This window comes from Ranitomeya imitator, chromosome 8, assembly GCF_032444005.1.
Source record: "Ranitomeya imitator isolate aRanImi1 chromosome 8, aRanImi1.pri, whole genome shotgun sequence".
Lineage (NCBI taxonomy): Eukaryota > Metazoa > Chordata > Amphibia > Anura > Dendrobatidae > Ranitomeya > Ranitomeya imitator.
Window position 1 is genome coordinate 82,379,886 of NC_091289.1, and position 1,153,433 is coordinate 83,533,318.

Here is a 1,153,433-nt window from a genome sequence, read left to right on the forward strand (position 1 = left end):
TGTCTGCAGCGAAAGCTGTGGTAGCACCAGTAGGAACTGGTTAGGTGCCGAAAAAGACATTGCTGGACCAGGTCGTGCAGACTCTTAAAGGGCCAGTGCTGACCTAAAGTGACATATACTGTGGAACTGTTGGGGCCTGCGAGTACCGTGGGGAAGTCCACGGGGTGTACCCCAGAGTGGAGTGGTGTACCTAAAAGGAGGTGGAGTCCCAAAAACAGCGGTGACCCAAATAATTATGGTTGGCAAAAAAGGGGCCGGGCATCCCAAAAATGGGGCGTCATCCCAAAAGGGGGTAATTGCCCAGAAAGGGGTGGAGTTTCTAAAGGGGGTGGTGGCCCTAAAGGAGAAAATGGCCCACAAGGGGGTGGTGACCCAAAAAGGGGTGGGGTGTTCTAAATGGGCGGTACTGGTTACCTCAGTAGACATGTCTAGGGAACAGCAGTGTTTGTGTTTTGCGTATTCCGAGTGCGGCATAGACTTACCATTTGATGACAGGCCGCTGGTGTGTACTGTTATGTTATACACTGTGAAGGAGTATCTGGACTGCTGGACTCAAAGAGTCAGGTGATTCTGACAGGGTCCTCTCGTCTTCTATTTAACTAAGAAAAAGGTCAATGTTCGCTGCATCCATGGGGTCACTGTTGACTATACTGTAGACAGAGTGACCATTGATATGTCCAAAAGTGTCGAGTGCCAAGATGGCGGTATAACACCAAACTTATTCTACCCATTTGAAAGGGGCCGGGACTTTGTGATCTTTGAAGATGTATTGGAAGTTGACAAAGTGTGGGGTTGCTCAGGGGAACGGTCATATTGAAGCCCCACTACAGCAACAGGCTGTGGGGATTCCTGTTAATGGGATGCATAAAAAGGAGGTAGCGCCACCTAAGGTCAATAGTCCAGAGTTACGGGTGACCGGAAGAAAGTGTGGGTCTGACACCTGTTTAAGTGGGGACTTGTTGTTCCAGAATGACAGGGTGAAAGGGGGTGACTCCTATTCAGACTTTGACTCAAACGCAAGGGGAAAAGAGTGCAGTAAGGGGGAGCCGAGTAAAAATGACACATCTTCACCTCGTCGTGGGGGTGGCGGAAAGATGGGGTCACGTGCAGATCACGTTATCGTCCTTGATGAGGGGGTCACTTTATCTTTGACAAACCCTAGCACTGAGGTAGTTAGTGACGAGCTGGGGTTAGAACAGACCTGTAGTAGACCCACATCTGCAATGCCCAGAAAGAGTGAAGTGGCTCAGTATGATGAAGTACCTGATGCTGAAGAGATGGAGAACTCTGAAGTTACCAAGAGTCGAGGTACCTAGGAGTAAACAGACGGAGAGACCATTGAGGTGGATGCAGAAACAGATGGAACTCTGAAGAGGCAGAGTGTGGGTGGGCAAGAGACCCTATCTGAAAATCTAATTAAAGAAGTGTTAGGAGTCGAGTTTCCTCTGCTGCACAGGGGGAATCTCGATCCGTGTCTGCTGCGGTCTCCCATTCGGTATCGGCCACAGTGGGCTCTGCTCAGCGGAGACGTCGCTCCCAGCGTCTCGCTGAGGCTGATTCGGTGCATAGGGTCACTACTGCCTTTTCTGGCTTTCCTATGGTACCCTGCACTGATCTGCGGCGAGCGAGCCTCTCTGGGACTAAGTCCTTGTTTACTCACACTGAGCATGCCCAGGGCAGGGTCTCCCATTGGAGATCGAGGGCCACATGTTCGCTCACATGCTCAGGTGCTGCAGTACATTCCATTGGTCCTCCTGGAAGGTCCTGAAAGGGCAAAACATGCTCAGGTACTGCAGCACTTTCCATTGGTCCTTCTGGAAGGTCCTGAAAGGGCAAAAACTTCAGTGGCAGCTTCCTGTGCTGCAACTATATAAACTGCGCATGACCGCACGGCCATGCGCTAGTATTGTCTTGAAAATATGTGTGTGTAGATGGATGTATGTCGAAGGATGAAAGCTCCTAAATATCCCTCCCTAGTGTTGTTGACTGTTTGCGGATGATGGTAGCTATCTAGCGCCCGACTAGCCATCAGCACAAAACACATAACAGCGTCTAGTTGCTGTGACTGCCTGTACGGCGCCGTGCGCTTTCCTTACCCAAGCCTGGGTGGTTAGCGGCGTCCGTTTGTGCGGCACCGCACGCACTCTCGTGCCTTTATTTACTATTTCTATAGTTTCCTTACACACCCAGTTGCGGTGTTGTGCCAGCAGTGGTCTAATCGGACTTCAATCCTAGTTGGGGTTGTGTTCGCTGACTTATTGCTCGCGCTCTATGTGCGGTACCGCGGTCCTGTGACGCAACAGGATCGCTTCCTTCACGCAGGGTGAAGTTAACCCTTGTATGTATACTTATAGTACCGCCATATAGTCCGTCTTACTTAGCAGCAGGTACTTTCCTGCACGGTGGATCCCGGGTTGCGAACGCACCAATTCCATCTAATAAACTATATATTTGGTGCGTTCCGCCAACCCTAACAAGAAGTGACGGTGCGACATGTGCTGGCCAAAAGAGAGCAGGACCATGAGATAGAGCTGCTTAAAGAAATAGTCAAGCGAGAAAGGGTCCTGAGAGAAGTGGTTGAGCACAGAGTGGATGAGCTGGAGAAGGAAGTATCTGAGCTCAGAGGTCATCTGTCAGCATGTCAAACTATGAATAAGGCCGTATTGAAAGATATGGCAGTGCTCAGAGAGGCCTAAGAGAAGAGAAGAATCAGCAAGTGCTTCTCCAGAGAGGATGAGCGTCGCTGTTTGGTTGAGGAGCAAGATAAAGTTCTCTGAGAGCTCAAGATAAATGAGACTAATCAACAGCTCCAGAAATCCGCGGATGACCGGGAAATCGAACTGTTGCGCTCTTCCGATCTGATCGCTATGAAGGAGAGTGAGCTGAAGAGGCTGACCAAAGAATGGGCCTCCACGGACAAAGGACATCGAGGTCTTGGAAAACTGCACTGATGCTAAGAACGAGGAGGTCCAACGATATGACCAAGAAGGTGAGACTTCGATTTTCAAGTGCGTAATAGATGTACCCAAAGACATTCAAGAAGCGTGTGCCAGTGAGGAGGTGCATGAAGCTTTTAAAAAGGCGGTCGAAGCGTATAGGGTGCACTGGGCACCTGAGACTCATCAACTGGTCATACTGTCGACTAGGGAAGTCACAGTGAAGCAGGTGGCTGTCATGACAGAGATGCATCTACAATGCCTCCGCACAGATCAAATGATCACGTTGAAGAATGAGGAAGCCGCTCGACATCTAGCGAGAGAAGCTCAAAATCGTCTCGGCTTGGTGGAAGACATCATTCTGGTACCCAGAAATTTGGTGGGAAAAGTCATCGGAAGGCTTGGGCGAGCGATGCAGGAGATTGTAAATAGATCCGGTGTGAAGAGACTAAGGGTTCTAGGTGATGACAAGGCCCAGGTCGTGGGTGAAGATGGGATGTCGGATCCATGGAGAGTCTTCAGAATATCCGGATGCTCCTGGGGTATCGCGTGGGTTACCTAAAAGAAGTTGAGCAGCTAAGAAGTGAGAGGGAGCAGATCAATGTAGAACTGCAGGAAATGGCAAATAGATTGCCACAACCTTCATCTCGCATAAGACTGGAAGTCCTCAAGCTGAAGCTAACAGAGGATATAGAGAAAAATGGATGGATTGCTCTCCAGGCAATAAAGACCATGGGAGAAGTGGCCAGCAGAGACATAACAGAAGGTGGCCTGATGGAACAGGTAGAAGTAGTGATGCCTCAGTTAGCTCAGGGCTAAGTGACCTAAGTGGGGGGAGACCCTGTAGTGGACGAAATGACATGAGGACGTATGGGTACAAGGGGATTATGCCTACGTACTGACCAATGGAGGCGGGGAAGGCCTAATAGATTGTTGACGCTGAAACATGAGGTGACCAAATCGGATATCACATTGTTCACAGACCGATGTGGTGACAGTGGCGGACTATGTCTCAGGAGCTGACGCTCAAAACCAATTGGGAAAGCCCTCTCGACGGATAGAGCAAGGCTATGTGGGTGCCCTGTGGGTGCCCTGTCTCGAGGCCCTCGGTTTAGGACATGTGTTCAACCCTACAGGTTTGAACAGAGGGGGGGAATATGTGGTGTGACTGGTGGTCACGTGGTTAATGGGAGGTATGTATCACAGGGATGGATGCTCCCTGCGATGCAACCCGGAGCATTTTGTCTTTAGTGCACATTAGTACTAAAGATGTCGTTTAGTGCACCTGGGTCCGGGTTGCAGGTAACTATGAGAGATGGGAGGGTCTGGCTACCCATATACCTCACCTCTGAGTGGGGGCACTAACTGTACGCTTTTCCCTGCAGGAGTTTGAAAACATGCAATGATGTCATGATCACGTGACAGTGCATGTGATGTTACCTCACCAATGGGTGTGGTTTCAGGCTACCTAATGGAGTTGTGTTTGGCACATGGTAGTGAGTGTTTGAAGAGTCTGCCGGCGTGGACAGACTTCCATGTGTCCTGGCTGGACACTACAGAGAGACCGTGTTTAGGCTGTAGAGCCTGCGTGCTGGACATAGCACAGCCTGTGTGCCCACAGACCAGAGAGAGTGGAGCTCTACTATGACATTGAGGATTTATCTATCTGATGTAAGACTGTTTACCATTTGTTCTTGTTTCTATGGTATATGAAGAGAATAAACCAAACAAACTGCTTTAAGTGGAAAAACCGTGCCAAAGTGCTTGAATCCCGTGCCAAGCGAGTGTCCCCCAAGACACGTAGTATGCGAAATGCTACAATATATATACAGTGGGGCAAAAAAGTATTTAGTCAGTCAGCAATAGTGCAAGTTCCACCACTTAAAAAGATGAGAGGCGTCTGCAATTTACATCATAGGTAGACCTCAACTATGGGAGACAAACTAAGAAATAAAAATCCAGAAAATCACATTGTCTGTTTTTTTAACATTTTATTTGCATATTATGGTGGAAAATAAGTATTTGGTCAGAAACAAAATTTCATCTCAATACTTTGTAATATATCCTTTGTTGGCAATGACAGAGGTCAAACATTTTCTGTAAGTCTTCACAAGGTTTCCACACACTGTTGTTGGTATGTTGGCCCATTCCTCCATGCAGATCTCCTCTAGAGCAGTGATGTTTTTGGCTTTTCGCTTGGCAACACGGACTTTCAACTCCCTCCAAAGGTTTTCTATAGGGTTGAGATCTGGAGACTGGCTAGGCCACTCCAGGACCTTGAAATGCTTCTTACGAAGCCACTCCTTCGTTGCCCTGGCGGTGTGCTTTGGATCATTGTCATGTTGAAAGACCCAGCCACGTTTCATCTTCAATGCCCTTGCTGATGGAAGGAGGTTTGCACTCAAAATCTCACGATACATGGCCCCATTCATTCTTTCATGTACCCGAATCAGTCGTCCTGGCCCTTTTGCAGAGAAACAGCCCCAAAGCATGATGTTTCCACCACCATGCTTTACAGTAGGTATGGTGTTTGATGGATGCAACTCAGTATTCTTTTTCCTCCAAACACGACAAGTTGTGTTTCTACCAAACAGTTCCAGTTTGGTTTCATCAGACCATAGGACATTCTCCCAAAACTCCTCTGGATCATCCAAATGCTCTCTAGCAAACTTCAGACGGGCCCGGACATGTACTGGCTTAAGCAGTGGGACACGTCTGGCACTGCAGGATCTGAGTCCATGGTGGCGTAGTGTGTTATTTATGGTAGGCCTTGTTACATTGGTCCCAGCTCTCTGCAGTTCATTCACTAGGTCCCCCCCGCGTGGTTCTGGGATTTTTGCTCACCGTTCTTGTGATCATTCTGACCCCACGGGGTGGGATTTTGCGTGGAGCCCCAGATCGAGGGAGATTATCAGTGGTCTTGTATGTCTTCCATTTTCTAATTATTGCTCCCACTGTTGATTTCTTCACTCCAAGCTGGTTGGCTATTGCAGATTCAGTCTTCCCAGCCTGGTGCAGGGCTACAATTTTGTTTCTGGTGTCCTTTGACAGCTCTTTGGTCTTCACCATAGTGGAGTTTGGAGTCAGACTGTTTGAGGGTGTGCACAGGTGTCTTTTTATACTGATAACAAGTTTAAACAGGTGCCATTACTACAGGTAATGAGTGGAGGAAAGAGGAGACTCTTAAAGAAGAAGTTACAGGTCTGTGAGCCAGAAATCTTCATTGTTTGTTTCTGACCAAATACTTATTTTCCACCATAATATGCAAATAAAATGATAAAAAAACAGACAATGTGGTTTTCGGGATTTTTTTTTCTCAGTTTGTCTCCCATAGTTGAGGTCTACCTATGATGTAAATTACAGACGCCTCTCATCTTTTTAAGTGGTGGAACTTGCACTATTGCTGACTGACTAAATACTTTTTTGCCCCACTGTATATACACATATATGTGTAAAAATTGGAACAGCATCTACAAAGTACCTGATAAAGTGCAAAGCTTCCCCAGTCAGTAGTCCAATGACTTCCAGCAATATGAAGAAAAAAAGTGAAGCAGCACAAAAAATAAAGAGAAATGTGGACTTTATTGCCTGGATGGCGTGGCGACGTTTCGGATGCAAGATCCTGTTTCAAGCAATGAACACCAGGGTGAAGCAGTCATTTATACAAAACCCATAACAATCTCATTATAAAATCTATTACATGCAATATCATAAATATAAACGAATTACATTAAATAACAGTCCATAGAAAAAGTGACTCAATATACAAAGAAGTACTATCATAAAATCCATATTCAGTGTACATCCAACAGTGATGTGACTAGTGATATAGTAAAAAATATCTTAATAACCAATTACTAATCAATAAAATCAGATTAACTCAGGTGTGTCCATTCCATACGCTCTGATCGTATAATTAATATATGCATATTACCTAAGAACTGCACGCCACGACTCTCGGCGTCTACCCGCGCACACTGCGCATGTCCGTGACGTCAGAGCCAAACAAAGCCCATAATGCCACAGCTCGCAGTTGCGCAAAGCAGCGCCGAAGGTCCGGCCGCCATCTTTAAACAGGGAGAACTTCGCCCATAGGGAACACCGGCTTCACAACTATTAGAACTCTTACATTATACAAATATCTTACTATAACGTGTAGAAATGGACTCATATTTGTGGGCCAAACCTATTATGGCCATATTAGGCTCAAAATTGTACCAAGCCTTAATGTCGAGCACCACCACACAGACCAACATGCAGAAGATACACTTCATATAAAGGAATGGAATGTGCCAAACTCCAAAAGGACCAGGACATAAGTCCAATATGAGGTCACACGGACTCAGGTGCTCACACTGACAAGTGTAGCATTTCGTTCTAGCGCCGGACATGGAGAACTTAGGGAGCAAACACCTCCCGCATCTCTCCTATCTAGTCGCTACGAAACCCATAGTCCACATAAACTGGCCACATATACAAATTCCTAAACAACTATGCAAACATATCGTGGTAGCTCCTGATGTTTATCATTTGTTCTTTATTACAATGCATAGGTCTTTATACCCAATGAGTCCACTACTACCACGTTAAAAAAAGAGTTCTTTTAAGAAAAATTTTTTTAATGCTTTAATTTTTTATTTTTTCACAACTGTGTTTTTAAAGAGGAAAAGAAATTTTCTATATTACAAAATTCTTTATATACTAAATACCGACGTCCCCATAGCCGAAGAATAACCCCATTTCTTTATATTTCCACTAGATCGCAGCACAGGGTGGACCACCTGAGATAAAAGAAAAAGAATAAATGTTATTACTCCATTATTTAAAGTAAAATAGTATAACCCAAATCGTAGGTAGAGAAAGAATAGACCAACATCGTATTCCGCATTTTTTCACATAATTTGACTATATTTGAAGTCTACATTGAGACCAAATGGCTTCAGAGTCCTTAATCTCATTATCCACTCCATTTCTCTTTTCTTCAACATTTGAACCCGATCACCTCCCCTCCTTTGAGCCGGTATTGTATCAATAATACGAAACCGAAGCTCCCTTTCCGTGTGTGAATTTTCCGTGAAGTGTTTGGACACGGGTAAATCCATGCGTTTTTTCCTTATGGTATGTCGGTGTTGGTTGATTCTTGTTTTGAATTCACACGTTGTCTCACCGACATACCATAATGAACAAGGACATTGCAGCAAATAAATAACGTAGTCTGAATCGCATGTCAAGAAATGCCGAATCTTGAACTCCTCATTAGTCTTGGGATGAGAAAATTTTTCTCCCTTCAGCATCAAACAACAATTAACGCATGATAAACAAGGGTAACATCCCCTCCTTCCAATACCGGCCAATGTAGTTTGGCCTTGCTTTTTGAAGGTACCTATATCAGATTTAATTACGGTGGAGCCAACGGTACGGTTCCGTTTATACGAAAAAATCGGGGGTTTGGAGAATTCCCTCACCTGAGGGATACATTTATGTAACATTCCCCAGTGTTTCCGTATAATATCTGCAACCATGTTGCTCTCTTCACAGTAGGTGGTTACAAAAGGAATACGGCTGACTTCATCAGAACGTGGTTTAATTTGGAGTAAATTTTCTCTATGTAGTGCATCTACTTTATTTTTTTGTCTCTGTAACAAATTTTTTGAGTAGCCTCTCTCCGAAAATTTCCTAAGTGTCTCATTCATAGATTTTTTTAAGGAGTGTTCTTCACTTTCAATTCTTTTTATCCGTATTAATTGGCTATATGGGATGGACTCTTTTGATTTTTTCGGATGTTGGCTACTAAAAAGCAACAAATTGTTCTTGTCTGTAGCCTTCGTATACAACTGAGTGATCAGCCTACCATTTTTTATCAGGACATTAACGTCCAGAAATTGTATATTGGTTTCCGAGCATACCAGGGTAAACTTGATTGTATCGTCAATCGTGTTTAAATATTCATGAAATTCCAATAATGCATCTTTAGTGCCAGTCCAAATGAGGAAGACATCATCTATGTATCGCCACCACGCCGCTACATAGCTGAAGTGGTGGGAAACATAGACGAGGTCCTCCTCAAGGACACTCATAACAATATTTGCATACGCGGGCGCCATGTTCGCGCCCATGGCGGTCCCGCGTAATTGCAAATAAAAAGAATCCCCAAATAAAAAATAATTTTTGGTCAACACTAATTTCAATAGCTGGAGTACAAATTCTCTTGTTTCCATAGAGTACTGTGTAAGTGACAACTTTTTACGGACTGCATCCAACCCTCGATCATGATCGATAGAGGTGTAGAGTGCTGTGACATCAAAGGATGCCAACAGCACCTCACCAACTATCTCTATACCACCCACCTTCTCTAAGAAATCAGCCGTATCCCTAACAAAGGATTCTGCGCAACTGGCAATCGGATTAAGAACTTTGTCCAAAAGGATTCCAATATTCGACAAAATAGAGTTACAACCTGAGACAATTGGCCTACCCGGTGGGTGCACGAGAGACTTATGGATCTTCGGCAGTGTGTATAGCCCGGGAGTAACTGGAAACTTAATAGTCAGAAAATCGTGTAAATCTTGATCAATAATTTTATTCTCCAAAGCCCGATCCAGGACCGTCTTAATTTCTCTGGCAATAGCAAATTTCGGATCACTTGCTAGTCTCTCGTACACCCCCGGGTCCCCCAACTGTCCCATAATTTCATCAACATACTCATTTTTGTTGTGTATAACTACCGCTCCTCCCTTGTCCGCTTTTTTAATTATAACTTCATCATCCTTCATCAAATCTTGTAGGGCCAAAATTTCGCCCCTTGTCATATTAGGATGTTTAAATTCCCTTGGACAGTTATTCTGTAATATCTCAATATCCTTATTCACAGCAGATACAAATGCATCAACAGCTGAAGAGTTCTCAGGTGGAATAAAGTTACTTTTTTTCTTTAGGGCTAGTTGTTTTGCACTCAGTTCACTTAAAGAGATTTTTTCGCAACTCTGGTTGAGAGTAAACCACTCCTTTAATTTGATCCGCCTGAAGAAGTGTTGTAGATCTAAGTTCAATTGAAACCAGCTTTCATGTGAACTGAGACAAAAGGACAAACCCCTGTTCAGAACCGATACCTGGTCTTTAGACAGTGTTTTGTTCGAGATGTTAACAATCAAGCCTGATCCCTGCTCCTCGTTGCCATCTGTTTTTCCACTGGTGACTTGTTTTTCCCTTTTTTCTCTTTTTTGTTGTCTCCGGTGCTTCTTTCCTCCTCTCTTTCTGCCATTTTGGGCTTCTCCTTTGTAGATTCCAAACCTGGAAAACTCATGATTAAAAAACAAGGTATTATCACCACATTTATATGAAGAATCCCTATATGGGAACAAACCTTTTTTTCTCCAATTTCCTGTATTGTCCTTCTGCCAGTTATAAATATTTCCTTCCTTATAATCGTCCATATCACGGTTCCACTTCCGTCGTTTAACATCCTCCAACTCCAACCGCAATTTATCAAACTTGATTTTTAAATTTTCTTTCCAGCTGTTCCATTCATCATCCTTCATAAGGCATTTTATCTCTGATTCCAAACCAGGTGTTTCAAGGTTGTTTTTCTTTAATTCTTGTTGCAAAAATTCAATATTTAGCAGGATTATATCGAGACCATATTTATTTGATATCATACTGAACTTTGCACAGAAAAAAGAGTCATTCATCATTAGATTGGGGCGGATGTTAGAGCGAAGCCCCCTTGGGATTTTTTTAGCCGTGTAGTACTCACTGAGTGTGGTGAGATGCAGCTGTAAGGTCACAGATTTTTTTAAAATGTTCTCAAATTTAAACTTTAAATCATACAATGAAGGTGTGCTCAGGAAGGTAGCATTAGTTTCCACCTCCCCAATAATTCTCTCCCCATCCTCACTAGTGTATGCAAATACGCCAGGTTCAGGCATTTTATGCTCCATAGTCCACAGCACAAAATGTGCAAAAAATAAAGAAAAAATAAAAATAAAAGTAACACTGGATGCAAATTTCCACGGAATAGACAATATGTGTAAAAATTGGAACAGCATCTACAAAGTACCTGATAAAGTGCAAAGCTTCCCCAGTCAGTAGTCCAATCACTTCCAGCAATATGAAGAAAAAAAGTGAAGCAGCACAAAAAATAAAGAGAAATGTGGACTTTATTGCCTGGATGGCGTGGCGACGTTTCGGATGCAAGATCCTTTTTCAAGCAATGAACACCATATATATATTTGAAGTCTGGATGGAATGGACACACCTGAGTTAATCTGATTTTATTGATTAGTAATTGGTTATTAACCCCTTCCCGACCCATGACGCCACGTAGGCGTCATGAAAGTCGGTGCCAATCCGACCCATGACGCCTATGTGGCGTCATGGAAAGATCGCGTCCCTGCAGGCCGGGTGAAAGGGTTAACTCCCATTTCACCCGATCTGCAGGGACAGGGGGAGTGGTATTTTAGCCCAGGGGCTACGATCGCTCTGATTGGCTGTTGAAAGTGAAACTGCCAATCAGAGCGATTTGTAATATTTCACCCATTATAACGGGTGAAATATTACAATCCAGCCATGGCCAATGCTGCAATATCATTGGCCATGGCTGGAAATACTAGTGTGCCGCCACCCCACCCCACCGATCGCCCCCCCAGCCCCCTGATCTGGCCGGTACACAGCTCCGGCTCCCCTCCGTCCAGTGCTCCGCTCCCCCCCGTGCTCTTGTCCGCTCCCCCCGTGCTCCAATCACCCCCCCTGCACTCCGATCCACCCCCCCGTGCTCCGTTCCACCCCCCCGTGCTCCGTTCCAGCCCCCCCGTGCTCCGTTCCAGCCCCCCGTGCTCCGTTCCACGCCTGCCGCGCTCCGATTCCCCCCCCGTGCTCCGATCCCCCCCCCCGTGGTCCCCCCCCACCCCATCATACTTACCGATCCTGCCGGGGTCCCGTCCGTCTTCTCCCTGGGCGCCGCCATCTTCCAAAATGGCGGGCGCATGCGCAGTACGCCCGCCGAATCTGCCGGCCGGCAGATTCGTTCCAAAGTGCATTTTGATCACTGAGATAGATTATATCTCAGTGATCAAAATAAAAAAAATAATAAATGACCCCCCCCCCCTTTGTCACCCCCATAGGTAGGGACAATAAAAAAATAAAGAAAATTTTTTTTTTCCACTAATGTTGGGTTAGGGGTAGGGGTAGGGTTAGGGCTAGGGTTAGGGGTAGAGTTAGGGTTAGGGCTAGGGTTAGGGTTTCGGTATGTGCACACGTATTCTGGTCCTCTGCGGATTTTTCCGCTGCGGATTTGATAAATCCGCAGTGCTAAACCGCTGCGGATTTATGGCGGATTTACCGCGTTTTTTCTGCACATTTCACTGCGGTTTTACAATTGCGATTTTCTATTGGAGCAGTTGTAAAACCGCTGCGGAATCCGCACAAAGAAGTGACATGCTGAGGAATGTAAACTGCTGCGTTTCCGTGCAATTTTTCCGCAGCATGTGTGCAGCGATTTTTGTTTCCCGTAGGTTTACATTGAACTGTAAGCTCATGGGAAACTGCTGCTTTTCCGCAGCATGTGCACATACCTTTAGAATTAGGCCATGTGCACACGGTGCGGATTTGGCTGCGGATTGGCCGCTGCGGATTCGCAGCAGTGTTCCATCAGGTGTACAGTACCATGTAAACATATGAAAAACCAAATCCGCTGTGCCCATGGTGCGGAAAATACCGCGCGGAAACGCTGCGTTGTATTTTCCGCAGCATGTCAATTCTTTGTGCGGATTCCGCAGCGTTTTACACCTGTTCCTCAATAGGAATCCGCAGGTGAAATCTGCACAAAAAACACTGGAAATCCGCGGAAAATCCGCAGGTAAAACGCAGTGCCTTTTACCCGCGGATTTTTCAAAAATGGTGCGGAAATATCTCACACGAATCCGCAACGTGGGCACATAGCCTTAGGGTTAGGGTTGGAATTAGGGTTGTGATTAGGGTTGTGATTAGGGTTATGGCTACAGTTGGGATTAGAGTTAGGGGTGTGGGGGGGTTAGTGTTGGAGGTAGAATTGAGGGGTTACCACTGTTTAGGCACATCAGGGGTCTCCAAACGCAACATGGCGCCACCATTGATTCCAGCCAATCTCGTATTCAAAAAGTCAAATGGTGCTCCCTCACTTCCGAGCCCTGACGTGTGCCCAAACAGTGGTTTACCCCCACATATGGGGTACCAGCATACTCAGGATAAACTGCGCAACAATTACTGGGGTCCAATTTCTCCTGTTACCCTTGTGAATCTAAAAAAATGCTTGCTAAAACAAAATTTTTGAGGAAAGAAAAATGATTTTTTATTTTCACGGCTCTGCGTTGTAAACGTCTGTGAAGCACTTGGGGGTTCAAAGTGCTCACCACATATCTAGATAAGTTCCTTGGGGGGTCTAGTTTCTAAAATGGGGTCACTTGTGGGGGATTCTACTGTTTAGGCACACCAGGGGCTCTGCAAACGCAATGTGACGCCCGCAGACCATTCCATCAAAGTCTGCATTTCAAAACGTCACTACTTCAATTCCAAGCCCCGGCATGTGCCCAAACAGTAGTTTACCCCCACATATGGGGTATCACCGTACTCAGGAGAAACTCGACAACAAATATTGGGGTCAATTTTCTCCTGTTACCCTTGGGAAAATTAAAAAATTCTGGGCTAAATAATTATTTTTGAGGAAAGAAAACGTATTTATCATTTTCACGGCTCTGCATTATAAACTTCTATGAAGCACTTGGGGGTTCAAAGTGCTCACCACACATCTAGATAAGTTCCTTTCGGGGTCTAGTTTCCAAAATGGGGTCACTTGTGGGGGGTTTCTACTGTTAAGCCACATCAGGGGCTCTGCAAACACAACGTGACGCCCACAGAGCATTCCATCAAAGTCTGCATTTCAAAACGTCACTACTTCCCTTCTGAGCCCCGACGTGTGCCCAAACAGTGGTTTACCCCCACACATGGGGTATCAGCGTACTCAGGAGAAACTGGACAACAACTTTTGGGGTCCAATTTTTCCTGTAACCCTTGGGAAAATAAAAAATTCTGGGCTAAATAATTATTTTTGAGGAAAGAAAACGTATTTATTATTTTCACGGCTCTGCATTATAAACTTCTATGAAGTACTTGGGAGTTCAAAGTGCTTACCACACATCTAGATAAGTTCCTTTGGGGGTCTAGTTTCCAAAATGGGGTCACTTGTGGGGGGTTTCTACTGTTAAGCCACATCAGGGGCTCTGTAAACGCAACGTGACGCCCACAGAGCATTCCATAGTAACATAGTAAGGCCGAAAAAAGACATTTGTCCATCCAGTTCAGCCTATATTCCATCATAATAAATCCCCAGATCTACGTCCTTCTACAGAACCTAATAATTGTATGATACAATATTGTTCTGCTCCAGGAAGACATCCAGGCCTCTCTTGAACCCCTCGACTGAGTTCGCCATCACCACCTCCTCAGGCAAGCAATTCCAGATTCTCACTGCCCTAACAGTAAAGAATCCAGTTATGACTTGTATTGTTCAAGATTACTGCACCTGTCTTCACCATGTTATAAACTTCTGTGAAGCACTTGGGGGTTCAAAGTCCTCACCACACATCTAGATTAGTTCCTTTGGGGGTCTAGTTTCCAAAATGGGGTCATTTCTGGGGGATCTCCAATGTTTAGGCACACAGGGGCTCTCCAAACGTGACATGGTGTCCGCTAATGATTGGAGCTAATTTTCCATTTAAAAATCCAAATGGCGTGCCATCCCTTCCGAGCCCTGCCGTGCGCCCAAACAGTGGTTTACCCCCACATATGGGGTATCAGCCTACTCAGGACAAACTGGACAACAATATTTGGCGTCCAATTTCTCCTATTATCCTTGGCAAAATAGGAAATTCCAGGCTAAAAAATCATTTTTGAGGAAAGAAAAATTATTTTTTATTTTCATGGCTCTGCATTATAAACTTCTGTGAAGCACCTGGGGGTTTAAAGTGCTCAATATGCATTTAGATAAGTTCCTTGGGGGGTCTAGTTTCCAAAATGGGGTCACTTGTGGGGGAGCGCCAATGTTTAGACACACAGAAGCTATCCAAACGCGACATGGTGTCCGCTAACGATGGAAATAATTTTTCATTCAAAAAGTCAAATGGCGCTCCTTCCCTTCCGAGCCTTACCATGTGCCCAAACAGTGGTTTACCCCCACATGTGAGGTATTGGTGTACTCCGGAGAAATTGCCCAACACATTTTAGGATCCATTTTATCCTGTTGCCCATGTGAAAATGAAAGAATTGAGGCTAAAAGAATTTTTTTGTGAAAAAAAAAGTACTTTTTCATTTTTACGGATCAATTTGTGAAGCACCTGGGGGTTCAAAGTGCTCACTATGCATCTAGATAAGTTCCTTGGGGCGTCTTGTTTCCAAAATGGGGTCACTTGTGGGGGAGCTCCAATTTTTAGGCACACGGGGGCTCTCCAAACGTGACATGGTGTCCGCTAAAGAGTGGAGCCAATTTTTGATTCAAAAAGTCAAATGGCGCTCCTTCCCTTCCAAGCCCTGCCGTGTGCCCAAACAGTGGTTTACCCCCACATATGAGGTATCAGCGTACTCAGGACAAATTGGACAACAACTTTCGTGGTTCAGTTTCCTTTTACCATTGGGAAAATAAAAAAATTGTTGCTAAAAGATAATTTTTGTGACTAAAAAGTTAAATGTTCATTTTTTCCTTCCATGTTGCTTCTGCTGCTGTGAAGCACCTGAAGGGTTAATAAACTTCTTGAATGTGGTTTTGAGTACCTTGAGGGGTGCAGTTTTTAGAATGGTGTCACTTTTGGGTATTTTCAGCCATATAGACCCCTCAAACTGACTTCAAATGTGAGGTGGTCACTAAAAAAAATGGTTTTGTAAATTTCGTTGTAAAAATGAGAAATCGCTGGTCAAATTTTAACCCTTATAACTTCCTAACAAAAAAAAATTTTGTTTCCAAAATTGTGCTGATGTAAAGTAAACATGTGGGAAATGTTATTTATTAACTATTTTGTGTCACATATCTCTCTGGTTTAACAGAATAAAAATTCAAAATGTGAAAATTGCAAAATTTTCAAAATTTTCGCCAAATTTCCATTTTTATCACAAATAAACGCATAATTTATTGACCTAAATTTACCACTAACATGAAGCCCAATATGTCACGAAAAAAAATCTCAGAACCGCTAGGATCCGTTGAAGCGTTCCTGAGTTATTACCTCATAAAGGGACACTGGTCAGAATTGCAAAAAACGGCAAGGTCTTTAAGGTCAAAATAGGCTGGGTCATGAAGGGGTTAAGATATTTTTTACTATATCACTAGTCACATCACTGTTGGATGTATACTGAATATGGATTTTATGATAGTACTTCTTTGTATATTGAGTCACTTTTTCTATGGACTGTTATTTAATGTAATTCGTTTATATTTATGATATTGCATATAATAGATTTTATAATGAGATTGTTATGGGTTTTGTATAAATGACTGCTTCACCCTGGTGTTCATTGCTTGAAAAAGGATCTTGCATCTGAAACGTCGCCACGCCATCCAGGCAATAAAGTCCACATTTCTCTTTATTTTTTTGTGCTGCTTCACCTTTTTTCTTCATATATACATATATATATATATATATATATATATATATATATATATATATATATATATATATATATATATATATATATATAATTTTAATGGTGATAAACCCAAGGAGATCAGGGGCAGAACAAGAGCCACAGGGGGATGGACAGGAGTTGACTCACCTATAGCGACATTGTGTCAGCGGGTCTGTAAAATAAGGGAAGAATATTGTTAGAAGGTAATAGTTATCTTAGAAGCCAGTCCATTGCTCTATTGAGGCCTTTGGGAGTCAGGGTGTCTAATGTGTGTATCCAATAGGTTTCTCTTAGCTTGAGGAGCTTAACATGATTACCCCCCTTCTAGGACTGGGGACCTATTCGAATACCTGAAACTACAATGTGCCACAGAGTGCCTTTGCTTAGAAAAGTGGTCTGGTAAGGAGAGCCAGGTTTTGCCGCACCGTATAGTGGACTTATGATTAGCTCTCTGATCTTTTACGTGCTGGGTGGTTTCTCCCACATAGAAGCGACCACAAGGGCATTTGACTACATAGACCACAAAATTGGAGTCGCAAATGTAGTAGCCACGAATAGGGTAGAATTTGCCTGTACTAGGGTGAGTAATGCTATCGGATCTAATGACAAAGCAGGCAGCACAGTTGAGGCAAGGGAATGTGCCATGTCAGCGAGTACTGAGTAGATAGTCTTTGTGTAATGGTGGGATGCGTACCTCCCATATCTGCCCGCTCAAGTCTATCTCTGATGTTTGTGGGTTTTTTAGTGCAAATTAATGTGGGTATGCTGAAGGATTCAATGTTAGGATAAGCTCTGGAAAAAAGTGTCCAATGTTTTTTAATGATTGAGTAGACCTTTGGCATTAGCTTGTGATAGGTGTGTACAAAAGGCACCCTTTCCCTGGTGCGATTGGGTGGGGGAGAAGACTTGGGGGTCAGCATTCGGGTTCCTTCCTTTTCATGTAGTCTCTGTGGATAATGTCTGTCCTTGAATTTTTGTGTCCTAGTATCCAATCTAATGTTGAGTATCTCAGGGTCTCACAGGACCCTGTTGAATTGGGAGCATTGCAGACAATTCTTGATGGTTGTGAGATGACAGCTAGTGTAGTTCAGTAGACTGTTGAAATCCGTGGGTTTACACAATAAGTCGGTTGAGAGGTATCCCTCGGCACTTTTTTAGTATGGTGGTGTCTAAGAAAGGTACTTGTTCAGTACTATGATGTATTTTGAATTGTAGCTCCGTTAGGATGGAATTGAGGTATAGGTGGAAGCATTGTAGAGAGTTAAGCATCCCTGTCCAAATGAAAAATATATCATCAATATAGCAATGATAACTGGTAGCATGATGTAAAAACAATTCATTTAAGAATAAGTGATTGGCCTAATGAAAAATATATCATCAATATAACAATTATAACTGGTAGCATGATGTAAAAACAATTCATTTGAGAATACGTGATTGACCTAAAACAAAATTCATAAACGCGTTAGTTTAAGCGATACATTAGAGCCCATTGCTGTACCCTGCTTCTGGACATAGAACTGGGAAAGGCGAAGAGTCTCCCTAAGCTAGAAGATCGTTGGGTACAGCCGGGACCAGCTGCTTGGAAAGAATCACCAAACCAGGGATTCAAGCTTGAGGAGGCTAATTTGCATATTCCAGGTGCCTTCTGGGAAAAGCGAAGAGTCTCCCTAAGCTAGAAGATCGTTGGGTACAGCCGGGACCAGCTGCTTGGAAAGAATCACCAAACCAGGGATTCAAGCTTGAGGAGGCTAATTTGCATATTCCAGGTGCCTTCTGGGAAAAGCAAAGAGTCTCCCTAAGCTAGAAGATCGTTGGGTACAGCCGGGACCAGCTGCTTGGAAAGAACCACCAAACCAGGGATTCAAGCTTGAGGAGGCAAATTTGCATATTCCAGGTGCCTTCTGGGAAAAGCGAAGAGTCTCCCTAAGCTAGAAGATCGTTGGGTACAGCCGGGACCAGCTGCTTGGAAAGAATCACCAAACGGCGCGCAAATTTTTGCCTGTAGGACATTAATGCAAGAGAGCTTGGCTGAGTAGATTACACAAGAAGGAAAACACACAGCAAGTCAGCAGGATCTAGGAGCAACATGGCAGATGTGACAACCTACATGGTGAGCTGCAGCATGTGCTACATGTTCACAGATCGACCAGAAGAAGAATTAAATTTCACCTGTCAGAAGTGTAGACTAGTGGCCCTTTTAGAAGAAAAGGTGCGGGGTCTGGAAGAAAGAATAGCAACTTTGAAACTCATCAAAGAGAATGAAGACTTTCTAGACAGAACAGAAGCATCTCTACTGGTCACAGAAGGTGAAAAAAGTGTCAGAGAACCTCCAAAAGCAGATGAGTGGAAGCATGTGACCAAAAGAAGCAAGAAGACCATGGAGAAATCACCAACCACACAACTGAAGAACCGATATCAAATCTTTGTAGAGGATGAAGATGGCACACCTAAGGATGAAGCAATACCAGCAAGCAAAAAAGAAAAGGGCACACAGCAACAAGTGACAGCAAAAAGTACAGCCAAGAAGCAACGAAGAGTGGTGGTGGTGGGAGACTCACTACTGAGAGGCACAGAAGCAGCCATCTGCAGACCGGACAAAACTGCAAGAGAAGTATGCTGCCTTCCAGGTGCGATGATCAAGGATGTGACCGATAGGATACCAAAGCTCTTCAACTCCAAGGACGTCCACCCATTTCTTCTGATACATGTTGGCACCAATGACACGGCAAGGAAGGACCTACCGACAATCTGCAAAGACTTTGAAGAGTTGGGGAAGAAAGTAAAGGAACTGGATGCACAGGTAGTTTTTTCTTCTATCCTTCCAGTAGACGGGCATGGCACCAGGAGATGGAACAGGATCCTTGATGCAAACAACTGGCTAAGACGATGGTGCAGACAACAAGGATTCGGATTCCTGGACCACGGTGTGAATTACTTGTACGATGGACTCCTCGCCAGAGACGGACTACACCTCAACAAACCTGGGAAACACACATTCGCCAGAAGACTCGCTACACTCATCAGGAGGGCGTTAAACTAGAAGAAGAGGGGACGGGAAGAAAAACATTAGACTTGAACAAAGAAGATCCAGGAAAACATACTCAGAAGGGAGGTAAGAACATTTCTAAAACAATCCACAGCGAGGAGATTGGAACAAAACAAAGTCCTCTAAACTGCATGCTCGCAAACGCCAGAAGCCTGACAAACAAGATGGAAGAACTAGAAGCAGAAATATCTACAGGTAACTTTGACATAGTGGGAATAACCGAGACATGGTTAGATGAAAGCTATGACTGGGCAGTTAACTTACAGGGTTACAGTCTGTTTAGAAAGGATCGTAAAAATCGGAGAGGAGGAGGGGTTTGTCTCTATGTAAAGTCTTGTCTAAAGTCCACTTTAAGGGAGGATATTAGCGAAGGAAATGAGGATGTCGAGTCCATATGGGTCGAAATTCATGGAGGGAAAAATGGTAACAAAATTCTCATTGGGGTCTGTTACAAACCCCCAAATATAACAGAAACCATGGAAAGTCTACTTCTAAAGCAGATAGATGAAGCTGCAACCCATAATGAGGTCCTGGTTATGGGGGACTTTAACTACCCGGATATTAACTGGGAAACAGAAACCTGTGAAACCCATAAAGGCAACAGATTTCTGCTAATAACCAAGAAAAATTATCTTTCACAATTGGTGCAGAATCCAACCAGAGGAGCAGCACTTTTAGACCTAATACTATCTAATAGACCTGACAGAATAACAAATCTGCAGGTGGTCGGGCATCTAGGAAATAGCGACCACAATATTGTACAGTTTCACCTGTCTTTCACTAGGGGGACTTGTCAGGGAGTCACAAAAACACTGAACTTTAGGAAGGCAAAGTTTGACCAGCTTAGAGATGCCCTTAATCTGGTAGACTGGGACAATATCCTCAGAAATAAGAATACAGATAATAAATGGGAAATGTTTAAGAACATCCTAAATAGGCAGTGTAAGCGGTTTATACCTTGTGGCAATAAAAGGACTAGAAATAGGAAAAACCCAATGTGGCTAAACAAAGAAGTAAGACAGGCAATTAACAGTAAAAAGAAAGCATTTGCACTACTAAAGCAGGATGGCACCATTGAAGCTCTAAAAAACTATAGGGAGAAAAATACTTTATCTAAAAAACTAATTAAAGCTGCCAAAAAGGAAACAGAGAAGCACATTGCTAAGGAGAGTAAAACTAATCCCAAACTGTTCTTCAACTATATCAATAGTAAAAGAATAAAAACTGAAAATGTAGGCCCCTTAAAAAATAGTGAGGAAAGAATGGTTGTAGATGACGAGGAAAAAGCTAACATATTAAACGCCTTCTTCTCCACGGTATTCACGGTGGAAAATGAAATGCTAGGTGAAATCCCAAGAAACAATGAAAACCCTATATTAAGGGTCACCAATCTAACCCAAGAAGAGGTGCGAAACCTGCTAAATAAGATTAAAATAGATAAATCTCCGGGTCCGGATGGCATACACCCACGAGTACTAAGAGAACTAAGTAATGTAATAGATAAACCATTATTTCTTATTTTTAGGGACTCTATAGCGACAGGGTCTGTTCCGCAGGATTGGCGCATAGCAAATGTGGTGCCAATATTCAAAAAGGGCTCTAAAAGTGAACCTGGAAATTATAGGCCAGTAAGTCTAACCTCTATTGTTGGTAAAATATTTGAAGGGTTTCTGAGGGATGTTATTCTGGATTATCTCAATGAGAATAACTGTTTAACTCCATATCAGCATGGGTTTATGAGAAATCGCTCCTGTCAAACCAATCTAATCAGTTTTTATGAAGAGGTAAGCTATAGGCTGGACCACGGTGAGTCATTGGACGTGGTATATCTCGATTTTTCCAAAGCGTTTGATACCGTGCCGCACAAGAGGTTGGTACACAAAATGAGAATGCTTGGTCTGGGGGAAATTGTGTGTAAATGGGTTAGTAACTGGCTTGGTGATAGAAAGCAGAGGGTGGTTATAAATGGTATAGTCTCTTACCTGGAGCAGCCAGTGCCAGGCAGCAGCTGCCAAGGCAAACAGGATCATGGGGTGCATTAAAAGAGGTCTGGATACACATGATGAGAGCATTATACTGCCTCTGTACAAATCCCTAGCTAGACCGCACATGGAGTACTGTGTCCAGTTTTGGGCACCGGTGCTCAGGAAGGATATAATGGAACTAGAGAGAGTACAAAGGAGGGCAACAAAATTAATAAAGGGGATGGGAGAACTACAATACCCAGATAGATTAGCGAAATTAGGATTATTTAGTCTAGAAAAAAGACGACTGAGGGGCGATCTAATAACCATGTATAAGTATATAAGGGGACAATACAAATATCTCGCTGAGGATCTGTTTATACCAAGGAAGGTGACGAGCACAAGGGGGCATTCTTTGCGTCTGGAGGAGAGAAGGTTTTTCCACCAACATAGAAGAGGATTCTTTACTGTTAGGGCAGTGAGAATCTGGAATTGCTTGCCTGAGGAGGTGGTGATGGCGAACTCAGTCGAGGGGTTCAAGAGAGGCCTGGATGTCTTCCTGGAGCAGAACAATATTGTATCATACAATTAGGTTCTGTAGAAGGACGTAGATCTGGGGATTTATTATGATGGAATATAGGCTGAACTGGATGGACAAATGTCTTTTTTCGGCCTTACTAACTATGTTACTATGTTACTATGTATGTGTCTTCAAAAAGAAAAAAGTTTTCATATAGGACCAAGCCAAGGAGGTCTTTCATAGTTGTATCGAGTCAGCCGAAATGTTAGATGAATTTTGAAGGAATTTCGTAACTTCTATTCCTTTGTCGTGTGAAATTGAAGTATAAAGGCTATTGACATCTAATGTAACAAGGAGACTGTCTGAGGGCACTGAGCCAAGTTGTCTAATGACCTCTAAGAAGTGTTCCATATCCAATAAAAATGATTTGGTTGTCCTCACCAGTGGCTTCAGAATTTTCTCCAGGAAAATTGAAAGTGGCAAAAAGATGGAGTCTGTGGATGCGACAATCGGTCTACCAGGGGGATTGTTAAGTAATTTGTGTATTTTGGGTAGAACATAGAAAACAGGCATAATGGGATGGGGTATACAAGAAAGGTAGCTGTTTTTTGGTCAATGATTTGCCTATCAAGGTATGTTATGAGTTTCCGAATCTTGGTACTGATATCAGTGGTGGGGTCTCTAGGGATTATCCTATAGGTATCGGGGTCAGATAGCTGCCGATGAATCTCATTTGAGTATAGAGTCCGATCCATAACCACGATTGAGCCTTCTTTGTCTGCTGGCTTTATGATTGTTTTTTTTTATTATGAATGGACATAAGTGCTTGTTTATCAGAAAGGGAAAGATTAGAGTGTGTAGGAAAGGAGCCAAGTTGCTGTTGGTGGGAAAGAAGTTTGACCTCACTGTCCTCTAGTATTATAAAAGTTTTCGTGGCATGGTGAGTAAAAGGTGGACAGAAATTACTAGGTAGGAAAGAAAGGTTTGTCAGCTAACCAGTTATGTGGATCTCTCTTCACTCCTTCCCGCATGGAAAAGGTTGAGTAACCGGTCCAATGTAGAAAAACATGAATTCCAGCTGGAAAATTTCTTAAAAATTCTAACATTTATTTGCACATATTTAAAGATATTGTCCTCTATAGTACCCCACCAAATTTTTTTTATAAGAACTGTATTGATACAGTGCTGTGCACAATCGAGCGTTAATCGCAGCATTTACCAATGCGTTTTGACGTAAATCTGCCTGCTTGCCAGCTGATTTCACCAAAGTTAATTGGTCAACTCTGGGGCAAGTAATATTGCTGTATAAACAAACTGACAACAAAATTAAATAAAACCAACAAAATATTTAAAAAAAATCAAATGCTCACACACAAATCAAGTGAACATGCTGACAACAATAACACAATATAATTTTTTAAAAAAAATAATATGAATATATGAAAGTGGACTATATATTGTAAGGAGTGTACTCAGGTGCATAGGAGGAAACAGAAGGCACATTCTCGAACGTCCATGTGGGTTTATTTGCTTCATTAACCATCAACATAGTATCATAGTTATTAAGGTTGAAGGAAGACTTTAAGTCCATCTAGCTCAACCCATGGCCTAACCTAACATGCCCTAACATGTTTGTCCAGAGGAAGTAAAAAAAAACCCATGTGGCAAACAGTAAGCTCCAGATTGGGGAAAAAAATTCCTTCCCGACTCCACATACGGCAATCAGACTAGTTCCCTGGATCAGTACCCCATCAAGGAATCTAGTATATATAACCTGCAGCATTATACTTTTCAAGAAAGTCATCCAGTCCCCTCTTAAATTTTAGTAGGGAGTCACTCATTACCACATCATATGGCAGAGAGGTCCATAGTCTCGCTGCTCTTACAGTAAAGAATCTGCGTCTGTCATTATGCTTAACCCTTCTTTCATCCAGATGTAGAGGATGCCCCCTTGTCCCTGTCTCAGGTCTATAAATAAAAAGATAATTAGAAAGGTCTTTGTACTGTCCCCTCATATATTTATACATTAAAATAAGATCACCCCTTAGCCTTCGTTTATCCAAACTAAATAGCCCCCAGTGTAATAACCTGTCTTGGTATTGCAGACCCCCCAGTCCTCTAATAACCTTGGTCGCTCTTCTCTACACCCGCTCTAGTTCAGCTATGTCTTTCTTGTACACCGGAGACTAGTACTGTATACAGTATTCTAACTGTGGTCTAACTAGTGACTTGTATAGAGGTAAAATTATATTCTCCTCATGAGCATCTATGCCTCTTTTAATGCATTCCATTATTTTATTTGCCTTTGTAGCAGCTTCCTGACACTGGCCACTAAATGTGAGTTTGTCGTCCACCCATACACCCAGGTCTTTTTCATTGATGGTTTTGCCCAGAGTTTTAGAATTAAGCACACAGTTATACATCTTATTACTTCTACCCAAGTGCATGACCTTACATTTATCCCCATTAAAGCTCATTTGCCATTTATCAGCCCAAGCTTCTAGCTTACATAAATCATCCTGTAATATAAAATTGTCCTCCTCTGTATTGATTACCCTGCAGAGTTTAGTGTCATCTGCAAATATTGAAATTCTACTCTGAATGCCCCCAACAAGGTCATTAATAAATATGTTAAAAAGAAGAGGGCCCAATACTGACCCCTGTGGTACCCCACTGCTAACCGCTACCCAGTCCGAGTGTGCTCCATTATTAACCACCCTTTGTTTCCCATCCCTGAGCCAGCTCTTAACCCACTTACACATATTTTCCCCTATCCCCATTGTTCTCATTTTATGTATCAACCTTTTGTGTGGCACCGTATCAAAAGCTTTTGAAAAGTCCATATACACTACGTCCACTGCATTCCAGTCCGGAACTCACCTCTTCATAGAAGCTTATCAGATTAGTCTGACCGGAACGGTCCCTAGTAAACCCATGTTGATATTGGGTCATGAGGTTATTACTCTTCAGATACTCCAGTAGAGCATCCCTTAGAATACCCTCCAGGATTTTACACACAGTTGAGGTTAAGCTTACTGGCCTATAATTTCCTAGTTCAGTTTTTGTCCCCTTTTTGAATATTGGCACCACATTTGCTATACGCCAGTCCTGTGGTACAGACCCTGTTATTATGGAATCTTTAAATATTAAAAATAATGGTCTATCAATGACTGTACTTAATTCCTGCAGTACTCGGGGGTGTATCCCATCCGGGCCCGGAGATTTGTCAATTTTAGTGATTTTTACACATCGCCGAACTTCCTTCTGGGTTAAGCAGGTGACATTTAATGGGAATTTTTGTCATTTTGTCTGCCATGGGATTTTCATGTGTAAATACTGATGAAAAAAAGTCATTTAGCATATTGGCTTTTTCCTCATCCACCATTTCACCCAGACTATTTTTAAGGGGGTGTCATGATATGTACTTTTGCCCTGTCCTGTATTTGAATAATATGCCATTTGATGTATGTAACTGTCTCTGGTTTCTATTAGCGGTAATTTATGTATTTTCTTGTGCTGGGAGTTCACCTGTAACAATATGTCTCCTTCCCCCAATACTTGCAGCTCTCAGCTCTAATGTAATTAAGCTTTGTCAACATCACTAGTGGAGGAATAGCCATTCTTCCTCACAGCAGGTGGCTAGTCAAATGTACATACTACATAGACTACGTGGAGCCCACCAGTCTAGAATCTTCTGGTGGACCCAACCATTGAATAGAAGGTGTGACCCCTACCCCCCTTCATGGGCGGATCCCAGGAGACAATCCATTCTTATTTTGAGATCAGATGTGAGTTGATCCTTGAAGGAGAAGGAGTGGGGATTCTTAGCTGAGGCAAGACCCCATGTCCATCTGTGAATGCGGAAGCGAATGGGGCGAGACTTGAGCTGAGGACATATCTCGTCGCTCGTGGGATTGTTTTGGGATCCCTTGGACTCGTGTGGACTATTGCTTTGTTAGCTGGCACAAGGATTATAGGGAGGTGCCCCCGAACCTGTTCTGTTGGACTAATTGTGGACTCTGTAGATCTACCTGCATGTGTTGTTCCAGCGTTCTTGATAATAAATCTGTTGAATCATCCCTCGGCCTGTTGTCCCTTCTTGCTCTGCCGTACACCCCGTCACAGGGGGGCAACACTATCATTTTTTAGTTTCTTACTATTTATGTAGTTAAAGAATATTTTGGAATTATTTTTACTCTCTCTGGCAATGAGTCTCTCTGTCTCAATTTTTCCTGCCTTGATTTGCTTTTTACAGAATTTCTTTAAATTTCTGTATTCGTCATCATTACCTACTATGCCTCATCACTACCTACTTTAGTCAGAAGGAATATAGACCAGCTCACCCGTGATGCATAAACCAAGCCTCAGGAGCACGGACCCGCTGTGTCCAGGCGTGTAAAGTCCAAAAAAGAAGAGAATGTCCAGCTTCACCGAATCCGTAAAAAAGAGTTTTCTTTATTCACAAACTTTAAACATGGAGGATACAAACTTCAGCACGAACCATATGGGTAAGAATCTCAATGCGTTTCTGGAGACTAAGCTCCCTTAATCATTACCTACTTTAGTGCCTACTATTTATGCCTCATCACTACCTACTTCCTTTAATTCTCTAAATGCTTTCTTTTTGTCACTTATTGCGCCCCTTACAGCTCTATTTAGCCATATTGGTTTCCTCCTATTCCTAGTATGTTTATTCCCATACAATGTATATTTTGCACAGGTCCTATTCAGGATGCTAATAATAATATAATAATAATTTTTATTTATATAGCGCCAACATATTCCGCAGCGCTTTACAAATTATAGAGGGGACTTGTACAGACAATAGACATTACAGCATAACAGAAATACAGTTCAAAACAGATACCAGGAGGAGTGAGGGCCCTGCTCGCAAGCTTACAAACTATGGGGAAAAGGGGAGATACGAGAGGTGGATGGTAACAATTGCTTTAGTTATTCGGACCAGCTATAGTGTAAGGCTCAGGTGTTCATGTAAAGCTGCATGAACCAGTATGTAGCAGTACAGACACAGAGGGCTAATACTGCATAAAGTGTATGAGAACATGATGCGAGGAACTTTTTTTTTTATTATAAATAGGCCACACAGGGATCGTTAGGTTAATGCATTGAGGCGGTAGGCCAGTCTGAACAAATGAGTTTTTAGGGTACGCTTAAAACTGTGGGGATTGGGGATTAATCGTATTAACCTAGGTAGTGCATTCCAAAGAATCGGCGCAGCACGTGTAAAGTCTTGGAGACGGGAGTGGGAGGTTCTGATTATTGAGGATGCTAACCTGAGGTCATTAGCGGAGCGGAGGGCACGGGTAGGGTGGTAGACTGAGACCAGAGAGGAGATGTAGGGTGGTGCTGAGCCATGGAGTGCTTTGTGGATGAGGGTAGTAGTTTTGTACTGGATTCTGGAGTGGATGGGTAGCCAGTGTAATGACTGGCACAGGGTAGAGGCATCGGTGTAACGGTTGGTGAGGAATATGATCCTGGCTGCAGCATTCAGGACAGATTGGAGCGGGGAGAGTTTGGTAAGAGGGAGGCCGATTAGTAGAGAGTTACAATAGTCCAGACAAGAATGAATAAGTGAAACAGTCAGAGTTTTTGCAGAGCCGAAAGTAAGAAAAGGGCGAATTCTAGAAATGTTTTTGAGATGCAGGTAAGAAGAGCGAGCCAGTGATCGGATGTAGGGGGTGAATGAAAGGTCAGAATCAAGGATGACCCCAAGGCAGCGGGCATGTTGCTTTGGAGTAATGGTGGAACCGCACACGGAGATGGCAATGTCAGGCAAAGGTAGGTTAGTAGAGGGAGAGAACACGAGGAGTTCAGTTTTTGACAGGTTTAGTTTCAGATAGAGGGAGGACATGATGTTAGAGACAGCGGTAAGACAATCACTGGTGTTTTCTAAAAAGGTTGGTGTGATATCAGGAGCAGAAGTGTATAATTGGGTGTCGTCAGCATAGAGATGGTACTGGAAACCAAATCTACTGATTGTTTGTCCAGTAGGGGCAGTATACAAAGAGAAGAGAAGGGGGCCTAGGACTGATCCTTGAGGAACCCCAACAGTAAGGGGAAGGTGAGAGGAGGAGGAACCAGCAAAACATACAGTGAAGGATCGGTCAGAGAGATAGGAGGAGAACCAGGAGAGAACGGTGTCCTTGAGGCCGATGGAGCAGAGCATAGTGAGGAGGAGCTGATGATCCACAGTATCGAATGCTGCAGAGAGATCCAAGAGAATTAGCATGGAGTAGAGACCATTAGATTTAGCTGTAAGTAGGTCATTAGAGACTTTAGTGAGGGCAGTTTCAGTAAAGTGTAAAGAGCGGAAGCCAGATTGAAGAGGGTCGAGAAGAGAGTTATCTGAGAGATAGCGGGTAAGACGGGAGTGGACCAGGCGTTCGAGGAGTTTAGAGATGAAGGGAAGATTAGAGACAGGTCTATAATTAGCGGCACAGTTTTAATAAACGTCTCCTATTTTCTTTGTGTATTTTTATGTCTCAGGATATCGTCCCAGTTAAATGCACCAAGATTATCTCTCATCCATTGGAAATTTGCCTTCCTGAAGTTTAGTTTCCTTGTAACCCCCTACTACAAATCTTGTTAAAGGGACTCTGTCAACCCCTCCAGCCGTTAGAAACTAAAAGAGCCACTTTGTGCAGCAGTAATGCAGCATTCTGACAAGGTGGCTCTTTTAGTTATTGGTGCAGTTAAAGCCAAAATAAAGCGTTTTATAATTTCGCTAAAATACCTGTCTTTAGACAGGGAGGCAGGTCTTAACCCCCCTGCTGCAAACGCCACACTTCAGTCACTCACATCTTCTTCGGCGCCGGGCGCCGCCCCCTCCGCGCTGTTTTCCAGTCAAATCCGGCGCCTGCGCTGTTTAGTACTGGCTGGGGCAGGCGCAGTGATCTCTGGCCGTCTGACCTCAGATGCGGTCTTGCAGACTGCGCCTGTGCGGCCGCCCTGCCTGTGAATCCCAGCCCCGCAGTGTGTTATACATTATGCACAGTGCGGGGCTGGGATTCACAGGCAGGGCGGCCGCACAGGCGCAGTCTGCAAGACTGCATCTGAGGTCAGACGGCCAGAGCTCACTGCGCCTGCCAAAGCCAGTACTAAACAGCGCAGGCGCCGGATTTGATTGGAAAACAGCGTGGAGGGGGCGGCGCCTGGCACCGAAGAAGATTTGAGTGACTGAAGTGTGGCGTTTGCAGCAGGGGGGTTAAGACCTGCCTCCCTGTCTAAACACAGGTATTTTAGCGAAATTATAAAACACTTTATTTTGGCTTTAACTGCACCAATAACTAAAAGAGCCACCTTGTCAGAATGCTGCATTACTGCTGCACAAGGTGGCTCTTTTAGTTTCTAACGGCTGGAGGGGGTGACAGAGTCCCTTTAAAGGATACATCAAAACTTATTATTTTGTGATCACTATTACCCAAGTTACCCCCAACCCTTATATTTGATATGCGGTCTGGCCTGTTGGTTAATATTAGGTCTAGCAGTGCCCCCCTTCTTGTTGGGTCCTGAACCAGTTGTGAAACGTAATTGTCTCTCATAGTTGTCAAAAACCTACTACCTTTGCTGGAACTGCAGGTTCTGTTCCCCAATCTATTTCAGGGTAGTTGAAGTCCCCTATAATGACTTCTCTTTGAGTCGCAGCTTCATCTCTTTGCTTTACGAGGATATTCTCTGTTGCTTCCATTATTTTTGGAGACTTATAACAAACCCCTATCAGTAATTCATTATTATTCCACCTCCCCTTATTTCCACCCACAGGGACTCTACATTTTCATTAGATTCACCTATATTATCACGCAGGATGGGTTTTAAGGATGATTTTACATATAGACTCCCACCTTCCCTTCGCTTGTCTGTTCAGTCATTTCTGAACAGACTATAGCCCTGTAAGTTAACAGCCCAGTCATGGCTCTCATCCAGCCATGTTTCAGATATCCCCACCGTGTCATAATTATGCTCCAACAAAATTAATTCTAATTCGTCCATTTTGTTGGTGAGGCTTCTGGCATTAGTATACATGCCTTTTATGTATCTCTTTGTACATCTATTCTTTCTTAAATTATTAACTGTTCTAACCCCACCCCTTATGCCACCGCCACCCCCAACTTCTTTATTTGTGCCCAGGTCACTATCTGCATTATCTTCCCCTAGTATAAAAAGAATACCCTCCCCTAATCCCTAGTTTAAACACTTCTCCAACCTTCTAGCCATTTTCTCCCCCAGCACAGCTGCACCTTCCCCATTGAGATGCAGCCCGTCCCTAGCGTAGAACCTGTAGCCAACTGAGAATTCGGCCCAGTTCTCCAGGAACCCGAACCCCCTCCTTCCTACACCAATTGTTGAGCCACTTATTAACCTTCCTAATCTCCCGTTGCCTCTCTAGTGTGGTACAGGCAGTATTTCGGAAAATACCACCCTGGAGGTGGTATTTTCAGCAACAAAAGGGTAAACAGTCTTTACATCAGGCCGACGCAGTATCAATGTCGACAGCAGAGCTCTGCTCTCAGGCCTGTAGGTACACTGGCTGTGCAATGTCCAGCACTCGGGCTCTATCTTGAGCCATGGACACAGAAAGGCTTCTCCCTCTCAAGACACAGACCACTCTGTAATGTCCAGAGTTGGGGATTAGTCTCCCTTACCTTGAGCTCTCTGAGAACTTTAATTTATTGTGCCATCCAAGTTAGGACAAAAAGACCGGGGGTGTGGGCAAGATCTTAAAAAAAATGTGGGCTAAAAAAACGCAATTTCCATTTAAAAGGACAAAAGGACACAAAATCTCACTGATTTGTTAGAGCATAATCGGCTTGTGATACCTCGAGAAAATTGGATCACTGAAAGTTCTCCTAATGGCAATTTTAACTGCAGAAACTGTAATTTTTGACATCTGCATGCAGTTATTAATCCCCTGAAAATAGATTCCATCGCACATCAGGTACGAGATTTTATCACTTGCAAAACCAAATTTGCCGTATATATATTGTTTTGCCCTTGTCATTTTTTTTATATTGGCAAAACTATAAGACCATTAGGTCTTCGTTAGGTTCCGTGAACATTTTCGATCCATAACTACAGGAAAAGGATCTTTGAGGTTAATAAACCATATGCAAGAGAAACACAATTCCAATCCCCATTTGCTGCAATTTGCAGGTCTGGAAAGGGTTAAATATCCACCGCACGGTGGACATCACAACAAAATATTGTTGAGACATGAAGCTAAATGGATTATTAGATCCAAAGCGCAAGGTCCCATAGGATTGAATGATAGATTGGACTTTTCGGTGTTTCTGTAAATTAACAAATATCATTTTGCAATCAGCTTTTTGTAAGTAATTATGATTTTATTCATGTATTTTCACTGTTTTCACTTATGTAAATTTTTTATAATTTTGTCAGTAACCTTTAAAAGGAAATTACATCACATAATTATACACCTGGACCCATTGAAGCATCAAGCACGCGAAATAGCCGTCGTCCGTCTGTGTTCCCCACATTCCTCTGCACTCATGCCCACACCCCCGGTCTTTTTGTCCTAACTTGAATGGCACAATAAAGGACTCTGGTTGACAAGTTATCCGGTGAGTGCGGCACATTCTTTTCCTGCAAATTTTCACACATGTATTTGTTTTTTCATGCGAGCACCATAAAACCGGTTGAAGGTAGAACCGACTTGTTTCAGCTTTTAAGGATCGTATGTGGACACATTCAGAGTTAAACATTGGTGCCGTTCTTTTGTGATTTCTTTCTTCTTGGATCTCTGAGAACTTTATCTTTATCCTCTGTCAGGAAGCGACGCTCATCCTCTCTCTGGAGAAGCTCCTGCTGATGCTTCTCTTGGGCCTCTCTGAACACCTCCATATCGTTCAATATGGCCTTGTTCATGGTTTGACACGCTGATAGGTGATCTCAGAGCTCAGACTTCCTTTTCCAGGTCATCCACTCTGTGCTCAATCACCTGTCTAAGGACCCTTTCTCGCTCGACTGTCTCTTTAAGTAGCTCTCATGATCCTACTCTCTTTTGGCCAGCACATGTCGCACCATCAGTTCTTTAATTAGATTTTCAAATGGGCTCTCTTGTCCACCCATACTCTGCCTCTTCATAGTTCCACCTGTTCCTGCATCCACCTCTATGGTCTCTGCGGGGCTCTCTGTCTGTTCACTCTTACATACCTTTCGACTCTTGGTAACTTCAGAGATGTCCATCTCTTCAGCATTAGGTACTCGGGAACCTTCATCATACTGAGCCACTTCACCCTTTCCGGGCATTGCAGATGTAAGTCTACTACAGGTCTGTTTTAATTCCATCACTACCTCTTCTGGGATTTGTCAGAGACAAAATTACCTCCTTATCAAGGACAGTAACCTGATCTGTACCTGACCCTGACTCTTTCCTCGTCATCTCTCTTCTCAGAGGGTGTAGCCTGTCCTGCCTTTCCGTGGCCTCACGATGATACGAAGATCTGTCATTTTTACTCGGCTCCCGTTACTGCACTTTTTTTCCCTTGCGTTCAAGTCACAGTCTGAATAAGAGTCACCCCCTCTCACCCTGTCATCCTGGAACAGCAAGTCCTTATGTAAACAGGTGTCGGACCCACACTTTCTTCCGGTCACCCAGAACTCTGGACTATTGCTTTTAGGTGGTGCTACCTCCTCCTCCTTATACATCCCATTAACAAGAATCCTAACAGCTTGCTGCTGTAGTGGGGCTTCCATACGACCATTCAGTCTCTCCTCTGAGCAACCCCACACTTCATCAACTTCCCATAGATCTTCAAAGAACACAAAGTCATGGCCCCTCTCAAAGGGGTACAATAAGTTCGGTGTTATACCGCCAACTTGGCACTCGACACTTTTGGACATATTAATCATCACTCTGTCCACAGTATAGTCTACAGTGACCCCATGGATGCAGCGAACCTTGACCTTTTTCTTGATCAGAGAACAAGAGGAGTTCCCATCAACAGGATTGTGGACATTGTAATTCCAGCTTTTACATGGGGCCACTTTATGAGGAGAAATCTTTACTCTGAGACCGCCCTAAGGGACTTTTTCTGTAAATCCAGCTATTGCTTGGGGCCACCTTGTGGAGAAATCTTTTAACAATGAGCCAGAATTCTTCTAAATCCAAATTTTTAAACATGGCTTCTTCTATACTTCAAAGACCTCAAAAGTACAAAAGGTCTGGTCGCAATCCATCAGAGGACTTGGTAAATACAATAAGTCCCAGTAGATCCAGGTCACCGTTAAAAGATAATGAGGATATAGAGTATGATAAACCCCTCAATTCAAATAGAGTAAAAAAGAACCTCTCAAACATAGTGGAAGAGATGGACTCATCTTCATCTTTAAAGAGGAAGGTTCCAGGGGTGGTAGGAGAGAAATATGTCACTCCAAACGGATCATCTGACGATGACTCAGAGATCTTCACGCCTAACATTAGCCCGGCTAAGTCAAAACCAAAAATAAGTAACCCAACCCGACGACACTCACAGATTTGATCTGAATTCTGTTGAAAAACTTTTGTCTAACCTGACAGAAAAGTTTGAAAACAGCATGAACGAGAGGTTTGACAATCAAGATAAAATGTATAAAGAATCAATAACCCTTGTCAGCAATAGGCTAACACAAATAGAGAATTAAAAAGGTAGAGGAAAGGTCAGACAACGTCTCAAAAGTAAATAGCGACATCATCAGAGAGATGCACAAACTAAAGCTTAATGTAGCAAGCCTGGAAGACAGGAACCGGAGAAACAATGTCAAAATCGGGGATCCCTGAGAATATCACCCCAAACAAATTGGAAGAGTATACCAAGAAGCTATTCAAAAAACTAATCCCTACTCTGACCGTACAGGAGCTAGAAATAGACAGGATCCACGGGCTGCGAAAACCGCCCAATATCTCTAAAGAACTTCCTAGAGATACAATATTGAGAATTCACTTTTTTCAAACCAAAGAAAAAATTCAAAACTACTTTAAAGAGAATGGAGGTTTCCCTGAGCCATATGAAAACCTTAGATTATATGCCGACCTCTCTAAAGATACAATCGAAGGGAGGAAAGCCTTCTGGAACAGCACTATTCCCCTTAGGGACAACAAGGTCCTTTACAAGTGGGGTTTCCCGCTCAAATTACTGGTAAACTATAGAGGTAATATTGTTGCCCTAAATTCCCCAGAGGAGAGTCAGGATTTTTTAAAATCCATCAACATCCCACTACACTCAATACACAGAGCCCACCCAGATTCTGAAAACAAGACATGAAGAGGCTCCGATATTTGAGATTGAGTGCTCTTGAAATTGAAGACATCCAGATACAACGTTAGACCTTTTTAGGACATTTAAATATTCTTAATTTGTTACTGTTGATAACGAGTTCAGGTCTTTAAAAATATAACAGTTCTATATCTAGTTTTGTTCATCAACTTAGGAGGATGCCGCTCAGAAGCGAGCAACACAGACTTTTGTTTTCCCCCAACAGGTGAAGTTAGGTTCACTGAAATGAACCCCTTCAAGTGGACATTCAAGTTTGGAAATTGTCAGTATTGTAACTTGTATTAACTGCTTATAGGTTCGTTAAAGTTATAAGTAAAGTTCTCTTCGCGGGTCTACAAGCAGAAATTCTATTAAACACTACTGTCTTTGCCTCATACTCCTGGTTACTTTCTCCACCCATTTAATCCAGCCCATAATGAGTCTAAAATTGCTATCCTACAATGTCAGAGGGCTCAATAGCCCGCATAAAAGATTCACACTTTGGATAGAAATTAGTAAAAGCTAAGCTGAAATAATCTGTATACAAGAATCAAAATTCAAAGATAAGGCCAACCCGAAATTCTCTCATAAAAGTTTTCCACATATTTTTAAATCTGATAATGTGAAAAAGAAAGCGGGTGTGATCACAATCATTAAAGACACACTCTCATTTGAATTCATAGATGAGTTTAAAGATGTCAAATGGATATTCCACATTCTAATTTGTTCATTAAATAATCAGGTATGCACCATTGTAAACAATTATGCCCCCAATTCGCCAAATAAGTGCTCTGTACTACCAGGCGGCACATATATCAAGAACGATTCACTGGATCAGAAAGTCCAAAGATAAACAATGGTTAAACATTGAAGAAGCAATCTCCCCTATACCTCTGCATTCTTTGTTGCTTGGTCATACCAACGATTTGATCCCACCTAAACTAAAAAATATCCACACTTTAGCTACATTTAAAATATGGAAAAAAGTTCACCTCACCCTAGCACCTCCTCTCTCACCACTGACTAAAGTCACTGATGTTTTGTATTCACTTCCCATCTGCGCGACTAATATCCCACTTGAACAACTAATCGAAGATGGGGCACTCCTCCCCCTACAAGACTTGCTCAAAATCCCTGGACTATCGGGCCCAACTTTTTTGCAATACGGTAAACTCACCCATTTCTTACACCAATATGGCCTGTCAGCTGATCTCAGTAGACCATTAACCCCTTATGAAACATGTGCCAGTTTGAAAACACTCACTGAGTGCCTTTCGACAATATATCATTCTTTGCTCAAAATAAACACTTCTCTGAAACGAGCATATCTGTCTAGTTGGGAAAAGGATTTAGGTACTACCTTCTCAGATTCCCAGATCAACAATATATATAGAAATACACATGGCCCTTCTACCTGTGTACGAATCCAGGAAAACTCATTTAAAATTATTTCCAGATGGTACTTAACCTCTAACCGAATCCAGAAATGGTATCATTCAACGAACTCTAATTGTTGGAGGTGTGATGCCGATGATGGTAACTTCATACATATATGGTGGTCCTGCCCTTCCCTAATTCCCTTATTGGAGGGTGATTGCCTCCACCATCCACAAACTACTGGAAATTAATGTCACTCTGAAACCGGAAAATGTCTTTTTGAACATACCGCTATGGCCAAGGGATGAAAATGCTTCCAAATTGTCACAATTCATTATGGCGGCAGGGAAATCCTTAATCCCTTCAAATTGGAACACTAAAACCATACCCACAGCTAGACAAATTTTCCTCAAGGTGGATCAACTATACCGCATAGAGGAACTAGCTGCGAGAGTTAACCATTCTACTACTAAATTCCAAAATATCTCGAAACCTTGGACTCGATTCAGGTCTCAACCCACTTTTCATTCGACGACATTACCATTAAATTAGTGTACTCACTCCAAGGTGTCTATACTCTCCCCCCTCCTTTCCCCTCCCATCCTTCCCTCCTTCACTCTTTCCTTTCTAACTTTCCTGCACTTTCTCTCTTCCTTTTTATTGCATTGATAATTGTTTAATATAATTCCTCTGCTCAGAGAGGAAATGATGTCACCCTTTTATTATTGATACTCATACTTTTGAAGGTTTAATTTCAGAGCTTATTGTTCTAGCTCTTTGTACTTCATTTGTATACTGTTATGACCATATTATATCTTACCTCTGTTTTAAAGCTGTTTGTTAAACTTAATTCTCTTAATAAAAAGAACATTGAAAGAGAGGTGCTCTGATTTGGCTGGGAGATGTCAATTTGGCCCCAAATGCAACATGGACTCTTCCACCCCAAACAGATATAGACCAAATAGTTTAGACAACTGGATCCACCACAACGAACTTTTTGATATCTTTAGGTGTTTTAACACTACATCAATCGAATTGTCTCACTTTTCCGTTCCCCACCAATCTGCGTCTTGCATCGACCTGATTTTATCAGATTTTTTTACACTTCCCAAGTTTCATAAAATTATCATAGGGAAAAAAAAATTCTCGAATCATTCTCCAGTATCAGCTGAAGTACAAATAGGCCACACAATTAACAAAAACCCATTATGGAAATGTGACTCAAATTAGCTACGCCACCCTGAATATAGATCATCAATAGAAAAGTCATTAGTCAACTATATTACTGAAAATTCCCCAATAGACACAACCTCATTTGTAAATTGGTGCGCCCATAAGGTGGTTATAGGAGGTACCATGATACAGCTATCTTCCAAAAAGAAAAGATTATTTAGGACTCAGATCGAAGACCTTCAGAACAAAATTAAGGACAAGGAAAATTAACAAATAAAATTAGTCACCCCATCTCCACAAATCAAATTAGGCTTACTTAAGCTCAGGCAAGATCTCAAAGGAATCATATTTTCATCCTTCAACACCATGATCAAAAATTCAAAACTTAAGCAATACTCTTTAATAAACAAGCCAACACGGTACATGGTTAATAGAATAAGAAAAACAAGACAATCAAATAGGATCAACAAAGTAAAGAACCAAAATGGAACCTTAGTATCTCATCCTCAAGACATAGCTAACGCCTTCGCTGCTTTTTACAGTAAATTTACATTCACATCTACATTCACAAACTTCTACTCCAAAACCCAATACTTCTGACATTGAAAAATTCTTGGCCACAATCGAACTTCCCAAACTAACTCATGATGATGTTGTAAACCTAACTTCTCCATTCACCCAAGAGAAAATTGAAAAAACCATTCTTCAATTCAAAGACTTTAAGTCACCAGGCCCGGACGGTTTCGGGAATGAATACTACAAAACCTTTATCAAAATACTTTCCCCACATTTACTAAATAGCTTTAATACAGCAAGTTCTTCAAGAAAATTTCCAGAAGAAATGTTAGAGTCAACAATAATACTGATCCCCAAACACAATTCCGTCCTGACTCTTGTAAACAATTACAGACCAATTTCCTTAATCAATGCAGATATAAAGATATATTCCAAACTATTAGCAAGCAGGCTTAAATGTTACCTACCTTCATTGATAAATGGGGACCAGTTGTGCTTTATCAGTGGCCGTCAAGCGTCTGACGGGACAAGAAGATTAATTCCATCAAGCTGATCCACTCTTCTAAATTACCAACCTTAATCATAACTTTAGACGCCGAAAAGGCATTCGACCGCCTAAATTGGCTCTATTTAACATCAGTTCTTGGCAAATTTGGTTTCAATGAAAATTGTTAGCAGCGTCAGGGCACTTTACTCTAGGCCAAAAGCCAAAATATATTTCAATAACCATTCTTCCACACCTTTTGAAATTTCAAATGGTACCAGAAAAGGCTGCCCTTTTTCTCCACTTCTCTTCATATTGGCAATTGAACCATTGGCCCAATCAATCAGACAAAACGATAAAATCAAAGGATTAAAAACTCAAACTTGTCAGTATATAAGATTGGCCTCTTTGCCGACGACTTGATTATTACCCTAACTGATCCTTACATATCAATTGCAGAACTACAGAAAACCCTCAATACTTTCTCAAATATTTCTTTTTTCAAGATTAATGAGAAGAAATCAAAAATCTTGCCATTTTATCTGGATAACTCAGAAAAAAGAAAGAGCGCATTTTGCCACTTATCTGGTCAGAGGATGTAGTAGAATATCTAGGCATGACCATCACAAAAAACCTGGATGTAATCATGAAAAAAAATCTTGCTAAACTCTTAGAGACATTTAACAAAGACCTTAATTTCTTTGGTACAAAAGACTTATCATGGTGGGGTAGAATACTGGTTATCAAAATTTTCATCATCCCTAAAATCTTATACTTACTCAGAACTCTCCCTCTAAAAATTAACACATCTTACCTTACTAGTACACAATCCACAATCAACCTGTTCATTTGGAACAAAAAAAGGACTTGAATACCCACTAATCTATATATATATAATTGTCTAAGGGTTTTTCCGTCTGTCTGTCTGTCTTTCTGTCTGTCTGTCCTGGAAATCCCGCGTATCTGATTAGTCGAGGCCGCCAGGCTTCGACCAATCAGTGACGGGCACAGTATCGACGTAGAAATCCCGCGCCTCAATCAGCGATGGGCACAGCGACGATGATGTCATAATTAGTGTTGAGCATTCCGATACCGCAAGTATCGGGTATCGGCCGATATTTGCGGTATCGGAATTCCGATACCGAATTCCGATACTTCCCGCGTATCGGATACCGGAATCGGAAGTTCCCAGAATTCAAATTGAACGCAGCAGCCAATGAGGAATGAATGAAAGTGTGGGCACATCCTGTTTAGCATGGTGGGCATGTAAGTACTGGCAAGGCTGGGATTGGCTGCTGAAATGATGTCACTCTGCACTATAAAAAAGCGCTGCCGCCATTTTGCGCTCACTCTGCTGTGATTTCAGTTAGGGACAGGACGCTGTGTTCTAACTGAGGGCCAGTTGAGCTTGCTAATTGCTTTATTTTCCTTTCCAAAGGCTAATTTAGCAAAACGCTGTGTGTTCTTCACTGTTCACCTTGCTCTTGCCTTGCAGCGCTGTTTTAACAGCGTTCTGCAAGGTCTCTGTGTGTGTGTGTGTGTGCAGCTCACTCTGTAGTCTGTGTGCAGCCATATACCCGGTTGTATTCAGCTCAGGGGGGGTTCACACTGCCTCACACAGTTGTTCTTTTTTGCTCTTAGTGCAGCCTGCTGCACATTTTTTCTCAAATTTCCTATTAGTGTTTTTCCACCAGTCTCCAGCTCTATTGTGGAAAAACACTACATAGGATAACCTAGAGGGGGGTTTTTGGGCCTTGCAGCGCCGTTTACAGCTGTCTGCACGGTCTCCGTGTGAGCCCAGCTCGCCCTGTAGTCTGTGTGCAGCTATAGCCGGTTGGATTCAGCTCAGGGTTCGTTACTGGCTCATACCTTGAGAAAAATTTTCCTTTTTTTTCAAATAGTGCAGCCTGTTTAAAATTTGAAAAAAAAAAAAATCCTATTAGTGTCTTTCCACCAGTCTCCAGCTCAATTGTGGAAAAACACTACATAGGATAACCTAGAGGGTTTTTTTGGGGCCTTGCAGCGCCGTTTACGGCTGTCTGCACGGTCTCTGTGTGAGCGCAGCTCGCCCTGTAGTCTGTGTGCAGCCATAGCCGGTTGGATTCAGCTCAGGGTGCGTTACTGCCTCATACCTTGAAAAACAATTTCCTTTTTTTCAAATAGTGCAGCCAGTTTAAAATTTGAAAAAAAAAATTCCTATTAGTGTCTTTCCACTTGTATCCAGCTAAATAGTGGAAAAACACTATATAGGATAACCTAGAGGAGGGTTTTTTGGCCTTGCAGCGCCGTTTACGGCTGTCTGCACGGTCTCCGTGTGATTTAAACTAGCTCTGTAGCCCGATCTGCACCAAAAAAAAAGTTAAGTTCACCAAACACAACTTAACACTTGTGTAGGCCACATTTGAAAAATAATAAAGTTTAGTCCACAATTTACAACATTAGTGTTTCTTACACCTGTTAGGAGGAGCATTACAGGAATAAGCACACTAAGGCCTTAGTACTTTTCTGCTTATCTTTATCTGTCAACCAAGATGAAGAGGGCAGGGAGTAAGGCACGTGGGCGTGGGCGCGGAGCAGGGAGAGGAGCAGGGAGAGGACGTGGTGATTCTGTGCCTGCTGCAGGCGCCGGTGACTCGTCGTCACTCAGTTTCAGCAGGGAACAGTCCTTCATGCGCAGCTTTGTCGGAGAGCGCCGTGCACCGCTGCTGCGTGAAGACCAAATTGAAGCCGTTGTCGGGTGGATGGCAGCTAACGCCTCGGCATCGACTTCAGTTAGTGCCACATCCTCTCAGGCACAGAGCACTGGAGAGCAGCCATCTGTCTCTTCACCACCTGCCAAATTGGCCAGGCAGTCAGAGAGCCCAGGACAGGAGCCGTCTCTACTTCTGTTCTCTGAATCTCTTGGCTTGGAAACAGGGGGCCAGCCAAGCAGCATTGGAGAAATGGAAGAAGAGGCAGTGTGCAGTGATGCCCAACACCTTTTTCTCTCTGACTCTGAAGAGGCAGGTGGGCCAGTGCCTCCGGTGACCACAGCGCAGTACGCATCTGATGATGAAACTCAGGTGCCGCTTTCTCGTGCGTACTGTGCTGCTGAGACTACCCAGGAGGAGCAGTTGGTGGCAGAGGGTAGTGGAGATGATGAGGTCCTTGACCCATCGTGGCGTGAGGAACAGGAAGGTGGTGGGAGCAGCTCAGAGGAAGAGCTTCCTCTTACGGGCCAAAGAGGGAGAGGGAGGGGGAAGACTGCGGAGCCTGTAGCCTCCACTTTGGCACCCGTTAGGAGCCTGTCTCTTTCCAAAGCCAAAAAGGGCGCTCCCAAGACTTGCAGTGCCTGGTCCTTTTTTGACACAGTTGCAGATGACATTTGTTTTGTCAAATGCAAGCTGTGTCATCATAAAGTAAAAAGAGGGAAAAATGTCAGCAACCTCAATACCACAAATATGTGGAAACATGTGCGGACCAGGCACGCGGTGGAGTTACAGAAACACACTGAAGATGTAGGCCAACCAACAGCGGCAGCTACCACCTCTTCAGCTCGTGTTGCCTCTTCCTCCAGCTCACGCACAGCTGGTTTGGCTTCCTCCCAGAGACCTTGTGTAATTCCACCCACAGCACCACCTTCCCAGTCATCCTCACACTCCCAGTCTACTCTACAGCCATCGGTAGTACAGGCATGGGAGAAAAGGCGGGCATTCTCGGCCAACCACCCCCGAGCACAGGCTCTGAATGCAGGCATTGCCAAACTGTTGTCCCTGGAAATGCTCTCGTTCAGGCTGGTGGAGACTGACAGCTTCCGTGACTTGATGGCATTGGCAGTCCCACAGTACAAGGTGCCCAGCCGCTTTTACTTCAGCAGGCAGGCTGTCCCTGCCCTGCACAGGCATGTTGAGGCAAACATAAAACATGCGCTACTGAACGCCGTCAGTAGCAAGGTCCACCTCACCACCGATGCGTGGACCAGTCAGCATGGACAGGGGCGATATGTTTCCCTCACTGCCCATTGGGTTAATGTTGTTGAGCCAGGTACAGATCGTGCGAGTGGCGCAGGACGTGTCCTGCCCACTCCAAGGATTGCAGGAATCCAGTCTGTACGCATCGACTCCTCCTCTTACACCAGTTCCTCTGATTCCTCTCTGCAGGATCCGTCACAGTTCACCCCCACATGGACCCGTGAACGTTTACCTATGACCGACATGAGCACAGCCGTGGCCAAACGTCAGCAGGCCGTCTTGAAACTAGTTTCATTGGGGCATCGAAGCTACACAGCGCAGGAGCTCTGGAATGCCATAAAGCAGGAGAGCGATGTGTGGTTACTGCCAGCGAATCTCCAGCCAGGCATGGTAGTGTGTGACAATGGCCGAAATCTGGTGGCAGCTTTGGCCCTTGGCAACCTCACTCACATCCCATGTCTGGCACATGTGCTCAATTTGGTTGTGCAGAGTTTTCTGAGGGACTATCCGGATCTTGATGCCCTGCTGCACAAGTTCCGCCTAGAGTGTGCTCACTTGCGGCATTCCAGCTTGGCCAGATCCCGCATTGCTGCTCTGCAGCGCCGATTCCGCCTTCCGGAACACCGCATCATATGTGACCTACCTACCCGGTGGAATTCCACGTTACATATGTTGGAGCGGTTGTGTGAGCAGCAGCAAGCAGTTATGGAGTACCAGCTGCATCAGGCGCAAAGAAGTCGCAGTCAGCGCCGATCAGACTTCACAACCACAGAGTGGGCCACTATGAAGGACGTCTGCCAGGTTTTGCGTCCTTTTGATTATTCCACGCGGATGGCAAGTGCAGATGATGCACTAGTCAGCATGACTGTCCCCCTTATCTGCCTGCTTCAGCAAACTTTGCAAGGGTTAAGGGATGATGTGGTGGAAGAGGTGGAGGATGAGGAGTCACCTTTTCCATCAGCTTCTGGAGAGTCAGCGCCACGTGGTTCCTCACAAAGGGGTACGCAGGGGCCAATTTGTGAGGAGGATAAGGAGGAGTCAATGGAGGAGGAAGAGCTCCGTCCAGAGGAGGGAGCGACACAATTGTCCAGTGGTCAGTGTGTACAGCGAGGGTGGGGTGATGACGAGCGGGCAGAGATCATGTCTCAAGCAGGGGACAGCGTTTCTGGGCCAGATGGCACTCTGCAGCACATGGTGGATTTCATGCTGCAGTGCCTGAGAAACGACCGCCGCATCGACCACATTCTCAACATGCCTGATTATTGGGTGGTCACCCTCCTCGATCCTCGCTACCGGGACAACGTCCAAAACCTCATCCCTGCGTTGACCCGGGAGCGTAAATTGCGGGAGTACCACGACACACTGGTGAATTCCATCATCTTCTCCTGTCCAACTGAGAGGAGTGCTGCTAGTGCTTTACAAAGCAGCTCAGTGCGTCGAGGCAGTGGGGGAGGCTCTGCCCAAAGAGGGAGCAGAAGCAGTGCCTCTGCCCAAGGCAAGCCCAGTATGGCACAACTCTGGCACACTTTTGTGTGCCCGCCCCAAATGTCTACACCATCACCGGCGGCTCCAGTCAGCAGGAGGCAACGGTTCCGTCAGATGGTGACAGACTACATGGCTTGCCCTCTTACTGTACTCCCAGACGGCTCTTCCCCGTTCAAGTTTTGGGTCTCTAAGCTGGATACATGGCCAGAGCTAAGCCAGTATGCATTGGAGGTGCTGGCTTGCCCTGCGGCTAGTGTCTTATCGGAACGTGTCTTTAGTGCCGCAGGTGGTGTACTAACAGACCGTCGCATGCGACTATCCTCCGATAACGTTGACCGGCTTACTTTCCTGAAAATGAACCAGGCCTGGATCTCGCAGGAATTTGCCACTCCTCTGCCTGATTAAGTAATTGGGTGTCATCCAGGTCTCCTGCTGTGTTCATCTTTCTACCACCTGAACTGCTATTCCTGGGCTCCAACACCGCCAGTTGCGGCTCAGAAGTGCAGGCTGCACAGTAAAAACATACGACCCAGTGTTATTGGGTTTCAGTAACGTCAGCTGATCCCCAGCTGTGTAGCCGGCAATGTGTCCTGCGACCGCCACGCTGGCACAACAACCTAAATGTAAGGGAACCTGTCCCCCCCCCCCCCGTCGTTTGTTACTGAAAGAGCCATCTTGTGCAGCAGTAATGCTGCACAAGGAAAAGGTAGCTCTTTTTTTTTAGCTCTTTGCACACGCAGAACTTAACACTTATAAAATGTGTTCACTGATACCGTTATACCGTCCCGGAGCTGGGACTTTCCTTCGTAATGTGACGCAGCACAGCCGTCATTCCTACCCCCTTGGTGCCATGCGCTGCCTCCTCAGCATTGTTTTAAGCTGTCACGGAGCCTGCGCTGTTCTGTTATCCCTTGGGCATGCCCTATTTGCGCTGCCTGTCTTCTGACATAATTTGGTGTCAGGCTGGCTGCGCCTGTGCGGCCGCGGTGCCCGAGATCCCGCCTCGCAGTGTCTTCTGATTGAGTCACACTGCGGGCCTGGGATCCATGGGCATGCGCAGTGCATATCTTCCCCTCGGGCTCTCGCTCATTTCCCTCCGCCTTCTTTAGACTGTGCGCCGTCAGCTGATCTCTAGCATGCCACGGCCGTGACACCGCACAGTCTGAAGAAGAGGGAAGGAGGGGAGTGAGAGTCGAGGTTATGCACTGTGCATGCCCATGGTTCCAAGGCCCGCAGTGAGATTACGTTAGATGAGACTGCGAGGTGGGATCTGGAGCAGCGTGGACGCACAGGCACTGACAGCCTGACACCAAATTATGTCAGAAGACAGGCAGCGCTAATTGGGCATGGCCAAGGGCTAACAGAACAGCGCAGGCTCCGTGACAGCTTAAAACAACGCTGAGGAGGCAGCGCATGGCATCAAGGGGATAGGAATGACAGCTGTGCTGTGTCCCATTACGAAGGAAATTCGCACCTCCGGAACGGTTTAACGGTATAAAGGGACACATTTTTAGTGTTTACTTCGGTGTTTGCAAGGAGCATAATTAAAAGAGCAACCTTTTCCTTTTGCATCCTTAGTGCTGCACAAGATGGCTCTTTCAGCTACAAACGTCTTGGGGGGGGGGGGTTAAAGGTTTCCTTTCAACTTGCTCCAATCAGGCTTCGGCCTACACTCTGTTCCTCTGCTCCTCCTGCTGTCCCTGGGCTCTAACACCGCCAGTTGGTGCCTGGAAGTGCTGTGTGCACAGTCAACAGTCGCTCCTCTGTTATTGGGGTTCAGTAACGTCAGCTGATCCCCAGCTGTGTGTGCGGCAATACCTCCAATCTGCTCCTCCTGCTGTCCCTGGGCTCTAACACCGCCAGTTGGTGCCTGGAAGTGCTGTGTGCACAGTCAACAGTCGCTCCTCTGTTATTGGGGTTCAATAACGTCAGCTGATCCCCAGCTGTGTGTGCGGCAATACCTCCAATCTGCTCCTCCTGCTGTCCCTGGGCTCTAACACCGCCAGTTGGTGCCTGGAAGTGCTGTGTGCACAGTCAACAGTCGCTCCTCTGTTATTGGGGTTCAGTAACGTCAGCTGATCCCCAGCTGTGTATCCGGCAATGTGTCATGCGACCGCCACGCTGGCACAACTAAAATGTAAGGGGACCTGTCCCCCCCCCCCTAGGCGTTTGTTACTGAAAGAGCCACCATGTGCAGCACTAATACTGCACAAGGGAAAGGTCGCTCTTGAAATTATGCTCCTTGCAAACGCTGAACTACACACTCATGTAATGTGTCCCCTCACACCGTCCAACCGTCCCGGAGGTGGGACTTTCCTTTGTAATGTGACGCAGCACAGCCGTCATTGCTACCCCCTTGGCACCGTGCGCTGCCTCCTTAGCGTTGTTTGATTCCGTCATGGACCCTGCGCTGTTATGTTATCCCTTGGCCATGCACAGTTTGCGCTGCCCGTCCTCTGACATCATTTGTTGTCGTCCTGGCTGCGCCTGTGCGTCCACGCTGCCCGAAATCACACCTCGCAGTGTCGTCTAATGTGATCCCACAGTGGGCCTGGTATCCATGGCCATGCGCAGTGCATATACTAGCCTCTCACTCCCCTTCTTCACGCTTCTTCAGACTAGGCGGCGTCAGCTGATCCCTAATAGCATGCCACGGCCGTGACGCCGCACAGTCTGAAGAAGCAGGAAGGAGGTGAGTGAGAGGCGATGATATGCACTGCGCATGCCCATGGATCCCTGGCCCGCAGTGGGACTACATTAGATGACACTGCAAGGTTGGATCTCGGGCAGCTTGGACGCACAGGCACTGCCAGCCTGACACCTACATGATGTCAGAAGACGGGCACCGCTAACTGTGCATGGCCAAGGGATAACATTACAGCGCGGGCTCCGTGACAGAACCAAACAACGTTGAGGAGGTGGCGCCCGGCACCAAGGGGGTTGGAATGACGGCTGTGCTGTGTCACATTACAAAGGAAAGTCCCACTTCCGGGATGGTTTGACGGTGTGAGGGGACACATTATATGAGTGTGTACTTCAGCGTTTGCAAGGAGCATAATTTTCGGAGCCACCATTTTCCATGTGCAGTATTACTGCTGTACAAGATGGCTCTTTCAGCAACAAATGCCTGGGGGGGGGGGTTAAAGGTTCCCTTTCAACTTGCTCCACTGCAGGCTTCGGCCTACACTCTGCTCCTCTTTGATTCCCTGGGTTTCAACACTGTCAGTTGCCACCTGGAAGTGTTGTCTACACAGAAAAAACACTAGGTGATGTGTCAGTGGGGTTCAGCACCGCCAGCTGTTCCCCTGCTGTGTAGTCGGCAACGTGTCCAGCACAAGCCACGCTGGCACAACCGACCAAAAGCTGCCACCAGTGCAGGCTTCGGCCTACACTCTGCTCCTCTCCTCCTCCTGCTGACCCTGGGCTCAAACACCGCTAGTTTTTGCCCGGAAGTGCTAGCTGCACAGAGAAAAACACCAGCCAATGTGTTAGTGGGGTTCAGCAACGCCAGCTGTTCCCCTGCTGTGTAGCCGGCAACGTGACCTGCAAACGCCATGCAGGCACAGGAACTGAAATTAAAGGGAACCTGGCCCCACCCCCCCAGGTGTTTCTATGTATAACAGCCACCTAGTACAGCAGTACTGCTGCATTTGTACAAGGTGGCTGACTTTTTCTCCTTGCCCACGTGGAACTCAACACGTACAAAATGTGTCTCATTGAGACCATTCCACTGTCCCTGAGGTGTGACTTTCCTTTGTAATGATACGCAGCACCCCCCTTGGTAGCGTTTCCCGTCTTTTGTCATCATGGTTAGCTGGCTGCGCCTGTGCATCCGCCCTGCTAGAAACAACGCCCCTCGTTGTCATATTTATTTTGTCAGCGAGGGTGTGGTTTATGGGCATGAGCAGTGCATATGTTCGCCTGTCTTAACTCATCTCCTTCCGCCTTCTTCAGACTGTGCGGCCTCCTGGCCGTGGTAGGCGATAAGGGATCAGCTGAGGCCGCCCAGTCTGGAGCAGGTGTAAGGACATGTGTAAGCGGCAAACCTATTTACTGCACAAGGCCACGAATCCCAGCCACGCAGTGTGATTTTTTGAAAACACACTGTGGGTCTGGGATTCATGTCCATCGCTAACCGCAACGGCCGACATGAAATGAGGTCAGAAGACAGGAAGCGCTCACAGCGCATGGCCAAGGGATCACAATAGCGCAGACTCCTGTACAGCAAATAACAACGCTCAGGAATCTGCGCCCAGTACCTAGGTGCAAATTTTGACACCTGTGCTGCGTCTCGTTAAAAAGACAAGTCACGCCTCCACAACTGTTTGACAGTATAATGGGCTAAATAGTGTACGTGTTTTAGTCAGCGTGTGCAAGGAGCAAAACAAATAGAGCAACCTTTTACTTGTGCAGCATTAATGCTGCACAAGGTGTGGCTCTTGTACCTTGCAACACCTGAGGGGGGTTAAAGGTAACCTTTGAAATTGGTTCAACTAGGCTTCGGCCTACACTCTGCTCCTCTCCTGCTGACCCTGGGCTCAAACACCGCCAGTTTCTGCCCGGACATGCTAGCTGCACAGAGAGAAACACCAACCAATGTGTTAGTGGGGTTCAGCACCACCAGCTGTTCCCCTGCTGTGTAGTCGGCATCATGTCCAGCACAAGCCACGCTGGCACAACTGACCAAAAGCTGCCACCAGTGCAGGCTTCGGCCTACACTTTGCTCCTCTCCTCCTCCTGCTGACCCTGGGCTCAAACAACGCCAGTTTCTGCCCGGACATGCTAGCTGCACAGAGAAAAACACCAGCCAATGTGTTAGTGGGGTTCAGCACCGCCAGCTGTTCCCCTGCTGTGTAGCTGGCAACGTGTCCTGCAAACGCCACGCAGGCACATGAACTGAAATTGAAGGGAGCCTGCCCCCCACCCCCCCAGGTGTTTCTATGTATAACAGCCACCTTGTACAGCAGTACTGCTGTATTTGTACAAGGTGGCTGACTTTTTCTCCTTGCACACGTGGAACTCAACAAGTACAAAATGTGTCTCATTACAGACCATTACAATGTCCCTGAGGTGTGACTTTCCTTTTTAATGACACGCAGCACCCCCATTGTTAGCGCTGCCCGTCTCCTGACATCATTGGTTGGCTGGCTGTGCCTGTGCATCCCCCCTGCCCGACACAACGCCCCCCGTTGTCTCATATATTTTGACTGCGAGGGTGTGATTGATGGGCACGAGCAGTGCATATGTTCCCCTGTCTTCACTCCCCTCCTTCCGCCTTCTTCTGACTGTGCGGCCTCATGGCCGCGGCATGAGATAAGGGATCAGCTGAGGCCGCCCAGTCTGAAGCAGGTGTAAGGACATGTGTGAGCGGCGAACATATTTACTGCACAAGGCCACGAATCCCAGCACCGCAGTGTGACTTTAGGAAAAGCCACTGTGGGTCTGGGATTTATGGCCATCGTTAACCGCACCGGCCAACATGAAATGAGGTCATGAGACGGCCTGCACTAACAGGGTATTGCCAAGGGATAACACAAGAGCGCAGTTTCCTGTACTGCAAATAACAACGGTAAGGAATCTGCGCACAGCACCTAGGTGTAAATTTGTACACCTGTGCTGCGTCTCCTTAAAAAGACTAGTAGTCACGCCTCCACTACTGTTTGACAGTATAATGGGCTAAATAGTGTACGTGTTTAATTCAGCGTGTGCAAGGAGCAAAATTAAATAGAGCAACCTTTGACTTGTGCATCATTAATGCTGTTCAAGGTGTGGCTCTTGTACCTTGCAACACCTGAGGGGGGGGTTAAAGGTAACCTTTGAAATTGGTTCAACTAGGCTTCGGCCTACACTCTGCTCCTCTACTCCTCCTGCTGACCCTGGGCTCAAACACCGCTAGTTTTTGCCCGGAACTGCTAGCTGCACAGAGAAAAACACCAGCCAATGTGTTAGTGGGGTTCAGCAACGCCAGCTGTTCCCCTGCTGTGTAGTCGGCAACGTGTCCAGCACAAGCCACGCTGGCACAACAGAACAAAAGCTGCCACCAGTGCAGGCTTCGGCCTACACTTTGCTCCTCTCCTCCTCCTGCTGACCCTGGGCTCAAACAACGCCAGTTTCTGCCCGGACATGCTAGCTGCACAGAGAAAAACACCAGCCAATGTGTTAGTGGGGTTCAGCACCGCCAGCTGTTCCTCTGCTGTGTAGTCGGCATCGTGTCCAGCACAAGCCACGCTGGCACAACTGACCAAAAGCTGCCACCAGTGCAGGCTTCGGCCTACACTTTGCTCCTCTCCTCCTCCTGCTGACCCTGGGCTCAAACAACGCCAGTTTCTGCCCGGACATGCTAGCTGCACAGAGAAAAACACCAGCCAATGTGTTAGTGGGGTTCAGCACCGCCAGCTGTTCCCCTGCTGTGTAGCTGACAACGTGTCCTGCAAACGCCACGCAGGCACATGAACTGAAATTGAAGGGAGCCTGCCCCCCACCCCCCCAGGTGTTTCTATGTATAACAGCCACCTTGTACAGCAGTACTGCTGCATTTGTACAAGGTGGCTGACTTTTTCTCCTTGCCCACGTGGAACTCAACACGTACAAAATGTGTCTCATTAGAGACCATTACAATGTCCCTGAGGTGTGACTTTCCTTTGTAATGACACACAGCACCACCCTTGTTAGCGCTGCCCGTCTTTTGACATCATTGGTTAGCTGGCTGCGCCTGTGCATCTCCCCTGCTCGAAACAACGCCCCTCGGTGTCTTATTTTTTTGGACAGCGAGGGTGTGATTGATGGGCATGTGCAGTGCATGTGTTTGCCTGTGTTCACTCATCTCCTTCCGCCTTCTTCAGACTGGGTGTCCTCATGGCCGCGGCAGGCGATAAGGGATCAGATGAGGCCGCCCAGTCTGAAGCAGGTGTAAGGACGTGTGAGCGGCAAACATATTTAGTGCACCAGGGCACGAATCCCAGCACCGCAGTGTGATTTTTTAAAAACACACTGTGGGTCTGGGATTCATGTCCATCGCTAACCGCAACGGCCAACATGAAATGAGGTCATAAGACAGGAAGCGCTCACAGCGCATGGCCAAAGGATCACAAGAGCGCAGACTCCTGTACAGCAACTAACAACGCTCAGGAAGCTGCGCCCATGCAAAAAGGTGTTGTTTTCGACACCTGTGCTGCTTTTCTTTAAAAAGACAAGTCACGCCTCCACTACTGTTTAACAGTATAATGGGCTAAATAGTCTACGTGTTGCATTCAGCTTGTGCAAGTAGACAAATTAATAGAGCAACCTTTTACTTGTGCAGCATTAATGCTGCAGAAGGAGTGGCTCTTGTACTTTGTAACACCTGAGGGGGGGTTAAAGGTAACCTTTGAAATTGGTTCAACTAGGCTTCGGCCTACACTCTGCTCCTCTCCTCCTCCTGCTGACCCTGGGCTCTAACAACGCTAGTTTTTGCCCGGAAATGCTAGCTGCACAGAGAAAAACACCAGCCAATGTGTTAGTGGGGTTCAGCACCGCCAGCTGTTCCCCCGCTGTGTAGCCGGCATCGTGTCCAGCACAAGCCACGCTGGCACAACCGACCAAAAGCTGCCACCAGTGCAGGCTTCGGCCTACACTTTGCTCCTCTCCTCCTCCTGCTGACCCTGGGCTCAAACACCGCCAGTTTTTGCCCGGACATGCGATCTGCACAGAGAAAAACACCAGCCAATGTGTTAGTGGGGTTCAGCAACGCCAGCTGTTCCCCTGCTGTGCAGCTTGCAACGTGACCTGCAAACGCCACGCAGGCACATGAACTGAAATTGAAGGGAGCCTGGCCCCCACCCCCAGGTGTTTCTATGTATAACAGCCACCTTGTACAGCAGTACTGCTGCATTTGTACAAGGTGGCTGATGTTTTCTCCTTGCCCACGTGGAACTCAACACGTACAAAATGTGTCTCTTTGAGACCATTCCACTGTCCCTGAGGTGTGACTTTCCTTTCTAATGATACGCAGCACCCCCCTTGGTAGCGCTTCCCGTCTTCTGACATCATTGGTTGGCTACTTGCGCCTGTTCGTCCGCCCTGCCTGAATAAAATGCTCCTCGTTGTCTTAATTATTTTGACTGTGAGGGTGTGATTGATGGGCACGAGCAGTGCATATCTTCGCCTGTCTTAACTCATCTCCTTCCGCCTTCTTCAGACTGTGCAGCCTCATGGCCGCGGCATGCGAGAAGGGATCAGCAGAGGCCGCCCAGTCTGAAGCAGGTGTAAGGACGTGTGTGAGCGGCCAAAATATTTACTGCTCAAGGCCACGAATCCCAGCACCGCAGTGTGGCTTTATGAAAAGACACTGTGGGTCTGGGATTTATGGCCATCGTTAACCGCACCGGCCAACATGAAATGATGTCATAAGATGGGCAGCGCTAACAGGGCATTGCCAAGGGATAACACAAGAGCGCAGACTCCTGTACAGCAAATAACAACGCTCAGGAAGCTGCGCCAAGCACCAAGGCGTTATTTTGGACACCTGTGCTGCGTCTCATCAAAAAACCAAGTCACGCATCCACTACAGTTTGACTGTAGAATGGGGTAAATTGTGTATGTCTTTCATTCAGCGTGTGCAAGTAGACAAATTAATAGAGCAACCTTTCACTTGTGCAGCATTAATACTGCACAAGGTGTGTCTCTTGTACTTTGTAACACCTGAGGGGGGGGTTAAAGGTTTCCTTTGAAATTGGTTCAACTAGGCTTCGGCCTACACTCTGCTCCTCTCCTCCTCCTCCTGCTTCAACACGGGCTCTAACATCGCTAGTTTTTGCCCGCAAGTGCTAGCTGCACAGAGAAAAACACACGCCATTGTGTTAGTGGGGTTCAGCAACGCCAGCTGTTCCCCCAGTGTGTAGCCGGCAAAGTGTCCTGCAAACGCAACGCAGACACAAAGCTGCCTCCAGTGCAGGCTTCGGCCTACACTCATCTCCCCCTGCTTACCCTTTGCTCCAACACCGCTAGTTGGGGCTCTAGGAAGACAATCTTTAATAGGCAAGGCAACGCATCTGGGTTCCAGCACCACCAGCTGGTTCTCGGCAGTGTTCTTGTCACAGGTACTCCCTTGTGCCAAGCCTGGTTTCAGCACCGTCAGCTGTTTCCGGGTTGTGTCAACTTCACTGAGACGCCTATGCTTGCCCCGTCGTGTTGCGGTCGGGTTAGCCAACTCCAGGGTGCCTCCAGTTTAGGAGCTTCCTATGTGGGCTGCGTGAACTGGTAGTCAAGGCTGGTTCTGTAGTGCCAGTAGGCCCAGCTCCCCCTGTAGGACTGTTGGGGTTCGGTAACTGCGGCTGCCTCGCGGCCTAGCTGTTCTCTCCTCTCCTGTGGGCCTTGGGGTCCACCACCTGGTTCCAGCACCGTCAGCTGGTTCCGGGCCGAGCCTTTGGCTTAGGTGCCTCCTCCTGGGTATCCGAGTTCCGCCAACGCCAGGCGGTCCTTGGTAGTGCTTTTAAGCGCGGGCACCTACAGCTTAGTAACCGGGTTCCAGCACCGTCAGCTGGTCCTCGGTCGTGCCATTGGCTCTTGCACACTGGGGCAACGCATCCGGGTTCCAGCACCGCCAGCTGGTTCTCGGCAGTGTTCTTGTCACAGGTACTCCCTCGTGCCAAGCCTGGTTTCAGCACCGTCAGCTGTTTCCGGGTTGTGTCAACTTCACTGAGACGCCTATGCTTGCCCCGTCGTGGTGCGGTCGAGTTAGCCAACTCCAGGGTGCCTCCAGTTTAGGAGCTTCCTATGTGGGCTGCGTGAACTGGTAGTCAAGGCTGGTTCTGTAGTGCCAGTAGGCCCAGCTCCCCCTGTAGGACTGTTGGGGTTCGGTAACTGCGGCTGCCTCGCGGCCTAGCTGTTCTCTCCTCTCCTGTGGACCTTCGGGTCCACCACCTGGTTCCAGCACCGTCAGCTGGTTCCGGGCCGAGCCTTTGGCTTAGGTGCCTCCTCCTGGGTATCCGAGTTCCGCCAACGCCAGGCGGTCCTTGGTAGTGCTTTTAAGTGCGGGCACCTACAGCTTAGTAACCGGGTTCCAGCACCGTCAGCTGGTCCTCGGTCGTGCCATTGGCTCTTGCACACTGGGGCAACGCATCCGGGTTCCAGCACCGCCAGCTGGTTCTCGGCAGTGTTCTTGTCACAGGTACTCCCTCGTGCCAAGCCTGGTTTCAGCACCGTCAGCTGTTTCCGGGTTGTGTCAACTTCACTGAGACGCCTATGCTTGCCCCGTCGTGGTGCGGTCGAGTTAGCCAACTCCAGGGTGCCTCCAGTTTAGGAGCTTCCTATGTGGGCTGCGTGAACTGGTAGTCAAGGCTGGTTCTGTAGTGCCAGTAGGCCCAGCTCCCCCTGTAGGACTGTTGGGGTTCGGTAACTGCGGCTGCCTCGCGGCCTAGCTGTTCTCTCCTCTCCTGTGGACCTTCGGGTCCACCACCTGGTTCCAGCACCGTCAGCTGGTTCCGGGCCGAGCCTTTGGCTTAGGTGCCTCCTCCTGGGTATCCGAGTTCCGCCAACGCCAGGCGGTCCTTGGTAGTGCTTTTAAGCGCGGGCACCTACAGCTTAGTAACCGGGTTCCAGCACCGTCAGCTGGTCCTCGGTCGTGCCATTGGCTCTTGCACACTGGGGCAACGCATCTGGGTTCCAGCACCGCCAGCTGGTTCTCGGCAGTGTTCTTGTCACAGGTACTCCCTCGTGCCAAGCCTGGTTTCAGCACCGTCAGCTGTTTCCGGGTTGTGTCAACTTCACTGAGACGCCTATGCTTGCCCCGTCGTGGTGCGGTCGAGTTAGCCAACTCCAGGGTGCCTCCAGTTTAGGAGCTTCCTATGTGGGCTGCGTGAACTGGTAGTCAAGGCTGGTTCTGTAGTGCCAGTAGGCCCAGCTCCCCCTGTAGGACTGTTGGGGTTCGGTAACTGCGGCTGCCTCGCGGCCTAGCTGTTCTCTCCTCTCCTGTGGACCTTCGGGTCCACCACCTGGTTCCAGCACCGTCAGCTGGTTCCGGGCCGAGCCTTTGGCTTAGGTGCCTCCTCCTGGGTAACCGAGTTCCGCCAACGCCAGGCGGTCCTTGGTAGTGCTTTTAAGCGCGGGCACCTACAGCTTAGTAACCGGGTTCCAGCACCGTCAGCTGGTCCTCGGTCGTGCCATTGGCTCTTGCACACTGGGGCAACGCATCCGGGTTCCAGCACCGCCAGCTGGTTCTCGGCAGTGTTCTTGTCACAGGTACTCCCTCGTGCCAAGCCTGGTTTCAGCACCGTCAGCTGTTTCCGGGTTGTGTCAACTTCACTGAGACGCCTATGCTTGCCCCGTCGTGGTGCGGTCGAGTTAGCCAACTCCAGGGTGCCTCCAGTTTAGGAGCTTCCTATGTGGGCTGCGTGAACTGGTAGTCAAGGCTGGTTCTGTAGTGCCAGTAGGCCCAGCTCCCCCTGTAGGACTGTTGGGGTTCGGTAACTGCGGCTGCCTCGCGGCCTAGCTGTTCTCTCCTCTCCTGTGGGCCTTCGGGTCCACCACCTGGTTCCAGCACCGTCAGCTGGTTCTAGGCAGTGTCTTTTGCTCTTGTACCTTCTGCTCCCCATCCTGATTCCAGTAACGTCAGCTGGTTCCGGGCAGAGCCTTTGGCTTAGGTGCCTCCTTCTGGGTATCCAAGTTCCACCAACGTCAGGTGGTCCTTGGTAGTGCTTTCAGGCACGGGTACCTCCTGCTTAGTAACCGGGTTCCAGTAACGTCAGCTGGTCCTCGGTAGTTCCATTGGCTCTTGGACCTTCGGCTACCCATCCGGGTTCCAGTACCGTCAGCTGGTTCTCGGCAGTGTCTTTTGCTCTTGTACCTTCTGCTCCCCATCCTGGTTCCAGTAATGTCAGCTGGTTCCGGGCAGAGCCTTTGGCTTAGGTGCCTCCTTCTGGGTATCCGAGTTCCGCCAACGTCAGGCGGTCCTTGGTAGTGCTTTTTAGCACGGGTACCTCCTGCTTAGTAACCGGGTTCCAGTAACATCAGCTGGTCCTCGGTAGTTCCATAGGCTCTTGAACCTTCGGGTAGCCATCCGAGTTCCAGTTCCATCAGCTGGTTCTTGGCATTTTCTCAGCCTTCTTGTACCTTCTGCTACATTTCCAAGTTGAAGACCCTAAAGTCGACGACCCGGAAGACCACCCCGATGACGACGACGACGACCCGGAAGACCACCCCGATGACGACGACGACGACGGCGGAGACGACGACGGAGACAACGACGGCGGAGACGACGACGGCGGAGATGACGACACTGAAGACGACGACCCTGGAGACGACGACATGGAAGACCGAGAAGCAGAAGAACAAGAGGCTGCAGAACAAAGAGCAGAAGAACATTAAGCATAACACTTAATATCAGAGCAAAAGATATTATCTAAATTATATGCAGAAGAAGACTAAGCAGTGTATGGGGGTGAGTCCGTTCCTCCTCGTGGTGCCCCTGGATAAAGCCTGATGCTGCAGGCCAAACTGAACGCGGACAAATGTAACTTTTGTGACTGGCAGAACGGAAGGTGTAATCTTCCAACTTTTATAGATAACAACTACGGAATGCCTGTCACAAATGAGAATATGATGAAGAAGTAGAATAGGAAGAATAATAACAGTGGAATAAAAAGAATATGTAGAATAGGAAAAATAATAATAGTTGAAGAAAATGAATATGAAGAATGTAATAAAAAAAAAAAATAGGTAGAAGATGAAGAAGAAGATGAATAAGGTGAAGAAGTTGATGTCAAAGATGCTGATGATGATGAAGATGAAAGTGTGGGAAAAGGAAAAAAAAGAAGGGGAAGGTCGTGGAATAGTGAAACATCAATATCTGACAAAATAAAAAAAAATTTACATAGTCAATATCTTTTTCAATCCGAACGTCTTTAAAAAAAAAAAAAATCATGCTATTCTATTTGATTGGACTAATCCTCATTGCCTTTAATGTCACCGCCACCTCCCCCATACATCCTACATTATTCTTAGTTGTTTTCCTTCATGTAGAATGAACCTACAAGGAAAGAAAGGGTTTATTTTAATTCCGATATTTTGGTCCCATTGACTTGCATTGGGATCGGGTATCGGTATCGGCGATATCCGATATTTTTTGAATATCGGCCGATCCAAACCGATACCGATACTTTCCGATATCGGAAGGTATCGCTCAACACTAGTCATAATGGTTGCCATGGCGACGATGATGTCATAAAGGTTGCCTCGACCAATCAGCGACGGGCACAGTCTGCCGCGAATTCTGGAATCATCATTGTCCATATACTACGGGGACATGCATATTCTAGAATACCCGATGCGTTAGAATCGGGCCACAATCTAGTATTCTATATAAATGCAAACATTTTGGGGGTATCGGCCGTCCCAATAAAACCGCCCTATACTTATCAAACCTTATCAAACAGTCAATATTGGTTCATACAAGATAATTATCCAAAATGGCTTGAGCTGGAAACCTCTCAAAATCATAACAATCCTCCTAAAGAATTAGTCTTCAACCATATCTTAGGCCGGTTTCACATTAGCGTTGTGGACGGCTAGTTTCACACTAGCGTTTTGAGCTGTAGAGGGCTGCGGACTTCCTCCGTGAAGCCCCACCCTCGGCCGCACCTCCGCCGCTAGCTCTGCCTCCTGCATGCGTCCGACATGCGGCCTGCATACCTATCTGTAACATTAGGTATGCAGGTTCCGCATGCGTCGTTTTGACGATGCGGCGACGAGCGTAGAACGCAGCTTGTAGCAATTTTTTTTCTCCGCATCGTCAAAACGACGCATGCGGAAGCACCCGCATACAGCGGCACGACCTGCGTACCTAATGTTAAAGATAGGTACGCAGGCCTCATGCCTGCCGCATGCAGAAGTAAGGGGAGCTAGCGGCCGAGGGCGGGGCTTCACGGAGGAAGCCTTAAACAGATCTAACAATATCCACTCTAAACACCCTATTTTTTCTTCCATCATTTACGCATGGGACAAACTCTCTAAAAGGAAAAGAGGTTCTAAAAAGGAGAAACTTCTCTACAATACTCCTATAGATGTCAGTATGCTAACCAAAAACATCAATCCCTTTCCCATGTGGCGAGAGAAAGGGATTCTAAAATTAAGCGACTTTCACGATGGGTATAAATTTATCAGTTTCAGCCACCTGAAAGAAAAATTTAAAATTCCCTCCTCAGCTTTTCTTCATTTTATAACACTAAAAGAACAAGCTCAAAATGTCATCAATAAAAAACAAACATCTCTGAAGCTACGCAGAAATCAAAGAAAAAAAGTCAGACGCACAATCAGCTCCGAAACACCTGTGCTCCACCTCCAGACAGCTGAGCGTTGTATTTGCCACTACAGAATTGGGTGCTCGTAGAAAACAGAAAAAGATATCTCCAATCCCTACCATTTAGTAGGTAAACTAATCCACATTGGTCCTATCCAACATATGGTTAAGGACTTTATATCCTGTAGAACCACGCATGTTGTGTATGTCCTGTTTTGCCCGTGCGGCACCCCCTGACGAAGGAAAAGTTTCCGAAACGCGCGTCGGGGTGCGCGATCGTAGGACTAGGTGACCCCCTCCTAAGGTATTATATATTTTTTTGGATAACATTGCCTCATTTTTGGTCGTAATCACTGCACATTGCACGTTATGGGTGTTTGCACACTGACCTGTCTGTGGCATGCAGTGTGCCCTGCGGGCGTTTTTTATACAGTTTCTTTCAATTATTGCACTTTATTTGTGTACATTATTATAATTTGTGAACATTACTAGCCCCCCCCTTGTATTTCTGTGCCCTGTGTTGGTACACACATATTTGATTCTTTTGTTGCACTAGGTTCAACATTATTAATTATTTATATATTTTTATCTACATGTTTTATTGGCTTGTGCACCGTGGCATTACACTTTTTACTATTTGGTTGTTTTAAAAAATTTTTCAATTTTTTATTATTATTTATATCGACCATGAATTTGGCAAAATATATATAAGATTTTCCTGTGTGGTTACCTATCTACTACCCTAGTGGTTTTTATATAAATATTTATATTCTTTTATTATCTTGTCCTAGCTCGCGTACTGTTTTTTGATTATTTATTGTACCATTTGTCACCGTAAATAAAGTATATTTGAGTAATATTTTCTGCGTGGGTACACTTTCTCGGCTGTTCATGCTCTAGTTGTGGTTGATTTTTTATCCCTGGTGTTTAGTCACTACCTTCTCACAATACACCATCAGTATTTTATTATTAATTACCTGCACATATATTTATATATAATTTACTTTATTTTGTTGGTGTACTGTGTTCCCTTTAAACATTTTATTATGTAGGTAAAACTATACGCCCCCTCTTTATCAGATTTAGGGAACACTTTAAATCTATCAGCATGGGCAAGGGTGTCCCCAGACTCATAAATCACATACGTACTCATCATGCAGGAGACGCGGCTTGTCTGCGGTTTGCAGGTCTTGAAAGGGTCACGCTGCCAGAACAGGGAGGCGATCTCCACAGGCTGTTATTAAGGAAAGAGGGGAGGTGGATATTGAAAGTGAATGCAACAGGCCCTCTAGCAGGGCCGGCGTCAGCACCCGGCGCACCGGGCAAATGCCGGGGCCCTGGGGAGAGAGGGGGGCCCACTCATGCTGTCATCATAGATACAGCTGGGAGAGCAGAGCAGGAGATAACGTGCTCTCTCCGCCCACAAAGTCACTGCTGGCTGCGTTCTCTTAACCCCTATGTGCCAGCTCTGACACAAGCATCTTCTCACTCAGTGAGTGCAGCCAGGCAGGCACACATAGGGGTTAAGAGAAGGCAGCCAGTGTGACATTGTTTGTGGGAGGAGAGAGCACGTTCTCTGCTCTGCTCTCCGCCCCTGGCTGGCTGCCATGCTGCTGAACTTATGAGGCAGATTCAGGAGGAGCTCCTAGTCCTACCAGTGCCTGAGTGAGTGGCGCTGCTATATACTACGTGGGCTGCGCTGCTATATACTACGTGGGCTGCGCTGCTATATACTACGTGGGCTCGGCTGCGCTGCTATATACTACGTGGGCTGCGCTGCTATATACTACGTGGGCTGCGCTGCTATATACTACGTGGGCTGCGCTGCTATATACTACGTGGGCTGCACTGCTATATACTATGTGGGCTGCGCTGCTATATACTACGTGGGCTGCGCTGCTATATACTACGTGGGCTGCGCTGCTATATACTATGTGGGCTGCGCTGCTATATACTACGTGGGCTGTGCTATATACTACGTGGGCTGTGCTATATACTACATGGGCTGCTATATACTACGTGGGCAGTGTTATATACTACATGGCTGTGTTTATATGCGATCATGAATCGGGGTATGTGTTAAAGGGGGGCCCCACTGAGACTCTTTCGCCCGGGGCCCTCAAAAACCTGGAGCCGGCCCTGCCCTCTAGGGTTAAATGACCGGACAGACATGTCAGTTTTTTTGTAGGTATCTTGGTAATCTGTCACTGTACTCATTGTTTTGAATATATATTTGTAGTTTTATATGCTTGTTAAGTCATTTTGTTCCACTTCACTTTGTTTTTAAAGTTTCACTAAGTAGGAGTTACTTACTTTGGTGACGTTTACTGGGGAGGGAGTGCCGCTTGGACGGATATGCTTGATAAGCTCTCCCACCTGACGTTACCATCAGACCCGTAGAAGCTCACTAGAGCGAAACGATCGTCGTCATAGGAACCTCAGGTTCTCCCTGCTGTATCCTGCTTTTTTAACATGAAGCCTCAATAAAGGAAAGACTTTTCGCACAGATGGTGAGTGCTCGTCTTCTTGTTTATTGCACTATCTCTGAAGCTACTATTAACTTAATAAAAAAAACCAAACATTACTTATTCTGGAGCAATAAACAAATTTCCAAGTGGTTCAACAAAGACACAGAATTTGACAAGCTACCCTACATGAGTAAATGGGAAAAAGATTTTGTTACGTGTTACGGAACTACTCAGCACCCAGAATATGTTGTGCAGTTATATGTATGTATAATAGGTTCCATGTGAGATGCATGTCCCTAATGCATCAACCCACATCCTGCGCCCCTGGGCAGAGGGGACACGATATTCCCCTTTTGACCGCCCCACCTTTGTAATTCCCACAGTAAATATAGGCAGGCTCCGGCCACCTACGGCTATTGTAATGTATGTCTGGCCTGCCGCTTTTCTATTGGCCTGCCCTCTGTATCTGTGTGATATATTCTGTGTCCTGTGAGTAAAGTGTTGCCAGACTGGAAATACGTGGAGAAGCAGTGATCTTTTATATGCGCCCATGTAACCAAGCAATTCCGGCCAGCGTCCTTCATTCAGACTCCAGCCAAAGCAGAGTGGACATCCTGAAACACAGGGTGGTACTGAAAGAGGTACCCCAGCTTGGTAGACCCCGTTACAGATTTGAACATGACTTTTATCCCAGATCAATGGGAAAACGCAATTCATTTTACTTACTCATCAAATATTTGCATGACACTGCAAGAAGCATATTTTAAAATCCTCACAAGATGGTACTTCACACCGACTCGCCTTTCCCATTTACCTTCTGGAGGGTCTCCCTTGTGCTGGAGAGAGTGCGGAGAATACGGGAGCTTGTTACATATGTTTTGGAAGTATGGAAACAGGAACACATGGGCTACTTGCAAGTCTGTAGAAACATGTTCACACACCACCAAGAAACTTGAAGACACAAAAGAGCATAGTAAAACTAAAAACACTCAGTTTCAAAAAATCACATTAATCCGCAAGTGCTAGTAAAAAGATGTAAAAAACAGGGTATTTGGTTGATACGTTTTTTGCAAAAAATGTATACTAAGCTGCACCACCAAACGTTAAGGTATACCCATATCAGAGCAGTCCTAACTGATGTATGCAATCCCTATCTGATGTTTAACCTATTTAACCTTTGATATGGTGGGTTTATACGTTTAATACCAACCACCTAAGTGGTTACTATTGTCTGCAGATATCAAGTATCTATAACACCGGTCATTGGCCTTATTGTGTTCATTTTGTTTTTGTCTTTTTGGGTTCTAGTTTTTCCTTAGAACAGCACTTCCTATGTCTAGCGGTAGGGGTCCTGTAGTCTGTGGGTAAAGGATCTCACTAGTGGCTGCAGGGTCTAGTAGGGCCCCTAAGGTCAGTCATCATGGAGCGGGGGCGCCATAATGCTCCCCCCTAGGGTGTCAACCTCCGCTGACAGGTAGGGCTTATCTAGGTGCTTATCCAGGATCCAGGGATTTCTAGTACTACCCATTAGATTTTAATTGGGTTGAACACTTTTTGTTTGTTTGGTCACTATTGGTGGTACGGTTTGCCTTTGTTTTAACAATAAAGATATTTTTAGTTATTGGGTATTTACATGATTGTTGCTTTTGAAAACCCTGTATAGTTAATCTTAGTCTTAATATTTTACACCCTTCACTCTACACCCAACACTCTACACCTTACTCCCTTCACTCTACACCCTACCCTCTACATCCTACACTCTACACCCTACACTCTGCACCCTACACTCTACACCCTACACTCTACACCCTACTCCCTACACTCTACACCCAATACTCTACACCTTACTCCCTACACTCTACATCCTACACTCTACACCCAACACTCTACACCCAACACCCTATGCTTTACACCCTACATTCTACACTTCACCCTACACTCTACACCCTACACTCTACACCCAACACTCTACACCCAACACCCTATGCTTTACACTCTACACTTCACCCTACACTCTACACTACACACTCACACTCTACACCCTACACTCTACAACCTATACCCTACACTCTACACCCTACACTCTACTTCCTACACCCTCTACTCTACACCCTACACTCTACAACCTACACCCAATACCCTACACTCTACACCCTACACTCTACTTCCTACACCCTCTACTCTACACCCTACACTCAACACCCTACACTTTAAACCCTACACTCTACACTTCACCCTACACTCTACACCCAACACTCTACATCCTACAATCTACACTACACCCTACACTTTACACCCTTCACTCTACACCCAACATTATACACCTTACTCCCTACACTCTGCACCCCACACTCTACACACTAAATTCTACATCTTACTCCCTACACTCTACACCCTACACTCTACACCCTACTCCCTACACTCTACTCCCTACACTCTACACCCTACCCCCTACACTCTACACCCAATACTTTACACCTTACTCCCTACACTCTACACCCTGCTCCCTACACTCTACATCCTACTCCATACACTCTACACCTGTTGTGAATTCCGCTCTTGGGCTCCCTCCGGTGGTTGTAAGTGGCACTTTTGTGAGTTCTGCTCTTGGGCTCCCTCCGGTGGTTTTAAGTGGAATGGCTGCTCCTTGGATTTAGCAGTCAGCAGCTGCTTCCACTAATTGTCTATTCTGCTCGGCTATTTAGCCTGGCTCTTCCTTTCAGCTTGTGCACTTGTCAATGGTTCCTGGTTGGATTCACATCTCTGCTTGGATTTCCCTGATATCCTGACCAGTTCAGCAAAGATAAGTCCTTGCTTTGCTCTTTTCTGTCCACATGTTGTGGACTTCATTGTTCGGTACATTCTATGTTTTTGTCCAGCTTGTCAGTATGGATTAATTCTGTTAAGCTGGAAGCTCTGGGAAGCAGATTTACCCTCCGGACACCTTTAGTCAGGTGTGGAGATTTTTGTAAACTCTGTGGTGGATTTTTCTAGTTTTTAATACTGACCGCACAGTATTCTGTCCTGTCCTATCTATCTAGCTAGACTGGCCTCCTTTGCTACATCCTGGTTTCATTCTACGTATGTCTTTTCCCTCTCCACTCACAGTCATTATTTGTGGGGGGCTATCTATTCTTTGGGGATTTTCTCTGAGGCAAGATAGCTTTCCTGTTTCTATCTTTAGGGGTAGTTAATTCTCAGGCTGTGACGAGGTGTCTAGGGAGTGACAGGAACATCCCATGGCTGCTTCTAGTGTGGTGTTGAGCTTAGGAACTGCGGTCAGTACAGGTACCACCTCCTTCAGAGCTTGTCCCATGTTGCTCCTAAACCACCAGTTCATAACAACACCCTACTCCCTACACTCTACACCCAATACTCTACACCTTACTCCCTACACTCTACACCCTACACTCTACAACATACACTCTACATTCTACACCCTACAATCTACACCCTCCTCTCAACACCCTACACTCTACACCCAACACTCTACACCTTACTCCCTACAATCTACACTCTACACCCAACACCCTACCGTTTACACCCTACACTCTACACTTAATTCTACACTACGCCCTACACTCTACACCCAAAACCTTACACTATACACTCTACACCCTGAACTCTACACCCAACATTCTACACCTTACTCCCTACACTCTAGCAGTACAGACACAGAGGGCTAATAACTGCATAAGGTGTATGAGAACATGTTGCCAGGAACCTGGTTATGTTTTTTTTCCGAATGGGCCACACAAGGATAGATAGGATAATGCATTGATGTTGTAGGCCAATCTGAACAAATGAGTTTTTAGGGCACGCTTAAAACTGTGGGGATTGGGGATTAATCGTATTAACCTAGGTAGTGCATTCCAAAGAATCAGCGCAGCACGTGTAAAGTCTTGGAGACGGGAATGGGAGGTTCTGATTATTGAGGATGCTAACCTGAGGTCATTAGCGGAGCAGAGGGCACGGGTAGGGTGGTAGACTGAGACCAGAGAGGAGATGTAGGGTGGTGCTGAGCCATGGAGTGCTTTGTGGATGAGGGTAGTAGTTTTGTACTGGATTCTTGAGTGGATGGGTAACCAGTGTAATGACTGGCACAAGGTAGAGGCATCGGTGTAACGGTTGGTGAGGAATATGATCCTGGCTGCAGCATTCAGGACAGATTGGAGCGGGGAGAGTTTTGTAAGAGGGAGGCCAATTAGTAGAGCGTTACAATAGTCCAGACGAGAATGAATAAGTGAAACGGTAAGAGCTTTTGCAGAGTCGAAAGTAAGAAAAGGGCGAATTCTAGAAATGTTTTTGAGATGCAGATAAGAGCAGCGAGCCAGTGATCGCATGTGGGGGGTGAATGAAAGCTCAGAATCAAGTATGACCCCAAGGCAGCAGGCATGTTGCTTTGGAGTAATGGTGGAACCACACACGGAGATGGCAAAGTCAGGCAAAGTGTTATGATCCGGTGACCTTGGAGTAGCATGAAAACTTTCACTGGAGTAGGTGGTCACTATACTGACCGCAAATCCTGATCTTAACACCGCAACTAGAAGTAGCTGTGGAGTGTACCTAACCAATCCTAGACACCTCGTCACAGCCGGAGGACTAAATACCCCTAAAGATGGAAATAGGAATACTATCTTGCCTCAGAGCAGAACCCCAAAGGATAGACAGCCCCCCACAAATATTGGCGGTGAGTCGGAGAGGAAAAAACATACACAGGCAGAAAAACAGGATTTAGCACAGGAGGCCACTCTAGCTAAAATAGGACAGAATAGGGCAGAGTTCTGTGCGGTCAGTATTAAAACCCTTCAAAAATATCCACAGCAGAATATACAAAAACTTCCTCCATCTAACTAAAGACGTAGGAGCGTATATCTGCAACTCCAGCGAATCCTACATTCAAAGCAGGAATACAATAAAAAACAAGCACACAGCCTGTGTGCCACAGAAAAAGAAACAGACACTTATCTTTGCTGAAATGGCAGCCAAGTAGGAGAAGCCAGACAGAGATCCATCATATCCCAAAAAACATTGACAACTGGCAAGGACTAATGAGTCCTGCAAGCCTAAATACCCCAGTCAGAACTGCAATTAGCAGATACACCTGTCCAAGACTGCAGCCCAGGAACAACTGCATCATCATCTACTACCACCAGAGGGAGCTCAAAAGCAGAATTCACAACAGTACCCCCCCTTGAGGAGGGGTCACCGAACCCTCACCAGAGCCCCCAGCGGCTCGTTTTTTGCGGGACAAGATGACGCTTTCAGCGGTACCATGGTTATTTATATCCGTCTTTTTGTTCGGCGGTATGATAATAAAGCGTTGTTTTTTGCCTCGTTTTTTTTTTTTTTTTTTTTTCTTACGGTGTTTACTGAAGGGGTTAACTAATGGGACAGTTTTATAGGTCGGGTCGTTACGGATGCGGCGATACTATATATGTGTACTTTTATTGTTTTTTTTTTATTTAGATAAAGAAATGTATTTATGGGAATAATATATATATTTTTTTTCATAATTTAGGATTTTTTTTTTTTTTACACACTTGTAAAAATTTTTTTTAACTTTTTTACTTTGTCCCGGGGGGGACAATACAGATTGGTGATCTGACAGTTTGCACAGCACTCTGACAGATCACCGATCTGTCAAAGAGCGCTGCAGCGTTACCAAGTGCCTGCTCTGAGCAGGCACTTGGTAAGCCACCTCCCTCCCTGCAGGACCCGGATCCGCGGCCATCTTGGATCCGGGACTTGCTGCAGGGAGGAAGGTAGGAGACCCTCGCAGCAACGCGATCACATCGCGTTGCTGCGGGGGTCTCAGGGAAGCCCGCAGGGAGCCCCCTCCCTGCGCGATGCTTCCCTGCACCGCCGGCACATCGCAATCATGTTTGATCGTGGTGTGCCGGGGGTTAATGTGCCGGGGGCGGTCCGTGACCGCTCCTGGCACATAGTGCCGGATGTCAGCTGCGATAAGCAGCTGATACCCGGCCGCGATCGACCGCGCTCCCCCCGTGAGCGCGGCCGATCGCCTATGATGTACTATTCCGTCCTTGGGAAGTAGGGCCCACCCCACATGGACGGAATAGTACGTCTAATGGCAGAAAGGGGTTAATAGAGGGAGAAAACACGAGGAGTTCAGTTTTTGACAGGTTCAGTTTCAGATAGAGGGAGGACATGATGTTAAAGACAGCGGTAAGACAATCACTGGTGTTTACTAAAAAGGTCGGCGTGATAACAGGAGCAGAAGTGTATAATTGGGTGTCATCAGCATAGAGATGGTACTGGAAACCAAATCTACTGATTGTTTGTCCAATAGGGGCAGTATACAAAGAGAAGAGGAGGGGGCCTAGGACTGATCCTTGAGGAACCCCAACAGTAAGGGGAAGGTGAGAGGAGGAGGAACCAGCAAAAGATACAGTGAAGGATCGGTCAGAGAGATAGGAGGAGAACCAGGAGAGAACGGTGTCCTTGAGGCCGATGGAGTGGAGCATAGTGAGGAGGAGCTGATGATCCACAGTGTCGAATGTTGCAGAGAGATCCAAGAGAATTAGCATGGAGTAGTGACCATTAGATTTAGCTGTTAGTAGGTCATTAGAGACTTTAGTGAGGGCAGTTTCAGTAGAGTGTAAAGAGCAGAAACCAGATTGAAGAGGGTCGAGAAGAGAGTTATCTGAGAGATAGCGGGTAAGATGGGAATGGACCAGGCGTTCGAGAAGTTTAGAGATGAAGGGAAGATTAGAGACAGGTCTATAATTAGCGGCACAGTTTTGATCAAGAGATGGTTTTTTAAGTAATGGATGTATGATGGCATGCTTAAATGAGGATGGAAAAATACCGGAAGTGAGAGAAAGGTTGAATATTTTTGTTAGGTGAGAGGTGACAGCCGGGGAAAGGGACTGGAGGAGATGTGACGTAATGGGGTCACTGGTGCAAGTGGTTGGGCGAGAAGAGAGAAGATGCAAGGAGCCTGATTACTTCTTCTTCTGTAACTGGTTGAAAGTCAGAGAGTGAACTAGATGCAGTAGGGGAGGGAGGACAGTGAATGGTATGAAGAGATTGGGAGATGATTTCCTGTCGAATGTGGTCATTTTGTTTGTATTAATATTTTACTGCTGTTCATGTTGTTCTCTTGTAGGTTGACTTATTTGCTAATTGATGAATGGTTGGGGTTGCCATCTGATATCAGCCCCCCACAGTATTGTACTGTTATCTTTCCACAGGGTGAGTGAATAATGCTGTGTTTCCTAATATGCTAATGACATATTGAACTAGCTTGTTGAAACAATGAAGCCCTGTAGTGTCTTATTCCCTGAGGCACATTTGTCAGGTCTGGGAGGCCTGAAAACCACCCCAACCTGTCTGACTATGCCTGGACATAAGGAGGGAGCTGGGGAGGACATGAGCTGAGAAATCAGTCCTGTGTGGAATGATGATGTGAACACAGCACGTCAGAGAGAAGGAAGAATATATGGACTATGTGATCCTCTGTCTGCTGGATTGTTGGACTTTTATCCTGTTACTGAACTGCATTCGTGTTCTCGACTATTTTATCCTTTGTGTGGTGGATCGTATATGGACCTTTTGTATTTTTGCCTAAATAAAGGTCTTGGAATTGGTCCAGACGAAAAGAAAAAATGATGGTGCACTCACCAGTCCTGTGATTCAACAATCGTTTATTACGGCATATGCAGGGAACACCAGGGGAGAACGTGGATGAGAAGGACAACAGCTGTTTCGCGCGGCTGCACTTCAACAGGTACTAATAGTAAAAGGAAGTGGGCAGGCACCCTTAAACTGCCGAAATCCAAGGGACCGCCCATCTCCTGACGTCATGACTAGGGTTGAGCGACTTTTACTTTTTTAGGGTCAAGGCGGGTTTCGCGAAACCCGACTATGTCAAAAGTCGAGTCGAGTGAAATCGGCCGATTATCGCGAAAAGTCGGGGATCGACCGAAACACGAAACCCAATGCAAGTCAATGTGGGAGCATAGTCGGCAGTGAGTGGAGGCCAGAAAAACACCTATAGTGCCCATTTTAATGCCAAAAACATCCATTCTTGGTACTGAAGCTTGTCAATCTTAATTTACCTTATAATAATAGTTAGGCATTGGACATTGGGGGTAATTTGGCTAAAGTTGTGGGGGGTATGGCTGGTTCAAGTATTTAGTGGGCCCAGGAAACGTGGACCACGTCACGGCAGTGGAGCAGGGAGACGTAAGTATTTCAACTTTGCAAGTGCTGTGATACTGAGCAAGCAGGGGTGGCCCACTCGTTTGCATTGGCACTGGCACAGGGCCCCTCAAAGTATTGCGGTGTGTTTGCACGGCGGGGATGCCTCCCACCGGCAGCGACACTTTTGCGTACTATGAGGGGCCCTGTGCCAGTGACATCGCCAACGAGTATTCCCCCCCACCTGATGAAGGAACCTGCACTTTCATCTGCACCTTCCTCTTTGTCCCTGTGTAAGGTGGTATAGAATGTGGGAAGGGGAACCTCACTTTCAGCAGGGTCAGAATCTGGCTGTGTAGCGTGCAAGGGGAATGTAGCGGTCTGGGTCAATGTACCAGCAGAGTCATCTAGCACTGGCTGGGCAATGGGCAGGAGGAGGAGGAAACACAGATATAGGCCCAAATAATAAAGTGGGTAAATGCATTTCAAAATTGGTAACAGGACTAACCAGGCGGCATTGCTTTGTTCAGTGGAGGACAACTGTAATGAGAGGCTGACACAGTGAGTAGGCCCAAATCAGTAAGTAGTCTAAATGCAGTTCAAAATTGGTAACAGTAGTAAACAGGCGGCACTGCTTTGTTCAGTGGAGAACAGCAAGGAGCGGCAGACACCGTTAGTAGGCCCCAACCCAACTAGTAGGCCAAATCCAGTGTTATATTAACAACTACTTAATGAGAGCCTGAAGATTGAAGCTCAGGACAGGAAACCAGGAGAACAGCAAGGAGCGGCAGACACCGTTTGTAGGCCCCAACCAAACTACTAGGCAAATGCAGTGTTATATTAACAACTACTTAATGAGAGCCTGAAGATCGAAGCTCAGGACAGGAAACCAGGAGAACAGCAACAAGCGGCAGACACCGTTTGTAGGCCCCAACCAAACTAGTAGGCAAATTCAGTGTTATATTAACAACTATTTAATGAGCGCCTGAAGATTGAAGCTCAGGACAGGAAACCAGGAGAACAGCAAGGAGCGGCAGACACCGTTTGTAGGCCCCAACCAAACTAGTAGGCAAATGCAGTGTTATATTAACAACTACTTAATGAGAGCCTGAAGATCGAAGTTCAGGACAGGAAAGCAGGAGAACAGCAAGGAGCGGCATACACCGTTAGTAGGCCCCAACCAAACTTGTAGCCCCACTGCATTTGTTCCATTTAACAACTATTTAACAAGAGCCTGAAGATCGAAGCTCAGGAAAGGCAACCAGGAGAACACCTTGGAGCGGCAGACACTGTTAGTAGGCCCCAACCAAACTTGTAGCCCCACTGCAGTTTTAAAATTCCGATAGGCTGAAAACCTGACAATTGCAGGTCATTTTTTTTAAGAGGACAGCTGTATTGAGTGGTGCAGACAGATACTGCTAGTAGGCCTTACACCACAAAGTTGGCTCGATGCAGGTTTAAAAAAGGTTACATGGGTACACGGTCAGCATTGGTGTGGTCAGTGGAGGACTATTGGAAGGAGGGACCGCAGACAGACTTAGTAGGCCTAACATAAAAAAAGTAGGCTCAATGCAGTTTCAATTATCTTGCAGGGGTACACAGGCAGCATTGTTGTGGTCAGCGGAGGACTATTGGAAGAAGGGACTGCAGACAGACTTAGTAGGCCTAGCATAAAAAAGTAGGCTCAATGCAGTTTCAATTATCTTGCAGGGGTACACAGGCAGCATTGGTGTGGTCAGCGGAGGACTATTGGAAGGAGGGACCGCAGACAGACTTAAAAGGCCTAACATAAAAAAAGTAGGCTCAATGCAGTTTCAATTATCTTGCAGGGGTACACAGGCAGCATTGGTGTGGTCAGTGGAGGACTATTGAAAGGAGGGTCCGCAGACAGACTTAGTAGGCCTAAAATAAAAAAAATAGGCTCAATGCACTTTTAATTAGGTTCCAGGGGTACACAGGCAGCATTGGTGTGGTCAGCGGAGGACAATTGGAAGGAGTGTCTGACACAGTTAGTACTCCAAAATAATACATAGATGTTAATGTCTCACAAAAAAACAAAACAAAAAAAAAAGGGTGGCATACTTAGGTACAGGGGTGGGCTCCTCTGCTGACTTTCAGACATTGTTATTTGGCGCAAAGTATTTACTGGTGTAAATGTAGGACAGGGCCACTGAATATTTTAACTAGCATCATACATGTCAACGAATTGGTATTGTCAGTGCCAGGCATTGAAGGATTTCACCGCATAGACTAAACAGCGGTGGAGCAGTGAGTGATAATTTTGCAAGTGGTAGAGCACAGTTTGAGCTGGGGGAAGACACTCTCTCATGCCCGGTGGTACTGGCCCAAGGCCCCTCATGTTACAACGGTGTGTCTAACGTTGGGTGCGCGCCACCACCGCCAAAGACACTTCATTGTACTATGATGGCCCCAGTGCCAGTGCCGTCGACCAAAAGTGGGCACACCCACATCTTCAGACAAACGGCACTCTCACGGGTGCTTGCACCAAGTGGCGAGACCACGGCACCATGGGAGGAGTCAACCCATTTAGGGAGGTGTAAACATATCGTATGATGGACATACAGCAGCTGCAAATTAAGAGATTGGAACAGCCCGTAAGACCAGTCCAAAAGCAAGACCTTTTTACAGGAAAGCTAGGTGTCAGCCGGGAAAGATGGGGCAAAATAATTAGAAATCCATGAGTGGTTCATTTTAATGAAGGTTAGATCATCAACATTTTGGGTAGCCAGACGAGTCCTTTTTTCGGTCAGTATTGAACCAGCAGCACTGAATACTCTTTCTGATAGCACATTAGCTGCTGGGCAAGCGAGCTCCTGCAATGCATATTCGGACAATTCAGGCCAGGTGTCTATTTTGGATGCCCAGTAATCAAATGGGAATGACGGGTGAGGGAGAACATCGATAGGGGAGGAAAAATAGTTAGTAACCATACTGGACAAATGTTGTCTTCTGTCACTTTGAATTGATGCTGCAGTACCTGTCCTGTCTGCGGTCATTGCGAAATCACTCCACAACCTGGTCAGAAAACCTCTCTGTCCAATGCCACTTCTGATTTGTGCACCTCTAACACCTCTGCCCTGTTGCCCCCTGCAGCTCGTGTGAGAACCATCACCGGCGCTGTGTGCTGGGAATGCCTGAATCAAACAAGAGTTGCTTGTTTGGTTGCCAATATTTGTTCAAGGTTCTCATGTGGCATGATATTTTGCAGTTTCCCCTTATAACGTGGATCCAGGAGGCAGGCCAACCAGTAATCGTCATCGGTCATCATTTTTATAATGCGGGGGTCCCTTTTCAGGATACGCAAGGCATAATCCGCCATGTGGGCCAATGTTCCAGTTGTCAATTCACTGCTTGTGCTGGGTTGAGGAGCACTTTCGGGCAAATCAACGTCACTTTTCTCCCTCAAAAACCCTGAACCTGGCCTTGCAACGCCACCAGTTTCTATTGCCTCCTGAGAAGCTCTCTCATCCAAAAAATACTCATCCCCATCATCCTCCTCCTCGTCGCCCGCCACCTCATCCAGTAGACTTCCCTGACCAGACAATGGCTGACTGTCATCAAGGCTTCCCTCGTCCTCGGCTGCAGACGCCTGCTCCTTTATGTGCATCAAACTTTGCATCAGCAAACGCATTAGGGGATGCTCATGCTTATTATGTCATTATCTGCACTAACCAGCCGAGTGCATTCCTCAAAACACTGAAGGACTTGACACAGGTCTTGTAGCTTCGACCACTGCACACCTGACAACTCCATGTCTGCCATCCAACTGCCTGCCCGTGTATGTGTATCCTCCCACAAATACATGACAGCATGCCTCTGTTCGCACAGTCTCTGGAGCATGTGCAGTGTGGAGTTCCACCTTGTTGCAACGTCGATGATTAGGCGATGCTGGGGAAGGTTCAAAGATCGCTGATGGTTCTGCATACGGCTGGAGTGTACGGGCGAACGGCGGATGTGCGAGCAAAGTCTGCGCACCTTCAGGAGCAGGTCTGGTAACCCCGGATAACTTTTCAGGAAGCACTGCACCACCAGGTTTAAGGTGTGAGCCAGGCAAGGAATGTGTTTCAGTTGTGAAAGGGCTATGGCAGCCATAAAATTCCTTCCGTTATCCCTCACTACCTTGCCTGCCTCAAGATGTACACTGCCCAGCCATTATTATTATTATTATTATTTATTGTTATAGCGCCATTTATTCCATGGCGCTTTACATGTGAGGAGGGGTATACATAATAAAAACAAGTACAATAATCTTAAACAATACAAGTCATAACTGGTACAGGAGGAATGAGGACCCTGCCCGCGAAGGCTCACAATCTACAAAGGATGGGTGAGAATACAGTAGGTGAGGGTAGAGATGGTCATGCAGTGGTTTGGTCGATCGGTGGTTACTGCAGGTTGCAGGCTTGTCTGAAGAGGTGGGTCTTCAGGTTCTTTTTGAAGGATGCCATGACTGAGTTTCTTGCTGCAAGAACTCAGACAGAACTTCCGCGGTGTGTCTGTTGTCACCCAAACACTTCATTGCCAATACAGCCTGCTGATGCTTGCCACTAGCTGTTCCATAATGGGACACCTCGTGTGCAACAGTGGAAACTGCGGATGGAGTGGTCATGCGACTGCGGTCTGTGGACGAGCTCTCGCTTCTGCTGGAGGAGGAGGGGGGGGCGAATGCCTACAGCCAACTGTTTCCTAGACCGTGGGCTAGGCAGAACTGTCCCAATATTGCTGTCCCCTGTGGACCCTGCATCCACCACATTAACTCAGTGTGCTGTGATGGACACGTAACGCCCCTGGCCATGCCTACTGGTCCATGCATCTGTTGTCAGGTGCACCTTTCTACTGACAGATTGCCTGAGTGCATGGACAATGCGGTCTTTTACATGCTGATGGAGGGCTGGGATGACTTTTCTCGAAAAGAAGTGTCGACTGGGTAGCTCGTAGCGTGGTACAGCGTAATCCATCAGGGCATTGAAAGCTTCACTTTAAACTAACCGGTAGGGCATCATCTCTAATGAGATTAGTCTAGCAATGTGGGTGTTCAAACCCTGTGTACGCGGATGAGAGGATGAGTACTTCCTTTTCCTAACGAGAGTCTCTTGTAGGGTGAGCTGGACTGGAGAGCTGCATATGGTGGAACTAGCGGGGGTGCCGGTGGACATGGCAGACTGAGAGAGGGTTGGTGATGGTATTCTTGCTGTTGGCCTACATACAGTGTTTCCTACCAAGAACCTGGTGATTCCCTGACTGCTTTGGCCTTGCGACGAAACCTCCATATTTGCTGCAGGTGGTGTGGTAAATGGTGGGCTTACAATGAGGGAAGGGATGTAGCGTTGCTGACTAGCTTCATTGTGAGAGGGTGCAACAACATTAAGGGACGTTTGGTAGTTAGTCCAGGCTTGCAAGTGCATGGTGGTTAAATGTCTATGCATGCAACTTGTATTTAGATTTTTAACATTCTGACCTCTGCTGAAGGTCCTTGAGCATTTCTTACAGATGACTTTGCACTGATCATTTGGATCTTGGTTAAAGAAATGCCAGACTGCACTCTTCCTACTATCGGATACCTTTTCAGGCATTGCACACTGAGCTACTTTAACCGGATGGCCACGCTGTCCTACAACTGGTTTTGGTTTTGCCACACGTTTTTGGCCTGATACGCGCCTGCCAGATGAAACCTGTTGTGATGTTGATGCCTGCTGCGGCTCCTCCTCCTCCGCTTCAGAGCTACTGCCGGCTGCACCCTGTTCCCCCAATGGCTTCCAATCGGGGTCAACAACTGGGTCATCTATGACCTCCTCTTCTATGTCCTGTGCACCTTCCTCTGTGTCACCGTGTAAGCCGGTGCTATAGCGTTCGTGACGGGGCTCCATAGTCTCATCAGGGTCAGATTCTGGATCAGTACACTGCGAGGGCAATGTTGTGATCTGAGTCAAAGGAACAGCATAATAATCTGGCTGTGGCTGTGCATCTGTGCTCTCCATGTCCGATTCATCTTGTAATGGGCATGGCCTGTTAACAATTTCCCTTTCTAACCCAGGCACGGTATGTGTAAAGAGCTCCATGGAGTAACCCGTTGTGTTGCCTGACGCATCCTTCTCTGTTGTTCTGGGTGAAGAACATAAGGAAGCGACTTGTCCCTGACCGGGAACATCCACTGACGACGCGCTGCTTTTACATTTTGCACTTTCCGAAGAGGAGGCAAAAGAGCTAGAGGAGTCAGCAAGGAAAGCCAAAACTTGTTCCTGCTGCTCCGGCTTTAAAAGCGGTTTTCCTACTCCCAGAAAAGGGAGCGTTCGAGGCCTTGTGTAGCCAGACGATGACGGTGGCTGAACAACTTGAGACTAAGGTGCTATATTGCTTTTCCCACGACCACCTGATGCTCCACCACCACTACCATCATTACCAGCTGGCAATGACCGCCCACGGCCACAACCTCTTCCACCAGACTTCCTCATTCTTGGAAATATGTAACCAAACTAACAAACGGTATTTGGTACTGTAAAACCAGTTACAAGGTGGGCGCAAACTTGTTGTGAATTTAAATCTCCCTTTATAGGTGTGTGAGACTGCTGGGAAAATCAGGCCCACTGTATTACAGTACACAGCTACAGTGGCTGACAGATATGCCACTAACAGGACTGACGCAGGTGCACACACTGGAAATAAAAATCTCCCCTTCTTTTTTTCATGGGAGACTAGTGAATAAATCTGGCCCACTGTTTTGCAGTATAGTTTCTGTGGCAGAAAATGACTGAAAGATACCACAGACTGGACTGGCACAGATGCACAGATTTGCCAATATTAATCTCCCCTTTGTTTATGGGAGAGGGGTGAGAGGAGTGACTAAATCTGGCCCACTGTTTTACAGTATAGTTTCTGTGGTAGAAAATGACTGACAGATAACACAGACTGGACTGGCACAGATGCACAGATTAGCCAATTTTAATCTCCCCCTTTTTTATTTTTTATGGGAGACTAGTGAATAATTCTGGCCCACTGTTTTACAGTATAGTTTCTGTGGCAGAAAATGACTGAAAGATATCACAGACTGGACTGGCACAGATGCTCAGATTTGCCAATATTAATCTCCCCTTTTTTTTTTATTGGAGACGAGTGAATAATTCTGGCCCACTGTTTTACAGTATAGTTTCTGTGGCAGAAAATGACTGAAAGATAACACAGACTGGACTGGCACAGATGCACAGATTTGCCAATATTAATCTCGCCTTTTTTTTATGGGAGACGAGTGAATAAATCTGACCCACTGTTTTACAGTATAGTTTCTGTGGCAGAAAATGACTGAAAGATAACACAGACTGGACTGGCACAGATTTGCCAATATTAATCTCCCCTTTTTTTTTTATGGGAGACGAGTGAATAAATCTGGCCCACTGTTTTACAGTATAGTTTCTGTGGCAGAAAATGACTGACAGATGACACAGACTGGACTGGCACAGATGCACAGATTAGCCAATATTAATCTCCCCCTTTTTTATTTTTTATGGGAGACTAGTGAATAATTCTGGCCCACTGTGTTAGGGGTCGAGTTCCTGCCTCTGCACAGGGGGAATCTCGGACCATCTCCGCTGCGGTCTCCCATTCTTCTCCTGCTGTAGTGGAGCCTGCTCAGCGGAGACGTCGATCCCAGCGTCTCGCTCAGTCTGACTCTGTGCTAAGAGTTACTGCTGCGTTTCCTTCTTCTGCCATTGAAGTCAGTGCTGGGCAGCGGCGAGCTGACGCTTCTGGGGCTAAGTCCTGCTTTTCACATTCTGAGCATGCCCAGAGTAAGATCTCTCAGTGAAGATCGAGGGTCACATGATCAGATACTGCAGCTAAGGTCCTTGTAGGTGCTAGGACTAAATCCTGCTTTGCACTCTGAGCATGCCCAGGGCGAGATCTCCCACTGGAGATCTAGGGTCACATGCTCAGGTGCTGCAGCACTCCATTGGTCCTTCTTTGAAAGGTCCTAAACGTGCTGCAACTATTTAAGGCTCGCATGGCCGCACGGCCATGCGCTAGTATCAACTCTAATATGTGCTTTGCGCCAGTGTGGTTATGCATGTATGTGTTCAGGGACCCGGCTGAAATAAGCTCCTAGAATGCTGGCACCTCCGGCGAGGAGATTGTGTGAACGTGATTCAGGGACCCGGCTGAAATAAGCCCCTAGAATACCGGCACCTCCGGTGAGGAGATTGCGTGTGTGCATAACCACTGACTGCTATCAGTTCGGCAGTAAGCTTTGCTCCTGTAAGGCTAACAGGGCGCAGTGCTTTCCTCTCACGGCTGCTCTGTGAGGTAACAGAGCTAGTCTATATCGCCAAACAGTGCCACCATTCACTAGCAGCAGGTTCTTCCTGCACGGTGGACCCCGGGCTGCGAACGCACCATTTATAATAAACATCTATTTCTACTCAGTGCGTTCCGCTAGCCCTTACATAATACTGGCTAGTAAATGGTGGACGATCAGCGTCTACAGCGGTACATCCAGCAGCTGGAGGGTAGGTTGGCGGCTCTAGAGCGTGCAACCTCAGCTGTGGACGTTACTGCTGTCGCTGTTTAGGCTGCAAGTGTAGCTGCAGCCAGTTTGTCCGCTGCCACCCCTGCTCCGACTTTATCCCGTCTCCCGCTTCCAGACAAGTTTGCTGGTGACAGTAAGCTATGTCGGGGATTCGTGAGCCAGTGCTCCATACATCTCGAGCTGCTGGCTGCACATTTTCCTACGGAACGGGCGAAAGTGGGATTCATTTTATCTCTTTTGTCGGGCAGGGCGTTGGAGTGGGCAACGCCGCTTTGGGAACGTGATGATCGTGTGGTACAGAGTGCTCCTATCTTCCTGGACGCTCTGAGGCAGGTTTTTTTGGGACCCCGTGTCACCCACGATACCGCGCTCCAATTGTTGGCAATTACTCAGGGTTCGTCCATGGTCAGCCAGTTCTCCATCCATCCGGACTCTAGCTTCTGAGCTGGAATGGCCGGATAAAGTCCTTATTCCCGTGTTCTGGAAAGGACTGGCAGATCATGTAAAGGACGCCTTGGCCACCAGGGAGATTCCTGCCATACTGGAGGAGCTCATTACTATATCTACCCGCATCGATCTCCGTTTTAACGAGCGGAGGTTGGAGCGGACCCAGTGTAGGCAGAGGTTTCGGCTGGCTCCCACCTTTGCCAAAACTCTAGAATCTCCTGTTATGGCGTCCGACTCCCATGAGGCCATGGAGGTTTCTCGAGCGGGACCTAGGTCTCAGACCGCTCGAGTACCTGTGGTGTGTAAAAATTGCCAGCAACTGGGACATTACGCTAATAAATGTCCACGGCAGTCGGGAAACTATCGAGTCTAGTGACCATTGGAGGAGGTTCACTGGACACAGCGGCATTTTCCTCCAAATTGTCCTTTAAAGGGACAATCCTGTTAGGCACATCCACTCATACAGTAGAGCTTTGTGTGGATTCAGGAGCAGAGGGAAATTTTATGTCTTCTGCTTTTGCTCTGCGCCACGCAATACCTCTGGTTATGCTTGCCAAACAAGTAACTGTTAGAGTGGTGAATGGGTCGACACTTCCGTTACAGATCACACATCAGACTGTCCCTTTCACGTTAGCCATGTCCCCATCCCACCAGGAGATTATTTCCCTTCTTGTCCTTCCCGAAGGAATGGATGAGATTCTGCTGGGAATACCCTGGCTCCGTTTCCACTCCCCACATATTGAGTGGACCTCTGGGAGGATATTGGGTTGGAGTGAATACTGTAATGGCAGATGTGTGAAAGAGTGCGTTCAGGTTTCCACCACTGAGATACCCGCAGATCTCTCTTCTCTCCCCAAATACTATTGGTCCTATACAGACGTCTTCTCCAAAAAGGTCGCAGAGACCCTTCCTCCTCACCATCCCTATGACTGTCCTATAGATCTCTTGCCTGGAGCAGAACCTCCTCGGGGACGTGTCTATCCCCTCTCTCTCCCGGAAACAGAGGCTATGTCCCAATACATCCAGGAGAATTTGGCAAGAGGGTTTATTAGGAAGTCAGTGTCACCAGCAGGGGCAGGGTTCTTCTTCGTGCAGAAGAAGAATGGAGAATTGCGTCCTTGCATAGATTTCAGGGGTCTTAACGCCATCACCGTTAAGAATAAGTACCCGCTGCCCCTGATTTCTGATCTTTTTGATAGGCTACGGGGAGCTAAGGTATTTACCAAATTAGAACTGTGGGGAGCTTATAACCTGATTCGCATCCGTGAGGGGGACGAATGGAAGACGGCGTTTAACACCAGAGATGGGCACTATGAGTATCTGGTGATGCCCTTCGGGCTCTGTAATGCCCCAGCCGTTTTCCAAGACTTTGTCAACGACATCTTCCGGGATATGCTTTCCACCTCGGTCATAGTCTATCTGGATGATATTCTCATCTTCTCTCCAGATATTGACTCCCACCGGAGAGATGTTGGCAGAGTCTTTGACCTCTTACGGGCAAACTCTCTTTACGCAAAGTTGGAGAAGTGTGTGTTTGAGCAGGAGTCTTTACCTTTCCTGGGCTATATCATCTCCGCCCAGGGATTGGCTATGGATCCTGCCAAACTACAGGCTGTGATGGACTGGTAAGAACCCCATTCACTTAAAGCGGTGCAGCGCTTTATGGGGTTCATTAATTATTACCGCCAGTTCATTCCCCACTTCTCAACTTTGGTAGCTCCCTTGGTAGCCCTCACAAAGAAGGGAGCAAAGTGTGGTCTGAAGAGGTCTCCAGGGCCTTTTCTTCTACTAAGTCTCATTTTGCTAGCGCTCCCATCCTACATCGTCCCGATGTCGATAAGCCGTTTATAATGGAGGTGGATGCCTCTTCCGTTGGTGCTGGAGCAGTCCTCTTCCAAAAGGATGCTCAAGGTCGGAAGCATCCGTGCTTCTTCTTCTCCAAGACCTTCACACCAGCGGAGAGGAATTATTCCATCGGGGACAGGGAGTTGCTAGCGATGAAGTTGGTTTTCTCAGAGTGGAGACATCTCTTGGAGGGGGCTCGTTTTCCCTTTCAAGTTTTCACAGACCACAAAAATTTGCTATATTTGCAAACAGCCCAGCGGCTAAATTCTCGCCAGGCCAGATGGTCCTTATTCTTCTCCCGATTCCACTTCACCCTCCATTATCTCGCTGGGGAGAAGAACATTCGAGCTGACGCTCTTTCTCGCTCTGTTGTGTCATCTGAGGAGGAGGAAGGAGAGCCTCGGCTTATTGTCCCTTCTGAGAGCTTGAGAACCGTGGCTCCGGTGTCACTTGAGTCTGTGCCTCCGGGCAAGACTTTTGTGCCCATAAATTTGCGACCAGAGGTTCTCTCTTGGGCTCATTCCTCCCGGGTGGGTGGACACTTTGGGACAAAAAGGACATCTGAGCTGCTGGCGAGGACGTACTGGTGGCTGCATATGCTCCAAGATGTCAGATTACGTTCTGGCGTGTGTCTCATGCGCCAAAAATAAGTCTCCTTGACAACGGCTGGCTAACTCTATCCCTTGCCGGTGGCAGACAGGCCCTGGGAGATGGTCGGGATGGACTTTGTAGTGGGTTTGCCCTAGTCTCGCGGCTGTACCGTCATTTGGGTTATTACCGATCATTTCTCGAAAATGGTGCATTTGATGCCGCTCCCACGGTTACCTTCTGCATGGGCCTTGGCAGCGTTGTTCATAAGACACATCTTCCGCCTACACGGCATGCCAGACAAAATTGTCAGTGACCGGGGTCACCAGTTTGCGTCTCGGTTCTGGAGAGAGCTTTGTCGTCTTCTCAGCATTGAGTTAAATCTCTCTTCCGCATATCATCCCGCGACGAATGGGTTGGTAGAGAGGGCCAATCAGACTCTGGTCACATATCTACGACATTTTGTTTCTGCCAGGCAGGATGACTGGGCATCTTTATTACCATGGGCAGAGTTTGCCCTTAATAACGCTGTTGCCGACTCCACCGGTCAGACTCCTTTCCTCCTTAATTACGGCCGGCATCCGCGGGTTTCTGTGCCTATGCCCGTGTCCTCTGCTGACTCCAGGGTGGCAGACTGGGCAGTGGAGGCACGGGACATTTGGGATCGCACTCAGGATGCCATTCGGGCCTCGAAGGAAAGAATGAGGTCCTCCGCCGATGCACATCGGCGCCCTGCCCCGACCTTTGCTCCTGGCGATTTTAGTGTGGCTCTCCGCCCGTAACATCAGGCTGCGTTTAGAGTCCGCTAAGTTTGCACCTCACTACTTGGGTCCCTTCAAGGTCCTCGAACAGGTTAATCCTGTGGTCTGCCGTCTGGCCCTTCCTCCACGCCTTGGTATCATCGACACATTTCATGTGTCCCTCCTTAAGCCCGTATACATGTTCCAGTTTTCTGAGTCATCTGCCGGGACATCGGGTTCGTCTACGGACGATTTCGAGGTGAATGCTATTTTGGGGTGTAAGGTGGTACGTGGCAAAAAATTTTATTTGGAAGACTGGAAGCAGAAATATCTACAGGTAATTTTGACATAGTGGGAATAACCGAGACATGGTTAGATGAAAGCTATGACTGGGCAGTTAACTTACAGGGTTACAGTCTGTTTAGAAAGGATCGTAAAAATCGGAGAGGAGGAGGGGTTTGTCTCTATGTAAAGTCTTGTCTAAAGTCCACTTTAAGGGAGGATATTAGCGAAGGAAATGAGGATGTCGAGTCCATATGGGTCGAAATTCACGGAGGGAAAAATGGTAACAAAATTCTCATTGGGGTCTGTTACAAACCCCCAAATATAACAGAAACCATGGAAAGTCTACTTCTAAAGCAGATAGATGAAGCTGCAACCCATAATGAGGTCCTGGTTATGGGGGACTTTAACTACCCGGATATTAACTGGGAAACAGAAACCTGTGAAACCCATAAAGGCAACAGGTTTCTGCTAATAACCAAGAAAAATTATCTTTCACAATTGGTGCAGAATCCAACCAGAGGAGCAGCACTTTTAGACCTAATACTATCTAATAGACCTGACAGAATAGCAAATCTGCAGGTGGTCGGGCATTTTGGAAATAGCGACCACAATATTGTACAGTTTCACCTCTCTTACACTAGGGGGACTTGTCAGGGAGTCACAAAAACACTGAACTTTAGGAAGGCAAAGTTTGACCAGCTTAGAGATGCCCTTAATCTGGTAGACTGGGACAATATCCTCAGAAATAAGAATACAGATAATAAATGGGAAATGTTTAAGAACATCCTAAATAGGCAGTGTAAGTGGTTTATACCTTGTGGGAATAAAAGGACTAGAAATAGGAAAAACCCAATGTGGCTAAACAAAGAAGTAAGACAGGCAATTAACAGTAAAAAGAAAGCATTTGCACTACTAAAGCAGGATGGCACTATTGAAGCTCTAAAAAACTATAGGGAGAAAAATACTTTATCTAAAAAACTAATTAAAGCTGCCAAAAAGGAAACAGAGAAGCACATTGCTAAGGAGAGTAAAACTAATCCCAAACTGTTCTTCAACTATATCAATAGTAAAAGAATAAAAACTGAAAATGTAGGCCCCTTAAAAAATAGTGAGGAAAGAATGGTTGTAGATGACGAGGAAAAAGCTAACATATTAAACACCTTCTTCTCCACGGTATTCACGGTGGAAAATGAAATGCTAGGTGAAATCCCAAGAAACAATGTAAACCCTATATTAAGGGTCACCAATCTAACCCAAGAAGAGGTGCGAAACCGGCTAAATAAGATTAAAATAGATAAATCTCTGGGTCCGGATGACATACACCCACGAGTACTAAGAGAACTAAGTAATGTAATAGATAAACCATTATTTCTTATTTTTAGGGACTCTATAGCGACAGGGTCTGTTCCGCAGGATTGGCGCATAGCAAATGTGGTGCCAATATTCAAAAAGGGCTCTAAAAGTGAACCTGGAAATTATAGGCCAGTAAGTCTAACCTCTATTGTTGGTAAAATATTTGAAGGGTTTCTGAGGGATGTTATTCTGGATTATCTCAATGAGAATAACTGTTTAACTCCATATCAGCATGGGTTTATGAGAAATCGCTCCTGTCAAACCAATCTAATCAGTTTTTATGAAGAGGTAAGCTATAGGCTGGACCACGGTGAGTCATTGGACGTGGTATATCTCGATTTTTCCAAAGCGTTTGATACCGTGCCGCACAAGAGGTTGGTACACAAAATGAGAATGCTTGGTCTGGGGGAAAATGTGTGTAAATGGGTTAGTAACTGGCTTAGTGATAGAAAGCAGAGGGTGGTTATAAATGGTATAGTCTCTAACTGGGTCGCTGTGACCAGTGGGGTACCGCAGGGGTCAGTATTGGGACCTGTTCTCTTCAACATATTCATTAATGATCTGGTAGGAGGTTTACACAGTAAAATATCGATATTTGCAGATGATACAAAACTATGTAAAGCAGTTAATACAAGAGAAGATAGTATTCTGCTACAGATGGATCTGGATAAGTTGGAAACTTGGGCTGAAAGGTGGCAGATGAGGTTTAACAATGATAAATGTAAGGTTATACACATGGGAAGAAGGAATCAATATCACCATTACACACTGAATGGGAAACCACTGGGTAAATCTGACAGGGAGAAGGACTTGGGGATCCTAGTTAATGACAAACTTACCTGGAGCAGCCAGTGCCAGGCAGCAGCTGCCAAGGCAAACAGGATCATGGGGTGCATTAAAAGAGGTCTGGATACACATGATGAGAGCATTATACTGCCTGTGTACAAATCCCTAGTTAGACCGCACATGGAGTACTGTGTACAGTTTTGGGCACCGGTGCTCAGGAAGGATATAATGGAACTAGAGAGAGTACAAAGGAGGGCAACAAAATTAATAAAGGGGATGGGAGAACTTCAATACCCAGAAAGATTAGCGAAATTAGGATTATTTAGTCTAGAAAAAAGACGACTGAGGGGCGATCTAATAACCATATATAAGTATATAAGGGGACAATACAAATATCTCGCTGAGGATCTGTTTATACCAAGGAAGGTGACGGGCACAAGGGGGCATTCTTTGCGTCTGGAGGAGAGAAGGTTTTTCCACCAACATAGAAGAGGATTCTTTACTGTTAGGGCAGTGAGAATCTGGAATTGCTTGCCTGAGGAGGTGGTGATGGCGAACTCAGTCGAGGGGTTCAAGAGAGGCCTGGATGTCTTCCTGGAGCAGAACAATATTGTATCATACAATTAGGTTCTGTAGAAGGACGTAGATCTGGGGATTTATTATGATGGAATATAGGCTGAACTGGATGGACAAATGTCTTTTTTCGGCCTTACTAACTATGTTACTATGTTACTATGTTACTATGACTGGAAGGGTTACGGCCCTGAGTATAGGTCCTGGGAGCCTGCTGAGAACATTTGGGCTCCGCAGCTTATTGCTGCCTTCGAACGTAGCGAGGCCCGAGGAGGGGGGGCCCTAGGAGGGGGGGTAATGTTAGGGGTCGAGTTCCTGCCTCTGCACAGGGGGAATCTCGGGCCATCTCTGCTGCGGTCTCCCATTCTTCTCCTGCCGCAGTGGAGCCTGCTCAGCGGAGACGTCGATCCCAGCAGCTCGCTCAGTCTGACTCTGTACTAAGAGTTACTGCTGCGTTTCCTGCTTCTGCCATTGAAGTCAGTGCTGGGCAGCGGCGAGCGGATGTTTCTGGGGCTAAGTCCTGCTTTTTACATTCTGAGCATGCCCAGAGTAAGATCTCTCAGTGGAGATCGAGGGTCACATGATCAGATACTGCAGCTAAGGTCCTTGTAGGTGCTAGGACTAAATCCTGCTTTGCACTTTGAGCATGCCCAGGGCGAGATCTCCCACTGGAGATCTAGGGTCACATGCTCAGGTGCTGCAGCACTCCATTGGTGCTTCTTTGAAAGGTCCTAAACGTGCTGCAACTATTTAATGCTCGCATGGCCGCACGGCCATGCGCTAGTATCAACTCTAATATGTGCTTTGCGCCATTGTGGTTATGCATGCATGTGTTCAGGGACCCGGCTGAAATAAGCCCCTAGAATGCTGGCACCTCCGGTGAGGAGATTGTGTGAACGTGATTCAGGGACCCGGCTGAAATAAGCCCCTAGAATACCAGCACCTCCGGTGAGGAGATTGCGTGTGTGCATAACCACTGACTGCTATCAGTTCGACAGTAAGCTTGTGCTCCTGTGAGGCTAACAGGGCGCAGTGCTTTCCTCTCGCGGCTGCTCTGTGAGGTAACAGAGCTAGTCTATACCACCAAACAGTGCCACCATTCACTAGCAGTAGGTTCTTCCTGCACGGTGGACCCCGGGCTGCGAATGCACCATTTATAATAAACATCTATTTCTACTCGGTGCGTTCCGCTAGCCCTAACACACTGTTTAGCAGTATAGTTTCTGTGGCAGAAAATGACTGACAGATAACACAGACTGGACTGGCACAGATGCACAGATTAGCCAATATTAATCTCCCCCTTTTTTATTTTTTATGGGAGACTAGTGAATAATTCTGGCCCACTGTTTAGCAGTATAGTTTCTGTGGCAGAAAATGACTGACAGATACAACAGACTGGACTGGCACAGATGCACTGATTGGCAATATAAATCTCACTTTTTAGGTGTGGGACAGTGCAGAAAAATACAGGCTCACTGTTTCACACTACACAGTTTCAGGGCCAGAAAGTGGCTTGAAGATATATATATATATATATATATAAAGGCACTGTACTACAATTACTATCCCCATACAGTAATCTCAGCAAAGTGTGGCAGGCAGCAATAAAAAGGACTGCTGCACACAAAAGTGTGGACAAACAAACAAGTTAGCTGTGCAGAAAGGAAGGAGCAAGAGGATTTGCCTTATAAGGCATCCTAATAAGCTACAGAGCTGATGCACAGAAATCTAGCCTCCACTGTCCCTGCAAGGAAAAGGTGGTGTTGGACAGTGGAAATCGCTCCAGCACAAGCGGTTTGTGGGTTTATATTCCCTGCCTAACGCTATCCCTGCTTCTGATGAAGCGGCAGCAACCTCTCCCTATGCTCAGATCAGCAGCAGTAAGATGGCAGTCGGCGTGCACGCCCCTTTATAGCCCCTGTGACGCCGCAGAAAGCAAGCCAATCACTGCCATGCCCTTCTCTAAGATGGTGGGGACCGAGAACTATGTCATGACGCTGCCCACACTCTGCGTCCTCCTTCATTGGAGAAATGGCACTGAATGCGTCATATGAAACGCGACTTTGGAGCGAAGGTCGCCGACCGCGTGGCCGACCCCACATAGGGATCGGGTCAGGTTTCATGAAACACGACTTTGCCAAAAGTCGGCGACTTATGAAAATGACCGATCCGTTTCGCTCAACCCTAGTCATGACAATACGAAAAAATCGATATGGCAGTTTTTTATAAACATTTTCCTCCGTATATTTACCTGTTGTGAATCCTTTTGTCACGCCGTAAGCGGCGATAAAGGGGCAGGATGGCGTACTGGGACCCGCACCTGTCCTACCACTATAATGGGGCCCTGGCTTTTCCTTATCTCTTGGTACCTGTGATGGTTAGGAGACCTGAGCCGCCAGCGTATCCCTGTCTCCTGTGCAGGCCCTATCAGTGGCCCCCTCTCCCCCCAAAGGAGGTGGACTGCACCAGTGTAATAATACAACAAATAACAGGGTATACAGGCAAGCTAACTAAAAATCTCAAACTCACCAAATGCTCACACAACCACAGAGGGTACACATAGAAGGGAAGAGAAGGAGAAAACTGGGAAGGAAAACAGGTTTAACATGCAACCAAAACAGCAGACACCAATCTCTGTAAATAAACCTCCAACACCAACACTACGCTCCTTCAACCTGCAAGCCAGGCAGTAGAACTGATCACTGACAATAGCTGAAGTCAGGACTGGGTCTATATAGAGGATCAGATGACAAAATCCACTTCAGCTGAGAGAGACCCAGCTCTCAGCAATATGGTTAACTCCTGCACTGCTGGCATAAAGCAGCCAGGTCAGAATACAGGTGAAGAGCTTCTGTTCACTGTGTGAACGAGGCCCAGAGCGCTGCGGTCCTCTGGAACCTCTCTGTCGCGGTAGCCCCATGACACCTTTTCATTAATCATGTTTTGTTCATTTTAGGTGCTCTAAGTTTAATTATATTTAACTGTTTTTATTTGTTTTCTATTTCATTGGTTGTTTAGTCACATGTTGGTAGGTGAGTTATCGTATTGTTATGATGTCAGGAGATGGGCGGTCCCTTGGATTTCGGCAGTTTAAGGGTGCCTGCTGTTGTGAATTCCGTTCTTGGTTGTAAGTAGTATTTTTGTGAGTTCTGCTCTTGGGCTTCTCCTGTGGTCTTTAGTGGTATTGCTGCTTCTTGGATTTAGCTTCTCAGCTGTTTCCTTTGATTGTCCTTTGGGCTCGGCTATATTAGTCTGGCCTTAGCCCTCAATCAATGCCAGTTGTCAATTGTCTCTGCCTGGAGTCATTGCTCTTTGGATTGTCCTGACTCTCTGACCAAGTTCTGCAAAGCTAAGTCCTTCTATGTCCTTTGCGGTTCACTTATTGTGGACTTGTTGTTTTGTACTGTCTTGTTTTTTGCTCATTTGTCCAGTTTATCAGTATGGATCTATTTAGCTAAACTGGAAGCTCTGGGCAGCAGAGTTTGCCCTCCACACCTTTAGTTAGGTGTGGAGATTTTTGCATTTCTCTGCGGTGGACTTTTTCTAGTTTTTTCTACTGACCGCACAGAGCTCTTTTCTGTACTTTCCTTTTTAGCTAGAAGTGGCCTCCTGTGCTCAATCTTGTTTCATACTACGTATGTCATTTCACTCTCCTCTCACAGTCATTACATGTGGGGGGCTGTCTTTCCTTTGGGGATTTTCTCTGAGGCAAGATAGTTTTCCTGCTTCTATCTTTAGGGGAAGTTAGCTCTTAGGCTGTGACGAGTTGCCTAGGGAGCGTTAGGAGAAATCCACGGCTGCTTCTATTTGTGTGTTGAGCTTAGGGTCTGCGGTCAGTATAGATACCACCTGCTCAGAGCTAGTCTCATGTTGCTCCATAATCACCAGACCATAACAGTACAACTGGCCAAAATTGAACTGAATGCCTCTCAAAAGAAGGAAAAGAAAAGGAGTTTTGAGTCATTTTTTTTTCTTGGGCTTGTTTTGTCTTTTTTTTTTCCTCTTGATTTCTGGGTGATTCTGGATTTGGATGCAGGCATGGATGTTCAAGGGTTATTTTCTCGTGTGGATCAGCTTGCTGCAAGAGTACAGAATATCCAAGATTTTGTTGTTCAGACTCCGGCCTTAGAGCCTAGAATTCCTACTCTGGATTTGTTTTACGGGGATAGACCTAAGTTTCTGAACTTTAAAAATAATTGCAAATTGTTTTTTGCTCTGAAACCCCGTTCCTCTGGTGATCCCATTCAGCAAGTAAAGATTGTTATTTCTCTGCTACGTGGCGATCCTCAGGACTGGGCCTTCTCTCTTGAGTCAGGGAATCCGGCATTGCTTAATGTAGATGCATTTTTTCAATCGCTCGGATTATTGTATGACGAACCTAACTCTGTAGAGCATGCTGAGAAAACACTGTTGGCCCTGTGTCAGGGTCAGGAAGCAGCAGAGTTATACTGCCAGAAATTTAGAAAATGGTCTATGCTCACTGGATGGAATGAGGACGCTCTGGCAGCCATTTTCAGGAAGGGTCTTTCTGAAGCCCTTAAAGATGTTATGGTGGGGTTTCCCACGCCTATTGGTTTGAGCGAATCTATGTCTCTAGCCATTCAGATTGATCGTCGCCTGCGTGAACGCAGGGTGGTGCACCATATGGCAGTGTCCTCTGAGCAGAGTCCTGAGTCCATGCAATGTGATAGGATTTTGACTAGAGCGGAACAGAGGGGATACAGACGTCAGAATGGGTTGTGTTTTTACTGTGGTGATTCAGCTCATGCTATTTCTGATTGCCCTAAGCGTATTAAGAAGGTCGCCAGATCTGTTACCATTAGTGCTGTGCACCCTAAATTTCTCCTGTCTGTAACCCTGATTTGCTCATTGTCATCTTTTTCTGTCATGGCATTTGTGGATTCAGGCGCTGCTCTGAACTTAATGGACTTAGAATTCGCTAGGCGCTGTGGTTTTTTTTTGCAGCCTTTGCAGAGTCCCATACCCTTGAGGAGTATTGATGCTACACCATTGGCCAAGAATAAACCTCAGTATTGGACTCAGCTGACTATGTGCATGACTCCTGCACATCAGGAAGATTGCCGTTTTCTGGTGTTGCATAATTTACATGATGATGTTGTACTGGGTTTTCCATGGTTACAAGTACACAATCCAGTGCTGGATTGGAAATCAATGTCTGTGACTAGTTGGGGTTGTCAAGGGGTACATAGTGACGTTCCTCTGATGTCTATTTCCTCTTCCCCCTCTTCTGATGTTCCTGAATTTTTGTCGGATTTCCAAGATGTATTCGTTGAGCCCAAGTCCAGTTCCCTTCCTCCACACAGGGACTATGATTGTGCTATTGACTTAATTCCTGGTTGTAACTTCCCTAAGGGCCGACTTTTCAATCTGTCTGTACCAGAGCATGCCGCCATGCGGAGCTATGTTAAGGAGTCTTTAGAGAAGGGGCATATTCGGCCGTCTTCGTCACCATTGGGAGCGGGATTCTTTTTTGTTGCCAAGAAGGATGGCTCCTTAAGACCCTCTATTGATTATCGCCTTCTTAATAAGATCACTGTCAAATTCCAATATCCTTTACCTTTGCTCTCTGATTTATTTGCTAGGATTAAGGGGGCTAGTTGGTTTACCAAGATTGACCTTCGAGGGGCATATAATCTTGTTCGTATTAGAAAGGGTGACGAATGGAAAACTGCATTCAATACGCCCGAAGGCCATTTTGAATACCTGGTGATGCCTTTCGGGCTTTCTAATGCTCCTTCTGTGTTTCAGTCCTTTATGCATGATATTTTCCGCAATTATCTTGACCAATTCTTGATTTTGTATTTGGATGATATTTTGATTTTTTCTGATGATTGGGAGTCTCATGTGAGGCAGGTCAGGATGGTGTTCCAGATCCTTCGTGATAATGCTCTATTTGTGAAGGGGTCTAAGTGCCTATTTGGAGTTCAGAAGGTTTCATTTTGGGGGTTTATTTTTTCCCCTTCGTCTATAGAAATGGATCCTGTTAAGGTACAAGCCATTCATGACTGGATTCAACCCACATCTGTGAAGAGCCTTCAGAAATTTTTGGGCTTTGCTAATTTTTATCGTCGTTTCATTGCTAACTTCTCTAGTGTGGTTAAACCCCTGACCGATTTGACTAAGAAAGGCGCTGATGTGACTAACTGGTCCTCTCAGGCTGTTGAGGCTTTTCAGGAACTTAAACGCCGATTTACTTCTGCCCCTGTCTTGTGTCAGCCGGATGTTTCTCTTCCTTTTCAGGTTGAGGTTGACGCTTCCGAGATTGGGGCAGGGGCCGTTTTGTCACAGAGGAATTCTGATGGTTCCTTGATGAAGCCATGTGCCTTCTTTTCTCAGAAGTTTTCGCCTGCGGAACGCAATTATGATGTCGGCAATCTGGAGTTGGCTATGAAGTGGGCATTTGAGGAGTGGCGTCATTGGCTTGAGGGAGCCAAGCACCGCATTGTGGTCTTGACCGATCATAAGAATCTGATTTACCTTGAGTCGGCCAAGCGGCTGAACCCTAGACAGGCGCGGTGGTCCCTGTTTTTCTCCCATTTTGATTTTGTGGTCTCGTATCTTCCGGGATCTAAGAATGTTAAGGCGGATGCTGTTGTGAATTCTGTTGTCGGGCTCCCTCCTGTGGTCATGAATGGTACCTCGGCTGGTTCTGTCCATGGACTTCCTCTGGTGGGTGTTTCTGAGTTTCCTTCCACAGGTGACGAGGTTAATTCGTTAGCTGGCTGCTCTATTTAACTCCACTTAGACCTTTGCTCCATGCCACCTGTCAATGTTCCAGTATTGGTCTTGTTCACTCCTGGATCGTTCTTGTGACCTGTCTCCCCAGCAGAAGCTAAGTTCCTGCTTGTATTTTCTTTGGTTTGCTATTTTTCTGTCCAGCTTGCTATTTTTATTGTTGTCTTGCTTGCTGGAAGCTCTGGGACGCAGAGGGAGCGCCTCCGCACCGTGAGTCGGTGCGGAGGGTCTTTTTGCGCCCTCTGCGTGGTCTTTTGTAGGTTTTTGTGCTGACCGCAAAGCAACCTTTCCTATCCTCTGTCTGTTCAGTAAGTCGGGCCTCACTTTGCTAATTCTATTTCATCTCTGTGTTTGTATTTTCATCTTTACTCACAGTCATTATATGTGGGGGGCTGCCTTTTCCTTTGGGGAATTTCTCTGAGGCAAGGTAGGCTTTATTTTTCTATCTTCAAGGCTAGCTAGTTCCTTAGGCTGTGCCGAGTTGCATAGGGAGCGTTAGGAGCAATCCACGGCTATTTCTAGTGTGTTTGATAGGATTAGGGATTGTGGTCAGCAGAGTTCCCACGTCCCAGAGCTCGTCCTTTATTATCAGTAACTATCAGGTCATTCCGTGTGCTCTTAACCACCAGGTTCATTATTGTCCTGACCACCAGGTCATAACAGTACAGGTGGCCCAAAGTACTAATGCATCTCAATAGAGGGATAAGAGAAGTTCTGAGACCATTTTTTTTTCCTTTGCAGTGTGTTTTGTCTCTCTTTTCCCCTTTACCTCTGGGTGGTTCAGGACACAGGTGTAAACATGGACATTCAAGGTCTGTCCTCTTGGATGGATAATCTCACTACAAGGGTACAAAACATTCAAGATTTTGTGGTTCAGAATCCGATGTCAGAGCCTAGGATTCCAATTCCTGATTTGTTTTTTGGTGATAGATCTAAGTTCTTGAATTTCAAAAATAATTGTAAATTGTTTCTTGCCTTGAAACCTCGCTCCTCAGGTGACCCTGTTCAACAAGTAAAGATCATTATTTTTTTGTTACGTGGTGACCCTCAAGACTGGGCATTTTCCCTTGCGCCAGGAGATCCGGCATTGCGTGATGTTGATGCGTTTTTCCTGGCGCTTGGATTGCTTTATGACGAACCTAATTCAGTGGATCAGGCAGAGAAAATCTTGCTGGCTCTGTGTCAGGGTCAGGATGAAGCGGAGATATATTGTCAGAAGTTTAGAAAGTGGTCTGTGCTCACTCAGTGGAATGAATGTGCCCTGGCAGCAATCTTCAGAAAGGGTCTCTCTGAAGCCCGTAAGGATGTCATGGTGGGATTTCCCATGCCTGCTGGTCTGAATGAGTCTATGTCTTTGGCCATTCAGATCGATCGACGCTTGCGTGAGCGTAACGTTGTGCACCATTTGGCAGTACTATCTGAGCATGGGCCTGAGCCTATGCAATGTGATAGGACTTTGACCAGAGCTGAACGGCAAGAACACAGATGTCGGAATGGGCTATGTTTTTACTGTGGTGATTCCACTCATGTTATCTCCGATTGTCCTAAGCGCACTAAGCGGTTCGCTAGGTCTGCCACCATTGGTACGGTACAGTCTAAATTTCTATTGTCCGTTACTCTGATTTGCTCTTTGTCATCCTATTCTGTTATGGCATTTGTGGATTCAGGCGCTGCTCTGAATTTGATGGACTTGGAGTATGCTAGGCGCTGTGGTTTTTTCTTGGAGCCCTTGCAGTATCCTATTCCATTGAGAGGAATTGATGCTACGCCTTTGGCCAAGAATAAGCCTCAGTACTGGACCCAATTGACCATGTGCATGGCTCCTGCACATCAGGAGGATATCCGCTTTCTGGTGTTGCATAATCTGCATGATGTGGTCGTTTTGGGGTTGCCATGGCTACAGGTTCATAATCCAAAACCACCGAAAGAAAGAACGAGCAGCAAATAGTCCAGGGTAATGAAAATATAGAAAACTTTTATTACATACTACCAGATAAAAACATGACAGAGGGATAGAGTAATCCCTGCACTACACAAAGCATGTAAACCATGGACAGGTGATAGGTATCTACATAATAACAGTACACATAGACTACCCTCAGAGCACAGCTCATATATAATGAAAGCCATGCAGAAATGGCCCATTGTCAAGAGTAACCAAAGAAAACCACATGGTATAAATAATTATAGCCGCATCTATGCATGGAAAAGTATATACATACCAGGTAGACAATGTAGATCTTATATAGGAGCAGACACCGCACACCTGCGCAGACGCGGCCTCCTTCCTTCTATTTGGCCACTAGTGCACGATCCATCGGACTTCTTAAAGATGGCCGATTGATATGATCTGCGCATGCGCGGATGACGTAGGACGCTCTGGCGATCCGGAAGTATCGGCTCTGCCCAGTCATGCTGGCGCCATCGCTGTGTGAGTACATGGGGCCCCATGTGACTGCCGCAGTGTGGCGTCCAGGTGCCTTGGTAGCAGATCCATTAGGCCTTGCATCGTCATCAGGTACTTTGCGTCTCTACTGGTCAGTTACTTTGACTCTGCCCTATCATTGTGCGTCCCCTCCCTTATATACTTCACCCACCTGTCACTAACATACCCCTTGAGAAAGGCAGAAGCCGAAACGCGCGTCAAAAAAGGGGGGGACAGGTGTGCGGTGTCTGCTCCTACATAAGATCTACATTGTCTACCTGGTATGTATATACTTTTCCATGCATAGATGTGGCTATAATTATTTATACCATGTGGTTTTCTTTGGTTACTCTTGACAATGGGCCATTTCTGCATGGCTTTCATTATATATGAGCTGTGCTCTGAGGGTAGTCTATGTGTACTGTTATTATGTAGATACCTATCACCTGTCCATGGTTTACATGCTTTGTGTAGTGCAGGGATTACTCTATCCCTCTGTCATGTTTTTATCTGGTAGTATGTAATAAAAGTTTTCTATATTTTCATTACCCTGGACTATTTGCTGCTCGTTCTTTCTTTCGGTGGTTTTTGGTCATATTTTTGCAGTTGTCCACGATGGTCCTTATTGTTGTCCAGCTTCACTAGAGATATAGAGATACCCTTAGTTGGTTCATTTAATTATGCTGGTGACTGCATTTTTATCCACATTTGTGTTGTACCTAGGTTCATAATCCAGTATTGGACTGGAAATCTATGTCTGTGTCCAGCTGGGGTTGCCAGGGGGTACATGGTGATGTTCCATTTTTGTCTATTTCGTCTTCCACTCCTTCTGAAGTTCCAGAGTTTTTGTCGGATTATCGGGATGTATTTGATGAGCCCAAAGCCAGTGCCCTACCTCCTCATAGGGATTGCGATTGTGCAATTAATTTGATTCCTGGTAGTAAGTTTCCTAAGGGCCGATTGTTCAATTTATCTGTGCCAGAACACGCCGCTATGCGGAGTTATATAAAGGAATCCTTGGAGAAAGGCCATATTCGACCGTCGTCATCACCGTTAGGAGCAGGGTTCTTTTTTGTGGCCAAGAAGGATGGTTCTTTGAGACCTTGTATTGATTACCGCCTTCTTAATAAAATTACAGTCAAATTTCGGTATCCTTTGCCGTTGCTGTCTGATTTGTTTGCTCGTATTAAAGGGGCTAGTTGGTTCACCAAGATAGATCTTTGAGGGGCGTATAATCTTGTGCGTATTAAACAAGGCGATGAATGGAAAACAGCATTTAATACGCCCGAGGGCCATTTTGAGTACCTGGTTATGCCATTCGGACTTTCCAATGCTCCATCAGTATTTCAGTCCTTTATGCATGACATCTTCCGAGAGTACCTGGATAAATTCCTGATTGTGTATTTGGATGATTGAGAGTCTCATGTGAAGCAGGTCAGAATGGTGTTCCAGGTCCTTCGTGCGAATTCCTTGTTTGTGAAGGGGTCAAAGTGTCTCTTTGGAGTTCAGAAGGTTTCATTTTTGGGGTTCATTTTTTTCCCCTTCTACTATCGAGATGGACCCTGTTAAAGTCCAGGCCATTTACGATTGGACTCAGCCGACATCTGTGAAGAGCCTGCAAAACTTCCTGGGCTTTGCTAATTTTTATCGGCGCTTCATCGCTAATTTTTCTAGTGTTGCTAAACCGTTGACTGATTTGACCAAGAAGGGTGCTGATGTGGTCAATTGGTCTTCTGCAGCTGTAGAGGCTTTTCAGGAGTTGAAGCATCGTTTTTCTTCTGCCCCTGTGTTGTGCCAGCCAGATGTTTCGCTCCCGTTTCAGGTTGAGGTTGATGCTTCTGAGATTGGAGCAGGGGCTGTTTTGTTGCAAAGAAGTTCTGATGGCTCGGTGATGAAGCCATGTGCTTTCTTTTCTAGAAAGTTTTCGCCTGCTGAGCGTAATTATGATGTTGGTAATCGAGAGTTGTTGGCCATGAAGTGGGCATTCGAGGAGTGGCGTCATTGGCTTGAAGGAGCCAAGCATCGCGTGGTGGTCTTGACAGATCACAAGAATTTGACTTATCTTGAGTCTGCCAAACAGTTGAATCCGAGACAGGCTCGATGGTCGTTATTTTTCTCCCGTTTTGATTTTGTGGTTTCGCACCTTCCGGGCTCTAAGAATGTGAAGGCTGATGCCCTGTCAAGGAGTTTTGTGCCTGACTCTCCGGGTGTTCCTGAGCCGGCGGGTATTCTCAAAGAGGGGGTAATTTTGTCTGCCATCTCCCCTGATTTGCGGCGGGTGCTGCAAAAATTTCAGGCTGATAGACCTGACCGTTGCCCAGCGGAGAAACTGTTTGTCCCTGATAGATGGACTAGTAGAGTTATCTCTGAGATTCATTGTTCAGTGTTGGCTGGGCATCCTGGAATCTTTGGTACCAGAGATTTGGTGGCTAGATCCTTTTGGTGGCCGTCTTTGTCACGGGATGTGCGTTCTTTTGTGCAGTCCTGTGGGACTTGTGCTCGGGCTAAGCCCTGCTGTTCTCGTGCCAGTGGGTTGCTTTTGCCCTTGCCGGTCCCGAAGAGGCCCTGGACGCATACTTCTATGGATTTTATTTCGGATCTCCCCGTCTCTCAAAAGATGTCGGTCATTTGGGTGGTTTGTGATCGCTTTTCTAAGATGGTCCATTTGGTACCTTTGTCTAAATTGCCTTCCTCCTCTCATTTGGTGCCATTATTTTTCCAGCATGTGGTTCGTTTACATGGTATCCCGGAGAACATCGTTTCTGACAGAGGTTCCCAGTTTGTTTCGAGGTTTTGGCGATCCTTTTGTGCTAGGATGGGCATTGATTTTTTCTTTTTCCTTGGCTTTCCATCCTCAGACAAATGGCCAAACCGAACGAACTAATCAAACTTTGGAAACATATCTGAGATGCTTTGTTTCTGCTGATCAGGATGATTGGGTGTCCTTTTTGCCGTTGGCAGAGTTCGCCCTTAATAATCGGGCCAGCTCGGCTACTTTGGTTTCGCCGTTTTTCTGCAATTCTGGTTTCCATCCTCGTTTCTCTTCAGGGCAGGTTGAGTCTTCGGACTGTCCTGGTGTAGATACTGTGGTGGATAGGTTGCAGCAGATTTGGACTCATGTGGTGGACAATTTGACATTGTCCCAGGAGAAGGCTCAACGTTTCGCTAACCGCCGGCGCTGTGTGGGTCCCCGACTTCGTGTTGGGGATTTGGTTTGGTTGTCGTCTCGTTATGTTCCTATGAAGGTTTCCTCTCCTAAGTTTAAGCCTCGTTTTATTGGTCCGTATAAGATTTCTGAGGTTATCAATCCTGTGTCATTTTGTTTGGCCCTTCCTGCTTCTTTTGCCATCCATAATGTGTTCCATAGGTCGTTATTGCGGAAATACATGGCGCCTGTGGTTCCATCCGTTGATCCTCCCGCCCCGGTGTTGGTTGAGGGGGAGTTGGAGTATGTGGTGGAGAAGATTTTGGATTCTCGTATTTCGAGACGGAAACTCCAGTACCTGGTCAAGTGGAAGGGTTATGGTCAGGAAGATAATTCCTGGGTTTTTGCCTCTGATGTTCATGCTGCCGATCTGGTTTGTGCCTTTCATTTGGCTCATCCTGGTCGACCTGGGGGCTCTGGTGAGGGTTCGGTGACCCCTCCTCAAGGGGGGGTACTGTTGTGAATTCTGTTGTCGGGCTCCCTCCTGTGGTCATGAATGGTACTTCGGCTGGTTCTGTCCATGGACTTCCTCTGGTGGGTGTTTCTGAGTTTCCTTCCACAGGTGACGAGGTTAATTCGTTAGCTGGCTGCTCTATTTAACTCCACTTAGATCTTTGCTCCATGCCACCTGTCAATGTTCCAGTATTGGTCTTGTTCACTCCTGGATCGTTCTTGTGACCTGTCTTCCCAGCAGAAGCTAAGTTCCTGCTTGTATTTTCTTTGGTTTGCTATTTTTCTGTCCAGCTTGCTATTTTTATTGTTGTCTTGCTTGCTGGAAGCTCTGGGACGCAGAGGGAGCGCCTCCGCACCGTGAGTCGGTGCGGAGGGTCTTTTTGCGCCCTCTGCGTGGTCTTTTGTAGGTTTTTGTGCTGACCGCAAAGCAACCTTTCCTATCCTCTGTCTGTTCAGTAAGTCGGGCCTCACTTTGCTAATTCTATTTCATCTCTGTGTTTGTATTTTCATCTTTGCTCACAGTCATTATATGTGGGGGGCTGCCTTTTCCTTTGGGGAGTTTCTCTGAGGCAAGGTAGGCTTTATTTTTCTATCTTCAGGGCTAGCTAGTCCCTTAGGCTGTGCCGAGTTGCATAGGGAGCATTAGGAGCAATCCACGGCTATTTCTAGTGTGTTTGATAGGATTAGGGATTGCGGTCAGCAGAGTTCCCACGTCCCAGAGCTCGTCCTTTATTATCAGTAATATCAGGTCATTCCGTGTGCTCTTAACCACCAGGTCCATTATTGTCCTGACCACCAGGTCATAACAGGATGCCCTCTCTAGGAGTTTTTTGCCTGATTCCCCTGGAGTCCTTGAGCCGGTTGGCATTCTTAGGGAAGGGGTGATTTTATCTGCCATCTCCCCTGATTTACGGCGGGCGCTTCAGGAGTTTCAGGCTGATAAGCCTGACCGCTGTCCTGTGGGGAAGCTGTTTGTCCCTGATAGATGGACAAGTAAGGTAATTTCTGAGGTCCATTGTTCTGTGTTGGCCGGTCATCCTGGAATTTTTGGTACCAGAGATTTGGTTGCTAGGTCCTTTTGGTGGCCTTCCATGTCGCGGGATGTGCGTGCTTTTGTGCAGTCCTGTGGGACCTGTGCCCGGGCTAAGCCTTGCTGTTCCCGTGCTAGTGGGTTGCTTACACCTTTGCCCATTCCGGAGAGGCCTTGGACGCATATTTCCATGGATTTTATTTCAGATCTTCCTGTGTCCCAGAGGATGTCTGTTATCTGGGTGGTTTGTGACCGGTTCTCTAAAATGGTCCATTTGGTACCTTTGCCTAAATTGCCTTCCTCCTCTGATTTGGTTCCATTGTTTTTTCAACATGTGGTTCGTTTGCATGGCATTCCGGAGAATATTGTGTCTGATAGAGGTTCCCAGTTTGTTTCCAGGTTTTGGCGGGCCTTTTGTGCTAGGATGGGTATTGATTTGTCTTTTTCTTCAGCGTTCCATCCTCAGACAAATGGCCAAACTGAGCGAACTAATCAAACCTTGGAAACCTATTTGAGATGCTTTGTGTCTGCTGATCAGGATGATTGTGTGACTTTTTTGCCGTTGGCCGAGTTTGCCCTTAATAATCGGGCCAGTTTGGCTACTTTGGTTTCGCCTTTCTTTTGTAATTTTGGTTTCCATCCTCGTTTTTCTTCAGGGCAGGTTGAGTCTTCTGATTGTCCTGGTGTGGATTCTGTGGTGGACAGGTTGCAGCGGATTTGGGCTCATGTGGTGAACAATTTGACGTTGTCCCAGGAAAGGGCTCAGCGTTTTGCTAACCGCCGTCGGTGTGTTGGTCCTCGGCTTCGTGTGGGGGATTTGGTCTGGTTATCCTCTCGTCATGTCCCTATGAAGGTTTCTTCCCCTAAGTTCAAGCCTCAGTTTATTGGTCCTTATAAGATTTCTGAGATTATCAATCCTGTGTCTTTTCGTTTGGCCCTTCCAGCTTCTTTTTCCATCCACAATGTTTTCCATAGATCTTTGTTGCGGAGATATGTGAAGCCCGTTGTTCCATCTGTTGATCCTCCTGCCCCGGTGTTGGTTGAGGGGGAGTTGGAATATGTGGTTGAGAAAATTTTGGATTCTCGTTTTTCAAGGCGGAAGCTTCAGTATCTTGTCAAGTGGAAGGGTTATGGCCAGGAAGATAATTCTTGGGTTGTTGCCTCCGATGTTCATGCTGCCGAGTTGGTTCGTGCTTTTCATTTGGCTCGTCCTGATAGGCCGGGGGGCTCTGGTGAGGGTTCGGTGACCCCTCCTCAAGGGGGGGGTACTGTTGTGAATTCCGTTCTTGGTTGTAAGTAGTATTTTTGTGAGTTCTGCTCTTGGGCTTCTCCTGTGGTCTTTAGTGGTATTGCTGCTTCTTGGATTTAGCTTCTCAGCTGTTTCCTTTGATTGTCCTTTGGGCTCGGCTATATTAGTCTGGCCTTAGCTCTCAATCAATGCCAGTTGTCAATTGTCTCTGCCTGGAGTCATTGCTCTTTGGATTGTCCTGACTCTCTGACCAAGTTCTGCAAAGCTAAGTCCTTCTATGTCCTTTGCGGTTCACTTATTGTGGACTTGTTGTTTTGTACTGTCTTGTTTTTTGCTCATTTGTCCAGTTTATCAGTATGGATCTATTTAGCTAAACTGGAAGCTCTGGGCAGCAGAGTTTGCCCTCCACACCTTTAGTTAGGTGTGGAGATTTTTGCATTTCTCTGCGGTGGACTTTTTCTAGTTTTTTCTACTGACCGCACAGAGCTCTTTTCTGTACTTTCCTTTTTAGCTAGAAGTGGCCTCCTGTGCTCAATCTTGTTTCATACTACGTATGTCATTTCATTCTCCTCTCACAGTCATTACATGTGGGGGGCTGTCTTTCCTTTGGGGATTTTCTCTGAGGCAAGATAATTTTCCTGCTTCTATCTTTAGGGGAAGTTAGCTCTTAGGCTGTGACGAGTTGCCTAGGGAGCGTTAGGAGCAATCCACGGCTGCTTCTATTTGTGTGTTGAGCTTAGGGTCTGCGGTCAGTATAGATACCACCTGCTCAGAGCTAGTCTCATGTCGCTCCATAATCACCAGACCATAACAGCCTGCCCACTTCCTTTCACTATTTGGACCCGTAGAAGCGCAGCCGCGCAAAGCGGCCATCGTCCTTCTCATCCACGTTCTCCCCTGTTGTTCCCTGCGTATGCCGTAATAAACGATTGTTGAATCACAGGAGCAGTGAGTGCACCATATTTTTTTCTTTTCGTCTGGAGCATTTGTATACTACTGCATGAAGTGCACCTGAGAGTCTGCAGAGCTAGTTTTGGCAGCATTGGCATAGCAGCAGCTTACAGTCGCGGGTACATTGGATAGGTGGGTGAAGCAGTGCCATGTTATTTCTCTTTTTTCTTGCATTTAAAGGTCTTGGAATTGTTTACTATACTCTAGCTCTGTTGATTGTGTGCTATTGGAGAAGGACCCTGTGACATGCTGCATAGTCAGTCATATGCACCCCATTACACCTTGGAACCCACATACTGGATGGGCCCATGAAAATCCACTTCACAATACTCATTTTGTACTCTTGTACTCCTTTGTTTTACACAGTGACAGCAATGTCTGCCCTGCTGCATAGTCATATGCACCCCATTACACCTTGGAACCCATTAAAATCCACTTCACAATATTCATTTTGTTCTCCGGTACTCCTTTGTTTTACACATTGGCAGCAAGGCCAGCCCTGCTGCATAGTCAGTGATATGCACCCCATTACACATTGGAACCCACATACGGGATGGGCCCATGAAAAACCACTTCACAAAATGCATTTTGTATATCCAGAAGTCGCCAATAATAGACATAAAAGGTCTAACTTAATCTACCCAAGTGATTATTAATGGGGCTTCAGTGCAAGATTTCCAACATATAAAAGTAAATGGCATTTCCACGCCCAAAAAATTAATTACACCTCCATGCAAAGTGTGCATTATCTCCACAGAAACACTTGACAATCATGACATTTTTTTACTTTTATTGTATCAGATAAAGAAAATAATGTTGCTTCCCTGAAATCGTCTTCTGATGGAAAAGATCAGCATTCAGTGAACTGTTAAACTGTAGGCACAGATCTTACATTGCAAGACGGTGGACGTTAACCCCTTAGCGACCGCCGATACGCCTTTTAACGGCGGCCGCTAAGGGTACTTAAATCACAACGCCGTTAATTAACGGCGCTGTGGAAAAAGTAAATAGCGCCCCCCAGAGTCGGATTTTCTCCGGGGTCTCGGCTGCCGGGGGTAGCCGAGACCCCAGAGAACATGATTCGGGGTTTTTTTAACCCACCCCGCATTTGCGATCGCCGGTAATTAACCGTTTACCGGCGATCGCAAAAAAAAACAAAAACGCAATCTCTTTTTAATTTCTCTATCCTCCGATGTGATCGCACATCGGAGGATAGAGAAAAGGGGTCCCAGGTAGCCCCCCAATACTTGCCTATCTCCCCCGATGCTCCTCGTGGCTCCCGGTGGGCGCCACCATCTTGAAAATGGCGGGCGCATGCGCAGTGCGCCCGCCGGCTGGCCCCGCGAGAATCTTTGGGGTCTCGACTGCCGGGGTAGCCGAGACCCCAAAGAGCATGATCGGGGGTCGGTTTTAGCGACCCCTGTTTTGCGATCGCCGGTAATTAACTGTTTACTGGCGACCGCAAAAAAAAAAAAAGCTAAGTGTAATTCTCTGTCCTCTGATGTGATCGCACATCAGAGGACAGAGAAATAGGGGGATTCGGGGACCCTATCATACTCACCTGTGTCCCTGGATCCTCCTGCTGCTCCTCCTGGCCGCCGTCATCTTCTGGGCAAAAGAAAATGGCGGGCGCATGTGCAGTGCGCCCGCCATCTGTCTCCATCTGCCGGCCAGCAGGAGAAGAGCAGTTGGGGCTAAAATTAGGGTTAGGGGTAGGGTTAGGGGTAGGGTTAGGGCTAGGGTTAGGGGTAGGGTTAGGGGTAGGGTTAGGGTTAGGGCTAGGGGTAGGGTTAGGGCTAGTGTTAGGGGTAGGGTTAGGGCTAGGGTTAGGGTTAGGGCTAAATTTAGGGTTAGGGTTGGGGCTAAAATTAGAGTTAGGGTTGGCGCTAAATTTAGGGTTAGGCTTCTTTCACACTTACGTCGGTACGGGGCCGTCGCAATGCATCGGCCTGACATACCGACGCACGTTGTGAAAATTGTGCACAACGTGGGCAGCGGATGTAGTTTTTCAACGCATCCGCTGCCCAATCTATGTCCTGGGGAGGCGGGGGCGGAGTTATGGCCACGCATGTGCGGTCAGAAATGGCGGATGCGACGTACAAAAAAACGTTACATTGAACGTTTTTTTGGGCTGACGGTCTGCCAAAACACTGATCCAGTGCACTACGGACGCGACGTGTGGCCATCCGTCACGATCCGTCGGCAATACAAGTCTATGGGCAAAAAACGCATCCTGCGGGCACATTTGCAGGATCTGTTTCTTGTCCAAAATGACGGATTGCGACGGATGCCAAACGACGCAAGTGTGAAAGTAGCCTTAGGGTTAGGGTTGGGGCTAAAGTTAGGGTTAGAGTTGGGATTAGGGTTAGGGTTTGGATTAGGGTTGGTATTAGGGTTAGGGTTGGCATTAGGGTTACGCTTGGGATTAGGGTTAGGTTTGGGATTAGGGTTAAGGTTAGGGTTGTGATTAGGGGTGTATTGGGATTAGGGTTAGGTTTGAGGTTAGTGTTGAGATTAGGATTAGGGGTGTGTTGGATTTAGGGTTTTGATTAGGATTATGGTTAGGGTTGACATTAGGGTTGTTTTGGGGTAAGGGTTAGGATTATCGTTAGGGTTAGTGATTAGGATTATGGATCGGGTTGGGATTAGGGTTAGGGGTGTGTTGGAGTTGGGTTGGAGCTAGAATTGGGGGGTTTCCACTGTTTAGGTACATCCGGGGGTCTCCAAACACGACAGCCAATTTTGCGCTCAAAAAGTCAAATGGTGCTCCCTCCCTTCTGAGCTCTGCCGTGCGCCCAAACAGTGGGTTACCCCCACATATTTGGCATCAGCATACTCGGGATAAATTGGACAACAACTTCTGGGGTCCAATTTCTCTTGTTACCCTTGTGAAAATAAAAACTTGGGGGCTACAAAATCCTTTTTGTGGAAAAATATATATATATTTTTTTATGACTCTGCATTATAAAGTTCTGTGAAGCACTTGGGCATTCAAAGTTCTCACCACACATCTATGTAAGTTCCTTGGGGGGACTAGTTTCCAAAACGGGGTCACTTGTGGGGGGTTACTACTGATTAGGTACATCAGGGGCTCTGCAAACGCAACATAATGCCCACAGACCATTCTATCTAAGTCTGCATTCCAAAACGGCGCTCCTTCCCTTCCGAGCTCTGCCGTGCGCCCAAACAGTGGTTTACACACCCACATATGGGGCATCAGCATACTCAGGATAAATTGGACAACAACTTTAGTGATCCAATTTCTCCTGTTACCCTTGTGAAAATAAAAACTTGGGGGCTACAATATCTTTTTTGTGAAAAAAAAAATATTTTTTTATTTTCACGACTCTGCATTCTAAACTTCTGTGAAGCACTTGGGCATTCAAAGTTCTCACCACACATCTAGATAAGTTCCTTGGGGGGTCTAGTTTCCAAAATGGGGTCACTTGTGGGGGGTTACTACAGTTTAGGTACATCAGGGGCTCTGCAATCGCAACATAATGCCCACAGACCATTCTATCAAAGTCTGCATTCCAAAAAGGCGCTCCTTCCCTTCCGAGCTCTGCCGTGCGCCCAAACAGTGGTTTACCCCCACATATGGTGCATCAGCGTACTCGGGATAAATTGTGCAACAACGATTGCAGTCCAATTTCTCCTGTTACCCTTGAGAAAATAAAAACTTGGGGGCTACAATATCTTTTTTGTGGAAAAAAAAATATTTTTTATTTTCACGACTCTGCATTCTAAACTTCTGTGAAGCACTTGGGCATTCAAAGTTCTCACCAAACATCTAGATAAGTTCCTTGGGGGGTCTAGTTTCCAAACTGGGGTCACTTGTGGGGGGTTTCCACTGTTTAGGCACATCAGGGGCTCTCTAAACGTGACATGGTGTCCGATCTCAATTCCAGCCAATTCTGCATTGAAAAAGTCAAACGGCGCTCCTTCACTTCTAAGTTCTGCGGTGCGCCCAAAAAGTAGTTTACCCCCACATATGTGGTATTGGCGTATTCAGGAGAAATTGCATAACAAAATTTATGGTTACATTTCTGTTTTTACACTTGTGAAAAAAAAAAATGGTTCTGAATTAAGATGTTTGCAAAAAAAAGTTAAATGTTCATTTTTTCCTTCCACATTGTTTCAGTTCCTGTGAAGCACGTAAAGGGTTAATAAACTTCTTGAATGTGGTTTTGAGAACCTTGAGGGGTGTAGTTTTTAGAATGGTGTCACACTTCATTATTTTCTATCATATAGACCCCTCAAAATGACTTCAAATGTGATGTGGTCCCTAAAAAAAAAATGGTGTTGTAAAAATGAGAAATTGCTGGTCAACTTTTAACCCTTATAACTCCCTAACAAAAAAAAATTTTGTTTCCAAAATTGTGCTGATGTAAAGTAGACATGTGGGAAATGTTATTTATTAACTATTTTTCGTGACATATCTCTCTGATTTAAGGGCATAACGAAATTTGAAAATTGCAAAATTTTAAACATTTTCGCCATATTTCCGTTTTTTTTTATAAATAATCGCAAGTAATATCGAAGAAATGTTACCACTAACATGAAGTACAATATGTCATGAAAAAACAGTCTCAGAATCAGCGGGATCCATTGAAGCGTTCCAGAGTTATAACCTCATAAAGTGACAGTGGTCAGAATTGCAAAAATTGGCCCGGTCATTAAGTACCAAATTGGCTCTGTCACTAAGGGGTTAAACAAGGCATGGTTCCAAAGTTTTTTTCAATGTCGGAAAAGTGCGTTCTTCCTCTACCAAATCCATTTCTCAATGTTCAAAGAAAAAAAATCACATATAAAATCACACAGAGTTAGGGAGAACTGACTGCAAGGAAAGAAAAAGGAAAAGATTTTTTTTCTCTTCCACCAAAACTTGCTACCTTCAGAGTTGTGGCTGATACAAATATCACCAATAAGCGAGTGAAACATATTGCTTTAAATCCTTGCAAGACTATAAAGTTTACTAATGTGACACAAAATTATGTCTGTTTTCAGTTAAGCTTTAGAGAATACCCAACAATGCAGTCTGAATGACGTGATTGGAGACAGGAGACTGTTACTTTGAAAAAAACAAAAATTGTGTACCATTTAACCTCAAGCTGTCAAATCCTTTCTTGTTTTTTAAATGGTAATGGAATCCCGACAATATGTTGAGAGCAGGATGCTCTACATTGAAGGGTGATCAACTTTTTGTCTTTTTTAATGGTATAATGGTTCCCTCTTTGCAGAATGATTTACAGGAGAATTTCTCAATTATATTTGACAAGTTGTTAACACTAAGGTTCAGATACGACTTTAAAGAAGGCTAATATTTGCAATACAACGCAATTTTATTTCAAAGTACAAAATTCAAAGAATAGTATGAGTGCGTACACTTTTGTATATGTTAACATACAAAGATTAAGTACATATTTGGATTAAATACATGTAATGATTAAGTATATATAAAGATTAACTGCTTACAGTATACTTACATCATCACCAAGAAGCTTTTAAACATCATCCGTCTGGAATATCAGAGAAGCAACATCAAGACAGAGAACCCCTGTGAGATTACCTACATTGCATGGGTGTCCCCAATTGAGCAGGTATGAGCACATCGTACATGTACAGGTACCCCAGATATCATGGAGTCATCAGATGAGGGGCCATAAACCATTAGAATATAAAAGCCACAAGGATTCAGATAAAACCATCACAGGTAGAGGTTCAGTAAACCTTAATGTTTACAATGCCAAACAACAGACACATAGAAGCATAGAACTGTTTGTGAAGTGAAGAAACAAACATTTCTCAGGATTGTGTCGCTATGAGTATTGTCTGTCACATCTGTAAATGTTTTACAAGGAATGCAGCTATGTAACTGTCTGAATGCATTCGGTATATTTCAATCTGGATTCCAAGTCGCCATTTGTATATTCGCACTACACTATTAACAGCAATCATATCTATATTGAGCTTTTCTAGAAAAACGTTGTTAGGTGTCGAGTTCCCGCTTCTGCACAAGGGGAATCTCGAGCCATCTCCGCTGCGGTCTCCCATTCTTCTCCAGCCGCAGTGGAGTCTGCTCAGCGGAGACGTCGGTCCCAGCGTCTTGCTCAGTCTCACTCTGTACAAAGAGTTACTGCTGCTTTTCCTGCTTCTGCCATTGAAGTCAGTGTTGGGCAGCGGCGAGTAGATGCTTTTGGGACTAAGTCCTGCTTTTCTCTTTCTGAGCATGCCCAGGGCAAGATCTCCCGTTGGAGATCGAGGGTCACATGCTCCGGTACTGCAGCACATCTCATTGGTCCTCCAGGAATGTCCTGAAAGGGCAAAACTTTGGTCCTTTATTGGAAGGTCCTGAATGTGCTGCAACTATATAAGCTGCGCATGACCGCACGGCCATGCGCTAGTATAGACTTGATAATCGTGTGTGTGTTGTGAGTGAAAGTCGTTCATTAAAATCCCCTCCCTATTGGATGTCTGTTCGCGGAAGGTGGGTGATTGCTATCTAGCGCCCGACTCAGCTACCAGCACGTTACACACTATTCAGCGTCTATTGCTGTGACCGCCAGTGTGGCACCGTGCATTTTCACAGCGCTTTCCTGACTCAAGCCTGGGTGGTTAGTGGCGTCCGCCAGTGCGGCACCGCATTCACTCTCGTGCATATTGTATTATTACTTTGGTTACGCTGATACCCCATTAGCGGTGTCGAGCGCAATTAGTCTAGTCGGACTCGGATCCCAAGTCTTGGGTCTGAGTTTGGTGACTCCTTGCTTGCGCTCTTGTGTGCGGTACCGCGGCCCTGTGACTTAACAGGGTTCGCTTCCTTCACACAGGGTGAAGTTAACCCGTGTGTGTATTCACATTGTACCGCCATATAGTCCGTCATTACTTGGCAGCAGGTTCCATCTCTGCACGGTGGACCCCGGGTTGCGAACGCACCTTAATCTATCTTATTATTTGGTGCGTTCCGCTAACCCTAACATTATACTAGCGCCAGGGTCTGGATAGTAATGACGGACAAACAGCAATCCTTGCGGTGTATCCAGCAGCTGGAGGGTAGGTTGGCGGCTCTCGAGAGCTCAACCTCAGCTGTGGATGTTACCGCAGTTGCTGTACAGGCTGCTAGCATGGCTGCAGCAACCTTGTCCATTGCCACCCCTGTTCCGACATTATCTCGCCTCCCGCTGCCAGAAAAATTTTCTGGTGATAGCAAATTTTGTAGGGGATTCGTGAGTCAGTGCTCTATTCACCTCGAGCTCCTGGCTGCACGTTTTCCCACAGAGCAGGCTAAGGTGGGATTTATAGTGTCTCTCTTGTCAGACAGGGCGTTGGAATGGGCTACGCCGCTGTGAGAGCGTGGCGATCATGTGGTGCAGAGTGCTCCGCTGTTCCTGAGCACTCTGAAACAGGTCTTTTTAGGACCTCAAGTCACCCATGATAATGCGCTCCAACTGCTGGCATTAACTCAGGGTGAGTCCTTGGTCAGTCATTTTGCCGTCCAATTCTGCACTTTAGCTTCTGAGCTGGAGTGGTCGGATAAAGCCCTTATCCCCATATTTTGGAGGGGCCTGGCTGATCACGTTAAGGACGCTCTGGCCACTAGGGAGATTCCTGCCACACTGGAGGAGTTAATAACTGTCTCTACTCGAATTGACCTCCGTTTTAACGAGCGGAGGTTAGAGCGAGCCCAGTGTAGGCAGAGGTTTCGGCTGGCTCCTACCTTTGCCAAACCTCTGGAATCTCCGGTCCTGGTTCCTGAGTCACATGAGGCCATGGAAGTGTCACGAGCGGGATCTAAGTCCCGGACCTCTTGTGCACTCAAGGTCTGTCATGTTTGCCAGCAGTCAGGACATCTAGCCACCAGATGTCCTCAGCGGTCGAGGAAACGTCAGCGTCTAGTGGTAGTAGGTGGAGGTACACTAGACACGGCGACGTTTGCCTCCAAATTGTCCTTTAAGGGGACAATTATTATAGGTTCATTTTCCCACTCGGTAGAGCTCTGCATGGATTCTGGGGCGGAGGGCAATTTTATGTCTTCTGCCTTCGCCCAACGTCAAGCAATACCCCTGGTTATGCTAGCTCAACCAGTAACGGTACGAGTGGTGAATGGGTCGACACTGCCCTCACAGATAACACACCAGACCATCCCTTTTACTCTGTCCATGTCGCCATCTCATCAGGAGATTATATCTCTGCTCATCATTCCTGAGGGCATTGATGAGGTCCTGTTGGGAATACCTTGGCTACGGTACCACTCTCCTCATATCGAGTGGTCCTCAGGCAGAATTCTGGGATGGGGCGAATCTTGTGGGGGTAGGTGTCAGAGGAGTGCATTCAGGTTGCTACTACAGAGTTACCCGCAGATCTATCCTCTCTCCCCAAGCAGTATTGGTCTTATGCAGACGTGTTCTCCAAAAAGGCGGCGGAGACCCTTCCGCCCCATCGCCCCTATGACTGTCCTATTGATCTCTTGCCTGGTGCTGAGCCTCCCCGGGGGCGAGTTTATCCGTTATCTCTCCCGGAGACAGAGGCAATGTCACAGTACATCCAGGAAAATCTGGCAAGAGGATTCATTAGGAAGTCAGTGTCACCTGCTGGGGCAGGGTTCTTCTTCGTGCAGAAGAAGAATGGGGAATTGCGTCCATGCATGGACTACAGGGGTCTTAACTCCATCACCGTTAAGAATAAGTATCCTTTGCCCTTGATATCTGAGCTCTTCGATAGGCTTCGGGGAGCAAGGGTATTTACTAAATTAGATCTGCGGGGTGCTTACAACCTGATTCGCATCCATGAGGGGGACGAATGGAAGACGGCTTTTAACACCAGAGATGGGCACTATGAATATCTGGTGATGCCCTTCGGGCTCTGTAATGCCCCAGCCGTTTTCCAAGACTTTGTGAATGACATCTTCCGGGATATGCTTTCCACCTCGGTCATAGTCTATCTGGATGATATTCTCATCTACTCTCCAGATATTGACTCCCACCGGAGAGATGTTTGCAAAGTCTTCGACCTCCTACGGGCAAACTCCCTGTATGCCAAGTTGGAGAAGTGTATGTTCGAGCAGGAGTCCTTACCTTTCCTAGGCTATATCATCTCTGCCCAGGGATTGGCTATGGATCCTGCCAAACTACAGGCTGTGATGGACTGGCAGGAACCCCATTATCTTAAAGTGGTGCAGCGCTTTATGGGGTTCATTAATTATTATCGCCAGTTCATTCCACACTTCTCAACATTGGTAGCTCCCTTGGCTGCCCTCACCAAGAAGGGGGCAAATCCCAAATTGTGGTCTGAGGAGGTCTGCAAGGCCTTTAACTCCATAAAGTCACACTTCGCTAGCGCTCCCATCCTACATCGCCCCGATGTAGATAAGCCATTTATCATGGAGGTAGATGCCTCTTCTGTTGGTGCTGGAGCAGTCTTCTTCCAAAAGGATGCTCAAGGTCGGAAGCATCCTTGCTTCTTCTTTTCTAAGACCTTCTCACCAGCAGGGAGGAATTATTCTATCAGGGACAGGGAGTTGCTAGCCATGAAGTTGGCTTTCTCGGAGTGGAGACATCTCTTGGAGGGAGCTTGTTTTCCCTTCCAAGTCTTCACAGATCATAAAAATTTGGTGTACCTGCAGACAGCCCAGCGGTTGAATTCTCGCCAGGCCAGATGGTCCTTATTCTTCTCCCGGTTTCATTTCACCCTCCATTTTCTTTCTGGGGAGAAGAACATTCGGGCCGACGCTCTCTCTCGCTCCGTTGTGTCATCTGTGGAGGAGGAAGAGGAGCCTCGGCTTATTGTCCCCACCGAGAGCTTGAGAACTGTGGCCCCGGTTTCGCTAGAGTCTGTGCCTCCGGGCAAGACTTTTGTACCATCCAGTTTGCGACCGGAGGTTCTCTCTTGGGCACACTCATCCAGGGTGGGTGGACATTTTGGTTCCAAAAGGACATCTGAGTTACTGGCGAGGACATACTGGTGGCCGCATATGGCTCGTGATGTCGCAGAATATGTTCGGGCGTGTGTCTCTTGTGCCAAGAACAAATCTCGGCAACGGCCAGCTGGTTTGCTTTAACCTCTGCCGGTGGCGGACAGGCCCTGGGAGATGGTCGGGATGGACTTTGTGGTGGGCTTACCCAAGTCTCGTAACTGCACCATTATCTGGGCGATCACCGACCATTTTTCCAAAATGGTGCACTTGGTGCCTCTTCCACGGCTACCTTCTGCACGGGCTTTGGCTGTCCTGTTCATCAAACATATCTTTCGCCTATACGGTATGCCAGACAAAATTGTTAGTGACCGGGGTCCCCAGTTTGCGTCTCGATTCTGGAGAGAGCTTTGTCGTCTACTCAGTATTGAGTTGAATCTCTCTTCGCCATATCCCGAGACGAATGGGTTGGTAGAGAGGGCCAACCAGACCTTGGTTACATATTTACGACATTTTGTTTCTGCCAGGCAGAATGACTGGGCATCCTTGCTACCATGGGCAGAGTTTGCGCTTAACAACGGCGTAGCTGACTCCACCGGTCAGACTCCATTCCTCCTAAATTACGGTCAGCACCCGCGTGTCCCTGTGCCCATACATGTGTCTTCCGCTGACTCCAGGGTGGCAGACTGGGCTGTGGAGGCACGGGACATTTGGGATCGCACTCAGGATGCCATTCGGGCCTCCAAGGAGAGAATGAGGTCCTCCGCCGATGCTCATCGGCGCCCCGCTCCGACCTTTGCTCCTGGCGACTTAGTGTGGCTCTCCGCCCGTAACATCAGGCTGCGTGTTGAGTCCACTAAGTTTGCACCTCGCTACTTGGGTCCCTTCAAGGTCCTCGAACAGGTTAACCCTGTGGTCTACCGTCTGGCCCTTCCTCCACGCTTGGGTATCACCGACACCTTTCATGTGTCCCTCTTGAAACCCGTATACATGTCCCGGTTTTCCGAGTCATCTGCCGGGACATCGGGTTCGTCTACGGACGATTATGAGGTGAACGCTATTTTGGGGTGCAATGTGGTACGTGGCAAAAGTTCTATCTGGTGGATTGGAAGGGTTATGGCCCAGAGGACAAATCCTGGGAGCCTGCTGAAAACATTCGGGCCCCACAGCTCATTGCTGCCTTCGAGCGTAGCGAGGTCCAAGGAGGGGGGGTCATGTAAGGTGTCGAGTTCCCGCTTCTGCACAAGGGGAATCTCGAGCCATCTCCGCTGCGGTCTCCCATTCTTCTCCAGCCGCAGTGGAGTCTGCTCAGCGGAGACGTCGGTCCCAGCGTCTTGCTCAGTCTCACTCTGTACAAAGAGTTACTGCTGCTTTTCCTGCTTCTGCCATTGAAGTCAGTGTTGGACAGCGGCGAGTAGATGCTTTTCGGACTAAGTCTTGCTTTTCTCTTTCTGAGCATGCCCAGGGCAAGATCTCCCGTTCGAGATCGAGGGTCACATGCTCAGGTACTGCAGCACATCCCATTGGTCCTCCAGGAAGGTCCTGAAAGGGCAAAACTTCGGTAGCAGCTTCCCATTGGTCCTTTATTGGAAGGTCCTGAATGTGCTGCAACTATATAAGCTGCGCATGACCGCACAGCCATGCGCTAGTATAGACTTGATAATCGTGTGTGTGTTGTGAGTGAAAGTCGTTCATTAAAATCCCCTCCCTATTGGATGTCTGTTCGCGGAAGGTGGGTGATTGCTATCTAGCGCCCGACTCAGCTACCAGCACATTACACACTATTCAGCGTCTATTGCTGTGACCGCCAGTGTGGCGCCGTGCGTTTTCACAGCGCTTTCCTGTCCCAAGCCTGGGTGGTTAGTGGTGTCCGCCAGTGCGGCACCACATGCACTCTCGTGCATATTGTATTATTACTTTGGTTATGCTGACACCCCATTAGCGATGTCGAGCGCAATTAGTCTAGTCGGACTCGGATCCCAAGTCTTGGGTCTGAGTTTGGTGACTCCTTGCTTGCGCTCTGTGACTTAACAGGGTTCGCTTCCTTCACACAGGGTGAAGTTAACCCGTGTGTGTATTCACATTGTACCGCCATATAGTCCGTCATTACTTGGCAGCAGGTTCCATCTCTGCACGGTGGACCCCAGGCTGCGAACGCACCTTAATCTATCTTATTATTTGGTGCGTTCCGCTAGCCCTAACAAACGTAAGCTTAAACAATTGAGTATTCTGGATTAAAGTTGAGCGACTTTTACTTTTTTAGGATCGAGTCGGGTTTACCGAAACCCGACTTTGTCAAAAGTCGGGTCGGGTGAAATCGGCCGATTATTGCGAAAAGTCGTGGATCGACCGAAACACGAAACCCAATGCAAGTCAATGGGGAATCAAAGTCGGCAGTGACTGGAGGACAGGAAAACACCTACAGTGCCCATTTTTATGCCAAAAACATCAATTCTTATTTCTTAAGCTTGTCAATCTTAATTTACTTAATAATAATGGTTAGGCATTGAAAACAGGGGGTCATTTGGCTAAAGTTGAGGGGGTAGGGCTGGCTCAAGATTTTCGTGGGCCCAGGAAACGCGGACTACGTCACGGCGGTGGAGCAGGGAGAGGTAAGTATTTAAACTTTGCAAGTGCTGTGATCCCGAGCAAGCAGGGGGGCCCACTCGTTCACATTGGCACTGGCACAGGGCCCCTCAAAGTACGGCGGTGTGTTTGACGGCGGGGGCGCCTCCCACCGGCAGAGACACTTTTGCGTACTATGAGGGGCCTGTGCCAGTGACATCTCCAACGAGTATGCCCCCGCACCTGATGAAGGAACCTGCACTTTCATCTGCACCTTCCTCTTTGTCCCCGTGTAATGTGGTATAGTATGCGGGAAGGGGAACCTGACTTTCAGCAGGGTCAGACTCTGGCTGTGTAGAGTGCAAGGGGAATGTAGTGGTCTGGGTCAATGTACCAGCAGACTCATGTAGCAGTGGCTGGCCAATGGGCAGGATGAGGGGGAAACACAGATATAGTCCCAAAGAATAAAGTAGGCTAAATGCAGTTAAAAATTAGTAACAGGACTAAACAGGCGGCTTAGCTTTGTTCAGTGGCGAAAAACTGTAATGAGTGGCAGACATAGTTAGTAGGCCCAAGTAATAAAGTGGGCCAAATGAAGTTCAAAATTGGTAACAGGATTAAACAGGCGGCACAGCTTTGTTCAGTGGAGGAGAACAACAAGCAGCGGCAGACACCGTTAGTACGCCCAACCAAACCAGTAGCCCAAATGCAGTGTAATATGTGATGTATGCCAAAAGACTGAAGATTGAAGCTCAGCTTTGTAAAGCGGAGGAGAACACCAAGCAGCCGCAGACACCGTTAGTACGCTCAACCAAACCAGTAGCCCAAATGCAGTGTAATATGTGATGTAGGCCGAAAGCCTGAAGATTGAAGCTCAGCTTTGTAAAGTGGAGGAGAACACCAAGCAGCCGCAGACACCATTAGTACGCCCAACCAAACCAGTAGCCCAAATGCAGTGTAACGTGATGTAAGCCGAAAGCCTGAAGATTGAAGCTCAGCTTTGTAAAGTGGAGGAGAAAACCAAGCAGCGGCAGACAACGTTAGTACGCCCAACCAAACAAGTAGGCCAAATGCAGTTTAATATTTGATATAGGCTGAAAGCCTGTGAATTTAAGCTCAGCTTTATTCAGTGGAGAACACCAAGCTGCGGCACACACCATTTGTAGGCCCAACCAAAGAAGTAGGCCAAATGCAGTTTAATATCTGACAACGGATGAAAATTGAGGCTCAACTTTGTTCAGTCGAGGACAACAATAATGGGAGGCAGACACAGTTAGTAGGCCGTAATAAGTAAGTAGGCAAAATTCAGTTCAAAATTGGTAAGTGGAGTACACAGGCGGCATAGCTTTGTTCAGCGGAGGACAACTGTAATAAGTGGCTCAGAGAGACAGAGTAGGCCCACAATTAAAAAAGGTGGCTAATTGCAGTTCAGAGTTGGTACGAGGAGTACACAGACGGCATAGCATGGTTAAGCGGAGGAGGACAAGTGTAATTAGTGGCTTTGACACACAGAGTAGGCCTAAAATAAAAAATAAGGCTATAGTCTGTTCACAATTGCTTAGAGGACTACAGAGGCGGCATTGCTGGGTTTAGTGGTGGAGGACAACTGTTGTGAGAGTCTGACACAGTTACTAGGCCCAAATAATTAAGTAGGCTAAATGCTGTTCTAAATTGGTATGAGGAGTACACAGTCGGCATAGCTTGGTTCAGCGGAGGAGGGCAACTGTAATAAGTGGCTCAGACAGACAGAGTAGGCCTAAAATAAAAAAGTAGGGTAATGTCTGTTCAAAATTAGTTTGAGTAGTACACAGGCGGCATAGCTTTGTTAAGCGGAGGACAGTTGTAATGTGTGGCACAGACAGACATACAGACAGACAGAGGCCTAAAATAAAAAAGGTGGCTAAATGCAGTTCAAAACTGCTACCAGGACTAACCAGGCGGCCTAGCTTGTTTCAGGGGGGGGGAGAGTTGTAATGTGTGGCGCAGACAGACAGACGGACAGAGGCCTAAAATAAAAAAAGTGGCTAAATGCAGTTCAAAACTGCTACCAGGACTAACCAGGCGGCCTAGCTTGTTTCGGGGGGGGGGGGGGGGGGGAAAGTTGTAATGTGTGGCGCAGACAGACAGACGGACAGAGGCCTAAAATAAAAAAAGTGGCTAAAAGCAGTTCAAAACTGTTACCAGGACTAACCAGGCGGCCTAGCTTGTTTCAGAGGGGTACAGTTGTAATGTGTGGCGCAGACAGACGCCTAAAATAAAAAAAGGTGGCTAAATGCAGTTCAAAACTGCTACCAGGACTAAGCAGGCTGCCTAGCTTGTTTCATGGGGGGACAGTTGTAATGTGTGGCGCAGACAGACAGACAGACAGAGGCCTAAAATAAAAAAAAGGTGGCTAAATGCAGTTCAAAACTGCTACCAGGAACAACCAGGTGGCCTAGCTTGGTTCTGCTTGGGAGGACAATTATTATTTGTGCCTAGTTAATGTGTCAGCCTCTCATAAGTAAGTAGGTTACATGCAGTTCACAATTGGTAACCAGATTACTCAGGTGGCATAGCTTTGTTCAGCGGAGGACAACAGTTATAAGTGGCTGACACAGTTAGTAGGCAAAAAAACTAAATTGGGCTAAATGTCTGCCAAAGAATTGTTCATAAATAAACTGGTGGCATAGCGAGGTACAGGGGTGGGCTCCTCTGCAGAGTTGCAGACAGTGGTATTTGCCACAAAGTATTAAGGGGTCTAAATGGAGGCCAGGGCCCCTGTATATTTTTACTATCATCTATCATTGCAACAAATTTATAATGGCAGTGCCATTCAAGGATTCAACAGCACAGACTACACAGTGGTGGAGCAGGGAGAGGTAAGTATTGCAAGTGGTAGAGCACTGTTCGAGCTGGGGAGGAACACTCTCTTGTGGGCGGCGGTACTGGCACAGGACCCCTCATATTACGATGGTGTGTCTGACGTTGGTTGTGCAACACCACCGTCAGAGACACTTCATTGTACTATGTGGGACCCTGTGCCAGTGCCGTCGCCCAAGAGTGGGCATACACACCTGTCCAAGCAAACGGCACTCGCACGGGTGCTTGCGCCAAGTTGTAACCACCGACCTGTGGGAGGAGTCAGCCCATTTAGGGAGGTATAAAAATGGCCTATGGTGGACATTCGGCACCTGCAAATGGCGGAATTGGAGCAGTCAGTAAGAGGAGGCCAAATACAAGCAATTTTTCTGGCAAGCTACGTGTCAGCAGGGGAAGGTGGGGCAAAATAATTTGAAATCCATGATTGGTTCATTTTAATGAAGGTTAGATCATCAACATTTCGGGGAGCCAGACGTGTCCTTTTATCGGTCAGTATTGAACCAGAAGCACTGAAGCTCTGAGAGCACACTAGCAGCTGGGCAAGCGAGCTCCTGTAATGCATATTCTGCCAATTCGGGCCAGGTGTCTAGTCTAGATGCCCAGTAATCAAAGGGGAATGACCTGGTCATAAATCCCCTCTGTCCAATGCCACTTCGGCTTTGTGCACCTCTAACACCTCTGCCATATTGCCCCCTACAGCTCGTGTGAGAACCATCAGCGCCTCTGTGTGCTGGGAATGCCAGAACCAAACGGTCTACAAGAGTTGCTTGTTTGGTAGCCAATATTTGCTCATGGTTCTCATGTAGCATGATACTTTGTAATTTGCCTTTGTATCATGGATCCAGGAGGCATGCTAACCAGTAATCGTCATCGGTCATCATTTTGATAATGCGGGGGTCCCGTTTTAGGATACGCAAGGCATACGCTGCCATGTGGGTCAAAGTTCCAGTTGTCAATTCACTGCTTGAGCTGGGTTGAGGAGCACTTTCTTGAAAATCTACATCACTTGTGGCCCGCAAAAACTCTGTACCTGACCTTGCTGTCACGGGGCTGCCAAGAGAGACTAAGGCTCGTTTCCCGGGCCCCTGCGTTATCCCTCAGACTAGGGGAAACCCTGTCTGTCTCTCTCCCAGAATTTACACTGATGGTGTGCTTGTCTGGGCCGCCAGGCCTGGCCCTAACTCCTGTTTCAGCCCTATGCTGAAACCACCACCCGCCACCTTGTGAAGAGACCACACACCAATCCCCCACAGAAAACACAGACAGGGAAAACTAAAAACGCACCAGGCCGCAAGCACACAGGAAAATACGATAATGTGCACAGGGCAACACAAATACAAATAGAGGAAGGAGAAATATAACAACGGATAATACACCACCAGATACGATATTTCTACTCCAAAACCACCACTCCAGACCGGAATCACTAGGCACGAGGCACAAGCTATAATCGGCGACGCCCAAAGTCCAGCAAGACTATTTAAAGGCCATGGGCGTAACCCAACCTCCAAGCCGATTACCAACTAAATTAACCCCGAGAAACCTGGATAAAGTCTAGCCGGCGCCACTGAGCGTATAGTGGACGTAAATGGAATTACCGCTGTCTGTCGGACGCCCTAGTGTGAATAGCATCTGACATGACACTTGCAATGCCACCAGTTTCTATTGCCCCCAGTGAAGCATCCTCCTCCCATAAATATTCAGCCCCATCATCGTCCTCCTCCTCTTCGTCCACCACCTCGTCCAGGAAAGTTCCCTGAGCAGGCAATGGCTGGCTGTCATCAAGGCTTCCCTCCTCCTCAGCCGCAGACACCTGCTCCTTGAAGTGCGTCAAACTTTGCATCAGCAGACGCATTAGTGGGATGCTCATGCTTATGATGGCGTCGTCCGCACTGACCAGCCGTGTGCATTCCTCAAAACACTGAAGGACTTGACAGAGGTCTTGGAGCTTTGACCACTGCACACCAGACAACTCCATGTCTGCCATCCAACTGCCTGCCCGTGTATGTGTATCCTCCCACAAATACATGACAGCACGCCTCTGTTCGCACAGCCTCTGAAGCATGTGCAGTGTGGAGTTCCACCTTGTTGTCACGTCGATTATTAGGCAGTGCTGGGGAAGATTCAGCGATCGCTGATGGTTCAGCATACGGCTGGAGTGTACGGGCAACCGGCGGATGTGCGAACAAAGTCTTCGCACCTTCAAGAGCAGGGCTGGTATATCAGGGTAATTCTTGAGGAAGCACTGCACCACCAGGTTCAATGTGTGAGCCAGGCAAGGTATGTGTCTCAGTTCTGAAAGGGCTATGGCAGCCATAAAATTCCTTCTGTTATCATTGATTACCTTGCTTGCCTCAAGATGTACACTGCCCAGCCATGACTGAGTTTCTTGCTGCAAGTACTCGGCCAGTACTTCCGCGGTGTGTCTGTTGTCGCCTAAATACTTCAATTGCAGCACAGCCTGCTGATGCTTCCCACTAGCTGTTCCATAATGGAACACCACGGGTGCAACACTGACAGCTGTGGATGGAGTGGTCGTGTGACTGCGCTCTGTGGACGAGTTTTCGCTTCTGGAGGAGGAGGAGGAGCAAACACCTACAGCCAACTGTTTCCTAGACCGTGGGCTAGGCAGAACTGTGCCACTATGGCTGTCCCCTGTGGACCCTGCATCCACCACATTAACTCAGTGCACCGTGATGGACACGTAACGTCCCTGGCCATGCCTACTGGTCCATGCATCTGTTGTGAGGTGCACCTTTCTACTGACTGATTGCCTGAGTGCATGGACAATGCGGTCTTTGACATGCTGGTGGAGGGCTGGGATGGCTTTTCTCGCAAAGAAGTGTCGACTGGGTAGGTCATAGCGTGGTACTGCGTAGGCCATCAGGGCTTTGAAAGCTTCGCTTTCAACCAACCGGTAGGGTATCTTCTCTAACGAGTCGAGCAATGTAGCCGTTCAAACCCTGTGTACGCGGATGAGAGGAAGAGTACTTTCTTTTCCTATCAAGAGTCTCTTTTAGGCTGAGCTGGACTGGAGAGCTGCATATGGTGGAATTAGTGGGGGTGGTGGTGGACATGGCAGATTGAAAGAGGCTTGGCGATGGTATTCTTGCTGTGGGCCTACCTACAGTGTTTCCAACCCAGAACCTTGCGATTCCCTGACTGCTTTGGCCTTGCGACAATACCTCCACATTTGCTAGTGGTGGTGTCATAACCGGTGGGCTTCCAGTTAGGGAAGCAATGTTGCGTTGCTGACTAGCTTCAATATGAGCAGGTGCACCAATGGTACGGGACGTTTGGTAGTTAGTCCATGCTTCCAAGTGCCTGCTGGTTAGATGTCTACGCATGCACGTTGTATTTAAATTTTGAACATTCTTTCCTCTGCTAAAGGTCTTGGAGCATTTCTTACATATAACTTTGGACTGATCATTCGGATCTTGGTTAAAAAATTGCCACACTGCACTCGTCCTACTATGGAATACCTTTTCAGGCTTTGCACGCCGTGCTACTGTCACTGAATTGCAACGCTGTCCTACACCTGTTGTCGTTTTTGACACACGTTTTGGGCCTAATGCGGGCCTGCCAGTACTAGCTGGCAACGACCGCCCACGGCCTCTTCCACCAGACTTCCTTATTTTTGCGGAAATGTTACTAAAATAACAACCGTTATATGCTACTGTTAAACAAGGTAGAAGGTGTATATTAACTATTGGAGAATTTATATCTCCCTTTTTTTGGCGGGAAGACAGCAGGAAAAAAACAGGCCCTGTGTATTACACCACACAATGGACAAGGGAGAACGTGGCTGGCAGATATACGCCAAACAGAACTCACGTAGATCCACTTAGTGGCAATTTAAAGCTTCCTTTTTTGGGGGGCGGGAGACTGCAGGAAAAAACAGGCCCCGTGTATTACACCCCACAATGGACAAGGCAGAACGTGGCTGGCAGATATATCACAAAAAAACAAGGGCTGTAGTAGAATTTCAATCTCCCTACAATGATCAAAGGACTAGTATGGCAGCAATAAAAAGGACTGCTGCACAGTGCACACAAAAGACTGTGGACAAAGAAACAACAGAACTGTGCAGAAAGAAGCAACATGATTTTTGCTTTGAAAAAAGCAGTTGATTTGAACAGCGGCGTACACACAGCAATGCAGCTATCAGGGAGCCTTAGAATGCAGCCTAAGAAGCTACAGAGCTGATGCAACCCCCCAAAAAAACCACTGTCCCTGCAAAGAAAAGGTGGTGTTGGACAGTGGAAATTGCTACAGCATAAGCGGTTTGGGGGTTAATCTTCCCTCCCTAACTATATCCCTGCTTCTGACGAAGCTGCAGCAACCTCTCCCTATGCTCAGATCGGCAGAAGTAAGATGGCGGTCGGTGTGCATGCCCCTTTATAGCCCCTGTGATGCCGCAGAAAGCAAGCCAATCACTGTAATGCCCTTCTCTAAGATGGTGGGGACCGAGACCTATGTCATCACGCTGCCCACACTCTGCGTGCACCTTCATTGGCTGAGAAATGGCGCTTAAAGCGTCATACGAAACGTGACTTTGGCGCGCAGATCGCCGACTTCATGGCCAATCCCACAGTGGGATCAGGTCGGGTTTCACGAAACCCGACTTTGCCAAAAGTCGTCGATTTCTGAAATTGACCGATCCGTTTCACTCAACCCTACTCTGGATAATCATGACAATCTTCTTGACCAGTATCTATAGGTAAGTAGTGTTTAAAATAGCTGCTACTTTGCAGTCCGGAAATAAAAGTGAGAACTGTAAGAATGTGAAGATGTTCTAAAAAATAACTGTGACCATGCCCAATTTTCCATAACTGTTCCGTTCGGCTGTGTAGTAAATATTGGAAACACAATAGATGATCTGACATCCTTTAAAATAATTACTTTACAGTTAAAAAGAGCATTTATTATTATTCCTGTTTATTATCCTAGAAAGAAAGAAGGAACATGAAGTCTCCCTCATACAAGTTACCTCAGCCAAAATTAAGTCCTTCACCCATCAGTTTTTTTGTATTGAACTCTTACCATTTCATGGAGCCAAAGTTATGGCTCTCGAGGAGAGAAACTAATATAGTGGACAAAGAAATATTTGGCTCAGTAGTTCATTACAAACTAACAGCATTGCTTTATCAAATTTATATGAAGAGTATTGTGTCCAATGTGAGCAACCAGGCAACAAAAAAAGGAGCTTTTCATGTGAGCTCTTTAATGTACACAAATGTTACTAAATCTTTGACAACAAGGATGTGGTTTCACCACTGGGGGTACCTTTTTTAAAAACATACTATTGCTATCACAGCCCCCCTTCCCAAAATTCGCCAGCCTATAACAGTACAGAGAACGTTAACCCTGGTTATCTAGTGGCAGGTAAGGAAGAGACGTTGCAGGAGACTGAGTTAAGAAGTAGGCCCAATGTAGGGGTGTGGGTCTCTCAGACTTGTAATGGAGTGCATGAGCTGATAAATAAATAAACTAGTGCCATCACAACCCCTTGCCCAAAATTCAGTGGCCTATAACAGTACAGAACATGTTAACCCTGTCCAGGACAGTCGAGCGATAGGGAAAATGGAAAATATAAAAATAAATGGGAATAATAGACGTACATCTCTTTTTTATGCCTTTTCCCCCTGTGGGAGTAACAATTGTTTTGGTTTCCAATTCGTAATGGGCATCATAAAAACACCCTTGCACAAAAAAATGTGTGACGTTGGCATAACGGAATCCATTCACACTGGTGTTCTACTGGTTGTGGATGATGAGGATGAGGATAAGTAGGAAGATAACAACAAACAGACAAAATCTGAACGCGTATACCCATGTGTGGTTGTGAAGAGGAGCAAAAAAAAATAGAGAATGTATTAGAAGTAGTGATGAGTGAATGTGCTCGCCACTACTCATTACTCGCCCAAGTATCACTATGCTCGATGTACTCGGCGAGCACCGAGCATTTTCGGTATTATTCGGTGGTAACTGGTGTCTCCACCCAGCATTTTTAGCAGACTTAGACCCAATCACGCTGCAGGGATTGTCTGCCAGGCCATCAAACGTTGCAGCCATCTTTGTTGTGGTCGTGCAGTGATTGGCTTGGCCGCACAGCATCATCCCGAGTATAAGAGACGTGGCGCCGCCCTGCTCGCGGCATTCTGCTCCGGATTCAGCGAGAGTAGGGAGAGCTGCTGCCGAGAGAGGGTCAGAATCGTGGGTTTTTTGAGTTAGTGTGGGTCTGCAACTCCTAAATCCACAACTCCTGAGAAACCAACAGTCCTTTTTAGGGCTAATTCGTGGGTCCCGATATTGCAGCGCTAGGTAGGCAGGGTATAGCATATCCACATCAGTGCAAGACCTGCAGGCACTGTATGTGCATACCTAGCTCCCACTGCATCCCTCCCAAAGCTCCATAACTGTCTGCTGCTGCAGCTTCTTTACTATATACCTAGTTGCATTTTTTTTTCAAAAAAATTAACCCCCCCACCCCAAAAAAAATATACAGTGTGTTCTGTCAGACTGAGGCCTGTGGAAAAATTATAGTTTGTCAGGCATATGTAGCATAGTTGGGTGTGCTAGCCTTGTGCCACTTTTTTTTGTGTGTTTTAAATTCACCAAAAAAAGCCTCATATATCTGCGTGCTCCAAGTTTCGGCATATTAGGCCATTTTGACACTGTTTTTGCTGTCTGTTACTCTAATTATATGCAGCGCTATTTGGCATTTAAAATAAAAAACAGGCCACATATATGCCAGTGTGGTATTTCCATGACAGCCCTCAGATATCTGCGTGCTCTAAGTTTGGTCATTGTAGGCCGGTGTACCACTTTTTTTGATGTCTGATACTCTAACTATATACAGCACTATTTAGCATAGCAAATATAAAAAGGCCACATATTTGCCAGTGTGGTATTTCCGTGACAGCTGTCATGTGTCTGCGTGTTCCAAGTTTGGGCATTATACTGTAAGTCGGTGGACCACTTTTTTTGCTGTCTGTTACTCTACTTATAAACAGCGCTATTTTGCATAAATTAACTTCACAACAAAAAGCCCCCACAATTGAATACAGTCTGTTATGTCAGACTGAGGCCTGCCTGGTGTTTGGTTTTGAAAAATCGTAGATTTGCAGGCATACTGATCAGATATTATTTTGCTACTAATAAATTTATTTGTGTTGTGCATTTGAAATAGTGCAGTACTCCATTTAAAATGGGCAAGGGGCAAGGGACAGGGAAGTGGACGTGATGATGGTGCATGCAGAGGACGAGGCCAAGGTGAAAGTGGGCAACAACAAAGACCCTCATCTTCTCGCATGACCTTCATTTCCCAGTTTCTAGGGGACCGCAGCACACCACTATTGAAGCCAGAGCAGTGTGAAATGGTTATTGGTTGGATAGCGGATAAAGCTTCCTGTCACTTAGCCAGCACCACCACCACCATGTCTTCCACACGGTGAAGTCCGAGTAGTCATGAGTGTGGCCCGGATATTCCTCACCCTGATCCTCCTTCCTCCGACCATGCCGAGTGCCCTGAGACAACTGATCCCACACTTGGACACTCTGAAGAGCTGTTCAGTTTTCCATTTGAAGATTCAGAACTCTCGGCCCATCAACTTGAAGTGGGGACAGATGAGATCGCATGTAGAGATGTCCAAAGCTTTGACCAGCCCCGATCACATGAAGGTGATGGTGTGAAAGTGTCAGAAGAGGTGGACGATGATGAGACACAATTGCCAGAAAGTCAGGAGGAGGAGCAGGGTGCGGATGTGGAAAACGAGGTGGTGGATGACTATGTGACTCACCCAACCTGGCAGGAGGACATGCAGAGCAATGGCAGCAGCACACATGGGGAAGGAGGCATATCACTACTACAGGCAGGAAGAAGCAGTGTGGTGGCCACAGACAAAAGGCGTGCATCCATTCCCTGTAACACCACCATGGAGGAAGTTGCCATTCCAACTGTTAGATCTTCCCGAGTCTGGTTATTTTTTAAAGACGCTGCCGATAACCCCAAACAGGCCATTTGCAGCACCTGCCATGCCTGCATCAGAAGGGTTAGCAAAACAACCAGCCTGACCACCACCAGTATGATCAGGCATATGGCAGCAAAGCTCCCGACTTTGTGGGCTGAACCCCAGGCTCCAGGACCACTGTCTGCAGGTCACACCACTACTTCTTCCACTATTTTGCATAGAAGCCAATAACCAGTACACCATGCATGTGAAGATGCCTCTAGCCCTGCACCTGTTGTGGCCCACAGTCAAGCAGCACCATCAGCACGCGCGTCCTTGTCCGAGCACAGCGTGAATTCAGAGTAGCCGTGAGTGTGGCCAGGATATTCCTCACCCTGATATTCCTCCCACCATGCCGAGAGCCGAGCTGTTCAGTTTTCCATTTCAAGATTCAGAAATCTCTGCCAGTCAACTTGAAGTGGGGAAAGATGAGATGGCATGTAGAGCTGCCCAAAGCTTTTACCGGCCCCAGTCACATGAAGGCGATGGTGGGAAGGTGTCACAAGAGGTGGACGATGATGAAACTCTATTGCCAGAAAGTCAGGAGGAGGAGCAGGGTGTGGATGTGGATGACATAGTGAGTGACCTAACCTGGCAGGAGCACATGAATAGCGAGGACACAAATGGGGAAGGAGGCATATCCCCCCCAACAGGCAGGAAGAAGCAGTGTGCTGGCCACAGACAGAAGGCGTGCATCCGATCCCCGTAACACCAACATGAGTGAAGTTGCCATTCCACCTGTGAGATCTTCCCGAGTCTGGCTATTTTTAATAGACTCTGCCGATAACCAAAAACAGGCCATTAGCAGCACCTGCCATGCCCGCACCAGCAGGGGTAGCAAAACAACCAGCCTGACCACCACCAGCATGATCAGGCACATGCAAGCAAAGAACCTGACTTTGTGGGCCAAACCCCAGGCTCCAGGACCACTGCCTGTAGGTCACACCAATGCTTCTTCCACTATTTTGCATAAAAGCCAATCCCCAGTACACCATGCATGTGAAGATGCCTCTAGCCCTACACCTGTTGTGGCCCACAGTCAAGCAGCACCATCAGCACGCGCGTCCACGTCCTTGTCCAAGCACAGCGTTCATTTGTCTATTACCCAGTCTTTGGAATGCAAGCAGAAATATCTCGCCAATGCCCCTCAGGCCACAGTCCTCAATTCTAATATTTCTCTTCTGCTTGCGCTAGAAATGCTGCCTTTTAGGCTTGCTGAGACGGAAACTTTCCGCAACCTGATTGCGGCGGCCGTCCCAAGGTACTCGGTCCCCAGTCACCACTATTTCTCCTGGTGTGCCGTACCGGCATTACACCAGCATGTGTCCCACAACATTAGCGCTCAACAATGCTGTTACCGGGAAAGTCCACCTAACCACGGACACGTGCTTGTGGGCAGGGACGATACATCTCAATGACGGCACACTGGCACTGGGTTAACATAGTGGAAGCCGGGACCCAGTCGGACCTTGGGATGCAACACATCCTCCCCACGCCGAGGATTGCTGGCTCTACGTCAATCAGGGTTGCCCCACAGTCTACAGCTCCTGCACCACCTCCTCTTCATCCTCCATGTCTGGAATCAACACATCAGTCAGAAGCTGAAAGCACTGCAGCACTGCCTCAGCCAAGCAGCAACTGGCTGTGCGGAAGCTAATCTGCATAGGTGACAAACCGCACAATGCAGAAGAGTTGCGGACAGCGCTGAAGGACCAGTCAGATGTTTGGATGACACCTCTGAACCTACAGCCAGGCATGGTTGTGTGTGACAATGGCCATTACCTGGTGGCGGCTCTGAGGCAAGGTGAGCTCACACACAACTTGCTTGGCCCATGTGCTTAACCTCGTGATTCAACGTTTTCTGAAAAGCTATACGGAGCTGCCGAATCTGCTAGTGAAAGTACGCTGTCTGTGAGCCAATTTTACAAAGTCAATTACAGCTTCAGCCGCCCTTGCCGTGCTACAGCAGCGGTTTCAGCTTCCAGCTCATTGACTGTTGTGTGATGTCCGCACGCGCTGGAACTCTACGCTGTATAAGTTGGAAAGGATTTGTGAGCAGAAGAGGGCCATTGTTGACTACCAACCTCAACAAGGCCGTCGAATTTCAGGTCAGACTTCACACATAAGACCTCAGGAGTGGACGTGGATGTCAGACATATGTAACATCCTCCTAAACTTTGAGGACTGCACCAAGATGGTGAGCGGCGATGACGCCATAATTAGCATCCCCATCCTGCTGCTCAGCATTCTGAAACACTCTCTGCTCACAATCAAAGAGGATGCATTGCAGGTGGAGCACGAGGACATGGAGCAAGGAAACATACAGGGGGATTACACTCAGCCCAGCCTCATGTCTTCTCAACGTGGATTGGTAGGCAATGAGGAGGAGGAGGAAGAACAGGAGCTACTTTCATGCACTATAGATGGTACTACAAACACATCTGTATTAGTGTCTTTTCAGCAGGGATGGCCTGAGGACAGGGAGGATGAGGAGGAGGAGGACAGCATGGTCAGTCATCCTGTTGGTGAGGACACGAAAGTCTTGCCTTTTGGCAGTCTGGCACGCATGGCTGACTTTATGTTGTGCTGCATTTCACGTGATCCTCTGATTATCAAAATTTTGGGTGACACTCATTACTGGTTGGTGACCCTTCTAGACCCACGCTACAAGGAGAACTTTCAATCTCTTCTTCCTGAGGCAGAGAGGTGTACTGTGGTCCCTCATAGAAGGCGGGGTACTGTCATGTTGGACGCTATTCACACTAGGGCGTCTGACAGACAGCGGTAATTCTGCATTCGTCCACTATGCGCTCAGTGGTGCCGGCTAGATTTTATCTAGGTTGTTCCGGATTAATCTAGCTGGTAATCGGATTGGAGGCTGGGGCACGCCCATGGCCTTTAAATAGTTCTTCTGAACTTTGGGCATCGCCAATTATAGCTTGTGTCTTGTGCCTGGTGATCTCGGTTCAGAGTGGTGGTCTTGGAGTGGAAATATCATATCTGGTGGTGTATGGTCCTTGTCAAATTTCTCCTTCCTATATTCGTGTTTTGTTTTGCCCTGTGCACATTATAGTGTTTTCCGGAGTGTGTTTGCGGCGTGGTGCGTTTTTGGTTTTCCCTGTCTGTGCTTTCTGTAAGGGTTGGTGTGAAGATTATCACTGGGTGGATGGTGGAGGTTTCAGTTTAGTACTGAATCAGGAGTCAGGGTCAGGCCTGGCGGCCCAGACAAGCACACCATCAGTGTAATCTCTGGGAGAGGGACAGACAGGGTTTCCCTAGTCTTAGGGAAATCGCAGGGGCCCGGATTATTAGCTTTAGCCTACCTAGGCTCCCCGTGACATTATAATCGGCCCATATTTTTGTATTCCATGGATCCCACGACTTCCATAACCCTGCAGTTGGAGGCGCTGTCCCTACAGGTCACTGAGTTGAAGGGGGCAGTGCAACAACAGGGTCTAGTAGTAGCTAATGTGCAAGCTGAATCTGCAGGTAGAGTTGCTGAGTCTAAGTTTCCTTTACCTGAAAGGTTTGCTGGGGAACGCAGTAAGTTTGTTACTTTTCGTGAAGCTTGCAAACTTTATTTTCGTATGCGCCCGATCTCCTCAGGTAATGAGGCTCAGCGTGTGGGCCTGGTGTTGTCATTACTCAACGGGGACCCCCAAGCATGGGCGTTTTCATTACCATCTGATTCAGCTGCATTTAACTCAGTGGAGAGTTTTTTTTTTCTGCTCTTGGACTCATTTATGATGATCCTGACAGAATGGCTCTAGCAGAGTCTAAAATTCGCTCTATCCGCCAAGGGGAGCGCATGGCGGAGGATTACTGTTCGGAATTTGGTCGACACACAATGGAATGATCCCGCGCTACGGAGTCAGTTTGTTCATGGGGTCTCAGCAAGGGTTAAAAAAGCCCTCCTGATGTACGAGACTCCTGATTCTCTAGAGTACGCTATGAGTCTTGTTGCCCGCATTGATCGCCGTTTGCGTCAGGGGGCGCAAGAGACGCCGTTTATGGGGAAGGGCGTAGGTGCACGTGAGGTTGCGGCAGGTGAGCCCATGGAGCCTATGCAAATCGCAGGGGTGTCACATGTTAAACATCGAGCCCCTTTGCTCAGGAAGCAGGGTGCCTGTTTTTGCTGTGGTAAAACTGGTCATTATGTAAATACTTGTCCTCTGCTATCTAAGAAAAGCGCAACGGCGGAAAACTACTCAGCGCAGAGGGTGTGGAGGAGGCCAATCTGAGCTTATGCATATCCTCCATGGTGATTTCTCAATGCATGCTCCCTGCCAAAGTTATGATCGCTGGCAGAGAACTGCCAATCACTGTTTTTGTGGATAGTGGTTCTGCCACTAATCTGTTATGACCTGGTGGTTAAGAGGCCACACTGAAATGACCTGGTGGCTAAAACGCAACATGGAACGAGCTATGAGACGGTGGTATCTCTACTGACCGCAGTCCCTAATCCTAACAACACAACTAGAAATAGCCGTGGGATGTTCCTGACACTCCCTAGACACCTCGTCACAGACTCAGATATAACTACCCCTAAAGAAGGAAATAGAAAGCTATCTTGCCTCAGAGAAACCCCCAAAAGGAAAGACAGCCCCCACAAATATTGACTGTGAAAGGAGAGGGAAATGACGAACACAGAAATGAAATTAGATTTCAGCAAAGGGAGGCCAAAACTAAACTAGATAGACAGAGAGCAAAGGATACTGTGCGGTCAGTATTAAAAACTACAAAATCCACGCAGAGTTTACAAAAATTAACTCCACACCGACTCACGGTGTGGAGGGGCAAATCTGCTTTCCCAGAGCTTCCAGCTAGCCTGAATTAGACATAGTGACAAGCTGGACAAAAGAGACAAAATGCAAAGCAATAGAGTCCAAGCAAATGGACAAACAAAACTAGCAAAACTTATCTTTTGCAGACAAGGACTGGCCATATGAGAAATCCAAGGGAAGAATCAAATCCAACCAAGAACATTGACAGCAGGCATGGACTAAGGCCCAGAGCAGGTTTAAATAACAAACCCAGGCAAGGCGATTAGTGAAGGCAGCTGCCACAGCTACCTAACGGAGCAGCAGTTCCACTTGAAACCACCAGAGGGAGCCCAAGGGCAGAACTCGCAAAAATACCATTAGCAACCACAGGAGGGAGCTCGAGAACGGAACTCACAACACTAATCTAATTGATGAGGAGTTTGCGCGCACAGCCGGTTTCAGGATCGAAAAACTGCCTCATACTATGCGGGTGGTCACCATCAATGCTACTCCACTCCCACAGGGGGAGATTACCGATTTTGTGGCTGAGATGAAACTCCACATCGGGGTCATACATTCTGAGCAAGTTACATGTAGGGTGCTCAGTAATCTTCCTGCACAAATGGTTTTGGGTTTTCCATGGTTATCTATGCACAACCTGGTGATTGACTGGAAAACTCAGGACATAATTCAGTGGAGCGAATTCTGCCAGGAGAATTGCGTGGCCACTTGTGTGTCCGCTGTGACTCCTAGCATTCCTGAGTCACTGCTGGATTTCGCGGATGTGTTCTCAGAGAAGGGTTGCTCTGAATTGCCACCACATGGCCCCTATGACTGTACTCTCAGGTTTAAACCAGGCGCCAAATTGCCGAAAGCTAGGATGTTTAACATCTCTGGTCCCGAGAGGCAAGCATTAAAGGACTACATTGCTGAAAGTTTGAGCAAAGGGCACATCAGGCCTTCGTCCTCGCCGGTGGCAGCAGGGTTCTTCTTCGTTAAGAAGAAAGATGGCGGACTACGCCCGTGTCTGGATTTTAGGGAGTTACACCAGATTACGGTTCGTGATCCCTACCCTATGCCACTGATACCGGATTTGTTCAACCAGGTGGCAGGTGCTAAGTGGTTTACCAAGCTTGACCTCAGGGGGGCGTACAACCTCATAAGAGTCCGTCAAGGTGATGAGTGGAAGACGGCTTTTAATACCCCAGATGGTCATTTTGAAAATTTGGTGATGCCATTTGGGTTGACAAACGCGCCTGCAGTATTTCAACATTTCATAAATGATGTGTTCTCGCATGTACTGGGGAAATTCGTTATTGTGTACCTAGGTGATATTCTCATATATTCCTGCGACCGTGATACTCATTTAGAGCATGTCAGGCAGGTGTTACAGCTTCTCAGAGAGAATAAGCTTTATGCAAAACTTGAGAAATGTGTATTTTCGGTTCAGGAGTTGCCTTTCTTGGGTTATATTGTGTCCGCTTCTGGGTTTAAAATGGACGCCGCTAAGGTGCAAGCGGTACTGCGTTGGGAACAGCCTGATAACCTAAAAGCACTCCAGCGGTTCCTTGGGTTTTCTAACTACTATAGGAAATGTATCAAGGATTTTTCGACCATTGCTAAACCGCTTACTGACATGACGAAAAAGGGTACCAATTTCTCCGTCTGGCCTGAGGCTACTGTGTGCGCATTTGAATTTCTTAAGAACAGTTTTGCTTCGGCCCCCATTCTGGTGTAGCCGGATGTATCGAAACCATTTACTGTGGAAGTCGATTCTTCTGAGGTTGATGTGGGGGCGGTGCTGTCACAAGGCTCATCCTTGAGCGAGTTGCGTCCTTGCGCCTATTTCTCCAAGAAACTGTCACCCGCCGAACGTAACTACGATATCGGCAACAGGGAGTTGTTGGCTATCAAGTTGGCCTTTGAGGAATGGCGGCACTTTTTGGAGGGGTCGGTTCACCAGGTTACTGTTATTACCGACCATAAGAATTTGCTTTATTTGGAGTCTGCCAAGCGTCTGTCCCCCAGGCAGGCTCGCTGGGCATTATTTTTCTCGCAGTTCAACTTTTTTGTTACTTACCGACCTGGGTCTAAGAACACTAAGGCGGATGCTGTGTCCAGGTGTTTTCCGGGGGAAGAACCTCGGGAAGAACCCATACCCATCCTCCAAAAGGGTGTAGTAGTCTCGGCTCTCACGACCGAGGTTGAGGCTGAGATTGCCAAGGCTCAGGAGGAGGTACCACCTGAGCTTCCCAGTAACAAATCATTTGTACGGCTCCATCTTCGCCTAAGGATATTAGCGGAGCATCATGATGATGTCCTGGCTGGCCACCCAGGGGTTAGGGGTACCTTGGAGTTGGTGTCGCGTTGGTTTTGGTGGCCCAAAATCCTACAGGGCGTGGTCTCGTATGTGTCAGCATGCACCACGTGCGCCAGGGCTAAGACACCCCGCTCTCTTCCTGCTGGCACACTACTTCCTCTCCAGGTACCCAGTAGGCCGTGGACGGAGATCTCAATGGATTTTATCACAGACTTGCCCTCCTCAGCTGGAAACACGGTCATCTTGGTGATTGTTGATTGGTTCTCAAAGATGTCGCACTTTGTGTCCTGACCTTCATTGCCTAATGCTAAGACTCTGGCTCAGGTATTTGTGCAGGAGGTGGTCAGACTTCATGGGGTCCCGTCTAACATCGTGTCTGATAGGGGTTCTCAATTTGTGGCAACATTTTGGAAAGCATTTTGCTCACGGCTGGGGATCAAGTTGTCACATTCTTCGACATTTCATCCTCAGTCAAATGGCCAGACCGAGCGGATGAACCAAAATTTGGAGCAGTACTTACTCTGCTTTGTTTCTGACAACCAGGAGGAGTGGTCGATGTTCCTTCCTTTGGCTGAGTCTGCCATAAATAATCACCGCCAGGAATCTTCTGGGGAGTCTCCGTTTTTTTGTGTTTACGGGCACCATCCTCAATTTTGTACTTTGAGTCAGGGGGGCTCTTCCGGCATCCTCGAGGATGACCAGTTAGGAGCACAACTGGCTGTCATCAGTCTGGAGGAGGGTGAAACAGCGCCTGTTGAGCGTGGGGACAAGGTACAAACCAGTGGCTGACTGTAGACGTGTGCCGGGTCCGGACCTGAGTGTGGGTGACTGGGTGTGGTTGTCCACAAAAAACATAAGACTCAAAATACCATCGCTTAAATTGGGTCCTAGGTTTATTGGTCCGTTTAGGGTCACTGCCATCATTAACCCGGTAGCCTACCGATTAGAGCTCCCTACAGTATATAAGATCCACAATGTGTTCCACAGGTCTTTATTAAAAAAGGTGGTGGGTTCAGTGGACTCAGCGCCGATGCCCACCTCCAGTTTTGGTGGATGGCAATTTAGAGTTTGAAGTCTCCAAGGTGGTTGACTCTCGAGTGGTGCGCCGTACTTTACAATACCTGGTACACTGGCGTGGTTATGGGCCTGAGGAGAAGTCTTGGGTACCAGCCTCAGATATTCATGCAGACCGGCTGGTCAGTATGTTTCACCACCGCCATCCGGACAAGCCAGGTCCTATAAGTCGTGAGGGCCCTGGGGTCCCTCATAGAAGGCGGGGTACTGTCATGTCGGACACTATTCACACTAGGGCGTCTGACAGACAGCGGTAATTCTGCATTCGTCCACTATGCGCTCAGTGGCGCCGGCTAGATTTTATCTAGGTTGTTCGGGGTTAATCTAGCTGGTACTCGGATTGGAGGCTGGGGCACGCCCACGGCCTTTAAATAGTTCTTCAGAACTTTGGGCGTCGCCGATTATAGCTTGTGTCTTGTGCCTGGTGATCTCGGTTCGGAGTGGTGGTCTTGGAGTAGAAATATCATATCTGGTGGTGTATGATCCTTGTCATATTTCTCCTTCCTATATTCGTGTTTTGTTTTGCCCTGTGCACATTATAGTGTTTTCCTGAGTGTGTTTGCGGCGTGGTGCGTTTTTGGTTTTCCCTGTCTGTGCTTTCTGTAAGGGTTGGTGTGAAGATTATCACTGGGTGGAGGGTGGAGGTTTCAGTTTAGTACTGAATCAGGAGTCAGGGTCAGGCCTGGCGGCCCAGACAAGCACACCATCAGTGTAATCTCTGGGAGAGGGACAGACAGGGTTTCCCTAGTCTTAGGGAAATCGCAGGGGCCCGGGTTATTAGCTTCAGCCTACCTAGGCTCCCCGTGACAACAGGGCCCTTGTAGAGGAATTAGTTAGAAAATTCCCATGTGAGAATGCTGGCAGCAGACGTCAGAGTTTGTTGTACAACCAAGGACTCTAAGCGAGAGAGACAGAAGTACAATCCAGCTCAAGCAGGGGAACCATGGCCAAGCTCTGGGACAGTCTTCTCAGACCCTCCCATCGTGGCGGCAAAGAGGCAAGGGGTGCTGTCACAAGAAGTGCAATGTTTGGGAAGATGGTGAGGGAATACCTGGCAGATCATACAAACGTCCTCAGTGATTCCTCTGTGCCTTTTAATTATTGGGTATCTAAGCTGGAAACGTGGCATGAACTGGCTCTCTATGCCTTGGAGGTCCTGGCCTGCCCTGCTGCTAGCGTTCTGTCAGAGCGGGTTTTTTGTGCCACTGGTGGAATTATGACAGATAAGAGTCAGCCTGTAAGCATTTTCAGTTGACAGGCGGATGCGCTTATCAAAATGAACAAGGCCTTGATTGGGAAAGACTTCTGTACATCACCAAGTGAAAGCAGCAAGACATAACCTCAAATACATTCTCTGTTTTGGGGAGGTGTATTCTCATGCACCTGTTCACAACCACATATGGGTATGCGCTTCCAGATTTGGTCTTTTTTTATCCTCCTCCTTATCCTCATCCTCCTCATCCAGAATCACTATATCACCAGGGTAAACGTGGTCTGTACTGTGCATGTTGGCCAAGGGGTCTTTGGTGGCACTCTTTTCTTTAAAAAAAAAATAATTTTACATTGGGGAATTGGGCATGACATTTCTTTGGGCCTACTTCTTAACTCGGTCTCCTGCAATCTGTCCTGTACCTGCCAGGAGATCACCAGGGTGAACATGCTCTGTACGGTGCATGTTGGCCACGGGGTCTGTGATGTCACTCTTTTCTTTTTCTTTTTTTTTTTTTAAAGGATTTTACATTGGGGAATTGGGCATGACATGACATTGGGCCGACTTCTTAACTCGGTATCCTGAAATCCAAAATGTACCTGCCACTAGATCACCAGGGTGAACGTGCTCAGTATTATTATAGGCCGTTGAAATTTGGGCTAGGGGCATGCGGTGGCACTAGTGTATTTTTAAAAAAGGTACCCCCATTGGGGAATTGTTTGGCAAATCTTGCACAGCATTAAAAGTCTCAGAGACCCACACCACTACATTAGCCCTAATTCTTAACTCTGTCTCCTGCAATGTCTCTTCCTTATCTTCGACGACATGACCAGGGTGCACGTGCTCAGTACTGTTATAGGCCGGTGATTTGGGGGCACAGGGGCTGTGAAGGCACTATTTCATTTTGTAAAAACAGGATCCCACATTGGGGAATTGGGCATTACATTACATTGGGCCTACTTCGTAAGTCTGTCTCCTGCAATGTGTCCTTTAACTGCCACTAGATGACCAGGGTGAACGTGGTCTGTACGGGGCACTTAGGTGTAGGGCCTGTGATGGCACTATTTTCAGGGCTGCCACTAGAAATTTCGGGGCCCCATACTGGCAAAATTTTCGGGGCCCCCTTGAAACTCCGCCCAGGCTCCACCCCAGCCCCGCCTCCAGGCTCCACCCCACGAACTGTCCACAGTCCCACCACTCTCTCTTGGAAAATCTCCACTTCTCACCTATCACACATTAACAGTTCCCATCACCAGATCACACATATAGCAGGCAGCTTTTGTTTTGGCCAAAAGATTTTTTAAGCCGCCACCACAACAAGGTAGACACTTTTGGCCGGGCCCTACTCTACTGTAACCTACTAAATATTTGTTAAAATATGCAATACAATTTAGGTATATTTTTATTTATTTTTCAATTTTTAAAATGACCTATAATACTACATACAAGGAACAAATACCACAGCACTATGACCAGATGACATATTACCACCACAGTGATCGAATAATATAAAATACAAGGAACAAATACCGCTACACCATGACCAGACCGCATATTACCTCCACATCATGACCAGACCACATATTACCAACAATGACTGAATACTACAATACTGATCAGTAATACAAAAAAAACCCACAATACTATCACCATCAGTGCCATTATGCACAGGAGATCTGTAATTAGTAAGCAGTGTCTGTGTACAGGTAATACAGTGATCACTGGTGACATTACACACAGGAGCTCTGTATATAATGTATAGATAATACAGTGATCACTGGTGACATTGTACACAGGACCTCTGTATATAGTATACAGTGTATAGTGTAAGTGTATAGGTAACACTGACTCACCAGTGACGTCTCTAGGTGAAGTCCTTCATCTTTCATCCAGCACAGACCGCCATCACTTTATCCAGCCAGGACTCGTCTCTGCAGGAAATAAAACAGTTATCTCGAGTTCCGCTTGTAGAACACATTACTTAATTTTCCCAACTTCTACATTACACCACATGAAGAAGGCAACATAGTATCACTCTACACAGTAACAGGACCGCCCCCCCATTTAAAACAGTATACTCAAAAAATAAAATAAATACATCACTGCAATAATAATATCCCTTAATTAGCCCCTATGGTAATATTCGCCATCCTGGCCACCGTGTGTCTCATTTCAGGCTCCAGCCATATGTTCTCTCATCCTGCCCTCATGAGTATCCATTCTACCCCATATGATCTCCCCATCCTGCCCCATCTGTCTCCATCGTATCCATCCTGCCCCATCTGTTTCCAATCCTGCACCATCTCTGTCCAGCACTCTGCCCCATCTCTGTCCAGCACTCTGCCCCATCTCTGTCCAGCACTCTGCCCCGTGTCCAGCTTTCTGCCCCCAATGTGTCCAGCTTTCTGCCCCCCATGTGTCCAGCTTTCTGCCCCGCCCCCCACCCCTGTCCAGCTTTCTGCCCCCCCCCCGTGTCCAGCATTCTGCCCCCCCCCGTGTCCAGCTTTCTGCCCCCCCCGTGTCCAGATTTACTGCCCCCTCTGTGTCCAGATTTACTGCCCCCTCTGTGTCCAGATTTACTGCCCCCTCTGTGTCCAGATTTACTGCCCCCTCTGTGTCCAGATTTACTGCCCCCTCTGTGTCCAGATTTACTGCCCCCTCTGTGTCCAGATTTACTGCCCCCTCTGTGTCCAGATTTACTGCCCCCTCTGTGTCCAGATTTACTGCCCCCTCTGTGTCCAGATTTACTGCCCCCTCTGTGTCCAGATTTACTGCCCCCTCTGTGTCCAGATTTACTGCCCCCTCTGTGTCCAGATTTACTGCCCCCTCTGTGTCCAGATTTACTGCCCCCTCTGTGTCCAGATTTACTGCCCCTCTCTGTGTCCAGATTTACTGCCCCCTCTGTGTCCAGATTTACTGCCCCCTCTGTGTCCAGATTTACTGCCCCCTCTGTGTCCAGATTTACTGCCCCCTCTGTGTCCAGATTTACTGCCCCGTGTCCAGCTTTACTGCCCCCTGTGTCCAGCTTTACTGCCCCCTGTGTCCAGCTTTACTGCCCCCTCTGTGTCCAGCCTTCTGCCCCCCTGTGTCCAGCCTTCTGCCCCCCATGTCCAGCTGCCTTCTGCCCCCTCTGTGTCCAGCTGCCTTCTGCCCCCCTGTGTCCAGCTGCCTTCTGCCCCCCTGTGTCCAGCTGCCTTCTGCCCCCTCTGTGTCCAGCTGCCTTCTGCCCCCCTGTGTCCAGCTGCCTTCTGCCCCCCTGTGTCCAGCTGCCTTCTGCTCCCTCTGTGTCCAGCTGCCTTCTGCCCCCTCTGTGTCCAGCTGCCTTCTGCCCCCTCTGTGTCCAGCTGCCTTCTGCCCCCTCTGTGTCCAGCTGCCTTCTGCCCCCTCTGTGTCCAGCTGCCTTCTGCCCCCTCTGTGTCCAGCTGCCTTCTGCCCCCCTGTGTCCAGCTGCCTTCTGCCCCCTCTGTGTCCAGCTGCCTTCTGCCCCCTCTGTGTCCAGCTGCCTTCTGCCCCCCTGTGTCCAGCTGCCTTCTGCCCCCTCTGTGTCCAGCTGCCTTCTGCCCCCCTGTGTCCAGCTGCCTTCTGCCCCCTCTGTGTCCAGCTGCCTTCTGCCCCCCTGTGTCCAGCTGCCTTCTGCCCCCTCTGTGTCCAGCTGCCTTCTGCCCCCCTGTGTCCAGCTGCCTTCTGCCCCCTCTGTGTCCAGCTGCCTTCTGCCCCCTCTGTGTCCAGCTGCCTTCTGCCCCCTCTGTGTCCAGCTGCCTTCTGCCCCCTCTGTGTCCAGCTGCCTTCTGCCCCCCTGTGTCCAGCTGCCTTCTGCCCCCCTGTGTCCAGCTGCCTTCTGCCCCCTCTGTGTCCAGCTGCCTTCTGCCCCCTGTGTCCAGCTGCCTTCTGCCCCCTCTGTGTCCAGCTGCCTTCTGCCCCCTCTGTGTCCAGCTGCCTTCTGCCCCCCTGTGTCCAGCTGCCTTCTGCCCCCTCTGTGTCCAGCTGCCTTCTGCCCCCTCTGTGTCCAGCTGCCTTCTGCCCCCTCTGTGTCCAGCTGCCTTCTGCCCCCTCTGTGTCCAGCTGCCTTCTGCCCCCTCTGTGTCCAGCTGCCTTCTGCCCCCCTGTGTCCAGCTGCCTTCTGCCCCCTCTGTGTCCAGCTGCCTTCTGCCCCCTCTGTGTCCAGCTGCCTTCTGCCCCCTCTGTGTCCAGCTGCCTTCTGCCCCCTCTGTGTCCAGCTGCCTTCTGCCCCCCTGTGTCCAGCTGCCTTCTGCCCCCTCTGTGTCCAGCTGCCTTCTGCCCCCTCTGTGTCCAGCTGCCTTCTGCCCCCTCTGTGTCCAGCTGCCTTCTGCCCCCCTGTGTCCAGCTGCCTTCTGCCCCCTCTGTGTCCAGCTGCCTTCTGCCCCCCTGTGTCCAGCTGCCTTCTGCCCCCTCTGTGTCCAGCCTTCTGCCCAAACCTCCCCCCCCCCGATCGCCGCTCTCCGCTCTCCGCTCTCCGCTCTTAATAGAAAAAAAAAAAGTTCTACTTACCTGCCGCGCTCCTGATCTCTCCACGCAGCTGCACTGTGCACTCGCCGGCGACTGACAATGACGTCAGACGCCGGCGACCTGCACGCTGCGGCTGGCGGCTGTGTTAACTATTGACGTGCGGGCGCGGGCCCGCATGTCAATAGCGTACAGCTGCAGCGCCGGCCGCCGCTAAGGGCCCGGTTCAGCCTGCGGCTGCCGGTAGGGGCCCGGTGAGCAGGTAAGAGGGGGCCCGATGCGGGCCCCCTCTGCTCACCGGGCCCCTTACGCCAGTCACGGCTGTAATGCCCTGATGGCGGCCCTGACTATTTTAATCAGTCCAAAATGGACCCCACAATGGGGAATTGGGCACGGCATTCCATTTGACTTCTTAACTCTGACTCCTGCAAGGTCTCTTGGTTAACTGCCACTAGATCACCAGGGTGAACGTGCTTTATACTGTTATAGGCCGGTGAAGTTTGGTACAGGAGGGCTGTCATGGCACTAGTCTATTTTTGCAAAAGGTACCCCCCATTGTTGAAACCACATCCTTGTTGGAAAACACTTCATAACATTTGTGTACCTTAAAGAGCTCACTTGAAAAGCTCCTTTTTGTGTTGCCTGGTTGCCATTGGACACAATACACTTCATACAAATTTGATAAAGCAATGCTGTTTATTTTGCCTCAGTAGTTCATTAAAATTACAGCTTTGTCCACTATATTAGTTTCTCTCCTTGCGAGCCTTAACTTTGTCTGCCTCAAATGTACAAATGGAGAATATACAAATGGCGATTTGTAAAAAAGATTGAAAAACTGTAATACTGCATACCAAATGCATTCAGACAATCACATAGCTGCATTTCTTGTAAAACATTTAGAAATGTGACAGACAATGCTCATAGTGACACAATCTTGATAAATGTTTGTTTATTCACTTCACAAACAGTTTTAAGCCTCTATATGTTTGCTGTTTGTCACTGTAAAACATTAAGGTTTACTGAAACTATGCCAGTCGTGGTTTGATCTAAATCCTTGTGGCTTTTATTTTCTAGGGGTTTATGGCCCCTCGTCTGATGACTCCATGATATCTGTTTCATCCAACCTTGAAAAGTGGCCACTTGAAGGTTTGGGTGAAACTTGAGTTACTACATAGTGTTATCTAATATATAAAGCTGAATGTGTGTGTGTGTGTGTGTGTGTGTGTGTATGTGTGTGTGTGTGTGTGTGTGTGTGTGTGTGTGTGTGTATGTCTGGGATTGGTATCTGCACCGTCACAGCTACAGCCACAAAATTTTGCACAGTCACACGTCTGGACCCCGAGAGCATCATAGGCTATGTTGTGAGGTGAAATTTTAACCCCGCGCTTTCCAATTCACCAAACAATTTTGCCCCTATCTACATAATGGGGAAAAAGTGAAAGGAAAAGTGTTGGAGGCGTCGCAGCTACAGCCACAAAATTTTGCACAGTCACACGTCTGGACCACGAGAACATCATAGGCTATGTTGTGAGGTGAAATTTTAACCCCGTGCTTTCCAATTCACCAAACAATTTTGCCCCTATCTACATAATGGGCAAAAAGTGAAAGGAAAAGTGTTGGAGGCAAATTGACAGCTGCCAGATGTGAACAAGGGGGACTTAAAGAGTGAGAGCGATGGCACCAAAGAGTATATACCGTACAGTGTTGTGAATTCTGTTGTCGAACTCCCTCCTGTGGTCGTGAATGGTACTTCGGTGAGTTCTGTCCATGGATTCCCTCTGGTGGCTGTGAGTGGAGCTGCTGCTTCTGAGGTTCCTTACACAGGTGACGTGGTTTATCCTTTGGCTGGCTGCTCTATTTAACTCCACTTAGATCGTTACTCCATGCCAGCTGTCAATGTTTCTGCATTGGTTCAGTTCGCTCTTGGATCTTTCTGGTGACCTGTTTACTCCAGCAGAAGCTAAGATCCTGATAGTATCTAATTTGTTCATTGTTTTCTTGTCCAGCTGGATATCATGATTTTGTCTTGCTAGCTGGAAGCTCTGGGATGCAGAGTGGCATCTCCGCACCGTTAGTCGGTGCGGACGTCTTTTTTGCACACTCTGCGTGGTCTTTTGTAGTTTTTTGTGCTGATCGCAAAGCTACCTTTCCTATCCTCTGTCTATTTAGTAAGTCTGGCCTCCCTTTGCTGAAACTTGTTTCATTTCTGCGTTTGTGACTTTCATCTTTACTCACAATCAATATATGTGGGGGGCTTCCTTTACCTTTGGGGAATTTCTCTGAGGCAAGGTAGGCTTTATTTTCTATCTCTAGGGCTAGCTAGCTCTTAGGCTGTGACGAGGTACCTAGGTAGAGTCAGGAGCGCTCCACGGCTATTTCTAGTGTGTGTGATAGGATTAGGGATTGCAGTCAGCAGAGCTCCCACATCCCAGAGCTTGTCTTGTGTGAGTTTTACCTATCAGGTCATTCCGGGTGCTCCTAACCACCAGGTCATAACAGTACAGCTGGCACAAAGTATTAATGCATCTCAATAGAGGGATAAGAGAATAAGAGAAATTCTGAGACCATTTTTTTTTTCTTTGCACTGTGTTTTGTCTTTCTTTTCCCCTAAACCTTTGGGTGGTTCAGGACACAGGTGTAGATATGGACATTCAAGGTCTGTCCTCTTGTATGGATCATCTCACTGCAAGGGTACAAAACATTCAAGATTTTGTGGTTCAGAATCCGATGTTAGAGCCTAAAATTCCTATTCCTGATTTATTTTCTGGGAATAGATCTAAGTTTCTGAATTTCAAAAATAATTGTAAACTGTTTCTAGCTTTGAAACCCCGCTCCTCTGGTGACCCCGCTCAACAAGTAAAAATCATTATTTCTTTGTTGCGTGGTGACCCTCAAGACTGGGCATTTTCCCTTGCGCCAGGAGATCCTGCATTGCGTGATGTTGATGCGTTTTTTCTGGCGCTTGGATTGCTTTATGATGAACCAAATTCAGTGGATCAGGCAGAGAAAATCTTGCTGGCTTTGTGTCAGGGTCAGGATGAAGCGGAGGTGTACTGTCAGAAGTTTAGAAAGTGGTCTGTGCTTACTCAGTGGAATGAATGTGCCCTGGCGGCAATTTTCAGAAAGGGTCTTTCTGAAGCCCTTAAGGATGTCATGGTGGGATTTCCCACGCCTGCTGGTCTGAATGAGTCTATGTCCTTGGCCATTCAGATCGATCGGCGCTTGCGTGAGCGCAAAGCTGTGCACCATTTGGCGGTGTTCTCTGAGAATAGGCCTGAGCCTATGCAGTGTGATAGAGCTGAACGGCAAGAACACAGACGTCGGAATGGACTGTGTTTTTACTGTGGTGAATCCACTCATGCTATCTCCGATTGTCCTAAGCGCACTAAGCGGTTCGCTAGGTCTGCCACCATTGGTACAGTACAGTCTAAATTTCTTTTGTCCGTTACTCTGATTTGCTCTCTGTCATCCTATTCTGCTATGGCATTTGTGGATTCAGGCGCTGCCCTGAATTTGATGGACTTGGAGTTTGCCAGGCGCTGTGGTTTTTCCTTGGAGCCCTTGCAGTATCCTATTCCATTGAGAGGAATTGATGCTACGCCTTTGGCCAAGAATAAACCTCAGTACTGGACGCAATTGACCATGTGCATGGCTCCTGCACATCAGGAGGATATTCGCTTTTTGGTGTTGCATAATCTGCATGATGTGGTCGTTTTGGGGTTGCCATGGCTACAGGTCCATAATCCAGTATTGGATTGGAAATCTATGTCTGTGTCCAGCTGGGGTTGCCAAGGGGTACATGGTGATGCTCCATTGTTGTCAATTTCGCCTTCCACTCCTTCTGAAGTCCCTGAGTTTTTGTCAGATTACCGGGATGTATTTGAGGAGCCCAAATCCGGTGCCCTACCTCCTCATAGGGATTGCGATTGTGCTATTAATTTGATTCCCGGTAGTAAGTTTCCTAAGGGCCGACTGTTTAATTTATCTGTGCCAGAGCACGCTGCTATGCGGAGTTATATAAAGGAATCCTTGGAGAAGGGTCATATTCGCCCGTCGTCGTCACCATTGGGAGCAGGGTTCTTTTTTGTGGCCAAGAAGGATGGCTCTTTAAGACCTTGTATTGATTACCGCCTTCTTAATAAGATCACAGTCAAATTTCAGTATTCTTTGCCGCTGCTGTCTGATTTGTTTGCTCGGATTAAGGGGGCTAGTTGGTTCACCAAGATAGATCTTCGAGGGGCGTATAATCTTGTGCAAATTAAACAGGGCGATGAATGGAAAACAGCATTTAATACGCCCGAGGGCCATTTTGAGTACCTGGTTATGCCATTCGGGCTTTCTAATGCTCCATCTGTGTTTCAGTCCTTTATGCATGACATCTTCCGAGAGTACCTGGATAGATTCATGATTGTATATTTGGATGACATTTTGGTCTTTTCGGATGATTGGGAGTCTCCTGTGAAGCAGGTCAGAATGGTGTTCCAGGTCCTTCGTGCAAATTCCTTGTTTGTGAAGGGGTCAAAGTGTCTCTTTGGAATTCAGAAGGTTTCATTTTTGCGTTTCATTTTTTCCCCTTCTACTATCGAGATGGACCCTGTTAGGGTCCAGGCCATTTATGATTGGACTCAGCCGACATCTGTGAAGAGCCTACAGAAGTTCCTGGGCTTTGCTAATTTTTACCGTCACTTCATCGCTAATTTTTCTAGTATTGCTAAACCGTTGATTGATTTGACCAAGAAAGATGCTGATGTGGTCAATTGGTCCTCTGCGGCTGTAGAGGCTTTTCAGGAGTTGAAGCGTCGTTTTTCTTCTGCCCCTGTGCTGTGCCAGCCAGATGTTTCGCTCCCGTTTCAGGTCGAGGTTGATGCTCCTGAGATTGGAGCAGGGGCTGTTTTGTCGCAAAGAAGTTCTGATGGCTCGGTGATGAAAACCTGTGCCTTCTTTTCTAGAAAATTCTCGCCTGCTGAGCGCAATTATGATGTTGGCAATCGAGAGTTGTTGGCCATGAAGTGGGCATTCGAGGAGTGGCGACATTGGCTTGAAGGAGCTAAACATCGCGTGGTGGTCTTGACGGATCACAAGAATTTGACTTATCTCGAGTCTGCCAAACGTTTGAATCCTAGACAGGCTCGATGGTCGCTCTTTTTCTCCCGTTTTGATTTTGTGGTTTCTTACCTTCCGGGATCTAAGAATGTGAAGGCTGATGCCCTGTCAAGGAGTTTTGTGCCTGACTCTCCGGGTGTTCCGGAGCCGGCGGGTATTCTTAAAGAGGGGGTAATTTTGTCTGCCATCTCCCCTGATTTGCGGCGCGTGCTGCAGAAGTTTCAGGCTGATAGACCTGACCGTTGTCCAACGGAGAAACTGTTTGTCCCTGATAGATGGACTAGTAGAGTTATCTCTGAGGTTCATTGTTCGGTGTTGGCTGGTCATCCTGGAATCTTTGGTACCAGAGATTTGGTGGCTAGATCCTTTTGGTGGCCTTCATTGTCACGGGATGTGCGTTCTTTTGTGCAGTCCTGTGGGACTTGTGTTTGGGCTAAGCCCTGCTGTTCTCGTGCCAGTGGGTTGCTTTTGCCCTTGCCGGTCCCGAAGAGGCCCTGGACGCATATTTCCATGGATTTTATTTCTGATCTCCCTGTTTCTCAAAGGATGTCGGTCATTTGGGTGGTTTGTGATCGCTTCTCTAAGATGGTCCATTTGGTACCCTTGTCTAAATTGCCTTCCTCCTCTGATTTGGTGCCATTGTTTTTCCAGCATGTGGTTCGTTTGCATGGCATTCCGGAGGACATAGTCTCGGACAGAGGTTCCCAGTTTGTTTCAATGTTTTGGCGGTCCTTTTGTGCTAAGATGGGCATTGATTTGTCTTTTTCTTCGGCTTTCCATCCTCAGACTAATGGCCGAACCGAACGAACTAATCAGACTTTGGAAACATATCTGACATGCTTTGTTTCTGCTGATCAGGATGATTGGGTGTCCTTCTTGCCTTTGGCTGAGTTCGCCCTTAATAATCGGGCCAGCTCGGCTACTTTGGTTTCTCCTTTTTTCTGCAATTCTGGTTTCCATCCTCGTTTCTCTTCAGGGCAGGTTGAGCCTTCGGACTGTCCTGGTGTGGATACTGTGGTGGACAGGTTGCAGCAGATTTGGACTCATGTGGTGGGCAATTTGACATTGTCCCAGGAGAAGGCTCAACGTTTTGCTAACAGCCGGCGCTGTGTTGGTCCCCGACTTCGGGTTGGGGATTTGGTTTGGTTGCCATCTCGTCATGTTCCTATGAAGGTTTCCTCTCCTAAGTTTAAGCCTCGTTTCATTGGGCCATATAGGATTTCTGAGGTTCTTAATCCTGTGTCATTTCGTTTGGACCTTCCAGCTTCTTTTGCCATCCATAATGTGTTCCATAGGTCGTTGTTGCGGAGATACGTGGCGCCTATGGTTCCCTCCGTTGATCCTCCTGCCCCGGTGTTGGTCGAGGGGGAATTGGAGTATGTGGTGAAGATTTTGGATTCTTGTGTTTCAAGACGGAAATTCCAGTACCTGGTCAAGTGGAAGGGTTATTGATAGGAAGATAATTCCTGGGTTTTTGCCTCTGATGTTCATGCTGCCAATCTAGTTTGTGCCTTTCATTTGGCTCATCCTGATCGGCCTGGGGGCTCTGGTGAGGGTTCGGTGACCCCTCCTCAAGGGGGGGGGGGTACTGTTGTGAATTCTGTTGTCGAACTCCCTCCTGTGGTCGTGAATGGTACTTCGGTGAGTTCTGTCCATGGACTCCCTCTGGTGGCTGTGAGTGGAGCTGCTGCTTCTGAGGTTCCTTACACAGGTGACGTGGTTTATCCTTTGGCTGCCTGCTCTATTTAACTCCACTTAGATCGTTACTCCATGCCAGCTGTCAATGTTTCTGCATTGGTTCAGTTCGCTCTTGGATCTTTCTGGTGACCTGTCTACTCCAGCAGAAGCTAAGTTCCTGATAGTATCTAATTTGTTCATTGTTTTCTTGTCCAGCTGGATATCATGATTTTGTCTTGTTAGCTGGAAGCTCTGGGATGCAGAGTGGCATCTCCGCACCGTTAGTCGGTGCGGAGGTCTTTTTTGCACACTCTGCGTGTACTTTTGTAGTTTTTTGTGCTGATCGCAAAGCTACCTTTCCTATCCTCTGTCTATTTAGTAAGTCTGGCCTCCCTTTGCTGAAACTTGTTTCATTTCTGCGTTAGTGACTTTCATCTTTACTCACGGTCAATATATGTGGGGGGCTTCCTTTACCTTTGGGGAATTTCTCTGAGGCAAGGTAGGCTTTATTTTCTATCTCTAGGGCTAGCTAGCTCTTAGGCTGTGACGAGGCGCCTAGGTAGAGTCAGGAGCGCTCCACGGCTATTTCTAGTGTGTGTGATAGGATTAGGGATTGCGGTCAGCAGAGCTCCCACATCCCAGAGCTTGTCTTGTGTGAGTTTTACCTATCAGGTCATTCCGGGTGCTCCTAATCACCAGGTCATAACAGTACAGATGATAAAGTGGGGCCCCGACATGGGATACTGACCACACACAGGGATATGAACACACACACAAAATGTGCCACACACTTCCACGTGCTTGAACACATATACCACCCTCAGCACACATTTCACCACACATACACCAACCTCGCCACATAAAAGTCGAAACACAAAAGTCGCCGCTCAAAACTCGCCACGCGCAAAACTCACCACATGCAAAACTAGGGTCACGCAAAACTCGCCACACGTGCAAAACTCACCTCATGGGAAAACTCACCACACGCAAAACTTGCACCCGCGGAAAAATTGCCACATGCACAAAAGTTGCAACACATGCTAAAGTTGCCTCACACAAAACTTGCACATACTCAAAAGGCACCACACATAAAACTCGCCACGCGCAAAACTCGCCATGCGCAAAACTTGCTGCACACAACTTGCTACACTAACCTGTCACATGCAACTCGACACACAAAAAGTTGCTACACGCATGTCGCCACACAAAACTCATCTCACAAAAATCGCTACATGCATGTCACCACACGCAACTCAACACACACAACTTGACACACGAAACTCGCCCTAAAACACACACAAGTCTGGTATTATCCTTCAAAAATAAAAATCTGATTAATAAGCAGGCAAACTACAAGAGCAACAAATGTACCATATAGGAAATCCGGCAGCTGTCAGTCACATGACCTGTCTATTATGTGTATGTGTGAGCTAATATATACTGCCAGGGGGGAGGGCTTCCTGTTGGCTGGGGATTTATCAGGCTGCCAATTTAGCTTACAAATACTGAGGTAAAAATATTGACCAAATAATGTGTGAACGAGGTCTAATACAGGAGGAAATGACATACAGATATATACTATGTACAAGGGAGATAACACACGTATATACTATATACAGGAGAGATGACACACAGGTATATACTATATAGGGGAGGAGATGACATACAGGTACATACTATATACAGGAGGAGATGACATACAGGCATATACTATATACAGGAGGAGATGACACACAGGTATATACTATATACAGGAGCAGATGACCTACAGGTATATACTATATACAGGAGGAGATGACATACAGGTATATACTATATACAGGAGGAGATGACACACAGATATATACTATATATAAGGGAGATGACACACAGGTATATACTATATACAGGAGATGACATACAGGTATATACTATATATAGGAGGAGATGACATACAGGTATATACAACAGGGGAGATGACACACAGCAGGTATATACTATATACAGGGGAGATGACATACAGGTATATACTATATACAGGAGATGACATACAAGTGAATACTATATATAAGGGAGATGACAAACATGTATATACTGATGTGAAAATGAGAGGTGTGAGGTGAAAATGAAAAGGTGTGAGTGCAAAATGAGAGGAGTGAGGGAAAATAGTGGAGTGATCGGAAAATGACAGATGTGAGGTCGAAATGACAAGTGTTAGGGGGGAATGAGAGGAGTGAGGGGGAAAATAAGAGGAGTGAGGGGGAAAATGAGAGTTGTGAGGGAGAAAATGAGAGATGTGAGAGGGAAAATGAAAGATGTTATGGGGAAAATGAGAGGCGTGATGGGAAAATAAGAGAAGTGAGGTGCTATAACTAACCACAGATATTTACTATGCCCAGGCAATGCTGGGCTCTTCAGCTAGTTCACTATATAACATCAGAGAAACATGACTTAACCCTGCTGTTCTGTTCGGTCTGGGGAGACCTATTTTGAACTTTGGTATTTTTTGGGGTGTTCAAGATGCGGTTCTGAAACTTGTGGTTGATTGACTTAAATGAGGATGGGTCGGTCAGCCACGGGTTTCAGAGCCGCATCTTGAATATTTTAAAGAATATTGAAGTTCAAAGTCGGTCATTTTTGACCAACAGAACAGCAGGGTTAAGACAGATGCCAAAACTGGGGTACCTGTACATGTACAGTGTGCTGATATCTGCATAATTGGGGACGCCCATGCAGTGTAGGTAATCTCCCAGGGGTTCTCTGTCTTGGTGTTGCTTCTCTGATATTCCAGACGGATGATGTTTAAAAGCCACATATTTGAGTGTGTTATCACTGTCAGACGTCTGATGTATTTCTGGCCTACAAAATGTGGAATTCAGGCCTACATTCAGCTTTATTTGCTGTCTGTTACCCTAGTTCGCTACACTATTTTACTTTAAAAAATTAACAAATGCAGGCCACATATCAAACAGTGTGGTATCTCGTTAAAAATACTTCTCTTTCAAGTTATTAAGGCTGCTTCATGACTGTGTTAAATGCTCCAAACACTACTACCACCATCATTATCTTCTGCCTAGAGCCAGTCACTGCGCACATGGAAAGTCTGAGGAGTAGAGTGTGAAGGCTTGGGCGGTGCTGTACTCTGTCTCTGTATTACAAAGGCGTGAGCTCCCACCAATAAAAGCGCTACTGCCAGAACGCAAGGAGTCATGTTTGCAGTGACCTCCAGAGAGCAAGGCACCATGCGCTCCTTGACTGTGAGTACAGCGCACGTTCACAGTAGAAAGAGACAGTTCGTACTCCATGTTCAGCTTTGCAAAACAATAATGAAAGGGCACAGAGGAATGACAGAGGACGTTGGTACGGTCAGCAAGGTACTCATTCAGGATTTTCCCAAACAAAGCACTCCTTGTGAGAGTCCCCCACGCCTCAGGGCCAGGGCGATAAGAGGGTCTGAGAAAACTCTCCCTGAACTTTGTCAGTGTTCCACTGCCTCTGCTGGATTGGAGTTGTGTCTGTCTCACCTGTACTCCTTGCTTGGCCAACGAACTGTGACCTCTTCTGCCAGCGTTTTCAGATGGGAATTTTTTTAATTCCTCCAACGTAATCACTATTTTCACTTAATCCTTATATGTACTATTAACCTTTGTATATTAACATATACAAAAGTGTACGCACTCACACTATTCAATCATACTATTCCTTGAATTTTGTAGTTTGCAATAAAATTGCAAGTTATTAGCCTTTTTCAAAGCCGCATCTGAACCTTAGTGTTTAAAACATTGCAAATAAAATTGCCAAATTCTCCTGTAAATAATTGTGCAAAGAGGGAACCATCATACCATTAAAAAATACGGAGTGGATTTTCATGGGCCCATCCAGTATGTGGGTTCAGTGGCGTAATGGGGTTCATATGACTGACTATGCAGCAGGGCTGGCCTTGCTGCCAATGTGTAAAAGAAAGGAGTACGGGAGTACAAAATTCATATTGTGAAGTGGATTTTCCTGGGCCCATCCAGTATGTGGGTTCAGTGGCGTAATGGGTGCATATGACTGACTATGCAGCACGGCTGGCCTTGCTGCCAATGTATAAAACAAAGGAGTACGGGAGTACAAAATGCCTATTGTGAAGTGTATTTTCCTGGGCCCAGAATGTATGTGGGTTCAAAGGCGTAATGGGGTGCATATGACTGACTATGCAGCAGGGCTGGCCTTGCTGCCAATGTGTAAAACAAAGGAGTATGGGAGTACAAAATGCATATTGTGAAGTGGATTTTCCAGGGCTCAGCATGAATGTGGGTTCAAAGGCATAATGGGGTGCATATGACTGACTATGCAGCAGGGCTGGCTTTGCTGCTTGAGCGCCCCCATGGGGCCGTGGGGTACTCGGTACCGGGTCCTACGGTTCACAGGGAGATGTCATGGTGTCTGTCCCGGTCTATGGCCCTGGGACGCCCGTGTAAAAGGGAAAGGTCTTTAAAGGGATAAAGTTTGTGTTCGTGATGCCACCTGTGGTATTCGGTCAGGGTGACCGACGCTGCTTTAAGAGGTCCGCTGGGGTGATGTTATGGCAGCTAGATGGTATACCTTCCCACAGGTGAAGTATATCCCCAGGGCTTCCCAGTGTGTACATGGTGGATGGTGAGAGGCGCAGAGAAGAACGAGGACACAAGGTTGCAGTCTCTTTACCTTTACTGAAGACTTCAGTATCCACAGTCCAGGGCACCAGACCACAGGGCAGGCAGAGTCTGGCCGGTTTGGAGGCAAGTCCAAAGTCCCCTTGTCCAGGTGGAAATCACTAGCCTTCCCTTGCGCTGCACTGTTGTAGTTCCTTACTGCCTAAGGCTTCACATAAGGTCCTCACAGATGTAATTTCTTTCTCTCTGTCCCCCATATAGGATAGGACAAACCCGTATGACTGGTGGCTTGAGGTGGTTTATAGGGACTCTATCATGCCCCAACCTCTAAGGGGTGCCACCATGTCTCCGGGGTGTAGGCCGGCAGGCAACGTGAAATTAGCTGTCCTGCCGGTCTCTAGAGCAAGGCATAAAGTTTGTTACTCCCTCGGTGTTCCAGCTACCAGGATTCTGCGCCTCAGAAGGAGGCAGCCTGTGTAGGGCTGGTCACCTTCTGGTATCCTCTCCTTTGCTACTACTTCCTTGCACGCTCGCTGCAATACAGTTCTGCCTTTGATGTCTCTTCCTAGGAGCTGCAGCTCTGAGGGCATGCACAGCTCCATGTCCTTTCCCTTCGTTCACTGACAGGATTCCACCCCTGTCAGGGACCAACTAACTAAGCTGAGATCAGCCAGCAACTAACTAACTTTCCTTACAGGCGACCAGTTTTACCTATGTGGGGAGTGACCTAATAAATAGGAGCAGGAGCTCCCCCTGGTGGCCTGGAGTGTGAAAATGTGTTGCATGCTTTTGATACCTGGATGCAGTTATCCTTCTTTGCCTCCAAATGTAGCATCAATCTCCCCGAGAGGGAAGCAATACCACTGCGACGACCAGGACCCTGGAGCACCACAATGCCAATGTGTAAAACAAAGGAGTACGGGAGTACAACATGCATATTGTGAAGTGGATTTTCATGAGCCCATCCAGTATGTGGGTTCCAAGGCGTAATGGGGTGCATATGACTGACTATGCAGCAGGGCTGGCCTTGCTGCCAATGTGTAAAACAAAGGAGTACAGGAATACAACATGCATATTGTGAAGTGGATTTTCATGGGCCCATCCAGTATGTGGGTTCCAAGGCGTTATGGGGTGCATATGAATTGCTAGCAGAGCAGGCCTTGAATTCAATGCAACACTTTTTCAGGAGTTCCCCCTGTACATCTTATGAAAGGGGTATTGTGGTGCGCTGTAATTCTTGGCAGCCCATCCACTCACAGCCTAGGCTACAACAGCTTAGGAGCCCCACTGTTTAATAATGGCCCTTTAAGAAGATTAATGCCCCCTGATGCACCTGTAAAAATAGGCTCTGTGATTTTGAGTCCCTCCTTCATAAATGAAACAAGATGGGTCTGCTTATGTGTCACACACCGTATGGCCAGCTAGGGTTGTTAAATGTTACAATGACATTTCCCAGTGAATGCAATTGAAGTGGTTGAAAGCAATATTAAAGTTGAAAAACGCTTCAAAAACGCTGCGTCTGAACTAAGCCTAAGTGGGGGAGGAAATTTTCAGTCTGGGGTTAAATATTTGGGGTGCGCGGTATCAAGACCTTGGCGGCATTAAGGTATATTCCCCCACCTCATTGTATAATGTCCTCTTTGAGCACTTGCATATGGCACTTTAATCTACATGCACCTTATATATAGCTGCACTCCCTACAAGTCATTTGACCCTGCTTGCACTCTGTCAGATATTACATGATTTGTATGCACATTATATGCACTTTATGGACACTTAATTATATAATTTTAATACAATTATTTATTATTGGCACGTGCTATGCATAGTCTCTTTTGATGACTAATTCTTGGGGATATATTATATTATATAATACTAGCTATTGAACCCGTTCTATGCCCGGGTGGCGAGCATTTATATTGGTATATGGTCTCCATCCTGGTATGTGCTGCTCCATCCTGCGTCCTCATCCTGTCATGTGCTGCTCCCATCCTGCGTCCCCATCCTGTCATGTGCTGCTCCCATCCTGCGCCTCCATTCTGACATGTGCTGCACCCATCCTGCGCCTCCATTCTGACATGTGCTGCACCCATCCTGCGCCTCCATTCTGTCATTTGCTGCTCCCATCCTGCGCCCCATCCTGCCATGTGCTGCTCCCATCCTGTGCCCTCGTTCTGTCATGTGCTGCTTCCATCCTGCACCCCCGTTCTGTCATGAGCTGCTGCCATCCTGCGCCCCCGTTCTGTCATGTGCTGCTCCCATCCTGCGCCCCCGTTCTGTCATGTGCTGTTGCCATCCTGCGCCCCTGTTCTGTCATGTGCTGTTGCCATGCTGCACCCCCGTTCTGTCATGTGCTGCTCCCATCCTGCGCCCCGTTCTGTCATGTGCTGTTGCCATCCTGCGCCCCCGTTCTGTCATGTGCTGCTCCCATCCTGCACCCCCGTTCTGTCATGTGCTGTTGCCATCCTGCGCCCCCGTTCTGTCATGTGCTGTTGCCATCCTGCGCCCCCGTTCTGTCATGTGCTGTTGCCATGCTGCACCCCCGTTCTGTCATGTGCTGCTCCCATCCTGCGCCCCTGTTCTGTCATGTGCTGCTCCCATCCTGCGCCCCTGTTCTGTCATGTGCTGTTGCCATCCTGCGCCCCCGTTCTGTCATGTGCTGTTGCCATCCTGCACCCCCATTCTGTCATGTGCTGCTCCCATCCTGCGCCCCCGTTCTGTCATGTGCTGTTGCCATCCTGCGCCCCCGTTCTGTCATGTGCTGCTCCCATCCTGCGCCCCCGTTCTGTCATGTGCTGTTGCCATCCTGCACCCCCGTTCTGTCGTGCTGCTGCCATCCTGCACCCCCGTTCTGTCATGTGCTGCCCTATTCTGTCATGTGCTGCCCTATTCTGTCATGTGCTGCTCCCATCCTGCGCCCCCGTTCTGTCATGTGCTGCTCCCATCCTGCGCCACCGTTCTTTAATTTGCTGCTCCCATCCATATGCCCCATACGCTGCTCCATAAAGGTTTATGGCCCCCATAAGATGCTCCATGGTATATGCCCCGTCAGGAATCCCTGACCGCTGCCACCAATTTGTCACGATTCACAACGTGACCGTCACCCCTACGTCACGGGTCGGGGTGACTTTGGGCCAACAGACGGCTATCACATGTGCAGGGGGGCTTATCTTAGTTATCCCTCCACTGCTAACAATGTGATGAGAAAACACACACAAGGCTATTGACCTCTTAGTTTACAGCAGGGGCTTATTCTAGGTATCCCACTGCTTTTCAGTATACCACAAACTGCAGGGATTTATGTATATCCCGCTTACAGTTCCACTTAACACTTGCAGCTCTCTGGCGCCCCCTTACTCTCAGGTCAGATTAGGTACTGCACCCTGGGTAATTAGTTGCCAGGAAGGCTGCCTGCTATGTACTGGCTATTGGGCATGCTGCAGCGACGCGATAACTACACCCACTCAGGCAGGAACAATAATTATCAACGCCGCAGCCACTACAGCATCACTCAACAGTCTGCACACTATCGCTGCCACCAGCTTCGATTAAACGGGTCCGAAGCTAACACAACAGTAACAGTTTCCCTTCAGAAAACTTAGGGTACGGTTTAGAACAGGAGAACGAACTAATATTAAATATTATATCCCATAAAAATTAGGCAGTGCTTTATCAAAAATATTTTATAAAGATGTTACAAATGAGACAATTTCAAATATGTACAAGGGTAATTATGAAATAAACAGGTATTAAATGAGAAAATGTAACACTCACATGTTCAAAGCATGGCAGGCAACCAGGCTAGTGGAGTTTTTTCCATACGTCCCAGCTCATTGGATGTGCTGCTGGCTTCAGGAGAAGACAAGAAGTCAAGAAAAAAGTGACTCCTCAGAGCCTGCCAGACACTTAAAACCTTAAGGCTGTGACATCACAGAAATGCTGGTTTATCCAGACCCTCCTCTCTCTACATTCTGAGTAAACTTTAAACTATTTTCTCTGATTTCTATAACTTCACTACAAAACATGTCAGAGTCATAACAAACCCATCATTCATCTCGGATTAACGTGAGCATTCTAATGAGATCAAATATGTCCTATCTGGGATACATATTTACAGAGAAATCCCTACTTCTTTACCAGATGGAGTTAGAAGCCCGAGTTTCAAGGGATGGGTAGATACACCGAGTGGGAATACGAATATATATTTTCGTGTTCTTAACGTAATCATTGTGCATAATATCGTACAAAAACCAAACAAAGAATCTTTCATGAATTTTGGAGCCATTTTTCCAGTTCCAGCTGGAGGAAGATTCTAACCTGGTCGTAAATACCTTTCGGCCATAAAACTCCCCCCAGTACATTGGCAAAGCAGCTCTTGGCTGAGTGAAAGGGAAGGGGGGGTGGGGGCTTTATAGACCCCAGCCTGCTGCAAGAGAAACTACTTATATGATATTTCATACCATATCGTGACACCCCCGTACACTGCTCCATAAAGGTTTATGGCCCCTATAAGATGCTCCATAGTATATGCCCCCGTACACTGCTCCATTATGGTTTATGGCCCCTATAAGATGCTCCATTGTATATGCCCCCGTACACTGCTCCATTATGGTTTATGGCCCCTATAAGATGCTCCATTGTATATGCCCCCATATACTGCTCCATTATGGTTTATGGCCCCTATAAGATGCTCCATACTATATGCCCTGTATGCTGCTGCGATATATATAAAAAAAAATACCATACTCACCTATCGTCGCTGGGCGCCGAGTGCTGGGGGGCCTGAGTAGGCGGGGACACCGGCGCGCTGTGGGGGTCAGGTGCCGGTATCGCCGCTAGCTCAGGCCCCCCAGCACTTGCTATATTCACCTGGCCGTGATCCAGCGCTGCATGCCGCTCCGTGTTCCGGCTCCTCTGGCTGTGACTGTTCAGTAAGAGGGCGGCGCGCATTAAGCGCGTCATCGCGCCCTCTGAACATCACAGGCAGAGGAGACGGAGTCGCACGCAGCGCTGGAACGGGGGACAGGTGAATATGGCTGATACTTACCCTCCTGGCGGTCCCTGCCTCTCTGTTGGAGATCGCGGTGTGCGTTCAGTGTTTACGCATACCGCGATCTCCTGGGAGCGTCACTCTGTGGGGTCCAGACTGCGCCGGCGATCCCCATGAGGTCCCTGTGTCATTTGAGCAGTGCTTCCATCATTTTCAGATGGTTTTAGACCTTAAAAGGACCCCCGGGGGGGATCGCGGTAAAAATACTTGGGTCTCCGAGTGCTTGCTCATCTCTAGTAGTAAGGCTTGGCTCACATTTATCCAGTTCTCTGTACTCAGCGCTTATGGAGCGCCCGCTAGAGCCGTGGGGTACTCGGGCCTGGTCAGATGGTCCTTATGGGTAATGTCACAGCAGCAGTGACCCTGGGTGTCCAATAAAAGTCAATTAAATTACAGGGGAATAAAGTTTATGGGGAGATTGTTTGTGATGCTGCCCATGGTGTTCAGCAATGGATGGCTGACGCTGCTGTTCAGGTCCACTGGGTCAGGTAGTGATGTAGCAGGGTTGGTACAGCTCTTCACAGGTAGAGCTAGGCCCCAGGGCAGTTATGGTGTTTAAGTCAATGATGGTGAATGTTGTGATACAGGTCAGGTGATGCAGTAATAATTCAGAGGACACAGCAGGGTGCAGTTTCCACACTTTAGTCACAGTTCTTTTAGGCAGTCCCCAACCAGGTGCTATGTCCTCCGGGTCTGTGGTCCAGTCAGCTCTCAGGTAATTTGGGGTACACTTTGCCAGGACCCCATTTTTGTGTTCCTTTCCTGTTGGTCTCACTGCAATTGCTTCCACCTCTCCTGCCCTGCAAATTCACACACAGTGTCCCAGCCAGCAGCCTCAGACCTTGTCGGGTGATATCCTCTTGGTCCCCTTGATCCGATATGGCTGCCTTTTCAGTGAATGTGTGTGGCTGTGGCACGTACAGTTACCACAACCTCGGCTTGCTAGCTGAGCCTTCTAGTTCTCCACTAGTCTGGAGGCCGGCTCCCCCACTGCGACCTGATCCCTCCACCCAACTATGGTCAGCGTGGATTCAGGCCTCACGGGTGGATTCCTCACTACCGGTGCGCATAGGACCCGTTCTTCCTCTCTCACTCTCTGGAACTTCTCTTTATCCTCCTTATTCTCTCTCTTTCTCTCCTCTGGTGCTGGGACAAGCTCCTCACTGCTCAAGTCCCCAGCTCCAACTGTCTGACTAACTAACTCCTCCCTCCTGTTTCCATGACAACTCTACTGTCTCCACCCACACCCTCTACCCAGTCCCTCCCTGCAACTTAGAGGACCCCCTGACGAAGGACTCGTTCCGAAACGCGCGTCGGGGCGCATGTACCACTGGACCTATTAACCCCTGGAAGGGGTGCCCTTGTATTAAAATTCGGCCTATATTGATGTAGTTGGCACGTTTTCTTGGTCCAGCATACGTGCGTAGTTTGTGTATTAATTATGTGATATATATATATTTTTAATATTGTATATTTTATATTCTTGTGGATTATTGCTTACCATATCTGTATTAAAATAAACTTTACATTTTAAACATCACCTATTTGCTTGATTGGGTCCCTTGTTTATCCATTGCTCACATTCTGGTGGTATTAATATATGTTGAGTGGGTTCCACTTTTTTCTTTTCTCTCTTTGGCACAATAGAAGAGATAGATGTGAATATATACGGATATATATATGTATATATTTAGGTATATATATATACTTTAATTTTTTTAATATAAATAAATGTTTACTGTGCCTTGTTGAGTGTCCTTATAATTGGGGTTTTCATGTAAATCTCTGAAATGCATGATTCTGACAGAATCTCCAGTGTAAGATTTCCTGTATTGAGACAGGACACTGTGGACATTGCCTGGCCTCTAATCCGGCAATGTCTGCATTTTTAGGCTTGCATAAAAGTGTGGTCCACCACAGTTTTGTGCACTCCTGAAGAGAAGGAAATCACTGAACAGAGTCCAGACAAAGTACAGAGTAACGTTACTGCATCATTATAGTGAATGGTTACCTCAGGGGTTTCATCTGAATCGTGTCTCTTGGAGATTGAGATAGTTTGGGGTTTCCAAGTGCTCAGCAAAGGGCGCAGGATAAATTAAATTACAAATGTTAGCAAAATGTTATCAGTAAAAGCTTCAATTTCATCCACAAGAAAGAAGCAAAACTCCATTCAGGTCTGTCACCTGTCAATGGAAATATAAGTGGCTTCCATATTACTAGTAGTACAAAGGCTCTGGAAAAGTGCTATGGCTCCTTGCACTCTAAAATAAATCCAATTAATTTTGCACTCCCACATTCAAATGCTCCCTCCCTTCTGAGCCCCAGTGTTCCTAAACCACATTTAGCATCCACATGTTTGGCATTTCTGTAGTGAAGAGAGCCCGCCTAATTTACGAATGCATGTCTCCAGAAGGATGAGCTGGGCACAATGTACTAGTCACTATAATGTACTGGTCACCAAAACATACTGGTCACTACAACAGCAGTTTGCAATTTACTCAATAGCATCCACTGCTGCTTGTTTCTGGAAAACACTCATGGAGTGAAAATCGTCACTACACCTGTAGATAAATTCCCAAAGAGGTATAATTTAAGAAATGGTGTCACTTGAGGGAGGGATTCTGCTCTTCTAGCACATAGAGTCTCTGTAGATGGAGTCTGCAAATTATTCTAGCAAAATATGCGCTCCAAGAGGCAAATAGAGCTACGTCCCTCTCAAGTCAAGCTGCATGGCTAATCAGTACTGTACAGCCACATATAGGGTGTTTCTATATTCAGCAAAAATTGATGGACAAATCTGGTGACATTTTTATCCATTTCTAATTGTGAACATTTAAATTCAGGGGCTAAAACCAACATTTTTATGGTAAAAATATAATTATTTTTTCTTCACTGGCCAATGGTATCAAATTCTGTGACACACATGTGGTGTCAATATGATCACTGCAACCCTGGATGAATTAATCAAGAGCTGTAGTTTATATAATGGCATCTCTTATGAGGAGTCCTGCTGTCCTGCTGTTCTCCTAGTGGGTCATGGCATCAGCAAATCATAACAGTAAATTCAGCACTGTAATATGGACCTTCTCTCCTTCTGAGCTTTGCACTGTGCCTGAAAAGTATTTCCTGTTAACGTATAGGGCATTGGTGCAAATTTTTAAAACAGATGGAGGGCCATTTTCTATTAGCCCTTAGAAAAATTAAAAAACTTGGGGACAAAACATTTCAGTGGTAAAAATGTAATTATTCTTTCTTCACTGCCCATTAGTATAACATTCTGTGAGGCACATGTGGTGTCAATTTGATCATAGCACCCCTAGATTAATTGGCACCTCAGGGGCGCTGCCAATGTAACTTAGTATCTTCAAACCACTCCGGCAAAATCTGAACACCAATATGGTGCTTCCCTTCTGAGCTTTGCACTATGCCTGAAAGTAGTTTTTGACCACATAAGGGGTATCGGTGTACTCAGGAGAAATTGCTCAACAAATTTTGGGGTCCAGTTTCTCCAATTATACTGGTGAAAATGAAAACGTTTGGGGCTAAAAAAAAATACAGTTTTGTGAGAAACAATTTTTTTTTATTTTCACAGATCAACATAAAAATCTGTGAAGCACCTGGGGGTTCAAGGTGCTCACCATATGCCTAGATAAATTCCTTGAGGGGTTCAGTATCCAAAATGGGGTCACTTGTGGGAGTTTTCCACTGTTTAGGCACACCAGGGGCTCTCCAAACTTTTGTGTGACATAACTTTGTGATTTAAGGGCATAAACAATAAAAGATTGAAAATTGCAAAATTTTCACCAAATTTCAATTTTTTCACAAATAATCACAAGTCATATCGAAGAAATTTTACCAAATAAAGCACCATAAATCATGAAAACAACATGAGGAGCACAGCAAGCTCCAGGGAGTGGAGGATGGGGGAAAAACCAAAGTAGTAGAAGGAGAGAATTTGCACACAGCCAAAACCAAAACAACAGACTTGGATAAATCCATCAAACACCCTTTCAAACAACTCTCCACCAACTCCTGAACAACCATGTAGCAATGAAGCTAGTTCTGTCAATGGCTACTTGCCAGAGTCCAGTTTCTATGGGAGAGATTGTCCAACAGTGGACAGCTGAGAGCCTTAATGCAGGTAAGCTTGTAAGCTTCCAAGAGCTCACAATTGAGCCGAATAACAACTACACTGTTAGGGTACTGTCACACTATACGATTTACCTACGATCACGACCAGCGATATGACCTGGCCGTGATCGTAGGTAAATCGTAGTGTGGTCGCTGGGGAGCTGTCACACAGACAGCTCTCCAGCGACCAACGATGCCGTGGTCCCTGGGTAACCAGGGTAAACATCGGGTAACTAAGCGCAGGACCGCGCTTAGTTACCCGATGTTTACCCTGGTTACAAGCGTTAAACTAAAAAAAAACAAACAGTACATACTTACATTCTGGTGTCCGTCAGGTCCCTTGCAGTCTGCTTCCCGCACTGTGACTGCCGGCCGTAAAGTGAAAGTGAAAGCACAGCCGCTGTGCTCTGCTTTCACTTTACGGCCGGCAGTCACAGTGCGGGAAGCAGACGGCAAGGGACCTGACGGACACCAGAATGTAAGTATGTGCTGTTTTTTTTTTTTTAGTTTAACACTTGTAACCAGGGTAAACATCGGGTAACTAAGCGCGGTCCTGCGCTTAATTACCCGATGTTTACCCTGGTTACAAGCGAACGCATCGCTGGATCGCATCGCTAGATCGCTAGATCGGTGTCACACACACCGATCTAGCGATGACAGCGGGAGATCCAGCGATGAAAGAAAGTTCTAAACGATCTGCTACGACGTACGATTCTCAGCAGGATCCCTGATCGCTGCTGCGTGTCAGACACAGCGATATCGTAACGATATCGCTGGAACGTCACGAATCGTACCGTCGTAGCGATCGAAATGTTATAGTGTGACGGTACCCTTAGAGGAATCCTTCACTGTTTAATATGAAGGAGAAGTGCTTCTAGTCAGTGCATGAGAAGGAGAAATCAGAGGGCGCGGTCTTCTGGCTCCTCTGTCACAGTAAACACGTGACACTGGTACTCTGATTTCCTCCCACACTCCAAAGACAAACTAATAGGGAATCTGGATTGTGAGCCCCACTGCAGACAGCAATGATAAAGTCTGCAAAGCACTATGGAATCAATGGCGCTATATAAGTCAGTAAAATAAATACATGAAATCTGCAGGTAAATAATATAGAAATATTGCTAAGCTGCCTGAATCAGTCGCAGCAGGAAGAAAATTAATTTATATTCTCACTGTAACCACTTCAATCTAGTCCCACCGTAACTGCATGAAGAATAAAACTTAATTTTCTCCCTGTAGCCGCTGCACCAGTAAGGCAACTTAACAGGATTTTACTTGATGATTAACGCTATATCTATAAACTAATAGCTTTTCTGGACATGGCAGGTTCCCTTTAATTTACTTATTTTAACCCCTTAGTGACAGAGCCAATTTGGTACTTAATGACCGAGCCAATTTTTACAATTCTGACCACTGTCACTTTATGAGGTTATAACTCTGGAACGCTTTAACAGATTCCGCTGATTCAGAGACTGTTTTTTCATGACATATTGTACTTCATGTTAGTGGTAACATTTCTTCGATATTTCTTGCGATTATTTATTAAAAAAATTGAAATATGGCGAAAATGTTTAAAATTTTGCAATTTTCAAACTTTGTATTTTTATGCCCTAAATCAGAGAGATATGTCACAAAAAAAGTTAATAAATAACATTTCCCACATGTCTACTTTACATCAGAACAATTTTGGAAACAAATTTTTTTTGTTAGGGAGTTATAAGGGTTAAAATTTGACCAGCAATTTCTCATTTTTACAACACCATTTTTTTTAGGGACCACATCACATTTGAAGTCATTTTGAGGGGTCTATATGATGGAAAATAACCAAGTGTGACACCATTCTAAAAACTGCACCCCTCAAGGTGCTCAACACCACATTCAAGAAGTTTATTAACCCTTTACGTGCTTCACAGGAACTGAAACAATGTGGAAGTAAAAAATGAACATTTAACTTTTTTTTGCAAATATTTTACTTCAGAACCAATTTTTTTATTTTCACAAGTGTAAAAAAAGAAAATCAACCACAAAATTTGTTGGGCAATTTCTCCTGAATACGTCGATACCCCATATGTGAGGGTAAACCACTGTTTGGGCACACGGCAGAGCTTGAAAGAGAAGGAGGGCCGTTTGACTTTTTCAATGCAGAATTGGCTGGAATTGAGATAGGATGCCATGTCACGTTTAGAGAGCCCCTGATGTGCCTAAACAGTGGAAACACTCCACAAGGACACCATGTTGGAAACTAGACCCCTTAAGCAACTTATCTAGATGTCTGGTGAGCACTTTGAACCCCCGAGTGCTTCACAGAAGTTTATAACGTAGAGCGGTGAAAATAAAAAATCGCATTTGTTTACACAAAAATGATCTTTTTGCCCACAAATTCTTATTTTCACAAGAATAACAGGAGAAATTAGACCACAAAAGTTGTTGTGAAATTTCTCCTCAGCACGTCGATACCCCATATGTGGGGGTAAACCACTGTTTTGGCGCACCGCAGAGCTTGGAAGAGTAGGAGTGCCGTTTTACTTTTTCAATGTAGAATTGGCTGGAATTGAGATCGGACGCCATGTCGCGTTTGGAGAGCCCCTAATGTGCCTAAACAGTGGAAACCCCCCACAAGTGACCCCATTTGGGAAACTAGACCCTTAAGGAACTTATCTAGATGTGTGGTGAGCACTTTGAACCCCCACGTGCTTCACAGAAGTTTATAACGTAGAGCCGTGAAAATAAAAAAAATCACATTTTTTCTACAAAAATGATCTTTTTGCCCCCCCCAAATTTTTATTTTCACAAGGTTAGCAGGAGAAATTAGACAACAAAATTTGTTGTGCAATGTCTCCTGAGTTCGTCGATACCCCATATGTGGGGATAAACCACTGTTTGGGCACACCGCAGAGCTTGGAAAAGAAGGAGTGCCTTTTGACTTTTTCAATGCAGAATTGGCTGGAATTGAGATCGGATACCATGTCACGTTTAGAGAGCCCTTGATGTGCCTAAACAGTGGAAACGCTCCACAAGTGACACCATTTTGGAAACTGGACCCCTTAAGGAACTTATCTAGGTGTGTGGTGAGCACTTTGAACCCCCAAGTGCTTCACAGAAGTTTATAACGTAGAGCCGTGAAAATAAAAAATCGCATTTGTTTACACAAAAATGATCTTTTTGCCTCCAAATTTTTATTTTCTCAAGGGTAACAGGAGACATTGGACCCCAAAATCTGTTGACAAGTTTGTCCTGAGTATGCTGATACCCCATATGTTGGGGGGCACTGTTTAGGCACCCATCGGGGCTCAGAAGGGAAGGAGCGCCGCTTGGAATGCAGACTTTGATGGGATGGTCTGCGGGCATCATGTTGCTTTTGCAGAGCTCCTGATGTGCCTAAACAGTGGAAACCCCCCACAAGTGACCTCATTTTGGAAACTAGACCCCCCAAGTAGCTTATCTAGATATGTGGTGAGCACTATGAACCCCAACTGCTTCACAGAAGTTTATAATGTAGAGCCATGAAAATAAAAAAAATCATATTTTTTCCACAAAAAATGATGTTTAAAAATTTGGGGGTGAACTTTCACAAGGGTAACAGGAAAAATTTGACCCCAAAATTTATTGTGCAATTTATGCTGAGTACGCTGATACCCCATATGTGGGGGGGGGGGACCACTCTTTGGGTGCATGTCAGAGCTTGGAAAGGAAGGAGCACCATTTTGGAATGCAGACTTTGAAAGAATGGTCTGCGGGCGTTATGTTGCATTTGCAGAGCCCCTGATGTACCTAAACAGTAAAAAAAAAAAAACAATTGACACAATTTTGGAAACTAGACCCCCAAAGGAACTTATCTAGATGTGTGGTGAGAACTTTGAATGCCCAAGTGCTTCACAGAAGTTTAGAATGCAGAATCGTGAAAATAAAAAATATTTTTTTCCACAAAAAAGATATTTTAGCCCCCAAGTTTTTATTTTCACAAGGGTAACAAGAGAAATTGGACCCCAAAAGTTGTTGGCCAACTTGTCCTGCGTATGCTGGTACCCCATGTGTGGGGGGACCACTGTTTGGGCGCACGGCAGAGCTCGGAAGGGAAGGAGCGCCGTTTTGGAATGCAGACTTTGATAGAATGGTCTGCGGGCATTATGTTGCGTTTGCAAGATCCCGTGATGTACCTAAACAGTAGAAACCCCCCACAAATGACCCCATTTTGGAAACTAGGCACCCCAAGGAACTTATCTAGATGTGTGGTGAGAACTTTGAATGCCCACGTGCTTCACAGAATTTTATAATGCAGAGTCGTGGAAATAAAAAAATTTTTTTTTCCACAAAAAAAGATTTTTTTAGCCCCCAAGTTTTTATTTTTACAAGGGTAACAGGAGTAATTGGATGCCAAAAGTTGTTGTCCAACTAATCCTATTCTCAACCCTAAACTCAAACCTAACCTTAATCCCGATACACCCCTAATCCTAATCCCAACCCTAACCTTAACCCTAATCCCAAACCTAACCCTAATCCCAAACGTAACCATAATGCCAACCCTAACCCTAATACCAACCATCATCCAAACCCTAACCCAAATCTCAACTCTAACCCTATCTTTAGCCGCAACCCTAGCCCTAACTTTAGCCCCAACCCTAGCCCTAACTTTAGCCCCAACCCTAACCCTAGCCCAACCCTAACCCTAGCCCTAACTTTAGCCCCAACCCTAACCCTAGCCCTAAGGCTACTTTCACACTTGCGTTGTGTGGCATCCGTCGCAATCCGTCGTTTTGGACAAAAAACGGATTCTGCAAATGTGCCCGCAGGATGCGTTTTTGTCAATAGATTTGTATTACTGACGGATCGCAACGGATGGCCACACATCGTGTCCGTTGTGCACTGGATCCGTTGTGTTTTTTGTACGCTGCGTCTGCCATTTCCAACCGCGCATGCATGGCCATAACTCCGCCCTCTCCTCCTTAGGACATAGACTGGGCAGTGGATGCGTTGAAAAACTACATCCGCTGCCCACATTGTGCACAAATTTCACAACGTGCGTCGGTACGTCGGGCCGACACATTGCAACGGTCCCGTACCGACGCAAGTGTGAAAGAAGCCTAACCCTAGCCCTAACCCAAAATTTAGCCCCAATCCTAACCCTAACCCTAAATTTAGCCCCAACCCTAACATTAACCCCAACCCTAAATTTAGCCCCAACCCTAACCCTAACCCTAAATTTAGCCCCAACCCTAACCCTAAATTGAGCCCCAACCCTAACCCTAAATTTAACCCTAGCCATAAATTTAGCCCCAAACCTAACCCTAAATTTAGCCCCAACCCTAACCCTAAATTTAGCCCCAACCCTAACCCTAAATTTAGCCCCAACCCTAACCCTAAATTTAGCCCCAACTCCTCTCCTGCCAGCTGGCAGATCATGGCGGGCGCACTGCGCATGCGCCCGCCATTTTCTTACCAGACGAAGAAGCCAGCGGGCAGGAGAGAACGCAGGAGGACCCAGGCACACCGGTAAGTATGATAAGGACCCCGAATCCCCCTATTTCTCTGTCCTCTGATGTGCGATCACATCGGAGGACAGAGAAATTAAATGGGATTTTTTTAAAGTTAATTACCTGCGATCGCAAAACAAGGGTCGGTAAAAACAGACCCCGATCATGTTCTTTGGGGTCTCGGCTGCTGAGACCCCAAAGATTTTCCCTGGTGCCGGCCGGCGGGCGCACTGCGCATGCGCCTGCCATTTTTTGGCTGGAGCAAGATGGCGGCGCCCATCGGGAGCCACGAGGAGCACCAGGGGAGACAGGTGAGTATCGGTGGGCTATCGGGGACCCCATTTCTCTGTCCTTTGATGTGCGATCACATCGGAGGACAGAGAAATTAAATGGGATTTTTTTTTTTTGCGATCGCCGGTAAACGGTCAGTAACAAAAACCCCGAATCATGTTCTCTGGGGTCTCGGCTACACCCGGCAACTGAGACCCCAGAGAAAATCCGTCTCTGGGGGGCGCTATTCACTTTTTCCACAGCGCCGTTAATTAAGTACCCTTAACTGCTGCCATTAAAAGGCGTATCGGCGGTCGTTAAGGGGTTAAGGAAACATGTGTCAAAGCATAGGTCATCATTATTGTAAGCCTGAACAACCCCTTTATCAATATGGTAATTTATAGCATTCTAATTAATTTACAGTATATAGCTTCCTTCATCACGTGGCATTTACTGGTAAGCAAATTATTCTAATTAGTATTAAATACATTTATTAATATGTTATATTGAAGCCTAAGATATTAGTACATTGTCCCTGATTCATCATTGCCTTTTTGTCTAATTTGTCTAATTTTTTTTCGTTTGCACCCAGTTCGTTATTCTTTTTGCACCTTTTTTGAAGTCTATTTAATATGTGCCGAGCTGCTTTTTTCTTCTTGGTGGGCAGAGTTTAGGGATTGCAGATATTTTGGTTTTATTCCTCAATTTCAACTGTTATAAAATATTTGCTACATTTTTCACAGCATTACTCTGGTTCGCCCTGGTGTATTTTTGAGTACTCCAAATGTTTTGCAATTTGTGCAGCTTTTGGCAATAAAAGTCACAAACATTTTTTTGTTAACACAGAAAGAATGCTAATTTTTTAATTTGTGCCATATTAATGATCTGCTCATGTCATTTTCATGAATTTGGAACATTTGGAACCAAAAACAGCAACTAATACCACAAGACAAAAAAGGAAAGTGACTTAAATAAAAATGTAAATGATGAATCCAGGTCATAGAGTTTTCCTATTTTTCTATTTTCATCTAATGAATTACTTCTATGAAGCCCGAAGAAGAATGAACAACTACTGTATAGCAATCATCCAAATAGGAACACATAGATCTGGGAAACCTTGTTGTCTTTCTTCTGCAATAATTGACATTCCACTCTTCTCAATGATGTTTCTTAATATATGAATGTCTCTGATCACGCTGCTATCAATGGGATCAAGCCTGCATCCTTCCCTTGCCACATTATCTTTCAAAACAATAATTCCATTTTCTTTTAAAGCGTTTTTGCAACGTAGCAGAAACACTAGTAGATCCTTGTCTGTCAGGTAACCTTAAAAAAATGAGAGAAAAAAACAAAAGCAAAATGTTTAAAGTAATTAAACAGAAGATCTTTAATAAGGACAATACTATAATTAAACTGTTGACAGTGGTTATCCCACAGTTCACTGTAAAATACTATACTATATGGTATCAGAGGACTTGGTTATCCTGGTTACATGTAAGATAAGACGGAACCCCCAAGTTACTTGGTCAATCCCTTCTTAAATGCCCATGTCACCAAAGTAAAATAAGAAAAGCTTATACTAGCCTCCCACATTGCTGGTATTCTACTAATGTCAGCACTCACAAGAAATTATCATGTGAGCACTGCAGTCAGTTAGCGACTTCTGATGAGATGCAGTTCTCACACTTCCCTTGGACATTTGAGCTTTGTCTGAAGGAAGTGTGAGTGGAAGTGTGGAGTCTGAAGTCTGGAAAGCTTGCAATTTGTTACCATCTTTTCAGTTAGCCATTAAAAGGTATCAACCACTGAGGACTCTCAATTCTAAATATTGAGTGGATTAGAACATTTATATGAATGGAACAGGGAATGGGATGGTCAGCTCACCGTTTGAAGCCTCTTTGGAGATGTAGAATCCATACATGGAGCAGCACCGATTCTGGGCATGTGGAGATTCCCCTTTCTTATATTGCTTTCTGCAGAGTGGTGAAATAAAACTCCAGGTTTATTGGAAACACATTGAAAAGGCATGTTGTGAACACACAGAAGAATCCCAGAGAATTTCAGACTGACATGTTTCAGCTGTGAGGTCTTAATTACGATCTACGTAAAAAATCAACCATGGGGGTTTAAATACATTTCTCAAGTCAGACAGGTGTATCTCATTCAGCTAGTTACAACTAGATGGAAGGGGAAACGTAACCAATACCTATAGTCCCTTCTGCACATAGAAAAAAATAACATATAAACATATTAAAAACAATGCAAATATGGAGAAATTAGGAAAAAACACACAATAATGACATTAGCTATATTGAAGTATCAGATCTTGTTGTCGTATATTGAGTCCTTGTGGTATTCTCGTTTGTAAGTGACTGGAAACCACAGAAATGTTGTGAGCCGTTGTGCTACTCACATTAGAGAGATGCCTTTTGATGCGCTTTTTCAATTGCCCTGTAGTGCATACATATTGCAACTTGCACATGGTGCATTCTATCAGGTATACTAATCGTTCTGCGGTTTCCAGACACTGTAAATATTTGCATGGAGGTAGTGCCAGCTCAATTATAGTTACAGGGATTGAAAAAGTTTTCAAGCTGGGGGGCGTGGCCTGAACACTGGCAGTGTAGGAAGCTAATGCGTTAAGCTCCTACCAGGACTTACAAAAAAAGCGACCCAAAGTTGACCAGAGACCTGGAATATTGCGTTTTTCTAGTTTTTAAAGCCTCCAGGAGGGAACTGAGACTCCCCTGACGCCGGTTAACAGTGCTCCAACCATCTAAAGAAGCTATTTCGCTCCTGAGCTGAGGACGGCAAGGGTGTAGAGGCGGAGGGATACCACCTCACAACGTTAATCAAGTCCGGGATATAAAGAAGCTGTGTTGCCTGCACGGACTACAGAGCCACTTTTAAATAACTCCCACAGCCCCAGGAGAGCCTCCTTCTCCATCTTAGTGGTGACACAGCAGTGGATTTAACTCCTGCGGTGAACCGGAGACAAGATCAGCAGCGGCGGAAGGATACCATCTCACAGTGGCTGCGGCATGGAAGGAAAAGAAGTGCCACTCTCCCAACGATTAAAAACTCTCCCAAACAAAACCCCTCCAATCTACTTGCAGTAGCACAGAGCCAGAATCGTCGGCATCGTGGACCCGGGAGGGGAGCAGCAGCAGAGGTGAGGCGGAAGGGTACCTCCTGTCAGCGATGTCTATACGGCAGGAATAAGCAGCGTGCCACTTCCTTGGCACAACCAGGTACCCTTGGGCACTTACCCTATCTTCTGGGGACCCTCTCATAACCGATCCAAGGTGGCACAAGCCCAGGATCACCGGCAATAGCATCCGAACTGAGGCGCGGATACCGGGCTGAGGGATCTACATAGACCCGGCCGGTTCAGGCTCCACAAGCTCTCCTCGTGTTTCCCCTGGTGTAACGAGCAGCAGAGCCGTGCGTACGGGGCGGTGGGACAGGAGAGGTGTCCCCCCCCCCCCTGATTCCTTTAGAATTCCTTTAGAGCACAAATCAAAGGGGCACAGCAAATCAAAGGGGTTAAGGTGCTGATAAAGCTTCCCCTGCACACTTAGAAGGAAAAAAAAGAGTCCCTGCAAAGACATATACGCTTCATAGGGGAAGCAGGTGCTACTGACACCCAAACACAAGGGCCAAACCTAAGAGACTCTCTATGACACATTCCAGCGCTACTCAAATATATTTTTCATAACTGGACATTACTTCCACATCAAGCGATACCCTTTCTTTTATCCTCCCATCCCTTATAAGATGTAACTACCATTAAGGGGGAACCGGAGGAGAAACGGGAGTTCTTTTTATTTGCTGCACACCATATTCATGATGGTTAAGTCCTCACAAAAATTGACAAGATCAGGGTTAAAATCCACCAGCTCTAGATCACAGGCAGATATGGAAAAATTCCTGAAAAAACAAGGCAATTCAACTAACACTGCTAAATCCTCTCACTCAATGGGGCAAGATCCAGAGGCCTATACAGAGTCTGAGCGAGAGAGCGATGGAGATACCGATGACCAGGATAAAGGAGAACAGGTCACGAGATCATTTATCAAAAGGATCCTAGGCAAAACATTAGAACCCATAGGCAGAGACCTATCAACCATCAAACAAGACCTCAGCCAACTAGGTCACAGAATCGAAGCGATAGAGGCCTCTCATTCAGAAATAGTCCAACGCTCCAACTCCTCTTTATCATGTCATAAACAACATGAGGATCATATTAATAAGATATATACTATACTGGAGGGCCATGAAAACAGGGAAAGAAGGAACAACCTAAGGCTCAAAGGTGTCCCTGAATCTATCCTTCCAGATGCTTTGATTCCCACTGTCACTGAAATCTTCCGTTCGATCCTTACTTCTTCAGATCCCTCGGAACTCGATATGGTGAGAGTACACAGAGCACTGAGGCCCAAACCGAAACCTGATGAAGCCCCGCGAGATATTCTCTGTCATTTTCTCGACTTCAGAACAAAAGACCTAATTCTAAAAAGAGCTAGAGAGGCAGACTCGATCACCTTCAGAGGAACCCCAATTCAAATCTTCCAAGATCTCTCAGCCTCCACACTATATAAAAGACGCCTATTAAGACCTCTCACCTCGATTCTTCAACAAAGGCATTATCCATATCGCTGGTTGTTCCCCTTTGGTATCTCCATATCTGCTAAGGATCGGAAATTCCTAATCAAGTCTACTGCCGACATTAAATCGGTCTGTAAAGAATTGGGGATCCAGCTTGACCAACCTCTTGTCCTAGAGACTACCTGTGAGACCTGTTATGATCCGGTGACCTTGGAGCAGCATGAAAACTTTCACTGGAGTAGGTGGTAACTGTACTGACCCTAAATCCTGATGTTAACACCGCAACTAGAAGTAGCCATGGGGTGTACCTAACAAACCCTAGACACCTCGTCACAGCCGGAGGACTAAATACCCCTAAAGATGGAAATAGGAATTCTACCTTGCCTCAGAGCAGAACCCCAAAGGATAGGCAGCCCCCCACAAATATTGGCTGTGAGTAGGAGAGGAAAGACACACACAGGCAGAAAATAGGATTTAGCACAAGAGGCCACTCTAGCTAAAATAGGAAAGGGTAGGACAGAGTACTGTGCGGTCAGTATTAAAACTCTTCCAAAAATATCCACAGCAGATTATACAAAAATTCCTCCATCTAACTAAAGACGTGGAACGTATATCTGCAACTCCAGAGAATCCTACACTCAGAGCAGGAATACAATCAAAAAACAAGCACACAGCAAGTGTGCCATAGAAAAAAAACCAGACACTTATCTTTGCTGAATTGGCAGCTAAGCAGGAGAAGCCAGACACGTTCCAAGAAACATTGACAACTGGCAAGGACTAATGAGTCCTGCAAACCTAAATACCCCAGTCAGAATTGCAATCAGCAGATACACCTGTCCAGGACTGCAGCCCAGGGACAACTGCATTACCACCTACAACCACCGGAGGGAGCCCAAAAGCAGAATTCACAACAGAGACCCTCCGATTGAAACCTCTTCCTGTCCTACCTCCTTGGCAAGACGCATCTACCTTGAAACCCTCAAGATCAAAACGTCGCTCCTCAAAGAGTACGCCACCAAGGGATGAGGAAGATGACCCAGGATAAAGAGTAGAGAATTTTAAATGTTTTTCGTATATCTCTCTCTCTCCTATTTTTTGGTCCTAAGGGCTTGTCGAGACTTATCATTAGCACACAAAACTAAATAACTGTGCAGCGCTGTTGTCGCAAATATTGGAGTCCTAACCTCCAATTCCATGATGTTTACTTATAACTCCCTTAATTTGATTCTCCTCTTCTCCCCCCCCCAGATGTCACAATTTCAATGTGTTTTCCCCCTTCTAAAGTTAATTCCTTATATGTATTACCTCAATGGTTAATTTCCTACTATGTATTTATCACTCTAACCACTTCTTTTTCTTTCTCTCTCTACATTCCCGCCCCCTTTTCCCTTCCTTTGATCCGATGGTCAAGCCTCCTCTCATCCAATTTGTCCTCAACCACTCCCACCATGGCGGTAAACCGTAAGTCTTTCCAGGTTATCTCACATAATCTACACGGTCTAAACTCTCCAATCCCCAGGTCACAAACACTAGATTTTTTCAAAAAATCAGGATATGATATCCTACTCGTGCAGGAAACCCATTTTACTCCCGACAAAACCCCTTCCTTTGAAAAATGTTTTTTTGATCGATGGTATCATGCCAATTCCCCCCAAAAAGGATCCAGAGGCGTCTCGATCGCCTTTGCTCGGGATGTCCCTTTCCTTCTTCTAGATAGCTTGATTGACCCCGAGGGTCGTTATATTTTCATGAAAGGCCTCATAGCCGGTAATATGGTAACTCTGGGCAGTTTGTATACCCCCAATAAACGTCATCTGAAATGGATACGTAAAACCTTATCCCACCTGCGAACTTTTCAAGAAGGAGTAGTCATCTTAGGTGGTGATTTAAATGTTGCATTGGATCCTGCCCTAGACACATCAACAAAAAAAGCTCTATGTCCTTGAGAGACCTGGCCCGTCTTAAATCACTTATACATTCTCTAGAGTTAGTCGATGCTTGGAGGTACCTACACCCATCAGATATCGATTTTACATACTACTCTCATCCCCATAACTCTTATCATCGTCTCGATTACATCCTGATCTCCAGATCTATCTTACCCTCCACACTGAAAGCCAATATAATCCCTGCTATACACTCTGACCACTCTGTGGTGCTGATTAATTTAGAATTTCACAAACCCTACTCTAGCTTCAAATCTTGGAGGCTTAACGAATCCATATTACATAGCAAGGAATTCAAAAAGCGTATCCATGAATCTCTCCAAGAATTTTTTAAAATAAACGCCTCCCCAGACATTGCCCCTCCTGTGCTATGGGAGGCACACAAAGCCACGATTCGAGGTGTTTTTATTTCAACAGCCTCTTTCTTAAATAAACAGAGGAAATCAGAAATCCTTTATATAGCGACATCATGGCTTTAGATGCCGAACACAAAAAAGAATTATCACAAACCACGCTCACCCAACTTACCAATAAACGCCAATCTCTCAAGGATCTTCTCAACACACGCACTTCCAAACACTACCTATCTTGGAAAAATAAGATCTTTGCACATGGAGACAAAGCCTCCAAACTCATGATCTCATTGATCAAGAAACGCCAATCCCGAACATTTATCCACAGAATCAAATCCAAGGGGGGTCAAACTCTCCAGCATTATAATCAGATTACCGACTCCTTCCTATCTTTCTACAAAGACCTGTACCAACTCCGACACTCCAATACAATTGAAGAAAAAAACCAGAGGAAATCTCATGTCCAAGCTTTCTTATCCTCCTTATACCTTCCCAAATTAACATAGTTAACATAGTTAACTATGTTAATTTGGGAAGGTATAAGGAGGATAAGAAAGCTTGGACATGAGATTTCCTCTGGTTTTTTTCTTCAATTGTATTGGAGTGTCGGAGTTGGTACAGGTCTTTGTAGAAAGATAGGAAGGAGTCGGTAATCTGATTATAATGCTCTGATTATAATGCTGATTACAAAGCCTCCAAACTCATGATCTCATTGATCAAGAAACGCCAATCCCGAACATTTATCCACAGAATCAAATCCAAGGGGGGTCAAACTCTCCAGCATTATAATCAGATTACCGACTCCTTCCTATCTTTCTACAAAGACCTGTACCAACTCCGACACTCCAATACAATTGAAGAAAAAAACCAGAGGAAATCTCATGTCCAAGCTTTCTTATCCTCCTTATACCTTCCCAAATTATCCAACCATCAAAAAGATTGTTTACTAAGACCCTTTGATCTCTCTGAACTCCAGTCCACCCTGTCTGGGGGAGGAAAGGGGAAATCCCCTGGCCCTGACGGATTCCCCAAAATTTATTATAAGACTTTTTGATGTCTTAGGCCCACACCTATTGAAAGTTTGCAATGCAGTTCTGGGTGGGGGGTCCTTTCCCTCTCAATCACTAGAAGCCCACATCTCCCTTCTTCATAAAGAGGGTAAGGATCCGGAGTGTTGTGGGAGCTATAGGCCTATCTCCCTGCTGTTGATTTAATAATTTATGCAAGTCTTATTGCAGGGAGGTTGACAGAGCTCATGCCGCAACTCATTTCTCTTAACCAATCAGGTTTCGTGGTGGGACGAGAGGGGAGGGATAACACATCAAGAATTCTTCACCTGATTCAACATGTAAAAACCTGAAAAATTCCACTCGTTTTATTGGGTACAGATGCCGAGAAGGCTTTTGACAGGGTGGACTGGATATTCCTGCGCGAAACTCTCCTTGCATTTCATTTCCCTACTCAACTGGTCGATGCAATCTTCCAAATGTACACTACCCCCTCTGCCCGACTAAAAATTAATAACCTACTGTCTGACCCTTTTCATATCCAAAACGGCACAAGGCAGGGATGCGCTCTCTCCCCGATTCTATATGTGTTGGTCATGGAGCCTCTCATTCAGAGCATTCAACAAGATCCAGAAATTAAGGGAGTCCAAGTGGGTGGATTCCACCACAAATCTGCAGCATTCGCTGACGATCTCTTGGTGTTCCTATCTGAGCCTGAGGAGGGCATCCCTGCCTTCGTTCGCATATTAGATTTATACTTGGAATTATCTAATTTTAAAATCAACACCACAAAATGGGAAGCACTTAGCATAAATATCTCCAAACCCACTGTAGATAAACTAAAAAAACTATATCCCTTCAAGTGGCCCTCCAGGTTTATCACCAACTTGGGTATTAAGATCGGGAGGTCAACTGGGGAGCTTCTGGAACTTAATATCATCCCTTTGCTGAAGCAAGCTATCTCCACCGTACACTCCTGGAGAGCCCCCTTCCTATCCTGGATGAGTAGAAAAAATCTCCTGAAAAGCATTATCCTACCCAAATTTCTATATTTATTTCAGATGCTCCCCATCTACATTCCAAAGCACTATTTATCAAGAATCAATTCTTTCTTTATCGATTATATCTGGAATGGTAAACGTCCCCGAATCAACGCCAACACACTTGCACTACCGAAATCGAAGGGAGGAATGGGAGTTCCAGATATTTTCAAATATTACAGAGCAGCTATGCTCACCAGAGTAGTAGATTGGATCAGAAACCCCCCGGAAAAATTATGGATACCTATCGAGGAGCAGCTAGCCCCCATCCCTTTAAGGACTATGTCCCTTTTGTATAACCACTCCAATCAAAACCAATTACTTTGCAATGATATCACAACCGCCATCCTCAAAGTTTGGAGATCAGAGTTCCCTAAACTAACCCCACCTATTTCCCCAATTTTGACGATACAAGATATCGCGGGACCCATCCCCCTTAAATTGCCCAATGACCCCTCCAGCCCCATTAGTGATCTGTATAAGGCTGGTTTCACACTTGCGTTTTTGTCTGCTGCGTTTTTTTTTCAAAAAAACGCATGCGTTTTTTTTTCCTATATTTAACATTGAAAACGCATGCGTTTTTTTGTGTATGCGTTTGGTCGCGTTTTACAACGCATGCGTTTTTTTACTGCATGCGTTTTTTTTCTAAAATGCTACTTGTAGTATTTTTATCAGCGTTTTTTGGACCAAAAAAAAACGCATGCGTTTTCATGCGTTTTTTTTGTGTCAAAAAATGCATTGGAGTCAATGGGGACGCATGCGTTTTTTGGTGCATGCGTTTTTTGCGTTAAAAAACGCATGCGTTTTTTTATTAAAAACACTGAAAACACACTAATATGCCACCACCCAACGTAAAGGTGATAAAGGGATCCTAACCCTACCCCTAACCCTAACCCTACCCCTAACCCTAACCCTAAGGGATCCTAACCCTACCCCTAACCCTAACCCTACCCCTACCCCTAAGGGATCCTAACCCTAACCCTAACCCTACCCCTAACCCTAACCCTAAGGGATCCTAACCCTACCCCTAACCCTAACCCTACCCCTAACCCCTTTATGGTTAGGGGTAGGATTAGGGTTAGGGGTAGGGTTAGGATCCCTTAGGGTTAGGGTTAGGGGTAGGGTTAGGGGTAGGGTTAGGGTTAGGGGTAGGGTTAGGATCCCTTAGGGTTAGGGGTAGGGTTAGGGTTAGGGGTAGGGTTAGGATCCCTTTAGGGTTAGGGTTATGATCCCTACCCCTAACCCTACCCCTACCCCTAACCCTAACTATTTCTGTTTATAGTGGGTTTTTTACTTTTTTTTAATGATTGGCAGCTGTCACACATTTCTCAGCATGCGTTTAAAAAACGCAAACGCATGAAAAAACGCATGTAAACGCGGTAAAACGCCGCGTTTTTTACACCACATGCAAAAACGCATGCGTCAAAAAAACGCAGCGTTTGCATGCGTTTACATGCGTTTTTTCACCATGCGTTTTTTTGCGTTTTTTACCGCAAAAACGCACCCAAAAAAACGCAAATGTGAAACCAGCCTAACCCACCACTACCAATTGACAACTTTTTCATTGACGGCTCCCTGATGAGCCTCACTGAATTCCAGGCCTCAAGACCACAACTAAATATTTATTTTCTTCACTATAAAAGAGTGAAAGACTACTGTCGCAAATACAAATGCCAATTAGACTTACTTCGTCCACTTACCCCCTTTGAACAACTTTGTGCCCACAAAAATCCCCCTAAAAAAGTATTATCAAAAATTTACAACTTTCTGATTATGGACGGAGCCAATGTCAGGAGAGCTTTTATAGGTCTATGGGAAAGAGACCTCAATATTTCTTTCACAGACGACCAGACTGCTTCCATCTATACTAAATCACATGGACCCTCTCAGTGTGTAAAAATACAGGAAAATTCCTACAAGGTGCTATCTAGATGGTATCGCACCCCACCCAATTACATCAATGGCACTTCTCCACCTCTGAACTGTGTTGGAGATGCGGCACTGATTTAGGTTCCTACCTACACATCTGGTGGTCATGCTCAAAAATCACTCCCTTTTGGCAGATGATTTCGGACATAATCTCTGCGATGTTAGGCCAAACATCTCTCTTGCAACCTCAATTTACCCTGCTCAACCAGCCTTTGTGGCCTGAAAATCCCTCGGCCTCAAAGCTGGCCTGCAACATAATTGCAGCCGGGAAGTACCTGATCCCCACTTTCTGGAAATCTACCCTTATCCCTACTAAAAAACAAGTATTAGATAAAATTGATCTACTATATCACACTGCTGACTTAGTAGCTAATACACAAGAATCTCTCACTACTTTCCGGACTATCTGGGAACCGTGGATCCAATTCCGCTCCAGTCCCGATTTCCTATCAATAATATCAGACGTTTCATGAGATCACAAAAATTCATACATCCGGTTGCTTCCCTCTCCTTGTTATCTTCTTCCGAGGTTTTCTCCTCCATCGTATCTCTTCTCCCCTTCACATCCTCCTCTTCCTCTTCTATTTCCTCTCCCTTCTTTCTTTCTCTGCCCCTTGCCCCCTTTCCGCTCATCTCTACAGTTCTTGTATTCCTATGTTATCAATTTAATTTAGTTTTCTTTGATTCCTCTAGATTTACTACATCTAGGTATGTTACTACTCCTTTACTGAGGATCGTTCCTGAAATCCTACTCAGATTGTCTTATTCAACATAACTCCAAATACTGTTAGAACTCACATTGTTATTCTCATATCTGTTTCAATGTCTTTGAAATTTCTACAGTTTTTCATTTCCTGTTCAAGTGTTATTCTTTTTCATTAATAAAAAGAAAGTTGAAAGAAAAGAAAAAGTTTTCAAGCCAACCAGAGGAGGTGGCTTGAGAATAAAAATGTTAAATCAAGAGTCATATTGGATTTTTAAATTACAAGCAAGAATACCGCAAGGACTCAATGTTAGGACTGGCGGAATGCACCAAGTATAAGGTGAAACGATATTAGGTGCGTTCGCAGTCTGGGGTCCACCGGGCAGGTGAAAACCTGCTGCTAGTAAATGGCAGCGCTATATGGCGGTGGAAGCGAACCCTGTTAAGCCACAGGACCGCAATACCGCACTGAAGAGCGCAAGCTAAGAGTCACCGAACTCAATCCCAAGACTCGGGGTTGAAGTCCGTTAAGACTAATAGCGCACAACACCGCAACTGGGTGTATTATTTAGAGCACCGAAGTGCGTACTGTGCCGTGCTGGCAGACACCACCAAGCACCCAGACGTGGGTTAAGAAGCGCTCCACTGGCGCGTGGCGCCACACTGGCGGTCACAGCAATGAACGCTGATTCATGTGTAACACGTTGTGAGGATAGTCAGGCACTAGATAGCAGCCATACACCTTATGTGAGCAATCAAACAATAGGGTGGGTTATTTAAAGGACGAATTGCACTCATCAACATACACACGTATACAATTGTACACTAGCGCATGGCCGTGTGGTCATGCGAAGCTTATGTAGCTGCAGTACGTATAGGACCTTCCAAAAAAGGACCAATGGGAAGCTGCCACAGAAGTTTAGCACCTTCAGGAACTTCCAGGAGGACCAATGGGAACCGCTGCAGCATCTGAACATGTGACCCTCGATCTCCAATGAGAGATCTCACCCTGGACATGCTCAGAAGGGAAAAAGCAGGACTTAGTTCCAAAAGCGTCCGCTCGCCGCTGCCCAGCACTGGCTTTAAAGGCAAAAGCTGGAAAAGCAACAGCAAGCCTAAGCACAGAGTGAGACTGAGCCAGACGCAAGGACCGACGTCTCCGCTGAGCAGGAGAAGAATAGGAGACTGCAGACTCTACTGCGACAGGAGAAGAATAGGAGACCGCAGCAGAAACGGCCTGAGATTCCCCCTGTGCAGAAGCGGGAACTCGACCCCTAACACTCAATATATGACAAAAGCTGATACTTCAATATAACTAATGTCAGTATTGTGGTTTTTTTCATAATTTCTCCATATTTGCATTGTTTTTAATATGTTTATATGTTATATCTTTCTATGTGCAGACTGGACTATAGGCATAGGTTACTTTTCCCCTATCATCTGGTTGTAACTATCTGAATGAGATTTACCTGTCTGACTTAAGAAATTTATTCAAACCCCCACGGTTGATATTTGACATTGACCATGATTAAGACCTCACAGTCAAAACATGTCAGTCTGTAATCTTCTGGGATTCTTCTGTGTGTTTCCAACATGCCATTTTAATGCGTTACCGATAAAACTTCACATTTACAGTTAGGGCCAGAAATATTTGGACAGTGACACAAGTTTTGTTATTTTAGCTGTTTACAAAAACATGTTCAGAAATACAATTATATATATAATATGGGCTGAAAGTGCACACTCCCAGCTGCAATATGATAGTTTCCACATCCAAATCGGAGAAAGGGTTTAGGAATCATAGCTCTGTAATGCATAGCGTCCTCTTTTTCAAGGGACCAAAAGTAATTGGACAATGGACTCTAAGGGCTGCAATTAACTCTGAAGGCATCTCCCTCGTTAACCTGTAATCAATGAAGTAGTTAAAAGGTCAGGGGTGGATTCCAGGTGTGTGGTTTTGCATTTGGAAGCTGTTGCTGTGAGCAGACAACATGCGGTCAAAGGAACTCTCAATTGAGGTGAAGCAGAACATCCTGAGGCTGAAAAAAAAGAAAAAATCCATCAGAGAGATAGCAGACATGCTTGGAGTAGCAAAATCAACAGTTGGGTACATTCTGAGAAAAAAGGAATTGACTGGTGAGCTTGGGAACTCAAAAAGGCCTGGGCGTCCACGGATGACAACAGTGGTGGATGATCGCCGCATACTTAATTTGGTGAAGAAGAACCCGTTCACAACATCAACTGAAGTCCAGAACACTCTCAGTGAAGTAGGTGTATCTGTCTCTAAGTCAACAGTAAAGAGAAGACTCCATGACAGTAAATACAAAGGGTTCACATCTAGATGCAAACCATTCATCAATACCAAAAATAGACAGGCCAGAGTTAAATTTGCAGAAAAACACCTCAAGAAGCCAGCTCAGTTCTGGAAAAGTATTCTATGGACAGATGAGACAAAGATCAACCTGTACCAGAATGATGGGAAGAAAAAAGTTTGGAGAAGAAAGGGAACGGCACATGAAGCAAGGCACACCACATCCTCTGTAAAACATGGTGGAGGCAACGTGATGGCATGGGCATGCATGGCTTTCAATGGCACTGGGTCACTTGTGTTTATTGATGAAATAAGAGCAGACAAGAGTAGCCGGATGAATTCTGAAGTGTACCGGGATATACTTTCAGCCCAGATTCAGCCAAATGCTGCAAAGTTGATTGAACGGCGCTTCATAGTACAGATGGACAATGACCCCAAGCATACATCCAAAGCTACCCAGGAGTTCATGAGTGCCAAAAAGTGGAACATTCTGCAATGGCCAAGTCAATCTCCAGATCTAAACCCAATTGAGCATGCATTTCACTTGCTCAAATCCAGACTTAAGACGGAAAGACCCACAAACAAGCAAGACCTGAAGGCTGCGGCTGTAAAGGCCTGGCAAAGCATTAAGAAGGAGGAAACCCAGCGTTTGGTGATGTCCATGGGTTCCAGACTTAAGGCAGTGATTGCCTCCAAAGGATTTGCAACAAAATATTGAAAATAAAAATATTTTGTTTGGGTTATGTTTATTTGTCCAATTACTTTTGACCTCCTAAAATGTGGAGTGTTTGTAAAGAAATGTTTACAATTCCTACATTTTCTATCAGATATTTTTGTTCAACCCTTCAAATTAAACGTTACAATCTGCACTTGAATTCTGTTGTAGAGGTTTCATTTCAAATCCAATGTGGTGGCATGCAGAGCCCAACTCGCGAAAATTGTGTCACTGTCCAAATATTTCTGGCCCTAACTGTATTTCACCATGCTGGAGATTCTCCTTTCTATATGGATCAGAACATTAGTGCCTGCTGATTAACTGCAGAAATCACATGATATATCAACATTGGGTAAGTGTCGAAAGTCCGATGAGGGAGGTGATTATAAGCTAAAGCTATATTACTCTGGGGACTTGGGCATGTAAAGGGAGTCTGTCACACCCGAGATGTAAATTAAGCTAATTAAACAGTTTATATGGAACGTCGCCCCTATAAAAATCATACAGGCAATATATATTTCATAGATATAATTACTTTTAAAACTCGTTACATTCCATGACAAATTAGGAGGCTTCAGCGCAACCTTGGCATGCCCAAGTGCTCAGTACACCTTTATCACCCCTCCATTTGCATACTGAGTAATTTTCATGATTTTGATTGACAGCACGAACTTGGTCAGAGCAAGCACTGCCTGAACATTGATCACAGTGCTGCGCGTTCACACTGACTATAAAGTAGTCTTTTGCAAACTGCTGAGTCATAAAACATCAATGCAGTCTAACTAGCTTTCATTAGATTGTAAAGGTACCGTTACACTAAACGACTGGCCGTGATCGTTGGTAAGTCGTTGTGTGGTTGCTGGGGAGCTGTCACACAGACAGCTCTCTCCAGCGACCAACGATCATGGGAAAGACTTCGGCATAGTTGAAACTGTCTTCAACGATGCCGAAGTCCCCCTGCAGCACCCGGGTAACCAGGGTAAACATCGGGTGCAGGTCCGCGCTTAGTAACCCGATATTTACCCTGGTTACCATTGTAAAAGTAAAAAAAAAAAACACTACATACTCACATTCCGATGTCTGTCACGTACCCCAGCGTCCACAGGGTTAAAACTGCTTTCGGCAAGAGCACTGCTAATGCACGCGCTGCTGCCGAGAAGCTTCCCTGCACTGACCGGCAGTAACAGCAGTGACGTCATCACTGTGCTCTGCTTTCCGGCCGGCACTGACAGTCAGTGCAGGGAAGCTCTCGGCCGGAGCGCGTGCATTAGCAGCGCTCCTGCCGAAAGCAGTTTTAACCCTGTGGACGCCGGGGGACGTGACAGACATCGGAATGTGAGTATGTAGTGTTTTTTTTTGTTTTTTTTTTTACAATGGTAACCAGGGTAAATATCGGGTTACTAAACGCGGCCCTGCGCTTAGTAACCCGATATTTACCCTGGTTACAAGTGAACACATCGCTGGATCGGCGTCACACATGCCGATCCAGCGATGACAGCGGGTGATCAGCGACCAAAAAAAGGTCCTGATCATTCCCCAGCGACCAACGATTTCCCAGCAGGGGCCTGATCGTTGGTCGCTGTCACACATAACGAGATCGTTAGCGGGATCGTTGCTACGTCACAAAAAGCGTGACGTTGCAACGATATCCTTAACGATATCGTTATGTGTGAAGGTACCTTAAGGCTGTGGCAGATGAAAGCTGGTTGTCTGACACAATTAGATTTTCTAGAGAATAGACAAACATGATTTATTACCATGTTGATGTCTCAATCTCTGTATACACTGCACCAAACTAGTTCTCTGTATATAAATTAGGAAGCACTTGCCATGCTTTCATCTCCGAACCCAGTGAACATCTGCTCACTAGGTGTGGGGAGGCAACCGAAGCTGCGGAGTCGTAGGAAACAGAGACAGCTCTGATATGTTGTTTGTAGGCTGAAATTCCTTTGTACCTGCGGCTAAGGCTACTTTCACACTCCCGTCGGTACGAGGCCGTCGCAAACCGTCGGCCCGACATACCGACGGACGGTGTGCTAAATGTAGCACAATGTGGGCAGCGGATGCAGTTTTACAACGCATCCGCTGCCCATTGTGATGACCGGGGAGGAGGGGGTGGAGTTCCGGCCACGCATGCGCGGTCGGAAATGGCGGACTCGACGCACAAAAAAAGGTTACATGGAATGTTTTTTTGTGCCGACGGACCGCCAAAACACGACCATCCGTCGCACGACGGATGCGACGTGTGGCCATAAGTCGCAATGCGTCGCTAATGCAAGTCTATGGAGAAAAACCGTATCCTGCGGGCAACAATGCAGGATGCGTTTTTTCTCCAAAACGACGCATTGCGACGTCCGTCAGAAGACGCAAGTGTGAAAGTAGCCTTATATAACAGCTCTAGTTAAAAGTGAAGTCAGTAAAAAAACAACAAAACAATGTATTGTTATGTTAAAAAGACTCATCCCCTTCACCAAAGATACTTTAAGACCTCATGGAGGGGCAATAATATATGAAATAAATGGAAAGCATAAATAATTAGAAACAGCAAAAAAATATTTAAAAAAAAGCATATGTACAATATACAAAAATAATTTTCCACAGAAAGAGGAAAGTAATTTAAAATGTTTTAGCAGTATTTTGTGGTCATAAAAAATTATAAATTAAAAATTGTGAAAAATAAACACGTATTTCTTATTTTTCTTACCATTTGCCACTGATATCCAAAAACAAAAAACAGGAAAATAAACATGACGTAAAAAACAGGCAAAAATTATTTGAATAAACAAATGAGAAAAAATATAGAGCCATTAAAAAAGCTATACGATGAAATCTAAAAATGTGATTCGTGAGAAAGGGGGGGGGGGTAATAGCATGGTCATTAACTGGTGAAGAATCATTATACCAACCTGAAACCCACTGCATCCAGATTACATCGTACTTCCCAACAGTGGGAGTAAAGTCTTGCAGACAGTAACAGTAGAGTGTTTCTACATGATCTGCTTCAGCTTCCAAATAGTTTTGGGCTTCTTCTAAGAAGGGCTCTGTCATGTCCACCAGCTCGATGTTATTAAAAAAATGTAAGAGAACATGTTTGCTCACTCTTCCAATGCCTGAACCACAATCAAGGGCAAAGTCAGTGCCAGCTTTTCCAGGACCCTAGATGGAAGGAAAAAGAATACACTTAATTATATAATTAGTGATTAGCAAGCACTAAAATGCTCGGGTGGTCGCTACTTGTGTCGAGCAGATTGGTATACTCGGATACCTGACCCGAGCAATGGGCCCAATGTAAGTCTACGGGAGACCCGAGTATTTTAAGCGCGATCCCCCCCCGGGAGATTACCTGCACTGCATGGGCATCCCCAATTATGCAGGTATGAGCATACTGTACATGTACCCCAGTTTTTACATCTGTCTTAGTCGTGTAACTCTGGTCTTTTATATAGTGATTTACACTATGTAGTAACTCTAGTTTCAACCAGCCCTTCAAGTGGCCACCTTTGAAGGTTGGATGAAACTGAGATATCATGGATTTATCAGACGAGGAGCCATAAACCCCTAGAATATAAAAGCCACAAGGACTTAGATCAAACCACCACAGGCAGAGTTTCAGTAAACCTTAATGTTTTACAATGACAAACAGCAAACATATATATTCTTAGAACTGTTTGTGAAGTGAATAAACAAACATTTCTCAAGATTGTGTAACTATGAGCATTGTCTGACACATCTGTAAATGTTTTACTGGAAATGCAGCTATGTAATTGTCTGAATGCATTCGGTATAACGTATTTTAATCTGGATTCCAAATCGCCATTTGAAAATTTGTCATTTGTACATTTGATGCAGCCAAAGTTCTTGCTCTCAAGGAGAGAAAGTAATATAGTGGACAAAGAAATAATTGTAATGAACTACAGAGCCAAACTAACAGCATTGCTTTATCAAATTTAAATGAAGTGTATTGTGTCCAATGTGAGCAACCAGGCAACACAAAAATGAGCTTTTTAAGTGAGCTCTTTAAGGTACACAAATGTTATGAAGTCTTTGCCAACAAGGATGTCATTTCAACAATAATAATAATCTTTATTTTTATATAGCGCTAACATATTACGCAGCGCTTTACAGTTTTGAACACATTATCATCACTGTCTCCTATGGGGCTCACAATCTAGAATCCCTATCAGTATGTTTTGGGAATGTGGGAGGAAACCGGAGTGCCCAGAGGAAATCCACGCAAACATGGAGATAACATACAAACTCTTTGCAGATGTTGTCCTGGGTGGGATTAGAACTCAGGACCCCAGCACTGCAAGGCTGCAGTGCTAACCACTGCGCCACCATGCTGCCCTTTGTGGGGTACCTTTTTTAAAAATATTCTATTGCAATCACAGCACCCCTTGTTCAAAATTCACCGGCCTATAACAGTACAGAGCACGTTCACCCTGGTCATATAGTGTCAGGTAAACAAGAGATATTGCAGGAGACAGAATTAAGAAGTAGGCCCAATGTAGGAGTGTGGGTCTCTGAGACTTGTAATGGAGTGCATGGCCTGACAAGCATTTGCTAATGGGGGGGGGGTAAATATTTCAGAAATATTTCATGGGGATAATAGATAGAATCTCATGGCTTTCAGTTTCACCTCTATGCTGATGACACACAGATCTACATCTCTGGAGCAGATATCACCTCCCTACTAACCAGAATCCCTCAATGTCTGTCCACTATTTCATCCTTCTTCGCTAGATTTCTGAAACTTAACATGGACAAAACAGAATTCATCATCTTTCCCCCATCTTACGCGACCTCCCCAATGAACCTATCCATTACAGTAAATGGCTGCCCACTCTCCCCAGTCCCACAAGCTCGCTGCCTCGGGGTAATCCTTGATGCTGATCTCTCCTTCAAACCACATATCCAAGCCTTTTCCACTTCCTGCCGCCTTCAACTCAAAAATATTGCACAAATCCGTTCATTCCTCAACCAAGAATCTGCAAAAACCCTAGTCCATGCCCTCATCATCTCTCGCCTTGACTACTGCAATCTCCTGCTCTGCGGCCTCCCCACTAACACTCTCGCACCCCTCCAACCTATTCTAAACTCTGCTGCCCGACTAATCCACCTGTCCCCCCGCTATTCCCCGGCCTCTCCCCTCTGTCAATCCCTTTACTGGCTCCCCATTTCCCAGAGACTCCACTACAAAACCCTAACCATGATGTACAGAGCCATCAACAACCTGTCTCCTCCATACATCTGTGACCTCGTCTCCCGGTACTTACCTACACGCAACCTCCGATCCTCACAAGATCTCCTTCTCTACTCCCCTCTTATCTCCTCTTCCCACAATCATATACAAGATTTCTCTCGCGTATCACCCCTACTCTGGAACCCTCTACCACAACACATCAGACTCTCGCCTACCATCGAAACCTTCAAAAAGAACCTGAAGACCCACCTCTTCCGACAAGCCTACAACCTGCAGTAACCACCGATCGACCAAACCGCTGCATGACCAGCTCTATCCTCGCCTACTGTATTCTCTCCCATCCCTTGCAGATTGTGGGCCTTCGCAGGCAGGGTCCTCACTCCTCCTGTACCAGTTATGACTTGTATTGTTTAAGATTATTGTACTTGTTTTTATTATGTATACCCCTCCTCACATGTAAAGCGCCATGGCGCTATAACAATAAATAATAATAATAATACCCTTGGCAAAAAATTGACTGTCTGAAGCAGCACGGAACACATGAATCCTGGTGATCTAGTGGTGGAAAATGATGAGAGGTGTAAGAAGGCTTCATTAAAACCTAGACCCAATTGAAAGGAGCGTTTCTCCAACATTTGTAATGCCCATACACTAAGTGCTTATGGGCTGACAAACATTTCCCCAGGGGGGATACATTGATTAAAAACATATTATGAGCATCCTAGACACCCTTGCCAAAAAATTGACTGCCTCTAGTGATACACAAGCCGAAAAGCCTGGTGATCTAGTGGTGGAGAATGAGGAGACATAAAGCTAAATCATAATGAAATAAAACAAATAAATAAAAAATGTGAATCCACCCATGAAAGTAAATAACAAAAGGATGGGGCGAACACAGGTTCATAGATTTGAAGCCTGAATGTGTCCAACGAGATATGTTTGTCCCTAGCCACTGCTCAGAGACAGGGCTAAAAATAAAAATATAATATAAAAGTTTTGGAATAATTTTCTATTGTAGAGGTATACACTACCTCATTAGAGGACTGTCCAGAGATTGGGAAAATGGAAAATATAAGAATAAATGGGAATAATATACTTACATCTCTTTTTTATGACATTTTCCCCTGTGTAACATTTGTTTTGGTTTCCAGTTAGTTACGGGCATAATAGTTACACCCTTGCCAAAAAAAAATTGTGACTTTGGCATTACGGAATCCGTTCACTCTGGTGCTCTACTGGGTGTAGCTGATAAGGAGGAGGATAACAACAAACAGACCAAATCTGGAAGCGTATTTCTATGTGTGGTTTTGAAGAGGTGCATGAGAGTACACCTCTCCAAATCAGAGAATGTATTTGAGGTTATGTTTCGCTGTTTTCACTTGGTGGTGTACAGAAGTTTTTCCCAATCCAGCCCTTATTCATTTTTATAAGAGTCAGCCTGGCGGCATTTTCAGTTGACAGGCGGATGCGCTTATCTGTTATAATTCCACCAGTGGCACTATAAACCCGCTCTGACAGAACACTAGCAGCAAGGCAGGCCAGGACCTCCAAGGCGTAGAGAGCCAGTTCATGCCAAGTGTCCAGCTTGGATACCCAATAATTAAAAGGCACAGAGGAATCCCGGAGGACGTTTGTACGATCTGCAAGGTACTCCCTCAGCATCTTCCCAAGCATTGCACTTCTTGTGACAGCACCCCTTGCCTCTGACAGGGACGAAGGGAGGGTCTGAGAAAACTGTCCCAAAGCTTTGCCATTGTTACCTTGCCTGAGCTGGATTGTACTTCTGTCTCTCTCGCTTGGACTCCTTGGTTGTACAACAAACTGACATCTGCTGCCAGCGTTCTCACATGGGAATTTTCTAACTAATTCCGCTACAAGGGCCCTCTGGTACTGCAACATTTTATTACACCTCTCTGCCTCTGGCAGAAGAGATTGAAAGTTCTCCTTGTAGCGTGGGTCTAGAAGTGTCACCAACCAGTAATGAGTGTCACCCAAAATTTTAATAATGCGAGGTTCAGGGGAAACGCAGCGCAACATAAAGTCAACCATGCGTGCCAGACTGCTAACAGGCAAGACTTCCGTGTCCTCACCAACAGGATGATTGACTATGCTGTCCTCCTCCTCATCCTCCCCCTCCCTGTACTCAGGCCATCCCCGCTGAATAGATGGTATGACAGCTGTGTTTGTATTACCCTCTATAGCGCATGAATGTAGCTCCTGTTCTTCCTCCTCCTCCTCCTCATTGACTACCAATCCACGTTGAAAAGACATGAGGCTGAGCTGAGTGTAATCCCCCTGTATGGTTCCTTGCTCCATGTCCTCATGCTCTGCCTGCAATGCATCCTCTTTAATTGTGAGCAGAGAGGTTTTCAGAATGCTGAGAAGCGGGATGGTGATGCTAATTATGGAGTCATCGCCGCTCAACATCTTGGTGCAGTCCTCAAAGTTTTGGAGGATGGTACATACTGTGTGTCAGACATCCGTATCAACTCCTGAGGTCTTATGTGTGGAGTCTGAACTGAATATCGACGGCCTTGTTGATGTTGGTAGTCAACAACTGCCCTCTTTTGCTCAAAAATCCTTTCCAACATATGCAGCGTACAGTTCCAGTGCGTGGGGACATCACACACCAGTTTGTGAGCAGAAAGCTGCAAACGCTGCTGAAGCATGGCAAGGGCGGCTGAAGCTGTAGCTGACTTTCTAAAATGGGCAGACAGACAGTGTACTTTCACTAGCAGGTCCGGCAGCTCCGGGTAGCTATTCAGAAAACGTTGAACCATGAGGTTAAGCACATGGGCCAAGCAAGGTACGTGTGTGAGCTCACCTTGCCTCAGAGCCGCTACCAGGTTACGGTCATTGTCACACATGACCATGCCTGGCTGTAGGTTCAGCGGTGTCATCCAAATATCTGACTGCTCTTTCAGCACTGTCCACAACTCTTCTGCATTGTGCGGTTTGTCACCTATGCAGATTAGCTTCAGCACAGCCTATTGCAGCTTGGCTGAGGCAGTGCTGCAGTGCTTCCAGCTTCTGACTGATGTGTTGATTTCAGAGATGGAGGATGAAGAGGAGGAGGCGCAGGAGCTGTATACTGGGGGGCAAGCCTGATTGATGTAGAGCCACCAATCCTTGGCGTGGGGAGGATGTGTTCCATCCCAAGGTCCAACTGGGTCCTGGCTTCCACTATGTTAACCCAGTGTGCCTTCAATGAGATGTACCGTCTCTGCCCACATGCATTTGTCCACGTGACTGTGGTTAGGTGGAATTTCCCTGTAACAAAATTGTTGAGGGCACCGGTAATGTTGTGGGACACATGGTGGTGTAATGCCGGTACGGCACTCCGGGAGAAATAGTGGCTACTGGCGACCGAGTACCTTGGGATGGCTGGAACGTTGTTAGGTTGTGGAAAGCTTCCGTCTCAACGAGCCTAAAAGGCAACATTTCTATCACAAGCAGAAGAGAAATATTAGAATTTAGGACTGTGGCCTGTGGGGCGTTGGCTGGGTATTTCCGCTTGCGTTCGAAAGACTGGGATAAAGACAACTGAAGGTTGTGCTGGGACAAGGACGTAAACAGGCTTGATGATGGTACTGCTTGACTGTGGGCAACAACAGGTGCAGGGCTAGAGGCATCTTCACATGCACGGTGTACTGGGGATAGGCATCTACGCAAAACAGTGGAAGAAGCAGTGGTGTCACCTGCAGACAGTGGTCCTGGAGCCTAGGGTTCGGACCACAAAGTCGGGTGCTTTGGTGCCATGTGCCTGATCATGCTGGTGGTGGTCAGGCTGGTTGTATTGCTACCTCTGCTGATGCGGGCATGGCAGGTGCTGCAAATGGCCTGTTTGGGGTTATCGGCAGAGTCTTTAAAAAATAACTTGACTCAGAAAGATCTAACAGTTGTAATGGCAACATCACTCATGTTGGTGTTACGGGGAATGGATGCACGCCTTCTATCTGTGGCCACCAAACTGCTTCTTCCTGCCTGTGGGGTGATATGCCTCTTTCCGCATGTATGCTGCTGCCCTCGCTCTGTATGTCCTCCTGCCTGGTTGGTTCAGTCATATTCATCCACCACCTCGTCTTCCACACCCTGCTCGTCCTCCTGATTTTCTGGCAATTGTGTCTCACAATCGTCCACCTCCTCTGACACTTTCTCACCATCGCCTTCGTGTGACCGGGGCTGGTCAAAGCTATGGGCATCTCTACATGCGATCTCATCTGTCCCCACTTCAAGTTGACCGGCCGAGAGTCCAGAATCTTGGTATGGAAAACTGAACAGCTCTGCAGAGAGTCCTAGTGTGAGATCAGTTGTCTCAGAGCACTCGGCATGGTGGGAGGAAGGAGGATCAGGGTGAGAAATATCCGTGCCACACTTACAGCTACTTAGACTTGACCGTGTGGAAGACGTGGTGGTGGCTAATTGACTGGAAGCATTATCCGCTATCCAACCAACAACTATTTCACAATGCTTTGGCTTCAATAGTGGTGTGCTGCGGTCCCCTAGAAACTGGGACAGGAAGGTCGAGTGAGAAGATGTGGGTCTTTGTTGTGGCCCACTTTCACCTTGGCCATCGCCTCATCCTCTGCATGCACCATCAGCATCACGTCCACTTCCCCTTCCCTTGTCCCTTGCCTTGCCCATTTTAAATGGACTATTTCAAAAACTCAACACAAATGTATTTATTTGGAACGAAATAATATCTAATCAGTATGCCTACAAATCTACGATTTTTCAAACACAAACACCAGGGCTCAGCCTGACATAGCAGACTGTATGCAATTTTTTGTTTTTTTTGTGAATTTAAATTATGCAAAATAGTGCTGTATATAATTAGAGTAACAGACAGCAAAAACAGTTGAAAAATGGCCTAAAATGCCCAAACCTGGAGCATGCAGATATATAAGGCCTGTCACTGAAATACCACACTGCCAAATATGTGGCCTGTATTTTCTTAATGCAAATTTGTGCTGTATATCATTTGAGGAACAGACAGCAAAAAAAGTGGTAAACCGGACTACAATGTCCAAACTTGGAGCACACAGAAATATGAGGCCTGTCACGGAAATACCACACTACCAAATATGTGACCTGTATTTTCTTTCAGGCAAAATACTGCTGTATATAATTAGAGTAACAGACAGCAAAAACAGTTGAAAAATGGCCTAAAATGCCCAAACTTGGAGCACGCAGATATATGAGGCCTGTGACGGAAATATCACACTGCCAAATATGTGGACTGTATATTTATTTTAATGCAAAAGAGTGCTGTATATTAATTGAGTAACAGACAGGACAAAAAGTTGGAAACCGACCTACAATGCCCAAACTTGCAGCACGCAGATATATGAGGCCTGTCACTGAAATACCACACTGCCAAATATGTGACCTGTATTTTCTTAATGCAAATTAGTGCTGTATATCAGTAGAGTAACCAGGGACGGATTATAATGAGGTCAATCTGGGTGGTAGCCCAGGGCCCAGTGGTGTGGGGGGGCCCTGGGCTACCGCTCAGATTGACCGCCGCCATCAGGGCATTACTTCCCTGACTGGCGTATTGGCCCGGTGGGCAGAGGGGGCACACATCGGGCCCCGTCTCATCTGCTCACCGGGCCCCTACCGGCGCTGCGGAAGTTTAACGCTATTGACGTGCGGGCCAGCTGCCAGCCAATCGGAGGTGTGAAGAACTGTTGGACACATTGGGGGCAGAGATGCTGGACACATTGGGGCAGAGATGCTGGACATTGGGGGCAGAATGCTGGACACATTGGGGGCAGAGATGATGGACACACTGGGGGCAGAGTTGCTGGGCACATTGGGGCAGAGATGCTGGACACATTGGGGTCAGAGATGCTTGACACATTGGGGGCAGAGATGCTGGACACATTGTTGGCAGAGATGCTAGACACATTTGGGCAGTGATGCTGGACACATTGGTGGCAGAGATGCTAGACACATTTGGGGCAGAGATGCTGGACACATTGGGGCAGAGATGCTAGACACTTTGGGGCAGAGATGCTGGATATTGGGGGCAGAGATGCTAGACATTGGGGGCTGAGATGCTGGACACATTGGGGGCAGAGATGCTGGACACATTGAGGGCAGAGATGCTGGACATATTGGGGGCAGAGATGCTGGACACACTGGGGCAGAGATGCTGGACACACTGGGGGCAGAAAGCTGGACACACTGGGGGCAGAGATGCTGGACACAATGGGGGCAGGACTGGAGACAGATGGGGAAGGATTGGAGACATAGGCAGAATGTAGATACGGGGCATGATTGGAGACACGGGGCAGAATGAAAGACATGGGGCAGGATTGGAGACAGATAGTGCAGGATCATGGGGCAGGATGGATACGATGGAGACTGATGGGGCAGGATGGGGAGATCATATGGGTCATAATGGATACTCATGAGGGCAGGATGTGAGAACATATGGCTGGAGCAAGGAATGAGATGCACGGGGCCAGGATGGGGGATATTATTATTACCATAGGGGCTAATTATGGGATATTATTACTGCAGTGATGTATTTATTTTATTTTTCGAGTATACTGTTTTAAATGGGGGGCGGTCCTGTTACTGTGCAGAGTGACACTATGTCGCCATTTTTTCTTCATGTGGTGTAATGCAGAAGTTGGGAAAAATTAAGTAATGCGTTCTGCAAGCGGAGCTCAAGATAATTGTGTTATTTCCTGCAGAGACGAGTCCTGGCTGGATGAAGTGATGGCGGTATGCGCTGGATGAAAGATGAAGGACTTCACCTAGAGATGTCACTGGTGAGTCAGTGTGTTACCTATACACTGACACTATACACTGTATACTATATACAGAGGTCCTGTGTATAATGCCACCAGTGATCACTGTATAACCTCTACACAGACACTGCATACTAAGTACAGACCTCCTGTGAATACTGGCACTTATCACAACAGATTGTGATATTGATTGTCAATCAGTGTTGCTTCCTAAAGGTACCGTTACACTTTAGCGACGATGCAGCGATATAGACAACGAGCCGATCACTGCAGCGTCGCTGTTTAGGTCGCTAGGAGACGTCAAACACGGCAACAGCAGAACGATGCAGGAGCGATCCAGTGACGTACTTATCGTTCTCGCTGGTTGTTAGCTCCATGAAAAAACATTGCTGGCATCGTTGCTTTTGCTGTCAAACATGACGAATCACGCCGACCTGACGACCAAATAAAGTTCCGGACTTCTAGCTACGACCAGCGATGTCACAGTGGGATCCTGATCGCTGCTGCATGTCAAACACAACGAGATCGCTATCCAGGACGCTGCAACGTCACGGATCGCTGTCGTTCTTGTTCTAAAGTTGCTCAGTGTGAAGGTACCTTTAGTGGACAGTTTGATTTCACAGAAGTTTGCTTTACTTAGAGTTAGATTCTGTTGTTTAAGTGTTCCCTTTATTTTTTTGAGCAGTGTGTATACAGTGTGGAAAAAAAAGGATTTAGTCAGTGACAAATTGTGCAAGTTCTCCCACTTAAAAAGATGAGAGAGGCCTGTAATTGACATCATAGGTAGACCACAACTATGAGAGTCAAAATGAGAAAACAAATCCAAAAAATCACCTTATTTGATTTGGCAAGATTTATTTTGCAAAATATGGTGGAAAATAAGTATTTGGTCATTAACCCCTTTCTGACCTCGGATGGGATAGTATGTCCGAGGTCAGATCCCCTACTTTGATGCGGGCTCCGGCGGTGAGCCCTCATCAGAGCCTATTTTGAACAGCTGACATGTGCCCTCAATAGCGACTGGTGGAATCACGATCCACCCGCAGCTGTTAACTAGTTAAATGCTGCTGTCAAACGAATCGGGCCAGAAATGAGTGCATCGCCGACCCCAGTCACATAATCGGGGGTCAGCGATCTCCTTGAGACCACTATGGTTGCTGATGCCGGCTTGCTGTGAGCGCCACCCTGTGGTCGGCGCTCATAGCAAGCCTGTAATTCAGCTACATAGCAGCGATTTGATGATTGCTCCTATGTAGCTGAGCCGATTGAGTTGTGCCAGCTTCTAAAATGGAGGCTACTGAAGCATGGTAAAAGTAAAAAAAAATGTTTAAAAAAAATATGAAAAAAATAAAAAAATGTAAAAGTTTAAATCGCCCCATTCAAAATAAAACAATAAATGAAAATCAAACCTACACATATTTGGTATTGCCGCATTCAGAATTGCTCGATCTATCAATAAAAAAAAAGGATTAACTTGATTGCTAAACGTCGTAGCGAGAAAAAAATTAAAAACGCCTGAATTACGTTTTTTTGGTCGCTGCGACATTGCATTAAAATGCAATAACAGGCGGTTAAAAGAATATATCTGCACTAGTGATGAGGGAGTATACTCATTGCTCGGGTTTTCCGAGTATTTGTTAGTGTTCGGAAATTTAGTTTTCATTACCTCAGCTGAATGATTTACAGCTACTATCCAGCCTGAGTACATGTGGGGGTTGCCTAGATGCTAGGGAATTCCCACATGTAATCAAACTGTCTAACAGTCGCAAATCATCCAGCTGCTGTGAGGAAAACTAAATCTCCGAGCAGTCATAAATACTCGGAGACCACCCGAGCGTGCTCAGGAAAACCCGAGCTACGAGTACACCCGCTCATCAGTAATCTGCACCAAAATGGGATAATTAAAAACGACAGCTCAGCACACAAAAAATAAGCCCTCACCCGACCCCAGACCACGAAAAATGGAGACGCTACGGGTATTGGAAAATGGTGCAATTTTTTTTATTTTTTTTTAGCAAAGTTTGGAATTTTTTTTCACCACTTAGATAAAAAATAAACTAGACATGTTTGGTGTCTATGAACTAGTAATGACCTGGAAAATCATAATGGCATGTCAGTTTTACCATTTAGGGAACCTAGTAAAAAAGCCAAACAAAAAACAAGTGTGGGATTGCACTTTTTTTGCAATTAAACACACTTAGAATTTTTTTCCCGTTTTCTAGTACAAAAAATATGCCCTCACATGGCCATATTGATGGAAAAATAAAAAAGTTATGGCTCTGGGAAGGAGGGGAGAGAAAAACGAACACCGAAAAATGGAAAATCCCAAGGTCATGAAGGGGTTAACAAAAGTTCATCTCAATATTTTGTTATATATCCTTTGTTGGCAATGACAGTGATCAAATGTTTTCTGTAAGTCTTCACAAGTTTGGCACACTTTGTTGGTGGTATGTTGGCCCATTCCTCTATGCACATCTCCTCTAGAGCAGTAATGTTTGGGGCCTGTCGCTGGGCAACTTTCAACAGACTTTCAACTCCTTCCAAAGGATTGCTATGGGGGTTGAGATCTGGAGACTGGCTAGGCCCCTCTAAGACCTTTATATGCTTCTTACGAAGCCACTCCTTCATTGCCCTGGTGGTGTGCTTGGGATCATTATCATGCTGAAAGACCCATCCATGTTTCATGTTCAATGCCCTTGCTGGTGGAAGGAGGTTTGCACTCCAAATCTCACTATACATGGCCCCATTCATTATTTTATGTACATGGCTCAGTTGTCCTGGTCCTTTTGTAGAGAAATTGCCCCAAAGCATGATGTTGCCACTCCCATGCTTCACAGTAGGAATGGTGTTCTTTGTATGCAACTCAGCTGTCATAACTCTGGATGGGCTGGTTCTGGCTCCATCCTGGTCAGGTCTGGGTTAAAATAGTCTGCCTCTCTTTGGTTCTGGGGCAGCTATTTAATGCTGGTGGTTCCTGGGATCTGAGTCGGTTATACTTCTGTTTAGAGTTGAGCGACTTTTACTATTTTCTGATCGAGTCGGGTTTCACGAAACCCGACTTTGTCAAAAGTCGGGTCGGGTGAAATCGGCCAATTATTGCGAAAAGTCAGGGGCCGACTGAAACACGAAACCCAATGCAAGTCAATGGGGAATCAAAGTCGGCAGTGAGTGGAGGACAGGAAAACACCTACAGTGCCCATTTTAATGCCAAAAACATCAATTCTTATTACTTAAGCTTGTCAGTCTTAATTTACTTTATACTAATAGTTAGGCATTGAAAACAGGAGGTCATTTGGCTAAAGTTATGGGGGGGGTAGGGCTGGCTCAAGATTTTCGTGAGCCCAGGAAATGCGGAATACGTCACGGCGGTGGAGCAGGGAGAGGTAAGTATTTCAACTTTGCAAGTGCTGTGATCCTGAGCAAACGGGGGGGCACTTTTTGGCACTGGCACAGGGCCCCTCATAGTACGGCGGTGTCTTTGACGGCAGGTGGCACCTCCCACTGGCAGAGACACTTTTGCGTACTATGAGGGGCCCTGTGCCAGTGACATCGCCAATGAATATGCCCCTCACCTGATGAAGGAACCTGCACTTTCATCTGCATCTTCCTCTTTGTCCCCATGTAAGGTGGTATAGTATGCAGGAAGGGGAACCTGACTTTCAGCAGGGTCAGATTCTGGCTGTGTAGAGTGCAAGGGGAATGTAGTGGTCTGGGTCAATGTACCAGCAGGCTCATCTAGCAGTGGCTGGCCAATGGGCAGGATGAGGAGGAAACACAGATATAGGCCCAAATAATAAAGTAAGCTAAATGCAGTTCAAAATTGGTAACAGGACTAAACAGGCGGCATTGCTGTATTCAGTGGAGGAAAACTGTAATAATAAATAATAATAATTTTATTTATATAGCGCCAACATATTCCGCAGCGCTTTACAAATTATAGAGGGGACTTGTACAGACAATAGACATTACAGCATAACAGAAATACAGTTCAAAACAGATACCAGGAGGAGTGAGGGCCTTGCTCGCAAGCTTACAAACTATGGGGAAAAGGGGAGACACGAGAGGTGGATGGTAACAATTGCTTTAGTTATTCGGACCAGCTATAGTGTAAGGCTCAGGTGTTCATGTAAAGCTGCATGAACCAGTTACCTGCCTAAGTATGTAGCAGTACAGACACAGAGGGCTAATACTGCATAAAGTGTATGAGAACATGATGCGAGGAACCTTTTTTTTTTTTTTTTTTTTTTTTTATTATAAATAGGCCACACAGGGATCGTTAGGTTAATGCATTGAGGCGGTAGGCCAGTCTGAACAAATGAGTTTTTAGGGCACGCTTAAAACTGTGGGGATTGGGGATTAATCGTATTAACCTAGGTAGTGCATTCCAAAGAGTCGGCGCAGCACGTGTAAAGTCTTGGAGACGGGAGTGGGAGGTTCTGATTATTGAGGATGCTAACCTGAGGTCATTAGCGGAGCGGAGGGCACGGGTAGGGTGGTAGACTGATACCAGGGAGGAGATGTAGGGTGGTGCTGAGCCATGGAGTGCTTTGTGGATGAGGGTAGTAGTTTTGTACTGGATTCTGGAGTGGATGGGTAGCCAGTGTAATGACTGGCACAGGGTAGAGGCATCGGTGTAACGGTTGGTGAGGAATATGATCCTGGCTGCAGCATTCAGGACAGATTGGAGCGGGGAGAGTTTTGCAAGAGGGAGACCGATTAGTAGAGAGTTACAATAGTCCAGACGAGAATGAATAAGTGAAACAGTCAGAGTTTTTGCAGAGTCGAAATTAAGAAAAGGGCGAATTCTAGAAATGTTTTTGAGATGCAGGTAAGAAGAGCGAGCCAGTGATCGGATGTAGGGGGTGAATGAAAGGTCAGAATCAAGGATGACCCCAAGGCAGCGGGCATGTTGCTTTGGAGTAATGGTGGAACTGCACATGGAGATGGCAATGAGTGGCAGACACAGTTAGTAGGCCCAAATAATAAAGTGGGCAAAATGCAGTTCAAAATTGGTAACAGGGCTAAACAGGCGGCATTGCTTTGTTCAGTGGAGGAAAACTGTAATGAGTGGCAGACAGTTAGAAGGCCCAAAGAATAAAGTAGGCTAAATGCAGTTCAAAATTGGTAACAGGACTAAACAGGCGGCATTGCTTTGTTTAGTGGAGGAAAACTGTAATGAGTGGCAGACACAGTTAGTAGGCCCAAATGATAAAGTAGGCTAAATGCAGTTCAAAATTGTCAACAGGACAAAACAGGCGGCATTGCTCTGTTCAGTGGAGGAAAACTGTAATGAGTGGCAGACACAGTTAGTAGGCCCAAATAATAAAGTAGGCTAAATGCAGTTCAAAATTAGTAACAGGGCTAAACAGGCAACATTGCTTTGTTCAGTGGAGGAAAACTGTAATGAGTGGCAGACACAGTTAGTAGGCCCAAATAATAAAGTAGGCTAAATGCAGTTCAAAATTGGTAACAGGACTAAACAGGCGGCATTGCTTTGTTCAGTGGAGGAAAACTGTAATGAGTGGCAGACACAGTTAATAGGCCCAAATAATAAAGTGGGCTAAATGTCTGCCAAAAAATTGTTCATAAATAAACAGGTGGCATAGCTAGGTACAGGGGTGTGCTCCTCTGCTGAGTAGAAGACAGTGGTAGTAGGAGCCAAGTATTAACTGGTCTAAATGGAGGCCAGGGCCCCTGTATATTTTAACTATCATTTATCATTTCAACAAATTTGTATTGGCAGTACCATTGAAGGATTTAACAACACAGACTACACAGTGGTGGAGCATGGAGAGGTAAGTATTGCAAGTGGTAGAGCACTGTTCGAGCTGGGGGGGAACACTCTCTCGTGGGCGGCGGCACTGACACAGGGCCCCTCATATTGCGACAGTGTGTCTGACGTTGGTTGTGCACCACCACCATCAGAGACCCTTCATTATACTATGAGGGACCCTGTGCCAGTGCCGTCGCCCAAGAGTGGGCCCACCCCCCTGTCCAGGCAAACGGCACTCGCACGGGTGCTTGCGCCAGGTGGTGACCCCGGCACTGTGGGGGGAGTCAGCCCATTTAGGTATAAAATGGCCTATGGTGGACATTCAGCAGCTGCAAATGGAGGAATTGTAGAAGTCAGTAAGAGGAGGCCAAAAGCAAGACATTTTTCAGGCAAGCTACGTGTCAGCAGGGGAAGGTGGGGCAAAATAATTTGAAATCCATGATTGGTTCATTTTTAATGACGGTTAGATCATCAACATTCTGGCTATGTTCTTTTTTCGGTCAGTATTGAACCAGCAGCACTGAAGACTCTTTCTGATAGCACACTAGCAGCAGGGCAAGCAAGCTCCTGTAATGCCATAAATTCATAGCCATGAGTCTGACCAGACGTGTCTGACCATCTTAGAAATTGCATTTTTAAATTGCAGTTTTTTAATTGCTATGAATTAGACTAGAATTCCATGGGGCATTTGAGCATTCATCACTGCTGTACTTTCATCATCCTCATCACCACCTGTATCCTCTAATCAAGCTGTTTTGTCTACCCACAGGTATGCTGCTGTCCATCTACTCTGCCTTTCCTGCAATGTGTGTTTATGTGAACTGCATATAATTCCCACCTGGTATGCTGCTGTCCATCTACTCTGCCTTTCCTGCAATGTGTGTTTATGTGAACTGCATATAATTCCCACCTGGTATGCTGCTGTCCATCTACTCTGCCTTTCCTGCAATGTGTGTTTATGTGAACTGCATATAATTCCCACCTGGTATGCTGCTGTCCATCTACTCTGCCTTTCCTGCAATGTGTGTTTATGTGAACTGCATATAATTCCCACCTGGTATGCTGCTGTCCATCTACTCTGCCTTTCCTGCAATGTGTGTTTATGTGAACTGCATATAATTCCCACCTGGTATGCTGCTGTCCATCTACTCTGCCTTTCCTGCAATGTGTGTTTATGTGAACTGCATATAATTCCCACCTGGTATGCTTTGCTTACCCATTGTTTTCTATCCATTCGTATTTCACTTCCCTTGCTTCTTGCTTGCATACCTGAGTGGCCATCTACCCCACCCCCTCTTTATGACCTGGCTTAACTGTGAACATGTGCTCTAGACACACACGCCCACATCCTCCCTCTCAGCTGTGAGCCCTTAGGTGCCCATAAATTCATAGCCATGAGTCTGACCAGACGTGTCTGACCATCTTAGAAATTGCATTTTTAAATTGCAGTTTTTTAATTGCTATGAATTAGACTAGAATTGGACTGGAATTGACTGGAAGGTAAAGGAATAGAAAACCACTATAATGTTTCGGTTTCTTTTCACATTCACCCCCATACTACTCTATTTCTTCCTATCTCCTGTAGTCCCTCCACCCAGTAAAGAACTAGTCATTTCTCCCTCCATCCTCCCCAGTCATCTCACCTCCTCCACAGAACTATTCCTCCACATACAATCCTTTCTCGCCAGGCACACACGGCCACATCATGACCTATCCAGCTCACACCTTCTAACGCTCTGTCTGCTGCTCCTCATTGCTGGCGACATATCCCCAAATCCTGGCCCTCCTCATCACATCCCCACACTTATTTCTAATCCCCTGCCACGATCCTCTACACGTCCTCGCAACCACAGTAACCTCATACCCATTCATCCTGCCCCCACTCCCCCAATTTCCCTATCTGGAGCACTATGGAACGCACGCTCTGTCTGCAATAAACTTCCATTTATCCATGACCTCTTTATCAATAACAAACTCTCCTTCCTCGGCATCACTGAAACCTGGCTCACCCCTTCTGACACAGCCTCCCCTGCGGCACTCTCTTACGGTGGCTTCCACCTTTCTCACACACCCCGCCCCAGCAGCAAGCATGGCGGAGGAGTTGGTTTTCTCCTGTCAGATAACTGCTCCTTCACCCCAATCCCACTGCCACCCTCTGTTATCCTCCCTTCCTTTGAGGTGCACTCTGTGCGCATCTACTCCCCCTCCAACCTCCAACTGGCTGTCATCTACCGTCCCCCAGGGCCAGCCACCACCTTCTTCGACCACTTCACCACCTGGCTACTCCACTTCCTCGCCGCTGACATCCCCACTATCATCATGGGCGACTTCAACATCCCCATTGACACTTCCCTCTCAGCTGCCACTAAACTTCTATCTCTCACTTCCTCCTTTGGCCTCACTCAATGGTCTTCTACAGCCACCCACAAAGATGGTCACACACTGGACCTCATTCTCACCCGCCTCTGCTCCCTATCTAACCTCTCAAACTCACCTCTTCCTCTTTCTGACCACAACCTACTTACATTCTCTTCCCTTTCCACTCCTTGTCTACAACCCCCACCCCACAAACTCTCACACCCTCGCAGAAATCTTAAACACCTTGATCTTCACTCACTCTCTGAATCCCTCCTCCCTCTCACAGACATAAGCTCCCTACACAATGCGGATGATGCTGCCACTCTATATAACACCACAATAGCTGCAGCTTTGGAATCTCTTGCCCCTCTCACACATACCAAAGCTCGCAAAATCAACAGACAACCCTGGCACACCAGCATGACAAAAGAACTGAGGCGAGCTTCCAGAGCTGCTGAGCGCAGATGGAAAAGATCCCACTCCATCGAGCACTTCATCGCATTCAAACAGTCCCTCACTGCTTTCAAAACCATGCTCGCCACAGCAAAACAAACCTACTTCTCATCTCTCATATCCTCCCTGTCTCACAACCCCAAACAGTTATTCAACACCTTCAACTCTCTCCTCCGTCCCCCAGCACCTCCTCCCTCCCCACTCATCTCAGCTGAAGACTTCGCCTCATTTTTCAAGCAGAAAATTGAGAACATCAGAGACAATTTTAGTAAACAACCCCCAGAACCCTTCCTCCCAACTACCCAGCCCTCCACCTCCAAAACCAACTTCTCCACCATTACAGAAGACGGACTCTCCACTCTACTCTCAAGATCGCATCTCACCACCTGTGCACTTGACCCACTCCCATCCCACTTCATCCCAAACCTCACCACAGTCTTCATCCCAACCCTAACCCATCTATTCAACCTATCACTAACAACTGGCATTTTCCCCTCAAGCTTTAAACATGCCACAATCACACCTATCCTCAAAAAGCCCTCTCTTGACCCATCCTCTGTATCTAGCTATCGCCCTATATCACTTCTCCCCTTTGCCTCAAAACTACTGGAACAACATGTCCATATTGAACTGTCCTCCCATCTATCTTCCTGCTCCTTCTTCGACCGCTTTCAATCAGGCTTCCGGTCACACCACTCCACTGAAACTGCCCTAACTAAGGTCACCAATGACCTATTAACCGCCAAGAGCAAGCGACACTACTCTGTCCTCCTCCTCCTGGACCTGTCCTCTGCCTTTGACACAGTGGACCATTCCCTGCTGCTGCAGACCCTCTCATCCCTTGGCATCACAGAATTGGCCCTATCCTGGATCTCATCATACCTAACTGACCGTACATTCAGCGTCTCCCACTCACACACCACCTCCTCACCTCGCCCCCTATCTGTCGGAGTCCCGCAAGGTTCAGTTCTAGGACCCCTGCTCTTCTCCATCTACACCTTTGGCCTGGGACAGCTCATAGAATCTCACGGCTTTCAGTATCATCTCTATGCTGACGACACACAGATCTACATCTCTGGACCAGATATCACCTCCCTACTAACCAGAATCCCTCAATGTCTGTCTGCTATTTCATCCTTCTTCTCCACTAGAAATTCTAAAACTTAACATGGACAAAACAGAATTCATCATCTTTCCCCCATCTCACGCGATCTCCCCAACGAACCTATCCATTACAGTAAACGGCTGCCCACTCTCCCCAGTCCCACAAGCCCGCTGTCTTGGGGTAATCCTTGACACTGATCTCTCCTTTAAACCACATATCCAAACCCTTTCCACTTCCTGCCGCCTCCAACTCAAAAATATTTCACGGATCCGCACATTCCTAAACCAAGAATCTGCAAAAACCCTAGTCCATGCCCTCATCATCTCCCGCCTTGACTACTGTAACCTCCTGCTCTGTGGCCTCCCCTCTAACACTCTTGCACCCCTCCAATCTATTCTAAACTCTGCTGCCCGACTAATCCACCTGTCCCCCCGCTATTCCCCGGCCTCTCCCCTCTGTCAATCCCTGCACTGGCTCCCCATCACCCAGAGACTCCAGTACAAAAGCCTAACCATGACATATAAAGCCATCCACAACCTGTCTCCTCCATACATCTGTGACCTCGTCTCCCGGTACTTTCCTGCACGCAACCTCCGATCCTCACAAGATCTCCTTCTCTACTCCCCTATTATCTCCTCTTCCCACAATCGCATACAAGATTTCTCTCGTGCATCCCCCCTACTCTGGAATGCTCTACCACAACATATCAGACTCTCGCCTACCATCGAAACCTTCAAAAAGAACCTGAAGACCCACCTCTTCCGACAAGCCTACAACCTGCAGTAACCACCGATTGACCAAACCGCTGCACGGCCAGCTCTACCCTCACCTACTGTATCCTCACCCATCCCTTGTAGATTGTGAGCCCTCGCGGGCAGGGTCCTCTCTCCTCCTGTACCAGTTGTGACTTGTATTTTTCAAGATTATTGTACTTGTTTTATTATGTATACCCCTCCTCACATGTAAAGCGCCATGGAATAAATGGCGCTATAATAATAAATAATAATAATAATAATAATAATAATGCATATTCTGCCAATTCAGGCCAGGTGTCTAGTTTAGATGCCCAGTAATCAAAGGGGAATGACCTGTGAGGGAGAACATCGATAAGGGAGGAAAAGTAGTTCGTAACCATACTGGACAAATGCTGTCTCCTGTCACTTTGAATCGATGCAGCAGTACCTGTTGTGTCAGTGGTCATTGCGAAATCACTCCACAACCTGGCCATAAAACCCCCCTGTCCAACGCCACTTCGGATTTGTGAACCCCTAACACCTCTATGAGAATAATGGGGATAGGGGAAAATATGTGCAAGTGGGTTGAGAGCTGGCTCAGGGATAGGAAACAAAGGGGGGTTATTAATGGAGCACACTCGGACTGGGTAGCGGTTAGCAGTGGGGTACCACAGGGGTCAGTATTGGGCCCTCTTCTTTTTAACATATTTATTAATGACCTTGTAGGGGGCATTCAGAGAAGAATTTCAATATTTGCAGATGACACTAAACTCTGCAGGGTAATTAATACAGAGGAGGACAATTTTATATTACAGGATGATTTATGTAAACTAGAAGCTTGGGCTGATAAATGGCAAATGAGCTTTAATGGGGATAAATGTAAGGTCATGCACTTGGGTAGAAGTAATAAGATGTATAATTATGTGCTTAATTCTAAAACTCTGGGCAAAACCGTCAATGAAAAAGACTTGGGTGTATGGGTGGATGACAAACTCATATTCAGTGGCCAGTGTCAGGCAGCTGCTACAAAGGCAAATAAAATAATGGGATGCATTAAAAGAGGCATAGATGCTCATGAGGAGAACATAATTTTACCTCTATACAAGTCACTAGTTCGGCCACACTTAGAATACTGTGCACAGTTCTGGTCTCCGGGGTATAAGAAAGACATAGCTGAACTAGAGCGGGTGCAGAGAAGAACGACCAAGGTTATTAGAGGACTGGGGGGTCTGCAATACCAAGAGAGGTTATTACACTTGGGGCTATTTAGTTTGGAAAAACGAAGACTAAGGGGTGATCTTATTTTAATGTATAAATATATGAGGGGACAGTACAAAGACCTTTCTGATGATCTTTTTAATCATAGACCTGAAACAGGGACAAGGGGGCATCCTCTGCGTTTGGAGGAAAAAAGGTTTAAGCATAATAACAGACGCGGATTCTTTACTGTAAGAGCAGTGAGACTATGGAACTCTCTGCCGTATTATGTTGTAATGAGTGATGCATTACTTAAATTTAAGAGGGGACTGGATACCTTTCTGGAAAAGTATAATGTTACAGGGTATATACACTGGATTCCTTGATAGGGCGTTGATCCAGGGAACTAGTCTGATTGCCATATGTGGAGTCGGGAAGGACTTTTTTTCCCCAATGTGGAGCTTACTCTTTGCCACATGGGTTTTTTTTTCCTTCCTCTGGATCAACATGTTAGGGTATGTTAGGTTAGGCTATGGGTTGAACTAGATGGACTTATAGTCTTCCTTCAACCTTAATAACTATGTAACTATGTAACTATCTAACCTCTGCCATGTTGCCCCCTACGGCTCGTGTGAGAACCATCACCTCCGCTGTGTGCTGGTAATGCCTGAACCAAACGTTCTACAAGAGTTGCTTGTTTGGTAGCCAATATTTGCTCAAGGTTCTCATGTGGCATGATATTTTGTAATTTTCCTTTATGTCGTGGATCCAGGAGGCAGGCCAACCAGTAATCGTCATCGGTCATCATTTTGATAATGTGGGGGTTCCTTTTTAGGATACGCAAGGCATACTCAGCCATGTGGGCCAATGTTCCAGGTGTCAATTCACTGCTTGTGCTGGATTGAGGAGCAATATCAACATCACTGTGGCCTGCAAAAACCCTGTACCTGACCAAAGCCACCAGTTTCTATTGCCCCCTGAGAAGCATCCTCCTCCAATAAATATTCATCCCCATCATCCTCCTCCTCTTCGTCCGCCACCTCGTCCAGGAGAGTTCCCTGAGCCGACAATGGCTGACTGTCATCAAGGCAGCACGGTGGCGCAGTGGTTAGCACAGCAGCCTTGCAGCGCTGGAGTCCTGGGTTCTAATCCCACCCAGGACAACATCTGCAAAGAGTTTGTATGTTCTCTCCGTGTTTGCGTGGGTTTCCTCCGGGCACTCCGGTTTCCTCCCACATTCCAAAGACATACTGATAGGGATTCTAGATTGTGAGCCCCATTGGGGACAGTGATGATAATGTGTGCAAAACTGTAAAGCGCTGCGGAATATGTTAGCGCTATATAAAAATAAAGATTATTATTATTATTATTATCAAGGCTTCCCTCTTCCTCGGCTGCAGATGCCTGCTCCTTAATTTGCGTCAAACTTTGCATCAGCAGATGCATTAGTGGGATGCTCATGCTTATGATGGTATTGTCTGCACTGACCAGCCGTGTGCATTCCTCAAAACACTGAAGGACTTTACAGAGGTCTTGTAGCTTCGACCACTGCACACCTGACAACTCCATGTCTGCCATCCAACTGCCTGCCCGTGTATGTGTATCCTCCCACAAATAAATGACAGCACGCCTCTGTAAACACAGCCTCTGAAGCATGTGCAGTGTGGAGTTCCACCTTGTTCCAACGTCGATTATTAGGCGGTGCTGGGGAAGATGGTTAAGCATACGGCTGGAGTGTACGGGTGACCGGCGGATGTGCGAGCAAAGTCTTCACACCTTCAGGATCAGGGCTGGTAACTCCGGATAATTTTTCAGGAAGCACTGCACCACCAGGTTCAAGGTGTGAGCAAGGCAAGGTATGTGTTTCAGTTCTGAAAGGGCTATGGCAGCCATAAAATTCCTTCCATTATCACTGACTTCCCCTGCCTGCCTCAAGATGTACACTGCCCAGCCATGACTGAGTTTCTTGCTGCAAGTACTCGGCCAGTACTTCCGCGGTGTGTCTGTTGTCACCCAAACACTTCATTTGTAGTACAGCCTGCTGACGCTTACCACTAGCTGTTCGATAATGGGACACCTCGTGTGCAACACTGGCAGCTGCGGATGGAGTGGTCATGCGACTGCGCTCTGTGAACGAGCTTTCGCTTCTGGAGGAGGAGGAGGGGTGGCGAACGCCTACAGCCAACTGTTTCCTAGACCGTGGGCTAGGCAGAACTGTCCCACTTTGGCTGTCCCCTGTGGACCCTGCATCCACCACATTAACCCAGTGCGCTGTGATGGACACGTAACGTCCCTGGCCATGCTTACTGGTCCATGCATCTGTTGTAAGGTGCACCTTTCTACTGACTGATTGCCTCAGTGCATGGACAATGCGGTCTTTGACATGCTGGTGGAGGGCTGGGATGGCTTTTCTCGCAAAGAAGTGTCGACTGGGTAGGTCATAGCGTGGTACTGCGTAGGCTATCAGGGTTTTGAAAGTTTCGCTTTCAACCAACTGGTAGGGCATCATCTCTAACGAGATTAGTCTAGCTATGTGGGCGTTCAAACGCTGTGTACGCGAATGAGAGGATGAGTACTTTCTTTTCCTAATGAGAGTCTCTTGTAGGGTGAGCTGGACTGGAGAGCTGCATATGGTGGAACTAGCGGGGGTGGTGGTGGACATGGCAGATTGAGAGAGGGTTGGTGATGGTATTCTTGATGTTGGCCTACATACAGTGTTTCTTACCAAGAACCTTGTGATTCCTTGACTGCTTTGGCCTTGCGACGATACCTCCACATTTGCTGCTGGTGTTGTCCTAACCGGTGGGCTTACAGTGAGGGAAGCAATGTAGCGTTACTGACTACCTTCATTCTGAGCATGTGCACCAACGGTACGGGACGATGGTAGTTAGTCCAGGCTTGCAAGTGCATGCTGGTTAAATGTCTAAGCATGCACGTTGTATTTAAATTTTGGAGATTCTTCCCTCTGCTAAAGGTCTTTGAGCATTTCTTACAGATAACTTTGCACTGATCATTCGGATCTTGGTTAAAAAATTCCCACACTGCACTCTTCCTACTATGGAATACCTTTTCAGGCATTGCACGCTGTGCTACTTTCACTGGATGGCCACGCTGTCCTAAAACTGTTTTTGGTTTTGACAAACATTTTTGGCCAGATTTGGGCCTGCCAGATGAAAGCTGTTGCGATGTAGATGGCTGCTGCGAATCATCCTCCTCTGCTTCTGAGCTACTGGCAGTGGCACCCTCTTCCCCCAATGGCTGCCAATCTGGGTCAACAACTGGGTCATCTATCACCTCCTCTTCAATGACATGTGCACCTTCCTCTGTGTCACCGTGTAAGGTGCTATAGCGTTCGGGACAGGGCCCAATATTCTCATCAGGGCCTGATTCTGGGTCAGTACACTGCGAGGGCAATGTAGTGATCTGAGTCAATGGAACAGCATAATAATCTAGCTGTGGCTGTGTATCTGTGCACTCCATGTCATCTTGTAATGGGCTTTTAACAATTTCCCTCTCTAACCCAGGCACGGTATGTGTAAAGAGCTCTATGGAGTAAACAGTGGTGTCGCCTGCCGCATCCTTCACTTTTGGTTTGGGTGAAGGACACAAGAAAGCGACTTGTTCCTGACTGGGAGCATCCACTGATGACTTGCTGCTTTTATATTTAGAACTTCCTGAAGAGGAGGCGAAAGAGCTAGAGGCTGAGTCAGAAAGGAAAGCCAAAACGTTTTCCTGCTGCTCCGGCTTTAAAAGCTGTTTTCCTACTCCCAGATAAGGGAGCCTTCAAGGCCTTTTGTAGCCAGACAATGATGCTGGCTCAACACCTCGAGCCTTTGGTGCTATTTTGCTTTTCCCACTACCACCAGATGCTCCACCACCACCATCAGTACCAGCTGGCAACGACCGCCCACGGCCTCTTCCACCAGACTTCCTCATTTTTTGAAAAATCTAACCAAAATAACAAGTTATATGGTACTGTAAAACAAGTTAGAAGGTGTATATAAACTTGTTGAGAATTTAAATCTCCCTTTTTGGGGGGGGGGGGACTGCAACAAAACTCAGGCCCAGTGTACTACACTACACAATGTAAGTGGCAGAACATGGCTGGGAGATATACGACAAACTAACAGAACTGATGTAGATCCACTTAGTGCCAATTTAAATCTCCCTTTTTTTGGGGGGGAGACTGCAACAAAACTCAGGCCCCGTGTATTACACTACACAATGTACCGTATATACTCGAGTATAAGCCGAGATTTTCAGCCCAAATTTTTGGGCTGAAAGTGCCCCTCTCGGCTTATACTCGAGTCAAGGTGGGTGGCAGGGTCGGCGGGTGAGGGGGTGAGGGCGCTGAGGCATACTTACCTAGTTCCAGTGATCCTGGCGCTCCCCGCCTGTCCCACGGTCTTCGGTGCTGCAGTTCTTCCCCTCTTCAGCGGTCACGTGGGACCGATCATTAGAGAAATGAATATGCGGCTCCACCTCCCATAGGGGTGGAGCCACATATTCATTTCTCTATCAGCGGTAATGGTGACGACCGCTGATAGAGAAAGAAGCTGCGGCACCGAAGACCAGCTGTGCGGGAGAAGGAGCCGGACACTGGGAGCAGGTAAGTATCGCATATTTACCTGTCCCCGTTCCAGCCACCAGGCGCCGCTCCATCTTCCCGGCGTCTCTGCGCTCTGACTGTTCAGGTCAGAGGGCACGATGACGCATATAGTGTGCGCGGCGCCCTCTGCCTGATCAGTCAGTGTGGAGAGACATCGGGACCGGACGCTGGGTGCTGCAAGCAAGAGAGGTGAGTATGTGTTTGTTTTTTTTATTGCAGCAGCAGCAGCAGCAGCAATGGCAGAGATTTATGTGGAGCATCTATGGGGAAATATGAACGGTGCAGAGCATATATGGGGCACAGCAATGGGGAAATATGAACGGTGCAGAGCATATATAGGGCACAGCTATGGGGAAATATGAACGGTGCAGAGCATATATGGGGCACAGCTATGGGGAAATATGAACGGTGCAGAGCACTATATGGCACAGCTATTGGGAAATAATGAACGGTGCAGAGCACTATATGGCACAGCTATGGGGAAATAATGAACGGTGCAGAGCACTATATGGCACAGCTATGGGGCAATAATGAACGGTGCAGAGCACTGTATGGGGCACAGCTATGGCGCAATAATGAACGGTGCAGAGCACTATATGGCACAGCTATGGGGAAATAATGAACGGTGCAGAGCACTATATGGCACAGCTATGGGGAAATAATGAACGGTGCAGAGCACTATATGGCACAGCTATGGGGAAATAATGAACGGTGCAGAGCACTATATGGCACAGCTATGGGGAAATAATGAACGGTGCAGAGCACTATATGGCACAGCTATGGGGAAATAATGAACGGTGCAGAGCACTATATGGCACAGTTATGGGGCAATAATGAACGGTGCAGAGCACTGTATGGGGCACAGCTATGGGGCAATAATGAACGGTGCAGAGCACTATATCGCACAGCTATGGGAAAATAATGAATGGTGCAGAGCACTATATGGCACAGCTATGGGGAAATGATCTATTTTTATTTTTGAAATTCACCGGTAAATGCTACATTTCCACCCTAGGCTTATACTCGAGTCAATAAGTTTTCCGTTTTTTTGTGGCAAAATTAGGGGGGTCGGCTTATTCTCGGGTCGGCTTATACTCAAGTATATACGGTAAGTGGCAGAACGTGGCTTGAAGATATACGACAAACTAACAGAACTGACGAAGATCCACTTAGTGCCAATTTAAATCTCCCTTTTTTGGGGGGAGAGTGCACCAAATCCCAGGCCTAGTGTATTACACTACACAATGTAAGTGGCAGAACGTGGCTGGAAGATATACAACAAACCAAGTTATCCCTAACAGGACCTCACCAATTCCCTCGGGAATGACAACTAAAGAGATAATCTCTTGATGGGATGGCGATAGAAAGAGTAAATGAGATGGTCTGGTGTTATATGTGAGGGCAGTGTCGACCCATTCACCACTTGTACGGTCACTGGTTTGGGGAGCATCACCAGGGTTATTGTGTGCTGTTGGGCGAAGGCAGAAGACATAAAGTTCCCCTTTGCCCCAGAATCCACGCAAAGCTCTACCATATGAGTGGATGGGCTTATGGTAATTGTCCCCTTAAAGGACAATTTGGAGGAAAATGTCACCGTGTCTAGTGTACCTCCTCCTACAACCACTAGAAGCTGACGTTTTCCCAACTGCTGGGGACATTTTCTGGCATAATGTCCCAACTGCTGGCAGACAGGACAGATCTTGAGTGCACGAGCGGTCTGGGACTTACACCCCGCTCGTGTCACCTCCATGGTCTCATGTGGCTCAGATGCCTGGACGGGGGATTCCAGTTTTGGTTAAGGTGGGAGCCAGCCGAAATCTCTGCCTATACTGGGCTTGCTCCAACCTTCGCTCGTTAAAACGAAGATTGATGTGGGTAGATATTGCTATTAGCTCCTCCAGTGTGGCAGGAATCTCCCTAGTGGCCAAGGCATCCTTCACATGGTCAGCTAGTCCCCTTCAGAATACAGGGATGAGGACTTTATCTGACCACTCCAGCTCAGATGCTAAAATCCGGAAGTGGACAGCAAAATGGCTGACCATGGACGAACCCTGTGTCAATCCCAGCAATTGGAGCGCCTTATCATGGGTGACACGAGGTCCCAAAAAGACCTGTTTCAGAGTGCTCAAGAACTGCGGAGCACTCTGCACCCCATGATCGCCGTGCTCCCACAGCGGCATAGTCCACTCCAACGCCCTGTCCGACAAGCGGGATATAATAAATCCCACCTTAACCTGCTCCAGGGGAAAATGTGCAGCCAGGAGCTCAAGATGTATAGCACACTGGCTCACGAATCCCCGACACAGCTTACTGTCACCAGCAAACTTGTCTGGCAACAGGATAATGTCGGACCAGGGGTGGCAGTGGACAAACTAGCTGCAGCCACGCTAGCAGCCTGAACAGCTACTGCGGTAACATCCACAGCTGAGGTTGTGCGCTCGAGAGCTGCCAACCTGCCCTCCAGCTGCTGGATGTACCGCTGCAGTCGCTGTTCGTCCGCAATTACTAGCCAGACCCTGGCGCTAGTATAATGTTAGGGCTGGCGTAACGCACCTAATAAATCTAAAAATAGTAATAAGGTGCTTTTGCAGCCTGGGGTCCACCGTGCAGAGATGGAACCTGCTGCTAGGTAATGGCGGCACTATATAGCGGTACTACGCCGGAATAAACATGGGTTCAATCACCCGGTATAAACTGATGCGAACTCTGTTGCTTCACAGAGTCGCAGGGAAATGCTGTGCCCTGTTAGCAGTCACAGGGTGCAGCAGATGGCGCTAGTGGCATCCCTGACATTCACCCCCACTATGCTGGTGATTGATCTCACTCTGACACTCGGTGGCTTTTGAGCCCACGCCTGAGGACACCCTGAGTCAGATGCTGAGATCAAGTGGGAGTTCCCACACTACACTGACCAGTTGTCAGGATTAATTAAAGATATACTGCACAGAGTGTGTACAGCGCAGTTCTGGCAGACGCCACTAACCACCCTAACTAGGGCTAGGAAAACGAACTAGTTGCGCATGGCGCCACACTGGCGGTCGCTGAAAATTGACGCAGTAAACTCGTGCCTGGTGCTGGATGCCACAATCTGGCGCTTTGAAGCTCAATCACTCAAGAACATTCAACAACACTAGGAATGGGTATGATTAGGAGCTTTCATCAGATTCAGGCATACACTCACACACACAAGATTACAGATTTATACTAGCGCATGCCGAGCAGCCATGCAAGCCTTTTATAGAAGTAGCTGTTAGGGGTCGAGTTCCTGCCTCTGCACAGGGGGAATCTAGGGCCATCTCTGCTGCGGTCTCCCATTCTTCTCCTGCCGCAGTGGAGCTTGCTCAGTGGAGACGTCGATCCCAGCGTCTCGCTCAGTCTGACTCTGTGCTAAGAGTTACTGCTGCGTTTCCTGCTTCTGCCATTGAAGTCAGTGCTGGGCAGCGGCGAGCATGCCCAGAGTAAGATCTCTCCGTGGAGATCGAGGGTCACATGATCAGATACTGCAGCTAAGGTCCTTGTAGGTGCTAGGACTAAATCCTGCTTTGCACTCTGAGCATGCCCAGGGCGAGATCTCTCACTGGAGATCTAGGGTCACATGCTCAGGTGCTGCAGCACTCCATTGGTCCTTCTTTGAAAGTTCCTAAATGTGCTGCAACTATTTAAGGCTCGCATGGCCGCACGGCCATGCGCTAGTATCAACTCTAATATGTGCTTTGCGCCAGTGTGGTTATGCATATATGTGTTCAGGGACCCAGCTGAAATAAGCCCCTAGAATGCTGGCACCTCCGGCGAGGAGATTGTGTGAACGTGATTCAGGGACCCGGCTAAAATAAGCCCCTAGAATACCGGCACCTCCGGTGAGGAGATTGCGTGTGTGCATAACCACTGACTGCTATCAGTTCGGCAGTAAGCTTGTGCTCCTGTGAGGCTAACAGGGCGCAGTGCTTTCCTCTCGCGGCTGCTCTGTGAGGTAACAGAGCTAGTCTATACCGCCAAACAGTGCCACCATTCACTAGCAGCAAGTTCCTCCTGCACGGTGGACCCCGGGCTGCGAACGCACCATCTATATATATAATTGCCTAAGGGTTTTTCCGCCTGTCTGTCTGTCTTTCTGTCTGTCTGTCTGTCCTGGAAATCCCGCGTCTCTGATTGGTCGAGGCCGCCAGGCCTCGACCAATTAGCGACGGGCACAGTATCGACGTAGAAATCCTGCGTCTCTGATTGGTCGAGGCCGCCAGGCCTCGACCAATCAGCGACGGGCACAGCGACGATGATGTCATAAAGGACGTAGACATCCCGCGTCTGATTGGTCGAGGCTGCCAGGCCTCGACCAATCAGCGACGGGCACAGTGACGATGATGTCATAAAGGACGTAGAAATCCCGCGTTTCTGATTCAGCTACGGGCACAGTATCGACGTAGATGTCATAATGGTTGCCATGGCGATGATGATGTCATAAAGGTTGCCTCAACAAATCAGCGACGGGCACAGTCTGCCGCGAATTCTGCAATCATCATTGTCCATATACTACGGGGACATGCATATTCTAGAATACCCGATGCATTAGAATCGGGCCACAATCTAGTTTATAATAAACATCTATTTCTACTCGGTGCGTTCCGCTAGCCCTAACAGTAGCCTTCCAGGACCTTCCTAGTGGTCCAATCGGAGCCACTACAGGACCTGAGCATGTGACCTCTGACCTCCAATGAGAGGTCGTCCAACGGGTATGCTCAGTAGATGAAAAGCAGGACTTAGTCCCTGGATCGTCTGTGCTTACCGCTGATCAATGCTGGTTACAAAGGCTGAACCTGGGGCGGCAACCGTAACCAGCCGCACAGTATCAGCTTGAGTCAGATGCTGGGACCGACGTCTCTGCTGAGCAGACTCTACTGCAGCTGGGGAAGAATGGGAGACCGCAGATGACATGGTTCGAGATTCCCCCTGTGCAGCAGTGGGAACTCGACACCTAACACACCCTTGCTCAAAAATTGACTGTAGCAGCACAAAAGACATTCAGCCTGGTGATCTAGTGGTGGAGAATGAAGAGACATTGCTGAAGGACTTATTGAAAAGTAGGCCAAATTTAAATGAGCTGGTCTCCTAGACTTATAATGTCCACACACTAAGTGTGTGGGCTGACACACATTTCCTCAATGGGGATACATTTTTTAAAAACATACTACGGGCATCATAGACACCCTTGCAAAAAATTGACTGCCTGTAGCGGCACAGAAGACGTTAAGCCTGGTGATCTAGTGGTGGAGAATGAGTAGACATTGCTGAAAGCCTTATTGAAAAGTAGGCCCAATTAAATGAGCTTGTCTCATAGACTTGTAATGCCCATACACTAAGTATATGGCCTGACAAACATTTCCCCATGGGGGGTAAATTGTTTAAAAATATACTATGGGCATCATAGACACCCTTGACCAAAAATTGACTGTCTGTAGCAGCACATAAGACGTTCAGCCTGGTGATCTAGTGGTGGAGAATGAGGAGACATTGCTGAAGGCAAATATATAAAGAGAAAGAATACGCTGAAAGGGAGATCACCAGATAAATAAATAAATAAATAAATATTGTTTATTTATCTGGTGATCTCCCTTTCAGCGTATTCTTTCTCTTTATATATTTGTCCATTGCCTCTGTATGCTGTGGGATTGATCCCAGTGTTTATATATACATAGTTTCATGGTGCCCTCCGCTTTATATACATTTAGACATTGCTGAAGGCCTCATTGAAAAGTAGGCCCAATCTAAATGAGCTGGTCTCCTAGTCTTGTAATGCCCATATGCTAAGTGTATGGGCTGACAAACATTTCCTCATGGGGGGATATATTTTTTTAAAACATACTATGGGCATCATAGACACCCTTGCCAAAAATTTGCCTGTAGCGGCACAGAAGACGTTAAGCCTGGTGATCTAGTGGTAGAGAATGAGGAGACTTAAAGATAAATTATAATTAAATCAAACAAATAAATAAATAATGTGAATCCACCTATGAAAGTAAATAACAAAAGGGAGGGGTGACATAGGTTCATAGATTTGAAGCCAGAATGTGTCCAACGAGATAATGTTTGTCCTCAGGAACAGCTCAGAGACAGGGCTATAAATAAAAATCTACTATATAAAGCTGAATGTGTGTATGTGTGTGTGTGTGTATGTGTGTGTGTGTGTGTGTATGTCCGGGATTGGCATCTGCACCGTCGCAGCTACAGCCACAAAATTTTGCACAGTCACACGTCTGGACCCCGAGAGCGTCATAGGCTATATTGTGAGGCGAAATTTTAACCCCGCGCGTTCCAATTCACCAAACAATTTTGCCCCTATCTACATAATGGGGAAAAAAGTGAAAGGAAAAGTGTTGGAAGCGTCGCAGCTACAGCAACAAAATTTTGCACAGTCACACGTCTGGACCCTGAGAGCGTCATAGGCTACGTTGTGAGGTGAAATTTTAACCCCGTGCGTTCCAATTCACCAAACAATTTTGCCCCTATCTACATAATGGGGAAAAAAGTGAAAGGAAAAGTGTTGGAAGCGTCGCAGCTACAGCCACAAAATTTTGCACAGTCACACGTCTGGACCCTGAGAGCGTCATAGGCTACGTTGTGAGGTGAAATTTTAACCCCGCGCTTTCCAATTCACCAAACAATTTTGCCCCTATCTACATAATGGGGAAAAAAGTGAAAAGTGTTGGAGGCGTCGCAGCTACAGAAACAAAATGTTGCACAGTCACACGTCTGGACCCTGAGAGCGTCATAGGCTATGTTGTGAGGTGAAATTTTAACCCCGTGCGTTCCAATTCACCAAACAATTTTGCCCCTATCTACATAATGGGGAAAAAAGTGAAAGGAAAAGTGTTGGAAGCGTCGCAGCTACAGCAACAAAATTTTGCACAGTCACACGTCTGGACCCCGAGAGCGTCATAGGCTATGTTGTGAGGTGAAATTTTAACCCCGCGCGTTCCAATTCACCAAACAATTTTTCCCCTATCTACATAATGGGGAAAAAAGTGAAAGGAAAAGTGTTGGAGGCAAATTGACAGCTGCCAGATGTTAACAAGGGGGACTTAAAGAATGAGAGCGATGGCGCCAAAGAGTATATACCGATCAGTTGCTAAGGTGGGGCCCCGACATGAGATACTCACCACACATGGGGATATGAACACACACACAAAATGCGCCACACACTACCACGTGCTTGAACACATATACCACCCTCAGCACACATTTCACCACATACACCAACCTCGCCACATAAAAGTCGAAACACAAAAGTCGCCGCTCAAAACTCACCACGCGCAAAACTCGCCACATGCAAAAACTAGGCTCACGCAAAACTCGCCACAAGTGCAAAACTCACCTCATGGAAAACTCGCCACACGCAAAACTTGCACACGCGGAAAAATTGCCAGATGCACAAAATTTGCAACACATGCAAAAGTTCCCTCACACAAAACTTCCACATACTCAAAAGGCACCAGACATAAAACTCACCACGCGCAAAACTCGCCATGCGCAAAACTTGCTGCACACAACTTGCTACACTAACCTGTCACATGCAAATCGACACACAAAAAGTTGCTACACGCATGTTGCCACACAAAACTCATCTCACAAAAGTCGCTACATGCATGTCGCTACACACAACTCAACACACACAACTTGACAGACGAAACTCGCCCTAAAACACACACAAGTCTGGTATTAGCCTTCAAAAATAAAAATCTGATTAATAAGCAGACAAACTACAAGAGCAACAAATGTACCATATAGGAAATACAGCAGCTGTCAGTCACATGACCTGTCTATTATGTGTATGTGTGAGCTAATATATACTGCCAGGGGGAGGGCTTCCTGTTGGCTGGGGATTTATCAGGCTGCCAATTTATCTTACAAATACTGAGCAAATAACGTGTTAACAAGGTCTAATACAGGAGATCACACAGGTATATACTATATACAGGGGAGATGACACACAGATATATACTATATACAGGAGAGATGACACACAGGTATATACTATATAGAGGAGGAGATGACATACAGGTACATACTATATACAGGAGGAGATGACATACAGGTATATACTATATACAGGAAGAGATGACACACAGGTATATACTATATACAGGAGCAGATTACCTACAGGTATATACTATATACAGGAGGAGATGACATACAGGTATATGCTATATATAGAAGATGACATACAGGTATATACTATATACCGGAGGAGATGACACACAGATATATACTATATACAGGGGAGATGACACACAGGTATATACTATATACAGGAGGAAATGACATACAGGTATATACTATATATAGAAGGAGATGACATACAGGTATATACTATATATAGGAGGAGATGACATACAGGTATATACTATATATAGGAGGAGATGACATACAGGTATATACTATATATAGGAGGAGATGACATACAGGTATATACTATATACAGGGGAGATGACACACAGCAGGTATATACTATATACAGGGGAGATGACATACAGGTATATACTATATACAGGAGATGACATACAGGTGTATACTATATATAAGGGAGATGACAAACATGTATATACTGAGGTGAAAATGAGAGGTGTGAGGTGAAAATGAAAAGGTGTGAGTGCAAAATGAGAGGAGTGAGGGAAAATAGTGTAGTGATCGGAAAATGACAGATGTGAGGTCGAAATGACAAGTGTTAGGCGGGAATGAGAGGAGTGAGGGAGAAAATGAGAGGTGTGAGGGAGAAAATGAGAGATGTGAGGGGGAAAATTTAAGATGTGATTGGGAAAATGAGAGGCGTGATGGGAAAATAAGAGAAGTGACGTGCTATAACTTACGACAGATATTTACTATGCCCAGGCAACGCCGGGCTCTTCAGCTAGTATAATATAAAAGTCTTTGAATAATTTTCTATTGTAGAGGTATCCACTACCTCATTAGAGGACTCTCCAGAGATAGGGAAAATGGAATATATAAGAATAAATGGGAATAATAGACGTACATGTCTTTTTTATGACATTTCTCCCTGTGGGAGTAACATTTGCTTTGGTTTCCAATTAGTTACGGGCATTATATCTACACCCTTGCAAAAAAAAAAATTGAGACTTTGACATCACGAAATACGTTCACCCTTGTGTTCTACTGGTTGTGGATGATGAGGATGAGGATAAGGAGGATAATAACAGCAAACAGACCTAAAATGGAAGTATATACCCATGTGTGGTTGTGAAGAGGTGCATAAGAATATACTTCCCCAAAACAGAGAATGTATTTGAGGTTATGTTTCGCTGTTTTCACTTAGTGGTGTACAGAAGTCTTTCCCAATCCAGCCCTTGTTCATTTTTATAAGAGTCAGCCTGTCAGCATTTTCAGTTGACAGGCGGATGCGCTTATCTGTTATAATTCCAACAGTGGCACTAAAAACCCACTCTGACAGAACGCTAGCAGCAGGGCAGGCCAGGACCTCCAAGGTGTAGAGAGACAGTTCATGCCACATGTCCAGCTTGGATACCCAATAATTAAAAGGCACAGAGGAATCACAGAGGATGGTTGTACGATCTGCAAGGTACTCTCTCACCATCTTCCTAAACATTGCACTTCTTGTGACAGCACCCCTTGCCTCTGTGCCATCACGATGGGAGGGTCTGAGAAAACTGTCCCAGAACTTCGCCATTGTTCCCCTGCCTGAGCTGGATTGTTGTTCTGTCTCTCTTGCTTGGACTCCTTGGTTGCACAACAAACTCTGACGTCTGCTGCCAGCGTTCTCACATGGGAATTTTCCGCTACAAGGGCCCTCTGGTACTGCAACATTTTAGTACACCTCTCTGCTTCTGGCAGAAGAGATTGAAAGTTCTCCTTGTAGCGTGGGCCAGTAATGAGTGTCACCCAAAATTTTTATAATGCGAGGGTCACGTGAAACTCAGCGCAACATAAAGCCAGCCATGCATGCCAGACTGTTAACAGGCAAGACTTCCGTGTCCTCACCAACAGGACGACTGACCATGCTGTCTTCCTCATCCTCCTCCTCCCTGTCCTCAGGCCATCCCTGCTGAACAGACGGTAGGACAGCTGTGCTTGTAGTACCATCTATAGAGCATTAAAGTAGTTCCTGTTCTTCCTCCTCCTCCTCCTCATTGCCAACCAAACCACATTGAGAAGACATGAGGCTGGGCTGAGTTTAATCCCCCTGTATGGTTCCTTGCTCCATGTCCTCGTGCTCTACCTGCAATGCATCCTCTTTAATTGTGAGCAGAGAGGTTTTCAGAATGCTGAGAAGTGGGATGTTGATGCTAATTATGGCGTCATCGCCGCTCACCATCTTGGTGCCGTCCTCAAAGTTTTGGAGGATGGTACATATGTCTGACATCCATGTTCACTCCTGAGCTCTTATGTGTGGATTCTGAACTGAATATCCACGGCCTTGTTGATGTTGGTAGTCAACAACTCCACTCTTCTGCTCACAAATCCTTTCCAACATATGCAGCGTAGAGTTCCAGCGCGTGGGGACATCACACACCAGTCTGTGAGCTGGAAGCTGCAAACCATGCTGAAGCACGGCAAGGGCTGAAGCTGTAGCTGACTTTCTAAAATGGGCAGACAGACGGCGTACATTCACTTGCAGATCTGGCAGCTCCGGGTAGCTTTTCAGAAAACGTTGAACCATGAGGTTAAGCACATGGGCCAAGCAAGGTATGTTTGTGAGCTCACCTTGCCTCAGAGCTGCCACCAGGTTCTGGCCATTATCACACACGACCATGCCTGGCTGTAGGTTCAGAGGTGTCATCCAAATATCTGACTTCTCTTTCAGCACTGTCCACCACTTTTCTGCATTGTGCGGTTTGTCACCTATGCAGATTAGCTTCAGCACAGCCTGTTGCCGCTTTGCTGAGGCAGTGCTGCAGTGCTTCCAGCTTCTGACTGATGTGTTGATTTCAGAGATGGAGGATGAAGAGGAAGTGGTGCAGGAGCTGTAGACTGTGGGGACAACCCTGATTGACATAGGGCCTGCAATCCTCGGCATGGTGAGTATGTGTTTCATCCCACGTTCTGACTGGGTCCCGGCTTCCACTATGTTAACCCAGTGTGCCATCAGTGAGATGTACCATCCCTGCCCACAAGCAATTGTCCACTTGTCTCTGGTTAGGTGGACTTTCCTTGTAACAGCATTGCTAAGGGCATGGGTAATGTTGTGGGACACATGCTGGTGTAATGCCGGTACGTCACACCGGGAGAAATAGTGGCGACTGGGGACTGAGTACCTTGGGACAGCCGCCGCCATAAGGTTGCGGAAAGCTTCCGTCTCAACGAGCCTAAAAGACAACATTTCGAGCGCAAGCAGAAGATAAATGTGTTTTTAGAACTGTGGCCTTTGGGGCATTGGCTGGGTATTTCAGCTTGCGTTCCAAAGACTGGGGTATAGACAACTGAAGGCAGTGCTGGGACAAGGATGTAGACGGGCATGATGATGGTGCTGCTTGACTGTGGACAACAACAGGTGCAAGGCATCTTCACATGCACGGTGTACTGGGGATTGGCTTCTGCGCAAAACAGTGGAAGAAACAGTGGTGTCACTTGCAGACAGTGTTCCTAGAGCCTGGGGTTCTTTTGTGAATTCTGCTTTTGGGCTCCCTCCGGTGGTTGTAGGTAGTAATGCAGTTGTCCCTGGGCTGCAGTCCTGGTCAGGTGTATCTGCTGATTGCAGTTCTGACTGGGGTATTTAGGTGTGCAGGATTCATTAGTCGTTGCCAGTTGTCCATGGTTGTTGGGAGGTGTTGGACCTCTGTCTGGTTCCTCCTGCCTTGCTGCCAAATCAGCAAAGATAAGTGTCTGGTTTTGTTTCTGTGGCACACATGCTGTGTGCTTGATAATTCAGTGCAATTCATTTGTTTTTTCTTGTCCAGCTTTGATTGTGTCAGTATTTACTCAGTCTAGTTGGATTCTCAGGAGTTGCAGATATACGTTCCACGTCTTTAGTTAGATGGTGGAATTTTTGTATTATCTGCTGTGGATATTTTTGGAAGGGTTTTAATACTGACCGCTTAGTATTCTGTCCTATCCTTTCCTATTTAGCTAGAGTGGCCTCTTTTGCTAAATCCTGTTTTCTGCCTGCGTGTGTCTTTCCTCTCCTACTCACAGTCAATATTCGTGGGGGGATGCCTATCCTTTGGGGTTCTGCTCTGAGGCAAGGTAGAATTCCTATTTCCATCTATAGGGGTATTTAGTCCTCCGGCTGTGTCGAGGTGTCTATGGTTTGTTAGGCACACCCCACGGCTACTTCTAGTTGCGGTGTTAGTTCAGGATTTGCGGTCAGTACAGTTACCACCTACTCCAGAAAAAGTTTCATGCGGCTCCAAGGTCACCGGATCATAACAGTACAACTGGCCAATAATGAGTTAAATGCATCTCAGAAGAAGGGAAGAAAGGTGTTGAGCCATTTTTTTTCTGCAGTCTGCTTTGTCTTCTCTTCCCTCTTTTTCTCTGGGTGGCTGAGGAGTCTTGTGCTAGCATGGATGTTCAGGAATTAGCTTCTCGTGTAGACCAGCTTGCTGCTAGGGTACAGGGTATTTCTGATTATATTGTTTAGACTCCTGTTTTAGAGCCAAAGATTCCTACTCCTGATTTGTTTTTTGGTGACAGGTCCAAATTTTTGAGTTTTAAAAACAACTGTAAACTGTTTTTTGCTCTGAGACCTCGGTCCTCCGGTGATTCCATTCAGCAGGTTAAAATCGTCATCTCCCTGCTGCATGGCGATCCACAGGATTGGGCATTTTCCCTGGAATCTGGGAATCCGGCTTTGCTTAATGTAGACTCCTTTTTTCAGGCTTTAGGATTATTATATGATGAACCGAATTCTGTGGATCAAGTGGAGAAAACGTTGTTGGCCCTGTCTCAGGGTCAAGAGGCGGCAGAATTGTATTGTCAGAAATTTAGAAAATGGTCAGTGTTGACTAAATGGAATGATGATGCTTTGGCGGCAATTTTCAGAAAGGGTCTTTCTGAATCCGTTAAAGATGTTATGGTGGGGTTTCCCACGCCTTTCGGTCTGAGTGATTCTATGTCTCTGGCCATTCAGATTGACCGGCGCTTGCGGGAGCGCAGAACTGTGCGTGCTGTGGCATTGTCCTCAGAGCAGATTCCTGAGCCAATGCAGTGTGATAGGATTCTGTCTAGAAGGGAACGACAAGGATTCAGACGTCAGAATAGGTTGTGTTATTATTGTGGCGACTAGGGTTGAGCGAAACGGGTTGTTCATTTTCAAAAGTCGCCGACTTTTGGCAAAGTCGGGTTTCATGAAACCCGATCCGACCCCTGTGCGGGGTCGGCTATGCGGTGCGCGACTTTCGCGCCAAAGTCGCGTTTCAATGACGCGAAAAGCGCCATTTCTCAGCCAATGAAGGTGAACGCAGAGTGTGGGCAGCGTGATGACATAGGTCCTGGTCCCCACCATCTTAGAGAAGGGCATTGCAGTGTAAGACTCATGCTGGTGTGGTAGATGGAGGCAGGTATATCTCGCCCAGGTGTTTTGTCCTATGTGAATTAGGCCACTCAGTATCTTCAGGGTGCTAATGGGTTAATGATTGCAGGAATAAAAGATGACCAGCTGGGTGTTTCCAGTGTCTGCCTGGGGCACACAGATTGCCTGCCTGTGTGAGACAAACGTGAGTGAAGAGCTCTGCTCAAGATCTGTATGATGTTAGCTGGGTGGGAGAAGCCCCTCCAGTTGTTGAGATAGCAACGTATTTGTTTAGTTAGTGCCGGACAGGCTAGGGTTTATTTTTATGTTTTGTTTTTTGTGTTGCTTTCACGTTAATAAATCTGACCTGAGGTCAGCCTGCTCAGAAACCTGCTGTACGCCTCAGATTCAATGCACAAACCACGTGTCCTTTGACCCCAGCAAAGGCGATCCCAGAGTGTTTTGTCACATTGTGGTGGAGAACGCGGGCATACCGTGGCACAGGCGACAGCATGGAAGACGTGGTGAAAGCCTTAGTACAGTCCACTGCCGTACAGCAGCAGGCCACTGCCGCACAGCACGAAGCTAATCGCTTGATGGCCGCACAGCTGAAGGAGTTACTGGACATGACGGTTGCAGACCGCCAACTTCTCCAACAGGTGGCGCAGCGCCTGGTGAGCATGCCTGACGCTGACCCGGAAGCAGAGTCCAGAAGGATCCATGTGAGTCGATACTGGCAAAAGCTGACTGCAGAAGATGACGTCGAGGCATATCTGACAACTTTTGAGCGGACGGCATTGAGAGAGAAGTGGCCGAAGGCACGATGGGCCGATTTGATTGCCCCGTTTCTCTCCGGCGAGGCCCAAAAAGCTTACCATGATTTGGACCCGGAGGTCGCTCAGGACTTTGAGAAGCTGAAAGCTGAGATCCTGGCCCGGCTGGGTGTGACGACGGCTGTCCGTGCACAGAGGGTACATCAGTGGACATACCAGCAAGATAAACCAGCGCGGTCTCAGATGTTCGACCTGATCTACTTGACAAAGAAATGGCTGCAACCCGAGGTACTGACAATACCCGAAATAATCCAGCGGGTTGTCCTGGACAAGTACCTGAGAGTACTACCCCCAGCGCTGAAAAGGTGGGTAAGCCAAGGAAATCCCACGACAGCGGATCAACTTGTGGAGTTGGTCGAGCGTTATTCCGTGGCAGAAGGACTTCCCAACGACACCGCCAAACCCCGGACTGTGCCTCCTCCTCGTGGAACCGGTAAGACTGTTCCAGGGACCACGGGTGAAGGAAAATCGCTTAAAACTGTGGGGGAGGAGTCCGGGACTGCTCGCACTCCGAGACCAAGAGTATTGGACGGTGGTCTCAGTAGGGGACCTGTTAGGTGTTTCCGCTGCCATGAGAAGGGTCATGTTTCTGCGAACTGTCCTGTTACCGCTGAACCCATGCAGTGCGACGTTATAGACTCTAGAAAACGCATGTCTTTGGTTACACAGCTAGTGAGTGTGAATGCGGGTCAAAATGATACAGTGAAACACCTGTGTGAATTATCTGTTGATGGGAAAAATGTTGTGGCATTACTAGACTCTGGAAGTGTGGTGACTCTGGTGAAAGCTAGTCTGGTGGCACTTCCGTCTGGTCCGTCTGACAAGTTTTCTGTGACGTGTGTGCATGGTGACACCCGCTCGTACTTAACAGCGGTCATATGGATTTCTACTCCCTATGGGTCAGTGCAGCACAAAGTGGGACTCGTTCCCGCATTGTTACATGATGTAATCCTGGGCAGGGATTTTCCCTATTTCTGGCAGTTGTGGGAGAATCAGTTACTCCTTCACGGTAGCTGTACCCGTGAATCTTCTCCCATGCCATCTGGAGGACCCGAGTCCCTAGAGGAGACCCCACAGGAAGATGTTGCTGGGGAGGTTAGTGAATCTAACCTTCAGTACCCCTTCTCCGTCATGGCGGGGGAAACAGAGGAAACTGAGGAACCTCAGCGAGAGGCGGAGGCAGACAGCCATCCGGCACCCTGCCTGCCAGATTTGGGAGTCCAGGTGGATGACTTCCACAGCGAGCAAATGAAAGATCCTACCCTGACTCCGGCTAGGAAAAATGTAAAAATGATAGATGGGGTACCCGTAGAACCTGACACTAGGCTAGCGTACCCGTATATGGTTCTTGAAAATGATTTGCTCTACCAGGTAGAAAAAAAAGGGGAAGACACAGTGCAACGGTTAGTGGTACCCAAACCTTATCGGCGGAAGGTACTGGATTTGGCCCACGGACATATAATGGGGGGACATCTGGGGGTACAGAAAACCACAGAAAGGATATTGCATTGTTTTGTGTGGCCTGGAATACATTGTGATGTGCGTAACTATTGTGAGTCCTGTCCAGAGTGCCAAATCGCGGCCCCTAAATCTCAGTTCCGTAGCCCTTTGGTACCCCTTCCTATCATCGGGGTCCCTTTTGAGAGAATTGGGATGGATTTGGTTGGGCCCCTTCCCCGATCCGCACGTGGGCACCAACATATCCTCGTCATCGTGGACTATGCCACTCGTTACCCGGAAGCCGTCCCTTTGCGTAACACAGCTACCAAGACGATCGCCAAGGAATTGGTACAAGTGTTTAGTCGGGTGGGAATTCCAAAACAGATACTCACCGACCAGGGGACTCCCTTTATGTCGAGGGTAATGAAGGAGCTCTGCAGGCTCTTACAAATAGACCCGTTGCGTACGTCTGTCTATCACCCTCAAACAGATGGCCTGGTTGAGCGCTTCAACAAAACCTTAAAACAGATGCTCCGGAAGGCGATAGACAAAGATGGGAAGAACTGGGATTACTTGTTACCCTATTTGCTGTTTGCCATTAGGGAAGTTCCCCAGTCTTCCACAGGATTTTCGCCTTTCGAACTGTTGTACGCCCGTCGTCCCCGGGGACTGCTGGACGTCGCAAAAGAAACCTGGGAAGGTCAAGTCACTCCCTTTAAAACGGTGATCGACCATGTAACACAAATGCAGGATCGTATTGCCGCTGCCATGCCCATTGTTAGGGACCATATGTTACAGGCCCAGGGAGCCCAGAGGCAAAGTTATGATAGAGGCGCTAAGGTCCGTACATTTGCACCCGGCGATAGGGTGTTGGTCCTAATCCCTACGGTGGATAGTAAATTCCTGGCGAAATGGCAGGGCCCATTTGAGGTCCGAGAAAGAGTTGGTGAAGTGAACTATAAAGTGTACCAGCCGGGTAAGAGAAAACCGGAACAGATTTATCATGTGAATCTGATAAAATCCTGGAAAGACCGCTCTGCCCTAACGGCGGATCTGCCCCGTCCGGTTTGTTCACCTACTGTACCAGAGGTGCAGGTTGCTGAGACTCTCTCAGAACGACAAAAATCTGAGGTTAAGCAATTTTTGTTACAGAACCGACAGTTTTTCTCCGAAAAACCTGGCCGGTCGAAGTTGGTGAAACATGAGATTGTCACAGAGCCTGGCGTCACTGTTCATGTGAAGCCCTACCGGATTGCGGAAGCCCGCCGTGAAGCCGTCTCCCGGGAAGTGATGGCAATGTTGGACTTAGGAGTCATTGAGGAGTCACACAGCGCCTGGTCCAGTCCAATTGTGTTGATACCTAAACCGGATGGCTCCATCCGGTTTTGTAATGACTTTAGGAAACTGAATGCAGTTTCTAAATTTGATGCGTACCCTATGCCCCGGGTCGATGAGTTGATCGACCGGCTTGGTAAAGCCCGATACATTACGACCCTGGATTTTATCAAAGGGGTACTGGCAGATTCCTCTGGCCGAGGCGGCCAGAGAGAAGACGGCATTTGCTACACCGGAAGGTCTGTTCCAGTATGTCTATATGCCGTTTGGACTTCACGGAGCTCCCGCAACGTTCCAGAGATTGATGGATCGAGTCTTGAGGCCTCACAGACAGTACGCTTCTGCCTACCTGGATGACATCGTAATTTACAGCATGGACTGGGAAACTCATCTCCAGAAGGTACAAGCCGAGATTGATGACCTGCGAGATGCAGGTTTAACGGCAAACCCCAAGAAATGCCACATCGGGCTTGAAGAAGCCCGATACTTGGGCTACGTGATTGGCCGAGGAGTGGTTAAACCCCAGATCGACAAAATACAGGCAATTCAGGGCTGGCCACAACCAGTGAACAAGAAACAAGTGCAGGCTTTCCTGGGGATTGCCGGCTATTATCGCCGGCAGGGCCGTATTTAGAGTTTCTGCTGCCCTAGGCACTTTTAGCGCTGCCTCCCCCTCTGGTGAGTATGACACTATCGGCAGTGACTTTGGGAAGAATCACTGATGTGAAAGTTGCCGTTTGCAGCAGATCAGGCAGTTTTTCTGCATCTGCCACGTAACGGATCACTTACGGCAACACTGCGTTTGGTTTCATTCATTCCTTATGGGATTTGCGGTACTTGATGTGATCTGGGAAATGCGGTGCCATACCTCCTAACTTTTGAAGGGAAAAAGGTCTAAAGGTTGCGGCGCACTTAGTGCGCCGCGGCAAATTTTAGGCCACGCCTCTGACCACACCCATTTCACAACTAATCACACCCATATCCAAGTCCCAACCACACCCATTTAGCACTGCTGATCACAGTTTCATATACATTAAAACAAAAAAAAAAATATGGCCACGCAGTGCTTCATACTGTACAATGGCTATGCAGTGCTCCACATACTGTATAATGGCCCTACATGATGTTCCATACTGTATAATGGCCACACAGTGCTCCATACTGTATAATGGCCACGTCTGTCCTGTGTCCTTGTGTGTACCACATTGAGAATGGAGAAAAGAAAGAAGACCAAAGAACTGTCTGAGGACTTGAGAAACCAAATTGTGAGGAAGCATGAGCAATCTCAAGGCTACAAGTCCATCTCCAAAGACCTGAATGTTCCTGTGTCTACCGTGCGCAGTGTCATCAAGAAGTGTAAAGCCCATGGCACTGTGGCTAACCTCCCTAGATATTGACGGAAAAGAAAAATTGACAAGAGATTTCAACGCAAGATTGTGCGGATGTTGGATAAAGAACCTCGACTAACATCCAAACAAGTTCTAGCTGCCCTGCAGTCCGAGGGTACAACAGTGTCAACCCGTACTATCCGTCGGCGTCTGAATGAAAAGGGACTGTATGGTAGGAGACCCAGGAAGACCCCACTTCTTACCCCGAGACATAAAAAAGCCAGGCTGGAGTTTGCCAAAACTTACCTAAAAAAGCCTAAAACGTTTTGGAAGAATGTTCTCTGGTCAGATGAGACAAAAGTAGAGCTTTTTGGGCAAAGGCATCAACATAGAGTTTACAGGAGAAAAAAAAGAGGCATTCAAAGAGAAGAACACGGTCCCTACAGTCAAACATGGCGGAAGTTCCCTGATGTTTTGGGGTTGCTTTGCTGCCTCTGGCACTGGACTGCTTGACCGTGTGCATGGCATTATGAAGTCTGAAGACTACCAACAAATTTTGCAGCAGAATGTAGGGCCCAGTGTGAGAAAGCTGGGTCTCCCTCAAAGGTCATGGGTCTTCCAGCAGGACAATGACCCAAAACACACTTCAAAAAGCACTAGAAAATGGTTTGAGAGAAAGCACTGGAGACTTCTAAGGTGGCCAGCAATGAGTCCAGACCTGAATCCCATAGGACACCTGCGGAGAGATCTAAAAATGGCAGTTTGGAGAAGGCACCTTCAAATATCAGGGACCTGGAGCAGTTTGCCAAAGAAGAATGGTCTAAAATTCCAGCAGAGCATTGTAAGAAACTCATTGATGGTTACCGGAAGCGGTTGGTCGCAGTTATTTTGGCTAAAGGTTGTGCAACCAAGTATTAGGCTGAGGGTGCCAATACTTTTGTCTGGCCCAATTTTGGAGTTTTGTGTGAAATGATCAATGTTTTGCTTTTTGCTTCATTCTCTTTTGTGTTTCTTCATTTAAGACAAATTAAATGAAGATAATAATACCAAAGAATTTGTGTTTGCAATCATTTTCAGGAAGAAACTGAGTATTATCTGACAGAATTGCAGGGGTGTCAATACTTTTGACCATGACTGTACTGAGCCCGAGTGACGGGCGAGACACCACATGTACTGAGCCCGGGTGACACTGTAATATGTAAGTAACATCAGACTGTATTGTGGGGACCATTCACTTCTATGGGAGGGTGTTAAAGGGAACCTGTCACCCCCAAAATCGCGGGAGAGGTAAGCCCACCGGCATCAGGGGCTTATCTACAGCATTCTGGAATGCTGTAGATAAGCCCCCGATGTAACCTAAAAGATGAGAAAAAGACGTTATATTATACTCACCCAGGGGCGTTCCCGCTGTTGGTCCGGGTCTGGCGCCTCCCATCTTCATCAGATGACGTCCTCTTCTGGTCTTCACACCGCAGCTCCGGCGCAGGCGTACTTTGCCTGCCCTGTTGAGGGCAGAGCAAAGTACAGCATTGTGCAGGCGCCGGGCCTCTCTGACCTTTCCCGGCACCTGCGCAATGCAGTACTTTACTCTGCCCTCAACAGGGCAGGCAAAGTACGCCTGCGCCGGAGCTGCGGCGTGAAGACCAGAAGAGGACGTCATCTGATGAAGATGGGAGGCGCCAGACCCGGACCAACAGCGGGACCGCCCCTGGGTGAGTATAATATAACGTCTTTTTCTCATGTTTTAGGATACATCAGGGGCTTATCTACAGCATTCCAGAATGCTGTAGATAAGCCCCTGATGCCGATGTGCCTACCTCACCCGCGATTTTGGCGGTGACAGGTTCCCTTTAAGGAGGAGGTGAGCTGTGACATCTCCTATTGTGACTGTTGGATCTGGTTGCCGGGGTCTACCTTCCTGTGGTTGTTACAAGTATCCTCCGCTCACCTTTCGGGGTGTTGCGCTCCTCGTCCACTTGTCTCAGGAGATTCGGTTGAACGCTCGGTCCGGCGCTGACATCCTGCAATATAATGGAAATGGCGGCTGAAGCTGCAGCACAAGGAGACACCGGAGAACGGCGGGGACAGAGCGCTCTGTAGCCGTGGACACGTGAAGTATAGCACGCGGCTGCCGGTCATGTGACGCCTGCACTCACTTTCACCAGAGGGGCGGCGCTATAGGTGATAATATCAGAGTAGAAGCCTCGCTGTCTGATCACCGGATATTTCCGCGGGAGGACGGCGCTGATCCGCGCGGGTGACACCGGCACAAGCGACTGCGGACGCGGGATCTCCCAGTGTGGACGGGACTCCGCGGAGGATGGGGGTCGTCTGCCGTTATCTGCTCCATCTGCGCCCAACAGAGAAGACAAACATGTCTGATAACTCTACAGGACCGCGACAGCTGCAGAACATCGCCCCCCCCTCCCTCCCTCCCTGCAGAGCTTCATCGCCCCCCCTCCCTCCCTGCAGAGCTTCATCGCCCCCCCTCCCTCCCTGCAGAGCTTCATCATCGCCCCCCCTCCCTCCCTGCAGAGCTTCATCATCGCCCCCCCTCCCTCCCTGCAGAGCTTCATCATCGCCCCCCCTCCCTCCCTGCAGAGCTTCATCATCGCCCCCCCCTCCCTCCCTGCAGAGCTTCATCATCGCCCCTCCTCCCTCCCTGCAGAGCTTCATCACCGCCCCCCTCCCTCCCTGCAGAGCTTCATCATCGCCCCCCCTCCCTCCCTGCAGAGCTTCATCATCGCCCCCCCTCCCTCCCTGCAGAGCTTCATCGCCCCCCCCCTCCCTCCCTGCAGAGCTTCATCGCCCCCCCCTCCCTCCCTCCCTGCAGAGCTTCATCATCGCCCCCCCTCCCTCCCTGCAGAGCTTCATCATCGCCCCCCCTCCCTCCCTCCCTGCAGAGCTTCATCGCCCCCCCTCCCTGCAGAACATCGCCCCCGTCCGTCCTCATACTCACCTCCTGTCACTCAGCTCAGCTGCCTGTCCCACACACTGCGCGCGCCGCAGCCGCCGACATCCCTCTGGCGCTCTGTCCCGCCGCCTTCTTCCTGACTGAGTGAGCGGTCATGCTCAATAAGGTAATGAATATGCGCATATTCATGACCTTAATGACCGGTACCATGTGACCGCTCACTCAGGACGCGCTACAGACGGTGAGAACAGGCATCGCTGGAGGCTGGAGCAGGAGGTGAGTATCGTCTCTCTTCATGGAGGGTGGGTGGGATGCGGAGGCGGGGAGGGGCGCGGGGAGGCAGGCGGGGGGGCGGGGTTTTGCGTCGGTCGCGTTTGTGACTTAAAAAAAAAAAAATCCTTGCCCAGGTGCCGCCCCCCCGCAATGTCGCCGCCCTAGGCACGTGCCCTCGAGTGCCTAGTGGCAAATACGGCCCTGATCGCCGGTTCATACCCAATTTTGCAGCCATGGCTACTCCCTTGACGGATCTTACCAAGGGGAAGGGTTCCGTCATGGTAAAATGGACCTCAGCTGCTGAAGAGGCCTTCCACAGCCTGAAACGGGCTTTGTGCTCTCAGCCCGTACTAGTGACTCCTGATTTTAGCAGCGAGTTTGTGGTACAAACTGATGCCTCTGATACTGGTGTCGGAGCTGTACTTTCCCAGGTGAGGGACGGAGTCGAACACCCGGTCCTCTATCTCAGTCGGAAACTGAATGTACATGAGCAGAGGTATGCCGTGGTTGAAAAAGAGTGCCTAGCCATTAAATGGGCTCTCGACTCCCTCAAGTATTACCTGGCTGGTAGGAAGTTTAGGCTGGTCACAGACCATGCCCCTCTCAAGTGGATGCACCTCCACAAGGACCGTAATAGTCGGGTAACCAGGTGGTTCCTTGCCCTGCAGGCTTACTCTTTTACGGTGGAGCACCGACCTGGGGTGCAGATGGGGAACGCCGATGCCCTATCCCGAGTGCACTGTTTCAAAAGTGTTCTTGCTCGACCGGAGTGGTCTGAGCAAGGGGGGGGGATATGTAAGACTCATGCTGGTGTGGTAGATGGAGGCAGGTATATCTCGCCCAGGTGTTTGTCCTATGTGAATTAGGCCACTCAGTATCTTCAGGGTGCTAATGGGTTAATGATTGCAGGAATAAAAGATGACCAGCTGGGTGTTTCCAGTGTCTGCCTGGGGCACACAGATTGCCTGCCTGTGTGAGACAAACGTGAGAGAAGAGCTCTGCTCAAGATCTGTATGATGTTAGCTGGGTGGGAGAAGCCCCCCCAGTTGTTGAGATAGCAACGTATTTGTTTAGTTAGTGCCGGACAGGCTAGGGTTTATTTTTATGTTTTGTTTTTTGTGTTGCTTTCACGTTAATAAATCTGACCTGAGGTCAGCCTGCTCAGAAACCTGCTGTACGCCTCAGATTCAATGCACAAACCACGTGTCCTTTGACCCCAGCAAAGGCGATCCCAGAGTGTTTTGTCACAGCAGTGATTGGCTTGCTGTCTGCGGCGTCACAGGGGCTATAAAGGGGCGTTCCCGCCGACCGCCATCTTACTGCTGCTGATCTGAGCTTAGGGAGAGGTTGCTGCCGCTTCGTCAGAAGCAGGGATAGCGTTAGGCAGGGTCCATTAACCACCAAACTGCTTGTGCTGTAGCGATTTCCACTGTCCAACACCACCTTCGGTGTGCAGGGACAGTGGAAGCTACATTTTTTTTTTCTCAGCGCTGTAGCTCATTGGGCTGCCCTAGAAGGCTCCCTGATAGCTGCATTGCTGTGTGTACGCCGCTGTGCAAACCAACTGCTTTTTTCAAAGCACAAATCCTCTTGTTCCTTCCTTTCTGCACAGCTATCTTTTTTGTTTGTCCACACTTTTTATTTAATTTGTGCATCAGTCCACTCCTTATTGCTGCCTGCCATACCTGGCTGAGATTACTGCAGGGAGATAGTAATTGTAGGACAGTCCCTGTTTTTTCTTTTTGTGGGAGATTAAGATTGGCATTTCTGCTAGAGTGCCATCCCTGTGTGTGCCATCTCTCACTCAGTGGGCCATAGAAAGGCTATTCATTTTTTTGCTTGATTTGGGTTCTAAAATCTACCTGAAAAAATCACTACATCAATCAGTGGGAGAAAAATATTGGCCTCAGGGCTTGTGTGCCACTCCTGACTCCTGCGTGTGCCATCTCTCACTCAGTGGGCCATAGAAAGCCTATTTATTTTTTTGCTTGATTTGGGTTCTAAAATCTACCTGAAAAAATCACTACATCAATCAGTGGGAGAAAAATATTGGCCTCAGGGCTTGTGTGCCACTCCTGACTCCTGTGTGTGCCATCTCTCACTCAGTGGGCCATAGAAAGCCTATTTATTTTTTTGCTTGATTTGGGTTCTAAAATCTACCTGAAAAAATCACTACATCAATCAGTGGGAGAAAAATATTGGCCTCTGGGCTTGTGTGCCACTCCTGACTCCTGTGTGTGCCATCTCTCACTCAGTGGGCCATAGAAAGCCTATTTATTTTTTTGCTTGATTTGGGTTCTAAAATCTACCTGAAAAAATCACTACATCAATCAGTGGGAGAAAAATATTGGCCTCAGGGCTTGTGTGCCACTCCTGACTCCTGTGTGTGCCATCTCTCACTCAGTGGGCCATAGAAAGCCTATTTATTTTTTTGCTTGATTTGGGTTCTAAATCCTACCTGAAAAAATCAATAAATCAATCAGTGGGAGAAAAATATTGGCCTCTGGGCTTGTGTGCCACTCCTGACTCCTGTGTGTGCCATCTCTCACTCAGTGGGCCATAGAAAGCCTATTTATTTTTTTGCTTGATTTGGGTTCTAAAATCTACCTGAAAAAATCACTACATCAATCAGTGGGAGAAAAATATTGGCCTCAGGGCTTGTGTGCCACTCCTGACTCCTGTGTGTGCCATCTCTCACTCAGTGGGCCATAGAAAGCCTATTTATTTTTTTGCTTGATTTGGGTTCTAAATCCTACCTGAAAAAATCAATAAATCAATCAGTGGGAGAAAAATATTGGCCTCTGGGCTTGTGTGCCACTCCTGACTCCTGTGTGTGCCATCTCTCACTCAGTGGGCCATAGAAAGCCTATTTATTTTTTTGCTTGATTTGGGTTCTAAAATCTACCTGAAAAAATCACTACATCAATCAGTGGGAGAAAAATATTGGCCTCAGGGCTTGTGTGCCACTCCTGACTCCTGAGTGTGCCATCTCTCATTCAGTGGGCCATAGAAAGCCTATTTATTTTTTTGCTTGATTTGGGTTCTAAAATCTACCTGAAAAAATCACTACATCAATCAGTGGGAGAAAAATATTGGCCTCAGGGCTTGTGTGCCACTCCTGACTCCTGCGTGTGCCATCTCTCACTCAGTGGGCCATAGAAAGCCTATTTATTTTTTTGCTTGATTTGGGTTCTAAAATCTACCTGAAAAAATCACTACATCAATCAGTGGGAGAAAAATATTGGCCTCAGGGCTTGTGTGCCACTCCTGACTCCCGTGTGTGCCATCTCTCACTCAGTGGGCCATAGAAAGCCTATTTATTTTTTTGCTTGATTTGGGTTCTAAAATCTACCTGAAAAAATCACTACATCAATCAGTGGGAGAAAACTATTGGCCTCAGGGCTTGTGTGCCACTCCTGACTCCTGTGTGTGCCATCTCTCACTCAGTGGGCCATAGAAAGCCTATTTATTTTTTTGCTTGATTTGGGTTCTAAATCCTACCTGAAAAAATCACTACATCAATCAGTGGGAGAAAAATATTGGCCTCTGGGCTTTTGTGCCACTCCTGACTCCTGTGTGTGCCATCTCTCACTCAGTGGGCCATAGAAAGCCTATTTATTTTTTTGCTTGATTTGGGTTCTAAATCCTACCTGAAAAAATCACTACATCAATCAGTGGGAGAAAAATATTGGCCTCAGGGCTTGTGTGCCACTCCTGACTCCTGTGTGTGCAATCTCTCACTCAGTGGGCCATAGAAAGCCTATTTATTTTTTTGTTTGATTTGGGTTCTAAAATCTACCTGAAAAAATCACTACATCAATCAGTGGGAGAAAAATATTGGCCTCTGGGCTTGTGTGCCACTCCTGACTCCTGTGTGTGCCATCTCTCACTCAGTGGGGCATAGAAAGCCTTTTTTTATTTTTATTTTGTTTCTAAAGTGTTTCGGAAAAAATAAATAAATAAATAAAACAGTGGGAGATTAATATTGCCCTTTCTGCTTGTGTGCCAGTCTTGACTCCTGGGTGTGGCATCTCTCTCTCTCTCTCAAATTGTGGGCCATAGAAAGCCTATTTATTTTTTTGCTTGATTTGGGTTCCAAAATCTACCTGAAAAAATCAGTACATCAATCAGTGGGAGAAAAATATTGGCCTCTGGGCTTGTGTGCCACTCCTGACTCCTGTGTGTGCCATCTCTCACTCAGTGGGGCATAGAAAGCCTTTTTTTATTTTTTTTATTTGGTTTCTAAATTGTCATTGAAAAAACCATTTTATTTTATTTGGTTTCTAAATTCTTCCTGAAAAAATCATTTTATTTTATTTTGTTTCTAAAGTCTCCCTGAAAAAAAATAAATAAATAAAACAGTGGGAGATTAATATTGCCCTTTCTGCTTGTGTGCCAGTCTTGACTCCTGGGTGTGCCATCTCTCTCTCTCTCTCAAATTGTGGGCCATAGAAAGCCTATTTATTTTTTTGCTTGATTTGGGTTCCAAAATCTACCTGAAAAAATCACTACATCAATCAGTGGGAGAAAAATATTGGCCTCTGGGCTTGTGTGCCACTCCTGACTCCTGTGTGTGCCATCTCTCACTCAGTGGGCCATAGAAAGCCTTTTTTTTATTATTTGGTTTCTAAATTGTCCCTGAAAAAATCATTTTATTTTATTTGGTTTCTAAATTCTTCCTGAAAAAATCATTTTATTTTATTTTGTTTCTAAAGTCTCCCTGAAAAAAAAAAAAAAAAATAGGTGGGAGATTAATATTGACGTTTGTGCTTGAGTGACAGTCCTGCGTGTGTGGCATCTCTGTGATTTGGTGCCACAGAAAACAGAGTGTGTAACATTGTGCCTGATTTTCCTTGTGGTCTCACCAACCTGTAAAGGGATATTGAAATCATACTGAAGTTATAGGTCACCGTGTAAGTTGTTTGACAGCAACAAATAAAGTTACTTTGGTTAAGTTTTTAAAACAATCAGGAAGTCTGGTGCAAGAGGTCGTGGCCGTGGGCGTTCATTGTCAGCTGGTAATGATGGTAGTGGTAGTGGAGCATCAGGTGGTCGTGGGAAAAAAAATATTACACCTAAGTCTGGAGCTGTGGAGCCAGGTTCGTCGTCTGGCTACACAAGGCCTCGAACGCTCTCTTTTCTGGGAGTAGGAAAACCGCTTTTAAAGCCGGAGCAGCAACAGCAAGTTTTGGCTTACCTTGCAGACTCAGCCTCTAGCTCTTTTGCCTCCTCTTCTGAAACTGGTAAATGTAAAAGCAGCGCGTCGCTTGTGGATGTTCACGGTCAGGGACAAGTCGCTTCCTTGTCCTCTTCAGCAAAAACAACAACAAGAGAGAAGGATGCAGCAGGCGACACAACGGGTTACTCCATGGAGCTCTTTACACATACCGTCCCTGGCTTAGAAAGTGAAACACTTAACAGGCTATGCCCATTACAAGTAGATTCTGACATGGAGTGCACTGATTCACAGCCACAGCCAGACTACTATGCTGGTCCTTTGACTCAGACCACAACATTGCCCTCTCAGGGTACTGATCCACAATCAGACCCTGATGAGACTATGTTGCCCCGTTACGAACGCTATACCACCGACCGACACGGTGACACAGACGAAGTTGCACACGAGCTAGAAGAGGAGGTAATAGATGACCCAGTTGTTGACCCCGATTGGCAGCCATTGGGGGAACAGGGTGCAGGCGGCAGTAGTTCAGAAGCGGAGGTGGAGGAGGGGCCGCCGCAGGCATCAACATCGCAACAGGTTCCATCTGCCGGGCCCGTATCTGGCCCAAAACGCGTGTCAAAGCCAAAACCTGTTGGAGGACAGCGTGGCCATCCGGTTAAAGCTCAGTCTGCAATCCCTGAAAAGGGATCCGATGCTAGGAAGAGTGCAGTCTGGCATTTTTTTAAACAACATCCAATTGATCAGCGCAAAGTCATCTGTCAAAAATGTTCAACTAGCTTAAGCAGAGGTCAGAATCTGAAAAGTCTCAATACAAGTTGCATGCATTGACATTTAACCACCATGCATTTTCAAGCCTGGACTAACTACCAAACGTCCCTTAAGGTTGTAGCACCCTCGGCCAATGAAGCTAGTCAGCAACGCAACATCCCTTCCGTCACTGTAAGGCCACCATTTTCCGCACCACCGGCAGTATCTGTGCAGGTTTCTTTGCCAGCCAAAAGCAGTCAGGGTCAGGGAATCACCAGTTTTGTAGGAGGAAATATTGCATCTAGGGCACCGGCGGAAACAATACCGTCTCCAACCGTCTCTGAGTCTGCCATGTCCACCGGCACACCCACAAGTTCCACGATCTCCAGCTCTCCAGTCCAGCTCACCCTACATGAGACTCTGGTTAGAAAAAGGAAGCACTTATCCTCGCATCTGCGTACACAGGGTTTGAATGCCCACATAGCTAGACTAATCTCGTTAGAGATGATGCCCTACCGGTTAGGTTAAAAGCGAAGCTTTCAAAGCCCTGATGGACTACGCTGAACCACGCTACGAGCTACCCAGTCGACACTTCTTTTCGAGAAAAGCCATCCCAGCCCTCCACCAGCATGTTAAAGAGCGCATCGTCCATGCACTCAGGCAATCTGTGAGTACAAAGGTGCACCTGACAACAGATGCATGGACCAGTAGGCATGGCCAGGGACATTACGTGTCCATCATGGCACACTGGGTGAATGTGGTGGATGCAGGGTCCACAGGGGACATCAATTTCGGGACAGTTCTGCCTAGCCCACGGTCTAGGAAACAGTTGGCTGTAGGTGTTCGCACCCCCTCCTCCTCCTCCTCTTCGTCCTTCTGCAGAAGCGAGAGCTCGTCCACAGACCGCAGTCAGCAAACCACTCCATCCGCAGCTGCCACTGTTGCACACCAGTTGTCCCATTATGGGCCAGATACTGGCAAGCGTCAGCAGGCTGTATTGGCTATGAAGTGTTTGGGCGACAACAGACACACCGCGGAAGTTCTGTCCGAGTTCTTGCAGAGAGAAACGCAGTCGTGGCTGGGCACAGTAGATCTTGAGGCAGGCAAGGTAGTGAGTGATAACGGAAGGAATTTCATGGCTGCCATCTCCCTTTCCCAACTGAAACACATTCCTTGCCTGGCTCACACCTTAAACCTGGTGGTGCAGTGCTTCCTGAAAAGTTATCCGGGGTTATCCGACCTGCTCCTCAAAGTGCGCGGACTTTGCTTTCATATCCGCCGTTCGCCCGTACACTCCAGCCGTATGCAGACCTATCAGCGGTCTTTGAACCTTCCCCAGCATCGCTTAATCATAGACGTTGCAACAAGGTGGAACTCAACACTGCACATGCTTCAGAGACTGTGCGAACAGAGGCGGGCTGTTATGTTTTTGTGGGAGGATACACATACACGGGCAGGCAGTAGGATGGCAGACATGGAGTTGTCAGGTGTGCAGTGGTCGAAGATACAAGACATGTGTCAAGTCCTTCAGTGTTTTGAGGAATGCACACGGCTGGTTAGTGCAGACAACGCCATAATAAGCATGAGCATCCCCCTAATGTGTCTGCTGATGCAAAGTTTGACGCACATAAAGGATCAGGCGTCTGCACCAGAGGAAGAGGAAAGCCTTGATGACAGTCAGCCATTGTCTGGTCAGGGTAGTGTACAGGACGAGGTAGCGGGCGAAGAGGAGGTGGAGGACGAGGAGGATGATGGGGATGAGTATATTTTTAATGAGGAAGCTTTCCCGGGGGCACTGGAAATTGGTTGCGTGGCAAGGTCGGGTTCTGGTTTTTTGAGGGACACAAGTGACGTAGATTTGCCTGAAACTGCCCCTCAACCAATCACAACCGCAGATTTGACAACTGGAACTTTGGCCCACATGGCGGATTATGCCTTACGTATCCTCAAAAGGGACACACGCATAACAAAAATGATGAACGATGACGATTACTGGTTGGCCTGCCTCCTTGATCCACGCTATAAAGGCAAATTGCAAAATATTATGCCACATGAGAACTTGGAACTAATATTAGCAACCAAACAATCAACTCTTGTTGACCGTTTGCTTCAGGCATTCCCAGCACACAGCGCACGTGATCGTTCTCACACGAGCTCCAGGGGGCAGCAGACCAGGAGTGTTAGGGGTGCACACATCAGAAGTGGCGTTGGACAGAGGGGTTTTCTGACCAGGTTGTGGAGTGATTTTGCTATGACCGCAGACAGGACAGGTACTGCTGCATCAATTGAAAGTGACAGGAGACAACATTTGTCCAGTATGGTTACTAACTATTTTTCATCCCTTATCGATGTTCTCCCTCAACCGTCATTCCCATTTGATTACTGGGCATCAAAATTAGACACCTGGCCAGAATTGGCAGAATATGCATTGCAGGAGCTTGCTTGCCCGGCAGCTAGTGTCCTATCAGAAAGAGTATTCAGTGCTGCAGGTTCAATATTAACCGAAAAAAGGACTCGTCTGGCTACCCAAAATGTTGATGATCTAACATTCATTAAAATGAACCACAACTGGATTTCGAAATCTTTTGCCCCACCTTGCCCGGCAGACACCTAGCTTTCCTATGAAAAGCTCTTGCCTGTGGACTACTGTGAATTACTTTTCGAATATCTAATTTGCTGCAGCTGATTGTCCAGCATACGACATGTTTACACCTCCCTAAATGGCCAAACTCCCCACACGGGGCCGTGGTATCGCGACTTGGCGCAAGCACCCGTGAGAGTGCTGTTTGTCTGAAGAGGTGGGTGTGCCCGCTTTTGGTCGACGGCACTGCCACTGGGTCCCTCATAGTACAATAAAGTGTCTCTGGCGGTGGTGGTGCGCACCCAACGTCAGACACACTGTTGTAACATGAGGGGCCCTGGGCCTGTACCGCCAGCCACAAGAGAGTTCACCCAACCCCAGGTCAAACATTGCTCTACCACTTCCACAGTTATCTCTCACACTTCCACCAATGTTTAGTCTATGCGCTGACATCCTTCCATTCCTGCCACTGACAATACCATTGTGTTGACATGTATGATGGTATTTAACATAGTCAGGGGCAGTGTCCTCTATTTACCACAGTAAATACTTTGCGCTAAATTAGTAGGTCTGAAACTACGCAGAGGATCCCACCCCTGAACCTAATGATTGCACCCTTTAGTGTTTTCGTTTTGTTTTAATGCGAGACATTCACATTTATTTATTGTTTTGGACTACTAACTGGCAGACACTCATTACAATCGGCCTCCGCTGACCAGACCACTGCTGCCCGTCTACCCCTGGAACCAATTTTAAATTGCCTACAGCCAGCCCATTTTATTATGTTAGGCCTTCGAAGCCTGTCTGCGGCCCGTTCTTTCTACTACTACACTGACCAGTCTACTGCTGCCTGTGTACCCCTGGAACCTATTTAAAAGTGCCTACAGCCCAACATCTTTTTTTGTTAGGCCTTCGAAGCCTGTCTGCGGTCCCTCCTTCCACTAGGCCTCCACTGACCTGTCTACTGCTGCCCGTGTACCCCTGGAACCAATTTTAAATTGCCTACAGCCAGCCCATTTTATTATGTTAGGCCTTCGAAGCCTGTCTGCGGTCCGTTCTTTCAACTACTACTACACTGACCGGTCTCCTGCTGCCCGTGTACTCCTGGAACCAATTATAAAGTGCCTACAGCCTGTCCAATTTTATTATGTTAGGCCTTCGAAGCCTGTCTGCGGTCCCTCCTTCCACTAGGCCTCCACTGACCTGTCTCCTGCTGCCCGTGTACCCCTGGAACCAATTATAAAGTGCCTACAGCCTGTCCAATTTTATTATGTTAGGCCTTCTAAGCCTGTCTGCGGTCCCTCCTTCCACTAGGCCTCCAATGACCTGTCTACTGCTCCCCTTGTACCCCTGGAACCAATTTTAAATTGCCTACAGCCAGCCCATTTTATTATGTTAGGCCTTCGAAGCCTGTCTGCGGTCCCTCCTTCCACTAGGCCTCCACTGACCTGTCTCCTGCTGCCCGTGTACCCCTGGAACCAATTATAAAGTGCCTACAGCCTGTCCAATTTATTATGTTAGGCCTTCGAAGCCTGTCTGCGGTCCCTCCTTCCACTAGGCCTCCACTGACCTGTCTACTGCTGCCCGTGTACCCCTGGAACCAATTTTAAATTGCCTACAGCCAGCCCATTTTATTATGTTAGGCCTTCGAAGCCTGTCTGCGGCCCGTTCTTTCAACTACTACTACACTGACCTGTCTACTGCTGCCCGTGTACTCCTGGAACCAATTATAAAGTGCCTACAGCCTGTCCAATTTTATTATGTTAGGCCTTCGAAGCCTGTCTGCGGTCCCTCCTTCCACTAGGCCTCCAATGACCTGTCTACTGCTGCCCGTGTACCCCTGGAACCAATTTTAAATTGCCTACAGCCAGCCCATTTTATTATGTTAGGCCTTCGAAGCCTGTCTGCGGTCCCTCCTTCCACTAGGCCTCCACTGACCTGTCTCCTGCTGCCCGTGTACCCCTGGAACCAATTATAAAGTGCCTACAGCCTGTCCAATTTTATTATGTTAGGCCTTCGAAGCCTGTCTGCGGTCCCTCCTTCCACTAGGCCTCCACGGACCTGTCTACTGCTGCCGTGTACCCCTGGAACCAATTTTAAATTGCCTACAGCCAGCCCATTTTATTATGTTAGGCCTTCGAAGCCTGTCTGCGGCCCGTTCTTTCAACTACTACAACACTGACCTGTCTACTGCTGCCCGTGTACTCCTGAAACCAATTGTAAATTGCCTACAGCCAGCCCATTTTATTATGTTAGGCCTTCGAAGCCTGTCTGCGGTCACTCCTTCCACTAGGCCTCCACTGACCTGTCTCCTGCTGCCCGTGTACCCCTGGAATCAATTATAAAGTGCCTACAGCGTGTCCAATTTTATTATGTTAGGCCTTCGAAGCCTGTCTGCGGTCCCTCCTTCCACTAGGCCTCCACTGACCTGTCTACTGCTGCCCGTGTACCCCTGGAACCAATTTTAAATTGCCTACAGCCAGCCCATTTTATTATGTTAGGCCTTCGAAGCCTGTCTGCGGCCCGTTCTTTCAACTACTACTACACTGACCTGTCTACTGCTGCCCGTGTACTCCTGGAACCAATTATAAAGTGCCTACAGCCTGTCCAATTTTATTATGTTAGGCCTTCGAAGCCTGTCTGCGGTCCCTCCTTCCACTAGGCCTCCAATGACATGTCTACTGCTGCCCGTGTACCCCTGGAATCAATTATAAAGTGCCTACAGCCTGTCCAATTTTATTATGTTAGGCCTTCAAAGCCTGTCTGCGGTCCCTCCTTCCACTAGGCCTCCACTGACCTGTCTACTGCTGCCCGTGTACCCCTGGAACCAATTTTAAATTGCCTACAGCCAGCCCATTTTATTATGTTAGGCCTTCGAAGCCTGTCTGCGGCCCGTTCTTTCAACTACTACTACACTGACCTGTCTACTGCTGCCCGTGTACTCCTGGAACCAATTGTAAATTGACTACAGCCAGCCCATTTTATTATGTTAGGCCTTCGAAGCCTGTCTGCGGTCCCTCCTTCCACTAGGCCTCCACTGACCTGTCTCCTGCTGCCCGTGTACCCCTGGAACCAATTATAAAGTGCCTACAGCCTGTCCAATTTTATTATGTTAGGCCTTCGAAGCCTGTCTGCGGTCCCTCCTTCCACTAGGCCTCCACTGACCTGTCTACTGCTGCCCGTGTACCCCTGGAACCAATTTTAAATTGCCTACAGCCAGCCCATTTTATTATGTTAGGCCTTCGAAGCCTGTCTGCGGCCCGTTCTTTCAACTACTACTACACTGACCTGTCTACTGCTGCCCGTGTACTCCTGGAACCAATTATAAAGTGCCTACAGCCTGTCGAATTTTACTATGTTAGGCCTTCGAAGCCTGTCTGCGGTCCCTCCTTCCACTAGGCCTCCACTGACCTGTCTACTGCTGCCCGTGTACCCCTGGAACCAATTTTAAATTGCCTACAGCCAGCCCATTTTATTATGTTAGGCCTTCGAAGCCTGTCTGCGGCCCGTTCTTTCAACTACTACTACACTGACCTGTCTACTGCTGCCCGTGTACTCCTGGAACCAATTATAAAGTGCCTACAGCCTGTCCAATTTTATTATGTTAGGCCTTCGAAGCCTGTCTGCGGTCCCTCCTTCCACTAGGCCTCCAATGACCTGTCTACTGCTGCCCGTGTACCCCTGGAACCAATTTTAAATTGCCTACAGCCAGCCCATTTTATTATGTTAGGCCTTCGAAGCCTGTCTGCGGTCCCTCCTTCCACTAGGCCTCCACTGACCTGTCTCCTGCTGCCCGTGTACCCCTGGAACCAATTATAAAGTGCCTACAGCCTGTCCAATTTTATTATGTTAGGCCTTCGAAGCCTGTCTGCGGTCCCTCCTTCCACTAGGCCTCCACTGACCTGTCTACTGCTGCCCGTGTACTCCTGGAACCAATTATAAAGTGCCTACAGCCTGTCCAATTTTATTATGTTAGGCCTTCGAAGCCTGTCTGCGGTCCCTCCTTCCACTAGGCCTCCAATGACCTGTCTACTGCTGCCCGTGTACCCCTGGAACCAATTTTAAATTGCCTACAGCCAGCCCATTTTATTATGTTAGGCCTTCGAAGCCTGTCTGCGGACCGTTCTTTCTACTACTACTACACTGACCAGTCTACTGCTGCCCGTGTACCCCTGGAACCAATGTTAAAGTGCCTACAGTCCAATATTTTTTTATGTTAGGCCTTCGAAGCCTGTCTGCGGCCCGTTCTTTCTACTACTCCTACACTGACCAGACCACTGCTGCCCGTGTACCCCTGGAACCTATTTTTTATTGCATAGAGCATCCTTTTTTTAATAGTAGGCGTACAAAGTCTGTCTGCGGTCCACTATTGAAATTGTCCTCCACTGCCCAGAGCAATGCTGCCTGTGTACCCCTGTAACCTTTTTTAAGCTGCAGTGAGCCACATTTTTGGTTTAAGGCCTACTACCTGTGTCTGTCTGCGCCACTCAATTCAGCTGTGTTCCTTTGAAAAAAGCTGAGCGTCAATAGTCTTGTTTTCAGCCTCTAGGAATTTTAAAACTGCATTGGGGGTACAACTTTGGTAGGGCCTACTAACGGTGTCTGCCGCCCCAAGGTGTGCCCCGGGTTTCGTCCACATTGCTTCGGTCTTCCGACTCTCGTTTAGTAGTTGTAGAAAACTACACTGCATTAGGCCTACAAATTGGGTATGGGGTGTAGAGAGATGGTGTGTTACACTCCAAGGTGTTCCCCAGGCTTCGTACACATTGCTTCGGTCTTCCGACTCTCGTTTAGTAGTTGTAGAAAACTACACTGCATTAGGCCTACAAATTGGGTATGGGGTGTAGAGAGATGGTGTGTTCCACTCCAAGGTGTTGCCCAGGTTTCCTCGCCATTGCTTCGATCTTAATGCTCTCGTTTAGTAGTTGTTGGAAACTACACTGCATTAGGCCTACAAATTGGGTATGGGGTGTAGAGATGGTGTGTTCCACTCCAAGGTGTTCCCCAGGTTTCCTCGCCATTGCTTCGATCTTAATGCTCTCGTTTAGTAGCTGTTGGAAACTACACTGCATTAGGCCTACAAATTGGGTATGGGGTGTAGAGACGGTGTGTTCCACTCCAAGGTGTTCTCCAGGTTGCCTTTCCTGAGCTTCTATCTTCAGGCTCTCGTTTAGTAGTTGTTGGAAACTACACTGCATTAGGCCTACAAAATGGGTATGGGGTGTAGAGAGATGGTGTGTTCCACTCCAAGGTGTTCCCCAGGTTTCCTCGCCATTGCTTCGATCTTAATGCTCTCGTTTAGTAGTTGTTGGAAACTACACTGCATTAGGCCTACAAATTGGGTATGGGGTGTAGAGACGGTGTGTTCCACTCCAAGGTGTTCTCCAGGTTGCCTTTCCTGAGCTTCTATCTTCAGGCTCTCGTTTAGTAGTTGTTGGAAACTACACTGCATTAGGCCTACAAAATGGGTATGGGGTGTAGAGAGATGGTGTGTTCCACTCCAAGGTGTTCCCCAGGTTTCCTCGCCAATGCTTCGATCTTAATGCTCTCGTTTAGTAGTTGCTGGAAACTACACTGCATTAGGCCTACAAAATGGGTATGGGGTGTAGAGAGATGGTGTGTTCCACTCCAAGGTGTTCCCCAGGTTTCCTCGCCAGTGCTTCGATCTTAATGCTCTCGTTTAGTAGTTGTTGGAAACTACACTGCATTACGCCTACAAATTGGGTATGGGGTGTAGAGAGATGGTGTGTTACACTCCAAGGTGTTCCCCAGGTTTCGTCCACATTGCTTCGGTCTTCCGACTCTCGTTTAGTAGTTGTAGAAAACTACACTGCATTAGGCCTACAAATTGGGTATGGGGTGTAGAGAGATGGTGTGTTCCACTCCAAGGTGTTCCCCAGGTTTTCTCGCCATTGCTTCGATCTTAATGCTCTCGTTTAGTAGTTGTTGGAAACTACACTGCATTAGGCCTACAAATTGGGTATGGGGTGTAGAGACGGTGTGTTCCACTCCAAGGTGTTCCCCAGGTTTCCTCGCCATTGCTTCGATCTTAATGCTCTCGTTTAGTAGTTGTTGGAAACTACACTGCATTAGGCCTACAAATTGGGTATGGGGTGTAGAGACGGTGTGTTCCACTCCAAGGTGTTCTCCAGGTTGCCTTTCCTGAGCTTCTATCTTCAGGCTCTCGTTTAGTAGTTGTTGGAAACTACACTGCATTAGGCCTACAAAATGGGTATGGGATGTAGAGAGATGGTGTGTTCCACTCGAAGGTGTTCCCCAGGTTTCCTCGCCATTGCTTCGATCTTAATGCTCTCGTTTAGTAGTTGTTGGAAACTACACTGCATTAGGCCTACAAATTGGGTACGGGGTGTAGAGACGGTGTGTTCCACTCCAAGGTGTTCTCCAGGTTGCCTTTCCTGAGCTTCTATCTTCAGGCTCTCGTTTAGTAGTTGTTGGAAACTACACTGCATTAGGCCTACAAAATGGGTATGGGGTGTAGAGAGATGGTGTGTTCCACTCCAAGGTGTTCCCCAGGTTTCCTCGCCATTGCTTCGATCTTAATGCTCTCGTTTAGTAGTTGTTGGAAACTACACTGCATTAGGCCTACAAAATGGGTATGGGGTGTAGAGAGATGGTGTGTTCCACTCCAAGGTGTTCCCCAGGTTTCCTCGCCATTGCTTCGATCTTAATGCTCTCGTTTAGTAGTTGTTGGAAACTACACTGCATTAGGCCTACAAATTGGGTATGGGGTGTAGAGACGGTGTGTTCCAATCCATGGTGTTCTCCAGGTTGCCTTTCCTGAGCTTCTATCTTCAGGCTCTCGTTTAGTAGTTGTTGGAAACTACACTGCATTAGGCCTACAAAATGGGTATGGGGTGTAGAGAGATGGTGTGTTCCACTCCAAGGTGTTCCCCAGGTTTCCTCGCCATTGCTTCGATCTTAATGCTCTCGTTTAGTAGTTGTTGGAAACTACACTGCATTAGGCCTACAAAATGGGTATGGGGTGTAGAGAGATGGTGTGTTCCACTCCAAGGTGTTCCCCAGGTTTCCTCACCATTGCTTCGATCTTAAAGCTCTCGTTTAGTAGTTGTTGGAAACTACGCTGCATTAGACCTACAAAATGGGTATGGGGTGTAGAGAGATGGTGTGTTCCACTCCAAGGTGTTCCCCAGGTTTCCTCGCCATTGCTTCGATCTTAATGCTCTCGTTTAGTAGTTGTTGGAAACTACACTGCATTAGGCCTACAAATTGGGTATGGGGTGTAGAGACGGTGTGTTCCACTCCAAGGTGTTCTCCAGGTTGCCTTTCCTGAGCTTCTATCTTCAGGCTCTCGTTTAGTAGTTGTTGGAAACTACACTGCATTAGGCCTACAAAATGGGTATGGGGTGTAGAGAGATGGTGTGTTCCACTCCAAGGTGTTCCCCAGGTTTCCTCGCCATTGCTTCGATCTTAATGCTCTCGTTTAGTAGTTGTTGGAAACTACACTGCATTAGGCCTACAAATTGGGTATGGGGTGTAGAGACGGTGTGTTCCACTCCAAGGTGTTCTCCAGGTTGCCTTTCCTGAGCTTCTATCTTCAGGCTCTCGTTTAGTAGTTGTTGGAAACTACACTGCATTAGGCCTACAAAATGGGTATGGGGTGTAGAGAGATGGTGTGTTCCACTCCAAGGTGTTCCCCAGGTTTCCTCGCCATTGCTTCGATCTTAATGCTCTCGTTTAGTAGTTGTTGGAAACTACACTGCATTAGGCCTACAAATTGGGTATGGGGTGTAGAGACGGTGTGTTCCACTCCAAGGTGTTCTCCAGGTTGCCTTTCCTGAGCTTCTATCTTCAGGCTCTCGTTTAGTAGTTGTTGGAAACTACACTGCATTAGGCCTACAAAATGGGTATGGGGTGTAGAGAGATGGTGTGTTCCACTCCAAGGTGTTCCCCAGGTTTCCTCGCCATTGCTTCGATCTTAATGCTCTCGTTTAGTAGTTGTTGGAAACTACACTGCATTAGGCCTACAAAATGGGTATGGGGTGTAGAGAGATGGTGTGTTCCACTCCAAGGTGTTCCCCAGGTTTCCTCGCCATTGCTTCGATCTTAATGCTCTCGTTTAGTAGTTGTTGGAAACTACACTGCATTAGGCCTACAAATTGGGTATGGGGTGTAGAGACGGTGTGTTCCACTCCAAGGTGTTCTCCAGGTTGCCTTTCCTGAGCTTCTATCTTCAGGCTCTCGTTTAGTAGTTGTTGGAAAATACACTGCATTAGGCCTACAAAATGGGTATGGGGTGTAGAGAGATGGTGTGTTCCACTCCAAGGTGTTCCCCAGGTTTCCTCGCCATTGCTTCGATCTTAATGCTCTCGTTTAGTAGTTGTTGGAAACTACACTGCATTAGGCCTACAAATTGGGTATGGGGTGTAGAGACGGTGTGTTCCACTCCAAGGTGTTCTCCAGGTTGCCTTTCCTGAGCTTCTATCTTCAGGCTCTCGTTTAGTAGTTGTTGGAAACTACACTGCATTAGGCCTACAAAATGGGTATGGGGTGTAGAGAGATGGTGTGTTCCACTCCAAGGTGTTCCCCAGGTTTCCTCACCATTGCTTCGATCTTAATGCTCTCGTTTAGTAGTTGTTGGAAACTACACTGCATTAGGCCTACAAATTGGGTATGGGGTGTAGAGACGGTGTGTTCCACTCCAAGGTGTTCTCCAGGTTGCCTTTCCTGAGCTTCTATCTTCAGGCTCTCGTTTAGTAGTTGTTGGAAACTACACTGCATTAGGCCTACAAAATGGGTATGGGGTGTAGAGAGATGGTGTGTTCCACTCCAAGGTGTTCCCAAGGTTTCCTCGCCATTGCTTCGATCTTAATGCTCTCGTTTAGTAGTTGTTGGAAACTACACTGCATTAGGCCTACAAAATGGGTATGGGGTGTAGAGAGATGGTGTGTTCCACTCCAAGGTGTTCCCCAGGTTTCCTCGCCATTGCTTCGATCTTAATGCTCTCGTTTAGTAGTTGTTGGAAACTACACTGCATTAGGCCTACAAATTGGGTATGGGGTATAGAGACGGTGTGTTCCAATCCAAGGTGTTCTCCAGGTTGCCTTTCCTGAGCTTCTATCTTCAGGCTCTCGTTTAGTAGTTGTTGGAAACTACACTGCATTAGGCCTACAAAATGGGTATGGGGTGTAGAGAGATGGTGTGTTCCACTCCAAGGTGTTCCCCAGGTTTCCTCACCATTGCTTCGATCTTAATGCTCTCGTTTAGTAGTTGTTGGAAACTACGCTGCATTAGGCCTACAAAATGGGTATGGGGTGTAGAGAGATGGTGTGTTCCACTCCAAGGTGTTCCCCAGGTTTCCTCGCCATTGCTTTGATCTTAATGCTCTCGTTTAGTAGTTGTTGGAAACTACACTGCATTAGGCCTACAAATTGGGTATGGGGTGTAGAGACGGTGTGTTCCACTCCAAGGTGTTCTCCAGGTTGCCTTTCCTGAGCTTCTATCTTCAGGCTCTCGTTTAGTAGTTGTTGGAAACTACACTGCATTAGGCCTACAAAATGGGTATGGGGTGTAGAGAGATGGTGTGTTCCACTCCAAGGTGTTCCCCAGGTTTCCTCGCCATTGCTTCGATCTTAATGCTCTCGTTTAGTAGTTGTTGGAAACTACACTGCATTAGGCCTACAAATTGGGTATGGGGTGTAGAGACGGTGTGTTCCACTCCAAGGTGTTCTCCAGGTTGCCTTTCCTGAGCTTCTATCTTCAGGCTCTCGTTTAGTAGTTGTTGGAAACTACACTGCATTAGGCCTACAAAATGGGTATGGGGTGTAGAGAAATGGTGTGTTCCACTCCAAGGTGTTCCCCAGGTTTCCTCGCCATTGCTTCGATCTTAATGCTCTCGTTTAGTAGTTGTTGGAAACTACACTGCATTAGGCCTACAAAATGGGTATGGGGTGTAGAGAGATGGTGTGTTCCACTCCAAGGTGTTCCCCAGGTTTCCTCACCATTGCTTCGATCTTAATGCTCTCGTTTAGTAGTTGTTGGAAACTACACTGCATTACGCCTACAAATTGGGTATGGGGTGTAGAGAGATGGTGTGTTACACTCCAAGGTGTTCCCCAGGTTTCGTCCACATTGCTTCGGTCTTCCGACTCTCGTTTAGTAGTTGTAGAAAACTACACTGCATTAGGCCTACAAATTGGGTATGGGGTGTAGAGAGAGGGTGTGTTACACTCCAAGGTGTTCCCCGGGTTTCGTCCACATTGCTTCGGTCTTCCGACTCTCGTTTAGTAGTTGTAGAAAACTACACTGCATTAGGCCTACAAATTGGGTATGGGGTGTAGAGAGATGGTGTGTTCCACTCCAAGGTGTTCCCCAGGTTTTCTCGCCATTGCTTCGATCTTAATGCTCTCGTTTAGTAGTTGTTGGAAACTACACTGCATTAGGCCTACAAATTGGGTATGGGGTGTAGAGACGGTGTGTTCCACTCCAAGGTGTTCCCCAGGTTTCCTCGCCATTGCTTCGATCTTAATGCTCTCGTTTAGTAGTTGTTGGAAACTACACTGCATTAGGCCTACAAATTGGGTATGGGGTGTAGAGACGGTGTGTTCCACTCCAAGGTGTTCTCCAGGTTGCCTTTCCTGAGCTTCTATCTTCAGGCTCTCGTTTAGTAGTTGTTGGAAACTACACTGCATTAGGCCTACAAAATGGGTATGGGGTGTAGAGAGATGGTGTGTTCCACTCCAAGGTGTTCCCCAGGTTTCCTCGCCATTGCTTCGATCTTAATGCTCTCGTTTAGTAGTTGTTGGAAACTACACTGCATTAGGCCTACAAATTGGGTATGGGGTGTAGAGACGGTGTGTTCCACTCCAAGGTGTTCTCCAGGTTGCCTTTCCTGAGCTTCTATCTTCAGGCTCTCGTTTAGTAGTTGTTGGAAACTACACTGCATTAGGCCTACAAAATGGGTATGGGGTGTAGAGAGATGGTGTGTTCCACTCCAAGGTGTTCCCCAGGTTTCCTCGCCATTGCTTCGATCTTAATGCTCTCGTTTAGTAGTTTTTGGAAACTACACTGCATTAGGCCTACAAATTGGGTATGGGGTGTAGAGACGATGTGTGCCACTCCAAGGTGTTCCCCAGGTTTCCTCGCCATTGCTTCGATCTTAATGCTCTCGTTTAGTAGTTGTTGGAAACTACACTGCATTAGGCCTACAAATTGGGTATGGGGTGTAGAGACGGTGTGTTCCACTCCAAGGTGTTCTCCAGGTTGCCTTTCCTGAGCTTCTATCTTCAGGCTCTCGTTTAGTAGTTGTTGGAAACTACACTGCATTAGGCCTACAAAATGGGTATGGGATGTAGAGAGATGGTGTGTTCCACTCCAAGGTGTTCCCCAGGTTTCCTCGCCATTGCTTCGATCTTAATGCTCTCGTTTAGTAGTTGTTGGAAACTACACTGCATTAGGCCTACAAAATGGGTATGGGGTGTAGAGAGATGGTGTGTTCCACTCCAAGGTGTTCCCCAGGTTTCCTCGCCATTGCTTCGATCTTAATGCTCTCGTTTAGTAGTTGTTGGAAACTACACTGCATTAGGCCTACAAATTGGGTATGGGGTGTAGAGACGGTGTGTTCCAATCCAAGGTGTTCTCCAGGTTGCCTTTCCTGAGCTTCTATCTTCAGGCTCTCGTTTAGTAGTTGTTGGAAACTACACTGCATTAGGCCTACAAAATGGGTATGGGGTGTAGAGAGATGGTGTGTTCCACTCCAAGGTGTTCCCCAGGTTTCCTCGCCATTGCTTCGATCTTAATGCTCTCGTTTAGTAGTTGTTGGAAACTACACTGCATTAGGCCTACAAAATGGGTATGGGGTGTAGAGAGATGGTGTGTTCCACTCCAAGGTGTTCCCCAGGTTTCCTCGCCATTGCTTCGATCTTAATGCTCTCGTTTAGTAGTTGTTGGAAACTACGCTGCATTAGGCCTACAAAATGGGTATGGGGTGTAGAGAGATGGTGTGTTCCACTCCAAGGTGTTCCCCAGGTTTCCTCGCCATTGCTTCGATCTTAATGCTCTCGTTTAGTAGTTGTTGGAAACTACACTGCATTAGGCCTACAAATTGGGTATGGGGTATAGAGACGGTGTGTTCCACTCCAAGGTGTTCTCCAGGTTGCCTTTCCTGAGCTTCTATCTTCAGGCTCTTGTTAAATAGTGGTTAAATGGAACAACTGCATTTGGCGTACTAGTTGGTTTGGTGCCTACTAACAGTGTCTGCCGCTCCTTGCTGTTCTCCTGGTTTCCTGTCCTGAAATTCCATTTTCAGGCTCTCGTTAAGTAGTTGTTAATGTTAGACTGCATTTGGCCTACTAGTTGGGTTGGGGCCTACTATCGGTGTCTGCCACTCCTTGCTGTTCTCCTCCACTGAACAAAGCTGTGCCGCCTGTTTACTTCGGTTGCCCATTTTGAACTGCATTTCGACTACTTACTGATTTGGGCCTACTCTCTGTGTCAGCCTCTCATTCCAGTTGTCCTCCACTGCAATGCCCCCTGGTTAGTCCTGTGTTACCAATTTTGAACTGCATTTAGCCAACTTTATTCTTTGGGCCTATATCTGTGTTTCCTCCTCATCCTGCCCATTGCCCAGCCAATGATAGATGAGTCTGCTGGTACATTGACCCATAACGCAAAATTCCCCGTGCACGCTACACAGCAAGATTGTGACCCTGCTGAAAGTCAGGTTCCTCTTCCCGCATACCATACCACCTTACACGGGGACAAAGAGGAAGGTGCAGATGAAAGTGCAGGTTCCTTCATCAGGTAGGGGGAGGAATACTAGTTGGCGACGTCACTGGCACAGGGCCTCTCATAGTACGCAAAAGTGTTGCTGCCGGTGGGAGGCGCCCCCGCCGTGCAAACACACCGCTGTACTTTGAGGGACCCTGTGCCAGTGCCAATGCCAACTAGTGGGCCCCCCCTGCTTGCTCAGGATCACAGCACTTGCAAAGTTTAAATGCTTACCTCTCCCTGCTCCACTGCCGTGACGTGTTCCAGATTTCCTGGGCCCACTAATTACTTGAACCAGCCCTACCCCCCACAACTTTAGCCAAATGACCCTCAATTTCAAATGCCTTCCAATTATTATAAGCTAAATTACGATTGACAAGCTTCAGTAACAAGAATGGATGTTTTTGCCATTAAAATGGGCAGTGTAGGTGTTTTCCTGGCCTCCACTCACTGCCGACTATGCTCCCCCATTGACTTGCATTGGGTTTCGTGTTTCGGGCGATACCCGACTTTTCGCGATAATCGGCCGATTCCACTCGACTCGACTTCTAAGATAGTCGGGTTTCGCGAAACACGACTCGACACTAAAAAGGTCAAGGTCGCTCAACCCTAGTGGCGACGCTTCTCATGTCATTTCAGTCTGCCCTAAGCGGACAAAGAGGATCGCTAGTTCATTTACCATCAGTACTGTACAACCTAAATTTCTGTTATCTGTGTCCTTGATCTGCTCATTTTTATCATTTTCTGTCATGGCGTTTGTGGATTCAGGCGCCGCCTTGAACTTAATGGACTTTGAGTTTGCCAGGCGTTGTGGTTTTCCCTTGCAGCCTTTGCAGAACCCTATTCCTTTAAGGGGCATTGATGCTACACCCTTGGCTAAAAATAAGCCCCAGTTTTGGACACAGGTGACCATGCGCATGGCGCCAGCCCATCAGGAAGATTGTCGATTTCTGGTGTTGCATAATTTGCATGATGCTATCATGCTGGGTTTTCCGTGGTTGCAGGTACATAATCCTGTGTTGGATTGGAAGTCTATGTCTGTGACTAGTTGGGGTTGTCAGGGGGTTCATAATGATGTTCCTTTGATGTCAATCTCCTCTTCTTCCTCTTCTGAAATTCCAGAGATTTTGTCTGATTTTCAGGATGTATTCGATGAGCCCAAGTCCAGTTCCCTTCCACCGCACAGGGACTGTGATTGTGCGATTGACTTGATTCCAGGCTGTAAGTTTCCTAAGGGTCGACTTTTCAACCTGTCTATGCCTGAACATACCGCCATGCGGAGTTATGTTAAGGAGTCTTTGGAGAAAGGGCATATTCGGCCATCTTCTTCACCGTTGGGAGCAGGATTTTTTTTTGTTGCCAAGAAGGATGGCTCCTTGAGACCCTGTATTGATTATCGCCTCTTGAATAAGATCACGGTCAAGTTTCAATACCCTTTACCTTTGCTTTCCGATTTGTTTGCTAGGATTAAGGGGGCTAGTTGGTTTACGAAGATTGATCTTCGGGGGGCATATAATCTTGTTCGTATTAAGCAGGGTGATGAATGGAAAACTGCGTTTAATACGCCCGAAGGCCATTTTGAATACCTTGTGATGCCATTCGGGCTTACTAATGCTCCATCTGTTTTTCAGTCCTTCATGCATGATATCTTCCGGACTTATATTGATAAATTCTTGATTGTATATTTGGACGATATTTTGATTTTTTCCGATGATTGGGAGTCTCATGTGGAACAGGTCAGGATGGTATTTCAGATCCTTCGTGACAATGCTTTGTTTGTGAAGGGGGTCTAAGTGTCTCTTTGGGGTGCAGAACGTTTCTTGTTTGGACTTCATTTTTTCTCCCTCATCTATGGAGATGGATCCGGTTAAGGTTCAGGCCATTCATTATTGGATTCAGCCCACATCCGTGAAGAGCCTTCAGAAATTTTTGGGTTTTGCAAATTTTTATCGCCGTTTCATTGCTAACTTTTCCAGCGTGGTTAAACCCTTGACCGATTTGACGAAGAAAGGCGCTGATGTGGCGAATTGGTCCTCTGCGGCTGTCTCTGCCTTTCAGGAGCTTAAACGCCGATTTACTTCTGCTCCGGTGTTGCGCCAACCGGATGTTTCTCTTCAGTTTCAGGTTGAGATTGACGCTTCTGAGATTGAGGCAGGGGCCCTTTTGTCTCAGAGGGATCCTGTTGGTTCCTTGATGAAACCGTGTGCCTTCTTTTCCCGTAAGTTTTCGCCTGCTGAACGCAATTATGATGTCGGCAATTGGGAGTTGTTGGCTATGAAATGGGCGTTTGAGGAGTGGCGACATTGGCTTGAGGGAGCTAAGCTGTCATGATTCCAATGGCAGGGAATCACAAAAGGACAAGCACCAACGAGCTCTAGGGTGATGGAACCTGAGCTGACCGCGACCCTAAACCTGAACACACAAATAACAATAGCCGGGGAACGTGCCTACGTTGATCCTAGACGTCTCGCACCAGCCGAAGATCTAACTTCCCCTATTAGAAGAAACACAGACCTCTCTTGCCTCCAGAGAAATACCCCACAGAAATAGCAGCCCCCCACATATAATGACGGTGAAATGAGAGGAAGGCACATACACAGTATGAAATCAGATTCAGCAAAATGAGGCCCGCTAAAACTAGATAGCAGAGGATACAAAAGTAAACTGCGCGGTCAGCAAAAAACCCTTCAAAAAAACCATCCTGTAATTACTTGAACTCATGTTCCAACTCATGGAACATGAGGAGCAATTACAGCCCGCTAGAGCAACCAGCAGCAAAGAAACAATTATATGCAAGCTGGACAAGACAAAAATAAATCAAAACGTGGAACAAGAAAATCAAAAACTTAGCTTGTCCTGAAGATTACTGAAGCCAGAAGCTGAGGTAACAAAACACTCTGATAACCTTGATAGCCGGCGGGGAAATGACAAGAAAGCCCGGATAAATAGGAAACTCCCAAATCCTAATAGAACAGGTGGACACCAGAGACAGCAGAACACAAATCACCCAGTACCATCAGTAACCACCAGAGGGAGCCCAAAAACAGAACTCACAACAGTACCCCCCCCTTGAGGAGGGGTCACCGAACCCTCACGAGAACCACCAGGGCGACCAGGATGAGCCCTATGAAAAGCGCGGACCAAATCATCAGCATGAACATCAGAGGCAACCACCCAAGAATTATCCTCCTGACCATAACCCTTCCACTTGACCAAATATTGGAGTTTCCGTCTGGAAACACGAGAATCCAAGATCTTCTCCACAACATACTCCAATTCTCCCTCCACCAGCACCGGAGCAGGAGGCTCAGGCGAAGGAACAACAGGTATCTCATACCTCCGCAACAACGACCGATGGAACACATTATGAATAGCAAACGATGCCGGGAGATCCAAACGAAACGACACAGGGTTAAGAATTTCCAAGATCCTATAAGGACCGATGAACCGAGGCTTGAACTTAGGAGAAGAGACCTTCATAGGAACAAAACGAGAAGACAACCACACCAAGTCCCCAACACGAAGCCGAGGACCCACGCGGCGACGGCGATTAGCAAACTGCTGAGCCTTCTCCTGGGACAACTTCAAATTGTCCACCACATGACTCCAAATCCGATGCAACCTATCCACCACCATGTCCACTCCAGGACAATCAGAAGGCTCCACCTGACCAGAGGAAAAACGAGGATGAAACCCCGAATTACAAAAGAAAGGAGAAACCAAGGTAGCAGAACTAGCCCGATTATTAAGGGCAAACTCGGCCAGCGGCAAAAAGGTAACCCAGTCATCCTGATCAGCAGAAACAAAACACCTCAAATAAGTTTCCAAGGTCTGATTAGTTTGCTCCATCTGGCCATTCGTCTGAGGGTGGAATGCAGACGAAAAGGACAAATCAATGCCCATCTTAGCACAGAACGTCAGCCAAAATCGAGACACAAACTGGGATCCCCTGTCAGAAACGATGTTCTCCGGAATCCCATGCAAACGAACCACGTTCTGGAAAAACAGAGGGACCAACTCAGAGGAGGAAGGCAACTTAGGCAAGGGTACAAGATGAACCATTTTAGAAAAGCGGTCACACACAACCCAGATGACGGACATTTTTTGAGAGACAGGGAGATCCGAAATAAAGTCCATGGAAATGTGCGTCCAAGGCCTCTTCGGGATAGGCAAAGGTGACAACAATCCACTGGCTCGAGAACAGCAAGGCTTAGCCCGAGCACAAACCTCACAAGACTGCACAAAAGAACGCACATCCCTAGACAAGGAAGGCCACCAAAAAGACCTGGCCACCAAGTCTCTAGTACCAAATATTCCAGGATGACCTGCCAACGCAGAAGAATGGACCTCAGAGATGACTCTACTGGTCCAGCTATCCGGAACAAACAGTCTCTCAGGCGGACAACGATCAGGTTTACCCGCCTGAAACTCCTGCAAAGCACGTCGCAAGTCTGGGAATACGGCCGACAAAATCACCCCATCCCTAAGGATACCAGTGGGCTCAGAATTTCCAGGGGAGTCAGGCACAAAACTCCTAGAAAGAGCATCCGCCTTCACATTCTTTGAACCTGGCAGGTATGAAACCACAAAATTGAAACGAGAGAAAAACAGTGACCAACGAGCCTGTCTAGGATTCAGACGCCTGGCAGACTCAAGGTAAATCAGATTTTTGTGATCAGTCAAGACCACCACACGATGTCTAGCACCCTCCAGCCAATGACGCCACTCCTCAAATGCCCACTTCATGGCCAAAAGTTCCCGATTACCCACATCATAATTCCGCTAAGCGGGCGAAAATTTTCTAGAAAAGAACGCACATGGCTTCATCACCAAGCAATCGGAGCTTCTCTGTGACAAAACCGCCCCCGCTCCAATCTCGGAAGCATCAACCTCAACTTGGAAAGGAAGCGAAACATCAGGCTGACGCAACACAGGAGCAGAAGAAAACCAGCGTTTAAGTTCCTGAAAGGCCTCCACAGCCGCAGACCAATCAGCAACATCAGCACCCTTCTTAGTCAAATCCGTCAAAGGCTTAACAACACTAGAAAAATTAGTTATAAAACGACGATAGAAATTAGCAAAGCCCAAGAACTTCTGCAAACTCTTAAGAGATGCAGGCTGCGTCCAGTCACAAATAGCCCGAACCTTGACGGGATCCATCTCAATAGTAGAAGGGGAAAAAATATACCCCAAGAAAGAAATCTTCTGGACTCCAAAGAGACACTTTGAGCCCTTTACAAACAAGGAATTAGCCCGCAGGACCTGAAACACCTTCCTGACCTGCTGAACATGAGACTCCCAGTCATCAGAAAAAAACAAAATATCATCCAAATACACAATCATAAATTTATCCAGATATTCACGGAAAATATCGTGCATAAAGGACTGGAAGACTGAAGGAGCATTAGAAAGTCCGAAAGGCATTACCAAATACTCAAAATGGCCCTCAGGCGTATTAAATGCGGTTTTCCACTCATCACCTTGCTTTATTCGTATAAGATTATACGCACCCCGGAGATCAATCTTAGTGAACCATTTAGCCCCCTTAATGCGAGCAAACAAATCAGTCAACAAAGGCAAAGGATACTGATATTTTGCGGTAATCTTATTCAAAAGACGATAATCTATACAAGGTCTCAAGGACCCATCTTTCTTGGCCACGAAAAAAAAACCTGCTCCCAAAGGGGACGAAGATGGACGGATATGTCCCTTTTCCAAGGACTCCTTAACATAATCCCGCATAGCAGTATGCTCTGGCACTGACAGATTGAACAAACGACCTTTAGGAAATTTACTACCAGGAATTAAATCTATAGCACAATCGCAATCCCTGTGAGGAGGAAGCGAACTGAGCTTAGGCTCCTCAAAAACATCCCGATAATCCGACAAAAATACAGGAACCCCAGAAGGAGTAGATGAAGCGATAGAAATCGGAGGTGCATCATCATGAACCCCCTGACATCCCCAGCTTAACACAGACATTGTTTTCCAGTCAAGGACTGGATTATGAGTTTGTAACCATGGCAGACCAAGTACTAGAACATCATGTAAATTATACAACACCAGGAAGCGAATCACCTCCTGATGAACGGGAGTCATACGCATGGTCACTTGTGTCCAGTACTGAGGTTTATTCATAGCTAAAGGTGTAGAGTCAATTCCCTTCAAAGGAATAGGGACTTCCAGAGGCTCCAGACTAAACCCACAGCGATTGGCAAATGACCAATCCATAAGACTCAGGGCAGCGCCTGAATCTACATAGGCATCGACGGAAATGGATGATAATGAGCAAATCAGAGTCACAGACAGAATGAACTTAGACTGTAACGTACTAATGGCAACAGACTTATCAACCTTTTTTGTGCGTTTAGAGCATGCTGATATAACATGAGCTGAATCACCACAATAAAAGCACAACCCATTTTTCTGCCTATAGTTTTGCCGTTCACTTCTAGACTGAACTCTATCACATTGCATTGTCTCAAGTGCCTGTTCAGAAGACACCGCCAAATGGTGCACAGGTTTGCGCTCCCGTAAACGCCGATCAATCTGAATAGCCATAGTCATAGACTCATTCAGACCCGAAGGCGCAGGGAACCCTACCATAACATCTTTAATGGCCTCAGAAAGGCCATCTCTGAACTTTGCAGCCAGGGCGCACTCATTCCACTGAGTAAGCACTGACCATTTCCGAAATTTTTGACAATATATTTCTGCTTCATCTTGCCCCTGAGAGAGGGCTAATAAAGCTTTTTCAGCCTGAATCTCTTGGTTAGGTTCCTCATAGAGCAAACCCAATGCCAGAAAAAACGCATCCACATTAAGCAACGCAGGATCCCCTGGTGCCAATGCAAATGCCCAATTTTGAGGGTCACCCCACAGGAAAGATATAATAATCTTAACCTGCTGAGCAGGGTCTCCAGAAGAGCGAGATTTCAAAGAAAGGAACAGCTTGCAATTGTTCCTAAAATTCAGAAAACTAGATCTATCTCCAGCAAAGAACTCTGGAATAGGAATTCTAGGTTCAGACATAGGAGCATGTACAACAAAATCTTGTATATTTTGAACCTTAGCAGCAAAATTATTCAAGCTGGAAGCTAAACTCTGGATGTCCATGATAAACAGCTAAGGTCAGAGCCATTCAAGGATTAAGAGGAGGAAAAAAAAAAAAAAAAATCAGCCAGGCTACAATTAGGGCTAGGCAGCAACCTCAGAGGAGAAAAAAAAAAAAAACTTCCTCAGACTTCTTTTCCTCCTACTTCAGCCCAAACATTTTGAGGCCGGCTGATTCCAATGGCAGGGAATCACAAAAGGACAAGCACCAACGAGCTCTAGGGTGATGGAACCTGAGCTGACCGCGACCCTAAAAATGGAATACAAAAAACGAATCCACTAGTGCACCTTTCCTCACAGATAACCCTACACTCGCCTGCTATCCCTTCCTAGCAGTGGAGGTTGGCACCCTGATAGATATTTTGGCGCCCCCACTCCGCGACGGCTGACACCTGCTATCCCTGTTAATGAAACTAGTCAGCTATAGGAGGGAAAACAATAAGCAATAAAAAGAAATGAAGGAAGATGTAGGGTAGAGAAACTAAGGTGCACAAAAATCTATATACCGTCCTCCCTCAATGACATCTCATATTCAGCCAAGAGACACTCGAGAAAAAATATATATATATACTAGTGCGTGGAGCCAAACAAAACATGTTCTCCCAGCGTTGCAATACAGCAGTCCCGTTATGTATCAGCAAGGGACATAACTCCGTGCATCAAATGGCGAGATGACAGTGGGAGAACAGGTACAGAATAACAAATGACCTGATTTAGTCTAAGATAGACACAGTGCATGGTAGCACCCCCTTGGCAAAACAATCAATATATTTTAGAATGTGAAACAATGTAACACAACTCAGTATAGCTACAATTGTCTCTAGGTACACAGTAATAACATGATGCCACACTGGTACAAAGTCTTAAAGGGATATTTCAAGCTACACACTAGATGAGCTACCCAGTGGGTTCTAATAGCCAATAGTAGGTACCGATACACATGCACAGTCGGATAGACAAAAAATAGATGATTTCAGCAACAGCCAGTGAAAAAAAGGGGGTGGTTAACCCAAAAGAAACCAGACACTTAGCTGTCAGAATAACGCCCCGACGCGTTACGGTTCCTCAGGGGGCAGAGATAATGATAAATCGGAGGTCATAGATTCAGGTGCCCTGATGCCCAGGCAGACCTGATTAGATCCCAGAGGAAGGTGTTTATATAGAAAAATGTACCCCCTGCTGACCAATCAGCAAAGGACCACCCCTTCCTCCTCCCAGAATCCGGAGACACCGGGTGTATACAATCAAGGTCCATACATACGGACCAATGGATAAGTCTATGTCCATCCTAGTATGGGGTTCCCACCCCCAAACACAAAAAACGGATCATTAATTATACATAAGGTAGAAATCATACCGCACCAGATACCAATCCCAGAAGACGCTCCTGGCCGCATGGTAGTTGCTGGGCGCCGCCATTATAGACACAGAACGCCAGACCGCGCATGCGCACTGTCCACATGCCGATCTGAAAAAACAGCACCTGTGCACTGGGACCGAAAAGATAGAGGACCAGAGCGCACATAATCTGTGCCAGGCGCCGCCATGTTTGATGCGCCTATACAGGGGCGGCGCCTGCGCATATGGTGCCGGGCAGACGAAAGGCCGGATCGCACACACTTTGTGCGGTGCCTGCGCACTGGGACCAAAGAAACAGAGGACCAGAGCGCACATAATCTGTGCTAGGCGCCGCCATGTTTGGTGCGCCTATACCGAGGCGGCGCCTGCGCACTGGGTACCGGACAGATAGAAAGCCGGAACGCATATACTCCGTGCCAGGCGCCGCCTACATCAGCCGTGTCAGTGCCCGAACACACAGAGGCGCAAAAAGCGGCACAGGTGCCCCAATTTTGTCCGGGCAGCACATAATAAATAAATAATACCGGAAAAAGACGGCGCGGTGTGGAGGTGTACACATAGGTGCCCCCCCCAACCCCCAAAAGATAGAGCATCGGTGTGATAAGAACTAAAATAAAGATAAACACCAAAAAAGCGGGCCCTAAGTGGCAGGGACATCCCATATTAGCACAGCAGGCCCACCCCGACATAGGAGGGATTCGCCCCTAAAGAGGGCACCCAGTAAAACCAGCACAAGCGCCATCCGCAAGTACAATAGATCAGCGCGTGCACCGGACCCTGGCGCCCCCTCCTTATAAATATAGGAACCATATGACGGGGAAACGCGTCGGGGCGTTATTCTGACAGCTAAGTGTCTGGTTTCTTTTGGGTTAACCACCCCCTTTTTTTCACTGGCTGTTGCTGAAATCATCTATTTTTTGTCTATCCGACTGTGCATGTGTATCGGTACCTACTATTGGCTATTAGAACCCACTGGGTAGCTCATCTAGTGTGTAGCTTGAAATATCCCTTTAAGACTTTGTACCAGTGTGGCATCATGTTATTACTGTGTACCTAGAGACAATTGTAGCTATACTGAGTTGTGTTACATTGTTTCACATTCTAAAATATATTGATTGTTTTGCCAAGGGGGTGCTACCATGCACTGTGTCTATCTTAGACTAAATCAGGTCATTTGTTATTCTGTACCTGTTCTCCCACTGTCATCTCGCCATTTGATGCACGGAGTTATGTCCCTTGCTGATACATAACGGGACTGCTGTATTGCAACGCTGGGAGAACATGTTTTGTTTGGCTCCACGCACTAGTATATATATATATTTTTTCTCGAGTGTCTCTTGGCTGAATATGAGATGTCATTGAGGGAGGACGGTATATAGATTTTTGTGCACCTTAGTTTCTCTACCCTACATCTTCCTTCATTTCTTTTTATTGCTTATTGTTTTCCCTCCTATAGCTGACTAGTTTCATTAACAGGGATAGCAGGTGTCAGCCGTCGCAGAGTGGGGGCGCCAAAATATCTATCAGGGTGCCAACCTCCACTGCTAGGAAGGGATAGCAGGCGAGTGTAGGGTTATCTATGAGGAAAGGTGCACTAGTGGATTCGTTTTTTGTATTCCATTTTTCTGTGTTCACTGGGAAGTGGTATTTTTTAGATTATCTCTAAATAAAATATATATTGTTTTAAAGGGACTACATGTTACACGGCTCCAGAGAAATACCCCACAGAAATAGCAGCCCCCCACATATAATGACGGTGAAATGAGAGGAAGGCACATACACAGTATGAAATCAGATTCAGCAAAATGAGGCCCGCTAAAACTAGATAGCAGAGGATACAAAAGTAAACTGCGCAGTCAGCAAAAAACCCTTCAAAAAAACCATCCTGTAATTACTTGAACTCATGTTCCAACTCATGGAACATGAGGAGCAATTACAGCCCGCTAGAGCAACCAGCAGCAAAGAAACAATTATATGCAAGCTGGACAAGACAAAAATAAATCAAAACGTGGAACAAGAAAATCAAAAACTTAGCTTGTCCTGAAGATTACTGAAGCCAGAAGCTGAGGTAACAAAACACTCTGATAACCTTGATAGCCGGCGGGGAAATTACAAGAAAGCCCGGATAAATAGGAAACTCCCAAATCCTAATAGAACGGGTGGACACCAGAGACAGCAGAACACAAATCACCCAGTACCATCAGTAACCACCAGTGGGAGCCCAAAAACAGAACTCACAACACTAAGCACCGTATTGTGGTCTTGACCGATCATAAGAATCTGATTTACCTCGAGTCTGCCAAACGGCTGAATCCTAGACAGGCTCGATGGTCCTTGTTTTTTTCCCGTTTTGATTTTGTGGTCTCGTATCTTCCAGGTTCTAAGAATATTAAGGCTGATGCCCTCTCTAGGAGATTTTGCCTGATTCTCCTGAGGTCTTTGAACCGGTCGGCATTCTGAAAGAAGGGGTGGTCCTTTCTGCCATTTCCCCTGATTTAGGACGGGTTCTTCAGGAATTTCAGGCTGACAGACCTGACCGCTGTCCAGTGGGGAAACTGTTTGTTCCTGACAGATGGACTAGTATAGTGATTTCTGAGGTTCACTGTTCTGTGTTGGCTGGTCATCCTGGTATTTTTGGTACCAGAGACTTGGTTGGTAGGTCCTTTTGGTGGCCTTCTTTGTCCCGTGATGTGCATTCTTTTGTGCAGTCCTGTGGGACTTGTGCGCGGGCCAAGCCCTGTTGTTCTCGTGCTAGTGGGTTGCTTTTGCCATTGCCGGTCCCTGAGAGGCCCTGGACGCATATTTCTATGGATTTTATTTCTGATCTTCCGGTTTCCCAGAGGATGTTGGTTATCTGGGTTGTTTGTGACCGGTTCTCTAAGATGGTTCATTTGGTGCCTTTGCCTAAATTGCCTTCCTCTTCAGATTTGGTTCCGTTGTTTTTTCAGCATGTGGTTCGTTTGCATGGTATTCCGGAGAATATTGTGTCCGACAGAGGTTCCCAGTTTGTTTCTAAGTTTTGGCGGGCCTTTTGTACTAGGCTGGCATTGATTTGTCTTTTTCTTCTGCATTTCATCGTCAGACAAATGGTCACACCGAGCGAACGAATCAGACTTTGGAGACTTATTTGAGATGCTTTGTGTCTGCTGATCAGGATGATTGGGTGGCCTTCTTGCCATTGGACGAGTTTGCCCTTAATAATCGGGCTAGTTCGGCTACTTTGGTTTCGCCTTTTTTTTTGTAATTTTGGTTTTCATCCTCGTTTTTCTTCTGGGCAGGTTGAGCCTTCTGACTGTCCTGGTGTGGATTCTGTGGTTGACAGGTTGCAGCAGATTTGGGCTCATGTGGTGGACAATTTGGTGTTGTCTCAGGAGGAGGCTCAACGTTTTGCTAACCGTCGTCGGTGTGTTGGTTCCCGGCTTCGGGTTGGGGATCTGGTCTGGTTGTCTTCCCGTCATGTTCCTATGAAGGTTTCTTCTCCTAAGTTTAAGCCTCGATTAATTGGTCCTTATAGGATTTCTGGGATTATTAATCCGGTGTCTTTTCGATTGGCGCTTCCGGCCTCTTTTGCTATCCATAATGTCTTCCATAGATCTTTATTGCGGAAATATGTGGTGTCCGTTGTTCCCTCTGTTGATCCTCCGGCCCCTGTGTTGGTTGATGGGGAGTTGGAGTATGTGGTTGAGAAGATTTTGGACTCTCGTTTTTCGAGGCGGAGGCTTCAGTACCTTGTTAAATGGAAGGGTTATGGCCAGGAGGATAATTCTTGGGTTTTTGCCTCTGATGTCCATGCTGCTGATTTGGTTAGTGCCTTTCATCTGGCTCGTCCTGATCGGCCTGGGGGCTCTGGTGAGGGTTCGGTGAACCCTCCTCAAGGGGGGGGGGTACTGTTGTGAATTCTGCTTTTGGGCTCCCTCCGGTGGTTGTAGGTGGTAATGCAGTTGTCCCTGGGTTGCAGTCCTGGTCAGGTGTATCTGCTGATTGCAGTTCTGACTGGGATATTTAGGTGTGCAGGATTCATTAGTCCTTGCCAGTTGTCCATGGTTGTTGGGAGGTGTTGGACCTCTGTTTGGTTCCTCCTGCCTTGCTGTCAAATCAGCAAAGATATGTGTCTGGTTTTGTTTCTGTGGCACACATGCTGTGTGCTTGATAATTCAGTGCTATTCATTTGTTTTTTTCTTGTCCAGCTTTGATTGTGTCAGTATTTACTCAGTCCAGTTGGATTCTCACTAGTTGAAGATATACGTTCCACGTCTTTAGTTAGATGGTGGAATTTTTGTATTATCTGCTGTGGATATTTTTGGAAGGGTTTTAATACTGACCGCTTAGTATTCTGTCCTATCCTTTCCCATTTAGCTAGAGTGGCCTCTTTTGCTAAATCCTGTTTTCTGCCTGCGTGTGTCTTTCCTCTCCTACTCATAGTCAATATTCGTGGGGGGCTGCCTATCCTTTGGGGTTCTGCTCTGAGGCAAGGTAGAATTCCTATTTCCATCTATAGGGGTATTTAGTCCTCCGGCTGTGTCGAGGTGTCTAGGGTTTGTTACGCACACCCCACGGCTACTTCTAGTTGCGGTGTTAGTTCAGGATTTGCGGTCAGTACAGTTACCACCTACTCCAGAGAAAGTTTCATGCGGCTCCAAGGTCACCGGATCATAACAGGGTTCAGCCCACAAAGTCGGATGCTTTGCGGCCATGTGCCTGATCATGCTGGTGGTGGTCAGGCTGGTTGTTTTGCTACCCCTGCTGATGCGGGCATGGCAGGTGCTGCAAATGGCCTGTTTGGGGTTATCGGCAGAGTCTTTAAAAAATAACCAGACTCGGGAAGTTCTAGCAGTTGGAATTGCAACTTCTCTCATGTTGGTTTTATGGGGAACGGATACACGCTTTCTGTCTGTGGTCACCACACTGCTTCTTACTGCTTGTTGGGGGGATATGCCTCCTTCGTCATGTGTGCTGCTGTCCTCGCTCTGCATGTCCTCGCTCTGCATGTCCTCCTGCCAGGTTGGGTCATTCACTATGTCATCCACCACCTCGTCTTCAACATCCACACCCTGATCCTCCTTCTAACTTTCTGGCAATTGTGTCTCATCATCATCCACCTTTTGTGACACTTTCCCACCATCGCTTTCGTGTGACTGGGGCTGGTCAAAGCTTTGGGCATCTCTACTTGCGATCTCATCTGCCCCCACTTCAAGATGACCGGCCAAGAGTCCGGAATCTTGAAATGGAAAACTGAACAGCTCTTCAGAGTGTCCAAGTGTGGGATACAGAGGCGTAGCTAGGGTTTTAGCATAGGGGGGCGAAAAATCTGAGTGGGCCCCTAACCAGGTACCCCTGACTACAGCTATGTGGTGCACCCTAATTGTGAGCATAGAGGAACATCAGCAGATGACCGCACTCTGACTGAAAAAACATCTATAGATAAAAACGAACACTGATATTACTATATGGAGACCATATAGTGGTAGATACCAGTCTTGCAGACCATATAAAAGATCACTGGACAGTTTTAGATGGTGACTTACAGCTGATGGTCTTTCTTATGGAGTTGTTCACTTTTCCCATCTTTTCCATCTGGCCCAGAGCAACGTAAGAACTTCTCCAGCCAGGACTTGTCTGCAGAGATTACAACAAAGACACATCATACATCTCACATTTCCAGTACCGTCCATATCTATTCCCAACCTGCACAAGCTAATCATTCTGCTGATACACCAATACTGAGCCACTGCTGCCGCATGTGTCCCTATTACTGCACCTGCTGTGTAGTACAATAATGGTGCCGCCCCACATAATAATTCCACCACTGAGCCCCTTACATAGTAATAATGACTCCTTTGTGCTCTCTAGATAATAAAATTCACCCCTAGAAAACACTAATGCCCTGTGCTAGTGCCCTCCACATTTTGTCCCTAAAAAGTAATAATACCATATATGAAATTTTGATGTTCTCAGTGCTCTGAGTGCCCCAATAAAAATAATGTTTAAGTGCCCACTTAACATTTAATAATGTCCCCTAAGTAGCCTCCATGTACAGCTTGACTATATAAAGAAAGAAAAAAGCCAGCTCACCGATATGTGCAAGGAGCACGGAACTTCGTCCTGACTCGACGTAGTGCAAATCCAAGTAAAAGAGAAAAATGTTCCAGAGGAGACATGCATAGGTCTTTACTCACACGGGAAGCCTTTTGGATGTTTAATTTGGGTACTAGATTTCCGCATGGTTTGAATAAAAAGAGTGAACTTATGTTTCACTATTAGATATGGTAAATTGCAGTGCAGGCACAGATTCATGTATTTATATATTGCATATTTTTTAGCCCTTTTTTTGTGTGTGTGTTTTTTTCTGTCTTTTTTTGTACTTTCATATATATGGGATTTATTGTATCTTACCATTGTATATATATATATATATATATTGTTTATATATTTTAGAATATCTGGCAATGGTTTATATGTTTTTGTGATTATAAGTACTCTTGGTCAGGTGAGCCCCCTTTTTTTTTTTTTTTTACCTTTCCATTGGTAGGTCAGTCCTTCTTATACTGGATGGACTGCTGAGTAGATCAGCTGTGACAAAGACCGTATGGTCGAAACGCGTAGCTTTCTTCACTTGTGATATGGCATTGTCCCAGGAGTGTGTCTTCTACTATTTTATATGATGGATTAAAGTTTTACACTTTATCAAGAAGCTGGAACATTTTTCTCTTTTACAGCTTGACTATACACAGTATGGTGGGCCCACAGCTTTCCTAACAATAATGTTTAAGTGCCCACTTAACATTTAATAATGTCCCCTAAGTAGCCTCCATGTACAGCTTCCCTATGCACAGTATGATGTCCCCACTGCTTCCCTATACACAGTATAATGAGCACACAGCTCCCCTCTACACAGTATGATGATTCCACAGCTTCTCTGTACACAGTATGATGTCCCCACTGTTCCCCTATACACAGTATGATGAGCCCACAGCTTTTCTATACACAGTATAATGCCCCCACAGCTCCCCTATACAAAACACAGCATAATAGTTAATAGTGTTCTGACACCGTGCGTCGCCTGCACTGAGAGTCATGATGCCAGGAGGAAATTAACTTCATTCCTCTCTGCAGCCTGGGGGGCGGCGCCGATACTGTTTCAGTCACAACAGCTGTAACTGCACCTCTTAGGGTATGTGCACACGTTGCGGATAACATTGCAGACTTTTCCGTTCGGATTCTGCAAAATCCGCAGGTAAAAACACCCTGCGTTTTACCTGCGGTTTCCCAGCGGATTTACTGCGGATTTTGTGCAGATTTCGCCTGTGTTTTTACACCTGCGGAATTGATATGCTGCGAAAAATACAACGCAGCGTTTCCGCGCTGTATTTTCCGCAGCATGTGCACTGCGGATTTTGTCTTCCATAGGTTTACATGGTACTGTAAACCTGATGGAAATCCGCTGCGGATCCACAACGTGTGCACATAGCCTGTGGCTATGTGCACACGTAGGAAGGGTCCCTGCGGGTTCTCCCACAGCGGATTTGATAAATCTGCAGGGCAAAACCGCTGCGGTTATCCCTGCAGATTTATCGCGGTTTGTCTTGCGGTTTCCGCTGCGGGTTTACTCCTACTACTGATGCTGCATATGCAGCAATATGCAGCATCAATAGTAATGTTAAAAATAATTAAAAAATGGTTATATACTCACCCTCTGACGTCCTGATCTCCTCCGGTCCAGTTCCAAAGATGCTGTGCGAGAAGGACCTTCGTGACGTTACGGTCATGTGACCGCGACATCACCGCAGGCCCTGCTCGCACAGCAACCATGCGACCGGACGGCCGTGTGCAGCGCTGAGAGGTGAGTATATCATTATTTTTTATTATAATTCTTTTTTTTACACAAATATAGTTCCCAGGGCCTGGAGGAGAGTCTCCTCTCCTCCACCCCGGGTACCATCTGCACATGATCCGCTTACTTCCCGCATGGTGTGCATAGCCCTATGCAGGAAGTAAGCAGATCAATGCATTCCTACCTCCCCTTCCCAGAGAACAACTATTACATGTGATGGAGTGCATATAGTCTCTTAACAAAACCGTATAATAATCAGCCCCTCAGTGTTGTTCACATTCACCCCCCCAGTGCCCTGTCCCCCTCCCCCACCTAAGCCCCCACAACACCCCCATCCTCTCACATTTACCCCCCAGTGACTGACGTGCCTGTCAATTTCATTTTATCCCCAGGTCCCCACTTACCAATGATGTTTGCAGCAGGACCAGGAAGTATCTGAGTGAAATGCAGGTGGGCACTAGGACCCAGCGTGCTGCCCTGAGCCAATCCCAGAATGTACATGGAGGGAAGAAACCTGCAGCCTGGGAGGAGGTCGGTCAGCACAATACAGTGCAGAAGCCAGGAGGGAGATTTGCAACTGGCCACTGTGCTGCCAGCGTGCAGAATCTCCGTCAGGCAGGGGAGCAGGCATTTTACTGCTCTCCTCCTGTGCTGTATTGTGCCTCATCACAGAAGTGGCAGTGCCGGCTCCCAGTGGGCCCCTTCATGAGACAGGGCCCAGGTCGATGGCCCCCTCTGCCCCCCAGTAGCTACGCTACTGGTGGGATCAGTTGTCTCAGGGCACTTGGCATGGTGGGAGGAAGGAGGATCAGGGTGAGGAGAAGATGTGGGTCTTTGTTGTGGCCCACATTCACCTTGGCCACGGCCTCGTCCTCTGCATGCACCATCAGCATCACGTCCACTTCCCAGTGCCTTGCCCCTTGCCTTGACCATATTAAATGGACTACTGCACTATTTCAAATGCTCAACACAAATGTATTTACTTGGAGCTAAATTATATCTGATCAGTATGCCTGCAAAGCTACTAATTTTCCAAACACAAACACCAGGCCTCAGCCTGACATAACAGACTGTATTAAATTTTTGGTTTTTTTTTTGTGAATTTAAAACCCAAAAAAGAGTGGCACAAGGCTAGCACACCGATCTATGCTACGTATGCCTGCTGAAATATGATTTTTCTAAACCAGATACAACAGAACTCAGCAGCAGAAAGAAGGGCGTTCCAGCTGCTGTTCTGCTGCTGTTGTTACTACTCGTCCTGGTCTCAGACAAAGTTCCGGGCACCTGCGTTGATCGGTGAGCTGGCTGTGGCTTTTTAAGCCGTTTTTCATCTTTTATTGCTTATATACAACAGAACTCAGCCTGACATAAAAAAACAACACACTTATTTAGTCTATTATTTAACCCCCAAAAAATTGACCAAGGCTAGCACACAGAACTATGCTACGTATGGAAATACGGTTTTTCAAAAAACTGATACACCAGGACTCAGCCTGATATAACAGACTGTATTAATTTTTTTAGGGTTTTGTAGAATTTTTAAAATAAAAAAAGAACAAGGCTAGCAGACAGAACTATGTAACTTATGCCTGTCAAGCTTCGATTTTTCCACCACAGATACAACAGGCCTCAGTCTAACGTTATAACAGACTGTATTAAAAAATTTTTGTGATTTTGTAGAGTTTTTTTTTAATAAATTTAAAAAAAAATCAAAGCAGACAGAAGTATGATACGTATGCCTGACAAACTAGTAGAACAAGGATAGCACACACAACTATGCTACGTATGCCTGACAAACTATGATTTTTAAACAGATACACCAGGACTCAGTCTGACATAACAGACTGTATAATTTTTTTTGGGGGGGTGAATTCTTGGAAGAAATAAAAAAAAAAAAAGGAAACTGCAGCTAGGTACATAGTAAATAAGCAGCAGACAGTTATGGAGCTTTGGGAGAGATGCAGTGGAAGCTATGTACACGCATACAGTGCCTGCAGGCCTAGCACTGATGTGCATATGCTGTGCCCTGCCTACCTAGCGCTGCAATCTCAGGACCCACGAATTAGCCCTAAAAAGGACTGTTGGTTTCTCAGAAGTTGTGGAATTAACAGTTGCAGACCTACACTAACTATTAGGCCGGGATCAGACACAGCGAGATACGGCCTAGTCTCGCTGGTTAAAACCAAGCCCTGGCACCGGCACTCCAGAGCGGAGCGTGCAGCCGAACAGCAATACATGGAGCTGTACGCTCCGCTCCGGACAGCCGGTGCCAGAGCTTGTTTTTAACCAGCTAGACTCGGCCGTATCTCGCTGTAGTGTGACTCCGGCCTTAAAAGCACGATTCTGACCCTATTTCGGCAGCAGCTCTTCCTACGCTAGCTAACTCCGGAGCTAAATGCGGTGAGCAGGGGGGCGCCAGGTGTCTTATACTCGTGATGATGCTGTGCGGCCAAGCCAATCACAACAAAGATGGCTGCGGCGTTTCATGGCCTGGCAGACAATCTGTCATGATCCCAATGGCAGGGTATCACTAAAGGACAAGCACAGATACAAACAAGCTCTAGGGCGATGGAACCTGAGCTGACCGCGACCCTGAACCTAACACACAAATAAAAGTAGCCGGGGAACGTGCCTACGATGATCCTAGACGTCTCGCTCCAGCCGAAGATCTAACTTCCCTTATTAGAAGAAACACAGACCTCTCTTGCCTCCAGAGAAATCCCCTACAGAAATAGCAGCCCCCCACATATAATGACGGTGAAATGAGAGGAAAGCACATACGCAGTATGAAAACAGTTTCAGCAAAATGAGGCCCGCTAAAGCTAGATAGCAGAGGATACAAAAGTGAACTGCGCGGTCAGCGAAAAACCCTTCAAAAAACCATCCTGAAATTACTTGAACTCATGTGCCAACTCATGGTACATGAGGAGCAATTTCAGCCCACTAGAGCAACCAGCAGCAAGAATCACATATCTGCAGGCTGGACTAAAAACCAAATAAAGCAAAACACCAAAACAGGAAAATCCAAACTTAGCTTGACCAGAAGGTTCTAGGAGCAGGGAGCAGAGGTAACAAGACACACTGGATACATTGATAACCGGCGAGGAAATGCCAGCAAAGCCAGGTTAAATAGGAAACTCCCATATGCTGATGGAACAGGTGGAACCCAGAAACCCAGGAAAGACAAGTCACCCAGTACCATCAGTAACCACCAGAGGGAGCCCAAAAACAGAACTCACAACAGTACCCCCCCCTTGAGGAGGGGTCACCGAACCCTCACGAGAACCACCAGGGCGACCAGGATGAGCCCTATGAAAAGCGCGAACCAAATCATCAGCATGAACATCCGAGGCAACCACCCAAGAATTATCCTCCTGACCATAACCCTTCCACTTGACCAAATACTGGAGTTTCCGTCTGGAAACACGAGAATCCAAGATCTTCTCCACAACATACTCCAATTCTCCCTCCACCAGCACTGGAGCAGGAGGCTCAAGCGAAGGAACAACAGGTACCTCATACTTCCGCAACAACGACCGATGGAACACATTATGAATAGCAAACGATGCCGGGAGATCCAAACGAAACGACACAGGGTTAAGAATTTCCAAGATCCTATAGGGACCGATGAACCGAGGCTTGAACTTAGGAGAAGAGACCTTCATAGGAACAAAACGAGAAGACAACCACACCAAGTCACCAACAAGAAGTCGAGGACCCACGCAGCGACGGCGATTAGCAAACTGCTGAGCCTTCTCCTGGGACAACTTCAAATTGTCCACCACATGACTCCAAATCCGATGCAACCTATCCACCACCATGTCCACTCCAGGACAATCAGAAGGTTCCACCTGACCAGAGGAAAAACGAGGATGAAACCCCGAATTACAAAAGAAAGGAGAAACCAAGGTAGCAGAACTAGCCCGATTATTAAGGGCAAACTCGGCCAGCGGCAAAAAGGTAACCCAGTCATCCTGATCAGCAGAAACAAAACACCTTAAATAAGTTTCCAAGGTCTGATTAGTTCGTTCAGTCTGGCCATTCGTCTGAGGATGGAATGCAGATGAAAAGGACAAATCAATGCCCATCTTAGCACAGAACGTCCGCCAAAATCTAGACACAAACTGGGATCCCCTGTCAGAAACGATGTTCTCAGGAATCCCATGCAAACGAACCACATTCTGAAAAAACAGAGGGACCAACTCAGAGGAGGAAGGCAACTTAGGCAAGGGTACCAGATGAACCATTTTAGAAAAGCGATCACACACAACCCAGATGACGGACATTTTTTGAGAGACAGGGAGATCCGAAATAAAGTCCATGGAAATGTGCGTCCAAGGCCTCTTCGGGATAGGCAAAGGTGACAACAATCCACTGGCCCGAGAACAGCAAGGCTTAGCCCGAGCACAAACCTCACAAGACTGCACAAAAGAACGCACATCCCTCGACAAGGAAGGCCACCAAAAAGACCTGGCCACCAAGTCTCTAGTACCAAATATTCCAGGATGACCTGCCAACGCAGAAGAATGGACCTCGGAGATGACTCTACTGGTCCAATTATCCGGAACAAACAGTCTCTCAGGCGGACAACGATCAGGTTTACCCGCCTGAAACTCCTGCAAAGCACGTCGCAAGTCTGGGGAGACAGCAGACAAAATCACCCCATCCCTAAGGATACCAGAGGGCTCAGAATTTCCAAGGGAGTCAGGCACAAAACTCCTAGAAAGAGCATCCGCCTTCACATTCTTTGAACCTGGCAGGTATGAAACCACAAAATTGAAACGAGAGAAAAACAGTGACCAACGAGCCTGTCTAGGATTCAGACGCCTGGCAGACTCAAGGTAAATCAAATTTTTGTGATCAGTCAAGACCACCACACGATGTCTAGCACCCTCTAGCCAATGACGCCACTCCTCAAATGCCCACTTCATGGCCAAAAGTTCCCGATTACCAACATCATAATTCCGCTCAGCCGGCGAAAACTTTCTAGAAAAAAACGCGCATGGCTTCATCACTGAGCCATCGGAGCTTCTCTGTGACAAAACCGCCCCCGCTCCAATCTCGGAAGCATCAACCTCAACCTGAAAAGGGAGCGAAACATCTGGCTGACGCAACACAGGAGCAGAAGAAAACCGGCGCTTAAGTTCCTGAAAGGCCTCCACAGCCGCAGGAGACCAATTAGCAACATCAGCACCCTTCTTAGTCAAATCCGTCAAAGGCTTAACAACACTAGAAAAATTAGTTATAAAACGACGATAGAAATTAGCAAAGCCCAAGAACTTCTGTAGACTCTTAAGAGATGTAGGCTGCGTCCAGTCACAAATAGCCTGAACCTTGACGGGATCCATCTCAATAGTAGAAGGGGAAAAAATATACCCCAAGAAAGAAATCTTCTGGACTCCAAAGAGACACTTTGAGCCTTTTACAAACAAGGAATTGGCCCGCAGGACCTGAAACACCTTCCTGACCTGCTGAACATGAGACTCCCAGTCATCAGAAAAAAACAAAATATCATCCAAATACACAATCATAAATTTATCCAGATATTCACGGAAAATATCGTGCATAAAGGACTGGAAGACTGAAGGAGCATTAGAAAGTCCAAAAGGCATTACCAAATACTCAAAATGGCCCTCAGGCGTATTAAATGCGGTTTTCCACTCATCACCTTGCTTTATTCGTATAAGATTATACGCACCCCGAAGATCAATCTTAGTGAACCATTTAGCCCCCTTAATGCGAGCAAACAAATCAGTCAACAATGGCAAAGGATACTGATATTTTACGGTAATCTTATTCAAAAGACGATAATCTATACAAGGCCTCAAGGAACCATCTTTTTTGGCCACGAAAAAAAAACCTGCTCCCAAAGGGGACAAAGATGGACGGATATGTCCCTTTTCCAAGGACTCCTTAACATAATCCCGCATAGCAGTATGCTCTGGCACTGACAGATTGAACAAACGACCTTTAGGAAATTTACTGCCTGGAATTAAATTTATAGCACAATCGCAATCCCTGTGAGGAGGAAGCGAACTGAGCTTAGGCTCCTTAAAAACATCCCGATAGTCAGACAAAAACACAGGAATCTCAGAAGGAGTAGATGAAGCGATAGAAATCGGAGGTGCATCATCATGAACCCCCTGACAACCCCAGCTTAACACAGACATTGATTTCCAGTCAAGGACTGGATTATGAGTTTGTAACCATGGCAGACCAAGTACTAGAACATCATGCAAATTATACAGTACCAGGAAGCGAATCACCTCCTGATGAACGGGAGTCATACGCATGGTCACTTGTGTCCAGTACTGAGGTTTATTCATAGCCAAAGGTGTAGAGTCAATTCCCTTCAAAGGAATAGGGACTTCCAGAGGCTCCAGACTAAACCCACAGCGATTGGCAAATGACCAATCTATAAGACTCAGGGCAGCGCCTGAATCCACATAGGCATCGACGGAAATAGATGATAATGAACAAATCAGAGTCACAGACAGAATGAACTTAGACTGTAAAGTACTAATGGCAACAGACTTATCAACCTTTTTTGTGCGTTTAGAGCATGCTGATATAACATGAGCTGAATCACCACAATAAAAGCACAACCCTTTTTTCCGCCTATACTTTTGCCGTTCACTTCTGGACTGAATTCTATCACATTGCATTATCTCAGGTGACGGTTCAGACGACACCGCCAAATGATGCACAGGTTTGCGCTCCCGTAAACGCCGATCAATCTGAACAGCCATAGTCATAGACTCATTCAGACCAGCAGGCGCAGGGAACCCCACCATAACATCTTTAATGGCCTCAGAAAGGCCATTTCTGAACTTTGCAGCCAGAGCGCACTCATTCCACTGAGTAAGCACCGACCACTTCCGAAATTTTTGACAATAAATTTCTGCTTCATCTTGCCCCTGAGAGAGGGCCAACAAAGCTTTTTCAGCCTGAATCTCTTGGTTAGGTTCCTCATAGAGCAAACCCAATGCCAGAAAAAACGCATCCGCATTAAGCAACGCAGGGTCCCCTGGTGCCAATGCAAATGCCCAATCCTGAGGGTCACCCCGCAGGAAAGATATAATTATCTTGACTTGCTGAGCAGGGTCTCCAGAGGAGCGAGATTTCAAAGAAAGAAACAACTTGCAATTGTTCCTAAAATTCAGAAAACGAGATCTATCTCCAGAAAAAAACTCTGGGACAGGAATTCTAGGTTCAGACATAGGAGCATGTACAACAAAATCCTGTATATTTTGAACCTTAGTGGCAAGATTATTCAGGCTGGAAGCCAAACTCTGGACGTCCATGATAAACAGCTGGGATCAGAGCCATTCAAAGATTAAGAGGAGGAGGAAGTAGCCAGGCTGCAATAAGGCTAGGCAGCAAACTCTGAGGGAAAGAGAAAGAAAAAAAAAAAAACTTCCTCAGACTACTTATCCTCCTACTTCAGCCAATACAATTAACACTTTGTGGGCCGGTTATACTGTCATGATCCCAATGGCAGGGTATCACTAAAGGACAAGCACAGATACAAACAAGCTCTAGGGCGATGGAACCTGAGCTGACCGCGACCCTGAACCTAACAAATAAAAGTAGCCGGGGAACGTGCCTACGATGATCCTAGACGTCTCGCTCCAGCCGAAGATCTAACTTCCCTTATTAGAAGAAACACAGACCTCTCTTGCCTCCAGAGAAATCCCCTACAGAAATAGCAGCCCCCCACATATAATGACGGTGAAATGAGAGGAAAGCACATACGCAGTATGAAAACAGTTTCAGCAAAATGAGGCCCGCTAAAGCTAGATAGCAGAGGATACAAAAGTGAACTGCGCGGTCAGCGAAAAACCCTTCAAAAAACCATCCTGAAATTACTTGAACTCATGTGCCAACTCATGGTACATGAGGAGCAATTTCAGCCCACTAGAGCAACCAGCAGCAAGAATCACATATCTGCAGGCTGGACTAAAAACCAAATAAAGCAAAACACCAAAACAGGAAAATCCAAACTTAGCTTGACCAGAAGGTTCTAGGAGCAGGGAGCAGATGTAACAAGACACACTGGATACATTGATAACCGGCGAGGAAATGCCAGCAAAGCCAGGTTAAATAGGAAACTCCCATATGCTGATGGAACAGGTGGAACCCAGAAACCCAGGAAAGACAAGTCACCCAGTACCATCAGTAACCACCAGAGGGAGCCCAAAAACAGAACTCACAACAACAATCCCTGCAGCGTGATTGGGTCTCTAAAGTCCACCAAAAATGCTGGGTGGAGACCTCACTTCCTGCCGAATAATCCCAGAAATGCTCGATGCTCGCCGAGTAAACTGAGCATAGTTATACTCGGGGGAGTAACGAGTAGTGGCAAGCACATTCTCTCATCACTAACTATAGAGCCTAGTCCCCCTCTCCCACATATAGCATATATAGCCTAGTCCCCCCTCCCCCACATAGAGCCTATATAGCTAGTCCACCCTCTAGCACATATAGCGCACATAACCAAGTCCCCTCTCTCCCATATATAGCCTATATAGCCTAGTCCCCTCCTCATATATAGCCTATATAGCCTAGTCCCCCTCTCTCACAAATAGCCTATATAGCCTAGTCCCCCATCCACCACTCAGAGTGTGAAGGAACAAATTAAGAAGGATTCTCCATTTTGTGCTTTTCGACTCCATTTTGTTGTTTTGAATATAAATTTTGTTAGTAGGCTAAAGTTTACAGCTGTTATGAGACCTTGATGAGACCTTGATTGTTGCAACCTGGGCAGAACATGAGACTGAGGGTGCATTGTTCTACGAGACTTTGACGTCCAGACTGTTCCTGTATTCTTATAGGCTAAGAACTGTGAACGTGTTCTTATGCTGATTGGTTGAAGTATTATTTTTATGATTATAAAATATGATACGCAATAAACGGGGGCCCAGAGATCTGCTTGATCCCCCCCAAACAGAGACATCCGTCTCCGTCTGGTCATTTTAAGTTGCCGGTAACGCCCTGTAGATTAATTTGGAAATCACTGAGTTAACCGTGAAGGATCACTTTAGATCCTCCCTCAACAGTTGGCGCCCGAAAACGTGGGGCCCCAAACAGGAACGCCTCTGCCCCCTGAGGACTACAAGACAAAGGACCCTCGGACCGGACACAGGCACTGGAAAATTGGGACTGATCATCCCCCACAACAACCACGGTAAGTTGGCAGTTATACTGTCCAGACTGACCGTTTGGTGTGGTTTTCCTGTGCTTGTGCTGCAAAGAGGATCTGAGGTTTGTCCCCGATGGTGGGGTGATTCTTGGGTGGAATCATATAGAGGTGTAGTTCCGTTGGGAGCCCAGTGCTCGAACCGTACCTCATAAGGGACGGACACCCCGGATTGACCAGTGATGTAATTCTCTTTATAGTCAAAATATCCTGAATTCCTGATCACTGTTAGAATCAGGCGCGGTGAGGTGATCGAAGATGGGTAGGATGCGTAACTCAGGAATATATAGATATATATGTGTATTTCTAGAGGTATCTGGAGGGTTAGTTTGAGACGGCCCTCCTCCTTTCTCTGAGTACCGCGTTTTTGGGTTGTCCCAGAGGGGGACAGGTAAACCTAGTGAAACAAACTAAAACGGCCACTCTGGTATTGTGCACGACTAAGTAAGGATATTTAGCTCTAAAGGAGAATCATGTTTTCATTATGGAAGAAAAAGAAAAATTTGAATTTGTGTGATGGAACTGATACTATTAGTCTCATGATTCAAAGACGGGGAAAGAAATCTGTCAGGAATGCAGGAAAAATATTCTCAATCATGGGTTTTCCTAAGGGCGGGAGGCTACAGCCTACATTATGGGATGAAGGTATCAGAAAGAACAAGGGAAAGTTAACTGATAATGGTTTGCTTAAAGACGCTGAGGAATTCCGTGGTCTGGCACATGAATTGTGTGATGAAGATTATGTGGAAGTGGAAGAGGAAGTGAATTCTAGTTGTTTTTGTTACCGTTATGTTGAAAAAGGGAAGCTGTCTACTACTATGACAAAAACTGAGAAAGTGGCTGAATGTTTTGTGGTGCAGGAAGGAATTGAGAAAGTGATTGAGGGTAATGTGTTAGAAAGACAAATAATTAAAAATAATAATCTGAAACAGGGGGGCTCCCTGTTAGATGATATGGTCCCTCCCCAGGAAATCAAGCCTCTCCTCCCGACTGTAAGCTCCGTGCCCCTCAATCCCAAAGCACCAATATATTCTGGGTTGCCAAAACTCAGTGCGCCCCCACCCTATGATCCTGCCGGGTGGATTTGTGATGTATGCGGCGTTACTAATTCTCAGTGGAGACAGGTCTGTTACAATTGTGTAGCGAGGAGACCCGGGGTCATAGCCCCCACCTTTCCCTTGCTAAACGCTGACGGCACTTATTATCGGCCACCGCCAGCACCAGCTCCTGTTATGCCTAGTATTGCTAGCGGTTATGAGTATCCGCCCCCACCTACCTTAGTCACTCGGTCAGAGACAGGATATACAGAGGAGATAGAAGATTTCCAGGAAATGTATTCTAATGTTATTCCTGGACCCCACAGCCATGATGTGCTCTTTAGGATAGGGACAGGGGATCTCACAAGACAACATGTTGGGGCCATAGTAAATGCCGCAAACAATCAACTCCACCATGCTGGAGGACTGGCTGCAATGATTTCACAGAAAGGCAGACCCATGATACAGGAAGAATCTAATTCGTATATACAAACTTATGGTCAGGTAGAAACAGGACAGGTCGCAGCAACCAGAGCTGGACAGCTGCCATGTCAATATGTGATACATGCAGTGGGACCACGATATAATCCTACCAACATTCCCAGGTCCTAACAGTTGCTTACTGAGGCTGTCCAGAACGCAATCCTGTATGCCTCCTCTGTTCCCCCCGGTACGATGCCTCAACGTACAATGGCCATACCATTAATCTCTGCCGGTATCTTTCAATATCCCAGGAAGGATGCCGCTATGGTCATAGTATCAGCAATAGAGCGCTGTATACAGGAAAACCCCATAAAATTGGAGGAGGTCCGATTTGTCCTCGATAGCCACCTAACGGCCCATCAGGCAATACAATTTGTAACTGTAACAGAGCCTCCTGCCCCGCTTCTGCAGCAGATGCCTCTTGTGCCCGTACTACCGCCACCTCCTCCCACCCCTGAGTCAGTAATATCAGAGTTTGAAGAAGATGATGTGAAATCTACTCCTGACAGGCCAAAGTATAACCCCTTTTCTCCATCCCAGATAGACACCCTTTGTAATCAGTTACCAGACCCAGAAACCTCCCCCATGGCCTTCTATAGACAAATAGCAGCGAATCGAGAGATTTATTCCATTCCCCGGAGAGATCTGTTACACTTACTCCAGGTGAAGGCTGGGGAGGGATATTTTCCAATTATTGAGGGTGGCATAACCTATAATGTGAATTTGGACGGGGGGACCTATGAGAGTGGTGTTGATTTCTGTAATGCTTTAAAAGTTTGGGCACAAGATAGATTAGCGGACCAAGCTACCTCCCTCACAGATGTCACACAGGACAAGGGGGAGACTGCCGAGAAGTTTTATGGGCGTCTTATGGTAGTGTTTAAAGATTTGGGATTCTCATTGTATAATAAAGCCCATTCACACCTTTTTGTGGCAGCTTTAATGTCCGGCCTTAAATCTGAATTGAAAGAGGCAATAATGTCAGTTAGACCTGACATTGAGACTTCCACTCCAGATGATGCATTAAAAATAGTAAAGAGTTTTCAAAAGAACTTAGCCCGTTCTGCATCAGCAGGAAAGGCAAAGGTTAAACCAGTAGCCACAGCGATTTCCACTTCAACTCTAGCCCCCACCCCAGGAACAAGGTCGCAGCTGGTTCCTTATCAGTGGCACACACAACAGACTTCAGCTCCAGTCCTCCCACCATACACGAATTCAGCTCTCTACTCCAATATCCCTTTTTAACCCTATCTCTGGGAATCTCCCTCCCAAGCCCTGCCATGTTAATTCTCAGATCAAGAGCTTGTTTTAATTAGAGTAGATGGCAGACCCAATAAATATACTCTCACAAAACCCATCCCTGTGGGACCTTTCCCTGAAGTTACTGCTCAGTTCGCAATCTCTCCTACATGTCCGGTAAATTTACAGGGGGCAGATTTATTATCACAGTTCCGCTCCAGAATATAATTCCAAGATGATAGTGAGATGGTACTTACGTTATATAACCCATATGCAGATGAACATAATGAGATGTGTATCTTACATGCCCTTCCCACGGTTATGATGGCCCTGATAGGCCCAGATCCACCCCCAATAATACCTGTAGAACCAGTAAAAGTGTTTCTCAAATCTGGTGCCCCTTTTCCCAAAGTCCATCAGTACCCTTTGAAACATGATCAGGAGCAGGGCCTCAAGGGTCAAATACAAACGTTACTCGATAATGGTACTGTGTTTCCCCATGTAACACGCCTTTGTTTCCCGTTAAGAAAAAGACCCCACCCGGCCAACCCCCTGTGTACCGGCTAGTACAAGATCTACGGGCAGTTAATGCAGCTACTGTTCTGGAAACTCCGGTGCCTAATCCACATACTCTCTTGTCCCAGATATCTCAGGATGCTGCTTTGTTCACAGTTATCGACCTCGCCAATGCCTTCTTCAGCATTCCATTACACCCAGATTGCCAGTTTCTGTGTTCATTCACTTATCAGGGACGACAATTGACGTGGACAGTTATGCCACAAGGGGCCCAAAACAGTCCCAATCAGTTTGCAAAAAATATGGGCGAGTGTCTTTTACCCTGGCAGTTAGAATATCCTTATGTCACGCTGCTTCAGTATGTGGGTAATCTTTTGTTGTGGGCACAGACAGAGCAGGAAGCCATTGTTGCCACTGTTAGTCTCCTCAAGTATCTGGCAGATCTGAACTGTCGGGTTTCGTCCTCGAAACTTCGGTTCTGCATTGGTCAAGTGATATTTTTGGGTCACTGTCTCCTTCAGGGTGCCAGACACCTCACAGAAGAAAGAAAAAAAATAGCCTTCAGCTCTCTTCCTTTCCTAAAAGATGAGACTGAACTCCAGCGTTTTTTTTGGACTATGTACTTATTGTGTCAGTGGATACCGGACGCATCCCACATAATGCAGCCTCTCTACAAAGCCCTGAAAGACGGTTCAAGGTATGATGAGTTTGGCAGATTCCACACAGGATACACTGTTACTACGGAAGACACTGTAGTGCACGCAGCTGCACTCCCTCCCTCCATGTCAGGACAAGAAGCAGAACTTCAGGATCTGTCTACTGCATGTGTTCTGGCCAAAGACAGGCAGGCTAATATATACACGGACTCACAGTATGCATTTGGTATTGCTCATGGTTTCGGAGCCCTATGGGCCAATCGAGGGTTTATTACTACCAGTAATAAACTCCAGTGAAGAATGCTGAAGCTGTTAAAACCCTCATGGACTCAATCAAATTACCTACCCAGGTGGCCATTATCAAAGTGAAGGCACACGGTCCTAGGAACAGTCCACAGACTGTTGGTAACGCCTTTGCGGATATGCAAGCAAAAGCTGCTGCTCTCCTACCCGTTGAACAGACCATAGCAGCTATGGTGACCACACGCTCTCAGCGTAAACAGTTACAAGAAACACTGACTCTACAGGAACCTGATGATCCACGACAGACTGAGGTTTTCTGTTGGACCCTGCGAGACCGCTTAATGACGATGTAGAGAATGTCCCCAAAAGGAAGAAGTGAAGCAGTGAAAGGCTGATGGAGCATGTATGGACAATGGTCTCTGGAAAAAGGACCAACTTGCGTGTCTCCCTAAGCGGATGTACCCTGCTATTGCCATGTGGGCACATGGGCCCACACATCGAGGAAAAAAACCAGGTCCTAGCCCTGGTACAAAAATTCTACTGGGCTCCAGGTATTTCTACAGTCCTGACAGCACTCAATCGTGCATGTAATATCTGTCAGACCTGCAATCCTGGTCAACTTCAACGTGTACCCCCGAAGCACCTTGCTAAGCCTGACTATCCTTTCCAAAGGCTCCAAGTGGACCACATCACGTTGCCTAAGTCTGGAAGGTATGAATATTGTCTGGTGGTTGTTAACATGTTCTCCAGTTGGCCAGAAGCATTCCCCGTTACCAACATGACTGCAAAGACCACAGCAAAGAAACTGGTGATGGAAGTTATATGCAGATATGGTGTTCCGGAAGTTGTTGAAAGTGACCAAGGTCCGGCCTTTTCTTCTCATGTGTATCAGGAGGTTCTGATAATGCTTGGATCCACTGTAGCCCTCCATACTCTGTACCATCCACAATCTAGTGGGAAAGTTGAGAGGCTGAACGGCACACTGAAGGGACAATTGACCAAAATGATGCAGGAGACTACGGCTCCATGGCCAGAGCTCCTACCCATTGTACTGTACCACATTTGTACTACCCCTATTGCAAAACATGGCCTGTCCTCATATGAGATATTGTTTGGTGCTAGGTTCTCATTTGCAAATTTTCAGTCTCAGTAGTTGTCAGAAGAAACTGACCGTGCTGTTCAATATGTTATTCAGCTTAGTAAAAAAATGTTGCTAACACCCATGTTTTAGTTTATTCTCCCCTTCCAGATTCAGCAGAAACCGACACTTGTCACAATTTGAAGCCTGGTGGTTTTATGGTCGTGAAAAAGCTATGTCAGAAAACACGGACTAGAACCCTTGTATGACGGTCCCTACCAAGTCCTCCTCATTACTCCTATGTCAGTAAAGCTGGAAGGAAGGCCGACGTGGATCAACGTATCGCACTGCAAGCTGGTCAAACAGACTAGTAGCAAATAAGGGGACATAATGTTTTGTTTTTTTGTATTTCCATATAATAATATTGGTAACCGCATAGGACAGCCTAAATTCCCCAACATCCTTGAATAATAAGTTTGTACAATATCATGAAAGATTAGTAGTACAGATGGGTATAGCCAATAAAATTGTCAGTTCTATTTTCATTTACCCTATGATTACACAAATATGGGATAAATTGGTTAGGGTCACAGATATCTAGAAGATCAAATTTGGGATATATTGGATATACTTAATACTACTGTTGCTGTCCAAAATCAACTTATCATAGTCACTAATCAACATACTGTAGTACTGGATTACTTAACAGCAGCACAGGGTGGTATGTGTCAGGTTATTGGACCCGCTTTCTGTTATTATACAGATCCCAATAGTACTCTAAAGTTAAAGTTAGAAGATATTCAAAGACTCAGAGATTAATATGATAAAGACAATGACCGTAATAAGGACAGTTGGTGGGCAGACACCTTCTCCTTTTTAATCCAGCCAATTGGTTTGAGGGATTTTGGGGCTGGATAGCTGGAATCTTGCAAAGTTTGTTACACATCGCTGCCTTTATCCTTGTCATGTATGGAATACTAAAACTTGTTTTTTGGTGTATTTCTGTATGTATTAGGAAATTCTGCACTAAGACAACTAATGATGAAACCAAAAGCGTTGCCACCCCTGCTCTTCTCTACACCGATTTCACAAAGTTACCTGATGAAGATGTTGAAGCCAAGCGCATGGCTATCTTCAAAAGATCCCCACCACTGTTATCAATAATTGTTATTCGTAAATTCTAGTATACAGGGGGGACGGGCACGCCGCAACAGCCATGGCTGGTAACATGGCACCAGTCATGTGAAGACCAGTACCCCTCGAGCTTATAGCTTGGGATAGTACCTCTGATGCTGAACATTAGTTAACAAAATGTATCTAGGGGGGAATGTGAAGGAACAAATTAAGAAGGATTCTCCATTTTGTGCTTTTCGACTCCATTTTGTTGTTTTGAATATAAATTTTGTTAGTAGGCTAAAGTTTACAGCTGTTATGAGACCTTGATGAGACCTTGATTGTTGCAACCTGGGCAGAACATGAGACTGAGGGTGCATTGTTCTACGAGACTTCGACGTCCAGACTGTTCCTGTATTATTATAGGCTAAGAACTGTGAACATGTTCTTATGCTGATTGGTTGAAGTATAATTTTTATGATTATAAAATATGATACGCAATAAACGGGGGCCCAGAGATCTGCTTGATCCCCCCAAACAGAGACATCCGTCTCCGTCTGGTCATTTTCAGTTGCCGGCAACGCCTTGTAGATTAATTTGGAAATCACTGAGTTAACCGTGAAGGATCACTTTAGATCCTCCCTCAACAAGAGCATATATAGCCAAGTCTCCCCTCTCCCACATATAGCTTACATAGCCTAGTTCTTCCTCCACCACATATAGCATATATATTTGCAGTTGTGCTCAAAATTTTACATACCCCGTAGAATTTTTGCTTTCTTGTTTTTTTTTTCAGAGAATATGAATGATAGCACCAAATCTTTTTCTCCACTCATGGCTGGGTGAAGCCATTTATGGTCAAACTACTGTGTTTACTCAGTCCCCCATGACAGCACCACATAGAGAGGGGATCCGCCCTTCCGGGACAGGAAACCTACAGGATAAAAAGCGCGGTACCTCTTCCCTGCACCAGTTTGGTTTCCTGTCCCTGACGGGGAACCTGCTTGGATGGTACCTGATGTTCCGAAGCTTTAACCGAGGATACGGAGCTGGCCAGTCCGAGTTCTGGCAGTGGGGATGCCCCTGTCACGGCTGGTGCGGTGTCCGAAGCCGCCACTGCTGGGACCGAGGGGTCTGGAGCGTGAGCGGGGGGAGCGCAGCCGCCACTCCAGATAGGAGATAGGGGCTCCCGAGATCGGACGCGCATGAGGAGTTCCAAGATGGATGCCGACACTGGAAATGGTAACAAACTTCCGGTTCAGGGCGGGCGCGTGCGCATTGAGTGCATAAGGCGCACCAAGATGACCGCCGCCCCAGATCTGTACACAGCATTTTTGGGTCCTTTGGTGTGCGCATGCGCAGAAAGGAGAAGAAAAAAAAAGAGATTGCGCTTCCCCAGCAACGCAGCCACAGGGGGAGGGGCTAATAATAGGCGCAAAATTTAAAAAGCGGTAGGTTAAGGAGCAGCAAAATTTAAACAGCGGTAGGTTAAGGAGCACCTTGCTGCATGCCGTCCCAAGGATATACCATGAAAGACAGTGACCAGCAGCTCCAACCACCGCCGCCGCAGCAGCAACAGCGCCACCACCAACGGGCAAAACCAGATATACAGAAAAAGCGAACTCCTGATGGCACCCGGAATTCTAGGTCCAGCAGTCATTCCACGCAGTGCAGCAAAAGCTCCAGCGTGGTTAACCAGCTACCAACTTCAGACCCTACTCTACAGGAACCTACCCCTCCTCCAGAACCGATACCTGTGGTTGCGTCAAATTGGTGAGTGATCTTCGTGAAAGTTCACTGTTGTAATTGGGGTCCCCTCTTCTCTGTTTATCTTAGTCAAGGAAAAGAATGGGGAAAACAAAACACAGAACCTGCCCTTTGTGCGAAAAAGTTCTACCGCAATCCTGGGATAAGAAGCTGTGTGACTCCTGTATAGAACGAGTCCTATGTGAGGAAACCCCAAATTTTGCCTCTGAGTTAAGATCCGTAATTAAGTCAGAGGTAGAAACTGCGTTTAATTCCCTTAAAGGAGGAGGAAAAGTTAAAAGGAAGGAACTTATTGCTTACTCTCATTCTGATTCCTCCAGCTCCGAGAGTAGAGACTCAGATACTCCTCCTTCTCCTCCTCGGATAATGAGAGTGGAGGTCGTCATTGCTTCCCCCTAGATGAAGTTGACGCACTTGTAAAGGCAGAAAGGTCGACTATGGGGGTGTATGACCCTCATCCTGACAAAAAGGTCCAAGATATAATGTTTGGGGGACTAGGCCAAAAAAGCGTAAAGTTTTTCCCCTTAATGAGAACATCCAAGCCTTAATTAAAAAGGAGTTGGAAAAACCAGAGAGAAAAAACTCATCGGTACCCTTTCTAAAAAGAAAATTTCCCTTTGAAGAGGAGGCTTCTACTTCATGGGATAAAGCCCCTAAACTCGACGTTGCAGTAGCTAAAGTCTCTAAAAAATTTGTACTACCCTTTGAGGACATGGGAACTCTGAAAGAACCTCTTGATAAAAGAGCAGATACCTTCCTTAAAGGAAACGGCAGGGGAATGTTTAAGACCAGCCATAGCACCCTCTTGCATGTCGCGATCCCTAATGATTTGGGTTGACAGCTTAGAAAAACAGCTGAGGAATGGAGTGCCTAGGAATAAAGTATTAGAGTCTATCCCTAAGATAAGAGGAGCCGCTGCTTTTTTGGCAGATTCATCGGCCTACTCAATTAAACTGGCATCTAAATCTGCAGCCCTTTTGAATGCGGCCCGGAGGACATTATGGCTAAAGAGTTGGCCAGGTGACCTACAAACTAAACTAAAGCTTTGCTCAATCCCATGTGAGGGCTAGTTTCTATTTGGAGAGACCCTGGATAACATCTTGCAGAAAGCAGGTGACAAGAAAAAAGGGTTCCCTAACCTGGCCCCAATATTCACTAAACGGCCCTTTCGGAATCAGGTCTCGGAGGGCATCAGGTCTCAAGCACTAATGAAAACCACCTCCGAAATTTTCAGCTTAGTAGAGAACAACTTCCTATCCCTTTCTGCCCTACATATAAGAGGAGTAGAGAACAAGAAAGTGGACTTCCTGAGCCGTACCCAATTAAAACAAGGAGAATGGACTCTAAATCAGTACATCTTCGACAAAATCACAGATCTGTGGGAAATCCCTGTAATAGACCTCTTTGCCAATATGCACAACAGAAATGTGAAAACCTTTTGTTCCCTAGACCCCAGGGGGAACCCTCAGGCCATAGATGCATTCACGATTCCTTGGACAAAGAGTCTTGCGTATGCCTTTCCTCCAACTATCCTCATCCTAGCAGTTCTGCGAAAAGTCAGGGAGGACAGGTCCAGGCTCATCCTAATAGCCCCCTTCTGGCCCAAGAGGACCTGGTTCTCCTGGCTGAGGATGCTATCGGTCCCTGGGTTCTTCCGGATCTTCCAGACCTCCTTTCACAGGGACCGGTGTTCCACCCTCAGTCAGAGAATCTCCACCTGACAGCTTGGAATTTGAGAGGTCACTATTGAAGGAAAGAGGGTTTTCGGACCAGTTATTCTCTACACCAATGAAAAGTAGAAAGTCCATGACCGCAAAAATCTATGGCAAAACCTGGAAAAAATTTTTGTCCACCTTCGGGGTAAGATTCCAAGATGGGGTCCCAGTTGCTGAAATATTAGAATTTCTACAAAAGAGTTTAGATCTAGGCCTTTCAGTGAGTACCTTAAAAGTACAGATAGCAGCCCTAGGAGCATTGTACTGTGAAAACATAGCGGCCAACCCTTGGGTAACACGGTTTGTCAGAGCAGTCGCAAGGTCTACACCAGTAACTATACAGAGGTTACCAGCTTGGGATTTGAATCTAGTCTTGTCAGCTTTAACAGAATCCCCGTTTGAGCCTATAGAATCAATACCCCTAAAAACTCTATCACTTATATAACTGCCCTTCTGATAGCCCTAACATCGGTCCACAGAATAAGTGATCTCCAAGCCCTGTCTACAAACCCTCCCTTTATACAAATCCTGGATGATAAGGTTATACTAAAAACAGACCCTGCCTATCTACCCAAAGTGGCGCCCAGATTCCATAGGTCTCAGGAAATAATCCTTCCTTCCTTCTGTTCAGACCATAGAAATAAGAAAGAAGAAAAGTTCCACACATTAGATGTGAAAAGGTGTTTAGTTCAGTATATAAAATCCACCCAGCAGCATAGGAAGGAAGGGTCTCTTTTTATCTGCTTCCAGGGACCCAGGAAAGGATTCAGAGCCTCTAAAGGCACCATAGCATGTTGGATAACAGACGCGATAGCTTTCCAGTACTCATCGACCGGGAACGCCGTTCCGGAGGGACTGAAGGCCCACTCTACAAGGGCTATGGCGACCTCCTGAGCTGAAAGGTCGGAGGTACCATTAGATCAAATCTGTAAGGCGGCCACTTGGTCATCACCTTCAACCTTTTTTAGACACTACCGCTCTGTCTTTTTTAGACACTAGCCTCTTCATCTGACTTAACCTTCAGAAGAAGGGTTCTGCAGGCTGTGGTTCCTCCCTAAGCAATAATCTCTGCAATTCTCTCTGTGGTGCTGTCATGGGGGACTGAGAAAAGCAAAGTTACTTACTGATAACAGTACTTCTCAGAGCCCATGACAGCACCCGATCATTTGCCCCCCCCCCCCCCTCATTACGTGTGCGGTGAACACATTCTTTTGTATGAAGTGTGTTTTTTCTATATAGACACGGTGTTCACCTGTTAAGCAATATGATAAAATTGTATATTTTTTTGTTGTGACTAACCAGGAGGACCTCCGATGCTCTGTAAACAAAACTGATGCAGGGAAGAGGTACCGCCCTTTTTATCCTGTAGGTTTCCTGTCCCTGAAGGGCGGATCCCTTGTGCTATCATGGGCTCTGAGAAATACAGTTATCGGTAAGTAACTATGCTTTTCTCTTTTTAAATCATAATGACAACGCAAAACATCCAAATGACCCTGATCAAACGTTCACATGCCCTGGTGATTTTGGCCTGATAGCATGCACAGAAGTTGACACAAATGGGATTAAATGGCTGCTAAAGGTAACATCCTCACCTGTGACCAGTTTGCTTGTAATCAGTGTGTGTGCATAAAAGCAGAGTGAGTTTCTGGGATCCAGACAGACTCTTGCATCTTTCATCCAGCTACTGACATTTCTTGATTGTGAGTCATGGGGAAAGCAAAAGAATTGTCAACTGATCTATGGGAAAAGGTAGTTGAACTGTATAAAACAAGAAAGGGATACAAAAATATATCCAAGTAATTGATCATGCCAGTCAGCAGCATTCAAACTGTGATTAACAAATGGAAAATCAGGAGCTCTGTAAAAAAAATACCACGGTCAGGTAGATCAACAAAAATTTTGTCCACAGCAGCCAGGAAAGTTGTTCAGGACCCAAAGAAACACCCACACAGAACATCATCAGAAATACTGGACACTCTGAAAACTAGTGGTGGGACACTTGAAGAAAAATGGGTTGCATGGTCGAGTTGCCAGAAGAAAGCCATTACTGCACAGAAGTCACAAAGTATCTCTCCTACAACATGCAAAACAAGCCTCAAAACTTCTGGACAAGGTTATTTGAAGTGATCAGACCAAAATTGAACTTTTTGGCTTCAACCATAAACATTACATTTGGAGAGAGGTCAACAATGCCTATAGTGAAAGGAACACCGTTCCTACTGTAAAGCCCAGAGGTGGATCGCTGATGTTTTGGGGATGTATGAGCTACAAAGGTACATGAAACTTGGTCAAAGTTGAAGGAAAGATAAATGCAGCACATTACCATAAATACTGGACTCAAATTTGCAATCATAAGCCCAGAAGCTGCGCATGGGACATACTTGAAAGTTCCAACATGACAACAATCCAAAACACAAGGTCAAGTCTACTTGTCATTGGCTACAGCAGAACAAAGTGAAGGTTCTGGAGTGATCATCTCAGTCTCCTGACCTCAATAAGGCTAGGTTCAGATTGCATTAGGGCAATCCGTTTAGCACTAAGGTGTATAGATGTAAAGCCGGGTGTAGCAAGATGGTGGATTGGAAAACACATAGCGCATGTGCAAAAGTGCGCTGACATAGAGATCTCAGTCTGAATAGAGAGACGCCCGCCCACTTGCAATAAAGCGATCAGTAAGGAAATACAAACGAGAAATCCCAGCGCTAATACAACAATATACCACATGCTGTATTGATCATGATTTCTCATGATATCACACCCCTCGCTAGAGGCAGGCTATTATAAATGTGCAAAAAGCTGGGTGCAACAGTATGATAAACCAAACTGGTGCTATGCATGTGCAGATGACCCTAGACAGACGCTGCCAGGTTGTCATAGAGATAGCTCGCCCCATAAGTCAGAGGATGGACGCATAAATACCTTAATATACACACTAAGTTAGTATAAGTTTAAGATAGACAGCCCAGGCAAACCGGTAAGCACGCTTACTATTATAGCACGCATTTAACACAAAGAATAAGGCATGATAATATAACAAAATAATAAATAACGCTAACACCGCACACATAAGAATAAGGTAGGAAATATAAATAATATGAAAAAGTAAATATATATAAATGCAAGGATAGAGTCAGAAGCCAAGATGGAATCATTGAGAATCTTGTAATAACACCCAAGTCACACAAAAGGTGAGAGAAGGCGTGTAGGCGATAAGTAAATCTACAAAGATGATAGAGAGAGTGTATACACAGCATATCAACAAATGACGCTAGGCCAGAAGTAGAGGGCACCCCAAGGTTTAATATATAACAGTCAGAAACAAAGAGGATGACGCAGACACAAAGGGCTATAGGCATAACCGAGAAAAATGTACCAATAGACCAAGGCACTGCAGAAACAATTAAAGGAAAATTCTAATTAATAAACAAATACTCCAGTGAGTTTGCCAATAACGGCAATTCTACTGGATGACGCAAACCCATGAAAATGGTATTACCAGGCCAATAGAAACCATGCCCTGAAATAAATTAGTAGAGGCCAAAAAATATGTAGTCGCTAACGGTTTACAGAGCAAATACCACCCCTACGGACACCCACGATATAGGGCTCGTATATTAAGCCAGAGGTAAAAAACAAATACCGGGATGAGGGTGTGTAGAAGACCACAAAGGTAAGATAAAAAAAAAATAATAATAATGAACCAAGGGCAGTTTACACAGAAATGCTAGTCTGAACAGAGGACAAGACTGCATAAAAATATGCAGACTTAGCTCGCTGAACGAAAGTTTGGCTGGTTATGTATATTAGTGAAGAAGTGTGAAGAAAACCAAAAAGGTAGGGTACATAAACCATAATGAGAAAAATAATAATGAATGGTAATGAATCAAAGAGTAATTTACACAAATATGCTAGTCTAAGCAAAGGACAAAACTGCAAAAGAATATGCAGACTTAGCCTGCTGAGCGAAAGTTTGGCTGGTCATATATATGTACAAAAGTATACATGTAAGTACCTCCATTGGAGGGTAACTTAGATAAAGTGTTGTACCAAGATCACATCATGACAATACCGAGAGAAAATAATGAATGAAATAGCACCAAAAAGTCTATAATTGTTTGTAATATCCTGTAAACAATAATTCTTCGTTCAGGCCTTTTGGTGAGAGGCTTTGAAGTTCATATATCCACTTTGTTTCACAACGAAGCAAGTGGTTGTGGATGTCGCCCCCTCTAATATTCATTCTGACGGATTCAAGACCCATCACTTTAAAGCTGGAAGTTTTGCCCCGGTGTCTATCCATAAAATGTGCGGCCACCGATGTTAACGTCTCATTCTTGTCCCGATCTCTCTGAGCCGTGGAAATATTTGAGAGGTGTTGCTGCATCCTTCTCCTCATTTCCTGTGTCGTCTGCCCCATGTGAATTTTTGGACAATCACAGAATATGGCGTAATCTACATGTAAAAAATTCTCTTGGCTGGATCTGAAAAGACAAAGTAGAGACTGAAAAACCATCTTGTGCGATCATGAACTGACATATGTTGCAGTTACCGCATGGATAAGATCCAAAAGTCCTCTTGCCACCCTTGAGTCTATCAAATTGTTGGCTCTCCTAGCCACAAGGCAGGGGGAGGAGAGATAAATGGAATAGTTCTTGTGTCGCTCATGAGTATGCCCCAATTCCGTTCCAAGACGTCCCGGATATCAGACCACTGGTTGTTAAATGTTGTGATCAACGACAGTGGATGAGAAGAGCCACGTACCTTCTTTTGGAGTAGATTTTTTCTATCTTGTTGGCGTGCATATTGATATGCCTTGGAGATACTTTTCTGTGGGTATCCCCTTCTTTTAAATCATTCCGAGAGGTCCCTGGATTGCTGTACGAATTCGATCTCTTTGCTACAATTTCTCTTAAGTCGAAGGAATTGGCCTTTTGGTATGCCATTTTTAAGATGCTGTGGGTGGAAACTTGTATAGTGGAGGAGACTGTTTGTTGACGTTGCCTTCCGATATAGAGTACAGACAATATCCGACTGTTCAATGGAAAGTCTGATGTCCAAGAATTCAATTGTCAGATCTGAAATAGTAGATGTAAGCTTAATATTATGAGCATTACAATTAAGATCCGCAATCAAATCATTATATTTTTCCAGAGAGCCTGTCCATAACATCAGAATGTCATCAATATATTTTTGCCAAACCAAAACATTTGGATTGAAGGCCTGATGTTTGTAGACCACAGTCTCCTCCCACCACCCAAGAAAAAGATTGGCATAGGAGGGTGCACAGCGTGCACCCATGGCAGTTCCAGAAATCTGCCTGTAGAACCTCCTATCAAACACAAAGTAGTTTTTGTCTAAGATGAAACACAGAAGTTTCAAAATGAAACTATCAAGTTCCTGAGGTCAATCTGACATTTTTTCAAAAAAGTAGCTAGCCGCCTACATACTTGATTGATGTGCAATACTTGTATACAGGGACTCAACGTCCATGGTGACGAGAAGGGTCCCATCAGGTATCACAAGCTTCTCCACAAGTTGCATCAGGTGGATGGAATCCCTGGTAAAAGATTTTAAAGTAGTGACCATTGGCTGTAGAAAATAATCCACGTAAATACATGGCCGTTCAACGATACTGCCAATGCCGGACACAATTGGTCTACCAGGTGGTTTCGTTAAGGACTTGTGAACCTTGGGCAATGCGTAGAAGGTAGGAACGATAGGGGAAGGAGTAGACAAAAAAATCAGCCTCTTTTTTTGTTATGATGTTATCTTGGATGGCCATTACAATGAGTGAATCAATCTGCCATTTAAAAAATGCAGTGGGGTCAGAGGGAAAAGGCGGGGTTTATCCCCCACGGTTTGCGTGTACAAATATTCCCAGCATGGGAGGTCACTCCGGAATATCAGAAGATATGGGAGTCTGGACTTGCAAAATGTTTTACCATCTTAATTGATATGCTTATTGAACATGATCAGACTTTGCTTAGTAAGACCAAAGAAGAAATAAAGATCTGTGAGGGTAAACTTAATGACTTTGACAAGGATACTCTTGTTACGACGTTTCAATTGAAACTCAAAAGTATTATTGACTTGTTTGAGAAGGAAATTATTACACGTAAAAGGAACAAGTTTCACAGGGACAAATCAGATTTTCTGAGTGGTAGAGCATTTAAATGGTCCCATCGTGGCAATCGCCGTCCCTTGATGGAAGGCTCTAAAAATGTGGATATACCATCATCCAGAGAAGAAATTCCATCCAGTGATTTTTTATCCTCGGACCCCAGCGACGCAGAAGGCGCCAGCGGAGGGGTCGTAGAAAAAACAGTATACAACAAAAGAAAAGGCAGGACTTTTCGGAACTGGTCACCATCATACAGGAGGGAAACCAGATTCAACAAGAAGCATTAAACATGGCACCCAAAGACAGCACTATGGAAGGTAACCTTCAGATTATCAACCTATCATCATATGTGTTATCTGATGTTGAACGAGAGGTGTTGTCTAAGGGTCTGTCTTTTTCCCCCATGAGTCCTTTGAATAAATTCATTCTAATCAAGGATGTATATTTGTTCTGTCGGCAACTTACGTTTAAATTGCTTTACCACCAACCATCTCTTGTAGACTCTCTCCCGGATGATGAGAGGCAGGTCTTCTGTGATCTCTTGGAATTATTGGATGATAATGAAGCACACAACAGCAATGGCAGGTTCACCAGGAGATTGCCCTCTCAAGCCACTCCGTCCTTCTCCTTGTTTCCTGCAGTTCAGATCTTCTTTGACAAAGTCTGTCATGATATTGACAAATTGAAGCTGGATCGTCATAGGCACAATAACTTTGGTAAGAAGGAAAGTCTTGTATTATCAAATCTAAAAAAGAATGCCGCTTTTGTCATCCGGGAAGCAGACAAGGGGGGTAATGTTGTGCTGTGGCCCCGTGACCAATATCAGAGGGAAATTGCTCGCCAATTGAGTAATGGCCAATATTATTCCCAGCTACCCTCTGACCCCACTGCATTTTTTAAAGGGCAGATTGATTCACTCATTGTAATGGCCGTCCAAGATAACATCATAACAAAAAAAGAGGCTGATTTTTTGTCTACTCCTTCCCCTACCGTTCCTACCTTCTACGCATTGCCCAAGGTTCACAAGTCCTTAACGAAACCACCTGGTAGACCAATTGTGTCCGGCATTGGCAGTATCTTCGAACGGCCATGCATTTACGTGTATTATTTTCTACAGCCAATGGTCACTACTTTAAAATCTTTTACCAGGGATTCCACCCACCTGATGCAACTTGTGGAGGAGCTTGTGATACCTGATGGGACCTTTCTCGTCACCATGAACGTTGAGTACCTGTATACAGGTATTGCACATCAATCAGGTATGCAGGTGGCTAGCTACTTTTTTGAAAAAATGTCAGATCGACCTCAGGAACTTTATAGTTTCATTTTGAAACTTCTGTATTTCATCTTAGACAAAAACTACTTTGTGTTTGATAGGAGGTTCTACAGGCAAATTTCTGGAACTGCCATGGGTGCACGCTGTGCACCCTCCTATGCCAATCTTTTTCTTGGGTGGTGGGAGGAGACTGTGGTCTACAAACATCAGGCCTTCAATCCAAATGTTTTGGTTTGGCAAAGATATATAGATGACATTCTGATGTTATGGACAGGCTCTCTGGAAAAATGTAATGATTTGATTGCGGATTTTAATTGTAATGCTGATAATATTAAGCTTACATCTACTATTTCAGATCTGACAATTGAATTCTTGGACATCAGACTTTCCATTGAACAGTCGGATATTGTCTGTACTCTATATCGGAAGGCAACGTCAACAAACAGTCTCCTCCACTATACAAGTTTCCACCCACAGCATCTTAAAAATGGCATACCAAAAGGCCAATTCCTTCGACTTAAGAGAAATTGTAGCAAAGAGACCGAATTCATACAGCAATCCAGGGACCTCTCGGAATGATTTAAAAGGGGATACCCACAGAAAAGTATCTCCAAGGCATATCAGTATGCGCGCCAACAGGATAGAAAAAATCTACTCCAAAAGAAGGTACGTGACTCTTCTCGTCCACTGTCATTGATCACAACATTTAACAACCAGTGGTCTGATATCCGGGACGTGTTGGAACGGAATTGGGGCATACTCATGAGTGACACAAGAACTATTCCATTTATCTCTCCTTCCCCCTGCCTTGTGGCTAGGAGAGCCAAAAATTTGAGAGATAATTTGTGTCACAGCAATTATCAAAGGCCAGTAACTAGACTCAAGGGTGGCAAGAGGACTTTTGGATCTTATCCATACGGTAACTGCAACATATGTCAGTTCATGATCGCACAAGACGGTTTTTCAGTCTCTACTTTGTCTTTTCAGATCCAGCCAAGAGAATTTTTTACATGTAGATCATGCAATCTGGTCTACGCCATATTCTGTGATTGTCCAAAAATTTATGTGGGGCAGACGACGCAGGAAATGAGGAGAAGGATGCAGCAACACCTCTCAAATATTTCCACGGCTCAGAGAGATCGGGACAAGAATAAGACGTTAACAAAACTTCCAGCTTTAAAGTGATGGGTCTTGAATCCGTCAGAATGAATATTAGAGGGGGCGACATCCACAACCACTTGCTTTGTTGTGAAACAAAGTGGATATATGAACTTCAAAGCCTCTCACCAAAAGGCCTGAACGAAGAATTATTGTTTACAGGATATTACAAACAATTATAAACTTTTTGGTGCTATTTCATTCATTATTTTCTCTCGGTATTGTCATGATGTGATCTTGGTACAACACTTTATCTAAGTTACCCTCCAATGGAGGTACTTGCATGTATACTTTTGTACATATATATATGACCAGCCAAACTTTCGCTCAGCGGTCTAAGTCTGCATATTCTTTTGCAGTCTTGTCCTTTGCTTAGACTAGCATATATGTGTAAATTACTCTCTGATTCATTACCATTCTTTATTATTTTTCTCGTTATGGTTTATGTACCCTACCTTTTTGGTTTTCTTCGCACTTCTTCACTAATATACATAACCAGCCAAACTTTCGTTCAGCGGGCTAAGTCTGCATATTTTTATGCAGTCTTGTCCTCTGTTTAGACTAGCATTTCTGTGTAAACTGACCTTGGCTCATTATTTATTTATTTTTTTTTTATTTTTTTTTTTATCTTACCTTTTTTATGGATCTTACCTTTGTGGTCTTCTACACATCCTCATCCCGGTATTTGTTTTTTTGCCTCTGGCTTAACCCCTTAGCGACCGCCGATTCGCCTTTTAACGGCGGCCGCTAAGGGTACTTAAAGCACAGCACCGTTAATTAACGGCGCTGTGGAAAAAGTGAATAGCGCCCCCCAGAGTCGGATTTTCTCCGGGGTCTCGGCTGCCGGGGGTAGCCGAGACCCCAGAGAACATGATTCGGGGTTTTTTTACCGACCCCGCATTTGCGATCGCCGGTAATTAACCGTTTACCGGCGATTGCCGGGGGTAGCCGAGACCCCAAAGAGCATGGTCGGGGTCGGTTTTACCGACCCCTGTTTTGCGATCGCCGGTAATTAACTGTTTACCGGCGACCGCAAAAAAAAAAAAAAAAAAGTCAAAGTGTAATTCTCTGTCCTCTGATGTGATCGCACATCAGAGGACAGAGAAATAGGGGGATTCGGGGACCCTGCCATACTCACCTGTGTCCCTGGGTCCTCCTGCTGCTCTTCCTGGCCGCCGGCAGGAGAACAGCAGTTGGGGCTAAAATTAGGGTTAGGGTTAGGGCTAGGGCTAGGGTTAGGGTTAGGGCTAGGGTTAGGGCTAGGGCTAGGGTTAGGGTTAGGGCTAGGGTTAGGGTTAGGGCTAGGGTTAGGGTTAGTGTTAGGGCTAGGGTTAGGGTTAGGGTTAGGGCTAGGGTTAGGGCTAGGGTTTGGGCTAGGGTTAGGGCTAGGGTTAGGGTTGGGGCTAAATTCAGGGTTAGGGTTCTTTCACACTTACGTCGGTACGGGGCCGTCGCAGTGCGTCGGCCCGACATACCGACGCACGTTGTGAAAATTGTGCACAATGTGGGCAGCGGATGTAGTTTTTCAACGCATCCGCTGCCCAATCTATGTCCTGGGGAGGAGGGGGCGGAGTTACGGCCACGCATGTGCGGTCAGAAATGGCGGACACGACATACAAAAAAATGTTACATTGAACGTTTTTTGTGCCGACGGTCCGCCAAAACACAACTGATCCAGTGCACGACAGACGCGACGTGTGGCCATCCGTCATGATCCGTCGGCAATACAAGTCTATGGGCAAAAAACGCATCCTGCGGGCACATTTGGAGGATCCATTTTTTGTCCAAAATGACGGATTGCGACGGATGCCAAATGACGCAAGTGTAAAAGTAGCTTTAGGGTTAGGGCTAAAGTTAGGGCTAGGGTTGGGGCTAAAGTTAGGGTTAGATTTGGGGTTAGGGTTTGGATTAGAGTTGGTATTAGGGCTAGGGTTGGCATTAGGGTTACGCTTGGGATTAGGGTTAGGTTTGGGATTAGGGTTAAGGTTAGGGTTGTGATTAGGATTAGGGTTGTGTTGGATTTAGGGTTTTGATTAGGGTTATGGTTAGGGTTGACATTAGGGTTGTTTTGGGGTAAGGGTTGTGATTATCATTAGGGTTAGTGATTAGGATTATGGATTGGGTTGGGATTAGGGTTAGGGGTGTGTTGGGGTTAGGGTTGGAGCTAGAATTAGGGGGTTTCCACTGTTTAGTTACATCAGGGGGTCTCCAAACACGACAGCCAATTTTGCGCTCAAAAAGTCAAATGGTGTTCCCTCCCTTCTGAGCTCTGCCGTGCGCCCATACAGTGGGTTACCCCCACATATGGGGCATCAGCGTACTCGGGATAAATTGGACAACAACTTTTGGGGTCCAATTTCTCCTGTTACCCTTGTGAAAATAAAAACTTAGGGGCTAAAAAATCTTTTTTGTGGAAAAATTTTTTTTTTTTATTTTCACGACTCTGCATTCTAAACTTCTGTGAAGCACTTGGGCATTCAAAGTTCTCACCACACATCTAGATAAGTTCCTTGGGGGGTCTAGTTTCCAAAATGGGGTCACTTGTGGGGGTTACTACTGTTTAGGTTCATCAGGGGCTCTGCAAGCGCAACATAACGCCCACAGACCATTCTATCTAATCTGCATTCCAAAACGGCGCTCCTTCCCTTCCAAGCTCTGCCGTGCGCCCAAACAGTGGTTTACCCCCACATATGGGGCATCAGCATACTCGGGATAAATTGGACAACAACTTTTGGGGTCTAATTTCTCCTGTTACCCTTGTGAAAATAAAAACTTGGGGGCTACAAAATCTTTTTTGTGGAAAAAAAATATTTTTTTATTTTCACGACTCTGCATTCTAAACTTCTGTGAAGCACTTGGGCATTCAAAGTTCTCACCGCACATCTAGATAAGTTCCTTGGGGGGTCTAGTTTCCAAAATGGGGTCACTTGTGGGGGGTTACTACTGTTTAGGTACATCAGGGGCTCTGCAAACGCAACATAACGCCCACAGACTATTCTATCTAAGTCTGCATTACAAAACTGCGCTCCTTCCCTTCCGAGCTCTGCCGTGCGCCCAAACAGTGGTTTACCCCCACATATGGGGCATCAGCATACTCAGGATAAATTGTACAACAACTTTTGGTGTCCGATTTCTCTTGTTACCCATGCAAAAATAAAAACTTGGGGGCTAAAAAAATCTTTTTTGTGGAAAAAATTTTTTATTTTTATTTTCACGACTCTGCATTCTAAACTTCTGTGAAGCACTTGGGCATTCAAAATTCTCACCACACATCTAGATAAGTTCCATGGGGGGTCTAGTTTCCAAAATGGGGTCACTTGTGGGGGGTTTCCACTGTTTAGGCACATCAGGGGCTCTCCAGACGCGACATGGCGTCCAATCTCAATTCCAGACAATTCTACATTGAAAAAGTAAAACGGCACTCCTTCTCTTCCAAGCTCTGCAGTGCGCCCAAACAGTGGTTTACCCCCACATATTGGGTATCAACGTACTCAGGAGAAATTGCACTACAACTTTTGTGGTCTAATTTCTCCTGTTATCCTTGTGAAAATAAAAATTTGGGGGCGAAAAGATCATTTTTGTGTAAACAAATGCGATTTTTTATTTTCACGGCTCTACGTTATGAACTTCTGTGAAGCTCTTGGGGGTTCAAAGTGCTCACCACACATCTAGATAAGTTCCTTAAGGGGTCTAGTTTCCAAAATGGTGTCACTTGTGGGGGGTTTCCACTGTTTAGGTACATCAGAGGCTCTCTAAACGTGACATGGCGTCCGATCTCAATTCCAGCCAATTCTGCATTGAAAAAGTCAAACGGCGCTCCTTCACTTCCAAGTTCTGCGGTGCGCCCAAACAGTGGTTTACCCCCACATATGGGGTATTGGCGTATTCAGGAGAAATTGCACAACAAAATTTATGGTTACATTTCTGTTTTTACACTTGTGAAAATAAAAAAAATGGTTCTGAATTAAAATGTTTGCAAAAAAAAGTTAAATGTTCATTTTTTCCTTCCACATTGTTTCAGTTCCTGTGAAGCACGTAAAGGGTTAATAAACTTCTTGAATGTGGTTTTGAGAACCTTGAGGGGTGTAGTTTTTAGAATGGTGTCACACTTCATTATTTTCTATCATATAGACCCCTCAAAATGACTTCAAATGTGATGTGGTCCCTAAAAAAAAAAGGTGTTGTAAAAATGAGAAATTGCTGGTCAACTTTTAACCCTTATAACTCCCTAACAAAAAAAAATTTTGTTTCCAAAATTGTGCTGATGTAAAGTAGACATGTGGGAAATGTTATTTATTAAAGGGACACTGTCACCTGAATTTGGAGGGAACAATCTTCAGCCATGGAGGCGGGGTTTTTGGGTGTTTGATTCACCATTTCCTTACCCGCTGGCTGCATGCTGGCTGCAATATTGGATTGAAGTTCATTCTCTGTCCTCCATAGTACACACCTGCACAAAGCAATCTTGCCTTGTGCAGGCGTGTACTACAGAGGACAGACAATGAACTTCAATCCAATATTGCAGCCAGCATGCAGCCAGCGGGTAAGGAAAGGGTGAATCAAACACCCAAAAACCCCGCCTCCATGCCTGAAGATTGTTCCCTCCAAATTCAGGTGACAGTGTCTCTTTAACTATTTTTTGTGACATATCTCTCTGATTTAAGGGCATAAAAATACAAAGTTTGAAAATTGCAAAATTTTAAAAATTTTCGCCATTTTTCCGTTTTTTTCATAAATAATCGCAAGTAATATCGAAGAAATGTTACCACTAACATGAAGTACAATATGTCACGAAAAAACAATCTCAGAATCAGCGGGATCCGTTGAAGCGTTCCAGAGTTATAACCTAATAAAGTGACAGTGGTCAGAATTGCAAAAATTGGCTCGGTCATTAAGTACCAAATTGGCTCTGTCACTAAGGGGTTAATATATGAGTCCTATATCGTGGGTGTCCGTAGGGGTGGTATTTTCTCTGCAAACCGTTAGCGACTACATATTTTTGGCCTCTACTAATTTATTTCAGGGCATGGTTTCTATTGGCTTGATAATACCATTATCATGGGTTTGCATCATCCAATAGAATTGCCGTTATTGGCAAACTCAGTGGAGTATTTGTTTAATAATTAGAATTTTCCTTTAATTGTTTCTGCAATGCCTTGGTCTATTGGTACATTTTTCTCGGTTATGCCTATAGCCCTTTGTGTCTGCGTTGTCCCCTTTGTTTCTGACTGTTATATATTAAACCTTGGGGTGCCCTCTACTTCTGGCCTAGCGTCATTTGTTGATATGCTGTGTATACACTCTCTCTATCATCTTTGTAGATTTACTTATCGCCTACACGCCTTCTCTCACCTTTTGTGTGACTTGGGTGTTATTACAAGATGTGTTATGACCTGGTGGTTAAGAGTCCACACTGATATGACCTGGTGGCTAAAACGCAACATGGAGCGAGCTCTGAGAAGGTGGTATCTCTACTGACCGCAGTCCCTAATCCTAACAACAACACTAGAAATAGCCGTGGGATGTTCCTGACTCTCCCTAGACACCTCTTCACAGCCTAAGAAATAACTACCCCTAAAGAAGGAAATAGAAAGCTATCTTGCCTCAGAGAAAACCCCCAAAAGGAAAGATAGCCCCCCACAAATATTGACTGTGAATGGAGAGGGAAATGACGTACACAGAAATGAAATCAGAATTCAGCAAAGGAGGCCAATACTAAACTAGATAGACAGAGAGAAAAGGATACTGTGCGGTCAGTATTAAAAACTACAAAATCCACGCAGAGTTTACAAAAATGAACTCCACACCGACTCACGGTGTGGAGGGGCAAATCTGCTTTCCCAAAGCTTCCAGCTAGCCTGAATAAGACATAGTGACAAGCTGGACAAAAAGAGACATATTTGCAAAGCAATAGAGTCCAAACAAATGGACAAACAAAAACTAGCAAAACTTATCTTTTGCAGACAAGGACTGGCCATATGAGAATTCCAAGGAGAGAACCAAATCCAACCAAGAACATTGACAGCAGGCATGGACTAAAGCCCAGAGCAGGTTTAAATAACAAACCTAGGCAAGGCGATTAGTGAAGGCAGCTGCTACAGCTACCTAAAGGAGCAGCAGTTCCACTTGAAACCACCAGAGGGAGCCCAAGGGCAGAACTCACAAAAATACCATTAGCAACCACAGGAGGAAGCTCCAGAACGGAATTCACAACAAAGATCCTCAATGATTCCATCTTGGCCTCTGGCTCTTTCCTTGCATTTATATTTATTTACTTTTTCATATCATTTATATTTACTACGTATGGATAATATTTTTGAAAATTAATGTTAAGGCATAAGCTTCTCCGCTTTTGTGGATGTAATCTTCTTCACCCACTCAGCAGAACTACTGCTCAGCGTTATTCTTATGTGTGCTGTGTTAGCGTTATTTATTATTTTGTTATATTATCATGCCTTATTCTTTGTGTTAAATGCGTGCTATAATAGTAAGCATATTTACCGGTTTGCCTGGGCTGTCTATCTTAAACTTATACTAACTTAGTGTGTATATTAAGGTATTTATGCGTCCATCCTCTGACTTATGGGGCGAGCTATCTCTATGACAACCTGGCAGCGTCTGTCTAGGGTCATCTGCACATGCATAGCACCAGTTTGGTTTATCATACTGTTGCACCCAGCTTTTTGCACATTTATAATAGCCTGCCTCTAGCGCGGGGTGTGATATCATGAGAAATCATGATCAATACAGCGTGTGGTATATTGTTGTATTAGCGCTGGGATTTCTCGTTTGTATTTCCTTACTGATCGCTTCTTACCCCGAGACTTAAAAAAGCCAGGCTGGAGTTTTCCAAAACTTACCTGAAAAAGCCTAAAACGTTTTGGAAGAATGTTCTCTGGTCAGATGAGACAAAAGTAGAGCTTTTTGGGCAAAGGCATCAACATACAGTTTACAGGAGAAAAAAGAGGCATTCAAAGAAAAGAACACGGTCTCTACAGTCAAACATGGCGGAGGTTCCCTGATGTTTTGGGGTTGCTTTGCTGCCTCTGGCACTGGACTGCTTGACCGTGTGCATGGCATTATGAAGTCTGAAGACTACCAACAAATTTTGCAGCATAATGTAGGGCCCAGTGTGAGAAAGCTGGGTCTCCCTCAGAGGTCATGGGTCTTCCAGCAGGACAATGACCCAAGAAGAGAGAAAGCACTGGAGACTTCTAAGGTGACCAGCAATGAGTCCAGACCTGAATCCTATAGAACACCTGTGGAGAGATCTAAAAATTGCAGTTTGGAGAAGGCACCCTTCAAATATGAGGGACCTGGAGCAGTTTGCCAAAGAAGAATGGTCTAAAATTCCAGCAGAGCATTGTAAGAAACTCATTGATAGTTACCGGAAGCGGTTGGTCGCAGTTATTTTGGCTAAAGGTTGTGCAACCAAGTATTAGGCTGAGGGTGCCAATACTTTTGTCTGGCCCATTTTTGGAGTTTTGTGTGAAATGGTCAATGTTTTGCTTTTTGCTTCATTCTCTTTTGTGTTTTTTCATTTAAGACAAATTAAATGAAGATAATAATACCAAATAATTTGTGTTTGCAATCATTTTCAGGAAGAAAATGAGTATTATCTGACAGAATTGCAGGGGTATCAATACTTTTGGCCATTAATGTATGCAATATATTTTTTTGCTGGTTGTTGGACAAGCCAGTCCATCACGTACTGACACCAAGGTGTTAGATGGTTATTATGCAGTTTGGCTGGTTATATAGGGTCTACTCATTTTTAGTGGGCTTTTCAAATAAGCTCATGTGGTGATATTATCTCTTGGATAGCAATTTGCCAATAAGAGTGCTTGTCCTCATTTGTTTTGTGGGCATATTACATCTATTTTCCACACCAGCATTACCATTACATCTTACCATGTCCTATAATTTTTTGGTATTGATTGTAGCCATTGAATAAAACAGTGCAATATTTTCATTATTTATACTAGACCCATGTTTTGGGGTCCAAGGGGTCTTTACTTCCTCCTTTCCTTTGGGGTGGTCTTTACTGCCAGTTTTTAATGCTTATGTTTTTATGCAACTATTTTTCATGTGGCATGTGTTGTTTGGATTTAAATGAACTTTTTCTATAATTATATTTATACTTAGGGTGTTCCCCAGTTTTTGGTATGTTTCTTTTTCTTTGTTTTTATGATGTAAAAAGAGAAAACACAGTAGATTGACAATAAATTGCTTCACACAACCACTGGGGTGGAGAAAAAGTTCTGTTTTTATCATTCATATTCTCTGAAAAAAGACCAAGAAAGCAAAATTTCTGCCAGGGTATTGTGAGATAGCGCTCACTAATGGGTTGGAGAATACTCGCTTGGCAACAAGATTTAAGGCACACAGGAACACTTTTTGCACATAACAGTTTATGCAGTTTATTATAGAGTCATAAACCGTACCAAGAACAGTCCATTACACACTGTTTCAGGACATGACATTAAGTTGTGGTCACTAAACATGCTGGACCTCACTCTGTCCAGTTACCATGGGTGACCGCACAGTTCATAACTCTTCTTAGTACTCGGCTTTAACCCCTTCCCGACCTGTGACACAGCGTATGCGTCATGAAAGTCGGTGCCAATCCGACCTGTGACGCATATGCTGTGTCACAGAAAGATCGCGTCCTTGCAGATCGGGTGAAAGGGTTAACTCCCATTTCACCCGATCTGCAGGGACAGGGGGAGTGGTAGTTTAGCCCAGGGGGGGTGGCTTCACCCCCCCGTGGCTATGATTGCTCTGATTGGCTGTTGAAAGTGAAACTGCCAATCAGAGCGATTTGTAATATTTCACCTAAAAAACTGGTGAAATATTACAATCCAGCCATGGCCGATGCTGCAATATCATCGGCCATGGCTGGAAACACTTATGTGCACCCACCCCACCCCACCGATCGCCCCCCGATCTGTGGTCCGCTCCCCTCCGTCCTGTGCTCCGCTCCCCCGTCCTCCTGTCCGCTCCCCCCGTGCTCCAATCACACCCCCGTGCTCCAATCAAACCCCCCCGCACTGCGATCCACCCCCCCGCACTGAGATCCCCCCCCCGTGCTCCGATCCACCCCCCCGCACAGCGATCCCCCACCCTGTCCTCCAATCCCCCACCCCGTGTTCCGATCCACCCCCCCGTGCTCCAATCCACCCCCCCGTGTTCCGATCCACCCCCCCGTGCTCCGACGCCCCCCCCATGGCCTGATCTCCCCCCTTATACTTACCTAGCCTCCCGGGGTCCGTCCGTCTTCTTTCCTGGGCGCCGCCATCTTCCAAAATGGCGGGCGCATGTGCAGTGCGCCCGCCGAATCTGCCGGCCGGCAGATTCGTTCCAAAGTGAGTTTTGATCACTGAGATATAACCTATCTCAGTGATCAAAATAAAAAAAAATAGTAAATGACCCCCCCCCTTTGTCACCCCCATAGGTAGGGACAATAAAAGAAAATAAAGAATTTTTTTTTTTTTTGTTCCACTAATGTTGGGGTAAGAACTAGGGTTAGGGTTAGGGGTAGGGTTAGGGTTAGGGGTAGGGGTAGGGTTAGGGTTAGGGGTAGGGGTAGGGTTAGGGGTAGGATTAGGGGTAGGGGTAGGGGTAGGGGTAGGGTTAGGGGTAGGGTTAGGGGTAGGGTTAGGGGTAGGGTTAGGGTTAGGAATGTGCACACGTATTCTGGTCCTCTGCGGATTTTTCCGCAGAGGATTTGATAAATCCGCAGTGCTAAACCGCTGTGGATTTATCGCAGATTTACCGCGGTTTTTCTGCGCATTTCACTGCGGTTTTACAACTGCGATTTTCTATTGGAGCAGTTGTAAAACCGCTGCGGAATCCGCAGAAAGAAGTGACATGCTGCGGAATGTAAACCGCTGCGTTTCCGTGCAGTTTTTCTGCAGCATGTGTACAGCGATTTTTGTTTCCCATAGGTTTACATTGAACTGTAAACTCATGGGAAACTGCTGCGGATCCGCAGCGTTTTCCGCAGCGTGTGCACATACCTTTAGAATTAGGCTATGTGCACACGGTGCGGATTTGGCTGCGGATCCGCAGCAGTGTTCCATCAGGTTTACAGTACCATGTAAACATATGGAAAACCAAATCCGCTGTGCCCATGGTGCGGAAAATACCACGCGGGAACGCTGCGTTGTATTTTCCGCAGCATGTCAATTCTTTGTGCGGATTCCGCAGCGTTTTACACCTGTTCCTCAATAGGAATCCGCAGGTGAAATCCGCACAAAAAACACTGGCAATCCGCGGTAAATCCGCAGGTAAAACGCAGTGCCTTTTACCCGCGGATTTTTCAAAAATGGTGCTGAAAAATCTCATACGAATCCGCAACGTTGGCACATAGCCTTAGGGTTAGGGTTGGGTTGGAATTAGGGTTGTGGTTAGGGTTAGGGGTGTGTTGGGGTTAGGGTTGTGATTAGGGTTACGGCTACAGTTGGGATAAGGGTTAGGGGTGTGTTGGAGTTAGAATTGAGGGGCTTCCACTGTTTAGGCACATCAGGGGTCTCCAAACGCAACATGGCACCACCATTGATTCCAGCCAATCTTGTATTCAAAAGGTCAAATGGTGCTCCCTCACTTCCGAGCCCCGACGTGCGCCCAAACAGTGGTTTACCCCCACATATGGGGTACCAGCATACTCAGGACAAACTGCGCAACAAATATTGGGGTCCAATTTCTCCTGTTACCCTTGAGAAAATAAAAAATTGCTTGCTAAAATATCATTTTTGAGGAAAGAAAAATGATTTTTTATTTTCACGGCTCTGCGTTGTAATTCCATCAAAGTCTGCATTTCAAAAGTCACTACTTCCCTTCTGAGCCCCGACGTGTGCCCAAACAGTGGTTTACCCCCACACATGGGGTATCAGCGTACTCAGGAGAAACTGGACAACAACTTTTGGGGTCCAATTTCTCCTGTAACCCTTGGGAAAATAAAAAATTCTGGGCTAAAATATTATTTTTGAGGAAAGAAAACGTATTTATTATTTTCACGGCTCTGCGTTATAAACTTCTGTGAAGCACTTGTGGGTTCAAAGTGTTCACCTCACATCTAGATAAGTTCCTTGGGGGGTCTAGTTTCCAAAAAGGGGTCACTTGTGGGGGGTTTCTACTGTTTAGCCACATCAGGGGCTCTGCAAACGCAACGTGACGCCCACAGAGCATTCCATCAAAGTCTGCATTTCAAAACGTCACTACTTCACTTCCGAGCCCCAGCATGTGCCTAAACAGTGGTTTACCCCCACATATGGGGTATCAGCGTACTCAGGAGAAACTGGACAACAACTTTTGGGGTCACATTTCTCCTGTTACCCTTGGGAAAATAAAAAATTGCGGGCTAAAAAATCATTTTTGAGAAAAGAATTTTTTTTTTTATTTTCATGGCTCTGCGTTATAAACTTCTGTGAAGCACTTGAGGGTTCAAAGTGCTCACCACACATCTAGATTAGTTCCTTTGGGGGTCTAGTTTCCAAAGTGGGGTCATTGTGGGGGATTTACAATGTTTAGGCACACAGGGGCTCTCCAAACGCGACATGGTGTCCGCTAATGATTGGAGCTAATTTTCCATTTAAAAAGCCAAATGACGTGCCTTCCCTTCTGAGCCCTGCCGTGCGCCCAAACAGTGGTTTACCCCCACATATGGGGTATCTGCGTACTCAGGACAAACTGGACAACAACATTTGTGGTCCAATTTCTCCTATTACCATTGGCAAAATAGGAAATTTCAGGCTAAAAAATCATTTTTGAGAAAATAAAAATATTTTTGATTTTCATGGCTCTTCATTATAAACTTCTGTGAAGCACCTGGGGGTTTAAAGTGCTCAGTTTGCATCTAGATAAGCTCCTTGGGGGGTTTAGTTTCCAAAATGGGGTCACTTGTGGGGGAGCGCCAATGTTTAGGCACACAGGGGCTCTCCAAACGCGACATGGTGTCTGCTAAAGAGTGCAGCCAATTTTTCATTCAAAAAGTCAAATGGCGTGCCTTCCCTTCCAAGCCCTGCCGTGCACCCAAACAGTGGTTTACCCCCACATATGCGGTATCAGCGTACTCAGGACAAATTGCACAACAACTTTCGTTGTTCAGTTTCTCCTTTTACCATTGAGAAAATAAAAAAATTGTTGCTGAAAAATCATTTTTGTGACTAAAAAGTTAAATGTTCATTTTTTCCTTCCATGTTGCTTCTGCTGCTGTGAAGCACCTGAAGGGTTAATAAACTTCTGGAATGTGGTTTTGTACACCTTGAGGGGTGCAGTTTTTAGAATGGTGTCACTTTTGGGTATTTTCAGCCATATAGACCCCTCAAACTGACTTCAAATATGAGGTGGTCCCTCAAAAAAATGGTTTTGTAAATTTCGTTGTAAAAATGAGAAATCGCTGGTCAAATTTTAACCCTTATAACTTCCTAGCAAAAAAAAGTTTTGTTTCCAAAATTGTGCTGATGTAAAGTAGACGTGTGGGAAATGTTATTTATTAACTATTTTGTGTCACATAACTCTCTGGTTTAACGGAATAAAAATTCAAAATGTGAAAATTGCGAAATTTTCAAAATTTTCGCCAAATTTCCGTTTTTATCACAAATAAACACAGAATTTATTGACCTAAATTTACCACTAACATGAAGCCCAATATGTCACGAAAAAACAATCTCAGAACCGCTAGGATCCATTGAAGCATTCCTGAGTTATTACCTCATAAAGGGACACTGGTCAGAATTGCAAAAAACGGCAAGGTCTTTAAGGTCAAAATAGGCTGGGTCATGAAGGGGTTAATACGGAGTCTCTAAAAACGCCAGACTTCTCTGCCCAGTTTCCGAAGGAGACCACATACCGAACAGTTCATTATATCCACTGGAGAAGCTGCCTAACGGGGATCACCAACTTGCCTGACAGACACATACCAGTCGGTTCCAGACCCACTGAAGGACGGTAGCTTCCCCCACCCAGTAGCCGTCACCGGCTCTTCAGATCCAAGGCCTCACCTCGTGCTCTTCAGGGATCCAGTCCACACACAGGACCTCCCAACACAGAGGCCACTCAGGATCAAAGCCTCACCTCGTGCTCTACAGGAATCTGGTCCTACTCCCAGGACCTTCCAACACACGGGCCATTCAGGATCACGGCCTCGCCATGTGCTTTTCAGGGATCTGGTCCCCACTCTGGACCTCCGAACACCCAGGCCTTTCCTCTCACAGGACCTTCCAGCAAGGAACCATTCAGGTCCATACACAGCAACCACATGACCCACCCCTGGTCACATTACATACTTGTAATCACTCCCATACTGTAGTTGGGAGGTGTATGTGGTTAGTCAGACCCACCCAGCTCTCTGAACAACCCTGCAAGCTTCCCTTTAAAACTACACCAATACTTGTGGAACTACACGTCCCAGAGAAACCTTACTTCAGGCTTACAGTGCAGAGTATCTTGCTCTGCGACACATACTGGCTATTCACAATAATGCCAGACTTTGTCTCATCACCACAGCTATGCCTGTGACTGCCATGCATTCCTATGGCCTCAATACGCCTCCGTGCATATTCTGAGGAGACTATGCAGCGCCCCCTACCTGTAACAGGGGTCACTGCATCACAGTATGTGAACTTTTAAGTTCAACTGTATTTATTTTACTCACTCATGTAGCACTATCATTTTCCATAGCACTTTACAGACATTATCAGCACTGTCCCCATTAGGGCTCACAATCTACATTCCCTATTAGTAGGTCTTTGAAATGTAACAGAAAACCAGAGAACCAGGAGGAAACCCATGCAAAAACAAGGAGAACATACAAACTCCTTGCATACGGTATATAGCCTAGCCGCCCCTCCCCACATATAGCCTATATATATAGCCTAGTTCCTCCTCTCCCACATATAGCCTATATAGCCTACTCTTCCCTTCCCCACATATACACTATATAGCCTAGTCCCCCCTCTCCCACATATAGCATACATAACCAAGTCCCCATTATCCAACATATTACCTCTATAGCATAATCCACCCACTCCCCCACATATAGCTTATGAGAGAGAGCCTGCTGACCCCAACACCTAGCACAGGCACAACAGGGGAAAGAGGGACTGCGCTGGTATGGATGCAGATTAGGTCACTATTGAATAGCTGTGCTGGTACTGGTCAGGCAGAAAGAGCAGTGTGCGGATCCTGACGGCCTTTGTCAGAGCAGATGCGTGCACATGTGGCCTCTAAACTGGAGTTTTATAGGGCCATCGTCCGTCTTTGCAGTTCAATGCCACTGGTCCACAGGGCATCTCTCTACATCGGCAGATTGCCAGTCCGGGCCTGCTTAGCAGCTACTATCTTAATCTTTTATTGGTGCCACTCCGGTCAGACTTCTGTAAGTTGTAACCTGCTGGATAGCTCCAGTGTTTGCTCTGACTGTTAGTGCTGACTTCTGGTCAGTCAGAAGACTTCCAGTCCAGTCAAAAGATGGCGGATAGAGACCAGAGTAGCAGCAGGAAGAGCTGAAGACGGCACCTGGTAAGTTTAATACTAGGATTAAAAATGTAGATTAGTTGCACCACTCCAGAACTAAAATAAAAAAAACACTAGAGTGATGTTTGAAAATCACTTCAGTTCAACAACACTTTCAGATGATTTGAATAGTTGCATACATTTCTACAAAACCTACTCTCTGTTAGACTATCTCAGCATGTGTTACTTACTAACACATGCTGATGTGTTACTTACTCCAACAAATTTCCTTAGAAATTCTCGAGATGATTCTATATCAGTGTTGGAGAGGTCAGAAAAGTCACCCATCATCCCTTCTTCTGTTGCTGGAACATCCCTGTAGAAATTCCTTGCTCTTGCATAAAACTGCATTTCTCCATCAATCACTTCACTTGTAGCAGCAAACAGTTTTACTGTAAAACAAGCAAAATTAAGTGAAAGTTGAAACAATAGGTAGGCAAAAATATTTTCAAGCACGATTATAACATCTTTATAAGGCTGGAGTCACACTAGCAATTTTATAAATCGGTCAGATTTTGTTCCTGCAAAGTCGGACGAGTGTCATGCAAGTGTCATGCATTTTCCTTGCAGGTGCAATCTGATTTTTAACACCTAGAATCCGATTTACATCCGAATGCAGTGCGATTGCTATCCGATCGCAATGCAATGTTAACATGAGCTTTTACATAGAGCAATTCTCTAATTTACACATCGCTTTCAAAGGAAATATTCTTCAAAACACATAAATAGATAGATAGATAGATAGATAGATAGATAGATAGATAGATAGATAGATAGATAGGTAGATGAAAAGTCAGCAATCTAGAAGGCATGCTGCATGGTAGCATGATGCAACTATACAGCCCATCATCCAGAAGAGACATTGAGCTGCATCTGCTATCACTACAGTACTCAGTGTCTCACGGTGAACTCCTATGACCTGATTGATGTCACCGCTAGCATGAGAAAGTTCTCACACTCACGGTGTGGTCAGAAAAATCCTGGAAATTGACAGCAATTAACTCACTTCACCTAACTGACGTCAGCGGGGGGACCGTGGGTAAATTTCTAACTGCGAGCTGACATCAGTTAGGTGAACTAAATTCATTGGCTATTAACTCCCAGGACCTTCCTGATGGCACCAAGAGCATGAGAACTTTCTCGCGCTCGTGGTAACATCCGTCAAGTAATAGGAGTTCACCACGACACACTGAGCAGATGCCGCTCAGTGTATCTGATGGACAGCAGCCTGTATAGTCGCAGCACGGTGGCACAGTGGTTAGCACTGCAGCCTTGCAGCGCTGGGGTCCTGGGTTCTAATCCCACCCAGGACAACATCTGCAAAGAGTTTGTATGTTCTCTCCGTGTTTGCGTGGGTTTCCTCCGGGCACTCCGGTTTCCTCCCACATTCCAAAGACATACTGTTAGGGATTCTAGATTGTGAGCCCCATCGGGGACAGTGATGATAATGTGTGCAAAACTGTAAAGCGCTGTGGAATATGTTAGCGGTATATAAAAATAAAGATTATTATTATTATCATGCAACCATGCAGTCTGCCATCAAGATGTAGCAGAGCTAGACCCATCCTGGGACAAATTAATTATTATCTCATCAGTGGAGAGGTGAGGAATATTGTTGTTTATTATTTTAATTCTCTTAGAGGGGACAATGGCTTCACTTGAATGAGCGATGCCAAAAGTATGGTTTAACTAAGATTGATTAAAGGAGTCTGTGTCATTTTTTAGTTAAAGGACTTAATTCTGTGTGTTTTTATACAAAATTACTATGGGGATAGTAATGGGGCGTCTTATAGACACCTCTCCATTACTAACCTCAGGGCTTGATGTCACCTGATAATACAAAGGTGACATCAACCCCTCTCATGACCCTATTTGCTACCACGTTGAAATACGAAATTTGAACTGCATTACTGTACTATTTCTAGTGCAGTAATGCAGTTCAAATTTCGTATTTCAAGTTTGTATGTTCTAGCGCTGCAGTGTGCTGCCTTATTTATTTAACTATATACGAGTTGGCGACTCTAGGTTCAGCACCTGTTCACACTTAGTCTATGTTTGGATGTGCAGGTCAGGTTTTTGAAATGTATTCTCTAGCCTTCTGATCGTGCACTCCGCCTTCTAGCCACAGGTGTTTTAATTACAGCAGGTCCAATACCCCTCCATAGAGAGAGAGAATTTTAGTCTAGGAAGAGGTTTCACATGTACCCATTCAGATGTAGACGTTTATTCTCAGCGAGGTAAGGCAAGCGTAGGACCTGGTATAAGAGAGATGCCGTAAAGTGGCTACCAGGTACACATAAAATTGGCCATTTTTATGCGCTAAACGCTATCATTATTCATATTTCTAGCGCAGTAATGCAGTTCAAATTTCGTATTTCAAGTTTGTATGTTCTAGCGCTGCAGTGTGCTGCCTTATTTATTTAACTATATATGAGTTGGCGACTCTAGGTTCAGCACCTGTTCACACTTAGTCTATGTTTGGATGTGCAGGTCAGGTTTTTGAAATGAAACCTATTTGCTACCACATCAGGGCAAGTGGGAAGAGTAAGGCTAAGTGCCAGAATTCGCACAGCTTATGCATGCATGTTTTCTGGGGCAGCTGAAAGCTGATGTTTTTAGCCTGAGGGGAGCCAATATCCATGGCCCCTTCCTAGGCTATTAATATCTGTCCGCAGCTGTCTACCTAGCCTATAATGGTTATTAACCCCTTTCTGACATGGGACATACTATCCCGTCGAGGTGGGATGGGCCCCCATGACCACGGACGGGATAGTACGTCCAGCGCGATCGGCGGCGCTCACGGGGGGAGCGCGGCCGATCGCGGCCGGGTGTCAGCTGCCTATCGCAGCTGACATCCGGCACTATGTGCCAGGAGCAGTCACGGACCGCCCCCGGCACATTAACCCCTGGCACACCGCGATCAAAGATGATCGCGATGTGCCGGCGGTGCAGGGAAGCACCGCGCAGGGAGGGGGCTCCCTGCGGGCTTCTCTGAGCCCCCCGCAGCAACGCGATGTGATCGCGTTGCTGCGAGGGTCTTACCTCCCTCCCTGCTTGTTCCAGGCCCGGATCCAAGATGGCCGCGGATCCGGGTCCTGCAGGGAGGGAGGTGGCTTCACAGAGCCTGCTCAGAGCAGGCACTGTGAAGCCTGCAGTGCTGCATGTCAGATCGGTGATCTGACAGAGTGCTGTGCAAACTGTCAGATCACCGATCTGTGATGTCCCCCCCTGGGACAAAGTAAAAAAGTAAAAAAAAAAAATTCCAAATGTGTAAAAAAAAATAAAAAAAAATATTCCTAAATAATGAAAAAAAAAAAATATTATTCCCATAAATACATTTCTTTATCTAAATAAATTAAAAAAAACAATAAAAGTACATATATTTAGTATCGCCGCGTCCGTAACGGCCCGACCTATAAAACTGGCCCACTAGTTAACCCCTTCAGTAAACACCGTAAGAAAAAAAAAAAAACGAGGCAAAAAACGACGCTTTATTATCATACCGCCGAACAAAAAGTGGAATAACACGCGATCAAAAGGACAGATATAAATAACCATGGTACCGCTGAAAGCGTCATCTTGTCCCGCAAAAAATGAGCCACCATACAGCATCATCAGCAAAAAAATAAAAAAGTTATAGTCCTGAGAATAAAGCGATGCCAAAATAATTATTTTTTCTATAAAATAGTTTTTATCGTATAAAAGCGCCAAAACATAAAAAAATGATATAAATGGAGGTGTCGCTGTAATCGTACTGACCCGAAGAATAAAACTGCTTTATCAATTTTACCAAACGCGGAACGGTATAAACGCCTCCCCCAAAAGAAATTCATGAATAGCTGGTTTTTGGTCATTCTGTCTCACAAAAATCGGAATAAAAAGCGATCAAAAAATGTCACGTGCCCGAAAATGTTAGCAATAAAAACGTCAACTCGTCCCGCAAAAAACAAGACCTCACATGACTCTGTGGACCAAAATATGGAAAAATTATAGCTCTCAAAATGTGGTAACGCAAAAAATATTTTTTGCAATAAAAAGCGTCTTTCAGTGTGTGACGGCTGCCAATCATAAAAATCCACTAAAAAACCCGCTATAAAAGTAAATCAAACCCCCCTTCATCACCCCCTTAGTTAGGGAAAAATTAAAAAAATGTATTTATTTCCATTTTCCCATTAGGGCTAGGGCTAGGGTTAGGGCTAGGGTTAGGGCTAGGGTTAGGGCTAGGGCTAGGGTTAGGGCTAGGGTTAGGGTTAGGGCTAGGGTTAGGGCTAGGGTTAGGGCTAGGGTTAGGGCTAGGGTTAGGGTTAGGGCTAGGGTTAGGGCTAAGGTTAGGGTTAGCGCTAGGGTTAGGGCTAGGGTTAGGGCTAGGGTTAGGGCTAAGATTAGGGCTAGGGTTAGGGCTAGGGCTACAGTTTGGGTTGGGGCTAAAGTTACAGTTAGGGTTTAGATTACATTTACAGTTGGGAATAGGGTTGGGATTAGGGTTAGGGGTGTGTCAGGGTTAGAGGTGTGGTTAGGGTTACCGTTGGAATTAGGGTTAGGGGAGTGTTTGGATTAGGGTTTCAGTTATAATTGGGGGGGTTTCCACTGTTTAGGCACATCAGGGGCTCTCCAAAAGCGACATGGCGTCCGATCTCAATTCCAGCCAATTCTGCGTTGAAAAAGTAAAACAGTGCTTCTTCCCTTCCGAGCTCGCCCGTGTGCCCAAACAGGGGTTTACCCCAACATATGGGCTATCAGTGTACTCAGGACAAATAGGACAACAACTTTTGGGGTCCAATTTCTCCTGTTACCCTTGGGAAAATACAAAACTGGGGGCTAAAAAATAATTTTTGTGGGAAAAAAAAGATTTTTTATTTTTACGGCTCTGCGTTATAAACTGTAGTGAAACACTTGGGGGTTCAAAGTTCTCACAACACATCTAGATAAGTTCCCTGGGGGGGTCTAGTTTCCAATACGGGGTCACTTGTGGGGGGTTTCTACTGTTTAGGTACATTAGGGGTTCTGCAAACGCAATGTGACGCCTGCAGACCATTCCATCTAAGTCTGCATTCCAAATGGCACTCCTTCCCTTCCGAGCCCTCCCATGCGCCCAAACGGTGGTTCCCCCCAACATATGGGGTATCAGCGTACTCAGGACAAATTGGACAACAACTTTTGGGGTCGAATTTCTCCTCTTACCCTCGGGAAAATACAAAACTGGGGGCTAAAAAATAATTTTGGGGGGAAAGATTTTTTTTTTTAATTTTCACGGCTCTGCGTTACAAACTGTAGTGAAACACTTGGGGGTTCAAAGCTCTCACAACACATCTAGATGAGTTCCTTAGGGGGTCTAGTTTCCAAAATGGTGTCACTTGTGGGGGGTTTCTACTGTTTAGGTACATTAGGGGCTCTGCAAATGCAATGTGACACCTGCAGACCATTCCATCTAAGTCTGCATTCCAAATGGAGCTCCTTCCCTTCCGAGCCCTCCCATGCGCCCAAACAGTGGTTCCCCCCCACATATGGGGTATCAGCGCACTCAGGACAAATTGGACAACAAATTTTGGGGTCCAATTTCTCCTGTTACCCTCGGGAAAATACAAAACTGGGGGCTAAAAAATAATTTTTGTGGGAAAAAATTTTTGTTTTATTTTTACGGCTCTCCATTATAAACTTCTGTGAAGCCCTTGGTAGGTCAAAGCGCTCACCACACATCTAGATAAGTTCCTTAGGGGGTCTGTTATGAAAGGTAATTCAGTAACACAATGGACATAGAGGTCAGAACACATACAGTGACCTGACAATAACCCAAAAACATAGAACGAGCTCTGAGATGTGGGAACTCTGCTGACCGCAATCCCTAATCCTCTCCAACCACACTAAAGGCAGCCGTGGATTGCGCCTAACGCTCCCTATGCAACTCGGCACAGCCTGAGAAACTAGCTAACCTGAAGATAGAAAAATAAGCCTACCTTGCCTCAGAGAAATACCCCAAAGGAAAAGGCAGCCCCCACATATAATGACTGTGAGTTAAGATGAAAAGACAAACGTAGAGATGAAATAGATTTAGCAAAGTGAGGCCCGACTTTCTGAACAGAGCGAGTATAGGAAAGGTAACTTTGCGGTCAACACAAAACCCTACAAAAACCACGCAAAGGGGGCAAAAAGACCCTCCGTACCGAACTAACGGCACGGAGGTACACCCTCTGCGTCCCAGAGCTTCCAGCAAGCAGGAAAAAAACAAATAGACAAGCTGGACAGAAAACACAGCAAACAAAATAGCAAAGCGGAACTTAGCTATGCAGAGCAGCAGGCCACAGGAACGATCCAGGAGGAAACAGGTCCAATACTAGAACATTGACTGGAGGCCAGGATCAAAGCACTAGGTGGAGTTAAATAGAGCAGCACCTAACGACTTCACCACACCACCTGAGGAAGGAAACTCAGAAGCCGCAGTACCACTTTCCTCCACCAACGGAAGCTCACAGAGAGAATCAGCCGAAGTACCACTTGTGACCACAGGAGGGAGCTCTGCCACTGAATTCACAACAGTACCCCCCTTGAGGAGGGGGTCACTGAACCCTCACCAGAGCCCCCAGGACGACCAGGATGAGCCATATGAAAGGCACGAACAAGATCGGGAGCATGGACATCAGAGGCAAAGACCCAGGAATTATCTTCCTGAGCATAACCCTTCCACTTAACCAAATACTGGAGTTTCCGTCTTGAAACACGAGAATCCAAAATCTTCTCCACAATATACTCCAACTCCCCCTCCACCAAAACCGGGGCAGGAGGATCAACAGATGGAACCTGTTGTGAATTCTGTGGCAGAGTTCACTCCTGTGGTCACAAGTGGTACTTCGGCTGATTCTCTCTGGGAGCTTCCGTTTGTGGAGGAAAGTGGTACTGCAGCTTCTGAGTTTCCTCCCTCAGGTGATCTGGTGAGGTCGTTAGCTGCTTCTCTACTTAACTCCACCTGATGCTTTGATCCATGCTTCCTGTCAATGTTCCAGTGTTGGACTTGTGTTTCTCTGGATCATTCCTGTGGCCTGCTGCTCTGCATAGCTAAGTGCTTCTTTGCTATTTGTTGCTATTTTTTTCTGTCCAGCTTGTGTTTTTGTTTTGCTGGAAGCCCTGGGACGCAGAGGGTGTACCTCCGTGCCGTTAGTTCGGTACGGAGGGTCTTTTTGCCCCCTTTGCGTGGTTTTCTTTAGGGTTTTGTGTAGACCGCAAAGTTATCTTTCCTATCCTCGTTCTGTCTAGAATATCGGGCCTCACTTTGCTGAATCTATTTCATCCCTACGTTTGTCTTTTCATCTTACTCACAGTCATTATATGTGGGGGGCTGCCTTTTCCTTTGGGGTATTTCTCTGAGGCAAGGTAGGCTTATTTTTCTATCTTCAGGCTAGTTAGTTTCTCAGGCTGTGCCGAGTTGCATAGGGAGCGTTAGGCGCAATCCACAGCTGCCTCTAGTTGTGTTTGGAGAGGATCAGGAATTGCGGTCTACAGAGTTTCCACATCTCAGAGCTCGTTCTATTATTTTGGGTTATTGTCAGATCACTGTATGTGCTCTGATGGCTTTGTACATTGTGTTACTGAATTGCCTATCATAACAGTACAGGAAGCCAAAAGTACTAATGATTCTCAATAGAGGGAAAAAAGAAGTTCTGAGACCATTTTTTTTCCTTTGCACTGTGATTTGTCTTTTTTTTCCCCTAGACATTTGGGTGGTTCAGGACACAGGTGTTACAATGGACATTAAAGGTCTGTCTTCATGTGTAGATCAGCTCACGGCAAGAGTTCAAGATATTCAAAATTTTGTGGTTCAGAATTCTTTGTTAGAACCGAGAATTCCTATTCCAGATTTGTTTTTTGGAGATAGAACTAAATTTCTGAGTTTCAAGAATAATTGTAAACTGTTTCTGGCTTTGAAACCTCGCTCCTCTGGTGACCCAGCGCAACAGGTTAGGATCGTCATTTCTTTTTTACGTGGCGACCCTCAGGACTGGGCATTTTCTCTTGCGTCAGGAGATCCTGCATTGAGTGATATCGATGCGTTTTTCCTGGCGCTTGGATTGCTGTACGATGAGCCTAATTCAGTAGATCAGGCAGAAAAAAATTTGCTGGCTCTTTGTCAGGCTCAGGATGAGATAGAGCAATATTGCCAGAAATTTAGAAAATGGTCCGTGCTCACTCAATGGAATGAATCTGCGCTTGCAGCCATTTTCAGAAAGGGTCTCTCTGAAGCCATTAAGGATGTCATGGTGGGATTTCCTATGCCCGCTGGTTTGAATGAGTCTATGTCTTTGGCCATTCAGATCGGTCGACGCTTGCGTGAGCGTAAATCTGTGTACCATTTGGCGGTATTACCTGAGATTAAACCTGAGCCTATGCAGTGCGATAGGACTATGACCAGAGTTGAACGGCAAGAACACAGACGTCTGAATGGGCTGTGTTTCTACTGTGGTGATTCCACTCATGCTATCTCTGATTGTCCTAAGCGCACTAAGCGGTTCGCTAGGTCTGCCGCCATTGGTACTGTACAGTCAAAATTTCTTCTGTCCGTTACCTTGATTATGCTCCTTGTCGTCGTATTCTGTCATGGCGTTTGTGGATTTAGGCGCTGCCCTGAATTTGATGGACTTGGATTATGCTAAACGTTGTGGGTTTTTATTGGAGCCCTTGCAGTGTCCTATTCCATTGAGAGGAATTGATGCTACACCTTTGGCCAAGAATAAGCCTCAATACTGGACCCAGCTGACCATGTGCATGGCTCCTGCACATCAGGAGGTTATTCGCTTTCTGGTGTTGCATAATCTGCATGATGTGGTCGTGTTGGGGTTGCCATGGCTACAAGCCCATAATCCAGTATTGGATTGGAATTCCATGTTGGTGTCCAGCTGGGGTTGTCAGGGGGTACATGGTGATGTTCCATTTCTGTCAATTTCGTCATCCACCCCTTCTGAGGTTCCAGAGTTCTTGTCTGATTACCGGGATGTATTTGATGAGCCCAAGTCCGATGCCCTGCCTCCGCATAGGGATTGTGATTGTGCTATCAATTTGATTCCTGGTAGTAAATTCCCAAAAGGTCGACTGTTTAATTTATCCGTGCCTGAGCACACCGCTATGCGCAGTTATGTGAAGGAATCCCTGGAGAAGGGGCATATTCACCCATCATCGTCGCCATTAGGAGCAGGGTTCTTTTTTGTAGCCAAGAAGGATGGTTCGCTGAGACCGTGTATAGATTACCGCCTTCTTAATAAGATCACTGTTAAATTTCAGTACCCCTTGCCATTGTTATCTGATTTGTTTGCTCGGATTAAGGGGGCTAGTTGGTTCACTAAGATAGATCTTCGTGGTGCGTATAATCTGGTGAGAATCAGGCAAGGCGATGAATGGAAAACTGCATTTAATACGCCCGAGGGTCATTTTGAGTATCTAGTGATGCCGTTCGGACTTGCCAATGCTCCATCAGTGTTTCAATCCTTTATGCATGACATCTTCCGTGAGTACCTGGATAAATTCCTGATTGTGTACTTGGATGACATTTTGATCTTCTCGGATGATTGGGAGTCTCATGTGAAGCAGGTCAGAACGGTTTTTCAGGTCCTGCGTGCTAATTCTTTGTTTGTGAAGGGATCAAAGTGTCTCTTTGGTGTGCAGAAGGTTTCATTTTTGGGGTTCATCTTTTCCCCTTCTACTATCGAGATGGATCCGGTTAAGGTCCAAGCCATCCATGATTGGACTCAGCCGACATCTCTGAAAAGTCTGCAAAAGTTCCTGGGCTTTGCTAATTTTTATCGTCGCTTCATCTGCAATTTTTCTAGTGTTGCCAAACCATTGACCGATTTGACCAAGAAGGGTGCTGATTTGGTCAATTGGTCTTCTGCTGCTGTGGAAGCTTTTCAAGAGTTGAAGCGTCGTTTTTCTTCTGCCCCTGTGTTGTGTCAACCAGATGTTTCTCTTCCGTTCCAGGTCGAGGTTGATGCTTCTGAGATTGGAGCAGGGGCTGTTTTGTCACAGAGAGGTTCTGGTTGCTCAGTGATGAAACCATGCACTTTCTTTTCCAGGAAGTTTTCGCCTGCTGAGCGAAATTATGATGTGGGCAACCGAGAGTTGCTGGCCATGAAGTGGGCATTCGAGGAGTGGCGTCATTGGCTTGAAGGAGCTAAGCATCGCGTGGTGGTATTGACTGATCATAAGAACTTGACTTATCTCGAGTCTGCCAAGCGCTTGAATCCTAGACAAGCTCGTTGGTCGTTGTTTTTTTCCCGTTTTGACTTTGTGATTTCGTACCTTCCGGGCTCTAAAAATGTGAAGGCGGATGCTCTGTCTAGGAGTTTTGTGCCCGACTCTCCGGGTTTATCTGAGCCGGCGGGTATCCTCAAGGAAGGAGTAATTGTGTCTGCCATCTCCCCTGATTTGCGGCGGGTGCTGCAAAAATTTCAGGCTAATAAACCTGATCGTTGCCCAGCGGAGAAACTGTTTGTCCCTGATAGGTGGACGAATAGAGTTATCTCTGAACTTCATTGTTCGGTGTTGGCTGGTCATCCTGGAATCTTTGGTACCAGAGAGTTAGTGGCTAGATCCTTTTGGTGGCCCTCTCTGTCGCGGGATGTGCGTACTTTTGTGCAGTCCTGTGGGATTTGTGCTCGGGCTAAGCCCTGCTGTTCTCGTGCCAGTGGGTTGCTTTTGCCCTTGCCGGTCCCGAAGAGGCCTTGGACACATATCTCTATGGATTTTATTTCTGACCTTCCCGTTTCTCAAAAGATGTCAGTCATTTGGGTGGTCTGTGATCGCTTTTCTAAGATGGTCCATCTGGTACCCTTGTCTAAATTGCTTTCCTCCTCTGATTTGGTGCCTTTGTTCTTCCATCATGTGGTTCGTTTGCATGGCATTCCAGAGAATATTGTTTCTGACAGAGGTTCCCAGTTTGTTTCGAGGTTTTGGCGAGCCTTTTGTGGTAGGATGGGCATTGACTTGTCTTTTTCCTCGGCTTTCCATCCTCAGACTAATGGCCAGACCGAACGAACCAATCAGACCTTGGAAACATATCTGAGATGCTTTGTTTCTGCTGATCAGGATGACTGGGTGTCCTTTTTGCCTTTGGCTGAGTTCGCCCTTAATAATCGGGCCAGCTCGGCTACCTTGGTTTCGCCGTTTTTCTGCAATTCTGGGTTCCATCCTCGTTTCTCTTCAGGACAGGTTGAGTCTTCGGACTGTCCTGGTGTGGATACTGTGGTGGACAGGTTGCAGCAGATTTGGACTCAGGTAGTGGACAATTTGACCTTGTCCCAGGAGAAGGCTCAACTTTTCGCTAATCGCAGACGCCGTGTGGGTCCCCGACTTCGTGTTGGGGATCTGGTTTGGTTATCTTCTCGTCATATTCCTATGAAGGTTTCCTCTCCTAAGTTTAAACCTCGTTTTATTGGTCCGTATAGGATTTCTGAGGTTCTTAATCCTGTGTCTTTTCGTCTGACCCTTCCAGATTCTTTTTCCATACATAACGTATTCCATAGGTCATTGTTGCGGAGATACGTGGCACCTATGGTCCCATCTGTTGAGCCTCCTGCCCCGGTTTAGGTGGAGGGGGAATTGGAGTATATTGTGGAGAAGATTTTGGATTCTCGTGTTTCAAGACGGAAACTCCAGTATCTGGTTAAATGGAAGGGTTATGCTCAGGAAGATAATTCCTGGGTTTTTGCCTCTGATGTCCATGCTCCCGATCTTGTTCGTGCCTTTCATGTGGCTCATCCTGGTCGGCCTGAGGGCTCTGGTGAGGGTTCGGTGACCCCTCCTCAAGGGGGGGTACTGTTGTGAATTCTGTGGCAGAGTTCACTCCTGTGGTCACAAGTGGTACTTCGGCTGATTCTCTCTGGGAGCTTCCGTTTGTGGAGGAAAGTGGTACTGCAGCTTCTGAGTTTCCTCCCTCAGGTGATCTGGTGAGGTCGTTAGCTGCTTCTCTACTTAACTCCACCTGATGCTTTGATCCATGCTTCCTGTCAATGTTCCAGTGTTGGACTTGTGTTTCTCTGGATCATTCCTGTGGCCTGCTGCTCTGCATAGCTAAGTGCTTCTTTGCTATTTGTTGCTATTTTTTCTGTCCAGCTTGTCTTTTTGTTTTGCTGGAAGCTCTGGGATGCAAAGGGTGTACCTCCGTGCCGTTAGTTCGGTACGGAGGGTCTTTTTGCCCCCTTTGCGTGGTTTTCTTTAGGGTTTTGTGTAGACCGCAAAGTTATCTTTCCTATCCTCGTTCTGTCTAGAATATCGGGCCTCACTTTGCTGAATCTATTTCATCCCTACGTTTGTCTTTTCATCTTACTCACAGTCATTATATGTGGGGGGCTGCCTTTTCCTTTGGGGTATTTCTCTGAGGCAAGGTAGGCTTATTTTTCTATCTTCAGGCTAGTTAGTTTCTCAGGCTGTGCCGAGTTGCATAGGGAGCGTTAGGCGCAATCCACAGCTGCCTCTAGTTGTGTTTGGAGAGGATCAGGAATTGCGGTCTACAGAGTTTCCACGTCTCAGAGCTCGTTCTATTATTTTGGGTTATTGTCAGATCACTGTATGTGCTCTGATCGCTTTATACATTGTGTTACTCAATTGCCTATCATAACAGGAACCATAGGTGCCACGTATCTCCGCAACAATGACCTATGGAATACGTTATGTATGGAAAAAGAATCTGGAAGGGTCAGACGAAAAGACACAGGATTAAGAACCTCAGAAATCCTATACGGACCAATGAAACGAGGTTTAAACTTAGGAGAGGAAACCTTCATAGGAATATGACGAGAAGACAACCAAACCAAATCCCCAACACGAAGTCGGGGACCCACACAGCGTCTGCGATTAGCGAAACGCTGAGCCCTCTCCTGGGACAAGGTCAAATTGTCCACTACATGAGTCCAAATCTGCTGCAACCTGTCCACCACAGTATCCACACCAGGACAGTCCGAAGACTCAACCTGCCCTGAAGAGAAACGAGGATGGAACCCAGAGTTGCAGAAAAACGGCGAAACCAAGGTAGCCGAGCTGGCCCGATTATTAAGGGCGAACTCAGCCAAAGGCAAAAAGGACACCCAGTCATCCTGATCAGCAGAAACAAAGCATCTCAGATATGTTTCCAAGGTCTGATTGGTTCGTTCGGTCTGGCCATTAGTCTGAGGATGGAAAGCCGAGGAAAAAGACAAGTCAATGCCCATCCTACTACAAAAGGCTCGCCAAAACCTCGAAACAAACTGGGAACCTCTGTCAGAAACGATATTCTCTGGAATGCCATGTAAACCAACAACATGCTGGAAGAACAATGGCACCAAATCAGAGGAGGAAGGTAATTTAGACAAGGGTACCAAATGGACCATCTTAGAGAAGCGATCACAGACCACCCAAATGACTGACATCTTTTGAGAGACGGGAAGATCTGAAATAAAATCCATAGAGATATGTGTCCAAGGCCTCTTCGGGACCGGCAAGGGCAAAAGCAACCCACTGGCACGAGAACAGCAGGGCTTAGCCCGAGCACAAATCCCACAGGACTGCACAAAAGTACGCACATCCCGCGACAGAGAGGGCCACCAAAAGGATCTAGCCACTAACTCTCTGGTACCAAAGATTCCAGGATGACCAGCCAACACCGAACAATGAACCTCAGAGATAACTTTATTCGTCCACCTATCAGGGACAAACAGTTTCTCCGCTGGGCAACGATCAGGTTTATTAGCCTGAAATTTTTGCAGCACCCGCCGCAAATCAGGGGAGATGGCAGACACAATTACTCCCTCTTTGAGGATACCCGCCGGCTCAGATAAACCCGGAGAGTCGGGCACAAAACTCCTAGACAGAGCATCCGCCTTCACATTTTTAGAGCCCGGAAGGTACAAAATCACAAAGTCAAAATGGGCAAAAAACAGCGACCAACGAGCCTGTCTAGGATTCAACCGCTTGGCAGACTCGAGATAAGTCAAGTTCTTATGATCAGTCAAGACCACCACGTGATGCTTAGCTCCTTCAAGCCAATGACGCCACTCCTCGAATGCCCACTTCATGGCCAGCAACTCTCGATTGCCCACATCATAATTTCGCTCAGCAGGCGAAAACTTCCTGGAAAAGAAGGCGCATGGTTTCATCACCGAACAATCAGAACTTCTCTGCGACAAAACAGCCCCTGCTCCAATCTCAGAAGCATCAACCTCGACCTGGAACGGAAGCGAAACATCTGGTTGACACAACACAGGGGCAGAAGAAAAACGACGCTTCAACTCTTGAAAAGCTTCCACAGCAGCAGAAGACCAATTGACCACATCAGCACCCTTCTTGGTCAAATCGGTCAATGGTTTAGCAATGCTAGAAAAATTGCAGATGAAGCGACGATAAAAATTAGCAAAGCCCAGGAACTTTTGCAGACTTTTCAGAGATGTCGGCTGAGTCCAATCATGGATGGCTTGGACCTTAACAGGGTCCATCTCGATAGTAGAAGGGGAAAAGATGAACCCCAAAAATGAAACCTTCTGAACACCAAAGAGACACTTTGATCCCTTCACAAACAAAGAATTAGCACGCAGGACCTGAAACACCGTTCTGACCTGCTTCACATGAGACTCCCAATCATCCGAGAAGATCAAAATGTCATCCAAGTACACAATCAGGAATTTATCCAGGTACTCTCGGAAGATGTCATGCATAAAGGACTGAAACACTGATGGAGCATTGGCAAATCCGAATGGCATTACTAGATACTCAAAATGGCCCTCGGGCATATTAAATGCTGTTTTCCATTCATCGCCTCGCTTAATACGCACAAGATTATACGCACCACGAAGATCTATCTTGGTGAACCAACTAGCCCCCTTAATCCGAGCAAACAAATCAGATAACAACGGCAAGGGGTACTGAAAATTAACCGTGATCTTATTTAGAAGGCGGTAATCTATACAAGGTCTCAGTGAACCATCCTTCTTGGCTACAAAAAAGAACCCTGCTCCTAATGGCGACGATGACGGGCGAATATGCCCCTTCTCCAAGGACTCCTTCACATAACTCCGCATAGCGGTGTGCTCAGGCACAGATAAATTAAACAGTCGACCTTTTGGGAATTTACTACCAGGAAATCAAATCGATAGCACAATCACAATCCCTATGCGGAGGTAGGGTAACGGACTTGGGCTCATCAAATACATCCCGGTAATCAGACAAGAACTCTGGGACCTCAGAAGGGGTGGATGATGAGATAGTCAGAAATGGGACATCACCATGTACCCTCTGACAACCCCAGCTGGACACAGACATGGATTTCCAATCTAATACTGGATTATGGACTTGTAGCCATGGCAACCCCAACACGACCACATCATGCAGATTATGCAACACCAGAAAGCGAATAACCTCCTGATGTGCAGGAGCCATGCACATGGTCAGCTGGGTCCAGTACTGAGGCTTATTCTTGGCCAAAGGCGTAGCATCAATTCCTCTCAATGGAATAGGACACTGCAAGGGCTCCAAGAAAAACCCACAACGCCTATCATACTCCAAGTCCATCAAAGTCAGGGCAGCGCCTGAATCCACAAATGCCATGACAGAATACGATGACAAAGAGCAGATCAAGGTAACGGACAGAAGAAATTTTGACTGTACCGTACCAATGGTGGCAGACCTAGCGATCCGCTTAGTGCGCTTAGGACAATCAGAGATAGCATGAGTGGAATCACCACAGTAGAAACACAGCCCATTCAGACGTCTGTGTTCTTGCCGTTCAACTCTGGTTAAAGTCCTATCGCACTGCATAGGCTCAGGTTTAAGCTCAGGTAATACCGCCAAATGGTGCACAGATTTACGCTCACGCAAGCGTCGACCGATCTGAATGGCTAAAGACATAGACTCATTCAGACCAGCAGGCATAGGAAATCCCACCATGACATCCTTAAGGGCTTCAGAGAGACCTTTTCTGAAAATAGCTGCGAGCGCACCTTCATTCCATTGAGTGAGTACGGACCACTTCCTAAATTTCTGACAATATACCTCTATCTCATCCTGACCCTGACACAGAGCCAGCAAATTTTTCTCTGCCTGATCCACTGAATTAGGTTCATCGTACAGCAATCCGAGCGCCAGGAAAAACGCATCGATATTACTTAATGCAGGATCTCCTGACGCAAGAGAAAATGCCCAGTCCTGAGGGTCGCCACGTAAAAAAGAAATAATGATCCTAACTTGTTGAACTGGGTCACCAGAGGAGCGAGGTTTCAAAGCCAGAAATAGTTTACAATTATTTTTGAAACTCAGAAATTTAGTTCTATCTCCAAAAAACAAATCAGGAATAGGAATTCTCAGTTCTAACATAGAATTCTGAACCACAAAGTCTTGAATATCTTGTACTCTTGCCGTGAGCTGATCCACACATGAAGACAGACCTTTAATTTCCATCGCTACACCTGTGTCCTGAACCACCCAAATGTCTAGGAGAAAAAAAAAGGCAAAACACAGTGCAGAGAAAAAAAAATGGTCTCAGAACTTCTTTTTTCCCTCTATTGAGAATCATTAGTACTTTGGGCCTCCAGTACTGTTATGAAAGGTAAATCAGTACCACAATGGACATAGAGGTCAGAACACATACAGTGACCTGACAATAACCCAAAAACATAGAACGAGCTCTGAGACGTGGGAACTCTGCTGACCGCAATCCCTAATCCTCTCCAATCACACTAAAGGCAGCCGTGGATTGCGCCTAACGCTCCCTATGCAACTCGGCACAGCCTGAGAAACTAGCTAACCTGAAGATAGAAAAATAAGCCTACCTTGCCTCAGAGAAATACCCCAAAGGAAAAGGCAGCCCCCACATATAATGACTGTGAGTTAAGATGAAAAGACAAACGTAGAGATGAAATAGATTTAGCAAAGTGAGGCCCGACTTTCTGAACAGAGCGAGGATAGGAAAGGTAACTTTGCGGTCAACACAAAACCCTACAAAAACCACGCAAAGGAGGCAAAAAGACCCTCCGTACCGAACTAACGGCACGGAGGTACACCCTCTGCGTCCCAGAGCTTCCAGCAAGCAGGAAAAAACAAATAGACAAGCTGGACAGAAAACACAGCAAACAAAATAGCAAGGCGGAACTTAGCTATGCAGAGCAGCAGGCCACAGGAACGATCCAGGAGGAAACAGGTCCAATACTAGAACATTGACTGGAGGCCAGGATCAAAGCACTAGGTGGAGTTAAATAGAGCAGCACCTAACGACTTCACCACATCACCTGAGGAAGGAAACTCAGAAGCCGCAGTACCACTTTCCTCCACCAACGGAAGCTCACAGAGAGAATCAGCCGAAGTACCACTTGTGACCACAGGAGGGAGCTCTGCCACAGAATTCACAACAGGGGTCAACTTTCCAAAATGGTGTCACTTGTGGGGGGTTTCTACTGTTTAGGTACATTAGGGGCTCTGCAAACGCAATGTGACACCTGCAGACCATTCCATCTAAGTCTGCAATCAAATGGCACTCCTTCCCTTCCGAGCCCTCCCATGCGCCCAAACAGTGGTTTCCCCCCACATATCGGGTATCAGCGCACTCAGGACAAATTGGACAACAAATTTTGGGGTCCAATTTCTCCTGTTACCCTCGGGAAAATACAAAACTGGGGGCTAAAAAATAATTTTTGTGGGAAAAAATTTTTGTTTTATTTTTACGGCTCTCCATTATAAACTTCTGTGAAGCCCTTGGTGGGTCAAAGCGCTCACCACACATCTAGATAAGTTCCTTAGGGGGTCTAGTTTCCAAAACGTTGTCACTTGTGAGGGGTTTCTACTATTTAGGTACATTAGGGGCTCTGCAAACGCAACATGGCGTCTCATCTCAATTCCTGTCAATTTTGCATTGAAAAGTCAAACGGCGCTCCTTCCTTTCCGAGATCTCCCATCCACCCAAACAGTGGTTTACCCCCACATATGGAGTATCAGCGTACTCAGGACAAATTGTACAACAACTTTTGGGGTCCAATTTCTTCTCTTACCCTTGGAAAAATAAAAAATTGGGGGAGAAAAGATAATTTTTGTGAAAAAATATGATTTTTTATTTTTACGGTTCTACATTATAAACTTCTGTGAAGCACTTAGTGGGTCAAAGAGCTCACCACACCTCTAGATAAGTTCCTTGGGGGGTCTACTTTCCAAAATGGTGTCACTTGTGGGGGGTTTCAAGGTTTAGGCACATCAGGGGCTCTCCAAACGAAACATGGCGTCCCATCTCAATTCCAGTCAATTTTGCATTGAAAAGTCAAATGGCGCTCCTTCGCTTCCCAGCTGTGCCATGCGCCCAAACAGTGGTTTACCCCCACATATGGGGTATCGGTGTACTCAGGACAAATTGTACAATAATGTTTGGGGTCCATTTTCTCCTGTTACCCTTGGTAAAATAAAACAAATTGGAGCTGAATTAAATTTTTTGTGAAAAAAAGTTAAATGTTCATTTTTATTTAAACATTCAACAAATTCCTGTGAAGCACCAGAAGGGTTAATAAACTTCTTGAATGTGGTTTTGAGCACCTTGAGGGGTGCAGTTTTTAGAATGGTGTCACACTTGGGTATTTTCTATCATATAGACCCCTCAAAATGACTTCAAATGAGATGTGGTCCCTAAAAAAAAAATGGTGTTGTAGAAATGAGAAATTACTGGTCAATTTTTCACCCTTATAACTCCCTAACAAAAAAAATTTTGGTTCCAAAATTGTGCTGATGTAAAGTAGACATGTGGGAAATGTTACTTATTAAGTATTTTGTGTGACATATCTCTGTGATTTAATTGCATAAAAATTCAAAGTTGGAAAATTGCGAAATTTTCATAATTTTTGCCAAATTTCCATTTTTTTCACAAATAAACGCAGGTACTATCAAAGAATTTTTACAATTGTCATGAAGTACAATATGTCACGAGAAAACAATGTCAGATTTACTGGGATCCGTTGAAGCGTTCCAGAGTTATAACCTCATAAAGGGACAGTGGTCAGAATTGTAAAAATTGGCCCGGTCATTAACGTGCAAACCACCCTTGGGGGTAAAGGGGTTAAATAAAGGGGAAAACAATGTAATATTTTAATATAATACACACAGTTTTTTTTCCCTTTTTTCCTCTCCTTCTAAATGTATGTAAAGGTCAGCAAGTTACATCAAACCTGCCACTAATTATATTAACTGGGTAATCAGGTATAACGGTAATAAATTTACGGAGCCCTGCTATTTCTCTTCCGGAGTTGCCGACTGTCAGTTCATTTATATTTTAGGAGTAATTTTCTTGATAGGAAATCCTGCATTATTAATTCCAAATGCTCCTATATTACATATAATGAATAGGGTTGAGCGACCTTGACCTTTTTAGAGTCGAGCCGTGTTTCGCGAAACCCGACTATCTTAGAAGTCGAGTCGAGTGGAATCGGCCGATTATCGCGAAAAGTCGGGTATCGACCGAAACACGAAACCCAATGCAAGTCAATGGGGGAGCATAGTCGGCAGTGAGTTGGGGCCAGGAAAACACCTACACTGCCCATTTGCCCACGGGAAATGTTGCGTTATGGGTCAATGTACCAGCAGACTCATCTATCACTGGCTGGGCAATGGGCAGGATGAGGAGGAAACACAGATATAGGCCCAAAGAATAAAGTGGGCTAAATGCAGTTCAAAATTGGTAACACAGGAGTAACCAGGGGGCATTGCAGTGGAGGACAACTGGAATGAGAGGCTGACACAGAGAGTAGGCCCAAATCAGTAAGTAGTCGAAATGCAGTTCAAAATTGGCAACAGTAGTAAACAGGCGGCACAGCTTTGTTCAGTGGAGAACAGCAAGGAGTGGCAGACACCGATAGTAGGCCCCAACCCAACTAGTAGTGGAATAAAGCGGATTCCTATATCTAGTTAAAATATAACTTTTATTTCTGTCCACTAAAAAAAGTGCAAACATATAGTGCCAACAAAAGTGCAAGGTGCATACGTACAACACAAAAGACACATATAAAAACGCATCTGTATATCACCGCCCACAGAGAACGTAAATGCCTAGTGGCAATAAATAACATAACACTTAGGTCCACGATATCCGTGAATCCGTAAACCCTTAAGATCTCATAGTTTATAGACCCGTGTGCATATCATATGGTAGGATTGTGTGTCAGAAGACTCTATGGCTCTCAGTCTTCAGACTAATTAATGACCACTATTGTGATGCAGAAATTCCTACTAGGCGGTGTGATATTATAATAACGCTCATTAATCCGTAGTGACACATTGGTTATGGTACATACTTATTTCTGGTCTAATACCACATGTGTCACCACCATCTATGTAAGGATAATGGTACTTATCAGTCTTCTGCCGGTTACCATCTGGACCTCATGCAGTACAACACAAAAGACACATAAAAAAACGCATCTGTATATCACCGCCCACAGAAAACGTAAATGCCTAGTGGCAGTAAATAACATTACACTTAGGTCCACGATATCCGTGAATCCGTAAACCCTCAAGATCTCACAGTTTATAGACCCGTGTGCATATCATATGGTAGGATTGTGTGTCAGAAGACTCTATGGCTCTCAGTCTTCACACTAATTAATGACCACTATTGTGATGCAGAAATTCCTACTAGGCGGTGTGATATTATAATAACGCTCATTAATCCGTAGTGACACAGTGGTTATGGTACATACTTATTACTGGTCTAATACCACATGTGTCACCACCATCTATGTAAGGATAATGGTACTTATCAGTCTTCTGCCGGTTACCATCTGGACCTCATGCAGTGCTGAGTAAGAGTGGCCCGTTCGGATGGTTTCATTCCTCTAACCGCATCCTTCACTTAGGGTCCAAGTTGCTAAAGAGTGCCTCCCAACGCGTTTCGTATATTTCACTCATCAGGGGATAATGTCACCTCTACGCATGATAAATGAGCCTGATGCTTCGGCGGCTCATGATCCACCTCCTTTTATGAACCGCTCACCGGCGTCTGTCATCTCTCACTTCCGGACGCCGGGAGCCATACTTCCGGTGTACCTACATCTGTGCACCTCGAATTACTGGATCGCACATTCAGTTCCAGATAACAGACGTCGGCACATAGTGCCGTAACGTCATATCCGGTGGGCGGACACTATCCTTCTATGCCGTCCCACTACTCGTGCGTCCCAGCGCATTGCGCTTTACCTAATGCAGGGGAGTGGACAGCCGTCACTCACAACTCTCCTGCACTTCAAACACATAAGGGGAGCGTGTCTCAGAAACCCCCCCCCTTTTTTTTTGGTATTTTTGAGTCTCTAAAGGGGTATGTACAGATGAACCTCCCATTTTAAAGTAAACAATGCCAGCATGGATTGAGGGTTTAGAAAGCCTTCGGATAAGGCACCTATCACCCTTAAAAAGGAAAAAACACACATGTATCCATATATAGACTCTACTGAGCAGATGTAGAGAAGAGATAAAAAATAAAAATAAATATAAAAATAATAGAGATGTATGTAAGCGACAACAGGGACCTCCCAACCATGGAAAAAACAGAAAAGGGGTGCAACTGACCAAATACCCCTACAAGGCCCTCTCTAAGTCCATTCCTACCTATCGCGGAGGTTGGCACCCTAAACCTGCGCAGTGGCGCCCCCACTCAACGACGACTTTCCTTAATGCTAAGATGCCCTGTTATCCCCTCTCTCTATAGGAAGGAAGCAAAGCTAAGATGGTCATTCAGACCGTGTGGTGCTGTGGTTTGGAGGCGAAAAATCCACTTGCTTTCTCTCTGTAAGATGTTCCTATCCCAGTCTCCACCTCTCTGGGGCTGGTACACTCTATCTATGCCCATAAATTTGACCATCTTCAGATCGCCCTGATGAACCCTATTGATGTGGTTAGCAACTGGAGTATCTCTTTTATTGATAGTATCACAGTGATGTTCTCCAACTCTTCTTCTCAACTCCCTACTTGTTTTGCCAATATATTCAAGTCCACAATCACACGTCATTTTGTAAATCACCCCCTTGGTCTTACAGTTAATGAAGTGGTTTACATGAAAAGTTTTCCCTGTAACATTGCTTATGAAAGTCCTGCCTTGCTGTATGGACTGGCAGTATTTGCAGTTTCCACATCTATAGCATCCTTTACTTGGACCACTTAGCCAGGTTGTTTGTGTTTGTGGAGGGGCAAAGTGGCTGTGGACTACCCTGTCCTTTATTGAGCGGCCCTTTCTGTGGGGCTGGTGTAATAATATCTTTCAGATCATTATCCATCTGCAGGATATGCCAGTGTTTTTTAACAACCTCGCGCAGGTCACCTGCCCCGTTTGAAAATTTAGTAATCAGTCTTATGCTGTTTTCATTTTCTTTTTTGGGGGTAGGGATCAGAAGATCCTTTCTTTGTTTTGTTAAAGATGACTTGTAAGCCTCCTTTAGAGTTTTTTCGGGGTATCCCCTCTCATGAAAGCGTTCCTTTAGGTCATCAGCTTGTTTTTTATATGTGGCATTGTCAGAGCAATTCCTGCGCACACGTAAGTATTGACCTTTAGGAATACCTCTCTTGAGTGGTTTCGGATGATTAGACTCCCACCTCAACAAGGAGTTTGTTGCTGTTGGTTTTCTAAAGGTACTAGTGACCAATTGGCCACCTTCCCCCCTCTCAATCAAAACATCCAAAAAAGGCAGTTTGAATGGGTCTACCTCAAACGTAAAGTGAAGACCCAGCTCATTGTGGTTGAGGTTTGTCACAAAGGCTGAAAAACTTGCCTCATCCCCCTTCCATATGACGAAAACGTCATCAATATATCTTAGCCATAGTATGACGTTACTGTTGGTAGATGTATTGTCCTTAAAAACGACATTTTCTTCCCACCAGCCCAGGAGCAGATTTGCATACGAGGGGGCACAAGGGCTCCCCATCGCAGTGCCCCTGAGCTGGTGGTAATATTTCCCGTCAAATAGAAAATAATTTCTCGTGAGGCAAAATTCCAAAGCCTGTTTCACAAACAGATTATGTTCATTGTATTGTCGACCTCTCATGCCCAGATAGTAGTCCACTGCCGCGATGCCCTTGTTGTGTGGAATTGAAGAGTAGAGTGCCTCTACGTCTATAGAGCATAGTAGCATGTCTGCATCCAACTCTATGTTGTCAAGTTTGAGAAGGAGGTCCGCTGTGTCGCGTACATATGAACTTAAGGAAGTCACAAAGGGCCTCAAAATTTGATCTAGGTATAGGCCCAGATTCTGAGTGAGACTCCCAATTCCGGACACTATCGGTCTCCCCTTCAATGGATTCATGCCTTTATGTATCTTAGGTAAGCAGTAGAAAGTCGCTGTTACCGGATGTGTAGGTATTAAAAAATCTCTCTCGTTTGAATCAATAAGTTTTTTATTGAATGCTTCTATTACCAGTTTTTTAAGTTGGCCTAGATACATCGTGGTGGGATTCATCTCGAGTCTTTCATAACCCATTCCCTCATGGAGGAGGGAATAACACAGTGCCCTGTATTGGGTGACATCCATGACCACCACATTGCCTCCTTTATCAGAAGGTTTTATGACTCGTTCGTGGTCCTTTTCAAGTTCACATAAACTGTCCATCTCTATCTTAGTCATATTGTGTAACTGTCTCTCATGTTTTTTAGACTCCAAATCCTTCAACTCCTGTGTGACCACATTCAAAAAAACATCAATAGGGCCTATATCCTTAGTAAATGGGGGCATACGTTTACTCTTATTTTTCAGAGTTGTAAAAGGTCCCTCTCCTACATCATTCGGATCCAAGTCTCCCAGATGGAAAAGAAATCTGACGTCACCTAGCAGGTCCTCGTCAATTCCCAGTTCCGTTTTTTATCTTCATTACTAAAAAACTTTCTCCATTTTAGTTGTCGGACAAATAGGTTAAGATCCTTTATAGCCTCAAAGCTTTCATAGTCTGTTGTTGGGACAAAAGACAGACCTTTACCAAGGACTGCCATTTGTACCTCGCTTAGAGGTTTAGAAGACAGGTTAATAATGTTATGTCCTATACAGGGTTTCGGGGGTTGAACCGACTTCTCAAGGGATAACTGAGATCTAAAAAACGGTCCCCCTGAGGTGATCCCCTATTGGATCCTCTGCCTCCCCGTCCGCCTCCTCTCCCTTTTGCCTTCCCCCTTTGATTTTTAAATCTAAACTCCGAATCTGAGAACTCAGTCTCGGAGGATGATAGATCTGTTTCTTGGGGTCTCGTATGTTTAGGGATCACTGGTAGGCTACGGCTATCATAAGCTTTGTTGTCCCTAAAGTCCTGTAGGTCCCTTAAGAAAAATTTATGTTTCTTTTCTTTCAGATGGTATTGAAATTTTTCTACAGTATTTTGCAGACTCTTTTCTTTGGCACCGAATTCTGGTTCGGTGGAAAAACCTTTTGTGATGTCTATCTGCTCTTTCAGACTCTCGTTAAGTTTTGCCAGCATCAGTTTGTCCTCCTCCAGGAGTAGTCTCATTAGTTTAAGGGAGCTATCTGTTACTTCTTTTTCCCATTTATTAAGTAGTTCTGTATTTTTATATCTAAAACCTGGGGAGATGGGGATTCTTAAGTGTCTCGGTACAATCCCTGCCTTAATGTAGTTGTCAAGGCTTTGCACCTCCCACCACAATGTAATTTGTTCTTTATAGAGCTTAGTAAGTTCTCTAAAGGCCGAATTAAAAGACGGTGTGTATTTTTTCTGGGTGAACGTGCCTTCCGAAAAAACGCTCCTAGCCTCATTAATCCATGTACTGGTATCTATACCCGTGGTTAAGAAACCTGCCATACCCGCAAGACAAATATAAACCAGCTGGACTCCAAAGTCAAAGGAACCAAAAAAACTAAAGTGGAATAAAGCGGATTCCTATATCTAGTTAAAATATAACTTTTATTTCTGTCCACTAAAAAAAGTGCAAACATATAGTGCCAACAAAAGTGCAAGGTGCATACGTACAACACAAAAGACACATATAAAAACGCATCTGTATATCACCGCCCACAGAGAACGTAAATGCCTAGTGGCAATAAATAACATAACACTTAGGTCCACGATATCCGTGAATCCGTAAACCCTTAAGATCTCATAGTTTATAGACCCGTGTGCATATCATATGGTAGCCAACCCAACTAGTAGGCCAAATGCAGTCTAACATTAACAACTACTTAACGAGAGCCTGAAAATGGAATTTCAGGACAGGAAACCAGGAGAACAGCAAGGAGCAGCAGACACTGTTAGTAGGCCCCAAACCAACTAGTACGCCAAATGCAGTTGTTCCATTTAACCACGATTTAACAAGAGCCTGAAGATAGAAGCTCAGGAAAGGCAACCTGGAGAACACCTTGGAGTGGAACACACCGTCTCTACACCCCATACCAAGTGTGTAGGCCTAATGCAGTGTAGTTTCCAACAACTACTAAACGAGAGCATTAAGAGTGAAGCAATGGCGAGGAAACCTGGGGAACACCTTGGAGTGGAACACACCGTCTCTCTACACCCCATACCCAATTTGTAGGCCTAATGCAGTATAGTTTCCAACAACTACTAAACGAGAGCATTAAGATTGAAGCAATGGAGAGGAAACCTGGGGAACACCTTGGTGTGGAACACACCGTCTCTCTACACCCCATACCCAATTTGTAGGCCTAATGCAGTGTAGTTTCCAACAACTACTAAACGAGAGCATTAAGATTGAAGCAATGGAGAGGAAACCTGGGGAACACCTTGGAGTGGAACACACCGTCTCTACACCCCATACCAAATGTGTAGGCCTAATGCAGTGTAGTTTCCAACAACTACTAAATGAGAGCATTAAGATTGAAGTAATGGAGAGGAAACCTGTGGAACACCTTGGAGTGGAACACACCGTCTCTCTACACCCCATACCCAATTTGTAGGCCTAATGCAGTGTAGTTTCCAACAACTACTAAACGAGAGCATTAAGATTGAAGCAATGGAGAGGAAACCTGGGGAACACCTTGGAGTTGAACACACCATCTCTCTACACCCCTTACCCAATTTGTAGGCCTTATGCAGTGTAGTTTTAAACAACTACTAAACGAGAGTAGGAAGATCGAAGCAATGTGGACGAAACCTGGGGAACACCTTGGAGTGTAACACACCGTCTCTCTACACCCCATACCCAATTTGTAGGCCTAATGCAGTATAGTTTCCAACAACTACTAAACGAGAGCATTAAGATTGAAGCAATGGAGAAGAAACCTGGGGAACACCTTGGAGTGGAACACACCGTCTCTCTACACCCCATACCCAATTTGTAGGCCTAATGCAGTGTAGTTTCCAACAACTACTAAACGAGAGTAGTCTGATCGAAGCAATGTGGATGAAACCTGGGGCACACCTTGGGGCGGCAGACACCGTTAGTAGGCCCTACCAAAGTTGTAGCCCCAATGCAGTTTTAAAATTCCTAGAGGCTGAAAACAAGACTATTGACGCTCAGCTTTTTTCAAAGGAACACAGCTGTATTGAGTGGCGCAGACAGACACAGGTAGTAGGCCTTAAACCAAAAATTTGGCTCACTGCAGCTTAAAAAAGGTTACAGGGGTACACAGGCAGCATTGCTCTGGGCAGTGGAGGACAATTTCAATAGTGGACCGCAGACAGACTTTGTACGCCTACTATTAAAAAAAGGATGCTCTATGCAATTAAAAATAGGTTCCAGGGGTACACGGGCAGCAGTGGTCTGGTCAGTGGAGGAGTAGTAGAAAGAACGGGCCGCAGACAGGCATCGAAGACCTAACATAAAAAAATATTGGGCTGTAGGCACTTTAACATTGGTTCCAGGGGTACACGGGCAGCAGTAGACTGGTCAGTGTAGTAGTAGTTGAAAGAACGGGCTGCAGACAGGCTTCGAAGGCCTAACATAATTAAATTGGACAGGCTGTAGGCACTTTATAATTGGTTCCAGGAGTACACGGGCAGCAGTAGACAGGTCAGTGGAGGCCTAGTGGAAGGAGGGACCGCAGACAGGCTTCGAAGGCCTAACATAATAAATTGGGCTGGCTGTAGGCACTTTATAATTGGTTCCAGGAGTACACGGGCAGCAGTAGACAGGTCAGTGTAGTAGTAGTTGAAAGAACGGGCCGCAGACAGGCTTCGAAGGCCTAACATAATTAAATTGGACAGGCTGTAGGCACTTTATAATTGGTTCCAGGAGTACACGGGCAGCAGTAGACAGGTCAGTGGAGGCCTAGTGGCAGGAGGGACCGCAGACAGGCTTCGAAGGCCTAACATAAGAAAATATTGGACTGTAGGCACTTTAACATTGGTTCCAGGGGTACACGGGCAGCAGTTGACTGGTCAGTGTAGTAGTAGTAGAAAGAACGGGCCGCAGACAGGCTTCGAAGGCCTAACATAATTAAATTGGACAGGCTGTAGGCACTTTATAATTGGTTCCAGGAGTACACGGGCAGCAGTAGACAGGTCAGTGGAGGCCTAGTGGAAGGAGGGACCACAGACAGGCTTCGAAGGCCTAACATAAAAAAATATTGGACTGTAGGCACTTTAACATTGGTTCCAGGGGTACACGGGCAGCAGTTGACTGGTCAGTGTAGTAGTAGTAGAAAGAACGGGCCACAGACAGGCTTCGAAGGCCTAACATAATTAAATTGGACAGGCTGTAGGCACTTTATAATTGGTTCCAGGAGTACACGGGCAGCAGTAGACAGGTCAGTGGAGGCCTAGTGGAAGGAGGGACCGCAGACAGGCTTCGAAGGCCTAACATAAAAAAATATTGGACTGTAGGCACTTTAACATTGGTTCCAGGGGGACACGGGCAGCAGTTGACTGGTCAGTGTAGTATTAGTAGAAAGAACGGGCCGCAGACAGGCTTCGAAGGCCTAACATAATAAAATTGGACAGGCTGTAGGCACTTTATAATTGGTTCCAGGAGTACACGGGCAGCAGTAGACAGGTCAGTGGAGGCCTAGTGGAAGGAGGGACCGCAGACAGGCTTCGAAGGCCTAACATAATAAAATTGGACAGGCTGTAGGCACTTTATAATTGGTTCCAGGAGTACACGGGCAGCAGTAGACAGGTCAGTGGAGGCCTAGTGGAAGGAGGGACCGCAGACAGGCTTCGAAGGCCTAACATAATAAAATTGGACAGGCTGTAGGCACTTTATAAATGGTTCCAGGAGTACACGGGCAGCAGTAGACAGGTCAGTGGAGGCCTAGTGGAAAGAGGGACCGCAGACAGGCTTCGAAGGCCTAACATAATAAATTGGGCTGGCTGTAGGCAATTTAAAATTGGTTCCAGGGGTACACGGGCAGCAGTAGACAGGTCAGTGGAGGCCTAGTGGAAGGAGGGACCGCAGACAGGCTTCGAAGGCCTAACATAATAAATTGGGCTGGCTGTAGGCAATTTAAAATTGGTTCCAGGGGTACACGGGCAGCAGTAGACAGGTCAGTGGAGGCCTAGTGGAAGGAGGGACCGCAGACAGGCTTCGAAGGCCTAACATAATAAAATTGGACAGGCTGTAGGCACTTTATAATTGGTTCCAGGAGTACACGGGCAGCAGTAGACAGGTCAGTGGAGGCCTAGTGGAAGGAGGGACCGCAGACAGGCTTCGAAGGCCTAACATAATAAATTGGGCTGGCTGTAGGCACTTTATAATTGGTTCCAGGAGTACACGGGCAGCAGTTGACTGGTCAGTGTAGTAGTAGTAGAAAGAACGGGCCGCAGACAGGCTTCGAAGGCCTAACATAATAAATTGGGCTGGCTGTAGGCAATTTAAAATTGGTTCCAGGGGTACACGGGCAGCAGTAGACAGGTCAGTGGAGGCCTAGTGGAAGGAGGGACCGCAGACAGGCTTCGAAGGCCTAACATAATAAATTGGGCTAGCTGTAGGCAATTTAAAATTGGTTCCAGGGGTACACGGGCAGCAGTACACAGGTCAGTGGAGGCCTAGTGGAAGGAGGCACCGCATACAGGCTTCGAAGGCCTAACATAATAAAATTGGACAGGCTGTAGGCACTTTATAATTGGTTCCAGGGGTACACGGGCAGCAGTGGTCTGGTCAGTGGAGGCCGATTGTAATGAGTGTCTGCCAGTTAGTAGTCCAAAACAATAAATAAATGTGAATGTTTCGCATTAAAACAAAACGAAAACACTAAAGGGTGCAATCATTAGGTACAGGGGTGGGATCCTCTGCGTAGTTTCAGACCTACTCATTTAGCGCAAAGTATTTACTGTGGTAAATAGAGGACACTGCCCCTGACTATGTTAAGTACCATCATACATGTCAACACAATGGTATTGTCAGTGGCAGGAATGGAAGGATGTCAGAGCATAGACTAAACATTGGTGGAAGTGTGAGAGATAACTGTGGAAGTGGTAGAGCAATGTTTGACCTGGGGGTGGGTGAACTCTCTTGTGGCTGGCGGTACAGGCCCAGGGCCCCTCATGTTACAACAGTGTGTCTGACGTTGGGTGCACACCACCACCGCCAGAGACACTTTATTGTACTATGAGGGACCCAGTGGCAGTGCTGTCGACCAAAAGCGGGCACACCCACCTCTTCAGACAAACAGCACTCTCACGGGTGCTTGCCCCAAGTCGCGATACCACGGCCCCGTGTGGGGAGTTTGGCCATTTAGGGAGGTGTAAACATGTCGTATGCTGGACAATCAGCTGCAGCAAATTAGACATTAGAAAAGTAATTCACAGTAGTCCACAGGCAAGAGCTTTTCATAGGAAAGCTAGGTGTCGGCCGGGCAAGGTGGGGCAAAAGAATTCGAAATCCAGTTGTGGTTCATTTTAATGAATGTTAGATCATCAACATTTTGGGTAGCCAGACGAGTCCTTTTTTCGGTTAATATTGAACCTGCAGCACTGAATACTCTTTCTGATAGGACACTAGCTGCCGGGCAAGCAAGCTCCTGCAATGCATATTCTGCCAATTCTGGCCAGGTGTCTAATTTTGATGCCCAGTAATCAAATGGGAATGACGGTTGAGGGAGAACATCGATAAGGGATGAAAAATAGTTTGTAACCATACTGGACAAATGTTGTCTCCTGTCACTTTCAATTGATGCAGCAGTACCTGTCCTGTCTGCGGTCATAGCAAAATCACTCCACAACCTGGTCAGAAAACCCCTCTGTCCAACGCCACTTCTGATGTGTGCACCCCTAACACTCCTGGTCTGCTGCCCCCTGGAGCTCGTGTGAGAACGATCACGTGCGCTGTGTGCTGGGAATGCCTGAAGCAAAAGGTCAACAAGAGTTGATTGTTTGGTTGCTAATATTAGTTCCAAGTTCTCATGTGGCATAATATTTTGCAATTTGCCTTTATAGCGAGGATCAAGGAGGCAGGCCAACCAGTAATCGTCATCGTTCATCATTTTAGTAATGCGTGTGTCCCTTTTGAGGATACGTAAGGCATAATCCGCCATGTGGGCCAAAGTTCCAGTTGTCAAATCTGCGGTTGTGATTGGTTGAGGGGCAGTTTCAGGCAAATCTACGTCACTTGTGTCCCTCAAAAAACCAGAACCCGGCCTTGCCACGCAACCAATTTCCAGTGCCCCGGGAAAGCTTCCTCATTAAAAATATACTCATCCCCATCATCCTCCTCATCCTCCACCTCCTCTTCGCCCGCTACCTCGTCCTGTACACTGCCCTGACCAGACAATGGCTGACTGTCATCAAGGCTTTCCTCTTCCTCTGGTGCAGACGCCTGATCCTTTATGTGCGTCAAACTTTGCATCAGCAGACACAATAGGGGGATGCTCATGCTTATTATGGCGTTGTCTGCACTAACCAGCCGTGTGCATTCCTCAAAACACTGAAGGACTTGACACATGTCTTGTATCTTTGACCACTGCACACCTGACAACTCCATGTCTGCCATCCTACTGCCTGCCCATGTATGTGTATCCTCCCACAAAAACATAACAGCCCGCCTCTGTTGGCACAGTCTCTGAAGCATGTGCAGTGTTGAGTTCCACCTTGTTGCAACGTCTATGATTAAGCAATGCTGGGGAAGGTTCAAAGACCGCTGATAGGTCTGCATACGGCTGGAGTGTACAGGCGAACGGCGGATATGTGAGCAAAGTCAACGCACTTTGAGGAGCAGGTCAGAGAACCCAGGATAAGTTTTCAATAAGCACTGCACCACCAGGTTTAAGGTGTGAGCCAGGCAAGGAATGTGTTTCAGTTGGGAAAGGGAGATGGCAGCCATGAAATTCCTTCCGTTATCACTCACTACCTTGCCTGCCTCAAGATCTACTGTGCCCAGCCACGACTGCGTTTCTTGCTGCAAGAACTCGGACAGAACTTCCGCGGTGTGTCTGTTGTCGCCCAAACACTTCATAGCCAATACAGCCTGCTGACGCTTGCCAGTAGCTGGCCCATAATGGGACAACTGGTGTGCAACAGTGTCAGCTGCCGATGGAGTGGTTGGCCGACTGCGGTCTGTGGAAGAGCTCTCGCTTCTGCAGGAGGACGAGGAGGAGGAGGAGGGGGTGCGAACGCCTACAGCCAACTTTTTCCTAGACCGTGGGCTAGACACAACTGTCCCGAAATTGATGTCCCCTGTGGACCCTGCATCCACCACATTCACCCAGTGTGCCGTGATGGACACGTAACCTCCCTGGCCATGCCTACTGGTCCATGCATCTGTAGTCAGGTGCACCTTTGTACTCACAGATTGCCTGAGTGCATGGACGATGCACTGTTTAACATGCTGGTGCAGGGCTGGGATGGCTTTTCTGGAAAAAAAGTGTCAACTGGGTAGCTCGTAGCGTGGTTCAGCGTACTCCATCAGGGCTTTGAAAGCTTCGCTTTCAACTAACCGGTAGGGCATCATCTCTAACGAGATTAGTCTAGCTATGTGGGCGTTAAAACCCTGTGTACGCGGATGCGAGGATAAGTACTTCCTTTTTCTAACCAGAGTCTCATGTAGGGTGAGCTGGACTGGAGAGCTGGAGATCGTGGAACTAGCGGGTGTGCCGGTGGACATGGCAGACTGAGAGACGGTTGGAGACGGTATTGTTTCCGCCGGTGCCCTAGATGCAATATTTCCTCCTAAACTGGTGATTCCCTGACCCTGACTGCTTTTGGCTGGCAAAGAAACCTGCACAGATACTGCCGGTGGTGCGGAAAATGGTGGCCTTACAGTGACGGAAGGGATGTTGCGTTGCTGACTAGCTTCATTGGCCGAGGGTGCTACAACCTTAAGGGACGTTTGGTAGTTAGTCCAGGCTTGAAAATGCATGGTGGTTAAATGTCTATGCATGCAACTTGTATTGAGACTTTTCAGATTCTGACCTCTGCTTAAGCTAGTTGAACATTTTTGACAGATGACTTTGCGCTGATCAATTGGATGTTGTTTAAAAAAATGCCAGACTGCACTCTTCCTAGCATCGGATCCCTTTTTAGGGATTGCAGACTGAGCTTTAACCGGATGGCCACGCTGTCCTCCAACAGGTTTTGGCTTTGCCACGCGTTTTGGGCCAGATACGGGCCCGGCAGATGGAACCTGTTGCGATGTTGATGCCTGCTGCGGCCCCTCCTCCACCTCCGCTTCTGAACTACTGCTGCCTGCACCCTGTTCCCCCAATGGCTGCCAATCGGGGTCAACAACTGGGTCATCTATTACCTCCTCTTCTAGCTCGTGTGCAACTTCGTCTGTGTCACCGTGTCGGTCGGTGGTATAGCGTTCGTGACGGGGCAACATAGTCTCATCAGGGTCTGATTGTGGATCAGTACCCTGAGAGGGCAATGTTGTGGTCTGAGTCAAAGGACCAGCATAGTAGTCTGGCTGTGGCTGTGCATCAGTGCACTCCATGTCAGAATCTACTTGTAATGGGCATGGCCTGTTAAGTGTTTCACTTTCTAAGCCAGGGACGGTATGTGTAAAGAGCTCCATGGAGTAACCCGTTGTGTCGCCTGCTGCATCCTTCTCTCTTGTTGTTGTTTTTGCTGAAGAGGACAAGGAAGCAACTTGTCCCTGACCGTGAACATCCACAAACGACGCGCTGCGTTTACATTTACCAGTTTCAGAAGAGGAGGCAAAAGAGCTAGAGGCTGAGTCTGCAAGGTAAGCCAAAACTTGCTGTTGCTGCTCCGGCTTTAAAAGCGGTTTTCCTACTCCCGAACGACGAACCTGGCTCCACAGCTCCAGACTTAGGTGGAATATTTTTTTCCCACGACCACCTGATGCTCCACTACCACTACCATCATTACCAGCTGACAATGAACGCCCACGGCCACGACCTCTTGCACCAGACTTTCTCATTGTTTTAAAAACTTAACCAAAGTAACTTTATTTGTTGCTGTCAAACAACTTACACGGTGAGCTATAACTTCAGTATGATTTCGATATCCCTTTACAGGTTGGTGAGACCACAAGGAAAATCAGGCACAATGTTACACACTCTGTTTTCTGTGGCACCAAATCACAGAGATGCCACACACGCAGGACTGTCACTCAAGCACAAATGTCAATATTAATCTCCCACCTATTTTTTTTTTTTTTTTTTTCAGGGAGACTTTAGAAACAAAATAAAATAAAAAATTTTCACGAAGAATTTAGAAGCCAAATAAAATAAAATGATTTTTTCAGGGAGAATTTAGAAACCAAATAAAAAAAAAAATAGGCTTTCTATGGCCCACTAAGTGAGAGATGGCACACAAGCCCAGAGGCCAATATTTTTCTCCCACTGATTGATGTAGTGATTTTTTCAGGTAGATTTTAGAACCCAAATCAAGCAAAAAAATAATTAGGCTTTCTATCGCCCACTATTTGAGAGAGAGAGAGAGAGAGATGGCACACCCAGGAGTCAAGACTGGCACACAAGCAGAAAGGGCAATATTAATCTCCCACTGTTTTTTTTTTTTTTTTTCAGGGAGACTTTAGAAACAAAATAAAATAAAATGATTTTTTCAGGAAGAATTTAGAAACCAAATAAAATAAAATGATTTTTTCAGGGAGAATTTAGAAACCAAATAAGAAAAAACAAATAGGCTTTCTATGGCCCACTGAGTGAGAGATGGCACACACAGGAGTCAGGAGTGGCACACAAGCCCTGAGGCCAATATTTTTCTCCCACTGATTGATGTAGTGATTTTTTCAGGTAGATTTTAGAACCCAAATGAAGCAAAAAAATAAATAGGCTTTCTATGGCCCACTGAGTGAGAGATGGCACACACAGGAGTCAGGAGTGGCACACAAGCCCAGAGGCCAATATTTTTCTCCCACTGATTGATGTAGTGATTTTTTCAGGTAGATTTTAGAACCCAAATCAAGCAAAAAAATAAATAGGCTTTCTATGGCCCACTATTTGAGAGAGAGAGAGAGAGATGGCACACCCAGGAGTCAAGACTGGCACACAAGCAGAAAGGGCAATATTAAAGGGACTCTGTCACATGAATTTGGCGGGACTGGTTTTGGGTCATATGGGCGGAGTTTTCGGGTGGTTGATTCACCCTTTCCTTACCCGCTGGCTGCATGCTGGCTGCAATATTGGATTGAAGTTCATTCTCTGTCCTCCATAGTACACGCCTGCGCAAAGCAATCTTGCCTTGTGCACGCGTGTTCTATGGAGGACAGAGAATGAACTTCAATCCAATATTGCAGCCAGCATGCAGCCAGCGGGTAAGGAAAAGGTGAATCAAACACCTGAAAACTCCGCCCATATGACCCAAAACCAGTCCCGCCAAATTCAGGTGACAGAGTCCCTTTAATCTCCCACTGTTTTTTTTTTTTGTTTTTTTTCAGGGAGACTTTGGAAACAAAATAAAATAAAATGATTTTTTCAGGAAGAATTTAGAAACCAAATAAAATAACATGATTTTTTCAGGGAGAATTTAGAAACCAAAAAAAAAAAATAGGCTTTCTATGGCCCACTGAGTGAGAGATGGCACACACAGGAGTCAGGAGTGGCACACAAGCCCAGAGGCCAATATTTATCTCCCACTGATTGATTTATTGATTTTTTCAGGTAGAATTTAGAACCCAAATCAAGCAAAAAAATAAATAGGCTTTCTATGGCCCACTATTTGAGAGAGAGAGAGAGAGATGGCACACCCAGGAGTCAAGACTGGCACACAAGCAGAAAGGGCAATATTAATCTCCCACTGTTTTTTTTTTTCAGGGAGACTTTAGAAACCAAATAAAATAAAATGATTTTTCAGGGAGAATGTAGAAACCAAATAAGAAAAAAAAATAGGCTTTCTATGGCCCACTGAGTGAGAGATGGCACACACAGGAGTCAGGAGTGGCACACAAGCCCAGAGGCCAATATTTTTCTCCCACTGATTGATGTAGTGATTTTTTCAGGTAGATTTTAGAACCCAAATCAAGCAAAAAAATAAATAGGCTTTCTATGGCCCACTGAGTGAGAGATGGCACACACAGGGATGGCACTCTAGCAGAAATGCCAATCTTAATCTCCCACAAAAAAAAAAAAAAACAGGGACTGTCCTACAATTACTATCTCCCTGCAGTAATCTCAGCCAGGTATGGCAGGCAGCAATAAGGAGTGGACTGATGCACAAATTAAATAAAAAGTGTGGACAAACAAAAAAGATAGCTGTGCAGAAAGGAAGGAACAAGAGGATTTGTGCTTTGAAAAAAGCAGTTGGTTTGCACAGCGGCGTACACACAGCAATGCAGCTATCAGGGAGCCTTCTAGGGCAGCCCAATGAGCTACAGCGCTGAGAAAAAAAAAAAAATATGTAGCTTCCACTGTCCCTGCACACCGAAGGTGGTGTTGGACAGTGGAAATCGCTACAGCACAAGCGGTTTGGTGGTTAATGGACCCTGCCTAACGCTATCCCTGCTTCTGACGAAGCGGCAGCAACCTCTCCCTAAGCTCAGATCAGCAGCAGTAAGATGGCGGTCGGCGGGAACGCCCCTTTATAGCCCCTGTGACGCCGCAGACAGCAAGCCAATCACTGCAATGCCCTTCTCTAAGATGGTGGGGACCAGGACCTATGTCATCACGCTGCCCACACTCTGCGTTCACCTTCATTGGCTGAGAAATGGCGCTTTTCGCGTCATTGAAACGCGACTTTGGCGCGAAAGTCGCGTACCGCATGGCCGACCCCGCACAGGGGTCGGATCGGGTTTCATGAAACCCGACTTTGCCAAAAGTCAGCGACTTTTGAAAATTAACGACCCGTTTCGCTCAACCCTAATAATGAACTGTATATTTTAGAACAAAAACCAAAAACCTAAATTTGTTTAAAATATATCTCTTCAAAAATATTTTCTAGTCCATGCGGCTTTTTGCCGGCACATAATACACACAGGGCACTTCGTCCCCCTCCCTTTTTGTCTCTCCTTTCAAATAGATACAAAGGTTAGCATGCTACACCAAGCCTGCCACTAATTATATTAACCCTTTAGTACCCGCAGTGCAAAACAACTACATGTAACACAACCATTGATAGAATTTCTTTATAGAATTTTATTCATAAATTGATGGCATTGGATTTGCCTTTTATATTATGTGCATTAAAAATCATGGTGTATTACATTGCATGCGCTAACAATTATGGTGTATTTTTCCATCCTTACAAAATTATGACATCAAATGCAATTCCATATATATGGTATATTTTTTGCTGCTATGTATTCTATATTGTGAAACAATTATATATTGTCCATATTGTCTTTTCATCCAGCCAAAGCATTTGTTTTAATGTGTATGTATATTTACTTTCTTGTGTTTTCACTTTGTTTATCAATTATGTTAATTAATCAGTGTACTGGTGTGCTCACCGGATCTTAAGGTACCTTCACACATAACGATATTGTTAACGATATCGTTGCTATTTGTGACGTAGCAACGATATCGTTAATGAAATCGTTATGTGTGACAGCGACCAACGATCAGGCCCCTGCTGGGAGATCGTTGGTCGCTGAATAAAGTCCAGAACTTTATTTCGTCGCTGGATTCCCTGGAGACATCGCTGGATCGGCGTGTGTGACACCGATTCAGCGATGTCTTCACTGGTAACCAGGGTAAACATCGGGTAACTAAGCACAGGGCTGCGCTTAGTAACCCGATGTTTACCCTGGTTACCATGCTAAAAGTAAAAAAAAACAAACACTAGATACTTACCTACCGCTGTCTGTCCTCCAGCGCTGTGCTCTGCACTCCTCCTGTACTGGCTGGGAGCCGGAAAGCAGAGCGGTGACGTCACCGCTCTGCTTTCCGGCTCCCAGACAGTACAGGAGGAGAGCAGAGAAGCAGAGCGCAGCGCTGGAGGACAGACGGCGGTAGGTAAGTATCTAGTGTTTGTTTTTTTTTACTTTTAGCATGGTAACCAGGGTAAACATCGGGTTACTAAGCGCGGCCCTGCGCTTAGTTACCCGATGTTTACCCTGGTTACCGGCATCGTTGGTCGCTGGAGAGCGGTCTGTGTGACAGCTCTCCAGCGACCAAACAGCGACGCTGCAGCGATCCGGATCGTTGTCGGTATCGCTGCAGCGTCGCTAAATGTGAAGGGGCCTTTAGTATAAAAATGCGAGACAAGCCACACACTAGATATCATGATTAAGGGTGCTTGGTCACCAGAAACGCGTTGATATCGATTTTTATCCTTTGTAATTGCTGATGTTTTTATCCTCCACTGAATATATTTTCAAGTGAATAAAGAAAGAAGTTTTTTTCATTACCTCGTTGAGTTGGATTCCTCATTTCCTCTAATATTTTAATATCCAGTAAAGCCTAAGTATACAGTTGTTAGCTGATATTAATAGCCCGGTAAGTTCCATGGGTATTAACCCCTACCCAGGCTATAACATTATCCTTTGAGAACAAAAACACACACGGTCTTTAGAGAACGAATTAAAAGCAGATTCTATCAACTAGGGAACAAGAGCGGTAAATATCTAGCAAGAGCCTTACATCTACGGGGCCCACAAACATTTATCTCACATATTAAAAACGCCAAAGGTAAGAAAGTCCATAGCCCCAAAGAAATCTTGTCTAGCTTTCATGATTATTATAGTTCAATCTATAACACTAAGGGCCGAATTAAAGACCTCCCTGCCCACTCTTTCCAAGAAAAGAATAATTCATACAGTATATCCAACTAAATAAATTACCCACAATCCCTGCAGAGCGCCTGGCTGACCTCGAGAATGACTTCTCTCTAGAAGAGGTCACCTCTGTGATTCGTGACCTGAAGTTGGGCAAGAGCCCGGGCCCTGACGGTTACACAGCAGGTTTTTATAAACAGTTCTCGGATTTGTTATGCCCTTCATTCCTATCAACGTGCAATTTCATCCTCTCGGGCAGTTCCTTCCCCCCTCAGGCCCTAATTGCACATATTACAGTTATCCCTAAACCGGGCAAGGACCCATCACTGTGTAGCAACTACCGCCCCATCTCACTTATAAACGTCGATGTCAAAATCTACGCCAAAATGATATCTAAAAGACTTAATTGCCTTTTACCACTCCTGATTAACCAAGACCAAGTGGGTTTTGTGCCCGGAACAGAAGCAAGAGACAACACTATTAGATCTATTTCTCTGATCGATAGGGCTAATAAAAAAGGCGATCCCATGTGTATACTGTCGATAGATGCCAAAAAAGCATTCAACAGATTTGAATGGGAATTCATGTGTCAAACGCTTAAAGGCATTGGATTACAAAAAAAAGCGCTGTGGACTATCAAAGCCCTATATGAGTCCCCCTCTGCCCGGGTCAAGGTGAACGGTTCCTTGTCAAACCCTTTCTGTATACGAAACGGCACGAGACAGGGGTGCCCATTGTCCCCTCTGCTCTATGTTTTAACCATGGAACACCTAGCAGTTTCAATTTGTAATAACCCCTCCATAGCAGGAATGAAGTTCCAATCAGAAGAACACAAAATAGCTCTATTCGCTGATGACATACTCATGTACATTACTTCTCCCATCATCAGCCTGCCCAATATCCTATCGGAATTGAATAACTATGGAGCCTTAAGTAATTTTAAAATTAACACTCATAAATCTGAAATATTAAATATCTCATTACTACCCTCCCTAGTTTCACAGCTGTGCTCCTCGTTCCCATTTAGATGGAGATCAGACTCCCTTGCCTACTTGGGTATAAACCTAACCGCCAAGTCCTAACAATAATATGATGCCAATTATAAAATAGCCCTAAATAATGCAGAGCTTGATCTGGAGAAATGGAACAAACTACATTTATCTTGGCTTGGGAGAATTAATGCAATCAAAATGGACCTTTTGCCACATCTTCTTTATTTCTTCCAGACCATACCCTGGTATCTCCCGGCCTCCTTCTTCTCCAGGCTCAAGACAGCAATAACGAGATTTGTGTGGTCTGGTAAATGCCCTCATTTGGCATACCATCTCCTGAGCAGAAGTAAACAATCCGGGGACTGGGCCTCACAGATTTCTTGCTCTATAGCTATGCTTCCCTTGGAACATGCGTCCTTGATTTATTCCATCATAGGTTAAGTAAGAGATGGGTCAACCTGGAGATGAAGCTCTCGGGACTTAACTCAGCAGCGCACCTTTGGAGGGAGGGCTTGGGGAAGGCTCGGAGAGATGACCTGCCTTTTGTTACCAGACACCTAATCCAGTTCGTTAAATATGGCACTCAAAAATTAAATTTCTCCTCCATACCAGGTCCCCTGACTCCAATTTCCGATAATCCAGATTTTCCAGCAGGCCAAGATAGGGTCACTTTCCTACATAAACATAGAGATAGCTGTCCAGTGGTCCATGACTATGTAGATCAAACCTCAATAAAGTCCTTGCGGACTATCTTCCCCGAAACAGAGCCGCCGCCGGGTTCATGTTTTTTTTTACGAACAAATAAAGAGCTATCTCGTGGAGTTGTCTAGACGGGCTGATATCTTTAGACAGATCTTCACTTTGTTCGGTCTACCAGAAAAGAAGCTATAAACTTCTGACTAGATGGTACAGATGTCCATCCAGTGTCCATCTCATGTTCCCTACCACCCCCGATACATGCTGGAGGTGCTGGAGGGACAAGGGTACATACCCTCACATCTGGTGGTCCTGCCCGCCCCTGCACAATTTCTGGGTGAGCATCTTTGCACTATACAACAAATTATCTCTTCAAAAGGTTCAGCCTACCATGGAACTGGCCCTGTTGTCCATATGTGACCTCTCCATCGCCAAATATAAGAACAGCCTGCTACGACATTTTCTAACAGCAGCGCGCAACCTGATCCCCCGCCTCTGGAAGCAATCAATATCCCCTTCACGTGTTGATTTTGTTATGGAACTAAATCACATATACAGAATGGAGCAGTTGATTGGCCAGGATACTGGAACTTCAGACAAAGTGTTTAACACTTGGACTCCTTGGATCGCTTTCAGAGAGACTGAGGAGCTGAATACCTGGTTGCACTGTTGACCCAATTAGACCACTTGGGGCCCATACCCTTCACTCCTACAGAGAGTGAACATTACTATAATATTCACACCCTAGCACAAAGAACCACAGATTTAAATCAGTTACAGCAGAAGATTCCCCCCTCCCTTCCCCCCCTCCCTTCCTCTTCTTTTCTCTCTCATACTTTCTCCACCTCTCTTTTCTACTTTTCTCTTCTTTCTACATGGTCTAAGTCTTTTCTTAACTCTCCACTTGTCATTAAGAATTATGGCAAGCTTGGACTCTCCTGTTATGGACCTGGTGGTTAGGAGCACCTGGAACGACCTGATGGTTAAACTAACACAGAACAAGCTCTGGGAAGTGGGATCTCTGCTGACCACAACCCCTAATCCTATCACACACACTAGAAATAGCCGTGGAGCGTACCTAACACGGCCTAGATGCCCCTTCACAGCCTAAGAGCTAACTAGCCCTAGAGATAGAAAATAAAGCCTACCTTGCCTCAGAGAAATTCCCCAAAGGAAAAGGCAGCCCCCCACATATTTTGACTGTGAGTTAAGATGAAGTCACAAACACAGGAATGAAACAAGTTTCAGCAAAGGGAGGCCAGACTAACTAAACAGACTGAGGATAGGAAAGGTATCTTTGCGGTCAGCACAAAAAACTACAAAAGACCACGCAGAGTGTGCAAAAAGACCTCCGCACCGACTCACGGTGCGGAGGTGCCACTCTGCATCCCAGAGCTTCCAGCTAGCAAGGCAAAATCATGATAGCAAGCTGGACAAGAAAACAAAGAACAAATAATAAATAAGCAGGGACTGAACCAGTACAAGAACATTGACAGCTGGCATGGAGTAACGATCTGAGTGGAGTTAAATAGAGCAGCCAGCCAAAGAATAAACTACGTCACCTGTGGAAGGAACCTCAGAAGCAGCAGCTCCACTCAGCCACCATAGGGAGTCCATGGACAGAACTCGCCGAAGTACCATTCATGACCACAGGAGGGAGTTCGATAATAGAATTCACAACACTCTCCTACCCTCGTCCGGCATCTTGGCCCTACTTCGAGCCATCTGTCGGTTGAATAGTGGGAGCTTCTGATACACACTCTACAAATGAATATTATCAAAATTAATAGACCTCTGACTTAGTTAGAGGCAATTTGCTCTCAAAGATGCAATCATACTGACTTGTTGGTTATTATAAGAGTGATAAAGTATTTTATTATAAAAAATTTTTTCCATATATTGCATTATTCCTACATTCTTGTATGTGCTTAAAATTGTATTTGATTATTTGATTTCAACTATGTTCTCATTTGCAACTTAATAAAACTGATTTACACAAAAAACACACACGGTCTTAAAGAGCGCTAAGGCCTAAGAAGCTAAGAAGACCGCATGTGTTTTTGTTCTCAATTTTACATCCCTTGTGCGGGTACACGGCCGATGCAGCATTCGGCTTAAAATCATCCTTGGTTGGGCTGAGGTATTTGCAGTCATGCAGCAGGATCAGCTTTCAGTCCGTTATCTCCTTCGGTCTGGCTGGAGGACCTGTGGTGACGTATACCTTGTGACGCCTCTCCACGATCAAGTGTCTGGATACCGTGACTGCACCAGGAAGCTCTGCACAGCACAGAGGGATGTTTCTTCCCTGTACAGAGTTCAGAACCTCCTAAGCATCACGCTTCAACTGCGGTGGTGCAGGGATGCACAAGCCCAAAAGGTGAGAGGCCTCTTGGCCCTTATTAATCATTTAACCTTTTTTACATTAGGTCCTTCACATGTGCGCTCCCTGTTTTCTTTGTTTCCACATAAAATTACCCTTAACTGTCGGCTTTCTCTCAGCTGGTTAAGAAAATTACGTGGGAGCCCACGCCATTATTTTCAGAAAAATAATCTTTTAATAATTAAATACATGTACAATAAGCTGCACACACACTGTACTAATTGTATATGTCACTGACATCTGTATATCTATCTATTCTATGTGTATTTACTGTGTGTAATCCATCAATTCTATTTTGTCGGCTGCTGAATTGCTGGCTTTTTAAAGGACATCGAAGTGTAAAAATCGGACAGCACTCGCATGGTCCAAGTGCTGTGCAATTTTTTTTCTTGCCCCCATTATCTTATATTGCCAAATGCAATTCAATTTCCAATTGCAGTCAGAGCATGCTGCAATTTTTTTCCAGTCTGATTGTGATCTGATTTGAGCTGGAGAAAAAAAATCTCAGATGAGCACACAATCCTAGAATAACATTGGTCCGAATGCAATCCGCTTTTTAATTAAATTGCATTCATCCGATTTTATTGCAAATGGGAATGAGCTCTAAATTCACATTGTACTGTTGCTGGGTTCAGGAACACTAAATTAAAAGTTACAGTGATTGGCAAAAATTTTAATTAGTGCCATATTATTTTCATAGGAGTTTGGCTACCCATAGAATAGAAAATACACTAATGAAGCTCCTGTGCTCCTAGCTTTAGGATATGTTCACACTGTGCATTTAGTAGGAGGCTTTCAAAGATCATTTGCACGTTAATGACCAGGCCAATTTTTACAATGACCACTCTCACTTTATGAGGTAATAACTCTGGTCTCGCTGATTCTAAGACTGTTTTTTGTTACATATTGTACATCATGATAGTGGTAACATTTCTTTGGTATTACTTGTAAACACAAGTGTGTAACATTTGTGTAAAAAATAGAAATTTGGCTAAAATTTTGAAAATGTTGTAATTTTCAAATTTTGACATTTTATGCCCTTAAATCAGAGAGATATGTCACACAAAATAGTTAATAAATAACATTTCCCACATGTCTACTTTACATCAGCACAATTTTTGAAGCAAAATTGTTTTTTGAAAGGAAGTTAAAAGTTGACCAGCAATTTCTCAATTTTACAGCAAAAATTTGCAAAATTATTTTTTTAGGGACCACCTCATATTTGACGTAACTTTGAGGGGTCTGTATGAAAGAAGATACCCTAAAAAGTGACATAATTCTAACCCTCCCACCTCAAGGTGCTTAAAACAACATTCAAGAAGTTTATTAACCCTTCAGGTGCTTCACAGGAATTAATAGATTGTGAACAGAAAAAAATGAACATTTAACTTTTTTTTCATTAAAATTTAACTTAGACTACATTTTTTCATTGTTACAATAATATCATGAAAAAAAGAACCCAAAAATTTGTAATGCAATTTCCAATGAACATGCCAATACCCCATACATGGGAAGAAAACACTATTTAGGTGTACGGCAGAGCTTGGAAGAGAAGGAGAGCCGTTTGACTTTTTCAACACAAAATTGGCTGGAATTGAGATCGGACGCCATGTCGCATTTGAAGAGCCCCTAATATGCCTAAACAGTGGAAACCCCCAACAAGTGACCCCATTTTGGAAACTAGACCCCACAAGGAATGTACCTAGATGTGTAATGAGTACTTTGAACCACAAAGTATTTCACAAAAGTTTATAACGTAAATAAAAAAATATAATTTTTTCCACAAAAATTATCTTTTACAGGTGCTTCTCACAAAATTAGAATATCATCAAAAAGTTAATTTATTTCAGTTCTTCAATACAAAAAGTGAATCTCACATATTTTATAGGGTCATTGCAAACAGTGATGAATTTCAAGTGTTTATTTCTGTTTATGCTGATGATTATGGCTTACCGCCAATGAAAACTCAAAAGTAGTGTTGAGCATTCCGATACTGCAAGTATCGGGTATCGGCCGATATTCGCTGTATCAGAACTCCGATACGGAGTTCCGATATTTTTGCGATATCGGAAATCGGAATCGGAAGTTCCTATAGTGCAATTATGCAGTATAATGAAGTGTGGATGGTGCGTGGCCGGAGACTGCGTGTGTGTGCGGGCGGTGTCTGTGCGTGACCGTGGGGCTCTCTGCATGTGTGCCGGGGCTCTATGCGGCGTGCGGGGTCTCTGCGGGGGGTGCAGGGTGTCGCTGAGCCGGGCGGGGTGTCTCTGTGGTGGGCGGGGTGTCTCTGCGGCGGGCGTGGTCTCTGTGCGGCGAGTTTCTGCCGCACATGCGTGGTAGAAAATGGAGGGCCTGACGGCCAAAAAAATGTTCACTTGAACGTTTTTTCGTGCCGACGGTCCGCCAAAACACGACAGATCCGTTGCACGACAGATGCGACGTGTGACCATTCATTGCGATCCCTCACTAATACAAGTCTATGGGTACAAAACGCATCCTGCGAGCACATATGGAGTATGTATGGAGTATGTATGGAGTATTTTTTTTTCAACACATTAGCCGGATGATGGGACTACCATCATTGGCTAATGTGTCAATCACTGTCAGTGTAGTAGGACTTGTAGTCCCATCGGACGATGCCCACATTGAGACACCCCGCACGCCACAGAGACCCCGCACAAAGACACCCCACAGAGACCCCACACAGAGACATGCTGCAGAGACCCCGCACAGAGACACGCCGCACAGAGACACACCGCACAGAGACATCCCGCAGAGACCCCGCACAGAGACACCCTGCAGAGACCCCGAACAGAGAAACCCCGCAGAGACCCCGCTCAGAGACACCCAGCAGAGACCCCGCACAGAGACACGCCGCACAGAGACACGCTGAACCGAGACACCCCACACGCCCTGCAGAGACACCCCGCACGCTCCACAGAGACCCCGGCCGCCGCACAGAGATCACGCCCGCCGCACAGAGACCCCGCCCGCTGCAGAGACACCCCGCCCGCCGCAGAGAGACCCCGCGTGCCACAGAGAGACACCCCGCACGCCGCGCAGAGCCCCAGAGAGCCCCGGTAGGCAGGTACACATCCCTGGCAGGCCCGCACAGACCCTGCCCGCACATACAGACACGCACAGTGTCAGCCCACGCACCGTCCACACTCTTCCCCCTCCGGAACAGAATGTTTAAGGACAGAAAGGGCTTATTTACATTCCGATATTTGTGTCCCATTGACTTGCATTGGTATCGGGTATTGGTATCGGCGATATCTGATATTTTTTGGGTATCGGCCGATCCAATCCGATACCGATACTTCTGGGTATCAGAAACTTCAGAAAGTATCGCTCAACACTACTCAAAAGTTATTATCTATGTAAATTAGAATAATTAACAAAAAAGACCTGCAAAGGCTTCCTAAGCATTTAAAAAGAGCCCTTAGTCTGTTTCAGTAGGCTCCACAATCATGGGGAAGACTGCTGACTTGACAGATGTCCAGATGGCAGTCATTGACACACTCCACAAGAAGGGTAAGCCACAACAGGTCATTGCTAAAGAAACTGGCTGTTCACTGTTCAAGCATATTAATGGAAAATTGAGTGGAAGGAAAAAGTGTGGTAGAAAAAGGTATACAAGAAACCGGGATAACCAAAGCCTTGAAAGGATTGTTAAGAAAATACCATTCAAAAATTTGGGGGAGATTCACAAGGAGTCATTGCTTCAAAAGCCACCACACACATACATATCCAGGACATGGGCTACAAGTGTCGCATTCCTTGTGTCAAGCCACTTATGACAAATAGACAACGCCAGAAACGTCTTACCTGGGCAAAGAGAAAAAGAAATTGACTGTTGCTCAGTGGTCCAAGGTGTTACCTTCAGATAAAAGTACATTTTGCATTTCCTTTGTGAGTCAAAGTCCCAGAGTCTGGAGAAAGAGTGGAGAGGCACACAATCCAAGCTGCTTAAGGTCTCGTGTGAAGTTTCTACAATCAGTTATGGTTTGGGGAGCCATGGTATCTGCTGGTGTCGGGTCACTGTGTTTTATGAAGACCAAAGTCAGCGCAGCCGTCTACCAGGAAATTTTAGAGCCCTTCACGCTGAAAATCTTTTAGAGATGGAAATGTCATCCTCCAGCAGGACTTGGTCCCTGTCCACAATGCTTAAGGTACCAATACCTGGTTTAAAAATGACAGTATCACTGTGCTTCATTGGTCAGCAAACTCACCTGACCTTGTCGCCTGTCAAGAGGAAGATGAGAGATACCAGGTCCAACAATGCAGATGAGTTGAAAGCTGCTATCAAAGCAATCAGCCACAGCAGATCGCCTCCATGCTACACCACATTGATTGCAGTAATTGATGAAAAAGGAGCTGCAACCAAGTATTGAGTACATTTACTGAACATACATTTATGTAGGCCAATATTTCAGATCTTAAAATCATTTTTGAAGCTGATATTATAAAGTATTCTAATTTACTGAGATAATGACTTTTGGATTTTCATTGGCTGTAAGCCATAATCATCAACATTAACAGAAATAAACACTTGAAGTAGATCACTCTATTTGTAATGACTCTTTATAATAATAGTTTCACTTTATTTATTGAAGAACTGAAAAAAAAATACTTTTTGATAATATTCTAATTTTGTGAGAAGCACTTGTAGAACCCAATTTTTTATTTTCCCAAGGGTAACCGGAGTAACCGCTAAGCATTCTCAATTTTTCATATTTCTAGTGCAGCAATGCAATTTTCATATGTTATGTTTGCATGCTATAGCGCTTTGATAATAAGGAATATAAACCAGCTCACCCGTGATGCATAAGCTGAGTTTCGGGAGCACGGACCCGCTGTGTCCAGGCGTATAGAATCCAAAAGAAAAAAATGTTCAGCTTCACCGAATCCATGAAAAAAAGTTTTCTTTATTCACAAACTTAAACATGAAGGATACAAACTTCAGCACAAACCTTATGGGTATGAATCTCAATGTGTTTCTGGAGAATAAGCTCCCTTAATCTACATGTGTGGTGAGCACTTTGAACCCCCAAGTTTTTCACAAAGTTTATAACGTTAAGCCGTGAAAATAAAAAAAAAATTTTTTTTCCACAAAAATTATCTTTTAGCCCCCATTTTTTTTATTTTCAAAAGGATAACTGGAGAAATTGGTGTGCAATTTCTCCTGAGTACACTGATACCCCATATGTGGGCGAAAACTTATGTTTGTGCGCATGTCGGGGCTCGGAAGGGAAGTAGTCACAATTTGGAATGCAGACTTTGATGGAATAAGGTCACGGCACAGCTGTCAGGTGACCCAGGCTAGGGGCTCCTACCCTGTCCCTACCTTAGATCTCATTATTCCCCAGGATAATTCTGAAGGAGAAGATGCCGGGACAAGGAGTGGCTCAAAAAGAAGCACATTAAGGTCATGGATTGGCCTAGCCAGTCTTCGCGCCTTAATCCCATAGAAAACTTATGGAGGGAGTAAAAGCTCCGAGTTGCCAAGCGACAGCATCCAAATCTTAATGATTTAGAGATGATCTGCAAAGAGGAGTGGACCAAAATTCCTCCTGACATGTGCGCAAACCTCATTATCAACTACAATAAACGTCTGACTGCTGTGCTTGCCAAAAGGGTTTTGCCACCAAGTATTAAGTCTTTTTTGCCAGAGGGATCAAATACTTATTTCTCCCTGCAAAATGCAAATCAATTTATATAAGTAATGCAATGTGATTTTCTGAATTTAATTTTTGATATTCTATCTCTCAATGTTAAAATTAACCTACCCTTAAAATTATAGACTGCTCATGTCTTTGTCAGTAGGCAAGAGTGTGTAAAGCAGTCATCAAAGCAAAAGGTGGCTACTTTGAAGAACCTAGCATATAAGACATATTTTCAGTTGTTTCACACTTTTTTGTTAAGTATATAATTCCACATGTGTTAATTCATAGTTTTGATGCCTTCAGTGTGAATGTACAATTTTCACAGTCATGAAAATACAGAAAAATATTTAAATGAGAAGGTGTATCCAAACTTTTGGTCTGAACTGTATATATATAAATATATATATATATATATATATATATATATATATATATATATATATTTACTGTATATGTATTTATATTACAAAGATACAGTAGATACTGTGGGGAAAAAAGTATTTAGTCAGCCACCAATTGAGCAAGTTTTCCAACTTAAAAAGGTACCTGTAATTGACATCATAAGTAGAACACAACTATGAGAGTCAAAATGAGTAAACAAATCCATAAAATCACCTTGTCTGATTTGGCAAGATTTATTTTGCAAATTATGATGGAAAATAAGTATTTGGTCATTAACAAAAGTTCATCTCAATATTTTGTTATATATTCTTTGTTGGCAATGACAGAGGTCAAACGTTTTCTGTAAGTCTTCACAAGGTTGGTGGTATGTTGGCCCATTCCTCTATGCTGATCTCCCCTAGGACAGTGATGTTTTGGGCCTGTCGCTGGGCAACACGGACTTTCAACTCTCTCCAAAGTTTTTCTATGGGGTTGAGATCTGGAGACTGGCTAGGCCACTCAGGACCTTTATATGCTTCTTACGAAGCCACTCCTTCGTTGTCCTCGGTGCTTGGGATCATTATCCTGAAAGACCCATTCATGTTTCATCTTCAATGCCCTTGCTGATGGAAGGAGGTTTGCACTCCAAATCACACGATAGATTACCCCATTCATTCATTCATGTACATGGTTCAGTCATCCTGATCCCTTTGCAGAGAAACAGCCACAAAGCATGATGTTGCCACCCCCATGCTACACAGTCGGTATGGAGTTCTTTGGATGCAACTCAGCATTCTGTCTTCTCCAAACACGACGAGTTTAGTTTCTACCAAACAGTTCTACTTTGGTTTCATCAAACCATATGACATTCTCCAAATACTCTTCTGGATAATCCAAATGCGCTCTAGAAAACTTCAGATGGGCCCGGACATGTACTGGTTTAAGCAGGGGCACAAGTCAGGCAGTGCAGGATCTGAGTTCCTGGCGGCGGCATGTTTTACTGATGGTAGCCATTGTTACGGGGGTCCCAGCTCTATGCAAGTCATTCACTTGGTCCCCCCATGTGCTCCTGTGATTTTTTCTCACTGTTCTTGTGATCATTTTGACTCCACGGGGTCAAATCTTGCATGGAGCCCCAGATCAAGGGAGATTATCAGTGGTCTTGTATGTGTTTCATTTTCTAATTATTGCTCCCACAGTTGATTTCATCACACCAAGCGGCTTGCCTATTGCAGATTCAGTCTTCCAAGCCTGATGCAGGGCTACAATTTTGGTTCTGGTGTCCTTCGGCAGCTCTTTAGTCTTCACCATAGTAGAGCTTGGAGTGTGACTGTTTGAGGTGTTTTTTATACTGATAAAAAGTTCAAACAGGTACCATTTCTACAGGTAATGAGTGGAGGACAGAGGACCCTCTTAACCCCTTCCCGACCTCCGCAGTACTAGTACTGCTCCACGAAAACTGTATTTCTGCCCTGAGCAGTACTAATACGGCGGCACGATCACCGCAGCCTCACGCTGAGGGTGTGGGTGCCTGCTGTGTGTGACAACTGACACCCCACAGCAACGCCCACGATTGGTGCTTGCAGCGATCATGGGCATTAACCCCTCTGATGCCGCTGTCAGTACTGACAGCGACATAGAGGGGCATCGCGCAGGGACGGGGGCTCCCACTGGAACAACGCCATTGCATCGCGTTGTTCCTGTGGTCTCCATGGAGACCCCTGGCTCCAAGATGGCCGCGGGGTCCTCCAGGGTCCTGCAGTGAGGTGGCTTGCGAGCGCCTGCTAAGAGCAGAGCCGGCAAGCTTCCTACATTGCCTGTCAGATCGCTGATCTGACACAGTGCTCTGCAAAGAGTCAGATCAGCGATCTGACTTTATTACATTGTCCCAGGTTTCAACATCACTATATAAAGTTTAAAAAAAATATGATGTGTAAATACAGTATATATATTAAAAAAATCCCCAAATACATAAATAAATAAATATTTTATCAATAAATCAATTTACCGTATATACTCGAGTATAAGCCGACCCGAGTATAAGCCGACCCCCCTAATTTTGCCACAAAAAACTGGGAAAACTTATTGACTCGAGTATAAGCCTAGGGTGGAAATGCAGCATTTACCGGTGAATTTCAAAAATAAAAATAGATCATTATTTCCCCATAGCTGTGCCATATAGTGCTCTGCACTGTTCATTATTTCCCCATAGCTGTGCCATATAGTGCTCTGCACCGTTCATATTGCCCCATATCTGTGCCCCATATAGTGCTCTGCACCGTTCATATTGCCCCATATCTGTGCCCTATATGCTCTGCACCGTTCATATTGCCCCATATCTGTGCCCCATATAGTGCTCTGCACCGTTCATATTGCCCCATATCTGTGCCCTATATGCTCTGCAACGTTCATATTGCCCCATATCTGTGCCCTATATGCTCTGCACTGTACATATTGCCCCATATCTGTGCCCTATATGCTCTGCACCGTTCATATTGCCCCATATCTGTGCCCTATATGCTCTGCACCGTTCATATTGCCCCATATCTGTGCCCTATATGCTCTGCACCGTTCATATTGCCCCATATATGTGCCCTATATGCTCTGCACCGTTCATATTGCCCCATATCTGTGCCCTATATGCTCTGCACCGTTCATATTGCCCCATATCTGTGCCCCATATATGCTCTGCACCATTCATTTTTGTCCCATAGCTGTGCCCCATATAGTGCTTTGCACCGTTCATACTGCCCCATATAGGCTCTGCACCGTTCATACTGCCCCATACAGTGCTCTGCACCGTTCATACTGCCCCATATAGTGCTCTGCACCGTTCATACTGCCCCATATAGTGCTCCGCACCATTCATACTGCCCCATATAGTGCTCTGCACCGTTCATACTGCCCCATACAGTGCTCTGCACCGTTCATATTTCCCTATAGATGCTCCACATAAATCTGTGCCGCTGCTGCAATAAAAAAAAAAAGCCATACCCACCTCTCTTGATTGCAGCTCCCAGCGACTCGTTCCGGCGTCCAGTCCCGGCGTCTCTCTCCGCTCTGACTGATCAGGCAGAGGGCGCCGCGCACACTATATGCGTCATCGCGCCCTCTGACCTGCACAGTCAGAGCGGAGATAGACGCCGGGAAGATGAAGCGGCGCCCGGCGGCTGGAACGGGGACAGGTAAGTATGACATACTTACCTAGTCCCAGCGATCCTGGCGCTCCCCGCCTGTCACGCGTTCTTCTGTGCTGCAGCTCTTCCTGTCAGCAGTCACCGGCACCGCTGATTAGAGAAATGAATAGGCGGCTCCACCCCTATGGGAGGTGCAGCCGCCTATTCATTTCTCTAATGAGCGGTCCCACGTGACCGCTGAAGAGGGGAAGAAGCTGCAGCACAAAAGACCGTGGGACAGGCAGGGAGCGTCAGGACCGCTGGGACTAGGTAAGTATGCCTCAGCGCCCTCACCCCCTCACCCGCCAACCCCACCGCTACCGTGACTCGAGTATAAGCCGAGAGGTGCACTTTCAGCCCAAAAATTTGGGCTGAAAATCTCGGCTTATACTCGAGTATATACGCTATTTATGTAAATAATAATAAAAAAAACAATAAAAGTACACATATTTGGTATCGCCGTGTCCGTAACGACCCGACCTATAAAACTGTCCCACTAGTTAACAACTTTAATGAACACCATTAAAAAAATGCTTTATCATCATACCGGCAAACAAAAAGTGGAACACGCGATCAAAAAGACGGATATAAAAAATGACATGTGCCCGAAAATGGTACGAATAAAAACATCAACTCGTCCCTCAAAAAACTAGACCTCACATGACTATGTGGGCCAAAATACAGACAAATTATAGCTCTCAAAATGTGGTGATGCAAAAACTATTTTTTTTAATAAAAAGTCTTTTAGTGTGTGTGTGACAGTTGCCAAACATATAAATAGTAAGTCAAACCCCCCTTTATCACCCTCTTAGTTAGGGAAAAATAATAAAATTAAAAAAATGTATTTATTACAATTTTCCCATTAGGGTTAGGGTTAGGGCTAGGGTTAGGGCTAGGGTTAGGGCTAGGGCTAGGGTTAGGGCTAGGGTTAGGGTTAAGGTTGGGGCCAAAGTTAGGGTTAGGGTTGGGGCTAAAGTTAGGGATGGGGCTAGAGTTGGGGTTAGGGTTTGGATTACATTTACGATTGGGATTAGGGTTAGGGTTGGGATTAGGGTAAGGGTGTACCAGCGTTAGGGATGTGGCTAGGGTTATGGTTAGGGTTGGGATTAGGGTTAGGGGTGTGTTAGGGTTAGGGTTGTGGTTAAGGTTGGGATTAGGGTTAAGGGTGTTTTTGGGTTAGGGGTGTGGTTAGGGCTATGGTTAGGGTTGGGAATAGGGTAATGGGTGTGTTGGGCTTAGGGTTAGAGTTAGAATTGTTGTGTTAGCACTGCTTAGGCACATCAGGGGGTCTCCAAATGTGACATAGCGCCTGATCTCAATTCCAGCCAATTCTGCGTTGAAAAAATCAAACGGTGCTCCTTCCCTTCCAAGCTCTGCCATGAGCCCAAACTGTGGTTCTCCCACATATGGGGTATCAGCATACTCAGGACAAATTGTACAACAACTTTTGTGGTCCAATTTCTTCTCTTACCCTTGTGAAAATAAAAATTTGGGGGCTAAAAAATCATTTTTGTGGGAAAAAAATTATTTTTTTATTTTCATGGCTCTGCGTTATAAACTTTAGTGAAACACTTGGGGGTTCAAAGTCCTCACAACACATCTAGATAGGTTCCTTGGGGAGTCTAGTTTCCAAAATAGGGTCATTTGTGGGGGGTTTCTACTGTTTAGGTACATCAGGGGCTCTGCAAAAGCAACATGATGCCCGCAGACCATTCCATCAAAGTCTGCATTCCAAAACGGCACTTCTTTCCTTCCAAGCACTGCCATGCACCCAAACAGTGGTTTACCCCCACATATGGGGTATCAGTGTACTCAAGAAAAATTGCACAACAACTTTTGTGGTCCAATTTCTCCTGTTACCCTTAGGAAAATAAAAAATTGGGGGTGAAAATATAATAGTTTTTTTTATTTTTACAGCTCTGCATTATAAACTTCTGTGAAGCACTTGGGGGTTCAAAGTGCTCACAGCACATCTAGATAAGTTCCTTAGGGGTCTACTTTCCAAAATGGTGTCACTTGTGGGGGGTTTCCACTGTTTAGGCACATCAGGGGCTCTTCAAACGCGACATGGCGTCTGATCTCAATTGCAGCCAATTGTACGTTGAAAAAGTCAAACATTGCTCCTTCCCTTCCAAGCTCTGCCATGCGCCAAAACAGTGGTTTACCCCCACATATGGGGTATAAGTGTACTCAGGACAAATTGCACAACAACTTTTGTGGTCCAATTTCTCCTGTTACCCTTGGGAAAATAAAAAATTGGGGGCGAAAATATCATTTTTGTGAAAAAAAATTGAGTTTTTATTTTTACAGCTCTACATTATAAACTTCTGTGAAGCACTTGGGGGTTCAAAGTGCTCACAACACATCTAGATAAGTTCCTTAGGGTGTCTACTTTCCAAATCGGTGTCACTTGTGGGGGTTTCCACTGTTTAGGCACATCAGGGGCTCTCTAAATGTGACAATTTTGCATTGAAAAAGTCAAACGGCGCTTCTTCCTTTCCGGGCTCTGCCATGCACCCAAATAGTGGTTTACCTGCATATATGGGGTATCGGTGTACTCAGGACAAATTGTACAACAACTTTTGGGGTCCAACTTCTCCTGTTACCCTAGGTAACATAAAACAAATTGGATCTGAATTAAATTTTTTGTGAGAAAAGTTAAATGTTCATTTTTTTCAAACATTCCAAAAATTCCTGTGAAGCACCTGAAGGCTTAATAAACTTCTTGAATGTGGTTTTGAGCACCTTGAGGTGTGTAGTTTTTAGAATGTTGTCACTTTGGGGTATTTTCTATCATATAGACCCCTCAAAGTGACTTCAAATGTGATGTGGTCCCTAAAAAAGATGGTTTTGTCAAATTTGTTGAAAAAATGAGAAATCGTCAACTTTTAACCCTTATAACTTCCTAAAAAAAAATTTTGATTCCAAAATTGTGCTGATGTAAAGTAGACATGTGGAAAATGTTATTTATTAACTATTTTTTGCGATATACCTCTTTGATTTAAGGACATAAAAATTAAAAGTTGGAAAATTGCAAATTTTTCTAAATTTTCGTTAAATTTCCGTTTTTTCACAAAAAAGCAAGTCCTATTGTGGAAATTTTACTGTTATCATAAAGTACAGTATGTCACGAGAAAAAAATTCTCAGAATCAGTGGGATACGTTGAAGCGTTCCAAAGTTATTACCTCATAAAGGGACAGTGGTCAGAATTGTAAAAATTGTCCGGGTCAGAAAGGTGAACATAGGCTGGGTCTTGAAGGGGTTAAAGAAGAAGATACAGGTCTGTGATAGCCAGAAATATTGCATGTTTTTAGATGACTAAATACTTATTTTCCACCATAATTTGCAAAATAAATCTCACCAAATCAGACAAGGTGATTTTATGGATTTGTTTACTCATTTTGACTCTCATAGTTGTGGTCAAGTTATGATGTCAACAGGTCTCTCTCATCTTTTTAAGTTGGAGAACTTGCACAATTGGTGGCTGACTAAATACTTTTTTCCCTACTGTATCTATCTATCTATCTATCTAGCTATTATATACTGTATATATGTGTGTGTGTTTTGATGAATATTTCCTTTGAAACCGATATGTAAATGACATTGTTCGATGTAAAAGCTCATGTTAAAATCGCATTGCAATCGGATATCAATCGCACTAGCTTTGGATTTAAATCAAATGCTTGGTGTGAAAAATCGATTTGTACTCGCATGATACCTGCATTGCACTCGTGTGACTCTCGGCAGGGAGACTCCGACTGATTTTTCATACGTCTAGTGTGCCTAAAAATGAAACACAGCAAAGTGCCCTGGATGAAGCTGCACCTTCTAATGTACACATAGAAAAACTCGGCACAGACAGCGACAACCCTGGAACACACTGCAAACATGTTTTCTCCAACGCAGCTCCACCTGCGCAAAATGTCTGTGGAGAAAATCAAACCTGGCCAAAGATTTCATCCATCACAAGTTTATGCATAAATCATAAAACTTTGCCATTTACCTCTCTAAACAAGCTTACCTCAACACCCTCATCATTGTGCGGCACCCCAGGGTCCTGGTCGTCGCAGTGGTATTGCTTTCCTCACAGGGAGAGTGATGTTATGCTTGGAGGCAATGAAGGATAACTCTTTGTCAGGTAAGGTAACACAATGCATGCAACATGTTCACACTCCAGACCAGAAGGGGGAGCTCTAAGCCTGTTTAAGGTGAACTCCCCTTTAAGAACATTTTGATCTGGAGGGAAAGGGTTTAGTTCCTGTCAGGGAAACAGAGGGAGAGGAAGCAGAGGAGCCGTGTAGCCTAAAGTGCTGCAGCTCCTGGGAAGAGACATTCAGAAGGCAGAACTGTATTGCAGCGAGCGTGCAAAGAAAGTCGTAGCAAAGGAGAGGATACCAGAAGGGGACCAGCCCTGCACAGGCTGCCTCCCTCTGAGGCGCAGAATCCTGGTAGCCGGCACACCGAGGGAGTGAGGACCTTTATGCTTTACTTCAGAGACCGGCAGGACAGTTAATTGCAGGTTATCTGTCCACACCTACACCCAGGAGGCACGGTGGCACCCCTCAGAGGCCGGGGCGTACTAGAGTCCCTAAAAACAGCCTCAAGCCACCAGTCATACGGGTATTGTCCTATCCGACTACGGGGACAGAGAGAGAGACATTACATCTGTGAGGACCTTATGTGAAGCCATAGGCAGTAAGGGACTACACCACTGCAGCGCAAGGGAAGACGACTGATTTCCACCTGGACAAAGGGGACTCTGGACTTGCCTCCAAACCGGCCGGACTCTGCCTGCCCTGTGATCTGGTGCTCTGGACTGTGGATGCTGAAGTCTTCAGTAAAGGTAAAGAGACTGCAACCTTGTGTCCTCATTCTTCACTGCGCCATTCACCATTCACCATCTACATACCGGGAAGCCCTGGGGATACACTTCACCTGTGGGAAGGTTTACCATCTAGCTGCCATAACATCACCCCAGCGGACCCCTTAAAGCAGCGTCGGTCACCCTGACTGAATACCACAGGTGGCGTCACGAACATTCCCCTTAAAGACCTTTCTCTTTAATATGGACGTCCCAAGGCCACGGACCGGGTCAGCCACCGTGACATTCCCCTGTGAACCGCAGGACCCGATACCGAGTACCCCACGGCCCCAACTTTAGCGTCACGAACAGGATCTACTAAAGCCTGAAAATCAGGTCATGTGCGCCTAAAAGACTGTGCTTGAACTGTGCCTAACCTTGACTTGTGCTAAAAGACTGTGTGACTAATGAACTGTGATTTGTCACCAAAAATTCCCGCCAGAACTGTCGCCATTACCGTGCCTCGTGGAGCGCGAGGGGGAGAAGACGTACCTTTGTGGGTGAACCTAGCCAAAAAGAGTGTGAAGCAGGAAGAACGGGTGCTGCACTGCTGACTGGAACACCGGAAGTGAAGACGTCGTGCAGCAGAGCCGAAAGAAGAGACGCTGCAAAGAGCCACCGGAGGAACTGCTGCTGATTCCGGAGAGGAGCCCTGACTTCCGCCAGGTTAGTGAGGGGGAAGAACAATGTCTAACCCGGGAGGGGAGTTGGCGGCGGTCACAGCCGCAGACCTAATAGCACCCCCAGGCCTCGCTGCGGACGTGCCTGCAGGCCCCGCGATAGACACAGCCACAGGCCTTGTACCGCCGCCAGGTCCCGCAGAGCCCGCCACTCCCATCAGCCAGCCGGGCACCGCCCCAGCTACAGCAGCCATCATGCCCCTCTCCATGCCATACATACCTGGAGCAGCCTGGCTCCCGCAATATTCTGTAGAATTGCATACGTTAGCTGACTTTAAAGAAAGATTCTGCAGCCTGCTTGAAGTTTATCCCCTGACAGAGCATCAGAAAGATCACATTGTAATGGGCCAACTGTTTGGAGCGGCCCTGAGGGAGGTGAATTCCTGGCCAGCTGTGGATAAAGGGACTGCCAGCGAATCTTTGCTAAGCTTAAAACCACCTTTGACACCCGCACCGCTACAGAAATCAAGTTGAAGTTTTATGGGTGCAAGCAGAGGCCGCAGGATAGCCTACGGCAGAGGTGTCAAACTGCATTCCTCGTGGGCCGCAAACAGGTCATGTTTTCAGGATTTCCTTGTATTGCACAGGTGATAATTTAATCACCTGCACAGAATGATTCCAGCACCTTGTGCAATACAAGGAAATCCTGAAAACATGACCTGTTTGCGGCCCTCGATGAATGCAGTTTGACACCTCTGGCCTACGGGACTATGCCCTTAATCTCCAGGAAGCACAGCGGGCAATCAGGCAGGTTGATCCTAACAGCGTGCAAGATGAAGACTAACTCCTTGAAGATGATTCTCCTGCCGGACTATGCCTCCAGCTGCAGGAACTGACCAAGAACTTTGCTGTGCTAGCCCAGACCGTGCAGTCCCTACAGGAGGCCCCCAAGGAGAAGATCAAGCTGGCTTCCAGACTGGAGGATGTTCCCTGGTGACGACAGAAGAGGATCCCGCCGACCAGAGGAAGAGACGACGATCGCTATCATCAGGATGGACGACCCATCTGCCGCCGCTGCAATCAGGCAGGCCACATTGCAAGGTACTGTCATTTAAACGAGCGACCCCTGGGGCAGAGGGCCAATCCCCAGGAGTAGGATGACCAGGCCCGCAAAACTGGAGAGCCAAGTACGTTGGAGAATGACCTGGTCTCCCCATTGTGATCGACGGTATCCCCATGAACGCTCTGTTGGACACCGGTTCTCAGGTGACAACTATGCCTTACATCCTTTATAAACGTTATTGGGCTGACACAGACATTACTCGTGGCCCTGATGATTTCACCATAGTAGCGAGTAACGGTCAGCCATTGCCACAAGTGGGATACAAAGAGGTCACCATTAAAGTGGGGTGGGTAGAGTTGAAATCCCAGGGGATAGTGGTTGTTGATATTGATCGCCGTGAATGTAACCCAATAATGACCATTGGTACTAATGTCATAGAAAATTGCCTTGCAGAGGTTATTGTCTTATTACAACAGGTGGCCGAAACTGCTGGTTCCAGTGAACAACGTGTCCTGCAGAAAGAAATCAGAGCTCTGGTACAGAGACAACAGGTAGAACTATCTGGTGGAGAAATTGGCCGTGCCACAGTGAGTGATTCAATCCCCATAGCCATACCCCACATGAGTGAAATGTTAATATGGTGTCGGGCAGCAATAGGCCTCAGAGGTAAATACTACCAGGCCTTGGTAGAAACTGTGTATTCGGATAGTAGGCCCACAATCCTGACAGCCCGAGGGGTGGTTGAAGTCCGCAAGGGGAGGGTGCTAGTACGTGTCCTTAACTGTGGAGAGAAAGAGGTCCACCTAATCAAATATGCCACAATTGCCAAACTGTTTACTGTTGATAATAATGTGATACAGGCAACAGAACCCTTGGTCTCGTCCAACCAGGCGGAGGACAGTGGCTCTGCAGGACAAATGGAAGATTGGTGTCAGAAACTACACGTGGGCACTGACTCTACACCATCACACCAAAAACAAGGGGCTTACAGGGTGGTCCATGAGTATGAGCGGGTTGTCAGCAAACAGGTCAGATTTTGGGCAGGTAAAAGGGATTCAACATCATATCCCACAAGAGATCATCCGCCCAATAAAGAGAGATACCGTCCGGTACCTCCAGATCATTATCAGTGTGCCAAAGACATGTTGCGAGATATGAAGGAGGCTGGGGTAATTAGAGACAGTTGTAGCCCCTGGGCAGCTCCATTAGTCCTCATCAGAAAGAAAGACAGCACGACGAGGATTCGCGTAGATTATAGGCAGATAAACTGCATTACACACAAGGATGCATACCCTTTTCCTAGAATAGGAGAGTCATTAGCTGCTTTAAAATCTGCTAACTACTTCTCTACCTTGGATCTCCCCAGTGGGTACTGGCAGGTTCCTGTAGCAGAGGCGGATAAAGAAATGACGGCCTTCACCACACCGATGGGTCTCTGTGAATAAAACTACATGCCGTTCGGAGAGTGCAACGCCCCGGGAACGTTTCAGAGGATGATGGAGTGCTGTCTTGGACACAAGACTTTTGAAACCGTCTTGCTGTATCTGGAAGATGTCATAGTCTTCTCCAAGACTTATGAGGACCATCTGGAACACCTGGCCGAGGTGTTCGAAGCTCTGTCTAGCTTTGAAATAGAATAGGGGTAGCCACAGGCAGAGAGTATCTATAAAATCGCATCTGGGAAGGTTATAGTCAAAATATCACAAGAAAAAATATATATAAAATACTCGCTCCCAGTAGAACTTATTCTGCCCAAGTGTCGGATTAAGACGGTTATCAAAAAACATATACTGAAAAGGGGAGAGGAAATAAATCCAAGAGAGATAACCTTTTGTCTTTATGATAAGATTGCTTTATTAAAGTGCAAGGCAAGAAGACAGTGATGACAACGGGGTCATCCAATAGTGCATAATAACAATTGGTATGTATGGGACACTAAGAACTCTGCCTGCTGACCCATAGTAAAGAAATTACGATAATTGGCATATAGGGTCAAAGTAATGAGACCAATAGGGGGCATAGCCTATATCACAATAGACCAATGTGCAAAAACGCCATATGTCATACAAAATAAAGCGATATTTAACATGTCATTCGACATAACATAATAGTAAAAGGCTGTACACAGTAGTAGAAGAAGTGGTTAATACATCACTCCAAAGTTGGTACTTAGCAGGTACAGCGTCCCAGTGTGGAATCCCCTGCCCCACCATGAATGGGCAGAGACCCAGGACAGTGACCCCGTGGTCCGTCGGGTGAAAGAACTCCTGACCCAGGCATGTTCACACTCTGGCCCAGATGATCCACAAGAGACGCAACAACTGTGGAAGGAGAAAGGCAAACTATTTATCTACGATGGGTAAGCTGTACCGGAGAAACATCGACCCACGCACTCATGAGTTGGTTTGGCAGATAGTGGTCCCAAGGCAAGATGTGCCAATGGTTCTGGAAGCGTACCACGATGGAGCAGGACACTACGGATGGAAGAAGTTGGAGAGTCTACTTCGTGGAAGGTTCTACTGGGTTGGCATGAGGAAAGCCATCAAAAAGTGGTGCTGAGAGTGTGGCCCATGTAGCCTGCGCAGAAATAACCGTGACAGTCAGAGAGCTCCCCTACAGCCCATAGTCGCCAAACAGCCACTTGAACTGGTGGCCTTAGACTACGTGAAGCTAACAGCCAGCCGATCAGGCTATGTCTACGCCCTGACCATCGCGGATCATTACTCCAGATTCCTGGTAGTTGTACCTGTCAAGGATCTGACAGCAAGAACAGCAGCCAAGGTCTTCCAACGATACTTTTGTAGACCACATGGATGCACAGAGAAGGTCCTTACTGATCAAGGTCCAACCTTTGAAGCGGAAGTGTTTCAGGAATTCTGCGACTTGTACGGATGTAAAAAGATCAGAACAACACCGTACCACCCACAAACCAACGGAATGTGTGAAAAAATGAACCAAGAATTGATTGACCTACTGAAGACCTTACCTATACAGGAAAGGAACTTATGGCCAGAAAAGTTGCCAGACTTGGTAGACTTGTACAACTACATTCCAGTGAATTCTACCAACTGCACTCCAGCATACCTGATGAGAGGAAGATCCAGCAAACTACCTGTTGATCTAGACATGGGAGTCCTAACCCCAGAAAATACCTCATTTGATGCAGATTGGGATACAGAAAGACAGCAAAAGTACCGTCAAGTACAAGAATGCGTTGAAAGAAGTCTATCTCAAGCCAGACAAAAACAAGAGCGAGACTATAACCAGTGTGTTCCTGCAATTCCCTTTTCACCAGGTGAACAAGTGTTAAAGCGTAAAAGGAGAATGCACAAACTTGATGATCAGTGGGAAGCAGAAGCATATACCATCTTAGCGTCCAACTTTAGCAATACTAAAGTCTGTCTTATCAGCAAAGATGGAGGAGAACCTTCGACGGCAGTATCCAGAGACCATCTCAAGAAATGCCCTGATAAATTGAGGAACAGAGAAACCAATCCAGGAACATCTCCACCGATGGAAGAGAAGATGATACACATTGTTCTTGGAGATTTTCCCCAGTCCTGGACTCAAGTACATCAGGCCATCGTGATACCTGTCTTGACTTTTCCCCAGCTGGAAATACCAGAACAGAATGTGAGTCCAGACCATCCTGAACCAGAAGAGACTCTGCACCAACAGATTCAAGCAGCAAATGTCACCCCAGCAGTGGAACCAGAGAATCCACCCTCTGCTATTGGTGAATCTGTCAGACCTATGGTGAGTTTAAGAAGACACAGACTCTTGCCCAATTTACCTACACAATGCAGGCCTACAGATAGCACACACACCAGTGGGTCCACTACAGTAACAGCAGACATGTTAGATCAGGAACTGCGCAGGTCTACTCATAGTACCAAAGGTCAAATCCCAGCCAGGTACAAGGATTAAAATTGTCAATAATTGCTGTTATCTGTTTGAATTGCTTGCTTCCAATTGTTAAAGGTTTAAAAATGGACATTGCGGTAATGGACAATGCTTATCCAAAAACTTTCTTTGTAAATCGTTTGGCACCCCTAAGGTGCACCCTGGTTCTGCCCAATTTGCTGGCGTGGGTAGAGCCTTTCTTGGCTTCATCTGACCAAAGACAATAACAGATGTATTTTTATAAACTTGTTTTCACAACGTTCAAGTGTCCTTACCTCCCATAAAGGGAAGCATCAGTTATATTAATTTGTTCAATAACATTTCAAAAATTTGTATGTCTTTTGCTAACTTGTAAATTGTTGTTTTCTTTTCCCAGTCTGGGAGTACTGGATTTGACGGGGGGTGGAGTGCGGCACCCCAGGGTCCTGGCCGTTGCAGTGGTATTGCTTTCCTCTCGGGGAGAGTGATGTTACGTTTGGAGGCAATGAAGGAGAACTCTTTGTCAGGTAACACAATGCATGCAACATGTTCACACTCCAGACCAGAATGGGGAGCTCTAAGCCTGTTTAAGGTGAACTCCCCTATAAGAACATCCTGATTTGGAGGGAAAGGGTTCAGTTCCTGTCAGGGAGACAGAGGGAGAGGAAGCAGAGGAGCCGTGAAGCCTAAAGTGCTGCAGCTCCTGGCAAGAGACATTCAGAAGGCAGAACTGTATTGCAGCGAGCATGCAAAGAAAGTCATAGCAAAGGAGAGGATACCAGAAGGGGACCAGCCCTGCACAGGTTGCCTCCTTCTGAGGTGCAGAATCCCGGTAGCCAGAACACTGAGGGAGTAAGGACCTTTATGCTTTACTTCAGAGACCGGCAGGACAGTTAATTGCAGGTTAGCTGTCCGCACCCACACCCAGGAGGCACGGTAGCACCCCTCAGAGTCCGGGGCGTGCTAGAGTCCCTACAAAAAGCCTCAAGCCACCAGTCATACTGGTATTGTCCTATCCGACTATGGGGGACAGAGAGAGAGACATTACATCTGTGAGGACCTTATGTGAAGCCATAGGCAGTAAGGGACTACACCACTGCAGCGCAAGGGAAGGCGACTGATTTCCACCTGGACAAAGGGGACTCTGGACTTGCCTCCAAACCGGCCAGACTCTGCCTGCCCTGTGATCTGGTGCTCTGGACTGTGGATACTGAAGTCTTCAGTAAAGGTAAAGACAAAATAAGCATAAAGAGCACACTACCAATACTAAATGGTGCTAAATACCAATCGGGGTGCAAACAAGCGGCTAATATCATAAATCTGAACAAAAGGGAAAGGAGCCACTCATGAGAATGCACAACACAGGGTAAATAAATAATAATACTCAAAATATAACCACAGGAATTTTATTAACAAACCAAAACTTCAAAAACATAAAACATACTTAAAAACAATAATACATGAGAAACTTAGGTTTAGGTTATATACCCTGTTGTCCTCTTCAGCTTTTGGTGTGGAATTTTGCCTTATTCATTGTATCTGGGCGGTCTGACCCTGGAATCGTATTATTAGGGGGTTCTCCCCTTGTTTTGGCGCTTGTCCCTGATTCTTTGGGGTCATATACGCCATAGGGGTTTGCATTTGGCCCATATTTATGCATTTAGGTCCATGAGCCAGAGGGCTGGTTTTCCATTATAAACAAGGGTGTGCAAGTTTATATTATAGATACTTGTATTTTACATTTCATATCTATATGTGGACCAAGTTTCTCATGTATTATTGTTTTTAAGTATGTTTTATGTTTTTGAAGTTTTGGTTTGTTAATAAAATTCCTGTGGTTATATTTTGAGTATTATTATTTATTTACCCTGTGGTATGCATTCTCATGAGTGGCTCCTTTCCCTTTTGTTCAGTAAAGGTAAAGAGACTGCAACCTTGTGTCGTCGTTCTTCACTGCGCCATTCACCATTCACCATCTACACACCGGAAAGCCCTGGGGATACACTTCACCTGTGGGAAGGTATACCATCTAGCTGCCATAACATCACCCCAGCGGACCTCTTAAAGCAGCGTCGGTCATCCTGACTGTATACCACAGGTGGCATCACGAACATTCCCTTTAAAGACCTATCCTTTTAATACGACCGACCCAGGGCCACGGACCGGGTCAGCCACCGTGACATCCCCTTGTGAACCGCAGGACCTGGTACCGAGTACCCCACGGCCCCTTGGGGGCGCTACAACTGCACTATCCAACAATCCCAAATGACTCTTTGGTTCTATCCATTCTCTCCTCAATCCAAGAGCGTAGGCCCCCACCATGGACCTCAGCACTAGAGATGAGCGAACTTGTTCGGAAAACATTCACCAATCTCAAATTCAACATGAACGTAGTACATTCAGATTCATGTTCGGTTTCACCAGCATTTTTGCTCTGCAAACTTCAGTCACAGCTCAGTAAATCAGTGTGCTTCAACTAATGATGTTATTACTTTGGCTAGGCTAGTGGTGCTGTATGATAAGCTGGGGCAGATGGGGGGACGTGTTTGATGATGGGAGGGTGTTTGCCTAGTTCAGAGGTTCTGCAGAGTGTTATTTTTTTTTCTTTAACTTAATATGTGTACATTCGGGCAGCCAATCAGTGCACAGACCATCCACAACGTCATGACACAAGGTTTTCAGTGATTAACTGCTGAAGTCACATGTCCCTGACCATATAAAAAGGTGGACATCTTGTTTTGCTGATGCCATTTTCTCAGTATCACAGTGGAGAGAAGCCGCTCCTGTTAGTGCTGCAAGTGAACTTGTCAGTTAGCTAGATAGGATTCTGTCCTGTGTGAAATTGATCTTCCAGCATCTAACCAGATTGTGCAAAATCTGTGTGGCAGTCTCCAGAGGCTCCATTTGCTAATCCAAATCGTTTGTGATAAAGCTGTGTTTCAGTGAGAAATGAGAAGAACAGATTTCCACTCAAAAATCGTAAGGCCTAATAATAGGGTGAAGTCAGGAAGCCCAATTAGCTAATCCAAATAGTTTGTGATAAAACTGTGATTCAGTGAGAAATCAGAAGGCCAAATTTCTAATTAAAAATCATTAGGCCTAATATTTGGGTACAGCCAGGAGGCCCAATTTGCTAATCCAATTTATTTGTGATAAAACTGTGTTTCAGTGAGAAATCAGTGTTGCATAGTTTTGCTGCAAAAGAAACTTGTGAGAGTAGATTATATGGCGTAATTAATCTTTTATCTACACAAAACATGAGGTACATGCATCAGCTTCTTAATACAGCATAACAGGAAGTCAGTTTCTATGTGCCCAGCATGTCTGCAACTCCCTGTCGTAGGTAAAACGCATGCAGAATTCGCATGTGTTTTCCTGCAAAACCAAAGCATTTTGCAAGCATTTTTAGCTTGCAGAATGCTTGCGTTTTCCAAGCGATTTGAAGCATCGCTTGGAAAAGTGATTGACAGATTGGTCACACTTGTCAAGCATAGTGCTTGACAAGTGTGACCAACTCTTTACTATTGATGCTGCCTATGCAGCATCAATAGTAAAAGATAGAATGTTAAAAATAATAAAAAAATAAAAAATATGGTTATTCTCACCTTCCGACGGCCCCCGATCTCAGCGGCACTCCTGGTAGATTCCCTTCCCAGGGATACTTTGCACGAAGGACCTTTGTGACCTCACAGTCGCGTGACCGCAATATCATCTCAGTTGATTCACGCAATGAATCTCTGAGAACGTTAACCACCGTGTGCACCGTTGAGAGGCGGAAGGACTCCGAGGGCCATCAGAAGGTAAGTATATCCCTATTTTTTATTTTAATTCTTTTTTTTTACATGAATATGGATCCCAGGGCCGAAGGAGAGTCTCCTCTCCTCCAGATCCTGGGTACTATCCGCACATGTAGCGCTCACTTTACGCCGCGATTCCGCTGAAATAATGAACATGCTGCGGGTTTTACAATTGGGTCTGTCTGTAGTGATTTCCTCCCATTAATCATCTTTAGACACTAACATCTCCACTTTGAACTTCCATAATTGATAGTTCTCATTGTTCAGCTTAGCTACTGTGAGTCTCAGCTCTGAACTGCTGCTCATCTTTAACTTATTTGCCTTACTTGTTTGGAGAAAATGTCTCTGAAGTATTTTTTCGCACTCACCAAGTCCTTTTTGTCTTCTATGCTGGGCCCATAACCTGTTGCATAGTTTGGTCGCAGAAGAAACTTGTGAGAGTAGATTATACGGGGTAATTCTACTTTTATCTACACAGAACATGAGCTACATGCATCAGCTTCTTAATGCAGCATAACAGGAAGTCTAAAAGACCTTTTTACCAGAGAGAAAGTGAAACCAAAGTACCAGTATATGCATTACATTCAAGTAAGCATATAACAGTAACAACAGCGCCATCTACTGTCAGAAAAATGTAAACTCCTACTGCACACAAATAAGTCTGTTGCATATCTGTCAACAATCAGAAGGCCAGATTTCTACTTAAAAATTGTTGGGCCTAATATTGGGCTGCAGCTGGAGTGCCCGCCAGGCCTTGGGGTACTCGGTACCAGGTCTGTACTTAAAGGGGATGTGTCATGGTGGCGGTGACCCGGTCCGTGGCCCTGGGCGCCCAAGTAAAAGGGACATCTTTAAAGGGGTTTGAATAAAATTTTTAAAATAGGAAATGTTTGTGACCCCACCTGTGGTACTCGGTCAGGGGTGACCAAAACTGCTTAAAAGGGACGTCTTTAAAGGGGTCCTCTGGGGGTGATGGTACTGCAGCAAAGATGGTATCGCTTCCCACAGGTCAAGCTGGATCCCAAGGGCTCCTGGTGTGTTTGGCAAGGATGGTGTGGTGATAAACAGAGGACACAGGGTTGCAGTCTCTTTACCTGGTTTACTGATGGTAGACAACCTCAGTCCAAGGTACCGGTGGAGTCCAGTGGGATTATCTTTGCCAGGTCAGATCGGGAGCCTTCTACTATGCGCTGAATAATAGTCCCTTGCTGCCTGTGGCTTCCTGACAAGGTCCTCTTTTACTCTCTGTCCCGGGACAGTTCCCACATAGTAGGCAACGTGAGCCGTTTCATTGGGGTCTCTATCCACAGTGACTCAGGGCTCTAGATGTTGCTGTACCTCAGGGTGTAATGTGGGCAAGTCACTTTCAGTTTCCTGCCCTCCGGTTCTGCCGTGGGACATGTAGATCCACACAGCCTCAGGTGTTGTGAATTCTGTTTTCGAACTCCCTCCTGTGGTCGTGAATGGTACTTCGGCGAGTTCTGTCTATGGGCTCCCTCTGGTGGCTATGAGGTTCCTTACACAGGTGACGTGGTTTATCCTTTGGTTGGCTTCTCTATTTAACTCCACTCAGATCGTTACTCCATGCCAGCTGTCAATGTTTTAGCATTGGTTCAGTTCGCTCCTGGATCTGCCTGGTGACCTGTCTTCTCCTGCAGAAGCTAAGTTCCTTATTGTTATTTTTGCTCATTGTTTCTTTGTCCAGCTGGTTATCCTGATTTTGTCTTGCTAGCTGGAAGCTCTGGGATGCAGAGTGGCACCCCGCACCGTGAGTCGGTGCAGAGGACCCTTTTGCACACTCTGCGTGGTCTTTTGTAGGTTTTTGTGCTGACCGCAAAGATTCCTTTCCTATCCTCTGTCTATTTAGTAAGTCTGGCCTCCCTTTGCTGAAACCTATTTCATTTCTGCGTTTGTGACTTTCATCCTTACTCACAGTCATTATATGTGGGGGGCTGCCTATTCCTTTGGGGAATTTCTCTGAGGCAAGGTAGGCTTTATTTTCTATCTCTAGGGCTAGCTAGCTCTGAGGCTGTGACGAGGTGCCTAGGGAGCGTCAGGAGCGCTCCACGGCTATTTTTAGTGTGTGCGATAGGATTAGGGCTTGCGGTCAGCAGAGCTCCCACATCCCAGAGCTCGTCCTGTATGAGTTTAACTATCAGGTCGGGTGCTCCTAACCACCAGGTCATAACACTTAGGCTCCCAGTGCCCGGTTTCTGTGCTTCAGCCTGGAAGGAGCCCAGTAACGGCTCCCTTCCAGCTCCTTGGTTATCCTGTGCTCCTTCCTCTTTCACTGTCTCACACCATCTAATCTAACTCCTCCAGACCAGAATGTATATCTATCTAGGGAAGCTCCCCTGAAACTGGCCTGGAGTCAGAACCTGTTGAATGTACAGGTTATCTGTCAAAGGAATCCTCCTCGTTTCCAGGCATGGCATCACCCTCCCCGAGACAAAGGCAATACCACTGTGGTACCTGAACTCCGGGGGTGCCACACAGCCAGGAGGTCCAATTTGCTAATCCAATTCGTTTATGATAAAACTGTCTTTCAGTGAGAAATCAGAAGGCCAGACTGCCACTTAAAAATCATTAGGACTAATATTTGGATTCAATTGAGTCGCCCGTCAGGGCCGTGGGGTACTCGGTACCGGGTCTGGTTGCAATTAAAGGGGTGGTCACAGTGGTAGCGACCCACTGGGCGCTCAAGTAAAAGGGACGGTCTTTAAAGGGGTTGTGTAAATCAGGAAAGTTTGTGACGCCACCTGTGCTTCTCGGTCAGAGGTGAACGACGCTGCTTAAAGGGGTCCTCTGGGGGCGATGGTGCTGCAGCAAAGATGGTATCGCTTCTCACAGGTGAAGCGGTGTCCCCAGGGCTCCCAGTGTATTTGGCAGGGATGGCGAATGCCGCAAATAATTGGAGGACACAGGGTTGCAGTCTTTACCTGGTATTCAGCCTCAGTCCAGGGTACCAGTAACAGGTGTAGCTGGAGTCCAGGCAGCCTGAAGACAGGTGGAAATCCCCTTGACAGGTCAGTTTGGGAGCCTTCCACTATGCGCTGGTCTGTGGTCCCTTGTTGCCTGTAGCTCTCTAACAAGGCCCTCTTTCTTCCCTGTCCAGAGACAGTACCTGCATGGTAGGCAACTTGAGCCATCTCTTTTGGGTCTCTGTTCACAGTGACTCTGGACTCTGATTGCTGCTGTACCTCAAGTATTATGTGGGCAAGTCCCTTTTAGTTTCCTGCCCACCGGTGCTGCCATGGGGCTTGCAGTCCCCCTCAGCCTCGGTCTCTCGGTGCCCGGTTTCTGTGCTCAGCTTAGAGAGGCCCAGTAGCAGTCTTTCTCTAACTCCCAAGTTAGAGACAGTGCTCCTTCACTGTCTGTTACCAACTGTCAGCTGTCTGCTTGTCTTCCTAGCAACTGACTCATCCTCCCAACCAGAGAGAGCAGCTCCCCTCAAGTAGGGTGTAGAGCTCCCCTTTCTGGCCTGGAGTCAGAATGTGTTGCATATAAGGTTACCTGCCAAAGGGATTCCTCCTGTCTTCAGGCATGGCATTACCCTCCCCGAGAGGAAGGCAATACCACTGTGGTACCTGAACTCCTGGGGTGCCACACAGCCAGGAGGACCAATTTGCTAATCCAAATTGTTTGTGATAAAACTGTGTTTCAGTGAGAAATCAGAAGGCCAAATTTCCACTTAAAAACCATTAGGCCTAATATTGTGGTGCAGCCAGGTGGCCCAATCTAAATCTTTTGTGATAAAACTGCGTTTCATTGAGTAATCAGAAGGCCACATTTCCTTGGACAAATCATTAGGTATAACAATGTTGTTCAGTCTGACAGGTGACTGACAAGTATACGCCTAAGGGTGTGAAACAGCAGTTTACAAGAGGGGAAGGGAATATAAAACATGAGTATACAACTATAACTCCCAGCAATATGTCTGCTGTTTGTGGTCATATTTGACTGAGATGTTTCCTTCACTTCGCATATCCGATCACTTGCTGCTTATGTCACATACACCTCAAAAACATCTCTAGAAATTGATTTTTTTTACCTTTCACTAAGCTACTTACTGTTGCTCTTGTTCATTCTTGCCTGGACTATTAGAGCTCTCTACTAATCGTTTTCCCTCTTACTAAACTTTCTCTTTTACAATCTATCCTGAATTCTGTAGCCAGGATCATATTCCTCACCAACTGCTACACCAATGTGCCAGTCGCTTCACTGGGTGCCCATCCACTACAGAGTTCAATGTAAACGTATTACTCTCACTCACAATACGCTCCATGGTTCTGGACCACCCTACATATCCTTCCCCATCTCAGTCTCAGGGCTGCCACTAGGAATTTCGGGGCCCCATACTGACAACATTTTTGGGGCCCCCTTGAGACTCCACCCAGGCTCCGCCCCAGTTCCGCCTCCACCTCGCGAACTTTCCACAGTCCCTCCGCTATTTCCTTTGAAACACTCCACTTCTGCACCACGTCCTCACCAATCACACATTAACACCATATCACACACATAGCCATCAGCTTTTGTTTTGACCAAAAGATTTTTTAAGCCTGCCACCATGACAAGGTAGACTCTATTGGCAGGGCCCTACTCTACTCTAACCTATTAAACAGTTAACTTTTTTTTTTTGGCTATATTTTAATTATCTTTCTTCAAGGGAATGTGTCACATACATTTTTAAACTATATGACATCAGATTTTTATATATATATATATATATATATATATATATATATATATATATATATATAATCTGTATTTCTGATTGCAGATTATTGTATTCTGTACATTTATGGAAGCTGCTCTATCACCTGTTTTGAGATATGGACATAGGACATATGCACGTGTATAGAATATGAATATATATTCATTCTATCTTAAGACATTATAGGGGACTATCATCTTGGGAGAGTTTTCTATACATGTTCTTATGTTTACTGACATGCATATGTAATTGTGCAGGAAGGGGAAGAGGTAATCATGACACTGCCTATTGTGAACGGTGGATTCTGTTATCTGTCATTGTAATCCTGCTGCTTATGATGATAATGAGGAAACTGCTGAAAAGGGATCTCTTATGGAAGTGTCAGCCTACTATAAAAGCTGTTTCTGTTAATTATTTTATGATATAATCAATAACATACCTTAAATTATTCCATAACGTTAAACTATTAATAAAAGGATTGGACATTTTATGGTTATTATTGTCTAAAGTGTTTTAGTTAAGGTACTTACTAATATGACCTTTCTTTAATTTTGGCACCAAATATGAAGAATGTGAGACAGAAATATAGGCTATGCTGAATATGTGGCATGAGCCTTAAAGGTGTTGTTCGGTCTAAATTCACAAGCCTGCAGTCCCTCTATGGGTCACTATGTGACTGCAGACCTGCAAATCCTCACTGTGTGCTGTGAGGATTTGCCAGTGTCAGAGTTGGGAATGGCAGTCACGTGGCTGCAAGGGTGTGAAATGCGGACTCACAGCCAGAATCAGAGTGCATGAACCGTTGGTGAATATCGAGAAACGTTTGTGTGAGCCGGCAATGAAGAATCCGCTGCACCTTCAGAGGTCTTGTATTATAAAATTTCCATTTTATTGAAGAATAAAAAAATATAAAAGAGCACAGTTACATGCAGTCAAATCAGCTAGTGGACATGTAGAACCAACATGTTTCGGCCTGTGACAAGGCCTTAATCATGGACTTTGATTTGAGTGCATGTAACTGCTCTTTTACATTTTTTAATTATTCTTCAATAACACGGAAATGTTATAATACAAGATCTCTGAAGGTGCAGCGGATTCTTAATTGCCGGATCAAACGTTTCTGGATTTTGTTGCTGTGGCTGCTGAGCCGCGACCCTGGCTGACAGAAGGACTCTTGGAGTGAAACAAGGACGGTGAGCTGATTACATTTTTTTTCTCTTCTTGTTAAGTTGATAAATATATCAAGCGCGGTGCATGGACTGGCCGTGTGTCTCCTGACCTGAACTCAGCAGCCTTACAGCATGTATGAATGAATGAATGAGGATTCTGGTCAGGAGATCGGCACCCAGTCCATGCACTGCTGTGCAAGCACAGACCGATAGCCCCATTTCAAAAATTAAACTGCCATAATAATAATAAAGATGTTTCCCAATCATATGTACCCACTTGCATCAATAATTTCCCACCCCCCTTCCATACCCCAACCAAAACTTATAAATTACTGGATTATCCTGAGCTGCTGCCTGATGTTATAATTGGGCATTTGGTTTTGCAGCAGGTCAGGATCATCCAGTAGCTTATACATTGCTGTTGGGGAGGAGAAAGGTCAGGGGGAAGGTATGACTGTATCATACAATCACGTACTGATATGGTGGACAAACGAATACATGGACTTGTTATTTACTCACACAGCTGAAGTTGCCGCCGCGCCCACCACCCAGTCAAGAATAATGGTCATCTCAGCCTGCCCACCTCTGCCGCCTCAGCCTGCCAACCAAATAAATAAATAAATCGAAGGTGTATATTATTGCATATATAATCACTGGTTATACACTACCAAAAATTAACTATAAATTATAGAAATTAAATACACCTCAAAACTTAATTGATTATATAAAAAAGAAGAAAATACATTAAAAAGGAGTCAAGAGAATAAAGGGGTGATCACCCCCCATTTATTTATTTTACTCACTTCTATAGCAGTAACAATTCCAAAACTCTTTAGGCAATGTTCCCACGGTCAGTAATAGCTACAGGAAAGTAGACCCCTAAGGAACTTACCGTATATACTCGAGTATAAGCCGACCCGAGTATAAGCCGACCCCCCTAATTTTGCCACAAAAAAACTGGGAAAACTTATTGACTCGAGTATAAGCCTAGGGTGGAAATGCAGCATTTACCGGTGAATTTCAAAAATAAAAATAGATCATTATTTCCCCATAGCTGTGCCATATAGTGCTCTGCACCGTTCATATTGCCCCATATCTGTGCCCCATATATGCTCTGCACCGTTCATTTTTGCCCAATATCTGTGCCCCATACAGTGCTCTGCACCATTCATATTGCCCCATAGATGCTGCACAGATGCCCCATACAGTGCTCTGCACCGTTCATATTGCCCCATAGATGCTGCACAGATGCCCCATACAGTGCACTGCACCGTTCAAATTGCCCCATAGATGCTGCACAGATGCCCCATACAGTGCTCTGCACCGTTCATATTGCCCCATAGATGCTGCACAGATGCCCCATATATTGCTCTGCACCGTTCATACTGCGCCATAGATGCTCCACATAAATCTGTGCCGCTGCTGCTGCAATAAAAAAAAAAAAAAACACATACTCACCTTTCTTGATTGCAGCTCCCGGCGTCCGGTCCCGGCGCCTCTATCTTCCCGGCGTCTCTGCTCTGACTGATCAGGCAGAGGGCGCTGCGCACACTATATGCGTCATCGCGCCCTCTGCCTGAACAGTCAGAGCGCAGACGCCGGGAAGATGGAGGCGCCGGGAAGATGGAGCGACGCCCGGCGGCTGGAACGCGGACAGGAGAATATAAAATACTTACCTAGTCCTAGCGATCCTGGCGCTCCCCGCCTTCCTCCCCGTCTTCTGTGCTGCAGCCTCTTCCTGTCAGCGGTCACCGGCACCGCTGATTAGAGAAATGAATAGGCGGCTCCACCCCTATGGGAGGTGGAGCCGCCTATTCATTTCTGTAATGAGCGGTCCCACGTGACCGCTGAAGAGGGGAAGAAGCTGCAGCACAGAACACCGTGGGACGGCAGGGGGAGCGTCAGGATCGCTGGGACTAGGTAAGTATACCTCAGCGCCCTCACCCCTCACCCGCCGACCCCACCGCTACCGTGACTCGAGTATAAGCCGAGAGGGGCACTTTCAGCCCAAAAATTTGGGCTGAAAATCTCGGCTTATACTCGAGTATATACGGTATCTAGATGTGTGGTGAGCACTTTGATCCCCCAATTGCTTGACAGAAGTTTATAATGTAGAACCATGAAGATAAAAAATCTTATTTTAAAAAAAAAAATGATTTTTGACCCAATTTTTTTTATTTTACCAAGGCTAAAAGGAGAAATTTGACCCCAAAAGTTGTTGTGCCATTTGTCCTGAGTACCCTGACATCCCATATGCCGAAGTAAACCCCTGTTTGGGTGCATGGCAGAGCTTGGAAGGGAAGGAGCGCCGTTTGACTTTTTCAACGCAGAATTGGCCGGAATTGAGATCGCATGCCATGTTGTGTTTGGAGAGCCCCTGATGTGCCTAAACAGTGGAAACCCCCAATTCTAACTCCAACCCTAACCCCGACACACCCCTAACCATAGCCCCAACTATAGCCCCAACCCCAACTATAGCCCCAACTCTTATCCTAATGGGAAGGTGGAAATAAATACATTTTTCTTATTTTATTATTTTTACCTAATTAAGCGGGTGATAAAGGGGGGTTTGATTTACTATTTTTAGTGGGTTTTTATGTTTGGCAGCTGTCACATGCTAAAAGATCGCTTTTTATTGCAAAAATAGTTTTTGCGTCTCCACATTTTGAGAGCTATAATTTTTCCATATTTTGGTCCACAGAGTCATGTGAGGTTTTCTTTTTGCGGGACAAGTCGACGTTTTTATTGGTAACATTTTCGGGCACATGACATTTTTTGAATGCTTTTTATTCCAATTTTTGGGAGGCAGAATTACCAAAAAACAGCTATTCATGAATTTTTTTTGGGTGGGGCATTTATACCGTTCCACGTGTGGTAAAATTGATAAAGCAATACCTCATTTATATTTTTTTATGTTTTGGCACTTTTATACAATAAAAACTATTTTATAGAAAAAATAATTATTTTTGCATCGCTTTATTCTGAAGACTAAAACTTTTTTACTTTTCAAGTGATGGAGCAGTATGGGGGCTTGTTTTTTGTGGCACAAGATGACGCTTTCAGCAGTACCATGTTTATTTATATACGTCTTTTGGATCGCTTGTTATTCCATTTTTATCACGGTATGATGATTAAGCATTTTTTTAGCCTTTTTTTAATGGTGTTCACTAAAGGGGTTAACTAGTGGAACAATTCTATAGGTCAGGTCGTTACGGACACAAGGATACTTTATATGTATACTACCTGGGCCTTGTTGGAATGTGCCCCCCCCAATGCAATGCAGATGGACCACCTGTGCCTTGTTGGAATGTGCAGCTGCCCCCCCTGTTTGAATCTGTGCAGCAAACCCTCCCACCCCCGGGCCCTGTTTGAATCCAGGCAGCAACCCCCCCACCCCGTTTGAATCTGTTCAGCAAACCTTCCCACCCATGGGCCCTGTTTGAATCTGTGCAGCAAACCCCCCATCCCAAGGCCCTTTTTGAATTTGAGCAGCAAACCCCCCACCCTGGGCCCTGTTTGAATCTGTGCAGCAAACCCCCCCACCCCCGGGCCCTGTTTGAATCTGTGCAGCAAACCCCCACCCCGGGCCCTGTTTGACTCTGTGCAGCAAACCCCCCCACCCTGGCCCCTGTTTGAATCTGTGCGGCAACCCATCCCCATCCCCGGGCCCTGTTTGAATCTGTGCAGCAAACCCCCCTCCCCCGGGCCCTGTTTGAATCTGTGCAGCAAACCCCCCCACCCCCGGGCCCTGTTTGAATCTGTGCAGCAAACCCCCCACCCCCGGGCCCTGTTTGAATCTGTGCAGCAAACCCCCCCACCCCCGGGCCCGGTTTGAATCTGTAGACACAAAAGAGAATAGTAAAACCAAAAACACTCAGTTTGAAAAAATGTTGCAGTAATCCGCAAGTGCTAGTAAAAGATGTAAAAAACAGGGTATTTGGTTGATACGTTTTTTGCAAAAAATGTATACTAAGCTGCTCTACCAATCTTCACGGTATACCCTTATCAGAGCAGTCCTAACTAATGTATGCAATCCCTATCTGATGTATTTAAAAACCTGATCATCTGTATATAACCTGTGTTCACAGAATCTGTGCAGCAAATCCCCCACCACCGGGCCCTGTTTGAATCCAGGCAGCAAACTTCCTTTCCCCCGGACCCTGTTTGAATGTGGGCGGGGGGCTGGGAGTCACCACTGAGCCTAGAGTCAGCTCACGTCTCACGGAACTCACCCTGCTCGCCCGCCACCTCCACCTGCTCCTCCAGTCTGCAGCCTGCACGCCGACCTCGGCCCGTCCTGCCAGTGTCCCCCGTCACCTCATCCGGTCCCTTGTCGTCCGGTGGTCCCCCGCTGCCTCTTCTGCTCCGCCGTCTGCAGCACGTGGCACACCGCATGCTGCTCTGCTCCAGAATGAGGAAGTGGAGCAGGGCAACGTGTGACATCACGAACTGGACCATGATGCACCGGGCCGCGGGCGGCGGGCTTAAAGCTACAGCGCTAATTTCCGCTGCATTTACAGCACTGTGGGTGTCTCTATTACACCACAGTGTTGTTGGCATTCGGCAGCCTGAATAAAATGTCAGTGGGGCCCGAGCGGAGGTCGGACCGGGCTGCCAGCATGCTCGGGCCCCCCTTTTTGCTCCTCATCACCGGACCCCATACTGTAGTAATGGCTGTAATGCCCATCAGGTGGCCCTGCTCAGTCTACCAGCCTACCTATGCCCTCCATTCTGCTAATTACTTCAAACTAAAATTCACAATAATCCATACCTTCCATTCTCATCTCCAAGACTGCTCACGTGCTGTGCCAAGTCTTTGGAATGCATTTGTAAAGACCAGAAGTCCAAATAAGATCCAGGTTGTCACAAACCAAGAATGAGGCAGAAATAAAAATACTGTCTTTACTAAGATGACAGTTTTAGGGAGGTTTAGTATGGAAGGACACTGTTGTGAATTCTGTGGCCAAGCTCCCTCCTGTGGTCGTGAGTGGTACTTCGGCTGGTTCTGTCTATGAGCTTCCTTTGGTGGATGAGAGTGGTACTGCGGCTTCTGAGTTTCCTTCCTCAGGTGATGAGGTTAAGTCGTTAGGTGCTGCTCTATTTAACTCCACCTGGTGCTTTGATCCTGGCCTCCAGTCAATGTTCTAGTATTGGTCTTGCTTCCTCCTGGATCGTTCCTGTGGCCTTTCTATCCTGCATAAGCTAAGTTCTGCTTGTGTTATTTTTGTTTGCTATATTTTCTGTCCAGCTTGCTATATTGGTTTTTCTTGCTTGCTGGAAGCTCTGAGACGCAGAGGGAGCACCTCCGTACCGTTAGTCGGTGCAGAGGGTCTTTTTGCCCCTCTGCGTGGTTGTTTGTAGGTTTTTGTGTTGACCGCAAAGCTATCTTTCCTATCCTCGGTCTATTCAGTAAGTCGGGCCTCACTTTGCTAAATCTATTTCATCTCTGTGTTTGTATTTTCATCTTTACTCACAGTCATTATATGTGGGGGGCTGCCTTTTCCTTTGGGGAATTTCTCTGAGGCAAGGTAGGCTTATTTTTCTATCTTTAGGGCTAGTTAGTTTCTCAGGCTGTGCCGAGTTGCATAGGGAGCGTTAGGCGCAATCCACGGCTACCTCTAGTGTGGTGTGATAGGATTAGGGATTGCGGTCAGCAGAGTTCCCACGTCTCAGAGCTCGTCCTATGTTTTTGGTAATTGTCAGGTCACTTTGTGTGCTCTGAACTTCAAGGTCCATTGTGGTTCTGAATTACCTGTTCATAACAGTACTGGAGGCCCAAAGTACTAATGCTTCTCAATAGAGGGAAAAGAGAAGTTCTGAGACCATTTTTTTTTTCTTTGCACTGTGTTCTGTCTTTCTTTTCCCCTTTACATCAGGGTGGTTCAGAACACAGATGTGGACATGGACATTCAGGGTCTGTTCTCTTTGATCGATAATCTCGCTATAAATGTACAGAATACTCAAGATTTAGTGGTTCAGAATCCTATGTTAGAACCTAAAATTCCTATTCCTGAGTTATTTTCTGGAGATAGAGCTAAGTTTTTGAATTTTAAAAATAATTGTAAACTATTTCTGGCTTTGAAACCCCGCTCCTCTGGTGACCCAGTTCAACAAGTTAAGATCATTATTTCTTTATTACGTGGCGACCCTCAAGACTGGGCATTTTCCCTTGCGCCAGGAGATCCTGCATTATGTAATATTGATGCGTTTTTCCTGGCGCTCGGATTGCTGTACGATGAACCTAATTCAGTGGATCAGGCAGAAAAAAATTTGCTGGCTCTGTGTCAGGGTCAGGATGAGATAGAGATTTATTGTCAGAAGTTTAGAAAGTGGTCTGTGCTCACTCAATGGAATGAATGTGAACTGGCAGCTATTTTCAGAATGGGTCTCTCTGAAGCCCTTAAGGATGTCATGGTGGGATTTCCTATGCCTGCTGGTCTGAATGAGTCTATGTCTTTGGCCATTCAGATCGGTCGACGCTTGCGTGAGCGTAAATCTGTGCACCATTTGGCGGTATTATCTGAGCATAAACCTGAGCCTATGCAGTGCAATAGGACTTTGACCAGAGCTGAAAGGCAAGAACACAGACGTCAGAATGGGCTGTGTTTCTACTGTGGTGATTCCACTCATGCTATCTCCGATTGTCCTAAGCGCACTAAGCGGTTCGCTAGGTCTGCCACCATTGGTACGCTACAGTCGAAATTTCTTTTGTCCGTTACTTTGATCTGCTCTTTGTCTTCCTATTCTGTCATGGCATTTGTGGATTCAGGCGCTGCCCTGAATTTGATGGACTTGGAGTTTGCCAGGCGCTGTGGGTTTGTCTTGGAGCCCTTGCAGTGTCCTATTCCATTGAGAGGAATTGATGCTACGCCTTTGGCCAAGAATAAGCCTCAGTATTGGACCCAGCTGACCATGTGCATGGCTCCTGCACACCAGGAGGATATTCGCTTTCTGGTGTTGCATAATCTGCATGATGTGGTCGTGTTGGGGTTGCCATGGCTACAAGTCCATAACCCAGTATTAGATTGGAAATCAATGTCTGTGTCCAGCTGGGGTTGTCAGGGGGTACATGGTGATGTTCCATTTCTGTCTATCTCATCATCCACCCCTTCTGAGGTCCCAGAGTTCTTGTCTGATTACCGGGATGTATTCGATGAGCCCAAGTCCAATGCCCTACCTCCGCATAGGGATTGTGATTGTGCTATCGATTTGATTCCTGGTAGTAAGTTTCCTAAAGGTCGACTGTTTAATTTATCTGTACCTGAGCACGCCGCTATGCGGAGTTACGTGAAGGAGTCTTTGGAGAAGGGTCATATTCGCCCGTCATCGTCGCCATTGGGAGCGGGGTTCTTTTTTGTGGCCAAGAAGGATGGTTCGCGGAGACCTTGTATTGATTACCACCTTCTAAATAAAATTACGGTCAAATTTCAGTACCCCTTGCCGCTGCTGTCTGATTTGTTTGCTCGGATTAAGGGGGCTAGTTGGTTCACCAAGATAGATCTTCGTGGTGCATATAATCTTGTGCGTATTAAGCGAGGCGATGAATGGAAAACAGCATTTAATACGCCCGAAGGCCATTTTGAGTACCTGGTTATGCCATTCGGGCTTTCTAATGCTCCATCAGTGTTTCAGTCCTTTATGCATGACATCTTCCGAGAGTACCTGGATAAATTCCTGATTGTATACTTGGATGATATTTTGGTCTTCTCGGATGATTGGGAGTCTCATGTGAAGCAGGTCAGAATGGTGTTCCAGGTCCTGCGTGCTAATTCTTTGTTTGTGAAGGGGTCAAAGTGTCTCTTTGGTGTTCAGAAGGTTTCATTTTTGGGGTTCATTTTTTCTCCTTCTACTATCGAGATGGACCCTGTTAAAGTTCAGGCCATTTATGATTGGACTCAGCCAACATCTCTGAAGAGTCTGCAGAAGTTCCTGGGCTTTGCTAATTTTTATCGTCGCTTCATCAATAATTTTTCTAGCATTGCTAAACCGTTGACTGATTTGACCAAGAAGGGTGCTGATGTGGTCAATTGGTCTTCTGCTGCTGTGGAAGCTTTTCAGGAGTTGAAGCGTCGTTTTTCTTCTGCCCCTGTGTTGTGCCAACCAGATGTTTCGCTTCCGTTCCAGGTCGAGGTTGATGCTTCTGAAATTGGAGCAGGGGCTGTTTTGTCGCAGAGAAGTTCTGATTGCTCGGTGATGAAACCATGTGCCTTCTTTTCCAGGAAATTTTCGCCTGCTGAGCGAAATTATGATGTTGGCAATCGAGAGTTGCTAGCCATGAAGTGGGCATTCGAGGAGTGGCGTCATTGGCTTGAAGGAGCTAAGCATCGCGTGGTGGTCTTGACTGATCACAAGAACTTGACTTATCTCGAGTCTGCCAAACGGTTGAATCCTAGACAGGCTCGTTGGTCGCTGTTTTTCTCCCGTTTTGACTTTGTGGTTTCGTACCTTCCGGGCTCTAAAAATGTGAAGGCGGATGCCCTGTCTAGGAGTTTTGTGCCCGATTCTCCGGGTTTGCCTGAGCCGGTGGGTATTCTCAAAGAGGGGGTAATTTTGTCTGCCATCTCCCCTGATTTGCGGCGGGTGCTGCAAAAATTTCAGGCTAATAGACCTGACCGTTGCCCAGCGGAGAAACTGTTTGTCCCTGATAGGTGGACGAATAAAGTTATCTCTGAGGTTCATTGTTCGGTGTTGGCTGGTCATCCTGGAATCTTTGGTACCAGAGATTTGGTGGCTAGATCCTTTTGGTGGCCGTCTGTCGCGGGATGTGCGTTCTTTTGTGCAGTCCTGTGGGATTTGTGCTCGGGCTAAGCCCTGCTGTTCTCGTGCCAGTGGGTTGCTTTTGCCCTTGCCGGTCCCGAAGAGGCCTTGGACACATATCTCTATGGATTTTATTTCGGATCTCCCCGTCTCTCAAAGAATGTCGGTCATTTGGGTGGTTTGTGATCGCTTCTCTAAGATGGTCCATTTGGTGCCCTTGTCTAAATTGCCTTCCTCCTCTGATTTGGTGCCATTGTTTTTCCAGCATGTGGTTCGTTTACATGCCATTCCAGAGAACATCGTTTCTGACAGAGGTTCCCAGTTTGTTTCGAGGTTTTGGTGAGCCTTTTGTGCTAGGATGGGCATTGATTTGTCTTTTTCCTCAGCTTTCAAATCCTCAGACAAATGGCCAGACTGAACGAACCAATCAGACCTTGGAAACATATCTGAGATGTTTTGTTTCTGCTGATCAGGATGATTGGGTGTCCTTTTTGCCTTTGGCTGAGTTCGCCCTTAATAATCGGGCCAGCTCAGCTACTTTGGTTTCGCCGTTTTTCTGCAATTCTGGGTTCCACCCTCGTTTCTCTTCAGGGCAGGTTGAGTCTTCGGACTGTCCTGGTGTGGATACTGTGGTGGATAGGTTGCAGCAGATTTGGACTCATGTAGTGGACAATTTGACTTTGTCCCAGGAGAAGGCTCAACGTTTCGCTAACCGCAGGCGCTGTGTGGGTCCCCGACTTCGTGTTGGGGATTTGGTTTGGTTGTCATCTCGTTATATTCCTATGAAGGTTTCCTCTCCTAAATTTAAGCCTCGTTTCATTGGTCCATATAGGATTTCTGAGGTTCTTAATCCTGTGTCTTTTCGTTTGACTCTTCCAGCTTCTTTTTCCATCCATAACGTGTTCCATAGGTCATTGTTGCGGAGATACGTGGCACCTGTGGTTCCATCTATTGATCCTCCTGCTCCGGTTTTGGTTGAAGGGGAATTGGAGTATATAGTGGAGAAGATTTTGGATTCTCGTGTTTCGAGACGGAAACTCCAGTATCTGGTTAAGTGGAAAGGTTATGGTCAGGAAGATAATTCCTGGGTCTTTGCCTCTGATGTCCATGCTGCCGATCTGGTTCGTGCCTTTCATGTGGCTCATCCTGGTCGGCCTGGGGGCTCTGGTGAGGGTTCGGTGACCCCTCCTCAAGGGGGGGGGGTACTGTTGTTAATTCTGTGGCCAAGCTCCCTCCTGTGGTCGTGAGTGGTACTTCGGCTGGTTCTGCCTATGAGCTTCCTTTGGTGGATGAGAGTGGTACTGCGGCTTTTGAGTTTCCTTCCTCAGGTGATGAGGTTAAGTCGTTAGGTGCTGCTCTATTTAACTCCACCTGGTGCTTTGATCCTGGCCTCCAGTCAATGTTCTAGTATTGGTCTTGCTTCCTCCTGGATCGTTCCTGTGGCCTTTCTATCCTGCATAAGCTAAGTTCTGCTTGTGTTATTTTTGTTTGCTATATTTTCTGTCCAGCTTGTTATATTGGTTTTTCTTGCTTGCTGGAAGCTCTGAGACGCAGAGGGAGCACCTCCGTACCGTTAGTCGATGCAGAGGGTCTTTTTGCCCCTCTGTGTGGTTGTTTGTAGGTTTTTGTGTTGACCGCAAAGCTATCTTTCCTATCCTCGGTCTATTCAGTAAGTCGGGCCTCACTTTGCTAAATCTATTTCATCTCTGTGTTTGTATTTTCATCTTTACTCACAGTCATTATATGTGGGGGGCTGCCTTTTCCTTTGGGGAAATTCTCTGAGGCAAGGTAGGCTGTGCCGAGTTGCATAGGGAGCGTTAGGCGCAATCCACGGCTACCTCTAGTGTGGTGTGATAGGATTAGGGATTGCGGTCAGCAGAGTTCCCACGTCTCAGAGCTCGTCCTATGTTTTTGGTAATTGTCAGGTCACTTTGTGTGCTCTGAACTTCCAGGTCCATTGTGGTTCTGAATTACCTGTTCATAACAGGACACATACTGAAATTCCCTTTCTATTACACTCATTCAGCCAGAGCTGAAATTGATGTGCCAATCCCAAAGTTTCCGCTTTGAGTGTGTTACACTGAGGTTTAAATAATTTTACATGTCCAAAAAGTCAAACAATGTACTAAGAAAACAGGTGTAAATCAGATGGGGTGATATTTATGGGACCCCTAGGATGGCACACTGAGTATAAAGCGGGGACTTACAGTTCTGTAGCCTCAGGAAAGCACTTCAATGGAGCTTGTCCGGGTCCCTCTCAATACGGATGGTACAGGATACCGTCTCTCATCCAGCAGTCACTTACAACTTCTCTGAAAGCAATCCACCTGGTCCTGCACAGGTTCACTGTCTACAATGTCTCTTCAACTCAGCACAGCAGGGATTCCACAGAGCTCAAAAGTCACACAGCTCTCATGAATTCTCTGTACTTGTTTCACAGCAGAACCTCAGGTTCACAAGAGGAAGGGGTTAACACCCTCACAAACATGCTGCCAGCAAACAGTCCTTACAGAGTCCAAATTTCTCACTTCTTACAGCTGCCTCACTCTGCGTCTCACATGGCAGTCTCTCTGCTTCCAGCAGCATCACCTCTCAGCTTCCTATACAGCAGACACTAGACCCCACCCCACTGCACACACACTTTCCCAAGCTTTTTCTCTCAGCTCAGATGTGCAGCAGCAACAAGGTCCTAATGCTCTCCTGTTGTTATCACAGTTCATCCTCTTACACATTACCCAGGACAATTTGATTAATTCCCACTACCCACAGTTTTAAGCGTGGCCTTCTTTAGATTGGTCTATCACCCCAACTCACTTATCTAATTATCCCTGTTTTGCTTCATACAAAATTTTCTTCAAAATCATGACCTTGTAGCATTTGTTCACACACTGTCCATGTACTTAATAGCACTATGCACTTAATGGCATTCTGTCTGTACTGTACAGATACTGGCTGGGGACCGTTCATGCAGCGTTACGTAAATATCCTATATAGTATGTGGGGTACACGGGGTGCAATCTATATGTGGTGTAGATGAGGGGGCAGGCTAAATGTGGGCTATATGGGGGTGATACTGGCTATGTGGATTAGTGTCACAAAGGAGAGGTAGACAGGAGAAGGTACGCGCTCCTTACTGGACCTGAAATTGCAAGTAATTTTTACTGTAGACTGGTGGGCTGAAGCTTTGTTCAGTGACGTAACGGTATGTGAGGCGGGAAAGAAAAGGAAGGACACAGTGAGTACACAGTATGGAGGGAGCAGTGTACATATTGAGGGACGGTACTGTGAGGGCACAGTATGGAGGGAGAAGAGTGTGAAAAGGGAGCACAGTACAGAGAGGTAACATTGTCAACAGGGGTTCTGGAGATGGGGACAGTTTGAAGGATATAGTTAATCATGCAGGTACAGTGTGTATCGGGGAAGTCATATAATAAGTCCATGTTGGACCCGTAGAAGCGCTCTTGTGTAGCGCGAAACGGCCGTCGTCTTGTCTGCCGCACTCCCACCCTTTTGCTTTCTACTCCCCCGTGCCGTGAAGATGTATCGCTTGGTGTTATAATAAAGGACACTTGAAACTGCATATTTGGTGAGTGCATTTGCGTTTTTCTATTTTTTGGATTTCTCTCAGACTTTTTTTCACGCAAGTAGCACCTCCATTTATTTCTCGGACTCAGGGCTGCCACTAGAAATTTCGGGGCCCCATACTGGCAAAATTTTTGGGTCCCCCTTGAGACTCCGCCCAGGCTCCACCCCAGCCCCGCCTCCAGGCTCCACCCCTCTAACTGTCCACAGTCCCACCGCTCTCTCTTGGAAAAACTCCACTTCTCACCTATCGCACATTAACAGTTCCCATCACCAGATCACACATATAGCCGGCAGCTTTTGTTTTGGCCAACAGATTTTTTAAGCCACCACCATAACACGGTAGACACTTTTGGCCGGCTCCTACTCTACTGTAACCTATTAAATATTTGTTACAATATGCAATACAATTTAGGTATATTTTTATTTATTTTTCAATTTTTAAAATGACCAATAATATCACATACAAGGAACAAATACCGCTACACCATAACCAGATGACATATTACCACCACAGTGATCGAATAATATCACATACAAAGAACAAATACCACCGCACCATGACCAGACCACATATTACCACCACATAGTGACTGAATACTACAATACTGATCAGTAATAAAAAAAAACCCACAATACTATCACCATCAGTGCCATTATACACAGGAGATCTGTAAGCAGTGTCTGTGTACAGGTAATACAGTGATCACCGGTGACATTATACACAGGAGCTCTGTATATAATGTATAGGTAATACAGTGATCACTGGTGACATTGTACACAGGACCTCTGTATATAGTATACAGTGTATAGTGTCAGTGTATAGGTAACACTGACTCACCAGTGACGTCTCTATGTGAAGTCCTTCATCTTTCATCCAGCACAGACCGCCATCACTTCATCCAGCCAGGACTCATCTCTGAAGGAAATAACACAGTTATCTCGAGTTCCGCTTGTAGAACACATTACTTAATTTTCCCAGCCTCTACATTACACCACATGAAGAAGGCGACATAGTATCACTCTACAAAGTAACAGGACCGCCCCCCCATTTAAAACAGTATACTCAAAAAATAAAATACATCACTGCAATAATAATATCCCTTAATTAGCCCCTATGGTAATATTCGCCATCCTAGTCCCCGTGTGTCTCATTCCAGGCTCCAGCCATATGTTCTCCCATCCTGCGCTCATGAGTATCCATTCTGCCCCATATGATCTCCCCATCCTGCCCCATCTGTCTCCATCGTATCCATCCTGCCACATCTGTCTCCAATCCTGCCCCATCTGTCTCCATTCTGCCCCATCTGTTTCCAATCCTGCCCCATCTGTTTCCAATCCTGCCCCATCTGTGTCCAGCACTCTACCCCATCTGTTTCCAATCCTGCCCCATCTGTGTCCAGCACTCTGCCCCATCTGTTTCCAATCCTGCCACATCTGTGTCCAGCACTCTGCCCCATCTGTGTCCAGCACTCTGCCCCATATGTGTCCAGCACTCTGCCCCATCTGTGTCCAGCACTCTGCCCCATCTGTGTCCAGCACTCTGCCCCATCTGTGTCCAGCACTCTACCCCATCTGTTTCCAATCCTGCCACATCTGTGTCCAGCACTCTGCCCCATCTGTGTCCAGCACTCTGCCCCATCTGTGTCCAGCACTCTGCCCCATCTGTGTCCAGCACTCTGCCAACTGTGTCCAGCACTCTGCCCCATCTGTGTCCAGCACTCTACCCCATCTGTTTCCAATCCTGCCACATCTGTGTCCAGCACTCTGCCCCATCTGTGTCCAGCACTCTGCCCTATCTGTGTCCAGCACTCTACCCCATCTGTTTCCAATCCTGCCACATCTGTGTCCAGCACTCTGCCCCATCTGTGTCCAGCACTCTGCCCCATCTGTGTCCAGCACTCTGCCAACTGTGTCCAGCACTCTGCCCCATCTGTGTCCAGCACTCTGCCCCATCTGTGTCCAGCACTCTGCCCCATCTGTGTCCAATCCTGCCCCATCTGTGTCCAGCACTCTGCCCCATCTGTGTCCAGCACTCTGCCCCATCTGTGTCCAGCACTCTGCCCCATCTGTGTCCAATCCTGCCCCATCTGTGTCCAGCACTCTGCCCCATCTGTGTCCAGCACTCTGCCCCATCTGTGTCCAGCACTCTGCCTCATCTGTGTCCAGCACTCTGCCCCATCTGTGTCCAGCACTCTGCCCCATCTGTGTCCAGCACTCTGCCCCATCTGTGTCCAATCCTGCCCCATCTGTGTCCAGCACTCTGCCCCATCTGTGTCCAGCACTCTGCCCCATCTGTGTCCAGCACTCTGCCCCATCTGTGTCCAGCACTCTGCCCCATCTGTGTCCAATCCTGCCCCATCTGTGTCCAGCACTCTGCCCCATCTGTGTCCAGCACTCTGCCCCATCTGTGTCCAATCCTGCCCCATCTGTGTCCAGCACTCTACCCCATCTGTGTCCAGCCAGCACCCTGCCCCATCTGTGTCCAGCCAGCACTCTGCCCCATCTGTGTCCAGCCAGCACTCCGCCCCATCTGTGTCCGGCCAGCACTCTGCCCCATCTGTGTCCGGCCAGCACTCTGCCCCATCTGTGTCCGGCCAGCACTCTGCCCCATCTGTGTCCAGCCAGCACTCTGCCCCATCTGTGTCCAGCCAGCACTCTGCCCCATCTGTGTCCGGCCAGCACTCTGCTCCATCTGTGTCCGGCCAGCACTCTGCCCCATCTGTGTCCGGCCAGCACTCTGCCCCATCTGTGTCCAGCCAGCACTCTGCCCCATCTGTGTCCAGCCAGCACTCTGCCCCATCTGTGTCCAATCCTGCCCCATCTGTGTCCAGCACTCTGCCCCATCTGTGTCCAATCCTGCCCCATCTGTGTCCAGCACTCTGCCCCATCTGTGTCCAATCCTGCCCCATCTGTGTCCAGCCAGCACTCTGCCCCATCTGTGTCCAGCCAGCACTCTGCCCCATCTGTGTCCAGCCAGCACTCTGCCCCATCTGTGTCCAGCCAGCACTCTGCCCCATCTGTGTCCAGCCAGCACTCTGCCCCATCTGTGTCCAATCCTGCCCCATCTGTGTCCAGCACTCTACCCCATCTGTGTCCAGCCAGCACCCTGCCCCATCTGTGTCCAGCCAGCACTCTGCCCCATCTGTGTCCAGCCAGCACTCTGCCCCATCTGTGTCCGGCCAGCACTCTGCCCCATCTGTGTCCGGCCAGCACTCTGCCCCATCTGTGCCCGGCCAGCACTCTGCCCCATCTGTGCCCGGCCAGCACTCTGCCCCATCTGTGTCCAGCCAGCACTCTGCCCCATCTGTGTCCGGCCAGCACTGTGCCCCATCTGTGTCCGGCCAGCACTCTGCCCCATCTGTGTCCGGCCAGCACTCTGCCCCATTTGTGTCCAGCCAGCACTCTGCCCCATCTGTGTCCAGCCAGCACTCTGCCCCATCTGTGTCCAATCCTGCCCCATCTGTGTCCAGCACTCTGCCCCATCTGTGTCCAATCCTGCCCCATCTGTGTCCAGCACTCTGCCCCATCTGTGTCCAATCCTGCCCCATCTGTGTCCAGCCAGCACTCTGCCCCATCTGTGTCCAGCCAGCACTCTGCCCCATCTGTGTCCAGCCAGCACTCTGCCCCATCTGTGTCCAGCCAGCACTCTGCCCCATCTGTGTCCAGCCAGCACTCTGCCCCATCTGTGTCCAGCCAGCACTCTGCCCCATCTGTGTCCAGCCAGCACTCTGCCCCATCTGTGTCCAGCCAGCACTCTGCCCCATCTGTGTCCAGCCAGCACTCTGCCCCATCTGTGTCCAGCCAGCACTCTGCCCCATCTGTGTCCAGCACTCTGCCCCATCTGTGTCCAATCCTGCCCCATCTGTGTCCAGCACTCTGCCCCATCTGTGTCCAGCACTCTGCCCCATCTGTGTCCAGCACTCTGCCCCATCTGTGTCCAGCACTCTGCCCCATCTGTGTCCAGCACTCTGCCCCATCTGTGTCCAGCACTCTGCCCTATCTGTGTCCAATCCTGCCCCATCTGTGTCCAGCACTCTGCCCCATCTGTGTCCAGCACTCTGCCCCATCTGTGTCCAATCCTGCCCCATCTGTGTCCAGCACTCTACCCCATCTGTGTCCAGCCAGCACCCTGCTCCATCTGTGTCCAGCCAGCACTCTGCCCCATCTGTGTCCAGCCAGCACTCTGCCCCATCTGTGTCCGGCCAGCACTCTGCCCCATCTGTGTCCGGCCAGCACTTTGCCCCATCTGTGTCCGGCCAGCACTCTGCCCCATCTGTGTCCGGCCAGCACTCTGCCCCATCTGTGCCCGGCCAGCACTCTGCCCCATCTGTGCCCGGCCAGCACTCTGCCCCATCTGTGTCCAGCCAGCACTCTGCCCCATCTGTGTCCGGCCAGCACTGTGCCCCATCTGTGTCCGGCCAGCACTCTGCCCCATCTGTGTCCGGCCAGCACTCTGCCCCATTTGTGTCCAGCCAGCACTCTGCCCCATCTGTGTCCAGCCAGCACTCTGCCCCATCTGTGTCCAATCCTGCCCCATCTGTGTCCAGCACTCTGCCCCATCTGTGTCCAATCCTGCCCCATCTGTGTCCAGCACTCTGCCCCATCTGTGTCCAATCCTGCCCCATCTGTGTCCAGCCAGCACTCTGCCCCATCTGTGTCCAGCCAGCACTCTGCCCCATCTGTGTCCAGCCAGCACTCTGCCCCATCTGTGTCCAGCCAGCACTCTGCCCCATCTGTGTCCAGCCAGCACTCTGCCCCATCTGTGTCCAGCCAGCACTCTGCCCCATCTGTGTCCAGCCAGCACTCTGCCCCATCTGTGTCCAGCCAGCACTCTGCCCCATCTGTGTCCAGCCAGCACTCTGCCCCATCTGTGTCCAGCCAGCACTCTGCCCCATCTGTGTCCAGCACTCTGCCCCATCTGTGTCCAATCCTGCCCCATCTGTGTCCAGCACTCTGCCCCATCTGTGTCCAGCACTCTGCCCCATCTGTGTCCAGCACTCTGCCCCATCTGTGTCCAGCACTCTGCCCCATCTGTGTCCAGCACTCTGCCCCATCTGTGTCCAGCACTCTGCCCTATCTGTGTCCAATCCTGCCCCATCTGTGTCCAGCACTCTGCCCCATCTGTGTCCAATCCTGCCCCATCTGTGTCCAGCACTCTACCCCATCTGTGTCCAGCCAGCACCCTGCTCCATCTGTGTCCAGCCAGCACTCTGCCCCATCTGTGTCCAGCCAGCACTCTGCCCCATCTGTGTCCGGCCAGCACTCTGCCCCATCTGTGTGCGGCCAGCACTTTGCCCCATCTGTGTCCGGCCAGCACTCTGCCCCATCTGTGTCCGGCCAGCACTCTGCCCCATCTGTGTCCGGCCAGCACTCTGCCCCATCTGTGTCCGGCCAGCACTCTGCCCCATCTGTGTCCAGCCAGCACTCTGCCCCATCTGTGTCCAATCCTGCCCCATCTGTGTCCAGCACTCTGCCCCATCTATGTCCAATCCTGCCCCATCTGTGTCCAGCCAGCACTCTGCCCCATCTGTGTCCAGCCAGCACTCTGCCCCATCTGTGTCCAGCCAGCACTCTGCCCCATCTGTGTCCAGCCAGCACTCTGCCCCATCTGTGTCCAGCCAGCACTCTGCCCCATCTGTGTCCAGCCAGCACTCTGCCCCATCTGTGTCCAGCCAGCACTCTGCCCCATCTGTGTCCAGCCAGCACTCTGCCCCATCTGTGTCCAGCGTTCTTCCCTGGGCCCCCCGGATCGCCGCTCTCAAGAAAAAAAAAAAGAAGTTCTTCTTACCTGGCCGTGCTCCTGCGGCGGGTGAAGTCTCCACGCAGCTGCAGCGTGCACTCGCCGGCGACTGACAATGACGTCAGCTGCCAGCCTCAGATTGGCTGGCGGCTGTTAACTATTGACGTGCGGGCCCGCGCCCGCACGTCAATAGCTTTAAACAGCTGCAGCGTCGGCGCTAAGGGCCCGGTTAGCCTGCGGCTGCCGGTAGGGGCCCGGTGAGCAGATGAGACGGGGCCCGATGCGGGCCCCCTCTGCCCACCAGGCCCCATACGCCAGTCACGGCCGTCATGCCCTGATGGCGGCCCTGCTCGGACTGCTATACATTTCAGATGTGCCACAGCTGATTTTCTCTTGTTTGCGAGCTGTGCTGCTCTTTTTCTCTTCTGGTGTTTGACTTAAAAATGATTTCACCCAGCGAACATTTTGCGCGTACATTGGATAATTAACAGTCTGTTAAGATAGGCCAGTATTTGTTTTCTTATTATCAGCTACAATGCAAATGAACTTTACAGAGTAAATGGTAAGTTGTAGACAACAAACAAGTCAGCACTCGCTACTGGAATTTCTGCAAAAGGTAGCTTTATTTGGTCATAGTATGGCAAACAGAGACACCAGAAAAATGAGCAACCGCAGTTTCACGTGAGTACACGCTTCTCCCAGCTTACTCATATTCTGCTTATCGATTACCGACTTACTGATTATGAAATAAGTATTCTGAAGATGAGCATTGCAATAGCTGACAATCGGGTACAAAAACCTTTTGTTTGATCCTGTCTTCCCTGAATTGGGGTGTGGTAGCAGTGTGTAATGTGAATATAAAAATGGCTATTTTGAGTCCATTTTGAAATATACTGAAGGGATACAGACTATTAAAGAGCAGCATTTCTTGTCATACATTTACAGACAGACAATGCTCATTGTGACACATTCTTGAGTGCGGTTTATTTATTGTATGAAGCCCTTGTACCTCACAAACAGTTCTATGTTTCTGTTTGTTATTGTAAAACAGCAAGGTTTATTTAACCTCTGTCTGTCGTGGTTTTATCTAACCCTTGTGGGCTTTTTATGTATCTATGGGTTTGTTGCCCATTGTCTGATGTATGACTGATATCTTGGTCTCATCCTATCTTGAAAGCTGGCCACTTGAAGGGCTGGGTGAAACCATAGTTAAACATAGTGCAAATCACTATAAAAGAGCAGAGAAACATGACTAAGGCCAGGTTCACACTGCATTTTAGCAGTCCATTAGACGGACTACGTTACACCGTGGCATAACATGGTGTAACACAGTCCGTTAATGCCGCCATTAAGCCCTATGGCGAACGTATCACTAGCGCACGCCCACAATGGGCGTGCGCTAGCAATGTGCCGTCATTGAGTGACAAACCCTGGAACGTGGGCTGCAGCGTTTCCGGGTCCATCACTGCTAGCGCAGATAGAGCATCTGATAGCTCTATCTGCGCTAGCGGTGTGACAAGTCGGCAGCCCGTTAACGCATGTGAACCTAGCCTAAGACAGAAGCATAAACTGGTGTACCTGTACTTACATGTGTACAGTGTTGTGATACCTGCATGAGTGGGGACGCCCATGCAGTGTTGTGAATTTTCCAGGGGTTCTCTGTCTTGGTGTTGCTTCTCTGATTTTCCAGACGGATGATGTTTAAAAGCTCCTTGGTGACGGATGATGTGAGTATATGTATTTAATCGTTATATATATTTAATCCTTATACGGTATATACTCGAGTATAAGCCGACCCGAGTACAAGCCGACCCCCCTAATTTTGCCACAAAAACTGGGAAAACTTAATGACTCGAGTATAAGCCTAGGGTGGGAAATGCAGCAGCTATCGGTAAATGTCAAAAGTAAAAATAGATACCAATAAAAGTAAAATTAATTGAGACATCAGTAGGTTAAGTGTTTTTGAATATCCATATTGAATCAGGAGCCCCATATAATGCTCCATACAGTTTATGGTGGGCCCCATAAGATGCTCCATATTAAAATATGCCCCATATAATCCTGCATAAAGGTTAATAATTGCCCCATAAGATGCTCCATAGACAGATTTGCCTAATATAATGCTGCACAAATGGTGAATATGGCCCCATAAGATGCTCCATAAAGATATTTGCCCCATATAGTGCTGCACAAACCTTGATTATGGCCCTATAAGATGCTCCATACAGACACTTGCCCCATATACCATATTGTTCCACAAACGTTAATTATGGCCCCATACAGACACTTGCCCCATATAGCGTTATGGCCCCATATAGTGCTGCACAAATGTTATGGCCCCATATAGTGCTGCACAAATGTTATGGCCCCATACAGTGCTGCACAAATGTTATGGCCCCTTATAGTGCTGCACAAATGTTATGGCCCCATACAGTGCTGCACAAACGTTATGGCCCCTGTGGTGAATTCTGCTCTTGGGCTCCCTCCGGTGGTTGTAAGTACCATTTTTGTGAGTTCTGCTCTTGGGCTCCCTCCTGTGGTTTTGAGTGGTATGGCTGCTTCTTGGATTTAGCTTCAGCAGCTGTTTTCACTGATCGTCTTTCTGGCTCGGCTGTATTATTCTGGCCTTTTCCCTCATTCAATGCCAGTTGTCAATTGTTCCTGCCTGGAGTCATTGCTCTTAGGATTTTCCTGACACTCTGACCAGTTCTGCAAAACTAAGTCCTTGCTTGTCCTTTTGCAGTTCACTTGTTGTGGACTTTGTTGTTCAGCACTTTCTATGTTTTGCTCATTTGTACAGCTTATCAGTATGGATCTATTCAGCTAAGCTGGAAGCTCTGGGCAGCAGAGTTTGCCCTCCACACCTTTAGTCAGGTGTGGAGATTTTTGCATTTCTCTGCGGTGGACTTTTTCTAGTTTTTATTACTGACCGCACAGCGTTCTGTCCTGTACTATTTCTATCTAGCTAGAAGTGGCCTCCTGTGCTAAATCTTGTTTCATACTACGTATGTCTTTTCCTTCTCCTCTCACAGTCATTGTTTGTGGGGGGCTAATCTATCCTTTGGGGATTTTCTCTGAGGCAAGATCGTTTTCCTGCTTCTATCTTTAGGGGTGGTAAGCTCTTAGGCTGTGACGAGGTGCCTGGGGAGAGTTGGGAGCATCCCACAGCTACTTCAAGTGTTGTGTTGAGCTTAGGGACTGCGGTCAGTATAGTTACCACCTGCTCAGAGCTAGTCGCATGTCGTTCCTTAATCACCAAACCATTACAGTACAACTGGCCAAAGATGAGCTGAATGCATCTCAAAGGAAGGAAGAGAAAAAGAGTTCTGAGCCATTTTTTTTCTTTAGTTTGTTTTGTCTTTTTCCTTCCTCTTAATCTCTGGGTGATTCTGGATTTGGATGCAGGCATGGATGTTCAGGGGTTGTTTTCTCATGTGGATCAGCTTGCTGCAAGAGTACAGAGTATTCAAGATTATGTTGTTCAGACTCCGGCCTTAGAGCCTAGAATTCCTACTCCGGATTTGTTTTACGGGGATAGATCTAAGTTTTTGAACTTTAAAAATAACTGCAAATTGTTTTTTGCTCTGAAACCCCGTTCCTCTGGTGACCCCATTCAGCAAGTAAAGACAGTTATTTCTCTGCTGCATGGCGACCCTCAGGACTGGGCATTCTCTCTTGAATCAGGGGATCCGGCATTGCTCAATATAGATGCATTCTTTCAATCGCTCGGATTATTGTATGACGAACCTAACTCTGTAGAGCATGCTGAGAAAACACTATTGGCCCTGTGTCAGGGTCAGGAAGCGGCAAAATTATACTGCCAGAAAGTTAGAAAATGGTCTGTGCTCACTAAATGGAATGAGGACGCTCTGGCAGCAATTTTCAGAAAGGGTCTTTCTGAAGCCCTTAAAGATGTTATGGTGGGGTTTCCCACGCCTGTCGGTTTGAGCGAATCTATGTCTCTGGCCATTCAGATTGATCGGCGCCTGCGCGAACGCAAAGTGGCGCACCATATGGCAATGTCCTCTGAACAGAGTCCTGAGCCCATGCAATGTGATAGGATTTTGACTAGAGCGGAACAGAGGGGATACAGATGTCAGAATGGGCTGTGTTTTTACTGTGGTGATTCTCCTCATGCTATTTCTGATTGCCCTAAGCGTATTAAGAGGGTCGCTAGATCTGTTACCATTAGTACTGTGCAGCCTAAGTTTCTCCTGTCTGTGACCCTGATTTGCTCATTGTCATCTTTTTCTGTCATGGCATTTGTGGATTCAGGCGCTGCTCTGAACTTAATGGACTTAGAATTCGCTAGGCGCTGTGGTTTTTCTTTGCAGCCTTTGCAGAGTCCCATACCCTTGAGGGGTATTGATGCTACACCATTGGCCAAGAATAAACCTCAGTATTGGACTCAGCTGACTATGTGCATGGCTCCTGCACATCAGGAAGATTGCCGTTTTCTGGTGTTGCATAATCTACATGATGTTGTTGTACTGGGTTTTCCATGGTTACTAGAACACAATCTAGTGCTGGATTGGAAATCAATGTCTGTGACTAGTTGGGGTTGTCAAGGGGTACATAGTGACGTTCCTTTAATGTCAATTTCCTATTCCCCCTCTTCCGATGTTCCTGAATTTTTGTCAGATTTCCAGGATGTATTCGATGAGCCCAAGTCCAGTTCCCTTCCTCCACATATCGACTGTGATTGTGCTATTGACTTGATTCCTGGCTGTAAGTTCCCTAAGGGCCAACCTTTCAATCTGTCTGTGCCAGAGCATGCCGCCATGCGGAGCTATGTTAAGGAGTCTTTAGAGAAGGGGCATATTCGGCCGTCTTCGTCACCATTGGGAGCGGGATTTTTTTTTGTTGCCAAGAAGGATGGCTCCTTAAGACCCTGTATTGATTATCGCCTTCTTAATAAGATCACGGTCAAATTCCAATACCCTTTACCTTTGCTCTCTGATTTGTTTGCTAGGATTAAGGGGGCTAGTTGGTTTACCAAGATTGACCTTCGAGGGGCATATAATCTTGTTCGTATTAAACAGGGTGACGAATGGAAAACTGCATTTAATACGCCCGAAGGCCATTTTGAATACCTGGTGATGCCTTTTGGGTTTTCTAATGCTCCTTCTTTATTTCAGTCCTTTATGCATGATATTTTCCGCAATTATCTTGACAAATTCTTGATTGTGTATTTGGATGATATTTTGATTTTTTCCAATGATTGGGAGTCTCATGTGAAGCAGGTCAGGATGGTATTCCAGATCCTTCATGATAATGCTCTATTTGTGAAGGGGTCTAAGTGCCTATTTGGAGTTCAGAAGGTCTCATTTTTGGGGTTTATTTTTTCTCCTTCGGCTATAGAAATGGATCCTGTTAAGGTCCAAGCCATTCATGACTGGATTCAACCCACATCTGTGAAGAGCCTTCAGAAATTTTTGGGCTTTGCTAATTTGTATCGCCGTTTCATTGACAACTTTTGTAGTGTGGTTAAACCCCTGACCGATTTGACGAAAAAAGGCGCTGATGTGACTAATTGGTCCTCTGAGGCTGTTGAGGCCTTTCAGGAGCTTAAACGCCGATTTACTTCTGCCCCTGTCTTGCGTCAGCCGGATGTTTCTCTTCCTTTTCAGGTTGAGGTTGACGCTTCTGAGATTGGGGCAGGGGCCGTTTTGTCACAGAGGAATTCTGATGATTCCTTGATGAAGCCATGTGCCTTCTTTTCCCGAAAGTTTTCGCCTGCAGAACGCAATTATGATGTCGGCAATCGGGAGTTGTTGGCTATGAAGTGGGCATTTGAGGAGTGGCGACATTGGCTTGAGGGAGCCAAGCACCGCATTGTGGTCTTGACCGATCATAAGAATCTGATTTACTTTGAGTCGGCCAAGCGGCTGAACCCTAGACAGGCTCGGTGGTCCCTGTTTTTCTCCCGTTTTGATTTTGTGGTCTCATATCTTCCAGGATCTAAGAATGTTAAAGCGGATGCCCTCTCTAGGAGTTTTTTGCCGGATTCTCCTGGAGTCCTTGAGCCGGTTGGCATTCTTAGGGAAGGGGTGATTCTGTCTGCCATCTCCCCTGGTTTGCGGCGGGCGCTTCGGAAGTTTCAGGCTGATAAACCTGACCGCTGTCCTGTGGGGAAGCTGTTTGTTCCTTATAGATGGACAAGTAAGGTAATTTCTGAGGTTCATTGTTCTGTGTTGGCCGGTCATCCTGGGATTTTTGGTACCAGAGATTTGGTTGCTAGGTCCTTTTGGTGGCCTTCCTTGTCGCGGGATATGCGTTCTTTTGTGCAGTCCTGTGGGACTTGTGCCCGGGCTAAGCCTTGCTGTTCCCGCGCTAGTGGGTTGCTTTTGCCTTTGCCCGTCCCGGAGAGGCCTTGGACGCATATTTCCATGGATTTTATTTCAGATCTTCCTGTGTCCCAGAGGATGTCTGTTATCTGGGTGGTTTGTGACCGGTTCTCTAAAATGGTCCATTTGGTACCTTTGCCTAAATTGCCTTCCTCTTCTGATTTGGTTCCATTGCTTTTTCAACATGTGGTTCGTTTGCATGGCATTCCGGAGAATATTGTGTCTGACAGAGTTCCCAGTTTGTTTCCAGGTTTTGGTGGTCCTTTTGTGCTAGGATTGGTATTGATTTGTCTTTTTCTTCGGCGTTCCATCCTCTGACAAATGGTCAAACTGAGCGAACTAATCAAACCTTGGAGACCTATTTGAGATGCTTTGTGTCTGCTGATCAGGATGATTGGGTGACTTTCTTGTCGTTGGCCGAGTTTGCCCTTAATAATCGGGCCAGTTCGGCTACTTTGGTTTCGCCTTTCTTTTGTAATTTTGGTTTCCATCCTCGTTTTTCTTCAGGGCAGGTTGAGCCTTCTGATTGTCCTGGTGTAGATTCTGTGATGGACAGGTTACAGCAGATTTGGACTCATGTGGTAGACAATTTGACGTTGTCCCAGGAAAAGGCTCAGCGTTTTGCTAACCGCCATCGGTGTGTTGGTCCTCGGCTTCGTGTGGGGGATTTGGTCTGGTTGTCCTCTCGTCATGTTCCTATGAAGGTTTCTTCCCCTAAGTTCAAGCCTCGGTTTATTGGTCCTTATAAGATTTCTGAGATTATCAATCCTGTGTCTTTTTGTTTGGCCCTTCCAGCCTCTTTTGCCATCCACAATGTTTTCCATAGATCTTTGTTGCGGAGATATGTGGTGCCCGTTGTTCCATCTGTTGATCCTCCTGCCCCGGTGTTGGTTGAGGGGGAGTTGGAATATGTGGTTGAGAAAATTTTGGATTCTCGTTTTTCGAGGCGGAAGCTTCAGTATCTTGTCAAGTGGAAGGGTTATGGCCAGGAGAATAATTCTTGGGTTGTTGCCTCTGATGTTCATGCCACCGATTTAGTTCGTGCTTTTCATTTGGCTCATCCTGATCGGCCTGGGGGCTCTGGTGAGGGTTCGGTGACCCCTCCTCAAGGGGGGGGGGGTACGGTTGTGAATTCCGCTCTTGGGCTCCCTCCGGTGGATGTAAGTAGCATTTTTGTGAGTTCTGCTCTTGGGCTCCCTCCTGTGGTTTTGAGTGGTATGGCTGCTTCTTGGATTTAGCTTCAGCAGCTGTATTCACTGATCGTCTTTCTGGCTCGGCTATATTAGTCTGGCCTTTTCCCTCATTCAATGCCAGTTGTCAATTGTTCCTGCCTGGAGTCATTGCTCATAGGATTTTCCTGACACTCTGACCAGTTCTGCAAAGCTAAGTCCTTGCTTGTCCTTTTGCAGTTCACTTGTTGTGGACTTTGTTGTTCAGCACTTTCTATGTTTTGCTCATTTGTCCAGGTTATCATTATGGATCTATTCAGTTAAGCTGGAAGCTCTGGGCAGCAGAGTTTGCCCTCCACACCTTTAGTCAGGTGTGGAGATTTTTGCATTTCTCTGCGGTGGACTTTTTCTAGTTTTTATTACTGACTGCACAGCGTTCTGTCCTGTACTATTTCTATCTAGCTAGAAGTGGCCTCCTGTGCTAAATCTTGTTTCATACTACGTAAGTCTTTTCCTTCTCCTCTCACAGTCATTGTTTGTGGGGGCTAATCTATCCTTTGGGGATTTTCTCTGAGGCAAGATAGTTTTCCTGCTTCTATCTTTATGGGTGGTTAGCTCTTAGGCTGTGACGAGGTGCCTGGGGAGAGTAGGGAGCATCCCACGGCTACTTATAGTGTTGTGTTAAGCTTAGGGACTGCGGTCAGTATAGTTACCACCTGCTCAGAGCTAGTCGCACGTCGTTCTTTAATCACCAAACCATAACAGGCCCCATACAGTGCTGCACAAACGTTAAGGCCCCTTATAGTGCTGCACAAACGTTATGGCCCCATATAGTGCTGCACAGATGTTATGGCCCCATATAGTGCTGCACAAATGTTATGGCTCCATATAGTGCTGCACAAATGTTATGGCCCCATATAGTGCTGCACAAATGTTATGGCCCCATATAGTGCTGCACAAATGTTATGGCCCCATATAGTGCTGCACAAATGTTATGGCCCCATATAGTGCTGCACAAATGTTATGGCCCCATATAGTGCTGCACAAACGTTATGGCCCATATAGTGCTGCACAAATGTTATGGCCCCATAGATGCTAAATACAGACACTTGCCCCATTTGCTGCGATAAAAAAAATAAATCACATACTTACCTCTCCGTGGCTCGGGCCCTCGGCACTTTCAATAGTTACCTGCTCCTTGTTCCGTGCGGTTCCGTCTTCTGCACTGACGTTCGGCAGAGGGTGCGCACTAACCACGTCACCGTGCCCTCTGACCTGAGCGTCACTGCTGAAGACAGAGCGACGCCCGGAACGAGGAAAGGTGACTATCGCGCAGTGCGGCGCTCCCCCTCCCAGTATACTCATCTGTCCTGGCGTGGTGCAGTCCCTGGCTTCCCCGATGCCCCAGCTTCATCCTGTTCTGAGCGGTCACCGTTACCGCTCATTACAGTAATGAATATGCGGCTACACCTCTATGGGAGGTGGAGCCGCATATTCATTACTGTAATGAGCGGTACCATGTGACCGCTCAGTACAGGAAGAATCTGCTGCTGCCGGCGAAGCCAGTGACCTGCAGGGACCGCGCCTGGAGCAGGTAAGTATAATTTCACAGACCCCACTCCCCCTCCCCTGCCGTCCCCTGCGTATGACTCGAGTATAAGCCAAGAGGGGGACTTTCAGCCCCAAAAAGTGGGCTGAAAATCTCGGCTTATACTCGAGTATATACGGTATGTACTTAATCATTATATGAATTTAATCCTTATACTGTATGTTCTTTGTGTCTTAAAATATACAAAGGTGTATGCAATCATACTATTCAATCATACCATTCCTTTAATTTTGTACTTTGAAATAAAATTGCTTTATATCGCAAATAGTAGCCTTCTTTAAAGCCGTATTCGAACCTTAGAGTTAAAAACTTGGCAATACACAGTGCCAAAATTTTTCTCTTCTATTTTTTTGGGAGATTTTTTATGTGTTTTTGGCTTTTTAATTCTGAGCAGATTAGTGGGGATCCAGGTTCAGAGACCCACACCGATCTCTCAAAGGACATCTTAAAAGTGCGCAGCCATAAACAGTCATAGGTTCCGGTCTCCTCAGCTGCAGAATTTTATGTCTTATGAGTCTCTCTGTAGCTCCAATGATCTGCTCAAAATGAAGAGCCTAAAACATAAAAAAAAAAATCTATCAAAAGTTAAGTTGGTCTTCAAAGGGAACAAGACAGCAGGATTTACTCCTATTAACTATAGTGCTGTATTTGTCATTAAATGCTGATTTCTAGCAATGCCAATGTTAAAGGAAAGTTGATAGCATAATTGTAAAATCAGGATTTTAATCTTGGTGACAGAGCCACTTTGCGGCTTAATGACCAGGCCAATTTTTTTGCTTTAACAGATCCCACTGATTCTGAGAATGTTTTTTCGTGACATACTGTACTTCATGCTAGTCGTAAAATATCTTCGATATGACTTGCATTTATTTATTAAAAAAAAAAAGAAATATTGTGAACCTTTTTTTAAATTTCACAATTTTCAAACTTTTAATTTTTCTGCCCTTAAATCAGAGAGATATGTCACACAAAATAGTCAATAAATAACATTTCCCACATGTCTACTTTACATCAGCACAATTTTGGAAACAATTTTTTTTTGTTAGGAAATTATAAAGGTTAAAGTTTGACTAGCAATTTCTCATGTTTACAACACCATTTTTTTAGGGACCACATCACATTTGAAGAAACTTTGAGGAGTGTACATGACAGAAAACACAGAAGTAACACCATTCTAAAAACTGCACGCCTCAAGGTGCTCAAAACCACATTCAAGAAGTCAATTAACCCTTTATGTGCTTCACAGGAACTGAAGCAATGTGGAAGAAAAAATGAACATTGATCTTTTTTTCACAATCATGTTATTTCAAAACCATTTTTTTTATTTTCAGAAATGTAAAAAAGAGAAAATGAACCACACAATTTGTTGAGCAATTTCTACTGAATATGCTGATACCCTATATGTGGGGGTAAAGCACTGTTTGGGCGCACGGCAGCGCTCGGAAGGAGAGACGTTTGACTTTTTCAATGCAGAATTGGCAGGAAATGAGATTGGATGCCATGTCGCGTTTGGAGAGCCCCTGATGTGCTTAAACACTGGAAACCCCCCACAAGTGACACCATTTTGGAAAATAGACCCCCCCAAGGAACTTATCTATATGTGTGTTGAGCACTTTAAACCCCAAAGTGTTTCACAGAAGTTTATAACGTAGCGCCGTGAAAATAAAAAAAACATTTTTTCCACAAAAATGATCTCTTTGCCCCAAACTTTTTATTTTCTCATGGGTAACAGGATAAATTAGACCTCAAAAGTTGTTGTGCAACTTGTCCTGAATATGCCGATACCCCATATGTGGGGGTACACCACTGTGTAAGTGCATGGCAGAGCTCAGATGGGAAGGAGCGCAGTTTGACTTTTTCAATGCAAAATTGGCTGGAAATGAGATCGGATTCCATGTCGCGTTTGGAGAGCCCCTGATGTGCTGGAAACCTCCCATAAGTGACCCCATTTTGGAAACTAGACCACCAAAGGAACTTATCTAGATGTGTGGTGAGCACTTTGAACCCCAATTGTTTCACTAAAGTTTTAAATGTAGGGCCCTGAAAATAAAAAAAATCCTTTTTTTTCCACAAAAATGATCTTTCAGCCCGCAATTTATTATTTTCCCAAGGGTGTCTGAAGAAACTGGACCCCAAAAGTTGTTGTGCAATTTGTTCTGAGTATGCTGAAACCCCATATGTGGGAGAAAACTACTGTTTGGGCACACGTCGGGGCTCAGAAGGGAAGTAGTGATGTTTTGGAATGCAGACTTTGATGGAATGGTCTGGGGGCATCATGTTGCTGTTGCAGAGCCACTGATGTGCCTAAACAGTAGAACCCCCCCACAAGTGACACCATTTTGGAAACCAAACCCCCAAGGAACTTATCTAGATGTCTTGTGAACACTTTGAAGCCCCAAGTATTTCACTAAAATGTATAAACCCAGAGCCGTGAAAATAAAAAAAAAGCATTTTTTTTCCACAAAAATGATTTTTTATCCCCCAATTTTTTTATTTTCACAAGGGAATCAGGAGAAATTGGACCCCAAAAATTGTTGGCCAATTTGTCCTGAGTACGCTGATACCCCATATGTGGGAGAAAACTACTGTTTGGGCACACGTCGGGGCTCACAAGGGAAGTAGTGACGTTTTGGAATGCAGACTTTGATGGAATGGTCTGGGGGCATCATGTTGCTGTTGCAGAGCCACTGATGTGCCTAAACAGTAGAAACCTATCACAAGTGACCCCATTTAGGAAAATACACCCCTCAAAGAACATATCTAGATGTGTTGTGAGAACTTTGAACCCCAAGTGTTTCACTAAAGTTTATAACGCAGAGCCATGAAAATAAAAATATTTTTTTCCCTACAAAAATTATTTTTTAGCCCCCATTTTTTTATTTTCACAAGGGTAACAGGAGAAATTGGACACACAGTTTGTTGTCCAATTTTTCCTGAGTACGCTGATACCCCATATGTGGGGTAAACCACTATTTGGTCATACGGCAGAGCTCGGAAGGGAAGGAGCACCGTTTTACATTTTCAACGCAGAATTGGCTGGAATTGAGATCGTACGCCATGTCGCGTTTTGAGAGTCCCTGATGTGCTTAAACAGTGGAAACCCCTCAATTCTAACTCCAACCCTAACCCCAGTACACCTCTAACTCTATTCCCAACCCAAACAATAACCCTAACCACATCCCTAACCGCAACACACCACTAACCCTAATCCCAACCCTAACCACACCCTTAAACCTGACACACCCCTAACCCCAATCCCAACCTTAACACTAATCCCAACCCTAACACTAACCCCAACTCTAGCCCCAAACCTAACCCTAACTTTAGCTCCAACCCTAACTCTAAACCTAACTTTAGCCCCAAACCTAACCCTAACTTTAGCCTCAACCCTAACACACCTCTAAACCCTAATCCCAACCCTAACCCTAATCCCAACCATAACCCTATCAATAGCCCTAACCCTAACTTTAGCCTAACTCACTTTAGCCCAACTTCAACCCGAATGGTAATATGGAAAAAAAAATTTTTTTTCATTATTGTTCCCTAAGGGGGATAAAGGGAGTTTTTATTTACTATTTTATTATTTTGATCTCTGTGACGGTCAATCACAGTGATCAAAATGAACCAATAGGAAAAATCTCCTATTGTTGTCGGGTGCCGGCCGGCAGACCTCGGCCGGCGCACTTTGCATGCGCCCACCATTTTCTTACCAGAAGATGTCAGTGGCCATGGAGGAAACCAGGAGGACCCACGGACATCGGTAGGTATCGGGGAGATTGAGGACCCTATTTCTCTCTCTTCTGATGTGCGATCACATCTGAGGAGAGAGAAAATAAATGGCAAATGAGACTTTTTTGGGGGTCGCCGTTATACAGTTAATAACAGCGATTGCAACCCCGAGGTCGGTAAAAACCGACCCAAATCATGTTCTCTAGGGTCTCGGCAACCCCAGTAGCTGAGACCAAAGAGAAAATACGTCTCCGGCGGGGCGCTATACACTTTTTCCACAGCACTGTTAATTAATGGCGCTGTGGCTTAAGTACACTTAACTACCGTTGTTAAAAGGAGCATCGGCGGTCGTTAAGGGGTTAATTAGCTTGACTAGTCAGACTCTCATGCACTTAGTGCTGAGTAGCTCATTCCTTAACATTGGGTTTGCTTGAAAACTGCGTTAAAGGCAAATGCAGCAATATAATTAGTTAATACGGGAAAAGCCTGCTGTCAGGATCCCTTTCAATTTTTTTCAATGCTACTGCCTGTATCTAGTCAGTGTTATGGTTCCTGTATAGTCCATAGTCTGACGATGGCAGGTAACTCCCAGCATCTCCTTACTATTGATCTGGGAGTTGTAGGTTCATGGTATATAATCGTATATGGGGCTGTCCTGACATTACAATTGATCACTGTACTAAGCTTTATGATGTATGACATTTAGTGTTGAGCGAACATGCTCGCCAATACTCGTTACTCGCCCAACTATCACGGTTCTCGTTGCACTTGGCAAGCACCAAGCACTTCCAGGATTATTCTGCTGGAACTCTGGTCTCTGCCCTGCAATTTTGGCGCCAATGAACATGCAGGAATTGTCTGCCATTCACTTTACTACCACAGCCATCTTTGATGTGAGCGTCATCAGGACTTTAAGAGACCTGACGCTGCCCTGCTTGATGCATGCAACTCCGGACTCAGCTAGTGTAGGGAGAGCTGCTGTTGAGATAGGGTCAGATTCGTTCTTTTATTAGTTAAGGTACCTTCACACATAACGATTTCGTTAATGATATCGTTGCTTTTTGTGACGTAGCAACGATGTCGTTAACGAAATCGTTATGTGTGATAGCGACCAACGATCAGGCCCCTACCAACCAAGTCTCTGGTACCAAAAATACCAGGATGACCAGCCAACACGGAACAATGAACCTCAGAAATCACTCTACTAGTCCATCTGTCAGGAACAAACAATTTCCCCACAGGACAGCGGTCAGGTTTATCAGCTTGAAATTCCTGAAGAACCCGTCGTAAATCAGGGGAAATGGCAGAAAGGACCACCCCTTCTTTCAAAATACCGAACGGTTCCAAGACCTCAGGAGAATCAGGCAAAAAACTCCTAGAGAGGGCATCAGCCTTAATATTCTTAGAACCCGGAAGGTACGAAACCACAAAATCAAAACGGGAAAAAAACAAGGACCATCGAGCCTGTCTAGGATTCAGCCGTTTAGCAGACTCGAGGTAAATCAAATTCTTATGATCAGTCAAGACCACAATACGGTGCTTAGCTCCCTCAAGCCAATGTCGCCACTCCTCAAACGCCCACTTCATAGCCAACAACTCCCGATTGCCGACATCATAATTGCGTTCAGCAGGCGAAAACTTACGGGAAAAGAAGGCACACGGTTTCATTAAGGAACCAACAGGATCCCTCTGAGACAAAACAGCCTCTGCCCCAATCTCAGAAGCGTCAACCTCAACCTGAAACGGAAGAGAAACATCCGGTTGGCGCAACACCGGAGCAGTAGTAAATCAACGTTTAAGCTCCTGAAAGGCAGAGACAGCCGCAGAGGACCAATTCGCCACATCCGCGCCTTTCTTCGTCAAATCGGTCAAGGGTTTAACCACGCTGGAAAAATTAGCAATGAAACGGCGATAAAAATTTGCAAAACCCAAAAATTTCTGAAGGCTCTTCACAGATGTGGGCTGAATCCAATCATGAATAGCCTGAACCTTAACCGGATCCATCTCTATAGATGAGGGAGAAAAAATAAAGCCCAAAAAAGAGACCTTCTGCACCCCAAAGAGACACTTAGACCCTTTCACAAACAGGGCATTGTCACGAAGGATCTGAAATACTATCCTGACCTGTTCCACATGAGACTCCCAATCATCGGAAAAAATCAAAATATCGTCCAAATATACAATCAAGAACTTATCAATATAAGTCCGGAAGATATCATGCATAAATGACTGAAAAACAGATGGAGCATTAGTGAGCCCGAATGGCATCACAAGGTATTCAAAATGGCCTTCGGGCGTATTAAATGCAGTTTTCTATTCGTCACCCTGTTTAATACGAACAAGATTATATGCCCCTCGAAGGTCAATCTTAGTAAACCAGCTATCTCCCTTAATCCTAGCAAACAAATCAGAAAGCAAAGGCAAGGGGTATTGGAATTTGACCGTGATCTTATTAAGAAGACGATAATCTATACATGGACTCAAGGAGCCATCCTTCTTAGCAACAAAAAAGAAACCCGCTCCCAATGGTGACGAAGACGGCCGAATATGCCCCTTCTCCAAAGACTCCTTAACATAACTCCGCATGGCGGCATGCTCTGGCACAGACAGATTGAAAAGTCGGCCCTTAGGGAACTTGCAGCCAGGAATCAAGTCAATGGCACAATCACAGTCCCTGTGCAGTGGAAGGGAACTGGACTTGGGCTCATCAAATACATCCTGGAAATCCGACAAAAACTCAGGGACCTCAGAAGAGGGGGAAGAGAAAATTGACATCAAAGGAACGTCACTATGCACCCCTTGACAACCCCAACTAGTCACAGACATAGTTTTCCAAACCAGCACCGGATTATGTTCCTGTAACCATGGAAAACCCAGTACAACAACATCATGCAGGTTATGCAACACCAGAAAATGGCAATCTTCCTGATGTGCTGGAGCCATGTACATGGTCATCTGCGTCCAGTACTGAGGTTTTTCCTTGGCCAATGGTGTAGCATCAATGCCCCTCAAAGGAATAGGGCTCTGCAAAGGCTGCAAGGAAAAGCCACAGCGCCTGGCGAATTCTAAGTCCATTAAGTTCAGGGCAGCGCCTGAATCCACAAATGCCATGACAGAAAAGGACGATAATGAGCAAATCAGGGTCACAGATAAAAGAGAAATTTAGGCTGTACAGTACTGATGGTAACAGACCTAGCGACCCTCTTAGTATGCTTAGGGCAATCAGAAACAACATGAGCAGAATCACCACAGTAAAAACACAGCCCATTCTGACGTCTGAATTCCTGCCGTTCTGTTCTAGTCAAAATCCTATCACATTGCATAGGCTCAGGACTCTGCTCAGAGGACACTGCCATATGGTGCACAGCTTTGCGCTCGCGCAGACGCCGATCAATCTGAATGGCTAGAGACATAGATTCGCTCAAACCAGCAGGCGTAGGGAAGCCCACCATAACATCTTTAATTGCTTCAGAAAGACCTTTTCTGAAAATTGCAGCCAGAGCATCCTCATTCCATTTAGTGAGCCCTTCCTGACCTTGACACAGGGCCAACAGGGTTTTTTCTGCATGATCCACAGAATTAGGTTCGTCATACAATAATCCGAGCGCCTGAAAAAATGCGTCTACATCCAGCAATGCCGGATCCCCTGACTCAAGGGAAAACGCCCAGTCCGGAGGCTCACCACGCAGCAAGGATATGATGATTTTAACTTGCTGAAAGGGATCACCAAAAGAACGGGGTTTCAAAGCAAAAAACAATTTGCAGTTATTTTTAAAGTTCAAAAACTTGCATCTGTCTCTAAAAAACAAATCAGGAGTAGGAATTCTAGGCTCCAAAGCCGGAGTCTGGACAACATAATCTTGGATACTCTGTACTCTTGCAGCAAGTTGATCCACACGAGAAAACAAACCCTGAACATCCATGCCAGCGCCAAAATCCTGAACCACCCAGAGGTCAAGAGGAAAAAGAAGACAAAACAGAGTGCAAAAAAAAAAATGGCTCAGAATTTCTTTTTCCTTCTTTTGAGATGCATTTAATTCATTTGTGGCCACTTGTACTGTTATGAACTGGTGGTTTAGGAGCAACATGGGACAAGCTCTGAAGGAGGTGGTACCTGTACTGACTGCAGTTCCTAAGCTCAACACCACACTAGAAGCAGCCGTGGGATGTTCATGTCACTCCCTAGACACCTCGTCACAGCCTGAGAACTAACTACCCCTAAAGATAGAAACAGGAAAGCTATCTTGCCACAGAGAAAATCCCCAAAGAACAGATAGCCCCCCACAAATAATGACTGTGAGTGGAGAGGGAAAAGACATACGTAGAATGAAACCAGGATGTAGCAAAGGAGGCCAGTCAAGCTAGATAGATAGGACAGGACGGAATACTGTGCGGTCAGTATTAAAAACTAGAAAAATCCACCACAGAGTTTACAAAAATCTCCACACCTGACTAAAGGTGTGGAGGGTAATTCTGCTTCCCAGAGCTTCCAGCTTAACTGAATTAATCCATACTGACAACCTGGACAAAAACATAGAATGTACCGAACAATGAAGTCCACAACATGTGGACAGAAAAGAGCAAAGCAAGGACTTATCTTTGCTGAACTGGTCAGGATATCAGGGAAATCCAAGCAGAGATGTGAATCCAACCAGGAACCATTGACAAGTGGCACAAGCTGAAGGAAAGAACCAGGCTAAATAGCCGAGCAGAATAGACAATTAGTGGAAGCAGCTGCTGACTGCTAAATCCAAGGAGCAGCCATTCCACTTAAAACCACCGGAGGGAGCCCAAGAGCAGAACTCACAAAAGTGCCACTTACAACCACCGGAGGGAGCCCAAGAGCGGAATTCACAACAGGAATCTTCGGTTCTAAAGCAGGAGTCTGAACAATATAATCTGAAATACCCTGTACCCTAGCAGCAAGCTGGTCTACACGAGAAGCTATTTGCTGAACATTCATGCTAGCACAAAGCTCCTCAGCCACCCAGAGATTAAGAGGGAAGAGAACAGAAAGCAGACTGAAGAAAAAAAATGGCTCAACACCTTTCTTCCCTTCTTCTGAGAGGCATTTAACTCATTATGGGCCAGTTGTACTGTTATGATCTGGTGACCGTGGAGCAGCATGAAAACTTTCTCTGGAGTAGGTGGTCACTATACTGTCTGCAAATCCTGATCTTAACACTGCAACTAGAAGTAGCCGTGGAGTGTACCTAACCAATCCTAGACACCTAGTCACAGCCGGAGGACTAAATACCCCTAAAGATGGAAATAGAAATACTCTCTTGCCTCAGAGCAGAACCCCAAAGGATAGACAACCCCCCACAAATATTGGCGATGAGTCGGAGAGGAAAAACATACACAGGTAGAAAAACAGGATTTAGCAAAGGAGGCCACTCTAGCTAAAATAGGACAGGATAGGACAGAGTTCTGTGCGGTCAGTATTAAAACCCTTCAAAAACATCCACAGCAGAATATACAAAAACTTCCTCCATCTAACTAAAGATGTAGGAGCGTATATCTGCAACTCCAGCGAATCCTACAATCAGAGCAGGAATACAATCAAAAACAAGCACACAGCCAGTGTGCCACAGAAAAAGAAACAGACACTTATCTTTGCTGAAATGGCAGCCAAGTAGGAGAAGCCAGACAGAGATCCATCATATCCCAAAAAACATTGACAACTGGCAAGGACTAATGAGTCCTGCAAGCCTAAATACCCCAGTCAGAACTGCAATTAGCAGATACACCTGTCCAAGACTGCAGCCCAGGAACAACTGCATTATCATCTACTACCACCAGAGGGAGCTCACAAGCAGAATTCACAACAGTCTTTACTGGTAACCAGGGTAAATATCGGTTTACTAAGCGCAGGGCCGCGCTTAGTAACCCGATTTTTACCCTGGTTACCATTGTAAAAGTAAAAAAAAACAAACAGTACATACTCACATTCCGGTGTCTGTCACGTCCCCCGGCGTCAGCTTCCCGCACTGACTGTCAGCGCCGGACGGCCGTAAAGCAGAACACAGCGGTGACGTCACCGCTGTGCTCTGCTTTACGGCTGACCGGCACTGACACAGTGCAGGGAAGCTGACTGTCTGTGTGACAGCTCTCCAGTGACCACACAACGACCTAAACAGCGACGCTGCAGCCATCGGCATCGTTGTCTATATCGCTGCAGCGTCGCTAAATGTGACGGTACCTTTAGTGTGGGTCTAGCGGTGACCAGAAAAATGCACACAGGAAAATTGCACACAGGAAAATTGCCCACAGGAAAAATGCCCACAGGAAAAATACCCACAGGAAAATTCCCCACATGGAAAATTCCCCACACGGAAAATTGCCAATTGCATCATCACAAAGTTTCAGATCTATGATATTTCAGGTGCAAGGTGTTCACATGATATGTGAAAAGTGCCCACAGACATGAATACTCACAGGAAAACAGTAGAGAGTTATAGGTGAGATGCTCTGCAGAACAGAGAATAGCATAGCGTTATAGGCTAAATGCTCTGCAGGACAGGGGGATAGTATGCAGGTATAGGTGAGATGCTGTGCAGGGCAGGAGAATAATATAGAATTATAGGTGAGATGCTCTGCAGATCAGGAGAACAATATAGAATTATAGGTGAGATGCTCTGCAGATCAGGAGAATAATATAGAATTATAGGTGAGATGCTCTGCAGGGCAGGAGAATAATATAGAATTATAGGTGAGATGCTCTGCAGGGCAGGAGAATAATATAGAATTATAGGTGAAATGCTCTGCAGATCAGGAGAATAATATAGAATTATAGGTGAGATGCTCTGCAGATCAGGAGAACAATACAGAATTATAGGTGAGATGCTCTGCAGGGGAGGAGAGTAATATAGAATTATAGTTGAGATGTTCTGCAGGGCAGGAGAATAATATAGAATTATAGGTGAGATGCTCTGCAGGGCAGGAGAATAATATAGCATTATAGGTGAGATGCTCTGCAGCACAGAAGAAAGTCGGCAAAAATTGCCCACACAGAAAATTAACGACAAGTTTATTAAGAACAGTTTATTAAGGAGGTCTAATAACAACAATAACTTCGATTTTTTTTAAGCAATCATTGTACACCTGGAAATAATTCGCCACCTTCTGATAGTCCTGAACAGGAACAGTTTATTAACCCCTTAGTGACAGAGCCAATTTGGCACTTAATGACCGAGCCAATTTTTGCAATTCTGACCACTGTCACTTTATGAGGTTATAACTCTGGAACGCTTCAACGGATCCCGCTGATTCTGAGACTGTTTTTTCGTGACATATTGTACTTCATGTTAGTCGTAACATTTCTTCGATATTACTTGCGATTATTTATGAAAAAAATGGAAATATGGTGAAAATTTTTAAAATTTTGCAATTTTCAAACTTTGTATTTTTATAGCCTTAAATCAGAGAGATATGTCACGAAAAATAGTTAATAAATAACATTTCCCACATGTCTACTTTACATCAGCACAATTTTGGAAACAAAATTATTTTTTGTTAGGGAGTTATAAGGGTTAAAAGTTGACCAGCAATTTCTCATTTTTACAACACCTTTATTTTCTAGGGACCACATCACATTTGAAGTCATTTGAGGGGTCTATATGATAGAAAATAACGAAGTGTGACACCATTCTAAAAACTACACCCCTCAAGGTTCTCAAAACCACATTCAAGAAGTTTATTAACCCTTTACGTGCTTCACAGGAATTGAAACAATGTGGAAGGAAAAAATGAACATTTAACTTTTTTTTGCAAACATTTTAATTCAGAACCATTTTTTTTTTATTTTCACAAGTGTAAAAACAGAAATGTAACCATAAATTTTGTTATGCAATTTCTCCTGAATACGCCAATACCCCATATGTGGGGGTAAACCACTGTTTGGGCGCACCGCAGAACTTGGAAGTGAAGGAGCGCCGTTTGACTTTTTCAATGCAGAATTGGCTGGAATTGAGATCGGACGCCATGTCACGTTTAGAGAGCCCCTGATGTGCCTAAACAGTGGAAACCCCCCACAAGTGACACCATTTTGTAAACTAGACCCCTTAAGGAACTCATCTAGATGTGTGGTGAGCACTTTGAACTCCCAAGAGCTTCACAGAAGTTTATAACGTAGAGCCGTGAAAATAAAAAATCGCATTTGTTTACACAAAAATGATCTTTTCGCCCACAAATTCTTATTTTCACAAGGGTAACAGGATAAGCGCGGCCCTGCGCTTAGTAACCCGATGTTTATCCTGGTTACCCGGGGACTTCGGGATCGTTGGTCGCTGGAGAGCTGTCTGTGTGACAGCTCTCGAGCGACCAAACAGCGACGCTGCAGCGATTGACATCGTTGTCTGTATCGCTGCAGCGTCGCTTAGTGTGACGGTACCTTAAATGGTAAGTTGTAGATAACAAAGAAGTCAGCACTCGCTACTGAAATTTCTGCAAAAGGTAGCTTTATTTGGTCATAGTATGGCAAACAGAGACACCAGAAAAATGAGCAACCGCAGTTTCACGTGAGTACATGCTTCTCCCAGCTCACTCATATTCTGCTTATTGACTACCAACTTATTTCATAATCGCTAAGTTATCCTGAAGATGAGCATTGCAATAGCCTGCAATCGGGTACAAAAATCTTTTGTTGTTTGATCCTGTCTTCCCTGAATTGGGGTGTGGTAGCAGTGCCAACATTTTTCTCTTCTATTTTTTGGAGATTTTTTATGTGTTTTTGGCTTTTTAATTCTGAGCAGATTAGTGCGGATCCAGGTTCAGAGACCAGCACCGATTTGTCAAAGGGCATCTTAAAAGTGCGCAGCCATAAACAGTCATAGGTTCCGGTCTCCTCAGCTGCAGAATTTTATGTCTTATGAGTAATTGATGGGTGTCTCTGTAGCTCCAATGATCTGCTCAAAATGAAAGAGCCTAAAATATAAAAAAAAAAATCTATCAAAAGTTAAGTTGGTCTTTACAGGGAAAAAGACAGCAGGATTTACTCCTATTAACTATAGTGCTGTATTTGTCATTAAATGCTGATTTCTAGCAATGCCAATGTTAAAGGAAAGTTGATAGCATAATTGTAAAATCAGGATTTTAATCTTAGTGACAGAGCCAATTTGTGACTTAATGACCAGGCCAATTTTTACAACTCTGACCACGGTCACTTTATGAGATGATAACTCTGGAATACTTTAACAGATGCCAATGATTCTGAGAATGTTTTTTTCGTGACAAATTATACTTCATGTTAGTGGTAAAATATCTTCAACTTGCATTTATTTATGAAAAAAAACAGAAATATTGTGAAATTTTTTTAAATTTCACAATTTTCAAACTTTTAATTTTTATGCCCTTAAAGCAGAGAGATATGTCACACAAAATAGTCAATAAATAACATGTCCCACATGTCTACTTTACATCAGCACAATTTTGGAAACAAATTTTTTTTGTTAGGAAGTTATAAGGGTTAAAAGTTGACTAGCAATTTCTCATTCATACAACACCATTTTTTTAGGGACCACATCACATTTAAAGAAACTTTGAGGAGTGTACATGCAGAAAATACCCACAAGTGACACCATTCTAAAAACTGCACCCCTCAAGGTGCTCAAAACCACATTCAAGAAGTTAATTAAATAAACATTGTTAATGTAGAGCCGTGAAAATATGAACATTTTTTTTCCACAAAAATGATCTTTTAGCCCGCAATTTTTTATTTTCCCAAAGGTATCTGGAGAAACTGTTCCCCAAAAGTTGCTTTCCAATTTGTCCTGAGTATGCTGATACCCCATATGTGGGGGGAACCACTGTTTTGGCGCATGGCAGAGCTCGGAAAGGAGGAGCGCCGTTTTGGAATGCAAACTTTGATGGAATGGTCTGAGGGCATCATGTTGCAGAGCCACTGATGTGCCTAAACAGTAGAAACACCCCACAAGTGACCCCATTTTGGAAACTAGACCCCCCAAAGTAACTTATATAAATTTGTTGTGAGCACTTTGAAGCCCCAAGTGTTTCACTAAGGTTTATAAACCTAGAGCCGTGAAAATAAAAAATCATTTTTTTTCCACAAAAATGATTTTTTAGCCCACAATTTTTGTATTTTACCAAGGGTATCCAGAGAAACTGTACCCCAAAAGTTGTCGTGCAATTTGTCCTGAGTAAGCTGATATCCCATATGTGGGGGAAACCACCATTTTGGCGCATGGCAGAGCTCGAAAGGGAAGGAGAGCGTTTTGGAATGCAGATTTTGATGGAATGGTCTGGGGGTGTCATGTTGCGTTTGCAGAGCAACTGATGTGTCTAAACAGTAAAAAACCGACAAGTGACCCCATTTTAGAAGCGAGACCACCGAAGAAACTTATCTAGATGTGTGGTGAGCACTTTGAACCCTAATTGTTTCACTAACGTTTTTGTATAAATCAAGTCTATTGAAATATAACGTACAGGAGTACAATCAGGTAAATCAGCAAATTACCAGGTAATGTTACATACTGGTCGAGTATTGCAATGCCTCATCTCCACAAGTCTGCATAAGTTTGTATTCTGTCAAATGATATTGCTGGTTATAATACTATAAAATATTAATAGTAAAAGAACAATAAAGATATTTAATAACACCTTTTATCGGTATCGTGATAATTATTCAAAAAAGATAAAGTTGGTGTTGGAGCTCTTGTGGTTCGTCCTGACACACAATTTTTTTACTTTTAAAGATAGATTTTTCCTGCAGCGACGTGGGACCGCCATGGGAGCGGCATGTGCGCCATCTTATGCAAACCTATTTTTGGGATTTTGAGAGCGTGAAATAATTTTGGATGGCGCACCTGCCGCTCCCCAGGTTCTCAGTTGGTACAGTTATATTGATGATGTACTTTTTATGTGGCAGAGCCCCGTCGCTGAACTTCAGGAATTTATGTCAGGAGTCAGGACTGAACCGCAACAGCTCCAACATACACCTCACGTATTCATACCATCATAGAGAAATTTCATTCTTGGATATCAGGATCTTGATACCAAATGATGGTTTTATATACACTGACCTGTTTTGGAAGGAAACATCAGTTAACGCCTTGCTGCATGCTTCCTCTGCACATCCGCGTTCCACAGTCAGGTCCATCCCTGTTGGACAATTTCTCCGGGCCAAGCGTATCTGTACTACCTCGACCCTGTTTGAGAGACAGGCTGTGGATCTTGGGGAGCGTTTTGCAGATAGAGGTTATAGCCGGAGGTGTGTGAAACGAGGGTATTTACGTGCCAAAAATACTCCTAGGGATGGTCTGCTGGCGAATAGGGGGAGGTCTGCTGCGTCTAACATCGCAAATAAAGATGGTGAGCTGCGATTTATATCTACCTTTAATCACAGGTGGGATTGGATGAGATCGATCCTTAATCGTCACTGGTCCGTTCTGCAAACAGACCCTATCCTCCAGAAATGCCTTCCACCTCACCCCCTCATGACAGCAAGAAGAAGCAATAACTTACGTGACATATTGGTCAAAAGCCACTATGTCACAAAACCATCTAAATTTCTTCAGGTTGGCGTTCCAAGAAACGGTTTTTAAAGTTCATGAGGCTAATATTAGGGCAATGACAGGGTTTCTCCGGTCTATAAACAGGTAAAGAAAACTACCAGTATACCTAGTCTAGGGGGTAAGCCCCCATGCACACAGCGGTGCCGATCCTGCTGAGACTGTGAGGATCAGATAACACATAATTAATGCCAGTATGGAAGTAGGAGCTTACCTAATAACAGGGCAGCAGGGCAGGGTGGAGAGACAGTCGAGAGGTGGTCCCCGACGCGCGTTTCGCGGCCACAAGACGCCGCTTTCTCAAGGGGAATATTGGATTGTGTACAATGTTTATTATATTGTCTGTACAGCATTTTTGTGCACAATTTTAGCATCAATCATTAATGTGTATTATATTTCATATATTGTTACATGAGTCTATGCACTCTGCACCTTGTTCGGTCTCTTTCACCTATTTATCTTTTATCCTTTTTCTTTCAGCTTTTTTGTATACTCTGTTTTTTTTTCATTTTTTATGGTTCACAAATGGTTATTTTGATTCATGGTTCTCATTTAGTGTTGTTATTTATGATGTATATTTATTTATGAATACCTGTATACACCTTGACATGGTACTTTTCGTAGCGCTATGGATCTTTGCATCTTTGTCTTCCTCTTCGCTATATCTTTCTGCGCTCATGTGCGCATGTCTTGGATCGAAGCGCTCTGGGGCATTGCTGAAGGCGCTGGACGCTGACGTGTGGAATCCAGCGCTGTTCTACTTCGTCTCCTGGCTCACGCGTCGGCGCCTGCCGGAAGTGATGCAATCACCCGCGCACTGATCTGCACACATGCGCCGTACAGGTGAGCGCTGTACTGTGGGGTATTTAAGGGCGGCTCGGCATATGGCACACTACCGCACCTTGAAAAAGAGGCGAAACGCGCGTCGGTGGCGGCAGGGGCTCCTGTCCTGACCTGGCACATCATGGGTAAGCACACTTGGTGGTTATTGAACCTTGTCGCAGTTAGATGGTAGCGCGCGCTATATATTATATCTTACTTATACCTGTCCTGGGACGTAATACTGATGTAGGACCTTGGTCTCTCTACTTACGGCACTTTTAGCCTGTTTTTTACCCATGCTGGATGTTTTCCATCTTATGTGTCAGGACTCTTGCCCCCCTTTTACCCGATCTTAGTCTTGTACTTTGTACTTGTATTTGTTTATTGTTATTTATATCTAATAAATTTATATCTTGTGTTACTTTGGACTTATCTCCATTTTTTTCTAATGTGATATTATTCTGGTGTCAGGTGCTACTTTCAATGCTCTTGCCATATATATCATTTCTGCAATCTTAAACAAGTGTTTATCTGAAAGGGGACTTGCGATTGTAATGCCCTCAGGAGAGTACTGTATGGTGGCCTGGATAGCACTCAACACATCTGCTCCCAGCAAATTCATAGTGGTATTGTCCCTAACAATAAGTTTTGTAAGCACCTCTTGGCTACCCCCACACATTTCATAACTCTCGTTAGTAGTCATGTCTGACATTATCACGTCTTTGTGTACCACAGTCCCGGCTGCCCCAGTGTAAAAATCAGTTTACTTAGCGTCCTTTTGTCACATCTGTAAGTCTTAATTATGTGTCCTAGTACAAAGCTCTCTAGGTCTGGCTAGGTTGTATAAAGGTTGGTTCTCAGGTGCTGCAGCATAGCTAGCTGGTCTTTGGGGCTCCGAGGATAATATTCCTGTATCAATCTTACTTTAGTTCCCCTTCTAAGTCCTGATGTGGGCGGTTGTCTGGTGGTGGAGGTGACCGGATGATCAGTTGGAGTGACATGCTGCTCAACAACTTCCTTCCTCTCAGGACTACCGTCAACTTACTCCCAAAAATCAATGTCCCCACTACCCACACTCCTGTGTCACCTTCTTATGTCACTACATGTGATCTTGTCCAGACAGGATTTAGTGCAATTCACTTAGGTCGGTAGCACAGGTCACCCAGTCTGGGTTTGTCTGACCACAGCGTTTTCAAGTCCATCTGTCTTGTCTGGGTCTCTGGTTATACAAAGGTATGATGGTAGCAGTAATGTGTCGGTCATAGTCAGACTTTTCTGCATCAAAACATTCATAATACATTTTACTTCAGTACTGCTGCACTTTCTCAGACACCATTTATTCACTTGCTATTTTCCTCCCTTGTCTGTGCCTTTTTTGTACATCCAAACATCCACACTCTGGCATTTTTGCCTTTTTCAATATTGGTCCCACATCTTTCACTGCTTCCTTTCTTTCTCTGTCTTTTACAATCTGTATAGCTGTTTTGGATCCTATTGGAGGCCCTGACTGCACACAGAACAAGTTGCCCATGGCTTCAGCTTATTCTCCAGACAGCTCATCTTTCTGCAAATGCCCTCTCAGTGTGCCTGGACCTTGTTTACGGGCCACACGTAGCAAGTCAGAATGAGCCTGTCAAGGTGTAGCAGGAAGGCTCCTTCTCTCTCACCCGGTACACCTACAGGATGTAACGAGAAGGCTCTTTGCCTCTCACCCATTAGATCAGCTGACTAAAGTAGGAAGGCCCAGGTGTGATAGACCTCTAACCTACTAGACCAGCTCCATGGACGGTGGGAAGGCTCAGGCCTCTCACCCACAACAAAAAAACACTGACTAAAGTAGGAAGGCCCAAATGTGATAGGCTACTAGATCAGCCGCGCAGTTGACTACCTCCTTTTGCTGATCCTTAATTAGCTATTCATCAATCACACAACCAGAAGCAGGTAAAACCACATTAATGAGCAAACAAATCACTTACAAGTTTTCACTCAAAACTTACAAAATTTCTTTCTACTTCAATACAGTACTGTCTCACTTCATGCTGCTGTGAGATTGCGCTTTTTATGGTGCCTAAATGAAAACCTACTTCACGATCCCATATGTAAGTCTGAGATAGAACAAACAATATCGGACTTCTTGGGGGACCATGAGGAGGACACCACGTCTCCCACTATGAAGTGTTAAACTTTGAAAATCATTGTAAGAGGTGTGCTTATCTCCCACAGTGCTTGGCTGAAAAAAGATAGAGTCGCGGAAATAGATAGTCTATCAGAGCAGATTTTTGGTCTAGTATAGCAAGCAGTTTTTGTCTAGTCATTGAGAGCTGTGCAAGTGTACTGGCCTCGAAATCTCGTAAATGTTGGTTTTCTAGGGAAAGACTTAAGGTACCGTCACACTTAGCGACGCTGCAGCGATACCGACAACGATCCGGATCGCTGCAGCGTCGCTGTTTGGTCGCTGGAGAGCTGTCACACAGACCGCTCTCCAGCGACCAACGATGCCGGTAACCAGGGTAAACATCGGGTAACTAAGCGCAGGGCCGTGCTTAGTAACCCGATGTTTACCCTTGTTACCATCCTAAAAGTAAAAAAAACAAACACTACATACTTACCTACAGCCGTCTGTCCTCCAGCGCTGTGCCCTGCACTCCTCCTGTACTGTCTGTGTGAGCACAGCGGCCGGAAAGCAGAGCGGTGACGTCACCGCTCTGCTTTCCGGCTGACCGACGCTCACAGCCAGTACAGGAGGAGAGCAGAGCACAGCGCTGGAGGACAGACGGCTGTAGGTAAGTATGTAGTGTTTGTTTTTTTTACTTTTAGGATGGTAAACAGGGTAAACATCGGGTTACTAAGCGCGGCCCTGCGCTTAGTTACCCGATGTTTACCCTGGTTACCAGTGAAGACATCGCTGAATCGGTGTCACACACGCCGATTCAGCGATGTCTGCGGGGAGTCCAGCGACAAAATAAAGTTCTGGACTTTCTTCCCCGACCAGCGACAGCACAGCAGGGGCCTGATCGCTGCTGCCTGTCACACTGGACGATATCGCTAGCCAGGACGCTGCAACGTCACGGATCGCTAGCGATATCGTCTAGTGTGACGGTACCTTTAGAAGTCGCTTCTACCAATTTGGTAATAAAAGCAGTAAACGTTTGTCAAGAGATCTTAATCAGCATAACCCAAATACTTACATACCCTTTATTAAAAATAAAACAGGGAAAAAAGTGTATAATACTAGAGATATACTTTCCAGCTTTAGCGATTACTACAAATCCTTATATAACATAGCAGGGCATTATAAAGATGCACCACTATAATTACTCCGTAACAAAATCAAATCATACTTACAACAAAATAAACTACCCTTATTATCGGAAGACAAATTAATTGACCGGGAAAGGGATTTCTCAGTGGAAGAGGTATCGGAAACCATTAGCGCCCTCAAACAAGGGAAGAGCCTGGGCCCTGATGGGTACTCAGCAGGCTTTTATAAAAAAGCACTAATGCTGCATTCTGACAAGGTGGCTCTTTTAGCTATTGTTCGTTGCACTGCAGAAATAATCGCTTTTGAATTTGGTCCCTCTTACCTTCAAATCGTCTGGGGGGCAGGTCTTTCCCCCTCAGCCAGACACAACACAGCCATCACTCTGCGAGAAGGGCACCGCCTCCTCGGCGTTATTCAGTTAGTCCATGCACCTGTGCGGTCATATTCTGCCTTGGGCATGCGCAGTTTGCGCTGCCCAACAACTGACATCACTTGATGTCTCGTTTACTTCAGGTGCCTGTACAACTGAATAACGCCGAGGAGGCAGCGCCCTTCTTGCAGAGTGACAGCTGTCTTGTGTCTGGATGAGGGGGGAAAGACCTGCCCCCGGACGATTTGAAGGTATGAGGGACCAAATTCAAAGCGATTATTTCTGCAGTGCAACGAACAATAACTAAAAGAGCCACCTTGTCAGAATGCAGCATTAGTGCTGCACAAGTTGGCTCTTTTAGTTACAAACGCCTGGGGGGTGACAGGTTCCCTTTAAGCCCAATATTCTTGAAGGTCTGTAACTTTGTTTCACTGGGGGGCTCTTTTCCACCACAGGCGCTTACTGCTCACATCACAGTACTTCCTAAACCTGGTAAAGACCTTTCTACATGCAACAATTACCACCCGATATCTTTGATAAACATAGATATTAAAATATATGCGAAGATGTTAGCAAATAGATAATGTCCCCTCTTGCCAAAACTGATAAGTCAAGACCAAGTTGGCTTTGTCCCAGGCCTGGAGGCAAGAGACAATACAATTAGAACTGTTTCCCTAATTAATAGAGCGGGTAGAGGGGGAGATCCCCTATGCATCATGTCAATCGATGCTGAAAAAGCCTTCGATCGGGTGCTTCATGATTTAAGGGCTATTAATGATGTTACAGAAAGTATGGCCTAAATTGTCCCTAATCCAAACACCTTAGGCTATGTGCACACTTTGCGGATTGGGGTGCAGAATTTTCCGCACAAAATCTGCATCTCCTGGCAGAAAACGCAGGTGCAGAGTTGCTGCGGATTTTATTTGGATTTTGTGCTTTTTTGTTGTGAATTTTATGCGTTTTTTACCCCTGCGGATTTCTATAATGGAAGGGTTCAGAAACGCTGCAGTTCCGCACAAAAGAAGTGACATGCTACTACTTTTGATCCGCAGCAGTTTTAATGTGGATTTTTCAGCACCATTAGCACAGCATTTTATTTTCTATTGATTTACATTGTACTGTAAATCACTTTGCGGAACAGCAGCGTTTCTGTGCGGAAAAGAACACTGCGGATCCGCACTAAAGCCGCAACGTGTGCAGACAGCCTGTCACAGATCCCAGCGAGTCCTAGAGTTGAGCAACTTTTACTTTTTTAGGATCGGGTCGGGTTTCGTGAAACCCGACTTTGTCAAAAGTCGGGTCGGGTGAAATCGGCCGATAATTGCAAAAAGTCGGGGGCCGAGTAAAATACGAAACCCAATGCAAATCAATGGGGAATCAAAGTCGGCAGTGAGTGGAGGACAGGAAAACACCTACAGTGCCCATTTTAATGCCAAAAACATCAAATCTTATTACTTAAGCTTGTCAATTTTAATTTACTTTATAATAATAGTTAGGCATTGAAAATTGGGGGTCATTTTGCTAAAGTTGTGGGGGGCTAGGGCTGGCTCAAGATTTTCGTGGGCCCAGGAAACAGGGAATACATCACGGCGGTGGAGCAAGGAGAGGTAAGTATTTCAACTTTGCAAGTGCTGTGATCCTGAGCAAGAAGAGGGGGGCCCACTTGTTGGCACTGACACAGGGCCCCTCATAGTACGGCGATGTGTTTGATGGCAGGTGGTGCCTCCCACTGCCAGAGACACTTTTGCGTACTATGAGGGGCCCTGTGCCAGTGCCAACGAGTATGCCCCCCCACCTAATGAAGGAAACTGCACTTTCATCTGCAACTTCCTCTTTGTCCCCGTGTAAGATGGTATAGTATGCGGGAAGGGGAACCTGACTTTCAGCAGGGTCAGATTCAGGCTGTGTGTGCAAGGGGAATGTAGTGGTCTGGGTCAATGTACCAGCAGACACATCTAGCAGTGGCTGGGCAATGGGCAGGATGAGGAGGAAACACAGATATAGGCCCAAATAATAAAGTAGGCTAAATGCAGTTCAAAATTGGTAACAGGACAAAACAGGAGGCATTGCTTTGTTCAGTGGAGGACAAGAGTAATGAGTGGCAGACAGCCAGACACAGTTAGTAGGCCCAAATGATGAAGTAGGCTAAATGCAGTTCAAAATTGGTAACAGGACTAAACAGGCGGCATTGCTTTGTTCAGTGGAGGACAAGAGTAATGAGTGGCAGACAGCCAGACACAGTTAGTAGGCCCAAATGATAAAGTAGGCTAAATGCAGTTCAAAATTGGTAACAGGGCTAAACAGGTGGCATTGCTTTGTTCAGTGGAGGACAACTGTAATGAGTAGCAGACAGCAAGACACAGTTAGTAGGCCCAAATGATAAAATAGGCTAAATGCAGTTCAAAATTGGTAAGAGGACTAAACAGTCGGCATTGCTTTGTTCAGTGGAGGACAACTGTAATGAGTAGCAGACAGCAAGACACAGTTAGTAGGCCCAAATGATAAAATAGGCAAAATGCAGTTCAAAATTGGTAACAGAACTAAACAGGAGGCATTGCTTTGTTCAGTGGAGGACAACTGTAATGAGTGGCAGACAGCCTGACACAGTTAGTAGGCCCAAATGATAAAATAGGCAAAATGCAGTTCAAAATTGGTCACAGAACTAAACAGGAGGCATTGCTTTGTTCAGTGGAGGACAACTGTAATGAGTGGCAGACAGTCAGACACAGTTAGTAGGCCCAAATGATAAAGTAGGCTAAATGCAGTTCAAAATTGGTAACAGAACTAAAACAAGAGGCATTGCTCTGTTCAGTGGAGGACATCTGTAATGAGTGGCAGGAAGCTAGACACAGATAGTAGGCCCAAATGATAAAGCAGCCTAAATGCAGTTCAAAATTGGTAACAGGACTAAACAGGCGGCATTGCTTTGTTCAGTGGAGGACAACTGTAATGAGTGGCAGACAGCCTGACACAGTTAGTAGGCCCAAATGATAAAGTAGGCTAAATGCAGTTCAAAATTGGTAACAGGACTAAACAGGCGGCATTGCTTTGTTCAGTGGAGGACAACTGTAATGAGAGGCAGACAGCCTGACACAGTTAGTAGGCCCAAATGATAAAGTATGCTAAATGCAGTTCAAAATTGGTAACAGGACTAAACAGGCGGCATTGCTTTGTTCAGTGGAGGAAAACTGTAATGAGTGGCAGACACATAGACATAGTTAGTAGGCCCAAATGGTAAAGTAGGCTAAATGCAGTTCAAAATTGGTAACAGGACTAAACAGGCGGCATTGCTTTGTTCAGTGGAGGACAACTGTAGTGAGTGGCAGATACACAGACACAGTTAGTAGGCACAAATGATAAAGTAGGCTAAAAGCAGTTCAAAATTGGTAACAGGACTAAACAGGCGGCATTGCTTTGCTCAGTGGAGGACAACTGTAATGAGTGGCAGACAGCCAAACACAGTTAGTAGGCCCAAATAATAATGTAGGCTAAATGCAGTTCAAAATTGGAAACAGGACTAAACAGGCGGCATTGCTTTGTTCAGTGGAGGACAACTGTAATGAGTGGCAGACACACAGACACAGTTAGTAGGCCCAAATGATAAAGATAGGCTAAATGCAGTTCAAAATTGGTAACAAGACTAAACAGAAAGCATTGCTTTGTTCGGTGGAGGACAACTGTAATGAGTGGCAAACAGCCAGACACAGTTAGTAGGCCCAAATGATAAGGTAGGCTAAATTCAGTTCAAAATTGGTAACAAGACTAAACAGGCGGCATTGCTTTGTTCAGTGGAGGACAACTGTAATGAGTGGCAGACACACAGACACAGTTCGTAGGCCCAAATGATAAAGTAGGCTAAATGCAGTTCAAAATTGGTAAGAGGACTAAACAGTCGGCATTGCTTTGTTCAGTGGAGGACAACTGTAATGAGTGGCAGACAGCAAGATACAGTTAGTAGGCTCAAATGATAAAATAGGCAAAATGCAGTTCAAAATTGGTAACAGAACTAAAACAGGAGGCATTGCTTTGTTCAGTGGAGGACATCTGTAATGAGTGGCAGGAAGCCAGACACAGATAGTAGGCCCAAATGATAAAGTAGCCTAAATGCAGTTCAAAATTGGTAACAGGACTAAACAGGCGGCATTGTTTTGTTCAGTGGAGGACAACTGTAATGAGTGGCAGACAGCCTGACACAGTTAGTAGGCCCAAATGATAAAGTAGGCTAAATGCAGTTCAAAATTGGTAACAGGACTAAACAGGCGGCATTGCTTTGTTCAATGAAGGACAACTGTAATGAGTGGCAGACAGCCTGACACAGTTAGTAGGCCCAAATGATAAAGTATGCTAAATGCAGTTCAAAATTGGTAACAGGACTAAACAGGCGGCATTGCTTTGTTCAGTGGAGGAAAACTGTAATGAGTGGCAGACACACAAACATAGTTAGTAGGCCCAAATGGTAAAGTAGGCTAAATGCAGTTCAAAATTGGTAACAGGACTAAACAGGCGGCATTGCTTTCTTCAGTGGAGGACAACTGTAGTGAGTGGCAGATACACAGACACAGTTAGTAGGCACAAATGATAAAGTAGGCTAAATGCAGTTCAAAATTGGTAACAGGACTAAACAGGCGGCATTGCTTTGTTCAGTGGAGGACAACTGTAATAAGTGGCAGACAGCCAAACACAGTTAGTAGGCCCAAATGATAATGTAGGCTAAATGCAGTTCAAAATTGGAAACAGGACTAAACAGGCGGCATTGCTTTGTTCAGTGGAGGACAACTGTAATGAGTGGCAGACACACAGACACAGTTAGTAGGCCCAAATGATAATGTAGGCTATATGCAGTTCAAAATTGGTAACAAGACTAAACAGGAAGCATTGCTTTGTTCGGTGGAGGACAACTGTAATGAGTGGCAGACAGCCAAACACAGTTAGTAGGCCCAAATGATAAAGTAGGCTAAATACAGTTCAAAATTGGTAACAGGACTAAACAGGCGGCATTGCTTTGTTCAGTGGAGGACAACTGTAGTGAGTGGCAGATACACAGAAACAGTTAGTAGGCACAAATGTTAAAGTAGGCTAAATGCAGTTCAAAATTGGTAACAGGACTAAACAGGCGGCATTGCTTTGCTCAGTGGAGGACAACTGTAATGAGTGGCAGACAGCCAAACACAGTTAGTAGGCCCAAATGATAATGTAGGCTAAATGCAGTTCAAAATTGGAAACAGGACTAAACAGGCGGCATTGCTTTGTTCAGTGGAGGACAACTGTAATGAGTGGCAGACACACAGACACAGTTAGTAGGCCCAAATGATAAAGTAGGCTATATGCAGTTCAAAATTGGTAACAAGACTAAACAGGAAGCATTGCATTGTTCGGTGGAACAACTGTAATGAATGGCAAACAGCCAGACACAGTTAGTAGGCCCAAATGATAAAATAGGCTAAATTCAGTTCAAAATTGGTAACAGGACTAAACAGGCGGCATTGCTTTGTTCAGTGGAGGACAACTGTAATGAGTGGCAGACACACAGACACAGTTAGTAGGCCCAAATGATAAAGTAGGCTAAATGCAGTTCAAAATTGGTAAGAGGACTAAACAGTTGGCATTGCTTTGTTCAGTGGAGGACAACTGTAATGAGTGGCAGACAGCAAGACACAGTTAGTAGGCTCACATGATAAAATAGGCAAAATGCAGTTCAAAATTGGTAACAGAACTAAAACAGGAAGCGTTGCTTTGTTCAGTGGAGGACATCTGTAATGAGTGGCAGGAAGCCAGACACAGATAGTAGGCCCAAATGATAAAGTAGGCTAAATGCAGTTCAAAATTGGTAACAGGACTAAGCAGGCGGCATTGCTTTGTTCAGTGGAGGACAACTGTAATGAGTGGCAGACAGCCTGACACAGTTAGTAGGCCCAAATGATAAAGTAGGCTAAATGCAGTTCAAAATTGGTAACAGGACTAAACAGGCGGCATTGCTTTGTTCAGTGGAGGACAACTGTAATGAGTGGCAGACAGCCTGACACAGTTAGTAAGCCCAAATGATAAAGTATGCTAAATGCAGTTCAAAATTGGTAACAGGACTAAACAGGCGGCATTGCTTTGTTCAGTGGAGGAAAACTGTAATGAGTGGCAGACACACAGACATAGTTAGTAGGCCCAAATGGTAAAGTAGGCTAAGTGCAGTTCAAAATTGGTAAGAGGACTAAACAGGCGGCATTGCTTTGTTCAGTGGAGGACAACTGTAGTGAGTGGCAGATACACAGACACAGTTAGTAGGCACAAATGATAAAGTAGGCTAAATGCAGTTCAAAATTGGTAACAGGACTAAACAGGCGGCATTGCTTTGCTCACTGGAGGACGACTGTAATGAGTGGCAGACAGCCAAACACAGTAGGCCCAAATGATAATGTAGGCTAAATTCAGTTCAAAATTGGTAACAGGACTAAACAGGCGGCATTGCTTTGTTCAGTGGAGGACAACTGTAATGAGTGGCAGACACACAGACACAGTTAGTAGGCCCAAATGATAAAGTATGCTAAATGCAGTTCAAAATTGGTAACAGGACTAAACAGGCGGCATTGCTTTGTTCAGTGGAGGAAAACTGTAATGAGTGGCAGACACACAGACATAGTTAGTAGGCCCAAATGGTAAAGTAGGCTAAGTGCAGTTCAAAATTGGTAACAGGACTAAACAGGCGGCATTGCTTTGTTCAGTGGAGGACAACTGTAGTGAGTGGCAGATACACAGACACAGTTAGTAGGCACAAATGATAAAGTAGGCTAAATGCAGTTCAAAATTGGTAACAGGACTAAACAGGCGGCATTGCTTTGCTCACTGGAGGACGACTGTAATGAGTGGCAGACAGCCAAACACAGTAGGCCCAAATGATAATGTAGGCTAAATTCAGTTCAAAATTGGTAACAGGACTAAACAGGCCGCATTGCTTTGTTCAGTGGAGGACAACTGTAATGAGTGGCAGACACACAGACACAGTTAGTAGGCCCAAATGATAAAGTAGGCTAAATGCAGTTCAAAATTGGTAAGAGGACTAAACAGTCGGCATTGCTTTGTTCAGTGGAGGACAACTGTAATGAGTGGCAGACAGCAAGACACAGTTAGTAGGCCCAAATGATAAAATTGGCAAAATGCAGTTCATAAATTGGTAACAGAACTAAAACAGGAGGCATTGCTTTGTTCAGTGGAGGACATCTGTAATGACTGGCAGGCAGCCAGACACAGATAGTAGGCCCAAATGATAAAGTAGGCTAAATGCAGTTCAAAATTGCTAACAGGACTAAACAGGCGGCATTGCTTTGTTCAGTGGAGGACAACTGTAATGAGTGGCAGACACACAGACACAGTTAGTAGGCCCAAACGATAAAGTAGGCTATATGCAGTTCAAAATAGGTAACAGGACTAAACAGGCAGCATTGCTTTGTTCGGTGGAGGACAACTGTAATGAGTGGCAAACAGCCAGACACAGTTAGTAGGCCCAAATGATAAAGTAGGCTAAATTCAGTTCAAAATTGGTAACAGGACTAAACAGGCGGCATTGGTTTGTTCAGTGGAGGGCAACTGTAATGAGTGGCAGATACACAGACACAGGTAGTAGGCCCAAATGATAAAGTAGGCTAAATGCAGTTCAAAATTGGCAACAGGACTAAACAGGCGGCATTGCATTGTTCAGTGGAGGACAACTGTAATGAGGGGCAGATACACTGATACAGTTAGTAGGCCCAAATGATAAAGTAGGCTAAATGCAGTTCAAAATTGGTAACAGGACTAAACAGGCGGCATTGCTTTGTTCAGTGGAGGACAACTGTAAAGAGTGGTCGAAAGCCAGACACAGTTAGTAGGCCCAAATGATAAGGTAGGCTAAATTCAGTTCAAAATTGGTAGCAGGACTAAACAGGCGGCATTGTTTTGTTCAGTGGAAGACAACTGTAATGAGTGGCAGACAGCCAGACACAGTTAGTAGGCCCAAATGATAGAGCAGGCTAAATGCAGTTCAAAATTAGTAACAGGACTAAACAGGCGGCATTGCTTTGTTCAGTGGAGGAGAACTGTAATGAGTGTCAGACAGCCTGACACAGTTAGTAGGCCCAAATGACAAAGTAGGCTAAACGCAGTTCAAAATTGGTAACAGGACTAAACAGGCGGCATTGCTTTGTTTAGTGAAGTACAACTGTAATGAGTGGCATACAGCCAAACACAGTTAGTAGGCCCAAATGATAAAGTAGGCTAAATGCAGTTCAAAATTGGTAACAGGACTAAACAGGCGACATTGCTTTGTTCAGTGGAGGACAACTGTAATGAGTGGCAGACAGCCAGACACAGTTAGTAGGTTCAAATGATAAAGTAGGCTAAATGCAGATCAAAATTCGTAACAGGACTAAACAGGCGACATTGCTTTGTTCAGTGGAGGACAACTGTAATGAGTGGCAGACAGCCAGACACAGTTTGTAGGCCCAAATGATAAAGTAGGCTAAATGCAGTTCGAATTGGTAACAGGACTAAACAGGCGGCATTGCTTTGTTTAGTGGAGGACAACTGTAATGAGTGGCAGACACCCTGACACAGTTAGTAGGCCCAAATGATAAAGTAGGCTAAACACAGTTCAAAATTGGTAACAGGACTAAACAGGCGGCATTGCTTTGTTTAGTGAAGTACAACTGTAATGAGTGGCATACAGCCAAACACAGTTAGTAGGCCCAAATGATAAAGTAGGCTAAATGCAGTTCAAAATTGGTAACAGGACTAAACAGGCGACATTGCTTTGTTCAGTGGAGGACAACTGTAATGAGTGGCAGACAGCCAGACACAGTTAGTAGGCTCAAATGATAAAGTAGGCTAAATTCAGATCAAAATTCGTAACAGGACTAAACAGGCGACATTGCTTTGTTCAGTGGAGGACAACTGTAATGAGTGGCAGACAGCCAGACACAGTTTGTAGGCCCAAATGATAAAGTAGGCTAAATGCAGTTCGAAATTGGTAACAGGACTAAACAGGCGGCATTGCTTTGTTCAGTGGAGGACAACTGTAATGAGTGGCAGAAAGCCAGACACAGTTAGTAGGCCCAAATGATAAAGTAGGCTAAATGCAGTTCAAAATTGGTAACAGGACTAAACAGGCGACATTGCTTTTTTCAGTGGAGGACAACTGTAATGAGTGGCAGACAGCCAGACAGTTAGTAGGCTCAAATGATAAAGTAGGCTAAATGCAGATCAAAATTCGTAACAGGACTAAACAGGAGGCATTGCTTTGTTCAGTGGAGGACAACTGTAATGAGTGGCAGACAGCCAGACCCAGTTTGTAGGCCCAAATGATAAAGTAGGCTAAATGCAGTTCAAAATTGGTAACAGGACTAAACAGTCGGCATTGCTTTGTTCAGTGAAGGACAACTGTAATGAGTGGCATACAGCCAGACACAGTTAGTAGGCCCAAATGATAAACTAGGCTAAATGGAGTTCAAAATTGGTAACAGGACTAAACAGTCGGCATTGCTTTGCTCATTTGAGGACAACTGTAATGAGTGGCAGACAGCCTGACACAGTTAGTAGGCCCAAATGATAAAGTAGGCTAAATGCAGTTCAAAATTGGTAACAAGACTAAACAGGCAGCATTGCTTTGTTCAGTGTAGGACAACTGTAATGAGTGGCAGACAGCCTGACACAGTTAGTAGGCCCAAATTATAAAGTAGGCTCAATGCAGTTCATAATTGGTAACAGGACTAAACAGGCGGCATTGATTTGTTCAGTGGAGGACAACTGCAATGAGTGGCATACAGCCAGACACAGTTAGTAGGCCCAAATGATAAAGTAGGCTAAATGCAGTTCAATATTGGTAACAGGACTAAACAGGCGGCATTGCTTTGTTCAGTGGAGGACAACTGTAATGAGTGGAAGACAGCCAGACACAGTTAGTAGGCCCAAGTGATAAGGTAGGCTAAATGCAGATGAAAAATGGTAACAGCACTAAACAGGCGGCATTGCTTTGTTCACTAGAGGACAACTGTAATGAGTGGCAGAGACACAGACACATTTAGTAGGCCCAAATGATAAAGTAGGCTAAAGGCAGTTCAAAATTGGTAACAGGACTAAGCAGTCGGCATTGCTTTGTTCAGTGGAGGACAACTGTAATGATTGGCAGACAGCCAGACCCAGTTAGTAGGCCCAAATGATAAAGTAGGCTAATTACAGTTCAAAATTTGTAACAAGACTAAACAGGCGGCATTGGTTTGTTCAATGGAGGACAACTGTAATGAGTGGCAGACACAGTTTGTAGGCCCAAATAATAAATTGAGCTAAATGGCTGCCAAAAAATAGTTGCTAAATAAACACGTGGCATAGCTCGGTACAGGGGTGGGCTCCTCTGCTGAGTAGCAGACAGTGGTAGTAGGCGCAAAGTATTTACTGGTCTAAATGGAGGCCAGGGCCCCTGTATATTTTAACTATCATGTATCATTTCAACCAATTTGTATTGGCAGTGCCATTGAAGGATTTAACAGCACAGACTACATAGTGGTGGAGCAGGGAGAGGTAAGTAGTGCAAGTGGTAGAGCACTGTTCGAGCTGGGGGGGGACACTCTCTCATGGGCGGCGGCACTGGCACAGGGCCCCTCATGTTACGGAGGTGTGTCTGACGTTGGTTGTGCACCACCATCGTCAGAGACACTTCAGTGTACTATGAGGGACCCTGTGCCAATGCCGTCACCCAAGAGTGGGCGCACCCACCTGTCCAGGCAAACGGCCCTCGCAAGGGTCCTTGCGCCAGGTGTTGACCACGGCCCTGTGGTGGGGGGGAGTCAGCCCATTTAGGGAGGTATAAAAATGGACTATGGTGGACATTCTGCAGCTGCAAATGGAGGAATTGGAGAAATCAGTAAGAGGATGCCAAAAGCAAGACATTTTTCAGGCACGCTACGTGTCAGCAGCGGAAGGCGGGGCAAAATAATTTGAAATCCATGATTGTTTCATTTTAATGAAGGTTAGGTCATCAAAATTCTGGGTAGCCAGACGTGTCCTTTTTTCGGTCAGTATTGAACCAGCAGCACTGAAGACTCTTTCTGATAGCACACTAGAAGCAGGGCAAGCGAGCTCCTGTAATGCATATTCTGCCAATTCTGGCCAGGTGTCCATTTTAGATGCCCAGTAATCAAAGGGGAATGACCTGTGAGGGAGAACATCGATAAGGGAGGAAAAGTAGTTCATGACCATACTGGTCAAATGCTGTCTCCTGTCACTTTGAATCGATGCAGCAGTACCTGTCGTTCAAGCGGTCATTGCAAAATCACTCCACAACCTGGTCATGAAACCCCTCTGTCCAACGCCACTTCGGATTTGTGCTCCTCTAACACCTCTGCCATGTTGCCTCCTACGAAATTCAAGGGAAAAGAAAGTGGTCACTAGGGAGCGCTGTGAGGGTCACAGTTAAAATTTAAAGCAAAAGGTCCACCGCAGCTCCTGCCGTTAACCTTCTAGGAGGATACAAAATGCAGTAAAGAATAGTAATAACGGTCCTAGGAGCGCTGGAAATGAGACCAAAACAAGGATTTTAGTGTTGAACCACAACGCGTTTCAACGGTTAAACCGTCTTCATCAGGTGGAAGTTTATTAAAGGAGAGCAGGAAGGGGTATTTAAACAAATAGCAACCAATAAAATTCACAGTCAGCAGGTCACATGATAAGAACAAGTCACATGATAAGAACAAATAGCAAATTGCTTTATTTAATTTTTTTTATACACACATAGTTTTGTTCCTATTGTTTTTACCATATGACCTTACTATTTTATCATGTGACTTGTTCTTGTCATGTGACCTGCTGACTGTGAATTTTATTGGTTGCTATTTGTTTAAATACCCCGTCCTGCTCTCCTTTAATAAACTTCCACCTGATGAAGACGGTTTAACCGTTGAAACGCGTTGTGGTTCAACACTAAAATCCTTGTTTTGGTCTCATTTCCAGCGCTCCTAGGACTGTTATTACTATTCTTTACTGCATGTTGCCCCGTATGGCTCATGTGAGAACCATCACCGCCGCTGTGTGCTGGGAATGCCTGAATCAAACGATCTACAAGAGTTGCTTGTTTGGTAGCCAATATTTGCTCAAGGTTCTCATATGGCATGATATTTTGTAATTTTCCTTTATATCGTGGATCCAGGAGGCAGGCCAACCAGTAATCGTCATCGGTCATCATTTTGATAATGCGGGGGTCCCTTTTTAGGATACACAAGGCGTACTCAGCCATGTGGGCCAATGTTCCAGGTGTCAATTCACTGCTTGTGCTGGGTTGAGGAGCGCTTTCTTGAAAATCTACATCACTTGTGTCCCGCAAAAACCCTGTACCTGACCTTGCAAAGCTAATAGTTTCTATTGCCCCCTGAGAAGCATCCTCCTCCCACAAATATTCATCCCCATCATCCCCCTCCTCCTCCTCTTCGTCCGCCACCTCGTCCAGGAGAGTTCCCTCAGCAGACAATGGCTGACTGTCATCAAGGCTTCCTCCTCCTCCTCGGCTGCCGACGCCAGCTCCTTAATATGCGTCAAACTTTGCATCAGCAGACACATTAGTGGGATGCTCATGCTTATGATGGCGTCATCTGCGCTTACCAGCTGTGTGCATTCCTCAAAATACTGAAGGACTTGACAGAGGTCTTGTAGCTTCGACCACTGCACACCAGATAACTCCATGTCTGCCATCCAAGTGCCTGCCCATGTATGTGTATCCTCAACAAATTAATTACAGCACGCCTCTGTTCACACAGCCTCTGAAGCATGTGCAGTGTGGAGTTCCACCTTGTTGCAACGTCGATTATTAGGAAGTGCTGGGGAAGATTCAGCGAACGCTGATGGTTCAGCATACGGCTGGAGTGTACGGGCGACCGGAGGACGTGCGAGCAAAGTCTTCGCACCTTCAGGAGCAGGGCTGGTAACTCCGGATAATTTTTGAGGAAGCACTGCACCACCAGGTTCAAGGTGTGAGCCAGGCAAGGCATGTGTTTAAGTTCTGAAAGGGCTATGGCAGCCATAAAATTCCTTCCGTTATTACTGACTACCTTGCCTGCATCAAGATGTACACTGCCCAGCCATGACTGAGTTTGTTGCTGCAAGTACTTGGCCAGTACTTCCACGGTGTGTCTGTTGTCGCCCAAACACTTCATTTGTAGCACAGCCTGCTGACGCTTACCACTAGCTGTTCAATAATAGGACACCTCGTGTGCAACACTGGCAGCGGCGAATGGAGTGGTCGTGCGACTGCGCTCTGTGGACAAGCTTTCGCTTCTGGAGGAGGAGGAGAGGAGGAGGAAGAGGGGTGGCGAACGCCTACAGCCAACTGTTTCCTAGACCGTGGGCTAGGCAGAACTGTCCCTCTATGGCTGTCCCCTGTGGACCCTGCATCCACCACATTAACCCAGTGCGCCGTGATGGACACGTAACGTCCATGGCCATGCCTACTGGTCCATGCATCTGTTGTGAGGTGCACCTTTTGTACTGACTGATTGCCTCAGTGCATGGACAATGCGGTCTTTGACACGCTGGTGGAGGGCTGGGATGGCTTTTCTCGCAAAGAAATGCCAACTGGGTAGGTCATAGCGTGGTACTGCATAGGCCATCAAGTCTTTGAAAGCTTCGCTTTTAGGGCATGATGCTTTTAGGGCATCATCTCTAACAAGATTAGTCTAGCAATGTGGGCGTTCAAACCCTGTGTACGCGGATGAGAGGATGAGTACTTTCTTTTCCTAATGAGAATCTCTTGTAGGGTGAGCTGGACTGGAGAGCTACATATGGTGGAACTAGCGGTGGGGTTGGTGGACATGGGGGATTGAGAGAGGGTTGGTGATGGTATTCTTGATGTTGGCCTACATACAGTGTTTCCTACCAAAAACCTTGTGATTCCCTGACTGCCTTGGCCTCGCGATGATACCTCTACATTTGCTGCTGGTGGTGTCCTAACTGGTGGGCTTACAGTGAGGGAAGCAATGTAGCGTTGCTGACTACCTTCATTCTGAGCAGGTGAACCAACAGTACAGGACGTTTGGTAGTTAGTCCAGGCTTGCAAGTGCATGCTGGTTAAATGTCTACGCATGCACATTGTATTTAAATTTTGAAGATTCTTCCCTCTGCTAAAAGTCTTTGAGCATTTCTTACATATAACTTTGGACTGATCTTTCGGATCTTGGTTAAAAAATTGCCACACTACACTCGTCCTACTATGGAATACCTTTTCAGGCTTTGCACACTGTGCTACTGTCACCGGATGGCCACGCTGTCCTACACCTGTTGTAGTTTTTGACACACGTTTTTGGCCAGATACGGGCCTGCCAGATGACAGCTTTTGCGAAGTAGATGGCTGCTGCAGATCATCCTCCTCCGCTTCTGAGCTACTGGCAGCGGCACCCTCTTCCCCCAATGGCTGCCAATCTGGGTCAACAACTGGGTCATCTATCACCTCCTCTTCAATGTCATGTGCACCGTCCTCTGTGTCACCGTGTAAGGTGCTACAGCGTTCTGGATGGGGCACGATAGTCTCATCAGGGTCAGATTCTGGCTCAGTACACTGCGAGGGCAATGTAGTGATCTGAGTCAATGGAACAGCATAATAATCTAGCTGTGGCTGTGCATCTGTGCACACCATGTCTGATTCATCTTGTAATGGGCTTTTAACAATTTCCCTCTCTAACTCAGGCACGGTATGTGTAAAGAGCTCCATGGAGTAAAGTGTAGTGTTGCCTGGCGCATCCTTCACTTTTGTTTTGGGTGAAGGACACAAGGAAGCTACTTTTTCCGGACCAGGAGCAGCCACTGACGACTCACTGCTTTTAGATTTCGAACCTTCTGAAAGAGCTAGCCAAAACTTGTTCCTGCTGCTCCGGCTTTAAAAGCTGTTTTCCAACTCCAAGATAAGGGAGCCTTCGAGGCCTTGTGTAGCCAGACGATGACGCTGGCTCAACACCTTGAGCCTTTGGTGCTATCTTGCTTTTCCCAGTACCACCAGATGCTCCTCTACAACCACCACCATCAGTACCAGCTGGCAACGACCGCCCACGGCCTCTTCCACCAGACTTCCTCATTTTTGGGGAAATGTTACCAAAATAACAACCGTTATATGGTACTGTTAAACAAGTAGAAGGTGTATATTAACTTTTAGAGAATTTATATCTCCTTTTTTAGGCGGGAAGACTGCAGCAAAAAACAGGCCCTGTGTATTACACTACACAATGTCAATGGCCGAACGTGGCTGCCAGATATACGACCAACAGAACTGACATATAGAAACTTGTTGGCAATTTAAATCTCCTTTTTTGGGGGGGAGACTGTAGCAAAAAACAGGCCCAGTGTATTACACTACAAAATGTCAGTTGCAGAACGTGGCTGCCAGATCTACGACCAACAGAACTGACGTATAGAAACTTGTGGGCACTTTAAATCTCCCTTTTTGGGGGGGGAGAATGCAGCAAAAAACTGGCCCAGTGTATTACACTGCACAATGTAAGTGGCAGAACGTGGCTGCCAGATATATGACCAACAGAACTGACGCATAGAAACTTGTTGTCAAATTAATTCTCCCTTTTTTTGGGGGGGGGGGGAGAATGTAGCAAAAAAACAGGCCCAGTGTATTACACTACACAATGTCAGTGGAAAAACGTGGCTGCCAGATATACGACCAAAAGAACCGACGTATAGAAACTTGTTGGCAATTTAAATCTCCCTTTTTGGGGGGGAGAATGCAGCAAAAAACTGGCCCAGTCTATTACACTACACAATGTAAGTGGCAGAACGTGGCTGCCAGATATATGACCAACAGAACTGACGCATAGAAACTTGTTGGCAATTTAAATCTTCCTTTTTTGGGGGAGAGAATGCAGCAAAAAACAGGCCCAGTGTATTACGCTACACAATGTAAGTGGCAGAACGTGGCTGGCAGATATACCACAAACAGAACAGACGTATAGAAACTTGTTGCCAAATTAATTCTCCCTTTTTTGGGGGGGGAGAATGTAGCAAAAAACAGGCCCAGTGTATTACACTACACAATGTCAGTGGCAGAACGTGGCTGCCAGATATACGACAAACAGAACTGATGTATAGAAACTTGTTGGCAATTTAAATCTCCCTTTTTTTTTGGGGGGGGGGGAGAATGCAGCAAAAACAGGCCCAGTGTATTACACTACACAATGTCAGTGGCAGAACGTGGCTGCCAGATATACGACCAACAGAACTGACGTATAGAAACTTGTTGGCAATTTAAATCTCCCTTTTTTGGGGGGGGATAATGCAGCAAAAAACTGGCCCAGTGTATTACGCTACACAATGTAAGTGGCAGAACGTGGCTGCCAGATATACCACAAACAGAATTGACGTATAGAAACTTGTTGCCAAATTAATTCTCCCTTTTTTTGGGGGGGGGAGAATGTAGCAAAAAACAGGCCCAGTGTATTACACTACACAATGTCAGTGGCAGAACATGGCTGGCAGATATATGACCAACAGAACTGACGTTTAGAAACTTGTGGGCAATTTAAATCTCCTTTTTGGGCACTTTAAATCTCCCTTTTTTTTGGGGGGGGGGGGGGGAGAATGCAGCAAAAAACAGGCCCTGTGTATTACACTACACAATGTAAGTGTCAGAACATGGCTGCCAGATATACGACCAACAGAACTGACGTATAGAAACTTTTTGGCAATTTAGAACTCCCTTTTTTGGGCAGGAGAATGCTGCAAAAAAACAGGCACTGTGTATTACACTACACAATGTAAGTGTCAGAATGTGGCTGGCAGATATACGACAAACAGAACTGACGTATAGAAACTTGTGGGCAATTTAAATCTCCCTTTTTTGGGGGGGAGAATGCAGCAAAAAACAGGCCCAGGGTATTACACTACACAATGTCAGTGGCAGAACGTGGCTGCCAGATATACAGTTATATGAAAAAGTTTGGACACCCCTATTAATCTTATGCTTAATGTTTTATAAAAATTGTTTTTTTTGCAACAGTTAGTTCAGTTTCATATATCAAATAACTGTTGGACACAGTAATGTTTCTGCCTTGAAATGAGGTTTCTTGTACTAACAGAAAATGTGCAATCTGCATTCAAACAAAATTAGACAGGTGCATAAGTATGGGCACCCCACCAGAAAAGTGACATTAATATTTATATTAATAATTAGTAGATCCTCCATTTGCAAAAATATCAGCCTCTAGTCGCTTCCTGTAGCTTTTAATGAGTTCCTGGATCCTGGATGAAGGTATTTTTGACCATTCTTCTTTACAAAACAATTCCAGTTCACTTAAGTGTGATGGTCGCCGAGCATGGACAGCCCTCTTCAAATGATCCCACAGATGTTCAATGATATTCAGGTCTGGGGACTGGGATGGCCATTCCAGAACAGTGTAATTGTTCCTATGCATGAATGCCTGAGTAGATTTGGAGCGGTGTTTTGGATCATTGTCTTGCTGAAAGATCCATCCCCTGCGTAACGTCAACTTTGTCACTGATTCATGAACATTATTGTCAAGAATCTGCTGATACTGAGAGGAATCCATGCGTCCCTCAACTTTAACAAGATTCCCGGTGCCGACATTGGCCACACAGCCCCAAAGCATGATGGAACCTCCACAAAATTTTACTGTGGGTAGCAAGTATTTTTCTTGGAATGCTGTGTTTTTTGGCCGCCATGCATAACGCCTTTTTGTATGACCAAACAACTCAATGTTGGTTTCATCAGTCCACAGGACCTTCTTCCAAAAAGAAATTGGCTTCTCCAAATGTGCTTTTGCATACCTCAGCTGACTCTGTTTGTGGCGTGCTTGCAGAAACGGCTTCTTTCGCATCACTCTCCCAAACAGCTTCTCCTTGTGCAAAGTGCGTTGTATAGTTGACCGAAGCACAGTGACACCATCTGCAGCAGGTTGATACTGCAGCTCACTGGAGGTGGTCTGAGGATTGTCCTTGACTGATCTAACCATTCTTCTTCTCTGCCTTTCTGATGTTTTTCTTGGCCTGCCACTTCTGGCCTTAACAAGAACTGTACCTGCGTTTTTCCATTTCCTTACTATGTTCCTCACAGTGGAAATTGACAAGTTAAATCTCTGAGACAGCTTTTTGTATCCTTCCCCTGAACAACTATGTTGAATAATCTTTGTTTTCAGATCATTAGACAGTTGTTTTGAGGAGCCCATGATGCCACTCTTCAGAGGAGATTTAAACAGGAGAACAACTTGCAAGTGGCCACTTTAAGTAGCTTTTGTCATGATTGCATACACCTTGCTTTGGAGTTCAAAGCTTAATGAGGTTAGAAAAACAAAAAAAGTGCTTTAGTAAGTCAGTAAAAAGTAGGTAGGAGTATTTAAAACAAGAAAATGATAAGGGTGCCCATACTTATGCACCTGTCAAATTTTGTTTGAATGCAGATTGCACATTTTCTGTTAGTACAATAAACCTCATTTTAAGGCAGAAACATTACTGTGTCCAACAGTTATTAGATATATGAAACTGAAATAGCTATTGGAAAAAAAAACAATTTTTATAAAACATTAAGCTCAAGATTAATAGGGGTACCCAAACTTTTTCATATAACTGTACGACAAACAGAACTGACATATAGAAACTTATGGACAATTTAAATCTCCCTTTTTTGGGGGGGAGAATGCAGCAAAAAACAGGCCCAGTGTATTACACTACACAATGTAAGTGGCAGAATGTGGCTGGCAGATATACTACAAACAGAACTGACATTAGAAACGTGTTGCCAATTTAAATCTCCCTTTTTGGGGGGGAGAATGTAGCAAAAAACAGGCCCTGTGTATTACACTACACAATGTCAGTGGCAGAACATGGCTGCCAGATATACAACAAACAGAACTGACGTATAGAAACTTGTGGGCAATTTAAATCTCCCTTTTTTGGGTGGGAGAATGCAGCAAAAAACAGGCCCAGTATATTACACTACACAATGTCAGTGGCAGAACGTGGCTGGCAGATATACAACAAACAGAACTGACGTACAGAATCTTGTGGGCAATATAAAATTCCCTTTTTTGGGGGGGAGAATGCAGCAAAAAACAGGCCCTGTGTATTACACTACACAATGTAAGTGTCAGAACGTGTCTGGCAGATATATGACCAACAGAACTGATGTATAGAAACTTGTGGGCAATTTAAATCTCCCTTTTTGGGGGGGGGGGGAGAATGCAGCAAAAAAACAGGCACAGTGTATTACACTACACAATGTCAGTGGCAGAACGTGGCTGGCAGATATATAAAAAAATACAAGGGCTGTAGTACAATTTCAATCTCCCTACAATGATCAAAGGACAAGTATGGCAGCAATAAAAAGGACTGCTGCACACAAAAGAGTGTGGACAAAGATACAAGATAACTGTGCAGAAAGAAGCAACAGGATTTTTGCTTTTAAAAAGCAGTTGGTTTGCACAGCGGCGTACAAACAGCAATGCAGCTATCAGGGATCCTTATAGGGCAGCCTAATAAGCTACAGCGCTGATGCACAAAAAAAAACTCCACTGTCCCTGCAAAGACAAGGTGGTGTTGGACAGTGGAAATCGCTTACAGCACAAGCAGTTTTGGGGTTAATCTTCCCTCCCTAACTATATCCCTTCTTCTGATGAAGCTGCAGCAATCTCTCCCTATGCTAAGATTGGCAGAAGTAAGATGGCGGTCGGCGTTCATGCCCCTTTATAGCCCCTGTGATGCCGCAGAAAGCAAGCCAATCACTGCCATACCCTTCTCTAAGATGGTGGGGACCGAGACCTACGTCATCACGCTGCCCACACTCTGCATGCTCCTTCAGAATTGGCGCTTAAAGCGTCATTCGAAACACGACTTTGGCGCATAGATTGCAGACCTCATGGCCGATCCCACAGTGGGATCGGGTCGGGATTCACGAAACCCGACTTTGCCAAAAGTCGGCGATATTTTAAATTGTCCGATCCGTTTCGCTCAACCCTAGTCATGAATTTTCTCCATTTTGTTTCTGTTTCTGGTTTATTTCTTTGTGATTTGTGTTGTTTTTTGTCTTCTGATTGGAGTTTTGTTCTTATGTTTTGTTCTGTTGTGTTTTATTTTGTAATGTGTCACATGAAGTATTTTTATTTAATAAAAGACCTACAAACCAGTCTTTGGTGCACTACCAAACAGGACTTCAAAAGGAGACAAACCTGTCTTCCTATTTGGAGGGTGTCTGACTGAAAAGATTGCAAGCGACAAGCACTCTAATCAGTCCTTTCATGTTTCTGTCATGGCATTTTGAAATTTTAAGTTCTCTGCCTCCTGCGCTGACTTGTGAGGAGGGAGAGAATCAGCTCGGATTACCTCATGTGAGGATACTACTGCATATCCAGTGTAGAATCGCCCGTCCTGGTGGTATCTAGAGCCATCTACAAAAAAAACCTTCAAAATCTGCATTAGGAATAGGTTGTTCATTAACATGTGCAAAACCCACTGTCTCCTTACTAGTAGTGTTGAGCATTCCGATACCGCAAGTATCGGGTATCGGCCGATACTTGCGGTATCGGAATTCCGATACCGAGATCCGATATTTTTGTGATATCGGGTATCGGTATCGGAAGTGTAAAATAAAGAATTAAAATAAAAAATATTGTTATATTCACCTCTCCGGCGGCCCCTGGACATCTGCGCGAGGAACCGGCGTCCGGCACGGCTTCTTTCTTCAAAATGCGCGCCTTTAGGACCTGTGGTATGACGTCCCGGCTTCTGATTGGTCGCGTGCCGCCCATGTGACCGCCACGCGACCAATCAGAAGCCGCGACGTCATTCCTCAGCTAAAGTCCTAGAATGAGCGCCTTTTAGGACCTGAGGAATGACGTCGCGGCTTCTGATTGGTCGCGTGGCGGTCACATGGGCGGCACGCGACCAATCAGAAGCCGGGACGTCATTCCACAGGTCCTAAAGGCGCGCATTTTGAAGAAAGAAGCCGTGCCGGACGCCGGATCCTCCCGCTGATGTCCAGGGGCCGCCGGAGAGGTGAATATAACAATATTTTTTATTTTAATTCTTTATTTTACACTTTAATATGGATCCCAGGGCCTCAAGGAGAGTTTCCTCTCCTTCAGACCCTGGGATCCATGAGGATACATTCCGATACTTGATGTCCCATTGACTTGTATTGGTATCGGATATCGGTATCGGCGATATCCGATATTTTTCGGGTATCGGCCGATACTATCCGATACCGATACTTTCAAGTATCGGACGGTATCGCTCAACACTACTTACTAGTGTTGAGCGATACCTTCCGATATCGGAAAGTATCGGTATCGGATTGGATCGGTCGATATTCAAAAAATATCGGATATCGCCGATACCGATACCCGATCCCAATGCAAGTCAATGGGACCAAAATATCGGAATTAAAATAAACCCTTTCTTTCCTTGTAGGTTCATTCTACATGAAGGAAAACAACAAAGAATAATGCAGGATGTATTTGGGGAAGTGGCGGAGACATTAAAGTCATAGAGGTTTAGCGCAATCAAATAGAATAGCCTTTTTTTTTTTTTTTAAAGACGTTCGTAGTGACAAAGATATTGACTATGTAATTTTTTTTTTATTTTGTCAGATATTGATGTTTCACTATTCCACGCCCTTCCCCTTTTTTTTTTTTTTTAACTTTTCCCACACTTTCATCTTCATCATCATCAGCATCTTTGACATCAACTTTCTTCACCTTATTCATCTTCTTCTTCATCTTCTACCTATTTTTTTTTTATTACATTCTTCATATTCATTTTATTCAACTATTATTATTCTTCCTATTCTACATATTCATTTTCTTCAACTATTATTATTCTTCCTTTTCTACTTCTTCATCATATTCTCATTTGTGACAGGCATTCCCGTAGTTGTTATCTATAAAAGTTTGAAGATTACACCTTCCGTTCTGCCAGTCACAAAAGTTACATTTGTCCGAGTTCAGTTTGGCCTGCAGCATCAGGCTTTATCCAGGGGCACCACGAGGAGGAACGGACTCACCCCCATACACTGCTTAGTCTTCTTCTGCATATAATTTAGATAATATCTTTTGCTCTGATATTAAGTGTTATGCTTAATGTTCTTCTGCTCTTTGTTCTGCAGCCTCTTGTTCTTCTGCTTCTCGATCTTCCATGTCGTCGTCTCCAGGGTCGTCGTCTCCAGGGTCGTCGTCTCCGCCGTCGTCGTCTCCGCCGTCGTCGTCGTCATCGGGGTGGTCTTCCGGGTCGTCGACTTTAGGGTCTTCAATTTGGAAATGTAGCAGAAGGTACAAGAAGGCTGAGAAAATGCCAAGAACCAGCTGATGGAACTGGAACTCGGATGGCTACCCGAAGGTTCAAGAGCCTATGGAACTACCGAGGACCAGCTGACGTTACTGGAACCCGGTTACTAAGCAGGAGGTACCCGTGCTAAAAAGCACTACCAAGGACCACCTGACGTTGGTGGAACTTGGATACCCAGAAGGAGGCACCTAAGCCAAAGGCTCTGCCCGGAACCAGCTGATGGTACTGGAACCAGGATGGGGAGCAGAAGGTACAAGAGCAAAAGACACTGCCGAGAACCAGCTGACGGTGCTGGAACCAGGATGTGGACCAGAAGGTCCACAGGAGAGGAGAGAACAGCTAGGCCGCGAGGCAACCGCAGTTACCGAACCCCAACAGTCCTACAGGGGGAGCTTGGCCTACTGGCACTACAGAACCAGCCTTGACTACCAATTCACGCAGCCCACATAGGAAGCTCCTAAACTGGAGGCACCCTGGAGTTGGCTAACTCGACCGCAACACGACGGGGCAACGCATAGGCGTCTCAGTGAGTTTGACAGTCCCCGGAAACAGCTGACGGTGCTGGAACCAGGCTGGGCACGAGGGAGTACCCGTGACAAAAACACTGGCGAGAACCAGCTGGCGGTGCTGGAACCCAGATGCGTTGCCCCAGTGTGCTAGAGCCAATGGCACGACCGAGGACCAGCTGACGGTGCTGGAACCCGGTTACTAAGCTGTAGGTGCCCGCGCTTAAAAGCACTACCAAGGACCGCCTGACGTTGGCGGAACTCGGATACCCAGGAGGAGGCACCTAAGCCAAAGGCTCTGCCCGGAAGCAGCTGACGGTGCTGGAACCAGGTGGTGGACCACAAGGTCCACAGGAGAGGAGAGAACAGCTAGGCCGCGAGGCAGCCGCAGTTACCGAACCCCAACAGTCCTACAGGGGGAGCTTGGCCTACTGGCACTACAGAACCAGCCTTGACTATCAATTCATGCAGCCCACATAGGAAGCTCCTAAACTGGAGGCACCCTGGAGTTGGCTAACTCGACCGCAACACGACGGGGCAACGCATAGGCGTCTCAGTGAGTTTGACAGTCCCCGGAAACAGCTGACGGTGCTGGAACCAGGCTGGGCACGGGGGAGTACCCATGACAAAAACACTGCCGAGAACCAGCTGGCGGTGCTGGAACCCGGATGCGTTGCCCCAGTGTGCAAGAGCCAATGGCACCGAGGACCAGCTGACGGTGCTGGAACCCGGTTACTAAGCTGTAGGTGCCCGCGCTTAAAAGCACTACCAAGGACCGCCTGACGTTGGCGGAACTCGGATAACCAGGAGGAGGCACCTAAGCCAAAGGCTCGGCCCGGAACCAGCTGACGGTGCTGGAACCAGGTGGTGGACCACAAGGTCCAAAGGAGAGGAGAGAACAGCTAGGCCGCGAGGCAGCCGCAGTTACCGAACCCCAACAGTCCTACAGGGGGAGCTTGGCCTACTGGCACTACAGAACCAGCCTTGACTACCAATTCACACAGCCCACATAGGAAGCTCCTAAACTGGAGGCACCCTGGAGTTGGCTAACTCGACCGCAACACGACGGGGCAACGCATAGGCGTCTCAGTGAGTTTGACAGTCCCCGGAAACAGCTGACGGTGCTGGAACCAGGCTGGGCACGAGGGAGTACCCGTGACAAAAACACTGCCGAGAACAAGCTGGCGGTGCTGGAACCCGGATGCGTTGCCCCAGTGTGCTAGAGCCAATGGCACGACCGAGGACCAGCTGACGGTGCTGGAACCCGGTTACTAAGCTGTAGGTGCCCGCGCTTAAAAGCACTACCAAGGACCGCCTGACGTTGGCGGAACTCGGATACCCAGGAGGAGGCACCTAAGCCAAAGGCTCGGCCCGGAACCAGCTGACGGTGCTGGAGAGAACAGCTAGGCCGCGAGGCAGCCGCAGTTACCGAACCCCAACAGTCCTACAGGGGGAGCTTGGCCTACTGGCACTACAGAACCAGCCTTGACTACCAATTCATGCAGCCCACATAGGAAGCTCCTAAACTGGAGGCACCCTGGAGTTGGCTAACCCGACCGCAACACGACGGGGCAAGCATAGGCATCTCAGTGAGTTTGACAGTCCCCGGAAACAGCTGACGGTGCTGGAACCAGGCTGGGCACGAGGGAGTACCCGTGACAAAACACAGCCGAGAACCAGCTGGCGGTGCTGGAACCCGGATGCATTGCCTATTAAAGATTGTCTTCCTAGAGCCCCAACTAGCGGTGTTGGAGCAAAGGGTAAGCAGGGGGAGCAGAGTGTCGGCCGAAGCCTGCACTGGAGGCAGCTTTGTGTCTGCGTTGCATTTGCAGGACACTTTGCCGGCTACACAGTGGGGGAACAGCTGGCGTTGCTGAACCCCACTGACACAATGGCGGGTGTTTTTCTCTGTGCAGCTAGCACTTCCGGGCAAAAACTTGCGGTGTTAGAGCCCAGGGGCAGCAGGAGGAGGAGAGGAGCAGAGTGTAGGCCGAAGCCTAGTTGAACCAATTTCAAAGGAAACCTTTAACCCCCCCTCAGGTGTTACAAAGTACAAGAGCCACACCTTGTGCAGCATTAATGCTGCACAAGTCAAAGGTTGCTCTATTAATTTGTCTACTTGCACACACTGAATGAAAGACAATTTAGCCCATTCTACAGTCAAACTGTAGTGGAGGCGTGACTTGTCTTTTTAAGGAAACGCAGCACAGGTGTCCCAAATAACGCCTTGGTGCTTGGCGCAGCTTCCTGAGCGTTGTTATTTGCTGTACAGGAGTCTGCGCTCTTGTGTTATCCCTTGGCAATGCCCTGTTAGCGCTGCCCGTCTTATGACCTCATTTCATGTTGGCCGGTGCGGTTAACGATGGCCATAAATCCCAGACCCACAGTGCCTTTTCATAAAGTCACACTGCGGTGCTGGGATTCGTGGCCTTGAGCAGTAAATATTTTCGCCGCTCACACACGTCCTTACACCTGCTTTAGACTGGGCGGCCTCAGCTGATCCCTTATCGCCTGCCACGGCCATGAGGCCGCACAGTCTGAAGAAGGCGGAAGGAGGGGAGTGAAGACAGGCGAAGATATGCACTGCTCGTGCCCATCAATCACACCCTCGCAGTCAAAATATATGAGACAACGAGGGGCGTTGTGTCGGGCAGGGCGGACGCACAGGCACAGGCAGCCAACCAATGATGTCAGAAGACGGGCAGCGCTAACAATGGGGGTGCTGCGTGTCATTAAAAAGGAAAGTAAAGAAGCTGCGGAGACACCATCACGTGTTTCTCGACGCAAGCAGTGAATAGCCAGGCCTTTCCCCAGGAAGGAACAACCACGGGAAGGGCAGCATCCTATGAAGGAAAGCCACCTATGCCAAACATGGTATCCATCCACAGACAGCTGTTTTGGGGTTTTTGCCCCTCATCAGTGTGGAGTAGGAATCTGGCTATTAGGAGCAGTGCCTAGTAAAAAGGGTATAAAGGCACAGATGATTGGCCTCGGGGAGACCAAAACATCCAACACCGCGGAGACACCATCACGTGTTTCTCAACGCAGTGATTCCAGAACACTGCCCCCATCCCTTATGGGAAATATGAAGATGCAAGTAAAGAAGCTGCGGAGACACCATCACGTGTTTCTCGACGCAAGCAGTGAATAGCCAGGCCTTTCCCCGGGAAGGAACAACCACGGGAAGGGCAGCATCCTATGAAGGAAAGCCACCTATGCCAAGCATGGTATCCATCCACAGACAGCTGTTTCGGGGTTTTTGCCCCTCATCAGTGTGGAGTAGGAATCTGGCTATTAGGAGCAGTGCCTAGTAAAAAGGCTATAAAGGCACAGATGATTGGCCTCGGGGAGACCAAAACATCCAACACCGCGGAGACACCATCACGTGTTTCTCAACGCAGTGATTCCAGAACACTGCCCCCATCCCTTATGGGAAATATGCAGATGCAAGTAAAGAAGCTGCGGAGACACCATCACGTGTTTCTCGACGCAAGCAGTGAATAGCCAGGCCTTTCCCCGGGAAGGAACAACCACGGGAAGGGCAGCATCCTATGAAGGAAAGCCACTTATGCCAAGCATGGTATCCATCCACAGACAGCTGTTTCGGGGTTTTTGCCCCTCATCAGTGTGGAGTAGGAATCTGGCTATTAGGAGCAATGCCTAGTAAAACTGCTTGCGTCGAGAAACACGTGATGGTGTCTCCGCAGCTTCTTTACTTGCATCTGCATATTTCCCATAAGGGATGGGGGCAGTGTTCTGGAATCACTGCGTTGAGAAACACGTGATGGTGTCTCCGCGGTGTTGGATGTTTTGGTCTCCCCGAGGCCAATCATCTGTGCCTTTATAGCCTTTTTACTAGGCACTGCTCCTAATAGCCAGATTCCTACTCCACACTGATGAGGGGCAAAAACCCCGAAACAGCTGTCTGTGGATGGATACCATGCTTGGCATAGGTGGCTTTCCTTCATAGGATGCTGCCCTTCCCGTGGTTGTTCCTTCCCGGGGAAAGGCCTGGCTATTCACTGCTTGCGTCGAGAAACACGTGATGGTGTCTCCGCAGCTTCTTTACTTGCATCTGCATATTTCCCATAAGGGATGGGGGCAGTGTTCTGGAATCACTGCGTTGAGAAACACGTGATGGTGTCTCCGCGGTGTTGGATGTTTTGGTCTCCCCGAGGCCAATCATCTGTGCCTTTATAGCCTTTTTACTAGACACTGCTCCTAATAGCCAGATTCCTACTCCACACTGATGAGGGGCAAAAACCCCGAAACAGCTGTCTGTGGATGGATACCATGCTTGGCATAGGTGGCTTTCCTTCATAGGATGCTGCCCTTCCCATGGTTGTTCCTTCCCGGGGAAAGGCCTGGCTATTCACTGCTTGCATCGAGAAACACGTGATGGTGTCTCCGCAGCTTCTTTACTTGCATCTGCATATTTCCCATAAGGGATGGGGGCAGTGTTCTGGAATCACTGCGTTGAGAAACACGTGATGGTGTCTCCGCGGTGTTGGATGTTTTGGTCTCCCCGAGGCCAATCATCTGTGCCTTTATACCCTTTTTACTAGGCACTGCTCCTAATAGCCAGATTCCTACTCCACACTGATGAGGGGCAAAAACCCCGAAACAGCTGTCTGTGGATGGATACCATGCTTGGCATTAGGTGGCTTTCCTTCATAGGATGCTGCCCTTCCCGTGGTTGTTCCTTCCCGGGGAAAGGCCTGGCTATTCACTGCTTGCGTCGAGAAACACGTGATGGTGTCTCCGCAGCTTCTTTACTTGCATCTGCATATTTCCCATAAGGGATGGGGGCAGTGTTCTGGAATCACTGCGTTGAGAAACACGTGATGGTGTCTCCGCGGTGTTGGATGTTTTGGTCTCCCCGAGGCCAATCATCTGTGCCTTTATAGCCTTTTTACTAGGCACTGCTCCTAATAGCCAGATTCCTACTCCACACTGATGAGGGGCAAAATCCCCGAAACAGCTGTCTGTGGATGGATACCATGCTTGGCATAGGTGGCTTTCCTTCATAGGATGCTGCCCTTCCCGTGGTTGTTCCTTCCCGGGGAAAGGCCTGGCTATTCACTGCTTGCGTCGAGAAACACGTGATGGTGTCTCCGCAGCTTCTTTACTTGCATCTGCATATTTCCCATAAGGGATGGGGGCAGTGTTCTGGAATCACTGCGTTGAGAAACACGTGATGGTGTCTCCGCGGTGTTGGATGTTTTGGTCTCCCCGAGGCCAATCATCTGTGCCTTTATAGCCTTTTTACTAGGCACTGCTCCTAATAGCCAGATTCCTACTCCACACTGATGAGGGGCAAAAACCCCGAAACAGCTGTCTGTGGATGGATACCATGCTTGGCATAGGTGGCTTTCCTTCATAGGATGCTGCCCTTCCCGTGGTTGTTCCTTCCCCGGGAAAGGCCTGGCTATTCACTGCTTGCGTCGAGAAACACGTGATGGTGTCTCCGCAGCTTCTTTACTTGCATCTGCATATTTCCCATAAGGGATGGGGGCAGTGTTCTGGAATCACTGCGTTGAGAAACACGTGATGGTGTCTCCGCGGTGTTGGATGTTTTGGTCTCCCCGAGGCCAATCATCTGTGCCATTAAAAAGGAAAGTCACACCTCAGGGACTTTGTAATGGTCTCTAATGAGACACATTTTGTACGTGTTGAGTTCCACGTGGGCAAGGAGAAAAAGTCAGCCACCTTGTACAAATGCAGCAGTACTGCTGTACAAGGTGGCTATTATACATAGAAACACCTGGGGCTGGGGGGCAGGCTCCCTTCAATTTCAGTTCATGTGCCTGCGTGGCGTTTGCAGGTCACGTTGCCGGCTACACAGCAGGGGAACAGCTGGCGGTGCTGAACCCCACTAGCACATTGGATGGTGTTTTTCTCTGTGCAGCTAGCACTTCCGGGCAAAAACTAGCGGTGTTTGAGCCCAGGGTCAGCAGGAGGAGGAGAGAAGCAGAGTGTAGGCCGAAGCCTCCACTGGTGGCAGGTTTTGGTCAGTTGTGCCAGCGTGGCTTGTGCTGGACACGATGCCAGCTACACAGCAGGGGAACAGCTGGCGGTGCTGAACCCCACTAACACATTGGCTGGTGTTTTTCTCTGTGCAGCTAGCACTTCCGGGCAAAAACTAGCGGTGTTAGAGCCCAGGGGCAGCAGGAGGAGGAGAGGAGCAGAGTATAGGCCGAAGCCTGCACTGGTGGCAGCTTTTGGTCGGTTGTGCCAGCGTGGCTTGTGCTGGACACGATGCCGGCTACACAGCAGGGGAACAGCTGGCGGTGCTGAACCCCACTAACACATTGGCTGGTGTTTTTCTCTGTGCAGCTTGCATTTCCGGGCAAAAACTAGCGGTGTTAGAGCCCAGGGTCAGCAGGAGGAGGAGAGGAGCAGAGTGTAGGCCGAAGCCTAGTTGAACCAATTTCAAAGGTAACCTTTAACCCCCCCTCAGGTGTTGCAAGGTACAAGAGCCACACCTTGTGCAGTATTAATGCTGCTCAAGTAAAAGGTTGCCCTATTAATTTTGCTCCTTGCACACGCTGAATAAAACACGTACACTATTTAGCCCATTATACTGTCAAACAGTAGTGGAGGCGTGACTTGTCTTTTTAAGGAGACACAGCACAGGTGTCAAAATTTACACCTAGGTGCAGGGCGCAGATTCCTGAGCGTTGTTATTTGCAGTACAGTAGTCTGTGCTCTTGTGTTATCCCTTGGCAATACCCTGTTAGTGCAGCCCGTCTTATGACCTCATTTCATGTTGGCCGGTGCGGTTAACGATGGCCATAAATCCCAGACCCACAGTGCCTTTTCATAAAGTCACACTGCGGTGCTGGGATTCGTGGCCTTGTGCAGTAAATATGTTCGCCACTCACACATGTCCTTACACCTGCTTCAGACTGGGCGGCCTCAGCTGATCCCTTATCGCCTGCCACGGCCATGAGGCCGCACAGTCTGAAGAAGGCGGAAGGAGGGTAGTGAAGACAGGCGAAGATATGCACTGCTCGTGCCCATCAATCACACCCTCGCAGTCAAAATATATGAGACAACGAGGGGCGTTGTGTCGGGCAGGGCGGACGCAGAGGCACAGGCAGCCAACCAATGATGTCAGAAGATGGGCAGCGCTAACAATGGGGGTGCTGCGTGTCATTAAAAAGGAAAGTCACACCTCAGGGACATTGTAATGGTCTCTAATGAGACACATTTTGTACGTGTTGAGTTCCACGTGGGCAAGGAGAAAAAGTCAGCCACCTTGTACAAATGCAGCAGTACTGCTGTACAAGGTGGCTATTATACATAGAAACACCTGGGGGTGGGGGGCAGGCTCCCTTCAATTTCAGTTCATGTGCCTGCGTGGCGTTTGCAGGTCACGTTGCCGGCTACACAGCAGGGGAACAGCTGGCGGTGCTGAACCCCACTAACACATTGGCTGGTGTTTTTCTCTGTGCAGCTAGCACTTCTGTTGTGGATTCTGTTTTTGGGCTCCCTCTGGTGGTTACAGATGGTACTGGGTGACTTGTGTTCTCTGCGGTCTCTGGTGTCCACCTGTTCTATCAGGATATGGGAGTTTCCTATTTAACCTGGCTTTCTTGTCATTTCCTCGCCGGCGATCAATGTAATCAGTGTGTCTTGTTACCTCTGCTTCCCGCTTCTGTAATCTTCAGGACAAGCTAAGTTTTTGATTTTCCTGTTCCACGTTTTGCTTTATTTTTGTTTTAGTCCAGCTTGCAGTTATGTGATTCCTTGTTGCTGGTTGCTCTAGTGGGCTGATATTACTCCTCATGTTCCATGAGTTGGCACATGAGTTCAGGTGATTTCAGGATGGTTTTTTGTAGGGTTTTTCGCTGACCGCGCAGTTCACTTTTGTATCCTCTGCTATCTAGTTTTAGCGGGCCTCATTTTGCTGAATCTGTTTTCATTACTACGTATGTGCTTTCCTCTCATTTCACCGTCATTACATGTGGGGGGCTGCTATTTCTGTGGGGTGTTTCTCTGGAGGCAAGAGAGGTCTTTGTTTCTTCTAATAGGGGAAGCTAGTCCTTCGGCTGGCGCGAGACGTCTAGAATCATCGTAGGCACGTTCCCTGGCTACTGCTAGTGTTGTGAATTATGTTCAGGATCGCGGTCAGCTCAGTTTCCATCACCCTAGAGCTTGTTCTGTTTTTTGTGTGCTTGTCCTTTTGTGATCCCCTGCCATTGGGATCATGACAGTATCGCCGGCCCAAAAGTGGTAATCGTATTGGCTGAAGTAGGAGGAAAAGTAGTCTGAGGAAGTTTTTTTTTTTTTCCTTCCCTCAGAGTTTGCTGCCTAGCCTTAATTGCAGCCTGGCTGCGTCTTACCTCCTCTTAATCCTTGAATGGCTCTGACCTCAGCTGTTTATCATGGACGTCCAGAGTTTGGCTTCCAGCCTGAATAATCTTGCTGCTAAGGTTCAAAATATACAAGATTTTGTTGTACATGCTCCTATGCCTGAACCTAGAATTCCTATCCCAGAGTTTTTTTCTGGAGATAGATCTAGTTTTCTGAATTTTAGGAACAATTGCTAGTTGTTTCTTTCCTTGAAATCTCGCTCCTCTGGAGACCCTGCTCAGCAAATCAAAATTGTAATATCTTTCCTGCGGGTTGACCCTCAGAATTGGGCATTTGCATTGGCACCAGGGGATCCTGCGTTGCTCAATGTGGATGCGTTTTTTCTGGCATTGGGTTTGCTCTATGAGGAACCTAACCTAGAGATTCAGGCTGAAAAAGCTTTATTGGCTCTCTCTCAGGGGCAAGATGAAGCAGAAATATATTGTCAGAAATTTCGGAAATGGTCGGTGCTTACTCAGTGGAATGAGTGCGCTCTGGCTGCAAAATTCAGAGATGGCCTTTCTGAGGCCATTAAAAATGTTATGGTGGGGTTCCCGGCGCCTACAGGTCTGAATGAGTCTATGACTATGGCTATTCAGATTGATCGGCGTTTACGGGAGCGCAAACCTGTGCACCATTTGGCGGTGTCTTCTGAACAGGCACCTGAGACAATGCAATGTGATAGAATTCAGTCCAGAAGTGAACGGCAAAACTATAGGCGGAAAAATGGGTTGTGTTTTTATTGTGGTGATTCAGCTCATGTTATATCAGCATGCTCTAAACGCACAAAAAAGGTTGATAAGTCTGTTGCCATTAGTACTTTACAGTCTAAGTTCATTCTGTCTGTGACTCTGATTTGTTCATTATCAGCCATTTCCGTCGATGCCTATGTGGATTCAGGCGCTGCCCTGAGTCTTATGGATTGGTCATTTGCCAACCGCTGTGGGTTTAGTCTGGAGCCTCTGGAAGTCCCTATTCCTTTGAAAGGAATTGACTCTACACCTTTGGCTATGAATAAACCTCAGTACTGGACACACATGACCATGTGTATGACTCCCGTTCATCAGGAGGTGATTCGCTTCCTGGTACTGTATAATTTACATGATGTCTTAGTGCTTGGTCTGCCATGGTTACAAACTCATAACCCAGTCTTGGACTGGAAGGCGATGTCTGTGTTAAGCTGGGGATGTCAGGGGGTTCATGATGATGCACCTCCGATTTCTATCGCTTCATCTACTCCTTCTGAGGTTCCTGTATTTTTGTCTGATTATCGGGATGTTTTTGAGGAGCCTAAGCTCAATTCGCTTCCTCCTCACAGGGATTGTGATTGTGCTATAGATATGATTCCTGGCAGTAAATTTCCTAAAGGTCGTTTGTTCAATCTGTCAGTGCCAGAGCATACTGCTATGCGGGATTATGTTAAGGAGTCCTTGGAAAAGGGACATATCCGTCCATCTTCATCTCCTTTGGGAGCAGGTTTTTTTTTCGTGGCCAAAAAAGATGGTTCCTTGAGGCCTTGTATAGATTACCGTCTTTTGAATAAGATTACGGTCAAATATCAGTATCTTTTGCCATTGTTGACTGATTTGTTCACTCGCATTAAGGGGGCTAAATGGTTCACTAAGATTGATCTTCGGGGTGCGTATAATCTTGTGCGGATTAAGCAGGGTGATGAGTGGAAAACCGCATTTAATACGCCTGAGGGCCATTTTGAGTATTTGGTGATGCCTTTTGGACTTTCTAATGCTCCTTCTGTCTTCCAGTCCTTTATGCACGATATTTTCCGTGAATATCTGGATAAATTTATGATTGTGTATTTGGATGATGTTTTGTTTTTTTCTGATGACTGGGAGTCCCATGTTCAGCAGGTCAGGAAGGTGTTTCAGGTCCTGCGGGCCAATTCTTTGTTTGTAAAAGGTTCAAAGTGTCTCTTTGGAGTCCAGAAGATTTCTTTTTTGGGGTATATTTTTTCCCCTTCTACTATTGAGATGGATCCCGTCAAGGTTCAAGCTATTTGTGACTGGACGCAGCATACATCTCTTAAGAGTCTACAGAAGTTCTTGGGCTTTGCTAATTTTTATCGTCGTTTCATAACTAATTTTTCTAGTGTTGTTAAGCCTTTGACGGATCTGACTAAGAAGGGTGCTGATGATGCTGATTGGTCTCCTGCGGCTGTGGAGGCCTTTCAGGAACTTAAGCGCCGGTTTTCTTCTGCTCCTGTGTTGCGTCAGCCAGATGTTTCGCTTCCTTTTCAGGTTGAGGTTGATGCTTCTGAGATTGGAGCGGGGGCGGTTTTATCACAGAAGAAGCTCCGATTGCTCAGTGATGAAGCCATGTGCGTTCTTTTCTAGAAAGTTTTCGCCCACTCAGCGGAATTATGATGTTGGTAATCGGGAGCTTTTGGCCATGAAGTGGGCATTTGAGGAGTGGCGTCATTGGCTTGAGGGTGCTAGACATCGTGTGGTGGTCTTGACTGATCACAAAAATCTAATTTACCTTGAGTCTGCCAAGCGTCTGAATCCTAGACAGGCTCGTTGGTCACTGTTTTTCTCCCGTTTCGATTTTGTGGTTTCATACCTGCCAGGTTCAAAGAATGTGAAGGCGGATGCTCTTTCTAGGAGTTTTGTGCCTGATTCCCCTGGAAATTCTGAGCCCACTGGTATCCTTAGGGATGGGGTGATTTTGTCGGCTGTCTTCCCAGACTTGCGACGTGCTTTGCAGGAGTTTCAGGCGGATAAACCTGATTGTTGTCCGCCTGAAAGACTGTTTGTTCCGGATAATTGGACCAGTAGAGTCATCTCCGAGGTCCATTCTTCTGCGTTGGCAGGTCATCCTGGAATATTTGGTACTAGAGACTTGGTGGCCAGGTCTTTTTGGTGGCTTTCCTTGTCGAGGGATGTGCGTTCTTCTGTGCAGTCTTGTGAAGTTTACGCTCGGGCTAAGCCTTGCTGTTCTCGGGCCAGTGGATTGTTGTCACCTTTGCCTATCCCGAAGAGGCCTTGGATGCACATTTCCATGGACTTTATTTCGGATCTCCCTGTCTCTCAAAAAATGTCCGTCATCTGGGTTGTGTGTGACCGCTTTTCTAAGATGGTTCATCTGGTCCCCTTGCCTAAGTTACCTTCCTCCTCTGAGTTGGTCCCTCTGTTTTTTCAGAACATGGTTCGTTTGCATGGGATTCCGGAGAACATTGTTTCTGACAGGGGATCCCAGTTTGTGTCTAGATTTTGGCTGACGTTCTGTGCTAAGATGGGCATTGATTTGTCCTTTTCGTCTACATTCCATCTTCAGACGAATTGCCAGACGGAACGAACTAATCAGACCGTGGAAACTTATTTAAGGTGTTTTGTTTCTGCTGATCAAGATGACTGGGTTACCTTTTTGCCGCTTGCCGAATTTGCCCTTAATAATCGGGCTAGTTCTGCTACCTTGGTTTCTCCTTTCTTTTGTAATTCGGGGTTTCATCCTCGTTTTTCCTCTGGTCAGGTGGAGCCTTCTGATTGTCCTGGAGTGGACATGGTGGTGGATAGGTTGCATCAGATTTGGAGTCATGTGGTGGACAATTTGAAGTTGTCCCAGGAGAGGGCTCAGCAGTTTGCTAATCGCCGTCGCCGCGTGGGTCCTCGACTTCGTGTTGGGGACTTGGTGTGGTTGTCTTCTCGTTTTGTTCCTATGAAGGTCTCTTCTCCTAAGTTCAAGCCTCGGTTTATCGGTCCCTATAGGATCTTGGAAATTCTTAACCCTGTGTCATTTCGTTTGGATCTCCCGGCATCGTTTGCTATTCATAATGTGTTCCATCGGTCGTTGTTGCGGAAGTATGAGGTACCTGTTGTTCCTTCGCTCGAGCCTCCTGCTCCGGTGCTGGTGGAGGGAGAATTGGAGTATGTTGTGGAGAAGATCTTGGATTCTCGTGTTTCCAGACGGAAACTTCAGTATTTGGTCAAGTGGAAGGGTTATGGTCAGGAGGATAATTCTTGGGTGGTTGCCTCTGATGTTCATGCTGCTGATTTGGTCCGTGCATTTCATAGGGCTCATTCTGGTCGCCCTGGTGGTTCTCGTGAGGGTTCGGTGACCCCTCCTCAAGGGAGGGGTACTGTTGTGGATTCTGTTTTTGGGCTCCCTCTGGTGGTTACAGATGGTACTGGGTGACTTGTGTTCTATGCGGTCTCTGGTGTCCACCTGTTCTATCAGGATATGGGAGTTTCCTATTTAACCTGGCTTTCTTGTCATTTCCTCGCTGGCGATCAATGTAATCAGTGTGTCTTGTTACTTCTGCTTCCCGCTTCTGTAATCTTCAGGACAAGCTAAGTTTTTGATTTTCCTGTTCCACGTTTTGCTTTATTTTTGTTTTAGTCCAGCTTGCAGTTATGTGATTCCTTGTTGCTGGTTGCTCTAGTGGGCTGATATTACTCCTCATGTTCCATGAGTTGGCACATGAGTTCAGGTAATTTCAGGATGGTTTTTTGTAGGGTTTTTCGCTGACCGCGCAGTTCACTTTTGTATCCTCTGCTATCTAGTTTTAGCGGGCCTCATTTTGCTGAATCTGTTTTCATTACTACGTATGTGCTTTCCTCTCATTTCACCGTCATTACATGTGGGGGGCTGCTATTTCTGTGGGGTGTTTCTCTGGAGGCAAGAGAGGTCTTTGTTTCTTCCAATAGGGGAAGCTAGTCCTTCGGCTGGCGCGAGACGTCTAGAATCATCGTAGGCACGTTCCCCGGCTACTGCTAGTGTTGTGAATTAGGTTCAGGATCGCGGTCAGCTCAGTTTCCATCACCCTAGAGCTTGTTCTGTTTTTTGTGTGCTTGTCCTTTTGTGATCCCCTGCCATTGGGATCATGACACACTTCCGGGCAAAAACTAGCGGTGTTTGAGCCCAGGGTCAGCAGGAGGAGGAGAGGAGCAGAGTGTAGGCCGAAGCCTCCACTGGTGGCAGCTTTTGGTCAGTTGTGCCAGCGTGGCTTGTGCTGGACACGATGCCGGCTACACAGCAGGGGAACAGCTGGCGGTGCTGAACCCCACTAACACATTGGCTGGTGTTTTTCTTTGTGCAGCTAGCACTTTCGGGCAAAAACTAGCGGTGTTAGAGCCCAGGGGCAGCAGGAGGAGGAGAGGAGCAGAGTGTAGGCCGAAGCCTAGTTGAACCAATTTTAAAGGTAACCTTTAACCCCCCCTCAGGTGTTGCAAGGTACAAGAGCCACACCTTGTCCAGCATTAATGCTGCACAAGTAAAAGGTTGCTCTATTAATTTTGCTCCTTGCACACGCTGAATAAAACACGTACACTATTTAGCCCATTATACTGTCAAACAGTAGTGGAGGCGTGACTTGTCTTTTTAAGGAGACGCAGCACAGGTGTCAAATTTTACACCTAGGTGCTGGGCGCTGATTCCTGAGCATTGTTATTTGCTGTACAGGAGTCTGCGCTCTTGTTATCCCTTGGCCATCCGCTGTGAGCGCTTCCTGTCTTCTGACCTCATTTCATGTCGGCCGTTGCGGTTAGCGATGGATATGAATCCCAGACCCACAGTGTGTTTTCAAAAAATCACACTGCGTGGCTGGGATTCGTGCCCTTGTGCAGTAAATATGTTTGCCGCTCACACATGTCCTTACACCTGCTTCAGACTGGGCGGCCTCATCTGATCCCTTATCGCATGCCGCGGCCATGAGGCCACCCAGTCTGTAGAAGGCAGAAGGAGATGAGTAAACACAGGCAAACATATGCACTGCACATGCCCATCAATCACACCCTCGCAGTCAAAATAAATAAGACACCGAGGGGCGTTGTTTCTAGCAGGGTGGACGCACAGGCGCAGCCAGCTAACCAATGATGTCAAAAGACGGGCAGCGCTACCAAGGGTGGTGCTGCGTATCATTAGAAAGGAAAGTCACACCTCAGGGACATTGTAATGGTCTGTAATGAGACCCATATTTTACGTGTTTAATTCAACGTGGGCAAGGAGAAAAAATCAGCCACTTTGTACAAATGCAGCAGTACTGCTGTACAAGGTGGCTGTTATACATAGAAACACCTGTGGGGGTGGGGGCTGGTTCCCTTTAATTTCAGTTCAGGTGCCTGCATGGCGTTTGCAGGACACGTTGCCAGCTACACAGCAGGGGAACAGCTGGCGGTGCTGAACCCCACTGACACATTGACTGGTGTTTTTCTCTGTGCAGCTAGCACGTCCGGGCAAAAACTGGCGGTGTTAGAGCCCAGGGTCAGCAGGAGGAGGAGAGGAGCAAAGTGTAGGCCGAAGCCTGCACTGGTGGCAGGTTTTGGTCTGTTGTGCCAGCGTGGCTTGTGCTGGACACGATGCCGGCTACACAGCAGGGGAACAGCTGGCGGTGCTGAACCCCACTAACACATTGGCTGGTGTTTTTCTCTGTGCAGCTAGCACTTCCGGGCAAAAACTAGTGGTGTTTGAGCCCAGGGGCAGCAGGAGGAGGAGAGGAGCAGAGTGTAGGCCGAGGCCTGCACTGGTGGCAGCTTTTGGTCTGTTGTGCCAGCGTGGCTTGTGCTGGACACGATGCCGGCTACACAGCAGGGGAACAGCTGGCGGTGCTGAACCCCACTAACACATTGGCTGGTGTTTTTTTCTGTGCAGCTTGCATTTCCGGGCAAAAACTAGCGGTGTTAGAGCCCAGGGTCAGCAGGAGGAGGAGAGGAGCAGAGTGTAGGCCGAAGCCTAGTTGAACCAATTTCAAAAGTTACCTTTAACCCCCCCTCAGGTGTTGCATGGTACAAGAGACACACCTTGTGCAGCATTAATGCTGCACAAGTCAAAGGTTGCTCTATTAATTTTGCTCATTGCACACGCTGAATAAAACACGTACACTATTTAGCCCATTATACTGTCAAACAGTAGTGGAGGCGTGACTTGTCTTTTTAAGGAGACGCAGCACAGGTGTCAAATTTTACACCTAGGTGCTGGGCGCAGATTCCTGAGCGTTGTTATTTGCTGTACAGGAGTCTGCGCTATTGTAATCCCTTGGCTATGCGCTGTGAGCGCTGCCTGTCTTCTGACCTCATTTCATGTTGGCCGGTGCGGTTAGCAATGGCCATGAATCCCAGGCCCGCAGTGTGTTTTCAAAAAATCACACTGCGTGGCTGGGATTCGTGGCCTTGTGCAGTAAATATGTTTGCCGCTCACACATGTCCTTACACCTGCTTCAGACTGGGCGGCCTCAGCTGAACCCTTATCGCCTACCACGGCCATGAGGCCGCACAGTCTGAAGAAGGCGGAAGGAGATGAGTTAAGACAGGCGAACATATGCACTGCACATGCCCATCAATCACACCCTCGCAGCCAAAATATGAGACAACGAGGGGGGTTGTGTCGGGCAGGGCGGACGCACAGGCAGCCAACCAATGATGTCAGAAGACGGGCAGCGCTACCAAGGGGGGTGGTGCGTGTCATTAAAAAGGAAAGTCACACCTCAGGGACATTGTAATGGTCTGTAATGAGATCCATATTTTACGTGTTTAATTCAACGTGGGCAAGGAGAAAAAATCAGCCACCTTGTACAAATGCAGCAGTACTGCTGTACAAGGTGGCTGTTATACATAGAAACACCTGGGGGGGTGGGGCCAGGTTCCCTTTAATTTCAGTTCAGGTGCTTGCATGGCGTTTGCAGGACACGTTGCCAGCTACACAGCAGGGGAACAGCTGGCGGTGCTGAACCCCACTGACACATTGACTGGTGTTTTTCTCTGTGCAGCTAGCACGTCCGGGCAAAAACTGGCGGTGTTAGAGCCCAGGGTCAGCAGGAGGAGGAGAGGAGCAAAGTGTAGGCCGAAGCCTGCACTGGTGGCAGCTTTTGGTCTGTTGTGCCAGCGTGGCATGTGCTGGACACGATGCCGACTACACAGCAGGAGAACAGCTGGCGGTGCTGAACCCAACTAACACATTGGCGGGTGTTTTTCTCTGTGCTGCTAGCACTTCCAGGCTACTACTGGCGGTGTTATAGCCCAGGGTCAGCAGGAGGAGGAGAGGAGCAGAGTGTAGGCCGAAGCCTGCACTGGTGGCAGCTTTTGGTCGGTTGTGCCAGCGTGGCTTGTGCTGGACACGTTGCCGACTACACAGCAGGAGAACAGCTGGCGGTGCTGAACCCCACTGACACAATGGTGGGTGTTTTTCTCTGTGCAGCCAGCACTTCCGGGCCCCAACTGGCGTAGTTAGAGCCCAGGGTCTGCAGGAGGAGCATAGTGTAGGCGGAAGCCTACTTGAACCAATTTCACAGGTAACCTTTAACCCACCCTCAGGTGTTACAATGTTGAAGAGCTACACCTTGTGCAGCAGTAAAGCTCCACAAGTTAAAGGTTGCTTTTTAAGTTTTGCTCATTGCACACGCAGAATGAAAGACGTACACAATTTAGCCCATTGAACAGTAGTTCAGTTCTGTATTGGAGGCGTGACTTGTCTTTTTAAGGAGACGCAGCACAGGTGCACATAAATAACGCCTTGGTGCTGGGCGCAGCCTCCTGAGCGTTGTTATTTGCTGTACAGGAATCTGCGCTATTGTGATCCCTTGGCCATGCGCTGTGAGCGCTGCCTGTCTTCTGACCTCATTTCATGTTGGCCGGTGCGGTTAGCAATGGCCATGAATCCCAGGCCCGCAGTGTGTTTTCAAAAAATCACACTGCGTGGCTGGGATTAGTGGCCTTGTGCAGTAAATATGTTTGCCGCTCACACATGTCCTTACACCTGCTTCAGACTGGGCGGCCTCAGCTGATCCCTTATCGCCTACCACGGCCATGAGGCCGCACAGTCTGAAGAAGGCGGAAGGAGATGAGTTAAGACAGGCGAACATATGCACTGCACATGCCCATCAATAACACCCTCGCAGCCAAAATATATGAGACAACGAGGGGGGTTGTGTCGGGCAGGGCGGACGCACAGGCACAGGCAGCCAACCAATGATGTCAGAAGACGGGCAGCGCTACCAAGGGTGGTGCTGCGTACCATTAGAAAGGAAAGTCACACCTCAGGGACAGTGGAATGGTCTCAATGAGACACATTTTGTACGTGTTGAGTTCCACGTTGGCAAGGAGAAAAAGTCAGCCACCTTGTACAAATGCAGCATTACTGCTGTACAAGGTAGCTGTTATACATAGAAACACCTTGGGGTGGGTGGCAGGGTCCCTTTAATTTCAGTTCATGTGCCTGCGTGGCGTTTGCAGGTCACGTTGCCGGCTACACAGCAGGGGAACAGCTGGCGGTGCTGAAACCCACTAACACATTGGCTGGTGATTTTCTCTGTGCAGCTAGCACTTCCGGGCAAAAACTAGCGGTGTTTGAGCCCAGGGGCAGCAGGAGGAGGAGAGGAGCAGAGTGTAGGCCGAAGCCTGCACTGGTGGCAGCTTTTGGTCGGTTGTGCCAGCGTGGCTTGTGCTGGACACGTTGCCGACTACACAGCAGGGGAACAGCTGGCGGTGCTGAACCCCACTGACACATCAGCTAGTGTTTTTTCTGTGTAGACAACACTTCCAGGTGGCAACTGACAGTGTTGAAACCCAGGGAATCAAAGAGGAGCAGAGTGTAGGCCGAAGCCTGCAGTGGAGCAAGTTGAAAGGGAACCTTTAACCCCCCCCCCCCAGGCATTTGTTGCTGAAAGAGCCATCTTGTACAGCAGTAATACTGCACATGGAAAATGGTGGCTCCTAAAATTATGCTCCTTGCAAACGCTGAAGTACACACTCATATAATGTGTCCCCTCACACCGTCCCGGAAGTGGGACTTTCCTTTGTAATGTGACACAGCACAGCCGTCATTCCAACCCCCTTGGTGCCGTGCGCCACCTCCTCAATGTTGTTTGGTTCTGTCACGGAGCCCGCGCTGTAATGTTATCCCTTGGTCATGCACAGTTAGCGGTGCCCGTCTTCTGACATCATTTAGGTGTCAGGCTGGCAGTGCCTGTGCGTCCAAGCTGCCCGAGATCCAACCTCGCAGTGTCATCTAATGTAATCCCACTGCGGGCAAGGGATCCATGGGCATGCGCAGTGCATATCATCGCCTCTCACTCACCTCCTTCCTGCTTCTTCAGACTGTGCGGCGTCACAGCCGTGGCATGCTATTAGGGATCAGCTGACGCCGCCTAGTCTGAAGAAGCGTGAAGAAGGGGAGTGAGAGGCTAGTATATGCACTGCGCATGGCCATGGATACCAGGCCCACTGTGGGATCACATTAGACGACACTGCGAGGTGGGATTTCGGGCAGCGTGGACGCACAGGCGCAGCCAGGACGACAACAAATGATGTCAGAGGACGGGCAGCGCAAACTGTGCATGGCCAAGGGATAACATAACAGCGCAGGGTCCATGACGGAATCAAACAACGCTAAGGAGGCAGCTTCAAGAGCGACCTTTTCCTTGTGCAGTATTAGTGCTGCACAAGGTGGCTCTTTCAGTAACAAACGCCTAGGGGGGGGGGGGGGACAGGTCCCCTTACATTTTAGTTGTGCCAGCGTGGCGGTCGCATGACACGTTGCCGGATACACAGCTGGGGATCAGCTGACGTTACTGAACCCCAATAACAGAGGAGCGACTGTTGACTGTGCAGACAGCACTTCCAGGCACCAACTGGCGGTGTTAGAGCCCAGGGACAGCAGGAGGAGCAGAGGAACAGAGTGTAGGCCGGAGCCTGATTGGAGCAAGTTGAAAGGGAACCTTTTACCCCCCCCCCCCAAGACGTTTGTAGCTGAAAGTGCCATCTTGTGCAGCACTAAGGATGCAAAAGGAAAAGGTTGCTCTTTTAATTATGCTCCTTGCAAACACAGAAGTAAACACTAAAAATGTGTCCCCTTATACCGTAAAACCGTCCCGGAGGTGGGAATTTCCTTCGTAATGGGACGCAGCACAGCTGTCATTCCTATCCCCTTGGTGCCGTGCGCTGCCTCCTCAGCGTTGTTTTAAGCTGTCACGGAGCCTGCGCTGTTCTGTTATCCCTTGGCCATGCCCAATTTGCGCTGCCTGTCTTCTGACATAATTTGGTGTCAGGCTGTCAGTGCCTGTGCGTCCACGCTGCTCCAGATCTCACCTCGCAGTGTCGTCTATTGTAATCCCACTGCGGGCCTTGGATCCATGGACATGCACAGTGCATATCCTCGACTCTCACTCCCCTCCTTCCCTCTTCTTCAGACTGTGCGGCGTCATGGCCGTGGCATGCTATTAGGGATCAGCTGACGGCGCACAGTCTAAAGAAGGCGGAGGGAGATGGGCGAGAGCCCGAGGTGAAGATATGCACTGCGCATGCCCATGGATCCCAGGCTCGCAGTGTGATTCAATCAGAAGACACTGCGAGGTGGGTTCTCGGGCAGCGCGGGCGCACAGGCGCAGCCATCCTGACACCAAATTATGTCAGAAGACAGGCAGTGCAAACTGGCCATGGCCAAGGGATAACAGAACAGCGCAGGCTCCGTGACAGCTTAAAACAACGCTGAGGAGACAGCGCATGGCACCAAGGGGGTAGGAATGACGGCTGTGCTGCATCACATTATGAAGGAAAGTCCCAGCTCCGGGACGGTATAACGGTATCAGTGAACACATTTTATAAGTGTTAAGTTCTGCATGTGCAAGGAGCTAAAATAAAAGAGCTACCTTTTCCTTGTGCAACATTACTGCTGCACAAGATGGCTCTTTCAGTAACAAACGCCGAGGGGGGGGGGGCAGGTTCCCTTACATTTAGGTTGTTGTGCCAGCGTGGCGGTCGCAGGACACATTGCCGGCTACACAGCTGGGGATCAGCTGATGTTACTGAAACCCAATAACACTGGGTCGTATGTTTAGACTGTGCAGCCTGCACTTCTGAGCCGCAACTGGCGGTGTTGGAGCCTAGGAATAGCAGTTCAGGTGGTAGAAAGATGAACACATCAGGAGACCTGGATGACACCCAATTACTTAATCAGGCAGAGGAGTGGCAAATTCCTGCGAGATCCAGGCCTGGTTCATTTTCAGGAAAGTAAGCCGGTCAACGTTATCGGAGGATAGTCGCATGCGACGGTCTGTTAGTACACCACCTGCGGCACTAAAGACACGTTCCGATAAAACACTAGCCGCAGGGCGAGCCAGCACCTCCAATGCATACTGGCTTAGCTCTGGCCATGTATCCAGCTTAGAGACCCAAAACTTGAACGGGGAAGAGCCGTCTGGGAGTACACTAAGAGGGCAAGCCATGTAGTCTGTCACCATCTGACGGAACCGTTGCCTCCTGCTGACTGGAGCCGCCGGTGATGGTGTAGACATTTGGGGCGGGCACACAAAAGTTTGCCACAGTTGTGCCATACTTGGCTTGCCTTGGGCAGAGGCACTGCTTCTGCTCCCTCTTTGTGCAGAGGCTCCTCCTCCACTGCCTCGACGCACTGAGCTGCTTTGTAAAGCACTAGCAGCACTCCTCTCAGTTGGACTGTAGAAGATGATGGAATTCACCAGTGTGTCGTGGTACTCCCGCATTTTACGCTCCCGTGTCAACGCCGGGATGAGGTTTTGGACATTGTCACGGTAGCGAGGATCAAGGAGGGCGTACACCCAATAATCAGGCACGTTGAGAATGTGGTCGATGCGGCGGTCGTCTCTCAGGCACTGCAACATGAACTCAACCATGTGCTGCAGACTGCCAACTGGCCCAGAAACGCTGTCCCCTGCTTGAGACATGATCTCTGCCCGCTCTTCATCACCCCACCCTCGCTGTACACACTGACCACTGGACAATGGTGGAACTCCCTCCTCTGGACGTAGCTCTTCCTCGTCCATTGACTCCTCCTCATACTCCTCACAAAGGGTCCCCTGCCGACCCCTTTGTGAGGAACCACGTGGCGCTGACTGTCCAGAACCTGATGGAAAAGGTGACTCCTCATCCTCCACCTCTTCCACATCATCCCTTATCCCTTGCAGGGTTTCTTGAAGCAAGCAGATAAGGGGGACAGTCATGCTGACTAGTGCATCATCTGCACTTGCCATCCGCGTGGAATAATCAAAAGGACGCAAAACCTGGCAGACGTCCTTCATAGTGGCCCACTCTGTGGTTGTGAAGTCTAAGCGGCGCTGACTGCAACTTTTTTGCGTCTGATGCAGCTGGTACTCCATTACTGCTTGCTGCTGCTCACACAACCGCTCCAACATATGTAATGTGGAATTCCACCTGGTAGGTAGGTCACATATGATGCGATGTTCAGGAAGGCGAAACCGACGCTGCAGAGCAGCAATGCGGGATCTTGCCAAGCTGGAACGCCGCAAGTGAGCACACTCTAGGCGGGCCTTGTGCAGAAGTGCATCAAGATCCGGATAGTCCCTCAGAAAACTCTGCACAACCAAATTGAGCACATGTGCCAGACATGGGATGTGAGTGAGGTTGCCAAGGCCTAAAGCTGCCACCAGATTTCGGCCATTGTCACACACTACCATGCCTGGCTGGAGATTCGCTGGCACAAACCACACATCGCTCTCCTGCTTTAGGGCATTCCAGAGCTCCTGCGCTGTGTGGCTTCGATTCCCCAAAGAAACTAGTTTCAAGACGGCCTGCTGACGTTTGGCCACGGCTGTGCTCATGTCGGTCATAGGTAAACGTTCACGGGTCCATGTGGAGGTGGACTGTGACGGATCCTGCAGCGATGAATCTGAGGAACTGGTGTAAGAGGAGGAGTCAATGCGTACAGACTGGATTCCTGCAATCCTTGGAGTGGGCAGGACACGTCCTGCGCCACTCGCACGGTCTGTACCCGGCTCAACAACATTAACCCAATGGGCAGTGACTGAAAGGTGTCGCCCCTGTCCATGTTGACTGGTCCACGCATCAGTGGTGAGGTGGACCTTGCTACTGACGGCGTTCAGTAGCGCGTGTTTTATTTGTCCCTCCACATGCTTGTGCAGGGCAGGGACAGCTTGCCTGCTGAAGTAAAAGCGGCTGGGCACCTTGTACTGTGGGACTGCCAATGCCATCAAGTCACGGAAGCTGTCAGTCTCCACCAGCCTGAATGAGAGCATTTCCAGCGACAGAAGTTTGGCAATGCCTGCATTCAGAGCCTGTGCTCGGGGGTGGTTTGCCGAGAATGCCCGCCTTTTCTCCCATGCCTGTACTACCGATGGCTGTAGACTAGGCTGGGAGTGTGAGGATGACTGGGAATGTGGTGCTGTGGGTGGAATTACACTAGGTCTCTGGACAACAGTGCCAGAGGTTCTTCCATGGCGATCCAAGGAGGAAGCCGAACCAGCTGTGCGTGAGCTGGAGGAAGAAGCAACACGAGCTGAAGAGGTGGTAACTGCCGCTGTTGGTTGGCCTAGCTCTTCAGTGTGTTTTTGGAACTCCACCGCGTGCCTGGTCCGCACATGTTTCCACATATTTGTGGTATTGAGGTTGCTGACACTTTTACCTCTATTTACTTTCTGATGACACAGCTTGCATTTGACAAAACAAATGTCATCTACAACTGTGTCAAAAAAGGACCAGGCACTGCAAGTCTTGGGAGCGCCCTTTTTGGCTTTTGAAAGAGACAGGCTCCTAACTGGTGCCAAAGTGGAGGCTACAGGCTCCGCAGTCTTCCCCCTCCCTCTCCCTCTTTGGCCCGTTAGGGGAATCTCTTCCTGTGAGCTGCTCCCACCACCTTCCTGTTCCTCACGCCACGATGGGTCAAGAACCTCATCATCTCCACTACCCTCTGCCACCAACTGCTCCTCCTGGGTAGTCTCGGCAGCACAGTACGCACCAGAAAGCGGCACCTGAGTTTCATCATCAGATGCGTACTGCGCTGTGGTCACCGCAGGCACTGACCCACCCGCCTCTTCAGAGTCAGAGAGACAAAGCTGTTGGGCATCACTGCACACTGCCTCTTCTTCCATTTCTCCAATACTGCTTGGCTGGCCCCCTGTTTCCAAGCCAAGAGATTCAGAGAACAGAAGTAGAGACTGCTCCTGTCCTGGGCTCTCTGACTGCCTGGCCAATTTGGCAGGTGGTGAAGAGACATATGGCTGCTCTCCAGTGGTCTGTGCCTGAAAGGATGTGGCACTAATTGAAGTCGATGCGTTAGCTGCCATCCATCCGACAACGGCTTCAATTTGATCTTCACGCAGCAGCGGTGCACGGCGCTCTCCGACAAAGCTGCGCATGAAGGACTGTTCCCTGCTGAAACTGGGTGATGGTGAGTCACCGGTGCCAGCAGCAGGCACAGAATCACCACGTCCTCTCCCTGCTCCTCTCCCTGCTCCACGCCCACGCCCACGCCCACGCCCCTTACTCCCTGCCCTCTTCATCTTGGTTGACAGATAAAGATAAGCAAAAAAGTACTAAGGCCTTAGTGTGCTTATTCCTGAAATGCTCCTCCTAACAGGTGTAAGAAACACTAATGTTGTAAAGTGTGGACTAGACTTTATTATTGATAAAATGTGGCCTACACAAGTATTAAGTGGTGTTTGGTGAACTTTACTTTTTTTTTTTGTGCAGATCGGGCTACAGAGCGAGTTTAAATCACACGGAGACCGTGCAGACAGCCGTAAACGGCGCTGCAAGGCCCAAAAACCCTCCTCTAGGTTATCCTATCTAGTGTTTTTCCACTATTTACCTGGAGACGGGTGGAAAGACACTAATAGGAATTTTTTAAATAATTTTTAAACAGGCTGCACTAGTTGAAAAAAAGGAAAAATTTTTTAATGGTATGAGGCAGTGACAAACCCTGAGCTGAATACAACGGGCTGTCGCTGCACACAGACTACAGGGCGAGCTGCGCTCACACGGAGACTGTGCAGACAGCCGTAAACGGCGCTGCAAGGCCCAAAAACCCTCCTCTAGGTTATCCTATCTAGTGTTTTTCCACTATTTAGCTGGAGACGGGTGGAAAGACACTAATAGGAATTTTTTAAATAATTTTTAGACAGGCTGCACTAGTTGAAAAAAATGAAAAGTTATTTATCGGTATGAGGCAGTGACAAACCCTGAGCTGAATACAACGGGCTGTCGCTGCACACAGACTACAGGGAGAGCTGCGCTCACACGGAGACCGTGCAGACAGCCATAAACGGCGCTGCAAGGCCCAAAAACCCTCCTCTAGGTTATCCTATCTAGTGTTTTTCCACTATTTTGCTGGAGACGGGTGGAAAGACACTAATAGGAAATTTTAAAAAATTTTTTCAACAGGCTGCACTATTTGAAAAAAGGACAAGTTATTTTACAGTATGAGGCAGTGACAAAACCCTGAGCTGAATACAACCGGCTGTGGCTGCACACAGACTACAGGGCGAGCTGCGCTCACACTGAGACCGTGCAGACAGCCGTAAACGGCGCTGCAAGGCCCAAAAACCCCCCTCTAGGTTATCCTATCTAGTGTTTTTCCACTATTTGGCTGGAGACGGGTGGAAAGACACTAATAGGAAATTTTAGAAAAAATGTGCAGCAGGCTGCACTATGAGCAAAAAAGGACAATGGATAGAACTGTGTGAGGCAGTGTGAACCCCCCCTGAGCTGAATACAACCTGGTATATGGCTGCGCACAGACTACAGAGTGACCTGCACACACACACACACACACTGAGACCTTGCAGAACGCTGTTAAAACAGCGCTGCAAGGCAAGAGCAAGGTGAACTGAACAATGAACAAAGCGTTTGCTAAATTAGCCTTGGAAAAGCAAAATAAAGCAATTAGCTATCTCAACTGGCCCTCAGTTAGAACACAGCGTCCTGTCCCTAACTGAAATCACAGCAGAGTGAGCGCAAAATGGCGGCAGCGTTTTTTATAGTGCAGAGTGACATCATTTCAGCAGCCAATCACAGCCTTGCCAGTACTTACATGCCCACCATGCTAAACATGATGTGCCCACACTTCCATTCATTCCTCATTGGCTGCTGCGTTCAGTTTGAATTCTGGGAACTTCTGATTCCGGTATTCGATACGCGGGAAGTATCGGAATTCGGTATCGGAATTCCGATACCGCAAGTATCGGCCGATACCCGATACTTGCGGTATCGGAATGCTCAACACTACTCCTTACTCATCAGTTCTATGCAGTCATGTTCGTGTGTCATGTCAAAGTACTCTCCCTCACTTGCTAATGCTGTCACCAATTCCCCCTTTCCTGAATCCACAGGCAGAAGAGTGGCTGGATTCAGAACATTATATCTTTTGAGGGTGACATATTCAGGATTTATAAGAGCACATTCAAATCTGAGCTGTCTGGCCATAGACAGGTGTTTTGTTTGAACAGGTATGAGTATGGCATTAATGTCATGTGGGGTTTAAATTGTCAAAGGAAAAGTCAGTGTGATCTCACATTCCTAGCAGTAGTGCAGCAGCTCTTAAAGCACGGACGCACGTAGGAGACCCTCTGATCACTGGAGAAATCACCAACCACACAACTAAAGAACCGATATCAAATCTTTGTAGAGGATGAAGATGGCACACCTAAGGATGAAGCAATACCAGCAAGCAAAAAAGAAAAGGGCACACAGCAACAAGTGACAGCTAAAAGTACAGCCAAGAAGCAACGAAGAGTGGTGGTGGTGGGAGACTCACTACTGAGAGGCACAGAAGCAGCCATCTGCAGACCGGACATAACTGCAAGAGAAGTATGCTGCCTTCCAGGTGCGATGATCAAGGATGTGACTGATAGGATACCAAAGCTCTTTAGCTCCAAGGACGTCCACCCATTTCTTCTGATACATGTTGGCACCAATGACACGGCAAAGAAGGACCTACCGACAATCTGCAAAGACTTTGAAGAGTTGGGGAAGAAAGTAAAGGAACTGGATGCACAGGTAGTTTTTTTTTCTATCCTTCCAGTAGACGGGCATGGCACCAGGAGATGGAACAGGATCCTTGATGCAAACAACTGGCTAAGACGATGGTGCAGACAACAAGGATTCGGATTCCTGGACCACGGTGTGAATTACTTGTACGATGGACTCCTCGCCAGAGACGGACTACACCTCAACAAACCTGGGAAACACACATTCGCCAGAAGACTCGCTACACTCATCAGAAGGGCGTTAAACTAGAAGAAGAGGGGACGGGAAGAAAAACATTAGACTTGAACAAAGAAGATCCAGGAAAACATACTCAGAAGGGAGGTAAGAACATTTCTAAAACAATCCACAGTGAGGAGATTGGAACAAAACAAAATCCTCTAAACTGCATGCTCGCAAACGCCAGAAGCCTGACAAACAAAATGGAAGAACTAGAAGCAGAAATATCTACAGGTAACTTTGACATAGTGGGAATAACCGAGACATGGTTAGATGAAAGCTATGACTGGGCAGTTAACTTACAGGGTTACAGTCTGTTTAGAAAGGATCGTAAAAATCGGAGAGGAGGAGGGGTTTGTCTCTATGTAAAGTCTTGTCTAAAGTCCACTTTAAGGGAGGATATTAGCGAAGGAAATGAGGATGTCGAGTCCATATGGGTCGAAATTCATGGAGGGAAAAATGGTAACAAAATTCTCATTGGGGTCTGTTACAAACCCCCAAATATAACAGAAACCATGGAAAGTCTACTTCTAAAGCAGATAGATGAAGCTGCAACCCATAATGAGGTCCTGGTTATGGGGGACTTTAACTACCCGGATATTAACTGGGAAACAGAAACCTGTGAAACCCATAAAGGCAACAGGTTTCTGCTAATAACCAAGAAAAATTATCTTTCACAATTGGTGCAGAATCCAACCAGAGGAGCAGCACTTTTAGACCTAATACTATCTTATAGACCTGACAGAATAACAAATCTGCAGGTGGTCGGGCATCTAGGAAATAGCGACCACAATATTGTACAATTTCTCCTGTCTTTCGCTAGGGGGACTTGTCAGGGAGTCACAAAAACACTGAACTTTAGGAAGGCAAAGTTTGACCAGCTTAGAGATGCCCTTAATCTGGTAGACTGGGACAATATCCTCAGAAATAAGAATACAGATAATAAATGGGAAATGTTTAAGAACATTCTAAATAGGCAGTGTAAGCGGTTTATACCTTGTGGGAATAAAAGGACTAGAAATAGAAAAAACCCAATGTGGCTAAACAAAGAAGTAAGACAGGCAATTAACAGTAAAAAGAAAGCATTTGCACTACTAAAGCAGGATGGCACCATTGAAGCTCTAAAAAACTATAGGGAGAAAAATACTTTATCTAAAAAACTAATTAAAGCTGCCAAAAAGGAAACAGAGAAGCACATTGCTAAGGAGAGTAAAACTAATCCCAAACTGTTCTTCAACTATATCAATAGTAAAAGAATAAAAACTGAAAATGTAGGCCCCTTAAAAAATAGTGAGGAAAGAATGGTTGTAGATGACGAGGAAAAAGCTAACATATTAAACACCTTCTTCTCCACGGTATTCACGGTGGAAAATGAAATGCTAGGTGAAATCCCAAGAAACAATGAAAACCCTATATTAAGGGTCACCAATCTAACCCAAGAAGAGGTGCGAAACCGGCTAAATAAGATTAAAATAGATAAATCTCCGGGTCCGGATGGCAAACACCCACGAGTACTAAGAGAACTAAGTAATGTAATAGATAAACCATTATTTCTTATTTTTAGGGACTCTATTGCGACAGGGTCTGTTCCGCAGGACTGGCGCATAGCAAATGTGGTGCCAATATTCAAAAAGGGCTCTAAAAGTGAACCTGGAAATTATAGGCCAGTAAGTCTAACCTCTATTGTTGGTAAAATATTTGAAGGGTTTCTGAGGGATGTTATTCTGGATTATCTCAATGAGAATAACTGTTTAACTCCATATCAGCATGGGTTTATGAGAAATCGCTCCTGTCAAACCAATCTAATCAGTTTTTATGAAGAGGTAAGCTATAGGCTGGACCACGGTGATTCATTGGACGTGGTATATCTCGATTTTTCCAAAGCGTTTGATACCGTGCCGCACAAGAGGTTGGTACACAAAATGAGAATGCTTGGTCTGGGGGAAAATGTGTGTAAATGGGTTAGTAACTGGCTTAGTGATAGAAAGCAGAGGGTGGTTATAAATGGTATAGTCTCTAACTGGGTCGCTGTGACCAGTGGGGTACCGCAGGGGTCAGTATTGGGACCTGTTCTCTTCAACATATTCATTAATGATCTGGTAGAAGGTTTACACAGTAAAATATCGATATTTGCAGATGATACAAAACTATGTAAAGCAGTTAATACAAGAGAAGATAGTATTCTGCTACAGATGGATCTGGATAAGTTGGAAACTTGGGCTGAAAGGTGGCAGATGAGGTTTAACAATGATAAATGTAAGGTTATACACATGGGAAGAAGGAATCAATATCACCATTACACACTGAATGGGAAACCACTGGGTAAATCTGACAGGGAGAAGGACTTGGGGATCCTAGTTAATGATAAACTTACCTGGAGCAGCCAGTGCCAGGCAGCAGCTGCCAAGGCAAACAGGATCATGGGGTGCATTAAAAGAGGTCTGGATACACATGATGAGAGCATTATACTGCCTCTGTACAAATCCCTAGTTAGACCGCACATGGAGTACTGTGTCCAGTTTTGGTCACCGGTGCTCAGGAAGGATATAATGGAACTAGAGAGAGTACAAAGGAGGGCAACAAAATTAATAAAGGGGATGGGAGAACTACAATACCCAGATAGATTAGCGAAATTAGGATTATTTAGTCTAGAAAAAAGACGACTGAGGGGCGATCTAATAACCATGTATAAGTATATAAGGGGACAATACAAATATCTCGCTGAGGATCTGTTTATACCAAGGAAGGTGACGGGCACAAGGGGGCATTCTTTGCGTCTGGAGGAGAGAAGGTTTTTCCACCAACATAGAAGAGGATTCTTTACTGTTAGGGCAGTGAGAATCTGGAATTGCTTGCCTGAGGAGGTGGTGATGGCGAACTCAGTCGAGGGGTTCAAGAGAGGCCTGGATGTCTTCCTGGAGCAGAACAATATTGTATCATACAATTAGGTTCTGTAGAAGGACGTAGATCTGGGGATTTATTATGATGGAATATAGGCTGAACTGGATGGACAAATGTCTTTTTTCGGCCTTACTAACTATGTTACTATGTTACTATGTTACTGGGTCTAATTGTGCTGAGTAGAAAGCTATCGGTCTCTGTTTTTCTCCATACTGTTGTGTCAGCACCGCCTGTTTTCTCTCTTCAGTCAGGTGTCTTGTACCTTTAGCAATACAGTGGCCTTAAAAATGTCACCTTTTGTTTGCAATACTGTAGTTTATCAGGAGACTTTGCAGCATAGCTGTTTAGCAGGAAAAAAAAAGATGCTGACAATCATGGTGCAGAGGTACAGAGAAGACTGTATTTGCCAAATCAATGACAGTGAAACATTTTGACGTCGCTGGTAGGGTTGAGCGAAACGGCTCAGACAAATTAAAAAATCGCCAACTTTCGGCAAAGTTGGGTTTCGTGAAACGCAACCCGATCCTAGTGTGGGATCGGCCATGAGGTCGGCGATCTTTGCGCCAAAGTTGCGTTTCGTATGACGCTTTCAGCGCCATTTTTCAGCCAATGAAGGAGGACGCAGAGTGTGGGCAGCGTGATGACAAAGGTCTCGGTCCCCATCATCTTAGAGAAGGGCATGACAGTGATTGGCTTGCTTTCTGCTTCGTCACAGGGGCTATAAAGGGGCATGCACGACGACCGCCATCTTACTTCTGCCGATCTTAGCATAGGGAGAGGTTGCTGCAGCTTCATCAGAAGAAGGGATATAGTTAGGGAGGGGAGATTAACCCCCGAAAGTGCTTGTGCTGTAGCAATTTCCACTGTCCAACACCACCATTTGTTTGCAGGGACAGTGGAGGCTATATTTTTGTGCATCTGTAGCTTATTAGGCTGCCTTATAAGGCTCCCTGATAGCTGCATTGCTGTTTGTACGCCGCTGTGCAAACCAACTGCTTTTTTAAAAGCACAAATCCTGTTGCTCCGTTCTGCACAGTTATCTAGTTTATTCGTCCACACTTTTGTGTGCAGCAGTCCTTTTTATTGCTGCCATACTTTTCCTGAGATCATTGTAGGGAGATTGAAAAAAAAGTGAGATTCAAATTCTCACAAAGTGGATATACTTAATTCATGTTTGTTTGTTGTATATCAGCCTGCCACTTTCTGCCACTTAGATTGCGTTGTTATATACACTGGGCCTGAGTTTTGGTTCAGTCTCCCCTCAAAAAAGTGAGATTCAAATTCTCACAAAGTGGATATGCTTCATTTCTGTTTGTTTGTCGTATATCAGCCAGCCACTTAGGCCGGTTTCACACGTCAGTGGCTCTGGTACGTGAGGTGACAGATTCCTCACGTACCGGAGCCACTGACACACGTTGACACATTGAAATCAATGCATCTGTGCATTTTTTGTGCCAAACACGGAGACATGTCAGTGTTCGTGGGAGCGCACGGATTACACGGACCCATTAAAGTCAATGGGTCCGTGTAAAACACGTACCGCACACGTTGTCCGTGTGCAGTCCGTGTGCCGTGCAGGAGACAGTGCTACAGTAAGCGCTGTCCCCCCACGTGGTGCTGAAGCCGCCATTCATATCTTCTCTGCAGCAGCGTTTGCTGTAGAGAAGATATGAATAATCATGTTTAAAATAAAGATCCATGTCCCCATACCCCTCCCACCCCCTGTGCGCCCCCCCCCCCCCCCCCCCCCCCCGCTGTTATTACAATACTCACCCGGCTCCCTTGCTGGCGCTGCTTCCTGTCCTGGCCGCACCTTCTACTGTATGAGCGGTCACGTGGGGCCACCCATTACAGTCATGAATATGTGGCTCCACCTCCCATAGGGGTGGAGCTGCATATTCATTACTGTAAATGAGTTGACCCAGACCCAGTTGACCCAGACCCAGTTGTTGACCCAGATTGGCAGCCATTGGGGGAAGAGGGTGCCACTGCCAGTAGCTCAGAAGCGGACAGCTGTCATCTGGCAGGCCCGTATCAGGCCAAAAATGTTTGTCAAAAACAAAACCAGTTTTAGGACAGCGTGGCCATCCCGTGAAAGTAGCACAGAGTGCAATGCCTGAAAAGGTATTCCATAGTAGGAAGAGTTTAGTGTGGCAATTTTTTAACCAAGATCCAAATGATCAGTCAAAAGTTATCTGTAAGAAATGCTCAAAGACCTTTAGCAGAGGGAAGAATGTTCAAAATTTAAATACAACATGCATGTGTAGACATTTAATCAGCAGGCACTTGGAAGCATGGACTAACTACCAAACGTCCCGTACCGTTGGTGCACCTGCATATATTGAAGCTAGTCAGCAACGCAACATTGCTTCCCTCACTGGAAGCCCACCGGTTATGACACCACCAGTAGCAAATGCGGAAGTATTGTCGCAAGGCCAAAGCAGTCAGGGAATCTCAAGGTTCTTGGTTGGAAACACTGTAGGTAGGCCCACATCAAGAATACCATCACCAAGCCTCTCTCAATCTGCCATGTCCACCAACACCCCCGCTAGTTCCACCATATGCAGCTCTCCAGTCCAGCTCAGCCTACAAGAGACTCTCGATAGGAAAAGAAAGTACTCTTCCTCTCATCCGCATACACAGGGTTTGAACAGCTACATTGCTCAACTAATCTTGTTAGAGATGATGCCCTACCGGTTGGTTGAAAGATTTCAAAGCCCTGATGGCCTACGCAGTACCACGCTATGACCTACCCAGTCGACACTTCTTTGTGAGAAAAGCCATCCCAGCACTCCACCAACATGTCAAAGAACGCATTGTCCATGCACTGAGGCAATCGGTCAGTAGAAAGGCGCACCTCACAACAGATGCATGGACCAGTAGGCATGGCCAGGGTCATTACGTGTGCATCACGGCACGCTGGGTTAATGTGGTGGATGCAGGGTCCACAGGGGACAGCCATAATGGCACAGTTCTGCCTAGCCCACGGTCTAGGAAACGGTTGGCTGTAGGCATTCGCTCCCCCCCCTCCTCCTCCTCCTCCACCGGAAGCGAAAGCTCGTCCACAGAGCGCAGTCGCACGACGACTCCATCCGCTTCTGCCAGTGTTGCACCCGAGGTGTCCCACTATCGAACAGCTTGTGGTAAGCGTCAGCAGGCTGTGCTGCAAATGAAGTGTTTGGGTGACAACAGACACACCGCAGAAGTACTGGCTGAGTACTTGCAGCAAGAAACTAAGTCATGGCTGGGCAGTGTACATCTTGAGGCAGGCAAGGTAGTCAATGATAATGGAAGGAATTTTACGGCTGCCATAGCCCTTTCAGAACTGAAATACATACCTTGCCTGGCTCACACCTTGAACCTGGTGGTGCAGTGCTTCCTCAAAAATTACCCTGATTTACCAGCCCTGCTCCTGAAGGTGCGCACACTTTGCTCGCACATCCGCCGGTCGCCCGTACACTCCAGCCGTATGCTGAACCATCAGCGATCGCTGAATCTTCCCCAGCACCGCCTAATAATAGTCGTTGCAACAAGGTGGAACTCCACACTGCACATGCTTCAGAGGCTGTGCGAACAGAGGCGTGCTGTCATGTATTTGTGGGAGGATACACATACACTGGCAGGCACTTGGATGGCAGACATGGTGTGCAGTGGTCGAAGCTCCAAAACCTCTGTCAAGTCCTTCAGTGTTTTGAGGAATGCACAAGGCTGGTCAGTGCAGACGACGCCATCATAAGCATGAGCATCCCACTAATGCGTCTGCTGATGCAAAGTTTGCCGCACATCAAGGAGCAGGCGTCTGCGGCCGGGAAGGAGGGAAGCCTTGATGACAGTCAGCCATTGTCTGCTCAGGGAAGTCTCCAGGTTGAGGTGGCGGATGAAGAGGAAGGGGAGAAGGAGGATGATGGGGATGAATATTTATGGGAGGAGGATGCTTCTCAGGGGGCAATAGAAACTGGTGGCATTGCAAGGTCAGATACAGGGTTTTACAAGTGATGTAGATTTTCAAGAAAGTGCTCCTCAACCCAGCACAAGCAGTGAATTGACACCTGGAACTTTGGCCCACATGGAAGAGTATGCCTTGCGTATCCTAAAACGGGACCCCCGCATTATCAAAATGATGACCAATGACGATTACTGGTTGGCCTGCCTCCTGGATCCACGATACAAAGGAAAATTACAAAATATCATGCCACATGAGAACCTTGATCAAATATTGGCTACCAAACAAGCAACTCTTGTAGACCGTTTTTTTTTTCAGGCATTCCCAGCACACAGCGGCGGTGATGGTTCTCACACGAGCTGTAGGGGGCAACATGGCAAAGGTGTTAGAGGTGCACAAAGCCGAAGTGGCGATGGACAGAGGGGATTTATGACCAGGTTGTGGAGTGATTTCGCAATGACCGCAGACACGACAGGTACTGCTGCATCGATTCAAAGTGACAGGAGACTGTCATGATCCCAATGGCAGGGGATCACAAAAATGACAAGCACAGATACAAACAAGCTCTAGGGCGATGGAACCTGAGCTGACCGCGACCCTGAACCTAACACACAAATAAAAGTAGCCGGGGAACGTGCCTACGATGATCCTAGACGTCTCGCTCCAGCCGAAGATCTAACTTCCCCTATCAGAAGAAACACAGACCTCTCTTGCCTCCAGAGAAATACCCCACAGCAAATAGCAGCCCCCCACATATAATGACGGTGAAATGAGAGGAAAGCACATACGTAGTATGAAAACAGTTTCAGCAAAATGAGGCCCGCTAAAGCTAGATAGCAGAGGATACAAAAGTGAACTGCGCGGTCAGCGAAAAACCCTTCAAAAAACCATCCTGAAATTACTTGAACTCATGTGCCAACTCATGGTACATGAAAAGCAATTTCAGCCCACTAGAGCAACCAGCAGCAGAGAATCACATATCTGCAGGCTGGACTAAAAACCAAATTAAGCAAAACACAAAACAGGAAAATCCAAACTTAGCTTGTCCAGAAGGTTCTAGGAGCAGGGAGCAGAGGTAACAAGACACACTGGATACATTGATAACCGGCGAGGAAATGCCAGCAAAGCCAGGTTAAATAGGAAACTCCCATATGCTGATGGAACAGGTGGAACCCAGAAACCCAGGAAAGACAAGTCACCCAGTACCATCAGTAACCACCAGAGGGAGCCCAAAAACAGAACTCACAACAGTACCCCCCCCTTGAGGAGGGGTCACCGAACCCTCACGAGAACCACCAGGGCGACCAGGATGAGCCCTATGAAAAGCGCGAACCAAATCATCAGCATGAACATCCGAGGCAACCACCCAAGAATTATCCTCCTGACCATAACCCTTCCACTTGACCAAATACTGGAGTTTCCGTCTGGAAACACGAGAATCCAAGATCTTCTCCACAACATACTCCAATTCTCCCTCCACCAGCACTGGAGCAGGAGGCTCAAGCGAAGGAACAACAGGTACCTCATACTTCCGCAACAACGACCGATGGAACACATTATGAATAGCAAACGATGCCGGGAGATCCAAACGAAACGACACAGGGTTAAGAATTTCCAAGATCCTATAGGGACCGATGAACCGAGGCTTGAACTTAGGAGAAGAGACCTTCATAGGAACAAAACGAGAAGACAACCACACCAAGTCACCAACAAGAAGTCGAGGACCCACGCGGCGACGGCGATTAGCAAACTGCTGAGCCTTCTCCTGGGACAACTTCAAATTGTCCACCACATGACTCCAAATCCGATGCAACCTATCCACCACCATGTCCACTCCAGGACAATCAGAAGGTTCCACCTGACCAGAGGAAAAACGAGGATGAAACCCCGAATTACAAAAGAAAGGAGAAACCAAGGTAGCAGAACTAGCCCGATTATTAAGGGCAAACTCGGCCAGCGGCAAAAAGGTAACCCAGTCATCCTGATCAGCAGAAACAAAACACCTTAAATAAGTTTCCAAGGTCTGATTAGTTCGTTCAGTCTGGCCATTCGTCTGAGGATGGAATGCAGACGAAAAGGACAAATCAATGCCCATCTTAGCACAGAACGTCCGCCAAAATCTAGACACAAACTGGGATCCCCTGTCAGAAACGATGTTCTCAGGAATCCCATGCAAACGAACCACATTCTGAAAAAACAGAGGGACCAACTCAGAGGAGGAAGGCAACTTAGGCAAGGGTACCAGATGAACCATTTTAGAAAAGCGATCACACACAACCCAGATGACGGACATTTTTTGAGAGACAGGGAGATCCGAAATAAAGTCCATGGAAATGTGCATCCAAGGCCTCTTCGGGATAGGCAAAGGTGACAACAATCCACTGGCCCAAGAACAGCAAGGCTTAGCCCGAGCGCAAACCTCACAAGACTGCACAAAAGAACGCACATCCCTCGACAAGGAAGGCCACCAAAAAGACCTGGCCACCAAGTCTCTAGTACCAAATATTCCAGGATGACCTGCCAACGCAGAAGAATGGACCTCGGAGATGACTCTACTGGTCCAATTATCCGGAACAAACAGTCTCTCAGGCGGACAACGATCAGGTTTACCCGCCTGAAACTCCTGCAAAGCACGTCGCAAGTCTGGGGAGACAGCAGACAAAATCACCCCATCCCTAAGGATACCAGAGGGCTCAGAATTTCCAAGGGAGTCAGGCACAAAACTCCTAGAAAGAGCATCCGCCTTCACATTCTTTGAACCTGGCAGGTATGAAACCACAAAATTGAAACGAGAGAAAAACAGTGACCAACGAGCCTGTCTAGGATTCAGACGCCTGGCAGACTCAAGGTAAATCAAATTTTTGTGATCAGTCAAGACCACCACACGATGTCTAGCACCCTCTAGCCAATGACACCACTCCTCAAATGCCCACTTCATGGCCAAAAGTTCCCGATTACCAACATCATAATTCCGCTCAGCCGGCGAAAACTTTCTAGAAAAAAACGCGCATGGCTTCATCACTGAGCCATCGGAGCTTCTCTGTGACAAAACCGCCCCCGCTCCAATCTCGGAAGCATCAACCTCAACCTGAAAAGGGAGCGAAACATCTGGCTGACGCAACACAGGAGCAGAAGAAAACCGGCGCTTAAGTTCCTGAAAGGCCTCCACAGCCGCAGGAGACCAATTAGCAACATCAGCACCCTTCTTAGTCAAATCCGTCAAAGGCTTAACAACACTAGAAAAATTAGTTATAAAACGACGATAGAAATTAGCAAAGCCCAAGAACTTCTGTAGACTCTTAAGAGATGTAGGCTGCGTCCAGTCACAAATAGCCTGAACCTTGACGGGATCCATCTCAATAGTAGAAGGGGAAAAAATATACCCCAAGAAAGAAATCTTCTGGACTCCAAAGAGACACTTTGAGCCTTTTACAAACAAGGAATTGGCCCGCAGGACCTGAAACACCTTCCTGACCTGCTGAACATGAGACTCCCAGTCATCAGAAAAAACCAAAATATCATCCAAATACACAATCATAAATTTATCCAGATATTCACGGAAAATATCGTGCATAAAGGACTGGAAGACTGAAGGAGCATTAGAAAGTCCAAAAGGCATTACCAAATACTCAAAATGGCCCTCAGGCGTATTAAATGCGGTTTTCCACTCATCACCTTGCTTTATTCGTATAAGATTATACGCACCCCGAAGATCAATCTTAGTGAACCATTTAGCCCCCTTAATGCGAGCAAACAAATCAGTCAACAATGGCAAAGGATACTGATATTTTACGGTAATCTTATTCAAAAGACGATAATCTATACAAGGCCTCAAGGAACCATCTTTTTTGGCCACGAAAAAAAAACCTGCTCCCAAAGGGGACAAAGATGGACGGATATGTCCCTTTTCCAAGGACTCCTTAACATAATCCCGCATAGCAGTATGCTCTGGCACTGACAGATTGAACAAACGACCTTTAGGAAATTTACTGCCTGGAATTAAATTTATAGCACAATCGCAATCCCTGTGAGGAGGAAGCGAACTGAGCTTAGGCTCCTCAAAAACATCCCGATAATCAGACAAAAACACAGGAATCTCAGAAGGAGTAGATGAAGCGATAGAAATCGGAGGTGCATCATCGTGAACCCCCTGACAACCCCAGCTTAACACAGACATTGATTTCCAGTCAAGGACTGGATTATGAGTTTGTAACCATGGCAGACCAAGTACTAGAACATCATGCAAATTATACAGTACCAGGAAGCGAATCACCTCCTGATGAACGGGAGTCATACGCATGGTCACTTGTGTCCAGTACTGAGGTTTATTCATAGCCAAAGGTGTAGAGTCAATTCCCTTCAAAGGAATAGGGACTTCCAGAGGCTCCAGACTAAACCCACAGCGATTGGCAAATGACCAATCCATAAGACTCAGGGCAGCGCCTGAATCCACATAGGCATCGACGGAAATGGATGATAATGAACAAATCAGAGTCACAGACAGAATGAACTTAGACTGTAAAGTACTAATGGCAACAGACTTATCAACCTTTTTTGTGCGTTTAGAGCATGCTGATATAACATGAGCTGAATCACCACAATAAAAGCACAACCCTTTTTTCCGCCTATACTTTTGCCGTTCACTTCTGGACTGAATTCTATCACATTGCATTATCTCAGGTGACGGTTCAGACGACACCGCCAAATGATGCACAGGTTTGCGCTCCCGTAAACGCCGATCAATCTGAACAGCCATAGTCATAGACTCATTCAGACCAGCAGGCGCAGGGAACCCCACCATAACATCTTTAATGGCCTCAGAAAGGCCATCTCTAAACTTTGCAGCCAGAGCGCACTCATTCCACTGAGTAAGCACCGACGACTTACGAAATTTTTGACAATAAATTTCTGCTTCATCTTGCCCCTGAGAGAGGGCCAACAAAGCTTTTTCAGCCTGAATCTCTTGGTTAGGTTCCTCATAGAGCAAACCCAATGCCAGAAAAAACGCATCCGCATTAAGCAACGCAGGGTCCCCTGGTGCCAATGCAAATGCCCAATCCTGAGGGTCACCCCGCAGGAAAGATATAATTATCTTGACTTGCTGAGCAGGGTCTCCAGAGGAGCGAGATTTCAAAGAAAGAAACAACTTGCAATTGTTCCTAAAATTCAGAAAACGAGATCTATCTCCAGAAAAAAACTCTGGGACAGGAATTCTAGGTTCAGACATAGGAGCATGTACAACAAAATCCTGTATATTTTGAACCTTAGCGGCAAGATTATTCAGGCTGGAAGCCAAACTCTGGACGTCCATGATAAACAGCTGAGATCAGAGCCATTCAAAGATTAAGAGGAGGAGGAAGTAGCCAGGCTGCAATACGGCTAGGCAGCAAACTCTGAGGGAAAGAGAAAGAAAAAAAAAAAACTTCCTCAGACTACTTATCCTCCTACTTCAGCCAATACAATTAACACTTTGTGGGCCGGTTATACTGTCATGATCCCAATGGCAGAGGATCACAAAAATGACAAGCACAGATACAAACAAGCTCTAGGGCGATGGAACCTGAGCTGACCGCGACCCTGAACCTAACACACAAATAAAAGTAGCCGGGGAACGTGCCTACGATGATCCTAGACGTCTCGCTCCAGCCGAAGATCTAACTTCCCCTATCAGAAGAAACACAGACCTCTCTTGCCTCCAGAGAAATACCCCACAGCAAATAGCAGCCCCCCACATATAATGACGGTGAAATGAGAGGAAAGCACATACGTAGTATGAAAACAGTTTCAGCAAAATGAGGCCCGCTAAAGCTAGATAGCAGAGGATACAAAAGTGAACTGCGCGGTCAGCGAAAAACCCTTCAAAAAACCATCCTGAAATTACTTGAACTCATGTGCCAACTCATGGTACATGAAAAGCAATTTCAGCCCACTAGAGCAACCAGCAGCAGAGAATCACATATCTGCAGGCTGGACTAAAAACCAAATTAAGCAAAACACAAAACAGGAAAATCCAAACTTAGCTTGTCCAGAAGGTTCTAGGAGCAGGGAGCAGAGGTAACAAGACACACTGGATACATTGATAACCGGCGAGGAAATGCCAGCAAAGCCAGGTTAAATAGGAAACTCCCATATGCTGATGGAACAGGTGGAACCCAGAAACCCAGGAAAGACAAGTCACCCAGTACCATCAGTAACCACCAGAGGGAGCCCAAAAACAGAACTCACAACAGGAGACAGCATTTGTCCAGTATGGTTACCAACTATTTTTCCGCCATTATCGATGTTCTCCCTCACAGGTCATTCCCCTTTGATTACTGGGCATCTAAAGTAGACACCTGGCCCGAATTGGCAGAATATGCATTACAGGAGCTCGCTTGCCCAGCTGCTAGTGTGCTATCAGAAAGAGTCTTCAGTGCTGCTGGTTAAATACTGACCAAAAAATGGACACGTCTGGCTCCCCGAAATGTTGATGATCTAACCTTCATTAAAATGAGCCAATCATGGATTTCAAATTATTTTGCCCCACCTTCCCCTGCTGACACGTAGCTTGCCAGAAAAATTTCTTGTTTTTGGCCTCCTCTTACTGACTGCTCCAATTCCGCCATTTGCAGGTGCTGAATGTCCACCATAGGCCATTTGTATACCTCCCTCAATGGGCTGACTCCCCCAACAGGGCCGTGGTCACAACTTGCAAGTGCCGTTTGCCTGGACAGGTGGGTGTGCCCACTCTGGGGCGAAGTCACTGGCACAGGGTCCCTCATAGTACAATGAAGTGTCTCTGACCGTGGTGTTGCACAACCAACGTCAGACACACCGTCGTAATATGAGGGGCCCTGTGCCAGTACCGCCGCCCACAAGAGAGTGTTCCCTCCCAGCTCAAACTGTGCTCTACCACTTGCAATACTTACCTCTCCCTGCCCCACCACTGTGTATTCTGTGCTGTTAAATCCTTAAATGGCACTGCCATTACAAATTTGTTGCAATTATAGATGATAGTAAAAATATACAGGGACTCTGGCCTCCATTTAGACCCCTTAATACTTTGCGCCAACTACCACTGTCTGCAACTCTGCAGAGGAGCCCACCCTTGTACCTTGCTATGCCACCAGTTTATTTATGAAAAATTCCTTGGCAGACATTTAGCCCACTTTAGTATTTTGGCCTACTAACTGTGTCAGCCACTTATAACAGTTGTCCTCCGCTGAACAAAGCTATGCCACCTGTGTACTCCTGTTACCAATTGTGAACTGCATGTAGCCTACTTACTTATTTGTGCCTAGTAACTGTGTCAGCCTCCCATAACAGTTGTCCTCCCACGCTGAACCAAGGTAGGCCACCTGGTTAGTCCTGCTAGCAGTTTTGAACTGCATGAAGCCACCTTGTTTTATTTTAGGCCTCTGTCTGTCTGTCTGTCTGTCTGTCTGCACCACACATTACAACTGTCCCCCGCTGAAACAAGCTAGGCCGCCTGGTTAGTCCTGCTAGCAGTTTTGAACTGCATTTAGACACCTTTTTTTATGTTAGGCCTCTGTCTGTCTGTCTGCGCCACACATTACAACTGTCCCCCGCTGAAAAAAGCTAGGCCGCCTGGTTATTCCTGCTAGCAGTTTTGAACTGCATGAAGCCACCTTGTTTTATTTTAGGCCTCTGTCTGTCTGTCTGCGCCACACATTACAACTGTCCCCCGCTGAAACAAGCTAGGCCGCCTGGTTAGTCCTGCTAGCAGTTTTGAACTACATTTAGCCACCTTTTTTATGTTAGGCCTCTGTCTGTCTGTCTGCGCCACACATTACAACTGTCCTCCGCTGAACAAAGCTATGCCGCCTGTGTACTACTCAAACAAACTTTGAACTAACATTAGCCTACTTTTTATATTTTAGGCCTACTCTGTCTGTCTGAGCCACTTATTACAGTTGTCCTCCTCCGCTGAACCAAGCAATGCCGCCTGTGTACTCCTCTTACCAATTGTGAACTGAATATAGCCTTCTTTTTTATTTTAAGCCTACTCTGTGTGTCAGAGCCACTAATTACACTTGTCCTCCTCCGCTGAACCACGCTATGCCGCCTGTGTACTCCTCTTACAAATTTTGAACTGTAATTAGCCTCCTTTTTTATTTTAGGCCTACTCTGTCTGAGCCACTTATTACAGTTGTCCTCCGCTGAACAAAGCTATGCCACCTGTGTACTCCACTTACCAATTTTGAACTGCATTTTGCTTACTTACTTATTTAGGCCTATTAACTGTGTCCGTCTCCAATTACAGTTGTCCTCCACTGAACAAAGCTGAGCCTCAATTTTCATCCGGTGTCAGATATTAAACTGCGTTTGGCCTACTTCTTTGCTGGGGCCTACAAATGTTGTGTGCCGCTGCTTGGTGTTCTCCACTGAATAAAGCTGAGCCACAATTTTCATCCGGTGTCTGATATTACACTGCATTTGGCCTACTGGTTTGGTTACGCCTACTAATGGTGTCTGCCGCTGCTTGTTGTTCTCCTTCAACTGTACAAAGCTGAGCTTTAATTTTCATCCTGGTTAGGATATTACACTGCATTTGGCCTACTGGTTTGGTTACGCCTACTAACGGTGTCTGCCGCTCCTTGCCTTTCTCCTCCACTGAACAAAGCTGAGCTTCAATTTTCATCCTGGTTAGGATATTACACTGCATTTGGCCTACTGGATTGGTTATGCCTACTAACGGTGTCTGCCGCTGCTTGTTGTTCTCCTTCAACTGTACAAAGCTGAGCTTCAATTTTCATCCTGGTTAGGATATTACACTGCATTTGGCCTATTGGTTTGGTTACGCCTACTAACTGTGTCTGCCGCTCCTTGTTGTTCTCCTTCAACTGTACAAAGCTGAGCTTCAATTTTCATCCTGGTTAGGATATTACACTGCATTTGGCCTACTGGTTTGGTTACGCCTACTAACGGTGTCTGCCGCTTCATGTTGTTCTCATTCAACTGTACAAAGCTGAGCTTCAATTTTCATCCTGGTTAGGATATTACACTGCATTTGGCCTACTGGTTTGGTTACGCCTACTAACTGTGTCTGCCGCTGCTTGTTGTTCTCCTTCAACTGTACAAAGCTGAGCTTCAATTTTCATCCTGGTTAGGATATTACACTGCATTTGGCCTACTGGTTTGGTTACGCCTACTAACGGTGTCTGCCGCTGCTTGTTGTTCTCCTCCACTGAACAAAGCTGAGCTTCAATTTTCATCCTGGTTAGGATATTACACTGCATTTGGCCTACTGGTTTGGTTACGCCTACTAACGGTGTCTGCTGCTGCTTGTTGTTCTCCTCCACTGAACAAAACTGAGCTTCAATTTTCATCCTGGTTAGGATATTACACTGCATTTGGCCTACTGGTTTGGTTATGCCTGCTAACGGTGTCTGCTGCTCCTTGTATTTCTCCTCCACTGAACAAAGCTGAGCTTCAATTTTCATCCTGTTTAGGATATTACAATGCATTTGACCTACTGGTTTGGTTACGCCTACTAACGTTGTCTGCCGCTCCTTGCATTTCTCCTCCACTGAACAAAGCTGAGCCTCAATTTTTATCCTGTTTCAGATGTTAAACTGCATTTAGCCTACTTGTTTGGCTGGGCCTACTAACGGTTGCTGCTTCTTGTTCTCCTCCACTGAACAAAGCAGTGCTGCCTGTTTACTCCTGTTACCTATTTTGAACTGCATTTAGCCTACTTTATTATTTGGGCCTATATCGGTGTTTCCTCCTCATCCTGCCCATTGCCCAGCCACTGCTGGATGAGTCTGCTGGTACATTGACCCAGACCACTACATTCCCGTTGCACTCTACACAGCCAGAATCTGACCCTGCAGAAAGTCATGTTCCCTTTCCCGCATACTATACCACCGTATACGGGGATAAAGAGGAAGGTGCAGATGAAAGTGCAGGTTCCTTCATCAGGTGGGGGGCATACTCGTTGGTGACGTCACTGGCACAGGGCCCCCCATAGTATGCAAAAGTGTCTCTGCCGGTGGGAGGTGCCCCTGCCGTCAAACACACCGCCCTATTTTGAGGGGCCCTGTGCCAGCACCAATGCGAACGAGTGGGCCCCCCTGCTTGCTCAGGATCACAGCACTTGCAAAGTTTAAATACTTACCTCTCCCTGCTCCACCGCCATGACGTAGTCTGCGTTTCCTGGGCCCACGAAAAACTTGAACCAGCCCTACCCCCCCACAACTTTAGCCAAATGACCCACAATTTTCAATTACTAACTATTATTATAAGGTAAATTAAGATTGACAAGCTTAAGTAACAATAATTGATGTTTTTGACATTAAAATGGGCACTGTAGGTGTTTTCCTGTCCTCCACTCACTGCCGACTTTGATTCCCCATTGACTGTTACATTGGGTTTCGTGTTTCGGTCAATCCACGACTTTTCGCAATAATCGGCCGATTTCACCCGACCCGACTTTTGACAAAGTCGGTCAACCCTATTCATGACCTAAAAATCACGGACAGATAAGAAAAATTCAAATAAAATAAAGAAAAAACAAAACAACTCTAACTACATGAATACCCCCATAAAATAATAAATAATAAATAGTATAAAATCATGTAAGACGCCCGGCCCAGCTTCATTCATACTACTATATAAAACCTCAACTACATTCACACCGTCCTTTATACAATACTATATACAATATATACACTATAAACATAATACACTAAACCAATTTATACAACAAACGCAAACACAACAAAACCCTACTGGTCCCACTGCCTTTCCTTACAGTCACCACCTTACACCACCACATTCACCCTAACAACAAACCAAAACACAATACAGTGCAAATACTGGTTTGTACTTCCCACAGGTGCTACAAATGCTACACGGTTCTATGACACCCCAGGCCTTGCAGAAAAGACTTAATGTGGTGCATAAACATGTGTTCTCATCCATTCCAGATCCTAATGAAAGTAAGATGTTGTTGGAATAAGTTTAAATGCAACAACTCCATTCCTGTTGTAGTCTGCATTGAATGTCTATGAGTGTTCATTTGTCAGCTATGCTGTGATTGTTAAAGTTTGTACAAAAAGGTCAGAGGACTCTCACTGATTGCATCATTCTGCTGCTGTTTCCTTCACAGAGAGACATGTGTTACATGGACTAGATTATATCGGTAGTTACTGTCAAAGCTTTCTTATTTTGTTCCAGTTCAAGCTGCATATATTAAACACAGTTTGCCTTACGTTGGATTCTGCTGCTTATATGAAGTAACACGCGCTGCTGTGGTAATACTCCGGCTAACAGGTTATGGGCCCAGCCACCGGAAAGTAAATGGTAAAAAGCCCAGTCACCGGAATAAGCAGCGAGCCAAGCGCAGACAGCACAGAGGAACCCCCGGAATACAAGGACACCGGAACGCAAAGGTACCGCAGTGTACAGAGCACCGGACAGCGCAGCTTAAAGGGCCAGTAACAAAAAAAAAAAAAAGGTACAAGAGACAAGAATGTCTACAGAAAGGAATGCAGTGAAGTACACAGTGCCAAGTCTCACAAATCACAATTACAGCTCCTGGAAATTCAAGGTAAAGATGTTACTTATAAGAGAGGGTACATGGAAATGTATTGAACAGCCTGTGCCTGACCCAGTACCGGGTGATTGGCTAGAGACTGATCAGAAAGCACAAAGCACTATTTCCCTCAGCATAGATGATAACCAGATTGTACATGTATGCAAATGTGATACTGCAAAGAAAATGTGGGAAGAATTACAGAAAGTGCATGAAAGGTCAAATCTCAGCAATAAGCTATATCTTATGAGAAAGCTGTATCAGTCTAAATTAAGTGATGGCCAGCATATGCAGGACTATATCAGAAACACCCTAGAGATTGTGGAGCGCCTAAGGGGTATTGGTGAAGAAATTAAAGATTTTCATGTTGCTGCATTACTATTAAGTGGTCTTCCAGAAAGTTATGACACGCTTGTGACTGCATTAGATGCCAGACCAGATGATGAACTCACACTAGAATATGTGAAAGGGAAACTTGCAGATGAATACAAGAGAAAGTCAGAGACTATTAGCAATAATATATGCAAAGCAGAAGCAGCATTAAAGACACAGTACTTTTCTAAAGCTCAGAGTCATTTAAAGGAAACTCGTGAATGTTTTGTCTGTAAAAAGCCTGGTCACCTTAAAGCAGACTGCAGAGTGTGGAAAGCAAGAATGAATCAGTTTAAAAAGCAGGACAGTCATCAAAAGGTTAAAACAGCTGTAAAGAAGGAAGATGCATGTATTGCGACTGCATTTGGGGTCAGCACAAGCCCATATGCAAACCATGTTTGGTGTATTGACTCTGGAGCGACTGCTCACATGACACGTGATAAAGATTTCTTCATTAATCTAGATGAAAGCAAGTCTGAAAAGGTAATTTTAGCTAATGGTCACTATATGACATCAGAAGGAATAGGAGATGGTTATCTCCATTGTCAAGTTCAATCCTCAGCACAAGTCAGAAAAATCCCAGTTAAAGACGTGCTGTATGTTCCCAAACTTGAAAGTAACCTTTTATCTGTAAAGAAGCTTGCACAACAGGGAAATATAGTTACATTTAAGGATGACAGATGCATCATTTCAAAGAAGGGTCATACCCTTGCCGAAGGAAAAATCAAAGATGAACTTTATCAGCTGAAATGCAATGAAACTGTTTACAGTGCTAGACAAGATTTTCATAAGGACTGTATTCATGTGTGGCACAGACGCCTAGGCCACAGAGATCCAGAAGCAGTAAAGAAACTAGCTCAACTTGCAAATGGTATTGCAATCAACCAGTGTAATCAAACAATGAAGTGCACAAGTTGCCTAAAAGGGAAAATGTCCAGAAAATCGTTTCCTAAAGTAAGCACTACTAAATCTGCACAGATACTGGATTTGATACATACAGATGTGTGTGGTCCAATGAGTGTTCTTACTCCCAGCAAGAAGAGATATTTTCTCACATTCATTGATGATTATTCCAGATATACTGTTACTTACCTACTTCAAAGTAAAGATGAAGTTCCACAGAAACTTGAAGAATATCTTGCTGCAGTTCTTAACAAATTTGGAAGAATACCAAAGGTACTGCGAGCAGATAATGGAACTGAATATACAAGTGGTAAAGTGCAAACCATCCTGAAAAAGAATGGAATCGTGTTCCAGACAACCGTTCCATACAACCCAGAGCAGAATGGCACAGCAGAGAGAAAGAACCGAACTCTTTGTGAAAGTGGAAGAAGTATGCTATTTGATGGAAACCTACCTACAACATATTGGGGAGAAGCCATCATGACTGCTACCTATCTTCAAAATCGACTGCCAAGTAAAGCTACAAGTAAAACTCCATATGAGCTATGGAACTGTGAGAAGCCCAACCTGAAGCATCTCAGGATATTCGGAAGCAAAACTTTTGTGCATGTTCCCAAAGAAAAACGTTCTAAGTGGGAATCTCATGCAAAGGAAGGAGTTCTTGTGGGGTACAGTGAAACTCAGAAAGGATACAGAATCCTGCACCCACAGACCAACACAGTAACAATCAGCAGAGATGTAGTGATTGATGAAAACTCAGTATCGCTCAAATTTCATGAGGTTACGCAAATAATTCAACCTAAGGAACAAGAATTTCAGTCAGTGATTCCAGACATTGAAGAGAATCTCAAAGAAAATACTGAAGTCTGGATATGCTCTGAAAGTACTGAAAAAGAAACAGAAGAACCAAGCCAACCTCAGGAGATCAGAAGATCAGAAAGATCAAATAAAGGAATTCCAGCTAAACGCCTTTCTTATATGGTCAGATCAATTCCAGAAGAAGAGCCACAGTCATGGCAGGAAATGCAAAAACTGCCTATTCATAAGAAGCAAAAATGGATAAAAGCTGCTGATGAAGAAATGGAATCCCTTCATAAGCTCAAAACATGGGAGCTCACAGAGCTACCTCAAGGCAAGAAAGCAATTGGATGTAAGTGGGTCTTTAAGAACAAATATGACTCCGAAGGTAATGTTCACCGTTTTAAAGCAAGATTGGTCGCAAAAGGATATTCACAAAAATATGGTGAAGATTATGATGCTACTTTTGCTCCAGTTGCCAAGCAAACTACATTCAGAACTTTATTATCCATAGCTGCTGTTCAGCAGATGAAAGTAAGACATTTTGACATCAAAACAGCCTTTCTACATGGAGACATTGAAGAAGAGCTGTACATGACTCAACCAGAAGGCTATGTTAAAAGGGGTAAAGAGAACCTTGTTTGCAGAATGCAAAAATCTCTCTACGGCCTTAAGCAATCAGCAAGAGCATGGAACACTAAGATGAACAAAGTGTTAATCGACGAAGGATTTAAAAGGTCTCAAGCGGATCCATGTTTGTATACAAAAGGTGTATCACAAGATTGGATGTATGTTATTCTATATGTGGATGATGTAATAATAGCGCATCAAGAAGAGAGAGAAATTTCAAAACTAGGTCAAATTCTGAACAAGCATTTCGAGACCAAGGACCTTGGAGATGTGACATACTATTTGGGAATCCAAATCCAGAGAGAGGAAGATGGAAGTTTTCTTCTTAATCAAAATTCTAAAATCTCCACAGTTCTAAACCAGTTTGGAATGTCAGAAGCCAAAGGCATATCAACTCCAATGGATCCATCTTACCTAAAATTGGAAGGAGAAGAAGATCTGCTACCCACAAATGACAGTTACAGACAAGCAGTGGGGGCACTTCTATACATAGCAACCACAACCCGTCCAGATATCTCAGCCACAGTGGGAATTCTCTGCCGACGTGTAAGCAAGCCACGCCAAAGAGATTGGAATGCAATTAAGAGACTTCTTCAGTATCTTAAGGCAACCCAAGAGTTAAGTCTAAAGATTTCTGCATCAGGAGATCTAATTCTCAGAGGATATGTAGATGCAGATTGGGCTGGAGACTCAAGTGATCGAAGATCAACAAGTGGTTACTTGTTCAAGTTAGGACACACTTCAATCTCATGGTCCAGTAGAAAACAAGTGTCAGTTGCATTGTCTTCTACAGAAGCAGAATATACATCAGCTGCTCATGCAAGTCAAGAGTTAATTTGGTTGAAGCAACTTTTGGAAGAATTCGGCAAACCACTAGCTGAACCAACTGTTATCTATGAGGACAACCAAGGATGTATCAAGCTCGCCAGCAGTGAAAGGATAAGTGCAAGAACAAAGCACATTGATGTTAAACATCATCACTTGCGTGACTTAGTAGAGCGTGAAGTTCTAAAGTTTGTTTACTGTGAATCTGACAAGATGTTAGCAGATGTTTTGACAAAGCCATTGTCAAGAGCCAAGTTTGAAGAATTCAGAACTGCAATGGGACTAACAGGATAAGCAGTTGTTGAGTGGGGGTGTTGGAATAAGTTTAAATGCAACAACTCCATTCCTGTTGTAGTCTGCATTGAATGTCTATGAGTGTTCATTTGTCAGCTATGCTGTGATTGTTAAAGTTTGTACAAAAAGGTCAGAGGACTCTCACTGATTGCATCATTCTGCTGCTGTTTCCTTCACAGAGAGACATGTGTTACATGGACTAGATTATATCGGTAGTTACTGTCAAAGCTTTCTTATTTTGTTCCAGTTCAAGCTGCATATATTAAACACAGTTTGCCTTACGTTGGATTCTGCTGCTTATATGAAGTAACACGCGCTGCTGTGGTAATACTCCGGCTAACAGATGTGCACCAGCTGAATCCAGGTGATTGGGTGGTCATACGCAGACACGTGAGAAGAGCCTAGATCCACGGTTTGACGACCCATTCCAAGCCCAGCTGACCACATCCACCTCAGTGAAACTTGAGGGAAAGCCCACCTGGACCCACGCCAGTCACTGCAGTCACTGTAAAAAGGTCACTTTACCAGCAGAATGACTGTTCTCCTAATCACCTTGCTGGCAGCATCAGGATCATTGCACTCTACAGAGAAACTGGATAAACTTTTAAATGTTGACTGGGAAAACAAACATATGACATCATGCTCTTCTTATAAAGGACGTGGAAGGACAAAAAACAAAAGTCTGTTGGATCTGTACACACAGCCCAGTATCTGCAAGGACTATGCTGTACTTAGCCATGCCTCTGGAGCTATGGAAGGTATTAACACCACACTGCATATACAATGAGACTTGGACTCAATCTAAGTTTGGGGAAAAGATGTGCCACATGACATATCTGCCTCATTGACCATAATCGGATGAGCTGCTAATCCCTGGTTCCAGTTTAATATAATGTGACCTAAGGTACAAATGTGGTGGCAGCAGTATGATTCAGATGTTGGAAATGTGGTCACCAAGAGGAGGACTGAGATCCCTCATTCAGACCACAATACCAATGATGGATTGTGGTTCAGTCTTCAACACACTGGAGCAAACACCCGTGGTGAGGACAATAATTGCTTCTGTATATACACTCATGATCAAACACAGGTTAATGAGATGGTGTACCAAGATGGTGTTGAAGACTGTAAAGCATCTATGGGTAAAATGGTAAGGAAAGAAAGGGGCAAATGTACATTTGGTATAAATGGAAAAGAAGTGAATAATACTTGGTGTGCCCATAAACCTATATTGGGACTTTTGAATTTATACCAATGTATACAGACCCGTGGTCACATTTGTGCTCTCCCCGAAAGAGTCTTCTTAGTTTGTGGACATCGTGGCTACAGGTGGGTGAGCCCAGACATAAGAGGGATTTGCACTCTTGCCATACTGACACCAGCCACTTTCATAGTTCCTCATAGTAAAATAGACACAGCAGCAGTCCCAATTCACACCTTGTTTAGAAGGGCTGCAGACAATAAGCCCCGTCCAAATAGTAGGCCACATTTAGTAGAAATGGGGATAACAAATAAAATATTCAGTAGTATGCTAATATACCCCTTCATAACACAGATGTGGGATAAGTTAGTGGAAGCTACTGACTACCTGGATGATCAGATTTTCAAGGTTCTTGAAGTTCTTAATGAAACTAATACAATACAGAAACAATTATAGTTACTAACCAACATACTATAGTACTAGACTACCTGTCAAATAATTGGTCCTACCTGTTGCAATTATATTGACCCTGCTGGTATTCTCCAGGTCAGGGGCAATATGGACAAAATAGGTGAACTTAAAGGGTATGTGCACACATTCATGATTTTTCGCGTTCTTTTCGCGTTTTTTCACGATAAAAACACATAAAAAAGCATACATATGCATCCTATCATTTAGAATGCATTCTGCAATCTTTGTGCACATGATGCATTTTTTCCACAAAAAAAGTATCACGGTAAAAAAAGCAGCATGTTCATTAATTTTGCATTGTTTTTTACATTTTTCCCGCTATTTAATGCAATGGGAACCTCCGGAAAAAAACGCAAAAAAACACATGCGGATTTCTGGCAGAAATGTCCGTTTTTTTGTCAGGAAATTTCTGCAAGAAATCCTGAACGTGTGCACATACCCAGAGACCAGTGGTTAAAGCAACACAGTGCAGAGACTTGGTTTAATGGCCTAGCGGGATGGATTTTTGGTATTGTGCAGACTTGTATGCAAATTTTAATGTTTTGTTTATTGCTTTATGTAGCCGTAAAAGCGCTAATATATGCATTATATAAGCTATTGAATAATGTATGTGTGAGAAAAAAATCTAAGGCTGAACCTTTCATAGTATATCATAGACCCCAAATAACCACTGCTGACGGGGAAGTGAGTGTCCACACTGAGGCTGGAGTCACACTCAGCATAAGATAATACGGTCCGTATATTACGGCCGTAATACGCTGAAAAGTCCCCAAAATAGTGGTCCGTAGCTCCTCCGTAGGCAGGGTGTTTCAGCGTTTTTTGCGCATGGCATCCTCCGTATGTAATCCGTATGGCATCCGTACTGCGTGTTTTTCTCGCAGGCTTGCAAAACCGACATACGGCTATACAAGGGATCCATGTGTAAAAAAAACCAAAAACATATATACTGTATATATATATATATATATATATATATATATATATATATATGTCAGTAGACACATACCGGCTTTTGCTTTCTCCTTCCCAAATCCGACATGATATGAGACATGGTTTACATACAGTAAACCATCTCATATCACCATTTTTTTTGCATATTCCACACTACTAATGTTAGTAGTGTGTCTATGCAAAATTTGGCCGCTCTAGCTATTAAATTAAGGGGTTAAATGGCGGAAAAAATTGGCGTGGGCTCCCGCACAATTTTCTCCGCCAGAGTAGTAAAGCCAGTGACTGAGGGCAGATATTAATAGCCTGGAGAGGGTCCACGTTATTGGCCCCCCACCTGGCTAAAAACATCTGCCCCCAGCCACCCCAGAAAAGGCACATCTGGAAGATGCGCCTATTCTGGCACTTGGCCACTCTCTTCCCATTCCCGTGTAGCGGTGGGATATGGGGTAATGAAGGGTTAATGCCACCTTGCTATTGTAAGGTGACATTAAGCCAAATTAATAATGGAGAGGCGTCAATTATGACATCTATCCATTATTAATCCAATACTAGTAAAGGGTTAAAAAAAACACAAACACATTATTAAAAATTATTTTAATGAAATAAAAACAAAGGTTGTTGTAATAATTTATTCTACGCTCAATCCTTCTGAAGACCCTCGCTCTGTAACAAAGTAAAAATAATAAACCAACAATATACATACCTTCCGAAGATCTGTAACGTCCCACGATGTAAATCCATCTGAAGGGGTTAAAAAAATTTGCAGCCAGGAGCTCTGCTAATGCAGCGCTGCTCCTTGCTGCAAAACCCCGGAGAATGAAGGTAAAGTAGGTCAATGACCTATATTTACTTTCATTTGCGGTGAGTCACCCTCTGCTGGTTGTCCTCATATGAACTCGAGCCTGGGAGCTTTCTAGGAAAGTTCCCACGCTCCAGGAACAGCCAGCAGAGGGCGCCTAACCGCAAATGAAGGTAAATATAGGTCATTGACCTACTTTACCTTCATTCTCCGGGGTTTTGCAACAAGGAGCAGCGCTGCATTAGCAGAGCTCCTGGCTGTAAATTTTTTTAACCCCTTCAGATGGATTTACATCGTGGGACGTTACAGATCTTCGGAAGGTATGTATATTGTTGGTTTATTATTTTTACTTTGTTACAGAGCGAGGGTGTTCAGAGGGATTGAGCGTAGAATAAATTATTACAACAGCCTTTGTTTTTATTTCATTAAAATAATTTTTAATAATGTGTTTTTTTTAACCCTTTACTAGTATTGGATTAATAATGGATAGGTGTCATAATTGACGCCTCTCCATTATTAATTTGGCTTAATGACACCTTACAATAGCAAGGTGGCATTAACCCTTCATTACCCCATATCCCACCGCTACACGGGAATGGGAAGAGAGTGGCCAAGTGCCAGAATAGGCGCATCTTCCAGATGTGCCTTTTCTGGGGTGGCTGGGGGCAGATGTTTTTAGCCAGGGGGGGGGGCAATAACCGTGGACCCTCTCCAGGCTATTAATATCTGCCCTCAGTCACTGGCTTTACTACTCTGGCGGAGAAAATTGCGCGGGAGCCCACGCCAATTTTTTCCGCCATTTAACCCTTTATTTTAATAGCTAGAACGGTCAAATTTTGCATATACACACTACTAACATTAGTAGTGTGGAATATGCAAAAAAAATGGGGATATGAGATGGTTTACTGTATGTAAACCATGTCTCATATCATGTCGGGTTTAGGAAGGAGATAGCAAAAGCCAGTAATTGAATTACCGGCTTTAAAGCTATCTAGCGCTGTATGAAATATTAATATATATACATATATGTGTCTCACTGACATATATATATATATATATATATATATATATATATATATACCTATTCTATGTGTGCACATTTATTCTACCTATTCTATTGTAAGCTGTCAGTGTGATTTTGCTGTACACCGCACTGAATTGCCGGCTTTTCTCTCTAACACCGCTGCGTATTTCTCGCAAGTCACACTGCTGGTCCGTGTGTAATCCGTATTTTTGGAGCTTCCATAGACTTTCATTGGCGTTGTTTTGCGCAATACGGTGACAAACGCAGCATGCTGCGATTTTCTACGGCCGTAGAAAGCCGTATAATACTGATCAGTAAAATACGGCAGATAGGAGCAGGGGCATAGGGAATAATTGGGAAGTTTGTTAGGCGAGCTTTATGGACGTATTTTATGTGCTCATACGTCCGTAAAACTCGCTAGTGTGACGCCGGCCTGAGGGTGGATGGGCGAAGCAGCTAAAAAGACCCCTTATGGGTACTAGACCCATGAGACAGTAGCTCCTTTGTGGACATCAGCTGACCCTGTGACAAACGTTATACCATTTACAAAAGGGGGAAATTGATATAGAATGGTTATTGTTTTGCCTTTAATTTGCTTTTTGCCTTTAATTGCTAGAATTTACTAGAATTTGTTTAGTCATGCAAGTAGTTTTATAGTCTCCTATTCAAACCACACTATTAGTAGGTTAGCCCTTCATTGACAGTTTCCTTTTTCTCCAAGAGTGCTTGTCAATGAAGGGCTAACCTACTAATTTAGCTTCACTAGTGATCTGGCGTATCTAATATTGGGTCAGAACGCAAACAGCCACCACACCCCTTACATACTTACACATGGTTATGAGATTGCCTCTCAGTCGTCTTTTTTTCTAGACTAAATAATTAGTGATGAGCGAATGTACTCGTTTCCCGAGCACACTCGGGTGACGTCTGAGTATTTGCTAGTTTTCGGAGATTAAGTTTTCATCGCTGCAGTTGAATGATTTACAGCTACTATCCAGGCTAAGAACATGTGGTGGTTGCCTGGTTGCTAGGGAATCCCCACATGTAATCAAGCTGGCTAATACCCTGTTTCCCCGAAAGTAGGACCCCCCCGAAAGTAAGACAGGGTGGGGGTTTCGGGGGGGTCCTCCAATGTAAGGCCTCCCCCGAATGTAAGGCAGGGTTGGGGGGGCCGCTGTGAAATGTAAGGCCCTTACCTTTGGGCCGCCGCTGTCCCCCATTGGGTCCCCAGGCTCCAGAGGTGTCCTCAGGTGCAGCTGGGCGGGTCCAGCGCTCATGGGGTTAACTCGCCGTGTTAACCCCGCAATCCGCCCAGCTCAACAGCTCATTGGCCGCCCCTGCTCCCCACGTCACCGCCGGCCCCCGGCTTGAGCGCTGATTGGCCAATCAGCTCGAGTGCTGATTGGCCCAGCAGCTCGGGCTGTAATTGGCCGCCCCAGCCCCACGTCACCGCTGTTTCCCTGCTGATTGGCACAGCGTTCCCTGCAGCACAGGCCTTCCGCACCCACAGCCGCACCGCAGAGGAAAACGTCCAGCATTTAAAAACCAAGTAGGGAAACATGTACTGTATAGGGTATGGGGCTGTGTGCAGTGGGATACGGCACTGTTATGGGGTATGGGGCTGTGTGCAGTGGGATACGGCACTGTTATGGGGTATGGGGCTGTGTGCAGTGGGATGCGGCACTGTTATGGTATGCAGGCAGAGGGTATACGGCAATTACCGTACAGTACCGTACCGTAGTGTGTTACTGTTACCGTACTTTGATTTGTTGTCTGCTTTCCAGTTGAACGGTGTAACGTTAAGTACTGTACTGAATTTGAAAATTGTCATTTTTTTTTCCGGCTAATGTAAGACCTCCCCCGAAAGTAAGACAGGGTGAGACTTTTTGGGGTAAAATTAATGTAAGACAGGGTCTTACTTTCGGGGAAACACGGTAGCTGTAAATCATTCAACTGCAGCAATGAAAACTTAATCTCCGAACACCAACAAATACTCGGAGATCACCCGAGCGTGCTCCGGAAAACCTGAGCAACGAGTACACTCACTCATCACTATAAATAATCTTAATTTTGCTAATCTCCCAGGGCATTGTAGTTCCCCCTTTCCCTTTATTTTGTTGCCCTCCTTTGTATTCGCTCTAGTTCCATTATATCCTTCCTGAGCAACGGTGTACACAGTACTCCATGTGCGGTCTAACCAAGGATTTGTACAGAGGCAGTATAATGCTCTGATCATGTTTATCCAGACCTCCTTTAATGCACCCCATGATCCTGTTTGCCTTGGCAGCCACTGCCTGGCACTGGCTGCTCCAGGAGAGTTTATCATTAACTTGGATCCCCAAGTCCTTCTCCATGTCAGATTTACCCAGTGGTTTCCCGTTCAGTTTGTAATGTTGATATTTATTCGTTCTTCCTATGTGTATAACCTTACATTTATCATTGTTAAACCGCATCTGCCACCTTTCGGCCCAAGTTTCCAACTTTCCAGATCCATCTGTAGCAGAATACTATCTTCTCTTGTATTGACTGCTTTACATAGTTTTGTATCATCTGCAAATATCGATATTTTACTGTGTAAATCTTCTACCAGATCGTTAATAAATATGTTGAAGAGAATAGGTCCCAACACCGACCCTGTGGTACCCCACTGGTCACAGCGACCCAGTTAGAGAATATACAATTTATAACCACACTCTGCTTTCTATCACTAAGCCAGTTACCGTATATACTCGAGTATAAGCCGAGATTTTCAGCCCAAATTTTTGGGCTGAAAGTGCCCCTCTCGGCTTATACTCGAGTCACGGTCGGCGGTGGGGGTCGGCGGGTGAGGGGGAGAGAGGTCTGAGGCATACTCACCTGCTTCTGGCGCTCCTGGCGCTCCCCTACCCGTCCCACAGTCTTCGGGTGCCGCAGCTCTTCCCCTGTTCAGCGGTCACGTGGGACCGCTCATTAAAGTTATGAATATGGACTCCACTCCCATAGGGGTGGAGCCGTATATTCATTTCTCTAATGAGCGGTAACGGTGACCGCTGACAGAGGAAGAGGCTGCGGCACCCGAAGACCAGCTGTCCGGGGGAAGGAGCCAGGGACGCCGGGAGCAGGTAAGTATGTCATAGTTACCTGTCCACGTTCCACACGCCAGGCGCTGCTCTGTCTTCGCGTCCTCTTGCTGTGCCTGTTCAGGTCAGAGGGCGCGATGACGCATATAGTGTGCACGGCGCCCTCTGCCTGAACAGTCAGTGTGGAGAGACACCGAGACGGGACACTGAGGAGCTGCAAGGAAGAGAGGTGAGTATGGCATTTTTTTTTTCATTGCAGCAGCATTATATATTGCACAGTTTTATATGGCACATCTGTGGGGCAATAATGAACGGTGCAGAGCACTATATGGCACAGCTTTCTATGGCACATCTATGGGGCAATAATGAACGGTGCAGAGCACTATATGGCACAGCTTTCTATGGCACATCTATGGGGCAATAATGAACGGTGCAGAGCACTATATGGCACAGCTTTCTATGGCACATCTATGGGGCAATAATGAACGGTGCAGAGCATTCTATATGGCAGAGCATTTACAGTGGGGCAAAAAAGTATTTAGTCAGTCAGCAATAGTGCAAGTTCCACCACTTAAAAAGATGAGAGGCGTCTGTAATTTACATCATAGGTAGACCTCAACTATGGGAGACAAACTGAGAAAAAAAAAATCCAGAAAATCACATTGTCTGTTTTTTTAACAATTTATTTGCATATTATGGTGGAAAATAAGTATTTGCTCAGAAACAAACAATCAAGATTTCTGGCTCTCACAGACCTGTAACTTCTTCTTTAAGAGGCTCCTCTTTCCTCCACTCATTACCTGTAGTAATGGCACCTGTTTAAACTTGTTATTAGTATAAAAAGACACCTGTGCACACCCTCAAACAGTCTGACTCCAAACTCCACTATGGTGAAGACCAAAGAGCTGTCAAAGGACACCAGAAACAAAATTGTAGCCCTGCACCAGGCTGGGAAGACGGAATCTGCAATAGCCAACCATCTTGGAGTGAAGAAATCAACAGTGGGAGCAATAATTAGAAAATGGAAGACATACAAGACCACTGATAATCTCCCTCGATCTGGCGCTCCACGCAAAATCCCACCCCGTGGGGTCAGAATGATCACAAGAACGGTGAGCAAAAATCCCAGAACCACGCGGGGGGACCTAGTGAATGAACTGCAGAGAGCTGGGACCAATGTAACAAGGCCTACCATAAGTAACACACTACGCCACCATGGACTCAGATCCTGCAGTGCCAGACGTGTCCCACTGCTTAAGCCAGTACATGTCCGGGCCTGTCTGAAGTTTACTAGAGAGCATTTGGATGATCCAGAGGAGTTTTGGGAGAATGTCCTATGGTCTGATGAAACCAAACTGGAACTGTTTGGTAGAAACACAACTTGTCGTGTTTGGAGGAAAAAGAATACTGAGTTGCATCCATCAAACACCATACCTACTGTAAAGCATGGTGGTGGAAACATCATGCTTTGGGGCTGTTTCTCTGCAAAGGGGCCAGGACGACTGATCCGGGTACATGAAAGAATGAATGGGGCCATGTATCGTGAGATTTTGAGTGCAAACCTCCTTCCATCAGCAAGGGCATTGAAGATGAAACGTGGCTGGGTCTTTCAACATGACAATGATCCAAAGCACACCGCCAGGGCAACGAAGGAGTGGCTTCGTAAGAAGCATTTCAAGGTCCTGGAGTGGCCCAGCCAGTCTCCAGATCTCAACCCTATAGAAAACCTTTGGAGGGAGTTGAAAGTCCGTGTTGCCAAGCGAAAAGCCAAAAACATCACTGCTCTAGAGGAGATCTGCATGGAGGAATGGGCCAACATACCAACAACAGTGTGTGGCAACCTTGTGAAGACTTACAGAAAACATTTGACCTCTGTCATTGCCAACAAAGGATATGCACTATCTGTAGTTCCTTCAGGAAATACCCATCTAGTTATAGTGCTTTGGCACAAAGCACTATATTGTTATTCCACCGTAGTCAACTTATTCTTCTTATTATTATTCAGTCCGCAATTAATGCGGCCCGAACCGCTGCACGCACAGACTCCAGTGAGGTGTCATTTCGAAGCCAGCGTTCCTGGCAGGTGTGCTAAGTATTTTTCATGTTGATCGGATTTGTAGTTTTGGCGCAATTTGCGTTTGAAAATTTTGTCTCAATGCATTTCAATAGGGAAATCTTGCCATAAGCTTATAATGGCAGTTATTTTGAAATTGCCTCAGAAATAAGCCCAACTGCCACCTGGCTGATTAGCTCATTGATATGCGAAGTCAGACCCAGTTACTATGCCAATGCCTATGAACTCTACATGACTCCACTAGGACACAGGTTTGCCAGATAATATCAGCTCTTAAAGTGACCCGCCCACCAAATCGGACCCTGAGGTGCCAGCCAACCAAATCGGACCCGAGTGGCCCCGCCCACCAAATCGGAGGCCGAGGGGCCCCGACCACCAAATCGGACCCTGAGGGGCCCCGACCACCGAATCGGACCCTGAGGGGCCCCGACCACCGAATCGGACCCTGAGGGGCCCCGACCACCGAATCGGACCCTGAGGGGCCCCGACCTCCGAATCGGACCCTGAGGGGCCCCGACCACCAAATTGGCACCTGAGATTCCCCGCCCACCAATTTGGCACCTGAGGTTCCCCGCCCACCAAATTGGCACCTTAGGTGCCCTGCCCACCAAATCGGTCCTGATGGGCATTCAAGTGTAAAACTCTTGCAGGGGCAGCCTGGGCACCATTCCAAAGCACTATCTGTAGTTCCTTCAGGAAATACCCATCTAGTATTATTATTGTAATCCGAACGTGATAATATTATTCAGTTTTTTCCGCAATTAATACGGCCCGAACCGCTGCACGCACAGACTCAAGTGAGGCGTCATTTCGAAGCCAGCGTCCACGAGAGGTGTGCTAAGTATTTTTCGTGTCGATCCGATATGTATTTTTTTTTTTTAAAATTGCATTTAAAAAAAACAATTCCCATAGGAAATAATGGCGAACTGTACATTACCCAAAACTTGACCTTCCAAAGATGGCAGCTATGCAAATGTACGGTGTCCATTTTAGGACATAATCATTTATCAAAGTAAAACATCAGAATAAAGTGACTATGACAACCTCTCATCCCGTGTGTGAAAAGTAAGTGCACCCCCGGTACCGTGGGTGAAAAGTAAGTGCACCCCAATCCCGTGGGTGAAAAGTGACCCCGCCCACCAAATGTGACCCAGAGTGTCCCCGCCCACCAAATGTGACCCAGAGTGACCCCGCCCACCAAATGTGACCCAGAAAGACCCCGCCCACCAAATGTGACCCAGAGTGACCCCGCCCACCAAATGTGACCCTGCCCACCAAATGTGACCCAGAGTGACCCCGCCCACCAAATGTGACCCAGAGTGACCCCGCCCACCAAATCTGACCCAGAGTGACCCCGCTCACCAAATCTGACCCAGAGTGACTCCGCTCACCAAATCGGCCCCAGAGGGACCCTGCCCACCAAACCAGCTCCTGAGGGGCACCCAAGTGTGAAAGTCTTGCAGGAGCAGCCCGGGCACCATTCCAAAGCACTATCTGTAGTTCCTTCAGGAAATACCCATCTAGTTATAGTGCTTTGTAAAAAGAACTATATTGTTATTCCACCGTCGTCAACTTATTATAGTGCTTTGTAAAAAGCACTATATTGTTATTCCACCGTCGTCAACTTATTATAGTGCTTTGTAAAAAGCACTATATTGTTATTCCACCGTCGTCAACTTATTCTTATTATTATTATTCTTATTATTAGGCTTTTTTCCGCAATTAATGCGGCCCGAACCGCTGCACGCACAGACTCCAGTGAGGTGTCATTTCGAAGCCAGCGTCCATGAGAGGTGTGCTAAGTATTTTTCGTGTCGATCGGATTTGTAGTTTTGGCGCAATGTGCGATTGAAAATTGTTTTTCCCTCATTGGAAAGCATTGTCAATGCATTTCAATAGGGAAATTTTGCCATAAGCTATAATGGCTGATATCTGAGGCAATTTAAAAAATAACTGCCAACTGCCACCTGGCTGATCAGCTCATTGATATGCGAAGTCAGACCAAGTTACTATGCCAACGCGTACAAACTCTACATGACCCCACCAGGACACAGTTTTGCCAGATAATATCAGCTCTTAAAGTGACCTACCCACCAAATTGTTACCTGAGGTGTCAGCCCACCAAATCGGACCGAGTGACCCCGCCCACCAAATTGGACCCAGAGGGTAAGTGCACCCCCGCCCCGTGTGTGCAAAAGTAAGTGCACCCCTTGTGTATGCAAAACTAAGTTCACCCCCACCCCAAGTGTATAAAAGTAAGTGCACCCCCGCCCTGTGTGTGCAAAAGTAACTGCACCCCCGCCCCCGTGTGTGCAAAAGTAAGTGCACCCCCGCCCCCGTGTGTGAAAAGTAAGTGCGCCCCCGGCCCTGGATGTGCAAAAGTAAGTGCACCCCCGACCCCGTGTGTGAAAAGTAAGTGCGCCCCCGGCCCCGGATGTGCAAAAGTAAGTGCACCCCCGGTCCCAGTTGTGCAAAAGTAAGTGCGCCCCCGCCCCCGTGTGTGCAAAAGTAAGTACACCCCTGCCCCCGTGTGTGCAAAAGTAAGTGCACCCTGCCCCGTGTGTGAGAAGTAAGTGCGCCCCCGGCCCAGGATGTGCAAAAGTAAGTGCGCCCCCGGCCCCGGGTATGCAAAAGTAAGAGCGCCCCGGCCCCGGGTGTGCAAAAGTGTGCCCCGGGTGTGCAAAAGTAAGTGCGCCCCGGGTGTGCAAAAGTAAGTGTGCCCCGGGTATGCAAAAGTAAGAGCGCCCCGACCCCATGTGTGCAAAAGTAAGTGCGCCCCCGGCCCCGGGTGTGCAAAATTAAGTGCGCCCCCAGCCCCGGATGTGCAAAAGTAAGTGCACCCCCGGTCCCAGGTGTGCAAAAGTAAGTGCGCCCCTGCCCCCGTGTGTGCAAAAGTAAGTACACCCCCGCCCCCGTGTGTGCAAAAGTAAGGGCACCCTGCCCCGTGTGTGAGAAGTAAGTGCGCCCCCAGCCCAGGATGTGCAAAAGTAAGTGCGCCCCCGGCCCCGGGTATGCAAAAGTAAGTGCGCCCCGGCCCCGGGTGTGCAAAAGTAAGTGCGCCCCGGGTGTGCAAAAGTAAGAGCGCCCCCGACCCCATGTGTGCAAAAGTAAGTGCGCCCCCGGCCCCGGGTGTGCAAAATTAAGTGCGCCCCCGGCCCCGGGTGTGAAAAGTAAGTGCACCCCCGGTCCCGGGTGTGAAAAGTAAGTGCACCCCCAATTCTGTGGGTGAAAAGTAAGTGCACCACCGCTCCCATGGGTGAAAAGGAAGTGCACCCTCGGTCCCGTGGGTGAAAAGTAAGTGCACCCCCGGTCCCGTGAGTTAAAAGTAAGTGCAACCCCGGTCCCGGGTATGCAAAAGTAAGAGCGCCCCGGCCCCGGGTGTGCAAAAGTGTGCCCCGGGTGTGCAAAAGTAAGTGCGCCCCGGGTGTGCAAAAGTAAGTGTGCCCCGGGTGTGCAAAAGTAAGAGCGCCCCGACCCCATGTGTGCAAAAGTAAGTGCGCCCCCGGCCCCGGGTGTGCAAAATTAAGTGCGCCCCCGGCCCCGGGTGTTCAAAAGTAAGTGCACCCCCGGTCCCAGGTGTGCAAAAGTAAGTGCGCCCCCGCCCCCGTGTGTGCAAAAGTAAGTACACCCCCGCCCCCGTGTGTGCAAAAGTAAGGGCACCCTGCCCCGTGTGTGAGAAGTAAGTGCGCTCCCAGCCCAGGATGTGCAAAAGTAAGTGCGCCCCCGGCCCCGGGTATGCAAAAGTAAGTGCGCCCCGGCCCCGGGTGTGCAAAAGTAAGTGTGCCCCGGGTGTGCAAAAGTAAGTGCGCCCCGGGTGTGCAAAAGTAAGTGCGCCCCGGGTGTGCAAAACTAAGTGCGCCCCGGGTGTGCAAAACTAAGTGGGCCCCGAGTGACCCCACCAGGACACAGTTTTGCCAGATAATATCAGCTCTTAAAGTGACCCGCCCACCAAATCGGCCCCTGAGGGGCCCCGCCCACCAAATCGGCCCCTGAGGGGCCCCGCCCACCAAATCGGACCCAGAGTGACCCCGCCCACCAAATCGGACCCAGAGTGACCCCGCCCACCAAATCGGACCCAGAGTGACCCCGCCCACCAAATCGGACCCAGAGTGACCCCGCCCACCAAATCGGACCCAAAGTGACCCCGCCCACCAAATCGGACCCAGAGTGACCCCGCCCACCAAATTGGACCCAGAGTGACCCCGCCCACCAAATCGGACCCAGAGTGACCCCGCCCACCAAATCAGACCCAGAGTGACCCCGCCCACCAAATCGGACCCAGAGTGACCCCGCCCACCAAATCGGACCCAGAGTGACCCCGCCCACCAAATTGGACCCAGAGTGACCCCGCCCACCAAATCGGACCCAGAGTGACCCCGCCCACCAAATCAGACCCAGAATGACCCCGCCCACCAAATCGGACCCAGAGTGACCCCGCCCACCAAATCGGACCCAGAGTGACCCCGCCCACCAAATCGGACCCAGAGTCGCCCCGCCCACCAAATTGGCCCCCTGAGCGGCCCCGAACACCAAATCGGACCCAGAGTGACCCGGCCCACCAAATCGGACCCAGAGTGACCCCGCCCAAAAAATCGGACCCAGAGTGACCCCCGCCCACCAAATCGGACCCAGATTGACACCGCCCACCAAATCGGCCCCTGAGGGGCCCCAACCACCAAACGGGCACCTGAGGGGCACTCAAGTGTGAAAGCCTTGCAGGGGCAGCCCGGGCACCATTCCAAAGCACTATCTGTAGTTCCTTCAGGAAATACCCATCTAGTTATAGTGCTTTTGTAAAAAGCACTATATTGTTATTCCACCGTAGACAACTTCTTATTCTTCTTATTCTTATTATTATTAGGCTTTTTTCCGCAATTAATGCGGCCCGAACCGCTGCACGCACAGACTCCAGTGAGGTGTCATTTCGAAGCCAGCGTCCATGAGAGGTGTGCTAAGTATTTTTCGTGTCGATCAAATTTGTAGTTTTGGCGCAATGTGCATTTAAAAATTGATTCCCCCTCATTGGAAAGCATTGCCGCTATGCATTTCAATAGAGAAATTTTGACATAAGGTATAATGGCTGATATCTGAGGCAATTTAAAAAATAACTGCCAACTGCCACCTGGCTGATCAGCTCATTGATATGCGAAGTCAGATCCAGTTACTATGCCAACGCGTACGAACTCTACATGACCCCACCAGGACACAGTTTTGCCAGATAATATCAGCTCTTAAAGTGACCCGCACACCAAATTGGCACCTGAGGTGCGCAGCCCACCAAATCGGACTCGAGTGGCCCCGCCCACCAAATCGGACCCCGAGTGGCCCCGCCCACCAAATCGGACCCAGAGTGACCCCGCCCACCAAATCGGACCCAGAGTGACCCCGCCTACCAAATCGGACCCAGAGTGACCCCGCCCACCAAATCGGACCCAGAGTGACCCCGCCCACCAAATGTGACCCAGAGTGACCCCGCCCACCAAATGTGACCCAGAGTGACCCCGCCCACCAAATGTGACCCAGAGTGACCCCGCCCACCAAATGTGACCCAGAGTGACCCCGCCCACCAAATGTGACCCAGAGTGACCCCGCCCACCAAATGTGACCCAGAGTGACCCCGCCCACCAAATGTGACCCAGAGTGACCCCGCCCACCAAATGTGACTCAGAGTGACCCCGCCCACCAAATGTGACCCAGAGTGACCCCGCCCACCAAATGTGACCCAGAGTGACCCCGCCCACCAAATGTGACCGAGTGACCCCGCCCACCAAATGTGACCCAGAGTGACCCCGCCCACCAAATGTGACCCAGAGTGACCCCGCCCACCAAATGTGACCGAGTGACCCCGCCCACCAAATGTGACCCAGAGTGACCCCGCCCACCAAATGTGACCCAGAGTGACCCCGCCCACCAAATGTGACCCAGAGTGACCCCGCCCACCAAATGTGACCCAGAGTGACCCCGCCCACCAAATGTGACCCAGAGTGACCCCGCCCACCAAATGTGACCCAGAGTGACCCCGCCCACCAAATGTGACCCAGAGTGACCCCGCCCACCAAATGTGACCCAGAGTGACCCCGCCGACCAAATGTGACCCAGAGTGACCCCGCCCACCAAATGTGACCCAGAGTGACCCCGCCCACCAAATGTGACCCAGAGTGACCCCGCCCACCAAATGTGACCCAGAGTGACCCCGCCCACCAAATGTGACCCAGAGTGACCCCGCCCACCAAATGTGACCCAGAGTGACCCCGCCCACCAAATGTGACCCAGAGTGACCCCGCCCACCAAATGTGACCCAGAGTGACCCCGCCCACCAAATGTGACCCAGAGTGACCCCGCCCACCAAATGTGACCCAGAGTGACCCCGCCCACCAAATGTGACCCAGAGTGACCCCGCCCACCAAATCGGACCCAGAGTGACCCCGCCCACCAAATCGGACCCTGAGGGGCCCCGCCCACCAAATCGGACCCAGAGTGACCCCGCCCACCAAATCGACCCAGAGTGACCCCGCCCACCAAATGTGACCCAGAGTGACCCCGCTCACCTAATCGGACCCAGAGTGACCCCGCCTACCAAATCGGACCCTGAGGGGCCCCGACCACCAAATCGGACCCTGAGGGGCCCCGACCACCAAATCGGACCCTGAGGGGCCCCGACCACCAAATCGGACCCTGAGGGGCCCCGACCACCAAATCGGACCCTGAGGGGCCCCGACCACCAAATCGGACCCTGAGGGGCCCCGACCACCAAATCTGACCCTGAGGGGCCCCGACTTCCAAATCGGACCCTGAGGGGCCCCGACCACCAAATCGGACCCTGAGGGGCCCCGACCACCAAATCGGACCCTGAGGGGCCCCGACCTCCAAATCGGACCCTGAGGGGCCCCGACCACCAAATCGGACCCTGAGGGGCCCCGACCACCAAATCGGACCCTGAGGGGCCCCGACCACCAAATCGGACCCTGAGGGGCCCCGACCACCAAATCGGACCCTGAGGGGCCCCGACCACCAAATCGGACCCTGAGGGGCCCCGACCACCAAATCGGACCCTGAGGGGCCCCGACCACCAAATCGGACCCTGAGGGGCCCCGACCACCAAATCGGACCCTGAGGGGCCCCGACCACCAAATCGGACCCTGAGGGGCCCCGACCTCCAAATCGGACCCTGAGGGGCCCCGACCTCCAAATCGGACCCTGAGGGGCCCCGACCACCAAATCGGACCCTGAGGTGCCCCGCCCACCAAATCGGACCCTGAGGGGCCCCGACCACCAAATCGGACCCTGAGGGGCCCCGACCACCAAATCGGACCCAGAGGTGTCCCACCCACCAAATCGGACCCTGAGTGACCTTGCCCACCAAATCGGACCCTGAGTGACCCTGCCCACCAAATCAGACCCTGAGTGACCCCGCCCACCAAACCTGCGCCTGAGGGGCACTCAAGTGTGAAAGTCTTGCAGGGCAGCCCGGGCACCATTCCAAAGCACTATCTGTAGTTCCTTCAGGAAATACCCATCTAGTTATAGTGCTTTTGTAAAAAGCACTATATTGTTATTCCACCGTAGACAACTTCTTATTCTTCTTCTTATTCTTATTATTATTAGGCTTTTTTCCGCAATTAATGCGGCCCGAACCGCTGCACGCACAGACTCCAGTGAGGTGTCATTTCGAAGCCAGCGTCCATGAGAGGTGTGCTAAGTATTTTTCGTGTCGATCAAATTTGTAGTTTTGGCGCAATGTGCGTTTAAAAATTGATTCCCCCTCATTGGAAAGCATTGCCGCTATGCATTTCAATAGAGAAATTTTGACATAAGGTATAATGGCTGATATCTGAGGCAATTTAAAAAATAACTGCCAACTGCCACCTGGCTGATCAGCTCATTGATATGCGAAGTCAGATCCAGTTACTATGCCAACGCGTACGAACTCTACATGACCCCACCAGGACACAGTTTTGCCAGATAATATCAGCTCTTAAAGTGACCCGCACACCAAATTGGCACCTGAGGTGCGCAGCCCACCAAATCGGACTCGAGTGGCCCCGCCCACCAAATCGGACCCCGAGTGGCCCCGCCCACTAAATCGGACCCAGAGTGACCCCGCCCACCAAATCGGACCCAGAGTGACCCCGCCCACCAAATGTGACCCAGAGTGACCCCGCCCACCAAATGTGACCCAGAGTGACCCCGCCCACCAAATGTGACCCAGAGTGACCCCGCCCACCAAATGTGACCCAGAGTGACCCCGCCCACCAAATGTGACCCAGAGTGACCCCGCCCACCAAATGTGACCCAGAGTGACCCCGCCCACCAAATGTGACCCAGAGTGACCCCGCCCACCAAATGTGACCCAGAGTGACCCCGCCCACCAAATGTGACCCAGAGTGACCCCGCCCACCAAATGTGACCGAGTGACCCCGCCCACCAAATGTGACCCAGAGTGACCCCGCCCACCAAATGTGACCCAGAGTGACCCCGCCCACCAAATGTGACCCAGAGTGACCCCGCCCACCAAATGTGACCCAGAGTGACCCCGCCCACCAAATGTGACCCAGACTGACCCCGCCCACCAAATGTGACCCAGACTGACCCCGCCCACCATATGTGACCCAGAGTGACCCCGCCCACCAAATGTGACCCAGAGTGACCCCGCCCACCAAATGTGACCCAGAGTGACCCCGCCCACCAAATGTGACCCAGAGTGACCCCGCCCACCAAATGTGACCCAGAGTGACCCCGCCCACCAAATGTGACCCAGAGTGACCCCGCCCACCAAATGTGACCCAGAGTGACCCCGCCCACCAAATGTGACCCAGAGTGACCCCGCCCACCAAATCGGACCCTGAGGGGCCCCGCCCACCAAACCGGACCCAGAGTGACCCCGCCCACCAAATCGACCCAGAGTGACCCCGCCCACCAAATGTGACCCAGAGTGACCACGCTCACCTAATCGGACCCAGAGTGACCCCGCCTACCAAATCGGACCCTGAGGGGCCCCGACCACCAAATCGGACCCTGAGGGGCCCCGACCACCAAATCGGACCCTGAGGGGCCCCGACCACCAAATCGGACCCTGAGGGGCCCCGACCACCAAATCGGACCCTGAGGGGCCCCGACCACCAAATCGGACCCTGAGGGGCCCCGACCACCAAATCGGACCCTGAGGGGCCCCGACTTCCAAATCGGACCCTGAGGGGCCCCGACCACCAAATCGGACCCTGAGGGGCCCCGACCACCAAATCGGACCCTGAGGGGCCCCGACCTCCAAATCGGACCCTGAGGGGCCCCGACCACCAAATCGGACCCTGAGGGGCCCCGACCACCAAATCGGACCCTGAGGGGCCCCGACCACCAAATCGGACCCTGAGGGGCCCCGACCACCAAATCGGACCCTGAGGGGCCCCGACCACCAAATCGGACCCTGAGGGGCCCCGACCTCCAAATCGGACCCTGAGGGGCCCCGACCTCCAAATCGGACCCTGAGGGGCCCCGACCTCCAAATCGGACCCTGAGGGGCCCCGACTACCAAATCGGACCCTGAGGGGCCCCGACCACCAAATCGGACCCTGAGGGGCCCCGACCACCAAATCGGACCCTGAGGGGCCCCGACCACCAAATCGGACCCTGAGGGGCCCCGACCACCAAATCGGACCCTGAGGGGCCCCGACCTCCAAATCGGACCCTGAGGGGCCTCGACCTCCAAATCGGACCCTGAGGGGCCCCGACCTCCAAATCGGACCCTGAGGGGCCCCGACCACCAAATCGGACCCTGAGGTGCCCCGCCCACCAAATCGGACCCTGAGGGGCCCCGACCACCAAATCGGACCCAGAGGTGTCCCACCCACCAAATCGGACCCTGAGTGACCTTGCCCACCAAATCGGACCCTGAGTGACCCTGCCCACCAAATCAGACCCTGAGTGACCCCGCCCACCAAACCTGCGCCTGAGGGGCACTCAAGTGTGAAAGTCTTGCAGGGCAGCCCGGGCACCATTCCAAAGCACTATCTGTAGTTCCTTCAGGAAATACCCATCTAGTTATAGTGCTTTGGGACAAAGCACTATATTGTTATTCCACCGTAGTCAACTTATTCTTCTTATTATTATTCAGTCCGCAATTAATGCGGCCCGAACCGCTGCACGCACAGACTCCAGTGAGGTGTCATTTCGAAGCCAGCGTTCCTGGCAGGTGTGCTAAGTATTTTTCGTGTCGATCGGATTTGTAGTTTTGGCGCAATTGGCGTTTGAAAATTTCGTCTCAATGCATTTCAATGGGAAATTGTTCCAACAATAAGGGATAATGGCTGATTTCTGAGGCAATTTCAAAATAACTGCCAACTGCCACCTGGCTGATGAGCTCATTGCTATGTGCAGTCAGACCCAGTTACTATGCCAACGCCTACGAACTCTACATGACCCCACCAGCACACAGTTTTGCCAGATAATATCAGCTCTTAAAGTGACCCCGCCCACCAAATTATTACCTGAGGTGTCCAGCACACCAAATCTGACCCAGTGTGACCCCGTCCACCAAATCAGACCCAGAGGGTAAGTGCACCCCCGCCCTGTATGTGCAAAAGTAAGTGCACCCCCGCCCCGTGTGTGCAAAAGTATGTGCACCCCCGGTCCCGTGGGTGAAAAGTAAGTGCATCGTCGGTCCTGTGGGTGAAAAGTAAGTGCACCCCCGGTCCCGTGGGTGAAAAGTAAGTGCACCCCCGCTGCCATATGTGAAAAGTAAGTGCACCCCCGATCCCGTGTGTGAAAAGTAAATGCACCCTCGGTCCCGTGGGTGAAAAGTAAGTGCACCCCCGGTTCTGGGTGTGAAAAGTAAGTGCACCCCAGGTGTGCAAAATTAAGTGCACCCTCGGTCCCGTGGGTGAAAAGTAAGTGCACCCCCGGTCCCGGGTGGGAAAAGTAAGTGCACCCCCGTTCCCGGGTGGGAAAAGTAAGTGCACCCCCGGTCCCGTGTGTGAAAAGTAAGTGCACCCCCAGTCCCGTGGGTGAAAAGTAAGCGCACCCCAGGTCCCGTGGGTGAAAAGTAAGTGCACTCCTGCTGCTATATGTGAAAAGTAAGTGCACCCCCGATCCCGTGTGTGAAAAGTAAGTGCACCCCCGTTCCCGTGTGTGAAAAGTAAGTGCACCCCCTATCCCGTGAGTGAAAACTAAGTGCACCCCCTATCCTGTGAGTGAAAAGTAAGTGCACCCCCGCTGCCATATGTGAAAAGTAAGTGCACCCCCGATTCCGTGTGTGAAAAGTAAATGCACCCTCGGTCCCGTGGGTGAAAAGTAAGTGCACCCTCGGTCCAGTGGGTGAAAAGTAAGTGCACCCCCGGTCCCGTGTGTGAAAAGTAAGTGCACCCCCGGTCCCTTGGGTGAAAAGTAAGTGCACCCCCTATCCCGTGAGTGAAAAGTAAGTGCACCCCCGCTGCCATATGTGAAAAGTAAGTGCACCCCCGATCCCGTGTGTGAAAAGTAAATGCACCCTCGGTCCCGTGGGTGAAAAGTAAGTGCACCCCCGCTGCCATATGTGAAAAGTAAGTGCACCCCCGATCCCGTGTGTGAAAAGTAAGTGCACCCCCGCTGCCATATGTGAAAAGTAAGTGCACCCCCGATCCCGTGTGTGAAAAGTAAATGCACCCTCGGTCCCGTGGGTGAAAAGTAAGTGCAGCCTCGGTCCCGTGAGTGAAAAGTAAGTGCACCCCCGCTGCCATATGTGAAAAGTAAGTGCACCCCCGATCCCGTGTGTGAAAAGTAAGTGCACTCTCGGTCCCTTGGGTGAAAAGTAAGTGCACCCCCTATCCCGTGAGTGAAAAGTAAGTGCACCCCCGCTGCCATATGTGAAAAGTAAGTGCACCCCCGATTCCGTGTGTGAAAAGTAAGTGCACCCTCGGTCCCGTGGGTGAAAAGTAAGTGCACCCTCGGTCCAGTGGGTGAAAAGTAAGTGCACCCCCGGTCCCATGTGTGAAAAGTAAGTGCACCCCCGGTCCCTTGGGTGAAAAGTAAGTGCACCCCCTATCCCGTGAGTGAAAAGTAAGTGCACCCCCGGTCCCGGGTGTGAAAAGTAAGTGCACCCCCGGTCCATTGGGTGAAAAGTAAGTGCACCCCCGGTCCATTGGGTGAAAAGTAAGTGCACCCCCTGTCCCGTGAGTGAAAAGTAAGTGCACCCCTGCTGCCATATGTGAAAAGTAAGTGCACCCCCGATCCCGTGTATGAAAAGTAAGTGCACCCCTGATCCCGTGTGTGAAAAGTAAGTGCACCCCCGGTCCCGGGTGGGAAAAGTAAGTGCACCCCCGTTCCCGTGTGTGAAAAGTAAGTGCACCCCCGATCCCGGGTGTGAAAAGTAAGTGCACCCCCGGTCCCGGGTGTGAAAAGTAAGTGCACCCCCGGTCCCGAGTGTGAAAAGTAAGCGCACCCCAGGTCACGTGGGTGAAAAGTAAGTGCTCCCCCGCCACCCAAATCGGACCCTGAGGGGCCCCGCCCACCAAATCGGACCCTGAATGGCCCCGCCCACCAAATCGGACCCTGAGGGGCCCCGCCCACCAAATCGGACCCTGAGGGGCCCCGCCAAACAAATCGGCCCCTGAGGGGTCCCGCCCACCAAATCGGCCCCTGAGGGGCCCCGCCCACCAAATCGGCCCCTGAGGTGCCCCGCCCACCAAATCGGACCCTGAGGGGCCCCACCCACCAAATCGGCCCCTGAGGGGCCCCGCCCACCAAGTCAGACCCTAAGGGGCCCCGCCCACCAAATCGGACCCTGAGGGGCCCCGTCCACCAAATCGGACCCTGAGGGACCCCACCCACCAAATCGGCCCCTAAGTGGCCCCGCCCACCAAATCGGCCCCTTAGGGGCCCCGCCCTCCAAATCGGCCCCTAAGAGGCCCCGCCCACCAAATCGGCCCCTGAGGGGCCCCGCCAACCAAATCGGCCCCTGAGGGGCCCCGCGCACCAAATCAGCGCCTGAGGGGCACCGCCCACCAAATCGACCCCTGAGGGGCCCCGCCCACCAAATTGTCCCCTAAGGGGCCCCGCCCACCAAATCGGCTCCTGAGGGGCCCCGCCCACCAAATCGGCCCCTGAGGGGCCCCGCCCACCAAATCGGCCCCTGAGGGGCCCCGCCCACCAAATCGGACCCTGAGGGGCCCCGCCCACCAAATGTGACCCAGAGTGACCCCGCCGACCAAATGTGACCCAGAGTGACCCCGCCCACCAAATGTGACCCAGAGTGACCCCGCCCACCAAATGTGACCGAGTGACCCCGCCCACCAAATGTGACCCAGAGTGACCCCGCCCACCAAATGTGACCCAGAGTGACCCCGCCCACCAAATGTGACCCAGAGTGACCCCGCCCACCAAATCGGACCCAGAGTGACCTCGCCCACCAAATCGGACCCAGAGGTGCCATGCCCACCAAATCGGACCCAGTGGTGCCCCGCCCACCAAATCGGACCCAGAGTGACCCCGCCCACCAAATGTGACCCCGCCCACCAAATGTGACCCAGAGTGACCCCGCCCACCAAATGTGACCCAGAGTGACCCCGCCCACCAAATGTGACCCAGAGTGACCCCGCCCACCAAATGTGACCCAGAGTGACCCCGCCCACCAAATCGGACCCAGAGTGACCTCGCCCACCAAATCGGACCCAGAGGTGCCATGCCCACCAAATCGGACCCAGTGGTGCCCCGCCCACCAAATCGGACCCAGAGATGCCCCGCCCACCAAATCGGTCCGAGAGGTGCCCCACCCACCAAATGTGACCCAGAGTGACCTCGCCCACCAAATGTGACCCAGAGTGACCCCGCCCACCAAATGTGACCGAGTGACCCCGCCCACCAAATGTGACCCAGAGTGACCCCGCCCACCAAATGTGACCCAAAGTGACCCCGCCCACCAAATGTGACCCAGAGTGACCCCGCCCACCAAATCGGACCAAGAGTGACCCCGCCCACCAAATCGGACCCAGAGTGACCCCGCCCACCAAAAGTGACCCAGAGTGACCCCGCCCACCAAATGTGACCCAGAGTGACCCTGCCCACCAAATGTGACCCAGAGTGACCCCGCCCACCAAATGTGACCCAGAGTGACCCCGCCCACCAAATGTGACCGAGTGACCCCGCCCACCAAATGTGACCGAGTGACCCCGCCCACCAAATGTGACCGAGAGTGACCCCGCCCACCAAATGTGACCCAGAGTGACCCCGCCCACCAAATGTGACCCAGAGTGACCCCGCCCACCAAATGTGACCCAGAGTGACCCCGCCCACCAAATGTGACCCAGAGTGACCCCGCCCACCAAATGTGACCCAGAGTGACCCCGCCCACCAAATGTGACCCAGAGTGACCCCGCCCACCAAATGTGACCCAGAGTGACCCCGCCCACCAAATGTGACCCAGAGTGACCCCGCCCACCAAATGTGACCCAGTGTGACCCCGCCCACCAAATGTGACCCAGAGTGACCCCGCCCACCAAATGTGACCCCGCCCACCAAATGTGACCCAGAGTGACCCCGCCCACCAAATGTGACCCAGAGTGACCCCGCCCACCAAATGTGACCCAGAGTGACCCCGCCCACCAAATGTGACTCAGTGACCCCGCCCACCAAATGTGACTCAGTGACCCCGCCCACCAAATGTGACCCAGAGTGACCCCGCCCACCAAATGTGACCCAGAGTGACCCCGCCCACCAAATGTGACCCAGAGTGACCCCGCCCACCAAATGTGACCCAGAGTGACCCCGCCCACCAAATGTGACCCAGAGTGATCCCGCCCACCAAATGTGACCCAGAGTGACCCCGCCCACCAAATGTGACCCAGAGTGACCCCGCCCACCAAATGTGACCCAGAGTGACCCCGCCCACCAAATGTGACCCAGAGTGACCCCGCCCACCAAATGTGACCCCGCCCACCAAATGTGACCCCGCCCACCAAATGTGACCCAGAGTGACCCCGCCCACCAAATGTGACCCAGAGTGACCCCGCCCACCAAATGTGACCCAGAGTGACCCCGCCCACCAAATGTGACCCAGAGTGACCCCGCCCACCAAATGTGACCCAGAGTGACCCCGCCCACCAAATGTGACCCAGAGTGACCCCACCCACCAAATGTGACCCAGAGTGACCCCGCCCACCAAATGTGACCCAGAGTGACCCCGCCCACCAAATGTGACCCAGAGTGACCCCGCCCACCAAATGTGACCCAGAGTGACCCCGCCCACCAAATGTGACCCCCGCCCACCAAATGTGACCCAGAGTGACCCCGCCCACCAAATGTGACCCAGAGTGACCCCGCCCACCAAATGTGACCCAGAGTGACCCCGCCCAGCAAATGTGACCCCCGCCCACCAAATGTGACCCAGAGTGACCCCGCCCACCAAATGTGACCCCGCCCACCAAATGTGACCCAGAGTGACCCCGCCCACCAAATGTGACCCAGAGTGACCCCGCCCACCAAATGTGACCCAGAGTGACCCCGCCCACCAAATGTGACCCAGAGTGACCCCGCCCACCAAATGTGACCCAGAGTGACCCCGCCCACCAAATGTGACCCAGAGTGACCCCGCCCACCAAATGTGACCCAGAGTGACCCCGCCCACCAAATGTGACCCAGAGTGACCCCGCCCACCAAATGTGACCCAGTGTGACCCCGCCCACCAAATGTGACCCAGAGTGACCCCGCCCACCAAATGTGACCCAGAGTGACCCCGCCCACCAAATGTGACCCAGTGTGACCCCGCCCACCAAATGTGACCCAGAGTGACCCCGCCCACCAAATGTGACTCAGTGACCCCGCCCACCAAATGTGACTCAGTGACCCCGCCCACCAAATGTGACCCAGAGTGACCCCGCCCACCAAATGTGACCCAGAGTGACCCCGCCCACCAAATGTGACCCAGAGTGACCCCGCCCACCAAATGTGACCCAGAGTGACCCCGCCCACCAAATGTGACCCAGAGTGACCCCGCCCACCAAATGTGACCCAGAGTGACCCCGCCCACCAAATGTGACCCAGAGTGACCCCGCCCACCAAATGTGACCCAGAATGACCCCGCCCACCAAATGTGACCCAGAGTGACCCCGCCCACCAAATGTGACCCCGCCCACCAAATGTGACCCCGCCCACCAAATGTGACCCAGAGTGACCCCGCCCACCAAATGTGACCCAGAGTGACCCCGCCCACCAAATGTGACCCAGAGTGACCCCGCCCACCAAATGTGACCCAGAGTGACCCCGCCCACCAAATGTGACCCAGAGTGACCCCGCCCACCAAATGTGACCCAGAGTGACCCCACCCACCAAATGTGACCCAGAGTGACCCCGCCCACCAAATGTGACCCAGAGTGACCCCGCCCACCAAATGTGACCCAGAGTGACCCCGCCCACCAAATGTGACCCAGAGTGACCCCGCCCACCAAATGTGACCCCCGCCCACCAAATGTGACCCAGAGTGACCCCGCCCACCAAATGTGACCCAGAGTGACCCCGCCCACCAAATGTGACCCAGAGTGACCCCGCCCAGCAAATGTGACCCCCGCCCACCAAATGTGACCCAGAGTGACCCCGCCCACCAAATGTGACCCCGCCCACCAAATGTGACCCAGAGTGACCCCGCCCACCAAATGTGACCCAGAGTGACCCCGCCCACCAAATGTGACCCAGAGTGACCCCGCCCACCAAATGTGACCCAGAGTGACCCCGCCCACCAAATGTGACCCAGAGTGACCCCGCCCACCAAATGTGACCCAGAGTGACCCCGCCCACCAAATGTGACCCAGAGTGACCCCGCCCACCAAATGTGACCCAGAGTGACCCCGCCCACCAAATGTGACCCAGTGTGACCCCGCCCACCAAATGTGACCCAGAGTGACCCCGCCCACCAAATGTGACCCCCGCCCACCAAATGTGACCCAGAGTGACCCCGCCCACCAAATGTGACCCAGAGTGACCCCGCCCACCAAATGTGATCCAGAGTGACCCCGCCCACCAAATGTGACCCAGAGTGACCCCGCCCACCAAATGTGACCCAGAGTGACCCCGCCCACCAAATGTGACCCAGAGTGACCCCGCCCACCAAATGTGACCCAGAGTGACCCCGCCCACCAAATGTGACCCAGAGTGACCTCGCCCACCAAATGTGACCCAGAGTGACACCGCCCACCAAATGTGACCCAGAGTGACCCCGCCCACCAAATGTGACCCAGAGTGACCCCGCCCACCAAATGTGACCCAGAGTGACCCCGCCCACCAAATGTGACCCAGAGTGACCCCGCCCACCAAATGTGACCCAGAGTGACCCCGCCCACCAAATGTGACCCAGAGTGACCCCACCCACCAAATGTGACCCAGAGTGACCCCGCCCACCAAATGTGACCCAGAGTGACCCCGCCCACCAAATGTGACCCAGAGTGACCCCGCCCACCAAATGTGACCCAGAGTGACCCCGCCCACCAAATGTGACCCCCGCCCACCAAATGTGACCCAGAGTGACCCCGCCCACCAAATGTGACCCAGAGTGACCCCGCCCACCAAATGTGACCCAGAGTGACCCCGCCCAGCAAATGTGACCCCCGCCCACCAAATGTGACCCAGAGTGACCCCGCCCACCAAATGTGACCCCGCCCACCAAATGTGACCCAGAGTGACCCCGCCCACCAAATGTGACCCAGAGTGACCCCGCCCACCAAATGTGACCCAGAGTGACCCCGCCCACCAAATGTGACCCAGAGTGACCCCGCCCACCAAATGTGACCCAGAGTGACCCCGCCCACCAAATGTGACCCAGAGTGACCCCGCCCACCAAATGTGACCCAGAGTGACCCCGCCCACCAAATGTGACCCAGAGTGACCCCGCCCACCAAATGTGACCCAGTGTGACCCCGCCCACCAAATGTGACCCAGAGTGACCCCGCCCACCAAATGTGACCCCCGCCCACCAAATGTGACCCAGAGTGACCCCGCCCACCAAATGTGACCCAGAGTGACCCCGCCCACCAAATGTGATCCAGAGTGACCCCGCCCACCAAATGTGACCCAGAGTGACCCCGCCCACCAAATGTGACCCAGAGTGACCCCGCCCACCAAATGTGACCCAGAGTGACCCCGCCCACCAAATGTGACCCAGAGTGACCCCGCCCACCAAATGTGACCCAGAGTGACCTCGCCCACCAAATGTGACCCAGAGTGACACCGCCCACCAAATGTGACCCAGAGTGACCCCGCCCACCAAATGTGACCCAGAGTGACCCCGCCCACCAAATGTGACCCAGAGTGACCCCGCCCACCAAATGTGACCCAGAGTGACCCCGCCCACCAAATGTGACCCAGAGTGACCCCGCCCACCAAATGTGACCCAGAGTGACCCCGCCCACCAAATGTGACCCAGAGTGACCCCGCCCACCAAATGTGACCCCGCCCACCAAATGTGACCCCGCCCACCAAATGTGACCCAGAGTGACCCCGCCCACCAAATGTGACCCAGAGTGACCCCGCCCACCAAATGTGACCCAGAGTGACCCCGCCCACCAAATGTGACCCAGAGTGACCCCGCCCACCAAATGTGACCCAGAGTGACCCCGCCCACCAAATGTGACCCAGAGTGACCCCGCCCACCAAATGTGACCCAGAGTGACCCCACCCACCAAATGTGACCCAGAGTGACCCCGCCCACCAAATGTGACCCAGAGTGACCCCGCCCACCAAATGTGACCCAGAGTGACCCCGCCCACCAAATGTGACCCAGAGTGACCCCGCCCACCAAATGTGACCCAGAGTGACCCCGCCCAGCAAATGTGACCCCCGCCCACCAAATGTGACCCAGAGTGACCCCGCCCACCAAATGTGACCCCGCCCACCAAATGTGACCCAGAGTGACCCCGCCCACCAAATGTGACCCAGAGTGACCCCGCCCACCAAATGTGACCCAGAGTGACCCCGCCCAGCAAATGTGACCCCCGCCCACCAAATGTGACCCAGAGTGACCCCGCCCACCAAATGTGACCCCGCCCACCAAATGTGACCCAGAGTGACCCCGCCCACCAAATGTGACCCAGAGTGACCCCGCCCACCAAATGTGACCCAGAGTGACCCCGCCCACCAAATGTGACCCAGAGTGACCCCACCCACCAAATGTGACCCAGAGTGACCCCGCCCACCAAATGTGACCCAGAGTGACCCCGCCCACCAAATGTGACCCAGAGTGACCCCGCCCACCAAATGTGACCCAGAGTGACCCCGCCCACCAAATGTGACCCAGAGTGACCCCGCCCAGCAAATGTGACCCCCGCCCACCAAATGTGACCCAGAGTGACCCCGCCCACCAAATGTGACCCCGCCCACCAAATGTGACCCAGAGTGACCCCGCCCACCAAATGTGACCCAGAGTGACCCCGCCCACCAAATGTGACCCAGAGTGACCCCGCCCACCAAATGTGACCCAGAGTGACCCCGCCCACCAAATGTGACCCAGAGTGACCCCGCCCACCAAATGTGACCCAGAGTGACCCCGCCCACCAAATGTGACCCAGAGTGACCCCGCCCACCAAATGTGACCCAGAGTGACCCCGCCCACCAAATGTGACCCAGTGTGACCCCGCCCACCAAATGTGACCCAGAGTGACCCCGCCCACCAAATGTGACCCCCGCCCACCAAATGTGACCCAGAGTGACCCCGCCCACCAAATGTGACCCAGAGTGACCCCGCCCACCAAATGTGACCCAGAGTGACCCCGCCCACCAAATGTGACCCAGAGTGACCCCGCCCACCAAATGTGACCCAGAGTGACCCCGCCCACGAAATGTGACCCAGAGTGACCCCGCCCACCAAATGTGACCCAGAGTGACCCCGCCCACCAAATGTGACCCCGCCCACCAAATGTGACCCAGAGTGACCCCGCCCACCAAATGTGACCCAGAGTGACCCCGCCCACCAAATGTGACCCAGAGTGACCCCGCCCACCAAATGTGACCCAGAGTGACCCCGCCCACCAAATGTGACCCAGAGTGACCCCGCCCACCAAATGTGACCCAGAGTGACCCCGCCCACCAAATGTGACCCAGAGTGACCCCGCCCACCAAATGTGACCCAGAGTGACCCCGCCCACCAAATGTGATCCAGAGTGACCCCGCCCACCAAATGTGACCCAGAGTGACCCCGCCCACCAAATGTGACCCAGAGTGACCCCGCCCACCAAATGTGACCCAGAGTGACCCCGCCCACCAAATGTGACCCAGAGTGACCCCGCCCACCAAATGTGACCCAGAGTGACCTCGCCCACCAAATGTGACCCAGAGTGACACCGCCCACCAAATGTGACCCAGAGTGACCCCGCCCACCAAATGTGACCCAGAGTGACCCCGCCCACCAAATGTGACCCAGAGTGACACCGCCCACCAAATGTGACCCAGAGTGACACCGCCCACCAAATGTGACCCAGAGTGACCCCGCCCACCAAATGTGACCCAGAGTGACCCCGCCCACCAAATGTGACCCAGAGTGACCCCGCCCACCAAATGTGACCCAGAGTGACCCCGCCCACCAAATGTGACCCCGCCCACCAAATGTGACCCAGAGTGACCCCGCCCACCAAATGTGACCCAGAGTGATCTCGCCCACCAAATGTGACCCAGAGTGACCCCGCCCACCAAATGTGACCGAGTGACCCCGCCCACCAAATGTGACCCAGAGTGACCCCGCCCACCAAATGTGACCCAGAGTGACCCCGCCCACCAAATGTGACCCAGAGTGACCCCGCCCACCAAATGTGACCCAGAGTGACCCCGCCCACCAAATGTGACCCAGAGTGACCCCGCCCACCAAATGTGACCCAGAGTGACACCGCCCACCAAATGTGACCCAGAGTGACCCCGCCCACCAAATGTGACCCAGAGTGACCCCGCCCACCAAATGTGACCCAGAGTGACCCCGCCCACCAAATGTGACCCAGAGTGACCCCGCCCACCAAATGTGACCCAGAGTGATCCCGCCCACCAAATGTGACCCAGAGTGACCCCGCCCACCAAATGTGACCCAGAGTGACCCCGCCCACCAAATGTGACCCAGAGTGACCCCGCCCACCAAATGTGACCCAGAGTGACCCCGCCCACCAAATGTGACCCCGCCCACCAAATGTGACCCCGCCCACCAAATGTGACCCAGAGTGACCCCGCCCACCAAATGTGACCCAGAGTGACCCCGCCCACCAAATGTGACCCAGAGTGACCCCGCCCACCAAATGTGACCCAGAGTGACCCCGCCCACCAAATGTGACCCAGAGTGACCCCGCCCACCAAATGTGACCCAGAGTGACCCCACCCACCAAATGTGACCCAGAGTGACCCCGCCCACCAAATGTGACCCAGAGTGACCCCGCCCACCAAATGTGACCCAGAGTGACCCCGCCCACCAAATGTGACCCCCGCCCACCAAATGTGACCCAGAGTGACCCCGCCCACCAAATGTGACCCAGAGTGACCCCGCCCACCAAATGTGACCCAGAGTGACCCCGCCCAGCAAATGTGACCCCCGCCCACCAAATGTGACCCAGAGTGACCCCGCCCACCAAATGTGACCCCGCCCACCAAATGTGACCCAGAGTGACCCCGCCCACCAAATGTGACCCAGAGTGACCCCGCCCACCAAATGTGACCCAGAGTGACCCCGCCCACCAAATGTGACCCAGAGTGACCCCGCCCACCAAATGTGACCCAGAGTGACCCCGCCCACCAAATGTGACCCAGAGTGACCCCGCCCACCAAATGTGACCCAGAGTGACCCCGCCCACCAAATGTGACCCAGAGTGACCCCGCCCACCAAATGTGACCCAGAGTGACCCCGCCCACCAAATGTGACCCAGAGTGACCCCGCCCACCAAATGTGACCCAGTGTGACCCCGCCCACCAAATGTGACCCAGAGTGACCCCGCCCACCAAATGTGACCCAGAGTGACCCCGCCCACCAAATGTGACCCAGTGTGACCCCGCCCACCAAATGTGACCCAGAGTGACCCCGCCCACCAAATGTGACTCAGTGACCCCGCCCACCAAATGTGACTCAGTGACCCCGCCCACCAAATGTGACCCAGAGTGACCCCGCCCACCAAATGTGACCCAGAGTGACCCCGCCCACCAAATGTGACCCAGAGTGACCCCGCCCACCAAATGTGACCCAGAGTGACCCCGCCCACCAAATGTGACCCAGAGTGACCCCGCCCACCAAATGTGACCCAGAGTGACCCCGCCCACCAAATGTGACCCAGAGTGACCCCGCCCACCAAATGTGACCCAGAATGACCCCGCCCACCAAATGTGACCCAGAGTGACCCCGCCCACCAAATGTGACCCCGCCCACCAAATGTGACCCCGCCCACCAAATGTGACCCAGAGTGACCCCGCCCACCAAATGTGACCCAGAGTGACCCCGCCCACCAAATGTGACCCAGAGTGACCCCGCCCACCAAATGTGACCCAGAGTGACCCCGCCCACCAAATGTGACCCAGAGTGACCCCGCCCACCAAATGTGACCCAGAGTGACCCCACCCACCAAATGTGACCCAGAGTGACCCCGCCCACCAAATGTGACCCAGAGTGACCCCGCCCACCAAATGTGACCCAGAGTGACCCCGCCCACCAAATGTGACCCAGAGTGACCCCGCCCACCAAATGTGACCCCCGCCCACCAAATGTGACCCAGAGTGACCCCGCCCACCAAATGTGACCCAGAGTGACCCCGCCCACCAAATGTGACCCAGAGTGACCCCGCCCAGCAAATGTGACCCCCGCCCACCAAATGTGACCCAGAGTGACCCCGCCCACCAAATGTGACCCCGCCCACCAAATGTGACCCAGAGTGACCCCGCCCACCAAATGTGACCCAGAGTGACCCCGCCCACCAAATGTGACCCAGAGTGACCCCGCCCACCAAATGTGACCCAGAGTGACCCCGCCCACCAAATGTGACCCAGAGTGACCCCGCCCACCAAATGTGACCCAGAGTGACCCCGCCCACCAAATGTGACCCAGAGTGACCCCGCCCACCAAATGTGACCCAGAGTGACCCCGCCCACCAAATGTGACCCAGTGTGACCCCGCCCACCAAATGTGACCCAGAGTGACCCCGCCCACCAAATGTGACCCCCGCCCACCAAATGTGACCCAGAGTGACCCCGCCCACCAAATGTGACCCAGAGTGACCCCGCCCACCAAATGTGACCCAGAGTGACCCCGCCCACCAAATGTGACCCAGAGTGACCCCGCCCACCAAATGTGACCCAGAGTGACCCCGCCCACGAAATGTGACCCAGAGTGACCCCGCCCACCAAATGTGACCCAGAGTGACCCCGCCCACCAAATGTGACCCCGCCCACCAAATGTGACCCAGAGTGACCCCGCCCACCAAATGTGACCCAGAGTGACCCCGCCCACCAAATGTGACCCAGAGTGACCCCGCCCACCAAATGTGACCCAGAGTGACCCCGCCCACCAAATGTGACCCAGAGTGACCCCGCCCACCAAATGTGACCCAGAGTGACCCCGCCCACCAAATGTGACCCAGAGTGACCCCGCCCACCAAATGTGACCCAGAGTGACCCCGCCCACCAAATGTGACCCAGAGTGACCCCGCCCACCAAATGTGACCCAGAGTGACCCCGCCCACCAAATGTGACCCAGAGTGACCCCGCCCACCAAATGTGACCCAGAGTGACCCCGCCCACCAAATGTGACCCAGAGTGACCCCGCCCACCAAATGTGACCCAGAGTGACCTCGCCCACCAAATGTGACCCAGAGTGACACCGCCCACCAAATGTGACCCAGAGTGACCCCGCCCACCAAATGTGACCCAGAGTGACCCCGCCCACCAAATGTGACCCAGAGTGACACCGCCCACCAAATGTGACCCAGAGTGACACCGCCCACCAAATGTGACCCAGAGTGACCCCGCCCACCAAATGTGACCCAGAGTGACCCCGCCCACCAAATGTGACCCAGAGTGACCCCGCCCACCAAATGTGACCCAGAGTGACCCCGCCCACCAAATGTGACCCCGCCCACCAAATGTGACCCAGAGTGACCCCGCCCACCAAATGTGACCCAGAGTGATCTCGCCCACCAAATGTGACCCAGAGTGACCCCGCCCACCAAATGTGACCGAGTGACCCCGCCCACCAAATGTGACCCAGAGTGACCCCGCCCACCAAATGTGACCCAGAGTGACCCCGCCCACCAAATGTGACCCAGAGTGACCCCGCCCACCAAATGTGACCCAGAGTGACCCCGCCCACCAAATGTGACCCAGAGTGACCCCGCCCACCAAATGTGACCCAGAGTGACACCGCCCACCAAATGTGACCCAGAGTGACACCGCCCACCAAATGTGACCCAGAGTGACCCCGCCCACCAAATGTGACCCAGAGTGACCCCGCCCACCAAATGTGACCCAGAGTGACCCCGCCCACCAAATGTGACCCAGAGTGACCCCGCCCACCAAATGTGACCCAGAGTGACCCCGCCCACCAAATGTGACCCAGAGTGACCCCGCCCACCAAATGTGACCCAGAGTGACCCCGCCCACCAAATGTGACCCAGTGACCCCGCCCACCAAATGTGACCCAGAGTGACCCCGCCCACCAAATGTGACCCAGAGTGACCCCGCCCACCAAATGTGACCCAGAGTGACCCCGCCCACCAAATGTGACCCAGAGTGACCCCGCCCACCAAATGTGACCCAGAGTGACCCCGCCCACCAAATGTGACCCAGAGTGACCCCGCCCACCAAATGTGACCGAGTGACCCCGCCCACCAAATGTGACCCAGAGTGACCCCGCCCACCAAATGTGACCCAGAGTGACCCCGCCCACCAAATGTGACCCAGAGTGACCCCGCCCACCAAATGTGACCCAGAGTGACCCCACCCACCAAATATGACCCAGAGTGACCCCGCCCACCAAATGTGACCCAGAGTGACCCCGCCCACCAAATGTGACCCAGAGTGACCCCGCCCACCAAATGTGACCCAGAGTGACCCCGCCCACCAAATCGGACCCAGAGTGACCCCGCCCACCAAATGTGACCCTGGGGGGCCCCGTCCACCAAATCGGACCCTGAGGGGAACCGCCCACCAAATCGGACCCTGAGGGGCCCCGCCCACCAAATCGGACCCTGAGGTGCCCCGCCCACCAAATCGGACCCTGAGGTGCCCAGCCCACCAAATCGGATCCTGAGGGGCCCCGCCCACCAAATCGGACCCTGAGGGGCCCCGCCCACCAAATCGGACCCTGAGGGGCCCCGCCCACCAAATCGGACCCTGAGGTGCCCCGCCCACCAAATCGGACCCTGAGGTGCCCCGCCCACCAAATCGGACCCTGAGGGGCCCCGTCCACCAAATCGGACCCTGAGGGGCCCCGTCCACCAAATCGGACCCAGAGTGACCCCGCCCACCAAATCGGACCCAGAGTGACCCCGCCCACCAAATCGACCCAGAGTGACCCCGCCCACCAAATCGGACCCAGAGTGGCCCCGCCCACCAAATCGGACCCAGAGTGGCCCCGCCCACCAAATCAGCACCTGAGGGGCACCCAAATGTGAAAGTCTTGCAGGGGCAGCCCGGGCACCATTCCAAAGCACTATCTGTAGTTCCTTCAGGAAATACCCATCTAGTATTAATATTGTAATCCGAACGTGGTTAACTTCTTACTATTTTTAGGCTTTTTTCCGCAATTAATGCGGCTCGAACCGCTGCACGCACAGACTCCATTGAGGTGTCGTTTCGAAGCCAGCGTCCACGAGAGGTGTGCTAAGTATTTTTCATGTTGATCCGATTTGTAGTTTTTTTTAAAAATCGCATTTAAAAAAAAAAAAATTCCCATAGGAAATAATGGCGAACTTTCCATTACCCCCAACTTGACCTTCCAAAGATGGCAGCTATGCAAATGTACAGTGTCCATTTTAGGACATGATCATTTATCAAAGTCAAACATCAGAATAAGGTGACTATGACACCCTCCCGTCCCGTGGGTCGGGACCCCCGGTCCCCCGCACCCCCGGTCCCCTGTGTGAAAAGTAAGTGCGCCCCCGGCCCCCAAATCATACCCTGAGTGACCCCGCCCACCAAATCGGACCCCAAGTGACCCCGCCCACCAAATCGGACCCAGTGTGACCCCGCCCACCAAATCTGACCCCGCCCACCAAATCTGACCCAGAGTGGCCCAGCCCACCAAATCTGACCCAGAGGTGCCCCGCCCACCAAATCTGACCCAGAGGTGCCCCGCCCATTAAATCTGACCCAGAGGTGCCCCGCCCACCAAATCTGACCCAGAGGTGCCCCGCCCACCAATTCTGACCCAGAGGTGCCCCGCCCACCAAATCTGACCCAGAGGTGCCCCGCCCATCAAATCTGACCCAGAGGTGCCCCGCCCACCAAATCTGACCCAGAGGGGCCCCGCCCACCAAATCTGACCCCCAGGGGCCCCGCCCACCAAATCTCACTCCCAGGGGCCCCACCCACCAAATCTGACCCAGAGGTGCCCCGCCCACCAAATCTGACCCAGAGGTGCCCCGCCCACCAAATCTGACCCAGAGGTGCCCCGCCCATCAAATCTGACCCAGAGGTGCCCCGCCCACCAAATCTGACCCAGAGGGGCCCCGCCCACCAAATCTGACCCCCAGGGGCCCCGCCCACCAAATCTGACCCAGAGGTGCCCCGCCCACCAAATCTGACCCAGAGGTGCCCCGCCCACCAAATCTGACCCAGAGGTGCCCCGCCCACAAAATCTGACCCAGAGGTGCCCCGCCAACCAAATCTGACCCAGAGGTGCCCCGCCCACCAAATCTGACCCAGAGGTGCCCCGCCCACCAAATCGGACCCAGTGTGACCCCGCCCACCAAATCTGACCCAGAGTGGCCCAGCCCACTAAATCTGACCCAGAGGTGCCCCGCCCACCAAATCTGACCCAGAGGTGCCCCGCCCATTAAATCTGACCCAGAGGTGCCCCGCCCACCAAATCTGACCCAGAGTTGCCCCGCCCACCAATTCTGACCCAGAGGTGCCCCGCCCACCAAATCTGACCCAGAGGTGCCCCGCCCACCAAATCTGACCCAGAGGTGCCCCGCCCATCAAATCTGACCCAGAGGGGCCCCGCCCACCAAATCTGACCCAGAGGGGCCCCGCCCACCAAATCTGACCCCCAGGGGCCCCGCCCACCAAATCTCACTCCCAGGGGCCCCACCCACCAAATCTGACCCAGAGGTGCCCCGCCCACCAAATCTGACCCAGAGGTGCCCCGCCCATCAAATCTGACCCAGAGGTGCCCCGCCCCCCAAATCTGACCGAGGGGCCCCGCCCACCAAATCTGACCCAGAGGGGCCCCGCCCACCAAATCTGACCCAGAGGGGCCCCGCCCACCAAATCTGACCCAGAGGGGCCCCGCCCACCAAATCTGACCCAGAGGGGCCCCGCCCACCAAATCGGACCCAGAGGTACCCCGCCCACCAAATGTGACCCCGCCCACCAAATGTGACCCATAGTGACCCCGCCCACCAAATGTGACCCAGAGTGACCCCGCCCACCAAATGTGACCCAGAGTGACCCCGCCCACCAAATGTGACCCAGAGTGACCCCGCCCACCAAATGTGACCCAGAGTGACCCCGCCCACCAAATGTGACCCAGAGTGACCCCGCCCACCAAATGTGACCCCGCCCACCAAATGTGACCCCGCCCACCAAATGTGACCCCGCCCACCAAATGTGACCCCGCCCACCAAATGTGACCCCGCCCACCAAATGTGACCCAGAGTGACCCCGCCCACCAAATGTGACCCAGAGTGACCCCGCCCACCAAATGTGACCCAGAGTGACCCCGCCCACCAAATGTGACCCCGCCCACCAAATGTGACCCCGAGTGGCCCCGCCCACCAAATCGGACCGCGAGTGGCCCCGCCCACGAAATCGGACCCAGAGGTGCCCCGCCCACCAAATCGGACCCAGAGTGACCCCGCCCACCAAATCGGACCCAGAGTGACCCTGCCCACCAAATCGGACCCAGTGACCCCGCCCACCAAATGTGACCCAGAGTGACCCCGCCCACCAAATGTGACTCAGAGTGACCCCGCCCACCAAATGTGACCCAGAGTGACCCCGCCCACCAAATGTGACCCAGAGTGACCCCGCCCACCAAATCGGACCCAGAGTGACCCCGCCCACCAAATGTGACCCAGAGTGACTCCGCCCACCAAATGTGACCCCGCCCACCAAATGTGACCCAGAGGTTCCCCGCCCACCAAATGTGACCCAGAGGTGCCCCGCCCACCAAATCTGACCCAGAGGTGCCCCGCCCACCAAATCTGACCCAGAGGTGCCCCGCCCACCAAATCTGACCGAGGTGCCCCGCCCACCAAATCTGACCCAGAGGTGCTCTGCCCACCAAATCTGACCCAGAGTGGCCCCGCCCACCAAATCTGACCCAGAGTGGCCCCGCCCACCAAATCGGACCCAGAGTGGTCCCGTCTACCAAATCGGACACAGAGTGGCCCCGCCCACCAAATCATCCCCTGAGGGGCCCCGCCCACCAAACCAGCGCCTGAAGGGCACCCAAGTGTGAAAGTCTTGCAGGGGCAGCCCGGGCACCATTACAAAGCACTATCTGTAGTTCCTTCAGGAAATACCCATCTAGTATTATTATTGTAATCCAAACATGGTAAACTTATTCAGTTTTTTTCCGCAATTAATGCGGCCCGAACCGCTGCATGCTCAGACTCCAGTGAGGCATCATTTCGAAGCCAGCGTCCACGAGAGGTGTGCTAAGTATTTTTCGTGTCGATCCGATTTGTAGTCTTTTAAAAAATTGCATTTTAAAAAAAAAAAAATTCCCATAGGAAATAATGGCGAACTGTACATTACCCAAAACTTGACCTTCCAAAGATTGCAGCTATGCAAATATACGGTGTCCATTTTAGGACATGATCATTTATCAAAGTCAAACATCAGAATAAAGTGACTATGACACCCTCTCATCCCGTGGGTGACAAGTAAGTGCACCCTCGGTCCCGTGGGTGACAAGTAAGTGCACCCCAATCCCGTGGGTTAAATGAAAGTGCACCGAGTGGCCCCGCCCCCAAATCGGACCCAGAGTGACCCCGCCCACCAATTCGGACCCCGAGGGGCCCCACCCCCGAATCGGACCCAGAGTGGCCCCGCCCCCGAATCGGACCCCGAGAGACCCGGACCCCCGAATCGGACCCCGAGTGACCATGCCCCCAAATCAGACCCAGAGTGGCCCCGCCCCCCAAATTGGACCCAGAGTGACCTCGCCCACCAAATCTGACCCAGAGCAACCCCGCCCACCAAATCTGACCCAGTGACCCCGCCCACCAAATCTGACCCAGAGGTGCCCCGCCCACCAAATCTGACCCAGAGTGGCCCCGCCCACCAAATCTGACCCAGAGTGGCCCCGCCCACCAAATCTGACCCAGAGTGACCCCGCCCACCAAATCTGACCCAGAGTGACCCCGCCCACCAAATCTGACCCAGAGTGACCCCGCCCACCAAATGTGACCCCGCCCACCAAATGTGACCCAGAGTGACCCCGCCCACCAAATCTGACCCAGAGTGACCCCGCCCACCAAATGTGACCCAGAGTGACCCCGCCCACCAAATGTGATCCAGAGTGACCCCGCCCACCAAATGTGACCCCGCCCACCAAATGTGACCCAGAGTGACCCTGCCCACCAAATGTGACCCCGTCCACCAAATCGGACCCAGAGTGACCCCGCCCACCAAATCGGACCCAGAGTGACCCCGCCCACCAAATCTGACCCAGAGTGACCCCGCCCACCAAATCTGGCCCAGAGTGACCCCGCCCACCAAATCTGACCCAGAGTGACCCCGCCCACCAAATCTGACCCAGAGTGACCCCGCCCACCAAATCTGACCCAGAGTGACCCCGCCCACCAAATCTGACCCAGAGTGACCCCGCCCACCAAATCAGACCCAGAGTGACCCCGCCCACCAAATCGGACCCAGAGTGACCCCGCCCACCAAATCGGAGCCTGAGTGACCCCGCCCACCAAATCGGAGCCTGAGGGACCCCGTCCAACAAATCGGACCCTGAGGGGCCCCGTCCACCAAATCGGACCCTGAGGGGCCCCATCCACCAAATCGGACCCTGAGGGGCCCCGCCCACCAAATCGGACCCTGAGGGGCCCCGCCCACCAAATCGGACCCTGAGGGGCCCCGCTCACCAAATCGGACCCAGAGTGACCCCGCCCACCAAATCGGACCCAGAGTGACCCCGCCCACCAAATCGGACCCAGAGTGACCCCGCCCACCAAATGTGACCCAGAGTGACCCCGCCCACCAAATGTGACCCAGAGTGACCCCGCCCACCAAATGTGACCCAGAGTGACCCCGCCCACCAAATGTGACCCAGAGTGACCCCGCCCACCAAATGTGACCCAGAGTGACCCCGCCCACCAAATGTGACCCAGAGTGACCCCGCCCACCAAATGTGACCCAGAGTGACCCCGCCCACCAAATGTGACCCAGAGTGACCCCGCCCACCAAATGTGACCCAGAGTGACCCCGCCCACCAAATGTGACCGAGTGACCCCGCCCACCAAATGTGACCCAGAGTGACCCCGCCCACCAAATGTGACCCAGAGTGACCCCGCCCACCAAATGTGACCCAGAGTGACCCCGCCCACCAAATGTGACCCAGAGTGACCCCGCCCACCAAATGTGACCCAGACTGACCCCGCCCACCAAATGTGACCCAGACTGACCCCGCCCACCAAATGTGACCCAGAGTGACCCCGCCCACCAAATGTGACCCAGAGTGACCCCGCCCACCAAATGTGACCCAGAGTGACCCCGCCCACCAAATGTGACCCAGAGTGACCCCGCCCACCAAATGTGACCCAGAGTGACCCCGCCCACCAAATGTGACCCAGAGTGACCCCGCCCACCAAATGTGACCCAGAGTGACCCCGCCCACCAAATCGGACCCTGAGGGGCCCCGCCCACCAAACCGGACCCAGAGTGACCCCGCCCACCAAATCGACCCAGAGTGACCCCGCCCACCAAATGTGACCCAGAGTGACCACGCTCACCTAATCGGACCCAGAGTGACCCCGCCTACCAAATCGGACCCTGAGGGGCCCCGACCACCAAATCGGACCCTGAGGGGCCCCGACCACCAAATCGGACCCTGAGGGGCCCCGACCTCCAAATCGGACCCTGAGGGGCCCCGACCACCAAATCGGACCCTGAGGGGCCCCGACCACCAAATCGGACCCTGAGGGGCCCCGACCACCAAATCGGACCCTGAGGGGCCCCGACCACCAAATCGGACCCTGAGGGGCCCCGACCACCAAATCGGACCCTGAGGGGCCCCGACCACCAAATCGGACCCTGAGGGGCCCCGACCTCCAAATCGGACCCTGAGGGGCCCCGACCTCCAAATCGGACCCTGAGGGGCCCCGACCTCCAAATCGGACCCTGAGGGGCCCCGACTACCAAATCGGACCCTGAGGGGCCCCGACCACCAAATCGGACCCTGAGGGGCCCCGACCACCAAATCGGACCCTGAGGGGCCCCGACCACCAAATCGGACCCTGAGGGGCCCCGACCACCAAATCGGACCCTGAGGGGCCCCGACCTCCAAATCGGACCCTGAGGGGCCCCGACCACCAAATCGGACCCTGAGGTGCCCCGCCCACCAAATCGGACCCTGAGGGGCCCCGACCACCAAATCGGACCCAGAGGTGTCCCACCCACCAAATCGGACCCTGAGTGACCTTGCCCACCAAATCGGACCCTGAGTGACCCTGCCCACCAAATCAGACCCTGAGTGACCCCGCCCACCAAACCTGCGCCTGAGGGGCACTCAAGTGTGAAAGTCTTGCAGGGCAGCCCGGGCACCATTCCAAAGCACTATCTGTAGTTCCTTCAGGAAATACCCATCTAGTATTAACATTGTAATCCGAACGTGGTTAACTTATTATTTTTAGGCTTTTTTCCGCAATTAATGCGGCCCGAACCGCTGCACGCACAGACTCCATTGAGGTGTCGTTTCGAAGCCAGCGTCCACGAGAGGTGTGCTAAGTATTTTTCATGTTGATCCGATTTGTAGTTTTTTTTAAAAATCGCATTTAAAAAAAAAAAATTCCCATAGGAAATAATGGCGAACTTTCCATTACCCCCAACTTGACCTTCCAAAGATGGCAGCTATGCAAATGTACGGTGTCCATTTTAGGACATGATCATTTATCAAAGTCAAACATCAGAATAAAGTGACTATGACACCCTCCTGTCCCGTGGGTGAAAAGTAAGTGCACCCCCGGTCCCCTGTGTGAAAAGTAAGTGCGCCCCCGGCCCCCAAATCGTACCCCGAGTGACCCCGCCCACCAAATCGTACCCCAAGTGACCCCGCCCACCAAATCGGACCCAGTGTGACCCCGCCCACCAAATCGGACCCAGAGTGGCCCTGCCCACCAAATCTGACCCAGAGTGGCCCCGCCCACCAAATCTGACCCAGAGGTGCCCCGCCCATTAAATCTGACCCAGAGGTGCCCCGCCCACCAAATCTGACCCAGAGGTGCCCCGCCCACCAAATCTGACCCAGAGTGGCCCCGCCCACCAAATCTGACCCAGAGGGGCCCCGCCCACCAAATCTGACCCCCAGGGGCCCCGCCCACCAAATCGGACTCCCAGGGGCCCCACCCACCAAATCTGTCCCAGAGGTGCCCCGCCCACCAAATCTGACCCAGAGGTGCCCCGCCCAACAAATCTGACCCAGAGGTGCCCCGCCCACCAAATCTGACCCAGAGGTGCCCCGCCCATCAAATCTGACCCAGAGGTGCCCCGCCCACCAAATCTGACCCAGAGGTGCCCCGCCCATCAAATCTGACCCAGAGGTGCCCCGCCCACCAAATCTGACCCAGAGGTGCCCCGCCCATCAAATCTGACCCAGAGGTGCCCCGCCCACCAAATCTGACCCAGAGGTGCCCCGCCCACCAAATCTGACCCAGAGGTGCCCCGCCCACCAAATCTGACCCAGGCGTGCCCAGCCTACCAAATCTGACCCAGAGGTGCCCCGCTCACCAAATCTGACCCAGAGGTGCCCCGCCCACCAAATCTGACCCAGAGGTGCCCCGCCAACCAAATCTGACCCAGAGGTGCCCCGCCAACCAAATCTGACCCAGAGGTGCCCCACCCACCAAATCTGACCCAGAGGCGCCCCGCCCATCAAATCTGACCCAGAGGCGCCCCGCCCATCATATCTGACCCAGAGGTGCCCAGCCTACCAAATCTGACCCAGAGGTGCCCCGCCCAGTAAATCTGACCCACAGGTGCCACGCCCACCAAGTCTGACCCAGAGGTGCCCCGCCCACCAAATCTGACCCAGAGGTGCCCTGCCCACCAAATCTGACCCAGAGGTGCCCGCCAACCAAATCTGACCCAGAGGTGCCCCGCCCATCAAATCTGACCCAGAGGTGCCCCGCCCATCAAATCTGACCCAGAGGTGCCCCGCCCACCAAATCTGACCCAGAGGTGCCCCGCCCATCAAATCTGACCCAGAGGGGCCCCGCCCACCAAATCTGACCCCCAGGGGCCCCGCCCACCAAATCGGACTCCCAGGGGCCCCACCCACCAAATCTGTCCCAGAGGTACCCCGCCCACCAAATCTGACCCAGAGGTGCCCCGCCCACCAAATCTGACCCAGAGGTGCCCCGCCCATCAAATCTGACCCAGAGGTGCCCCGCCCACCAAATCTGACCCAGAGGTGCCCCGCCCATCAAATCTGACCCAGAGGTGCCCCGCCCACCAAATCTGACCCAGAGGTGCCCCGCCCATCAAATGTGACCCGCCCATCAAATGTGACCCAGAGGCGCCCCGCCCATCAAATGTGACCCAGACGTGCCCAGCCTACCAAATCTGACCCAGAGGTGCCCCGCCCAGTAAATCTGACCCAGAGGTGCCCCGCTCACCAAATCTGACCCAGAGGTGCCCCGCCCACCAAATCTGACCCAGAGGTGCCCCGCCAGCCAAATCTGACCCAGAGGTGCCCCACCCACCAAATCTGACCCAGAGGTGCCCCGCCCATCAAATCTGACCCAGAGGCGCCCCGCCCATCAAATCTGACCCAGAGGTGCCCAGCCTACCAAATCTGACCCAGAGGTGCCCCGCCCAGTAAATCTGACCCACAGGTGCCCCGCCCACCAAGTCTGACCCAGAGGTGCCCCGCCCACCAAATCTGACCCAGAGGTGCCCTGCCCACCAAATCTGACCCAGAGGTGCCCGCCAACCAAATCTGACCCAGAGGGGCCCCTCCCACCAAATCGGACCCCCAGGGGCCCCACCCACCAATTCGGACCCCCAGGGGCCCTGCCCACCAAATCGGACCCCCAGGGGCCCCGCCCACCAAATCGGACCCCCAGGGGCCCCGCCCACTAAATCCTCAACCCTGAGGGGCTACAACTACCAAACCAGCGCCTGAGGGGCACCCAAGTGTGAAAGTCTTCCAGGGGCAGCCCGGGCACCATTCCAAAGCACTATCTGTAGTTCCTTCAGGAAATACCCATCTAGTTATAGTGCTTTTGTAAAAAGCACTATATTGTTATTCCACCGTAGTAAACTTCTTATTCTTCTTCTTATTCTTGTTATTATTAGGCTTTTTTCCGCAATTAATGCGGCCCGAACCGCTGCACGCACAGACTCCAGTGAGGTGTCATTTCGAAGCCAGCGTCCATGAGAGGTGTGCTAAGTATTTTTCGTGTCGATCGGATTTGTAGTTTTGGCGCAATGTGCGTTTAAAAATTGATTCCCCCTCATTGGAAAGCATTGCCGCTATGCATTTCAATAGAGAAATTTTGACATAAGGTATAATGGCTGATTTCTGATGCAATTTTAAAATAACTGCCAACTGCCACCTGGCTGATTAGCTCATTGATATGCGAAGTCAGATCCAGTTACTATGCCAACGCGTACGAACTCTACATGACCCCACCAGGACACAGTTTTGTCAGATAATATCAGCTCTTAAAGTGACCCGCGCACCAAATTGGCACCTGAGGTGCGCAGCCCACCAAATCGGACCCGAGTGGCCCCGCCCACCAAATGTGACCCAGAGTGACCCCGCCCACCAAATGTGACCCAGAGTGACCCCGCCCACCAAATGTGACCCAGAGTGACCCCGCCCACCAAATGTGACCCAGAGTGACCCCGCCCACCAAATGTGACCCAGAGTGACCCCGCCCACCAAATGTGACCCAGAGTGACCCCGCCCACCAAATGTGACCCAGAGTGACCCCGCCCACCAAATGTGACCCAGAGTGACCCCGCCCACCAAATGTGACCCAGAGTGACCCCGCCCACCAAATGTGACCGAGTGACCCCGCCCACCAAATGTGACCCAGAGTGACCCCGCCCACCAAATGTGACCCAGAGTGACCCCGCCCACCAAATGTGACCCAGAGTGACCCCGCCCACCAAATGTGACCCAGAGTGACCCCGCCCACCAAATGTGACCCAGACTGACCCCGCCCACCAAATGTGACCCAGACTGACCCCGCCCACCAAATGTGACCCAGAGTGACCCCGCCCACCAAATGTGACCCAGAGTGACCCCGCCCACCAAATGTGACCCAGAGTGACCCCGCCCACCAAATGTGACCCAGAGTGACCCCGCCCACCAAATGTGACCCAGAGTGACCCCGCCCACCAAATGTGACCCAGAGTGACCCCGCCCACCAAATGTGACCCAGAGTGACCCCGCCCACCAAATCGGACCCTGAGGGGCCCCGCCCACCAAACCGGACCCAGAGTGACCCCGCCCACCAAATCGACCCAGAGTGACCCCGCCCACCAAATGTGACCCAGAGTGACCACGCTCACCTAATCGGACCCAGAGTGACCCCGCCTACCAAATCGGACCCTGAGGGGCCCCGACCACCAAATCGGACCCTGAGGGGCCCCGACCACCAAATCGGACCCTGAGGGGCCCCGACCTCCAAATCGGACCCTGAGGGGCCCCGACCACCAAATCGGACCCTGAGGGGCCCCGACCACCAAATCGGACCCTGAGGGGCCCCGACCACCAAATCGGACCCTGAGGGGCCCCGACCACCAAATCGGACCCTGAGGGGCCCCGACCACCAAATCGGACCCTGAGGGGCCCCGACCACCAAATCGGACCCTGAGGGGCCCCGACCTCCAAATCGGACCCTGAGGGGCCCCGACCTCCAAATCGGACCCTGAGGGGCCCCGACCTCCAAATCGGACCCTGAGGGGCCCCGACTACCAAATCGGACCCTGAGGGGCCCCGACCACCAAATCGGACCCTGAGGGGCCCCGACCACCAAATCGGACCCTGAGGGGCCCCGACCACCAAATCGGACCCTGAGGGGCCCCGACCACCAAATCGGACCCTGAGGGGCCCCGACCTCCAAATCGGACCCTGAGGGGCCCCGACCACCAAATCGGACCCTGAGGTGCCCCGCCCACCAAATCGGACCCTGAGGGGCCCCGACCACCAAATCGGACCCAGAGGTGTCCCACCCACCAAATCGGACCCTGAGTGACCTTGCCCACCAAATCGGACCCTGAGTGACCCTGCCCACCAAATCAGACCCTGAGTGACCCCGCCCACCAAACCTGCGCCTGAGGGGCACTCAAGTGTGAAAGTCTTGCAGGGCAGCCCGGGCACCATTCCAAAGCACTATCTGTAGTTCCTTCAGGAAATACCCATCTAGTTATAGTGCTTTTGTAAAAAGCACTATATTGTTATTCCCCCGTAGACAACTTCTTATTATAGTGCTTTTGTAAAAAGCACTATATTGTTATTCCACCGTAGACAACTTCTTATTATAGTGCTTTGAAAAAGCACTGTATTGTTATTCCACCGTAGTCAACTTATTCTTCTTCTTATTATTATTCAGTCCGCAATTAATGCGGCCCGAACCGCTGCACTCAAAGACTCCAGTGAGGTGTCATTTCGAAGCCAGCGTTCCTGGGAGGTGTGCTAAGTATTTTTCGTGTCGATCGGATTTGTAGTTTTGGCGCAATTTGCGTTTGAAAATTTGGTCTCAATGCATTTCAATAGGGAAATCTTGCCATAAGCTTATAATGGCAGTTATTTTGAAATTGCCTCAGAAATCAGCCCAACTGCCACCTGGCTGATTAGCTCAGTGCTATGTGCAGTCAGACCCAGTTACTATGACAACGCCTACGAACTCTACATGACCCCACTAGGACACAGGTTTGCCAGATAATATCAGCTCTTAAAGTGACCCGCACACCAAATCGGACCCTGAGGTGCCAGCCCACCAAATCGGACCCTGAGGGGCCCCGACCACCAAATCGGACCCTGAGGGGCCCCGACCACCAAATCGGACCCTGAGGGGCCCCGACCACCAAATCGGACCCTGAGGGGCCCCGACCACCAAATCGGACCCTGAGGGGCCCCGACCTCCAAATCGGACCCTGAGGGGCCCCGACCACCAAATCGGACCCTGAGGGGCCCCGACCACCAAATCGGACCCTGAGGGGCCCCGACCACCAAATCGGACCCTGAGGGGCCCCGACCACCAAATCGGACCCTGAGGGGCCCCGACCACCAAATCGGACCCTGAGGGGCCCCGACCACCAAATCGGACCCTGAGGGGCCCCGACCTCCAATTCGGACCCTGAGGGGCCCCGACCTCCAAATCGGACCCTGAGGGGCCCCGACCACCAAATCGGACCCTGAGGGGCCCCACTTACCAAATCGGACCCTGAGGGGCCCCGACTACCAAATCGGACCCTGAGGGGCCCCGACCACCAAATCGGACCCTGAGGGGCCCCGACCACCAAATCGGACCCTGAGGGGCCCCGACCACCAAATCGGACCCTGAGGGGCCCCGACCACCAAATCGGACCCTGAGGGGCCCCGACCACCAAATCGGACCCTGAGGGGCCCCGACCACCAAATCGGACCCTGAGGGGCCCCGACCACCAAATCGGACCCTGAGGGGCCCCGACCACCAAATCGGACCCTGAGGGGCCCCGACCACCAAATCGGACCCTGAGGGGCCCCGACCACCAAATCGGACCCTGAGGGGCCCCGACCACCAAATCGGACCCTGAGGGGCCCCGACCACCAAATCGGACCCTGAGGGGCCCCGACCTCCAAATCGGACCCTGAGGGGCCCCGACCACCAAATCGGACCCTGAGGGGCCCCGACCTCCAAATCGGACCCTGAGGGGCCCCGACCACCAAATCGGACCCTGAGGGGCCCCGACCACCAAATCGGACCCTGAGGGGCCCCGACCACCAAATCGGACCCTGAGGGGCCCCGACCACCAAATCGGACCCTGAGGGGCCCCGACCTCCAATTCGGACCCTGAGGGGCCCCGACCTCCAAATCGGACCCTGAGGGGCCCCGACCACCAAATCGGACCCTGAGGGGCCCCGACCACCAAATCGGACCCTGAGGGGCCCCGACCACCAAATCGGACCCTGAGGGGCCCCGACCACCAAATCGGACCCTGAGGGGCCCCGACCACCAAATCGGTCCCCAAATCGGACCCTGAGGGGCCCCGACCACCAAATCGGACCCTGAGGGGCCCCGACCACCAAATCGGTCCCTGAGGGGCCCCACTTACCAAATCGGACCCTGAGGGGCCCCGACCTCCAAATCGGACCCTGAGGGGCCCCGACCTCCAAATCGGACCCTGAGGGGCCCCGACCACCAAATCGGATCCTGAGGGGCCCCGACCACCAAATCGGACCCTGAGGGGCCCCGACCACCAAATCGGACCCTGAGGGGCCCCGACCACCAAATCGGACCCTGAGGTGCCCAGCCCACCAAATTGGACCCCGAGGTGCCCAGCCCACCAAATCCTCAACCCTGAGGGGCACCCATGTGTGAAAGTCTTGCAGGGGCAGCCCGGGCACCATTCCAAAGCACTATCTGTAGTTCCTTCAGGAAATACCCATCTAGTTCTTCTTCTTATTCTTATTATTATTAGGCTTTTTTCCGCAATTAATGCGGCCCGAACCGCTGCACGCACAGACTCCAGTGAGGTGTCATTTCGAAGCCAGCGTCCATGAGAGGTGTGCTAAGTATTTTTCGTGTCGATCAAATTTGTAGTTTTGGCGCAATGTGCGTTTAAAAATTGATTCCCCCTCATTGGAAAGCATTGCCGCTATGCATTTCAATAGAGAAATTTTGACATAAGGTATAATGGCTGATATCTGAGGCAATTTAAAAAATAACTGCCAACTGCCACCTGGCTGATCAGCTCATTGATATGCGAAGTCAGATCCAGTTACTATGACAACGCCTACGAACTCTACATGACCCCACCAGGACACAGTTTTGCCAGATAATATCAGCTCTTAAAGTGACCCGCACACCAAATTGGCACCTGAGGTGCGCAGCCCACCAAATCGGACTCGAGTGGCCCCGCCCACCAAATCGGACCCCGAGTGGCCCCGCCCACTAAATCGGACCCAGAGTGACCCCGCCCACCAAATCGGACCCAGAGTGACCCCGCCCACCAAATGGGACCCAGAGTGACCCCGCCCACCAAATGTGACCCAGAGTGACTCCGCCCACCAAATGTGACCCAGAGTGACCCCGCCCACCAAATGTGACCCAGAGTGACCCCGCCCACCAAATGTGACCCAGAGTGACCCCGCCCACCAAATGTGACCCAGAGTGACCCCGCCCACCAAATGTGACCCAGAGTGACCCCGCCCACCAAATGTGACCCAGAGTGACCCCGCCCACCAAATGTGACCCAGAGTGACCCCGCCCACCAAATGTGACCCAAAGTGACCCCGCCCACCAAATGTGACCCAGAGTGACCCCGCCCACCAAATGTGACCGAGTGACCCCGCCCACCAAATGTGACCCAGAGTGACCCCGCCCACCAAATGTGACCCAGAGTGACCCCGCCCACCAAATGTGACCCAGAGTGACCCCGCCCACCAAATGTGACCCAGACTGACCCCGCCCACCAAATGTGACCCAGACTGACCCCGCCCACCAAATGTGACCCAGACTGACCCCGCCCACCAAATGTGACCCAGAGTGACCCCGGCCACCAAATCAGACCCAGAGTGACCCCGGCCACCAAATCGTACCCAGAGTGACCCCGGCCACCAAATCGTACCCAGAGTGACCCCGGCCACCAAATCGTACCCAGAGTGACCCCGCCCACCAAATGTGACCCAGAGTGCCCCCGCCCACCAAATGTGACCCAGAGTGACCCCGCCCACCAAATGTGACCCAGAGTGACCCCGCCCACCAAATGTGACCCAGAGTGACCCCGCCCACCAAATGTGACCCAGAGTGACCCCGCCCACCAAATGTGACCCAGAGTGACCCCGGCCACCAAATCGGACCCAGAGTGACCCCGGCCACCAAATCGTACCCAGAGTGACCCCGGCCACCAAATCGGACCCAGAGTGTTCCCGCCCTCCAAATGTGACCCAGAGAGACCCCGCCCACCAAATGTGACCCAGAGTGACCTCGCCCACCAAATGTGACCCAGAGTGACCCCGCCCACCAAATGTGACCCAGAGTGACCCCGCCCACCAAATGTGACCCAGAGTGACCCCGCCCACCAAATGTGACCCAGAGTGACCCCGCCCACCAAATGTGACCCAGAGTGACCCCGCCCACCAAATGTGACCCAGAGTGACCCCGCCCACCAAATGTGACCCAGAGTGACCCCGCCCACCAAATGTGACCCAGAGTGACCCCGCCCACCAAATGTGACCCAGAGTGACCCCGCCCACCAAATGTGACCCAGAGTGACCCCGCCCACCAAATGTGACCCAGAGTGACCCCGCCCACCAAATGTGACCCAGAGTGACCCCGCCCACCAAATGTGACCCAGAGTGACCCCGCCCACCAAATGTGACCCAGAGTGACCCCGCCCACCAAATGTGACCCAGAGTGACCCCGCCCACCAAATGTGACCCAGAGTGACCCCGCCCACCAAATGTGACCCAGAGTGACCCCGCCCACCAAATCGGACCCTGAGGGGCCCCGCCCACCAAATCGGACCCTGAGGGGCCCCGACAACCAAATCGGACCCTGAGGGGCCCCACTTACCAAATCCGCGCCTGAAGGGCACCCAAGTGTGAAAGTCTTGCAGGGACAGCACGGGCACCATTCCAAAGCACTATCTGTAGTTCCTTCAGGAAATACCCATCTAGTTATAGTGCTTTTGTAAAAAGCACTATATTGTTATTCCCCCGTAGACAACTTCTTATTCTTCTTATTATTCTTATTATTATTAGGCTTTTTTCCGCAATTAATGCGGCCCGAACCGCTACACGCACAGACTCCAGTGAGGTGTCATTTCGAAGCCAGCGTCCATGAGAGGTGTGCTAAGTATTTTTCGTGTCGATCGGATTTGTAGTTTTGGCGCAATGTGCGTTTAAAAATTGATTCCCCCTCATTGGAAAGCATTGCCGCTATGCATTTCAATAGAGAAATTTTGACATAAGGTATAATGGCTGATTTCTGAGGCAATTTAAAAATAACTGCCAACTGCCACCTGGCTGATTAGCTCATTGATATGCGAAGTCAGATCCAGTTACTATGCCAACGCGTACGAACTCTACATGACCCCACCAGGACACAGTTTTGCCAGATAATATCAGCTCTTAAAGTGACCCGCGCACCAAATTGGCACCTGAGGTGCGCAGCCCACCAAATCGGACCCGAGTGGCCCCGCCCACCAAATCGGACCCCGAGTGGCCCCGCCCACCAAATCGGACCCCGAGTGACCCCGCCCACCAAATCGGACCCCGAGTGACCCCGCCTACCAAATCGGACCCAGAGTGACCCCGCCCACCAAATCGGACCCAGAGTGACCCCACCCACCAAATGTGACCCAGAGTGACCCCGCCCACCAAATGTGACCCAGAGTGACCCCGCCCACCAAATGTGACCCAGAGTGACCCCGCCCACCAAATGTGACCCAGAGTGACCCCGCCCACCAAATGTGACCCAGAGTGACCCCGCCCACCAAATGTGACCCAGAGTGACCCCGCCCACCAAATGTGACCCAGAGTGACCCCGCCCACCAAATGTGACCCAGAGTGACCCGGCCCACCAAATGTGACCCAGAGTGACCCCGCCCACCAAATGTGACCCAGAGTGACCCCGCCCACCAAATGTGACCCAGAGTGACCCCGCCCACCAAATGTGACCCAGAGTGACCCCGCCCACCAAATCGGACCCAGAGTGACCCCGCCCACCAAATGTGACCCAGAGTGACCCCGCCCACCAAATGTGACCCAGAGTGACCCCGCCCACCAAATGTGACCCAGAGTGACCCCGCCCACCAAATGTGACCCAGAGTGACCACGCCCACCAAATGTGACCAAGAGTGACCCCGCCCACCAAATGTGACCGAGTGACCCCGCCCACCAAATGTGACCCAGAGTGACCCCGCTCACCAAATCGGACCCAGAGTGACCCCGCCTACCAAATCGGACCCAGAGTGACCCCGCCCACCAAATCGGACCCTGAGGGGCCCCGCCCACCAAATCAGACCCAGAGTGACCCCGCCCACCAAATCGACCCAGAGTGACCCCGCCCACCAGATCGGACCCTGAGGGGCCCCGCCCACCAAATGTGACCCAGAGTGACCCCGCCCACCAAATGTGACCCAGAGTGACCCCGCCCACCAAATGTGACCCAGAGTGACACCGCCCACCAAATGTGACCTAGAGTGACCCCGCCCACCAAATGTGACTTAGAGTGACCCCGCCCACCAAATGTGACTTAGAGTGACCCCGCCCACCAAATGTGACTTAGAGTGACCCCGCCCACCAAATGTGACCCAGAGTGACCCCGCCCACCAAATGTGACCCAGAGTGACCACGCCCACCAAATGTGACCAAGAGTGACCCCGCCCACCAAATGTGACCCAGAGTGACCCCGCCCACCAAATGTGACCCAGAGTGACCCCGCTCACCAAATCGGACCCAGAGTGACCCCGCCCACCAAATGGGACCCAGAGTGACCCCGCCCACCAAATGGGACCCAGAGTGACCCCGCCCACCAAATGTGACCCAGAGTGACCCCGCCCACCAAATGTGACCCAGAGTGACCCCGCCCACCAAATGTGACCCAGAGTGACCCCGCCCACCAAATGTGACCCAGAGTGACCCCGCTCACCAAATCGGACCCAGAGTGACCCCGCCTACCAAATCGGACCCAGAGTGACCCCGCCCACCAAATCGGACCCAGAGTGACCCCGCCCACCAAATCGGACCCTGAGGGGCCCCGCCCACCAAATCGGACCCAGAGTGACCCCGCCCACCAAATCGGACCCAGAGTGGCCCCGCCCACCAAATCAGCACCTGAGGGGCACCCAAGTGTGAAAGTCTTGCAGGGGCAGCCCGGGCACCATTCCAAAGCACTATCTGTAGTTCCTTCAGGAAATACCCATCTAGTATTAACATTGTAATCCGAACGTGGTTAACTTATTATTTTTAGGCTTTTTTCCGCAATTAATGCGGCCCGAACCGCTGCACGCACAGACTCCATTGAGGTGTCGTTTCGAAGCCAGCGTCCACGAGAGGTGTGCTAAGTATTTTTCATGTTGATCCGATTTGTAGTTTTTTTTAAAAATCGCATTTAAAAAAAAAAAATTCCCATAGGAAATAATGGCGAACTTTCCATTACCCCCAACTTGACCTTCCAAAGATGGCAGCTATGCAAATGTACGGTGTCCATTTTAGGACATGATCATTTATCAAAGTCAAACATCAGAATAAAGTGACTATGACACCCTCCTGTCCCGTGGGTGAAAAGTAAGTGCACCCCCGGTCCCCTGTGTGAAAAGTAAGTGCGCCCCCGGCCCCCAAATCGTACCCCGAGTGACCCCGCCCACCAAATCGTACCCCAAGTGACCCCGCCCACCAAATCGGACCCAGTGTGACCCCGCCCACCAAATCGGACCCAGAGTGGCCCTGCCCACCAAATCTGACCCAGAGTGGCCCCGCCCACCAAATCTGACCCAGAGGTGCCCCGCCCATTAAATCTGACCCAGAGGTGCCCCGCCCACCAAATCTGACCCAGAGGTGCCCCGCCCACCAAATCTGACCCAGAGTGGCCCCGCCCACCAAATCTGACCCAGAGGGGCCCCGCCCACCAAATCTGACCCCCAGGGGCCCCGCCCACCAAATCGGACTCCCAGGGGCCCCACCCACCAAATCTGTCCCAGAGGTGCCCCGCCCACCAAATCTGACCCAGAGGTGCCCCGCCCAACAAATCTGACCCAGAGGTGCCCCGCCCACCAAATCTGACCCAGAGGTGCCCCGCCCATCAAATCTGACCCAGAGGTGCCCCGCCCACCAAATCTGACCCAGAGGTGCCCCGCCCATCAAATCTGACCCAGAGGTGCCCCGCCCACCAAATCTGACCCAGAGGTGCCCCGCCCATCAAATCTGACCCAGAGGTGCCCCGCCCACCAAATCTGACCCAGAGGTGCCCCGCCCACCAAATCTGACCCAGAGGTGCCCCGCCCACCAAATCTGACCCAGGCGTGCCCAGCCTACCAAATCTGACCCAGAGGTGCCCCGCTCACCAAATCTGACCCAGAGGTGCCCCGCCCACCAAATCTGACCCAGAGGTGCCCCGCCAACCAAATCTGACCCAGAGGTGCCCCGCCAACCAAATCTGACCCAGAGGTGCCCCACCCACCAAATCTGACCCAGAGGCGCCCCGCCCATCAAATCTGACCCAGAGGCGCCCCGCCCATCATATCTGACCCAGAGGTGCCCAGCCTACCAAATCTGACCCAGAGGTGCCCCGCCCAGTAAATCTGACCCACAGGTGCCACGCCCACCAAGTCTGACCCAGAGGTGCCCCGCCCACCAAATCTGACCCAGAGGTGCCCTGCCCACCAAATCTGACCCAGAGGTGCCCGCCAACCAAATCTGACCCAGAGGTGCCCCGCCCATCAAATCTGACCCAGAGGTGCCCCGCCCATCAAATCTGACCCAGAGGTGCCCCGCCCACCAAATCTGACCCAGAGGTGCCCCGCCCATCAAATCTGACCCAGAGGGGCCCCGCCCACCAAATCTGACCCCCAGGGGCCCCGCCCACCAAATCGGACTCCCAGGGGCCCCACCCACCAAATCTGTCCCAGAGGTACCCCGCCCACCAAATCTGACCCAGAGGTGCCCCGCCCACCAAATCTGACCCAGAGGTGCCCCGCCCATCAAATCTGACCCAGAGGTGCCCCGCCCACCAAATCTGACCCAGAGGTGCCCCGCCCATCAAATCTGACCCAGAGGTGCCCCGCCCACCAAATCTGACCCAGAGGTGCCCCGCCCATCAAATGTGACCCGCCCATCAAATGTGACCCAGAGGCGCCCCGCCCATCAAATGTGACCCAGACGTGCCCAGCCTACCAAATCTGACCCAGAGGTGCCCCGCCCAGTAAATCTGACCCAGAGGTGCCCCGCTCACCAAATCTGACCCAGAGGTGCCCCGCCCACCAAATCTGACCCAGAGGTGCCCCGCCAGCCAAATCTGACCCAGAGGTGCCCCACCCACCAAATCTGACCCAGAGGTGCCCCGCCCATCAAATCTGACCCAGAGGCGCCCCGCCCATCAAATCTGACCCAGAGGTGCCCAGCCTACCAAATCTGACCCAGAGGTGCCCCGCCCAGTAAATCTGACCCACAGGTGCCCCGCCCACCAAGTCTGACCCAGAGGTGCCCCGCCCACCAAATCTGACCCAGAGGTGCCCTGCCCACCAAATCTGACCCAGAGGTGCCCGCCAACCAAATCTGACCCAGAGGGGCCCCTCCCACCAAATCGGACCCCCAGGGGCCCCACCCACCAATTCGGACCCCCAGGGGCCCTGCCCACCAAATCGGACCCCCAGGGGCCCCGCCCACCAAATCGGACCCCCAGGGGCCCCGCCCACTAAATCCTCAACCCTGAGGGGCTACAACTACCAAACCAGCGCCTGAGGGGCACCCAAGTGTGAAAGTCTTCCAGGGGCAGCCCGGGCACCATTCCAAAGCACTATCTGTAGTTCCTTCAGGAAATACCCATCTAGTTATAGTGCTTTTGTAAAAAGCACTATATTGTTATTCCACCGTAGTAAACTTCTTATTCTTCTTCTTATTCTTATTATTATTAGGCTTTTTTCCGCAATTAATGCGGCCCGAACCGCTGCACGCACAGACTCCAGTGAGGTGTCATTTCGAAGCCAGCGTCCATGAGAGGTGTGCTAAGTATTTTTCGTGTCGATCGGATTTGTAGTTTTGGCGCAATGTGCGTTTAAAAATTGATTCCCCCTCATTGGAAAGCATTGCCGCTATGCATTTCAATAGAGAAATTTTGACATAAGGTATAATGGCTGATTTCTGATGCAATTTTAAAATAACTGCCAACTGCCACCTGGCTGATTAGCTCATTGATATGCGAAGTCAGATCCAGTTACTATGCCAACGCGTACGAACTCTACATGACCCCACCAGGACACAGTTTTGTCAGATAATATCAGCTCTTAAAGTGACCCGCGCACCAAATTGGCACCTGAGGTGCGCAGCCCACCAAATCGGACCCGAGTGGCCCCGCCCACCAAATCGGACCCCGAGTGACCCCGCCCACCAAATGTGACCCAGAGTGACCCCGCCCACCAAATGTGACCCAGAGTGACCCCGCCCACCAAATGTGACCCAGAGTGACCCCGCCCACCAAATGTGACCCAGAGTGACCCCGCCCACCAAATGTGACCCAGAGTGACCCCGCCCGCCAAATGTGACCCAGAGTGACCCCGCCAGCCAAATGTGACCCAGAGTGACCCCGCCCGCCAAATGTGACCCAGAGTGACCCCGCCCGCCAAATGTGACCCAGAGTGACCCCGCCCGCCAAATGTGACCCAGAGTGACCCCGCCCGCCAAATGTCACCCAGAGTGACCCCGCCCGCCAAATGTGACCCAGAGTGACCCCGCCCACCAAATGTGACCCAGAGTGACCCCGCCCGCCAAATGTGACCCAGAGTGACCCCGCCCGCCAAATGTGACCCAGAGTGACCCCGCCCGCCAAATGTGACCCAGAGTGACCCCGCCCGCCAAATGTGACCCAGAGTGACCCCGCCCGCCAAATGTGACCCAGAGTGACCCCGCCCGCCAAATGTGACCCAGAGTGACCCCGCCCGCCAAATGTGACCCAGAGTGACCCCGCCCGCCAAATGTGACCCAGAGTGACCCCGCCCGCCAAATGTGACCCAGAGTGACCCCGCCCGCCAAATGTGACCCAGAGTGACCCCGCCCGCCAAATGTGACCCAGAGTGACCCCGCCCGCCAAATGTGACCCAGAGTGACCCCGCCCGCCAAATGTGACCCAGAGTGACCCCGCCCGCCAAATGTGACCCAGAGTGACCCCGCCCGCCAAATGTGACCCAGAGTGACCCCGCCCGCCAAATGTGACCCAGAGTGACCCCGCCCGCCAAATGTGACCCAGAGTGACCCCGCCCGCCAAATGTGACCCAGAGTGACCCCGCCCGCCAAATGTGACCCAGAGTGACCCCGCCCGCCAAATGTGACCCAGAGTGACCCCGCCCGCCAAATGTGACCCAGAGTGACCCCGCCCGCCAAATGTGACCCAGAGTGACCCCGCCCGCCAAATGTGACCCAGAGTGACCCCGCCCGCCAAATGTCACCCAGAGTGACCCCGCCCGCCAAATGTCACCCAGAGTGACCCCGCCCGCCAAATGTCACCCAGAGTGACCCCGCCCGCCAAATGTGACCCAGAGTGACCCCGCCCGCCAAATGTGACCCAGAGTGACCCCGCCCGCCAAATGTGACCCAGAGTGACCCCGCCCGCCAAATGTGACCCAGAGTGACCCCGCCCGCCAAATGTGACCCAGAGTGACCCCGCCCGCCAAATGTGACCCAGAGTGACCCCGCCCGCCAAATGTGACCCAGAGTGACCCCGCCCGCCAAATGTGACCCAGAGTGACCCCGCCCGCCAAATGTGACCCAGAGTGACCCCGCCCGCCAAATGTGACCCAGAGTGACCCCGCCCGCCAAATGTGACCCAGAGTGACCCCGCCCGCCAAATGTGACCCAGAGTGACCCCGCCCGCCAAATGTGACCCAGAGTGACCCCGCCCGCCAAATGTGACCCAGAGTGACCCCGCCCGCCAAATGTGACCCAGAGTGACCCCGCCCGCCAAATGTGACCCAGAGTGACCCCGCCCGCCAAATGTGACCCAGAGTGACCCCGCCCGCCAAATGTGACCCAGAGTGACCCCGCCCGCCAAATGTGACCCAGAGTGACCCCGCCCGCCAAATGTGACCCAGAGTGACCCCGCCCGCCAAATGTGACCCAGAGTGACCCCGCCCGCCAAATGTGACCCAGAGTGACCCCGCCCGCCAAATGTGACCCAGAGTGACCCCGCCCGCCAAATGTGACCCAGAGTGACCCCGCCCGCCAAATGTGACCCAGAGTGACCCCGCCCACCAAATGTGACCCAGAGTGACCCCGCCCACCAAATGTGACCCAGAGTGACCCCGCCCCCCAAATGTGACCCAGAGTGACCCCGCCCACCAAATGTGACCCAGAGTGACCCCGCCCACCAAATGTGACCCAGAGTGACCCCGCCCACCAAATGTGACCCAGAGTGACCCCGCCCACCAAATGTGACCCAGAGTGACCCCGCCCACAAAATGTGACCCAGAGTGACCCCGCCCACCAAATGTGACCCAGAGTGACCCCGCCCACCAAATGTGACCCAGAGTGACCCCGCCCACCAAATGTGACCCAGAGTGACCCCGCCCACCAAATGTGACCCAGAGTGACCCCGCCCACCAAATGTGACCCAGAGTGACCCCGCCCACCAAATGGGACCCAGAGTGACCCCGCCCACCAAATGGGACCCAGAGTGACCCCGCCCACCAAATGGGACCCAGAGTGACCCCGCCCACCAAATGTGACCCAGAGTGACCCCGCCCACCAAATGTGACCCAGAGTGACCCCGCCCACCAAATGTGACCCAGAGTGACCCCGCCCACCAAATGTGACCCAGAGTGACCCCGACCACGAAATGTGACCCAGAGTGACCCCGACCACGAAATGTGACCCAGAGTGACCCCGACCACGAAATGTGACCCAGAGTGACCCCGACCACCAAATCGGACCCAGAGTGACCCCGACCACCAAATCGGACCCAGAGTGACCCCGCCCACCAAATCGTACCCAGAGTGACCCCGCCCACCAAATCGTACCCAGAGTGACCCCGCCCACCAAATCGTACCCAGAGTGACCCCGCCCACCAAATCGACCCAGAGTGACCCCGCCCACCAAATCGGACCCAGAGTGGCCCCGCCCACCAAATCGGACCCAGAGTGGCCCCGCCCACCAAATCAGCACCTGAGGGGCACCCAAGTGTGAAAGTCTTGCAGGGGCAGCCCGGGCACCATTCCAAAGCACTATCTGTAGTTCCTTCAGGAAATACCCATCTAGTATTAATATTGTAATCCGAACGTGGTTAACTTCTTACTATTTTTAGGCTTTTTTCCGCAATTAATGCGGCCCGAACCGCTGCACGCACAGACTCCATTGAGGTGTCGTTTCGAAGCCAGCGTCCACGAGAGGTGTGCTAAGTATTTTTCATGTTGATCCGATTTGTAGTTTTTTTTAAAAATCGCATTTAAAAAAAAAAAATTCCCATAGGAAATAATGGCGAACTTTCCATTACCCCCAACTTGACCTTCCAAAGATGGCAGCTATGCAAATGTACAGTGTCCATTTTAGGACATGATCATTTATCAAAGTCAAACATCAGAATAAAGTGACTGACACCCTCCCGTCCCGTGGGTCGGGACACCCGGTCCCCCGCACCCCCGGTCCCCTGTGTGAAAAGTAAGTGCGCCCCCGGCCCCCAAATCATACCCCGAGTGACCCCGCCCACCAAATCGGACCCCAAGTGACCCCGCCCACCAAATCGGACCCAGTGTGACCCCGCCCACCAAATCTGACCCCGCCCACCAAATCTGACCCAGAGTGGCCCAGCCCACCAAATCTGACCCAGAGGTGCCCCGCCCACCAAATCTGACCCAGAGGTGCCCCGCCCATTAAATCTGACCCAGAGGTGCCCCGCCCACCAAATCTGACCCAGAGTTGCCCCGCCCACCAATTCTGACCCAGAGGTGCCCCGCCCACCAAATCTGACCCAGAGGTGCCCCGCCCATCAAATCTGACCCAGAGGTGCCCCGCCCCCCAAATCTGACCCAGAGGGGCCCCGCCCACCAAATCTGACCCCCAGGGGCCCCGCCCACCAAATCTGACCCCCAGGGGCCCCGCCCACCAAATCTGACCCAGAGGTGCCCCGCCCACCAAATCTGACCCAGAGGTGCCCCGCCCACCAAATCTGACCCAGAGGTGCCCCGCCCACCAAATCTGACCCAGAGGTGCCCCGCCCACCAAATCTGACCCAGAGGTGCCCCGCCCACCAAATCTGACCCAGAGGTGCCCCGCCCACCAAATCTGACCCAGAGGTGCCCCGCCCACCAAATCTGACCCAGTGTGACCCCGCCCACCAAATCTGACCCAGAGTGGCCCAGCCCACCAAATCTGACCCAGAGGTGCCCCGCCCACCAAATCTGACCCAGAGGTGCCCCGCCCATTAAATCTGACCCAGAGGTGCCCCACCCACCAAATCTGACCCAGAGTTGCCCCGCCCACCAAATCTGACCCAGAGTTGCCCCGCCCACCAATTCTGACCCAGAGGTGCCCCGCCCATCAAATCTGACCCAGAGGTGCCCCGCGCCCCAAATCTGACCCAGAGGGGCCCCGCCCACCAAATCTGACCCAGAGGGGCCCCGCCCACCAAATCTGACCCCCAGGGCCCCGCCCACCAAATCTCACTCCCAGGGGCCCCACCCACCAAATCTGACCCAGAGGTGCCCCGCCCACCAAATCTGACCCAGAGGTGCCCCGCCCATCAAATCTGACCCAGAGGGGCCCCGCCCACCAAATCTGACCCAGAGGGGCCCCGCCCACCAAATCTGACCCAGAGGGGCCCCGCCCACCAAATCTGACCCCCAGGGGCCCCGCCCACCAAATCTCACTCCCAGGGGCCCCACCCACCAAATCTGACCCAGAGGTGCCCCGCCCATCAAATCTGACCCAGAGGTGCCCCGCCCACCAAATCTGACCCAGAGGTGCCCCGCCAACCAAATCTGACCCAGAGGTGCCCCGCCCACCAAATCTGACCCAGAGGTGCCCCGCCCACCAAATCTGACCCAGAGGTGCCCCGCCCACCAAATCTGACCCAGAGGTGCCCCGCCCACCAAATCTGACCCAGAGGTGCCCCGCCCACCAAATCGGACCCAGAGGTGCCCCGCCCACCAAATCGGACCCAGAGGTGCCCCGCCCACCAAATCTGACCCAGAGGTGCCCCGCCCACCAAATCGGACCCAGAGGTGCCCCGCCCACCAAATCGGACCCAGAGGTGCCCCGCCCACCAAATCGGACCCAGAGGTGCCCCGCCCACCAAATCGGACCCAGAGGTGCCCCGCCCACCAAATCGGACCCAGAGGTGCCCCGCCCACCAAATCGGACCCAGAGGTGCCCCGCCCACCAAATCGGACCCAGAGGTGCCCCGCCCACCAAATCTGACCCAGAGGTGCCCCGCCCATCAAATCTGACCCAGAGGTGCCCCGCCCATCAAATCTGACCCAGAGGTGTCCCGCTCACCAAATCTGACCCAGAGGTGCCCCGCCAACCAAATCTGACCCAGAGAGGCCCCGCCCACCAAATCTGACCCAGAGGTGCCCCGCCAACCAAATCTGACCCAGAGGTGCCCTGCCCACCAAATCTGACCCAGAGGCGCCCCGCCCATCAAATCTGACCCAGAGGCGCCCCGCCCATCAAATCTGACCCAGAGGCGCCCCGCCCATCAAATCTGACCCAGAGGTGCCCAGCCTACCAAATCTGACCCAGAGGTGCCCCGCCCAGTAAATCTGACCCACAGGTTCCCCGCCCACCAAATCTGACCCAGAGGTGCCCCGCCCACCAAATCTTACCCAGAGGTGCCCTGCCCACCAAATCTTACCCAGAGGTGCCCCGCCAACCAAATCTGACCCAGAGGTGCCCCGCCCACCAAATCGGACCCCCAGGGGCCCCGCCCACCAAATCGGACCCAGAGTGACCCGCCCACCAAATCGGACCCAGAGTGACCCTGCCCACCAAATCGGACCGAGAGTGACCCCGCCCACCAAATCGGACCCAGAGTAACCCCGCCCACCAAATCGGGACTAGAGTGACCCCGCCCACCAAATCGGACCCAGAGTGACCCCGCCCACCAAATCGGACCCAGAGTGACCCCGTTCACCAAATCGGACCCAGAGTGACCCCACCCACCAAATCGGACCCAGAGTGACCCCGCCCACCAATTCGGACACAGAGGTGCCCCGCCCACCAAATCTTACCCAGAGGTGCCCTGCCCACCAAATCTTACCCAGAGGTGCCCTGCCCACCAAATCTTACCCAGAGGTGCCCCGCCAACCAAATCTGACCCAGAGGTGCCCCGCCCACCAAATCGGACCCCCAGGGGCCCCGCCCACCAAATCGGACCCAGAGTGACCCGCCCACCAAATCGGACCCAGAGTGACCCTGCCCACCAAATCGGACCGAGAGTGACCCCGCCCACCAAATCGGACCCAGAGTAACCCCGCCCACCAAATCGGGACTAGAGTGACCCCGCCCACCAAATCGGACCCAGAGTGACCCCGCCCACCAAATCGGACCCAGAGTGACCCCGTTCACCAAATCGGACCCAGAGTGACCCCACCCACCAAATCGGACCCAGAGTGACCCCGCCCACCAATTCGGACACAGAGTGACCCCGCCCACCAAATGTGACCCAGAATGACCCCGCCCACCAAATCGGAGCCAGAGTGACCCCGCCCACCAAATGTGACCCAGAGTGACCCCACCCACCAAATGTGACCCAGAGAGACCCAGCCCACCAAATTTGACCCAGAGTGACCCCGCCCACCAAATGTGACCCAGAGTGACCCCACCCACCAAATCGGGACTAGAGTGACCCCACCCACCAAATTGGACCCAGAGTGATCCCACCCACCAAATCGGACCCAGAGTGACCCCGCCCACCAAATCGGACCAAGAGTGACCCCACCCACCAAATCGGACCCAGAATGACCCCGCCTACCAATTGTGACCCAGAGTGACCCCGCCCACCAAATGTGACCCAGAGTGACCCCGCCCACCAAATGTGACCCAGAGTGACCCCGCCCACCAAATGTGACCCAGAGTGACCCCGCCCACCAAATCGGACCCAGAGTGACCCCGCCCACCAAATCGGACCCAGAGTGACCCCGCCCACCAAATCGGACCCAGAGTGACCCCGCCCACCAAATCGGACTCAGAGTGACCCCGCCCACCAAATCGGGACTAGAGTGACCCCACCCACCAAATCGGACCCAGAGTGACCCCGTCCACCAAATCGGACCCAGAGTGACCCCACCCACCAAATCGGATCCAGAATGACCCCGCCCACCAATTCGGACAGAGTGACCCCGCCCACCAAATCGGACCCAGAATGACCCCGCCCACCAAATGTGACCCAGAGTGACCCCGCCCACCAAATGTGACCCAGAGTGACCCCGCCCACCAAATGTGACCCAGAGTGACCCCGCCCACCAAATTTGACCCAGAGTGACCCCGCCCACCAAATGTGACCCAGAGTGACCTCGCCCACCAAATGTGACCCAGAGTGACCCCGCCCACCAAATGTGAGCCAGAGTGACCCCGCCCACCAAATGTGACCCAGAGTGACCCCACCCACCAAATGTGACCCAGAGTGACCTTACCCACCAAATGTGACCCAGAGTGACCACGCCCACCAAATGTGACCCAGAGTGACCCCGCCCACCAAATCTGACCCAGAGTGACCCCGCCCACCAAATCAGACCCAGAGTGACCCTGCTCACCAAAACAGCGCCTGAGGGGCACCCAAGTGTGAAAGTCTTGCAGGGGCAGCCCGGGCACCATTACAAAGCACTATCTGTAGTTCCTTCAGGAAATACACATCTAGTTCTTATTATTATTCTTATTATTAGGCTTTTTTCCGCAATTAATGCGGCCCGAACCGCTGCACGCACAGACTCCAGTGAGGTGTCATTTCGAAGCCAGCGTCCATGAGAGGTGTGCTAAGTATTTTTCGTATCGATCGGATTTGTAGTTTTGGCGCAATGTGCGATTGAAAATTGTTTTTCCCTCATTGGAAAGCATTGTCAATGCATTTCAATAGGGAAATTTTGCCATAAGCTATAATGGCTGATATCTGAGGCAATTTAAAAAATAACTGCCAACTGCCACCTGGCTGATCAGCTCATTGATATGCGAAGTCAGACCAAGTTACTATGCCAACGCGTACAAACTCTACATGACCCCACCAGGACACAGTTTTGCCAGATAATATCAGCTCTTAAAGTGACCTACCCACCAAATTGTTACCTGAGGTGTCAGCCCACCAAATCGGACCGAGTGACCCCGCCCACCAAATTGGACCCAGAGGGTAAGTGCACCCCCGCCCCGTGTGTGCAAAAGTAAGTGCACCCCTTGTGTATGCAAAACTAAGTTCACCCCCACCCCAAGTGTATAAAAGTAAGTGCACCCCCGCCCTGTGTGTGCAAAAGTAACTGCACCCCCGCCCCCGTGTGTGCAAAAGTAAGTGCACCCCCGCCCCCGTGTGTGAAAAGTAAGTGCGCCCCCGGCCCTGGATGTGCAAAAGTAAGTGCACCCCCGACCCCGTGTGTGAAAAGTAAGTGCGCCCCCGGCCCCGGATGTGCAAAAGTAAGTGCACCCCCGGTCCCAGTTGTGCAAAAGTAAGTGCGCCCCCGCCCCCGTGTGTGCAAAAGTAAGTACGCCCCTGCCCCCGTGTGAGCAAAAGTAAGTGCACCCTGCCCCGTGTGTGAGAAGTAAGTGCGCCCCCGGCCCAGGATGTGCAAAAGTAAGTGCGCCCCCGGCCCCGGGTATGCAAAAGTAAGAGCGCCCCGGCCCCGGGTGTGCAAAAGTGTGCCCCGGGTGTGCAAAAGTAAGTGCGCCCCGGGTGTGCAAAAGTAAGTGTGCCCCGGGTGTGCAAAAGTAAGCGCCCCGACCCCATGTGTGCAAAAGTAAGTGCGCCCCCGGCCCCGGGTGTGCAAAATTAAGTGCGCCCCCAGCCCCGGATGTGCAAAAGTAAGTGCACCCCCGGTCCCAGGTGTGCAAAAGTAAGTGCGCCCCTGCCCCCGTGTGTGCAAAAGTAAGTACACCCCCGCCCCCGTGTGTGCAAAAGTAAGGGCACCCTGCCCCGTGTGTGAGAAGTAAGTGCGCCCCCAGCCCAGGATGTGCAAAAGTAAGTGCGCCCCCGGCCCCGGGTATGCAAAAGTAAGTGCGCCCCGGCCCCGGGTGTGCAAAAGTAAGTGCGCCCCGGGTGTGCAAAAGTAAGAGCGCCCCCGACCCCATGTGTGCAAAAGTAAGTGCGCCCCCGGCCCCGGGTGTGCAAAATTAAGTGCGCCCCCGGCCCCGGGTGTGAAAAGTAAGTGCACCCCCGGTCCCGGGTGTGAAAAGTAAGTGCACCCCCAATTCTGTGGGTGAAAAGTAAGTGCACCACCGCTCCCATGGGTGAAAAGGAAGTGCACCCTCGGTCCCGTGGGTGAAAAGTAAGTGCACCCCCGGTCCCGTGAGTTAAAAGTAAGTGCAACCCCGGTCCCGGGTATGCAAAAGTAAGAGCGCCCCGGCCCCGGGTGTGCAAAAGTGTGCCCCGGGTGTGCAAAAGTAAGTGCGCCCTGGGTGTGCAAAAGTAAGTGTGCCCCGGGTGTGCAAAAGTAAGAGCGCCCCGACCCCATGTGTGCAAAAGTAAGTGCGCCCCCGGCCCCGGGTGTGCAAAATTAAGTGCGCCCCCGGCCCCGGGTGTTCAAAAGTAAGTGCACCCCCGGTCCCAGGTGTGCAAAAGTAAGTGCGCCCCCGCCCCCGTGTGTGCAAAAGTAAGTACACCCCCGCCCCCGTGTGTGCAAAAGTAAGGGCACCCTGCCCCGTGTGTGAGAAGTAAGTGCGCTCCCAGCCCAGGATGTGCAAAAGTAAGTGCGCCCCCGGCCCCGGGTATGCAAAAGTAAGTGCGCCCCGGCCCCGGGTGTGCAAAAGTAAGTGCGCCCCGGGTGTGCAAAAGTAAGTGCGCCCCGGGTGTGCAAAAGTAAGTGCGCCCCGGGTGTGCAAAACTAAGTGCGCCCCGGGTGTGCAAAACTAAGTGGGCCCCGAGTGACCCCACCAGGACACAGTTTTGCCAGATAATATCAGCTCTTAAAGTGACCCGACCACCAAATCGGACCCTGAGGGGCACCGCCCACCAAATCGGACCCTGAGGGGCCCCGCCCACCAAATCGGCCCCTGAGGGGCCCCGCCCACCAAATCGGCCCCTGAGGGGCCCCGCCCACCAAATCGGACCCAGAGTGACCCCGCCCACCAAATCGGACCCAGAGTGACCCCGCCCACCAAATCGGACCCAAAGTGACCCCGCCCACCAAATCGGACCCAGAGTGACCCCGCCCACCAAATCGGACCCAGAGTGACCCCGCCCACCAAATCGGACCCAGAGTGACCCCGCCCACCAAATCGGACCCAGAGTGACCCCGCCCACCAAATCGGACCCAGAGTGACCCCGCCCACCAAATCGGACCCAGAGTGACCCCGCCCACCAAATTGGACCCAGAGTGACCCCGCCCACCAAATCGGACCCAGAGTGACCCCGCCCACCAAATCAGACCCAGAATGACCCCGCCCACCAAATCGGACCCAGAGTGACCCCGCCCACCAAATCGGACCCAGAGTGACCCCGCCCACCAAATCGGACCCAGAGTGACCCCGCCCACCAAATCGGACCCAGAGTCGCCCCGCCCACCAAATTGGCCCCCTGAGCGGCCCCGAACACCAAATCGGACCCAGAGTGACCCGGCCCACCAAATCGGACCCAGAGTGACCCCGCCCAAAAAATCGGACCCAGAGTGACCCCCGCCCACCAAATCGGACCCAGATTGACACCGCCCACCAAATCGGCCCCTGAGGGGCCCCAACCACCAAACGGGCACCTGAGGGGCACTCAAGTGTGAAAGCCTTGCAGGGGCAGCCCGGGCACCATTCCAAAGCACTATCTGTAGTTCCTTCAGGAAATACCCATCTAGTTCTTATTATTATTCTTATTATTAGGCTTTTTTCCGCAATTAATGCGGCCCGAACCGCTGCACGCACAGACTCCAGTGAGGTGTCATTTCGAAGCCAGCGTCCATGAGAGGTGTGCTAAGTATTTTTCGTGTCGATCGGATTTGTAGTTTTGGCGCAATGTGCGATTGAAAATTGTTTTTCCCTCATTGGAAAGCATTGTCAATGCATTTCAATAGGGAAATTTTGCCATAAGCTATAATGGCTGATATCTGAGGCAATTTAAAAAATAACTGCCAACTGCCACCTGGCTGATCAGCTCATTGATATGCGAAGTCAGACCAAGTTACTATGCCAACGCGTACAAACTCTACATGACCCCACCAGGACACAGTTTTGCCAGATAATATCAGCTCTTAAAGTGACCTACCCACCAAATTGTTACCTGAGGTGTCAGCCCACCAAATCGGACCGAGTGACCCCGCCCACCAAATTGGACCCAGAGGGTAAGTGCACCCCTGCCCCGTGTGTGCAAAAGTAAGTGCACCCCTTGTGTATGCAAAACTAAGTTCACCCCCACCCCAAGTGTATAAAAGTTAGTGCACCCCCGCCCTGTGTGTGCAAAAGTAACTGCACCCCCGCCCCCGTGTGTGCAAAAGTAAGTGCACCCCCGCCCCCGTGTGTGAAAAGTAAGTGCGCCCCCGGCCCTGGATGTGCAAAAGTAAGTGCACCCCCGACCCCGTGTGTGAAAAGTAAGTGCGCCCCCGGCCCCGGATGTGCAAAAGTAAGTGCACCCCGGTCCCAGTTGTGCAAAAGTAAGTGCGCCCCCGCCCCGTGTGTGCAAAAGTAAGTACGCCCCTGCCCCCGTGTGTGCAAAAGTAAGTGCACCCTGCCCCGTGTGTGAGAAGTAAGTGCGCCCCCGGCCCAGGATGTGCAAAAGTAAGTGCGCCCCCGGCCCCGGGTATGCAAAAGTAAGAGCGCCCCGGCCCCGGGTGTGCAAAAGTGTGCCCCGGGTGTGCAAAAGTAAGTGCGCCCCGGGTGTGCAAAAGTAAGTGTGCCCCGGGTGTGCAAAAGTAAGCGCCCCGACCCCATGTGTGCAAAAGTAAGTGCGCCCCCGGCCCCGGGTGTGCAAAATTAAGTGCGCCCCCAGCCCCGGATGTGCAAAAGTAAGTGCACCCCCGGTCCCAGGTGTGCAAAAGTAAGTGCGCCCCTGCCCCCGTGTGTGCAAAAGTAAGTACACCCCCGCCCCCGTGTGTGCAAAAGTAAGGGCACCCTGCCCCGTGTGTGAGAAGTAAGTGCGCCCCCAGCCCAGGATGTGCAAAAGTAAGTGCGCCCCCGGCCCCGGGTATGCAAAAGTAAGTGCGCCCCGGCCCCGGGTGTGCAAAAGTAAGTGCGCCCCGGGTGTGCAAAAGTAAGAGCGCCCCCGACCCCATGTGTGCAAAAGTAAGTGCGCCCCCGGCCCCGGGTGTGCAAAATTAAGTGCGCCCCCGGCCCCGGGTGTGAAAAGTAAGTGCACCCCCGGTCCCGGGTGTGAAAAGTAAGTGCACCCCCAATTCTGTGGGTGAAAAGTAAGTGCACCACCGCTCCCATGGGTGAAAAGGAAGTGCACCCTCGGTCCCGTGGGTGAAAAGTAAGTGCACCCCCGGTCCCGTGAGTTAAAAGTAAGTGCAACCCCGGTCCCGGGTATGCAAAAGTAAGTGCGCCCCGGCCCCGGGTGTGCAAAAGTAAGTGTGCCCCGGGTGTGCAAAAGTAAGTGCGCCCCGGGTGTGCAAAAGTAAGTGCGCCCCGGGTGTGCAAAACTAAGTGCGCCCCGGGTGTGCAAAACTAAGTGGGCCCCGAGTGACCCCACCAGGACACAGTTTTGCCAGATAATATCAGCTCTTAAAGTGACCCGCCCACCAAATCGGCCCCTGAGGGGCCCCGCCCACCAAATCGGCCCCTGAGGGGCCCCGCCCACCAAATCGGACCCAGAGTGACCCCGCCCACCAAATCGGACCCAGAGTGACCCCGCCCACCAAATCGGACCCAGAGTGACCCCGCCCACCAAATCGGACCCAAAGTGACCCCGCCCACCAAATCGGACCCAGAGTGACCCCGCCCACCAAATCGGACCCAGAGTGACCCCGCCCACCAAATCAGACCCAGAGTGACCCCGCCCACCAAATCGGACCCAGAGTGACCCCGCCCACCAAATCGGACCCAGAGTGACCCCGCCCACCAAATTGGACCCAGAGTGACCCCGCCCACCAAATCGGACCCAGAGTGACCCCGCCCACCAAATCAGACCCAGAATGACCCCGCCCACCAAATCGGACCCAGAGTGACCCCGCCCACCAAATCGGACCCAGAGTGACCCCGCCCACCAAATCGGACCCAGAGTGACCCCGCCCACCAAATCGGACCCAGAGTCGCCCCGCCCACCAAATTGGCCCCCTGAGCGGCCCCGAACACCAAATCGGACCCAGAGTGACCCGGCCCACCAAATCGGACCCAGAGTGACCCCGCCCAAAAAATCGGACCCAGAGTGACCCCCGCCCACCAAATCAGACCCAGATTGACACCGCCCACCAAATCGGCCCCTGAGGGGCCCCAACCACCAAACGGGCACCTGAGGGGCACTCAAGTGTGAAAGCCTTGCAGGGGCAGCCCGGGCACCATTCCAAAGCACTATCTGTAGTTCCTTCAGGAAATACCCATCTAGTTATAGTGCTTTGTAAAAAGCACTATATTGTTATTCCACCGTCGTCAACTTATTCTTATTATAGTGCTTTGAAAAAGCACTGTATTGTTATTCCACCGTAGTCAACTTATTCTTCTTCTTATTATTATTCAGTCCGCAATTAATGCGGCCCGAACCGCTGCACTCAAAGACTCCAGTGAGGTGTCATTTCGAAGCCAGCGTTCCTGGGAGGTGTGCTAAGTATTTTTCGTGTCGATCGGATTTGTAGTTTTGGCGCAATTTGCGTTTGAAAATTTGGTCTCAATGCATTTCAATAGGGAAATCTTGCCATAAGCTTATAATGGCAGTTATTTTGAAATTGCCTCAGAAATCAGCCCAACTGCCACCTGGCTGATTAGCTCAGTGCTATGTGCAGTCAGACCCAGTTACTATGACAACGCCTACGAACTCTACATGACCCCACTAGGACACAGGTTTGCCAGATAATATCAGCTCTTAAAGTGACCCGCACACCAAATCGGACCCTGAGGTGCCAGCCCACCAAATCGGACCCTGAGGGGCCCCGACCACCAAATCGGACCCTGAGGGGCCCCGACCACCAAATCGGACCCTGAGGGGCCCCGACCACCAAATCGGACCCTGAGGGGCCCCGACCACCAAATCGGACCCTGAGGGGCCCCGACCTCCAAATCGGACCCTGAGGGGCCCCGACCACCAAATCGGACCCTGAGGGGCCCCGACCACCAAATCGGACCCTGAGGGGCCCCGACCACCAAATCGGACCCTGAGGGGCCCCGACCACCAAATCGGACCCTGAGGGGCCCCGACCACCAAATCGGACCCTGAGGGGCCCCGACCACCAAATCGGACCCTGAGGGGCCCCGACCTCCAATTCGGACCCTGAGGGGCCCCGACCTCCAAATCGGACCCTGAGGGGCCCCGACCACCAAATCGGACCCTGAGGGGCCCCACTTACCAAATCGGACCCTGAGGGGCCCCACTTACCAAATCGGACCCTGAGGGGCCCCGACCACCAAATCGGACCCTGAGGGGCCCCGACCACCAAATCGGACCCTGAGGGGCCCCGACCACCAAATCGGACCCTGAGGGGCCCCGACCACCAAATCGGACCCTGAGGGGCCCCGACCACCAAATCGGACCCTGAGGGGCCCCGACCACCAAATCGGACCCTGAGGGGCCCCGACCACCAAATCGGACCCTGATGGGCCCCGACCACCAAATCGGACCCTGAGGGGCCCCGACCACCAAATCGGACCCTGAGGGGCCCCGACCTCCAAATCGGACCCTGAGGGGCCCCGACCACCAAATCGGACCCTGAGGGGCCCCGACCTCCAAATCGGACCCTGAGGGGCCCCGACCACCAAATCGGACCCTGAGGGGCCCCGACCACCAAATCGGACCCTGAGGGGCCCCGACCACCAAATCGGACCCTGAGGGGCCCCGACCACCAAATCGGACCCTGAGGGGCCCCGACCTCCAATTCGGACCCTGAGGGGCCCCGACCTCCAAATCGGACCCTGAGGGGCCCCGACCACCAAATCGGACCCTGAGGGGCCCCGACCACCAAATCGGACCCTGAGGGGCCCCGACCACCAAATCGGACCCTGAGGGGCCCCGACCACCAAATCGGACCCTGAGGGGCCCCACTTACCAAATCGGACCCTGAGGGGCCCCGACCACCAAATCGGACCCTGAGGGGCCCCACTTACCAAATCGGACCCTGAGGGGCCCCACTTACCAAATCGGACCCTGAGGGGCCCCGACCACCAAATCGGACCCTGAGGGGCCCCGACCACCAAATCGGACCCTGAGGGGCCCCGACCACCAAATCGGACCCTGAGGGGCCCCGACCACCAAATCGGACCCTGAGGGGCCCCGACCACCAAATCGGACCCTGAGGGGCCCCGACCACCAAATCGGACCCTGAGGGGCCCCGACCACCAAATCGGACCCTGAGGGGCCCCGACCACCAAATCGGACCCTGAGGGGCCCCGACCACCAAATCGGACCCTGAGGGGCCCCGACCACCAAATCGGACCCTGAGGGGCCCCGACCACCAAATCGGACCCTGAGGGGCCCCGACCACCAAATCGGACCTTGATGGGCCCCGACCACCAAATCGGACCCTGAGGGGCCCCGACCACCAAATCGGACCCTGAGGGGCCCCGACCACCAAATCGGATCCTGAGGGGCCCCGACCTCCAAATCGGACCCTGAGGGGCCCCGACCACCAAATCGGACCCTGAGGGGCCCCGACCTCCAAATCGGACCCTGAGGGGCCCCGACCACCAAATCGGACCCTGAGGGGCCCCGACCACCAAATCGGACCCTGAGGGGCCCCGACCACCAAATCGGACCCTGAGGGGCCCCGACCACCAAATCGGTCCCCAAATCGGACCCTGAGGGGCCCCGACCACCAAATCGGACCCTGAGGGGCCCCGACCACCAAATCGGTCCCTGAGGGGCCCCACTTACCAAATCGGACCCTGAGGGGCCCCGACCTCCAAATCGGACCCTGAGGGGCCCCGACCTCCAAATCGGACCCTGAGGGGCCCCGACCACCAAATCGGATCCTGAGGGGCCCCGACCACCAAATCGGACCCTGAGGGGCCCCGACCACCAAATCGGACCCTGAGGGGCCCCGACCACCAAATCGGACCCTGAGGTGCCCAGCCCACCAAATTGGACCCCGAGGTGCCCAGCCCACCAAATCCTCAACCCTGAGGGGCACCCATGTGTGAAAGTCTTGCAGGGGCAGCCCGGGCACCATTCCAAAGCACTATCTGTAGTTCCTTCAGGAAATACCCATCTAGTTATTATTATTCTTATTATTAGGCTTTTTTCCGCAATTAATGCGGCCCGAACCGCTGCACGCACAGACTCCAGTGAGGTGTCATTTCGAAGCCAGCGTCCATGAGAGGTGTGCTAAGTATTTTTCGTGTCGATCGGATTTGTAGTTTTGGCGCAATGTGCGATTGAAAATTGTTTTTCCCTCATTGGAAAGCATTGTCAATGCATTTCAATAGGGAAATTTTGCCATAAGCTATAATGGCTGATATCTGAGGCAATTTAAAAAATAACTGCCAACTGCCACCTGGCTGATCAGCTCATTGATATGCGAAGTCAGACCAAGTTACTATGCCAACGCGTACAAACTCTACATGACCCCACCAGGACACAGTTTTGCCAGATAATATCAGCTCTTAAAGTGACCTACCCACCAAATTGTTACCTGAGGTGTCAGCCCACCAAATCGGACCGAGTGACCCCGCCCACCAAATTGGACCCAGAGGGTAAGTGCACCCCCGCCCCGTGTGTGCAAAAGTAAGTGCACCCCTTGTGTATGCAAAACTAAGTTCACCCCCACCCCAAGTGTATAAAAGTAAGTGCACCCCCGCCCTGTGTGTGCAAAAGTAACTGCACCCCCGCCCCCGTGTGTGCAAAAGTAAGTGCACCCCCGCCCCCGTGTGTGAAAAGTAAGTGCGCCCCGGCCCTGGATGTGCAAAAGTAAGTGCACCCCCGACCCCGTGTGTGAAAAGTAAGTGCGCCCCCGGCCCCGGATGTGCAAAAGTAAGTGCACCCCCGGTCCCAGTTGTGCAAAAGTAAGTGCGCCCCCGCCCCCGTGTGTGCAAAAGTAAGTACACCCCTGCCCCCGTGTGTGCAAAAGTAAGTGCACCCTGCCCCGTGTGTGAGAAGTAAGTGCGCCCCCGGCCCAGGATGTGCAAAAGTAAGTGCGCCCCCGGCCCCGGGTATGCAAAAGTAAGAGCGCCCCGGCCCCGGGTGTGCAAAAGTGTGCCCCGGGTGTGCAAAAGTAAGTGCGCCCCGGGTGTGCAAAAGTAAGTGTGCCCCGGGTATGCAAAAGTAAGAGCGCCCCGACCCCATGTGTGCAAAAGTAAGTGCGCCCCCGGCCCCGGGTGTGCAAAATTAAGTGCGCCCCCGGCCCCGGATGTGCAAAAGTAAGTGCACCCCCGGTCCCAGGTGTGCAAAAGTAAGTGCGCCCCTGCCCCCGTGTGTGCAAAAGTAAGTACACCCCCGCCCCCGTGTGTGCAAAAGTAAGGGCACCCTGCCCCGTGTGTGAGAAGTAAGTGCGCCCCCAGCCCAGGATGTGCAAAAGTAAGTGCGCCCCCGACCCCGGGTATGCAAAAGTAAGTGCGCCCCGGCCCCGGGTGTGCAAAAGAAAGTGGGCCCCGGCTGTGCAAAAGTAAGTGCGCCCCGGGTGTGCAAAAGTAAGAGCGCCCCCGACCCCATGTGTGCAAAAGTAAGTGCGCCCCCGGCCCCGGGTGTGAAAAGTAAGTGCACCCCCGGTCCCGGGTGTGAAAAGTAAGTGCACCCCCAATTCTGTGGGTGAAAAGTAAGTGCACCACCGCTCCCATGGGTGAAAAGGAAGTGCACCCTCGGTCCCGTGGGTGAAAAGTAAGTGCACCCCCGGTCCCGTGAGTTAAAAGTAAGTGCAACCCCGGTCCCGGGTATGCAAAAGTAAGAGCGCCCCGGCCCCGGGTGTGCAAAAGTGTGCCCCGGGTGTGCAAAAGTAAGTGCGCCCCGGGTGTGCAAAAGTAAGTGTGCCCCGGGTGTGCAAAAGTAAGAGCGCCCCGACCCCATGTGTGCAAAAGTAAGTGCGCCCCCGGCCCCGGGTGTGCAAAATTAAGTGCGCCCCCGGCCCCGGGTGTGCAAAAGTAAGTGCACCCCCGGTCCCAGGTGTGCAAAAGTAAGTGCGCCCCCGCCCCCGTGTGTGCAAAAGTAAGTACACCCCCGCCTCCGTGTGTGCAAAAGTAAGGGCACCCTGCCCCGTGTGTGAGAAGTAAGTGCGCCCCCAGCCCAGGATGTGCAAAAGTAAGTGCGCCCCCGGCCCCGGGTATGCAAAAGTAAGTGCGCCCCGGCCCCGGGTGTGCAAAAGTAAGTGTGCCCCGGGTGTGCAAAAGTAAGTGCGCCCCGGGTGTGCAAAAGTAAGTGCGCCCCGGGTGTGCAAAACTAAGTGCGCCCCGGGTGTGCAAAACTAAGTGGGCCCCGAGTGACCCCACCAGGACACAGTTTTGCCAGATAATATCAGCTCTTAAAGTGACCCGACCACCAAATCGGACCCTGAGGGGCACCGCCCACCAAATCGGACCCTGAGGGGCCCCGCCCACCAAATCGGCCCCTGAGGGGCCCCGCCCACCAAATCGGCCCCTGAGGGGCCCCGCCCACCAAATCGGACCCAGAGTGACCCCGCCCACCAAATCGGACCCAGAGTGACCCCGCCCACCAAATCGGACCCAGAGTGACCCCGCCCACCAAATTGGACCCAGAGTGACCCCGCCCACCAAATCGGACCCAGAGTGACCCCGCCCACCAAATCGGACCCAGAATGACCCCGCCCACCAAATCGGACCCAGAATGACCCCGCCCACCAAATCGGACCCAGAGTGACCCCGCCCACCAAATCGGACCCAGAGTGACCCCGCCCACCAAATCGGACCCAGAGTGACCCCGCCCACCAAATCGGACCCAGAGTGACCCCGCCCACCAAATCGGACCCAGAGTGACCCCGCCCACCAAATCGGACCCAGAGTCGCCCCGCCCACCAAATTGGCCCCCTGAGCGGCCCCGAACACCAAATCGGACCCAGAGTGACCCGGCCCACAAAATCGGACCCAGAGTGACCCCGCCCAAAAAAATCGGACCCAGAGTGACCCCGCCCACCAAATCGGACCCAGATTGACACCGCCCACCAAATCGGCCCCTGAGGGGCCCCAACCACCAAACGGGCACCTGAGGGGCACTCAAGTGTGAAAGCCTTGCAGGGGCAGCCCGGGCACCATTCCAAAGCACTATCTGTAGTTCCTTCAGGAAATACCCATCTAGTTATAGTGCTTTTGTAAAAAGCACTATATTGTTATTCCACCGTAGACAACTTCTTATTATAGTGCTTTGGAACAAAGCACTATATTGTTATTCCACCGTCGTCAACTTATTCTTATTATTATTCTTATTATTAGGCTTTTTTCCGCAATTAATGCGGCCCGAACCGCTGCACGCACAGACTCCAGTGAGGTGTCATTTCGAAGCCAGCGTCCATGAGAGGTGTGCTAAGTATTTTTCGTGTCGATCGGATTTGTAGTTTTGGCGCAATGTGCGATTGAAAATTGTTTTTCCCTCATTGGAAAGCATTGTCAATGCATTTCAATAGGGAAATTTTGCCATAAGCTATAATGGCTGATATCTGAGGCAATTTAAAAAATAACTGCCAACTGCCACCTGGCTGATCAGCTCATTGATATGCGAAGTCAGACCAAGTTACTATGCCAACGCGTACAAACTCTACATGACCCCACCAGGACACAGTTTTGCCAGATAATATCAGCTCTTAAAGTGACCTACCCACCAAATTGTTACCTGAGGTGTCAGCCCACCAAATCGGACCGAGTGACCCCGCCCACCAAATTGGACCCAGAGGGTAAGTGCACCCCCGCCCCGTGTGTGCAAAAGTAAGTGCACCCCTTGTGTATGCAAAACTAAGTTCACCCCCACCCCAAGTGTATAAAAGTAAGTGCACCCCCGCCCTGTGTGTGCAAAAGTAACTGCACCCCCGCCCCCGTGTGTGCAAAAGTAAGTGCACCCCCGCCCCCGTGTGTGCAAAAGTAAGTGCACCCCCGCCCCCGTGTGTGAAAAGTAAGTGCGCCCCCGGCCCTGGATGTGCAAAAGTAAGTGCACCCCCGACCCCGTGTGTGAAAAGTAAGTGCGCCCCAGGCCCCGGATGTGCAAAAGTAAGTGCACCCCCGGTCCCAGTTGTGCAAAAGTAAGTGCGCCCCCGCCCCCGTGTGTGCAAAAGTAAGTACGCCCCTGCCCCCGTGTGTGCAAAAGTAAGTGCACCCTGCCCCGTGTGTGAGAAGTAAGTGCGCCCCCGGCCCAGGATGTGCAAAAGTAAGTGCGCCCCCGGCCCCGGGTATGCAAAAGTAAGAGCGCCCCGGCCCCGGGTGTGCAAAAGTGTGCCCCGGGTGTGCAAAAGTAAGTGCGCCCCGGGTGTGCAAAAGTAAGTGTGCCCCGGGTGTGCAAAAGTAAGAGCGCCCCGACCCCATGTGTGCAAAAGTAAGTGCGCCCCCGGCCCCGGGTGTGCAAAATTAAGTGCGCCCCCGGCCCCGGATGTGCAAAAGTAAGTGCACCCCCGGTCCCAGGTGTGCAAAAGTAAGTGCGCCCCTGCCCCCATGTGTGCAAAAGTAAGTACACCCCCGCCCCCGTGTGTGCAAAAGTAAGGGCACCCTGCCCCGTGTGTGAGAAGTAAGTGCGCCCCCAGCCCAGGATGTGCAAAAGTAAGTGCGCCCCCGGCCCCGGGTATGCAAAAGTAAGTGCGCCCCGGCCCCGGCTGTGCAAAAGTAAGTGCGCCCCGGGTGTGCAAAAGTAAGAGCGCCCCCGACCCCATGTGTGCAAAAGTAAGTGCGCCCCCGGCCCCGGGTGTGCAAAATTAAGTGCGCCCCCGGCCCCGAGTGTGAAAAGTAAGTGCACCCCCGGTCCCGGGTGTGAAAAGTAAGTGCACCCCCAATTCTGTGGGTGAAAAGTAAGTGCACCACCGCTCCCATGGGTGAAAAGGAAGTGCACCCTCGGTCCCGTGTGTGAAAAGTAAGTGCACCCCCGGTCCCGTGAGTTAAAAGTAAGTGCAACCCCGGTCCCGGGTATGCAAAAGTAAGAGCGCCCCGGCCCCGGGTGTGCAAAAGTGTGCCCCGGGTGTGCAAAAGTAAGTGCGCCCCGGGTGTGCAAAAGTAAGTGTGCCCCGGGTGTGCAAAAGTAAGAGCGCCCCGACCCCATGTGTGCAAAAGTAAGTGCGCCCCCGGCCCCGGGTGTGCAAAATTAAGTGCGCCCCCGGCCCCGGGTGTGCAAAAGTAAGTGCACCCCCGGTCCCAGGTGAGCAAAAGTAAGTGCGCCCCCGCCCCCGTGTGTGCAAAAGTAAGTACACCCCCGCCCCGTGTGTGCAAAAGTAAGGGCACCCTGCCCCGTGTGTGAGAAGTAAGTGCGCCCCCAGCCCAGGATGTGCAAAAGTAAGTGCGCCCCCGGCCCCGGGTATGCAAAAGTAAGTGCGCCCCGGCCCCGGGTATGCAAAAGTAAGTGCGCCCCGGCCCCGGGTGTGCAAAAGTAAGTGTGCCCCGGGTGTGCAAAAGTAAGTGCGCCCCGGGTGTGCAAAAGTAAGTGCGCCCCGGGTGTGCAAAAGTAAGTGCGCCCCGGGTGTGCAAAACTAAGTGCGCCCCGGGTGTGCAAAACTAAGTGGGCCCCGAGTGACCCCACCAGGACACAGTTTTGCCAGATAATATCAGCTCTTAAAGTGACCCGACCACCAAATCGGACCCTGAGGGGCACCGCCCACCAAATCGGACCCTGAGGGGCCCCGCCCACCAAATCGGCCCCTGAGGGGCCCCGCCCACCAAATCGGCCCCTGAGGGGCCCCGCCCACCAAATCGGACCCAGAGTGACCCCGCCCACCAAATCGGAACCCAGAGTGACCCCGCCCACCAAATCGGACCCAGAGTGACCCCGCCCACCAAATCGGACCCAGAGTCGCCCCGCCCACCAAATTGGCCCCCTGAGCGGCCCCGAACACCAAATCGGACCCAGAGTGACCCGGCCCACCAAATCGGACCCAGAGTGACCCCGCCCAAAAAATCGGACCCAGAGTGACCCCGCCCACCAAATCGGACCCAGAGTGACCCCCGCCCACCAAATCGGACCCAGATTGACACCGCCCACCAAATCGGCCCCTGAGGGGCCCCAACCACCAAACGGGCACCTGAGGGGCACTCAAGTGTGAAAGCCTTGCAGGGGCAGCCCGGGCACCATTCCAAAGCACTATCTGTAGTTCCTTCAGGAAATACCCATCTAGTTCTTCTTCTTATTCTTATTATTATTAGGCTTTTTTCCGCAATTAATGCGGCCCGAACCGCTGCACGCACAGACTCCAGTGAGGTGTCATTTCGAAGCCAGCGTCCATGAGAGGTGTGCTAAGTATTTTTCGTGTCGATCAAATTTGTAGTTTTGGCGCAATGTGCGTTTAAAAATTGATTCCCCCTCATTGGAAAGCATTGCCGCTATGCATTTCAATAGAGAAATTTTGACATAAGGTATAATGGCTGATATCTGAGGCAATTTAAAAAATAACTGCCAACTGCCACCTGGCTGATCAGCTCATTGATATGCGAAGTCAGATCCAGTTACTATGCCAACGCGTACGAACTCTACATGACCCCACCAGGACACAGTTTTGCCAGATAATATCAGCTCTTAAAGTGACCCGCACACCAAATTGGCACCTGAGGTGCGCAGCCTACCAAATCGGACTCGAGTGGCCCCGCCCACCAAATCGGACCCCGAGTGGCCCCGCCCACCAAATCGGACCCAGAGTGACCCCGCCCACCAAATCGGACCCAGAGTGACCACGCCTACCAAATCGGACCCAGAGTGACCCCGCCCACCAAATCGGACCCAGAGTGACCCCGCCCACCAAATGTGACCCAGAGTGACCCCGGCCACCAAATCGTACCCAGAGTGACCCCGGCCACCAAATCGGACCCAGAGTGTTCCCGCCCTCCAAATGTGACCCAGAGAGACCCCGCCCACCAAATGTGACCCAGAGTGACCTCGCCCACCAAATGTGACCCAGAGTGACCTCGCCCACCAAATGTGACCCAGAGTGACCCCGCCCACCAAATGTGACCCAGAGTGACCCCGCCCACCAAATGTGACCCAGAGTGACCCCGCCCACCAAATGTGACCCAGAGTGACCCCGCCCACCAAATGTGACCCAGAGTGACCCCGCCCACCAAATGTGACTCAGAGTGACCCCGCCCACCAAATGTGACCCAGAGTGACCCCGCCCACCAAATGTGACCCAGAGTGACCCCGCCCACCAAATGTGACCCAGAGTGACCCCGCCCACCAAATGTGACCCAGAGTGACCCCGCCCACCAAATGTGACCCAGAGTGACCCCGCCCACCAAATGTGACCGAGTGACCCCGCCCACCAAATGTGACCCAGAGTGACCCCGCCCACCAAATGTGACCCAGAGTGACCCCGCCCACCAAATGTGACCCAGAGTGACCCCGCCCACCAAATGTGACCCAGAGTGACCCCGCCCACTAAATGTGACCCAGAGTGACCCCGCCCACCAAATGTGACCCAGACTGACCCCGCCCACCAAATGTGACCCAGAGTGACCCCGGCCACCAAATCAGACCCAGAGTGACCCCGGCCACCAAATCGTACCCAGAGTGACCCCGGCCACCAAATCGTACCCAGAGTGACCCCGGCCACCAAATCGTACCCAGAGTGACCCCGCCCACCAAATGTGACCCAGAGTGACCCCGCCCACCAAATGTGACCCAGAGTGACCCCGCCCACCAAATGTGACCCAGAGTGACCCCGCCCACCAAATGTGACCCAGAGTGACCCCGCCCACCAAATGTGACCCAGAGTGACCCCGCCCACCAAATGTGACCCAGAGTGACCCCGGCCACCAAATCAGACCCAGAGTGACCCCGGCCACCAAATCGTACCCAGAGTGACCCCGGCCACCAAATCGGACCCAGAGTGTTCCCGCCCTCCAAATGTGACCCAGAGAGACCCCGCCCACCAAATGTGACCCAGAGTGACCTCGCCCACCAAATGTGACCCAGAGTGACCTCGCCCACCAAATGTGACCCAGAGTGACCCCGCCCACCAAATGTGACCCAGAGTGACCCCGCCCACCAAATGTGACCCAGAGTGACCCCGCCCACCAAATGTGACCCAGAGTGACCCCGCCCACCAAATGTGACCCAGAGTGACCCCGCCCACCAAATGTGACCCAGAGTGACCCCGCCCACCAAATGTGACCCAGAGTGACCCCGCCCACCAAATGTGACCCAGAGTGACCCCGCCCACCAAATGTGACCCAGAGTGACCCCGCCCACCAAATGTGACCCAGAGTGACCCCGCCCACCAAATGTGACCCAGAGTGACCCCGCCCACCAAATGTGACCCAGAGTGACCCCGCCCACCAAATGTGACCCAGAGTGACCCCGCCCACCAAATGTGACCCAGAGTGACCCCGCCCACCAAATGTGACCCAGAGTGACCCCGCCCACCAAATGTGACCCAGAGTGACCCCGCCCACCAAATGTGACCCAGAGTGACCCCGCCCACCAAATGTGACCCAGAGTGACCCCGCCCACCAAATGTGACCCAGAGTGACCCCGCCCACCAAATGTGACCCAGAGTGACCCCGCCCACCAAATGTGACCCAGAGTGACCCCGCCCACCAAATGTGACCCAGAGTGACCCCGCCCACCAAATCGGACCCAGAGTGACCCCGCCCACCAAATCGGACCCTGAGGGGCCCCGCCCACCAAATCGGACCCAGAGTGACCCCGCCCACCAAATCGACCCAGAGTCACCCCGCCCACCAAATGTGACCCAGAGTGACCCCGCTCACCTAATCGGACCCAGAGTGACCCCGCCTACCAAATCGGACCCTGAGGGGCCCCGACCACCAAATCGGACCCTGAGGGGCCCCGACCACCAAATCGGACCCTGAGGGGCCCCGACCACCAAATCGGACCCTGAGGGGCCCCGACCTCCAAATCGGACCCTGAGGGGCCCCGACCACCAAATCGGACCCTGAGGGGCCCCGACCACCAAATCGGACCCTGAGGGGCCCCGACCACCAAATCGGACCCTGAGGGGCCCCGACCACCAAATCGGACCCTGAGGGGCCCCGACCACCAAATCGGACCCTGAGGGGCCCCGACCACCAAATCGGACCCTGAGGGGCCCCGACCACCAAATCGGACCCTGAGGGGCCCCGACCTCCAAATCGGACCCTGAGGGGCCCCGACCTCCAAATCGGACCCTGAGGGGCCCCGACCTCCAAATCGGACCCTGAGGGGCCCCGACTACCAAATCGGACCCTGAGGGGCCCCGACCACCAAATCGGACCCTGAGGGGCCCCGACCACCAAATCGGACCCTGAGGGGCCCCGACCACCAAATCGGACCCTGAGGGGCCCCGACCACCAAATCGGACCCTGAGGGGCCCCGACCACCAAATCGGACCCTGAGGGGCCCCGACCACCAAATCGGACCCTGAGGGGCCCCGACCACCAAATCGGACCCTGAGGGGCCCCGACCTCCAAATCGGACCCTGAGGGGACCCGACCTCCAAATCGGACCCTGAGGGGCCCCGACCTCCAAATCGGACCCTGAGGGGCCCCGACCACCAAATCGGACCCTGAGGTGCCCCGCCCACCAAATCGGACCCTGAGGGGCCCCGACCACCAAATCGGACCCAGAGGTGTCCCACCCACCAAATCGGACCCTGAGTGACCTTGCCCACCAAATCGGACCCTGAGTGACCCTGCCCACCAAATCAGACCCTGAGTGACCCCGCCCACCAAACCTGCGCCTGAGGGGCACTCAAGTGTGAAAGTCTTGCAGGGCAGCCCGGGCACCATTCCAAAGCACTATCTGTAGTTCCTTCAGGAAATACCCATCTAGTTATAGTGCTTTGGAACAAAGCACTATATTGTTATTCCACCGTCGTCAACTTATTCTTATTATTATTCTTATTATTAGGCTTTTTTCCGCAATTAATGCGGCCCGAACCGCTGCACGCACAGACTCCAGTGAGGTGTCATTTCGAAGCCAGCGTCCATGAGAGGTGTGCTAAGTATTTTTCGTGTCGATCGGATTTGTAGTTTTGGCGCAATGTGCGATTGAAAATTGTTTTTCCCTCATTGGAAAGCATTGTCAATGCATTTCAATAGGGAAATTTTGCCATAAGCTATAATGGCTGATATCTGAGGCAATTTAAAAAATAACTGCCAACTGCCACCTGGCTGATCAGCTCATTGATATGCGAAGTCAGACCAAGTTACTATGCCAACGCGTACAAACTCTACATGACCCCACCAGGACACAGTTTTGCCAGATAATATCAGCTCTTAAAGTGACCTACCCACCAAATTGTTACCTGAGGTGTCAGCCCACCAAATCGGACCGAGTGACCCCGCCCACCAAATTGGACCCAGAGGGTAAGTGCACCCCCGCCCCGTGTGTGCAAAAGTAAGTGCACCCCTTGTGTATGCAAAACTAAGTTCACCCCCACCCCAAGTGTATAAAAGTAAGTGCACCCCCGCCCTGTGTGTGCAAAAGTAACTGCACCCCCGCCCCCGTGTGTGCAAAAGTAAGTGCACCCCCGCCCCCGTGTGTGCAAAAGTAAGTGCACCCCCGCCCCCGTGTGTGAAAAGTAAGTGCGCCCCCGGCCCTGGATGTGCAAAAGTAAGTGCACCCCCGACCCCGTGTGTGAAAAGTAAGTGCGCCCCAGGCCCCGGATGTGCAAAAGTAAGTGCACCCCCGGTCCCAGTTGTGCAAAAGTAAGTGCGCCCCCGCCCCCGTGTGTGCAAAAGTAAGTACGCCCCTGCCCCCGTGTGTGCAAAAGTAAGTGCACCCTGCCCCGTGTGTGAGAAGTAAGTGCGCCCCCGGCCCAGGATGTGCAAAAGTAAGTGCGCCCCCGGCCCCGGGTATGCAAAAGTAAGAGCGCCCCGGCCCCGGGTGTGCAAAAGTGTGCCCCGGGTGTGCAAAAGTAAGTGCGCCCCGGGTGTGCAAAAGTAAGTGTGCCCCGGGTGTGCAAAAGTAAGAGCGCCCCGACCCCATGTGTGCAAAAGTAAGTGCGCCCCCGGCCCCGGGTGTGCAAAATTAAGTGCGCCCCCGGCCCCGGATGTGCAAAAGTAAGTGCACCCCCGGTCCCAGGTGTGCAAAAGTAAGTGCGCCCCTGCCCCCATGTGTGCAAAAGTAAGTACACCCCCGCCCCCGTGTGTGCAAAAGTAAGGGCACCCTGCCCCGTGTGTGAGAAGTAAGTGCGCCCCCAGCCCAGGATGTGCAAAAGTAAGTGCGCCCCCGGCCCCGGGTATGCAAAAGTAAGTGCGCCCCGGCCCCGGCTGTGCAAAAGTAAGTGCGCCCCGGGTGTGCAAAAGTAAGAGCGCCCCCGACCCCATGTGTGCAAAAGTAAGTGCGCCCCCGGCCCCGGGTGTGCAAAATTAAGTGCGCCCCCGGCCCCGAGTGTGAAAAGTAAGTGCACCCCCGGTCCCGGGTGTGAAAAGTAAGTGCACCCCCAATTCTGTGGGTGAAAAGTAAGTGCACCACCGCTCCCATGGGTGAAAAGGAAGTGCACCCTCGGTCCCGTGTGTGAAAAGTAAGTGCACCCCCGGTCCCGTGAGTTAAAAGTAAGTGCAACCCCGGTCCCGGGTATGCAAAAGTAAGAGCGCCCCGGCCCCGGGTGTGCAAAAGTGTGCCCCGGGTGTGCAAAAGTAAGTGCGCCCCGGGTGTGCAAAAGTAAGTGTGCCCCGGGTGTGCAAAAGTAAGAGCGCCCCGACCCCATGTGTGCAAAAGTAAGTGCGCCCCCGGCCCCGGGTGTGCAAAATTAAGTGCGCCCCCGGCCCCGGGTGTGCAAAAGTAAGTGCACCCCCGGTCCCAGGTGAGCAAAAGTAAGTGCGCCCCCGCCCCCGTGTGTGCAAAAGTAAGTACACCCCCGCCCCGTGTGTGCAAAAGTAAGGGCACCCTGCCCCGTGTGTGAGAAGTAAGTGCGCCCCCAGCCCAGGATGTGCAAAAGTAAGTGCGCCCCCGGCCCCGGGTATGCAAAAGTAAGTGCGCCCCGGCCCCGGGTATGCAAAAGTAAGTGCGCCCCGGCCCCGGGTGTGCAAAAGTAAGTGTGCCCCGGGTGTGCAAAAGTAAGTGCGCCCCGGGTGTGCAAAAGTAAGTGCGCCCCGGGTGTGCAAAAGTAAGTGCGCCCCGGGTGTGCAAAACTAAGTGCGCCCCGGGTGTGCAAAACTAAGTGGGCCCCGAGTGACCCCACCAGGACACAGTTTTGCCAGATAATATCAGCTCTTAAAGTGACCCGACCACCAAATCGGACCCTGAGGGGCACCGCCCACCAAATCGGACCCTGAGGGGCCCCGCCCACCAAATCGGCCCCTGAGGGGCCCCGCCCACCAAATCGGCCCCTGAGGGGCCCCGCCCACCAAATCGGACCCAGAGTGACCCCGCCCACCAAATCGGAACCCAGAGTGACCCCGCCCACCAAATCGGACCCAGAGTGACCCCGCCCACCAAATCGGACCCAGAGTCGCCCCGCCCACCAAATTGGCCCCCTGAGCGGCCCCGAACACCAAATCGGACCCAGAGTGACCCGGCCCACCAAATCGGACCCAGAGTGACCCCGCCCAAAAAATCGGACCCAGAGTGACCCCGCCCACCAAATCGGACCCAGAGTGACCCCCGCCCACCAAATCGGACCCAGATTGACACCGCCCACCAAATCGGCCCCTGAGGGGCCCCAACCACCAAACGGGCACCTGAGGGGCACTCAAGTGTGAAAGCCTTGCAGGGGCAGCCCGGGCACCATTCCAAAGCACTATCTGTAGTTCCTTCAGGAAATACCCATCTAGTATTAATATTGTAATCCGAACGTGGTTAACTTATTATTTTTAGGCTTGTTTCCGCAATTAATGCGGCCCGAACCGCTGCACGCACAGACTCCATTGAGGTGTCGTTTCGAAGCCAGCGTCCACGAGAGGTGTGCTAAGTATTTTTCATGTTGATCCGATTTGTAGTTTTTTTTTAAAAATCGCATTTAAAAAAAAAAAATTCCCATAGGAAATAATGGCGAACTTTTCATTACCCCCAACTTGACCTTCCAAAGATGGCAGCTATGCAAATGTACAATGTCCATTTTAGGACATGATCATTTATCAAAGTCAAACATCAGAATAAAGTGACTATGACACCCTCCCGTCCCGTGGGTGAAAAGTAAGTGCACCCCCGGTCCCCTGTGTGAAAAGTAAGTGCGCCCCCGGCCCCCAAATTGTACCCCGAGTGACCCCGCCCCCCAAATCGGACCCCGTGTGACCCCGCCCCCCAAATCGGACCCCGAGTGACTCCGTTCCCCGAAATCAGACCCTGAGTAATCCCGCCCCCCAAATCGGACCCCGAGTGACTCCGTCCCCCAAATCGGACCCCGAGTGACCCCGCTCCCCAAAGCAGACCCCGAGTGACCCCGCCCCCCAAATCGGACCCCGAGTGATTCCGCTCCCAAATCGGACCCCGAGTGACCCCGCCCCCCAAATCGGACCCCGAGTGACCCCGCCCACCAAATCGGACCCAGAGTGGCCCCGCCCACCAAATCGGACCCAGAGTGGCCCCGCCCACTAAATCGGACCCAGAGTGGCCCCGCCCACCAAATCTGACCCAGAGGTGCCCCGCCCACCAAATCTGACCCAGAGGTGCCCCGCCCACCAAATCTGACCCAGAGGTGCCCCGCCCCCCAAATCTGACCCAGAGGGGCCCCGCTCACCAAATCGGACCCCCAGGGGCCCCGCCCACCAAATCGGACCATCAGGGGCCCCGCACACCAAATCGGACCATCAGGGGCCCCGCCCACCAAATCGGACTCCCAGGGGCCCCGCCCACCAAATCTGACCCAGAGGTGCCCCGCTCACCAAATCTGACCCAGAGGTGCCCCGCCAACCAAATCTGACCCAGAGGTGCCCCGCCAACCAAATCTGACCCAGAGGTGCCCCGCCCACCAAATCTGACCCAGAGGTGCCCCGCCCACCAAATCAGACCCAGAGGGGCCCCGCCCACCAAATCAAACCCTGAGGGGCCCCGCCCACCAAATCGGACCCTGTGGGGCCCCGCCCACCAAATCGGACCCTGAGGGGCCCCGCCCACCAAATCAGACCCTGAGGGGCCCCGCCCACCAAATCGGACCCTGAGGGGCCCCGCCCACAAAATCGGACCCTGAGGGGCCCCGCCCACCAAATCGGACCCTGAGGGGCCCCGCCCACCAAATCGGACCCTGAGGGGCCCCGCCCACCAAATCGGACCCTGAGGGGCCTTGCCCACCAAATCGGCCCCTACCACCAAATTGGCCCCCGAGCGGCCCCGACCACCAAATCGGCACCAGAGGGTCACCCAAGCGTGAAAGTCTTGCAGGGGCAGCCCGGGCACCATTCCAAAGCACTATCTGTAGTTCCTTCAGGAAATACCCATCTAGTATTAATATTGTAATCCGAACGTGGTTAACTTCTTATTATTTTTAGGCTTTTTTCCGCAATTAATGCGGCCCGAACCGCTGCACGCACAGACTCCATTGAGGTGTCGTTTCGAAGCCAGCGTCCACGAGAGTTGTGCTAAGTATTTTTCATGTTGATCCGATTTGTAGTTTTTTTTAAAAATCGCATTTAAAAAAAAAAAAATTCCCATAGGAAATAATGGTGAACTTTCCATTACCCCCAACTTGACCTTCCAAAGATGGCAGCTATGCAAATGTACAGTGTCCATTTTAGGACATGATCATTTATCAAAGTCAAACATCAGAATAAAGTGACTATGACACCCTCCCGTCCCGTGGGTGAAAAGTAAGTGCACCCCCGGTCCCCTGTGTGAAAAGTAAGTGCGCCCCCGGCCCCCAAATCGTACCCCGAGTGACCCCGCCCACCAAATCGGACCCCAAGTGACCCCGCCCACCAAATCGGACACAGTGTGACCCCGCCCACCAAATCGGACCCAGAGTGGCCCCGCCCACCAAATCGGACCCAGAGTGGCCCCGCCCACCAAATCTGACCCAGAGGTGCCCCGCCCACCAAATCTGACCCAGAGGTGCCCCGCCCATTAAATCTGACCCAGAGGTGCCCCGCCCACCAAATCGGACCCCGTGTGGCCCCGCCCACCAAATCTGACCCAGAGGTGCCCCGCCCACCAAATTTGACCCAGAGGTGCCCCGCCCATCAAATCTGACCCAGAGGTGCCCTGCCCCCCAAATCTGACCCAGAGGGGCCCCGCCTACCAAATCTGACCCAGAGGGGCCCCGCCCACCAAATCTGACCCCCAGGGGCCCCGCCCACCAAATCGGACTCTTAGGAGCCCCACCCACCAAATCTGTCCCAGAGGTGCCCCGCCCACCAAATCTGACCCAGAGGTGCCCCGCCCACCTAATCTGACCCAGAGGTGCCCCGCCCACCAAATCTGACCCAGAGGTGCCCCGCCCATCAAATCTGACCCAGAGGTGCCCCGCCCACCAAATCTGACCCAGAGGTGCCCCGCCAACCAAATCTGACCCAGAGGTGCCCCGCCCACCAAATCTGACCCAGAGGTGCCCCGCCCACCAAATCTGACCCAGAGGTGCCCCGCCCACCAAATCTGACCCAGAGGTGCCCCGCCCACCAAATCTGACCCAGGCGTGCCCCGCCCACTAAATCTGACCCAGAGATGCCCCACCCATCAAATCTGACCCAGAGATGCCCCACCCATCAAATCTGACCCAGAGGTGCCCCGCCCATCAAATCTGACCCAGAGGGGCCCCGCCCACCAAATCGGACCCCCAGGGGCCCCGCCCACCAAGTCGGACCCCCAGGGGCCCCGCCCACCAAATCGGACCCCCAGGGGCCCTGCCCACCAAATCGGACCCCCAGGGGCCCCACCCACCAAATCGGACCCTGAGGGGCCCCACCAACCAAATTGGCCCCTGAGGGGCCCCGCCCACCAAATCGGACCCTGAGTGGCCCCGCCCACCAAATCGGACCCTGAGTGGCCCCGCCCACCAAATCGGACCCAGAGTGGCCCCTCCCACCAAATCGGACCCAGAGTGTCCCCTCCCACCAAATCGGACCCAGAGTGGTCCCGTCTACCAAATCGGACACAGAGTGGCCCCGCCCACCAAATCATCCCCTGAGGGGCCCCGCCCACCAAACCAGCCCCTGAGGGGCACCCAAGTGTGAAAGTCTTGCAGGGGCAACCCGGGCACCATTCCAAAGCACTATCTGTAGTTCCTTCAGGAAATACCCATCTAGTTATAGTGCTTTGTAAAAAGCACTATATTGTTATTCCACCGTCGTCAACTTATTCTTATTATAGTGCTTTTGTAAAAAGCACTATATTGTTATTCCACCGTAGTAAACTTCTTATTCTTCTTCTTATTCTTATTATTATTAGGCTTTTTTCCGCAATTAATGCGGCCCGAACCGCTGCACGCACAGACTCCAGTGAGGTGTCATTTCGAAGCCAGCGTCCATGAGAGGTGTGCTAAGTATTTTTCGTGTCGATCGGATTTGTAGTTTTGGCGCAATGTGCGTTTAAAAATTGATTCCCCCTCATTGGAAAGCATTGCCGCTATGCATTTCAATAGAGAAATTTTGACATAAGGTATAATGGCTGATTTCTGATGCAATTTTAAAATAACTGCCAACTGCCACCTGGCTGATTAGCTCATTGATATGCGAAGTCAGATCCAGTTACTATGCCAACGCGTACGAACTCTACATGACCCCACCAGGACACAGTTTTGTCAGATAATATCAGCTCTTAAAGTGACCCGCGCACCAAATTGGCACCTGAGGTGCGCAGCCCACCAAATCGGACCCGAGTGGCCCCGCCCACCAAATGTGACCCAGAGTGACCCCGCCCACCAAATGTGACCCAGAGTGACCCCGCCCACCAAATGTGACCCAGAGTGACCCCGCCCACCAAATGTGACCCAGAGTGACCCCGCCCACCAAATGTGACCCAGAGTGACCCCGCCCACCAAATGTGACCCAGAGTGACCCCGCCCACCAAATGTGACCCAGAGTGACCCCGCCCACCAAATGTGACCCAGAGTGACCCCGCCCACCAAATGTGACCCAGAGTGACCCCGCCCACCAAATGTGACCGAGTGACCCCGCCCACCAAATGTGACCCAGAGTGACCCCGCCCACCAAATGTGACCCAGAGTGACCCCGCCCACCAAATGTGACCCAGAGTGACCCCGCCCACCAAATGTGACCCAGAGTGACCCCGCCCACCAAATGTGACCCAGACTGACCCCGCCCACCAAATGTGACCCAGACTGACCCCGCCCACCAAATGTGACCCAGAGTGACCCCGCCCACCAAATGTGACCCAGAGTGACCCCGCCCACCAAATGTGACCCAGAGTGACCCCGCCCACCAAATGTGACCCAGAGTGACCCCGCCCACCAAATGTGACCCAGAGTGACCCCGCCCACCAAATGTGACCCAGAGTGACCCCGCCCACCAAATGTGACCCAGAGTGACCCCGCCCACCAAATCGGACCCTGAGGGGCCCCGCCCACCAAACCGGACCCAGAGTGACCCCGCCCACCAAATCGACCCAGAGTGACCCCGCCCACCAAATGTGACCCAGAGTGACCACGCTCACCTAATCGGACCCAGAGTGACCCCGCCTACCAAATCGGACCCTGAGGGGCCCCGACCACCAAATCGGACCCTGAGGGGCCCCGACCACCAAATCGGACCCTGAGGGGCCCCGACCTCCAAATCGGACCCTGAGGGGCCCCGACCACCAAATCGGACCCTGAGGGGCCCCGACCACCAAATCGGACCCTGAGGGGCCCCGACCACCAAATCGGACCCTGAGGGGCCCCGACCACCAAATCGGACCCTGAGGGGCCCCGACCACCAAATCGGACCCTGAGGGGCCCCGACCACCAAATCGGACCCTGAGGGGCCCCGACCTCCAAATCGGACCCTGAGGGGCCCCGACCTCCAAATCGGACCCTGAGGGGCCCCGACCTCCAAATCGGACCCTGAGGGGCCCCGACTACCAAATCGGACCCTGAGGGGCCCCGACCACCAAATCGGACCCTGAGGGGCCCCGACCACCAAATCGGACCCTGAGGGGCCCCGACCACCAAATCGGACCCTGAGGGGCCCCGACCACCAAATCGGACCCTGAGGGGCCCCGACCTCCAAATCGGACCCTGAGGGGCCCCGACCACCAAATCGGACCCTGAGGTGCCCCGCCCACCAAATCGGACCCTGAGGGGCCCCGACCACCAAATCGGACCCAGAGGTGTCCCACCCACCAAATCGGACCCTGAGTGACCTTGCCCACCAAATCGGACCCTGAGTGACCCTGCCCACCAAATCAGACCCTGAGTGACCCCGCCCACCAAACCTGCGCCTGAGGGGCACTCAAGTGTGAAAGTCTTGCAGGGCAGCCCGGGCACCATTCCAAAGCACTATCTGTAGTTCCTTCAGGAAATACCCATCTAGTTATTATTATTCTTATTATTAGGCTTTTTTCCGCAATTAATGCGGCCCGAACCGCTGCACGCACAGACTCCAGTGAGGTGTCATTTCGAAGCCAGCGTCCATGAGAGGTGTGCTAAGTATTTTTCGTGTCGATCGGATTTGTAGTTTTGGCGCAATGTGCGATTGAAAATTGTTTTTCCCTCATTGGAAAGCATTGTCAATGCATTTCAATAGGGAAATTTTGCCATAAGCTATAATGGCTGATATCTGAGGCAATTTAAAAAATAACTGCCAACTGCCACCTGGCTGATCAGCTCATTGATATGCGAAGTCAGACCAAGTTACTATGCCAACGCGTACAAACTCTACATGACCCCACCAGGACACAGTTTTGCCAGATAATATCAGCTCTTAAAGTGACCTACCCACCAAATTGTTACCTGAGGTGTCAGCCCACCAAATCGGACCGAGTGACCCCGCCCACCAAATTGGACCCAGAGGGTAAGTGCACCCCCGCCCCGTGTGTGCAAAAGTAAGTGCACCCCTTGTGTATGCAAAACTAAGTTCACCCCCACCCCAAGTGTATAAAAGTAAGTGCACCCCCGCCCTGTGTGTGCAAAAGTAACTGCACCCCCGCCCCCGTGTGTGCAAAAGTAAGTGCACCCCCGCCCCCGTGTGTGAAAAGTAAGTGCGCCCCCGGCCCTGGATGTGCAAAAGTAAGTGCACCCCCGATCCCGTGTGTGAAAAGTAAGTGCGCCCCCGGCCCCGGATGTGCAAAAGTAAGTGCACCCCCGGTCCCAGTTGTGCAAAAGTAAGTGCGCCCCCGCCCCCGTGTGTGCAAAAGTAAGTACGCCCCTGCCCCCGTGTGTGCAAAAGTAAGTGCACCCTGCCCCGTGTGTGAGAAGTAAGTGCGCCCCCGGCCCAGGATGTGCAAAAGTAAGTGCGCCCCCGGCCCCGGGTATGCAAAAGTAAGAGCGCCCCGGCCCCGGGTGTGCAAAAGTGTGCCCCGGGTGTGCAAAAGTAAGTGCGCCCCGGGTGTGCAAAAGTAAGTGTGCCCCGGGTGTGCAAAAGTAAGCGCCCCGACCCCATGTGTGCAAAAGTAAGTGCGCCCCCGGCCCCGGGTGTGCAAAATTAAGTGCGCCCCCAGCCCCGGATGTGCAAAAGTAAGTGCACCCCCGGTCCCAGGTGTGCAAAAGTAAGTGCGCCCCTGCCCCCGTGTGTGCAAAAGTAAGTACACCCCCGCCCCCGTGTGTGCAAAAGTAAGGGCACCCTGCCCCGTGTGTGAGAAGTAAGTGCGCCCCCAGCCCAGGATGTGCAAAAGTAAGTGCGCCCCCGGCCCCGGGTATGCAAAAGTAAGTGCGCCCCGGCCCCGGGTGTGCAAAAGTAAGTGCGCCCCGGGTGTGCAAAAGTAAGAGCGCCCCCGACCCCATGTGTGCAAAAGTAAGTGCGCCCCCGGCCCCGGGTGTGCAAAATTAAGTGCGCCCCCGGCCCCGGGTGTGAAAAGTAAGTGCACCCCCGGTCCCGGGTGTGAAAAGTAAGTGCACCCCCAATTCTGTGGGTGAAAAGTAAGTGCACCACCGCTCCCATGGGTGAAAAGGAAGTGCACCCTCGGTCCCGTGGGTGAAAAGTAAGTGCACCCCCGGTCCCGTGAGTTAAAAGTAAGTGCAACCCCGGTCCCGGGTATGCAAAAGTAAGAGCGCCCCGGCCCCGGGTGTGCAAAAGTGTGCCCCGGGTGTGCAAAAGTAAGTGCGCCCCGGGTGTGCAAAAGTAAGTGTGCCCCGGGTGTGCAAAAGTAAGAGCGCCCCGACCCCATGTGTGCAAAAGTAAGTGCGCCCCCGGCCCCGGGTGTGCAAAATTAAGTGCGCCCCCGGCCCCGGGTGTTCAAAAGTAAGTGCACCCCCGGTCCCAGGTGTGCAAAAGTAAGTGCGCCCCCGCCCCCGTGTGTGCAAAAGTAAGTACACCCCCGCCCCCGTGTGTGCAAAAGTAAGGGCACCCTGCCCCGTGTGTGAGAAGTAAGTGCGCTCCCAGCCCAGGATGTGCAAAAGTAAGTGCGCCCCCGGCCCCGGGTATGCAAAAGTAAGTGCGCCCCGGCCCCGGGTGTGCAAAAGTAAGTGTGCCCCGGGTGTGCAAAAGTAAGTGCGCCCCGGGTGTGCAAAAGTAAGTGCGCCCCGGGTGTGCAAAACTAAGTGCGCCCCGGGTGTGCAAAACTAAGTGGGCCCCGAGTGACCCCACCAGGACACAGTTTTGCCAGATAATATCAGCTCTTAAAGTGACCCGCCCACCAAATCGGCCCCTGAGGGGCCCCGCCCACCAAATCGGCCCCTGAGGGGCCCCGCCCACCAAATCGGACCCAGAGTGACCCCGCCCACCAAATCGGACCCAGAGTGACCCCGCCCACCAAATCGGACCCAGAGTGACCCCGCCCACCAAATCGGACCCAGAGTGACCCCGCCCACCAAATCGGACCCAAAGTGACCCCGCCCACCAAATCGGACCCAGAGTGACCCCGCCCACCAAATTGGACCCAGAGTGACCCCGCCCACCAAATCGGACCCAGAGTGACCCCGCCCACCAAATCAGACCCAGAGTGACCCCGCCCACCAAATCGGACCCAGAGTGACCCCGCCCACCAAATCGGACCCAGAGTGACCCCGCCCACCAAATTGGACCCAGAGTGACCCCGCCCACCAAATCGGACCCAGAGTGACCCCGCCCACCAAATCAGACCCAGAATGACCCCGCCCACCAAATCGGACCCAGAGTGACCCCGCCCACCAAATCGGACCCAGAGTGACCCCGCCCACCAAATCGGACCCAGAGTGACCCCGCCCACCAAATCGGACCCAGAGTCGCCCCGCCCACCAAATTGGCCCCCTGAGCGGCCCCGAACATCAAATCGGACCCAGAGTGACCCGGCCCACCAAATCGGACCCAGAGTGACCCCGCCCAAAAAATCGGACCCAGAGTGACCCCCGCCCACCAAATCGGACCCAGATTGACACCGCCCACCAAATCGGCCCCTGAGGGGCCCCAACCACCAAACGGGCACCTGAGGGGCACTCAAGTGTGAAAGCCTTGCAGGGGCAGCCCGGGCACCATTCCAAAGCACTATCTGTAGTTCCTTCAGGAAATACCCATCTAGTTATAGTGCTTTGGGACAAAGCACTATATTGTTATTCCACCGTAGTCAACTTATTCTTCTTCTTATTATTATTCAGTCCGCAATTAATGCGGCCCGAACCGCTGCACGCACAGACTCCAGTGAGGTGTCATTTCGAAGCCAGCGTTCCTGGCAGGTGTGCTAAGTATTTTTCGTGTCGATCGGATTTGTAGTTTTGGCGCAATTGGCGTTTGAAAATTTCGTCTCAATGCATTTCAATGGGAAATTGTTCCAACAATAAGGGATAATGGCTGATTTCTGAGGCAATTTCAAAATAACTGCCAACTGCCACCTGGCTGATTAGCTCATTGCGATGTGCAGTCAGACCCAGTTACTATGCCAACGCCTACGAACTCTACATGACCCCACCAGGACACAGTTTTGCCAGATAATATCAGCTCTTAAAGTGACCCGCGCACCAAATTGGCACCTGAGGTGCGCAGCCCACCAAATCGGACCCGAGTGGCCCCGCCCACCAAATCGGACCCCGAGTGGCCCCGCCCGCCAAATCTGACCCAGAGTGACCCCGCCCGCCAAATGTGACCCAGAGTGACCCCGCCCACCAAATGTGACCCAGAGTGACCCCGCCCACCAAATGTGACCCAGAGTGACCCCGCCCACCAAATGTGACCCAGAGTGACCCCGCCCACCAAATGTGACCCAGAGTGACCCCGCCCACCAAATGTGACCCAGAGTGACCCCGCCCACCAAATGTGACCCAGAGTGACCCCGCCCACCAAATGTGACCCAGAGTGACCCCGCCCACCAAATGTGACCCAGAGTGACCCCGCCCACCAAATGTGACCCAGAGTGACCCCGCCCACCAAATGTGACCCCGCCCACCAAATGTGACCCCGCCCACCAAATGTGACCCAGAGTGACCCCGCCCACCAAATGTGACCCAGAGTGATCTCGCCCACCAAATGTGACCCAGAGTGACCCCACCCACCAAATGTGACCCAGAGTGATCTCGCCCACCAAATGTGACCCCGCCCACCAAATGTGACCCCGCCCACCAAATGTGACCCAGAGTGACCCCGCCCACCAAATGTGACCCAGAGTGACCCCGCCCACCAAATGTGACCCAGAGTGATCTCGCCCACCAAATGTGACCCAGAGTGACCCCGCCCACCAAATGTGACCCAGAGTGACCCCGCCCACCAAATGTGACCCAGAGTGACCCCGCCCACCAAATGTGACCCAGAGTGACCCCGCCCACCAAATGTGACCCAGAGTGACCCCGCCCACCAAATGTGACCCAGAGTGACCCCGCCCACCAAATGTGACCCAGAGTGACCCCGCCCACCAAATGTGACCCAGAGTGACCCCGCCCACCAAATGTGACCCAGAGTGACCCCGCCCACCAAATGTGACCCCGCCCACCAAATGTGACCCAGAGTGACCCCGCCCACCAAATGTGACCCAGAGTGAACCCGCCCACCAAATGTGACCCAGAGTGACCCCGCCCACCAAATGTGACCCAGAGTGACCCCGCCCACCAAATGTGACCCAGAGTGACCCCGCCCACCAAATGTGACCCAGAGTGACCCCGCCCACCAAATGTGACCCAGAGTGACCCCGCCCACCAAATGTGACCCAGAGTAACCCCGCCCACCAAATGTGACCCAGAGTGACCCCGCCCACCAAATGTGACCCAGAGTGACCCCGCCCACCAAATGTGACCCAGAGTGACCCCGCCCACCAAATGTGACCCAGAGTGACCCCGCCCACCAAATGTGACCCAGAGTGACCCCGCCCACCAAATGTGACCCAGAGTGACCCCGCCCACCAAATGTGACCCAGAGTGACCCCGCCCACCAAATGTGACCCCGCCCACCAAATGTGACCCAGAGTGACCCCGCCCACCAAATGTGACCCAGAGTGACCCCGCTCACCAAATGTGACCCAGAGTGACCCCGCCCACCAAATGTGACCCAGAGTGACCCCGCCCACCAAATGTGACCCAGAGTGACCCCGCCCACCAAAGGTGACCCAGAGTGACCCCGCCCACCAAATGTGACCCAAAATGACCCCGCCCACCAAATGTGACCCAGAGTGACCCCGCCCACCAAATGTGACCCAGAGTGACCCCGCCCACCAAATGTGACCCAGAGTGACCCCGCCCACCAAATGTGACCCAGAGTGACCCCGCCCACCAAATGTGACCCAGAGTGACCCCGCCCACCAAATGTGACCCAGAGTGACCCCGCCCACCAAATGTGACCCAGAGTAACCCCGCCCACAAAATGTGACCCAGAGTGACCCCGCCCACCAAATGTGACCCAGAGTGACCCCGCCCACCAAATGTGACCCAGAGTGACCCCGCCCACCAAATGTGACCCAGAGTGACCCCGCCCACCAAATGTGACCCAGAGTGACCCCGCCCACCAAATGTGACCCAGAGTGACCCCGCCCACCAAATGTGACCCCGCCCACCAAATGTGACCCAGAGTGACCCCGCCCACCAAATGTGACCCAGAGTGAACCCGCCCACCAAATGTGACCCAGAGTGACCCCGCCCACCAAATGTGACCCAGAGTGACCCCGCCCACCAAATGTGACCCAGAGTGACCCCGCCCACCAAATGTGACCCAGAGTGACCCCGCCCACCAAATGTGACCCAGAGTGACCCCGCCCACCAAATGTGACCCAGAGTAACCCCGCCCACAAAATGTGACCCAGAGTGACCCCGCCCACCAAATGTGACCCAGAGTGACCCCGCCCACCAAATGTGACCCAGAGTGACCCCGCCCACCAAATGTGACCCAGAGTGACCCCGCCCACCAAATGTGACCCAGAGTGACCCCGCTCACCAAATGTGACCCAGAGTGACCCCGCCCACCAAATGTGACCCAGAGTGACCCCGCCCACCAAAGGTGACCCAGAGTGACCCCGCCCACCAAATGTGACCCAAAATGACCCCGCCCACCAAATGTGACCCAGAGTGACCCCGCCCACCAAATGTGACCCAGAGTGACCCCGCCCACCAAATGTGACCCCGCCCACCAAATGTGACCCCCGAGTGGCCCCGCCCACTAAATCGGACCGCGAGTGGCCCCGCCCACCAAATCAGACCCAGAGGTGCCCCGCCCACCAAATCGAACCCAGAGTGACCCCGCCCACCAAATAGGACCCAGAGTGACCCCGCCCACCAAATGTGACCCAGAGTGACCCCGCCCACCAAATGTGACTCAGAGTGACCCCGCCCACCAAATGTGACCCAGAGTGACCCCGCCCACCAAATGTGACCCAGAGTGACGCCGCCCACCAAATGTGACCCAGAGTGACCCCGCCCACCAAATGTGACCCAGAGTGACCCCGCCCACCAAATGTGACCCAGAGTGACCCCGCCCACCAAATCGGACCCAGAGTGACTCCGCCCACCAAATGTGACTCAGAGTGACCCCGCCCACCAAATGTGACCCAGAGTGACCCCGCCCACCAAATGTGACCCAGAGTGACCCCGCCCACCAAATGTGACCCAGAGTGACCCCGCCCACCAAATGTGACCCAGAGTGACCCCGCCCACCAAATGTGACCCAGAGTGACCCCGCCCACCAAATGTGACCCAGAGTGACCCCGCCCACCAAATGTGACCCAGAGTGACCCCGCTCACCAAATGTGACCCAGAGTGACCCCGCCCACCAAATGTGACCCAGAGTGACCCCGCCCACCAAAGGTGACCCAGAGTGACCCCGCCCACCAAATGTGACCCAAAATGACCCCGCCCACCAAATGTGACCCAGAGTGACCCCGCCCACCAAATGTGACCCAGAGTGACCCCGCCCACCAAATGTGACCCCGCCCACCAAATGTGACCCCGCCCACCAAATGTGACCCCGAGTGGCCCCGCCCACTAAATCGGACCGCGAGTGGCCCCGCCCACCAAATCAGACCCAGAGGTGCCCCGCCCACCAAATCGAACCCAGAGTGACCCCGCCCACCAAATAGGACCCAGAGTGACCCCGCCCACCAAATGTGACCCAGAGTGACCCCGCCCACCAAATGTGACTCAGAGTGACCCCGCCCACCAAATGTGACCCAGAGTGACCCCGCCCACCAAATGTGACCCAGAGTGACGCCGCCCACCAAATGTGACCCAGAGTGACCCCGCCCACCAAATGTGACCCAGAGTGACCCCGCCCACCAAATGTGACCCAGAGTGACCCCGCCCACCAAATCGGACCCAGAGTGACTCCGCCCACCAAATGTGACTCAGAGTGACCCCGCCCACCAAATGTGACCCAGAGTGACCCCGCCCACCAAATGTGACCCAGAGTGACCCCGCCCACCAAATGTGACCCAGAGTGACCCCGCCCACCAAATGTGACCCAGAGTGACCCCGCCCACCAAATGTGACCCAGAGTGACCCCGCCCACCAAATTGGACCCAGAGTGACCCCGCCCACCAAATGTGACCCAGAGTGACCCCGCCCACCAAATGTGACCCAGAGTGACCCCGCCCACCAAATGTGACCCAGAGGTGCCCCGCCCACCAAATGTGACCCAGAGGTGCCGCGCCCACCAAATCTGACCCAGAGGTGCCCCGCCCACCAAATCTGACCGAGGTGCTCTGCCCACCAAATCTGACCCAGAGTGGCCCCGCCCATCAAATCTGACCCAGAGTGGCCCCGCCCACCAAATCGGACCCAGAGTGGTCCCGTCTACCAAATCGGACACAGAGTGGCCCCGCCCACCAAATCATCCCCTGAGGGGCCCCGCCCACCAAACCAGCGCCTGAAGGGCACCCAAGTGTGAAAGTCTTGCAGGGGTAGCGCGGGCACCATTCCAAAGCACTATCTGTAGTTCCTTCAGGAAATACACATCTAGTTCTTATTATTATTCTTATTATTAGGCTTTTTTCCGCAATTAATGCGGCTCGAACCGCTGCACGCACAGACTCCAGTGAGGTGTCATTTCGAAGCCAGCGTCCATGAGAGGTGTGCTAAGTATTTTTCGTGTCGATCGGATGTGTAGTTTTGGCGCAATTAACGTTTGAAAATTGTTTTTCTCTCATTGGAATGCATTGCCAATGCATTTCAATAGGGAAATTTAGCCATAAGGTATAATGGCTGATTACTGAGGCAATTTAAAAAATAACTGCCAACTGCCACCTGGCTGATCAGCTCATTGATATGCGAAGCCAGACCCAGTTACTATGACAACGCCTACGAACTCTACATGACCCCACCAGGACACAGTTTTGCCAGATAATATCAGCTCTTAAAGTGACCCGCACACCAAATCTGACCCTGAGGTGCCCAGTGCACCCCCGATCCCGTCTGTGAAAAGTAAGTGCACCCCCAGTCCCGTGTGTGAAAAGTAAGTGCACCCCCGTTCCTGGTGTGAAAAGTAAGTGCACCCCGGTCCCATGTGTGTGAAAAGTAAGTGCACCCCCGGTCCCTTGTGTGAAAAGTAAGTGCACCCCGATCCCGTTTGTGAAAAGTAAGTGCACCCCCAGTCCCGTGGGTGAAAATTAAGTGCACCCCAGTCCCGTGTGTGAAAAGTAAGTGCACCCCCGGTCCTGAGTGTGAAAAGTAAGCGCACCCCAGGTCCCGTAAGTGAAAAGTAAGTGCACCCTCGGTCCCGTGGGTGAAAAGTAAGTGCACCCCGGTCCCGTGTGTGAAAAGTAAGTGCATCCCTGGTCCCGGGTGTGAAAAGTAAGTGCACCCCCGGTCCCGTGGTTGAAAAGTAAGTGCACCCCCGGTCCCGTGTGTGAAAAATAAGGGCACCCTCGGTCCCGTGGGTGAAAAGTAAGTGCACCCCGATCCCGTGTGTGAAAAGTAAGTGCATCCCTGGTCCCGGGTGTGAAAAGTAAGTGCACCCCCGGTCCCGTGGGTGAAAAGTAAGTGCACCCCCGGTCCGGTGTGTGAAAAATAAGTGCACCCCAGTCCCATGGGTGAAAAGTAAGTGCACCCCCTGTCCCGTGGGTGAAAAGTAAGTGCACCCCCCCATGTGTGAAAAGTAAGTGCACTCCCGGTCCATGGGTGAAAAGTAAGTGCACCCCCGGTCCCGTGGGTGAAAAGTAAGTGCACCTCCGGTCCCGTGAGTGAAAAGTAAGTGCACCCCTGGTCCCGTGGGTGAAAAGTAATTGCACCCCCGGTCCCGTGGGTGAAAAGTAAGTGCACCCCCGGTCCCGTGGGTGAAAAGTAAGTGCACCCCCGTTCCCGTGAGAGAAAAGTAAGTGCACCCCCGTTCCCGTGTGTGAAAAGTAAGTGCACCCCCGATCCCGGGTGTGAAAAGTAAGTGCACGCCAGGTCCCGTGGGTGAAAAGTAAGTGCACCCCCAGTCCCATGGGTGAAAAGTAAGTGCACCCCCGCTCCCGTGGGTGAAAAGTATTGCACCCCGATCCCGTGTGTGAAAAGTAAGTGCACCCCCGGACTCGTGGGTGAAAAGTAAGTGCACCCCCGTACCCGTGGGTGAAAAGTAAGTGCACCCCCGGTCCCGTGGGTGAAAAGTAAGTGCACCCCCGGTCCCGTGGGTGAAAAGTAAGTGCACCCCCGGTCCCGTGGGTGAAAAGTAAGTGCACACCCGGTCCCGTGGGTGAAAAGTAAGTGCACCCCCGGTCCCGTGGGTGAAAAGTAAGTGCACCCCCGGTCCTGTGGGTGAAAAGTAAGTGCACCCCCGGTCCCGTGGGTGAAAAGTAAGTGCACCCCCGGTCCCGTGGGTGAAAAGTAAGTGCACCCCCGGTCCTATGGGTGAAAAGTAAGTGCACCCCCGATCCCGTGGGTGAAAAGTAAGTGCACCCCCGATCCCGTGGGTGAAAAGTAAGTGCACCCCTGGTCCCGTGGGTGAAAAAGTAAGTGCGCCCCCGCCCCCCAAATCGGACCCTGAGTGACCCCGCCCCCGAATCGGACCCCGAGTGACCCGGACCCCCGAATCGGACCCCGAGTGGCCCCGCCCCCCAAATTGGACCCAGAGTGACCCCGCCCACCAAATCTGACCCAGAGTAACCCCGCCCACCAAATCTGACCCAGAGTGGCCCCGCCCACCAAATCTGACCCAGAGTGGCCCCGCCCACCAAATCTGACCCAGAGTGGCCCCGCCCACCAAATCTGACCCAGAGTGGCCCCGCCCACCAAATCGGACCCAGAGTGACCCCGCCCACCAAATCGGACCCAGAGTGACCCCGCCCACCAAATCGGACCCAGAGAGACCCCGCCCACCAAATCGGACCCAGAGTGACCCCGCCCACCAAATCGGACCCAGAGTGACCCCGCCCACCAAATAGGACCCAGAGTGACCCCGCCCACCAAATCGGACCCGGAGTGACCCCGCCCACCAAATCGGACCCGGAGTGACCCCGCCCACCAAATCGGACCCGGAGTGGCCCCGCCCACCAAATCGGACCCGGAGTGACCCCGCCCACCAAATCGGACCCGGAGTGGCCCCGCCCACCAAATCGGACCCGGAGTGGCCCCGCCCACCAAATCGGACCCGGAGTGACCGCCCACCAAATCGGACCCGGAGTGACCCCGCCCACCAAATCGGACCCGGAGTGACCCCGCCCACCAAATCGGACCCAGAGTGACCCCGCCCACCAAATCGGACCCAGAGTGACCCCGCCCACCAAATCGGACCCAGAGTGACCCCGCCCACCAAATCGGACCCAGAGTGACCCCGCCCACCAAATCGGACCCAGAGTGACCCCGTCCACCAAATCGGACCCAGAGTGACCCCGCCCACCAAATCGGACCCAGAGTGACCCCGCCCACCAAATCGGACCCAGAGTGACCCCGCCCACCAAATCGGACCCAGAGTGACCACGCCCACCAAATCGGACCCTGAGGGGCCCCGCCCACCAAATCGGACCCTGAGGGGCACCGTCCACCAAATCGGACCCTGAGGGGCCCCGCCCACCAAATCGGACCCTGAGGGGCCCCGCCCACCAAATCGGACACTGAGGGGCCCCACCCACCAAATCAGCGCCTGAAGGGCACCCAAGTGTGAAAGTCTTGCAGGGGCAGCCCGGGCACCATTCCAAAGCACTATCTGTAGTTCCTTCAGGAAATACCCATCTAGTTATAGTGCTTTTGTAAAAAGCACTATATTGTTATTCCCCCGTAGACAACTTATTATTATTATTATTATTATTATTCAGTCCGCGATTAATGCGGCCCAAACCGCTGCACGCACAGACTCCAGTGAGGTGTCATTTCGAAGCCAGCGTCCCCAAGAGGTGTGCTAAGTATTTTTCGTGTCGATCGGATTTGTAGCTTTGGCGCAATTTGCGTTTTTCCCCTGATTGGAATGCAATTTCTCAATGGGTAAATTTTCCCATAAGGTAAAATGGCTGTTTTCTGAGGCAATTTCAAACTAACTGCCAACTGCCACCTGGCTGATTAGCTCAGTGCTGTGTGCAGTCACACCCAGTTACTATGGCAACGCCTACGAACTCTACATGACCCCACCAGGACACAGTTTTGCCAGATAATATCAGCTCTTAAAGTGACCAACCCACCAAATTGTTAAATTGTTACCTGAGGTGTCCAGCCCACCAAATAGGAGGCAGAGGGGCCCCGACCACCAAATCGGAGGCCGAGGGGCCCCGACCACCAAATCGGACCCTGAGGGGCCCCGACCACCAAATCGGACCCTGAGGGGCCCCGACCACCAAATCGGACCCTGAGGGGCCCCGACCACCAAATCGGACCCTGAGGGGCCCCGACCACCAAATCGGACCCTGAGGGGCCCCGACCACCAAATCGGACCCTGAGGGGCCACGACCACCAAATCGGACCCTGAGGGGCCCCGACCACCAAATGTGACCCAGAGTGACCCCGCCCACCAAATGTGACCCAGAGTGACCCCGCCCACCAAATCGGACCCAGAGTGACCCCGCCCACCAAATCGGACCCAGAGTGACCCCGCCCGCCAAATCGGACCCAGAGTGACCCCGCCCGCCAAATCGGACCCAGAGTGACCCCGCCCGCCAAATCGGACCCAGAGTGACCCCGCCCGCCAAATCGGACCCAGAGTGACCCCGCCCGCCAAATCCGACCCAGAGTGACCCCGCCCACCAAATCGGACCCAGAGTGACCCCGCCCACCAAATGGGACCCAGAGTGACCCCGCCCACCAAATGGGACCCAGAGTGACCCCGCCCACCAAATGGGACCCAGAGTGACCCCGCCCACCAAATGTGACCCAGAGTGACCCCGCCCACCAAATGTGACCCAGAGTGACCCCGCCCACCAAATGTGACCCAGAGTGACCCCGCCCACCAAATCGGACCCAGAGTGACCCCGCCCACCAAATCGGACCCAGAGTGACCCCGCCCACCAAATCGGACCCAGAGTGACCCCGCCCACCAAATCGGACCCAGAGTGACCCCGCCCACCAAATCCGACCCAGAGTGACCCCGCCCACCAAATCGGACCCAGAGTGACCCCGCCCACCAAATGGGACCCAGAGTGACCCCGCCCACCAAATGGGACCCAGAGTGACCCCGCCCACCAAATGGGACCCAGAGTGACCCCGCCCACCAAATGGGACCCAGAGTGACCCCGCCCACCAAATGTGACCCAGAGTGACCCCGCCCACCAAATGTGACCCAGAGTGACCCCGCCCACCAAATGTGACCCAGAGTGACCCCGCCCACCAAATGTGACCCAGAGTGACCCCGCCCACCAAATGTGACCCAGAGTGACCCCGCCCACCAAATGTGACCCAGAGTGACCCCGCCCACCAAATGTGACCCAGAGTGACCCCGCCCACAAAATGTGACCCAGAGTGACCCCGCCCACCAAATGTGACCCAGAGTGACCCCGCCCACCAAATGTGACCCCGCCCACCAAATGTGACCCCGCCCACCAAATGTGACCCCGCCCACCAAATGTGACCCCGCCCACCAAATGTGACCCAGAGTGACCCCGCCCACCAAATGTGACCCAGAGTGACCCCGCCCACCAAATGTGACCCAGAGTGACCCCGCCCACCAAATGTGACCCAGAGTGACCCCGCCCACCAAATGTGACCCAGAGTGACCCCGCCCACCAAATGTGACCCAGAGTGACCCCGCCCACCAAATGTGACCCAGAGTGACCCCGCCCACCAAATGTGACCCAGAGTGACCCCGCCCACCAAATGTGACCCAGAGTGACCCCGCCCACCAAATGTGACCCAAAATGACCCCGCCCACCAAATGTGACCCCGCCCACCAAATGTGACCCAGAGTGATCCCGCCCACCAAATGTGACCCAGAGTGACCCCGCCCACCAAATGTGACCCAGAGTGACCCCGCCCACCAAATGTGACCCAGAGTGACCCCGCCAACCAAATGTGACCCAGAGTGACCCCGCCCACCAAATGTGACCCAGAGTGACTCCGCCCACCAAATGTGACCCAGAGTGACCCCGCCCACCAAATGTGACCCAGAGTGACCCCGCCCACCAAATGTGACCCAGAGTGTCCCCGCCCACCAAAGGTGACCCAGAGTGACCCCGCCCACCAAATGTGACCCAAAGTGACCCCGCCCACCAAATGTGACCCAGAGTGACCCCGCCCACCAAATGTGACCCAGAGTGACCCCGCCCACCAAATGTGACCTCGCCCACCAAATGTGACCCAGAGTGGCCCCGCCCACCAAATCGGACCGCGAGTGGCCCCGCCCACCAAATCGGACCCAGAGGTGCCCCGCCCACCAAATCGGACCCAGAGTGACCCCGCCCACCAAATCGGACCCAGAGTGACCCCGCCCACCAAATCGGACCCAGAGTGACCCCGCCCACCAAATCGGACCCAGAGTGACCCCGCCCACCAAATGTGACTCAGAGTGACCCCGCCCACCAAATGTGACCCAGAGTGACCCCGCCCACCAAATGTGACCCAGAGTGACCCCGCCCACCAAATGTGACCCAGAGTGACCCCGCCCACCAAATGTGACCCAGAGTGACCCCGCCCACCAAATGTGACCCAGAGTGACCCCGCCCACCAAATGTGACCCAGAGTGACCCCGCCCACCAAATGTGACCCAGAGTGACCCCGCCCACCAAATGTGACCCAGAGTGACCCCGCCCACCAAATGTGACCCAGAGTGACCCCGCCCACCAAATGTGACCCAGAGTGACCCCGCCCACCAAATGTGACCCAGAGGTGCCCCGCCCACCAAATGTGACCCAGAGGTGCCCCGCCCACCAAATGTGACCCAGAGTGACCCCGCCCACCAAATGTGACCCAGAGTGACCCCGCCCACCAAATGTGACCCAGAGTGACCCCGCCCACCAAATGTGACCCAAAGTGACTCCGCCCACCAAATGTGACCCAGAGTGACCCCGCCCACCAAATGTGACCCAGAGTGACCCCGCCCACCAAATGTGACCCAGAGTGACCCCGCCCACCAAATGTGACCCAGAGTGACCCCGCCCACCAAATGTGACCCAGAGTGACCCCGCCCACCAAATGTGACCCAGAGTGACCCCGCCCACCAAATGTGACCCAGAGTGACCCCGCCCACCAATTGTGACCCAGAGGTGCCCCGCCCACCAAATCTGACCCAGAGGTGCCCCGCCCACCAAATCTGACCGAGGTGCCCCGCCCACCAAATCTGACCCAGAGTGGCCCCGCCCACCAAATCTGACCCAGAGTGGCCCCGCCCACCAAATCGGACCCAGAGTGGTCCCGTCTACCAAATCGGACACAGAGTGGCCCCGCCCACCAAATCATCCCCTGAGGGGCCCCGCCCACCAAACCAGCGCCTGAAGGGCACCCAAGTGTGAAAGTCTTGCAGGGGCAGCCCGGGCACCTTTACAAAGCACTATCTGTAGTTCCTTCAGGAAATACCCATCTAGTATTATTTTTGTAATCCGAATGTGGTAAACTTATTCAGTTTTTTTCCGCAATTAATACGGCCCGAACCGCTGCACGCACAGACTCCAGTGAGGCGTCATTTCGAAGCCAGCGTCCACGAGAGGTGTGCTAAGTATTTTTCGTGTCGATACGATTTGCAGTTTTTTAAAAAATTGCATTAAAAAAAAAAAAAATTCCCATAGGAAATAATGGCGAACTGTACATTACCCAAAACTTGACCTTCCAAAGATGGCAGATATGCAAATGTACGGTGTTAGGACATGATCATTTATCAAAGTTAAACATTAGAATAAAGTGACTATGACACCCTCTCATCCCGTGTGTGAAAAGTAAGTGCACCCCCGATCCCGTGGGTGAAATGTAAGTGCACCCCAATCCCGTGGGTGAAAAGTAAGCCCCCCAAATCTGACCCCGAGAGGCCCCGCCCACCAAATCGGACCCTGAGTGGCCTTGCCTACCATATCGGACCCCGAGTGGCCCCGCCCACCAAATCAGACCCAGAGTGACTCCGCCCACCAAATCGGACCCAGAGTGAACCCGCCCACCAAATCGGACACAGAGTGACCCCGCCCACCAAATCAGACCCTGAGGGGCCCCGCCCACCAAATGTGACCCAGAGTGACCCCGCCCACCAAATGTGACCCAGAGTGACCCCGCCCACCAAATGTGACCCAGAGTGACCCCGCCCACCAAATGTGACCCAGAGTGACCCCGCCCACCAAATGTGACCCCCGCCCACCAAATGTGACCCAGAGTGACCCCGCCCACCAAATGTGACCCAGAGTGACCCCGCCCACCAAATGTGACCCAGAGTGACCCCGCCCACCAAATCGGACCCAGAGTGACCCCGCCCACCAAATGTGACCCAGAGTGACCCCGCCCACCAAATGTGACCCAGAGTGACCCCGCCCACCAAATGTGACCCAGAGTGACCCCGCCCACCAAATGTGACCCAGAGTGACCCCGCCCACCAAATGTGACCCAGAGTGACCCCGCCCACCAAATGTGACCCAGAGTGACCCCGCCCACCAAATGTGACCCAGAGTGACCCCGCCCACCAAATGTGACCCAGAGTGACCCCGCCCACCAAATGTGACCCAGAGTGACCCCGCCCACCAAATGTGACCCTCAGTTACCCCGCCCACCAAATGTGACCCAGAGTGACCCCGCCCACCAAATGTGACCCAGAGTGACCCCACCCACCAAATCGGACCCAGAGTGACCCCGCCCACCAAATGTGACCCAGAGTGACCCCGCCCACCAAATGTGACCCAGAGTGACCCCGCCCACCAAATGTGACCCAGAGTGACCCCGCCCACCAAATGTGACCCAGAGTGACCCCGCCCACCAAATGTGACCCAGAGTGACCCCGCCCACCAAATGTGACCCAGAGTGACCCCGCCCACCAAATGTGTCCCAGAGTGACCCCGCCCACCAAATGTGACCCAGAGTGACCCCGCCCACCAAATGTGACCCAGAGTGACCCCGCCCACCAAATGTGACCCAGAGTGACCCCGCCCACCAAATGTGACCCAGAGTGACCCCGCCCACCCAATGTGACCCAGAGTGACCCCGCCCACCAAATGTGACCCAGAGTGACCCCGCCCACCAAATGTGACCCAGAGTGACCCCGCCCACCAAATGTGACCCAGAGTGACCCCGCCCACCAAATGTGACCCAGAGTGACCCCGCCCACCAAATGTGACCCAGAGTGACCCCGCCCACCAAATGTGACCCAGAGTGACCCCGCCCACCAAATCGGACCCAGAGTGACCCCGCCCACCAAATCGGACCCAGAGTGACCCCGCCCACTAAATCGGACCCAGAGTGACCCCGCCCACCAAATCGGACCCAGAGTGACCCCGCCCACCAAATCGAACCCAGAGTGACCCCGCCCACCAAATCGGACCCAGAGTGACCCCGCCCACCAAATCGGACCCAGAGTGACCCCGCCCACCAAATCGGACCCAGAGTGACCCCGCCCACCAAATCGGACCCAGAGTGACCCCGCCCACCAAATCGGACCCAGAGTGACCCCGCCCACCAAATCGGACCCAGAGTGACCCCGCCCACCAAATCGGACCCAGAGTGACCCCGCCCACCAAATCGGACCCAGAGTGACCCCGCCCACCAAATCGGACCCAGAGTGACCCCGCCCACCAAATCGGACCCAGAGTGACCCCGCCCACCAAATCGGACCCAGAGTGACCCCGCCCACCAAATCGGACCCAGAGTGACCCCGCCCACCAAATCGGACCCAGAGTGACCCCGCCCACCAAATCGGACCCAGAGTGGCCCCGTCCACCAAATCGGACCCAGAGGGGCCCCGTCCACCAAATCGGACCCTGAGGGGCCCCGTCCACCAAATCGGACCCTGAGGGGCCCCGCCCACCAAATCGGACCCTGAGGGGCCCCGCTCACCAAATCGGACCCTGAGGGGCCCCGCCCACCAAATCGGACCCTGAGGGGCCCCGCCCACCAAATCGGACCCTGAGGGGCCCCGCCCACCAAATCAGCACCTGAAGGGCACCCAAGTGTGAAAGTCTTGCAGGGGTAGCCCGGGCACCATTCCAAAGCACTATCTGTAGTTCCTTCAGGAAATACACATCTAGTATTAAAATTGTAATCCGAACGTGGGAAACTTATTCAGTTTTTTTCCGCAATTAATGCGGCTCGAACCGCTGCACGCACAGACTCCAGTGAGGCATCATTTCGAAGCCAGCGCCCACGAGAGGTGTGCTAAGTATTTTTCATGTCTATCCGATTTGTAGTTTTTTTTAAAAAATCGCATTAAAAAAAAAAAAATTTCCCATAGGAAATAATGGCGAACTTTCCATTACCCCCAACTTGACCTTCCAAAGATGGCAGCTATGCAAATGTACAGTGTCCATTTTAGGACATGATCATTTATCAAAGTCAAACATCAGAATAAAGTGACTATGACACCCTCTCGTCCCGTGTGTGAAAAGTAAGTGCGCCCCCGGCCCCCAAATCGGACCCCAAGTGACCCCGCCCCACAAATCGGAACCTGAGTGACCTCGCCCCCAAATCAGACCCGAGTGACCCCGCCCCCCAAATCGGACCCCGAGTGACTCCGTCCCCCAAATCAGACCCAGAGGGGCCCCGCCCACCAAATCGGCCCCTGAGGGGCCCCGCCCACCAAATTGGCCCCTGAGGGGCCCCGCCCACCAAATCGGACCCTGAGGGGCCCCGCCCACCAAATCGGACCCAGAGTGACCCCACCCACCAAATGTGACCCAGAGTGGCCTCGCCCACCAAATCAGACCCTGAGGGGCCCCGCCCACCAAATCGGACCCTGAGGGGCCCCGCCCACCAAATCGGACCCTGAGGGGCCCCGCCCACCAACTAGGACCCTGAGGGGCCCCGCCCACCAAATCGGTCCCTATGGTGCCCCGCCCACCAAATCGGACCCAGAGTGACCCCGCCCACCAAATCGGACCCAGAGTCACCCCGCCCACCAAATCAGACCCAGAGTGACCCCGCTTACCAAATCGGACCCAGAGTGACCCTGCCCACCAAATCGGACCCAGAGTGGCTCCACCCACCAAATCGGACTCAGAGTGACCCCGCCCACCAAATCGGACCCCCAGGGGCTCCGCCCACAAATCGGACCGCGAGGTTCCCCGCCCGCCAAATCGGACCCCCAGGGGCCCCGCCCACCAAATCGGACCCCGAGTGGCCCCGCCCACCAAATCGGACCCAGAGTGACCCCACCCACCAAATAGTCCCCTGAGGGGCCCCGCCCACCAATTCGGCCTCTGAGGGGCCCCGCCCACCAAACCAGCACCTGAGGGGCACCCAAGTGTGAAAGTCTTGCAGGGGCAGCCCGGGCACCATTCCAAAGCACTATCTGTAGTTCCTTCAGGAAATACCCATCTAGTTATAGTGCTTTGTAAAAAGCACTATATTGTTATTCCACCGTCGTCAACTTATTATAGTGCTTTTGTAAAAAGCACTATATTGTTATTCCACCGTAGACAACTTATTATTATTATTATTATTCAGTCCGCAATTAATGCGGCCCGAACCGCTGCACGCACAGACTCCAGTGAGGTGTCATTTCGAAGCTTGCGTTCCTGGCAGGTGTGCTAAGTATTTTTCGTGTCGATCGGATTTGTAGTTTTGGCGCAATTGGCGTTTGAAAATTTTGTCTCAATGCATTTCAATGGGGAAATGGCTGATTTCTGAGGCAATTTCAAAATAACTGCCAACTGCCACCTGGCTGATCAGCTCATTGATATGCGAAGTCAGACCCAGTTACTATGACAACGCCTACGAACTCTACATGACCCCACCAGGACACAGTTTTGCCAGATAATATCAGCTCTTAAAGTGACCCGCACACCAAATGTGACCCTGAGGTGCCCCGCCCACCAAATTGGACACAGAGTGACCCCGCCCACCAAATGTGACCCAGAGTGACCTCGCCCACCAAATGTGACCCAGAGTGACCCCGCCAACCAAATGTGACCCAGAGTGACCCCGCCCACCAAATGTGACCCAGAGTGACCCCGCCCACCAAATGTGACCCAGAGTGACCCCGCCCACCAAATGTGACCCAGAGTGACCCCGCTCACCAAATGTGACCCAGAGTGACCCCGCCCACCAAATGTGACCCAGAGTGACCCCGCCCACCAAATGTGACCCAGAGTGACCCCGCCCACCAAATGTGACCCAGAGTGACCCCGCCCACCAAATGTGACCCAGAGTGACCCCGCCCACCAAATCGGACCCAGAGTGACCCCGGCCACCAAATCGGACCCAGAGTGACCCCGGCCACCAAATGTGACCCAGAGTGACCCCGCCTTCCAAATGTGACCCAGAGTGACCCCGCCCACCAAATGTGACCCAGAGTGACCCCGCCCACCAAATGTGACCCAGAGTGACCCCGCCCACCAAATGTGACCCAGAGTGACCCCGCCCACCAAATGTGACCCAGAGTGACCCCCGCCCACCAAATCGGACCCAGAGTGACCCCGCCCACCAAATCGGACCCAGAGTGACCCCGCCCACCAAATGTGACCCAGAGTGACCCCGCCCACCAAATGTGACTCAGAGTGACCCCGCCCACCAAATGTGACCCAGAGTGACCCCGCCCACCAAATCGGACCCAGAGTGACCCCCGCCCACCAAATCGGACCCAGAGTGACTCCGCCCACCCAATGTGACCCAGAGTGACCCCGCCCACCAAATGTGACCCAGAGTGACCCCGCCCACCAAATGTGACCCAGAGTGACCCCGCCCACCAAATGTGACCTAGAGTGACCCCGCCCACCAAATGTGACCCAGAGTGACCCCGCCCACCAAATGTGACCCAGAGTGACCCCGCCCACCAAATGTGACCCAGAGTGACCCCGCCCACCAAATGTGACCCAGAGTGACCCCGCTCACCAAATGTGACCGAGTGACCCCGCCCACCAAATGTGACCCAGAGTGACCCCGCCAACCAAATGTGACCCAGAGTGACCCCGCCCACCAAATGTGACCCAGAGTGACCCCGCCCACCAAATGTGACCCAGAGTGACCCCGCCCACCAAATGTGACCCAGAGTGACCCCGCCCACCAAATGTGACCCAGAGTGACCCCGCCCACCAAATGTGACCCAGAGTGACCCCTGCCCACCAAATCGGACCCAGAGTGACCCCGCCCACCAAATGTGACGCAGAATGACCCCGCCCACCAAATGTGACCCAGAGTGACCCCGCCCACCAAATGTGACCCAGAGTGACCCCGCCCACCAAAGGTGACCCAGAGTGACCCCGCCCACCAAATGTGACCCCGCCCACCAAATGTGACCCCGCCCACCAAATCGGACCGCGAGTGGCCCCGCCCACCAAATCGGACCCAGAGGTGCCCCGCCCACCAAATCGGACCCAGAGTGACCCCGCCCACCAAATCGGACCCAGAGTGACCCCGCCCACCAAATCGGACCCAGAGTGACCCCGCCCACCAAATGTGACCCAGAGTGACCCCGCCCACCAAATGTGACTCAGAGTGACCCCGCCCACCAAATGTGACCCAGAGTGACCCCGCCCACCAAATCGGACCCAGAGTGACCCCCGCCCACCAAATCGGACCCAGAGTGACTCCGCCCACTCAATGTGACTTAGAGTGACCCCGCCCACCAAATGTGACCCAGAGTGACCCCGCCCACCAAATGTGACCCAGAGTGACCCCGCCCACCAAATGTGACCCAGAGTGACCCCGCCCACCAAATGTGACCCAGAGTGACCCCGCCCACCAAATGTGACCTAGAGTGACCCCGCCCACCAAATGTGACCCAGAGTGACCCCGCCCACCAAATGTGACCCAGAGTGACCCCGCCCACCAAATGTGACCCAGAGTGACCCCGCCCACCAAATGTGACCCAGAGTGACCCCGCTCACCAAATGTGACCCAGAGTGACCCCGCCCACCAAATGTGACAGTGACCCCGCCCACCAAATGTGACCCAGAGTGACCCCGCCCACCAAATGTGACCCAGAGTGACCCCGCCCACCAAAGGTGACCCAGAGTGACCCCGCCCACCAAATGTGACCCAGAGTGACCCCGCCCACCAAATGTGACCCAGAGTGACCCCGCCCACCAAATGTGACCCCGCCCACCAAATCGGACCGTGAGTGGCCCCGCCCACCAAATCGGACCGCGAGTGGCCCCGCCCACCAAATCGGACCCAGAGGTGCCCCGCCCACCAAATCGGACCCAGAGGTGCCCCGCCCACCAAATTGGACCCAGAGTGACCCCGCCCACCAATTCGGACCCAGAGTGACCCCGCCCACCAAATCGGACCCAGAGTGACCCCGCCCACCAAATGTGACTCAGAGTGACCCCGCCCACCAAATGTGACCCAGAGTGACCCCGCCCACCAAATGTGACCCAGAGTGACCCCGCCCACCAAATGTGACCCAGAGTGACCCCGCCCACCAAATGTGACCCAGAGTGACCCCGCCCACCAAATGTGACCCAGAGTGACCCCGCCCACCAAATGTGACCCAGAGTGACCCCGCCCACCAAATGTGACCCAGAGTGACCCCGCCCACCAAATGTGACCCAGAGTGACCCCGCCCACCAAATGTGACCCAGAGTGACCCCGCCCACCAAATGTGACCCAGAGGTGCCCCGCCCACCAAATCTGACCCAGAGGTGCCCCGCCCACCAAATCTGACCCAGAGGTGCCCCACCCACCAAATCTGACCGAGGTGCCCTGCCCACCAAATCTGACCCAGAGGTGCTCAGCCCACCAAATCTGACCCAGAGTGGCCCCGCCCACCAAATCTGACCCAGAGTGGCCCCGCCCACTAAATCGGATCCAGAGTGGTCCCGTCTACCAAATCGGACACAGAGTGGCCCCGCCCACCAAATCATCCCCTGAGGGGCCCCGCCCACCAAACCAGCGCCTGAGGGGCACCCAAGTGTGAAAGTCTTGCAGGGGCAGCCCGGGCACCATTACAAAGCACTATCTGTAGTTCCTTCAGGAAATACCCATCTAGTTATAGTGCTTTTGTAAAAAGCACTATATTGTTATTCCACCGTAGACAACTTCTTATTCTTCTTCTTATTCTTATTATTATTAGGCTTTTTTCCGCAATTAATGCGGCCCGAACCGCTGCACGCACAGACTCCAGTGAGGTGTCATTTCGAAGCCAGCGTCCATGAGAGGTGTGCTAAGTATTTTTCGTGTCGATCAAATTTGTAGTTTTGGCGCAATGTGCGTTTAAAAATTGATTCCCCCTCATTGGAAAGCATTGCCGCTATGCATTTCAATAGAGAAATTTTGACATAAGGTATAATGGCTGATATCTGAGGCAATTTAAAAAATAACTGCCAACTGCCACCTGGCTGATCAGCTCATTGATATGCGAAGTCAGATCCAGTTACTATGCCAACGCGTACGAACTCTACATGACCCCACCAGGACACAGTTTTGCCAGATAATATCAGCTCTTAAAGTGACCCGCACACCAAATTGGCACCTGAGGTGCGCAGCCCACCAAATCGGACTCGAGTGGCCCCGCCCACCAAATCGGACCCCGAGTGGCCCCGCCCACCAAATCGGACCCAGAGTGACCCCGCCCACCAAATCGGACCCAGAGTGACCCCGCCTACCAAATCGGACCCAGAGTGACCCCGCCCACCAAATCGGACCCAGAGTGACCCCGCCCACCAAATGTGACCCAGAGTGACCCCGCCCACCAAATGTGACCCAGAGTGACCCCGCCCACCAAATGTGACCCAGAGTGACCCCGCCCACCAAATGTGACCCAGAGTGACCCCGCCCACCAAATGTGACCCAGAGTGACCCCGCCCACCAAATGTGACTCAGAGTGACCCCGCCCACCAAATGTGACCCAGAGTGACCCCGCCCACCAAATGTGACCCAGAGTGACCCCGCCCACCAAATGTGACCCAGAGTGACCCCGCCCACCAAATGTGACCCAGAGTGACCCCGCCCACCAAATGTGACCCAGAGTGACCCCGCCCACCAAATGTGACCGAGTGACCCCGCCCACCAAATGTGACCCAGAGTGACCCCGCCCACCAAATGTGACCCAGAGTGACCCCGCCCACCAAATGTGACCCAGAGTGACCCCGCCCACCAAATGTGACCCAGAGTGACCCCGCCCACCAAATGTGACCCAGAGTGACCCCGCCCACCAAATGTGACCCAGACTGACCCCGCCCACCAAATGTGACCCAGAGTGACCCCGGCCACCAAATCAGACCCAGAGTGACCCCGGCCACCAAATCGTACCCAGAGTGACCCCGGCCACCAAATCGTACCCAGAGTGACCCCGGCCACCAAATCGTACCCAGAGTGACCCCGCCCACCAAATGTGACCCAGAGTGACCCCGCCCACCAAATGTGACCCAGAGTGACCCCGCCCACCAAATGTGACCCAGAGTGACCCCGCCCACCAAATGTGACCCAGAGTGACCCCGCCCACCAAATGTGACCCAGAGTGACCCCGCCCACCAAATGTGACCCAGAGTGACCCCGGCCACCAAATCAGACCCAGAGTGACCCCGGCCACCAAATCGTACCCAGAGTGACCCCGGCCACCAAATCGGACCCAGAGTGTTCCCGCCCTCCAAATGTGACCCAGAGAGACCCCGCCCACCAAATGTGACCCAGAGTGACCTCGCCCACCAAATGTGACCCAGAGTGACCTCGCCCACCAAATGTGACCCAGAGTGACCCCGCCCACCAAATGTGACCCAGAGTGACCCCGCCCACCAAATGTGACCCAGAGTGACCCCGCCCACCAAATGTGACCCAGAGTGACCCCGCCCACCAAATGTGACCCAGAGTGACCCCGCCCACCAAATGTGACCCAGAGTGACCCCGCCCACCAAATGTGACCCAGAGTGACCCCGCCCACCAAATGTGACCCAGAGTGACCCCGCCCACCAAATGTGACCCAGAGTGACCCCGCCCACCAAATGTGACCCAGAGTGACCCCGCCCACCAAATGTGACCCAGAGTGACCCCGCCCACCAAATGTGACCCAGAGTGACCCCGCCCACCAAATGTGACCCAGAGTGACCCCGCCCACCAAATGTGACCCAGAGTGACCCCGCCCACCAAATGTGACCCAGAGTGACCCCGCCCACCAAATGTGACCCAGAGTGACCCCGCCCACCAAATGTGACCCAGAGTGACCCCGCCCACCAAATGTGACCCAGAGTGACCCCGCCCACCAAATGTGACCCAGAGTGACCCCGCCCACCAAATGTGACCCAGAGTGACCCCGCCCACCAAATGTGACCCAGAGTGACCCCGCCCACCAAATGTGACCCAGAGTGACCCCGCCCACCAAATGTGACCCAGAGTGACCCCGCCCACCAAATGTGACCCAGAGTGACCCCGCCCACCAAATCGGACCCAGAGTGACCCCGCCCACCAAATCGGACCCTGAGGGGCCCCGCCCACCAAATCGGACCCAGAGTGACCCCGCCCACCAAATCGACCCAGAGTCACCCCGCCCACCAAATGTGACCCAGAGTGACCCCGCTCACCTAATCGGACCCAGAGTGACCCCGCCTACCAAATCGGACCCTGAGGGGCCCCGACCACCAAATCGGACCCTGAGGGGCCCCGACCACCAAATCGGACCCTGAGGGGCCCCGACCACCAAATCGGACCCTGAGGGGCCCCGACCTCCAAATCGGACCCTGAGGGGCCCCGACCACCAAATCGGACCCTGAGGGGCCCCGACCACCAAATCGGACCCTGAGGGGCCCCGACCACCAAATCGGACCCTGAGGGGCCCCGACCACCAAATCGGACCCTGAGGGGCCCCGACCACCAAATCGGACCCTGAGGGGCCCCGACCACCAAATCGGACCCTGAGGGGCCCCGACCACCAAATCGGACCCTGAGGGGCCCCGACCTCCAAATCGGACCCTGAGGGGCCCCGACCTCCAAATCGGACCCTGAGGGGCCCCGACCTCCAAATCGGACCCTGAGGGGCCCCGACTACCAAATCGGACCCTGAGGGGCCCCGACCACCAAATCGGACCCTGAGGGGCCCCGACCACCAAATCGGACCCTGAGGGGCCCCGACCACCAAATCGGACCCTGAGGGGCCCCGACCACCAAATCGGACCCTGAGGGGCCCCGACCACCAAATCGGACCCTGAGGGGCCCCGACCACCAAATCGGACCCTGAGGGGCCCCGACCACCAAATCGGACCCTGAGGGGCCCCGACCTCCAAATCGGACCCTGAGGGGACCCGACCTCCAAATCGGACCCTGAGGGGCCCCGACCTCCAAATCGGACCCTGAGGGGCCCCGACCACCAAATCGGACCCTGAGGTGCCCCGCCCACCAAATCGGACCCTGAGGGGCCCCGACCACCAAATCGGACCCAGAGGTGTCCCACCCACCAAATCGGACCCTGAGTGACCTTGCCCACCAAATCGGACCCTGAGTGACCCTGCCCACCAAATCAGACCCTGAGTGACCCCGCCCACCAAACCTGCGCCTGAGGGGCACTCAAGTGTGAAAGTCTTGCAGGGCAGCCCGGGCACCATTCCAAAGCACTATCTGTAGTTCCTTCAGGAAATACCCATCTAGTATTATTATTGTAATCCGAACGTGGTTAACTTATTGTTTTTAGGCTTTTTTCCGCAATTAATGCGGCCCGAACCTCTGCATGCACATACTCCATTGAGGTGTCGTTTCGAAGCCAGCGTCCACGAGAGGTGTGCTAAGTAGTTTTCGTGTCGATCGGATTTGTAGTTTTGGCGTAGTTTGCGTTTGAAAATTTTGTCTCAATGCATTTAAATGGGGAAATTGTTCCAATAGGGTATAATAGCTGATTTCTGAGGCAATTTCAAAATAACTGCCACCTGGCTGATTAGCTCATTGATATGCGCAGTCAGACCCAGTTACTATGCCAACGCCTACGAACTCTACATGACCCCACCAGGACACAGTTTTGCCAGATAATATCAGCTCTTAAAGTGACCCGCACACCAAATCTGGCCCTGAGGTGCCCCACCCACCAAATCGAACCCTGAGGGGCCCTGCCCACCAAATCGGACCCTGAGGTGCCCCGCCCACCAAATCGGACCCTGAGGGGCCCCGCCCACCAAATCAGACCCTGAGGGGCCCCACCCACCAAATCGGACCCTGAGGGACCCCGCCCACCAAATTGGACCCTGAGGGGCCCCGCCCACCAAATCAGACCCTGAGGGGCCCCGCCCACCAAATCAGACCCTGAGGGGCCCCGCCCACCAAATCGGACCCTGAGGGGCCCCGCCAACCAAATCGGACCCTGAGGGGCCCCGCCCACCAAATCGGACCCTGAGGGGCCCCGCCCACCAAATCGGACCCTGAGGGGCCCCGCCCACCAAATCGGACCCTGAGGGGCCCCGCCCACCAAATCGGACCCTGAGGGGCCCCGCCCACCAAATCGGACCCTGAGGGGCCCCACCCACCAAATCGGACCCTGAGGGGCCCCACCCACCAAATCAAACCCCGAGGGGCCCCGCCCACTAAATCGGACCCCGAGGGGCCCCGCCCACCAAATCGGACGCTGAAGTGCCCAGCGCACCAAATCCTCAACCCTGAGGGGCTACAACTACCAAACCAGTGCGTGAGGGGCACCCAAGTGTGAAAGTCTTGCAGGGGCAGCCCGGGCACCATTCCAAAGCACTATCTGTAGTTCCTTCAGGAAATACCCATCTAGTATTATTATAGTGCTTTGGGACAAAGCACTATATTGTTATTCCACCGTAGTCAACTTATTCTTCTTATTATTATTCAGTCCGCAATTAATGCGGCCCGAACCGCTGCACGCACAGACTCCAGTGAGGTGTCATTTCGAAGCCAGCGTTCCTGACAGGTGTGCTAAGTATTTTTCGTGTCGATCGGATTTGTAGTTTTGGCGCAATTGGCGTTTGAAAATTTCGTCTCAATGCATTTCAATGGGAAATTGTTCCAACAATAAGGGATAATGGCTGATTTCTGAGGCAATTTCAAAATAACTGCCAACTGCCACCTGGCTGATTAGCTCATTGCGATGTGCAGTCAGACCCAGTTACTATGCCAACGCCTACGAACTCTACATGACCCCACCAGGACACAGTTTTGCCAGATAATATCAGCTCTTAAAGAGACCCGCGCACCAAATTGGCACCTGAGGTGCGCAGCCCACCAAATCGGACCCGAGTGGCCCCGCCCACCAAATCGGACCCTGAGGGGCCCCGCCCACCAAATCGGACCCTGAGGGGCCCCGCCCACCAAATCGGACCCTGAGGGGCCCCGCCCACCAAATCGGACCCTGAGGGGCCCCACCCACCAAATCGGACCCTGAGGGGCCCCACCCACCAAATCAAACCCCGAGGGGCCCCGCCCACTAAATCGGACCCCGAGGGGCCCCGCCCACCAAATCGGACGCTGAAGTGCCCAGCGCACCAAATCCTCAACCCTGAGGGGCTACAACTACCGAACCAGTGCGTGAGGGGCACCCAAGTGTGAAAGTCTTGCAGGGGCAGCCCGGGCACCATTCCAAAGCACTATCTGTAGTTCCTTCAGGAAATACCCATCTAGTTATAGTGCTTTGAAAAAGCACTGTATTGTTATTCCACCGTAGTCAACTTATTCTTCTTCTTATTATTATTCAGTCCGCAATTAATGCGGCCCGAACCGCTGCACTCAAAGACTCCAGTGAGGTGTCATTTCGAAGCCAGCGTTCCTGGGAGGTGTGCTAAGTATTTTTCGTGTCGATCGGATTTGTAGTTTTGGCGCAATTTGCGTTTGAAAATTTGGTCTCAATGCATTTCAATAGGGAAATCTTGCCATAAGCTTATAATGGCAGTTATTTTGAAATTGCCTCAGAAATCAGCCCAACTGCCACCTGGCTGATTAGCTCAGTGCTATGTGCAGTCAGACCCAGTTACTATGACAACGCCTACGAACTCTACATGACCCCACTAGGACACAGGTTTGCCAGATAATATCAGCTCTTAAAGTGACCCGCACACCAAATCGGACCCTGAGGTGCCAGCCCACCAAATCGGACCCTGAGGGGCCCCGACCACCAAATCGGACCCTGAGGGGCCCCGACCACCAAATCGGACCCTGAGGGGCCCCGACCACCAAATCGGACCCTGAGGGGCCCCGACCACCAAATCGGACCCTGAGGGGCCCCGACCTCCAAATCGGACCCTGAGGGGCCCCGACCACCAAATCGGACCCTGAGGGGCCCCGACCACCAAATCGGACCCTGAGGGGCCCCGACCACCAAATCGGACCCTGAGGGGCCCCGACCACCAAATCGGACCCTGAGGGGCCCCGACCACCAAATCGGACCCTGAGGGGCCCCGACCACCAAATCGGACCCTGAGGGGCCCCGACCTCCAATTCGGACCCTGAGGGGCCCCGACCTCCAAATCGGACCCTGAGGGGCCCCGACCACCAAATCGGACCCTGAGGGGCCCCACTTACCAAATCGGACCCTGAGGGGCCCCGACTACCAAATCGGACCCTGAGGGGCCCCGACCACCAAATCGGACCCTGAGGGGCCCCGACCACCAAATCGGACCCTGAGGGGCCCCGACCACCAAATCGGACCCTGAGGGGCCCCGACCACCAAATCGGACCCTGAGGGGCCCCGACCACCAAATCGGACCCTGAGGGGCCCCGACCACCAAATCGGACCCTGAGGGGCCCCGACCACCAAATCGGACCCTGAGGGGCCCCGACCACCAAATCGGACCCTGAGGGGCCCCGACCACCAAATCGGACCCTGAGGGGCCCCGACCACCAAATCGGACCCTGAGGGGCCCCGACCACCAAATCGGACCCTGAGGGGCCCCGACCACCAAATCGGACCCTGAGGGGCCCCGACCTCCAAATCGGACCCTGAGGGGCCCCGACCACCAAATCGGACCCTGAGGGGCCCCGACCTCCAAATCGGACCCTGAGGGGCCCCGACCACCAAATCGGACCCTGAGGGGCCCCGACCACCAAATCGGACCCTGAGGGGCCCCGACCACCAAATCGGACCCTGAGGGGCCCCGACCACCAAATCGGACCCTGAGGGGCCCCGACCTCCAATTCGGACCCTGAGGGGCCCCGACCTCCAAATCGGACCCTGAGGGGCCCCGACCACCAAATCGGACCCTGAGGGGCCCCGACCACCAAATCGGACCCTGAGGGGCCCCGACCACCAAATCGGACCCTGAGGGGCCCCGACCACCAAATCGGACCCTGAGGGGCCCCGACCACCAAATCGGTCCCCAAATCGGACCCTGAGGGGCCCCGACCACCAAATCGGACCCTGAGGGGCCCCGACCACCAAATCGGTCCCTGAGGGGCCCCACTTACCAAATCGGACCCTGAGGGGCCCCGACCTCCAAATCGGACCCTGAGGGGCCCCGACCTCCAAATCGGACCCTGAGGGGCCCCGACCACCAAATCGGATCCTGAGGGGCCCCGACCACCAAATCGGACCCTGAGGGGCCCCGACCACCAAATCGGACCCTGAGGGGCCCCGACCACCAAATCGGACCCTGAGGTGCCCAGCCCACCAAATTGGACCCCGAGGTGCCCAGCCCACCAAATCCTCAACCCTGAGGGGCACCCATGTGTGAAAGTCTTGCAGGGGCAGCCCGGGCACCATTCCAAAGCACTATCTGTAGTTCCTTCAGGAAATACCCATCTAGTATTATTATTGTAATCCGAATGTGGTAAACTTATTCAGTTTTTTTCCGCAATTAATGTGGCCCGAACCGCTGCACTCACAGACTCCAGTGAGGTGTCATTTCAAAGCCAGCATCCAAGAGAGGTGTGCTAAGTATTTTTCGTGTCGATCCAATTTGTAGTTTTTTTTAAAAATCGCATTTAAAAAAAAAAAATTTCCCATAGGAAATAATGACAAACTTTCCATTACCCCCAACTTGACCTTCCAAAGATGGCAGCTATGCAAATGTACGGTGTCCATTTTAGGACATGATCATTTATCAAAGTCAAACTTCAGAATAAAGTGACTATGACACTCTCTCATCCCATGTGTGAAAAGTAAGTGCACCCCCCCTCCCGTGGGTGAAAAGTAAGTGCACCCCAATCCCGTGTGTGAAAAGTAAGTGCACCCCCGGTCCTGGTGTGAAAAGTAAGTGCACCCCCGGTCCTGGTGTGAAAAGTAAGTGCACCCCCGGTCCCGTGGGTGAAAAGTAAGTGCACCCCAGCTCCCGTGTGTGAAAAGTAAGTGCACCGAAGGTCCCGTGGGTGAAAAGTAAGTGCACCCCCAGTCCCGTGGGTGAAAAGTAAGTGCACCCCAGTCCCGTGTGTGAAAAGTAAGTGCACCCCCGGTCCCGTGTGTGAAAAGTAAGTGCACCCCCGCCCACCAAATCGTCACCTGAGGGGCCCCGCCCACCAATTCAGCCTCTGAGGGGCCCCGCCCACCAAACCAGCACCTGAGGGGCACCCAAGTGTTAAAGTCTTGCAGGGGCAGCCCGGGCACCATTCCAAAGCACTATCTGTAGTTCCTTCAGGAAATACCCATCTAGTATTATTATTGTAATCCGAACGTGGTAAACTTATTCAGTTTTTTCCGCAATTAATGCGGCCCGAACCGCTGCACGCACAGACTCCAGTGAGGCGTCATTTCGAAGCCAGTGTCCACGAGAGGTGTGCTAAGTATTTTTCGTGTTGATCCGATTTGTAGTTTTTTTTAAAAATTGCATTTAAAAAAAAAAATTTCCCATAGGAAATAATGGCGAACTTTCCATTACCCACAACTTGACATTCCAAACATGGCAGCTATGCAAATGTGCGGTGTCCATTTTAGGACATGATAATTTATCAAAGTCAAACATCAGAATAAAGTGACTATGACACTATCCCATATGTGAAAAGTGCACCCCGATCCCGTGTGTGAAAAGTGCACCGAGTGGCCCAGCCCCCCTTATCGGACCCCGAGTGGCCCTGCCCACCAAATTGGACCCCAAGTGACTCCGTCCCCCAAATCGGACCCCGAGTGACCCCGCCCCCCAAATTGGATCCCGAGTGACCCCACCCCCCAAATCGGACCCCGAGTGACCCCGCCCCCAAACCTGACCCCGAGTGACCCGCCCACCAAATCGGACCCAGAGTGACCCCGCCCACCAAATCGGACCCAAAGTGACCCCGCCCACCAAATCGGACCCAGAGTGACCCCGCCCACCAAATCGGACCCAGAGCGGCCCGCCCACCAAATCGGACCCAGAGTGACCCCGCCCACCAAATCGGACCCAGAGTGACCCCTCCCACCAAATCGGACCCAGAGTGACCCCGCCCACCAAAATCTGACCCAGAGTGACCCCGCCCACCAAATCGGACCCAGAGTGACCCCGCCCACCAAATCGGACCCAGAGTGACCCCGCCCACCAAATCAGACCCAGAGTGACCCCGCCCACCAAATCGGACCCAGAGTGACCCCGTCCACCAAATCGGACCCAGAGTGACCCCGCCCACCAAATCGGACCCAGAGTGACCCCGCCCACCAAATCGGACCCAGAGTGACCCCGCCCACCAAATCGGACCCAGAGTGACCACGCCCACCAAATCGGACCCTGAGGGGCCCCGCCCACCAAATCGGACCCTGAGGGGCACCGTCCACCAAATCGGACCCTGAGGGGCCCCGCCCACCAAATCGGACCCTGAGGGGCCCCGCCCACCAAATCGGACACTGAGGGGCCCCACCCACCAAATCAGCGCCTGAAGGGCACCCAAGTGTGAAAGTCTTGCAGGGGCAGCCCGGGCACCATTCCAAAGCACTATCTGTAGTTCCTTCAGGAAATACCCATCTAGTTCTTATTATTATTCTTATTATTAGGCTTTTTTCCGCAATTAATGCGGCCCGAACCGCTGCACGCACAGTCTCCAGTGAGGTGTCATTTCGAAGCCAGCGTCCATGAGAGGTGTGCTAAGTATTTTTCGTGTCGATCGGATTTGTAGTTTTGGCGCAATGTGCGATTGAAAATTGTTTTTCCCTCATTGGAAAGCATTGTCAATGCATTTCAATAGGGAAATTTTGCCATAAGCTATAATGGCTGATATCTGAGGCAATTTAAAAAATAACTGCCAACTGCCACCTGGCTGATCAGCTCATTGATATGCGAAGTCAGACCAAGTTACTATGCCAACGCGTACAAACTCTACATGACCCCACCAGGACACAGTTTTGCCAGATAATATCAGCTCTTAAAGTGACCTACCCACCAAATTGTTACCTGAGGTGTCAGCCCACCAAATCGGACCGAGTGACCCCGCCCACCAAATTGGACCCAGAGGGTAAGTGCACCCCCGCCCCGTGTGTGCAAAAGTAAGTGCACCCCTTGTGTATGCAAAACTAAGTTCACCCCCACCCCAAGTGTATAAAGGTAAGTGCACCCCCGCCCTGTGTGTGCAAAAGTAACTGCACCCCCGCCCCCGTGTGTGCAAAAGTAAGTGCACCCCCGCCCCCGTGTGTGAAAAGTAAGTGCGCCCCCGGCCCCGGATGTGCAAAAGTAAGTGCACCCCCGGTCCCAGTTGTGCAAAAGTAAGTGCGCCCCCGCCCCCGTGTGTGCAAAAGTAAGTACGCCCCTGCCCCCGTGTGTGCAAAAGTAAGTGCACCCTGCCCCGTGTGTGAGAAGTAAGTGCGCCCCCGGCCCTGGATGTGCAAAAGTAAGTGCACCCCCGACCCCGTGTGTGAAAAGTAAGTGCGCCCCCGGCCCCGGATGTGCAAAAGTAAGTGCACCCCCGGTCCCAGTTGTGCAAAAGTAAGTGCGCCCCCGCCCCCGTGTGTGCAAAAGTAAGTACGCCCCTGCCCCCGTGTGTGCAAAAGTAAGTGCACCCTGCCCCGTGTGTGAGAAGTAAGTGCGCCCCCGGCCCAGGATGTGCAAAAGTAAGTGCGCCCCCGGCCCCGGGTATGCAAAAGTAAGAGCGCCCCGGCCCCGGGTGTGCAAAAGTGTGCCCCGGTGTGCAAAAGTAAGTGTGCCCCGGGTGTGCAAAAGTAAGCGCCCCGACCCCATGTGTGCAAAAGTAAGTGCGCCCCCGGCCCCGGGTGTGCAAAATTAAGTGCGCCCCCAGCCCCGGATGTGCAAAAGTAAGTGCACCCCCGGTCCCAGGTGTGCAAAAGTAAGTGCGCCCCTGCCCCCGTGTGTGCAAAAGTAAGTACACCCCCGCCCCCGTGTGTGCAAAAGTAAGGGCACCCTGCCCCGTGTGTGAGAAGTAAGTGCGCCCCCAGCCCAGGATGTGCAAAAGTAAGTGCGCCCCCGGCCCCGGGTATGCAAAAGTAAGTGCGCCCCGGCCCCGGGTGTGCAAAAGTAAGTGCGCCCCGGGTGTGCAAAAGTAAGAGCGCCCCCGACCCCATGTGTGCAAAAGTAAGTGCGCCCCCGGCCCCGGGTGTGCAAAATTAAGTGCGCCCCCGGCCCCGGGTGTGAAAAGTAAGTGCACCCCCGGTCCCGGGTGTGAAAAGTAAGTGCACCCCCAATTCTGTGGGTGAAAAGTAAGTGCACCACCGCTCCCATGGGTGAAAAGGAAGTGCACCCTCGGTCCCGTGGGTGAAAAGTAAGTGCACCCCCGGTCCCGTGAGTTAAAAGTAAGTGCAACCCCGGTCCCGGGTATGCAAAAGTAAGAGCGCCCCGGCCCCGGGTGTGCAAAAGTGTGCCCCGGGTGTGCAAAAGTAAGTGCGCCCCGGGTGTGCAAAAGTAAGTGTGCCCCGGGTGTGCAAAAGTAAGAGCGCCCCGACCCCATGTGTGCAAAAGTAAGTGCGCCCCCGGCCCCGGGTGTGCAAAATTAAGTGCGCCCCCGGCCCCGGGTGTTCAAAAGTAAGTGCACCCCCGGTCCCAGGTGTGCAAAAGTAAGTGCGCCCCCGCCCCCGTGTGTGCAAAAGTAAGTACACCCCCGCCCCCGTGTGTGCAAAAGTAAGGGCACCCTGCCCCGTGTGTGAGAAGTAAGTGCGCTCCCAGCCCAGGATGTGCAAAAGTAAGTGCGCCCCCGGCCCCGGGTATGCAAAAGTAAGTGCGCCCCGGCCCCGGGTGTGCAAAAGTAAGTGTGCCCCGGGTGTGCAAAAGTAAGTGCGCCCCGGGTGTGCAAAAGTAAGTGCGCCCCGGGTGTGCAAAACTAAGTGCGCCCCGGGTGTGCAAAACTAAGTGGGCCCCGAGTGACCCCACCAGGACACAGTTTTGCCAGATAATATCAGCTCTTAAAGTGACCCGCCCACCAAATCGGCCCCTGAGGGGCCCCGCCCACCAAATCGGCCCCTGAGGGGCCCCGCCCACCAAATCGGACCCAGAGTGACCCCGCCCACCAAATCGGACCCAGAGTGACCCCGCCCACCAAATCGGACCCAGAGTGACCCCGCCCACCAAATCGGACCCAGAGTGACCCCGCCCACCAAATCGGACCCAAAGTGACCCCGCCCACCAAATCGGACCCAGAGTGACCCCGCCCACCAAATTGGACCCAGAGTGACCCCGCCCACCAAATTGGACCCAGAGTGACCCCGCCCACCAAATCAGACCCAGAGTGACCCCGCCCACCAAATCGGACCCAGAGTGACCCCGCCCACCAAATCGGACCCAGAGTGACCCCGCCCACCAAATTGGACCCAGAGTGACCCCGCCCACCAAATCGGACCCAGAGTGACCCCGCCCACCAAATCAGACCCAGAATGACCCCGCCCACCAAATCGGACCCAGAGTGACCCCGCCCACCAAATCGGACCCAGAGTGACCCCGCCCACCAAATCGGACCCAGAGTGACCCCGCCCACCAAATCGGACCCAGAGTCGCCCCGCCCACCAAATTGGCCCCCTGAGCGGCCCCGAACACCAAATCGGACCCAGAGTGACCCGGCCCACCAAATCGGACCCAGAGTGACCCCGCCCAAAAAATCGGACCCAGAGTGACCCCCGCCCACCAAATCAGACCCAGATTGACACCGCCCACCAAATCGGCCCCTGAGGGGCCCCAACCACCAAACGGGCACCTGAGGGGCACTCAAGTGTGAAAGCCTTGCAGGGGCAGCCCGGGCACCATTCCAAAGCACTATCTGTAGTTCCTTCAGGAAATACCCATCTAGTTATAGTGCTTTTGTAAAAAGCACTATATTGTTATTCCACCGTAGACAACTTATTATTATTATTATTATTCAGTCCGCAATTAATGCGGCCCGAACCGCTGCACGCACAGACTCCAGTGAGGTGTCATTTCGAAGCTTGCGTTCCTGGCAGGTGTGCTAAGTATTTTTCGTGTCGATCGGATTTGTAGTTTTGGCGCAATTGGCGTTTGAAAATTTTGTCTCAATGCATTTCAATGGGGAAATGGCTGATTTCTGAGGCAATTTCAAAATAACTGCCAACTGCCACCTGGCTGATCAGCTCATTGATATGCGAAGTCAGACCCAGTTACTATGACAACGCCTACGAACTCTACATGACCCCACCAGGACACAGTTTTGCCAGATAATATCAGCTCTTAAAGTGACCCGCACACCAAATGTGACCCTGAGGTGCCCCGCCCACCAAATTGGACACAGAGTGACCCCGCCCACCAAATGTGACCCAGAGTGACCCCGCCCACCAAATGTGACCCAGAGTGACCCCGCCCACCAAATGTGACCCAGAGTGACCCCGCCCACCAAATGTGACCCAGAGTGACCCCGCCCACCAAATGTGACCCAGAGTGACCCCGCTCACCAAATGTGACCCAGAGTGACCCCGCCCACCAAATGTGACCCAGAGTGACCCCGCCCACCAAATGTGACCCAGAGTGACCCCGCCCACCAAATGTGACCCAGAGTGACCCCGCCCACCAAATCGGACCCAGAGTGACCCCGGCCACCAAATCGGACCCAGAGTGACCCCGGCCACCAAATGTGACCCAGAGTGACCCCGCCTTCCAAATGTGACCCAGAGTGACCCCGCCCACCAAATGTGACCCAGAGTGACCCCGCCCACCAAATGTGACCCAGAGTGACCCCGCCCACCAAATGTGACCCAGAGTGACCCCGCCCACCAAATGTGACCCAGAGTGACCCCCGCCCACCAAATCGGACCCAGAGTGACCCCGCCCACCAAATCGGACCCAGAGTGACCCCGCCCACCAAATGTGACCCAGAGTGACCCCGCCCACCAAATGTGACTCAGAGTGACCCCGCCCACCAAATGTGACCCAGAGTGACCCCGCCCACCAAATCGGACCCAGAGTGACCCCCGCCCACCAAATCGGACCCAGAGTGACTCCGCCCACCCAATGTGACCCAGAGTGACCCCGCCCACCAAATGTGACCCAGAGTGACCCCGCCCACCAAATGTGACCCAGAGTGACCCCGCCCACCAAATGTGACCTAGAGTGACCCCGCCCACCAAATGTGACCCAGAGTGACCCCGCCCACCAAATGTGACCCAGAGTGACCCCGCCCACCAAATGTGACCCAGAGTGACCCCGCCCACCAAATGTGACCCAGAGTGACCCCGCCCACCAAATGTGACCCAGAGTGACCCCGCCCACCAAATGTGACCCAGAGTGACCCCGCTCACCAAATGTGACCCAGAGTGACCCCGCCCACCAAATGTGACCCAGAGTGACCCCGCCCACCAAATGTGACCCAGAGTGACCCCGCCCACCAAATGTGACCCAGAGTGACCCCGCCCACCAAATGTGACCCAGAGTGACCCCGCCCACCAAATGTGACCCAGAGTGACCCCGCCCACCAAAGGTGACTCAGAGTGACCCCGCCCACCAAATGTGACCCAGAGTGACCCCGCCCACCAAATGTGACCCAGAGTGACCCTGCCCACCAAATGTGACCCAGAGTGACCCCGCCCACCAAATCGGACCCAGAGTGACCCCGCCCACCAAATGTGACCCAGAGTGACCCCGCCCACCAAATGTGACCCAGAGTGACCCCGCCCACCAAATGTGACCCAGAGTGACCCCGCCCACCAAATGTGACCCAGAGTGACCCCGCCCACCAAATGTGACCCAGAGTGACCCCTGCCCACCAAATCGGACCCAGAGTGACCCCGCCCACCAAATGTGACGCAGAATGACCCCGCCCACCAAATGTGACCCAGAGTGACCCCGCCCACCAAATGTGACCCAGAGTGACCCCCCCCACCAAAGGTGACCCAGAGTGACCCCGCCCACCAAAGGTGACCCAGAGTGACCCCGCCCACCAAATGTGACCCCGCCCACCAAATGTGACCCCGCCCACCAAATCGGACCGCGAGTGGCCCCGCCCACCAAATCGGACCCAGAGGTGCCCCGCCCACCAAATCGGACCCAGAGTGACCCCGCCCACCAAATCGGACCCAGAGTGACCCCGCCCACCAAATCGGACCCAGAGTGACCCCGCCCACCAAATGTGACCCAGAGTGACCCCGCCCACCAAATGTGACTCAGAGTGACCCCGCCCACCAAATGTGACCCAGAGTGACCCCGCCCACCAAATCGGACCCAGAGTGACCCCCGCCCACCAAATCGGACCCAGAGTGACTCCGCCCACTCAATGTGACTTAGAGTGACCCCGCCCACCAAATGTGACCCAGAGTGACCCCGCCCACCAAATGTGACCCAGAGTGACCCCGCCCACCAAATGTGACCCAGAGTGACCCCGCCCACCAAATGTGACCCAGAGTGACCCCGCCCACCAAATGTGACCTAGAGTGACCCCGCCCACCAAATGTGACCCAGAGTGACCCCGCCCACCAAATGTGACCCAGAGTGACCCCGCCCACCAAATGTGACCCAGAGTGACCCCGCCCACCAAATGTGACCCAGAGTGACCCCGCTCACCAAATGTGACCCAGAGTGACCCCGCCCACCAAATGTGACAGTGACCCCGCCCACCAAATGTGACCCAGAGTGACCCCGCCCACCAAATGTGACCCAGAGTGACCCCGCCCACCAAATGTGACCCAGAGTGACCCCGCCCACCAAATGTGACCCCGCCCACCAAATCGGACCGCGAGTGGCCCCGCCCACCAAATCGGACCGCGAGTGGCCCCGCCCACCAAATCGGACCCAGAGGTGCCCCGCCCACCAAATTGGACCCAGAGTGACCCCGCCCACCAAATCGGACCCAGAGTGACCCCGCCCACCAAATCGGACCCAGAGTGACCCCGCCCACCAAATGTGACTCAGAGTGACCCCGCCCACCAAATGTGACCCAGAGTGACCCCGCCCACCAAATGTGACCCAGAGTGACCCCACCCACCAAATGTGACCCAGAGTGACCCCGCCCACCAAATGTGACCCAGAGTGACCCCGCCCACCAAATGTGACCCAGAGTGACCCCGCCCACCAAATGTGACCCAGAGTGACCCCGCCCACCAAATGTGACCCAGAGTGACCCCGCCCACCAAATGTGACCCAGAGTGACCCCGCCCACCAAATGTGACCCAGAGTGACCCCGCCCACCAAATGTGACCCAGAGTGACCCCGCCCACCAAATGTGACCCAGAGGTGCCCCGCCCACCAAATCTGACCCAGAGGTGCCCCGCCCACCAAATCTGACCCAGAGGTGCCCTACCCACCAAATCTGACCGAGGTGCCCTGCCCACCAAATCTGACCCAGAGGTGCTCAGCCCACCAAATCTGACCCAGAGTGGCCCCGCCCACCAAATCTGACCCAGAGTGGCCCCGCCCACTAAATCGGATCCAGAGTGGTCCCGTCTACCAAATCGGACACAGAGTGGCCCCGCCCACCAAATCATCCCCTGAGGGGCCCCGCCCACCAAACCAGCGCCTGAGGGGCACCCAAGTGTGAAAGTCTTGCAGGGGCAGCCCGGGCACCATTACAAAGCACTATCTGTAGTTCCTTCAGGAAATACCCATCTAGTATTATTATTGTAATCCGAACATGGTAAACTTATTCAGTTTTTTTCCGCAATTAATACGGCCCGAACCGCTGCACGCACAGACTCCAGTGAGGCATCATTTCGAAGCCAGCATCCACGAGAGGTGTGCTAAGTATTTTTCGTGTCGACCCAATTTGTAGTTTTTTTAAAAATTGCATTTAAAAAAAAAAAATTCTCATAGGAAATAATGGCGAACTTTCCATTACCCACAACTTGACCTTCCAAAGATGGCAGCTATGCAAATGTATGGTGTCCATTTTAGGACTTGATAAAGTGACTATGACACCCTCCGATCCGGTGTGTGAAAAGTAAGGGCCCCGCCCACCAAATCAGTCCCTGAGGTGCCCCGCCCACCAAATCGGTCCCTGAGGTGCCCCGCCCACCAAATCGGTCCCTGAGGTGCCCCGCCCACCAAATCGGTCCCTGAGGTGCCCCGCCCACCAAATCGGTCCCTGAGGTGCCCCGCCCACCAAATCGGTCCCTGAGGTGCCCCGCCCACCAAATCGGACCCAGAGGGGCCCCGCCCACCAAATCGGACCCAGAGTGACCCCGCCCACCAAATCGGACCCAGAGTGACCCCGCCCACCAAATGTGACCCAGAGTGACCCCGCCCACCAAATGTGACCCAGAGTGACCCCGCCCACCAAATCGGACCCAGAGTGACCCCGCCCACCAAATCGGACCCAGAGTGACCCCGCCCACCAAATGTGACCCAGAGTGACCCCGCCCACCAAATGTGACCCAGAGTGACCCCGCCCACCAAATGTGACCCAGAGTGACCCCGCCCACCAAACGTGACCCAGAGTGACCCCGCCCACCAAACGTGACCCAGAGTGACCCCGCCCACCAAACGTGACCCAGAGTGACCCCGCCCACCAAACGTGACCCAGAGTGACCCCGCCCACCAAATGTGACCCAGAGTGACCCCGCCCACCAAATGTGACCAAGAGTGACCCCGCCCACCAAATGTGACCCAGAGTGACCCCGCCCACCAAATGTGACCCAGAGTGACCCCGCCCACCAAATGTGACCCAGAGTGACCCCGCCCACCAAATCTGACCCAGAGTGACCCCGGCCACCAAATCAGACCCAGAGTGACCCCGCCCACCAAATCGGACCCAGAGTGACCCCGCCCTCCAAATGTGACCCAGAGTGACCCCGCCCACCAAATGTGACCCAGAGTGACCCCGCCCACCAAATGTGACCCAGAGTGACCCCGCCCACCAAATGTGACCCCGCCCACCAAATGTGACCCAGAGTGACCCCGCCCACCAAATGTGACCCAGAGTGACCCCGCCCACCAAATGTGACCCAGAGTGACCCCGCCCACCAAATGTGACCCAGAGTGACCCCGCCCACCAAATGTGACCCAGAGTGACCCCACCCACCAAATGTGACCCAGAGTGACCCCGCCCACCAAATGTGACCCAGAGTGACCCCGCCCACCAAATGTGACCCAGAGTGACCCCGCCCACCAAATCGGACCCAGAGTGACTCCGCCCACCAAATGTGACTCAGAGTGACCCCGCCCACCAAATGTGACCCAGAGTGACCCCGCCCACCAAATGTGACCCAGAGTGACCCCGCCCACCAAATGTGACCCAGAGTGACCCCGCCCACCAAATGTGACCCAGAGTGACCCCGCCCACCAAATGTGACCCAGAGTGACCCCGCCCACCAAATGTGACCCAGAGGTGCCCCGCCCACCAAATCTGACCCAGAGGTGCCCCACCCACCAAATCTGACCGAGGTGCCCTGCCCACCAAATCTGACCCAGAGGTGCTCTGCCCACCAAATCTGACCCAGAGTGGCCCCACCCACCAAATCTGACCCAGAGTGGCCCCGCCCACCAAATCGGACCCAGAGTGGTCCCGTCTACCAAATCGGACACAGAGTGGCCCCGCCCACCAAATCATCCCCTGAGGGGCCCCGCCCACCAAACCAGCGCCTGAAGGGCACCCAAGTGTGAAAGTCTTGCAGGGGCAGCCCGGGCACCATTACAAAGCACTATCTGTAGTTCCTTCAGGAAATACCCATCTAGTATTATTATTGTAATCCGAACGTGGTATACTTATTCAGTTTTTTTCCGCAATTAATGCGGCCTGAACCGCTGCACGCACAGACTCCAGTGAGGCGTCATTTCGAAGCCAGCATCCACGAGAGGTGTGCTAAGTATTTTTCATGTCTATCCGATTTGTAGTTTTTTTAAAAAAATCGCATTAAAAAAAAAAAAATTTCCCATAGGAAATAATGGCGAACTTTCCATTACCCCCAACTTGACCTTCCAAAGATGGCAGCTATGCAAATGTACAGTGTCCATTTTAGGACATGATCATTTATCAAAGTCAAACATCAGAATAAAGTGACTATGACACCCTCTCGTCCCGTGTGTGAAAAGTAAGTGCGCCCCCGGCCCCCAAATCGGACCCCAAGTGACCCCGCCCCACAAATCGGAACCTGAGTGACCTCGCCCCCAAATCAGACCCGAGTGACCCCGCCCCCCAAATCGGACCCCGAGTGACTCCGTCCCCCAAATCGGACCCAGAGTGACCCCACCCACCAAATGTGACCCAGAGTGGCCTCGCCCACCAAATCAGACCCTGAGGGGCCCCGCCCACCAAATCGGACCCTGAGGGGCCCCGCCCACCAAATCGGCCCCTGAGGGGCCCCGCCCACCAAATTGGCCCCTGAGGGGCCCCGCCCACCAAATCGGACCCTGAGGGGCCCCGCCCACCAAATCGGACCCAGAGTGACCCCACCCACCCAATGTGACCCAGAGTGGCCTCGCCCACCAAATCAGACCCTGAGGGGCCCCGCCCACCAAATCGGACCCTGAGGGGCCCCGCCCACCAAATCGGACCCTGAGGGGCCCCGCCCACCAACTAGGACCCTGAGGGGCCCCGCCCACCAAATCGGTCCCTATGGTGCCCCGCCCACCAAATCGGACCCAGAGTGACCCCGCCCACCAAATCGGACCCAGAGTCACCCCGCCCACCAAATCAGACCCAGAGTGACCCCGCTTACCAAATCGGACCCAGAGTGACCCTGCCCACCAAATCGGACCCAGAGTGGCTCCACCCACCAAATCGGACTCAGAGTGACCCCGCCCACCAAATCGGACCCCCAGGGGCTCCGCCCACAAATCGGACCGCGAGGTTCCCCGCCCGCCAAATCGGACCCCCAGGGGCCCCGCCCACCAAATCGGACCCCGAGTGGCCCCGCCCACCAAATCGGACCCAGAGTGACCCCACCCACCAAATAGTCCCCTGAGGGGCCCCGCCCACCAATTCGGCCTCTGAGGGGCCCCGCCCACCAAACCAGCACCTGAGGGGCACCCAAGTGTGAAAGTCTTGCAGGGGCAGCCCGGGCACCATTCCAAAGCACTATCTGTAGTTCCTTCAGGAAATACCCATCTAGTTATAGTGCTTTGTAAAAAGCACTATATTGTTATTCCACCGTAGACAACTTATTCTTTATAGTGCTTTTGTAAAAAGCACTATATTGTTATTCCACCGTAGACAACTTATTATTATTATTATTATTATTCAGTCCGCAATTAATGCGGCCCGAACCGCTGCACGCACAGACTCCAGTGAGGTGTCATTTCGAAGCTTGCGTTCCTGGCAGGTGTGCTAAGTATTTTTCGTGTCGATCGGATTTGTAGTTTTGGCGCAATTGGCGTTTGAAAATTTTGTCTCAATGCATTTCAATGGGGAAATGGCTGATTTCTGAGGCAATTTCAAAATAACTGCCAACTGCCACCTGGCTGATCAGCTCATTGATATGCGAAGTCAGACCCAGTTACTATGCCGACGCCTGCGAACTCTACATGACCCCACCAGGACACAGTTTTGCCAGATAATATCAGCAATTAAAGTGACCCGCACACCAAATGTGACCCTGAGGTGCCCCGCCCACCAAATTGGACACAGAGTGACCCCGCCTGCCAAATGTGACCCAGAGTGACCCCGCCCACCAAATGTGACCCAGAGTGACCCCGCCCACCAAATGTGTCCCAGAGTGACCCCGCCCACCAAATCGGACCCAGAGTGACCCCGCCCACCAAATGTGACCCAGAGTGACCCCGCCCACCAAATCGGACCCAGAGGGACCCCGCCCACCAAATGTGACCCAGAGTGACCCCGCCCACCAAATGTGACCCAGAGTGACCCCGCCCACCAAATCGGACCCAGAGTGACCCCGCCCACCAAATGTGACCCAGAGTGACCCCGCCCACCAAATCGGACCCAGAGTGACCCCGCCCACCAAATGTGACCCTGAGTGACCCCGCCCACCAAATGTGACCCAGAGTGACCCCGCCCACCAAATGTGACCCAGAGTGACCCCGCCCACCAAATGTGACCCAGAGTGACCCCGCCCACCAAATGTGACCCAGAGTGACCACGCCCACCAAATGTGACCCCGCCCACCAAATGTGACCCCGCCCACCAAATGTGACCCAGAGTGACCCCGCCCACCAAATGTGACCCAAAGTGACCCCGCCCACCAAATGTGACCCAGAGTGACCTCGCCCACCAAATGTGACCCAGAGTGACCCCGCCCACCAAATGTGACCCAGAGTGACCCCGCCCACCAAATGTGACCCAGAGTGACCCCGCCCACCAAATGTGACCCAGAGTGACCCCGCCCACCAAATGTGACCCAGAGTGACCCCGCCCACCAAATGTGACCCAGAGTGACCCCGCCCACCAAATGTGACCCAGAGTGACCCCGCCCACCAAATGTGACCCAGAGTGACCCCGCCCACCAAATGTGACCCAGAGTGACCCCGCCCACCAAATGTGACCCAGAGTGACCCCGCCCACCAAATGTGACCCAGAGTGACCCCGCCCACCAAATGTGACCCAGAGTGACCCCGCCCACCAAATGTGACCCAGAGTGACCCCGCCCACCAAATGTGACCCAGAGTGACCCCGCCCACCAAATGTGACCCCGCCCACCAAATGTGACCCAGTGACCCCGCCCACCAAATGTGACCCAGTGACCCCGTCCACCAAATGTGACCCCGCCCACCAAATGTGACCCAGAGTGACCCCGCCCACCAAATCGGACCCAGAGTGACCCCGCCCCCCAAATCGGACCCAGAGTGACCCCGCCCCCCAAATCGGACCCTGAGTGACCCCGCCCCCCAAATCGGACCCTGAGATGCCCCGCCCACCAAATTGGACCCTGAGGGGCCCCGTCCACCAAATCGGACCCTGAGGGGCCCCGTCCACCAAATCGGACCCTGAGGGGCCCCGTCCACCAAATCGGACCCTGAGGGGCCCCGTCCACCAAATCGGACCCTGAGGGGCCCCGCCCACCAAATCGGAGCCTGAGGGGCCCCGCCAACCAAATCGGACCCTGAGGGGCCCCGCCCACCAAATCGGACCCTGAGGGGCCCCGCCCACCAAATCGGACCCTGAGGGGCCCCGCCCACCAAATCGGACCCTGAGGGGCCCCGCCCACCAAATCGGAGCCTGAGGGGCCCCGCCAACCAAATCGGACCCTGAGGGGCCCCGCCCACCAAATCGGACCCTGAGGGGCCCCGCCCACCAAATAGACCCTGAGGGGCCCCATCCACCAAATCGGACTCTGAGGGGCCCCGCCCACCAAATCAGCACCTGAAGGGCACCCAAGTGTGAAAGTCTTGCAGGGGCAGCCCGGGCACCATTCCAAAGCACTATCTGTAGTTCCTTCAGGAAATACCCATCTAGTCTTATTATTATTATTCAGTCCGCAATTAATGCGGCCCGAACCGCTGCACGCACAGACTCCAGTGAGGTGTCATTTCGAAGCCAGCGTTCCTGGCAGGTGTGCTAAGTATTTTTCGTGTCGATCGGATTTGTAGTTTTGGCGCAATTGGCGTTTGAAAATTTTGTCTTAATGCATTTCAATGGGGAATTTGTTCCAATGGCTGATTTCTGAGGCAATTTCAAAATAACTGCCAACTGCCACCTGGCTGATTAGCTCATTGCGATGTGCAGTCAGACCCAGTTACTATGACATCGCCTACGAACTCTACATGACCCCACCAGGACACAGTTTTGCCAGATAATATCAGCTCTTAAAGTGACCAACCCACCAAATTGTTACCTGAGGTGTCCAGCCCACCAAATCGGAGGCCGAGTGGCCCCGTCCACCAAATCAGACCCCGAGGGGCCCCGCCCACCAAATCGGAGGCCGAGGCGCCCCGCCCACCAAATCGGAGGCCGAGGCGCCCCGCCCACCAAATCGGAGGCCGAGGCGCCCCGCCCACCAAATCGGAGACAGAGAAGCCCCGCCCACCAAATCGGAGGCCGAGGGGCCCCACCCACCAAATCGGAGGCCGAGGGGCCCCGCCCACCAAATCGGAGGCCGAGAGGCCCCGCCCACCAAATCGGAGGCCGAGGGTCCCCGCCCACCAAATCGGAGGTCGAGGGTCCCCGCCCACCAAATCGGAGGCCGAGGGTCCCCGCCCACCAAGTCGGAGGCCGAGGGTCCCCGTCCACCAAATCGAAGGGCCGAGGGGCCCCGACCCCCAAATTGGAGGCCGAGGGGCCCCGACCCCCAAATCGGAGGCCGAGGGGCCCCGACCACCAAATCAAAGGCCGTGGGGCCCCGACCTCCAAATCGGAGGCCAAGGGGCCCCGACCACCAAATCGGAGGCCGAGGGGCCCCGACCACCAAATCGGACCCCGAGGGGCCCCGACCACCAAATCGGAGGCCGAGGGGCCCCGACCACCAAATCGGACCCAGAGTGACTCCGCCCACCAAATGTGACTCAGAGTGACCCCGCCCACCAAATGTGACCCAGAGTGACCCCGCCCACCAAATGTGACCCAGAGTGACCCCGCCCACCAAATGTGACCCAGAGTGACCCCGCCCACCAAATGTGACCCAGAGTGACCCCGCCCACCACATGTGACCCAGAGTGACCCCGCCCACCACATGTGACCCAGAGTGACCCCGCCCACCAAATCGGACCCAGAGTGACCCCGCCCACCAAATGTGACCCAGAGTGACCCCGCCCACCAAATGTGACCCAGAGTGACCCCGCCCACCAAATGTGACCCAGAGTGACCCCGCCCACCAAATGTGACCCAGAGTGACCCCGCCCACCAAATGTGACCCAGAGTGACCCCGCCCACCAAATGTGACCCAGAGTGACCCCGCCCACCAAATGTGACCCAGAGTGACCCCGCCCACCAAATCGGACCCAGAGTGACCCCGCCCACCAAATCGGACCCAGAGGTGCCATGCCCACCAAATCGGACCCAGAGGTGCCATGCCCACCAAATCGGACCCAGTGGTGCCCCGCCCACCAAATCGGACCCAGAGGTGCCCCGCCCACCAAATCGGTCCGAGAGGTGCCCCGCCCACCAAATCGGACCCAGAGGTGCCCCGTCCACCAAATCGGACCCAGAGGTGCCCCGCCCACCAAATCGGACCCAGAGTGACCCCGCCCACCAAATGTGACTCAGAGTGACCCCGCCCACCAAATGTGACCCAGAGTGACCCCGCCCACCAAATGTGACCCAGAGTGACCACGCCCACCAAATGTGACCGAGTGACCCCGCCCACCAAATGTGACCCAGAGTGACCCCGCCCACCAAATGTGACCGAGTGACCCCGCCCACCAAATGTGACCCAGAGTGACCCCGCCCACCAAATGTGACCCAGAGTGACCCCGTCCACCAAATGTGACCAAGAGTGACCCCGCCCACCAAATGTGACCCAGAGTGACCCCGCCCACCAAATGTGACCCAGAGTGACCCCGCCCACCAAATGTGACCCAGAGTGACCCCGCCCACCAAATGTGACCCAGAGTGACCCCGCCCATCAAATGTGACCCAGAGTGACCCCGCCCACCAAATGTGACCCAGAGTGACACCACCCACCAAATGTGACCCAGAGTGACCCCGCCCACCAAATCGGACCCAGAGTGACCCCGCCCACCAAATCGGACCCAGAGGTGCCATGCCCACCAATTCGGACCCAGAGGTGCCATGCCCACCAAATCGGACCCAGTGGTGCCCCGCCCACCAAATCGGACCCAGAGGTGCCCCGCCCACCAAATCGGTCCGAGAGGTGCCCCGCCCACCAAATCGGACCCAGAGGTGCCCCGCCCACCAAATCGGACCCAGAGTGACCCCGTCCACCAAATGTGACCAAGAGTGACCCCGCCCACCAAATGTGACCCAGAGTGACCCCGCCCACCAAATGTGACCCAGAGTGACCCCGCCCATCAAATGTGACCCAGAGTGACCCCGCCCACCAAATGTGACCCAGAGTGACCCCACTCACCAAATGTGACCCAGAGTGACCCCGCCCACCAAATCGGACCCAGAGTGACCCCGCCCACCAAATCGGACCCAGAGGTGCCATGCCCACCAATTCGGACCCAGAGGTGCCATGCCCACCAAATCGGACCCAGTGGTGCCCCGCCCACCAAATCGGACCCAGAGGTGCCCCGCCCACCAAATCGGTCCGAGAGGTGCCCCGCCCACCAAATCGGACCCAGAGGTGCCCCGCCCACCAAATCGGACCCAGAGGTGCCCCGCCCACCAAATCGGACCCAGAGTGACCCCGCCCACCAAATGTGACTCAGAGTGACCCCGCCCACCAAATGTGACCCAGAGTGACCCCGCCCAAAAAATGTGACCCAGAGTGACCACGCCCACCAAATGTGACCGAGTGACCCCGCCCACCAAATGTGACCAAGAGTGACCCCGCCCACCAAATGTGACCCAGAGTGACCCCGCCCACCAAATGTGACCCAGAGTGACCCCGCCCACCAAATATGACCCAGAGTGACCCCGCCCACCAAATGTGACCCAGAGTGACCCCGCCCACCAAATGTGACCCAGAGTGACCCCGCCCACCAAATGTGACCCAGAGTGACCCCACCCACCAAATGTGACCCAGAGTGACCCCGCCCACCAAATCGGACCCAGAGTGACCCCGCCCACCAAATCGGACCCAGAGGTGCCATGCCCACCAAATCGGACCCAGAGGGGCCATGCCCACCAAATCGGACCCAGTGGTGCCCCGCCCACCAAATCGGACCCAGAGGTGCCCCGCCCACCAAATCGGTCCGAGAGGTGACCCGCCCACCAAATCGGACCCAGAGGTGCCCCGCCCACCAAATCGGACCCAGGGGTGCCCCGCCCACCAAATCGGACCCAGAGTGACCCCGCCCAACAAATGTGACTCAGAGTGACCCCGCCCACCAAATGTGACCCAGAGTGACCCCGCCCACCAAATGTGACCCAGAGTGACCACACCCATCAAATGTGACCCAGAGTGACCCCGCCCACCAAATCGGACCCAGGGTGACCCCGCCCACCAAATCGGACCCAGAGGTGCCATGCCCACCAAATCGGACCCAGAGGTGCCATGCCCACCAAATCGGACCCAGTGGTGCCCCGCCCACCAAATCGGACCCAGAGGTGCCCCGCCCACCAAATCGGTCCGAGAGGTGCCCCGCCCACCAAATCGGACCCAGAGGTGCCCCGCCCACCAAATCGGACCCAGAGGTGCCCCGCCCACCAAATCGGACCCAGAGGTGCCCCGCCCACCAAATCGGACCCAGAGTGACCCCGCCCACCAAATGTGACCGAGTGACCCCGCCCACCAAATGTGACCCAGAGTGACCCCGCCAACCAAATGTGACCCAGAGTGACCCCGCCCACCAAATGTGACCCAGAGTGACCCCGCCCACCAAATGTGACCCAAAGTGACCCCGCCCTCCAAATGTGACCCAGAGTGACCCCGCCCACCAAATGTGACCCAGAGTGACCCCGCCCACCAAATGTGACCCAGAGTGACCCCGCCCACCAAATGGGACCCAGAGTGACCCCGCCCACCAAATGTGACCCAGAGTGACCCCGCCCACCAAATGTGACCCAGAGTGACCCCGCCCACCAAATGTGACCCAGAGTGACCCCGCCCACCAAATGTGACCCAGAGTGACCCCGCCCACCACATGTGACCCAGAGTGACCCCGCCCACCAAATCGGACCCAGAGTGACCCCGCCCACCAAATGTGACCCAGAGTGACCCCGCCCACCAAATGTGACCCAGAGTGACCCCGCCCACCAAATGTGACCCAGAGTGACCCCACCCACCAAATGTGACCCAGAGTGACCCCGCCCACCAAATGTGACCCAGAGTGACCCCGCCCACCAAATGTGACCCAGAGTGACCCCGCCCACCAAATGTGACCCAGAGTGACCCCGCCCACCAAATCGGACCCAGAGTGACCCCGCCCACCAAATCGGACCCAGAGGTGCCATGCCCACCAAATCGGACCCAGAGGTGCCATGCCCACCAAATCGGACCCAGTGGTGCCCCACCCACCAAATCGGACCCAGAGGTGCCCCGCCCACCAAATCGGTCCGAGAGGTGCCCCGCCCACCAAATCGGACCCAGAGGTGCCCCGCCCACCAAATGTGACCCAGAGGTGCCCCGCCCACCAAATGTGACCCAGAGTGACCCCGCCCACCAAATGTGACCCAGAGTGACCCCGCCCACCAAATGTGACCCAGAGTGACCCCGCCCACCAAATCGGACCCAGAGTGACCCCGCCCACCAAATCGGACCCAGAGGTGCCATGCCCACCAAATCGGACCCAGAGGTGCCATGCCCACCAAATCGGACCCAGAGGTGCCCCGCCCACCAAATGTGACCCAGAGGTGCCCCGCCCACCAAATGTGACCCAGAGTGACCCCGCCCACCAAATGTGACCCAGAGTGACCCCGCCCACCAAATGTGACCCAGAGTGACCCCGCCCACCAAATCGGACCCAGAGTGACCCCGCCCACCAAATCGGACCCAGAGGTGCCATGCCCACCAAATCGGACCCAGAGGTGCCATGCCCACCAAATCGGACCCAGTGGTGCCCCACCCACCAAATCGGACCCAGAGGTGCCCCGCCCACCAAATCGGTCCGAGAGGTGCCCCGCCCACCAAATCGGACCCAGAGGTGCCCCGCCCACCAAATCGGACCCAGAGGTGCCCCGCCCACCAAATCGGACCCAGAGTGACCCCGCCCACCAAATGTGACTCAGAGTGACCCCGCCCACCAAATGTGACCCAGAGTGACCCCGCCCACCAAATGTGACCCAGAGTGACCACGCCCACCAAATGTGACCGAGTGACCCCGCCCACCAAATGTGACCCAGAGTGACCCCGCCCACCAAATGTGACCCAGAGTGACCCCGCCCACCAAATGTGACCCAGAGTGACCCCGCCCACCAAATGTGACCCAGAGTGACCCCGTCCACCAAATGTGACCAAGAGTGACCCCGCCCACCAAATGTGACCCAGAGTGACCCCGCCCACCAAATGTGACCCAGAGTGACCCCGCCCACCAAATGTGACCCAGAGTGACCCCGCCCACCAAATGTGACCCAGAGTGACCCCGCCCATCAAATGTGACCCAGAGTGACCCCGCCCACCAAATGTGACCCAGAGTGACACCACCCACCAAATGTGACCCAGAGTGACCCCGCCCACCAAATCGGACCCAGAGTGACCCCGCCCACCAAATCGGACCCAGAGGTGCCATGCCCACCAATTCGGACCCAGAGGTGCCATGCCCACCAAATCGGACCCAGTGGTGCCCCGCCCACCAAATCGGACCCAGAGGTGCCCCGCCCACCAAATCGGTCCGAGAGGTGCCCCGTCCACCAAATCGGACCCAGAGGTGCCCCGCCCACCAAATCGGACCCAGAGTGACCCCGCCCACCAAATGTGACTCAGAGTGACCCCGCCCACCAAATGTGACCCAGAGTGACCCCGCCCAAAAAATGTGACCCAGAGTGACCACGCCCACCAAATGTGACCGAGTGACCCCGCCCACCAAATGTGACCAAGAGTGACCCCGCCCACCAAATGTAACCCAGAGTGACCCCGCCCACCAAATGTGACCCAGAGTGACCCCGCCCACCAAATATGACCCAGAGTGACCCCGCCCACCAAATGTGACCCAGAGTGACCCCGCCCACCAAATGTGACCCAGAGTGACCCCGCCCACCAAATGTGACCCAGAGTGACCCCACCCACCAAATGTGACCCAGAGTGACCCCGCCCACCAAATCGGACCCAGAGTGACCCCGCCCACCAAATCGGACCCAGAGGTGCCATGCCCACCAAATCGGACCCAGAGGTGCCATGCCCACCAAATCGGACCCAGTGGTGCCCCGCCCACCAAATCGGTCCGAGAGGTGCCCCGCCCACCAAATCGGACCCAGAGGTGCCCCGCCCACCAAATCGGACCCAGGGGTGCCCCGCCCACCAAATCGGACCCCGAGTGACCCCGCCCAACAAATGTGACTCAGAGTGACCCCGCCCACCAAATGTGACCCAGAGTGACCCCGCCCACCAAATGTGACCCAGAGTGACCCCACCCACCAAATGTGACCCAGAGTGACCCCGCCCACCAAATCGGACCCAGAGTGACCCCGCCCACCAAATCGGACCCAGAGGTGCCATGCCCACCAAATCGGACCCAGAGGTGCCATGCCCACCAAATCGGACCCAGTGGTGCCCCGCCCACCAAATCGGACCCAGAGGTGCCCCGCCCACCAAATCGGTCCGAGAGGTGCCCCGCCCACCAAATCGGACCCAGAGGTGCCCCGCCCACCAAATCGGACCCAGAGGTGCCCCGCCCACCAAATCGGACCCAGAGGTGCCCCGCCCACCAAATCGGACCCAGAGTGACCCCGCCCACCAAATGTGACCGAGTGACCCCGCCCACCAAATGTGATCAGAGTGACCCCGCCCTCCAAATGTGACCCAGAGTGACCCCGCCCACCAAATGTGACCCAGAGTGACCCCGCCCACCAAATGTGACCCAGAGTGACCCCGCCCACCAAATGTGACCCAGAGTGACCCCGCCCACCAAATGTGACCCAGAGTGACCCCGCCCACCAAATGTGACCCAGAGTGACCCCGCCCACCAAATGTGACCCAGAGTGACCCCGCCCACCAAATGTGACCCAGAGTGACCCCGCTTACCAAATGTGACCCAGAGTGACCCCGCCCACCAAATGTGACCCAGAGTGACCCCGCCCACCAAATGTGACCCAGAGTGACCCCGCATACCAAATGTGACCCAGAGTGACCCCGCCCACCAAATGTGACCCAGAGTGACCCCGCCCACCAAATGTGACTCAGAGTGACCCCGCCCACCAAATGTGACCCAGAGTGATCCCACCCACCAAATGTGACCCAGAGTGACCCCGCCCACCAAATCGGACCCAGAGTGACCCCGCCCACCAAATGTGACCCAGAGTGACCCCGCCCACCATATCGGACCCAGAGTGACCCCGCCCACGAAATGTGACCCAGAGTGACCCCGCCCACCAAATCGGACCCAGAGTGACCCCGCCCACCAAATCGGACCCAGAGTGACCCCGCCCACCAAATGTGACCCAGAGTGACCCCGCCCATCAAATGTGACCCAGAGTGACCCCGCCCACCAAATGTGACCCAGAGTGACACCACCCACCAAATGTGACCCAGAGTGACCCCGCCCACCAAATCGGACCCAGAGTGACCCCGCCCACCAAATCGGACCCAGAGGTGCCATGCCCACCAATTCGGACCCAGAGGTGCCATGCCCACCAAATCGGACCCAGTGGTGCCCCGCCCACCAAATCGGACCCAGAGGTGCCCCGCCCACCAAATCGGTCCGAGAGGTGCCCCGCCCACCAAATCGGACCCAGAGGTGCCCCGCCCACCAAATCGGACCCAGAGTGACCCCGTCCACCAAATGTGACCAAGAGTGACCCCGCCCACCAAATGTGACCCAGAGTGACCCCGCCCACCAAATGTGACCCAGAGTGACCCCGCCCATCAAATGTGACCCAGAGTGACCCCGCCCACCAAATGTGACCCAGAGTGACCCCACTCACCAAATGTGACCCAGAGTGACCCCGCCCACCAAATCGGACCCAGAGTGACCCCGCCCACCAAATCGGACCCAGAGGTGCCATGCCCACCAATTCGGACCCAGAGGTGCCATGCCCACCAAATCGGACCCAGTGGTGCCCCGCCCACCAAATCGGACCCAGAGGTGCCCCGCCCACCAAATCGGTCCGAGAGGTGCCCCGCCCACCAAATCGGACCCAGAGGTGCCCCGCCCACCAAATCGGACCCAGAGGTGCCCCGCCCACCAAATGTGACCCAGAGTGACCCCGCCCACCAAATGTGACTCAGAGTGACCCCGCCCACCAAATGTGACCCAGAGTGACCCGCCCAAAAAATGTGACCCAGAGTGACCACGCCCACCAAATGTGACCGAGTGACCCCGCCCACCAAATGTGACCAAGAGTGACCCCGCCCACCAAATGTGACCCAGAGTGACCCCGCCCACCAAATGTGACCCAGAGTGACCCCGCCCACCAAATATGACCCAGAGTGACCCCGCCCACCAAATGTGACCCAGAGTGACCCCGCCCACCAAATGTGACCCAGAGTGACCCCGCCCACCAAATGTGACCCAGAGTGACCCCACCCACCAAATGTGACCCAGAGTGACCCCGCCCACCAAATCGGACCCAGAGTGACCCCGCCCACCAAATCGGACCCAGAGGTGCCATGCCCACCAAATCGGACCCAGAGGGGCCATGCCCACCAAATCGGACCCAGTGGTGCCCCGCCCACCAAATCGGACCCAGAGGTGCCCCGCCCACCAAATCGGTCCGAGAGGTGACCCGCCCACCAAATCGGACCCAGAGGTGCCCCGCCCACCAAATCGGACCCAGGGGTGCCCCGCCCACCAAATCGGACCCAGTGGTGCCCCGCCCACCAAATCGGACCCAGTGGTGCCCCGCCCACCAAATCGGACCCAGAGGTGCCCCGCCCACCAAATCGGTCCGAGAGGTGACCCCGCCCAACAAATGTGACTCAGAGTGACCCCGCCCACCAAATGTGACCCAGAGTGACCCCGCCCACCAAATGTGACCCAGAGTGACCCCACCCATCAAATGTGACCCAGAGTGACCCCGCCCACCAAATCGGACCCAGGGTGACCCCGCCCACCAAATCGGACCCAGAGGTGCCCCGCCCACCAAATCGGACCCAGAGTGACCCCGCCCACCAAATGTGACCGAGTGACCCCGCCCACCAAATGTGACCCAGAGTGACCCCGCCAACCAAATGTGACCCAGAGTGACCCCGCCCACCAAATGTGACCCAGAGTGACCCCGCCCACCAAATGTGACCCAAAGTGACCCCGCCCTCCAAATGTGACCCAGAGTGACCCCGCCCACCAAATGTGACCCAGAGTGACCCCGCCCACCAAATGTGACCCAGAGTGACCCCGCCCACCAAATGGGACCCAGAGTGACCCCGCCCACCAAATGTGACCCAGAGTGACCCCGCCCACCAAATGTGACCCAGAGTGACCCCGCCCACCAAATGTGACCCAGAGTGACCCCGCCCACCAAATGTGACCCAGAGTGACCCCGCCCACCACATGTGACCCAGAGTGACCCCGCCCACCAAATCGGACCCAGAGTGACCCCGCCCACCAAATGTGACCCAGAGTGACCCCGCCCACCAAATGTGACCCAGAGTGACCCCGCCCACCAAATGTGACCCAGAGTGACCCCACCCACCAAATGTGACCCAGAGTGACCCCGCCCACCAAATGTGACCCAGAGTGACCCCGCCCACCAAATGTGACCCAGAGTGACCCCGCCCACCAAATGTGACCCAGAGTGACCCCGCCCACCAAATCGGACCCAGAGTGACCTCGCCCACCAAATCGGACCCAGAGGTGCCATGCCCACCAAATCGGACCCAGAGGTGCCATGCCCACCAAATCGGACCCAGTGGTGCCCCACCCACCAAATCGGACCCAGAGGTGCCCCGCCCACCAAATCGGTCCGAGAGGTGCCCCGCCCACCAAATCGGACCCAGAGGTGCCCCGCCCACCAAATCGGACCCAGAGGTGCCCCGCCCACCAAATCGGACCCAGAGTGACCCCGCCCACCAAATGTGACTCAGAGTGACCCCGCCCACCAAATGTGACCCAGAGTGACCCCGCCCACCAAATGTGACCCAGAGTGACCACGCCCACCAAATGTGACCGAGTGACCCCGCCCACCAAATGTGACCCAGAGTGACCCCGCCCACCAAATGTGACCCAGAGTGACCCCGCCCACCAAATGTGACCCAGAGTGACCCCGCCCACCAAATGTGACCCAGAGTGACCCCGTCCACCAAATGTGACCAAGAGTGACCCCGCCCACCAAATGTGACCCAGAGTGACCCCGCCCACCAAATGTGACCCAGAGTGACCCCGCCCACCAAATGTGACCCAGAGTGACCCCGCCCACCAAATGTGACCCAGAGTGACCCCGCCCATCAAATGTGACCCAGAGTGACCCCGCCCACCAAATGTGACCCAGAGTGACACCACCCACCAAATGTGACCCAGAGTGACCCCGCCCACCAAATCGGACCCAGAGTGACCCCGCCCACCAAATCGGACCCAGAGGTGCCATGCCCACCAATTCGGACCCAGAGGTGCCATGCCCACCAAATCGGACCCAGTGGTGCCCCGCCCACCAAATCGGACCCAGAGGTGCCCCGCCCACCAAATCGGTCCGAGAGGTGCCCCGCCCACCAAATCGGACCCAGAGGTGCCCCGCCCACCAAATCGGACCCAGAGTGACCCCGCCCACCAAATGTGACTCAGAGTGACCCCGCCCACCAAATGTGACCCAGAGTGACCCCGCCCAAAAAATGTGACCCAGAGTGACCACGCCCACCAAATGTGACCGAGTGACCCCGCCCACCAAATGTGACCAAGAGTGACCCCGCCCACCAAATGTAACCCAGAGTGACCCCGCCCACCAAATGTGACCCAGAGTGACCCCGCCCACCAAATATGACCCAGAGTGACCCCGCCCACCAAATGTGACCCAGAGTGACCCCGCCCACCAAATGTGACCCAGAGTGACCCCGCCCACCAAATGTGACCCAGAGTGACCACACCCACCAAATGTGACCCAGAGTGACCCCGCCCACCAAATCGGACCCAGAGTGACCCCGCCCACCAAATCGGACCCAGAGGTGCCATGCCCACCAAATCGGACCCAGAGGTGCCATGCCCACCAAATCGGACCCAGTGGTGCCCCGCCCACCAAATCGGTCCGAGAGGTGCCCCGCCCACCAAATCGGACCCAGAGGTGCCCCGCCCACCAAATCGGACCCAGGGGTGCCCCGCCCACCAAATCGGACCCCGAGTGACCCCGCCCAACAAATGTGACTCAGAGTGACCCCGCCCACCAAATGTGACCCAGAGTGACCCCGCCCACCAAATGTGACCCAGAGTGACCCCACCCACCAAATGTGACCCAGAGTGACCCCGCCCACCAAATCGGACCCAGAGTGACCCCGCCCACCAAATCGGACCCAGAGGTGCCATGCCCACCAAATCGGACCCAGAGGTGCCATGCCCACCAAATCGGACCCAGTGGTGCCCCGCCCACCAAATCGGACCCAGAGGTGCCCCGCCCACCAAATCGGTCCGAGAGGTGCCCCGCCCACCAAATCGGACCCAGAGGTGCCCCGCCCACCAAATCGGACCCAGAGGTGCCCCGCCCACCAAATCGGACCCAGAGGTGCCCCGCCCACCAAATCGGACCCAGAGTGACCCCGCCCACCAAATGTGACCGAGTGACCCCGCCCACCAAATGTGATCCAGAGTGACCCCGCCCTCCAAATGTGACCCAGAGTGACCCCGCCCACCAAATGTGACCCAGAGTGACCCCGCCCACCAAATGTGACCCAGAGTGACCCCGCCCACCAAATGTGACCCAGAGTGACCCCGCCCACCAAATGTGACCCAGAGTGACCCCGCCCACCAAATGTGACCCAGAGTGACCCCGCCCACCAAATGTGACCCAGAGTGACCCCGCCCACCAAATGTGACCCAGAGTGACCCCGCCCACCAAATGTGACCCAGAGTGACCCCGCCCACCAAATGTGACCCAGAGTGACCCCGCATACCAAATGTGACCCAGAGTGACCCCGCCCACCAAATGTGACCCAGAGTGACCCCGCCCACCAAATGTGACTCAGAGTGACCCCGCCCACCAAATGTGACCCAGAGTGATCCCACCCACCAAATGTGACCCAGAGTGACCCCGCCCACCAAATCGGACCCAGAGTGACCCCGCCCACCAAATGTGACCCAGAGTGACCCCGCCCACCATATCGGACCCAGAGTGACCCCGCCCACGAAATGTGACCCAGAGTGACCCCGCCCACCAAATCGGACCCAGAGTGACCCCGCCCACCAAATCGGACCCAGAGTGACCCCGCCCACCAAATCGGACCCAGAGTGACCCCGCCCACCAAATCGGACCCAGAGTGACCCCGCCCACCATATCGGACCCAGAGTGACCCCGCCCACGAAATGTGACCCAGAGTGACCCCGCCCACCAAATCGGACCCAGAGTGACCCCGCCCACCAAATCGGACCCAGAGTGACCCCGCCCACCAAATCGGACCCAGAGTGACCCCGCCCACCATATCGGACCCAGAGTGACCCCGCCCACGAAATGTGACCCAGAGTGACCCCGCCCACCAAATCGGACCCAGAGTGACCCCGCCCACCAAATCGGACCCAGAGTGACCCCGCCCACCAAATGTGACTCAGAGTGACCCCGCCCACCAAATGTGACCCAGAGTGACCCCGCCCACCAAATGTGACCCAGAGTGACCCCGCCCACCAAATGTGACCCAGAGTGACCCCGCCCACCAAATATGACCCAGAGTGACCCCGCCCACCAAATGTGACCCAGAGTGACCCCGCCCACCAAATGTGACCCAGAGTGACCCCGCCCACCAAATGTGACCCAGAGTGACCCCACCCACCAAATGTGACCCAGAGTGACCCCGCCCACCAAATCGGACCCAGAGTGACCCCGCCCACCAAATCGGACCCAGAGTGACCCCGCCCACCAAATGTGACTCAGAGTGACCCCGCCCACCAAATGTGACCCAGAGTGACCCCGCCCACCAAATGTGACCCAGAGTGACCCCGCCCACCAAATCTGACCCAGAGTGACTCCGCCCACCAAATCTGACCCAGAGTGACTCCGCCCACCAAATTTGACCCAGAGTGACTCCGCCCACCAAATTTGACCCAGAGCGGCCCCGCCCACCAAATCGGCGCCTGAGGGGCACCCAAGTGTGAAAGTCTTGCAGGGGCAGCCCGGGCACCATTCCAAAGCACTATCTGTAGTTCCTTCAGGAAATACCCATCTAGTATTATTATTGTAATCCGAACGTGGTATACTTATTCAGTTTTTTTCCGCAATTAATGCGGCCTGAACCGCTGCACGCACAGACTCCAGTGAGGCGTCATTTCGAAGCCAGCGTCCACGAGAGGTGTGCTAAGTATTTTTCATGTCTATCCGATTTGTAGTTTTTTTTAAAAAATCGCATTAAAAAAAAAAAATTTCCCATAGGAAATAATGGCGAACTTTCCATTACCCCCAACTTGACCTTCCAAAGATGGCAGCTATGCAAATGTACAGTGTCCATTTTAGGACATGATCATTTATCAAAGTCAAACATCAGAATAAAGTGACTATGACACCCTCTCGTCCCGTGTGTGAAAAGTAAGTGCGCCCCCGGCCCCCAAATCGGACCCCAAGTGACCCCGCCCCACAAATCGGAACCTGAGTGACCTCGCCCCCAAATCAGACCCGAGTGACCCCGCCCCCCAAATCGGACCCCGAGTGACTCCGTCCCCCAAATCGGACCCAGAGGGGCCCCGCCCACCAAATCGGCCCCTGAGGGGCCCCGCCCACCAAATTGGCCCCTGAGGGGCCCCGCCCACCAAATCGGACCCTGAGGGGCCCCGCCCACCAAATCGGACCCAGAGTGACCCCACCCACCAAATGTGACCCAGAGTGGCCTCGCCCACCAAATCAGACCCTGAGGGGCCCCGCCCACCAAATCGGACCCTGAGGGGCCCCGCCCACCAAATCGGACCCTGAGGGGCCCCGCCCACCAACTAGGACCCTGAGGGGCCCCGCCCACCAAATCGGTCCCTATGGTGCCCCGCCCACCAAATCGGACCCAGAGTGACCCCGCCCACCAAATCGGACCCAGAGTCACCCCGCCCACCAAATCAGACCCAGAGTGACCCCGATTACCAAATCGGACCCAGAGTGACCCTGCCCACCAAATCGGACCCAGAGTGGCTCCACCCACCAAATCGGACTCAGAGTGACCCCGCCCACCAAATCGGACCCCCAGGGGCTCCGCCCACAAATCGGACCGCGAGGTTCCCCGCCCGCCAAATCGGACCCCCAGGGGCCCCGCCCACCAAATCGGACCCCGAGTGGCCCCGCCCACCAAATCGGACCCAGAGTGACCCCACCCACCAAATAGTCCCCTGAGGGGCCCCGCCCACCAATTCGGCCTCTGAGGGGCCCCGCCCACCAAACCAGCACCTGAGGGGCACCCAAGTGTGAAAGTCTTGCAGGGGCAGCCCGGGCACCATTCCAAAGCACTATCTGTAGTTCCTTCAGGAAATACCCATCTAGTTATAGTGCTTTGTAAAAAGCACTATATTGTTATTCCACCGTCGTCAACTTATTATAGTGCTTTTGTAAAAAGCACTATATTGTTATTCCCCCGTAGACAACTTATTATTATTATTATTATTCAGTCCGCAATTAATGCGGCCCGAACCGCTGCACGCACAGACTCCAGTGAGGTGTCATTTCGAAGCTTGCGTTCCTGGCAGGTGTGCTAAGTATTTTTCGTGTCGATCGGATTTGTAGTTTTGGCGCAATTGGCGTTTGAAAATTTTGTCTCAATGCATTTCAATGGGGAAATGGCTGATTTCTGAGGCAATTTCAAAATAACTGCCAACTGCCACCTGGCTGATCAGCTCATTGATCCATCAGATCAGATCCATCAGATCCATCAGATCCATCAGATCCAGTTACTATGCCAACGCCTACGAACTCTACATGACCCCACCAGGACACAGTTTTGCCAGATAATATCAGCTCTTAAAGTGACCCGCACACCAAATGTGACCCTGAGGTGCCCCGCCCACCAAATGTGACCCAGAGTGACCCCGCCCACCAAATGTGACCCAGAGTGACCCCGCCCACCAAATGTGACCCAGAGTGACCCCGCCCACCAAATGTGACCCAGAGTGACCCCGCCCACCAAATGTGACCCAGAGTGACCCCGCCCACCAAATGTGACCCAGAGTGACCCCGCTCACCAAATGTGACCCAGAGTGACCCCGCCCACCAAATGTGACCCAGAGTGACCCCGCTCACCAAATGTTGCCCAAAGTGACCCCGCCCACCAAATGTGACCCAGAGTGACCCCGCCCACCAAATGTGACCCAGAGTGACCCCGCCCACCAAATGTGACCCAGAGTGACCCCGGCCACCAAATCGGACCCAGAGTGACCCCGCCCACCAAATCGGACCCAGAGTGACCCCGGCCACCAAATCGGACCCAGAGTGACCCCGGCCACCAAATCGTACCCAGAGTGACCCCGCAGTCCAAATGTGACCCAGAGTGACCCCGCCCACCAAATGTGACCCAGAGTGACCCCGCCCACCAAATGTGACCCAGAGTGACCCCGCCCACCAAATGTGACCCAGAGTGACCCCGCCCACCAAATGTGACCCAGAGTGACCCCGCCCACCAAATGTGACCCAGAGTGACCCCGCCCACCAAATGTGACCCAGAGTGACCCCGCCCACCAAATGTGACCCAGAGTGACCCCGCCCACCAAATGTGACCCAGAGTGACCCCGCCCACCAAATCGGACCCAGAGTGACCCCGCCCACCAAATCGGACCCAGAGTGACCCCGCCCACCAAATGTGACTTAGAGTGACCCCGCCCACCAAATGTGACCCAGAGTGACCTCGCCCACCAAATGTGACCCAGAGTGACCCCGCCCACCAAATGTGACCCAGAGTGACCCCGCCCACCAAATGTGACCCAGAGTGACCCCGCCCACGAAATGTGACCCAGAGTGACCCCGCTCACCAAATGTGATCCAGAGTGACCCCGCCCACCAAATGTGACCCAGAGTGACCCCGCCCACCAAATGTGACCCAGAGTGACCCCGCCCACCAAAGGTGACCCAGAGTGACCCCGCCCACCAAATGTGACCCAGAGTGACCCCGCCCACCAAATGTGACCCAGAGTGACCCCGCCCACCAAATGTGACCCAGAGTGACCCCGCCCACCAAATGTGACGCAGAGTGACCCCGCCCACCAAATGTGACCCCGCCCACCAAATCGGACCGTGAGTGGCCCCGCCCACCAAATCAGACCCAGAGGTGCCCCGCCCACCAAAACGGACCCAGAGTGACCCCGCCCACCAAATCGGACCCAGAGTGACCCCGCCCACCAAATCAGACCCAGAGTGACCCCGCCCACCAAATGTGACCCAGAGTGACCCCGCCCACCAAATGTGACTCAGAGTGACCCCGCCCACCAAATGTGACCCAGAGTGACCCCGCCCACCAATTGTGACCCAGAGTGACCCCGCCCACCAAATGTGACCCAGAGTGACCCCGCCCACCAAATGTGACCCAGAGTGACCCCGCCCACCAAATGTGACCCAGAGTGACCCCGCCCACCAAATGTGACCCAGAGTGACCCCGCCCACCAAATGTGACCCAGAGTGACCCCGCCCACCAAATCGGACCCAGAGTGACTCCACCCACCAAATGTGACTCAGAGTGACCCCGTCCACCAAATGTGACCCAGAGTGACCCCGCCCACCAAATGTGACCCAGAGTGACCCCGCCCACCAAATGTGACCCAGAGTGACCCCGCCCACCAAATGTGACCCAGAGTGACCCCACCCACCAAATGTGACCCAGAGTGACCCCGCCCACCAAATGTGACCCAGAGGTGCCCCGCCCACCAAATCTGACCCAGAGGTGCCCCGTCCACCAAATCTGACCCAGAGGTGCCCCACCCACCAAATCTGACCGAGGTGCCCTGCCCACCAAATCTGACCCAGAGGTGCTCTGCCCACCAAATCTGACCCAGAGTGGCCCCGCCCACCAAATCTGACCCAGAGTGGCCCCGCCCACCAAATCGGACCCAGAGTGGTCCCGTCTACCAAATCGGACACAGAGTGGCCCCGCCCACCAAATCATCCCCTGAGGGGCCCCGCCCACCAAACCAGCGCCTGAGGGGCACCCAAGTATGAAAGTCTTGCAGGGGCAGCCCGGGCACCATTACAAAGCACTATCTGTAGTTCCTTCAGGAAATACCCATCTAGTATTAACATTGTAATCCGAACGTGGTAAACTTATTCAGTTTTTTTCTGCAATTAATGCGGCCTGAACCGCTGCACGCACACACTCCAGTGAGGCGTCATTTCGAAGCCAGCGTCCACGAGAGGTGTGCTAAGTATTTTCCGTGTCGATACGATTTGTAGTTTTTTTTAAAAATTGCAATTAAAAAAAAAAATTTCCCATAGGAAATAATGGCGAACTTTCCATTACCCACAACTTGACCTTCCAAAGATGGCAGCTTTGCAAATGTACGGTGTCCATTGTAGGACATGATAATTTATCAAAGTCAAACATCAGTATAAAGTGACTATGACACCCTGTCATCCCATGTGTGAAAAGTAAGTGCACCCCCGATACCATGTGTGAAAAGTAAGTGCACCGAGTGGCCCCGCCCCCAAATCGGACCCCGAGTGGCCCCGCCCCCCAAATCGGACCCCGAGTGGCCCCGCCCCCAAATCGGACCCCGAGTGACCCCGTCCACCAAATCGGACCCAGAGTGACCCCGCCCACCAAATCGGAACCAGAGTGACCCCGCCCACCAAATGTGACCCAGAGTGACCCCGCCCACCAAATGTGACCCAGAGTGACCCCGCCCACCAAATGTGACCCAGAGTGACCCCGCCCACCAAATGTGACCCAGAGTGACCCCGCCCACCAAATGTGACCCAGAGTGACCCCGCCCACCAAATGTGACCCAGAGTGACCCCGCCCACCAAATGTGACCCAGAGTGACCCCGCCCACCAAATGTGACCCAGAGTGACCCCGCCCACCAAATGTGACCCAGAGTGACCCCGCCCACCAAATGTGACCCAGAGTGACCCCGTCCACCAAATGTGACCCAGAGTGACCCCGCCCACCAAAGGTGACCCAGAGTGACCCCGCCCACCAAAGGTGACCCAGAGTGACCCCGCCCACCAAATGTGACCCAAAATGACCCCGCCCACCAAATGTGACCCAGAGTGACCCCGCCCACCAAATGTGACCCAGAGTGACCCCGCCCACCAAATGTGACCCCGCCCACCAAATGTGACCCCGAGTGGCCCCGCCCACCAAATCGGACCGCGAGTGGCCCCGCCCACCAAATCGGACCGCGAGTGACCCCGCCCACCAAATCGGACCCAGAGTGACCCCGCCCACCAAATCGGACCCAGAGTGACCCCGCCCACCAAATGTGACCCAGAGTGACCCCGCCCACCAAATGTGACCCAGAGTGACCCCGCCCACCAAATGTGACCCAGAGTGACCCCGCCCACCAAATGTGACCCAGAGTGACCCCGCCCACCAAATGTGACCCAGAGTGACCCCGCCCACCAAATGTGACCCAGAGTGACCCCGCCCACCAAATGTGACCCAGAGTGACCCCGCCCACCAAATGTGACCAAGAGTGACCCCGCCCACCAAATGTGACCCAGAGTGACCCCGCCCACCAAATGTGACCCAGAGTGACCCCGCCCACCAAATGTGACCCAGTGACCCCGCCCACCAAATGTGACCCAGAGTGACCCCGCCCACCAAATCGGACCCAGAGTGACCCCGCCCACCAAATGTGACTCAGAGTGACCCCGCCCACCAAATGTGACCCAGAGTGACCCCGCCCACCAAATGTGACCCAGAGTGACCCCGCCCACCAAATGTGACCCAGAGTGACCCCGCCCACCAAATGTGACCCAGAGGTGCCCCGCCCACCAAATCTGACCCAGAGGTGCCCCGCCCACCAAATCTGACCCAGAGGTGCTCTGCCCACCAAATCTGACCCAGAGTGGCCCCGCCCACCAAATCTGACCCAGAGTGGCCCCGCCCACCAAATCGGACCCAGAGTGACCCCGCCCACCAAATGTGACCCAGAGTGACCCCGCCCACCAAATGTGACCCAGAGTGACCCCGCCCACCAAATGTGACCCAGAGTGACCCCGCCCACCAAATGTGACCCAGAGTGACCCCGCCCACCAAATGTGACCCAGAGTGACCCCGCCCACCAAATGTGACCCAGTGACCCCGCCCACCAAATGTGACCGAGTGACCCCGCCCACCAAATGTGACCCCCGCCCACCAAATGTGACCCAGAGTGACCCCGCCCACCAAATGTGACCCAGAGTGACCCCGCCCACCAAATGTGACCCAGAGTGACCCCGCCCACCAAATGTGACCCAGAGTGACCCCGCCCACCAAATGTGACCCAGAGTGACCCCGCCCACCAAATGTGACCCAGAGTGACCCCGCCCACCAAATGTGACCCAGAGTGACCCCGCCCACCAAATGTGACCCAGAGTGACCCCGCCCACCAAATGTGACCCAGAGTGACCCCGCCCACCAAATCGGACCCAGAGTGGCCCCGCCCACCAAATCGGACCCAGAGTGACCCCGCCCACCAAATGTGACCCAGAGTGACCCCGCCCACCAAATGTGACCCAGAGTGACCCCGCCCACCAAATGTGACCCAGAGTGACCCCGCCCACCAAATGTGACCCAGAGTGACCCCGCCCACCAAATGTGACCCAGAGTGGCCCCGCCCACCAAATCGGACCCAGAGTGACCCCGCCCACCAAATGTGACCCAGAGTGACCCCGCCCACCAAATGTGACCCAGAGTGACCCCGCCCACCAAATGTGACCCAGAGTGACCCCGCCCACCAAATGTGACCCAGAGTGACCCCGCCCACCAAATGTGACCCAGAGTGACCCCGCCCACCAAATGTGACCCAGAGTGACCCCGCCCACCAAATGTGACCCAGAGTGACCCCGCCCACCAAATGTAACCCAGAGGTGCCCCGCCCACCAAATCTGACCCAGAGGTGCTCCGCCCACCAAATCTGACCCAGAGTGGCCCCGCCCACCAAATCTGACCCAGAGTGGCCCCGCCCACCAAATCGGACCCAGAGTGGCCCCGCCCACCAAATCATCCCCTGAGGGGCCCCGCCCACCAAACCAGCACCTGAAGGGCACCCAAGTGTGAAAGTCTTGCAGGGGTAGCCCGGGCACCATTACAAAGCACTATCTGTAGTTCCTTCAGGAAATACCCATCTAGTTCTTATTATTATTCTTATTATTAGGCTTTTTTCCGCAATTAATGCGGCCCGAACCGCTGCACGCACAGACTCCAGTGAGGTGTCATTTCGAAGCCAGCGTCCATGAGAGGTGTGCTAAGTATTTTTCGTGTCGATCGGATTTGTAGTTTTGGCGCAATGTGCGATTGAAAATTGTTTTTCCCTCATTGGAAAGCATTGTCAATGCATTTCAATAGGGAAATTTTGCCATAAGCTATAATGGCTGATATCTGAGGCAATTTAAAAAATAACTGCCAACTGCCACCTGGCTGATCAGCTCATTGATATGCGAAGTCAGACCAAGTTACTATGCCAACGCGTACAAACTCTACATGACCCCACCAGGACACAGTTTTGCCAGATAATATCAGCTCTTAAAGTGACCTACCCACCAAATTGTTACCTGAGGTGTCAGCCCACCAAATCGGACCGAGTGACCCCGCCCACCAAATTGGACCCAGAGGGTAAGTGCACCCCCGCCCCGTGTGTGCAAAAGTAAGTGCACCCCTTGTGTATGCAAAACTAAGTTCACCCCCACCCCAAGTGTATAAAAGTAAGTGCACCCCCGCCCTGTGTGTGCAAAAGTAACTGCACCCCCGCCCCCGTGTGTGCAAAAGTAAGTGCACCCCCGCCCCCGTGTGTGAAAAGTAAGTGCGCCCCCGGCCCTGGATGTGCAAAAGTAAGTGCACCCCCGACCCCGTGTGTGAAAAGTAAGTGCGCCCCCGGCCCCGGATGTGCAAAAGTAAGTGCACCCCCGGTCCCAGTTGTGCAAAAGTAAGTGCGCCCCCGCCCCCGTGTGTGCAAAAGTAAGTACGCCCCTGCCCCCGTGTGTGCAAAAGTAAGTGCACCCTGCCCCGTGTGTGAGAAGTAAGTGCGCCCCCGGCCCAGGATGTGCAAAAGTAAGTGCGCCCCCGGCCCCGGGTATGCAAAAGTAAGAGCGCCCCGGCCCCGGGTGTGCAAAAGTGTGCCCCGGGTGTGCAAAAGTAAGTGCGCCCCGGGTGTGCAAAAGTAAGTGTGCCCCGGGTGTGCAAAAGTAAGCGCCCCGACCCCATGTGTGCAAAAGTAAGTGCGCCCCCGGCCCCGGGTGTGCAAAATTAAGTGCGCCCCCAGCCCCGGATGTGCAAAAGTAAGTGCACCCCCGGTCCCAGGTGTGCAAAAGTAAGTGCGCCCCTGCCCCCGTGTGTGCAAAAGTAAGTACACCCCCGCCCCCGTGTGTGCAAAAGTAAGGGCACCCTGCCCCGTGTGTGAGAAGTAAGTGCGCCCCCAGCCCAGGATGTGCAAAAGTAAGTGCGCCCCCGGCCCCGGGTATGCAAAAGTAAGTGCGCCCCGGCCCCGGGTGTGCAAAAGTAAGTGCGCCCCGGGTGTGCAAAAGTAAGAGCGCCCCCGACCCCATGTGTGCAAAAGTAAGTGCGCCCCCGGCCCCGGGTGTGCAAAATTAAGTGCGCCCCCGGCCCCGGGTGTGAAAAGTAAGTGCACCCCCGGTCCCGGGTGTGAAAAGTAAGTGCACCCCCAATTCTGTGGGTGAAAAGTAAGTGCACCACCGCTCCCATGGGTGAAAAGGAAGTGCACCCTCGGTCCCGTGGGTGAAAAGTAAGTGCACCCCCGGTCCCGTGAGTTAAAAGTAAGTGCAACCCCGGTCCCGGGTATGCAAAAGTAAGAGCGCCCCGGCCCCGGGTGTGCAAAAGTGTGCCCCGGGTGTGCAAAAGTAAGTGCGCCCCGGGTGTGCAAAAGTAAGTGTGCCCCGGGTGTGCAAAAGTAAGAGCGCCCCGACCCCATGTGTGCAAAAGTAAGTGCGCCCCCGGCCCCGGGTGTGCAAAATTAAGTGCGCCCCCGGCCCCGGGTGTTCAAAAGTAAGTGCACCCCCGGTCCCAGGTGTGCAAAAGTAAGTGCGCCCCCGCCCCCGTGTGTGCAAAAGTAAGTACACCCCCGCCCCCGTGTGTGCAAAAGTAAGGGCACCCTGCCCCGTGTGTGAGAAGTAAGTGCGCTCCCAGCCCAGGATGTGCAAAAGTAAGTGCGCCCCCGGCCCCGGGTATGCAAAAGTAAGTGCGCCCCGGCCCCGGGTGTGCAAAAGTAAGTGTGCCCCGGGTGTGCAAAAGTAAGTGCGCCCCGGGTGTGCAAAAGTAAGTGCGCCCCGGGTGTGCAAAACTAAGTGCGCCCCGGGTGTGCAAAACTAAGTGGGCCCCGAGTGACCCCACCAGGACACAGTTTTGCCAGATAATATCAGCTCTTAAAGTGACCCGCCCACCAAATCGGCCCCTGAGGGGCCCCGCCCACCAAATCGGCCCCTGAGGGGCCCCGCCCACCAAATCGGACCCAGAGTGACCCCGCCCACCAAATCGGACCCAGAGTGACCCCGCCCACCAAATCGGACCCAGAGTGACCCCGCCCACCAAATCGGACCCAGAGTGACCCCGCCCACCAAATCGGACCCAAAGTGACCCCGCCCACCAAATCGGACCCAGAGTGACCCCGCCCACCAAATTGGACCCAGAGTGACCCCGCCCACCAAATCGGACCCAGAGTGACCCCGCCCACCAAATCAGACCCAGAGTGACCCCGCCCACCAAATCGGACCCAGAGTGACCCCGCCCACCAAATCGGACCCAGAGTGACCCCGCCCACCAAATTGGACCCAGAGTGACCCCGCCCACCAAATCGGACCCAGAGTGACCCCGCCCACCAAATCAGACCCAGAATGACCCCGCCCACCAAATCGGACCCAGAGTGACCCCGCCCACCAAATCGGACCCAGAGTGACCCCGCCCACCAAATCGGACCCAGAGTGACCCCGCCCACCAAATCGGACCCAGAGTCGCCCCGCCCACCAAATTGGCCCCCTGAGCGGCCCCGAACACCAAATCGGACCCAGAGTGACCCGGCCCACCAAATCGGACCCAGAGTGACCCCGCCCAAAAAATCGGACCCAGAGTGACCCCCGCCCACCAAATCGGACCCAGATTGACACCGCCCACCAAATCGGCCCCTGAGGGGCCCCAACCACCAAACGGGCACCTGAGGGGCACTCAAGTGTGAAAGCCTTGCAGGGGCAGCCCGGGCACCATTCCAAAGCACTATCTGTAGTTCCTTCAGGAAATACCCATCTAGTTATAGTGCTTTGTAAAAAGCACTATATTGTTATTCCACCGTAGTCAACTTATTCTTCTTATTATTATTCAGTCCGCAATTAATGCGGCCCGAACCGCTGCACGCACAGACTCCAGTGAGGTGTCATTTCGAAGCCAGCGTTCCTGGCAGGTGTGCTAAGTATTTTTCGTGTCGATCGGATATGTAGTTTTGGCGCAATTGGCGTTTGAAAATTTTGTCTTAATGCATTTCAATGGGGAAATTGTTCCAATGGCTGATTTCTGAGGCAATTTAAAAATAACTGCCAACTGCCACCTGGCTGATTAGCTCATTGCTATGTGCAGTCAGACCCAGTTACTATGCCAATGCCTACGAACTCTACATGACCCCACCAGGACACAGTTTTGCCAGATAATATCAGCTCTTAAAGTGACCCACACACCAAATCTGACCCTGAGGTGCCCAGCCCACCAAACCGGACCCAGAGTGACCCCGCCCACCAAACCGGACCCAGAGTGACCCCGCCCACCAAATAGGTCCCTGAGGGGCCCCGCCCACCAAATCTGTCCCTGAGGGGCCCCGCCCACCAAATCGGACCCTGAGGGGCCCCGCCCACCAAATCGGACCCTGAGGGGCCCCGCCCACCAAATCGGACCCTGAGGGGCCCCGCCCACCAAATCAGACCCCAAGTGACCCTGCCCACGAAATCGGACCCCGAGTGGCCCCGCCCACCAAATCGGACCCCAAGGTTCCCCGCCTCCCAAATCAGACCCGAGTGACCCCGCCCACAAAATCAGACCCAGATTGACCCCGCCCACCAAATCTGACCCAGATTGACCCCGCCCACCAAATTGGACCCAGTGTGACCCCGCCCACCAAATCGGACCCAGAGGGGAACCGCCCACCAAATCGGACCCCGAGGGGCCCCGCCCACCAAATCGGACCCCGCCCACCAAATCGGACCCCAAATCGGACCCCGGGAGGCCCCGCCCCCCAAATCGGACCCAGAGTGACCCCGCCCACCAAATCGGACCTGAGTGACCCCGCCCACCAAATCGGACTCAGAGTGACCCCGCCCACAAAATCGGACCCAGAGTGACCCCGCCCACCAAATCGGACCCAGAGTGACCCCGCCCACCAAATCGGACCCAGAGTGACCCCGCCCACCAAATCGGACCCAAAGTGACCCCGCCCACCAAATTGGACCCAGAGTGACCTCGCCCACCAAATCGGACCCAGAGTGACCCAACCCACCAAATCGGACCCAGAGTGACCCCGCCCACCAAATGTGACCCAGAGTGACCCCGCCCACCAAATGTGACCCAGAGTGACCCCGCCCACCAAATGTGACCCAGAGTGACCCCGCCCACCAAATGTGACCCAGAGTGACCCCGCCCACCAAATGTGACCCAGAGTGACCCCGCCCACCAAATGTGACCCAGAGTGACCCCGCCCACCAAATGTGACACAGAGTGACCCCGCCCACCAAATGTGACCCAGAGTGACCCCGCCCTCCAAATGTGACCCAGAGTGACCCCGCCCACCAAATGTGACCCAGAGTGACCCCGCCCACCAAATGTGACCCAGAGTGACCCCGCCCACCAAATGTGACCCAGAGTGACCCCGCCCACCAAATGTGACCCAGAGTGACCACGCCCACCAAATGTGACCCAGAGTGGCCCCGCCCACCAAATGTGACCCAGAGTGACCCCGCCCACCAAATGTGACCCAGAGTGACCCCGCCCACCAAATGTGACCCAGAGTGACCCCGCCCACCAAATGTGACCCAGAGTGACCCCGCCCACCAAATGTGACCCAGAGTGACCACGCCCACCAAATGTGACCCAGAGTGACCCCGCCCACCAAATGTGACCCAGAGTGACCCCGCCCACCAAATGTGACCCAGAGTGACCCCGCCTACCAAATCGGACCCAGAGTGACCCCGCCCACCAAATCGGACCCAGAGTGACCCCGGCCACCAAATCGGACCCAGAGTGACCCCGCCCTCCAAATGTGACCCAGAGTGACCCCGCCCACCAAATGTGACCCAGAGTGACACCGCCCACCAAATGTGACCCAGAGTGACCCCGCCCACCAAATGTGACCCCGCCCACCAAATGTGACCCCGCCCACCAAATGTGACCCAGAGTGACCCCGCCCACCAAATGTGACCCAGAGTGACCCCGCCCACCAAATGTGACCCAGAGTGACCCCGCCCACCAAATGTGACCCAGAGTGACCCCGCCCACCAAATGTGTCCCAGAGTGACCCCGCCCACCAAATGTGACCCAGAGTGACCCCGCCCACCAAATGTGACCCCGCCCACCAAATGTGACCCAGAGTGACCCCGCCCACCAAATGTGACCCAGAGTGACCCCGCCCACCAAATCGGACCCAAAGTGACCCCGCCCACCAAATGTGACCCAGAGTGACCCCGCCCACCAAATGTGACCCAGAGTGACCCCGCCCACCAAATGTGACCCAGAGTGACCCCGCCCACCAAATGTGACCCAGAGTGACCCCGCCCACCAAATGTGACCCAGAGTGACCCCGCCCACCAAATGTGACACAGAGTGACCCCGCCCACCAAATGTGACCCAGAGTGACCCCGCCCTCCAAATGTGACCCAGAGTGACCCCGCCCACCAAATGTGACCCAGAGTGACCCCGCCCACCAAATGTGACCCAGAGTGACCCCGCCCACCAAATGTGACCCAGAGTGACCACGCCCACCAAATGTGACCCAGAGTGGCCCCGCCCACCAAATGTGACCCAGAGTGGCCCCGCCCACCAAATGTGACCCAGAGTGACCCCGCCCACCAAATGTGACCCAGAGTGACCCCGCCCACCAAATGTGACCCAGAGTGACCCCGCCCACCAAATGTGACCCAGAGTGACCCCGCCCACCAAATGTGACCCAGAGTGACCACGCCCACCAAATGTGACCCAGAGTGACCCCGCCCACCAAATGTGACCCAGAGTGACCCCGCCCACCAAATGTGACCCAGAGTGACCCCGCCTACCAAATCGGACCCAGAGTGACCCCGCCCACCAAATCGGACCCAGAGTGACCCCGGCCACCAAATCGGACCCAGAGTGACCCCGCCCTCCAAATGTGACCCAGAGTGACCCCGCCCACCAAATGTGACCCAGAGTGACACCGCCCACCAAATGTGACCCAGAGTGACCCCGCCCACCAAATGTGACCCCGCCCACCAAATGTGACCCCGCCCACCAAATGTGACCGAGTGACCCCGCCCACCAAATGTGACCCAGAGTGACCCCGCCCACCAAATGTGACCCAGAGTGACCCCGTTCACCAAATGTGACCCAGAGTGACCCCGCCCACCAAATGTGTCCCAGAGTGACCCCGCCCACCAAATGTGACCCAGAGTGACCCCGCCCACCAAATGTGACCCCGCCCACCAAATGTGACCCAGAGTGACCCCGCCCACCAAATGTGACCCAGAGTGACCCCGCCCACCAAATGTGACCCAGAGTGACCCCGCCCACCAAATGTGACCCAGAGTGACCCCGCCCACCAAATGTGACCCAGAGTGACCCCGCCCACCAAATGTGACCCAGAGTGACCCCGCCCACCAAATGTGACCCAGAGTGACCCCGCCCACCAAATGTGACCCAGAGTGACCCCGCCCACCAAATGTGACCCAGAGTGACCCCGCTCACCAAATGTGACCCAGAGTGACCCCGCCCACCAAATGTGACCCAGAGTGACCCCGCCCACCAAATGTGACCCAGAGTGACCCCGCCCACCAAATGTGACCCAGAGTGACCCCGCCCACCAAATGTGACCCAGAGTGACCCCGCCCACCAAAGGTGACCCAGAGTGACCCCGCCCACCAAATGTGACCCAAAATGACCCCGCCCACCAAATGTGACCCCGCCCACCAAATGTGACCCCGAGTGGCCCCGCCCACTAAATCGGACCGCGAGTGGCCCCGCCCACCAAATCGGACCCAGAGGTGCCCCGCCCACCAAATCGGATCCAGAGTGACCCCGCCCACCAAATCGGACCCAGAGTGACCCCGCCCACCAAATCGGACCCAGAGTGACCCCGCCCACCAAATGTGACCCAGAGTGACCCCGCCCACCAAATGTGAGCCAGAGTGACCCCGCCCACCAAATCTGACCGAGGTGCCCTGCCCACCAAATCTGACCCAGAGGTGCTCTGCCCACCAAATCTGACCCAGAGTGGCCCCGCCCATCAAATCTGACCCAGAGTGGCCCCGCCCACCAAATCGGACCCAGAGTGACCCCGCCCACCAAATGTGACCCAGAGGTGCCGCGCCCACCAAATCTGACCCAGAGGTGCCCCGCCCACCAAATCTGACCGAGGTGCCCTGCCCACCAAATCTGACCCAGAGGTGCTCTGCCCACCAAATCTGACCCAGAGTGGCCCCGCCCATCAAATCTGACCCAGAGTGGCCCCGCCCACCAAATCGGACCCAGAGTGGTCCCGTCTACCAAATCGGACACAGAGTGGCCCCGCCCACCAAATCATCCCCTGAGGGGCCCCGCCCACCAAACCAGCGCCTGAAGGGCACCCAAGTGTGAAAGTCTTGCAGGGGCAGCCCGGGCACCATTACAAAGCACTATCTGTAGTTCCTTCAGGAAATACCCATCTAGTTATTATTATTCTTATTATTAGGCTTTTTTCCGCAATTAATGCGGCCCGAACCGCTGCACGCACAGACTCCAGTGAGGTGTCATTTCGAAGCCAGCGTCCATGAGAGGTGTGCTAAGTATTTTTCGTGTCGATCGGATTTGTAGTTTTGGCGCAATGTGCGATTGAAAATTGTTTTTCCCTCATTGGAAAGCATTGTCAATGCATTTCAATAGGGAAATTTTGCCATAAGCTATAATGGCTGATATCTGAGGCAATTTAAAAAATAACTGCCAACTGCCACCTGGCTGATCAGCTCATTGATATGCGAAGTCAGACCAAGTTACTATGCCAACGCGTACAAACTCTACATGACCCCACCAGGACACAGTTTTGCCAGATAATATCAGCTCTTAAAGTGACCTACCCACCAAATTGTTACCTGAGGTGTCAGCCCACCAAATCGGACCGAGTGACCCCGCCCACCAAATTGGACCCAGAGGGTAAGTGCACCCCCGCCCCGTGTGTGCAAAAGTAAGTGCACCCCTTGTGTATGCAAAACTAAGTTCACCCCCACCCCAAGTGTATAAAAGTAAGTGCACCCCCGCCCTGTGTGTGCAAAAGTAACTGCACCCCCGCCCCCGTGTGTGCAAAAGTAAGTGCACCCCCGCCCCCGTGTGTGAAAAGTAAGTGCGCCCCCGGCCCTGGATGTGCAAAAGTAAGTGCACCCCCGACCCCGTGTGTGAAAAGTAAGTGCGCCCCCGGCCCCGGATGTGCAAAAGTAAGTGCACCCCCGGTCCCAGTTGTGCAAAAGTAAGTGCGCCCCCGCGCCCGTGTGTGCAAAAGTAAGTACACCCCTGCCCCCGTGTGTGCAAAAGTAAGTGCACCCTGCCCCGTGTGTGAGAAGTAAGTGCGCCCCCGGCCCAGGATGTGCAAAAGTAAGTGCGCCCCCGGCCCCGGGTATGCAAAAGTAAGAGCGCCCCGGCCCGGGTGTGCAAAAGTGTGCCCCGGGTGTGCAAAAGTAAGTGCGCCCCGGGTGTGCAAAAGTAAGTGTGCCCCGGGTATGCAAAAGTAAGAGCGCCCCGACCCCATGTGTGCAAAAGTAAGTGCGCCCCCGGCCCCGGGTGTGCAAAATTAAGTGCGCCCCCGGCCCCGGATGTGCAAAAGTAAGTGTACCCCCGGTCCCAGGTGTGCAAAAGTAAGTGCGCCCCTGCCCCCGTGTGTGCAAAAGTAAGTACACCCCCGCCCCCGTGTGTGCAAAAGTAAGGGCACCCTGCCCCGTGTGTGAGAAGTAAGTGCGCCCCCAGCCCAGGATGTGCAAAAGTAAGTGCGCCCCCGACCCCGGGTATGCAAAAGTAAGTGCGCCCCGGCCCCGGGTGTGCAAAAGTAAGTGGGCCCCGGCTGTGCAAAAGTAAGTGCGCCCCGGGTGTGCAAAAGTAAGAGCGCCCCCGACCCCATGTGTGCAAAAGTAAGTGCGCCCCCGGCCCCGGGTGTGAAAAGTAAGTGCACCCCCGGTCCCGGGTGTGAAAAGTAAGTGCACCCCCAATTCTGTGGGTGAAAAGTAAGTGCACCACTGCTCCCATGGGTGAAAAGGAAGTGCAGCCTCGGTCCCGTGGGTGAAAAGTAAGTGCACCCCCGGTCCCGTGAGTTAAAAGTAAGTGCAACCCCGGTCCCGGGTATGCAAAAGTAAGAGCGCCCCGGCCCCGGGTGTGCAAAAGTGTGCCCCGGGTGTGCAAAAGTAAGTGCGCCCCGGGTGTGCAAAAGTAAGTGTGCCCCGGGTGTGCAAAAGTAAGAGCGCCCCGACCCCATGTGTGCAAAAGTAAGTGCGCCCCCGGCCCCGGGTGTGCAAAATTAAGTGCGCCCCCGGCCCCGGGTGTGCAAAAGTAAGTGCACCCCCGGTCCCAGGTGTGCAAAAGTAAGTGCGCCCCCGCCCCCGTGTGTGCAAAAGTAAGTACACCCCCGCCCCCGTGTGTGCAAAAGTAAGGGCACCCTGCCCCGTGTGTGAGAAGTAAGTGCGCCCCCAGCCCAGGATGTGCAAAAGTAAGTGCGCCCCCGGCCCCGGGTATGCAAAAGTAAGTGCGCCCCGGCCCCGGGTGTGCAAAAGTAAGTGTGCCCCGGGTGTGCAAAAGTAAGTGCGCCCCGGGTGTGCAAAAGTAAGTGCGCCCCGGGTGTGCAAAACTAAGTGCGCCCCGGGTGTGCAAAACTAAGTGGGCCCCGAGTGACCCCACCAGGACACAGTTTTGCCAGATAATATCAGCTCTTAAAGTGACCCGACCACCAAATCGGACCCTGAGGGGCACCGCCCACCAAATCGGACCCTGAGGGGCCCCGCCCACCAAATCGGCCCCTGAGGGGCCCCGCCCACCAAATCGGCCCCTGAGGGGCCCCGCCCACCAAATCGGACCCAGAGTGACCCCGCCCACCAAATCGGACCCAGAGTGACCCCGCCCACCAAATTGGACCCAGAGTGACCCCGCCCACCAAATTGGACCCAGAGTGACCCCGCCCACCAAATCGGACCCAGAGTGACCCCGCCCACCAAATCGGACCCAGAATGACCCCGCCCACCAAATCGGACCCAGAATGACCCCGCCCACCAAATCGGACCCAGAGTGACCCCGCCCACCAAATCGGACCCAGAGTGACCCCGCCCACCAAATCGGACCCAGAGTGACCCCGCCCACCAAATCGGACCCAGAGTGACCCCGCCCACCAAATCGGACCCAGAGTGACCCCGCCCACCAAATCGGACCCAGAGTCGCCCCGCCCACCAAATTGGCCCCCTGAGCGGCCCCGAACACCAAATCGGACCCAGAGTGACCCGGCCCACCAAATCGGACCCAGAGTGACCCCGCCCAAAAAATCGGACCCAGAGTGACCCCGCCCACCAAATCGGACCCAGAGTGACCCCCGCCCACCAAATCGGACCCAGATTGACACCGCCCACCAAATCGGCCCCTGAGGGGCCCCAACCACCAAACGGGCACCTGAGGGGCACTCAAGTGTGAAAGCCTTGCAGGGGCAGCCCGGGCACCATTCCAAAGCACTATCTGTAGTTCCTTCAGGAAATACCCATCTAGTTATAGTGCTTTGGGACAAAGCACTATATTGTTATTCCACCGTAGTCAACTTATTCTTCTTATTATTATTCAGTCCGCAATTAATGCGGCCCGAACCGCTGCACGCACAGACTCCAGTGAGGTGTCATTTCGAAGCCAGCGTTCCTGGCAGGTGTGCTAAGTATTTTTCGTGTCGATCGGATTTGTAGTTTTGGCGCAATTGGCGTTTGAAAATTTCGTCTCAATGCATTTCAATGGGAAATTGTTCCAACAATAAGGGATAATGGCTGATTTCTGAGGCAATTTCAAAATAACTGCCAACTGCCACCTGGCTGATGAGCTCATTGCTATGTGCAGTCAGACCCAGTTACTATGCCAACGCCTACGAACTCTACATGACCCCACCAGCACACAGTTTTGCCAGATAATATCAGCTCTTAAAGTGACCCCGCCCACCAAATTATTACCTGAGGTGTCCAGCACACCAAATCTGACCCAGTGTGACCCCGTCCACCAAATCAGACCCAGAGGGTAAGTGCACCCCCGCCCTGTATGTGCAAAAGTAAGTGCACCCCCGCCCCGTGTGTGCAAAAGTATGTGCACCCCCGGTCCCGTGGGTGAAAAGTAAGTGCATCGTCGGTCCTGTGGGTGAAAAGTAAGTGCACCCCCGGTCCCGTGGGTGAAAAGTAAGTGCACCCCCGCTGCCATATGTGAAAAGTAAGTGCACCCCCGATCCCGTGTGTGAAAAGTAAATGCACCCTCGGTCCCGTGGGTGAAAAGTAAGTGCACCCCCGGTTCTGGGTGTGAAAAGTAAGTGCACCCCAGGTGTGCAAAATTAAGTGCACCCTCGGTCCCGTGGGTGAAAAGTAAGTGCACCCCCGGTCCCGGGTGGGAAAAGTAAGTGCACCCCCGTTCCCGGGTGGGAAAAGTAAGTGCACCCCCGGTCCCGTGTGTGAAAAGTAAGTGCACCCCCAGTCCCGTGGGTGAAAAGTAAGCGCACCCCAGGTCCCGTGGGTGAAAAGTAAGTGCACTCCCGCTGCTATATGTGAAAAGTAAGTGCACCCCCGATCCCGTGTGTGAAAAGTAAGTGCACCCCCGTTCCCGTGTGTGAAAAGTAAGTGCACCCCCTATCCCGTGAGTGAAAACTAAGTGCACCCCCTATCCTGTGAGTGAAAAGTAAGTGCACCCCCGCTGCCATATGTGAAAAGTAAGTGCACCCCCGATTCCGTGTGTGAAAAGTAAATGCACCCTCGGTCCCGTGGGTGAAAAGTAAGTGCACCCTCGGTCCAGTGGGTGAAAAGTAAGTGCACCCCCGGTCCCGTGTGTGAAAAGTAAGTGCACCCCCGGTCCCTTGGGTGAAAAGTAAGTGCACCCCCTATCCCGTGAGTGAAAAGTAAGTGCACCCCCGCTGCCATATGTGAAAAGTAAGTGCACCCCCGATCCCGTGTGTGAAAAGTAAATGCACCCTCGGTCCCGTGGGTGAAAAGTAAGTGCACCCCCGCTGCCATATGTGAAAAGTAAGTGCACCCCCGATCCCGTGTGTGAAAAGTAAGTGCACCCCCGCTGCCATATGTGAAAAGTAAGTGCACCCCCGATCCCGTGTGTGAAAAGTAAATGCACCCTCGGTCCCGTGGGTGAAAAGTAAGTGCAGCCTCGGTCCCGTGAGTGAAAAGTAAGTGCACCCCCGCTGCCATATGTGAAAAGTAAGTGCACCCCCGATCCCGTGTGTGAAAAGTAAGTGCACTCTCGGTCCCTTGGGTGAAAAGTAAGTGCACCCCCTATCCCGTGAGTGAAAAGTAAGTGCACCCCCGCTGCCATATGTGAAAAGTAAGTGCACCCCCGATTCCGTGTGTGAAAAGTAAGTGCACCCTCGGTCCCGTGGGTGAAAAGTAAGTGCACCCTCGGTCCAGTGGGTGAAAAGTAAGTGCACCCCCGGTCCCATGTGTGAAAAGTAAGTGCACCCCCGGTCCCTTGGGTGAAAAGTAAGTGCACCCCCTATCCCGTGAGTGAAAAGTAAGTGCACCCCCGGTCCCGGGTGTGAAAAGTAAGTGCACCCCCGGTCCATTGGGTGAAAAGTAAGTGCACCCCCGGTCCATTGGGTGAAAAGTAAGTGCACCCCCTGTCCCGTGAGTGAAAAGTAAGTGCACCCCTGCTGCCATATGTGAAAAGTAAGTGCACCCCCGATCCCGTGTATGAAAAGTAAGTGCACCCCTGATCCCGTGTGTGAAAAGTAAGTGCACCCCCGGTCCCGGGTGGGAAAAGTAAGTGCACCCCCGTTCCCGTGTGTGAAAAGTAAGTGCACCCCCGATCCCGGGTGTGAAAAGTAAGTGCACCCCCGGTCCCGGGTGTGAAAAGTAAGTGCACCCCCGGTCCCGAGTGTGAAAAGTAAGCGCACCCCAGGTCACGTGGGTGAAAAGTAAGTGCTCCCCCGCCACCCAAATCGGACCCTGAGGGGCCCCGCCCACCAAATCGGACCCTGAATGGCCCCGCCCACCAAATCGGACCCTGAGGGGCCCCGCCCACCAAATCGGACCCTGAGGGGCCCCGCCAAACAAATCGGCCCCTGAGGGGTCCCGCCCACCAAATCGGCCCCTGAGGGGCCCCGCCCACCAAATCGGCCCCTGAGGTGCCCCGCCCACCAAATCGGACCCTGAGGGGCCCCACCCACCAAATCGGCCCCTGAGGGGCCCCGCCCACCAAGTCAGACCCTAAGGGGCCCCGCCCACCAAATCGGACCCTGAGGGGCCCCGTCCACCAAATCGGACCCTGAGGGACCCCACCCACCAAATCGGCCCCTAAGTGGCCCCGCCCACCAAATCGGCCCCTTAGGGGCCCCGCCCTCCAAATCGGCCCCTAAGAGGCCCCGCCCACCAAATCGGCCCCTGAGGGGCCCCGCCAACCAAATCGGCCCCTGAGGGGCCCCGCGCACCAAATCAGCGCCTGAGGGGCACCGCCCACCAAATCGACCCCTGAGGGGCCCCGCCCACCAAATTGTCCCCTAAGGGGCCCCGCCCACCAAATCGGCTCCTGAGGGGCCCCGCCCACCAAATCGGCCCCTGAGGGGCCCCGCCCACCAAATCGGCCCCTGAGGGGCCCCGCCCACCAAATCGGACCCTGAGGGGCCCCGCCCACCAAATGTGACCCAGAGTGACCCCGCCGACCAAATGTGACCCAGAGTGACCCCGCCCACCAAATGTGACCCAGAGTGACCCCGCCCACCAAATGTGACCGAGTGACCCCGCCCACCAAATGTGACCCAGAGTGACCCCGCCCACCAAATGTGACCCAGAGTGACCCCGCCCACCAAATGTGACCCAGAGTGACCCCGCCCACCAAATCGGACCCAGAGTGACCTCGCCCACCAAATCGGACCCAGAGGTGCCATGCCCACCAAATCGGACCCAGTGGTGCCCCGCCCACCAAATCGGACCCAGAGTGACCCCGCCCACCAAATGTGACCCCGCCCACCAAATGTGACCCAGAGTGACCCCGCCCACCAAATGTGACCCAGAGTGACCCCGCCCACCAAATGTGACCCAGAGTGACCCCGCCCACCAAATGTGACCCAGAGTGACCCCGCCCACCAAATCGGACCCAGAGTGACCTCGCCCACCAAATCGGACCCAGAGGTGCCATGCCCACCAAATCGGACCCAGTGGTGCCCCGCCCACCAAATCGGACCCAGAGATGCCCCGCCCACCAAATCGGTCCGAGAGGTGCCCCACCCACCAAATGTGACCCAGAGTGACCTCGCCCACCAAATGTGACCCAGAGTGACCCCGCCCACCAAATGTGACCGAGTGACCCCGCCCACCAAATGTGACCCAGAGTGACCCCGCCCACCAAATGTGACCCAAAGTGACCCCGCCCACCAAATGTGACCCAGAGTGACCCCGCCCACCAAATCGGACCAAGAGTGACCCCGCCCACCAAATCGGACCCAGAGTGACCCCGCCCACCAAAAGTGACCCAGAGTGACCCCGCCCACCAAATGTGACCCAGAGTGACCCTGCCCACCAAATGTGACCCAGAGTGACCCCGCCCACCAAATGTGACCCAGAGTGACCCCGCCCACCAAATGTGACCGAGTGACCCCGCCCACCAAATGTGACCGAGTGACCCCGCCCACCAAATGTGACCGAGAGTGACCCCGCCCACCAAATGTGACCCAGAGTGACCCCGCCCACCAAATGTGACCCAGAGTGACCCCGCCCACCAAATGTGACCCAGAGTGACCCCGCCCACCAAATGTGACCCAGAGTGACCCCGCCCACCAAATGTGACCCAGAGTGACCCCGCCCACCAAATGTGACCCAGAGTGACCCCGCCCACCAAATGTGACCCAGAGTGACCCCGCCCACCAAATGTGACCCAGAGTGACCCCGCCCACCAAATGTGACCCAGTGTGACCCCGCCCACCAAATGTGACCCAGAGTGACCCCGCCCACCAAATGTGACCCCGCCCACCAAATGTGACCCAGAGTGACCCCGCCCACCAAATGTGACCCAGAGTGACCCCGCCCACCAAATGTGACCCAGAGTGACCCCGCCCACCAAATGTGACTCAGTGACCCCGCCCACCAAATGTGACTCAGTGACCCCGCCCACCAAATGTGACCCAGAGTGACCCCGCCCACCAAATGTGACCCAGAGTGACCCCGCCCACCAAATGTGACCCAGAGTGACCCCGCCCACCAAATGTGACCCAGAGTGACCCCGCCCACCAAATGTGACCCAGAGTGATCCCGCCCACCAAATGTGACCCAGAGTGACCCCGCCCACCAAATGTGACCCAGAGTGACCCCGCCCACCAAATGTGACCCAGAGTGACCCCGCCCACCAAATGTGACCCAGAGTGACCCCGCCCACCAAATGTGACCCCGCCCACCAAATGTGACCCCGCCCACCAAATGTGACCCAGAGTGACCCCGCCCACCAAATGTGACCCAGAGTGACCCCGCCCACCAAATGTGACCCAGAGTGACCCCGCCCACCAAATGTGACCCAGAGTGACCCCGCCCACCAAATGTGACCCAGAGTGACCCCGCCCACCAAATGTGACCCAGAGTGACCCCACCCACCAAATGTGACCCAGAGTGACCCCGCCCACCAAATGTGACCCAGAGTGACCCCGCCCACCAAATGTGACCCAGAGTGACCCCGCCCACCAAATGTGACCCAGAGTGACCCCGCCCACCAAATGTGACCCCCGCCCACCAAATGTGACCCAGAGTGACCCCGCCCACCAAATGTGACCCAGAGTGACCCCGCCCACCAAATGTGACCCAGAGTGACCCCGCCCAGCAAATGTGACCCCCGCCCACCAAATGTGACCCAGAGTGACCCCGCCCACCAAATGTGACCCCGCCCACCAAATGTGACCCAGAGTGACCCCGCCCACCAAATGTGACCCAGAGTGACCCCGCCCACCAAATGTGACCCAGAGTGACCCCGCCCACCAAATGTGACCCAGAGTGACCCCGCCCACCAAATGTGACCCAGAGTGACCCCGCCCACCAAATGTGACCCAGAGTGACCCCGCCCACCAAATGTGACCCAGAGTGACCCCGCCCACCAAATGTGACCCAGAGTGACCCCGCCCACCAAATGTGACCCAGTGTGACCCCGCCCACCAAATGTGACCCAGAGTGACCCCGCCCACCAAATGTGACCCAGAGTGACCCCGCCCACCAAATGTGACCCAGTGTGACCCCGCCCACCAAATGTGACCCAGAGTGACCCCGCCCACCAAATGTGACTCAGTGACCCCGCCCACCAAATGTGACTCAGTGACCCCGCCCACCAAATGTGACCCAGAGTGACCCCGCCCACCAAATGTGACCCAGAGTGACCCCGCCCACCAAATGTGACCCAGAGTGACCCCGCCCACCAAATGTGACCCAGAGTGACCCCGCCCACCAAATGTGACCCAGAGTGACCCCGCCCACCAAATGTGACCCAGAGTGACCCCGCCCACCAAATGTGACCCAGAGTGACCCCGCCCACCAAATGTGACCCAGAATGACCCCGCCCACCAAATGTGACCCAGAGTGACCCCGCCCACCAAATGTGACCCCGCCCACCAAATGTGACCCCGCCCACCAAATGTGACCCAGAGTGACCCCGCCCACCAAATGTGACCCAGAGTGACCCCGCCCACCAAATGTGACCCAGAGTGACCCCGCCCACCAAATGTGACCCAGAGTGACCCCGCCCACCAAATGTGACCCAGAGTGACCCCGCCCACCAAATGTGACCCAGAGTGACCCCACCCACCAAATGTGACCCAGAGTGACCCCGCCCACCAAATGTGACCCAGAGTGACCCCGCCCACCAAATGTGACCCAGAGTGACCCCGCCCACCAAATGTGACCCAGAGTGACCCCGCCCACCAAATGTGACCCCCGCCCACCAAATGTGACCCAGAGTGACCCCGCCCACCAAATGTGACCCAGAGTGACCCCGCCCACCAAATGTGACCCAGAGTGACCCCGCCCAGCAAATGTGACCCCCGCCCACCAAATGTGACCCAGAGTGACCCCGCCCACCAAATGTGACCCCGCCCACCAAATGTGACCCAGAGTGACCCCGCCCACCAAATGTGACCCAGAGTGACCCCGCCCACCAAATGTGACCCAGAGTGACCCCGCCCACCAAATGTGACCCAGAGTGACCCCGCCCACCAAATGTGACCCAGAGTGACCCCGCCCACCAAATGTGACCCAGAGTGACCCCGCCCACCAAATGTGACCCAGAGTGACCCCGCCCACCAAATGTGACCCAGAGTGACCCCGCCCACCAAATGTGACCCAGTGTGACCCCGCCCACCAAATGTGACCCAGAGTGACCCCGCCCACCAAATGTGACCCCCGCCCACCAAATGTGACCCAGAGTGACCCCGCCCACCAAATGTGACCCAGAGTGACCCCGCCCACCAAATGTGACCCAGAGTGACCCCGCCCACCAAATGTGACCCAGAGTGACCCCGCCCACCAAATGTGACCCAGAGTGACCCCGCCCACGAAATGTGACCCAGAGTGACCCCGCCCACCAAATGTGACCCAGAGTGACCCCGCCCACCAAATGTGACCCCGCCCACCAAATGTGACCCAGAGTGACCCCGCCCACCAAATGTGACCCAGAGTGACCCCGCCCACCAAATGTGACCCAGAGTGACCCCGCCCACCAAATGTGACCCAGAGTGACCCCGCCCACCAAATGTGACCCAGAGTGACCCCGCCCACCAAATGTGACCCAGAGTGACCCCGCCCACCAAATGTGACCCAGAGTGACCCCGCCCACCAAATGTGACCCAGAGTGACCCCGCCCACCAAATGTGATCCAGAGTGACCCCGCCCACCAAATGTGACCCAGAGTGACCCCGCCCACCAAATGTGACCCAGAGTGACCCCGCCCACCAAATGTGACCCAGAGTGACCCCGCCCACCAAATGTGACCCAGAGTGACCCCGCCCACCAAATGTGACCCAGAGTGACCTCGCCCACCAAATGTGACCCAGAGTGACACCGCCCACCAAATGTGACCCAGAGTGACCCCGCCCACCAAATGTGACCCAGAGTGACCCCGCCCACCAAATGTGACCCAGAGTGACCCCGCCCACCAAATGTGACCCAGAGTGACCCCGCCCACCAAATGTGACCCAGAGTGACCCCGCCCACCAAATGTGACCCAGAGTGACCCCGCCCACCAAATGTGACCCAGAGTGACCCCGCCCACCAAATGTGACCCCGCCCACCAAATGTGACCCCGCCCACCAAATGTGACCCAGAGTGACCCCGCCCACCAAATGTGACCCAGAGTGACCCCGCCCACCAAATGTGACCCAGAGTGACCCCGCCCACCAAATGTGACCCAGAGTGACCCCGCCCACCAAATGTGACCCAGAGTGACCCCGCCCACCAAATGTGACCCAGAGTGACCCCACCCACCAAATGTGACCCAGAGTGACCCCGCCCACCAAATGTGACCCAGAGTGACCCCGCCCACCAAATGTGACCCAGAGTGACCCCGCCCACCAAATGTGACCCAGAGTGACCCCGCCCACCAAATGTGACCCAGAGTGACCCCGCCCAGCAAATGTGACCCCCGCCCACCAAATGTGACCCAGAGTGACCCCGCCCACCAAATGTGACCCCGCCCACCAAATGTGACCCAGAGTGACCCCGCCCACCAAATGTGACCCAGAGTGACCCCGCCCACCAAATGTGACCCAGAGTGACCCCGCCCAGCAAATGTGACCCCCGCCCACCAAATGTGACCCAGAGTGACCCCGCCCACCAAATGTGACCCCGCCCACCAAATGTGACCCAGAGTGACCCCGCCCACCAAATGTGACCCAGAGTGACCCCGCCCACCAAATGTGACCCAGAGTGACCCCGCCCACCAAATGTGACCCAGAGTGACCCCACCCACCAAATGTGACCCAGAGTGACCCCGCCCACCAAATGTGACCCAGAGTGACCCCGCCCACCAAATGTGACCCAGAGTGACCCCGCCCACCAAATGTGACCCAGAGTGACCCCGCCCACCAAATGTGACCCAGAGTGACCCCGCCCAGCAAATGTGACCCCCGCCCACCAAATGTGACCCAGAGTGACCCCGCCCACCAAATGTGACCCCGCCCACCAAATGTGACCCAGAGTGACCCCGCCCACCAAATGTGACCCAGAGTGACCCCGCCCACCAAATGTGACCCAGAGTGACCCCGCCCACCAAATGTGACCCAGAGTGACCCCGCCCACCAAATGTGACCCAGAGTGACCCCGCCCACCAAATGTGACCCAGAGTGACCCCGCCCACCAAATGTGACCCAGAGTGACCCCGCCCACCAAATGTGACCCAGAGTGACCCCGCCCACCAAATGTGACCCAGTGTGACCCCGCCCACCAAATGTGACCCAGAGTGACCCCGCCCACCAAATGTGACCCCCGCCCACCAAATGTGACCCAGAGTGACCCCGCCCACCAAATGTGACCCAGAGTGACCCCGCCCACCAAATGTGACCCAGAGTGACCCCGCCCACCAAATGTGACCCAGAGTGACCCCGCCCACCAAATGTGACCCAGAGTGACCCCGCCCACGAAATGTGACCCAGAGTGACCCCGCCCACCAAATGTGACCCAGAGTGACCCCGCCCACCAAATGTGACCCCGCCCACCAAATGTGACCCAGAGTGACCCCGCCCACCAAATGTGACCCAGAGTGACCCCGCCCACCAAATGTGACCCAGAGTGACCCCGCCCACCAAATGTGACCCAGAGTGACCCCGCCCACCAAATGTGACCCAGAGTGACCCCGCCCACCAAATGTGACCCAGAGTGACCCCGCCCACCAAATGTGACCCAGAGTGACCCCGCCCACCAAATGTGACCCAGAGTGACCCCGCCCACCAAATGTGATCCAGAGTGACCCCGCCCACCAAATGTGACCCAGAGTGACCCCGCCCACCAAATGTGACCCAGAGTGACCCCGCCCACCAAATGTGACCCAGAGTGACCCCGCCCACCAAATGTGACCCAGAGTGACCCCGCCCACCAAATGTGACCCAGAGTGACCTCGCCCACCAAATGTGACCCAGAGTGACACCGCCCACCAAATGTGACCCAGAGTGACCCCGCCCACCAAATGTGACCCAGAGTGACCCCGCCCACCAAATGTGACCCAGAGTGACACCGCCCACCAAATGTGACCCAGAGTGACACCGCCCACCAAATGTGACCCAGAGTGACCCCGCCCACCAAATGTGACCCAGAGTGACCCCGCCCACCAAATGTGACCCAGAGTGACCCCGCCCACCAAATGTGACCCAGAGTGACCCCGCCCACCAAATGTGACCCCGCCCACCAAATGTGACCCAGAGTGACCCCGCCCACCAAATGTGACCCAGAGTGATCTCGCCCACCAAATGTGACCCAGAGTGACCCCGCCCACCAAATGTGACCGAGTGACCCCGCCCACCAAATGTGACCCAGAGTGACCCCGCCCACCAAATGTGACCCAGAGTGACCCCGCCCACCAAATGTGACCCAGAGTGACCCCGCCCACCAAATGTGACCCAGAGTGACCCCGCCCACCAAATGTGACCCAGAGTGACCCCGCCCACCAAATGTGACCCAGAGTGACACCGCCCACCAAATGTGACCCAGAGTGACCCCGCCCACCAAATGTGACCCAGAGTGACCCCGCCCACCAAATGTGACCCAGAGTGACCCCGCCCACCAAATGTGACCCAGAGTGACCCCGCCCACCAAATGTGACCCAGAGTGATCCCGCCCACCAAATGTGACCCAGAGTGACCCCGCCCACCAAATGTGACCCAGAGTGACCCCGCCCACCAAATGTGACCCAGAGTGACCCCGCCCACCAAATGTGACCCAGAGTGACCCCGCCCACCAAATGTGACCCCGCCCACCAAATGTGACCCCGCCCACCAAATGTGACCCAGAGTGACCCCGCCCACCAAATGTGACCCAGAGTGACCCCGCCCACCAAATGTGACCCAGAGTGACCCCGCCCACCAAATGTGACCCAGAGTGACCCCGCCCACCAAATGTGACCCAGAGTGACCCCGCCCACCAAATGTGACCCAGAGTGACCCCACCCACCAAATGTGACCCAGAGTGACCCCGCCCACCAAATGTGACCCAGAGTGACCCCGCCCACCAAATGTGACCCAGAGTGACCCCGCCCACCAAATGTGACCCCCGCCCACCAAATGTGACCCAGAGTGACCCCGCCCACCAAATGTGACCCAGAGTGACCCCGCCCACCAAATGTGACCCAGAGTGACCCCGCCCAGCAAATGTGACCCCCGCCCACCAAATGTGACCCAGAGTGACCCCGCCCACCAAATGTGACCCCGCCCACCAAATGTGACCCAGAGTGACCCCGCCCACCAAATGTGACCCAGAGTGACCCCGCCCACCAAATGTGACCCAGAGTGACCCCGCCCACCAAATGTGACCCAGAGTGACCCCGCCCACCAAATGTGACCCAGAGTGACCCCGCCCACCAAATGTGACCCAGAGTGACCCCGCCCACCAAATGTGACCCAGAGTGACCCCGCCCACCAAATGTGACCCAGAGTGACCCCGCCCACCAAATGTGACCCAGAGTGACCCCGCCCACCAAATGTGACCCAGAGTGACCCCGCCCACCAAATGTGACCCAGTGTGACCCCGCCCACCAAATGTGACCCAGAGTGACCCCGCCCACCAAATGTGACCCAGAGTGACCCCGCCCACCAAATGTGACCCAGTGTGACCCCGCCCACCAAATGTGACCCAGAGTGACCCCGCCCACCAAATGTGACTCAGTGACCCCGCCCACCAAATGTGACTCAGTGACCCCGCCCACCAAATGTGACCCAGAGTGACCCCGCCCACCAAATGTGACCCAGAGTGACCCCGCCCACCAAATGTGACCCAGAGTGACCCCGCCCACCAAATGTGACCCAGAGTGACCCCGCCCACCAAATGTGACCCAGAGTGACCCCGCCCACCAAATGTGACCCAGAGTGACCCCGCCCACCAAATGTGACCCAGAGTGACCCCGCCCACCAAATGTGACCCAGAATGACCCCGCCCACCAAATGTGACCCAGAGTGACCCCGCCCACCAAATGTGACCCCGCCCACCAAATGTGACCCCGCCCACCAAATGTGACCCAGAGTGACCCCGCCCACCAAATGTGACCCAGAGTGACCCCGCCCACCAAATGTGACCCAGAGTGACCCCGCCCACCAAATGTGACCCAGAGTGACCCCGCCCACCAAATGTGACCCAGAGTGACCCCGCCCACCAAATGTGACCCAGAGTGACCCCACCCACCAAATGTGACCCAGAGTGACCCCGCCCACCAAATGTGACCCAGAGTGACCCCGCCCACCAAATGTGACCCAGAGTGACCCCGCCCACCAAATGTGACCCAGAGTGACCCCGCCCACCAAATGTGACCCCCGCCCACCAAATGTGACCCAGAGTGACCCCGCCCACCAAATGTGACCCAGAGTGACCCCGCCCACCAAATGTGACCCAGAGTGACCCCGCCCAGCAAATGTGACCCCCGCCCACCAAATGTGACCCAGAGTGACCCCGCCCACCAAATGTGACCCCGCCCACCAAATGTGACCCAGAGTGACCCCGCCCACCAAATGTGACCCAGAGTGACCCCGCCCACCAAATGTGACCCAGAGTGACCCCGCCCACCAAATGTGACCCAGAGTGACCCCGCCCACCAAATGTGACCCAGAGTGACCCCGCCCACCAAATGTGACCCAGAGTGACCCCGCCCACCAAATGTGACCCAGAGTGACCCCGCCCACCAAATGTGACCCAGAGTGACCCCGCCCACCAAATGTGACCCAGTGTGACCCCGCCCACCAAATGTGACCCAGAGTGACCCCGCCCACCAAATGTGACCCCCGCCCACCAAATGTGACCCAGAGTGACCCCGCCCACCAAATGTGACCCAGAGTGACCCCGCCCACCAAATGTGACCCAGAGTGACCCCGCCCACCAAATGTGACCCAGAGTGACCCCGCCCACCAAATGTGACCCAGAGTGACCCCGCCCACGAAATGTGACCCAGAGTGACCCCGCCCACCAAATGTGACCCAGAGTGACCCCGCCCACCAAATGTGACCCCGCCCACCAAATGTGACCCAGAGTGACCCCGCCCACCAAATGTGACCCAGAGTGACCCCGCCCACCAAATGTGACCCAGAGTGACCCCGCCCACCAAATGTGACCCAGAGTGACCCCGCCCACCAAATGTGACCCAGAGTGACCCCGCCCACCAAATGTGACCCAGAGTGACCCCGCCCACCAAATGTGACCCAGAGTGACCCCGCCCACCAAATGTGACCCAGAGTGACCCCGCCCACCAAATGTGACCCAGAGTGACCCCGCCCACCAAATGTGACCCAGAGTGACCCCGCCCACCAAATGTGACCCAGAGTGACCCCGCCCACCAAATGTGACCCAGAGTGACCCCGCCCACCAAATGTGACCCAGAGTGACCCCGCCCACCAAATGTGACCCAGAGTGACCCCGCCCACCAAATGTGACCCAGAGTGACCCCGCCCACCAAATGTGACCCAGAGTGACCCCGCCCACCAAATGTGACCCAGACTGACCCCGCCCACCAAATGTGACCCAGACTGACCCCGCCCACCAAATGTGACCCAGAGTGACCCCGCCCACCAAATGTGACCCAGAGTGACCCCGCCCACCAAATGTGACCCAGAGTGACCCCGCCCACCAAATGTGACCCAGAGTGACCCCGCCCACCAAATGTGACCCAGAGTGACCCCGCCCACCAAATGTGACCCAGAGTGACCCCGCCCACCAAATGTGACCCAGAGTGACCCCGCCCACCAAATCGGACCCTGAGGGGCCCCGCCCACCAAACCGGACCCAGAGTGACCCCGCCCACCAAATCGACCCAGAGTGACCCCGCCCACCAAATGTGACCCAGAGTGACCACGCTCACCTAATCGGACCCAGAGTGACCCCGCCTACCAAATCGGACCCTGAGGGGCCCCGACCACCAAATCGGACCCTGAGGGGCCCCGACCACCAAATCGGACCCTGAGGGGCCCCGACCTCCAAATCGGACCCTGAGGGGCCCCGACCACCAAATCGGACCCTGAGGGGCCCCGACCACCAAATCGGACCCTGAGGGGCCCCGACCACCAAATCGGACCCTGAGGGGCCCCGACCACCAAATCGGACCCTGAGGGGCCCCGACCACCAAATCGGACCCTGAGGGGCCCCGACCACCAAATCGGACCCTGAGGGGCCCCGACCTCCAAATCGGACCCTGAGGGGCCCCGACCTCCAAATCGGACCCTGAGGGGCCCCGACCTCCAAATCGGACCCTGAGGGGCCCCGACTACCAAATCGGACCCTGAGGGGCCCCGACCACCAAATCGGACCCTGAGGGGCCCCGACCACCAAATCGGACCCTGAGGGGCCCCGACCACCAAATCGGACCCTGAGGGGCCCCGACCACCAAATCGGACCCTGAGGGGCCCCGACCTCCAAATCGGACCCTGAGGGGCCCCGACCACCAAATCGGACCCTGAGGTGCCCCGCCCACCAAATCGGACCCTGAGGGGCCCCGACCACCAAATCGGACCCAGAGGTGTCCCACCCACCAAATCGGACCCTGAGTGACCTTGCCCACCAAATCGGACCCTGAGTGACCCTGCCCACCAAATCAGACCCTGAGTGACCCCGCCCACCAAACCTGCGCCTGAGGGGCACTCAAGTGTGAAAGTCTTGCAGGGCAGCCCGGGCACCATTCCAAAGCACTATCTGTAGTTCCTTCAGGAAATACCCATCTAGTATTAACATTGTAATCCGAACGTGGTTAACTTATTATTTTTAGGCTTTTTTCCGCAATTAATGCGGCCCGAACCGCTGCACGCACAGACTCCATTGAGGTGTCGTTTCGAAGCCAGCGTCCACGAGAGGTGTGCTAAGTATTTTTCATGTTGATCCGATTTGTAGTTTTTTTTAAAAATCGCATTTAAAAAAAAAAAATTCCCATAGGAAATAATGGCGAACTTTCCATTACCCCCAACTTGACCTTCCAAAGATGGCAGCTATGCAAATGTACGGTGTCCATTTTAGGACATGATCATTTATCAAAGTCAAACATCAGAATAAAGTGACTATGACACCCTCCTGTCCCGTGGGTGAAAAGTAAGTGCACCCCCGGTCCCCTGTGTGAAAAGTAAGTGCGCCCCCGGCCCCCAAATCGTACCCCGAGTGACCCCGCCCACCAAATCGTACCCCAAGTGACCCCGCCCACCAAATCGGACCCAGTGTGACCCCGCCCACCAAATCGGACCCAGAGTGGCCCTGCCCACCAAATCTGACCCAGAGTGGCCCCGCCCACCAAATCTGACCCAGAGGTGCCCCGCCCATTAAATCTGACCCAGAGGTGCCCCGCCCACCAAATCTGACCCAGAGGTGCCCCGCCCACCAAATCTGACCCAGAGTGGCCCCGCCCACCAAATCTGACCCAGAGGGGCCCCGCCCACCAAATCTGACCCCCAGGGGCCCCGCCCACCAAATCGGACTCCCAGGGGCCCCACCCACCAAATCTGTCCCAGAGGTGCCCCGCCCACCAAATCTGACCCAGAGGTGCCCCGCCCAACAAATCTGACCCAGAGGTGCCCCGCCCACCAAATCTGACCCAGAGGTGCCCCGCCCATCAAATCTGACCCAGAGGTGCCCCGCCCACCAAATCTGACCCAGAGGTGCCCCGCCCATCAAATCTGACCCAGAGGTGCCCCGCCCACCAAATCTGACCCAGAGGTGCCCCGCCCATCAAATCTGACCCAGAGGTGCCCCGCCCACCAAATCTGACCCAGAGGTGCCCCGCCCACCAAATCTGACCCAGAGGTGCCCCGCCCACCAAATCTGACCCAGGCGTGCCCAGCCTACCAAATCTGACCCAGAGGTGCCCCGCTCACCAAATCTGACCCAGAGGTGCCCCGCCCACCAAATCTGACCCAGAGGTGCCCCGCCAACCAAATCTGACCCAGAGGTGCCCCGCCAACCAAATCTGACCCAGAGGTGCCCCACCCACCAAATCTGACCCAGAGGCGCCCCGCCCATCAAATCTGACCCAGAGGCGCCCCGCCCATCATATCTGACCCAGAGGTGCCCAGCCTACCAAATCTGACCCAGAGGTGCCCCGCCCAGTAAATCTGACCCACAGGTGCCACGCCCACCAAGTCTGACCCAGAGGTGCCCCGCCCACCAAATCTGACCCAGAGGTGCCCTGCCCACCAAATCTGACCCAGAGGTGCCCGCCAACCAAATCTGACCCAGAGGTGCCCCGCCCATCAAATCTGACCCAGAGGTGCCCCGCCCATCAAATCTGACCCAGAGGTGCCCCGCCCACCAAATCTGACCCAGAGGTGCCCCGCCCATCAAATCTGACCCAGAGGGGCCCCGCCCACCAAATCTGACCCCCAGGGGCCCCGCCCACCAAATCGGACTCCCAGGGGCCCCACCCACCAAATCTGTCCCAGAGGTACCCCGCCCACCAAATCTGACCCAGAGGTGCCCCGCCCACCAAATCTGACCCAGAGGTGCCCCGCCCATCAAATCTGACCCAGAGGTGCCCCGCCCACCAAATCTGACCCAGAGGTGCCCCGCCCATCAAATCTGACCCAGAGGTGCCCCGCCCACCAAATCTGACCCAGAGGTGCCCCGCCCATCAAATGTGACCCGCCCATCAAATGTGACCCAGAGGCGCCCCGCCCATCAAATGTGACCCAGACGTGCCCAGCCTACCAAATCTGACCCAGAGGTGCCCCGCCCAGTAAATCTGACCCAGAGGTGCCCCGCTCACCAAATCTGACCCAGAGGTGCCCCGCCCACCAAATCTGACCCAGAGGTGCCCCGCCAGCCAAATCTGACCCAGAGGTGCCCCACCCACCAAATCTGACCCAGAGGTGCCCCGCCCATCAAATCTGACCCAGAGGCGCCCCGCCCATCAAATCTGACCCAGAGGTGCCCAGCCTACCAAATCTGACCCAGAGGTGCCCCGCCCAGTAAATCTGACCCACAGGTGCCCCGCCCACCAAGTCTGACCCAGAGGTGCCCCGCCCACCAAATCTGACCCAGAGGTGCCCTGCCCACCAAATCTGACCCAGAGGTGCCCGCCAACCAAATCTGACCCAGAGGGGCCCCTCCCACCAAATCGGACCCCCAGGGGCCCCACCCACCAATTCGGACCCCCAGGGGCCCTGCCCACCAAATCGGACCCCCAGGGGCCCCGCCCACCAAATCGGACCCCCAGGGGCCCCGCCCACTAAATCCTCAACCCTGAGGGGCTACAACTACCAAACCAGCGCCTGAGGGGCACCCAAGTGTGAAAGTCTTCCAGGGGCAGCCCGGGCACCATTCCAAAGCACTATCTGTAGTTCCTTCAGGAAATACCCATCTAGTTATAGTGCTTTTGTAAAAAGCACTATATTGTTATTCCACCGTAGACAACTTATTATTATTATTATTATTATTCAGTCCGCAATTAATGCGGCCCGAACCGCTGCACGCACAGACTCCAGTGAGGTGTCATTTCGAAGCTTGCGTTCCTGGCAGGTGTGCTAAGTATTTTTCGTGTCGATCGGATTTGTAGTTTTGGCGCAATTGGCGTTTGAAAATTTTGTCTCAATGCATTTCAATGGGGAAATGGCTGATTTCTGAGGCAATTTCAAAATAACTGCCAACTGCCACCTGGCTGATCAGCTCATTGATATGCGAAGTCAGACCCAGTTACTATGCCGACGCCTACGAACTCTACATGACCCCACCAGGACACAGTTTTGCCAGATAATATCAGCTCTTAAAGTGACCCGCACACCAAATGTGACCCTGAGGTGCCCCGCCCACCAAATTGGACACAGAGTGACCCCGCCCGCCAAATGTGACCCAGAGTGACCCCGCCCACCAAATGTGACCCAGAGTGACCCCGCCCACCAAATGTGACCCAGAGTGACCCCGCCCACCAAATCGGACCCAGAGGGACCCCGCCCACCAAATGTGACCCAGAGTGACCCCGCCCACCAAATGTGACCCAGAGTGACCCCGCCCACCAAATGTGACCCAGAGTGACCCCGCCCACCAAATGTGACCCAGAGTGACCCCGCCCACCAAATCGAACCCAGAGTGACCCCGCCCACCAAATCGGACCCAGAGTGACCCCGCCCACCAAATGTGACCCAGAGTGACCCCGCCCACCAAATGTGACCCAGAGGGACCCCGCCCACCAAATCGGACCCAGAGTGACCCCGCCCACCAAATGTGACCCAGAGTGACCCCGCCCACCAAATGTGACCCAGAGTGACCCCGCCCACCAAATGTGACCCAGAGTGACCCCGCCCACCAAATGTGACCCAGAGTGACCCCGCCCACCAAATGTGACCCAGAGTGACCCCGCCCACCAAATGTGACCCAGAGTGACCCCGCCCACCAAATGTGACCCAGAATGACCCCGCCCACCAAATGTGACCCAGAGTGACCCCGCCCACCAAATGTGACCCAGAGTGACCCCGCCCACCAAATGTGACCCCGCCCACCAAATGTGACCCAGAGTGGCCCCGCCCACCAAATCGGACCGCGAGTGGCCCCGCCCACCAAATCGGACCAAGAGGTGCCCCGCCCACCAAATCGGACCCGGAGTGACCCCGCCCACCAAATCGGACCCAGAGGTGCCCCGCCCACCAAATCGGACCCAGAGTGACCCCGCCCACCAAATCGGACCCGGAGTGACCCCGCCCACCAAATCGGACCCAGAGTGACCCCGCCCACCAAATCGGACCCAGAGTGACCCCGCCCACCAAATCGGACCCAGAGTGACCCCGCCCACCAAATGTGACTCAGAGTGACCCCGCCCACCAAATGTGACCCAGAGTGACCCCGCCCACCAAATGTGACCCAGAGTGACCCCGCCCACCAAATGTGACCCAGAGTGACCCCGCCCACCAAATGTGACCCAGAGTGACCCCGCCCACCAAATGTGACCCAGAGTGACCCCGCCCACCAAATGTGACCAGAGTGACCCCGCCCACCAAATGTGACCAGAGTGACCCCGCCCACCAAATGTGACCCAGAGTGACCCCGCCCACCAAATGTGACCCAGAGTGACCCCGCCCACCAAATGTGACCCAGAGTGACCCCGCCCACCAAATGTGACCCAGAGTGACCCCGCCCACCAAATGTGACCCAGAGTGACCCCGCCCACCAAATGTGACCCAGAGTGACCCCGCCCACCAAATGTGACCCAGAGTGACCCCGCCCACCAAATGTGACCCAGAGTGACCCCGCCCACCAAATGTGACCCAGAGTGACCCCGCCCACCAAATGTGACCCAGAGTGACCCCGCCCACCAAATGTGACCCAGAGTGACCCCGCCCACCAAATGTGACCCAGAGTGACCCCGCCCACCAAATGTGACTCAGAGTGACCCCGCCCACCAAATGTGACTCAGAGTGACCCCGCCCACCAAATGTGACCCAGAGTGACCCCGCCCACCAAATGTGACCCAGAGTGACCCCGCCCACCAAATGTGACCCAGACTGACCCCGCCCACCAAATGTGACCCAGAGTGACCCCGCCCACCAAATGTGACCCAGAGGTGCCCCGCCCACCAAATCTGACCCAGAGGTGCCCCGCCCACCAAATCTGACCCAGAGGTGCCCCGCCCACCAAATCTGACCGAGGTGCCCTGCCCACCAAATCTGACCCAGAGGTGCTCTGCCCACCAAATCTGACCCAGAGTGGCCCCGCCCACCAAATCGGACCCAGAGTGGTCCCGTCTACCAAATCGGACACAGAGTGGCCCCGCCCACCAAATCATCCCCTGAGGGGCCCCGCCCACCAAACCAGCGCCTGAGGGGCACCCAAGTGTGAAAGTCTTGCAGGGGCAGCCCGGGCACCATTACAAAGCACTATCTGTAGTTCCTTCAGGAAATACCCATCTAGTATTATTATTGTAATCCGAACGTGGTATACTTATTCAGTTTTTTTCCGCAATTAATGCGGCCTGAACCGCTGCACGCACAGACTCCAGTGAGGCGTCATTTCGAAGCCAGCGTCCACGAGAGGTGTGCTAAGTATTTTTCATTTCGATCCGATTTGTAGTTTTTTTTAAAAATCGCATTTAAAAAAAAAAATTTCCCATAGGAAATAATGGCGAACTTTCCATTACCCCCAACTTGACATTCCAAAGATTGCAGCTATGCAAATGTGCAGTGTCCATTTTAGGACATGATCTTTTATCAAAGTCAAACATCAGAATAAAGTGACTATGACACCCTCTCGTCTTGTGTATGAAAAGTAAGTGCACCCTCGGTCCCGTTTGTGAAAAGTAAGTGCGCGACCGGCCCCCAAATCGGACCCCGAGTGACCCCGCCCCACAAATCGGACCCAGAATGACCCCGCCCCATAAATCGGACCCCGAGTGACCCCGCCCCACAAACCGGACCCCGAGTGACCCCGCCCCACAAACCGGACCCCGAGTGACCCCGCCCCCCAAACCGGACACCGAGTGACCCCGCCCCCAAACCAGACCCCGAGTGACCCCGCCCACCAAATCTGACCCACAGGTGCCCCGCCCACCAAATCTGACCCAGAGGTGCCCCGCCCACCGAATCTGACCCAGAGGTGCCCCGCCCACCGAATCTGACCCAGATGTGCCCCGCCCACCGAATCTGACCCAGAGGTGCCCCGCCCACCAAATCTGACCCAGAGGTGCCCCGCCCACCAAATCTGACCCAGAGGTGCCCCGCCCACCAAATCTGACCCAGAGGTGCCCCGCCCACCAAATCTGACCCTGAGGTGCCCCGCCCACCAAATCTGACCCTGAGGTGCCCGCCCACCAAATCGGACCCAGAGGGGCCCCGCCCACCAAATCAGAACCAAAGGTTCCCCACCCACCAAATCGGACCCAGAGGGGCCCCGCCCACCAAATCGGACACAGAGTGGCCCCGCCCACCAAATCATCCTCTGAGGGGCCCCGCCCACCAAACCAGCACCTGAGGGGCACCCAAGTGTGAAAGTCTTGCAGGTGCAGCCCGGGCACCATTCCAAAGCACTATCTGTAGTTCCTTCAGGAAATACCCATCTAGTTATAGTGCTTTGTAAAAAGCACTATATTGTTATTCTTATTATTATTCAGTCCGCAATTAATGCGGCCCGAACCGCTGCACGCACAGACTCCAGTGAGGTGTCATTTCGAAGCCAGCGTTCCTGGCAGGTGTGCTAAGTATTTTTCGTGTCGATCGGATTTGTAGTTTTGGCGCAATTGGCGTTTGAAAATTTTGTCTTAATGCATTTCAATGGGGAATTTGTTCCAATGGCTGATTTCTGAGGCAATTTCAAAATAACTGCCAACTGCCACCTGGCTGATTAGCTCATTGCGATGTGCAGTCAGACCCAGTTACTATGACAACGCCTACGAACTCTACATGACCCCACCAGGACACAGTTTTGCCAGATAATATCAGCTCTTAAAGTGACCAACCCACCAAATTGTTACCTGAGGTGTCCAGCCCACCAAATCGGAGGCCGAGTGGCCCCGCCCACCAAATCAGACCCCGAGGGGCCCCGCCCACCAAATCGGAGGCCGAGGCGCCCCGCCCACCAAATCGGAGACAGAGAAGCCCCGCCCACCAAATCGGAGGCCGAGGGGCCCCGCCCACCAAATCGGAGGCCGAGGGGCCCCGCCCACCAAATCGGAGTCCGAGAGGCCCCGCCCACCAAATCGGAGGCCGAGGGTCCCCGCCCACCAAATCGGAGGTCGAGGGTCCCCGCCCACCAAATCGGAGGCCGAGGGTCCCCGCCCACCAAGTCGGAGGCCGAGGGTCCCCGTCCACCAAATCGGAGGCCGAGGGGCCCCGACCCCCAAATCGGAGGCCGAGGAGCCCCGACCCCCAAATCGGAGGCCGAGGGGCCCCGACCACCAAATCAAAGGCCGTGGGGCCCCGACCTCCAAATCGGAGGCCGAGGGGCCCCGACCTCCAAATCGGAGTCCGAGGGGCCCCGACCTCCAAATCGGAGGCCGAGGGGCCCCGACCTCCAATTCGGAGGCCGAGGGGCCCCGACCTCCAAATCGGAGGCCGAGGGGCCCCGACTTCCAAATCGGAGGCCGAGGGGCCCCGATCTCCAAATCGGAGGCCGAGGGGCCCCGACCTCCAAATCGGTGGCCGAGGGGCCCCGACCTCCAAATCGGAGGCCGAGGGGCCCCGACCTCCAAATCGAAGGCCGAGGGGCCCCGACCTCCAAATCGGACCCAGAGTGACCCCGCCCACCAAATCGGACCCAGAGTGACCCCGCCCACCAAATGTGGCTCAGAGTGACCCCGCCCACCAAATGTGACCCAGAGTGACCCCGCCCACCAAATGTGACCCAGAGTGACCCCGCCCACCAAATGTGACCCAGAGTGACCCCGCCCACCAAATCGGACCCAGAGTGACCCCGCCCACCAAATGTGACTCAGAGTGACCCCGCCCACCAAATGTGACCCCGAGTGGCCCCGCCCACCAAATCGGACCCCGGAGGGCCCCGCCCACCAAATCGGACCCCGAGTGGCCCCGCCCACCAAATCGGACCGCGAGTGGCCCCGCCCACCAAATCGGACCCAGAGGTGCCCCGCCCACCAAATCGGACTCAGAGTGACCCCGCCCACCAAATCGGACCCAGAGTGACCCCGCCTACCAAATCGGACCCAGAGTGACCCCGCCCACCAAATGTGACTCAAAGTGACCCCGCCCACCAAATGTGACCCAGAGTGACCCCGCCCACCAAATGTGACCCAGAGTGACCCCGCCCACCAAATGTGACCCAGAGTGACCCCGCCCACCAAATGTGACCCAGAGTGACCCCGCCCACCAAATGTGACCCAGAGTGACCCCGCCCACCAAATGTGACCCAGAGTGACCCCGCCCACCAAATGTGACCCAGAGTGACCCCGCCCACCAAATGTGACCCAGAGTGACCCCGCCCACCAAATGTGACCCAGAGTGACCCCGCCCACCAAATCGGACCCAGAGTGACTCCACCCACCAAATGTGACTCAGAGTGACCCCGCCCACCAAATGTGACCCAGAGTGACCCCGCCCACCAAATGTGACCCAGAGTGACCCCGCCCACCAAATGTGACCCAGAGTGACCCCCCCACCAAATGTGACCCAGAGTGACCCCGCCCACCAAATGTGACCCAGTGACCCCGCCCACCAAATGTGACCCAGAGTGACCCCGCCCACCAAATGTGACCCAGAGTGACCCCGCCCACCAAATGTGACCCAGAGTGACCCCACCCACCAAATGTGACCCAGAGTGACCCCGCCCACCAAATGTGACCCAGAGTGACCCCGCCCACCAAATGTGACCCAGAGTGACCCCGCCCACCAAATCGGACCCAAAGTGACCCCGCCCACCAAATCGGACCCAGAGGGGCCCCGCCCACCAAATGTGACCCAGAGGGGCCCCGCCCACCAAATGTGACCCAGACGTGCCCCGCCCACTAAATCTGACCCAGAGGTGCCCCGCCCACCAAATCTGACCGAGGTGCCCTGCCCACCAAATCTGACCCAGAGGTGCTCTGCCCACCAAATCTGACCCAGAGTGGCCCCGCCCACCAAATCTGACCCAGAGTGGCCCCGCCCACCAAATCGGACCCAGAGTGGTCCCGTCTACCAAATCGGACACAGAGTGGCCCCGCCCACCAAATCATCCCCTGAGGGGCCCCGCCCACCAAACCAGCGCCTGAGGGGCACCCAAGTGTGAAAGTCTTGCAGGGGCAGCCCGGGCACCATTACAAAGCACTATCTGTAGTTCCTTCAGGAAATACCCATCTAGTTATAGTGCTTTGGCACAAAGCACTATATTGTTATTCCACCGTAGTAAACTTCTTCTTATTATTATTATAGTGCTTTGGGACAAAGCACTATATTGTTATTCCACCGTAGTAAACTTCTTATTATAGTGCTTTGGAAAAGCACTATATTGTTATTCCACCGTAGTCAACTTCTTATTCTTATTATTATAGTGCTTTGTAAAAAGCACTATATTGTTATTCCCCCGTAGACAACTTCTTATTATAGTGCTTTTGTAAAAAGCACTATATTGTTATTCCACCGTAGTCAACTTATTATTATAGTGCTTTTGTAAAAAGCACTATATTGTTATTCCACCGTAGTCAACTTATTATAGTGCTTTGTAAAAAGCACTATATTGTTATTCCACTGTAGTCACTTCTTATTCGTATTCTTCTTATTATTATTAGGCTTTTTGCCGCAATTAATGCGGCCCGAACCGCAGCACGCACAGACTCCAGTGAGGTGTCATTTCGAAGCCAGCGTCCATGAGAGGTGTGCTAAGTATTTTTCGTGTCGATCGGATTTGTAGTTTTGGCGCAATGTGCGTTTAAAAATTGATTCCCCCTCATTGGAAAGCATTGCCGCTATGCATTTCAATAGAGAAATTTTGACATAAGGTATAATGGCTGATTTCTGAGGCAATTTAAAAATAACTGCCAACTGCCACCTGGCTGATTAGCTCATTGATATGCGAAGTCAGATCCAGTTACTATGCCAACGCGTACGAACTCTACATGACCCCACCAGGACACAGTTTTGCCAGATAATATCAGCTCTTAAAGTGACCCGCGCACCAAATTGGCATCTGAGTTGCGCAGCCCACCAAATCGGACCCGAGTGGCCCCGCCCACCAAATCGGACCCCGAGTGGCCCCGCCTGCCAAATCGGACCCAGAGTGACCCCGCCCACCAAATCGGACCCAGAGTGACCCCGCCCACCAAATCGGACCCAGAGTGACCCCGCCCACCAAATCGGACCCAGAGTGACCCCGCCCACCAAATGTGACCCAGAGTGACCCCGCCCACCAAATGTGACCCAGAGTGACCCCGCCCACCAAATGTGACCCAGAGTGACCCCGCCCACCAAATGTGACCCAGAGTGACCCCGCCCACCAAATGTGACCCAGAGTGACCCCGCCCCCCAAATGTGACCCAGAGTGACCCCGCCCACCAAATGTGACCCCGCCCACCAAATGTGACCCCGCCCACCAAATGTGACCCAGAGTGACCCGCCCACCAAATGTGACCCAGAGTGATCCCGCCCACCAAATGTGACCCAGAGTGACCCCGCCCACCAAATGTGACCCAGAGTGACCCCGCCCACCAAATGTGACCCAGAGTGACCCCGCCCACCAAATGTGACCCAGAGTGACCCCGCCCACCAAATGTGACCCAGAGTGACCCCGCCCACCAAATGTGACCCAGAGTGACCCCGCCCACCAAATGTGACCCAGAGTGACCCCGCCCACCAAATGTGACCCAGAGTGACCCCACCCACCAAATGTGACCCAGAGTGACCCCGCCCACCAAATGTGACCTAGAGTGACCCCGCCCACCAGATCGGACCCTGAGTGACCCCGCCCACCAGATCGGACCCTGAGGGGCCCCGCCCACCAAATCGGACCCAGAGTGACCCCGCCCACCAAATCAGACCCAGAGTGACCCCGCCCACCAAATCGGACCCAGAGTGACCCCGCCCACCAAATCGGACCCTGAGGGGCCCCGCCCACCAAATCAGACCCTGAGGGGCCCCGCCCACCAAATCGACCCAGAGTGACCCCACCCACCAGATCGGACCCTGAGGGGCCCCGCCCACCAAATCGGATCCAGAGTGACCCCGCCCACCAAATCGGACCCAGAGTGACCCCGCCCACCAAATCGACCCAGAGTGACCCCGCCCACCAAATCGGACCCAGAGTGGCCCCGCCCACCAAATCAGACCCAGAGTGGCCCCGCCCACCAAATCAGACCCAGAGTGACCCCGCCCACCAAATCAGCACCTGAGGGGCACCCAAGTGTGAAAGTCTTGCAGGGGCAGCCCGGGCACCATTCCAAAGCACTATCTGTAGTTCCTTCAGGAAATACCCATCTAGTTATAGTGCTTTTGTAAAAAGCACTATATTGTTATTCCACCGTAGACAACTTATTATTATTATAGTGCTTTTGTAAAAAGCACTATATTGTTATTCCCCCGTAGACAACTTCTTCTTATTATAGTGCTTTTGTAAAAAGCACTATATTGTTATTCCACCGTAGACAACTTATTATTATTATAGTGCTTTGAAAAAGCACTATATTGTTATTCCACCGTCGTCAACTTATTCTTATTATTCTTATTATTAGGCTTTTTTCCGCAATTAATGCGGCCCGAACCGCTGCACGCACAGACTCCAGTGAGGTGTCATTTCGAAGCCAGCGTCCATGAGAGGTGTGCTAAGTTTTTTTCGTGTCGATCGGATTTGTAGTTTTGGCGCAATGTGCGATTGAAAATTGTTTACCCCTCATTGGAAAGCATTGCCGCAATGCATTTCAATAGGGAAATTTTGCTATAAGGTATAATGGCTGATATCTGAGGCAATTTAAAAAATAACTGCCAACTGCCACCTGGCTGATCAGCTCATTGATATGCGAAGTCAGACCCAGTTACTATGCCAACGCGTACAAACTCTACATGACCTCACTAGGACACAGTTTTGCCAGATAATATCAGCTCTTAAAGTGACCTGCCCACCAAATTGTTACCTGAGGTGCCAGCCAATCAAATCGGACCGTGACCCCGCCCACCAAATCGGACCCAGAGGGTAAGTGCACCCCGCCCCGTATGTGCAAAAGTAAGTGCACCCCCGCCCCGTGTGTGCAAAAGTAAGTGCACCCCTGCCCCATGTGTGCAAAAGTAAGTGCACCCCTTGTGTATGCAAAACTAAGTTCACCCCCACCCCAAGTGTATAAAAGTAAGTGCACCCCCGCCCTGTGTGTGCAAAAGTAACTGCACCCCCGCCCCCGTGTGTGCAAAAGTAAGTGCACCCCCGCCCCGTGTGTGAAAAGTAAGTGCGCCCCGGATGTGCAAAAGTAAGTGCAACCCCGCCCCCATGTGTGAAAAGTAAGTGCGCCCCCGGCCCCGGATGTGCAAAAGTAAGTGCGCCCCCGCCCCCGTGTGTGCAAAAGTAAGTACGCCCCCGCCCCGTGTGTGCAAAAGTAAGTGCAGCCTGCCCCGTGTGTGCAAAACTAAGTGCGCCCCGGCCCCGGGTGTGCAAAAGTGTGCCCCGGGTGTGCAAAAGTAAGTGCGCCCCGGGTGTGCAAAAGTAAGTGTGCCCCGGGTGTGCAAAAGTAAGAGCGCCCCCGACCCCATGTGTGCAAAAGTAAGTGCGCCCCCGGCCCCGGGTGTGCAAAATTAAGTGCGCCCCCGGCCCCGGATGTGCAAAAGTAAGTGCACCCCCGGTCCCAGGTGTGCAAAAGTAAGTGCGCCCCCGCCCCGTGTGTGCAAAAGTAAGTACACCCCCGCCCCCGTGTGTGCAAAAGTAAGGGCACATTGCCCCGTGTGTGAGAAGTGCACCCCCGGCCCAGGATGTGCAAAAGTAAGTGCGCCCCCGGCCCCGGGTATGCAAAAGTAAGTGCGCCCCGGCCCCGGGTGTGCAAAAGTAAGTGCGCCCCGGGTGTGCAAAAGTAAGTGCGCCCCGGGTGTGCAAAAGTAAGTGCGCCCCGGGTGTGCAAAACTAAGTGGGCCCCGGCTGTGCAAAAGTAAGTGTGCCCCGGGTGTACAAAAGTAAGAGCGCCCCCAACCCCATGTGTGCAAAGTAAGTGCACCGCCAATCCTGTGGGTGAAAAGTAAGTGCACCCTCGGTCCCGTGGGTGAAAAGTAAGTGCACCCCCGGTCCCGTGAGTTAAAAGTAAGTGCAACCCCGGTCCCGTGTGTGAAAAGTAAGTGCACCCCCGATCCCGTGTGTGAAAAGTAAGTGCACCCCCGATCCGGTGTGTGAAAAGTAAGAGCACCCCAGCCCCGGGTGTGCAAAATTAAGTGCGCCCCCGGCCCCCAATTCGGACCCTGAGTGGCCCCGCCCACAAATGGGATCCAGAGTGACCCCACCCACCAAATCGGCCCCCGAGTGGCCCCGCCCACCAAATCGGACCCAGAGTGACCCCGCCCACCAAATCGGACCCGGAGTGACCCCGCCCACCAAATCGGACCCGGAGTGACCCCGCCCACCAAATCGGACCCGGAGTGACCCCGCCCACCAAATCGGACCCGGAGTGGCCCCGCCCACCAAATCGGACCCGGAGTGGCCCCGCCCACCAAATCGGACCCGGAGTGACCCCGCCCACCAAATCGGACCCGGAGTGGCCCCGCCCACCAAATCGGACCCAGAGTGGCCCCGCCCACCAAATCGGACCCAGAGTGGCCCCGCCCACCAAATCGGACCCAGAGTGACCCCGCCCACTAAATCGGACCCCGAGTGACCCCGCCCACCGAATCGGACCCCGAGTGACCCCGCCCACCGAATCGGACCCAGAGTGACCCCGCCCACCGAATCGGACCCAGAGTGACCCCGCCCACCGAATCGGACCCAGAGTGACCCCGCCCACCGAATCGGACCCAGAGTGACCCCGCCCACCGAATCGGACCCAGAGTGACCCCGCCCACCTAATCGGACCCAGAGTGACCCCGCCCACCAAATCAGACCCAGAGTGACCACGCCCATCAAATCGGAACCAGAGTGACCCCGCCCACCAAATCGGACCCAGAGTGACCCCGCCCACCAAATCGGACCCAGAGTGACCCCGCCCACCAAATCGGACCCAGAGTGACCCCGCCCACCAAATCGGACCCTGAGGGGCCCCGTCCACCAAATCGGACCCTGAGGGACCCCGTCCACCAAATCGGACCCTGAGGGACCCCGTCCACCAAATCGGACCCTGAGGGGCCCCGTCCACCAAATCGGACCCTGAGGGGCCCCGTCCACCAAATCGGACCCTGAGGGGCCCCGCCCACCAAATCGGACCCTGAACGGCGCCACCCACCAAATCGGACCCTGAGGGGCCCCGCCCACCAAATCTGACCCTGAGGTGCCCAGCCCACCAAATCGGACCCGGAGGGGCCCCGCCCACCAAATCAGACCCTGAGGTACCCCGACTACCAAATCGGACCCTGAGGTGCCCCGCCCACCAAATCGGACCCTGAGGTGCCCGCCCACCAAATCGGACCCTGAGGGGCCCCGCCCACCAAATCGGACCCTGATCGGCCCCGCCCACCAAATCGGACCCTGAGGGGCCCCGCCCACCAAATCGGACCCTGAGGGGCCCCGCCCACCAAATCGGACCCTGAGTAGCCCCGCCCACCAAATCGGCCCCTAAGGGGCCCCGCCCACCAAATCGGACCCTGAGGTGCCCCGCCCATCAAATCAGACCCTGAGGTGCTCCGCCCACCAAATCGGACCCTGAGGGGCCCCGCCCACCAAATCGGACCCTGAGGGGCACCCAAGTGTGAAAGTCTTGCAGGGGCAGCCCGGGCACCATTCCAAAGCACTATCTGTAGTTCCTTCAGGAAATACCCATCTAGTTATAGTGCTTTGTAAAAAGCACTATATTGTTATTCCACCGTAGTAAACTTCTTATTCTTCTTATTATAGTGCTTTCTAAAAAGCACTATATTGTTATTCCACCGTCGTCAACTTATTATAGTGCTTTGGGACAAAGCACTATATTGTTATTCCACCGTAGTCAACTTATTCTTCTTCTTATTATTATTCAGTCCGCAATTAATGCGGCCCGAACCGCTGCACGCACAGACTCCAGTGAGGTGTCATTTCGAAGCCAGCGTTCCTGGCAGGTGTGCTAAGTATTTTTCGTGTCGATCGGATTTGTAGTTTTGGCGCAATTGGCGTTTGAAAATTTCGTCTCAATGCATTTCAATGGGAAATTGTTCCAACAATAAGGGATAATGGCTGATTTCTGAGGCAATTTCAAAATAACTGCGAACTGCCACCTGGCTGATTAGCTCATTGCGATGTGCAGTCAGACCCAGTTACTATGCCAACGCCTACGAACTCTACATGACCCCACCAGGACACAGTTTTGCCAGATAATATCAGCTCTTAAAGTGACCCGCGCACCAAATTGGCACCTGAGGTGCGCAGCCCACCAAATCGGACCCGAGTGGCCCCGCCCACCAAATCGGACCCCGAGTGGCCCCGCCCGCCAAATCTGACCCAGAGTGGCCCCGCCCACCAAATCGGACCCAGAGTGACCCCGCCCACCAAATGTGACCCAGAGTGACCCCGCCCACCAAATGTGACCCAGAGTGACCCCGCCCACCAAATGTGACCCAGAGTGACCCCGCCCACCAAATGTGACCCAGAGTGACCCCGCCCACCAAATGTGACCCAGAGTGACCCCGCCCACCAAATGTGACCCAGAGTGACCCCGCCCACCAAATGTGACCCAGAGTGACCCCACCCACCAAATGTGACCCAGAGTGACCCCGCCCACCAAATGTGACCCAGAGTGACCCCGCCCACCAAATGTGACCCAGAGTGACCCCGCCCACCAAATGTGACCCAGAGTGACCCCGCCCACCAAATGTGACCCAGAGTGACCCCGCCCACCAAATGTGACCCATAGTGACCCCGCCCACCAAATGTGACCCCGCCCACCAAATGTGACCCCGCCCACCAAATGTGACCCAGAGTGACCCCGCCCACCAAATGTGACCCAGAGTGACCCCGCCCACCAAATGTGACCCAGAGTGATCTCGCCCACCAAATGTGACCCAGAGTGACCCCGCCCACCAAATGTGACCCAGAGTGACCCCGCCCACCAAATGTGACCCAGAGTGACCCCGCCCACCAAATCTGACCCAGAGTGACCCCGCCCACCAAATGTGACCCAGAGTGACCCCGCCCACCAAATGTGACCCAGAGTGACCCCGCCCACCAAATGTGACCCAGAGTGACCCCGCCCACCAAATGTGACCCAGAGTGACCCCGCCCACCAAATGTGACCCAGAGTGACCCCGCCCACCAAATGTGACCCAGAGTGACCCCGCCCACCAAATGTGACCCAGAGTGACCCCGCCCACCAAATGTGACCCAGAGTGACCCCGCCCACCAAATGTGACCCAGAGTGACCCCGCCCACCAAATGTGACCCAGAGTGACCCCGCCCACCAAATGTGACCCAGAGTGACCCCGCCCACCAAATGTGACCCAGAGTGACCCCGCCCACCAAATGTGACCCAGAGTGACCCCGCCCACCAAATGTGACCCAGAGTGACCCCGCCCACCAAATGTGACCCAGAGTGACCCCGCCCACCAAATGTGACCCAGAGTGACCCCGCCCACCAAATGTGACCCAGAGTGACCCCGCCCACCAAATGTGACCCAGAGTGACCCCGCCCACCAAATGTGACCCAGAGTGACCCCGCCCACCAAATGTGACCCCGCCCACCAAATGTGACCCCGCCCACCAAATGTGACCCAGAGTGACCCCGCCCACCAAATGTGACCCAGAGTGACCCCGCCCACCAAATGTGACCCAGAGTGACCCCGCCCACCAAATGTGACCCAGAGTGACCCCGCCCACCAAATGTGACCCAGAGTGACCCCGCCCACCAAATGTGACCCAGAGTGACCCCGCCCACCAAATGTGACCCAGAGTGACCCCGCCCACCAAATGTGACCCCGCCCACCAAATGTGACCCCGCCCACCAAATGTGACCCAGAGTGACCCCGCCCACCAAATGTGACCCAGAGTGACCCCGCCCACCAAATGTGACCCAGAGTGATCTCGCCCACCAAATGTGACCCAGAGTGACCCCGCCCACCAAATGTGACCCAGAGTGACACCGCCCACCAAATGTGACCCAGAGTGACCCTGCCCACCAAATGTGACCCAGAGTGACCTCGCCCACCAAATGTGACCCAGAGTGACCCCGCCCACCAAATGTGACCCAGAGTGACCCCGCCCACCAAATGTGACCCAGAGTGACCCCGCCAACCAAATGTGACCCAGAGTGACCCCGCCCACCAAATGTGACCCAGAGTGACCCCGCCCACCAAATGTGACCCAGAGTGACCCCGCCCACCAAATGTGACCCCGCCCACCAAATGTAACCCAGAGTGACCCCGCCCACCAAATGTGACCCAGAGTGAACCCGCCCACCAAATGTGACCCAGAGTGACCCCGCCCACCAAATGTGACCCAGAGTGAACCCGCCCACCAAATGTGATCCAGAGTAACCCCGCCCACCAAATGTGACCCAGAGTGACCCCGCCCACCAAATCGGACCTAGAGTGGCCCCGCCCACCAAATGTGACCCAGAGTGACCCCGCCCACCAAATGTGACCCAGAGTGACCCCGCCCACCAAATGTGACCCAGAGTGACCCCGCCCACCAAATGTGACCCAGAGTGACCCCGCCCACCAAATGTGACCCAGAGTGACCCCGCCCACCAAATGTGACCCAGAGTGACCCCGCCCACCAAATGTGACCCAGAGTGACCCCGCCCACCAAATGTGACCCAAAGTGACCCCGCCCACCAAATGTGACCCCGCCCACCAAATGTGACCCAGAGTGACCCCGCCCACCAAATGTGACCCAGAGTGACCCCGCCCACCAAATGTGACCCAGAGTGACCCCGCCCACCAAATGTGACCCAAAGTGACCCCGCCCACCAAATGTGACCCCGCCCACCAAATGTGACCCAGAGTGACCCCGCCCACCAAATGTGACCCAGAGTGACCCCGCCCACCAAATGTGACCCAGAGTGACCCCGCCCACCAAATGTGACCCCGCCCACCAAATGTGACCCAGAGTGACCCCGCCCACCAAATGTGACCCAGAGTGACCCCGCCCACCAAATGTGACCCAGAGTGACCCCGCCCACCAAATGTGACCCAGAGTGACCCCGCTCACCAAATGTGACCCAGAGTGACCCCGCCCACCAAATGTGACCCAGAGTGACCCCGCCCACCAAATGTGACCCAGAGTGACCCCGCCCACCAAATGTGACCCCGCCCACCAAATGTGACCCCGCCCACCAAATGTGACCCCGAGTGGCCCCGCCCACTAAATCGGACCGCGAGTGGCCCCGCCCACCAAATCAGACCCAGAGGTGCCCCACCCACCAAATCGGACCCAGAGTGACCCCGCCCACCAAATCGGACCCAGAGTGACCCCGCCCACCAAATGTGACCCAGAGTGACCCCGCCCACCAAATGTGACCCAGAGTGACCCCGCCCACCAAATGTGACCCAGAGTGACCCCGCCCACCAAATGTGACCCAGAGTGACCCCGCCCACAAAATCGGACCCAGAGTGACCCCGCCCACCAAATGTGACCCAGAGTGACCCCGCCCACCAAATGTGACCCAGAGTGACCCCGCCCACCAAATGTGACCCAGAGTGACCCCGCCCACCAAATGTGACCCAGAGTGACCCCGCCCACCAAATGTGACCCATTGTGACTCCGCCCACCAAATGTGACTCAGAGTGACCCCGCCCACCAAATGTGACCCAGAGTGACCCCGCCCACCAAATGTGACCCAGAGTGACCCCGCCCACCAAATGTGACCCAGAGAGACCCCGCTCACCAAATGTGACCCAGAGTGACCCCGCCCACCAAATGTGACCCAGAGTGACCCCGCCCACCAAATGTGACTCAGAGTGACCCCGCCCACCAAATGTGACCCAGAGTGACCCCGCCCACCAAATGTGACACAGAGTGACCCCGCCCACCAAAGGTGACCCAGAGTGACCCCGCCCACCAAATGTGACCCAAAATGACCCCGCCCACCAAATGTGACCCCGCCCACCAAATGTGACCCCGAGTGGCCCCGCCCACTAAATCGGACCGCGAGTGGCCCCGCCCACCAAATCGGACCCAGAGGTGCCCCGCCCACCAAATCGGATCCAGAGTGACCCCGCCCACCAAATCGGACCCAGAGTGACCCCGCCCACCAAATCGGACCCAGAGTGACCCCGCCCACCAAATGTGACCCAGAGTGACCCCGCCCACCAAATGTGTCTCAGAGTGACCCCGCCCACCAAATGTGAGCCAGAGTGACCCCGCCCACCAAATGTGACCCAGAGTGACCCCGCCCACCAAATGTGACCCAGAGTGACCCCGCCCACCAAATGTGACCCAGAGTGACCCCGCCCACCAAATGTGACCCAGAGTGACCCCGCCCACCAAATGTGACCCAGAGTGACCCCGCCCACCAAATGTGACCCAGAGTGACCCCGCCCACCAAATGTGACCCAGAGTGACCCCGCCCACCAAATGTGACCCAGTGACCCCGCCCACCAAATGTGACCCAGAGTGACCCCGCCCACCAAATGTGACCCCGCCCACCAAATGTGACCCCGCCCACCAAATGTGACCCCGCCCACCAAATGTGACCCAGAGTGACCCCGCCCACCAAATGTGACCCAGAGTGACCCCGCCCACCAAATGTGACCCAGAGTGATCTCGCCCACCAAATGTGACCCAGAGTGACCCCGCCCACCAAATGTGACCCAGAGTGACCCCGCCCACCAAATGTGACCCAGAGTGACCCCGCCCACCAAATGTGACCCAGAGTGACCCCGCCCACCAAATGTGACCCAGAGTGACCCCGCCCACCAAATGTGACCCAGAGTGACCCCGCCCACCAAATGTGACCCAGAGTGACCCCGCCCACCAAATGTGACCCAGAGTGACCCCGCCCACCAAATGTGACCCAGAGTGACCCCGCCCACCAAATGTGACCCAGAGTGACCCCGCCCACCAAATGTGACCCCGCCCACCAAATGTGACCCAGAGTGACCCCGCCCACCAAATGTGACCCAGAGTGACCCCGCCCACCAAATGTGACCCAGAGTGACCCCGCCCACCAAATGTGACCCAGAGTGACCCCGCCCACCAAATGTGACCCAGAGTGACCCCGCTCACCAAATGTGACCCAGAGTGACCCCGCCCACCAAATGTGACCCAGAGTGACCCCGCCCACCAAATGTGACCCAGAGTGACCCCGCCCACCAAATGTGACCCAAAGTGACCCCGCCCACCAAATGTGACCCTGCCCACCAAATGTGACCCAGAGTGACCCCGCCCACCAAATGTGACCCAGAGTGACCCCGCCCACCAAATGTGACCCAGAGTGACCCCGCCCACCAAATGTGACCCAGAATGACCCCGCCCACCAAATGTGACCCAGAGTGACCCCGCCCACCAAATGTGACCTAGAGTGACCCCGCCCACCAAATGTGACCCAGAGTGACCCCGCCCACCAAATGTGACCCAGAGTGACCCCGCCCACCAAATGTGACCCAGAGTGACCCCGCCCACCAAATGTGACCCAGAGTGACCCCGCCCACCAAATGTGACCCAGAGTGACCCCGCCCACCAAATGTGACCCAGAGTGACCCCGCTCACCAAATGTGACCCAGAGTGACCCCGCCCACCAAATGTGACCCAGAGTGACCCCGCCCACCAAATGTGACCCAGAGTGACCCCGCCCACCAAATGTGACCCCGCCCACCAAATGTGACCCCGCCCACCAAATGTGACCCCGAGTGGCCCCGCCCACTAAATCGGACCGCGAGTGGCCCCGCCCACCAAATCGGACCCAGAGGTGCCCCACCCACCAAATCGGACCCAGAGTGACCCCGCCCACCAAATCGGACCCAGAGTGACCCCGCCCACCAAATCGGACCCAGAGTGACCCCGCCCACCAAATGTGACCCAGAGTGACCCCGCCCACCAAATGTGACCCAGAGTGACCCCGCCCACCAAATGTGACCCAGAGTGACCCCGCCCACCAAATCGGACCCAGAGTGACCCCGCCCACCAAATGTGACCCAGAGTGACCCCGCCCACCAAATGTGACCCAGAGTGACCCCGCCCACCAAATGTGACCCAGAGTGACCCCGCCCACCAAATGTGACCCAGAGTGACCCCGCCCACCAAATGTGACCCATTGTGACTCCGCCCACCAAATGTGACCCAGAGTGACCCCGCCCACCAAATGTGACCCAGAGTGACCCCGCCCACCAAATGTGACCCAGAGTGACCCCGCCCACCAAATGTGACCCAGAGTGACCCCGCCCACCAAATGTGACCCAGAGTGACCCCGCCCACCAAATGTGACCCAGAGTGACCCCGCCCACCAAATGTGACCCAGAGTGACCCCGCCCACCAAATGTGACCCAGAGTGACCCCGCCCACCAAATGTGACCCAGAGTGACCCCGCCCACCAAATGTGACCCAGAGTGACCCCGCCCACCAAATGTGACCCAGAGTGACCCCGCCCACCAAAGGTGACCCATAGTGACCCCGCCCACCAAATGTGACCCAAAATGACCCCGCCCACCAAATGTGACCCCGCCCACCAAATGTGACCCCCGAGTGGCCCCGCCCACTAAATCGGACCGCGAGTGGCCCCGCCCACCAAATCGGACCCAGAGGTGCCCCGCCCACCAAATCGGATCCAGAGTGACCCCGCCCACCAAATCGGACCCAGAGTGACCCCGCCCACCAAATCGGACCCAGAGTGACCCCGCCCACCAAATGTGACCCAGAGTGACCCCGCCCACCAAATGTGACTCAGAGGTGCTCTGCCCACCAAATCTGACCCAGAGTGGCCCCGCCCACCAAATCGGACCCAGAGTGGTCCCGTCTACCAAATCGGACACAGAGTGGCCCCGCCCACCAAATCATCCCCTGAGGGGCCCCGCCCACCAAACCAGCGCCTGAGGGGCACCCAAGTGTGAAAGTCTTGCAGGGGCAGCCCGGGCACCATTACAAAGCACTATCTGTAGTTCCTTCAGGAAATACCCATCTAGTTCTTATTATTATTCTTATTATTAGGCTTTTTTCCGCAATTAATGCGGCCCGAACCGCTGCACGCACAGACTCCAGTGAGGTGTCATTTCGAAGCCAGCGTCCATGAGAGGTGTGCTAAGTATTTTTCGTGTCGATCGGATTTCTAGTTTTGGCGCAATGTGCGATTGAAAATTGTTTTTCCCTCATTGGAAAGCATTGTCAATGCATTTCAATAGGGAAATTTTGCCATAAGCTATAATGGCTGATATCTGAGGCAATTTAAAAAATAACTGCCAACTGCCACCTGGCTGATCAGCTCATTGATATGCGAAGTCAGACAAGTTACTATGCCAACGCGTACAAACTCTACATGACCCCACCAGGACACAGTTTTGCCAGATAATATCAGCTCTTAAAGTGACCTACCCACCAAATTGTTACCTGAGGTGTCAGCCCACCAAATCGGACCGAGTGACCCCGCCCACCAAATTGGACCCAGAGGGTAAGTGCACCCCCGCCCCGTGTGTGCAAAAGTAAGTGCACCCCTTGTGTATGCAAAACTAAGTTCACCCCCACCCCAAGTGTATAAAAGTAAGTGCACCCCCGCCCTGTGTGTGCAAAAGTAACTGCACCCCCGCCCCCGTGTGTGCAAAAGTCAGTGCACCCCCGCCCCCGTGTGTGAAAAGTAAGTGCGCCCCCGGCCCTGGATGTGCAAAAGTAAGTGCACCCCCGACCCCGTGTGTGAAAAGTAAGTGCGCCCCCGGCCCCGGATGTGCAAAAGTAAGTGCACCCCCGGTCCCAGTTGTGCAAAAGTAAGTGCGCCCCCGCCCCCGTGTGTGCAAAAGTAAGTACGCCCCTGCCCCCGTGTGTGCAAAAGTAAGTGCACCCTGCCCCGTGTGTGAGAAGTAAGTGCGCCCCCGGCCCAGGATGTGCAAAAGTAAGTGCGCCCCCGGCCCCGGGTATGCAAAAGTAAGAGCGCCCCGGCCCCGGGTGTGCAAAAGTGTGCCCCGGGTGTGCAAAAGTAAGTGCGCCCCGGGTGTGCAAAAGTAAGTGTGCCCCGGGTGTGCAAAAGTAAGCGCCCCGACCCCATGTGTGCAAAAGTAAGTGCGCCCCCGGCCCCGGGTGTGCAAAATTAAGTGCGCCCCCAGCCCCGGATGTGCAAAAGTAAGTGCACCCCCGGTCCCAGGTGTGCAAAAGTAAGTGCGCCCCTGCCCCCGTGTGTGCAAAAGTAAGTACACCCCCGCCCCCGTGTGTGCAAAAGTAAGGGCACCCTGCCCCGTGTGTGAGAAGTAAGTGCGCCCCCAGCCCAGGATGTGCAAAAGTAAGTGCGCCCCCGGCCCCGGGTATGCAAAAGTAAGTGCGCCCCGGCCCCGGGTGTGCAAAAGTAAGTGCGCCCCGGGTGTGCAAAAGTAAGAGCGCCCCCGACCCCATGTGTGCAAAAGTAAGTGCGCCCCCGGCCCCGGGTGTGCAAAATTAAGTGCGCCCCCGGCCCCGGGTGTGAAAAGTAAGTGCACCCCCGGTCCCGGGTGTGAAAAGTAAGTGCACCCCCAATTCTGTGGGTGAAAAGTAAGTGCACCACCGCTCCCATGGGTGAAAAGGAAGTGCACCCTCGGTCCCGTGGGTGAAAAGTAAGTGCACCCCCGGTCCCGTGAGTTAAAAGTAAGTGCAACCCCGGTCCCGGGTATGCAAAAGTAAGAGCGCCCCGGCCCCGGGTGTGCAAAAGTGTGCCCCGGGTGTGCAAAAGTAAGTGCGCCCCGGGTGTGCAAAAGTAAGTGTGCCCCGGGTGTGCAAAAGTAAGAGCGCCCCGACCCCATGTGTGCAAAAGTAAGTGCGCCCCCGGCCCCGGGTGTGCAAAATTAAGTGCGCCCCCGGCCCCGGGTGTTCAAAAGTAAGTGCACCCCCGGTCCCAGGTGTGCAAAAGTAAGTGCGCCCCCGCCCCCGTGTGTGCAAAAGTAAGTACACCCCCGCCCTCGTGTGTGCAAAAGTAAGGGCACCCTGCCCCGTGTGTGAGAAGTAAGTGCGCACCCAGCCCAGGATGTGCAAAAGTAAGTGCGCCCCCGGCCCCGGGTATGCAAAAGTAAGTGCGCCCCGGCCCCGGGTGTGCAAAAGTAAGTGTGCCCCGGGTGTGCAAAAGTAAGTGCGCCCCGGGTGTGCAAAAGTAAGTGCGCCCCGGGTGTGCAAAACTAAGTGCGCCCCGGGTGTGCAAAACTAAGTGGGCCCCGAGTGACCCCACCAGGACACAGTTTTGCCAGATAATATCAGCTCTTAAAGTGACCCGACCACCAAATCGGACCCTGAGGGGCACCGCCCACCAAATCGGACCCTGAGGGGCCCCGCCCACCAAATCGGCCCCTGAGGGGCCCCGCCCACCAAATCGGCCCCTGAGGGGCCCCGCCCACCAAATCGGACCCAGAGTGACCCCGCCCACCAAATCGGACCCAGAGTGACCCCGCCCACCAAATCGGACCCAAAGTGACCCCGCCCACCAAATCGGACCCAGAGTGACCCCGCCCACCAAATTGGACCCAGAGTGACCCCGCCCACCAAATCGGACCCAGAGTGACCCCGCCCACCAAATCAGACCCAGAGTGACCCCGCCCACCAAATCGGACCCAGAGTGACCCCGCCCACCAAATCGGACCCAGAGTGACCCCGCCCACCAAATTGGACCCAGAGTGACCCCGCCCACCAAATCGGACCCAGAGTGACCCCGCCCACCAAATCAGACCCAGAATGACCCCGCCCACCAAATCGGACCCAGAGTGACCCCGCCCACCAAATCGGACCCAGAGTGACCCCGCCCACCAAATCGGACCCAGAGTGACCCCGCCCACCAAATCGGACCCAGAGTCGCCCCGCCCACCAAATTGGCCCCCTGAGCGGCCCCGAACACCAAATCGGACCCAGAGTGACTCGGCCCACCAAATCGGACCCAGAGTGACCCCGCCCAAAAAATCGGACCCAGAGTGACCCCCGCCCACCAAATCGGACCCAGATTGACACCGCCCACCAAATCGGCCCCTGAGGGGCCCCAACCACCAAACGGGCACCTGAGGGGCACTCAAGTGTGAAAGCCTTGCAGGGGCAGCCCGGGCACCATTCCAAAGCACTATCTGTAGTTCCTTCAGGAAATACCCATCTAGTTCTTATTATTATTAGGCTTTTTTCCGCAATTAATGCGGCCCGAACCGCTGCACGCACAGACTCCAGTGAGGTGTCATTTCGAAGCCAGCGTCCATGAGAGGTGTGCTAAGTATTTTTCGTGTCGATCGGATTTGTAGTTTTGGCGCAATGTGCGTTTAAAAATTGATTCCCCCTCATTGGAAAGCATTGCCGCTATGCATTTCAATAGAGAAATTTTGACATAAGGTATAATGGCTGATATCTGAGGCAATTTTAAAATAACTGCCAACTGCCACCTGGCTGATTAGCTCATTGATATGCGAAGTCAGATCCAGTTACTATGCCAACGCGTACGAACTCTACATGACCCCACCAGGACACAGTTTTGCCAGATAATATCAGCTCTTAAAGTGACCCGCGCACCAAATTGGCACCTGAGGTGCGCAGCCCACCAAATCGGACCCGAGTGGCCCCGCCCACCAAATCGGACCCAGAGTGGCCCCGCCTACCAAATCGGACCCAGAGTGACCCCGCCCACCAAATCGGACCCAGAGTGACCCCGCCCACCAAATGTGATCCACAGTGACCCCGCCCACCAAATGTGATCCAGAGTGACCCCACCCACCAAATGTGACCCAGAGTGACCCCGCCCACCAAATGTGACCCAGAGTGACCCCGCCCACCAAATGTGACCCAGAGTGACCCCGCCCACCAAATGTGACCCAGAGTGACCCCGCCCACCAAATGTGACCCAGAGTGACCCCGCCCACCAAATGTGATCCAGAGTGACCCCGCCCACCAAATGTGACCCAGAGTGACCCCGCCCACCAAATGTGACCCAGAGTGACCCCGCCCACCAAATGTGACCCAGAGTGACCCCGCCCCCCAAATGTGACCCAGAGTGACCCCGCCCACCAAATCGGACCCAGAGTGACCCCGCCCACCAAATGTGACCCTGAGGGGCCCCGCCCACCAAATCGGACCCTGAGGGGCCCCGCCCACCAAATGTGACCCTGAGGGGCCCCGCCCACCAAATCGGACCCTGAGGGGCCCCGCCCACCAAATCGGACCCTGAGGGGCCCCGCCCACCAAATCGGACCCTGAGGGGCCCCGCCCACCAAATCAGACCCTGAGGTGCCCCGCCCACCAAATCGGACCCTGAGGGGCCCCGTCCACCAAATCGGACCCTGAGGTGCCCCGCCCACCAAATGTGACCCAGAGTGACCCCGCCCACCAAATGTGACCCAGAGTGACCCCGCCCACCAAATGTGACCCAGAGTGACCCCGCCCACCAAATGTGACCCATAGTGACCCCGCCCACCAAATGTGACCCAGAGTGACCCCGCCCACCAAATGTGACCCAGAGTGACCCCGCCCACCAAATGTGACCCAGAGTGACCCCGCCCACCAAATGTGACCCTGAGGGGCCCCGCCCACCAAATCGGACCCAGAGTGACCCCGCCTACCAAATCGGACCCAGAGTGACCCCGCCCACCAAATCGGACCCAGAGTGACCCCGCCCACCAAATCTGATCCAGAGTGACCCCGCCCACCAAATGTGACCCAGAGTGACCCCGCCCACCAAATGTGACCCAGAGTGACCCCGCCCACCAAATGTGACCCAGAGTGACCCCGCCCACCAAATGTGACCCAGAGTGACCCCGCCCACCAAATGTGACCCAGAGTGACCCCGCCCACCAAATGTGACCCAGAGTGACCCCGCCCACCAAATGTGACCCAGAGTGACCCCGCCCACCAAATGTGACCCAGAGTGACCCCGCCCACCAAATGTGACCCAGAGTGACCCCGCCCACCAAATGTGACCCAGAGTGACCCCGCCCACCAAATGTGACCCAGAGTGACCCCGCCCACCAAATGTGACCCAGAGTGACCCCGCCCACCAAATGTGACCCTGGGGGGCCCCGTCCACCAAATCGGACCCTGAGGGGAACCGCCCACCAAATCGGACCCTGAGGGGCCCCGCCCACCAAATCGGACCCTGAGGGGCCCCGCCCACCAAATCGGACCCTGAGGTGCCCCGCCCACCAAATCGGACCCTGAGGTGCCCAGCCCACCAAATCGGATCCTGAGGGGCCCCGCCCACCAAATCGGACCCTGAGGGGCCCCGCCCACCAAATCGGACCCTGAGGTGCCCCGCCCACCAAATCGGACCCTGAGGTGCCCCGCCCACCAAATCGGACCCTGAGGGGCCCCGTCCACCAAATCGGACCCAGAGTGACCCCGCCCACCAAATCGGACCCAGAGTGACCCCGCCCACCAAATCGACCCAGAGTGACCACGCCCACCAAATCGGACCCAGAGTGGCCCCGCCCACCAAATCGGACCCAGAGTGGCCCCGCCCACCAAATCAGCACCTGAGGGGCACCCAAATGTGAAAGTCTTGCAGAGGCAGCCCGGGCACCATTCCAAAGCACTATCTGTAGTTCCTTCAGGAAATACCCATCTAGTATTATTATTGTAATCCGAACGTGGTAAACTTATTCAGTTTTTTCCGCAATTAATGCGGCCCGAACCGCTGCACGCACAGACTCCAGTGAGGCGTCATTTCGAAGCCAGCGTCCACGAGAGGTGTGCTAAGTATTTTTCGTGTTGATCCGATTTGTAGTTTTTTTAAAAATTGCATTTAAAAAAAAAATTTCCCATAGGAAATAATGGCGAACTTTCCATTACCCACAACTTGACATTCCAAACATGGCAGCTATGCAAATGTGCGGTGTCCATTTTAGGACATGATAATTTATCAAATCAAACATCAGAATAAAGTGACTATGACACTTTCTTATCCTGTGTGTGAAAAGTAAGTGCACCCCGATCCCGTGTGTGAAAAGTGCACCGAGTGGCCCCGCCCCCCTTATCGGACCCCGAGTGGCCCTGCCCACCAAATTGGACCCCAAGTGACTCCGTCCCCCAAATCGGACCCCGAGTGACCCCGCCCCCCAAATTGGATCCCGAGTGACCCCACCCCCCAAATTGGACCCCGAGTGACCCCGCCCCCAAACCTGACCACGAGTGACCCCGCCCACCAAATTGGACCCAGAGAGACCCCGCCCACCAAATTGGACCCAGAGTGACCCCGCCCACCAAATCTGACCCAGAGTGACCCCGCCCACCAAATCTGACCCAGAGTGACCCCGCCCACCAAATCTGACCCAGAGTGACTCCGCCCACCAAATCTGACCCAGAGTGACCCCGCCCACCAAATCTGACCCAGAGTGACCCCGCCCACCAAATCTGACCCAGAGTGGCCCCGCCCACCAAATCTGACCCAGAGTGACCCCGCCCACCAAATCTGACCCAGAGGTGCCCCGCCCACCAAATCTGACCCAGAGGTGCCCCGCCCACCAAATCTGACCCAGAGGTGCCCCGCCCACCAAATCTGACCCAGAGGTGCCCCGCCCACCAAATCTGACCCAGAGGTGCCCCGCCCACCAAATCTGACCCAGAGGTGCCCCGCCCACCAAATCTGACCCAGAGGTGCCCCGCCCACCAAATCTGACCCAGAGGTGCCCCGCCCATAAAATCTGACCCAGAGGTTCCCCGCCCACTAAATCTGACCCAGAGGTGCCCCGCCCACCAAATCTGACCCAGAGGTGCCCCACCCACCAAATCTGACCGAGGTGCCCCGCCCACCAAATCTGACCCAGAGGTGCTCTGACCACCAAATCTGACCCAGAGTGACCCCGCCCACCAAATCTGACCCAGAGTGACCCCGCCCACCAAATCTGACCCAGAGTGACTCCGCCCACCAAATCTGACCCAGAGTGACCCCGCCCACCAAATCTGACCCAGAGTGACCCCGCCCACCAAATCTGACCCAGAGTGGCCCCGCCCACCAAATCTGACCCAGAGTGACCCCGCCCACCAAATCTGACCCAGAGGTGCCCCGCCCACCAAATCTGACCCAGAGGTGCCCCGCCCACCAAATCTGACCCAGAGGTGCCCCGCCCATAAAATCTGACCCAGAGGTTCCCCGCCCACTAAATCTGACCCAGAGGTGCCCCGCCCACCAAATCTGACCCAGAGGTGCCCCACCCACCAAATCTGACCGAGGTGCCCTGCCCACCAAATCTGACCCAGAGGTGCTCTGACCACCAAATCTGACCCAGAGTGACCCCGCCCACCAAATCTGACCCAGAGTGACCCCGCCCACCAAATCTGACCCAGAGTGACTCCGCCCACCAAATCTGACCCAGAGTGACCCCGCCCACCAAATCTGACCCAGAGTGACCCCGCCCACCAAATCTGACCCAGAGTGGCCCCGCCCACCAAATCTGACCCAGAGGTGCCCCGCCCACCAAATCTGACCCAGAGGTGCCCCGCCCACCAAATCTGACCCAGAGGTGCCCCGCCCACCAAATCTGACCCAGAGGTGCCCCGCCCACCAAATCTGACCCAGAGGTGCCCCGCCCACCAAATCTGACCGAGGTGCCCTGCCCACCAAATCTGACCCAGAGGTGCTCTCCCCACCAAATCTGACCCAGAGTGGCCCCGCCCACCAAATCTGACCCAGAGTGGCCCCGCCCACCAAATCTGACCCAGAGTGACTCCGCCCACCAAATCTGACCCAGAGTGACCCCGCCCACCAAATCTGACCCAGAGTGACCCCACCCACCAAATCTGACCAGCGCCTGAGGGGCACCCAAGTGTGAAAGTCTTGCAGAGGCAGCCCGGGCACCATTCCAAAGCACTATCTGTAGTTCCTTCAGGAAATACCCATCTAGTATTATTTTTGCAATCCGAACGTGTTTAACTTATTATTTTTAGGCTTTTTTCCGCAATTAATGCGGCCCGAACCGCTGCACGCACAGACTCCAGTGAGGCGTCATTTCGAAGCCAGCGTCCATGAGAGGTGTGCTAAGTATTTTTCGTGTCGAACGGATTTGTAGTTTTGGCGCAATATGCGTTTGAAAATTTTGTCTCAATGCATTTCAATGGGGAAATTGCTCCAATAGGGTATAATGGCTGATTTCTGAGGCAATTTCAAAATAACTGCCAACTGCCACCTGGCTGATTAGCTCATTGCTATGTGCTATGTTACTATGCCAACGCCTACGAACTCTACATGACCCCACCAGGACACAATTTTGCCAGATAATATCAGCTCTTAAAGTGACCAGCACACCAAATAGGGGCCCCACCCACCAAATCGGACGCTGAGGGGCCCCGCCCACCAAATCGGACCCTGAGGGGCCCCGCCCACCAAATCGGACCCTGAGGGGCCCCGCCCACCAAATCGGACCCTGAGGGGCCCCGCCCACCAATTCGGACCCTGAGGGGCCCCGCCCACCAAATTGGACCCTGAGGGGCCCCGCCCACCAAATCGGACGCTGAGGGGCCCCACCCACCAAATCGGACCCTGAGGGGCACCGCCCACCAAATCGGACCCTGAGGGGCCCCACCCACCAAATCGGACCCTGAGGGACCCCACCCACCAAATCGGACCCCGAGGGGCCCCGCCCACCAAATCAAACCCCGAGGGGCCCCGCCCACTAAATTGGACCCTGAGGGGCCCCGCCCACTAAATCGGACCCTGAGGGGCCCCACCCACCAAATCGGACGCTGAGGGGCCCCACCCACCAAATCGGACCCTGAGGGGCCCCGCCCACCAAATTGGACCCTGAGGGGCCCCGCCCACCAAATCGGACCCTGAGGGGCCTCGCCCACCAAATCGGACCCTGAGGGCCCCCCCCCCACCAAACCAGCACCTGAGGGACACCCAAGTGTGAAAGTCTTGCAGGGGCAGCCCGGGCACCATTCCAAAGCACTATCTGTAGTTCCTTCAGGAAATACCCATCTAGTTATAGTGCTTTGTAAAAAGCACTGTATTGTTATTCCACCGTAGACAACTTCTTATTCTTATTCTTCTTATTATTATTAGGCTTTTCTCCGCAATTAATGCGGCCCGAACCGCTACACGCACAGACTCCAGTGAGGTGTCATTTCGAAGCCAGCGTCCCCAAGAGGTGTGCTAAGTATTTTTCGTGTCGATCGGATTTGTAGTTTTGGCGCAATTAACGTTTGAAAATTGTTTTTCTCTCATTGGAATGCATTGCCAATGCATTTCAATAGGGAAATTTAGCCATAAGGTATAATGGCTGATTACTGAGGCAATTTAAAAAATAACTGCCAACTGCCACCTGGCTGATCAGCTCATTGATATGTGCAGTCACACCCAGTTACTATGACAACGCCTACGAACTCTACATGACCCCACCAGGACACAGTTTTGCCAGATAATATCAGCTCTTAAAGTGACCAACCCACCAAATTGTTACCTGAGGTGTCCAGCCCACCAAATAGGAGGCCGAGGGGCCCCGACCACCACATCGGAGGCCGAGGGGCCCCGACCTCCAAATCGGAGGCCGAGGGGCCCCGACCTCCATATCGGAGGCCGAGGGGCCCCGACCTCCAAATCGGAGGCCGAGGGGCCCCGACCTCCATATCGGAGGCCGAGGGGCCCCGACCTCCAAATCGGAGGCCGAGGGGCCCCGACCTCCATATCGGAGGCCGAGGGGCCCCGGCCTCCATATCGGAGGCCGAGGGGCCCCGACCTCCATATCGGAGGCCGAGGAGCCCCGGCCTCCATATCGGAGGCCGAGGGGCCCCGGCCTCCATATCGGAGGCCGAGGGGCCCCGGCCTCCATATCGGAGGCCGAGGGGCCCCGACCTCCATATCGGAGGCCTAGGGGCCCCGACCTCCATATCGGAGGCCGAGGGGCCCCGGCCTCCATGTCGGAGGCCGAGGCCCCCCGGCCTCCAAATCGGAGGCCGAGGGGCCCCGGCCTCCAAATCGGAGGCCGAGGGGCCCCGGCCTCCAAATCGGAGGCCAAGGGGCCCCGTCCTCCAAATCGGAGGCCGAGGGGCCCCGACCTCCATATCGGAGGCCGAGGGGCCCCGGCCTCCATGTCGGAGGACGAGGGGCCCCGGCCTCCAAATCGGAGGCCGAGGGGCCCCGGCCTCCAAATCGGAGGCCGAGGCGCCCCGGCCTCCAAATCGGAGGCCGAGGGGCCCCGGCCTCCAAATCGGAGGCCGAGGGGCCCCGGCCTCCAAATCGGAGGCCGAGGGGCCCCGGCCTCCAAATCGGAGGCCGAGGGGCCCCGGCCTCCAAATTGGAGGCCGAGGGGCCCCGTCCTCCAAATCGGAGGCCGAGGTGCCCCGGCCTCCAAATCGGAGGCCGGGGGGCCCCGGCCTCCAATTCGGAGGCCGAGGCCCCCCGGCCTCCAAATCGGAGGCCGAGGGGCCCCGGCCTCCATATCGGACCCTGAGGGGCCCCTACCTCCAAATCGGACCCTGAGGGGCCCCGACCACCAAATCGGACCCTGAGGGGCCCCGACCACCAAATCGGACCCTGAGGGACCCCGGCCTCCAAATCGGACCCTGAGGGGCCCCGACCTCCAAATCGGACCCTGAGGGGCCCCGACCACCAAATCGGACCCTGAGGGGCCCCGACCTCCAAATCGGACCCTGAGGGGCCCCGACCACCAAATCGGACCCTGAGGGGCCCCGACCTCCAAATCGGACCCTGAGGGGCCCCGACCACCAAATCGGACCCTGAGGGGCCCCGACCACCAAATCGGACCCTGAGGGGCCCCGACCACCAAATCGGACCCTGAGGGGCCCCGACCACCAAATCGGACCCTGAGGGGCCCCGACCACCAAATCGGACCCTGAGGGGCCCCGACCACCAAATCGGACCCTGAGGGGCCCCGACCACCAAATCGGACCCTGAGGGGCCCCGACCACCAAATCGGACCCTGAGGGGCCCCGACCACCAAATCGGACCCTGAGGAGCCCCGACCTCCAAATCGGACCCTGAGGGGCCCCGACCACCAAATCGGACCCTGAGGGGCCCCGACCACCAAATCGGACCCTGAGGGGCCCCGACCACCAGATCGGACCCTGAGGGGCCCCGACCACCAAATCGGACCCTGAGGGGCCCCGACCTCCAAATCGGACCCTGAGGGGCCCCGACCACCAAATCGGCCCCTGAGGGGCCCCGACCACCAAATCGGACCCTGAGGGGCCCCGACCACCAAATCGGAGGCCGAGGGGCCCCGACCACCAAATCGGAGGCCGAGGGGCCCCGACCACCAAATCGGAGGCCGAGGGGCCCCGACCACCAAATCGGACCCTGAGGGGCCCCGTCCACCAAATCGGACCCTGAGGGGCCCTGACCACCAAATCGGACCCTGAGGGGCCCCGTCCACCAAATCGGACCCTGAGGGGCCCCGACCACCAAATCGGACCCTGAGGGGCCCCGACCACCAAATCGGACCCTGAGGGGCCCCGACCACCAAATCGGACCCTGAGGGGCCCCGACCACCAAATCGGACCCTGAGGGGCCCCGACCACCAAATCGGACCCTGAGGGGCCCCGACCACCAAATCGGACCCTGAGGGGCCCCGACCACCAAATCGGACCCTGAGGGGCCCCGACCTCCAAATCGGACCCTGAGCGGCCCCGACCTCCAAATCGGACCCTGAGGGGCCCCGACCTCCAAATCGGACCCTGAGGGGCCCCGACCTCCAAATCGGACCCTGAGGGGCCCCGACCACCAAATCGGACCCTGAGGGGCCCCGACCTCCAAATCGGACCCTGAGGGGCCCCGACCACCAAATCGGACCCTGAGGGGCCCCGACCTCCAAATCGGACCCTGAGGGGCCCCGACCACCAAATCGGACCCTGAGGGGCCCCGACCACCAAATCGGACCCTGAGGGGCCCCGACCACCAAATCGGACCCTGAGGGGCCCCGACCACCAAATCGGACCCTGAGGGGCCCCGACCACCAAATCGGACCCTGAGGGGCCCCGACCACCAAATCGGACCCTGAGGGGCCCCGACCACCAAATCGGACCCTGAGGGGCCCCGACCACCAAATCGGACCCTGAGGGGCCCCGACCACCAAATCGGACCCAGTGTGACCCCGCCCACCAAATCGGACCCTGAGAGGGCCCCGCCCACCAAATCGGACCCTGAGGGGCCTCGCCCACCAAATCAGCACCTGAAGGGCACCCAAGTGTGAAAGTCTTGCAGGGGTAGCCCGGGCACCATTCCAAAGCACTATCTGTAGTTCCTTCAGGAAATACACATCTAGTTATAGTGCTTTGGAACAAAGCACTATATTGTTATTCCACCGTCGTCAACTTATTCTTATTATTCTTATTATTAGGCTTTTTTCCGCAATTAATGCGGCCCGAACCGCTGCACGCACAGACTCCAGTGAGGTGTCATTTCGAAGCCAGCGTCCATGAGAGGTGTGCTAAGTATTTTTCGTGTCGATCAGATTTGTAGTTTTGGCGCAATGTGCGATTGAAAATTGTTTTTCCCTCATTGGAAAGCATTGTCAATGCATTTCAATAGGGAAATTTTGCCATAAGGTATAATGGCTGATATCTGAGGCAATTTAATAAATAACTGCCAACTGCCACCTGGCTGATCAGCTCATTGATATGCGAAGTCAGACCCAGTTACTATGCCAACGCGTACGAACTCTACATGACCCCACCAGGACACAGTTTTGCCAGATAATATCAGCTCTTAAAGTGACCTGCCCACCAAATTGTTACCTGAGGTGTCAGCCCACCAAATCGGACCGAGTGACCCCGCCCACCAAATTGGACCCAGAGGGTAAGTGCACCCCCGCCCCGTGTGTGCAAAAGTAAGTGCACCCCTGCCCCATGTGTGCAAAAGTAAGTGCACCCCTTGTGTATGCAAAACTAAGTTCACCCCCACCCCAAGTGTATAAAAGTAAGTGCACCCCCGCCCTGTGTGTGCAAAAGTAACTGCACCCCCGCCCCCGTGTGTGCAAAAGTAAGTGCACCCCCGACCCCGTGTGTGAAAAGTAAGTGCGCCCCCGGCCCTGGATGTGCAAAAGTAAGTGCACCCCCGCCCCCGTGTGTGAAAAGTAAGTGCGCCCCCGGCCCCGCATGTGCAAAAGTAAGTGCACCCCCGGTCCCAGTTGTGCAAAAGTAAGTGCGCCCCCGCCCCCGTGTGTGCAAAAGTAAGTACGCCCCCGCCCCGTGTGTGCAAAAGTAAGTGCACCCTGCCCCGTGTGTGAGAAGTAAGTGCGCCCCCGGCCCAGGATGTGCAAAAGTAAGTGCGCCCCCGGCCCCGGGTATGCAAAAGTAAGAGCGCCCCGGCCCCGGGTGTGCAAAAGTGTGCCCCGGGTGTGCAAAAGTAAGTGCGCCCCGGGTGTGCAAAAGTAAGTGTGCCCCGGGTGTGCAAAAGTAAGAGCGCCCCCGACCCCATGTGTGCAAAAGTAAGTGCGCCCCCGGCCCCGGGTGTGCAAAATTAAGTGCGCCCCCGACCCCGGATGTGCAAAAGTAAGTGCACCCCCGGTCCCAGGTGTGCAAAAGTAAGTGCGCCCCCGCCCCCGTGTGTGCAAAAGTAAGTACGCCCCCGCCCCCGTGTGTGCAAAAGTAAGGGCACCCTGCCCCGTGTGTGAGAAGTAAGTGCGCCCCCAGCCCAGGATGTGCAAAAGTAAGTGCGCCCCCGGCCCCGGGTATGCAAAAGTAAGTGCGCCCCAGCCCCGGGTGTGCAAAAGTAAGTGTGCCCCGGGTGTGCAAAAGTAAGTGCGCCCCGGGTGTGCAAAAGTAAGTGCGCCCCGGGTGTGCAAAACTAAGTGCGCCCCGGGTGTGCAAAACTAAGTGGGCCCCGGCTGTGCAAAAGTAAGTGCGCCCCGGGTGTGCAAAAGTAAGAGCGCCCCCGACCCCATGTGTGCAAAAGTAAGTGCGCCCCCGGCCCCGGGTGTGCAAAATTAAGTGCGCCCCCGGCCCCGGGTGTGAAAAGTAAGTGCACCCCCGGTCCCGGGTGTGAAAAGTAAGTGCACCCCCAATTCTGTGGGTGAAAAGTAAGTGCACCACCGCTCCCATGGGTGAAAAGGAAGTGCACCCTCGGTCCCGTGGGTGAAAAGTAAGTGCACCCCTGGTCCCGTGAGTTAAAAGTAAGTGCAACCCCGGTCCCGTGTGTGAAAAGTAAGTGCACCCCCGGTCCCGTGTGTGAAAAGTAAGTGCACCCCCGATCCCGTGTGTGAAAAGTAAGAGCACCCCGGCCCCGGGTGTGCAAAAGTAAGTGCGCCCCCGGCCCCCAATTCGGACCCAGAGCCAGAGTAACCCCGCCCACCAAATCGGACCCAGAGTGACCCCGCCCACCAAATCGGACCCAGAGTGACCCCGCCCACCAAATGTGACCTAGAGTGACCCCGCCCACCAAATGTGACTCAGAGTGACCCCGCCCACCAAATGTGACCCAGAGTGACCCCGCCCACTAAATGTGACCTAGAGTGACCCCGCCCACCAAATGTGACCCCGCCCACCAAATGTGACCCAGAGTGACCCCGCCCACCAAATCGGACCCAGAGTGACTCCGCCCACCAAATGTGTCTCAGAGTGACCCCGCCCACCAAATGTGACCCAGAGTGACCCCGCCCACCAAATGTGACCCAGAGTGACCCCGCCCACCAAATGTGACCCAGAGTGACCCCGCCCACCAAATGTGACCCAGAGTGACCCCGCCCACCAAATGTGACCCAGAGTGACCCCGCCCACCAAATGTGACCCAGAGTGACCCCGCCCACCAAATGTGACCCAGAGTGACCCCGCCCACCAAATGTGACCCAGAGTGACCCCGCCCACCAAATGTGACCCAGAGTGACCCCGCCCACTAAATGTGACCCAGAGAGACCCCGCCCACCAAATGTGACCCAGAGTGACCCCGCCCACCAAATGTGACCCAGAGTGACCCCGCCCACCAAATGTGACCCAGAGTGACCCCTCCCACCAAATGTGACCCAGAGTGACCCCGCCCACCAAATGTGACCCAGAGTGACCCCGCCCACCAAATGTGACCCAGAGTGACCCCGCCCACCAAATGTGACCCAGAGTGACCCCGCCCACCAAATGTGACCCAGAGTGACCCCGCCCACCAAATGTGACCCAGAGTGACCCCGCCCACCAAATGTGACCCAGAGTGACCCCGCCCACCAAATGTGACCCAGAGTGACCCCGCCCACCAAATGTGACCCAGAGTGACCCCGCCCACCAAATGTGACCCAGAGTGACCCCGCCCACCAAATGTGACCCAGAGTGACCCCGCCCACCAAATGTGACCCAGAGTGACCCAGCCCACCAAATGTGACCCAGAGTGACCCCGCCCACCAAATCGGACCCAGAGTGACCCCGCCTACCAAATCGGACCCAGAGTGACCCCGACCACCAAATCGGACCCAGAGTGACCCCGCCCACCAAATCGGGCCCTGAGGGGCCCCGCCCACCAAATCGGACCCAGAGTGACCACGCCCACCAAATCGACCCAGAGTGACCCCGCCCACCAGATCGGACCCTGAGGGGCCCCGCCCACCAAATCAGCACCTGAGGGGCACCCAAGTGTGAAAGTCTTGCAGGGGCAGCCTGGGCACCATTCCAAAGCACTATCTGTAGTTCCTTCAGGAAATACCCATCTAGTTATAGTGCTTTGGAACAAAGCACTATATTGTTATTCCCCCGTAGACAACTTCTTATTCTTCTTATTCTTATTATTATTAGGCTTTTTTCCGCAATTAATGCGGCCCGAACCGCTGCACGCACAGACTCCAGTGAGGTGTCATTTCGAAGCCAGCGTCCACGAGAGGTGTGCTAAGTATTTTTCGTGTCGATCGGATTTGTAGTTTTGGCGCAATTAACGTTTGAAAATTGTTTTTCTCTCATTGGAATGCATTGCCAATGCATTTCAATAGGGAAATTTTGCCATAAGGTATAATGGCTGATTACTGAGGCAATTTAAAAAATAACTGCCAACTGCCACCTGGCTGATCAGCTCATTGATATGCGAAGCCAGACCCAGTTACTATGCCAACGCCTACGAACTCTACATGACCCCACCAGGACACAGTTTTGCCAGATAATATTAGCTCTTAAAGTGACCCGCACACCAAATCTGACCCTGAGGTGCCCAGTGCACCCCCGATCCCGTCTGTGAAAAGTAAGTGCACCCCCATTCCCGTGTGTGAAAAGTAAGTACACCCCCGTTCCTGGTGTGAAAAGTAAGTGCACCCCGGTCCCATGTGTGTGAAAAGTAAGTGCACCCCCGGTCCCTTGTGTGAAAAGTAAGTGCACCCCGGTCCCATGTGTGTGAAAAGTAAGTGCACCCCGATCCCGTTTGTGAAAAGTAAGTGCACCCCCAGTCCCGTGGGTGAAAATTAAGTGCACCCCAGTCCCGTGTGTGAAAAGTAAGTGCACCCCCGGTCCCGAGTGTGAAAAGTAAGCGCACCCCAGGTCCCGTGTGTGAAAAGTAAGTGCACCCCCGGTCCTGAGTGTGAAAAGTAAGCGCACCCCAGGTCCCGTAAGTGAAAAGTAAGTGCACCCTCGGTCCCGTGGGTGAAAAGTAAGTGCACCCTGGTCCCGTGTGTGAAAAGTAAGTGCATCCCTGGTCCCGGGTGTGAAAAGTAAGTGCACCCCCGATCCCGTGGTTGAAAAGTAAGTGCACCCCCGGTCCCGTGTGTGAAAAATAAGGGCACCCTCGGTCCCGTGGGTGAAAAGTAAGTGCACCCCGATCCCGTGTGTGAAAAGTAAGTGCATCCCTGGTCCCGGGTGTGAAAAGTAAGTGCACCCCCGGTCCCGTGGGTGAAAAGTAAGTGCACCCCCGGTCCGGTGTGTGAAAAATAAGTGCACCCTAGTCCCATGGGTGAAAAGTAAGTGCACCCCCTGTCCCGTGGGTGAAAAGTAAGTGCACCCCCCATGTGTGAAAAGTAAGTGCACTCCCGGTCCATGGGTGAAAAGTAAGTGCACCCCCGGTCCCGTGGGTGAAAAGTAAGTGCACCCCCGGTCCCGTGGGTGAAAAGTAAGTGCACCTCCGGTCCCGTGAGTGAAAAGTAAGTGCACCCCTGGTCCCGTGGGTAAAAAGTAATTGCACCCCCGGTCCCGTGGGTGAAAAGTAAGTGCACCCCCGTTCCCGTGAGTGAAAAGTAAGTGCACCCCAGTTCCCGTGTGTGAAAAGTAAGTGCACCCCCGATCCCGGGTGTGAAAAGTAAGTGCACCCCAGGTCCCGTGGGTGAAAAGTAAGTGCACCCCCAGTCCCATGGGTGAAAAGTAAGTGCACCCCCGCTCCCGTGGGTGAAAAGTATTGCACCCCGATCCCGTGTGTGAAAAGTAAGTGCACCCCCGGACTCGTAGGTGAAAAGTATTGCACCCCGATCCCGTGTGTGAAAAGTAAGTGCACCCCCGGACTCGTAGGTGAAAAGTAAGTGCACCCCCGTACCATGGGTGAAAAGTAAGTGCACCCCCGGTCCCGTGGGTGAAAAGTAAGTGCACCCCCGGTCCCGTGGGTGAAAAGTAAGTGCACCCCCGGTCCCGTGGGTGAAAAGTAAGTGCACCCCCGGTCCCGTGGGTGAAAAGTAAGTGCACACCCGGTCCCGTGGGTGAAAAGTAAGTGCACCCCCGGTCCCGTGGGTGAAAAGTAAGTGCACCCCCGGTCCCGTGGGTGAAAAGTAAGTGCACCCCCGGTCCCGTGGGTGAAAAGTAAGTGCACCCCCGGTCCCGTGTGTGAAAAGTAAGTGCACCCCCGGTCCCGTGTGTGAAAAGTAAGTGCACCCCCGATCCCGTGGGTGAAAAGTAAGTGCACCCCCGGTCCCGTGGGTGAAAAGTAAGTGCACCCCCGGTCCCGTGGGTGAAAAGTAAGTGCACCCAGGTCCCGTGTGTGAAAAAGTAAGTGCGCCCCCGCCCCCCAAATCGCACCCTGAGTGACCCCGCCCCCGAATCGGACCCCGAGTGACCCGGACCCCCGAATCGGACCCCGAGTGGCCCCGCCCCCCAAATTGGACCCAGAGTGACCCCGCCCACCAAATCGGACCCAGAGAGACCCCGCCCACCAAATCGGACCCGGAGTGACCCCGCCCACCAAATCGGACCCGGAGTGACCCCGCCCACCAAATCGGACCCGGAGTGACCCCGCCCACCAAATCGGACCCGGAGTGGCCCCGCCCACCAAATCGGACCCGGAGTGGCCCCGCCCACCAAATCGGACCCGGAGTGACCCCGCCCACCAAATCGGACCCGGAGTGACCCCGCCCACCAAATCGGACCCAGAGTGACCCCGCCCACCAAATCGGACCCAGAGTGACCCCGCCCACCAAATCGGACCCAGAGTGGCCCCGCCCACCAAATCGGACCCAGAGTGGCCCCGCCCACCAAATCGGACCCAGAGGGGCCCCGCCCACCAAATCGGACCCTGAGGGGCCCCGCCCACCAAATCGGACCCTGAGGGGCCCCGCCCACCAAATCGGACCCTGAGGGGCCCCGCCCACCAAATCGGACCCTGAGGGGCCCCGCCCACCAAATCGGACCCTGAGGGGCCCCGCCCACCAAATCGGACCCTGAGGGGCCCCGCCCACCAAATCGGACCCTGAGGGGCCCCGCCCACCAAATCGGACCCTGAGGGGCCCCGCCCACCAAATCGGACCCTGAGGGGCCCCGCCCACCAAATCGGACCCTGAGGGGCCCCGCCCACCAAATCAGCACCTGAAGGGCACCCAAGTGTGAAAGTCTTGCAGGGGTAGCCCGGGCACAATTCCAAAGCACTATCTGTAGTTCCTTCAGGAAATACACATCTAGTTATAGTGCTTTGTAAAAAGCACTATATTGTTATTCCACCGTAGTCAACTTATTCTTCTTATTATTATTCAGTCCGCAATTAATGCGGCCCGAACCGCTGCACGCACAGACTCCAGTGAGGAGTCATTTCGAAGCCAGCGTTCCCACGAGGTGTGCTAAGTATTTTTCGTGTTGATCGGATTTGTAGTTTTGGCGCAATTTGCGTTTGAAAATGTTGTCTCAATGCATTTCAATAGGGAAATCTTGCCATAAGCTTATAATGGCAGTTATTTTGAAATTGCCTCAGAAATCAGCCCAACTGCCACCTGGCTGATTAGCTCATTAATATGCGAAGTCAGACCCAGTTACTATGCCAACGCCTATGAACTCTACATGACCCTACTAGGACACAGGTTTGTCAGATAATATCAGCTCTTAAAGTGACCCGCGCACCAAATCGGACCCTGAGGTGCCAGCCCACCAAATTGTTACCTGAGGTGTCCAGCCCACCAAATAGGAGGCCGAGGGGCCCCAACCACCACATCGGAGGCCGAGGGGCCCCGACCTCCAAATCGGAGGCCGAGGGGCCCCGACCTCCAAATCGGAGGCCGAGGGGCCCCGACCTCCAAATCGGAGGCCGAGGGGCCCCGACCACCAAATCGGAAGCCGAGGGGCCCCGACCTCCAAATCGGAGGCCGAGGGGCCCCGACCTCCAAATCGGACCCTGAGGGGCCCCGACCTCCAAATCGGACCCTGAGGGGCCCCGACCACCAAATCGGACCCTGAGGGGCCCCGACCACCAAATCGGACCCTGAGGGGCCCCGACCACCAAATCGGACCCTGAGGGGCCCCGACCACCAAATCGGACCCTGAGGGGCCCCGACCACCAAATCGGACCCTGAGGGGCCCCGACCACCAAATCGGACCCTGAGGGGCCCCGACCACCAAATCGGACCCTGAGGGGCCCCGACCACCAAATCGGACCCTGAGGGGCCCCGACCACCAAATCGGACCCTGAGGGGCCCCGACCTCCAAATCGGACCCTGAGGGGCCCCGACCTCCAAATCGGACCCTGAGGGGCCCCGACCTCCAAATCGGACCCTGAGGGGCCCCGACCTCCAAATCGGACCCTGAGGGGCCCCGACCTCCAAATCGGACCCTGAGGGGCCCCGACCTCCAAATCGGACCCTGAGGGGCCCCGACCACCAAATCGGACCCTGAGGGGCCCCGACCACCAAATCGGACCCTGAGGGGCCCCGACCACCAAATCGGACCCTGAGGGGCCCCGACCACCAAATCGGACCCTGAGGGGCCCCGACCACCAAATCGGACCCTGAGGGGCCCCGACCACCAAATCGGACCCTGAGGGGCCCCGACCTCCAAATCGGACCCTGAGGGTCCCCGACCTCCAAATAGGACCCTGAGGGACCCCTACCACCAAATCGGACCCTGAGGGGCCCCGACCACCAAATCGGACCCTGAGGGGCACCGACCACCAAATCGGACCCTGAGGGGCCCCGACCACCAAATCGGACCCTGAGGGGCCCCGACCTCCAAATCGGACCCTGAGGGGCCCCGACCTCCAAATCGGACCCTGAGGGGCCCCGACCACCAAATCGGACCCTGAGGGGCCCCGACCTCCAAATCGGACCCTGAGGGTCCCCGACCTCCAAATATTACCCTGAGGGGCCCCGACCACCAAATCGGACCCTGAGGGGCACCGACCACCAAATCGGACCCTGAGGGGTCCCGACCTCCAAATCGGACCCTGAGGGGCCCCGACCTCCAAATCGGACCCTGAGGGGCCCCGACCTCCAAATCGGACCCTGAGGGGCCCCGACCACCAAATCGGACCCTGAGGGGCCCCGACCACCAAATCGGACCCTGAGGGGCCCCGACCACCAAATCGGACCCTGAGGGGCCCCGACCACCAAATCGGACCCTGAGGGACCCCGACCACCAAATCGGACCCTGAGGGGCCCCGACCACCAAATCGGACCCTGAGGGGCCCCGACCACCAAATCGGACCCTGAGGGGCCCCGACCACCAAATCGGACCCTGAGGGTCCCCGACCTCCAAATCGGACCCTGAGGGTCCCCGACCTCCAAATAGGACCCTGAGGGGCCCCGACCACCAAATCGGACCCTGAGGGGCCCCGACCACCAAATCGGACCCTGAGGGGCCCCGACCACCAAATCGGACCCTGAGGGGCCCCGACCACCAAATCGGACCCTGAGGGGCCCCGACCTTCAAATCGGACCCTGAGGGGCCCCGACCTCCAAATCGGACCCTGAGGGGCCCCGACCTCCAAATCGGACCCTGAGGGGCCCCGACCTCCAAATCGGACCCTGAGGGGCCCCGACCTCCAAATCGGACCCTGAGGGGCCCCGACCACCAAATCGGACCCTGAGGGGCCCCGACCACCAAATCGGACCCTGAGGGGCCCCGACCACCAAATCGGACCCTGAGCGGCCCCGACCACCAAATCGAACCCTGAGGGGCCCCGACCACCAAATCAGCACCTGAAGGGAACCCAAGTGTGAAAGTCTTGCAGGGGCAGCACGGGCACCATTCCAAAGCACTATCTGTAGTTCCTTCAGGAAATACCCATCTAGTATTAATATTGTAATCCGAACGTGGTTAACTTCTTACTATTTTTAGGCTTTTTTCCGCAATTAATGCGGCCCGAACCGCTGCACGCACAGACTCCATTGAGGTGTCGTTTCGAAGCCAGCGTCCACGAGAGGTGTGCTAAGTATTTTTCATGTTGATCCGATTTGTAGTTTTTTTTAAAAATCGCATTTAAAAAAAAAAAATTCCCATAGGAAATAATGGCGAACTTTCCATTACCCCCAACTTGACCTTCCAAAGATGGCAGCTATGCAAATGTACAGTGTCCATTTTAGGACATGATCATTTATCAAAGTCAAACATCAGAATAAAGTGACTGACACCCTCCCGTCCCGTGGGTCGGGACCCCCGGTCCCCCGCACCCCCGGTCCCCTGTGTGAAAAGTAAGTGCGCCCCCGGCCCCCAAATCAAACCCCGAGTGACCCCGCCCACCAAATCGGACCCCAAGTGACCCCGCCCACCAAATCGGACCCAGTGTGACCCCGCCCACCAAATCTGACCCCGCCCACCAAATCTGACCCAGAGTGGCCCAGCCCACCAAATCTGACCCAGAGGTGCCCCGCCCACCAAATCTGACCCAGAGGTGCCCCGCCCATTAAATCTGACCCAGAGGTGCCCCGCCCACCAAATCTGACCCAGAGTTGCCCCGCCCACCAATTCTGACCCAGAGGTGCCCCGCCCACCAAATCTGACCCAGAGGTGCCCCGCCCATCAAATCTGACCCAGAGGTGTCCCGCCCCCCAAATCTGACCCAGAGGGGCCCCGCCCACCAAATCTGACCCCCCAGGGGCCCCGCCCACCAAATCTGACCCCCAGGGGCCCCGCCCACCAAATCTGACCCAGAGGTGCCCCGCCCACCAAATCTGACCCAGAGGTGCCCCACCCACCAAATCTGACCCAGAGGTGCCCCGCCCACCAAATCTGACCCAGAGGTGCCCCGCCCACCAAATCTGACCCAGTGTGACCCCGCCCACCAAATCTGACCCAGAGTGGCCCAGCCCACCAAATCTGACCCAGAGGTGCCCCGCCCACCAAATCTGACCCAGAGGTGCCCCGCCCATTAAATCTGACCCAGAGGTGCCCCGCCCACCAAATCTGACCCAGAGTTGCCCCGCCCACCAAATCTGACTCAGAGTTGCCCCGCCCACCAATTCTGACCCAGAGGTGCCCCGCCCATCAAATCTGACCCAGAGGTGCCCCGCGCCCCAAATCTGACCCAGAGGGGCCCCGCCCACCAAATCTGACCCAGAGGGGCCCCGCCCACCAAATCTGACCCCCAGGGCCCCACCCACCAAATCTCACTCCCAGGGGCCCCACCCACCAAATCTGACCCAGAGGTGCCCCGCCCACCAAATCTGACCCAGAGGTGCCCCGCCCATCAAATCTGACCCAGAGGGGCCCCGCCCACCAAATCTGACCCAGAGGTGCCCCGCCCACCAAATCTGACCCAGAGGGGCCCCGCCCACCAAATCTGACCCCCAGGGACCCCGCCCACCAAATCTCACTCCCAGGGGCCCCACCCACCAAATCTGACCCAGAGGTGCCCCGCCCATCAAATCTGACCCAGAGTTGCCCCGCCCACCAATTCTGACCCAGAGGTGCCCCGCCCATCAAATCTGACCCAGAGGTGCCCCGCGCCCCAAATCTGACCCAGAGGGGCCCCGCCCACCAAATCTGACCCAGAGGGGCCCCGCCCACCAAATCTGACCCCCAGGGCCCCACCCACCAAATCTCACTCCCAGGGGCCCCACCCACCAAATCTGACCCAGAGGTGCCCCGCCCACCAAATCTGACCCAGAGGTGCCCCGCCCATCAAATCTGACCCAGAGGGGCCCCGCCCACCAAATCTGACCCAGAGGAGCCCCGCCCACCAAATCTGACCCAGAGGGGCCCCACCCACCAAATCTGACCCCCAGGGGCCCCGCCCACCAAATCTCACTCCCAGGGGCCCCACCCACCAAATCTGACCCAGAGGTGCCCTGCCCATCAAATCTGACCCAGAGGTGCCCCGCCCACCAAATCTGACCCAGAGGTGCCCCGCCAACCAAATCTGACCCAGAGGTGCCCCGCCCACCAAATCTGACCCAGAGGTGCCCCGCCCACCAAATCTGACCCAGAGGTGCCCCGCCCACCAAATCTGACCCAGAGGTGCCCCGCCCACCAAATCTGACCCAGAGGTGCCCCGCCCACCAAATCTGACCCAGAGGTGCCCCGCCCACCAAATCTGACCCAGAGGTGCCCCGCCCACCAAATCTGACCCAGAGGTGCCCCGCCCACCAAATCTGACCCAGAGGTGCCCCGCCCACCAAATCTGACCCAGAGGTGCCCCGCCCACCAAATCTGACCCAGAGGTGCCCCGCCCACCAAATCTGACCCAGAGGTGCCCCGCCCACCAAATCGGACCCAGAGGTGCCCCGCCCACCAAATCGGACCCAGAGGTGCCCCGCCCACCAAATCGGACCCAGAGGTGCCCCGCCCACCAAATCTGACCCAGAGGTGCCCCGCCCATCAAATCTGACCCAGAGGTGCCCCGCCCATCAAATCTGACCCAGAGGTGCCCCGCCCATCAAATCTGACCCAGAGGTGCCCCGCTCACCAAATCTGACCCAGAGGTGCCCCGCCCATCAAATCTGACCCAGAGGTGCCCCGCCCATCAAATCTGACCCAGAGGTGCCCCGCCCATCAAATCTGACCCAGAGGTGCCCCGCCCATCAAATCTGACCCAGAGGTTCCCCGCCCATCAAATCTGACCCAGAGGTGCCCCGCCCATCAAATCTGACCCAGAGGTGCCCCGCTCACCAAATCTGACCCAGAGGTGCCCCGCCAACCAAATCTGACCCAGAGAGGCCCCGCCCACCAAATCTGACCCAGAGGTGCCCCGCCAACCAAATCTGACCCAGAGGTGCCCTGCCCACCAAATCTGACCCAGAGGCGCCCCGCCCATCAAATCTGACCCAGAGTGACCCCTCCCACCAAATGTGACCCAGAGTGACCCCGCCCACCAAATGTGACCCAGAGTGACCCCGCCCACCAAATGTGACCCAGAGTGACCCCGCCCACCAAATGTGACCCAGAGTGACCCCTCCCACCAAATGTGACCCAGAGTGACCCCGCCCACCAAATGTGACCCAGAGTGACCCCGCCCACCAAATGTGACCCAGAGTGACCCCGCCCACCAAATGTGACCCAGAGTGACCCCGCCCACCAAATGTGACCCAGAGTGACCCCGCCCACCAAATGTGACCCAGAGTGACCCCGCCCACCAAATGTGACCCAGAGTGACCCCGCCCACCAAATGTGACCCAGAGTGACCCCGCCCACCAAATGTGACCCAGAGTGACCCCGCCCACCAAATGTGACCCAGAGTGACCCCGCCCACCAAATGTGACCCAGAGTGACCCCGCCCACCAAATGTGACCCAGAGTGACCCCGCCCACCAAATGTGACCCAGAGTGACCCCGCCCACCAAATGTGACCCAGAGTGACCCCGCCCACCAAATGTGACCCAGAGTGACCCAGCCCACCAAATGTGACCCAGAGTGACCCCGCCCACCAAATCGGACCCAGAGTGACCCCGCCTACCAAATCGGACCCAGAGTGACCCCGACCACCAAATCGGACCCAGAGTGACCCCGCCCACCAAATCGGGCCCTGAGGGGCCCCGCCCACCAAATCGGACCCAGAGTGACCACGCCCACCAAATCGACCCAGAGTGACCCCGCCCACCAGATCGGACCCTGAGGGGCTCCGCCCACCAAATCAGCACCTGAGGGGCACCCAAGTGTGAAAGTCTTGCAGGGGCAGCCTGGGCACCATTCCAAAGCACTATCTGTAGTTCCTTCAGGAAATACCCATCTAGTTATAGTGCTTTTGTAAAAAGCACTATATTGTTATTCCCCCGTAGACAACTTCTTATTATAGTGCTTTTGTAAAAAGCACTATATTGTTATTCCCCCGTAGACAACTTATTATTATTATTATTATTCAGTCCGCGATTAATGCGGCCCGAACCGCTGCACGCACAGACTCCAGTGAGGTGTCATTTCGAAGCCAGCGTTCCCAAGAGGTGTGCTAAGTATTTTTCGTGTCGATCGGATTTGTAGTTTTGGCGCAATTTGCGTTTTTCCCCTGATTGGAATGCAATTTCTCTATGGGTAAATTTTCCTATAAGCTTATAATGGGCTGATTTCTGAGGCAATTTCAAACTAACTGCCAACTGCCACCTGGCTGATTAGCTCACTGCTATGTGCAGTCAGACCCAGTTACTATGACAACGCCTACGAACTCTTCATGACCCCACCAGGACACAGTTTTGCCAGATAATATCAGCTCTTAAAGTGACCCGCACACCAAATCTGACCCTGAGGTGCCCAGTGCACCCCCGGTCCCGTGTGTGAAAAGTAAGTGCACCCCCGTTCCTGGTGTGAAAAGTAAGTGCACCCTGGTCCCATGTGTGTGAAAAGTAAGTGCACCCCCGGTCCCTTGTGTGAAAAGTAAGTGCACCCCGGTCCCATCTGTGTGAAAAGTAAGTGCACCCCGATCCCGTTTGTGAAAAGTAAGTGCACCCCCAGTCCCGTGGGTGAAAATTAAGTGCACCCCAGTCCCGTGTGTGAAAAGTAAGTGCACCCCCGGTCCTGAGTGTGAAAAGTAAGCGCACCCCAGGTCCCGTAAGTGAAAAGTAAGTGCACCCTCGGTCCCGTGGGTGAAAAGTAAGTGCACCCCGGTCCCGTGTGTGAAAAGTAAGTGCATCCCTGGTCCCGGGTGTGAAAAGTAAGTGCACCCCCGGTCCCGTGTGTGAAAAATAAGTGCACCCTCGGTCCCGTGGGTGAAAAGTAAGTGCACCCCATCCCGTGTGTGAAAAGTAAGTGCATCCCTGGTCCCGGGTGTGAAAAGTAAGTGCACCCCCGGTCCCGTGGTTGAAAAGTAAGTGCACCCCCGGTCCCGTGGGTGAAAAGTAAGTGCACCCCCGGTCCCGTGAGTTAAAAGTAAGTGCACCCCTGGTCCCGTGTGTGAAAAGTAAGTGCACCCCCGTTCCTGGTGTGAAAAGTAAGTGCACCCCCGTTCCCTTGTGTGAAAAGTAAGTGCACCCCGGTCCCATGTGTGTGAAAAGTAAGTGCACCCCGATCCCGTTTGTGAAAAGTAAGTGCACCCCCGGTCCCGTGGGTGAAAATTAAGTGCACCCCCAGTCCCGTGGGTGAAAATTAAGTGCACCCCAGTCCCGTGTGTGAAAAGTAAGTGCACCCCCGGTCCTGAGTGTGAAAAGTAAGCGCACCCCAGGTCCCGTAAGTGAAAAGTAAGTGCACCCTCGGTCCCGTGGGTGAAAAGTAAGTGCACCCCGGTCCCGTGTGTGAAAAGTAAGTGCATCCCTGGTCCCGGGTGTGAAAAGTAAGTGCACCCCCGGTCCCGTGGTTGAAAAGTAAGTGCACCCTCGGTCCCGTGTGTGAAAAATAAGTGCACCCTCGGTCCCGTGGGTGAAAAGTAAGTGCACCCCGGTCCCGTGTGTGAAAAGTAAGTGCACCCCTGGTCCCGTGGGTGAAAAGTAAGTACACCCAGGTCCCGTGTGTGAAAAAGTAAGTGTGCCCCCGCCCCCCAAATCGGACCCTGAGTGACCCCGCCCCCAAATCGGACCCCGAGTGACCCGGACCCCCGAATCGGACCCCGAGTGGCCCCGCCCCCCAAATTGGACCCAGAGTGACCCCGCCCACCAAATCTGACCCAGAGTAACCCCGCCCACCAAATCTGACCCAGAGTGGCCCCGCCCACCAAATCTGACCCAGAGTGGCCCCGCCCACCAAATCTGACCCAGAGTGGCCCCGACCTCCAAATCGGACCCTGAGGGGCCCCGACCACCAAATCGGACCCTGAGGGGCCCCGACCACCAAATCGGACCCTGAGGGGCCCCGACCACCAAATCGGACCCTGAGGGGCCCCGACCACCAAATCGGACCCTGAGGGGCCCCGACCACCAAATCGGACCCTGAGGGGCCCCGACCACCAAATCGGACCCTGAGGGGCCCCGACCACCAAATCGGACCCTGAGGGGCCCCGACCTCCAAATCGGACCCTGAGGGGCCCCGACCTCCAAATCGGACCCTGAGGGGCCCCGACCTCCAAATCGGACCCTGAGGGGCCCCGACCTCCAAATCGGACCCTGAGGGGCCCCGACCTCCAAATCGGACCCTGAGGGGCCCCGACCTCCAAATCGGACCCTGAGGGGCCCCGACCACCAAATCGGACCCTGAGGGGCCCCGACCACCAAATCGGACCCTGAGGGGCCCCGACCACCAAATCGGACCCTGAGGGGCCCCGACCACCAAATCGGACCCTGAGGGGCCCCGACCACCAAATCGGACCCTGAGGGGCCCCGACCACCAAATCGGACCCTGAGGGGCCCCGACCACCAAATCGGACCCTGAGGGGCCCCGACCTCCAAATCGGACCCTGAGGGTCCCCGACCTCCAAATAGGACCCTGAGGGGCCCCTACCACCAAATCGGACCCTGAGGGGCCCCGACCACCAAATCGGACCCTGAGGGGCACCGACCACCAAATCGGACCCTGAGGGGCCCCGACCACCAAATCGGACCCTGAGGGGCCCCGACCTCCAAATCGGACCCTGAGGGGCCCCGACCTCCAAATCGGACCCTGAGGGGCCCCGACCACCAAATCGGACCCTGAGGGGCCCCGACCTCCAAATCGGACCCTGAGGGTCCCCGACCTCCAAATATTACCCTGAGGGGCCCCGACCACCAAATCGGACCCTGAGGGGCACCGACCACCAAATCGGACCCTGAGGGGTCCCGACCTCCAAATCGGACCCTGAGGGGCCCCGACCTCCAAATCGGACCCTGAGGGGCCCCGACCTCCAAATCGGACCCTGAGGGGCCCCGACCACCAAATCGGACCCTGAGGGGCCCCGACCACCAAATCGGACCCTGAGGGGCCCCGACCACCAAATCGGACCCTGAGGGGCCCCGACCACCAAATCGGACCCTGAGGGACCCCGACCACCAAATCGGACCCTGAGGGGCCCCGACCACCAAATCGGACCCTGAGGGGCCCCGACCACCAAATCGGACCCTGAGGGGCCCCGACCACCAAATCGGACCCTGAGGGTCCCCGACCTCCAAATCGGACCCTGAGGGTCCCCGACCTCCAAATAGGACCCTGAGGGGCCCCGACCACCAAATCGGACCCTGAGGGGCCCCGACCACCAAATCGGACCCTGAGGGGCCCCGACCACCAAATCGGACCCTGAGGGGCCCCGACCACCAAATCGGACCCTGAGGGGCCCCGACCTTCAAATCGGACCCTGAGGGGCCCCGACCTCCAAATCGGACCCTGAGGGGCCCCGACCTCCAAATCGGACCCTGAGGGGCCCCGACCTCCAAATCGGACCCTGAGGGGCCCCGACCTCCAAATCGGACCCTGAGGGGCCCCGACCACCAAATCGGACCCTGAGGGGCCCCGACCACCAAATCGGACCCTGAGGGGCCCCGACCACCAAATCGGACCCTGAGCGGCCCCGACCACCAAATCGAACCCTGAGGGGCCCCGACCACCAAATCAGCACCTGAAGGGAACCCAAGTGTGAAAGTCTTGCAGGGGCAGCACGGGCACCATTCCAAAGCACTATCTGTAGTTCCTTCAGGAAATACCCATCTAGTTATAGTGCTTTTGTAAAAAGCACTATATTGTTATTCCCCCGTAGACAACTTATTCTTCTTCTTATTATTATTCAGTCCGCAATTAATGCGGCCCGAACCGCTGCACGCACAGACTCCAGTGAGGTGTCATTTCGAAGCCAGCGTTCCTGGGAGGTGTGCTAAGTATTTTTCGTGTCGATCGGATTTGTAGTTTTGGCGCAATTTGCGTTTGAAAATGTTGTCTCAATGCATTTCAATAGGGAAATCTTGCCATAAGCTTATAATGGCAGTTATTTGGAAATTGCCTCAGAAATCAGCCCAACTGCCACCTGGCTGATTAGCTCATTGATATGCGAAGTCAGACCCAGTTACTATGCCAACGCCTACGAACTCTACATGACCCCACCAGGACACAGTTTTGCCAGATAATATCAGCTCTTAAAGTGACCCGCACACCAAATCCGACCCAGAGTGACCCCGGCCACCAAATGGGACCCAGAGTGACCCCGCCCTCCAAATGTGACCCAGAGAGACCCCGCCCATCAAATGTGACCCAGAGTGACCCCGCCCACCAAATGTGACCCAGAGTGACCCCGCCCACCAAATGTGACCCAGAGTGACCCCGCCCACCAAATGTGACCCAGAGTGACCCCGCCCACCAAATGTGACCCCGCCCACCAAATGTGACCCCGCCCACCAAATGTGACCCCGCCCACCAAATGTGACCCCGCCCACCAAATGTGACCCAGAGTGACCCCGCCCACCAAATGTGACCCAGAGTGACCCCGCCCACCAAATGTGACCCAGAGTGACCCCGCCCACCAAATGTGACCCAGAGTGACCCCGCCCACCAAATGTGACCCAGAGTGACACCGCCCATCAAATGTGACCCAGAGTGACCCCGCCCACCAAATGTGACCCAGAGTGACCCCGCCCACCAAATGTGACCCAGAGTGACCCCGCCCACCAAATGTGACCCAGAGTGACCCCGCCCACCAAATGTGACCCAGAGTGACCCCGCCCACCAAATGTGACCCAGAGTGACCCCGCCCACCAAATGTGACCCAGAGTGACCCCGCCCACCAAATGTTACCCAGAGTGACCCCGCCCACCAAATGTGACCCAGAGTGACCCCGCCCAACAAATGTGACCCAGAGGTGCCCCGCCCACCAAATCTGACCCAGAGGTGCCCCGCCCACCAAATGTGACCCAGAGTGACCCCGCCCAACAAATGTGACCCAGAGGTGCCCCGCCCACCAAATCTGACCCAGAGGTGCCCCGCCCACCAAATCTGACCCAGAGGTGCCCCGCCCACCAAATCTGACCGAGGTGCCCTGCCCACCAAATCTGACCCAGAGGTGCTCTGCCCACCAAATCTGACCCAGAGTGGCCCCGCCCACCAAATCTGACCCAGAGTGGTCCCGTCTACCAAATCGGACACAGAGTGGCCCCGCCCACCAAATCATCCCCTGAGGGGCCCCGCCCACCAAACCAGCGCCTGAGGGGCACCCAAGTGTGAAAGTCTTGCAGGGGCAGCCCGGGCACCATTACAAAGCACTATCTGTAGTTCCTTCAGGAAATACCCATCTAGTATTAATATTGTAATCCGAACGTGGTTAACTTCTTACTATTTTTAGGCTTTTTTCCGCAATTAATGCGGCCCGAACCGCTGCACGCACAGACTCCATTGAGGTGTCGTTTCGAAGCCAGCGTCCACGAGAGGTGTGCTAAGTATTTTTCATGTTGATCCGATTTGTAGTTTTTTTTAAAAATCGCATTTAAAAAAAAAAAATTCCCATAGGAAATAATGGCGAACTTTCCATTACCCCCAACTTGACCTTCCAAAGATGGCAGCTATGCAAATGTACAGTGTCCATTTTAGGACATGATCATTTATCAAAGTCAAACATCAGAATAAAGTGACTGACACCCTCCCGTCCCGTGGGTCGGGACCCCCGGTCCCCCGCACCCCCGGTCCCCTGTGTGAAAAGTAAGTGCGCCCCCGGCCCCCAAATCAAACCCCGAGTGACCCCGCCCACCAAATCGGACCCCAAGTGACCCCGCCCACCAAATCGGACCCAGTGTGACCCCGCCCACCAAATCTGACCCCGCCCACCAAATCTGACCCAGAGTGGCCCAGCCCACCAAATCTGACCCAGAGGTGCCCCGCCCACCAAATCTGACCCAGAGGTGCCCCGCCCATTAAATCTGACCCAGAGGTGCCCCGCCCACCAAATCTGACCCAGAGTTGCCCCGCCCACCAATTCTGACCCAGAGGTGCCCCGCCCACCAAATCTGACCCAGAGGTGCCCCGCCCATCAAATCTGACCCAGAGGTGTCCCGCCCCCCAAATCTGACCCAGAGGGGCCCCGCCCACCAAATCTGACCCCCCAGGGGCCCCGCCCACCAAATCTGACCCCCAGGGGCCCCGCCCACCAAATCTGACCCAGAGGTGCCCCGCCCACCAAATCTGACCCAGAGGTGCCCCACCCACCAAATCTGACCCAGAGGTGCCCCGCCCACCAAATCTGACCCAGAGGTGCCCCGCCCACCAAATCTGACCCAGTGTGACCCCGCCCACCAAATCTGACCCAGAGTGGCCCAGCCCACCAAATCTGACCCAGAGGTGCCCCGCCCACCAAATCTGACCCAGAGGTGCCCCGCCCATTAAATCTGACCCAGAGGTGCCCCGCCCACCAAATCTGACCCAGAGTTGCCCCGCCCACCAAATCTGACTCAGAGTTGCCCCGCCCACCAATTCTGACCCAGAGGTGCCCCGCCCATCAAATCTGACCCAGAGGTGCCCCGCGCCCCAAATCTGACCCAGAGGGGCCCCGCCCACCAAATCTGACCCAGAGGGGCCCCGCCCACCAAATCTGACCCCCAGGGCCCCACCCACCAAATCTCACTCCCAGGGGCCCCACCCACCAAATCTGACCCAGAGGTGCCCCGCCCACCAAATCTGACCCAGAGGTGCCCCGCCCATCAAATCTGACCCAGAGGGGCCCCGCCCACCAAATCTGACCCAGAGGGGCCCCGCCCACCAAATCTGACCCAGAGGGGCCCCGCCCACCAAATCTGACCCCCAGGGACCCCGCCCACCAAATCTCACTCCCAGGGGCCCCACCCACCAAATCTGACCCAGAGGTGCCCCGCCCATCAAATCTGACCCAGAGTTGCCCCGCCCACCAATTCTGACCCAGAGGTGCCCCGCCCATCAAATCTGACCCAGAGGTGCCCCGCGCCCCAAATCTGACCCAGAGGGGCCCCGCCCACCAAATCTGACCCAGAGGGGCCCCGCCCACCAAATCTGACCCCCAGGGCCCCACCCACCAAATCTCACTCCCAGGGGCCCCACCCACCAAATCTGACCCAGAGGTGCCCCGCCCACCAAATCTGACCCAGAGGTGCCCCGCCCATCAAATCTGACCCAGAGGGGCCCCGCCCACCAAATCTGACCCAGAGGAGCCCCGCCCACCAAATCTGACCCAGAGGGGCCCCACCCACCAAATCTGACCCCCAGGGGCCCCGCCCACCAAATCTCACTCCCAGGGGCCCCACCCACCAAATCTGACCCAGAGGTGCCCTGCCCATCAAATCTGACCCAGAGGTGCCCCGCCCACCAAATCTGACCCAGAGGTGCCCCGCCAACCAAATCTGACCCAGAGGTGCCCCGCCCACCAAATCTGACCCAGAGGTGCCACGCCCACCAAATCTGACCCAGAGGTGCCCCGCCCACCAAATCTGACCCAGAGGTGCCCCGCCCACCAAATCTGACCCAGAGGTGCCCCGCCCACCAAATCTGACCCAGAGGTGCCCCGCCCACCAAATCTGACCCAGAGGTGCCCCGCCCACCAAATCTGACCCAGAGGTGCCCCGCCCACCAAATCTGACCCAGAGGTGCCCCGCCCACCAAATCTGACCCAGAGGTGCCCCGCCCACCAAATCTGACCCAGAGGTGCCCCGCCCACCAAATCTGACCCAGAGGTGCCCCGCCCACCAAATCGGACCCAGAGGTGCCCCGCCCACCAAATCGGACCCAGAGGTGCCCCGCCCACCAAATCGGACCCAGAGGTGCCCCGCCCACCAAATCTGACCCAGAGGTGCCCCGCCCATCAAATCTGACCCAGAGGTGCCCCGCCCATCAAATCTGACCCAGAGGTGCCCCGCCCATCAAATCTGACCCAGAGGTGCCCCGCTCACCAAATCTGACCCAGAGGTGCCCCGCCCATCAAATCTGACCCAGAGGTGCCCCGCCCATCAAATCTGACCCAGAGGTGCCCCGCCCATCAAATCTGACCCAGAGGTGCCCCGCCCATCAAATCTGACCCAGAGGTTCCCCGCCCATCAAATCTGACCCAGAGGTGCCCCGCCCATCAAATCTGACCCAGAGGTGCCCCGCTCACCAAATCTGACCCAGAGGTGCCCCGCCAACCAAATCTGACCCAGAGAGGCCCCGCCCACCAAATCTGACCCAGAGGTGCCCCGCCAACCAAATCTGACCCAGAGGTGCCCTGCCCACCAAATCTGACCCAGAGGCGCCCCGCCCATCAAATCTGACCCAGAGTGACCCCTCCCACCAAATGTGACCCAGAGTGACCCCGCCCACCAAATGTGACCCAGAGTGACCCCGCCCACCAAATGTGACCCAGAGTGACCCCGCCCACCAAATGTGACCCAGAGTGACCCCTCCCACCAAATGTGACCCAGAGTGACCCCGCCCACCAAATGTGACCCAGAGTGACCCCGCCCACCAAATGTGACCCAGAGTGACCCCGCCCACCAAATGTGACCCAGAGTGACCCCGCCCACCAAATGTGACCCAGAGTGACCCCGCCCACCAAATGTGACCCAGAGTGACCCCGCCCACCAAATGTGACCCAGAGTGACCCCGCCCACCAAATGTGACCCAGAGTGACCCCGCCCACCAAATGTGACCCAGAGTGACCCCGCCCACCAAATGTGACCCAGAGTGACCCCGCCCACCAAATGTGACCCAGAGTGACCCCGCCCACCAAATGTGACCCAGAGTGACCCCGCCCACCAAATGTGACCCAGAGTGACCCCGCCCACCAAATGTGACCCAGAGTGACCCCGCCCACCAAATGTGACCCAGAGTGACCCCGCCCACCAAATGTGACCCAGAGTGACCCCGCCCACCAAATGTGACCCAGAGTGACCCAGCCCACCAAATGTGACCCAGAGTGACCCCGCCCACCAAATCGGACCCAGAGTGACCCCGCCTACCAAATCGGACCCAGAGTGACCCCGACCACCAAATCGGACCCAGAGTGACCCCGCCCACCAAATCGGGCCCTGAGGGGCCCCGCCCACCAAATCGGACCCAGAGTGACCACGCCCACCAAATCGACCCAGAGTGACCCCGCCCACCAGATCGGACCCTGAGGGGCTCCGCCCACCAAATCAGCACCTGAGGGGCACCCAAGTGTGAAAGTCTTGCAGGGGCAGCCTGGGCACCATTCCAAAGCACTATCTGTAGTTCCTTCAGGAAATACCCATCTAGTTATAGTGCTTTTGTAAAAAGCACTATATTGTTATTCCCCCGTAGACAACTTCTTATTATAGTGCTTTTGTAAAAAGCACTATATTGTTATTCCCCCGTAGACAACTTATTATTATTATTATTATTCAGTCCGCGATTAATGCGGCCCGAACCGCTGCACGCACAGACTCCAGTGAGGTGTCATTTCGAAGCCAGCGTTCCCAAGAGGTGTGCTAAGTATTTTTCGTGTCGATCGGATTTGTAGTTTTGGCGCAATTTGCGTTTTTCCCCTGATTGGAATGCAATTTCTCTATGGGTAAATTTTCCTATAAGCTTATAATGGGCTGATTTCTGAGGCAATTTCAAACTAACTGCCAACTGCCACCTGGCTGATTAGCTCACTGCTATGTGCAGTCAGACCCAGTTACTATGACAACGCCTACGAACTCTTCATGACCCCACCAGGACACAGTTTTGCCAGATAATATCAGCTCTTAAAGTGACCCGCACACCAAATCTGACCCTGAGGTGCCCAGTGCACCCCCGGTCCCGTGTGTGAAAAGTAAGTGCACCCCCGTTCCTGGTGTGAAAAGTAAGTGCACCCTGGTCCCATGTGTGTGAAAAGTAAGTGCACCCCCGGTCCCTTGTGTGAAAAGTAAGTGCACCCCGGTCCCATCTGTGTGAAAAGTAAGTGCACCCCGATCCCGTTTGTGAAAAGTAAGTGCACCCCCAGTCCCGTGGGTGAAAATTAAGTGCACCCCAGTCCCGTGTGTGAAAAGTAAGTGCACCCCCGGTCCTGAGTGTGAAAAGTAAGCGCACCCCAGGTCCCGTAAGTGAAAAGTAAGTGCACCCTCGGTCCCGTGGGTGAAAAGTAAGTGCACCCCGGTCCCGTGTGTGAAAAGTAAGTGCATCCCTGGTCCCGGGTGTGAAAAGTAAGTGCACCCCCGGTCCCGTGTGTGAAAAATAAGTGCACCCTCGGTCCCGTGGGTGAAAAGTAAGTGCACCCCATCCCGTGTGTGAAAAGTAAGTGCATCCCTGGTCCCGGGTGTGAAAAGTAAGTGCACCCCCGGTCCCGTGGTTGAAAAGTAAGTGCACCCCCGGTCCCGTGGGTGAAAAGTAAGTGCACCCCCGGTCCCGTGAGTTAAAAGTAAGTGCACCCCTGGTCCCGTGTGTGAAAAGTAAGTGCACCCCCGTTCCTGGTGTGAAAAGTAAGTGCACCCCCGTTCCCTTGTGTGAAAAGTAAGTGCACCCCGGTCCCATGTGTGTGAAAAGTAAGTGCACCCCGATCCCGTTTGTGAAAAGTAAGTGCACCCCCGGTCCCGTGGGTGAAAATTAAGTGCACCCCCAGTCCCGTGGGTGAAAATTAAGTGCACCCCAGTCCCGTGTGTGAAAAGTAAGTGCACCCCCGGTCCTGAGTGTGAAAAGTAAGCGCACCCCAGGTCCCGTAAGTGAAAAGTAAGTGCACCCTCGGTCCCGTGGGTGAAAAGTAAGTGCACCCCGGTCCCGTGTGTGAAAAGTAAGTGCATCCCTGGTCCCGGGTGTGAAAAGTAAGTGCACCCCCGGTCCCGTGGTTGAAAAGTAAGTGCACCCTCGGTCCCGTGTGTGAAAAATAAGTGCACCCTCGGTCCCGTGGGTGAAAAGTAAGTGCACCCCGGTCCCGTGTGTGAAAAGTAAGTGCACCCCTGGTCCCGTGGGTGAAAAGTAAGTACACCCAGGTCCCGTGTGTGAAAAAGTAAGTGTGCCCCCGCCCCCCAAATCGGACCCTGAGTGACCCCGCCCCCAAATCGGACCCCGAGTGACCCGGACCCCCGAATCGGACCCCGAGTGGCCCCGCCCCCCAAATTGGACCCAGAGTGACCCCGCCCACCAAATCTGACCCAGAGTAACCCCGCCCACCAAATCTGACCCAGAGTGGCCCCGCCCACCAAATCTGACCCAGAGTGGCCCCGCCCACCAAATCTGACCCAGAGTGGCCCCGCCCACCAAATCTGACCCAGAGTGACCCCGCCCACCAAATCTGACCCAGAGTGACCCCGCCCACCAAATCTGACCCAGAGTGACCCCGCCCACCAAATCGGACCCAGAGTGACCCCGCCCACCAAATCGGACCCAGAGTGACCCCGCCCACCAAATCGGACCCAGAGTGACCCCGCCCACCAAATCGGACCCAGAGTGACCCCGCCCACCAAATCGGACCCAGAGTGACCCCGCCCACCAAATCTGACCCAGAGTGACCCCGCCCACCAAATCTGGCCCCTGAGTGACCCCGCCCACCAAATCTGACCCCGAGTGACCCCGCCCACCAAATCTGACCCCGAGTGACCCCGCCCACCAAATCTGACCCAGAGTGACCCCGCCCACCAAATCTGACCCAGAGTGACCCCGCCCACCAAATCTGACCCAGAGTGGCCCCGCCCACCAAATCGGACCCAGAGTGGCCCCGCCCACCAAATCGGACCCAGAGTGGCCCCGCCCACCAAATCGGACCCAGAGTGGCCCCGCCCACCAAATCGGACCCAGAGTGGCCCCGCCCACCAAATCGGACCCAGAGTGGCCCCGCCCACCAAATCGGACCCAGAGTGGCCCCGCCCACCAAATCGGACCCTGAGGGGCACCCAAGTGTGAAAGTCTTGCAGGGGTAGCCCGGGCACCATTCCAAAGCACTATCTGTAGTTCCTTCAGGAAATACACATCTAGTTCTTCTTATTCTTATTATTATTAGGCTTTTTTCCGCAATTAATGCGGCCCGAACCGCTGCACGCACAGACTCCAGTGAGGTGTCATTTCGAAGCCAGCGTCCATGAGAGGTGTGCTAAGTATTTTTCGTGTCGATCGGATGTGTAGTTTTGGCGCAATTAACGTTTGAAAATTGTTTTTCTCTCATTGGAATGCATTGCCAATGCATTTCAATAGGGAAATTTTGCCATAAGGTATAATGGCTGATTACTGAGGCAATTTAAAAAATAACTGCCAACTGCCACCTGGCTGATCAGCTCATTGATATGCGAAGCCAGACCCAGTTACTATGACAACGCCTACGAACTCTACATGACCCCACCAGGACACAGTTTTGCCAGATAATATCAGCTCTTAAAGTGACCCGCACACCAAATCTGACCCTGAGGTGCCCAGTGCACCCCCGATCCCGTCTGTGAAAAGTAAGTGCACCCCCAGTCCCGTGTGTGAAAAGTAAGTGCACCCCCGTTCCTGGTGTGAAAAGTAAGTGCACCCCGGTCCCATGTGTGTGAAAAGTAAGTGCACCCCCGGTCCCTTGTGTGAAAAGTAAGTGCACCCCGATCCCGTTTGTGAAAAGTAAGTGCACCCCCAGTCCCGTGGGTGAAAATTAAGTGCACCCCAGTCCCGTGTGTGAAAAGTAAGTGCACCCCCGGTCCTGAGTGTGAAAAGTAAGCGCACCCCAGGTCCCGTAAGTGAAAAGTAAGTGCACCCTCGGTCCCGTGGGTGAAAAGTAAGTGCACCCCGGTCCCGTGTGTGAAAAGTAAGTGCATCCCTGGTCCCGGGTGTGAAAAGTAAGTGCACCCCCGGTCCCGTGGTTGAAAAGTAAGTGCACCCCCGGTCCCGTGTGTGAAAAATAAGGGCACCCTCGGTCCCGTGGGTGAAAAGTAAGTGCACCCCGATCCCGTGTGTGAAAAGTAAGTGCATCCCTGGTCCCGGGTGTGAAAAGTAAGTGCACCCCCGGTCCCGTGGGTGAAAAGTAAGTGCACCCCCGGTCCGGTGTGTGAAAAATAAGTGCACCCCAGTCCCATGGGTGAAAAGTAAGTGCACCCCCTGTCCCGTGGGTGAAAAGTAAGTGCACCCCCCCATGTGTGAAAAGTAAGTGCACTCCCGGTCCATGGGTGAAAAGTAAGTGCACCCCCGGTCCCGTGGGTGAAAAGTAAGTGCACCTCCGGTCCCGTGAGTGAAAAGTAAGTGCACCCCTGGTCCCGTGGGTGAAAAGTAATTGCACCCCCGGTCCCGTGGGTGAAAAGTAAGTGCACCCCCGGTCCCGTGGGTGAAAAGTAAGTGCACCCCCGTTCCCGTGAGAGAAAAGTAAGTGCACCCCCGTTCCCGTGTGTGAAAAGTAAGTGCACCCCCGATCCCGGGTGTGAAAAGTAAGTGCACCCCAGGTCCCGTGGGTGAAAAGTAAGTGCACCCCCAGTCCCATGGGTGAAAAGTAAGTGCACCCCCGCTCCCGTGGGTGAAAAGTATTGCACCCCGATCCCGTGTGTGAAAAGTAAGTGCACCCCCGATCCCGGGTGTGAAAAGTAAGTGCACCCCAGGTCCCGTGGGTGAAAAGTAAGTGCACCCCCAGTCCCATGGGTGAAAAGTAAGTGCACCCCCGCTCCCGTGGGTGAAAAGTATTGCACCCCGATCCTGTGTGTGAAAAGTAAGTGCACCCCCGGACTCATGGGTGAAAAGTAAGTGCACCCCCGTACCCGTGGGTGAAAAGTAAGTGCACCCCCCGGTCCCGTGGGTGAAAAGTAAGTGCACCCCCGGTCCCGTGGGTGAAAAGTAAGTGCACCCCCGGTCCCGTGGGTGAAAAGTAAGTGCACACCCGGTCCCGTGGGTGAAAAGTAAGTGCACCCCCGGTCCCGTGGGTGAAAAGTAAGTGCACCCCCGGTCCTGTGGGTGAAAAGTAAGTGCACCCCCGGTCCCGTGGGTGAAAAGTAAGTGCACCCCCGGTCCCGTGTGTGAAAAGTAAGTGCACCCCCGGTCCTATGGGTGAAAAGTAAGTGCACCCCCGATCCCGTGGGTGAAAAGTAAGTGCACCCCCGATCCCGTGGGTGAAAAGTAAGTGCACCCCTGGTCCCGTGGGTGAAAAGTAAGTGCACCCAGGTCCCGTGTGTGAAAAAGTAAGTGCGCCCCCGCCCCCCAAATCGGACCCGGAGTGACCCCGCCCACCAAATCGGACCCAGAGTGACCCCGCCCACCAAATCAGACCCAGAGTGACCCCGCCCACCAAATCGGACCCAGAGTGACCCCGTCCACCAAATCGGACCCAGAGTGACCCCGCCCACCAAATCGGACCCAGAGTGACCCCGCCCACCAAATCGGACCCGGAGTGACCCCGCCCACCAAATCGGACCCAGAGTGGCCCCGCCCACCAAATCGGACCCGGAGTGACCCCGCCCACCAAATCGGACCCGGAGTGGCCCCTCCCACCAAATCGGACCCGGAGTGGCCCCGCCCACCAAATCGGACCCGGAGTGACCGCCCACCAAATCGGACCCGGAGTGACCCCGCCCACCAAATCGGACCCAGAGTGACCCCGCCCACCAAATCGGACCCAGAGTGACCCCGCCCACCAAATTGGACCCAGAGTGACCCCGCCCACCAAATCGGACCCAGAGTGACCCCGCCCACCAAATCAGACCCAGAGTGACCCCGCCCACCAAATCGGACCCAGAGTGACCCCGTCCACCAAATCGGACCCAGAGTGACCCCGCCCACCAAATCGGACCCAGAGTGACCCCGCCCACCAAATCGGACCCAGAGTGACCCCGTCCACCAAATCGGACCCAGAGTGACCCCGCCCACCAAATCGGACCCAGAGTGACCCCGCCCACCAAATCGGACCCAGAGTGACCCCGCCCACCAAATCGGACCCTGAGGGGCTCCGCCCACCAAATCGGACCCTGAGGGGCACCGTCCACCAAATCGGACCCTGAGGGGCCCCGCCCACCAAATCGGACCCTGAGGGGCCCCGCCCACCAAATCGGTCCCGTGTGTGAAAAGTAAGTGCATCCCTGGTCCCGGGTGTGAAAAGTAAGTGCACCCCCGGTCCCGTGGTTGAAAAGTAAGTGCACCCCCGGTCCCGTGTGTGAAAAATAAGGGCACCCTCGGTCCCGTGGGTGAAAAGTAAGTGCACCCCGATCCCGTGTGTGAAAAGTAAGTGCATCCCTGGTCCCGGGTGTGAAAAGTAAGTGCACCCCCGGTCCCGTGGGTGAAAAGTAAGTGCACCCCCGGTCCGGTGTGTGAAAAATAAGTGCACCCCAGTCCCATGGGTGAAAAGTAAGTGCACCCCCTGTCCCGTGGGTGAAAAGTAAGTGCACCCCCCCATGTGTGAAAAGTAAGTGCACTCCCGGTCCATGGGTGAAAAGTAAGTGCACCCCCGGTCCCGTGGGTGAAAAGTAAGTGCACCTCCGGTCCCGTGAGTGAAAAGTAAGTGCACCCCTGGTCCCGTGGGTGAAAAGTAATTGCACCCCCGGTCCCGTGGGTGAAAAGTAAGTGCACCCCCGGTCCCGTGGGTGAAAAGTAAGTGCACCCCCGTTCCCGTGAGAGAAAAGTAAGTGCACCCCCGTTCCCGTGTGTGAAAAGTAAGTGCACCCCCGATCCCGGGTGTGAAAAGTAAGTGCACCCCAGGTCCCGTGGGTGAAAAGTAAGTGCACCCCCAGTCCCATGGGTGAAAAGTAAGTGCACCCCCGCTCCCGTGGGTGAAAAGTATTGCACCCCGATCCCGTGTGTGAAAAGTAAGTGCACCCCCGATCCCGGGTGTGAAAAGTAAGTGCACCCCAGGTCCCGTGGGTGAAAAGTAAGTGCACCCCCAGTCCCATGGGTGAAAAGTGAGTGCACCCCCGCTCCCGTGGGTGAAAAGTATTGCACCCCGATCCCGTGTGTGAAAAGTAAGTGCACCCCCGGACTCATGGGTGAAAAGTAAGTGCACCCCCGTACCCGTGGGTGAAAAGTAAGTGCACCCCCCGGTCCCGTGGGTGAAAAGTAAGTGCACCCCCGGTCCCGTGGGTGAAAAGTAAGTGCACCCCCGGTCCCGTGGGTGAAAAGTAAGTGCACACCCGGTCCCGTGGGTGAAAAGTAAGTGCACCCCCGGTCCCGTGGGTGAAAAGTAAGTGCACCCCCGGTCCTGTGGGTGAAAAGTAAGTGCACCCCCGGTCCCGTGGGTGAAAAGTAAGTGCACCCCCGGTCCCGTGTGTGAAAAGTAAGTGCACCCCCGGTCCTATGGGTGAAAAGTAAGTGCACCCCCGATCCCGTGGGTGAAAAGTAAGTGCACCCCCGATCCCGTGGGTGAAAAGTAAGTGCACCCCTGGTCCCGTGGGTGAAAAGTAAGTGCACCCAGGTCCCGTGTGTGAAAAAGTAAGTGCGCCCCCGCCCCCCAAATCGGACCCGGAGTGACCCCGCCCACCAAATCGGACCCGGAGTGACCCCGCCCACCAAATCGGACCCAGAGTGGCCCCGCCCACCAAATCGGACCCGGAGTGACCCCGCCCACCAAATCGGACCCGGAGTGGCCCCGCCCACCAAATCGGACCCGGAGTGGCCCCGCCCACCAAATCGGACCCGGAGTGACCGCCCACCAAATCGGACCCGGAGTGACCCCGCCCACCAAATCGGACCCAGAGTGACCCCGCCCACCAAATCGGACCCAGAGTGACCCCGCCCACCAAATTGGACCCAGAGTGACCCCGCCCACCAAATCGGACCCAGAGTGACCCCGCCCACCAAATCAGACCCAGAGTGACCCCGCCCACCAAATCGGACCCAGAGTGACCCCGTCCACCAAATCGGACCCAGAGTGACCCCGCCCACCAAATCGGACCCAGAGTGACCCCGCCCACCAAATCGGACCCAGAGTGACCCCGCCCACCAAATCGGACCCAGAGTGACCACGCCCACCAAATCGGACCCTGAGGGGCCCCGCCCACCAAATCGGACCCTGAGGGGCACCGTCCACCAAATCGGACCCTGAGGGGCCCCGCCCACCAAATCGGACCCTGAGGGGCCCCGCCCACCAAATCGGACACTGAGGGGCCCCACCCACCAAATCAGCGCCTGAAGGGCACCCAAGTGTGAAAGTCTTGCAGGGGCAGCCCGGGCACCATTCCAAAGCACTATCTGTAGTTCCTTCAGGAAATACCCATCTAGTTATAGTGCTTTTGTAAAAAGCACTATATTGTTATTCCACCGTAGACAACTTATTATTATTATTATTATTCAGTCCGCAATTAATGCGGCCCGAACCGCTGCACGCACAGACTCCAGTGAGGTGTCATTTCGAAGCTTGCGTTCCTGGCAGGTGTGCTAAGTATTTTTCGTGTCAATCGGATTTGTAGTTTTGGCGCAATTGGCGTTTGAAAATTTTGTCTCAATGCATTTCAATGGGGAAATGGCTGATTTCTGAGGCAATTTCAAAATAACTGCCAACTGCCACCTGGCTGATCAGCTCATTGATATGCGAAGTCAGACCCAGTTACTATGCCGACGCCTACGAACTCTACATGACCCCACCAGGACACAGTTTTGCCAGATAATATCAGCTCTTAAAGTGACCCGCACACCAAATGTGACCCTGAGGTGCCTTGCCCACCAAATTGGACACAGAGTGACCCCGCCCGCCAAATGTGACCCAGAGTGACCCCGCCCACCAAATGTGACCCAGAGTGACCCCGCCCACCAAATGTGACCCAGAGTGACCCCGCCCACCAAATTGGACCCAGAGTGATACCGCCCACCAAATGTGACCCAGAGTGACCCCGCCCACCAAATCGGACCCAGAGGGACCCCGCCCACCAAAAGTGACCCAGAGTGACCCTGCCCACCAAATGTGACCCAGAGTGACCCCGCCCACCAAATCGGACCCAGAGTGACCCCGCCCACCAAATGTGACCCAGAGTGACCCCGCCCACCAAATCGGACCCAGAGTGACCCCGTCCACCAAATCGGACCCAGAGTGACCCCGCCCACCAAATGTGACCCAGAGTGACCCCGCCCACCAAATGTGACCCAGAGTGACCCCGCCCACCAAATGTGACCCAGAGTGACCCCGCCCACCAAATGTGACCCAGAGTGACCCCGCTCACCAAATGTGACCCAGAGTGACCCCGCCCACCAAATGTGACCCAGAGTGACCCCGCCCACCAAATGTGACCCAGAGTGACCCCGCCCACCAAATGTCACCCAGTGACCCCGCCCACCAAAGGTGACCCAGAGTGACCCCGCCCACCAAATGTGACCCAGAATGACCCCGCCCACCAAATGTGACCCAGAGTGACCCCGCCCACCAAATGTGACCCAGAGTGACCCCGCCCACCAAATGTGACCCCGCCCACCAAATGTGACCCAGAGTGGCCCCGCCCACCAAATCGGACCGCGAGTGGCCCCGCCCACCAAATCGGACCCAGAGGTGCCCCGCCCACCAAATCGGACCCAGAGTGACCCCGCCCACCAAATCGGACCCGGAGTGACCCCGCCCACCAAATCGGACCCAGAGTGACCCCGCCCACCAAATCGGACCCAGAGTGACCCCGCCCACCAAATCGGACCCAGAGTGACCCCGCCCACCAAATGTGACTCAGAGTGACCCCGCCCACCAAATGTGACCCAGAGTGACCCCGCCCACCAAATGTGACCCAGAGTGACCCCGCCCACCAAATGTGACCCAGAGTGACCCCGCCCACCAAATGTGACCCAGAGTGACCCCGCCCACCAAATGTGACCCAGAGTGACCCCGCCCACCAAATGTGACCCAGAGTGACCCCGCCCACCAAATGTGACCCAGAGTGACCCCGCCCACCAAATGTGACCCAGAGTGACCCCGCCCACCAAATGTGACCCAGAGTGACCCCGCCCACCAAATGTGACCCAGAGTGACCCCGCCCACCAAATGTGACCCAGAGTGACCCCGCCCACCAAATGTGACCCAAAGTGACCCCGCCCACCAAATGTGACCCCGCCCACCAAATGTGACCCAGAGTGACCCCGCCCACCAAATGTGACCCAGAGTGACCCCGCCCACCAAATGTGACCCAGAGTGACCCCGCCCACCAAATCGGACCCAGAGTGACCCCGCCCACCAAATGTGACTCAGAGTGACCCCGCCCACCAAATGTGACCCAGAGTGACCCCGCCCACCAAATGTGACCCAGAGTGACCCCGCCCACCAAATGTGACCCAGAGTGACCCCGCCCACCAAATGTGACCCAGAGTGACCCCGCCCACCAAATGTGACCCAGAGGTGCCCCGCCCACCAAATCTGACCCAGAGGTGTCCCGCCCACCAAATCTGACCCAGAGGTGCCCCGCCCACCAAATCTGACCGAGGTGCCCTGCCCACCAAATCTGACCCAGAGGTGCTCTGCCCACCAAATCTGACCCAGAGTGGCCCCGCCCACCAAATCTGACCCAGAGTGGCCCCGCCCACCAAATTGGACCCAGAGTGGTCCCGTCTACCAAATCGGACACAGAGTGGCCCCGCCCACCAAATCATCCCGTGAGGGGCCCCGCCCACCAAACCAGCGCCTGAGGGGCACCCAAGTGTGAAAGTCTTGCAGGGGCAGCCCGGGCACCATTACAAAGCACTATCTGTAGTTCCTTCAGGAAATACCCATCTAGTATTATTATTGTAATCCGAACGTGGTAAACTTATTCAGTTTTTTTCCGCAATTAATGCGGCCCGTACCGCTGCACGCACAGACTCCAGTGAGGCGTCATTTCGAAGCCAGCGTCCACGAGAGGTGTGCTAAGTGTTTTTCGTGTCGATCCGATTTGTAGTTTTTTAAAAATTGCATTTTAAAAAAAAAAATTTCCCATAGGAAATAATGGCGAATTTCCATTACCCCCAACTTGACCTTCCAAAGATGGCAGCTATGCAAATGTATGGTGTCCATTTAAGGACATGATCATTTATCAAAGTCAAACAGAATAAAGTGACTATGACACCCTCTCATCCCGTGTGTGAAAAGTAAGTGCACCCCCGATCCCGTGTGTGAAAAGTAAGTGCACCGATTGGCACCGCCCCCCAAATCAGACCCCGAGTGGCCCGGCCCACCAAATCGGACCTTGAGTGGCCTCGCCTACCAAATCGGACCCCGAGTGGCCCGGCCCACCAAATCGGACCTTGAGTGGCCCCGCCTACCAAATCGGACCCCGAGTGGCCTGGTCCACCAAATCAGACCCAGAATGACCCCACCCACCAAATCGGACCCAGAGTGACCCCGCCCACCAAATCGGACCCAGAGTGGCTCCGCCCACCAAATCGGACCCAGAGTGACCCTGCCCACCAAGTCGGACCCAGAGTGACCCCGCCCACCAAATTGGACCCCTAGGGGCCCAGCCCACCAAATCGGACCCCGAGGGGCCCCGTCGCCTAATCGTATCCCCAGGGGCCCCGCCCACCAAATCGGACACAGAGTGACCCCGCCCACCAAATCGGCCCCTGAGGTGCCCCGCCCACCAAATTGGCCCCAGAGGGGCTCCGCCCACCAAATCGGACCCTGAGGTGCCCCGCCCACCAAATCGGACCCTGAGGGGCCCCGCCCACCAAATCGGCCCCTGAGGGGCCCCGCCCACCAAATCGGCCCCTGAGGTGCCCCGCCCACCAAATCGGACCCTGAGGGGCCCCGCCCACCAAATCGGACCCTGAAGGGCCCAGCCCACCAAATCGGACCCTGAGGGGCCCCATCCACCAAATCGGACCCTGAGGTGCCCCGCCCACCAAATCGGACCCTGAGGGGCCCCGCCCACCAAATCGGACCCTGAGGGGCCCCTCCCACCAAATCGGACCCTGAGGGACCCAGCCCACCAAATCGGACCCTGAGGTGCCCCGCCCACCAAATCGGACCCAGAGTGACCCCACCCACCAAATCGGACCCAGAGTGACCCCGCCCACCAAATCGGACCCAGAGTGAACCCGCCCACCAAATCGGACTCTGAGTGACCCCACCCACCAAATCGGCCCCTGAGTGACCCCACAAACGAAACCGGCCCTAGAGTGACCCCGCAAACCAAACCAGCGCCTGAGGGGCACCCAAGTGTGAAAGTTTTGCAGGGGCAGCCCGGGCACCATTCCAAAGCACTATCTGTAGTTCCTTCAGGAAATACCCATCTAGTTATAGTGCTTTTGTAAAAAGCACTATATTGTTATTCCACCGTAGACAACTTCTTATTCTTCTTCTTATTCTTATTATTATTAGGCTTTTTTCCGCAATTAATGCGGCCCGAACCGCTGCACGCACAGACTCCAGTGAGGTGTCATTTCGAAGCCAGCGTCCATGAGAGGTGTGCTAAGTATTTTTCGTGTCGATCAAATTTGTAGTTTTGGCGCAATGTGCGTTTAAAAATTGATTCCCCCTCATTGGAAAGCATTGCCGCTATGCATTTCAATAGAGAAATTTTGACATAAGGTATAATGGCTGATATCTGAGGCAATTTAAAAAATAACTGCCAACTGCCACCTCATTGCCAGCTCATTGATATGCGAAGTCAGATCCAGTTACTATGCCAACGCGTACGAACTCTACATGACCCCACCAGGACACAGTTTTGCCAGATAATATCAGCTCTTAAAGTGACCCGCACACCAAATTGGCACCTGAGGTGCGCAGCCCACCAAATCGGACTCGAGTGGCCCCGCCCACCAAATCGGACCCCGAGTGGCCCCGCCCACCAAATCGGACCCAGAGTGACCCCGCCCACCAAATCGGACCCAGAGTGACCCCGCCTACCAAATCGGACCCAGAGTGACCCCGCCCACCAAATCGGACCCAGAGTGACCCCGCCCACCAAATGTGACCCAGAGTGACCCCGCCCACCAAATGTGACCCAGAGTGACCCCGCCCACCAAATGTGACCCAGAGTGACCCCGCCCACCAAATGTGACCCAGAGTGACCCCGCCCACCAAATGTGACCCAGAGTGACCCCGCCCACCAAATGTGACTCAGAGTGACCCCGCCCACCAAATGTGACCCAGAGTGACCCCGCCCACCAAATGTGACCCAGAGTGACCCCGCCCACCAAATGTGACCCAGAGTGACCCCGCCCACCAAATGTGACCCAGAGTGACCCCGCCCACCAAATGTGACCCAGAGTGACCCCGCCCACCAAATGTGACCGAGTGACCCCGCCCACCAAATGTGACCCAGAGTGACCCCGCCCACCAAATGTGACCCAGAGTGACCCCGCCCACCAAATGTGACCCAGAGTGACCCCGCCCACCAAATGTGACCCAGAGTGACCCCGCCCACCAAATGTGACCCAGAGTGACCCCGCCCACCAAATGTGACCCAGACTGACCCCGCCCACCAAATGTGACCCAGAGTGACCCCGGCCACCAAATCAGACCCAGAGTGACCCCGGCCACCAAATCGTACCCAGAGTGACCCCGGCCACCAAATCGTACCCAGAGTGACCCCGCCCACCAAATGTGACCCAGAGTGACCCCGCCCACCAAATGTGACCCAGAGTGACCCCGCCCACCAAATGTGACCCAGAGTGACCCCGCCCACCAAATGTGACCCAGAGTGACCCCGCCCACCAAATGTGACCCAGAGTGACCCCGCCCACCAAATGTGACCCAGAGTGACCCCGGCCACCAAATCAGACCCAGAGTGACCTCGCCCACCAAATGTGACCCAGAGTGACCCCGCCCACCAAATGTGACCCAGAGTGACCCCGCCCACCAAATGTGACCCAGAGTGACCCCGCCCACCAAATGTGACCCAGAGTGACCCCGCCCACCAAATGTGACCCAGAGTGACCCCGCCCACCAAATGTGACCCAGAGTGACCCCGCCCACCAAATGTGACCCAGAGTGACCCCGCCCACCAAATGTGACCCAGAGTGACCCCGCCCACCAAATGTGACCCAGAGTGACCCCGCCCACCAAATGTGACCCAGAGTGACCCCGCCCACCAAATGTGACCCAGAGTGACCCCGCCCACCAAATGTGACCCAGAGTGACCCCGCCCACCAAATGTGACCCAGAGTGACCCCGCCCACCAAATGTGACCCAGAGTGACCCCGCCCACCAAATGTGACCCAGAGTGACCCCGCCCACCAAATGTGACCCAGAGTGACCCCGCCCACCAAATGTGACCCAGAGTGACCCCGCCCACCAAATCGGACCCAGAGTGACCCCGCCCACCAAATCGGACCCTGAGGGGCCCCGCCCACCAAATCGGACCCAGAGTGACCCCGCCCACCAAATCGACCCAGAGTCACCCCGCCCACCAAATGTGACCCAGAGTGACCCCGCTCACCTAATCGGACCCAGAGTGACCCCGCCTACCAAATCGGACCCTGAGGGGCCCCGACCACCAAATCGGACCCTGAGGGGCCCCGACCACCAAATCGGACCCTGAGGGGCCCCGACCACCAAATCGGACCCTGAGGGGCCCCGACCTCCAAATCGGACCCTGAGGGGCCCCGACCACCAAATCGGACCCTGAGGGGCCCCGACCACCAAATCGGACCCTGAGGGGCCCCGACCACCAAATCGGACCCTGAGGGGCCCCGACCACCAAATCGGACCCTGAGGGGCCCCGACCACCAAATCGGACCCTGAGGGGCCCCGACCACCAAATCGGACCCTGAGGGGCCCCGACCACCAAATCGGACCCTGAGGGGCCCCGACCTCCAAATCGGACCCTGAGGGGCCCCGACCTCCAAATCGGACCCTGAGGGGCCCCGACCTCCAAATCGGACCCTGAGGGGCCCCGACTACCAAATCGGACCCTGAGGGGCCCCGACCACCAAATCGGACCCTGAGGGGCCCCGACCACCAAATCGGACCCTGAGGGGCCCCGACCACCAAATCGGACCCTGAGGGGCCCCGACCACCAAATCGGACCCTGAGGGGCCCCGACCACCAAATCGGACCCTGAGGGGCCCCGACCACCAAATCGGACCCTGAGGGGCCCCGACCACCAAATCGGACCCTGAGGGGCCCCGACCTCCAAATCGGACCCTGAGGGGACCCGACCTCCAAATCGGACCCTGAGGGGCCCCGACCTCCAAATCGGACCCTGAGGGGCCCCGACCACCAAATCGGACCCTGAGGTGCCCCGCCCACCAAATCGGACCCTGAGGGGCCCCGACCACCAAATCGGACCCAGAGGTGTCCCACCCACCAAATCGGACCCTGAGTGACCTTGCCCACCAAATCGGACCCTGAGTGACCCTGCCCACCAAATCAGACCCTGAGTGACCCCGCCCACCAAACCTGCGCCTGAGGGGCACTCAAGTGTGAAAGTCTTGCAGGGCAGCCCGGGCACCATTCCAAAGCACTATCTGTAGTTCCTTCAGGAAATACCCATCTAGTATTATTATTGTAATCCGAATGTGGTAAACTTATTATTATTCAGTTTTTTTCTGCAATTAATGCGGCCCGAACCGCTGCACGCACAGACTCCAGTGAGGCGTCGTTTCGAAGCCAGCGTCCACGAGAGGTGTGCTAAGTATTTTTCGTGTCGATCTGATTTGTAGTTTTTTTTTTAAATTGCATTTAAAAAAAAAATTTCCCATAGGAAATAATGGCGAACTTTCCATTACCTCCAACTTGACCTTCCAAAGATGGCAGCTATGCAAATGTACGGTGTCCATTTTAGGACATGATCATTTATCAAAGTCAAACATCAGAAGAAAGTGACTATGACACCCTCTCGTCCCGTGCATGAAAAGTAAGTGCACCCCCGGTCCCTTGTGTGAAAAGTAAGTGCACCCTCGGTCCCGTGTGTGAAAAGTAAGTGCACCCTCGGTCACGTGTGTGAAAAGTAAGTGCACCCCCGCTCCCGTGGTTTAAAGTAAGTGCACCCCCGATCCCGTGTGTGAAAAGTAAGTGCACCCCTGGTCCCGTGTGTGAAAAGTAAGTGCACCCCCCGGTCCCATGGGTGAAAATTAAGTGCATTCCCGATCCCGGGTGTGAAAAGTAAGTGCACCCCCAATCCTGTGGGTGAAAAGTAAGTGCACCCTCGGTCCCGTGGGTGAAAAGTAAGTGCGCCCCCGGCCCCTAATTCGGACCCCGAGTGGCCCCGCCCACCAAATCGGACCCCAAGTGGCCCCGCCCACCAAATTGGACCCAGAGTGACCCCGCCCACCAAATTGGACCCAGAGTGACCCCGCCCACCAAATTGGACCCAGAGTGACCCCGCCCACCAAATTGGACCCAGAGTGACCCCGCCCACCAAATTGGACCCAGAGTGACCCCGCCCACCAAATTGGACCCAGAGTGACCCCGCCCAACAAATTGGACCCAGAGGTGCCCCGCCCACCAAATCGGACCCTGAGGGGCCCCGCCCACCAAATCAGACCCTGAGGGGCCCCGCCCACCAAATCAGACCCAGAGGTGCCCCGCCCACCAAATCGGACCCAGAGGTGCCCCGCCCACCAAATCAGACCCAGAGGTGCCCCGCCCACCAAATTGGACCCAGAGGTGCCCCGCCCACCAAATCAGACCCAGAGGTGCCCCGCCCACCAAATCAGACCCAGAGGTGCCCTGTCCACCAAATTTTACCCAGAGGTGCCCCGCCCACCAAATCGGACCCAGAGGTGCCCCGCCCACCAAATCGGACCCTGAGTGACCCCGCCCACCAAATCGGACCCTGAGTGACCCTGCTCACCAAATCGGACCCTGAGTGACCCCGCCCACCAAATCGGACCCTGAGTGACCCCGCCCACCAAATCGGACCCTGAGGGGCCCCGCCCACCAAATTGGACCCTGAGGGGCCCCGCCCACCAAATCGGACCCTGAGGGGCCCTGCTCACCAAACCAGCACCTGAGGGGCACCCAAGTGTGAAATTCTTGCAGGGGCAGCCCGGGCACCATTCCAAAGCACTATCTGTAGTTCCTTCAGGAAATACCCATCTAGTTATAGTGCTTTGTAAAAAGCACTATATTGTTATTCCACCGTCGTCAACTTATTCTTATTATTATTATTCTTATTATTAGGCTTTTTTCCGCAATTAATGCGGCCCGAACCGCTGCACGCACAGACTCCAGTGAGGTGTCATTTCGAAGCCAGCGTCCATGAGAGGTGTGCTAAGTATTTTTCGTGTCGATCGGATTTGTAGTTTTGGCGCAATGTGCGATTGAAAATTGTTTTTCCCTCATTGGAAAGCATTGTCAATGCATTTCAATAGGGAAATTTTGCCATAAGCTATAATGGCTGATATCTGAGGCAATTTAAAAAATAACTGCCAACTGCCACCTGGCTGATCAGCTCATTGATATGCGAAGTCAGACCAAGTTACTATGCCAACGCGTACAAACTCTACATGACCCCACCAGGACACAGTTTTGCCAGATAATATCAGCTCTTAAAGTGACCTACCCACCAAATTGTTACCTGAGGTGTCAGCCCACCAAATCGGACCGAGTGACCCCGCCCACCAAATTGGACCCAGAGGGTAAGTGCACCCCCGCCCCGTGTGTGCAAAAGTAAGTGCACCCCTTGTGTATGCAAAACTAAGTTCACCCCCACCCCAAGTGTATAAAAGTAAGTGCACCCCCGCCCTGTGTGTGCAAAAGTAACTGCACCCCCGCCCCCGTGTGTGCAAAAGTAAGTGCACCCCCGCCCCCGTGTGTGAAAAGTAAGTGCGCCCCCGGCCCTGGATGTGCAAAAGTAAGTGCACCCCCGACCCCGTGTGTGAAAAGTAAGTGCGCCCCCGGCCCCGGATGTGCAAAAGTAAGTGCACCCCCGGTCCCAGTTGTGCAAAAGTAAGTGCGCCCCCGCCCCCGTGTGTGCAAAAGTAAGTACGCCCCTGCCCCCGTGTGTGCAAAAGTAAGTGCACCCTGCCCCGTGTGTGAGAAGTAAGTGCGCCCCCGGCCCAGGATGTGCAAAAGTAAGTGCGCCCCCGGCCCCGGGTATGCAAAAGTAAGAGCGCCCCGGCCCCGGGTGTGCAAAAGTGTGCCCCGGGTGTGCAAAAGTAAGTGCGCCCCGGGTGTGCAAAAGTAAGTGTGCCCCGGGTGTGCAAAAGTAAGCGCCCCGACCCCATGTGTGCAAAAGTAAGTGCGCCCCCGGCCCCGGGTGTGCAAAATTAAGTGCGCCCCCAGCCCCGGATGTGCAAAAGTAAGTGCACCCCCGGTCCCAGGTGTGCAAAAGTAAGTGCGCCCCTGCCCCCGTGTGTGCAAAAGTAAGTACACCCCCGCCCCCGTGTGTGCAAAAGTAAGGGCACCCTGCCCCGTGTGTGAGAAGTAAGTGCGCCCCCAGCCCAGGATGTGCAAAAGTAAGTGCGCCCCCGGCCCCGGGTATGCAAAAGTAAGTGCGCCCCGGCCCCGGGTGTGCAAAAGTAAGTGCGCCCCGGGTGTGCAAAAGTAAGAGCGCCCCCGACCCCATGTGTGCAAAAGTAAGTGCGCCCCCGGCCCCGGGTGTGCAAAATTAAGTGCGCCCCCGGCCCCGGGTGTGAAAAGTAAGTGCACCCCCGGTCCCGGGTGTGAAAAGTAAGTGCACCCCCAATTCTGTGGGTGAAAAGTAAGTGCACCACCGCTCCCATGGGTGAAAAGGAAGTGCACCCTCGGTCCCGTGGGTGAAAAGTAAGTGCACCCCCGGTCCCGTGAGTTAAAAGTAAGTGCAACCCCGGTCCCGGGTATGCAAAAGTAAGAGCGCCCCGGCCCCGGGTGTGCAAAAGTGTGCCCCGGGTGTGCAAAAGTAAGTGCGCCCCGGGTGTGCAAAAGTAAGTGTGCCCCGGGTGTGCAAAAGTAAGAGCGCCCCGACCCCATGTGTGCAAAAGTAAGTGCGCCCCCGGCCCCGGGTGTGCAAAATTAAGTGCGCCCCCGGCCCCGGGTGTTCAAAAGTAAGTGCACCCCCGGTCCCAGGTGTGCAAAAGTAAGTGCGCCCCCGCCCCCGTGTGTGCAAAAGTAAGTACACCCCCGCCCCCGTGTGTGCAAAAGTAAGGGCACCCTGCCCCGTGTGTGAGAAGTAAGTGCGCTCCCAGCCCAGGATGTGCAAAAGTAAGTGCGCCCCCGGCCCCGGGTATGCAAAAGTAAGTGCGCCCCGGCCCCGGGTGTGCAAAAGTAAGTGTGCCCCGGGTGTGCAAAAGTAAGTGCGCCCCGGGTGTGCAAAAGTAAGTGCGCCCCGGGTGTGCAAAACTAAGTGCGCCCCGGGTGTGCAAAACTAAGTGGGCCCCGAGTGACCCCACCAGGACACAGTTTTGCCAGATAATATCAGCTCTTAAAGTGACCCGCCCACCAAATCGGCCCCTGAGGGGCCCCGCCCACCAAATCGGCCCCTGAGGGGCCCCGCCCACCAAATCGGACCCAGAGTGACCCCGCCCACCAAATCGGACCCAGAGTGACCCCGCCCACCAAATCGGACCCAGAGTGACCCCGCCCACCAAATCGGACCCAGAGTGACCCCGCCCACCAAATCGGACCCAAAGTGACCCCGCCCACCAAATCGGACCCAGAGTGACCCCGCCCACCAAATTGGACCCAGAGTGACCCCGCCCACCAAATCGGACCCAGAGTGACCCCGCCCACCAAATCAGACCCAGAGTGACCCCGCCCACCAAATCGGACCCAGAGTGACCCCGCCCACCAAATCGGACCCAGAGTGACCCCGCCCACCAAATTGGACCCAGAGTGACCCCGCCCACCAAATCGGACCCAGAGTGACCCCGCCCACCAAATCAGACCCAGAATGACCCCGCCCACCAAATCGGACCCAGAGTGACCCCGCCCACCAAATCGGACCCAGAGTGACCCCGCCCACCAAATTGGACCCAGAGTGACCCCGCCCACCAAATCGGACCCAGAGTCGCCCCGCCCACCAAATTGGCCCCCTGAGCGGCCCCGAACACCAAATCGGACCCAGAGTGACCCGGCCCACCAAATCGGACCCAGAGTGACCCCGCCCAAAAAATCGGACCCAGAGTGACCCCCGCCCACCAAATCGGACCCAGATTGACACCGCCCACCAAATCGGCCCCTGAGGGGCCCCAACCACCAAACGGGCACCTGAGGGGCACTCAAGTGTGAAAGCCTTGCAGGGGCAGCCCGGGCACCATTCCAAAGCACTATCTGTAGTTCCTTCAGGAAATACCCATCTAGTTATAGTGCTTTGTAAAAAGCACTATATTGTTATTCCACCGTAGACAACTTATTATTATTATTATTATTCAGTCCGCAATTAATGCGGCCCGAACCGCTGCACGCACAGACTCCAGTGAGGTGTCATTTCGAAGCCAGCGTTCCTGGCAGGTGTGCTAAGTATTTTTCGTGTCGATCGGATTTGTAGTTTTGGCGCAATTGGCGTTTGAAAATTTTGTCTCAATGCATTTCAATGGGAAATCTTGCCACAAGCTTATAATGGCAGTTATTTTGAAATTGCCTCAGAAATCAGCCCAACTGCCACCTGGCTGATTAGCTCATTGATATGCGAAGTCAGACCCAGTTACTATGCCAACGCCTACGAACTCTACATGACCCCACCAGGACACAGTTTTGCCAGATAATATCAGCTCTTAAAGTGACCAACCCACCAAATTGTTACCTGAGGTGTCCAGCCCACCAAATCGGAGACCGAGTGGCCCCGCCCACCAAATCAGACCCCGAGTGGCCCCGCCCACCAAATCGGAGGCCGAGGGGCCCCGCCCACCAAATCGGAGGCCGAGGGGCCCCGCCCACCAAATTGGAGGCCGAGAGGCCCCGCCCACCAAATCGGAGGCCGAGGGGCCCCGACCTCCAAATCGGAGGCCGAGGGGCCCCGACCTCCAAATCGGACCCAGAGTGACCCCGCCCACCAAATCGGACCCAGAGTGACCCCGCCCACCAAATGTGACTCAGAGTGACCCCGCCCACCAAATGTGACCCAGAGTGACCCCGCCCACCAAATGTGACCCAGAGTGACCCCGCCCACCAAATCGGACCCAGAGTGACCCCGCCCACCAAATCGGACCCAGAATGACCCCGCCCACCAAATCGGACCCAGAGTGACCCCGCCCACCAAATGTGACTCAGAGTGACCCCGCCCACCAAATGTGACCCAGAGTGACCCCGCCCACCAAATGTGACCCCGCCCACCAAATCGGACCCCGAGTGGCCCCGCCCACCAAATCGGACCCAGAGGTGCCCCGCCCACCAAATCGGACCCAGAGTGACCCCGCCAACCAAATCGGACCCAGAGTGACCCCGCCCACCACATGGGACCCAGAGTGACCCCGCCCACCAAATGGGACCCAGAGTGACCCCGCCCACCAAATGGGACCCAGAGTGACCCCGCCCACCAAATGGGACCCAGAGTGACCCCGCCCACCAAATGGGACCCAGAGTGACCCCGCCCACCAAATCGGACCCAGAGTGACCCCGCCCACCAAATCGGACCCAGAGTGACCCCGCCCACCAAATCGGACCCAGAGTGACCCCGCCCACCAAATCGGACCCAGAGTGACCCCGCCCACCAAATCGGACCCAGAGTGACCCCGCCCACCAAATGTGACCCAGAGTGACCCCGCCCACCAAATGTGACCCAGAGTGACCCCGCCCACCAAATGTGACCCAGAGTGACCCCGCCCACCAAATGTGACCCAGAGTGACCCGCCCACCAAATGTGACCCAGAGTGACCCCGCCCACCAAATGTGACCCAGAGTGACCCCGCCCACCAAATGTGACCCAAAGTGACCCCGTCCACCAAATGTGACCCAGAGTGACCCCGCCCACCAAATGTGACCCAGAGTGACCCCGCCCACCAAATGTGACCCAGAGTGACTCCGCCAACCAAATGTGACTCAGAGTGACCCCGCCCACCAAATGTGACTCAGAGTGACCCCGCCCACCAAATGTGACCCAGAGTGACCCCGCCCACCAAATGTGACCCAGAGTGACCCCGCCCACCAAATGTGACCCAGAGTGACCCCGCCCACCAAATGTGACCCAGAGTGACCCCGCCCACCAAATGTGACCCAGAGTGACCCCGCCCACCAAATGTGACCCCGCCCACCAAATGTGACCCCGCCCACCAAATGTGACCCAGAGTGACCCCGCCCACCAAATGTGACCCAGAGTGACCCCGCCCACCAAATGTGACCCAGAGTGGCCCCGCCCACCAAATTAGACCCATAGTGGCCCCGCCCACCAAATCGGACTCCGAGTGGCCCTGCCCACCAAATCAGACTCCGAGTGGCCTCGCCCACCTAATTGGCCACCGAGTGACCCGCCCACCAAATCGGCCCCTGAGGGGCCCCGCCCACCAAATCGGACCCAGAGTGACCCCGCCCACCAAATCGGACCCAGAGTGACCCCGCCCACCAAATCGGACCCAAAGTGACCCCGCCCACCAAATCGGACCCAGAGTGACCCCGCCCACCAAATTGGACCCAGAGTGACCCCGCCCACCAAATCGGACCCAGAGTGACCCCGCCCACCAAATCAGACCCAGAGTGACCCCGCCCACCAAATCGGACCCAGAGTGACCCCGCCCACCAAATCGGACCCAGAGTGACCCCGCCCACCAAATTGGACCCAGAGTGACCCCGCCCACCAAATCGGACCCAGAGTGACCCCGCCCACCAAATCAGACCCAGAATGACCCCGCCCACCAAATCGGACCCAGAGTGACCCCGCCCACCAAATCGGACCCAGAGTGACCCCGCCCACCAAATCGGACCCAGAGTGACCCCGCCCACCAAATCGGACCCAGAGTCGCCCCGCCCACCAAATTGGCCCCCTGAGCGGCCCCGAACACCAAATCGGACCCAGAGTGACCCGGCCCACCAAATCGGACCCAGAGTGACCCCGCCCAAAAAATCGGACCCAGAGTGACCCCCGCCCACCAAATCGGACCCAGATTGACACCGCCCACCAAATCGGCCCCTGAGGGGCCCCAACCACCAAACGGGCACCTGAGGGGCACTCAAGTGTGAAAGCCTTGCAGGGGCAGCCCGGGCACCATTCCAAAGCACTATCTGTAGTTCCTTCAGGAAATACCCATCTAGTTATAGTGCTTTTGTAAAAAGCACTATATTGTTATTCCACCGTAGACAACTTCTTATTATAGTGCTTTTGTAAAAAGCACTATATTGTTATTCCCCCGTAGACAACTTATTATTATTATTATTATTATTATTCAGTCCGCGATTAATGCGGCCCGAACCGCTGCACGCACAGACTCCAGTGAGGTGTCATTTCGAAGCCAGCGTTCCCAAGAGGTGTGCTAAGTATTTTTCGTGTCGATCGGATTTGTAGTTTTGGCGCAATTTGCGTTTTTCCCCTGATTGGAATGCAATTTCTCTATGGGTAAATTTTCCTATAAGCTTATAATGGGCTGATTTCTGAGGCAATTTCAAACTAACTGCCAACTGCCACCTGGCTGATTAGCTCACTGCTATGTGCAGTCAGACCCAGTTACTATGCCAACGAGTACGAACTCTACATGACCTCACTAGGACACAGTTTTGCCAGATAATATCAGCTCTTAAAGTGACCCGCACACCAAATCTGACCCTGAGGTGCCCAGTGCACCCCCGGTCCCGTGTGTGAAAAGTAAGTGCACCCCCGTTCCTGGTGTGAAAAGTAAGTGCACCCCGGTCCCATGTGTGTGAAAAGTAAGTGCACCCCAGGTCCCTTGTGTGAAAAGTAAGTGCACCCCGGTCCCATGTGTGTGAAAAGTAAGTGCACCCCGATCCCGTTTGTGAAAAGTAAGTGCACCCCCAGTCCCGTGGGTGAAAATTAAGTGCACCCCGGTCCCGTGTGTGAAAAGTAAGTGCACCCCCGGTCCTGAGTGTGAAAAGTAAGCGCACCCCAGGTCCCGTAAGTGAAAAGTAAGTGCACCCTCGGTCCTGTGGGTGAAAAGTAAGTGCACCCCGGTCCCGTGTGTGAAAAGTAAGTGCATCCCTGGTCCCGTGTGTGAAAAATAAGTGCACCCTCGGTCCCGTGGGTGAAAAGTAAGTGCACCCCGGTCCCGTGTGTGACAAGTAAGTGCATCCCTGGTCCCGGGTGTGAAAAGTAAGTGCACCCCCGGTCCCGTGGTTGAAAAGTAAGTGCACCCCCGGTCCCGTGGGTGAAAAGTAAGTGCACCCCCGGTCCCGTGAGTGAAAAGTAAGTGCACCCCTGGTCCCGTGTGTGAAAAGTAAGTGCACCCCCGTTCCTGGTGTGAAAAGTAAGTGCACCCCCGGTCCCTTGTGTGAAAAGTAAGTGCACCCCGGTCCCATGTGTGTGAAAAGTAAGTGCACCCCGATCCCGTTTGTGAAAAGTAAGTGCACCCCCGGTCCCGTGGGTGAAAATTAAGTGCACCCCCAGTCCCGTGGGTGAAAATTAAGTGCACCCCAGTCCCGTGTGTGAAAAGTAAGTGCACCCCCGGTCCTGAGTGTGAAAAGTAAGCGCACCCCAGGTCCCGTAAGTGAAAAGTAAGTGCACCCTCGGTCCCGTGGGTGAAAAGTAAGTGCACCCCGGTCCCAAGTGTGAAAAGTAAGTGCACCCCTGGTCCCGTGGGTGAAAAGTAAGTGCACCCAGGTCCCGTGTGTGAAAAAGTAAGTGTGCCCCCGCCCCCCAAATCGGACCCTGAGTGACCCCGCCCCCAAATCGGACCCCGAGTGACCCGGACCCCCGAATCGGACCCCGAGTGGCCCCGCCCCCCAAATTGGACCCAGAGTGACCCCGCCCACCAAATCTGACCCAGAGTGACCCCGCCCACCAAATCGGACCCAGAGTGACCCCGCCCACCAAATCGGACCCACAGTGACCCCGCCCACCAAATCGGACCCAGAGTGACCCCGCCCACCAAATCGGACCCAGAGTGACCCCGCCCACCAAATCGGACCCAGAGGTGCCCCGCCCACCAAATCGGACCCAGAGGTGCCCCGCCCACCAAATCGGACCCAGAGGTGCCCCGCCCACCAAATCGGACCCAGAGGTGCCCCGCCCACCAAATCGGACCCAGAGTGACCCCGCCCACCAAATCGGACCCAGAGTGACCCCGCCCACCAAATCGGACCCAGAGTGACCCCGCCCACCAAATCGCACCCAGAGTGACCCCGCCCACCAAATCGGACCCAGAGTGACCCCGCCCACCAAATCGGACCCAGAGTGACCCCGCCCACCAAATCGGACCCAGAGTGACCCCGCCCACCGAATCGGACCCAGAGTGACCCCGCCCACCGAATCGGACCCAGAGGTGCCCCGCCCACCGAATCGGACCCAGAGGTGCCCCGCCCACCGAATCGGACCCAGAGGTGCCCCGCCCACCGAATCGGACCCAGAGGTGCCCCGCCCACCAAATCGGACCCAGATGTGCCCCGCCCACCAAATCGGACCCAGAGGTGCCCCGCCCACCAAATCGGACCCGGAGGGGCCCCGCCCACCAAATCGGACCCGGAGGGGCCCCGCCCACCAAATCGGACCCGGAGGGGCCCCGCCCACCAAATCGGACCCAGAGTGACCCCGCCCACCAAATCGGACCCAGAGTGACCCCGCCCACCAAATCGGACCCAGAGTGAACCCGCCCACCAAATCGGACCCAGAGTGACCCCGCCCACCAAATCGGACCCAGAGTGACCCCGCCCACCAAATCGGACCCAGAGTGACCCCGCCCACCAAATCGGACCCAGAGTGACCCCGCCCACCAAATCCGACCCAGAGTGACCCCGCCCACCAAATCGGACTCAGTGTGACCCCGCCCACCAAATCGGACCCAGAGTGACCCCGCCCACCAAATCGGACCCTGAGTGACCCCGCCCACCAAATCGGACCCTGTGGGGCCCCATCCACCAAATCGGACCCTGAGGGACCCCGCCCACCAAGTCGGACCCAGAGTGACCCCGCCCACCAAATCGGACCCAGAGTGACCCCGCCCACCAAATCGGACCCTGTGGGGCCCCGTCCACCAAATCGGACTCTGAGGGACCCCTTCTACCAAATCGGACCCAGAGTGACCCCGCCCACCAAATCGGACCCAGAGTGACCCCGCCCATCAAATCGGACCCAGAGTGACCCCGCCCACCAAATCAGACCCTGTGGGGCCCCGTCCACCAAATCGGACCCTGAGGGACCCCTTCTACCAAATCGGACCCAGAGTGACCCCGCCCACCAAATCGGACCCAGAGTGACCCCGCCCACCAAATCGGACCCAGAGTGACCCCGCCCACCAAATCGGACCCAGAGTGACCCCGCCCACCAAATCGGACCCTGAGTGACCCCGCCCACCAAATCGGACCCTGTGGGGCCCCGTCCACCAAATCGGACCCTGAGGGACCCCTTCTACCAAATCGGACCCTGAGGGACCCCGTCCACCAAATCGGACCCTGAGGGACCCCCTCCACCAAATCGGACCCTGAGGGGCACCGTCCACCAAATCGGACCCTGAGGGGCCCCGCCCACCAAATTGGACCCTGAGGGGCCCCGCCCACCAAATCAGCACCTGAAGGGCACCCAAGTGTGAAAGTCTTGCAGGGGTAGCCCGGGCACCATTCCAAAGCACTATCTGTAGTTCCTTCAGGAAATACACATCTAGTTCTTCTTCTTATTATAGTGCTTTTGTAAAAAGCACTATATTGTTATTCCCCCGTAGACAACTTATTATTATTATTATTATTATTATTCAGTCCGCGATTAATGCGGCCCAAACCGCTGCACGCACAGACTCCAGTGAGGTGTCATTTCGAAGCCAGCGTCCCCAAGAGGTGTGCTAAGTATTTTTCGTGTCGATCGGATTTGTAGCTTTGGCGCAATTTGCGTTTTTCCCCTGATTGGAATGCAATTTCTCTATGGGTAAATTTTCCTATAAGCTTATAATGGGCTGATTTCTGAGGCAATTTCAAACTAACTGCCAACTGCCACCTGGCTGATTAGCTCAGTGCTGTGTGCAGTCACACCCAGTTACTATGGCAACGCCTACGAACTCTACATGACCCCACCAGGACACAGTTTTGCCAGATAATATCAGCTCTTAAAGTGACCAACCCACCAAATTGTTAAATTGTTACCTGAGGTGTCCAGCCCACCAAATAGGAGGCAGAGGGGCCCCGACCACCAAATCGGAGGCCGAGGGGCCCCGACCACCAAATCGGACCCTGAGGGGCCCCGACCACCAAATCGGACCCTGAGGGGCCCCGACCACCAAATCGGACCCTGAGGGGCCCCGACCACCAAATCGGACCCTGAGGGGCCCCGACCACCAAATCGGACCCTGAGGGGCCCCGACCACCAAATCGGACCCTGAGGGGCCACGACCACCAAATCGGACCCTGAGGGGCCCCGACCACCAAATGTGACCCAGAGTGACCCCGCCCACCAAATGTGACCCAGAGTGACCCCGCCCACCAAATCGGACCCAGAGTGACCCCGCCCACCAAATCGGACCCAGAGTGACCCCGCCCGCCAAATCGGACCCAGAGTGACCCCGCCCGCCAAATCGGACCCAGAGTGACCCCGCCCGCCAAATCGGACCCAGAGTGACCCCGCCCGCCAAATCGGACCCAGAGTGACCCCGCCCGCCAAATCCGACCCAGAGTGACCCCGCCCACCAAATCGGACCCAGAGTGACCCCGCCCACCAAATGGGACCCAGAGTGACCCCGCCCACCAAATGGGACCCAGAGTGACCCCGCCCACCAAATGGGACCCAGAGTGACCCCGCCCACCAAATGTGACCCAGAGTGACCCCGCCCACCAAATGTGACCCAGAGTGACCCCGCCCACCAAATGTGACCCAGAGTGACCCCGCCCACCAAATGTGACCCAGAGTGACCCCGCCCACCAAATGTGACCCAGAGTGACCCCGCCCACCAAATCGGACCCAGAGTGACCCCGCCCACCAAATCCGACCCAGAGTGACCCCGCCCACCAAATCCGACCCAGAGTGACCCCGCCCACCAAATCGGACCCAGAGTGACCCCGCCCACCAAATGGGACCCAGAGTGACCCCGCCCACCAAATGGGACCCAGAGTGACCCCGCCCACCAAATGGGACCCAGAGTGACCCCGCCCACCAAATGGGACCCAGAGTGACCCCGCCCACCAAATGTGACCCAGAGTGACCCCGCCCACCAAATGTGACCCAGAGTGACCCCGCCCACCAAATGTGACCCAGAGTGACCCCGCCCACCAAATGTGACCCAGAGTGACCCCGCCCACCAAATGTGACCCAGAGTGACCCCGCCCACCAAATGTGACCCAGAGTGACCCCGCCCACCAAATGTGACCCAGAGTGACCCCGCCCACCAAATGTGACCCAGAGTGACCCCGCCCACCAAATGTGACCCAGAGTGACCCCGCCCACCAAATGTGACCCCGCCCACCAAATGTGACCCCGCCCACCAAATGTGACCCCGCCCACCAAATGTGACCCCCGCCCACCAAATGTGACCCCGCCCACCAAATGTGACCCAGAGTGACCCCGCCCACCAAATGTGACCCAGAGTGACCCCGCCCACCAAATGTGACCCAGAGTGACCCCGCCCACCAAATGTGACCCAGAGTGACCCCGCCCACCAAATGTGACCCAGAGTGACCCCGCCCACCAAATGTGACCCAGAGTGACCCCGCCCACCAAATGTGACCCAGAGTGACTCCGCCCACCAAATGTGACCCAGAGTGACCCCGCCCACCAAATGTGACCCAGAGTGACCCCGCCCACCAAAGGTGACCCAGAGTGACCCCGCCCACCAAATGTGACCCAAAATGACCCCGCCCACCAAATGTGACCCAGAGTGACCCCGCCCACCAAATGTGACCCAGAGTGACCCCGCCCACCAAATGTGACCCCGCCCACCAAATGTGACCCCACCCACCAAATGTGACCCCGAGTGGCCCCGCCCACTAAATCGGACCGCGAGTGGCCCCGCCCACCAAATCAGACCCAGAGGTGCCCCGCCCACCAAATCGGACCCAGAGTGACCCCGCCCACCAAATCGGACCCAGAGTGACCCCGCCCACCAAATCGGACCCAGAGTGACCCCGCCCACCAAATGTGACCCAGAGTGACCCCGCCCACCAAATGTGACCCAGAGTGACCCCGCCCACCAAATGTGACCCAGAGTGACCCCGCCCACCAAATGTGACCCAGAGTGACCCCGCCCACCAAATGTGACCCAGAGTGACCCCGCCCACCAAATGTGACCCAGAGTGACCCCGCCCACCAAATGTGACCCAGAGTGACCCCGCCCACCAAAGGTGACCCAGAGTGACCCCGCCCACCAAATGTGACCCAAAATGACCCCGCCCACCAAATGTGACCCCGCCCACCAAATGTGACCCCGCCCACCAAATGTGACCCCCGAGTGGCCCCGCCCACTAAATCGGACCGCGAGTGGCCCCGCCCACCAAATCGGACCCAGAGGTGCCCCGCCCACCAAATCGGACCCAGAGTGACCCCGCCCACCAAATCGGACCCAGAGTGACCCCGCCCACCAAATCGGACCCAGAGTGACCCCGCCCACCAAATGTGACCCAGAGTGACCCCGCCCACCAAATGTGACTCAGAGTGACCCCGCCCACCAAATGTGACCCAGAGTGACCCCGCCCACCAAATGTGACCCAGAGTGACCCCGCCCACCAAAAGTGACCCAGAGTGACCCCGCCCACCAAATGTGACCCAGAGTGACCCCGCCCACCAAATGTGACCCAGAGTGACCCCGCCCACCAAATGTGACCCAGAGTGACCCCGCCCACCAAATCGGACCCAGAGTGACTCCGCCCACCAAATGTGACTCAGAGTGACCCCGCCCACCAAATGTGACTCAGAGTGACCCCGCCCACCAAATGTGACTCAGAGTGACCCCGCCCACCAAATGTGACCCAGAGTGACCCCGCCCACCAAATGTGACCCAGAGTGACCCCGCCCACCAAATGTGACCCAGAGTGACCCCGCCCACCAAATGTGACCCAGAGTGACCCCGCCCACCAAATGTGACCCAGAGTGACCCCGCCCACCAAATGTGACCCAGAGGTGCCCCGCCCACCAAATGTGACCCAGAGGTGCCGCGCCCACCAAATCTGACCCAGAGGTGCCCCGCCCACCAAATCTGACCGAGGTGCCCCGCCCACCAAATCTGACCCAGAGGTGCTCTGCCCACCAAATCTGACCCAGAGTGGCCCCGCCCATCAAATCTGACCCAGAGTGGCCCCGCCCACCAAATCGGACCCAGAGTGGTCCCGTCTACCAAATCGGACACAGAGTGGCCCCGCCCACCAAATCATCCCCTGAGGGGCCCCGCCCACCAAACCAGCGCCTGAAGGGCACCCAAGTGTGAAAGTCTTGCAGGGGCAGCCCGGGCACCATTACAAAGCACTATCTGTAGTTCCTTCAGGAAATACCCATCTAGTTCTTCTTCTTATTCTTATTATTATTAGGCTTTTTTCCGCAATTAATGCGGCCCGAACCGCTGCACGCACAGACTCCAGTGAGGTGTCATTTCGAAGCCAGCGTCCATGAGAGGTGTGCTAAGTATTTTTCGTGTCGATCAAATTTGTAGTTTTGGCGCAATGTGCGTTTAAAAATTGATTCCCCCTCATTGGAAAGCATTGCCGCTATGCATTTCAATAGAGAAATTTTGACATAAGGTATAATGGCTGATTTCTGAGGCAATTTAAAAAATAACTGCCAACTGCCACCTGGCTGATCAGCTCATTGATATGCGAAGCCAGACCCAGTTACTATGACAACGCCTACGAACTCTACATGACCCCACCAGGACACAGTTTTGCCAGATAATATCAGCTCTTAAAGTGACCAACCCACCAAATTGGCACCTGAGGTGCGCAGCCCACCAAATCGGACTCGAGTGGCCCCGCCCACCAAATTGGACCCCGAGTGGCCCCGCCCACTAAATCGGACCCAGAGTGACCCCGCCCACCAAATCGGACCCAGAGTGACCCCGCCCACCAAATGTGACCCAGAGTGACCCCGCCCACCAAATGTGACCCAGAGTGACCCCGCCCACCAAATGTGACCCAGAGTGACCCCGCCCACCAAATGTGACCCAGAGTGACCCCGCCCACCAAATGTGACCCAGAGTGACCCCGCCCACCAAATGTGACCCAGAGTGACCCCGCCCACCAAATGTGACCCAGAGTGACCCCGCCCACCAAATGTGACCCAGAGTGACCCCGCCCACCAAATGTGACCCAGAGTGACCCCGCCCACCAAATGTGACCCAGAGTGACCCCGCCCACCAAATGTGACCGAGTGACCCCGCCCACCAAATGTGACCGAGTGACCCCGCCCACCAAATGTGACCCAGAGTGACCCCGCCCACCAAATGTGACCCAGAGTGACCCCGCCCACCAAATGTGACCCAGAGTGACCCCGCCCACCAAATGTGACCCAGAGTGACCCCGCCCACCAAATGTGACCCAGACTGACCCCGCCCACCAAATGTGACCCAGACTGACCCCGCCCACCAAATGTGACCCAGAGTGACCCCGGCCACCAAATCGTACCCAGAGTGACCCCGGCCACCAAATCGTACCCAGAGTGACCCCGGCCACCAAATCGTACCCAGAGTGACCCCGCCCACCAAATGTGACCCAGAGTGACCCCGCCCACCAAATGTGACCCAGAGTGACCCCGCCCACCAAATGTGACCCAGAGTGACCCCGCCCACCAAATGTGACCCAGAGTGACCCCGCCCACCAAATGTGACCCAGAGTGACCCCGCCCACCAAATGTGACCCAGAGTGACCCCGGCCACCAAATCAGACCCAGAGTGACCCCGGCCACCAAATCGTACCCAGAGTGACCCCGGCCACCAAATCGGACCCAGAGTGTTCCCGCCCTCCAAATGTGACCCAGAGAGACCCCGCCCACCAAATGTGACCCAAAGTGACCTCGCCCACCAAATGTGACCCAGAGTGACCCCGCCCACCAAATGTGACCGAGTGACCCCGCCCACCAAATGTGACCGAGTGACCCCGCCCACCAAATGTGACCCAGAGTGACCCCGCCCACCAAATGTGACCCAGAGTGACCCCGCCCACCAAATGTGACCCAGAGTGACCCCGCCCACCAAATGTGACCCAGAGTGACCCCGCCCACCAAATGTGACCCAGAGTGACCCCGCCCACCAAATGTGACCCAGAGTGACCCCGCCCACCAAATGTGACCCAGAGTGACCCCGCCCACCAAATGTGACCCAGAGTGACCCCGCCCACCAAATGGGACCCAGAGTGACCCCGCCCACCAAATGGGACCCAGAGTGACCCCGCCCACCAAATGGGACCCAGAGTGACCCCGCCCACCAAATGGGACCCAGAGTGACCCCGCCCACCAAATGGGACCCAGAGTGACCCCGCCCACCAAATGGGACCCAGAGTGACCCCGCCCACCAAATGGGACCCAGAGTGACCCCGCCCACCAAATGGGACCCAGAGTGACCCCGCCCACCAAATGGGACCCAGAGTGACCCCGCCCACCAAATGGGACCCAGAGTGACCCCGCCCACCAAATGGGACCCAGAGTGACCCCGCCCACCAAATGGGACCCAGAGTGACCCCGCCCACCAAATGGGACCCAGAGTGACCCCGCCCACCAAATGGGACCCAGAGTGACCCCGCTCACCAGATCGGACCCAGAGTGACCCCGCTCACCAGATCGGACCCAGAGTGACCCCGCCCACCAGATCGGACCCTGAGGGACCCCGCCCACCAGATCGGACCCTGAGGGACCCCGCCCACCAAATCGGACCCAGAGTGACCCCGCCCACCAAATCGAACCCAGAGTGACCCCGCCCACCAAATCGACCCAGAGTGACCCCGCCCACCAAATCGGACCCAGAGTGGCCCCGCCCACCAAATCGGACCCAGAGTGGCCCGCCTACCAAATCAGCACCTGAGGGACACCCAAGTGTGAAAGTCTTGCAGGGGCAGCCCGGGCACCATTCCAAAGCACTATCTGTAGTTCCTTCAGGAAATACCCATCTAGTTCTTATTATTATTAGGCTTTTTTCCGCAATTAATGCGGCCCGAACCGCTGCACGCACAGACTCCAGTGAGGTGTCATTTCGAAGCCAGCGTCCATGAGAGGTGTGCTAAGTATTTTTCGTGTCGATCAAATTTGTAGTTTTGGCGCAATGTGCGTTTAAAAATTGATTCCCCCTCATTGGAAAGCATTGCCGCTATGCATTTCAATAGAGAAATTTTGACATAAGGTATAATGGCTGATATCTGAGGCAATTTAAAAAATAACTGCCAACTGCCACCTGGCTGATCAGCTCATTGATATGCGAAGTCAGATCCAGTTACTATGACAACGCCTACGAACTCTACATGACCCCACCAGGACACAGTTTTGCCAGATAATATCAGCTCTTAAAGTGACCCGCACACCAAATTGGCACCTGAGGTGCGCAGCCCACCAAATCGGACTCGAGTGGCCCCGCCCACCAAATCGGACCCCGAGTGGCCCCGCCCACTAAATCGGACCCAGAGTGACCCCGCCCACCAAATCGGACCCAGAGTGACCCCGCCCACCAAATGGGACCCAGAGTGACCCCGCCCACCAAATGTGACCCAGAGTGACCCCGCCCACCAAATGTGACCCAGAGTGACCCCGCCCACCAAATGTGACCCAGAGTGACCCCGCCCACCAAATGTGACCCAGAGTGACCCCGCCCACCAAATGTGACCCAGAGTGACCCCGCCCACCAAATGTGACCCAGAGTGACCCCGCCCACCAAATGTGACCCAGAGTGACCCCGCCCACCAAATGTGACCCAGAGTGACCCCGCCCACCAAATGTGACCCAGAGTGACCCCGCCCACCAAATGTGACCCAGAGTGACCCCGCCCACCAAATGTGACCGAGTGACCCCGCCCACCAAATGTGACCCAGAGTGACCCCGCCCACCAAATGTGACCCAGAGTGACCCCGCCCACCAAATGTGACCCAGAGTGACCCCGCCCACCAAATGTGACCCAGACTGACCCCGCCCACCAAATGTGACCCAGACTGACCCCGCCCACCAAATGTGACCCAGACTGACCCCGCCCACCAAATGTGACCCAGAGTGACCCCGGCCACCAAATCAGACCCAGAGTGACCCCGGCCACCAAATCGTACCCAGAGTGACCCCGGCCACCAAATCGTACCCAGAGTGACCCCGGCCACCAAATCGTACCCAGAGTGACCCCGCCCACCAAATGTGACCCAGAGTGCCCCGCCCACCAAATGTGACCCAGAGTGACCCCGCCCACCAAATGTGACCCAGAGTGACCCCGCCCACCAAATGTGACCCAGAGTGACCCCGCCCACCAAATGTGACCCAGAGTGACCCCGCCCACCAAATGTGACCCAGAGTGACCCCGGCCACCAAATCGGACCCAGAGTGACCCCGGCCACCAAATCGTACCCAGAGTGACCCCGGCCACCAAATCGGACCCAGAGTGTTCCCGCCCTCCAAATGTGACCCAGAGGGACCCCGCCCACCAAATGTGACCCAGAGTGACCTCGCCCACCAAATGTGACCCAGAGTGACCTCGCCCACCAAATGTGACCCAGAGTGACCCCGCCCACCAAATGTGACCCAGAGTGACCCCGCCCACCAAATGTGACCCAGAGTGACCCCGCCCACCAAATGTGACCCAGAGTGACCCCGCCCACCAAATGTGACCCAGAGTGACCCCGCCCACCAAATGTGACCCAGAGTGACCCCGCCCACCAAATGTGACCCAGAGTGACCCCGCCCACCAAATGTGACCCAGAGTGACCCCGCCCACCAAATGTGACCCAGAGTGACCCCGCCCACCAAATGTGACCCAGAGTGACCCCGCCCACCAAATGTGACCCAGAGTGACCCCGCCCACCAAATGTGACCCAGAGTGACCCCGCCCACCAAATGTGACCCAGAGTGACCCCGCCCACCAAATGTGACCCAGAGTGACCCCGCCCACCAAATGTGACCCAGAGTGACCCCGCCCACCAAATGTGACCCAGAGTGACCCCGCCCACCAAATGTGACCCAGAGTGACCCCGCCCACCAAATCGGACCCTGAGGGGCCCCGCCCACCAAATCGGACCCTGAGGGGCCCCGACAACCAAATCGGACCCTGAGGGGCCCCACTTACCAAATCCGCGCCTGAAGGGCACCCAAGTGTGAAAGTCTTGCAGGGACAGCACGGGCACCATTCCAAAGCACTATCTGTAGTTCCTTCAGGAAATACCCATCTAGTTATAGTGCTTTTGTAAAAAGCACTATATTGTTATTCCCCCGTAGACAACTTCTTATTCTTCTTCTTATTCTTATTATTATTAGGCTTTTTTCCGCAATTAATGCGGCCCGAACCGCTGCACGCACAGACTCCAGTGAGGTGTCATTTCGAAGCCAGCGTCCATGAGAGGTGTGCTAAGTATTTTTCGTGTCGATCGGATGTGTAGTTTTGGCGCAATTAACGTTTGAAAATTGTTTTTCTCTCATTGGAATGCATTGCCAATGCATTTCAATAGGGAAATTTAGCCATAAGGTATAATGGCTGATTACTGAGGCAATTTAAAAAATAACTGCCAACTGCCACCTGGCTGATCAGCTCATTGATATGCGAAGCCAGACCCAGTTACTTTGACAACGCCTACGAACTCTACATGACCCCACCAGGACACAGTTTTGCCAGATAATATCAGCTCTTAAAGTGACCCGCACACCAAATCTGACCCTGAGGTGCCCAGTGCACCCCCGATCCCGTCTGTGAAAAGTAATTGCACCCCCGGTCCCGTGGGTGAAAAGTAAGTGCACCCCCGGTCCCGTGGGTGAAAAGTAAGTGCACCCCCGTTCCCGTGAGAGAAAAGTAAGTGCACCCCCGTTCCCGTGTGTGAAAAGTAAGTGCACCCCCGATCCCGGGTGTGAAAAGTAAGTGCACCCCAGGTCCCGTGGGTGAAAAGTAAGTGCACCCCCAGTCCCATGGGTGAAAAGTAAGTGCACCCCCGCTCCCGTGGGTGAAAAGTATTGCACCCCGATCCCGTGTGTGAAAAGTAAGTGCACCCCCGGACTCGTGGGTGAAAAGTAAGTGCACCCCCGTACCCGTGGGTGAAAAGTAAGTGCACCCCCGATCCCGTGGGTGAAAAGTAAGTGCACCCCCGGTCCCGTGGGTGAAAAGTAAGTGCACCCCCGGTCCCGTGGGTGAAAAGTAAGTGCACACCCGGTCCCGTGGGTGAAAAGTAAGTGCACCCCCGGTCCCGTGGGTGAAAAGTAAGTGCACCCCCGGTCCTGTGGGTGAAAAGTAAGTGCACCCCCGGTCCCGTGGGTGAAAAGTAAGTGCACCCCCGGTCCCGTGGGTGAAAAGTAAGTGCACCCCCGGTCCTATGGGTGAAAAGTAAGTGCACCCCCGATCCCGTGGGTGAAAAGTAAGTGCACCCCCGATCCCGTGGGTGAAAAGTAAGTGCACCCCTGGTCCCGTGGGTGAAAAGTAAGTGCACCCTGGTCCCGTGTGTGAAAAAGTAAGTGCGCCCCCGCCCCCCAAATCGGACCCTGAGTGACCCCGCCCCCGAATCGGACCCCGAGTGACCCGGACCCCCGAATCGGACCCCGAGTGGCCCCGCCCCCCAAATTGGACCCAGAGTGACCCCGCCCACCAAATCTGACCCAGAGTAACCCCGCCCACCAAATCTGACCCAGAGTGGCCCCGCCCACCAAATCTGACCCAGAGTGGCCCCGCCCACCAAATCTGACCCAGAGTGGCCCCGCCCACCAAATCTGACCCAGAGTGGCCCCGCCCACCAAATCGGACCCAGAGTGACCCCGCCCACCAAATCGGACCCAGAGTGACCCCGCCCACCAAATCGGACCCAGAGAGACCCCGCCCACCAAATCGGACCCAGAGTGACCCCGCCCACCAAATCTGACCCAGAGTGGCCCCGCCCACCAAATCGGACCCAGAGTGACCCCGCCCACCAAATCGGACCCAGAGTGACCCCGCCCCCCAAATCGGACCCAAAGTGACCCCGCCCACCAAATAGGACCCAGAGTGACCCCGCCCACCAAATCGGACCCGGAGTGACCCCGCCCACCAAATCTGACCCAGAGTGGCCCCGCCCACCAAATCGGACCCAGAGTGACCCCGCCCACCAAATCTGACCCAGAGTGGCCCCGCCCACCAAATCGGACCCAGAGTGACCCCGCCCACCAAATCTGACCCAGAGTGGCCCCGCCCACCAAATCGGACCCAGAGTGACCCCGCCCACCAAATCGGACCCAGAGTGACCCCGCCCACCAAATCGGACCCAGAGTGACCCCGCCCACCAAATAGGACCCAGAGTGACCCCGCCCACCAAATCGGACCCGGAGTGACCCCGCCCACCAAATCGGACCCGGAGTGACCCCGCCCACCAAATCGGACCCGGAGTGGCCCCGCCCACCAAATCGGACCCGGAATGACCCCGCCCACCAAATCGGACCCGGAGTGGCCCCGCCCACCAAATCGGACCCGGAGTGGCCCCGCCCACCAAATCGGACCCGGAGTGACCGCCCACCAAATCGGACCCGGAGTGACCCCGCCCACCAAATCGGACCCAGAGTGACCCCGCCCACCAAATCGGACCCAGAGTGACCCCGCCCACCAAATCGGACCCAGAGTGACCCCGCCCACCAAATCGGACCCAGAGTGACCCCGCCCACCAAATCAGACCCAGAGTGACCCCGCCCACCAAATCGGACCCAGAGTGACCCCGTCCACCAAATCGGACCCAGAGTGACCCCGCCCACCAAATCGGACCCAGAGTGACCCCGCCCACCAAATCGGACCCAGAGTGACCCCGCCCACCAAATCGGACCCAGAGTGACCACGCCCACCAAATCGGACCCTGAGGGGCCCCGCCCACCAAATCGGACCCTGAGGGGCACCGTCCACCAAATCGGACCCTGAGGGGCCCCGCCCACCAAATCGGACCCTGAGGGGCCCCGCCCACCAAATCGGACACTGAGGGGCCCCACCACCAAATCAGCGCCTGAAGGGCACCCAAGTGTGAAAGTCTTGCAGGGGCAGCCCGGGCACCATTCCAAAGCACTATCTGTAGTTCCTTCAGGAAATACCCATCTAGTATTAATATTGTAATCCGAATGTGGTTAACTTATTATTTTTAGGCTTTTTTCCGCAATTAATGCGGCCCGAACCGCTGCACGCACAGACTCCATTGAGGTGTCGTTTCGAAGCCAGCGTCCACGAGAGGTGTGCTAAGTATTTTTCATGGTGATCCGATTTGTAGTTTTTTAAAAAAAAATCGCATTTAAAAAAAAAAAATTCCCATAGGAAATAATGGCGAACTTTCCATTACCCCCAACTTGACCTTCCAAAGATGGCAGCTATGCAAATGTACAGTGTCCATTTTAGGACATGATCATTTATCAAAGTCAAACAGACCCGTGGGTGAAAAGTAAGTGCACCCCCGGTCCCCTGTGTGAAAAGTAATTGCGCCCCCGGCCCCCAAATCGTACCCCGAGTGACCCCGCCCCCCAAATCGGACCTCGTGTGACCCCGCCCCCCAAATCGGACCCCGAGTGACTCCGTTCCCCGAAATCAGACCCTGAGCGACCCCGCCCCCCAAATCGGACACCGAGTGACTCCGTCCCCCAAATCGGACCCCGCCCCCCAAATCGGACCCCGAGTGACCCCGCCCCCCAAATCGGACCCCGAGTGATTCCGCCTCCAAATCGGACCCCGAGTGACCCCGCCCCCCAAATCGGACCCCGAGTGACCCCGCCCACCAAATCGGACCCAGAGTGGCCCCGCCCACCAAATCGGACCCAGAGTGGCCCCGCCCACCAAATCGGACCCAGAGTGGCCCTGCCCACCAAATCTGACCCAGAGGTGCCCCGCCCACCAAATCTGACCCAGAGGTGCCCCGCCCACAAAATCTGACCCAGAGGTGCCCCGCCCCCCAAATCTGACCCAGAGGGGCCCCGCCCACCAAATCGGACCCCAAGGGGCCCCGCCCACCAAATCGAACCATCAGGGGCCCCGCCCACCAAATCGGACTCCCAGGGGCCCCGCCCACCAAATCGGACCCAGAGGTGCCCCGCCCACCAAATCGGACCCAGAGGTGCCCCGCCCACCAAATCGGACCCAGAGGTGCCCCGCCCACCAAATCGGACCCAGAGGTGCCCCGCCCACCAAATCGGACCCAGAGGTGCCCCGCCCACCAAATCTGACCCAGAGGTGCCCCGCCAACCAAATCTGACCCAGAGGTGCCCCGCCAACCAAATCTGACCCAGAGGTGCCCCGCCAACCAAATCTGACCCAGAGGTGCCCCGCCCACCAAATCTGCCCCCGAGCGGCCCCGACCACCAAATCGGCACCAGAGGGGCACCCAAGTGTGAAAGTCTTGCAGGGGCAGCCCGGGCACCATTCCAAAGCACTATCTGTAGTTCCTTCAGGAAATACCCATCTAGTTATAGTGCTTTTGTAAAAAGCACTATATTGTTATTCCACCGTAGACAACTTCTTATTCTTCTTCTTATTCTTATTATTATTAGGCTTTTTTCCGCAATTAATGCGGCCCGAACCGCTGCACGCACAGACTCCAGTGAGGTGTCATTTCGAAGCCAGCGTCCATGAGAGGTGTGCTAAGTATTTTTCGTGTCGATCAAATTTGTAGTTTTGGCGCAATGTGCGTTTAAAAATTGATTCCCCCTCATTGGAAAGCATTGCCGCTATGCATTTCAATAGAGAAATTTTGACATAAGGTATAATGGCTGATATCTGAGGCAATTTAAAAAATAACTGCCAACTGCCACCTGGCTGATCAGCTCATTGATATGCGAAGTCAGATCCAGTTACTATGACAACGCCTACGAACTCTACATGACCCCACCAGGACACAGTTTTGCCAGATAATATCAGCTCTTAAAGTGACCCGCACACCAAATTGGCACCTGAGGTGCGCAGCCCACCAAATCGGACTCGAGTGGCCCCGCCCACCAAATCGGACCCCGAGTGGCCCCGCCCACTAAATCGGACCCAGAGTGACCCCGCCCACCAAATCGGACCCAGAGTGACCCCGCCCACCAAATGGGACCCAGAGTGACCCCGCCCACCAAATGTGACCCAGAGTGACCCCGCCCACCAAATGTGACCCAGAGTGACCCCGCCCACCAAATGTGACCCAGAGTGACCCCGCCCACCAAATGTGACCCAGAGTGACCCCGCCCACCAAATGTGACCCAGAGTGACCCCGCCCACCAAATGTGACCCAGAGTGACCCCGCCCACCAAATGTGACCCAGAGTGACCCCGCCCACCAAATGTGACCCAGAGTGACCCCGCCCACCAAATGTGACCCAGAGTGACCCCGCCCACCAAATGTGACCCAGAGTGACCCCGCCCACCAAATGTGACCGAGTGACCCCGCCCACCAAATGTGACCCAGAGTGACCCCGCCCACCAAATGTGACCCAGAGTGACCCCGCCCACCAAATGTGACCCAGAGTGACCCCGCCCACCAAATGTGACCCAGACTGACCCCGCCCACCAAATGTGACCCAGACTGACCCCGCCCACCAAATGTGACCCAGACTGACCCCGCCCACCAAATGTGACCCAGAGTGACCCCGGCCACCAAATCAGACCCAGAGTGACCCCGGCCACCAAATCGTACCCAGAGTGACCCCGGCCACCAAATCGTACCCAGAGTGACCCCGGCCACCAAATCGTACCCAGAGTGACCCCGCCCACCAAATGTGACCCAGAGTGCCCCGCCCACCAAATGTGACCCAGAGTGACCCCGCCCACCAAATGTGACCCAGAGTGACCCCGCCCACCAAATGTGACCCAGAGTGACCCCGCCCACCAAATGTGACCCAGAGTGACCCCGCCCACCAAATGTGACCCAGAGTGACCCCGGCCACCAAATCGGACCCAGAGTGACCCCGGCCACCAAATCGTACCCAGAGTGACCCCGGCCACCAAATCGGACCCAGAGTGTTCCCGCCCTCCAAATGTGACCCAGAGGGACCCCGCCCACCAAATGTGACCCAGAGTGACCTCGCCCACCAAATGTGACCCAGAGTGACCTCGCCCACCAAATGTGACCCAGAGTGACCCCGCCCACCAAATGTGACCCAGAGTGACCCCGCCCACCAAATGTGACCCAGAGTGACCCCGCCCACCAAATGTGACCCAGAGTGACCCCGCCCACCAAATGTGACCCAGAGTGACCCCGCCCACCAAATGTGACCCAGAGTGACCCCGCCCACCAAATGTGACCCAGAGTGACCCCGCCCACCAAATGTGACCCAGAGTGACCCCGCCCACCAAATGTGACCCAGAGTGACCCCGCCCACCAAATGTGACCCAGAGTGACCCCGCCCACCAAATGTGACCCAGAGTGACCCCGCCCACCAAATGTGACCCAGAGTGACCCCGCCCACCAAATGTGACCCAGAGTGACCCCGCCCACCAAATGTGACCCAGAGTGACCCCGCCCACCAAATGTGACCCAGAGTGACCCCGCCCACCAAATGTGACCCAGAGTGACCCCGCCCACCAAATGTGACCCAGAGTGACCCCGCCCACCAAATCGGACCCTGAGGGGCCCCGCCCACCAAATCGGACCCTGAGGGGCCCCGACAACCAAATCGGACCCTGAGGGGCCCCACTTACCAAATCCGCGCCTGAAGGGCACCCAAGTGTGAAAGTCTTGCAGGGACAGCACGGGCACCATTCCAAAGCACTATCTGTAGTTCCTTCAGGAAATACCCATCTAGTATTATTATTGTAATCCGAACGTGGTAAACTTATTCAGTTTTTTTCTGCAATTAATGCGGCCCGAACCGCTGCACGCACAGACTCCAGTGAGGCGTCATTTCGAAGCCAGCATCCACGAGAGGTGTGCTAAGTATTTTTCGTGTCGATCCGTTTTGTAGTTTTTTAAAAAATTGCATTTTTTTTTTTTTTAAATTCCCATAGGAAATAATGGCAAACTTTCCATTACCCACAACTTGACCTTCCAAAGATGGCAGCTATGCAAATGTACGGTGTCCATTTTAGGACATGATCAATTATCAAAGTCAAACATCAGAATAAAGTGACTGACACCCTCCCGTCCCGTGTGTGAAAAGTAAGTGCACCCCCGGTCCCGTCTGTGAAAAGTAAGTGCACCGAGTGGCCCCGCCCCACAAATCGGACCCAGAGTGACCCCGCCCACCAATTCGGACCCAGAGTGGCCCCGCCCACCAATTCGGACCCAAAGTGACCCCGCCCACCAATTCGGACCCCGAGGGGCCCCGCCCACTAATTCGGACCCAGAGTGGCCCCGCCCACAAATTCGGACCCCGAGTGGCCCCACCCCCCAAATCGGACCACGAGTGGCACCGCCCCCGAATCGGACCCTGAGTGACCCGGACCCCCGAATCGGACCCCGAGTGACCATGCAACCAAATCAAACCCAGAGTGGCCCCGGCCCCCAAATCGGACCCCCAGGGGCCCAGCCCACCAAAACGGACTCCCAGGGGCCACGCCCACCACATCGGGCCCCGAGGGGCCCCGCCCACCAAGTCGGACCTGAGGGGCCTCGCCCACCAAATCGGACCCAGAGTGACCCCGCCCACCAAAACGGCCCCTGAGGGGCCCCACCCACCAAATCGGCCCCTGAGGTGCCCCGCCCACCAAATCGGACCCTGAGGTGCCCCGCCCACCATACCGGCCCCTGAGGGGCCCCGCCCACCAAATCGGACCCAGAGTGACCCCGACCACTAAATCGGACCCAGAGTGACCCCACCCGCCAAATCGGACCCCCAGGGGCTCCGCCCACAAATCGTACCCCCAGGGGCCACGCCCACCAAATCGGACCCCCATGGGCCCCGCCCACCAAATCGGACCCTGAGGGGCCCCGCCCACCAAATCGGACCCCGTGTGACACCGCCCACCAAATCGGACCCTGAGTGACCCCGCCCACCAAATCGGACCCTGAACGAACCTGACCTCCAGATTGGCCCTTGAGCGGCCACGACATCGGCCCCCGAGGGGCCACGACCACCAAATCGGCCCCCGAGGGGCCCCGACCACCAAATCGGCCCCCGAGCACCAAATTGGACCCTGAGGGGCCCCGCCCACCAAACCTGCGCCTGAGGGGCACCCAAGTGTGAATGTCTTGCAGGGGCAGCCCGGGCACCATTCCAAAGCACTATCTGTAGTTCCTTCAGGAAATACCCATCTAGTTCTTCTTATTATAGTGCTTTTGTAAAAAGCACTATATTGTTATTCCCCCGTAGACAACTTCTTATTCTTCTTATTCTTATTATTATTAGGCTTTTTTCCGCAATTAATGCGGCCCGAACCGCTGCACGCACAGACTCCAGTGAGGTGTCATTTCGAAGCCAGCGTCCATGAGAGGTGTGCTAAGTATTTTTCGTGTCGATCGGATTTGTAGTTTTGGCACAATTAACGTTTGAAAATTGTTTTTCTCTCATTGGAATGCATTGCCAATGCATTTCAATAGGGAAATTTTGCCATAAGGTATAATGGCTGATTACTGAGGCAATTTAAAAAATAACTGCCAACTGCCACCTGGCTGATCAGCTCATTGATATGTGCAGTCACACCCAGTTACTATGACAACGCCTACGAACTCTACATGACCCCACCAGGACACAGTTTTGCCAGATATTAGCTCTTAAAGTGACCCGCACACCAAATCTGACCCTGAGGTGCCCAGTGCACCCCCGATCCCGTCTGTGAAAAGTAAGTGCACCCCCGGTCCCGTGTGTGAAAAGTAAGTGCACCCCCGTTCCTGGTGTGAAAAGTAAGTGCACCCCGGTCCCATGTGTGTGAAAAGTAAGTGCACCCCCGTTCCTGGTGTGAAAAGTAAGTGCACCCCGGTCCCATGTGTGTGAAAAGTAAGTGCACCCCCGGTCCCTTGTGTGAAAAGTAAGTGCACCCCGGTCCCATGTGTGTGAAAAGTAAGTGCACCCCGATCCCGTTTGTGAAAAGTAAGTGCACCCCCAGTCCCGTGGGTGAAAATTAAGTGCACCCCAGTCCCGTGTGTGAAAAGTAAGTGCACCCCCGGTCCTGAGTGTGAAAAGTAAGCGCACCCCAGGTCCCGTAAGTGAAAAGTAAGTGCACCCTCGGTCCCGTGGGTGAAAAGTAAGTGCACCCCGGTCCCGTGTGTGAAAAGTAAGTGCATCCCCGGTCCCGGGTGTGAAAAGTAAGTGCACCCCCGGTCCCGTGGTTGAAAAGTAAGTGCACCCCCGGTCCCGTGTGTGAAAAATAAGTGCACCCTCGGTCCCGTGGGTGAAAAGTAAGTGCACCCCGATCCCGTGTGTGAAAAGTAAGTGCATCCCTGGTCCAGGGTGTGAAAAGTAAGTGCACCCCCGGTCCCGTGGGTGAAAAGTAAGTGCACCCCCGGTCCCGTGTGTGAAAAATAAGTGCACCCCAGTCCCGTGGGTGAAAAGTAAGTGCACCCCCTGTCCCGTGGGTGAAAAGTAAGTGCACCCCCCCATGTGTGAAAAGTAAGTGCACTCCCGGTCCATGGGTGAAAAGTAAGTGCACCCCGGGTCCCGTGGGTGAAAAGTAAGTGCACCTCCGGTCCCGTGGGTGAAAATTAATTGCACCCCCGGTCCCGTGGGTGAAAAGTAAGTGCACCCCGGTCCCGTGGGTGAAAAGTAAGTGCACCCCCGTTCCCGCGAGTGAAAAGTAAGTGCACCCCCGTTCCCGTGTGTGAAAAGTAAGTGCACCCCCGATCCCGGGTGTGAAAAGTAAGTGCACCCCAGGTCCCGTGGGTGAAAAGTAAGTGCACCCCCAGCCCCATGGGTGAAAAGTAAGTGCACCCCCTCTCCCGTGGGTGAAAAGTATTGCACCCCGATCCCGTGTGTGAAAAGTAAGTGCACCCCCGGACTCGTGGGTGAAAAGTAAGTGCACCCCCTGTACCATGGGTGAAAAGTAAGTGCACCCCCGGTCCCGTGGGTGAAAAGTAAGTGCACCCCCGGTCCCGTGGGTGAAAAGTAAGTGCACCCCCGGTCCCGTGGGTGAAAAGTAAGTGCACCCCCGGTCCCGTGGGTAAAAAGTAAGTGCACCCCGGTCCTGTGGGTGAAAAGTAAGTGCACCCCCGGTCCCGTGTGTGAAAAGTAAGTGCACCCCCGGAACTATGGGTGAAAAGTAAGTGCACCCCCGATCCCGTGGGTGAAAAGTAAGTGCACCCCTGGTCCCGTGGGTGAAAAGTAAGTGCACCCTTGGTCCCGTGGGTGAAAAGTAAGTGCACCCAGGTCCTGTGTGTGAAAAAGTAAGTGCGCCCCCGCCCCCCAAATCGGACCCTGATTGACCCCGCCCCCGAATCGGACCCCGAGTGACCCGGACCCCCGAATCGGACCCCGAGTGGCCCCGCCCCCCAAATTGGACCCAGAGTGACCCCGCCCACCAAATCTGACCCAGAGTAACCCCGCCCACCAAATCTGACCCAGAGTAACCCCGCCCACCAAATCTGACCCAGAGTGGCCCCGCCCACCAAATCGGACCCAGAGTGACCCCGCCCACCAAATCGGACCCAGAGTGACCCCGCCCACCAAATCGGACCCAGAGTGACCCCGCCCACCAAATCGGACCCAGAGTGACCCCGCCCACCAAATCGGACCCAGAGTGACCCCGCCCACCAAATCGGACCCAGAGTGACCCCGCCCACCAAAACGGACCCAGAGTGACCCCGCCCACCAAATCGGACCCAGAGTGACCCCGCCCACCAAATCGGACCCAGAGTGACCCCGCCCACCAAATCGGACCCAGAGTGACCCCGCCCACCAAATCGGACCCAGAGTGACCCCGCCCACCAAATCGGACCCAGAGTGACCCCGCCCACCAAATCGGACCCAGTGTGACCCCGCCCACCAAATCGGACCCTGAGGGGCCCCGCCCACCAAATCGGACCCTGAGGGGCCTCGCCCACCAAATCAGCACCTGAAGGGCACCCAAGTGTGAAAGTCTTGCAGGGGTAGCCCGGGCACCATTCCAAAGCACTATCTGTAGTTCCTTCAGGAAATACACATCTAGTTATAGTGCTTTGTAAAAAGCACTATATTGTTATTCCACCGTCGTCAACTTATTATAGTGCTTTTGTAAAAAGCACTATATTGTTATTCCACCGTAGACAACTTATTATTATTATTATTATTATTCAGTCCGCAATTAATGCGGCCCGAACCGCTGCACGCACAGACTCCAGTGAGGTGTCATTTCGAAGCTTGCGTTCCTGGCAGGTGTGCTAAGTATTTTTCGTGTCGATCGGATTTGTAGTTTTGGCGCAATTGGCGTTTGAAAATTTTGTCTCAATGCATTTCAATGGGGAAATGGCTGATTTCTGAGGCAATTTCAAAATAACTGCCAACTGCCACCTGGCTGATCAGCTCATTGATATGCGAAGTCAGACCCAGTTACTATGCCGACGCCTACGAACTCTACATGACCCCACCAGGACACAGTTTTGCCAGATAATATCAGCTCTTAAAGTGACCCGCACACCAAATGTGACCCTGAGGTGCCCCGCCCACCAAATTGGACACAGAGTGACCCCGCCCGCCAAATGTGACCCAGAGTGACCCCGCCCACCAAATGTGACCCAGAGTGACCCCGCCCACCAAATGTGACCCAGAGTGACCCCGCCCACCAAATCGGACCCAGAGGGACCCCGCCCACCAAATGTGACCCAGAGTGACCCCGCCCACCAAATGTGACCCAGAGTGACCCCGCCCACCAAATGTGACCCAGAGTGACCCCGCCCACCAAATGTGACCCAGAGTGACCCCGCCCACCAAATCGAACCCAGAGTGACCCCGCCCACCAAATCGGACCCAGAGTGACCCCGCCCACCAAATGTGACCCAGAGTGACCCCGCCCACCAAATGTGACCCAGAGGGACCCCGCCCACCAAATCGGACCCAGAGTGACCCCGCCCACCAAATGTGACCCAGAGTGACCCCGCCCACCAAATGTGACCCAGAGTGACCCCGCCCACCAAATGTGACCCAGAGTGACCCCGCCCACCAAATGTGACCCAGAGTGACCCCGCCCACCAAATGTGACCCAGAGTGACCCCGCCCACCAAATGTGACCCAGAGTGACCCCGCCCACCAAATGTGACCCAGAATGACCCCGCCCACCAAATGTGACCCAGAGTGACCCCGCCCACCAAATGTGACCCAGAGTGACCCCGCCCACCAAATGTGACCCCGCCCACCAAATGTGACCCAGAGTGGCCCCGCCCACCAAATCGGACCGCGAGTGGCCCCGCCCACCAAATCGGACCAAGAGGTGCCCCGCCCACCAAATCGGACCCGGAGTGACCCCGCCCACCAAATCGGACCCAGAGGTGCCCCGCCCACCAAATCGGACCCAGAGTGACCCCGCCCACCAAATCGGACCCGGAGTGACCCCGCCCACCAAATCGGACCCAGAGTGACCCCGCCCACCAAATCGGACCCAGAGTGACCCCGCCCACCAAATCGGACCCAGAGTGACCCCGCCCACCAAATGTGACTCAGAGTGACCCCGCCCACCAAATGTGACCCAGAGTGACCCCGCCCACCAAATGTGACCCAGAGTGACCCCGCCCACCAAATGTGACCCAGAGTGACCCCGCCCACCAAATGTGACCCAGAGTGACCCCGCCCACCAAATGTGACCCAGAGTGACCCCGCCCACCAAATGTGACCAGAGTGACCCCGCCCACCAAATGTGACCAGAGTGACCCCGCCCACCAAATGTGACCCAGAGTGACCCCGCCCACCAAATGTGACCCAGAGTGACCCCGCCCACCAAATGTGACCCAGAGTGACCCCGCCCACCAAATGTGACCCAGAGTGACCCCGCCCACCAAATGTGACCCAGAGTGACCCCGCCCACCAAATGTGACCCAGAGTGACCCCGCCCACCAAATGTGACCCAGAGTGACCCCGCCCACCAAATGTGACCCAGAGTGACCCCGCCCACCAAATGTGACCCAGAGTGACCCCGCCCACCAAATGTGACCCAGAGTGACCCCGCCCACCAAATGTGACCCAGAGTGACCCCGCCCACCAAATGTGACCCAGAGTGACCCCGCCCACCAAATGTGACTCAGAGTGACCCCGCCCACCAAATGTGACCCAGAGTGACCCCGCCCACCAAATGTGACCCAGAGTGACCCCGCCCACCAAATGTGACCCAGACTGACCCCGCCCACCAAATGTGACCCAGAGTGACCCCGCCCACCAAATGTGACCCAGAGGTGCCCCGCCCACCAAATCTGACCCAGAGGTGCCCCGCCCACCAAATCTGACCCAGAGGTGCCCCGCCCACCAAATCTGACCGAGGTGCCCTGCCCACCAAATCTGACCCAGAGGTGCTCTGCCCACCAAATCTGACCCAGAGTGGCCCCGCCCACCAAATCGGACCCAGAGTGGTCCCGTCTACCAAATCGGACACAGAGTGGCCCCGCCCACCAAATCATCCCCTGAGGGGCCCCGCCCACCAAACCAGCGCCTGAGGGGCACCCAAGTGTGAAAGTCTTGCAGGGGCAGCCCGGGCACCATTACAAAGCACTATCTGTAGTTCCTTCAGGAAATACCCATCTAGTTATAGTGCTTTTGTAAAAAGCACTATATTGTTATTCCCCCGTAGACAACTTCTTATTATAGTGCTTTGGGACAAAGCACTATATTGTTATTCCACCGTAGTCAACTTATTCTTCTTCTTATTATTATTCAGTCCGCAATTAATGCGGCCCGAACCGCTGCACGCACAGACTCCAGTGAGGTGTCATTTCGAAGCCAGCGTTCCTGGCAGGTGTGCTAAGTATTTTTCGTGTCGATCGGATTTGTAGTTTTGGCGCAATTGGCGTTTGAAAATTTCGTCTCAATGCATTTCAATGGGAAATTGTTCCAACAATAAGGGATAATGGCTGATTTCTGAGGCAATTTCAAAATAACTGCCAACTGCCACCTGGCTGATTAGCTCATTGCGATGTGCAGTCAGACCCAGTTACTATGCCAACGCCTACGAACTCTACATGACCCCACCAGGACACAGTTTTGCCAGATAATATCAGCTCTTAAAGTGACCCGCGCACCAAATTGGCACCTGAGGTGCGCAGCCCACCAAATCGGACCCGAGTGGCCCCGCCCACCAAATCGGACCCCGAGTGGCCCCGCCCGCCAAATCTGACCCAGAGTGACCCCGCCCGCCAAATCGGACCCAGAGTGACCCCGCCCACCAAATGTGACCCAGAGTGACCCCGCCCACCAAATGTGACCCAGAGTGACCCCGCCCACCAAATGTGACCCAGAGTGACCCCGCCCACCAAATGTGACCCAGAGTGACCCCGCCCACCAAATGTGACCCAGAGTGACCCCGCCCACCAAATGTGACCCAGAGTGACCCCGCCCACCAAATGTGACCCAGAGTGACCCCGCCCACCAAATGTGACCCAGAGTGACCCCGCCCACCAAATGTGACCCAGAGTGACCCCGCCCACCAAATGTGACCCAGAGTGACCCCGCCCACCAAATGTGACCCAGAGTGACCCCGCCCACCAAATGTGACCCAGAGTGACCCCGCCCACCAAATGTGACCCAGAGTGACCCCGCCCACCAAATGTGACCCCGCCCACCAAATGTGACCCCGCCCACCAAATGTGACCCCGCCCACCAAATGTGACCCAGAGTGATCTCGCCCACCAAATGTGACCCAGAGTGACCCCGCCCACCAAATGTGACCCAGAGTGACCCCGCCCACCAAATGTGACCCAGAGTGACCCCGCCCACCAAATGTGACCCAGAGTGACCCCGCCCACCAAATGTGACCCAGAGTGACCCCGCCCACCAAATGTGACCCAGAGTGACCCCGCCCACCAAATGTGACCCAGAGTGACCCCGCCCACCAAATGTGACCCAGAGTGACCCCGCCCACCAAATGTGACCCAGAGTGACCCCGCCCACCAAATGTGACCCAGAGTGACCCAGCCCACCAAATGTGACCCAGAGTGACCCCGCCCACCAAATGTGACCCCGCCCACCAAATGTGACCCAGAGTGACCCCGCCCACCAAATGTGACCCAGAGTGAACCCGCCCACCAAATGTGACCCAGAGTGACCCCGCCCACCAAATGTGACCCAGAGTGAACCCGCCCACCAAATGTGATCCAGAGTGACCCCGCCCACCAAATGTGACCCAGAGTGACCCCGCCCACCAAATCGGACCTAGAGTGGCCCCGCCCACCAAATGTGACCCAGAGTGACCCCGCCCACCAAATGTGACCCAGAGTGACCCCGCCCACCAAATGTGACCCAGAGTGACCCCGCCCACCAAATGTGACCCAGAGTGACCCCGCCCACCAAATGTGACCCAGAGTGACCGCGCCCACCAAATGTGACCCAGAGTGACCCCGCCCACCAAATGTGACCCAGAGTGACCCCGCCCACCAAATGTGACCCAAAGTGACCCCGCCCACCAAATGTGACCCCGCCCACCAAATGTGACCCAGAGTGACCCCGCCCACCAAATGTGACCCAGAGTGACCCCGCCCACCAAATGTGACCCAGAGTGACCCCGCCCACCAAATGTGACCCAGAGTGACCCCGCCCACCAAATGTGACCCAGAGTGACCCCGCCCACCAAATGTGACCTAGAGTGACCCCGCCCACCAAATGTGACCCAGAGTGACCCCGCCCACCAAATGTGACCCAGAGTGACCCCGCCCACCAAATGTGACCCAGAGTGACCCCGCCCACCAAATGTGACCCAGAGTGACCCCGCCCACCAAATGTGACCCAGAGTGACCCCGCCCACCAAAGGTGACCCAGAGTGACCCCGCCCACCAAATGTGACCCAAAATGACCCCGCCCACCAAATGTGACCCCGCCCACCAAATGTGACCCCGAGTGGCCCCGCCCACTAAATCGGACCGCGAGTGGCCCCGCCCACCAAATCGGACCCAGAGGTGCCCCGCCCACCAAATCGGATCCAGAGTGACCCCGCCCACCAAATCGGACCCAGAGTGACCCCGCCCACCAAATCGGACCCAGAGTGACCCCGCCCACCAAATGTGACCCAGAGTGACCCCGCCCACCAAATGTGACTCAGAGTGACCCCGCCCACCAAATGTGAGCCAGAGTGACCCCGCCCACCAAATGTGACCCAGAGTGACCCCGCCCACCAAATGTGACCCAGAGTGACCCCGCCCACCAAATGTGACCCAGAGTGACCCCGCCCACCAAATGTGACCCAGAGTGACCCCGCCCACCAAATGTGACCCAGAGTGACCCCGCCCACCAAATGTGTCCCAGAGTGACCCCGCCCACCAAATGTGACCCAGAGTGACCCCGCCCACCAAATGTGACCCAGAGTGACCCCGCCCACCAAATGTGACCCAGAGGTGCCCCGCCCACCAAATGTGACCCAGAGGTGCCGCGCCCACCAAATCTGACCCAGAGGTGCCGCGCCCACCAAATCTGACCCAGAGGTGCCCCGCCCACCAAATCTGACCGAGGTGCCCCGTCCACCAAATCTGACCGAGGTGCCCTGCCCACCAAATCTGACCCAGAGGTGCTCTGCCCACCAAATCTGACCCAGAGTGGCCCCGCCCATCAAATCTGACCCAGAGTGGCCCCGCCCACCAAATCGGACCCAGAGTGGTCCCGTCTACCAAATCGGACACAGAGTGGCCCCGCCCACAAAATCATCCCCTGAGGGGCCCCGCCCACCAAACCAGCGCCTGAAGGGCACCCAAGTGTGAAAGTCTTGCAGGGGCAGCCCGGGCACCATTACAAAGCACTATCTGTAGTTCCTTCAGGAAATACCCATCTAGTTCTTCTTCTTATTCTTATTATTATTAGGCTTTTTTCCGCAATTAATGCGGCCCGAACCGCTGCACGCACAGACTCCAGTGAGGTGTCATTTCGAAGCCAGCGTCCATGAGAGGTGTGCTAAGTATTTTTCGTGTCGATCGGATGTGTAGTTTTGGCGCAATTAACGTTTGAAAATTGTTTTTCTCTCATTGGAATGCATTGCCAATGCATTTCAATAGGGAAATTTAGCCATAAGGTATAATGGCTGATTACTGAGGCAATTTAAAAAATAACTGCCAACTGCCACCTGGCTGATCAGCTCATTGATATGCGAAGCCAGACCCAGTTACTATGACAACGCCTACGAACTCTACATGACCCCACCAGGACACAGTTTTGCCAGATAATATCAGCTCTTAAAGTGACCCGCACACCAAATCTGACCCTGAGGTGCCCAGTGCACCCCCGATCCCGTCTGTGAAAAGTAAGTGCACCCCCAGTCCCGTGTGTGAAAAGTAAGTGCACCCCCGTTCCTGGTGTGAAAAGTAAGTGCACCCCGGTCCCATGTGTGTGAAAAGTAAGTGCACCCCCGGTCCCTTGTGTGAAAAGTAAGTGCACCCCGATCCCGTTTGTGAAAAGTAAGTGCACCCCCAGTCCCGTGGGTGAAAATTAAGTGCACCCCAGTCCCGTGTGTGAAAAGTAAGTGCACCCCCGGTCCTGAGTGTGAAAAGTAAGCGCACCCCAGGTCCCGTAAGTGAAAAGTAAGTGCACCCTCGGTCCCGTGGGTGAAAAGTAAGTGCACCCCGGTCCCGTGTGTGAAAAGTAAGTGCATCCCTGGTCCCGGGTGTGAAAAGTAAGTGCACCCCCGGTCCCGTGGTTGAAAAGTAAGTGCACCCCCGGTCCCGTGTGTGAAAAATAAGGGCACCCTCGGTCCCGTGGGTGAAAAGTAAGTGCACCCCGATCCCGTGTGTGAAAAGTAAGTGCATCCCTGGTCCCGGGTGTGAAAAGTAAGTGCACCCCCGGTCCCGTGGGTGAAAAGTAAGTGCACCCCCGGTCCGGTGTGTGAAAAATAAGTGCACCCCAGTCCCATGGGTGAAAAGTAAGTGCACCCCCTGTCCCGTGGGTGAAAAGTAAGTGCACCCCCCCATGTGTGAAAAGTAAGTGCACTCCCGGTCCATGGGTGAAAAGTAAGTGCACCCCCGGTCCCGTGGGTGAAAAGTAAGTGCACCTCCGGTCCCGTGAGTGAAAAGTAAGTGCACCCCTGGTCCCGTGGGTGAAAAGTAATTGCACCCCCGGTCCCGTGGGTGAAAAGTAAGTGCACCCCCGGTCCCGTGGGTGAAAAGTAAGTGCACCCCCGTTCCCGTGAGAGAAAAGTAAGTGCACCCCCGTTCCCGTGTGTGAAAAGTAAGTGCACCCCCGATCCCGGGTGTGAAAAGTAAGTGCACCCCAGGTCCCGTGGGTGAAAAGTAAGTGCACCCCCAGTCCCATGGGTGAAAAGTAAGTGCACCCCCGCTCCCGTGGGTGAAAAGTATTGCACCCCGATCCCGTGTGTGAAAAGTAAGTGCACCCCCGGACTCGTGGGTGAAAAGTAAGTGCACCCCCGTACCCGTGGGTGAAAAGTAAGTGCACCCCCGATCCCAATCGGACCCAGAGTGACCCCGCCCACCAAATCGGACCCAGAGTGACCCCGCCCACCAAATCGGACCCAGAGTGACCCCGCCCACCAAATCGGACCCAGAGTGACCCCGCCCACCAAATCGGACCCAGAGTGACCCCGCCCACCAAATCGGACCCAGAGTGACCCCGCCCACCAAATCGGACCCAGAGTGACCCCGCCCACCAAATCGGACCCAGAGTGACCCCGCCCACCAAATCGGACCCAGAGTGACCCCGCCCACCAAATCGGACCCAGAGTGACCCCGCCCACCAAATCGGACCCAGAGTGACCCCGCCCACCAAATCGGACCCAGAGTGACCCCGCCCACCAAATCGGACCCAGAGTGACCCCGCCCACCAAATCGGACCCAGAGTGACCCCGCCCACCAAATCGGACCCAGAGTGACCCCGCCCACCAAATCGGACCCAGAGTGACCCCGCCCACCAAATCGGACCCAGAGTGACCCCGCCCACCAAATCGGACCCAGAGTGACCCCGCCCACCAAATCGGACCCAGAGTGACCCCGCCCACCAAATCGGACCCAGAGTGACCCCGCCCACCAAATCGGACCCAGAGTGACCCCGCCCACCAAATCGGACCCAGAGTGACCCCGCCCACCAAATCGGACCCAGAGTGACCCCGCCCACCAAATCGGACCCAGAGTGACCCCGCCCACCAAATCGGACCCTGAGGGGCCCCGCCCACCAAATCGGACCCAGTGTGACCACGCCCACCAAATCGGACCCTGAGGGGCCCCGCCCACCAAATCGGACCCTGAGGGGCACCGTCCACCAAATCGGACCCTGAGGGGCCCCGCCCACCAAATCGGACCCTGAGGGGCCCCGCCCACCAAATCGGACACTGAGGGGCCCCACCCACCAAATCAGCGCCTGAAGGGCACCCAAGTGTGAAAGTCTTGCAGGGGCAGCCCGGGCACCATTCCAAAGCACTATCTGTAGTTCCTTCAGGAAATACCCATCTAGTTATAGTGCTTTGGGACAAAGCACTATATTGTTATTCCACCGTAGTCAACTTATTCTTCTTATTATTATTATTCAGTCCGCAATTAATGCGGCCCGAACCGCTGCACGCACAGACTCCAGTGAGGTGTCATTTCGAAGCCAGCGTTCCTGGCAGGTGTGCTAAGTATTTTTCGTGTCGATCGGATTTGTAGTTTTGGCGCAATTGGCGTTTGAAAATTTCGTCTCAATGCATTTCAATGGGAAATTGTTCCAACAATAAGGGATAATGGCTGATTTCTGAGGCAATTTCAAAATAACTGCCAACTGCCACCTGGCTGATTAGCTCATTGCGATGTGCAGTCAGACCCAGTTACTATGCCAACGCCTACGAACTCTACATGACCCCACCAGGACACAGTTTTGCCAGATAATATCAGCTCTTAAAGTGACCCGCGCACCAAATTGGCACCTGAGGTGCGCAGCCCACCAAATGTGACCCAGAGGTGCGCAGCCCACCAAATGTGACCCAGAGTGACCCCGCCCACCAAATGTGACCCAGAGTGACCCCGCCCACCAAATGTGACCCAGAGTGACCCCGCCCACCAAATGTGACCCAGAGTGACCCCGCCCACCAAATGTGACCCAGAGTGACCCCGCCCACCAAATGTGACCCAGAGTGACCCCGCCCACCAAATGTGACCCAGAGTGACCCCGCCCACCAAATGTGACCCAGAGTGACCCCGCCCACCAAATGTGACCCAGAGTGACCCCGCCCACCAAATGTGACCCAGAGTGACCCCGCCCACCAAATGTGACCCAGAGTGACCCCGCCCACCAAATGTGACCCAGAGTGACCCCGCCCACCAAATGTGACCCAGAGTGACCCCGCCCACCAAATGTGACCCAGAGTGACCCCGCCCACCAAATGTGACCCAGAGTGACCCCGCCCACCAAATGTGACCCAGAGTGACCCCGCCCACCAAATGTGACCCAGAGTGACCCCGCCCACCAAATGTGACCCAGAGTGACCCCGCCCACCAAATGTGACCCAGAGTGACCCCGCCCACCAAATGTGACCCCGCCCACCAAATGTGACCCCGCCCACCAAATGTGACCCCGCCCACCAAATGTGACCCCGCCCACCAAATGTGACCCAGAGTGACCCCGCCCACCAAATGTGACCCAGAGTGACCTCGCCCACCAAATGTGACCCAGAGTGACCCCGCCCACCAAATGTGACCCAGAGTGACCCCGCCCACCAAATGTGACCCAGAGTGACCCCGCCCACCAAATGTGACCCAGAGTGACCCCGCCCACCAAATGTGACCCAGAGTGACCCCGCCCACCAAATGTGACCCAGAGTGACCCCGCCCACCAAATGTGACCCAGAGTGACCCCGCCCACCAAATGTGACCCAGAGTGACCCCGCCCACCAAATGTGACCCAGAGTGACCCCGCCCACCAAATGTGACCCAGAGTGACCCCGCCCACCAAATGTGACCCAGAGTGACCCCGCCCACCAAATGTGACCCAGAGTGACCCCGCCCACCAAATGTGACCCCGCGTGAACCCACCCACCAAATGTGATCCAGAGTGACCCCGCCCACCAAATGTGACCCAGAGTGACCCCGCCCACCAAATGTGACCCAGAGTGACCCCGCCCACCAAATATGACCCAGAGTGACCCCGCCCACCAAATGTGACCCAGAGTGACCCCGCCCACCAAATGTGACCCAGAGTGACCCCGCCCACCAAATGTGACCCAGAGTGACCCCGCCCACCAAATGTGACCCAGAGTGACCCCGCCCACCAAATGTGACCCAGAGTGACCCCGCCCACCAAATGTGACCCAGAGTGACCCCGCCCACCAAATGTGACCCAGAGTGACCCCGCCCACCAAATGTGACCCAGAGTGACCCCGCCCACCAAATGTGACCCAGAGTGACCCCGCCCACCAAATGTGACTCAGAGTGACCCCGCCCACCAAATGTGACCCCGCCCACCAAATGTGACCCCGCCCACCAAATGTGACCCAGAGTGACCCCGCCCACCAAATGTGACCCAGAGTGACCCCGCCCACCAAATGTGACCCAGAGTGACCCCGCCCACCAAATGTGACCCAGAGTGACCCCGCCCACCAAATGTGACCCAGAGTGACCCCGCCCACCAAATCAGACCCAGAGGTGCCCCACCCACCAAATGTGACCCCGCCCACCAAATGTGACCCAGAGTGACCCCGCCCACCAAATGTGACCCAGAGTGACCCCGCCCACCAAATGTGACCCAGAGTGACCCCGCCCACCAAATGTGACCCAGAGTGACCCCGCCCACCAAATGTGACCCAGAGTGACCCCGCCCACCAAATGTGACCCAGAGTGACCCCGCCCACCAAATGTGACCCAGAGTGACCCCGCCCACCAAATGTGACCCAGAGTGACCCCGCCCACCAAAGGTGACCCAGAGTGACCCCGCCCACCAAATGTGACCCAAAATGACCCCGCCCACCAAATGTGACCCCGCCCACCAAATGTGACCCCGAGTGGCCCCGCCCACTAAATCGGACCGCGAGTGGCCCCGCCCACCAAATCGGACCCAGAGGTGCCCCGCCCACCAAATCGGACCCAGAGTGACCCCGCCCACCAAATCGGACCCAGAGTAACCCCGCCCACCAAATCGGACCCAGAGTGACCCCGCCCACCAAATGTGACCCAGAGTGACCCCGCCCACCAAATGTGACTCAGAGTGACCCCGCCCACCAAATGTGACTCAGAGTGACCCCGCCCACCAAATGTGAGCCAGAGTGACCCCGCCCACCAAATGTGACCCAGAGTGACCCCGCCCACCAAATGTGACCCAGAGTGACCCCGCCCACCAAATGTGACCCAGAGTGACCCCGCCCACCAAATGTGACCCTGAGTGACCCCGCCCACCAAATGTGACCCTGAGTGACCCCGCCCACCAAATGTGACCCAGAGTGACCCCGCCCACCAAATGTGACCCAGAGTGACCCCGCCCACCAAATGTGACCCAGAGTGACCCCGCCCACCAAATGTGACCCAGAGTGACCCCGCCCACCAAATGTGACCCAGAGTGACCCCGCCCACCAAATGTGACCCAGAGTGACCCCGCCCACCAAATGTGACCCAGAGTGACCCCGCCCACCAAATGTGACCCAGAGTGACCCCGCCCACCAAATGTGACCCAGAGTGACCCCGCCCACCAAATGTGACCCAGAGTGACCCCGCCCACCAAATGTGACCCAGAGTGACCCCGCCCACCAAATGTGACCCAGAGGTGCCCCGCCCACCAAATGTGACCCAGAGGTGCCGCGCCCACCAAATGTGACCCAGAGTGACCCCGCCCACCAAATGTGACCCAGAGGTGCCCCGCCCACCAAATCTGACCCAGAGGTGCCGCGCCCACCAAATCTGACCCAGAGGTGCCGCGCCCACCAAATCTGACCCAGAGGTGCCCCGCCCACCAAATCTGACCGAGGTGCCCCGCCCACCAAATCTGACCGAGGTGCCCCGCCCACCAAATCTGACCCAGAGTGGCCCCGCCCATCAAATCTGACCCAGAGTGGCCCCACCCACCAAATCGGACCCAGAGTGGTCCCGTCTACCAAATCGGACACAGAGTGGCCCCGCCCACCAAATCATCCCCTGAGGGGCCCCGCCCACCAAACCAGCGCCTGAAGGGCACCCAAGTGTGAAAGTCTTGCAGGGGCAGCCCGGGCACCATTACAAAGCACTATCTGTAGTTCCTTCAGGAAATACCCATCTAGTTATAGTGCTTTTGTAAAAAGCACTATATTGTTATTCCACCGTAGACAACTTCTTATTCTTCTTCTTATTCTTATTATTATTAGGCTTTTTTCCGCAATTAATGCGGCCCGAACCGCTGCACGCACAGACTCCAGTGAGGTGTCATTTCGAAGCCAGCGTCCATGAGAGGTGTGCTAAGTATTTTTCGTGTCGATCAAATTTGTAGTTTTGGCGCAATGTGCGTTTAAAAATTGATTCCCCCTCATTGGAAAGCATTGCCGCTATGCATTTCAATAGAGAAATTTTGACATAAGGTATAATGGCTGATATCTGAGGCAATTTAAAAAATAACTGCCAACTGCCACCTGGCTGATCAGCTCATTGATATGCGAAGTCAGATCCAGTTACTATGCCAACGCGTACGAACTCTACATGACCCCACCAGGACACAGTTTTGCCAGATAATATCAGCTCTTAAAGTGACCCGCACACCAAATTGGCACCTGAGGTGCGCAGCCCACCAAATCGGACTCGAGTGGCCCCGCCCACCAAATCGGACCCCGAGTGGCCCCGCCCACCAAATCGGACCCAGAGTGACCCCGCCCACCAAATCGGACCCAGAGTGACCCCGCCTACCAAATCGGACCCAGAGTGACCCCGCCCACCAAATCGGACCCAGAGTGACCCCGCCCACCAAATGTGACCCAGAGTGACCCCGCCCACCAAATGTGACCCAGAGTGACCCCGCCCACCAAATGTGACCCAGAGTGACCCCGCCCACCAAATGTGACCCAGAGTGACCCCGCCCACCAAATGTGACCCAGAGTGACCCCGCCCACCAAATGTGACCCAGAGTGACCCCGCCCACCAAATGTGACCCAGAGTGACCCCGCCCACCAAATGTGACTCAGAGTGACCCCGCCCACCAAATGTGACCCAGAGTGACCCCGCCCACCAAATGTGACCCAGAGTGACCCCGCCCACCAAATGTGACCGAGTGACCCCGCCCACCAAATGTGACCCAGAGTGACCCCGCCCACCAAATGTGACCCAGAGTGACCCCGCCCACCAAATGTGACCGAGTGACCCCGCCCACCAAATGTGACCCAGAGTGACCCCGCCCACCAAATGTGACCCAGAGTGACCCCGCCCACCAAATGTGACCCAGAGTGACCCCGCCCACCAAATGTGACCCAGAGTGACCCCGCCCACCAAATGTGACCCAGAGTGACCCCGCCCACCAAATGTGACCCAGAGTGACCCCGCCCACCAAATGTGACCCAGAGTGACCCCGCCCACCAAATGTGACCCAGAGTGACCCCGCCGACCAAATGTGACCCAGAGTGACCCCGCCCACCAAATGTGACCCAGAGTGACCCCGCCCACCAAATGTGACCCAGAGTGACCCCGCCCACCAAATGTGACCCAGAGTGACCCCGCCCACCAAATGTGACCCAGAGTGACCCCGCCCACCAAATGTGACCCAGAGTGACCCCGCCCACCAAATGTGACCCAGAGTGACCCCGCCCACCAAATGTGACCCAGAGTGACCCCGCCCACCAAATGTGACCCAGAGTGACCCCGCCCACCAAATGTGACCCAGAGTGACCCCGCCCACCAAATGTGACCCAGAGTGACCCCGCCCACCAAATGTGACCCAGAGTGACCCCGCCCACCAAATCGGACCCAGAGTGACCCCGCCCACCAAATCGGACCCTGAGGGGCCCCGCCCACCAAATCGGACCCAGAGTGACCCCGCCCACCAAATCGACCCAGAGTGACCCCGCCCACCAAATGTGACCCAGAGTGACCCCGCTCACCTAATCGGACCCAGAGTGACCCCGCCTACCAAATCGGACCCTGAGGGGCCCCGACCACCAAATCGGACCCTGAGGGGCCCCGACCACCAAATCGGACCCTGAGGGGCCCCGACCACCAAATCGGACCCTGAGGGGCCCCGACCACCAAATCGGACCCTGAGGGGCCCCGACCACCAAATCGGACCCTGAGGGGCCCCGACCACCAAATCTGACCCTGAGGGGCCCCGACTTCCAAATCGGACCCTGAGGGGCCCCGACCACCAAATCGGACCCTGAGGGGCCCCGACCACCAAATCGGACCCTGAGGGGCCCCGACCTCCAAATCGGACCCTGAGGGGCCCCGACCACCAAATCGGACCCTGAGGGGCCCCGACCACCAAATCGGACCCTGAGGGGCCCCGACCACCAAATCGGACCCTGAGGGGCCCCGACCACCAAATCGGACCCTGAGGGGCCCCGACCACCAAATCGGACCCTGAGGGGCCCCGACCACCAAATCGGACCCTGAGGGGCCCCGACCACCAAATCGGACCCTGAGGGGCCCCGACCACCAAATCGGACCCTGAGGGGCCCCGACCACCAAATCGGACCCTGAGGGGCCCCGACCTCCAAATCGGACCCTGAGGGGCCCCGACCTCCAAATCGGACCCTGAGGGGCCCCGACCACCAAATCGGACCCTGAGGTGCCCCGCCCACCAAATCGGACCCTGAGGGGCCCCGACCACCAAATCGGACCCTGAGGGGCCCCGACCACCAAATCGGACCCAGAGGTGTCCCACCCACCAAATCGGACCCTGAGTGACCTTGCCCACCAAATCGGACCCTGAGTGACCCTGCCCACCAAATCAGACCCTGAGTGACCCCGCCCACCAAACCTGCGCCTGAGGGGCACTCAAGTGTGAAAGTCTTGCAGGGCAGCCCGGGCACCATTCCAAAGCACTATCTGTAGTTCCTTCAGGAAATACCCATCTAGTTATAGTGCTTTTGTAAAAAGCACTATATTGTTATTCCCCCGTAGACAACTTATTCTTCTTCTTATTATTATTCAGTCCGCAATTAATGCGGCCCGAACCGCTGCACGCACAGACTCCAGTGAGGTGTCATTTCGAAGCCAGCGTTCCTGTGAGGTGTGCTAAGTATTTTTCGTGTCGATCGGATTTGTAGTTTTGGCGCAATTTGCGTTTGAAAATGTTGTCTCAATGCATTTCAATAGGGAAATCTTGCCATAAGCTTATAATGGCAGTTATTTGGAAATTGCCTCAGAAATCAGCCCAACTGCCACCTGGCTGATTAGCTCATTGATATGCGAAGTCAGACCCAGTTACTATGCCAACGCCTACGAACTCTACATGACCCCACCAGGACACAGTTTTGCCAGATAATATCAGCTCTTAAAGTGACCCGCACACCAAATCCGACCCAGAGTGACCCCGGCCACCAAATCGGACCCAGAGTGACCCCGCCCTCCAAATGTGACCCAGAGAGACCCCGCCCATCAAATGTGACCCAGAGTGACCCCGCCCACCAAATGTGACCCAGAGTGACCCCGCCCACCAAATGTTACCCAGAGTGACCCCGCCCACCAAATGTGACCCAGAGTGACCCCGCCCACCAAATGTGACCCAGAGTGACCCCGCCCACCAAATGTGACGCAGTGACCCCGCACACCAAATGTGACCCAGAGTGACCCCGCCCACCAAATGTGACCCAGAGTGACCCCGCCCACCAAATGTGACCCAGAGTGACCCCGCCCACCAAATGTGACCCAGAGTGACCCCGCCCACCAAATGTGACCCAGAGTGACCCCGCCCACCAAATGTGACCCAGAGTGACCCCGCCCACCAAATGTGACCCAGAGTGACCCCGCCCACCAAATCGGACCCAGAGTGACCACGCCCACCAAATGTGACCCAGAGTGACCCCGCCCACCAAATCGGACCCAGAGTGACCCCGCCCACCAAATGTGACTCAGTGACCCCGCCCACCAAATGTGACTCAGTGACCCCGCCCACCAAATGTGACCCAGAGTGACCCCGCCCACCAAATGTGACCCAGAGTGACCCCGCCCACCAAATGTGACCCAGAGTGACCCCGCCCACCAAATGTGACCCAGAGTGACCCCGCCCATCAAATCGGACCCAGAGTGACCCCGCCCACCAAATCGGACCCAGACTGACCCCGCCCACCAAATGTGACCCAGACTGACCCCGCCCACCAAATGTGACCCAGAGTGACCCCGCCCACCAAATGTGACCCAGAGTGACCCCGCCCACCAAATGTGACCCAGAGTGACCCCGCCCACCAAATGTGACCCAGAGTGACCCCGCCCACCAAATGTGACCCAGAGTGACCCCGCCCACCAAATGTGACCCAGAGTGACCCCGCCCACCAAATGTGACCCAGAGTGACCCCGCCCACCAAATGTGACCCAGAGTGACCCCGCCCACCAAATTTGACCCAGAGTGACCCCGCCCACCAAATCGGACCCTGAGGGGCCCCGACCTCCAAATCGAACCCTGAGGGGCCCCGACCTCCAAATCGGACCCTGAGGGGCCCCGACCACCAAATCGGACCCTGAGGGGCCCCGACCACCAAATCGGACCCTGAGGGGCCCCGACCACCAAATCGGACCCTGAGGGGCCCCGACCACCAAATCGGACCCTGAGGGGCCCCGACCACCAAATCGGACCCTGAGGGGCCCCGACCACCAAATCGGACCCTGAGGGGCCCCGACCACCAAATCGGACCCTGAGGGGCCCCGACCACCAAATCGGACCCTGAGGGGCCCCGCCCACCAAATCGGACCCGGAGTGACCCCGCCCACCAAATCGGACCCGGAGTGGCCCCGCCCACCAAATCGGACCCGGAGTGGCCCCGCCCACCAAATCGGACCCGGAGTGGCCCCGCCCACCAAATCGGACCCGGAGTGACCGCCCACCAAATCGGACCCGGAGTGACCCCGCCCACCAAATCGGACCCAGAGTGACCCCGCCCACCAAATCGGACCCAGAGTGACCCCGCCCACCAAATGTGACCCAGAGTGACCCCGCCCACCAAATGTGACCCAGAGTGACCCCGCCCACCAAATGTGACCCAGAGTGACCCCGCCCACCAAATGTGACTCCGCCCACCAAATGTGACCCAGAGTGACCCCGCCCACCAAATGTGACCCAGAGTGACCCCGCCCACCAAATGTGACCCAGAGTGACCCCGCCCACCAAATGTGACCCAGAGTGACCCCGCCCACCAAATGTGACCCAGAGTGACCCAGCCCACCAAATGTGACCCAGAGTGACCCCGCCCACCAAATCGGACCCAGAGTGACCCCGCCTACCAAATCGGACCCAGAGTGACCCCGCCCACCAAATCGGACCCAGAGTGACCCCGCCCACCAAATCGGACCCTGAGGGGCCCCGCCCACCAAATCGGACCCAGAGTGACCACGCCCACCAAATCGACCCAGAGTGACCCCGCCCACCAGATCGGACCCTGAGGGGCCCCGCCCACCAAATCAGCACCTGAGGGGCACCCAAGTGTGAAAGTCTTGCAGGGGCAGCCCGGGCACCATTCCAAAGCACTATCTGTAGTTCCTTCAGGAAATACCCATCTAGTATTATTATTGTAATCCGAACATGGTAAACTTATTCAGTTTTTTTCCGCAATTAATGCGGCCCGAACCGCTGCATGCTCAGACTCCAGTGAGGCATCATTTCGAAGCCAGCGTCCACGAGAGGTGTGCTAAGTATTTTTCGTGTCGATCCGATTTGTAGTTTTTTAAAAAATTGCATTTTAAAAAAAAAAAAATTCCCATAGGAAATAATGGCGAACTGTACATTACCCAAAACTTGACCTTCCAAAGATTGCAGCTATGCAAATATACGGTGTCCATTTTAGGACATGATCATTTATCAAAGTCAAACATCAGAATAAAGTGACTATGACACCCTCTCATCCCGTGGGTGACAAGTAAGTGCACCCTCGGTCCCGTGGGTGACAAGTAAGTGCACCCCAATCCCGTGGGTTAAATGAAAGTGCACCGAGTGGCCCCGCCCCCAAATCGGACCCAGAGTGACCCCGCCCACCAATTCGGACCCCGAGGGGCCCCACCCCCGAATTGGACCCAGAGTGGCCCCGCCCCCGAATCGGACCCCGAGTGACCCGGACCCCCGAATCGGACCCCGAGTGACCATGCCCCCAAATCAGACCCAGAGTGGCCCCGCCCCCCAAATTGGACCCAGAGTGACCCCGCCCACCAAATCTGACCCAGAGCAACCCCGCCCACCAAATCTGACCCAGTGACCCCGCCCACCAAATCTGACCCAGAGTGGCCCCGCCCACCAAATCTGACCCAGAGTGGCACCGCCCACCAAATCTGACCCAGAGTGGCCCCGCCCACCAAATCTGACCCAGAGTGACCCCGCCCACCAAATGTGACCCAGAGTGACCCCGCCCACCAAATGTGACCCAGAGTGACCCCGCCCACCAAATGTGACCCAGAGTGACCCCGCCCACCAAATGTGACCCAGAGTGACCCCGCCCACCAAATGTGACCCAGAGTGACCCCGCCCACCAAATGTGACCCAGAGTGACCCCGCTCACCAAATGTGACCCAGAGTGACCCCGCCCACCAAATGTGACCCAGAGTGACCCCGCCCACCAAATGTGACCCAGAGTGACCCCGCCCACCAAATGTGACCCAGAGTGACCCCGCCCACCAAATGTGACCCAGAGTGACCCCGCCCACCAAATGTGACCCAGAGTGACCCCGCCCACCAAATGTGACCCAGAGTGACCCCGCCCACCAAATGTGACCCCGCCCACCAAATGTGACCCCGCCCACCAAATGTGACCCCGCCCACCAAAGGTGACCCAGAGTGACCCCGCCCACCAAATGTGACCCAGAGTGACCCCGCCCACCAAATGTGACCCAGAGTGACCCCGCCCACCAAATGTGACCCCGCCCACCAAATGTGACCCAGAGTGACCCCGCCCACCAAATGTGACCCCGCCCACCAAATCTGACCCAGAGTGACCCCGCCCACCAAATCTGACCCAGAGTGACCCCGCCCACCAAATCTGACCCAGAGTGACCCCGCCCACCAAATCTGACCCAGAGTGACCCCGCCCACCAAATCTGACCCAGAGTGACCCCGCCCACCAAATCTGACCCAGAGTGACCCCGCCCACCAAATCTGACCCAGAGTGACCCCGCCCACCAAATGTGACCCAGAGTGACCCCGCCCACCAAATGTGACCCAGAGTGACCCCGCCCACCAAATGTGACCCAGAGTGACCCCGCCCACCAAATGTGACTTAGAGTGACCCCGCCCACCAAATCGGACCCAGAGTGACCCCGCAAACCAAACCGGCCCCAGAGTGACCCCGCAAACCAAACCAGCCCCTGAGGAGCAACCAAATGTGAAAGTCTTGCAGGGGCAGTCCGGGCACCATTCCAAAGCACTATCTGTAGTTCCTTCAGGAAATACCCATCTAGTTATAGTGCTTTTGTAAAAAGCACTATATTGTTATTCCACCGTAGTAAACTTCTTATTCTTCTTCTTATTCTTATTATTATTAGGCTTTTTTCCGCAATTAATGCGGCCCGAACCGCTGCACGCACAGACTCCAGTGAGGTGTCATTTCGAAGCCAGCGTCCATGAGAGGTGTGCTAAGTATTTTTCGTGTCGATCGGATTTGTAGTTTTGGCGCAATGTGCGTTTAAAAATTGATTCCCCCTCATTGGAAAGCATTGCCGCTATGCATTTCAATAGAGAAATTTTGACATAAGGTATAATGGCTGATTTCTGATGCAATTTTAAAATAACTGCCAACTGCCACCTGGCTGATTAGCTCATTGATATGCGAAGTCAGATCCAGTTACTATGCCAACGCGTACGAACTCTACATGACCCCACCAGGACACAGTTTTGTCAGATAATATCAGCTCTTAAAGTGACCCGCGCACCAAATTGGCACCTGAGGTGCGCAGCCCACCAAATCGGACCCGAGTGGCCCCGCCCACCAAATCGGACCCCGAGTGACCCCGCCCACCAAATGTGACCCAGAGTGACCCCGCCCACCAAATGTGACCCAGAGTGACCCCGCCCACCAAATGTGACCCAGAGTGACCCCGCCCGCCAAATGTGACCCAGAGTGACCCCGCCCGCCAAATGTGACCCAGAGTGACCCCGCCCGCCAAATGTGACCCAGAGTGACCCCGCCAGCCAAATGTGACCCAGAGTGACCCCGCCCGCCAAATGTGACCCAGAGTGACCCCGCCCGCCAAATGTGACCCAGAGTGACCCCGCCCGCCAAATGTGACCCAGAGTGACCCCGCCCGCCAAATGTCACCCAGAGTGACCCCGCCCGCCAAATGTGACCCAGAGTGACCCCGCCCGCCAAATGTGACCCAGAGTGACCCCGCCCGCCAAATGTGACCCAGAGTGACCCCGCCCGCCAAATGTGACCCAGAGTGACCCCGCCCGCCAAATGTGACCCAGAGTGACCCCGCCCGCCAAATGTGACCCAGAGTGACCCCGCCCGCCAAATGTGACCCAGAGTGACCCCGCCCGCCAAATGTGACCCAGAGTGACCCCGCCCGCCAAATGTGACCCAGAGTGACCCCGCCCGCCAAATGTGACCCAGAGTGACCCCGCCCGCCAAATGTGACCCAGAGTGACCCCGCCCGCCAAATGTGACCCAGAGTGACCCCGCCCGCCAAATGTGACCCAGAGTGACCCCGCCCGCCAAATGTGACCCAGAGTGACCCCGCCCGCCAAATGTGACCCAGAGTGACCCCGCCCGCCAAATGTGACCCAGAGTGACCCCGCCCGCCAAATGTGACCCAGAGTGACCCCGCCCGCCAAATGTGACCCAGAGTGACCCCGCCCGCCAAATGTGACCCAGAGTGACCCCGCCCGCCAAATGTGACCCAGAGTGACCCCGCCCGCCAAATGTGACCCAGAGTGACCCCGCCCGCCAAATGTGACCCAGAGTGACCCCGCCCGCCAAATGTGACCCAGAGTGACCCCGCCCGCCAAATGTGACCCAGAGTGACCCCGCCCGCCAAATGTGACCCAGAGTGACCCCGCCCGCCAAATGTGACCCAGAGTGACCCCGCCCGCCAAATGTGACCCAGAGTGACCCCGCCCGCCAAATGTGACCCAGAGTGACCCCGCCCGCCAAATGTGACCCAGAGTGACCCCGCCCGCCAAATGTGACCCAGAGTGACCCCGCCCGCCAAATGTCACCCAGAGTGACCCCGCCCGCCAAATGTGACCCAGAGTGACCCCGCCCGCCAAATGTGACCCAGAGTGACCCCGCCCGCCAAATGTGACCCAGAGTGACCCCGCCCGCCAAATGTGACCCAGAGTGACCCCGCCCGCCAAATGTGACCCAGAGTGACCCCGCCCGCCAAATGTGACCCAGAGTGACCCCGCCCGCCAAATGTGACCCAGAGTGACCCCGCCCGCCAAATGTGACCCAGAGTGACCCCGCCCGCCAAATGTGACCCAGAGTGACCCCGCCCGCCAAATGTGACCCAGAGTGACCCCGCCCGCCAAATGTGACCCAGAGTGACCCCGCCCGCCAAATGTGACCCAGAGTGACCCCGCCCGCCAAATGTGACCCAGAGTGACCCCGCCCGCCAAATGTGACCCAGAGTGACCCCGCCCGCCAAATGTGACCCAGAGTGACCCCGCCCGCCAAATGTGACCCAGAGTGACCCCGCCCGCCAAATGTGACCCAGAGTGACCCCGCCCGCCAAATGTGACCCAGAGTGACCCCGCCCGCCAAATGTGACCCAGAGTGACCCCGCCCGCCAAATGTGACCCAGAGTGACCCCGCCCGCCAAATGTGACCCAGAGTGACCCCGCCCGCCAAATGTGACCCAGAGTGACCCCGCCCGCCAAATGTGACCCAGAGTGACCCCGCCCGCCAAATGTGACCCAGAGTGACCCCGCCCGCCAAATGTGACCCAGAGTGACCCCGCCCGCCAAATGTGACCCAGAGTGACCCCGCCCACCAAATGTGACCCAGAGTGACCCCGCCCACCAAATGTGACCCAGAGTGACCCCGCCCCCCAAATGTGACCCAGAGTGACCCCGCCCACCAAATGTGACCCAGAGTGACCCCGCCCACCAAATGTGACCCAGAGTGACCCCGCCCACCAAATGTGACCCAGAGTGACCCCGCCCACCAAATGTGACCCAGAGTGACCCCGCCCACCAAATGTGACCCAGAGTGACCCCGCCCACCAAATGTGACCCAGAGTGACCCCGCCCACCAAATGTGACCCAGAGTGACCCCGCCCACCAAATGTGACCCAGAGTGACCCCGCCCACCAAATGTGACCCAGAGTGACCCCGCCCACCAAATGTGACCCAGAGTGACCCCGCCCACCAAATGGGACCCAGAGTGACCCCGCCCACCAAATGGGACCCAGAGTGACCCCGCCCACCAAATGGGACCCAGAGTGACCCCGCCCACCAAATGTGACCCAGAGTGACCCCGCCCACCAAATGTGACCCAGAGTGACCCCGCCCACCAAATGTGACCCAGAGTGACCCCGCCCACCAAATGTGACCCAGAGTGACCCCGACCACGAAATGTGACCCAGAGTGACCCCGACCACGAAATGTGACCCAGAGTGACCCCGACCACGAAATGTGACCCAGAGTGACCCCGACCACCAAATCGGACCCAGAGTGACCCCGACCACCAAATCGGACCCAGAGTGACCCCGCCCACCAAATCGTACCCAGAGTGACCCCGCCCACCAAATCGTACCCAGAGTGACCCCGCCCACCAAATCGTACCCAGAGTGACCCCGCCCACCAAATCGACCCAGAGTGACCCCGCCCACCAAATCGGACCCAGAGTGGCCCCGCCCACCAAATCGGACCCAGAGTGGCCCCGCCCACCAAATCAGCACCTGAGGGGCACCCAAGTGTGAAAGTCTTGCAGGGGCAGCCCGGGCACCATTCCAAAGCACTATCTGTAGTTCCTTCAGGAAATACCCATCTAGTTATAGTGCTTTTGTAAAAAGCACTATATTGTTATTCCCCCGTAGACAACTTCTTATTCTTCTTCTTATTCTTATTATTATTAGGCTTTTTTCCGCAATTAATGCGGCCCGAACCGCTGCACGCACAGACTCCAGTGAGGTGTCATTTCGAAGCCAGCGTCCATGAGAGGTGTGCTAAGTATTTTTCGTGTCGATCGGATGTGTAGTTTTGGCGCAATTAACGTTTGAAAATTGTTTTTCTCTCATTGGAATGCATTGCCAATGCATTTCAATAGGGAAATTTAGCCATAAGGTATAATGGCTGATTACTGAGGCAATTTAAAAAATAACTGCCAACTGCCACCTGGCTGATCAGCTCATTGATATGCGAAGCCAGACCCAGTTACTATGACAACGCCTACGAACTCTACATGACCCCACCAGGACACAGTTTTGCCAGATAATATCAGCTCTTAAAGTGACCCGCACACCAAATCTGACCCTGAGGTGCCCAGTGCACCCCCGATCCCGTCTGTGAAAAGTAAGTGCACCCCCAGTCCCGTGTGTGAAAAGTAAGTGCACCCCCGTTCCTGGTGTGAAAAGTAAGTGCACCCCGGTCCCATGTGTGTGAAAAGTAAGTGCACCCCCGGTCCCTTGTGTGAAAAGTAAGTGCACCCCGATCCCGTTTGTGAAAAGTAAGTGCACCCCCAGTCCCGTGGGTGAAAATTAAGTGCACCCCAGTCCCGTGTGTGAAAAGTAAGTGCACCCCCGGTCCTGAGTGTGAAAAGTAAGCGCACCCCAGGTCCCGTAAGTGAAAAGTAAGTGCACCCTCGGTCCCGTGGGTGAAAAGTAAGTGCACCCCGGTCCCGTGTGTGAAAAGTAAGTGCATCCCTGGTCCCGGGTGTGAAAAGTAAGTGCACCCCCGTCCCGTGGTTGAAAAGTAAGTGCACCCCCGGTCCCGTGTGTGAAAAATAAGGGCACCCTCGGTCCCGTGGGTGAAAAGTAAGTGCACCCCGATCCCGTGTGTGAAAAGTAAGTGCATCCCTGGTCCCGGGTGTGAAAAGTAAGTGCACCCCCGGTCCCGTGGGTGAAAAGTAAGTGCACCCCCGGTCCGGTGTGTGAAAAATAAGTGCACCCCAGTCCCATGGGTGAAAAGTAAGTGCACCCCCTGTCCCGTGGGTGAAAAGTAAGTGCACCCCCCCATGTGTGAAAAGTAAGTGCACTCCCGGTCCATGGGTGAAAAGTAAGTGCACCCCCGGTCCCGTGGGTGAAAAGTAAGTGCACCTCCGGTCCCGTGAGTGAAAAGTAAGTGCACCCCTGGTCCCGTGGGTGAAAAGTAATTGCACCCCCGGTCCCGTGGGTGAAAAGTAAGTGCACCCCCGGTCCCGTGGGTGAAAAGTAAGTGCACCCCCGTTCCCGTGAGAGAAAAGTAAGTGCACCCCCGTTCCCGTGTGTGAAAAGTAAGTGCACCCCCGATCCCGGGTGTGAAAAGTAAGTGCACCCCAGGTCCCGTGGGTGAAAAGTAAGTGCACCCCCAGTCCCATGGGTGAAAAGTAAGTGCACCCCCGCTCCCGTGGGTGAAAAGTATTGCACCCCGATCCCGTGTGTGAAAAGTAAGTGCACCCCCGGACTCGTGGGTGAAAAGTAAGTGCACCCCCGTACCCGTGGGTGAAAAGTAAGTGCACCCCCGATCCCAATCGGACCCAGAGTGACCCCGCCCACCAAATCGGACCCAGAGTGACCCCGCCCACCAAATCGGACCCAGAGTGACCCCGCCCACCAAATCGGACCCAGAGTGACCCCGCCCACCAAATCGGACCCAGAGTTACCCCGCCCACCAAATCGGACCCAGAGTGACCCCGCCCACCAAATCGGACCCAGAGTGACCCCGCCCACCAAATCGGACCCAGAGTGACCCCGCCCACCAAATCGGACCCAGAGTGACCCCGCCCACCAAATCGGACCCAGAGTGACCCCGCCCACCAAATCGGACCCAGAGTGACCCCGCCCACCAAATCGGACCCAGAGTGACCCCGCCCACCAAATCGGACCCAGAGTGACCCCGCCCACCAAATCGGACCCAGAGTGACCCCGCCCACCAAATCGGACCCAGAGTGACCCCGCCCACCAAATCGGACCCAGAGTGACCCCGCCCACCAAATCGGACCCAGAGTGACCCCGCCCACCAAATCGGACCCAGAGTGACCCCGCCCACCAAATCGGACCCAGAGTGACCCCGCCCACCAAATCGGACCCAGAGTGACCCCGCCCACCAAATCGGACCCAGAGTGACCCCGCCCACCAAATCGGACCCAGAGTGACCCCGCCCACCAAATCGGACCCAGAGTGACCCCGCCCACCAAATCGGACCCAGAGTGACCCCGCCCACCAAATCGGACCCAGAGTGACCCCGCCCACCAAATCGGACCCAGAGTGACCCCGCCCACCAAATCGGACCCTGAGGGGCCCCGCCCACCAAATCGGACCCAGTGTGACCACGCCCACCAAATCGGACCCTGAGGGGCCCCGCCCACCAAATCGGACCCTGAGGGGCACCGTCCACCAAATCGGACCCTGAGGGGCCCCGCCCACCAAATCGGACCCTGAGGGGCCCCGCCCACCAAATCGGACACTGAGGGGCCCCACCCACCAAATCAGCGCCTGAAGGGCACCCAAGTGTGAAAGTCTTGCAGGGGCAGCCCGGGCACCATTCCAAAGCACTATCTGTAGTTCCTTCAGGAAATACCCATCTAGTTCTTCTTCTTATTCTTATTATTATTAGGCTTTTTTCCGCAATTAATGCGGCCCGAACCGCTGCACGCACAGACTCCAGTGAGGTGTCATTTCGAAGCCAGCGTCCATGAGAGGTGTGCTAAGTATTTTTCGTGTCGATCAAATTTGTAGTTTTGGCGCAATGTGCGTTTAAAAATTGATTCCCCCTCATTGGAAAGCATTGCCGCTATGCATTTCAATAGAGAAATTTTGACATAAGGTATAATGGCTGATATCTGAGGCAATTTAAAAAATAACTGCCAACTGCCACCTGGCTGATCAGCTCATTGATATGCGAAGTCAGATCCAGTTACTATGCCAACGCGTACGAACTCTACATGACCCCACCAGGACACAGTTTTGCCAGATAATATCAGCTCTTAAAGTGACCCGCACACCAAATTGGCACCTGAGGTGCGCAGCCTACCAAATCGGACTCGAGTGGCCCCGCCCACCAAATCGGACCCCGAGTGGCCCCGCCCACCAAATCGGACCCAGAGTGACCCCGCCCACCAAATCGGACCCAGAGTGACCCCGCCTACCAAATCGGACCCAGAGTGACCCCGCCCACCAAATCGGACCCAGAGTGACCCCGCCCACCAAATGTGACCCAGAGTGACCCCGGCCACCAAATCGTACCCAGAGTGACCCCGGCCACCAAATCGGACCCAGAGTGTTCCCGCCCTCCAAATGTGACCCAGAGAGACCCCGCCCACCAAATGTGACCCAGAGTGACCTCGCCCACCAAATGTGACCCAGAGTGACCTCGCCCACCAAATGTGACCCAGAGTGACCCCGCCCACCAAATGTGACCCAGAGTGACCCCGCCCACCAAATGTGACCCAGAGTGACCCCGCCCACCAAATGTGACCCAGAGTGACCCCGCCCACCAAATGTGACCCAGAGTGACCCCGCCCACCAAATGTGACTCAGAGTGACCCCGCCCACCAAATGTGACCCAGAGTGACCCCGCCCACCAAATGTGACCCAGAGTGACCCCGCCCACCAAATGTGACCCAGAGTGACCCCGCCCACCAAATGTGACCCAGAGTGACCCCGCCCACCAAATGTGACCCAGAGTGACCCCGCCCACCAAATGTGACCGAGTGACCCCGCCCACCAAATGTGACCCAGAGTGACCCCGCCCACCAAATGTGACCCAGAGTGACCCCGCCCACCAAATGTGACCCAGAGTGACCCCGCCCACCAAATGTGACCCAGAGTGACCCCGCCCACTAAATGTGACCCAGAGTGACCCCGCCCACCAAATGTGACCCAGACTGACCCCGCCCACCAAATGTGACCCAGAGTGACCCCGGCCACCAAATCAGACCCAGAGTGACCCCGGCCACCAAATCGTACCCAGAGTGACCCCGGCCACCAAATCGTACCCAGAGTGACCCCGGCCACCAAATCGTACCCAGAGTGACCCCGCCCACCAAATGTGACCCAGAGTGACCCCGCCCACCAAATGTGACCCAGAGTGACCCCGCCCACCAAATGTGACCCAGAGTGACCCCGCCCACCAAATGTGACCCAGAGTGACCCCGCCCACCAAATGTGACCCAGAGTGACCCCGCCCACCAAATGTGACCCAGAGTGACCCCGGCCACCAAATCAGACCCAGAGTGACCCCGGCCACCAAATCGTACCCAGAGTGACCCCGGCCACCAAATCGGACCCAGAGTGTTCCCGCCCTCCAAATGTGACCCAGAGAGACCCCGCCCACCAAATGTGACCCAGAGTGACCTCGCCCACCAAATGTGACCCAGAGTGACCTCGCCCACCAAATGTGACCCAGAGTGACCCCGCCCACCAAATGTGACCCAGAGTGACCCCGCCCACCAAATGTGACCCAGAGTGACCCCGCCCACCAAATGTGACCCAGAGTGACCCCGCCCACCAAATGTGACCCAGAGTGACCCCGCCCACCAAATGTGACCCAGAGTGACCCCGCCCACCAAATGTGACCCAGAGTGACCCCGCCCACCAAATGTGACCCAGAGTGACCCCGCCCACCAAATGTGACCCAGAGTGACCCCGCCCACCAAATGTGACCCAGAGTGACCCCGCCCACCAAATGTGACCCAGAGTGACCCCGCCCACCAAATGTGACCCAGAGTGACCCCGCCCACCAAATGTGACCCAGAGTGACCCCGCCCACCAAATGTGACCCAGAGTGACCCCGCCCACCAAATGTGACCCAGAGTGACCCCGCCCACCAAATGTGACCCAGAGTGACCCCGCCCACCAAATGTGACCCAGAGTGACCCCGCCCACCAAATGTGACCCAGAGTGACCCCGCCCACCAAATGTGACCCAGAGTGACCCCGCCCACCAAATGTGACCCAGAGTGACCCCGCCCACCAAATGTGACCCAGAGTGACCCCGCCCACCAAATGTGACCCAGAGTGACCCCGCCCACCAAATGTGACCCAGAGTGACCCCGCCCACCAAATGTGACCCAGAGTGACCCCGCCCACCAAATCGGACCCAGAGTGACCCCGCCCACCAAATCGGACCCTGAGGGGCCCCGCCCACCAAATCGGACCCAGAGTGACCCCGCCCACCAAATCGACCCAGAGTCACCCCGCCCACCAAATGTGACCCAGAGTGACCCCGCTCACCTAATCGGACCCAGAGTGACCCCGCCTACCAAATCGGACCCTGAGGGGCCCCGACCACCAAATCGGACCCTGAGGGGCCCCGACCACCAAATCGGACCCTGAGGGGCCCCGACCACCAAATCGGACCCTGAGGGGCCCCGACCTCCAAATCGGACCCTGAGGGGCCCCGACCACCAAATCGGACCCTGAGGGGCCCCGACCACCAAATCGGACCCTGAGGGGCCCCGACCACCAAATCGGACCCTGAGGGGCCCCGACCACCAAATCGGACCCTGAGGGGCCCCGACCACCAAATCGGACCCTGAGGGGCCCCGACCACCAAATCGGACCCTGAGGGGCCCCGACCACCAAATCGGACCCTGAGGGGCCCCGACCTCCAAATCGGACCCTGAGGGGCCCCGACCTCCAAATCGGACCCTGAGGGGCCCCGACCTCCAAATCGGACCCTGAGGGGCCCCGACTACCAAATCGGACCCTGAGGGGCCCCGACCACCAAATCGGACCCTGAGGGGCCCCGACCACCAAATCGGACCCTGAGGGGCCCCGACCACCAAATCGGACCCTGAGGGGCCCCGACCACCAAATCGGACCCTGAGGGGCCCCGACCACCAAATCGGACCCTGAGGGGCCCCGACCACCAAATCGGACCCTGAGGGGCCCCGACCACCAAATCGGACCCTGAGGGGCCCCGACCTCCAAATCGGACCCTGAGGGGACCCGACCTCCAAATCGGACCCTGAGGGGCCCCGACCTCCAAATCGGACCCTGAGGGGCCCCGACCACCAAATCGGACCCTGAGGTGCCCCGCCCACCAAATCGGACCCTGAGGGGCCCCGACCACCAAATCGGACCCAGAGGTGTCCCACCCACCAAATCGGACCCTGAGTGACCTTGCCCACCAAATCGGACCCTGAGTGACCCTGCCCACCAAATCAGACCCTGAGTGACCCCGCCCACCAAACCTGCGCCTGAGGGGCACTCAAGTGTGAAAGTCTTGCAGGGCAGCCCGGGCACCATTCCAAAGCACTATCTGTAGTTCCTTCAGGAAATACCCATCTAGTATTAATATTGTAATCCGAACGTGGTTAACTTATTATTTTTAGGCTTGTTTCCGCAATTAATGCGGCCCGAACCGCTGCACGCACAGACTCCATTGAGGTGTCGTTTCGAAGCCAGCGTCCACGAGAGGTGTGCTAAGTATTTTTCATGTTGATCCGATTTGTAGTTTTTTTTTAAAAATCGCATTTAAAAAAAAAAAATTCCCATAGGAAATAATGGCGAACTTTTCATTACCCCCAACTTGACCTTCCAAAGATGGCAGCTATGCAAATGTACAATGTCCATTTTAGGACATGATCATTTATCAAAGTCAAACATCAGAATAAAGTGACTATGACACCCTCCCGTCCCGTGGGTGAAAAGTAAGTGCACCCCCGGTCCCCTGTGTGAAAAGTAAGTGCGCCCCCGGCCCCCAAATTGTACCCCGAGTGACCCCGCCCCCCAAATCGGACCCCGTGTGACCCCGCCCCCCAAATCGGACCCCGAGTGACTCCGTTCCCCGAAATCAGACCCTGAGTAATCCCGCCCCCCAAATCGGACCCCGAGTGACTCCGTCCCCCAAATCGGACCCCGAGTGACCCCGCTCCCCAAAGCGGACCCCGAGTGACCCCGCCCCCCAAATCGGACCCCGAGTGATTCCGCTCCCAAATCGGACCCCGAGTGACCCCGCCCCCCAAATCGGACCCCGAGTGACCCCGCCCACCAAATCGGACCCAGAGTGGCCCCGCCCACCAAATCGGACCCAGAGTGGCCCCGCCCACTAAATCGGACCCAGAGTGGCCCCGCCCACCAAATCTGACCCAGAGGTGCCCCGCCCACCAAATCTGACCCAGAGGTGCCCCGCCCACCAAATCTGACCCAGAGGTGCCCCGCCCCCCAAATCTGACCCAGAGGGGCCCCGCTCACCAAATCGGACCCCCAGGGGCCCCGCCCACCAAATCGGACCATCAGGGGCCCCGCACACCAAATCGGACCATCAGGGGCCCCGCCCACCAAATCGGACTCCCAGGGGCCCCGCCCACCAAATCTGACCCAGAGGTGCCCCGCTCACCAAATCTGACCCAGAGGTGCCCCGCCAACCAAATCTGACCCAGAGGTGCCCCGCCAACCAAATCTGACCCAGAGGTGCCCCGCCCACCAAATCTGACCCAGAGGTGCCCCGCCCACCAAATCAGACCCAGAGGGGCCCCGCCCACCAAATCAAACCCTGAGGGGCCCCGCCCACCAAATCGGACCCTGAGGGGCCCCGCCCACCAAATCGGACCCTGAGGGGCCCCGCCCACCAAATCAGACCCTGAGGGGCCCCGCCCACCAAATCGGACCCTGAGGGGCCCCGCCCACAAAATCGGACCCTGAGGGGCCCCGCCCACCAAATCGGACCCTGAGGGGCCCCGCCCACCAAATCGGACCCTGAGGGGCCCCGCCCACCAAATCGGACCCTGAGGGGCCTTGCCCACCAAATCGGCCCCTACCACCAAATTGGCCCCCGAGCGGCCCCGACCACCAAATCGGCACCAGAGGGTCACCCAAGCGTGAAAGTCTTGCAGGGGCAGCCCGGGCACCATTCCAAAGCACTATCTGTAGTTCCTTCAGGAAATACCCATCTAGTATTAATATTGTAATCCGAACGTGGTTAACTTCTTACTATTTTTAGGCTTTTTTCCGCAATTAATGCGGCCCGAACCGCTGCACGCACAGACTCCATTGAGGTGTCGTTTCGAAGCCAGCGTCCACGAGAGGTGTGCTAAGTATTTTTCATGTTGATCCGATTTGTAGTTTTTTTTAAAAATCGCATTTAAAAAAAAAAAATTCCCATAGGAAATAATGGCGAACTTTCCATTACCCCCAACTTGACCTTCCAAAGATGGCAGCTATGCAAATGTACAGTGTCCATTTTAGGACATGATCATTTATCAAAGTCAAACATCAGAATAAAGTGACTGACACCCTCCCGTCCCGTGGGTCGGGACCCCCGGTCCCCCGCACCCCCGGTCCCCTGTGTGAAAAGTAAGTGCGCCCCCGGCCCCCAAATCATACCCCGAGTGACCCCGCCCACCAAATCGGACCCCAAGTGACCCCGCCCACCAAATCGGACCCAGTGTGACCCCGCCCACCAAATCTGACCCCGCCCACCAAATCTGACCCAGAGTGGCCCAGCCCACCAAATCTGACCCAGAGGTGCCCCGCCCACCAAATCTGACCCAGAGGTGCCCCGCCCATTAAATCTGACCCAGAGGTGCCCCGCCCACCAAATCTGACCCAGAGTTGCCCCGCCCACCAATTCTGACCCAGAGGTGCCCCGCCCACCAAATCTGACCCAGAGGTGCCCCGCCCATCAAATCTGACCCAGAGGTGTCCCGCCCCCCAAATCTGACCCAGAGGGGCCCCGCCCACCAAATCTGACCCCCCAGGGGCCCCGCCCACCAAATCTGACCCCCAGGGGCCCCGCCCACCAAATCTGACCCAGAGGTGCCCCGCCCACCAAATCTGACCCAGAGGTGCCCCACCCACCAAATCTGACCCAGAGGTGCCCCGCCCACCAAATCTGACCCAGAGGTGCCCCGCCCACCAAATCTGACCCAGTGTGACCCCGCCCACCAAATCTGACCCAGAGTGGCCCAGCCCACCAAATCTGACCCAGAGGTGCCCCGCCCACCAAATCTGACCCAGAGGTGCCCCGCCCATTAAATCTGACCCAGAGGTGCTCCGCCCACCAAATCTGACCCAGAGTTGCCCCGCCCACCAAATCTGACTCAGAGTTGCCCCGCCCACCAATTCTGACCCAGAGGTGCCCCGCCCATCAAATCTGACCCAGAGGTGCCCCGCGCCCCAAATCTGACCCAGAGGGGCCCCGCCCACCAAATCTGACCCAGAGGGGCCCCGCCCACCAAATCTGACCCCCAGGGCCCCACCCACCAAATCTCACTCCCAGGGGCCCCACCCACCAAATCTGACCCAGAGGTGCCCCGCCCACCAAATCTGACCCAGAGGTGCCCCGCCCATCAAATCTGACCCAGAGGGGCCCCGCCCACCAAATCTGACCCAGAGGGGCCCCGCCCACCAAATCTGACCCAGAGGGGCCCCGCCCACCAAATCTGACCCCCAGGGACCCCGCCCACCAAATCTCACTCCCAGGGGCCCCACCCACCAAATCTGACCCAGAGGTGCCCCGCCCATCAAATCTGACCCAGAGTTGCCCCGCCCACCAATTCTGACCCAGAGGTGCCCCGCCCATCAAATCTGACCCAGAGGTGCCCCGCGCCCCAAATCTGACCCAGAGGGGCCCCGCCCACCAAATCTGACCCAGAGGGGCCCCGCCCACCAAATCTGACCCCCAGGGCCCCACCCACCAAATCTCACTCCCAGGGGCTCCACCCACCAAATCTGACCCAGAGGTGCCCCGCCCACCAAATCTGACCCAGAGGTGCCCCGCCCATCAAATCTGACCCAGAGGGGCCCCGCCCACCAAATCTGACCCAGAGGAGCCCCGCCCACCAAATCTGACCCAGAGGGGCCCCACCCACCAAATCTGACCCCCAGGGGCCCCGCCCACCAAATCTCACTCCCAGGGGCCCCACCCACCAAATCTGACCCAGAGGTGCCCCGCCCATCAAATCTGACCCAGAGGTGCCCCGCCCACCAAATCTGACCCAGAGGTGCCCCGCCAACCAAATCTGACCCAGAGGTGCCCCGCCCACCAAATCTGACCCAGAGGTGCCCCGCCCACCAAATCTGACCCAGAGGTGCCCCGCCCACCAAATCTGACCCAGAGGTGCCCCGCCCACCAAATCTGACCCAGAGGTGCCCCGCCCACCAAATCTGACCCAGAGGTGCCCCGCCCACCAAATCTGACCCAGAGGTGCCCCGCCCACCAAATCTGACCCAGAGGTGCCCCGCCCACCAAATCTGACCCAGAGGTGCCCCGCCCACCAAATCGGACCCAGAGGTGCCCCGCCCACCAAATCGGACCCAGAGGTGCCCCGCCCACCAAATCGGACCCAGAGGTGCCCCGCCCACCAAATCTGACCCAGAGGTGCCCCGCCCATCAAATCTGACCCAGAGGTGCCCCGCCCATCAAATCTGACCCAGAGGTGCCCCGCTCACCAAATCTGACCCAGAGGTGCCCCGCCCATCAAATCTGACCCAGAGGTGCCCCGCCCATCAAATCTGACCCAGAGGTGCCCCGCCCATCAAATCTGACCCAGAGGTGCCCCGCCCATCAAATCTGACCCAGAGGTTCCCCGCCCATCAAATCTGACCCAGAGGTGCCCCGCCCATCAAATCTGACCCAGAGGTGCCCCGCTCACCAAATCTGACCCAGAGGTGCCCCGCCAACCAAATCTGACCCAGAGAGGCCCCGCCCACCAAATCTGACCCAGAGGTGCCCCGCCAACCAAATCTGACCCAGAGGTGCCCTGCCCACCAAATCTGACCCAGAGGCGCCCCGCCCATCAAATCTGACCCAGAGGCGCCGCCCATCAAATCTGACCCAGAGGCGCCCCGCCCATCAAATCTGACCCAGAGGTGCCCAGCCTACCAAATCTGACCCAGAGGTGCCCCGCCCAGTAAATCTGACCCACAGGTGCCCCGCCCACCAAATCTGACCCAGAGGTGCCCCGCCCACCAAATCTTACCCAGAGGTGCCCCGCCCACCAAATCTTACCCAGAGGTGCCCCGCCCATCAAATCTGACCCAGAGGTTCCCCGCCCATCAAATCTGACCCAGAGGTGCCCCGCCCACCAAATCGGACCCAGAGTGACCCGCCCACCAAATCGGACCCAGAGTGACCCTGCCCACCAAATCGGACCGAGAGTGACCCCGCCCACCAAATCGGACCCAGAGTAACCCCGCCCACCAAATCGGGACTAGAGTGACCCCGCCCACCAAATCGGACCCAGAGTGACCCCGCCCACCAAATCGGACCCAGAGTGACCCCGTTCACCAAATCGGACCCAGAGTGACCCCACCCACCAAATCGGACCCAGAGTGACCCCGCCCACCAATTCGGACACAGAGGTGCCCCGCCCACCAAATCTTACCCAGAGGTGCCCTGCCCACCAAATCTTACCCAGAGGTGCCCTGCCCACCAAATCTTACCCAGAGGTGCCCCGCCAACCAAATCTGACCCAGAGGTGCCCCGCCCACCAAATCGGACCCCCAGGGGCCCCGCCCACCAAATCGGACCCAGAGTGACCCGCCCACCAAATCGGACCCAGAGTGACCCTGCCCACCAAATCGGACCGAGAGTGACCCCGCCCACCAAATCGGACCCAGAGTAACCCCGCCCACCAAATCGGGACTAGAGTGACCCCGCCCACCAAATCGGACCCAGAGTGACCCCGCCCACCAAATCGGACCCAGAGTGACCCCGTTCACCAAATCGGACCCAGAGTGACCCCACCCACCAAATCGGACCCAGAGTGACCCCGCCCACCAATTCGGACACAGAGTGACCCCGCCCACCAAATGTGACCCAGAATGACCCCGCCCACCAAATCGGAGCCAGAGTGACCCCGCCCACCAAATGTGACCCAGAGTGACCCCACCCACCAAATGTGACCCAGAGAGACCCAGCCCACCAAATTTGACCCAGAGTGACCCCGCCCACCAAATGTGACCCAGAGTGACCCCACCCACCAAATCGGGACTAGAGTGACCCCACCCACCAAATTGGACCCAGAGTGATCCCACCCACCAAATCGGACCCAGAGTGACCCCGCCCACCAAATCGGACCAAGAGTGACCCCACCCACCAAATCGGACCCAGAATGACCCCGCCTACCAATTGTGACCCAGAGTGACCCCGCCCACCAAATGTGACCCAGAGTGACCCCGCCCACCAAATGTGACCCAGAGTGACCCCGCCCACCAAATGTGACCCAGAGTGACCCCGCCCACCAAATCGGACCCAGAGTGACCCCGCCCACCAAATCGGACCCAGAGTGACCCCGCCCACCAAATCGGACCCAGAGTGACCCCGCCCACCAAATCGGACTCAGAGTGACCCCGCCCACCAAATCGGGACTAGAGTGACCCCACCCACCAAATCGGACCCAGAGTGACCCCGTCCACCAAATCGGACCCAGAGTGACCCCACCCACCAAATCGGATCCAGAATGACCCCGCCCACCAATTCGGACAGAGTGACCCCGCCCACCAAATCGGACCCAGAATGACCCCGCCCACCAAATGTGACCCAGAGTGACCCCGCCCACCAAATGTGACCCAGAGTGACCCCGCCCACCAAATGTGACCCAGAGTGACCCCGCCCACCAAATTTGACCCAGAGTGACCCCGCCCACCAAATGTGACCCAGAGTGACCTCGCCCACCAAATGTGACCCAGAGTGACCCCGCCCACCAAATGTGAGCCAGAGTGACCCCGCCCACCAAATGTGACCCAGAGTGACCCCACCCACCAAATGTGACCCAGAGTGACCTTACCCACCAAATGTGACCCAGAGTGACCACGCCCACCAAATGTGACCCAGAGTGACCCCGCCCACCAAATCTGACCCAGAGTGACCCCGCCCACCAAATCAGACCCAGAGTGACCCTGCTCACCAAAACAGCGCCTGAGGGGCACCCAAGTGTGAAAGTCTTGCAGGGGCAGCCCGGGCACCATTACAAAGCACTATCTGTAGTTCCTTCAGGAAATACACATCTAGTTCTTATTATTATTCTTATTATTAGGCTTTTTTCCGCAATTAATGCGGCCCGAACCGCTGCACGCACAGACTCCAGTGAGGTGTCATTTCGAAGCCAGCGTCCATGAGAGGTGTGCTAAGTATTTTTCGTATCGATCGGATTTGTAGTTTTGGCGCAATGTGCGATTGAAAATTGTTTTTCCCTCATTGGAAAGCATTGTCAATGCATTTCAATAGGGAAATTTTGCCATAAGCTATAATGGCTGATATCTGAGGCAATTTAAAAAATAACTGCCAACTGCCACCTGGCTGATCAGCTCATTGATATGCGAAGTCAGACCAAGTTACTATGCCAACGCGTACAAACTCTACATGACCCCACCAGGACACAGTTTTGCCAGATAATATCAGCTCTTAAAGTGACCTACCCACCAAATTGTTACCTGAGGTGTCAGCCCACCAAATCGGACCGAGTGACCCCGCCCACCAAATTGGACCCAGAGGGTAAGTGCACCCCCGCCCCGTGTGTGCAAAAGTAAGTGCACCCCTTGTGTATGCAAAACTAAGTTCACCCCCACCCCAAGTGTATAAAAGTAAGTGCACCCCCGCCCTGTGTGTGCAAAAGTAACTGCACCCCCGCCCCCGTGTGTGCAAAAGTAAGTGCACCCCCGCCCCCGTGTGTGAAAAGTAAGTGCGCCCCCGGCCCTGGATGTGCAAAAGTAAGTGCACCCCCGACCCCGTGTGTGAAAAGTAAGTGCGCCCCCGGCCCCGGATGTGCAAAAGTAAGTGCACCCCCGGTCCCAGTTGTGCAAAAGTAAGTGCGCCCCCGCCCCCGTGTGTGCAAAAGTAAGTACGCCCCTGCCCCCGTGTGAGCAAAAGTAAGTGCACCCTGCCCCGTGTGTGAGAAGTAAGTGCGCCCCCGGCCCAGGATGTGCAAAAGTAAGTGCGCCCCCGGCCCCGGGTATGCAAAAGTAAGAGCGCCCCGGCCCCGGGTGTGCAAAAGTGTGCCCCGGGTGTGCAAAAGTAAGTGCGCCCCGGGTGTGCAAAAGTAAGTGTGCCCCGGGTGTGCAAAAGTAAGCGCCCCGACCCCATGTGTGCAAAAGTAAGTGCGCCCCCGGCCCCGGGTGTGCAAAATTAAGTGCGCCCCCAGCCCCGGATGTGCAAAAGTAAGTGCACCCCCGGTCCCAGGTGTGCAAAAGTAAGTGCGCCCCTGCCCCCGTGTGTGCAAAAGTAAGTACACCCCCGCCCCCGTGTGTGCAAAAGTAAGGGCACCCTGCCCCGTGTGTGAGAAGTAAGTGCGCCCCCAGCCCAGGATGTGCAAAAGTAAGTGCGCCCCCGGCCCCGGGTATGCAAAAGTAAGTGCGCCCCGGCCCCGGGTGTGCAAAAGTAAGTGCGCCCCGGGTGTGCAAAAGTAAGAGCGCCCCCGACCCCATGTGTGCAAAAGTAAGTGCGCCCCCGGCCCCGGGTGTGCAAAATTAAGTGCGCCCCCGGCCCCGGGTGTGAAAAGTAAGTGCACCCCCGGTCCCGGGTGTGAAAAGTAAGTGCACCCCCAATTCTGTGGGTGAAAAGTAAGTGCACCACCGCTCCCATGGGTGAAAAGGAAGTGCACCCTCGGTCCCGTGGGTGAAAAGTAAGTGCACCCCCGGTCCCGTGAGTTAAAAGTAAGTGCAACCCCGGTCCCGGGTATGCAAAAGTAAGAGCGCCCCGGCCCCGGGTGTGCAAAAGTGTGCCCCGGGTGTGCAAAAGTAAGTGCGCCCTGGGTGTGCAAAAGTAAGTGTGCCCCGGGTGTGCAAAAGTAAGAGCGCCCCGACCCCATGTGTGCAAAAGTAAGTGCGCCCCCGGCCCCGGGTGTGCAAAATTAAGTGCGCCCCCGGCCCCGGGTGTTCAAAAGTAAGTGCACCCCCGGTCCCAGGTGTGCAAAAGTAAGTGCGCCCCCGCCCCCGTGTGTGCAAAAGTAAGTACACCCCCGCCCCCGTGTGTGCAAAAGTAAGGGCACCCTGCCCCGTGTGTGAGAAGTAAGTGCGCTCCCAGCCCAGGATGTGCAAAAGTAAGTGCGCCCCCGGCCCCGGGTATGCAAAAGTAAGTGCGCCCCGGCCCCGGGTGTGCAAAAGTAAGTGCGCCCCGGGTGTGCAAAAGTAAGTGCGCCCCGGGTGTGCAAAAGTAAGTGCGCCCCGGGTGTGCAAAACTAAGTGCGCCCCGGGTGTGCAAAACTAAGTGGGCCCCGAGTGACCCCACCAGGACACAGTTTTGCCAGATAATATCAGCTCTTAAAGTGACCCGACCACCAAATCGGACCCTGAGGGGCACCGCCCACCAAATCGGACCCTGAGGGGCCCCGCCCACCAAATCGGCCCCTGAGGGGCCCCGCCCACCAAATCGGCCCCTGAGGGGCCCCGCCCACCAAATCGGACCCAGAGTGACCCCGCCCACCAAATCGGACCCAGAGTGACCCCGCCCACCAAATCGGACCCAAAGTGACCCCGCCCACCAAATCGGACCCAGAGTGACCCCGCCCACCAAATCGGACCCAGAGTGACCCCGCCCACCAAATCGGACCCAGAGTGACCCCGCCCACCAAATCGGACCCAGAGTGACCCCGCCCACCAAATCGGACCCAGAGTGACCCCGCCCACCAAATCGGACCCAGAGTGACCCCGCCCACCAAATTGGACCCAGAGTGACCCCGCCCACCAAATCGGACCCAGAGTGACCCCGCCCACCAAATCAGACCCAGAATGACCCCGCCCACCAAATCGGACCCAGAGTGACCCCGCCCACCAAATCGGACCCAGAGTGACCCCGCCCACCAAATCGGACCCAGAGTGACCCCGCCCACCAAATCGGACCCAGAGTCGCCCCGCCCACCAAATTGGCCCCCTGAGCGGCCCCGAACACCAAATCGGACCCAGAGTGACCCGGCCCACCAAATCGGACCCAGAGTGACCCCGCCCAAAAAATCGGACCCAGAGTGACCCCCGCCCACCAAATCGGACCCAGATTGACACCGCCCACCAAATCGGCCCCTGAGGGGCCCCAACCACCAAACGGGCACCTGAGGGGCACTCAAGTGTGAAAGCCTTGCAGGGGCAGCCCGGGCACCATTCCAAAGCACTATCTGTAGTTCCTTCAGGAAATACCCATCTAGTTCTTATTATTATTCTTATTATTAGGCTTTTTTCCGCAATTAATGCGGCCCGAACCGCTGCACGCACAGACTCCAGTGAGGTGTCATTTCGAAGCCAGCGTCCATGAGAGGTGTGCTAAGTATTTTTCGTGTCGATCGGATTTGTAGTTTTGGCGCAATGTGCGATTGAAAATTGTTTTTCCCTCATTGGAAAGCATTGTCAATGCATTTCAATAGGGAAATTTTGCCATAAGCTATAATGGCTGATATCTGAGGCAATTTAAAAAATAACTGCCAACTGCCACCTGGCTGATCAGCTCATTGATATGCGAAGTCAGACCAAGTTACTATGCCAACGCGTACAAACTCTACATGACCCCACCAGGACACAGTTTTGCCAGATAATATCAGCTCTTAAAGTGACCTACCCACCAAATTGTTACCTGAGGTGTCAGCCCACCAAATCGGACCGAGTGACCCCGCCCACCAAATTGGACCCAGAGGGTAAGTGCACCCCTGCCCCGTGTGTGCAAAAGTAAGTGCACCCCTTGTGTATGCAAAACTAAGTTCACCCCCACCCCAAGTGTATAAAAGTTAGTGCACCCCCGCCCTGTGTGTGCAAAAGTAACTGCACCCCCGCCCCCGTGTGTGCAAAAGTAAGTGCACCCCCGCCCCCGTGTGTGAAAAGTAAGTGCGCCCCCGGCCCTGGATGTGCAAAAGTAAGTGCACCCCCGACCCCGTGTGTGAAAAGTAAGTGCGCCCCCGGCCCCGGATGTGCAAAAGTAAGTGCACCCCGGTCCCAGTTGTGCAAAAGTAAGTGCGCCCCCGCCCCGTGTGTGCAAAAGTAAGTACGCCCCTGCCCCCGTGTGTGCAAAAGTAAGTGCACCCTGCCCCGTGTGTGAGAAGTAAGTGCGCCCCCGGCCCAGGATGTGCAAAAGTAAGTGCGCCCCCGGCCCCGGGTATGCAAAAGTAAGAGCGCCCCGGCCCCGGGTGTGCAAAAGTGTGCCCCGGGTGTGCAAAAGTAAGTGCGCCCCGGGTGTGCAAAAGTAAGTGTGCCCCGGGTGTGCAAAAGTAAGCGCCCCGACCCCATGTGTGCAAAAGTAAGTGCGCCCCCGGCCCCGGGTGTGCAAAATTAAGTGCGCCCCCAGCCCCGGATGTGCAAAAGTAAGTGCACCCCCGGTCCCAGGTGTGCAAAAGTAAGTGCGCCCCTGCCCCCGTGTGTGCAAAAGTAAGTACACCCCCGCCCCCGTGTGTGCAAAAGTAAGGGCACCCTGCCCCGTGTGTGAGAAGTAAGTGCGCCCCCAGCCCAGGATGTGCAAAAGTAAGTGCGCCCCCGGCCCCGGGTATGCAAAAGTAAGTGCGCCCCGGCCCCGGGTGTGCAAAAGTAAGTGCGCCCCGGGTGTGCAAAAGTAAGAGCGCCCCCGACCCCATGTGTGCAAAAGTAAGTGCGCCCCCGGCCCCGGGTGTGCAAAATTAAGTGCGCCCCCGGCCCCGGGTGTGAAAAGTAAGTGCACCCCCGGTCCCGGGTGTGAAAAGTAAGTGCACCCCCAATTCTGTGGGTGAAAAGTAAGTGCACCACCGCTCCCATGGGTGAAAAGGAAGTGCACCCTCGGTCCCGTGGGTGAAAAGTAAGTGCACCCCCGGTCCCGTGAGTTAAAAGTAAGTGCAACCCCGGTCCCGGGTATGCAAAAGTAAGAGCGCCCCGGCCCCGGGTGTGCAAAAGTGTGCCCCGGGTGTGCAAAAGTAAGTGCGCCCCGGGTGTGCAAAAGTAAGTGTGCCCCGGGTGTGCAAAAGTAAGAGCGCCCCGACCCCATGTGTGCAAAAGTAAGTGCGCCCCCGGCCCCGGGTGTGCAAAATTAAGTGCGCCCCCGGCCCCGGGTGTTCAAAAGTAAGTGCACCCCCGGTCCCAGGTGTGCAAAAGTAAGTGCGCCCCCGCCCCCGTGTGTGCAAAAGTAAGTACACCCCCACCCCCGTGTGTGCAAAAGTAAGGGCACCCTGCCCCGTGTGTGAGAAGTAAGTGCGCTCCCAGCCCAGGATGTGCAAAAGTAAGTGCGCCCCCGGCCCCGGGTATGCAAAAGTAAGTGCGCCCCGGCCCCGGGTGTGCAAAAGTAAGTGTGCCCCGGGTGTGCAAAAGTAAGTGCGCCCCGGGTGTGCAAAAGTAAGTGCGCCCCGGGTGTGCAAAACTAAGTGCGCCCCGGGTGTGCAAAACTAAGTGGGCCCCGAGTGACCCCACCAGGACACAGTTTTGCCAGATAATATCAGCTCTTAAAGTGACCCGCCCACCAAATCGGCCCCTGAGGGGCCCCGCCCACCAAATCGGCCCCTGAGGGGCCCCGCCCACCAAATCGGACCCAGAGTGACCCCGCCCACCAAATCGGACCCAGAGTGACCCCGCCCACCAAATCGGACCCAGAGTGACCCCGCCCACCAAATCGGACCCAAAGTGACCCCGCCCACCAAATCGGACCCAGAGTGACCCCGCCCACCAAATCGGACCCAGAGTGACCCCGCCCACCAAATCAGACCCAGAGTGACCCCGCCCACCAAATCGGACCCAGAGTGACCCCGCCCACCAAATCGGACCCAGAGTGACCCCGCCCACCAAATTGGACCCAGAGTGACCCCGCCCACCAAATCGGACCCAGAGTGACCCCGCCCACCAAATCAGACCCAGAATGACCCCGCCCACCAAATCGGACCCAGAGTGACCCCGCCCACCAAATCGGACCCAGAGTGACCCCGCCCACCAAATCGGACCCAGAGTGACCCCGCCCACCAAATCGGACCCAGAGTCGCCCCGCCCACCAAATTGGCCCCCTGAGCGGCCCCGAACACCAAATCGGACCCAGAGTGACCCGGCCCACCAAATCGGACCCAGAGTGACCCCGCCCAAAAAATCGGACCCAGAGTGACCCCCGCCCACCAAATCAGACCCAGATTGACACCGCCCACCAAATCGGCCCCTGAGGGGCCCCAACCACCAAACGGGCACCTGAGGGGCACTCAAGTGTGAAAGCCTTGCAGGGGCAGCCCGGGCACCATTCCAAAGCACTATCTGTAGTTCCTTCAGGAAATACCCATCTAGTTATAGTGCTTTGTAAAAAGCACTATATTGTTATTCCACCGTCGTCAACTTATTCTTATTATAGTGCTTTGAAAAAGCACTGTATTGTTATTCCACCGTAGTCAACTTATTCTTCTTCTTATTATTATTCAGTCCGCAATTAATGCGGCCCGAACCGCTGCACTCAAAGACTCCAGTGAGGTGTCATTTCGAAGCCAGCGTTCCTGGGAGGTGTGCTAAGTATTTTTCGTGTCGATCGGATTTGTAGTTTTGGCGCAATTTGCGTTTGAAAATTTGGTCTCAATGCATTTCAATAGGGAAATCTTGCCATAAGCTTATAATGGCAGTTATTTTGAAATTGCCTCAGAAATCAGCCCAACTGCCACCTGGCTGATTAGCTCAGTGCTATGTGCAGTCAGACCCAGTTACTATGACAACGCCTACGAACTCTACATGACCCCACTAGGACACAGGTTTGCCAGATAATATCAGCTCTTAAAGTGACCCGCACACCAAATCGGACCCTGAGGTGCCAGCCCACCAAATCGGACCCTGAGGGGCCCCGACCACCAAATCGGACCCTGAGGGGCCCCGACCACCAAATCGGACCCTGAGGGGCCCCGACCACCAAATCGGACCCTGAGGGGCCCCGACCACCAAATCGGACCCTGAGGGGCCCCGACCTCCAAATCGGACCCTGAGGGGCCCCGACCACCAAATCGGACCCTGAGGGGCCCCGACCACCAAATCGGACCCTGAGGGGCCCCGACCACCAAATCGGACCCTGAGGGGCCCCGACCACCAAATCGGACCCTGAGGGGCCCCGACCACCAAATCGGACCCTGAGGGGCCCCGACCACCAAATCGGACCCTGAGGGGCCCCGACCTCCAATTCGGACCCTGAGGGGCCCCGACCTCCAAATCGGACCCTGAGGGGCCCCGACCACCAAATCGGACCCTGAGGGGCCCCACTTACCAAATCGGACCCTGAGGGGCCCCACTTACCAAATCGGACCCTGAGGGGCCCCGACCACCAAATCGGACCCTGAGGGGCCCCGACCACCAAATCGGACCCTGAGGGGCCCCGACCACCAAATCGGACCCTGAGGGGCCCCGACCACCAAATCGGACCCTGAGGGGCCCCGACCACCAAATCGGACCCTGAGGGGCCCCGACCACCAAATCGGACCCTGAGGGGCCCCGACCACCAAATCGGACCCTGATGGGCCCCGACCACCAAATCGGACCCTGAGGGGCCCCGACCACCAAATCGGACCCTGAGGGGCCCCGACCTCCAAATCGGACCCTGAGGGGCCCCGACCACCAAATCGGACCCTGAGGGGCCCCGACCTCCAAATCGGACCCTGAGGGGCCCCGACCACCAAATCGGACCCTGAGGGGCCCCGACCACCAAATCGGACCCTGAGGGGCCCCGACCACCAAATCGGACCCTGAGGGGCCCCGACCACCAAATCGGACCCTGAGGGGCCCCGACCTCCAATTCGGACCCTGAGGGGCCCCGACCTCCAAATCGGACCCTGAGGGGCCCCGACCACCAAATCGGACCCTGAGGGGCCCCGACCACCAAATCGGACCCTGAGGGGCCCCGACCACCAAATCGGACCCTGAGGGGCCCCGACCACCAAATCGGACCCTGAGGGGCCCCACTTACCAAATCGGACCCTGAGGGGCCCCGACCACCAAATCGGACCCTGAGGGGCCCCACTTACCAAATCGGACCCTGAGGGGCCCCACTTACCAAATCGGACCCTGAGGGGCCCCGACCACCAAATCGGACCCTGAGGGGCCCCGACCACCAAATCGGACCCTGAGGGGCCCCGACCACCAAATCGGACCCTGAGGGGCCCCGACCACCAAATCGGACCCTGAGGGGCCCCGACCACCAAATCGGACCCTGAGGGGCCCCGACCACCAAATCGGACCCTGAGGGGCCCCGACCACCAAATCGGACCCTGAGGGGCCCCGACCACCAAATCGGACCCTGAGGGGCCCCGACCACCAAATCGGACCCTGAGGGGCCCCGACCACCAAATCGGACCCTGAGGGGCCCCGACCACCAAATCGGACCCTGAGGGGCCCCGACCACCAAATCGGACCTTGATGGGCCCCGACCACCAAATCGGACCCTGAGGGGCCCCGACCACCAAATCGGACCCTGAGGGGCCCCGACCACCAAATCGGATCCTGAGGGGCCCCGACCTCCAAATCGGACCCTGAGGGGCCCCGACCACCAAATCGGACCCTGAGGGGCCCCGACCTCCAAATCGGACCCTGAGGGGCCCCGACCACCAAATCGGACCCTGAGGGGCCCCGACCACCAAATCGGACCCTGAGGGGCCCCGACCACCAAATCGGACCCTGAGGGGCCCCGACCACCAAATCGGTCCCCAAATCGGACCCTGAGGGGCCCCGACCACCAAATCGGACCCTGAGGGGCCCCGACCACCAAATCGGTCCCTGAGGGGCCCCACTTACCAAATCGGACCCTGAGGGGCCCCGACCTCCAAATCGGACCCTGAGGGGCCCCGACCTCCAAATCGGACCCTGAGGGGCCCCGACCACCAAATCGGATCCTGAGGGGCCCCGACCACCAAATCGGACCCTGAGGGGCCCCGACCACCAAATCGGACCCTGAGGGGCCCCGACCACCAAATCGGACCCTGAGGTGCCCAGCCCACCAAATTGGACCCCGAGGTGCCCAGCCCACCAAATCCTCAACCCTGAGGGGCACCCATGTGTGAAAGTCTTGCAGGGGCAGCCCGGGCACCATTCCAAAGCACTATCTGTAGTTCCTTCAGGAAATACCCATCTAGTTATTATTATTCTTATTATTAGGCTTTTTTCCGCAATTAATGCGGCCCGAACCGCTGCACGCACAGACTCCAGTGAGGTGTCATTTCGAAGCCAGCGTCCATGAGAGGTGTGCTAAGTATTTTTCGTGTCGATCGGATTTGTAGTTTTGGCGCAATGTGCGATTGAAAATTGTTTTTCCCTCATTGGAAAGCATTGTCAATGCATTTCAATAGGGAAATTTTGCCATAAGCTATAATGGCTGATATCTGAGGCAATTTAAAAAATAACTGCCAACTGCCACCTGGCTGATCAGCTCATTGATATGCGAAGTCAGACCAAGTTACTATGCCAACGCGTACAAACTCTACATGACCCCACCAGGACACAGTTTTGCCAGATAATATCAGCTCTTAAAGTGACCTACCCACCAAATTGTTACCTGAGGTGTCAGCCCACCAAATCGGACCGAGTGACCCCGCCCACCAAATTGGACCCAGAGGGTAAGTGCACCCCCGCCCCGTGTGTGCAAAAGTAAGTGCACCCCTTGTGTATGCAAAACTAAGTTCACCCCCACCCCAAGTGTATAAAAGTAAGTGCACCCCCGCCCTGTGTGTGCAAAAGTAACTGCACCCCCGCCCCCGTGTGTGCAAAAGTAAGTGCACCCCCGCCCCCGTGTGTGAAAAGTAAGTGCGCCCCGGCCCTGGATGTGCAAAAGTAAGTGCACCCCCGACCCCGTGTGTGAAAAGTAAGTGCGCCCCCGGCCCCGGATGTGCAAAAGTAAGTGCACCCCCGGTCCCAGTTGTGCAAAAGTAAGTGCGCCCCCGCCCCCGTGTGTGCAAAAGTAAGTACACCCCTGCCCCCGTGTGTGCAAAAGTAAGTGCACCCTGCCCCGTGTGTGAGAAGTAAGTGCGCCCCCGGCCCAGGATGTGCAAAAGTAAGTGCGCCCCCGGCCCCGGGTATGCAAAAGTAAGAGCGCCCCGGCCCCGGGTGTGCAAAAGTGTGCCCCGGGTGTGCAAAAGTAAGTGCGCCCCGGGTGTGCAAAAGTAAGTGTGCCCCGGGTATGCAAAAGTAAGAGCGCCCCGACCCCATGTGTGCAAAAGTAAGTGCGCCCCCGGCCCCGGGTGTGCAAAATTAAGTGCGCCCCCGGCCCCGGATGTGCAAAAGTAAGTGCACCCCCGGTCCCAGGTGTGCAAAAGTAAGTGCGCCCCTGCCCCCGTGTGTGCAAAAGTAAGTACACCCCCGCCCCCGTGTGTGCAAAAGTAAGGGCACCCTGCCCCGTGTGTGAGAAGTAAGTGCGCCCCCAGCCCAGGATGTGCAAAAGTAAGTGCGCCCCCGACCCCGGGTATGCAAAAGTAAGTGCGCCCCGGCCCCGGGTGTGCAAAAGAAAGTGGGCCCCGGCTGTGCAAAAGTAAGTGCGCCCCGGGTGTGCAAAAGTAAGAGCGCCCCCGACCCCATGTGTGCAAAAGTAAGTGCGCCCCCGGCCCCGGGTGTGAAAAGTAAGTGCACCCCCGGTCCCGGGTGTGAAAAGTAAGTGCACCCCCAATTCTGTGGGTGAAAAGTAAGTGCACCACCGCTCCCATGGGTGAAAAGGAAGTGCACCCTCGGTCCCGTGGGTGAAAAGTAAGTGCACCCCCGGTCCCGTGAGTTAAAAGTAAGTGCAACCCCGGTCCCGGGTATGCAAAAGTAAGAGCGCCCCGGCCCCGGGTGTGCAAAAGTGTGCCCCGGGTGTGCAAAAGTAAGTGCGCCCCGGGTGTGCAAAAGTAAGTGTGCCCCGGGTGTGCAAAAGTAAGAGCGCCCCGACCCCATGTGTGCAAAAGTAAGTGCGCCCCCGGCCCCGGGTGTGCAAAATTAAGTGCGCCCCCGGCCCCGGGTGTGCAAAAGTAAGTGCACCCCCGGTCCCAGGTGTGCAAAAGTAAGTGCGCCCCCGCCCCCGTGTGTGCAAAAGTAAGTACACCCCCGCCTCCGTGTGTGCAAAAGTAAGGGCACCCTGCCCCGTGTGTGAGAAGTAAGTGCGCCCCCAGCCCAGGATGTGCAAAAGTAAGTGCGCCCCCGGCCCCGGGTATGCAAAAGTAAGTGCGCCCCGGCCCCGGGTGTGCAAAAGTAAGTGTGCCCCGGGTGTGCAAAAGTAAGTGCGCCCCGGGTGTGCAAAAGTAAGTGCGCCCCGGGTGTGCAAAACTAAGTGCGCCCCGGGTGTGCAAAACTAAGTGGGCCCCGAGTGACCCCACCAGGACACAGTTTTGCCAGATAATATCAGCTCTTAAAGTGACCCGACCACCAAATCGGACCCTGAGGGGCACCGCCCACCAAATCGGACCCTGAGGGGCCCCGCCCACCAAATCGGCCCCTGAGGGGCCCCGCCCACCAAATCGGCCCCTGAGGGGCCCCGCCCACCAAATCGGACCCAGAGTGACCCCGCCCACCAAATCGGACCCAGAGTGACCCCGCCCACCAAATCGGACCCAGAGTGACCCCGCCCACCAAATTGGACCCAGAGTGACCCCGCCCACCAAATCGGACCCAGAGTGACCCCGCCCACCAAATCGGACCCAGAATGACCCCGCCCACCAAATCGGACCCAGAATGACCCCGCCCACCAAATCGGACCCAGAGTGACCCCGCCCACCAAATCGGACCCAGAGTGACCCCGCCCACCAAATCGGACCCAGAGTGACCCCGCCCACCAAATCGGACCCAGAGTGACCCCGCCCACCAAATCGGACCCAGAGTGACCCCGCCCACCAAATCGGACCCAGAGTCGCCCCGCCCACCAAATTGGCCCCCTGAGCGGCCCCGAACACCAAATCGGACCCAGAGTGACCCGGCCCACAAAATCGGACCCAGAGTGACCCCGCCCAAAAAAATCGGACCCAGAGTGACCCCGCCCACCAAATCGGACCCAGATTGACACCGCCCACCAAATCGGCCCCTGAGGGGCCCCAACCACCAAACGGGCACCTGAGGGGCACTCAAGTGTGAAAGCCTTGCAGGGGCAGCCCGGGCACCATTCCAAAGCACTATCTGTAGTTCCTTCAGGAAATACCCATCTAGTTATAGTGCTTTTGTAAAAAGCACTATATTGTTATTCCACCGTAGACAACTTCTTATTATAGTGCTTTGGAACAAAGCACTATATTGTTATTCCACCGTCGTCAACTTATTATAGTGCTTTTGTAAAAAGCACTATATTGTTATTCCACCGTAGTAAACTTCTTATTCTTCTTCTTATTCTTATTATTATTAGGCTTTTTTCCGCAATTAATGCGGCCCGAACCGCTGCACGCACAGACTCCAGTGAGGTGTCATTTCGAAGCCAGCGTCCATGAGAGGTGTGCTAAGTATTTTTCGTGTCGATCGGATTTGTAGTTTTGGCGCAATGTGCGTTTAAAAATTGATTCCCCCTCATTGGAAAGCATTGCCGCTATGCATTTCAATAGAGAAATTTTGACATAAGGTATAATGGCTGATTTCTGATGCAATTTTAAAATAACTGCCAACTGCCACCTGGCTGATTAGCTCATTGATATGCGAAGTCAGATCCAGTTACTATGCCAACGCGTACGAACTCTACATGACCCCACCAGGACACAGTTTTGTCAGATAATATCAGCTCTTAAAGTGACCCGCGCACCAAATTGGCACCTGAGGTGCGCAGCCCACCAAATCGGACCCGAGTGGCCCCGCCCACCAAATCGGACCCCGAGTGACCCCGCCCACCAAATGTGACCCAGAGTGACCCCGCCCACCAAATGTGACCCAGAGTGACCCCGCCCACCAAATGTGACCCAGAGTGACCCCGCCCGCCAAATGTGACCCAGAGTGACCCCGCCCGCCAAATGTGACCCAGAGTGACCCCGCCCGCCAAATGTGACCCAGAGTGACCCCGCCAGCCAAATGTGACCCAGAGTGACCCCGCCCGCCAAATGTGACCCAGAGTGACCCCGCCCGCCAAATGTGACCCAGAGTGACCCCGCCCGCCAAATGTGACCCAGAGTGACCCCGCCCGCCAAATGTCACCCAGAGTGACCCCGCCCGCCAAATGTGACCCAGAGTGACCCCGCCCGCCAAATGTGACCCAGAGTGACCCCGCCCGCCAAATGTGACCCAGAGTGACCCCGCCCGCCAAATGTGACCCAGAGTGACCCCGCCCGCCAAATGTGACCCAGAGTGACCCCGCCCGCCAAATGTGACCCAGAGTGACCCCGCCCGCCAAATGTGACCCAGAGTGACCCCGCCCGCCAAATGTGACCCAGAGTGACCCCGCCCGCCAAATGTGACCCAGAGTGACCCCGCCCGCCAAATGTGACCCAGAGTGACCCCGCCCGCCAAATGTGACCCAGAGTGACCCCGCCCGCCAAATGTGACCCAGAGTGACCCCGCCCGCCAAATGTGACCCAGAGTGACCCCGCCCGCCAAATGTGACCCAGAGTGACCCCGCCCGCCAAATGTGACCCAGAGTGACCCCGCCCGCCAAATGTGACCCAGAGTGACCCCGCCCGCCAAATGTGACCCAGAGTGACCCCGCCCGCCAAATGTGACCCAGAGTGACCCCGCCCGCCAAATGTGACCCAGAGTGACCCCGCCCGCCAAATGTGACCCAGAGTGACCCCGCCCGCCAAATGTGACCCAGAGTGACCCCGCCCGCCAAATGTGACCCAGAGTGACCCCGCCCGCCAAATGTGACCCAGAGTGACCCCGCCCGCCAAATGTGACCCAGAGTGACCCCGCCCGCCAAATGTGACCCAGAGTGACCCCGCCCGCCAAATGTGACCCAGAGTGACCCCGCCCGCCAAATGTGACCCAGAGTGACCCCGCCCGCCAAATGTGACCCAGAGTGACCCCGCCCGCCAAATGTGACCCAGAGTGACCCCGCCCGCCAAATGTGACCCAGAGTGACCCCGCCCGCCAAATGTCACCCAGAGTGACCCCGCCCGCCAAATGTGACCCAGAGTGACCCCGCCCGCCAAATGTGACCCAGAGTGACCCCGCCCGCCAAATGTGACCCAGAGTGACCCCGCCCGCCAAATGTGACCCAGAGTGACCCCGCCCGCCAAATGTGACCCAGAGTGACCCCGCCCGCCAAATGTGACCCAGAGTGACCCCGCCCGCCAAATGTGACCCAGAGTGACCCCGCCCGCCAAATGTGACCCAGAGTGACCCCGCCCGCCAAATGTGACCCAGAGTGACCCCGCCCGCCAAATGTGACCCAGAGTGACCCCGCCCGCCAAATGTGACCCAGAGTGACCCCGCCCGCCAAATGTGACCCAGAGTGACCCCGCCCGCCAAATGTGACCCAGAGTGACCCCGCCCGCCAAATGTGACCCAGAGTGACCCCGCCCGCCAAATGTGACCCAGAGTGACCCCGCCCGCCAAATGTGACCCAGAGTGACCCCGCCCGCCAAATGTGACCCAGAGTGACCCCGCCCGCCAAATGTGACCCAGAGTGACCCCGCCCGCCAAATGTGACCCAGAGTGACCCCGCCCGCCAAATGTGACCCAGAGTGACCCCGCCCGCCAAATGTGACCCAGAGTGACCCCGCCCGCCAAATGTGACCCAGAGTGACCCCGCCCGCCAAATGTGACCCAGAGTGACCCCGCCCGCCAAATGTGACCCAGAGTGACCCCGCCCGCCAAATGTGACCCAGAGTGACCCCGCCCGCCAAATGTGACCCAGAGTGACCCCGCCCACCAAATGTGACCCAGAGTGACCCCGCCCACCAAATGTGACCCAGAGTGACCCCGCCCCCCAAATGTGACCCAGAGTGACCCCGCCCACCAAATGTGACCCAGAGTGACCCCGCCCACCAAATGTGACCCAGAGTGACCCCGCCCACCAAATGTGACCCAGAGTGACCCCGCCCACCAAATGTGACCCAGAGTGACCCCGCCCACAAAATGTGACCCAGAGTGACCCCGCCCACCAAATGTGACCCAGAGTGACCCCGCCCACCAAATGTGACCCAGAGTGACCCCGCCCACCAAATGTGACCCAGAGTGACCCCGCCCACCAAATGTGACCCAGAGTGACCCCGCCCACCAAATGTGACCCAGAGTGACCCCGCCCACCAAATGGGACCCAGAGTGACCCCGCCCACCAAATGGGACCCAGAGTGACCCCGCCCACCAAATGGGACCCAGAGTGACCCCGCCCACCAAATGTGACCCAGAGTGACCCCGCCCACCAAATGTGACCCAGAGTGACCCCGCCCACCAAATGTGACCCAGAGTGACCCCGCCCACCAAATGTGACCCAGAGTGACCCCGACCACGAAATGTGACCCAGAGTGACCCCGACCACGAAATGTGACCCAGAGTGACCCCGACCACGAAATGTGACCCAGAGTGACCCCGACCACCAAATCGGACCCAGAGTGACCCCGACCACCAAATCGGACCCAGAGTGACCCCGCCCACCAAATCGTACCCAGAGTGACCCCGCCCACCAAATCGTACCCAGAGTGACCCCGCCCACCAAATCGTACCCAGAGTGACCCCGCCCACCAAATCGACCCAGAGTGACCCCGCCCACCAAATCGGACCCAGAGTGGCCCCGCCCACCAAATCGGACCCAGAGTGGCCCCGCCCACCAAATCAGCACCTGAGGGGCACCCAAGTGTGAAAGTCTTGCAGGGGCAGCCCGGGCACCATTCCAAAGCACTATCTGTAGTTCCTTCAGGAAATACCCATCTAGTTATAGTGCTTTTGTAAAAAGCACTATATTGTTATTCCCCCGTAGACAACTTCTTATTCTTCTTCTTATTCTTATTATTATTAGGCTTTTTTCCGCAATTAATGCGGCCCGAACCGCTGCACGCACAGACTCCAGTGAGGTGTCATTTCGAAGCCAGCGTCCATGAGAGGTGTGCTAAGTATTTTTCGTGTCGATCGGATGTGTAGTTTTGGCGCAATTAACGTTTGAAAATTGTTTTTCTCTCATTGGAATGCATTGCCAATGCATTTCAATAGGGAAATTTAGCCATAAGGTATAATGGCTGATTACTGAGGCAATTTAAAAAATAACTGCCAACTGCCACCTGGCTGATCAGCTCATTGATATGCGAAGCCAGACCCAGTTACTATGACAACGCCTACGAACTCTACATGACCCCACCAGGACACAGTTTTGCCAGATAATATCAGCTCTTAAAGTGACCCGCACACCAAATCTGACCCTGAGGTGCCCAGTGCACCCCCGATCCCGTCTGTGAAAAGTAAGTGCACCCCCAGTCCCGTGTGTGAAAAGTAAGTGCACCCCCGTTCCTGGTGTGAAAAGTAAGTGCACCCCGGTCCCATGTGTGTGAAAAGTAAGTGCACCCCCGGTCCCTTGTGTGAAAAGTAAGTGCACCCCGATCCCGTTTGTGAAAAGTAAGTGCACCCCCAGTCCCGTGGGTGAAAATTAAGTGCACCCCAGTCCCGTGTGTGAAAAGTAAGTGCACCCCCGGTCCTGAGTGTGAAAAGTAAGCGCACCCCAGGTCCCGTAAGTGAAAAGTAAGTGCACCCTCGGTCCCGTGGGTGAAAAGTAAGTGCACCCCGGTCCCGTGTGTGAAAAGTAAGTGCATCCCTGGTCCCGGGTGTGAAAAGTAAGTGCACCCCCGTCCCGTGGTTGAAAAGTAAGTGCACCCCCGGTCCCGTGTGTGAAAAATAAGGGCACCCTCGGTCCCGTGGGTGAAAAGTAAGTGCACCCCGATCCCGTGTGTGAAAAGTAAGTGCATCCCTGGTCCCGGGTGTGAAAAGTAAGTGCACCCCCGGTCCCGTGGGTGAAAAGTAAGTGCACCCCCGGTCCGGTGTGTGAAAAATAAGTGCACCCCAGTCCCATGGGTGAAAAGTAAGTGCACCCCCTGTCCCGTGGGTGAAAAGTAAGTGCACCCCCCCATGTGTGAAAAGTAAGTGCACTCCCGGTCCATGGGTGAAAAGTAAGTGCACCCCCGGTCCCGTGGGTGAAAAGTAAGTGCACCTCCGGTCCCGTGAGTGAAAAGTAAGTGCACCCCTGGTCCCGTGGGTGAAAAGTAATTGCACCCCCGGTCCCGTGGGTGAAAAGTAAGTGCACCCCCGGTCCCGTGGGTGAAAAGTAAGTGCACCCCCGTTCCCGTGAGAGAAAAGTAAGTGCACCCCCGTTCCCGTGTGTGAAAAGTAAGTGCACCCCCGATCCCGGGTGTGAAAAGTAAGTGCACCCCAGGTCCCGTGGGTGAAAAGTAAGTGCACCCCCAGTCCCATGGGTGAAAAGTAAGTGCACCCCCGCTCCCGTGGGTGAAAAGTATTGCACCCCGATCCCGTGTGTGAAAAGTAAGTGCACCCCCGGACTCGTGGGTGAAAAGTAAGTGCACCCCCGTACCCGTGGGTGAAAAGTAAGTGCACCCCCGATCCCAATCGGACCCAGAGTGACCCCGCCCACCAAATCGGACCCAGAGTGACCCCGCCCACCAAATCGGACCCAGAGTGACCCCGCCCACCAAATCGGACCCAGAGTGACCCCGCCCACCAAATCGGACCCAGAGTTACCCCGCCCACCAAATCGGACCCAGAGTGACCCCGCCCACCAAATCGGACCCAGAGTGACCCCGCCCACCAAATCGGACCCAGAGTGACCCCGCCCACCAAATCGGACCCAGAGTGACCCCGCCCACCAAATCGGACCCAGAGTGACCCCGCCCACCAAATCGGACCCAGAGTGACCCCGCCCACCAAATCGGACCCAGAGTGACCCCGCCCACCAAATCGGACCCAGAGTGACCCCGCCCACCAAATCGGACCCAGAGTGACCCCGCCCACCAAATCGGACCCAGAGTGACCCCGCCCACCAAATCGGACCCAGAGTGACCCCGCCCACCAAATCGGACCCAGAGTGACCCCGCCCACCAAATCGGACCCAGAGTGACCCCGCCCACCAAATCGGACCCAGAGTGACCCCGCCCACCAAATCGGACCCAGAGTGACCCCGCCCACCAAATCGGACCCAGAGTGACCCCGCCCACCAAATCGGACCCAGAGTGACCCCGCCCACCAAATCGGACCCAGAGTGACCCCGCCCACCAAATCGGACCCAGAGTGACCCCGCCCACCAAATCGGACCCAGAGTGACCCCGCCCACCAAATCGGACCCAGAGTGACCCCGCCCACCAAATCGGACCCTGAGGGGCCCCGCCCACCAAATCGGACCCAGTGTGACCACGCCCACCAAATCGGACCCTGAGGGGCCCCGCCCACCAAATCGGACCCTGAGGGGCACCGTCCACCAAATCGGACCCTGAGGGGCCCCGCCCACCAAATCGGACCCTGAGGGGCCCCGCCCACCAAATCGGACACTGAGGGGCCCCACCCACCAAATCAGCGCCTGAAGGGCACCCAAGTGTGAAAGTCTTGCAGGGGCAGCCCGGGCACCATTCCAAAGCACTATCTGTAGTTCCTTCAGGAAATACCCATCTAGTTCTTCTTCTTATTCTTATTATTATTAGGCTTTTTTCCGCAATTAATGCGGCCCGAACCGCTGCACGCACAGACTCCAGTGAGGTGTCATTTCGAAGCCAGCGTCCATGAGAGGTGTGCTAAGTATTTTTCGTGTCGATCAAATTTGTAGTTTTGGCGCAATGTGCGTTTAAAAATTGATTCCCCCTCATTGGAAAGCATTGCCGCTATGCATTTCAATAGAGAAATTTTGACATAAGGTATAATGGCTGATATCTGAGGCAATTTAAAAAATAACTGCCAACTGCCACCTGGCTGATCAGCTCATTGATATGCGAAGTCAGATCCAGTTACTATGCCAACGCGTACGAACTCTACATGACCCCACCAGGACACAGTTTTGCCAGATAATATCAGCTCTTAAAGTGACCCGCACACCAAATTGGCACCTGAGGTGCGCAGCCTACCAAATCGGACTCGAGTGGCCCCGCCCACCAAATCGGACCCCGAGTGGCCCCGCCCACCAAATCGGACCCAGAGTGACCCCGCCCACCAAATCGGACCCAGAGTGACCCCGCCTACCAAATCGGACCCAGAGTGACCCCGCCCACCAAATCGGACCCAGAGTGACCCCGCCCACCAAATGTGACCCAGAGTGACCCCGGCCACCAAATCGTACCCAGAGTGACCCCGGCCACCAAATCGGACCCAGAGTGTTCCCGCCCTCCAAATGTGACCCAGAGAGACCCCGCCCACCAAATGTGACCCAGAGTGACCTCGCCCACCAAATGTGACCCAGAGTGACCCCGCCCACCAAATGTGACCCAGAGTGACCCCGCCCACCAAATGTGACCCAGAGTGACCCCGCCCACCAAATGTGACCCAGAGTGACCCCGCCCACCAAATGTGACCCAGAGTGACCCCGCCCACCAAATGTGACTCAGAGTGACCCCGCCCACCAAATGTGACCCAGAGTGACCCCGCCCACCAAATGTGACCCAGAGTGACCCCGCCCACCAAATGTGACCCAGAGTGACCCCGCCCACCAAATGTGACCCAGAGTGACCCCGCCCACCAAATGTGACCCAGAGTGACCCCGCCCACCAAATGTGACCGAGTGACCCCGCCCACCAAATGTGACCCAGAGTGACCCCGCCCACCAAATGTGACCCAGAGTGACCCCGCCCACCAAATGTGACCCAGAGTGACCCCGCCCACCAAATGTGACCCAGAGTGACCCCGCCCACTAAATGTGACCCAGAGTGACCCCGCCCACCAAATGTGACCCAGACTGACCCCGCCCACCAAATGTGACCCAGAGTGACCCCGGCCACCAAATCAGACCCAGAGTGACCCCGGCCACCAAATCGTACCCAGAGTGACCCCGGCCACCAAATCGTACCCAGAGTGACCCCGGCCACCAAATCGTACCCAGAGTGACCCCGCCCACCAAATGTGACCCAGAGTGACCCCGCCCACCAAATGTGACCCAGAGTGACCCCGCCCACCAAATGTGACCCAGAGTGACCCCGCCCACCAAATGTGACCCAGAGTGACCCCGCCCACCAAATGTGACCCAGAGTGACCCCGCCCACCAAATGTGACCCAGAGTGACCCCGGCCACCAAATCAGACCCAGAGTGACCCCGGCCACCAAATCGTACCCAGAGTGACCCCGGCCACCAAATCGGACCCAGAGTGTTCCCGCCCTCCAAATGTGACCCAGAGAGACCCCGCCCACCAAATGTGACCCAGAGTGACCTCGCCCACCAAATGTGACCCAGAGTGACCTCGCCCACCAAATGTGACCCAGAGTGACCCCGCCCACCAAATGTGACCCAGAGTGACCCCGCCCACCAAATGTGACCCAGAGTGACCCCGCCCACCAAATGTGACCCAGAGTGACCCCGCCCACCAAATGTGACCCAGAGTGACCCCGCCCACCAAATGTGACCCAGAGTGACCCCGCCCACCAAATGTGACCCAGAGTGACCCCGCCCACCAAATGTGACCCAGAGTGACCCCGCCCACCAAATGTGACCCAGAGTGACCCCGCCCACCAAATGTGACCCAGAGTGACCCCGCCCACCAAATGTGACCCAGAGTGACCCCGCCCACCAAATGTGACCCAGAGTGACCCCGCCCACCAAATGTGACCCAGAGTGACCCCGCCCACCAAATGTGACCCAGAGTGACCCCGCCCACCAAATGTGACCCAGAGTGACCCCGCCCACCAAATGTGACCCAGAGTGACCCCGCCCACCAAATGTGACCCAGAGTGACCCCGCCCACCAAATGTGACCCAGAGTGACCCCGCCCACCAAATGTGACCCAGAGTGACCCCGCCCACCAAATGTGACCCAGAGTGACCCCGCCCACCAAATGTGACCCAGAGTGACCCCGCCCACCAAATGTGACCCAGAGTGACCCCGCCCACCAAATGTGACCCAGAGTGACCCCGCCCACCAAATGTGACCCAGAGTGACCCCGCCCACCAAATCGGACCCAGAGTGACCCCGCCCACCAAATCGGACCCTGAGGGGCCCCGCCCACCAAATCGGACCCAGAGTGACCCCGCCCACCAAATCGACCCAGAGTCACCCCGCCCACCAAATGTGACCCAGAGTGACCCCGCTCACCTAATCGGACCCAGAGTGACCCCGCCTACCAAATCGGACCCTGAGGGGCCCCGACCACCAAATCGGACCCTGAGGGGCCCCGACCACCAAATCGGACCCTGAGGGGCCCCGACCACCAAATCGGACCCTGAGGGGCCCCGACCTCCAAATCGGACCCTGAGGGGCCCCGACCACCAAATCGGACCCTGAGGGGCCCCGACCACCAAATCGGACCCTGAGGGGCCCCGACCACCAAATCGGACCCTGAGGGGCCCCGACCACCAAATCGGACCCTGAGGGGCCCCGACCACCAAATCGGACCCTGAGGGGCCCCGACCACCAAATCGGACCCTGAGGGGCCCCGACCACCAAATCGGACCCTGAGGGGCCCCGACCTCCAAATCGGACCCTGAGGGGCCCCGACCTCCAAATCGGACCCTGAGGGGCCCCGACCTCCAAATCGGACCCTGAGGGGCCCCGACTACCAAATCGGACCCTGAGGGGCCCCGACCACCAAATCGGACCCTGAGGGGCCCCGACCACCAAATCGGACCCTGAGGGGCCCCGACCACCAAATCGGACCCTGAGGGGCCCCGACCACCAAATCGGACCCTGAGGGGCCCCGACCACCAAATCGGACCCTGAGGGGCCCCGACCACCAAATCGGACCCTGAGGGGCCCCGACCACCAAATCGGACCCTGAGGGGCCCCGACCTCCAAATCGGACCCTGAGGGGACCCGACCTCCAAATCGGACCCTGAGGGGCCCCGACCTCCAAATCGGACCCTGAGGGGCCCCGACCACCAAATCGGACCCTGAGGTGCCCCGCCCACCAAATCGGACCCTGAGGGGCCCCGACCACCAAATCGGACCCAGAGGTGTCCCACCCACCAAATCGGACCCTGAGTGACCTTGCCCACCAAATCGGACCCTGAGTGACCCTGCCCACCAAATCAGACCCTGAGTGACCCCGCCCACCAAACCTGCGCCTGAGGGGCACTCAAGTGTGAAAGTCTTGCAGGGCAGCCCGGGCACCATTCCAAAGCACTATCTGTAGTTCCTTCAGGAAATACCCATCTAGTATTAATATTGTAATCCGAACGTGGTTAACTTATTATTTTTAGGCTTGTTTCCGCAATTAATGCGGCCCGAACCGCTGCACGCACAGACTCCATTGAGGTGTCGTTTCGAAGCCAGCGTCCACGAGAGGTGTGCTAAGTATTTTTCATGTTGATCCGATTTGTAGTTTTTTTTTAAAAATCGCATTTAAAAAAAAAAAATTCCCATAGGAAATAATGGCGAACTTTTCATTACCCCCAACTTGACCTTCCAAAGATGGCAGCTATGCAAATGTACAATGTCCATTTTAGGACATGATCATTTATCAAAGTCAAACATCAGAATAAAGTGACTATGACACCCTCCCGTCCCGTGGGTGAAAAGTAAGTGCACCCCCGGTCCCCTGTGTGAAAAGTAAGTGCGCCCCCGGCCCCCAAATTGTACCCCGAGTGACCCCGCCCCCCAAATCGGACCCCGTGTGACCCCGCCCCCCAAATCGGACCCCGAGTGACTCCGTTCCCCGAAATCAGACCCTGAGTAATCCCGCCCCCCAAATCGGACCCCGAGTGACTCCGTCCCCCAAATCGGACCCCGAGTGACCCCGCTCCCCAAAGCGGACCCCGAGTGACCCCGCCCCCCAAATCGGACCCCGAGTGATTCCGCTCCCAAATCGGACCCCGAGTGACCCCGCCCCCCAAATCGGACCCCGAGTGACCCCGCCCACCAAATCGGACCCAGAGTGGCCCCGCCCACCAAATCGGACCCAGAGTGGCCCCGCCCACTAAATCGGACCCAGAGTGGCCCCGCCCACCAAATCTGACCCAGAGGTGCCCCGCCCACCAAATCTGACCCAGAGGTGCCCCGCCCACCAAATCTGACCCAGAGGTGCCCCGCCCCCCAAATCTGACCCAGAGGGGCCCCGCTCACCAAATCGGACCCCCAGGGGCCCCGCCCACCAAATCGGACCATCAGGGGCCCCGCACACCAAATCGGACCATCAGGGGCCCCGCCCACCAAATCGGACTCCCAGGGGCCCCGCCCACCAAATCTGACCCAGAGGTGCCCCGCTCACCAAATCTGACCCAGAGGTGCCCCGCCAACCAAATCTGACCCAGAGGTGCCCCGCCAACCAAATCTGACCCAGAGGTGCCCCGCCCACCAAATCTGACCCAGAGGTGCCCCGCCCACCAAATCAGACCCAGAGGGGCCCCGCCCACCAAATCAAACCCTGAGGGGCCCCGCCCACCAAATCGGACCCTGAGGGGCCCCGCCCACCAAATCGGACCCTGAGGGGCCCCGCCCACCAAATCAGACCCTGAGGGGCCCCGCCCACCAAATCGGACCCTGAGGGGCCCCGCCCACAAAATCGGACCCTGAGGGGCCCCGCCCACCAAATCGGACCCTGAGGGGCCCCGCCCACCAAATCGGACCCTGAGGGGCCCCGCCCACCAAATCGGACCCTGAGGGGCCTTGCCCACCAAATCGGCCCCTACCACCAAATTGGCCCCCGAGCGGCCCCGACCACCAAATCGGCACCAGAGGGTCACCCAAGCGTGAAAGTCTTGCAGGGGCAGCCCGGGCACCATTCCAAAGCACTATCTGTAGTTCCTTCAGGAAATACCCATCTAGTATTAATATTGTAATCCGAACGTGGTTAACTTCTTACTATTTTTAGGCTTTTTTCCGCAATTAATGCGGCCCGAACCGCTGCACGCACAGACTCCATTGAGGTGTCGTTTCGAAGCCAGCGTCCACGAGAGGTGTGCTAAGTATTTTTCATGTTGATCCGATTTGTAGTTTTTTTTAAAAATCGCATTTAAAAAAAAAAAATTCCCATAGGAAATAATGGCGAACTTTCCATTACCCCCAACTTGACCTTCCAAAGATGGCAGCTATGCAAATGTACAGTGTCCATTTTAGGACATGATCATTTATCAAAGTCAAACATCAGAATAAAGTGACTGACACCCTCCCGTCCCGTGGGTCGGGACCCCCGGTCCCCCGCACCCCCGGTCCCCTGTGTGAAAAGTAAGTGCGCCCCCGGCCCCCAAATCATACCCCGAGTGACCCCGCCCACCAAATCGGACCCCAAGTGACCCCGCCCACCAAATCGGACCCAGTGTGACCCCGCCCACCAAATCTGACCCCGCCCACCAAATCTGACCCAGAGTGGCCCAGCCCACCAAATCTGACCCAGAGGTGCCCCGCCCACCAAATCTGACCCAGAGGTGCCCCGCCCATTAAATCTGACCCAGAGGTGCCCCGCCCACCAAATCTGACCCAGAGTTGCCCCGCCCACCAATTCTGACCCAGAGGTGCCCCGCCCACCAAATCTGACCCAGAGGTGCCCCGCCCATCAAATCTGACCCAGAGGTGTCCCGCCCCCCAAATCTGACCCAGAGGGGCCCCGCCCACCAAATCTGACCCCCCAGGGGCCCCGCCCACCAAATCTGACCCCCAGGGGCCCCGCCCACCAAATCTGACCCAGAGGTGCCCCGCCCACCAAATCTGACCCAGAGGTGCCCCACCCACCAAATCTGACCCAGAGGTGCCCCGCCCACCAAATCTGACCCAGAGGTGCCCCGCCCACCAAATCTGACCCAGTGTGACCCCGCCCACCAAATCTGACCCAGAGTGGCCCAGCCCACCAAATCTGACCCAGAGGTGCCCCGCCCACCAAATCTGACCCAGAGGTGCCCCGCCCATTAAATCTGACCCAGAGGTGCTCCGCCCACCAAATCTGACCCAGAGTTGCCCCGCCCACCAAATCTGACTCAGAGTTGCCCCGCCCACCAATTCTGACCCAGAGGTGCCCCGCCCATCAAATCTGACCCAGAGGTGCCCCGCGCCCCAAATCTGACCCAGAGGGGCCCCGCCCACCAAATCTGACCCAGAGGGGCCCCGCCCACCAAATCTGACCCCCAGGGCCCCACCCACCAAATCTCACTCCCAGGGGCCCCACCCACCAAATCTGACCCAGAGGTGCCCCGCCCACCAAATCTGACCCAGAGGTGCCCCGCCCATCAAATCTGACCCAGAGGGGCCCCGCCCACCAAATCTGACCCAGAGGGGCCCCGCCCACCAAATCTGACCCAGAGGGGCCCCGCCCACCAAATCTGACCCCCAGGGACCCCGCCCACCAAATCTCACTCCCAGGGGCCCCACCCACCAAATCTGACCCAGAGGTGCCCCGCCCATCAAATCTGACCCAGAGTTGCCCCGCCCACCAATTCTGACCCAGAGGTGCCCCGCCCATCAAATCTGACCCAGAGGTGCCCCGCGCCCCAAATCTGACCCAGAGGGGCCCCGCCCACCAAATCTGACCCAGAGGGGCCCCGCCCACCAAATCTGACCCCCAGGGCCCCACCCACCAAATCTCACTCCCAGGGGCTCCACCCACCAAATCTGACCCAGAGGTGCCCCGCCCACCAAATCTGACCCAGAGGTGCCCCGCCCATCAAATCTGACCCAGAGGGGCCCCGCCCACCAAATCTGACCCAGAGGAGCCCCGCCCACCAAATCTGACCCAGAGGGGCCCCACCCACCAAATCTGACCCCCAGGGGCCCCGCCCACCAAATCTCACTCCCAGGGGCCCCACCCACCAAATCTGACCCAGAGGTGCCCCGCCCATCAAATCTGACCCAGAGGTGCCCCGCCCACCAAATCTGACCCAGAGGTGCCCCGCCAACCAAATCTGACCCAGAGGTGCCCCGCCCACCAAATCTGACCCAGAGGTGCCCCGCCCACCAAATCTGACCCAGAGGTGCCCCGCCCACCAAATCTGACCCAGAGGTGCCCCGCCCACCAAATCTGACCCAGAGGTGCCCCGCCCACCAAATCTGACCCAGAGGTGCCCCGCCCACCAAATCTGACCCAGAGGTGCCCCGCCCACCAAATCTGACCCAGAGGTGCCCCGCCCACCAAATCTGACCCAGAGGTGCCCCGCCCACCAAATCGGACCCAGAGGTGCCCCGCCCACCAAATCGGACCCAGAGGTGCCCCGCCCACCAAATCGGACCCAGAGGTGCCCCGCCCACCAAATCTGACCCAGAGGTGCCCCGCCCATCAAATCTGACCCAGAGGTGCCCCGCCCATCAAATCTGACCCAGAGGTGCCCCGCTCACCAAATCTGACCCAGAGGTGCCCCGCCCATCAAATCTGACCCAGAGGTGCCCCGCCCATCAAATCTGACCCAGAGGTGCCCCGCCCATCAAATCTGACCCAGAGGTGCCCCGCCCATCAAATCTGACCCAGAGGTTCCCCGCCCATCAAATCTGACCCAGAGGTGCCCCGCCCATCAAATCTGACCCAGAGGTGCCCCGCTCACCAAATCTGACCCAGAGGTGCCCCGCCAACCAAATCTGACCCAGAGAGGCCCCGCCCACCAAATCTGACCCAGAGGTGCCCCGCCAACCAAATCTGACCCAGAGGTGCCCTGCCCACCAAATCTGACCCAGAGGCGCCCCGCCCATCAAATCTGACCCAGAGGCGCCGCCCATCAAATCTGACCCAGAGGCGCCCCGCCCATCAAATCTGACCCAGAGGTGCCCAGCCTACCAAATCTGACCCAGAGGTGCCCCGCCCAGTAAATCTGACCCACAGGTGCCCCGCCCACCAAATCTGACCCAGAGGTGCCCCGCCCACCAAATCTTACCCAGAGGTGCCCCGCCCACCAAATCTTACCCAGAGGTGCCCCGCCAACCAAATCTGACCCAGAGGTACCCCGCCCACCAAATCGGACCCCCAGGGGCCCCGCCCACCAAATCGGACCCCCAGGGGCCCTGCCCACCAAATCGAACCCCCAGGGGCCCCGCCCACTAAATCCTCAACCCTGAGGGGCTACAACTACCAAACCAGCGCCTGAGGGGCACCCAAGTGTGAAAGTCTTCCAGGGGCAGCCCGGGCACCATTCCAAAGCACTATCTGTAGTTCCTTCAGGAAATACCCATCTAGTATTATTATTGTAATCCGAACGTGGTAAACTTATTATTATTCAGTTTTTTTCTGCAATTAATGCGGCCCGAACCGCTGCACGCACAGACTCCAGTGAGGCGTCATTTCGAAGCCAGCGTCCACGAGAGGTGTGCTAAGTATTTTTCGTGTCGATCCGATTTGAAGTTTTTTTAAAAATTGCATTTTATAAAAAAAAAATTCCCATAGGAATTAATGGCGAACTTTCCATTACCCACAACTTGACCTTCCAAAGATGGCAGCTATGCAAATGTACGGTGTCCATTGTAGGACATGATCATTTATCAAAGTCAAACATCAGAATAAAGTGACTATGACACTCTCTCGTCCCGTGGGTGAAAAGTAAGTGCACCCCAATCCCGTGTGTGAAGAGTAAGTGCACCGAGTGGCCCCGCCCCCCAAATCTGACCCCGAGTGGCCCCACCCCCCAAATCGGACCCCGAGTGACCTCGCCCACCAATTCAGACCCCGAGAGGCCCCGTCCACCAAAACGGATTCTGAGGGGCCCCGCCCACCAATTCGGACCCCGAGGGGCTCCGCCCACCAATTCAGACCCCAAGGGGCCCTGCTCACCAAATCGGACCCCGAGGGACCCCGCCCACCAATTCGGACCCCGAGGGGCTCCGCCCACCAATTCAGACCCCGTGGGGCCCTGCTCACCAAATCGGACCCCGAGGGACCCCACCCACCAAATCGGACCCCGAGTGGCCCCGCCCAACAAATCGGACCCCGAGCGGCCCCGCCCCCCGAATCGGACCCAGAGCGACCCCGCCCACCAAATCCGACCCAGAGTGACCCCGCCCACCAAATCGGACCCAGAGTGACCCCGCCCACCAAATCGGGCCCAGAGTGACCCCGCCCACCAAATCGGACCCAGAGTGACCCCGCTCACCAAATGTGACCCAGAGTGACCCCGCCCACCAAATGTGACCCAGAGTGACCCCGCCCACCAAATGTAACCCAGAGTGACCCCGCCCACCAAATGTAACCCAGAGTGACCCCGCCCACCAAACGTGACCCAGAGTGACCCCGCCCACCAAACGTGACCCAGAGTGACCCCGCCCACCAAACGTGACCCAGAGTGACCCCGCCCACCAAATGTGACCCAGAGCGACCCCGCCCACCAAATCCGACCCAGAGTGACCCCGCCCACCAAATCGGACCCAGAGTGACCCCGCCCACCAAATCGGGCCCAGAGTGACCCCGCCCACCAAATCGGACCCAGAGTGACCCCGCTCACCAAATGTGACCCAGAGTGACCCCGTCCACCAAATGTGACCCAGAGTGACCCCACCCACCAAATGTGACCCAGAGTGACCCCGCCCACCAAATGTGACCCAGAGTGACCCCGCCCACCAAATGTGACCCAGAGTGACCCCGCCCACCAAATGTGACCCAGAGTGACCCCGCCCACCAAATGTGACCCAGAGTGACCCCGCCCACCAAATGTGACCCAGAATCACCCCGCCCACCAAATGTGACCCAGAGTGACCCCGCCCACCAAATGTGACCGAGTGACCCCACCCACCAAATGTGACCAAGTGACCCCACCCACCAAATGTGACCCATAGTGACCCCGCCCACCAAATATGACCCAGAGTGACCCCGCTCACCAAATCGGACCCAGAGTGACCCCGCCCACCAAATCGGACCCAGAGTGACCCCGCCCACCAAATCGGACCCAGAGTGACCCCGCCCACCAAATCGGACCCAGAGTGACCCCGCCCACCAAATCGGACCCAGAGTGACCCCGCCCACCAAATCGGACCCTGAGGGGCCCCGCCCACCAAATCAGACCCAGAGTGACCCCGCCCACCAAATCGACCCAGAATGATCCCACCCACCAAATCGGACCCTGAGGGGCACCCAAGTGTGAAAGTCTTGCAGGGGCAGCCCGGACACCATTCCAAAGCACTATCTGTAGTTCCTTCAGGAAATACCCATCTAGTTATTTTTGAAATTCATCGGTAGCTGCTGCATTTCCTACCTTAGGCTTATACTCGAGTCAAGAAGTTTTTCCAGTTTTTTGTGGCAAAATTAGGGGGGTCGGCTTATAGTCGGGTCGGCTTATACTCGAGTATATACGGTACTTACCCATTTACACACATATTCCCCAAGACCCAACATTCTCATTTTATGTTCCAACCTCTTGCGTGGCACAGTATCAACCGCTTTGGAAAAATCAAGATATACCACGGCCAATGCCTCACCTTGGTCCAGTCTATAGCTTACCTCTTCATAAAAACTGATTTGATTGGTTTGACAGGAGCGATTCCTCACAAACCCATGCTGATATGGAGTTAAGCAATTATTCTCATTGACATAATCCAGAATAACATCCCTCAGAAACCCTTCAAATATTTTGTCAACAATAGTGGTTAGACTTACTGACCTATAATTTCCAGGTTCACTTTTATCATTAAGAAGTATCTTCAATTAAAGGCTCATTCAGCCGAATGTATTAAAAGTCCATGGTTGTCAGTATGCAAAATGGGAAATATTCAGATGGTACACTGACTTACACAAGTAAATATGGTGGTTCACATGAATGTTTTTACAAGCTGATCGATAGTATGTAAAAAACTGTATCATGCAATACTTTGATCTGTATTGTGGATTACACTCGCCCATTATAAGTTTACAGGTGCATACAAAATGGCTCATATATAGGTTACCATCCAAAGGTAATGAATTTTTCATGGATACATTACAATAATAAAGATAAGCAACTGTACTTTACCTTTATTATTTATTAAATTGTCCATGTAAAAAATAGATGCCATACAGACATATAAAACAGACATACAGTTTGTATATGGACATAAAAACTGAGATACACATACACCATAGAGATGACAATATAGATGAAAAAATCATCACTTTTTGTTTCTGAACATAAAACAGATTATTTCGCATATGTGGTGAACCCAGTCTAAAGAAGAAAAACATAGCCCTGCTCTCAATATCATCGATTCTGTCTGAGATTAAATGAAGAGAAAGAAGATTTTGCGCAAGCCTATATCCATAGAAGATCTGTGGTTATTTCTCCGAGATTTAGGCACTCCGTTATTGAGAGAGATTGTTCCAAACTATAGATGTACCTAGAAGAATTGATGGTGTTTTGACGGCACACCAAATATTGATTTGATTCAGATTTATTTTCCATTCATCAAATTTTCATCTTGATATTTGATAAGGATAAACTATTAAAACTTTTATTTTTTTTAAAGCATTTATACTTTGCAGCATTTTTTCAACACCTGTCAAAAACTTTTTGAATAGTACTGTTTATTATAAGTATACAAAACATACATTCACGTTAGAGTAACTAAAAAATGCATACATGGTATGAATGGAATAACATACACGCACAGGTGCTGAATATGGATTTCAAAGTTTAGCTTGGTATAATTGACTACAACATGGGACCTTTATATAAAATGGAATGGTCCAGCATGGGATGAGACTCTCTTATTTCAATTATCTAAATTATTTATTTGCCTCCCAACAAAATGCACATTTTTTCACTTACCAAGAGGATATTTCTCTAACAAGTAGAGATAGCTTGCAAAGAAATCTGTTCGTATTGCCTTGTGAAGAACAAATGACATACTATGTCTGCAGAGTTCTTCATCCGTCTTGTGCCAGCGTGACTTAAAGGCAAGGTGAGCTCCCAGGTACTCCATGTTTGTGTTTTGATATCAATGAACAAGTAAACCATAATCCACAAGCTTGTAGTCTTTAGCTCTTCAGTTTTTGCATGTGTCACTTTATGCCAGGAAGTGTAAGAAGCTTCTGGCATTAGCAGTGAGAATTTTGTGAACTCGCAGCAGGTGCTGTTGGGAACTGATAGTAAAACTTAGCCATGAACTAAGTGCTCTGTAAGTGTAAAATGATATGATCTCTGAATGAGTTCAACTTGAGTCAAAAAGGCCACTCTATTTCTGGAGAATGTACTGGGCAGAGCAGGAGCAGATTAGGAATTTTACAAGTATACAATGTGTGTCATCATCTATTTAGGCATCAAACACGTGAAAAAAATAAACCATATCTGAAAAAAAGGATTTCCAGGAAAAAATGAATAAGCTAATATCTGGAGTTGACTGAGGTCTTTATTTTGCTGCTATTTTATCAGACTGTCAGAGTACATGTTCTGGTGTTTATCGAGTAGCTTAATTATTAATCCGACTTATGCTTCATGCACAAACGTTTTAGATAAGTTAAAAATGGCTGCTCTACCAGCGTTTATCTCTAGTCTAAATTAATTAAGTGCAGTATTTTTTATTAACCTCAATACAACAAAGCAATGTATAGAAATGAAAAAGGCAATGTTTTTAGTTATTTTTGGTCCTGCTCTTTGCCACTCATATTTTAATCTGAACAATAAATGTACTGTTTTGTGGAATACTACGAGTGCTGGCTTCTACATGGATCTATCCATAACAATATGATGTCATCTGTGAACCTGTCTACGGGGATTAAGACGTTTTTTGCACTGTAATTAACAGTAACCAATCAGATTTCATCTTTTTTCCAGTGCAAATTTGAAAATAAAATATAATTGGTTGCTGTGGGTAACATACTTGTTAGAATTGATTTTACGTATGACCAAAGCCTGTTTTAGGCAAAGTGGGACCCTGGGGAAAAGTTTAACCCCTTAATGACCTGGGGTATTTCTGTTTTTGCATTTTTGTTTTTCGCTCCCCTCCTTCCCAGAGCCATAACTTTTTTATTTTTCTGTCAATATGGCCATGTAAAGGCCTATCATTTGCGGGACAAGTTGTACTTTTGAATGACACCTTTGGTTTTACCATGTTATCTACTAGAAAATGGGAAAAAAATTCCAAGTGCAGTGAAATTGCAAAAAAAGTTCAATCCCACACGTGCTTTTTGTTTGACTTTTTTGCTAGGTTCACTAAATGCTAAAACTGACCTGCCATTATGATTCTCCAGGTCATTATGAGTTCATAGATACCAAACATGTCTAGGTTCTTTTTTATCTAAGTGGTGAAAAAAATTACAAACTTTGCTACAAAAAAAAAAAAGTGCAATTTTCCAATACCCGTATTGTCTCCATTTTTCGTGATCTGGGGTTGGGTGAGGGCTTATTTTTGCATGCCGAGCTGATGTTTTTAATGATATAATTTTGGTGGAGATACGTTCTTTTGATCGCCCGTTATTGCATTTTAATGCAATGTAGCGGTGACCAAAACCGTAATTCTGGCGTTTTGAATTTTTTATCGCTACGCCGTTTAGCAATCAGGTTAATCCTTTTTCTTATTGATAGAGCGGGTGGGGTGATTCTGAATATGTGTAGGTCTGATTTTTTTTCATTGTTTATTTTGATTGGGGCGAAGGGGGGTGATTAAGCCTTTTATATTTTTTTTCATATTTTTTAAAATATTTTTTTTTACTTTTGGCATGCTTCAATAGCCTCTATGGGAGGCTAGAAGCTGCCACAACTTGATAGGCTCTTCTATATAGAGGCAATGCTCAGATCGCCCCTATGTAGCAAAATTACTGCATTGCAATGATCGCCGACCACAGGGTGGCGCTCAAGCAATCCAGCATCAACAACCATAGAGGTCTCAAGGACAGAAAGGGATTAAAGTGGGTCTCCAAATGCTAACATATTGCACTATCATGCAGAAACATTTTGGTTGCATTTACATGCGTTGCGTTCAGGCTGTTAAACGAGTATGATCGACAATATTGAAGTCGTCATGTGACGCTTGTTTCCCAGCCCCTTTACACCAGCTGAGGAAGTATGATGGGCATAGAATGATCATTAGTAGATCAAACTGTCCACATACAGTTATTAGCAGCATTTCTGAAGTTTTCACTGGGGGATGTGCTGCTGAGAACAATGATTTATGTTTTGGCATAAACAGTCCAATCGCTCTATGAATAGGCAGCATTTTGATTGTTTAGTATAATGCATCCCATAGTCCTTCATATAGTATAATGCACTCCCCATAATCCTCCATATAGTATAATGTGCCCCATAATCTTCCACATAGTATAATGTACCCATACTCCTCCAGACAGTATAATAAACTCCCTATAGTGCTCCATACACTATAATGCATTCCCCATAGTCGTCCATAGTATAATACACTCCCCATAGTCCTCCATATAGTAAAATGTATCCCATAGTCCTCCATATTGTATAATGCACCCTCCATATAGTACAATGCACTACCCTTAGTATAATGCACCCCATAGTTCTTCATATAGAATAATGCATTCCCCATAGTCCTTCATATCAAGGGCAGACAGTAACAGCTTGGGGCCCCTGTGCATAGCAACCCATTTTTATTACATACCGTCCTCTCTGGGGGCGTGTCCTGGCTGCTGCAAAGTGAGGAAGCAGGAGTCTTAAGCTCTCACAGAAACCCTGACAACAAAGCGTCAAAAGTGACTTTGAGACCTTTTTTTGCCAAGATTTTGCCTTCAATCAAAAGCCTAACTTCTAAAGCTTAAAATGAGACCAAAACCAGGTCTCTAGGCAAAGCAGAAACCGAGATAGGAACATCTGAACTTTCTGTGCTAGAAGCACCTCATGGTGACACTGCCATTGTGAGAAGTCTTTGTCTCCCCTCCTGAAGGATTACAACATCTACAGGCTCTCACACACTGGAGCTGAGCAGTGACAAGCAGCTGAAGAAAGAGCCTGTTGCTGGGGATATCCCCAGACACCTCTGGCTGCCAGGAGGATTGCAGTTCGATTATTGCGGCGCAGGACCGTGGGGGCCGCTCCAGAGCCCCCCTCATCACAGCTGAGGGGCCGCTCCGGACCGCTGCAGCGGCGGGAGGGAGACCTTTTGCCGCTGCGGCCGTCGCTGGAGAGGACACCTCTGCGCCAGATGTGAAGCCGCGACCTGCCGCTAATTACTAGAGGACACAGCAAACTAGGACGCGAGCACCGCAGCACCGCCTTCTCAGGCCAGGATCCGGAGATCTACAGCTGGTCCAGGAGCAACCGTCACCGCAGCCTGAGAGGACGGCACACTGTAGCAGAACCCCTGCAAAAGTATCACAGCATTACAGTAGCGGCCGCAGGAACTGGTGCCGGAGACACAGCAGCACCACCTTAATAGGCAGAAGGTAAGACTGCTACAGAAATCACCCCTAGTACCGACGAGCATATTTAAAGCTGGGAGCACGCAGCTATGGAACACTGATAACTTTATTAGCGGAAGCCGCGCTGTGGTATAAATCTGTGTACTGTTTGCCGGAAAATACTGCAATAAGGTGCGGGTAGCAAAGCTGTGGAATATAAATAATTATCTCTGCTGGCAAGGAGCAGCGCGCTGTTAAAGAATTGTGCACTGTGATCCGGAAGGTACTGCAATAGTGAGCGGGCAGTAAAGCTGTGGAATAAACAACTGCTTTCATATAAAGTAAGGGGTATAAATCCTGAGAGGCTAAGACTATATAACAGAGGGGACTTTGGAGCTGTGTACCACCAAAATAACATCAATTAGTGTGCATATAGGCACAAACAAGTTAGAGTGATTATCACATACTGTGGCAGAGCTGGGCAGTGGCAGCAGAGCGGGGAGGTGCACTTAGGCTACGTTTACATTAGCGTTGCGCGCCGCTGCGTCGGCGACGCAACGCACGGCGCACAAAAAACGCGCGCAAACGCACGCAAAAACGCTGCGTTTTGCGACGTGTGCGTCGCTTTTTGACGAAAATCGGACGCACGAAAAATGCAACTTGTTGCATTTTCTTGCGTCCGACGCTAGCGTCGGAAATGACGTACGTGTCGGAAAACGCAACAAAAAAACGCAGGCGTCCCCCATGTTAAACATAGGGGCGCGTCGCCGCTGCGTCGCCGACGCACATTAGCGGAACGCTAATGTGAACGTAGCCTTAGCCTTGCATAGTGGTAACCTGAGTACAGAAACCTAACATATGTGAAGATACTATTATCACTGTACAAAATAAATCTGGGGAGATCCCACAAAAAGTAACCTATAAAGGGATTGTGGTCACATTATAATCGTAATACTTATTAAATGGAGCAAAGAACCGGAATAAAAAAACACGCTTCCAGATCATATGTGGACATACCTAATTTGCTGAGCCCAGACAAGTCTAGATCCCCACAAAAAGGGGACGATTATAAATCAAATAAAGCAACAGGGTTGCAATCAAGTAACATAAAAATGGCTTTGCAAAAAAGTGTGCCTGCAACACGGTCCAACAGCACAAAAACAAACACAGAAGTGAAAGTTAAAGGTGCCCCTTCTCCACCTGTTGTTATCCCAGCTGGGGTACAGGCGATGGATACTTCCTTGTCAGCAAAAAGATCCGCTTCTGAGGAGCCATTAGTACCTATAGGTAACACTAAAAGGGATCGTCCGGACTCGGACATAGGGGCAGTTAAACCAAATATTCAAGAAGAATTTTTTCAAACCATCATATCATTAATAGATGACAAACTAAACGCCGGATTTGCTAAACACAATTCAATATTTGAAGAAGTATGTGAAGGTTTTGCAAAAAAACTGGAACTGCAAGACTCTAGAATATTTGAATTAGAACAGAAAACGGAGTCCCTAACTACCCAAAACATGGCACTAAAAAAGGAAATAAATGACATGAGGCTTAAAATAGCGGACATTGAAGATAGGAGTCGCATGAATAATCTAAAAATAAGGGGTATACCGGAGGAAGTAAAACAGTCAGACCTTCCGGACTTTGTAAAAACAGTGTTCAAAAAAGCTTTGCCCGATATCTCAAATCTGGAACTTTGCATTGACAGAGCCCATAGATTGCCTAAACCAAAAGGAATATCAGAGGAGAAGCCTAGGGACACTATTCTCCGCTTACATTTTTACGGGACTAAAGAAAAAATACAGAATTTTGTCAAAGATAAGGGATCCCTACCGGAACCTTATGATAGGTTGAAAATCTTCACAGACCTTTCTAAACATACATTGGATACGCGCAGGTCCTTTAAACCTCTGACTGATATTCTCAAGGAGGAACATATCCAATACAAGTGGGGTTTCCCTACAAAGCTTATGTTTCATTATAAGGACAAATTCAAGATCATTAACTCAGTAGAGGAGGGTCTGAACCTCTTTAGATCTCAAAATTGACAGAACTGGGTAGTTTTTCTAACCTTTTCTCTCCTTTATAATAGGCTTTAGTTAAAAGATGGTCTCTAATTAAGGGGGTATTGTGGGAGTTTTATTATACACAAACTTTTCCCCCATTGGATCAAAGGTCCCTTTAGGGACGAAGATCGGTCGATTGAACTGGATTATTTGAAGTTAAACAACACAACTGGTTTTTCTTTTCTTTTTTTTCTCTTTTATTTTCTATATTTCTAGTTCAATCTTGATATTCTTTAGGTATTAAATTTGTTTAAAGTTTTTTTCTTGCAGCATCGTCAACGGTCCACAACATGCAACTGAAATTCATGTCCTACAACGTCAGGGGACTCAACAGTCCGTGGAAGAGGTGTGCCGTCTGGAAGGAGATTAAACAACTGCAGGCAGAAATTGTATGCCTGCAGGAAACAAAGCTCCGAGAAGGTAATCACCCCACATTCTCAAATAAAAACTTCTCACACTGCTTTTCTTCATTGACCAAAGGAAGGAAGGCAGGAGTGATTACATTGGTTAAAAACACTGTTCCATTCCAACTTATAGAAGAGGTTAAAGACACAAATGGCAGATTTCATATTTTAATTTGTCAAATTAACGCGGTAATTTGTACCATCGTAAATATATATGCCCCTAATACAAAACAACTAAGCTTCCTAAATAAGGTTATGAGGAAAATCCATAAATGTAAACAAGGAGAATTATACATTATGGGAGAGCTTAATATGGTCCCCGATGGGAAACTTAACTCTACTTCTGCCTCACGTAGTTCCTCTATTAATCTCGACAAATGGATTACCAGTAACGAGTTATTTGACACTTTCAGATGTTTAAACTCTACCTCGAGGGAGTTTTCCTTCTTCTCACTGGTACATAAAACGGAGTCCAGGATTGACCTGTTTCTAACAGAAATATATACTATAACTAAAATAAAAAAGCCACTATTCTGGACAGGTCAATATCTGATCACTCACCCATAGTAACTGAAGTCATGATTGGACCATATCTTAAAAATTCTGCTTTGTGGAAATGCAATAGTTACCTTCTGAACGTTCCAGAATACAGAGAGGAAATTAAAACCTCATTGCAAAATTATTTCAAAGAAAACATAAATGGTGAAACACACCCATTTGTGATATGGAACGCCCACAAAGCAGTAATTAGGGGAAAATTAATTCAGATCTCAGCGAGACATAACGCAAAACAAAGAGAAAAAATTATGAATATTCAGAAAAAAATCAGAGAAAAAGAAAATAATCTTAATAACCCAAATAATGACGCACAAAGCGTTTACAAAGACATACTCGCACTGAGACAACAATTGAATAAAGCTATTATGGAGGACTATGAAAAAATAATTAAGGCATCAAAATTTAAGAACTATTCCGAGACTAATAAACCGACGAAATACATGCTAGCCAAACTTAAAAGAGACAGGATAAATAAAAGAGTAAATAAAATAAAAAATAGTTCGGGGGATATGATCCACCATCCAACAAACATAGCAGAAGAATTTGCTACATTCTACCACAAATTATATAACTTAAAGGATGATCCTTTAACCCCCATTTCAGATGCAAAAGAAATTAGGTCATTTCTTAGTAAATTACACCTTCCAACAGTGGAATCACCAGATCTAGATAATTTAACAAAGGCCATCACAGTATCTGAAGTCAGAGATACAATTAAATCCCTTAAACTCCAAAAATCACCAGGACCAGATGGGTTGGTTAATGAATATTACAGGATCTTCTCAGATCTATTGGCCCCTCACATGACTAATATTTTCAACACTGCATCAAGCTTAGGTGTTTTTCCCAAAGAAATGCTGGAGGCAACTTTGATAATGATCCCAAAACCACAGAGCAACATCGACGAAATAAAAAACTATAGGCCTATTTCGCTTATAAACACAGACGTTAAAGTTTATTCGAAAATCTTAGCTAATAGGTTAAAAGAAATCTTACCAAAAGTGATAAAACATGACCAATCTGGGTTTATCGAGGGGAGACAAACCTCCGATGCCACCAGGAGATTACTCAACATTCTCAGCAAAATTAACGCCAATGGTACTTCATCTGTCCTGTTGACACTTGATGCCGAAAAGGCGTTTGATCGAATAAATTGGCAGTATCTTAAAATGGTGATGGAGAAATTCGGTTTTGATGATAAATGGCTCACATCGGTATTTGCGCTTTACTCGATACCCAGTGCAAAAATATACATTAACAACAACTTATCAAAATCCTTCCCAATAAGTAATGGAACTAGACAGGGTTGCCCACTGTCCCCCCTGTTGTTTGCCCTGGCAATTGAACCCTTAGCAGAAATGATTCGTATTAACAAGAATGTTCTAGGAGTGGACATCGGTAACAACCAATATAAAATATTCCTGTTTGCAGACGATATGTTACTAACTCTAACAGACCCCCACAATTCCATTAAAAACCTCCTGGAAATACTTGAGGAATTTTCTAAAATTTCTCTATTTAAGATAAACAATATTAAATCAAAGATACTCCAACTCAACTTACAAGAAGAACCATTAATTCAATAAAACAAATGGTAGATTTTACCTGGGAGGAGGAACAGATTTCATATTTAGGAATTACTTTTTCAAAAAGGGTTAGCGAATTGGCCAAGACTAATGGGGAGAACATTCTTTCAGTAATTAATAAAGATTTTCAATCATGGGGTGAAGTGGGGTTATCGGTGATGGGTAGGGTTGTAACGGTCAAATCAATGATACTTCCAAAAATTCTGTACATCTTTAGAACATTACCTTTGAAGTTTTCTTCAGAATTTTTCAAAAACTGTCAAAAAAAAATACTGTCTTTTGTCTGGAGTGGGAAAAAAGCCAGAATATCTAGGGACATCCTTTACAAAAGTAAAAGAAATGGTGGATTAGGTCTCCCGAACTTACAAGCATACCACAAAATTAATTTAATAAAACATAGCCAGGGATGGTTCAATAAAAAAGATAACCCGGTGTGGCTCGATATGGAGTTGTCTTTAAATAAATCTGATTCTTTGGGAAACCTTCTCATTAAACATACCCTAAATTTAGACAAATATAAACGTAGTCATCCGATTATCTCAGCCATTCTTCAAGCATGGGATAAATTAGCTAAAATCCCAGGGGGAAAAAATAAAACAACAATTGGGGAAATTCTACCAATTTCATTAATAACCTCTCTATTCGGACAAAAATTTCCAACATTATGGGAACAAAAGGGAGTAAAAAAATTAGGAGACTTGTTGGCAAACAATAAACTACTAAATTTCTCAGAAATCAAACAAAAATTTAATATCCCTTCATCAGAATTTAATCAGTACCTCATTGTTAAAGAATGCCTTCAGATCTTCATTTCTAAGGCTTCTCCTAAATTCGAACCAATATATTTATTGCTTAGAAATCTTGATCATAAAGTTTTCTGGAGCACTAAGTTCCTATATAATATTTTCAATAAAGACTATACATTTAAAAAGAACAAATACATGAAAAAATGGGGGAAAACACTAGGCCTACAAATAGATGACGAACAGTGGGAAGAAGCATTAAAAAACACTTATGCCTCTAATATCTCGCTTCCACTCCACGAGACATATTACAAATTAGTTACAAGGTGGTATCTTACACCAGATAGAATTACTCATTTCGGCGGAAGCTCCTCACCGTTGTGTTGGAGGGGATGTGGAAACAAGGGGGACTTACTTCACATATTTTGGTCATGTCCAAAATTAACAAACCTGTGGAAGCAGGTCTCCAAATACATTAGTAGTCTGCTCAATGAGGACTTTGTCCTGACTCCCCAGACGGCTCTTCTGTCAGTGGACATCGAAAAATTACATTACTCAATGAGGTTTGTAATAATCCATATCTTGTTGATAGTTAAAAACAAAATTGCAGCGATGTGGAAGAGCTCTGAGGCTCCGAGTTTCCCTGACGTTGTGGACAATCTTAATCTTCACAATTCCTTAGATCTTAAATTCGCTATAGCGAATGGATGTTTACAAAAATATGAAAAAAAATGGAATAAATGGAACTTCAGATTCCAAAATCAGTAATCTTTTCTGTGGATTGTGGTGTTGTTGACGATCAAATTAAGACGAGTAACTAAGTTAAAAGTTTTCTTTCTTTATTAGGGCAATTTGTTTCTGGCCTAACTAGGTCAGTGGCCCAAAAAGCAAGGTTATTGCTTATCTGTTAGTTTTCTTCTTTCTTGTTTTGTTATTATGTTTCCCCTGCCCCTTCCTCTTCCCCTCCTGTTCCCCTTTTCCCCTTCCCCCCTTCTCCCAACCACTTCCTTTTCTTTAATGTAGATGCATACTAATATTTCACAAATGCATTATATTGGTTTTGTTTAAAAAAAAAAATTGTTAATAAAAATTATTTGAAAAACATACTGTCCTCTCTGATGGAGCATGGAAAAGCTTCTTTTCTAATGGAGGAGCTGACGAACTGGTCTTCTGGTGAGATTCTGCTCCATCAGCAGTCAAGTTATATCTAACAATAGAGGGGACTATGTAATAAAAGAGTGTGCTGTGATTAAGAAAACAATACCCTATGTAAGGCGAGTTTCACACATCCTGATATTTCCGGTACCAGAGATATCCATGTCCATGTGTAATACATGTGGCAATCGTGTTCCCCATCAGTACTACACACACCGACGACAGGAAAGCAGTGGTATAGTTAGCGCTGTTCCCACTAACTTGGGAAAAAGTCAGTGATGAGGTCATCGCAGTTCAGCTCAATGAGTTCACAGCAGATCACTGTGAGAATTTCTCACTGTGATCTTTGGTAAAGTCACTGAGCTTGAACTGCGATGACCTCATCATTGACTTTTTCCCATGGTGCTGAGGTCACCGCAGTTCAGGCTGGCTGGGAACGCAGCCTCAATGACCGGCAGTAACCTCGATTATGTCACCATCGGTCACTGATGCTGCACTCGCATCGCAGCAGCTCATTCACCAGTGGTTCTCAGTCTACACGGTCGCATCTTGGCACCATCCAGGCTGAAAACTATTTATCCCCCAGACATGGATTACGGAGTGGGACAGAACAATGGACAGGTGTGTCAGGTGTGACAGACTGTCATCCTAGATATAACTGTAGAAGGTTATTGCGTTTCACTCTACAAGCACCTGTTTGATTTTTGCATCTCTGTTTTAGAGTGATATCCTTCTCCCTCTAGGACCCAGGTGTTACCTCCACCTTCTGCTGCTAATTACCAGACCTGTGTTGAAGATTTAAATGCATTCAGTTTCTGCAGCAGGGTGTGGGTGTTGGCTCAATTTCCCTCTTTCTAGTTGGAAGTAGTAGTAGTCGGCTAGTGTCTCCTTGGAGTACTCTTGGAGAATTGCTGGAGTGATATCTCAGTGGTCTTCTCAAGATAAGTGTATACCATCATTCGTTCACCCACTCTCTCGTTAGTTGTAGTGGGAGCTGACTAAAACACACCCCATCCTGTTGATAGTCAGGGCCTATCACTAGGATCAGGCAGGGATTAGGTTCCTGCTGGATAATAGATGCAAAACCTATTTAGGGACATTCAGGGCAGACAGGGTGTTTGTTAGATCTGCCTCGGGGTCTCCACTCCCCACTTCCCTAGTGCTTGGGCTTCCCCTCCCTTTCCCCATTGTGGTGTTGTTGTGCGCCTTGCTTCACCCTCACCCAGGGTGACAACAGGTGAGGGATATTGTTTTTATATTTTTGTTTTCTTACAGGAGATGAGAGATTCACTGGAAATAGATGTCACTTCTGCTTGGCCTACAACCTGCAATAGTGACCCCATTCCTTCACCTCTCCTGCAGTCTCTCTCACTAGTGGTCACCTGACTAAAATATTTAACCTCTCTTTTTCTTCAGGTATCTTTCCCTCCTCATTTAAACATGGCATCATTACCCCTTTACTTAAAAAGCCATCCCTGTACCAGAACTGCATGGCTAACTACGACCTGTCTCTAACCTTTCCTTCATCTCTAAACTCCTGGAATGCTTGGTCCACTCCCGTCTAATCTGCTATCTCTCAGATAACTCTCTTCTTGACCCCTTACAATCTGGTTTCCGCTCTTTACACTCCACTGAAACTGCCCTCACTAAAGTCTCTAATGATCTAATAACATCTAAATCCAAAGGTCATTGCTCTCTGCTGATTCTCCTGGATTTATCTGCCACATTATATACTGTGGATCACCAGCTCCTTCTCACTATGCTCCGCTCCATAGGCCTCAAGGACACAGCCCTCTCCTGGTTCTCCTCCTACCTCCCTGACCGCTCCTTCACTGTATCTTTTGCCGCCTCCTCTTCCTCTCCTCGTCCCCTTACTATCAGAGTTTTGCAAGGCTCAGTCCTAGGCCCCCTCCTCTTCTCTCTTTACACGGCCCCTATTGGACAAACAATCAGCAGATTTGGGTTCCAGTATCATCTCTATGCTGATGACACCCAATTATACACTTCTTCCCCTGACATCACCCCTACCCGAATTTAAAATACCAAGGATTGTCTGTCTGCTGTCTCTAACATCATGTCCTCCCTCTATCTGAAACTAAATCTCTCCAAAACTGAACTACTTGTGTTTCTCCCTTCTACTGACCTCACTCTACCAAACATAGAAACTACTCTGTAGGGTTCAACCATAACTCCCAAGCAGCATGCCCGCTGTCTTGGGGTCATATTCGACACCGAACTTTCCTTTACTCCCTATATCCGATCACTTACTCGCTCCTGTCACCTGCATCTTAAAAACATCTCCAGAATCTGACCTTTTCTCACCTTTGAAACTGCTAAGACTCTTACTGTCGCTCTTATTCATTCTCGTCTGGACTACTGCAACTCTCTTCTGATCGGTCTCCCTCTTTTCAAACTTTCTCCTCTCCAATCCATCTTGAATGCGGCAGCCAGGGTCATATTTCTGTCCAGCCGTTTCACAGATGCCTCCATCTTGTGCCAGTCATTATACTGGCTAGCCATTCGCTACAGGGTCCAGTATAAACTCATCTCTCTCACCCACAAAGCTCTCCACAGTGCTGCGCCGCCTTATATCTCCTCTCTCATCTCCGTCTATTGCCCTACATGTGCCCTCCGTTCTACAAATGACCTAAGACTAACATCCCCCGTAATCCAAACCTCGCTCCTCCATCTCAAAGACTTCTCTCATGCTGCGCCAGCTCTCTGGAATGCACTTCCCCAGACGATCAGACTGATACCTAGCCCCGACCTAACCAAGCGCGCTTTAAAAACCCATCTCTTCAAACAAGCCTACCACATCAACTACTCAGTAAACTAACTTTGTCCTGTTCCCTCCTTCCAAATATTATCTGCATGTGAATCTGCACCCTACTATTCATCTGTCTCCACACCCTCCATGCACACGATAACTGCACTTGATACTTGACTATTGCACTTAAACACACGGGCTGATGACCAGATCATGCAGCTTTATATGAAAATCCCTATTTATTATAATTGCCAGACCTGAAATAACAAGCACTTTTCACCATTTCCTTGTAGATTGTAAGCTTGCGAGCAGGGACCTCACCCCTAAAGTCACTGTTTAAATTGTCTTAACTTGTACTGAATTTATTGTCTGTACATGTCCCTGCTTAATTGTAAAGTGCTGCAGAATATGTTGGCGCTATATAAATAAAAATTATTATTATTATTATAGAAAACTGTATTTTGTTTCATTTCTAATTAAGTACTTTATACTTGACAAAGACCTTAATGGTCAAAACATTGCAATATGGCAAAATAAAGATCAACTTTTATATTTTTCACCTAGACTGGATGTTGTTCCCTTTCATATTTGGTAGGTATTTTCCAATTGGGTTCATTTGACTCTGAACGTGCATCCCTATCTTTGAAGTGCTGTCAGCTGCTGCTTTGTATTTATAGTGATGGATAAGTGTCTTATAGACGCCTATCCATTACTAACCTATGGGCTTCATGTCACCTGACAATACAAAGGTGACATCAACCCCACAAACATGAACCCCACTTGCCACCACTACAGGGCAAGTGGAAAGAGCTGAGCAAAGCACCAGAATTGGCACATCTAAAAGATGTGCCTTTTCTGAGCAGCTGCAGGCTGTTATTTTTAGGCTGGAGGGGGATCAATATCCATGGTCCCTTACCAGCCTGAGAATACCATCCCCCAGATGTTAGCTTTAGCAAGGCTGGTTGTCAAAAATGGGGGGAGCCCCATGCCATCTTTTAAAATTATTTAACTAATTTAAAAACACAGCGTGGGGACCCCTCTATTCTTGATATCCAGCCTTGTTAATGCTGACAGCTGAGGGTTGCAGCTCCCAGCTGTCAGTTTTACCTGGCTGGTTATAGAAATTACAATGGAACCCATGCATTTTTTATCTATTTATATCTCAGGTGGTGGGTGGATATTCCCATCAGCCGCATCCTGCTGTCATTGATATCAGTTAAATATAACTCATCATTTTCCCCTGCTCGCACTGATCGCCAGCAGAGCAGAGGAGAATGATGAGAGCAGTCTTCAGCACTTGGCGGCGGGAAACAGCATTTACTGTAACGCTGCTTCTCAGGAACTGGTGGGTGTCACACAGATGACATTCCAGTATGTCATCTGTGTACATGTGTGCAGAATGTTTTACGGCCCATGCTGCCTGTAAAAAACGGTCCGAGGAAACACACTGACATGTGGACAGACCAATTCACTTGATTGGGTTTACATGTATAAGTGTCTACAGTACAAAACTGGCTCCACACGTACCAGACACACTGACATGTGAAAGAGGCCTAAGGTACAGCACTGTACATAACAGCAGAGGAAGCTATATAATAAGGGATGGTACCATAAATAACTAGAGAGGATGGTACATAATAAGGGACGTTGTTATACATAATAAAAGAGGAAACTATGTAACTAAGGACGGCTCTAAGTGAGTACACCATATAATAAGGGACTGTGCTATACATACTATGGCTACATTCCTGTATCTATGTACAGTGTCGGTGTGCTGCCCGCTTTTACAGACATATTGAGCATGTCCTATTCTCATCTTCAAAATAGGATCAGAAAAAAAAACGTTCTCTGACCCTCATGGATCTCATTAGCAGAGTGTGAATGAACCTATAAAACTACAAGTCCATGTGCCGTCAGATAAAAAAATCTGGCAGCACACGGACATTTCACACAAATGTGAGGATGTGGTCTAAGGGTATGTGCACACGTTGCAGATTTGCCTGCGGATTTTTCTGCACTAAATCCATAGCTCTTGGCAGTAAACGCATTTTTCATGCGTTTTTTGTGCGGTTTTGATGCATTTTTTATGCGTTTTTGTATGCATTTTTGAAAGCTAAATAAAGATGTATTATTGAACAAAAAAAAGATTTGTGATGTCATGTCTTGTCCAAGCTCCTCTTTTACATTTGTCCAACCCACACTCCATTACACACATAGATAGACAGATAGATAGATAGATAGATAGATAGATAGATAGATAGATAGAAGGAATGAGATAGATAGATATATGGATAGTCAGGCTACTTTCACACATCAGTTTTTTTCCGTCAGGCAGGATCCGGCGAATTTTTGAAAATAGTGAAAAACTGATGCAACTGATCCGGTTTTTTGAGAGAGAGAGAACGGAAAATGTGCATGACTTGAATGGAAACATACATGAAAAACCTGAATTTGGAGGCCGGATTCATCATTTCACATCTCAGTTTCATACCTTTTTCACCGGATCCATCGCTGTGCGTTTTTTTCACCAGACAGAAAAAAACGTTCTTCTGTACGTTTTCTTCGTCCGCCAGAAACAGCTTTTCTGACAGATCAGGCAAAAAACGCATGGAACATGTGTCCATCAAGCGCAATCCGGCGCTAACACAACTCTATGAGAAAAAACGGATACGGTGGTAAAAAAACGGATTCGTTGTTTACAAAACTCGCCGGATTGTGCCTGACGGCAAAACCCTAATGTGTGAAACTAGCCAGATAGATCTATGGATAGATATATCTATGTATCTATAGATATATCTATCTATCTATAAATATATCTATAGATAGATATAGCCATAGTTATCCATCCATACATATATAATAGCAAGGCCTATGTTTATTAATGAACATTTAATTAAAAAAAAACGGGAAAAAATTGGCGTGGGCTCCCGGTCAATTTTCTGCACCAGAGGGGGAAAGCCGACAGCTGGGGGCCAATATTTGTAGCCTGGGAAGGGGTAATACCCATGGCCCCTTCCCAGGCTATGAATATCAGCCCGCAGCTGTCTGCATAGCCTTTACTGGCTATTAAAATAGGGCAACCCCCCAAAAAAATGACATGGGGTCCCCTATATTTTATAGCCAGGAAGGCTACACAGACAGCCGTGGGCTGATATTTATAGCCTAGAGAGGGGCCATGGATAATGGCCCCCCTGGCTACAAATACCAGCCAGCAGCCACCCCAGAAATGGCGCATCTGTAAGATGCGCCAATTCCGGCAATTAGCCCCTCTCTTCCCACTCCCCTGTAGCGGTGGGATATGGGGTAATAAGGGGTTAATGTCACCTTGCTATTGTAAAGTGACATTAGGCCCGGTTAATAATGGAGAGGCGTCAATAAGACACCTATCCATTATTAATCCTATAGTAGTGAAAGGGTTAAAAAAAATAAAGACACAGCCAGAAAAAAGTATTTTAATATTCTTAATGTAACCATACTTACCATACTCGATCGCCTGCAAAAAATTAAAAATAATAAACCATATACTCCTTGTCCGACACAGTCCAATTAATAACGAGTGTCCCACGACGATCTCCCCTATAGAACAGTGACATCGGGTGAAGTCACTTAACTATAGGGCCTACAGTGACACACTGATAGGAGACAATGGCTCCTGCAGTGCATCACTGAAGAGGTTACCTTAGTTCAGGGTCTCACTTTATGGCAAAGCTGCGTGGAAATTTTCCCACATAGCAGTGCCACAAGTGAGACTAGGGACTTTTTTTACAGTGGCGGAGGAATACATTGCGGTAGGATACCTTCCGTCATTGTATTCCTGGAGTCCCTGGAGAGCAAATGCTGCAGCTCTCCACAGGAGATCGTTGTGGGACACTCGTATTCATTGGATATCTGCAGATCAGGGAGTATATTGCTTGTTTGTTATTTAATATTTTTTTCAAGTGACAAGGGATTCAGGGATCAAGGTGACAAGGTGATGGTGAGTATGTACTCTATGTTGTATGTACTGTATGTCTATATGTAAGTACTGTATGTCTATATGTATTGTGGTGTTGTAACGCCTGTGACAGGTAGGGGGCGCTGTGTGGGCTTCCCAGAGTGCGCATGGAGGCGTATTGAGGCCATAGGAATGCATGGCAATCGCAGATATAACTGTGGTGATGAGTCAAAGTCCGTCAGGATTGTGAATGGCCGGTATGTGTGTCGCCGAGGAAGACACTTTGCACTGTCAGCCTGAAGTAAGGATGTTCTGGGACCTGTAGGTCTACAAGTAAATTGTGTTGTTTAACTAGGGAGGCTGGCAGGGCTAGTTCTGAGAGATGGGCGGGTCAAACTAGCCACACACACATTCCCATCTAGGAGAGAGGATACAACCCTATAACGTGACTGAGGTCTGGTCACATGGTCTCTAAGTGTGGACCTGACTGGTCTGTGCTGGAAGGTCCGTGAGAGCCTATGTGTTGGGAGTCTCGTCTTCCTGAAGAGCACATGGCGGAGCTCTGGACATGGCACACGCCAGTGTGTGGAACGGTCTGATAACCATGGGTAATACTGACCGGGGTCAGTGAGAACATCTGAAGGATACCTCTGAGGAAGAGAGGTATCCGAGAACCTGTGTGGCACTAACAGGTAACGGAAAGGGATCCATGTTATACTGACCGGGGTCAGAGAGAAAGAAAGAGAGGCCAAGAGGTGTCCAGGAACCTGTGAAGGTCATCAACAAGTAGCGGACGAGGTCCGTGTGTTAGGCCGGGGTCACACTAGACCGTAATACGGACGAGTGCTATACGATAAAAAAATCGCATAGCACTCGTCCCAATGTTAATCTATGGGGCAGCTCCCATCATCCGATATTTTCTCGGCCGTATTCAGGATCCGAGTGAAATCGCAGCATGCTGCGATTGTCAGCGTATCTCGGCCGAGAATCGCCAATGAAAGTCTATGAGGGTGAGAAAAAATAGCACAGCACACGGACCATCAGTGTGACTTGCGAGAAATTCTCAGGCATTGAGCAGGTGACAGGAAAGGCTCAGCCATTATTTGCTCATTTTGCGAGTGTGTGAGAAAATCTCACCAGACGGATGCCATACGGATGTCACACGAATGCCAAACGGCTCATTGGATGCGAGAAAATCGCATCCTCGCACTGCACACGGATCACTGCTTTGGTAACATTTGAGCGATTCTCGTCCGTCAAAAACGGACCGTTTTTTTATACGTTGTGTGTGTCCCTGGCCGTATACTGACTGGGGTCAGTGAGGTACTGTGGTAAAGCTTAATATGTGCAGATGGTGTACAAGCTGTTATCAAGTTCCTAAGGATGTGGTTTATAGTGTTGTGAAGTAAACCTAAGAGACTGTGTTTTTGTAAGAAAACCGTGCCTGTATGCGTTATTCCCGTGCCAAGCGAGTGACCCCCAAGACACGAAGTAGGGGAAATGCTACAGTATGTAATGTATGAATGTACTGTATGTATGTATTGTATGTTATATGTTGTATGTACTGTATGTTATATGTACTGTTATATGTTGTATGTTGTATGTGCTGTTATATGTTGTATATACTGTTACATGTTGTATGTTGTGTGCACTGTGTTATGTTATATGTACTGTTGTATGTTGTATGTACTGTTATATGTTGTATGTTGTATCTACTGTTGTATGTTGTATGTGCTGTTGTTCAGTACAGACCAAAAGTTTGGACACACCTTCTCATTTAAAGATTTTTCTGTATTTTCATGACTATGAAAATTGTAAATTCCCACTGAAGGCATCAAAACTATGAATTAATACATGTGGAATTATATACTTATACAATATACAAAAAAATGTGAAACAACTGAAAATATGTCTTATATTCTAGGTTCTTCAAAGTAGCCACCTTTTGCTTTGATGACTGCTTTGCACACTCTTGGCATTCTCATGATGAGCTTCAAGAGGTAGTCATTGGACATGGTTTTCACTTCACAGGTGTGCCTTGTCAGGTTTAATAAGTGGGATTTCTTGCCTTATAAATGGGGTTGGGACCATCAGTTGTGTTGAGCAGAAGTCTGGTGGATACACAGCTGATAGTCCTACTGAATAGACTGTTGGAATTTGTATTATGGCAAGAAAAAAAGCAGCTAAGTAAAGAAAAACGAGTGGCCATCATTACTTTAAGAAATGAAGGTCAGTCAGTCTGAAAAATTGGGAAAACTTTGAAAGTGTCCCCAAGTGCAGTTGCAAAAACCATCAAGCGCTACAAAGAAACTGGCTCACATGAGGACCGCTTCAGGAAAGGAAGACCAAGAGTCACCTCTGCTTCTAAGAAGTTTATCCGAGTCACTAGCCTCAGAAATCGAAGGCTAACAGCAGCTCAGATTAGAGACCAGGTCAATGCCACACAGAGTTCTAGCAGCAGACACATCTCTACAACAACTGTTAAGAGGAGACTTTGTGCAGCAGGCTTTCATGGTAAAGTAGCTGCTAGGGAACCACTGCTAAGGACGGGCAACAAGCAGAAGAAACTTGTTTGGGCTAAATAACACAAGGAATGGACATTAGACCAGTGGAAATCTGTGCTTTGGTCTGATGAGTCCAAATTTGAGATCTTTGGTTCCAACCACCGTGTCTTTGTGCGAAACAGAAAAGATGAACGGATGGACTCTACATGCCTGGTTCCCACCGTGAAGCATGGAGAAGGAGGTGTGATGGCGTGGGGGTGCTTTGCTGGTGACTCTGTTGGGGATTTATTCAAAATTGAAGGCATACTGAACCAGCATGGCTACCACAGCATCTTGCAGCGGCATGCTATTCCATCCGGTTTGCGTTTAGTTGTTGGACCATCATTTATTTTTCAACAGGACAATGACTCCAAACACACCTCCAGGCTGTGTAAGGGCTATTTGACCAAGAAGGAGAGTGATGGAGTGCTATGCCAGAAGACCTGGCCTCCACAGTCACCAGTCCTGAACCCAATCGAGATGGTTTGGGGTGAGCTGGACCGCAGAGTGAAGACAAAAGGGCCAACAAGTGCAAAGCAGTCATCAAAGCAAAAGGTGGCTATTTTGAAGAACCTAGAATATAAGACATATTTTCAGTTGTTTCACACTTTATTGTTAAGTATATAATTCCACATGTGTTAATTCATAGTTTTGATGCCTTCAGTGTGAATTTACAATTTTCATAGTCATGAAAATACAAAAAAATCTTTAAATGAGGGGTGTCCAAACTTTTGGTCTGTACTGTATGTTGTATGTACTGTTATATGTTGTATGTTGTATGTACTGTTATACGTTGTATGTATTGTTATATGTTGTATGTTCTGTTATATGTTGTATGCTGTATGTACTGTTATATGTTGTATGTTCTGTTATGTGTTGTATGTTGTATGTAGTTATATATTGTATGTACTGTTGTATGTTGTATCTACTGTTATATGTCGTATGTACTGTTGTATGTTCTGTTATATGCTGTATGTTGTATGTACTGTTACATGTTTGTGTTTTTTTTTTTTTCTTTTACATTCAACACATTAGCCGGATGATGGGACTACTACTGTCCCATCATTGGCTAATGTGTCAATCACTGTCACTGTAGAAGGCATAGCCCGATGGGACTTGTAGAAGTTTATCCGAGTCACTAGCCTCAGAAATCGAAGGTTAACAGCAGCTCAGATTAGAGACCAGGTCAATGCCACACAGAGTTCTAGCAGCAGACACATCTCTACAACAACTGTTAAGAGGAGACTTTGTGCAGCAGGCTTTCATGGTAAAGTAGCTGCTAGGGAACCACTGCTAAGGACGGCAACAAGCAGAAGAAACTTGTTTGGGCTAAATAACACAAGGAATGGACATTAGACCAGTGGAAATCTGTGCTTTGGTCTGATGAGTCCAAATTTGAGATCTTTGGTTCCAACCACCGTGTCTTTGTGCGAAACAGAAAAGGTGAACGGATGGACGCCCCTGCAGCCCCTGCAGATGCCCCGGCAACCCCGCACAGACCCCCGACAGCCCCGCAGACCCACACACACACATGCAGACCCCACCCGTACACACAGACACGCACAGTCTCCACCCACACTCCGCCCACACACTTCACTCCTCCCGATCTGCAGCGTTTCACCTGCAGCTAAACCGCAGATCTTTTTTTACATCTGTGGTTTTGCTGCAGATGTGCCTGACTCAATGCTAGTCAAGGGGTGCAGAAACTCTGCAGATCCGCACAAAGAATTGACATGCTGCAGAAAAACCAACGCTCCGTTTCTGCGCTTTTTTCCACAGCATGTGCACAGTTGATTGGGTTTTCCATAGGTTTACATGGTACTGTAAACCACATGGAAAACTGCTGCAGATCCACAGCGTCAAAAACGCCGCGGATCAGCAGTAAAATCCACAACGTGTGAACATGGCCTAAGAGTTCTTAAAGATAACATTACCACTCCAAGTCACACAGAGCAGATACAGAATAATATTTACATATTTACAGGAACTTACAGCTGATGTCTCGACTGATCAGAGTCATTTTCTGCCATTTTTTCTCCACTTGGTCAGACCTTCATGTCGACATCTCCCAGCCACGATTTTTCTTGTCGTGTTGATTGTTGCAGCCCTGAATACAACAAGGTCACATACATTGTATACACACATGGGTCTCCCTTGCACCACTCCCCTTACTACAGATATGTACCCCACCATTAACATACTATTAGCCATGCACCAATCAAAATATAAAGCGATAAGCGGCACTGTGCACCTCATTAACTATCATTTCTGCTACCCAATAAATACAAACTATTCAGTCTCTGTGTCACGACTCCCTGGTAAAGGTACCTTCACACATAACGATATTGTTAACGATATCGTTGCTATTTGTGACGTAGCAACGATATCGTTAATTAAATCGTTATGTGTGACAGCGACCAACGATCAGGCCCCTGCTGGGAGATCGTTGGTCGCTGAATAAAGTCCAGAACTTTATTTCGTCGCTGGACTCCCTGCTGACATCGCTGGATCGGCGTGTGTGACACCGATCCAGCGATGTCTTCACTGGTAACCAGGGTAAACATCGGTAACTAAGCGCAGGGCCGCGCTTAGTAACCCGATGTTTACCCTGGTTACCATCCTAAAAGTAAAAAAAAACAAACACTAGATACTTACCTACCGCTGTCTGTCCTCCAGCGCTGCGCTCTGCACTCCTCCTGTACTGGCTGTGAGCCGGAAAGCAGAGCGGTGACGTCACCGCTCTGCTTTCCGGCTCCCAGACAGTACAGGAGGAGAGCAGAGAAGCAGAGCGCAGCGCTGGAGGACAGACGGCTGTAGGTAAGTATGTAGTGTTTGTTTTTTTTTACTTTTAGCATGGTAACCAGGGTAAACATCGGGTTACTAAACGCGGCCCTGCGCTTAGTTACCCGATGTTTACCCTGGTTACCGGCATCATTGGTCGCTGGAGAGCGGTCTGTGTGACAGCTCTCCAGCGACCAAACAGCGACGCTGCAGCGATTCGGATCGTTGTCGGTATCGCTGCAGCGTCGCTAAATGTGAAGGGGCCTTAATACTGCTGTGGGAAACCCTGCACACAGCAGTAAGGGAGCTGAGCAAAGTGCCGGGTTACTAACCAGGTAACAACCAGGACCTGAACCATGTGACAGAGCAGGAGGTGGTCAGGGGCAGAGCCAGACACCGGGGTGCAGAGAAGGGATAAACACTAGAGAGTGATCAAACAAGCTAAGATCAGAGCCAGGAGATCACAAAGTACCAAAGGCGTGAGTCGGGGGTTTTCAGAAGTGATGCCAGAGGTCAGAAATCCAGAAGAGCAAACAGAGTAAAGGTACCTTCACACTCAGCGAAGCTGCAGCGATACCGACAACGATGTCGATCGCTGCAGCGTCGCTGTTTGGTCGCTGGAGAGCTGTCACACAGACAGCTCTCCAGTGACCAACGATCCCGAGGTACCCGGGTAACCAGGGTAAACATCGGGTTACTAAGCAGGGCCGCGCTTAGTAACCCGATGTTTACCCTGGTTACCAGCGTAAAAGTAAAGACAAAAAAAACACTACATACTTACCTACCGCTGTCTGTCCCCGGCGTTCAGCTTCTCTGTACTCCTCCTGCACTGACTGAGCACAGCGGCCGGAAAGCAGAGCGGTGACGTCACCGCTCTGCTTTCCGGCTGACCGACGCTCACAGCCAATGCAGGAGGAGTGCAGAGAAGCAGAGCGCCGGGGACAGACAGCGGTAGGTAAGTATGTAGTGTTTGTTTTTTTTAACTTTTACGCTGGTAACCAGGGTAAACATCGGGTTACTAAGCGCGGCCCTGCGCTTAGTAACCCGATGTGTACCCTGGTTACCAGTGAAGACATCGCTGGATCGGTGTCACACACGCCGATCCAGCGATGTCTGCAGGGAGTCCAGCAACCAAATAAAGTTCTGGACTTTCCTCAGCGACCAACGATCTCCCAGCAGGGGCCTGATCGTTGGTCGCTGTCACACAGAACGATTTCCTTAACGATATCGTTGCTACGTCACAAAAAGCAACGATATCATTAACGATATCGTTATGTGTGAAGGTACCTTAACACACGGAGAGCAAGGAAAACAATTGCAAACGGGGCACACACTCCAGGGGTAAAGCACAAAGACTAGAACAGAAATTATAGCTGACAGCAAATCCTAGTCTGGAGTGAGTATAAATACCCCTCCCAGATCGAAAGGGAGGCCAGCAATATTAACCCCTACACCCCCGGAGCTTTTTTCATTTTAGTTTTTCACTCCCCTTTTCCGTCAATATGGCCATGTGGGGGCTTATTTTTTGTGGGACAGGTTTTACTTTTGAACGATACCATTGGTTTTATCATGTCGTGTAACAGAAAATGGGAAAAAAAATTCCAAGTGCGATGAAATTGCAAAAAAGTGCAATCCCACACTTACCGTATTTTTCGGACTAAAAGACGCACTTTTTCCCCCCCAAAAAAGGGGGGAAAATGGGGGGTGCGTCTAATAGTCGCAATGCAGGCTTACCTAGGTGGCAGAGGTGCGGTGGCAGAGGTCCGGTGGCAGAGGTGCGGTTGAGGGGGTGTGGCGGCAGAGGAGGCGCAGTAAGCGGGGTCCCTTTCCCCGGTATGGTGATGCAGCAGGCCTGGTATGCAGCAGAGCCGGGTGAATCCTCTTGTTATCGGTGGTGGCGGCCATTTTCCGGAGGCCGCGCGTGCGCAGATGGAGCGCTCTGCTTCCCGGGGCTTCAGGAAAATGGCCGCCGCGATCTCCATCTGCGCACGCGTGGCCTCCCGCGGCCATTTTCCTGAAGCCCCGGGAGCAGAGCGCTTCATCTGCACACGCGCGGCCTCAGGAAGATGGCCGCGCCCACCGATAACAAGAGGATTCACCCGGCTCTGCTGCATACCGGGCCTGCTGCATCACCATACCGGGGAAAGGGACCCCGCTTACTGCACCTCCTCTGCCGCCACACCCCCGCCACCGCACCTCTGCCACCGGACCTCTGCCACCTAGGTAAGCCTGCATGGTACGCCAGGGACCCCTCTCACGCCATACCTCTCAACTGCACCTCCTGATCCCAGCACCTCCTGATCCCAGCACCTCCTGATCCCAGCACCTCCTGATCCCAGCACCTTCTCATCCCAGCACCTTCTCATCCCAGCATCACCCCACCTCTGCCGACACCTTGCCTCCTGTGACCCTGCTCTGCCACCGCCATAAGATACTGTAAATTCGGACAATAAGACGGACCCCCATGTTATAAAAAATCTTTTTTTCTGCAATTTTCACCCCAAATTTGGGGTGCGTCTTATGGTCCGGTGCGTCTTATAGTCCGAAAAATACGGTAATTTTTGTTTGGCTTTTTTGCTAGGTTCACTAAATGCTAAAACTGGTGTACCATTATGATTCTCCAGCTCATACGAGTTCATGTACATCAAACAAGTCTAGGTTCTCTTTTATCTAAGTGGTAATAAAAAATTCCAAAGTTTGCTAAAAAAAAAATGCGCAATTTTTCGATAACGGTAGTGTCTCCAATTTTCGTGATCTTGGGTCGGGTGAGGGCTTATTTTTTGCGTGCTGAGCTGATGTTTTTAATTATACCATTTTGATGCAGATACGTTATTTTGATCACCCGTTATTGCATTTTAATGCAATGTCGCGGTGACCAGAAAAGCATAATTTTTTGGCGTTTTGAATTTTTTTCTCGCTACACTGTTTAGGGATCAGGTTAATCCTTTTCTTATTGATAGATCGGGTGATTCTGAACGCAGCGATACCAAATATGTGTAGGTTTTATTTTTTTTTATTGTTTTATTTTGCTTGGGGCGAAAGGGGGTGATTTGAACGTTTATTTTTTTAATTTTTTTATATTTTTAAACACATTTTTTTTTATTTTGGCATGCTTCAATAGCCTCCATGGGAAGCTAGAAGCATGCACTACTCTATCGCCTCTGCTACATAGAGGTGATGCACAGATCACCACTATGCAGCAGAATTACAAGCTTGCTATGAGCACCGACCACAGGGTGGCGCTCATAGCAATCTGCCATCAACAACCATAGAGGTCGCGAGGAGATCTCTGGTTGTGATATAAACGCACCGATGATCCCTGATCATGTGACGGGGTCAGCAGTGCGAGCACTTCCGGCCGCGCGTCCGGCAGCGCTTGCTAATGGATGTGGTTGGATCACGATTCCACTCGTGCCTATTGCACGTGCATGTCAGCTGTTGAAAACAGCTGACATGTCACAGCTTTGAGGTGGGCTCACCACCAGAGCCCACCTCAAAGCGGGGGATACTGCCAGCTGACGTACTATTCCGTCAGCTGAGTGAACACGACATTAGCCTTGTCCTAACCATGACAGTACCCCATTCTTAACGGGGGGGCCAATGGACCCCCTGACATCTCAGGATACCTGGCATGAAAAGCCCGCACCAGTTGATCAGCGTGTACAGAACTGGCCGGAACCCATGACCGATCCTCAATGGATTATGATTCTGACATTGTTTTCTCGTGACATATTGTACTTCATGATAGTGGTAAAATTTCTTTGATATTACCTGCGTTTATTTGTGAAAAAAACGGAAATATGGCGAAAATTTTGAAAATTTCACAATTTTCCAACTTTGAATTTTTATGCAATTAAATCACAGAGATGTGTCACACAAAATACTTAATAAGTAACATTTCCCACATGTCTACTTTACATCAGCACAATTTTGGAACCAAACTGTTTTTTTGTTAGGGAGTTATAAGGGTTAAAAGTTGACCAGCAATTTCTCATTTTTACAACACCATTTTATTTTAGGGACCATATCTCATTTGAAGTCATTTTGAGGGGTCTATATGATAGAAAATACCCAAGTGTGACACCATTCTAAAAACTGCACCCCTCAAGGTTCTCAAAACCACATTCAAGAAGTTTATTAACCCTTCAGGTGTTTCACAGGAATTTTTGGAATGTTTAAATAAAAATTAACATTTAACTTTTTTTCACAAAAAATTTATTCAGCTCCAATTTGTTTTATTTTACCAAGGGTTACAGGAGAAAATGGACCCCAAACCTTGTTGTACAATTTGTCCTGAGTACGCCGATACCCCATAAGTGGAGGTAAACCACTGTTTGGGCGCATGACAGAGCTTGGAAGCGAAGGAGCGCCATTTGACTTTTTAATGCAAAATTGACTGGAATTGAGATGGGACGCCATGTTGTGTTTGGAGAGCCACTGATGTGCCTAAACATTGAAACCCCCCACAAGTGACACCATTTTGGAAAGTAGACCCCCTAAGGAACTTATCTAGAGGTGTGGTGAGCACTTTGACCCACCAAGTGCTTCACAGAAGTTTATAATGCAGAACAGTAAAAATAAAAAAATCATTTTTTTTTTCACAAAAATTATCTTTTCGCCCCCAAATTTTTATTTTCCCAATGGTAAGAGAAGAAATTGGAACCAAAAAGTTGTTGTACAATTTGTCCTGAGTACGCTGATACCCCATATGTGGGGGTAAACCACTGTTTGGGCGCATGGGAGAGCTCGGAAGGGAAGGAGCGCAGTTTGACTTTTCAATGCAAAATTCACAGGAATTGAGATGAGACGCCATGTTGCGTTTGGAGAGCCACTGATGTGCCTAAACATTGAAACCCCCACAAGTGACACCATTTTGGAAAGTAGACCCCCTAAGGAACTTATCTAGATGTGTGGTGAGCACTTTGACCCACCAAGAGCTTCACAGAAGTTTATAATGCAGAGCCGTAAAAATAAAACAAAAATTTTTTCCCACAAAAATTATTTTTTAGCCCCCAGTTTTGTATTTTCCCGAGGGTAACAGGAGAAATTGGACCCCAAAAGTTGTTGTGCAATTTGTCCTGAGTGCGCTGATGCCCCATATGTGGGGGGGAACCACCGTTTGGGCGCATGGGATGGCTCGGAAGGGAAGGAGCGCCATTTGGAATGCAGACTTAGATGGAATGATCTGCAGGCGTCACATTGCGTTTGCAGAGCCCCTAATGTACCTAAACAGTAGAAACCCCCCACAAGTGACCCCATATTGGAAACTAGACCCCCCCACGAACTTATCTAGATGTGTTGTGAGAACTTTGAGCCCCCAAGTGTTTCACTACAGTTTATAACGCAGAGCCGTGAAAAAAAAAAATTATTTTTTAGCCCCCAGTTTTGTATTTTCCCAAGGGTAAAAGGAGAAATTGGACCCCAAAAGTTGTTGTCCAATTTGTCCTGAGTACGCTGATACCCCATATGTTGGGGTAAACTCCTGTTTGGGCACACGGGAGAGCTCGGAAGGGAAGGAGCAATGTTTTACTTTTTCAACGCAGAATTGGCTGGAATTGAGATCGGCCGCCATGTCGCGTTTGGAGAGCCCCTGATGTGTCTAAACAGTGGAAACCCCCCAATTATAACTGAAACCCTAATCAAAACACACCCCTAACCCTAATTCCAACGGTAACCCTAACCACACCTCTAACCCAGACACACCCCTAACCCTAATCCCAACCCTATTCCCAACCGCAAATGTAATCCAAACCCTAACCCTAACTTTAGCCCCAACCCTAACTGTGGCCTTAACCCTAACTGTAGCCTTAACCCTAGCCCTAACCCTAGCCCTGACCATAACCCTAGCCCTAACCCTAGCCCTAACCCTAGCCCTAGCCCTAACCCTAGCCCTAACCCTAACCCTAGCCCTAACCTTAGCCCTAGCCCTAACCCTAGCCCTATCCCTAATGGGAAAATGGAAATAAATACATTTTTTAAATTTTTTTATTTTTCCCTAACTAAGGGGGTGATGAAGGGGGGGTTGATTTACTTTTATAGTGAGTTTTTTAGCGGATTTTTATGATTGGCAGCCGTCACACACTGAAAGACGCTTTTTATTGCAAAAAATATTTTTTGCATTACCACATTTTGAGAGCTATAATTTTTCCATATTTGAGTCCACAGAGTCATGTGAGGTCTTGTTTTTTGCGGGACGAGTTGACGTTTTTATTGGTAACATTTTTGGGCACGTGACATTTTTTGATCGCTTTTTATTCCGATTTTTGTGAGGCAGAATTACCAAAAACAAGCTATTCATGAATTTCTTTTGGGGGAGGCGTTTATACCGTTCCGCGTTTGGTAAAATTGATAAAGAAGTTTTATTCTTCGGGTCAGTACGATTACAGCGATACCTCATTTATATCATTTTTTTAATGTTTTGGCGCTTTTATACGATAAAAACTATTTTTTTGTTGATGTTGTTGTATTGCAGCTCGTTTTTTGCGGGACAAGATGACGCTTTCAACGGTACCATGGTTATTTATATCCGTCTTTTTGATCGCGTGTTATTCCACTTTTTGTTCGGCGGTATGATAATAAAGCGTTGTTTTTTGTCTCTTTTTTTTTTCTCTTACGGTGTTTACTGAAGGGGTTAACTAGTGGGACAGTTTTATAGGTCGGGTCGTTATGGACGCAGCGATACTAAATATGTGTACTTTTATTGGTTTTTTTTATTTAGATAAAGAAATGTATTTATGGGAATAATATATATATATTTTTTTCATTATTTAGGATTTTTTTAAAAAAAATTTTTACACACTTGTAAAAAATTTTTTTTAACTTTTTTACTTTGTCCCAGGGGGGACAATACAGATCGGTGATCTGCCAGTTTGCACAGCACTCTGACAGATCACCGATCTGTCTCAGAGCGCTGCAGCGTTACCAAGTGCCTGCTCTGAGCAGGCACTTGGTAAGCCACCTCCCTCCCTGCAGGACCCGGATCTGCGGCCATCTTGGATCCGTGACTTGCTGCAGGGAGGAAGGTAGGAGACCCCTGGAGCAACGCGATCACATCGCGTTGCTGCGGGGGGCTCAAGGAAACCTGCAGGGAACCCCCTCCCTGCGCGATGCTTCCCTGCACCGACGGCACATCGCGATCATGTTTGATCGCAGTGTGCCAGGGGTTAATGTGCTGGAGGCGGTCCGTGACCACTCCTAGCACATAGTGCCGGATGTCAGCTGCGATAAGCAGCTAACACCTGGCCGCGATCGGCCGCGCTCCCCCCGTGAGCGTGGCCGATCGCCTATGATGTACTATTCCGTCCTTGGGAAGTAGGGCCCACCCCACATGGACGGAAGAGTACGTCTAATGGCAGAAAGGGGTTAAGTTTGATGTTACGGGTAGACAACCACACCTTCTCCCCCATAGCCAACGCAGGAGCTGACCCTCTCCTGTCGGCAAAATGTTTGTACTTCTTCTGGGCTTTGGAGATGTTCCCCTGAACCTCCCACCAAAGGGTTCTTAACTGTTGAACCAAACCCTCAGCACCAGGGCAAATAGAATCCATGAGGGAAAATTCTTCAAACTGCGGAACAAACCCATAATTGACCTGAAAGGGAGATTTTCCAGTAGACTGATTAATACAAAACAATTGAACGCAAATTCTGCCATGGGCAATACCTCACACCAGTCCTCCTGTCTGGAAGAGGCCAGGCATCTCAAAATTTGTTTCAACGACTGGTTGGTGTGTTCAGTCTCTCCGTTAAATTCCATGTGATATGCAGAGGAGAATGACAACGTAACCTCCAACTTCTTACAAAAAGCCCTCCAAAACCTGGCCACAAATTGCACACCCCTGTCAGACACCACATTCACAGGTATCCCATGTAACTGAACTATGTGCTGAATAAACAAGCGAGCCAAGGTTTCAGCAGAAGGTAACACAGGTAACGGCACAAATTGGGCTTGCTTCGAAAACCACTAGTACCCATACTACTAAGTTGCCCTTGGAAGACGGATGATTAGTGATAAAGTCCATGGACAGGCGTGTCCATGGTTTATCCGGAATTGGCAAAGGTACCAATTCTCCGACCGGCCGGACCAGAAAACTCTTAGAGCAAGCACACACCTAACAAGTATTTACAAACCTTTTGATATCAGTACCCATAGAGGGCCACAAAAAACCCGTAGATACTGCCCCTGGTATCTGCAATCCCAGGGTGTACACTCAACACAGCATCATGAAATTCTTGCAGGAGTGTGAGAGGGAAATGTTCGGGTACAAACAATTTATCTGGGGATTTATTCCTGGGAACATGTGCTTGTGCTTCCAAAATCTCTCTCTGTAACTCAGATGTAACTTCTGCCACAACCACTCCCGGTTGAAGAATGGAGGAAGGAGGTTCTGGAGGGGACACAGACTCAAAACTTCTGGATCAGGCATCCGCCTTTACATTTTTAGACCCTGGTGGGAACGTAATGGTAAAATGAAACTGAGAAAAAAAAGTGCCCACTGAACCTGTCTGGGGGTTAATCTCTTAGCGGAGTTGATATAGGCCAGGTTTTTATGATCGTGATGACCGTAATGGGATGAACAACCCCCCCAGAAAATGCCTTCATTCTTCAAAGGCCAATTTAACCACCCACAATTCCCTGTTGCCAACGTCATAATTCCTCTCGGCCAAAAGAGAATTTTTCAGAGAAAAAGGCACAGGGTTTATGGTTAGTAAGGGTGGACGGACCCTGGGACAACACTGCTCCCACCCCCACCTCCGAAGCTTCGACCTTCATGATAAAAGGTCTTGACGGATTGGGTTGTATCAACATGGGTGCTGAAGTAAAACATTTCTTCTGTGCCTGGAAGGATTTTTTTTGCGGCCACAGACCAATTTTTTACTTCTCCCCTTTGAGAGTGAGGTCCATCAAGAGTTTCACCACCTGGGAAAACTAGTGATGAGTGAACGTGCTCGCCTCTACTCGTTACTCGCCAGAGTATCAGTGTACTCGTGTGCTTGGTGAGCAGCGAGCATTTCCGGGATTATTCGGCAGTAACTGGTGTCTCCACCCAGCGTTTTTGTTATGGTCTAAGTTTCTGGTATTAGGTGGTTTTAGAGTTAACATGGGTGGCCTCATTCTGGGATTTTGGGAGGCTTCTTTTAGCCTCATTGTGGGGCCATTCCCTGTCACTTATACTCTGACCCTTGGCTGAGTGTGTCTGACTCTGTTGCACCTGTGCCAGTGCTTTGTGCCTGTGCTACGTCTCGTCTGTCTGGTTCTGATTTGGCTGTGTCCCTGTTACGAGTTTTGCCTGCCCTTTTGTACTGCGCTGACCTCTCTGTGTATGACCTCTTGGCTATATCCTGACTGCCCCCTGCCTAATTCTCTTGTACTGCGCTGCCCTCTCTGTGTATGACCTCTTGGCTACGTTCTGACTATCCATTCTGTCTTTGCCCCTTTATAACTTTATCCCATAGTTATCCTTCTAGGAGTTTTCCTTCACCTCCTAGCTCTTCTGAGTTAGACCACGTCCCCAGAAATAAAGTGCTTCAGGTCCTGTTTGCCTGAAGCACGCATCTTCATCGCTGCTGCCCTGCTCCACAGGTATCTTTGGGCACAGTTTGGTTACTTAGAACACACGCACTGGCTCAGTTAGCAAGTGTAGCGCGTTGTACCTGACATTTTTTGGCGAACTTTAGAGACCCAATCACGGTGCAAGGATTGTCTGCCAGGCCATGAAATGCCACAGCCATCTTTGTTGTGGTCTTGCATAGATTGGCTTGGCTGTACAGCTTTATCCCAAGTATAAGAGACCTGGCGCCGGCCTGCTCGCCGCATTCAGCTATGGATTCAGCGAGAATAGGGAGAGCTGCTGCCGAGATAGGGTCAGAATCGTGGTTTTTAGAGTTAGTGTAGGTCTGCAACTCTTAAACCCACAACTCCTGAGAAACCAACAGGACTCTTTGAGTCCTATGTGGGTTACTGCTGTATTAAGGGATGTTGTTCATAGCATGACTATGCTTTTTAAATGTTTTTAAATGTGAGTGTTTGTGTCATTTTTTCATGTGTTGCCTAATAAAGCTGTGTTTACATTAGTGTCATTTCCGTATTGTGGTGATTCCAATTTATAGGACCTAGTCTTCTTTTCTGTGTGCATGTCAATCTTGTCATAAGTCCTGGTGGTATCCCACTGTCCGTGGTGCCCCCTTACATTTATACTGTATTTTAGGCCATTTTGCCACTGTTTTTGCTGTCTCTTACTCTAATTATATACAGCAATATTTTGCATTAAAAAAAACAACAGGTCACATATTTGCCAGTGTGGTATTTCCGTGACAGCCCTCATATATCTACATGCTCCAAGTTTGGGCATTGTAGGCCGGTGGACCACTTTTATTGCTGTCTGTTACTCTAACTATATACAGCACTATTTAGACTATTAATCTGAGGGTCCAGGGTTCAAGTCCCTGTTCGGGCGGATGCTTTTAATAAAGCGGAAAACAATAAACGCTATAATTTAAGGATGTGAGAAAACTACTGAAAAACAAATGATGGTGACTATTCAGAATTTTTTTTTCGGCCTTACTAACTATGTTACTATTTAGGTTCTGTAGAAGGACGTAGATCTGGGTATTTATTATAATGGAATATAGGCTGAACTGGATGGACAAATGTCTTTTTTCGGCCTTACTAACTATGTTACTATGTTACTATGTTTATTTAGCATAAAAAATATAAAAAGCCTATATCTTTGCCAGTGTGGTATTTCCGTGACAGCCCTCATATATCTACGTACTCCAAATTTGGGCATTGTATGCCGGTGGACCACTTTTTTTGCTGTCTGTTACTCTAATTATATACAGCACCATTTGGCTTTTTTTTTTTTATAAAAAGGCCACATATTTGCCAGTGTGGTATTTCCGTGACAGACCTCCTATATCTGCGTGCTCCAAGTTTGGGCATTCTAGACCAGTGTAACACTTTTTTTTGCTGTCTGATACTCTAATTATATACAGCACTATTTAGCATAAAAAAATAAAATGGCCACATATTTGCCAGTGTGGTATTTCCATGACAGCCCTCATATATCTACGTGCTCCAAGTTTGGGCACTGTAGGCCGGTGGACCACTCTTTTTGCTGTCTGTTACTCTAATTATATTATACTAGATTGTGGCCCGATTCTAACGCATCGGGTATTCTAGAATATGCATGCCCCCGTAGTATATGGACAATGATGATTCCAGAATTCGCGGCAGACTGTGCCCGTTGCTGATTGGTCGAGGCAACCTTTATGACATCATCGCCATGGCAACCATTATGACATCTACGTCGATACTGTGCCCGTCGCTGATTGGTCGAGGCGAATTCGCGGCAGACTGTGCCCGTCGCTGATTGGTCGAGGCAACCTTTATGACATCATCGTCGCCATGCTGTGCCCGTCTCTGATTGGTTGAGGCCGCCAGGCCTAACGCATCGGGTATTCTAGAATATGCATGTCCCCGTAGTATATCGTCGCCATGGCAACCATTATGACATCTACGTCGATACTGTGCCCATCGCTGAATCAGAAATGTGGGATTTCTACGTCCTTTATGACATCATCGTTGCTGTGCCCGTTGCTGATTGGTCGAGGCCTGGCTGCCTCGACCAATCAGAGACGCGGGATGTCTATGTCCTTTATGACATCATCGTCGCTGTGCCCGTCGCTGATTGGTCGAGGCCTGGCGGCCTCGACCAATCAGAGACGCGGCATTTCTACGTCGATACTGTGCCCGTCGCTGATTGGTCGAGGCGAATTCATGGCAGACTGTGCCCGTCGCTGATTGGTCGAGGCAACCTTTATGACATCATCGTCACCATGCTGTGCCCGTCGTTGATTAGTCGAGGTCTGGCGGCCTCGACCAATCAGAGACGTGGGATTTCCAGGACAGACAGACAAACAGACAGATGGAAAAACCCTTAGGCAATTATATATATAGATATATATACAGCTGCAGTAGCATAGTCTATCCACCAGAGGTCATCATAGCTCCATATTCACTGTAATCAGCTGCAGTGGCAGAGTCTATCCACCAGAGGTCATTAGAGCTCCATATTCACTATAATCAGCTGCAGTAGCAGAGTCTATCCACCAGAGGTCATCAGAGCTCTATATTCATTATAATCAGCTGCAGTAGCAGAGTCTATCCACCAGAGGTCATCAGAGCTCTATAGTCACTATAATCAGCTGCAGTAGCAGAGTCTATCCACCAGAGGTCATCAGAGCTCTATAATCACTATAATCAGCTGCAGTAGCAGAGTCTATCCACCAGAGGTCATCAGAGCTCTATAGTCACTATAATCAGCTGCATTAGCAGAGTCTATCCACCAGGGGTCAGGAGAGCTCTATATTCACTGTAATTAGCTGCAGTAGCACAGTCTATCAACCAAAGGTCATCAGAGCTGTATATGCACTATAATCAGCTGCAGTAGCAGAGTCTATCCATCAGAGGTCATCAGAGTTACATATTCACTATAATCAGCTGCAGTAGCAGAGTCCATCCACCAGAGGTCATCAGAGCTCCATATTCACTGTAATCAGCTGCAGTAGCAGATTCCATCCACCAGAGGTCATCAGAGCTCTATAGTCAATATAATCAGCTGCAGTAGCAGAGTCTATCCAGCAGGGGTCAGGAGAGCTCTGTAATCAGCTGCAGTAGCAGAGTCTATCCACCAGAGGTCATCGGAGCTCCATATTCACTGTAATCAGCTGCAGTAGCAGAGTCTATCCACCAGGGGTCAGCAGAGCTGTATAATCACTATAATCAGCTGCAGCAGCAGAGTCTATCCACCAGAGGTCATCAGAGCTCCATATTCACTGTAATCAGCTGCAGTAGCAGAGTCTATCCACCAGAGGTCATCAGAGCTGTATATGCACTATAATCAGCTGCAGTAGCAGAGTCTATCCACCAGAGGTCATCAGAGCTCCATATTCACTATAATCAGCTGCAGTAGCAAAGTCTATCCACCAGAGGTCATCAGAGCTCTATAATCACTATAATCAGCTGCAGTAGCAGAGTCTATCCACCAGAGGTCATCAGAGCTCTATAGTCACTATAATCAGCTGCATTAGCAGAGTCTATCCACCAGGGGTCAGGAGAGCTCTATATTCACTGTAATTAGCTGCAGTAGCACAGTCTATCAACCAAAGGTCATCAGAGCTGTATATGCACTATAATCAGCTGCAGTAGCAGAGTCTATCCATCAGAGGTCATCAGAGTTACATATTCACTATAATCAGCTGCAGTAGCAGAGTCCATCCACCAGAGGTCATCAGAGCTCCATATTCACTGTAATCAGCTGCAGTAGCAGATTCCATCCACCAGAGGTCATCAGAGCTCTATAGTCAATATAATCAGCTGCAGTAGCAGAGTCTATCCAGCAGGGGTCAGGAGAGCTCTGTAATCAGCTGCAGTAGCAGAGTCTATCCACCAGAGGTCATCGGAGCTCTATATTCACTATAATCAGCTGCAGTAGCAGAGTCTATCCACCAGGGGTCAGCAGAGCTGTATAATCACTATAATCAGCTGCAGCAGCAGAGTCTATCCACCAGAGGTCATCAGAGCTCCATATTCACTGTAATCATCTGCAGTAGCAGAGTCCATCCACCAGAGGTCATCAGAGCTGTATATGCACTATAATCAGCTGCAGTAGCAGTGTCTATCCATCAGAGGTCATCAGAGCTCTATAATCACTATAATCAGCTGCAGTAGCAGAATCTATCCACCAGAGGTCATCAGATCTCCATATTCACTATAATGAGCTGCAGTAGCAGAGTCTATCCACCAGAGGTCTTCAGAGCTGTATATTGACTATAATCAGCTGCAGTAGCAGAGTATATCCACCAAAGGTCATCAGAGCTCTATAATCACTATAATCAGCTGCAGTAGCAGAGTCTATCCACCAGAGGCCATCAGAGCTCTATAATCACTGTAATCAGCTGCAGTAGCAGAGTCTATCCACCAGAGGTCATCAGAGCTGTATATTCACTATAATCAGCTGCAGTAGCAGATTCTATCCACCAGAGGTAATCAGAGCTCTATATGCACAATAATTAGCTGCAGTTGCAGAGTCTATCCACCAGAGGTCATCAGAGCTCCATATTCACTGTAATCAGCTGCAGTAGCAGAGTCTATCCAGCAGGGGTCATCAGAGCTCCATATTCACTGTAATCAGCTGCAGTAGCAGAGTATATCCACCAGGGGTCATCAGAGCTCCATATTAACTGTAATCAGCTGCAGTAGCAGAGTCTATCCACCAGAGGTCATAAGAGCTCCATATTCACTGTAATCAGCTGCAGTAGCAGAGTCCATCCACCAGAGGTCATCAGAGCTCTATAGTGACTATAATCAGCTGCAGTAGCAGAGTCTATCCAGCAGGGGTCAGGAGAGATCTGTATTCACTGTAATCAGCTGCAGTAGCAGAGTCTATCCACCAGAGGTCATCAGAGCTGTATATTCACTATAATCAGCTGCAGAAACAGAGTCTATCCATCAGAGGTCAGCAGGGCTCAATATTCACTATATCAGCTGCAGTAGCAGAGTCTATCCAGCAGAGGTCAGCAGGGCTCCATATTCACTATTATCAGCTGCAGTAGCAGAGTCTATCCACCAGAAGTCAGGAGAGCTCTATAGTCACTATAATCAGCTGCAGTAGCAGAGTCCATCCACCAGAGGTCATCAGAGCTCTATAGTCACTATAATCAGCTGCAGTAGCAGAGTCTATCCACCAGAGGTCATCAGAGCTGTATATTCACTATAATCAGTTGCAGTAGCAGAGTCTATCCACCAGAGGTCAGCAGAGCTCTATATGTACTATAATTAACTGCAGTAGCAGAGTCTATCCACCAGAGGCCATCAGAGCTGTATATTCACTATAATCAGCTGCAGTAGCAGAGTCCATCCACCAGAGGTCAGCAGAGCTCTATATGTACTATAATTAACTGCAGTAGCAGAGTCTATCCACCAGAGGTCATCAGTGCTCTATATGCACTATAATTAGCTGCAGTAGCAGAGTCTATCCACCAGAGGTCATCAGATCTCCATATTCACTGTAATCAGCTGCAGTAGCAGAGTCTATCCACCAGAGGTCATCAGAGCTCTATAGTCACTATAATCAGCTGCAGTAGCAGAGTCTATCCACCAGAGGTCATGAGAGCTCTATAATCACTATAATCAGCTGCAGTAGCAGAGTCTATCCACCACGGGTCATCAGATCTCCATATTCACTATAATGAGCTGCAGTAGCAGAGTCCATCCACCAGAGGTCATCAGAGCTCTATAGTCACTATAATCAGCTGCAGTAGCAGAGTCTATCCACCAGAGGTCATCAGAGCTGTATATTCACTATAATCAGCTGCAGTAGCAGAGTGTATCCACCAGAGGTCATCAGAGCTCCATATTCACTATAATCAGCTGCAGTAGCAGAGTCTACCCACCAGGGGTCATCAGAGCTCCATAGTCACTATAATCAGCTGCAGTAGCAGAGTCTATCCACCAGAGGTCATCAGAGCTGTATATGCACTATAATCAGCTGCAGTAGCAGAGTCTATCCACCAGAGGTCATCAGAGCTCCATATTCACTATAATCAGCTGCAGTAGCAGAGTCCATCCACCAGAGGTCATCAGAGCTCCATATTCACTGTAATCAGCTGCAGTAGCAGAGTCTATCCAGCAGGGGTCATCAGAGCTCTATATTCACTATAATCAGCTGCAGTAGCAGAGCCTATCCAGCAGGGGTCAGGAGAGCTCTGTATTCACTGTAATCAGCTGCAGTAGCAGAGTCTATCCACCAGGGGTCATCAGAGCTCTATATTCACTATAATCAGCTGCAGTAGCAGAGTCTATCCACCAGAGGTCATCAGAGCTCCATATTCACTGTAATCAGCTGCAGTAGCAGAGTCCATCCACCAGAGGTCATCAGAGCACTATAATAACTATAATCAGCTGCAGTAGCAGAGTCTATCCACCAGAGGCCATCAGAGCTCTATAATCACTGTAATCAGCTGCAGTAGCAGAGTCTATCAACCAGAGGTCATCAGAGCTGTATAATCACTATAATCAGCTGCAGTAGCATATTCTATCCACCAGAGGTAATCAGAGCTCTATATGCACAATAATTAGCTTCAGTTGCAGAGTCTATCCACCAGAGGTCATCAGAGCTCCATATTCACTGTAATCAGCTGCAGTAGCAGTCTATCCACCAGAGGTCAGCAGAGCTCTATATGCACTATAATTAGCTGCAGTAGCAGAGTCTATCCACCAGAGGTCATCAGAGCTGTATATTCACTATAATCAGCTGCAGTAGCAGAGTCTATCCACCAGAGGTCATTAGAGCTCCATATGCACTATAATTAGCTGCAATAGCAGAGTCTATCCACCAGAGGTCATCAGAGCTCCATATTCAATGTAATCAGCTGCAGTAGCAGAGCCTATCCACTAGAGGTCATCAGAGCTCCATATTCACTGTAATCAGCTGCAGTAGCAGAGTCTATCCAGCAGGGGTCATCAGAGCTCCATATTCACTGTAATCAGCTGCAGTAGCAGAGTCTATCCACCAGGGGTCATCAGAGCTCCATATTCACTGTAATCAGCTGCAGTAGCAGAGTCTATCCACCAGAGGTCATCAGAGCTCCATATTCACTGTAATCAGCTGCAGTAGCAGAGTCTATCCACCAGAGGTCATCAGAGCTGTATATTCACTATAATCAGCTGCAGAAACAGAGTCTATCCATCAGTGGTCAGCAGGGCTCAATATTCACTATAATCAGCTGCAGTAGCAGAGTCTATCCAGCAGAGGTCAGCAGGGCTCCATATTCACTATTATCAGCTGCAGTAGCATAGTCTATCCACCAGAAGTCAGGAGACCTCTACAATCACTATAATCAGCTGCAGTAGCAGAGTCTATCCACCAGAGGTCATCAGAGCTGTATATTCACTATAATCAGCTGCAGTAGCAGAGTCTATCCAGCAGGGGTCAGGAGAGCTCTGTATTCACTGTAATCAGCTGCAGTAGCAGAGTCGATCCACCAGAGGTCATCAGAGCTGTATATTCACTATAATCAGCTGCAGAAACAGAGTCTATCCATCAGAGGTCAGCAGGGCTCAATACTCACTATAATCAGCTGCAGTAGCAGAGTCTATCCAGCAGAGGTCAGCAGGGCTCCATATTCACTATTATCAGCTGCAGTAGCAGAGTCTATCCACCAGAAGTCAGGAGAGCTCTATAGTCACTATAATCAGCAGCAGTAGCAGAGTCCATCCACCAGAGGTCATAAGACCTCTATAATCACTATAATCAGCTGCAGTAGCAGAGTCTATCCACCAGAGGTCATCAGAGCTGTATATTCACTATAATCAGCTGCAGTAGCAGAGTCTATCCACCAGAGGTCAGCAGAGCTCTATATGTACTATAATTAACTGAAGTAGCAGAGTCTATCCACCAGAAGTCAGGAGAGCTCTATATTCACTATAATCAGCTGCAGTAGCAGAGTCCATCCACCAGAGGTAATCAGAGCTCTATAATCGCTATAATCAGCTGCAGTAGCAGAGTCTATCCACCAGAGGTCATCAGAGCTCTATATTCACTATAATCAGCTGCAGTAGCAGAGTCTATCCACCAGGGGTCATCAGATCTCCATATACACTATAATGAGCTGCAGTAGCAGAGTCCATCCACCAGAGGTCATCAGAGCTCCATATTCACTGTAATCAGCTGCACTAGCAGAGTCTATCCACCAGAGGTCATCAGAGCTCTATAGTCACTATAATCAGCTGCAGTAGCAGAGTCTATCCACCAGAAGTCAGGAGAGCTCTATAGTCACTATAATCAGCTGCAGTAGCAGAGTCCATCCACCAGAGGTCATCAGAGCTCTATAGTCACTATAATCAGCTGCAGTAGCAGAGTCTATCCACCAGAGGTCATCAGAGCTCTATAATCACTATAATCAGCTGCAGTAGCAGAGTCTATCCACCAGAGGTCATCAGAGCTCTATAGTCACTATAATCAGCTGCATTAGCAGAGTCTATCCACCAGGGGTCAGGAGAGCTCAATATTCACTGTAATCAGCTGCAGTAGCAGAGTCTATCCACCAGGGGTCATCAGAGCTGTATATTCACTATAATCACCTGGAGTAACAGAGTCTATCAACCAAAGGTCATCAGAGCTGTATATGCACTATAATCAGCTGCAGTAGCAGAGTCTATCCATCAGAGGTCATCAGAGCTCCATATTCACTATAATCAGCTGCAGTAGCAGAGTCCATCCACCAGAGGTCATCAGAGCTCCATATTCACTGCAATCAGCTGCAGTAGCAGAGTCTATCCACCAGAGGTCATCAGAGCTCTATATTCACTATAATCAGCTGCAGTAGCAGAGTCTATCCACCAGGGTCAGCAGAGCTGTATAATCACTGTAATCATCTGCAGTAGCAGAGTCCATCCACCAGAGGTCATCAGAGCTGTATATGCACTATAATCAGCTGCAGTAGCAGAATCTATCCACCAGAGGTCATCAGAGCACTATAATAACTATAATCAGCTGCAGTAGCAGAGTCCATCCACCAGAGGTCATCAGTGCTGTATATGCACTATAATCAGCTGCAGTAGCAGTGTCTATCCATCAGAGGTCATCAGAGATCTATAATCACTATAATCAGCTGCAGTAGCAGAATCTATCCACCAGAGGTCATCAGATCTCCATATTCACTATAATGAGCTGCAGTAGCAGAGTCTATCCACCAGAGGTCATCAGAGCTGTATATTCACTATAATCAGCTGCAGTAGCAGAGTCTATCCACCAGAGGTCATCAGAGCTCTATAATCACCATAATCAGCTGCAGTAGCAGAGTCTATCCACCAGAGGCCATCAGAGCTCTATAATCACTGTAATCAGCTGCAGTAGCAGAGTCTATCCACCAGAGTTCATCAGAGCTGTATATTCACTATAATCAGCTGCAGTAGCAGATTCTATCCACCAGAGGTAATAAGAGCTCTATATGCACAATAATTAGCTGCAGTTGCAGAGTCTATCCACCAGAGGTCATCAGAGCTCCATATTCACTGTAATCAGCTGCAGTAGCAGAGTCTATCCAGCAGGTGTCATCAGAGCTCCATTTTCACTGTAATCAGCTGCAGTAGCAGAGTCTATCCACCAGGGGTCATCAGAGCTCCATATTCACTGTAATCAGCTTCAGTAGCAGAGTCTATCCACCAGAGGTCATAAGAGCTCCATAGTCACTGTAATCAGCTGCAGTAGCAGAGTCCATCCACCAGAGGTCATCAGAGCTCTATAGTCACTATAATCAGCTGCAGTAGCAGAGTGCAGTAGCAGAGTCTATCCAGCAGGGGTCAGGAGAGCTCTGTATTCACTGTAATCAGCTGCAGTAGCAGAGTCGATCCACCAGAGGTCATCAGAGCTGTATATTCACTATAATCAGCTGCAGAAACAGAGTCTATCCATCAGAGGTCAGCAGGGCTCAATATTCACTATAATCAGCTGCAGTAGCAGAGTCTATCCAGCAGAGGTCAGCAGGGCTCCATATTCACTATTATCAGCTGCAGTAGCAGAGTCTATCCACCAGAAGTCAGGAGAGCTCTATAGTCACTATAATCAGCTGCAGTAGCAGAGTCCATCCACCAGAGGTCATCAGAGCTCTATAGTCACTATAATCAGCTGCAGTAGCAGAGTCTATCCACCAGAGCTCATCAGAGCTCCATATTCACTGTAATCAGCTGCAGTAGCAGTCTATCCACCAGAGCTCTATATGCACTATAATGAGCTGCAGTAGCAGAGTCTATCCACTAGAGGTCATCAGAGCTGTATATTCACTATAATCAGCTGCAGTAGCAGAGTCTATCCACCAGAGGTCAGCAGAGCTCTATATGCACTATAATTAGCTGCAGTAGCAGAGTCTATCCACCAGAGGTCATCAGAGCTCCATATTCAATGTAATTAGCTGCAGTAGCAGAGTCTTTCCACCAGGGGTCTTCAGATCTCCATATTCACTATAATGAGCTGCAGTAGCAGAGTCTATCCACCAGGGGTCTGCAGATCTCCATATTCACTGTAATCAGCTGCAGTAGCAGAGTCTATCCACCAGAGGTCATTAGAGCTCCATATTCACTATAATCAGCTGCAGTAGCAGAGTCTATCCACCAGAGGTCATCAGAGCTCTATATTCATTATAATCAGCTGCAGTAGCAGAGTCTATCCACCAGAGGTCATTAGAGCTCTATAGTCAGTATAATCAGCTGCAGTAGCAGAGTCTATCCACCAGAGGTCATCAGAGCTCTATAATCGCTATAATCAGCTGCAGTAGCAGAGTCAATCCACCAGAGGTCATCAGAGCTCTATATTCACTATAATCAGCTGCAGTAGCAGAGTCTATCCACCAGGGGTCATCAGATCTCCATATTCACTATAATGAGCTGCAGTGGCAGAGTCCATCCACCAGAGGTCATCAGATCTCCATATTCACTGTAATCAGCTGCAGTAGCAGAGTCTATCCACCAGAGGTCATCAGAGCTCTATAGTCACTATAATCAGCTGCAGTAGCAGAGTCTATCCACGAGAGGTCATCAGAGCTCTATAATCACTATAATCAGCTGCAGTAGCAGAGTCTATCCACCAGAGGTCATCAGAGCTGTATATTCACTATAATCAGCTGCAGTAGCAGAGTCTATCCACCAGAGGTCATCAGAGCTCCATATTCACTATAATCAGCTGCAGTAGCAGAGTCTATCCACCAGGGGTCATCAGAGCTCCATAGTCACTATAATCAGCTGCAGTAGCAGAGTCTATCCACCAGAGGTCATCAGAGCTGTATATGCACTATAATCAGCTGCAGTAGCAGAGTCTATCCACCAGAGGTCATCAGATCTCCATATTCACTATAATGAGCTGCAGTAGCAGAGTCTATCCACCAGAGGTCATCAGAGCTGTATATTCACTATAATCAGCTGCAGTAGCAGAGTCTATCCACCAGAGGTCATCAGAGCTCTATAATCACTATAATCAGCTGCAGTAGCAGAGTCTATCCACCAGAGGCCATCAGAGCTCTATAATCACTGTAATCAGCTGCAGTAGCAGTCTATCCAACAGAGGTCATCAGAGCTGTATATTCACTATAATCAGCTGCAGTAGCAGATTCTATCCACCAGAGGTAATCAGAGCTCTATATGCACAATAATTAGCTGCAGTTGCAGAGTCTATCCACCAAAGGTCATCAGAGCTCCATATTCACTGTAATCAGCTGCAGTAGCAGAGTCTAGCCACCTGAGGTCATAAGAGCTCCATATTCACTGTAATCAGCTGCAGTAGCAGAGTCTATCCACCAGAGGTCATCAGAGCTCTATAGTCACTATAATCAACTGCAGTAGCAGAGTCTATCCACCAGAGGACATTAGAGCTCCATATTCACTATAATCAGCTGCAGTAGCAAAGTCTATCCACCAGAGGTCATCAGAGCTCTATAATCACTATAATCAGCTGCAGTAGCAGAGTCTATCCACCAGAGGTCATCAGAGCTCTATAGTCACTATAATCAGCTGCATTAGCAGAGTCTATCCACCAGGGGTCAGGAGAGCTCTATATTCACTGTAATCAGCTGCAGTAGCAGAGTCTATCCACCAGGGGTCATCAGAGCTGTATATTCACTATAATCAGCTGCAGTAACAGAGTCCATCAACCAAATGTCATCAGAGCTGTATATGCACTATAATCAGCTGCAGTAGCAGAGTCTATCCATCAGAGGTTATCAGAGCTCCATATTCACTATAATCAGCTGCAGTAGCAGAGTCCATCCACCAGAGGTCACCAGAGCTCCATATTCACTGCAATCAGCTGCAGTAGCAGAGTCTATCCACCAGAGGTCATCAGAGCTCTATATTCACTATAATCAGCTGCAGTAGCAGAGTCTATCCACCAGGGGTCAGCAGAGCTGTATAATCACTATAATCAGCTGCAGTAGCAGAGTCTATCCACTAGAGGTCATCAGAGCTGTATATTCACTATAATCAGCTGCAGTAGCAGAGTCTATCTACCAGAGGTCATCAGAGCTCTATATGCACTATAATTAGCTGCAGTAGCAGAGTCTATCCACCAGAGGTCATCAGAGCTCCATATTCAATGTAATTAGCTGCAGTAGCAGAGTCTTTCCACCAGGGGTCTTCAGATCTCCATATTCACTATAATGAGCTGCAGTAGCAGAGTCTATCCACCAGGGGTCTGCAGATCTCCATATTCACTGTAATCAGCTGCAGTAGCAGAGTCTATCCATCAGAGGTCATTAGAGCTCCATATTCACTATAATCAGCTGCAGTAGCAGAGTCTATCCACCAGAGGTCATCAGAGCTCTATATTCATTATAATCAGCTGCAGTAGCAGAGTCTATCCACCAGAGGTCATCAGAGCTCTATAGTCAGTATAATCAGCTGCAGTAGCAGAGTCTATCCACCAGAGGTCATCAGAGCTCTATAATCGCTATAATCAGCTGCAGTAGCAGAGTCTATCCACCAGAGGTCATCAGAGCTCTATATTCACTATAATCAGCTGCAGTAGCAGAGTCTATCCACCAGGGGTCATCAGATCTCCATATTCACTATAATGAGCTGCAGTAGCAGAGTCCATCCACCAGAGGTCATCAGATCTCCATATTCACTGTAATCAGCTGCAGTAGCAGAGTCTATCCACCAGAGGTCATCAGAGCTCTATAGTCACTATAATCAGCTGCAGTAGCAGAGTCTATCCACCAGAGGTCATCAGAGCTCTATAATCACTATAATCAGCTGCAGTAGCAGAGTCTATCCACCAGAGGTCATCAGAGCTGTATATTCACTATAATCAGCTGCAGTAGCAGAGTCTATCCACCAGAGGTCATCAGAGCTCCATATTCACTATAATCAGCTGCAGTAGCAGAGTCTATCCACCAGGGGTCATCAGAGCTCCATAGTCACTATAATCAGCTGCAGTAGCAGAGTCTATCCACCAGAGGTCATCAGAGCTGTATATGCACTATAATCAGCTGCAGTAGCAGAGTCTATCCACCAGAGGTCATCAGATCTCCATATTCACTATAATGAGCTGCAGTAGCAGAGTCTATCCACCAGAGGTCATCAGAGCTCCATATTCACTATAATCAGCTGCAGTAGCAGAGTCCATCCACCAGAGGTCATCAGAGCTCCATATTCACTGCAATCAGCTGCAGTAGCAGAGTCTATCCACCAGAGGTCATCAGAGCTCTATATTCACTATAATCAGCTGCAGTAGCAGAGTCTATCCACCAGGGGTCAGCAGAGCTGTATAATCTCTATAATCAGCTGCAGTAGCAGAGTCTATCCACCAGAGGTCATCAGAGCTCCATATTCACTGTAATTATCTGCAGTAGCAGAATCCATCCACCAGAGGTGATCAGAGCTGTATATGCACTATAATCAGCTGCATTAGCAGAATCTATCCACCAGAGGTCATCAGAGCTCTATAATCACTATAATCAGCTGCAGTAGCAGAGTCTATCCACCAGAGGCCATCAGAGCTCTATAATCACTGTAATCAGCTGCAGTAGCAGAGTCTATCCACCGGAGGTAATCAGAGCTGTATATTCACTATAATCAGCTGCAGTAGCAGATTCTATCCACCAGAGGTCATCAGAGCTCTATATGCACAATAATTAGCTGCAGTTGCAGAGTCTATCCACCAGAGGTCATCAGAGCTCCATATTCACTGTAATCAGCTGCAGTAGCAGAGTCTATCCAGCAGGGGTCATCAGAGCTCTATAGTCACTGTAATCAGCTGCAGTAGCAGAGTCTATCCACCAGGGGTCATCAGAGCTCCATATTAACTGTAATCAGCTGCAGTAGCAGAGTCTATCCACCAGAGGTCATAAGAGCTCCATATTCACTGTAATCAGCTGCAGTAGCAGAGTCCATCCACCAGAAGTCATCAGAGCTCTATAGTGACTATAATCAGCTGCAGTAGCAGAGTCTATCTAGCAGGGGTCAGGAGAGCTCTGTATTCACTGTAATCAGCTGCAGTAGCAGAGTCTATCCACCAGAGGTCATCAGAGCTGTATATTCACTATAATCAGCTGCAGAAACAGAGTCTATCCATCAGAGGTCAGCAGGGCTCAATATTCACTATATCAGCTGCAGTAGCAGAGTCTATCCAGCAGAGGTCAGCAGGGCTCCATATTCACTATTATCAGCTGCAGTAGCAGAGTCTATCCACCAGAAGTCAGGAGAGCTCTATAGTCACTATAATCAGCTGCAGTAGCAGAGTCCATCCACCAGAGTTCATCAGAGCTCTATAGTCACTATAATCAGCTGCAGTAGCAGAGTCTATCCACCAGAGGTCATCAGAGCTGTATATTCACTATAATCAGTTGCAGTAGCAGAGTCTATCCACCAGAGGTCAGCAGAGCTCTATATGTACTATAATTAACTGCAGTGGCAGAGTCTATCCACTAGAGGCCATCAGAGCTGTATATTCACTATAATCAGCTGCAGTAGCAGAGTCCATCCACCAGAGGTCAGCAGAGCTGTATATTCACTATAATCAGTTGCAGTAGCAGAGTCTATCCACCAGAGGTCAGCAGAGCTCTATATGTACTATAATTAACTGCAGTAGCAGAGTCTATCCACCAGAGGTCATCAGTGCTCTATATGCACTATAATTAGCTGCAGTAGCAGAGTCTATCCACCAGAGGTCATCAGATCTCCATATTCACTGTAATCAGCTGCAGTAGCAGAGTCTATCCACCAGAGGTCATCAGAGCTCTATAGTCACTATAATCAGCTGCAGTAGCAGAGTCCATCCACCAGAGGTCATCAGAGCTCCATATTCACTGCAATCAGCTGCAGTAGCAGAGTCTATCCACCAGAGGTCATCAGAGCTCTATATTCACTATAATCAGCTGCAGTAGCAGAGTCTATCCACCAGGGTCAGCAGAGCTGTATAATCACTGTAATCATCTGCAGTAGCAGAGTCCATCCACCAGAGGTCATCAGAGCTGTATATGCACTATAATCAGCTGCAGTAGCAGAATCTATCCACCAGAGGTCATCAGAGCACTATAATAACTATAATCAGCTGCAGTAGCAGAGTCCATCCACCAGAGGTCATCAGTGCTGTATATGCACTATAATCAGCTGCAGTAGCAGTGTCTATCCATCAGAGGTCATCAGAGATCTATAATCACTATAATCAGCTGCAGTAGCAGAATCTATCCACCAGAGGTCATCAGATCTCCATATTCACTATAATGAGCTGCAGTAGCAGAGTCTATCCACCAGAGGTCATCAGAGCTGTATATTCACTATAATCAGCTGCAGTAGCAGAGTCTATCCACCAGAGGTCATCAGAGCTCTATAATCACCATAATCAGCTGCAGTAGCAGAGTCTATCCACCAGAGGCCATCAGAGCTCTATAATCACTGTAATCAGCTGCAGTAGCAGAGTCTATCCACCAGAGTTCATCAGAGCTGTATATTCACTATAATCAGCTGCAGTAGCAGATTCTATCCACCAGAGGTAATAAGAGCTCTATATGCACAATAATTAGCTGCAGTTGCAGAGTCTATCCACCAGAGGTCATCAGAGCTCCATATTCACTGTAATCAGCTGCAGTAGCAGAGTCTATCCAGCAGGTGTCATCAGAGCTCCATATTCACTGTAATCAGCTGCAGTAGCAGAGTCTATCCACCAGGGGTCATCAGAGCTCCATATTCACTGTAATCAGCTTCATTAGCAGAGTCTATCCACCAGAGGTCATAAGAGCTCCATAGTCACTGTAATCAGCTGCAGTAGCAGAGTCCATCCACCAGAGGTCATCAGAGCTCTATAGTCACTATAATCAGCTGCAGTAGCAGAGTGCAGTAGCAGAGTCTATCCAGCAGGGGTCAGGAGAGCTCTGTATTCACTGTAATCAGCTGCAGTAGCAGAGTCGATCCACCAGAGGTCATCAGAGCTGTATATTCACTATAATCAGCTGCAGAAACAGAGTCTATCCATCAGAGGTCAGCAGGGCTCAATATTCACTATAATCAGCTGCAGTAGCAGAGTCTATCCAGCAGAGGTCAGCAGGGCTCCATATTCACTATTATCAGCTGCAGTAGCAGAGTCTATCCACCAGAAGTCAGGAGAGCTCTATAGTCACTATAATCAGCTGCAGTAGCAGAGTCCATCCACCAGAGGTCATCAGAGCTCTATAGTCACTATAATCAGCTGCAGTAGCAGAGTCTATCCACCAGAGTTCATCAGAGCTCCATATTCACTGTAATCAGCTGCAGTAGCAGTCTATCCACCAGAGGTCAGCAGAGCTCTATATGCACTATAATGAGCTGCAGTAGCAGAGTCTATCCACTAGAGGTCATCAGAGCTGTATATTCACTATAATCAGCTGGAGTAGCAGAGTCTATCCACCAGAGGTCAGCAGAGCTCTATATGCACTATAATTAGCTGCAGTAGCAGAGTCTATCCACCAGAGGTCATCAGAGCTCCATATTCAATGTAATTAGCTGCAGTAGCAGAGTCTTTCCACCAGGGGTCTTCAGATCTCCATATTCACTATAATGAGCTGCAGTAGCAGAGTCTATCCACCAGGGGTCTGCAGATCTCCATATTCACTGTAATCAGCTGCAGTAGCAGAGTCTATCCACCAGAGGTCATTAGAGCTCCATATTCACTATAATCAGCTGCAGTAGCAGAGTCTATCCACCAGAGGTCATCAGAGCTCTATATTCATTATAATCAGCTGCAGTAGCAGAGTCTATCCACCAGAGGTCATTAGAGCTCTATAGTCAGTATAATCAGCTGCAGTAGCAGAGTCTATCCACCAGAGGTCATCAGAGCTCTATAATCGCTATAATCAGCTGCAGTAGCAGAGTCAATCCACCAGAGGTCATCAGAGCTCTATATTCACTATAATCAGCTGCAGTAGCAGAGTCTATCCACCAGGGGTCATCAGATCTCCATATTCACTATAATGAGCTGCAGTAGCAGAGTCCATCCACCAGAGGTCATCAGATCTCCATATTCACTGTAATCAGCTGCAGTAGCAGAGTCTATCCACCAGAGGTCATCAGAGCTCTATAGTCACTATAATCAGCTGCAGTAGCAGAGTCTATCCACGAGAGGTCATCAGAGCTCTATAATCACTATAATCAGCTGCAGTAGCAGAGTCTATCCACCAGAGGTCATCAGAGCTGTATATTCACTATAATCAGCTGCAGTAGCAGAGTCTATCCACCAGAGGTCATCAGAGCTCCATATTCACTATAATCAGCTGCAGTAGCAGAGTCTATCCACCAGGGGTCATCAGAGCTCCATAGTCACTATAATCAGCTGCAGTAGCAGAGTCTATCCACCAGAGGTCATCAGAGCTGTATATGCACTATAATCAGCTGCAGTAGCAGAGTCTATCCACCAGAGGTCATCAGATCTCCATATTCACTATAATGAGCTGCAGTAGCAGAGTCTATCCACCAGAGGTCATCAGAGCTGTATATTCACTATAATCAGCTGCAGTAGCAGAGTCTATCCAACAGAGGTCATCAGAGCTCTATAATCACTATAATCAGCTGCAGTAGCAGAGTCTATCCACCAGAGGCCATCAGAGCTCTATAATCACTGTAATCAGCTGCAGTAGCAGTCTATCCAACAGAGGTCATCAGAGCTATATATTCACTATAATCAGCTGCAGTAGCAGATTCTATCCACGAGAGGTAATCAGAGCTCTATATGCACAATAATTAGCTGCAGTTGCAGAGTCTATCCACCAAAGGTCATCAGAGCTCCATATTCACTGTAATCAGCTGCAGTAGCAGAGTCTAGCCACCTGAGGTCATAAGAGCTCCATATTCACTGTAATCAGCTGCAGTAGCAGAGTCTATCCACCAGAGGTCATCAGAGCTCTATAGTCACTATAATCAACTGCAGTAGCAGAGTCTATCCACCAGAGGTCATTAGAGCTCCATATTCACTATAATCAGCTGCAGTAGCAAAGTCTATCCACCAGAGGTCATCAGAGCTCTATAATCACTATAATCAGCTGCAGTAGCAGAGTCTATCCACCAGAGGTCATCAGAGCTCTATAGTCACTATAATCAGCTGCATTAGCAGAGTCTATCCACCAGGGGTCAGGAGAGCTCTATATTCACTGTAATCAGCTGCAGTAGCAGAGTCTATCCACCAGGGGTCATCAGAGCTGTATATTCACTATAATCAGCTGCAGTAACAGAGTCCATCAACCAAATGTCATCAGAGCTGTATATGCACTATAATCAGCTGCAGTAGCAGAGTCTATCCATCAGAGGTCATCAGAGCTCCATATTCACTATAATCAGCTGCAGTAGCAGAGTCCATCCACCAGAGGTCACCAGAGCTCCATATTCACTGCAATCAGCTGCAGTAGCAGAGTCTATCCACCAGAGGTCATCAGAGCTCTATATTCACTATAATCAGCTGCAGTAGCAGAGTCTATCCACCAGGGGTCAGCAGAGCTGTATAATCACTATAATCAGCTGCAGTAGCAGAGTCTATCCACTAGAGGTCATCAGAGCTGTATATTCACTATAATCAGCTGCAGTAGCAGAGTCTATCTACCAGAGGTCATCAGAGCTCTATATGCACTATAATTAGCTGCAGTAGCAGAGTCTATCCACCAGAGGTCATCAGAGCTCCATATTCAATGTAATTAGCTGCAGTAGCAGAGTCTTTCCACCAGGGGTCTTCAGATCTCCATATTCACTATAATGAGCTGCAGTAGCAGAGTCTATCCACCAGGGGTCTGCAGATCTCCATATTCACTGTAATCAGCTGCAGTAGCAGAGTCTATCCATCAGAGGTCATTAGAGCTCCATATTCACTATAATCAGCTGCAGTAGCAGAGTCTATCCACCAGAGGTCATCAGAGCTCTATATTCATTATAATCAGCTGCAGTAGCAGAGTCTATCCACCAGAGGTCATCAGAGCTCTATAGTCAGTATAATCAGCTGCAGTAGCAGAGTCTATCCACCAGAGGTCATCAGAGCTCTATAATCGCTATAATCAGCTGCAGTAGCAGAGTCTATCCACCAGAGGTCATCAGAGCTCTATATTCACTATAATCAGCTGCAGTAGCAGAGTCTATCCACCAGGGGTCATCAGATCTCCATATTCACTATAATGAGCTGCAGTAGCAGAGTCCATCCACCAGAGGTCATCAGATCTCCATATTCACTGTAATCAGCTGCAGTAGCAGAGTCTATCCACCAGAGGTCATCAGAGCTCTATAGTCACTATAATCAGCTGCAGTAGCAGAGTCTATCCACCAGAGGTCATCAGAGCTCTATAATCACTATAATCAGCTGCAGTAGCAGAGTCTATCCACCAGTGGTCATCAGAGCTGTATATTCACTATAATCAGCTGCAGTAGCAGAGTCTATCCACCAGAGGTCATCAGAGCTCCATATTCACTATAATCAGCTGCAGTAGCAGAGTCTATCCACCAGGGGTCATCAGAGCTCCATAGTCACTATAATCAGCTGCAGTAGCAGAGTCTATCCACCAGAGGTCATCAGAGCTGTATATGCACTATAATCAGCTGCAGTAGCAGAGTCTATCCACCAGGGGTCATCAGATCTCCATATTCACTATAATGAGCTGCAGTAGCAGAGTCTATCCACCAGAGGTCATCAGAGCTCCATATTCACTATAATCAGCTGCAGTAGCAGAGTCCATCCACCAGAGGTCATCAGAGCTCCATATTCACTGCAATCAGCTGCAGTAGCAGAGTCTATCCACCAGAGGTCATCAGAGCTCTATATTCACTATAATCAGCTGCAGTAGCAGAGTCTATCCACCAGGGGTCAGCAGAGCTGTATAATCTCTATAATCAGCTGCAGTAGCAGAGTCTATCCACCAGAGGTCATCAGAGCTCCATATTCACTGTAATTATCTGCAGTAGCAGAATCCATCCACCAGAGGTGATCAGAGCTGTATATGCACTATAATCAGCTGCAGTAGCAGAATCTATCCACCAGAGGTCATCAGAGCTCTATAATCACTATAATCAGCTGCAGTAGCAGAGTCTATCCACCAGAGGCCATCAGAGCTCTATAATCACTGTAATCAGCTGCAGTAGCAGAGTCTATCCACCAGAGGTAATCAGAGCTGTATATTCACTATAATCAGCTGCAGTAGCAGATTCTATCCACCAGAGGTAATCAGAGCTCTATATGCACAATAATTAGCTGCAGTTGCAGAGTCTATCCACCAGAGGTCATCAGAGCTCCATATTCACTGTAATCAGCTGCAGTAGCAGAGTCTATCCAGCAGGGGTCATCAGAGCTCCATATTCACTGTAATCAGCTGCAGTAGCAGAGTCTATCCACCAGGGGTCATCAGAGCTCCATATTAACTGTAATCAGCTGCAGTAGCAGAGTCTATCCACCAGAGGTCATAAGAGCTCCATATTCACTGTAATCAGCTGCAGTAGCAGAGTCCATCCACCAGAAGTCATCAGAGCTCTATAGTGACTATAATCAGCTGCAGTAGCAGAGTCTATCTAGCAGGGGTCAGGAGAGCTCTGTATTCACTGTAATCAGCTGCAGTAGCAGAGTCTATCCACCAGAGGTCATCAGAGCTGTATATTCACTATAATCAGCTGCAGAAACAGAGTCTATCCATCAGAGGTCAGCAGGGCTCAATATTCACTATATCAGCTGCAGTAGCAGAGTCTATCCAGCAGAGGTCAGCAGGGCTCCATATTCACTATTATCAGCTGCAGTAGCAGAGTCTATCCACCAGAAGTCAGGAGAGCTCTATAGTCACTATAATCAGCTGCAGTAGCAGAGTCCATCCACCAGAGGTCATCAGAGCTCTATAGTCACTATAATCAGCTGCAGTAGCAGAGTCTATCCACCAGAGGTCATCAGAGCTGTATATTCACTATAATCAGTTGCAGTAGCAGAGTCTATCCACCAGAGGTCAGCAGAGCTCTATATGTACTATAATTAACTGCAGTAGCAGAGTCTATCCACCAGAGGCCATCAGAGCTGTATATTCACTATAATCAGCTGCAGTAGCAGAGTCCATCCACCAGAGGTCAGCAGAGCTGTATATTCACTATAATCAGTTGCAGTAGCAGAGTCTATCCACCAGAGGTCAGCAGAGCTCTATATGTACTATAATTAACTGCAGTAGCAGAGTCTATCCACCAGAGGTCATCAGTGCTCTATATGCACTATAATTAGCTGCAGTAGCAGAGTCTATCCACCAGAGGTCATCAGATCTCCATATTCACTGTAATCAGCTGCAGTAGCAGAGTCTATCCACCAGAGGTCATCAGAGCTGTATATTCACTATAATCTGCTGCAGTAGCAGAGTCTATCCACCAGAGGTCATCAGAGCTCCATATTCACTATAATCAGCTGCAGTAGCAGAGTCTACCCACCAGGGGTCATCAGAGCTCCATAGTCACTATAATCAGCTGCAGTAGCAGAGTCTATCCACCAGAGGTCATCAGAGCTGTATATGCACTATAATCAGCTGCAGTAGCAGAGTCTATCCACCAGAGGTCATCAGAGCTCCATATTCACTATAATCAGCTGCAGTAGCGGAGTCCATCCACCAGAGGTCATCAGAGCTCCATATTCACTGTAATCAGCTGCAGTAGCAGAGTCTATCCAGCAGGGGTCATCAGAGCTCTATATTCACTATAATCAGCTGCAGTTGCAGAGCCTATCCAGCAGGGGTCAGGAGAGCTCTGTATTCACTGTAATCAGCTGCAGTAGCAGAGTCTATCCACCAGGGGTCATCAGAGCTCTATATTCACTATAATCAGCTGCAGTAGCAGAGTCTATCCACCAGAGGTCATCAGAGCTCCATATTCACTGTAATCAGCTGCAGTAGCAGAGTCCATCCACCAGATGTCATCAGAGCTGTATATGCACTATAATCAGCTGCAGTAGCAGTGTCTATCCACCAGAGGTCATCAGAGCACTATAATAACTATAATCAGCTGCAGTAGCAGAGTCTATCCACCAGAGGTCATCAGAGCTGTATATTCACTATAATCAGCTGCAGTAGCAGAGTCTATCCACCAGAGGTCATTAGAGCTCCATATGCACTATAATTAGCTGCAGTAGCAGAGTCTATCCACCAGAGGTCATCAGAGCTCCATATTCAATGTAATCAGCTGCAGTAGCAGAGTCTATCCACTAGAGGTCATCAGAGCTCCATATTCACTGTAATCAGCTGCAGTAGCAGAGTCTATCCAGCAGGGGTCATCAGAGCTCCATATTCACTGTAATCAGCTGCAGTAGCAGAGTCTATCCACCAGGGGTCATCACAGCTCCATATTCACTGTAATCAGCTGCAGTAGCAGAGTCTATCCACCAGAGGTCATCAGAGCTCCATATTCACTGTAATCAGCTGCAGTAGCAGAGTCCATCCACCAGAGGTCATCAGAGCTCTATATTCACTATAATCAGCTTCAGTAGCAGAGTCTATCCAGCAGGGGTCAGGAGAGCTCTGTATTCACTGTAATCAGCTGCAGTAGCAGAGTCTATCCACCAGAGGTCATCAGAGCTGTATATTCACTATAATCAGCTGCAGAAACAGAGTCTATCCATCAGTGGTCAGCAGGGCTCAATATTCACTATAATCAGCTGCAGTAGCAGAGTCTATCCAGCAGAGGTCAGCAGGGCTCCATATTCACTATTATCAGCTGCAGTAGCATAGTCTATCCACCAGAAGTCAGGAGACCTCTATAATCACTATAATCAGCTGCAGTAGCAGAGTCTATCCACCAGGGGTCTGCAGATCTCCATATTCACTGTAATCAGCTGCAGTAGCAGAGTCTATCCACCAGAGGTCATTAGAGCTCCATATTCACTATAATCAGCTGCAGTAGCAGAGTCTATCCACCAGAGGTCATCAGAGCTCTATATTCATTATAATCAGCTGCAGTAGCAGAGTCTATCCACCAGGGGTCTGCAGATCTCCATATTCACTATAATCAGCTGCAGTAGCAGAGTCTATCCACCAGGGGTCTGCAGATCTCCATATTCACTATAATCAGCTGCAGTAGCAGAGTCTATCCACCAGAGGTCATCAGAGCTCTATATTCATTATAATCAGCTGCAGTAGCAGAGTCTATCCACCAGAGGTCATTAGAGCTGTATATTCACTATAATCAGCTGCAGTAGCAGAGTCTATCCACCAGAGGTCAGCAGAGCTCTATATGTACTATAATTAACTGAAGTAGCAGAGTCTATCCACCAGAAGTCAGGAGAGCTCTATAGTCACTATAATGAGCTGCAGTAGCAGAGTCTATCCACCAGGGGTCTGCAGATCTCCATATTCACTGTAATCAGCTGCAGTAGCAGAGTCTATCCACCAGAGGTCATTAGAGCTCCATATTCACTATAATCAGCTGCAGTAGCAGAGTCTATCCACCAGAGGTCATCAGAGCTCTATATTCATTATAATCAGCTGCAGTAGCAGAGTCTATCCACCAGAGGTCATCAGAGCTCTATAGTCAGTATAATCAGCTGCAGTAGCAGAGTCTATCCACCAGAGGTCATCAGAGCTCTATAATCGCAATAATCAGCTGCAGTAGCAGAGTCTATCCACCAGAGGTCATCAGAGCTCTATATTCACTATAATCAGCTGCAGTAGCAGAGTCTATCCACCAGGGGTCATCAGATCTCCATATTCACTATAATGAGCTGCAGTAGCAGAGTCCATCCACCAGAGGTCACCAGATCTCCATATTCACTGTAATCAGCTGCAGTAGCAGAGTCTATCCACCAGAGGTCATCAGAGCTCTATAGTCACTATAATCAGCTGCAGTAGCAGAGTCTATCCACCAGAGGTCATCAGAGCTCTATAATCACTATAATCAGCTGCAGTAGCAGAGTCTATCCACCAGAGGTCATCAGAGCTGTATATTCACTATAATCAGCTGCAGTAGCAGAGTCTATCCACCAGAGGTCATCAGAGCTCCATATTCACTATAATCAGCTGCAGTTGCAGAGTCTATCCACCAGGGGTCATCAGAGCTCCATAGTCACTATAATGAGCTGCAGTAGCAGAGTCTATCCACCAGAGGTCATCAGAGCTCTATAATCACTATAATCAGCTGCAGTAGCAGAGTCTATCCACCAGAGGTCATCAGAGCTGTATATTCACTATAATCAGCTGCAGTAGCAGAGTCTATCCACCAGAGGTCATTAGAGCTCTATAATCACTATAATCAGCTGCAGTAGCAGAGTCTATCCACCAGAGGCCATCAGAGCTCTATAATCAATGTAATCAGCTGCAGTAGCAGTCTATCCAACAGAGGTCATCAGAGCTGTATATTCACTATAATCAGCTGCAGTAGCAGATTCTATCCACCAGAGGTAATCAGAGCTCTATATGCACAATAATTAGCTGCAGTTGCAGAGTCTATCCACCAGAGGTCATCAGAGCTCCATATTCACTGTAATCAGCTGCAGTAGCAGAGTCTATCCACCAGGGGTCATCAGAGCTCCATATTCACTGTAATCAGCTGCAGTAGCAGAGTCTATCCACCTGAGGTCATAAGAGCTCCATATTCACTGTAATCAGCTGCAGTAGCAGAGTCTATCCAGCAGGGGTAAGGAGAGCTCTGTATTCACTGTAATCAGCTGCAGTAGCAGAGTCTATCCACCAGGGGTCATCAGAGCTCTATATTCACTATAATCAGCTGCAGTAGCAGAGTCTATCCACCAGAGGTCATCAGAGCTCCATATTCACTGTAATCATCTACAGTAGCAGAGTCCATCCACCAGAGGTCATCAGAGCTGTATATGCACTATAATCAGCTGCAGTAGCAGAATCTATCCACCAGAGGTCATCAGAGCACTATAATAACTATAATCAGCTGCAGTAGCAGAGTCTATCCACCAGAGGTCATCAGAGCTCCATATTCACTGTAATCAGCTGCAGTAGCAGAGTCCATCCACCAGATGTCATCAGAGCTGTATATGCACTATAATCAGCTGCAGTAGCAGTGTCTATCCACCAGAGGTCATCAGAGCACTATAATAACTATAATCAGCTGCAGTAGCAGAGTCTATCCACCAGAGGCCATCAGAGCTCTATAATCACTGTAATCAGCTGCAGTAGCAGAGTCTATCCACCAGAGGTCATCAGCGCTGTATATTCACTATAATCAGCTGCAGTAGCATATTCTATCCACCAGAGGTAATCAGAGCTCTATATGCACAATAATTAGCTGCAGTTGCAGAGTCTATCCACCAGGGGTCATCAGAGCTCTATATTCACTATAAATCAGCTGCAGTAGCAGAGTCTATCCACCAGAGGTCATCAGAGCTCCATATTCACTGTAATCATCTTCAGTAGCAGAGTCCATCCACCAGAGGTCATCAGAGCTGTATATGCACTATAATCAGCTGCAGAAGCAGAATCTATCCACCAGAGGTCATCAGAGCACTATAATAACTATAATCAGCTGCAGTAGCAGAGTCTATCCACCAGAGGTCATCAGAGCTCCATATTCACTGTAATCAGCTGCAGTAGCAGAGTCCATCCACCAGATGTCATCAGAGCTGTATATGCACTATAATCAGCTGCAGTAGCAGTGTCTATCCACCAGAGGTAATCAGAGCACTATAATAACTATAATCAGCTGCAGTAGCAGAGTCTATCCACCAGAGGCCATCAGAGCTCTATAATCACTGTAATCAGCTGCAGTAGCAGAGTCAATCCACCAGGGGTCATCAGAGCTGTATATTCACTATAATCAGCTGCAGTAGCATATTCTATCCACCAGAGGTAATCAGAGCTCTATATGCACAATAATTAGCTGCAGTTGCAGAGTCTATCCACCAGAGGTCATCAGAGCTCCATATTCACTGTAATCAGCTGCAGTAGCAGTCTATCCACCAGAGGTCAGCAGAGCTCTATATGCACTATAATTAGCTGCAGTAGCAGAGTCTATCCACCAGAGGTCATCAGAGCTGTATATTCACTATAATCAGCTGCAGAAGCAGAGTCTATCCACCAGAGGTCATTAGAGCTCTATATGCACTATAATTAGCTGCAGTAGCAGAGTCTATCCACCAGAGGTCATCAGAGCTCCATATTCAATGTAATCAGCTGCAGTAGCAGAGTCTATCCACTAGAGGTCATCAGAGCTCCATATTCACTGTAATCAGCTGCAGTAGCAGAGTCCATCCACCAGAGGTCATCAGAGCTCTATAGTCACTATAATCAGCTGCAGTAGCAGAGTCTATCCAGCAGGGGTCAGGAGAGCTCTGTATTCACTGTAATCAGCTGCAGTAGCAGAGTCGATCCACCAGAGGTCATCAGAGCTGTATATTCACTATAATCAGCTGCAGAAACAGAGTCTATCCATCAGAGGTCAGCAGGACTCAATATTCACTATAATCAGCTGCAGTAGCAGAGTCTATCCAGCAGAGGTCAGCAGGGCTCCATATTCACTATTATCAGCTGCAGTAGCAGAGTCTATCCACCAGAAGTCAGGAGAGCTCTATAGTCACTATAATCAGCAGCAGTAGCAGAGTCCATCCACCAGAGGTCATAAGACCTCTATAATCACTATAATCAGCTGCAGTAGCAGAGTCTATCCACCAGAGGTCATCAGAGCTGTATATTCACTATAATCAGCTGCAGTAGCAGAGTCTATCCACCAGAGGTCAGCAGAGCTCTATATGTACTATAATTAACTGAAGTAGCAGAGTCTATCCACCAGAAGTCAGGAGTGCTCTATAGTCACTATAATCAGCTGCAGTAGCAGAGTCCATCCACCAGAGGTAATCAGAGCTCTATAATCGCTATAATCAGCTGCAGTAGCAGAGTCTATCCACCAGAGGTCATCAGATCTCCATATTCACTATAATGAGCTGCAGTAGCAGAGTCCATCCACCAGAGGTCATCAGAGCTCCATATTCACTGTAATCAGCTGCAGTAGCAGAGTCTATCCACCAGAGGTCATCAGAGCTCTATAGTCACTATAATCAGCTGCAGTAGCAGAGTCTATCCACCAGAGGTCATCAGAGCGCTATAATCACTATAATCAGCTGCAGTAGCAGAGTCTATCCACCAGAGGTCATCAGAGCTGTATATTCACTATAATCAGCTGCAGTAGCAGAGTCTATCCACCAGAGGTCATCAGAGCTCCATATTCACTATAATCAGCTGCAGTAGCAGAGTCTATCCACCAGGGGTCATCAGAGCTCCATAGTCACTATAATCAGCTGCAGTAGCAGAGTCTATCCAGCAGAGGTCAGCAGGGCTCCATATTCACTATTATCAGCTGCAGTAGCAGAGTCTATCCACCAGAAGTCAGGAGAGCTCTATAGTCACTATAATCAGCTGCAGTAGCAGAGTCCATCCACCAGAGGTCATTAGAGCTCTATAGTCACTATAATCAGCTGCAGTAGCAGAGTCTATCCACCAGAGGTCATCAGAGCTCTATAATCACTATAATCAGCTGCAGTAGCAGAGTCTATCCACCAGAGGTCATCAGAGCTCTATAGTCACTATAATCAGCTGCATTAGCAGAGTCTATCCACCAGGGGTCAGGAGAGCTCTATATTCACTGTAATCAGCTGCAGTAGCAGAGTCTATCCACCAGGGGTCATCAGAGCTGTATATTCACTATAATCACCTGCAGTAACAGAGTCTATCAACCAAAGGTCATCAGAGCTGTATATGCACTATAATCAGCTGCAGTAGCAGAGTCTATCCATCAGAGGTCATCAGAGCTCCATATTCACTATAATCAGCTGCAGTAGCAGATTCCATCCACCAGAGGTCATCAGAGCTCCATATTCACTGCAATCAGCTGCAGTAGCAGAGTCTATCCACCAGAGGTCATCAGAGCTCTATATTCACTATAATCAGCTGCAGTAGCAGAGTCTATCAACCAGGGGTCATCAGAGCTCCATAGTCACTGAAATCAGCTGCAGTAGCAGAGTCTATCCACCAGAGGTCATAAGAGCTCCATATTCACTGTAATCAGCTGCAGTAGCAGAGTCCATCCACCAGAGGTCATCAGAGCTCTATAGTCACTATAATCAGCTGCAGTAGCAGAGTCTATCCAGCAGGGGTCAGGAGAGCTCTGTATTCACTGTAATCAGCTGCAGTAGCAGAGTCGATCCACCAGAGGTCATCAGAGCTGTATATTCACTATAATCAGCTGCAGAAAGAGAGTCTATCCATCAGAGGTCAGCAGGGCTCCATATTCACTATTATCAGCTGCAGTAGCAGAGTCTATCCACCAGAAGTCAGGAGAGCTCTATAGTCACTATAATCAGCTGCAGTAGCAGAGTCCATCCACCAGAGGTCATCAGAGCTCTATAGTCACTATAATCAGCTGCAGTAGCAGAGTCTATCCACCAGAGCTCATCAGAGCTCCATATTCACTGTAATCAGCTGCAGTAGCAGTCTATCCACCAGAGGTCAGCAGAGCTCTATATGCACTATAATGAGGTGCAGTAGCAGAGTCTATCCACTAGAGGTCATCAGAGCTGTATAGTCACTATAATCAGCTGCAGTAGCAGAGTCTATCCACCAGAGGTCAGCAGAGCTCTAGCTCTATAATCGCTATAATCAGCTGCAGTAGCAGAGTCTATCCACCAGAGGTCATCAGATCTCCATATTCACTATAATGAGCTGCAGTAGCAGAGTCCATCCACCAGAGGTCATCAGATCTCCATATTCACTGTAATCAGCTGCAGTAGCAGAGTCTATCCACCAGAGGTCATCAGAGCTCTATAGTCACTATAATCAGCTGCAGTAGCAGAGTCTATCCAGCAGAGGTCAGCAGGGCTCCATATTCACTATTATCAGCTGCAGTAGCAGAGTCTATCCACCAGAAGTCAGGAGAGCTCTATAGTCACTATAATCAGCTGCAGTAGCAGAGTCCATCCACCAGAGGTCATCAGAGCTCTATAGTCACTATAATCAGCTGCAGTAGCAGAGTCTATCCACCAGAGGTCATCAGAGCTGTATATTCACTATAATCAGCTGCAGTAGCAGAGTCTATCCACCAGAGGTCAGCAGAGCTCTATATGTACTATAATTAACTGAAGTAGCAGAGTCTATCCACCAGAGGTCATCAGAACTGTATATTCACTATAATCAGCTGCAATAGCAGAGTCTATCCACCAGAGCTCATCAGAGCTCCATATTCACTGTAATCAGCTGCAGTAGCAGTCTATCCACCAGAAGTCATCAGAGCTCTATAGTCACTATAATCAGCTGCAGTAGCAGAGTCTATCCAGCAGGGGTCAGGAGAGCTCTGTATTCACTGTAATCAGCTGCAGTAGCAGAGTCTATCCACCAGAGGTCATCAGAGCTGTATATTCACTATAATCAGCTGCAGAAACAGAGTCTATCCATCAGAGGTCAGCAGGGCTCAATATTCACTATAATCAGCTGCAGTAGCAGAGTCTATCCAGCAGAGGTCAGCAGGGCTCCATATTCACTATTATCAGCTGCAGTAGCAGAGTCTATCCACCAGAAGTCAGGAGAGCTCTATAGTCACTATAATCAGCTGCAGTAGCAGAGTCCATCCACCAGAGGTCATCAGAGCTCTATAGTCACTATAATCAGCTGCAGTAGCAGAGTCTATCCACCAGAGGTCATCAGAGCTGTATATTCACTATAATCAGCTGCAGTAGCAGAGTCTATCCACCGGAGGTCAGCAGAGCTCTATATGTACTATAATTAACTGAAGTAGCAGAGTCTATCCACCAGAGGTCATCAGAACTGTATATTCACTATAATCAGCTGCAATAGCAGAGTCTATCCACCAGAGCTCATCAGAGCTCCATATTCACTGTAATCAGCTGCAGTAGCAGTCTATCCACCAGAGGTCAGCAGAGCTCTATATGAACTATAATTAGCTGCAGTAGCAGAGTCTATCCACTAGAGGTCATCAGAGCTGTATATTCACTATAATCAGCTGCAGTAGCAGAGTCTATCTACCAGAGGTCATCAGAGCTCTATTTGCACTATAATTAGCTGCAGTAGCAGAGTCTATCCACCAGAGGTCATCAGAGCTCCATATTCAATGTAATTAGCTGCAGTAGCAGAGTCTTTCCACCAGGGGTCTTCAGATCTCCATATTCACTATAATGAGCTGCAGTAGCAGAGTCTATCCACCAGGGGTCTGCAGATCTCCATATTCACTGTAATCAGCTGCAGTAGCAGAGTCTATCCACCAGAGGTCATTAGAGCTCCATATTCACTATAATCAGCTGCAGTAGCAGAGTCTATCCACCAGAGTTCATCAGAGCTCTATATTCATTATAATCAGCTGCAGTAGCAAAGTCTATCCACCAGAGGTCATCAGAGCACTATAGTCAGTATAATCAGCTGCAGTAGCAGAGTCTATCCACCAGAGGTCATCAGAGCTCTATAATCGCTATAATCAGCTGAAGTAGCAGAGTCTATCCACCAGAGGTCATCAGAGCTCTATATTCACTATAATCAGCTGCAGTAGCAGAGTCTATCCACCAGGGGTCATCAGATCTCCATATTCACTATAATGAGCTGCAGTAGCAGAGTCCATCCACCAGAGGTCATCAGATCTCCATATTCACTGTAATCAGCTGCAGTAGCAGAGTCTATCCACCAGAGGTCATCAGAGCTCTATAGTCACTATAATCAGCTGCAGTAGCAGAGTCTATCCACCAGAGGTCATCAGAGCTGTATATTCACTATAATCAGCTGCAGTAGCAGAGTCTATCCACCAGAGGTCATCAGAGCTCTATATGCACTATAATTAGCTGCAGTAGCAGAGTCTATCCACCAGAGGTCATCAGAGCTCCATATTCAATGTAATTAGCTGCAGTAGCAGAGTCTTTCCACCAGGGGTCTTCAGATCTCCATATTCACTATAATGAGTTGCAGTAGCAGAGTCTATCCACCAGGGGTCTGCAGATCTCCATATTCACTGTAATCAGCTGCAGTAGCAGAGTCTATCCACCAGAGGTCATTAGAGCTCCATATTCACTATAATCAGCTGCAGTAGCAGAGTCTATCCACCAGGGTTCATTAGAGCTCTATATTCATTATAATCAGCTGCAGTAGCAGAGTCTATCCACCAGAGGTCATCAGAGCTCTATAGTCAGTATAATCAGCTGCAGTAGCAGAGTCTATCCACCAGAGGTAATCAGAGCTCTATAATCGCTATAATCAGCTGCAGTAGCAGAGTCTATCCACGAGAGGTCATCAGAGCTCTATATTTACTATAATCAGCTGCAGTAGCAGAGTCCATCCACCAGGGGTCATCAGATCTCCATATTCACTATAATGAGCTGCAGTAGCAGAGTCCATCCACCAGAGGTCATCAGATCTCCATATTCACTGTAATCAGCTGCAGTAGCAGAGTCTATCCACCAGAGGTCATCAGAGCTCTATAGTCACTATAATCAGCTGCAGTAGCAGAGTCTATCCAGCAGGGGTCATCAGAGCTGCATATTCACTGTAATCAGCTGCAGTAGCAGAGTCTATCCACGAGGGGTCATCAGAGCTCCATATTCACTGTAATCAGCTGCAGTAGCAGAGTCTATCCACCAGAGGTCATAAGAGCTCCATATTCACTGTAAGCAGCTGCAGTAGCAGAGTCTATCCACCAGAGGTCATCAGAGCTCAATAGTCACTATAATAAGCTGCAGTAGCAGAATCTATCCAGCAGAGGTCATCAGAGCTCCATATTCACTGTAATCAGCTGCAGTTGCAGAGTCTATCCACCAGAGGTCATCAGAGCTCCATATTCACTGTAATCAGCTGCAGTAGCAGAGTCTATCCAGCAGGGGTCATCAGAGCTGCATATTCACTGTAATCAGCTGCAGTAGCAGAGTCTATCCACCAGGGGTCATCAGAGCTACATATTCACTGTAATCAGCTGCAGTAGCAGAGTCTATCTACCAGAGGTCATAAGAGCTCCATATTCACTGTAATCAGCTGCAGTAGCAGAGTCTATCCACCAGAGGTCATCAGAGCTCTATAGTCACTATAATCAGCTGCAGTAGCAGAATCTATCCAGCAGAGGTCATCAGAGCTCCATATTTACTATAATCAGCTGCAGTAGCAAAGTCTATCCACCAGAGGTCATCAGAGCTCTATAATCACTATAATCAGCTGCAGTAGCAGAGTCTATCCACCAGAGGTCATCAGAGCTCTATAGTCACTACAATCAGCTGCATTAGCAGAGTCTATCCACCAGGGGTCAGGAGAGCTCTATATTCACTGTAATCAGCTGCAGTAGCAGAGTCTATCCACCAGGGGTCATCAGAGCTGTATATTTACTATAATCAGCTGCAGTACCAGAGTCTATCAACCAAAGGTCATCAGAGCTGTATATGCACTATAATCAGCTGCAGTAGCAGAGTCCATCCACCAGAGGTCATCAGAGCTCCATATTCACTGTAATCAGCTGCAGTAGCAGAGTCCATCCACCAGAGGTCATCAGAGCTGTATATTCACTATAATCAGCTGCAGTTGCAGAGTCCATCCACCAGAGGTCATCAGAGCTCTATATGCACTATAATTAGCTGCAGTAGCAGAGTCTATCCACCAGAGGTCATCAGAGCTCCATATTCAATGTAATTAGCTGCAGTAGCAGAGTCTTTCCACCAGGGGTCTTCAGATCTCCATATTCACTATAATGAGTTGCAGTAGCAGAGTCTATCCACCAGGGGTCTGCAGATCTCCATATTCACTGTAATCAGCTGCAGTAGCAGACTCTATCCACCATAGGTCATTAGAGCTCCATATTCACTATAATCAGCTGCAGTAGCAGAGTCTATCCACCAGGGTTCATTAGAGCTCTATATTCATTATAATCAGCTGCAGTAGCAGAGTCTATCCACCAGAGGTCAGCAGAGCTCTATAGTCAGTATAATCAGCTGCAGTAGCAGAGTCTATCCACCAGAGGTAATCAGAGCTCTATAATCGCTATAATCAGCTGCAGTAGCAGAGTCTATCCACGAGAGGTCATCAGAGCTCTATATTCACTATAATCAGCTGCAGTAGCAGAGTCCATCCACCAGGGGTCATCAGATCTCCATATTCACTATAATGAGCTGCAGTAGCAGAGTCCATCCACCAGAGGTCATCAGATCTCCATATTCACTGTAATCAGCTGCAGTAGCAGAGTCTATCCACCAGAGGTCATCAGAGCTCTATAGTCACTATAATCAGCTGCAGTAGCAGAGTCTATCCAGCAGGGGTCATCAGAGCTGCATATTCACTGTAATCAGCTGCAGTAGCAGAGTCTATCCACCAGGGGTCATCAGAGCTCCATATTCACTGTAATCAGCTGCAGTAGCAGAGTCTATCCACCAGAGGTCATAAGAGCTCCATATTCACTGTAATCAGCTGCAGTAGCAGAGTCTATCCACCAGAGGTCATCAGAGCTCAATAGTCACTATAATAAGCTGCAGTAGCAGAATCTATCCAGCAGAGGTCATCAGAGCTCCATATTCACTGTAATCAGCTGCAGTTGCAGAGTCTATCCACCAGAGGTCATCAGAGCTCCATATTCACTGTAATCAGCTGCAGTAGCAGAGTCTATCCAGCAGGGGTCATCAGAGCTGCATATTCACTGTAATCAGCTGCAGTAGCAGAGTCTATCCACCAGGGGTCATCAGAGCTACATATTCACTGTAATCAGCTGCAGTAGCAGAGTCTATCTACCAGAGGTCATAAGAGCTCCATATTCACTGTAATCAGCTGCAGTAGCAGAGTCTATCCACCAGAGGTCATCAGAGCTCTATAGTCACTATAATCAGCTGCAGTAGCAGAATCTATCCAGCAGAGGTCATCAGAGCTCCATATTTACTATAATCAGCTGCAGTAGCAAAGTCTATCCACCAGAGGTCATCAGAGCTCTATAATCACTATAATCAGCTGCAGTAGCAGAGTCTATCCACCAGAGGTCATCAGAGCTCTATAGTCACTACAATCAGCTGCATTAGCAGAGTCTATCCACCAGGGGTCAGGAGAGCTCTATATTCACTGTAATCAGCTGCAGTAGCAGAGTCTATCCACCAGGGGTCATCAGAGCTGTATATTTACTATAATCAGCTGCAGTACCAGAGTCTATCAACCAAAGGTCATCAGAGCTGTATATGCACTATAATCAGCTGCAGTAGCAGAGTCCATCCACCAGAGGTCATCAGAGCTCCATATTCACTGTAATCAGCTGCAGTAGCAGAGTCCATCCACCAGAGGTCATCAGAGCTGTATATTCACTATAATCAGCTGCAGTTGCAGAGTCCATCCACCAGAGGTCATCAGAGCTCTATATTCACTATATTCAGCTGCAGTAGCAGAGTCTATCCACCAGGGGTCAACAGAGCTGTATAATCACTATAATCAGCTGCAGTAGCAGAGTCTATCCACCAGAGGTCATCAGAGCTCCATATTCACTGTAATCAGCTGCAGTAGCAGAGTCTATCCACCAGAGGTCATCAGAGCTCTATAATCACTATAATCAGCTGCAGTAGCAGAGTCTATCCACCAGGGGTCATCAGATCTCCATATTCACTATAATGAGCTGCAGTAGCAGAGTCCATCCACCAGAGGTCATCAGAGCTCTATAGTCACTATAATCAGCTGCAGTAGCAGAGTCTTTCCACCAGAGGTCATCAGAGCTGTATATTCACTATAATCAGCTGCAGTAGCAGAGTCTCTCCACCAGAGGTCATCAGAGCTCCATATTCACAATAATCAGCTGCAGTAGCAGAGTCTATCCACCAGAGGTCATCAGATCTCCATATTCATGAGCTGCAGTAGCAGAGTCTATCCACCAGAGGTCATCAGAGCTGTATATTCACTATAATCAACTGCAGTAGCAGAGTCTATCCACCAGAGGTCATCAGAGCTGTATAATCACTATAATCAGCTGCAGTAGCAGAGTCTTTTCACCAGAGGCCATCAGAGCTGTATAGTCACTATAATCAGCTGCAGAAACAGAGTCTATCCATCAGAGGTCAGCAGGGCTCAATATTCACTATTATCAGCTGCAGTAGCAGAGTCTATCCACCAGAAGTCAGGAGAGCTCTATAGTCACTATAATCAGCTGCAGTAGCAGAGTCCATCCACCAGAGGTCATCAGAGCTCTATAGTCACTATAATCAGCTGCAGTAGCAGAGTCTATCCAGCAGAGGTCATCAGAGCTGTATATTCACTATAATCAGCTGCAGTAGCAGAGTCTATCCACCAGAGGTGAGCAGAGCTCTATATGTACTATAATTAACTGAAGTAGCAGAGTCTATCCACCAGAGGTCATCAGAACTGTATATTCACTATAATCAGCTGCAATAGCAGAGTCTATCCACCAGAGCTCATCAGAGCTCCATATTCACTGTAATCAGCTGCAGTAGCAGTCTATCGACCAGAGGTCAGCAGAACTCTATATGCACTATAATTAGCTGCAGTAGCAGAGTCTATCCACCAGAGGTCATCAGAGCTGTATATTTACTATAATCAGCTGCAGTAGCAGAGTCTATCCACCAGAGGTCATCAGAGCTCTATATGCACTATAATTAGCTGCAGTAGCAGAGTCTATCCACCAGAGGTCATCAGAGCTCCATATTCAAAGTAATAAGCTGCAGTAGCAGAGTTTTTCCACCAGGGGTCTTCAGATCTCCATATTCACTATAATGAGTTGCAGAAGCAGAGTCTATCCACCAGGGGTCTGCAGATCTCCATATTCACTGTAATCAGCTGCAGTAGCAGAGTCTATCCACCAGAGGTCATTAGAGCTCCATATTCACTATAATCAGCTGCAGTAGCAGAGTCTATCCACCAGAGGTCATCAGAGCTCCATATTCATTATAATCAGCTGCAGTAGCAGAGCCTATCCACCAGAGGTCATGAGAGCTCTATAGTCAGTATAATCAGCTGCAGTAGCAGAGTCTATCCACCAGAGGTAATCAGAGCTCTATAATCGCTATAATCAGCTGCAGTAGCAGAGTCTATCCACCAGGGGTCATCAGATCTCCATATTCACTATAATGAGCTGCAGTAGCAGAGTCCATCCACCAGAGGTCATCAGATCTCCATATTCACTGTAATCAGCTGCAGTAGCAGAGTCTTTCCACCAGAGGTCATCAGAGCTCTATAGTCACTATAATCAGCTGCAGTAGCAGAGTCTATCCACCAGAGGTCATCAGAGCTCTATAATCACTATAATCAGCTGCAGTAGCAGAGTCTATCCACCAGAGGTCATCAGAGCTGTATATTCACTATAATCAGCTGCAGTAGCAGAGTCTATCCACCAGAGGTCATCAGAGCTCTATATGCACAATAATTAGCTGCAGTTGCAGAGTCTATCCACCAGAGGTCATCAGAGCTCCATATTCACTGTAATCAGCTGCAGTAGCAGAGTCTATCCAGCAGGGGTCATCAGAGCTCCATATTCACTGTAATCAGTTGCAGTAGTAGAGATTAGCCACCAGGGGTCATCAGAGCTCCATATTCACTGTAATCAGCTGCAGTAGCAGAGTCTATCCACCAGAGGTCATAAGAGCTCCATATTCACTGTAATCAGCTGCAGTAGCAGAGTCTATCCACCAGAGGTCATCAGAGCTCTATAGTCACTATAATCAGCTGCAGTAGCAGAGTCTATCCACCAGAGGTCATCAGAGCTCCATATTCACTATAATCAGCTGCAGTAGCAAAGTCTATCCACCAGAGGTCATCAGAGCTCTATAATCACTATAATCAGCTGCAGTAGCAGAGTCTATCCACCAGAGGCCATCAGAGCTCTATAATCACTGTAATCAGCTGCAGTAGCAGTCTATCCAACAGAGGTCATCAGAGCTGTATATTCACTATAATCAGCTGCAGTAGCAGATTCTATCCACCAGAGGTAATCAGAGCTCTATATGCACAATAATTAGCTGCAGTTGCAGAGTCTATCCACCAGAGTTCATCAGAGCTCCATATTCACTGTAATCAGCTGCAGTAGCAGAGTCTATCCAGCAGGGGTCATCAGAGCTCCATATTCACTGTAATCAGCTGCAGTAGCAGAGACTAGCCACCAGGGGTCATCAGAGCTCCATATTCACTGCAATCAGCTGCAGTAGCAGAGTCTATCCACCAGAGGTCATAAGAGCTCCATATTCACTGTAATCAGCTGCAGTAGCAGAGTCTATCCACCAGAGGTCATCAGAGCTCTATAGTCACTATAATCAGCTGCAGTAGCAGAGTCTATCCACCAGAGGTCATCAGAGCTCCACATTCACTATAATCAGCTGCAGTAGCAAAGTCTATCCACCAGAGGTCATCAGAGCTCTATAATCACTATAATCAGCTGCAGTAGCAGAGTCTATCCACCAGAGGTCATCAGAGCTCTATAGTCACTATAATCAGCTGCATTAGCAGAGTCTATCCACCAGGGGTCAGGAGAGCTCTATATTCACTGTAATCAGCTGCAGAAGCAGAGTCTATCCACCAGGGGTCATCAGAGCTGTATATTCACTATAATCAGCTGCAGTAATAGAGTCTATCAACCAAAGGTCATCAGAGCTGTATATGCACTATAATCAGCTGCAGTAGCAGAGTCTATCCATCAGAGGTCATCAGAGCTCCATATTCACTGCAATCAGCTGCAGTAGCAGAGTCTATCCACCAGAGGTCATCAGAGCTCTATATTCACTATAATCAGCTGCAGTAGCAGAGTCTATCCACCAGGGGTCAGCAGAGCTGTATAATCACTATAATCAGCTGCTGTAGCAGAGTCTATCCACCAGAGGTCATCAGAGCTCCATATTCACTGTAATCATCTGCAGTAGCAGAGTCCATCCACCAGAGGTCATCAGAGCTGTATATGCACTATAATCAGCTGCAGTAGCAGAATCTATCCACCAGAGGTCATCAGAGCACTATAATAACTATAATCAGCTGCAGTAGCAGAGTCCATCCACCAGAGGTCATCAGAGCTGTATATGCACTATAATCAGCTGCAGTAGCAGTGTCTATCCATCAGAGGTCATCAGAGCTCTATAATCACTATAATCAGCTGCAGTAGCAGAATCTATACACCAGAGGTCATCAGATCTCCATATTCACTATAATGAGCTGCAGTAGCAGAGTCTATCCACCAGAGGTCATCAGAGCTGTATATTCACTATAATCAGCTGCAGTAGCAGAGTCTATCCACCAGAGGTCATCAGAGCTCTATAATCACTATAATCAGCTGCAGTAGCAGAGTCTATCCACCAGAGGCCATCAGAGCTCTATAATCACTGTAATCAGCTGCAGTAGCAGAGTCTATCCACCAGAGGTCATCAGAGCTGTATATTAACTATAATCAGCTGCAGTAGCAGATTCTATCCACCAGAGGTAATCAGAGCTCTATATGCACAATAATTAGCTGCAGTTGCAGAGTCTATCCACCAGAGGTCATTAGAGCTCCATATTCACTATAATCAGCTGCAGTAGCAGAGTCTATCCACCAGAGGTCATCAGAGCTCTATAGTCAGTATAATCAGCTGCAGTAGCAGAGTCTATCCACCAGAGGTCATCAGAGCTCTATAGTCAGTATAATCAGCTGCAGTAGCAGAGTCTATCCACCAGAGGTCATCAGAGCTCTATAATCGCTATAATCAGCTGCAGTAGCAGAGTCTATCCACCAGAGGTCATCAGAGCTCTATATTCACTATAATCAGCTGCAGTAGCAGAGTCTATCCACCAGGGGTCATCAGATCTCCATATTCACTATAATGAGCTGCAGTAGCAGAGTCCATCCACCAGAGGTCATCAGATCTCCATATTCACTGTAATCAGCTGCAGTAGCAGAGTCTATCCACCAGAGGTCATCAGAGCTCTATAGTCACTATAATCAGCTGCAGTAGCAGAGTCTATCCACCAGAGGTCATCAGAGCTCTATAATCACTATAATCAGCTGCAGTAGCAGAGTCTATCCACCAGAGGTCATCAGAGCTGTATATTCACTATAATCAGCTGCAGTAGCAGAGTCTATCCACCAGAGGTCATCAGAGCTCCATATTCACTATAATCAGCTGCAGGAGCAGAGTCTGTCCACCAGGGGTCATCAGAGCTCCATAGTCACTATAATCAGCTGCAGTAGCAGAGTCTATCCACCAGAGGTCATCAGAGCTGTATATGCACTATAATCAGCTGCAGTAGCAGAGTCTATCCATCAGAGGTCATCAGAGCTCCATATTCACTGCAATCAGCTGCAGTAGCAGAGTCTATCCACCAGAGGTAATCAGAGCTCTATATGCACAATAATTAGCTGCAGTTGCAGAGTCTATCCAGCAGGGGTCATCAGAGCTCCATATTCACTGTAATCAGCTGCAGTAGCAGAGTCTATCCACCAGAGGTCATCAGAGCTCTATAATCGCTATAACCAGCTGCAGTAGCAGAGTCTATCCACCAGAGGTCATCAGAGCTCTATATTCACTATAATCAGCTGCAGTAGCAGAGTCTATCCACCAGGGGTCATCAGATCTCCATATTCACTATAATGAGCTGCAGTAGTAGAGTCCATCCACCAGAGGTCATCAGATCTCCATATTCACTGTAATCAGCTGCAGTAGCAGAGTCTATCCACCAGAGGTCATCAGAGCTCTATAGTCACTATAATCAGCTGCAGTAGCAGAGTCTATCCACCAGAGGTCATCAGAGCTCTATAATCACTATAATCAGCTGCAGTAGCAGAGTCTATCCACCAGAGGTCATCAGAGCTGTATATTCACTATAATCAGCTGCAGTAGCAGAGTCTATCCACCAGAGGTCATCAGAGCTCCATATTCACTATAATCAGCTGCAGTAGCAGAGTCTATCCACCAGGGGTCATCAGAGCTCCATAGTCACTATAATCAGCTGCAGTAGCAGAGTCTATCCACCAGATGTCATCAGATCTCCATATTCACTATAATGAGCTGCAGTAGCAGAGTCTATCCACCAGAGGTCATCAGAGCTGTATATTCACTATAATCAGCTGCAGTAGCAGAGTCTATCCACCAGAGGTCATCAGACCTCTATAATCACTATAATCAGCTGCAGTAGCAGAGTCTATCCACCAGAGGCCATCAGAGCTCTATAGTCACTATAATCAGCTGCATTAGCAGAGTCTATTCACCAGGGGTCAGGAGAGCTCTATAGTCACTATAATCAGCTGCAGTAGCAGAGTCTATCCACCAGAGGTCATCAGAGCTCCATATTCACTGTAATCAGCTGCAGTAGCAGTCTATCCACCAGAGGTCAGCAGAGCTCTATATGCACTATAATTAGCTGCAGTAGCAGAGTCTATCCAGCAGAGGTCATCAGAGCTGTATATTCACTATAATCAGCTGCAGTAGCAGAGTCCATCCACCAGAGGTCAGCAGAGCTCTATATGTACTAAAATTAACTGCAGTAGCAGAGTCTATCCACCAGAGGTCATCAGAGCTCTATATGCACTATAATTAGCTGCAGTAGCATAGTCTATCCACCAGAGGTCATCAGAGCTCCATATTCAATGTAATTAGCTGCAGTAGCAGAGTCTTTCCACCAGGGGTCTGCAGATCTCCATATTCACTGTAATGAGCTGCAGTAGCAGAGTCTATCCACCAGAGGTCATTAGAGCTCCATATTCACTATAATCAGCTGCAGTAGCAGAGTCTATCCACCAGAGGTCATCAGAGCTCTATAGTCAGTATAATCAGCTGTAGTAGCAGAGTCTATCCACCAGAGGTCATCAGAGCTCTATAATCGCTATAATCAGCTGCAGTAGCAGAGTCTATCCACCAGAGGTCATCAGAGCTGTATACTCACTATAATCAGCTGCAGTAGCAGAGTCTATCCACCAGAGGTCAGCAGAGCTCTATAATCACTATAATCAGCTGCAGTAGCAGAGTCTATCCACCAGGGGTCATTAGAGCTCCATATTTACTGTAAGCATCTGCAGTAGCAGAGTCCATCCACCAGAGGTCATCAGAGCTCTATAGTCACTATAATCAGCTGCAGTAGCATTGTCTATCCACCAGAGGTCATCAGAGCTGTATATTCACTATAATCAGCTGCAGTAGCAGAGTCTATCCACCAGAGGTCATCAGAGCTCCATATTCACTATAATCAGCTGCAGTAGCAGAGTCTATCCACCAGGGGTCATCAGAGCTCTATAATCACTATAATCAGCTGCAGTAGCAGAGTCTATCCACCAGGGGTCATCAGATCTCCATATTCACTATAATGAGCTGCAGTAACAGAGTCCATCCACCAGAGGTCATCAGAGCTCTATAGTCACTATAATCAGCTGCAGTAGCAGAGTCTATCCACCAGAGGTCATCAGAGCTGTATACTCACTATAATCATCTGCAGTAGCAGAGTCTATCCACCAGGGGTCATCAGAGCTCCATATTCACTGTAATCATCTGCAGTAGCAGAGTCCATCCACCAGAGGTCATCAGAGCTCTATAGTCACTATAATCAGCTGCAGTAGCATTGTCTATCCACCAGAGGTCATCAGAGCTGTATATTCACTATAATCAGCTGCAGTAGCAGAGTCTATCCACCAGAGGTCATCAGAGCTCCATATTCACTATAATCAGCTGCAGTAGCAGAGTCTATCCACCAGAGGTCATCAGATCTCCATATTCACTATAATGAGCTGCAGTAGCAGAGTCTATCCACCAGAGGTCATCAGAGCTGTATATTCACTATAATCAGCTGCAGTAGCAGAGTCTATCCACCAGAGTTCATCAGAGCTCTATAATCACTATAATCAGCTGCAGTAGCAGAGTCTGTCCACCAGAGGCCATCAGAGCTTTATAATCACTGTAATCAGCTGCAGTAGCAGAGTCTATCCACCAGAGGTCATCAGAGCTGTATATTCACTATAATCAGCTGCAGTAGTAGATTCTATCCACCAGAGGTAATCAGAGCTCTATATGCACAATAATTAGCTGCAGTTGCAGAGTCTATCCACCAGAGGTCATCAGAGCTCCATATTCACTGTAATCAGCTGCAGTAGCAGAGTCTATCCAGCAGGGGTCATCAGAGCTCCATATTCACTGTAATCAGCTGCAGTAGCAGAGTCTATCCACCAGGGGTCATCAGAGCTCCATATTCACTGTAATCAGCTGCAGTAGCAGAGTCTATCCACCAGAGGTCATAAGAGCTCCATATTCACTGTAATCAGCTGCAGTAGCAGAGTCTATCCACCAGAGGTCATCAGAGCTCTATAGTCACTATAATCAGCTGCAGTAGCAGAGTCTATCCACCAGAGGTCATCAGAGCTCCATATTCACTATAATCAGCTGCAGTAGCAAAGTCTTTCCACGAGAGGTCATCAGAGCTCTATAATCACTATAATCAGCTGCATTAGCAGAGTCTATCCACCAGGGGTCAGAAGAGCTCCATATTCACTGTAATCAGCTGCAGTAGCAGAGTCTATCCACCAGAGGTCATCAGAGCTCTATAGTCACTATAATCAGCTGCAGTAGCAGAGTCTATCCACCAGAGGTCATCAGAGCTTCATATTCACTATAATCAGCTGTAGTAGCAAAGTCTTTCCACCAGAGGTCATCAGAGCTCTATAATCACTATAATCAGCTGCATTAGCAGAGTCTATCCACCAGGGGTCAGGAGAGCTCTATATTCACTGTAATCAGCTGCAGTAGCAGAGTCTATCCACCAGGGGTCATCAGAGCTGTATATTCACTATAATCAGCTGCAGTAACAGAGTCTATCAACCAAAGGTCATCAGAGCTGTATATGCACTATAATCAGCTGCAGTAGCAGAGTCTATCCATCAGAGGTCATCAGAGCTCTGTATTCACTGTAATCAGCTGCAGTAGCAGAGTCTATCCACCAGAGGTCATCAGAGCTCTATATTCACTATAATCAGCTGCAGTAGCAGAGTCTATCCACCAGGGGTCAGCAGAGCTGTATAATCACTATAATCAGCTGCAGTAGCAGAGTCTATCCACCAGAGGTCATCAGAGCTCCATATTCACTGTAATCATCTGCAGTAGCAGAGTCCATCCACCAGAGGTCATCAGAGCTGTAGATGCATTATAATCAGCTGCAGTAGCAGAATCTATCCACCAGAGGTCATCAGAGCTCTATAATCACTATAAGCAGCTGCAGTAGCAGAATCTATCCACCAGAGGTCATCAGATTTCCATATTCACTATAATGAGCTGCAGTAGCAGAGTCTATCCACCAGAGGTCATCAGAGCTGTATATTCACTATAATCAGCTGCAGTAGCAGAGTCTATCCACCAGAGGTCATCAGAGCTCTATAATCACTGTAATCAGCTGCAGTAGCAGAGTCAATCCACCAGAGGTCATCAGAGCTGTATATTCACTATAATCAGCTGCAGTAGCAGATTCTATCCACCAGAGGTAATCAGAGCTCTATATGCACAATAAATAGCTGCAGTTGCAGAGTCTATCCACCATAGGTCATCAGAGCTCCATATTCACTGTAATCAGCTGCAGTAGCAGAGTTTATCCAGCAGGGGTCATCAGAGCTCCATATTCACTGTAATCAGCTGCAGTAGCAGAGTCTATCCACCAGGGGTCATCAGAGCTCCATATTCACTGTAATCAGCTGCAGTAGCAGAGTCTATCCACCAGAGGTCATAAGAGCTCCATATTCACTGTAATCAGCTGCAGTAGCAGAGTCTATCCACCAGGGGTCATCAGAGCTCCATATTCACTGTAATCAGCTGCAGTAGCAGGGTCTATCCACCAGGGGTCATCAGAGCTCCATATTCACTGTAATCAGCTGCAGTAGCAGAGTCTACCCACCAGAGGTCATAAGAGCTCCATATTCACTGTAATCAGCTGCAGTAGCAGAGTCTATCCACCAGGGGTCATCAGAGCTCCATATTCACTGTAATCAGCTGCAGTAGCAGGGTCTATCCAGCAGGGGTCAGGAGAGCTCTGTATTCACTGTAATCAGGTGCAATAGCAGAGTTTATCCACCAGAGGTCATCAGAGCTGTATATTCACTATAATCAGCTGCAGAAACAGAGTCTATCCATCAGAGGTCAGCAGGGCTCAATATTCACTATAATCAGCTGCAGTAGCAGAGTCTATCCAGTAGAGGTCAGCAGGGCTCCATATTCACTATTATCAGCTGCAGTAGCAGAGTCTATCCACCAGAAGTCAGGAGAGCTCTATAGTCATTATAATCAGCTGCAGTAGCAGAGTCTATCCACCAGAGGTCATCAGAGCTGTATATTCACTATAATCAGCTGCAGTAGCAGAGTCCATCCACCAGAGGTCATCAGAGCTCTATAGTCACTATAATCAGCTGCAGTGGCAGAGTCTATCCAGCAGGGGTCAGGAGAGCTCTGTATTCACTGTAATCAGGTGCAATAGCAGAGTCTATCCACCAGAGGTCATCAGAGCTGTATATTCACTATAATCAGCTGCAGTAGCAGAGTCTATCCAGCAGAGGTCAGCAGGGCTCAATATTCACTATAATCAGCTGCAGTAGCAGAGTCTATCCAGCAGAGGTCAGCAGGGCTCCATATTCACTATTATCAGCTGAAGTAGCAGAGTCTATCCACCAGAAGTCAGGAGAGCTCTATAGTCACTATAATCAGCTGCAGTAGCAGAGTCCATCCACCAGAGGTCATCAGAGCTCTATAGTCACTATAATCAGCTGCAGTAGCAGAGTCTATCCACCAGAGGTCATCATAGCTGTATATTCACTATAATCAGCTGCAGTAGCAGAGTCTATCCACCAGACGTCAGCAGAGCTCTATATGTACTATAATTAACTGAAGTAGCAGAGTCTATCCACCAGAGGTCATCAAAACTGTATATTCACTATAATCAGCTGCAATAGCAGAGTCTATCCACCAGAGCTCATCAGAGCTCCATATTCACTGTAATCAGCTGCAGTATCAGTCTATCCACGAGAGGTCAGCAGAGCTCTATATGCACTATAATTAGCTGCAGTAGCAGAGTCTATCCAGCAGAGGTCATCAGAGCTGTATATTCACTATAATCAGCTGCAGTAGCATAGTCTATCCACCAGAGGTCATCAGAGCTCCATATTCAATGTAATTAGCTGCAGTAGCAGAGTCTTTCCATCAGGGGTCTTCAGATCTCCATATTCACTGTAATCAGCTGCAGTAGCAGAGTATATCCACCAGAGGTCATTAGAGCTCCATATTCACTATAATCAGCTGCAGTAGCAGAGTCTATCCACCAGAGGTCATCAGAGCTCTATATTCATTATAATCAGCTGCAGTAGCAGAGTCTATCCACCAGGGGTCATCAGAGCTCCATATTCACTGTAAGCATCTGCAGTAGCAGAGTCCATCCACCAGAGGTCATCAGAGCTCTATAGTCACTATAATCAGCTGCAGCAGCATTGTCTATCCACCAGAGGTCATCAGAGCTGTATATTCACTATAATCAGCTGCAGTAGCAGAGTCTATCCACCAGAGGTCATCAGAGCTCCATATTCACTATAATCAGCTGTAGTAGCAGAGTCTATCCACCAGGGGTCATCAGAGCTCTATAATCACTATAATCAGCTGCAGTAGCAGAGTCTATCCACCAGGGGTCATCAGATCTCCATATTCACTATAATGAGCTGCAGTAGCAGAGTCCATCCACCAGAGGTCATCAGAGCTCTATAGTCACTATAATCAGCTGCAGTAGCAGAGTCTATCCACCAGAGGTCATCAGAGCTGTATACTCACTATAATCAGCTGCAGTAGCAGAGTCTATCCACCAGAGGTCATCAGAGCTCTATAGTCACTATAATCAGCTGCAGTAGCAGAGTTTATACACCAGAGGTCATCAGAACTCTATAATCACTATAATCAGCTGCAGTAGCAAAGTCTATCCACCAGGGGTCATCAGAGCTCCATATTCACTGTAATCATCTGCAGTAGCAGAGTCCATCCACCAGAGGTCATCAGAGCTCTATAGTCACTATAATCAGCTGCAGTAGCATTGTCTATCCACCAGAGGTCATCAGAGCTGTATATTCACTATAATTAGCTGCAGTAGCAGAGTCTATCCACCAGAGGTCATCAGAGCTCCATATTCACTCTAATCAGCTGCAGTAGCAGAGTCTATCCACCAGAGGTCATAAGAGCTCCATATTCACTGTAATCAGCTGCAGTAGCAGAGTCCATCCACCAGAGGTCATCAGAGCTCTATAGTCACTATAATCAGCTGCAGTAGCAGAGTCTATCCAGCAGGGGTCAGGAGAGCTCTGTATTCACTGTAATCAGCTGCAGTAGCAGAGTCTATCCACCAGAGGTCATCAGAGCTGTATATTCACTATAATCAGCTGCAGAAACAGAGTCTATCCATCAGAGGTCAGCAGGGCTCAATAGTCACTATAATCAGCTGCAGTAGCAGAGTCTATCCAGCAGAGGTCAGCAGGGCTCCATATTCACTATTATCAGCTGCAGTAGCAGAGTCTATCCACCAGAAGTCAGGAGAGCTCTATAGTCACTATAATCAGCTGCAGTAGCAGACTCCATCCACCAGAGGTCATCAGAGCTCTATAGTCACTATAATCAGCTGCAGTAGCAGAGTCTATCCACCAGAGGTCATCAAAACTGTATATTCACTATAATCAGCTGCAATAGCAGAGTCTATCCACCAGAGCTCATCAGAGCTCCATATTCACTGTAATCAGCTGCAGTATCAGTCTATCCACGAGAGGTCAGCAGAGCTCTATATGCACTATAATTAGCTGCAGTAGCAGAGTCTATCCAGCAGAGGTCATCAGAGCTGTATATTCACTATAATCAGCTGCAGTAGCGTAGTCTATCCACCAGAGGTCATCAGAGCTCCATATTCAATGTAATTAGCTGCAGTAGCAGAGTCTTTCCATCAGGGGTCTTCAGATCTCCATATTCACTGTAATCAGCTGCAGTAGCAGAGTATATCCACCAGAGGTCATTAGAGCTCCATATTCACTATAATCAGCTGCAGTAGCAGAGTCTATCCACCAGAGGTCATCAGAGCTCTATATTCATTATAATCAGCTGCAGTAGCAGAGTCTATCCACCAGAGGTCATCAGAGCTCTATAGTCACTATAATCAGTTGCAGTAGCAGAGTCTATCCACCAGAGGTCATCAGAGCTCTATAATCGCTATAATCAGCTGCAGTAGCAGAGTCTATCCACCAGAGGTCATCAGATCTCCATATTCACTGTAATCAGCTGAAGTAGCAGAGTCTATCCACCAGAGGTCATCAGAGCTCTATAGTCACTATAATCAGCTGCAGTAGCAGAGTCTATCCACCAGAGGTCATCAGAGCTCTATAATCACTATAATCAGCTGCAGTAGCAGAGTCTATCCACCAGGGGTCATCAGATCTCCATATTCACTATAATGAGCTGCAGTAGCAGAGTCCATCCACCAGAGGTAATCAGAGCTCTATAGTCACTATAATCAGCTGCAGTAGCAGAGTCTATCCACCAGAGGTCATCAGAGCTGTATACTCACTATAATCAGCTGCAGTAGCAGAGTCTATCCACCAGAGGTCAGCAGAGCTCTATAATCACTATAATCAGCTGCAGTAGCAGAGTCTATCCACCAGGGGTCATTAGAGCTCCATATTTACTGTAAGCATCTGCAGTAGCAGAGTCCATCCACCAGAGGTCATCAGAGCTCTATAGTCACTATAATCAGCTGCAGTAGCATTGTCTATCCACCAGAGGTCATCAGAGCTGTATATTCACTATAATCAGCTGCAGTAGCAGAGTCTATCCACCAGAGGTCATCAGAGCTCCATATTCACTATAATCAGCTGCACTAGCAGAGTCTATCCACCAGGGGTCATCAGAGCTCTATAATCACTATAATCAGCTGCAGTAGCAGAGTCTATCCACCAGGGGTCATCAGATCTCCATATTCACTATAATGAGCTGCAGTAACAGAGTCCATCCACCAGAGGTCATCAGAGCTCTATAGTCACTATAATCAGCTGCAGTAGCAGAGTCTATCCACCAGAGGTCATCAGAGCTGTATACTCACTATAATCATCTGCAGTAGCAGAGTCTATCCACCAGGGGTCATCAGAGCTCCATATTCACTGTAATCATCTGCAGTAGCAGAGTCCATCCACCAGAGGTCATCAGAGCTCTATAGTCACTATAATCAGCTGCAGTAGCATTGTCTATCCACCAGAGGTCATCAGAGCTGTATATTCACTATAATCAGCTGCAGTAGCAGAGTCTATCCACCAGAGGTCATCAGAGCTCCATATTCACTATAATCAGCTGCAGTAGCAGAGTCTATCCACCAGAGGTCATCAGATCTCCATATTCACTATAATGAGCTGCAGTAGCAGAGTCTATCCACCAGAGGTCATCAGAGCTGTATATTCACTATAATCAGCTGCAGTAGCAGAGTCTATCCACCAGAGGTCATCAGAGCTCTATAATCACTATAATCAGCTGCAGTAGCAGAGTCTGTCCACCAGAGGCCATCAGAGCTTTATAATCACTGTAATCAGCTGCAGTAGCAGAGTCTATCCACCAGAGGTCATCAGAGCTGTATATTCACTATAATCAGCTGCAGTAGTAGATTCTATCCACCAGAGGTAATCAGAGCTCTATATGCACAATAATTAGCTGCAGTTGCAGAGTCTATCCACCAGAGGTCATCAGAGCTCCATATTCACTGTAATCAGCTGCAGTAGCAGAGTCTATCCAGCAGGGGTCATCAGAGCTCCATATTCACTGTAATCAGCTGCAGTAGCAGAGTCTATCCACCAGGGGTCATCAGAGCTCCATATTCACTGTAATCAGCTGCAGTAGCAGAGTCTATCCACCAGAGGTCATAAGAGCTCCATATTCACTGTAATCAGCTGCAGTAGCAGAGTCTATCCACCAGAGGTCATCAGAGCTCTATAGTCACTATAATCAGCTGCAGTAGCAGAGTCTATCCACCAGAGGTCATCAGAGCTCCATATTCACTATAATCAGCTGCAGTAGCAAAGTCTTTCCACGAGAGGTCATCAGAGCTCTATAATCACTATAATCAGCTGCATTAGCAGAGTCTATCCACCAGGGGTCAGAAGAGCTCCATATTCACTGTAATCAGCTGCAGTAGCAGAGTCTATCCACCAGAGGTCATCAGAGCTCTATAGTCACTATAATCAGCTGCAGTAGCAGAGTCTATCCACCAGAGGTCATCAGAGCTTCATATTCACTATAATCAGCTGTAGTAGCAAAGTCTTTCCACCAGAGGTCATCAGAGCTCTATAATCACTATAATCAGCTGCATTAGCAGAGTCTATCCACCAGGGGTCAGGAGAGCTCTATATTCACTGTAATCAGCTGCAGTAGCAGAGTCTATCCACCAGGGGTCATCAGAGCTGTATATTCACTATAATCAGCTGCAGTAACAGAGTCTATCAACCAAAGGTCATCAGAGCTGTATATGCACTATAATCAGCTGCAGTAGCAGAGTCTATCCATCAGAGGTCATCAGAGCTCTGTATTCACTGTAATCAGCTGCAGTAGCAGAGTCTATCCACCAGAGGTCATCAGAGCTCTATATTCACTATAATCAGCTGCAGTAGCAGAGTCTATCCACCAGGGGTCAGCAGAGCTGTATAATCACTATAATCAGCTGCAGTAGCAGAGTCTATCCACCAGAGGTCATCAGAGCTCCATATTCACTGTAATCATCTGCAGTAGCAGAGTCCATCCACCAGAGGTCATCAGAGCTGTAGATGCATTATAATCAGCTGCAGTAGCAGAATCTATCCACCAGAGGTCATCAGAGCTCTATAATCACTATAAGCAGCTGCAGTAGCAGAATCTATCCACCAGAGGTCATCAGATCTCCATATTCACTATAATGAGCTGCAGTAGCAGAGTCTATCCACCAGAGGTCATCAGAGCTGTATATTCACTATAATCAGCTGCAGTAGCAGAGTCTATCCACCAGAGGTCATCAGAGCTCTATAATCACTGTAATCAGCTGCAGTAGCAGAGTCAATCCACCAGAGGTCATCAGAGCTGTATATTCACTATAATCAGCTGCAGTAGCAGATTCTATCCACCAGAGGTAATCAGAGCTCTATATGCACAATAAATAGCTGCAGTTGCAGAGTCTATCCACCATAGGTCATCAGAGCTCCATATTCACTGTAATCAGCTGCAGTAGCAGAGTTTATCCAGCAGGGGTCATCAGAGCTCCATATTCACTGTAATCAGCTGCAGTAGCAGAGTCTATCCACCAGGGGTCATCAGAGCTCCATATTCACTGTAATCAGCTGCAGTAGCAGAGTCTATCCACCAGAGGTCATAAGAGCTCCATATTCACTGTAATCAGCTGCAGTAGCAGAGTCTATCCACCAGGGGTCATCAGAGCTCCATATTCACTGTAATCAGCTGCAGTAGCAGGGTCTATCCACCAGGGGTCATCAGAGCTCCATATTCACTGTAATCAGCTGCAGTAGCAGAGTCTACCCACCAGAGGTCATAAGAGCTCCATATTCACTGTAATCAGCTGCAGTAGCAGAGTCCATCCACCAGAGGTCATCAGAGCTCTATAGTCACTATAATCAGCTGCAGTAGCAGAGTCTATCCAGCAGGGGTCAGGAGAGCTCTGTATTCACTGTAATCAGGTGCAATAGCAGAGTTTATCCACCAGAGGTCATCAGAGCTGTATATTCACTATAATCAGCTGCAGAAACAGAGTCTATCCATCAGAGGTCAGCAGGGCTCAATATTCACTATAATCAGCTGCAGTAGCAGAGTCTATCCAGTAGAGGTCAGCAGGGCTCCATATTCACTATTATCAGCTGCAGTAGCAGAGTCTATCCACCAGAAGTCACGAGAGCTCTATAGTCATTATAATCAGCTGCAGTAGCAGAGTCTATCCACCAGAGGTCATCAGAGCTGTATATTCACTATAATCAGCTGCAGTAGCAGAGTCCATCCACCAGAGGTCATCAGAGCTCTATAGTCACTATAATCAGCTGCAGTAGCAGAGTCTATCCAGCAGGGGTCAGGAGAGCTCTGTATTCACTGTAATCAGGTGCAATAGCAGAGTCTATCCACCAGAGGTCATCAGAGCTGTATATTCACTATAATCAGCTGCAGAAACAGAGTCTATCCATCAGAGGTCAGCAGGGCTCAATATTCACTATAATCAGCTGCAGTAGCAGAGTCTATCCACCAGAGGTCATCAGAGCTCTATAGTCAATATAATCAGCTGCAGTAGCAGAGTCTATCCACCAGGGGTCATCAGATCTCCATATTCACTATAATGAGCTGCATTAGCAGAGTCCATCCACCAGAGGTCATCAGAGCTCTATAGTCACTATAATCAGCAGCAGTAGCAGAGTCTATCCACCAGAGGTCAGCAGAGCTCTATATGTACTATAATTAACTGAAGGAGCAGAGTCTTTCCACCAGAGGTCATCAGAACTGTATATTCACTATAATCAGCTGCAATAGCAGAGTCTATCCACCAGAGCTCATCAGAGCTCCATATTCACTGTAATCAGCTGCAGTAGCAGTCTATCCACCAGAGGTCAGCAGAGCTCTATATGCACTATAATTAGCTGCAGTAGCAGAGTCTATCCACCAGAGGTCATCAGAGCTCCATATTCACTGTAATCAGCTGCAGTAGCAGAGTCTATCCACCAGGGGTCTGCAGATCTCCATATTCACTGTAATCAGCTGCAGTAGCAGAGTCTATCCACCAGAGGTCATTAGAGCTCCATATTCACTATAATCAGCTGCAGTAGCAGAGTCTATCCACCAGAGGTCATCAGAGCTCTATATTGATTATAATCAGCTGCAGTAGCAGAGTCTATCCACCAGAGGTCATCAGAGCTCTATATTCATTATAATCAGCTGCAGTAGCAGAGTCTATCCACCAGAGGTCATCAGAGCTCTATAGTCACTATAATCAGCTGCAGTAGCAGAGTCTATCCACCAGAGGTCATTAGAGCTCCATATTCACTATAATCAGCTGCAGTAGCAGAGTCTATCCACCAGAGGTCATCAGAGCTCTATATTCATTATAATCAGCTGCAGTAGCAGAGTCTATCCACCAGAGGTCATCAGAGCTCTATAGTCACTATAATCAGCTGCAGTAGCAGAGTCTATCCACCAGAGGTCATCAGAGCTCTATAATTGCAATAATCAGCTGCAGTAGCAGAGTCTATCCACCAGAGGTCATCAAAGCTCTATATTCACTATAATCAGCTGCAGTAGCATAGTCTATCCACCAGGGGTCATCAGATCTCCATATTCACTATAATGAGCTGCAGTAGCAGAGTCCATCCACCAGAGGTCATCAGATCTCCACATTCACTGTAATCAGCTGCAGTAGCAGAGTCTATCCACCAGAGGTCATCAGAGCTCTATCATCACTATAATCAGCTGCAGTAGCAGAGTCTATCCACCAGGGGTCATCAGATCTCCATATTCACTATAATGAGCTGCAGTAGCAGAGTCTATCCACCAGAGGTCATCAGAGCTGTATATTCACTATAATCAGCTGCAGTAGCAGAGTCTATCCACCAGAGGTCAGCAGAGCTCTATATGTACTATAATTAACTGAAGTAGCAGAGTCTATCCACCAGAGGTCATCAGAACTGTATATTCACTATAATCAGCTGCAATAGCAGAGTCTATCCACCAGAGCTCATCAGAGCTCCATATTCACTGTAATCAGCTGCAGTAGCAGTCTATCCACCAGAGGTCAGCAGAGCTCTATATGCACTATAATTAACTGCAGTAGCAGAGTCTATCCACCAGAGGTCATCAGAGCTGTATATTCACTATAATCAGCTGCAGTAGCAGAGTCCATCCACCAGAGGTCAGCAGAGCTCTATAGGTACTATAATTAACTGCAGTACCAGAGTCTATCCACCAGAGGTCATCAGAGCTCTATATGCACTATAATTAGCTGCAGTAGCATAGTCTATCCACCAGAGGTCTTCAGAGCTCCATATTCAATGTAATTAGCTGCAGTAGCAGAGTCTATCCACCAGAGGTCAGCAGAGCTCTATAGTCACTATAATCAACTGCAGTAGCAGAGTCTATCCACCAGAGGTCATCAGAACGCTATAATCACTATAATCAGCTGCAGTAGCAGAGTCTATCCACCAGGGGTCATCAGAGCTCCATATTCACTGTAATCATCTGCAGTAGCAGAGTCCATCCACCAGAGGTCATCAGAGCTCTATAGTCACTATAATCAGCTGCAGTAGCATTGTATATCCACCAGAGGTCATCAGAGCTGTATATTCACTATAATCAGCTGCAGTAGCAGAGTCTATCCACCAGAGGTCATCAGAGCTCCATAGTCACTATAATCAGCTGCAGTAGCAGAGTCTATCCACCAGAGGTCATCAGAGCTGTATATTCACTGTAATCAGCTGCAGTAGCAGAGTCTATCCACCAGGGGTCATCAGAGCTCCATAGTCACTATAATCAGCTGCAGTAGCAGAGTCTATCCACCAGAGGTCATCAGAGCTGTATATGCACTATAATCAGCTGCAGTAGCAGAGTCTATCCACCAGAGGTGATCAGATCTCCATATTCACTATAATGAGCTGCAGTAGCAGAGTCTATCCACCAGAGGTCATCAGAGCTGTATATTCACTATAATCAGCTGCAGTAGCAGAGTCTATCCACCAGAGGCCATCAGAGCTCTATAATCACTGTAATCAGCTGCAGTAGCAGAGTCTATCCACCAGAGGTCATCAGAGCTGTATATTCACTATAATCAGCTGCAGTAGCAGATTCTATCCACCAGAGGTAATCAGAGCTCTATATGCACAATAATTAGCTGCAGTTGCAGAGTCTATCCACCAGAGGTCATCAGAGCTCCATATTCACTGTAATCAGCTGCAGTAGCAGAGTCTATCCAGCAGGGGCCATCAGAGCTCCATATTCACTGTAATCAGCTGCAGTAGCAGAGTCTATCCACCAGGGGTCATCAGAGCTCCATATTCACTGTAATCAGCTGCAGTAGCAGAGTCTATCCACCAGAGGTCATAAGAGCTCCATATTCACTGTAATCAGCTGCAGTAGCAGAGTCTATCCACCAGGGGTCATCAGAGCTCCATATTCACTGTAATCAGCTGCAGTAGCAGAGTCTATCCACCAGAGGTCATCAGAACTGTATATTCACTATAATCAACTGCAGTAGCAGATTCTATCCACCAGAGGTCATCAGAGCTCTATAGTCACTATAATCAGCTGCAGTAGCAGAGTCTATCCACCAGAGGTCATTAGAGCTCCATATTCACTATAATCAGCTGCAGTAGCAGAGTCTATCCAGCAGGGGTCATCAGAGCTCCATATTCACTGTAATCAGCTGCAGTAGCAGAGTCTATCCACCAGGGGTCATCAGAGCTCCATATTCACTGTAATCAGCTGCAGTAGCAGAGTCTATCCACCAGAGGTCATAAGAGCTCCATATTCACTGTAATCAGCTGCAGTAGCAGAGTCTATCCACCAGGGGTCATCAGAGCTCCATATTCACTGTAATCAGCTGCAGTAGCAGAGTCTATCCACCAGAGGTCATCAGAACTGTATATTCACTATAATCAACTGCAGTAGCAGATTCTATCCACCAGAGGTCATCAGAGCTCTATAGTCACTATAATCAGCTGCAGTAGCAGAGTCTATCCACCAGAGGTCATTAGAGCTCCATATTCACTATAATCAGCTGCAGTAGCAGAGTCTATCCACCAGAGGTCATCAGAGCTCTATATTCATTATAATCAGCTGCAGTAGCAGAGTCTATCCACCAGAGGTCATCAGAGCTCTATAGTCACTATAATCAGCTGCAGTAGCAGAGTCTATCCACCAGAGGTCATCAGAGCTCTATAATTGCAATAATCAGCTGCAGTAGCAGAGTCTATCCACCAGAGGTCATCAAAGCTCTATATTCACTATAATCAGCTGCAGTAGCAGAGTCTATCCACCAGGGGTCATCAGATCTCCATATTCACTATAATGAGCTGCAGTAGCAGAGTCCATCCACCAGAGGTCATCAGATCTCCACATTCACTGTAATCAGCTGCAGTAGCAGAGTCTATCCACCAGAGGTCATCAGAGCTCTATCATCACTATAATCAGCTGCAGTAGCAGAGTCTATCCACCAGGGGTCATCAGATCTCCATATTCACTATAATGAGCTGCAGTAGCAGAGTCTATCCACCAGAGGTCATCAGAGCTGCATATTCACTATAATCAGCTGCAGTAGCAGAGTCTATCCACCAGAGGTCAGCAGAGCTCTATATGTACTATAATTAACTGAAGTAGCAGAGTCTATCCACCAGAGGTCATCAGAACTGTATATTCACTATAATCAGCTGCAATAGCAGAGTCTATCCACCAGAGCTCATCAGAGCTCCATATTCACTGTAATCAGCTGCAGTAGCAGTCTATCCACCAGAGGTCAGCAGAGCTCTATATGCACTATAATTAACTGCAGTAGCAGAGTCTATCCACCAGAGGTCATCAGAGCTGTATATTCACTATAATCAGCTGCAGTAGCAGAGTCCATCCACCAGAGGTCAGCAGAGCTCTATAGGTACTATAATTAACTGCAGTACCAGAGTCTATCCACCAGAGGTCATCAGAGCTCTATATGCACTATAATTAGCTGCAGTAGCATAGTCTATCCACCAGAGGTCTTCAGAGCTCCATATTCAATGTAATTAGCTGCAGTAGCAGAGTCTATCCACCAGAGGTCAGCAGAGCTCTATAGTCACTATAATCAACTGCAGTAGCAGAGTCTATCCACCAGAGGTCATCAGAACGCTATAATCACTATAATCAGCTGCAGTAGCAGAGTCTATCCACCAGGGGTCATCAGAGCTCCATATTCACTGTAATCATCTGCAGTAGCAGAGTCCATCCACCAGAGGTCATCAGAGCTCTATAGTCACTATAATCAGCTGCAGTAGCATTGTATATCCACCAGAGGTCATCAGAGCTGTATATTCACTATAATCAGCTGCAGTAGCAGAGTCTATCCACCAGAGGTCATCAGAGCTCCATATTCACTGTAATCAGCTGCAGTAGCAGAGTCTATCCACCAGGGGTCATCAGAGCTCCATAGTCACTATAATCAGCTGCAGTAGCAGAGTCTATCCACCAGAGGTCATCAGAGCTGTATATGCACTATAATCAGCTGCAGTAGCAGAGTCTATCCACCAGAGGTGATCAGATCTCCATATTCACTATAATGAGCTGCAGTAGCAGAGTCTATCCACCAGAGGTCATCAGAGCTGTATATTCACTATAATCAGCTGCAGTAGCAGAGTCTATCCACCAGAGGCCATCAGAGCTCTATAATCACTGTAATCAGCTGCAGTAGCAGAGTCTATCCACCAGAGGTCATCAGAGCTGTATATTCACTATAATCAGCTGCAGTAGCAGATTCTATCCACCAGAGGTAATCAGAGCTCTATATGCACAATAATTAGCTGCAGTTGCAGAGTCTATCCACCAGAGGTCATCAGAGCTCCATATTCACTGTAATCAGCTGCAGTAGCAGAGTCTATCCAGCAGGGGTCATCAGAGCTCCATATTCACTGTAATCAGCTGCAGTAGCAGAGTCTATCCACCAGGGGTCATCAGAGCTCCATATTCACTGTAATCAGCTGCAGTAGCAGAGTCTATCCACCAGAGGTCATAAGAGCTCCATATTCACAGTAATCAGCTGCAGTAGCAGAGTCTATCCACCAGAGGTCATCAGAGCTCTATAGTCACTATAATCAGCTGCAGTTGCAGAGTCTATCCACCAGAGGTCATCAGAGCTCTATAGTCACTATAATCAGCTGCATTAGCAGAGTCTATCCACCAGGGGTCAGGAGAGCTCTATATTCACTGTTATCAGCTGCAGTAGCAGAGTCTATCCACCAGGGGTCATCAGAGCTGTATATTCACTATAATCAGCTGCAGTAACAGAGTCTATCAACCAAAGGTCATCAGAGCTGTATATGCACTATAATCAGCTGCAGTAGCAGAGTCTATCCATCAGAGGTCATCAGAGCTCTGTATTCACTGTAATCAGCTGCAGTAGCAGAGTCTATCCACCAGAGGTCATCAGAGCTCTATATTCACTATAATCAGCTGCAGTAGCAGAGTCTATCCACCAGGGGTCAGCAGAGCTGTATAATCACTATAATCAGCTGCAGTAGCAGAGTCTATCCACCAGAGGTCATCAAAGCTCTATATTCACTATAATCAGCTGCAGTAGCAGAGTCTATCCACCAGGGGTCATCAGATCTCCATATTCACTATAATGAGCTGCAGTAGCAGAGTCCATCCACCAGAGGTCATCAGATCTCCATATTCACTGTAATCAGCTGCAGTAGCAGAGTCTATCCACCAGAGGTCATCAGAGCTCTATAGTCACTATAATCAGCTGCAGTAGCAGAGTCTATCCACCAGAGGTCATCAGAGCTCTATCATCACTATAATCAGCTGCAGTAGCAGAGTCTATCCACCAGAGGTCAACAGATCTCCATATTCACTATAATGAGCTGCAGTAGCAGAGTCCATCCACCAGAGGTCATCAGAGCTCTATAGTCACTATAATCAGCTGCAGTAGCAGAGTCTATCCACCAGAGGTCATCAGAGCTGTATATTCACTATAATCAGCTGCAGTAGCAGAGTCTATCCACCAGAGGTCAGCAGAGCTCTATATGTACTATAATTAACTGAAGTAGCAGAGTCTATCCACCAGAGGTCATCAGAACTGTATATTCACTATAATCAGCTGCAATAGCAGAGTCTATCCACCAGAGCTCATCAGAGCTCCATATTCACTGTAATCAGCTGCAGTAGCAGTCTATCCACCAGAGGTCAGCAGAGCTCTATATGCACTATAATTAACTGCAGTAGCAGAGTCTATCCACCAGAGGTCATCAGAGCTGTATATTCACTATAATCAGCTGCAGTAGCAGAGTCCATCCACCAGAGGTCAGCAGAGCTCTATATGTACTATAATTAACTGCAGTACCAGAGTCTATCCACCAGAGGTCATCAGAGCTCTATATGCACTATAATTAGCTGCAGTAGCATAGTCTATCCACCAGAGGTCTTCAGAGCTCCATATTCAATGTAATTAGCTGCAGTAGCAGAGTCTTTCCACCAGAGGTCAGCAGAGCTCTATAGTCACTATAATCAACTGCAGTAGCAGAGTCTATCCACCAGAGGTCATCAGAACTCTATAATCACTATAATCAGCTGCAGTAGCAGAGTCTATCCACCAGGGGTCATCAGAGCTCCATATTCACTGTAATCATCTGCAGTAGCAGAGTCCATCCACCAGAGGTCATCAGAGCTCTATAGTCACTATAATCAGCTGCAGTAGCATTGTATATCCACCAGAGGTCATCAGAGCTGTATATTCACTATAATCAGCTGCAGTAGCAGAGTCTATCCACCAGAGGTCATCAGAGCTCCATATTCACTGTAATCAGCTGCAGTAGCAGAGTCTATCCACCAGGGGTCATCAGAGCTCCATAGTCACTATAATCAGCTGCAGTAGCAGAGTCTATCCACCAGAGGTCATCAGAGCTGTATATGCACTATAATCAGCTGCAGTAGCAGAGTCTATCCACCAGAGGTGATCAGATCTCCATATTCACTATAATGAGCTGCAGTAGCAGAGTCTATCCACCAGAGGTCATCAGAGCTGTATATTCACTATAATCAGCTGCAGTAGCAGAGTCTATCCACCAGAGGCCATCAGAGCTCTATAATCACTGTAATCAGCTGCAGTAGCAGAGTCTATCCACCAGAGGTCATCAGAGCTGTATATTCACTATAATCAGCTGCAGTAGCAGATTCTATCCACCAGAGGTAATCAGAGCTCTATATGCACAATAATTAGCTGCAGTTGCAGAGTCTATCCACCAGAGGTCATCAGAGCTCCATATTCACTGTAATCAGCTGCAGTAGCAGAGTCTATCCAGCAGGGGTCATCAGAGCTCCATATTCACTGAAATCAGCTGCAGTAGCAGAGTCTATCCACCAGGGGTCATCAGAGCTCCATATTCACTGTAATCAGCTGCAGTAGCAGAGTCTATCCACCAGAGGTCATAAGAGCTCCATATTCACAGTAATCAGCTGCAGTAGCAGAGTCTATCCACCAGAGGTCATCAGAGCTCTATAGTCACTATAATCAGCTGCAGTTGCAGAGTCTATCCACCAGAGGTCATCAGAGCTCCATATTCACTATAATCAGCTGCAGTAGCAAAGTCTTTCCACCAGAGGTCATCAGAGCTCTATAATCACTATAATCAGCTGCAGTATCAGAGTCTATCCACCAGAGGTCATCAGAGCTCTATAGTCACTATAATCAGCTGCATTAGCAGAGTCTATCCACCAGGGGTCAGGAGAGCTCTATATTCACTGTCATCAGCTGCAGTAGCAGAGTCTATCCACCAGGGGTCATCAGAGCTGTATATTCACTATAATCAGCTGCAGTAACAGAGTCTATCAACCAAAGGTCATCAGAGCTGTATATGCACTATAATCAGCTGCAGTAGCAGAGTCTATCCACCAGAGGTCATCAGAGCTCTATAATCACTATAATCAGCTGCAGTAGCAGAGTCTATCCATCAAGGGTCATCAGATCTCCATATTCAATATAATAAGCTGCAGTAGCAGAGTCCATCCACCAGAGGTCATCAGAGCTGTATATTCACTATAATCAGCTGCAGTAGCAGAGTCCATCCACCAGAGGTCAGCAGAGCTCTATAGTCACTATAATCAGCTGCAGTAGCAGAGTCTATACACCAGAGGTCATCAGAACTCTATAATCACTATAATCAGCTGCAGTAGCAGAGTCTATCCACCAGGGGTCATCAGAGCTCCATATTCACTGTAATCATCTGCAGTAGCAGAGTCCATCCACCAGAGGTCATCAGAGCTCTATAGTCACTATAATCAGCTGCAGTAGCATTGTCTATCCACCAGAGGTCATCAGAGCTGTATATTCACTATAATCAGCTGCAGTAGCAGAGTCTATCCACCAGAGGTCATCAGAGCTCCATATTCACTATAATCAGCTGCAGTAGCAGAGTCTATCCACCAGAGGTCATCAGATCTCCATATTCACTATAATGAGCTGCAGTAGCAGAGTCTATCCACCAGAGGTCATCAGAGCTGTATATTCACTATAATCAGCTGCAGTAGCAGAGTCTATCCACCAGAGGTCATCAGAGCTCTATAATCACTATAATCAGCTGCAGTAGCAGAGTCTGTCCACCAGAGGCCATCAGAGCTTTATAATCACTGTAATCAGCTGCAGTAGCAGAGTCTATCCACCAGAGGTCATCAGAGCTGTATATTCACTATAATCAGCTGCAGTAGTAGATTCTATCCACCAGAGGTAATCAGAGCTCTATATGCACAATAATTAGCTGCAGTTGCAGAGTCTATCCACCAGAGGTCATCAGAGCTCCATATTCACTGTAATCAGCTGCAGTAGCAGAGTCTATCCAGCAGGGGTCATCAGAGCTCCATATTCACTGTAATCAGCTGCAGTAGCAGAGTCTATCCACCAGGGGTCATCAGAGCTCCATATTCACTGTAATCAGCTGCAGTAGCAGAGTCTATCCACCAGAGGTCATAAGAGCTCCATATTCACTGTAATCAGCTGCAGTAGCAGAGTCTATCCACCAGAGGTCATCAGAGCTCTATAGTCACTATAATCAGCTGCAGTAGCAGAGTCTATCCACCAGAGGTCATCAGAGCTCCATATTCACTATAATCAGCTGCAGTAGCAAAGTCTTTCCACGAGCGGTCATCAGAGCTCTATAATCACTATAATCAGCTGCATTAGCAGAGTCTATCCACCAGGGGTCAGAAGAGCTCCATATTCACTGTAATCAGCTGCAGTAGCAGAGTCTATCCACCAGAGGTCATCAGAGCTCTATAGTCACTATAATCACCTGCAGTAGCAGAGTCTATCCACCAGAGGTCATCAGAGCTCCATATTCACTATAATCAGCTGTACTAGCAAAGTCTTTCCACCAGAGGTCATCAGAGCTCTATAATCACTATAATCAGCTGCATTAGCAGAGTCTATCCACCAGGGGTCAGGAGAGCTCTATATTCACTGTAATCAGCTGCAGTAGCAGAGTCTATCCACCAGGGGTCATCAGAGCTGTATATTCACTATAATCAGCTGCAGTAACAGAGTCTATCAACCAAAGGTCATCAGAGCTGTATATGCACTATAATCAGCTGCAGTAGCAGAGTCTATCCATCAGAGGTCATCAGAGCTCTGTATTCACTGTAATCAGCTGCAGTAGCAGAGTCTATCCATCAGAGGTCATCAGAGCTCTATATTCACTATAATCAGCTGCAGTAGCAGAGTCTATCCACCAGGGGTCAGCAGAGCTGTATAATCACTATAATCAGCTGCAGTAGCAGAGTCTATCCACCAGAGGTCATCAGAGCTCCATATTCACTGTAATCATCTGCAGTAGCAGAGTCCATCCACCAGAGGTCATCAGAGCTGTATATGCATTATAATCAGCTGCAGTAGCAGAATCTATCCACCAGAGGTCATCAGAGCTCTATAATCACTATAAGCAGCTGCAGTAGCAGAATCTATCCACCAGAGGTCATCAGATCTCCATATTCACTATAATGAGCTGCAGTAGCAGAGTCTATCCACCAGAGGTCATCAGAGCTGTATATTCACTATAATCAGCTGCAGTAGCAGAGTCTATCCACCAGAGGTCATCAGAGCTCTATAATCACTGTAATCAGCTGCAGTAGCAGAGTCAATCCACCAGAGGTCATCAGAGCTGTATATTCACTATAATCAGCTGCAGTAGCAGATTCTATCCACCAGAGGTAATCAGAGCTCTATATGCACAATAAATAGCTGCAGTTGCAGAGTCTATCCACCATAGGTCATCAGAGCTCCATATTCACTGTAATCAGCTGCAGTAGCAGAGTTTATCCAGCAGGGGTCATCAGAGCTCCATTTTCACTGTAATCAGCTGCAGTAGCAGAGTCTATCCACCAGGGGTCATCAGAGCTCCATATTCACTGTAATCAGCTGCAGTAGCAGAGTCTATCCACCAGAGGTCATAAGAGTTCCATATTCACTGTAATCAGCTGCAGTAGCAGAGTCTATCCACCAGGGGTCATCAGAGCTCCATATTCACTGTAATCAGCTGCAGTAGCAGAGTCTATCCACCAGGGGTCATCAGAGCTCCATATTCACTGTAATCAGCTGCAGTAGCAGAGTCTACCCACCAGAGGTCATAAGAGCTCTATAGTCACTATAATCAGCTGCAGTAGCAGAGTCTATCCAGCAGGGGTCAGGAGAGCTCTGTATTCACTGTAATCAGGTGCAATAGCAGAGTTTATCCACCAGAGGTCATCAGAGCTGTATATTCACTATAATCAGCTGCAGAAACAGAGTCTATCCATCAGAGGTCAGCAGGGCTCAATATTCACTATAATCAGCTGCAGTAGCAGAGTCTATCCAGTAGAGGTCAGCAGGGCTCCATATTCACTATTATCAGCTGCAGTAGCAGAGTCTATCCACCAGAAGTCAGGAGAGCTCTGTAGTCACTATAATCAGCTGCAGTAGCAGAGTCCATCCACCAGAGGTCATCAGAGCTCTATAGTCATTATAATCAGCTGCAGTAGCAGAGTCTATCCACCAGAGGTCATCAGAGCTCTATAGTCAATATAATCAGCTGCAGTAGCAGAGTCTATCCACCAGGGGTCATCAGATCTCCATATTCACTATAATGAGCTGCATTAGCAGAGTCCATCCACCAGAGGTCATCAGAGCTCTATAGTCACTATAATCAGCTGCAGTAGCAGAGTCTATCCACCAGAGGTCAGCAGAGCTCTATATGTACTATAATTAACTGAAGGAGCAGAGTCTATCCACCAGAGGTCATCAGAACTGTATATTCACTATAATCAGCTGCAATAGCAGAGTCTATCCACCAGAGCTCATCAGAGCTCCATATTCACTGTAATCAGCTGCAGTAGCAGTCTATCCACCAGAGGTCAGCAGAGCTCTATATGCACTATAATTAGCTGCAGTAGCAGAGTCTATCCACCAGAGGTCATCAGAGCTCCATATTCACTGTAATCAGCTGCAGTAGCAGAGTCCATCCACCAGAGGTCAGCAGAGCTCTATATGTACTATAATTAGCTGCAGTAGCAGAGTCTATCCACCAGAGGTCATCAGAGCTCCATATTCACTGTAATCAGCTGCAGTAGCAGAGTCTATCCACCAGGGGTCTGCAGATCTCTATATTCACTGTAATCAGCTGCAGTAGCAGAGTCTATCCACCAGAGGTCATTAGAGCTCCATATTCACTATAATCAGCTGCAGTAGCAGAGTCTATCCACCAGAGGTCATCAGAGCTCTATATTGATTATAATCAGCTGCAGTAGCAGAGTCTATCCACCAGAGGTCATCAGAGCTCTATATTCATTATAATCAGCTGCAGTAGCAGAGTCTATCCACCAGAGGTCATCAGAGCTCTATAGTCACTATAATCAGCTGCAGTAGCAGAGTCTATCCACCAGAGGTCATTAGAGCTCCATATTCACTATAATCAGCTGCAGTAGCAGAGTCTATCCACCAGAGGTCATCAGAGCTCTATATTCATTATAATCAGCTGCAGTAGCAGAGTCTATCCACCAGAGGTCATCAGAGCTCTATAGTCACTATAATCAGCTGCAGTAGCAGAGTCTATCCACCAGAGGTCATCAGAGCTCTATAATTGCAATAATCAGCTGCAGTAGCAGAGTCTATCCACCAGAGGTCATCAAAGCTCTATATTCACTATAATCAGCTGCAGTAGCAGAGTCTATCCACCAGGGGTCATCAGATCTCCATATTCACTATAATGAGCTGCAGTAGCAGAGTCCATCCACCAGAGGTCATCAGATCTCCATATTCACTGTAATCAGCTGCAGTAGCAGAGTCTATCCACCAGAGGTCATCAGAGCTCTATAGTCACTATAATCAGCTGCAGTAGCAGAGTCTATCCACCAGAGGTCATCAGAGCTCTATCATCACTATAATCAGCTGCAGTAGCAGAGTCTATCCACCAGGGGTCATCAGATCTCCATATTCACTATAATGAGCTGCAGTAGCAGAGTCCATCCACCAGAGGTCAGCAGAGCTCTATATGTACTATAATTAACTGAAGTAGCAGAGTCTATCCACCAGAGGTCATCAGAACTGTATATTCACTATAATCAGCTGCAATAGCAGAGTCTATCCACCAGAGCTCATCAGAGCTCCATATTCACTGTAATCAGCTGCAGTAGCAGTCTATCCACCAGAGGTCAGCAGAGCTCTATATGCACTATAATTAACTGCAGTAGCAGAGTCTATCCACCAGAGGTCATCAGAGCTGTATATTCACTATAATCAGCTGCAGTAGCAGAGTCCATCCACCAGAGGTCAGCAGAGCTCTATATGTACTATAATTAACTGCAGTACCAGAGTCTATCCACCAGAGGTCATCAGAGCTCTATATGCACTATAATTAGCTGCAGTAGCATAGTCTATCCACCAGAGGTCTTCAGAGCTCCATATTCAATGTAATTAGCTGCAGTAGCAGAGTCTTTCCACCAGGGGTCTTCAGATCTCCATATTCACTATAATGAGCTGCAGTGGCAGAGTCTATCCACCAGAGGTCATTAGAGCTCCTTATTCACTATAATCATCTGCAGTAGCAGAGTCTATCCACCAGAGGTCATCAGAGCTCTATATTCATTATAATCAGCTGCAGTAGCAGAGTCTATCCACCAGAGGTCATCAGAGCTCTATAGTCACTATAATCAGCTGCAGTAGCAGAGTCTATCCACCAGAGGTCATCAGAGCTCTATAATCGCTATAATCAGCTCCAGTAGCAGAGTCTATCCACCAGAGGTCAAGAGAGCTGTATATTCACTATAATCAGCTGCAGTAGCAGATTCTATCCACCAGAGGTAATCAGAGCTCTATATGCACAATAATTAGCTGCAGTTGCAGAGTCTATCCACCAGAGGTCATCAGAGCTCCATATTCACTGTAATCAGCTGCAGTAGCAGAGTCTATCCAGCAGGGGTCATCAGAGCTCCATATTCACTGTAATCAGCTGCAGTAGCAGAACCTATCCACCAGGGGTCATCAGAGCTCCATATTCACTGTAATCAGCTGCAGTAGCAGAGTCTATCCACCAGAGGTCATAAGAGCTCCATATTCACTGTAATCAGCTGCAGTAGCAGAGTCTATCCACCAGGGGTCATCAGATCTCCATATTCACTATAATGAGCTGCAGTAGCAGAGTCCATCCGCCAGAGGTCATCAGATCTCCATATTCACTGTAATCAGCTGCAGTAGCAGAGTCTATCCACCAGAGGTCATCAGAGCTCTATAGTCACTATAATCAGCTGCAGTAGCAAAGTCTATCCACCAGAGGTCATCAGAGCTCTATAATCACTATAATCAGCTGCAGTAGCAGAGTCTATCCACCAAGGGTCATCAGATCTCCATATTCAATATAATGAGCTGCAGTAGCAGAGTCCATCCACCAGAGGTCATCAGAGCTGTATATTCACTATAATCAGCTGCAGTAGCAGAGTCTATCCACCAGAGGTCAGCAGAGCTCTATAGTCACTATAATCAACTGCAGTAGCAGAATCTATCCACCAGAGGTCATCAGAACTCTATAATCACTATAATCAGCTGCAGTAGCAGAGTCTATCCACCAGGGGTCATCAGAGCTCCATATTCACTGTAATCATCTGCAGTAGCAGAGTCCATCCACCAGAGGTCATCAGAGCTCTATAGTCACTATAATCAGCTGCAGTAGCATTGTCTATCCACCAGAGGTCATCAGAGCTGTATATTCATTATAATCAGCTGCAGTAGCAGAGTCTATCCACCAGAGGTCATCAGAGCTCCATATTCACTATAATCAGCTGCAGTAGCAGAGTCTATCCACCAGGGGTCATCAGAGCTCCATAGTCACTATAATCAGCTGCAGTAGCAGAGTCTATCCACCAGAGGTCATCAGAGCTGTATATGCACTATAATCAGCTGCAGTAGCAGAGTCTATCCACCAGAGGTCATCAGATCTCCATATTCACTATAATGAGCTGCAGTAGCAGAGTCTATCCACCAGAGGTCATCAGAGCTGTATATTCACTATAATCAGCTGCAGTAGCAGAGTCTATCCACTAGAGGTCATCAGAGCTCTATAATCACTATAATCAGCTGCAGTAGCAGAGTCTATCCACCAGAGGCCATCAGAGCTCTATATTCACTGTAATCAGCTGCAGTAGCAGAGTCTATCCACCAGAGGTCATCAGAGCTGTATATTCACTATAATCAGCTGCATTAGCAGATTCTATCCACCAGAGGTAATCAGAGCTCTATATGCACTATAATTAGCTGCAGTAGCAGAGTCTATCCACCAGAGGTCATCAGAGCTCCATATTCAATGTAATTAGCTGCAGTAGCAGAGTCTTTCCACCAGGGGTCTTCAGATCTCCATATTCACTATAATGAGCTGCAGTAACAGAGTCTATCCACCAGGGGTCTGCAGAGCTCCATATTCACTGTAATCAGCTGCAGTAGCAGAGTCTATCCACCAGAGGTCATAAGAGCTCCATATTCACTGTAATCAGCTGCAGTAGCAGAGTCTATCCACCAGAGGTCATCAGAGCTCTATAGTCACTATAATCAGCTGCAGTAGCAGAGTCTATCCACCAGAGGTCATCAGAGCTCCATATTCACTATAATCAGCTGCAGTAGCAAAGTCTTTCCACCAGAGGTCATCAGAGCTCCATATTCAATGTAATTAGCTGCAGGAGCAGAGTCTTTCCACCAGGGGTCTTCAGATCTCCATATTCACTATAATGAGCTGCAGTAGCAGAGTCTATCCACCAGGGGTCTGCAGAGCTCCATATTCACTGTAATCAGCTGCAGTAGCAGAGTCTATCCACCAGAGGTCATAAGAGCTCCATATTCACTGTAATCAGCTGCAGTAGCAGAGTCTATCCACCAGAGGTCATCAGAGCTCTATAGTCACTATAATCAGCTGCAATAGCAGAGTCTATCCACCAGAGGTCATCAGAGCTCCATATTCACTATAATCAGCTGCAGTAGCAAAGTCTTTCCACCAGAGGTCATCAGAGCTCCATATTCAATGTAATTAGCTGCAGGAGCAGAGTCTTTCCACCAGGGGTCTTCAGATCTCCATATTCACTATTATGAGCTGCAGTAGCAGAGTCTATCCACCAGGGGTCATCAGATCTCCATATTCACTATAATGAGCTGCAGTAGCAGAGTCCATCCACCAGAGGTCATCAGATCTCCATATTCACTGTAATCAGCTGCAGTAGCAGAGTCTATCCACCAGAGGTCATCAGAGCTCTATAGTCACTATAATCAGCTGCAGTAGCAGAGTCTATCCACCAGAGGTCATCAGAGCTGTATATGCACTATAATCAGCTGCAGTTGCAGAGTCTATCCACCAGGGGTCATCAGATCTCCATATTCACTATAATGAGCTGCAGTAGCAGAGTCTATCCACCAGAGGTCATCAGAACTCTATAATCACTATAATCAGCTGCAGTAGCAGAGTCTATCCACCAGGGGTCATCAGAGCTCCATATTCACTGTAATCATCTGCAGTAGCAGAGTCCATCCACCAGAGGTCATCAGAGCTCTATAGTCACTATAATCAGCTGCAGTAGCATTGTCTATCCACCAGAGGTCATCAGAGTTGTATATTCACTATAATCAGCTGCAGTAGCAGAGTCTATCCACCAGAGGTCATCAGAGCTCCATATTCACTATAATCAGCTGCAGTAGCAGAGTCTATCCACCAGGGGTCATCAGAGCTCCATAGTCACTATAATCAGCTGCAGTAGCAGAGTCTATCCACCAGAGGTCATCAGAGCTGTATATGCACTATAATCAGCTGCAGTAGCAGAGTCTATCCACCAGAGGTCATCAGATCTCCATATTCACTATAATGAGCTGCAGTAGCAGAGTCTATCCACCAGAGGTCATCAGAGCTGTATATTCACTATAATCAGCTGCAGTAGCAGAGTCTATCCACCAGAGGTCATTAGAGCTCCATAATCACTATAATCAGCTGCAGTAGCAGAGTCTATCCACCAGAGGCCATCAGAGCTCTATAATCACTGTAATCAGCTGCAGTAGCAGAGTCTATCCACCAGAGGTCATCAGAGCTGTATATTCACTATAATCAGCTGCATTAGCAGATTCTATCCACCAGAGGTAATCAGAGCTCTATATGCACTATAATTAGCTGCAGTAGCAGAGTCTATCCACCAGAGGTCATCAGAGCTCCATATTCAATGTAATTAGCTGCAGTAGCAGAGTCTTTCCACCAGGGGTCTTCAGATCTCCATATTCACTATAATGAGCTGCAGTAGCAGAGTCTATCCACCAGGGGTCTGCAGAGCTCCATATTCACTGTAATCAGCTGCAGTAGCAGAGTCTATCCACCAGAGGTCATAAGAGCTCCATATTCACTGTAATCAGCTGCAGTAGCAGAATCTATCCACCAGAGGTCATCAGAGCTCTATAGTCACTATAATCAGCTGCAGTAGCAGAGTCTATCCACCAGAGGTCATCAGAGCTCCATATTCACTATAATCAGCTGCAGTAGCAAAGTCTTTCCACCAGAGGTCATCAGAGCTCCATATTCAATGTAATTAGCTGCAGTAGCAGAGTCTTTCCACCAGGGGTCTTCAGATCTCCATATTAACTATTATGAGCTGCAGTAGCAGAGTCTATCCACCAGGGGTCATCAGATCTCCATATTCACTATAATGAGCTGCAGTAGCAGAGTCCATCCACCAGAGGTCATCAGATCTCCATATTCACTGTAATCAGCTGCACTAGCAGAGTCTATCCACCAGAGGTCATCAGAGCTGTATATTCACTATAATCAGCTGCAGTAGCAGAGTCTATCCACCAGAGGTCATCAAAGCTCTATAATCACTATAATCAGCTGCAGTAGCAGAGTCTATCCACCAGAGGCCATCAGAGCTCTATAATCACTGTAATCAGCTGCAGTAGCAGAGTCTATCCACCAGAGGTCATCAGAGCTGTATATTCACTATAATCAGCTGCATTAGCAGATTCTATCCACCAGAGGTAATCAGAGCTCTATATGCACTATAATTAGCTGCAGTAGCAGAGTCTATCCACCAGAGGTCATCAGAGCTCCATATTCAATGTAATTAGCTGCAGTAGCAGAGTCTTTCCACCAGGGGTCTTCAGATCTCCATATTCACTATAATGAGCTGCAGTAGCAGAGTCTATCCACCAGGGGTCTGCAGAGCTCCATATTCACTGTAATCAGCTGCAGTAGCAGAGTCTATCCACCAGAGGTCATAAGAGCTCCATATTCACTGTAATCAGCTGCAGTAGCAGAGTTTATCCACCAGAGGTCAGCAGAGCTCTATAGTCACTATAATCAGCTGCAGTAGCAGAGTCTATCCACCAGAGGTCATCAGAGCTCCATATTCACTATAATCAGCTGCAGTAGCAAAGTCTTTCCACCAGAGGTCATCAGAGCTCCATATTCAATGTAATTAGCTGCAGTAGCAGAGTCTTTCCACCAGGGGTCTTCAGATCTCCATATTAACTATTATGAGCTGCAGTAGCAGAGTCTATCCACCAGGGGTCATCAGATCTCCATATTCACTATAATGAGCTGCAGTAGCAGAGTCCATCCACCAGAGGTCATCAGATCTCCATATTCACTGTAATCAGCTGCACTAGCAGAGTCTATCCACCAGAGGTCATCAGAGCTGTATATTCACTATAATCAGCTGCAGTAGCAGAGTCTATCCACCAGAGGTCATCAGAGCTCTATAATCACTATAATCAGCTGCAGTAGCAGAGTCTATCCACCAGAGGCCATCAGAGCTCTATAATCACTGTAATCAGCTGCAGTAGCAGAGTCTATCCACCAGAGGTCATCAGAGCTGTATATTCACTATAATCAGCTGCAGTAGCAGATTCTATACACCAGAGGTAATCAGAGCTCTATATGCACAATAATTAGCTGCAGTTGCAGAGTCTATCCACCAGAGGTCATCAGAGCTCCATATTCACTGTAATCAGCTGCAGTAGCAGAGTCTATCCAGCAGGGGTCATCAGAGCTCCATATTCACTGTAATCAGCTGCAGTAGCAGAGTCTATCCACCAGGGGTCATCAGAGCTCCATATTCACTGTAATCAGCTGCAGTAGCAGAGCCTATCCACCAGAGGTCATAACAGCTCCATATTCACTGTAATCAGCTGCAGTAGCAGAGTCTATCCACCAGAGGTCATCAGAGCTCTATAGTCACTACAATCAGCGGCAGTAGCAGAGTCTATCCACCAGAGGTCATCAGAGCTCTATAGTCACTATAATCAGCTGCATTAGCAGAGTCTATCCACCAGGGGTCAGGAGAGCTCTATATTCACTGTAATCAGCTGCAGTAGCAGAGTCTAACCACCAGGGGTCATAAGAGCTGTATATTCACTATAATCATCTGCAGTAACAGAGTCTATCAACCAAAGGTCAACAGAGCTGTATATGCACTATAATCAGCTGCAGTAGCAGAGTCTATCCATCAGAGGTCATCAGAGCTCCATATTCACTATAATCAGCTGCAGTAGCAGAGTCCATCCACCAGAGGTCATCAGAGCTCCATATTCACTGTAATCAGCTGCAGTAGCAGATTCTATCCACCAAAGGTCATCAGAGCTCTATAGTCAATATAATCAGCTGCAGTAGCAGAGTCTATCCAGCAGGGGTCAGGAGAGATCTGTATTCACTGTAATCAGCTTCAGTAGCAGAGTCAATCCACCAGAGGTCATCAGAGCTCGATATTCACTATTATCAGCTGCAGTAGCAGAGTCTATCCACCAGGGGTCAGCAGAGCTGTATAATCACTATAATCAGCTGCAGTAGCAGAGTCTATCCACCAGAGGTCATCAGAGCTCCATATTCACCGTAATCATCTGCAGTAGCAGAGTCCATCCACCAGAGGTCATCAGAGCTGTATATGCACTATAATCAGCTGCAGTAGCAGAATCTATCCACCAGAGGTCATCAGAGCACTATAATAACTATAATCAGCTGCAGTAGCAGAGTCTATCCACCAGAGGTCATCAGAGCTCAATATTCACTGTAATCAGCTGCAGTAGCAGAGTCCATCCACCAGAGGTCATCAGAGCTGTATTTGCACTATAATCAGCTGCAGTAGCAGTGTCTATCCACCAGAGGTCATCAGAGCACTATAATAACTATAATCAGCTGCAGTAGCAGAGTCTATCCACCAGAGGCCATCAGAGCTGTATATTCACTATAATCAGCTGCAGTAGCAGATTCTATCCACCAGAGGTAATCAGAGCTCTATATGCACAATAGTTAGCTGCAGTTGCAGAGTCTATCCACCAGAGGTCATCTGAGCTCCATATTCACTGTAATCAGCTGCAGTAGCAGAGTCTATCCACTAGGGGTCATCAGAGCTCCATATTCACTGTAATCAGCTGCAGTATCAGAGTCTATCCACCAGAGGTCATAAGAGCTCCATATTCACTGTAATCAGCTGCAGTAGCAGAGTGCATCCACCAGAGGTCATCAGAGCTCTATAGTCACTATAATCAGCTGCAGTAGCAGAGTCTATCCACCAGAGGTCATCAGAGCTGTATATTCACTATATTCAGCTGCTGTAGCAGAGTCTATCCACCAGAGGTCAGCAGAGCTCTATATGTACTATAATTAACTGAAGTAGCAGAGTCTATCCACCAGAGGTCATCAGAACTGTATATTCACTATAATCAGCTGCAATAGCAGAGTCTATCCACCAGAGCTCATCAGAGCTCCATATTCACTGTAATCAGCTGCAGTAGCAGTCTATCCAACAGAGGTCAGCAGAGCTCTATATGCACTATAATTAGCTGCAGTAGCAGAGTCTATCCACCAGAGGTCATCAGAGCTGTATATTCACTATAATCAGCTGCAGTAGCAGAGTCCATCCACCAGAGGTCAGCAGAGCTCTATATGTACTATAATTAACTGAAGTAGCAGAGTCTATCCACCAGAGGTCATCAGAGCTCTATATGCACTACAATTAGCTGCAGTAGCAGAGTCTTTCCACCAGAGCTAATCAGAGCTCCATATTCAATGTAATTAGCTGCAGTATCAGAGTCTTTTCACCAGGGGTTTTCAGATCTCCATATTCACTATAATGAGCTGCAGTAGCAGAGTCTATCCACTAGGGGTCTGCAGATCTCCATATTCACTGTAATCAGCTGCAGTAGCAGAGTCAATCCACCAGAGGTCATTAGAGCTCCATATTCACTATAATCAGCTGCAGTAGCAGAGTCTATCCACCAGAGGTCATCAGAGCTCTATATTCATTATAATCAGCTGCAGTAGCAGAGTCTATCCACCAGAGGTCATCAGAGCTCTATAGTCAGTATAATCAGCTGTAGTAGCAGAGTCTATCCACCAGAGGTCATCAGAGCTCTATAATCGCTATAATCAGCTGCAGTAGCAGAGTCTATCCACCAGAGGTCATCAAAGCTCTATATTCACTATAATCAGCTGCAGTAGCAGAGTCTATCCACCAGGGGTCATCAGATCTCCATATTCACTATAATGAGCTGCAGTAGCAGAGTCCATCCACCAGAGGTCATCAGATCTCCATATTCACTGTAATCAGCTGCAGTAGCAGAGTCTATCCACCAGAGGTCATCAGAGCTCTATAGTCACTATAATCAGCTGCAGTAGCAAAGTCTTTCCACCAGAGGTCATCAGAGCTCTATAATCACTATAATCAGCTGCAGTAGCAGAGTCTATCCACCAGGGGTCATCAGATCTCCATATTCACTATAATGAGCTGCAGTAGCAGAGTCCATCCACCAGAGGTCATCAGAGCTCTATAGTCACTATAATCAGCTGCAGTAGCAGAGTCTATCCACCAGAGGTCATCAGAGCTGTATATTCACTATAATCAGCTGCAGTAGCAGAGTCTATCCACCAGGGGTCATCAGAGCTCCATAGTCACTATAATCAGCTGCAGTAGCAGAGCCTATCCACCAGAGGTCATCAGAGCTGTATATGCACTATAATCAGCTGCAGTAGCAGAGTCTATCCACCAGAGGTAATCAGAGCTCTATATGCACAATAATTAGCTGCAGTTGCAGAGTCTATCCACCAGAGGTAATCAGAGCTCCATATTCACTGTAATCAGCTGCAGTAGCAGAGTCTATATAGCAGGGGTCATCAGAGCTGCATACTCACTGTAATCAGCTGCAGTAGCAGAGTCTATCCACCAGGGGTCATCAGAGCTCCATATTCACTGTAATCAGCTGCAGTAGCAGAGTCTATCCACCAGAGGTCATCAGATCTCCATATTCATGAGCTGCAGTAGCAGAGTCTATCCACCAGAGGTCATCAGAGCTGTATATTCACTATAATCAGCTGCAGTAGCAGAGTCTATCCACCAGAGGTCATCAGAGCTCTATAATCACTATAATCAGCTGCAGTAGCAGAGTCTATCCACCAGAGGCCATCAGAGCTGTATATTCACTATAATCAGCTGCAGTAGCAGAGTCTATCCAGCAGGGGTCATCAGAGCTGCATATTCACTGTAATCAGCTGCAGTAGCAGAGTCTATCCACCAGGGGTCATCAGAGCTCCATATTCACTGTAATCAGCTGCAGTATCAGAGTCTATCCACCAGAGGTCATAAGAGCTCCATATTCACTGTAATCAGCTGCAGTAGCAGAGTGCATCCACCAGAGGTCATCAGAGCTCTATAGTCACTATAATCAGCTGCAGTAGCAGAGTCTATCCACCAGAGGTCATCAGAGCTGTATATTCACTATATTCAGCTGCTGTAGCAGAGTCTATCCACCAGAGGTCAGCAGAGCTCTATATGTACTATAATTAACTGAAGTAGCAGAGTCTATCCACCAGAGGTCATCAGAACTGTATATTCACTATAATCAGCTGCAATAGCAGAGTCTATCCACCAGAGCTCATCAGAGCTCCATATTCACTGTAATCAGCTGCAGTAGCAGTCTATCCAACAGAGGTCAGCAGAGCTCTATATGCACTATAATTAGCTGCAGTAGCAGAGTCTATCCACCAGAGGTCATCAGAGCTGTATATTCACTATAATCAGCTGCAGTAGCAGAGTCCATCCACCAGAGGTCAGCAGAGCTCTATATGTACTATAATTAACTGAAGTAGCAGAGTCTATCCACCAGAGGTCATCAGAGCTCTATATGCACTACAATTAGCTGCAGTAGCAGAGTCTTTCCACCAGAGCTAATCAGAGCTCCATATTCAATGTAATTAGCTGCAGTATCAGAGTCTTTTCACCAGGGGTTTTCAGATCTCCATATTCACTATAATGAGCTGCAGTAGCAGAGTCTATCCACCAGGGGTCTGCAGATCTCCATATTCACTGTAATCAGCTGCAGTAGCAGAGTCTATCCACCAGAGGTCATTAGAGCTCCATATTCACTATAATCAGCTGCAGTAGCAGAGTCTATCCACCAGAGGTCATCAGAGCTCTATATTCATTATAATCAGCTGCAGTAGCAGAGTCTATCCACCAGAGGTCATCAGAGCTCTATAGTCAGTATAATCAGCTGTAGTAGCAGAGTCTATCCACCAGAGGTCATCAGAGCTCTATAATCGCTATAATCAGCTGCAGTAGCAGAGTCTATCCACCAGAGGTCATCAAAGCTCTATATTCACTATAATCAGCTGCAGTAGCAGAGTCTATCCACCAGGGGTCATCAGATCTCCATATTCACTATAATGAGCTGCAGTAGCAGAGTCCATCCACCAGAGGTCATCAGATCTCCATATTCACTGTAATCAGCTGCAGTAGCAGAGTCTATCCACCAGAGGTCATCAGAGCTCTATAGTCACTATAATCAGCTGCAGTAGCAAAGTCTTTCCACCAGAGGTCATCAGAGCTCTATAATCACTATAATCAGCTGCAGTAGCAGAGTCTATCCACCAGGGGTCATCAGATCTCCATATTCACTATAATGAGCTGCAGTAGCAGAGTCCATCCACCAGAGGTCATCAGAGCTCTATAGTCACTATAATCAGCTGCAGTAGCAGAGTCTATCCACCAGAGGTCATCAGAGCTGTATATTCACTATAATCAGCTGCAGTAGCAGAGTCTATCCACCAGGGGTCATCAGAGCTCCATAGTCACTATAATCAGCTGCAGTAGCAGAGCCTATCCACCAGAGGTCATCAGAGCTGTATATGCACTATAATCAGCTGCAGTAGCAGAGTCTATCCACCAGAGGTAATCAGAGCTCTATATGCACAATAATTAGCTGCAGTTGCAGAGTCTATCCACCAGAGGTCATCAGAGCTCCATATTCACTGTAATCAGCTGCAGTAGCAGAGTCTATATAGCAGGGGTCATCAGAGCTGCATACTCACTGTAATCAGCTGCAGTAGCAGAGTCTATCCACCAGGGGTCATCAGAGCTCCATATTCACTGTAATCAGCTGCAGTAGCAGAGTCTATCCACCAGAGGTCATCAGATCTCCATATTCATGAGCTGCAGTAGCAGAGTCTATCCACCAGAGGTCATCAGAGCTGTATATTCACTATAATCAGCTGCAGTAGCAGAGTCTATCCACCAGAGGTCATCAGAGCTCTATAATCACTATAATCAGCTGCAGTAGCAGAGTCTATCCACCAGAGGCCATCAGAGCTGTATATTCACTATAATCAGCTGCAGTAGCAGAGTCTATCCAGCAGGGGTCATCAGAGCTGCATATTCACTGTAATCAGCTGCAGTAGCAGAGTCTATCCACCAGAGGTCATCAGAGCTCAATAGTCACTATAATCAGCTGCAGTAGCAGAATCTATCCAGCAGAGGTCATCAGAGCTCCATATTCACTATAATCAGCTGCAGTAGCAAAGTCTATCCACCAGAGGTCATCAGAGCTCTATAATCACTATAATCAGCTGCAGTAGCAGAGTCTATCCACCAGAGGTCATCAGAGCTCTATAGTCACTATAATCAGCTGCATTAGCAGAGTCTATCCACCAGGGGTCAGGAGAGCTCTATATTCACTGTAATCAGCTGCAGTAGCAGAGTCTATCCACCAGGGGTCATCAGAGCTGTATATTCACTATAGTCAGCTGCAGTAACAGAGTCTATCAACCAATGGTCATCAGAGCTGTATATGCACTATAATCAGCTGCAATAGCAGAGTCTATCCATCAGAGGTCATCAGAGCTCCATATTCACTGTAATCAGCTGCAGTAGCAGAGTCTATCCACCAGAGGTCATCAGAGCTCTATATTCACTATATTGAGCTGCAGTAGCAGAGTCTATCCACCAGGGGTTAGCAGAGCTGTATAATCACTATAATCAGCTGCAGTAGCAGAGTCTATCCACCAGAGGTCATCAGAGCTCCATATTCACTGTAATCATCTGCAGTAGCAGAGTCCATCCACCAGAGGTCATCAGAGCTGTATATGCACTATCATCGGCTGCAGTAGCAGAATCTATCCACCAGAGGTCATCAGAGCACTATTATAACTATAGTCAGCTGCAGTAGCAGAGTCTATCCACCAGAGGTCATCAGAGCTCCATATTCACTGTAATCAGCTGCAGTAACAGAGTCCATCCACCAGAGGTCATCAGAGCTGTATATGCACTATAATCAGCTGCAGTAGCAGTGTCTATCTATCAGAGGTCATCAGAGCTCTATAATCACTATAATCAGCTGCAGTAGCAGAATCTATCCACCAGAGGTCATCAGATCTCCATATTCACTATAATGAGCTGCAGTAGCAGAGTCTATCCACCAGAGGTCATCAGAGCTGTATATTCACTATAATCAGCTGCAGTAGCAGAGTCTATCCACCAGAGGTCATCAGAGCTCTATAATCACTGTAATCAGCTGAAGTAGCAGAGTCTATCCACCAGAGGTCATCAGAACTGTATATTCACTATAATCAGCTGCAGTAGCAGATTCTATCCACCAGAGGTAATCAGAGCTCTATATGCACAATAATTAGCTGCAGTTGCAGAGTCTATTCACCAGACGTCATCAGAGCTCCATATTCACTGTAATCAGCTGCAGTAGCAGAGTCTATCCAGCAGGCGTCATCAGAGCTCCATATTCACTGTAATCAGCTGCAGTAGCAGAGTCTATCCACCAGGGGTCATCAGAGCTCCATATTCACTGTAATCAGCTGCAGTAGCAGAGTCTATCCACCAGAGGTCATCAGAACTGTATATTCACTATAATCAGCTGCAGTAGCAGATTCTATCCACCAGAGGTAATCAGAGCTCTATATGCACAATAATTAGCTGCAGTTGCAGAGTCTATTCACCAGACGTCATCAGAGCTCCATATTCACTGTAATGAGCTGCAGTAGCAGAGTCTATCCAGCAGGCGTCATCAGAGCTCCATATTCACTGTAATCAGCTGCAGTAGCAGAGTCTATCCACCAGGGGTCATCAGAGCTCCATATTCACTGTAATCAGCTGCAGTAGCAGAGTCTATCCACCAGAGGTCATCAGAGCTCTATAATCACTATAATCAGCTGAAGTAGCAGAGTCTATCCACCAGAGGCCATCAGAGCTCTATAATCACTGTAATCAGCTGCAGTAGCAGAGTCTATCCACCAGAGGTCATCAGAACTGTATATTCACTATAATCAGCTGCAGTAGCAGATTCTATCCACCAGAGGTAATCAGAGCTCTATATGCACAATAATTAGCTGCAGTTGCAGAGTCTATTCACCAGACGTCATCAGAGCTCCATATTCACTGTAATCAGCTGCAGTAGCAGAGTCTATCCAGCAGGCGTCATCAGAGCTCCATATTCACTGTAATCAGCTGCAGTAGCAGAGTCTATCCACCAGGGGTCATCAGAGCTCCATATTCACTGTAATCAGCTGCAGTAGCAGAGTCTATCCACCAGAGGTCATAAGAGCTCCATATTCACTGTAATCAGCTGCAGTAGCAGAGTCTATCCACCAGGGGTCATCAGAGCTCCATATTCACTGTAATCAGCTGCAGTAGCAGAGTCTATCCACCAGAGGTCATAAGAGCTCCATATTCACTGTAATCAGCTGCAGTAGCAGAGTCCATCCACCAGAGGTCATCAGAGCTCTATAGTCACTATAATCAGCTGCAGTAGCTGAGTCTATCCACCAGAGGTCATCAGAGCTGTATATTCACTATAATCAGCTGCAGAAACAGAGTCTATCCATCAGAGGTCAGCAGGGCTCAATATTCACTATAATCAGCTGCGGTAGCAGAGTCTATCCAGCAGAGGTCAGCAGGGCTCCATATTCACTATTATCAGCTGCAGTAGCAGAGTCTATCCACCAGAATTCAGGAGAGCTCTATAGTCACTATAATCAGCTGCAGTAGCAGAGTCCATCCACCAGAGGTCATCAGAGCTCTATAGTCACTATAATCAGCTGCAGTAGCAGAGTCTATCCACCAGAGGTCATCAGAGCTGTATATTCACTATAATCAGCTTCAGTAGCAGAGTCTATCCACCAGAGGTCAGCAGAGCTCTATATGTACTATAATTAACTGAAGTAGCAGAGTCTATCCACCAGAGGTCATCAGAGCTGTATATTCACTATAATCAGCTGCAATAGCAGAGTCTATCCACCAGAGCTCATCAGAGCTCCATATTCACTGTAATCAGCTGCAGTAGCAGTCTATCCACCAGAGGTCAGCAGAGCTCTATATGCACTATAATTAGCTGCAGTAGCAGAGTCTATCCAGCAGAGGTCATCAGAGCTGAATATTCACTATAATCAGCTGCAGTAGCAGAGTCCATCCACCAGAGGTCAGCAGAGCTCTATATGTACTATAATTAACTGCAGTAGCAGAGTCTATCCACCAGAGGTCATCAGAGCTCCATATTCAATGTAATTAGCTGCAGTAGCAGAGTCTTTCCACCAGGGGTCTGCAGATCTCCATATTCACTGTAATCAGCTGCAGTAGCAGAGTCTATCCACCAGAGGTCATTAGAGCTCCATATTCACTATAATCAGCTGCAGTAGCAGAGTCTATCCACCAGAGGTCATCAGAGCTCTATATTCATTATAATCAGCTGCAGTAGCAGAGTCTATCCACCAGAGGTCATCAGAGCTCTATAGTCACTATAATCAGCTGCATTAGCAGAGTCTATCCACCAGGGGTCAGGAGAGCTCCATATTCACTGTAATCAGCTGCAGTAGCAGAGTCCATCCACCAGAGGTCATCAGAGCTCCATATTCACTGTAATCAGCTGCAGTAACAGAGTCTATCCACCAGAGGTCATCAGAGCTCTATATTCACTATATTGAGCTGCAGTAGCAGAGTCTATCCACTAGGGGTCAGCAGAGCTGTATAATCACTATAATCAGCTTCAGTAGCAGAGTCTATCCACCAGAGGTCATCAGAGCTCCATATTCACTGTAATCATCTGCAGTAGCAGAGTCCATCCACCAGAGGTCATCAGAGCTGTATATGCACTATCATCGGCTGCAGTAGCAGAATCTATCCACCAGAGGTCATCAGAGCACTATTATAACTATGGTCAGCTGCAGTAGCAGAGTCTATCCACCAGAGGTCATCAGAGCTCCATATTCACTGTAATCAGCTGCAGTAGCAGAGTCCATCCACCAGAGGTCATCAGAGCTGTATATGCACTATAATCAGCTGCAGTAGCAGTGTCTATCCATCAGAGGTCATCAGAGCTCTATAATCACTATAATCAGCTGCAGTAGCAGAATCTATCCACCAGAGGTCATCAGATCTCCATATTCACTATAATGAGCTGCAGTAGCAGAGTCTATCCACCAGAGGTCATCAGAGCTGTATATTCACTATAATCAGCTGCAGTAGCAGAGTCTATCCACCAGAGGTCATCAGAGCTCTATAATCACTATAATCAGCTGAAGTAGCAGAGTCTATCCACCAGAGGCCATCAGAGCTCTATAATCACTGTAATCAGCTGCAGTAGCAGAGTCTATCCACCAGAGGTCATCAGAGCTCTATATTCACTATATTGAGCTGCAGTAGCAGAGTCTATCCACTAGGGGTCAGCAGAGCTGTATAATCACTATAATCAGCTTCAGTAGCAGAGTCTATCCACCAGAGGTCATCAGAGCTCCATATTCACTGTAATCATCTGCAGTAGCAGAGTCCATCCACCAGAGGTCATCAGAGCTGTATATGCACTATCATCGGCTGCAGTAGCAGAATCTATCCACCAGAGGTCATCAGAGCACTATTATAACTATGGTCAGCTGCAGTAGCAGAGTCTATCCACCAGAGGTCATCAGAGCTCCATATTCACTGTAATCAGCTGCAGTAGCAGAGTCCATCCACCAGAGGTCATCAGAGCTGTATATGCACTATAATCAGCTGCAGTAGCAGTGTCTATCCATCAGAGGTCATCAGAGCTCTATAATCACTATAATCAGCTGCAGTAGCAGAATCTATCCACCAGAGGTCATCAGATCTCCATATTCACTATAATGAGCTGCAGTAGCAGAGTCTATCCACCAGAGGTCATCAGAGCTGTATATTCACTATAATCAGCTGCAGTAGCAGAGGCTATCCACCAGAGGTCATCAGAGCTCTATAATCACTATAATCAGCTGAAGTAGCAGAGTCTATCCACCAGAGGCCATCAGAGCTCTATAATCACTGTAATCAGCTGCAGTAGCAGAGTCTATCCACCAGAGGTCATCAGAGCTCTATATTCACTATATTGAGCTGCAGTAGCAGAGTCTATCCACTAGGGGTCAGCAGAGCTGTATAATCACTATAATCAGCTTCAGTAGCAGAGTCTATCCACCAGAGGTCATCAGAGCTCCATATTCACTGTAATCATCTGCAGTAGCAGAGTCCATCCACCAGAGGTCATCAGAGCTGTATATGCACTATCATCGGCTGCAGTAGCAGAATCTATCCACCAGAGGTCATCAGAGCACTATTATAACTATGGTCAGCTGCAGTAGCAGAGTCTATCCACCAGAGGTCATCAGAGCTCCATATTCACTGTAATCAGCTGCAGTAGCAGAGTCCATCCACCAGAGGTCATCAGAGCTGTATATGCACTATAATCAGCTGCAGTAGCAGTGTCTATCCATCAGAGGTCATCAGAGCTCTATAATCACTATAATCAGCTGCAGTAGCAGAATCTATCCACCAGAGGTCATCAGATCTCCATATTCACTATAATGAGCTGCAGTAGCAGAGTCTATCCACCAGAGGTCATCAGAGCTGTATATTCACTATAATCAGCTGCAGTAGCAGAGTCTATCCACCAGAGGTCATCAGAGCTCTATAATCACTATAATCAGCTGAAGTAGCAGAGTCTATCCACCAGAGGCCATCAGAGCTCTATAATCACTGTAATCAGCTGCAGTAGCAGAGTCTATCCACCAGAGGTCATCAGAACTGTATATTCACTATAATCAACTGCAGTAGCAGATTCTATCCACCAGAGGTAATCAGAGCTCTATATGCACAATAATTAGCTGCAGTTGCAGAGTCTATCCACCAGATGTCATCAGAGCTCCATATTCACTGTAATCAGCTGCAGTAGCAGAGTCTATCCAGCAGGCGTCATCAGAGCTCCATATTCACTGTAATCAGCTGCAGTAGCAGAGTCTATCCACCAGGGGTCATCAGAGCTCCATATTCACTGTAATCAGCTGCAGTAGCAGAGTCTATCCACCAGAGGTCATCAGAGCTGTATATGCACTATAATCAGCTGCAGTAGCAGTGTCTATCCATCAGAGGTCATCAGAGCTCTATAATCACTATAATCAGCTGCAGTAGCAGAATCTATCCACCAGAGGTCATCAGATCTCCATATTCACTATAATGAGCTGCAGTAGCAGAGTCTATCCACCAGAGGTCATCAGAGCTGTATATTCACTATAATCAGCTGCAGTAGCAGAGTCTATCCACCAGAGGTCATCAGAGCTCTATAATCACTATAATCAGCTGAAGTAGCAGAGTCTATCCACCAGAGGCCATCAGAGCTCTATAATCACTGTAATCAGCTGCAGTAGCAGAGTCTATCCACCAGAGGTCATCAGAACTGTATATTCACTATAATCAACTGCAGTAGCAGATTCTATCCACCAGAGGTAATCAGAGCTCTATATGCACAATAATTAGCTGCAGTTGCAGAGTCTATCCACCAGACGTCATCAGAGCTCCATATTCACTGTAATCAGCTGCAGTAGCAGAGTCTATCCAGCAGGCGTCATCAGAGCTCCATATTCACTGTAATCAGCTGCAGTAGCAGAGTCTATCCACCAGAGGTCATAAGAGCTCCATATTCACTGTAATCAGCTGCAGTAGCAGAGTCTATCCACGAGAGGTCATCAGAGCTCTATAGTCACTATAATCAGCTGCAGTAGCTGAGTCTATCCAGCAGGGGTCAGGAGAGCTCTGTATTCACTGTAATCAGCTGCAGTGGCAGAGTCTATCCACCAGAGGTCATCAGAGCTGTATATTCACTATAATCAGCTGCAGAAACAGAGTCTATCCATCAGAGGTCAGCAGGGCTCAATATTCACTATAATCAGCTGCGGTAGCAGAGTCTATCCAGCAGAGGTCAGCAGGGCTCCATATTCACTATTATCAGCTGCAGTAGCAGAGTCTATCCACCAGAAGTCAGGAGAGCTCTATAGTCACTATAATCAGCTGCAGTAGCAGAGTCCATCCACCAGAGGTCATCAGAGCTCTATAGTCACTATAATCAGCTGCAGTAGCAGAGTCTATCCACCAGAGGTCATCAGAGCTGTATATTCACTGTAATCAGCTGCAGTAGCAGAGTCTATCCACCAGAGGTCAGCAGAGCTCTATATGCACTATAATTAACTGAAGTAGCAGAGTCTATCCACCAGAGGTCATCAGAGCTGTATATTCACGATTATCAGCTGCAGTAGCAAAGTCCATCCACCAGAGGTCATCAGAGCTCTATAGTCACTATAATCAGCTGCAGTAGCAGAGTCTATCCACCAGAGGTCATCAGAGCTGTATACTCACTATAATCAGCTGCAGTAGCAGAGTCTATCCACCAGGGGTCTGCAGATCTCCATATTCACTGTAATCAGCTGCAGTAGCAGTCTATCCACCAGAGGTCAGCAGAGCTCTATATGCACTATAATTAGCTGCAGTAGCAGAGTCTATCCACCAGAGGTCATCAGAGCTCCATATTCACTGTAATCAGCTGCAGTAGCAGAGTCCATCCACCAGAGGTCAGCAGAGCTCTATATGTACTATAATTAGCTGCAGTAGCAGAGTCTATCCACCAGAGGTCATCAGAGCTCCATATTCACTGTAATCAGCTGCAGTAGCAGAGTCTATCCACCAGGGGTCTGCAGATCTCCATATTCACTGTAATCAGCTGCAGTAGCAGAGTCTATCCACCAGAGGTCATTAGAGCTCCATATTCACTATAATCAGCTGCAGTAGCAGAGTCTATCCACCAGAGGTCATCAGAGCTCTATATTGATTATAATCAGCTGCAGTAGCAGAGTCTATCCACCAGAGGTCATCAGAGCTCTATAGTCACTATAATCAGCTGCAGTAGCAGAGTCTATCCACCAGAGGTCATCAGAGCTCTATAATCACTATAATCAGCTGCAGTAGCAGAGTCTATCCACCAGGGGTCATCAGATCTCCATATTCACTATAATGAGCTGCAGTAGCAGAGTCCATCCACCAGAGGTCATCAGAGCTCTATAATCACTATAATCAGCTGCAGTAGCAGAGTCTATCCACCAGAGGTCATCAGAGCTGTATATTCACTATAATCAGCTGCAGTAGCAGAGTCTATCCACCAGAGGTCAGCAGAGCTCTATATGTACTATAATTAACTGAAGTAGCAGAGTCTATCCAAAAGAGGTCATCAGAACTGTATATTCACTATAATCAGCTGCAATAGCAGAGTCTATCCACCAGAGCTCATCAGAGCTCCATATTCACTGTAATCAGCTGTAGTAGCAGTCTATCCACCAGAGGTCAGCAGAGCTCTATATGCACTATAATTAACTGCAGTAGCAGAGTCTATCCACCAGAGGTCATCAGAGCTGTATATTCACTATAATCAGCTGCAGTAGCAGAGTCCATCCACCAGAGGTCAGCAGTGCTCTATATGTACTATAATTAACTGCAGTACCAGAGTCTATCCACCAGAGGTCATCAGAGCTCTATATGCACTATAATTAGCTGCAGTAGCATAGTCTATCCACCAGAGGTCTTCAGAGCTCCATATTCAATGTAATTAGCTGCAGTAGCAGAGTCTTTCCACCAGGGGTCTTCAGATCTCCATATTCACTATAATGAGCTGCAGTAGCAGAGTCTATCCACCAGGGGTCTGCAGATTTCCATATTCAATGTAATCAGCTGCAGTAGCAGAGTCTATCCACCAGAGGTCATTAGAGCTCCTTATTCACTATAATCAGCTGCAGTAGCAGAGTCTATCCACCAGAGGTCATCAGAGCTCTATATTCATTATAATCAGCTGCAGTAGCAGAGTCTATCCACCAGAGGTCATCAGAGCTCTATAGTCACTATAATCAGCTGCAGTAGCAGAGTCTATCCACCAGAGGTCATCAGAGCTCTATAATCGCTATAATCAGCTCCAGTAGCAGAGTCTATCCACCAGAGGTCATCAGAGCTGTATATTCACTATAATCAGCTGCAGTAGCAGATTCTATCCACCAGAGGTAATCAGAGCTCTATATGCACAATAATTAGCTGCAGTTGCAGAGTCTATCCACCAGAGGTCATCAGAGCTCCATATTCACTGTAATCAGCTGCAGTAGAAGAGTCTATCCAGCAGGGGTCATCAGAGCTCCATATTCACTGTAATCAGCTGCAGTAGCAGAGTCTATCCACCAGGGGTCTGCAGATCTCCATATTCACTGTAATCAGCTGCAGTAGCAGAGTCTATCCACCAGAGGTCATTAGAGCTCCATATTCACTATAATCAGCTGCAGTAGCAGAGTCTATCCACCAGAGGTCATCAGAGCTCTATATTGATTATAATCAGCTGCAGTAGCAGAGTCTATCCACCAGAGGTCATCAGAGCTCTATATTCATTATAATCATCTGCAGTAGCAGAGTCTATCCACCAGAGGTCATCAGAGCTCTATAGTCACTATAATCAGCTGCAGTAGCAGAGTCTATCCACCAGAGGTCATTAGAGCTCCATATTCACTATAATCAGCTGCAGTAGCAGAGTCTATCCACCAGAGGTCATCAGAGCTCTATATTCATTATAATCAGCTGCAGTAGCAGAGTCTATCCACCAGAGGTCATCAGAGCTCTATAGTCACTATAATCAGCTGCAGTAGCAGAGTCTATCCACCAGAGGTCATCAGAGCTCTATAATTGCAATAATCAGCTGCAGTAGCAGAGTCTATCCACCAGAGGTCATCAAAGCTCTATATTCACTATAATCAGCTGCAGTAGCAGAGTCTATCCACCAGGGGTCATCAGATCTCCATATTCACTATAATGAGCTGCAGTAGCAGAGTCCATCCACCAGAGGTCATCAGATCTCCATATTCACTGTAATCAGCTGCAGTAGCAGAGTCTATCCACCAGAGGTCATCAGAGCTCTATAGTCACTATAATCAGCTGCAGTAGCAGAGTCTATCCACCAGAGGTCATCAGAGCTCTATAATCACTATAATCAGCTGCAGTAGCAGAGTCTATCCACCAGGGGTCATCAGATCTCCATATTCACTATAATGAGCTGCAGTAGCAGAGTCCATCCACCAGAGGTCATCAGAGCTCTATAATCACTATAATCAGCTGCAGTAGCAGAGTCTATCCACCAGAGGTCATCAGAGCTGTATATTCACTATAATCAGCTGCAGTAGCAGAGTCTATCCACCAGAGGTCAGCAGAGCTCTATATGTACTATAATTAACTGCAGTACCAGAGTCTATCCACCAGAGGTCATCAGAGCTCTATATGCACTATAATTAGCTGCAGTAGCATAGTCTATCCACCAGAGGTCTTCAGAGCTCCATATTCAATGTAATTAGCTGCAGTAGCAGAGTCTTTCCACCAGGGGTCTTCAGATCTCCATATTCACTAGAATGAGCTGCAGTAGCAGAGTCTATCCACCAGGGGTCTGCAGATTTCCATATTCAATGTAATCAGCTGCAGTAGCAGAGTCTATCCACCAGAGGTCATTAGAGCTGTATATGCACTATCATCGGCTGCAGTAGCAGAATCTATCCACCAGAGGTCATCAGAGCACTATTATAACTATGGTCAGCTGCAGTAGCAGAGTCTATCCACCAGAGGTCATCAGAGCTCCATATTCACTGTAATCAGCTGCAGTAGCAGAGTCCATCCACCAGAGGTCATCAGAGCTGTATATGCACTATAATCAGCTGCAGTAGCAGTGTCTATCCATCAGAGGTCATCAGAGCTCTATAATCACTATAATCAGCTGCAGTAGCAGAATCTATCCACCAGAGGTCATCAGATCTCCATATTCACTATAATGAGCTGCAGTAGCAGAGTCTATCCACCAGAGGTCATCAGAGCTGTATATTCACTATAATCAGCTGCAGTAGCAGAGTCTATCCACCAGAGGTCATCAGAGCTCTATAATCACTATAATCAGCTGAAGTAGCAGAGTCTATCCACCAGAGGCCATCAGAGCTCTATAATCACTGTAATCAGCTGCAGTAGCAGAGTCTATCCACCAGAGGTCATCAGAGCTCTATATTCACTATATTGAGCTGCAGTAGCAGAGTCTATCCACTAGGGGTCAGCAGAGCTGTATAATCACTATAATCAGCTTCAGTAGCAGAGTCTATCCACCAGAGGTCATCAGAGCTCCATATTCACTGTAATCATCTGCAGTAGCAGAGTCCATCCACCAGAGGTCATCAGAGCTGTATATGCACTATCATCGGCTGCAGTAGCAGAATCTATCCACCAGAGGTCATCAGAGCACTATTATAACTATGGTCAGCTGCAGTAGCAGAGTCTATCCACCAGAGGTCATCAGAGCTCCATATTCACTGTAATCAGCTGCAGTAGCAGAGTCCATCCACCAGAGGTCATCAGAGCTGTATATGCACTATAATCAGCTGCAGTAGCAGTGTCTATCCATCAGAGGTCATCAGAGCTCTATAATCACTATAATCAGCTGCAGTAGCAGAATCTATCCACCAGAGGTCATCAGATCTCCATATTCACTATAATGAGCTGCAGTAGCAGAGTCTATCCACCAGAGGTCATCAGAGCTGTATATTCACTATAATCAGCTGCAGTAGCAGAGTCTATCCACCAGAGGTCATCAGAGCTCTATAATCACTATAATCAGCTGAAGTAGCAGAGTCTATCCACCAGAGGCCATCAGAGCTCTATAATCACTGTAATCAGCTGCAGTAGCAGAGTCTATCCACCAGAGGTCATCAGAACTGTATATTCACTATAATCAACTGCAGTAGCAGATTCTATCCACCAGAGGTAATCAGAGCTCTATATGCACAATAATTAGCTGCAGTTGCAGAGTCTATCCACCAGACGTCATCAGAGCTCCATATTCACTGTAATCAGCTGCAGTAGCAGAGTCTATCCAGCAGGCGTCATCAGAGCTCCATATTCACTGTAATCAGCTGCAGTAGCAGAGTCTATCCACCAGGGGTCATCAGAGCTCCATATTCACTGTAATCAGCTGCAGTAGCAGAGTCTATCCACCAGAGGTCATCAGAGCTGTATATGCACTATAATCAGCTGCAGTAGCAGTGTCTATCCATCAGAGGTCATCAGAGCTCTATAATCACTATAATCAGCTGCAGTAGCAGAATCTATCCACCAGAGGTCATCAGATCTCCATATTCACTATAATGAGCTGCAGTAGCAGAGTCTATCCACCAGAGGTCATCAGAGCTGTATATTCACTATAATCAGCTGCAGTAGCAGAGTCTATCCACCAGAGGTCATCAGAGCTCTATAATCACTATAATCAGCTGAAGTAGCAGAGTCTATCCACCAGAGGCCATCAGAGCTCTATAATCACTGTAATCAGCTGCAGTAGCAGAGTCTATCCACCAGAGGTCATCAGAACTGTATATTCACTATAATCAACTGCAGTAGCAGATTCTATCCACCAGAGGTAATCAGAGCTCTATATGCACAATAATTAGCTGCAGTTGCAGAGTCTATCCACCAGACGTCATCAGAGCTCCATATTCACTGTAATCAGCTGCAGTAGCAGAGTCTATCCAGCAGGCGTCATCAGAGCTCCATATTCACTGTAATCAGCTGCAGTAGCAGAGTCTATCCACCAGGGGTCATCAGAGCTCCATATTCACTGTAATCAGCTGCAGTAGCAGAGTCTATCCACCAGAGGTCATAAGAGCTCCATATTCACTGTAATCAGCTGCAGTAGCAGAGTCCATCCACCAGAGGTCATCAGAGCTCTATAGTCACTATAATCAGCTGCAGTAGCTGAGTCTATCCAGCAGGGGTCAGGAGAGCTCTGTATTCACTGTAATCAGCTGCAGTGGCAGAGTCTATCCACCAGAGGTCATCAGAGCTGTATATTCACTATAATCAGCTGCAGAAACAGAGTCTATCCATCAGAGGTCAGCAGGGCTCAATATTCACTATAATCAGCTGCGGTAGCAGAGTCTATCCAGCAGAGGTCAGCAGGGCTCCATATTCACTATTATCAGCTGCAGTAGCAGAGTCTATCCACCAGAAGTCAGGAGAGCTCTATAGTCACTATAATCAGCTGCAGTAGCAGAGTCCATCCACCAGAGGTCATCAGAGCTCTATAGTCACTATAATCAGCTGCAGTAGCAGAGTCTATCCACCAGAGGTCATCAGAGCTGTATATTCACTATAATCAGCTGCAGTAGCAGAGTCTATCCACCAGAGGTCAGCAGAGCTCTATATGCACTATAATTAACTGAAGTAGCAGAGTCTATCCACCAGAGGTCATCAGAGCTGTATATTCACGATTATCAGCTGCAGTAGCAAAGTCCATCCACCAGAGGTCATCAGAGCTCTATAGTCACTATAATCAGCTGCAGTAGCAGAGTCTATCCACCAGAGGTCATCAGAGCTGTATACTCACTATAATCAGCTGCAGTAGCAGAGTCTATCCACCAGGGGTCTGCAGATCTCCATATTCACTGTAATCAGCTGCAGTAGCAGTCTATCCACCAGAGGTCAGCAGAGCTCTATATGCACTATAATTAGCTGCAGTAGCAGAGTCTATCCACCAGAGGTCATCAGAGCTCCATATTCACTGTAATCAGCTGCAGTAGCAGAGTCCATCCACCAGAGGTCAGCAGAGCTCTATATGTACTATAATTAGCTGCAGTAGCAGAGTCTATCCACCAGAGGTCATCAGAGCTCCATATTCACTGTAATCAGCTGCAGTAGCAGAGTCTATCCACCAGGGGTCTGCAGATCTCCATATTCACTGTAATCAGCTGCAGTAGCAGAGTCTATCCACCAGAGGTCATTAGAGCTCCATATTCACTATAATCAGCTGCAGTAGCAGAGTCTATCCACCAGAGGTCATCAGAGCTCTATATTGATTATAATCAGCTGCAGTAGCAGAGTCTATCCACCAGAGGTCATCAGAGCTCTATATTCATTATAATCATCTGCAGTAGCAGAGTCTATCCACCAGAGGTCATCAGAGCTCTATAGTCACTATAATCAGCTGCAGTAGCAGAGTCTATCCACCAGAGGTCATTAGAGCTCCATATTCACTATAATCAGCTGCAGTAGCAGAGTCTATCCACCAGAGGTCATCAGAGCTCTATATTCATTATAATCAGCTGCAGTAGCAGAGTCTATCCACCAGAGGTCATCAAAGCTCTATAGTCACTATAATCAGCTGCAGTAGCAGAGTCTATCCACCAGAGGTCATCAGAGCTCTATAATTGCAATAATCAGCTGCAGTAGCAGAGTCTATCCACCAGAGGTCATCAAAGCTCTATATTCACTATAATCAGCTGCAGTAGCAGAGTCTATCCACCAGGGGTCATCAGATCTCCATATTCACTATAATGAGCTGCAGTAGCAGAGTCCATCCACCAGAGGTCATCAGATCTCCATATTCACTGTAATCAGCTGCAGTAGCAGAGTCTATCCACCAGAGGTCATCAGAGCTCTATAGTCACTATAATCAGCTGCAGTAGCAGAGTCTATCCACCAGAGGTCATCAGAGCTCTATAATCACTATAATCAGCTGCAGTAGCAGAGTCTATCCACCAGGGGTCATCAGATCTCCATATTCACTATAATGAGCTGCAGTAGCAGAGTCCATCCACCAGAGGTCATCAGAGCTCTATAATCACTATAATCAGCTGCAGTAGCAGAGTCTATCCACCAGAGGTCATCAGAGCTGTATATTCACTATAATCAGCTGCAGTAGCAGAGTCTATCCACCAGAGGTCAGCAGAGCTCTATATGTACTATAATTAACTGCAGTACCAGAGTCTATCCACCAGAGGTCATCAGAGCTCTATATGCACTATAATTAGCTGCAGTAGCATAGTCTATCCACCAGAGGTCTTCAGAGCTCCATATTCAATGTAATTAGCTGCAGTAGCAGAGTCTTTCCACCAGGGGTCTTCAGATCTCCATATTCACTATAATGAGCTGCAGTAGCAGAGTCTATCTACCAGGGGTCTGCAGATTTCCATATTCAATGTAATCAGCTGCAGTAGCAGAGTCTATCCACCAGAGGTCATTAGAGCTCCTTATTCACTATAATCAGCTGCAGTAGCAGAGTCTATCCACCAGAGGTCATCAGAGCTCTATATTCATTATAATCAGCTGCAGTAGCAGAGTCTATCCACCAGAGGTCATCAGAGCTCTATAGTCACTATAATCAGCTGCAGTAGCAGAGTCTATCCACCAGAGGTCATCAGAGCTCTATAATCGCTATAATCAGCTCCAGTAGCAGAGTCTATCCACCAGAGGTCATCAGAGCTGTATATTCACTATAATCAGCTGCAGTAGCAGATTCTATCCACCAGAGGTAATCAGAGCTCTATATGCACAATAATTAGCTGCAGTTGCAGAGTCTATCCACCAGAGGTCATCAGAGCTCCATATTCACTGTAATCAGCTGCAGTAGAAGAGTCTATCCAGCAGGGGTCATCAGAGCTCCATATTCACTGTAATCAGCTGCAGTAGCAGAACCTATCCACCAGGGGTCATCAGAGCTCCATATTCACTGTAATCAGCTGCAGTAGCAGAGTCTATCCACCAGAGGTCATAAGAGCTCCATATTCACTGTAATCAGCTGCAGTAGCAGAGTCTATCCACCAGAGGTCATCAGAGCTCTATAGTGTCACTATAATCAGCTGCAGTAGCAGAGTCTATCCACCAGAGGTCATTAGAGCTCCATATTCACTATAATGAGCTGCAGTAGCAGAGTCCATCCACCAGAGGTCATCAGAGCTGTTTATTCACTATAATCAGCTGCAGTAGCAGAGTCCATCCACCAGAGGTCAGCAGAGCTCTATATGTACTATAATTAACTGCAGTACCAGAGTCTATCCACCAGAGGTCATCAGAGCTCTATATGCACTATAATTAGCTGCAGTAGCATAGTCTATCCACCAGAGGTCTTCAGAGCTCCATATTCAATGTAATTAGCTGCAGTAGCAGAGTCTTTCCACCAGGGGTCTTCAGATCTCCATATTCACTATAATGAGCTGCAGTAGCAGAGTCTATCCACCAGGGGTCTGCAGATTTCCATATTCACTGTAATCAGCTGCAGTGGCAGAGTCTATCCACCAGAGGTCATTAGAGCTCCTTATTCACTATAATCAGCTGCAGTAGCAGAGTCTATCCACCAGAGGTCATCAGAGCTGTATATGCACTATAATCAGCTGCAGTAGCAGTGTCTATCCATCAGAGGTCATCAGAGCTCTATAATCACTATAATCAGCTGCAGTAGCAGAATCTATCCACCAGAGGTCATCAGATCTCCATATTCACTATAATGAGCTGCAGTAGCAGAGTCTATCCACCAGAGGTCATCAGAGCTGTATATTCACTATAATCAGCTGCAGTAGCAGAGTCTATCCACCAGAGGTCATCAGAGCTCTATAATCACTATAATCAGCTGAAGTAGCAGAGTATATCCACCAGAGGCCATCAGAGCTCTATAATCACTGTAATCAGCTGCAGTAGCAGAGTCTATCCACCAGAGGTCATCAGAACTGTATATTCACTATAATCAACTGCAGTAGCAGATTCTATCCACCAGAGGTCATCAGAGCTCTATAATCACTATAATCAGCTGAAGTAGCAGAGTCTATCCAGCAGGCGTCATCAGAGCTCCATATTCACTGTAATCAGCTGCAGTAGCAGAGTCTATCCACCAGGGGTCATCAGAGCTCCATATTCACTGTAATCAGCTGCAGTAGCAGAGTCTATCCACCAGAGGTCATAAGAGCTCCATATTCACTGTAATCAGCTGCAGTAGCAGAGTCCATCCACCAGAGGTCATCAGAGCTCTATAGTCACTATAATCAGCTGCAGTAGCTGAGTCTATCCAGCAGGGGTCAGGAGAGCTCTGTATTCACTGTAATCAGCTGCAGTGGCAGAGTCTATCCACCAGAGGTCATCAGAGCTGTATATTCACTATAATCAGCTGCAGAAACAGAGTCTATCCATCAGAGGTCAGCAGGGCTCAATATTCACTATAATCAGCTGCGGTAGCAGAGTCTATCCAGCAGAGGTCAGCAGGGCTCCATATTCACTATTATCAGCTGCAGTAGCAGAGTCTATCCACCAGAAGTCAGGAGAGCTCTATAGTCACTATAATCAGCTGCAGTAGCAGAGTCCATCCACCAGAGGTCATCAGAGCTCTATAGTCACTATAATCAGCTGCAGTAGCAGAGTCTATCCACCAGAGGTCAGCAGAGCTCTATATGCACTATAATTAACTGAAGTAGCAGAGTCTATCCACCAGAGGTCATCAGAGCTGTATATTCACGATTATCAGCTGCAGTAGCAAAGTCCATCCACCAGAGGTCAGCAGAGCTCTATATGTACTATAATTAACTGCAGTACCAGAGTCTATCCACCAGAGGTCATCAGAGCTCTATATGCACTATAATTAGCTGCAGTAGCATAGTCTATCCACCAGAGGTCTTCAGAGCTCCATATTCAATGTAATTAGCTGCAGTAGCAGAGTCTTTCCACCAGGGGTCTTCAGATCTCCATATTCACTATAATGAGCTGCAGTAGCAGAGTCTATCCACCAGGGGTCTGCAGATTTCCATATTCACTGTAATCAGCTGCAGTGGCAGAGTCTATCCACCAGAGGTCATTAGAGCTCCTTATTCACTATAATCAGCTGCAGTAGCAGAGTCTATCCACCAGAGGTCATCAGAGCTCTATATTCATTATAATCAGCTGCAGTAGCAGAGTCGATCCACCAGAGGTCATCAGAGCTCTATAGTCACTATAATCAGCTGCAGTAGCAGAGTCTATCCACCAGAGGTCATCAGAGCTCTATAATCGCAATAATCAGCTCCAGTAGCAGAGTATATCCACCAGAGGTCATCAGAGCTGTATATTCACTATAATCAGCTGCAGTAGCAGATTCTATCCACCAGAGGTAATCAGAGCTCTATATGCACAATAATCAGCTGCAGTTGCAGAGTCTATCCACCAGAGGTCATCAGAGCTCCATATTCACTGTAATCAGCTGCAGTAGCAGAGTCTATCCAGCAGGGGTCATCAGAGCTCCATATTCACTGTAATCAGCTGCAGTAGCAGAACCTATCCACCAGGGGTCATCAGAGCTCCATATTCACTGTAATCAGCTGCAGTAGCAGAGTCTATCCACCAGAGGTCATAAGAGCTCCATATTCACTGTAATCAGCTGCAGTAGCAGAGTCTATCCACCAGAGGTCATCAAAGCTCTATATTCACTATAATCAGCTGCAGTAGCAGAGTCTATCCACCAGGGGTCATCAGATCTCCATATTCACTATAATGAGCTGCAGTAGCAGAGTCCATCCGCCAGAGGTCATCAGATCTCCATATTCACTGTAATCAGCTGCAGTAGCAGAGTCTATCCACCAGAGGTCATCAGAGCTCTATAGTCACTATAATCAGCTGCAGTAGCAAAGTCTATCCACCAGAGGTCATCAGAGCTCTATAATCACTATAATCAGCTGCAGTAGCAGAGTCTATCCACCAGGGGTCATCAGATCTCCATATTCACTATAATGAACTGCAGTAGCAGAGTCCATCCACCAGAGGTCATCAGAGCTGTATATTCACTATAATCAGCTGCAGTAGCAGAGTCTATCCACCAGAGGTCAGCAGAGCTCTATAGTCACTATAATCAACTGCAGTAGCAGAGTCTATCCACCAGAGGTCATCAGAACTCTATAATCACTATAATCAGCTGCAGTAGCACCATCCACCAGAGGTCATCAGAGCTCTATAGTCACTATAATCAGCTGCAGTAGCATTGTATATCCACCAGAGGTCATCAGAGCTGTATATTCACTATAATCAGCTGCAGTAGCAGAGTCTATCCACCAGAGGTCATCAGAGCTCCATATTCACTGTAATCAGCTGCAGTAGCAGAGTCTATCCACCTGGGGTCATCAGAGCTCCATAGTCACTATAATCAGCTGCAGTAGCAGAGTCTATCCACCAGAGGTCATCAGAGCTGTATATGCACTATAATCAGCTGCAGTAGCAGAGTCTATCCACCAGAGGTGATCAGATCTCCATATTCACTATAATGAGCTGCAGTAGCAGAGTCTATCCACCAGAGGTCATCAGAGCTGTATATTCACTATAATCAGCTGCAGTAGCAGAGTCTATCCACCAGAGGCCATCAGAGCTCTATAATCACTGTAATCAGCTGCAGTAGCAGAGTCTATCCACCAGAGGTCATTAGAGCTGTATATTCACTATAATCAGCTGCAGTAGCAGATTCTATCCACCAGAGGTAATCAGAGCTATATATGCACAATAATTAGCTGCAGTTGCAGAGTCTATCCACCAGAGGTCATCAGAGCTCCATATTCACTGTAATCAGCTGCAGTAGCAGAGTCTATCCAGCAGGGGTCATCAGAGCTCCATATTCACTGTAATCAGCTGCAGTAGCAGAGTCTATCCACCAGGGGTCATCAGAGCTCCATATTCACTGTAATCAGCTGCAGTAGCAGAGTCTATCCACCAGAGGTCATAAGAGCTCCATATTCACAGTAATCAGCTGCAGTAGCAGAGTCTATCCACCAGAGGTCATCAGAGCTCTATAGTCACTATAATCAGCTGCAGTTGCAGAGTCTATCCACCAGAGGTCATCAGAGCTCCATATTCACTATAATCAGCTGCAGTAGCAAAGTCTTTCCACCAGAGGTCATCAGAGCTCTATAATCACTATAATCAGCTGCAGTATCAGAGTCTATCCACCAGAGGTCATCAGAGCTCTATAGTCACTATAATCAGCTGCATTAGCAGAGTCTATCCACCAGGGGTCAGGAGAGCTCTATATTCACTGTCATCAGCTGCAGTAGCAGAGTCTATCCACCAGGGGTCATCAGAGCTGTATATTCACTATAATCAGCTGCAGTAACAGAGTCTATCAACCAAAGGTCATCAGAGCTGTATATGCACTATAATCAGCTGCAGTAGCAGAGTCTATCCACCAGAGGTCATCAGAGCTCTATAATCACTATAATCAGCTGCAGTAGCAGAGTCTATCCACCAAGGGTCATCAGATCTCCATATTCACTATAATGAGCTGCAGTAGCAGAGTCCATCCACCAGAGGTCATCAGAGCTGTATATTCACTATAATCAGCTGCAGTAGCAGAGTCTATCCACCAGAGGTCAGCAGAGCTCTATAGTCACTATAATCAACTGCAGTAGCAGATTCTATCCACCAGAGGTCATCAGAACTCTATAATCACTATAATCAGCTGCAGTAGCAGAGTCTATCCACCAGGGGTCATCAGAGCTCCATATTCACTGTAATCATCTGCAGTAGCAGAGTCCATCCACCAGAGGTCATCAGAGCTCTATAGTCACTATAATCAGCTGCAGTAGCATTGTCTATCCACCAGAGGTCATCAGAGCTGTATATTCACTATAATCAGCTGCAGTAGCAGAGTCTATCCACCAGAGGTCATCAGAGCTCCATATTCACTATAATCAGCTGCAGTAGCAGAGTCTATCCACCAGAGGTCATAAGAGCTCCATATTCACTGTAATCAGCTGCAGTAGCAGAGTCTATCCACCAGAGGTCATCAGAGCTCTATAGACACTATAATCAGCTGCAGTAGCAGAGTCTATCCACCAGAGGTCATCAGAGCTCCATATTCACTATAATCAGCTGCAGTAGCAAAGTCTTTCCACCAGAGGTCATCAGAGCTCCATATTCAATGTAATTAGCTGCAGGAGCAGAGTCTTTCCACCAGGGGTCTTCAGATCTCCATACTCACTATTATGAGCTGCAGTAGCAGAGTCTATCCACCAGGGGTCATCAGATCTCCATATTCACTATAATGAGCTGCAGTAGCAGAGTCCATCCACCAGAGGTCATCAGAGCTCTATAGTCACTATAATCAGCTGCAGTAGCAGAGTCTATCCACCAGAGGTCATCAGAGCTGTATATGCACTATAATCAGCTGCAGTAGCAGAGTCTATCCACCAGGGGTCATCAGATCTCCATATTCACTATAATGAGCTGCAGTAGCAGAGTCCATCCACCAGAGGTCATCAGAGCTGTATATTCACTATAATCAGCTGCAGTAGCAGAGTCTATCCACCAGAGGTCAGCAGAGCTCTATAGTCACTATAATCAACTGCAGTAGCAGAGTCTATCCACCAGGGGTCATCAGATCTCCATATTCACTATAATGAGCTGCAGTAGCAGAGTCCATCCACCAGAGGTCATCAGATCTCCATATTCACTATAATGAGCTGCACTAGCAGAGTCTATCCACCAGAGGTCATCAGAGCTGTATATTCACTATAATCAGCTGCAGTAGCAGAGTCTATCCACCAGAGGTCATCAGAGCTCTATAATCACTATAATCAGCTGCAGTAGCAGAGTCTATCCACCAGAGGTCATCAGAGCTCTATAATCACTGTAATCAGCTGCAGTAGCAGAGTCTATCCACCAGAGGTCATCAGAGCTGTATATTCACTATAATCAGCTGCAGTAGCAGATTCTATCCACCAGAGGTAATCAGAGCTCTATATGCACAATAATTAGCTGCAGTTGCAGAGTCTATCCACCAGAGGTCATCAGAGCTCCATATTCACTGTAATCAGCTGCAGTAGCAGAGTCTATCCAGCAGGGGTCATCAGAGCTCCATATTCACTGTAATCAGCTGCAGTAGCAGAGTCTATCCACCAGGGGTCATCAGAGCTCCATATTCACTGTAATCAGCTGCAGTAGCAGAGCCTATCCACCAGAGGTCATAACAGCTCCATATTCACTGTAATCAGCTGCAGTAGCAGAGTCTATCCACCAGAGGTCATCAGAGCTCTATAGTCACTATAATCAGCGGCAGTAGCAGAGTCTATTCACCAGAGGTCATCAGAGCTCTATAGTCACTATAATCAGCTGCATTAGCAGAGTCTATCCACCAGGGGTCAGGAGAGCTCTATATTCACTGTAATCAGCTGCAGTAGCAGAGTCTAACCACCAGGGGTCATCAGAGCTGTATATTCACTATAATCAGCTGCAGTAACAGAGTCTATCAACCAAAGGTCAACAGAGCTGTATATGCACTATAATCAGCTGCAGTAGCAGAGTCTATCCATCAGAGGTCATCAGAGCTCCATATTCACTATAATCAGCTGCAGTAGCAGAGTCCATCCACCAGAGGTCATCAGAGCTCCATATTCACTGTAATCAGCTGCAGTAGCAGATTCCATCCACCAAAGGTCATCAGAGCTCTATAGTCAATATAATCAGCTGCAGTAGCAGAGTCTATCCAGCAGGGGTCAGGAGAGATCTGTATTCACTGTAATCAGCTGCAGTAGCAGAGTCTATCCACCAGAGGTCATCAGAGCTGTATATGCACTATAATCAGCTGCAGTAGCAGAATCTATCCACCAGAGGTCATCAGAGCACTATAATAACTATAATCAGCTGCAGTAGCAGTGTCTATCCACCAGAGGTCATCAGAGCTCAATATTCACTGTAATCAGCTGCAGTAGCAGAGTCCATCCACCAGAGGTCATCAGAGCTGTATTTGCACTATAATCAGCTGCAGTAGCAGTGTCTATCCACCAGAGGTCATCAGAGCACTATAATAACTATAATCAGCTGCAGTAGCAGAGTCTATCCACCAGAGGCCATCAGAGCTCAATAATCACTGTAATCAGCTGCAGTAGCAGAGTCTATCCACCAGAGGTCATCAGAGCTGTATATTCACTATAATCAGCTGCAGTAGCAGATTCTATCCACCAGAGGTAATCAGAGCTCTATATGCACAATAATTAGCTGCAGTTGCAGAGTCTATCCACCAGAGGTCATCTGAGCTCCATATTCACTGTAATCAGCTGCAGTAGCAGAGTCTATCCACTAGGGGTCATCAAAGCTCCATATTCACTGTAATCAGCTGCAGTAGCAGAGTCTATCCACCAGAGGTCATAAGAGCTCCATATTCACTGTAATCAGCTGCAGCAGCAGAGTGCATCCACCAGAGGTCATCAGAGCTCTATATTCACTATAATCAGCTGCTGTAGCAGAGTCTATCCACCAGAGCTCATCAGAGCTCCATATTCACTGTAATCAGCTGCAGTAGCAGTCTATCCACCAGGGGTCATCAGATCTCCATATTCACTATAATGAGCTGCAGTAGCAGAGTCCATCCACCAGAGGTCAGCAGAGCTCTATATGTACTATAATTAACTGAAGTAGCAGAGTCTATCCACCAGAGGTCATCAGAACTGTATATTCACTATAATCAGCTGCAATAGCAGAGTCTATCCACCAGAGCTCATCAGAGCTCCATATTCACTGTAATCAGCTGCAGTAGCAGTCTATCCACCAGAGGTCAGCAGAGCTCTATATGCACTATAATTAGCTGCAGTAGCAGAGTCCATCCACCAGAGGTCAGCAGAGCTCTATATGTACTATCATTAACTGCAGTAGCAGAGTCTATCCACCAGAGGTCATCAGAGCTCTATATGCACTACAATTAGCTGCAGTAGCAGAGTCTATCCACCATAGCTCATCAGAGCTCCATATTCAATGTAATTAGCTGCAGTAGCAAAGTCTTTTCACCAGGGGTCTTCAGATCTCCATATTCACTATAATGAGCTGCAGTAGCAGAGTCTATCCACCAGGGGTCTGCAGATCTCCATATTCACTGTAATCAGCTGCAGTAGCAGAGTCTATCCACCAGAGTTCATTAGAGCTCCATATTCACTATAATCAGCTGCAGTAGCAGAGTCTATCCACCAGAGGTCATCAGAGCTCTATATTCATTATAATCAGCTGCAGTAGCAGAGTCTATCCACCAGAGGTCATCAGAGCTCTATAGTCAGTATAATCAGCTGTAGTAGCAGAGTCTATCCACCAGAGGTCATCAGAGCTCTATAATCGCTATAATCAGCTGCAGTAGCAGAGTCTATCCACCAGAGGTCATCAAAGCTCTATATTCACTATAATCAGCTGCAGTAGCAGAGTCTATCCACCAGGGGTCATCAGACCTCCATATTCACTATAATGAGCTGCAGTAGCAGAGTCCATCCACCAGAGGTCATCAGATCTCCATATTCACTGTAATCAGCTGCAGTAGCAGAGTCTATCCACCAGAGGTCATCAGAGCTCTATAGTCACTATAATCAGCTGCAGTAGCAGAGTCTTTCCACCAGAGGTCATCAGAGCTCTATAATCACTATAATCAGCTGCAGTAGCAGAGTCTATCCACCAGGGGTCATCAGATCTCCATATTCACTATAATGAGCTGCAGTAGCAGAGTCCATCCACCAGAGGTCATCAGGGCTCTATAGTCACTATAATCAGCTGCAGTAGCAGAGTCTATCCACCAGAGGTCATCAGAGCTGTATATTCACTATAATCAGCTGCAGTAGCAGAGTCTATCCACCAGAGGTCATCAGAGCTCCATATTCACTATAATCAGCTGCAGTAGCAGAGTCTATCCACCAGGGGTCATCAGAGCTCCATAGTCACTATAATCAGCTGCAGTAGCAGAGTCTATCCACCAGAGGTCATCAGAGCTGTATATGCACTATAATCAGCTGCAGTAGCAGAGTCTTTCCACCAGAGGTCATCAGAGCTCTATAATCACTATAATCAGCTGCAGTAGCAGAGTCTATCCACCAGGGGTCATCAGATCTCCATATTCACTATAATGAGCTGCAGTAGCAGAGTCCATCCACCAGAGGTCATCAGGGCTCTATAGTCACTATAATCAGCTGCAGTAGCAGAGTCTATCCACCAGAGGTCATCAGAGCTGTATATTCACTATAATCAGCTGCAGTAGCAGAGTCTATCCACCAGAGGTCATCAGAGCTCTATAATCACTATAATCAGCTGCAGTAGCAGAGTCTATCCACCAGAGGCCATCAGAGCTGTATATTCACTATAATCAGCTGCAGTAGCAGAGTCTATCCAGCAGGGGTCATCAGAGCTGCATATTCACTGTAATCAGCTGCAGTAGCAGAGTCTATCCACCAGGGGTCATCAGAGCTCCATATTCACTGTAATCAGCTGCAGTAGCAGAGTCTATCCACCAGAGGTCATCAGAGCTCAATAGTCACTATAATCAGCTGCAGTAGCAGAATCTATCCAGCAGAGGTCATCAGAGCTCCATATTCACTATAATCAGCTGCAGTAGCAAAGTCTATCCACGAGAGGTCATCAGAGCTCTATAATCACTATAATCAGCTGCAGTAGCAGAGTCTATCCACCAGAGGTCATCAGAGCTCTATAGTCACTATAATCAGCTGCATTAGCAGAGTCTATCCACCAGGGGTCAGGAGAGCTCTATATTCACTGTAATCAGCTGCAGTAGCAGAGTCTATCCACCAGGGGTCATCAGAGCTGTATATTCACTATAATCAGCTGCAGTAACAGAGTCTATCAACCAAAGGTCATCAGAGCTGTATATGCACTATAATCAGCTGCAGTAGCAGAGTCTATCCATCAGAGGTCATCAGAGCTCCATATTCACTGTAATCAGCTGCAGTAGCAGAGTCTATCCACCAGGGGTCATCAGAGCTGTATATTCACTATAATCAGCTGCAGTAACAGAGTCTATCAACCAAAGGTCATCAGAGCTGTATATGCACTATAATCAGCTGCAGTAGCAGAGTCTATCCACCAGAGGTCAGCAGAGCTCTATATGTACTATAATTAACTGAAGTAGCAGAGTCTATCCACCAGAGGTCATCAGAACTGTATATTCACTATAATCAGCTGCAATAGCAGAGTCTATCCACCAGAGCTCATCAGAGCTCCATATTCACTGTAATCAGCTGCAGTAGCAGTCTATCCACCAGAGGTCAGCAGAGCTCTATATGCACTATAATTAACTGCAGTAGCAGAGTCTATCCACCAGAGGTCATCAGAGCTGTATATTCACTATAATCAGCTGCAGTAGCAGAGTCCATCCACCAGAGGTCAGCAGAGCTCTATATGTACTATAATTAACTGCAGTACCAGAGTCTATCCACCAGAGGTCATCAGAGCTCTATATGCACTATAATTAGCTGCAGTAGCATAGTCTGTCCACCAGAGGTCTTCAGAGCTCCATATTCAATGTAATTAGCTGCAGTAGCAGAGTCTTTCCACCAGGGGTCTTCAGATCTCCATATTCACTATAATGAGCTGCAGTAGCAGAGTCTATCCACCAGGGGTCTGCAGATCTCCATATTCACTGTAATCAGCTGCAGTAGCAGAGTCTATTCACCAGAGGTCATTAGAGCTCCTTATTCACTATAATCAGCTGCAGTAGCAGAGTCTATCCACCAGAGGTCATCAGAGCTCTATATTCATTATAATCAGCTGCAGTAGCAGAGTCTATCCACCAGAGGTCATCAGAGCTCTATAGTCACTATAATCAGCTGCAGTAGCAGAGTCTATCCACCAGGGGTAATCAGAGCTTCATAGTCACTATAATCAGCTGCAGTAGCAGAGTCTATCCACCAGAGGTCATCAGAGCTGTATATGCACTATAATCAGCTGCAGTAGCAGAGTCTATCCACCAGAGGTCATCAGATCTCCATATTCACTATAATGAGCTGCAGTAGCAGAGTCCATCCACCAGAGGTCATCAGAGCTGTATATTCACTATAATCAGCTGCAGTAGCAGAATCTATCCACCAGAGGTCATCAGAGCTCTATAATCACTGTAATCAGCTGCAGTAGCAGTCTATCCACCAGAGGTCAGCAGAGCTCTATATGCACTATAATTAACTGCAGTAGCAGAGTCTATCCACCAGAGGTCATCAGAGCTGTATATTCACTATAATCAGCTGCAGCAGCAGAGTCCATCCACCAGAGGTCAGCAGAGCTCTATATGTACTATAATTAACTGCAGTACCAGAGTCTATCCACCAGAGGTCATCAGAGCTCTATATGCACTATAATTAGCTGCAGTAGCAGAGTCTATCCACCAGAGGTCATCAGATCTCCATATTCACTATAATGAGCTGCAGTAGCATAGTCTATCCACCAGAGGTCATCAGAGCTGTATATTCACTATAATCAGCTGCAGTAGCAGAATCTATCCACCAGAGGTCATCAGAGCTCTATAATCACTATAATCAGCTGCAGTAGCAGAGTCTATCCACCAGAGGCCATCAGAGCTCTATAATCACTGTAATCAGCTGCAGTAGCAGAGTCTATCCACCAGAGGTCATCAGAGCTGTATATTCACTATAATCAGCTGCAGTAGCAGATTCTATCCACCAGAGGTAATCAGAGCTCTATATGCACAATAATTAGCTGCAGTTGCAGAGTCTATCCACCAGAGGTCATCAGAGCTCCATATTCACTGTAATCAGCTGCAGTAGCAGAGTCTATCCACCAGGGGTCATCAGAGCTCCATATTCACTGTAATCAGCTGCAGAAGCAGAACCTATCCACCAGGGGTCATCGGAGCTCCATATTCACTGTAATCAGCTGCAGTAGCAGAGTCTATCCACCAGAGGTCATAAGAGCTCCATATTCACTGTAATCAGCTGCAGTAGCAGAGTCTATCCACCAGAAGTCATCAGAGCTCTATAGTCACTATAATCAGCTGCAGTAGCAGAGTCTATCCACCAGAGGTCATCAGAGCTCTATAATCACTATAATCAGCTGCAGTAGCAGAGTCTATCCACCAGAGGTCATCAGAGCTCTATATTCATTATAATCAGCTGCAGTAGCAGAGTCTATCCACCAGAGGTCATCAGAGCTCTATAGTCACTATAATGAGCTGCAGTAGCAGAGTCTATCCACCAGGGGTCTGCAGAGCTCCATATTCACTGTAATCAGCTGCAGTAGCAGAGTCTATCCACCAGGGGTCATCAGAGCTCCATAGTCACTATAATCAGCTGCAGTAGCAGAGTCTATCCACCAGAGGTCATCAGAGCTGAATATGCACTATAATCAGCTGCAGTAGCAGAGTCTATCCACCAGAGGTCATCAGATCTCCATATTTACTATAATGAGCTGCAGTAGCAGAGTCTATCCACCAGAGGTCATCAGAGCTGTATATTCACTATAATCAGCTGCAGTAGCAGAGTCTATCCACCAGAGGTCATCAGAGCTCTATAATCACTATAATCAGCTGCAGTAGCAGAGTCTATCCACCAGAGGCCATCAGAGCTCTATAATCACTGTAATCAGCTGCAGTAGCAGAGTCCATCCACCAGAGGTCATCAGAGCTGTATATTCACTATAATCAGCTGCAGTAGCAGAGTCTATCCACCAGAGGTCAGCAGAGCTCTATAGTCACTATAATCAACTGCAGTAGCAGAGTCTATCCACCAGAGGTCATTAGAACTCTATAATCACTGTAATCAGCTGCAGTAGCAGAGTCTATCCATCAGAGGTCATCAGAGCTGTATATTCACTATAATCAGCTGCAGTAGCAGATTCTATCCACCAGAGGTAATCAGAGCTCTATATGCACTATAATTAGCTGCAGTAGCAGAGTCTATCCACCAGAGGTCATCAGAGCTCCATATTCAATGTAATTAGCTGCAGTAGCAGAGTCTTTCCACCAGGGGTCTTCAGATCTCCATATTCACTATAATGAGCTGCAGTAGCAGAGTCTATCCACCAGGGGTCTGCAGAGCTCCATATTCACTGTAATCAGCTGCAGTAGCAGAGTCTATCCACCAGAGGTCATAAGAGCTCCATATTCACTGTAATCAGCTGCAGTAGCAGAGTCTATCCACCAGAGGTCATCAGAGCTCTATAGTCACTATAATCAGCTGCAGTAGCAGAGTCTATCCACCAGAGGTCATCAGAGCTCTAAAGTCACTATAATCAGCTGCAGTAGCAGAGTCTATCCACCAGGGGTCATCAGATCTCCATATTCACTATAATGAGCTGCAGTAGCAGAGTCCATCCACCAGAGGTCAACAGATCTCCATATTCACTGTAATCAGCTGCAGTAGCAGAGTCTATCCACCAGAGGTCATCAGAGCTCTATAGTCACTATAATCAGCTGCAGTAGCAGAGTCTATCCACCAGAGGTCATCAGAGCTCTATAATCACTATAATCAGCTGCAGTAGCAGAGTCTATCCACCAGGGGTCATCAGATCTCCATATTCACTATAATGAGCTGCAGTAGCAGAGTCCATCCACCAGAGGTCATCAGAGCTGTATATTCACTATAATCAGCTGCAGTAGCAGAGTCTATCCACCAGAGGTCAGCAGAGCTCTATAGTCACTATAATCAACTGCAGTAGCAGAGTCTATCCACCAGAGGTCATCAGAACTCTATATTCACTATAATCAGCTGCAGTAGCAGAGTCTATCCACCAGGGGTCATCAGAGCTCCATATTCACTGTAATCATCTGCAGTAGCAGAGTCCATCCACCAGAGGTCATCAGAGCTCTATAGTCACTATAATCAGCTGCAGTAGCATTGTCTATCCACCAGAGGTCATCACAGCTGTATATTCACTATAATCAGCTGCAGTAGCAGAGTCTATCCACCAGGGGTCATCAGATCTCCATATTCACTATAATGAGCTGCAGTAGCAGAGTCCATCCACCAGAGGTCATCAGATCTCCATATTCACTGTAATCAGCTGCAGTAGCAGAGTCTATCCACCAGAGGTCATCAGAGCTCTATAGCCACTATAATCAGCTGCAGTAGCAGAGTCTATCCACCAGAGGTCATCAGAGCTCTATAATCACTATAATCAGCTGCAGTAGCAGAGTCTATCCACCAGGGGTCATCAGATCTCCATATTCACTATAATGAGCTGCAGTAGCAGAGTCCATCCACCAGAGGTTATCAGAGCTGTATATTCACTATAATCAGCTGCAGTAGCAGAGTCTATCCACCAGAGGTCAGCAGAGCTCTATAGTCACTATAATCAACTGCAGTAGCAGAGTCTATCCACCAGAGGTCATCAGAACTCTATAATCACTATAATCAGCTGCAGTAGCAGAGTCTATCCACCAGGGGTCATCAGAGCTCCATATTCACTGTAATCATCTGCAGTAGCAGAGTCCATCCACCAGAGGTCATCAGAGCTCTATAGTCACTATAATCAGCTGCAGTAGCATTGTCTATCCACCAGAGGTCATCAGAGCTCTATATGCACTATAATCAGCTGCAGTAGCAGAGTCTATCCACCAGAGGTCATCAGAGCTCCATATTCACTGTAATCAGCTGCAGTAGCAGAGTCTATCCACCAGGGGTCATCAGAGCTCCATAGTCACTATAATCAGCTGCAGTAGCAGAGTCTATCCACCAGAGGTCATCAGAGCTGTATATGCACTATAATCAGCTGCAGTAGCAGAGTCCATCCACCAGAGGTCATCAGAGCTCTATAGTCACTATAATCAGCTGCAGTAGCAGAGTCTATCCACCAGAGGTCATCAGAGCTCTATAATCACTGTAATCAGCTGCAGTAGCAGAGTCTATCCATCAGAGGTCATCAGAGCTGTATATTCACTATAATCAGCTGCAGTAGCAGATTCTATCCACCAGAGGTAATCAGAGCTCTATATGCACTATAATTAGCTGCAGTAGCAGAGTCTATCCACCAGAGGTCATCAGAGCTCCATATTCAATGTAATTAGCTGCAGTAGCAGAGTCTTTCCACCAGGGGTCTTCAGATCTCCATATTCACTATAATGAGCTGCAGTAGCAGCGTCTATCCACCAGGGGTCTGCAGAGCTCCATATTCACTGTAATCAGCTGCAGTAGCAGAGTCTATCCACCAGAGGTCATAAGAGCTCCATATTCACTGTAATCAGCTGCAGTAGCAGAGTCTATCCACCAGAGGTCATCAGAGCTCTATAGTCACTATAATCAGCTGCAGTAGCAGAGTCTATCCACCAGAGGTCATCAGAGCTCCATATTCACTATAATCAGCTGCAGTAGCAAAGTCTTTCCACCAGAGGTCATCAGAGCTCTATAATCACTATAATCAGCTGCAGTAGCAGAGTCTATCCACCAGAGGTCATCAGAGCTCTATAGTCACTATAATCAGCTGCAGTAGCAGAGTCTATCCACCAGGGGTCATCAGATCTCCATATTCACTATAATGAGCTGCCGTAGCAGAGTCCATCCACCAGAGGTCAACAGATCTCCATATTCACTGTAATCAGCTGCAGTAGCAGAGTCTATCCACCAGGGGTCATCAGAGCTCTATAGTCACTATAATCAGCTGCAGTAGCAGAGTCTATCCACCAGAGGTCATCAGAGCTCTATAATCACTATAATCAGCTGCAGTAGCAGAGTCTATCCACCAGGGGTCATCAGATCTCCATATTCACTATAATGAGCTGCAGTAGCAGAGTCCATCCACCAGAGGTCATCAGAGCTGTATATTCACTATAATCAGCTGCAGTAGCAGAGTCTATCCACCAGAGGTCAGCAGAGCTCTATAGTCACTATAATCAACTGCAGTAGCAGAGTCTATCCACCAGATGTCATCAGAACTCTATAATCACTATAATCAGCTGCAGTAGCAGAGTCTATCCACCAGGGGTCATCAGAGCTCCATATTCACTGTAATCATCTGCAGTAGCAGAGTCCATCCACCAGAGGTCATCAGAGCTCTATAGTCACTATAATCAGCTGCAGTAGCATTGTCTATCCACCAGAGGTCATCACAGCTGTATATTCACTATAATCAGCTGCAGTAGCAGAGTCTATCCACCAGAGGTCATCAGAGCTCCATATTCACTATAATCAGCTGCAGTAGCAGAGTCTATCCACCAGGGGTCATCAGAGCTCCATAGTCACTATAATGAGCTGCAGTAGCAGAGTCTATCCACCAGAGGTCATCAGAGCTGTATATGCACTATAATCAGCTGCAGTAGCAGAGTCTATCCACCAGAGGTCATCAGAGCTGTATATTCACTATAATCAGCTGCAGTAGCAGAGTCTATCCACCAGAGGTCATCAGAGCTCTATAATCACTATAATCAGCAGCAGTAGCAGAGTCTATCCACCAGAGGCCATCAGAGCTCTATAATCACTGTAATCAGCTGCAGTAGCAGAGTCTATCCACCAGAGGTCATCAGAGCTGTATATTCACTATAATCAGCTGCAGTAGCAGATTCTATCCACCAGAGGTAATCAGAGCTCTATATGCACAATAATTAGCTGCAATTGCAGAGTCTATCCACCAGAGGTCATCAGAGCTCCATATTCACTGTAATCAGCTGCAGTAGCAGAGTCTATCCACCAGGGGTCATCAGAGCTGTATATTCACTATAATCAGCTGCAGTAACAGAGTCTATCAACCAAAGGTCATCAGAGCTGTATATGCACTATAATCAGCTGCAGTAGCAGAGTCTATCCACCAGAGGTCATCAGAGCTCTATAATCACTATAATCAGCTGCAGTAGCAGAGTCTATCCACCAGAGGTCATTAGAGCTCCATATTCACTATAATCAGCTGCAGTAGCAGAGTCTATCCACCAGAGGTCATCAGAGCTCTATATTCATTATAATCAGCTGCAGGAGCAGAGTCTATCCACCAGAGGTCATCAGAGCTCTATAGTCACTATAATCAGCTACAGTAGCAGAGTCTATCCACCAGAGGTCAACAGAGCTCTATAATCGCTATAATCAGCTGCAGTAGCAGAGTCTATCCACCAGAGGTCATCAAAGCTCTATATTCACTATAATCAGCTGCAGTAGCAGAGTCTATCCACCAGGGGTCATCAGATCTCCATATTCACTATAATGAGCTGCAGTAGCAGAGTCCATACACCAGAGGTCATCAGATCTCCATATTCACTGTAATCAGCTGCAGTAGCAGAGTCTATCCACCAGAGGTCATCAGAGCTCTATAGTCACTATAATCAGCTGCAGTAGCAGAGTCTATCCACCAGAGGTCATCAGAGCTCTATAATCACTATAATCAGCTGCAGTAGCAGAGTCTATCCACCAGGGGTCATCAGATCTCCATATTCACTATAATGAGCTGCAGTAGCATAGTCCATCCACCAGAGGTCATCAGAGCTGTATATTCACTATAATCAGCTGCAGTAGCATAGTCTATCCACCAGAGGTCAGCAGAGCTCTATAGTCACTATAATCAACTGCAGTAGCAGAGTCTATCCACCAGAGGTCATCAGAACTCTATAATCACTATAATCAGCTGCAGTAGCAGACTCTATCCACCAGGGGTCATCAGAGCTCCATATTCACTGTAATCATCTGCAGTAGCAGAGTCCATCCACCAGAGGTCATCAGAGCTCTATAGTCACTATAATCAGCTGCAGTAGCATTGTCTATCCACCAGAGGTCATCAGAGCTGTATATTCACTATAATCAGCTGCAGTAGCAGAGTCTATCCACCAGAGGTCATCAGAGCTCCATATTCACTATAATCAGCTGCAGTAGCAGAGTCTATCCACCAAGGGTCATCAGAGCTCCATAGTCACTATAATCAGCTGCAGTAGCAGAGTCTATCCACCAGAGGTCATCAGGGCTGTATATGCACTATAATCAGCTGCAGTAGCAGAGTCTATCCACCAGAGGTCATCAGATCTCCATATTCACTATAATGAGCTGCAGTAGCAGAGTCTATCCACCAGAGGTCATCAGAGCTGTATATTCACTATAATCAGCTGCAGTAGCAGAGTCTATCCACCAGAGGTCATCAGAGCTCTATAATCACTATAATCAGCTGCAGTAGCAGAGTCTATCCACCAGAGGCCATCAGAGCTCTATAATCACTGTAATCAGCTGCAGTAGCAGAGTCTATCCACCAGAGGTCATCAGAGCTGTATATTCACTATAATCAGCTGCAGTAGCAGATTCTATCCACCAGAGGTAATCAGAGCTCTATATGCACTATAATTAGCTGCAGTAGCAGAGTCTATCCACCAGAGGTCATCAGAGCTCCATATTCAATGTAATTAGCTGCAGTAGCAGAGTGTTTCCACCAGGGGTCTTCAGATCTCCATATTCACTATAATGAGCTGCAGTAGCAGAGTCTATCCACCAGGGGTCTGCAGAGCTCCATATTCACTGTAATCAGCTGCAGTAGCAGAGTCTATCCACCAGAGGTCATAAGAGCTCCATATTCACTGTAATCAGCTGCAGTAGCAGAGTCTATCCACCAGAGGTCATCAGAGCTCTATAGTCACTATAATCAGCTGCAGTAGCAGAGTCTATCCACCAGAGGTCATCAGAGCTCCATATTCACTATAATCAGCTGCAGCACCAAAGTCTTTCCACCAGAGGTCATCAGAGCTCTATAATCACTATAATCAGCTGCAGTAGCAGAGTCTATCCACCAGAGGTCATCAGAGCTCTATAGTCACTATAATCAGCTGCAGTAGCAGAGTCTATCCACCAGGGGTCATCAGATCTCCATATTCACTATAATGAGCTGCAGTAGCAGAGTCCATCCACCAGAGGTCAACAGATCTCCATATTCACTGTAATCAGCTGCAGTAGCAGAGTCTATCCACCAGAGGTCATCAGAGCTCTATAGTCACTATAATCAGCTGCAGTAGCAGAGTCTATCCACCAGAGGTCATCAGAGCTCTATAATCACTATAATCAGCTGCAGTAGCAGAGTCCATCCACCAGAGGTCATCAGAGCTGTATATTCACTATAATCAGCTGCAGTAGCAGAGTCTATCCACCAGAGGTCAGCAGAGCTCTATAGTCACTATAATCAACTGCAGTAGCAGAGTCTATCCACCAGAGGTCATCAGAACTCTATAATCACTATAATCAGCTGCAGTAGCAGAGTCCATCCACCAGAGGTCATCAGAGATGTATATTCACTATAATCAGCTGCAGTAGCAGAGTCTATCCACCAGAGGTCAGCAGAGCTCTATAGTCACTATAATCAACTGCAGTAGCAGAGTCTATCCACCAGAGGTCATCAGAACTCTATAATCACTATAATCAGCTGCAGTAGCAGAGTCTATCCACCAGAGGTCATCAGAGCTCCATTTTCACTATAATCAGCTGCAGTAGCAGAGTCTATCCACCAGGGGTCATCAGAGCTCCATAGTCACTATAATCAGCTGCAGTAGCAGAGTGTATCCACCAGAGGTCATCAGAGCTGTATATGCACTATAATCAGCTGCAGTAGCAGAGTCTATCCACCAGAGGTCATCACATCTCCATATTCACTATAATGAGCTGCAGTAGCAGAGTCTATCCACCAGAGGTCATCATAGCTGTATATTCACTATAATCAGCTGCAGTAGCAGAGTCTATCCACCAGAGGTCATCAGAGCTCTATAATCACTATAATCAGCAGCAGTAGCAGAGTCTATCCACCAGAGGCCATCAGAGCTCTATAATCACTGTAATCAGCTGCAGTAGCAGAGTCTATCCACCAGAGGTCATCAGAGCTGTATATTCACTATAATCAGCTGCAGTAGCAGATTCTATCCACCAGAGGTAATCAGAGCTCTATATGCACAATAATTAGCTGCAGTTGCAGAGTCTATCCACCAGAGGTCATCAGAGCTCCATATTCACTGTAATCAGCTGCAGTAGCAGAGTCTATCCACCAGGGGTCATCAGAGCTCTATATTCACTGTAATCAGCTGCAGTAGCAGAGTCTATCCACCAGAGGTCATAAGAGCTCCATATTCACTGTAATCAGCTGCTGTAGCAGAGTCTATCCACCAGAGGTCATCAGAGCTCTATAGTCACTATAATCAGCTGCAGTTGCAGAGTCTATCCATCAGAGGTCATCAGAGCTCCATATTCACTATAATCAGCTGCAGTAGCAAAGTCTTTCCACCAGAGGTCATCAGAGCTCTATAATCACTATAATCAGCTGTAGTAGCAGAGTCTATCCACCAGAGGTCATCAGAGCTCAATAGTCACTATAATCAGCTGCATTAGCAGAGTCTATCCACCAGAGGTCATCAGAGCTCAATAGTCACTATAATCAGCTGCAGTAACAGAGTCTATCAACCAAAGGTCATCAGAGCTGTATATGCACTATAATCAGCTGCAGTAGCAGAGTCTATCCACCAGGGGTCATCAGGTCTCCATATTCACTATAATGAGCTGCAGTAGCAGAGTCCATCCACCAGAGGTCATCAGAGCTGTATATTCACTATAATCAGCTGCAGTAGCAGAGTCTATCCACCAGAGGTCAGCAGAGCTCTATAGTCACTATAATCAACTGCAGTAGCAGAGTCTATCCACCAGAGGTCATCAGAACTCTATAATCACTATAATCAGCTGCAGTAGCAGAGTCTATCCACCAGGGGTCATCAGAGCTCCATAGTCACTGTAATCATCTGCAGTAGCAGAGTCCATCCACCAGAGGTCATCAGAGCTCTATAGTCACTATAATCAGCTGCAGTAGCATTGTCTATCCACCAGAGGTCATCAGAGCTGTATATTCACTATAATCAGCTGCAGTAGCAGAGTCTATCCACCAGAGGTCATCAGAGCTCCATATTCACTATAATCAGCTGCAGTAGCAGAGTCTATCCACCAGAGGTCATCAGAGCTGTATATGCACTATAATCAGCTGCAGTAGCAGAGTCTATCCACCAGAGGTCATCAGAGCTGTATATTCACTATAATCAGCTGCAGTAGCAGAGTCTATCCACCAGAGGTCATCAGAGCTCTATAATCACTATAATCAGCAGCAGTAGCAGAGTCTATCCACCAGAGGCCATCAGAGCTCTATAATCACTGTAATCAGCTGCAGTAGCAGAGTCTATCCACCAGAGGTCATCAGAGCTGTATATTCACTATAATCAGCTGCAGTAGCAGATTCTATCCACCAGAGGTAATCAGAGCTCTATATGCACAATAATTAGCTGCAATTGCAGAGTCTATCCACCAGAGGTCATCAGAGCTCCATATTCACTGTAATCAGCTGCAGTAGCAGAGTCTATCCACCAGGGGTCATCAGAGCTGTATATTCACTATAATCAGCTGCAGTAACAGAGTCTATCAACCAAAGGTCATCAGAGCTGTATATGCACTATAATCAGCTGCAGTAGCAGAGTCTATCCACCAGAGGTCATCAGAGCTCTATAATCACTATAATCAGCTGCAGTAGCAGAGTCTATCCACCAGAGGTCATTAGAGCTCCATATTCACTATAATCAGCTGCAGTAGCAGAGTCTATCCACCAGGGGTCATCAGATCTCCATATTCACTATAATGAGCTGCAGTAGCAGAGTCCATACACCAGAGGTCATCAGATCTCCATATTCACTGTAATCAGCTGCAGTAGCAGAGTCTATCCACCAGAGGTCATCAGAGCTCTATAGTCACTATAATCAGCTGCAGTAGCAGAGTCTATCCACCAGAGGTCATCAGAGCTCTATAATCACTATAATCAGCTGCAGTAGCAGAGTCTATCCACCAGGGGTCATCAGATCTCCATATTCACTATAATGAGCTGCAGTAGCATAGTCCATCCACCAGAGGTCATCAGAGCTGTATATTCACTATAATCAGCTGCAGTAGCAGAGTCTATCCACCAGAGGTCAGCAGAGCTCTATAGTCACTATACTCAACTGCAGTAGCAGAGTCTATCCACCAGAGGTCATCAGAACTCTATAATCACTATAATCAGCTGCAGTAGCAGAGTCTATCCACCAGGGGTCATCAGAGCTCCATATTCACTGTAATCATCTGCAGTAGCAGAGTCCATCCACCAGAGGTCATCAGAGCTCTATAGTCACTATAATCAGCTGCAGTAGCATTGTCTATCCACCAGAGGTCATCAGAGCTGTATATTCACTATAATCAGCTGCAGTAGCAGAGTCTATCCACCAGAGGTCATCAGAGCTCCATATTCACTATAATCAGCTGCAGTAGCAGAGTCTATCCACCAAGGGTCATCAGAGCTCCATAGTCACTATAATCAGCTGCAGTAGCAGAGTCTATCCACCAGAGGTCATCAGGGCTGTATATGCACTATAATCAGCTGCAGTAGCAGAGTCTATCCACCAGAGGTCATCAGATCTCCATATTCACTATAATGAGCTGCAGTAGCAGAGTCTATCCACAAGAGGTCATCAGAGCTGTATATTCACTATAATCAGCTGCAGTAGCAGAGTCTATCCACCAGAGGTCATCAGAGCTCTATAATCACTATAATCAGCTGCAGTAGCAGAGTCTATCCACCAGAGGCCATCAGAGCTCTATAATCACTGTAATCAGCTGCAGTAGCAGAGTCTATCCACCAGAGGTCATCAGAGCTGTATATTCACTATAATCAGCTGCAGTAGCAGATTCTATCCACCAGAGGTAATCAGAGCTCTATATGCACTATAATTAGCTGCAGTAGCAGAGTCTATCCACCAGAGGTCATCAGAGCTCCATATTCAATGTAATTAGCTGCAGTAGCAGAGTGTTTCCACCAGGGGTCTTCAGATCTCCATATTCACTATAATGAGCTGCAGTAGCAGAGTCTATCCACCAGGGGTCTGCAGAGCTCCATATTCACTGTAATCAGCTGCAGTAGCAGAGTCTATCCACCAGAGGTCATAAGAGCTCCATATTCACTGTAATCAGCTGCAGTAGCAGAGTCTATCCACCAGAGGTCATCAGAGCTCTATAGTCACTATAATCAGCTGCAGTAGCAGAGTCTATCCACCAGAGGTCATCAGAGCTCCATATTCACTATAATCAGCTGCAGCACCAAAGTCTTTCCACCAGAGGTCATCAGAGCTCTATAATCACTATAATCAGCTGCAGTAGCAGAGTCTATCCACCAGAGGTCATCAGAGCTCTATAGTCACTATAATCAGCTGCAGTAGCAGAGTCTATCCACCAGGGGTCATCAGATCTCCATATTCACTATAATGAGCTGCAGTAGCAGAGTCCATCCACCAGAGGTCAACAGATCTCCATATTCACTGTAATCAGCTGCAGTAGCAGAGTCTATCCACCAGAGGTCATCAGAGCTCTATAGTCACTATAATCAGCTGCAGTAGCAGAGTCTATCCACCAGAGGTCATCAGAGCTCTATAATCACTATAATCAGCTGCAGTAGCAGAGTCCATCCACCAGAGGTCATCAGAGCTGTATATTCACTATAATCAGCTGCAGTAGCAGAGTCTATCCACCAGAGGTCAGCAGAGCTCTATAGTCACTATAATCAACTGCAGTAGCAGAGTCTATCCACCAGAGGTCATCAGAACTCTATAATCACTATAATCAGCTGCAGTAGCAGAGTCTATCCACCAGGGGTCATCAGAGCTCCATATTCACTGTAATCATCTGCAGTAGCAGAGTCCATCCACCAGAGGTCATAAGAGCTCTATAGTCACTATAATCAGCTGCAGTAGCATTGTCTATCCACCAGAGGTCATCAGAGCTGTATATTCACTATGATCAGCTGCAGTAGCAGAGTCTATCCACCAGAGGTCATCAGAGCTCCATTTTCACTATAATCAGCTGCAGTAGCAGAGTCTATCCACCAGGGGTCATCAGAGCTCCATAGTCACTATAATCAGCTGCAGTAGCAGAGTGTATCCACCAGAGGTCATCAGAGCTGTATATGCACTATAATCAGCTGCAGTAGCAGAGTCTATCCACCAGAGGTCATCACATCTCCATATTCACTATAATGAGCTGCAGTAGCAGAGTCTATCCACCAGAGGTCATCATAGCTGTATATTCACTATAATCAGCTGCAGTAGCAGAGTCTATCCACCAGAGGTCATCAGAGCTCTATAATCACTATAATCAGCAGCAGTAGCAGAGTCTATCCACCAGAGGCCATCAGAGCTCTATAATCACTGTAATCAGCTGCAGTAGCAGAGTCTATCCACCAGAGGTCATCAGAGCTGTATATTCACTATAATCAGCTGAAGTAGCAGATTCTATCCACCAGAGGTAATCAGAGCTCTATATGCACAATAATTAGCTGCAGTTGCAGAGTCTATCCACCAGAGGTCATCAGAGCTCCATATTCACTATAATCAGCTGCAGTAGCAGAGTCTATCCACCAGAGGTAATCAGAGCTCTATATGCACTATAATTAGCTGCAGTAGCAGAGTCTATCCACCAGAGGTCATCAGAGCTCCATATTCAATGTAATTAGCTGCAGTAGCAGAGTGTTTCCACCAGGGGTCTTCAGATCTCCATATTCACTATAATGAGCTGCAGTAGCAGAGTCTATCCACCAGGGGTCTGCAGAGCTCCATATTCACTGTAATCAGCTGCAGTAGCAGAGTCTATCCACCAGAGGTCATAAGAGCTCCATATTCACTGTAATCAGCTGCAGTAGCAGAGTCTATCCACCAGAGGTCATCAGAGCTCTATAGTCACTATAATCAGCTGCAGTAGCAGAGTCTATCCACCAGAGGTCATCAGAGCTCCATATTCACTATAATCAGCTGCAGCACCAAAGTCTTTCCACCAGAGGTCATCAGAGCTCTATAATCACTATAATCAGCTGCAGTAGCAGAGTCTATCCACCAGAGGTCATCAGAGCTCTATAGTCACTATAATCAGCTGCAGTAGCAGAGTCTATCCACCAGGGGTCATCAGATCTCCATATTCACTATAATGAGCTGCAGTAGCAGAGTCCATCCACCAGAGGTCAACAGATCTCCATATTCACTGTAATCAGCTGCAGTAGCAGAGTCTATCCACCAGAGGTCATCAGAGCTCTATAGTCACTATAATCAGCTGCAGTAGCAGAGTCTATCCACCAGAGGTCATCAGAGCTCTATAATCACTATAATCAGCTGCAGTAGCAGAGTCCATCCACCAGAGGTCATCAGAGCTGTATATTCACTATAATCAGCTGCAGTAGCAGAGTCTATCCACCAGAGGTCAGCAGAGCTCTATAGTCACTATAATCAACTGCAGTAGCAGAGTCTATCCACCAGAGGTCATCAGAACTCTATAATCACTATAATCAGCTGCAGTAGCAGAGTCTATCCACCAGGGGTCATCAGAGCTCCATATTCACTGTAATCATCTGCAGTAGCAGAGTCCATCCACCAGAGGTCATAAGAGCTCTATAGTCACTATAATCAGCTGCAGTAGCATTGTCTATCCACCAGAGGTCATCAGAGCTGTATATTCACTATGATCAGCTGCAGTAGCAGAGTCTATCCACCAGAGGTCATCAGAGCTCCATTTTCACTATAATCAGCTGCAGTAGCAGAGTCTATCCACCAGGGGTCATCAGAGCTCCATAGTCACTATAATCAGCTGCAGTAGCAGAGTGTATCCACCAGAGGTCATCAGAGCTGTATATGCACTATAATCAGCTGCAGTAGCAGAGTCTATCCACCAGAGGTCATCACATCTCCATATTCACTATAATGAGCTGCAGTAGCAGAGTCTATCCACCAGAGGTCATCATAGCTGTATATTCACTATAATCAGCTGCAGTAGCAGAGTCTATCCACCAGAGGTCATCAGAGCTCTATAATCACTATAATCAGCAGCAGTAGCAGAGTCTATCCACCAGAGGCCATCAGAGCTCTATAATCACTGTAATCAGCTGCAGTAGCAGAGTCTATCCACCAGAGGTCATCAGAGCTGTATATTCACTATAATCAGCTGAAGTAGCAGATTCTATCCACCAGAGGTAATCAGAGCTCTATATGCACAATAATTAGCTGCAGTTGCAGAGTCTATCCACCAGAGGTCATCAGAGCTCCATATTCACTATAATCAGCTGCAGTAGCAGAGTCTATCCAGCAGGGGTCATCAGAGCTCCATATTCACTGTAATCAGCTGCAGTAGCAGAGTCTATCCACCAGAGGTCATAAGAGCTCCATATTCACTGTAATCAGCTGCTGTAGCAGAGTCTATCCACCAGAGGTCATCAGAGCTCTATAGTCACTATAATCAGCTGCAGTTGCAGAGTCTATCCATCAGAGGTCATCAGAGCTCCATATTCACTATAATCAGCTGCAGTAGCAAAGTCTTTCCACCAGAGGTCATCAGAGCTCTATAATCACTATAATCAGCTGTAGTAGCAGAGTCTATCCACCAGAGGTCATCAGAGCTCAATAGTCACTATAATCAGCTGCATTAGCAGAGTCTATCCACCAGAGGTCATCAGAGCTCAATAGTCACTATAATCAGCTGCAGTAACAGAGTCTATCAACCAAAGGTCATCAGAGCTGTATATGCACTATAATCAGCTGCAGTAGCAGAGTCTATCCACCAGGGGTCATCAGATCTCCATATTCACTATAATGAGCTGCAGTAGCAGAGTCCATCCACCAGAGGTCATCAGAGCTGTATATTCACTATAATCAGCTGCAGTAGCAGAGTCTATCCACCAGAGGTCAGCAGAGCTCTATAGTCACTATAATCAACTGCAGTAGCAGAGTCTATCCACCAGAGGTCATCAGAGCTCCATATTCACTATAATCAGCTGCAGTAGCAGAGTCTATCCACCAGAGGTCATCAGAGCTGTATATGCACTATAATGAGCTGCAGTAGCAGAGTCCATCCACCAGAGGTCATCAGAGCTGTATATTCACTATAATCAGCTGCAGTAGCATTGTCTATCCACCAGAGGTCATCAGAGCTGTATATTCACTATAATCAGCTGCAGTAGCAGAGTCTATCCACCAGAGGTCATCAGAGCTCCATATTCACTATAATCAGCTGCAGTAGCAGAGTCTATCCACCAGAGGTCATCAGAGCTGTATATGCACTATAATCAGCTGCAGTAGCAGAGTCTATCCACCAGAGGTCATCAGAGCTGTATATTCACTATAATCAGCTGCAGTAGCAGAGTCTATCCACCAGAGGTCATCAGAGCTCTATAATCACTATAATCAGCAGCAGTAGCAGAGTCTATCCACCAGAGGCCATCAGAGCTCTATAATCACTGTAATCAGCTGCAGTAGCAGAGTCTATCCACCAGAGGTCATCAGAGCTGTATATTCACTATAATCAGCTGCAGTAGCAGATTCTATCCACCAGAGGTAATCAGAGCTCTCTATGCACAATAATTAGCTGCAATTGCAGAGTCTATCCACCAGAGGTCATCAGAGCTCCATATTCACTGTAATCAGCTGCAGTAGCAGAGTCTATCCACCAGGGGTCATCAGAGCTGTATATTCACTATAATCAGCTGCAGTAACAGAGTCTATCAACCAAAGGTCATCAGAGCTGTATATGCACTATAATCAGCTGCAGTAGCAGAGTCTATCCACCAGAGGTCATCAGAGCTCTATAATCACTATAATCAGCTGCAGTAGCAGAGTCTATCCACCAGAGGTCATTAGAGCTCCATATTCACTATAATCAGCTGCAGTAGCAGAGTCTATCCACCAGAGGTCATCAGAGCTCTATATTCATTATAATCAGCTGCAGGAGCAGAGTCTATCCACCAGAGGTCATCAGAGCTCTATAGTCACTATAATCAGCTGCAGTAGCAGAGTCTATCCACCAGAGGTCAACAGAGCTCTATAATCGCTATAATCAGCTGCAGTAGCAGAGTCTATCCACCAGAGGTCATCAGAGCTCTATAGTCACTATAATCAGCTGCAGTAGCAGAGTCTATCCACCAGAGGTCATCAGAGCTCTATAATCACTATAATCAGCTGCAGTAGCAGAGTCTATCCACCAGGGGTCATCAGAGCTCCATATTCACTGTAATCATCTGCAGTAGCAGAGTCCATCCACCAGAGGTCATAAGAGCTCTATAGTCACTATAATCAGCTGCAGTAGCATTGTCTATCCACCAGAGGTCATCAAAGCTCTATATTCACTATAATCAGCTGCAGTAGCAGAGTCTATCCACCAGAGGTCATCAGAACTCTATAATCACTATAATCAGCTGCAGTAGCAGAGTCTATCCACCAGGGGTCATCAGAGCTCCATATTCACTGTAATCAGCTGCAGTAGCAGAGTCTATCCACCAGAGGTCATAAGAGCTCCATATTCACTGTAATCAGCTGCAGTAGCAGAGTCTATCCACCAGAGGTCATCAAAGCTCTATATTCACTATAATCAGCTGCAGTAGCAGAGTCTATCCACCAGGGGTCATCAGATCTCCATATTCACTATAATGAGCTGCAGTAGCAGAGTCCATCCGCCAGAGGTCATCAGATCTCCATATTCACTGTAATCAGCTGCAGTAGCAGAGTCTATCCACCAGAGGTCATCAGAGCTCTATAGTCACTATAATCAGCTGCAGTAGCAAAGTCTATCCACCAGAGGTCATCAGAGCTCTATAATCACTATAATCAGCTGCAGTAGCAGAGTCTATCCACCAGGGGTCATCAGATCTCCATATTCACTATAATGAACTGCAGTAGCAGAGTCCATCCACCAGAGGTCATCAGAGCTGTATATTCACTATAATCAGCTGCAGTAGCAGAGTCTATCCACCAGAGGTCAGCAGAGCTCTATAGTCACTATAATCAACTGCAGTAGCAGAGTCTATCCACCAGAGGTCATCAGAACTCTATAATCACTATAATCAGCTGCAGTAGCACCATCCACCAGAGGTCATCAGAGCTCTATAGTCACTATAATCAGCTGCAGTAGCATTGTATATCCACCAGAGGTCATCAGAGCTGTATATTCACTATAATCAGCTGCAGTAGCAGAGTCTATCCACCAGAGGTCATCAGAGCTCCATATTCACTGTAATCAGCTGCAGTAGCAGAGTCTATCCACCTGGGGTCATCAGAGCTCCATAGTCACTATAATCAGCTGCAGTAGCAGAGTCTATCCACCAGAGGTCATCAGAGCTGTATATGCACTATAATCAGCTGCAGTAGCAGAGTCTATCCACCAGAGGTGATCAGATCTCCATATTCACTATAATGAGCTGCAGTAGCAGAGTCTATCCACCAGAGGTCATCAGAGCTGTATATTCACTATAATCAGCTGCAGTAGCAGAGTCTATCCACCAGAGGCCATCAGAGCTCTATAATCACTGTAATCAGCTGCAGTAGCAGAGTCTATCCACCAGAGGTCATTAGAGCTGTATATTCACTATAATCAGCTGCAGTAGCAGATTCTATCCACCAGAGGTAATCAGAGCTCTATATGCACAATAATTAGCTGCAGTTGCAGAGTCTATCCACCAGAGGTCATCAGAGCTCCATATTCACTGTAATCAGCTGCAGTAGCAGAGTCTATCCAGCAGGGGTCATCAGAGCTCCATATTCACTGTAATCAGCTGCAGTAGCAGAGTCTATCCACCAGGGGTCATCAGAGCTCCATATTCACTGTAATCAGCTGCAGTAGCAGAGTCTATCCACCAGAGGTCATAAGAGCTCCATATTCACAGTAATCAGCTGCAGTAGCAGAGTCTATCCACCAGAGGTCATCAGAGCTCTATAGTCACTATAATCAGCTGCAGTTGCAGAGTCTATCCACCAGAGGTCATCAGAGCTCCATATTCACTATAATCAGCTGCAGTAGCAAAGTCTTTCCACCAGAGGTCATCAGAGCTCTATAATCACTATAATCAGCTGCAGTATCAGAGTCTATCCACCAGAGGTCATCAGAGCTCTATAGTCACTATAATCAGCTGCATTAGTAGAGTCTATCCACCAGGGGTCAGGAGAGCTCTATATTCACTGTCATCAGCTGCAGTAGCAGAGTCTATCCACCAGGGGTCATCAGAGCTGTATATTCACTATAATCAGCTGCAGTAACAGAGTCTATCAACCAAAGGTCATCAGAGCTGTATATGCACTATAATCAGCTGCAGTAGCAGAGTCTATCCACCAGAGGTCATCAGAGCTCTATAATCACTATAATCAGCTGCAGTAGCAGAGTCTATCCACCAAGGGTCATCAGATCTCCATATTCACTATAATGAGCTGCAGTAGCAGAGTCCATCCACCAGAGGTCATCAGAGCTGTATATTCACTATAATCAGCTGCAGTAGCAGAGTCTATCCACCAGAGGTCAGCAGAGCTCTATAGTCACTATAATCAACTGCAGTAGCAGATTCTATCCACCAGAGGTCATCAGAACTCTATAATCACTATAATCAGCTGCAGTAGCAGAGTCTATCCACCAGGGGTCATCAGAGCTCCATATTAACTGTAATCATCTGCAGTAGCAGAGTCCATCCACCAGAGGTCATCAGAGCTCTATAGTCACTATAATCAGCTGCAGTAGCATTGTCTATCCACCAGAGGTCATCAGAGCTGTATATTCACTATAATCAGCTGCAGTAGCAGAGTCTATCCACCAGAGGTCATCAGAGCTCCATATTCACTATAATCAGCTGCAGTAGCAGAGTCTATCCACCAGAGGTCATAAGAGCTCCATATTCACTGTAATCAGCTGCAGTAGCAGAGTCTATCCACCAGAGGTCATCAGAGCTCTATAGACACTATAATCAGCTGCAGTAGAAGAGTCTATCCACCAGAGGTCATCAGAGCTCCATATTCACTATAATCAGCTGCAGTAGCAAAGTCTTTCCACCAGAGGTCATCAGAGCTCCATATTCAATGTAATTAGCTGCAGGAGCAGAGTCTTTCCACCAGGGGTCTTCAGATCTCCATACTCACTATTATGAGCTGCAGTAGCAGAGTCTATCCACCAGGGGTCATCAGATCTCCATATTCACTAAAATGAGCTGCAGTAGCAGAGTCCATCCACCAGAGGTCATCAGAGCTCTATAGTCACTATAATCAGCTGCAGTAGCAGAGTCTATCCACCAGAGGTCATCAGAGCTGTATATGCACTATAATCAGCTGCAGTAGCAGAGTCTATCCACCAGGGGTCATCAGATCTCCATATTCACTATAATGAGCTGCAGTAGCAGAGTCCATCCACCAGAGGTCATCAGAGCTGTATATTCACTATAATCAGCTGCAGTAGCAGAGTCTATCCACCAGAGGTCAGCAGAGCTCTATAGTCACTATAATCAACTGCAGTAGCAGAGTCTATCCACCAGAGGTCATCAGAACTCTATAATCACTATAATCAGCTGCAGTAGCAGAGTCTATCCACCAGGGGTCATCAGAGCTCCATATTCACGGTAATCATCTGCAGTAGCAGAGTCCATCCACCAGAGGTCATCAGAGCTCTATAGTCACTATAATCAGCTGCAGTAGCATTGTCTATCCACCAGAGGTCATCAGAGCTGTATATTCACTATAATCAGCTGCAGTAGCAGAGTCTATCCACCAGAGGTCATCAGAGCTCCATATTCACTATAATCAGCTGCAGTAGCAGAGTCTATCCACCAGGGGTCATCAGAGCTCCATAGTCACTATAATCAGCTGCAGTAGCAGAGTCAATCCACCAGAGGTCATCAGAGCTGTATATGCACTATAATCAGCTGCAGTAGCAGAGTCTATCCACCAGAGGTCATCAGATCTCCATATTCACTATAATGAGCTGCAGTAGCAGAGTCTATCCACCAGAGGTCATCAGAGCTGTATATTCACTATAATCAGCTGCAGTAGCAGAGTCTATCCACCAGAGGTTATTAGAGCTCCATAATCACTATAATCAGCTGCAGTAGCAGAGTCTATCCACCAGAGGCCATCAGAGCTCTATAATCACTGTAATCAGCTGCAGTAGCAGAGCCTATCCACCAGAGGTCATCAGAGCTGTATATTCACTATAATCAGCTGCATTAGCAGATTCTATCCACCAGAGGTAATCAGAGCTCTATATGCACTATAATTAGCTGCAGTAGCAGAGTCTATCCACCAGGGGTCTGCAGAGCTCCATATTCACTGTAATCAGCTGCAGTAGCAGAGTCTATCCACCAGAGGTCATAAGAGCTCCATATTCACTGTAATCAGCTGCAGTAGCAGAGTCTATCCACCAGAGGTCATCAGAGCTCTATAGTCACTATAATCAGCTGCAGTAGCAGAGTCTATCCACCAGAGGTCATCAGAGCTCCATATTCACTATAATCAGCTGCAGTAGCAAAGTCTTTCCACCAGAGGTCATCAGAGCTGTATATGCACTATAATCAGCTGCAGTAGCAGAGTCTATCCACCAGAGGTAATCAGAGCTCTATATGCACAATAATTAGCTGCAGTTGCAGAGTCTATCCACCAGAGGTCATCAGAGCTCCATATTCACTGTAATCAGCTGCAGTAGCAGAGTCTATATAGCAGGGGTCATCAGAGCTGCATACTCACTGTAATCAGCTGCAGTAGCAGAGTCTATCCACCAGGGGTCATCAGAGCTCCATATTCACTGTAATCAGCTGCAGTAGCAGAGTCTATCCACCAGAGGTCATCAGATCTCCATATTCATGAGCTGCAGTAGCAGAGTCTATCCACCAGAGGTCATCAGAGCTGTATATTCACTATAATCAGCTGCAGTAGCAGAGTCTATCCACCAGAGGTCATCAGAGCTCTATAATCACTATAATCAGCTGCAGTAGCAGAGTCTATCCACCAGAGGCCATCAGAGCTGTATATTCACTATAATCAGCTGCAGTAGCAGAGTCTATCCAGCAGGGGGTCATCAGAGCTGCATATTCACTGTAATCAGCTGCAGTAGCAGAGTCTATCCACCAGGGGTCATCAGAGCTCCATATTCACTGTAATCAGCTGCAGTAACAGAGTCCATCCACCAGAGGTCATCAGAGCTGTATATGCACTATAATCAGCTGCAGTAGCAGTGTCTATCTATCAGAGGTCATCAGAGCTCTATAATCACTATAATCAGCTGCAGTAGCAGAATCTATCCACCAGAGGTCATCAGATCTCCATATTCACTATAATGAGCTGCAGTAGCAGAGTCTATCCACCAGAGGTCATCAGAGCTGTATATTCACTATAATCAGCTGCAGTAGCAGAGTCTATCCACCAGAGGTCATCAGAGCTCTATAATCACTATAATCAGCTGAAGTAGCAGAGTCTATCCACCAGAGGCCATCAGAGCTCTATAATCACTGTAATCAGCTGCAGTAGCAGAGTCTATCCACCAGAGGTCATCAGAACTGTATATTCACTATAATCAGCTGCAGTAGCAGATTCTATCCACCAGAGGTAATCAGAGCTCTATATGCACAATAATTAGCTGCAGTTGCAGAGTCTATTCACCAGACGTCATCAGAGCTCCATATTCACTGTAATCAGCTGCAGTAGCAGAGTCTATCCAGCAGGCGTCATCAGAGCTCCATATTCACTGTAATCAGCTGCAGTAGCAGAGTCTATCCACCAGGGGTCATCAGAGCTCCATATTCACTGTAATCAGCTGCAGTAGCAGAGTCTATCCACCAGAGGTCATAAGAGCTCCATATTCACTGTAATCAGCTGCAGTAGCAGAGTCCATCCACCAGAGGTCATCAGAGCTCTATAGTCACTATAATCAGCTGCAGTAGCTGAGTCTATCCAGCAGGGGTCAGGAGAGCTCTGTATTCACTGTAATCAGCTGCAGTAGCAGAGTCTATCCACCAGAGGTCATCAGAGCTGTATATTCACTATAATCAGCTGCAGAAACAGAGTCTATCCATCAGAGGTCAGCAGGGCTCAATATTCACTATAATCAGCTGCGGTAGCAGAGTCTATCCAGCAGAGGTCAGCAGGGCTCCATATTCACTATTATCAGCTGCAGTAGCAGAGTCTATCCACCAGAAGTCAGGAGAGCTCTATAGTCACTATAATCAGCTGCAGTAGCAGAGTCCATCCACCAGAGGTCATCAGAGCTCTATAGTCACTATAATCAGCTGCAGTAGCAGAGTCTATCCACCAGAAGTCAGGAGAGCTCTATAGTCACTATAATCAGCTGCAGTAGCAGAGTCCATCCACCAGAGGTCATCAGAGCTCTATAGTCACTATAATCAGCTGCAGTAGCAGTCTATCCACCAGAGGTCAGCAGAGCTCTATATGCACTATAATTAGCTGCAGTAGCAGAGTCTATCCAGCAGAGGTCATCAGAGCTGAATATTCACTATAATCCGCTGCAGTAGCAGAGTCCATCCACCAGAGGTCAGCAGAGCTCTATATGTACTATAATTAACTGCAGTAGCAGAGTCTATCCACCAGAGGTCATCAGAGCTCTATATGCACTATAATTAGCTGCAGTAGCATAGTCTATCCACCAGAGGTCATCAGAGCTCCATATTCAATGTAATTAGCTGCAGTAGCAGAGTCTTTCCACCAGGGGTCTGCAGATCTCCATATTCACTGTAATCAGCTGCAGTAGCAGAGTCTATCCACCAGAGGTCATTAGAGCTCCATATTCACTATAATCAGCTGCAGTAGCAGAGTCTATCCACCAGAGGTCATCAGAGCTCCATATTCACTGTAATCATCTGCAGTAGCAGAGTCCATCCACCAGAGGTCATCAGAGCTGTATATGCACTATCATCGGCTGCAGTAGCAGAATCTATCCACCAGAGGTCATCAGAGCACTATTATAACTATGGTCAGCTGCAGTAGCAGAGTCTATCCACCAGAGGTCATCTGAGCTCCATATTCACTGTAATCAGCTGCAGTAGCAGAGTCCATCCACCAGAGGTCATCAGAGCTGTATATGCACTATAATCAGCTGCAGTAGCAGTGTCTATCCATCAGAGGTCATCAGAGCTCTATAATCACTATAATCAGCTGCAGTAGCAGAATCTATCCACCAGAGGTCATCAGATCTCCATATTCACTATAATGAGCTGCAGTAGCAGAGTCTATCCACCAGAGGTCATCAGAGCTGTATATTCACTATAATCAGCTGCAGTAGCAGAGTCTATCCACCAGAGGTCATCAGAGCTCTATAATCACTATAATCAGCTGAAGTAGCAGAGTCTATCCACCAGAGGCCATCAGAGCTCTATAATCACTGTAATCAGCTGCAGTAGCAGAGTCTATCCACCAGAGGTCATCAGAACTGTATATTCACTATAATCAGCTGCAGTAGCAGATTCTATCCACCAGAGGTAATCAGAGCTCTATATGCACAATAATTAGCTGCAGTTGCAGAGTCTATCCACCAGACGTCATCAGAGCTCCATATTCACTGTAATCAGCTGCAGTAGCAGAGTCTATCCAGCAGGCGTCATCAGAGCTCCATATTCACTGTAATCAGCTGCAGTAGCAGAGTCTATCCACCAGGGGTCATCAGAGCTCCATATTCACTGTAATCAGCTGCAGTAGCAGAGTCTATCCACCAGAGGTCATAAGAGCTCCATATTCACTGTAATCAGCTGCAGTAGCAGAGTCCATCCACCAGAGGTCATCAGATCTCCATATTCACTATAATGAGCTGCAGTAGCAGAGTCTATCCACCAGAGGTCATCAGAGCTGTATATTCACTATAATCAGCTGCAGTAGCAGAGTCTATCCACCAGAGGTCATCAGAGCTCTATAATCACTATAATCAGCTGAAGTAGCAGAGTCTATCCACCAGAGGCCATCAGAGCTCTATAATCACTGTAATCAGCTGCAGTAGCAGAGTCTATCCACCAGAGGTCATCAGAACTGTATATTCACTATAATCAGCTGCAGTAGCAGATTCTATCCACCAGAGGTAATCAGAGCTCTATATGCACAATAATTAGCTGCAGTTGCAGAGTCTATCCACCAGACGTCATCAGAGCTCCATATTCACTGTAATCAGCTGCAGTAGCAGAGTCTATCCAGCAGGCGTCATCAGAGCTCCATATTCACTGTAATCAGCTGCAGTAGCAGAGTCTATCCACCAGGGGTCATCAGAGCTCCATATTCACTGTAATCAGCTGCAGTAGCAGAGTCTATCCACCAGAGGTCATAAGAGCTCCATATTCACTGTAATCAGCTGCAGTAGCAGAGTCCATCCACCAGAGGTCATCAGAGCTCTATAGTCACTATAATCAGCTGCAGTAGCTGAGTCTATCCAGCAGGGGTCAGGAGAGCTCTGTATTCACTGTAATCAGCTGCAGTGGCAGAGTCTATCCACCAGAGGTCATCAGAGCTGTATATTCACTATAATCAGCTGCAGAAACAGAGTCTATCCATCAGAGGTCAGCAGGGCTCAATATTCACTATAATCAGCTGCGGTAGCAGAGTCTATCCAGCAGAGGTCAGCAGGGCTCCATATTCACTATTATCAGCTGCAGTAGCAGAGTCTATCCACCAGAAGTCAGGAGAGCTCTATAGTCACTATAATCAGCTGCAGTAGCAGAGTCCATCCACCAGAGGTCATCAGAGCTCTATAGTCACTATAATCAGCTGCAGTAGCAGAGTCTATCCACCAGAGGTCATCAGAGCTGTATATTCACTATAATCAGCTGCAGTAGCAGAGTCTATCCACCAGAGGTCAGCAGAGCTCTATATGCACTGTCATCAGCTGCAGTAGCAGAGTCTATCCACCAGGGGTCATCAGAGCTGTATATTCACTATAATCAGCTGCAGTAACAGAGTCTATCAACCAAACGTCATCAGAGCTGTATATGCACTATAATCAGCTGCAGTAGCAGAGTCTATCCACCAGAGGTCATCAGAGCTCTATAATCACTATAATCAGCTGCAGTAGCAGAGTCTATCCACCAAGGGTCATCAGATCTCCATATTCACTATAATGAGCTGCAGTAGCAGAGTCCATCCACCAGAGGTCATCAGAGCTGTATATTCACTATAATCAGCTGCAGTAGCAGAGTCTATCCACCAGAGGTCAGCAGAGCTCTATAGTCACTATAATCAACTGCAGTAGCAGATTCTATCCACCAGAGGTCATCAGAACTCTATAATCACTATAATCAGCTGCAGTAGCAGAGTCTATCCACCAGGGGTCATCAGAGCTCCATATTAACTGTAATCATCTGCAGTAGCAGAGTCCATCCACCAGAGGTCATCAGAGCTCTATAGTCACTATAATCAGCTGCAGTAGCATTGTCTATCCACCAGAGGTCATCAGAGCTGTATATTCACTATAATCAGCTGCAGTAGCAGAGTCTATCCACCAGAGGTCATCAGAGCTCCATATTCACTATAATCAGCTGCAGTAGCAGAGTCTATCCACCAGAGGTCATAAGAGCTCCATATTCACTGTAATCAGCTGCAGTAGCAGAGTCTATCCACCAGAGGTCATCAGAGCTCTATAGACGCTATAATCAGCTGCAGTAGAAGAGTCTATCCACCAGAGGTCATCAGAGCTCCATATTCACTATAATCAGCTGCAGTAGCAAAGTCTTTCCACCAGAGGTCATCAGAGCTCCATATTCAATGTAATTAGCTGCAGGAGCAGAGTCTTTCCACCAGGGGTCTTCAGATCTCCATACTCACTATTATGAGCTGCAGTAGCAGAGTCTATCCACCAGGGGTCATCAGATCTCCATATTCACTAAAATGAGCTGCAGTAGCAGAGTCCATCCACCAGAGGTCATCAGAGCTCTATAGTCACTATAATCAGCTGCAGTAGCAGAGTCTATCCACCAGAGGTCATCAGAGCTGTATATGCACTATAATCAGCTGCAGTAGCAGAGTCTATCCACCAGGGGTCATCAGATCTCCATATTCACTATAATGAGCTGCAGTAGCAGAGTCCATCCACCAGAGGTCATCAGAGCTGTATATTCACTATAATCAGCTGCAGTAGCAGAGTATATCCACCAGAGGTCAGCAGAGCTCTATAGTCACTATAATCAACTGCAGTAGCAGAGTCTATCCACCAGAGGTCATCAGAACTCTATAATCACTATAATCAGCTGCAGTAGCAGAGTCTATCCACCAGGGGTCATCAGAGCTCCATATTCACGGTAATCATCTGCAGTAGCAGAGTCCATCCACCAGAGGTCATCAGAGCTCTATAGTCACTATAATCAGCTGCAGTAGCATTGTCTATCCACCAGAGGTCATCAGAGCTGTATATTCACTATAATCAGCTGCAGTAGCAGAGTCTATCCACCAGAGGTCATCAGAGCTCCATATTCACTATAATCAGCTGCAGTAGCAGAGTCTATCCACCAGGGGTCATCAGAGCTCCATAGTCACTATAATCAGCTGCAGTAGCAGAGTCAATCCACCAGAGGTCATCAGAGCTGTATATGCACTATAATCAGCTGCAGTAGCAGAGTCTATCCACCAGAGGTCATCAGATCTCCATATTCACTATAATGAGCTGCAGTAGCAGAGTCTATCCACCAGAGGTCATCAGAGCTGTATATTCACTATAATCAGCTGCAGTAGCAGAGTCTATCCACCAGAGGTCATTAGAGCTCCATAATCACTATAATCAGCTGCAGTAGCAGAGTCTATCCACCAGAGGCCATCAGAGCTCTATAATCACTGTAATCAGCTGCAGTAGCAGAGCCTATCCACCAGAGGTCATCAGAGCTGTATATTCACTATAATCAGCTGCATTAGCAGATTCTATCCACCAGAGGTAATCAGAGCTCTATATGCACTATAATTAGCTGCAGTAGCAGAGTCTATCCACCAGGGGTCTGCAGAGCTCCATATTCACTGTAATCAGCTGCAGTAGCAGAGTCTATCCACCAGAGGTCATAAGAGCTCCATATTCACTGTAATCAGCTGCAGTAGCAGAGTCTATCCACCAGAGGTCATCAGAGCTCTATAGTCACTATAATCAGCTGCAGTAGCAGAGTCTATCCACCAGAGGTCATCAGAGCTCCATATTCACTATAATCAGCTGCAGTAGCAAAGTCTTTCCACCAGAGGTCATCAGAGCTGTATATGCACTATAATCAGCTGCAGTAGCAGAGTCTATCCACCAGAGGTAATCAGAGCTCTATATGCACAATAATTAGCTGCAGTTGCAGAGTCTATCCACCAGAGGTCATCAGAGCTCCATATTCACTGTAATCAGCTGCAGTAGCAGAGTCTATATAGCAGGGGTCATCAGAGCTGCATACTCACTGTAATCAGCTGCAGTAGCAGAGTCTATCCACCAGGGGTCATCAGAGCTCCATATTCACTGTAATCAGCTGCAGTAGCAGAGTCTATCCACCAGAGGTCATCAGATCTCCATATTCATGAGCTGCAGTAGCAGAGTCTATCCACCAGAGGTCATCAGAGCTGTATATTCACTATAATCAGCTGCAGTAGCAGAGTCTATCCACCAGAGGTCATCAGAGCTCTATAATCACTATAATCAGCTGCAGTAGCAGAGTCTATCCACCAGAGGCCATCAGAGCTGTATATTCACTATAATCAGCTGCAGTAGCAGAGTCTATCCAGCAGGGGTCATCAGAGCTGCATATTCACTGTAATCAGCTGCAGTAGCAGAGTCTATCCACCAGGGGTCATCAGAGCTCCATATTCACTGTAATCAGCTGCAGTAACAGAGTCCATCCACCAGAGGTCATCAGAGCTGTATATGCACTATAATCAGCTGCAGTAGCAGTGTCTATCTATCAGAGGTCATCAGAGCTCTATAATCACTATAATCAGCTGCAGTAGCAGAATCTATCCACCAGAGGTCATCAGATCTCCATATTCACTATAATGAGCTGCAGTAGCAGAGTCTATCCACCAGAGGTCATCAGAGCTGTATATTCACTATAATCAGCTGCAGTAGCAGAGTCTATCCACCAGAGGTCATCAGAGCTCTATAATCACTATAATCAGCTGAAGTAGCAGAGTCTATCCACCAGAGGCCATCAGAGCTCTATAATCACTGTAATCAGCTGCAGTAGCAGAGTCTATCCACCAGAGGTCATCAGAACTGTATATTCACTATAATCAGCTGCAGTAGCAGATTCTATCCACCAGAGGTAATCAGAGCTCTATATGCACAATAATTAGCTGCAGTTGCAGAGTCTATTCACCAGACGTCATCAGAGCTCCATATTCACTGTAATCAGCTGCAGTAGCAGAGTCTATCCAGCAGGCGTCATCAGAGCTCCATATTCACTGTAATCAGCTGCAGTAGCAGAGTCTATCCACCAGGGGTCATCAGAGCTCCATATTCACTGTAATCAGCTGCAGTAGCAGAGTCTATCCACCAGAGGTCATAAGAGCTCCATATTCACTGTAATCAGCTGCAGTAGCAGAGTCCATCCACCAGAGGTCATCAGAGCTCTATAGTCACTATAATCAGCTGCAGTAGCTGAGTCTATCCAGCAGGGGTCAGGAGAGCTCTGTATTCACTGTAATCAGCTGCAGTAGCAGAGTCTATCCACCAGAGGTCATCAGAGCTGTATATTCACTATAATCAGCTGCAGAAACAGAGTCTATCCATCAGAGGTCAGCAGGGCTCAATATTCACTATAATCAGCTGCGGTAGCAGAGTCTATCCAGCAGAGGTCAGCAGGGCTCCATATTCACTATTATCAGCTGCAGTAGCAGAGTCTATCCACCAGAAGTCAGGAGAGCTCTATAGTCACTATAATCAGCTGCAGTAGCAGAGTCCATCCACCAGAGGTCATCAGAGCTCTATAGTCACTATAATCAGCTGCAGTAGCAGAGTCTATCCACCAGAAGTCAGGAGAGCTCTATAGTCACTATAATCAGCTGCAGTAGCAGAGTCCATCCACCAGAGGTCATCAGAGCTCTATAGTCACTATAATCAGCTGCAGTAGCAGTCTATCCACCAGAGGTCAGCAGAGCTCTATATGCACTATAATTAGCTGCAGTAGCAGAGTCTATCCAGCAGAGGTCATCAGAGCTGAATATTCACTATAATCCGCTGCAGTAGCAGAGTCCATCCACCAGAGGTCAGCAGAGCTCTATATGTACTATAATTAACTGCAGTAGCAGAGTCTATCCACCAGAGGTCATCAGAGCTCTATATGCACTATAATTAGCTGCAGTAGCATAGTCTATCCACCAGAGGTCATCAGAGCTCCATATTCAATGTAATTAGCTGCAGTAGCAGAGTCTTTCCACCAGGGGTCTGCAGATCTCCATATTCACTGTAATCAGCTGCAGTAGCAGAGTCTATCCACCAGAGGTCATTAGAGCTCCATATTCACTATAATCAGCTGCAGTAGCAGAGTCTATCCACCAGAGGTCATCAGAGCTCCATATTCACTGTAATCATCTGCAGTAGCAGAGTCCATCCACCAGAGGTCATCAGAGCTGTATATGCACTATCATCGGCTGCAGTAGCAGAATCTATCCACCAGAGGTCATCAGAGCACTATTATAACTATGGTCAGCTGCAGTAGCAGAGTCTATCCACCAGAGGTCATCTGAGCTCCATATTCACTGTAATCAGCTGCAGTAGCAGAGTCCATCCACCAGAGGTCATCAGAGCTGTATATGCACTATAATCAGCTGCAGTAGCAGTGTCTATCCATCAGAGGTCATCAGAGCTCTATATTCACTATAATGAGCTGCAGTAGCAGAGTCTATCCACCAGAGGTCATCAGAGCTGTATATTCACTATAATCAGCTGCAGTAGCAGAGTCTATCCACCAGAGGTCATCAGAGCTCTATAATCACTATAATCAGCTGAAGTAGCAGAGTCTATCCACCAGAGGCCATGAGAGCTCTATAATCACTGTAATCAGCTGCAGTAGCAGAGTCTATCCACCAGAGGTCATCAGAACTGTATATTCACTATAATCAGCTGCAGTAGCAGATTCTATCCACCAGAGGTAATCAGAGCTCTATATGCACAATAATTAGCTGCAGTTGCAGAGTCTATCCACCAGACGTCATCAGAGCTCCATATTCACTGTAATCAGCTGCAGTAGCAGAGTCTATCCAGCAGGCGTCATCAGAGCTCCATATTCACTGTAATCAGCTGCAGTAGCAGAGTCTATCCACCAGGGGTCATCAGAGCTCCATATTCACTGTAATCAGCTGCAGTAGCAGAGTCTATCCACCAGAGGTCATAAGAGCTCCATATTCACTGTAATCAGCTGCAGTAGCAGAGTCCATCCACCAGAGGTCATCAGATCTCCATATTCACTATAATGAGCTGCAGTAGCAGAGTCTATCCACCAGAGGTCATCAGAGCTGTATATTCACTATAATCAGCTGCAGTAGCAGAGTCTATCCACCAGAGGTCATCAGAGCTCTATAATCACTATAATCAGCTGAAGTAGCAGAGTCTATCCACCAGAGGCCATCAGAGCTCTATAATCACTGTAATCAGCTGCAGTAGCAGAGTCTATCCACCAGAGGTCATCAGAACTGTATATTCACTATAATCAGCTGCAGTAGCAGATTCTATCCACCAGAGGTAATCAGAGCTCTATATGCACAATAATTAGCTGCAGTTGCAGAGTCTATCCACCAGACGTCATCAGAGCTCCATATTCACTGTAATCAGCTGCAGTAGCAGAGTCTATCCAGCAGGCGTCATCAGAGCTCCATATTCACTGTAATCAGCTGCAGTAGCAGAGTCTATCCACCAGGGGTCATCAGAGCTCCATATTCACTGTAATCAGCTGCAGTAGCAGAGTCTATCCACCAGAGGTCATAAGAGCTCCATATTCACTGTAATCAGCTGCAGTAGCAGAGTCCATCCACCAGAGGTCATCAGAGCTCTATAGTCACTATAATCAGCTGCAGTAGCTGAGTCTATCCAGCAGGGGTCAGGAGAGCTCTGTATTCACTGTAATCAGCTGCAGTGGCAGAGTCTATCCACCAGAGGTCATCAGAGCTGTATATTCACTATAATCAGCTGCAGAAACAGAGTCTATCCATCAGAGGTCAGCAGGGCTCAATATTCACTATAATCAGCTGCGGTAGCAGAGTCTATCCAGCAGAGGTCAGCAGGGCTCCATATTCACTATTATCAGCTGCAGTAGCAGAGTCTATCCACCAGAAGTCAGGAGAGCTCTATAGTCACTATAATCAGCTGCAGTAGCAGAGTCCATCCACCAGAGGTCATCAGAGCTCTATAGTCACTATAATCAGCTGCAGTAGCAGAGTCTATCCACCAGAGGTCATCAGAGCTGTATATTCACTATAATCAGCTGCAGTAGCAGAGTCTATCCACCAGAGGTCAGCAGAGCTCTATATGCACTATAATTAACTGAAGTAGCAGAGTCTATCCACCAGAGGTCATCAGAGCTGTATATTCACTATAATCAGCTGCAGTAGCAAAGTCCATCCACCAGAGGTCATCAGAGCTCTATAGTCACTATAATCAGCTGCAGTAGCAGAGTCTATCCACCAGAGGTCATCAGAGCTGTATACTCACTATAATCAGCTGCAGTAGCAGAGTCTATCCACCAGGGGTCTGCAGATCTCCATATTCACTGTAATCAGCTGCAGTAGCAGTCTATCCACCAGAGGTCAGCAGAGCTCTATATGCACTATAATTAGCTGCAGTAGCAGAGTCTATCCACCAGAGGTCATCAGAGCTCCATATTCACTGTAATCAGCTGCAGTAGCAGAGTCCATCCACCAGAGGTCAGCAGAGCTCTATATGTACTATAATTAGCTGCAGTAGCAGAGTCTATCCACCAGAGGTCATCAGAGCTCCATATTCACTGTAATCAGCTGCAGTAGCAGAGTCTATCCACCAGGGGTCTGCAGATCTCCATATTCACTGTAATCAGCTGCAGTAGCAGAGTCTATCCACCAGAGGTCATTAGAGCTCCATATTCACTATAATCAGCTGCAGTAGCAGAGTCTATCCACCAGAGGTCATCAGAGCTCTATATTGATTATAATCAGCTGCAGTAGCAGAGTATATCCACCAGAGGTCATCAGAGCTCTATATTCACTATAATCAGCTGCAGTAGCAGAATCTATCCACCAGAGGTCATCAGAGCTCTATAGTCACTATAATCAGCTGCAGTAGCAGAGTCTATCCACCAGAGGTCATTAGAGCTCCATATTCACTATAATCAGCTGCAGTAGCAGAGTCTATCCACCAGAGGTCATCAGAGCTCTATATTCATTATAATCAGCTGCAGTAGCAGAGTCTATCCACCAGAGGACATCAGAGCTCTATAGTGACTATAATCAGCTGCAGTAGCAGAGTTTATCCACCAGAGGTCATCAGAGCTCTATAATTGCAATAATCAGCTGCAGTAGCAGAGTCTATCCACCAGAGGTCATCAAAGCTCTATATTCACTATAATCAGCTGCAGTAGCAGAGTCTATCCACCAGGGGTCATCAGATCTCCATATTCACTATAATGAGCTGCAGTAGCAGAGTCCATCCACCAGAGGTCATCAGATCTCCATATTCACTGTAATCAGCTGCAGTAGCAGAGTCTATCCACCAGAGGTCATCAGAGCTCTATAGTCACTATAATCAGCTGCAGTAGCAGAGTCTATCCACCAGAGGTCATCAGAGCTCTATAATCACTATAAACAGCTGCAGTAGCAGAGTCTATCCACCAGGGGTCATCAGATCTCTATATTCACTATAATGAGCTGCAGTAGCAGAGTCCATCCACCAGAGGTCATCAGAGCTCTATAATCACTATAATCAGCTGCAGTAGCAGAGTCTATCCACCAGAGGTCATCAGAGCTGTATATTCACTATAATCAGCTGCAGTAGCAGAGTCTATCCACCAGAGGTCAGCAGAGCTCTATATGTACTATAATTAACTGAAGTAGCAGAGTCTATCCAAAAGAGGTCATCAGAACTGTATATTCACTATAATCAGCTGCAATAGCAGAGTCTATCCACCAGAGCTCATCAGAGCTCCATATTCACTGTAATCAGCTGTAGTAGCAGTCTATCCACCAGAGGTCAGCAGAGCTCTATATGCACTATAATTAACTGCAGTAGCAGAGTCTATCCACCAGAGGTCATCAGAGCTGTATATTCACTATAATCAGCTGCAGTAGCAGAGTCCATCCACCAGAGGTCAGCAGTGCTCTATATGTACTATAATTAACTGCAGTACCAGAGTCTATCCACCAGAGGTCATCAGAGCTCTATATGCACTATAATTAGCTGCAGTAGCATAGTCTATCCACCAGAGGTCTTCAGAGCTCCATATTCAATGTAATTAGCTGCAGTAGCAGAGTCTTTCCACCAGGGGTCTTCAGATCTCCATATTCACTATAATGAGCTGCAGTAGCAGAGTCTATCCACCAGGGGTCTGCAGATTTCCATATTCAATGTAATCAGCTGCAGTAGCAGAGTCTATCCACCAGAGGTCATTAGAGCTCCTTATTCACTATAATCAGCTGCAGTAGCAGAGTCTATCCACCAGAGGTCATCAGAGCTCTATATTCATTATAATCAGCTGCAGTAGCAGAGTCTATCCACCAGAGGTCATCAGAGCTCTATAGTCACTATAATCAGCTGCAGTAGCAGAGTCTATCCACCAGAGGTCATCAGAGCTCTATAATCGCTATAATCAGCTCCAGTAGCAGAGTCTATCCACCAGAGGTCATCAGAGCTGTATATTCACTATAATCAGCTGCAGTAGCAGATTCTATCCACCAGAGGTAATCAGAGCTCTATATGCACAATAATTAGCTGCAGTTGCAGAGTCTATCCACCAGAGGTCATCAGAGCTCCATATTCACTGTAATCAGCTGCAGTAGAAGAGTCTATCCAGCAGGGGTCATCAGAGCTCCATATTCACTGTAATCAGCTGCAGTAGCAGAACCTATCCACCAGGGGTCATCAGAGCTCCATATTCACTGTAATCAGCTGCAGTAGCAGAGTCTATCCACCAGAGGTCATAAGAGCTCCATATTCACTGTAATCAGCTGCAGTAGCAGAGTCTATCCACCAGAGGTCATCAGAGCTCTATAGTCACTATAATCAGCTGCAGTAGCAGAGTCTATCCACCAGAGGTCATTAGAGCTCCATATTCACTATAATGAGCTGCAGTAGCAGAGTCCATCCACCAGAGATCATCAGAGCTGTTTATTCACTATAATCAGCTGCAGTAGCAGAGTCCATCCACCAGAGGTCAGCAGAGCTCTATATGTACTATAATTAACTGCAGTACCAGAGTCTATCCACCAGAGGTCATCAGAGCTCTATATGCACTATAATTAGCTGCAGTAGCATAGTCTATCCACCAGAGGTCTTCAGAGCTCCATATTCAATGTAATTAGCTGCAGTAGCAGAGTCTTTCCACCAGGGGTCTTCAGATCTCCATATTCACTATAATGAGCTGCAGTAGCAGAGTCTATCCACCAGGGGTCTGCAGATTTCCATATTCACTGTAATCAGCTGCAGTGGCAGAGTCTATCCACTAGAGGTCATTAGAGCTCCTTATTCACTATAATCAGCTGCAGTAGCAGAGTCTATCCACCAGAGGTCATCAGAGCTCTATATTCATTATAATCAGCTGCAGCAGCAGAGTCGATCCACCAGAGGTCATCAGAGCTCTATAGTCACTATAATCAGCTGCAGTAGCAGAGTCTATCCACCAGAGGTCATCAGAGCTCTATAATCGCTATAATCAGCTCCAGTAGCATTGTATATCCACCAGAGGTCATCAGAGCTGTATATTCACTATAATCAGCTGCAGTAGCAGAGTCTATCCACCAGAGGTCATCAGAGCTCTATATTCACTATATTGAGCTGCAGTAGCAGAGTCTATCCACCAGGGGTCAGCAGAGCTGTATAATCACTATAATCAGCTGCAGTAGCAGAGTCTATCCACTAGAGGTCATCAGAGCTCCATATTCACTGTAATCATCTGCAGTAGCAGAGTCCATCCACCAGAGGTCATCAGAGCTGTATATGCACTATCATCGGCTGCAGTAGCAGAATCTATCCACCAGAGGTCATCAGAGCACTATTATAACTATAGTCAGCTGCAGTAGCAGAGTCTATCCACCAGAGGTCATCAGAGCTCCATATTCACTGTAATCAGCTGCAGTAACAGAGTCCATCCACCAGAGGTCATCAGAGCTGTATATGCACTATAATCAGCTGCAGTAGCAGTGTCTATCTATCAGAGGTCATCAGAGCTCTATAATCACTATAATCAGCTGCAGTAGCAGAGTCCATCCACCAGAGGTCATCAGAGCTCTATAGTCACTATAATCAGCTGCAGTAGCTGAGTCTATCCAGCAGGGGTCAGGAGAGCTCTGTATTCACTGTAATCAGCTGCAGTAGCAGAGTCTATCCACCAGAGGTCATCAGAGCTGTATATTCACTATAATCAGCTGCAGAAACAGAGTCTATCCATCAGAGGTCAGCAGGGCTCAATATTCACTATAATCAGCTGCGGTAGCAGAGTCTATCCAGCAGAGGTCAGCAGGGCTCCATATTCACTATTATCAGCTGCAGTAGCAGAGTCTATCCACCAGAAGTCAGGAGAGCTCTATAGTCACTATAATCAGCTGCAGTAGCAGAGTCCATCCACCAGAGGTCATCAGAGCTCTATAGTCACTATAATCAGCTGCAGTAGCAGAGTCTATCCACCAGAGGTCATCAGAGCTCCATATTCACTGTAATCAGCTGCAGTAGCAGTCTATCCACCAGAGGTCAGCAGAGCTCTATATGCACTATAATTAGCTGCATTAGCAGAGTCTATCCAGCAGAGGTCATCAGAGCTGAATATTCACTATAATCAGCTGCAGTAGCAGAGTCCATCCACCAGAGGTCAGCAGAGCTCTATATGTACTATAATTAACTGCAGTAGCAGAGTCTATCCACCAGAGGTCATCAGAGCTCTATATGCACTATAATTAGCTGCAGTAGCATAGTCTATCCACCAGAGGTCATCAGAGCTCCATATTCAATGTAATTAGCTGCAGTAGCAGAGTCTTTCCACCAGGGGTCTGCAGATCTCCATATTCACTGTAATCAGCTGCAGTAGCAGAGTCTATCCACCAGAGGTCATTAGAGCTCCATATTCACTATAATCAGCTGCAGTAGCAGAGTCTATCCACCAGAGGTCATCAGAGCTCTATAGTCACTATAATCAGCTGCATTAGCAGAGTCTATCCACCAGGGGTCAGGAGAGCTCTATATTCACTGTAATCAGCTGCAGTAGCAGAGTCTATCCACCAGGGGTCATCAGAGCTGTATATTCACTATAATCAGCTGCAGTAACAGAGTCTATCAACCAACGGTCATCAGAGCTGTATATGCACTATAATCAGCTGCAGTAGCAGAGTCTATCCATCAGAGGTCATCAGAGCTCCATATTCACTATAATCAACTGCAGTAGCAGAGTCCATCCACCAGAGGTCATCAGAGCTCCATATTCACTGTAATCAGCTGCAGTAGCAGAGTCTATCCACCAGAGGTCATCAGAGCTCTATATTCACTATATTGAGCTGCAGTAGCAGAGTCTATCCACCAGGGGTCAGCAGAGCTGTATAATCACTATAATCAGCTTCAGTAGCAGAGTCTATCCACCAGAGGTCATCAGAGCTCCATATTCACTGTAATCATCTGCAGTAGCAGAGTCCATCCACCAGAGGTCATCAGAGCTGTATATGCACTATCATCGGCTGCAGTAGCAGAATCTATCCACCAGAGGTCATCAGAGCACTATTATAACTATGGTCAGCTGCAGTAGCAGAGTCTATCCACCAGAGGTCATCAGAGCTCCATATTCACTGTAATCAGCTGCAGTAGCAGAGTCCATCCACCAGAGGTCATCAGAGCTGTATATGCACTATAATCAGCTGCAGTAGCAGTGTCTATCCATCAGAGGTCATCAGAGCTCTATAATCACTATAATCAGCTGCAGTAGCAGAATCTATCCACCAGAGGTCATCAGATCTCCATATTCACTATAATGAGCTGCAGTAGCAGAGTTATCCAACAGAGGTCATCAGAGCTGTATATTCACTATAATCAGCTGCAGTAGCAGAGTCTATCCACCAGAGGTCATCAGAGCTCTATAATCACTATAATCAGCTGAAGTAGCAGAGTCTATCCACCAGAGGCCATCAGAGCTCTATAATCACTGTAATCAGCTGCAGTAGCAGAGTCTATCCACCAGAGGTCATCAGAACTGTATATTCACTATAATCAGCTGCAGTAGCAGATTCTATCCACCAGAGGTAATCAGAGCTCTATATGCACAATAATTAGCTGCAGTTGCAGAGTCTATCCACCAGACGTCATCAGAGCTCCATATTCACTGTAATCAGCTGCAGTAGCAGAGTCTATCCAGCAGGCATCATCAGAGCTCCATATTCACTGTAATCAGCTGCAGTAGCAGAGTCTATCCACCAGGGGTCATCAGAGCTCCATGTTCACTGTAATCAGCTGCAGTAGCAGAGTCTATCCACCAGAGGTCATCAGAGCTCTATATGCACTACAATTAGCTGCAGTAGCAGAGTCTATCCACCAGAGGTCATCAGAGCTCCATATTCAATGTAATTAGCTGCAGTAGCAGAGTCTTTCCACCAGGGGTCTTCAGATCTCCATATTCACTACAATAAGCTGCAGTAGCAGAGTCTATCCACCAGGGGTCTGCAGAGCTCCATATTCACTGTAATCAGCTGCAGTAGCAGAGTCTATCCACCAGAGGTCATAAGAGCTCCATATTCACTGTAATCAGCTGCAGTAGCAGAGTCTATCCACCAGAGGTCATCAGAGCTCTATAGTCACTATAATCAGCTGCAGTAGCAGAGTCTATCCACCAGAGGTCATCAGAGCTCCATATTCACTATAATCAGCTGCAGTAGCAAAGTCTTTCCACCAGAGGTCATCAGAGCTCCATATTCAATGTAATTAGCTGCAGGAGCAGAGTCTTTCCACCAGGGGTCTTCAGATCTCCATATTCACTATTATGAGCTGCAGTAGCAGAGTCTATCCACCAGGGGTCATCAGATCTCCATATTCACTATAATGAGCTGCAGTAGCAGAGTCCATCCACCAGAGGTCATCAGATCTCCATATTCACTGTAATCAGCTGCAGTAGCAGAGTCTATCCACCAGAGGTCATCAGAGCTCTATAGTCACTATAATCAGCTGCAGTAGCAGAGTCTATCCACCAGAGGTCATCAGAGCTGTATATGCACTATAATCAGCTGCAGTAGCAGAGTCTATCCACCAGGGGTCATCAGATCTCCATATTCACTATAATGAGCTGCAGTAGCAGAGTCCATCCACCAGAGGTCATCAGAGCTGTATATTCACTATAATCAGCTGCAGTAGCAGAGTCTATCCACCAGAGGTCAGCAGAGCTCTATAGTCACTATAATCAACTGCAGTAGCAGAGTCTATCCACCAGAGGTCATCAGAACTCTATAATCACTATAATCAGCTGCAGTAGCAGAGTCTATCCACCAGGGGTCATCAGAGCTCCATATTCACTGTAATCATCTGCAGTAGCAGAGTCCATCCACCAGAGGTCATCAGAGCTCTATAGTCACTATAATGAGCTGCAGTAGCATTGTCTATCCACCAGAGGTCATCAGAGCTGTATATTCACTATAATCAGCTGCAGTAGCAGAGTCTATCCACCAGAGGTCATCAGAGCTCCATATTCACTATAATCAGCTGCAGTAGCAGAGTCTATCCACCAGGGGTCACCAGAGCTCCATAGTCACTATAATCAGCTGCAGTAGCAGAGTCTATCCACCAGAGGTCATCAGAGCTGTATATGCACTATATTCAGCTGCAGTAGCAGAGTCTATCCACCAGAGGTCATCAGATCTCCATATTCACTATAATGAGCTGCAGTAGCAGAGTCTATCCACCAGAGGTCATCAGAGCTGTATATTCACTATAATCAGCTGCAGTAGCAGAGTCTATCCACCAGAGGTCATTAGAGCTCCATAATCACTATAATCAGCTGCAGTAGCAGAGTCTATCCACCTTAGGCCATCAGAGCTCTATAATCACTGTAATCAGCTGCAGTAGCAGAGCCTATCCACCAGAGGTCATCAGAGCTGTATATTCACTATAATCAGCTGCATTAGCAGATTCTATCCACCAGAGGTAATCAGAGCTCTATATGCACTATAATTAGCTGCAGTAGCAGAGTCTGTCCACCAGAGGTCATCAGAGCTCCATATTCAATGTAATTAGCTGCAGTAGCAGAGTCTTTCCACCAGGGGTCTTCAGATCTCCATATTCACTATAATGAGCTGCAGTAGCAGAGTCTATCCACCAGGGGTCTGCAGAGCTCCATATTCACTGTAATCAGCTGCAGTAGCAGAGTCTATCCACCAGAGGTCATAAGAGCTCCATATTCACTGTAATCAGCTGCAGTAGCAGAGTCTATCCACCAGAGGTCATCAGAGCTCTATAGTCACTATAATCAGCTGCAGTAGCAGAGTCTATCCACCAGAGGTCATCAGAGCTCCATATTCACTATAATCAGCTGCAGTAGCAAAGTCTTTCCACCAGAGGTCATCAGAGCTCCATATTCAATGTAATTAGCTGCAGTAGCAGAGTCTTTCCACCAGGGGTCTTCAGATCTCCATATTAACTATTATGAGCTGCAGTAGCAGAGTCTATCCACCAGGGGTCATCAGATCTCCATATTCACTATAATGAGCTGCAGTAGCAGAGTCCATCCACCAGAGGTCATCAGATCTCCATATTCACTATAATGAGCTGCACTAGCAGAGTCTATCCACCAGAGGTCATCAGAGCTGTATATTCACTATAATCAGCTGCAGTAGCAGAGTCTATCCACCAGAGGTCATCAGAGCTCTATAATCACTATAATCAGCTGCAGTAGCAGAGTCTATCCACCAGAGGCCATCAGAGCTCTATAATCACTGTAATCAGCTGCAGTAGCAGAGTCTATCCACCAGAGGTCATCAGAGCTGTATATTCACTATAATCAGCTGCAGTAGCAGATTCTATCCACCAGAGGTAATCAGAGCTCTATATGCACAATAATTAGCTGCAGTTGCAGAGTCTATCCACCAGAGGTCATCAGAGCTCCATATTCACTGTAATCAGCTGCAGTAGCAGAGTCTATCCAGCAGGGGTCATCAGAGCTCCATATTCACTGTAATCAGCTGCAGTAGCAGAGTCTATCCACCAGGGGTCATCAGAGCTCCATATTCACTGTAATCAGCTGCAGTAGCAGAGCCTATCCACCAGAGGTCATAACAGCTCCATATTCACTGTAATCAGCTGCAGTAGCAGAGTCTATCCACCAGAGGTCATCAGAGCTCTATAGTCACTATAATCAGCGGCAGTAGCAGAGTCTATTCACCAGAGGTCATCAGAGCTCTATAGTCACTATAATCAGCTGCATTAGCAGAGTCTATCCACCAGGGGTCAGGAGAGCTCTATATTCACTGTAATCAGCTGCAGTAGCAGAGTCTAACCACCAGGGGTCATCAGAGCTGTATATTCACTATAATCAGCTGCAGTAACAGAGTCTATCAACCAAAGGTCAACAGAGCTGTATATGCACTATAATCAGCTGCAGTAGCAGAGTCTATCCATCAGAGGTCATCAGAGCTCCATATTCACTATAATCAGCTGCAGTAGCAGAGTCCATCCACCAGAGGTCATCAGAGCTCCATATTCACTGTAATCAGCTGCAGTAGCAGATTCCATCCACCAAAGGTCATCAGAGCTCTATAGTCAATATAATCAGCTGCAGTAGCAGAGTCTATCCAGCAGGGGTCAGGAGAGATCTGTATTCACTGTAATCAGCTGCAGTAGCAGAGTCTATCCACCAGAGGTCATCAGAGCTGTATATGCACTATAATCAGCTGCAGTAGCAGAATCTATCCACCAGAGGTCATCAGAGCACTATAATAACTATAATCAGCTGCAGTAGCAGAGTCTATCCACCAGAGGTCATCAGAGCTCAATATTCACTGTAATCAGCTGCAGTAGCAGAGTCCATCCACCAGAGGTCATCAGAGCTGTATTTGCACTATAATCAGCTGCAGTAGCAGTGTCTATCCACCAGAGGTCATCAGAGCACTATAATAACTATAATCAGCTGCAGTAGCAGAGTCTATCCACCAGAGGCCATCAGAGCTCTATAGTCACTATAATCAGCTGCAGTAGCAGAGTCTATCCACCAGAGGTCATCAGAGCTGTATATGCACTATAATCAGCTGCAGTAGCAGAGTCTATCCACCAGGGGTCATCAGATCTCCATATTCACTATAATGAGCTGCAGTAGCAGAGTCCATCCACCAGAGGTCATCAGAGCTGTATATTCACTATAATCAGCTGCAGTAGCAGAGTCTATCCACCAGAGGTCAGCAGAGCTCTATAGTCACTATAATCAACTGCAGTAGCAGAGTCTATCCACCAGAGGTCATCAGAACTCTATAATCACTATAATCAGCTGCAGTAGCAGAGTCTATCCACCAGGGGTCATCAGAGCTCCATATTCACGGTAATCATCTGCAGTAGCAGAGTCCATCCACCAGAGGTCATCAGAGCTCTATAGTCACTATAATCAGCTGCAGTAGCATTGTCTATCCACCAGAGGTCATCAGAGCTGTATATTCACTATAATCAGCTGCAGTAGCAGAGTCTATACACCAGAGGTCATCAGAGCTCCATATTCACTATAATCAGCTGCAGTAGCAGAGTCTATCCACCAGGGGTCATCAGAGCTCCATAGTCACTATAATCAGCTGCAGTAGCAGAGTCAATCCACCAGAGGTCATCAGAGCTGTATATGCACTATAATCAGCTGCAGTAGCAGAGTCTATCCACCAGAGGTCATCAGATCTCCATATTCACTATAATGAGCTGCAGTAGCAGAGTCTATCCACCAGAGGTCATCAGAGCTGTATATTCACTATAATCAGCTGCAGTAGCAGAGTCTATCCACCAGAGGTCATTAGAGCTCCATAATCACTATAATCAGCTGCAGTAGCAGAGTCTATCCACCAGAGGCCATCAGAGCTCTATAATCACTGTAATCAGCTGCAGTAGCAGAGCCTATCCACCAGAGGTCATCAGAGCTGTATATTCACTATAATCAGCTGCATTAGCAGATTCTATCCACCAGAGGTAATCAGAGCTCTATATGCACTATAATTAGCTGCATTAGCAGAGTCTATCCACCAGGGGTCTGCAGAGCTCCATATTCACTGTAATCAGCTGCAGTAGCAGAGTCTATCCACCAGAGGTCATAAGAGCTCCATATTCACTGTAATCAGCTGCAGTAGCAGAGTCTATCCACCAGAGGTCATCAGAGCTCTATAGTCACTATAATCAGCTGCAGTAGCAGAGTCTATCCACCAGAGGTCATCAGAGCTCCATATTCACTATAATCAGCTGCAGTAGCAAAGTCTTTCCACCAGAGGTCATCAGAGCTGTATATGCACTATAATCAGCTGCAGTAGCAGAGTCTATCCACCAGAGGAAATCAGAGCTCTATATGCACAATAATTAGCTGCAGTTGCAGAGTCTATCCACCAGAGGTCATCAGAGCTCCATATTCACTGTAATCAGCTGCAGTAGCAGAGTCTATATAGCAGGGGTCATCAGAGCTGCATACTCACTGTAATCAGCTGCAGTAGCAGAGTCTATCCACCAGGGGTCATCAGAGCTCCATATTCACTGTAATCAGCTGCAGTAGCAGAGTCTATCCACCAGAGGTCATCAGATCTCCATATTCATGAGCTGCAGTAGCAGAGTCTATCCACCAGAGGTCATCAGAGCTGTATATTCACTATAATCAGCTGCAGTAGCAGAGTATATCCACCAGAGGTCATCAGAGCTCTATAATCACTATAATCAGCTGCAGTAGCAGAGTCTATCCACCAGAGGCCATCAGAGCTGTATATTCACTATAATCAGCTGCAGTAGCAGAGTCTATCCAGCAGGGGTCATCAGAGCTGCATATTCACTGTAATCAGCTGCAGTAGCAGAGTCTATCCACCAGGGGTCATCAGAGCTCCATATTCACTGTAATCAGCTGCAGTAGCAGAGTCTATCCACCAGAGGTCATCAGAGCTCAATAGTCACTATAATCAGCTGCAGTAGCAGAATCTATCCAGCAGAGGTCATCAGAGCTCCATATTCACTATAATCAGCTGCAGTAGCAAAGTCTATCCACCAGAGGTCATCAGAGCTCTATAATCACTATAATCAGCTGCAGTAGCAGAGTCTATCCACCAGAGGTCATCAGAGCTCTATAGTCACTATAATCAGCTGCATTAGCAGAGTCTATCCACCAGGGGTCAGGAGAGCTCTATATTCACTGTAATCAGCTGCAGTAACAGAGTCTATCAACCAATGGTCATCAGAGCTGTATATGCACTATAATCAGCTGCAGTAGCAGAGTCTATCCATCAGAGGTCATCAGAGCTCCATATTCACTGTAATCAGCTGCAGTAGCAGAGTCTATCCACCAGAGGTCATCAGAGCTCTATATTCACTATATTGAGCTGCAGTAGCAGAGTCTATCCACCAGGGGTCAGCAGAGCTGTATAATCACTATAATCAGCTGCAGTAGCAGAGTCTATCCACCAGAGGTCATCAGAGCTCCATATTCACTGTAATCATCTGCAGTAGCAGAGTCCATCCACCAGAGGTCATCAGAGCTGTATATGCACTATCATCGGCTGCAGTAGCAGAATCTATCCACCAGAGGTCATCAGAGCACTATTATAACTATAGTCAGCTGCAGTAGCAGAGTCTATCCACCAGAGGTCATCAGAGCTCCATATTCACTGTAATCAGCTGCAGTAACAGAGTCCATCCACCAGAGGTCATCAGAGCTGTATATGCACTATAATCAGCTGCAGTAGCAGTGTCTATCTATCAGAGGTCATCAGAGCTCTATAATCACTATAATCAGCTGCAGTAGCAGAATCTATCCACCAGAGGTCATCAGATCTCCATATTCACTATAATGAGCTGCAGTAGCAGAGTCTATCCACCAGAGGTCATCAGAGCTGTATATTCACTATAATCAGCTGCAGTAGCAGAGTCTATCCACCAGAGGTCATCAGAGCTCTATAATCACTATAATCAGCTGAAGTAGCAGAGTCTATCCACCAGAGGCCATCAGAGCTCTATAATCACTGTAATCAGCTGCAGTAGCAGAGTCTATCCACCAGAGGTCATCAGAACTGTATATTCACTATAATCAGCTGCAGTAGCAGATTCTATCCACCAGAGGTAATCAGAGCTCTATATGCACAATAATTAGCTGCAGTTGCAGAGTCTATTCACCAGACGTCATCAGAGCTCCATATTCACTGTAATCAGCTGCAGTAGCAGAGTCTATCCAGCAGGCGTCATCAGAGCTCCATATTCACTGTAATCAGCTGCAGTAGCAGAGTCTATCCACCAGGGGTCATCAGAGCTCCATATTCACTGTAATCAGCTGCAGTAGCAGAGTCTATCCACCAGAGGTCATAAGAGCTCCATATTCACTGTAATCAGCTGCAGTAGCAGAGTCCATCCACCAGAGGTCATCAGAGCTCTATAGTCACTATAATCAGCTGCAGTAGCTGAGTCTATCCAGCAGGGGTCAGGAGAGCTCTGTATTCACTGTAATCAGCTGCAGTAGCAGAGTCTATCCACCAGAGGTCATCAGAGCTGTATATTCACTATAATCAGCTGCAGAAACAGAGTCTATCCATCAGAGGTCAGCAGGGCTCAATATTCACTATAATCAGCTGCGGTAGCAGAGTCTATCCAGCAGAGGTCAGCAGGGCTCCATATTCACTATTATCAGCTGCAGTAGCAGAGTCTATCCACCAGAAGTCAGGAGAGCTCTATAGTCACTATAATCAGCTGCAGTAGCAGAGTCCATCCACCAGAGGTCATCAGAGCTCTATAGTCACTATAATCAGCTGCAGTAGCAGAGTCTATCCACCAGAGGTCATCAGAGCTGTATATTCACTATAATCAGCTGCAGTAGCAGAGTCTATCCACCAGAGGTCAGCAGAGCTCTATATGTACTATAATTAACTGAAGTAGCAGAGTCTATCCACCAGAGGTCATCAGAGCTGTATATTCACTATAATCAGCTGCAATAGCAGAGTCTATCCACCAGAGCTCATCAGAGCTCCATATTCACTGTAATCAGCTGCAGTAGCAGTCTATCCACCAGAGGTCAGCAGAGCTCTATATGCACTATAATTAGCTGCAGTAGCAGAGTCTATCCAGCAGAGGTCATCAGAGCTGAATATTCACTATAATCAGCTGCAGTAGCAGAGTCCATCCACCAGAGGTCAGCAGAGCTCTATATGTACTATAATTAACTGCAGTAGCAGAGTCTATCCACCAGAGGTCATCAGAGCTCTATATGCACTATAATTAGCTGCAGTAGCATAGTCTATCCACCAGAGGTCATCAGAGCTCCATATTCAATGTAATTAGCTGCAGTAGCAGAGTCTTTCCACCAGGGGTCTGCAGATCTCCATATTCACTGTAATCAGCTGCAGTAGCAGAGTCTATCCACCAGAGGTCATTAGAGCTCCATATTCACTATAATCAGCTGCAGTAGCAGAGTCTATCCACCAGAGGTCATCAGAGCTCTATATTCATTATAATCAGCTGCAGTAGCAGAGTCTATCCACCAGAGGTCATCAGAGCTCTATAGTCACTGTAATCAGCTGCAGTAGCAGAGTCTATCCACCAGAGGTCATCAGAGCTCTATATTCACTATATTGAGCTGCAGTAGCAGAGTCTATCCACTAGGGGTCAGCAGAGCTGTATAATCACTATAATCAGCTTCAGTAGCAGAGTCTATCCACCAGAGGTCATCAGAGCTCCATATTCACTGTAATCATCTGCAGTAGCAGAGTCCATCCACCAGAGGTCATCAGAGCTGTATATGCACTATCATCGGCTGCAGTAGCAGAATCTATCCACCAGAGGTCATCAGAGCACTATTATAACTATGGTCAGCTGCAGTAGCAGAGTCTATCCACCAGAGGTCATCTGAGCTCCATATTCACTGTAATCAGCTGCAGTAGCAGAGTCCATCCACCAGAGGTCATCAGAGCTGTATATGCACTATAATCAGCTGCAGTAGCAGTGTCTATCCATCAGAGGTCATCAGAGCTCTATAATCACTATAATCAGCTGCAGTAGCAGAATCTATCCACCAGAGGTCATCAGATCTCCTTATTCACTATAATGAGCTGCAGTAGCAGAGTCTATCCACCAGAGGTCATCAGAGCTGTATATTCACTATAATCAGCTGCAGTAGCAGAGTCTATCCACCAGAGGTCATCAGAGCTCTATAATCACTATAATCAGCTGAAGTAGCAGAGTCTATCCACCAGAGGCCATCAGAGCTCTATAATCACTGTAATCAGCTGCAGTAGCAGAGTCTATCCACCAGAGGTCATCAGAACTGTATATTCACTATAATCAGCTGCAGTAGCAGATTCTATCCACCAGAGGTAATCAGAGCTCTATATGCACAATAATTAGCTGCAGTTGCAGAGTCTATCCACCAGACGTCATCAGAGCTCCATATTCACTGTAATCAGCTGCAGTAGCAGAGTCTATCCAGCAGGCGTCATCAGAGCTCCATATTCACTGTAATCAGCTGCAGTAGCAGAGTCTATCCACCAGGGGTCATCAGAGCTCCATATTCACTGTAATCAGCTGCAGTAGCAGAGTCTATCCACCAGAGGTCATAAGAGCTCCATATTCACTGTAATCAGCTGCAGTAGCAGAGTCCATCCACCAGAGGTCATCAGAGCTCTATAGTCACTATAATCAGCTGCAGTAGCTGAGTCTATCCAGCAGGGGTCAGGAGAGCTCTGTATTCACTGTAATCAGCTGCAGTGGCAGAGTCTATCCACCAGAGGTCATCAGAGCTGTATATTCACTATAATCAGCTGCAGAAACAGAGTCTATCCATCAGAGGTCAGCAGGGCTCAATATTCACTATAATCAGCTGCGGTAGCAGAGTCTATCCAGCAGAGGTCAGCAGGGCTCCATATTCACTATTATCAGCTGCAGTAGCAGAGTCTATCCACCAGAAGTCAGGAGAGCTCTATAGTCACTATAATCAGCTGCAGTAGCAGAGTCCATCCACCAGAGGTCATCAGAGCTCTATAGTCACTATAATCAGCTGCAGTAGCAGAGTCTACCCACCAGAGGTCATCAGAGCTGTATATTCACTATAATCAGCTGCAGTAGCAGAGTCTATCCACCAGAGGTCAGCAGAGCTCTATATGCACTATAATTAACTGAAGTAGCAGAGTCTATCCACCAGAGGTCATCAGAGCTGTATATTCACTATAATCAGCTGCAGTAGCAAAGTCCATCCACCAGAGGTCATCAGAGCTCTATAGTCACTATAATCAGCTGCAGTAGCAGAGTCTATCCACCAGAGGTCATCAGAGCTGTATACTCACTATAATCAGCTGCAGTAGCAGAGTCTATCCACCAGGGGTCTGCAGATCTCCATATTCACTGTAATCAGCTGCAGTAGCAGTCTATCCACCAGAGGTCAGCAGAGCTCTATATGCACTATAATTAGCTGCAGTAGCAGAGTCTATCCACCAGAGGTCATCAGAGCTCCATATTCACTGTAATCAGCTGCAGTAGCAGAGTCCATCCACCAGAGGTCAGCAGAGCTCTATATGTACTATAATTAGCTGCAGTAGCAGAGTCTATCCACCAGAGGTCATCAGAGCTCCATATTCACTGTAATCAGCTGCAGTAGCAGAGTCTATCCACCAGGGGTCTGCAGATCTCCATATTCACTGTAATCAGCTGCAGTAGCAGAGTCTATCCACCAGAGGTCATCAGAGCTCTATATTCACTATATTGAGCTGCAGTAGCAGAGTCTATCCACCAGGGGTCAGCAGAGCTGTATAATCACTATAATCAGCTTCAGTAGCAGAGTCTATCCACCAGAGGTCATCAGAGCTCCATATTCACTGTAATCATCTGCAGTAGCAGAGTCCATCCACCAGAGGTCATCAGAGCTGTATATGCACTATCATCGGCTGCAGTAGCAGAATCTATCCACCAGAGGTCATCAGAGCACTATTATAACTATGGTCAGCTGCAGTAGCAGAGTCTATCCAGCAGAGGTCATCTGAGCTCCATATTCACTGTAATCAGCTGCAGTAGCAGAGTCCATCCACCAGAGGTCATCAGAGCTGTATATGCACTATAATCAGCTGCAGTAGCAGTGTCTATCCATCAGAGGTCATCAGAGCTCTATAATCACTATAATCAGCTGCAGTAGCAGAATCTATCCACCAGAGGTCATCAGATCTCCATATTCACTATAATGAGCTGCAGTAGCAGAGTCTATCCACCAGAGGTCATCAGAGCTGTATATTCACTATAATCAGCTGCAGTAGCAGAGTCTATCCACCAGAGGTCATCAGAGCTCTATAATCACTATAATCAGCTGAAGTAGCAGAGTCTATCCACCAGAGGCCATCAGAGCTCTATAATCACTGTAATCAGCTGCAGTAGCAGAGTCTATCCACCAGAGGTCATCAGAACTGTATATTCACTATAATCAGCTGCAGTAGCAGATTCTATCCACCAGAGGTAATCAGAGCTCTATATGCACAATAATTAGCTGCAGTTGCAGAGTCTATCCACCAGACGTCATCAGAGCTCCATATTCACTGTAATCAGCTGCAGTAGCAGAGTCTATCCAGCAGGCGTCATCAGAGCTCCATATTCACTGTAATCAGCTGCAGTAGCAGAGTCTATCCACCAGGGGTCATCAGAGCTCCATATTCACTGTAATCAGCTGCAGTAGCAGAGTCTATCCACCAGAGGTCATAAGAGCTCCATATTCACTGTAATCAGCTGCAGTAGCAGAGTCCATCCACCAGAGGTCATCAGAGCTCTATAGTCACTATAATCAGCTGCAGTAGCTGAGTCTATCCAGCAGGGGTCAGGAGAGCTCTGTATTCACTGTAATCAGCTGCAGTGGCAGAGTCTATCCACCAGAGGTCATCAGAGCTGTATATTCACTATAATCAGCTGCAGAAACAGAGTCTATCCATCAGAGGTCAGCAGGGCTCAATATTCACTATAATCAGCTGCGGTAGCAGAGTCTATCCAGCAGAGGTCAGCAGGGCTCCATATTCACTATTATCAGCTGCAGTAGCAGAGTCTATCCACCAGAAGTCAGGAGAGCTCTATAGTCACTATAATCAGCTGCAGTAGCAGAGTCCATCCACCAGAGGTCATCAGAGGTCTATAGTCACTATAATCAGCTGCAGTAGCAGAGTCTACCCACCAGAGGTCATCAGAGCTGTATATTCACTATAATCAGCTGCAGTAGCAGAGTCTATCCACCAGAGGTCAGCAGAGCTCTATATGCACTATAATTAACTGAAGTAGCAGAGTCTATCCACCAGAGGTCATCAGAGCTGTATATTCACTATAATCAGCTGCAGTAGCAAAGTCCATCCACCAGAGGTCATCAGAGCTCTATAGTCACTATAATCAGCTGCAGTAGCAGAGTCTATCCACCAGAGGTCATCAGAGCTGTATACTCACTATAATCAGCTGCAGTAGCAGAGTCTATCCACCAGGGGTCTGCAGATCTCCATATTCACTGTAATCAGCTGCAGTAGCAGTCTATCCACCAGAGGTCAGCAGAGCTCTATATGCACTATAATTAGCTGCAGTAGCAGAGTCTATCCACCAGAGGTCATCAGAGCTCCATATTCACTGTAATCAGCTGCAGTAGCAGAGTCCATCCACCAGAGGTCAGCAGAGCTCTATATGTACTATAATTAGCTGCAGTAGCAGAGTCTATCCACCAGAGGTCATCAGAGCTCCATATTCACTGTAATCAGCTGCAGTAGCAGAGTCTATCCACCAGGGGTCTGCAGATCTCCATATTCACTGTAATCAGCTGCAGTAGCAGAGTCTATCCACCAGAGGTCATTAGAGCTCCATATTCACTATAATCAGCTGCAGTAGCAGAGTCTATCCACCAGAGGTCATCAGAGCTCTATATTGATTATAATCAGCTGCAGTAGCAGAGTCTATCCACCAGAGGTCATCAGAGCTCTATATTCACTATAATCAGCTGCAGTAGCAGAGTCTATCCACCAGAGGTCATCAGAGCTCTATAGTCACTATAATCAGCTGCAGTAGCAGAGTCTATCCACCAGAGGTCATTAGAGCTCCATATTCACTATAATCAGCTGCAGTAGCAGAGTCTATCCACCAGAGGTCATCAGAGCTCTATATTCATTATAATCAGCTGAAGTAGCAGAGTCTATCCACCAGAGGACATCAGAGCTCTATAGTGACTATAATCAGCTGCAGTAGCAGAGTTTATCCACCAGAGGTCATCAGAGCTCTATAATTGCAATAATCAGCTGCAGTAGCAGAGTCTATCCACCAGAGGTCATCAAAGCTCTATATTCACTATAATCAGCTGCAGTAGCAGAGTCTATCCACCAGGGGTCATCAGATCTCCATATTCACTATAATGAGCTGCAGTAGCAGAGTCCATCCACCAGAGGTCATCAGATCTCCATATTCACTGTAATCAGCTGCAGTAGCAGAGTCTATCCACCAGAGGTCATCAGAGCTCTATAGTCACTATAATCAGCTGCAGTAGCAGAGTCTATCCACCAGAGGTCATCAGAGCTCTATAATCACTATAATCAGCTGCAGTAGCAGAGTCTATCCACCAGGGGTCATCAGATCTCTATATTCACTATACCCTCACCTACTGTATTCTCACCCATCCCTTGTAGATTGTGAGCCCTCGCGGGCAGGGTCCTCATTCCTCCTGTACCAGTTATGACTTGTATTGTTTAAGATTATTGTACTTGTTTTCATTATGTATACCCCTCCTCACATGTAAAGCGCCATGGAATAAATGGCGCTATAACAATAAATAATAATAATAATAATAATAATAATAATAATGAGCTGCAGTAGCAGAGTCCATCCACCAGAGGTCATCAGAGCTCTATAATCACTATAATCAGCTGCAGTAGCAGAGTCTATCCACCAGAGGTCATCAGAGCTGTATATTCACTATAATCAGCTGCAGTAGCAGAGTCTATCCACCAGAGGTCAGCAGAGCTCTATATGTACTATAATTAACTGAAGTAGCAGAGTCTATCCAAAAGAGGTCATCAGAACTGTATATTCACTATAATCAGCTGCAATAGCAGAGTCTATCCACCAGAGCTCATCAGAGCTCCATATTCACTGTAATCAGCTGTAGTAGCAGTCTATCCACCAGAGGTCAGCAGAGCTCTATATGCACTATAATTAACTGCAGTAGCAGAGTCTATCCACCAGAGGTCATCAGAGCTGTATATTCACTATAATCAGCTGCAGTAGCAGAGTCCATCCACCAGAGGTCAGCAGTGCTCTATATGTACTATAATTAACTGCAGTACCAGAGTCTATCCACCAGAGGTCATCAGAGCTCTATATGCACTATAATTAGCTGCAGTAGCATAGTCTATCCACCAGAGGTCTTCAGAGCTCCATATTCAATGTAATTAGCTGCAGTAGCAGAGTCTTTCCACCAGGGGTCTTCAGATCTCCATATTCACTATAATGAGCTGCAGTAGCAGAGTCTATCCACCAGGGGTCTGCAGATTTCCATATTCAATGTAATCAGCTGCAGTAGCAGAGTCTATCCACCAGAGGTCATTAGAGCTCCTTATTCACTATAATCAGCTGCAGTAGCAGAGTCTATCCACCAGAGGTCATCAGAGCTCTATATTCATTATAATCAGCTGCAGTAGCAGAGTCTATCCACCAGAGGTCATCAGAGCTCTATAGTCACTATAATCAGCTGCAGTAGCAGAGTCTATCCACCAGAGGTCATCAGAGCTCTATAATCGCTATAATCAGCTCCAGTAGCAGAGTCTATCCACCAGAGGTCATCAGAGCTGTATATTCACTATAATCAGCTGCAGTAGCAGATTCTATCCACCAGAGGTAATCAGAGCTCTATATGCACAATAATTAGCTGCAGTTGCAGAGTCTATCCACCAGAGGTCATCAGAGCTCCATATTCACTGTAATCAGCTGCAGTAGAAAAGTCTATCCAGCAGGGGTCATCAGAGCTCCATATTCACTGTAATCAGCTGCAGTAGCAGAACCTATCCACCAGGGGTCATCAGAGCTCCATATTCACTGTAATCAGCTGCAGTAGCAGAGTCTATCCACCAGAGGTCATAAGAGCTCCATATTCACTGTAATCAGCTGCAGTAGCAGAGTCTATCCACCAGAGGTCATCAGAGCTCTATAGTCACTATAATCAGCTGCAGTAGCAGAGTCTATCCACCAGAGGTCATTAGAGCTCCATATTCACTATAATGAGCTGCAGTAGCAGAGTCCATCCACCAGAGATCATCAGAGCTGTTTATTCACTATAATCAGCTGCAGTAGCAGAGTCCATCCACCAGAGGTCAGCAGAGCTCTATATGTACTACAATTAACTGCAGTACCAGAGTCTATCCACCAGAGGTCATCAGAGCTCTATATGCACTATAATTAGCTGCAGTAGCATAGTCTATCCACCAGAGGTCTTCAGAGCTCCATATTCAATGTAATTAGCTGCAGTAGCAGAGTCTTTCCACCAGGGGTCTTCAGTTATCCATATTCACTATAATGAGCTGCAGTAGCAGAGTCTATCCACCAGGGGTCTGCAGATTTCCATATTCACTGTAATCAGCTGCAGTGGCAGAGTCTATCCACTAGAGGTCATTAGAGCTCCTTATTCACTATAATCAGCTGCAGTAGCAGAGTCTATCCACCAGAGGTCATCAGAGCTCTATATTCATTATAATCAGCTGCAGCAGCAGAGTCGATCCACCAGAGGTCATCAGAGCTCTATAGTCACTATAATCAGCTGCAGTAGCAGAGTCTATCCACCAGAGGTCATCAGAGCTCTATAATCGCTATAATCAGCTCCAGTAGCAGAGTATATCCACCAGAGGTCATCAGAGCTGTATATTCACTATAATCAGCTGCAGTAGCAGATTCTATCCACCAGAGGTAATCAGAGCTCTATATGCACAATAATCAGCTGCAGTTGCAGAGTCTATCCACCAGAGGTCATCAGAGCTCCATATTCACTGTAATCAGCTGCAGTAGCAGAGTCTATCCAGCAGGGGTCATCAGAGCTCCATATTCACTGTAATCAGCTGCAGTAGCAGAACCTATCCACCAGGGGTCATCAGAGCTCCATATTCACTGTAATCAGCTGCAGTAGCAGAGTCTATCCACCAGAGGTCATAAGAGCTCCATATTCACTGTAATCAGCTGCAGTAGCAGAGTCTATCCACCAGAGGTCATCAGAGCTCTATAGTCACTATAATCAGCTGCAGTAGCAAAGTCTATCCACCAGAGGTCATCAGAGCTCTATAATCACTATAATCAGCTGCAGTAGCAGAGTCTATCCACCAGGGGTCATCAGATCTCCATATTCACTATAATGAACTGCAGTAGCAGAGTCCATCCACCAGAGGTCATCAGAACTCTATAATCACTATAATCAGCTGCAGTAGCAGAGTCTATCCACCAGGGGTCATCAGAGCTCCATATTCACTGTAATCATCTGCAGTAGCAGAGTCCATCCACCAGAGGTCATCAGAGCTCTATAGTCACTATAATCAGCTGCAGTAGCATTGTATATCCACCAGAGGTCATCAGAGCTGTATATTCACTATAATCAGCTGCAGTAGCAGAGTCTATCCACCAGAGGTCATCAGAGCTCTATATTCACTATATTGAGCTGCAGTAGCAGAGTCTATCCACCAGGGGTCAGCAGAGCTGTATAATCACTATAATCAGCTGCAGTAGCAGAGTCTATCCACCAGAGGTCATCAGAGCTCCATATTCACTGTAATCATCTGCAGTAGCAGAGTCCATCCACCAGAGGTCATCAGAGCTGTATATGCACTATCATCGGCTGCAGTAGCAGAATCTATCCACCAGAGGTCATCAGAGCACTATTATAACTATAGTCAGCTGCAGTAGCAGAGTCTGTCCACCAGAGGTCATCAGAGCTCCATATTCACTGTAATCAGCTGCAGTAACAGAGTCCATCCACCAGAGGTCATCAGAGCTGTATATGCACTATAATCAGCTGCAGTAGCAGTGTCTATCTATCAGAGGTCATCAGAGCTCTATAATCACTATAATCAGCTGCAGTAGCAAAGTCCATCCACCAGAGGTCATCAGAGCTCTATAGTCACTATAATCAGCTGCATTAGCTGAGTCTATCCAGCAGGGGTCAGGAGAGCTCTGTATTCACTGTAATCAGCTGCAGTAGCAGAGTCTATCCACCAGAGGTCATCAGAGCTGTATATTCACTATAATCAGCTGCAGAAACAGAGTCTATCCATCAGAGGTCAGCAGGGCTCAATATTCACTATAATCAGCTGCGGTAGCAGAGTCTATCCAGCAGAGGTCAGCAGGGCTCCATATTCACTATTATCAGCTGCAGTAGCAGAGTCTATCCACCAGAAGTCAGGAGAGCTCTATAGTCACTATAATCAGCTGCAGTAGCAGAGTCCATCCACCAGAGGTCATCAGAGCTCTATAGTCACTATAATCAGCTGCAGTAGCAGAGTCTATCCACCAGAGGTCATCAGAGCTCCATATTCACTGTAATCAGCTGCAGTAGCAGTCTATCCACCAGAGGTCAGCAGAGCTCTATATGCACTATAATTAGCTGCATTAGCAGAGTCTATCCAGCAGAGGTCATCAGAGCTGAATATTCACTATAATCAGCTGCAGTAGCAGAGTCCATCCACCAGAGGTCAGCAGAGCTCTATATGTACTATAATTAACTGCAGTAGCAGAGTCTATCCACCAGAGGTCATCAGAGCTCTATATGCACTATAATTAGCTGCAGTAGCATAGTCTATCCACCAGAGGTCATCAGAGCTCCATATTCAATGTAATTAGCTGCAGTAGCAGAGTCTTTCCACCAGGGGTCTGCAGATCTCCATATTCACTGTAATCAGCTGCAGTAGCAGAGTCTATCCACCAGAGGTCATTAGAGCTCCATATTCACTATAATCAGCTGCAGTAGCAGAGTCTATCCACCAGAGGTCATCAGAGCTCTATAGTCACTATAATCAGCTGCATTAGCAGAGTCTATCCACCAGGGGTCAGGAGAGCTCTATATTCACTGTAATCAGCTGCAGTAGCAGAGTCTATCCACCAGGGGTCATCAGAGCTGTATATTCACTATAATCAGCTGCAGTAACAGAGTCTATCAACCAACGGTCATCAGAGCTGTATATGCACTATAGTCAGCTGCAGTAGCAGAGTCTATCCATCAGAGGTCATCAGAGCTCCATATTCACTATAATCAACTGCAGTAGCAGAGTCCATCCACCAGAGGTCATCAGAGCTCCATATTCACTGTAATCAGCTGCAGTAGCAGAGTCTATCCACCAGAGGTCATCAGAGCTCTATATTCACTATATTGAGCTGCAGTAGCAGAGTCTATCCACCAGGGGTCAGCAGAGCTGTATAATCACTATAATCAGCTTCAGTAGCAGAGTCTATCCACCAGAGGTCATCAGAGCTCCATATTCACTGTAATCATCTGCAGTAGCAGAGTCCATCCACCAGAGGTCATCAGAGCTGTATATTCACTATAATCAGCTGCAGTAGCAGAGTCTTTCCACCAGAGGTCAGCAGAGCTCTATAGTCACTATAATCAACTGCAGTAGCAGAGTCTATCCACCAGAGGTCATCAGAACTCTATAATCACTAAAATCAGCTGCAGTAGCAGAGTCTATCCACCAGGGGTCATCAGAGCTCCATATTCACTGTAATCATCTGCAGTAGCAGAGTCCATCCACCAGAGGTCATCAGAGCTCTATAGTCACTATAATCAGCTGCAGTAGCATTGTATATCCACCAGAGGTCATCAGAGCTGTATATTCACTATAATCAGCTGCAGTAGCAGAGTCTATCCACCAGAGGTCATCAGAGCTCTATATTCACTATATTGAGCTGCAGTAGCAGAGTCTATCCACCAGGGGTCAGCAGAGCTGTATAATCACTATAATCAGCTGCAGTAGCAGAGTCTATCCACCAGAGGTCATCAGAGCTCCATATTCACTGTAATCATCTGCAGTAGCAGAGTCCATCCACCAGAGGTCATCAGAGCTGTATATGCACTATCATCGGCTGCAGTAGCAGAATCTATCCACCAGAGGTCATCAGAGCACTATTATAACTATAGTCAGCTGCAGTAGCAGAGTCTATCCACCAGAGGTCATCAGAGCTCCATATTCACTGTAATTAGCTGCAGTAACAGAGTCCATCCACCAGAGGTCATCAGAGCTGTATATGCACTATAATCAGCTGCAGTAGCAGTGTCTATGTATCAGAGGTCATCAGAGCTCTATAATCACTATAATCAGCTGCAGTAGCAGAGTCCATCCACCAGAGGTCATCAGAGCTCTATAGTCACTATAATCAGCTGCAGTAGCTGAGTCTATCCAGCAGGGGTCAGGAGAGCTCTGTATTCACTGTAATCAGCTGCAGTAGCAGAGTCTATCCACCAGAGGTCATCAGAGCTGTATATTCACTATAATCAGCTGCAGAAACAGAGTCTATCCATCAGAGGTCAGCAGGGCTCAATATTCACTATAATCAGCTGCGGTAGCAGAGTCTATCCAGCAGAGGTCAGCAGGGCTCCATATTCACTATTATCAGCTGCAGTAGCAGAGTCTATCCACCAGAAGTCAGGAGAGCTCTATAGTCACTATAATCAGCTGCAGTAGCAGAGTCCATCCACCAGAGGTCATCAGAGCTCTATAGTCACTATAATCAGCTGCAGTAGCAGAGTCTATCCACCAGAGGTCATCAGAGCTCCATATTCACTGTAATCAGCTGCAGTAGCAGTCTATCCACCAGAGGTCAGCAGAGCTCTATATGCACTATAATTAGCTGCATTAGCAGAGTCTATCCAGCAGAGGTCATCAGAGCTGAATATTCACTATAATCAGCTGCAGTAGCAGAGTCCATCCACCAGAGGTCAGCAGAGCTCTATATGTACTATAATTAACTGCAGTAGCAGAGTCTATCCACCAGAGGTCATCAGAGCTCTATATGCACTATAATTAGCTGCAGTAGCATAGTCTATCCACCAGAGGTCATCAGAGCTCCATATTCAATGTAATTAGCTGCAGTAGCAGAGTCTTTCCACCAGGGGTCTGCAGATCTCCATATTCACTGTAATCAGCTGCAGTAGCAGAGTCTATCCACCAGAGGTCATTAGAGCTCCATATTCACTATAATCAGCTGCAGTAGCAGAGTCTATCCACCAGAGGTCATCAGAGCTCTATAGTCACTATAATCAGCTGCATTAGCAGAGTCTATCCACCAGGGGTCAGGAGAGCTCTATATTCACTGTAATCAGCTGCAGTAGCAGAGTCTATCCACCAGGGGTCATCAGAGCTGTATATTCACTATAATCAGCTGCAGTAACAGAGTCTATCAACCAACGGTCATCAGAGCTGTATATGCACTATAATCAGCTGCAGTAGCAGAGTCTATCCATCAGAGGTCATCAGAGCTCCATATTCACTATAATCAACTGCAGTAGCAGAGTCCATCCACCAGAGGTCATCAGAGCTCCATATTCACTGTAATCAGCTGCAGTAGCAGAGTCTATCCACCAGAGGTCATCAGAGCTCTATATTCACTATATTGAGCTGCAGTAGCAGAGTCTATCCACCAGGGGTCAGCAGAGCTGTATAATCACTATAATCAGCTTCAGTAGCAGAGTCTATCCACCAGAGGTCATCAGAGCTCCATATTCACTGTAATCATCTGCAGTAGCAGAGTCCATCCACCAGAGGTCATCAGAGCTGTATATGCACTATCATCGGCTGCAGTAGCAGAATCTATCCACCAGAGGTCATCAGAGCACTATTATAACTATGGTCAGCTGCAGTAGCAGAGTCTATCCACCAGAGGTCATCAGAGCTCCATATTCACTGTAATCAGCTGCAGTAGCAGAGTCCATCCACCAGAGGTCATCAGAGCTGTATATGCACTATAATCAGCTGCAGTAGCAGTGTCTATCCATCAGAGGTCATCAGAGCTCTATAATCACTATAATCAGCTGCAGTAGCAGAATCTATCCACCAGAGGTCATCAGATCTCCATATTCACTATAATGAGCTGCAGTAGCAGAGTTATCCACCAGAGGTCATCAGAGCTGTATATTCACTATAATCAGCTGCAGTAGCAGAGTCTATCCACCAGAGGTCATCAGAGCTCTATAATCACTATAATCAGCTGAAGTACCAGAGTCTATCCACCAGAGGCCATCAGAGCTCTATAATCACTGTAATCAGCTGCAGTAGCAGAGTCTATCCACCAGAGGTCATCAGAACTGTATATTCACTATAATCAGCTGCAGTAGCAGATTCTATCCACCAGAGGTAATCAGAGCTCTATATGCACAATAATTAGCTGCAGTTGCAGAGTCTATCCACCAGACGTCATCAGAGCTCCATATTCACTGTAATCAGCTGCAGTAGCAGAGTCTATCCAGCAGGCATCATCAGAGCTCCATATTCACTGTAATCAGCTGCAGTAGCAGAGTCTATCCACCAGGGGTCATCAGAGCTCCATGTTCACTGTAATCAGCTGCAGTAGCAGAGTCTATCCACCAGAGGTCATCAGAGCTCTATATGCACTACAATTAGCTGCAGTAGCAGAGTCTATCCACCAGAGGTCATCAGAGCTCCATATTCAATGTAATTAGCTGCAGTAGCAGAGTCTTTCCACCAGGGGTCTTCAGATCTCCATATTCACTACAATAAGCTGCAGTAGCAGAGTCTATCCACCAGGGGTCTGCAGAGCTCCATATTCACTGTAATCAGCTGCAGTAGCAGAGTCTATCCACCAGAGGTCATAAGAGCTCCATATTCACTGTAATCAGCTGCAGTAGCAGAGTCTATCCACCAGAGGTCATCAGAGCTCTATAGTCACTATAATCAGCTGCAGTAGCAGAGTCTATCCACCAGAGGTCATCAGAGCTCCATATTCACTATAATCAGCTGCAGTAGCAAAGTCTTTCCACCAGAGGTCATCAGAGCTCCATATTCAAAGTAATTAGCTGCAGGAGCAGAGTCTTTCCACCAGGGGTCTTCAGATCTCCATATTCACTATTATGAGCTGCAGTAGCAGAGTCTATCCACCAGGGGTCATCAGATCTCCATATTCACTATAATGAGCTGCAGTAGCAGAGTCCATCCACCAGAGGTCATCAGATCTCCATATTCACTGTAATTAGCTGCAGTAGCAGAGTCTATCCACCAGAGGTCATCAGAGCTCTATAGTCACTATAATCAGCTGCAGTAGCAGAGTCTATCCACCAGAGGTCATCAGAGCTGTATATGCACTATAATCAGCTGCAGTAGCAGAGTCTATCCACCAGGGGTCATCAGATCTCCATATTCACTATAATGAGCTGCAGTAGCAGAGTCCATCCACCAGAGGTCATCAGAGCTGTATATTCACTATAATCAGCTGCAGTAGCAGAGTCTATCCACCATAGGTCAGCAGAGCTCTATAGTCACTATAATCAACTGCAGTAGCAGAGTCTATCCACCAGAGGTCATCAGAACTCTATAATCACTATAATCAGCTGCAGTAGCAGAGTCTATCCAACAGGGGTCATCAGAGCTCCATATTCACTGTAATCATCTGCAGTAGCAGAGTCCATCCACCAGAGGTCATCAGAGCTCTATAGTCACTATAATCAGCTGCAGTAGCATTGTCTATCCACCAGAGGTCATCAGAGCTGTATATTCACTATAATCAGCTGCAGTAGCAGAGTCTATCCACCAGAGGTCATCAGAGCTCCATATTCACTATAATCAGCTGCAGTAGCAGAGTCTATCCACCAGGGGTCACCAGAGCTCCATAGTCACTATAATCAGCTGCAGTAGCAGAGTCTATCCACCAGAGGTCATCAGAGCTGTATATGCACTATATTCAGCTGCAGTAGCAGAGTCTATCCACCAGAGGTCATCAGATCTCCATATTCACTATAATGAGCTGCAGTAGCAGAGTCTATCCACCAGAGGTCATCAGAACTGTATATTCACTATAATCAGCTGCAGTAGCAGAGTCTATCCACCAGAGGTCATTAGAGCTCCATAATCACTATAATCAGCTGCAGTAGCAGAGTCTATCCACCTTAGGCCATCAGAGCTCTATAATCACTGTAATCAGCTGCAGTAGCAGAGCCTATCCACCAGAGGTCATCAGAGCTGTATATTCACTATAATCAGCTGCATTAGCAGATTCTATCCACCAGAGGTAATCAGAGCTCTATATGCACTATAATTAGCTGCAGTAGCAGAGTCTGTCCACCAGAGGTCATCAGAGCTCCATATTCAATGTAATTAGCTGCAGTAGCAGAGTCTTTCCACCAGGGGTCTTCAGATCTCCATATTCACTATAATGAGCTGCAGTAGCAGAGTCTATCCACCAGGGGTCTGCAGAGCTCCATATTCACTGTAATCAGCTGCAGTAGCAGAGTCTATCCACCAGAGGTCATAAGAGCTCCATATTCACTGTAATCAGCTGCAGTAGCAGAGTCTATCCACCAGAGGTCATCAGAGCTCTATAGTCACTATAATCAGCTGCAGTAGCAGAGTCTATCCACCAGAGGTCATCAGAGCTCCATATTCACTATAATCAGCTGCAGTAGCAAAGTCTTTCCACCAGAGGTCATCAGAGCTCCATATTCAATGTAATTAGCTGCAGTAGCAGAGTCTTTCCACCAGGGGTCTTCAGATCTCTATATTAACTATTATGAGCTGCAGTAGCAGAGTCTATCCACCAGGGGTCATCAGATCTCCATATTCACTATAATGAGCTGCAGTAGCAGAGTCCATCCACCAGAGGTCATCAGATCTCCATATTCACTATAATGAGCTGCACTAGCAGAGTCTATCCACCAGAGGTCATCAGAGCTGTATATTCACTATAATCAGCTGCAGTAGCAGAGTCTATCCACCAGAGGTCATCAGAGCTCTATAATCACTATAATCAGCTGCAGTAGCAGAGTCTATCCACCAGAGGCCATCAGAGCTCTATAATCACTGTAATCAGCTGCAGTAGCAGAGTCTATCCACCAGAGGTCATCAGAGCTGTATATTCACTATAATCAGCTGCAGTAGCAGATTCTATCCACCAGAGGTAATCAGAGCTCTATATGCACAATAATTAGCTGCAGTTGCAGAGTCTATCCACCAGAGGTCATCAGAGCTCCATATTCACTGTAATCAGCTGCAGTAGCAGAGTCTATCCAGCAGGGGTCAGCAGAGCTCCATATTCACTGTAATCAGCTGCAGTAGCAGAGTCTATCCACCAGGGGTCATCAGAGCTCCATATTCACTGTAATCAGCTGCAGTAGCAGAGCCTATCCACCAGAGGTCATAACAGCTCCATATTCACTGTAATCAGCTGCAGTAGCAGAGTCTATCCACCAGAGGTCATCAGAGCTCTATAGTCACTATAATCAGCGGCAGTAGCAGAGTCTATTCACCAGAGGTCATCAGAGCTCTATAGTCACTGTAATCAGCTGCATTAGCAGAGTCTATCCACCAGGGGTCAGGAGAGCTCTATATTCACTGTAATCAGCTGCAGTAGCAGAGTCTAACCACCAGGGGTCATCAGAGCTGTATATTCACTATAATCAGCTGCAGTAACAGAGTCTATCAACCAAAGGTCAACAGAGCTGTATATGCACTATAATCAGCTGCAGTAGCAGAGTCTATCCATCAGAGGTCATCAGAGCTCCATATTCACTATAATCAGCTGCAGTAGCAGAGTCCATCCACCAGAGGTCATCAGAGCTCCATATTCACTGTAATCAGCTGCAGTAGCAGATTCCATCCACCAAAGGTCATCAGAGCTCTATAGTCAATATAATCAGCTGCAGTAGCAGAGTCTATCCAGCAGGGGTCATCAGAGCTGTATATGCACTATAATCAGCTGCAGTAGCAGAATCTATCCACCAGAGGTCATCAGAGCACTATAATAACTATAATCAGCTGCAGTAGCAGAGTCCATCCACCAGAGGTCATCAGAGCTGTATTTGCACTATAATCAGCTGCAGTAGCAGTGTCTATCCACCAGAGGTCATCAGAGCACTATAATAACTATAATCAGCTGCAGTAGCAGAGTCTATCCACCAGAGGCCATCAGAGCTCTATAATCACTGTAATCAGCTGCAGTAGCAGAGTCTATCCACCAGAGGTCATCAGAGCTGTATATTCACTATAATCAGCTGCAGTAGCAGATTCTATCCACCAGAGGTAATCAGAGCTCTATATGCACAATAATTAGCTGCAGTTGCAGAGTCTATCCACCAGAGGTCATCTGAGCTCCATATTCACTGTAATCAGCTGCAGTAGCAGAGTCTATCCACTAGGGGTCATCAAAGCTCCATATTCACTGTAATCAGCTGCAGTAGCAGAGTCTATCCACCAGAGGTCATAAGAGCTCCATATTCACTGTAATCAGCTGCAGTAGCAGAGTGCATCCACCAGAGGTCATCAGAGCTCTATAGTCACTATAATCAGCTGCAGTAGCAGAGTCTATCCACCAGAGGTCATCAGAGCTGTATATTCACTATAATCAGCTGCTGTAGCAGAGTCTATCCACCAGAGGTCAGCAGAGCTCTATATGTACTATAATTAACTGAAGTAGCAGAGTCTATCCACCAGAGGTCATCAGAACTGTATATTCACTATAATCAGCTGCAATAGCAGAGTCTATCCACCAGAGCTCATCAGAGCTCCATATTCACTGTAATCAGCTGCAGTAGCAGTCTATCCACCAGAGGTCAGCAGAGCTCTATATGCACTATAATTAGCTGCAGTAGCAGAGTCCATCCACCAGAGGTCAGCAGAGCTCTATATGTACTATAATTAACTGCAGTAGCAGAGTCTATCCACCAGAGGTCATCAGAGCTCTATATGCACTACAATTAGCTGCAGTAGCAGAGTCTATCCACCATAGCTCATCAGAGCTCCATATTCAATGTAATTAGCTGCAGTAGCAGAGTCTTTTCACCAGGGGTCTTCAGATCTCCATATTCACTATAATGAGCTGCAGTAGCAGAGTCTATCCACCAGGGGTCTGCAGATCTCCATATTCACTGTAATCAGCTGCAGTAGCAGAGTCTATCCACCAGAGTTCATTAGAGCTCCATATTCACTATAATCAGCTGCAGTAGCAGAGTCTATCCACCAGAGGTCATCAGAGCTCTATATTCATTATAATCAGCTGCAGTAGCAGAGTCTATCCACCAGAGGTCATCAGAGCTCTATAGTCAGTATAATCAGCTGTAGTAGCAGAGTCTATCCACCAGAGGTCATCAGAGCTCTATAATCGCTATAATCAGCTGCAGTAGCAGAGTCTATCCACCAGAGGTCATCAAAGCTCTATATTCACTATAATCAGCTGCAGTAGCAGAGTCTATCCACCAGGGGTCATCAGACCTCCATATTCACTATAATGAGCTGCAGTAGCAGAGTCCATCCACCAGAGGTCATCAGATCTCCATATTCACTGTAATCAGCTGCAGTAGCAGAGTCTATCCACCAGAGGTCATCAGAGCTCTATAGTCACTATAATCAGCTGCAGTAGCAGAGTCTATCCACCAGAGGTCATCAGAGCTGTATATTCACTATAATCAGCTGCAGTAGCAGAGTCTATCCACCAGAGGTCATCAGAGCTCCATATTCACTATAATCAGCTGCAGTAGCAGAGTCTATCCACCAGGGGTCATCAGAGCTCCATAGTCACTATAATCAGCTGCAGTAGCAGAGTCTATCCACCAGAGGTCATCAGTGCTGTATATGCACTATAATCAGCTGCAGTAGCAGAGTCTTTCCACCAGAGGTCATCAGAGCTCTATAATCACTATAATCAGCTGCAGTAGCAGAGTCTATCCACCAGGGGTCATCAGATCTCCATATTCACTATAATGAGCTGCAGTAGCAGAGTCCATCCACCAGAGGTCATCAGGGCTCTATAGTCACTATAATCAGCTGCAGTAGCAGAGTCTATCCACCAGAGGTCATCAGAGCTGTATATTCACTATAATCAGCTGCAGTAGCAGAGTCTATCCACCAGAGGTCATCAGAGCTCTATAATCACTATAATCAGCTGCAGTAGCAGAGTCTATCCACCAGAGGCCATCAGAGCTGTATATTCACTATAATCAGCTGCAGTAGCAGAGTCTATCCAGCAGGGGTCATCAGAGCTGCATATTCACTGTAATCAGCTGCAGTAGCAGAGTCTATCCACCAGGGGTCATCAGAGCTCCATATTCACTGTAATCAGCTGCAGTAGCAGAGTCTATCCACCAGAGGTCATCAGAGCTCAATAGTCACTATAATCAGCTGCAGTAGCAGAATCTATCCAGCAGAGGTCATCAGAGCTCCATATTCACTATAATCAGCTGCAGTAGCAAAGTCTATCCACCAGAGGTCATCAGAGCTCTATAGTCACTATAATCAGCTGCATTAGCAGAGTCTATCCACCAGGGGTCAGGAGAGCTCTATATTCACTGTAATCAGCTGCAGTAGCAGAGTCTATCCACCAGGGGTCATCAGAGCTGTATATTCACTATAATCAGCTGCAGTAACAGAGTCTATCAACCAAAGGTCATCAGAGCTGTATATGCACTATAATCAGCTGCAGTAGCAGAGTCTATCCATCAGAGGTCATCAGAGCTCCATATTCACTGTAATCAGCTGCAGTAGCAGAGTCTATCCACCAGGGGTCATCAGAGCTGTATATTCACTATAATCAGCTGCAGTAACAGAGTCTATCAACCAAAGGTCATCAGAGCTGTATATGCACTATAATCAGCTGCAGTAGCAGAGTCTATCCACCAGAGGTCAGCAGAGCTCTATATGTACTATAATTAACTGAAGTAGCAGAGTCTATCCACCAGAGGTCATCAGAACTGTATATTCACTATAATCAGCTGCAATAGCAGAGTCTATCCACCAGAGCTCATCAGAGCTCCATATTCACTGTAATCAGCTGCAGTAGCAGTCTATCCACCAGAGGTCAGCAGAGCTCTATATGCACTATAATTAACTGCAGTAGCAGAGTCTATCCACCAGAGGTCATCAGAGCTGTATATTCACTATAATCAGCTGCAGTAGCAGAGTCCATCCACCAGAGGTCAGCAGAGCTCTATATGTACTATAATTAATTGCAGTACCAGAGTCTATCCACCAGAGGTCATCAGAGCTCTATATGCACTATAATTAGCTGCAGTAGCATAGTCTGTCCACTAGAGGTCTTCAGAGCTCCATATTCAATGTAATTAGCTGCAGTAGCAGAGTCTTTCCACCAGGGGTCTTCAGATCTCCATATTCACTATAATGAGCTGCAGTAGCAGAGTCTATCCACCAGGGGTCTGCAGATCTCCATATTCACTGTAATCAGCTGCAGTAGCAGAGTCTATTCACCAGAGGTCATTAGAGCTCCTTATTCACTATAATCAGCTGCAGTAGCAGAGTCTATCCACCAGAGGTCATCAGAGCTCTATATTCATTATAATCAGCTGCAGTAGCAGAGTCTATCCACCAGAGGTCATCAGAGCTCTATAGTCACTATAATCAGCTGCAGTAGCAGAGTCTATCCACCAGGGGTAATCAGAGCTTCATAGTCACTATAATCAGCTGCAGTAGCAGAGTCTATCCACCAGAGGTCATCAGAGCTGTATATGCACTATAATCAGCTGCAGTAGCAGAGTCTATCCACCAGAGGTCATCAGATCTCCATATTCACTATAATGAGCTGCAGTAGCAGAGTCCATCCACCAGAGGTCATCAGAGCTGTATATTCACTATAATCAGCTGCAGTAGCAGAATCTATCCACCAGAGGTCATCAGAGCTCTATAATCACTATAATCAGCTGCAGTAGCAGAGTCTATCCACCAGAGGCCATCAGAGCTCTATAATCACTGTAATCACCTGCAGTAGCAGAGTCTATCCTCCAGAGGTCATCAGAGCTGTATATTCACTATAATCAGCTGCAGTAGCAGAGTCTATCCACCAGAGGTCAGCAGAGCTCTATATGTACTATAATTAACTGAAGTAGCAGAGTCTATCCACCAGAGGTCATCAGAACTGTATATTCACTATAATCAGCTGCAATAGCAGAGTCTATCCACCAGAGCTCATCAGAGCTCCATATTCACTGTAATCAGCTGCAGTAGCAGTCTATCCACCAGAGGTCAGCAGAGCTCTATATGCACTATAATTAACTGCAGTAGCAGAGTCTATCCACCAGAGGTCATCAGAGCTGTATATTCACTATAATCAGCTGCAGTAGCAGAGTCCATCCACCAGAGGTCAGCAGAGCTCTATATGTACTATAATTAACTGCAGTACCAGAGTCTATCCACCAGAGGTCATCAGAGCTCTATATGCACTATAATTAGCTGCAGTAGCAGAGTCTATCCACCAGAGGTCATCAGATCTCCATATTCACTATAATGAGCTGCAGTAGCATAGTCTATCCACCAGAGGTCATCAGAGCTGTATATTCACTATAATCAGCTGCAGTAGCAGAATCTATCCACCAGAGGTCATCAGAGCTCTATAATCACTATAATCAGCTGCAGTAGCAGAGTCTATCCACCAGAGGCCATCAGAGCTCTATAATCACTGTAATCAGCTGCAGTAGCAGAGTCTATCCACCAGAGGTCATCAGAGCTGTATATTCACTATAATCAGCTGCAGTAGCAGATTCTATCCACCAGAGGTAATCAGAGCTCTATATGCACAATAATTAGCTGCAGTTGCAGAGTCTATCCACCAGAGGTCATCAGAGCTCCATATTCACTGTAATCAGCTGCAGTAGCAGAGTCTATCCAGCAGGGGTCATCAGAGCTCCATATTCACTGTAATCAGCTGCAGAAGCAGAACCTATCCACCAGGGGTCATCGGAGCTCCATATTCACTGTAATCAGCTGCAGTAGCAGAGTCTATCCACCAGAGGTCATAAGAGCTCCATATTCACTGTAATCAGCTGCAGTAGCAGAGTCTATCCACCAGAAGTCATCAGAGCTCTATAGTCACTATAATCAGCTGCAGTAGCAGAGTCTATCCACCAGAGGTCATCAGAGCTCTATAATCACTATAATCAGCTGCAGTAGCAGAGTCTATCCACCAGAGGTCATCAGAGCTCTATCATCGCTATAATCAGCTGCAGTAGCAGATTCTATCCACCAGAGGTCATCAGAGCTCTATATTCACTATAATGAGCTGCAGTAGCAGAGTCTATCCACCAGGGGTCATCAGATCTCCATATTCACTATAATGAGCTGCAGTAGCAGAGTCCATCCACCAGAGGTCATCAGATCTCCATATTCACTGTAATCAGCTGCAGTAGCAGAGTCTATCCACCAGAGGTCATCAGAGCTCTATAGTCACTATAATCAGCTGCAGTAGCAGAGTCTATCCACCAGAGGTCATCAGAGCTCTATAATCACTATAATCAGCTGCAGTAGCAGAGTCTATCCACCAGGGGTCATCAGATCTCCATATTCACTATAATGAGCTGCAGTAGCAGAGTCCATCCACCAGAGGTTATCAGAGCTGTATATTCACTATAATCAGCTGCAGTAGCAGAGTCTATCCACCAGAGGTCAGCAGAGCTCTATAGTCACTATAATCAACTGCAGTAGCAGAGTCTATCCACCAGAGGTCATCAGAACTCTATAATCACTATAATCAGCTGCAGTAGCAGAGTCTATCCACCAGGGGTCATCAGAGCTCCATATTCACTGTAATCATCTGCAGTAGCAGAGTCCATCCACCAGAGGTCATCAGAGCTCTATAGTCACTATTATCAGCTGCAGTAGCATTGTCTATCCACCAGAGGTCATCAGAGCTGTATATTCACTATAATCAGCTGCAGTAGCAGAGTCTATCCACCAGAGGTCATCAGAGCTCCATATTCACTGTAATCAGCTGCAGTAGCAGAGTCTATCCACCAGGGGTCATCAGAGCTCCATAGTCACTATAATCAGCTGCAGTAGCAGAGTCTATCCACCAGAGGTCATCAGAGCTGAATATGCACTATAATCAGCTGCAGTAGCAGAGTCTATCCACCAGAGGTCATCAGATCTCCATATTCACTATAATGAGCTGCAGTAGCAGAGTCTATCCACCAGAGGTCATCAGAGCTGTATATTCACTATAATCAGCTGCAGTAGCAGAGTCTATCCACCAGAGGTCATCAGAGCTCTATAATCAATATAATCAGCTGCAGTAGCAGAGTCTATCCACCAGAGGCCATCAGAGCTCTATAATCACTGTAATCAGCTGCAGTAGCAGAGTCCATCCACCAGAGGTCATCAGAGCTGTATATTCACTATAATCAGCTGCAGTAGCAGAGTCTATCCACCAGAGGTCAGCAGAGCTCTATAGTCACTATAATCAACTGCAGTAGCAGAGTCTATCCACCAGAGGTCATTAGAACTCTATAATCACTATAATCAGCTGCAGTAGCAGAGTCTATCCACCAGGGGTCATCAGAGCTCCATATTCACTGTAATCATCTGCAGTAGCAGAGTCCATCCACCAGAGGTCATCAGAGCTGTATATTCACTATAATCAGCTGCAGTAGCAGATTCTATCCACCAGAGGTAATCAGAGCTCTATATGCACTATAATTAGCTGCAGTAGCAGAGTCTATCCACCAGAGGTCATCAGAGCTCCATATTCAATGTAATTAGCTGCAGTAGCAGAGTCTTTCCACCAGGGGTCTTCAGATCTCCATATTCACTATAATGAGCTGCAGTAGCAGAGTCTATCCACCAGGGGTCTGCAGAGCTCCATATTCACTGTAATCAGCTGCAGTAGCAGAGTCTATCCACCAGAGGTCATAAGAGCTCCATATTCACTGTAATCAGCTGCAGTAGCAGAGTCTATCCACCAGAGGTCATCAGAGCTCTATAGTCACTATAATCAGCTGCAGTAGCAGAGTCTATCCACCAGAGGTCATCAGAGCTCTAAAGTCACTATAATCAGCTGCAGTAGCAGAGTCTATCCACCAGGGGTCATCAGATCTCCATATTCACTATAATGAGCTGCAGTAGCAGAGTCCATCCACCAGAGGTCAACAGATCTCCATATTCACTGTAATCAGCTGCAGTAGCAGAGTCTATCCACCAGAGGTCATCAGAGCTCTATAGTCACTATAATCAGCTGCAGTAGCAGAGTCTATCCACCAGAGGTCATCAGAGCTCTATAATCACTATAATCAGCTGCAGTAGCAGAGTCTATCCACCAGGGGTCATCAGATCTCCATATTCACTATAATGAGCTGCAGTAGCAGAGTCCATCCACCAGAGGTCATCAGAGCTGTATATTCACTATAATCAGCTGCAGTAGCAGAGTCTATCCACCAGAGGTCAGCAGAGCTCTATAGTCACTATAATCAACTGCAGTAGCAGAGTCTATCCACCAGAGGTCATCAGAACTCTATATTCACTATAATCAGCTGCAGTAGCAGAGTCTATCCACCAGGGGTCATCAGAGCTCCATATTCACTGTAATCATCTGCAGTAGCAGAGTCCATCCACCAGAGGTCATCAGAGCTCTATAGTCACTATAATCAGCTGCAGTAGCATTGTCTATCCACCAGAGGTCATCACAGCTGTATATTCACTATAATCAGCTGCAGTAGCAGAGTCTATCCACCAGGGGTCATCAGATCTCCATATTCACTATAATGAGCTGCAGTAGCAGAGTCCATCCACCAGAGGTCATCAGATCTCCATATTCACTGTAATCAGCTGCAGTAGCAGAGTCTATCCACCAGAGGTCATCAGAGCTCTATAGCCACTATAATCAGCTGCAGTAGCAGAGTCTATCCACCAGAGGTCATCAGAGCTCTATAATCACTATAATCAGCTGCAGTAGCAGAGTCTATCCACCAGGGGTCATCAGATCTCCATATTCACTATAATGAGCTGCAGTAGCAGAGTCCATCCACCAGAGGTTATCAGAGCTGTATATTCACTATAATCAGCTGCAGTAGAAAAGTCTATCCACCAGAGGTCAGCAGAGCTCTATAGTCACTATAATCAACTGCAGTAGCAGAGTCTATCCACCAGAGGTCATCAGAACTCTATAATCACTATAATCAGCTGCAGTAGCAGAGTCTATCCACCAGAGGTCATCAGAGCTCCATATTCACTGTAATCATCTGCAGTAGCAGAGTCCATCCACCAGAGGTCATCAGAGCTCTATAGTCACTATAATCAGCTGCAGTAGCATTGTCTATCCACCAGAGGTCATCAGAGCTCTATATGCACTATAATCAGCTGCAGTAGCAGAGTCTATCCACCAGAGGTCATCAGAGCTCCATATTCACTGTAATCAGCTGCAGTAGCAGAGTCTATCCACCAGGGGTCATCAGAGCTCCATAGTCACTATAATCAGCTGCATTAGCAGAGTCTATCCACCAGAGGTCATCAGAGCTGTATATGCACTATAATCAGCTGCAGTAGCAGAGTCCATCCACCAGAGGTCATCAGAGCTCTATAGTCACTATAATCAGCTGCAGTAGCAGAGTCTATCCACCAGAGGTCATCAGAGCTCTATAATCACTGTAATCAGCTGCAGTAGCAGAGTCTATCCATCAGAGGTCATCAGAGCTGTATATTCACTATAATCAGCTGCAGTAGCAGATTCTATCCACCAGAGGTAATCAGAGCTCTATATGCACTATAATTAGCTGCAGTAGCAGAGTCTATCCACCAGAGGTCATCAGAGCTCCATATTCAATGTAATTAGCTGCAGTAGCAGAGTCTTTCCACCAGGGGTCTTCAGATCTCCATATTCACTATAATGAGCTGCAGTAGCAGCGTCTATCCACCAGGGGTCTGCAGAGCTCCATATTCACTGTAATCAGCTGCAGTAGCAGAGTCTATCCACCAGAGGTCATAAGAGCTCCATATTCACTGTAATCAGCTGCAGTAGCAGAGTCTATCCACCAGAGGTCATCAGAGCTCTATAGTCACTATAATCAGCTGCAGTAGCAGAGTCTATCCACCAGAGGTCATCAGAGCTCCATATTCACTATAATCAGCTGCAGTAGCAAAGTCTTTCCACCAGAGGTCATCAGAGCTCTATAATCACTATAATCAGCTGCAGTAGCAGAGTCTATCCACCAGAGGTCATCAGAGCTCTATAGTCACTATAATCAGCTGCAGTAGCAGAGTCTATCCACCAGGGGTCATCAGATCTCCATATTCACTATAATGAGCTGCCGTAGCAGAGTCCATCCACCAGAGGTCAACAGATCTCCATATTCACTGTAATCAGCTGCAGTAGCAGAGTCTATCCACCAGGGGTCATCAGAGCTCTATAGTCACTATAATCAGCTGCAGTAGCAGAGTCTATCCACCAGAGGTCATCAGAGCTCTATAATCACTATAATCAGCTGCAGTAGCAGAGTCTATCCACCAGGGGTCATCAGATCTCCATATTCACTATAATGAGCTGCAGTAGCAGAGTCCATCCACCAGAGGTCATCAGAGCTGTATATTCACTATAATCAGCTGCAGTAGCAGAGTCTATCCACCAGAGGTCAGCAGAGCTCTATAGTCACTATAATCAACTGCAGTAGCAGAGTCTATCCACCAGAGGTCATCAGAACTCTATAATCACTATAATCAGCTGCAGTAGCAGAGTCTATCCACCAGGGGTCATCAGAGCTCCATATTCACTGTAATCATCTGCAGTAGCAGAGTCCATCCACCAGAGGTCATCAGAGCTCTATAGTCACTATAATCAGCTGCAGTAGCATTGTCTATCCACCAGAGGTCATCACAGCTGTATATTCACTATAATCAGCTGCAGTAGCAGAGTCTATCCACCAGAGGTCATCAGAGCTCCATATTCACTATAATCAGCTGCAGTAGCAGAGTCTTTCCACCAGGGGTCATCAGAGCTCCATAGTCACTATAATGAGCTGCAGTAGCAGAGTCTATCCACCAGAGGTCATCAGAGCTGTATATGCACTATAATCAGCTGCAGTAGCAGAGTCTATCCACCAGAGGTCATCAGAGCTGTATATTCACTATAATCAGCTGCAGTAGCAGAGTCTATCCACCAGAGGTCATCAGAGCTCTATAATCACTATAATCAGCAGCAGTAGCAGAGTCTATCCACCAGAGGCCATCAGAGCTCTATAATCACTGTAATCAGCTGCAGTAGCAGAGTCTATCCACCAGGGGTCATCAGAGCTGTATATTCACTATAATCAGCTGCAGTAACAGAGTCTATCAACCAAAGGTCATCAGAGCTGTATATGCACTATAATCAGCTGCAGTAGCAGAGTCTATCCACCAGAGGTCATCAGAGCTCTATAATCACTATAATCAGCTGCAGTAGCAGAGTCTATCCACCAGAGGTCATTAGAGCTCCATATTCACTATAATCAGCTGCAGTAGCAGAGTCTATCCACCAGAGGTCATCAGAGCTCTATATTCATTATAATCAGCTGCAGGAGCAGAGTCTATCCACCAGAGGTCATCAGAGCTCTATAGTCACTATAATCAGCTGCAGTAGCAGAGTCTATCCACCAGAGGTCAACAGAGCTCTATAATCGCTATAATCAGCTGCAGTAGCAGAGTCTATCCACCAGAGGTCATCAAAGCTCTATATTCACTATAATCAGCTGCAGTAGCAGAGTCTATCCACCAGGGGTCATCAGATCTCCATATTCACTATAATGAGCTGCAGTAGCAGAGTCCATACACCAGAGGACATCAGATCTCCATATTCACTGTAATCAGCTGCAGTAGCAGAGTCTATCCACCAGAGGTCATCAGAGCTCTATAGTCACTATAATCAGCTGCAGTAGCAGAGTCTATCCACCAGAGGTCATCAGAGCTCTATAATCACTATAATCAGCTGCAGTAGCAGAGTCTATCCACCAGGGGTCATCAGATCTCCATATTCACTATAATGAGCTGCAGTAGCATAGTCCATCCACCAGAGGTCATCAGAGCTGTATATTCACTATAATCAGCTGCAGTAGCAGAGTCTATCCACCAGAGGTCAGCAGAGCTCTATAGTCACTATAATCAACTGCAGTAGCAGAGTCTATCCACCAGAGGTCATCAGAACTCTATAATCACTATAATCAGCTGCAGTAGCAGAGTCTATCCACCAGGGGTCATCAGAGCTCCATATTCACTGTAATCATCTGCAGTAGCAGAGTCCATCCACCAGAGGTCATCAGAGCTCTATAGTCACTATAATCAGCTGCAGTAGCATTGTCTATCCACCAGAGGTCATCAGAGCTGTATATTCACTATAATCAGCTGCAGTAGCAGAGTCTATCCACCAGAGGTCATCAGAGCTCCATATTCACTATAATCAGCTGCAGTAGCAGAGTCTATCCACCAAGGGTCATCAGAGCTCCATAGTCACTATAATCAGCTGCAGTAGCAGAGTCTATCCACCAGAGGTCATCAGGGCTGTATATGCACTATAATCAGCTGCAGTAGCAGAGTCTATCCACCAGAGGTCATCAGATCTCCATATTCACTATAATGAGCTGCAGTAGCAGAGTCTATCCACCAGAGGTCATCAGAGCTGTATATTCACTATAATCAGCTGCAGTAGCAGATTCTATCCACCAGAGGTCATCAGAGCTCTATAATCACTATAATCAGCTGCAGTAGCAGAGTCTATCCACCAGAGGCCATCAGAGCTCTAAAATCACTGTAATCAGCTGCAGTAGCAGAGTCTATCCACCAGAGGTCATCAGAGCTCCATATTCAATGTAATTAGCTGCAGTAGCAGAGTGTTTCCACCAGGGGTCTTCAGATCTCCATATTCACTATAATGAGCTGCAGTAGCAGAGTCTATCCACCAGGGGTCTGCAGAGCTCCATATTCACTGTAATCAGCTGCAGTAGCAGAGTCTATCCACCAGAGGTCATAAGAGCTCCATATTCACTGTAATCAGCTGCAGTAGCAGAGTCTATCCACCAGAGGTCATCAGAGCTCTATAGTCACTATAATCAGCTGCAGTAGCAGAGTCTATCCACCAGAGGTCATAAGAGCTCCATATTCACTGTAATCAGCTGCAGTAGCAGAGTCTATCCACCAGAGGTCATCAGAGCTCTATAGTCACTATAATCAGCTGCAGTAGCAGAGTCTATCCACCAGAGGTCATCAGAGCTCCATATTCACTATAATCAGCTGCAGCACCAAAGTCTTTCCACCAGAGGTCATCAGAGCTCTATAATCACTATAATCAGCTGCAGTAGCAGAGTCTATCCACCAGAGGTCATCAGAGCTCTATAGTCACTATAATCAGCTGCAGTAGCAGAGTCTATCCACCAGGGGTCATCAGATCTCCATATTCACTATAATGAGCTGCAGTAGCAGAGTCCATCGACCAGAGGTCAACAGATCTCCATATTCACTGTAATCAGCTGCAGTAGCAGAGTCTATCCACCAGAGGTCATCAGAGCTCTATAGTCACTATAATCAGCTGCAGTAGCAGAGTCTATCCACCAGAGGTCATCAGAGCTCTATAATCACTATAATCAGCTGCAGTAGCAGAGTCCATCCACCAGAGGTCATCAGAGCTGTATATTCACTATAATCAGCTGCAGTAGCAGAGTGTATCCACCAGAGGTCAGCAGAGCTCTATAGTCACTATAATCAACTGCAGTAGCAGAGTCTATCCACCAGAGGTCATCAGAACTCTATAATCACTATAATCAGCTGCAGTAGCAGAGTCCATCCACCAGAGGTCATCAGAGCTGTATATTCACTATAATCAGCTGCAGTAGCAGAGTCTATCCACCAGAGGTCATCAGAGCTCCATATTCACTATAATCAGCTGCAGTAGCAGAGTCTATCCACCAGGGGTCACCAGAGCTCCATAGTCACTATAATCAGCTGCAGTAGCAGAGTCTATCCACCAGAGGTCATCAGAGCTGTATATGCACTATATTCAGCTGCAGTAGCAGAGTCTATCCACCAGAGGTCATCAGATCTCCATATTCACTATAATGAGCTGCAGTAGCAGAGTCTATCCACCAGAGGTCATCAGAACTGTATATTCACTATAATCAGCTGCAGTAGCAGAGTCTATCCACCAGAGGTCATTAGAGCTCCATAATCACTATAATCAGCTGCAGTAGCAGAGTCTATCCACCTTAGGCCATCAGAGCTCTATAATCACTGTAATCAGCTGCAGTAGCAGAGCCTATCCACCAGAGGTCATCAGAGCTGTATATTCACTATAATCAGCTGCATTAGCAGATTCTATCCACCAGAGGTAATCAGAGCTCTATATGCACTATAATTAGCTGCAGTAGCAGAGTCTGTCCACCAGAGGTCATCAGAGCTCCATATTCAATGTAATTAGCTGCAGTAGCAGAGTCTTTCCACCAGGGGTCTTCAGATCTCCATATTCACTATAATGAGCTGCAGTAGCAGAGTCTATCCACCAGGGGTCTGCAGAGCTCCATATTCACTGTAATCAGCTGCAGTAGCAGAGTCTATCCACCAGAGGTCATAAGAGCTCCATATTCACTGTAATCAGCTGCAGTAGCAGAGTCTATCCACCAGAGGTCATCAGAGCTCTATAGTCACTATAATCAGCTGCAGTAGCAGAGTCTATCCACCAGAGGTCATCAGAGCTCCATATTCACTATAATCAGCTGCAGTAGCAAAGTCTTTCCACCAGAGGTCATCAGAGCTCCATATTCAATGTAATTAGCTGCAGTAGCAGAGTCTTTCCACCAGGGGTCTTCAGATCTCTATATTAACTATTATGAGCTGCAGTAGCAGAGTCTATCCACCAGGGGTCATCAGATCTCCATATTCACTATAATGAGCTGCAGTAGCAGAGTCCATCCACCAGAGGTCATCAGATCTCCATATTCACTATAATGAGCTGCACTAGCAGAGTCTATCCACCAGAGGTCATCAGAGCTGTATATTCACTATAATCAGCTGCAGTAGCAGAGTCTATCCACCAGAGGTCATCAGAGCTCTATAATCACTATAATCAGCTGCAGTAGCAGAGTCTATCCACCAGAGGCCATCAGAGCTCTATAATCACTGTAATCAGCTGCAGTAGCAGAGTCTATCCACCAGAGGTCATCAGAGCTGTATATTCACTATAATCAGCTGCAGTAGCAGATTCTATCCACCAGAGGTAATCAGAGCTCTATATGCACAATAATTAGCTGCAGTTGCAGAGTCTATCCACCAGAGGTCATCAGAGCTCCATATTCACTGTAATCAGCTGCAGTAGCAGAGTCTATCCAGCAGGGGTCAGCAGAGCTCCATATTCACTGTAATCAGCTGCAGTAGCAGAGTCTATCCACCAGGGGTCATCAGAGCTCCATATTCACTGTAATCAGCTGCAGTAGCAGAGCCTATCCACCAGAGGTCATAACAGCTCCATATTCACTGTAATCAGCTGCAGTAGCAGAGTCTATCCACCAGAGGTCATCAGAGCTCTATAGTCACTATAATCAGCGGCAGTAGCAGAGTCTATTCACCAGAGGTCATCAGAGCTCTATAGTCACTGTAATCAGCTGCATTAGCAGAGTCTATCCACCAGGGGTCAGGAGAGCTCTATATTCACTGTAATCAGCTGCAGTAGCAGAGTCTAACCACCAGGGGTCATCAGAGCTGTATATTCACTATAATCAGCTGCAGTAACAGAGTCTATCAACCAAAGGTCAACAGAGCTGTATATGCACTATAATCAGCTGCAGTAGCAGAGTCTATCCATCAGAGGTCATCAGAGCTCCATATTCACTATAATCAGCTGCAGTAGCAGAGTCCATCCACCAGAGGTCATCAGAGCTCCATATTCACTGTAATCAGCTGCAGTAGCAGATTCCATCCACCAAAGGTCATCAGAGCTCTATAGTCAATATAATCAGCTGCAGTAGCAGAGTCTATCCAGCAGGGGTCATCAGAGCTGTATATGCACTATAATCAGCTGCAGTAGCAGAATCTATCCACCAGAGGTCATCAGAGCACTATAATAACTATAATCAGCTGCAGTAGCAGAGTCCATCCACCAGAGGTCATCAGAGCTGTATTTGCACTATAATCAGCTGCAGTAGCAGTGTCTATCCACCAGAGGTCATCAGAGCACTATAATAACTATAATCAGCTGCAGTAGCAGAGTCTATCCACCAGAGGCCATCAGAGCTCTATAATCACTGTAATCAGCTGCAGTAGCAGAGTCTATCCACCAGAGGTCATCAGAGCTGTATATTCACTATAATCAGCTGCAGTAGCAGATTCTATCCACCAGAGGTAATCAGAGCTCTATATGCACAATAATTAGCTGCAGTTGCAGAGTCTATCCACCAGAGGTCATCTGAGCTCCATATTCACTGTAATCAGCTGCAGTAGCAGAGTCTATCCACTAGGGGTCATCAAAGCTCCATATTCACTGTAATCAGCTGCAGTAGCAGAGTCTATCCACCAGAGGTCATAAGAGCTCCATATTCACTGTAATCAGCTGCAGTAGCAGAGTGCATCCACCAGAGGTCATCAGAGCTCTATAGTCACTATAATCAGCTGCAGTAGCAGAGTCTATCCACCAGAGGTCATCAGAGCTGTATATTCACTATAATCAGCTGCTGTAGCAGAGTCTATCCACCAGAGGTCAGCAGAGCTCTATATGTACTATAATTAACTGAAGTAGCAGAGTCTATCCACCAGAGGTCATCAGAACTGTATATTCACTATAATCAGCTGCAATAGCAGAGTCTATCCACCAGAGCTCATCAGAGCTCCATATTCACTGTAATCAGCTGCAGTAGCAGTCTATCCACCAGAGGTCAGCAGAGCTCTATATGCACTATAATTAGCTGCAGTAGCAGAGTCCATCCACCAGAGGTCAGCAGAGCTCTATATGTACTATAATTAACTGCAGTAGCAGAGTCTATCCACCAGAGGTCATCAGAGCTCTATATGCACTACAATTAGCTGCAGTAGCAGAGTCTATCCACCATAGCTCATCAGAGCTCCATATTCAATGTAATTAGCTGCAGTAGCAGAGTCTTTTCACCAGGGGTCTTCAGATCTCCATATTCACTATAATGAGCTGCAGTAGCAGAGTCTATCCACCAGGGGTCTGCAGATCTCCATATTCACTGTAATCAGCTGCAGTAGCAGAGTCTATCCACCAGAGTTCATTAGAGCTCCATATTCACTATAATCAGCTGCAGTAGCAGAGTCTATCCACCAGAGGTCATCAGAGCTCTATATTCATTATAATCAGCTGCAGTAGCAGAGTCTATCCACCAGAGGTCATCAGAGCTCTATAGTCAGTATAATCAGCTGTAGTAGCAGAGTCTATCCACCAGAGGTCATCAGAGCTCTATAATCGCTATAATCAGCTGCAGTAGCAGAGTCTATCCACCAGAGGTCATCAAAGCTCTATATTCACTATAATCAGCTGCAGTAGCAGAGTCTATCCACCAGGGGTCATCAGACCTCCATATTCACTATAATGAGCTGCAGTAGCAGAGTCCATCCACCAGAGGTCATCAGATCTCCATATTCACTGTAATCAGCTGCAGTAGCAGAGTCTATCCACCAGAGGTCATCAGAGCTCTATAGTCACTATAATCAGCTGCAGTAGCAGAGTCTATCCACCAGAGGTCATCAGAGCTGTATATTCACTATAATCAGCTGCAGTAGCAGAGTCTATCCACCAGAGGTCATCAGAGCTCCATATTCACTATAATCAGCTGCAGTAGCAGAGTCTATCCACCAGGGGTCATCAGAGCTCCATAGTCACTATAATCAGCTGCAGTAGCAGAGTCTATCCACCAGAGGTCATCAGTGCTGTATATGCACTATAATCAGCTGCAGTAGCAGAGTCTTTCCACCAGAGGTCATCAGAGCTCTATAATCACTATAATCAGCTGCAGTAGCAGAGTCTATCCACCAGGGGTCATCAGATCTCCATATTCACTATAATGAGCTGCAGTAGCAGAGTCCATCCACCAGAGGTCATCAGGGCTCTATAGTCACTATAATCAGCTGCAGTAGCAGAGTCTATCCACCAGAGGTCATCAGAGCTGTATATTCACTATAATCAGCTGCAGTAGCAGAGTCTATCCACCAGAGGTCATCAGAGCTCTATAATCACTATAATCAGCTGCAGTAGCAGAGTCTATCCACCAGAGGCCATCAGAGCTGTATATTCACTATAATCAGCTGCAGTAGCAGAGTCTATCCAGCAGGGGTCATCAGAGCTGCATATTCACTGTAATCAGCTGCAGTAGCAGAGTCTATCCACCAGGGGTCATCAGAGCTCCATATTCACTGTAATCAGCTGCAGTAGCAGAGTCTATCCACCAGAGGTCATCAGAGCTCAATAGTCACTATAATCAGCTGCAGTAGCAGAATCTATCCAGCAGAGGTCATCAGAGCTCCATATTCACTATAATCAGCTGCAGTAGCAAAGTCTATCCACCAGAGGTCATCAGAGCTCTATAGTCACTATAATCAGCTGCATTAGCAGAGTCTATCCACCAGGGGTCAGGAGAGCTCTATATTCACTGTAATCAGCTGCAGTAGCAGAGTCTATCCACCAGGGGTCATCAGAGCTGTATATTCACTATAATCAGCTGCAGTAACAGAGTCTATCAACCAAAGGTCATCAGAGCTGTATATGCACTATAATCAGCTGCAGTAGCAGAGTCTATCCATCAGAGGTCATCAGAGCTCCATATTCACTGTAATCAGCTGCAGTAGCAGAGTCTATCCACCAGGGGTCATCAGAGCTGTATATTCACTATAATCAGCTGCAGTAACAGAGTCTATCAACCAAAGGTCATCAGAGCTGTATATGCACTATAATCAGCTGCAGTAGCAGAGTCTATCCACCAGAGGTCAGCAGAGCTCTATATGTACTATAATTAACTGAAGTAGCAGAGTCTATCCACCAGAGGTCATCAGAACTGTATATTCACTATAATCAGCTGCAATAGCAGAGTCTATCCACCAGAGCTCATCAGAGCTCCATATTCACTGTAATCAGCTGCAGTAGCAGTCTATCCACCAGAGGTCAGCAGAGCTCTATATGCACTATAATTAACTGCAGTAGCAGAGTCTATCCACCAGAGGTCATCAGAGCTGTATATTCACTATAATCAGCTGCAGTAGCAGAGTCCATCCACCAGAGGTCAGCAGAGCTCTATATGTACTATAATTAATTGCAGTACCAGAGTCTATCCACCAGAGGTCATCAGAGCTCTATATGCACTATAATTAGCTGCAGTAGCATAGTCTGTCCACTAGAGGTCTTCAGAGCTCCATATTCAATGTAATTAGCTGCAGTAGCAGAGTCTTTCCACCAGGGGTCTTCAGATCTCCATATTCACTATAATGAGCTGCAGTAGCAGAGTCTATCCACCAGGGGTCTGCAGATCTCCATATTCACTGTAATCAGCTGCAGTAGCAGAGTCTATTCACCAGAGGTCATTAGAGCTCCTTATTCACTATAATCAGCTGCAGTAGCAGAGTCTATCCACCAGAGGTCATCAGAGCTCTATATTCATTATAATCAGCTGCAGTAGCAGAGTCTATCCACCAGAGGTCATCAGAGCTCTATAGTCACTATAATCAGCTGCAGTAGCAGAGTCTATCCACCAGGGGTAATCAGAGCTTCATAGTCACTATAATCAGCTGCAGTAGCAGAGTCTATCCACCAGAGGTCATCAGAGCTGTATATGCACTATAATCAGCTGCAGTAGCAGAGTCTATCCACCAGAGGTCATCAGATCTCCATATTCACTATAATGAGCTGCAGTAGCAGAGTCCATCCACCAGAGGTCATCAGAGCTGTATATTCACTATAATCAGCTGCAGTAGCAGAATCTATCCACCAGAGGTCATCAGAGCTCTATAATCACTATAATCAGCTGCAGTAGCAGAGTCTATCCACCAGAGGCCATCAGAGCTCTATAATCACTGTAATCACCTGCAGTAGCAGAGTCTATCCTCCAGAGGTCATCAGAGCTGTATATTCACTATAATCAGCTGCAGTAGCAGAGTCTATCCACCAGAGGTCAGCAGAGCTCTATATGTACTATAATTAACTGAAGTAGCAGAGTCTATCCACCAGAGGTCATCAGAACTGTATATTCACTATAATCAGCTGCAATAGCAGAGTCTATCCACCAGAGCTCATCAGAGCTCCATATTCACTGTAATCAGCTGCAGTAGCAGTCTATCCACCAGAGGTCAGCAGAGCTCTATATGCACTATAATTAACTGCAGTAGCAGAGTCTATCCACCAGAGGTCATCAGAGCTGTATATTCACTATAATCAGCTGCAGTAGCAGAGTCCATCCACCAGAGGTCAGCAGAGCTCTATATGTACTATAATTAACTGCAGTACCAGAGTCTATCCACCAGAGGTCATCAGAGCTCTATATGCACTATAATTAGCTGCAGTAGCAGAGTCTATCCACCAGAGGTCATCAGATCTCCATATTCACTATAATGAGCTGCAGTAGCATAGTCTATCCACCAGAGGTCATCAGAGCTGTATATTCACTATAATCAGCTGCAGTAGCAGAATCTATCCACCAGAGGTCATCAGAGCTCTATAATCACTATAATCAGCTGCAGTAGCAGAGTCTATCCACCAGAGGCCATCAGAGCTCTATAATCACTGTAATCAGCTGCAGTAGCAGAGTCTATCCACCAGAGGTCATCAGAGCTGTATATTCACTATAATCAGCTGCAGTAGCAGATTCTATCCACCAGAGGTAATCAGAGCTCTATATGCACAATAATTAGCTGCAGTTGCAGAGTCTATCCACCAGAGGTCATCAGAGCTCCATATTCACTGTAATCAGCTGCAGTAGCAGAGTCTATCCAGCAGGGGTCATCAGAGCTCCATATTCACTGTAATCAGCTGCAGAAGCAGAACCTATCCACCAGGGGTCATCGGAGCTCCATATTCACTGTAATCAGCTGCAGTAGCAGAGTCTATCCACCAGAGGTCATAAGAGCTCCATATTCACTGTAATCAGCTGCAGTAGCAGAGTCTATCCACCAGAAGTCATCAGAGCTCTATAGTCACTATAATCAGCTGCAGTAGCAGAGTCTATCCACCAGAGGTCATCAGAGCTCTATAATCACTATAATCAGCTGCAGTAGCAGAGTCTATCCACCAGAGGTCATCAGAGCTCTATATTCATTATAATCAGCTGCAGTAGCAGAGTCTATCCACCAGAGGTCATCAGAGCTCTATAGTCACTATAATCAGCTGCAGTAGCAGAGTCTATCCACCAGAGGTCATCAGAGCTCTATCATCGCTATAATCAGCTGCAGTAGCAGATTCTATCCACCAGAGGTCATCAGAGCTCTATATTCACTATAATGAGCTGCAGTAGCAGAGTCTATCCACCAGGGGTCATCAGATCTCCATATTCACTATAATGAGCTGCAGTAGCAGAGTCCATCCACCAGAGGTCATCAGATCTCCATATTCACTGTAATCAGCTGCAGTAGCAGAGTCTATCCACCAGAGGTCATCAGAGCTCTATAGTCACTATAATCAGCTGCAGTAGCAGAGTCTATCCACCAGAGGTCATCAGAGCTCTATAATCACTATAATCAGCTGCAGTAGCAGAGTCTATCCACCAGGGGTCATCAGATCTCCATATTCACTATAATGAGCTGCAGTAGCAGAGTCCATCCACCAGAGGTTATCAGAGCTGTATATTCACTATAATCAGCTGCAGTAGCAGAGTCTATCCACCAGAGGTCAGCAGAGCTCTATAGTCACTATAATCAACTGCAGTAGCAGAGTCTATCCACCAGAGGTCATCAGAACTCTATAATCACTATAATCAGCTGCAGTAGCAGAGTCTATCCACCAGGGGTCATCAGAGCTCCATATTCACTGTAATCATCTGCAGTAGCAGAGTCCATCCACCAGAGGTCATCAGAGCTCTATAGTCACTATTATCAGCTGCAGTAGCATTGTCTATCCACCAGAGGTCATCAGAGCTGTATATTCACTATAATCAGCTGCAGTAGCAGAGTCTATCCACCAGAGGTCATCAGAGCTCCATATTCACTGTAATCAGCTGCAGTAGCAGAGTCTATCCACCAGGGGTCATCAGAGCTCCATAGTCACTATAATCAGCTGCAGTAGCAGAGTCTATCCACCAGAGGTCATCAGAGCTGAATATGCACTATAATCAGCTGCAGTAGCAGAGTCTATCCACCAGAGGTCATCAGATCTCCATATTCACTATAATGAGCTGCAGTAGCAGAGTCTATCCACCAGAGGTCATCAGAGCTGTATATTCACTATAATCAGCTGCAGTAGCAGAGTCTATCCACCAGAGGTCATCAGAGCTCTATAATCAATATAATCAGCTGCAGTAGCAGAGTCTATCCACCAGAGGCCATCAGAGCTCTATAATCACTGTAATCAGCTGCAGTAGCAGAGTCCATCCACCAGAGGTCATCAGAGCTGTATATTCACTATAATCAGCTGCAGTAGCAGAGTCTATCCACCAGAGGTCAGCAGAGCTCTATAGTCACTATAATCAACTGCAGTAGCAGAGTCTATCCACCAGAGGTCATTAGAACTCTATAATCACTATAATCAGCTGCAGTAGCAGAGTCTATCCACCAGGGGTCATCAGAGCTCCATATTCACTGTAATCATCTGCAGTAGCAGAGTCCATCCACCAGAGGTCATCAGAGCTGTATATTCACTATAATCAGCTGCAGTAGCAGATTCTATCCACCAGAGGTAATCAGAGCTCTATATGCACTATAATTAGCTGCAGTAGCAGAGTCTATCCACCAGAGGTCATCAGAGCTCCATATTCAATGTAATTAGCTGCAGTAGCAGAGTCTTTCCACCAGGGGTCTTCAGATCTCCATATTCACTATAATGAGCTGCAGTAGCAGAGTCTATCCACCAGGGGTCTGCAGAGCTCCATATTCACTGTAATCAGCTGCAGTAGCAGAGTCTATCCACCAGAGGTCATAAGAGCTCCATATTCACTGTAATCAGCTGCAGTAGCAGAGTCTATCCACCAGAGGTCATCAGAGCTCTATAGTCACTATAATCAGCTGCAGTAGCAGAGTCTATCCACCAGAGGTCATCAGAGCTCTAAAGTCACTATAATCAGCTGCAGTAGCAGAGTCTATCCACCAGGGGTCATCAGATCTCCATATTCACTATAATGAGCTGCAGTAGCAGAGTCCATCCACCAGAGGTCAACAGATCTCCATATTCACTGTAATCAGCTGCAGTAGCAGAGTCTATCCACCAGAGGTCATCAGAGCTCTATAGTCACTATAATCAGCTGCAGTAGCAGAGTCTATCCACCAGAGGTCATCAGAGCTCTATAATCACTATAATCAGCTGCAGTAGCAGAGTCTATCCACCAGGGGTCATCAGATCTCCATATTCACTATAATGAGCTGCAGTAGCAGAGTCCATCCACCAGAGGTCATCAGAGCTGTATATTCACTATAATCAGCTGCAGTAGCAGAGTCTATCCACCAGAGGTCAGCAGAGCTCTATAGTCACTATAATCAACTGCAGTAGCAGAGTCTATCCACCAGAGGTCATCAGAACTCTATATTCACTATAATCAGCTGCAGTAGCAGAGTCTATCCACCAGGGGTCATCAGAGCTCCATATTCACTGTAATCATCTGCAGTAGCAGAGTCCATCCACCAGAGGTCATCAGAGCTCTATAGTCACTATAATCAGCTGCAGTAGCATTGTCTATCCACCAGAGGTCATCACAGCTGTATATTCACTATAATCAGCTGCAGTAGCAGAGTCTATCCACCAGGGGTCATCAGATCTCCATATTCACTATAATGAGCTGCAGTAGCAGAGTCCATCCACCAGAGGTCATCAGATCTCCATATTCACTGTAATCAGCTGCAGTAGCAGAGTCTATCCACCAGAGGTCATCAGAGCTCTATAGCCACTATAATCAGCTGCAGTAGCAGAGTCTATCCACCAGAGGTCATCAGAGCTCTATAATCACTATAATCAGCTGCAGTAGCAGAGTCTATCCACCAGGGGTCATCAGATCTCCATATTCACTATAATGAGCTGCAGTAGCAGAGTCCATCCACCAGAGGTTATCAGAGCTGTATATTCACTATAATCAGCTGCAGTAGAAAAGTCTATCCACCAGAGGTCAGCAGAGCTCTATAGTCACTATAATCAACTGCAGTAGCAGAGTCTATCCACCAGAGGTCATCAGAACTCTATAATCACTATAATCAGCTGCAGTAGCAGAGTCTATCCACCAGAGGTCATCAGAGCTCCATATTCACTGTAATCATCTGCAGTAGCAGAGTCCATCCACCAGAGGTCATCAGAGCTCTATAGTCACTATAATCAGCTGCAGTAGCATTGTCTATCCACCAGAGGTCATCAGAGCTCTATATGCACTATAATCAGCTGCAGTAGCAGAGTCTATCCACCAGAGGTCATCAGAGCTCCATATTCACTGTAATCAGCTGCAGTAGCAGAGTCTATCCACCAGGGGTCATCAGAGCTCCATAGTCACTATAATCAGCTGCATTAGCAGAGTCTATCCACCAGAGGTCATCAGAGCTGTATATGCACTATAATCAGCTGCAGTAGCAGAGTCCATCCACCAGAGGTCATCAGAGCTCTATAGTCACTATAATCAGCTGCAGTAGCAGAGTCTATCCACCAGAGGTCATCAGAGCTCTATAATCACTGTAATCAGCTGCAGTAGCAGAGTCTATCCATCAGAGGTCATCAGAGCTGTATATTCACTATAATCAGCTGCAGTAGCAGATTCTATCCACCAGAGGTAATCAGAGCTCTATATGCACTATAATTAGCTGCAGTAGCAGAGTCTATCCACCAGAGGTCATCAGAGCTCCATATTCAATGTAATTAGCTGCAGTAGCAGAGTCTTTCCACCAGGGGTCTTCAGATCTCCATATTCACTATAATGAGCTGCAGTAGCAGCGTCTATCCACCAGGGGTCTGCAGAGCTCCATATTCACTGTAATCAGCTGCAGTAGCAGAGTCTATCCACCAGAGGTCATAAGAGCTCCATATTCACTGTAATCAGCTGCAGTAGCAGAGTCTATCCACCAGAGGTCATCAGAGCTCTATAGTCACTATAATCAGCTGCAGTAGCAGAGTCTATCCACCAGAGGTCATCAGAGCTCCATATTCACTATAATCAGCTGCAGTAGCAAAGTCTTTCCACCAGAGGTCATCAGAGCTCTATAATCACTATAATCAGCTGCAGTAGCAGAGTCTATCCACCAGAGGTCATCAGAGCTCTATAGTCACTATAATCAGCTGCAGTAGCAGAGTCTATCCACCAGGGGTCATCAGATCTCCATATTCACTATAATGAGCTGCCGTAGCAGAGTCCATCCACCAGAGGTCAACAGATCTCCATATTCACTGTAATCAGCTGCAGTAGCAGAGTCTATCCACCAGGGGTCATCAGAGCTCTATAGTCACTATAATCAGCTGCAGTAGCAGAGTCTATCCACCAGAGGTCATCAGAGCTCTATAATCACTATAATCAGCTGCAGTAGCAGAGTCTATCCACCAGGGGTCATCAGATCTCCATATTCACTATAATGAGCTGCAGTAGCAGAGTCCATCCACCAGAGGTCATCAGAGCTGTATATTCACTATAATCAGCTGCAGTAGCAGAGTCTATCCACCAGAGGTCAGCAGAGCTCTATAGTCACTATAATCAACTGCAGTAGCAGAGTCTATCCACCAGAGGTCATCAGAACTCTATAATCACTATAATCAGCTGCAGTAGCAGAGTCTATCCACCAGGGGTCATCAGAGCTCCATATTCACTGTAATCATCTGCAGTAGCAGAGTCCATCCACCAGAGGTCATCAGAGCTCTATAGTCACTATAATCAGCTGCAGTAGCATTGTCTATCCACCAGAGGTCATCACAGCTGTATATTCACTATAATCAGCTGCAGTAGCAGAGTCTATCCACCAGAGGTCATCAGAGCTCCATATTCACTATAATCAGCTGCAGTAGCAGAGTCTTTCCACCAGGGGTCATCAGAGCTCCATAGTCACTATAATGAGCTGCAGTAGCAGAGTCTATCCACCAGAGGTCATCAGAGCTGTATATGCACTATAATCAGCTGCAGTAGCAGAGTCTATCCACCAGAGGTCATCAGAGCTGTATATTCACTATAATCAGCTGCAGTAGCAGAGTCTATCCACCAGAGGTCATCAGAGCTCTATAATCACTATAATCAGCAGCAGTAGCAGAGTCTATCCACCAGAGGCCATCAGAGCTCTATAATCACTGTAATCAGCTGCAGTAGCAGAGTCTATCCACCAGGGGTCATCAGAGCTGTATATTCACTATAATCAGCTGCAGTAACAGAGTCTATCAACCAAAGGTCATCAGAGCTGTATATGCACTATAATCAGCTGCAGTAGCAGAGTCTATCCACCAGAGGTCATCAGAGCTCTATAATCACTATAATCAGCTGCAGTAGCAGAGTCTATCCACCAGAGGTCATTAGAGCTCCATATTCACTATAATCAGCTGCAGTAGCAGAGTCTATCCACCAGAGGTCATCAGAGCTCTATATTCATTATAATCAGCTGCAGGAGCAGAGTCTATCCACCAGAGGTCATCAGAGCTCTATAGTCACTATAATCAGCTGCAGTAGCAGAGTCTATCCACCAGAGGTCAACAGAGCTCTATAATCGCTATAATCAGCTGCAGTAGCAGAGTCTATCCACCAGAGGTCATCAAAGCTCTATATTCACTATAATCAGCTGCAGTAGCAGAGTCTATCCACCAGGGGTCATCAGATCTCCATATTCACTATAATGAGCTGCAGTAGCAGAGTCCATACACCAGAGGACATCAGATCTCCATATTCACTGTAATCAGCTGCAGTAGCAGAGTCTATCCACCAGAGGTCATCAGAGCTCTATAGTCACTATAATCAGCTGCAGTAGCAGAGTCTATCCACCAGAGGTCATCAGAGCTCTATAATCACTATAATCAGCTGCAGTAGCAGAGTCTATCCACCAGGGGTCATCAGATCTCCATATTCACTATAATGAGCTGCAGTAGCATAGTCCATCCACCAGAGGTCATCAGAGCTGTATATTCACTATAATCAGCTGCAGTAGCAGAGTCTATCCACCAGAGGTCAGCAGAGCTCTATAGTCACTATAATCAACTGCAGTAGCAGAGTCTATCCACCAGAGGTCATCAGAACTCTATAATCACTATAATCAGCTGCAGTAGCAGAGTCTATCCACCAGGGGTCATCAGAGCTCCATATTCACTGTAATCATCTGCAGTAGCAGAGTCCATCCACCAGAGGTCATCAGAGCTCTATAGTCACTATAATCAGCTGCAGTAGCATTGTCTATCCACCAGAGGTCATCAGAGCTGTATATTCACTATAATCAGCTGCAGTAGCAGAGTCTATCCACCACAGGTCATCAGAGCTCCATATTCACTATAATCAGCTGCAGTAGCAGAGTCTATCCACCAAGGGTCATCAGAGCTCCATAGTCACTATAATCAGCTGCAGTAGCAGAGTCTATCCACCAGAGGTCATCAGGGCTGTATATGCACTATAATCAGCTGCAGTAGCAGAGTCTATCCACCAGAGGTCATCAGATCTCCATATTCACTATAATGAGCTGCAGTAGCAGAGTCTATCCACCAGAGGTCATCAGAGCTGTATATTCACTATAATCAGCTGCAGTAGCAGATTCTATCCACCAGAGGTCATCAGAGCTCTATAATCACTATAATCAGCTGCAGTAGCAGAGTCTATCCACCAGAGGCCATCAGAGCTCTAAAATCACTGTAATCAGCTGCAGTAGCAGAGTCTATCCACCAGAGGTCATCAGAGCTCCATATTCAATGTAATTAGCTGCAGTAGCAGAGTGTTTCCACCAGGGGTCTTCAGATCTCCATATTCACTATAATGAGCTGCAGTAGCAGAGTCTATCCACCAGGGGTCTGCAGAGCTCCATATTCACTGTAATCAGCTGCAGTAGCAGAGTCTATCCACCAGAGGTCATAAGAGCTCCATATTCACTGTAATCAGCTGCAGTAGCAGAGTCTATCCACCAGAGGTCATCAGAGCTCTATAGTCACTATAATCAGCTGCAGTAGCAGAGTCTATCCACCAGAGGTCATAAGAGCTCCATATTCACTGTAATCAGCTGCAGTAGCAGAGTCTATCCACCAGAGGTCATCAGAGCTCTATAGTCACTATAATCAGCTGCAGTAGCAGAGTCTATCCACCAGAGGTCATCAGAGCTCCATATTCACTATAATCAGCTGCAGCACCAAAGTCTTTCCACCAGAGGTCATCAGAGCTCTATAATCACTATAATCAGCTGCAGTAGCAGAGTCTATCCACCAGAGGTCATCAGAGCTCTATAGTCACTATAATCAGCTGCAGTAGCAGAGTCTATCCACCAGGGGTCATCAGATCTCCATATTCACTATAATGAGCTGCAGTAGCAGAGTCCATCGACCAGAGGTCAACAGATCTCCATATTCACTGTAATCAGCTGCAGTAGCAGAGTCTATCCACCAGAGGTCATCAGAGCTCTATAGTCACTATAATCAGCTGCAGTAGCAGAGTCTATCCACCAGAGGTCATCAGAGCTCTATAATCACTATAATCAGCTGCAGTAGCAGAGTCCATCCACCAGAGGTCATCAGAGCTGTATATTCACTATAATCAGCTGCAGTAGCAGAGTCTATCCACCAGAGGTCAGCAGAGCTCTATAGTCACTATAATCAACTGCAGTAGCAGAGTCTATCCACCAGAGGTCATCAGAACTCTATAATCACTATAATCAGCTGCAGTAGCAGAGTCTATCCACCAGGGGTCATCAGAGCTCCATATTCACTGTAATCATCTGCAGTAGCAGAGTCCATCCACCAGAGGTCATAAGAGCTCTATAGTCACTATAATCAGCTGCAGTAGCATTGTCTATCCACCAGAGGTCATCAGAGCTCCATTTTCACTATAATCAGCTGCAGTAGCAGAGTCTATCCACCAGGGGTCATCAGAGCTCCATAGTCACTATAATCAGCTGCAGTAGCAGAGTGTATCCACCAGAGGTCATCAGAGCTGTATATGCACTATAATCAGCTGCAGTAGCAGAGTCTATCCACCAGAGGTCATCACATCTCCATATTCACTATAATGAGCTGCAGTAGCAGAGTCTATCCACCAGAGGTCATCATAGCTGTATATTCACTATAATCAGCTGCAGTAGCAGAGTCTATCCACCAGAGGTCATCAGAGCTCTATAATCACTATAATCAGCAGCAGTAGCAGAGTCTATCCACCAGAGGCCATCAGAGCTCTATAATCACTGTAATCAGCTGCAGTAGCAGAGTCTATCCACCAGAGGTCATCAGAGCTGTATATTCACTATAATCAGCTGCAGTAGCAGATTCTATCCACCAGAGGTAATCAGAGCTCTATATGCACAATAATTAGCTGCAGTTGCAGAGTCTATCCACCAGAGGTCATCAGAGCTCCATATTCACTGTAATCAGCTGCAGTAGCAGAGTCTATCCAGCAGGGGTCATCAGAGCTCCATATTCACTGTAATCAGCTGCAGTAGCAGAGTCTATCCACCAGGGGTCATCAGAGCTCTATATTCACTGTAATCAGTTGCAGTAGCAGAGTCTATCCACAAGAGGTCATAAGAGCTCCATATTCACTGTAATCAGCTGCTGTAGCAGAGTCTATCCACCAGAGGTCATCAGAGCTCTATAGTCACTATAATCAGCTGCAGTTGCAGAGTCTATCCATCAGAGGTCATCAGAGCTCCATATTCACTATAATCAGCTGCAGTAGCAAAGTCTTTCCACCAGAGGTCATCAGAGCTCTATAATCACTATAATCAGCTGTAGTAGCAGAGTCTATCCACCAGAGGTCATCAGAGCTCAATAGTCACTATAATCAGCTGCATTAGCAGAGTCTATCCACCAGAGGTCATCAGAGCTCAATAGTCACTATAATCAGCTGCAGTAACAGAGTCTATCAACCAAAGGTCATCAGAGCTGTATATGCACTATAATCAGCTGCAGTAGCAGAGTCTATCCACCAGGGGTCATCAGATCTCCATATTCACTATAATGAGCTGCAGTAGCAGAGTCCATCCACCAGAGGTCATCAGAGCTGTATATTCACTATAATCAGCTGCAGTAGCAGAGTCTATCCACCAGAGGTCAGCAGAGCTCTATAGTCACTATAATCAACTGCAGTAGCAGAGTCTATCCACCAGAGGTCATCAGAACTCTATAATCACTATAATCAGCTGCAGTAGCAGAGTCTATCCACCAGGGGTCATCAGAGCTCCATAGTCACTGTAATCATCTGCAGTAGCAGAGTCCATCCACCAGAGGTCATCAGAGCTCTATAGTCACTATAATCAGCTGCAGTAGCATTGTCTATCCACCAGAGGTCATCAGAGCTGTATATTCACTATAATCAGCTGCAGTAGCAGAGTCTATCCACCAGAGGTCATCAGAGCTCCATATTCACTATAATCAGCTGCAGTAGCAGAGTCTATCCACCAGAGGTCATCAGAGCTGTATATGCACTATAATCAGCTGCAGTAGCAGAGTCTATCCACCAGAGGTCATCAGAGCTGTATATTCACTATAATCAGCTGCAGTAGCAGAGTCTATCCACCAGAGGTCATCAGAGCTCTATAATCACTATAATCAGCAGCAGTAGCAGAGTCTATCCACCAGAGGCCATCAGAGCTCTATAATCACTGTAATCAGCTGCAGTAGCAGAGTCTATCCACCAGAGGTCATCAGAGCTGTATATTCACTATAATCAGCTGCAGTAGCAGATTCTATCCACCAGAGGTAATCAGAGCTCTATATGCACAATAATTAGCTGCAATTGCAGAGTCTATCCACCAGAGGTCATCAGAGCTCCATATTCACTGTAATCAGCTGCAGTAGCAGAGTCTATCCACCAGGGGTCATCAGAGCTGTATATTCACTATAATCAGCTGCAGTAACAGAGTCTATCAACCAAAGGTCATCAGAGCTGTATATGCACTATAATCAGCTGCAGTAGCAGAGTCTATCCACCAGAGGTCATCAGAGCTCTATAATCACTATAATCAGCTGCAGTAGCAGAGTCTATCCACCAGAGGTCATTAGAGCTCCATATTCACTATAATCAGCTGCAGTAGCAGAGTCTATCCACCAGAGGTCATCAGAGCTCTATATTCATTATAATCAGCTGCAGGAGCAGAGTCTATCCACCAGAGGTCATCAGAGCTCTATAGTCACTATAATCAGCTGCAGTAGCAGAGTCTATCCACCAGAGGTCAACAGAGCTCTATAATCGCTATAATCAGCTGCAGTAGCAGAGTCTATCCACCAGAGGTCATCAAAGCTCTATATTCACTATAATCAGCTGCAGTAACAGAGTCTATCCACCAGGGGTCATCAGATCTCCATATTCACTATAATGAGCTGCAGTAGCAGAGTCCATACACCAGAGGTCATCAGATCTCCATATTCACTGTAATCAGCTGCAGTAGCAGAGTCTATCCACCAGAGGTCATCAGAGCTCTATAGTCACTATAATCAGCTGCAGTAGCAGAGTCTATCCACCAGAGGTCATCAGAGCTCTATAATCACTATAATCAGCTGCAGTAGCAGAGTCTATCCACCAGGGGTCATCAGATCTCCATATTCACTATAATGAGCTGCAGTAGCATAGTCCATCCACCAGAGGTCATCAGAGCTGTATATTCACTATAATCAGCTGCAGTAGCAGAGTCTATCCACCAGAGGTCAGCAGAGCTCTATAGTCACTATAATCAACTGCAGTAGCAGAGTCTATCCACCAGAGGTCATCAGAACTCTATAATCACTATAATCAGCTGCAGTAGCAGAGTCTATCCACCAGGGGTCATCAGAGCTCCATATTCACTGTAATCATCTGCAGTAGCAGAGTCCATCCACCAGAGGTCATCAGAGCTCTATAGTCACTATAATCAGCTGCAGTAGCATTGTCTATCCACCAGAGGTCATCAGAGCTGTATATTCACTATAATCAGCTGCAGTAGCAGAGTCTATCCACCAGAGGTCATCAGAGCTCCATATTCACTATAATCAGCTGCAGTAGCAGAGTCTATCCACCAAGGGTCATCAGAGCTCCATAGTCACTATAATCAGCTGCAGTAGCAGAGTCTATCCACCAGAGGTCATCAGGGCTGTATATGCACTATAATCAGCTGCAGTAGCAGAGTCTATCCACCAGAGGTCATCAGATCTCCATATTCACTATAATGAGCTGCAGTAGCAGAGTCTATCCACCAGAGGTCATCGGAGCTGTATATTCACTATAATCAGCTGCAGTAGCAGAGTCTATCCACCAGAGGTCATCAGAGCTCTATAATCACTATAATCAGCTGCAGTAGCAGAGTCTATCCACCAGAGGCCATCAGAGCTCTATAATCACTGTAATCAGCTGCAGTAGCAGAGTCTATCCACCAGAGGTCATCAGAGCTGTATATTCACTATAATCAGCTGCAGTAGCAGATTCTATCCACCAGAGGTAATCAGAGCTCTATATGCACTATAATTAGCTGCAGTAGCAGAGTCTATCCACCAGAGGTCATCAGAGCTCCATATTCAATGTAATTAGCTGCAGTAGCAGAGTGTTTCCACCAGGGGTCTTCAGATCTCCATATTCACTATAATGAGCTGCAGTAGCAGAGTCTATCCACCAGGGGTCTGCAGAGCTCCATATCCACTGTAATCAGCTGCAGTAGCAGAGTCTATCCACCAGAGGTCATAAGAGCTCCATATTCACTGTAATCAGCTGCAGTAGCAGAGTCTATCCACCAGAGGTCATCAGAGCTCTATAGTCACTATAATCAGCTGCAGTAGCAGAGTCTATCCACCAGAGGTCATCAGAGCTCCATATTCACTATAATCAGCTGCAGCACCAAAGTCTTTCCACCAGAGGTCATCAGAGCTCTATAATCACTATAATCAGCTGCAGTAGCAGAGTCTATCCACCAGAGGTCATCAGAGCTCTATAGTCACTATAATCAGCTGCAGTAGCAGAGTCTATCCACCAGGGGTCATCAGATCTCCATATTCACTATAATGAGCTGCAGTAGCAGAGTCCATCCACCAGAGGTCAACAGATCTCCATATTCACTGTAATCAGCTGCAGTAGCAGAGTCTATCCACCAGAGGTCATCAGAGCTCTATAGTCACTATAATCAGCTGCAGTAGCAGAGTCTATCCACCAGAGGTCATCAGAGCTCTATAATCACTATAATCAGCTGCAGTAGCAGAGTCCATCCACCAGAGGTCATCAGAGCTGTATATTCACTATAATCAGCTGCAGTAGCAGAGTCTATCCACCAGAGGTCAGCAGAGCTCTATAGTCACTATAATCAACTGCAGTAGCAGAGTCTATCCACCAGAGGTCATCAGAACTCTATAATCACTATAATCAGCTGCAGTAGCAGAGTCTATCCACCAGGGGTCATCAGAGCTCCATATTCACTGTAATCATCTGCAGTAGCAGAGTCCATCCACCAGAGGTCATAAGAGCTCTATAGTCACTATAATCAGCTGCAGTAGCATTGTCTATCCACCAGAGGTCATCAGAGCTGTATATTCACTATGATCAGCTGCAGTAGCAGAGTCTATCCACCAGAGGTCATCAGAGCTCCATTTTCACTATAATCAGCTGCAGTAGCAGAGTCTATCCACCAGGGGTCATCAGAGCTCCATAGTCACTATAATCAGCTGCAGTAGCAGAGTGTATCCACCAGAGGTCATCAGAGCTGTATATGCACTATAATCAGCTGCAGTAGCAGAGTCTATCCACCAGAGGTCATCACATCTCCATATTCACTATAATGAGCTGCAGTAGCAGAGTCTATCCACCAGAGGTCATCATAGCTGTATATTCACTATAATCAGCTGCAGTAGCAGAGTCTATCCACCAGAGGTCATCAGAGCTCTATAATCACTATAATCAGCAGCAGTAGCAGAGTCTATCCACCAGAGGCCATCAGAGCTCTATAATCACTTTAATCAGCTGCAGTAGCAGAGTCTATCCACCAGAGGTCATCAGAGCTGTATATTCACTATAATCAGCTGCAGTAGCAGATTCTATCCACCAGAGGTAATCAGAGCTCTATATGCACAATAATTAGCTGCAGTTGCAGAGTCTATCCACCAGAGGTCATCAGAGCTCCATATTCACTGTAATCAGCTGCAGTAGCAGAGTCTATCCAGCAGGGGTCATCAGAGCTCCATATTCACTGTAATCAGCTGCAGTAGCAGAGTCTATCCACCAGGGGTCATCAGAGCTCTATATTCACTGTAATCAGCTGCAGTAGCAGAGTCTATCCACCAGAGGTCATAAGAGCTCCATATTCACTGTAATCAGCTGCTGTAGCAGAGTCTATCCACCAGAGGTCATCAGAGCTCTATAGTCACTATAATCAGCTGCAGTTGCAGAGTCTATCCATCAGAGGTCATCAGAGCTCCATAGTCACTATAATCAGCTGCAGTAGCAAAGTCTTTCCACCAGAGGTCATCAGAGCTCTATAATCACTATAATCAGCTGTAGTAGCAGAGTCTATCCACCAGAGGTCATCAGAGCTCAATAGTCACTATAATCAGCTGCATTAGCAGAGTCTATCCACCAGAGGTCATCAGAGCTCAATAGTCACTATAATCAGCTGCAGTAACAGAGTCTATCAACCAAAGGTCATCAGAGCTGTATATGCACTATAATCAGCTGCAGTAGCAGAGTCTATCCACCAGGGGTCATCAGATCTCCATATTCACTATAATGAGCTGCAGTAGCAGAGTCCATCCACCAGAGGTCATCAGAGCTGTATATTCACTATAATCAGCTGCAGTAGCAGAGTCTATCCACCAGAGGTCAGCAGAGCTCTATAGTCACTATAATCAACTGCAGTAGCAGAGTCTATCCACCAGAGGTCATCAGAACTCTATAATCACTATAATCAGCTGCAGTAGCAGAGTCTATCCACAGGGGTCATCAGAGCTCCATAGTCACTGTAATCATCTGCAGTAGCAGAGTCCATCCACCAGAGGTCATCAGAGCTCTATAGTCACTATAATCAGCTGCAGTAGCATTGTCTATCCACCAGAGGTCATCAGAGCTGTATATTCACTATAATCAGCTGCAGTAGCAGAGTCTATCTACCAGAGGTCATCAGAGCTCCATATTCACTATAATCAGCTGCAGTAGCAGAGTCTATCCACCAGAGGTCATCAGAGCTGTATATGCACTATAATCAGCTGCAGTAGCAGAGTCTATCCACCAGAGGTCATCAGAGCTGTATATTCACTATAATCAGCTGCAGTAGCAGAGTCTATCCACCAGAGGTCATCAGAGCTCTATAATCACTATAATCAGCAGCAGTAGCAGAGTCTATCCACCAGAGGCCATCAGAGCTCTATAATCACTGTAATCAGCTGCAGTAGCAGAGTCTATCCACCAGAGGTCATCAGAGCTGTATATTCACTATAATCAGCTGCAGTAGCAGATTCTATCCACCAGAGGTAATCAGAGCTCTATATGCACAATAATTAGCTGCAATTGCAGAGTCTATCCACCAGAGGTCATCAGAGCTCCATATTCACTGTAATCAGCTGCAGTAGCAGAGTCTATCCACCAGGGGTCATCAGAGCTGTATATTCACTATAATCAGCTGCAGTAACAGAGTCTATCAACCAAAGGTCATCAGAGCTGTATATGCACTATAATCAGCTGCAGTAGCAGAGTCTATCCACCAGAGGTCATCAGAGCTCTATAATCACTATAATCAGCTGCAGTAGCAGAGTCTATCCACCAGAGGTCATTAGAGCTCCATATTCACTATAATCAGCTGCAGTAGCAGAGTCTATCCACCAGAGGTCATCAGAGCTCTATATTCATTATAATCAGCTGCAGGAGCAGAGTCTATCCACCAGAGGTCATCAGAGCTCTATAGTCACTATAATCAGCTGCAGTAGCAGAGTCTATCCACCAGAGGTCAACAGAGCTCTATAATCGCTATAATCAGCTGCAGTAGCAGAGTCTATCCACCAGAGGTCATCAAAGCTCTATATTCACTATAATCAGCTGCAGTAGCAGAGTCTATCCACCAGGGGTCATCAGATCTCCATATTCACTATAATGAGCTGCAGTAGCAGAGTCCATACACCAGAGGTCATCAGATCTCCATATTCACTGTAATCAGCTGCAGTAGCAGAGTCTATCCACCAGAGGTCATCAGAGCTCTATAGTCACTATAATCAGCTGCAGTAGCAGAGTCTATCCACCAGAGGTCATCAGAGCTCTATAATCACTATAATCAGCTGCAGTAGCAGAGTCTATCCACCAGGGGTCATCAGATCTCCATATTCACTATAATGAGCTGCAGTAGCATAGTCCATCCACCAGAGGTCATCAGACCTGTATATTCACTATAATCAGCTGCAGTAGCAGAGTCTATCCACCAGAGGTCAGCAGAGCTCTATAGTCACTATAATCAACTGCAGTAGCAGAGTCTATCCACCAGAGGTCATCAGAACTCTATAATCACTATAATCAGCTGCAGTAGCAGAGTCTATCCACCAGGGGTCATCAGAGCTCCATATTCACTGTAATCATCTGCAGTAGCAGAGTCCATCCACCAGAGGTCATCAGAGCTCTATAGTCACTATAATCAGCTGCAGTAGCATTGTCTATCCACCAGAGGTCATCAGAGCTGTATATTCACTATAATCAGCTGCAGTAGCAGAGTCTATCCACCAGAGGTCATCAGAGCTCCATATTCACTATAATCAGCTGCAGTAGCAGAGTCTATCCACCAAGGGTCATCAGAGCTCCATAGTCACTATAATCAGCTGCAGTAGCAGAGTCTATCCACCAGAGGTCATCAGGGCTGTATATGCACTATAATCAGCTGCAGTAGCAGAGTCTATCCACCAGAGGTCATCAGATCTCCATATTCACTATAATGAGCTGCAGTAGCAGAGTCTATCCACCAGAGGTCATCAGAGCTGTATATTCACTATAATCAGCTGCAGTAGCAGAGTCTATCCACCAGAGGTCATCAGAGCTCTATAATCACTATAATCAGCTGCAGTAGCAGAGTCTATCCACCAGAGGCCATCAGAGCTCTATAATCACTGTAATCAGCTGCAGTAGCAGAGTCTATCCACCAGAGGTCATCAGAGCTGTATATTCACTATAATCAGCTGCAGTAGCAGATTCTATCCACCAGAGGTAATCAGAGCTCTATATGCACTATAATTAGCTGCAGTAGCAGAGTCTATCCACCAGAGGTCATCAGAGCTCCATATTCAATGTAATTAGCTGCAGTAGCAGAGTGTTTCCACCAGGGGTCTTCAGATCTCCATATTCACTATAAGGAGCTGCAGTAGCAGAGTCTATCCACCAGGGGTCTGCAGAGCTCCATATTCACTGTAATCAGCTGCAGTAGCAGAGTCTATCCACCAGAGGTCATAAGAGCTCCATATTCACTGTAATCAGCTGCAGTAGCAGAGTCTATCCACCAGAGGTCATCAGAGCTCTATAGTCACTATAATCAGCTGCAGTAGCAGAGTCTATCCACCAGAGGTCATCAGAGCTCCATATTCACTATAATCAGCTGCAGCACCAAAGTCTTTCCACCAGAGGTCATCAGAGCTCTATAATCACTATAATCAGCTGCAGTAGCAGAGTCTATCCACCAGAGGTCATCAGAGCTCTATAGTCACTATAATCAGCTGCAGTAGCAGAGTCTATCCACCAGGGGTCATCAGATCTCCATATTCACTATAATGAGCTGCAGTAGCAGAGTCCATCCACCAGAGGTCAACAGATCTCCATATTCACTGTAATCAGCTGCAGTAGCAGAGTCTATCCACCAGAGGTCATCAGAGCTCTATAGTCACTATAATCAGCTGCAGTAGCAGAGTCTATCCACCAGAGGTCATCAGAGCTCTATAATCACTATAATCAGCTGCAGTAGCAGAGTCCATCCACCAGAGGTCATCAGAGCTGTATATTCACTATAATCAGCTGCAGTAGCAGAGTCTATCCACCAGAGGTCAGCAGAGCTCTATAGTCACTATAATCAACTGCAGTAGCAGAGTCTATCCACCAGAGGTCATCAGAACTCTATAATCACTATAATCAGCTGCAGTAGCAGAGTCTATCCACCAGGGGTCATCAGAGCTCCATATTCACTGTAATCATCTGCAGTAGCAGAGTCCATCCACCAGAGGTCATAAGAGCTCTATAGTCACTATAATCAGCTGCAGTAGCATTGTCTATCCACCAGAGGTCATCAGAGCTGTATATTCACTATGATCAGCTGCAGTAGCAGAGTCTATCCACCAGAGGTCATCAGAGCTCCATTTTCACTATAATCAGCTGCAGTAGCAGAGTCTATCCACCAGGGGTCATCAGAGCTCCATAGTCACTATAATCAGCTGCAGTAGCAGAGTGTATCCACCAGAGGTCATCAGAGCTGTATATGCACTATAATCAGCTGCAGTAGCAGAGTCTATCCACCAGAGGTCATCACATCTCCATATTCACTATAATGAGCTGCAGTAGCAGAGTCTATCCACCAGAGGTCATCATAGCTGTATATTCACTATAATCAGCTGCAGTAGCAGAGTCTATCCACCAGAGGTCATCAGAGCTCTATAATCACTATAATCAGCAGCAGTAGCAGAGTCTATCCACCAGAGGCCATCAGAGCTCTATAATCACTGTAATCAGCTGCAGTAGCAGAGTCTATCCACCAGAGGTCATCAGAGCTGTATATTCACTATAATCAGCTGCAGTAGCAGATTCTATCCACCAGAGGTAATCAGAGCTCTATATGCACAATAATTAGCTGCAGTTGCAGAGTCTATCCACCAGAGGTCATCAGAGCTCCATATTCACTGTAATCAGCTGCAGTAGCAGAGTCTATCCAGCAGGGGTCATCAGAGCTCCATATTCACTGTAATCAGCTGCAGTAGCAGAGTCTATCCACCAGGGGTCATCAGAGCTCTATATTCACTGTAATCAGCTGCAGTAGCAGAGTCTATCCACCAGAGGTCAAAAGAGCTCCATATTCACTGTAATCAGCTGCAGTAGCAGAGTCTATCCACCAGAGGTCATCAGAGCTCTATAGTCACTATAATCAGCTGCAGTTGCAGAGTCTATCCATCAGAGGTCATCAGAGCTCCATATTCACTATAATCAGCTGCAGTAGCAAAGTCTTTCCACCAGAGGTCATCAGAGCTCTATAATCACTATAATCAGCTGTAGTAGCAGAGTCTATCCACCAGAGGTCATCAGAGCTCAATAGTCACTATAATCAGCTGCATTAGCAGAGTCTATCCACCAGAGGTCATCAGAGCTGTATATTCACTATAATCAGCTGCAGTAGCAGAGTCTATCCACCAGAGGTCATCAGAGCTCTATAATCACTATAATCAGCTGCAGTAGCAGAGTCTATCCACCAGAGGCCATCAGAGCTCTATAATCACTGTAATCAGCTGCAGTAGCAGAGTCTATCCACCAGAGGTCATCAGAGCTGTATATTCACTATAATCAGCTGCAGTAGCAGATTCTATCCACCAGAGGTAATCAGAGCTCTATATGCACTATAATTAGCTGCAGTAGCAGAGTCTATCCACCAGAGGTCATCAGAGCTCCATATTCAATGTAATTAGCTGCAGTAGCAGAGTGTTTCCACCAGGGGTCTTCAGATCTCCATATTCACTATAATGAGCTGCAGTAGCAGAGTCTATCCACCAGGGGTCTGCAGAGCTCCATATTCAATGTAATCAGCTGCAGTAGCAGAGTCTATCCACCAGAGGTCATCAGAGCTCTATAGTCACTATAATCAGCTGCAGTAGCAGAGTCTATCCACCAGAGGTCATCAGAGCTCCATATTCACTATAATCAGCTGCAGCACCAAAGTCTTTCCACCAGAGGTCATCAGAGCTCTATAATCACTATAATCAGCTGCAGTAGCAGAGTCTATCCACCAGAGGTCATCAGAGCTCTATAGTCACTATAATCAGCTGCAGTAGCAGAGTCTATCCACCAGGGGTCATCAGATCTCCATATTCACTATAATGAGCTGCAGTAGCAGAGTCCATCCACCAGAGGTCAACAGATCTCCATATTCACTGTAATCAGCTGCAGTAGCAGAGTCTATCCACCAGAGGTCATCAGAGCTCTATAGTCACTATAATCAGCTGCAGTAGCAGAGTCTATCCACCAGAGGTCATCAGAGCTCTATAATCACTATAATCAGCTGCAGTAGCAGAGTCCATCCACCAGAGGTCATCAGAGCTGTATATTCACTATAATCAGCTGCAGTAGCAGAGTCTATCCACCAGAGGTCAGCAGAGCTCTATAGTCACTATAATCAACTGCAGTAGCAGAGTCTATCCACCAGAGGTCATCAGAACTCTATAATCACTATAATCAGCTGCAGTAGCAGAGTCTATCCACCAGGGGTCATCAGAGCTCCATATTCACTGTAATCATCTGCAGTAGCAGAGTCCATCCACCAGAGGTCATAAGAGCTCTATAGTCACTATAATCAGCTGCAGTAGCATTGTCTATCCACCAGAGGTCATCAGAGCTGTATATTCACTATGATCAGCTGCAGTAGCAGAGTCTATCCACCAGAGGTCATCAGAGCTCCATTTTCACTATAATCAGCTGCAGTAGCAGAGTCTATCCACCAGGGGTCATCAGAGCTCCATAGTCACTATAATCAGCTGCAGTAGCAGAGTGTATCCACCAGAGGTCATCAGAGCTGTATATGCACTATAATCAGCTGCAGTAGCAGAGTCTATCCACCAGAGGTCATCACATCTCCATATTCACTATAATGAGCTGCAGTAGCAGAGTCTATCCACCAGAGGTCATCATAGCTGTATATTCACTATAATCAGCTGCAGTAGCAGAGTCTATCCACCAGAGGTCATCAGAGCTCTATAATCACTATAATCAGCAGCAGTAGCAGAGTCTATCCACCAGAGGCCATCAGAGCTCTATAATCACTGTAATCAGCTGCAGTAGCAGAGTCTATCCACCAGAGGTCATCAGAGCTGTATATTCACTATAATCAGCTGCAGTAGCAGATTCTATCCACCAGAGGTAATCAGAGCTCTATATGCACAATAATTAGCTGCAGTTGCAGAGTCTATCCACCAGAGGTCATCAGAGCTCCATATTCACTGTAATCAGCTGCAGTAGCAGAGTCTATCCAGCAGGGGTCATCAGAGCTCCATATTCACTGTAATCAGCTGCAGTAGCAGAGTCTATCCACCAGGGGTCATCAGAGCTCTATATTCACTGTAATCAGCTGCAGTAGCAGAGTCTATCCACCAGAGGTCATAAGAGCTCCATATTCACTGTAATCAGCTGCAGTAGCAGAGTCTATCCACCAGAGGTCATCAGAGCTCTATAGTCACTATAATCAGCTGCAGTTGCAGAGTCTATCCATCAGAGGTCATCAGAGCTCCATATTCACTATAATCAGCTGCAGTAGCAAAGTCTTTCCACCAGAGGTCATCAGAGCTCTATAATCACTATAATCAGCTGTAGTAGCAGAGTCTATCCACCAGAGGTCATCAGAGCTCAATAGTCACTATAATCAGCTGCATTAGCAGAGTCTATCCACCAGAGGTCATCAGAGCTCAATAGTCACTATAATCAGCTGCAGTAACAGAGTCTATCAACCAAAGGTCATCAGAGCTGTATATGCACTATAATCAGCTGCAGTAGCAGAGTCTCTCCACCAGAGGTCATCAGAGCTCTATAATCACTATAATCAGCTGCAGTAGCAGAGTCTATCCACCAGGGGTCATCAGATCTCCATATTCACTATAATGAGCTGCAGTAGCAGAGTCCATCCACCAGAGGTCATCAGAGCTGTATATTCACTATAATCAGCTGCAGTAGCAGAGTCTATCCACCAGAGGTCAGCAGAGCTCTATTGTCACTATAATCAACTGCAGTAGCAGAGTCTATCCACCAGAGGTCATCAGAACTCTATAATCACTATAATCAGCTGCAGTAGCAGAGTCTATCCACCAGGGGTCATCAGAGCTCCATAGTCACTGTAATCATCTGCAGTAGCAGAGTCCATCCACCAGAGGTCATCAGAGCTCTATAGTCACTATAATCAGCTGCAGTAGCAGAGTCTATCCACCAGAGGTCATCAGAGCTCCATATTCACTATAATCAGCTGCAGTAGCAGAGTCTATGCACCAGGGGTCATCAGAGCTCCATAGTCACTATAATCAGCTGCAGTAGCAGAGTCTATCCACCAGAGGTCATCAGAGCTGTATATGCAACATAATCAGCTGCAGTAGCAGAGTCTATCCACCAGAGATCATCAGATCTCCATATTCACTATGATGAGCTGCAGTAGCAGAGTCTATCCACCAGAGGTCATCAGAGCTGTATATTCACTATAATCAGCTGCAGTAGCAGAGTCTATCCACCAGAGGTCATCAGAGCTCTATAATCACTATAATCAGCTGCAGTAGCAGAGTCTATCCACCAGAGGCCATCAGAGCTCTATAATCACTGTAATCAGCTGCAGTAGCAGAGTCTATCCACCAGAGGTCATCAGAGCTGTATATTCACTATAATCAGCTGCAGTAGCAGATTCTATCCACCAGAGGTTATCAGAGCTCTATATGCACAATAATTAGCTGCAGTTGCAGAGTCTATCCACCAGAGGTCATCAGAGCTCCATATTCACTGTAATCAGCTGCAGTAGCAGAGTCTATCCAGCAGGGGTCATCAGAGCTCCATATTCACTGTAATCAGCTGCAGTAGCAGAACCTATCCACCAGAGGTCATCAGAGCTCCATATTCACTATAATCAGCTGCAGTAGCAAAGTCTTTCCACCAGAGGTCATCAGAGCTCTATAATCACTATAATCAGCTGCAGTAGCAGAGTCTATCCACCAGAGGTCATCAGAGCTCTATAGTCACTATAATCAGCTGCAGTAGCAGAGTCTATCCACCAGGGGTCATCAGATCTCCATATTCACTATAATGAGCTGCAGTAGCAGAGTCCATCCACCAGAGGTCAACAGATCTCCATATTCACTGTAATCAGCTGCAGTAGCAGAGTCTATCCACCAGAGGTCATCAGAGCTCTATAGTCACTATAATCAGCTGCAGTAGCAGAGTCTATCCACCAGGGGTCATCAGATCTCCATATTCACTATAATGAGCTGCAGTAGCAGAGTCCATCCACCAGAGGTCATCAGAGCTGTATATTCACTATAATCAGCTGCAGTAGCAGAATCTATCCACCAGAGGTCAGCAGAGCTCTATAGTCACTATAATCAACTGCAGTAGCAGAGTCTATCCACCAGAGGTCATCAGAACTCTATAATCACTATAATCAGCTGCAGTAGCAGAGTCTATCCACCAGGGGTCATCAGAGCTCCATATTCACTGTAATCATCTGCAGTAGCAAAGTCCATCCACCAGAGGTCATAAGAGCTCTATAGTCACTATAATCAGCTGCAGTAGCATTGTCTATCCACCAGAGGTCATCAGAGCTGTATATTCACTATGATCAGCTGCAGTAGCAGAGTCTATCCACCAGAGGTCATCAGAGCTCCATATTCACTATAATCAGCTGCAGTAGCAGAGTCTATCCACCAGGGGTCATCAGAGCTCCATAGTCACTATAATCAGCTGCAGTAGCAGAGTCTATCCACCAGAGGTCATCAGAGCTGTATATGCACTATAATCAGCTGCAGTAGCAGAGTCTATCCACCAGAGGTCATCAGATCTCCATATTCACTATAATGAGCTGCAGTAGCAGAGTCTATCCACCAGAGGTCATTAGAGCTGTATATTCACTATAATCAGCTGCAGTAGCAGAGTCTATCCACCAGAGGTCATCAGAGCTCTATAATCACTATAATCAGCAGCAGTAGCAGAGTCTATCCACCAGAGGCCATCAGAGCTCTATAATCACTGTAATCAGCTGCAGTAGCAGAGTCTATCCACCAGAGGTCATCAGAGCTGTAAATTCACTATAATCAGCTGCAGTAGCAGATTCTATCCACCAGAGGTAATCAGAGCTCTATATGCACAATAATTAGCTGCATTTGCAGAGTCTATCCACCAGGGGTCATCAGAGCTCCATATTCACTGTAATCAGCTGCAGTAGCAGAGTCTATCAAGCAGGGGTCATCAGAGCTCCATATTCACTGTAATCAGCTGCAGTAGAAGAGTCTATCCACCAGGGGTCATCAGAGCTCCATATTCACTGTAATCAGCTGCAGTAGCAGAGTCTATCCACCAGAGGTCATAAGAGCTCCATAATCACTGTAATCAGCTGCAGTAGCAGAGTCTATCCACCAGAGGTCATCAGAGCTCTATAGTCACTATAATCAGCTGCAGTTGCAGAGTCTATCCACCAGAGGTCATCAGAGCTCCATATTCACTATAATCAGCTGCAGTAGCAAAGTCTTTCCACCAGAGGTCATCAGAGCTCTATAATCACTATAATCAGCTGTAGTAGCAGAGTCTATCCACCAGAGGTCATCAGAGCTCAATAGTCACTATAATCAGCTGCATTAGCAGAGTCTATCCACCAGGGGTCAGGAGAGCTCTATAATCACTGTAATCAGCTGCAGTAGCAGAGTCTATCCACCAGGGGTCATCAGAGCTGTATATTCACTATAATCAGCTGCAGTAACAGAGTCTATCAACCAAAGGTCATCAGAGCTGTATATGCACTATAATCAGCTGCAGTAGCAGTCTATCCACCAGAGGTCAGCAGAGCTCTATATGCACTATAATTAGCTGCAGTAGCAGAGTCTATCCACCAGAGGTCATCAGAGCTCCATATTCACTGTAATCAGCTGCAGTAGCAGAGTCTATCCACCAGGGGTCTGCAGATCTCCATAGTCACTGTAATCAGCTGCAGTAGCAGAGTCTATCCACCAGAGGTCATTAGAGCTCCATATTCACTATAATCAGCTGCAGTAGCAGAGTCTATCCACCAGGGGTCATCAGAGCTCCATATTCACTGTAATCATCTGCAGTAGCAGAGTCCATCCACCAGAGGTCATCAGAGCTCTATAGTCACTATAATCAGCTGCAGTAGTATTGTCTATCCACCAGAGGTCATCAGAGCTGTATATTTACTATAATCAGCTGCAGTAGCAGAGTCTATCCACCAGAGGTCATCAGAGCTGCATATTCACTATAATCAGCTGCAGTAGCAGAGTCTATCCACCAGGGGTCATCAGAGCTCCATAGTCACTATAATCAGCTGCAGTAGCAGAGACTATCCACCAGAGGTCATCAGAGCTGTATATGCACTATAATCAGCTGCAGTAGAAGAGTCTATCCACCAGAGGTCATCAGATCTCCATATTAACTATAATGAGCTGCAGTAGCAGAGTCTATCCACCAGAGGTCATCAGAGCTGTATATTCACTATAATCAGCTGCAGTAGCAGAGTCTATCCACCAGAGGTCATCAGAGCTCTATAATCACTATAATCAGCTGCAGTAGCAGAGTCTATCCACCAGAGGCCATCAGAGCTCTATAATCACTGTAATCAGCTGCAGTAGCAGAGTCTATCCACCAGAGGTCATCAGAGCTGTATATTCACTATAATCAGCTGCAATAGCAGATTCTATCCACCAGAGGTTATCAGAGCTCTATATGCACAATAATTAGCTGCAGTTGCAGAGTCTATCCACCAGAGGTCATCAGAGCTCCATATTCACTGTAATCAGCTGCAGTAGCAGAGTCTATCCAGCAGGGGTCATCAGAGCTCCATATTCACTGTAATCAGCTGCAGTAGCAGAACCTATCCACCAGGGGTCATCAGAGCTCCATATTCACTGTAATCAGCTGCAGTAGCAGAGTCTATCCACCAGAGGTCATAAGAGCTCCATATTCACTGTAATCAGCTGCAGTAGCAGAGTCTATCCACCAGAGGTCATCAGAGCTCTGTAGTCACTATAATCAGCTTCAGTAGCAGAGTCTATCCACCAGAGGTCATCAGAGCCCCATATTCACTATAATCACCTGCGTTAGCAAAGTCTATCGAACAGAGGTCATCAGAGCTCTATAATCACTATAATCAGCTGCAGTAGCAGAGTCTATCCACCAGAGGTCATCAGAGCTCTATAGTCACTATAATCAGCTGCATTAGCAGAGTCTATCCATCAGGGGTCAGGAAAGCTCTATATTCACTGTAATTAGCTGCAGTAGCAGAGTCTATCCACCAGGGGTCATCAGAGCTGTATATTCACTATAATCAGCTGCAGTAACAGAGTCTATCAACCAAAGGTCATCAGAGCTGTATATGCACTATAATCAGCTGCAGTAGCAGAGTCTATCCATCAGAGGTCATCAGAGCTCCATATTCACTATAATCAGCTGCAGTAGCAGAGACTATCCACCAGAGGTCATCAGAGCTGTATATGCACTATAATCAGCTGCAGTAGAAGAGTCTATCCACCAGAGGTCATCAGATCTCCATATTAACTATAATGAGCTGCAGTAGCAGAGTCTATCCACCAGAGGTCATCAGAGCTGTATATTCACTATAATCAGCTGCAGTAGCAGAGTCTATCCACCAGAGGTCATCAGAGCTCTATAATCACTATAATCAGCTGCAGTAGCAGAGTCTATCCACCAGAGGTCATTAGAGCTGTATATTCACTATAATCAGCTGCAATAGCAGATTCTATCCACCAGAGGTTATCAGAGCTCTATATGCACAATAATTAGCTGCAGTTGCAGAGTCTATCCACCAGAGGTCATCAGAGCTCCATATTCACTGTAATCAGCTGCAGTAGCAGAGTCTATCCAGCAGGGGTCATCAGAGCTCCATATTCACTGTAATCAGCTGCAGTAGCAGAACCTATCCACCAGGGGTCATCAGAGCTCCATATTCACTGTAATCAGCTGCAGTAGCAGAGTCTATCCACCAGAGGTCATAAGAGCTCCATATTCACTGTAATCAGCTGCAGTAGCAGAGTCTATCCACCAGAGGTCATCAGAGCTCTGTAGTCACTATAATCAGCTGCAGTAGCAGAGTCTATCCACCAGATGTCATCAGAGCTCTATAGTCACTATAATCAGCTGCATTAGCAGAGTCTATCCACCAGGGGTCAGGAAAGTTCTATATTCACTGTAATCAGCTGCAGTAGCAGAGTCTATCCACCAGGGGTCATCAGAGCTGTATATTCACTATAATCAGCTGCAGTAACAGAGTCTATCAACCAAAGGTCATCAGAGCTGTATATGCAATATAATCAGCTGCAGTAGCAGAGTCTATCCATCAGAGGTCATCAGAGCTCCATATTCACTATAATCAGCTGCAGTAGCAGAGTCCATCCACCAGAGGTCATCAGAGCTCCATATTCACTGTAATCAGCTGCAGTAGCAGATTCCATCCACCAAAGGTCATCAGAGCTCTATAGTCAATATAATCAGCTGCAGTAGCAGAGTCTATCCAGCAGGGGTCAGGAGAGCTCTGTATTCACTGTAATCAGCTGCAGTAGCAGAGTATATCCACCAGAGGTCATCAGAGCTCTATATTCACTATAATCAGCTGCAGTAGCAGAGTCTATCCACCAGGGGTCAGCAGAGCTGTATAATCACTATAATCAGCTGCAGTAGCAGAGTCGTTCCACCAGAGGACATCAGAGCTCCATATTCACTGTAATCATCTTCAGTAGTAGAGTCCATCCACCAGAGGTCATCAGAGCTGTATATGCACTATAATCAGCTGCAGTAGCAGAATCTATCCACCAGAGGTCATCAGAGCTCTATAATCACTATAATCAGCTGCAGTAGCAGAGTCTATCCACCAGAGGCCATCAGAGCTCTATAATCACTGTAATCAGCTGCAGTAGCAGAGTCTATCCACCAGAGGTCATCAGAGCTGTATATTCACTATAATCAGCTGCAGTAGCAGATTCTATCCACCAGGGGTCATCAGAGCTCCATATTCACTGTAATCAGCTGCAGTAGCAGAGTCTATCCACCAGAGGTCATCAGATCTCCATATTCAGTATAATGAGCTGCAGTAGCAGAGTCTATCCACCAGAGGTCATCAGCGCTGTATATTCACTATAATCAGCTGCAGTAGCAGAGTCTATCCATCAGAGGTCATCAGAGCTCTATAATCACTATAATCAGCTGCAGTAGCAGAGTCTATCCACCAGAGGACATCAGAGCTCTATATTCACTGTAATCAGCTGCAGTAGCAGAGTCTATCCACCAGAGGTCATCAGAGCTGTATATTCACTATAATCAGCTGCAGTAGCAGATTCTATCCACCAGAGGTAATCAGAGCTCTTATTGCACAATAATTAGCTGCAGTTGCAGAGTCTATCCACCAGAGGTCATCAGAGCTCAATATTCACTGTAATCAGCTGCAGTAGCAGAGTCTATCCAGCAGGGGTCATCAGAGCTTCATATTCACTGTAATCAGCTGCAGTAGCAGAGTCTATCCACCAGGGGTCATCAGAGCTCCATATTCACTGTAATCAGCTGCAGTAGCAGAGTCTATCCACCAGAGGTCATAAGAGCTCCATATTCACTGTAATCAGCTGCAGTAGCAGAGTCTATCCACCAGAGGTCATCAGAGCTCTATAGTCACTATAATCAGCTGCAGTAGCAGAGTCTATCCACCAGAGGTCATCAGAGCTCCATATTCACTATAATCAGCTGCAGTAGCAAAGTCTTTCCACCAGAGGTCATCAGAGCTCTATAATCACTATAATCAGCTGCAGTAGCAGAGTCTATCCACCAGAGGTCATCAGAGCTCTATAGTCACTATAATCAGCTGCATTAGCAGAGTCTATCCACCAGGGGTCAGGAGAGCTCTATATTCACTGTAATCAGCTGCAGTAGCAGAGTCTATCCACCAGGGGTCATCAGAGCTGTATATTCACTATAATCAGCTGCAGTAACAGAGTCTATCAACCAAAGGTCTTCAGAGCTGTATATGCACTATAATGAGCTGCAGTAGCAGAGTCTATCCACCAGAGGTCATCAGAGCTGTATATTCACTATAATCAGCTGCAGTAGCAGAGTCTATCCACCAGAGGTCATCAGATCTCCATAATCACTATAATGAGCTGCAGTAGCAGAGTCTATCCACCAGGGGTCTGCAGAGCTCCATATTCACTGTAATCAGCTGCAGTAGCAGAGTCTATCCACCAGAGGTCATAAGAGTTCCATATTCACTGTAATCAGCTGCAGTAGCAGAGTCTATCCACCAGAGGTCATCAGAGCTCTATAGTCACTATAATCAGCTGCAGTAGCAGAGTCTATCCACCAGAGGTCATCAGAGCTCCATATTCACTATAATCAGCTGCAGTAGCAAAGTCTTTCCACCAGAGGTCATCAGAGCTCTATAGTCACTAAAATCAGCTGCAGTAGCAGAGTCTATCCACCAGAGGTCATCAGAACTCTATAATCACTATAATCAGCTGCAGTAGCAGAGTCTATCCACCAGGGGTCATCAGAGCTCCATATTCACTGTAATCATCTGCAGTAGCAGAGTCCATCCACCAGAGGTCATCAGAGCTCTATAGTCACTATAATCAGCTGCAGTAGCATTGTCTATCCACCAGAGGTCATCAGAGCTCTATATGCACTATAATCAGCTGCAGTAGCAGAGTCTATCCACCAGAGGTCATCAGAGCTCCATATTCACTGTAATCAGCTGCAGTAGCAGAGTCTATCCACCAGGGGTCATCAGAGCTCCATAGTCACTATAATCAGCTGCAGTAGCAGAGTCTATCCACCAGAGGTCATCAGAGCTGTATATGCACTATAATCAGCTGCAGTAGCAGAGTCCATCCACCAGAGGTCATCAGAGCTCTATAGTCACTATAATCAGCTGCAGTAGCAGAGTCTATCCACCAGAGGTCATCAGAGCTCTATAATCACTGTAATCAGCTGCAGTAGCAGAGTCTATCCATCAGAGGTCATCAGAGCTGTATATTCACTATAATCAGCTGCAGTAGCAGATTCTATCCACCAGAGGTAATCAGAGCTCTATATGCACTATAATTAGCTGCAGTAGCAGAGTCTATCCACCAGAGGTCATCAGAGCTCCATATTCAATGTAATTAGCTGCAGTAGCAGAGTCTTTCCACCAGGGGTCTTCAGATCTCCATATTCACTATAATGAGCTGCAGTAGCAGAGTCTATCCACCAGGGGTCTGCAGAGCTCCATATTCACTGTAATCAGCTGCAGTAGCAGAGTCTATCCACCAGAGGTCATAAGAGCTCCATATTCACTGTAATCAGCTGCAGTAGCAGAGTCTATCCACCAGAGGTCATCAGAGCTCTATAGTCACTATAATCAGCTGCAGTAGCAGAGTCTATCCACCAGAGGTCATCAGAGCTCCATATTCACTATAATCAGCTGCAGTAGCAAAGTCTTTCCACCAGAGGTCATCAGAGCTCTATAATCACTATAATCAGCTGCAGTAGCAGAGTCTATCCACCAGAGGTCATCAGAGCTCTATAGTCACTATAATCAGCTGCAGTAGCAGAGTCTATCCACCAGGGGTCATCAGATCTCCATATTCACTATAATGAGCTGCCGTAGCAGAGTCCATCCACCAGAGGTCAACAGGTCTCCATATTCACTGTAATCAGCTGCAGTAGCAGAGTCTATCCACCAGAGGTCATCAGAGCTCTATAGTCACTATAATCAGCTGCAGTAGCAGAGTCTATCCACCAGAGGTCATCAGAGCTCTATAATCACTATAATCAGCTGCAGTAGCAGAGTCTATCCACCAGGGGTCATCAGATCTCCATATTCACTATAATGAGCTGCAGTAGCAGAGTCCATCCACCAGAGGTCATCAGAGCTGTATATTCACTATAATCAGCTGCAGTAGCAGAGTCTATCCACCAGAGGTCAGCAGAGCTCTATAGTCACTATAATCAACTGCAGTAGCAGAGTCTATCCACCAGAGGTCATCAGAACTCTATAATCACTATAATCAGCTGCAGTAGCAGAGTCTATCCACCAGGGGTCATCAGAGCTCCATATTCACTGTAATCATCTGCAGTAGCAGAGTCCATCCACCAGAGGTCATCAGAGCTCTATAGTCACTATAATCAGCTGCAGTAGCATTGTCTATCCACCAGAGGTCATCACAGCTGTATATTCACTATAATCAGCTGCAGTAGCAGAGTCTATCCACCAGAGGTCATCAGAGCTCCATATTCACTATAATCAGCTGCAGTAGCAGAGTCTGTCCACCAGGGGTCATCAGAGCTCCATAGTCACTATAATGAGCTGCAGTAGCAGAGTCTATCCACCAGAGGTCATCAGAGCTGTATATGCACTATAATCAGCTGCAGTAGCAGAGTCTATCCACCAGAGGTCATCAGAGCTGTATATTCACTATAATCAGCTGCAGTAGCAGAGTCTATCCACCAGAGGTCATCAGAGCTCTATAATCACTATAATCAGCAGCAGTAGCAGAGTCTATCCACCAGAGGCCATCAGAGCTCTATAATCACTGTAATCAGCTGCAGTAGCAGAGTCTATCCACCAGAGGTCATCAGAGCTGTATATTCACTATAATCAGCTGCAGTAGCAGATTCTATCCACCAGAGGTAATCAGAGCTCTATATGCACAATAATTAGCTGCAATTGCAGAGTCTATCCACCAGAGGTCATCAGAGCTCCATATTCACTGTAATCAGCTGCAGTAGCAGAGTCTATCCACCAGGGGTCATCAGAGCTGTATATTCACTATAATCAGCTGCAGTAACAGAGTCTATCAACCAAAGGTCATCAGAGCTGTATATGCACTATAATCAGCTGCAGTAGCAGAGTCTATCCACCAGAGGTCATCAGAGCTCTATAATCACTATAATCAGCTGCAGTAGCAGAGTCTATCCACCAGAGGTCATTAGAGCTCCATATTCACTATAATCAGCTGCAGTAGCAGAGTCTATCCACCAGAGGTCATCAGAGCTCTATATTCATTATAATCAGCTGCAGGAGCAGAGTCTATCCACCAGAGGTCAACAGAGCTCTATAATCGCTATAATCAGCTGCAGTAGCAGAGTCTATCCACCAGAGGTCATCAAAGCTCTATATTCACTATAATCAGCTGCAGTAGCAGAGTCTATCCACCAGGGGTCATCAGATCTCCATATTCACTATAATGAGCTGCAGTAGCAGAGTCCATACACCAGAGGTCATCAGATCTCCATATTCACTGTAATCAGCTGCAGTAGCAGAGTCTATCCACCAGAGGTCATCAGAGCTCTATAGTCACTATAATCAGCTGCATTAGCAGAGTCTATCCACCAGGGGTCAGGAAAGTTCTATATTCACTGTAATCAGCTGCAGTAGCAGAGTCTATCCACCAGGGGTCATCAGAGCTGTATATTCACTATAATCAGCTGCAGTAACAGAGTCTATCAACCAAAGGTCATCAGAGCTGTATATGCACTATAATCAGCTGCAGTAGCAGAGTCTATCCATCAGAGGTCATCAGAGCTCCATATTCACTATAATCAGCTGCAGTAGCAGAGTCCATCCACCAGAGGTCATCAGAGCTCCATATTCACTGTAATCAGCTGCAGTAGCAGATTCCATCCACCAAAGGTCATCAGAGCTCTATAGTCAATATAATCAGCTGCAGTAGCAGAGTCTATCCAGCAGGGGTCAGGAGAGCTCTGTATTCACTGTAATCAGCTGCAGTAGCAGAGTATATCCACCAGAGGTCATCAGAGCTCTATATTCACTATAATCAGCTGCAGTAGCAGAGTCTATCCACCAGGGGTCAGCAGAGCTGTATAATCACTATAATCAGCTGCAGTAGCAGAGTCGTTCCACCAGAGGACATCAGAGCTCCATATTCAATGTAATCATCTTCAGTAGTAGAGTCCATCCACCAGAGGTCATCAGAGCTGTATATGCACTATAATCAGCTGCAGTAGCAGAATCTATCCACCAGAGGTCATCAGAGCTCTATAATCACTATAATCAGCTGCAGTAGCAGAGTCTATCCACCAGAGGCCATCAGAGCTCTATAATCACTGTAATCAGCTGCAGTAGCAGAGTCTATCCACCAGAGGTCATCAGAGCTGTATATTCACTATAATCAGCTGCAGTAGCAGATTCTATCCACCAGGGGTCATCAGAGCTCCATATTCACTGTAATCAGCTGCAGTAGCAGAGTCTATCCACCAGAGGTCATCAGATCTCCATATTCAGTATAATGAGCTGCAGTAGCAGAGTCTATCCACCAGAGGTCATCAGCGCTGTATATTCACTATAATCAGCTGCAGTAGCAGAGTCTATCCATCAGAGGTCATCAGAGCTCTATAATCACTATAATCAGCTGCAGTAGCAGAGTCTATCCACCAGAGGACATCAGAGCTCTATATTCACTGTAATCAGCTGCAGTAGCAGAGTCTATCCACCAGAGGTCATCAGAGCTGTATATTCACTATAATCAGCTGCAGTAGCAGATTCTATCCACCAGAGGTAATCAGAGCTCTTATTGCACAATAATTAGCTGCAGTTGCAGAGTCTATCCACCAGAGGTCATCAGAGCTCAATATTCACTGTAATCAGCTGCAGTAGCAGAGTCTATCCAGCAGGGGTCATCAGAGCTTCATATTCACTGTAATCAGCTGCAGTAGCAGAGTCTATCCACCAGGGGTCATCAGAGCTCCATATTCACTGTAATCAGCTGCAGTAGCAGAGTCTATCCACCAGAGGTCATAAGAGCTCCATATTCACTGTAATCAGCTGCAGTAGCAGAGTCTATCCACCAGAGGTCATCAGAGCTCTATAGTCACTATAATCAGCTGCAGTAGCAGAGTCTATCCACCAGAGGTCATCAGAGCTCCATATTCACTATAATCAGCTGCAGTAGCAAAGTCTTTCCACCAGAGGTCATCAGAGCTCTATAATCACTATAATCAGCTGCAGTAGCAGAGTCTATCCACCAGAGGTCATCAGAGCTCTATAGTCACTATAATCAGCTGCATTAGCAGAGTCTATCCACCAGGGGTCAGGAGAGCTCTATATTCACTGTAATCAGCTGCAGTAGCAGAGTCTATCCACCAGGGGTCATCAGAGCTGTATATTCACTATAATCAGCTGCAGTAACAGAGTCTATCAACCAAAGGTCTTCAGAGCTGTATATGCACTATAATGAGCTGCAGTAGCAGAGTCTATCCACCAGAGGTCATCAGAGCTGTATATTCACTATAATCAGCTGCAGTAGCAGAGTCTATCCACCAGAGGTCATCAGATCTCCATAATCACTATAATGAGCTGCAGTAGCAGAGTCTATCCACCAGGGGTCTGCAGAGCTCCATATTCACTGTAATCAGCTGCAGTAGCAGAGTCTATCCACCAGAGGTCATAAGAGTTCCATATTCACTGTAATCAGCTGCAGTAGCAGAGTCTATCCACCAGAGGTCATCAGAGCTCTATAGTCACTATAATCAGCTGCAGTAGCAGAGTCTATCCACCAGAGGTCATCAGAGCTCCATATTCACTATAATCAGCTGCAGTAGCAAAGTCTTTCCACCAGAGGTCATCAGAGCTCTATAGTCACTAAAATCAGCTGCAGTAGCAGAGTCTATCCACCAGAGGTCATCAGAACTCTATAATCACTATAATCAGCTGCAGTAGCAGAGTCTATCCACCAGGGGTCATCAGAGCTCCATATTCACTGTAATCATCTGCAGTAGCAGAGTCCATCCACCAGAGGTCATCAGAGCTCTATAGTCACTATAATCAGCTGCAGTAGCATTGTCTATCCACCAGAGGTCATCAGAGCTCTATATGCACTATAATCAGCTGCAGTAGCAGAGTCTATCCACCAGAGGTCATCAGAGCTCCATATTCACTGTAATCAGCTGCAGTAGCAGAGTCTATCCACCAGGGGTCATCAGAGCTCCATAGTCACTATAATCAGCTGCAGTAGCAGAGTCTATCCACCAGAGGTCATCAGAGCTGTATATGCACTATAATCAGCTGCAGTAGCAGAGTCCATCCACCAGAGGTCATCAGAGCTCTATAGTCACTATAATCAGCTGCAGTAGCAGAGTCTATCCACCAGAGGTCATCAGAGCTCTATAATCACTGTAATCAGCTGCAGTAGCAGAGTCTATCCATCAGAGGTCATCAGAGCTGTATATTCACTATAATCAGCTGCAGTAGCAGATTCTATCCACCAGAGGTAATCAGAGCTCTATATGCACTATAATTAGCTGCAGTAGCAGAGTCTATCCACCAGAGGTCATCAGAGCTCCATATTCAATGTAATTAGCTGCAGTAGCAGAGTCTTTCCACCAGGGGTCTTCAGATCTCCATATTCACTATAATGAGCTGCAGTAGCAGAGTCTATCCACCAGGGGTCTGCAGAGCTCCATATTCACTGTAATCAGCTGCAGTAGCAGAGTCTATCCACCAGAGGTCATAAGAGCTCCATATTCACTGTAATCAGCTGCAGTAGCAGAGTCTATCCACCAGAGGTCATCAGAGCTCTATAGTCACTATAATCAGCTGCAGTAGCAGAGTCTATCCACCAGAGGTCATCAGAGCTCCATATTCACTATAATCAGCTGCAGTAGCAAAGTCTTTCCACCAGAGGTCATCAGAGCTCTATAATCACTATAATCAGCTGCAGTAGCAGAGTCTATCCACCAGAGGTCATCAGAGCTCTATAGTCACTATAATCAGCTGCAGTAGCAGAGTCTATCCACCAGGGGTCATCAGATCTCCATATTCACTATAATGAGCTGCCGTAGCAGAGTCCATCCACCAGAGGTCAACAGATCTCCATATTCACTGTAATCAGCTGCAGTAGCAGAGTCTATCCACCAGAGGTCATCAGAGCTCTATAGTCACTATAATCAGCTGCAGTAGCAGAGTCTATCCACCAGAGGTCATCAGAGCTCTATAATCACTATAATCAGCTGCAGTAGCAGAGTCTATCCACCAGGGGTCATCAGATCTCCATATTCACTATAATGAGCTGCAGTAGCAGAGTCCATCCACCAGAGGTCATCAGAGCTGTATATTCACTATAATCAGCTGCAGTAGCAGAGTCTATCCACCAGAGGTCAGCAGAGCTCTATAGTCACTATAATCAACTGCAGTAGCAGAGTCTATCCACCAGAGGTCATCAGAACTCTATAATCACTATAATCAGCTGCAGTAGCAGAGTCTATCCACCAGGGGTCATCAGAGCTCCATATTCACTGTAATCATCTGCAGTAGCAGAGTCCATCCACCAGAGGTCATCAGAGCTCTATAGTCACTATAATCAGCTGCAGTAGCATTGTCTATCCACCAGAGGTCATCACAGCTGTATATTCACTATAATCAGCTGCAGTAGCAGAGTCTATCCACCAGAGGTCATCAGAGCTCCATATTCACTATAATCAGCTGCAGTAGCAGAGTCTGTCCACCAGGGGTCATCAGAGCTCCATAGTCACTATAATGAGCTGCAGTAGCAGAGTCTATCCACCAGAGGTCATCAGAGCTGTATATGCACTATAATCAGCTGCAGTAGCAGAGTCTATCCACCAGAGGTCATCAGAGCTGTATATTCACTATAATCAGCTGCAGTAGCAGAGTCTATCCACCAGAGGTCATCAGAGCTCTATAATCACTATAATCAGCAGCAGTAGCAGAGTCTATCCACCAGAGGCCATCAGAGCTCTATAATCACTGTAATCAGCTGCAGTAGCAGAGTCTATCCACCAGAGGTCATCAGAGCTGTATATTCACTATAATCAGCTGCAGTAGCAGATTCTATCCACCAGAGGTAATCAGAGCTCTATATGCACAATAATTAGCTGCAATTGCAGAGTCTATCCACCAGAGGTCATCAGAGCTCCATATTCACTGTAATCAGCTGCAGTAGCAGAGTCTATCCACCAGGGGTCATCAGAGCTGTATATTCACTATAATCAGCTGCAGTAACAGAGTCTATCAACCAAAGGTCATCAGAGCTGTATATGCACTATAATCAGCTGCAGTAGCAGAGTCTATCCACCAGAGGTCATCAGAGCTCTATAATCACTATAATCAGCTGCAGTAGCAGAGTCTATCCACCAGAGGTCATTAGAGCTCCATATTCACTATAATCAGCTGCAGTAGCAGAGTCTATCCACCAGAGGTCATCAGAGCTCTATATTCATTATAATCAGCTGCAGGAGCAGAGTCTATCCACCAGAGGTCATCAGAGCTCTATAGTCACTATAATCAGCTGCAGTAGCAGAGTCTATCCACCAGAGGTCAACAGAGCTCTATAATCGCTATAATCAGCTGCAGTAGCAGAGTCTATCCACCAGAGGTCATCAAAGCTCTATATTCACTATAATCAGCTGCAGTAGCAGAGTCTATCCACCAGGGGTCATCAGATCTCCATATTCACTATAATGAGCTGCAGTAGCAGAGTCCATACACCAGAGGTCATCAGATCTCCATATTCACTGTAATCAGCTGCAGTAGCAGAGTCTATCCACCAGAGGTCATCAGAGCTCTATAGTCACTATAATCAGCTGCAGTAGCAGAGTCTATCCACCAGAGGTCATCAGAGCTCTATAATCACTATAATCAGCTGCAGTAGCAGAGTCTATCCACCAGGGGTCATCAGATCTCCATATTCACTATAATGAGCTGCAGTAGCACAGTCCATCCACCAGAGGTCATCAGAGCTGTATATTCACTATAATCAGCTGCAGTAGCAGAGTCTATCCACCAGAGGTCAGCAGAGCTCTATAGTCACTATAATCAACTGCAGTAGCAGAGTCTATCCACCAGAGGTCATCAGAACTCTATAATCACTATAATCAGCTGCAGTAGCAAAGTCTATCCACCAGGGGTCATCAGAGCTCCATATTCACTGTAATCATCTGCAGTAGCAGAGTCCATCCACCAGAGGTCATCAGAGCTCTATAGTCACTATAATCAGCTGCAGTAGCATTGTCTATCCACCAGAGGTCATCAGAGCTCTATAATCACTATAATCAGCAGCAGTAGCAGAGTCTATCCACCAGAGGCCATCAGAGCTCTATAATCACTGTAATCAGCTGCAGTAGCAGAGTCTATCCACCAGAGGTCATCAGAGCTGTATATTCACTATAATCAGCTGCAGTAGCAGATTCTATCCACCAGAGGTAATCAGAGCTCTATATGCACAATAATTAGCTGCAGTAGCAGAGTCTATCCACCAAGGGTCATCAGAGCTCCATAGTCACTATAATCAGCTGCAGTAGCAGAGTCTATCCACCAGAGGTCATCAGGGCTGTATATGCACTATAATCAGCTGCAGTAGCAGAGTCTATCCACCAGAGGTCATCAGATCTTCATATTCACTATAATGAGCTGCAGTAGCAGAGTCTATCCACCAGAGGTCATCAGAGCTGTATATTCACTATAATCAGCTGCAGTAGCAGAGTCTATCCACCAGAGGTCATCAGAGCTCTATAATCACTATAATCAGCTGCAGTAGCAGAGTCTATCCACCAGAGGCCATCAGAGCTCTATAATCACTGTAATCAGCTGCAGTAGCAGAGTCTATCCACCAGAGGTCATCAGAGCTGTATATTCACTATAATCAGCTGCAGTAGCAGATTCTATCCACCAGAGGTAATCAGAGCTCTATATGCACTATAATTAGCTGCAGTAGCAGAGTCTATCCACCAGAGGTCATCAGAGCTCCATATTCAATGTAATTAGCTGCAGTAGCAGAGTGTTTCCACCAGGGGTCTTCAGATCTCCATATTCACTATAATGAGCTGCAGTAGCAGAGTCTATCCACCAGGGGTCTGCAGAGCTCCATATTCACTGTAATCAGCTGCAGTAGCAGAGTCTATCCACCAGAGGTCATAAGAGCTCCATATTCACTGTAATCAGCTGCAGTAGCAGAGTCTATCCACCAGAGGTCATCAGAGCTCTATAGTCACTATAATCAGCTGCAGTAGCAGAGTCTATCCACCAGAGGTCATCAGAGCTCCATATTCACTATAATCAGCTGCAGCACCAAAGTCTTTCCACCAGAGGTCATCAGAGCTCTATAATCACTATAATCAGCTGCAGTAGCAGAGTCTATCCACCAGAGGTCATCAGAGCTCTATAGTCACTATAATCAGCTTCAGTAGCAGAGTCTATCCACCAGGGGTCATCAGATCTCCATAGTCACTATAATGAGCTGCAGTAGCAGAGTCCATCCACCAGAGGTCAACAGATCTCCATATTCACTGTAATCAGCTGCAGTAGCAGAGTCTATCCACCAGAGGTCATCAGAGCTCTATAGTCACTATAATCAGCTGCAGTAGCAGAGTCTATCCACCAGAGGTCATCAGAGCTCTATAATCACTATAATCAGCTGCAGTAGCAGAGTCCATCCACCAGAGGTCATCAGAGCTGTATATTCACTATAATCAGCTGCAGTAGCAGAGTCTATCCACCAGAGGTCAGCAGAGCTCTATAGTCACTATAATCAACTGCAGTAGCAGAGTCTATCCACCAGAGGTCATCAGAACTCTATAATCACTATAATCAGCTGCAGTAGCAGAGTCTATCCACCAGGGGTCATCAGAACTCCATATTCACTGTAATCATCTGCAGTAGCAGAGTCCATCCACCAGAGGTCATAAGAGCTCTATAGTCACTATAATCAGCTGCAGTAGCATTGTCTATCCACCAGAGGTCATCAGAGCTGTATATTCACTATGATCAGCTGCAGTAGCAGAGTCTATCCACCAGAGGTCATCAGAGCTCCATATTCACTATAATCAGCTGCAGTAGCAGAGTCTATCCACCAGGGGTCATCAGAGCTCCATAGTCACTATAATCAGCTGCAGTAGCAGAGTGTATCCACCAGAGGTCATCAGAGCTGTATATGCACTATAATCAGCTGCAGTAGCAGAGTCTATCCACCAGAGGTCATCACATCTCCATATTCACTATAATGAGCTGCAGTAGCAGAGTCTATCCACCAGAGGTCATCATAGCTGTATATTCACTATAATCAGCTGCAGTAGCAGAGTCTATCCACCAGAGGTCATCAGAGCTCTATAATCACTATAATCAGCAGCAGTAGCAGAGTCTATCCACCAGAGGCCATCAGAGCTCTATAATCACTGTAATCAGCTGCAGTAGCAGAGTCTATCCACCAGAGGTCATCAGAGCTGTATATTCACTATAATCAGCTGCAGTAGCAGATTCTATCCACCAGAGGTAATCAGAGCTCTATATGCACAATAATTAGCTGCAGTTGCAGAGTCTATCCACCAGAGGTCATCAGAGCTCCATATTCACTGTAATCAGCTGCAGTAGCAGAGTCTATCCAGCAGGGGTCATCAGAGCTCCATATTCACTGTAATCAGCTGCAGTAGCAGAGTCTATCCACCAGGGGTCATCAGAGCTCTATATTCACTGTAATCAGCTGCAGTAGCAGAGTCTATCCACCAGAGGTCATAAGAGCTCCATATTCACTGTAATCAGCTGCAGTAGCAGAGTCTATCCACCAGAGGTCATCAGAGCTCTATAGTCACTATAATCAGCTGCAGTTGCAGAGTCTATCCATCAGAGGTCATCAGAGCTCCATATTCACTATAATCAGCTGCAGTAGCAAAGTCTTTCCACCAGAGGTCATCAGAGCTCTATAATCACTATAATCAGCTGTAGTAGCAGAGTCTATCCACCAGAGGTCATCAGAGCTCAATAGTCACTATAATCAGCTGCATTAGCAGAGTCTATCCACCAGAGGTCATCAGAGCTCAATAGTCACTATAATCAGCTGCAGTAACAGAGTCTATCAACCAAAGGTCATCAGAGCTGTATATGCACTATAATCAGCTGCAGTAGCAGAGTCTATCCACCAGAGGTCATCAGAGCTCTATAATCACTATAATCAGCTGCAGTAGCAGAGTCTATCCACCAGGGGTCATCAGATCTCCATATTCACTATAATGAGCTGCAGTAGCAGAGTCCATCCACCAGAGGTCATCAGAGCTGTATATTCACTATAATCAGCTGCAGTAGCAGAGTCTATCCACCAGAGGTCAGCAGAGCTCTATAGTCACTATAATCAACTGCAGTAGCAGAGTCTATCCACCAGAGGTCATCAGAACTCTATAATCACTATAATCAGCTGCAGTAGCAGAGTCCATCCACCAGGGGTCATCAGAGCTCCATAGTCACTGTAATCATCTGCAGTAGCAGAGTCCATCCACCAGAGGTCATCAGAGCTCTATAGTCACTATAATCAGCTGCAGTAGCATTGTCTATCCACCAGAGGTCATCAGAGCTGTATATTCACTATAATCAGCTGCAGTAGCAGAGTCTATCCACCAGAGGTCATCAGAGCTCCATATTCACTATAATCAGCTGCAGTAGCAGAGTCTATGCACCAGGGGTCATCAGAGCTCCATAGTCACTATAATCAGCTGCAGTAGCAGAGTCTATCCACCAGAGGTCATCAGAGCTGTATATGCAACATAATCAGCTGCAGTAGCAGAGTCTATCCACCATAGGTCATCAGATCTCCATATTCACTATGATCAGCTGCAGTAGCAGAGTCTATCCACCAGAGGTCATCAGAGCTGTATATTCACTATAATCAGCTGCAGTAGCAGAGTCTATCCACCAGAGGTCATCAGAGCTCTATAATCACTATAATCAGCTGCAGTAGCAGAGTCTATCCACCAGAGGCCATCAGAGCTCTATAATCACTGTAATCAGCTGCAGTAGCAGAGTCTATCCACCAGAGGTCATCAGAGCTGTATATTCACTATAATCAGCTGCAGTAGCAGATTCTATCCACCAGAGGTTATCAGAGCTCTATATGCACAATAATTAGCTGCAGTTGCAGAGTCTATCCACCAGAGGTCATCAGAGCTCCATATTCACTGTAATCAGCTGCAGTAGCAGAGTCTATCCAGCAGGGGTCATCAGAGCTCCATATTCACTGTAATCAGCTGCAGTAGCAGAACCTATCCACCAGAGGTCATCAGAGCTCCATATTCACTATAATCAGCTGCAGTAGCAAAGTCTTTCCACCAGAGGTCATCAGAGCTCTATAATCACTATAATCAGCTGCAGTAGCAGAGTCTATCCACCAGAGGTCATCAGAGCTCTATAGTCACTATAATCAGCTGCAGTAGCAGAGTCTATCCACCAGGGGTCATCAGATCTCCATATTCACTATAATGAGCTGCAGTAGCAGAGTCTATCCACCAGAGGTCAACAGATCTCCATATTCACTGTAATCAGCTGCAGTAGCAGAGTCTATCCACCAGGGGTCATCAGATCTCCATATTCACTATAATGAGCTGCAGTAGCAGAGTCCATACACCAGAGGTCATCAGATCTCCATATTCACTGTAATCAGCTGCAGTAGCAGAGTCTATCCACCAGAGGTCATCAGAGCTCTATAGTCACTATAATCAGCTGCAGTAGCAGAGTCTATCCACCAGAGGTCATCAGAGCTCTATAATCACTATAATCAGCTGCAGTAGCAGAGTCTATCCACCAGGGGTCATCAGATCTCCATATTCACTATAATGAGCTGCAGTAGCACAGTCCATCCACCAGAGGTCATCAGAGCTGTATATTCACTATAATCAGCTGCAGTAGCAGAGTCTATCCACCAGAGGTCAGCAGAGCTCTATAGTCACTATAATCAACTGCAGTAGCAGAGTCTATCCACCAGAGGTCATCAGAACTCTATAATCACTATAATCAGCTGCAGTAGCAGAGTCTATCCACCAGGGGTCATCAGAGCTCCATATTCACTGTAATCATCTGCAGTAGCAGAGTCCATCCACCAGAGGTCATCAGAGCTCTATAGTCACTATAATCAGCTGCAGTAGCATTGTCTATCCACCAGAGGTCATCAGAGCTGTATATTCACTATAATCAGCTGCAGTAGCAGAGTCTATCCACCAGAGGTCATCAGAGCTCCATATTCACTATAATCAGCTGCAGTAGCAGAGTCTATCCACCAAGGGTCATCAGAGCTCCATAGTCACTATAATCAGCTGCAGTAGCAGAGTCTATCCACCAGAGGTCATCAAAGCTCTATATTCACTATAATCAGCTGCAGTAGCAGAGTCTATCCACCAGGGGTCATCAGATCTCCATATTCACTATAATGAGCTGCAGTAGCAGAGTCCATACACCAGAGGTCATCAGATCTCCATATTCACTGTAATCAGCTGCAGTAGCAGAGTCTATCCACCAGAGGTCATCAGAGCTCTATAGTCACTATAATCAGCTGCAGTAGCAGAGTCTATCCACCAGAGGTCATCAGAGCTCTATAATCACTATAATCAGCTGCAGTAGCAGAGTCTATCCACCAGGGGTCATCAGATCTCCATATTCACTATAATGAGCTGCAGTAGCACAGTCCATCCACCAGAGGTCATCAGAGCTGTATATTCACTATAATCAGCTGCAGTAGCAGAGTCTATCCACCAGAGGTCAGCAGAGCTCTATAGTCACTATAATCAACTGCAGTAGCAGAGTCTATCCACCAGAGGTCATCAGAACTCTATAATCACTATAATCAGCTGCAGTAGCAGAGTCTATCCACCAGGGGTCATCAGAGCTCCATATTCACTGTAATCATCTGCAGTAGCAGAGTCCATCCACCAGAGGTCATCAGAGCTCTATAGTCACTATAATCAGCTGCAGTAGCATTGTCTATCCACCAGAGGTCATCAGAGCTGTATATTCACTATAATCAGCTGCAGTAGCAGAGTCTATCCACCAGAGGTCATCAGAGCTCCATATTCACTATAATCAGCTGCAGTAGCAGAGTCTATCCACCAAGGGTCATCAGAGCTCCATAGTCACTATAATCAGCTGCAGTAGCAGAGTCTATCCACCAGAGGTCATCAGGGCTGTATATGCACTATAATCAGCTGTAGTAGCAGAGTCTATCCACCAGAGGTCATCAGATCTCCATATTCACTATAATGAGCTGCAGTAGCAGAGTCTATCCACCAGAGGTCATCAGAGCTGTATATTCACTATAATCAGCTGCAGTAGCAGAGTCTATCCACCAGAGGTCATCAGAGCTCTATAATCACTATAATCAGCTGCAGTAGCAGAGTCTATCCACCAGAGGCCATCAGAGCTCTATAATCACTGTAATCAGCTGCAGTAGCAGAGTCTATCCACCAGAGGTCATCAGAGCTGTATATTCACTATAATCAGCTGCAGTAGCAGATTCTATCCACCAGAGGTAATCAGAGCTCTATATGCACTATAATTAGCTGCAGTAGCAGAGTCTATCCACCAGAGGTCATCAGAGCTCCATATTCAATGTAATTAGCTGCAGTAGCAGAGTGTTTCCACCAGGGGTCTTCAGATCTCCATATTCACTATAATGAGCTGCAGTAGCAGAGTCTATCCACCAGGGGTCTGCAGAGCTCCATATTCACTGTAATCAGCTGCAGTAGCAGAGTCTATCCACCAGAGGTCATAAGAGCTCCATATTCACTGTAATCAGCTGCAGTAGCAGAGTCTATCCACCAGAGGTCATCAGAGCTCTATAGTCACTATAATCAGCTGCAGTAGCAGAGTCTATCCACCAGAGGTCATCAGAGCTCCATATTCACTATAATCAGCTGCAGCACCAAAGTCTTTCCACCAGAGGTCATCAGAGCTCTATAATCACTATAATCAGCTGCAGTAGCAGAGTCTATCCACCAGAGGTCATCAGAGCTCTATAGTCACTATAATCAGCTGCAGTAGCAGAGTCTATCCACCAGGGGTCATCAGATCTCCATATTCACTATAATGAGCTGCAGTAGCAGAGTCCATCCACCAGAGGTCAACAGATCTCCATATTCACTGTAATCAGCTGCAGTAGCAGAGTCTATCCACCAGAGGTCATCAGAGCTCTATAGTCACTATAATCAGCTGCAGTAGCAGAGTCTATCCACCAGAGGTCATCAGAGCTCTATAATCACTATAATCAGCTGCAGTAGCAGAGTCCATCCACCAGAGGTCATCAGAGCTGTATATTCACTATAATCAGCTGCAGTAGCAGAGTCTATCCACCAGAGGTCAGCAGAGCTCTATAGTCACTATAATCAACTGCAGTAGCAGAGTCTATCCACCAGAGGTCATCAGAACTCTATAATCACTATAATCAGCTGCAGTAGCAGAGTCTATCCACCAGGGGTCATCAGAGCTCCATATTCACTGTAATCATCTGCAGTAGCAGAGTCCATCCACCAGAGGTCATAAGAGCTCTATAGTCACTATAATCAGCTGCAGTAGCATTGTCTATCCACCAGAGGTCATCAGAGCTGTATATTCACTATGATCAGCTGCAGTAGCAGAGTCTATCCACCAGAGGTCATCAGAGCTCCATATTCACTATAATCAGCTGCAGTAGCAGAGTCTATCCACCAGGGGTCATCAGAGCTCCATAGTCACTATAATCAGCTGCAGTAGCAGAGTGTATCCACCAGAGGTCATCAGAGCTGTATATGCACTATAATCAGCTGCAGTAGCAGAGTCTATCCACCAGAGGTCATCACATCTCCATATTCACTATAATGAGCTGCAGTAGCAGAGTCTATCCACCAGAGGTCATCATAGCTGTATATTCACTATAATCAGCTGCAGTAGCAGAGTCTATCCACCAGAGGTCATCAGAGCTCTATAATCACTATAATCAGCAGCAGTAGCAGAGTCTATCCACCAGAGGCCATCAGAGCTCTATAATCACTGTAATCAGCTGCAGTAGCAGAGTCTATCCACCAGAGGTCATCAGAGCTGTATATTCACTATAATCAGCTGCAGTAGCAGATTCTATCCACCAGAGGTAATCAGAGCTCTATATGCACAATAATTAGCTGCAGTTGCAGAGTCTATCCACCAGAGGTCATCAGAGCTCCATATTCACTGTAATCAGCTGCAGTAGCAGAGTCTATCCAGCAGGGGTCATCAGAGCTCCATATTCACTGTAATCAGCTGCAGTAGCAGAGTCTATCCACCAGGGGTCATCAGAGCTCTATATTCACTGTAATCAGCTGCAGTAGCAGAGTCTATCCACCAGAGGTCATAAGAGCTCCATATTCACTGTAATCAGCTGCAGTAGCAGAGTCTATCCACCAGAGGTCATCAGAGCTCTATAGTCACTATAATCAGCTGCAGTTGCAGAGTCTATCCATCAGAGGTCATCAGAGCTCCATATTCACTATAATCAGCTGCAGTAGCAAAGTCTTTCCACCAGAGGTCATCAGAGCTCTATAATCACTATAATCAGCTGTAGTAGCAGAGTCTATCCACCAGAGGTCATCAGAGCTCAATAGTCACTATAATCAGCTGCATTAGCAGAGTCTATCCACCAGAGGTCATCAGAGCTCAATAGTCACTATAATCAGCTGCAGTAACAGAGTCTATCAACCAAAGGTCATCAGAGCTGTATATGCACTATAATCAGCTGCAGTAGCAGAGTCTATCCACCAGAGGTCATCAGAGCTCTATAATCACTATAATCAGCTGCAGTAGCAGAGTCTATCCACCAGGGGTCATCAGATCTCCATATTCACTATAATGAGCTGCAGTAGCAGAGTCCATCCACCAGAGGTCATCAGAGCTGTATATTCACTATAATCAGCTGCAGTAGCAGAGTCTATCCACCAGAGGTCAGCAGAGCTCTATAGTCACTATAATCAACTGCAGTAGCAGAGTCTATCCACCAGAGGTCATCAGAACTCTATAATCACTACAATCAGCTGCAGTAGCAGAGTCTATCCACCAGGGGTCATCAGAGCTCCATAGTCACTGTAATCATTTGCAGTAGCAGAGTCCATCCACCAGAGGTCATCAGAGCTCTATAGTCACTATAATCAGCTGCAGTAGCATTGTCTATCCACCAGAGGTCATCAGAGCTGTATATTCACTATAATCAGCTGCAGTAGCAGAGTCTATCCACCAGAGGTCATCAGAGCTCCATATTCACTATAATCAGCTGCAGTAGCAGAGTCTATGCACCAGGGGTCATCAGAGCTCCATAGTCACTATAATCAGCTGCAGTAGCAGAGTCTATCCACCAGAGGTCATCAGAGCTGTATATGCAACATAGTCAGCTGCAGTAGCAGAGTCTATCCACCAGAGGTCATCAGATCTCCATATTCACTATGATCAGCTGCAGTAGCAGAGTCTATCCACCAGAGGTCATCAGAGCTGTATATTCACTATAATCAGCTGCAGTAGCAGAGTCTATCCACCAGAGGTCATCAGAGCTCTATAATCACTATAATCAGCTGCAGTAGCAGAGTCTATCCACCAGAGGCCATCAGAGCTCTATAATCACTGTAATCAGCTGCAGTAGCAGAGTCTATCCACCAGAGGTCATCAGAGCTGTATATTCACTATAATCAGCTGCAGTAGCAGATTCTATCCACCAGAGGTTATCAGAGCTCTATATGCACAATAATTAGCTGCAGTTGCAGAGTCTATCCACCAGAGGTCATCAGAGCTCCATATTCACTGTAATCAGCTGCAGTAGCAGAGTCTATCCAGCAGGGGTCATCAGAGCTCCATATTCACTGTAATCAGCTGCAGTAGCAGAACCTATCCACCAGAGGTCATCAGAGCTCCATATTCACTATAATCAGCTGCAGTAGCAAAGTCTTTCCACCAGAGGTCATCAGAGCTCTATAATCACTATAATCAGCTGCAGTAGCAGAGTCTATCCACCAGAGGTCATCAGAGCTCTATAGTCACTATAATCAGCTGCAGTAGCAGAGTCTATCCACCAGGGGTCATCAGATCTCCATATTCACTATAATGAGCTGCAGTAGCAGAGTCCATCCACCAGAGGTCAACAGATCTCCATATTCACTGTAATCAGCTGCAGTAGCAGAGTCTATCCACCAGAGGTCATCAGAGCTCTATAGTCACTATAATCAGCTGCAGTAGCAGAGTCTATCCACCAGGGGTCATCAGTTCTCCATATTCACTATAATGAGCTGCAGTAGCAGAGTCCATCCACCAGAGGTCATCAGAGCTGTATATTCACTATAATCAGCTGCAGTAGCAGAATCTATCCACCAGAGGTCATCAGAACTCTATAATCACTATAATCAGCTGCAGTAGCAGAGTCTATCCACCAGGGGTCATCAGAGCTCCATATTCACTGTAATCATCTGCAGTAGCAAAGTCCATCCACCAGAGGTCATAAGAGCTCTATAGTCACTATAATCAGCTGCAGTAGCATTGTCTATCCACCAGAGGTCATCAGAGCTGTATATTCACTATGATCAGCTGCAGTAGCAGAGTCTATCCACCAGAGGTCATCAGAGCTCCATATTCACTATAATCAGCTGCAGTAGCAGAGTCTATCCACCAGGGGTCATCAGAGCTCCATAGTCACTATAATCAGCTGCAGTAGCAGAGTCTATCCACCAGAGGTCATCAGAGCTGTATATGCACTATAATCAGCTGCAGTAGCAGAGTCTATCCACCAGAGGTCATCAGATCTCCATATTCACTATAATGAGCTGCAGTAGCAGAGTCTATCCACCAGAGGTCATCAGAGCTGTATATTCACTATAATCAGCTGCAGTAGCAGAGTCTATCCACCAGAGGTCATCAGAGCTTTATAATCACTATAATCAGCAGCAGTAGCAGAGTCTATCCACCAGAGGCCATCAGAGCTCTATAATCACTGTAATCAGCTGCAGTAGCAGAGTCTATCCACCAGAGGTCATCAGAGCTGTATATTCACTATAATCAGCTGCAGTAGCAGATTCTATCCACCAGAGGTAATCAGAGCTCTATATGCACAATAATTAGCTGCAGTTGCAGAGTCTATCCACCAGAGGTCATCAGAGCTCCATATTCACTGTAATCAGCTGCAGTAGCAGAGTCTATCAAGCAGGGGTCATCAGAGCTCCATATTCACTGTAATCAGCTGCAGTAGAGGAGTCTATCCACCAGGGGTCATCAGAGCTCCATATTCACTGTAATCAGCTGCAGTAGCAGAGTCTATCCACCAGAGGTCATAAGAGCTCCATATTCACTGTAATCAGCTGCAGTAGCAGAGTCTATCCACCAGAGGTCATCAGAGCTCTATAGTCACTATAATCAGCTGCAGTTGCAGAGTCTATCCACCAGAGGTCATCAGAGCTCCATATTCACTATAATCAGCTGCAGTAGCAAAGTCTTTCCACCAGAGGTCATCAGAGCTCTATAATCACTATAATCAGCTGTAGTAGCAGAGTCTATCCACCAGAGGTCATCAGAGCTCAATAGTCACTATAATCAGCTGCATTAGCAGAGTCTATCCACCAGGGGTCAGGAGAGCTCTATAATCACTGTAATCAGCTGCAGTAGCAGAGTCTATCCACCAGGGGTCATCAGAGCTGTATATTCACTATAATCAGCTGCAGTAACAGAGTCTATCAACCAAAGGTCATCAGAGCTGTATATGCACTATAATCAGCTGCAGTAGCAGAGTCTATCCACCAGAGGTCATCAGAGCTCTATAATCACTATAATCAGCTGCAGTAGCAGAGTCTATCCACCAGGGGTCATCAGAGCTGTATATTCACTATAATCAGCTGCAGTAGCAGAGTCTATCCACCAGAGGTCAGCAGAGCTCTATAGTCACTATAATCAACTGCAGTAGCAGAGTCTATCTACCAGAGGTCATCAGAACTCTATAATCACTATAATCAGCTGCAGTAGCAGAGTCTATCCACCAGGGGTCATCAGAGCTCCATATTCACTGTAATCATCTGCAGTAGCAGAGTCCATCCACCAGAGGTCATCAGAGCTCTATAGTCACTATAATCAGCTGCAGTAGTATTGTCTATCCACCAGAGGTCATCAGAGCTGTATATTTACTATAATCAGCTGCAGTAGCAGAGTCTATCCACCAGAGGTCATCAGAGCTCCATATTCACTATAATCAGCTGCAGTAGCAGAGTCTATCCACCAGGGGTCATCAGAGCTCCATAGTCACTATAATCAGCTGCAGTAGCAGAGACTATCCACCAGAGGTCATCAGAGCTGTATATGCACTATAATCAGCTGCAGTAGAAGAGTCTATCCACCAGAGGTCATCAGATCTCCATATTAACTATAATGAGCTGCAGTAGCAGAGTCTATCCACCAGAGGTCATCAGAGCTGTATATTCACTATAATCAGCTGCAGTAGCAGAGTCTATCCACCAGAGGTCATCAGAGCTCTATAATCACTATAATCAGCTGCAGTAGCAGAGTCTATCCACCAGAGGCCATCAGAGCTCTATAATCACTGTAATCAGCTGCAGTAGCAGAGTCTATCCACCAGAGGTCATCAGAGCTGTATATTCACTATAATCAGCTGCAATAGCAGATTCTATCCACCAGAGGTTATCAGAGCTCTATATGCACAATAATTAGCTGCAGTTGCAGAGTCTATCCACCAGAGGTCATCAGAGCTCCATATTCACTGTAATCAGCTGCAGTAGCAGAGTCTATCCAGCAGGGGTCATCAGAGCTCCATATTCACTGTAATCAGCTGCAGTAGCAGAACCTATCCACCAGGGGTCATCAGAGCTCCATAGTCACTATAATCAGCTGCAGTAGCAGAGTCTATCCACCAGGGGTCATCAGAGCTCCATAGTCACTATAATCAGCTGCAGTAGCATTGTCTATCGACCAGAGGTCATCAGAGCTGTATATTCACTATAATCAGCTGCAGTAGCAAAATCTTTCCACCAGAGGTCATCAGAGCTCTATAATCACTATAATCAGCTGCAGTAGCAGAGTCTATCCACCAGAGGTCATCAGAGCTCAATATTCACTATAATCAGCTGCATTAGCAGAGTCTATCCACCAGGGGTCAGGAGAGCTCTATATTCACTGTAATCAGCTGCAGTAGCAGAGTCTATCCACCAGGGGTCATCAGAGCTGTATATTCACTATAATCAGCTGCAGTAACAGAGTCTATCAACCAAAGGTCATCAGAGCTGTATATGCACTATAATCAGCTGCAGTAGCAGAGTCTATCCACCAGAGGTCATCAGAGCTCTATAATCACTATAATCAGCTGCAGTAGCAGAGTCTATCCACCAGGGGTCATCAGATCTCCATATTCACTATAATGAGCTGCAGTAGCAGAGTCCATCCACCAGAGGTCATCAGAGCTGTATATTCACTATAATCAGCTGCAGTAGCAGAGTCTATCCACCAGACGTCAGCAGAGCTCTATAGTCACTATAATCAACTGCAGTAGCAGAGTCTATCCACAAGAGGTCATCAGAACTCTATAATCACTATAATCAGCTGCAGTAGCAGAGTCTATCCACCAGGGGTCATCAGAGCTCCATATTCACTGTAATCATCTGCAGTAGCAGAGTCCATCCACCAGAGGTCATCAGAGCTCTATAGTCACTATAATCAGCTGCAGTAGCATTGTCTATCCACCAGAGGTCATCAGAGCTGTATATTCACTATAATCAGCTGCAGTAGCAGAGTCTATCCACCAGAGGTCATCAGAGCTCCATATTCACTATAATCAGCTGCAGTAGCAGAGTCTATCCACCAGGGGTCATCAGAGCTCCATAGTCACTATAATCAGCTGCAGTAGCAGAGTCTATCCACCATAGGTCATCAGAGCTGTATATGCACTATAATCAGCTGCAGTAGCAGAGTCTATCCACCAGAGGTCATCAGATCTCCATATTCACTATAATGAGCTGCAGTAGCAGAGTCTATCCACCAGAGGTCATCTGAGCTGTATATTCACTATAATCAGCTGCAGTAGCAGAGTGTATCCACCAGAGGCCATCAGAGCTCTATAATCACTGTAATCAGCTGCAGTAGCAGAGTCTATCCACCAGAGGTCATCAGAGCTGTATATTCACTATAATCAGCTGCAGTAGCAGATTCTATCCACCAGAGGTAATCAGAGCTCTATATGCACAATAATTAGCTGCAGTTGCAGAGTCTATCCACCAGAGGTCATCAGAGCTCCATATTCACTGTAATCAGCTGCAGTAGCAGAGTCTATCCAGCAGGGGTCATCAGAGCTCCATATTCACTGTAATCAGCTGCAGTAGCAGAGTCTATCCACCAGGGGTCATCAGAGCTCCATATTCACTGTAATCAGCTGCAGTAGCAGAGTCTATCCACCAGAGGTCATCAGAGCTCTATAGTCACTATAATCAGCTGCAGTAGCAGAGTCTATCCACCAGAGGTCATCAGAGCTCCATATTCACTATAATCAGCTGCAGTAGCAAAGTCTTTCCACCAGAGGTCATCAGAGCTCTATAATCACTATAATCAGCTGCAGTAGCAGAGTCTATCCACCAGAGGTCATCAGAGCTCTATAGTCACTATAATCAGCTGCATTAGCAGAGTCTATCCACCAGGGGTCAGGAGAGCTCTATAGTCACTTTAATCAGCTGCAGTAGCAGAGTCTATCCACCAGGGGTCATCAGAGCTGTATATTCACTATAATCAGCTGCAGTAGCAGAGTCTATCCATCAGAGGTCATCAGAGCTCCATATTCACTGTAATCATCTGCAGTAGCAGATTCCATCCACCAAAGGTCATCAGAGCTCTATCATGAATACTCACAGGAAAACAGTAGAGAATTATAGGTGAGATGCTCTGCAGAACAGAGAATAGCATAGAGCTAAAGGCTAAATGCTCTGCAGGACAGGGGGATAGTATTCAGGTATATGTGAGATGCTCTGCAGGGCAGGAGAACAATATAGAATTATAGGTGAGATGCTCTGCAGATCAGGAGAATAATATAGAATTATAGGTGAGATGCTCTGCAGGGCAGGATAATAATATAGAATTATAGGTGAGATTCTCTGCAGGGCAGGAGAAAAATATAGAATTATAGGTGAGATGCTCTGCAGAGCAGGAGAATAATATAGAATTATAGGTGATATGCTCTGCAGATCAGGAGAACAATATAGAATTATAGATGAGATGCCCTGCAGGGCAGGATAATGATATAGAATTATAGGTGAGATTCTCTGCAGGGCAGGAGAATAATATAGAATTATAGGTGAGATGCTCTGCAGGGCAGGAGAATAATATAGAATTATAGGTGAGATGCTCTGCAGGGCAGGAGAATAATATAGAATTATAGATGAGATGCTCTGCAGAGCAGGAGAATAATGTAAAATTATAGGTGAGATGCTCTGCAGAGCAGGAGAATAATATAGAATTATAGGTAAGATGCTCTGCAGATCAGGAGAACAATATAGAATTATAGGTGAGATGCTCTGCAGGGCAGGAGAATAATATAGAATTATAGGTGAGATGCTCTGCAGGGCAGGAGAATAATATAGAATTATAGGTGAGATGCTCTGCAGGGCAGGAGAATAATATAGAATTATAGGTGAGATGCTCTGCAGCACAGAAGAATATCGGCAAAAATTGCCCACAAAGAAAATTAACGACAAGTTTATTAAGAACAGTTTATTAAGGAGGTCAAATAACAACAATAACTTCGATTTTTTAAGCAATCATTGTACACCTGGAAATAATTCGCCACCTTCTGATAGTCCTGAACAGGAACAGTTTATTAAAGAGGTCTAATAACAATAATAACTCCGGTTTAGTAAACAATCACCTCATACCTGCAAATTAGCCATTTTACTGCAAATTAGCTATTCTCCTTAAGTACTTTAGTTTATCTTCAACCTGGGGGTAGTCCTGTACAGAAGTTGCCACCATATGATACAGCGCATCATACTTCCTCTTTTTTATCTCAAGGCAACCCGCCTGTGCATTAGCCAGTGTTAATTTGTGGCAAGCCAGGTCCTTCTGCAATCCATCAAAGAGAAACCACAAGCTGGGATGACTGCAGTGGAACATGGAATTAAGGCTACGTTCACATTAGCGTTTTGCGTGTTTGCGTCGGGCGCCGCAGCGGCGACGCATGCGTCATGCGCACCTATATTTAACATGGGGAGCGCATGGACATGCGCTGTGCGACGCATGCGTTTTTTTTGCCGCAAACGTTGGGCGCAGAAAACGCAACAAGTTGCATTTTTTTTGCGTCCAAATTTCGGCAAAAAAGGACACATGCGTCGCAAAACGCAGCGTTTTAGCGTGCGTTTTGGTGCGTTTTTATTTGCGTTGTGCGTTGCGTTGCCGACACAGCGACGCACAACGCAAATGTGAACATTGTGAAATCTAAGAGCATTGTGAAATCCCTCACAACAGTTAGTGGTTTTTGGTGACTGTTCCAGGGTTGCATCATGATGATTCCATATTCTTATAGGAAACTGAGGATGTCTACCAGCTGCACCCTCAATATATGTAGAAAAAAAGTATGTGAGCACCTCATTATAGCATTCTTCATCTGGGAATGTGGCAGCAAGCTTATCAAAAACACATCTCACATCTTCAATTGGCACAAAGGCTAATGCAGCCAGAGACTTCAGTGTCATTATTATGTTAATATTAGATTCATATTCTGTTTTCAAACCAACATTTTTTAATTTTCTAATGAGACTCTGACAAAGGTGAAAATAACACCCTTTAACATCAGCATGTGGAAAGGCAATCCTTACTGCAGTCATACAAGCCTTCTCAAAATCCACTAAAACCTTTTGAGGTGCCAGATTTGGAATCAATAGCTTCATTATTTCAAACATTCTCTTATACGTGTTCATGTTCTTTCTTTGTAGTAAAATGTACAAACATGGTGGATATGAGTTACCCACCTTGGCATGCCAAGTGTACAGTTGGTAAAACATATTGGGCACTTTATCACAGGTGCCATCTCCATAGATTGTATCTTTGTTCAGTTCAAGCATAAGATCTCTATCTCCTAAAACCAGAATTCTGTTTCGATCTTCTTTTCCTGAATCATGAAGTATCAGTTGACTATACTTTTCAGGAATGCAAAAATGTACAGTTTTTGGGTTAGGCAAATTACCATCTGTTCTGTGATAGACCAGGCTTCTCGCAAGAGATGATTGTCTTGGCATATGGGCCAATACATCATTGCTCAATGCAGATAACACCTTTCCCATCACGTTGCGAGGAGTAGCACTTACTGCTCTCATGTCTTCTCTCATTTTGCTTCTGCTTTTTGAGGGCAGGAGTCATGACAATGTTCTGTTTGTTCTTGAACTACGTTGCCATCTTTTGTTTTGAGAATTGAATGGCACTTTGAAGAGCGGTACAGTCGGCATCTCCAAGTCACCACTGCGTTGATAGTACGAAATTCAAGATATTCAAACCCCAAGTAAATCATAACTTTGTTGTTTCTCTGGCTTTTTTAAAACTCCATTGTTAGCACTACAAGAAGAAATAGAATACTTTAGATGAACTCAAAATACACTTTTATTGAAAATAAATTAACAAATATGGGGATAGATAAGACTATTGGTTCACCAATACAAAAAAACACAGATGTGTAATGACTGTGGTCGCAGGCATCAAGTCCACAACCAGGCAAGGGGGTACAGGTGCCTGCTTCTGCTGTATCTGCGTCTTCACTGAAGATGCAGATCCAGATGACATGCATCATGTTGCAGAGACCCGTGAGGTCCCTGCACTGCGATACATGCTGCCGGCACGTTGGCTGTGAGCTGACATCAGAGGCGCAGCCACAGGGAGCGGTGCATGAAATGGCGCACACTCCGATGTCAGCTGCTGGGCTGTGCGGTGGCTACAAAAGACACTGGGCAACGTGGGAGCAGAGGAAAGGTGAGTAGAATGTTGTTTTTAACTATGCATTAGGGTCAGAACGGGGACATATACACTAGGATTGGGGACCATGTAAACCAGGATAGGGACATATATACCAGTAAGGGGGCATAAATACCAGGATGGAGATCATGTGGACCATACATACTAGGATGGGGACCGGTTCCCTGAAAAATGCACACAGGAAAATTGCACACAGGAAAATTACCAACAGGAAAAATGCCCACAGGAAAAATGCCCACAGGAAAATTCCCCACACAGAAAATTCCCCACATGTAAAGTTCCCCACATGGAAAATTCCCCACACGGAAAATTCCCCCACACGGAAAATTCCCCACACGGAAAATTGCCAATTAAAGCATCACAAAAGTTTCAGATCTATGATATTTCAGGTGCAAGGTGAGGATGTTCACATAATATGTGATCAACTTGTGATTTACAGCTGACCTAGTGCAAAACTGCAAAAATGATGATCTGTGGTTTGCAGCAGTCTGTCATTATCAGCAATAGATAGATCTAGTCTGCTCTCATCTCTCACTGATTCTGCCTCACTCCTCCCACCAGCCCAAAACAGCAGCACATGCAGAACCAGCAGCAGTGTGATCCAGAGGAGCCATCACTGCTATCAGTGCTCGCAAAAGTATCACTGCTGCTGGCAGAGATAGTTGGTCCTGGAAGCCCAGAAGGCACAGCAGAAAGGTGAGATTCTGTCACTTGTACCACTTTGTGTTCTTGCTGAGAATGTATGATATGCTTTTGCAGTGGAGTCCGATGGGCCCCAGTGTGAAATTTGGCCCTTCCCCCCCACACACACGTTGGTCAGATGTATGGCCCCCTGTAGTGTTCTAAATTCTATAAAGACGTATGAATTGCCCCCCTCCCCCTTCATTATGTAGTAATGTCCCCCATACTGGCATATATGCCCATCATCCTGGTGAATATGTCTGCATCCTGGTATATATGTCCTAATGCTGGTATATATGGTCCCCATCCTAGTATGTATGGTCCACATGATCTCCATCCTGGTATTTATGCCCCCTTTCTGGTACATATGTCCCTATCCTGGTTTACATGGTCCCCAATCCTAGTGTATGTGTCCCCGTTCTGACCCTAATGCATAATTAAAAACAATAACATTCTACTCACCTTTTCTCTGCTCCCACGTCGCCCAGTGTCTTTTGTAGCCACCGCACAGCCCAGCAGCTGACATCGGAGTGTGCGCCATTTCATGCACCGCTCCCTGTGGCTGCACCTCTGATGTCAGCTCACAGCCAACGTGCCGGCAGCATGTATCGCAGTGCAGGGACCCCACGGGTCTCTGTAACATGAAGCATGTCATCTGGATCTGCATCTTCAGTGAAGACGCAGATACAGCAGAAGCAGGCACCTGTACCCCCTTGCCTGGTTGTGGACTTGATGCCTGTGACCACAGTCATTACACATCTGTGTTTTTTTGTATTGGTGAACCAATAGTCTTATCTATCCCCATATTTGTTAATTTATTTTCAATAAAAGTGTATTTTGAGTTCATCTAAAGTATTCTATTTCTTCTTGTAGTGCTAACAATGGAGTTTTCAAAAAGCCAGAGAAACAAAGTTATGATTTACTTGGGGTTTGAATATCTTGAATTTCGTACTATCAACGCAGTGGTGACTTGGAGATGCCGACTGTACAGCTCTTCAAAGTGACATTCAATTCTCAAAACAAAAGATGACAACTTAGTTCAAGAACCAACAGACTCCTGCCCTCAAAAAGCAGAAGCAAACGTTGCCAGAAGCAAAATGAGAGAAGACATGAGAGCAGTAAGTGCTACTCCTCGCAACGTGATGGGAAAGGTGTTATCTGCATTGAGCAATGATGTATTGGCCCATATGCCAAGACAATCATCTCTTGCGAGAAGCCTGGTCTATCATAGAACAGATGGTAATTTGCCTATCCCAAAAACTAAACATTTTTGCATTCCTGAAAAGTATAGTCAACTGATACTTCATGATTCAGGAAAAGAAGATCGAAACAGAATTCTGGTTTTAGGAGATAGAGATCTTATGCTTGAACTGAACAAAGATACAATCTATGGAGATGGCACCTTTGATAAAGTGCCCAATATGTTTTACCAACTGTACACTTGGCATGCCAAGGTGGGTAACTCATATCCGCCATGTTTGTACATTTTACTACAAAGAAAGGACATGAACACGTATTAGAGAATGTTTGAAATAATTAAGCTATTGATTCCAAATCTGGCACCTCAAAAGGTTTTAGTGGATTTTGAGAAGGCTTGTATGACTGCAGTAAGGATTGCCTTTCCACATGCTGATGTTAAAGGGTGTTATTTTCATCTTTTGTCAGAGTCTCATTAGAAAAATAAAAATGTTGGTTTGAAAACAGAATATGAATCTAATATTAACATAAAAATGACACTGAAGTCTCTTGCTGCATTAGCCTTTGTGCCAATTGAAGATGTGAGATGTGTTTTTGATAAGCTTGCTGCCACATTCCCAGATGAAGAATGCTATAATGAGGTGCTCACATACTTTTTTTCTACATATATTGAGGGTGCAGCTGGTAGACATCCTCAGTTTCCTATAAGGCCATGTTCACACGATCCTTTTTTTCATGCGGAATTGCCGCGATTTTCCCGCTGCGGGTCCGCAGCTGTTTTCAATGCAGGGTACATTACATTGTACCCTATGGAAAACAGGAACTGCTGTGCCCACAATGCGGAAAATAAAAAAAAAACCGCGCTGAATAGCCGCGGGAAAAAAGAAGTACCATGTCACTTCTTTTTTCGGAGCCGCAGCGGTTCTGCACCCATTGACCTCCATTGTGAGGTCAAACCCGCAGTAAAACCCGTTTGTGGTGCAGAACCGCTGCAGCAGGAAGTGCGAGGAAGCGGGCGGAAGTGCGTGGGCGGAGTGTGGCTGCCCCCCCGTGCTCCGATCCCGCCCCCCCGTGCTCCAATCCCACCGCCCCGTGCTCCGATGCCCCCCCCAGTGCTCCGATGCCCCCCCCCGTGCCCTAATCTCCCCCCCTTATACTTACCCGGCGTCCCGGTGTCCGTCCGGCCGTCTTCTCCCTGGGCGCCGCCATCTTGCAAAAAGGCGGGCGCATGCGCAGTGCGCCCGCCGAATCTGCCGGCCGGCAGATTCGTTCCAAAGTGCATTTTGATCACTGAGATATAATCTATCTCAATGATCAAAATAAAAAAAAATAGTAAATGACACCCCCCCCTTTGTCACCCCCATAGGTAGGGACAATAAAAAAAATTAAGAATTTTTTTTTTTCCCACTAAGGTTAGAATAGGGTTAGGGGTAGGGTTAGGGGTAGGGTTAGGGGTAGGGTTAGGGTTAGGGTTAGGGGTAGGGGTAGGGTTAGGGGTAGGGTTAGGGTATTTTCAGCCATTTTAACCCTAAAAAACTTCCTAGAAAACACACAGACTCTGCATAGAAAACTGCATTAAAAAAGGATCAAAAAAAGGATCAAAAAACGCATCAAAAAAGGACAAAAAAAGGACCAAAAAAAGGACCTGCGTTTTCTGCCAAGAGCTGCAGTTTTTTAAAAAACAGTCCTGAAAAAAAAAGGATGGAAATCAGGAACGTGTGAACATACCCTAAGAATATGGAATCATCATGATGCAGCCCTGGAACAGTCACCAAAAACCACTAACTGTTGTGAGGGATTTCACAATGCTCTTAGGCTACGTTCACATTTGCGTTGTGCGCCGCTGCGTCGGCGACGCAATGCACAACGCAAATAAAAACGCACCAAAACGCACACTAAAACGCTGCGTTTTGCGACGCATGCGTCCTTTTTTGCCGAAATTTGGACGCAAAAAAAATGCAACTTGTTGCGTTTTCTGTGCCCAACGCTTGCGGCAAAAAAAAACGCATGCGTCGCAAAACGCAGCACAACGCATGTCCATGCGCCCCCCATGTTAAATTTAGGGGCACATGACGCATGCGTCGCCGCTGCGGCGCACGACGCAAACACGCAAAACGCTAATGTGAACGTAGCCTTAATTCCATGTTCCACTGCAGTCATCCCAGCTTGTGGTTTCTCTTTGATGGATTGCAGAAGGACCTGGCTTGCCACAAATTAACACTGGCTAATGCACAGGCGGGTTGCCTTGAGATAAAAAAGAGGAAGTATGAGGCGCTGTATCATATGGTGGCAACTTCTGTACAGGACTACCCCCAGGTTGAAGATAAACTAAACTACTTAAGGAGAATAGCTAATTTGCAGTAAAATGGCTAATTTGCAGGTATGCAGTGATTGTTTACTAAACCGGAGTTATTATTGTTATTAGACCTCTTTAATAAACTGTTCCTGTTCAGGACTGTCAGAAGGTGGCAAATTATTTCCAGGTGTACAATGATTGCTTAAAAATCGAAGTTATTGTTGTTATTAGACCGCCTTAATAAACTGTTCTTAATAAACTTGTCGTTAATTTTCTGTGTGGGCAATTTTTGCCGATATTCTTCTGTGCTGCAGAGCATCTCACCTATAATTCTATATTGTTCTCCTGATCTGCAGAGCATCTCAACTATAATTCTATATTATTCTCCTGATCTGCAGAGCATCTCACCTATAATTCTATATTATTCTCCTGCCCTGCAGAGCATCTCACCTATAATTCTATATTATTCTCCTGCCCTGCAGAGCATCTCGCCTATAATTCTATATAATTCTCCTGCCCTGCAGAGCATCTCACCTATAATTCTATATTGTTTGTTGTGAATTCTGTTGTCGGGCTCCCTCCTGTGGTCATGAATGGTACTTCGGCTGGTTCTGTCCATGGACTTCCTCTGGTGGGTGTTTCTGAGTTTCCTTCCACAGGTGACGAGGTTAATTCGTTAGCTGGCTGCTCTATTTAACTCCACTTAGATCTTTGCTCCATGCCACCTGTCAATGTTCCAGTATTGGTCTAGTTCACTCCTGGATCGTTCTTGTGACCTATCTTCCCAGCAGAAGCTAAGTTCCAGCTTGTATTTCTTTTGTTTGCTATTTTTCTGTCCAGCTTGCTATTTTTATTGTTCTCTTGCTTGCTGGAAGCTCTGGGACGCAGAGGGAGCGCCTCCGCACCGTGAGTCTTTTTGTAGGTTTTTGTGCTGACCGCATAGTAACCTTTCCTATCCTCGGTCTGTTCAGTAAGTCGGGCCTCACTTTGCTAAATCTATTTCATCTCTGTGTTTGTATTTTCATCTTTACTCACAGTCATTATATGTGGGGGGCTGCCTTTTCCTTTGGGGAATTTGTCTGTGGCAAGGTAGGCTTTATTTTTCTATCTTCAGGGCTAGCTAGTTTCTTAGGCTGTGCCGAGTTGCATAGGGAGTGTTAGGCGCAATCCACAGCTATTTCTAGTGTGTTTGATAGGATTAGGGATTGCGGTCAGCAGAGTTCCCACGTCCCAGAGCTCGTCCTTAACCCCTTCATGACCCAGCCTATTTTGACCTTAATGACCTGGCCGTTTTTTGCAATTCTGACCAGTATCCCTTTATGAGGTAATAACTCAGGAATGCTTCAACGGATCCTAGCGGTTCTGAGATTGTTTTTTCGTGACATATTGGGCTTCATATTAGTGGTAAATTTAGGTCAATAAAATTCTGTGTTTATTTGTGATAAAAACGGAAATTTGGCGAAAATTTCGAAAATTTCGCAATTTTCACATTTTGAATTTTTATTCTGTTAAACCAGAGAGCTTTGTGACACAAAATAGTTAATAAATAACATTTCCCACATGTATAATTTATATCAGCACAATTTTGGAAACAAAATTTTTTTTTGCTAGGAAGTTATAAGGGTTAAAATTTGACCAGCGATTTCTCATTTTTACAATGAAATTTACAAAACCATTTTTTTTAGGGACCACCTCACATTTGAAGTCAGATTGAGGGGTCTATATGGCTGAAAATACCCAAAAGTGACACCATTCTAAAAACTGCACCCCTCAAGGTGCACAAAACCACATTCAAGAAGTTTATTAACCCTTCAGGTGCTTCACAGCAGCAGAAGCAACATGGAAGGAAAAAATGAACATTTAACTTTTTAGTCACAAAAATGATCTTTCAGCAACAATTTTTTTATTTTCCCAATGGTAAAAGAAGAAACTGAACCACGAAAGTTGTTGTCCAATTCTTTCTGAGTACGCTTATACCTCATATGTGGGGGTAAACCACTGTTTGGGCGCACGGCAGGGCTTGGAAGGGAAGGAGCGCCATTTGACTTTTTGAATGAAAAATTGGCTGCACTCTTTAGCGGACACCATGTCACATTTGGAGAGCCCCCGTGTGCCTAAAAATTGGAGCTCCCCCACATGTGACCCCATTTTGGAAACTAGACGCCCCAAGGAACTTATCTAGATGCATAGTGAGCACTTTAAACCCCCAGGTGCTTCACAAATTAATCCGTAAAAATGAAAAAGTACTTTTTTTTCACAAAAAAATTCTTTTAGCCTCAATTTTTTCATTTTCACATGGGCAACAGGATAAAATGGATCCTAAAATTTGTTGGGCAATTTCTCCTGAGTACACCGATACCTCACATGTGGGGGTAAACCACTGTTTGGGCACATGGTAAGGCTCGGAAAGGAAGGCGCGCCATTTGACTTTTTGAATGAAAAATTATCTCCATCGTTAGCGGACACCATGTCGCGTTTGGAGAGACCCTGTGTGCCTAAACATTGGAGCTCCCCCACAAGTGACCCCATTTTGTAAACTGGACCCCCCAAGGAACTTATCTAGATGCCTAGTGAGCACTTTAAACCCTCAGGGGCTTCACAAATTGATCCATAAAAATGAAAAAGTACTTTTTTTTCACAAAAAATTTCTTTTCGCCTCAAATTTTTCATTTTTACATGGGCATTAGGATAAATTGGATCCTAAAATTTGTTGGCCAATTTCTCCCGAGTACGCCGATACCTCATATGTGGGGGTAAACCACTGTTTGGGCACACGGCAGGGCTCGGAAGGGAAGGCGCGCCTTTTGACTTTTTGAATGGAAAATTAGCTCCAATTGTTAGCGGACACCATGTTGCGTTTGGAGAGCCCCTGTGTGCCTATGCATTGGAGCTCCCCCACAAGTGACCCCATTTTGGAAACTAGACCCCCCAAGGAACTTATCTAGATGCATACTGAGCACTTAAAACCCCCAGGTGCATCACAGAAGTTTATAACGCAGAGCCATGAAAATAAAAAATAATTTTTCTTTCCTCAAAAATGATTTTTTAGCCTGGAATTTCCTATTTTGCCAACGGTAATAGGAGAAATTGGACCATAAATGTTGTTGTCCAGTTTGTCTTGAGTACACTGATACCCCATATGTGGGGGTAAACCACTGTTTGGGCGCACGGCAGGGCTCGGAAGGGAAGGCATGCCATTTGGCTTTTTAAATGGAAAATTAGCTCCAATCATTAGGGGACACCATGTCGCGTTTGGAGAGCCCCTGTGTGCCTAAACATTGGAGATCCCCCACAAATGACCCCATTTTGGAAACTAGACCCCCAAAAGGAACTAATCTAGATGTGTGGTGAGCACTTTGAACCCTCAAGTGCTTCACAGAAGTTTATAACGCAGAGCCATGAAAATAAAAATAAAAATTTCTTTTCTCAAAAAGGATTTTTTAGCCCGCAATTTTTTATTTTCCCAAGGGTAACAGGAGAAATTTGACCCCAATATTTGTTGTCCAGTTTCTCCTGAGTACGGTGATACCCAATATGTGGGGGTAAACTACTGTTTGGGCACACGTCGGGGCTTGGAAGTGAAGTAGTGAAGTTTTGAAATGCAGACTTTGATGGAATGCTCTACGGGCGTCACGTTGCGTTTGCAGAGCCCGATGTGGCTAAACAGTAGAAACCCCCCACAAGTGACCCCATTTTGGAAACTAGACCTCGATAGGAACTTATCTAGATGTGAGGTTAGCACTTTGAACCCCCAAGTGCTTCACAGAAGTTTATAACACAGAGCAGTGAAAATAATAAATACGTTTTCTTTCCTCAAAAATAATTTTTTAGCCCAGAATTTTTTATTTTCCCAAGGGTTACAGGAGAAATTGGACCCCAAAAGTTGTTGTCCAGTTTCTCCTGATTACGCAGATACCCCATATGTGGGGGTAAACCACTGTTTAGGCACACGTCGGGGCTCAGAAGGGAAGTAGTGACTTTTGAAATGCAGACTTGCGTTTGCAGAGCCCCTGGTGTGCCTAAACAGTAGAAACCCCCCACAAGTGACCCCATTTTGGAAACTAGACCCCCCAAGGAACTTATGTGGTGAGCACTTTGAACCCCCAAGTGCTTCACAGACGTGACAACGCAGAGCCGGGAAAATAAAAAATCATTTTTCTTTCCTCAAAAATGATGTTTTAGCAAGCAATTTTTTATTTTCTCAAGGGTAACAGGAGAAATTGGACCCCAGTAATTGTTGCGCAGTTTGTCCTGACTATGCTGGTACCCCATATGTGGGGGTAAACCACTGTTTGGGCACACGTCGGGGCTCGGAAGGGAGGGAGCACCATTTGACTATTTGAATAAAAGATTGGCTGGAATCAATGGTGGCGCCATGTTGCGTTTGGAGACCCCCTGATGTGCCTAAACAGTGGAAACCCCTCAATTCTAACTCCAACACTAACCCAAACACACCCCTAATCCTTATCCCAACTGTAGCCATAACCCTAATCACAACCCTAACCCCAACACACCCCTAACCACAACCCTAACCCCCCACACCCCTAACCATTATCCCAACTGTAGCTGTAACCCTAACCACAACCCTAACCCCAACACACCCCTAACCCTAACCACAACCCTAATTCCAACCCAACCCTAACCCTAAGGCTATGTGCCCACGTTGTGGATTCGTGTGAGATTTTTCCGCACCATTTTTGAAAAATCCGCAGGTAAAAGTCACTGCGTTTTACCTGTGGATTTACCGCAGATTTCCAGTGTTTTTTGTGCGGATTTCACCTGCAGATTCCTATTGAGTAACAGGTGTAAAATGCTGCGGAATCCGCACAAAGAATTGACATGCTGCGGAAAATACAACGCAGCATTTCCGCGCGGTATTTTCCGCACCATGGGCACAGCGGATTTGGTTTTCCATATGTTTACATGGTACTGTAAACCTGATGGAACACTGCTGCGGATCCGCAGCGGCCAATCTGCTGCGGATCCGCAGCCAAATCCGCACCGTGTGCACATAGCCTACTTCTAAAGGTATGTGCACACGCTGCGGAAAACGCTGCGGATCCGCAGCAGTTTCCCATGAGTTTACATTTCAATAGAAAATCGCAGTTGTAAAATCGCAGTGAAATGCGAAGAAAAACCGTGGTAAATCCACGATAATTCCACAGCGGTTTAGCACTGCGGATTTATCAAATCCGCTGCGGAAAAATCCGCAGAGGACCAGAATACGTGCGCACATACCGTACCCTAACCCTAACCCTACCCCTAACCCTACCCCTAACCCTACCCCTAACCCTAACCCTACCCCTAACCCTAACCCTACCCCTATCCCTACCCCTACCCCTAACCCTAACCCTAGTTCTAACTCCAACCTTCGTGAAAAAAAAAAATTCTTTATTTTATTATTGTCCCTACCTATGGGGGACAAAGGGGGGGGGGTCATTTACTGTTTTTTTATTTTGATCACTGTGATAGGTTTTATCACAGTGATCAAAATTTACATTGGAACGAATCTGCCGGCCGGCAGATTCGGCGGGCGCACTGCGCATGCGCCCGCCATTTTGGAACATGGCGGCGCCCAGGAAAGAAGACGGACGGACCCCGGGAGGCTAGGTAAGTATAAGGGGGGGAGATCAGGGCACGGGGGAGGCGTCAGAGCACGGGGGGGGTGGATTGGAGCATGGGGGGGTGGATCGGTGTGCGGGCGGGTGGATCGGTGTGCGGGGGGGTGGATCGGTGTGCGGGGGGGTGGATCGGTGTGCAGGGGGGGTGGATTGGAGCACGGGGGGTGGGATTGGAGCACGGGGGGAGCGGACAGGAGGACAGGGGAGCGGAGCACAGGACGGAGGGGAGCGGACCACAGATCGGAGGGCTGGGGGGGGCGATCGGTGGGGTGGGGGCACATCAGTGTTTCCAGCCATGGCCGATGATATTGCAGCATCGGCCATGGCTGGATTGTAATATTTCACCAGTTTTTAGGGTGAAATATTACAAATCGCTCTGATTGGCAGTTTCACTTTCAACAGCCAATCAGAGCGATCGTAGCCACGGGGGGGTGAAGCCACCCCCCCTGGGCTAAACTACCACTCCCCCTGTCCCTGCAGATCGGGTGAAAGGGGAGTTAACCCTTTCACCGGATCTGCAGGGACGCGATCATTCTGTGACACAGCATATGCGTCACAGGTCAGATTGGCACCGACTTTCATGACGCATACGCTGTGTCACAGGTCGGGAAGGGGTTAATTATTAGTAACTATCAGGTCATTCCGTGTGCTCTTAACCACCAGGTCCATTATTGTCCTGACCACCAGGTCATAACAATTGTTCTCCTGAACTGCAGAGCATCTCACCTATAATTCTATATTATTCTCCTGCCCTGCAGAGCATCTCACCTATAATTCTATATTATTCTCCTGCCCTGCAGAGCATCTCACCTATAATTCTATATTATTCTCCTGCCCTGCAGAGCATCTCACCTATAATTCTATATTGTTCTCCTGATCTGCAGAGCATCTCATCTATAATTCTATATTATTCTCCTGCCATGCAGAGAATCTCACCTATAATTCTATATTATTCTCCTGCCCTGCAGAGCATCTCACCTATAATTCTATATTGTTCTCCTGATCTGCAGAGCATCTCACCTATAATTCTATATTGTTCTCCTGAACTGCAGAGCATCTCACCTATAATTCTTTATTATTCTCCTGCCCTGCAGAGCATCTCACCTATAATTCTATATTATTATCCTGCCCTGCAGAGCATCTCACCTATAATTCTATATTGTTCTCCTGATCTGCAGAGCATCTCACCTATAATTCTATATTATTCCCCTGATCTGCAGAGCATCTCACCTATAATTCTATATTATTCTCCTGCCCTGCAGAGAATCTCACCTATAATTCTATATTATTATCCTGCCCTGCAGAGCATCTCACCTATAATTCTATATTATTCTCCTTAATTGACCTCCTTAATAAACTGTTCTTAATAAACTTGTCGTTAATTTTCTTTGTGGGCAATTTTTGCCGATATTCTTCTGTGCTGCAGAGCATCTCACCTATAATTCTATATTGTTCTCCTGCCCTGCAGAGCATCTCAAATATACCTGAATACTATCCCCCTGTCCTGCAGAGCATTTAGCCTATAGCTCTATGCTATTCTCTGTTCTGCAGAGCATCTCACCTATAACTCTCTACTGTTTTCCTGTGAGTATTCATGTCTGTGGGCACATTTCACATATCATGTGAACCTTGCACCTGAAAAATCATAGATCTGAAACTTTGTGATGATGCAATTGGCAATTTTCCATGTGGGGAATTTTCCGTGTGGGGAATTTTCCTGTGGGCATTTTTCCTGTGGGCATTTTTCCTGTGGGCATTTTTCCTGTGTGCAATTTTCCTGTGTGCATTTTTCTGGTCACCCTTTCTGCTGTGCCTTCTGGGCTTCCAGGACCAACTATCTCTGCCAGCAGCAGTGATACTTTCGCGAGCACTCCTCTGGATCACACTGCTGCTGGCTTGGTTCTGCATGTGCTGCTGTTTTGGGCTGGTGGGAGGAGTGAGGCAGAATCAGTGAGAGATGAGAGCAGACTAGATCTATCTATTGCTGATAATGACAGACTGCTGCAAACCACAGATCATCATTTTTGCAGTTTTGCACTAGGTCAGCTGTAAATCACAAGTTGATCACATATTATGTGAACATCCTCACCTTGCACCTGAAATATCATAGATCTGAAACTTTTGTGATGCTTTAATTGGCAATTTTCCGTGTGGGGAATTTTCCGTGTGGGGAATTTTCCTGTGGGCATTTTTCCTGTGGGTAATTTTCATGTGGGCAATTTTACTGTGTGCATTTTTCAGGGAACCAGACGTGGAAAGTCTTTATACAAATATCCCTCATGACAAGGGGGTTGACGCCATTAGACAAATATTGGGCTCTACAGGTAATAGTGCACATTTCATTGATTTTGTATGTGATGGATTAAATTTTATCTTATCTCATAATGCTTTCACTTTTTTGGACAAATGGTTTATACAAGTAGTTGGTACAGCGATGGGCACGCCAGCTGCATGCACATTCGCTAACTTATACTTGGCTTTTTTCGAAGAAATGTATATCTATTCTGACAAAAATTGTTTTTTGAAACACATCAAATTATTTGCTAGATATATCGATTACATAGTGATCATATGGGATGGTACAGAAGCACTATTCAATGACTGTGCTTTTTTTGAACAAAAATAATGACATGAATATGACATTTACATCTGTATTTGGCGGGCAGTCATTGGTTTTTTTTAGACATATTTGTTGAAATAAAGGAAGGAGTTATCTGTACCTCTTTGTATCAGAAACCAGTAGCCACAAATGCGATGTTACACTCTAACAGCTACCGCCCTAGACATGTAAAAAATGAATTACCCTATAGCCAATTCCTCAGAGTTAGGAGAGCGAATAACACTGATGAGGGTCTTTCTAGACAATCTTTGGAGATGGAAAAGAGATTTAAACAAAGGGCGTACCCTGCAAAATTGATTCAGTCAGCCCGAAATAGAGTAATGGAGGGTGGAAATACAGGGTTAATATGCAGTAATAGTGCTAATGATACGGGTAAAAATAAAGAGAAGAAATTTACTTTTTGTTTCCGTTTTAGCACAATGGACAGTCATATTCGTTCCTCTATCAGGAGAAATTGGCACTTGTTGGAGCGTGATAAAGACATAGCTGATATCGCCACAAAAGGTCCCTTAATCGCTAATAAACGCAGTATACGTCTGAGAGATAAATTAGTCAGAAATAGAATTGTTCCTAACAATAATAAGAATTGGCTAAATTCCAGTATCCCCAAGGGAAATTTTAAATGTGGACATTGTTCATTTTGGAGTCAGTATAACACGGAGCAGTTACTGCATATGGGAGGCATAGATCATTGTGTAAAAGATTTTATAACCTGCAAAACCGATCACGTTGTCTATGTTATTTTTTGTCCCTGCAAGTTATTTTATATAGGGAAAACTATTCGTTCCCTATATATTAGATTTCGTGAACATTGCAGGTCGATAATTGTTATGACCTGGTGGTAAGGACAATAATGGACCTAGTGGGTAAGAGCACACGGAATGACCTGATAGTTACTAATAATATAGGACGAGCTCTGAGACGTGGGAACTCTGCTGACCGCAATCCCTAATCCTATCACACACACTAGAAATAGCCGTGGAGTGCTCCTAACGCTCCCTATGCAACTCGACACAGCCTAAGAAACTAGCTAGCCCTAGAGATAGAAAAATAAAGCCTACCTTGCCTCAGAGAAATTCCCCAAAGGAAAAGGCAGCCCCCCACATATAATGACTGTGAGTAAAGATGAAAATTACAAACACAGAGATGAAACAGATTTAGCACAGTGAGGCCCGACTTACTGAACAGACAGAGGATAGGAAAGGTAACTTTGCGGTCAGCACAAAAACCTACAAAAAGACCACGCAGAGGGCGGCGCAAAAAGACCCTCCGCACCGACTCACGGTGCGGAGGCGCTCCCTCTGCGTCCCAGAGCTTCCAGCAAGCAAGACAAAAATCAAAATAGCAAGCTGGACAGAAAAATAGCAAACCAGAGAAAAACAAGCAGTAACTTAGCTTCAGCTGGGAAGACAGGTCACAAGAACGATCCAGGAGAGAGCTAGACCAATACTGGAACATTGACAGGTGGCATGGAGCAATGATCTAAGTGGAGTTAAATAGAGCAGCCAGCTAACGAATTAACCTCGTCACCTGTAGAAGGAAACTCAGAAGCCGCAGCTCCACTCACAACCACCAGAGGAAGCCCATGGACAGAACCAGCCGAAGTACCATTCATGACCACAGGAGGGAGCTTGACAACAGAATTCACAACAGATAATTACCGGGAAAGGTGTCCCTAGGCTGATTTCACATATCAAAGATGTACATGAGGGTAACGCCGCTGTACTTACATTTGCAGGGATTGAACGAGTGACTGCACCGGCCAGGGGAGGTAATTGGGACAATCTCCTTCTGAGGCAGGAAGCCAAATGGATTATGCGAACCAACGCTGTGGGACCATTAGGATTTAATGATAGAATAGATATGTCCATTTTTCTGTGTAGGCTCTTTATTTTAAAGAGTGAGTTATTGTGTTGCATATATTTATATAAGAACATTCTTTTTTTTTCTTTTGCATAAAAAAAATCTTATTTGCATAATGCTTAAAATACCGACTGTAGGATATCTCACAATTGTTTATATCGCTGCTGTTTTTTTGTAAAAACCGGTTTTTACGTACCGGTAATAGGATTTTACAGAGTCCACGACAGCACCCACAACGAGGAGAGAGGGGATCCGCCCACCTTCCGGACAAGAACCTACAGGTTAAAAAGGGGCGGTCCCCCTCGCCCTCCAGTTTGTGTTCCAGAGTACAAGGGATACCGCCAATGAATCAGTACATGACAATGTTATCTTAAACAATACTAAATACCACCACCTCTATAGAGTGATCTCTAAGGCACACCTTCCAATAGAGTGCAAGAATAAGTAACTAAATACGGGGGGGGGGGGGGGGGAATGTACGGGTGCTGTCGTGGACTCTGTAAAATCCTATTACCGGTACGTAAAAACCGGTTTTCCTATTGCCACGACAGCACCCACAACGAGAGACTTTCAAAGATTATCTATTTGGGAGGGATGACAGCACTAAGTACTGAACGGCCAAACTGTAAGCTGGAATTGGCAGATAGATCAAGGCGATAGTGCTTATAAAAGGTGGAAGGTGATGACCAAGTTGCCGCCTTACATATCATTTCAATGGGGACATCTGCCTTCTCCGCCCAAGATGATGCCATAGCCCGAATGGAGTGCGCCCTGATGCCTTCTGGTGGTGTTACTCCCCTGGCAGAGTAAGCAAGACATATCGCTTCTCTAATCCATCTAGCGATAGAATTCTTCGTGACACTTGAACCCTTTTTTTGATTCTGGAAAGAAACAAACAAAGCCCTACTCTGTCTCCAACCTTGTGTCCTATTCAAATACTCTAATATCGCCCTCTTTACATCTAGAGCATGATATTTTTTCTCATCTTCTGAACCTGGATTTTCATAAAAGGATGGTAAATAAATCTCCTGACTTCTATGAAATTTAGTTGCTACCTTTGGCAAGTATGCAGGATCTGGTTTTAAGACAATCTTATCCTGGAGAATTATTAGATAGGGAGGATCTACTGATAACGCCTGTATATCACTGACTCTCCTGGCAGATGTTAACGCTAAAAGTAGAGCTGTTTTTAAGGTCAAATTTTTTATTGGAATAGAATCCAACGGCTCGAAAGGAGGTTCAGTCAACGCCTCAAGCACTAAATTTAGATCCCAAGGGGGTATTCTTACAATATGGATTGGGTTAGAACGCTGACATGCCTTAATAAACCTAGCAACCCATCTATTACCAGCCATATCACTGTTATACAGAGCCCCCAAGGCTGAAACATGAACTCTCAGAGTGTTGACTGCTAAACCCAATTCCCAGCCTTTCTGAAGGAATTCTAAAATAGCAGAAATCGGAGCTTTATCTCCTAATGGTTGCTGATAAAACATAAGGAATTTTTTCCAAATTTTAGTGTAGATTTTTGTAGTGACCTCCTTCCTGCTTTTGAATAAGGTAGCTATTAAAGCATTGGAGAACCCCCTCTCCCTCAGAAGCTCCCTCTCAAGTTCCAAGCCGTTAAGTGAAGAGTCTCCAAATTTGGATGACGAAATGGACCTTGAGAAAGGAGTTCCGGAACCACTGGCAACACCCAGGGATCGGTCACAGACATTGTCCTGAGGAGAGAGAACCAAGGCCTCCTGGGCCAGAAGGGGGCGATTAAGATCACTCTGGCTCTTTCCTCCCTGATCTTTCTGAGAACTATCGGAATCAGACACATTGGGGGAAAGGCATATGCCAGCTGGAAGTCCCAACGGACACGAAGGGAATCCACTATGAACGGTCGGTCTGCTATGTGTAAAGATGCAAACTTCCTGACCTTCCTGTTCTCCCTCGTAGCAAATAGATCTATTACCGGCAAACCCCAAAGACTATCTGATCGAATATTTGTTTGTTTAGAGACCATTCCCCCTGACGAAGGGAATGGCGACTGAGATAGTCTGCCTCTATATTGAGTTCCCCTTTTATATGAACTGCCGACAGGGAAAGAAAGTGATTCTCGGCTAGGGAAAGTATCTGCGCTGTAGTGGTCATTAGGGACCGTGACCTTGTCCCTCCCTGATGATTGATATAGGCCACCACAGTCATATTGTCGGTTTGTATTTGTACATGCAAATGTTTCAGGGATGGTAGAAAGTGAAGAAGAGCTTGATTGACTGCAGCAAGCTCTCTTAAGTTTGAGGAATTCTGGGATTCTTGGATCGACCATCGCCCCTGGGTTAAAATGTCTCCCATATGGGCCCCCCAACCGATCGGACTGGCGTCTGTTGTAACTATGCTGTCCGGTGTGATGGTCCAGAGAACTCCCTTTGATAAATGCACCAGATTGAGCCACCATCCCAGATCGTGAAGGGTGGCGGGTGATAGGCTGAATTTTCTGCTTAGAGAACCCCGAAGATCTTTCTCTGCTTGAAGAATCTCGTACTGAAGCATTCGAGTATGAGCTTGAGCCCATCTCACAGCCGGTATACACGCAGTCAATGATCCTAGTAGGGACATTGTGTCTCTTAAACTTAGGTTTGGAACTTTCCTTACAGTCATGACCTTCCGAATGATCTTCTGCTTCTTCTCTTCTGGTAGAATGGATAATTGATTTTCTGAGTCTAGGAGAACTCCTAGGAACATCTGACATCTTGTAGGTTCTAGTTTCGATTTTTTCCTGTTGATAATCCATCCGAGTTCCTGTAAGGATGATATTATGGCATTTACCCGAGCCGTACACTGAGCAATCGAATTCCCGACTATTAAAAAATCGTCTAGATAAGGCACTACAAGGGTTTCCCTCTCCCTGATATGGGCCATTACTTCCGAGATAACTTTTGTAAAGATTCTAGGTGCCATGGACAGACCAAAGGGCATTGCCCGAAATTGGAAATGCTTAATCTGATGGTTTACCCAAACTGCCATCCTGAGGAATTGTTGGTGATTTCTGTGAACTGGAAGATGGTAGTATGCATCTTTTAGATCCAAGACCGACATGTAGCACCTAGGAAACAAAAGCTTAGTTGTTGATTTAATGGATTCCATTTTAAAGGCGTGATATTGAAGATATCTATTTAATTTACGCAAATTTATGATAGTCCTAAAGGACCCATCAGGTTTGGAAATCAAAAATAGCGGAGAATAAAAACCCGACTTCTCCTGATGTTTAGGAACTTCTTCAATAACTCGCTTTGTAAGCAATTGTTGAATCTCTAATTCTAAGGCCTGTTGTTGGGCCGGAGAGTCTAGCGATGTTATTACAAAATGATCTGGGGGAGTTCTCAAAAATTCTAACTTTAACCCAGACTCAATTACCCCCATTATCCAGGTACTAGAAGTGATTTTTCTCCATTTATCTGAGAAAAAACTAAGTCTCCCCCCTACTGGTAGATCCGTTTTATCTGTAGTTACGTCTACGTCTTGAGAAAGATGAAGGGTTCTTATAGTATCCACCTTTCTTCTTTTGATCCGATGTTTCCCAGTCACGATTACATCCCTGCTGGTCCGACTGAAATCTCCTGAAGGGCATGCGTCTCCGGAAGGCGTTCCTAAAGGTTGGATTAAATGTTTTAGGAAATCCCTTCTTTCTATCCTCTGCTTTTTCAAGGATATCATCCAGCACCGGGCCGAATAGGTACTCACCCCTACACGGAATGGAGCATAATTTGGCTTTAGCCTGAGCATCCCCCTTCCAGGTCTTAAGCCATAGTGCCCGTCGGGCTGCATTCGATGGACCCGCCGACCTTGCGGCCAATTTTAAGGAATCAATTGAAGCATCAGCTAAATAAGCTGCTCCTTCTCTGATCTGAGACAGGGAATTCAATAATTTATCCCTAGGTACTTTCGCCTTAAGTTGTTCCTCCAACTGCGTCACCCAGACCATGATTGATCTAGCAGTACAGGTGCCTGCGATTGCGGATTTAAAGGCTCCCGATGATGACTCCCACACCTTCTTAAGGAGCATGTCAGCCTTTCTATCTGAAGGATGCTTAAGGAGTCCCACATCCTCTAGTGGTAGCGAGGCTGTTCTTGAAGTAGAGGCTACCGCCGCATCTACTTTCGGAATCTTCATCCACTGAGACAAGACATCATCCTCAAAGGGGTACCTTCTTTTCGCGGCCGAAGGTAAGAATCCTTTATCCAGCTTGTCCCACTCCCGCTTGACCAGATCTTTAATTGAATCTACCACCGGGAAGGCTCTACGACTTCTCTGGCACAGCCCCGCAAACATAATTTCCTGGGTTGTTTTCGCCTCTTTACTTTCCGCAGCCCCCATAGTCGTACGGACTGTCTTAATTAATGTTTCCATATTATCAACGGAAAAGCAAGGCCTTCCCTCCTCATCCGAGGAGGATGGTGAAGAACTTCCCGAGCATTCGCCCTCTTGTAACGAAGGGCTAGAATCGGACACCATCTCCATACTGATCCTTTCATGCCGTTTAGACTTAAGGGACAATTTTATTTCCTCCCTAATCACCTCCCTCAAATCTGACACCCGGAGGGGAGCCTCTTCTTCTAACGTACGGCATATACACGTCTGACACAACTTCTTTAAATAGCTGTCAGGTAGTGGCTCCGTGCATAAAGCACACTGTTTGTGCTTAGATTTAGAAACTTTCTTCCCCTATAACAAAACATAGTACAGAAAACAATTGTATCAGCTACTGGCTCGGATATAACACTCACCACCTGCTGATAAATATGGAGTACCAGTCTCTGAGGGGGTGAGGTGCGACGTGACGTCGGGTTGCCAGAGTCCTGCTGCCCGCGCACCACATCACTGCTGCGAGATCTGCTGCACTGCTCTGCTTGCAAGTGTTCGGCGTCTCCTATAGAAGACATGCTGCCGCACACACTCACCAAAGCGCTGCTCCATTTTTAAATGTGCCGCGCTCCTCCTCCCGGTCTCCCCCGGAAGTCAAAGGAGTACTTCCGGGTCATAAGCGCTGATCTGTCTCCACAGCGCCGCGTGTGCGATCCAGGGCGGCATGCCTTCCCCCAGAAACGCCACGGCTCCTGGTCAGACGAGGGGGGGGGCTGCGAGCAGTATACCCCCCAACGCTGCTTCCGGGACCCCGATTCTGCCATTCCCACCTGGACACCGCACAGAGGCTTGGCGGACCCGGGTAAGCGAGAAAAAACCTGCAGGCTCCCGCCGTCCGGACAGGAACCCAAACTGGAGGGCGAGGGGGACCGCCCCTTTTTAACCTGTAGGTTCCTGTCCGGAAGGTGGGCGGATCCCCTCTCTCCTCGTTGTGGGTGCTGTCGTGGCGATAGGAAAAACTTTTCTTTTTTCCCTAAACATAATTTATGTGGATTAATAGTATATAACTTATCTTGTTTTTATTCAGGCTGCACTCGGATGTCACCCGAGTGCATGTTTTTAGTTTGCATTTCTTGACATGAGTGAAGTTGTAGGCGTGTGGGCGGGTTCATGTTGGGGGTGGGCTTATTGGCCACCATATCCCATCCACCACTCTGCCCTCACTCATGCAGACCCGTTGAAGCGCAAGGACCGCGCGAAACGGCCGTCGTCTCCCCTGCTCGCACGAGCTCCTTTTCTTCTCCCCTGGCCATGAAGTTTTAATTGTGAAGACTCAATAAAATTTGCTACTTTGAAGATTGGTGAGTGCATCCTGCTTTTTTCTTTTGCTACCTGGGACAGATATGTTATTTATGGTTTTGCACCCGATATCTTTTTCGCCATGGCTGTTGCTGACATGATATAGCTTTTTAGTACCGGCTTTCCTGAAGATTATGGATTTAGTAGGGGCAGTGCCGTCCATATGCTATTTTTTCTCTTTTATTCATTTTTACTACTAGCAGTGTCTGTCTGCGCCACTCAATACAGCTGTCCTCTTAAAAAAAACTGAGCTGCCATTGTCAGGTTTTCAGCCTATCAGAATTTTAAAATTGCAGTGGGGCTACTAGTTTGTTTGGGGCCTAGTAACAGTGTCTGCCGCTCCAAGGTGTTCTCCAGGTTGCCTTTCCTGAGCTTTGATCTTCAGGCTCTCGTTAAATAGTTTTTTAATTGAACAACTGCAGTGGGGCTACTAGTTTGTTTGGGGCCTACTAACAGTGTCTGCCGCTCCAAGGTGTTCTCCAGGTTGCCTTTCCTGAGCTTCGATCTTCAGGCTCTCGTTAAATAGTTTTTTTTAATGGAACAACTGCAGTGGGGCTACTAGTTTGGTTGGGGCCTACTAACAGTGTCTGCCGCTCCAAGGTGTTCTCCTGGTTGCCTTTCCTGAGCTTCGATCTTCAGGCTCTCGTTAAATAGTTTTTTAATCAAACAACTGCAGTGGGGCTACTTGTTTGGTTGGGGCCTACTAACAGTGTCTGCGCTCCAAGGTGTTCTCCAGGTTGCCTTTCCTGAGCTTCGATCTTCAGGCTCTCGTTAAATAGTTTTTTAATGGAACAACTGCAGTGGGGCTACTAGTTTGGTTGGGGCCTACTAACAGTGTCTGCGCTCCAAGGTGTTTTCCAGGTTGCCTTTCCTGAGCTTCGATCTTCAGGCTCTCGTTAAATAGTTTTTTAATGGAACAACTGCAGTGGGGCTACTAGTTTGTTTGGGGCCTACTAAGAGTATCTGCCGCTCCAAGGTGTTCTCTAGGTTGCCTTTCCTGAGCTTCGACCTTCAGGCTCTCGTTAAATAGTTTTTTAATGGAACAACTGCAGTGGGGCTTGTTATGAAAGGCAATTCAGTATCACAATGGACATGGAGGTCAGAGCACATACAGTGATCTGACAATAACCCAAAATAATAGAACGAGCTCTGAGACGTGGGAACTCTGAAGATCGCAATCCCTGATCCTCTCCAAACACAACTAGAGGCAGCCGTGGATTGCGCCTAAAGCTCCCTATGCAACTCGGCACAGCCTGAGAAACTAACTAGCCTGAAGATAGAAAAAATAAGCCTACCTTGCCTCAGAGAAATACCCCAAAGGAAAAGGCAGCCCCCCACATATAATGACTGTGAGTAAGATGAAAAGACAAACGTAGGGATGAAATAGATTCAGCAAAGTGAGGCCCGATATTCTAGACAGAACGAGGATAGGAAAGATAACTTTGCGGTCTACACAAAACCCTAAAGAAAACCACGCAAAGGGGCAAAAAGACCCTCCGTACCGAACTAACGGCACGGAGGTACACCCTTTGCGTCCCAGAGCTTCCAGCAAAACAAATAGACAAGCTGGACAGAAAAAATAGCAACAAATAGCAAAGAAGCACTTAGCTATGCAGAGCAGCAAGCCACAGGAATGATCCAGAGAAACACAAGTCCAACACTGGAACATTGACAGGAAGCATGAATCAAAGCATTAGGTGGGGTTAAGTAGAGAAGCACGTAACGACCTCACCAGATCACCTGAGGAAGGAAACTCAGAAGCAGCAGTACCAGTTTCCTTCACAAACGGAAGCTCCCAAAGAGAATCAGCCGAAGTACCACTTGTGACCACAGGAGGGAGCTCTGCCACAGAATTCACAACAGGGGCTACAAGTTTGGTTGGGGCCTACTAACAGTGTCTGCCGCTCCAAGGTGTTCTCCTGGTTGCCTTTCCTGAGTTTCGATCTTCAGGCTCTCGTTAAATAGTTTTTTAATCGAACAACTGCAGTGGGGCTACTAGTTTGGTTGGGGCCTACTAACAGTGTCTGCCGCTCCAAGGTGTTCTCCTGGTTGCCTTTCCTGAGCTTCGATCTTCAGGCTCTCGTTAAATAGTTTTTAATGGAACAACTGCAGTGGGGCTACTAGTTTGGTTGGGGCCTACTAACAGTGTCTGCCGCTCCAAGGTGTTCTCCAGGTTGCCTTTCCTGAGCTTCGATCTTCAGGCTCTCGTTAAATAGTTTTTAAATCGAACAACTGCAGTGGGGCTACTAGTTTGGTTGGGGCCTACTAACAGGGTCTGCCGCTCCAAGGTGTTCTCCTGGTTGCCTTTCCTGAGCTTCGATCTTCAGGCTCTCGTTAAATAGTTTTTTAATCGAACAACTGCAGTGGGGCTACTTGTTTGGTTGGGGCCTACTAACAGTGTCTGCGCTCCAAGGTGTTCTCCAGGTTGCCTTTCCTGAGCTTCGATCTTCAGGCTCTCGTTAAATAGTTTTTTAATGGAACAACTGCAGTGGGGCTACTAGTTTGGTTGGGGCCTACTAACAGTGTCTGCCGCTCCAAGGTGTTCTCCAGGTTGCCTTTCCTGAGCTTTGATCTTCAGGCTCTCGTTAAATAGTTTTTAATGGAACAACTGCAGTGGGGCTACTAGTTTGGTTGGGGCCTACTAACAGTGTCTGCCGCTCCAAGGTGTTCTCCTGGTTGCCTTTCCTGAGCTTCGATCTTCAGGCTCTCGTTAAATAGTTTTTTAATCAAACAACTGCAGTGGGGCTACTTGTTTGGTTGGGGCCTACTAACAGTGTCTGCCGCTCCAAGGTGTTTTCCATGTTGCCTTTCCTGAGCTTTGATCTTCAGGCTCTCGTTAAATAGTTTTTTAATGGAACAACTGCAGTGGGGCTACTAGTTTGGTTGGAGCCTACTAACAGTGTCTGCCGCTCCAAGGTGTTTTCCAGGTTGCCTTTCCTGAGCTTCGATCTTCAGGCTCTCTATCAGGCAGGGAGATATGAGTGACTCTCACCGATGCTAGATCCTGGGGAAACAGTACCTGGAGATAGCCACAGACTCCCAGAAATGCAGGGCAAGCTAGACTGGAGAGAGACTGCTTCAGGCCTGTCAGGACCTGAATCACCTGACTGGTGATGGGCGTGGTCTAAGCTCAGGGAGCTAGAAGCTGAATGAAAACTCCTAGAAAGATAACTACCAAACAGAGCTACCTAGGGGCACAGACAGAGACGTAAACAGATCAGGCCAGGGTCAGAGCACGGGATAGCATAACGGTACCAAGGGACAAGACAAAAGGATAGTAGGGGCCAAGCCGAGATCAATACCGAATGGGCAGAGAAAGTACAGAGAGGGAATCCAATACACAGTGTCCAGAGAACAGGCCAAGTCAAAGAGCCAAGAAATCAAGCAAACCAGGTACACAGCACAAAACACACTCAGGGGTCAACACACTTGGCCAAAGATGGAAGTATCACTGACAAAGGAAACTCCCAGATGGAGGCTATAAAAAGTCCACCCAGGATCAGTGTGAGGCTACAGGAGTTAACCCTAAAGGAACTGAAACAGACAAACCATGACAATACCCCCCTCTCAACGGGGGGCCACTGGACCCCCAGGCTTACCCGGATACCTAGAATGAAATGCACGAACTAAGCGATCTGCGTGTATCAAGCGGGCAGCAACCCAGGACCTGTCCTCAGGACCATACCCCTTCCAATGAACCAGATACTGTACAGACCGCCGCACCAACCTGGAATCCACGATGTGATCAATCTCATATTCCATGTGACCCTCAACCAAAACAGGAGGCGCAGTGGACCCAGACTCCCCCCGAACTGGCACAAAAGGTTTCAGTAGGGATTTATGGAAGACATTAGGGATCTTGAATGAGACTGGTAGACACAAACTGTATGCTACTGGATTGATCTTTTCCACAATCTTGTATGGGCCAATGAACTTGGGGCCCAACTTGGCTGATGGAACCTTCAGCTTAATGTTTCGTGTGGAGAGCCAAACTTCGTCCCCAACCCGAAACACAGGACCTGGGGTTCTTTTCCTGTCAGCGAAAAATTTATATCTCCCTTGAGACCTGCAGATATTCCGCTGAACCTCTGCCCATGTATTCTTTAATCTCTGAACAGAACCCTCAGCCCCGGGACATCCAGAATCCAAACAAGAAAACTCACCGAAATGTGGAATAAAACCATAATTGATCATAAAAGGAGACATACTGGTAGCTTGGCTCACCCGACTATTGAAGGCGAACTCCGCCAACGGCAGTACATCACACCAGTCATTCTGTCTAGCGGAAGTCAGACATCGGAGGATCTGTTCCAGAGACTGATTAGTGCGTTCTGCCTGACCATTGCTCTCTGGGTGGTATGCAGATGAAAAAGACAGAGAAATCCCCAATTTTTTACAGAAAGCACGCCAAAACTTAGCCACAAACTGCACCCCATGATCAGACACCACATTCAGGGGTACCGCATGCAACCGGACTACATGCTGCACAAATAATCTGGATAAAGTCTCAGCTGACGGTAGTGCGGTCAAAGGTACAAAATGAGCCTGCTTAGAGAACCTGTCCACCACTACCCATACCACTGTATTGCCTATAGACAAGGGAAGATTGGTAATAAAGTCCATGGACAAATGAGTCCATGGCCTTTCAGGAACTGCCAAGGGCATAAGTTCCCCAGCCGGCCGGCTGTGTGAGTTTTTAGAACGAGCGCAGACCCCACAACCAGAAATGAATTTTTTAACATCAGAACCAAGAGTAGGCCACCAAAAAATCTTAGCCACTGCAAGACGCGTGGCCGAAATACCAGGGTGAGCCATAAGCTTGGATTCATGAAACTCCTGCAGGAGTTTAAGTCGAAGCTGCAACGGGACAAACAACTTACCCGCCGGCTTGGCAGCAGGAGCCAGAGACTGGGCCCCCTCAATCTCTCGTTCTAACTCAGACGAGACTCCTGCCAACACTACCCCAGGGCGAAGAATGGAGGACGGTGGCTCAGAGGGAGACACCGGATGAAAACTACGAGACAAGGCATCAGCCTTGACATTTTTTGACCAAGGACGAAACGTTATAGTAAACTGAAAACGAGAGAAAAAAAGTGACCAACGGGCCTGTCTGGGGGTAAGTCTTTTGGCAGACTCGATATATGACAAATTTTTATGATCGGTAATCACAGTGACCGGGCGATTGGCCCCCTCCAAAAAGTGCCTCCACTCTTCAAACGCCAACTTCACTGCAAGGAGCTCTCTGTTGCCAACATCATAATTCCTTTCAGCAGCAGAGAACTTCCTAGAAAAAAACCCACATGGCCTGAGATTGGTCAGAGTGGCGGGCCCTTGGGACAACACAGCACCCACCCCCACCTCAGAGGCATCCACTTCCACAATAAAAGGTTTGGACAGATCTGGCTGTACCAAAACCGGGGCAGTAGAAAAGCATTTCTTCAGAGCAGCAAAGGCCTCTTTTGCGGGCAAGGACCAATTTTTCACATCCGAACCTTTGCATGTTAAATCTGTGAGTGGTTTGACCACCTGCGAAAAGCCCCGAATAAATTTACGGTAATAATTGGCGAACCCCAAGAAGCACTGGAGCCACTTAAGATCTCGGGGTTGCACCCAATCAGCAATGGCCTGCACTTTCTTAGGGTCCATACGAAAACCCTCACAGGAAACAATCAACCCCAAAAAAGATAACTCTTGAACAAAAAAACAAACATTTCTCTAACTTAGCAAACAGATGATTTTCCCTAAGTCTTTGGAGGACGGTTCGTACATGAATCAGATGAGACTGACTGTCTGATGAGTATATCAGGATATCATCTAAGTAAATCACAACAAATTGGCCAATGAGATCAGCAAACACAACATTGATGAAATTCTGAAAAATGGCGGGGGCATTGGTAAAACCAAATGGCATGACTAAATTTTCAAAAAAGAAAAAACTCCGTGTGCACTGCTATAGACCGCTGAAGAGACTAGGTACCCAAACCATAAAGTGCAATATGAAAGAAGTCTCGCACTCAACTTAAGTATATTTTGTAGATTTATTACTGGAAGTAGCACTGGAAACGTTTCAGCCCTACAATGGGCTTTCATCAGTCACTACAATGTACAAGAAAAAATGCAATGCAATGCGGTATATAAACAAAAATATGCAATACGATGCGGTACATAAAAAAACATGAAAAAAACAAAAGTATATACAAAATTGTCATGAACAATCCAACAGAGCCAGAGTGTTTATAGATTCATATTATAGTGATGATATCGCAGTGAAATTGCGCTAAACAGCCTCGCTAGATATATTGTGGCAGTAGGTAACAAAAAAATGGAACACATACCGTGCTTATGCCAACTAGTTTGTGGCAGAGAGTCCTTATATATATAGGATGCAGACCTGAATATGGTGCCTAATGTGGCAAAAGAAGAGAAGAGAGAACGTGATGTATAACATACGGATGGACCGGAGTAGACGGACGGATATCAAGAAGGATGGTACTCACAGGAGATCACCCCTTCAGGGAAAATAATAAAGGTAGATGAGAGGTGGATGTAATTTTTAATGGAATGTTACTATAAGACATGGGAGGGAAAGAAAAAATAAAAAAGGGAAAATAAAATAGAAAGGCAATGTGGTGTACTGACATACCACTAAAGACACAAGGACCCCAATTATATGTGTTTATATACCTTAGAGTTATGGCAGGAGGTAATCACCTCATATGGCCAGATAAGAAACCCGGGCTGCAGAGAATAGAAGTAAGGCAAATGTAAACACCTAAAGTGAATGGCTGTACATACGGCAGAAACTGCTATCAGGATTATGTATGTACCTGTGGAGAAGCCGCTGGGGTGCTGGGATTGTCCTCTCAGACACAGAGTCCACCGCTCGTCTGAAAGGGATCAGAAAGTGCCGGTTTTTATGCAGGTGCCAGCACTGAGAACGGACGCCGCGACCGGAAGTGACGTCACAAGGTGTCGTCAGACCGGAAGTGCATGGCTGTGCGGTTCACAGAGGTGAAATAAGCGTTCCAAGACAGGAGCATTACTATACAGGCACATAAAAGTGTAAAATAAAGCCACAGGGTTCTAATATAGTGCCATAGCATTGAGAGGGGGAGGGAGGGTATGGGAAAAAGGATCCCATATGAGCGTGGGGCATGGGCGGAGCCGAAACAAGGGGAAAGGAGGCGGGATCCCATGTGGGTGGTATCCATCTAACAATGGAAGAAAGGACATGTATGGGAGAATGTGAGGGAGGGGAAAGGGGGCGGGGTTCCAAGAGTGAGTCGTATCCATCCAAATAATGAAAAGGGGAGGCCCTACATGATAGTTAGGCAGAATGGGAGGGTGGGGACCACAGACTCACTAGATATTGTGTGTATGGGAATACTGGGTGTATACCTTAATGGGGGCGTATGATACAAACCCAGATGTACCAGGGTAAATGTGCAGTGCAGGGTATCCTGACATATAAGCGTGAGAGAAATATACCGTGACATATATATAGCAGATATCGCCCATTGTTACTACGTCTAAGAAGAGCGTGTCCGTAGTGAACGGTGATTGCGGACAAGAGCATAGACGTGGAGAGTGATGGTCAATCCGAAGGTGACAGTGGTTCGTGACGTGCCAATCAATCATTAATACAGACGACTCTAAAAAACAAAGGCATATATTAGTACATAGCATAAACACGCTTATGTCAGGCATATCAAACCCTATTATTTCGGTAATTTAAGAAGTATCCCAACACCTCAAATAAATGCAGATAATTCATATTCCCTGTTAAGTCCTTTTGGTGATAGTGTGTCTAGGGTGTGTATCCAGTATGCCTCACGTTTTCTGAGCATCAGTAATCTATTTCCTCCCCTGCGTTGCGTCGGAACATGTTCGAGGACCTGAAATTTTAGTTGGGAAATACTGTGTTCAGTCGTGTGAAAATGGTGGGGTAATGGTAGCAGAAGGTTATTACAGCGAATGGTAGATTTATGTTTAGACACCCGATCCCTAATAGGTTGGGATGTCTCTCCTACATATAGTAGGCCACATGGGCATTTGATGACATAAATAACATATGTAGAGCTACATGTAAAGTACCCTCTAATTTTGAATTCTTTACCAGAATACGGGTGTGTGACCACGTTACCCTTGAGAACATTATTGCACTGTACACAGTGTAGACACGGAAAAGTGCCTTCCCTTGGTTTGCCAAGAAAGCTTTGTCTAACAGTGGTACTGGTGCCGATGTCAGCTTTGACAAGACTGTCCCGCAGGCTTGGAGCTCTTTTGAAGCACGGGAGGAATGGTTGTTGAAACTCCGTTATATTAGGAAATGCATTAGATAGAATAGGCCAATTGCTGCGTATAGCCCTATGGAGTTTGTACATAAAAGGGTGGAACGAGTGTACGAATGGGATACGTGAGGTTGTGTCCGCCCTAGGTCTGTTAGTCACTGTCCTGGATATCTCCAGGATAGGTAAGGGGTACCCTCTAGCTTGGAATTTATGTGTCATCTCTTGTATGCGTTGATCCCTGGTGTTGATGTCGGAGACTATACGTTGTACTCTCTGGTATTGTGCTTTTGGTATCGACTTTTTGGTAGAGGGGGGGTGGAGACTCTTAAAATGTAGGAGGCTATTGCGGTCTGTGCTTTTGGAGTAGAGATCCGTACTAAGTTGACCACCTGAGCCATTGATTACCAGTGTGTCTAGAAAGTTCATACTCCAGAGATCATAATTTATAGTAAAGGTAATACCAGGCCAAGAAGTATTCAGGAATGCCAAGAAGGTGTGAAGGGTTTCCTCCGAGCCCCGCCATACACAGAATACATCATCAATGTATCTTTTCCAAAAATTCCAAGCTAGAGGGTACCCCTTACCTATCCTGGAGAAAGGTGAGAGCGCCTACTTCCATAGGCTCAGAAACAGTCTCTTTTCCACTGGAAAACAACGGAGTCTCCACCTGCATCACCCCTCTGGCCCGTAACCTTCGGTCCATCCGGAAGGCCTGAGTCATGGCGTCCTCGAGAGTGTTAGGTGAGGGGTGTAATGCCAGGGCATCCTGCAGCCGCTCAGACAAGCCTCTACGAAAGAGTCCTCGAAGGGAGACATCATCCCAAGAAACCTCCGCGGCCCAGCGGCGGGAACTCCGTACAGAACCATTCGGCCGAGTGTTTCCCCTGACAGACACTCATCACCATGTCCTCAGCCAATCGCACTCGGTCAGGCTCATCATATATATGCCCGAGGGCCTCAAAGAACGCATTCACCGACATTCTCTCAGGAGCGGTGGGAGGAAGGGAGAATGCCCAAGCCTGCGGGGACCCCCTTAACAGGGACATGACAACCCCTACCCTCTGACTTTCAAGCCCAGAGGACCGTGGTCTCAAATTGAAAGAGTTTACAACCCTCTTTGAAAACCCTGAACTCTTTCTTGTTCCCAGAAAAAAGGTCAGGCAATTTAACAGGGGGTTCTGGAGACACCAGTGCAACATCACTCACCATAGCCCCCTGAAAACCAGAAGACAATGCCCCCTGCACAGTCTCAGTGATCTGCCGCTGAGAACGAGCAAGGGCCTGCTGCTCCAGAGTCAACGCCTGAAACATCTGGCTCAGTTTTTTCATCTGTTCAGATAAAGACTGTATGGGATCCATAACCCTCCCCACAACACACACCCCAAACAGAGCAGTGAAACAGAAATAACTTAGTGGTCAGTGATAATATCAGGCAGGGAGATATGAGTGACTCTCACCGATGCTATCTCCTGGGGAAACAGTACCTGGAGATAGCCACAGACTCCCAGAAATGCAGGGCAAGCTAGACTGGAGAGAGACTGCTTCAGGCCTGTCAGGACCTGAATCACCTGACTGGTGATGGGCGTGGTCTAAGCTCAGGGAGCTAGAAGCTGAAGGAAAACTCCTAGAAAGGTAACTACCAAACAGAGCTACCTAGGGGCACAGACAGAGACGTAAACAGATCAGGCCGGGGTCAGAGCACGGGATAGCATATTGGTACCAAGGGACAAAACAAAAGGATAGTAGGGGCCAAGCCGAGATCAATACCGAACGGGCAGAGAAAGTACAGAGAGGGAATCCAATACACAGTGTCCAGAGAACAGGCCGAGTCAAAGAGCCAAGAAATCAAGCAAACCAGGTACACAGCACAAAACACACTCAGGGGTCAACACACTTGGCCAAAGATGGAAGTATCACTGACAAAGGAAACTCCCAGATGGAGGCTATAAAAAGTCCAACCAGGATCAGTGTGAGGCAACAGGAGTTAACCCTAAAGGAACTGAAACAGACAAACCATGACACTCTCGTTAAATAGTTTTTTAATGGAACAATTGCAGTGGGGCTACTAGTTTGTTTGGGGCCTACTAACAGTGTCTGCCGCTCCAAGGTGTTCTCCAGGTTGCCTTTCCTGAGCTTCGATCTTCAGGCTCTCGTTAAATAGTTTTTTAATGGAACAACTGCAGTGGGGCTACTAGTTTGGTTGGGGCCTACTAACAGTGTCTGCTGCTCCAAGGTGTTCTCCTGGTTGTCCTTCCTGAGCTTCGATCTTCAGGCTCTTGTGAAAGTTTTTTAATGGAACAACTGCAGTGGGGCTACTAGCTTGTTTGGGGCCTAGTAACAGTGTCTGCCACTCGAAGGTGTTCTCCAGGTTGCCTTTCCTGAGCTTCGATCTTCAGGCTCTCGTTAAATAGTTTTTTAATCGAACAACTGCAGTGGGGCTACTAGTTTGTTTGGGGCCTACTAACAGTGTCTGCTGCTCCAAGGTGTTCTCCAGGTTGCCTTTCCTGAGCTTCGATCTTCAGGCTCTCGTTAGTTTTTTAATGGAACAACTGCAGTGGGGCTACTAGTGTGGTTGGGGCCTACTAACAGTGTCTGCCGCTCCAAGGTGTTCTCCTGGTTGTCCTTCCTGAGCTTCGATCTTCAGGCTCTTGTGAAATAGTTTTTTAATGGAACAACTGCAGTGGGGCTACTAGTTTGTTTGGGGCCTAGTAACAATGTCTGCCGCTCCAAGGTGTTCTCCAGGTTGCCTTTCCTGAGCTTCGATCTTTAGGCTCTCGTTAAATAGTTTTTTAATGGAACAACTGCAGTGGGGATACTAGTTTGGTTGGGGCCTACTAACAGTGTCTGCTGCTCCAAGGTGTTCTCCTGGTTGTCCTTCCTGAGCTTCGATCTTCAGGCTCTTGTGAAATAGTTTTTTAATGGAACAACTGCAGTGGGGATACTAGTTTGGTTGGGGCCTACTAACAGTGTCTGCTGCTCCAAGGTGTTCTCCTGGTTGTCCTTCCTGAACTTCGATCTTCAGGCTCTTGTGAAATAGTTTTTTAATGGAACAACTGCAGTGGGGCTACTAGTTTGTTTGGGGCCTAGTAACAGTGTCTGCCGCTCCAAGGTGTTCTCCAGGTTGCCTTTCCTGAGCTTCGATCTTTAGGCTCTCGTTAAATAGTTTTTTAATGGAACAACAGCAGTGGGGCTACTAGGTTGTTTGGTGCCTACTAACAGTGTCTGCCGCTCCAAGGTGTTCTCCTGGCTGCCTTTCCTGAGCTTCGATCTTCAGGCTCTCATTAGTTTTTTAATGAAACAACTGCAGTGGGGTTACTAGTTTGGTTGGGGCCTACTAACAGTGTCTGCCGCTCCAAGGTGTTCTCCTGGTTGCCTTTCCTGAGCTTCAATCTTCAGGCTCTTGTTAAATTGTTTTTAATATAACACTGCATTTGGCCTACTTGTTTTGTTGGCCCTACTAACGGTGTCTGCCGCTCCTTGCTGTTCTCCACTGAACAAGGCAGTGCCGCCTGTTTACTACTGTTACCAATTTTGAACTGCATTTAGCCTACTTACTGATTTGGGCCTACTCACTGTGTCAGCCTCTCATTACAGTTGTCCTCCACTGAACAAAGCAATGCCGCCTGGTTAGTCCTGTTACCAATTTTGAACTGCATTTAGCTCACTTTATTATTTGGGCCTATATCTGTGTTTCCTCCTCGTCCTGCCCATTGCCCAGCCAGTGCTAGATGAGTCTGCTGGTACATTGACCCAGACCGCTACATTCCCCGTGCACGCTACACAGCCAGAATGTGACCCAGCTGAAAGTCAGGTTCCCTTTCCCGCATAATATACCACCTTACACGGGGACAAAGAGGAAGGTGCAGATGAAAGTGCAGGTTCCTTCATCAAGTGGTGGGGAGAATACTCGTTGGCGACTGTTATGATCCGGTGACCTTGGAGCCGCATGAAGCTTTCTCTGGAGTAGGTGGTAACTGTACTGACCGCAAATCCTGAACTAACACCGCAACTAGAAGTAGCCGTGGGGTGTGCCTAACAAACCCTGGACACCTCGACACAGCCGGAGGACTAAATACCCCTACAGATGAAAATAGGAATTCTACCTTGCCTCAGAGCAGAACCCCAAAGGATAGGCAGCCCCCCACGAATATTGACTGTGAGTAGGAGAGGAAAGACACACGCAGGCAGAAAACAGGATTTAGCAAAAGAGGCCACTCTAGCTAAAATAGGAAAGGATAGCACAGAATACTAAGCGGTCAGTATTAAAACCCTTCCAAAAATATCCACAGCAGAAAATACAAAAAATTCCACCATCAAACTAAAGACGTGGAACGTATATCTGCAACTCCTGAGAATCCAACTAGACTGAGTAAATACTGACACAATCTAAGCTGGACAAGAAAACACAATGAATAGCACTGAATTATAAAGCACACAGCATGTGTGCCACAGAAACAAAACCAGACACTTATCTTTGCAGATTTGGCAGCAAGGCAGGAGGAACCAGATAGAGGTCCAACACCTCCCAGAAACCATGGACAACTGGCAAGGACTAATGAATCCTGCACACCTAAATACCCCAGTCAGAAATGCAATCAGCAGACACACCTGACCAGGACTGCAACCCAGGGACAACTGCATTACCACCTACAACCACCGGAGGGAGCCCAAAGGCAGAATTCACAACAGTACCCCCCCTGTTGTGAATTCCGCTCTTGGGCTCCCTCCGGTGGTTGTAAGTGGCACTTTTGTGAGTTCTGCTCTTGGGCTCCCTCCGGTGGTTTTAAGTGGAATGGCTGCTCCTTGGATTTAGCAGTCTGCTGCTTCCACTGATTGTCTTTCTGCTCGGCTTTTATGCCTGGCTCTTCCCTTCAGCCAGTGCAACTTGTCAATGGTTCCTGGTTGGATTCACATCTCTGCTTGGATTTCCCTGATATCCTGACCAGTTCAGCAAAGATAAGTCCTTGCTTTGCTCTTTTCTGTCCACATGTTGTGGACTTAATTGTTCTGTTCATTCTATGTTTTGTCCAGCTTGTCAGTATGGATTTTTCCGTTAAGCTGGAAGCTCTGGGAAGCAGATTTACCCTCCACACCTTTAGTCAGGTGTGGAGATTTTTGTAAACTCTGTGTGGATTTTTCTAGTTTTTAATACTGGCCGCACAGTATCCTGTCCTGTACTATCTATCTAGCTAGACTGGCCTCCTTTGCTACATCCTGGTTTCATTCTATGTATGTATTTTTCCTCTCCACTCACAGTGATTACTTGTGGGGGGCTATCTATCCTTTGGGGATTTTCTCTGAGGCAAGACAGCTTTCCTGTTTCTATCTTCAGGGGTAGTTAGTTCTCAGGCTGTGACGAGGTGTCTAGGGAGTGACAGGAACATCCCACGGCTATTTCTAGTGTTGTGTTGAGCTTAGGAACTGCGGTCAGTACAGGAACCACCTCCTTCAGAGCTCGTCCCATGTTGCTCCTAACCACCAGTTCATAACAGTACAAGTGGTCAAAAGTGAATTAAATGCATCTCAAAAGAAGGAAAAAAAAATTCTGAGCCATTTTTTTTCCGCGCTCTGTTTTGTCTTTTTTTTCCTCTTGATCTCTGGGTGGTTCAGGATTTTGGCTCTGGCATGGATGTTCAGGATTTGTTTTCTCGTGTGGATCAACTTGCTGCAAGAGTACAGAGTATCCAAGATTATGTTGTCCAGACTCCGGCTTTAGAGCCTAGAATTCCTACTCCTGATTTGTTTTTTGGGGACAGATCCAAGTTTTTGAACTTTAACCCCTTAGTGACAGAGCCAATTTGGTACTTAATGACCGAGCCAATTTTTGCAATTCTGACCACTGTCACTTTATGAGGTTATAACTCTGGAACGCTTCAACGGATCCCGCTGATTCTGAGATTTCTTTTTTTGTGACATATTGTACTTCATGATAGTGGTAACATTTCTTCGATATTACTTGCGATTATTTATGAAAAAACCCGAAATATGGCGAAAATTTTTAAAATTTTGCAATTTTCAAACTTTGAATTTTTATGCCCTTAAATCAGAGAGATATGTCATGAAAAATAGTTAATAAATAACATTTCCCACATGTCTACTTTACATCAGCACAATTTTGGAAACAAGATTTTTTTTGTTAGGGAGTTATAAGGGTTAAAAGTTGACCAGCAATTTCTCATTTTTACAACACCATTTTTTTGTAGGGACCACATCACATTTGAAGTCATTTTGAGGGGTCTTTATGATAGAAAATAATGAAGTGTGACACCATTCTAAAAACTACACCCCTCAAGGTTCTCAAAACCACATTCAAGAAGTTTATTAACCCTTTATGTGCTT

The 1,153,433-nt window shown here is 49.9% G+C and overlaps 1 protein-coding gene across 2 annotated transcripts; it reads right to left on the reverse strand.

Annotated features, from left to right (window-relative positions):
* Positions 1–163,832: 163,832 nt before the first annotated feature.
* NTMT2 (N-terminal Xaa-Pro-Lys N-methyltransferase 2) lies at positions 163,833–846,858 on the reverse strand. 2 transcript variants are annotated; one of them, XM_069735933.1, is made up of 4 exons: positions 846,612–846,858; positions 307,293–307,468; positions 180,515–180,764; positions 163,833–164,322 (listed from the first exon to the last, which is right to left on the reverse strand). In XM_069735933.1, the coding sequence occupies exons 1-4, from the start codon at positions 846,763–846,765 to the stop codon at positions 164,066–164,068; spliced, it is 837 nt and encodes a 278-aa protein (XP_069592034.1). In that variant the 5' UTR covers positions 846,766–846,858; the 3' UTR covers positions 163,833–164,065. The 2 variants fall into 2 exon arrangements, 1 of the variants encoding a protein (XP_069592034.1); XR_011314898.1 differs by lacking the exons at positions 180,515–180,764; positions 307,293–307,468; positions 846,612–846,858 and adding exons at positions 164,881–164,969; positions 166,266–166,409 and having other exon boundaries at positions 164,260–164,322.
* Between the last annotated feature and the right edge of the window lie 306,575 nt (positions 846,859–1,153,433).

What these genes read in the sequence shown, in the direction of transcription:
- NTMT2 (XM_069735933.1), bottom strand. Translation starts at nt 846,765, where the DNA reads ATGGAGTACCTGGGAGCTCACCTTGCCTTTAAGTCACGCTGGCACAAG. An exon ending in TTCTAAGGAAATTTGTTGGA is followed by an intron (nt 180,765 to 307,292) that starts GTAAGTAACACA and finishes CCTTCCATCTAG; the next exon opens with GGTCCTGGAAAAGCTGGCAC. An exon ending in CTGGATGCAGTGGGTTTCAG is followed by an intron (nt 164,323 to 180,514) that starts GTTGGTATAATG and finishes CATTTTTTTAAG; the next exon opens with GTTACCTGACAGACAAGGAT.